The following is a 966,998-nucleotide window of genomic DNA, read 5'->3' on the forward strand; positions in this document are numbered from 1 at the left end:
GCAGCAGATGCTACGCTTTTATTGAGCACATTAATCATTGAAAGAAAACAATATTTCTGCTGCTCTGGCAACTCCTGTACTACTCATAAATTAGGCCTGCTGCTTTCCTGTTAACCCTGTACATAATGTAGAACCCCTAAAGCACTGGGTTTCTTTGCAATAGTTTATTTCTGCTGTAAGACTGGATGACTACTGTGGATTCAAGTAAGATCTGAAACCTTCCATCTGGTTTCTGATTCAAAATTCAGCTTGTGGCAAGAAGTAGAAGCAGTGTGTGACAGGTGCTTGAATGCTTTTGAGACATAAGAATGCAATCTTGATCCAGTTGCTAGTTTTCACAGAATAGTAGTAGGAACAACAGCAGCTTAACACTACTGATTCCTGTCAGTCATAGCTATGTTATAGCACTCACAACAGTATGTGCTCAATGCCTGTAAGGCATTAGGAAATTCCTCATGCATGTGCCATATATACCCTTCATAAATGTATAGCCACTAGCACATTCACTTGCTCATCTTGTTATAGGGTAACATGAGGGGTGTGTAAGTGCACAACCTACCAGGTACCTAATTATCCCTTAAGCAGGCATTTTGTTTCCCCACTCCTAGTTTATGGGTTATGTCATTAATGGCTCTCTTGGGACAGTCTTTCTCTCTTGAGAGCAAGCTAGCCTGCAGACACTGTTCTGACGGAAGCTGCTTACAGCTCAATACTGTACCTAAGGGATTCAAACATTTAGATTCATTGCACTTCTGCTAATTTGTGCCATGAAGCAGAATTACAGCACGCTACCTGTGGAGATTTCTCCAGAAGGTAGGATGGCACTGTTTAGGTGGGATAACGGGTCTTAAACTACTGTTAACAAATACGACCTACTCTCTTCAGCAAAGCTGCACTACTGCAGACAATAATCATAACCTTTATAATCTCACATCCCCACATTTAAAGCTTTGACCATACTTCCAAGGAAGAAGAGTAAATCACAGAAATGCAGTTGATGGAGCTGTGGAGGTACTAATCCAAGACTGAAGGAGCCATCAAGTACAGGCTACTTTAAAAACATTTTACTGATCAAATAACCTGTTATTCATATATAGTTTCTTTATCTCCTGCAATAGAAAAAATCCCTGAGGTCAATCTATTAAACTCAGTGGAGACACCAATGGCAAATGTAATCCTCTTTGTGTCTCTATTATTGTATACGCTAGGTTACACAGAAGGATGTACCTGGCTGACGACCAAATCATTTGTGCTGCAGAATTATGGAAAATTATTCTAATAGTTGAGTATAACAAAGGAGATGACAAGCAGTCCTTGAGGGAGGTCTGCACATACCAGTCTACAAAGAACAAATTACCACGGAAATCTCTATAATACAGAATACTGTACTAAATTAAGCATTACTTTTTTTTTTTTTCCCCTCAAAGTCTAGCTTCCAAATTGGTTTCTTAAATCAGCCATAGGAGAAATCATTTGACATGTTTTCATTAGTCTCTGTATTGAATTCACTGCAAATTATAAATACATCAGGTAAATTAGTTTTACTCTGGTCTACTTGGGAGCAGGTGTCTCAGCGATATCCAGCTTTATTCACACTTTTTCCTTCTTTGCCCACATGAGTACAGTAGCAGAGAATAGCCTGGGCTGAACAAAAAACAACTGTGGGACATCAGAGAAACAGAACAGTGCTAACAGGTACTCTTCAGTTCTCGTGGCACTTACAGTAAGTACAAACTTACAGTTAGCACAAATTTCAGTTTCTTGGTTTAGACACCTTGGCAATAGATTTCCTGATATATGGAAAATGCAGAAGTTGTTAATTGTCCCTGCTTGGTAGTTAAGTTCATATCTCTCCAGTAGATACTACATTTGCCAGCCTGAAACAGGTGTTTTCTAGTAAGAACTAGACTAGTCCAGCTTGCTGTTTACATGAATTTATGTGCAATCTCTAAGCTCATTATTCTTCAAGTTATCTTTTAGTTTTCCTCTATTCTGCAGGTTCACCCTAACGGTGTAAGTTTATTGTGAACAGTATTTATTAAATGAAAGTTATTGATAGCTGCGGCTCCTAGAATAACAAATAATATCTGATTTTGTTGTTTCTTTCTATAGGGATGTTTTAAGATCTGTATGACTGCAAACAAAATATCCCAGATTAATACAAATGCTAGAATACCGATTCTCTTTCTTTTTAGTTCCTATGATCTCTAGCACACAAACAGTTAGGAGCAATTAGAAAGCAATTCCTTAACAATCTTTAAAGTAGTTTTGCCACATTTCCCACTGAAACCAAACTGTTCCTGGTTTACTGATGTCAGTGCTAAAGAAATTCCTTCATATCAGATCACAAAAATTATGTTACTGTTTGCCTGAATTGTTACATAAAAAGCTTAAATATACTTGTGGAAAAAGATCAGTGTATTAGATTTTAGACTAACAAAAAAATTACAAAGACCTAAGGCAATTATGTCACTGTGCCTGCTGTAGCTTCTCTTTGCTTGTCTAAGGCAGGTAAATCTATTATTGCTGTTACTAGCCAACATCACTGTAAAACTTAAAAAATACTTGATTATTCTGCATGCTTAAAGAGTTTGGATGCACAATTTAACATGGTTTATAGGAGCCTGACCATTGGAAAAATCAATCACCATTTAAGTGTCTTAAGCAAGGAACTTGTCAATATTCAAAATGCTCGCTTCAGTATTTTGCTGATTCTCACAATGTTAGCTCTATTACTACTATATTTTCCTGGGAGATTTGAGTTTTAAATTTTTATTTCTATTTTCCAGATATCTGCAAAGATGATGAAATTCAGACTGGAGCTGAAAACTATGTGATGAATAGGGAAATGCTCAGTCTGGCTCACCTCCACACAGTTCCTTTGAATAACATTTTTTGAAGTAATACCTTGTTTTTCTCACCTAGATAGATATGAACTGTTGACAAAGAAGAAACAGAAGTATCAAATACAGAGGGACTGCTTATTACAGCTACTTTTTCTGGTGAAACCTATGCATTAACTTTTGGGTTTCCATCTACGTTTTCTGGGTACACCCCTAACTGGAAAAGCACACACTGATGTACCCATGACTGCAGAAGGTGACATGAGGCTCTTCAGAAACTTTCCAGTGTATCGTAAAAGAAAAATACCTTTTATGCATAGAGGATGTCATTACTTCATAATACACAACACTTTAACACAGTGGCTTACTTTTCCAATTCTACTCGTCTATTAGCAATCATATTTAATATTACTATATGTTTATATGGGAGCAATAGTGTGGCAGTACTTTGTAGTGTAAATGTTTCAATTCTGATGACTGTGCAAGACATTAAACATAGCAAGAAATGACAGCAAACTACAAGGAAAGAAGATGGAAAAGAAAAAGGAAAAGATGATGATCTGTGATATCTTTTATGACCTATCATAATACATATTCATGAGCCTGTGAACACAGAGGATACATTTCACATACAGGGCACATTTAAGTCAATTCTAGCCAACAGAATCTATCCTTTGTATAAAACAGTGCATGTTTGGGCTGAAAGAACTGGGCTATTAATTTTTGTTCATGTTAGACTATAATTGGGAGATAATTTAAGCTTGGTTTCTCCAGCAAACCCCATGCAACTATGCTTTGTTTATAAAATATACGGGTAACAAAATTACAAAACAAAAAGCAAGTCTACTGTTTTACAGTAGACTGGAGTCCTTGGAAATAACTTAAGTTCTCTAACATGTTTGGAGATGAGGAAGAAGAAAGAGAGGTCAAGGAAGAAAGAGTGAAATTAGGATATTCATAGGTCCGCCAAACCAGCATAGAATATTAGTTTTCTCTTCCAGGAAATAAACCAAAGCTAATTGTTTTGAAGCTCTTCTATATTATGTCTTTAAGTGTTATGTCTTTGATTATTGCAATGTGCGCTTAAAAATTAATTCCTAACTGAATTGCCTGATCTTTTTATGGTAGATCTGTTTAATTTTTTTTTTCTTTCTTTCTTTTTTAGCTTTTGCTTGGATGCAGATAGATACAGCTGGGAAACTCCACCTGTGATGGAATTCATTTGTAGTCAAAATACAGGGTAGCTGGATCAGTAAAGACCTGAGAATGTGACTATATGCCTTATGAGTTGCAGCTGCAGAACTGCTAGCTTGTCATGATCTCTAACTACTCATGATTTTTGCAAGTAAGATGATCTAGTGGACTTCTATGTGTCAAAACAGCATGTCAGCAAAAAAACAATAAATAAAATAAGAGCAAAGGAACAGACAGGATGAAAGTTACCTAGCTAACCATCACAAGCATTTGCTTTTGCTCCAGACCTCATTCACAAAAGCTGTCAAGGAACACACTGTTCTGCAGCAGTTCAGAATGTATGGTTGAATCAAAACGCACAAGCACCTAGCAGGCTGACAGCCTGGAGGAAGACATCTTTACTTTCATAATGCCATGCTTTGACATTGCTATTTGCAGTAATACTCAACTTCTAAATGACATTTAAGACCAATAGTGCGTTGAACTTTTATACTATAACGCCAAGACAATACATTGAACCACTAGTCACTTTGTAATGAGAACGTATATCAGACAAATTTGTTATGCATAGCATGGCACCAAAGGCCTGAATTTGCTGCCATTTACACTCACAGAAACATATAGTCTTGTTCTTTCTGAACATTTCCCTACATATGGATGCTGCCATATACATCAGAGGCTGCCTGTGTACAGATAGATTGAGAACAATGAGTCAGCCTCTCTACTTTAATAAAAAAAGAAACAAACTCATAAAAACACTCAAGTGATTTTTAGTAAATCAGACAAGGTTATACAAATAAAATACAATAGCCGTGTGATTTCACTAAAGTCAATTACATCTAAATAACCACAATACAGAGGTGTGAACTGTTCTTTGCCAGTTACTCATTAACCAATCTTCATTAATCATAAAAAATGTTTTTACATGATTCTTGATTCTATAACTGCAATCTCCCAATCAGTCTTTTGCTCAGGTGGCTTTGGTCCAGCTACTATCCCTTCTTTCCTTGCTAAGATATTTTGCAATAGCAGCTGATGAGTGGGAGTTACAGAAAGAGGTTCTAGGCTTACACTACAAATGAAATCTCTTCCAGATTAATCTCGATGTTTCAGGGTTTTTTTTTAATCTTAAGTTTTATAATCAGAGATAAGAAAAGTTTTCACTTATCAAGGAAGAGATCAAAATATATTTTATATACTTTTCATCAGAACATTTACAGCAGTACATTACCTGTAGGAATGTATTTTATAATACTTTCCAGGATAAGTATAAAATGAAAACAAACAGAAAAGCAATTAAATATATTTCATTTGTTGGAAGGACTGGCAAACAAAACTGAGCAAAAGCAAAAATTAAACTCTACATGAAGCCTTTTCCCCACTTTTCAGATCTCATTCAAAGTCATGTACATCATATCCCAGAATAAATGGAAAAAATATTAATGTTTAAAATGCAGGGATGAAAACTCAAGTTAATCCTGTAACTGCAACACCATTGTACCTGTAGCAGCTAGCATTCCAGCTTTGTGCTAGGTTTTATTCCTTTCAGTGACATGATACTATTCAAACCTCTTTATGTACAATAGATTCAATACTTCTAAGACAGACACTAGAAAATGGAAAGGAATGTATACTAATTAAAGTAAAAACAAAACCAAGAGCAAAATCTGCACATACTAACAGTCTGCGTGCAACTAACAAATGTGTTCAGTGCTCATGCTGTGGATGCCATTTTTACCTTTGTCTATGTCCTGTTCATTTCAATGCCTTTGCAGTTGTATCTGCCTGTGAAAATTAAAGGTTAGCAATTACAGAAGATATATCCTAGCAGGTGACATAACTGTGAGGGTGTTTCTTCACTGTGAGGGTGGTGAGGCACTGGCACAGGCTGCCCAGAGAAGCTGTGGATGCCCCATCCCTGGAAGTGTTCTAGGGCAGGTTGGATGGGCCTTTGGGCAACCTGGGCTAGTGAAGGGTGTCCCTGCCCATAGCAGGGGGGCTGGAATTGGATGGGCTTTAAGGTGCCTTACAACCCAAACCATTCACAAAACAAACAAACAAATTTCTTAGGTTTCAGGATGAAAAACCGTTAATTTATCCAGGAAAAAAATATTATTTATTATTCATTCTAGACATAAATGCATTAAATTGAGGCAGGTACAACGATATGATCTGGCCAGGTTATAATTTCTTTGCAGAAGAATCTAAAAGTAAAAATCAAATGGAAAGAATAATTCTAGGAGTACGTCAGATCTTCCTTCTTTGGCCTCATGCTCCCCCACTCAGATAACAGGAGAGGCTTCAGCCCCAGGAAAGCCTAGATCTCAAGAGAGCTGCTGAAAACCATCGGCATCAGAAACTTCACACATCTGAACTACTTCCTCACAGCTCCTTGGAAACGTCTTTCAAGTCAGTAACACCCATGGCAGCTGGAGAAATATCCTCTCCCAAAGGGTGGAAAGGTTTACGCATTACAGAGGGTAAAATTCTCCAACTCTGACATCCATGATGGAGGCAGGTTGGTATGATATGAACAGGCAGACTTGGAGCAGGGCTAATGAACTGCAGGAAGAACACCATAAAGTCAGGCTGGTCAGTGATGCACTGCCAGCAGTTATATAAAGAAATATAACCCCACTTGTGTCGTTCCCACTCATTTTTGCTTGTCCATGGAGTTATATTGTATAGTTGAGTACAGAATCTGGTCCAGGAATATCAGACATTTATTCCAAGAAACCTGCCTTCTTGCTTAGAAAAGCTGTAGATAAAAATTAAGATTCAAGGCCTAATGAGAAACATTCTGATTAACAGTGGAAATAGCCCTGCAATGCAAATATTAAATGCTAATCAATTTAGCAGAATATTATGTCAGTGACTTGTCTATATACTGAGCTCAACAGTAATTTCTGTAGTAACTAGAGAAAAGTTCATGTAGTCAAAACTTTGTCCTGTTACATAAGTGAAAGAGCAGACTATGTCCACGAAATTAATTTATTAAGATTTTAACCTGTGTTGTTCCGAGTAGAATTTGACTCAACTACATGATCAATTTGCATCAATTGCTAATCACCTTGTATTAACGCTTTTAATGAAGTTACATTCAAGTATATTTCAAGTGGTGATTTAACTAATACTGTGAGGCACAGCTTTCCTAAGAGCTATTATGGCAAGTATAACAGGCAGCTGAAATGTATTCCTCAAATCCAACATCTGAAGCCTAAAAAACTTACAGGTGATCTCCCCCCGCCCCCCAGACACACTCTTCTTTCTCAAAAGCAGGAGTGCCAGAAGCTCAGCCTCAAAGGTTGCTTAAACTATGCTGCCCTTTTCCTCTGTGAGCACAGCTTTTTGCTTTCTGCTCTTAACTTTGCAGATAGGCATAGATAACATGATGCTTATCTTATAGGCAGGAGGCTTGGCAAGCTGCTTTTCAGAGTCCAAAATAAACAGTCCTCTGTGTATTGGTCAGCTGGACACTGTGGAGTTTAAAGCTAGTTTGGCCCCTCCCCGTGTCCCAGTATATCAAGGTTTAAGCTTCATTGACTCCAGTATAGTGACCTTAATCAAGATTTTTCATGCCTCAGAGAACAGTACAGCTGCTAAACTTTCTTTAATAAGTGTTTTATAGCTGGGGAAGCTGAACAGGAATTAGCTGAAAAGACATGACTTACTTTGGCCTTATTAAGCAGCAATTTATTATAGCTCAAGCTGTAACATTGTTTTGCTCTAACATGAAAGAGGAATGTTGGTTTAAGTGATTTAGCTAAGTCATTGATTCTGTTCCAGTCATTCCCTGCATTTTCTCTTACAGTATGGGTTTGCTTCAAATTCAGAAAGCCAAAGGCACTGTGATAAGTCTCTCTGGAGAAAGTCCTACATTTCTAATTTCCCAGTCATCCTCCCAGGACTTACTGGCAGTACAGTCTTTATAAAGCTCTCCTTGAGATTTCATAGCTTTTTTATTTTCAATGAAATTAATTTCCTATTATCTTATTGAGCCCATGTTGGCAATGTTAACAGAATACTCTGTTAAAGATGACACAGGTACAAGGCAAGTCATGAAAAGTGACCACACTCTGGAATTTCAGTGAAGTGGCACTGAAGAGTCTTCAATGGAATATATTCTACCTTTGCAGACCAGTTTTATTATAATAGATTAGTAAAATTTCTCTTATTAAAAATCAATGGTTGTGGTTTTGGGGGTTTGGTTGGTTTGTTTGTGGGTGTTTTTTTTTTAAGCTGAGCACCATCAACTGCTTTAATTACTTTCTGCCTCCTGATCTTACCCCCACTTAACATAGAAAAAAACTAATTTTTTTTTCTGGGGAAGAACTTTGTGGTCTTACTGTAAAAGAAGTCCCTTCTGGATGAGAGATGATATACAACAAATAATCATAGACTTGTTAAAGGTTATGAAGAATCAGAATGACAACCAAAACAGACATAAAAATAATCTTCAGTTTGAAGCTACAGCAAATTTTCATGAACGTGAAGGACAGACATTCATCTAAGGCTATCCAAGGAAAATTTCACACTCTTACAACAACAGTAAGACACAAGAACTAATAATAATTTATAACTTCATCCTTCATATTTCAACCAATTCTTAGCTAGATTTTTGGAGGACTAAGAAGCCTTATAGCTTCTTAGATACAGTACTGTGTCTTTGAGTGATCTGAAGCACAATTGCTTCAAACTGAAAGCTGTGGAGTGCTTTGCCAGCCCTTGGAAGATTCTAATAGGATCCCAGCTCCTGTCCTACCTCTCTCTGCAGATGTTGCATAGCATTCCTCTTAGAAGTACAAGCAAATGATCTCTCTTATTCCTCCCACTAGCCAGGACAATGAGTAGCCCCTGCTGAGGCAGAACAGAAAAAGTAATTCTCTTCCAGAATGGGACGTTTCCATTCAGTTAAGGATTGGGCCACGTGATAAGGTTATGCAGAGGAGGCAGACCTGCATGTTAAATCTTGAGACAGCTGTATACAAACATCTGATTCCTGACAGAGGAGGACTGCCAAGCAGTTCTCTTGTTAGCTTAAAGTTGCTGGACCTTCTCAGCTTTTTGCCTTTGAGATGAGGACCCTGTAGGAGGTACACTCCACAACAGCAGCAGTGCACTACCCCCTCTTTACCTTTCCCTGCCTCCTTTGACTATGCAAAGACAGATCAGGGATCAAGCTAAACAGATTATTTTCAGCTGGTACTCAGAGCAGGGAAAAAAAATCAAACCATTGTACAGCAAATGTGTGCTTTGCAGACTCAGTAGTCTGGATTTGTGGAACTATGAAGAATTAGAACGTATTAAATATATGTCATCATCTGTATTTACATCTACCTTCTGTCTGAAGTCTGAAAAGCTGTTGCTCATCTCATCTCTGCTGATCTTATAGGATGAGAAGGGATCCCTTGAAATGTATGCAAGTGCAAGATGACATGCCATTCAGAAGAAACTCAAGAGACCTGGAAGCTAATCACTGAGACCTGGAAGCTAATCACATCTCCATTTCTCTAAGGTATTGTATCATAGAATCATTGAATGGTTTGGGTTGGAAGGGACCTTAAAGATCATCTAGTTCCAACCCCCCTGCCATGGGCAGGGACACCCTCCACTAGACCACATTGCCCAAAGCCCCATCCAACCTGGCCCAGAACACTGCCAGGGATCCAGGGGCAGCCACAACCTCTCTGGGCAACCTGTTCCAGTACCTCACCACTCCAACAGGGAAGAATTTCTAACATCTAATCTAAATCGACCCTCCTTCAGCTTAAACCCATTACCCCTTGTCCTGTCACTACACTCCCTGATAAACAGTCCCTCACCAGCTTTCCTGTAGGCCCCTTCAGGTACTGGTAAGCCCCAATGAGATCTCCCCGGAGCCGCCTTTTCTCCAGGCTGAACAAGCCCAACTCTCTCAGCCTGTGCTCATAGGAGAGGTGCTCCAGCCCTCTGATCAGCTTCGTGGCCTCCTCTGGACTCTCTCCAACAGCTCCATGTCTCTCCTGTACTGGGGCCCCCAGAGCTGGACGCAGTACTCCAGGTGGGGTCTCACAGGAGTGGAGTAGAGGGGCAGGATCACCTCCCTCGACCTGCTGGTCACACCTCTCTTGATGCAGCCCAGGACATGGTTGGCTTTCTGGGCTGCAAGCGCACACTGCCGGCTCATGTTGAGCTTCTCATCAATCAATACCCCAAAGTCCTTCTCCTCGAGGTTGCTTTCAATCCATTCCTCGCCCAGCCTATAGTCGTGCTTGGGATTGCACCAACCCACGTGCAGGACCTTGCACTTGGCCTTGTTGAACTTCATGCAGTTTGTACGGGCCCACCTCTCCAGCCTGTCAAGGTCCCTCTGGATGGCATCCCTTCCCTCCAGCGTGTCGACCGCACCACACAGCTTGGTGTCATCAGCAAACTTGCTGAGGGTGCGCTCGATCCCACTGTCCATGTAGCCAACAAAGATGTTGAACAGTGCTGGTCCCAGTACTGACCCCTGAGGGACGCCACTCATCACCGTTCTCCACTTGGACATTGAGCTGTTGACCACAACTCTTTGAGTGCGACCATCCAGCCAATTCCTTATCCACCGAGTGGTCCATCCACCGAATCCATGTCTCTCCAATTTAGAGACAAGGATGTCGTGCGGGACAGTGTCAAATGCCTGGCACAAGTCCAGGTAGATGACGTCAGTTGCCCTTCCCTTATCCACCAATGCTGTAACCCCATCATAGAAGGCCACCAAGTTTGTCAGGCACGATTTGCCCCTAGTGAAGCCATGTTGGCTGTCACCAATCACCTCCTTATCTTCCATGTGCCTGAGCATAGTCTCCAGGAGGGTCTGCTCCATAATCTTGCCAGGCACGGAGGTGAGACTGAGCAGCCTGTAGTTCCCTGGGTCTTCCTTTTTTCCCTTCTTGAAAATGGGGGTTATGTTCCCCTTCTTCCAGTCGGTGGGAACTTCGCCAGACTGCCAGGACTTCTCAAATATAATGGCGAGTGGCCTGGCCACTTCATCTGCCAGTTCCCTCAAGACCCGCGGATGCATCTCATCAGGTCCCATGGACTTGTGCACCTTCAGGTTCCTTAGATATTCTCGAACCTGATCTTCTCCTACAGTGGGTGGCTCACCCTTCTGTGACCTGGGCAGTGTGGCTCAAGGATTTGCCAGTGAAGACTGAGGCAAAGAAGTCGTTGAGTACCTCAGCCTTCTCCATATCCTGGGTAACCAGGTCACCTGTTTCATTCCGGAGGGGACCCACATTTTCTCTCGTCCTCCTTTTCTCACTAACATACCTACAGAAGCTTTTCTTGTTGTCCTTGACATCCCTGGCCAGACTAATTTCTATCAGGGCTTTGGCTTTCCTAACCTGCTCCCTGGCTGCTCGGACAGTTTCTCTGTATTCTTCGCAGGCTACCTGCCCTTGCTTCCACTCTCTGTAGGCTTCCTTTTTTTGCTTGACTTTGCCCAGGAGCTCCAATGGTACATCTCTTCATGTACTATAGTCGGTCCTACTATTTTCTTAGTAACTGGCTCAAAGCTTCTAATCAGGCCATAAAGCTAAAAATCTTACAAAATCTGCCTATAATGAAAAGATATAAATCTTTCTCTCGCAAACTGCTCACTAAGACTATTCCCACTGTTAGCAGGATCTACTGTTGGTGAATACTGGTTCAAAAAGCTAATTATCTTACAGTCATTTTACTGTACTTAATGATTACTAAGAGTCTGGAAATGAGAGCAAAAATATTTTATTCTTTATTCAAAATGAAATCACCTTGATTTATATTCCTGGAAAATTAATAATATGCCTCAGACAGACTATCTCTGCTGCCAGGCTTCCATAATGTATCTAATTTATCTGCTGACCTGTGCAGAAATGTATTAGAGAGTAATGCTTCTGCTTTCAGTGCTGCATTTACTGTAAATTTGCATTCCTCCAGGAAAATTCTGACAGACGTATTTAGCATCTTAGATCTGACTTCAAGAGGGGCACTTAGCTATTATTGGTTCCACTAATCTTTTTTGAAAGAAGACCTAGCAGTTGAATTTGATGGCAGGGCTGAAGACACAGACAGGACCTATGTAAGGTGCTGGAAAAGCAGGGAAATTATTTCCTTCCCTTAAAGTGCAGATCCCTATATGCCATCCCTGCTTCTGAGCTTACAACAGAGGCAGCGCCCAAGATTCTCCTTTTGTACAGGGGTTCCTCTTTCCATAAATCACAGTGCCATCACATGCAGGCAACTGCACTTACTCCCCTGTACAAAGCTTAATTGAGGGCTGTCAGATTTACCTAATTCTGCCCAAACAGCATCCCAATTATCCTTTATTTTATGACATGCCACGAATATTCAATTTAAACTAGTCCAAATTCTTGGCTATTCTTGGTGATGATGGCACAGGCTTCGCTGCCAGTCACAGACTAAATGGCATAGTTGACAGGACTCTTCACAAGAGTGCCAGGGAGGGAAAAAAGTAGAATATGCTATTTTCAGACTTTAAAACTTTGTTGATTTTCTTAGCAAACCATTCATTTCTTGCTCTGCTTTATTCTCTTTCCTTTTGATCCTACTTTCCTGTGAAAGTCTATTCTGTCTTAGCAATGAGGAAGCATTGTCAAGAACGTCTAGATCCACGCAGTTTAGCAGGTAGATTTACATCCAAGGTACTACTAACACAATAGTACCTTGTGTCACCATGTTTCTAAGAGGGCAGAATGGCTGGTAACTTAAAAACATTAAGGAGAACTAAATGCGAGCTCTGGGAGACTGGAGCTACTGTTTGAATGGAGAAGGCACCTCTCATCACCATCCTATCCACTCCTATATTACTGATAATTGGTTTTAGATTCAGAGAAAATCTGTGCTTGCTGATTTTCAAATAACCACTGAATAAGACAATCAGCAGCCAGTAACAACATGCAGATTCTAGAATAAGGAATTGACAATGAAAAAGGAAGTCAAGCACAATTGCTGCACCATCTTTTGTACCCTTACCTCTATTCAGTCTTAGCTCTTAAAGCTGGGAACGTTAGTTATTTGCTACTGTGTCATGCAGTGGCTGTATTGGTGAGTGAGAAACATCTTTGCTAATATCTAATTAATTTTCACACACTGAAAATGCAAAACAGCCAAAATGAAAGAACAATTGGAAAATAGTTCATGACCAATAAACTCCTCTTTACTACAAAATTCCTGAAAAGTTGTCCTTCCGCTTGCTCACAAATCTAGATTAATACGTATGCACAATGACACACACAAATTCAGTCTGTGTTTGCGTGTTTGCCGATCAGTTCAATACCACATGATCTTTATCAGTGATATTACGAAATGTCCTTGCAGACTTGTCTGTGACACACTTCAGAAGCTGCTGAAATAGGTTTCTGGTTGCCAGCAGGCTTATCTTTTATCTTTTACCTTTTACCTCCGAATAACAGAGCAGAGAGTCTATTATTGGCATTTTTCACAGTTTGACTTTTTAAGTACCATTTTGAGCAGCAAAGATATAAAGCAAATTCATCTGTCTTTTTCACCCCTCTAAATAACTGCACTCTCTCCTTGAAGCTTATCTGAAAGCTTGAAATTGAAATACTGCATATCTCAGGGTAAAACACAAACTGTACAATAAAATATATATACAAAATGATCTGAGCATCCTCACTCTAATGCACTATTCAAAGAAATTGAAATGAAAAATCTGTTAACTCTTCCTCACCTACCTGCACTAATAAATGCTACACATGCATCAATATCCACATATCGTGCAACTTTGCTTCGGGTGCACCATCAGATGAGTAAATGTTCCTCTTCCTAAGCAAAGAGCTGATTTCAGAGAAAAGATATCCAGGTCTTGCCCCTTGTAAGCTAGGGGAGGTTGTTTCTAAGTGGAGGGAGGCTTAGCAGGGCCTAAGAGGATTCCACAGAGGCACAGAGCACAGCAGGGCCTGACGACTCCAGATGCCCAGCTCCATGCCCAGCTTGCCCAGGTTCACACTGAGCAAGCAGCCTGCTGTGTGTGTGAGCACCACCTCAGTGGACTTTACAGTGTTCCACAGACCTTAGTGTGTCAGAGAAGTTTCAGAACATATAGTGATCTCTAAAGAGCAAACACTGACAAAATACTTAACATCATTACCAATGCCTCATAAAACTTCAAATCATTTCACAAATTGCTTTCAATTTCTGTCAGCATTTTGCTGTATTTTCATCATCCTACACCAAGGGCAAACCATATGTTTCATGCTTCACTTGAATGAGAAACACTGAATGTTAAGAGGAAGATAACCTCCTTTCCCAGGAAGGTACCTGTGATTTCGTTTTGAATAAAGAGTTTTCTAACGATTAAATAAACTTCTGCAAAAAGCACAGTAAGGCCATGCATACCCCTGAATTTAAATGCAACAGAAAGCCAAACCACAAAATGGCTCTTTTCTTATTTCAGAAATATTAAATTGGATACAAACAATACAATTTATAACATATATATTTTCATTTCCAAGACTTCCACAGATATTGTGGGCAAATGTTCAACTGAGCCAAATCAAAATACCAAATACTGGACCATTTACTCAGTTAATTGGTTTTCAGAGGTGTGGGGCTTTGTAGCTTGCTCTGCCCAATTGTTAAGTTTCTTCTATCTCAAGTAAAATGTAGTTCTGACTCTATCAGTTCATTATGCTGTAAACTAGAGAAAGAAGAAATAGAAGAGACCAGCAGGAGAAGCAAAAGTTATCAAGGTTGACAGGAACGTTAAATGAGTTTTCTCTCAACATTCTGTTCAAGATCCAATCATTTTAGTAATAGGAGTGAAATAAATTCTAGACATTTTGTTCTTTAAGTGAAATGTTGCTGTTTCATCCTTCTAAAGATGCTTCAAACAGAAAGGAAAGAATAGTTGCCAAAAGTTCTTGATTCTGAAAGATCCCCTAGGGAGGATAAAAAACCCTACACATCCGAGCTCCTGGCATTTATTATGATAAGTCCTGACAAGAAAGGAACAAACTGTTCAGCTACATTGTGTACGTTTCCAATACAGAATGCATAAAAAAGAATTCATGGGATAAACCTCTTGGCAACTGCTTTCTAGTTAAGTACAACTAGTTTATTTCCAGATCGATGATCTTGTTTTGTATGTAATTACTTTTTAAAATTTTACTTTTTCTTAATATGGCTTCTAAATGTCTTTTTTTTTTAATAGATCAGTACATAAAGCCAGGCTTCTTAGTTCTTCTGATATAAATTTTGATCAATATTTAATTATCTTAGTTGCTCTCAACTAAAAAAGTGTCCATATTCTGGACTTTCATAATAACTTTCATAACATCTTTCACTGTGGCTGTCATTCAGCTTCCTCTGAGCCTTTTATTAACACCTATACCAAATCAAAACAGATTATCAGATTTTTCCTTTAGTCATGCAGAAGGGCAGTGGGTTTTCTTTTCCTTGTTGCCAGACATGTCTAAAAGCTTTGATAGTCCCTAACTGGGGCAATTTAGAGCTGAAACCCAGACAAGGCACTAGTCTGTATTCACACTGCAGCCCAAGAAACACAACACAGAGGAATAAAGTTGTGACAGGTCACAGTTGAACACGTTTTAAGGTTGGTTTTTTTTTGGAGTAAGTATTCACCCTTGTGCTAAACTGCTGACAAGAGAACAAAATGCTAAGCAGAAAATATGTTGTCTCATCATTTGTTACCAGAAACATTGGATAGTAAATACAAACATGGTACCATATGCAAAAATATCCTGCTGGTGCCCAAGCATATTAAAACACCAGACATCAGACAGGTCTGTAGAGCAAAACAGCTTTGGCATTCATATGGGACTATGGAGCAGCTCCTGGCCTTTCTGTCTGAGAGTCTGACCCCTCTTGTGGCTCTTCATCTCCATTTGAGATCACGGTTCCTAACCTCTAAGTTAAACATTTGAAGAAACAAAGAACGAGTTTGTGAACTTCAAAGCAGTGTTGATTACTGAATAAATATATAACTAGAGAGAATGGAGGTGTATTTATCTTATTTGACTAAAAATTCAAACAGCTATCATGATCTCTAGTCAGGAGTGGAGATAACTGAAATTTCTGGACACACAGAAAAACATATAGAATCCAAGATGTGATTTGAAATCTTATCTTGCTTCCACTGACATGCAGGGATGCCCACTAGCTTTATCAAGAGTAGGGTAGGCTCCTAGAAGTCTCGCTTTTAAAAGATGAATGCCCACTCTACATTTCACAGGCTGCATATAGACCCATTACAATACAGTTTCAACAGCCCATGGAGCTTCAGTGACAACATCAGGCAAGAAAGAAAGGCTGTTATCAAGAAAAAAAATCATACAGTCCACTTTCTACGCACTTCAAGTCCCAGATAATAAAAAGTGGCCAAGTACAGTCAGCGTGACATATGCTGATGACAGGTGCCATTTGGGACATGCCAGACCAGATGATGGTCTGATCATGCGGTAAGGATAAACAAAGAATATAGTTCTTCTCACTCATAGAATAAGACAGGTCACCTGTCAAGATGGACAGGAATGGGTAGATTAGTTCAGAACAAGCTGCAAAGAAATCTAGAGATATTTTATTCAAGCAAAGTCCCTAATTATCTTGCCACAATCCCAGTTGTCAGGAAATAGGGACAAAAATGCTGCTGAGGCAGCACCAGATGGTTTCTACTTTCCAAAACTTAGTGCATCCCTACAGAAAATTGAGTGTAACTACATAATATTTGGGTCTTAGCCATAATTAATCTACAGCAGCAAAAATAAGGAAGTTACCATTTCAAATGTGCTTTTTCATTAAAGATTTGAGCATTTCCTAGTACTAAGCACTACAGCAAGATCCAGTTTCTTTTTTTCAGCTCTCCAGTGCCATATGTTAGCAACATCAACCTCGTAATTATCACTTATTATTTGTTTTTGACCCTTTTCATTATCTCTTTTCTGCTTTTTTAGAAATATCATTTTTAAATTACCGATCTCCCTGAAAGTCTTGATCTTGCACTGTGTTCTCCTGTCCCAAATCTTTAGTGCACCAGTTTTCTCTCTAATGAAGATTTCGATCATGTTACTGTTTGCTTTACTGTCAACCACTTTGACTAGCTGTAAGCATAATGAACTCTCTGAACCTCAGAGGAAGTAACTGTAAACCTGTCAGGGTTAATGGTCTTACGGGCTGGTGATTTCACTCCATGCTCTCTCAAAGGCAGTAGGAGAGTCCTGCAGCCTGACCTCCACAGCCATACTGCCTGCCAGGGAGTGGGAGGGAAGGAGGAGGTATGGCTAAGGGAGCTAGGCACGCTTCTGTGTTTTCAGTAAACACTGCCTGGAAAATGGGTCTGCTTTATAGCCCAGATTAGAGACTAAGATAGATAGCAGCTGGCTGTGATGGAGAAGCCCTCTGAGGGGAACCGCAGGGTTTGCTCGGGCAAAAAAGTGCCAGGGAATCAGGCAGCAGTTGCTGCAGAGAGATGTAAAGCAACATTGGTCTTGCTGTGGTAACTGAAGGTTGCAGTACAGGTAGAGATTTAAATTAATGACATTCTATGCTACCATCACAGCTGTGCAGCTGCTCAGTCACTGCACAAACCTTCCTTACTGCTTTCTTGCACAGCTGATCATGCATCTGAGCCTTGTTTGTTGTAGTTTCAGCTCCCTCCCTAAAAATGATTTGTGAGGGCATACGTGCTGTAGTAACTGCAGCTCATGTGGGTGAGTCCAGATTAACACAGGCACTATTAGTGGTGTATTTGAAAGCAGTCCCCAGCTGTTTGGTACTTCATGGTGCTATGGCTACATTGCTAAGAGTGCTGCAATTAGCTAGTTCAAAGATAGGTGGAAAAGTCTGCACAGAGTGCAGGACATGTATCTCCAGTCTCCACTATGAAAACAGCTTGACCCAAACCAATGTGTCTCCAAAGTAGAGCTATATGAAATCCATTTCTAAGCAAGACACTAAAAAGGCAGTGCAGGTCTCAAGCTGCCTTTCTACTGAAGAGATGACCCAGCCTAATTGGAAGTGTGGGTGTCAATGGCACTACGAGTACAGGACATGTCCTGCATAGCATTGTCCTGGTGGAGCATGATCTCAGAGTACCTGGTCAATTGCTGGCTTAAACCTAGATTTGTTTTGTGACTTTGGTCATTTAAGTCACATAGTTTTTTAGTTCATCATTTACAAAATTAGACTGTATTGTATAGGATCATTGAGAGGCTAACATCAGTGAATAATTCTGAGATATTCAACTGGAGTGGTGGTGTAGTGGGCCATCTAGGTAGCAATTAAAAGATGTATGAATCGGGGTCTTTTCCAGCAATTTCCAATTCATACATTTTACTTTACTTACTTTAAACCTTATAAAAGTTACAGTCTTTCAAACCTGAAAGTAACAAATGCTGTGATTCTCACATTTCCTCTTCTCTTTCCTTACCAGATGTGTCTATCTAATATACCATCAAATATCAAGATACCTAGAATGAAGTACCTGCTTAATTCAGCCACAGGTTCAGTGTTCTCATTGTCCTTCTCATGACAGCTATTGAAAGCACTTCAGAGAATACTGGCATACAGTTTTGCCACCATTTTTCTTTCTTTTTTTTTTTTTAAAAACTTCTGGACCATTGTTATTAAAATAGCCCAGCACTCACATTTTCACTGCATAAAAAAATTCTGAGTGAATTGCTTGGTGCATCTGGCAAGGCTGGAAAAGCAAATTTGTTTTAAACTTACTTTCTTTGTATTTCATATTGCACTGCAGACACATGCATTCTTTTCTCTAGAGTCAGTATGTTACTGCCCCTTCAGTTAGACTTGCTACCTCCAGGAATAATGTTTTTGAAAGCAATAGAATCAGTCTGAGTTTAAATTCCTGTACAGCATGAACCTCAGACATGGCCTGGCTCTTAGCATAGGAGTGACAAAGGCAATTCAACTTTCTTTTGTTTGTTTTTGGTGTTCCCATAACAAGAAACTCATTTCATATGCAGGGTCAGATACAACATATTGGTCAGCCAAGGCATCCAAAAATGAAACAAGTCAGGAATCTCTTAGCGGGACACTGGTATTTGGATTTCACCTTTCAATAGCCACAGCATTCTTTATAGCCCCTGGGTTCTTTATTCCTAGGGGCCGAGGTGCTACCTACCTACTGTGATTTTGAGCAAAAACCTACTAACAATTACCATCTTTTAACGTCATATGCAGAAAGTATCTTGTATGAAGTTGATGCTTGGAAAACAGTTGTTTGCCCAGGTAAAAATGGAATTAAACTTAAAAAAACCCCCAAACTCTTTAAAAAAAAGTCAACGAGTAATGAACGATGTTTTCAGTGAACAGAAGAAATGCAACCATAGCATAGTTCTCACTCTATGAAACTGGCCATTGCATACACAAGGGGATTACTTCACTTCTACACTTCTCTAGGGCATTATTACCTATCATAGAATCATTTAGGTTGGAAAAGACCCTTAAGAGCATCAAGTCCAATCATTCACCTAGCACTACCAAGTCCACTGCTAGACCATGTCCCTAAGTGCCATGTCTACAGGTCTTTCAAGTCTATTTTATAACTACAGAATAAGACCATCTTTCCACTGAGGAAATAAAGATTTCTGGATGGAATATGCTAGGTTTAATAAGTCAGGTATCCAATGAATTTATACATTATGGTTAAACATTCATTATGTTTTGTGCAGGAAAGAAATGTGAATGTGAAGATTATTTTGCTTGGTTTGAGAGCAAAGCTTTGGAAAGCAAACAAAACTAGCTGAGCAAATATCATTACTATCTATGGAAGAGGGAAAACAACAATTTCCAGGATACTTAGCCACATCTGGGTAAAGAGCACAAGACAGGATTATGACTTTCTTCTTTCTGAATTCATAAAGACTTGACATTTCACGGCAAAGAAAGGCCTGTTCATAGCTTGATTTTAAAGGAAATAGCCTTGAGCTTGCCCTAATCCTGCCAGGGAGATTCAGTACAATAAGTCTCAGATTCAGACACTTGATAGGATAGCAGTTAAGACAACTGGTTCAGAAGGTGGAATCAGTGGAAGATACAGTTTCCAGTGAACTTACGGGTTAGGTCCTCAACTACTCTAACCAGACAGGCTTCAGTGCTTTACCTGCAAATATGATCTTTCTTCCCCTGGTTAAGACACTGTATGTTTGCGAGAGAGGTAGGTGTAAGAGCCCATTTTCCCCAACATTTCATTTCTTCATACTGCTGTTTTTCCCAGAAAGGTTTTTATAATTTCTTCCATGAAATGCTGGATTGAATCTGTATCTCTGAGAAGTCTAATTTTCCTTAAATGCCCATAGTTAACTGTAATATTAAATATATAAAGTGCAAGTTTCCTATTATTTAAAGTCTAAATTAACATAATTACCATAATTAAGACAACTGCTTTTTTCAGTCTGTTACTTCTCATCTTTTCCTGAAGGCAGATTCATTACCTGCAGGCCAGCTTTTATCTATCAGTGAAAGAATTATTGAAATTGGTACCATTAAAGTTCATCAAGACATGCTCATCACCACTTACCTTAATATTACTGATTTCTCCACTGATTGTCTAGGTGACCGGTTTTGTGGCTTATTAGAAAGATCAAGTGTTCATTAAAACAACTTATCTTAAATATAGTCATCAAAGAAAAGGTGAAATAGGAAAGGTTGTACTGGCAACATTAAAAGAAAATTAAAAAATCTTTAACACAGATTGATAATGCCAATGGTCAAAGCCATGAAGTCAAAGATCAAATCTCACTATGTTTCCAGTCTGGAATTTATACTACAAAAAGAGTAACAAAAGAGCACACATACATAGACATTTTTTTAAGCTAGCCAAGTGGGATACCATTAACAGATTTGCAGCACAAGCTTCCTCACTGACTATATTCAAGCCCGCCTTGACATCCTCCATGGCCTTGCCTTCATGGCAATGAGCATGGGGATATCTTGATTATGTCTCTTTCTAGGCTTCTGAGAGAAATTCAATTAATTCAAAGCATTAAGTTCTGATGGCTTGCCCTCCAAAGCAGAATAACTGTGAAGACACATTGCATATCACTAGTGAAGCTGCAGCACAATGCCTCTGCATCCACAGCCACTGCTTCATTTTACTCTTGAGCTTCATCTTACTCTTAATCTGACAGCTTTTATACTTCAGAAGAAATAAAATCCAGTTAAACTCTTCTTTTTAGTTGATAACTCCTATCACCGTGTGCACTCATAAAAGCAGTGCTATTTTATTTAAATATCGTGTCTCAGTTATGGTAGCAGCAATATAAACTTTACTGAATGTTTTATTGTTACATAGCATCCTTGCAGTAAAGGCAACTCAGTCACTCTTTACTCTCCTGGAAAGGACTGCTTTCCTGTAAAATCCTGTAAAAAAGTCTAGCAATGAGCGTATCTCAGTATGCCATTTTTGTTAATATAGGAAAGTCCTTTTTTGTGTTCCACTACATGTTTTCTTCTTTATAAAAAGCCTGAGAAACTGCGTAGAGGCCAGGGCAATGCAATACATTGTAGTGCAAAAAGGCGGGGGGGGGGGGGGGAGCCCAAAATATAAAACAGTGTTTTGTTGCAGATGCTAAATTCCTTTATCATCCAAAGTAGTACAGACTAAACACTAGCAGCTCCCTGTCATCACACCTCATCTTTCCCTTCCATGAAACCCATAAGAAAGCAACTAATTTCCTAAGACTCTTCTACACTTGCCGTTCCTGGTGAGAATAGCAGTACAAGGGAACATACTAAAGGGATGAGGATGGATGCATTACCACTGGCCCTACACACCTCCAATACTTTCAGGTTTGCTAACCATAAGCACGCACTTCTTGCAAACAACTCACCATGCTTGCCACCACTAAACCTTTTGAGTCTTCTCTGGCAAACCTGAGTCCTGGTAATCAGATGTTCAGAGAGGATCAACTCAGGCACCAAAATTAGCATTCAGACTTTCAGAAAAATTCATTAGCGTGCTAAAATTCGGTGCATCTTGCTGCAGGCTGAAAACCCAGGCTTCCACTGTCACTGGCTGCCCACTGTCACAGTGGCTGTCCACTGTCAAATCTGTCCTTACAAATCATCAGAAGTCACATCACAAGCAGAAAGTTCAAGTGGAGTCTTTGGGATCCAGACCTCTTGTTTCCATTTTTAGGAGTAAAAATGATTAAAATATTCTACCCCTATTTTCTTTTCCTGTTTGGTGAGTTTGAGGTATGCCAGGAATGCTAGCTGTTCATTTAATACCATTCATTACTGTATATAGACTATATTTCTTTCCCCTACCACATTACTACTAAAACTCATTGGCGGCAAATATTAGTGCAGAGCAGAACCTTTCCATGGCAAATGGTGCTGTCTACAGAAGTGGGGTTTTTTTGCTACACATGATCAATCTTTGTGGCAGATGCTTCGTTGGTCCACCTAGAATTATGGATCAGAGACTGTCCATGTCTGGAACTCAAAGAATTTTGTTAAGTAATGTAAAGATCAGCAACTGTCCTGACTGCGCTCCAAGGCAATTTTCCTGTCTTGACTGCTGAAGTAGCCAAAACCTTATCACCTCTTCTGGAAGATCAAAAATGTGCATCTTTAAAAAAAAAAAAATATCACCATACATAAATTACATTAACTCTCTATTACATTTATATAGAGTTCTTTACCCAAGCAGAAAATTGATTGATTCTTTTTCACTGTAAATAACCAAAATATCAGCTCTCATGATTCCACCACTTATATCAACAGGGTCTATTTAGCAACAGCTGTTCAAACATTTGTTAAATCACTTCACAGCAAACAACAACATGGTGCAGCATGCCTGTTCCTCATTTCAACTTAACCATAGCAATATTTTAGTGCATGTTAAAACATATGCTGCATGCACAAGTATTCACAAAAAATATTTCATGCTAATCAGCATCATCCTGTAAGTCTCAGAGGATACTGGAAGGTTCCATAGGTCAGTAGCATCTAAAGGGCTGTAAGAGATAAATAGATTCATTCATCCTGAAACCTAATTCCTAAGAATGTGCACAGAGGAGTCCAAACAATCTGACTTTATCTTTTGGTGCCCAAAGGCTGGGCCGGATTCTGTATTTATCAATTTATTTTGTATAAATTATTGTAGCAGAACCCGCTATCCATTAAAAGTACCAGGATCCTCTTGTGAGACATACTCAGCAAACAGTGAAAACAATGCCCAGCTCTAACTTGTTAATTTGAAAAAACCAGAAACATCAAGTGACTTGCTGAAAGAAAATCATCTATGATGTCAGGGAGCAAAACTCAAATTTTCTGCCTTTTCTGTTAATGTGCAAGTCCTTGAATCCTTCTGGTTTCCCAAATGTGTCCTGATCTCCTAGAATTTCTTAGTACTGCACCCTTGAAGTTTAGACAAGCTTATTTGAAAATTGTATCTTAATTACTGAATTCTGAGTAAGGAAATCTTTCTTTCCCTGCATCTCTCCCTTTCCTACAGGGAGCTTAGCAAGAACTTTATTAGTTAAACAACAAAAGAGATCATCATCTTAATTTGCTGATGCAGATTTCTATGCCTCTGGTCCAGGACTCCAGAGCCATACTACACCTCCTGGAATTTGCCAAAAATGATGTAATCAGCAGCCAACCCCACTCAAAGCTGAGACTGCAAACACATGTTCTTCCTTCTAGACCCTGTTTTTAGATGGGCTGCTGCTTGGTAAAATGTCTGGAACCATGTCACCATTTTACACACAGGTGAAAGCTGAGTAACTCACACAGCCTGTTTTCTTGTAAAGCTATGGTCAGCTTCATTGTAAGACATAATGCAGCCTTCTACCGATATAAGGAAAATGTACAGATGCCTTCGCCTAGCAGCACGGGACTTAAGCTCCTTTCTCAGGATGGTTTTGACCACACTTGGTGTCTTTGGAGCGTCCACCCCTACTTGTTTCTCCCTTTGGAGAATTCTGTCTTCTCACAGCCTTACAATCTAATGACAGAAATTTCCAAATCTTTCCACCTTTCTGTTTTCCTCTCTGAGGAAAGCACAATGCACTGTATTCATAAATTTTAACACTGCAATAAATACCCTATACAAGGCTGCATTTACTTCTTACATCAAATGTATTTGTTTTCATCACTGGCACTCTTTCAGCTACTATGGCTTAGAACCATCAAACAGCACTGCTGCTTAGGCAGTAATAAAATAATAAGCACCATAAAAATGTATGAAAATTAATATATAACAATTTAAAAAAGCAATACTCTTAAGTGTTTTAAACACTGACTTGGACAATACAAATATCAGATATTTATTATTACAGGTTGGTCTTGTACAAGATCAGACCATAATAAAGGAGATTCTACAGCTTGTCCTCCTTCAAAAAAACCCACACAGATTGTACAGCTGGAAAACTAGGGCTCGCTGGATTGCAAGATTACCCAGGAATTGCTTGCAAAAATATGCAGAGAGCTAACTATAGTTTGAAAGGCTGAACCACCACTCCAAGAAATTTGAAAAAATAGCTTTGTTACAAACTTCTAGTTCTTATGCTACTTAGGCACCAGACAACCACTGTAAAGTGATTGGAGGAATATTCCCTTTGGTCGGATGAAGACTTAGGGTTAAGTTTTGACCTTTGCTGCTAAATCTCAGGGAAATGTTAAACTATGTATAATGACCAGGCCTGCAACTAGTGAGGCCCTGTGAAAAATTCTACTGATTCCCATGGGTTTAGTATGAAATCATCAAGCTTTCTGTTTCAATGCTAAATTCAGATAGTAACAGTCTACAGGGGAAAAAAAAAGTTTAAGATCTTCAAGTAACAGATTGTGTTGAATCCTAACTCACTATTAATACACCAGTCCAAAAGCAAAAGTTATATGTGAGAGGAGAGTTTTCAGCAGCTTAATCATGATTTTGAATCCCAGTAAGTAAAAAACAGTTTAAGTGCTACTGGACAAATGGATGATAGCAAACCATATTTGTATGAAAGTTACTTTCTCAACATTTAATAGCTCTAATCCTGCTGATTGGTAACTCTTGCTCTCGAAATCTACAAGAAAAGTAAATGACAAGACAAGACAAGCACCCAGAACAGATGTGACTCAGGGAAGATGAGGAAGCCCAGGAACCTGGCCAAGCTGTTATGTAAACGGGTTCAGTTTGGCTTCTACACCTTTAAATAGAATCTATAAACTAACAAAAATACTAAAATCAAAAGGAGCTCAAGACTTTGTGTTTTATATCAGGATTTACTCATTGTATGCTTTTTCTCTGGCTGCTTCACCACACCCAGCTTGATTGTGCAAGTGCTGATGTCATGGAACCTCAGTGATTTTTTTAATGCCTTTCTCATAAAAAGACAACTTCTGTAAAATCTCTGAGGTTGAATCACATTCAAAGATAAATGGCAAAAGTATAAAGGAAAGCATCAACCCTACTAAGCCAAGCATCATTCGCACAGGTGTCTGTACTGTGTTTGCAGACATGATATTGCAAAGTTCTTAGCAAAGCTTGCTGTCACTTTCAGGAGAAAAGCAGTTGTACTCGTTCTGCATCCTACAACCATATTTAGTGAGCGAAATGCCACAGGAGTTCCTTTTGGTTTTTTTAACTTAGTCTAAGTCATAATGTTCTGTCCCTGAGTTGATGAATTCAGCACGTTGTTCAGCACTTCCTGGATAGTATCATTACTGTCTCAACTTGAGCAAAAAGTTACTGCTTTGGCAGAAGCATTCTGATGAAAGCACAGTATTCCTAAAGCATAGGCTCCTGAAAATAGATAGCACAATTACTGTATACAAAACCAGAAATCATATATAACACACTGCAAACAGGGGGTTAACAGCCTTTGAAATGCACTCATTCCCTGAGAGATGGACAGGACGAGGAAGTAGAATTACTAGGTTAATTAGAGTCTTTCAGGAAGTAGATCTGCTAAACGAGCAGCTCTGTCCAAAACAAAACAAAATAAAATCCCTCAGAGGAACAGGGGTTGTGAAGAGGTTAGTGAAAAGTCAGTGTGCCAGCAAAGGGAAGCTTTCCCAAGCAGGCTTGTGGGAATAACTTGCTGAAAGTCTGAATGTATTGAGTTTGATTTGTGCTCTAAACCAGGAGATATTCATGTAATAGTCAGAAAGCATTTTATACTGTGTCGAAAGAGGGCTATGCCGATCAAATAATTGCTCCTTTGTTTTGCTGAGCTAATGCTTTACAAACAGTCACTCTCCAATACTTGTAAATCTAGTCTAACAGTTACTAAGAACAAGAGAGCACTTTGTTTTTTCAGGGTTTTTTTTTCAATGTAGTGGTTCTACCAAGGAGTGGTAAGAGTCCCTTCTCTTGAGGAGTCCTCTGAGAATATCTGCTTAGGAGAACAGAGTCTGGTAGCAAAGAACAGTCTAATCTTTTAATTGGCCTGTTTTTTTAAACTAGGAGTGAATGTATGAATTTATTCTGGTCAGAACTCTGAGTATCTTTAATCTAAAAGCATGTTTCAAATTTTGTCCACAAAAATTTAGACTAGTTCAACAGGTTATGTACTGTTTTGTTTTTCAGTTAAAGACCAAGAATCAGATTTTAAAGGTATTCTGCTTTCACCAGTTGCTATGGGTTTTACATGCTTAATGTATCTAAAATCACAATTTGGCAAATTAGTTACAGTGTTAGTTCAGAAAATGAAGAATGCATCCATGGCACAGGACTAGCTTGATTTAGGCATATAAAAGAGCAGGATGTATTTGGCTAGAAGAATAAAGGAATAGTCTTTTTATTTAAATAATTGTTTCTGTACCTGTAGTTAATGTTCCAGTACAGATGCTATTTAACCCACTGTTGAGTTTTAATAATTTTGTAATTTCAGTGCTTTTGTATCTGCAAATATTTAAGGAAATAGGGGAGATTAGGTTGGCAGTAGAAGGGCAGATTGCTTATTAGATTTAAATTTGTAGGTGGGGAGACAGAAACAAGCCAAACAAGGCTTTAGACAGTTAAGTCCAATTTGTTGCTGTATTTTTCCTTTTCTTATTTTCTGTTTATGCTGCTTTCCCTAATAGAAAGTCACAGCACTTTTCAAGTATCAAAATTAATTTTAAAATTCTGTTTCTAGGCCTGAATTCCAACATGAACATGCTACAGAGACTTCCAACCCAATTGTTACAAACAGCACTGGAAGGAAAGAAGCTAACTGTGGGGAATGGGTATTTTAGGCTGTTATCTCTCACTGGAATTCACTGTGACTAAATTCTTTTGAACCATCTTGAAATTATAAGCCATAGAATATAGTATTTATCTATTAAAATAAAAAAAGAGTAGGCATGACCCCTTTTAAGACCACAGTGCCATCTGTGACCACTTACAGTTTGTTATAGAGCTATTTATTCAGTTTACAGTGTGTATTTTGGGTGTATACATAACATAAGAACTAGATCTCATGAGTGATACAAGTTTGTTTCTGAGGACTAAGGGAATGTGATACTGGAAGTTCTCTATGAACTGTCTGAAAAGGTTTTCTGAAGGGATTACGAAAGCTTGGGGAGGGAAGCTAAAAGAGAAAAGTGTAAATGCAATTTGGGTGTCAGCAAAGACCAAGTCTATATCACCTTTTACATTTCAAGATCTCTATCTGTTTAGAAACTTTATTTCTCAACCTCTAGTTTGCATGTCTTTGACAACCTTCATTCAAATCTTATGCAAATACTAAATGTGTTACTGTTAGGGGTAACATGAGATGATTTCTTTATTCATTTAATCAGAATAATCTGTTAATTCCAGAAGACTGTAGTTTTGAATTATATCGATATTTGCATTACCATGAACTAGGAATCAGCTAAGCATGCAGTTGGTTCAGATTTATGGAGGACAATTAGAGGGGTTTGAGTATTTTGCATATCAAATGTAGACTCCTTTAGGATCTCTAAGGAGACTGCTGACTTTCTACTCTTCCCTTGGCCACTTATGGCCACCGTTAGAGGCAGTATACTGACCTAGATCAATCACCAGTCTGAGTCGGCTTAGCTTATTAAACATTATACATGTATTTCGTGTATAGAGACCTTATAAGATACTTACATGCTGTAGTAGCAGGTCTCTGCTTCACACCAAATATCCTCCATTTGCCAAAAGAAGACTGGAGTCATACAAGTATTATTAAGTAGCTAAGTTAGTTGAAAATATGAGATGAATCACCGTTGCCTCTCCAAGCACAGCACTTTTATGCTGGCTTAGAAGTATCTTCTACTTATTTGTTTGACAAACTTGCAAAAGCATGAAGTAGTTCTAGCCATGACAATCCCATAAACAGTACTCTCAGATCAGCTGGAGAGTGTGTACAAGGAGCTGCACAGCTGTAGCAAAGCTCAAAGTAATGCTGCTTACAGCATATCCACAACCTGAGAAGATGGGCTACACCCCTGAATGCGCCACTGCATTTCCATAACCATTCATTGTTTTCTTTCAATTAACAATATATTTTAAAGTTGAAAACCATGAACATGTATGCTTGGAACATTCAATTTGGGAAATTGGGAAAGCGTGTTCCCTTTCTCTCTATATTCTTCCTTAATAAGTCCTCAGCATTTCACAGCCACTGAAAAATTCAAAGAATGCCATTAACCAAGATACCACCCTGCTAATTAAAACTAAATACTTGTTCTGAAAGAATTCCATAGCCAATCTCAAGCCTTACACACAGAAACTCCTTTTAAAGCCATAATATTAAAGCTTTTTGTTTTCCAGGTGATGTCTCGGCCTTTCTTTTGCCTTTGCATTCTTTTTCCAATAATTACTCCATCACAATCATGAGACTGAAGGCTCCTGTATTATTATTCTTTCATAACTTATAAACCCCAGTTTTCAAGTTTTGGTCTCAGTTTGTTCTCTGCTCACTGGTTGCTTTTAGAGTGTGGCTATACCTTTATCACAGGGGAGAGAAAAGGAGAAGGGAAGAAAGGATTAAAGGGTGCAGGGGATGAAATAAATTGCTGGAACTTACAGTTATTTGGGGCAAGGAAAGAGGTGTTAATGTCTGAAAAAGAGGAAAAAACATCAAGAATAGCCCCCAAACACTTCACTTTCTTGAAATTTGTGTATTTTCTATAATTTTCTATTTTTCTGGACAGACAGATGGAAACTGCAGCTCAGATTTGTTTTCTATGAGTTGTCATAAAGACTCTGAACTGGAAGTCTGCTTAGTGCCCCAGGATTGGCAGGTAGTCTAAAAAAACTTTTGGCTACCAACAGTGAAAATGCTGCTGCATTTGCCCTGAGAAACAAATATAGGCACAACATCTACATGTAAATATTTCAGGAATCCTGTCTCCTCACTTCAAAATCTAAGGCATGCCTCATTGTTAACTTCAGGAGGAAAAACTTATGTGCCATAAAACCCCATTTCCTTGAATACAGGAAAACCAAACAGCTCAGAAGTTGAGCACAACCTGCTCAGAAGCAGCTGCTTTTCTCATAGTCTGCTGTCTCTTCCATCACAGATATAGCTGTAAGCAGTAAAATTCAAGGCAACCCCTCAAGATCAAGCAAATTTATTGCATTGAGTTGAGTTTTGCCATGTACCTCTGTGCTTTTGGATAACAGTGTCTTATACCACAATAGTTCTTCAAAATATTATTTAATGACTCTTGCTTTTACACCTAAAGGAAGGGAGCTCACCACACTCAGCAGCTGTAACTCGGTTTGTAATTGAAAAAACCTACTTCACAGCAGGTGTGAACACACATAGCCTGCTCTGCCTGTATTCAGCATTATGGCAGCCCCAGTCTCTGAATGTGAAGAGGTTGGCAGAGGAGGTGGGTATGACTTGACATACTTACAACATTTTCATGTTGTATATGCATGCACATTCCACTTTCCCTCATATCCCCACCCAAATGAGATTAAATCACTATTACAGTCGTTGATCTCTATTTACATGAAACAAATGTATCCTATGTTATTGTTTTGATACACGTATCATTGCTTTTTGGTACAATACATGAACTTTATGCCTATCTGAATATAAAGAGTGACTGCAGAGAAAAATAAATTTGTAACTACAGCACCATATTTGAATTCTTCAACTCTCTGGATTACCACAGAAGTTCCAGTTCTCAAGGCTTCTCCAAGCTTATTTAGCTTTAAAACTTTAGAGAAGGAAAAGAGTTTATGAAATAACTAAGCCTGGAGCTCAGAAACTGCATCTCGTTTCAAAAATATTTGAAATGTTTTCATTTAAAAGTTTCTGAAGTGAAATATAGCAGACTTCCAGGTCTGCAACATCTTGTCATAATTTGCAATGCGAAGTTTTACAGAAGCTTAAGGGAATTTAAAGGCCTTCCCCCCCCCCCCCCCCCCCCCCCAAATCCAGAGAATCATCCTTCCACAGTCTCGAAGACTGGCCCTAGCAACAAATAAGCAGGCTGAAATAGTTCATTCATGTTAGACACCATATTACCATACCTCAGGGCAATTTAAGTCACAGAGGAACACACTGGTACTTGCTGCTTATCATGACAGTAGAAAATGATTTGCAGCACTGCCCTTGTACAGGCACTGACATGATCTTTCCTATATAGCAAATTACATTGTGGTAACATGGCATTTCAAAATATTTCAGTTTGGTTTCTTGCATAAAAATGAGAAATGTCTAGTGTACCGTACACAACTTCATGCATTTCTAGTACAAAGTGTATTAAGATCTAATCATGTAGGTGAGATAATGACTGCTATTTGCATGCTAGCAATTTTTGAAACATTAAATTGTACAAGAGAGGGAAATAGGGTTTAAGATTCTTCTTCCCATATTATGAAATACATGACTCTCAATCTTACCCTTACCACAGTGCTGTAGGTGGCATTACTGTATGATATGAGGAATTGTGGAGGTTTTTTGTTTGGGTTTTTTGTTTGTTTGTTTTCAGGGCAGCAAACATTCCTTACTAATATCTACAGTGTTTCAAACTCCTTAGTTCTCAAAATGTCTGGATTGTGCAAGCTGAGATTCCTATTTAACAAGTGTTCAATTATTTCTGGTTTCTAAGCTTTGAGAGCTGTCCCTGCAGCCTATGAAGCTGGTTGATACCATCACAAGATTTTCAATCTAAATTCAAACCAGGAGCTCTATAAAGCAGAGATATGCAGTCGCTGCACTTTTGTTTGAGAATTTAACAGCAGTAGCTGCACCTGAAAAGCACTACTAAACTCCACTTAAACCCTGTTAGAGTAAAGACCAGGTTTTGCTCACAGTTGCTGCTCTATAAAAGTGAGCAGTGAATAATTCAAATGTTTCATTGATTTTGTAGGAACAGCATAACGTTAAAACAGTACAGGTCTGTAGCCTAAAGTGCATGATGCAGGTGCCGTACCGACGGCTTGGCCGAACTTGAAATTCACCTCAGGGAGCACAGAGCTTGCAGTTCCCAATGGAGGGGTTTTGTGAAAGGAGGGAGAATAGTGCCTGGAGGAAGCTTGACCCACCTGTGAGGAAATAACTGCAATGAAGGTGCAGCTGCAGAAGGAAGATGCAGCTTAGGCATAATTCATAACAATTTGCCCAGTGTTGTGCCACTCATCACAAATATCTTTTTCTTTTCCTCCCTCCAACTTGCTCTTTTTCCCCTGCAGCCAGGAACCGCCACATTGAATAACCACGCTATTGTTTGAGGCATTCTATGCAACAGGTGTGCTTTTAGAGGTGGAGGTTTCAGGCACACTACAAGGCTCACCTAAGACCATGGTGAAAGGCAGGGCTAGCTCTGTACCTCAGTATCTGCAGCTAGGCTCGGACAGTTACAGCTGGCTTCGTTTCTGCTCCAAAACCGGCGCCGGCGGGCGCACTCGGGGGTCCCGGGGCAGCGGCGGGCCGGGGCGCAGCGCCCGGGCTCGCTGACAGGAATCCCTCACAGGCCGGGAGCGGGGAACGAGGGGGCCGTCGGGAGGGGGCGCGCGCTGGCCGTTGGCGGGAACACCGGCTGAGGGCAGAAGGCAGCCCTGGCTGACTGGAGAGGAGAACGGAGGCTGATGGAGGCTTCGGTGAGGGACAGGCCAGGCGCACGGCTGGCACTGCTGTGCCGCACGGCATTAGCACTCGCCTGCTCATTTTCCACGGAAGCTTTAGGCCTCCTGTGGCTGCAGGGACCACTAGTGTCTGGAGTGGGCGGGGAGCAGGACCCGAGTCCATCCTCAGGGACACCAGTTAACCTCCACAGCTCTGGGCAGCACAGACAGTACCCAGGTCATGGCTAACAGCTCTTGGTCTAACTTTTCCTTGAAACCACAGTGACAGAGATACCAGAACCTTCCTGGAAATCTGTTCTAGGTGTTTGCTACTCTTGTTATTTTATTTTTATTATATATATATTATATTTATGAGAGGAGACATGGTATATATATTTTTTGAGTGTTCAGCATCTCTCAACATTGCTCTCTGCAGAACAGTGCCTAAAGATTTCCAGTGTTTCAGGTGAGATCTTACCTCTCTGCCCTCATTTCCATCTAGCCAAGGGTGAAGTCTCTCTTCCACAGTACTTGTGGTCTCCAAAGGCTTGCTGCAGTCCAGTTAGGGGACAGTTACTGCTGTTTCTGTTACGATGGTAATGGTGCCCTGTCAAAAAGCAGGCAGGCAGACTGGTTTGGCATGACCTTTTTTCCTGACAATTCAGGTTAGCTGTTACTTTCACTTTAAAGTTTCTTCACATTTGAAAGATATGTATTTGCTGGCATGATCAAAGGATTTTTCTTGCAGTTCAGTTTAGCTGGCTGGTTTTTCCTTTTCTTTGAGAGAAGGAAAGGAAAAAAAAGAAAAGAAAAAAGAAAAAAGCATGCACTTTCCAGCCTTTGCAATGCTTCAGCCATTTTCTGTCACAACTTGGAATGAATTGTGTCAATTTATTAATTTAATGATTCATCTTAGTACAACCTAAGTTGCTCTTTCTTCACTTGAGCCAGAGTTTTTCATATGTGATCTTCATATTTTTTACTGTGACAAAATTGCTAAGCTTTTGATAACAAGACATAATATAACCAAAAACCAGATTGGTAGGCTTTGAACAAGAGAAGGAGATCTTCCAAACAGATACTTTCTTCTGAGCCTGGGGAAGAGTTTCTCACAGCTGCAAGCTGTGGTAAACCATAGCAACTCCCAGAGCCTTCAAGTCTTAGTCTTACTCCGTCATTGTCATGCTGTCCATTTCATGAAGAAATGTCCACTAGTTTTGTTATACCAGTGTTCTTTATGAATAATGAAGAAACATTAATAAAAGGATTGCTTTTCATTACATCACACGCTCAGCACAAATGAACACATCCTTAAATAGGTTTTTACTGGCTTTAACTATGTATTTCAGTTCCTAAGTGAGCAGCACTTGTAGTGGTATCTAAAAATATAAGAAATATGATTTACGCGTTTGTAAAAGCAACTCAGCTTAGATCTTCCACAAATTTGCATGTCTTTTGATTTTTAAATAACATCAGTTATAGGAGACTAGCAGGACTGATGAAAATAGTTATAGTTATCTGCAAAAGAAATACAGATTAGATCTAGAAAAAAAACCTGCACTCTTGGAATTCCAGTGTCTATGCATATACAAATCAGTTATGATTGACTGGAATTTTTGGGGTCAGATTTTCCTCAAAAATAACAAGTGTTTCATCTCCCAGCTGTATCAATAACAGAATTTAAAATCTTCTTGTAAGATCACTGTCTTAAGTGCATATGCTTGACGTGGTCCCTGTTCCACGCTGTATCGTTCTTTACAAGGTCTCTCCTATCCACATCACCCTGCACCCTTTGCTTGCCATCCCCATCCACCAGCTCATCTCTTGAATTTTGGTCATTATCTTCCTCCGCTATAATTCCTAATTTATTTAATTTTCTGTTTTTGTGGTGGTTTTTTTTTTAAACTATGGAGCATAACATATCTATTCTCTACTGAAGACTTGATGACAACATATTGCAAGCTTACAAGTGTCTTGAATAAGAACCTATTGTGGAAATATTACTATTTCTAATACTTTATTGTCCTTACTCTACTGCTCTCTATAAATGATCCAAACTCAGTACTGAGGCAAAGTCAGTTTTTGAGCTCTCATGAGTTGTTCCCGTGCATAGCAGAAAGAAGAAAAGCTTATTTTGTAGTAATCTGGCTAGAAGAAGATTAAAAGATCTCTTTGTAATAACTCCCTGGAGATGTTTCCCTCAAAGTCATCTGTAGAAAAGACAGAAGGAGAGACTCTGTGATGCCTTGGTTCTAGCTTACACTTCCAGTTTTGTGATGTGGAATTGTCTTCTGAGTATTTGGTTGGCCTCAATGTGGAAGCATAGCAATCTACTTTTAAACCTTCAAAATGGGAAGAGGGCATCTTCTTTGTTCAGGAGACAATTGTGTTTTGTTTATGGATTGATAATATCAGTAGTAGAATTACAAACACAGAATATAACCTATGTTTTGAATGCTGGAGAACTGGGAGAAATGAGAGTTAAAACAGAAACAGCAAGACACTTGGGTTTAAAGTGTAACAGTGCAAATTACCAGGATTTAGTCACCAACTTTCTTGTTATGCCTGATCTGCAGCAGTCTCACCATCTGTTGTTTAGGTCTAAACAGTTCAAAGTCAGACTGTGCTTTTCCTGAAATACTGATTTATTTATCTTTTAAATGAATGTCTTCCTTCAGCATTCCCACATAGAACTCAAACATTTGCAGAGACACAGACAGACCTGTTTCTGCCCTACCTAAATTGAGTAATGTATTAGAAAAAAACAACCACTTTCAGTTTAGCAGTTATCAACATGTGTGTCATTTCTATGGTGCAGTAAAATTTGTATTGACTTCAGTTTTAGGTTTGTCCCTCTATGCCTTGCTTAACTGGTGGTGGAGGAAAGAAGTTCCAAAGACTGGCTGGACTAAAAAAAATTGGAGAGGAGTCATCGATACTTTGGAAACTTGGACATACATTGGGCCAGTTTTGATTTGCCTTGAAGAAGCCAGCACTACAGATACACAGAAAATCCACTACACCACCATGTATGCTGAACAAGAACAGAAAAATCAATCCTACAAACAGAACCCCAATAAAAAAAAAAAGCACTTGTCTTTTCACTTAAGACTTAATTTTACACTATGGAACTGACATCATGACCTCATTTTAAGTAATGCCATTGCCATACACGATGACCCTGAAAACTTGTTTATAAATACAATTCATGACCCTTTTCTCCTCTTTAGTCCTGATTTTGGGTAAAGGTACCTTCTAATACTGTTGGGAAAAAAGCTTTCAGAGCTAAAGATGGTGTGTCGTTTATATTGCTACATCTAGGATGTCAACCATACCAGGAAAAATACCCAACAACAACGACCACCAATGACAATAACAACCAAAATCACCAAAAAAACCTTAAGTTTTACCAAAGAATAAAAGTATCTCTTTCTTTATAGCGAACTAATGCACCTTGTTGCATGGGCACCACATATCTTAGATACATAATGACTCAAATGATTCCTTTTCTAGGACGGTGAAGACAGGCTTGCGATGCCTCATGCAAAGAATTATTATTTTGATTAAGGCCTAGATTACCTTGACCTGTCTGACAACTTCTACCAAAGGGCTAATTTTCACAATAAATATGGGCTTTTAATCAGAAGTTTTCTACAGCCCCCACAAAAAGCTTCTCATATAAGCTTTGAGGCTTCTTAGTGTGTGCAGGGTAAGGCCATAAGCCACTTTCATCTGCACAGGAAGCAGTCCACTCTGCAGAAAGCATGCAACTTCATAGTTCTCTACGTCGTCCTGTCCCCTAGTGACAGTTAGTCACTTCCTTACAGCTTGCTGTGGAGCAAAAGTGATACCTGATCAACACCAATCTCCAAATTCATAGCAGAAAGACAGCCTTCTCTCTAGCGAAGACAAACTCAGACTGCTGAGAGCCTGTCAAGCTTTCACAAACTGGCTTTCAAGGAATTGTAACGCTCATGTGACTCAGTTTCCTCTGTACCAGATGGACCATATAAAGAAAAACTGCCTGACTGCCAGTAAATCTTTAATTTAAATTTCATTATCAAACTTACTAGCTGTGACTGGAAAAGGTAACTGGAAGCATTATCTATTAAAAATGCAGTTTCAGAATGCTATATGAAGTATAAACTATGTTCCACGTTTAATGAACAACCTGAAACAACTTTTCAGAAGAGTATGAGAAACGCAGAACCTTCTACAACCTTCACCTCTTTATGTTGTTTGGGAGATTCTAGAGAGACTATCTCCTAAATTAGAGTAGCATGCCTGACAAGGCTTACCATCTCCTCACTACTGGAAAGCGGCACAAAAGTCACCAATGACAGAGAGATCCCCGAGGAAGGCATATGGAGCAAATGTTCTGCATCGCACACCGGCAGCAGGCCGTGCAAGCTCATTGCAGCTCTCCTGAAACAGAGTTCCCATGTAGATGATTTGGGCAAGCTCAGATTTCTGCTTTACTCGTTCACTCGGCTCCACTCTATGCCGAGTCAACTGTCTGTTTATATATGTGAACTTTAGCTTTGACTGAACTTCACCTTGCATTGCCTCTAGGTAGTTTAGGCAAATTAACTTTCTCCTGTGCTGGCTGGTTTCTCTAAAACCAGTGCTATCTCACTGAAGCTTGGTGTGCTGTAACATTACAATGCCCTAAGGCAGGATTAGGCCATTTGTTTACATATAAACATGTGGCACACTCCACCTGTACAAGTGTGTGTTTTTGCATAGCTAGCAGATAACAGGGCTGTAAATTTTATTGCTAAATATTATAAACATAGATCTATGAATTTTTTCCCCCAAGAATTGTGTTTTGGGCCTGATTCTGATCTCACTTTTACTAATTTTAGTGGATATAGCAGGAACCTGTGACTTACACATGCATGAAATTAGGGTAAAACTCTTTGGTTTGCTTTTCAATAGTACTGATATTAACTTGTGGGGGTTTTTTTAACATAATTGTTTATAAACAATTTTTTTTAAAAATTATTAGGTCATTTTCCAGCAAGATGCAAATGTAAACAATTAAAATAATACATTTTCATAATATTCCATTCAATGCCGCCTTATATACCCATACTCTATAATGAATGTGACATTTTTCTGAAGTGTTATGAGAATGACTATTTTTGCTTTTCTCTATTGTGTAGATTACTGGGTTATGTCTTTTTCCTGAAAATGTCTCTACCTAAATGGCTGTTAACAGATATTTTTCCCCATTGTTTTTCCTTCTAGAGATTCAGAATTCATAACCACAGAGAGCTGCTTTTGCTGCATGGATCCTTCTCCGCATGGCCTGCGACTGCCCAGGATTTTACAAGGTAATTTCAGTACTGTCACATCACACTTGAAACAGAATATCTAAAATATATGATTGTGTTTTCTTGTTCATATCATTAACATTTTGTACCATTTACCTAATTTCTTAAGTAAAATGAAATAAATCATACACTGGAAGTGTACATACACTCAGCAGTCTTGGGGAAAAATCTGAACTACTTATTCGTAGAAAAAACACATCTATTTTAACATAAAATTTATTGATTTAGTTTCTCAAAAAATACCAGTGAAAACTTGAATTTGAATGTCTGTGTGGGCTTCCTACAGAAAAAAAAGCATATGCAGACAAATGGGAAAGGCACGTTTATGAGACATATTTGCATTTGATTTCAACCTTAAATTGTACAAGAATCAGAATCATTACTGTTGAATTTTCTGTCTTTCCTGAGTGGCTTCCAAATTTTGTTTCCAGTTTAGCTGCAAAAGCTAACAGCAGTATTGCAATCGCAGTGGTGTGCAAGGGTTTGGTCTTCTGTTTGTATCTCTGGACAATATGAACCCCCTTTTTGTACATGTTTTCATTAACAGTACATATGGGGATGGGATATCATGTGCTTCTTTGCATATTATGAGAAGGTCAGAGGCTTTAAAATCTACAATAATTTCAATTCAGATGTCTTCTGAAGAATCCATTTCAAGAAAGGAAACAAAAAGTAAAACTGAACACAACAAATATTAACTTAATAATGATTTTAGGCTGTTCAGTCAATATTAAACTGATGAAATGAATCTAAACAGAAGTAAATTATTTGAGAACACAACTTTAGAGATTTATAAAGATATTTTCATGATGAAAATAATGCATAACTAGAAAAGTGTTTATTTTTGCATGCTTCACTGTAATTTTCTACGTTCTAAGATCATTAATATGCATGATCATGTGTTTTTGTGCTTGGATTCTTAGATTTCCTGTGCAATTTATGTTTGTAGTGGTATAAAAGGTGATTTTATTTGAATGTACAGTGTCTTCACATGTTATTACTTAAGTGACCTTCTATTACTGAAGTGCTACAAATTGCATGATAACAGAATTAATGCAGTCATGAACTATATGCCATAGACACTGGGAAATTACAAATGCTATTTTGTTTGTATCAGCAACTCAGCCAGTGAAAAATCTCTTTATAAATGTGCATCATCAACATGTGAAGAATGTCCTAACAGGGTTCAGCTATTCCATAGCTTTTCTGCTTTCATCATACAACTATTATGTGAAATGTGTTGAATTAAGGACTATATGTCTTGCAAAGTGCACCTGTTATCCCATGGCAGGTGCAGGGTGCACCTGTTTACCAGCACTAATCAGGAGTAACTGCAGAATGATCAGTGCTGTTTAAATTCTGGTCCATTGTAAGAGTGCTTTCTAACTAAATAATGACAGATGCAGAAGGTTAAAAAGACAGCAGCTCCTGCTGAGTCTAAAAATCTGTATAATGAGGTTAAAATATATATGCATATTTTGTAATTAAAAGTCTGATGTTGTAATTATTTAAAGAGCCATCACAATTCAGTTTAAGTAGGTCTGTTCACTGGAAATGCATGTTAACTCCTCTCTGCAAAAAAGGTAAGGAGGGATTATTTTTTCTTTAGGGGGCTGCACCAAGGAGATAATTACATACGGTAAGATATAATCACACAGATACAATAAGAAGTCCAGGGCCAAGCGGGATGATGATGTTTCTACTAGTACCTTTGATTGCAGTATAGGGAACTGCATTGTGTTACAATTTTTAACCAAGCATATAATAACCCAGGTATGCTATGGCCTTCTTGTCCTCTCTGTCAGCTGTCATGGCAACAACACTGCTGTACAGACTAAAGAGGAAGGGATTTTAAGGATTCTTAAATGGGAGAAATGGCCTTGGGGGATATGTTTTGGGATAATGGGGTCCCACAATCAGAAGTGGGCATGGCAATTTTGAAATTTCTTTAAGATTTCTAGCACAGCCTTGATAATTGAAAAAGTCATTGAGAACTATTCTTCCTTTTAGATTGTTGATCTGCAAACCATCTAGATACTGGGTTCGTAGTAAAGTTAAAAGGCTTAAATGAATGAATGATTTTTGAATTATTCAGAAGAATGGTATTGTACAAGTGAACATATACCCACTACTAAGCAGAATCCATAGCATTAGTGAATTGTTTTCTGTGATATCTTTTGAAATTGAGATAATCCTTCAGAGCAGTGTTAGTCAAATCACAGCATGTCTTTACCTACCAGAAGCAGACATACTCCAGCTAGATTTAGACTACAACAAATATCAGTTAGTGAAATACTACATGTTCGCAGGCTCTAGACATTCTGCGGAAACTCTAGGCTACAGCAGTAGATGTCAATGTATTTCACTGTGTGGAGTACAAGCAGAGGCATTCGCTTTAGTTCACAAGTCTACCTTAAGTTCGTAATGCAGCTTCAGCTACACTGGGAGATAATAACCAGCAATTGGCAAAAGCATGCTTCTGGGAGTAACTTCTGGCCCTTTTAACTAACTCCGATGCAGTTTCATAAGCAATCTTTAAAACTGGGCTGTTCCATTATTTGTATTTAATTACACATGTATTTATTTTTCATTTTTAATTTGTGCATGGCTTATTTTCTTTATTCTATCAATGTAATTATCCCATTCTCTTAAAAATAACTGCCAAGTCCGGAGTTCCAACAACTCCTTTTCAACCAAAGTGTGCATCTACATTACACGGTTAAAGTTTGCAAAAGACCCAATGCACAGAGTGAATACAGAGTATAAGCTGGTCTGATATCAGGTATGAACCCTGATTCAGTGTAAATTGTACTCCTTTGTTCATCAGCTTTGGGAAAAAGTAGTGAGCAAGGTAGACCATGTTGAAAGTTATATAATGCAGTCTGTCTCCCTTACCCAAACACACATCTATTTTTAAAACATTTGAGAACTTGAAACAGCTTAAAATTTTCATATATTCTTTTTTGGAATATATGAGGAAAATGTGCCATAGAGCAGTTTAGCTAAATACAGAATTTACCTGGAATTATGTGAGAGCATGCATGAAACTTTGTGACTTGGTGGCAATAGTAGCTTAAGGAGTTTCTGAGTTATTTCCCAGCCCCTGCCTATTCAATCTCACCCTTGCTTCCCAAAGTACTGCTCCTGCCATTAAATTCACCAGCTTATTATAGGAATGTGTGAAGCAGTGAATATAATTGGGGTAAAATACAATGTAATAATAAAGTGCGTTCTTTGTTTTGGATTGTTTTTTTTTCCTTACCAGGAAAACACCGAGTTCAACAAGCACAGCTTGGAGACAATATACGGGGGCTTAAGCTTAGAACTTCAGGAGTGCTTTAAGTTTAGCACTTGCTTAACTCCTTTACCTGATATGATTCAAGTCTGTCTTGTACATATTTGCAGAATTCTTTGCACATAGTACACAGACCTGTGTGTTTTGTACATATAACTGTCTGCTAAAATCTAATATAAAACCTTTTTCTAAATTTTAGGTGAAAAATATCCTTTCCAAATATAATCTGCAAGCCCAAACTAGTTAGCAGATGAATAATTTCAATAAATGTAGTAATATGGTGGATAGTTACTGTTGGATCACATAGATAAGAATAATACCACCCCAACCACCCAAGGAACTCTAGAAGTCGTGCAGAAGCCACTGTAACATTAATGTTCACAAATTACAGGAGGCAGTTATATACTTATGCTGTCACTCGTGTCTAAAACAAAAACTTGGAACATTAACAAGTTGCAGGCTTTTTGTTTGCTTATTGGTGCTCTGAATTCACACTCCAGGTTTTAGGTTAGCCCTTCCTCTGTCATGTTTGTTGATGTTATTTGGGAATACAGGCGGTTCCAGCCATCACCTGTCCCACATGGCAACAAGGAAATAACAGCAGTATTAAAGGATTAATTTGACCACAACTGATGGCTTCTGTTTCACTCATGTTCCAGAATGTTCATGGTTCTATCACTGCATTTCTAACTTTGCTTTTGTTTAAGTAAACCTGGCCTGTGCTATCCATAGCCTGCTTGGCTGCTTAATTTTCCTATTATCATCAACAGGTTTTTCCATAGCTATGAACTTATTTTTCCCCTTCTGTGCAGAGTTAAGAATGTTAAATACACTTCAATAGAGGCAAAAAAAAATAATCCTGATTGATAGTAGTCTGAGGGCTTTAAACATTTAAGGGCTACCTTACTAAGCTGCCAGCGGATAAAAGGCTGTGCCTCGCTGCATGTTTTATTTGCATAAATACTAACATCCTAAATTGCATAAATTTAAAATATTCGCTTTAAATAGCATTCTATATGAAAACAAGAAATAACATGGTGAGCAAACCTGCAGGTGACTTACATTGTCCTGTCTTTGCTTGTGGGGAGAAGATTACAGGTTGTCATCCATTTTATACCAAAGTGGTTTAAAAATCCTGAAAGATACACATGATATACCAGGAAAACAATGACTGGTCTGCACAGTTGCTTATCACATGTCTACTTCAGGTGTACGGAGACAGGATTAGATAAATTCAGATTTGAAGAGTACCTTGCCCCGTAACTAGTCAGAGTTAGCTCATATTTGCCACTTCCAACCAGAACACGAGACCATTTTGTAGTCCTGGAAAAATGTTCAGGTTTAGTAAACTTTGCATTTTTCCTTAGAACAAATCTGGGATCAATAAAACTTAACACTTAGACCAAATAAGAAGTGAACTTCACCTGTTTACTAATGAGGTTGTATGCGAGATGACATACAAGTTAAAACAGTCTCAGTACGTAACATCTGTTAGAGCTGTAACTCTGTGTGCTGTCTACCAGGGTGCTATGAATGGAGATGGCTTTCAGTGCAAAGTGAGATACTTTTTCAGAGGAACAATTAAATAGGCATTCTAGTCCTATCAGAGAACCTGGGATTTTAGAACACAAAAGACTAACCCTGTGGCAACCCAGTAAGTTTTCTGGAAGTGACAAGAAAAGCCTCAGATAAATTTTGCTCTAAAGTTCTGCTGTTACAGAGAGGCAGACAGACAAAATATTTGATGGAAAATAGTGAGGATTGTGTTGCATCCCTGAAATTGGTAGTTTTCAATATTTGCATTTGCATGCCGGACGCGTGTTTGTTCACCATCTTTTACAAGTGTGATTCAGGCCACATAGAGATATTTTTCTCATTTAGCATATGTGTTTGTATTTTCAACCTGATAGAATTGCATAAGAATCAAGCCAATAAAGTTAAATGAAAAATAATGCTGCTCTTATTGCTCATTTAAGTGGGTCTACCCAATTTAACTCAAAGTAAGATCTATGATAAGGCCAGCTTATTAGTATTAATTTTAACTCATCCTGTAGAATTTTGTAGTCGTATGATTTTCTATTAAATTATGTAATATCATCTGAACAAAAAAATGAACCCTAAAAACTTCACCTTTGTGGAAACATTACCTATTTCACTACAGGAGGGAAATCATCATGCAAGTTCAGGGGTTAAGGAAGTTTGAGCACCCCAAAGCCATGCCCAATCTGGCCAAGGAACACTAGTTCCCAGTGCCAAAATGAAAGAGCAGGTCCAGGGGAATTCCTCAGACCTGAGCTAAATATGGCTGTTTACAGTTCTGGCAGGCCTAGGGTAGGGAAGGATCTTGGAATACCCCCATTTGCAGTTGAAGGCACACTGTCCCCTACGGAAGCCTACAAAGCAACAGACAGGGAGACTGAGTAAATATCAAACCTTGCATCCTTTCTGAGTCCATGCAAGAATTGTGTTAAACTTTTTTTTTTTTTAATTAAGAGTAAGATCTGTAATTAGAGATTTGCCCACTTGTGAAACAGTGAAATGCAGGTATGTCTTATGGGCATGATGATTTAAGTTGAGTTAGAAGATGGCATTATCAGCATTAAATAACCAGGTTCCCAGTTGACAAAAAAAAGATATTACTCCACCTTCTTTGCACTTCTTGCATTCTTAGCATTCTTTCCATAAATCATTTAATAGCTGCCCTATTCATAGGAAAATGTATTGCTGAAGCTAAAAGGTGTTTGGTTTTTTCCCTCCACTCTCATTGAAGGGAAATGTAATAAATTAAGCCTGATTTGCCTGCAGGTTTGCATACACAAAACTCTTGTCATGAAGTAGCAAACAATAGGCTGCTCATGCCAGAACACATTGTTCAAAAAACAGCATAAAAAATAGCTACTGAGCTGTAAGGCACATCAGTATTACCCAACTGTTCTGCGTTACAGATATTTGCCACAACAAATCTACACCTCTACAAAGGCAATAAAAAGAAATAAACTCAGCAATTCTCACCTGCATTACTTTGTGGGACATCCTGTCAAGAGGGAAATTCTGAGTCGTCGATGAACCTGTATGCAGAATGTATAAGTATAAAAAGCTTGCTCTGGTGACACAAATGATACCCCTCTTTTTCAGTCTGCTGCCTGGAAGCATACCTCACTTCATTTATTGGGCAATGTATAATTAGCTACTATCTGTGTAAAGTTCTCATGAAACTTTTGGCATTACAATGTTGAGCAGATTGCTTCTGCAACTGGTGGCATTGCAGGAGTAAAAGCATGTTACCAGTCCAGCTGGACATGCTGGTATCATAGGTCACCTACACAATTTCAAACATGGGGAAAAACTTTCCTGACATGGCATGTAGTTACATCAGAGCTTCTGACAGCTCTTCATGGCAAGTATCAGCATACCAAGGTTTAGGTCTGTTTACTTCTTGCTTAGTGTCTGCTTACCTGACATCTTCTGGAACCTGTCAGAGGAACAGAAGCAAGAGGAACTGTTACTGTAACTATCACTAGTAAGTAGGAGGCAGCAGGAGAGATTTTTGTTTGGAAAGGATTGAATGAGAGCAGTAGTAACAGTTCAGGGCAGTTACCTAACCGAAACACACCTAACATTTGAAGAATATTGCTGGCAGTCTTTGTCATGAAGTGAAAGCACATTTAAAAAAACTTAAAAAGACATTAAGCACAGAAAGCTTCTGGCATCCTAGGGTTAGGGTGCTCCCTTCGGATTGCCTCTGAAACATTTAGCAGAAATGAAGGAGGACTTCCAACATAAAGAAACTGTGCAGTAGACAGACTTCACTATTTGTTTTGGCAACCATTTCCATTTGAAATACACTCAGTTTACACTGCATAAGGTATTTATTTTCCTAAGAGCAAAATGCATGCATACAGAATTTCCTAGCCTCCTGCCTGGTTCTATGGTTGTGTGAACCGAGGTAGCTGATTTTGCACTGCCTCCTGTACTTTCCCTTGCGACTTTTGACTCTGGCTGTTGTGTGAATGTGCTGCCCTACTAGCTGCAGGTCTGATCTGTTTCAGTCTACTATAGCAATCCTACGTGCCCAGAATAATATTTATTTAAAACCATTCACGTTCCCCACTTCATCTGCCACTAAACTACAGTTGCACCTGGTAGGAAATGGATGTTTGACAGGTGAAAGCAATGCCATGTTACATTTTAAGGACATGATGTTAGTAAGCATAGCTCCTAAACTATATTTGGAAACCCACCCAGGGAGCCAGAATACTGTTAAGGAAAGTTGAGATATGGCAAGGACAGTATAGGCAATTCAATTCTATGGATCACAGACTTTTAACCGGGACCAAAATGATTAGGAGCTTGGTTATATTCCAGTAGTTAAGGCTTGCATCGCTATCTGCTCACACTATTCTTTTTTTTACTCAGTAAAGAATGTATACCTATAATACCTCCTTTTCCATGGTTGTCAGAGAGATGTGATTCCATGGGATTACAAGTAACACAGGTACATCTGTTCTAACAGAAAGGTTATAATTGTGCAGCATAGAAAGCACTCATTTCCTAGCACCATCTAAGAGCCTGTGTACTAGCAGCTTTGCTGCTTTGAAATAAGAGGAGCAGGTGAGCAACTGCTACACCTGAGACTAAAAATCAACAGTAAGATAATGAGAACAATTAGAGGTACAGATGGGAGACAGATACAAATAATTTAAAAAAAAATGTAAGGATCATGGCATGAACCACAAAGATGCTGGTGTAATTCAGCATGTCCTCAACATTTTTTTTTTTTCTGGCATGTTTATGTTTACTCATGCACTAATCTTAAAAATTGACTCAGGCTTATGCTATTCAGCTGTTCTGTTGATTGTTCCAGTGATGATGATAGGTTAAAAAATGAGGTTTATTAAGTTAAAAAAAGGGATAAAAGATCAGATCAACTCTGGCTTGATTTTTGTGCTACTAATTTCATAGAATCATAGAATGGTTTGGGTCGGAAGGGACCTTAAAGATCATCTAGTTCCAACCCCCCTACTGTGGGCAGGGACACCCTCCACTAGACCATGTTGCCCAAAGCCCCATCCAACCTGGCCTTGAACACTGCCAGGGATCCAGGGGCAGCCACAACCTCTCTGGGCAACCTGTGCCAGGGCCTCACCACTCCAACAGGGAAGAATTTCTTTCTAACATCTAATCTAAATCGACCCTCCTTCAGCTTGAACCCATTACCCCTTGTCCTGTCACTACACTCCCTGATAAACAGTCCCTCTCCTTCTTTCCTGTAGGCCCCTTCAGGTACTGGTAAGCCACAATGAGATCTCCCCGGAGCCGCCTTTTCTCCAGGCTGAACAAGCCCAACTCTCTCAGCCTGTCCTCATAGCAGAGGTGCTCCATCCCTCCAGCCAGCTTCGTGGCCTCCTCTGGACTCTCTCCAACAGCTCCATGTCTCTCCTGTACTGGGGCCCCCAGAGCTGGACGCAGTACTCCAGGTGGGGTCTCACAGGAGTGGAGTAGAGGGGCAGGATCACCTCCCTCGACTTGCTGGTCACACCTCTCTTGATGCAGCCCAGGACACGGTTGGCTTTCTGGGCTGCAAGCGCACACTGCCGGCTCATGTTGAGCTTCTCATCAATCAATATCCCCAAGTCCTTCTCCTTGGGGCTGCTTTCAATCCATTCCTCGCCCAGCCTATAGTCGTGCTTGGGATTGCGCCGACCCACGTGCAGGACCTTGCACTTGGCCTTGTTGAACTTCATGCGGTTCGCACGGGCCCACCTCTCCAGCCTGTCAAGGTCCCTCTGGATGGCAAAATCAAAATTTAAATCAAAACAGTTAGATAGCCTGCTTGATTCATGGGCATGCTAAGAATATCAGATGCCTAACATCAACTGGAGACATAAAATTGTAAAACTAAAAGCTGGTGGCTGTAAAATTGCTGGAGCAGGAACAGAAAAAGGAAGAGCAAAAGAAGTTGAAAATAAGATCTTATTAATGTAAAACAGGATTATGAATATGCTTTGCTGCATACACCCACAATCTACAAGTGCTTTAGACACCTGTAAAGATTCTTCAGCTCTCCATTTGTCTGGTTTCTGCTACTACAGATAGAAAATTAAGTATCTGATTTCCACCTACCATTTCCAACACTAGATTTTGGTAAGGACTTAGTAGGCAACGGGTTCAATTTTTGCTCATCTGATGGTCATTTCTGACAAAACCCATTGTTTATCTCTCTGAGCAGAGAAAAATGTCACTGAGTGAGGAAGCATTTTAGAATGGTATGTACAAATAACCATTGTAAAAGAAAAATCAGGAAAACCAATGTTAGTTAATCACTGCCTTAGACCCCAATTCAGCAAACTACTGTGTACTTGCAGGGGCCTTCTGAAGCCAAGGAGCATTCAGAGAGGTTCCAATGCCCACATGGTGGTGGTGTACTTTGCAGGGTGAGAAGCATCCGTCAGTCAGTGTTGGCTTAACAGGCGAGGAGCTGAGCTCTCCAGTTTCAGTTTAAATAGAGGGGAGTTGGCATTCTTGGTACTGTGCAAGACAACTCCATGAGTTAAGATTTTATCAGGAATCTTTGTCAAAGGAACAATTAATAGTTCTTTACCAATTAACTTAAATAGGAAATAAATAGCATGCAGGTTAGGAATTAGGATTAGCTACTTGTAGAATTGGCTTGATTTGCTGCCTTGCTTCTTAAAGAGGAATGGATATCATATGCTGCACAACGCTAAAAAAAAAGTTTGCTGCAAAGAGATTTGGAGAGGAAAGCTTTTAGGATTTAAAAAAGAATCAAAACCAAGCTAAGGTAAAGCATAATTAGTACTGCAATTTAGTCAACACAAGACAAGCAAAAATTAGTTTTAGAGAGGTATTCTGAAAATTAATTTGCACAGGATATCAGCAGGCAGTATATTATGAAGTCCACTCAGGAAGGGTTGTTTGGGTAGATGAAAGTTCTTACCACCTTACAACTAGATCCACAACATGAATATGAAAAAATTAAGTGTCTTTCTGTCCAGGTACTGACAGCCCTGCAGGTTTCTAGCACATGACAAGTACCAAGACGTACTTAACAGCAATACCTCCAGGACTACAGAAAATAAAGTATTGCAGTTGCCAGCACTTAAAGCAGGGAAAGCTAGAGGTTACGACAAGCTTACAGCAGGCTCTTGGTTCATACTTTACAAATCTTAAGGTATGGGTACTTAGGCAAAAAAAAAAATCACATAGCTCTGGGTCAGCTGTTTGGATCCATTGGAAGGAGTTGTAAGGATTGCTGTAAAGTGCCATAAGCCGGCAGTGTTATGAATTGGCAAACCTAATGGGAAGAAGTTCATTATTTTCCCCACCTGGGAACGTTTTCACATGAAGCAACAAAGAAACTATTGACACTACTAAACAGTGAAGAATTTCATAATGCATCCCATCATGAGAGAAAGGTTAGTGCATTGTAATTCAGAATGTATCTGGCAAAGTCCCCACTGCTATTTACTGGAGAAGTAAATACTGGCAGGACTGGAATGTGATTTTCTTTTAGATACCTGCACCATAACTCTTGGTGTCATCTTTGAACAAGGAGTAACACTTAAGATCTCATCAGTTTATCATCTGGAAGGATAGGCATTCCAGAATCTTACAGTTACATACAAATCTTTAAGTCCTGAGGTCTAGATTTACTCTTCTTCCACTTTGTAAGAATATTACAGTCTTAGATGTTTGCTTTATAAGGCAGGTATGAATGAAACCCAAGATATTTGCAAACTCTTTTTATGATATTTTGCACAGTGTCCTGCACTTTCTTTTTCTAATATTTTTTTATACATGAGCAAAGAACTAAGGAGGTCATACTACATTTGGGAAACTAGGTAAACAATAATCAGACATTTATATCGCTAATTGTTTACCAAGCATTGAAAGAGTGTTCATCACTGCATCAAGAGACTGCAGCATTTTAGATTTTTTTTGGTGTGTGTAATTTAGAAGTCTCCCATTGTTTACAAAAAGCAACCATGGTTTGCAATAGCCACATCAAATTTTTCCTCTCTCTTACAAAATGGTCTCACAGTGACAGCCAGTGTGTGCTGGCTGTCTCTTGCCACTGATGAAATGGGGAAGGTTCTGTCCCCCAGCCCTGCAGTCTGTCACAAAGTATGATGCATCTGCACACTGAAGTCTCTCATCATCCCAAAACAGATTCAGCACAAACTATTTAGGTTAACATTAGCAAGTCTTAGTAGCACTTTTCTTGAGTTGGGTTCACTCTGACTGAACCAAAAGTGAGAAATGATTACTTCAGCATTTGTGTGGGTAGAGTTATCAGGATGTGAAAGGCACTGACCACCAACAGGAGGGAGTGATGAATGGTGGAAGGGTCACATGCATGCACAAGAGTGAAGCAGTGGCTTCAAAAAGAATATTAAACCCTGCATTCATAATCTAGGCAAACCATTACCATTAATAAAGTAAATAACAACCTAGAATGATCTTTGACTACTTTGCCTAATCCAGTAAAAAGCTCCACAACAAGCTTGGCCCTTAAAATAAATATGAAGTACAGAGTAAATTGCTATGCAGATTAATTACATTTCCTGCATATTGACTGTAACAAGAGATTTAGCAGATATTCCTGCTAACAGCTCTCCATTGTATCCTCATCACTAGTGTGAACTTTGCATCTAATGTTGCTCCTCTGTACTCTTGTCCTAAGCTGCCTGCAGTTATCTGATCAGCAAACTGGTTTGGATTTGGCAGATGAGCGAGCCCCACATTTATGTTACCTTGTTGTGGCTTAATTTTCCTTAAATCTAGTGGGTTTGGGTTTTTTTTTTTTTTGTTTGGTTGTTGTTGGGTTTTGTGGGGTTTTTTTGAAATAAAGATAGTTGATTACAAAACATTTTGTTCACAGTGTGAAAGGTTTAGCAAAATTTCTTGAGATGTAGATGAGGCTCTACCTGGACTGCTGGGGCATGAAGGTGCCTGAAAGTTCGAAGTTCTCAGCTGAAGCAACACCTTGTATTGTAGGACTCCAGGGTTTGCAGCTGATCCCATGACTACGTGGCACAACCCTGAGGCTGTGGTACAGGGGAGCCCTGGCTGCCCAGATCTCTGCTGTGAAATCCCAAATTGCTAACATGGTTTCAGTTTCAACACCCTCCCTGGTACTACAGCCCGGGCTGAAGAGTCACAGACTCCACTGCTGGAAACCCAGGACACGGAACCAGGAAACTGAGTAATAGGAACCCAGGGAAAGTGTTTTTAACAAGGTCAATGACAGTGCAGCTGCCCCAGGGATTCAGTGGCAGTGTAACTCAGACACAGGTAGGAACTCATTACTCATTTACAATTAGTCAAGGCACACTGCCTGCCAGTGAAGGCTTCAAATATTTGCAGTATTACTATGGCAGAAGGAAAGCAAGTAGTAACCTATTCTGACCACTTCAGGGCTGGATGTGTTTGTGGTAAGATGGGAGCAGCCTTTAAGGGTTAATTCAACATTTGCAAGGGGAACGAATAATTGCAGTCATGGAACACAGTGTCATGTGAAGATAGCTGCATCTCAACACAAAACACTATAAGAATGAAATAATCAATTGAGAATTTTTACAGACAAAACTAGTCAGAGTTCTTGTAGCCCAAATTCTCTTTTCAAGCAGCATCAGTCAGTAAATATGTTTGTAAATCAGATTATAGGTCTGTAAAGATCACCAGGCAAAAAGCCACCCCTAAAGCCCAGACGTTTTTCCCTCCAAAAGCCATATGCTTACCATATTGTTAAAGTACATGAATCAGAGCATTACCTTCCACAGAGCAGTGCTGCTGCTTATATCAGAACAGTAAAGTTTCCCTGCAGGTGCTAGACTGATATGCAGTAGCTCCAGGAAGGTATCAATATGGCTGGTTATCAAACCCAATTCTCTCTGAAAAACACAAAAATACAGATGAAGAAGAGTTCTCCTAATTTGTTTTCTTACAAAGTAGCTCTGTTTTGAGGAGAAATAGGATCATGGCATGCAATCATCTTTCCACTCCTCTTTGAACAGCTGCTTCATCAACTGAGCTGATGTGTCAAGCCAGCTGAATGGTCACAGGGGAGCTAGTTAATCTCCGTGATAAGGGAACCCTCTAGAACACATACTTTTGTCTGTGAAGAACTGGCACTTTGGCGGCACTTCCTCATTACACATAAGCCAAAAGTGGTATTTGCTTGACAGCATCGGGGAAGCAATGAGGCACAAACTCTTGTCCTTTTGCAAACCTGTATGGATTTCCTTTTACTAGTTGGGACTGAGAATGAGGAGAGTCAAACAAAATGCTGAGTGACAAAGGAGTTGCTTTTTACTGTCTGCTATTGTTTAGCAACATCATTCTTAGCATAATTCGCGCCTTATTTTCCCCCTACACTTTTGCCCACACATTTGTCCGCAATGGAACATTTGCCATTTCAGCTCTAAAGAAATCAATTTCTTCTCAGTTTTGTGAACTATATACTCCACAGGATCTATATTTCTGGGCAGTTTGTTTTATGTCTGCTGAATCCAAGACATGACAGCATTGACTGAATGCGTTCCTCTGTTGTAACACAAGCAAGTCTTTCTATAACAAATGCTGCCAGCTGCTGAGTTGCAGGGCATATTATGGTCCACCTACTGGGATGAGATTCTTGGAAGGGCTGTTACAGCAGGGCAGGAATTCCTGTTCTGAGGGCAGGAATTACAGCTTAGTCCTCAGCAGATGCTGACTTCAGAGAATCTTACAGTCATGGCAGAAGGACACCACCAGAAGGTCATTTACCTTTTTTCTTAAACAACAATGTTAGCAGTGTAGGTAGGTTTCAACTCCCAAGTGAGAACTTACCTGAGTGGGTACAAAACTATGAATAGTCAGGGCAGCCTTGATAGTGAAAAAGTTTAAACATAAAAAATAAAATAATAAAGAAGAATGCAGAAAAGATTGCAGTCATATTGACCAATTCGCATGTGAAAATATAATCTGGTTTCTGAAATTTTATGTGATCAGCACCATGTAGCTCCAGCAGGGAAACTCTAAGGGTGATTTTTATTTAGTGATAGTATTTTGCATAATAGCAGCCAATTATATTCCTCAGGCATGCAAATTTTGATTGCCTAGACATACACTATCTCGGTCTCTGACCTTCTGTGACTATTATACTGCACTTTCCTCAGGCAAATTGCTCAAGTCAGCGATTAAGGAGACTTTTAAAGACATAAGCAGTATATTACACACGCACAGGTACACACGCTTCTATATAAATGCTTTATTAAAAATGGTTCTGCGATGGCCCGTAACAAAACTATATGTAGAGTTAAAAAAAAAATAATCAAGACAAAATGGTATCTATTACAATGCATTACTAAGGTTTCTGTCATTCCAAAAGTCTGGTCAGTGCCCAGATATGAACAGTTAAACTTGCTGTCTATGTGTGCTGCAGGTGTCCAGTTTGAGACATTACTCTACATAAATGTGGAACTTGATTCAAGTCTTAGTTTGAAAAAACTTCATGTATATTTTGAAATTTTTTTGTTGCTAGAGTGTAGGAAAAATAAGCATTATTTCTAATATTTAAACAAGGACAAACAGCATGGACTTTTACAAAATGAAAAAAAAATTACAGGGACTTTTTACAATATCTGCAATTGATACTTTGAAAGATCCAGCCTTTGGAATTAAAACTCAGAGATGGTTAAGCTTTCTATCTTCCCTTTCGTCTTCACTCCCTCCCTCCCTATATTCAAATTCTTTACTCAGTAGAAATGAGTCCTGTAGAATGTTAAGATAGAACAAATGTGTTTTCTTCTCAGAAAACACATGTATTATATACATATATTCAGGACAGATCTTGTTTTCCTTATGTGAATAGATTTGCATGTGTAAGGCAAAAAAAAAATTGTCCCTGTAATTAGAATTGAAAACATTAAGATCCAACTGCACCAGCAGAAGACAATTCCATCATATTTTTGTTATGCTTCCCTTCAGTTTCAAAATGACTGCTGTGTCCATGATGATGGACACAGCTTGCTTCACAGCCATATTCCCCTTGGGACTGAAAGGGGCTCAAAATGTAGACAACATATGCATTAGTATGAGAGGAAACCAAAGACAGCACTCACCGTTCAAGTGGTGGTTGTTACTCACTATACAGTAGTTTTTATTATAGATCCTTCAGTGTCTCAGAATAGCTTTGGCCAAATAAGACCTTGCTAAGCATGTCTAGTACAGGCAGCCTATATCAGCAGGAAAGGATATTTAAAGATACAACCAGCTTTCTATTAGCACTTTAAAAAGCATAGTAATATTAGTACCTTGCCAGAAAAAGCTTCGTGCCTAAGGCAAACAGCACCTTCTCAAGGATGTCTGTAGAGGACCATGGTTGGCAGCAATACAAGCGGAGTGTCCCAGGAGAGCTCTTCACTACTCTTGCTGTTATGAACCCTGATGTTTTATGTGGAGCTGCCAAGTGTGGAGTGTTTGTGATTTGAGTAAGTATAATGAGTAACAAGTTTGTGGCTGTCAGAAGGTAAGATGCAGTGTGGGTCCCAGAGACAACAGGCTAACGCTAATCATCTGCCCACAGATCATTTCCTCTCATAAATAGCTATACTTTAGTGTCTTAGAATCCTTCATTTAAACCTCTGTTCCTTCCCTGGAATACAGCATGTTATTTGTGCTGATACTACTGTAAAAATGGGTGTTAAACTGGTTGAGCACAGAGTTACTGTGGCCGAGGTGGCTAGAAGGCATAGAATTGGACCACTCTCCCACACCATGACTGGGGATATTAGAGAGTGGAGAGTAGGAGTTAAAGCCTACCATATTCTGTCCCATTTTGTCAACGGGTTCAGAGTTGAGTCCCAAAGGCACTGAGCGGCTCCCCGAGTTAGAGCCATTAACATATGCAGTCATACTGGAGAGGAAGTTACTGAGGCATGGGCTACTGGAAGATGGAGGTGGAGATCCTTTCTCAGGTGAACTGTCAGTCCCAGGTGATGAGTTTTCCAAGATATCCTGATGCTCTACAGCTTTGGGGCTGCCAGTCAGGGCACTATCCTCTGATTTCTCAGATGCAAGAGCAGCAGCACTAGCCCCAATGTCAGACTTCCTTTTCCTCTTCCTGCGAAAGTTTCCATTATCAAACATCTTTTCACAGTTTGGGTCCAGGGTCCAGTAATTCCCTTTTCCTGTCAAAGGGGACAAAAGCACATTTTTCATTTTAAAATATGTGCACAGACAGAAAAGAGCAGTCATCTCAGGCTTTACAATGTTGCTCTCATTTCACAGAAACAGAACAATTGCATGTACAAAAATATGTATTTTTTAATCACACAAAAGCAGAAGTCTGTTGAATTCAGAAAAAAGTGTAAAGTTTTGGGCTGTAACCTTTAGCCCTTACTCTTTGAACAGTTTAAACTACAAGTGGAGCCACTGCGAGGGCTTTTTGTTTTGTTTTCTTGGTGAGGGAAGGAGGTTTACAGTATATAGCTGGTCCTCTGAATTTACAGCAGAAAGTAATCAAATCCCATACTGGGCTGCTCCTACAGATTCAGTGGGGTAGGACAGGTTTATCACGCGACAGAACCAGATTTTTGGCCCTCTGTGGCAGCATAACTGAATGGTTTCTAAATGTTCCCAATGGTTCTTAACAGCTATTAATACAAAACAATAAATAAAGGAACAATCTGACAACACATCAGCCAAGGGGTTGGAAACAGCAGAGGTGTGATTCCAAGCAAAACGCTATTTGAAACAAACAAAAGCAGCCTGCTCTCCTTTTGAGAATTATTGTTGACTCCCTAAAGCTACTGGAATTCTTTGACAAATCTGAGTTTGCTTTATCCCCTTTCCATTAATTCCCAGTTACTTGACATAAGTCATATGCATTACATCGAATGGGTTTTTGAATGCTCCTCTGCTTGCTGAGCCTCATGCTCAGCACATTGATCAGTTCTCAGGAAGACCTAGTGCAGTAAAGAATCCCCTTCCCTGCAGAGATTTAATAGCAACACTGATTCAGACCTCAACTATGCATAGCTGCCTTCTAGTTCAGACCTATGAAAATAGAAGAGCTACTATGTGTATGTCCTGTATCTAGGCTATTATGTCTCTTTAAAATGTATTAAACATTTTTAAATTTATCAGTTTTAATTAAAGGGGGTAAAAAGAGGGGGAGAGAGCTATACCTGGATCATCTTCATCTCGGGGCACCTTCTTGAAGCAGTCGTTGAGAGACAAGTTGTGCCGTATGGAGTTCTGCCAGCCAGCTTTGCTTTTGTTGTAAAATGGGAAGTTGTCGGCCACATACTGGTAGATCTGACTGAGAGTCAGCCTTTTTTCCGGCGCTCCATGGATAGCCATGGCGATAAGCGCAGAGTAGGAGTAAGGTGGTCTAACCAGCTTCATAAGCTCTTCTTGGGACGGGAGAGGAAGCCAGCCAAAGTCCGTTCCTCCCAAGCCATGCATGTTAGGCAAGAGCTGCCTTTGCATCCCGTAAGACTGAGGAATGAAGGGACTGGCATTGGATCCTGGGAGATAGGGTGGTGGGGTAATGGAAGGTCCATTTAGCCAGAGGTAAGGATTGGGAGTGGTGTTGTAATCCGTCGTCTCAAAGGTGCTCGGTCGCTGTGGACTAGGGATGTTCTGTGGATGGAAAAAGTTCTCATAGTAGATACTCATCTCTGGAGGTTCTTGACCAATATTTGGAAATTGCGGGCTGCAGCGTGGTGGAGAGTGTGTTTGTGGATCAAAGGAGCTCATGCTCTAACACAGGCAGCTGATAAGTTATGACACACCTGTGCTAGTGCTCCTTTCCTAAGACAGGTGCATCACCCGTGCCCTTCCCTACCTACTTATGCACCTGTAAATGTTTCAGCTTGTGCTGCAGGCTCCACCCCACAGCCCTGAGTGGCTGCAGATGAGGACGATATCCTTTTTGGAATGCTGGCAGTCCCAGCCAGTCACTGATGTCACATCAACCAAACCTGAAAGTTACAACTGTTTATCTTCTTAAATGAATGAAGGAATTTTCCACTAATGTGATGCACAAAAAGAAAGCCTAAGGTGCCTTGAAGTTAAAACCCCTTATCAGAGATCCTCCTCTTTCCACCTTTCACAGTGAAGCTTTAGCATTTAGTATTTCTTTCTTTTTAGAGAAAACAATGCAAAAGCAATTGTCATTCATCAATGAAACAGTAGGCATATATACTTAAAAAAAAAAAGAAAAAAGAAAAGGTCAGACCTCCTTTTCTTTCTATAATTTTAACTGCAGAGTTGTTTGTACTTCCCCCTAGGCAATCACAGAACTACAGGCAAATTCTGTAGCTGGTTACTCATGTGAGTAATCTTACTGATATAAATGGAATTACTCCCTAAAGTAAGGATTAATCTTGTGAGAAAAAAATTTCAAGCTTAATCATCAAACCTTTCTTTAGAACTTAAATTGGTGAACTGAGATGGGAAATCATTATTTGCTACTTCCTCTTCGCTGCAGAATTGGCGCAGAGAGCTCATAAAACCTCTTAGCAGAATTCCCAAACAGGAAAGAGGCAGTGTTCAGCACAGCTCTTTTCAGCTTATTTCCAATAAATTCATTTGGATCTGTACAGGTAAAAGTTGATTCCTTAAAATTAAGCAACAAGGAAAAACCTGTTTTATGACTTGGAAAAATACTGTGTTGCACGGCACCCTGCACTTTCAAAGGAGGAAAAAGCAGAGCTGCCATCTCACCTGTCTCAAAACGAGGATAGTTCTTATGACTGTGTCACTGCATAAAAGATTGCACTGTAGTTAAAAGCATAGTTGCAGTTCCCTTCAGAAGGGGTATTTGCAAATGGGTTTTTATGTTTAAGGCACATAGATATATCTGGAACTTGACTCAGCTTTAATAACCCATGCAATTAAAGAAAGTCCTGGTACAACAAGGTCTTTAAAATAGCTCTAGTCCTATAATTTCTGCAGAAACATGAGTTTTGACCTGTAGATTTGAATTCCTGGCTGTACCAAAGACTTTCTTGCTTTGTCACACATTCATCAGTTTATTTAATCTTTCGTGCTGAGTACCACCAAGATTTCCCCCTTCCCTAAGCAGTAGTGATTCCCAATGTCATGTTGATACTGTTGCTTTGAAAGGTATGAAAAAATTTTCACTGGAAATACAACTGAAATATTGAGTCCAAAATGACAAAGCTAGCAAATTTGCCAGCTCAGAAATGTGTCCATAGAGCTGTCATTTAAAAAATACATGCTCTCACTGCACATGAAATCATTTGTACTACAACTGTGCACAGACAAGTTGCTATTCTAATTTGAATGACAGAGAGTTCAGAGTTTGTAAATGCTAACTAGCCTATGCAGAGATATACATTAAACAGACAAAAGTTAAGCGGAATGTAGTGGTGCTGGCTTATTTTCTAACTGACAACTGCTGTGCAAAAGGTGACTTGGACAAAAAAAACCCCCAAACCACAAAACCAAAACCAAATGATGATTCATTTTTCAAGAAATAATAGTGTACCTCCCTCCTCATGAAAGCTATCTGAAATATTTTTTTCTCCCTAAGAATCTGAGTTACAAACATACAAAAAGCTGTTTAAGCAACATTACAGCTCCCTAATTAACTTAATAACATATAGATATATTTTAAAAGTATATCTGTAGTCCTGCAAATATTGTTACAAATATTGCTAATAAAAAAACCCTATTATTTACAGAAGAGTCAACGGAACAAAACGTTTAAGAAATCTTCAAATGAGTAAATCCAGGAGTTGCTTTTACAATGAACTAAGACCCAGAATATATGAAAACATAGTACATTTTTGATCCTCTCAACAGATTACATTTTTGGAAAAAAAACAACAAACCAACCCAGACATTGAAAACAAGAAAAACTTGCCAATTTATTACTGCTCGGGGTTCATTTATCCCAAGAAGTAAAAATTCACCTAACTGCATCATGGACTTTGATAAGTGGCATCTAAATACTTACTCTGAGGTGTTCTGCATATGGGTAGTTACAGGTAAAATACACTGAAGTGGGTGCTGAGTGAATACATACTTTGAAAGTATGCCAGGCTTTACAAAGGAAAAAAATATTACTTCTGCAACCAGAGACTGATGAAGGTTGTAAACTTCCTCTGCAAATTAATCTTTATGAAGTTTTGGTGCAGTGCATTTTAGCAAGGTCAGCCCCTAGCTGTGCTCTGCAGCTGCCTGAGAACGCATGTTACTACCAGACCTACCTAGATGTGACATCTGAGCAAAGTATCACACAGAACTAAGTAAAGCAAGGAGTGAGGTGAAGAATGGCCAGTACTGCTTTTAGAGCAGTAAAGTACTAAGACAACTGCAGGCTTCTGCCCACAGAACTCTGAAAGAGAGTGCAAAGGTCTGATCCCTCCCTGGCATGTGAGTGCTGGCACAACTTCTAGCATATGCATGATCTGATCAGCAACATTTTTCTTCCAACTAACTGTGCCTGATTTACTCAGATTGGAGCATACACAATGCCAGTAAAAATGGTACTTTGTCAGTACTGTGGGCACACCTTACTGCTTGAGAATCGCTGCAATACGCGTTTACTCATAGCAGTTCTGGTGCTGATGCTCATATGCAGGTAAAAGGTGGCAAGGAAAGAATAAACTTTACTCAAGCTGTGATTGCTGAGCAGGGCTGGTCAGAACTGGAGTTAATTTGGTCTAGCTAGGAATACTGCCCTGGGGTCCTCACCACTGAGACTCCTATCTTGGCAGGGCTGGAAGGAGAAGGCAGCAATCCCAGAAGCGGAGAAAGAAGAAGGAAAAATAGCAAGGCTTACAAAGAGGCTGGGAAAAGGTGATATGCTGACAAAGCTATGCTAACAGATCATGTTTAGGGCTGAAAAACTCTAGAAATAAAATGGAGGTTGATGCTGGTGTCATAGTTTAGTGAGCATTACTTCCAAAGGTCATAATGCATTGGATTTGGTGTGGTTTTTGTTGGCAGGATGTGTCATGTTTTTAACATTTCTTTTTACTACAGTACAGTACTGTAAAGTGCATGTCTCTACTAGTTGGAAGCCTGATCAACTACAGATTGTTGTCCACCCAAAGATAGTTGTCAACTCTTGTGTTTGATGAAGATTTGATCCTCTCAGTTTCTTAAGTGAAGCTCCAAAATCTGCAAGGTTGAGGCCAAGCCCCTGCAGAACCATTGTTCTCCATAGGTTTTTTAGGTCACCTCCTGTGTACCCCTCTACTCCAGCCAACAGTAATATTTCTTCCCACTGACTGTCCTTTTACAAGGGAAACCAAAATTGTCTGAAATCTTGGATTTTGAAAAATTCAAACTAATTTCATTAAAACAAGGATTCCTCAGCATTTGCATTTATACTCCAAAGTAATCTATACATTCAGTGTTTTTGAAATGCAGTGACTTGGGAGAAGCGTGCTCACACCAGCACTCAGTAGAGGTCAAAAGGTAGAGAATAACATGGGAAACACTCTGTACACTTTTGTAATGTTTTGGCTGAGATGATACTCCTAACTACATTCTTGACTGCATCTTTCAAAATGATAAAGCAAAATAAAGCATGATACCCGCTAGTCTCACAAGCACCTTTAGGTCATCGTGCTGTTTCACATTGTCACAGTTTTAGAGAACTTGGATCAAAGCACCATGCCTGCATGATGCAAAGTACAACATAGCACAAATCCACTCTGACTCAGGTTCAAAATTTTGTAGTAGTAACTTCATCCTGGCAAACTTTATAACATCCTGCATATCATTTGTCCCTCATGTAGCCAACATAAAGCAATCTGCATCATGTACTTTAGCTAATTAGTCAGAAATTAAAATGATCCAGACCATGTTACATATTGCCAGATAATCCCATGGTGCAGAGATCTATTTTTAACAAATATGAAGCTTTAGGCTGTACTGTTAACACTGTGTATAACCCCAGTCCTGGTGTATTATCAGTTTAACACCTTGCTGAAGAAGTGTTCATCCAAGATATTCATGCGGTCACAAAGAAAAGAAATTGTTTTTAAAATACTCAGTATCCCAAACAACCCACCTTGTTTCGAACAATTCATGCACTGAATTCAGAAACAATTCACTATCCATCAATAAGACATTTTCACATAATGACAAATTATCTATATTCTCAGTTCTCTAGTAGGTTACTAGTAGAAGTCTTCATGTCTTACTCCAATAATCACCTGCCCAGTGTATGCACAAAATAAATGACACCATCAGAAGAAACAAGGTGTAGCAGGCAAAACAATGTCATCTCAAGGTCATTACAAAAGCATAGGAAATGTAAAATACAGTATTGCAAAACAAGGGAACTGAGCTTTTTTCTAGAAATGCAAGTTGAACATTAAGTTAATGGAAAAGACAGTATCATTTGGATCTGCGCCACACATGCTGCAATGCTAGATTGCCCTTAGACTTTTTAAGTCTTTCAGAAAAAAACAGTTGTGGATCTTTAAAGCAACTTTATAACTGGGGTTTTAGAAGATTGTAAAACTTTGTAAGGGCTAGTAGCTGCTTTCTGACCATGTGAACTATGGTAATAAAAGTAGTTATAACTCCTGCTTCAACAAAGGCCTTCCACCATCTTGCCAACATATAATATAGTAGAGGGGATTAGGTGTCCCCTGACTCATCTATTAGTCATGTCAGGCTGTAGGCAGGTGAGAAATCTATAGCTTCCATTTGGCTGCCTATGGCTGCCATGGGATCTGCTGCATTTAGATACACAGACATGCTCAAGCACTGCAACGGAAGGATACCTCAAGTCTAAACCAGACATGGAGAGATTCTGCAACAAATTCCTCTCATGTTAGAATCAGAGGTGTCTCTCAATTATAGGAAATTAGTACAAATATAGATACTTCTAACAATCATACTTTGACAACCTTGCTGCTGCTACCAGCTTCTGCACAGCTGAAATCATAGAATCACAGAATGGTTTCGGTTGGAAGGGACCTCAAATGCTTGCCTCTTTCAGGTTATCTGCTTATTCTTCTTTGCCTGCCACTAAATGTTTGTTTATACTATAAATAAATGGTGCTAAAATCAAATGAGGTGTTGTATGTGTTTACCAAGGAGATTAATCTGTATACCTTCCAAAATCCTTCAAATCCTTGTGCATTTCAATGAGATGCACAACAGAATTTATACAAACAAAAAATAGTAACATGCTAATAGTTCTGTTTCAGTCAGATTTCAGCTTGTATGGATGAATCAGCTTCTCCCACTCCATAATTTAAATAGATATCTCATTGAAAAGACATTTTAGAACCAAGGATTTTTCAGAAAACATAACTTCCTTTTTTTTTTAAAATGTTTTCTTCACAATGTTCTACACCCTTTGGTACTTGCACAACACAAACACTTGGGGAAAATTAATTAGCAACTAAAACTGATAAGTGAATTGGTACAAATAAGTACAGTGAACTACTCTATGGACACACCCAGTCATAGATAAACGTAAGGTAACCAGGGTTTAACTGCAGTAAACTAAGATCATCTAACTTGTGAACAGGATGATTTACGGTGTTAATAATTCTTGCACTTCCAGTTGCTCCACTTTGGTTTTCCTGATATCGGGGTAGACTGATCAGTAATGAGTTCTATTATATGGACAAAGTATTGCAACTACTTACCTCCCCCTAGTGACAATTCTTGAAAATGTATCGAATTAGTCCCCATCTGCCCTAGAGATAACTTAGCAACAAGTTTTTATACTGGCATGATCACTGTCCCCTTAGCAATAGCACATAGATCTAGAGTCATAATTCTGGGATCTATAAAAATAACCAGTGTTATATGTAAACATTTTTAAATTTTTCATATTATAATCCTTCATTTGCTTTGAAATTCTGTGCAGAAATTCTGGTAAGTTTAGAGACTTACGTCTTTCTTTTAGGTTTGTTTCCTTCGTTCTTTTGTTTTCCAGTACTGATCTCCAATAGTACTGCTTTCTTGTCTTGTGAAAGAAGTCTAAATGCAGTTAAGATTCTACAGATTCAGGCATTGTGCATTGGTACTATTGAGTGTGTCAAAGCACTGCTGAACTATTGCTGAGTGTGTCAAAGCAACTGAAGTCATGTAGTAAAGACTTCACATTCCTCAGTATTTGTAGAATCCAGGTATCCAGCCATAACATGCTTTATTGTATGATAAAATACAATATCCCTAGCTAAAAGAACTGCATCTAAAGTGACGCTATCCAGGGCTGCTTTCTTACATATAAAAACATATGAGCAAACATTCTGGGGAACATCTTCCCTCAAAATACCTGTCAGACATGGAGTTTTTTTTAGACTTTTTCTAGTTACAACAGCGCAAAATTCCTACTACCTTCACCTAGATAAGTCTCTTTTTTTTGGCTGCCAACCTGCCAACTTAGGGCATAGGTACCTTAAATGACTGTTTTCTGACTCCCATCACCTTTCCTGTGCCCTTTGAATCAATCACCATTTAGACCCATTGTAACACCATCAACAGCCATCTACAATCAGCTGAACTAATTCAAGCTACTGGGAAGGCCTATGAAGCATTAACTATGAATGAGATCATTCATGCATCTCACCTTAACCTGTTAGTAAATGCAGGTTTAACACCCACATGCAAAATGAGGCATATGGAGCTGCAGCACACACTAATACTCAAGAAAATCATTAACATAGAAATTATGTTTGTTAAAGCAGACACTCACAGTGGCTGTCATGGCACAGTGGAGCTTGCTGCTGTCCTGGAAGACAAAAAAGCTACGCTGAAAAGGGATAATTCTATCCAAAACCCAATCAGATCAAATTGTCCTCACTTTAAAACCATGATTAAATTTATCTAACGTTTTATAGTTTATGAAATCTATGGCCTACCTGAGGTTTGTTTGCAGAGCAATTATTCACTTACAGTGTTAATCTTTAGCACACACTGCAGCATGATAGCAAATCAGAATAGAAAATTACAGACTGAGTCAATAAAGAACAACTACTCTCCTCACCCCATAGCAGTAAACATTGCCCATGCTGAAGTCCTTATAACTGAGGGCAGCCCCTGGCATGTTGCTCAATGTTCCCTCTCAAAAGGACCTTGAATGCCTGTGCGCAAGTAGGAACTCAGTTCTGGGAGGGAAATATAAGTAAATACTACAATACTAGCAACAACTCAGGCATCCAGGATAGGAGATGGCTGCAAGCTTTTTTCATGAAAGCTTCCATATTCCTCAGAAAAAAAGATTTATGTAACAACATGGACATATCCACCTCCAAAAATTAATGAGGGAAAGGATCCTTAAATTGTTTATTTTTCCTCCCTCCTCAGAAATGGCTTTAAAAAAAATGGATGACATAAAAGACAATTTGGATTTAAATTGGCTGAATTCTCTTGATTTCTACATGAGAAGAATCCTGTGTTTGACTAAGTTATTCCTTTTATTTTTCTACACTCTGGAGAATTGACCCGTGCTATTGTTTTAAACAGAATTCCCTAGGTTGAGATGATTCCCATTGACATCCGCATATATGGAACCAGTCTCTGGGATAATTGTTTCACCTGTTAAGCAGCATTGCACTGAAGCTGGAACAAAACAGTGTCTTTTGGTTCTTTCATGGGAGTTAAGCTAAAATCCTTTAAAATGGAAGAGCAAGTTAGCATAGAGAATTACGTGATTAGATTGCTTTAAGCACAACTCCTGGACCTCAGTTGACTTAAACAGAAAACAGATTTGATAACAGACCAACCCACCTTCTGTCCTACCTTGCTATTTTAAGAATATGTTTAACAGCTTTTGTTGAAAAGGGCCCTTATCCCATGATCAGGGTGGGACAGACCTACTTTGGAGCTTGACTAGCTTTTAGTGATTTAAGTTATATCCTTATTTCAAAGATGGTTCCATTGCTCTTGGGCTGAAATAAAAATCCCTCGATTATCAGCCAGACATGATACAGCTGCTGCAATACTGTGACATTAGTGAGCAGCTTTGATTCAGAATCTGTATAGTTCTAAGGACAATCAAATACTTATGGATTTATCCTAGTCCGAAGCAGAAATTTACACTCATTAGTAAGAGTAAGATCTCATTATGACTCTGGGTATATATTGTACTGTGGGATTTACCAGCTATCAGTGGTTGAATTGCTAAGAGACTTCATGTTCAAACTGATTGAGTCAAATCATGTAAGCCCACTTCACTTCCCCAACAGCTTCCCATCTTCTGAACATAGATGGCATGCAGCTAAAATGCATCTTACAGTGGAACAGCCTTCTACAGGTCAGCACATAAAATCCTAGCTGCCCATGCAGTATTTCCTACCCCATGCTAAACAAATTATTTATTACGGACTCACTCTACCCGATCATTACCTTAGTGCCATGCAATCCAGAAAGCCAGACTGTTACTGTCCAGACTATTTGAAATGTCTGAGACAAGTGAAATAAACTCTGATACAGAAAGCACATGAAAACACTGTTGTGTCCAGAAATGCTTTTCTGACCTTGCGTGGTGAGCGGCAGAGCTATGCAAATTACAGGTGAAGCTACCCCTGCTTCATTAATTCCTTGGGACAGCAGCCAAAGCCTGATCCTATCCTGGAGTAAATTTCTGCCCCCTGTGCTTCGCTTCAAAGAACGTCAAATACATAGGTTCTGTGCCGCCTGAGTACGTCTTCCTCTGCATATGCAAACTAAATGCCTGTTTAGCTTGTGAACAGAAATGACAATAATCAGTGCTGACTGATGATTTAAACAGATGTTGCCAGATTGCCATACTTGCACTTTATTATCCCAGGGCATCACTTGTTCTTCAGACTATATTGCTTATTTGGATTAAATGTCAATATCCACAGCCTCTGGAAACTTGTGAATGGCTGGAGCTTGTTGTCCAAACATCCTTACAATTCCAGTTCCATCTATGCCCTGTTCTTGGCTGTTATTTTTTTCTTAGTTAATTTTGCTTTTCTCCTCAGAGTTGATTTACATGTTTTCATGCTTGAAACAGATCCAAAACTGGGCTGGCAAGAAGACGACAATCTGATGTGGGACAACTAATAAGATTTTTGCTGATATTTGCTAAATTAAGTGCGAATCCAAACTCTTTTTCAAAAATTATACTAAAACCTGAGTAAAACACAAGCATGAACCTGGAACCAACAGCTAAACACTCAACACCAAACTTCCTTTGGACATTGTGCTGCTGCCTTCCTGGTATTTGTTTCTGCGCTCTTCCTTCTCTTCCATTCTTTGTACTTTTTTATTTTGAATCATGGTACTTTAATTAAAATTTATAACAACAGCTTGAGCTAAACCTCTTTTATTCCACTCTCATATGAAAACATAGCTGCAAGGCACAATAAGCAAAAGATAACCTTTAACAAGTATCTTTACAAAGAATACACAGTTGCTAAATCATCCTTTTCTTATTTGTTCCCAGTAAACCAAACGTTTTCTTTAAAAATACTTTTTATTTTGTGATACCAATATTTCTTCAATGTATCTGCAAATAATACTGAAGGACAACCTGGGTACCCTCCCCTGTTCTTCCCAGGTTAGCAAGATGTTAAACATGCACCCCTCAGCCTTTCACTTTCTCCCACTCACAGATAACCTACTCTATTAAACTGAGCTTTTTTTCTAGAAAAGCCCTGTTCTTCCTCTGTGCTTCCTCAGAAGCAGTATCAAGTTGCTGTGAAAAGCCAATGAAACAAATAGTCTATCGGTATCCATGCCAACAAATACTGTAGTTAGTGTTAATACTGGACCCATTTTATTTTGCTGTCTATGGTTATTCTAGTGAAAAGTATTTCTTGGCGCAGTATCAGTTCCAATGGCAAATATTTCAAACTTCTACAGAAATAATTAGCAATTGTTTTCTGTGAGAAAACAGCTTCACACTGACAACTTGCAAAGAGAGTCTAAATTCATTAAATAAATTATTCATGCTGAACGTAAAAGTGTTTATAGTTAGGCTTAGAACAAACTGAAGATGTCTTTCCATTGATTCAATCACTCAGCAAGTGAATAATTTTAACCTCTTTGTCTTTCCCATATCCATATAAATGGCAACAAGGCCAGTCTCTCCCAGCCACAACACTATACATAGTCATATTTTACTTAATTAACATAAACTTATGTAGGTGTCAAAGATAAAGGTATGAGCGAAGGAAATCAGTTACTCGCCTTTCACAAACCTTTACAATTGGATACCATACTTGCCTTTACAAAGAACTGACAGGTTACAAAATTCCCGAGATGCTGACCTGCAGTGATGTCTAGCTTCATGCCAACAAAGCATTATCTTCCAACTCTACCTCATGAGTTGGAGAGACGCAGAAAATCAATTTTGAAAGCAGGAGACTTGGACTTGTAGAATTCCATTTGCTGTCAGTAAGAAACTATTACCTTACATATGACGATACCTAGAGATTTCAGGGAGAAAAGTTCAAGGCAAATAAAATAAACTTTTAACATTTTATTGATGAACAGCAACATTGCAGCTTTTGTTTATCATACTGCTGGATGTAATTTGTGCATGTGTAAATAAACTTTTGCAGATGTTTTCAACATAATAGCCACTGTTCTGAAAAAAACTCAGGCATATGGTGTCACAGTCATGGACATCACCCTGAGAAAGATGGAGGATACAGAGCAGTGTGTGGGAGCAGCAGAGGGATCTGAGGACTGTAAATCCAGCTACAGCCACAGAGTAAATTGTCAGTGGCTATTTTGTGCTGAGCCATCTGTTGCCTTGACTACACTGCCCGCAATAGTTTAAAGATAACTGGAGTGTGTCTATACAAGCTACACAAACCGGTAACTTCTGTGCTTTTTGATAGGAACAGGATCTGACATTATATAGTAACCACTGCAGATGGCCTTTTAATACATCTTTCTTCCCAGAACAAGTTTTGTCACCAAGGTACATACCCTTTGATCTATATAACCAGAGGCTCACTAAACTTTTGTTCCATATTCTGGTGGGCACATCCTTTAGTATTATCTTCCAATGTTATTCCCGTATCTGTATCACAAGTAACTTATCAGAGCCCATGAATATTGTTCATATTCTCTATTAGCCATCTATGTTATCAGTGCCTTTCTTTAGACTAGACAGTGGTCCAAAATAGGATATGTATTTATATATAATTATTTTCAGTTGAGAAGTGGTCTTGTAATGGAATGAATTACAGATCTGTAGATGAAGATTTGAAATGGTGCTCCACAGACTGCCTTCCATCTTCTAGAACTTTGGAAATGCGCTGCAAAAAAAAGAGGAACAGAGTGCCATATGTTAAAATGACTACTGTATTGGATTCAGTAATATGTATACTAATTACTAGCTTGTGGCCTTAAGCTATGCCTAGAGAAAAAAAGATGTTGACCAAATCCTGGATATTTTGAATTAATTTCTCTATTCTGCAAAACCATAAACCTGTATTTAAACCTGTCCACATGATTCCAATCATGCTGTGAAGCACTATACAAATGGATTGTTAGCTTTATTCAGTCCTTTCTCAGACTTGTAAAAAAGGACATTTTGTCCTCTTTATTTTATATGCTATTTAGGTTTAAACGTGAGTGGATGAGATCATGCTGAAACGCTGTTACTCCTGGGTCTGAAAAGAACAAGTATGTGATAAATTGAATATAAGTGAAATCCCACAGACTTCAAATTAATAGGTTATTCTTGTTCATACCAGAAAAATAAGATTATGAACACATTTAAATGCAGATTTTCCTAAATGTTTCTCTATGGTCACTGAAGGCACTATCTGTATTTTTTTTTAAAAGACTGCAGAAACTCATGGATCAAAATGAAATCTATTCACTAGAAAAAATTAAAAATAACAATAATAAGTATTTAAAAAATAATCAACCTTTGCTTTGAAAGATCATCAAAGAGTTGACATGTAAAATACTACAAGTGTCACAGAATGCTTATGCAGTATGCATATCAGAAGCTACCAGCATTAAATGTCACCCTCCCACTACCTGAAAAAAGTAGGAAAACTTTAAAACTTCTGAATTTTAATATCCACACTGAATATACATATTTTGCTTTCAAAACACTACATTAATTTCAATCATTTTGATTTTGTGAAATTTGCACAGAAATCAGTGAAAGGTTTCCTACTCTAAAGAAAGGCAACCTGTTTTAAACAACATTAATGACTCCAGTGTAAGCCAATTTCTACTTTCAAACAAGCATCTCTGACATCAGCAATTGACTCACGTTGTGCATGTTTTGCCATATATGCTATGCTTACCTTACTCTGATGCTAGAACTAATTAAATCGAACAAGTAGTAATTGCTTTCCTCTTTTGCTAATAAATGTTATCTAAAGCAAATCAGAGAAAATCAGTAGGTCAAATGAGACCTCTTGTGGTACAGATGCAGAAATGCACAACTGAGCCTCTTAAACCCACAAAGATGTACGTCCCTACTCCAACAGCACAGCCAGAGGCAAATTTTTGTTTCCCCATAGAGCTTCCACTCCTCTCTCTGATGAGAGAAGAAAAATAAAAAAAGAAGTTTGACTTATGATCTTAAGGTATTTTAAAATTACTTAATTTTCAGAGCATAGAATGTTTGAAGAGGTAACACTTTCTTTTTTCCCCATAAACACATAACTTACCATTGTTTTAAATAACTGGTTCACTTTCTTTTTTTTGAAGGTTTTCTTGTCACCATCTGAGGTGGAAGGAAACACTGGTTGACTCAACCTATGTGATGCAATTGTTTCATCAGGTGCCACTGGGCTGATGGACAGAGTTAATCCTTAGAATAGAAACATATTGGTTGCACAAAACAAAACAAAAAAAAGGAGAGTCAGAGTATAAGATAAAGCAGAAGTCAAAATAATGAACTACTGCAATTACTGGAAAGAAATGAGATATTTTTAATTAACTATATCCTTAGAATACAAAAAATATGTAATGTGGAAGCACTCAGCTTCATTACTTTGAAACTGAATAGTGAAAAAACATGAACCAATCTGGTCAAAGAAGAAAAAATAGATATATACATGAAAAAGTAGTGGGCTATGACAGTCTGTTGTGTTGTGCTAAATGTCTGTTACAGGCATCTAGAAAGATAGGGATAGTGCAGACTAAGAAATGGGATGTGCTATGGAAGAAGTAGGGGGTAAAGGATATTGAAATATCCTGTACACCCTGGCCTAGAGATGAGTTTCACCTTCAACTTACACTTTCCCCTTCCCTATCATGCAACTGTCAATCTTTCTACTGAGCAGTTATGTTATCTTGTTTCCCCTTCCTCTTGCTGTGAGGGAGGCTTATGAGATTCCTCTTTAACATCAAAAGCAGAAGTTGAAACCCTACTATGGGGCAACCTTTGGGGACATTCATCTGCCAAAGCAAAGTACAGAGCAATTCTTCCTGTTTCCAACGCTGCCCTCAGCTCTGAGGGCAGACTGCAGAAGCCCTTGCTTCTGCAAGTGAGTTCTACAAAGCAAGGAAAATGAATAAACCTTGCCTCTTTCAAGGCAGGGGGAATGCCCCCAGTATACAAGGAAGCAAAATTCGGAGCTCCAGAAGTAACACTTTTAGAATCTGCATGTTAGCTACTAGGCAGCACAGTGTTACCAAGCAGTAGTAGCAGTTCAGCCTCACATGCACAATACACACTTAAACTGTAATCTTTGTCTCAGAGGCATGGAGCCACACAGAGAGAGCTACCTGCTCTGCTTGGCGTTATTATCTTAACATAGCAATAAAGAAGTGCAGAACTCTTACCTAACTGTAAGCAGCTTACCTGGGATAGTTGGCATAGAACGACTGACAGAACTCATCTGCTTGAGGACAGATGTTTTCTGAGGTGCCACTACATGTTCTGAGAGGTTGGTGTCACTCATGAACTCGTATTTCCTTGACAGCTGTTTAATTAAAAAAAAAGCCATTAAGATGAACTGAGATAGGAGCAACAAAGGTCTAAACAAAATAGTATTTTGTGAAAAGCATAAAAGAAAATAATTCATAAACAAACTATCATGCTGAACCCAAGTTTTTTATGGAATTGTTTGCAGAATAAACAATAAAAGTAACTAGAAGTAGTAGAATTGGGTCCACATATAATATTATACACTAGCTAAAAACATGTAACAATTTCACAGATGATTTACAGTTAAATACATTTAATTCCATACAGAAAAAAACATTACTCTAAAAAAGTTAGCTAGAAGAGATTCTGTAATCTGGAACCATAGGATGGTATTCCTACCATATCTTTGGAATAATACCATCAGCCAGCTCTGACCCTGATCTGCAATGTAAAAAGTTTTGAAAACATTTTTTCCTATTGCATTAACATAGCCAGCTCAGCTGCTGCGAGGCTTATCACTATTTTTCTGAAGCAAAAGAAAATCCTGTCACTCAGTACATAGTGAGATTCCCACAGTTAGGTGTATGTGTTATCTAATTTAATCAAAAGACAAAGGTATTGCTTGGTTTTGTATATTAATGCTTCTCAAAGTGTGACTGTGCTTTATATCTCTCTCTTGTATAAGGACACATGGTGTAAGACAATCATAATCCTCCACCAGTTTCTCCTTGTTTCCCAAAAGAATCTTAGCTTTATGTTGAATTCACTTTACCTTTGATGACTTCTCTAAAACTTTTTTATCAAATGACTTATGGTCTCTGTGTAATTCAACAACCTGTTACTGCCTGATCCTTTAATTTAGATAAGGCTTGTGTATCAAGAAGACATCTTTTTTAAAAAAAATATTATTTCTTTTTATATTAAAAGAAGAAAAGCCTCCTGAGAATTAAACTACAAAACCAAAAAAAAAAAAAAAGAAAAAAAGTGCAGTTATATAAGTCATTCTAATGATCTAGCAATGCAATAAAAGCACTCAGATCATCTATGGAGTGAGATATTCCTGTGCTTCCAAACTTCAGTCTGGCACCATTTAAGGAACACTGTTTGCAATCTTGCAATTTCCTAACAGCTGCATGTTCCATAACAAAGTACAAAAGGTACAGGGCTCATCACTTTTGAAATAGCCCTGACTGCAAGGAGCTGCCGTGAAATGTCAGCACAGTCAATTGCCTCTCTGCAGGAAAGTCAACTGCGCCTCTGCAGCTTAACCCTCCCAATATAGTACTCCATTGCAAGCTAACCAAGCTTCAGAATTTGCAACTTCAGGGCTATATTATCTGTCATTATAAACAAGTAGAGATGTTCTGATTTTTCCATTGATTTGTTTCCTCCTCAGCATCTTGCAGGTTTCATTCATGGCAGGGCAGATTGTCTCTGCATCCTGCATATATTTCCCTTTATGACAGCTAGAGTTCTATATGATACATTTTTCTTTTCCTAACCAAAGCAGTAATGTCCTCTCTTTTATGGATTATAAAATACTACTCTAAATCAGTAACATACACATTTCATGTCGGAGATAGAAATGTCAGGTGCTGTCTTCTCATCAGCAAACACCACACTGCTTCTTTTTGTTCTTTTTTTGGACCTTCTCATCTTTACTTCAGGGTGAGGATTAATTTGCAGAGCAGTCTCCTCTGATTCTGCTTTTACTGGCTTTGGTAGCACTACTTCCAGATCAAAGCTGCAGGAGCAAAAGAAAAAAGTACAAGTTGCTGAGCGATATTTTAAAAGCCACTGGTATTCTGACATCATTTCCCCATGAAATATAAATGCAGGTCATCCTTTCCTCTGACTTTCTGTAAGCCTTGCAAACTGTTGGCAAAAATTACATGATGTGTTTCAGCTGGCAACTGTAGATACAAATAAGATGCCTTCAGGAGGTATGACATCGTCTTAAAGTGTTGCAAAGAATGTAAAATATTAATATGAGTGCAAATCCCTTTTTAAAGATTTGGGCATTAGCTTAAGAACTCCTAAACTAAACAGAGTTAGAGCTCATATGGCAAGTTGTGCACAGTGGTGATGGTGCTGAAAGCAAGACATGCTGGTTTGGTTGTTGAAAACAGTGGAACAGAGTTACCATTTATTCTCATGTTTTAAATGCATCCTCCTATTTATTTCACCATATTGGACAACAATGCACATACTCAGTATAAAAAAAAAATCTCCATCCTTCTCTTCCTCTAATTTTTACAGTTTAAAAATTGGGCTAGTTTTCATTTTAAAAAAATTATGAAATTGGTGCTGGCTTTACTCCCTCCTCTGCTGATGTAATTAGCCCATTGAACATAGGACTGAACTTATTTTACAACAAAAATTGTTAAAGCAAGTAGCATGGTGAATTTGTTGACTCATGCTTCCTAGAAACAAATAGGCATTGTGAGAATTAAAAGTAGGCGCCTGATTTAGCTCCTTAAGTATAGTTGTCTGGTTCTGTGGTTCTAGTCTGGCAGATATGCCACAAGTCATGTTTCTGTGCTACACCCTTCTTGAGTGGAAGCTGAAGGGCAGGAACATACAAGAACAGAGAGGTATCTTAAGAAGAAACACTTCCAAGTGAGGGTCATACACTTTTGGACTTTTTACTGTTTATAATTGAAGTACTCCAAAAGGGAGATCAGGTGTTTAAAAAAAAAAAAATCACAAACACTGCTCAGCAAGATCAATTTCATATGTGACTTGTTTGGGAAGAAGTTCTGTGTGCCCAAAGGATAATTTATAAAGTGATCAAAACAATTTGTTGATGAAAAAGCTAAACAATACACCTATAACTATTCTTTCAAACTTAAAAGTCTACATTTCCCAGTGCTGCAGTTAAGAAAGCATATTAGACAAAGCATTTTACATTACTCCAGGCTTTGCCTCCTTACTTGTAAGTTTTTAAAGGCTTTCCTCTTCCTCTCCAATTTTTACAAGCAAAAAGATGCTAATTAAGTTAAAAGCTGTATAAAGACAAACCTGCAAAACCCCCAGATCTTTGTATTATATTTGAAATGTCATTTAAATTATAAAATATTTGTTTCCTAAAAGTGAAATGTAACTTTTTTCAGTGAGACTTGAGCATATTTTGTCTACTAAGGTTGAAATACTGTAGCTTTAAGCCAGGACAGAGTGATAGCTAGAGTTAAAAATAATTTTGGTGTACTCTGAAGAGACTGCTAGTGGTCTTTATCCTTGAATGCCTTTTTTTTTTTCTTCAATCTTTTAGTTTCATCCCATAAAACTGTTTAAAAACTAAGACTGAAAGAAAATTTGTATTGTGTTTGTAACCAACCTTTCTGAAGCAATTTTGTTTGGAGTACTGCAGTCTGAATTCATGGAAGTCAGTGAAATAACTGATAATTGACGATAGGATCTCAGCATGGATCTTGGCCGTCCTACTCTCTTGTCATCAAAATCTGGCTACAGGATGGAAAAGAGAAACATTTTTTATCAAACTTCACGTGAACCTCATTTCATCCCTTCTCACTAGGTCTTGAAGATAGCACAGTTGTTTTAACATTTGCCATGAAAGAAGTTATTTGCAACCATTAATCACTGTGACTCTTTTGTCTGGATACACTCTAAGACCTCTCAAACTCAATGATACAGTAAGTAGCTAAACTACAAGTGACATAATTAATTTTATGTTTGCAAAAGAAATTAAAATAAACAGTGTCTGCTGATCTTATTTTGAACAGACCTGGGGCACGCTATTAAAGTACTTGCTTGGGCAAATAGATTTAATTAGTCCTTGCTCCAAGACACTAATCATGCTGCTGCTTCAATACAACAGGTTCTGCCATCTCCATACATTAATGCAGCCTTTTCAAATTATATGTTTGCAAATATTGGAGAAAGTTTATTTCCCTAATAGCCAGACAGGAAGAACAAGAGGATTCTCCAGGTCATCATGTATCCATATTGCACAAAGCCACGTATGCTGTGCCGTCTCTGTCTGCAAAGCATGAGGTAGAGCATGTTCTGCAGTGAAATGAGAAAAAGGAGATTTTCCTCCAAATCTTCTTAAAGAAGATTTAGCTATCACAATGGAAATATTCAGCTTAATGATGATGGTTATTTAGGCTTTGCAGTCTGGTACAAAGTTAACTGAAACTATCTGACTTATTTCCAAATGCTTTCCTGTTACACTTGTTAATAAGGTAGGGACAAAAAAATCACATTTCTTGGCTAATACTAGAACTGTTTTCTTTCTTCAGGGGTGACTTCTGGGATCTAAAATTGTAGAGTGCAGTCAGCTCTTCTCTCTTTTTCTGTTTATTTCCTGGGATAAGCATGCCTCTCCCTAGTTAGCTCATCTTATCATCATGTCATGATATGAGGCAGGTTTTTGAGAATTTCCCAGTGCATGCATACCATAAACTACTTTTGTAGCCTGCTTCAATTTCTATCCCATAAACAGGATATGAATAACTTCTAAAAAACTTCTCATATTAAAGTATGGGGATTTGTTCTGATTATCCAGAAAATATTAAAAATTTATGCATAATTTCATATGCCAAATTCTCAAGTACTTTGCTTCTGATGTAATTTCTCACTAAGACTCTGATGTGTAGCAGAAGACTTGGAAACATTTGTAGTTTCAAGAATTATTTTCAAGTGTTTTGCAGAGTTCACATGCAATGAGTTTACATGCTGCTCATCCTTTGAATGGCCAGAATCTTGTGATAAAGACACAATGGCTGCATAACTTTTTTTTTTTCTTGTCTTCTAATAAAAAAGCTCAGGCCAGCCACTAGAGAGTCAGATATGGTAAAATGGCAGTAGCGCCATTCAAAAAGTACATTCTCTGTTCTTACAAAATTTTAAATAGGTTATTTTTTTTTATGTGCTGATCTGTAAGAGCGCTGAAGGGTTCAAGGATTAGACAAGATTGCTAATTGTGGATTACAGTATCTATTATTGCTAAGGATGGAGGCATGAGACTGAAAATAAGAAAAACATACTGAGATAAATACACAGAATTTTCATCATATTGGTGTGTAACACAGCACACATCCAAAATTTAGTTTAGAAACTTGCTACTTTCCCCTATAAAAGAAGAAATAAACCCTCTTACAAAATCATCAATGCTGAAAGCAACAACATAAAATAATCTCTAGAGCAACTCATGTTTAATGCCCCAAACCAGCCAATATCACTCTTGCTAGCCTGCACAAGTTCAGATAGACTATTTTATTCAAGAATTGTCTGGAGAGAATATTTGTGTTGAGAAGATATCCTCCAATTCCCATATATTTCAGTTTGGTCTCAACTAACATTTATAGTATTATACACATGATAGGTTTTGCTTCACAACACAGCTGGAAGTGGCTAGCACAGGGAGACATCAATTGCAGATCAAAGCCCTAAACAACTAAGAAAAATTACAAAGAGGAGAAACATGAGAACTCGCTTTTACTTTCTCAATAAGCCAGAAAAGAAATGCAATTTTAATAGACATAATAAAATACTCCAAATCTTCCAGAATGAGGAATATTTGATACATCAGAGAATTGAACCAACTCTTACTATAAAATTCAGGTCTTACTAACTTCAGATCACAAGAAAACACACAAGAAACAAAAAAGTTTAGTATGGGTTTTTGTTTAGAAGAACAAGGTGTGTATTAAGTAATGAGAAAGTGCAGGAGAGGTTAAAAGGAGAGCAATACCAATTCTCTGGCTCCATATTGTTTTTCCACTTTCACTTTTAAATGCTTAAAACATTCCTCCATACGGTCATGGAAAGGACGAAGATTATCAGAAACTCTTCTTTCATGAATTTTAATTCCAGCCCCAAGGAAAGGTATCTTGAAGAAGGAAAAAAAGAAGAAAAAAGTGAGAATATTAAACTGGGTCTGACAACCCTTCTAGCTCCATTTCAAGTATCTGCTAAGAACTGCGACACTCTTACTGCGATGGGCAGACAGATTTGTCAGTTGATCTCAGCTTTTAGCAGTAACTACAAGATGGAAAGGGCTCTGGAAAAATGGACTTGCTCAGTAAATTTTTGAAGAATGTTGGCTGCCTCATAGTGACTGTTTTCTCTCTTCTATATATTTCAAAATTAATCACTTATGAAATTAAACACACTATGCGAGAGTTTAAGAAATTCTTAGACTACTAGTCCACCTGCTTATGAAGGTGCCTGACATAGTTTACAAGAAAGAAGGTAGGGATGAAAAAATATCCAAGTAGATTCCAGGCAGGTGGTTTCAAACTCTTTTCTTTCCAAACGGAGGATTAAATGACTGGGAAAGGTTTCAATGAATCTACTGGGGACTTAATCCTGTGATCACATTGACAATTGCTGCAGCAATTTAATATGTTAATGCCTAGTTACTGAAGGTGACCTCTTCCTTCCTCCTCGATTTTACTGTGCAGACTTCCTCTGTACTCCCCACATTGCACGAAAAATTCAGTAAGATAATGCTTCAGTAGACAAAAGAACAACTCAAGCCATGACCAGAGGCAGCTTGAATTTCTTAAAAAATTCTTCTTCTTTGTCAGAAGAAGTGGCTTGCTTACCAAATAAAAAAGAGAAAAAAATTTTATAATGAAGCAAATATGATAGTAATAGTGCCTTTCTAACACGTCTTCCCTACAATGCTTTCCTTTGCTGTTATATAGCTACTATCATCTTTCCTGTTATATTAGCGTAATAATAGCCAGTTGAAAGCAAACAAAACAAATCTTATCTTCAAAGATAACGGACAGCACACTTTGACATGCTGTTTAATTAATAATAAACGTGTTCACAAAGAGAAACTTTGTAGTGCTTCTCTAAAATATAAAGACATTCCATTTTTCTTCAGTCTTTGAAGAAGGCGATTTATGAGATTTGTGCAACACACTTTTAGCTACCCTTCTGCCAGTAACCTTTTCTAACTGCTTTACCATTGACTTTTAACTGTTTTGCATTAATGTTTGGGGCTTTCTCGTAAAATCCACTTAGATTCCATACTTCCTTTTTGTGTTCTGACCCTATAAACACTATTAATCTTGTATACATCGGCGCACCTATTGACCTCATCATATTTTCTGGAAGTTCAATTTCAATATAACTTTTAAAAACATGGTATTAAAACCCATCTACTAGAGAGACCTGTTTGTCTCCTTTAGAGGGATTTACAGGGATAGATATAAATTACCACTTTATTTCCTAATGCCAAATGGTACTATAGACAATTTATACCACTACATCCACTGAGTACTTCTGATGGTCAGAAAGCAACCATATACAGAGCCTGTGGTGGGCAATGATACAGGAGAAAGCTGTAAAGTTTGGTGACTCGAACTAAAAACCAAACTGAGATGAATCAAAATGAAACAGGAAGAAACTTCAAATACATTAAGAAAATAGTGCCAAGAAAAATCCATTAAAACTATTTGGAAGATTCATTTCAAGGTTGAGAGAGCAATAAATGATTAATTCCTGCTCTTTCTCATTTATGAAACAGAGATAGAATCATAGACTCATTGAATAGTTTGGGTTGGAAGGGACCTTTAAAGACCATCTTGTCCAACCCCCATGCAATGAGCACGGACATCTTCAACTAGATCAGGTTGCTCAGAGCCCCGTCCAGCCTGGCCTTGAATGTCTCCAGGGATGGGGCATCTACCACCTCTCTGGGAAACCTGTGCCAGTGTCTCACCACCCTCACCGTAATGAATTTCTTCCTTATATCTAGTTTTAATCTACCCTCTTTTAGTTTAAAACCATTACCCCTTGTCCTATCACTACAGGCCCTACTAAAAAGTTAGTCTCCATCTTTCTTATAAGCCCCCTTTAGGTACTGGAAGGCTGCTATAAGGTCTTCCCGGAGCCTTCTCTTCTCCAGGCTGAACAACCCCAACACTGTCACAGCCTGTCTGCATAGGAGAGGTGCTCCAGCCCTCTGATCAGCTTCGTGGCCTCCTCTGGACTAACTCCAACAGCTCCATGTCTGTCCCGTGCTGAGGACCCCAGAGCTGGACGCAGTACTCCAGGTGGGGTCTCACCAGAGTGGAGTAGAGGGGCAGAATCACCTCCCTTGACCTGCTGGCCACGCTGCTTTTGATGCAGCCCAGGATACTGTAGCCCTCCTCACATGGATGGCATAAGATTAAATCAATGAGGAAGAATTGTTTAGTGCATTAGTACAAAGAATGAGACATGGAACATGATGAGAGATATCTTGAGCCATTCACTTCTGATACTAAAATTCCAGATTAACTCACACTATTTCATAACATCCCTCTTGAAAGGGAAATCATTATATTATGCCTTCATATAGCAATTACTATGCCCGTTCATTTACACAGCAAACAGTTCTTTCTCACTTAAACCATCTAAACTTCAGAGGACTTAGCAGTTAGTGGTTTCTTAACAAACTACCTATGTGCAAAAATGTGTCTTCTCTCTTAGTCGTTTTGCCATGTATTGATGGCAATAATTTCTATGTGGACTGGATAATGCAAATAGAATTGATAATTTCTGAGGTCATGTTTTTCTTCCCTCCATTATCACAACAAATGCTTAGGCCAATGAAAAGAGCCATTTTCCCTTGAATCTCAGCAAAAATAGGTTTTTTCTGCTACCACCGCCATAGGTGCATGCTTCTCTTTGAGGACAAAAGGGTTCTGCAGTTGGTTGGCTTACCATATGTTCACTAAAAATAAAAAACCCAAAAAACCTCATTGCTTCTAGTATAGGCAGAATTTTCAGTTTTCTTGGGGAGATATAGCTTAAAAATATTTACTACTGGTCTTCTGAGCTATTTGTCCCACAAAAGATAAGTAGCAGCAGTCTTGAAGGGTTACTGAGCATGAAAATAACTCCTGTGAGCAACTAGCATTCCATTAAGGTTTCTAATGAAAACAAAACAAAGAAACCTCAAAAAAAACCCCAAAAAGGAAACCCCACCCACCTCTAGAAAGGAGTTACTTCCCAAGAGAAATTCTGGCATTTGCAAATGCTTGTTTTCCCAGCAATTCATGAAGTCCTTATGACTTTTGTCATGCTCTCAGTTTTGTCTTCAGGAATACAATCTGAGTTTGAAATCCTGGCCCTTTTAACCATAAATGAAGCCAAGTACACGTGGCTTTTGGTAAACCATTCCAAATGATGTGTTCTACAAAGTACTCTTCTGGCCTACTGCTTTCCCTAGGACATAAGGGGATATAGGGGTAATTCCCCTGATTCTAGTAGCATTTCATCTAACTCCTGACAGGCACTACAATGATGATACTCCTCAGGAAATACGATGTGATTGTTGTAGTTGAGCCACTTCTCCAGTTTAGGCACAGATTTTTAAAAAAAAGCTGAAGGACAGGATCGCTTACATCCCCAAGAATGTTTTATCAAACACATGCCACATCAGAGGGTAAGGAATTATGCTGTTTGGTCAGTGATCTTAGTGGGTTAGTAATGGAATACATGCTAATCCTGTTAGGCACATTAAAATTGAAGGAGTTGAAGCCCTGTTTCCTACTTAAGGGAAACTATTAATATCTAAATAGAATAATAAATAGATAGTCCTTTTACATACTCCGAAACAGAAGGTTTAGTCTAAGAGAGAATACGTTACTATGAGTTCCTTTTCAAATAAATACTCTGAATTCATCAGAGAGCTACACAGAAAGTTTGTAGAAGAATCTTATTCTTCTACCACTCCCTGCTTTGGGGAAACAGTCGTCCAAAAAAAAAAAAAGAAAAGCCCTCAAAAAACCCCCCAAAATCCCACCCCAAACAAATGGTAAAAATGACACAATCATCTAAATGCTATGTTCTCCTGCTAGAAAGGAACAGAAAAAAAGAATAGCTGATGAAGCCTCTGATCAGTGCTCTCAGTAAGAAGTTACCTGCCAAGCAATTAGATCTTTGAGTCTATTAAGCTTTTCTTGATCCTCTGGATGGTCTCTGATATAGTCTTCTGTAAAGAAAGCCTTAGACAAAAAAAAAAAAATAATTCAGTCCATCATTTCAACAGGTAAAGAAATCAGTGATTACTCCATTGACTCCAGCTGGTGACCAGACTATTGGTCATCAAATGAGACGCATGCATGCTCCTTAACCAGATGCTGCTAGTGATAATTCCTTCTTATATCCATTGAGAACTGAGGTTTCTCTGTTTTGTTAAAAGGTATTCAGACTTTATCCAATGCTTCTGAGCTTGAGACCTTTACTATGAAACCCAATTATTGTTTTATTAAGCTTGCATTGAAACTAAAAAGGCACAAATTTGGAGTATCATGATTTAAATTGATAAATTATCATTTTATTCAAGCATCCTACGTACTGACATTAGCCAGTGTTACTCAATAAAGAAATTGAACTCTTTCATAGATAAGCAGAAGAAGATATTGCATACACATGTCCTTTTGCTGCCCAAAAGTTTTATCCCCCAGGTACAAAAGAATGTTGCTATTTGTCCATGACAGCCAAATATCTAAACAAATGATACTCTCAAATTAACATAGCGTAAGTCCTACTCCTCCAGAATATGTCATGTGTACTGCATATAACTTATGTTTGTACATATATATATGGTACCTTTTCAGCACTATCTGAGCCTATCTGACATGCTGAGCCTACTGAGCATGGCACATGCTTTTCATCAGGAAATGGCAGGCAGAAATAATAGAGTTCTGCAGCTGTGGGGTAACACCATATTAATTTTCATCAAAAACTTAAATAATAATTTAGAATTTAAATTTATATGAGTTTTTAACATTCCTGCTTTCTTTCCTGCCTCGCTTTCACAAGGTGGTCTTAGGGACAAATTTTCTACAGTTCAGTTTCTCAAGACATTCCAATTTCCATGTATTGCCAGAAAAGTTTTTATTTGTATTCCCATTTTTTAACAACAAAACCTGCTATGCAAATGGCTGCAGTTACTGAGAAAACCTGATGATGGTTTAATTGATAACCCAGATCTAAATACTCCAGATCTACTGTAGGATAAACCCGACTGATTTACTCCAGACCAAATCTTTTGATGTGAGAAAGCCTATTTCATTAAAAAAGGGATATCTTGTCTCACATGTATATGAAACCCCTCATAACTGCAATTAATATTGAGCTGCAGTTACTCTAGTTTGCTAGTTTCTGCTTTCAAAGACAGATGTGACCAGGATATGAGGCTCTCTTAATCAGTAGAGTTATGGCTTTCATATTCCCAGCCCACGTTCCACTGCCACTTTGAACAAAGGATGCAGGAGGATTATGAAGTAATATATCTGAATATGTTCTCTCCATTGACTTAAAAGCTCTTACCTTCTCATATTTAGCAAAGCCACCCATAACAGCTGGATCAACAATTCCATTCAGAAGCATAGAAAGTGGATTAATAGGAAGGTTCTCATCACTCTGGTACTGGTTAATCATCATCAAAATTTTTTCATTTGTTGTGGACATAGTCTCAATAGCATTCTCTAAAGGACTAATTGTGGTCTATAAAGAAACAAAAGACTTTTAAAATTTATAAAGAGATAAAAAGGTCTTTCTTGTTTTATAAAACTTCACATGTACAAACAACATTCTTACAATTCCGCAAACCAACACAGATTTGTTCAATTCTGTTAGGACTTGGTCCTGAAAATATAAATCATCTTGTAAGATATATTGATCCTAGCAGTAGAAAGATAAAACATAAGTAATAACAGTTTTGTATGTACAAAAATAAGAACAATAGCCTTGTGTGATAAATTTGCAAAGGATTTTGTACATGAGGATTCATGTAGATACATGTTTTATGGGTTCTTAGCATGTTAATACACACCTGTGACATGGAGACAACCTCAAACCATCGTAAAATTCCAGGAAGTTTGTATGCTGTAACAAACGATGTTCTCTCAATCCACATAGACTATTAAAAAAACATAGCAGGGAGAAAATGATACTTCAGGATTTAAACTTTAATCTCTTCTGCCTTCTGAAATGTCAGAGTGAAAATAATGTAGATGGAAAACATATGCACATTTTTGCATGAAAGGACACTGCAAGCTGAATCTAGCACAGTAATTTGCACAAATCATTTTTTCTGATTTCAGATTAGGTCATCTTCAGGCACTAAGCCTGCACAAAGCAGAGGAAAAAGAAAATTACCCTTGAATCTTTTAGTATCTATTCCTATTTTTGCCATTACAGATTGAATGACTGACTACATGACCTACTCTCCCCTCTACCCAGATAATACTTCCTCCTTCCACTTTCAAAACATATTCCTGCAATTAAAAGCAGTAATAGCCCTATAACAACTTGCCAGCATTCTTACTTTTTTTTCCTCTTTCGAACAAGACTAGCTCTTGGTATTTTAAAATGCCAGTAGTTCATTTACCCTACTGCTCCTTATTTTACCTATATCAGCTCATCTAAACTGCCAGTACTGAGAAACATAATAATGAATGCAATGAAGACATAATTCAACTATCCAAGTTTCCACCCATCTGAAGTAAGTATGCATAAATCTATTGTCATCAGCAATGAAAACATTAACCATTTAATTTTTGTAAAGCCAATTAAATGTATATTCATAAATAGGTTCAAAATTCTCCAGTTTGCAAAGGAAGCCAATGTGCATCATGAATCTTGATAATACAGTGCAAAGCTGGGATGTCAGGGTAGAGTTTGCATCTGCAGCATTTAATTTAAGACCAGGTAAGAAGCTCCTTACACAAAATTGTTGACTTTACTGATCAGCACGCACATAACTGAAATTGTACATTTTTGAAAAAAAAAATGGCTTTTCCTATCAGTTGCCCAAGAGCACAGCTTTAGCCATAAACATTGGATGGTATGGTTTTCACGACAAACTATAAAATATCAGGTATCTGTAAAATTAAAATATAGAAACTTACCACATTTTTATGCATGACACTGAAAAATAAATTATGGTGTTGCAGATTTCCTAGAATATTTGAACAATGAAGACTATTCTCAGCATTGCATGGGAATAAAAATGACATAGGTAGTAATCTGTCAAGATTTCACAGGACTGATGAAAGCAGACAACACACACCTCTCTGCCAAGCTGGCAGCTGACAAAAGTGTTGTAAACTACAAGAGGCAAAGCATTTGATATTTTTTTACATGTCATCTTGTTTCGTAGTGAAAATCTGTACCAGCAAATGTTACTGCTTAACACAAATGTGTTGAACATACTTAACTACATAATGTTTACCTACAATCAAAACAGTAATGTACCATTGAGTAAGTACATAGGAGTAGTGCTGAAATAGAGAAATCTCGCTTTTTTTTTTTTTCAACCAGATCCTAAAATTAGAGTGTCTGTAATGAGTAATCTGAGACCAAAAGTATCTAGATCAAAATTCAGTCACAGCTACTGGAACTGCTTCCATCACCCTGTCATTGATTTACTTACAGCAAATTCATTTTCAGGGTCCACAGATCCTTTTCTGACTGGTCTTGAATAGTGGAACCGCTGCACATTGTTGGACTTATAAAAACTGAAAGATTTTTTTAAAAAAAAAGAGTATTGTAAAACACAGAATTCAGAAATTTATGGATCTTGTTATCGCAGTTAAATATTTCATTTTGAATCAGTTGAGTTTTTAATTAAAAGAAAATTTACTCCTCAGAAAAAAAGCACTTTAGTGAAAACTCAGGAGACAAAACTACTTTATCTATAAATCAGAGTCAGCACACAGTATTTTACAAGTATTAAGCTTCAGCTTGTGACTAGGTGTAATTTCCAGGTAAAAAAATTCCAGAACTTCCAGATTAATGTTAAAACCTAGAAAAGATTTTTACTATCCTGCATTCTTGCTGTGGCATGCACACTGCTTGCCAACTTTATAATGGCATACAAAAGGAGTACATTTTGTTAAAAATAATTGACTGAACAGAGCAGATATATGGAATGAAATACATGTGTTTTTTCATCCATGGTGCATGCCAAATCAGTTTAATCATGTCTAACAATTCTGCTCACAATGCAGAAAAACAGTTATTCAAGAAACTAAACATTTGAATCCATTAATAATTTCTTGTGATGGATAAGAAAATGTATATAAACACTTGCAGAGGGGGACATCACTGCAAAGAAATCTATTGCAAATTCATGTTATAGTCTATTCTATTTAGCTAACAAATCATTCTCAATCAATATGAGCACATATTTCCACTAAACTTGTAGCCACTCGGCTTTTAGCACTGGCTAATTTGAAAGAACAGAGATTGCAGTTTTGGTTAAGTATTTTGCTGTCCACAGAAAAATCTCTCATTTAGGTTTTTAGTTTTGGTTTTAAAGAGGAATTCAATTTTAAGACATTATAAGTAAAAGCTAATTTTGCAGAGCAAAATGAATCTCAGCAATACCTTACAGTCAAACCAAGCCATGCTTTGGCAGTCTAGAGAAACAAATAAACAGAGACACCTCGACAGTTGAGCTAAGCAAACTTCTGTTGTGTTAGTTGATAGGAACCTACGGTTTCCGATCCAAACTACTAAGATTATCTTCATCAATAAGGAAAAGGAAGTGGAAAATACTGCCATACTGACTCAGATCACTTTACAGTTGAAATCTGAATATCTGAAAGGACAGATATTTTGAAGCTCTTTCATAGAATAAATGCATTGCCATCAACTAATGTAACTAACAATTAAATGCCCAATAAAGTACACTCATAAAAATAAATCTCTAAGACCAGATGGAATTAGCAGTTTGGTTTAATTCTGCAGCTGAGACAAACAATTACAAAATCTCCCATACAACAAGAGATCGTACTTTATGTGGAGCACTTTGCTAAATAAAAATGTTTACAGGTTCAAAATGTGGTTGGTACTACACTAAAATCTAGTCAAACAAGACCAGATTTATAACTGTCTTGCAGTTACCAATTTATAAATGAATTCTAGTAGAAACTGGGACAACAGTTGTTTGGTTTTGGGTGGGGATTTTTGCTTTGGTGTTTGGTTTTTTTGGTCTTTTTTTTTTTAATCTTGTAGTATGAGACCTGTACTTACATCTGCTTTATTTATTTTGGTGTATGTGGGGAGGTGATTCTTATTTTTCCACTCTGCATCAAGTGAAATAGTAAAGATTCTATAGAGAAGGTGACACCTGGTTTGAATCCAGCTGTGGAACAGCTAGAAATGAATTAATCTCAGCTGATAAAATAAGCCTTCTATCTTCAGTCTTGTTTTGAAAAGTCATAATACACGTGTTGTTAAAGCGTTTAGTCTGAGTTTTTGTTTAAATGCAGAGGCATTGCAAAGCTTTTCTGGCATTAAAAATGCAGGTGCCTCAGTTTACCTGGAGAAATTTTAGCTTAAGTTGCCTGTTTCAACCAGTTGCAATTAGGGAGATACAGTGAAGTGACACCTTATGCTTTCACAAGGCACTGACAAGAATAGGGAGAAAATACAGCCTGCCTTAACTGATGGTGCTTGTACTTTTTGCTGTCCTTAAGTTGCAAGATCATCTAGTTCCAACCCCCTGCCACGGGCAGGGACACCCTCCACTAAACCAGGTCACCCAAAGCCCCATCCAACCTGGCCTTGAACACTTCCAGGGATGGGGCATCAACAGCTTCTCTGGGTAACCTGTGCCAATGCCTCACCACCCTCACAGGGAAGAATTTCTCCCTTATAACCAATCTAAATCTACCTGCTTTCAGTTTAAAACCATTGCCCCCATCCTGTCACTACAGGCCTTGGTAAAAAGTCTCTCTCCATCTTTCTTGTAGTCCCCCATTTATATATTGATGGATTTGGAGCCAAAAATCTCACAAGCCTGAAGTCAACCAATATTCCAGTAGGTACTGTATGGAGTTTTTGGCATCAGCTATTAGAATGTACCATCACTTCTCACACATGCAGTCAGAACACTTAATTAGGAGTATGTATTAAGTTCAACCTGTTCTACATTGGGTTAGGAGTTTGGAAATATTAGCCATTCTGTTCTCAAAATACTTTGGACAATTCATTTCCTTTACTCCGTTACAAAATTTTGAACGTAGTATCAATGGAAACCATTTTGCCATCAAGTGCTTTGCCAAGACAAACAGGATTCTGTTGTACAAGAGCCTTCAACTCAATCATTCTCATACTGCCAGCCACCTCTAAAATCCTCTCTCCATCACTTGTCTAAGAAGCTGTGTTGAAAACTCAATAGTTTGGACTCAAAGCATGGATTCCACCTCCCCTCCCTGTAACCAGATGGTATTCCTTACATGGGAGATGGGTAGATGTTCCTTCATGAAATTCCTGGGGAATACATGCCAGTAAACTAAGACAATAAAAGCTCTAAGATTCATTGGCAACTAAATGAGTTCACAAAATAATGGTTGTCAGTTCAGGAATATGGACTGACTTTCATTACATTATCTATTACAGAAATTCACTTACTTTAGAATTTGATCAGGTACTGCCTTATTTTTGAATTTAGGTTGCTCCTCCAGGACTGGTTGCACTGTAAAACACTGGATATCTGAAATTGTGAAAGTTAAGGGCATGTTATTAACTATCAGTATGAAATACTGTAGGCTGTGGAGGAAATGAAAAAATAATTAAAAAAGACATTTCCTGACGAAAAATCTGCAGGGTTAAGGGTTTCATTTGTGGAGCTTTCTTGGCCAAAAAAGGAAAAATGTGCCAGTAGTAACCAGTGAATATATATTAATATTAATTTTGAACTACATATTTTTATTATTTACTGAATATTGAATACCTGTAGCTGAATTTATCACAAAGAATCATTCATTAAAATTTACGGCCAAGCCAACTTACAAAAAGAATATCAGCAACAGCTGATGTTAACAGTTTCACTAGCTTTAGACATGCATAATGTCATGACATTTTGTATTTCATCTTTGTGATCTGTAATTGAGCAGCCCTTTTACCTGAGATTTCCTTTTTCTATGAAAGTGTTACTTTTTAATCTGAATACTGTATTTGTAAGTAAATATATCATATTCTTACATATTTCAGTATATTTGAAACTCATGCCCTCTGGTTAGATTCCGTAGCTTTTCCTTAAGTACATAAGCAGCGCATCTCCTGTTAGTTGCAAATAGACTTGAGCCAATTCTACTTTAAGAAAGGACTGAAGCATATGATCTCAAAACCAATAACATTAGTTAAGACACAAGACAGACTATGAGAGCGTGGATCTCAAGCTTAATGTCTATTTTAGACAAGCTTGTAATACTCTCTGCGTCAGTCCCAACAATGTGAAATGAAAACAGTATTCCTTTTCTCCTCCAGCTGGTTCCATCAGAATATACTCAAGAGAGCACAGGAAGTGTTACAATATTACCTTGAAAATTAATAAAGGAAAATCAACACATGGCAAAAAAAAAAGTCTGATACTGTGAGGTGGTCTCATATCTGCTCAGCCAGTAATGACTTAAATCAGAACACGAAGAAAAAAGATAATGTGAGCAAGCAACTGTTAGAGTACTTTTAAAGAAGAATAATTTAAGGCATTCTAAAAGGTGGTTAATGATGTTTGTGAATTAATTTTCCTAGGAAAATTACTAAGAGTGACATAAGGCATATTTATGTTGCCAAGAAATACATGTGATACCCAAATGCCAGTCAGAACAATGTCCAAGGAAGACATGAATTTAATATCAAGACACAACAGCTAGGAATAATAGCCAATAATAGACAATTTGCTGCTTTAAACTTAGCCAATTCAAGTGTTCATCACTAGGTTTGCCATCTGAGGAAAATAAAGGTAAACCATGTATGAACTTGAATAAATTTTCTTCACTGAAACGGTTGTCAAGCACTGGAACAGGCTGCCCGGGGAAGCGGCTGAGTCACCATCCTGGAGGTATTTAAAAGATGTGTAGACATGGCACTTAGGGACATGGTTTAGTGGTGGACTAGGTTTACCACTGGACTCAATCTTCAGGGTCTTTTCCAACCTAAATGATTCTATGATGACTGAAAGAGACAGACTTCTTAGAACTGTTAGAAAACCAGGAGCAAACATCTTAGGAACAAAACATAAAAGACACTCAGGACATATAATTAAAACTGCAAACTGAGCTGCCACGTTAATAAACTTTCATCCTTTTTAGGAAATTATTCTTCCACACAGATAAACTCTTGGTAAAAACAAGGTTTCCCCAACCCGCCTTCATTCAGTAATCTCCCAGGTGTTCAAGGATACATTGACCAGGAGAGTTTTTCACATCCTCTCCAGGTGCTGAGGTGGTGTTCATCTTCTCTGCAATGGGAAACTGACTCATCAGCTGTGCCTGGAAATCCTCTCTCCTCTCATATTCCTTCCCACGATAGATGAATACTTTGTTCTGCAAGGAATAAATAGCTGATTTCTTGGGCTGTCTGATGCTGAGGCAGAAGTTACAGATGCATGCTTATCAGTACAAAGACACAATGGGATCTCCAAAGTTTGGAATGAGTGTTACTGTTTTCCAAATATTCATTAACTATAAAGCAAGACACCTCTTTGACCAGGTGCTGGAATGCAGCACTGACTCCAGAGACAATACTTTGTGCTGTTAGACAGAACGAAGATAAACTGGCATCATCACTGACAATGCTCCTCTAAAGCAGAATAAAATCAGAATGGGAGGTGAGAAAAGTACTAAAATTCCTTTTCTTCTTGTCAAGTAAAAGGATTTGCATTCTGGGTCCAGGTTTCACAGCTTTCTAATACCAATATATAGGGTTCTTCTAGCCTGCTTCCTCTCCTTGTGTTATGAAATGTCCTCATTTGCAATACAGTCCAACCCCAAATGGGCTCATTGGTAGTTCAGTTTCCCTCATTTAACAGCATACTTCTATAATAACAGAAACAAAAGGTGCACACTTCCTTTGGTGTAATTTTAGCATATATTCCCACAACCACTCAAGAGAAAGAATCAGCTTAAACGCATCTGAAAACATTTCATGCGTATTCTTACAAGTAACAATTCAGATTCTGACTACAGTCCTGCAAAACTAAATCCATGGCAAATATCCCCAGAGACTCACTTGCAATGATAGAGTAGGCTCATGATTTTAGAAGCTTATGAAAATAGGTGAAAAAAGTAAGAATTTTAACAGGCTTACCCTTAGAAATGTGGGGAATCCTTGTCCATAATACCCAACAGCAAAATAGTCTGGTTTAGGTCTCAGAATTTTCATGATGTTTTCATAGAATTTTGCTTGTTGAATCTGAAAACAAAACCAATTGCAGTTACTTCTGTTTAGGGTTTTTTTCCGTTTATTATTTGACCTCTTCAGTAGCAGCGCGCTATGTACAACAGCTACCAGTGAATATGCAAGAGCTATCAAGTATCAGTTGGCAAGCTACAGCAATAATCAGGTAGCATGCACATGGCACATGACACTGCTGTGGTACGTTAAATATTGTTTACATTTATATGCAAATATAATACATAGCTAAATGTGAATGGCTTCAACTGCAATTATTTGACCTCAGAATCAGCTTAGCCTTAATTTACTAGCATGAAAAGGAAAAAAACCAAACACCAAAGTCACATTTTACACTTCAAACACTTAACTGATAACATTACTGAAATAGTACATTTGGAAAAACTCCCTACCTCAGACATTTTCTTAGGTGTGGATCAACTCAAGCTTTTGCCCTAGCATCATGCTAAGGGCACACACCATATCAAGGGCCTCGAACAATGTCTTCCACAAAATACTAAGTGTCATCGAGGTTTACTATTTCTATTTCCTGTGTTACATCTATGAGACACGCAACACTGCCACTTAAATGGAATGGGCAAAAATACTGCCTTTATCTTTTAGTTTATGATAAAAGCAGAATTCATTGGGAGGAAAAGAAGCTTGCTTTATACACAACACTGTTCAAGAACATCATGTTTTGATTCCCATGGTTTCTTTGTGGAAGATTCAGGGATATCTATTGAATTTATTAACATTTGTTAAAGATCATGCATGTGTGGAGTCTTGGGGGTGGGAAAAAAGAAGGTACGTGGTGAAAGGGATTCTTTTTAGACTAATTAAATTTTAATGAAAACAAATAATTGAACATTTTATCTTCCTTTAAAATCTTCCTCCTAGCCTTTGGACCTGGTTCTAATTCCTTGTGATGTATTACTTCCCCAGTCCCCGATTAGGACAGAATTCTTTAGGCTTGTCAAGATTTGAGTTCCTAAAAAAGAAAAATTTCAGGGAAGAAATGCATCCAGGTGTTTTTCCTACCCTAAAGCAGCACAAAGGTCTCAAAACCCTGTTATATTTCTTTTATATATGTCCTTTAAATTGCGCTAATTGAGAACGTGTTTATCTCATCTATAAAAGTTTCAAAATACCTCAATGAGCAGATGTCCATGCAACTTTAACAAACAGTTCTTTATGAATCTCTACCACTGGAACATTACAACAACATAGCAATGCTTTGACAAATCAATTAAAACCCAGGTGTAGACAAAAAGCTCATAAGCAGCTCTATCATTTGACAGCTCAAAAGTACTAATTTCTGTGACTGCAATAATTTGAAGATCTGTATATGATCTTACCAGGTTTTGACTTAGAAGTTCATAGTCAAAAACTTCCTTTTCATACTGCTCTGCAAGTTCTTTGCATAAAGATATGGCTTCTTCCCACATCTGTAATGTGACCACACATTCAAAAAGTAAATCCAGTACCAACAAACAAGTTTTTAATGCATCGCTGTTTAACTACAGTTTTATTGATTATGCTATCTTTAAATTGCAGTCATTTATCAACTGCACATTTAGAATGGAAGACTCAAGGCAATCATAAACTTTAGGAAAACAGATTAATGTAAAAAATAAAAGTGTTTTATGGTTCATTATAGGAAGGAATAAGTAAACCTACTTTATTCTTACAATAAGATAATAAAAAATCACCTAATCTTTCAGATACACTGAAAAAGAAAAGTAAATCACTAAGGTGCATAGCATCCAGAATACACCCCAAGCATAGGAGCAGTGTATGAGGGGATGCCACCTGCCTCTCTAAAACACTTCATTTTTCAAGAAATTCAGAAGCATATATAATCATAGGTAGCCTTGCATATGGACAGCTGAAAGATTACAAGGCTTAGACTTAAATTGCCACTTGCCCAGAGTAGCAGCTTGTTTCTTTCCACACAACTTAATAGTTACCTCTGAAAATTACTGTGAGGAATTAAAGAGCTGCATTGGAAAGACTAGGACACTTTTTCTCATCTGCTATAGGCACTTAATGTACATAGCACAAAAGTGGTCTTAAAGCAGATATATCCTCGAGACAGGGAGTTTCTTTCTCAAATTCTATCAGTCTTCTCATCTATTCAGAATAAAGGAGACAAAAGGGGGTTTCTGAGCATAATTCTCTACTGATGTAAGGTCACTGGTGGTCACACACATTATGACCATTTTTACATGGTGCCACCTACTCCTAGGCTAGACAGTTCTGAACCTGACAGCTGCATTCAGCTGCCTGATAACCTCCTCTGCTGTGTCTGAGGAGAACCTGAATGCTAGGTAGATCAGAAATCCTGAGGATCTGATTATTCTGATACAGTGGGTAGGGACTGTACATTGTAGTTATTTCAGATGCCGACAAAAAAACTTAAGAAGTTATAAATAGCACTGCATTTTCCTGTGCAGCACTGCAGCACCAAAAACTTACTACCTTCTGAATTATAGGAGGGATTTTTGTGGGGGAGTTATGCCTTTATTTTGCAAGAAGTAGTAATAAATTGCCTTCCCCTTTCATACCTTTGGATACAGCTGAACAAAGCACAATGACTTAAAGGCCTGATTGGGTCATAAGATTCATGATCCAGCACTGCAGATTTTTTTCCCTGCTTTCTAGTCCTTTGCTTTATTTCCAAAAATTTCAGCTCTACTGTCATTGTACTGACAGGAAATTTTATTAACAGCTGGGGGTTTTGTTGAGGTTTTTTTTGTTGTTTTGTTTTTGGTTTTTTTTTTAGAGGCTGAACTAAACCCAGGTACTGAACATCAAACTACTACATTTTAAGTTTGGGATATAATTCTCAGACTTCTCTGAAAGAAATAAGTCCATTTTGAACTGTTTGGTTTTTTGGGAGATAATGACTGAATGGTTTAGAAATGCAATCTATGTAGTCTGTCGTCTTTTCCTAGTAAAGGATAGTACATTCAACATTTTTTATTATTTTATTTACTGCCTGACAGTAAAAATACATTACCCCTCAATGTGGTTATTGAAAGAACATGTTCGTATAGAACAGATATACTCTGTGAATAAGCCCTCAGGACACAATTTTTACTTGACCCACATTTCAAAAAGGATTCCCTACACAAACGTTTTATACAGAGAATATTCATTAAATACTACTGTACAAAGGAACACAGTAAAAAGATTTGGCAGGGGGAAGAAAGCTACAGACCTACCTTTCCTTTGTCAAAGTATTCTATGATCTTCTCATACAAATTCTCTTTCAAGTGTCGATAGGTCTGTGAACACTGGAACTCTGTCGACATGACTTGGGGTGCACACTGTTCGTCTGACCACTGAGAATAAAAACACATTAACACACCATGTGATTTGGGGATTCAACATTTCACACACATGGACCCACTCCCTCAAGATCTGGTTCCCCAAGCTCTCCTAACTGTTTTTTTTCCCCCCAGTCTTTTTCACCCTTCCACAAAGAAACTGGAAATGTTTTCATTACCTCTTCAAACTAGTACTGTATTTCATGTGATAACCAGGACTAGACATAACATTTTAAAAACCTGTGTTCCTTCCTGCTCCGACTCAAAAATTTTGGATAAAAATCAATGTTTGAAAATTAGTTAATTTTATTTCAGTGGTGTCATCCTAACCGATTTGGTTTTGATTTTTTTTTTAATTAAAATATTTGTATATATTATCTTTGCCTATACCAATACATACAATATACCTCATATTTTTGTATGATCAGAAAAGTGAAAATGAAGTTTAAGCAAAATAGCACTGTAAAAAGCCAAATTGATATGGTTTTGCACTAAAAGAAATTCCATAAGAAATCTCAAAGTTTTGCTGAAGAACATTTAAATTTTGAATTTTCCCTTGAAACGGAAATGCATCTTACTGACCATTTCTATTGATAATGTCAGTTACAATAAGAATAAGCATTAGTTGTAGTGAAAAAATAATTGCCAGGTACAAAGAAAGCAAACATAATTTGGCAGCGTGATCCATATTATTTAAAATGAAAAGTCAGGTGTTGCCCTGTGATAGCTGGAAAAAATTGTGTTTAATTTTCATCATTGTTATGGTTGGGATAGTAAGAAATTTGCAAAATGGAAATCACAAGTTAAATGGCTTCAGAATTTGCACACAATGTTCTCACTATAAAGCAAAACTATTTTTGTTTTACCAAACTAGTTTTACCAACATGTAGCTTTTAATCACCTATTGAAAACACAATTTTGACAATTAATCTTAATTTTTTGTGACCTACTACAGTATTTTTAACTGGAAACTTGAACATCCCTAACAAAAGTAACTAATATGTAAATATTAGTTAATTAAAAAAGTAACTAATATGTAAACTAATGTGTAAATTGGAGATTAAGACAATCACTTTTTAATTTATAAATCTGAAAATTGGAAAAGCTTATTTATATATTGAGTTTAGAAAAGCTAACCTTCAAGAGCCACGTATGGAGTAGAAGGGTATATGCTGCTTCTGTGTAATTCTCACAATCTAAATGAAGATCTCTTAATTTATACAAATACCTGTTAGAGGAGAGAAGAAGCATTAGAATAGATACTGACATGACTACGATACTGAGTATCAAAAAAGTTCTAGATAAAGTCCGTAATGGAAACCTTCATGGATGTCATGCAGTCACTACCCAAAGAGTCTTTAAGGACACAGAGATGTTAAAGCTCTGTGCATTTGTTCCGACTTTTCTGTGTTCTTTGCACGCTGAAACATTGTGCACAAAAGGAGGAGGAAGAGGTAACTAACCTCCTCCTGTGAATTGCTGTCAGCTCCACCCCTAAGAACCACTAGACTCAAGGTCTAAGTCAGACCTCTGAGTCCATTATTTCTGGCCTGTTACTATAGGTAGCTGCCTTTCTCTGTAGCACTTTTCAACTGCATGTAAACATTTCCCCTGTAAATAGATGTAAGAACAACAGATAACACAAGGTAAAGGAGAAAACGGAAAATACCAGCCCAAAAAGACAAAGCAAGTCCCTGTACAACTTAGAAGGTGGTAGGGGCAGAAGAGTCGTTCTATGTTGCCAGTGTTCTCCTTGATCCCTAGGGCAGCATTGCTGCTACCAGCACAACCACTGCCCATCACGTGAAGCCACTTCTTTTCCAGCAGCCAGAAAGAAAAAGCACATCCCATCCTCTTAGACATACAGCAGATAGGAACTCTGACCCTTTGCTGTAGCAGTTCAAGGCATTGCCATTCCCAGATGTCATCCCAGCTGAAAACGCATCCCCCTCAGCAATGACTGCACCGGGAGCACTGTTTCTCCCTGGCCACTCCAGCTCATAGCTCCAGTTTTAGCTCTGAATCACCTTCGGTGCTCATTTCAGCTCAGGTTCTGGGCTTTGGACTGCAGTGGCTGAGGTGCAGGTAGTTCTGCAGATTTTGCAGAATGAGAGGGGAGGCAGGAAACAGTAAGCTTTTGAACAGCAAGCTTAGCTGCAGCTCATATAGAAAACCCTTGGAGACAGTAAAAGGCCATGTCACATCTGAAAGAATTTGCTGAGAATTTGCCATTATAGCTGTAGCGCTTACAGAAAAATGTTTTACTAGTACTTCTGCATTGCATGTAGTATTGCATATTTAAAGTGACTTGGCAGACTGCACAATTCTACAAAACTGGAATGGTTTTTCTGCCATTCTAAATGTACATTATACCCTCCATCAAACCTCAAATCTAGCTGCCTGCATTTTCTTTATTTAAAACAATAGACAATGAATGGTGGATTATTTGACCAACTAAAAATTGATTCTTGCGGAAAAAAATGCTGCTGCTGAATACATATGATAGATTCCAAATCTCTGAAGGCTAAGCACACAATGGAATAAGGATATAAATGAGGCCAGGGCTACAACAGAGTCATTGTGGACGGTAAACTAACGTTAAGTAACAGAAATCCAAGTACAATAATAAAAACAGAATTCATAATATTATTGCCCTCTCCAGAACAGATCCAATAGAACTGCCATACCTGATATACATCTCTTCCCGGTTAATGTGCTTGTAGAAATTCTAGGGACACAAACATTTACAAGTTATTTCCTTAAGTCTTTTATTAAAACACAAGAAAAAAATACATATGCTGAGGTTTTGCTTTTCTTGCTAGTTGGATAGCATAAGTGATATATTATTTACAGACTATCTTAAGTTTAAACCTGGCACTACTGCTTCAATTAATACTTCAATTAGTTATTAGTATGCACTATACATACACATGTATACTTCTAGTTCATTAATGAAATAATTAGTGAAAGTTTTTCTGTTGGAGCAGAGGAAAACATGGTTAGCCAAATGCATTAACATCATTAATGACATGCTCTGGCTACAGCTGATGGCCAGAAAAGAAGCTGGTATTTATAGAAGTTGATATGTAACACTGTTGTGCAACCTCTGAAGGGACTAATTCCAGGAATAAAGCCCACTTCTGTCACCATAACACACCTGCAGGTATAGAAGTTGCTAAGGCTGTGCAAAATATATGACAAAAATTGCCTCCTGAAGAGTTGCAGAAATTTATACCACATTGCACAGTGATTACTGAGGAACAGAGAGTATGTGAGTGCAATATATATTAACCATCTTCTCTTTCCAACCTTTAAAGTTGACGAAGGCTCCTCTGCAGCTTAGAAGAATTTCTGCGATATCCTCATTACAAAATATGAATAGAAAAAAAGACTGGGTGGCCTAGAACCAGATCAGAGACTCAAATCTTCTTGGCACCTTACTGCAGGTGTATCTTGCCGGTTTCTTCCCCCGATTTAAAACCCGTAATTGTTGAGTTGCTAAGCAGCAAGTGGATTAGTTTCTCTGGCAAAACTCAACTCTGGCAAAAGGCCACTGTTACGTTAAGCCTATCAAAAGGTAAAGGTGTATGAGCAGACTTCCTTATTTATCCACAGAATCAGAGTGGATAAAACATTCAAGCAAAATCAAAGAACTGAGTGGATGTTACTTTCAGGTTTGTGCATATATCCATGCAAATAGACATAAAAATCTCTTGCCTTAGTGATTTAAATCACTACTGAGCATGGTTAACCACTCCTGTCCCCAGGAAGATTTACTTTCACCTTTAGTAAATGGCTTCTAAAGCTCTTCTCCATTCTCACACAAGAATGACAAGAGAGCACATACCAGTAAGTTCACAGTGCAGCTCATGCGGTTGTCCTTGCTTTCATCATTCATCACAGTTCGGTAATCCAGCAGTTTCTCCAAGAGGCCTTTAACTAGGCTGACAAATTTTTCAACCGATTCAAAAATGGTGGGATACTGACGCGCACACTCTGTAAGACTGCAAACAAAAAAAAAAGTTTTTACAATATTGTGAAAATTAGCATCCCATCAGCTGAAGAACTGTTTGGACCTGGAGGCAAATGCTGAATTAAGGTTAAAACAACTGCAGAATGCACTGGAAATCCCCTTCGTGGGTTAGTAATTTAGATATCCAGAAGACAGATGAGATATAAATAAAAAGAAAAAAAAAATGAAAGATTTACTTGTCCTGTCTGAAAATTACTTCAAATTCAAGGTTTTTAATTTCAGAATGCAGCAACCTGCATGCATGGCATAAAGAACTCAGGCCTCTGGAATGCCATGCTATTGCAATAAACATTAGACTTGACTTTCCTCTGTTATCACACAACATAAAACGCAACAGTTATTTGCTCTCTTTGTACAGTTATGTATGAGTAGAAAGTTCAAACTAACATAAATTACAATTTACTAACAAGACATCACTGATTTGCCCTTGAGAAATAAGAAAACCAAGCAATAAACTTTCTGCAGATTAAAAAAAGCAGTTAGTTCTCTACTGATAAAAATATAGGAAAGTGTTACATATCATCATCAGATTCTAGTTTACATTAGCAAAACATTAGCACATGCTGTTTTAATAAAATAGGCTGGGGGTTGGTAAGACCTTGGGAGGGGAGGTAGCCAGGGCAGCTGACCCAAACTGACTGTTGTGGTTTAACCCCAGACGGCAGCTCAGCCCCACACAGCAGCTCACTCACTTCCCCCACAGGAGAGGAAAAGTGAGAAAACTCGTGGGTTGAGATGAAGACAGTTTAATAGGTAAAGCAAAAGCTGCACATGCAAGCAAAGCAACCCAAGGAATTCATTCCCCACTTCCCATCGCAGGCAGGTGTTCAGCCATCTCCAGGACAGCAGGGCTCCATCACGCATAACGGTGACTTGGGAAGGCAAATGCCATCACTCTGAACATCACCCCCCTTCCTCCTTCTTCCCCCAGCTTTATGCGCTGACCATGACATCATACGGTATGGGATATCCCTTTGGTCATTGGGGTCAGCTGTCCTGGCTGTGTCCCCTCCAACTCCTTGTGCACCCCCAGCTACTCGCGGGTGGGGTGGGGTGAGGAGCAGGAAAGCCCTTGGCTCTGTGCAAGCACTGCTCAGCAGGAACAAAAACATCCCTCTGTTATCAGCATTATTCTCATACTAAATCCAAACCACAGAATTGTATCAGCTACTAGAAACAGAATGAACTCTATCTCAGCCGAAACCAGGTCACTGACCAACAGGATATTCCACACCATATGATGTCTGCTCACCAATAAAAGCCAAGAGAAAGGAGGAAGAAGGGGGGACACTCATTATTACAATGTTTGTCTTCCAGAGCAACCGCTACACATAGTGAAGCTCTGCTTCCCAGGAAGTGGCTAGACATTGCCTGCTGATGGGAAGTAGAGAATAAATCTGTTGTTTTCCTTTGCTTAAGTGCGTGGTCTTTGCTTTTCCTTCATTAAACTGTCTTTATCTTGACCCATGAGTTCTTTTCCGTCTTATTTTCTTCCGCCTCACCCCCCATCCTGCTGAGAAGGGGAGTGACAGAGCAGCTTGGTGGGCACCTGGTGTCCAGCCAATGTCAACCCACCACAATGCACAAAGTAATTACATCTATATTTGGCATATTCTATTAGTAACATATCAAAATCACCATGTATCTCACAGGAAAATAATAAAAACAAGCTAACAATTCCAAATTATCCCTGACACTATGCTGTGTGCTTAAGCTGCGCAGTTTCAATGTCACATTATTCTTAATTCTGACCTCTCAGTGTTTCATTAACAGCACTCAATTTATATGCAAATATGTTTAATAATTTATCATTAATCTTTAAGTACAGTATTATTTTTAACTTTTCATTATAAATTATTAAGTTTTAATTAATTGCAAAAATAATTTTTTACTCCTCAGAATTATTTAAACTTTCTTCAGAAAATACTGATTCATAATAACTTAAACTGCAAAGAAATCCTCAAAGCTTTGGCCTAGAATGGAACTTCAGCAAAGTACCCAGTATCAAAGTTCTAACTCAAAGTAAACCCAGCACGTAATGTTTATTCCTTTGATTGTACAGATCCAACATAGTTATTTTGCTGAGACAGAGGGAGTGTGTACATGCATGTCTGAAAGAACACTTATATTGTACAAGATGCGACAAAGGCTAACAGATAAAACCAGAATACTTTAATCGCTGTTGTCTGACTAGTCTGAAACAATAACCAAAATATTTAAATAATTATTGAAACATGGATTATGACATTAAACATACTGTAAATGGAACATTAAATACTAAAGGTTCTGAAGATTTGACAACCAACAGAATAGGCCGAAGCATGTTAAGTGATATTTGTGGAAAAGAAAATAAGAAAGCTTGAGAATCATATAGGGGACTGGAGTACTGTACAGTTCAAATGGGCTTAGTTTACATATGTAGGTGTCAGAAACAGGATGCTAACAAAGGAAAGCACAGGCACTGTTTAAGTGACTATTATGAATTTTTGCCATAGGTTCACTTGGAGTGACAGCAAACAAGGCAGACCTGTGAACATCTCTTGACTGTGAAATGAACGTGAGTCACCAAGGCATCGCATTTCTTTCCAACACAAGTAGAAAAACATTGCCATAAACCACAAGCTATTGCTAGATCTCACCCAGGATATAGTACATAACTCCAGTCACTAAAGAAAGATGAACTGGAGTACACATTGAGAACTACAAAATGAACAGAAGAGAGGAATACATGCCTCATGAGGGAAGATTTAAAAAGTTTACAAGTCTTGGTCATCTTTATACAATAATCCCAATAAAAAGGACCCATAAAACTTTAGAAGATTTTTTTACCCAGGAGGGAGCAAGAAATCTTTGAATTTTTAAATTGACCTTAAAAAAAAGTTTTAAAATAAAAAATATTTCCAATAAAGTTCAAGAAAACAACTGCATAACATGGGCCACTGCAATGATGGGGAATTGGAAAGCTTCCAAACACTATTTTGTGTTGTGCATATATTAGTAACTAAAACATGCCAGAACTCGTTTTCTGAGCCTAAAGACAAGCGGCATAGCACAACTTGTACTCATATAGCTAGATTCTCCTCCGTTTCCCAAACCAGGGTAGCCTTGTCTGTTCTGCCTACTGAAAACAGCCTCTCATCTGTTCCATGTTATCCCAACTCTTCCTTGGTGTTGTCCAGGACAGCATTCATTAGCACAGGTCATAGCCATGCCATGGCGCATGCCAACATGTAGGACTATGGACAAACACAAGGCAGTGGTTTAACTTCTGCTGAAGCTATTAGTTTACTGGGTTTATTTATTCAGTTTTAATAAATAAAAAATATTTTTTATTTATTTATTTAATATTTACTATGAAGTGACATCTGTAGAAATATGGAAATCTTGAAGTCTTGTAGAAGGTGAGACAGTATCAAGGGAAAAAACCAGATATGTCCAAGACAGAAGGATACCTTGGAAAGGCAGGAAGATCAAATGCTACGTAGTATGTTTGATGAGACTATTTAACTGCACTCCTGAAAGATGGGGTTTAACTGGATAGGCACCTGTTCTTTAGAAACATATTTGAACACAAGAGTAAACTGCAAACAAGACAAGCAAATGGTGTTACACAGCTCAGAAAAAGTAAACTTCAAAGAACTTCATGCACAAGATCTGAAAGAAGCTTTTCTCTTTGCATTGATAAAGTCTCAGTTTGAATACTCTCTCCAGCTTTAAGGCAATGTAGTATTTCAAAATAGATGTAGACATTGTAGGAATGTCCAGATAACATTCCATATGATAAACTGAAATACTAGGGTTGTTAACCCTAAAGAGAAGACCAAAGGAAACTTGACAGCAACTTTCAAATTTATTAAAAGCTGCTGCAAAGAAAAACAGAATAAATGATTCTTCATGTCTGGGTAAACCAAGAAATAATTGGCTTAAACTAAGGCAAGGAAAATTTAGTATGGATATTTGGAAAAAAAAAACTTACTAGCAGCAAGGAAAGTTTAGCACTGCAATAAATGTCCACTGTGTCAGCTGAATCCCCAGTATTAGAGATGATGAATTGTAGCGACAGTTAAGGCAGGCATCGCAGCTGAGGCTTTGCAGCAGTGTGATTAAGAAAACTATGTACATGCAGGCCTGGTTTGGGTCATACCAAGAGCTAGTCTGAACATCTCTGTGTCACCTCTTAGCTATCCTAAGACTTGAAGACAAACAGTATATGTTCAAAATTGAAAAATTTGTTTATTGCTCTCAGTTTACATAGCCGTTGCATGTTAGGAAGTGAAAGAGACAATTTTAAAACTTTATCTATCCTTGCCAGTGTATCACTTTCAAAGAATAGTTTTATATTGCCTAAAAAGTGTCAGTACTTTTACTTTTTTCAAGTCTGCCTCTCTATTTTATCTGCCTCCTCATAGGACTGAAATTAAACAGACATAGTGAACATGTAAATGATGTTTCTTTTAAAATTTACTATTTAATTAGAACATAACTAGATATTATTTACATAAGATAACATTTACATATTATTATTTGATTATATATTTCAATATTTTTTACAAAATTATGTTTTCACTGAAAGTAGACTTTTTTTCTTTTGTGGTATTCACAAAGATTGCATGCTCCACCTGGTGAGGGATGTGACTTTGCAAAGATTGGTACCCCTACACAAAAATATAGTACATACATACAAGGTAGCAGGCTTTGAGAAAGTAAAAACATACACACTCAACGTCACAAAGCCTGTATCGATTTTGTCGGGTAGCCGAAGTGCTACAGCATTTTTATACTTAATAACTATCAAGGTCATCAATGCTTGAGAACGTGTATGATGAGCAATGTACTTTCTGCTGTTACAGTCTAAGGCACAAAGCTAGGAACAAGTTCTCAGAGGCAGGGTGAGGATTCCACCGCTGCCCGATACATCACACATGCAACCTGCTACGAGCAAAGGCACAGCTATTAAGTCTGAGAATAAAACTGAATGTGGCCAACAAGAGGAGGAGATGCTCTATCAGGCTTTGGGATTGCTAGAAATAGAAATATATTTATTAATGGTAGCACTTCACAATATTCTCATTCCAGGATAGTCACCTTATGTAAGTTCAAAGAATAACCTCTTAGAGTCCAATCTAGACATCAAGAAAACCAAGTAAGACATTTTAAAATACCTTCTTGTTAGTGTGAAATAAAACCAAGAAAAGTTATAAAGAAAAATGGGGAAAGACAAAAAAGTGGGGTGAATATTTGATTATCTTTGCTTCAAAGTTGGACAGAGAAATGCAGGTGAAGTATAATTTCTTCATAATTTAGCTGGAGCACAAAATCCTAAAGAGCAACCAGGAAAATAGTTTCAGTAAGCAAAACTACAATTCGAACCAGGTTTACTGAAACAGTGTGCTATTTCCAGTCCCTTCATAAAAAAAAGCTGATCAGACTATTTTATTTTTAAGCAAGGTTACAAACTTGAGGAGTGGGAACAATAAGATACAAACACATCCTGAAGGCATTTATTCTCACGCACTACTTACATGGACTCAAACAACTGCATGTAGTGTTCATCCCCACGTCCTCCTTCCACCTCATGGTCCAACTTCAAAATGATTTCATTTTCAAACTAATAAAGAAAGAAAAATCAAAACACCGAGCAGATATCCAGAGGTCAAACACATTTCAATATGGCATCAAAAGAATACCTTTGTACAGTTATATCACACATTCCCAGGGTTAAATGCTTGAGTGCATTCCAGTTGAATAATGCACATCTGACTGTCTTTAGATACTTATTTCTTAGTACAAACTGATAAAATAACCTGAGGAAACAGGCTTACAGTGTCTGTATTATGGGTCTTCATAGAACATTTCTAATTTGAAATGCAGAATTTCAGAGTAAGTAGAATCACTTTTATCACCCTGAGAAAATATGAACAATCTTAGAGTATACAATACCTTATTTAATTGCTAGTTGTTAAGTCTATCTAGACTCTAGGAAACTGGCATATAAACAAAGACAGCAAACAAGCTATTTTTGTAGTTAAACGCAATTCATTCCCCCTCTCTGCATCATTTCTTCAATTTTTATCTACAGTTGTGACACTGCTTCATTTGGAGCCATCAGCAGCCTTATTTCTCTACTTGTAAGGTCAAAAAGCACCATTTTCCCCTCTCTGAATAGGAAAGGAATCTATGCAGTCTGTGTGCATACAAAGAGATAAAACCCATTCATATTTGTCCACTGGTCACACCTTGTTAGCTATCACTAGTCAGCCAACTCTTAAAACTCCAAGGCTTCCAGGTTTCTTTTGATCCCAAACCTAGCTTACAGAGAAGCACCACATCCCACTCTGCAGAGTCGCTCTTGAAACTTCAACCTAATTATTGGGCTCAGCCATTCCTATAATAAATTTCTCGAAGCTGGATATCTGAAGATGTTACCTATATTATTTACTTGCCGCTGCTGTTACACCCTGTAACAATCTCTTGTATACTCTTCACGTAGTTTTACATAATTAACCAAGGGAACAATATCCCCCAGTATTTAGAAAAAGATATTTTCAAAGTTTGTCACACAGGTAAAGAAAAAGTTCTCTGGGAAACTAATGCTAACGTGCAAAATTGTTATTACAAATATGCATGCAAATTGTCAATGACAATAGCTTGACATCTTTAAAGTGTAATAAACTCCAGCAACGTTTCTGGAGAATTTCTAGGTAATATATCGTTAATATACCATAGTAATATACCATTACCTCTTAAAGAAAATGGAAGTACACACTAGACTGCATTTTAACCCAGCACTTTACAAGATCATATGTTAATTTTATAAAGACTCTTTAAAAATGTTATTGTGCTATTGCGATACAAATATACAATTGTAATTTGTCATGCCTAAGCCCTTGCACTACATCATACACAGGAAATTGCTTTATCATTTTGAAAGGGTTACTCCAATCTAACATGTTAAGATTGGAATTTGTAATTAGTTTGCAGTGTCTTTACCATATATTATGCAGACTGCATTCAGGTCTGGGAAATTAAAACCATGGAAACTATAACACATGAATAGCCTTGTGGAGTTTTTCCCTCCCTTTCCAAGCACCTTAAAGCATTAAGATTTGCATGTTAGAAAAATGTCCTCAAATAGTTGATATTTATGTATCATACTCGTAACAGAAATACAAAAGATGAGGCCTTTTTGTGTTGGTTTTTTTTTCCTCAATATAAAATGAAAAATACCAGTGGAAAATTAAAAAAAAAAAAAAAAAAGTAGTAACTTAAGTCAGTTGGAAATTTACTGGGAGAGTGTTCCAAGGAAAATATACCCCCATTAATATTGTCCAGTGTAGACCCAGGCATTTTGAATCAGATTACTGGGCGTACTAGGACAACAGTTACTGGGAGTATTAAGACAACAATAGAGTTGTCCTTCAGACATGATCTGAAATAATTAAAAAAATGAAGTGTTCAAAAAATAAAGTGCTTTAAAATAACCTGATATATCGATCTTAGAAAACAGAAAACTAAAATCAATGTAATATAAAAGTAATGCATGGCAGAAAATTGAATTCAATAAGCTTATCAGAAATAAATACTAATATTAAAATGCTGCACTAAAAGGCAAACAACCCATTACCATAATTTTCCCCAAACTTCAAATATTATGTTGTGAAGAAGCAGGTATCTTTTTGCACCTGCAGGTTGGAAACTCAGCAGAAAACCAAGTTCACACCAATGGAAATCCCCGTCAGGGCAGAGCCATTCTCCTATGAGCAGTCCCTAGCTGTAAGTACAAAGGGAATACTTTTTATACTCTTTGGGCACCTAAGTCAGTTTGACCTTGTTCTGTCCTTAGCCTTCACTGAATACCTTCATTGCTTCTAAGCCTCTTGCCTGATAATTTTGATTCTTCATTCTTTGACATCTCTTTTTGGCTTGCTCTATGAGACCCCTAAAATTTATAAAAGCATTCCAAGATTCATCAGCTTGATTCAATGTCTGGCTTTTAGCACTGCTCGAAGCCTGGACATACCATAAGCTTCCTTTTCATTTGGGTCTGCCCTTTGAAAGGAGGCAGGATACATCAATCTCAAAGTCTTAGTGTAGCTATAGTAGTTTTTGTTCTCATCCAACTAATTGTTTTATGTTCAGCTATCATCATATGAGAAAGTAACTTGCTATAGATTTATAAAGAATCTGCAAAGTTAGAGAATTACAAGTTTTTAATGCCAACACTTTTTTTTAAAGTTTTCTAATGTGGCTGTCAATGTCTTCATTATGCAGTCATAACATGTATCAATCCCTTCCCCCCAAGATTTCTACTAAAATCTTTGAGTATCCTATGAATAAATTACTCAGGTGTTAAAAAATTAATCTTCATTTTTTGTTCCTAATATTTCATGGAAATACTGAATGTTGCACATTGTTACACACAGAGTGGTGAGGTGGCAGAAAGGAAAGGGTTGTTTACATTGTCTCTTCTATTGCCCTATGACTCTGCTAGAGACATACTAAAACTGAAATATTGCTCGCGCTCTGAGAGCAAGCACACGTGCTAGTGAGAGAAGCATGCAGAAAAGTGCAGACAAGACATTGGAGAAAAGCAGGAAGCAAGTCCAAAGAGATTTTCCAGGAGCTAAAGAAAAATTTGTGTCCTAGTGAGATCTAGCTTAAGGTAAAAGAAACCTTGGCACAGTATTTTCAAGAAGAGGTGGGAAAGGTCTATCACAAAGTTCTAGACAAGCCATTAACCCATCAAGCGGCAGAGAAAAAGCATTAGAAAACTAGATCTACATTGAAATAAAGCTCTGTTGCTTTACATAGATATAATTATCGAAAGCAGGGTAAAAATGACAGAAAATGGACTACTGTACTAATACAGCAAGTTTTCAACTTTTTCTTTCACACAAAGTGTAATATATGAGTAATTTTATTTTCTCCCTGGAGTGCTTCTGTGTAACTGAGAGCTTTGGCAGGTTGGGATCCAGATCATCCAGGCAGAGAACTTCAAGCCTTTCACGGTAGAAACAATTACTACAGTATTTTATATGTGGGACTACCACAGTTAACTGCAATCCAAGATATTTTTCCTTACTTAAATATCTCATCAAAAAGTTCAGCCCTGAGCTGAAGAAGCCAAGGCCACGGCTACATGTTACAAAATAGTTCTTCCCCTTACAACACCAAGCAAGTCATGCGTATCTTCAGACATGTTTTGGAAGGGACAATTCCTTCAGTTGTAGAGAACATGACATTCTAACTGAAAACATGTTACTACATGTACTTCCTTGAAGTAGGTCATGATTAAAACTCTCCACCCAGAAAAATTACTCAGAATTTTTCAAGAACAAAGCCCAGCATTCCCCATTTTTCTCCAGATTTGGCTAGCCACAGGACCAGCAAAGGTCAAAAGATCAAAGTTATTCCAGAATATAAACCAATCAAATGATTTCACCCCTAAAATCAGTAAGTGCAATTATGTTAAAACAGCTTCTTAAAGAACAGATTTATAAGCTACATAATATGTAAAAATCTCTATTTAAACAAGTTACATAATATGTAAAAATCCTTAGATCTATCCCTGAGAGCAACCTTAAAAAATCCAAACCATGTCCACATTCTATTCAAATTTAAAGTTTTAAGATAATTGACAGATGTCACATGCTCACTACCCATGTAGTACCCACATACTGTAGAATATCTCAGGTTTCACTGTCTCACAGCTGCGAGTACAATTCCATACCGAGGCAGAAGAACTAGCAGGATTACTCAACCCGTAATCATCAAAGAGAACAGGAAGCCATGCATCCAACCCCAGATCTACTGCATCACCCCGATGCTGCAAACCGCTCTTCAGACAGAAGACTGAAGTGGGCCATTGCTTCTTTGAAGGACCTTTGAAACAGTGTTTTGAGTAGCCTAACTGCTACATTAATCACACAAAAAGCAAAAAAAATAGGTGCAGACAATTGGGCAATGCAGATACACTCCTCTTTTCTCTAGAAGGGGCAGGGAGGAAGGAGCAATTTCAACCACTTATTTCTCAGACCAAGTCAGAACAACAAACCCACAGTTGTAAATATGAGAAGCCAAAACTGTTTGTATGATTATAATGCAGCACCAGACAGATATGCTTCGAACAGAAATATTTAAACATTTCACAGAGGGTCAATGCATACACAAGAACTTGGATACAAGTTGTGTACGCACTATACTATGACATAAACAGGCGATTTTTCCAGCTCAGCACCAAGTATAGCATATTTTAAGCTGAGTAGGAAAGTAATGTTCATGAAAACACGAATAGCACTGTTTTACATGAACATAGAATAGTTTAAATGTTCTGCTGCCTGGATGAGGGGAAAATTGAGAAAATACATTGCTCTTGATTATCAGTGAGATGCCTACGTATAAAAGGTCATTGCCTAATGTGAATACATTAGTACTATTTCTTAATTATTTTTTGATAGAACTGTCAAATAAGAGTGAAGCTTATTTTTAATTTAGAGGCCACAAAGAATTTTAGTTTGTTACGAGTACCAATAGTCTGTGATACAGAACAATTATTGCCCTGTTACTTGCAGGTTTTGCTGCTCTAGTATCAGCTCTTTCTCTGTAATTAGAATACAAATTAAACATTGCCAGTGGAACAGTACGTACTATATCAATACTAGAGAATAAAGAACTATCATTGAAATATAGAGAAACAGAAAAAAGAAAAGAAAAATTACTCTGGCTGGTCCAGGCTGAAGAAAGAAGTTGAAAGGCCTCAGAATTAATTTCTTTAAGTAGTATGTCTAGTAGTATATTAGTGTATATATGTGTATTAGTAACATGGGTAACAGATGTACAGGGCAGTTTCAGGACAGGGCAATATTAAGCAAAAACATCCAAGCCAGTCCTTTTCTAGAGCTGAAGTCTGTGGACTTACTGCAGTAAGACAGAAATCTGTGAATATAGTGCAAGTCAAGCACCAGTTAAAAATCATCCACCTCTTAAATCCTTCCTAGTACTTATTCAGCAGGTAGAGAATTGATTACTGCTCTAAGAAGCAATAATTTCACAGATGCTGGATATGAACAAAAAAGTCTTCCTAAGCATCTTTCCTGCAGTTTCTCAACAAGCTGGTTAAAAAAAAAAAAAAAAAAAAAAAAAAAGCCAGTTACTTGTTACTTGAACCAAAATATATAAAATAGCTGGCAGAAATAGACAATAAAGTTTTTGTATGTCTGTGCCAAAATTAAGCCCTTGAAAGGGTATTTCTCCTCTAACTTAAACAGAGTGTGCCTAATTGTCATTGGCACCAATTTGGCTTTAAAACCACCTGCTTATCTAATAGATCCAAGAAACCTCCACATCTCTGAACACACTTCAATACCAAACCACAAAACAGCTCCATTTTTTTCTACATGGATCTGTCTGAAGCACCAAGCCATACCAACTTGGTTTCTGCTAATGGGATGATCTCCCATCCTTCTGAAATCCTCATGCATAGTACAATTTCAAGAACTGAGAGTAAGAAATATGGGTGTTTGCAGCAATTATGAATACATGTGCCAGAGCAGCTTGCTGAGAACACCTGTATTTACTCTTTAGTAACCTTTTACAGCTATTAGCTCAGAAAAATACGAGACTCCAAAAGGTTCACCAAGAATAAACATCTATCCTCTACCCATACCCGTAGCTATGTAAGCCCAGGAGCACACCATCGGTCAGCACTATTTTCTGACACAGCCCAGCAATAGTCAGGAAGGAAATCAAATATAGAAAACTTCCCCAGATGGCTTCAGCAATTGGTGGAACCAATGAAACACACTAAATTCAAAATACTAAACAGAAACAGAATGACTTATTTGAACAAAAATATAAACACAGATGAATTAATCTTTCCTAAGCCAAGTTAAATCCTCAACGTAACCTGAATCCATGTTTATTTCAATGATATTTTAATTTAGTCTGCAAAGAGCTAATCTTTTATATTTGGCTTCTGTTTTAAGTAAGCCTTTTCTATCTTTTAGCCTGAGATTATCAGTTAGAATAAATAGTACTAGGTTGCTTGATGATGTGTCCTTCTTTGGGAAGTCTTAATAAAATATACAACCTGATCTTTCGAGGAAAAACGGCTTATCAACATTTGGAGGGTGAGATTCTTTTAACATCATGTGTCCAACACATAGGCAACTAGCTTCCCTTTATGTGGGAAGGAGAAGGGGATATATTTGCAGGAATACTTCTATCCACAGACTCTGAATGTAAGTTGGATAAATTGCCCTTCCAAGATCCTTAGCTCTCTGAGCTAATGATAGACAGAGTCTTGATGACTAAAATTAGTAGATATTAATGGCTTCCTCCCTACATCTTTAATAAGAGATAAAATTTCTTCTGGGTGAATGGAAGTCATAAGTGCAAAGTAAAAGGAAGCATCGTGAAGAAAATGCCTTAGTATGCCACACACCTACGTACACATTCCATTCCATTAAATATATATATATGTATAGTATGTCATTCTTGAGATAACCAGAGGTGGAATTTTGTTTTCTCTGAGATTAGTTGATTTCCTAAAAATAGCTAAATAAAATAAAATTCCTGCTTGATAAATTTAAATAACTTTATATCCTTACCACACGTACATTGTATGCATAAAGCAGGATGCGGCCTCTTGAGCTAGCACCAACGTAACATGTATGTCCACCCAGAACAGAGCACTGCCACACAGATGTCTCAGCACAGTATGACATCAAGTTAATGAAATTTATCTTTTTGGTAAAGTTTATTTAATAATGTGGCAGATACCAGACAAGCTCTAGTTCCAGTGCTGCTACTGACTCAACTAGTAAAGACGTCTGTTTGTGCTTCCCCCCCTCATTAGAATTTAATTATTTTAATTATTTTTAATTAAAATTTTAATTATTTTTAAAGTTCAGCAAAATTTTGTTGTAATTCAATGTCTATCTATGCTTCTGAGTGCCAAAGATAGTCTTGAAATAACATGTTATGATTCTCAAAATTTTATACTAAGCCTTTATAATAGTAAATGCCAATTTGTATATGAAAACTGTCCACTAGCAAAAGTATATGTGTTTATCAAGTATTTTTCCATTCATATTATTTCTTTGCCTTTTCCAATTAAGATGGTAACCACTGTAAGTAATAAAACTTAGTGTGCCTTTCCTTTAAAAATACTTTTTTTAAAAAAACCCAGAATTACCAAACCTACAGATGCAAGATTAAGAAATGTACCTCAATTACCTCATCCATAAGAAAGGAGAAGATAAAACCCACAATTCTTGACCAGTAAGTGATCACAATTTCTCAAGCAGCACATCAGAAACCAAATGAGACTCAACTGCTCAATTATGAAATAGCTTTAGTACCATCTGACAAAAATTACCTCTTATTTTTAAGCTGCAATAAAATGAACGTCCTTGTTCCTCAGCCCTCAAAAAATATCACCTGAAACTTATTTATATTAGCATAAGAAACGATTTAAGGGTCACCTAAGTGTCTGGCATCTTCCAGACTCCTAAGCTGCTGTTCTTGTTAATCGGTCAGTATGACTGATGAGTTTTCAGGATTTTTGGTCTGTACAGATCTGTACATCTCTCCCAAGAGACAAAGTAGAAGCCAAGAGCATGAAAACATTTTTAAGAAGGCAAATACAGGACTATTAGGACACGGAGGGAACAGATGCACAGAAGCAAAGCAGGTTTAATCTTGGCCTTGAACCAAAAGCTTTGCACTGCGGAACACAGACCAAAATGGAAATTCCATCTGCTTGCCTGTTCCATATGTAGTTGACACAGAAATGCCCCACATGATTTAAAGTATTAAACATAGCTGGGCATTTATATTTACTTTCCTATGAAAGTCTAAAATTATTGGTTTTGTTTGCCACTTACCATTACACAGATTGTTCTGAATGAATTATTTGTGTAACTAAAAAGCCTGAATCTCCAATCTAAAATTTACTGTGAAAGGCACTGTGCAAACACTGAATAAGGCAAGTCCACATAAGGTCTGTCCATGGAGTGTAAGTCCATGCCCAAGAGATAGCAGAGAATGGAAAGGTCAGCTAGAAAAGAAACAGACACATACTCACTGCCCAGGTAGACACAGCAAACGGTGGCAGGAGATATAGATTACATTCCCAAATGTCCTATCCCACCATCCCTATTTCTAGTCTATCAATCAAAAATATTTAATACTTGTGATTTAAAAATCCTTTTCAAAATTACCGTAGAAAACATTTTAGGGATGTCAGTTCTTCACAGTGGTTATTTTTCTCACAATATATATTTAGAAAAGTTAAGATTCCTGAGGAATCTGATAATAATTAACTAACTATGCACTGCTGCTTCTTTCAGATATTCTGTATTAAAAATTGGAAGTTTTGGGTTATCGATATCTATGTCACAAGGAAGGAGTATCATGAGTATCATGAAAAATTTAGATTAGAAAGGATACCTAGAAGGTCTTTTAACTCTACCCCCTACTTAACCGAAGGCTGACTTCTACATTATGTCTTGTAGCTCAGAAACCTTTTCAGTAAAATTTTGAAAATTTTAATAAAGATCCTGCAACCTCTCTGGGCCCCTATTCTAGCGTCTTATTGCTGTCATTGTAACGAAAGTTTTACTTAAGTCCAACTAAATCATTCCGGCGAACCTACACTCATTTGCACGAGAGCTCTTCCTTTTGTTCTTAATATTTGGGATTTTACTTTCTGTAAGCTGTAAAGCCCACACAACAAATATTTACCAGAAATAAACTGACCACATTAATGATTTTTCACACAGACTATTTTTAATTACCTTTCTAAATTCTCTTGTCCTTTGATATTCACACAGCATCATGTCAAAGAAAATTGGGATTGTGGCTTTTCGTAGTTCAACTTCTGGAATAAGAGTCATTTCCAAGATGGGTCCAACCATCCCCGGAATAAAGCAAATTTTATTCTGACCTGAAACAGAAATGCAAATTGGATATTTGGGAGGAGAGGGGAAAAAAAAAAAAGGTGGTTGTTTTTTTTTTAGGAAAACATTTAGGATATGCAATCATTTAAAGCAGTGTTAGTCTCTGTTAGTAGTCTTACAACTTAGCCATCATCTCTATTCCTTCTGAAAAGCTGAAAGCATGTTAATGGATATAGTGTCCTTCTAAGATGCCAGAATTCAGTGCCAGAAATAAGCATGTACGCCAGCTGAGTTGACATTTGCAAGTGAACATTTCAGTTTTTCAGCTTTTGACATCTTCTTTTAAATACTTGGAGTAATAACCCTAAGAATCACCCAAATTCTATCAGTAGAGCATGCCACGCGGCAATATCACATGGTATAACCTTTCTAGCTTATCAAAGAGAAAAGCATTACTTGCTTTCATCTCTAATAACATCAAACATTGCAACCACTAAATCAAACCAACCAATGCCTCAAACATTGCAAGCAATAATAAAAACACTGCCTGCAGAACTCCTGAAACCACACAAAATTATCTTGTAGCACAATTGTTACATCAGCTGCCAACAAACATCCAAATCTGAGAAAACCTCAACCAGGTTCAAGATGTTCTCCAATCGCTGCTTGTTTCTTGGGAAGAAAAACGTGATACGTGGAGCAGACCACCATCAAAATACAATGACCTGTGTAAGAATGTCAATACTGCCTAAAGCTTGTAAGGAGATAAAATATTCTTATGAACAAATATGACTAGACTTGTTCCATAACTAAAAAATAATCTGATTCTGATTTTCCTCTCATATGGGTGCCACACTAACGTAACTCCAAGCATAACTGAAGTACAACTTCAACAGTTTTATGCAACATAATTTTTTCTTCCACTCACGTTGATCAAGATCATTACTAATCCTAGTTGAATCAGCAACGTCAATAAGATTGAAAAGAATCTTAGAAGGACTGAATAACTTCCATTATCTGTATGTATTAGACCTTTTAAGTCTGTAATTTTGGAAAACCACAGAAATTCCTGTATTATGTAGCTATCCATTCACCTCAAAATCTTCACTCTCCTGAGTGAGTTTTTCCCTCAGTACATCTTGACAATGCCTTGCTGGAATTTTTGCGTAAGTAACAAAACATTCATTGAAAGAGAAAAGGAAGATGTATCCTTCCACACCTCAGAGAAGCTAAGGCTCAAGTTCATCTTCAAAATCAATCACAAAAACCATCTTCAATATCCTACAAAATAGCTTAATTATCGGGTTATTGCCTATTTGGTGCAAATCATAAACTGGAGACTTCATCAGCCCACAGAAAGAAATAACATCTTTCCATCAACAGAAACTTTCCTGCAAAGTCTAATTGAAATAACAACTTTTTAAAAAATTGCCTAAAAATTTAAATTGAAAATTCTGCAATCAACTCACATCATGAACAGACCATAAAAACCTGGTTCATCTGTACACATTTACTTTGCTTAGCAGAACCTCGAGATCAATAAATTGAGTTGTTATGCAGTTCTTCACATTCTTCATATTCTGCTTGTGACTACTTGGTATTTAGTTCAGAATAAATTCTGCCTTCACATTCACTCCCAACCAATCACTTTAAACTGACGGAATGGCTGTAAAAGGCTTTTCCTCTGTCCTCTCTCTGTTATTACACTGATGAAATCTAGTCTTTTCATGATTAACTGTCTGAAATTTGACATTCAGCTTGCATTTCAAAGTATAATCATAGGTCTCATCATTGTATATTTCAAATAACCTCTATAATACATATTTTCATAGAACAATACATTATTGTTGCCCCCATGATGAACTCTCAAAGGAGCAGTAGCAGAACATGGCTGTATAACAAATGTAAAAACATTTTGGAATTTTAATCCAAACAGATTCCAAAGCTGAGCCTACTGATTTCTGGAACTGTAGATTCAGACTGAGCAGTGAGCTTCTCAGGGAAAATTTATCTGGTTCTCAATTTCAGCAAAATAAGGTTTCTGAAATCTGATTTCAGCCATCTTTGAAAGCTGAGAGAAGTTTGTGAGTTCTCTTAGAAATAAAAAAAATAGGCAGTAGTCAAACAGTATCTCATGTCAGTTCCAAGTTTAATCACCAGAGTGAAAACGTATTTTAAGTTCAAATAGCAGAAATATTTACAAAAGCACTTCATGTCAGATGTTTTTCAATGAAACAAGCAACATGCTTCAGTTGCAATTAAGTTCATTTGCCTACTCACCAAGTTTGTACCACATGTCACGGATAGCAAAGCCAATTAAACGTCTCATATCTCCATATCTAGAAAAAAAGAAATATGAAAAGTATCTTTATCATTAACTATCATCATTTTACTACAAAATTAAACACGTAAGCTGAAGTATACATTTTTGCTTACTTGCTCTGGATTTTGTTGTATTTTGCATGAGAAAAGTTTTCTAGCTGTAGTGAATCTTGGGTAATAAAAGCCACAGCCAAATGAAAATAGTTGTTCCACAGCTGTAAATTGAATAAAAGGAAATTATAATAGTTTTGAGAAAAGCAGGAATAATATTAAACTAAGCATAATGCTGAATAATTTATGAAACCAAATGATGCAAGCAATATGAGATTTTTATATTATGTGAAGATGTACATCATTAGTATTACGCAATTAGCAGAAAAGTAAGAAAGATGAATTTTAATAACCACTACTACACATTTGCTCTTAATAACACAGCAGCAGAATAAATATTGCTAAAAAAAGATTCATAATGAGATTCATTAGCTACCAACATTAAACCATGAACCATAGCAGGACTAGCGAGATACATTACCTGCCAGTGAATCTTAACAACTCAGAGCTTAAGGCATCCAGTGTAATTACACTGTATTTGAGAACTACTTCAAAAGGCATCTACTGTCTTCTCTCTGGATTCAAATTCAACAAGGATTTGTGTGAAATTCCACTAGATTTTGTTAAGAGCTCCCTACATGAAATAAGGACAAAATACATCCCTAAATAACTCCGATTTTACCGAGTCATGTACTTGAACTAGAAGAAAACCCCTTATATTTTCAGTGTACAACCCTTTGTTTCTGAAAGCAAACTTCTTGTTCTCCAGACAATCCAAATGAAGTACTTCTCTCACATGCTAGAGATGAAAAGGGAAAAAAGAAACTTCACTAGGAAACACAAATTCAAGGAAGTAAATACTATTTTCAGAAGCTTCTAAGCAGTCAGCAATGGCTTTAAACACTTCTTTTAAAAATGTAGCTGCATCTAAAAATATGCGTGGTAGGTATCAGTGAGACGGTACAAAGGCAATAGGAAACGTATTCAGTGGCAATTTAAAGGATGGAAACAAAACATAGAACATTATTAGAGCTCTTAATTTTGTATGCTGAAATACAACCCTGGATTGGGAACCCCCACTAAGCAGCCTAGAAATAGAATGTTTCACCAAAAACTTAAGTGACCTCTGTCCTTTATAACCTGGAAAACTCTCTTGTCCACAAATATCCAGGAAAAGTAGATACCAACACACAAAACCATACACAAAATTAGAGACCTTTCCTATAATAAATAAAATTCTCAAACGTTCTCTATAACGTGAAGATGATCCTGCCTTTGATTTATTCCTCCCTTCGAGGCCCAACTAAAGCTCTCCTTAGCAGACTTGCTTATTTAAAAGCCCATAGGAGGGCTGTTTCTGTCTAAGTATTTACAGTCCAGAGAACATAGTTATCCCTGGTGCAGATCCACAGACTCAAGTAGCATTTCACTGGAGACAGTTATTAATCTGTTACATATTTACAGCATTCAAAGATGCTCTGAATTCACCCAAACCAATCACAGCCTTATTAAAAACTACATTTGAATATAAGCACTAGTAAGGCAGGAGCTTTTTTCCCCCCTGTAATACAAATATTTGAATTATGATCATATCTAATTTTTGATAGTATACTAATAGTACATACTAATTCAGAGCATTTTTCCCCAGGATAAATGTTATTTATGCCCTGAAAGTCCTTTTTTCCTCCCTTACCAAAGATTTTAAAAGATTCATTTGACCAATTTAGAGTTTCAGTCCCTTGAGAAGCTGTATTTATTGATGTGCAGGGAATATATTTTGCATATGCCAATTACACCAGTAAAATGGAAAGTTTCTCAAATTGTTGTAGATTATGGGGAGAAGAATGAAACTTTATTACTACAGTTAATGGTCTATTTATTCACTTAATTCCTAGTTGAATGCCACCTTTGCCAGAGACACACCCTAAAGACTCAATATCCTTACTTATAAAAACACATTTTCTTTCATCCTCAGAATACCCTATGATGGCTGAAAAAAATATGATCCTTTGCATTTCAATAGCATAGTCAAGATAAGGACTTGCAAGCTTTTAAGTACCAAAACTAACTTTAAAACACTGCGAGGCAAAGTAGCGTCTCTCAAAGTAAAAAATGGCAAAAGCCAATAGAAGCAGATTTTTTAAATGCAAAAAAATACACTTATGAGACCTGTTTCATTTTTTCTTAAACCAAGACGTTTTGCATTTGAACATCCCGTTATCTAGCACGAGTAGGGCTGAAGTGAAGTAGGACAGTGACAGCAGAGGACCAGAGCTCTCATACTCTGATTTGCGCAATACGCACGCTTTGCTGCTTGTTGACATGAACTCCAGGGCCAAGTTGTCAGCTAGGGACAGAGTACTGGGAGACAAAGCTAGAGCTGTGAGGTGACCCTTCTCTGTAATTAGTTACCAATTATTCATTGCAAACTCCTGCTGAGATGCAACACCTGACAGTAACGGTCCAGCCTGGCTTACTATGTTTTAACACTTCAAAACGTGTTGGCTGATCGTGGTGAGGGGGTTTCTCTATCATCAGGGCCAAGTGAATTTAAAAGGATGTCTCATTCCATTTTATTCAGAAAAGATGAGGTGCCTTTCCCCTAGAAAATGTGACAGCTGCCCTATTGGAAAACGTAGAACTAATTTAGTAAGAAATGTCTAGCCATCTCACAAAGAAGAGGAGAACTGGATGATTTTTCAGGTTAAGTACCAAAAGTGAACACTGCTGCCGCCTCCTTCATGCAGCCTTTGAAATCAATGCCTCTCTTGCACTAATGCCTACATTCTAGCCATTGTTTTCTTTACAGACAGCTTTGTTCAATCCTGTTTGATAATGTAGGAGAAACATGAAGTCTTTGGAAGACTTTGGAATTTCTGACACATTATTGCAGATACTAAACGTACTCTAGCATTTCATAAAACCTAACAGACAAGATGACAGTTTTGTTTAATTTTTTTTTTTTTCTGGAAATAAAAGCTGAAACATAAAAGCAAGCTCAGCCCCTTGAGACCAGCACACATGACACATTCCAGATAGATACTGGGTTGATTATTTTGATTTTGTAGGAAAATGGCACTTATAAACTTTCTGCATGTATGCGTGATTGCAAACTATGTGTAGTTACCACAGCTATTGACCTAGGTTAGCTAGAAATAACCTTTTTGAACCTTTCAATAACATTTCTAAGAAATGATCCCTTGATTTCCAGGATATATGGCATTGTCAATATGTGATTTTACCCCAGTAATGTTCTCTTTCGCATAAAGGAATACATTTCTTCATCACTTAAACCTAAATAATTTAAAAGAAATATCTATTTGTTACTATTTTTGTGAGCCTTTAGAGTACAAACAATTTTAAATAAATGAATAACAACTTGTGTTTTAACTAAATTGCTTAATTGGATCAAGCACAGATACTGAAATTTTATCATGACTTCTTAGATGCTCCTGAGAAGATAGATTACTTTAGATTTCCATGTTTTGATTAGAAGGATATGCAAAAAATTTCCAAATAAGTGCTGCTCAAAGAAAATTAAAAATTAAAATATATATATATATTTGATTGAGGAGAGGGCAGAATATTAACTTTTTCATTAATCTCCACAGGAAGAAAAGATAGCACACACAGCCGCAACATGCAGTCTCAAAATTCTGAGCCAGCATTCATGAAAATTATTCTGCATTGTCTTTTAGAACATCATACTAGAAAAATATGAATTGCTCAACAGAGGCGTAAGCGGAATGTGAAGGCTAAAATTCAGAATAACTCACTAACTGATAAACATTAAAAATTAAGTAAAGCAAGCATTGCATTCTGTTTAAGTGGAGTCTTAACAAATATCATTTTCAGAGTTACAACTCATAAATTCTGGAAGTTACAAGCACAATATTTAGGGATTATTCCTATGGTATGCAGACTGGTTCATGACAGGTGAAGTGTTTACTTTGAGGTGGAAGAGAGAATATTAAGGATCTCAAAGTAAAGAATTAGGAAAATCCCTTGGGACCTCTGCCAAAATTTCTTTGCATTGTTATGTACTTCAAAAGGACAGAACAAGGGTAGAAAATTTTCAGGTTAATGAAAGTAAGTTTACAGAAGCTTTGAAGAAACACAGCACATTATATAAACCAGCAAAAGTTTGGTTTGTTCACTTTTAGTCTGTAAAGATTTTCATGTCATAATCCCATTCTCTCCTTGGTTTTGTCATATGCTTCTTGTTTAATGATGAAACTTAAGTAAAATACTCGCAGATAGCTTCTACTCCAGCCATCTACCATTCCTATGTTGGAAAACATCCCAAACCTCTAAAACAAGGCACTCCGAAATCCAGTAAGAATTAGTTTCATGTACGCAAAATTTTACATAAGTTCTATCCTGTGTGTTTCCATTCTGAGCAATGAATCCAAAGTTCAAAGAAATTTGTAGATGAACATCAAAAAAATCAATTACTTACCGTAGGTCACTCATACTAAGACCCTGCTATATGTTGGTAAAAGGATCAAAGATGAACTGTAAATTCTGTAGTCTGGAGATTTTAAAATGCACAATATAATACGTAATATATAAAAACATAATATTTCTAATATTGCTAGTATAGTTAATACAGTTAGCTGAATTTTCTAACAGTCGCATTATCTATTAACTTCTGCATCAGCCATCTTGTAGGGGTTTCTACAATGTCTATCACATACATACATACATTTTTGCACAATATAGTGCCTATTTTTCCCTTGTATATTTGTAATGCAATGACACTTCTGATTTTGGGGGTCCTAACTGAAGATTTAAAATGAAAAATAAATTGTGCAATTCTGTTTGTAATGCTAAAATACATTTCATTACTGCTGAGTTATTAATGGTGCCTAGTGCATGCAAGAAAGATAGGAAAAAGACAAAAAAGAAGAATTTTCTTTTAAATCAGAGTGACATTATGATGGAATGTGGACTATTCCTTTTATAATAAAATTCTGTGGCAGGAATATAGATGATTAATATGAAATTATAATTGCTCTAACAGTACAGATTTAGAAGTATAATCCTTTCTAATGCCCTGTACAAATCACTGCTCACCGATGGGAAGGGTAGGAAGGAACAGGAATCAATAGCATTGTATTTTCCAAACTAGAAACTCTGTGATAGCTATGCCTGACCACAACAAAATGGTTTCTATTTGTTCACTCTTCCCTGTCCCAAATATGTCAGAAGCTGCCATCTCCAGTCAGAAACATTATAAAAGGAATGTAACACAAAAAAGTCATTTCAATGAATTAAGTGGCATTAAGGGTGGCAATGGATGCTGAGTACATTGCAGTGCTGATGGGTTAAATTGCTGAATGGAAATACTTACTACACGGAGCAAGGTTTCTAAAACCAAAGCTGATAGAGCCATGAGTTGACAGTAACAACAGAGTGAAAATACTCTGTTCTCCTAGACAAAGGTGACACCTAGCTAATGACATCAGCTAGTAACACAAAAAAAAAAAAAAAAAAAAAGTCATACAAGGTCTAAATAGGTTTTATAAAGGTAAGTGTGCACACTGGAAAATTTAACTGAATTTTTTTTGAAGTGAACCATTAAACAATGTTATCTTCATTTTTCTGTTGATGGAAGACTGGCTTATGTTTCATTCAAACTAAATAAAATGAAGGAAAAAACCCATGATTTGGAAGTTGAAAAAGGTATTTCTGCTGAGAGAGAGAGGAAGAGAGAGGAAGAGAGAGGAAGAGAGAGGAAGAGAGAGGAAGAGAGAGGAAGAGAGAGGAAGAGAGAGGAAGAGAGAGGAAGAGAGAGGAAGAGAGAGGAAGAGAGAGGAAGAGAGAGGAAGAGAGAGGAAGAGAGAGGAAGAGAGAGGAAGAGAGAGGAAGAAAACCTTCCTTCCTAGTTCTGCATTCATAAAGACCAGGGAAATTGCTAACAGTTAAGACGTGCCTGGTAAATAGAAAGGTCATTTAATTATTGTATTTCTATATAACAACAAAGAAAATGTTAATTGACATTCAAAATTTACTTTTTTATTTCATACCTACATCTCTATATTCACATGGACAGATAATATTCGGCTTCAAAATTTAACTACTGTCAAATATTTGCTTCCTTAAAAATCCTTGCGAATCAAATAAATGGGAAATCAACTAGCTGGATGTTCTTCAGTACAAAATAAAAACAGGTGTACAAAGACATTTTTTCTTTGGGGTAACAGTATTTAGATTGCTTATGGAAAACTGTGTTATCCCATGATATTATTTAACACCTTGGGGTATGCATATGTTTTGTCTTGAAACACAGAAGTTTTCAGTCAGACAAAATTAGCATTTTTTGATTGAATAAGATGGTACAATTACCACAAAAGGCAAAAAAGAAGCGTACTGAAAAGTCCCAGAATTGTCCTATTTACCACAAATGAAATATACTTCTGAGACATTTATTGAGGATACCATGCATGTATATATTGCATAAGTGCAGACCACACAAAGGTTTTGTTATAATTAAACCCAAGAAAACAAGGTGACTTTCAGGGAAAGTTTTTTCCAAAATATATTCTACATGTTTTAATATTTTTGTTAAGTCTCTTCTGAAGAACCCATCTCAACTTATACATCCTAAATCCAGAACTTACACATTATTATGGTATGCCTCTTCTGCTATCCTGCAAAAGCCCAGCTGCAAAGCAGTGATCTGGTCAGGTTGTCTGATCTCTGCATTTGAAATTGGCTAATTCTTAAAAAATTGTTACTCGATACAGTATAGCAAAAACACCAACACTGCAATCTCCCTTAAAATTGATATTGAACACATCTGAAATCCCCTGCAATGGTTGTATTTCCAAAGCAAAATTGTCTTTAGTAGTGGAAGCTGGTAATGAAAAAGAGCCAGCCCACCCTACAGCACCCCTGCCGCAAAAGCACCCAAACACCAAAGCCAACCCACAACCAGCGGCACAAATCCTCTTACAACTACATAACACGATCCTTGATCCTGACTATTAAGCACCAATCTGTGGCAAGTAGTGTGGATACTGGCTGGCTGATGAGACAGTTCCACAATCAGTTAAGAGAATCCTCATGAATATTATTAAAAATAAGTATAACATTGAGAGCAAATACAAAAAAAAATTAGATGGAAAAGAGAAAATATAAGCAATTTGCAATCATACAGAGTTTTTCTTGACACAAACCACAACAAAAGTCAGAGAAGAAAACCTAAACGCCATTAAGACAATATATCATTGTGGTCTTCAGAAAAAAGCCTAACCTCACACCTGCTTTCCTAACTTATTTTCTATATATTTCATGTATACCATCAATATATCCCCTTACATTATCTTAATATGCTCACTCTGAATAAAGATTCTTAAACTATTTTACTTTCCATAGTTGCAAACCTTCAGTGACATGATTTACACTTCAGTGAACTATTTCTAGTGTAAACATAGACCATCTATCTGGAAGGAAACCTGAGAGGTCAGCGAATCCAGCTCCATATCTCAAGGCAAGAACTGCTAAACTGCTTCGGACAGATGAATCCATTCTTTAGAATCTTTATGTGAGAAATATTTCCTCGCCTTGCTAGATAATCTGTTTCAATACACAACTCTGTTTATATCTAACAAATGCAAGTCAATAACCTATTTCAGAGACATGAATAAACTGCTAAATGTTGAAGTTTTTTACCTATTACAATAATTCCTACTGAAACTCCAGATTTCTGTGTATTAAATCTTCATGTTCCAGTTTAATTTCAGTACTGAAGAACACACATTAATATGTTATGTAGGATTCTCTCCCTGTTGGTACTGTATGCATTCACAAGCTTAAGGTACCATGAATATTGTGAGCCCTCGTTCATTCTTGCCTCAGGGATTATTTTTGGTCGATCATTTAATGAAAATCCACTCCCTTCTCTACTGTAAAATTATTTGCTCTGGAGCTAACAATTTTTTTTTTTTTATCATCAGCACAGTAGTAAATATTCTGTAACAAATGGTTTTTAGCTAGTCCTTTCTTTATTGTTCTAGTTTTTGCTGTATTATGACGTTGGCGAATACCGGCTGTATGCAAACCTAACTGTGGCTTATTTTCTGAGAGTAACTGACGTACATCTGAATACATCCAGCTTGTCAACTCTGCGTGCAAAACTCAAAACATGCCCAGAGAAAACCACCTCCTCACCCAGCAGGCATATAATCTCGGGCATCAGGTGATTATTTAATTACCTCTATGATTAATGATTCTCAACCCAAGCAGCAGCTCTGGCACTTCCTGCCTGACCACTGCAATGACAATCTGAGTGTCAAAACACTGGTAGTTAAAAAAGGGCTCTATATAAATGGACCCAGTGAACCAAACTGACTGCACACTAAGGCAAAAATGTAACAGTACATCACTACTGTGCTGTGCATAGTTTTGGTATTTGTCTCCGAGGTATATAATACCTTTATCATTGAACCTATGGCTTTAAGTTTATGCATAGTTTTAAACTTAAAGATTGTAACCGTTGTTCATCAGATATAGCACATCCTTTCACAGGTCCTAAATGGTACTACTACATTCATTTCTGCCTGAATCACATATTGAGTAAAAAAAGCAAGAAAAAGGCCAGGAATGTTTTTTCCTCCATTTAACAAGCGCCAACAGAGTAGCAAAAATTTCTTCATTGCTTTTGTCTAGATTTAAAACACCCTTTTTTAGTTGATCAATTACTTCACAGTCTACTTGTTTTGCTTGGTTAGGTTGTCTGCTATATATTTTCATGCAACCTCTCAGCCAAGTGAAAAATCCTCAGATCTACTTCACTGTCCTTTAAATTGCTTTTTTTAAATTTATTTTTTAAATTAAGACTTTTCTTGAACTATTTTTAATAATCAGATTTCAAAATACCATCCTACAAACAGTATAAATCATTCACTTGTATACAAAGAACTTAAAGATGTAACTTTTTTTTTTAATCTTCACCAATTGCATCTCTATTTTCCCTATCCCAATATATTCTATTTCTATAGTTTAAATTGGCCTTCATCAGGAATATTAAGATAGTTGCCTCTGGTTTAGATTCCAAATTCTTCAGCCATTTATCTTGCTGCATAAGCTCAGTAGCAATCTGAACTTTATTCATCCCTTTTCCTTTGAAACCAGAAAATCAGCAGTACACATACCCCTTAGAGGAGACTAGACTGCCTGAAGGCTGCTGCATACTAAATAACTGACCCTTGAATAAACAGTTCGTGGTTTCGGCTTTTTTTTTTATTAAAATCCATTTAACAGAAACTGTATATGCAATAATTTACTTAAGTTTTTTAGATCTGTAGTAGTTACTTATTTAACACAGGCATACAATATCTTTTAAAAGTTAGATTAAATTTAGATGCACGACTCCTAGTACTTATTCATATCAAGTAAAACAGTTGGACATTATTTGTAAAACACATTGAATGAGCTAACTAAAATCTCTCATAGGTTCAGCAACAGAAGCAGCACGTTTCAAGATCACATCTTTGTTCTGGAATTTGAAAAGGAGCCCCATGTAAAGACTTGAGGTTAAGTTGCACTCCACAGTATGCGACTGCCTCAGTTCTGGTTCTAGGAAGCATATCCTAGATTTCCTGTAGTGAAGACCTGGCCTGCTGATTCTAGTCCAAAGGGAACCCCACTGGTGTGCACTGTGGCTCTTTCCTGCGTACCCATCTCCTCCTGGGGTTTCTCTAAAACTCCTACATTTCTTTTAAATAGAGACACTTCAAAGAAATCCCAAAGATTTGCTCGCCTTTGAAGGAAAGTGCACCTCAAAGTTTTGCTTTAGTTTCTCTTCACAATTCCGTATCCAAAAAGCCTAACAATGAAGCGATGGATAAATAATAACGAAAAAGAGCTTGATTTAGAATTTTCTTTTGCGAAGCAGCTGTGAAAACAAAACCTACTTTATGATATTAGCTTGTTGGTACCTTAATTGCTACAGTAAAAACATACAAGCACTGCAACAGCTGCACAAAGAAGGATTACTTGTTTGTTTAATAACTAAAAATACTCCAAAACAACTGAGGAAAACCAAATATTAAATCTAAAAAGAATAACAGCCCCAGAGGCCGAACCCATAAAGTGAACTATTGTATAGAGAAGTTTTCACAGTCTGAACAGTTGCAAGACACTGATTTATAGGGTTTGTTTTTTTTTTAAATTAGAAGAACCTTTAAAACATGAAAATCTTCAGCTATCACTGATCTGAATATGTATCGATAATAGTGTGAAATAAAATTTTAAATTTTAATTAAGAAAACTTAGACAACATACTTTGCATTATTCAGACCTCCTGTAGTCCAGCAGCAGCTTTTTTAATAGGTCTATTTAGGGTACTGTTAGACGGTTTTCAGAGTTTTTATTCATGGAAGTAACTATCTCCCTGACTTGTATTTTTCAGTCTTGTGAAAACTATTAGGGTACCACAATCCTTTAGATGCCACTACTTATTTACTATAACGTTGTTTAGCTTACTCAAAGCCTCCAGGTATGTGACAAGTCATGAATAAAAGCGCAAGCATTAATACATTCCTTTGAACTACAAGGTTCAATGTTGAACTACAATGTCCCTGGTTGGTTGAGAACGTTCTGAAATGCACAGGATTGCCACAGGAAACTTATCTGAAATAAAATTTCCAGGTTTAGTCTGCTGTTTTAACTTTTGAAAGAGGTAGTGTACACCTTAATAAAATTTTGAGAGACACAGTCTTTATAGTAGCCTGCATGTTTTTGGTAGCCTACACATCCTGATGTTCACCAGGTGTACTTCATATGCTTTTAAAAGTTACTGACACATTGTGCAGTAAAAATGATCAAGCATTACAGGAATGATAGGTTACAAATATGTTGTTGATAAATTAAAATAGCCTAAGAGACATGATGTCACAAATACGTCAAGGATTTGAGAGTTTCCAGCTGGGATATTTACTAAATAGAAATTTTGTCAGAACAAACATCTTTCCCCGTGATTCAAAAGTCTTAATTAACATTCTACATATATACATTTGTAAAGTCACATCTTTCAAAGGCACAAAATTTTTAATGAGACAAATGAGAAAAAACTCTACATTTCATACTTGGAGGCCACTGTAACTGAGTATGAACTGAATGTTTTACCTTCCTTTTTACTATTGTCTTTTGAACTCTTCCTGTGTAACCACTTACGTGATGGCTCTGTAGCTGTTTGTGATGGAGGTATTTTATGTTAAGGACCGAGACACCAATACCCAAACAGTTTTTAACATAGTAACCCTCAACATTCACATGCAGTAGAGTAGAATCACTTAAACCAGAACGCAAGTTGTGAGATTAACCATAAAGTACAAACCCCAAGAAATCAAGAAGGCAGAGCCCTGAACTTTCTCTGAACTTCACGGTTAGAGTCAGTAAGTTATTATCTAATGAACAGATTAGATTGTAATCGTGAAGCATTTTTGAACTTAAAACATTTACTCTTAACTGCAGTTAATATAAAGAGTGAAATAGAATAATTTTTCAAACTATACTTTGTTAGTGTGTTTTCTATCTATAGCACATAGCATAATCAAGCAGCATTTAGTGACAAATCCTGATTCTAAAACTGTATTTACATTTTAATAACAATTTCATGCATGTGAAAACTGCAGACATTGTCATTTTCTTCTGAAGCAAGTCAAACATATGGTAAAATGCATGACCAGTTAGTTATTAAGAACGATATTGAGCAGACTAAAAAAAACCCTGCAATTTTAAATTATTTCAGAAAGAACTACTAAAAATGAAGGAAAATAAATAAAGATAGATTTATGAGGGAAGACTACAAGCTAAAAATAAATTTTAAGTGCTAAATACTTTAGGAATCAAAGAAAGTTAAGCTCTTTCTGCCCGACATACATAGCATTGACATTGTAAAGGCTACGTGCATTACATCAAAGATTGCCTTTCTGAATACAGTTGGCTGGCTAAGAAAAAAAAAAAAGTTTTCTGCTTGCCAGTTCTGAGAGAATCCATGTACAAAATACTCTGGGTGTCTTATCATAAATAATCCAAGTACAATTTTCATGTCATATCAAAGGTGGCCTAATCCTGCCAAACTCAAATCGACAGTCATTTTGATACAAAGTACCAGAAGGAGCTCTGACAGACCAGAATGATCATACCTGCACATACCACCTCAATTCAGCTAAAAAGCCTCAACACTTACTTGGACTTCAAAATTCATATTCTCCAGAAATTTCTGGTTCATTGTCTCTGCAAATTTGTTGATGGCTCTCAAGAACACCCTAAAAAAGAAAAGCGGTGATACAGAGAAATGAATGTAATCTCTGGGAATCTATTCCAACCATGTGTGATATTGATGGAAACACATTTAAACACTGAATGCACCAGAAGAAGCAAAGTTCACACATATGTGAAGACAGCAAATGACATTCTGTGCAATGGTGTGTTATTTATAGTCTGTTATACAATTTAAAAAAATTAAGCACGAGTGTCAAAAAGTTTCTTAACCTCCATTGAAAAATTCAGACAATATAAATTCTTTCCCTCTGCTGCACACTCCATTGCCTTCTTGAGAAAACATAGAGAGCAATTCTTTCAAACACAATTTTATCTTCTGTGTGACAAAACTGAATAATTTACAAGAGTGTTATTGCCGCCTCCTCATGGGTTTGACAGCTAAAAGAGTTCCTTGTACTTCTATTGTTAGTTAAGAGCTACCACTGCATTTTCCAACTAAAAGATATTATCCGCAACTTTTCAGTTTTCTCACAGGTGGTGAGGGGAGGATGACACCTCTGCCCATCTTCCTCCTCAGGCTGATTTTAAAATGCATTCAAAGCTGAGTTAATGTACAGTTTTTTCTTCCAAGAGGAAGAGTGTGAACATTATCCCTGTAGCTTCAAAAGCAGCACCTATTTATGCTTGTTATTAATGCAGCAAGATTAGGTCACATTTCTAAAGCTCATTTCTTTGTCTAACTTTCCAGCGTTTGTAAAACAAAAATCAATTGCATCTCTAAATATTTATAAAGTTTATTTAAATAATTCACTTTCATTCAATTTACAATTTTGAAAACAAATGATCCATTTTCCTCTACTTCATAGGTAACATTTTTAAAAGTTTTAAGTTGAAATATTTCTATGGGAAACACTGTGAGTGCAAATATACTGCAACCTGAAAGAGGTGAACACAAGGAAAAAACAATCCTACCTGTTCAAATCCAATGACTGACTATCAACTAGCTATTACCAACCCAGAAAAAGATCAAACAGTCGTAACAGGTCCATAAAATCCCCACCATCTCAGTGTTTAGTAGCATCAGAAAAAAGCAATGATTCAATAATTAGAATTATTAGCAAAAAGATTGTGAGACTACAGGATATCCATACATTACTGTTCTGGTAACAAAAACAAATACAAAAAGTAAAAAAAGAGAGAAGAAAACAAGCAAATAATGGTGACAGAGAAGTGATCAAATCCATTTAATGGGTTATGCCTGAGACCTGGTTTCTTTAATCAGGGGACACTACGTGACTGAAGAGGCATATGGTAGAACTTATAAAATCAAAAGTACCATGAGAAACTTACTGTTCACTGTTTCTCATACAAGCATTGGAGAGCACTGAAAAAAAATCAGAATGTGCATTCAAAATAAGCAAGAAGAGATAGTTTTTATGCTAGTCTTGCTCAGCTATGCAACTCATTTCTACAGGAGGCTGGGAATGCCCGACTTTTATACTGGCTCAAAAGTGATTAGACACATCAAAGACAAAAATGAAGGGATGGCTACTAAATGTCATTGGTCACTGGAGACTAGGAGAACACAGCAAAGTGTTACTCTTCCCAGCTCTGTTGTTATACTGTTCCCTAGGCAGCCGTTTATGAGCCACTACCAGAAACAGAATAGTCAGTGAAATGAATTTTAGTCTCAGTACTAAAAAAAAAAAAAAAATTTGCAAGGGCTAAATTCAGTTTCTTAATGAGGGAGGTAAGGCAAAAGTTCATCTTTTGGCAGCTTATGGCAGGGAATTCTATTTAACTACTAAGCAATAGTCCAAAGAAGCAGGCTCTTCATTACCGCAACAACTTGACCGGCTAGATTGAAATCCTCTGTTATGATTATGGTTTTCCACGAGGAAAAAATTCTTTGTGAAAACCTAAAGAATATTTTCTTTCCATCCACGTAACACTCCTCTGTAATGTTGATGTGATGAAGGAAATAAAGTAATTTATACATGGTGTCACATCTCGCCAAGCCCTTTTCTTTAACATGATCAGAGGGACACTACAGTTTTAAAGTAGTACAGTAACTGTGGCATTGGAAAGTAACGGACTTCTGAGGGTGCTGTGTTGCCCACACTTTCAGATGAGCTGCTTTCCAATGGTCTAGGGCATAGTCTGATCTAATCTAACACTAGCTCAGCTAATCTTGCCAACTGAATTAAGGGTCTGATTTGTGAAAAGCTGAGTGTCATCAAATCATCTCAAATTCAAGAAACCTAATTTTGCTCAATATTGTTCTTGCAGGCTATCACCACTCTCCTAAACCACCTCTGTATAATCACAGAATTGCCCTGTGTATGCACTGCAATTTTAGCCTAGGTTGGTCCGAACAGGCTATTATATCTTCTTTTCAGCACTTTATGAGATCAACTTGTATTCTGGAAAATGCGATTTCCTCTGCAAGCTGCCCTACACTACCCACAAGAAAATAAACACATTCTTCCCTAACGCTTCACTCGGACGGGTACATTTATCTCTACAAAACTGCCGGATGCTTGACACAAACAGTTGAAGATTTTGCAAGAAAAGGCGATTCTAAAAAGAATGGTCTACTTTAGACAGCACAAAAAAATTTACACAGCTAGGCAGAATCATGGACACCCACATTATTCTGTCTGTCAGCATCCCCATTACTCTTCCAAGTAGGAGTTTTGGGTCAAGGCCTTTTTAGCATCATGTCTTTTCTGTAGAACTATATTGCTTTAGATTCTCCTTTGATTTACAAAGTATATTTCATGCCAACTCACATAATCAAGTTCTTCAGCTCCAGATGCTCAGAGAGTTGCATTTCCCTTCAAAGTCTTTTGTTAGGGTAGGAGGGGGTGTCCCATTTTTGAGACATTTTTTTATTTCACAAGTTCTGTGTATTCACACGCTACTCCAGCACCAACAGTGAAACGTGTCACCTAAATATCCTGTTTGGGCAGAATCTGGTATGGTGCTAATACTTTGTCTTACATTAAAAAAATCCCACACTTTTAGGTACTTTGTCTTTTAGCACAGAAATACCATGCAAAACACAGTAAAAATAATCATAACTTAGACACACGTGAAATTTATTAGTGCAAATCTCTTTCACATATTTTAAAACTTTTGTGAAGATCTTATGGTTTAATGTTAGCCATACCTAAAAAGCCCCAAGGACACTTGAGAAATACTGAGGTATTTAATGTTCAGTAAAAATTACTGATAATATTAAATTTTTTTACAGAATTCTATACAATATAATTATATGTGAGCTATCTTCTGTGAATATCCCTTTCATTCTCACAGATATTTTTATCTGACATACTGGAATGACACATTTGCAGGAAGCATGCAATACTTCCAGACTGTCGAGTTCCAAATATTTTCATGCATTTGTATTTTGCCTAAAGGGTGTATCTATTTCTGTCATTGGAAGTCACTTTGGCAGTAGGTTTGAATACTATTCCTGGCTCCCGCCAATGCCATGCTGTCCTACCTCAATGATTCTATTTCTATATGCCTCAGTCTGCCCTATCACCAAAAACGGGTATCAATTAACTAGCCACAAGTATGAAGCTAAACTTTTGGATTTTGATGAAAACAAGAATTATAATTTTAATTATTATTGAGAGCATACTCCTATTTAAAGAACTTAACTCTCTCCTCTTGGAGCAATGTTTAAGTCATTCGATTAGAGAAGTCATCATTCCTCATGTGATTATTCATAACATCGGTTATCAAATATAACTGACATAACGGAGAAGATGTAGCTAGAAAAGAGATGGTAAAAAACGTACGTCCCAGAACAGCACAGAACAACACAGCATGTACTGTCTGACTTCAGAAGTTATTGAGAAAAATTACTGAAAGGTATTATCTTGTCACAGTGTAATATAACTTAATTTCCCTTGCTTCTATAACAGATCATTGGAGCTTACCTTTTCTCTGAAGTTGCTGCTCAGTTTTGCTCTGCAAGTTTAGACTGATCTAGACTGACCGAAGGACAGGATCTTTATTTCTCGTACAGATAATATCATCAGGTGATTTTTCTGTTTAACATACTCCTCTTGTCACATTTTCCCTTAATTTTAATCATCACAGAGGGCTACAAATACGTTCTTTCAGATGTTTAATTATGATAACTTTTCTACAGTTACTTAATATGGAGTTAATTTCTCATCAGTTTAAATAATTGTGATCTAAAATTGTTCAAATTCCTTTATCCACAATATTTTCTGAGTTTATGGGGATTGATGCTTCTAATTTACAGTTCATACCAATCTCTCTGGCCTGAAGATTTATGGATGATCTTCAAAGGCCAAAGTCTCTGGGCTTAATCTGGGTGTAAAAAGTCAAGGTTTTGGCTTAGGACAGCCATGGTTCAACTGCTGCCATCTCCTTTACCTTTCCAAATTTCCTGCTGCTTCTGCTTTGCTTTATTGTATTGTTAGAGAAATTTCTTTCCAATTTTGCCTGGAAAGAATGCCCAATGAATAGAATCCTGTGCAACTGTACTTAGTTTCAAATACTTAGATATATGTTCCAAATAGGGATAGAACGGTACTGTAACATATATAAAGACATAGAAAACTGAAAATTTTTAAGTCAACCTAAAATAAAAATTTGATTTCAAACTGATTCTCCCTCAAACAACATAAAACAGATGGATCAAAGAAACAATTTTGTATTCATAAACAAGTTGTTAATCAAATTAGGATTTCAAGGTTATTCCTTAGAAGATGATGACTAACAGTAAAATAGGTCTGCACATTGTCCTTGCTTTTGAAGTGCAAATACGTGATAAACCTAAAATGTAGATCGGGAACTCCAAGTTATTTTTAGCAAACAAGTTAGACTCAGTGCATCAGCTCCTCGCTGATGCTCCAACATAAAACAAAGAGATGATTACAGTAAAAAAACCCAAAAAACCCAACCCCCCCAAATAAAAAAATAAAATAATAAAAAGCCTAACAACCCCAAAAAACCTTAAATTGGCATTGCCTGTTCTTAGGTGGCACTGCAAAAGCTGGCCTTTTTCTGCACCTAGTTTCACCTCTGGGTCCACAAAATTATTTTGGGAAAGGTGCCTAAATCAGGTATAGAATTATAAACCTTCCCACAATCATGAATTGACCTTTCGTCAGACTCTTACACATGCATTCTTTCAAAGCAGGGGTCCAGCAGCAGTGAGATGCTCTTCAATGTCTTTTCAAGATCACAAGACTCTAAAATTTGGGAGTTCACTGCTTCAACTTTGAGATGAGTAATCCAGATACTGAGGTGGAGGCTAAATTAATTTGCTTAGGTATTTATGAGCATCAACTCAAACTTACATTTGCTATGTCTTCTAAAGCTGTGATTACACTCATGTAATGACAGGTGGGAAAGATTAAGCAAGTACAAATTTCTACTGGATAATCAGACACAGAAAAATAGAGATAAGCTCTAAAAGAATATTATTTCCTGTGTTGTTGTGAAAGCTGTTACTGAAAGAAACCATTGAAGTGGTGGAATATATGTTCTCTTAAAATCATGTCTGAAAACCAATGAAGACATGGACAGCTTTTAAAACTCAGAACTTCTTCTGACAAACCCCAAGTGTTTTTCCTTCAGAGAATTTGTTTCACATATTAAAGTCAGAAGGAATTACACTAACTTCAGTTTGGCAGACGTTTTTTCGTAATCCCCATAGCTGATCAATCAGCACTTTCACCAGTGAATCCTCTATTTGAGCAGATGAGGAGTATGACGGGAGTTCTGTCAAAGCCTAGGAGATGCACTGACCAGTATTTTGAAGATCTTTTCTGAGTTCTGATAGGGATGGTCTTGGCAGTATGACAACTATATGAAATCTGGAGTAGGGAATAGCAGAGCTGACATAATATTCCCATATAATTTATGTTGACTTGATAGTAGCACCCTCATAAAACGCTTTGCAGAAGACACCTGAAAGGTATTTTAACACAAAGCAAGCATAAAGGAAAAACAGCTGAAGTCAACTGATTGTCTTGTAGGCTTCTGTCATCTTTCCTCATCCTTCTTGTGTGCAAAGCTAGAAGGTGCCATGATAAATAGAGACTAGCAAAGTGGGTCAAAACCCAATCCCAAATGCTGATCATTGTCAATGACTGAAACAGTGATCAATGATTATAAACTAAGCCTGGACAATATAAAATGCACAGAAGGGACCAGACAAGCAATCAGTGTGACAGGAGAGATTAAAAATACACATTCACTATTTCAGTGACCAAAAAAGAGCAGCAGGAGAAAGCCTGAGAAAACAGGTGAAAAGATAATAACAAAAATCTTTACAAAGCAACAGCAGAAATTATCTCCTAATACTGTGGCACGCTATCATTGATTTAGAAATGAAGGGCAATGCAAGATGGAAACACTACTGAAAAACCTTGTAGCTATGTGAAACCTAGTTATTAAGAGCACAATAATGGCAACACTTAGGAAGCAATCCACTTCCATGGTAACTGGAAAAATATGGCCAGTGGTGCAAAGAAAGTAGTATAATTTAATCATATTTCTCCCCTGTATTGAAGAATAATTTTTTGTACTGTTCATACTGAATTTTGATGATAAAGCAATTTTAAATTTTCCTAAATTATTTTTCAATGTATGGCCAAAGAGTCTATCCAAATAGCATGGTCAGAAAATAACTGCTTAAAAATAACTGCTATCCAGCTTCTTGTCTCAATTATAAATTGTTTGCTATGTACAATTAATTTTCTTTATTAGTATTATTTGAAAATTTACCTTGAATAGCTATGCCAAGCATACAAAACCAATACATGCTATTATGTATCAGAGGTAATTTGACAGAAGTACAATAGCAACACTTAGAGAAAGACAAGAACGAGCAATGACTTTGCCAACACTCTCTTTGTATGTAGCTTTTCCTTTGGCATCTACCTAAAGAATGTTTTAAAGACTGCTTATCTCCCATTTAGAAATCAAAATACATTTTCAAAACAGCACATTTGGTACATATTTTGCCATACTCCTTTGAAAATGTGATGTTTAGCGGGCTTTAAGAAAATTCATAGCTTGAAAGCTAAGCATACAAAAAGCTGTCATAATGGACTCTGATATAAGTAATTTAGTTCAAAAGGTATTTTCAGTAATTTTCCTTATATTGTGAGTATCTTCTCGCTTCAGTCTGCTCTCCTGTTTTGTGCATTCCAGCTAATTGCAGAGTAAAAATATTCTCAATTAAAAAAAAAAATAATCACATGGTGTCTTTGGTGCTAGATCAAGTCTGAGAGTAAAACACAAAGCTGAAACTCAGTATACATGAATGTAATGACTTAACATGGTTATATCAAGATGTCATGCACTAATAAACACTCTTAGGGCCTTCACTGTTGAAGGAAGTTTGAATTGATATTGTGAAATTATTTCTCCATCCTTCCACTGATTTTTTGTTTTCACTGATTTACCCTTACTCTAATATCTGTACATTTACTCTTCGTTTCTATATATGTAAGAATGGTGCAGATAGAAATACTTTTATTATTTTACACATCAAAGGATTAAAATTGGGAATTACATTAAACTAACAGATGACACTGTGGGTAACACTATGTCTGGGGTTTGGGCTGTTTTGGGGTTGGGTTTTTTTGGGTTTGGTTTTTTTTTTTTTTGTTAAGTAGCTCTGTATTTTATTCATATCTCACCATAAAACTTTAAAGATAAAATGTACTATTTGGGCTTCACTTTTTCTTTCCCCCTGTTACATAAGCTTTCTGTATTTGAAATCCTTTCTCTATACCTGTGTTGTATTTTAACATTTTACTTTTGATTTTTCAGATATTCTTGTTCAAAATATTTACCAAGTGAGTACCTTTTATATAGAATACATAATGTCTTTAGTTTTAGGGAAGACTACCTTTTTCTGAAACTAAAAGTACAATCTGTAATTACAAGTACAGACAACTATACATCTGCCTCGTCTAATTGCTGCTCACTTGAGCTTACTACTTTACAGACTTCTGTATCAGTACAGAAGAAGCTGCACTGAATCAGTAGATTATGACTTGAAAAAAGATCATTATGCAGCAAATGCATAATACACCAAATGCATAATACACCAGCAGGGTTATTTTTGATGTTGCTGTTCAAGATTATGAAAATAATGTTAAAAATGAGAAAATTGCATACATTTAATTTCCAAAAATTCTCTTAATATATTGAAGTGCTGGCCAAAGTTACTTGTCAGAAAGGGGAACACAGATTATTCAATAGCATTTACAACACCTGATGAAAATTATGAAAGCTGAATTTGTATGTTCAGTCTTTTGTGTAGTGACATATTTAGAGCAGTTTATGTGGGTAATCTCTTCATTGTTTTTTTACTTGCACGTATGTTCTACAGAGTAGAAAATACTACTCATTGTCTTAATCCACAAACGGTTTACTAAAATTAAGATACCTGAAAACACAAAAAATATTTTGTAACAGGCCACATAGCAAAGAACCTTAGAGATTGCTATATTCAAGTCAAAGTTGTATGTGGAAAAATAACAGTTTATCTTACTGACTTTCTGAAAACATCAAACTACTAAGTTGTTTTTCTGTGTTGAGTTGTTCCCTCCACTAAAGACTTTTATTTCAGGAGACCTCATGCTCTAGAGGCAGGAGCATCCTAGCAGTGGATACCAAGAAAGATGAGATTCTGTCCAGTGGGCATGGGAAAGGAATATCTCACAGCATGCTTTCTTTCTGCATTTTATATAAAAGACTAAATGACTGCCGTTAAAACATAACAGACATCCATTGTGTACAACGACCACAACATGCAATAGCCTTTTTTGCTGAGCAGATGATCTGCTGCAATCACCACATAATTGTTTAGATTCTTGGTAAGCAGACAATTCCACAATACGAGTAACAACGAGCAACATGCAGAGTTAGTGCAGAATAACCATCTCGTAGTATTTGGTGCTAGAAAGATGCAAGCGATTGAAAAGTAGAGTTACATCAGGAACAACCAGCCTCAGACACCTACAGATGGGAGAAATGTTCTCTGCTAGGCTTATAACTGACTGCAAAGCATTAAATGACTCGGTCAGAGATATCGACCACAGCTGGAAGCGTAACTCTCCATGGAAGTAAATTTACAACCCACAGTGAAACAACCACTTCTCTTTATCTGCCTTATTCCATTTTCCCAGGACTAACCTTGTGCCATTTGCCCTATTACAAGTACTGACTTCTGTAGGGACTGGGAAAGACAGCTAGGAAACAGTTACCTAGATTTAATGGAAAGGAGATAACAAATCTGAGATTACTGAGACACTGTGTACCAAATACCCCAGCAAGAAAAACAGTAAGTAAATAAGATGTCTTGCCTCTGAAAGGGACTTGATATTAACAGGGAAATTGCATTTCAACAAGGACATTTTTAGTCTTGTGGCAAAAACAAACTGTCCAAGGAGACCTCTTATTACTGTACATGATTAAAGCAGTGACTGAACTGTAAAACTATGTGAACTTGTTATAATACTTTGTTTAACCTTTTGTGCACATGTGCATAATAATATTTTCATTAGACATTTATACTTGTTGCTTAAAATACTTTTTTGTTTATTAAAGTGACAAAGTTCTGCAATATGCCATAAGCCCAGGTGCAAATGCGTTCTGACTCCCTGAAAATTCAAGCCCTTAAGAAAAACAACTGCATTTCTGTCCAGTATGCCTAGGCCAGTCAAAAGTTGCCAGAAGAAAATGAGATCAAAGAAAGGAGTTACTTGGATACAGCAGATCAGCCGTCTAAATTCTGCCTTATTTGTGCAACACAAACTGCAACACTGTCATCCAAACGCAGTTATATAAATGAATCTGAACTCCCAATATATCTTCGAAAAACAAGATTTACAACTACCTCAACTACTTTGGTTTTTTTTTTTCCCTTAGGAATAAATAAATGCCCCTTCTTATTCTCTGCAATGCAACAATGAGCCAGGCAATGTTTTAAGCAATCTGTTAAAGCATAGCTGGATAGAATAAATCTGAGTTTTCTTCTACATTTCTTATGAAAGCAAAACTTCATATTAATAATCAAAGAATTAAAGTTAAGGAGTTGTGGTTTTTTTTCCATTTTCATATTCTTGATTTTAAAATCTCATCATAATTGTTAAAAATTCAACACAATATTACAGCACCACCTGTAAAGGATAACATGTACTCTTATCCACTGAATTTGTGTACCTTGTGTACAGTCAGATCCATTAGTATCTGTGAATAGTCACAATGCCCACTGAAATGAATACATATATCACAGCTTCCAATATTTCTAAAACATGAAAATATGTCAAGCTTTCATTTCCACCAAGAGTTAGAGGGAAGACTGAGAAACAGTTCTAATACTTGAATTAATTTGGTTTTTTTTTCCCCTTCCAACCTGAGATATTCTATGATTCTATGAAATCTAGTGAGTTCGTAGTAGCAATACATTTTATAGCACCTCTCCTATACATACTTAAGCTTCTTCCTTGACAAAGACACGTTTCCCTACTTTCTGCCAACTGTGTTCAGTTTCCCTTCTCTCCCAAACTATTACAAATACCATTCTTGAATAATGTGCTTAAATTGTGACTACCATCTGTTCAGGTTCTCTCTTCAGAAATTTAAAAGAAAAAGCAGTCCAACAGCCCCTGAATTTGTTATGTGTGCTTGTTACTTAAAGATTGAGACTACAACTTTAAAAAGCCATCTCCTCATAAAACACAAAGCAATGTTTTGTCAAGTTTCACAGGACTGTTAGCAGCTAGTTCTTCTGAAAAGACTTCTTCTATTCAAAGGTAGAGTTGTTCAGAAACATGCCTCTGTATAGTGGGAAAAAGTGTTTTTCAGAAGTCATGTTTAACAGAGCCATTCACAGATGATATGTGAAAAAAACCCAAGTCTAGAATCCCTATTGTCCCCTTCTTAAAAAGAAATCCCTACTGTCTCTTGCTAGGTGATGAATATGAACTTATTCTGCATCATTTCCCTGGTTGGCCAGGTCCTAATGATGCCAACAGAAACTATAGATCATCACAGTCAGAAATGGTGAGGTGCTTGGGGATGCAGGTGGCACTGATTTGAAGTCATAATGAGATATGGCTGAATTAATAATGCTGCTACAACATGGGAGCTACATGAGAATCAGGTCTTGAGGGTGTTACAAAGCAGTTCATCAGCAAATAAGCAGCTATTTTTAGTATGTATAATGAAAGAAAATTGGCAACATTTCCAGCTGTTCTGCCAAATACCTGCAGCGCTAAACTTTTCAAGTTATACTTAAAAAGGGCTAGGGAACACTTGACTCCGACAGATGTCTGAAAACACTCAGCTATACAGATAATAAAAACATATTTTAGAAACTACTGTGTTAGAAAATACTGTATGGTGTTAGCTCACAATTAGCTCACATGAGTTTTTCAGCAAATAGGATCTGACCTTGAAATGTACTGGTGAAAACCTGCTTCCTTTTATTTTTAAATCATAGAATGGTTTGGGTTGGAAGGAAAGGACCTCAAAGCCCATCTCATTCCACGCGCCGCCCCCCCCCCCCCCCCCCCCCGGGCAGGGACCCTCCACTAGACCACATTGCCCAAAGCCTCATCCAACCTGGTCTTAAACACTTCAGGGATGGGGCCTCCACAACCTCTCTGGGCAACCTGTGCCAGTGCCTCACCACCCTCACAGGGAAGAATTTCTTGCTAATATCTAATCTAAATCGACCCTCTTTCAGCTTAAATAATAATACCTCAATATAATGTCAACAAGGTTCAAAAAGCTTCTCAAATGGACACACAAAGTGCTTACTAAGCCACTTTAGACTGGACATCAACCAAAACTGTTTCCAGGTACTAATTATGATAAGATCAAGTACTTTTAAACTTTGAGCAATTACCATTTCAAAGCCCAGAGAAACAAAAGGAAGGGATGTGAATACTTGCCTTTAGTTGCTAACACCCCTACCCATTTCTTTTATTCAGCGAATCTGACTCCCTATGCCCTTCATGTTGACAATAAGGTACAGGAATTTCCTGGGAGGAATTACATGCCTCTAAATTAAAATAATGAACAGCTGAGAGATAAGCAGACTACATGGTATTACCTAAACCACCAAAGCATTTCCCCACAAATGCCATGTACCTAGGAATTACTGCTTTTAATAAGCTAATAGCCAATAGTCTAAGTACCCTAAGAGGAATAAAGTGCCCATACAAGCAGTAGCAACTAGTAAGAAGTGTGCAGTAAGCAACCTTCATTAGAACAAAAGATAATTTTGTTAATCCTACCATGGAGGATCACAAAAATAACTCAGATATTATATCCTCATGACCTCAATGAGGATTTTACTATTTCCCAAAGTGTCCTGCCCCATCTAGCACACCACAAAAACTGCTCCTCCCTTCTTGCTATTAATGGAAGAAGGGAAAAAAAACCCAGAACAACAACAAAAAGTAGTTCATTCCACTTTTTGATTCTCAGTTGCTAATAAAATACTCCCAGTGCAGTGAGACTAGTACACACAGCCTCTGCCTCCTGCAAATGGGCTTTGGGAATCAGAACATGCTTTGAAAGCAAACAGCAAGTTATTTATAATAGCAATTTAAAGTAATTTGAGTTAAATAATTCCATCCTGATACAGGCAAGCTTGACTAAATAAGTTTAGTCAAGTAGGCTTCTACTCCTTTTCTTTCAACTCTCCTACCACAGTTTCTCCTGGACTTTAACGTGTCCATTCTCCCTTCCTTTGGACAGAGGCACCTCCCTTCCCAGATGGAGCATGCTCTCTCTATCTCTGTCTGAAAAAAAATACTAAATTTCCCAGGACCTTATAAGAAGTCATTCTCTCATTGTTTTCCCCTTATCTATGCCACACATCTAACATTTAGTTGAAATATCCCTGATATCATGCATGTACTACATGTCTGTCTTTATGTATAAGAGTAATTAGTGTGTCCTGCTCATTAGGAACACCTTTTACCCACAAACAGGACCAAATTTGCAGTACTAGTTAAGCTCTTTCCTATGCCTCCAACTAAATGTACTCTGATTTGACATTTCTATACTGCAGTATATCCTACAGCAAAATTCCTCCAATGCCCACTTTCCCTGCTAGGTACAGAGCACAAGAGCTCATCTGGGGGAAACTGTCAGGCTTTGTTGAATGCCTGTAGGGAAGAAGTGCCAACTACATTCTGCCATTGGCTAGGTTACACAATAGACGTGCCTTACAGCCTGTAACTAATATTTTTGCAAATTCAGAAAGGAGAGACTCTTACGGTAAAATATGTCCTTCAGGGCGTAAAAAGGCCTGCATGTAGCCTCCTACTTGGAACAGATGAATTAGCAATGTAAAACCTTAGCCGTGCTAACACTTTTTGTGGTTTTTTGTTTTTTTTTAATTATTTTTATTTTATTTTCTCATTGCTATTATAAGAGCCTCCAGCCTGACCCCTTGTGACTTTTTCTTTGCTACTTCTCTGGTTTGGAGTAAAGCATGCTAATAAGACAAATCTAGAATTCTAAATTATTCTTCAATTTATTTCATAGAACACTCGCCCCGTCAAAACAACAACAACAAAAAAACCCAAACGAAAAACCTACAACCCTAAATTTCTATAAAGATTTATAACAAAATTGCTCCCTCCAAGTTGTTGATATAATATAAAATTAAGATATGAAAGTAAGATAGATAACTCATTTCCTTATATAATCCTGGGAACAGCAACATAATCAAAGAGTAGAGAAACAGTGCCAATCAATTAAAGCAAGCAATGTGTTTACAAAAGCACTGTTAAATAGCTTCTAAACATATATTTTTGTTAATGCTGACTTTTTTCTTTAAATATTTTCATTTGTCTTGTCCAATGCAGGATAAGGTTTAGAGCAATAAAGCCTGCCTGGACCAAATTGTCCCACAAAGTTCAGAGTCATTAGGAGGCATTATCAACAAGCGTAGAGTACCACAAATGAATTTCTATTATCAGTGACTAAGGCAACATAGATACCACCAGGTGAACCCCAACGCCATAGTCTGTGAACAAGGATTGACACTTCCCCTGCCCCCACAGAGTAAAAAAAAGTCCTACACTTGTGAATAATCCAGATGTTAGCAGCATTTTCTAGATCAAAGAAACAGTTTTACATATGAAGGGTTTGATATGCTTGCATACAACAGAAGACTTAGGTTACTTTACTACTAAACTGATACTTTTAAAGAGTAATCCTTGCTACATAATAATTGCAAATTGCTACAGCAGCAACATAAGTATGTGCACTGAATTATATAGGCCAAAGACGGGCTTAGAGAAACAAGTGGGATGAAAACACTATCATTTACAAAATCTTACCGGAAATGAAGACATCCACCAACATACATGGATCTGCCCACCTCAAACGAGGGGTCAGCCATCTCTCTGCATGAACGTTAGCATACATGAGTGACAGAAAGTCAGGTTTAGGCACCTGAGCCCTCACTGCCATCGTCACTACCCACCAGATCCATAATCTTTGCTTTGAGTCATGGAACGCACAAAAGAACACCTTTTCATTTAACATTATTCCATTCAAATCCAAGATGAAAATGTATCCAATAGCAAAATTTGATGTCATAATGTTGTAAATTTTCTTAGCAAATCTTTTCCTCAAGACCAAACGCCCAGAAGATTATCAACTTCATTAAGTATCCTCTGTTCTCTCCTTTTCAATATTATAAAACGGGAAGAGTAAAATCACATAACTCTGACATTTCAAATAAACAGTATCTGTGGACTTTAAGTTAATTGGAACCTATGCATCTTTGAGACTTAATTATTAGACTAGTCTTTCTGTGGCTTCTAGAAAACTCAATGTTACTGCCATTTCTACAAAACTAAAATAATGACAGTACATGTCATCAAATCCCACCTCACCAAAAGAAGTCTTGCTCAAAAAAACCCACAAAAAAACAAAAAACAAAACCCACCCCAAAACAAAACAAAATCCAGCCATATTCACTTCATGATCCAATCCAGCATATAAACTCAAAGAGTTTCTTTGAGAACAAGGAGCAAGAATAAGTTCAGCTCTGAAAGTAACACACAAATACATATAAAAATGTAAATTAAGTTAATTTTTTTCCCCAAATCCAGATCCCTTTCAGTGAGGTTTTTAGCCATGATTTCCACTAAGAAGAAATCCAGCAAACAAAAATAGAAATCTACAAGGTAAGGTGGTCACATGCTCAGAGCTACTTTCTTGCTCGATTTCTTCTACATATGCAGATGCTTGTAAAACCTCTATGGGTTCAAATTTTGAGGAAACTCTTCCCCACCTCCATGTTCCACAAATAAACAAATTGAATCAATTAACAACTTTGTTTAGAGCAGCCACGTGTTTTACTTTGCTTTCTCAGCCCAGCTCTCCCTTGCTTTCCTCTGTTATAGACTAGAGACACAAAAAGAAAAAAATCAGTACCTCAGAATGGCTAGGAACAATTATTAAGAAATAAGTCCTCACATAGCACATCCTAAACCCTACACACGGGACTTTCCTTGTTGCCCAAACCATTCATTTCTAACTGATGCCCATAACAAACAGCAAACCCCACACCTCAAGGGAAGAACATTTCCTTCCTCTTCAAACAATCAATATTTCAAAGATACTCTGAAAGAATACATCTGTGATATGCTTGGCCAAGGCAGCTGTCTAAACCCATTATCAATGATGGAGGTGCACAAAGATCACTTCTCTTTTCTTTCCAATTCAGTATCACGTGATATGGAAGTTATGTGAACTTTCACTTATACTACTTGCAATCCTAACACCAAAGACAACAGTGGTCCTGTGGCTTAACAGAGATCAGTAAACAATAGTTTGTTTATCCCACCATCATTTATGGTGACACCAAAACAGACAGATTATAGCTGTAGGTAAAGGTGTACAATCTGCACAGTTTATGTCTACAAAATATTTCCTTCACTCAATTTTATAAGAGTACTCAAAGATTTCTTATTCATAGAAAGCTCTCATAGAGCAAATAGAGAGCATGATAAAATTGGTTACACAAACTTTTGCTTAGATGCCATCTTGATCTACAGAGGCAATATGCCTGAGTTTGAAGTAATCAATCATAATGAAACCACTAATGATCCATAGTGTAGCAATAGATTTCCTCAATGATATGAGATACAGTAAGCACAGCGGATCCAACCTCCTCCTACAAATAGTACGTTGAGATTTGGTCTTTATCACCAGACTTTTTAGCAATCCAAGCAACCATACCATTTTGGAAATTGTGTTTGATAACTCTTGCATCACAATGAACTTGCTGACATATTAGCGAGGACATTTGAACCCTGTGCAGAAATTGTACATTTAAGATTTGACAGGCATTTACAGTTTGGCTTCTGTTGACGGTCAACATGAAGACCAACTACATGCTTCCACTTTACTCTTGAATACCGTTTTTTTTTTCCTTTTCCATTGTAAGTGGACTTAAAGCACAGGCAGCCAGCTATTTAATGTATTGTCAGTAAATTATTTCAGATTATGACCTTCTTGGTATTCACCAAACTGGAATGATATAATCATCTTAGACTGCAGAGTAAAACTTTTTGTAAGTATGAAACAAGTTCACTTTTCACAAGCACGTGGAACGTGAGCACTGATCCTCTAGCCCCATTTTACCTGTTCTGCACCATGCTCATTGCCATCCAATCTGAAGGGTAAACATTCTTTCCAATGAGATCTTTGAACATTATGAACGTTTCCATCAAGAAGTCCTAGAAGAACAAAATACAGTAAAGTCTGTGACTGTGTAACACAAAGATCCTGGTGTGATTAAAGAACTAAGATGGAGGGGTCCACTTTGCTCCCAGTGAAGTCAATGGAAAAATTCCTGGTGGTATGAGTAAGCCCAAGACTGGAACTGAAGTCCTGTAAAACAGCAGTCTCAGATTCCAGATGAAAGCTAAAAGTCATTATATTGGGCTCTTAAGAAAAGATAAGCCATAAGTGAATGGAAAGAAAAAGTTATAGTATTTTGGAGTAAAGCTCTTGAATTTTTTATTAATTAGCAAAACAGTCTCACTATTAATAAAGAATTAATAGATCTGAAAAATATAGGATTTTTTTATTTGGTCCAATTAATCCAAATTTAGTATTCTAAATTGAAAACTGAAGGCACTGACAAAGCTTTCAAATAAAACAAACGCTATTTCTTTTCCTAGAAGTATTTAGAGATCACTGTATAATTAACTTAAATAAAATTAACATAATCATTTCAGGTCTATTTCACATATAGCACATATATGTGGTTTTTTCTCTTGAACTTCTAAGCAATTCACTAGAAGCCTGCAAAACTAGCAAGCAGAAACGTCATCATTTATTACCAAAACCTCACAAGCAACTCTCCATGAAGTATCCTTTCTTCTCATCCTTTCTTCTATCCTTTCTTACAGAAAACCCAGTGACATATACTTACGGTATGGAAAAAAATGAGATGACAACAAACCAATGCCTTCACAAACAGCAAAACTCATTGAATATATTGACGTCTTTCTTTTTTAATATTTTTTTTTCCTCTGCAGAACTGTTGAAGTAATTTAAGGATTACTAAAACTTCTAGGACCAAGTACACAATCTGCTTGGAAGCTGAAATTACATTAAAATACCATTACATTTTCAAGTAAACTAAAGTACATGAAGAATTGCAAAAGCGACCCAAGATTTCATCTGTTAGAATTTCATTTATGGCACCACTCTGACTTTAAGAAAGAAAACAAAATGGACAAATCTTGGCAAGTGAAAAATATCACCCGCACGGACAAACTGTAGATGGTGTAACCAAAACCTCTGGCAATATCCAGACTTACATCAGGAGTATAAAAAGACAGACATAGGGCTACTGAAACCTTCTAGAACATTGTGACCACAGGTACGAACTAGAATATACCCCAAGTATTGTTAAATTATGCCAGAAACGACTGGCATAAAGTGATATGTTGCAATAATAAGGCATTTACTGCATTTAGCCTACAATATTATCTGGACCAGGAGTAGACTCAATCGTGAAAATGGAAAATGGAAATGGAGCACCATGGGCAAAGCAGGGAGGGTGGGTTCAGTTAGTTGAGGATTGGTTTTGCTGTTGTTTCCTTGTAGGTTTTTTTTCTCCTCAGAACAGTATAACACAAAGATCTCAATACTTATTCATGGTTATTATATTACCACTTTTGTGCTAGGGTCAACAACAGTGACATTTACATCTTTCCAAATTTCTAATTACGGTATTGTCCAAGGTCACCATTAGTAGTGGGAGGCAACACAATGACATAGAGGCAGAAAACATACAAAGCCAGACTTAATTCAAGGAAGAATCAGACTAGATATTCCAAAATAACACTACTGATTTTATCGCAGGAAATAGAATACTTAGAATTCTTTATCACCTCCATGATTATTTTGTACTCACCACTAGTTCTGAACTTGTCTGAAAAGTTTCAATATAAACTGAATAATGCTGGTTGTTCATCTGGTTTAAGATCGCTGTCATGCATGCCACAAAATGACTCTGAAAGAAAACCGGACAGAAATCAAACACGTGCCGATTACTTAAGATAGGGGATTGCATTCTTTCTAACATTCAACTAGTCTAAATGCCTAATAAATCCTTTTATGGATGTGAAAATTAAATAGTATTCAAGCTTTTGCAAGCCCAGATAAAAGAAACACACTAAGAACTCAAAGGATAATCCAGAATCTACCCTGACAATGGGTAGGCTTTGGTGAGAAAGCTGCATCATTTATGAAACACTGCATGGGAAAACACATTGTAACAAGAAAACTTTATTTATAAAGTACAACTCAATATTACCTTAAGACTCCTAAATGGCATGTGATGTTGCCCAGGATTCTTCCATTAGGAAGAATTCATAGGAAGAAAATATATTAGCATTCGAATTTTCTAATCAGTCTAGAAACATAGGCTGTTCAGAGGAAGAAATACTGCAAGAAAGGATATTTTCTATATTCTGCAGGCATTTAAGTAGCTGTTACAGAACTCTGTGAAACATCTATTGAATACTATTACATTCATCTCTCAAAACTTTTCAAACTTCCTCAAAAGGAAACATTTTATTTTCTCAATTCCTAAAGCAGAAATGCTAACAGATATAAAAGTATTTATAATCCTAGGTTTTCACTGTAATTTACTCAAAGTAACAAAGACATTTATCTGTCAAGCAATAATAGTGAGCTTAATGATTTGCAGTTTTCCTTTAAGACAGCAAAGAATCCTCCTTATTGATGCCTTATAATTTGCTGTTAATTATTGTTTTAAAAGTGAACCTGCTTTAAAGTGCTTTGATTTTATTAAAACAAGAGACTAAGTAGATGAGCATGCAAAATAATTTTCTAGATTTAATTTGATCTTTTCATCATTCTGGTTTAGAATTGATAAAAGAGACTCCCCAGCCTCTCTGACCAGAATTTAATTTCCACCTGGTAGTGATCCAATTCTCTGTTTAATTCTGATTCACTTTATACTTATGTTACATCAGAAAGGCAATAAAGGCACACATTACCAAAGTATCAGCTGCAGTTTGTCGTACCCAACCATTTTGTCTTACCACTTAGAGCTCGGAAACCTTCTTTAACTTCAGGTTATGGCCACTAGAGGTCTTTTACTTTCATATGTTAGCCACTGTTCAGTTTGTACTGCCTTTTTTAATTATTTATTTATTCCTTCGTGAGCAGACCCAGCACACTTCTTGCATATAAACAGTGAAAATTACAATTTAAAGGACCTATTATAGCTTCTTTTGGACTAGCATTAGTGCTGCTGAGAGGCTTGCCTACTTTTTAAGGCTAAGAAGACACATTTTCTGCAGGTAAACCAAAAGCTTTCAGGTAAGGAATTGTGTGTTCTCGGGTACTGATGCTCTTCTAAAGAAACGCTGGTTTTCCTGCTGTAGTAGTTCACTTTCACAGTTATGGATCAGACTAATCTTTTCTGTGATGTTAAATGTATAGCTGAAAGTAATAATGAATTGCAAAGGATTCAGTAATGAAATTGGGAGGGGGGAGTTTTTTTCTGATGTCTTGATTTTGAAAAAAAAAAAAAAAAACCAAACCAAAACTGACAGAAGTTAGAGAATTGTGCCTGAAAAACAGCTTGTATTTTTAGTATTTAAACATTTGCCACAGAATGCCTTTCTATACTCGTGTTAAACAATCTTGAAATAAGAAGCATTTCTTCACAAGCATTGAATAGATGTATTATGTTGCTTAAAGGCACAGAGATTTTAAGAAGGTTAATTCTTTTGTTGAAACCAACTTCTAAAATGTGTCTAGCCATATATGTGATTATGGTACAGCATGAATGCCTATTCTTAGTAACTGTGTATGGTGATTTTAAAATTAACAGACGATATGCCTTGATTACTGGAAAGAGCCATAAGCAAAGATCACATATTGCTGGCCAGTATCTCGCACCAGACCCATCAAATTCACATCAGTGGGACTGAATGATACATGAAAAAAGAAGGTGCCAGTAAAGCTGGTTTGCTTCAAAAACTTCCTACATCATTTCCATGTATCTGTAAAGCAGGAAAAAACACACTGTTTGATCTTTAATAATTTTCTTGCTAGTGATCTCAACTATTAGAAATTAACTGCTAGCTTCTTTATAGGTTAAAAGCTTGCCCCTCCCTCCTAATTCTCAAACACCAGCAATAAAGATTCGCCTCTTAGCTGCAGCCTCGGATCTTTGAAGTACTCATGCACTCTCAGCATCACCATTCTCACTGGTAGAACTTAAGGACTTTAAAGAGCTGTGATCAAATATGCAAAAATCTCTATGTATTCACTTAAATTCTCCTATGCTGTTTAAGTACCTCTTACTAGAACATGCAAAGAGCATTAACTGCTTGAAAATACAGGAAGTTCTCCACCAGAACGATCTATTACACTTTGAAAGCAGACTGCATGCTCACTGGAAGGACAGAAGAAATTCAGAATCAAGCACCACCTACAAACAAAACAGTCTAATGCTTATGATTCAAAAATTTATTTCATTAAGTCAAGCACTGCATGTAGGGATTGAATAGCATAAAAAAAAGGTTGTGGCAGAGAAGGTGAAGTTCTTCAGATAGCATCCTAACAAGTCCTTTCAGCTGTGTTTAGGCTTGTTAGCATTTATCCCATGAGTTACAGCAGAAAAGATTGATTAGAACTAGGTCAAATGTATAAAAACAATAAATGTATCAAAGTAAATACTTGTCTGATGAGAGAATACTAACAGAAAAGTTAACAGAAAATATGTGAATACACTGTATGAAAAGATCTAATAAAATGTATGTTTTCCAACTTAAAAACATTCATTTCCATTTAAATATAAAAGAACCCAGAACAGAAACAGCACAGAATTCTAATTTTTTAATTAACCAATTGGCTGACAGTCTTTCAAAAGATGGGTAAAGAAACAAGGAAATTGATAGTAGGAACATTCTGTTGGGATCAGGAACACAAGTAAGTAGATAGTCAAATGAAAATGAGATGGAGGAGAAAATGTCTCAGGAAACATTTAAACTCCCTGCCCACTTAAAAAAAATCATAACTTATATCAAATTTAAATGAACTATAATGCTGGCTGGGTTTAGTATAAACACTGCAAAATAGTGGCTAAGGTAAAAAAAAATGCTGTTTTGAGTATATACAAAGTACATCAAAAGGGATCATAGATGTATTCTGTAAGGCAAATCAGGCTTTCTAAGGTCAGGCAGAAAGAATGCGTAATCTTTTCTCCTGTTGTTAAAGTGCATATTAGCTGTGGATGAAACATATAGAGGAAAAGAAACATCTGAAAAACATTAAGGTCATATGAGTAAGATGACAAACTTCAATACCTAGCAACTAAATCCCAGCATACTTTATAATAGCAGATGGTGACACGTTGCCGTAGTAACTTCAAATAATACTAGCACCACAAGAATAAATAAAGCAAATGTACTGGAAAAACAAACAGCAACAGAAATAACGTAGAATGAAGCTACACTTTGATTCTGATCTAGAAGAAATATTTTAGTGGCTGTAGGGTGGGTAATCGTCTCGCAGATGTGCTTCTGGAAGGACAAAGGAGGATATTTATTTCATATAGGTACTTAAGTAACATTTATCCTCATTAACAGAGAACTTTACCAACACAGAGCCTGAGTATAAATATATAACCACATGTACATCACTAAAAAGCAGACAAAACAGAAACATGAATAATTACTAGTAATTCAAAGACATCTGAATGCCAAAGATGTAGTTATTTTTACATCCCCTTTTTCATAGAATACTGGATGTTTTAAATGCTCCTTTTACTTTCCCTCACAATCGATATAAGGTGACTCCTTTACACACAACCATCCTCACAATCTCTAACCCTATATTCACTAATGATGGTTTACATTTGATTAATGAATCTTATCCAGAAGATCCAACATTTATGTGGTGCATGAAGCAACCATACTACATGGATTAGATTTAATTCTGAACTCCTTTTCAGGTTAAGCCAGAAGTTTCCAAACTCATCATATGTTAGTGACAATAATTGTAAAAAAGGTGCACAAAAAGGGTGACCAAGAATTTCTACAGACCAAACAGTTCTCACTTTTTTTTTTTTTGTTCAGAAACAAGTGTAAAAATCTTTCTGGAGGAAAAGTGATAAATATGTGATCTTTAATGTAATTAAAGCAAAGCTAACCCATCCACTGATTCAATCTAATGTTAAAAATTATCAATATTTATGTTGTAGCACTAGCACATAATTGGAAGGCCTCCCAATATACTGTTTTTACAGAATTGAGTCATCACACCTATTTACTGTCATGAGCTAAAGAGCAACATAATTACCAGATAAGTATGAAAGATGCTCAGTGATGCCATGAAGAACCATAGTGGTTTGAAGTCACAGTTCCTCAGAAAACCACACTAAACCTTGGGAACTGTGGCATATGTAGAGGGTAGCACCAACATCTTTATCATATTATGCAAACACTAAACAGCAGCTCTCTGAAATGAAACAATAAGCAGAATTTAAAGTGAGCTGCTAATGTAGTTCTGCTTCTTCTCCAGAATTAGATGTCACTGCAAATGCATGCGCTGTCCTAAACTGTACTGTTTCTAGTTGTAAAAGTGCAAACATGTAAACATTAGAATAGGCTGCTATGCCTACAGATTATTCATCAAATGCATAGAGTAAGTCTGAAATGGGAAATAGCTCCTAATCCACACAGACTTGTAGCTTGCCAATGAGTGCATCTTACTAATAATTAATTTACAGTAACAGATTCATCTACTCTTGGTAGGTCTGAGTTTTTAATTTATACATTCATATAGTTCATTGGTTCTGTCTTCTTGTCTTTTACAGCTGACTGAACAGAAGCTTAGGCATTCTGTTTCTACATCTTACTGACAGCTTTTGATTTCTGACCGAAAACATGCTGGGCTGTTTTAGTCTTGTTCTACCATTTTCTTTACATTCATATGATTTAGCCAAAATGATATACAACTATAAAACCAGCAGACTACCAGATGGAAAAATATAAGGCAATTTCATAACACAATGAAATAGCAATAGCAGCTGCTCTGTAAGACTTAAAGAGATGTTACAATTTAGAATTTCAAGCAAGTTAGAATCAGACAATTTCAAAATTATTTCATTTAAGACCTTTTCAGACATAGATAAAAACAGTAAGAAAATGGTTTATGGTATGACAAAAGTAGCATGATTTTTAGATAGAATAGCTCCTTTGCTGTCTATTTTTATTTATTTATTTTTAATTTTCATGTTGATTTCCCAGCAGTATTCCAAAAAGAAGATTTTTTTTCATCCTTTGCAACATTTTTGCTGCTCCTGGGTTTTGTTGTTTGGTTGGGTTTGTGCCATAAATCCACTCCAGAACTTCTACTACAGACTCTGGCTAGCATGAACACTCTACTGTAATTGATTTAACTTGTACTTAAGTCTGTGCTCACACACAGTTGTGTAATTTACTACTTTTCCCAGAATATTAACATTGTGTTCATCTTCAAGGTGTACGTACAAATAAATTATGGATAACATTATTTAGTATGAAGTGAGAAGGCAATCATTTGGAACGAGCAATCATCACTTGAAGACTGAACTAGCTTGCCCAGAGCAGAGTTACCAAAAAACATCAGCTGTTTCACCTCCTCACTTAACCACTGCTGCCCACACTCCCAATCTCAGCTCTGCTGTATCAGATGAAATCTTCCAGGCTTGCCTGCAGGGATCTATGCACCTTCATGCTGCATCTCTGCAATCCCCTAATTGCTTTGTGACAATTACTTTAGCTAGTTTCCAGGCTGGTCTCACAGGCCAGAAGAAACTTCCTGCCCTGGTACATAAGATATCTACCAAGAATCCCAAGTTTGCCAGTGCCGTCAGGCTGCTTATTTCACGAATTTTTTATCTGAAGTCTTATTTCATTTCCTTGTTGCCACTAAACCAGACCATCAGTCAAGTTGGCAAAGCATGGCTTGTCCTGGCAAGTGTTACAGTGCACTCATTCCTATGTTAAAGATGTTGCGGTCAGTATTCCATAGAAACAATGATAGCACATGCACAAAATACAAGCAAAGAATAAGATTAAAAATGTTATGTTATCCCCAGGTTATTTACTGTAGTAAAGCTTGGCCAGTCTCTTGCATTTCAAAGGACTGGAAACCAAACTGGGAACTTGAAGGAAGTGATACAGTGGCTGGGCTGAGCTGGAGCTTGTCCCCTGCTCAGAGGTGTAATGGTTAACAGCAGAAAAAACCCAGAGGGATTGCCAGCTATATAGGACTACAAAGCAAAGCACACTGGCTGCAAGGGAGATCAACAATTGCATTGAAGAGAAAAGGGTAGAAGTGAACAATTTAAGTTCATTAAAGTGCAGAAACATCTTTTATTTCTAAGCCATATATTTTTAATTTACACATATTGTGAAGATTAATGTCTTGGATGCTAATTCACTTCCTTAAAACTAAACAGAGCCACCTCCTGTATTCCCAGAACTAAGTCATCCTTTAATTGATTTTGTTCTTTTTTAGCTGCACTCACTGAAAACAGAAAAATTAAATTAAACTTCAACTACATGATCAGAGATGAGACTAATATATTTGTGAATGGCTAAAACAAAGCATTATCATAATAGTTCTGCTTAGAACTGCTGAAAGTCATATAGTTCCAGAAACTTTCCTCTTGCTTTTAAATTGATCTTACAAAGAAAATAAGGTCCAATAAAAATAAATTTTCCAACAACTTGCATCCATTACACTAACAAATCTAGCAACTGTGTATATTTAGGATTAATTAACAGCAATCTCTAAGGAATCTGCCAATACATTTTATTGTAAATTATGTAAGATTTTATTTTATTATTTCTTTTTCAGCGATAGCACAGCTGCACTTGAGCTTCCAAAACCAGAATGTTTTTTGTCACCAGGCCATCAAAATCTTACCAAATCATGAAGATATTAATGGAAAAAACCTTTAACTCTGTTTAGCACCAGACATTATTGTTGAAGAATAAATATTGTTTTTGTCAAAGTACATGCAATCCAGTATTGAAACATTTGCAAACGCCAATATGCAGCCACCTCTTAGGCTGAAAATAAAATCAGCAATGCCTTACCTGGTTGATAACCCTTCTGCTAGGTCAGAGTCTGCCCTTTTACTTTGGCATAACTAAGTAAGCCATAAGATCCAGGTTGCTGAGAAATCAAAATTAAATTTCTTTAAAATCACTATTCCTTTTTTTAACAGCTGTAACAACCAGATAAACTTTTATGTGAGGAGCCTGGTACTTTTCCCTGATATTTTAAATGTATACTAAGTGCTTTTAATTTGGCAGTTCCGATTGTCATTTGTCCCTTTCCACATTAAGAGCATTGTACAGGTACTCTGTTCAATTTTGTAAAAAGAACAATAAAACCAGACTGGAAATGATAAAAGTTAATAAACTACTGTTGAATTTATAGCTTCTTTTAAAGAATAATAATTTCTCTTTACCATCATATTTTAAAATTATTTTGACTACTGTTCTTGTAGATTGAAAGCTGTCTAGCTAGGGTCTGTTCTGGTCTGTGGAAGTGGTGAAGAGTAACCAAAAGACATAACTCAGCATACCCTGCAAATACACATTGACTTAGCCAGAACTTTTTCCTTTAAAGCAATCTTTCACACTCAGAGTGCCTTAAAAAAAATTAACTTGTCACTTTGTTCTGCAGGAAATTACACACATGTTTATAAAGAGCTTTTTCCAGGACCTAGACAATGAATATATGAAGGGGCACCACAAAAAAATCCCAAAACATCCTTAACCTTTCACAAGGATCCTCAAGATTCTGGTAACAAAACAGTTGAAATAAATGGAGCTACAGATGTAATTGCCCTGAAGCTACCCTGTTAACTCCATTGTTTACCAACACTACCATGGCAAAGGGACTCTCACTAAAATAATGTTGCTGTCTGATTTTTCACAGCTATAGTAGGAGAAAAGAGAAGAATTGAAGTAGATGCAAGCATGCATATACACAGGAGCTCCTCCCATATAGATATGAATTTACCCACAGAGTTTAAAAAGAATTCATACTATACCAACAGACAATGATGTAAAATACATCCAGTCCACACAAATGGGGAATTTTCATCATGGAAGGAAGATGTACTGACATAAATCTTGGTTAGTGTAACACAGCATGCATACAATTTCATACAATTTTCTAACTATGTAGCTCCTAGACCTATACCGCTTTTAAAGCTAGCTAGGCTGTGGAAAGGGGTTATATGAACTTCTTCATAGTGTTCTGTCAAGTTGCTACTCTGCCACAGATGAGAACAGGGACAAAGTGCACAGAAATCGTGTTTTCATTTTAAAGTAAAACCAAAGGAGTAAGTAGCAACTTTTGGAACAGTTTTATTTTGTATGTGAAATATGAAAAATATTTTAATTATATCCAAGATGGGTTTATATTAGGTTTTTAATTTTTATGTGATTGTGGGCTCCACTTTTAAACATGAAAAAAATCTTGGAGTGGGGTTAGCAGAGTAACTGGCTAAAAAAGAAATTTCATAGCAAAAAAAAATCTAAGACAGTGAGCTTTGCATATTGAATCTTAGGTAAGTTAGTTAATAGAAACCATAGAGAATACTTGGTGAAATGAGAAAACGCCATGCGAACACAGGTATAAACATCGAAGGATAAAACTTGAAAAATTACAGAATGACCTTCTAATGGGTCTGCAAACTACTGCCAAATAAGCATCCTTCTTAAGTGTGGCTCTTTAAGGAGTGCCACCTCCAAGATGTCCCAGTAGATTTAGTTTCAGTTATAATATCACAAAAACAAAGAACCCTGAAACTGTGATAATATACAGAGAAACTTGCCAAAATAGTATTGTCTGCACCAATAATTTGTGCACATGCTAATCTCTTCTGGAGGGATTGAGTCACACTGACACAGAATAAGGAATACTCCTTTAATAATTCTGCACCAGCCCAGTGAGAGCTGAATTTATTATGTACTTACTAGAAAACTAGGATGCAGATGGGAGTAGAAATTTCTTTGAATAACCAAATCAGGGAATATGCTTATGCTTCATCAGTAGTGAGATTGTCCCTTAGCTGCTCAATGACTGCAATCTAGGAGCCTCCGAATCCTAAAACTGCAATTCCTGTTCCACATAGGCCACTCAGAGTTCATGTGCATTTTTTCCATCCCTCTTCTCCCCTCATTCCCACTGGGCATGTCAGAAGAAAATGTCACACAAGTGTATAACAAAACACTGGCCTTACTCCCCACATTGGTGGGGGTTTTTATTCGTAACGCACATAAGTATGCTCAAAGGCGACACCTCTGCTACCTTGGCATTAAATCCTTCTGACAACAAATGATAACCTCATTCTGAAATTCATCTCACACACAAAAACCCCAAACATAAATCCTCCTCCAGAATAAATGGTGAATATTGTTTAACAGCACTGTGTTACACTAGGTCTTCCCAAACTCAAAATTATTTTCAATTTTTTTCCAGCATTTTAGCAAACATGAAATCAAAATATTTTGCAGTGCCATGTCATCTGACCATATGAACTACTTCAGAGGATGACAACTATACACCAAAGAAAGAGACACTTTGTGTTGCTTTGCTGCCAAAATATTCAGGGTTATTTGCAGTCATTTTTTATATTTCCTTATCACTAAACTGGGATTTCATCTAACTAGATTGTCTTGCTAACAAACCAGGGCGCTAACACCTTCTCCTGAATCTAGCAAACAGAGAAATAATGAGTGTAGATAAACGTTAGGGAATTGCCTTCCTGGCAGAAAACTAAACAAAATCAGAATCACACTCATAAGCAGACCTGATCACTGAGTCAGAGTGCCAGAGAAATAGCATATATGAAAAATATAATTTCTTATGCCTCTGATATTTAGTGTATGTATCTCCTAAACAGTCTTATAAGGCTCTTACTTTTATGACTAGTTGCTGCAATACAGAATGCGTGGGGAGCATCAGTATATATCTAACACCACATACAGAAAAAAAAGATTATGATTAGAACCATTGCAACCTACACTTCCACTAATTACATTTCTATATTAATGCTATTAGATTTAATAGCAGTGTCAGAACTGTATTACTAAAACTGTTCATAAAAGCTTATTGGTCATGGTATGTAGAACCATCCTTATTATAGCACTTCATTGAAATGATACAAAGGAACTTGTTTATGAAGCAAGTAATTTTTTGTCATTTTAATTTAGTGATTAATATACTATACAATCGCCTCTATAGAACTGAAGGACAGAACAAGCATTTAGTAGATGTTATACCATCACATATTCAAAAGGATTTTCAAGATATTTTAAGAGCACTAACCTCTTGACAACATCATTATGGTATGTTTTATAAACAAATTCTTTTCTCATATATGTTAGCATAAACCCATTGAGCAGAATGTTACATTACAGCTTCCTAAACCTGTATCTTGTGATCTATTGTATGGTTCTTGTTCAAACAAAGCCCTCTCAGAATTATGGTTGCAACCTTACAATATTAAGAAAAGAGTTTGGGAAACCAGGGGTGATTCTCACGCTCTTATTTAACTTCAAAGGGGACTGGAAACAAATTTCCCATTTAGATCATTATCAGTTTTCAAGGCATGTTTTATTAAGAAGTAACTTCATCTGCCCAGTTTTTATTTTAAAAGATATTGCTAATACTTTATAGCTTAAAACAGAACTTACTAGACTGCAGAGTTTCATGCCAGGATTTCAGTAGTGTAGAGTATTTTTTTCTTAAAAAAAAAAAAAAAGATGGCAGCACAAGATGCTATAGTCTTTCCTATAGAATTTCTTATATTTAGAAAACATTGTAAAAAAGCATTTACTACTATACCAAGGTCATTTATCTTTTTTTAATTGGTACTGTAATCATGTAAGATAAAAGTGACTTTTATTTAATCTTGCCTTGGTACAACATCCTGACATCTGAGATTGCTAAGTACAATAAACATTTAAATATTTAAATAATATTTAGGAACTAATTACAAATCATTTGTAAAAAAATGCAAAGACAAAAAGGAATTGACAATCAAACATGAGGAGAAAGGATATTGTATATATGGCATCAATATGATGCCAAATGAATGAGGCAATAGAGAAGGAGCAAATTTGAAATACAGGAACAGTAGTGGAGCTCCCTTACTCCTCCAGATTATCATAAAAATCTAAATGACAGTGCTGCAATTAAAGAGTTCCAGGACATTAGGTTGGACTTAGCAGGTTCTACAGCTCAAGTCGCAGATGCTCTGGAAGAACAGAGTAATCAAGCATGAAAACAGGAAACCAATAATATAGTCACCAGAATTTTGGAGGAGAGAGAAAAAGAACTCGCATTCTATCGAATTCAAGAATATATTATTCAGTATTTCACAGCACTGTGTAGGGAAGAGGTTCTTTGATGGCAAAGAAACTGAAGAAAATACGTAAAATGTATATTAAAACGTGTAGAATATGGACAGAAGGCTGGCAGAGTAGTTTACGCTGGCCACTCTTAGCAGCTGAAACCCTCCCAAACCTAGCTTTTGTTCAAATGCATTTCTCTGGTGGTGGCTCTCCCTCCTTTACCACTGGTGCTCCCCCACAGGTTTGGGGCACACCAGCATTTCAAGACAAGCTGAAGGAGGAAACAATCTAATGTACAGGCCTACATAGCATCATGGGGACAGGCAATGAAATAAGTTTTTGCAGTCTGATAACAGGTAGAGAAATCTTAACTACTGCACCAGGCATAATTATGTGAATCCTATGGTTTTCTGGAAGCTATTACAAAACCAAATAATACTAGGAACACAAATATCTCTGTCAACGTAAGAAATTAAAGAGAGGATATTCCCACTGAACTAGGTCATTCCTGTTATACAAGGATACACATGCCTTTAGGCTGCCAGTTAGACCGCCTTATAAGGCTTTTTCTGGGCTTACAGTTAGGAGAATGATATAGCAATATCGACAGATTACACACAGCAACATTTTTGTGGATTCTATCAAATTATTTTTTTTTTAAGTCTTGTGGTTGTGGTGTTTGTTTTTTTAATTTTAGAAAACAAAAAAGCCAAAAGAAACTGAAATACATACCTAATTATTTTTGCTAACACAAAATAATGTAAGCTTCTCTAACAGATTCTAGGCTCCCTGCCTTGCTCAACTTTGAGATGAGGTATTCATTTGGTTTCTTGTTCAACTTTATCCAGAAAACACTGGGAAAAATTGCATGCCCAGTTATGTCTGAAATGAGACAAAGAAACCACGCCTACATGCTTTATGTTTTATCTGTCTTCTTAATAATGCAGGAATACATTTCAAAAGTTTCATTGAATCAAACTGCTACTTAAGTTAAACCTAAAGCTATTCCAAAGGAGGCCTTTAACAATAAAATTATGGTTTAAAATAAAAACCAGTACAATTATGTGACAATAACCTCACTGTAGAGTCACTAAGGCAACGTACTGCTTTGCATGGCATAATGAAGAAAGGAAGTAACTTCTATAAAATTACTGACATCACAATAACAGACCCCAGGAGAACATCCCAGGCATACAAAAAGATAAGAAGAAAGCTGTTCTTTATTCCAGAGACACCAAAGCACGGCAGGCAATATTACATACTATATAGCCACTTAAGAGCAGAGATAGTTGTTTTCTTCTCCAACTCACTAGGGATGGTACAACCATGTAAAATACTCAATTACATGGGCCATTCTGCATTCTTATGCCGAAAAGAGCACCAGAAAGCAAAGGGAAAGTGATTTTAAGGCAGTATGCATTTACTTATGAGATTAACTTACATATTACTTTTTAAGTAATATTTCACAATGTGTGAAGAACAGGACTTTCAAGTAATTTGTGGAGCCTACTACATGTATTCTATCTTCCTGTCTCCTTTGAAGGTTACTGCCTTCAGTCATAGAAAACTAACTTCAAAATACAGTATTTTTTGAGGATACTTATTTCCATGCAGTTTTAATAAGTTATGCTTATTTCAATTCCCACATATAACTTCTGGACTTCTTCAAAATGCCAGCCTGAGTGAAGACTGAATAACAAAAACCCCAACACTGAATGACAAGCAAGTGCCACACAGCTCAGGACAGTGCAGATTTATTAGAGATGTCTATCACTGATTAACTTCTCTGACTATCTAATAACAACTTTGCTAGCTAAAAAATACAATTTGAATTTATACAAGTTGTAAAATCAGTTACAAGATACAGATACTAAGAAATACCTGACATGAGAAAAGGCAAAGAAACAGGCTTTTGTTTTGCCCTTAACATCACTGGGACATTTGTTTATGTTGCCCAGAGAGGCGGCATGCTATTAATTTCTTCAGCAAGGTTCAGAGCCCTTGGTGCCTTCACAGATCTTAATCTTTCCTTTAGTGACCATATCAGTAGATCATTAAAAGATGACCTACCGTCCTTTATATTCTGTCATCTTAGAAACTCAACAAGGTTAAGCATGACATTTCCCAAGAGCACAGTGAAATGCTTAGCTACACTTTTGTGGTTTGGTTGGGTGTTTTGTTTTGTTTTGTTTTTTTTTAACCAGATTATTGCAGCTCTACTTTTTGGAGGCATTCCAGGACAGACTAGGCACAAGATCCAGTTGATTCCTAGTGCCTCTACCATGATACATATATGTGTGTGTGTATATATATATGATACTTTAGTACGCTTTGAGATCTCTCTCCCCCCATCTCAACATATTAAAGTATCATCTCACTTTTTTCTGCCATTGTACTGACTTCTTTTTAAACATCATATTGATTTTATTATCTCTCTACATGGCACTAAAGCCACTTCATGATCCTTTGCTTCTATATGCATAATTATACAATGTGCTAAAAGACATACAGCTACTGAATCTCAGTCCTTAACTTTAGAACGTTGTGACATCTCAATAATAACCTCTAACTGCAGAGTCTTATTTTCTTCACGTAGGTGTTTTAAAATTAACATTAAGATATAGTGAATATTATCAAGATCAGGATAAAAGCAATTAGTTCACAAACAAGGTACAAGGCTGATAGAAAAACTGTAAATTTATCCTCCTAGTTTTTGTTTCTTTTTAACATGTCACTCTCAGCACTTGAGTCATCAAGAGCATTTGGGTTCCAACTGAGTACCTGTTAGTACTGAGACAATTTTAAACTCTCATAACCTTCACGAAGTCAGCAATAATAATAAAAAAAAAAATAGTAAAAGAATAGTATTTGAATAAAGCGTGAAGAACAAATCATCCAGTTGTTTGTCTTGCTCCAGTGGGACCAGATTTGACCAATTTGTCATTCTATTGCATTGAAGAAAGAACAATATTTAGCCATAAGTATATTAAAACAATGCTACACATGGCAATAATGCTGTAACTTAGAATTGGTATGTCTGTCAAAGGATGAGCTGCAGAGAAGCTTAATTCAATGCCTGGGGCTCCTAACATTGGGAGCGGTGCAGAGCTTGGAGAGCAATTGTAAGGCTACATTATTTTTCAGGCTGCAAATAATTAACTGAAGTGGGCTTTTTTCAAACAAACAATCTCCTCACAAAGAGCAGGCTTTTAAAAAGCAACTTCTCTCTACCTTTAGAAAAGGTAGTCAGGCAATAATGGTGCTACAATTCAATTTTAAAGGCACCTGCTCTGCATAATAATCTGTGCGCCTCACAAGTAACATTGAACCACAAAGCATTAAAATATACAGGATGGAAGTGGTCTATAAAATTACAGAGTAAAGTCACAGAAAATTATGGATAAGTTGGTGTACCAGACTGAAAACATGACTGAAAAACATTGCCTTCAGAATGCTCATGAACGAAACTAAACCTGCCACCTTTCTCATGGATTGAAAGAGAAGTACTGCACAAGAGACTGGATGGCAGAAAAGCAAAAAATATACCTGTGTTGTCACTTCCCATTATTTATTAGCATCACCAAGCTGCTGGATTACTAAACAGCCAGTCAGGATACTAAGTGTTGTGGTTTTAACAAATTCTTGTAAATCTTAAAAATCTGAAATTTTGAGTTTCGCTAATGCCTACACTACAGGCAATATAAAATAGACCCAAAAATTTGCAAATGCAAAGCCAAAGGAAGAGAACATGCATGCCCAAAGACTTTTCTATCATGTAATTCATGTCTTTAATTGTAATCCTTCAAAATACATGCCATTGAACTCTCCAATGTCATCAGGTTGGGGTATTTTGAAATAAAATGACTTCTAGCAGGAACGCGTAATAACGAGAGGTTTTCTCTTGCTCTACTCTTCTCACCAGTACCCCTCCAAGAATGGATAATTCTGGCTCATGGCAGGTTGAGGACAGCATGAAACAGAATTCATGCAAGAACCCAAACTACCAACCTTATTGACAATTATATCACTGCTTCATTTTGCAAACATTCAAAGAAAAGACATGCCAATACATTAGACTGTCTTAGCAGACTATACTGTAGAATGACAAAACCTGAGAAAAGTTTCCTCTGATACTGATAAGTAGCCATGATCACAACTGATACCAGATTTTCTCAGAGGAGTACCCAGCTCATTAGATCTCAACCTACATTCTTTCTCCACCTGCAGTTTTTTGCACCGTAAGTAGGGAGCTTATGGGAAATGTCATTCTCTGCATATATCCTGCCAAAGTCAATAAGCATAATTTCAGTCTCCCCAGCAGTTACTGTCAGCCAATTTCTTGTAATTCAGTCTCTAAACTGCCATAATTCAATTCCCTCACACTGAAAATGTTTTTCTAAACCAGCAGTTGGAAAGAGATACAGCAAGGTATATTCAGCTAAGTACACAAAATACATCTCATGAGGATGAAATACACTGCCACTAGCATTTCTGATGTCATTCACTGGCTTGAAGGAACACAGCTGAAAAAAGCCTCAAGATGCAGATTTTAAATTCCAGCCCTGTTACCATGATAAGATCTGGCACAATCTTTCCACACAGGTTTCAGTATTTCCGTAGGAAACCCAGAAGCCATAGGAGAATGTATTTCAGCAAGAACCTGGCATGGTGTCTTCTCTCACTGTCTCCCAATATATCCAGAAGGTCTGTGATTAAGCGAGAGTAGCAATTGACTCCTTACATTTACTGAATACTCCCACATACCGAAGTGGCAAAAACCCCCTTAAGTTACGGACATCCTGAAGATCACAACTGAAAACACGATGCTTACAAGGCATTATGTATAGCTGCAGCATAGCAGACTGCTAAGTATTTTTGGACTCAGCTTTGCCATGTCATTCTTCTTGCTTTGAAGTGATAGATTAATTTAAAATACAGAATACAGAAACCAACTGAAAGCAAAGAGGCTGCAGCAAGTCCACTCAAAAGTTGTTTTTTTAAACTAAATAAGGATGAAAACTCAAGTGGAGACGTCAGCCTTCAGCAAGTCCTTTATTCTGTTTTTAAATGGTTTAGGATAGAAATAGTCTTTTATTTCTGGAATTCAAAGCTCTTATATTCTACTTATCTGTAGTTCAAAAAGGAAATAGCTCTTAATGTACAAAAGCAGTATTACCCCCATAGTCTTCCTTTCATATTCACCTAACAGCTCCAATATGAAGAGCGTATCACACCCTCCAAGTGGACAGGAATGGAAGAAACACTCCATCAAATACTAAGACACGCATAGATACAAAGTAAATATAGCTATATTTTTAAAAACACTTAATGAAGTAACTTTTTACTTGAGGAATTCAGAACAAATCTGTCCAGAAAATTAAAGTATATAAACCTATACACAAAATACATAATACTCTTTTTTGAGTAACAATGTTCACTCTAGTTAGAGTTTGCACATCCATTTTAACAAGGAAGGCTAACAGCAGAGTCATGGAACACCAACAACATTTATTTTCCACCAGTTGTCCATACAGGCCTAATGCTGGTCTTGTCTCTTTGCCCCTAGTATCCTCCGGGCCTTCTCACTGGACACGACAAGACAAATCGCAGTTGTTCTAGTCCTATTCTCAACAGGTTCACTGAGAGCCAATTCTGACCTATAAATCATACTTTCAGGTCAGACAGGAGCTCTTCAGGAAGATACAACGCTCTACCTCTCACCCAGGCTTAAACTGTGCTGTTAATGCAGTGGCCCACATATTTCAAATGGAATCACAGTGTCTCGTATTAAGACTTCATCCAAGATTCCTGTATTCCCACCTAGAGCACACTGCTGTACTAGTCAGTTTCTCTAGAAAAAGCAAAATTGTCTTCAATTTTCAAGCTATATGTTAGATTGACCAACACTTATTCATAAATACACACAATGGAAAAATTACACAAACTTGAGGTAGATGGTGTCATATGATCAGGCATTCCCAATATACATAGTTACTATAGGAAAATATATTAATTTTATTATGATGTTCTCAAAATCCAGAAGCACAGCAAGGAAAACAGTAGTGTTCTGTAAAACTTGAGAACACTGATAGAGAAGATTACAAAATTTTTCCTGTTACATACTTAAAGTCTTCCTGCACACTGCATGGATATCTTTCTCAAGGCACACAACCATCCTCGCTAACCTTTCACGAACGACTAACACTCAACAAAGCATGCAATATCATTTTGCTAGTGTTTGATTTTCAGTTTGAGTGGAGCACATACATTCAAATCAAAGAGTTTTGTAGCTCACAAATGACAGAAGAATCATGTTCAGTGTATGAAAGTCTAGGCAAATATTATGTTTCTTTTTCCTAAAAGAGGAGCTTAACTTATAGGAAGATAAAATAATTCCAATAAGGAGATAAATGGTTTCCATTTGTCTGAATCAGTATGATTGAAACTAAAGGTATCTTTTCTCTGTATGCAATGGAATAGAATTCAAACTGAATAATTCATTGCCAAAATTAAAACAAATGGAAATATTTCACAACCACAGTCCGGGCCCTTATTGTTTATCCCTCACTATGCAGGTTTGTGGCTTCAGTTGGATACTTACTTAACTGCACTGTGATGCATTTTAAAAGGTGAAAGTTATCACTGCATGTCACAGGCAGCATATAAATGTAAAGAATCCTACAGATCTACACGTAACGCAAGATGCCCATATTGAACGAACTCCTGAAAATATTTCTGTGAGCCAAGCACTGAAAAGGGAATTCTGTAACGAAATTAATTCTGTGCCATCATTTTTTGTCTCATCATCATGAGACACTTTAGATAGTTTTGGTCTCTTCATCTTCTGTCTAGAAAAGATGCAGACTACCTATGTTCAGAAATAAACAGGAGCGGTAAACACCGTAAAGGAAGAAGAAACTCAGCACATATATTACGAAGGAAGGTTAACCCTCTGGAAGTCTAAGGGGGTAAAAATCACACTTTTCACCTTTTTCCTCACCTGCACTAAGATTTTGAGTGAATAAGCCCAAAATTTCAGACAACAAACATAGGAGATCGACAGATGTTGCTACTTTTGGTTACTGTTGATACTCTACTGGAAAAAAACAACAGACACTATGAAGTAGGACTGAAATATCAAGGAGGATAGCAGACTAGCAGGAAAAAAAAATAAAGCAACTCCCCCCCTCTCGCACACACCCAATATATGGAGAAAAATCTTTTCTTAATATGAGCAGCTGACATCTGAAGAATAGCCAGAGCTCAGAAGTGTGAGGTAAGGTAGGGCACAGCACAAAGGTGGCCCAAACCACCTATTAAATACACGGCATATGTTTCCTATAGCAGTCTCACAAAAAAGACGCAGAGAAGAAAGGTGGTGGGGAGTGGCAAACTGTGACCACAGGAACCACAGAAGTGTTGCCTAAAGTTTGCTACTCGGGAAAAATACTAAGTTTGGTTGTTACAACAGGCATAGTTGTTGTAACTAAACAACCAAAGAGAAAGTTCAAAAGGTAAGTTTCATGAACAAATACATCTGTAATCAACCCACTAAGGCCTGCAATGCAGCATGCTCTCTCATACGCCCACCGATGTGCATATCTGCCTATGCACAGGCTACCTATACATCTACATGTAGACATAGATATCTTAAGATTTTATAAAGCCTGGATATAAACTTAGAGTAATCTAAGGTGTAATACGTTTGCATACGTTTACACAAACATCAAGTGCTTCCCAGCATTTTTTCAACTACCAAGAAAATACTAGAATACCAGATTTGTATGGAAAGAGCACTGAAATTGTGTTATGAACCAGCTATTTGGACACTTTCCAGCTCACCAACCTGTCACGTTGGGTAAGTTCCATCTCCCTGTAGGCATTTCTTCAAGAGAAATTTCTCAGTTTTAAGTACACTTGTCTTTGCAAACTAACACTGCAAAAAAACCCAACATCCAACTTATGTTATATATTTATGTGACTGAATTCATTCACTTAAGAGAAAAACAGGTATTGTATCTTATGTCCTGTATTAACAATTTACAACATATGCTCCAAAAGAAATACTGAGATAAAAACGTTTTCTAATCCATGAAATCTTTTGTTCTGAAACAGTCAATGGAATGTATCATGTCTTCAAAGGAGATGAACTTTTATTTTTATTAGAGTATAATAAAGGAATTTCAAGTGCCATAGTTCTGAAAATTATGTTCAGAAATAAGATCATCATTATTTTATCTTTCAGTGCATCTTCAGCACTTCATGCAGAATGGCATTGCATCACCTCAAAGTATTGCCAAGCCACACTCAATTCATTCCTAAAACTTGCTTAGCTAAGTCCATTTTTCTGCTACAGTAAATATTGCAGCATCTTCTCTACCCAGTCTCACCAATCTGAAGTAATTTTCAAATCTTGCTGTAATATTAGTCAGAGAGATAAAATGCTATCTCTTCCATCACTGAAATGTTCCCTTTCTGAAGTCAGAAGCTTACATCCTACCCCGTATTATTGTCTGTATTAGACCCTTCTCTCCCTTCACCTTGATCCCACCCTGAGGTGGTTCACAAAACCTGCTAGCAGGATTTGTAAAAATGTTCATGCTGCCTTCTTAGGTCCTCATTTCTTAGGAGCTCAGGCAAAGTTCATTCAGTGTTACCAAAACCACTGCAGCAGGGAACATCTGAGCATGTACAGTAATACACACAGAACTCTTCTGGGGCAGTGCACACAATCAGAACATAGTATTCTGTGTACTGGCCAATGAGAACAAGTAAGAGAAGAATACTACACAAGGCCACCTGTGCACTGGAGAAAGCTCCAGATACCAAACTATGCTATGCAAATTATTTCATCTCTTAAAATAAACACATTTACCTCCATAAATAGCTTTTTGCCTTATTCTGTGGAACCCAAAGCAATAAGACTCCTTGTTGTGATCAACGATTGTCCCCTGTACATAGAGGTCACTTATAAAATCTCTCTTAGCAGCTTCATCTTTCCTTTTCTTTGCCAGCTTTTTTCCTATCATAATCAGCTGTAAATTTGCAGCTTTTTGGAGGGATTGTTTTTACTATATAGGCTTTGCTTCTCCCATCCATTTTCATCTGAAAATACTCCCTTCAGAAGCCTCCTTGCCATTCATCTCTAACTTTCAGTACATTTCCATTCATGTCCTTCTGCAAAAAGACTATCTAAAATCTGTTTGATAAACTTCTTCCTTCTAGTCTTAAAGGTTGTTGGTTTTTTTTCAAGAGAAAACCTTTTTGTTTCAGTGCCAGTAAGATTCTGGAAGAAAATTTTGTGAAATCATCAAGATTTGCATACCAAGACACTCACTACATGACAGACTGTCCTTGCTCTATGGTTTTTGCTAGCAGCAAATACTTGTGATCGCCATGTGCTGCCTCTGAATGTTAGCTTCATAAAAGGAAGAACTTGAGTCTCATTTGAGTCTTTGACATCCTCAACAAGTTTTTGGACATTTGCAAGTTGAAGAAAAGTCATGATTGGAAAATAATTAGACTATAGTGTTTCACGTTAACATTAGCACATAAAGCTAGTGACTGTCTCTGTTCAGTAGATACTGTTTATACTGTTTATACATTCAAAAGGCAAGGAAAAGGCGATATAGTTTAAAGCGTTTAACTAAGCTGTCAGAAAGATACTATATAAATCTTCTGAACATTAAAACCTTCCCATTTCAGCATTTTGCCATTTTGAAGTTAAGCCTGAAGCTCTAACTGAATAAATATACCCACCTTTTTAAAGATTAAATTAGCTGAGGTATTGTGAATAAAACCACTACAGAAACATAAAACTTCACACTATATTTAAAGAGGCCACATCAAGGAAAATAAAGCTGTACTTGGCTGGATTTTGCAGGGTTTGGGAACGTGCACTATTTTGCCTGTAAAGGCAGATGCACTGGCTTTTTATGCATGATTATTAAAAAGTGAAGCTTTCATGTACAGCAATACAAAAGGAGGCCAAAAAAGTTATCTCTGACTTTGCCATTTATTTCTTTTCACACTTCCTTTATGTTTTCTAAAAGCTCCAAGAAACTCACCCTGTTTCTACTTATGTTATAAAGATACCACCTGACAACAGAGCTTTTTTCACCAGACCATCTGTCCTGGCCAGAAAGAAATAAATTTGAGTCAGCAGAAATCTGTGGCTGCATCTGCAATGCTTGACTGGACCCTCAATGATCCAGTGGGAGCTCATACAGGTACCTCTTTGCCCAGGTGTTAGGCATAAAACCAGGGTACACAGATAGAAACAAACAGTCATCTGTTTGACCGTGTCGAAATGAGGGCCAGTAACGCAGAGGATATTTGGCAGCACAGATGCAAACAGGGAAGTAAAAAAAAACCTACAAGATTTACTTGGAGGACTCTCACAATCCATTCTTACATTATTAGCAGGGCAAGTACTACACAAGTCAATTGCAATAGTTAAATCCAAGAAACAAACCAAAGCAAATCATAGAAACAGCTGTACTTCAACATCATCATAATGAATAAAGGAAATCTTGAAAGATAAAAGAAACATCTATGCAATTTTCAAGATAGGATACCCTAATAAAAATCTGGGGGACAAAGTTCAGTTTGCTACTATTAACAACTTAAAATAATTGAACTGCTAATTATGTCTGTATCCTAAAGAATATAACTGGTACATCAGGTAACTGCAAAGTGGGGTATGTTTTTGTCTGTCTTTTGTCACAAACCCTTTTGACAACCAGTAAAAATGTTCTCAGATATGACAGAAATTAACAGTACTGTCCCAGCAAATTCTGGAGCAAAGCTTTCCAGCAGAATTGTTACACTGACCTGAACAGCAGGCTCTGTACCCCAGTGGCTAATAGCATCCAGCTGAAGAGATATTCAGTGGTCTGGGCCCAAGATATCCAGTCATTGCATATGATGATGATCATAGTTTACAACTTCATTTCTTATGTGCAGTTCAGCCCTTCACAGGGGTTCTTTGAGACTGATCTGGACTTTTAAAGGACTGCCACAAACATTAAATTAATTTCAGTTACGTCCAATGTGGAAACTGTTATACTGTGAAACTAATCGGTGAAAGTGCCAGATGAAAGACAGAACCTAATTGCAGTGTTCCTATTACAGCTACAGCTGTTCATTGAACATTAGAATTAAATGCCAGCTTTTTCAAATGCAGACATGGCACCAACTCCAGACCTATAGATTTGTGGTAAAACCAAGAACAGCAATTTAACAACTCCATAGTCTGGAAATGTTCCATCACTAATTCAGATTGGGGAAGCCTAGGGAGTTGTCAGGACACTCATGAAATGAGTGGAGCGGAACAATGCTACAGATGATGTACAAACATGTAACTGGATGTGGAATGGTTCAGATAGCAAGAATAGCTGAGATGTTAGTTTAAATTAACCTGATAAATATCCAAACCAAACTCTGACTCAAAATAAGTCTATGATAACGTTAGAGAATAACCTGCAACATGAGACAATGCAGGAAAAAATGCAGAGAAAACTATTCAGAAGCAGTTTGATCTTATTTTCCCCTCCTAAAATGAAAACTTCAATTACAACTTTTATTTTTCCCCAAAACATTAACCTAGCAGTATGTACTGATAAGGTTATCTAAAAAAAAAAATAAAATAAAATTAAAAAAAAAATCTATCCCTGATTAATTCAACAGTGAAAATGAATGTTTCAAAAATACTTAATAGACATTTTACGAGGAGGAGAACACAGGAATGTTTTAATGAGGCAAAAGGGTAGAAGATTTCAATTAAGTATCAGCCTTAATTAATCAATCTTTAAACCTACTCACATCATGACAATGCCACACATAGCTTAGACAATGGTATTATCATTCTAGTCCAGATTCTCAAAATCCCCCAATAACCTGATGCTACTATACAAAACCCTCCTATAAACATGAAGGTTACCTTAAATTAAAGGTGAAACTATTAAAAACCATTCTGCAGTCCACCAGACTGTGATGAATTCCTTTCTCGCTTTACTGAACTTGGACGTTTGCAGAAAATAGGACTGTAAACTCCATTGAGGTTTTTTAGGTTATAAAAATGTAAGATGTTCATTATAATTCATCCTACAATGACTTACTGTGATTATTGCTTTAGAGGTTACCTTTGAGACAATACTGAACAAAGAAAAATTTGGATAGCAACATTAAGAATTTTGACAGTTACAGACCCACTAAATCATTAAATTGCTTTACACTTTTAGATTTTAAAGATTGCTTCCACTCTGGATAGAGTATTTTTCATCCCAGTTGTAAGTTTTACATCTCAAAAGAAAAATACATAGCAATCTGTCTCATCATATTTTTGCCAACATGCATGTTCTAAAACTTGCGTCACACTGAAAAGAAGAAAGGAGGCAAAGCATCTAAACTTGACTCAGGTCTGCAGATGGAGGGAGAAGACAGACAGTTAAACTCAAACTGTTGTTTACATTTAGACTTGGGGACAAGGGGAGCCCAATGCAGTTCAGGTAAGGTTGTATTATTGTGACAAAAGGGCAGGAAAAGGAGAAAGGAGAGAAATTTTAACATCATCCAATTCCAATGGTCTCTTACAATTCCAGTCATCTCTAGTTCTTCGTGCTATCTGCTGATGTATATTTCACTGTAGTTTGCAGTGATTTCAGAAGCATATCTAAACTTATCCTCAACATCTCTCATCATGTTTAGGATAAAAGCCAACAGAAGTTTTACAAAAAGTAGAGATATGGCTAATTAAATAGCTTGGCCAACATCTATTGTCAAAGTTCCTGACAGAGATAGAACATGAAGATAACTGAAATCCAAACCAATGCACTTCAAGAATGAATTCATACTTGTTAATGAAAAAAGTTTCATTTCAGACACTGATTTTTCTTTTTAAGAGGCAATAGTCAGAGTTCAGCCAATAGTTTAGGAATACTGGAAAGATTTACAACATGAAGGGAAAGTGAGCATCGCACAAATTTCTTAGAAATTGAGTATCATGATTTTCCCACCTAGGAAGCAGTTTATTATCAAACACAAACCATATTTAAATAAATCAAGATGTCTCATTAAAACAGAAACGTCCATCTAGCTGCTTATCACAGAAAATATCTATTATACAGGATAAAACACAACTCAGTAAAGAAAACAACTCCGTCTGAATACATTATCTGACAGTTATTACAGCTCTGTCAACTATTGTTGTATCTATAATGCTTGAATTCCTCTGCTGTTTCATCTTTGGTAGATAGATCATCTGGAAGTGGCAAACGTTTAGAGTGAATCAGGAAGTTGAAAGTGCTGATGCTCAAAAGTACAAGGTAAATTAACTAGCCATCTTCCTGTTGAAGTCCCTCACAAAATGCTTTTAGCCTAGTGACTTCCTTTATTTATAGAAGAGGGTCTGTCCAAACTTCTTTTTCAAGAAATACAGGCTTTAACGCAACCATAAGAGAAAAGCAAAATACTACAAATGTATGTCACGCTTTCACTACAAGGAAAAACACCACCTCTTTTTGAGCAAACTAGTAAAATGGAAAATTAAGGTGTCAAACTGCAAATGAATGAGTTTGAAAACCATGTCAAATATGTACATGTTTCCACAAACTGCAGAAAACCCCCAGAATCACCAGATTTGCACATCTGCATTCTTCCAAAATCCCCACTGCCCTTTGCTACATGCTTTTTCACTTCATGCAGTTTCCCTTAATCTCCACTTATCCTTACCAGCTGCACTCCTCTACCCACAGCTTCAGACCTTAAACTGAAATAGGAACAAAAAAATATTTTTGATACTCTTCCAGATATCAGGAAGGTGGAAACAGGAAAGATGGTAGAATAATTTAAAAACAAAACAAACAAAACCACCTATCACTTGTGGTCAAATTTCCTCTGCCTGGATGGCTAACTAAATTGTGTGTGCATTTCTACAAACTCAAAAACACAATCTTGAGGTTGGAAAACCAGTTCCATTGTTGTTTGAGGTGGGAGGCTTTGCACTTTAGTCTTTCCCAGGCAATTCACTTATTACACCGGAGCTAGAATAAATTTGCACTGGACAGTAAATATCACCAGTAAGAAGTGTGTACGCAAAGCATGTTCAAACTTTTAAAAAAAAAAATCAAGATTTGCTTTAACAGTGTAAGCCAAGCATAAAAGAAAAAAAAAAAAAGATGATATCTATCAGTCAGATTCACATACTCAAAAAATTAAAAAGAGAAGCATGAAATATGCACCATTTAAAAATAACATTAACTATTAATAGTTAATAGGCCACTTGCTTCAAGAACCAATGAATAGACTGGAACAAATCCACAGAGCTAATTAAGCAAAACCACCAAGGCACAAGGTACTTCCGGAGGACTGGTGGGACAGGGAAGAAGAGGAAGAAGCTGGATAGCTGGATGCCAGATCACAGAACCCTAGTAGACATTAAATCCCAGTAAATTTCTCCTACCAAAACTGTTATTATTATTACAGGACATAAATGTAAAACTGACATATGCTTTTTGTTATGAGTGACATAAGTTAAATTAATACAGTGAAGGCATTTCTATAAAATAGATCCTTAGAATTTTTTATACGTCAGTCAATGTGAAATAACGAGCAAAACAAGACCTGTAAATTGCCGGGCCAGAAAAGAATAAGGATTGTAAGCGGGGCAAGGGAAAATGTTGTTTAAACTTGGTAATTGGTAATGTAACACTGATCTGTTAATCTAAACAGACACCTACAACTCATAGAAATTCACTAGTTTGGTTTTCAATCCAAATATTTGAGCATTCCTGTCTATATATTTTTCATTTTAGCTTGACTTAATATAAATAACAGCATCAAAACTTTCATTACAACATTTCATATGAAGCCCAGACCAGTGGATGCCAAGGTAGCTAAAAATCACACAGAATTAAAATAGCAATTTGCAAATTAGGAATGCAAGAATCTAGCTCACATGCATTCTATAGCCAAAGTAGAAAGCTTTCCTTAAACCCTTACGGCCTTTTTACTTTTATTTAAAACACAAAGGATTAGATTTCTAAAGCTTTCTGAATTTAATTGAGCAAGTACAACTTTTCAAGTAGTCCATCTGCCTGGAGCACAGCAGCTGTGATGGGAAGTGGAAAACACTACTGCAATACTTGGATAAATTTTCAAACATAACTGTAAAAAAGCCTCCAGTAATTAGTGGACAATATGAGAATTCAGAACTTACTTGGCACTGGAACTTTATTTGCAGAATGTTTGACTTTTTTATTGTGTATATTTGTTTTCAGTGAACAAGCAATACAGTGATTTAAGCAACTTCATGCTAGCATATCACGAAAGTAAAATTCAGTATTAATGTACATATTAGTTTCCTCGATATCTTACACAACATTTCTCACTGCAGTGAAATAATCTGGCATTCATTTTCTTCTAAAACTTAATAATAGAATAATATCACATCATAGTTTTGCTTAAATTATATTGCATTGCCCAAATGTTACATGAGGCTACATAACAGTCTGGTATATTCTGTAACAAGATCTTTCCCACTGCACTCATCAATTCTTGTAAATTGAATATGGTAGAGTTTGTGCAATGCTTAAATAAAAGCTACATTAAGATAATGGAAGTAGCAAGGCTAATGAAACCAGCAGTGAATTAACAGGGAACAGGATTAATAGTAAATTAACACTGTGCTGGGAATTCAGCTCCAGTCTTAAAAATCACTGTAATCCTAAAAGCAAACTATGTTCAATTATTAGAAATCCCACAGAATATTTCCCATATTTTGCACAAATTTCTCCTCTTATCCCTATTCTATTCTAGCAGCTGGTTTCAGATTTAGTGTAACTTATTAAAAATACAGAAAAGATATTTTATATACAGGTACATATAAGTGAGTTTTGAAGTTCAAGACTTAAAATCTGCTACTAGTCCAGCACTATTCATCATATACACTGAATTTTGGCTCAAACTACTCTGGAATGATTTGTGTAGGAGAATTCACATTTGAGAGGAAGTCTATGACACTGCTTATTTGGGTAAGAAACAGCAAAACCATGCTTGACACTGTAGAAACCTGGAGTGAGAAGTCCTGCCTAAAATGCATAGAAGTTAAACGTACATAATTTCAACAAGCTATATATGGCATAAACTCACCTATATGTCCTATCTCAGGAAGACATAACAAATCTAAATTTGTAACAGAAAGGTTGCCAATAAAATTCTATCCAAGGAACTTAAATTTTGACATAAAAACGTTCAAGCAAAAAGATCAGTCTTGGCCTATGTGATCACTAGTCATATGTGAAGCCTTCTACTCGTATGCCTGAAGCGCAAGACTTAGTTTTCACTTTTACTGTGTTTATATTTTCTTACTGCAGCTCTAGTACATGACATGATCATTAGCAATGCATTGTTATGTTTTTCCCATACCCTCTTGTGCCACCGGTCAACACATCATATTACGTAGGTTTGTATTCCAGGAGAGAGGAAACAATTCACTGCTCAAGCCTTCAATCTTAACTATCCATGTGTATGCTTGAGCACAAAGTTACGAACAAGCCATCCTGATACCAAATGCAGGGGACGCATCCATAATCTGCATTTGGAGCGACAATTCATTAGCTCTTCAAATTTCACTAATAATACTGTTTTTATAGGATAAATACAGAGAACTTAAAAATGGTCAATGCTCATTACACCTTAACCTATGAAAAAAATGTCTCTGTGGCAAACATTCTCATAATTGAAGCAGCAGCCCTGACAAATGGGTTGAAGCTTTACTTTTGGAGGTACAAAAAAGATCAGTGCTAATGTTACACTTGAAAGACTAAAATACTTGCAAGTAAAATTTTGATACCAGCTGGCTCCATAGTAAAATATGTTCTCTTTCCTCCAGTCTTCCTAATGTAATACACTGTCATTACGACTATATTATTGTCCTGGTTTTTAGACCACTTTTAGTGGTCACTCAAAGTGTTTAATGTTGTTTTTTCATTATGAGCTCTGGATAAACATGACAAACCCCAGCTTTACAGGCCAGTCTCCTGAATGCAAATTGAGCTGAACACTTTACATGTATGTGCAGCCGGTTTCAGTCTTGATCCCCAAATAATTGATACTGCATGGGAAAGATATCATCTCCCCAGAAAAGGTTCCATTTACATTAATCGCATTTTAAAATAAATTTATTTTTCCTTGACCAAGATTTGTACTCAAGACTGAACAGTTTGAAATGAGCAACTCAAAATTTTAAAAATTCTGAGTTTTGTTCAAACATCACCTTGTCTCCAAATTAAGAACTCACATTTGTATTGTTCAGTTTTTTGATATATCATCCATAACAAGATTTAATAGCCATTTTCAAATTTGAAGATGTAAGTTTTAAGATCTATATTTGGGACTAGATTCAGGCCTGCACATAAGTACTAATCACAAAGAGAAAACTACTACTCTGAATATTTTATATCCATTTTGGGGGTTTGTATTTCATATGAAGAAAACTATAGGCACTTCAAAATTATAAAACATTTTTCAGTTTCAATACAAGTATCTCACTGCCAAAGTTACAAAACCACTGGAGATGAAAAGTTGTCAGGAGACAGCAGAAGAAAATTGTAGTGTTTGGCAGTTTGTTCATCTACAACTGTTGTCTTTTTACTTTCAGGAAACATTTCCTGTTACTCTGCATTTGCTGGTTATTCAGTCTGGACCATTCTTTTGATGCCAAAGTATTTACAGAACTTCCCCAAATGAAACAGTCCCTTGGATATGAGTGGCCTTGTATTTGCATGAACTGAAGTAACAACTACACATCAGTAATTTCTCTCACTGAAATCCATTGGATGCTGTACTTTAGCCTGGTCAGAAGTGGTTACATTTTGCTTAACTGTCTGGGAAGATTAGTTTCATTTGCAACACTAAAAAGATGGCTGAAGAAGAAAAACTCTCTCTAAAGAAAGCAATTCAGTTTGGTATTAATGGATACATTCCATCAGTAAAGCTATGCATCAGAAATGAAAATGCCCCCAAAAGTTATGGTTGTTGTTTAGACAACATACAAATAAAACATATGTGACTGGTCCATCATAAAAAAGCTGGATCACTAATGGAGAGCTGACTGTCAAATAAGAGCCATCAAGAAAGCCACAGACTCAACCTTACCTTTAAATTAGTTCACTGTAAGCATATGGGGCTGTTGCAATTTTGTAATACAAAGATCACGTTAGCTTCAGAACACAAAGATTTCTGCATCCCCTAGCTACAAGAAATATTTCCTTAAATTTGGTATTTAATTTCTTTGTTTTAGTGTTTAGTCTAGTCAGCAATTAAATTTCAAAGAGCATCCCTGAAGAGAGCACATCAGTTAAAAGTATACATAACAACAACAAGAAGAATGAAAAGCTTAGCTTCTTCAACAGTTAGGTATTCATTTGCATCTTAGGAACAATCTTAACATACAGTTCAAATGACAAATGAAATGGGTCGCAAAGAAACACGTTACTTACAGACTTTAAATTGCGATTCAACAGCCCAGCAAAACATGAAAATGCGCCCAGTGCTATTGAAGAGGAACAGTCTGGATTCAGCTGATTTTATGAGACAGCCATACCACCGCAGGACCAAATCTCAGCAAGTTCGATTCAAGGACGATGGTGTGAACACAAAAACAGAGCTGGATACTAATCCTGCCCAAGATGGAGCATTCACGACTGGAAAAACAGAAATACTTAGGGATCACAATTTTTTGCTACATCAATCTCCATCTTTTCCAAGGGCTCAGAAGGGGCTTCGGAATATTGCCATACAAACATCTCCTAGCCTCAGGAAGCACTTCCCAGTTTTTAAAAAAAAAAAGCTGACAGTAAGCAAATCATTAACAGAAATGCCAACTGAGCCTGCAAACCCTATCCAAGTAAACGGCAATCTTTCTGAACAAGACATTACATCTGCAGATCTCTGTTACTTACGAATAACTAATCATTTGGAAGATGGATTTAGGAATAGTGAGGTGGATGGTCACTTAAGTCACAGACCATCAAAAGCACAAAGCAATGGACCTATCCACTCAGATGATTTCTCAGTATCGGAGAAGACAACTGTTTCTACACAGGTGCCTGAATACATACATGTGAGTTTTCCACAAGACAGCAACGTTTCCATGGATGCAGACACAACCATGAATTTAAGTAATTCACTGCATTCTTCTACTGTCATAAATAGCAATGAAAATAATGAAAACAGCACACTGTCATCTAATTCTGAAAAAGCATACCCTTGCCTAAGCAATTCTACTAACTGCAGTGAATGTAATCCTCATTCTGACTCTTGTGAAGCAGATTCTGAGTTACTTGTAGCCAGCAAAGATGCAAGCAGTAAAGAAACTACTCCATTATCACCTCCGTCAAATCACAGTTCATCTCCTTGTTTCCTCAGAGACTATCAACAGGCAGGAGAGCACAAAACAGATTCCAGCTGTGTGACATTAACAAATGATGACCACACAATAATGTCATTGACCAGCAGTAACGCGTCAAAATCTATTCTGTCATGTAATGCTGAAATCGAGAAAAATTCTACCCAGTCAGATGTTTCCCAATGCAACAGCTGTTTAGAAGGATTTCACATAAAGTCTTATCTGCCAAGGAATGAAATAAAACCACAAACCAACAAAGAGATTAGTGAAATAAATCAAATTCATTTGGCACATGGCGAACTCTGTGCCCTCCAAGGCAGGCTGCAATCTGTAGAGGAATCCTTGCAGTCGAACCAGGAGAAGATTAAAGTCCTTTTGAATGTAATCCAAGACCTGGAAAAATCCAGAGCCCTCAGTGAAGGGTATGGTGCATTTTAATATCAGTAATTCATCAGAAGTGCAAAGTAGATGTTAGCATTCTTTTAACCTCTGCTACTGAAAAAAAAAATCTTTCCTGCAATATTTAAAGATGAGTTTGCAAAACTGGTATCTTATGCCCTTTTTCTGGTATTTGTGCCTCAGCAGAGAAGCAAGTCTCTTCATAGTTTGCCTTTAGCTGTGACACTGCCTTTGCTAAACCCAGTGAGAGACAGAATTTAACAACTCCCTTTTTTATTTAGATTTATGGTGTCAGATACATAGCCTCTGACACTTGAGAGTTGGCAGCCTCCATCTAGCAAAAATCTGTATGCAGTAGAACAACAAAACCCAACAGTCCAATGTACTAATATAGTCTAATAGAAGCCTATGGCAAGCCAACTATCTCTTACTAGCAAGGTCAGCTATGCATTTAGTGCCAAAGCAGTCCTATTGCTGAAACAGTTTATATCAGCAAAAACATGCTTCTGTTTAATAAATTATTACTGCCTTCGTAAGCAAGCAAAAGTATTAGTGGCTAAAGCACTGCATCTGCAGACATGTGGAGACCACACTGCTACTTATGTTTCATGGTACCACAAACACCACAGCTGCTTAAAGGGAATGCCTTAAGAATAGGAACAAGCACAACGCCAGGTAAACTTCAAGAGCTTCAATATATCAGGAAGATTTTACAGGAGGTGGAGGTAGGTGCTTAAAAGGGATTAAAACTATGAACATACAGCACATGAAGATTGTTAGCAAGAACTCACTTTGGAATCCCAGCTTTAGTATGACTGCTTTCTGCACTATCATAAGAATGCAAGACCTGTATTTATTTTTAATATGCTCTCATAGTGACTATTAGCCAAGGCTGCAAGCATTTCTTACAGAATATAATTTACGCATTATAAATAATAATAATACAATAAATGCAACTAATGTCTAAAGACTGGACAGCTTTGTAGGACAAAGTTAAAAAAGAATTTTAAATATCTCTATGCTCAAAACAGGTTTTAGAATAGCCTAATAATGCTTTCCAACCATTAACAGTAGCTCCTACTTACAGTAAATACATCTAGGATACATTTTAAAGTTCTGTTTTATGATAGTGTAGTATATCCATCAAATAATTTTTCTCTCTGAAAAACCCACAAATAAATCTTTCAAAGTATCAAGAGAATAAAGGTTCCATTTTACTTTATTTTTTAAAGATACCGCAACACGAAGTCCTATGTTATCATGCGTTTACTTTTATACTTAGCATAGGTAGCTTAGGCATCTAGAATAATCATTTTTGCACAACTGGTTTGTGCATAAAACTGCATCCTTCATTTTAAAATCAAATCATATGTATTAATAGTATTCACTGACTACAATTAAGGAACAGGTCTGATAATCTTCCACATTTCCACAACCTCTGCAAACATCACAAAAAGAAGGCTGCATTGTGATTTTTGTGCAGGCTCAATTGCACAGAAATAGCACAGAACACGGCACCGACTCGCTCTAGTGACTCAGTACCAGGCGGGTCTTTGCACTTGTTCCCATGTAGCAGAAAAGGTTTGCATGGCTGTGCAAAAACTGTCAGGATATAACTAACCAAAGCCACAATTTTATACATCCCGATTTCCTTACAACTTCTGAAGAAAAATAAACCTATTTTGAAGAATTCATCCTTTCTTAAAGTATTTTTTCAGGGAATTGAAATTACATTCTTGTGTTTCTGATTAATAAGTCTCCAATTCACAATCCAAATAAGAAATTACACTCATTAAAAAAATTAAAATAATACCAATTAAGTTAACAAGTAATTTTACTCTGTACAGATTACCTTTCTTATCTGGAAACGTTAACCAGTAATGTCCATCTGGCTGTTAGCATGAAAATACTTCTGTTAGTTTCCACTGTGCCTGCATAAATTTTTATTTCATGTGACATTTTCCCCACGCTATTCAGCTCCAACTATCCTCTCTCAGATAGACGTTCTTGGTCATTTTTCTCTATCCAAAAGGCCCATATGATTTTCTAGCATCAACTTTGTATAGCCTAGACACAACAGAAACCAATAACAAAACTGTAAAAAAAATTTACAAAACACCAAACCCCAAAAGTTGGGTTTAGAAGTAAGATCTGAAGGGAAGGGGTGGAGGAGAAAGGAGAGCAGAGATAAAAAAAAAAATCTAAGTATATGTCAAGCATAGCAATCACGTGTCTTTGGTATGTTTAGTACAGCTACCACCCAACTATGCCAACTATGGTTCCTCAGGAAATTGCAGAAAAAAAAAAAAATACCCACTCCTTTTCCCTGCATGTAGTTACGTATGACAGAGTGGACAAGTTTCATTTATGTTTGCAAATCTGACCATTACAAGGAGTAACTTGCAGTGAAAGCACAGTCAGACTCTTCAGCAATATTTATAGTCCATTTCTGCTCAGTTACAACATGGTCGAAACAAAAAATTTTGCCAGATACCTTTAAGTTTCACACTGAGATTCAATGATAAACTTCAATCTGTCTTGCTAGAATCATCTAGCAGTAAAACTGAACATTCCAAGTACTTGTGGAGATAACACAACAATCCATGTGAAGAGCCTCCACTTTAATTCCAAAAGCAATCAGAAAAATACTTTGGTATTAATTGAACTCCCCTAATTCAAATAAAACTCGTTAAATATAAGTGTTATGCATGCTTCAGATGTAACAACCCACTGACCTCAAACTGTTTCTAATGCAGATCTCTCCATCATAAAAATAATTCTAGTTGGTGTTAAGTATGAAAGCCACTTTTCTTGTTTTCTCAACACTCAAAATTTGTATAATATCAGCAGTAAAAATCTGACTTGTTTATACTCAAGTGAGGAAACATGAAAAGGGGGAAGAATGAAAAACATAAGGGTAGAGATCAGATTGATTTACCAAAAGCATGGATATTCAAATACTTTAAAATGTGTTTACAAGAAGCAGTTGCATGTCTACATGTTTTCATATATGTTTTCATGCAAGAACCAACAATCAGAATCTTAACAGCAGGAGGTAGGAAAGATGCAAGACAAAAACATACATCAACATAGGGTTTGGGTTTTTTAAAGCAACATTCTGATTTAGAATTTGACACTAGAATTTTTAGTAAGGATAACAGACATGGTGAACAGAATTATTCTATTCATAAAAAATTCAGTGTTCTGTTAATATATCTATAAATACATATTACATGAATTACTGTCTATTACAGGCGCAACTTCTATCACACCGGTCAAGATCTCAACAACTGCAGCACCTGTCAGAACACTGCATGTATCATTTACAGGTACTTCACTCCTTCACACAATTTTGTATTGTTTGTATCTCTCGCACAAATGTACAATACCATGTTTTGCTCACAGCTATTGAAAGGTCTCAATTACTATTAATCCAGTTTTTAACAAAAGACTGTGAGGTCGTTTGTTTGTTTCCCCAAGTAGAAAACAATCAATATTAGTGTTATCTGAAAGAGGTACTGTACTTCTGAGAATTCAAATAGAAATTTCCCAGTAACATTTCAGAACATTATTATTGCTAGCATACTTTGAAAATGTTTGATGCTGTTTCTGATGATGAAATCCCCTTTGTGTTTTACATTTTTAAAGCTGAGATTTCTGTAATAAATTTAGATCTTGGAAAAGATAAGCACTCAATTCTCCAAATGCCAGTAAGCTATAGCTACAGCTCATATTTATATACACAACAAAAACACCCCCCCCACATTTCTCAGTTCAGTAAATGTTTATTTGTTATTATTTTGAGTGAGTGCAATTGGAGCATAAATAACTGTAAATTTAAACTGCAGTTTATGTTCAGGTCTTACGACCAAAAAAATTTGTAGTACTGTGTTCCTGAAGCAGTACAAGTTTCAAATGCTACGTCTATACAAACACCCAGTAAGATTCTTTGGCTTGCCAGCCATCAACCAAAAAGCTAGCAGGTACAAATTCTTGGACACGTAGCTTGTCTGCTCAGCAAGGGATTTTCTAGGGCTTCCACCAATTTATGAACACGTTATCCAATCTCTGCAACCTCAGTTGTGAAGCAGAAAACAACACATCTTCAGTTATTGGAGTCTGTAAGATTCATTGGGCTCTTCACAGAATATTAGTAACATATTACAGAAATGCAGCATAATCGGAGCTGGTGCTTACACTTCACCATTTTAGATCCTTTCCAGTGCTGCCATACACCGCAGACTTAAGAGAATGAAGAGGAGGATGAGTGCATGGTCAAAATTTACTTATGATATCTCAGGCCTCATTTGGAGAAGTAGAGAATACGTATTCAAACCAAAGGTAGTGCAGAAATTATAACAGTGCTATTTTAATCCTGTCTTTTTGCATTCCTTTTTTGTGGCGGACTCTACTTAAAAGACTTTGCAGCTGATCAGCTAATTACTTAAATTGCATACTTGTTTTCCTTGCTATACATATCACATGTCTGATGTGCTGTACTGTTTTATTTTTTTTAAAAAAAACTTCAGTGGAAAATGAGCTTGCCAGTCGATTGTAAAGATCAGGTATTGAAGTTAAACATTATGCTGCAAAATTAGGAACTTGATTTGAAACACCTCCTAGAAATTTTTTACCCCTTCAAAAAATTCCTACATATTAGTATTCCAGAGGTTTTAGATATTTAAACATTTAAATATCTACATATTTAGATATATTTACATAAATATATAACTTGAAATATAAGTATACATTTATATAAATATTTAAAATATTTAGATATTTACCTTTTAAAAAAATAAAGTGCAAGAGAATTTCTCTTTTAGGTAGAAAACTTTTCCTTTATTTCAAAGAATATGGCAGACCATTAGCTTTGCTGGTTTGTAAGCACTATGACTTCAAATATTTTTATGGATATAATGAATAGACTATATCCACACATAAGTGTTTTTCACACTGCATTTTCTACATGAGCCAAATTTAAGTGCTTAATAACTCATTAGGCAATGTCAGGGTTGCACACAACATTGGAACCTATTGTGCAACATACCACTCCGTCGAGTATTGATGTCCTAAACCTCTGCTAATGAAATCTCAAAGTAATTGAGATGTCACACATTAAACATCACAACTAGGCAAAGCTGATAGTCTTCACAGTACACTGTGGATACTGCAGGAAGTTGCATGACTTACTGAACAGCACAGAACCTGTATAAAAAGGAAGATCCAGGACAAAACAGATTTCCTTTCCCTTGGTCATTGTCTCTGAACAAACATTTTTAATGTATTTTTATGGGACTAAACAGGAAAAGAGGTTAGTTAGTTTATTCTTTTGAAGAGAAAAGGTATCCTGTGGTAAAGGGTAGTTTGTACATAAATTATGATGCTTACCCTCCATTTTTAGTTTACACAGTTTGAATACAGGAAAGATCCTGAGCAACATGCACAAGGATCTGTGGCGTGATCTGAAGGAAAGAACAGAGGAAGCAACAAGACACTGATGTGCCTTTTGGATCTACTGGGTATTTTATAATGATAATGGTGCCTGGAGGCTTACGGTGCAATGATTAGTAGAATACGTACAACAGAACACAGCTCCTCTAGAGAGTTTCTAGTTTTAAAGGACAAAACTAGTGACAGCAAGGAAACATAACAGTTTTCACTTTACAGACATGTTCCATAAGATGGGTCATGAAAGTAAAAGCATTCTGAGTAACTAATATTTGAAGTTCATAACATACTAATTAGACAACATTCTGAAAGAAGTAATTGTTATCAGTTTTTGCTCTGGACAAACCCATGCAATGCCTGCGTTTTATGTAGCCATAAAAAAATCCATGCAAGTATTTTTTCCACTAACGCAGCATCACTGTTGTCATTAATTATAGAATCAAGTGTTTCATCTTGCTCCCTATTTTCCTGCTCTTAAAGAGCTTAACTCATCAGTGATTCAAACACTACACAAGCTGAATGTTGGGTTACTGTCACTGAGCCATCTTTATCATGCACATTTTAAGCAGTTCCTGAGTCAAACAATATACTAATCTCATATCAATCCAAGTGTGGATTACACTGATTTGTAAAGTAATAAAGAGCTTTTTAGTCTAACAGTGACCAGTATATAGTGGCTGTAAATTTAACTTTACTAACTATCCAGCAGGGTTATGTGAGATGACATAGGATTTTCAATATATATCTTGTAAGACAAATGTTTGTATTACAATAAACAAATGAAAGTAACAACCGAAAACATTCAGTTATCTCTGCATATAAAGAACAGTATTAAATGAATACTGAATTGACCTCTTGCCTCTAGAGATGATCTCTCCAACACTAAATTAGAAACTTTGAAGAAGGGAAGAAAAAAGGAACAGGAGCAGATGCTATCCTTACACATGCTATAAATTGAACGTTTCATTCTCCAGCACTCGTGACTACTGAAAGTATTAAGTTGTGGTTTTAGCAATAAGCCAATAAAATTGAAGAGACACTGCTCAAATTTGTCATTTATATCATTCTCTTCTACTTCTTTTATATTTATTATGTATTGCTCCCTGTCTAGAGATCCTTCTCCAGTTCTTCTAAATTAGAACACTCCTCTTGATTTCTGTTTGCCAGCTAAGTTATTTTATTTCATTGAAAAACCCAAAACATAAAAGGGAAACAAGCCTCTAGGTAATTTTAACAAATTATTCACAATGTTTATGGATGTCTACATACAAATATTCACCATTAATAGTGTTTAAAGATAGGCATATTTACTAATTTTACAGATTTCTTCTAGTCAGTGCCCAAATCAAGTTCAGGGCCTTAATGTGATATCCCAACATCCCTCTGATGACGCCTTTTTTCCTCCTAAAGAGCTTGCATTACAGAAAATACAACCGTGTCCTTTCTGCTCTCCCCTCCACCTACTAAACCTCCACTGCAGACAAAGCTGATACAACTCCCACTCTCCTGCCCAGAAAAATGGTTGAAATAAAGAAAAACCATGCAGTGCTGCTTCTTTATAATTTGGTGTTTGCATTATTTTCTTTGTTCATTTTTGTTTAACTGTACTGGTTGCATCAGACTGCTTAATCACTGTCCACATGGATTCTTTTGAACCTTACATTTATTTGTGTGCACATATCTGCTTTTATCTGATTAACATCTTGGCTCTCATTTGACACCATTAACAATTATGGGTTTCAACGGAGAAAATTAGTTACATTCTACTTTCCTGCTAACAAATACCACTTATCTCAAAGACCTACATATTTGCTTAATTTCCTGTATTTTTGGTCCTAGCAGGTCTCTTAGCAGGACACATTCACATTTAACAAAGTTAAGCATGTGAGTTTTGAATTCATGCCAAGCATATGACTGAGTTAGATTACAGTATCAAAATCTGAGCACTGAATAAAATGCATTGAAAGGTCATCCTAGTACATTTTCATTTTTGGGCACAAAGCTGCAGTTGTTAACTCATATCAAGAAAAAGGTTTCCCTCAGAAAAGATTAAGAGATGAACTTATTTTCAAAGCAGCAAGCTATACAGCCTTGTGTTTTAACCAGGCTCTAATATTAAATGATGCCAAATTAGTCTAATGAGGTAAGCATCCTTTCCCCATGTTTTTTAGGGAGGGAATTTTCTCACTTACTAGCTTCAATCTCTTCATTTTTCCATAGTGTAGAATATGACTTCAGACAACAAGAAGGAAGATTTCATGAGATTTTGAAAACGCTGGATCATGCAGAGCAAGATCCAGCTTCACCTCAGAAGCTACCATCTGATCACCCAGCTCCTGAGAAGAAGGAGTTAAGAAGAAAAACAAAAAAGGTGAAAAGAAAATGCTTCTGGTGGATTTGACTTCCTTACGGATCCTTTTACATTTCAAAAGACCCCAGAACAGAAAGAGGTGTGACAGCACATACTTGAAAATGTGCTATTACAAAATCACAAGGCTAAAGAATGCTTAATTAGAGTGTCTGAAAAATCAAAAGAATTGAATTTACTTAAATCATCTCACTGAATAAATGCACATAAAGATGCTATTTTCAAAAAGAAACTGTTTCTTTTAAAAGAAAGATTTCTCATTTTTTCCAAGGACACTTTCATATGCTTTGTAAAGACTTCTTTTTTTCCCTAACTTTCCAAAAGTAACAAGGTTTAAATCTCAACTTTAAAAAACAATGGTAGACAAAGCTAAGGATGTCTCCCAGTCTTCATTTCCTATTTATAAGCAACATGGACTAAACCAAAAGAACTTCATTGATCTTTAAACAAACCACATAATCAAGAACAAATTCAGGGGAATCTACGTCGTTCAAACAAATCTCTCCTCAAAGAAGACAATTAAAATTATTTCACGTTCCCATTGAAATATTTTTGTTGCTGTCATCTAATATTTAACAAGAAAAGAATTTCAGGTTAAGTTTTACCCTGCCCTTTTATTGGTTCAATTTAAAAAGCAACCATTTAGAAGTTTCAGCCATTTAATAGACTTCTCTGAAAAAAAATCATAGAATGATAAAACAAGAGAATATCTTATTAATTCTAGTCTTAACCCCCTGCTCAAGCAAGGTCCAATTATAGGTGAATTTCAGTGCTGAGCATCTCCCAACACAAGAATCCATAACCCCATGGGGCAAGCTGCTCCAAATTTTTTCCTAACATCTAACCTGAATTACCTATGTTCTAACTTGTGTCCAGTACATCTTGTCCTGTCCAAATACACCTTCAAGAAGAATTAGACAGATAATAAAACCTCTCTCCTAAGCCTTCACTTCTTAAAGACTGAATAAATCCAATTTTCACTGCTTCTCTTCACATGTTATGTGCTACAACCCACAGTGATCTTGGTGGATCTCTCCAGTAAGTTCAAGTCTTTCATCTACCTGGAAAAAAGCTGGACACAATGCCTCAAATGTCATCATGCAATTGCTGACTAGAGGAGAATAAACACTTTTACTACTGTCTTGCTAAACCAATTGCCCGATTTGTCCATTTAAGACCTGTATCACAATATCAAAATATCCCAAGGTCTGGGTTTTTCTGGTCTTAAGATATAAAGTAAGGCGATACATGACACAAAATTGAAAAACAATATTTAATGCACTTATCTGTATTATATCAAAATTATATATGCTGAAAAGATTTTATCATATGTCAATGTAGCTATTTCTTTCCTTCAAAAATAGTCAAGTTACCAGCTATGCCAATGTGACCTAATTTAGGATGGATGATACTATTATTTTCCAATGAAAATATGGTCACCTTTCATATGGGGGGCAGAGGGGAAAAGGTTTTCCAAAGTTTAAATTGCACACAGTAAAGTCCAAATAATGCATTATATGTTTAGTGGAATGTAATGCAGACCTTTTCTCAGAAGTGATTCTGGTTAAGTAGTTCAAATGGTGCCAGGGTATTGACTAGATTAACCCCTGGATCCTATTTTTCTGAAACATATTGTATTAATTGTGCTATGTTAGTTAATATCTGTATACTTTTTGTATGCTTCTGTGTTCCTTGAATTCTTAGGGTTAATTACACATTTGAAAACACATTAAAAACAATTTTGGACAGAAGAATTTGTCTGGAAAAACTAAGTTTTCTAATAAAACTAGTCTTCATTTAGAAGAGAGTATGATATGTGACATGGCTTAATTTATCAAAATACTAAAGGACTGACAGTTTTAAAAAACATTTCCATGTTAAGTTCAGTCAGTATGGAAACAACAGGCAGAAAATTATCATTAGAGGCTTTTCAGAAGAAAAGTCTTACATGAATTTCTACTAGTAAAAAGGATGCCTTTAGTGAGACAGAAAAGCTCTTCAATAATAATTTGTGGGTATAACAAAGGTAAGAAATTATCATATCAGAACATATCATGTTACACTCAAATACATCTACTGCTTATGCTAGTATGCTGACAGCATTCCTATTTTGCATTAGTCTTTATAATTGATATAATGAAGGATTTATTAGTGTGTAAATGTTTCTTGTGTATTAAAATAACACTAAGATTAATATTCTCTGTGGTAAAGGTATAATAATAAGCAATACAAATAGGTGTAACGCTACCAAAACCAGTAAAGGTTGGGGTTTTTTTCCTGTAGAGAACTGATTTTCAATAATTTGTTATTATATGAAAGCAATCTTTCTTTTTGTTACTAAGCACAAAAAAGCTCATTTTAAGCTGATATTGGATTTGCATACATAATGAATATTATGCCTTCAATATATATTCAAAGGCTCCAGATTATTCAATTTAAACAAACTACAGTATTTTGGTTCACCACATAGCATCAATCAATTCCTGGGGTCAGTAAAACTATGCATGAACAGAATTACTCTATTTAGTCTAACAAAGTCCAAAAATAATTGTAAGGCTCTAAGTCTTTCTTATGACCTGAACAAACATCAATACTTCTGAAAAACTGAAATATATTGATTTAAATGGTTGCAGGGCTTATATTTTAATGTTTGATCTTGATGGAATTCAGAACTGTAGACAATTTTTAATCCTTAATCTCCCAGTCAAAATTAGCCTTTGTTTTCCATATTCCTCAGCCGTTTTTCAATTCTCTCTCAATCAGTAAAGTATGAATTATCCAAACATGGATATGAAATTCTTTTTAACATATGCGCACACAGCAGTAGGGAAACACTTAAGGTATCTAGGCCAGCTAACTCTCAGCTCCCAGTGTTGCAATTTAAGAACATTCACTTGCCTTTCACCCTACCCTCTGTTCAGTGTTTTTTAAATTCATCCCCTTCAAGACATCTGTTTTCCTTGAAAGAAAATATGAAATTACAGTGCTGCTAAAACACTGTCCTTCAGAAAGGTTGCTCCTAGAGTTCTCTACTTCAGGACTTCAGTACAAAAGGTTTTTTGGGTCAGCAGCAGTAGCAAGAGCCAGCTAAGTTCTATAACATATATTTAAGATCCAAACAAAAGGCTTATCTGGAACAGACAACTCCCTCATTCTTGCAGAGGCTCTGACTACCATGAACAAAAAAACATGCAATAATTTAACTGAAAATAAAGCAAAAGTATGCCAGAAGTAAATTAATGCTACAAAAGAATAAGCATCATAGCTTCACAATAAAACTATACCTACTAAATGGAAGAAGTTATTATACTTAGTCTTCTCCACAGTACGTCACACACGATAGGCTTTCTACATAAAATTTTAAAGACAACATTGGAGTAAAAGTCTATTTGTTACATTAAAAGGTAACTTTGGGAAGTGTCAGTCATGGTACACATCAGCCACAGCAAGAGGGTAAGACTGCTTGGTTGCTGTACGTTTTGTTTAGATTTAATGTAGAAATTTGTCTATCCTAGCAACCAAAAAATACCTAAAAATTAGTAGCTTTGTAACACATAATTGGAGAACCTAAACTATGTGAAAATGTAATATATAAGCACTAGGTTTTGTTCTATTGTTTAATATTTTAAAAATATTTTAATAATTAATTATTAATTCATCTAGGAAATAAAAAAATTAGTAGATGCATAGTATGCAATTTACGATGCGAACATTGCAAAAGCGATAGAAATTGGTAGACTGGTAGAAGATAATAGTACTGGCTATAAAAATTTCTCTGATTTAGAAAATTACACTGTAATGCCTAAAACCAGCTCCCAGAGTAGGAAATAAATGTTAGAAATAGATACAGACATGCTCTTAAAGAAAATTTTAAAACACAAACCACCAACAAAAAAAACCCCAAAACCACAGCTACTTGACAGCATTTGCATAAGAAATACTGTAGGTTTCTCTGAAAGACATATTTAAATGACAGCTACAATATGCTATTTATAAAACAGTATATAGAACATGGCATATTCCAAAATTACTGTATTTGAAATTGCTGTTTTATGGAGTCAACCTAACTTTCTTTAAAAATTCAGAATGTATGAATAAAATACTCATTTCTGTCTGTCATGTAACAACAGTTCATGTAGGACTTTTTATAGTTCTGTGCACTATAGGTCTTTCGAAAAAGCCAAAATTATATTGGCAAAAAAGGCAGTAATTATGCTAGCTTAGATACAAAACATCTTAATAAAATGTATTATCTAATGTATGGTTTGTAAATTTCTAGGTTCTTTAAATGTGATGTTATTTTTTGCAAGAAAATGAGATATTTTTTGTAGGTTTCAGGAGTCAATAACAACATTTAGATTGCAAAGGAAGTGAACAATTGTTCTTTGGAAAATTAATGGGAAATGAATAAATAGGTCTTTCATGAAATCATTCTGCAGGTTTCCTAGGTAGAGAAAGGATTTCAATTTGAATACTGAATAAAAAAATCTGTAACTTTTAGCTAGATCATGTGTTTATTTGCATATATCATCCTCCAACCCCAGCAGCTCTGCAAAATGATTTCTCTGGTCATTATTTCCGAAAAGAGGTGGGGGTTTTTTGGGGTTTTTATTTTTTTTTTTGTTTTTTTTTGTTTTTTTGTTTGGGGTTTTTTTTTTTTTATTTGTTTTTTTTTTTCCGGTGTTTTTTTTGTGGGTTTTGGGTTTTTTTTACAAAAGTATGCTATCTCAACTAGATTTGGTTAACAGAGCACACTTGTTTTCTTTTCAGTGAAGTCTTTATTTGCACAGTATCTTTTATATATAGTCTAGAAAATTTTTCTGTGTAGCATAACTACACTTTTCACCATGCTAAACTGATACCGTGAACAAAATCAAGTGTGGGAGTACCAAAGAAAAGCTTTAAAATGTATACGGTGGATTTATGGTATTTTTGTTTACCTAATCAAGCCAATACTGACAACAAGTTCGGTATTCTACAGGCCTCTATGCATTTTACTTCTATAATTACTGCAGTAGCACTTCAGTGCATCACAACACCCTTTAAAATTCTAAATTTCATAAAGTATTCAGATAAATCTTGAATAGCCAATTTCAGACAATAAACTTGTCCCTCTCTATTACAAGTTTAGAAGCACTTCTATAACTACAGTCAAGGGTGGCTTTTTTTAATAGTGAAGCAGCTGTTAGGGCCTTCACCTGCCAAAACATCACGATGAAGGCAAGAGTGGCATTTAAGTAAATCTCTGCAGTAGCTGCAGAGAGCCAAATTACTTTTGCATCACGAACACCTTCTCAGCCTGACTCTTTCCAGTTATTACATGAACAAAGCTCCCAGCACGCTTTTACTGGCTGAGCACAAGGCAGCACCTACTCTTACATTCAACTGGCATTGTAGCAAGAAAAGATAAAGGCAACTGTAACCCAAAATCCTTTTAGCTCCTTCTGTGCCAACAGGCTAAAAGATTGTGAAAAGGAAACCTGAATATCAAAATTAATCTGCCTATCCCTGCCAGAAAGCAAAAAGCTCAGGTAAATAAAATCCAGTTCTCTATCAAGTGCAAGGCATGTAAATTTACAAGGAATTACAGGTCTTGTAAATAGTAACCATTGCCTTTATTAGTATAACATAGTACTTTTCATACCATATTCAAATTCTAGAAAATTACATAGCAGAGGGTAATAGAAATACTTGCAATATTCAGAAAGAGAGTAACAGATTTAAGAGTCTAAAGAGTAACCTTCTGTTCTCCTGAAAGTAAATAGCAGATGTAGTCCAATTTGAAGTGTCACTTAAATCCATATAACATCAGCTACATAGTCTGACTGCAGCTATTCCTTATGTCCCACCTGTACTTGCAGAAGTCACCATACTTATGGCAACTCTAGCTCACCTAAGCGTTCTGCAGAAGGACATAATTCCTGACTGACTGCTTCATTTTTTTAAAAAAGAAGCATTTGGGTTTTAACAAGTTTGGCCCCCCAAGAACTTTTCAAGCAAACCTGCAGATTAACCAAGTGAGTGAAATGTAGTACACAGAACTTGAAACAAACCTATTTTGCCAGTTCTTTCTGAATGCAAAAGACTCTTTTGTTCATGATAATTTCTTCACGTCACATGTAAAAGACTACTCAGAGATCTTGCTTCAGCTCTAGAAAACTCTTTGTAATTTATTGGAATTTTGCTTTGAAAAACCTCTAAAATGCCCAATATACCCATATGCATAGGCACTTATTAGCAATATTAGCATTCAGACATCTGCATTTCAAAATTCACACTAGATTTGATCTTTTTAGGTAAAAACAGATGAACAAATTACAGCAGATGAGAGGGGAAAAAAAAACCCCCACCACAAAGAAAAACAAACAGGTTTTCCAAGCCATTTCAATTGATTGTATCCGGTTTGTTTCTTAGTGGTTTCCTAATGTTTCCTAATGATAAGAATCCTTTTTGTAGAATTGCTACATTTTCATCGTGCTTCTTCATTTACTGTTTATGGTATCCAGAAATACTCCTTAATAGATTGATTACATCATCCATGACACTCATGTGATGCTTTCTTTGCATACACAGAAAACATTTTCAAACACTAGAGAACAGAAAGGTTCACTAGGTCTTCATTCAAAATCTCTTCCTGTTATGACCATGCATACATGCCAGAGGGTTACACACAGAATAACAACAGACTGGAGTTCTGATAAACAGTTAATGATATGATTTCTGAAACTTGCAGCTCCACCACCAGGGAGGTTGAAGCAACTATTGGCAAATATCTCCACTGCAAAATTCAATTATTATGAGACTAATCATTAGGAGATACACATGATCTAAAACTGTTATTTTGGTTTTCCAACAGAAATGAGCAAGGAAACAAAGCATGTTTTAAAAGACATGCAATATACCTCTTGTGGCCAAAACAATCAAGTAAATGCTACTCGCGATTTTGCAGAATAAGTAATCTCTAAAGACTAACAATTAATATACATCTTAAGTGCACAGTCTGAAGGGCAAGTTCCATAATTCCTGCTGAACACAACTGTCTTGCATTCTCACAAACAGTCTATATTAAAAGGAGTACTTGTGAGATATGTACTTAAGTCTGCATCAATTGCAGAATTTGTCCTTGAATATAACTCTCAAACCATGGAATCTCCACAAAAATCTCAGGGGAGTTCTCTGTGCCAGCGCATCCCCAGATATTTTCCCCATGCGCAGAGGGCATCATCTTGCCCCTTCAGAAACAGAGCCAGGAATGGCAGCTGTTCCATAGTCACTCTAACCCACCAAAAAAGTGCATGTGGAAAATTGGGAGAAACAGAGCATCCACCAATTACTTATATAAGCTATTCAGAATAGCTTTTTTTTTTTTTCTTAGTTTTACTCAGACACTTTTATTTTAGATTAGTAGAAACACTACTTTCAATCTGTTAAAGTGTGCCTTTTATGCAGGTTTATAAAACATTCTTCTTGCAAACAGCAATTAACTTTAGATTTAGTGTTTGTTTTTTTAACAAATGCAAATATTGCAGTATCCAACTACACTTCAAAAGACACTACAGTGGCACAGTTGAATGAAAAAGAGTAAAGCTTTAGACCTTTTATTTTCAATCTAAAATAGTCCACAAACAAGGACGCCACCAATACTATATTCGCATTTTTTTCAGAATATCTATAAAATTACTTTCAAAGTATTAAAAATACATTAAAATATTACTCACAATTAAGGGATCATTTCGTCCCATGGTAATAACAGTTCTATTCACTGTGCGTAATAACTGTACCATTATTTCTTGAATATGGTGATAAGTTGATGCCTGTAAACAAAACAAAAAAACACAACACACACCATTTTTTGGTATTAAATCCATATATCTTGTAGAAGAAAGAAGAAAGCAATGATTTCCATATTGACAGTTCAAGTTGTATAATATAACCACTCTATTGAAAAGAGCAACATTAATTCTTCTTGCTTATACTGCTTCTCAGCTCCAGCAATTCCAGTGGAATACTCATTTCAAGTGGCACAGTCCAATTTTAGCTCTATCTATCCCACAACCAGTTTTTGTTTCAAATAGTCACTTCCCATCCCACACTCAAGGGACTCATGTTTTCCCAGTAACTGAGTAGCCTATAACTTAAAAGCATTACCTTAGTAACAGATAATTGTGGCAATTTGTACAGTAGTTCTCCACATTTGTCAACGGCCTTCGGGGTAGTCTAGAGCTCAGTAATAGTCTTAGCTTGCAGCCACAAAGTATATAAATATTAAAGGAAAAAGTTATCTTCATTTCACTCTGCAGCTCTGTGAGGGCACAAACTGAAGATGGTCTGCCTTTTAGCCCCATTGCCAAAGAACTGGTCAATCTGGCTGACTGAGACTACACTAGACACCCACCACCAGTCAGCCCCAAGTTTTGAGTGATCTTTGCAGCTCAACAGCAAATATTCACCAAGGCTCATCAAATGATAAGTACCTCTGGCATGTTGCCTGCAAAAGGACATTTGATTATTTATTTTAAAACACTGAACAGAGGGGTATCACCTTATATTCATCAATTTCACTGACCTTACTCCAATCACTACGCAACTTTGGAAACTAGCATGCAGCAATCAAAGAAAGAAAACATCTAAGCAAATTTCTAATAGAAAAAAAAAAATCTTACACCAAACAAGGCACCTCTTTACCGTCACATGTAGTATGGAAAGAACACCATAATCACAGAAGCCATGGTGATTTCTTAACAATATTTTAGGTGGCTGAGCTCCAACACCACCCCAGGAGAAACTGCTCTTTCTCCTCCGAGACATCCAACATTGTCTCCTTCCTTTCTCCTGTTTTGATTAACCAGACAGGCCAGCACCCCTTGCAATAGAGACCTTCCTCATATCTAGCCATTTAGTTACTATTACTGTTTAGTCCTATTGTGTCCCTCAACTATGACACAAGCATTAACTATCTTCTCGCCTGTCACAGCATGTCAAAAGTTACTATAGTCTATAAATGAACAATGTATTCACAGAATAATTTGTTTGTGGTTTGTGGTTTTTTTTCTTTTTTTTAAATTTCTCTGCTACAGTCTCATATTTATAAAAAGACTACATCTGACAGTTGCTGCACAGAAGAGACATTTGTTGGAGTGCTTTCACAAAGCCACTTTTCTCTTCCATCTCCTCCAACTCCAGATTTGCTTTAAAGTGTAGAACATTTGTTACCCTTGTGCATTGGGGTACCAATCAAAATTCAGCATTTTGTTTCAAACAAGCATTCTCGATTGTTCAAAGAATGCATCCTATGACTGCAGAGGACCTATGGCAACCCACCCGCCATAAAACATGTAATTTTATCAAGCTACCAGTTAACAAAGCAGTAGAGGAAAGGCGAAACAAGCTAGAGCACAACACATTTATATAATTATACACTCTGTCCCTGAATTTTTTGTTTCTTATTTACATCGATTAGAAAATACAATTGCAAATTGAGAAATTGCATTATAACTTCCTCTCTATAACTACAAAAATTAAATACAGCATTTATGTGTATATCTTTATCTTAAGCATAAATCAAGCCCCTTAAAGTTATATGGCTATGCCTACATAATCCATTTGATTCAGGGCAAACCCTGTTATCACTTCCAGTTACCATGTACTGGCTCAAGTGGCTTTGTTGCACATAAACTAGATTAATTCCAGACAGAGATAAACTAGAAGCTCCTTGATAGTGCTAGAAATAAAGACATTAGGTTCTTGATGAATGTTTGGGCCATACCACTATAAGGTCCCCCAGCATGTTACTAAACTATTTGCCTTCAGCAAACCGAGCCACACACATGCATAATGGCGATGTTTGAACCACAGTATCAGACCATATCTTACTCGGTGTAAACTCCCTAAGCCATGTACAACAGATTCATTTGAAGCCCCACAACAAACCTCATGAATCCAGTGGTCCACTCCTGTTGTGACACATTCCTTGCTAATGCAGACATTATCAAAATATCCTACACAGCCAAGGCATAAAAAGCACCGTTAAAGGGGAAGCCACATTAAACAAAGTAAACATGGTACAGAGATTATTTTTTTTTTTTACTGATACTTCTTAATATTCATTTGAAGGTATGCAAAGATGCCTGCTATAGCAGTGCTACCTTCTGACAAGAGTCTCTAGAAGCACTAAAAGTCATAGCAGGTAGTTTGCAGAGAGTATTTTCTTTTCACCCGGGAAAGATACTATGTCTCACTGCAACACTTCAATAGCTTTCTGGTTAGAACTGTCCATGCAGCTACCATGCCAAATGTAGAGATAATTCCAGCTGAGATCACAAGTTTCTATCTGCAGTGCTGCAAGAAATATTCTATGATTTGGCCTCTGCTACGATTCAAGATCTTTCCATTAATCATAGCTGTTCTTATAAAATTGATTACCGCTATAATTAAAAAAAAAAACACCACAAAACAAAAAAACCCAACAGCTAAAAATAGTAAACTACATAGCACTAAGCACACTTTCCTTGGCACAGGGAAGTCAGTTGTTCATCAGTTTGCCTTTTTTTTTTTTAAATTCAAAGGTGAAGGTTCTTATAATCTAGCTTTACTTCTTTCCACATTTCAGTACATACTATACCATTATTAGTAACAGTTCGGAACATTACATAGTGGTTTTAACATTCAGCCATGACTCCTTTAATAAAAGATGAGCTCTACTCTGAATTTACAAATAGTATAAAATTTACCTCTCCTAGGAGAAAAAGTAACATATGCTCAAGCATGCAAAGGTTATTTTCTGCTAAGCCTTTGGATTTGCAGAGAAATGTTAGCAAGTTAATTAAAATGGTTTCTTTATGAAACTGAGACTACTTCTCTTCTTGATAAGCTAAGAAACAATTAGGCATTCAATACTGACATTGCTAACAAGAAAACAAAAAGTGTTTTCACATGTTGCCTATACACAAGATTTCAGTTTTTAACTAACAGTTTCTAGTTTCAGAAGACCATCTAGCAATCCACTGTAACATGCATTTTCTTAGATCCTACTGAACTTCACAAGGATGACATGTTTCTCAGTGAAACCTGGAAAACTCACCATTTGCTGCAGTCAATTTGGTTAAACATAAGACTTTTCAGAAGCTAAATTAACAACTTGTACCACGTATAAATGGTCCCTCGGAAAACATGAATTGTATTATTCCATTTAATGATCATCAAACAAATTGTATGCTTGTCTTCACTGTTGAAAAGGATTTGCTAGGTGACCAAGGCATGAAACAATCAGAGCTCATACACAGTATGCAGGTCAGCAGTAGGAAGTTCTCTCCCAGAACTCAAATGCCTTCAGATTAATTAATGGGATGCATGGCACACATTGGTACACACAGATTAGTTAATAAAAAATCCAAACCAAACAACATTTCACTCTCTTTAAAAATATCTGTGCAGGGTAATAGCAGTTGGTGTTTGATTTAGCTTTCATATTTTATTTAAACTTCAACAGCGTTGGGACAAAAATTAGAGTAATTCTGTTGTCTCAGAGTCAACCATGCACTTCAGAATATGACAGAGTGCTCATTTATTTGGACAGTGACAAACACGGACTAACTGAATGGCTCCTTCAGAATTATAACATTACACAACCTGTACTTGAGATACCCACTTGGAGATACCTCTTCTGTCAATTTGTTTCAGCTGTCCCAGCTGTGCCCACTCCCAAACTCTTGCCCAACTCTAGCCTACTCCCTGGCACGGGGCAGAGCACAAAACAGAGGCCTTGACACTATGCAAGCACTGCTCAACAATAAGTAAAAAGTTTTCATTGGTGTCTTATCAAACACTATTTTGGCCACAAATCTAACGCACAGCACCATACGGGTTGCCAGAAAAAAAAAAAAATGAACTCTATACCAACCAGATCCAGTATGCTCACTCTCTCTGGCATCCAGTTCTACAACATTGTGTTCCCCCTCTGACACACACTCAAAAAAAAGAGCACACATAAAAAGATAAAGATTTCAACTTTTTTTAAAAATCACATAGTTAATAATCATGCATTGTTCTGACTGCAAATTGTGTCTGCAGAAGAATTAAGGTAACTGGCACTAAAAGAACATACGGGTTCCCTGACTAAATTCTTTTCAAATTCTCTTTTGCTAAAGTCTTAAGATCTGCCATACATTAGGCAAATGCTTCACAAATTTCTATACAATTCTAAAATCCTTCCAGACTTGTTTGCTAATTAACAGCTTAAAATGCAGGTGCTGCCAATTACAGACTTCCTGCACAGAATAGGAAAAGATTATACATCTCACTTCCACCTGTAGTCTCAACCAAGATTTTGTTTTATATTCCAAGAGAAAGAATTTACCATTACATTTAATCATGTAAGCACTATAAATAAAAACTTGTTCTGATACAGTATATATTGAACTATAGGACATATGTCAGATTAGAGACAAAGTCACCTTATGAAAGGCTGTCAGACTGCATGCATAAAAGTTGTTGTGAAGGGGAAAATGGAAGTGGTTTTAATTAAAACAGAAACAAAAAGTCACAGATTAAACCATGATCTTCGTCAATGACTTACTTGCAGTTCTGAGCTTTAACTTTAACTGTGTTTCACAGGTGCTGAAAACACACAGTCTGAAGCTATGAAGCTAATTTTAGTCATGAATCAGTTAAAACAATGACCTCTATGTCCAAAAGTTGTTTGCTGTGGAGGCAGTTTAAAATCAAACATAAGCACCTCACCCAGATGCCAACAATGACTGTCTATTCATAAAAATAAAAATTAAACACCATAAACCGGTGTTCTTAATGTGCTTGCTACCTGCAGAACCCAGCAGCTAGACAGAAGCTGAAGAGACCAGTGTTTGAACACCAGGACCTGATGATTCACATGTTCTCACTCACCAAATGATGTAGGGCAAAACAGTAGAGCACAGCTGGTAGTACCACAATATCTTTTTCTTTGACAAAGAAAATAAATTCTTCAAAAATTCCTTTAACAACTTCAAAGATTGCCTCACAATATAAACTTTGACCACACAGAACAACTACTGCTGCTTCTTTTCTGTCCTTTGTATATATTCTACTTCTGGTGATTCTCACAAAATAAATCCAATGCAAAAATGCCAGAATTAAGTTTACAAAAAGTTTTAAATACTAATCCAAAACCAGATTTCTCTACTGAGATGGAAAAAACCCAGAAGAAATATGGATGAGATGTTGGTGTTTTCAAGACACAGTTAAGCTTACAATTAATATTGTAAAGTAAGTCTGCTGCTAACACCTGAAGTTTTCTTCTCCAGCAGGTCAAATCATCCATTTTCTTAAAAAGATGCTAAGAGATACAAGAAATGAATTGTTCAATAGAAAATTGCATTAATCTTAAGGTTCGAGTGCAATCCCATAAGAAATTATTTGGTTAATTACTAAAGCAATTCTCTAGATCACAGAATGGTTTGGGTTGGAAGGGACCTTAAAGATCATCTAGTTCCAACCCCCCCTGCTGTGGGCAGGGACACCCTCCACCACTAGACCATGTTGCCCAAAGCCTCATCCAACCTGGCCTTGAACACTGCCAGGGATCCAGGGGCAGCCACAGCCTCTCTGGGCAACCTGTGCCAGGGCCTCACCACTCCAACAGTGAAGAATTTCTTTCTAACATCTAATCTAAATCGACCCTCCTCCAGCTTAAACCCATTACCCCTTGTCCTGTCACTACACTCCCTGATAAACACTCCCTCTCCATCTTTCCTGAAGGCCCCTTCAGGTACTGGTAAGCCACAATGAGATCTCCCCGGAGCCGCCTTTTCTCCAGGCTGAACAAGCCCAACTCTCTCAGCCTGTCCTCATAGCAGAGGTGCTCCATCCCTCCAGCCAGTTTCGTGGCCTCCTCTGGACTCTCTCCAACAGCTCCATGTCTCTCCCGTACTGGGGCCCCCAGAGCTGGACGCAGTACTCCAGGTGGCGTCTCACAGGAGTGGAGTAGAGGGGCAGGATCACCTCCCTTGACCTGCTGGTCACACCTCTCTTGATGCAGCCCAGGACACGGTTGGCTTTCTGGGCTGCAAGCGCACACTGCTGGCTCATGTTGAGCTTCTCATCAATCAATATCCCCAAGTCCTTCTCCTCGGGGCTGCTTTCAATCCATTCCTCGCCCAGCCTATAGTCGTGCTTGGGATTGCACCAACCCACGTGCAGGACCTTGCACTTGGCCTTGTTGAACTTCATGCGGTTCGCACGGGCCCACCTCTCCAGCCTGTCAAGGTCCCTCTGGATGGCATCCCTTCCCTCCAGCGTGTCAACCACAGCACTCAGCTTGGTGTCGTCAGCAAACTTGCTGAGGGTGCGCTCGATCCCACTGTCCATGTAGCCAACAAAGATGTTGAACAGTGCTGGTCCCAGTACTGACCCCTGAGGAACGCCACTCATCACCGTTCTCCACTTGGACATTGAGCCGTTGCCCACAACTCTTTGAGTGCGACCATCCAGCCAATTCCTTATCCACCGAGTGGTCCATCCACCGAATCCATGTCTCTCCAATTTAGAGACAAGGATGTCGTGCGGGACAGTGTCAAATGCCTGGCACAAGTCCAGGTAGATGACATCAGTTGCCCTTCCCTTATCCACCAATGCTGTAACCCCATCATAGAAGGCCACCAAGTTTGTCAGGCACGATTTGCCCCTAGTAAAGCCATGTTGGCTGTCATCAATCACCTCCTTATCTTCCATGTGCCTGAGCATAGTCTCAAGGAGGGTCTGCTCCATAATCTTGCCAGGCACGGAGGTGAGACTGAGCAGCCTGTAGTTCCCTGGGTCTTCCTTTTTTCCCTTCTTGAAAATGGGGGTTATGTTCCCCTTCTTCCAGTCGGTGGGAACTTCGCCGGACTGCCAGGACTTCTCAAATATAATGGCGAGTGGCCTGGCCACTTCATCTGCCAGTTCCCTCAAGACCCGCAGATGCATCTCATCAGGTCCCATGGACTTGTGCACCTTCAGGTTCCTTAGATATTCTCGAACCTGATCTTCTCCTACAGTGGGCGGCTCACCCTTCTGTGACCTTGGCAGCGTGGCTCAAGGATTTGCCAGTGAAGACTGAGGCAAAGAAGTCGTTGAGTCCCTCAGCCTTCTCCATATCCTGGGTAACCAGGTCACCTGTTTCATTCCGGAGGGGACCCACATTTTCTCTCGTCCTCCTTTTCTCACTAACATACCTACAGAAGCTTTTCTTGTTGTCCTTGACATCCCTGGCCAGACTAATTTCTATCAGGGCTTTGGCTTTCCTGACCTGCTCCTTGGCTGCTCGGAATACGATTTCTCTGTATTTCTCCCAGACTACCTGTCCTTGCTTCCACCCTCTGTAGGCTTCCTTTTTTTGTTTAACTTTGCCCAGGAGCTCCTTGTTCACCCATGGGGGCCTCTTGGTGTTTTAACTTGACTTCCTCTTTGTTGGGATGCATTGCTCCTGAGCTTGGAGGAGGTGACCCTTGAATACTAGCCAGCTGTCTTGGGCCCCTCTTCCTTCCAGGGCTTTGTCCCATGGTATTCTACCAACCAGATCCCTGAAGAGGCCAAAGTCTGCTCTCCTGAAGTCCAGGGTAGGGAGCTTGCTGTGCACCCTCCTTGCTGCCCTGAGGATCCTGAATTCCATCATTTCGTGGTCACTGCAGCCAAGGCTGTCCTTGAGCTTGACATCCCCTACCAGGCCCTCCTTACTGGTGAGAATAAGGTCCAGCATGGCACCTCTCCTCATGGGCTCCTCTGTCACTTGGAGGAGAAAGTTGTCATCGACACATTCCAGGAACTTCCTGGATTGCTTGCACTCAGCTGCGTTGTCCCTCCAGCAGATGTCAGGGTGGCTGAAGTCCCCCATAAGGACCAGGGCTTGTGAGCGTGAGGCTGTTCCTATCTGCCTATAGAGGGCTTCATCTGCTTGGTTCCCCTGGTCAGGTGGCCTGTAGCAGACCCCCGCTATGATGTCCCCTGCCCCAGCTCTCCCTTTAATCTTGACCCATAGGCTCTTGGTCAGCTCCTCATCCATCCCCAGGTGGAGCTCCATGCACTCCAGCTGGTCACTGACATACAGGGTAACGCCCCCTCCTCGTCTGCCCTGCCTGTCCTTCCTAAAGAGCCTGTACCCTTCCATCCCAACACTCCAGTCATAGGACCTATCCCACCATCCCAATCTGTAGATAACTGCCACCCAAACATCTCACAGAGAATCTCCAGTTTACAAGTTACTTTCCTTAAAAGAAGCTATTGAAGAATGCCACTTGTTTTAAACAAATGTGAATGTGTTTACTTTTTTTTTTAAATGCATGCGTTTTAAATTCTCAGCAATTTTTAGTGACTAATGGGCTACACGTTGCCTAAAAAGCCATTGTTGGTCATAATGCAAAAAGGATTGCCTGGCTACCTCCTTCAATAGGAGTAAGAGCACAGAATGCATTACATGCTTTTAAACAACATCATTCTATACAAATTACATCATTTTAATTAGATTGTTAAAAGACTAAAGTCCAAACCCATGAAGAGTACAATCACCCATTAAAACTCTGGTCTCCAACTGGATTTAAACATACACATCATACTGATTGGTAAAAAAAAAAATCCCAAACAACAACAAAATCTTATTATTAAAGATTAAATTCTCCTCAATGATAAAGTGCATTTGATTTTAAATCATTTGCTTAATATCAAGGGAGAACATCTGAAGAAAAAAAATTGAGAGCTATTCAAAAGCTCTCAGCAGCATCACCACACTAACCAAGTGGTTTTCAACTAAAATGTTCCCAAATGGAATCTAAAGTATTTGTCTAATTTTCTTTTTTTAAGGTCCTTGAGGCATATGTACATTAACTCATTCACAGAACTGTCCAAACCCAGCAGTTACAAACCTCTCAAACATGGAATTTATTCAAACACTTTCTTCAGTCATCTTTGCACTTCATTTACACTTTATTTCTATGGACATTTCTATAGGAGATTTATCCGTTCAGAAATTGGTTATCTTCCATCAGACAAGCTTTGTTTTTAGTAATATAATGAGGAATGAAAATAAATCAATCTACACTAATTCCCACCCCCAGAAGATGAAACTTACAAGCATTTAAAAAAATGAACAAAAATATTTCTTAGCAAGAATTCTACTTAGTAACTGGTTTTGTGCCAACAGTCACACTTAAAATATGAATAGGACATAGGAGCATTTTTCTTTAGAAACAGTAATTTGAGAAATAAAGTGGGATGCCTTTTAAAAAACCCCTATATTTTCAAATGTTTCTTCTCTGACAAACAGCCTATCACATTTCTACATCATTCTGGATATATCAGTTCCTACTCTTGGAAACTGGACAAGTTAGAATCTACAAAGTAGTCTTCAGACTGCATGAGGCTACATATATGCATACCAAGCAACAAGAGTTCGACTTCCTCATGTTCTGCATACAGCAATGTCCTCACTCATGCAAATGTGAGTTACAAACCCATATTTTCAGTAGGCACTAACAAGTCCTTGACATGTCAGCTACTGTTATTATGGACAGCAACTGTTAAGTTTGAAAATAAACTTAATTTATGTGATACACATGCAGAAAGTATTAATCTGTCCTGCTTTGCAACTTTCACCATTTGAAGTATACAGTAATGAAACTGGTTTACTTTACATTATAGCCCTATCAACTTAGAACTTCACTCTTTGCCTTGCCCTATCATGCTTTCACCATTTCTCTTATGAATTCCATTTGCTATTCAAGTGTTCCAATACCTCTTAACTATCGCCTTCTATTAATCCCTCCTGAAGTGCTTACATCTAAAACAATGAGGAAAATAGCTCATAATACACATGAAAAGATTGCCCTGTGCAAACAGATAAGCCTCTTTGCTTTCAAAGATTTTTATGCAACCAAGCAACATGTCATGATTTCATTACTAGAAGATGATTCAAGGATCCATAGTAAAAAATTACTAAAATGATGACTTGGCTTTATCCAAAGGCTGCAAAGTTTGAACACAGGTATCAGAAAACTATAGCTCAAGAGAAATCAGCATGTATTCATACGAGAAATTAAAACTTTTCTAATGTAATTAATTATGAGGTTTTCTCAGAATTAGTTCCTTAAATTATCATGAAACTTTATCGAATAACCTACTCTTCATTGAAAAGTGAGAGACTGGAAAGTCAATTCAATATTCTCTCACATAAGAAAAGCAAACCCAGATCACAATTTCTACAGTGCTCCAAAACTACAGGAGCCTGAGAAAGATACTACAGACTCAAAGTGAAGTATAAAGAGTAATCAGACATTGCTGAAAGCAGAAACCGTAAGCTACAACATTTGTACACTGAAAAACATTTATTTCAGGAACTACAAAGGTTTTTATACAAGATTCAATTTGAAAATTATTCTGAATACTTAGAATAATCATAGAATCATTGAATAGTTTGGGTTGGAAGGGACCTTTAAAGACCATCTTGTCCAACCCCCATGCAATGAGCACGGACATCTTCAACTAGATCAGGTTGCCCAGAGCCCCGTCCAGCCTGACCTTGAATGTTTCCAGGGATGGGGCATCTACCACCTCTCTGGAAAACCTGTGCCAGTGTTTCACCACCCTCATGGTAAAAAAAAAAAACAAAACCAAAAAAAAAAAAACCAAACCCAAAACCAAAAAACCACTTCCTTATATCTAGTCTGAATCTACCCTCTTTTAGTTTAAACTTGTCCTATCACTACAGGCCCTACTAAAAAGTGTGTCCCTATCTTTCACATAAGCCCCCTTTAATTACTGAAAGGCTGCTCTAAGGTGTCCTCAGAATCTTCTCTTCTCCAGGCTGAACCACCCCAAGTCTCTCAGCCTTTCTTCATAGGTGAGGTGCTACAGCCCTCTGATCATCTTTGTGGCCTCCTCTGGACTCACTCCAGCACCACTCAACCTGCCAGTCACACTGCTTTTTATGCAGCCCAGGATACGGTTGGCTTTCTGGGCTGCGAGCACATACTGCCAGCTTATGTCCAGCTTTTCATTCACCAACACCCCCAAGTCCTTCTCCTCAGGGATGCTCTCAATCCCTTCATCCTCCAGCCTTTACTGATACCTGGGGTTGCCCTGACCCAGGTGCTGGACCTTGTACCTGGCCTTGTTGAACCTCATGAGGTTCACATGGGCCCATTTCTCAAGCTTGTCCAGGTCCCTCTGGATGGCATCCCTTCCCTCAGGCGTGTCAACTGCATCACTCAGCTTGGCGTCATAAAATTCTAATTCATTTCAGTATTTATTCCATTGAATTTTATCAGTCAAAACTAAAAATGCCTAAACTTCTGCTAGGAAAAAAACAAAGCAGCCTCACTGCTTTTAATAATATTATGGTGATTTACAGCAGCTAACTATTTAAAGAATATAAAATTGAGAAATAAAAAAAAAGATAGCATAGATTTCAATACTTCAGCTTTAATACCTCAAGTGCCCTTTAACTTAAGTTTATGAAAAATTGGAGAAAAGTTCAATTTGCTACTGACTTGTATTAAAAATTTAAATGAGATTCATTGGCATCAATAATTTACTACCTAATCAGCTTGGGCTTACTACAGACTTGGGCCATGTACATCATCATCAATACTTACAGGGTCTTGACAGCTCAGAACCTCCAGGATGCTATTGAGTAATTCAATACAGTACTTCTTCTCTACGGCCTGCTGATCATCCTTCTGTTCCAGTAATTCCTTCAGCTCTTTTGTAATCACCGGAAGCAGAATGTCCCTGCATTCTGAAATAAAGCAAATTATCTTAACAAATATAAATCAAATACTACTTGCAAATAAATCCTTCTCCAAACAGTGAAACACAATGTACTTTAACAACTACAATCCCTTCCAATATGGAATTGTTGATTTTCCAATCATGCCTCAGGGATACTCTTAAACTTGTGTGATATTTCTGTAAGTCAATAGTATTTCTCATATATGAAAAACAGAACTTCCTGATAAAAATTATTTGTTTCAGTTAAATTCTGAAGGCTGTTTAGCTTGTCCCAAATCCTTAGGGACAAATTGTTCACTTTACGTACAAAGCAGCTGGAAATAAGCTATGTTGAAGTAATGACAGGAAAAAAATACTACACCTATTAAATTTTTCTTTCTGAAAATAAGACACAAACAGCAATAGAATTGTTCTATGCACATCATTTTGAAACATACCTTCTAAGAACACATAAAAGAATGCAGACAAAGAAAAAACTCTAAGGAAAGGCCTATCAAGCCCGTGAGTAAGCTACACATACATTCATCCTTATTTAAATCTAAGGAAGCTGACACAAATATTAAGTTACATTTCAATCTTGCATCTACATTGACTTAAGTCAAAGGTGCTTATGGTAAATGTTGGTACAACAAAATGCACAAATTTGAAGTAACTTCAATGAAGGCACTGCCTACCTGGGAATAAAAGATACAGAAGACTTTTTTTTTTTCCTAATTTAATTGATAAATGCTACTGATTTAAGTAGCAACTTACTGTACAGTGCAATGTAATTAAACAGAGTACCGCACAACAGTGTAAATAATGCTGAGCAGATGCTTCAAATATTTATTATATTTATGAAAATAACCTAGGAAGAAATCAGAGCTGAATGTAGCTTCAAAGGTTCCACCTCAGAATAAAATTTGTATAGAACTACAGAAACAGTCTAGTCACAGACAGTGAGCTGAAGTTCCTACTCATTTCCACTCAACTGATTTCTTATTGCTTAGAATTCTTGTCAGTCTTAACTCTTTGGAAAATTATCTGTATCACCAATTGAATACTATTTTCTATCAATACCACGTATCACAGTTTCTGAAAACATAATTGAACAAAACTAGAAAACTTCTTAATTATTGCAAACAAAAATGAAAATGTGGCTTGCTTTTTTTTTTTCTTTTAAGAAAGATTTAGAACACCTTTACCCAGACATACAGCATACACACTGATAACCAAGTGGTGTGTGAGACGTGCTGAAACTGTATCCACTGTGATTTCAAAAACAAGCCAGGTGGTCAGAATCCCCTAAATAAAGGTGCTAGTACGGGTAGATAGGAGGCTAAGAAAGAAAGGAAAAGAATGAGAAGTAAATTACAAATTTCTGAATTTTGTGGATGAAGCAACAGAGGCTACCCATGCAGATTATTCTTATTTCAAGTATCAGCTCCAAGCCATATAAAGCCAGAAGCTTTTAATCATATCTAAGTGGCAGCATAATTTCTTGTCTCGGAAAGTATCTCTACTCTTGGTAATGCCACAACATGAATAAAAAGCTATTTATCTGATTTTCTATAACCCTTGTTTCCAAGCTACAAGAGAAATCTTACTCAATGACTAAATTACAAACTGACTAGTAAAACAGTAGTTAAAAGAACACTTATCAACACAAGATCTGTTCAAAGAGCAGCATAAAAAAGAATTTCACACAGCTTACAGTTCATTTATGTGACCAATTCTGCACACAGACAAGCTTCCTGCACTTAATGCAGGCCACAGACTACCCCGCTGATTCAGCAACCAAATAGCTGCACTTATAAAGCACTTAGTAGAGCTTACTACCAGGGTGCACTAACACTCCTAAACCACTTCAGTGTGGATTTGTGACCATGGAGACAGAGGAAAAACTCCCCTCCAAAGGTCATCAGTACTGACAGATATGTAGTCACCAGATGTAGACATCAAACATTATACAGTTTTCTAAAACTGAGATGTAATTTAATAATTAGCAAATTTTTTCTTGATTTGCTCTGATGAACCACTTCTAATAACTAATTGCAAATGCAACAAATGCAGTGCCATTAGCTTCTTGACCAAAAACTAAACCAAAGAAACATCATTAGCAATGTTAAAAGTTACATGCAATACCTTCAAAACTTGCTGAAATGTGATAGTTAGTATTTTTTTTTTTTAAATAAAGGGTTTTTATATTCAGTCATCAAATAAGTTATAAATTAGACTATTACCTACCTACTTTTGAAAAAAGCTACAAAACAAACTTTAAGTCTGTTTTCATTGCAATCTGTGGAAACTGTCCCTCAATTGTCTAGGGTTATTCAGGGGGGAAACAGTTCATAGTATGATCAGTTCAAGATTCATTCATCAGGGTTCTGACCTTTCCAAAAATATTTAAGATTTTTTTTTCCTTTGGACATAACATTTATTGCTAACCAAGTTCCATTTCATGATGGTTATGAAAAAGACCACAAGCATATTAGCATTCATTCCCACTACAGAGTTGAGCTGAAAGAATTGTCAGCTTCTCCATACAGTCCGTATGCTGCTAAGATAGAAGCTGCACATCACCCCAGCAAGATACATGCAAGGAACTTGTTTATGAAGTTGTAAAAGAGAAATTAAAATGAGATTGCAGTGGATTTCCAGTCTGTTACTGAAAGATGGCATGCATTTATCAGATTTTAAAGTGGATCAGGAAAAAAAAAAAAAGGACTGACAACTGAAACAAGCAGTTCAGATTGGATGTAATGAAAAACTTCTTCCTCATGAAGACAGCCAAGCAGTGGAACAAACAGGTTGGCCAGTCTCTGTCCTTAGTAAAAAGTACAGAGACCGTCTTTTTGGTAAAAGAAATAAGTTTTTCAGATAATTCTTCTGCATAAAGCCATTCCATAGTTCTTAAACATTAAGAAAGCAAGGCTTCTTGCGTATACAAATTTATCCTATTGTACTGAGGACAACTAAGGCAGAAGGTACAACTGATCTCCACCAGTTTTAAGAGCTAATTACTCTGCAAGCTTCATTACTCCCAGTTGTACTTTGTATTATAAATTAAAATTTGATCCATATTTGAAACATACAGAATCTATTAAAAGGACTTAACATATGCAGCTGCTCAATTATTTACAATGCATTTTCAGACATGAACAATGTTGAAGTGTCAAACCATGTGAAAATTCAAAGGTCATTTAACTCGCTTTAGCTTTATTATTTCCTTTTTTAAACAAACAACACGCAAAACCAACACCACCACCCTGCAATAGCAATTAATGGAAAAATTGTTCAATATATTTTTATAAGCAAATTGTACTTTTTGTGTTAATTATTTTGGTTTAGATTAAGGCTATATACCTGTATTTTGTGACTGGCTGCTACATAAACTGAGCTTGTTAGTTAAGGCAATATGGGAGAATTACTTCATTTTGTGTGTAGTAAACAACTCAGATAATGTACTTCTAGGACATTTATTCATAACAAAAGACTATAGTCTCAGAAAAGGAAAATTAATTAGATTTTTTAAGATCCCTACCAGTTAAAGTCATCCCACATGAGGACGCAATTCTAAGATGTTCTGATGAACACTTACAATTACAATAGTTACAAGAAAAGACTAGTATTTGTAACAAAGAAGCCCTGGTCTCAGCCCGAGCCTGCAGATGGACTAGTATTAACATAAAATGGTCGTCATGCCTTCTGATCTTTAAAAAAACCATTAAAATCATTTCGTTAAAACATTATGCAAAATATGAATTTTCTTGGGACAAAGAAAATTTTATTGAACAGTTATATAAATCCCAGACTATAATATTAAGGTATCATTGCACAAGTTAAGTAAGCAAAATGAGCAAAGTGCTCATTTGAGCATCAACGAGTCATTGGCTAGGAAAAAGGAGAAAAAAAAATTAGAATCATGGGAGACAGTAATCAAGAAAAGAAATAGCCAAAGTAAAATTTTCTGTTGTAGTATTTGATGATCTGGACTCAGTAATGAGTGCCACCTCAGTCAGTTTGCAGACAAAACCAAGTTGGGCAGGAGCGTTAATCTGCTTGACGGTAGGACGGCCCTTCAGAGGAATCTGGACAGGCTGGATCAATGGGCCGAGGCAGCTGTATGAGGTTCAACAAGGCCAAGTGCCAGGTCCTGCACTTGGGTCACAACAACTCCAGGCAACACTACAGGCTTGAAAGCTCCCTGGTGGAAAAGGACCTGGGGCTGTTGGTCAACAGCCAGCTGAATATGAGCCAGCTGTGTGCCCAGGTGGTCAAGAAGGCCAACAGCATCCTGGCTTGTATCAGAAATAGTGTGGCCAGCAGGACTAGGGCAGTGATCGTGCCCCTGTACTCGGCACTGGTGAGGCTGCACCTCGAGTACTGTGTTCAGTTTTGGGCCCCTCACAACAAGAAGGACATCAAAGTGCTGGAGCATGTCCAAAGAAGGGCAACAAAGTGGTGAAGGGTCTAGAGTACAAGTCTGATGAGGAGCAGCTGAGAGAACTGGGGTGGTTTAGTCTGGAGAAAAGGAGGTTGAGGGGAGACCTGATTGCTCTCTACAGCTAACTGAAAGGAGGTTGTACCCAGGTGGGTGTTGCTCTCTTTTCCCAAGTAGCAAGCAATAGGATGAGAAGAAACTGCCTCAAGGGTTATCAAGCACTGGAACAGGCTGTCCAAGGAAGTGGTTGAGTCACCATCCCTGAAGGTATTTAAAAGATGTGTAGACATGGCGCATAGGGATGTGGTGGACTCCGCAGTCTTAAGTTTACAGTTGGACTTGATATTTGGGGTCTTTTCCAATCTAAACGATTCTATGATTAAGCAATCCACATGTACACATTTCCCCCCTGTACCCCAAGAAAGCTCAAGACAGATAGGGGAGAGACATGGGGGGCAGGCAGATGCCTATTTAAGTACTAGCTGGCTTTTTGCTTGATAAATAATGTGATAAGATTGCCAAAGACAAATATACTCTTTCTTAATGTTCAAACCCATGAAAAGACAACTGTTTTGATTGGCTGTTTTTCTAGAAACCAGAATAAAACATGTGCTGCCTCAAACTGTATTTGAGCACGTAAGACATTAACATACAGTTTGAGCATCTTGCATTTATTTCATCAGTGTCTGTCAAAAGGCATTGTTCTATGTATTCACCAATCCTGAATTCCAACACACTTCTCAGAGAGACGTTCCCTGGTAACATCTTCCTTCATAAGGACAGGTAGATTCATTCTGGTAAAAGATTAAGCCCAGATACATGAGTTTGGGTTTTTTAGTTGTTGGGTTTTTTTAACCCCTCTATTCACCTTATTCTCCTTCAGAAGCTATCTAATGATTTCTTCTGTACCAGGTAAGTGAAATTCAAACTCCAAGTCATTAATGCAATAATGTCATTTAAAAAAGACATTTGGGTCTCCTTCAGCAAAAATCACAGACAGGCTTAATTCCTGACTGCCTCATATGTGCAGCCAAAATGGTAATAAAGATCTAACACCACTTTTGTCTCCCTTAGGAAACACTACTCTTGATTCCCTGGCATGCCTGTAGTCATATCCATCTGTTAGGATGGCTTCATGCCCACTTAAAAACTGGCATGCCAATTTAATAAGGACATAGGTGTCATCTGAATACAGATTTAGAGCAAAGACTTAAAAATAAAATCAGTGAACAACATTATTTCAACAAGGAGAGACCTCTGATGGCAGTCAGTGCTCAGTTAAAGCACCATGCTTCTTTACAAAGGGCATCTGTTCACAACTGCAGGCATCTTTCCATTAAAAGTCTTCCTTCTTCATTATTTGCCATTTAACTCTTTGTTGGGAGCCCAAAAGTAATTAATTTAAAACTGCATATATTTTATTCATTGCTAAATCTAAAATCAAATTTCACAGTTTAGATAACAGCCACGGAAAGGGCAGGTGCCACAGGTCACCTACAGACTCTGACAGCACTGTAAGGTGCAAATTCTTTTTGCCTCCTGGAATCTAGTACTAACATAGAAAGGAGAAACACAATGGCTGGTACTGTGAAGCCAGCACCCAACAGTGTTGCTGACCATTCAAAGCAAGCGTCAGCAAGTGAAGTTAGATACAGAACAGGTACAGCATTAACCATCACAGCACACCACTGCTACCAAGCATAACACTGCAGAATACATCCACTTCCCAACTTCAAGTCGTATGTTCAAGTTTCTCCACTCCTCACAGGAGCTGAGTAATGCCATGTATTCGAAGGCAGCAAGAGCAACATCTAACACTATCCTTGCTGTAGCCAAAACAACACTTTAAGTGTTCAGTGCCTTTTCCAGCTTGCAATCATAGTCAGCCAGCCTGCCACGAATGCTTGTCAGCATATCCTCTCTGGCAGATTTAAAAGTTTGCCTTGTTTTTGGATTATGGAATATTGTGAATCCCAACTCCTGTTTCCACATTTCATTTAATAGATGCACAGAATTTTGCTAAAGTAACAGCTTCATATCAACCTCTCTAATGTCTTTGTTCTCTCTTTTCTACTTGAAGTAGCTGTAAACACAGTTTTTACACATACGAGTTTATTGCTAAAACTAGTTCATCTAACTTGATACAGATTTCCCTCCATATATCAAGATTTTGATAAAAATGTAACTAAAACTGCCATAATGGGTCAAGTCTAGCAAAAAGTTACCAGTAGCAATATCAAGCATGTCACCTACTCCTCCATAAGCAGAAGAAATGGCTTTAATCCACATGTGTTTATCACAAATATATGCAGATACATATCTACAGATACACATATGCCATCCTTATCCATATCAAAATATTGCAGGAATAAAACTGACAAAAAAATTAATACAGGGTTTGAAGTAATGCTTTAAAGGTAATGTATCCCTAAACCCACCACTGCATATTACAAAAGGAAGGAGGAAAATAACCCATCTACTCCAGAGTGAGTTTCTTAAATTAATCTTTTCAAAGCGAAATACAAAATTCAATAATGAATCCACGGGAAAGATTTTGTGTTTCAACAGAGAACCATTTTAAAGGAATTTATGAACAGTGAGTATTTTCAATTTTTTCCCAGTAGCTAAAAATGAGAGAGTCAAATGCATTAACAATCTCTTACATTCAAATATTATAAAACCTTGAGAAGTTGTGTTGAAAACAGTGCAGGAAAACAATCACAGAAAGTGAAAAACAAAACTTTGACTTAAGAATTTGTGTCAGTAGGAATACAACCTAAAATTACAAGAATAATTAAAATCAAGAACTCAATTCTGGTTATAATTATTAAACTGAAAGATGCTTAATCAGAAATTGTTAGTGGTCCTTCTACTTTTTTCTCAACAGTCCTGAAGCTAAAACCAATACACTTCTTTCTAAATCTTTAATTGGATTACATAGAAGAGAGAACAGAGACTTGATGCTGATTATATGCCACCATTTTAACTTTAAAATTTTTCTTAATTGACCTTGACTTGCATGTATCTGCAATCACAACATGGACTTACAGCTGAATCTTTAAAAGAAAAAAAAAAAATCAAACATTACATTCCTTGTGAAATGTAGGCATTATACAACACAAACCCGCATTTTCTGACAGATCATAACCCACATTACAAATTCAAAGCTTTAGAAAAAAGAATTCCAAAGAACATGAAAGTTATCTTCCTGGGTTTTTTCAGATAGAAAAGTTCACTAGAGTGCAGCAGACCTATCTTAGATTGCTGAAGTTCTACCATACAGAAAAACATAACATTACCAAAACACATTTGCATTCATTTCATGCTATACTACAGTTCACGTATTTTATTTTACTGTTTTCTGCTTAAATTTAATGTTACAGTATTTAAGATCATAATCTAACTGAAAATATGCCATCATTTAACCTGTATATAATTAGTAACACACAATAGCACATAGCACAGGACCAACCTATTGACAGTTTTCCTCAGCTGCACCTTAAAAATTTAGGAATAAATCTCAGATCTGACTTAAATCTGTGCTCTTCTAGATCACCAACACATGACCTACCAATACTTTTCAAGCAGTGAAATGAAAGAATCACAATATTTCACAGGTAACAAAACTCAGTAATGTACACATGAATGTTAGGAAACCAGGCTAATTATGGGTGTGTGCAAGTACCCATCCTGTTTAAACAGTATGATAGAGTTCTTCAGTTAGGAAGAAAAAAATTACTATAGTCTCAGCATTTCTTCTGGCATCTGGCCAATTAACCCCTACTGCTAACATATGTCTCTTGCTGCTGTTCTTCCAAAATCAGCAAGTGGTTTGCATATGCTGAACATGCAGTAGCTATGTCTACAGCCACAGTGAGCAGAGGACCTGGATTTTGAGCCAAGAGACTGAAACTCTATTCCTACCCCTGTCAGTGACCATCTGTGTGACCTACTTAGAGTTTATATTCTTTGGAGTAGACCTCAGAGTGTTCTGCTACAGCACAAACTCCTCATCAGGAGTGGACCTCTAGAGAATACAAAGTTAAAAGCAGCAGTGTGAATACATACCCATTTTATTATATACATTTTATATTTATTTCACACCAATAACAACCAATTCTCCCAAGGCTAAGTGATTTACAAATTTCAACATACTGTCAGTGAATATTCCATAGTCAACTTAGACTAAAACTCTAGGCCCAAATACTGAAAACTCAGAAACACTAATTACAATAATAATTGCATGTAATTTGTAAACAGCTATGTCTTAATCTGGTGATCTCTCAAAAATGGAGAGATGGTCAGCAAATTTTGGCAATAAGTTCCCTAAAAGAAAAAAAAAAAACAACAACCCACACCCACCACACCCCCACCCCCCCCAAAAAACCCCAAACCAAAACCAACAGCGATGCATCAAAAGTAGCTTTACATAGAAATGAGACAATTCAAACAAAACTTTTCTTCGGCAGGTCTGACAGAGAATTTCACAAGAGGGAGAGAATAATCCATTACATCCCACTGTACAAAGGGAAAGATATATGACAGGAGACAGCTTCTTACATCATAAATGAGATTTTGAAATCCCATTAGGGGTGCTTATATGGAAGACGACCATTTCTTTCCCTCTGATATTTTTAAATAATGAATTATCAAGTGATCTAGAAGGAAAATGTCAAAAATTAAGTTTAAGGAGATTTCTTGTCCTCTGATCAAGGAGGACATAATATTGTCTGAAAATAAAACTGGATAAATGTCTGTGCATGTGCTCACATACCTGGTTAGAATGTTCCTAAACATTACAGCAAAAGTGCACAAGCAGTTATAAGCATCAGCCTTCCCACATTCACCCACTCAAACACCTGAACCGCCATAACCCCTCTAAGCTGTATTACAGTTACAGAGTGGGAACAAGAAATCGATGCCTCAGCAAAAAAAATCTGTCAATGTAATTTAAAGGCTTGTAAAAGTGTTGTAGCACTGTCGGGCTTCTGAAGATCAATTACAGTAACAGTCAACACAACCATGAAATCTGATGAAAGCACTCTACTCCATGACAGTCTACAGTGAAAACTTTTGAATGCCTGGGAATACATACCAATAAATTCAGCTTAAACTCCAGGCTTTCAGCTTCAGATTCACATGTAACTTGTTTAATGAAAACAAATTTCACTGGCTTTTTACAATTTTTTTTTGAAAACACATTTTCACAATTCTACTTCCTTAGAAAATGCTGTGAACATCAACGGGTAAAGAAATACCAATATATGAAATCCAATAAAATTATAAAGACAATACCATTGGGTATGGAAGTGAATGAACTGAACTGGAATGGTAGAGAACTACATGGAAACAGATTAATGCTAAAGCCTGGAGGAAGAATGGATACTCTGAAACATGCACAAATTAATAGATTTCATTGTAATTAGCAATGTAGTTAAATATATGCCATATTCATGGCAGAAAAAAATACTACCTCTTCTAGATAAATGAGAACTTTAGTTAATGATACTGTTGGCAGTCTTACCTTAATTATCAACGCTGCATCCTATCTTGTGATACACTACATATGCTTTCATTCTTATAAATTACCTTCCACATCATTGCTTGGAGTAATGAATCAGGTATTGTCTACACCCTGCAAACACAGTTCGTTCTCTACCCGATTAATTTTAGAATCAACTGTATTTAATGTAAAGCAATAAAAGTGTCCTTGGAAGTTTCTATTTTAAACCACAGCACTGTACAAGAAAAAGGACTTGTTTGCTATTTTCTGTGCACAATATTATAATAGCATAGTACAGAAACTTTTTCATACTACTATAATATCAGAGATACTTAATTGTGTATGGTCTTTTCACATTTTTCAGTGGCTGCACTTAAAACATGTTGTGGACTTTTCCTTTTAGTAATTACAACTTGAAGGTTAAATCCAAGCAATATGAAAACAAAACACAAATGCAAATAGTAATAAAATATCGGTTAGATATAAAACACCCTGCAATTATCCCAAGGCTGATTTTCTGCCATTAGCAATGTAAGGGCAGGTTGGGTGAAAGGAAAGTTATAAAGATCATCACGCAAAAGAGAAACAGTGATTATATGCCCTAACAGATACTTGGATAACACCTCTGAGGCAACAGTAACATTGTTAGCTTGCCATACTAAGTGTTAGAGGAATGACAACTTCGTCATGGAATGGTCTCATGAAAGGAAACTATACTTCCAAGAGTCTATTTGACCCTGACTGAGTTTCACTGAGGACAGTGAAAAGGTATGCCTGCCTGCCCTACAAAAAAAAAGGTGGGGTGAGGGGGGAATTGTCAGATTCAGGTATGTATAAATTTTAAACTCTACAATAACAGCAATAAGCAGCTTTATTCTGTCACTGCATCAAAATACTGAAGTACAAAATCTTTAAAAGAATATTCTCTAGTTAGCAAGAATATTCTCTTCTGTCATGATATTGCTAAAAACAATAAGCCATGATAAAGCTAAAACAAACTGTGCATGTATTAGCTTTATTTTTAAATTATATCCACTTGATTTCTGTAATTTGGGCAACCGCTTCTTCAGAGGACCATGATTGCTTTAAACTAATACTTAAAAAAAGATCAATTATTTGCCATGACTCCTCTGAAAATAACAGCATCTAAGTATTATATAATAATTATATACAAAGTATTACAGTAAAAACATTTTAAAGATAGATCTTGCACATGTAATCACCATAAGCATGTAAATGAGTTGTTAGTTTCTACATATTATTAAGTGCATACACTTTAACTGTCAATTACTAGTGCAAGTTTGGATCACAATGAACCATTCAGACATACATGATCCAATGTAAAGCAGACAGACATTTGTTGGCAAATGTGTTAAGTAGTAAATAATGATGTGTTTATGGTCTTAGCTGCTTGGTTTTGCTGTCAAGTGTTTGACATTAGCAGAAAATAGCACAGGAATGGTTTGGACATTATTTTTTTAATTTACAAATTTAAGACTAAGTGAATCCACTATCTGTCTGGGAAAAATTCAGATGCATTGATTATCTGGTCAGCAGTATATAAAAAGTACCATTTGTTGTTTCCATAAAAGCACCTCAGAATTAGAAATCCTCTTAGCAAAATTTCTTATTCATTATTACCTTAAAAATATAGAAACAGAAAACATATACTCTTTTTATGATTCACAACATATTCTGAGGCAGACATTTTCCATAATATACCAGCTATCTATTTCAAGACATCAGACAAGCTGCATTTACAAGCAGGCAGCTGTCTATTATTATTTATCTGCAAGCAGTAAAAGCTTTACAAAACATTTTGCATTAACAGACTGTAGCTAAAGCAAAGGCCTGTTAAACACATGAAACAAGAATCACTTATTTTTGGAAATCCAAAAACCCACTCTTTTCTCCTCTGGAGCATATATAGATATGGAAGAAAGGAGCTGTGGGATAATACACTAAGAGCAGAAAGATGCAAGTCAATGGAACTGTGAAGTACACAGTTTATTGTATGCTCAACTATTTTCCTTATGGAGATTTATTAGAGCTTTATTGTTTATTATAAGAGCATGGGATCTGTTGTCCTGACCAACACACCTGATACATGAACAAATAACAAACATGTTTCAATGAGATAAGTTTCTTTGAAGAAAAAATATCCAACCATTGTTATTCCACAGCAGTGCCTGCTCTTATTCTCTGTCTTCTAAAATTCTGAGACAGAATGATAAAAAGATGAGTTTTACTTCCTGAAAAATAGTATTTGACCGGCAACTAATGCATCATACTATCACACAGTCAAGGTAACTGACTGAATTCTAGTAAGATCAAGAGTTCAAGAGTGCATTATTTTAACCCAAAAGTCTTTTAGTTTTGTGAGAGGACCCTTGTGATCTAAATGCTACTTGCCACAAGAAGTGCAGATAAAACTAAGTCTGGGACTTCTAACCTTAGAAGCAGCAGCAGCAAAAGCAACCAGTAATGCAATGATATATCAGACTGTACTTGTAAAATAGAAATACAGTAAGCTACTGGAAAAAATTGTGAATATGGAATTAGATCTGTTTGAAAATCAACTAATTGGATCTGCGCCTGCAGATACCCAAGCTATAGCTATGTAAGTTCACTGATTCCAGCAACCTTGAGTCTTACACGTAGTTTAAAAAAATCACAGCTGATGACCATTAAATCATTAACATAAACATAGATTAAAATACTATCTAATTTAATCAAAACAATAAAACCAACTACATTATTTTCTTGATTTTGACCAGGAAGTGTATAATGGTCTCAAAACATAACAGACACAGCTAATTATTGTTATAGCTTACAATATACATTTCCATATATTTAAGATACAATTCTTAAAATAATGTCAATTTTTTTTCATCTGTCCTAGCTAGTTAGAACTGCATCACTCTTCTGGCAACAGAGAGGGAGGAGATGAGCAGAGCAATCCTCTCTCACTCTACTCATGCTCAGTACTATTTACTACCACTGTTGTACTGTCAAGTTCCTAGAATCACTATCTATAATTTGTCAGAAACTGAAATTCTGACAAAGTTGTCGTCCATCTGAATAGCTCATCTGCCTTTCAAAATTCTGGAGTTCTTCTACATAGCAGTAAGATGCTGAAGAGAAGCAAGCCATCCAGTCCACAAGACAGGAAGCAGAACACTTAACAGCGAAGATGAAATCAATCATGTTAAACCGGGCTTCTCTGCTAGAACTCCTTCAACAAAAAATCCCTTTCTGTGATAATATGAAGGAAAACTAAGCACAAGACCAATAAAGACATTTCAGTACCATTTATCACTCCTGTTCTAAGAGCGGAGAAAGACACTAAGTTCTGATAAAGGTTAAGAAACATCATAATTCCTATAAATGGAGATGCTGCATTGCAGCACAATCAGCCTTTTTATCTCTCTGCCCAGGTAGAGGCCTTATATAACATAAGTTGTGTTCACAAGGCTTCACTTCATATTCCTATTTCACTACAAAGCTTGCAAATGGGTTAAAAGGATATATATATAGCTCCATCCCTCTAACTATAAGAGCATAGGAAAAACACAAAAACTGTTCTTCTGAGACCCACCTGTTCCTTGTTCCAGGCTAGAAATCATGCTTTGCACAATAGCCACCTTGTAGAAAGAGGTGAAGCCACTGCAGAGGTCAGACTTCTGGCATTCACCTCTCAGTATTAGTTTTACTCAATTGCAAACATGAATTGCACAAACCATAAGTTAGTCAACATTTTCACACCTATTTATTTTAAGCCTTAAAGGCATTTTATATTTACCTTGCTTTTTAAAAAGGTTGCTGCGTACTATTTCCTTCATGGACTGCACTTTCTGCTTCTGCAGTTTCACTGGTGGAATGCAAGTGTAAAATTCATATAGTAGTTGGCTGCATGTAAAGGAAAAGTGTCATAAACACTGTACAGATTAATTCATCACGTGTTAATAAAGACAGAGAGAGCGAAAGAGCATATATTTCTCAACATTTATTTCTTTTTAAGACTTAAATCTATTTACCATATCACAAACAAGAGATCAGTAGCAGGTTAGAAAAAGCTTTCAAGAGAAACAAGATGAGGATGTACTAAATTTTGGTCATGTTTACAAATGTTTACAACTTTCCATAGTTTTCAATGGAATAAAGATGTTTTTGTGTGTGGTAGAGGCAATTTATCTTCACCTGACAAATAAAGACAGATTGTTTCAAACTGCTAAAATCAGATTTCATTTTCTACAATAGGGTTTATTCTGGGGGGGGCGGGCAGCAGGGAGAGAAGAAGAGAAGAAAAAAAATAAAGAGACAGATTGTTCTACTTGCTCATGTTATTCAATAAGTTACTGCTCAAGTATTTGGCCTTCATAATGAATTCTGTCATTATGTAAGATGAGAACTCCCTATTAAAAACGTGTGCCCAGAGTTCCACCATTGTCTTGATCAGTACAAAGTGGCACAGCTTTTTTTACTTAAACTAATCAATAACAATTTATTGTTTACAGCAGCATTACATTGTATACACCATGTAATACACCTACTAAATGTTCAAAAGCAGCTCACCTCAGTAACCTGGCATCAAAGACCATTTCAACATCATGAAGAACTGACGGTATGTACTTCAATGCAGCAACCTGTACCAATATACATATAGATTGTGTTAATTTTTTTTGTATGCTGTACATGCAGATAACCATACAAACAATACAGAGCACCCCACTGAAACAGATGCACACAAAACAAACCATGATAAATTTGGACTTCTCCACAGACTGAAATTTTATATCACATTTGAATATTAATTTCACCACAGAGTACTAGTCACACTCCTCTGCCAAGGGTATGCAGAGGAACTTAAATACAATAGCACCAAGTGGATCATATTCTCTTTGTAGACCACTAAGACTGTCTTTATGATGCAAATATGTAAACCAAGTGCTGATCAGAGCAGGAGCTCTTTGATCATACTTAGTATCAATTCTATCCCAGAAGTGTGCCATGCAGGAGGCAGAAGTCAGGATAACAGTCATCTATCCACCCCAAAGCTACACTTTCTGGAATAGATGGAGTGTCATCTCCCTAACCAACCATCTGCAGCTAAGCTATCTGATGTTTTAGCTTATGCTATTGATTTCTGAGGTATATTTTGACAGTGCAGTGGAATATTCAAACCTTAAAAATGACAAGGGTAAGAAGAGACACACATTACTATTCTTACATGGACAAGAATACTTCAGCAGGTAATTTTCAGGCTCAAAATCATCACTAACATTTAAGGCTAACATCCTCAATACCTCACTTGCAGTACCCAGTGTCACAGAGTTCCTTTGTACGTTGAAAGTATATAGGCTCTGTAATACCTTTTGAAAGCAAACATACTGAAAAACATTGCAATAAAAACCAAAATGTTAAACATATTTAATATTTGCTGGGCCACTGTTCACTCATTTCTCTACTTATGCTTTAGATATTAAGAGCTGCCTGCAACAATTTTTACTTTCACAAAATGACCTGTGACTTATCTTCCCAATAACAAGCTTGTATTTCTCAAATACTTTACATATCCAAAAGGATATGCCATACTTCTTGGCTGAGAGCTGTAAGAAATACCAAGCAAAAATAGACTCTGTAGTTTTAAATGTATTTTTGGTGGAGTGCTACATAATTTGTCAAAAAAGAGAACCTGGCCACATTGATATAGGTCTGAAGCAGGACATTAGTCTCTTCTTTCCCTCCTATCTCCTTGTTTCAATAGGTCACCTACAGCAGGACCTTTTCATCAAAGTTCAAATCTGCACAAAGATGCTGTGCAATCTGTGCACTGATTGCCAAAAGAAACAACATAGGGACAGTTATTTATCTAAAACAAATTAGCTGTTTTCTCTGTTCTTATTTCAGATGAAAACCAGAATGTCTTCTCACCAAATAAACATTTTTGCCTATCTGACCACAGCATCAATGGTTATTGTGCAAACATTCTTAGCAAAACACTGTAGCTAATCTCTGCTGAAGATAACAGAAATAATCACATCAATTAAGTTTGCATGTGTAATAGGTTTGTGTGGCAAGGTTTTGGTAGCGGAGGGGAGTACACGGGTGACTTCTGTGAGAAGCCGCTAGAAGCTTCTCCCATGTCTGACAGAGCCAATGCCAGCCGGCTCCAAGACAGACCCGCTGCTGGCCAAGGCCAAGCCAATCAGCGCCTCTGTGATAACATATTTAAGAAGGGAAAAAAACAACTTAGGGGGAGCTTTTGCAGCTGCAGAGAGGAGTGAGAAGATGTAAGAAACCCTGCAGACACCCAGGTCAGTGCAGAAGGAGGGGCAGGAGGTGCTCCAGGCGCCGGAGCAGAGATCCCCCTGCAGCCCGTGGTGAAGACCATGGTGAAGCAGGCTGTCCCCCTGCAGCCCATGGAGGGAGGATGAGGGGGTGTAGAGATTCCACCTGCAGCCCGTGGAGGACCCCACACCAGAGCAGGTGGAGGCACCTGAAGGAGGCTGTGACCCCGTGGGAAGCCCGCGCTGGAGCAAGCTCCTGGCAGGACCTGTGGATCCGTGGAGAGAGGAGCCCACGCCAGAGCAGGTTTGCTGACAGGACTTGTGACCCCGTGGGGGACCCCACGCTGGAGCAGTCTGCTCCTGAAGGTCTGCACCCCATGGGAGAGACCCACACTGGAGCAGTTTGTGAAGGATTGTCTCCTGTGGGAGAGACTCATGTTGGAGCAGTTCATGAAGGACTGTCTCCCATGAGAGGGACCTCACACTGGAGCAGGGGAAGAATGAGAGGAGTCCTCCCCCTGAGGAGGAACAAACAGCAGAAACACCGTATGATGAACTGACCGTAACCCCCATTCCCCGTCCCCCTGTGCCACTGAGGGGGGAGGAGGTTGAAGCCGGGAGTGAAGTTGAGCCCGGGGAAGATGGGAGGGGTGGGGGGAGGTGTTTTAAGATTTGGTTTTATTTCTCATTCCTCTACTCTGTTTTGCTTGGTAATAAATTAGATGAATTTTTCTCTAATTTCAGTCTGTTTTGCTTGTGACGATAATTAGTGAGTGATCTCTCCCTGTCCTTATCTCAACCCACAAGTGTTTTGTTGTAGCTTTTCTCCCCTGTCTAGTGAACAAGGGGAGTGGTGGAGCGGCTCTGGTGGGCACTTGGCCTCCAGCCAGGGTCAACCCACCACAGCACACTGCTATACATCCAACCATAGTAAAGAGAATCAACTCACAACATTTAAGTTTGACTAGCTTCTCCTTGGTCTAGATTATGATAATTACAAAGGTAATAACAGCTTTACTTCATCGTGCAGCTTTAAAGTGTAAATTTCTACTAATGTTCTGCTGAAAATTAAGTTAGAGTAATCTGAAGTCTTCTATTACTGATATAGCTCTATTTTTTCGTAATAGGTCTGTTCCACCCATGATACAGCCTAGGTTAGTAAAAAAATTAAAACAAATCCCAAATCTTTGCATTACGCAGACACTTAGTCTTTTGTTCTGGGTAATACGGTGTATGCTACAGGACTGATTAAGCACATTATGCAATAACTGCACGCTGAAATTGCACAATTTCTTTTCACTCAGAATAGTGGAGTTTACTGCCCACCCTGAAAACAGGAGTAACTCTTGCTTTATGTCATTTGTTTATAGGGACTGCAACAAAACAGTAAACTTTCTGGTTTACACTGGCAAAGCACAAAACCCAAACAAATTTAAAAAAGCCCAAACAGAAGTAGCCCCTGAAGTCTGTACATATTTTCAACTACAGTAAGTGGTAACTGAATTAACTACGAGCAAATGTTATTTTTAATTATGAACCACTGCTACACATCATAGAAAGTCTAAAAAGACTGTAAATCTGGAATCAATGGAACACAATTCTTGACTACTTACGTCTCAAATTCAGCATAAGGTAATTTAAGATACAATAAGGCAAAACAAAATATTTAAACCTAGAGTAAACTACTAATTCCAAAAATGGTAAAAAAATCCCCCAAAATTTGTGAGTTTAAAAGAATGCACAATCAGAGCACAACTTTCTTTGGCTCTCATTTAGGGCTCTCATTTAGACCTTAAAACATCTTAAAGCTATCATTTATTTTCTATGACCTTCCACTGTAGTAGCCAGCTTTTTTTTTTTTTTTTTAAATGAGAAATATTCAGGTCTTGATTCAAAAAGAAAGAACTTAGTCTGTGGCAATGGTGTATGCAGTATTTCGAACTGGCTCAATGATGGCTTAAGATGCCTTCAGATAAAGTCATTCCTCTGCAGATCTCATCCCCACATTCATACACAATCCTGGGAAGGTCAAAGGAATGTTTAAAAGCTGTTGCCACTTTAACAAAAAGATTGTATCTTCTACTGATCTTAGCCATTATTAGCTCCTTGAAAATAGGTTGGGGAAAAAGTCCTGTTTTTAAAAAACACAAGACTGAAAAACTGGGGCTATTTAAAAAGCCAGTACAGGTATCTGATAGGCTAGAAACTTGTCCTAGCCACAGTTTTACTTCAGCAATGTGTTCCTTGCTCTTTACGCAACAAATACTATATGAAAATACCGTACAACAGCAGTATCTGAATTTTATTTTACACAAATTCACAGATACTGCGAAGGACATTTGATAAAGGACAGGGCCACAAAATATTTCAAGCAGTACTCCACTGACACTCGGTCTACTGTGCTGTCTGCCTTCCCACATATTCCCTATTCTGCACTTGTATGAGAAGGCTATAGCTACCATTTCTCTGCAGATCTGTAGTACCAACTGAAGTACAATAACAAGTATAGCCCCTGCATTCTTTCAAACTCCCAAGTTTCATTTGCATTAATTGCTTCAAATGATGCACTATGGACACAATTGAGCACTGCCCTTAATTAAGTCATAAAAATCTCCTAGTAAGCAGTACAAGATGTTCTGCATTCTTCAGACCTTAGAGATCAATTTTTTAAGCGGGATATAGATAAACTCACAGCATTGCAGAAAATTATTTCATACATGTACAATATACTGTTAAATTTATTTTAACCTTTACTCCTGACCAAGCTTATTTTCTTAGTTGTGTCTTTTGCAACATTACATTATACATATTCATGAAATTCAAGTACCCATGGGATGAAAAGACCATTCTAAGAAATCACCGGTGCTCTGTTAGTCTAATTTTGTTTGCCATCAAGGCAACTTTAACAAGTTACTATGGCATCCCCTATTGTACACCACAATCAAAGCATCACTGTCACTACCTTTCTAGCCTTATTCTAAGTAATCTATGCATCTCTGTACAGTTTTAAGTTCTTAGAATCCACTGTAGTACTATGGATGGGTCAAAAATGTGTGGGAAATAACGAGAGGAAAAAGGTAGCATCTTCATATTACATTGTTTTCATACTTTCAATGCCACAGACAATTTTTCAGTCCTGTGTTTCCATAACCTTAAGAATGTGTCATACAAGGTTTCTGAAAGCATGCATAAAATTGGGAGTACTACTTTCTAAAAATCAGTGCCTAAGAGCAAGCTGGGTATAGCTGCCATTTGCAACAGACAATACCATTCACAGGTCAAATGTGATGAATCAATTGAGGGACAGAACAGGTTTCGGAAAAGAAAATGGGGCTAGAATTGTAATTTAAGGTTAAGAGCACAAGCTTGTCAATGAAAGGGCACACACTCAGGCTACAAATCAGACATCAACAGCATGACCTTATAAAAAACACATAATCTGAAATTTAAAAATAATCAGATTTTATTCCCCATAAATATAGGTTGGTTTACACAGACACAAAACATATCTGCAGAAAAAGACGTTTTTTCCCTAAGCGCTAAGAGGTATTAACAGAAAGAAGGTATTAACACCTCCCTACTCCCCCCTCACCCCCAGACTCTCCCTTGACCAATCTATTTGCAGGTTCTGGAAATTTATTTCCAGGTTTCCAGATTTTAAAAAAGTCTATTCTCAGAACTACAGACTTTAGGAAAAACTGTCTCTAAAAGCTACAAAAATATATCAGCAATGGCTACCAAAAAGTAACTGATAGATGAAACAGAGCTGTAGCATCATCCCTGCCGAAATAAATTAAAATAAGGTTTAAGTCCAGTATCTAGGAAGATCAGTGCCACCACCAGTAAGTCAGTATAAGTGCTGAAATGATTGTTTTAAACAATTACAAGAAAAACCTGTCGAAAGTCTCCCAAAAAGGAAGAATCCTTGCCCTGCACTTCCACACTGATACTTGTACTAGTGAATTTATAACATTACCAATCTTGCCATCTCTTTACAAAGTAACATCCCAGGACCTGAAAACAGGTCACTCCAGTTCATATGGTTACTATCAAACGTCAGGAAACGCTTGAAATCAGAAGAGTTAGGATAATGAAATTATAATCCTAATTGTAGTAAAATGACTTCATGCAATGCTTAAGTTGAGAAGCATTCTGTCTGTATCTTTAAACAAGTAGTAACATCACCAGTTCCAGAAGTAAAAGAAAACAAAAGGGCTAATTTGGATTTACATGTAAATTTCCAGTTTACCAACAATAATTTACCAATTCAGTCTTCAGCTGCTCAAAGCTTATATAAACAGTACTGCAAACCAGAACCAGAGATCTACCCTTCTCAAAGCTCAGGCAGTAAAATAAGTCACAGCATCTATCCACTTCAGCCAACTTTAGAACAAGAGATTGAAAAGCTAGATTTTTAACTTTTCGTAAACTTATACAGCATGTAACAGATTAGGAAGTAAGATATCACTCAGAAGATAAAGATAAATTGAAACAAAGTGCTTCTGGCACTGACTAGGCTGTTTCATATGACCTGTAAAAAACCAGTCTTTTCCTGACTGAATTAATATTCAGCACAGGTCTGACTGGTATCAGTAAAAACGACTGGGAAACTGCTACTGACTAAAATACTGAGTTCTAAGTTTAAAAAAAAAATCATTAGCAGAGACCAACAGACATTTCAGGCTTCAAAACAATTCTCTAAATCTTTCAAAGCTAAACCTCATAGGTATTTGGACAACCAAGGGTGAAATAAGAGTTAAGAATTCAAATTCCGAGGGTCTGCAAACAAGTTCATTTTAAGTTTCAGTATCCTGAGAAACTCAATTACTTTAACTTTCTTCAGGGCTCCTAAAACTTTCTTCTCTGATATCTTCAGAGTCTAATCCATTTAAATGCATTCTATTGATCTTACCAACGTTCCACTCTAATTCATATTAATGATAATTTCAAATGTGACTGGTTTAAGGCTGTTTTGACATTCTGATTATTTGTCTTTTTTTCCAATAGACTCTGTGAACATTCCTCTCTGGGTATGAAAGTTATAACACTTATGGAGTCCTGTGTGATTGTAATATCTCTGAATAACCACCTGTCCCTTACCCTGCAAAGTTAACTTTATACTACTACAACATCTATCACTCTCATCCCAAAAGTTAATATGGAAGCAGGGGGGATGGAAATCAGTGTCAGTTTTAGGCAAAGAGGCAGACTTAAGAATTTATTTCTACCCCTTTCTGCCCCATCTCATTCAATGCAGAAATTATGTCCATTTTTCCGGCCCATTGTGGACAACTCATATCCACCTACCTGAGCAGGAGTCTCAAGTTTCATAATACAAGTTTCCTCCAAAAAGGCACAGAAACATATATTGTCCATTGTGAAAGCTACTGTGATTGACTATGGACTTTATGATGGAGTGGTGGGGGTTTTTTTTTGGTTTTGGGGGTTTTTTTGGTTTTGTTTTTTTTTAACTTTATTTTTTTCCTCCCAACAAACTTACTTCCAGCAGCAGGAACTAAACTACAGTGGGACACTCCTCATTCCATGCCTCTCCTACCAGAATTTTATAATATTAATGCAGTAGTTTTCATTTACTGTTTGTAAAGCAACCTCTTGGTAAGTTTCTTTCAGAAACACATCTCTGAGTTATCAGTAGTGGGGACAACAGCAAAGTTATGATATAAACTAGTATCTCAGATCTGCCATGAAATGTTTCTGGTAAAAAGAAAAAACTTACAGTAGCCAGTGCAGATTTAGATACCTAAAAGCCCACTACTTGCTTCATGGTTATGAATAAATATGATCCATTTTTCACAACTGACAGCCCTCATTAGAAAACAAAAATATTCATGTGTAAGCTGGTATTGAGCAAAGCATAACGTTAAATAGCTGATCTATCTTTAAAACATGTTTACATGCTCATTAAAATTAGCATAGATATATTTTGTTTAGTCCTTCTAAGAGATGTTCAGGCATATTTTCAAGGTTCTTAAGAGCACCAGCGAAGATCAGTATATTTTTGGTAAACAGCTGTAATATTAAGAACTAGCATTAAATATTGAAATATGGGAATCACAGTCAGTACAATCAACATTCCTCAGTACATCCAATGCCACACTCCCATTAGTGTTGCAATACCACCTGGTTTTAAGCTCACCCATAGGCCCTTTCAGTCAGCATTGCTGCTTGCAAACCCATTAATGCATCTCAGCAACAGTTAAGCAAGCAAAACAGTCTTCTGCAACTATTTCTTGTCACTGTCAAGAAGGAACTATCCTGCTCATTAGAGAAAACACAGATGGACAATCCCACACAACCATTTTGAGATTAAGGCAGGGAGGCATGCAGTGACCTGACATGCCTCTCCTGCAGAGCATTAAAGCCTCCAAGATCTATTTGTTAATTAACATATTAATACAGTACAAGTACCACAAGAACAAGCATTATTATCTAAACTATCTTTCTTAGTATTACTTTATAGCAAAGACTTTTTTTCTTCTTTCAAAGTTTCTCCTGCTTCTGATGCAGTGTCTTTCAATGTGTAAACTATTCCCAGGAAGGCCTCTACAGAATTATCAAACAACAACAGAGACGATCTGAATGATTTTCAAATGCATTTAGAACATTAATTGTATATGTGTTGGTTTTGCGTGGCAAGGTTTTGGTAGCGGGGGGGGCTACAGGGGTGGCTTCTGTGAGAAGCTGCTAGAAGCTTCCCCTGTGTCTGACAGAGCCAATGCCAGCCGGCTCCAAGACAGACCCACCACTGGCCAAGGCCAAGCCAATCAGCACCTCTGTGATAACATATTTAAGAAAGAGAAAAACAGTCAAGAGAGAGCTTTTGCAGCTGCAGAGAGGAGTGAGAAGATGTAAGAAACTCTGCAGACACCCAGGTCAGTGCAGAAGGAGGGGCAGGAGGTGCTCCAGGCGCCGGAGCAGAGATCCCCCTGCAGCCCGTGGTGAAGACCATGGTGAAGCAGGCTGTCCCCCTGCAGCCCATGGAGGGAGGATGAGGGGGTGTAGAGATTCCACCTGCAGCCCGTGGAGGACCCCACACCAGAGCAGGTGGAGGCACCTGAAGGAGGCTGTGGCCTGTGGGAAGCCCGCGCTGGAGCAAGCTCCTGGCAGGACCTGTGGATCCGTGGAGAGAGGAGCCCACGCCAGAGCAGGTTTGCTGACAGGACTTGTGACCCCGTGGGGGACCCATGCTGGAGCAGTCTGCTCCTGAAGGTCTGCACCCCGTGGAGGAGACTCACGTTGGAGAAGGTCGTGAAGGACTTTCTCCCGTGAGAGGGACCCCACACTGGAGCGGGGGAACAATGAGTCCTCCCCCTGAGGACGAAGAAGCAGCAGAAACACCACGTGATGAACTGTCAATAACCCCCACTCCCCGTCCCCCTGTGCTGCTGAGGGGGGGGGGCGGAGGTTGAGGCCGGGAGTGAAGTTGAGCCCGGGAAGATGGGAGGGGTGGGGGGAGGTGTTTTTAAGATTTGGTTTTATTTCTCATTCCTCTACTCTGTTTTGCTTAGTAATAAATAAGATGAATTCCCTCTCTAAGTTCGGTCTGTTTTGCTCGTGATGATAATTAAAGAATGATCTCTCCCTGTCCTTATCTTGACCCGTAAGTGTTTTTTTTTTTATTGTACCTTTTCTCCCCTGTCTAATGAAAGAGGGGAGTGATAGAGTGGCTCTGGTGGGCACCTGGCCCTCAGCCAGGGTCAACCCACCACAGTATAATATTATGATTATGGTAAAGTAGTATTTACTTTTTTAGTTCTTTTGCAGTTGCACGTTAACACTCTATGCTAAGTGTCAGATAATACAAATCTCAAGATCAGCCACCTGAGGATTTATTCATGACAGAGAATTTTTCACTGGCTTCCACTTCTAGTATACGTCATAGCAAAAGGAATCAAAACAAAAAAACAGAGGAAAAGTCAAGCCCAATAAATACAAAGAGTTCATAATAATGTATGAAGAATCAGTATTGCAGTTGTCCAATAAAATCTTCTGCTTTCTACTTTATAGGAAGCCTTGATATTCTTCTAGTTTAATAAAGAACTACATACCAATTATTTCATATTAATGATCTTAACAGCTCCTTCTTTTCTATTTTTCTTAAAACATCAGACTCCAAAGTGTAAGAATAACTAAAATTGACGTGAATGGGAAACCTTGATCCTATATTCAGTTGTTTAAATAACGTACTACCAAAAGACTAACACTATAAAGTTTACTTTTCAAACTAAGATCCTTGTTTAGAATTCTCTTAAGAAACACAAGAATTAAACATTCAGCTCCCACTGAAGGCTTCACTTCATTAGATTCCTTGAAAGATTCCAGCATATATGTTTTGGTTCTTTCACTCACTACATTCATAAAATTATATAAGTGTATCTTCTGACCTTTTCAACCTAAGCTTCAAACATTTGTTAGACAACTTGGTCTTCCAACAAAGGGGAATTACAAGAGAGACACAAAGGATAAGTTTCCTAAGAGCATCTTTTCCTCAGTGTAAAAAGAACAAATCCAAAAATCCCACAAACCAAAACCATATATAAAAACAAAACCAACTTGTATCCAAGCACACACACCAACCTGCAACAAAATGGAAGTTTTATGTTGGCTTTTCATCAGGTTGTTGATGGATTCAAAGAGTCTCCTCATAGATTCTTCAAATTCTATTTGTTCTTTGCCTTCATATAGTCTGTTGAGAGATGCACTGGGTTATCCTTTCAGAATCAGAAAGTTTCATAGTCCTAAATGTATCAGCTTTAACATTACCTTAAAAATATATTTTTAAGTTGATCCAATATTAGGTACAGAGATATTTCACCAATGGGTTATATCTGCTAGTCACTGTATTGTGTAGAAATTCTTCAGCTTAAACACAATATAAGCATTTTCAATTTTTTTAAAAGCCTCTAAAGAATGACACTTCTAATATTTGAGCTTATAAAAAAAATCATTTCACTTTCAAAGTGACTTACAGTTTTTTCAAATAGCTATTTTTATTGTCCCCATTAACCAGTCTGATTTTGAAAAAAAAAAAAGTCTCTACCTGATGCTTAGAAGTTTAAAAGTGCATTTAAATTAAACCTGACTCCATTATTTCTTCATTCCCTGTCCTAGGGTTTGAATCTTTCAGATAATTTTTCCTGTATAGTTTCATACTAGCAATTAATACTAAATACTGCTTACATAAACAGTAAAAAACACTGGTGACATGTTATATTAGTTACCCAAAACGGCTGACAAAAGTGAAAGAAAAAGAAGCCAAGAAAAAAAGCCAAGGTGACAAGAGAAGCCTGAAATGTGTGTAGGATACTGTGAACTAAATGCTGCACCCCCAATATACTGCCTTCTCTATGAGAAAAATCTCACTTTAAGTCATTTATTCCAGTGTCATGTGATTTTTTTTTCAACTTGAAACTTAAATTCTTAAGGGAACTAAAAGCAATTAAGAACTTCTGTCTACAGCAAGGAAAAAAAAAATCAAAACTGCTATTCACGCAGTGACTGGCAAGAAGCTTGGAGGAAAGGAAAACACTGAGAGGTACACTGTGTAGGCCCATGGCCTCTGCACTGTTTAGGTCAATGATTGTCAAAGAGATTTAAGTCATGTTATTGGAAAGGAATCCCAAGATACAACACATTATCTAGAGGGGAAAAAAAATTTATATATACATGTTTTCAGAGTCTGTATTATGTAAACTTTTGGCTAATATACATGACCTTTCTACAAAACATAGTCACTGAACAAACAGCTGCAAGACATAACCTTAGTTGAGCTGACTGGAGTAAAAAAAATTTTTTTTTACTTTCATTACATCTCTATAGCTTCAACAGGACTGAATGAATGCAAATTAAAGTAGACCTTGGTTATCTTCAATGTATCTGCCTGACAACGAGATAAAAAAAGTCTCCCATTTTTTGTCTAACATTAGAAGTCATTATTCTTTCCTACGCAATTTTCACTTTGTAATGTCTCTTACCTTTCGACAAGGCGTCTTAGTTTCTTCAGCAGCCCATCAAATTAATGAGAGAATGATCTAAAGATCTGTCTCAGCTCTATTAATTCAAAATATTTGTCTCCAAAAAGGCTAATCTCAACCCTTGAAAGTACTTTAATCGTAAATCCTAACTTTTCTCATGGGAAGAAAACACATTAATCAAATTTTTATTCTTTTTCATGACCAGTCTGACAATAGGAAATTGACTGCGAAAAGTCAGATCACTCTGACTCAAGCTGTATACAGCTCTGGATGTATACACAGTATCAGATCATACTGTTCATTGTTCGGTTATTTTTGCCCAAGGCTACCATTTGCAAAAAACTATTACTGCCTATAATAATAATTGTCCAACTGAATTTAGAGTTTCAGACCTCCAGTTAAGGCATTTATAGAGAAAAATAAAAGGAGTAGATATGTATAGCTAATCACTTGAATATGCAACATATTGCAATAACCTAGTTTATCAGACTTCCAATGTACACTTTCTTGCTGCCACCCAATAGCAGGGATTAAAATGGAGACCAAAGTTCTCCTTGCAACAAAACCCTGCCTTCTGACCTGCATACATACAAGAAACTTTCCATAATCCTCTATACAATGCTGCCTTCTCCAAAACTCTACATGTCCCTTTTTCCCATGATACCTATTAAAAAAATTTAAAGCAAAGCTTTTGAACTACTAGCTATATTCTATTCTCATGAGCACCATCTCCTTCCTTATACAGCTTTTCATCTTGTTTATCTGTGTCCATCTATAAACAGTAAGATCCTAGGGACAAGAATATTTCTACAGGACTATCTGCCAGCAGCAAGTAACTTCTGAATCTACTCCTGCTTCAACCAAAATTTCACAATTCATCCAATATTCTCAATTTTACAAGACTATAAATCCATTTATTTTATTATTTTTTTTAATTCAACAGGCAGTGGAATAACAGAGGAAAAATTGTATTACAGCTGCCACTGAGCAAAAGACAGAAACAAACACCTTCCTGTTCTGTTGACTGCTAACCACAGACGTAACAGCCAGCCGCTCGGTCCACCTGAGTTTATCACTGCATATCTTCAGCCACTGTATCTTCAGTCATGTACAGAGGAATAACAGAACAAGTATCGGGGGAACCCAGCTAAGGATAAAAAGATGAAGAAGAGAAGAAACAGAAGATGTGGATGGGATCTGTGGGATATGGTGAGAGTCCTTAAGGGCTAGGGGAGGAAGTGGGGGACACAGTTACCGTAGTGTAGTTTTTCTCCTTCCAGCTTCCATCTCCTTTTTCCTTCTCCCCATCTCCTTTTTCCCTAAACCTGAATACCACTTTTAAAAATTATGCCTCAGCTGTTTGGCTGAGCTACACATATCTAATCCATTGACTAGACTTGTCTACAAATTCCCTAACTGGAGACCTGAAACTCTAAATTCAGTTGGGCAATGATTACTGAAAATTATTTTGTTCTATGCACAGTCTGAGCTGCTGAACACCATGATCTCAAGGACAAGCATCCAGCTTCAAGCCATCTGTCACAATATTTGGTCATCCATTAGTCTTAGGCCAAGTCACCTGATGCAAAGAATAATCACCCTTTGAAATCAGCTATATGCCTCTGGAACTTACACTGTGAACCAGAAAACAGATTTTTGAAGATTCCCTCTCCAAAAGGTATCTCAGCAATATCTGTATTTTGGGCCAGTTGCCACCTTTTCTATCTAATTTGTAAAAATGAAAAATACAGTTCTGTCCTGGAATCAATTTTTTCTGTTTCTTGGGTCTACTTCTGTTTCTGATATTGCACTGCCAGTTAAATGGCAATATCCTGGGTACTTACTGTGAAAATAATGTCCTTGATCTAACAATGAACTTGAAAACATATTCCAGTGCTTTCAGAGTTCTTAGGATAGGTTCGCATTGCTCCCCTCGGCTGGAGGTATCCAAGTAAGTCTTCAGAACACTCATTAATTTCCTGAAGTTAAAAAACACTTTTAAAATAATCTGTTTTGGTTTTTTGTTGTTTTTTTTTAAATTAGCTTTTCCAACTGGTTTGGCTACTCCAGATAAGTGTTTATGCTTAGTCAAGCACACACAGCAAAATATACTACATGTATTTTTGCATTTGTGTTGCATAAATTCTATCAGTATAAACAAATGAGGAAAAAATTCTTAAATGCACAAGCAAAAAAACAATCTGAAATCTCAAAACAGCAGCATAACTTCACACAATCCTGGAAGCACTTTTACAGAAGTTTATAATATACATACACAAGGTAACACAAAGTATTATTCCTGCTTACCTACATTAAGCAGTGATTAAACACCACTATACGTGCTCTAAATTAACTGCATGTAAATAGTACAATATTCTGGTACACAGCAACATCTTGTAACCGAAGGCAATTTTTTGGTAAACGCACAACCTACTAACAAAGTGCAAAAGCTCATCTAAAAACAAGTCCCTTAGTTTATAGTTACAGTTTCATCTTAAACCAATACTAATGATGTAAAATTTATCTTTATGTAGCCGTAAGAACTAAAATAAGAGTGGTTGGGTTTTTTTCCTTTCATCCCTAGAAAAAGGGCAACCTACTATCCCCTGCTGTAGACAAACAAAACCAATCAACCAAAACAAAACAACAAAACCCAAACTAGCACTTGCATGTTGATGAAACTTAACAGTTCACCACCTGGACTGATGAAACATTAGTAAGTGATCACTATGATACTTGGAACACTGACATGCAAATAATAGCTTCAAGAACTGTTCACTACTGCACAGAATACATATATACAGATATAGATACATAGAGATATATGTGTGTGTGTATACATATGTCTATCTGTGTAACTAATAGACACGTTCTCAGCCCCACTGTACTAGCCTAACTCACGTGTCAGGACCAAAATGTCAGGCTTTCAGCCTCTTAGCCTTCTGGGCACTACACCCATTGTGTGTTTCCTTTTACTCCTTGTTATAGCTTCTTTGAATTCACAGCTTTGTACTGAGTTGGAACAAAAAAATTATCCAACTTGTATGCAGGGGTAGTCCATTAAATGTCCCTCAACTGTCCATGTTAAGTCCTCTCAGAACTCTATAAAGCTAGGTACAAATGGATGACTATGTAGGAACTGAATAAATATCTAACAGTTTGGCCAAAATACCATATCATATATGGTCATAATAAGTCCGGGACACAGTATCTCCCTCCTAACTATGAGTTAGGCCACATACAGCTATTTATTTCATAAATGATTCTTGAAACAGAGGGCATCTTCCATGATGTGCATGGAACCAATGATGCCAAGAAAACTCATGATTAGGGGAACAATCATAAACATTATTTTGCCTCTGCCACTTTGATTAAATCATCAGAAACTCCCAGTCAGCTAAGTCTTAGAAATATTTTAAGCAAATAAGGCTGTCCTAAGAGGTTCCAAACCCATCCTTCTCTTCTTTCACAATAATATAAAGCATTAAATTACATATGTTTATTAAATATGGAGTGAAGAAGGATTAAAGAGCATGTAGCTTGCACTTGAGCTTTTTGAGCTCAATAATACGAACTTCAGCTTTCCTAAAATATGAGGGAGGATTGACTGTGCACTACTGCCTTTCAATTCCAGCAAACTCATGCTCTTAACACATGATCTGCGTGACATTTCCTGTTGAGTTGGAACTGATGCAAATTCAGCACAGGACACACTACAAGATATCCTCAGCTATTCCAAACCTTCAGCTAAGGTCTTCCATCTATTATTCATATCCCAAATTCAAGTTCTGCTTCAATCTGCCTCCCCATTAAGCTGCCAGAACAAGACTTCAGGTAGATAAAGAAAAATACATCTATCCTGTTATAACACTTCCCCAAGATCAGCACTAACTGAAGGTGTTATCTTTCTTCATAGTTCAAAGTGATTTTATCCTACCATCATCTACAAAAATCTTTTAAAATAAAGTAGGAATCCAATATTAAATTTACTGTATAGCATGTCTCCACAGTTTTTATTCTCTTCTATGATTGCGTGTCTTCCCATCCAGGCATTATCTGGAAGCTCCAAAAATAAATTAAAAAAAAACCCACCAAAAGTCTGTCCACCTATCCACTGGCATGACCATGTAACAAATACTAAGACTCCAGGTCACAGGAGACCACGTAACAAATATGACAATTGCAGTTCACTGCACTGAAACTCTCCTGGTCCAACATCAGACTGTGAACTGCATATGACAACCTGACAGTTCCCAAATTTTTCCCCCATTAGTTTGTTTGCTGTAAAAGAACATGTGGAAACCTATATAAATGGGTTAAGGACATCCTCAAGTCCTCACTCAAAGCAATTCAGATTAGGGCCAGGAATGTAAAGGGAGAGGCTTTATAGCAAAGCATCTTTCAGCAAATATGACAGGATACAGGTGAAGTGCTCAGACACAGCAAAACCCAGACAAAAGAAAATGAATGCTAAAGAACCATTTAACCCCAAATCAACTATCTGTCAATTAACTCTACTTATAATCACACGCGTCTCTTACAGGCAGGTTTGTTTCCAGATAAGCAAACAGCAGCATCAAGACAGTCATCAGCAAAGTCCAAATAGGATTTCCTTTCTTTAATGTGATGGTGGAGGTTTAGAGAGTAAAAAAAAAAAAAAAAAAAAGAGAGAAAACAAACTTACTTGTATGCCAACGTTGCACTGAAATGCTGTTGGATATACGCTTCCAAAACAGCGTTAAAGTGTTGAAACTTACGGTCTGCAATGAGTCCTATGATATATATCTAAACAGACATGGATATAATTAGCATTTTACATAAAGTCACATTTTAAACTGAAAGATTAGTCTTCTGAAATATTTTTGATAATCCACTGTTTAAGAGTTTTTAAAGAAATTTGCTTTTCAGTGAAATAGTAATGTTCCATCTGTTCTGTAGAGCTTTTGAGATTAATTCCCTGAAATAAACAACTTGATAGCTCATTCAAAATTATAGGGTTCTTGACTTTGACAAATAAAATCCTTTGGTGCCGAGTCTTACCAGTGCATCAAAGACAAGGATGTCATACTCATTACTGTGGGAATGTTCCATCATGATGTTAAACAGGGCATCCAGCGTATCTTGGAGAAACTATACAACAACATGAAATGACAAATTGTCAACCAATTCAACTTTAAAATCGCACAAGCCAGTTTTCAGATAGAAGACTTGATTCCTCTCAAGTCAGAATTTTAAAGGCCTTCACTGAAACATTACTTAAATTCAGAAAACATTTCTGAGGATTTAGGCTCTAGTTTCTTTAAGAACCTACATCCTCAGACACATGAGCAATCAGGAATATATGTTTAGCTCAAAGCTTATGGTAAAGCTAAAAATATTATATAAGTGACATAACTATTTAAAACTGCATTCCTAGTTCCTTAATGATACAGATTAGTAGTTGCTATTTTCACATATACATGATGATTAAAAACACACTTCATACTCCTGTGGTCTGATTCAAAGTCCACTGTAAATCGAAGGAAAGCACCCCAGTGACTTGGGAACCAAATCTTTGTGTGGTTAAATTTGTATTTTTTATTTTTTTTTAAGTTCTCCTTTCTCCTTCTCTCCAGAGAGTCATCTAATGCTTATATTTAAAGAGTAACACAAATGTAATAGACTCCTAATCTGAATGCTGGAGTTACTATGTTTTTATTCATATTATACTTATTAAATTAACAAAGCACTTCATTGAGTACGTAATACAGTTGAGGTTTTTTAATACCAAGATGTAAATTAATATTAAGAGCTGTAAAGAAAGCAGGAGGAATTGTTCGTGATGTTTCAGCTAGACAAAAACGAACAGTTGAACAGAGACTGTGGAAAATATTTTACAGTTACTGCCTTCATATTCTACCAAGTTTTTAAATACAATTTTCTGTACATGTGCAAAATCAAAGTTTACCTATGACATATACCTAAGCACCTGACCAAAGCAGCAATGACTTCAAATGCCACTCTTGGTATTGAATTCTCCATTCACACAAAAACTTTCCAGCAAAATAAAACAATAGAAAGCAGAAAAGGATCCTAAAAAATTAATTACCAGTGAAAGCAGGCAGATTTGTCCAGTAATCTTGCAAATCTCCACAGCCTAGCAGCAGCTAATGCCAGAGATGTTTGGGAGCAACAAGTAGAAAAAAAAATGGCTAACACTATGAAGAATCCTGTCCAGGGGTTTGCTTCCTTGCTCCTTCTAATGAAGTGCTTTGCTCATGTTTATCCCGAATGATGCGTTACATTGAATGACACTTGTAAAAGACAGTATAATTGACAGACTTAAACTTTAAGTTCCTATGTTCACTGTAACTGACCCTCCAGTTTTTTTCTTTTTGAAACTATGTAGCACTTTTTCTACCATGGCATGAAGGGACATGAAGAATAAATATATAAAGATATACCTTCACAACTTCCTCCCCATCCACAATCTTCAGTTTTTCCAGGTTCTCCTGAAGTAGCTCTGGCTTCATACGCCACTTCAAGAGGCCTAGTAAGCCGACTAATAAAAAAAAATAAGTGGACAGACATAAAAATTTAAAATGTGATTTATATTTGTGCAAACGTCCTCCTTCCAAAACTTCTACCTGTTTAGAAGATACATACCATTCTGAGTTAACTTTGTAGAACAAACAAGAGTTGAAATATAAAATGCATCTCGTGAGCTTACTGAAAGCCCCCCTATAATACTTGAGTTCCTGACTATGGTTGCTCCTTTATTTTCCGTGTGTTGACGCGTAGAAGGTAATGTCAAATAAGCACTAGCATCCTCCATTTTTTTACTGTCTCCCTGAAAAACAACATACCGTTTATGACATATTTCACACCACTGGATTTAAAATTAGACATAACAAAAAGTTATGCTTCTATGGACCTAAATGCATGCACTAAAGGATAAAGAATACCCAAGTTCCAGCATAGTTTGTGCTACTCTCTTGTAGCAAGAGTGATGCTAGTCAGCAAGAAAGGCTGCAATGAACATGCAGGAAAAATACTACATGGAAATTATAAAAGTATGCCTTTTAAGGTGCAATAAGGAATTATGAAGGGTGACATCACTGGCAGAGTAAAAGCAAGACCAGATTTCTCATTAAAATGTCGATAGCTACAGAACACAAACTATTGAGCATCACCTTGCAGGCTGTACGCAGGATATAAACAACACAGTTACAACACCTGCACACAATTTAAGAATAGAAAATGGGACTGAATAGGGAAAGAATAGCTGCACTATTTTGGTATGCCTATTATAACTTAATACCTAGATCTTTAGTATAAAGTTTCAGGACAGATCAGGACATGGTAAGATTGTATTTTAAATTAGACAATATACTGCAGTAATTAAGTGACACAGATACTATGGAATTTATGCTTTTCAGTAGAATGAACAGTACAAAAGCCAGAGAGCCAACAGGTATTTTTCCCTGCTCTATTTCATCAAGTTGCATGCTGCAACCCTCACAGATGTTTTTTGTGTCTCAACTTTTGATTCATACCCAGGACAGGAAAGCAGTTTATAGACAAAGACAATAAAAATTGTATTTCTCACTGTTTAGACAACATTATTTTCCCTTAACAAAACTACTCAAGAAAATTTCCCCAATGAGTTTATGAGCTCTGTCACTTAAAGCTACAACGCCATGACAGATGTGACTCAGTTGCAGACCCTCAGTCTACAACTGTGCATACAAAAGGAGTGACAAAAACATAATCTAGAATGATTTTCTAAAGTTTTGGGTTTCTGTCTGATTCCATGACTGTAGGTGCGTAGCCTCAACTTCCTACCAAACAAGAAGTAAGGTTGCAAATTGACTATAAAGAGACCTAGACAGATGAAAGGTAAAATCCTTATGCAGCAAAATAGACAGCATTATTAACTTTTATGATTGTATCAGGCTTGCCAAATAATTATTTCTCAGAATTTCTGTAACCAGAAGATAATCTTGATGACTTCTTTTAGAGACAACTTAGACAATGGGAAAGAGACTTGAAAATTTGATCAAAAATCCTCTCAAAAAGATTCAATGCCTGAAGGCAGTGAAAATAAAGTACACTGTTTAAACTTCGTGATTTTCAAATTACTGATTTTGAGAGGCCAGATGTATGACTGTAAAACACTTACAGCTTAGAATTACTGTGTTTAATACTAGAATAGGCAAACATATGTCAGAAAATCTGTCTATTTCTCCCAAACATAAACTAGGTCAACTCAGTTTAGCATTTCTCATCTATGCTGTCACTTAAGGAAAAATTACCAGGTTGATGCCTGGAATTACCAGGAATGAATTAGATGGAATTTCATAACCAACAGTAAGCACACAGTCATAGAATGTGATCATTATTTTCCTTCTGGCCTATGTATTTATTAATGTTGGTAACAATAAAAAGAAGATAACTAACTGTACACTGCCATTAATCTTTGTTGGACTACTTAAACATCTTTATTTAGTTCTATGCATCTCACTTGCCATTAATGTTATGTCAAACTAGTTTACTGAAAAGTCCGCTAAGAAATACCTAAAGTAAAATTTCTTCTGTATTGAGAGTGAGTTCTGGTTCTTAGTTCCTGCAACAGAGAATTCTCCAAGGGGAAGAAAAAAAAAAACCAAACAAAAAATCAATCTTGAAACATCTGTTTCCTGCTTCAGTTCACAAAGTCAAAAATGCTACCTGTATCCAATCAGGGCCAGCCAAAACTGTTCTTCACATACAAAATAAAATTCCTGAAGCTTTCTCTTTTGTATCTGAGTAACTACACAGAGTCGTTTCAAACAACCAATTCCCTAAGATGACATTCCCTGATTATTCATGTGACAGAGATTCTAAATAAATCAAAACAACACTTTTTCCCCCCCTTCACCAAGAATAATGGTACACATCCAGATACTAAGCTTTAGCATGGCTTCCCCTGTACTACAGAAAGCCAAAAGCACAAGCTTCAGTAAAACTAGTAGGAAGAGTAACCGTCTCTCATTATGCTTAGATAACATCTCTAACTAAAAGTTAGACCAATGTTTACTGACCATGGAACAAGTTACATTTTTTTATTGTTCAGATGAGAACCGTAATATTTACCTTTGATAGAATAACAAAATTAATCTAGCACAAAGTAAATAAACAATGTGGTCAAAGAGAACAGTGTGAAAAAAGGTGTCTTGTGGGGGAAAGAAAGGAAAAAACAATTGATTCACTACCTTTAGGACTAACAAATCATGGGTGCCATCTTGAAGCGTTGTTCCATCCTCCTTCATTAGTCTTATGTAGGCCATTGCAAAATTCTTTTCTCCTTTATCTTTAGCTGCAAAGCAAAATATTTTCAGTTGGCTATCCATCAATGTATTAAAAATTCACTAAAGTTAAAACTCCCTACTTACATTCTTGAGATGACCTGTGTCTGAACATGAAGCGCAGGTGTATCCTTTGCATGTCTTCAATAGGGACTGCTACCTTTTGTAAAATCAAAAAATAATTAATAAATTTACGGAGGGCAGAGGGGGAAGGTAGTTTCACATGTCATGAGCTCCTATTTTAGAATAAACAAGCACCACTTCTGCTGGCCCCACCATGCCTTTCACAGATCATTTAAAACTATTGAACCTGATCACAGTAGCAGAAGTAGTAGCTAATAAGCAGTTATCTGTCAGACATTGCTCAAAGTCTAGGACCACCAAAGACATGAAGCACTAAACCCAGTGAGTTAAAGCACACAGGTGCTTTTACGCCAGAAAATAAGTATAGTGCAGTCTTATTGCTTACCATGTTAACCATAAAGAATTATGCAACACCTCTGCACTATGAAACTTCATTTCATATACATAAATTGATGACCAATTTAATAAACAGGTGAAAAAGGTATGAAAATTCTAGCGAAATAAGTATATTTTGTGATTAAATTCAGTTTCAAAGCCTTGAGATGAATACCAGGAACTTGTGAGTGCTTTATTCTTAAATTTAATTGTAACAACTATGCAATAAAAAAAGGCCAACTGCATAAGAAAAAGCACAAGTTTTTATATTATCAAGTTTATAGTTCTGAAACTTTAAAGACTTATACTCTTTTGTGTTCTTTCACAACTTCTCTTTACAAATCTTACTACGTAACACTCCTTCGCATTAACTACACTTTTCAAAAGGACCTACTGTTCATGATTCTGTATAAAGTCTGAATTACAGAATAATGAAAAAAAACCAAACTAGTACAAGTAAGCAAAAAAACCAGAATAGGTCAATGTTTTCAAAACAACAAATAAGCTTCCATTTCAAATTATACTTCTTTTCCCTCCCTATCCTGCCCAATCTCAGCAACAGACCTTAATGTAATAATTGTGGGCTTGTCATACATGGCAATACTGTCTTCAAAAAAAAAAAAGGTCATGTTTGCTAACAAGCCTGAGATGTTTTATAAGAATTACTTCTGGATATTTTCTAAAGACATTAAAGCTAGATTAGATAATTATTGGTGTGTCTCTAAAGAAATCCAAGACAGTTTTTTCCTCTTTAAAATTGTAATTTTGGGGGTGGTGGTAGCAGGTTTTCTTTTGGCTTTTGTTTGGGTTTTAATTATGCAATTGAAGCTCCTCATCTCCAGTGTTTAACCGCAGTATTTCATCTTTGATGAGCCATGTTAAGACATGAGGTTATCTAAGATGACCTCATTTGTTTTGCTAAACAAAATCTTAACATCATTTTCTAGGCCAAATTTTAAGCCTCGCTAATCATGTATCGCTAATAACTAATGTATGACTAAGGCTCCATCCTTCTAGCTGTATTCAGAATCAAGTTATTTTTTTAGAAAAAGCTGATGCTGCGCAACTGTTCTGTGTGAGGTACCAAAAAACAAAGAGAAACAAGCAAAAGTATCTACACCATACCTTTAAGGTTTCCATCCAACGTGGCTGTTTGACCTGATAGTAAAGAACTGATCTATATTCACTCACAGGTTTGTCTCCTGCTCCCAAGCAAACAGCATTCTTACAAAAAGAAAGGGAAAAAATTAAAAACCAAAACAAAACACAGTGCTTAGCGGCTCATTAATTTCTGTTAAGTTTTTATGACTTGAGCAACACTAAGGACAGGAGCAAGTACCGAACGAGGGCCTCTCCCAGCTGAGGGCAGCAGCTTTACCTCAGCGCCCCGCCGAGACCCGCGCGAGACCCACCGACCGTTGGCCGCCTGGCGCGAGCCCCCTCCCGCTTTAGCCCTGCGAGGCGGCGCTCGCGGGGCTACGGAGCCATGGCGGCCGCGGCACCCCGAGCTTCGCTTCCCGCCCTCAGCCGCGCGTCCCCGGCTCCACAGCGGCACCCGGGAGCTGGGCTGGGCCAGCGCCAGCCAGGTAAGGGCGCTGGTCCGGGCCTCCGCGTCCTCGTAAAGCCGCCATGGCGGGGCGGGGGGCAGGCAGTGCAGACGGGACGGCTGCTGCCTCTGAGGCGCCTGGCCTCGGCCTGGGAGCTGAGGCAAACCTTTCCCCGGGTAAGAGGCCCCACGGCTTGGCCCAGGCTGCCCCAGCTTGGAGCCTTTGGGGACTGGAGACACTCCATGAAAGCTAGAGACCATACGGTGCTGCTTGAAGGCCTGTCTTTAACAAGCAGGTTTCAATTTGGATATGGCATCATTCAAAATTAAACAATAATGAAAGCAGCAACAGAGAGGAAGCATTAATATGAAGATACTGCATTTTCCAAGCCTCTGAATATAATGAAAATTAACATTTTCCATAATTATACTAGACCTACCCGTAGCTTGCATTTTACAGGGGTTACACAGTAGGGTCTAAGAAGAGCTGGGTGATGAACATATATAGATTTAATTTCTCTTCTCAAACTGACGAACTTAAGTAACCAGTCATCTCAATTAGTAGAAGAAACACACAAAGTAAAAATAATCTAGCTTTATTATTCCATTTGTTTCTCCATTTACTTTAAAATACTGTTATTCCAGCAGAATCTCAAGTGTTTGGCTGCCACTTTGGTGACCTCCAAACTAAATGTTGGAGAATAACAGATAGTATGCCCTCCTGCATTTTTTCAATGTTTAGAATTTGCCATTCTCTAATGACTATCACAAATAGCACAGATCAAACTTGAAGTTTTGATTGAGTTCAAAATTTGTTGTAACCCAGGATTTCAGTTTTAGTGAATCTGTGAAGATATTTGGCTTACATCCATCTTTCCTGGCTAATCACAGTTGAGGATTGTACATGCAGAGCAACTACAAATGCTGATAATTGAAGAAGTAAGGTCATAGAATCATAGAATGGTTTGGGTTGGAAGGGACCTTAAAGATCATCTAGTTCCAACCCCCCCGCTGTGGGCAGGGACACCCTCCACTAGACCATGTTGCCCAAAGCCTCATCCAACCTGGCCTTGAACACTGCCAGGGATCCAGGGGCAGCCACAACCTCTCTGGGCAACCTGTTCCAGTACCTCACCACTCCAACAGTAAAGAATTTCTTTCTAACATCTCATCTAAATCGACCCTCCTCCAGCTTAAACCCATTACCCCTTGTCCTGTCACTACACTCCCTGATAAACAGTCCCTCTCCATCTTTTCTGTAGGCCCCTTCAGGTACTGGTAAGCCCCAATGAGATCTCCCTGGAGCTGCCTTTTCTCCAGGCTGAACAAGCCCAACTCTCTCAAGCCTGTCCTCATAGGAGAGGTGCTCCATCCCTCTGGATCAGCTTCGTGGCCCTCCTCTGGACTCTCTCCAACAGCTCCATGTCTCTCCTGTACTGGGGCCCCCAGAGCTGGACGCAGTACTCCAGGTGGGGTCTCACCAGAGCAGAGGGGCAGGATCACCTCCCTCGACCTGCTGGTCACGCCTCTCTTGATGCAGCCCAGGACACGGTTGGCTTTCTGGGCTGCAAGCGCACACTGCCAGCTCATGTTGAGCTTCTCATCAATCAATACCCCCAAGTCCTCCTCAGGGCTGCACCAACACCTTACCAAGCATCAGACCTGAAACTGAAGTGCATGAAAGAAGCAAACATACTAAATTCTCTACTGGAGACACAGATTAAACTAACCCTATACAGGCTACACTAACTACTGCAAAGGTGCATTTTTCCTGCTGAAAATCTGGTGAGTCTTACAGGCCTGCTTTAAACACCTGGATGCCTTGTGACAAGAAGGGTGTCATGCTGATACCTGAAGATGATTTGTAAGGCCTGGTCAGAGTGATTTAACTACCGAAAGGTATGTCTCATCTGCCCAAATACAGATTTTTTTTTTTTTTCCCCCAAGGTTTGTGCACCAACTTGTTTGAATGTATTCTGTGACATCCACAAAAGGCCTTTTACTTGCAACAGTAAATCTGGTGCTAGCTCTTCAACTGAAACTAGTTTGATACCTAAGCAGAGCCAATGAGTTTCCTGTTTAGTGAACATAAACCTGTTTTGATTCATGGATAATTAGAAACATTAATATCAATATAAATTCATGGGTTTGAAAGTTTTTTGAGGCTAAAAGGAAAAAACAGTTTTTTGTTGTTATTGCATTGAACAGCATTTCAATTAACTCCTCAAAATTGTTGCTTAAACATGTCTAAGGCGTATTATCCACAGAAAACAGGCATGATTTGAACATAGATTTCAGATCATAGACACAGGGACAAGTCTACTTGCTCCTAGTATTTGGAGAAAGGATGCATCTGCAGAACTGAACATACATGATTATTGGAATACAAGATTTAATGTGTTTCAATTGGTTAATTTCTTCAAGGAATACTTTGGTATATGTATTTTAAGCATATTATCTGTGAACAGACAGAATAGAGGTTGCTGAAGTTGATTCCACAACAGAGTTAACTGCTGTACATGCAAGTCATGTGGTTAGGTATTTTCATAGCTATAGGCAACATTTTGTAATCAGGGTTACAATTTGTTGGGTGGACTCTAAGCATTACGTGGGTTTAGGATTTTCTTCATTCAAGCTTTAAAGCTACATTTTAGGTCAAGCAGTTAATTGTAGTTCATAAACAGATTTCAGCAAGTCATGAACCACAGTGAGTTACTCCATCTTTATTTTATGTCAAGAAGCATCATTATGATTTCTCCCTCATGATCACAGTACTGATTTAGTGAACAAGGAAAGGAAAAGGCCAGAAAACACCTGAATACTGAACTGGTGTTAAAACCCCTAAGAAAAAAAAAAAAAATTCCTCAAAACAGAAATAGATAAGCAAAAAGACACTGTAAATATTTAGGTTGCATATGTACAGCATCCACACTCCTCTGTGGTCACCAGTTTAGTTATTTGCCATGTGCTTCATTCAAGGGACAATGACAGTCCTCCTGGCACAAATTAAGGGTTTGTTACGTAGCAGAAAGGGTACTCCTAACATTTTAACGTACAAATTGCATTCCTCTGGGAATTTCCACAAGAAAAACCGTAGAATAAGAATGCAGTAACTGTCAGAGACAGCTGTTCCTTGGCACAGCTAAAATAGGTCATTCAATGTTATTTCTCATTACAGTTTTACACAAGACATTTATAGTACTCTAATAGATACGTTACTTTAAACATCATAAAACTTATCAGTCATAAAATGTCACAAGATGATGCAAATGAGGGATCTGCAAGTTTTTGGTATTTTATAAAAATTTATAAGTTTAAGGCTTACTTCTATAATTTAACTCATGTTTCTGTGTCCATCATAGAGAAGAGAGAACTTACTGGCATCACTTTTCCTTCTTCATCACAGACACACATTATCACTTCCACATTTCTCTGGGTTGTTTTATTGTATTTATCAAAATCTCCATACAGCAATGTAATATAAATGTCATTTCTTATATCTCCTAAAAAAAGAAATGGAAAAGTTAAAAATCAGTGAAAATGTTGGGAGAGCATAGGGTCAACTGAACTTCACAAAAGTACCTCTTTTTCTACAGCGAAAAAAATAAAAATGTCTTATTTTCCATCTGAACTTAATTTTTTATCTCTGTTATTCTTAGCTAAGAAGATGTGACATGATGTGAAAGGAACCAGCTGGGAGGCCTCCGAGTGACTTGAAGCAATTCTCGTCCTGCACTGACACCTGCTGGTGAGGTGATGGATGATGCCATTACTGATTTTTCCCCAAATACACAGCTGTCTTTTTAGAGGGAGCTTCATATTTTAATTTTGTCCTGTGAACAAATTAATGACTTCTTTTAAAGGAAGAAGTATCGAGATTTGAATTGAAGGGGTTGGGGTGTGTGTTGGTTGTTTGTTTTTAAAAAAAAAGCACTGCAGACAGAGTGACATATACTTAGAAAATATCTTACCATAAACCCTCCCCCCCCCTTGCAAATAATCAAGATATTGTAAACTCATATCTTTATTATTATTAAAGGACAGTGATAAGTTACAATAAAAATAAGGTTAATTTAAAATTCAAGTAACCATCCACCATAATCTATTTATAAGACAAGAAAACTATGTTCAAGGAGCTGGGATTATCCCTCACTGTCTTGATCTTATTTTTTCTATTTAAGTACTAGAAAATACTTTCCAAGGATTTCACTACTTTTATATAAACCTCTAATATTGGAATAAAACTTGCTATGAAGAGTGAATTCTAAAGAGCCTCTGAGTTACCCATTACATAAGTAAATAAGGCTGCAGCTGATGCTCATTAACCTAAGGAATGAAAAAATCCATTCCTATTACAGAAGCAAGCACCTCCTACCTGGCATGATTATTTCAGGAAATCCTAGCTTTCTAGCAACAACTGTGGTTCTGTCTACAAGATGTGGGTAGTCCTTCCTAGTTTGAATCACATCTCCAACAAGCATTTTCACAGTTACCCAGAGACCTAGTAAGAGAAAAAAAAATACATTACATTTATGGTAAGGAGCGAGAAAAAAAAACAACTTCAGATGATTGCCTCTTCTACCCACCACCACAGTGATAAGAATTCACTTCCCCCACTTCCTTTAGCTGAAAGTAAAAGCTCTATAATCCAAAGTCATAGCTACTAATTTAAATAGCCCCCAAGATTCTGCAGCAAACTCACAATTCTTCACTTTGAACTTCAACATTGACCCACCTCCATGGTGGTGCTACAGCTCTAACATAAAAGCCTTTCTCTAAAATTTAAACAATATGAGTTGAAGTTCCACAGAAAGACCTTGTTACCTAAAATTTTAAAAAAATCTCCTTTACCTTGTCCACCACTGTCTCCTTTTGATGCAGTGACTTTGCTTAGGAGACTGTGTAAAAAGTCATTCTCTGCCACTACCCTGCAGGAGAAAAAACAATGACTACTAGAAGTGCTAGATATATCAAACACCATTCAGAACATAGATGACAACCAGCCTCAGTCCTCTTTGCTCTACTTGACCTTACTATGATACATTCTGTAATTTCATTATCTCTCACTCCGAGTTGCAGACCACTCGCATTAAGCTTATATGTACACCAAAGTGAAAAAGATTAAATCAACAATTTAACAGCATTTTGTGACAGACTGACAATATGAAAGCCTGTTTTGTAGGAACACATAATACGAATGCATCCACCAACATGCCAGTCCAGTCTACTTTCCCTGACAAATGAATGAACTTTGAATTTTTTTCAGCTACGTTTGAAATTGGAAAGAAATTCTCACATAACAAACATGTTGGATCAAATTGTGAACAAGTGAAATAATAAACCAGTGTGTCATACTTGGGTCTTTCATAATTAAATTCATTCTCCATAGTACATAGCAGCAGTGGTATGTAGAATGCACAAACACGTTTCCAGTGAATACTGGCATTTGATCTGCAAGTATCACATTTTTAGGCAGCTAGTCTGGCATTTCTTTTGAACATTATGTTAACGCATGACAATTCAACTACTTTTTAACTGCAACTCAATTTTTACTCAGATTTTTCTCAAATTCAAACCAGAACTAAGCACACAAACTACTAGGTATCCATACTTGTAAAACTTACTGTTGAGTATGTATAACTATTTAACTTGGGTTTCATTAAATAGGGCATGGTACCAGCTGTCTGAAGGAGCACATCTGTCAAAATACACATTCATTTAACATGCTGTGTAACCCTTGTCAAGTTTTAAATGCCTTTTAAGGGATACTTAAATAATTAGTGCTATTGCAACATAAAATTATTAAAAGGAAAAATTGTTTTTTCTTGAAACATTTCACAGATTGGTACAGCCAAAGAGATGTAGAAATATTCATGCATATAGAAAAAGATATTTCTGACTATCTTACGGGTGAAAGGGAATGAAATGCTGCTTTTCTTCATCGCTTTCTGCTTTTCCTTTTATGATATCTGTAATATCCATAACTAGAAGAGTAAAAGAAAAATCATCAAAACATATAATAGCATTGCAAAATATTTCATCTTATCTATGAATAATATGCGTTAATGTTCTTGTACCTCAAGTTAAATATAGATTTTTCACTAGCAAGCAGTGTAGCTTAGTAGGGGTAGATTTATGGGGCAGAACGTTTAGTGCAAAGTTCCCACTACAAACATGGTGTTGTGTAAAGGGAGAATTACTTCAGTATAGTTTTGGTCTAATCCTGTGAATACAGGTTTAAGTGTATTGGTGGTGCTCTGGGGACATAATTGTTGGTTTTATTTCATCTGCAAGAAATTCTATTATTATACCCTGGTACTGTGCTTTGGTTTGCACTGCATAGCACTAAGTATGAATTATTAGAAAATTAAATTCAAAAGCACATTTCTGACCTGAACTAAAATGCTAATGTGGGTGCAGTCTTTACGGACTTAAAAAATTAAATATGGAAGATAGTTGATATAGCTATTTTGTATTCTGAGACATCTTGGTAGAGATTCTACAGTCCAAGGTGAGCAAGTATCACTAAGGTCCTGCTTCAGATAAAGCACAAGGAGACATCAGTTACCTGCCACTCCAAAAGGCCGCCTTAGTCCTTGTGTGTATTTCTTTGAGTTACTGTCTTTGAGATCCATCCTTCCAACTCGGACTATTTGACAAACTAAATAAATTTTGTCTCTACTAAGGTCTTTATTTCCAAGATCCTAAGATATAAACAAAACAGAACTGAAATATTATTTGGAGAAGAACCAAGTTGTGAAATTTAAACAGGACCGCCAGTAATAAATTGGGCCTCAGTAATCAATGGAAAACAAACAAAACCAAACAACAACTGAGCCCACAGAAAGGATGAAAAATCTGACAGTTTAAAGAAAATATAAGGTAAGATAAATAGAGAAAATAGTAGCAATCAAGAGGTACAGCAGATATAAAATATCATCTGTAAACGTATGAGGCAGCAAATTGATTTGAAGAAAGGACATTGAAGCATTGTCACTACTGAAGCATTGTCGATGCCTTAAAGCATTCAATGACTGGTCATCTTGCTCTGTTTCTAAGATTACTTCTGCTTCCTTCTTCATCTTGCTCAATCTTCAGGAGTTCTGATAGTTACCACAGAGAAGAGACAATCCTATTTGCAAATACAAAGTAAGGTAAACTGGAAAACACTTACCGTGAACACTACTTTAAGATTGTTCAGCATATCAATTTCCTTTGGAAAGCCTCTACTCCCCCATCTTACCAAGTAGTTCTCACTGTTTTGAAGATAAATATCTTATTGCCATGTGATTTAAAAATTCTTCCCTTTCACAGTACATTAAAAACCACAGTACATAACAAAGGTTGCATAACAGACAATAGTCTGTGGTAATTCTTTAAATCTAGTATCAGACTAAAAAGACAAGAAGAATGCTATACAAAATACAATCAGTAAGTTTGGGAAAGTAACTCAAATGTAAGACAGAATGGGACCTTTTGTGAAGGAAAGTTTACCATGAGTCTGTTTGACAGGAATACTCTACAGAATTGTAATCTATCTTAATTAAGTTACTCCCATTTTGTCCCCTTCCCCCTGTTTCAGCACTTTACTCTGGACACCACAACATTCCCCATCAAGAACAATCTCTTAACTCTGAAGTGGTCTCAGTCTTCTACAAAATTCTCAAGTGTTCAATCCAGGAATTACTTATCAAAATATCTGGGATCCTTTACGCTAGAATTCTTTAGTAGCTGCCAACAACTACATCTGTCCACCCTTCCCTTTACTTTTTGTTTTCATCCTTTCATTTATATATTCTCTGTATTACTAGCATGTTGGGAACTATTTTACTTCATTTTGGCTAGCTCCTTTTGCTACTCTTTTGCAGTAAAAAGAAAGCTTACCTTATAACTGTTAATTTCTGTGGATCATATAGTGACATGAAGAGTTCTGCATCCTCTCCAATGCGGCAAACAAAATTACGCACAAAGACATATAGGCTGTGGGTAGGGGATGAAGACATTCGGGAGTATGATGCGTAATCCGGTTGATCCTTTGACTACTCAGGAGGAGGAAGAATCATTAGCTATATCCATGAATTAAAACTGTGGGATACTACAAGCAGTTCCAGTTTTTATCATATGCACCAGTTAATCTTAAAAAGTCATAGGAAATTTGGATAAAAATACTTGTTTCCAGCAATTAAGCATTGCCCCATATATACCTCTGAAAGACATTGCTTAACACAGACATGACTAACAAGTAAGTTTCTGACCCTCTGCAATGCTTCATCAGGTGTATCAACATCCTTTTCTACTATGAAGCTAGAAAGTTGGCAGGTTAAAAGGCACAGTAGTGACATAGGTATGGAAGATCTCACCTTCCCCTCCAGAGCCTTCACTGTATGCAAGAAGATAAAAAGCTCAGACTGGGTTCTTCAAAACACTGCACCCAGACTAGGGAGCTACCTCCATGTGCAAATAATGAAAAAGCTGATTACAGAGACACCTTAAAATAATCTTTTGCAGTACTTATGTGACTGACTTACTCATAGTAAGAAATTCCTTTGTATGAATTCTAAGCATATTATATCCTTTCCAGGTAGGTGTCTCCTTTTAGAAATGGAACAGGGATTACTTTATTTCACGATTATTTCCAAGGAACACAGTAGTTAAGCTGTTTATCCTCCCTTCACCTCCAGAAACCTTCCTTTCTTGAAAAATCTTTACATTTACGCAGCTTTTGCTTTACCTATTAAACTGTCTTTATCTCAACCCATGAGTTTTCTCACTTTTCTGATTCTCCCCCCACATCCCACCAGGGGAGTGAGCAAGTAGCTGTGTGCTCCTTAGTTGCCAGATGGGCTTAAAGCACAATACCGCTTCAGGAGAAGGGAGCAGGGAGTTGGACTCAATCCTTATGGGTCCCTTCCAACTTGAAATATTCTATAATTCTAAGACTTCCATGTCTTAGGCCAGTTCTTCAACCACTGGGCAATTACATAAAGGGTGAAATATTATCACCCCTTCTAAAAAGAAGATAAAGTATCAGACTGTCACTACAGAGGCAAACCTGCAAGTCTGTAAGACATGATTTTTGAACTCAGGATATAGCAGAAAGCCTACTATCCACATCATAATGGGGTTTCAGTATGCTAGGAACACTAGCAAAACAAAATACGCCTCTCTGAAGAGGAGACAAATAACACATGCTGAGATCAGGACACAGCTGAGCAGGTTCACAGACTCAAAAATAGACTCCTAAATTCTACCTACATTCCATTTTAACCACTCAGAAGCAACAAAGTCTATTGCAGACTACCAAGTTTAATTTTCCTTATATTGTCAGTTGCATTTTGATGTCTGGGAAGCAAGATTTATTTAGTGACACTGATGAGAACAAGTCATAAGGTGTTTTCCAGTGATTTGTCATGGGCATTATGGAAATGTCATGACAGCCCAACTGGTTTTTTTGTCAAAAGCTTTATTACTTTTTATAACTTGCTTTATTACTGTTTACTTTCTCATGAATGAAGAACCCAATGTCTTACAACAGATTTAATGTAGAAAAAGTTTAAGGAAGCATAGTCACTTGCTTTGCATTTTAAAAGATGACATTTATGCATTTGTCTGCTTTGCTTAGGCACACTAACTTCTGGTGTCCACAAGATAATGCTGAATTCACCTGAGTTCCTCTTTAGTGAGCTTAAACTCTTCACCTCCATTGACTAACAGCAGCAACATACAGCAAACAACTAGTATTGTCACAAGATCGTCTAAAAAAAAGAGCTTTGATTAATCATAGCTTGCAGCCTGAGCTCTGGGTATGTAACTATTCATTATGCAAATCAGCCTATTGAGTAGCCCACAGATGGAACAAGGAGATGTATTTCCATTTAGGAATCAAAAAATGGATTTAAAACCAGCTTTAGACACAGGCTTTCAGCCTAGCCCACAGCCTGAATCCAGTGCACAAATGCAACTAACTCAGTTTGAGGCTTAGCCATATTGATAACACATGAATGTGAATCTACTCTTAATTAAAAGTCAGAGCCAAAAGTTTCCACCAACTTTTACGGTAAAAGTTACATCCTTTAACCATTGTACTGGGGTGTCATTTTGATTTTAGCAAAGGAAGCATTAAGTTTGGCCAGTTGTTCCTACCATTTCCTCCTTAATTCGTTCAGTGATTTTATTAGTCGCTTCTTCATGTGCATGAAATAAACTGATGACACTGGTTTTATCTGGATCCAAGATATTTCCATCTTCATCTCTAACTATTAGATCTAGCTCAAGTATTCTGTGAAAATACAAATGGCACAATGGCAGGGTTATTTCCTTCTACAAAAATAAAGCTTTGAAATGTAGCACACAAGCTGCTTCAAGTTTTAAAGCAATAAAATAAGTTTAAATACATGCAACAGTATTTAATTGAAGAAAAATTTAACTAAACCCCACAATTTCCTTTCTAAGCTATTGTATGGTATTTATGCATTTTAGCATTTTATAGTAATGTCACCAAAGCATTTAAATGTCTATCACATAAAACAGATTCACCATGTTCAATGACTTAAAGCAGATGTCATCTCTTGCTTTTTAACGTATAACCTTTATAATCAAGATGCGTAGGTTTTTTCTGTTACTTTCTGCTTTTATGTTGCTCTCTTACCCTCCCAGTCCCGTTACTTAGCTAACTACTATGTTCTGTTCTCCTTTGGTCTCATACAACTAATGCCTTTTTTCCTTCTGCTCTTCCTGCCCCTGGCTGCCTTCTCTTCTGCTCCTCTTCCCCACCCCCCCCCAGCTTCTTTGATCAGATTCAAAGTAAAATCTGTCTTGGAGTCACTATTCAGGCCCACGTATCCTGCTACGCTATGTGTAGTCAAATAAATTGTATTCTTACAGAAATCTGTGCATCCAAATCACAGTGAACAAGTTAAGAGTTTCATAACACTGCGTGGTCATTGTTTATGTCTAGCCACAGGTAGCTGAAAACTTTCAGCTGCATATAGGCCTTCAGGCCACAATAACCACAGTCGCTTGCAATAGCTAAATACAGTTTGTAAGCAAATTCCAATACTATGAAGATTTGTTTGCCAAGCTCTGTCTCCCTTTATCAGATGGTGGAACACCACTTGATCCTACATAACTCCATTTTTGCCAAAAATATGTTGTGTTGCTGTGACTTTTCATTAGCAGGAAGCGGACAAGCCATTTTGTCAAGTAACTACTCTATCCCTGGTAGTTTCACTTCTATTACCGAAACTAGAGTTCTGCCTGGAAATTCCCTAGTAAATTGAGGAGGGGTGGGTGTAGGGTGGTGGTGTGGTGCCTTTAGCAAAGGCTCTGTGCGCTTCAGACTTTTGCTATTCATCCACCACGCTAAGGTGTCTCAGCACCACTTTTGAAGTGGTAGCATAACACTACTAGAGGTAGGCAATGTTTGTGAAGGATGGACAGGTTTTGGGTCCTGAGTACACTGATGTTTATGTATATAAAAGGACAGTTATCTGACCTCAAATCTTTACAGTTGACAAGTTCATGTATCTATAATTCACAAATAAATTAATGTTTTGAAAAAGTGATTTGCTATGAGAAGCCTCAACATGGTATCTACTATTATCACAGGAATAACAGGGACAATTTTGAAAAGTAAGATTCAATATGTCTGCATCTCACATTAATGAGTTACAAAACTGCAAACAGGAAAACTTTACCATCATCTCTGTTCTAGCTGGGGGCTTTAAAATAAAATGTTGTTTTCCAGAAGCAACATAGGCCACTTACTTGTTACCATAGTCAATTTTGGAAGTGACTTTCTGTTTGAGTTCTTTGAGCTCATCTTTTGGCAAAGTCCCAGACAGAAGCTGTGACCGCCACTCCATTAAGTCATACATCATAGACTGCACCTGCTGGAACCGCTCTTTCTTATTTGTCTAAGATATAAAAGAAAACAATAGGTTTTAAGCTTCAAATCGAAGTGAAATATTGGTCTTGACAATTAAAGGATGTGTCATATTTAATGTTAAATGATTGCAGAAGCAAGAATTAGACAGAGACTGGCTTCCTGCCTCCTCTCATCCCACAAATTGTTAAGGACAGAATGTCCCATGTGACAGTAAAGAAATTACATGAAATTTAGGCAGTTTGCATGGGGATAGGGAATTACATTATTTTTGGTTTATTTAATTGTGCTGGTTTAAAAGTTATTAAGTGTTATCACGAGAAAACATTACAGAAGCAATTTACTTCTGTATGAGATACTGATAAGAGCATGCTGGGACCACCACCACCACCATTTGATTGTGGTATTAATACATTTGGGAGAAAAACGAGAGAATGCATGGAAGTCACTAAAGCAGTTCCGGTGTCATTCACTGAAACAAGAAAAGTGTTAATTGTCGACTTTAACAAGAGGAAGACTAAGAAGTGGCATGATTCAGAAAATATATTAATGAGGAAAAACTACACCATATTCAAGATTTATTTGCCCCAACAGAGAAAAAAGCAAAATCCAATGGCTAGAATCCTAGAGCAGTCAGTGCAAGTTGTTCAAACAGGTAATCCATTAGAAGAGACTACTCAGGTACTCAAGAATTCACCATTTTTTTATATTTTTCCAGTCAACACTTTATGACTTTTTGGCTGTCAACAAGTCACTAGAATCAGTAGGGATTAATGTAGGGTTACAACATGCAAATGTAAAAAATAGCCTTCTATTCTTAAAATTTTATCTCTCAGAGTTTTGTAGTCCAGGGACAGATATATTATTATAAGAAAGGTTTGGTCTCTTCATGAAGGATAGTTGAGGCCTATAAAAATATTTCAGGTCCAATGAAAATAAGAAGATAATTTCAAAAAAGTCATTAATAACTTCTGTGGTTCTGTACTACACTGTGGGCATTACAAGCATATACAAGAGACCACCATGACTACAGGTTGCTTACTCACAAGGAACACAGATGCTGATGCAGTGGCCATTTTCACTAATACCCCTGAACATTCATTGCACTTTTATGTATTGGTAGAAGTGCTTACTAGAAAAAACTATTTTTTCAAAGATGGAAAAAACCATGTCTTTAAGAAATTTAAAGTTACAATATTGAAAGTAGAAAGACTGACTTCTGAAAATTGCCGGTTGGTAATAGCTACATTCTACCGGTAGCCCTTGAACAACTTTTGTTCTAGCATCTCAACAACATGGTAAATCTTTATCAAACACATCGTAATTATGGTCGATACTCCTATCCTGAAACTACTACAAATAACAATTACGGAAAATTTATTGTGTACAGGATACTCAAGGCTGAAACTATAGGCATGAAGTTACAGCACTCCTCAGCAGTAAGTCAGCCTTTTAATTTAAAGCCATTGAAGAAAATGGTAATCATCTAAGCAGTGATGAAGTAATTTCTTAAATCCTCCTATATCCTTCCCTGCATCTAAAAGACACTAATTTGAACAAGGTCTCAATATGCATAAATATGACTAATTAACAGGCCACACACAGCATGCAAGAGTGTCATACCACATAGAGCTGTTTCCAGATGCTTCCCCATTCCCAGAGAGTAGTGGTAACTTCTTGAACTAAAGGAATTTCTGCAGGTATTGTATTTTCCGTATGTCTAGGAAAGAGAAGGAGATTTATTACATTGAAAATGAAAGAGTATCTGAGTTTCATGGGTTTATATTATAGTTACTGTGTTTAAGGCATATAAATGCCTTAAAACTCATTCTTTAGCAGAGAAGATCCTTAATACATTAAAACAGTTAAATTCAATACCTTTTCTTTTCAACAGTAACTTCCTTGATGTGGATGAAAGATTTTGGAAATATTCCCTGTGAAGGAGAAAATAAATAATAAATATCCACACTTATTCTTTAAGAACATTTAGGTAACAAATGAGAGCTTTCCAAAACCTAATTCTACCAAATTTTCTTCATAAAACTATGACTATAAACATAAATCTATAATGGCTGTCTATCATTCTGTTTGACAGGCAGGTAATAGAAGTTTTGCTGTATCTTTATTTCTGTAAACACAGAATACATAGGATTACGTTTCTTCATAAGAAACACCATCTTCCACCCCCCTCCCCTCATCTACTCTCCCAGAAAACAGTACATACAGTTCAAATACGGTAAATAAACATTTTCTGTGTACATCAGCCCCTACAGTTCACCTTCTAGGAACAAAATATAGTCTAATTTAGAGATCAGCTTCATTATCAAACCAGAGGAGAGACGCTGATATAGGATCATCGCATCGAGTGAAAGAAACTCAGGATTAATAACAAAATAGCCATTGACATGAAGGATAGTAAACTCAAAGTTTACTTTGAGGCATAAAGAATGAAGACCACTGCGCATAAGACTAAAATTGCTTTAAGAAAAAGGAATGGCCTTTCATTTGAAATACACAAAGAAGGGACACACTTAGTAAAGCTGTAAACTCTCAGGCCTCCTAGGTGTATGTGGCATCACTGCAATTGAGATGATCTCATTTTGTACTACCTAGGGCCATGCAGTAAGATGCCCAGCGAGATGTAGCAAAGGAGGCACCAGATTTCATGACATTCTCAACATTTATTTTAATTGACCCGTGTAGAAATTAAATGGTCACCAGACAAAATGATCTAGTGTGATGTGTCCTTGCTGTACCACAGTTGAAATGTTTTAAGTCATCCTAAAGGAACGTTTGACCATCAATCTATCCATGACAATCCTCACAAATCCTAGCGAATTTAGTCTTGGTGTTAAGTTAGGTTCTTCTTGGATTCTTCTCTATTCAATAACTGACATCCATATGTGATACTTTACAAAGCCTCTCTCTGAACTAGATTTCAATTTTTATAGCCATTTTCTTTTAGCACTGGATCTTAATCAAAACACAATCATGTCTTATCATTTCCACATTTTTTCATTAAGATTTATGTTCAAAAGAGTCCATGAAGAAGCAAAGTAAAAGCAGAAGGTCCCATTTGTAGTAAATTTAGTGAAATCTTAGTATATGAAATTAATAATACCTCTTAAAACATGTTACACATGCTGACCTTGAAGCCCTTTTGCAATATTAAGAATTGGTTAATAGGAAGTGGTTAGTTTAGGTAAATATTTTCCCTTTTTAGTTTTAGAATTATTAATTAAAATAAACAGCAGTAGCATTTTGAGCCAAAAGAAATGTCAAAGGAGTATTTAAGACACAGTTGTAGTATTGGGCAGGATGGAAGGATGGTTAGGCATTCTCTCATATCCACCCCCAATTATTGCAGATCAACCAGCTAATAGTAACTACTTCAGGTAGCTTCCACTGAAATACTACGCTGCATCAAGAACTGATTGTGAACTACCTATCTGTGAACTAGCCTGGTTGCCACCTCATCTACGTCAAGCTAGAAATGGAAGCAAGCAAATAAGGTGTACTATGCAGTTGTATTGGAGCTCATAGAATAGGAGAAACAACAGGTGGAAGTCTAGAGAAAACAATTATGCATAATTATCACAATTATTCATTCCTCCATCTTTTAGGATGTGCAATCATTGAACAATGAAGTGAAACAATAAATCGAGTACCTAATACTTCCAAAAGGAAACTAAAATGTTACTATCACATACTGGTTGGAGAGAGACACAAATCAGTTGCTTTAAGTTAATGCAAATTATTGCTAATACTTACAAGCCACTGAATACAAAATAAGAAAAAGGAGAAACAGACAATTTATGACTGTTCTGATTTTTTCTGATGGCATATTGTTTGCCAACAACTGTCCCTCTGCTCCCCAGATAATCCTTTTTAAGTGGCTGTGAAGGTTTTGTACATTCTTTCTCCCGGCTACAGAGAAGCAACTTCCATGAAACATTTTTACTGTAATATAGGCATGAGTCTTTAACTTCAAATGCCTTTGCATTGCTGCTCCCTAAAAAAACCTGATACTAAGAGCAAGTTTCACAAAATGCTTTTCTTTTCTAGAAAAGTGCATTTGAAACCAAAAAGTCATTCTCTTACTACTTAATTCAGGAGTCATCATACCTAGGGTAAAACTATTAATTTGTGGCTTTCCATCTTTAGGTATAAGAATACTAGCTTTTCTTGGTTAATACTGTTTTTGTACATTAGGGATAAATTTAAGAATTTAAGCTTGATGGGAGTTGTTGATATTGAATGTTGCCTGAAGAATCCTTAGAAAAAAGTGCAGAAACAGACACATCTAGCAGCAAATTAATTCAAAAAGTTAAACAATCTCTTCATCAGTCTGTTAACCTGAAGACACAGTAATTAGTCTCCCAGTCCTTGCTTCTAATATTTACCAATGTTGTCCAGGATAAATGTTGATAATTTATTTCATCTCCAAAGGAAAGCAAATGGAGATAGCCAACTTCAGAGATCAGAATAGGACTATCTGATAAGGGGTACTACAAAACCCACTTCATAGGTTGATTCCTTAAAAATAGTCTCATATGAATGAATAGCATGATCTTACCTCTGATCCTTTATGTCTTACTAGGTAACCCTTGTACCAATCTAAAAGGAAGAAGGAGTGCACTTAGTATGCTGAACATATGCATAAAAAGTAATATAAAAATATAAAAAGTAGTATGCATAATAAAGTCAAGGGTTTTGTTTCATATAAGAACTATCTAGCATAAGATGTTTTAAGAATTAATAGTTACTTCAAAAATACATACATGAAAGTAAAGTGAATATCAGGAAGCATATTTAGAATGACTTGCACATTAGCAAGTATGATTATACAGTCTACTTTCAAGTCTTGCATAGTAAGTACAGATAATCTTAGACAGAATATAACACACATAAAAACGTAGGATAAGCTGTTTTGTAACATAATATATAACACACATCTTTCTCAACCAAGATCACTTATGATACTGGATAGTCCATGAAGCTCTTCCAGTTGTGTTCTAGGCGTAGTATTAATCCACTACTGTACATGGTTGTTATACATCCAGCATCCTTGAATGTAAGGGCAAGTCATCTTTCTGCCATGAGAAATTACAGCTTTTGGACCCAACTCAAATAAGCAGCTTCCTAGCTTCAAGAAAGTAAAGAGCTATCATGGGACTCCTGCTCCACTGATAACTAGAAACCTGAAAGAAAGAGTGCAGTATTGCAGTAGTGACAGTTAAAATACTAATTCAGACTTCGTTCCATCTATATCCCAGTTAAGTCACAATAAACTTCTACAAAGAACAGAAAACAAAGAGTTCAACCTTACTAGATTACAGCAGAAGCCACGTTCACTGTGCACACATTCCATCATGAAACATTACCTGCACAGCAACAGTATTCAACTCTGTTGAATCCTTCTATTTCACTCCAGAGAAAGCACTTTCTGACTATAATTTCAGGAACAGATATTATCTCTTCCCTATCACTTTCTCTCTCTCCATTTCTAACACAGCACAAGTATTTCAGCCATGCAACCAAAGCGTTAAAAAAAAAAAATCCCAAACAATACTGTGAGAAAGGTCATGTTAAAAGTCACAGGAGAATCACTAACCTCAAAGACAGACTCGGGACAGATTTTTTTTCAAGCTTTTCAACACTGGGATTTTTTCCCCAGTATCTTCTCAACAATAAAATTGCAACTTACTTCTAAAACTGAATATTTGCACACAGTCTTCAATTTATAACAAAGTGTGTAAAATCGATTTCATGCCATTTGCTGTGATGGCATGCGTATGCTCTGTGAATATATTTTGTGTATGCAAAACAAACTAAAATAGCACATAAAATGAGCACAGAAAAAACCTGTTACTGTTGGTTACTCTTCAGCTGCAGCTGGCAGCATATTTTTAAGATAGCTGATAAGATAAGAACTTCCTCACTTGCACAATACAAAAGATTCCACTTCTTCATTGACAAACATATGTCATAAAGCAAGCTATAACATAGTGCATTAAGAGCAGATTCAGAAAAGACTTTTAGGTAAACAACTCCATAACATCACCACTCAACTTGCTAGGCTGGGTAGACAACAAATATACCACAGGAACTGGAAACCTAAAATGCTGTTTCTGCAATTAACAAAGACAATATAGGGATGAAGAGGTTTCTCCTTTGCTAATGTATTTTTTCTTTACCAAAATGTTTAGAATGGAGACTTAAAGAATTATGCAGACCTTTCATTTTTTAGGGAAGGACACAAATCATTACTCATTACTTAGAGATGCATCTGTTGATTAGTAGTCTAATGAGCAACATCAATATTTTCACTGAAGAAGAAAAAAATATGCTTCTGTGCTCCAAAACATTAGAGGTATGGTTTATCAGATGTTCTTCTCAAATACTTTGTTTCCATGCAAAACAAACCAGAGCTCTATGAAGTGGAATGGGCTGGGCTCAAACAGCTTCATGTTCTTTGCAGCCTTACGACCACAACATAGCAAGTATCTCGCAACGCTGAGCTGTCTCTGTAACTGCATAATACAGCAGTTGGCCTTTCTCTTTAACATAACTACAGGTAATAAGATACAACTGACAGACAGTGGAAGTAGACTAAAGAAGATAATTTTACAATACGTTTTGCCAAGCTTGAAACACTTCATAATTTTTTAAACTCTTACGGGATCAAGAACATCACAGCAGATTGAAAATAAATTACTATTACAATGACATTTGCAGATATACAACTGTTAAGTTACTACTAATAATTCCACCCTTATTGTGTTATACTAATAAAAGCTTAAGTAGTTCTGGCAGACTTGGGAGACAATTCAGTAAGATTGTGAAGGTACAGAGGAATACACCATCACTACAGTATTGACAATGAATTTAGCTTCACAAATATACAAAATTTTATGTTTGCTTATTCTTCCACTGCTTGCATTTGTTGTACACTTATGCCAGTTGGTTAGCTATGTCCGCATACTGACTTTCTATTATGCATGACTTGAGTTGGACTTCTGCTGTTTGGCATGTTCAATAAGTTGGATAGTTTTCAGAAACGTTTCTATTACGCTGACCTACATACTATTTCAACACACTAGATTTCCATCTTATACTATAGTATGACTAGGGTGCTGAATATCTCCTAGCAACCAATGTTTAATTGAGAGGCAAAAGTGTATTCCATTAAAACTTCAATCAAATCTAATGTAACTTCCATCAGGTATATTACAAGTGGGCATGAACTTCACACGAACTCTAAATTCACCTTGATGACTTCCTCATTTGGTAATGGCTTCCCAAAAGACCCACACATACTGTAACATTTCTGATTTTGGGTCTCCAAAAAATGACTAGGTTCTTCCTCAAAATAAAATACCATCAACAATACAAACACCAGCATTAGAAAATTACTTATGTAACACGGGGAATTGCTGTGAAGTAAGAGAATTAAAGTTACTCACACAGATAAACTTATAGCCTGAAGGCAACTGACTTACCTTCACAGGACTCCAAGATATGCACCACATCACCAATCTGTAGAGGTAGTTGTGGTATTCCTGTACCTTTGAAATTGTATATAGCTGAAAAATTAAAGGACAAAAACACTGGTTTTCAATACAGCCAGTTACACTGAAAACCACACATGGTTAGTAAGATTCTGATACTAGGATACATACACTAGAAAAAACCAAGCAGAACCATAATTCCATCAAGAAACTTCATCTGTTACCATTACTTAATCTCTTTTCTTGTGAGAATGCAAAGGTGTTGAAAATGGCCAGTGCTAGAAAAACCCCACCAAACCAAACAACCCCAAAAACCAGCGTGTGCGTGAAAACAAGCTATTCATAACAACTGCTCTCCACAGGATTTAAGAGCATCTATTTAGACGCAGGTCTTCAATATATATGCGTTTATTGTGCTGGAGAATTATTAGCCTATTGGTCTGAGAATTTAAGTACACAGTTTACAGAAATTTATGGCGACACTGGTGAGAAGGGGCACGGAGAGGCATATGAAAATTGAATTTACGGAATTCTTTCCTAGGTTCAGATGCTTCATCTTAACATGAAACTGTTTCACATGCAAACAGTAGAAAGTTTTGTAATTTTCTGTATTTAATCACTCTGAAAAGAACACAGGAGCAGCAGATTTTAGAAGTGTTCTAATCAGAAGCTTATCTGTGTGTGGTTAAGAAACAGCTAATTTTCAGAGAGAATTCGAGAAAATTCTTTACTAGTTCTTACATTCTAGGGCTACAGGATGTGGGCTGCTATGGTAAGCGCTTGTTTCTGTATATTTTTTCTTCATAGGTTTGGTTATAGGCTTTTACAATAGCATTACAGAGTAGAAGTGGTTATTGGAACTAGTATCACACAGGGAAACTGATTAAAATACGTAAGCCTGAAAGTGCAATTACACTGTACAAGCAGGAACAGGACCCTAGGTACTAACCATGACCTCTGTTGTGCAGTAAGGATATCGGTTGGCAGGGTTTTCTTCCTTTTCTTATGACACACATACAGAGCATCCAAAATTGCAGTATTTTGGACTAGGGGAAAACTGAGCTAGGAAGGTGAGCCTGCCTCCAGTATATTCATTCCTGCATTCCTTTTGCTCCCAACTCCAGGCTTTTAAAGCAGGATATTCATCTCTGCCAGGCCAAAATGTATACTGGGGACACATTTTACTTAACATTATATTTAAAAGTCTCAAACTAATTTGTCTTTCATGAAAATGCCTAAGATAGGAGTGTAAAGCTAAATAGATTCATCTTCCTCGCTTTTTCAAGTGTCCCATAAATTGTGTTTCTTTTGCCATCATTATATTCATTGTATGTCTGGAACAGAAATTAGAAAGAATTTCAGGTTTAATTAGGAGGCTTATTGGACCAAAAATAAGAGGCCTTCCTACTAGTTCCTCCTCCTGATTGGGTAGAGCAGGGCTTGAATCATTAAACATAAAGGAGGAGCGGAAAAAAGAAAAAACCAAAACACACCACAAAAACCCCAAAACTTTGAAGTGAGGCTCTGCTGTCCAGATTCAGCCATTTTTTTCCAAGAGAATCTTGAAAACATTTCCTCAGAGAGCTGCTCAACACAAAATTTAATCTAAATTGTAAATGTGCACAAGTAGATGTGTAGTTATGTTCTGACTGGCTTCATTAGTCTTGACACAGATTTCAAAAAACAGAAGATGGCAAACAACCCTTTTAAGTTATCATGACATTTAGAGATAGTTGCACCGGAGCGTTGGTGGGGGTATGTGTGTGCTCTTACTGTTTTCCTGAAATGTCTATACAGATTAAGATTACTGTTAACTACTATATACTTTATATTTCAAAATATGCACAGTTGTATTTGTCTCAAAATATAAGATGCAAATTACTGAGTCATATATTCACATTGCATATTGGGTTTGCTCTCTTAAAAACTTCATTTAACAGCAATTAATATATTGAAAAGTGCAGTAACAAACTGACAAAGGAAGTGGCTGTATCAGCTAAGACTTTTCTAAATGAGTAAGTGGAAACTTCATGAGATGTTACTGTAGAATTTGGATTGTTTGGTAGGATGAGTTTAACAAATTCCTTTACAAAGTTTTAAGCTATAGAACTATCCTGACATTTTATGAAAAGAAATTATCTCCCATATACCATTGCAAAAAAACTATAAGCAATCAAACAGTCTAAAACCACCAGCTACATCCAGATGAATGATCTATAGCACCAGACAGCATATCACATCTGCTAATTCTTGAATTATTAACTGTGAATGAAAATTTGACTATTATCCAGTTATATCTTCTGCCAGCTGTAACCAATATCATGTCTCTTACAAACTGTGACCCTCATATCACAAGTATCACCTCAGAGTTCACCAGTCAAGAGGAGGGTTCCCTTTCCTCCACTCTGTCAGGATCTTCAGGGTTGCGTGCATGCGGTTTTGTGCACTGAAACATGTATTTTATTTCTTTTGCTCTTCAAAAGTACTGTACAGACTTAAAGGTTTTTTGGTAGTATACTCAGGTTTTGGGGGTGGGTTTTTTCGTTTATTTCTTTGGCGTTTTCTTTGTTTTTAAATAAACTCTCTAGCCAGCAGAAAAAGGCCCCTTCACGTCACTCTGAAGAACTTTCTGCCACTCCACTCCCTGGCATCCTCTGTCCCAGCCATAAACACAAAAGGAGACAGCATCCTTAGCGCACAGGAGATGGCCTGCTCCAAGACCCCAGCATTCATTCTAACTCCCAATAGCAGTTGCTGACCTCAGGAGCAACTGATGTCATGGCAATAAGATTAGTGGAAGAGATTTGGACAGCATACGCCCTCCCCAGCAGCCAGCATCAGGCTAAGGTGTTCCCATCAATAGCACATCTGTGCAAAGATGCTGTCAGATTCTCCCAAAATGGCACAGAGAATGCCCAGGAACTCCAGTCTTAAGACAGCATTCCTAAATATGATCTTTACAGTTCATTGAGAATACAGTTAGCTAAATTTCCCTCAGATCAGCAAAGAATAAAAACTCTCTTTTTAGAATTCACTGTCACCTCAGTGATAATTTTATAGCAGGACACATATGACATAGAAAAACAAATTAAAAAAACCAGTGCAAAACTGCTCTAGATTCCAGGTGTTTGTTTTAGCTCCCTCAGGAGGTAAGCTGAAAGCCAGCAGACCACCACAACAATACTGCGTCAGAAGGCAAGCCTAAGAAATACCAGGTCATACTGGTAACATAAAACATTTTCCAAACTGAACTCTGCTCAAGTACAAGTGGGCTTTAAGTTGTACTACAGGAAGATGGAAGTGATTCTCATCATTCCCATGAATCCTTTTTTTTGTTCAACTAAACACTACATGCTGCAAAGACAGTTACTCTAAGAAGCTTCCATATCTAACTCTGCTATCACTCTCACATATTCAGCCACCCAGAGCATAAGTGCAGACACCAACCAGTGTCCATCCCAGTAGCTAGAGATGAGCATGAAGGCTGAAGAAAATTTTTATCTTTCCATTTAATTCCTATGTATCTATTAAAGACAGAGTTGTTGGATATGATATGCATATTCCCCCCCACTAAATATATTTGTGTGTATACTGTTGAATATATGCATGCCTGCAAAGCCTGTTGCATTAAGCCACATAGGTGTGTACCTGTTCTCCAGAAGTAATGAAAATCTGTAAAGGACATTTCTTTTGACATTCCAAGACAAAGTAAATGAAACAGTCACTCTTTATTTGGAGTAGGATTCCTGTTAAAATTCAAACAACCACAGACTGAGACAGAAGCACAGTTAACATTTTATAGTTTAAATTATCATGTCCTCAATTTAGAAGATGAAAATTGGGAAACAAAATAGTACTTTTTACCTCCTTTGGGAACATTCACACACAGAATTCTCTAGAAAACTTACAGTAATCCAGGTAACAGAATCCCTTCCTCAAAAAGCTGGATTTCCTCAGTATTCGTGTACTTTAAATTCTTGCGATTCATAATTAGACTGTAAGTCACAATGGGACTGGTGAGCAAGGAAAATCCCACAGACCTGCAACACCGAAGCCATTTGTTATCCTAATCTTCCTACCTGTCTTTCCTGCCTGTTTTCCTTTATGTGAAGTCCCTGCCCTGTTCTTTATAACAAATACAAGCATTACCTTGTTTCATTTTTGAGACTCACCTTTTAGTAATAAGCCATGTTTCAAGCTGGTTTCCTTGACTACTTTCCACTTGAACAGAATTTGAAAAAAAACTTTCCCAAGGGATAGCTTTGCCGACCCAGCTTTTAATTTCACTTTACTACAATAGAAGGACTACCTCTGATGTCTATGTAATAGCTCATAAAGTGTTTTGCATATTCAGACAATTTCTAATGAATAGCCTTGGCAAGAATCACATTCCATTTTATTTTTGAAACATTAGAGCTCTACTTTTATGAGTAGTAGTCCATTCTTTCCTTACAGATCAATTCTTTGTGTTCAGTTACCATTTTCTTCTGGTGAAAATAGTGTGAAATTACTCAGCAAGGACACCAGCAAACCTCCTGTGAAAATATTATGCAGACTAACAGAATTTCTTGACTTCTAGAAAGAAACTTAGAACATTTGTGTTCCAGTGTTCTGAGTTAAGGATCTCCCCCTTAAATCTCACAGAGGAAGTATGCTGTAAGGAACATGACATGGATGCAGTTCTAATGAATATTTCACAGGTCAGACACATGTACCAAAGCTCAAGGTGGGCTAGAGGCAAAGTTTCATTTACTGCAAATCATGCTCAGCAAAGGGTAACTCTTCAGTTCTCAGATAACAAGCTGTTCTCTCAGCTAAGATATGAATACAGATTTCTTCACATGCTTAACCCTCGGGGCCAGGTGGAGGTTTTAGCTGACTTGAGCTACTTATTTTCCTTCTTAAACACAATAAAGCCAGTATAAGAACCAGGAAGTTCTAACATACCCAACTAGTTATATCGAGATACTGTTTCTGACTCTACCTTTTCATAGGAACTAGTAGCAAGGTCATTTTCCTTAGAAGTCTTTATGAAGAACAGAGTAGTTAACTGCACATTTTCCTTTTCATGACAGATTGTAGCTAAAGAGATTCCTTTTCCAGCTTCAGCTTCATCTTTCTTCAGTTTGCCTTTTCCAGTGAGCTATACTTCATGAGACTGCTTGTTGTTTCCCAAGCAGCTAGAGCAGTCTGTTAGATTCAGGGGGTGCATTTCATGGAGCAGGCAACCTATCCTAAAGAAAGGTCTGCCTCCCTTACAGCTCGATCTATTTAGATGTCGCAGAGATGTAAAATACATTTCTTCAGCAAATGAAATCAGACAAGCCAGTCACAGCCCTCCGCACTCAGGCTCAGCATATGCTTTTCTGCAGTTTCAAAGTCGTCACCCACTCCTCCCCCCAATTTATGCTTCAAATCAGCAAATACCCACTTTCAGATTCAGCAGTACAGGAGTAAATCTGACACTTGAACTTCGCATGCCAGCATAATATTGCACCAGCTTGTAACTTTTTCACAACTGTGATGGCTTCCTCAAGGAAACGAACACTTTTCATCTAGTACATTAGTAGGAAATTGCCATCCCAAGCCATTAGCCTACCATGACTTTTCTGTCTTGTATCATCCATAAAAGTAGCATACATTTATGCTGGGAATGCTTCAGGAACAAGCTTCATATGTAAAATCAGGAATACGATTTCCAAGTGCAAAGCTGAATATCAGCTCTCTGGAGTATGCTATTTAATGAAGTAAGATACAAGAGTGGGCACATAGCCTGCTTTCTACCATAATCAAGGGATTGTGTGGTTTTCCAAATTTACTCAGCATACTACTGCTCATCCAAAGAAGGTTGGGCCAAACACTCTCAAGCTGAAACTCTGCTCATCAGCAGAAACTGAAGGTGTCAGGCATGCTTCTAATAAGACTTAGAAATTCAACATGAGAATCATTCGTCAGACTTGAAAACGAAGATTTCTGTAAACATGGAAGACAAAATAACCCCACATGGTCAAAAAGTTTCCAATCTGTATTATTCCAAAAGCTTGTCAACTTCCATAGACTTTACATCTCAATAGACTCAGTTTACCCGTATTTCTTATTTTCCTGAGACACAAGAGGCACGCTTACAACAGAGCATCAATTCAAAAAGCACTTCATTTGTGACTATAGTTGTCAATACCTCGTATTCCAGGCCTCATTACTCCATGGCTTTCCTAAGAGTGTAAATTCATTTAATTTCCAAAAGTCTCATTGAACACTCTTCCAAAACTAAATCCTCAGTGTGACTATTTCCCCAATTGATTTAGGTTTTTTCCCCCCTCTCTCTTTTTTTTTGCTTAGTTTTGGTTTGGGGGCAGGGAATGGGACAGGACAACTGGTGGTGATATATGTGTGTGTTTGGGATTTTTTTGTTGTTTGTTTTTGTTTGAGTGTTTTGGGTTTTTTCATTACTTGGAGTGAAAGATTCTCCCATGATTCTCACCAATTTGTATAGTGAAAGAACAAACACATTTAGCTTCCAAGATAAATAAAGGAAAATAAAATGGACTGTGAGCCAACAGCTTGGCTAAGAAAAGGAACTCGTGGGTATAAACTATAGCTTATTGAATTTGTAGTTATCTGTTAACTTAAAGCAATTGTGCGAAAGCACACTCCCTATTGAAGACAACCCACAAGAAAGTTATACATGTATGAGTACTTATATAACTAGTATTCTGTTACTCTTGGAAAGTCCATTTAATTATTTTTCTCATTTTCATTGTTCTGCTTTGTGACAGACTAAATCACAGATATTGCAACAATTGTGATTTTTTTATGTACAAGTATAAAGAGTCTTATAATACAATGTTTAACAGAAAAAACTTCTTTAATCCAGAAAACAGACTGGAATGGGGTGAGCGGAGAAACAGCAAGTGGTAGTACTATTACCACGCATGATAACACAGCTTGCACAGATTCTCTTTCACATCAAAATTGCTTATATGCTTGTAGCCTAGAACAGCAGGGGAGCAAGCACAGGGTAAAGGAGGCACCACCAGGTCTGCAGTGTCAGTTCTCCCCAGTGACCTACTCTAGATCTTAAATGATTATATTCTGGTTCAGACTTCCCGTTAGAAAGCACAGTCATACCTGCCTTTCTTCAAGGAGAAGTTCCATGAGCATGGAGAACACATCTAAAACAATTTGTAGAGCAGTGCAATAATCCATTATGGCTATGGTCACTACAGTAGAGGGAAATGTCTATTCAAAGTAAGTGTAACAATGTTAAAGAGCTACTGTTATTTTCCAGCTTTGAAATGCTTTGTGTGATCAGTTCCTTAAGATCTGATATCTGCCAGCTACAAGTTTTGCAAACTGAATATTTACCTTAAGCCTCACAGCCATAAAACTTAAGAAATTATTTCTATAAACAGTAGGCCTAATCTCATTTTCCCTGTTATTAGTCCTGCACAGCAAGGTTGTACAGTCTTTGTTCTTGAGCAAGTTGCTTTGTGGCTAACTAGGTTCACTTTTTTTTAATGCATCCAGAAGAAAAGGTATCATCTTTGAGAATTATCAGAGTGGAAAGTAGAATTCCATCTGCTGCTTCACAAACTGGATATATCACTTCCTTTACCTATTTAAAAGAAATTTATCAAAGCTTTGATAAATTTGTTGTCTGCTTTTAAACACTAGCGGAGTTCCTTAAAGATACAGATAGCCAATTGCACCATTTCCTATTCAGTGCATTTGATAATCTCTTTTCATTATTCATGCTCTCTGCAGATTTCTTTTAAACAGTGGCTGTTTGCTTCTTTGAGTTAAACTCAACAGTAGGTCGAGTGCTAACTTTTTCTTAATTTGCAGCAGGAAACAAATTTTTAAAACTTGCAAATAAAAAAAGGAGTTTTATTTTGCCCTCATCTTCACTCTTCTTGACACAAAATTACCACTGATGTCCTAAACGCTTATATGACAGCAAGTTAGTCTTTCAGTGAGTTCTAACCCCTAGCCCACACATTCCAGGTCACTCTGCTGGCACCTGGAAACTTCAAGTCTCAGGGATACAACAGATTGCAGAGTATTCAGTGAAGCGACTAACATGAGTAAACCAAATGTGTCTTCAGCACATGAGCAGTTGTACAATCAGATTCCAGTCTCTGCTGTAAGCCCAAATAACCAGACTGAAGGAGACAAGTTTTATCAGGGAGGTAGGTGAGAGAAGCAGCAATATTTATAGCAGACCACATTTCAGAAAGCAGTACCTGTCCATAGTAGTGATTGCACTGATACCACCCTACGAGCTATACATAGGACATGCTCTGAAATGAGTGCCATAGCTGTTAGAGTTAACAGTATTTGAAGAGCAAGACCACTGGTCCACTACCAGATCAAATAAAACCAAGTCCTTCTGAGTTTTTAAGAACTCCTGAATTTGTGTTGCCTCTATGGCATTTTAAACTTAACAGCATCAAAATACTGCCATTAAATGTTATTTTCTATTATTTGCTTTCATTTTATGCATGAAAATAAGTGTTCATAAGTGATTCAGTTAAAAGTTTACTATTTTGAAATAAACTTAGATTAGAGGTAGAAAAGGCTGCTATACAAAATTGCACATTCTGAATATCCTATTTTAAGTCAAACAGTGCAGTGAATTGTTCAATCAAAATGCATTGTTATATTCATGAAAACAAACTTCCCTGGATTCTCATTAGTTTGTGAAGTAACATATTTAACAGGATTGTTTTTGTTACATGTGGTTTGTTGTACCTTTCAAATACCATCGAGACTACTATATCATACTAGCTTTCTGTATATTCTGTGATCATACCTGCTCTGAAGTTAGACAGACAGAACTTCCCTGCAAACACAGCAAAGGCAGGCTGCCTGTTGACCAGGTGACAGACCGATGACAACTTGAGGGCCTTTCAGGGGACGTGCATCAGTCAAGCCCCATAGGCTGGTCCACTGCAGGGCTCTGTGGAAAAACCTCGCTAGCCTATATCACACTTAACATCAAGTTAGGTTATTTGGCCTCCATATTGTTAAAATTATAGTGCAAGAAAAGGAAGCCTTTTTTGTGATTAAATGAAACTCACCCTGACCCAAAATGCTCCCTGTAAAAAGCTGCTATACATGAAGCTTGTTTTATATTATTCCTGTGAATTACTGATTAGAATCTAGTACTTTTATCCATGTGAGATAACAGCCATCGCTAGTTTAGGGATACAGAGACCACATCCAACAAATCCAGTCATATTTTCCCCAAAATCAATAGCCTTCAGAAAAACATGTGCAGAAGTTAAGTACTTTCTGCTATTTACAAAACAAACAGAAAATATTTACACCCTTTATTTTGTAATATAAACCGCCACCACAACAGGCTACTTTGATTTCACAATTCTACCACTGCTGCACATGGAAGCTGAACAGGAAGACATTCTTTTCCTCCTATTAATTCCTTCATGATTCATTTTATTTCATGAAGCCAGTTGGGTGGGGTTTTTTGGTTTTAATGCCTATCACAAAATATTGTGGCCGCCTTAAAGTAAAAAAAAAAAAAGTCTTAGAATTTTGGGATTCCAGATTAACAACTATAAACTAGTAGGTAAAATAAAACATAAGTATTACAAGATAACCATCTTCTGTACTGAGAAACTGCAGTTAACTTCAGCAGGACATTGCTTTCAAGTGCTTCAACTTTGATTCCTAATTTTAAGGTTTTTTTAAACAGCAATTCAGTCCTTTATGCAAATTAACATTATTCATTTTAAGAAAAATTGATGTTGGAAGATGACTTTCCTTCCAAAAAGTATTACTTACCAACTCACATACAGGTTTTTCTGTAACACTAACCTCAAGTAACAGTCTTTCAGAAGCAACTGCAGGATTCCCCTTCCCCTACATTTGTTCCCCATAACTTTTAGCTGCTACTTATTATACAGCATACTACTTACTCAATCTGCTGCTCAAGTATTGAGATGGGAAAAGCTGCGTTACTGTAGGAGTTCAACATTTGAGGTGGGGGGTTGGGGGAAGTGTGCGTGGTGGGGTGGAAGAGTTAGATCTCCCAAGCTGACACTTGTGTAACTTCTTGTCATTCTGCTCGAAATATTAAAACTTTGTACAAAATTGATCATTTCCATTAAGCCACCATGGTAAAGCAGAGGGCGTTATCACACTAGACAAAACACCTGCCCACATCCTGTTCAGAAGTTATGAAGACAAGACTCAAATGGCAGTTTACAAGGTTACATACCCACACCACTCTTCTTGTCTGTCTTGTGCCATCTCGCCATCATACATGAATCCGTGAGGTTCCGAAGGATGCCCACCACCAGGAAAACCAAGATTTACAGGGCACAGACTTGAAGATGGGTAACACACACAGGCACTGGAAGCAAGATCTGTTTTCCAGCTGCTGTCGCTAGGGTCTAGCAGGCAGCTGAAGCAGCTGCGAAGGTTCTGCGAGATTTGCTGCTGTTCTGAGCTTCCTTCCTCTTTTCTCAAGATACTGTAGCCCAGTGTCATGGGGGAGGGGAATCCCAAACTGGGTGTTTCTGTTGCATGATACTGGCTGTAACACATAAGCAGGAAAGAGGAGAAAAAAACACCCCAAGTCCTCTCCTGCACGACCCCTAAACTGAAGATCTAAACTGGCAGGCTACTGCGTGCAAAGCCCAGGGACAGTAATAACCTCGAGACGTGGGTTAGGTCAGTTCTGAAGGGCATCTTACTTCTTAAATGACACCAAAACCAGATTTTAAAGATTTGATTCCAACAAGGCACTACATCTTAAAAATGACCTTCTTCTAACCTGTCCTGGAATGGGGATTTTTTTTTTTTCATAATAGACTACCCCTCATAAGAGAAATGAGGACAAAGCCACATTTCAAATCACACCCATTCCTTTGTATTTCTGTCATTTTTACCTTCAGAGGAAAAAAGTAGAAGTTCTCTTTTTTTCTCTAAACAAAGCAGCACTTTCCTAAAGATCTATTGTCAAGACAAAACTCCAAAAAGTAATTTATTGCATATTTACAGCCTTTACTTTCACACAGGCTGCTGCGTGAGCTAACTTACCTAATGACATTTTGGATGTGCAAAGATCCAGCCAAGTTGCTTGTAATTTGGGTTAGGGACAATGTACCTAATTGAAAAAGAGTATCTTACCCTCTTTCCTGTTTTTTTGAAAAAAAATAAATTCCAAACTATAAAGAACAAGCAAACAAACAAAATGCTTTAGAAGATTCACTGTTTCTTTATCTCCTGCTCAGTACAAAGTCACACAACAATCCTGTCCTCTGGATATTGCAACTTAACAATCCTTGTTTATCCAAATGGTGTAACCATGCTGTGCTACAGCCCTCAGGATATTTTTGATAACACGTGACATGCCAGTTCTTGATTTTTACCAGCAATCACGAGAAGCACAGACTGCCAGCCTGCCTCATTGCACATGGAATTCTGATTCCTATTTCTGGAGGAAAACCATCTTATAATTTACCATGGATGTGCTTGAATTGCCCCAATCTTAACCACATCTACATACTTGGCAAAAAGATTCACCTAGTTTTGTTTGTTTGGGGTTTTTTTGCTAGTTATTTCCCTCCCTAAAATAACATTGAAATTCACATTATGTTTATTAAAGGGAGCTAGAGTCTGAGCAACCTAGGTTATCTCCCTCTACAGACAATCTGCTTCATCTCAGACTCCTAAATCTTTCTTTTCTATGGAACATCCAACTTACATTGTTTATCCACCAGAAAAAGATTTTGAGGCTGAACCATTTAATCCTTTGGTTTACTATGTATTTTGAGTAATAACTTCCTAACAAACAGTAACTGTCCTCCTTACTCCTCTGAATCCCTGCTGCAGCAAATCAGCCCTTCCCACATACTATTTGGCCCAAAGGTCGTGACTTGCATTTGTTTTCTTGTTCTACATTACTCTTCCTCATTATGTTTCCCTGTAATGCAAGAGTCCTGAGGAAAATTGTTCCTTTCCAGCACTCGTTTACAAATATGTTTTATCATATAGGTCTAATAAGCTTAATTAATACTACTATACTTTGAAATGATCCAAAGAAATGACACACAGAAGTTTCACCTCCAAACCGGGATCCAATTTGCAATACTTTTCTGATGCCCAGAGTCTCCTCCATCTCAGAGACCTGTTTCTGCAAAAAGTACACAACGTCTAAATACCGCCGTACATCCAAACACAGCTCTGTCCCACCTCAGCGCTGGTACCCCTTCTTACCATGCCCTGACAAGAACCCAGGATTCTGAGGTCCTGGCTGCTTCCCACCTGCATCCCTTCCCCCCACCCCGCCCAGCTCTCAGCATCACACACAGCTGCTCTTGCTTCCTCCTGTCATACTTTCATGATGATGCTTTTGCAACTCATTAGCTACCAGCACCTACTACCACTTTCCCCTAAGGTAGCCAAGACAAACTCCTCATCTGACTGCATCTGAAAGTCTGAACTATAATTTCTAACAAGTGGATTGAGCAGCAAAATCTTTCTTTCAGCTTTAAGAGGAAAATGCATCCAGAGAGTAAAGCATGTGTGGTAACCCTAAAATCCCGTGTTCCTACAGCAGAGAACAAACCCCAACAGAAGTCTAGAGAATTAAGGCGGATTATAGTTATGCCCTTTGTCAGTGGAGGTTTTTATTCCACGTATGTGCTGGTTTATTTGTGTAATTACCATTCCACATTACTGTTCCACAGAAAATAGCAGACAGAATCATTTGTCACCCTCACATACCTTACCTTCTTTTCCTTAAGTCTTTGTACAGGCAGAAGGTCTTCAAAGGCAAGTAGAAAATTCCTTGCTTTCCCAAAAGATAAAAATCTTTCTGCATAGGGAATTGATGGATAGAACTTACCTTTTGGGAGGGTTGGGGAGGGAAGACAGGCAAAGAAGGGAAGGAATTCTTGCCTCCTTTAATACTGCTATCAATTCTAGAAAACCAGATCTTGTAAAATACTGTCTAATTATCAAATTTTAGCTATGCTAACTTCCCTTATACAGAAGAAATTAAGCAGAAAACAAGAGTTGCATTTAACTGGCTCTAAATTCTATTCTCTGCCAAGATGCATGAATGCAGTTGCATCAATGTAACTGATGCAATGAAACAGAAGGCAAGAAAGAAAATATGCAAAGTATTTTCACACACTTAAAGGACAATACTTTAAGTAAGTTATGGCACAACAAAAGCCTCAATTCAGGCATCTTCCCTCACCTGCTAGTTGTAATTCTGCAAAAGATTTGTAAGCATGTATTATCTAATATGATCTAAGTAAACTAGAGCAGTACAGGTAGAGCAGTACTTTTTGGGGGTAGATAACCCAAGCAGCTTTATTCATTTGCTGAAATAACATCCCGGTTTTGTTTGTAGCATTAACAGATTATTTCAATAGAAAAGCATTTAGAAATTTCATATGCCAAGTAGCTCAACATAATTGTCTCAGTAAACAATCTACAGTTCAGTACTCCCATTTAAAGTACCCACATCCAATGTCAAGTTACCAAATGTTTTCCTCTAATTAGAACAATTATGTACTGCAGTAGTTTTATGCTATTTGCATCTCAGTGTACAGTAAACAAAGCTAACTTTTAAAGTTTGCATAAAAGATGTTCTAACATTTTATAGCATGAAAAGCATGATTTCTTCAATGTAGTATTAGTTAAATTCATGCGTGCTGGCAATTTCATGGGTATGCGTCAGCTTCCTGTAGTATCACAGAACACCTTAAAAGTTAACAAGAAATACACAGACTTCCTTAATAAGAGACTGAAGAATTTGGATGGATAGTAGATTTCTTATAGAATCTAATCGTATCACTTTGTTGATCTGAGACAGGAATTTAGGATTGTTTTGTTCAACAGTAACAGTCACCACCAAGCTGTGCCTAAGTTTAACTAGGTAGAAACAGACTGGTGACAAGTTCAAACTGCACTGGAAAGCGAGAAGCCACATCTGCTCTTTCAAGTTTGCTTTACCACATCTTCTGTTATCACTCAACAAGATCACAGTTCAATTTTTGTTGAAATGACTGAGCTAAAGCCACCTGTGTGCACAGTCAGTTAACAAAATTCTGGGCATCACTTCTGAACTGGCACAACTGTACACAAGGATATCCAAGCAGTTGTCTTGGACAAGTACATTCAACAGATTCATAAGGGCACATACAGCTTTTGGAGAAAGTGCTAACTACTTACACATTTCTCTGCAAAAAATTGTCTCCCCACACACACTGCCAACCTGTAATGAAACCCATTATCTTTCTTCAAGAGAAGACTGAACTCCAGACACTATTTGTAAGGTACGTTTGTCCATTATCTAGAAGAGTTCTGGTGGGGTGGTGGGAAAATTATGGTGAGCATCACTACTACAGTCCGAGCTACCAAATGAAACAGTGATCTGACCAAAGCTAGAAAACAACAGATAGAAAAACTATTTTACCATCTCTTGGTGCTGACCAGTAGTATCTGACATGAGCTTGGAGTTGCATCTGTTTAAATACACAGGCATGTTAGTCTTAGATTCCAAAGTGCCAATGGAAGTTAACATACAGCAGATCAAGCTGTCAAATATAAAACCCACTGGGTTTTAAGATTCTTCCCCAAGATTTTTTTTCATAATAGATTTAAAAGGAAAAGTTTCAAAGAGCTTTCATCTTAACTACTAAATCTTTTACTTACAAAGTGGCTAACTCATTCAACTAGAGGGAGCTTAAACCATAGTATACTGAGTCAAGTGAAGTAAATCTTGAACTTCCGTATAAATGCTAAAAAAAATTAAAATCAATGGCATTAGCTTAAATATTCTCAAAATTATTCTTTATGAAGTGACATCAGAAAGCTACAGAAAATTAAGATTTGTCTCCTAAAAACATGACAAACACACAGCATGTATATTACAATTTCTTAGCTTTTATTGAATGGTACTTTTAAAAAAAAACAACTACAAAATCCTTTCTACAAAATACCTCACTTCTCAATCAAAAAACCTGACGGCTTTAGATAAATGTTTTGTCTCAAATGCAATATAGACTACATTTTAGAAAGGAAGAGAAAGAAAGGTTTATTTTCATTATTAGTATAAATACAAGAATTTATAGACTTTCAAAAGAATACTACCCCACAAAATGCATAAAAAGATTCACGTGCACCTTTGCACTCAGGTCAGTCTGATTGAACAATTACACACTAGGGAGAAAAGTGCTCGGAATTCTCAATCCAGGAACTGGAAAATATTCAGGAACACATGGCTTAGTTGAGTTCTGCATCAACATTGGTCTGTCTTGCTCAGGGTTGACCCCTGTCTTACCATATAATAAAACTTGTGGATCAAGTACTTATCTCTCAGAATAGCACTGTGCTTCAAACATAACGATTAACACGTGTTTAGCAACTTAACCAAGATTCAAGGCAACACTTTGGGCCACATTGCCAGGGAACTTAACGGGTGCCCTCTAGGAAGTTAAGATATCAAAAGTGCAACTCATTGATGTGATCATACTTTTCATAAAACGAGGCAGATCAATGTCTAAGTTCGGAACCTGTACACTTCTGTATGATACAAGTTTACTCAGTATTTCCTGCTGAAGCAGAATTGTTCAGGTTCCTTCCACAAATGTAAGTTTTATTGCTGAGCACACTGTGTTTCAGGAGTTGGCTTAGAAGATACATACAACGTTGTGTATTTTTTCTTTTGTGTTTTCTTCTCAGTCGTGATTTTTTCTTTCTTATCTTCTTTTTCCATAGATTCAAATCTGGATTCAGCTGTTAACCTATAGGCAAAGCAACCATTCTAAATACATATTTAGTTAATAAAAAAAATCAGGGCTAAAAATAAGAGTTTTAAGCAAAATCAGCAAGCCAGCTGGCATACCAGACCATCCATATGCAAAGACAGAGCAAGCAGTGTTTAAGAATGACATGAGACTAAAATGAAGCATTTTGATATCAGTCCTATTCACATTTCATCACTTAAAAGTATAGCCTTCCTCCCCATCTGCTCAAGTGTTTTGTAATAAAGGTTACTGAATGTGTTAACTGGTTGGGATCAGCCTTTAAAAAAAAACAACCCCAGTGACTGTGCCATGCACATAAAGGAGATCAAGTCCACAAAAGCACAACTCCAAGTGAAAAGTCCCCAGCAACGTAATGCAAATGTGAAGTCAAGCATTTTGCTTTAACACCACCAAAAAGAGGACAACACTTGAAGCAGTATACTAGTTTCCAACCTAGCTCTGCACTACTTCTGCCTTTATCTTAATGCCTGAACATCTGAAAACAAGTTGTTGGAAAAAAATTACTTTCAGGCAATAAATTACATCATTTGTCTACTGACATGTTTTAATTCTACTGTGAATGTAAATGGGAATACAACTGCCACACAGCTGTTAAAGAGGTAAGTTAAAAAACAAGATTTGGACATCTGAGCACAATCAGATGTTTTGATTATTTAAGAATTACTTAATAAACATACAAATGTGTCACTAGAACAAATTGACAAATAGTGCTATTTACTCTGCCAAATCACCCACAACCAATTGACTATTACACACAATTATTTCCACAGCAGAAGAAATTACGGCAAATGAAGTTCCAAATTGAACATGGCTTTACATACCAACACAAATTCTATGCTGATTCATCACATCTGTTAAAACAATTCTCTAGTGACTCTGTGGATTTCTAGTGGTCTCAAGAGCCCCCAGTGAGCAACCCACAACAATCTACAGCTGCTTTCAATGATGGTTTTCCAAACAAGAATAGCTGCTACCCACATTAGAAATTGATTTGCAATAGAGAGATACAGCTGAAAGCAAGGACTATGAAAGGAGCATTTGGGGAAATGTCACTACAGATTTTCTCTGCCACCACCCCCCAGTCTGTCTGTACACACAAATACATCAAATAAACTTTTCTGTCACAAGCAGTCTGCATTTGATGTCCTGTCAGCACTGCCTCAATAGACTCAAGAGACATATGCTTTGCTGTGCATCTCCCCTAGGTCAGCAGTGTTTGAGCCACCCCTTGCTCTGTAGAAAGTCCACACCTGTAATTCTGATGCTAACCACTTTTTGTTCATAGTCAGTTCCCCCAGCTGCCCTGCACTGCATATGTGCTGCTACCTGCAAGTAGCCAAATAACTATGTGGTGACAAGACCACCCAATTATTCGGGGAAAGAGGAAAGGCATGTTCTTAGTAATCATCACCTGGTTAGTGTTTAGTCTGCAGTTCAGTCTGTGCTGCCCTCACAGCTGTAATTAGGGATGCTAACTTGTGTCTATGCATATATTCCCAGGGCAGGTTCTCCTCATTTGTCCCTCCTCTCTTCTGCCTTGAAACAACCTCTGTCCAAGGCCACCAAAAACCTTACTTTAGTGGCCAAAATTTCCAACAAGGATTCCCTACAAATATACAAAACAAAGCAAGAACTCAAACCAGAAGGCCAAATGAAAACTGAACTGACTTAAGTGTTCCAAAGCAGCACAATTGGATTTCTACTCCCCTTTTACAGTATTAGATAATTCTGTTAGTGTATAGTGTAATCAGTCTGGAAGTCAAATTCATATCAGAAACATCACATTATTTCACAAAAGTAAACAATGATTAGAAGAGAGAAAAAAATCATCTTTGTATGCTTTGAATGCCCACCAAAATGTTTATGCAAGTCAGCATAAAGTAAGCCAACTTCCTCAGACTAGAACTATGTTAATAAGCGCGTGAAGTAATCCATCAGACAACCAACACTGATTTATACAAAGATGAAATGAGCCATTTCACATTAGGAAGCTACACTTTTAAGGTAGTTACAGCTTTTATCTGCATCAGCAATAAATTGCCATAATTTGCTTCACTTACGAAAACCTTAGTTTATGGCAGTGAGGTACTCAGAAATGCCTGAAGAATCAGGTATTCAAATTCAATAAGTTCAAATAATTGAGCTTTAATGTGACAATGGACAGGCAATCCAAGCAAAGGATTTTTCCTCTTTCGTTCTTAGTATCTTCTAGTTGGCCTGCTTTTTCCATCTTATTTTCACCCCCATCCTCTTGAAGGGGGTTGCGAGTGGCTGGCTGTGGCAAGCCAGCATTAACCCACCACAGTCCTCATAGCAAGGCAGCTCACAGAGTGCCCTTATAGCAGTGCTGTATTTCCATCAAGTGTTTGCACGAGGAAATGGACGGACCAGACAAAGGAGATGACAGTCAAACTGTTCCACCTAAAAATAATGCTTGTGAAACTACGACATGATCCTATCAGGTTTTGACTCTGTAGACTCCAGAAACAAGATGTAACGAGGGCTCCTTCTACCTATTTGAGGAAGATCAACTCGTCTGATCAGATGGAGCTTCACTTCCTGAGGACAAATGCCATGCCTAAAACCCCAAAGAGAATATTAGTTACCCAGACCTCCTGCTGAGCCAAATGGCTACAAGCATTTCCTGTTTGAACAGAGTCCAAATGAGGTAGGTTTGGTATACGTAATCTAACTAAATAACTTAAGAGCAAACAAGCTCCTAGGCACACAAGCTCTTCTTTAGGTCAAACAACCTCAAATCTAAATGCAAATTGTGTTGGGCAGTAAGGGCTGGAATTTGCTATTTCAGTTTCAGAAGTGAAGAAAGGCATTTCAATACAGAAGTGTACCTTTTTATAGACCTGCTGCCCTAACAAAAGATATCGCTACCTATAAGCTTTGCATTGCCTGAATTACAATAGCAATTAACAATTAAAAATAATGACTTAAATATTTAAATCTTTAGTCTCAACTATGTTCTCAACACTCACCTAATAAAGTATTTCAGTGTTTAGTTGCTTTAAACTTTTGTCAGTATATACTGACGCACTGCAGATATGTACACATGCTTTTAGTTCAAAGTTATCTAGCTTTCCCTTGCTGAATCACATTAGCAAGACTCTTCAAGGAAGTTTGTCACCCATAGGAGTAGATACAGATCACTTCTGACCACTTTATCACCTCCTAAGCTAAGATGACAAAGCTTTTCAAACACCATTTTCTAGAAATGAAACATGCAATCCTGTCACAGTTACTATGGCTCTTTTTACTACCACATTTCATAGATTAACAATGACAGAGCTAATTATTGCACAAGAAGTACTCCAGTTACAAAAATAACCCCCCAATAATCACTTGTCTGCCAGAGCATCACATTTTACTTAACACAAGGTGAAATACTGACAATTATCCACCATGCATATGCCAATTATTTTTTTCCTCCCCCAAACTCTCCATTTTCAGGTCAACATTCCTGCTCAATATTTTTGAGCCTTTGCATTTAGCTGTACTCCTACATAGGGTTTGGCCCCATCCATCACAGATCAGTCCAGAGAATCTTTTAGTGTTTAGAAACCCAACCTCTCAAATACTCTGACTGTATTATGACTTCTTATTTCATAAGAAATCATAACAGATCAAGGTCAAGTAAATCCTCAATGTTATCTTAACATCACTAATTGGGGATTTAGTAGTTCATTAACACAACTGGAAACATGAACAGAACTGTCTGCCTGGATTTGCCTTTTACAAAGTTCATACCACCACTGAAGACAACTTTAAAGCTTATACAAGTGTTGTGGCATTTTTTTGTTGTGTTGGTGGTTTTTATTCATTCCTTGTTTGAACCAACAGCAACGGGTGCAAGATTAGAACCCTCCCCCTGAACTGTGACTTCATCTTCCACTTTTTCCATCTTGTCTGTTTTCAAACATCAACCCCATAAAAGAATTTCCTCTCCTCACTCCCTCTCTGGTAGTTTTACCCCTGCAGTTCACGTAAACTGTTTGCAACAACTTCCTTTTGGCAGACACTGTACCTTCCTTTCCAAAAGGAATATGAGGAAATAAGTTAAACTTTTCACTGCCAGGTTACACACTGTCTGTTCCTTTAGGAGTATACCACCACTCAATGATCCACTCTTCCAACTTTCACCACCCATGTCTGACCTCCCTGATCTTTCCTCCTCAGCAACAGTCCCTGCCTATTTTGTTTTGACAGGGCTACTTCAACTGCTACTTCTGCCATAATTCCTTCCAGAATATTTCAGAAGATTGTACTGTTTGGTTATTTTACATCTGTTAATTGCATCCAATGCAACCTTGGATAATTGATCCAAGAGTCAAAATATCAATCTAATTACTTCTGAATACCATTAATTTTGGATATACTGTACAGATTTCCATGTGTTAGGCCTTCCTCCATCTTTGAAGCTGCTGTCATTCTAGATTCAATAAACTATTTTTTACTAGCAGACATAAGCAAAAGGTCAAAACATCTAGATTATCCCAGAGGTTTTTTTTTTCCTCCCTCCAAACACTCCCAATACATGTTTACTAATACGAATAGAATACAAAAGCATCAGCTGGAAAAAGTCAGCATTCCTTTCACCAAAATAAAAGAGTTGGAGCCAATTATTGTATTAAGTTACTTCACCATTTATCAAAAAGTAACCTAAATTCTCGGTTCAGGGGAAAAACTCGATCTTAGTTTAGCAGTTGTGTTTCTAGTTATCATGCATCCAGATTATCGAAGTCAGTTGTCTGACAACACCAATAGCATAATTGTCCATTGTCGTGTACAATGCAAGTTCTGTTAACCCAATTCAGGTTAAGAATTACTTTATTTAACGAAATTTTTAGGCTTTTAGTTAAATCTGAAAGTTGATGAGGGCTGAAGTTAGGTATGAGACTGAAGCATGATACGCATTGCCTCTGCTACTTTGATACGCAACACAGTTGTGTGGGCAGCTTTGAAGGGACCAAAAAGCCAGTCCTGTTTCTGAAGTTAGAGCAAACCAAGTGAACTGTCACGCTATCTGCACACCTTCAACATTTTCAAGTAATGGGAAAGTTATTTCAAAGATTGTTACAGTTTCAAGAGTCTTTGCCATTAGTCATCATTTTAATCTTTTTAAAAGGTTTTGAGAGGTTCAACGTTGGCAGCCGGAGCTGAGGAATTACACTGCATGCAACACTGAGGAAACAGATAAAGAAGTGGATAGCATAGTTCATGCAGCGAAAGAAAAGAGATGCAGGTCTGTGCTGATTGCCTTGACCATAGACAGAAGCGGACACTGACCTGGGGGCAGCTGAAGTCAAGGAATTACTTCCACTTCTGCTATATGAAGTACAGGCATCATGATTCTCATCTTTAGTTTTAGCTCTTTTTCTTTCTCTTTCAGGTTCAACTACTTTTTGCATTGCTTGAAGAGCTATATTTATTGGTGGGGCTTCAAGAGCATGTTTTTTTGGAGAAGCATCACTTTGCTCCAAGTTCTTGGAAGTCACCTTTGTTTCTTCCTTACTTGGCAATTGAGTGTGAGCAGCTTCTTTTACAGAAGTATTTTTGCTGTCCAAGTACTCACAAGTACTGTCCACTGGAATCTTCTCCCTCTTCTTTTTAATTTTAGTGCCTTTAAGTAATTCTAAGAAAAAAAAAAAAGGAATATAGTTTTTTGTACACAAGTGAAGCTGGAGTTAATTTGTCCACAAACATGTTAATAATAAAACTAATAAAGAACATTTCACATGACTAAAGACCTTAGAATAATTCTTATTAGACAATTTACATCCCTTAAAGAAGGTCCTTCCATATCAGCAAGTAAGAGAAGTTAGCTTGAAAAAGAAACAACAACAAAGCCTTTTACCAAGGCTTTTAATTAGCTACTCTGAACTACACAAATATGCTCCATTATTTTATTTCCATTTTGGAGGCTGCTGAGGTAACCTTCAACAACTAAGATTTTAAAATTAAATCCTTTGTACCAAAACCAATTCACCCATCTGGTTCCCCGTTCGTCTTCCACCACGGGCTACAATTCCCTTGTTTCTGCATGTACCCAGGTATCAGCTGCTTTTCAGGTGAGCCTCTTGTCAAACTTAATCCATATTAACTTGAGCTACTAAACAATTTTTCTTCAAAATGTTTTACAAGCTTTGTGATAAGTGCATCAGCTGCCTACATTCAGAAAGCTGATACTTCTCATCAACAGAGAGATACTGCTACTATTATGAAAAGCACCTCCTGAGAATTTGTTCCCACCTACTTCACTTTGGTTATCTAGCTGTACTCTAAAGCCTCTGAACACTGTAATTTGTGCTCTTTAGTCTTCTGAAATTAATGTCAGTGTACATACATGAAATAAGGCCCTTCAGCAAGGTAGGGCTTTATTATTTCAGTTCAGCAGTTTATGGACCAGGCTATTACCAGAGAGGCAGCCATTAAAACATCAAGTTTTTATCTGGAACTAACCCCATGTCTTCCTGTATAATGACTTGCAACTTGTGAAGGTTGAGAAGACCAGATTTTATTTTTTTTTTGTTCCCATATGGAAAAGTAGTATTTACCTTCGGGTTCATATTTCATTTTTAGCTCATCCAGCATAACTCGCAAGTTCATATTCTCACTCTGACAAGCTTGCAAATGCCTCTCATTCGCGAAAAGTTTCCTCTCAACTTCCAGAACCCTTTGGCTCTCATACAGAGCTTTCATCCGCTGCAAAGATAGCTCATTTTTCAAGGTTTCCGTTTCCTTGCTAGGGTGGGAGGAAAATTATACAGTCACTCAGACATGGTTGTTGTTGGTTTGGGGTTGGTTTTTTTTTTTTTCCAGTAAAGCAGCAGATAAAAAGTCAACTAAGCATTCAATGACTTCACACAAAATTTGTATTTATACACTAGTAGGAAATGAAAGACCTCTCAGTACAATCAAAATTTTCACTTGAACTTGACATACAGCAGTGAGTTCAGTTACCAGAGATAATGCTCGTTAAACAAAGCTGTATGCTGAACAGTGCATACGTACATATGTAACTGGTTTGAGACACTTGCCCTAACCTACAAATTCACTATTTCATCAGGGGGTTTATAGCCTATATACAATTAATATAACTAACTACTTCTATAGCTGACAATACAAGCTTTACACAAAGGTGTTACTCTAAATGACTAACACAAAAATGATTATGCTAATACTCAGTGCATGTCCTTGCCTCTGTTTCAGAGGCCATTAACTACCACATCATAAGCCCTGAATCACGAGTCCTCAGCAATCCTAAGGTACTCTAATCACACCAGTTTCTCCTAATAGGAACAACAGCAAGGTCACAGACTTCTCAGGACTTCCCACAGCAGACCATTGCCTCCTGCTGGAAGTACAATACTTTCATCTGAGGGCTTACAGTCCTAGGGCCAAACGCTCCAGGCTTTCTAATTAACAGATACAGAATTCACTAGCCATAGAACACATCTCAACTAAGTAGTTCAATAAAACATTTCAAGTGTTATTATCTGGCTCTTTAGAAGAGAAATATATACCACCTATAGACGTTAAGAAGCTTCATACACTTCTCTTCCCAGTTAATTTTTTTGTCAACTATCTTGTATCCAGGAATACTAACATTTTTAGAAGAAAGCAACAATAGTATAAAATAGTTCTGCTGCTGTCTTTTGCAACAATAAGTAAAACGACAAACCAACCAACTCTCGGGTCCTATAACGAACACAGGATGATTCCACAGCACTAGAAAACGAGACAAGCAGCATATTTGCACATACAGTCAGTGGACTACAGACAGAAACAAAAACGAGAGAATAAAAACCAAGTAGCTAGAAGATAACTGGACTACAACCAACTTCTAGGCCTCAGACCATTAAGTACGTACTTTGAGTTGTCAAGTTTCATTTGCAATAAATCTGCATAGTAGCCATCTTCAGACTCTCCTCCTTTTGAGCTACTGCTAGCTCTGGATTCTTCCATACTCTCATATAAAGTCTGGTAAAGAAAAAATGTCAGATTGTCAAATAGTGACCTTTGAGAAGCACATTAGCTTAGTCCTTAGGTGACTTTTTCTGTGCATTTCTATAGAGAATTCTCATCATACAGGCATTTAAACATACAAGACATCTCAGTTGCTCCGAGTACTTAGTTTATTAGAAATGTCAAACAGCACCAAAACTGACTGTTCTTGCTCATTCACTGCAAGAAAAATAAATAAAGCAAGTTCCCAACTCCAGAAGGTTTTCAAATAGCATTACAGAACAGTTATCTTTTTTACTTGAAAATACAGGATATTTAGTTAACCCACAGGGAATTTGTTTCATCCTTTATTTCTAGGCTATCTTCAGCAGCTGGACCCCAAAGGCAAGGAATACAAGCCGTGGTAATCAATAGCCGAAATCTCAAAATCAGTTACATCTTTTAGATGAGAAAGGTGGTTGATAGTAAAGATGCCATAAATGCAATAAACTTTCCATAAAATACATCAGTAACATGTGACATTCTGGGTTTTTTGGGGGTTTTGTGGTTTTTTTCTGAACAAGTACTCAGATTTAATACTATCCTACAGACCTCACAGGCTTCTGTCAGTCACTGACTATAAATCATTCAAATCACCAGCAAAAATACCCGTAATTTCCTGACACAACATATTTATGGCATAGAGACAATGCTAAATACTGACATGCCAAAACTGGTAAAGCAATCAAGCTGTCTCAATTGCTTACTTAAATGGGTTAAGCTTAGCTTTATGCCACTTTGGTTAAATGCAGAATAGAGGTCACTATCCTGGAAAGCATAATGCTAATGCATAAGGTAACACACCTAAGTTTACATTCCAAAGCTGTGATAAGAAAGGGCCAATCAAGCCCGTGAGTATGTAAGAAAGGCTACAGGGTTTCACTCGATACGCACAAACATCAGTAACGTTACAATAATGCACAAAGGCGTTCTCATGTATTTCTCACCTTCCAGAATATTGATAAGATGCTATCTAGTTGCACAAGAGGACAGAAGAAATTGCTTTACAAGCATGATTAAGCAATTCAGTTTTAGAAAACAGCATGCTTCAACTGCAAAGTTAAGACACATTGCTGGCACTGTTTAACATCTTTGTCGGCGACATGGACAGTGGGAAGCAAGTTTGCTGACGACACCAAGCTGAGTGCTGTGGTTGACACGCTGGAGGGAAGGGATGCCATCCAGAGGGACCTTGACAGGCTGGAGGTGGGCCTGTGCAAACCGCATGAAGTTCAACAAGGCCAAGTGCAAGGTCCTGCACGTGGGTTGGTGCAATCCCAAGCACGACTACAGGCTGGGCAGGGAATGGATTGAGAGCAGCCCTGAGAAGGACTTGGGGGTGGTGGTGGACAAGAAGCTCAACACAAGCCAGCAACGTGCACTCACAGCCCAGAAAGCCAACTGTGTCCCAGGCTGCATCAAGCGTGACCAGCAGGTCAAGGGAGAGGATTCTGCCCCTCTGCTCTGGTGAGACCCCATCTGCAGTTCTGTGTCCAGCTCTGCGGGCCCCAGTACAAGACAGACATGGAGCTGATGGAGAGAGTCCAGAGGAGGCCATGAAGATGCCTCAGAGAGGCTGGAGCACCCCTCCCACGCACACAGGCTGAGAGCTGGGATTGTTCAGCCTGGAGAAGAGAAGGCTCTGGGGAGACCTTACAGCAGCCTTCCAGTACCTGAAGGGGCCTACAAGACAGCTGGAGAGGGACTGTTTATCAGGGAGTGTAGTGACAGGACAAGGGGTAATGGGTTTAAACTAAAAGAAGGTAGAATTAGATTAGATGTTAGAAAGAAATCCTTCTCTATGAGGGTGGTGAGGCACTGAACAGGTTTCCCAGAGAAGCTGTGGCTGCCCCTGGATCCCTGGCAGTGTTCAAGGCCAGGTTGGATGAGGCTTTGGGCAACCTGGGCTAGTGGAGGGTGTCCCTGCCCATGGCAGGGGGGTTGGAACTAGATGATCTTTAAGGTCCCTTCCAACCCAAACCATTCTATAATTGTATTATTAAGGAAATGAATATTCAAGTAATCTAATACAGCTGAGAGACTAAAAAACACAAATAAAGCCTAAGTACACAAAGTAAAAGTGTGAAATAGTTATGTCTAAGAGAAAAAAAATCAGGTGTCATAGCTCAGTGAACTTTGACCAAGATACTGAATTTAAGCACTACAGGTAACTAAGTAAAGCATGAAGGTGCTAGACACAGGAACCCAGAAAGGATTGTTTCTCCAAACCAGGGACTGGGTGGTATAGAATTTTTCTGCTCCTCTAAACTTCAGAAGTATATGTTCTCCAGCTGTTGGTTAAATAAAGGTATGAGTAGTCTTCAGATCCCTTTTCAAACCTCAGCACAGACTTCAGATAGTTTTCATAATGCTTCTTATTGTCATGTTTTAACTTCTGATTATGACTTTTCCACTTAATTATTTCCACATACCTTAAATTTTTCTAGCTGCCTCACTTTCATAAGAAGATCTTCTATCTCACCATTCTTTTGTTCTAACATAGACTGTAAGCGTTCCAGCTGCTCAAATTCTGCCTGAGAGCCTTTCATCTGTAGCAGCGTAGCCATTTGCAGCTGGAAGAGAGGAAAATAAGTAAATCCTTACAAGAAATACTGGGTTAAGTGACTGAACATCTCAGCCTCTTACCCAGAACAGTTAGGGTACTCAACCTTTTAATTCTAATCCCAAGTATAGAAGTGCCCTGGATGCTTAAACTCAGTAGTCTTCACAACATCATCTGCATAATTATCATCAATCGGTTGACACTAAAAATCTTTCGGACAGCTGAAAACTTACTGAACAGAGTAGTCCCAAGGTGTCATATCTTTCTCCATATTGACTAAGGAACCTATAAACCTGCCCTCTAGGACAGACACACAACATTTCACATTCAAACCGTAAACACCAAGTCAGCCAGAACCAAACTACAGTCCAGGCTTGTTTAATCAGAGTTCAAATGCATCTGTTGAGATATCACTTGGGAAAAAACACCCCAGTTCACCACTGAGTTTAAAACCCTTTTTTTGCAGTTCTGATTCTGAGATATAGGTAACACTAAGTTTGCCTTCTGTAATATTTAAACCAACAATTTCAGCTTCTCCTATCCCTTCACTGGAACTCATCCTTTCAAGCAAAGGAACATCCTTTGCCATTACAAAGGGAGAAGTTTATGAAAGAAAAGTCCTGCATATATAGCAGATTTTGCCGATGCTGTTAACATAATAATATCATAGTACGAGAGCCTTAACGCATTCAGTTAGTGATACATCAGACATTTAAACAACTAGAGAAACAACATGAAGTGCAGTAATGGCAAGACTTAACAGGGTGTTAGTGATAACTGTAGTGTTTTTACTGGTCTAGTCAGTATGGACAACATAACACTGTAGGACACTTCAAGAAATCATAGGGAAAGGTCTAACTTGTTTCAGTTGATCTACAGATTAACAGAGAGAGCAAGAGAAGAGCGCTTACCCTACAGAGTCTCCTATGTAAAGTAAGGAATATTGAAGCTAAGAAAAGATTCAATCATTTATCTCTTCCTCATAGCTTCTACAGGACATAAGGGAGGCAAAATTCTGACCCCCACTGGCTGACTAAAACTATCCTTACATTTCCCAATCATGTAGACATCTAACCTTTTCACTTAAAATCCCACTTGCTACCTGTCAGAATTGCAAATTGCAGTCGATCTACATAAAAACAAAAAACAAAAGCATTAGAAAACTGGAAGGGATACTGTGGGCTGCAGAAAAAAACATCAGATGTGGTAAAACTTTCACAGAAGTACTGCTTATATTCTGTTCAGGAATCAGATCTTCAGAAGTCATCAGTAAATACCACTTTCAGACACTCTGACAACTTAAGCTGCAACAAGTTACCTATACTGCAGGAATCAGCTGCTGAATGAAGAGATCAGTTAACTATAACTTGAGCTTTAACAGACAGCACCTCAATACAACACAAAGCAGAGCGGACCCTAACAAGGATCTAAGATGGCAGCTTACGCCAAACAGCTGTCCTAAGACTACTAATCTACAACACTGATACTGGAGGAAGTTTCATGAGGACAAACAAGTACAAATTGAAATTCTAAATAAAAACATTAAGTAGCAGAACAGGGATACCAATTTGCCTCAGTTCTTGGTGAAAATCTGTAGTATTAAGAAACATTCCTATACCATTCAATCAGTACGGCTGACTTACCCCTCACATTACAAGAAGAAAAATTTCTGAAGAAACTGATCCTATTCAATCATTTTACTCACTCAAATCTTTAGCTCTCAAGGTCAGATTTTAGTAAAAGAGAATTCCTTTGCTGAATCAGTAGTTCTTTTCTTGTCCTTTAAGAAAGTTATCTTAATTATTTTCAACCTACTGTTCCACAAAAGCTAGGTAACACAAACCTGTATCTTCAGTGCTACTCTATCATCACTCTGGATGTTTAAGCACTCTCCTCAAACAGCACGATCAAGTATTTGATCAAAATAAAAGGATCCACTCTTGTGTTGGAAAATCAGAAGACCAACACGAAAACAGCAGTTTTGCAGCATCCCCTTTACACTATCCTGTACATCAGCTTCTGCTGATAGTTCTCAACAGTATCAACCAGCAGGCTCCCATCCTATGGAAGTGTAGTCTAAATTAAATAGTTACAACAAAGGTTATGACTTATTCTCGCACTAAAGATAGGGAAAAGCAAGAAAAATGTAGACAAATGTAATAACAAGAGAGCAACCCAGAGGCAAAAAAGTGTGATCAGAGGACAGAGTACAACCCTGCCCTTTACATTTGTTCCTGACAAGCCACAGTTAATACACAAATGATTCACATGGTATGAGAATTAGGTAAGAAAAACAATTGTCAGGAGAAACTGAATGCTAGTTTGACTGACAGGAGTTGTGTTTTACTGTTATCCATGTAACAACTACTGCCTAAGTAAGCACAATGCCTTCAGTATAACTTTGAGTTCTAGGATAAAGCAGTAACACTAGCAGCAATAGAAAAATCCTGATGTACCATAAAAGTCAAATAGCACAATGACATCTTACTTTTTTTCTTCCATTTCCCTCCCCCCAGACCACTGTATCCTGTTTTAAAGATAATCAAATCCCCTAGCCTTTGTACTAAAACACTGCCTTAATCAGACCCCAAGGAAACCCTGGAGTATTACAGTAATGGTCATACCTTCATTCTTTGCAACTGTTCTCTAGTGAATGCATGCTGTTTTTGTAGTGACTGATATTTTATTTTCACACTGATCAGCTGTCGTTCCATTTCTGCCCTACGGTCCTCCACCTACAGAACATTGTTAACAATTATTACTATGAAAATTATAACACTTATTGTCACGTGGATGACGAGATGTACAAGGAGATGTTACCTAGCAATTGATGCTGGTTCTGCAAATACTGCTTTCCCAGCAACAGTACTTGAAAGTTGGCACTACTGTCATTACCTCTGAGATAAAAGCAAGCAGACAGTGCTGTAGCAGCTGAAGCCCAATCAGTAAAGTGCAACAGATTCTTCTTTCAATATCAAAATAAAGTAACATTTCATATACTTCAATGTTTCTGTAGAAGGTTTCGTCCATTGGCATCAGAATAGTTTAAAAAACAACAAAAGAGGACTCTACCATTTCAACCCATTCCCTAGGTGTTGGCAGAAAACAAAAAAGCTTCCTGTGCATTTAACAGCAGCTGAACTCTCATTGAAAAACTACTTCAGAAACCCTCCCAAATGCTCAGACATCCAGATGTCTTCAGTATGTTTTTTAAAAGACAGCATTTATCAACATCTTTTAATATTTCATATACTATCTTCTGCATTAAAGAAGGCTTACCAGCTGAACAGAACAACTTAGCTCTAAGATCTGCAAACAGAACTGTCATGAACCCTCAGTCCCATCTGCTATCTTGATAGCTAGGTAACTTTAAGTGATTCCATTATGTTTACTAACTCCTCAACTTCAGAGTGTGCATAAAAATTGTTTTCCATAGATCAGTTCCTAGACAGTTCAACACTGAAGCAGTATTCGAGGAACAGAGATTCATGCTGCCCAGATCAGGTACAGATACCCTAATATTTTCAATGCAATTAAGAAATAAAACTTATGAAGTATTTCTTCTCTACTCAGTGTCTGTGGCATAATCATACCTCAGCAAAGAGAGAATTGCCTTTACTTGTAGGATCCAATGATTGCTGCACTGCATGATCCAGCTGAACCTGAAGCTCTTGATTAGCTTCACGAGCTTTCTAGATTAAAGCAGAGAGAATACTAGTCATTTAAGCATCTGATGTACTGCATATATGAATTTAATCATATAGTTTTACTCTTTTTCATTTCCTATGCCTTAAGCACAGGTTATATTGTACTGCAGTACTTAACTATGCATACAGTTCTGGTCAGTAAGAGACAACCAATTTTGTTTCACTAAAAGGCTTAATATTCCACTCACTCTTCAGGACAAGAGCATAACTAAAACCTTTAAAGGAGAACACTGATGTTTATCAATTGGATTAATGGTACTGAGACTATTAACCTTGCTGTGCTACTTAGTCACAAATGCTCTACTTCCCAGTACAAAGTTTTCCAAGGCATTCAGTAGGAACTTGAAATAAAAATGACACTATCGGTGACCTGTGAGAAGTTCCTGTTACGAGGCAGAATACTGCAACACAAAGCATCTCCGTGCACAGCCTCCCACAAAAGAATACCAATATAGAGAGTATTTAGCAACAGGCAATACCAAGCATGACTAGTCAATATCCTCTTTCCCCACCCACCCACCCCGTCTTCTCTTTCTCCCTCCCCCCTCACAACTCCTCTCTCAAAACTCCTGATTTCACTGAAAAGCTACCACCATAGCTTGTGGAATTCAGGGATTATCTACCACTGTTGAATAAATTAAGATAATACCTCTAATGCATTACAGTAAGACACAACTTCTTTTTCCCGCTCTTCTTTCTCCCCCTGCAGACGCTCCAGCTGATTACGTAAGTTACTGTTCATGAGTTCTAATTGTTCTTTACTGTACTGCAGTTCATTCAGCTTTTCTTCAACATTGGCCTAAACAAAAAAGAAAAATCAAGTATGAAATAAGAAGTTTATTAAAAACAATTTGAAAAAAAAGCAGGCCCAGGTGAAACAAACAGGTTTGTTAGTAGTAATTACTTTAAATGCAAAAATATTATCTTGTAGAAGAGGTGGTATTAAAATCTAGTTATTAAGGCTATTATGTTTTTCTGCAGATATTTTCTTAATAGTAAGCCAATCATAAGGTAGCAATACACACAAAGCACCAAAAAATGAAATGAGCAAAAGCACAGAATTTTTTTTTCAACTTTATTTCCAACTAATAATTAAGTACTAGTCACATACCTTCACACTTTCTAGTTCAGTGAGCTCTATCTGAAGACTGAGCATTTCTGAAGACATGGTCTCGTGTACACGTTCAGACATCATATGTAGTTCTTCTGATTTGGCAGCAATTATTTCCTTCTGATGATCCACTTTGTGTCTCAGTTGTTTCTCTGAGAGTCGGGTTTCATCTAGTTCTGCTTTCAGATTCTCCAACTTAAAGACAGTTGACAACTAAGTAGTACCATTTTATAATAAATTCTTGAAAAGCACAATACTTTTGACTCTGTTCTAATTACAGAAAATGTCTTAGAAATACAAATTAACAGTTATCTTTTAAAAATAAGCTTTGAAATACAATTTAATTCACAATGTAACTAAGCAGATAGTTGTTAAGAACTAAACAAACACGCTCCTACACATTGTAACTATTTATTAGATTTGTTTTGGTCCTAAGTGTGCAATTATGAGTTAAATACATATTCTTTAAAATGCTATTAGCAACCATTTAGCTGTATATTAGTTGCCAAACCTTGTTTTTAAGGTCACCGATTTCTTGTCCATAGACTCTGGCAAGCTGTTCTTTCTGTTTATCCAGTTGCATGTTTTGCTGTTGCTTAAGGGAATCACATTCAAGACTCAAGCTTTCCAACATTCGATTCTTGAGTTCAATTTCTCTTTGAAGAGAGTATTTCTCTTGTTCAAATTTCTGAAAGAAATAACATACTAATAAATCTAGATGTAATATTCATAAATGCTTGGGGAACAATGTACTAAGTACAGGCTCAGAACTAAGATGCTAAATGCCTAAGACTTGTAGCTCATTCAACCTTTTGTTGAAGTCCCAATTAGGGAACTGTCATACTCATGTTTGAAAAAAAAAAATTGATCTGAAATTTTATGACTTATTTGATGGTGTAATAGTCTCTTCATGAAAACTGTGTATTTCTTTGCACCCAACACAAATCTTTTCATGCATCTTTTCTGCAAGTGTAACAAAAACATTTAGTGAGGGCTTACATGTCCTTTCTATCTCCATAGAACTCAATCACGTTAAAAATTGTTACAATCCATCAAGTGTTCCCCTACTGCAGAACAGCTGGGTTCAACGTGCGTTAAAGACATCTAAATTGTCTACTGTTTTGTAATAAATCCCATCAACCCATCAAATGACTTTTTAATCAGCTTTCCTCTATGCCTGATTGTATGTGTTTGCTAATTATAAAGGGCAGCTTCATTTTACTCCTCCATTCAGCTAGAAATTAAGGAGAAGAAAAAAATAGAAAAGGAGAATCTTGGAAGCAGAAAAGGTAAATACCAAACCCAAGTCAGTCTAAAGATGCAGGATTTTCCTTTTTTAAAAAACCAACAAAACTGTTAAAATACAAGTGAGAATTAAAAAAATACAACAAAACTAAAAACTGTCACGTGGGAAATTGACATCAGGGGTTCAGACAGCAGCTTATCAAGGACAGGCTTAGCTCTCAAATGCACAGGACAAGAGTTTTAACTCAAAGATAAAGACAGTGCACAGAAAAGGTTTGGGAGCACACAGCTGACCAGACCCAAGAAAGGCAGAAATCTGGCATGATATGTCTACACAGACTTTTACAGAAGCATACATAGATTTTTCTAAAAAGACTCCCATGTCTACTGTTAAAATTTACATTGTGTTCACAGTAATTGCTTTGGCTCTCACATTCTAGAGAAGAGAATCACAGATTGAAAAGCTCAAAAGAATCTGTTGGACAACCATAGTTCCCACACAAAAATGTTGTTCTGTGGTATGAAAGCACACAGTTCCTTCTCTCTGCCCTTGGACTCCAAGTTACTAATTAATCTCGTTCACAGAAGCTTAGCTCATAACTTTGCTCCAGCCTATAACATAGGATTACAACCTATGGATGCAGCTTCACAACACAGCAGCTACCATCTCAGGTTATCAGCAGGACAGAATGATCCTGCCCTGCCTTCCTTATCACTTGTGCTTTCCAGCTGCCTCTCTTACACTAAGCTTACTAACAGCAAACTCATCAAAATAAGTTCTCTGGGTTCATTCAGAATAGCAGGGTGCTACAACTCTCCAGCTGGTTAAAAAACAAAACAAAACAAAAGCTAAAACAAAACCACAAACATTTTCCCTCTAGCACAAGAGAGGGGATGGACACACAGCCAGAAACAGACTAAATGAAGAGAAATGGTATGACTGAAGCATGGGCTGACTGAAGACAAACCACCACCAAAATCGTTTAGGAAAAGTGGAAGAGATTTTCCTGATTGGAATTTTCTTGCAACATTACTAAGAAAACTGGTTGACTACATAATACCTCTGTATTTCAACACTACACTACTCTCTTTTCTAAGCTGTAAGGCAATGTACTAATAAATTCAAAATCCCTTGGTATTTAGAAAATTTCAAGACTTCACTAAAGAAATCAATTTTACAGTCTTGCTGCTAGCATTCTTTTTACAGCTTTAAGTGATACAAAGCTTGCAGGGAGAGCATAACATGAATGAATTGCTAAACATACCCAAAACACATGTTCTAAACCAAATTTACGTTAGCACTTAGTACTCATTTTACATTAAAGGCAATTAATCTTACACAGTATTGAACATTTGATGCATAATTAGCTATGAAACACCATCCCAATTAGATAAAAATCAGGCTCACTATCTTAGATCAGATATAAAAAGCCCTCTCTACAATTACTTAAACCAAAGTAGTTCATTAATCTAGACTCTAAAAAGCATTTAAAACACCTGTGACATTCAGAAAATAGTTAAACTATAATAAAGTTCTTTATTTTTTTTTTTTTTAGTCAAAGTTTAAAACATCACCTCAGTGTTCTCAGTCAATTCACGGCGTGTTTGATCCAACTGATTTTGAACTTCACTTTGGGACTCCAATAAATGCAAGCCATATTGTGCTGCCTTTCTTCGCTCATTCTCTGCTTCCTTCAGTTGGTGTCTAAGACTTAAAATGGTCTCTGTCTCCATTTTTCTTCCTTTTGTTACTTCACCATTGCACAAAAAAAAATTAAAAAAGACATTGGAGTAAGTTATAGTAATTAATCTGAAAGAAGTTATTGGATTTCCTTTCTTAATCAGGATACAAGGATATATTTTTACCTTAATACAAGTCACAAAAAAGATGCTCATGAACAAACAGTCCTGTGAACAGTAAAATTATAGCTATTCCTCCATAAATTTCATTAACATCTTGTTTCAGACTATGTCTTAAGTAATAGCATGCAGTAAAACAACTCCTGTGTACCCAGCCCAGTTAGGAAATAAGCTTGTAAAAACACTTTAATGCCTATGGCTGACAATATTTTGTGTGGTATTATAAAGAAAGCCACACTGACTATAGCATTACTTGTGTACACAAATAACATTTAAGATTCACATAGGCAGCTGTATTAGCAGGATAGTTTACTCCTAATAACATTATGTGGGATATAGACATAGATATAGATAAAGGTAGTTGAAGGAAAGAATAAAAAAATAGAAATCCTGTTAAAATATATGGAATTTTAACACAGGGATTTTTATTTATTTACTTTAAGTCCTTAATAGAGTCTTTCATGACTATCTTCCATTTTAAACTTAAGCTACTGCAGGTAAGCTATTTGTTAATAACCACGTCTTCATCACATGTTTCAGAAAATTCATCCATTTCTATCTTTGTATCACAACAGAAGACACAAGGTGAATTTTTCAAAAAGTTAGTCAAAATAAATCCAAACAAACAAAATATTTAAAAAAATAAAAATCAAGTCAAACTAACACCATAAGGTTGTATGACTGCTTGCTACCAAATCTACTAAATCAGCAGAGCACAAAAATCCTATTAAGACAGAAATTGCTAAGCAACTCAGGCTTCTGAACAACAAAAGCCAAGAATTCTCTCAGAAAGTATACAGTAACAATGATATAGAAATAAAAAAAAATCTGCAGTTGATTTTTTCAAAGCCAGTGTTCATATTTTTAATATAATTTCAAGATTAAAGCAATTCTTGATTGAAGATCTTACTCCATGCTTTTTCTTTTTACATAAGTAATTTAGTTGTTGCTATTTCTTACAGGTATATATATATTATCCTGATGAATGTTAGCAAAATGCTGGTCTTAACAGCAAATTTCGCAGCTCAACACAGAAGAAGTTATTTTTAAGAGTCATTATTGTAATGTAATGCCTTTTTTTTTCTTCTAACTTTTATTCAACATGGGTAACTCCCAGTGGAGTCACCCGGCTTCTGATAAAAGAAAAAAAATGTAACCTGCAAAAGTACATCATGCAAAACAACATGCTAATTCCTTTCAGAGGTACAAGATGGAAATTATCAAGTTCTGTTTTCCACTTTTCCATCACTTAGCATTATTCAAGTTTAACACATGCAAAGATAATTTATCCAGTCAGGCTCTGAAACTTCAGTTTTTCAGATCTAACTATTGCAATGCTTGAAATACTAGTTTTGCATGCTATGCTAAAATAAGCCAGTGCAAGAGAGGAATTTCGCATACCTATAGCTAAGAATCACCAATATTATTATTAGTGCAAGGACACATACACTGTGTACAATTTAGTAATGCAGTGTTTAACAGTACAATGTAGCAATACAAACATATAGGCAACTTCTGGCTTTTTTTACATTAGTAAAGAAGATGAAATAATCCTTATTCACTTCATAAATTTTAAAAGGATTTTAAAAATAACTTTATTTTCTGATCAAACAACACTATAGAGGCAACACAGCAATTTGATTGCTCCTAGCTTACTAAGTTAAATTTGACTAGCATTTTTCACTTACCTTCAGAAGCCCATTCAAGGCTTTCTTGACCTTATTCTCATACTCCACCTTTAAAAGAAAAAAAAATAATAAAAGCAACAGTTGTCCAGTCCAGATGAGTATAAGCTGCCCTTATAGCAGTCCTTTTCTGAAAAGCCTTAATGCCTGTGGCTGTCTCATGAAAATGCAGATCACAAACTAAAATCCCATAGAAATGCAAATCTTATTCAAATCTCAGTTGAGGCAGCTGTCAAAGAGTTTAGAAACAGCCAGATCAGGCAATGTTGCCAAAGGATAGATGGTCTGCAATTGGCCTGAGACACAAGTAAATAGGCTACACCCAGGGTCACCTTCTGGCACACACATCATTTTTAAGGGTTGTTTGGGGATTTTGTCTTGTTCCCTCCTACTTCTCCAATCTCCTTTGCATGCTCTCCACCAGTTCCACATACAAGACCTTTGAGGTCTTAATAAATCCTTTACTGGATAATATAATCTACAAGACCTTCGGGTTTTCTTTATTTTTATAGTTGAAGTATGGAGGAAGAGAGAAATAGTTTTCGTATTCACACGTTCCTTGCCGACAATTAGGGAAAACAGCAAGTATGCCTTTCAGAGCAGAGACATCCTCAATTTTCCATTGTCAATTTTGGATGAAGCTGTATTGCTATACAAGGAAATAATTGCCTGTAATTTAGTGTTATACACGAGGTTAAGTAAACTACCCTGAAAATAATGTTCTAGCCTAAGTAGGTAGTAAGGCGAACAGGCAGGAGGTAAAAATAAATGCATAGAGGCAACGACTCACAGACGGGTTTGATTTTCTGCAGGAAAACGGCCCTTGACCGTATGAGAGCCCTGACAGGGGGCGAGGCAGAGGACACACGCCTGACACCCCCACCCCCCGTCACCTGACGCACCATCTCCGCGGGCCGCCGGAGAGAAAACAGCCTTTCTCGCTGGAGGCAACGGGAACACGCTGGCAGCGCGGCCCCGGCGAGGGGAAGGACCTGAAGGCCACGAGTCCCCGAGGCAGACCCCGAGGCAACGGCACGAAAGGAGTAGAGGGAGCCAGGAGCTCCTCTCCACCCCCCACCCCCCCGAGCCCCTCGGCCCCACAGCTCCGCCAGTTGAGAGCGCCCTTCTGCGGGCAAGGAGCAGCAAATACACAGCGACAGCCGCACAGAGAGGAAAGTGTCCCGTCGTCGTGTCGCGTCCCCCCGCAGCTCGCTCCTCCGCCCCTCACAGCACCCGCGCCCTCCGCAGCGCGGTACCGCGGTACCTCCGCCCAACGGCCGCCCCAGCGCCGCTCCCGCCGTTCAAACTCGCCTCCGCGATACCGCCCCAGATCTCGCGAGAGCCGCCACGGCCCGCTCCTTTTGCTGCTCATCGCCTCACTAGCAGGCGCGTGCGCAGCCCGCCGAGTCGGGTAGCGCATGCGCCTGGGCGCGAGGGGCGTTTGTGAGGAGAAGTGGCTCAGCGGGGCGGCGCGCTTGGCGGGCGGTACTTTGCTCCTCATAGCGTAGTTGCTCCTTTCAGATTAGTGTAACACGGAGGTGTCCAGGCGGTGCCAGCGTGGAAGGGTGTTTGCGCAGAGGAAATTTTCCCCAAAACAAAGGAAAGGCGATAAAGTTAGCAGCTCAGCTCTGGTTCTCCAACCATACCTAGCCAGAGCGTGGCAGACTGGAAGCGCAACGGATGTGCTTGGCTCCACAGCCACAGACAATGCTACCTCACTCAAAGAAAGCACACAGAGTAAGTGATGAGAGTCAAAGTATACAGAGTGCAGCGTATTATCTAGGAAAACAACAAAATAGAGGGGCAATCTGCTCCTCCCACACAGTATTCTATAGGAGATGTTTTGCTTTTGATTGCAGAATGCCATGTTTGGTTTGTCCCACCACCCACTTTCCTCATCCAGGAGCTCCCCTTTTTCAGCAGGGGCTGCTGAGGCTGCCTACCCCTGAGGAAAAGTCACCATCATCTTACTCAAGCAAACTTTTCCTTAGAGTCTATGGAGCTTACTGTCCAAACTTCAAGAGTTATACAGTAAGTTACAGTGCTTGTAGCATAGCTCTCAACTAAACTTTTAACTTCCTATTTTTCTCCCTAGCTTGCTCTAGTTTCACTTGCTGCACAAAGGAGGGATTTCATAGCATTAGGTTGTCCAGAATTCATAGATTCCCTAAACCAGTGAAAATCTGAATAATATCCACAAAGAGCAGCAAAATTCATCAGCTGAAGCATTTCACCATGTAGTTCTGATGGTTATCAGAGAGTCCCAGCACAGTTGTCTTATGTGCCATTTTCCCTGCCCCAAAAGAAGGCCCGAGTAGTTTTTCCCTTTTAAGCAGTGGTTAAATTTTTAATCTGTTCTGCAAGATTCATCTATTTTTGCACTTTCTCTAACCACATCAGTGAGTATGGAAGGCTTATTCTCGTATCTAATGTAACATCTGTAGAAAAAGCTATTGCATAGAAACACACTAAAGCAAATTCTGCCTTTAAAGAAACATGTTTCAAGTAATGCAAGGTTAAATTCAAGCACCAGGTTGTAAGTAGATGCAAGGATAACAATCCTATTTGGAGGAACCAGGACAGAAATAGAGGTCTTAAGATAAAAAGGGGCTTGGAAAATAAGCACGCAGTGTAAAATTCTACAGAGGAAGCCAATAAAACAACTACTACTACTTCTATCAAAATGATACTACTTCTACTCTTCTATCAAAATGTGTGGGTCTATCTTATGTCAATAGAAATGGGATTAAAAATTAAATATAGAATGGTCTAGACAAGCAAGAATGCCAAGTTGATTAAAACAGGGACCGGAAATGAAAATCCTGTTCTAATCCTGACTCTGCTGCATTCACTGTGTGATTAACCACTCCAAATACCCACAGCTAAACCCCCTTGTTTTAAAACAAGGATAACAGTGACTTAATTAACAAATCCATATAATTCTCCTGACAGTTAGTTGAGTACAGGTTGCAAAAATGTAAAATACATTGTAAATTCTAAGTATTAATGTGATTACTTCACCAGATCAATGATCTACCATAGCATGCTAGATCCTGGAAGAGTTAAAATAGCTTCTGTTTCCCCCTACCCTCAGTTCCAGAGTCATGTGTAACAGCTGACATTTAATACATAAAATACATGTTTTGGGTTTGCATAGCAAACTCCATAATATTTTTCTCAGCTTCAATACAAAGTAACCAATTCATTATTTAACAGATGCCATTATTTTCAGAATAGTTCTCTTTTCCTTTATGAGTTGGCACTAATTAGGATACTGTTTTACAGATCACCTCTACTTCTTGTGAATAGAAAATACACACATCAGTTGCTAATATGTTATTTGTAATACAGATTTATCAAGTGGAGTGGCCATCTTGTCAGAATGCTTCGAGATTATTCACTGGTGTTATAAAATATTTAATAGTTACCTAATACTACTATTTACAGTTTGGCTATATACCAGGATTCCTTGAGTTGTACTTAGCTTTGAAGCTAGATTTTACTTTAAGAGTTGTAGAAGAACATAGAATGACAGTTTATAGTAAATTTAGCTATATGGAGACAAATACTTTTGTCCCATTTAGGTATGAGAAGCCTTTCACTTTTCATGTTTCTTTTCAGTTCAGGTTTAGTCCCTAGCTTGTCACTGTAACTATGTATTTGCTCTTACAAACTTTTCTCCTGGTTATGACCTCAATTACAGCTATTTTCCTATAGAGATTCTACAAATCCAGCAGTTACTGAAGCATAAGTGTTTCCTAAGCATGTAGTTTGCCGACTTTTGTTTATTGACATTTCAGATCACTAAACTTTATCAAGGCTGTGCACCGCTGTCCCTGTATAAAACGTAAAAGCATGTTTTGTAAGGCTTACCTATGCTAGCAGGCAAGCATGCCATGTAAGTAATGGAGTCATTACAGCAGATAGATGTGTTGGGGATTCCCCCCCCTCGCCGCTTGTTCTGCTGCCTGCTTGCCGAACAGTTTACAAGTGTATCATCAACTACAGCAACTGAATAGGCTTGTTGCTTTTCTCTACATAAAAACAAATGACATTAAAAGCTTTCTTAGTCTTTCCCTGCTAATTGCTTAGTGTAACATACGAGCTGACAAATGTTTTACTAACTGTGCTTAACATCCCAAATGCTATAAGAAGCAAATGAGTAATAGCAGCCTGTTGAGAAGCAACTGATTACTAGCTACCGAAGTCGTGTTGGCACAACAGATCCAGGGTTCATTATAATTAAAAGTTGTTGGAGCATTAAGTTGTTTTTTTGTTTGTTGCGGGTTGTTTTCCACATTCTTGCTCTTCGTTATTTAAGAACACTTAATTTTGCACTATTTAAAGCCGTGTTGCTGGTGCAACTTTATAAAAGCCCAAGTTTCATCCCTTCCACTTTTTTTCGCTGGTAAACATTAAACTGTTCTTTTTTTTTTTTTCCTTTAAGATAAGGCAGTTTCACCTTCAATTAAATAGAATTCACGAGTCTACATGTTTAAATTTGTTACTGTGAATTCCAAGAGCAGTAATACTAATACCTAAGTTCTTTTGCAAGGAACTCAAGTAGCTCAATAATTACAGCAACAGATTGAGGGCCAGTAAAATACTGTTTCTAATCCTCTCTAAACTATTAGTGCCTGACCTCATCCAAATCACTTCATCTCGCTGTCTCAGTCACCTTAGCTAAACAAAGATGTGTTTTGCATTTTTATTTCCAGTCTAGCCTTAACTAGTCTTCTGTGGCTTCACACAATTACTTGGCAAATCTATCAAGTAGGTGTGAGAGCCTCTTCAGAACACAAACTTTTGGATGCTCCCTTATGAAAGCTTTCCATTACTTTTATTTAGATTTATTACTTTTTTACTACTTGCTTGAATGGGTCAGGAACCTCACAATAAGCTTCCTTGTTATTATAAAAATATACATCCTTCTATATGTGAATTCAGAGCCAAGCTGTAGTGGAAACTTACATTTTGCCTCAACAAGCATGTTGTAAACTATGCTTTCCTTTTTCCTGATTTGCGTGGGTTTTTTTAAAGTATCAGGACAAATTGGATGAGTCTTTCAAGTTTTCCCAATATCAATAAAGTCACAATTACAAGATTTTGCTAACAACAACAAGATAATGATACAAGTTTTATGATATTAACATCAAGAGTTTGATTTTTTTGTTTGTTTATACCTGGTAGCTCAAGAGTTTAGTCAATCTCATAAGAAGTTTACCAAATCAACATGTAATAGAACCTGGAGTGTACCATAACTCAAATTAATTTTAACTTTTCCTTCTTTAAACTGTACCTAGACAAATCCCTTTACCTTCACATCCAGTATAGATTCAGATATCTGTTATAATCAATCTGTAATTTAATGGTGGTTCTAGAACCCACCCTGCTTTTTTCCATGTATTATGGATTTAATTAGCTGATACCAGTTCTTATTCAGTGCATTGAACTAACATAGTTAATTCACTATTAAAATACTACTCTCCTCTTCAATAGGAAAACATTTTAGTAACAGCATGAAATGAGTATTTAACAGCCCCATTTTGTGATATAAAAATATATATAGACATTATCATTAACACTGCTAAGTGTACAACCACTAACCCAAACATTTCACTATTTTCTGAAACAATATAATTATTTTATAATTCATGATTTTTTTCAGATATACTTACTAACAGTAGAACTTCCCTAATACAGTCACCTCCTTTTTAATATCCGTGCTACCATGGTAGTTAATATACCTGGTGTTCTCGTAGCTTTTGCAAACCAGATTCTCATTCCGTTAAAATTCATGAGAAACAGTGGGGGGAGATGCATACCTTCCTGGCTTGCTACCCAGCTGTCGTCAATCACCAGCACCACCTTGTGGGTATCTCGCTTAATTACTGCTTCCTCCTACGGCTTGCAGTCTCTGTGCGAGTGGGACAGTGTTCCTTTACTGCTATTACACAAGTTTTCTTTGTGATAATCAAAGACAAGTATTATGAAAAACAGGTAACAGCTATTAAATATAGATGAGAAAATGTTATCTAATGAAGTAATCTAGCCTCATTTTGATAAAATGTATGTTTCAAATTAATTTGCATGACTGCATTTTTTTCAATAAAGAGTTGGACAGGGTAATTATCTTGAATTTTGATAGATTTTCTTTTTATACAGATAATCAGCTGCATTCTGGACAATAATTTTAGCACTGTTTCTGTGCGTTTCTAATCAAATGGAGTAAAAAGTTTAATCAGCTTTGCAAGCTGGAGGTCATTAGCTGTTTTGCCATCAAAACCAATTTAGCTTTCACCTGGACCTCATTTCAGGCCTACTATAAAACATCTCCATATCAGGGAAAAAAACCTTCTAACAAACCTCGGGCTGTGATGGTTTAGATGTTCTGTGTAAGTAAATAGGAAGGCTAAAAGTTTTTGGTTTTTTTTTTGAACCTTTACTGTTACAATTTGTAGTGTTTATTTATATGAAATAAGTTATAGACTTTTTCCTGTCTTAGCTATTATTATATAGTGTTTCAAAATGTTAGATGGTATCATCTTGGATTTCTTGTTGATCTCTATTTCATCAATTTATCATCTACCAAATAGTTTTGAAAATGCTAATTAGTGATTATATAGTTAGTACAACAGTAAAGAACATGAAAGAAAGGAAAACGAAGTGTGATAAGTTGTAAGAGTTATAGTTCAATATAGAAACTTTTAATGGCTCAAGGAGTGTATTTTACTTTTAAGGTTTGCTATTGTTTAAAAATAATACCATGAAATGTTTAAGCTGAGATTGTCCCTAAAGAGTCCAGATTAAGCTATAAATGTGATCCCATGTTATGTATAAAACTGGTATTATAAGCTATATAAGATGTAAGTAATTTGTAGCAAATTTATATGGTAATGCACAGGACATACTTAATTGTATTTTTATTGAATGAAGTTTATTGCTCTACAACAACCCAGAAGTTTAAACTGTAGATTTCTCAGTTGGGATCAGGACTGTGAAGCACTGTATCTTTAAGCTTAGTTTGTTATATTTTTTCCTGATTTTAGAAGGAAAGAACAGTGATTTGATCTATACTTGTTTGTAGGTTTTTTCAGTTTTAGCTTTTCTATTTTAAGACTGCTTTTAACTAGTTTTTACTTTGTCAGAGTAAATATTTCTGAAATTACTTTTAATGCCAATCCCTGTCTCTTTTCATCCCTGTTAAAAGGTAAACTCTGATACTTGATTACGTAAAACTAATAAATGTTTTCTTATTCTAAGAACAGTTACACAATACTGTTTGGGATTAAGTCATCCTGTTCTGACTGTAGAGATGTATAATGTAATGTGAGACCGCATAAAGCTGATAGAAATTGATGCTTTAAAAGTTAACCCAGTTAACAGTATTTGATATCTGCCTGCTCGTATGGAGAGTTAGGAGACTAAAAGTTTGTTGGTTTTGAGGACTCTTTGGGTACTTTATGCACTAACTAATTTTATTTTCAGCTGCCTGCTTGCTGAACAGTTTACAAGTGTATCATCAACTACAGCAACTGAATAGCTTCATTCTGGGACTGGCAGACTGAAAATGACTTGACCTGTTGAAGTCTTGCCAGCAGGCAGATATGTTTTCTAAAACTTCTGGAAAAGGTTTGTAAAACAACAACAACCAAAAACACCACAAGCAGAACTCCAGCTTCTTGTGTTGTTTTTTTTCCCTTAGTGTAATTGTTTTCCCCTTATACTTCTGAAAACAAAATGAGAAATAAAAGCAACGAAGTGAGCAGTACTGAGTAAAATGGGACAATTTGGAAAGAGAAAACAGAAAGTTCTAATCAGCTGAATATGTTCTTGGCATATTTGCCTAGTCTACTGAAATATTCTGGCACTTTTAGTCCCAGATTCATTTGCTACATAATTCCATTAATTAATAGCTTTACTGGCAGACCAACAGCTCAGAATCTAGTTCTAATTTTAAAATTTGAAACACAATTGAGTTTTATTTCATTGTTAAATATTGATGCTGTATCTCAAAAATAGAACCATTTAATTTTGAGTGTAATATAAATACCTCACAAAATACCTCAGTAAAGGTGGCCTTTAACCATATTTGCTGTTTTGTGTTTATGATTATAGTGGATTTAATAATAAAATTAATTGTTTTCTACAGATAAATTACATAATGGCCTGAAATGTGTGGTGCACAAAGCTTTCTGACCATGAAACTTAATATGTCATTTAGTGTGAAGCTGTGTACCAGCCTTTACAAAGTCTTACTTCAGCCAAACTTAGCCTAGATCATCTACTCAGACTTAGGTGGCTATGTCTTGATTTTTTTAGGTTCTAATGTATCTCTTCAGAAAACCAATATCACTTTATACCAATTGTGATGTCATGGCACAACATCAAGTTGCATATATTTTCTTGCCTAATTCTTAACATGGGCAACATTTACTGGAAAATATCAGTGTGAACTTGCCCAAATTGGCATAGGATATCTCAGCAACAATGACACTTCAGTTAGTCATCAGGACTGCTTGCATTTCTACTTTAAGACATTCTTTTCATAAAAAACATAGGCTTTCTTCTAGGGATTAACTCAGAATTAGGAAAGCAACAAAATGGTTATATTATTTAGCACTCAGGAGAAATTTTTGGTGGACTGAGTCTGCCTCATTATAGAATGTCTTAAGACATACGTACTTAATACAAACTACTGGAGTGCTATTTTCTGCTCTTTAGTTCAGTGTGAAGGGAAGTAGCAGTTCTACTTGAAAGATTCTCACTAATGAAGAGTAAGAAAGATAAGTTAAAACATAAATGAATGCAATAGGGGAAAAAAAAAGTGATTGAAGCTAAAATTTAGTGATTTACCTGGGTTGTCCTCTAATGATTATCATGATAGTGTACTTTGTGTGGCTGGGAAATAGTACTATCAAAAGGTTGATTCAACACTGTTTCCTTGAGTTTTTATTATTTTTGCAATAGTTGTTTAATGCTTTTCTTGTTTTTTCATCTTGGGTAGTACTAGATCCATAAAAATCATATTTGTATATTTTGAAGCTACTTGTTAAACTTGATGATGTCAGTAAATGTTACAAACATGGTAACAGGGTGCAATACCTCTGTCACAGGACTTTCTCACATGGTCAAAATAAAGCACTGAAGTTGCCTTTTCAAGTATAATTAAGCAGCACAGTGAAAAGCTTTTGGTGTTTTGGTCTTTTCCTTTAGCAACAATTAATATATTCATCTATTAGTCCTATAACATAAATACCCATATAAAACTTGAGCTACAAATGAACAGAAACTTTTATGCATGTGTTCATTAAATAACTATTCTTGATCATAGCAATGAGAATATGGCTAACTTCTGTTAGGCATTTGAGGTCAAATACTCTTATTTTAAGTGTTAAAAGATTTTTTTTTCACACTGATCATATCAAAGAATAGCAATATAAGATTGCAATAAGCCTGCTGTTTTTTTTTTCTTCCCCTGTGTATGCAGAGTGTCTTTATAATGTCTCAGGGTCTGTTTTAAATTGTGTGCTGATTTGAGCAGCTGGGATCTGGCTTTGGTTTAAATGATCATGTTTAGATGAGTAATAGGACTTAGGAAATATTTCTGAAAATAGCTATTTTAAAACACATCACTGACTAAGTAATGAACCACTGGATGTCACTGTCTTTCTCCAAGTGGATAGCTCAATGGTTTTGATACTATGATAAAGTGTTAAGGTAGGCAGTTACTGGTTTTGACTTTTCTGATAGGCATGGCTTTATGTAGAAAGGGATTATGAAAAAAGATAATGTGGTCGGCAATGGTTACAGACAAGATATTTCAACTGGTAAAATAATGAACAACCATTCATATTGTGTGACCTGACATGCACAGTATAGGAAACTTGGTTAGGAAACTTGAGTCTGTATAGGAAATAGTGAGACAGATTGCTACAGAAAGGCTGACTCCTGAACTGGACCTTACCTTTCTCTACTTCCTGTATGAGTAATCTAAAATTAGAATACAATTACTGCTCTATTTCAATATCTCCTGAAAACTTAGTTGTATTATCATTAACATATTTTTGCCTATCTTCTGTTCATTATGTTTGCATTCATACTGTTTTGTTTCAATTGTAGTAACTTTTAATATTTTTGTGTTTATTGTATATTGGGTACTATTTAAATGAACTGTTTTATGACAGGTTTGTGCCTGGCCTTTAGACTTCATGTCATTCAATTTTATTATTCAACACTGAACAGGGGAAAGACTGTGTTCTGCCTGGGTAGTCCTGTGCTACTCAGTTTTCAGTAATTTCAGAGGGAAGTTTCCTTTAATAAAAGTCTGCATAGACAGCCCATTGATGCCCATGAAGTTAAAACTTTCTGTGTTGATTTAAAAAATGTAGCCTGTTAGGTGATACAAAAGAATTCCACCTGAAGTCTTACTACAGTTAAAATGCCGTAGAAACAGATGTAATAATGGAGAAAGCATTGAATATGCCATTATTTTGCTGCAGAGTGTATTATCTATGCTAGATGCTGGAGCAGATGTATTTTGCTCAAATTACAATGAAGTTCAGCATGCTTTGGACCTTAGGTTGAAGACCGTGTTTTTTTCTCTTGTGCCTCTGCTATGACAATATGGCAAGATGGATTAGTAGAACTGGTACCATTTCTTGTTGATGGATTAGTAGAACTGGTACCATTTCTAGTTGAGGCCCCCCTTCTGTGTAGATCCTTGATTTCTGAAGGTGCTTTTGAAACATACCTTAGCTTCAGCAGCCTAACCATCTTTTAACCTGCTTTTTTAATATATGTCCTTATATGAATATTAAAAGAAGTGTTTGATAAAGGCAATTCAAAGACTGTATTTGTATTATTTGGCCTGCAGCCCAGATGCTTCATCTGTCCACAGGGCTGTTTTTCTCTTTTGGTTTTTTTGGATGCTTTTAAATGTTGACAGCTACAAATAGAAAGCAGTGTTTGCATGAGTAACAAAATTAATGAACCTAGGTTCCCTGTATATTTATTTTATGATGGTTTGTAAGCTTTCTCTTACATGTTTGACATAAACTCTTGTATAGCTCTAGAGATAGTTTTCCCCAGCAATGGCAGTACTTTCTCTTCCAACTTGTGGCTTATTTTCATGGAACTTGCAGACTTGGTTTTCTTACTGGTTTGCCAGATGAGGTTATAGTCAGTAGCTGAGGTGAGGGGAGTAAAGATGCTAGTGCTGTGGTTCTGTGAACAACTTAAGCCAGCATAAACCTGTGCTGCAGCTGAAGGACTTGGTCACTTCTCTTTCCTGTTCCTACCTGCTTGCTTCTTCAACAATATTAGTAAAAGATTTCTGTAGCTCCGCAGTGAAATGACTTACATTACCGCTTCAGGCTGCATTAGTTTTAATCATAATATGGTATAAGGTTCTGTGTAACTGTAATGACTCTTCTCTGAATGACTGATTACAAAGATAAAGCTTTTTCTGGATCATGCCTTTTTTAAGCTCTACCTTCACTGCTATATTATTTAGACTTAAATGACTTGTGGAAAATCAGAGTACAGTGCAGGTGGTGGTTTTTTGCATTAAATAATTGTATACCATATAGAGTTATTAGAAATGTTTCCTTTTATTTGTGTATTCTAACGATGTTTTAACTTAATTCAGGCTTTAACAATGGAAGGTCAAAGATCTTCCATACAGGATCTTTATTCTCTGTAAATCCAAGATCTGTAGAATAGTAACTTCCCTGAGCAGTATGTTGTGACTCTGTTTAGCTTACACAAAATACTTGCAAATCACAACTCACAAAAAAATGTTTTATTCAGTGTGGTGTAGCAGAAAATAACTACATGCTGTGAACTTCAAGCTTTTATATGAAATCAAACTCTGTCTTATCTGTTGAAGAGATTTGTTCACAGTTAAGTTTTTGACATGCTAATGTATTTGCTCACTCCTTTGAAGAGCAAACAGATGTGGAAGAGTTTTACTAAACCAAAGCTGAACCAGATTTTTGTATGAGTAAATATCTCCATAGATCAGAGCCTCTGAGTTAGATTTATCAAGCTGTGTAGACCTGCAGGTTGTCCAGAGTTCTGGAAAGATAACCCCTTCACTGTTTCCCATTAAGGCAGGAACCCGTAGAGCAAACAAATAGGACTTAGTCATGTTTTTACTGAATATTTTGAAAACTGCTTATTCATTAGCAGATACTTCTCTAGGTAAGTTACTTGGATTACAACTAAGTTCAATTTCTGATTTCATGGGCTCAGACAATCAAATAGGGTATGCTTCTATTGTAATGTAGACTGGCACTACTGATCTAGCTTGCCTGTTTGTCTCAGCTGATCAGTATAATACACTATCCAGTGAGGTTTTTTCCTTCTTCTGGAAGTAGAAGAGTATTAGACATCCAGTAAGGGGTGCTTGATTGTGCCAAACCCATTGGAACCAGGCTGTTTTAAAATACTGGTTTTGTTCCATCCAGCAGTTTATTGTAGTAGAGATGGATTCTGCAGAGGTGGAAATGATGGCTACAAATATTGTCAAAACAAGAAACAAAGAACACTACATTAGTAGTCTTCTGACATCTAGGATGGCAGGCTCTGCATTCTTTTCCTTTAAAGCACAGTATTATATTGTCTTGGGGCATTTACCTCATTTCATGGAAGGTTTTTTGCTTTAAATTTTCCTGCAAGTATGATTAACCTTAGAGTGAGTATTGAAGTATTTGACAGTTTACTTGCTGTAAATGTACCTCTATTTATTATTTCCACTAAATTATTCATACTTGCAGCATACAATGGGTCTGGCTGCACTGTTCACCTTGCTGAGTGCAGCTCCCTTCAAGGTGTCAAATTTTGACCACACTGGAGTGAAATTCAACAGCTGCTTCTTGGAGCTGTTAAAGTAAGTCCAGAGGAGGCCACAAAGCTGATCAGAGGGCTGGAGCACCTCTCCTATGCAGACAGGCTGAGAGAGCTGGGGTTGTTGAGCTTGGAGAAGAGAAGGCTCTGGGGAGACCTTACAGCAGCCTTCCAGTACCTGAAGGGGCCTACAAGAAAGCTGGAGAGGGACTATTTATCAGGGAGTGTAGTGACAGGACGAGGGGTAATGGTTTTAAACTAAAAGAGGGTAGAATTAGATTAGATATTAGGAAGAAATTCTTCCTGGTGAGGCACTGGAACATGTTGCCCAGAGAAGCTGTAGTTGCCCCATCCCTGGCAGTGTTCCAGGCCAGGTTGGATGGGGCTTTAGGCAATGTGGTCTAGTGGAGGGTGTCCCTGCCTGTGGCGGGGGGGGTTGGAATGAGATGGGCTTTGAGGTCCCTTCCAACCCAAACCATTCTATGGTTCTGTGATTATTTAGGACTTGGAATTGCTGTTCACTTGGATAAGAAGCAAAATTACATTGCTAAGCTAACACTTGCATGCTATAAAATATTGTAGTGTTAGTTGTTCCTGTATACCCAGGATAGTAATTCTTGCAAGAGACATCAGTAATGGATTAACTGGGATGGTTTACCCAAGTCTTAATTTTATAAAAGCTTTTTCCCAAAGGTTTCCATAAAGCCTTTTCAAATAAAGGTTCTTTTAGATATTACTAGTTGAATTAATATTTCTAATCTCTTAAGTTTCTGTAGTTACCTTCAGCAGTCTATCAGCTTCTTCACTCTTAACAAAATCTACATTCCTATCAGTAGCTGGTCATTTTTTAAAAAAAATCTTTATGTACTTTCTTAGTTAAGAATTCTGTTAAGTCTTTGCACATAATCAATACTTGACCCTTGCTTATTCTCTTGTCTAGAGATCTCTTGATTCTCTAAATTATGTGTTGACACAGAAGATTCCTATAACCTTAAATCTAGTAGAAACCTGTTATTCAGCCATAAAGCATTATATATATACACACACCCCCATGCAAATACTGTTCACGGTTTAGGTGGCTAATCAGACAATAATTTATCTGCCACTGACTTGTTCCAAAACATGATCTTCAGTCTCATGTGGTCTTTCTGATCTGTCTTTGGCATTGCAAGAGTGTATGAAAAGAGGAGGGAAAAAGTACATCTTGCATAAACTAAACAATTATTACTTTTTTATCATCTTATAAATAGTATTGCATAGCAAAACTCACTTCCAAGGGAAGTAAGGCACTTATGTTGCCTTGAGGTCTGTTCAGTTGCATAGTGAATTAAGCTGCATAATGAATTAAAAGGCAAGGTTATCAAAATCAAAGATGTAAAGCTTTAATGTTTACAGACCTCAAGCTGGGTCTTTAGTATCAACTCTTGTGAAGTTAAGCTCTAACAAGTTTTTTAGCAGTTTGCTCAATTGTGAAATACTGTTCTCTGAAGCCAGATAGCCTTGTGTCCAAAGTTATACTGAAACTGTTTTTAATATAGGATCTGCAGTAGGACTGTTCACAAAAGCTACTATTATGCAAAAAATAGTGGTTACTTCTAAATGATCTCATGATTTTATTGGTATATAAGTGTGCTTCCAAAAAAGTGCATTTAGAAAAGACATTTGCAACAGGCCTGTACAATGAGCGACTAGACTTTTGTTCAGCTGGCAAGAGCTTTTGCCAACAGCTCTTAGGGGGTTAAGTCTTTGTTGCTTCTTTGGGTTTCAGTGGTATTGAATGCTATGCTGTGTACCAACTTTGAAAGCAAAAACTAATTAAAGTCAGATGTAAAAGCAGAATCATAATCAATTGCCAGATTTAGATGAAGAGATAATTCATTTGGCTGCTTATACTATCAGACCTGGAAGCTGCTCATTGAAAAGCTCCCATCACTTCTGGGGGTGGAGAGAGTGTGCAAGTTATGTAGTTAATTAGGGCAGACATCATTACCTAATACTTTCTGCTGAAGTTGTTTATTTTATACACTTAGCAGATTTTAACATAAGATTTTACCGTAACTCTTGAGGGGCATAGAGTCCTTGCAGTTGACAACATTCATTTAAGCAATTTACTAGCAAGACAGTGTGACCTTCGTGTGTTGCAATCTGTTATCTAGTTATATGCTATTCACTGTGGGTTTTTTCTAGTTTTGACTACAAGATTTTTAAAACCTGTATTTGAGCATGCAAGGTTTCTTTTGAAACACTATGCATTTCATATCTGAATCTCTGCTCTGGCTCTCTAATTTGCTATTTGTACTGTATTGAGGCTCAGTGACTGTAAGAAACTTTAGGCCCGAAGAAACAGACACAGTTAAAGTTCCTCATACTTTAACTTCTAACAGGAAAATTCAGCCTAGGGGTTTCATATAAGACTTCAGTTACCTTTGCATTAGATCTTGAGCTACATTTCCCTGCTATTGTCTTACTTGTCATTCATTTTCTTGCTCAGCTTGGTCTCTAGCCATAATTCTGGAAGATGGACAGCCTAATCTGATCTTTCAGATTTTAACTATATCATTATATATGATCCTAAAATGAAATTCTTGGCTCTCCTATGCTTTTTCTCAAGTCAACATACACTTATGGTTCCAAGGTTTTCTAATGCTGTGGATTAGCTAGACAATTAATGAAAAGTATAATGACGCTTGAACTCAAATTGATAAATTTCTCAGCACAAAGTATGAAACTCTAATAAAAGAACAGCTATGAACATGATATTGTATATATGACATTACTGAAGTTTTTTTAGCTCAAGTTCAGTGTATTAGAAACCGTTTGAACTGTTAGTTATGCGTAGACTTGGCTTGAATTCTGAAAGATTCATGCCTCTGGAAATACAGTGTATAGATTTAAGCAATTGCTTTCTTCACCATTGCTTTGTTTCCTATAGTGAGGGAATAGGATGGGTCTATAGAACCAGCTACACTTTCACTGTAAAAATTTCACAAAATTGGTATCAGATATATTATTCCCACTTCTGTCCTGTTGTATTACACAAGTACAGAATGTTACTAACTAGAATAACAACATTAATTACCTAGCTGTTGCATATTACTTGGGTCCTACTTTAAATTTAACAGCTTCCCTGGTCTTGGATCACTTACATAAGGTACTTTTGAAATGATTACAAATTTTTTTTAATATCTAGCATAAACTGTTTTGGCAGTTGCTTCCCAGTTTGAGAATGCAAGCCCCAATCAAGGCTTTTCCTTAGGCAAACTTTAAATAGAATGGGAGGAGTAGGAAGACTCATCCACTGAGTCAGTTGTTTACCACAGGTTTTATTTTGAGAGCACTTGTGCTGACTCCTTATACACCTTTGTGATGATAGAGTTACTTTATCCCTACTTTACCTTCAGGGGAATAGAATCAAATGTGCTTAATTTTTAGGCAGAGAACTGGCAAATGTTTATGTAATTAATAGTCCTTCCAACAGAATATGAATTAAAATGAATTGGAACACATTGGGTTTAATCTCTTTGGCTGACATCTTCAAACAAGTGAAGTGTTTGAAATAGTTAGATGTTGAGCACCTGCCTCTCCTCAGGAGTCCTGAAGATCCCAGCCTTTAGTATAGTTGTTCAGATCCTGACATATCTTGGCTGCTAGACAACTTGTAGTTTTCTGATTTTTTTAAAATTTTTTTTAGCCTGTTATGTGCAACTAATCTGCAGCATAGAACTCACATTAGCTCTTAGAGCTGCCGCCTCCTTTGTCTTTGCATATAGTCATCTTGCTTCTGGAATTACAGGTGAGTGAAGCAAGTTTAAAAAGTACAGTGCAGAAAGCAACCATTAGTAGCTGATTGACTTTACCGTCATTAGAAAAATACTTTTGTTTTTCTTGGGAGTAAAACTGCTGAGGAGAGGGACCTAAAACATATGTAATATAGTAGACTTGTTAGTGAAAGGCATTCAGATTATTAGCAATTAGTTTATAGTGGAGAATGAATGAGAGTAGAATTTATATTTAAATTACCATTCATAACTTGCTACACTGGATTTTTTTTTTTTCAGGTACAGAAGCTTCTATTGCTTTAACACAGGTCTTGACAGACAGCTATTTGAAATGATTGGGATGTACTTTAGTTTGTAGGCATTTGGGATATGACTTGGGATGACCAGAATGCATGTATAGGTCTAGTATAACTGTAATATCAAGCTGGGAAATACTGTGCTTAGATTGAGTATAAAGCCTGTATTGGCAAGCCTAGTTCTTAGTAACATTTTTAATAGCTTGCTATTTCTGTGTTTTTCCTCAAGCGAGCTGTGTTACCAAAAGGTTAACAGGTAACTACACTTCCCTTTAACTGTAGCTACACACACAGAGCTGTTTACTTGTGGTATCTGCTTTTCAAGCTGAGGGCCAAAGTGTTTGGTGTTAGCTTGAACATGCTAAAGCTGTCTCTTCTGAAACTCTGCTGGAGCCCTGCATAATACTAGTTTATACAAGTACCAAAGTGTTAGGGATCAGTTTGTACTGACAGTCCAGATTTCAGTACAATAGTTGGTTGCATGTAAGCACTAAAGGTGGGAAATTTAACTCCTGATTTTCAAGTACTGTATAATTAGGGATTTCAAATGAAAGCCAGGATTTGTATCCCAGTCTAGTTGAAGGGTTTACTTGGGACTGGTGATGAGTTTTCAGACAATGATTTTCACAAAGGGAAGTGAAATGCATATGTTTCCCAGTGAACACAGAAAGAGTTACCAGCGGAAGCAACAGCTTGGCTGTCGTCACAGTCTGTGATTGATTGTCTAATCTACAGAAAGTGGTATGGCTCTAGTTTCAGTAAAATTCCTGTAGAATTTGATCTTTGATCAAATATTCACAAATACCTCTTTTAAAAACAACTTATTGCTCAATATTAAATGTGCAAGCAAGGTGGTAGAAACTATATTAGATATCCAATAGGCTTGTGCTGCTTGGGGTTTTTTATTATTCTTACCTCCAGTTGACGTATATCTTTGTCAGAGATTTGTATGCTGTGCTTTACTTTTGTAGTCCGGTTACAGAAAACAGAAGTCAAAGCCTGAAGTAAATATTATGCAATTGCATATTTTCTTATCACACACCACATGTATAGATTGTGTTAAAATATTGTGCTATCACACCATTTCATTTTCTCAGCAAATGAGCTGAATAAACTGCTCAGAAAGGCATCTTTTCCTTAGAACTACGTGTTATAAGTAGAAATTATAGCTGTCAATCAAATGCAGTCTTAGTGTCATGTCATGAAGATATTTCATGATCTTAAAATTTTACTGTGACCTCATAGCTCTGCATATTGCATGCTCAAGTGAGGAGTGGGAGTATAGTTGCCATGAAAAAAACAAGTTAAATTTGGAAGCAAACAAGGCAAGCCTAATCTGAGTAATGCTTTGATTAATTTTGAACACAACAGGCTTCAGAGGGAAGATTCTAGGTAAAACATTAAGGGGGACATAAAAGTTAATTTTGTAGCAGAGAAAATGTGTTGTGGTGTTACTCAGTAGTGTACTGCACCAAGTTATCTTACCTAGCATTGCCAGATGTAGTGTAATGAAAGCTTTGAGCTGACTTGCAAGTTCATGTCTGGGCCTGTGCCTTTTAAACCAGGACTGTAACATAGCTAGGACTCGTTCTCGTCGCTGGGTTTTACGCTGCCACCTCACCGTTAGACTGCCGGGCCGGGCCGTGTTGGAGGTGCTGGGCGCTGGTCGCGAGGGGGGGCCGTCTCCCCGCCGTGCTGCGGGCCCGGGCTGCCGTTACCCCGGGCTGCCTCCTCCGCGGCTGCGGGGGTTCCCTGTTCCGCTGCCTCCTCCCGCCAGCGAGATTGAGACGCGTCTGCCGAGTAGTTAAAAAAATATGTTTCCTGACTCGCTTTTCTGCCACCGTTTCACGATGTGCTCGAGTAACTGGCAGATAATGTCTAGGCACACAAGCATTAAACCCACAAAATTTCAACTATTTGAGTTCTAAAGAATTGATGTGAATTAGGAAACCATCCCATACAGATGCTGTTTGATATTTTTTTCAGTATTTTTTCAGAAATAAATAGGAATGCAATTTTTCACTATTAAACATTTCAAATATTTCTATAGCTCAATCCCTTCACCTTTGTGCGGTGTGCAGAGTTGTTCATTTAACTAGCTTTGTCCAAAGAAGCTCCTATGCAAGAATAGGGGAATCATTTGGGATGGAAATCTCTTCGAGTTCCATCTAAAAATGATGAGCTCTTTCAGAGACTGATTTAGACAAATTTTTATGCTCTGAATTCCCAGTTTATAAAGTACACTTGTTCTCTAAGTCAGTCTCTGGAGGAGCCTTTCTGTCCACTGGTTATAGAAAGACAACTACAGTAACTGTTTTGCACACTATTGTGATTCAGGACTTTTTAGCACAGTTTTGAGTTGAAGATGTCTTTCATCTTGCCCAATGTAATAGTATCAAGTTGTCTGACTGCCATTTGGGAGAAAAGGACTGCATTGAGTGTAACTTGTTTGCTTCCTTTAACTTATTGCTTAAGCTTTCAGCAATCCACTTTCCACTTTTATATGTACCAGCACACTATCAGTTATCCCCTGATGTTCTTTCAATATTAATTGCTAATGGATAAGGTCAGATGTTCATCTCAGTGGTTACACATTGGGACCAAGCCATTTAACTTTTGAATTTAAGGTGGTTGACTGACAAATTACTATTATTGCATGAAGAAATCTATCAAAACCTTAAAAGATAAATGAAAAGTCCCAGTTCCTTCATTAAGGTGATAGGTGGTTTATTTACTATAGTGTAGGTAGGAGTGATGTCATTATGGATAAACTACTCAAAAAGGATTTTTTATTTGCTCTTGTTTTCTTTTAATAGAAGGCCACAGGAACAATGAAGAACCGAATACCGATGGTACAAGACTGACAGTCGCTCAATCTACACAGCTTGCTTGAAATGCAAAATTGCTTTTAACATTCAGTATCCATACTGTATATCTAACAGTCAGCAGTTTAGAATTTTGTGAGGAGTCAGAGGCTTTGCTTGGGTGTCATAACCTTCTCATCCTTACAGGATTCATCTGCACCTCATATGTTTGGACTGATTTACTTGAATATCTTTTTAGTTCTAAGTATCTCCAAATGTAGTAATCAAGTCTGCTAACCACAGGTTCATGTTCTGTCTTAACCTTTTTGACCAAGTTAAAGAGACTAAACCCAGAAAAGATAGTTTGTTCATACTTGATAGAGCACTGCAGTCTCTCAAGGATTTGACAGATTCAACTAGGAGGGCATTAATTTTCACAGAACTTCTTACAACACTGCAGTTGTAAGTAATGCAAACTTGATTATTTTTTTGTAGCTGCCTACTCTATAAATTGCTGCTTGTTTGTACAGGTCATTTCATAACAGACATTTCTGCCTTCCCCAGTTCATGTTTTTCCTCATTAGTTATTTGATGCACTAGAACATTGTGTTAGAAATGGACACTGTTAAAAGTTTGCTATGGGGAGTATTAAAGGTTATCAATTTATGTTATATGGCATGGACATAAGTTCTCTGTAGTCAGTAATTGGAACTGTTGCCTATATTTTGGTCCTGGGAAAGAATGAAAGTAATCTTAGGGTTGCTGGGAATGACAAGTTTAATACAATGACAGGTACATGCAAAAGTACTCTGAGCCCAAGTTTTAGTTTTTGTCACTTTGAAAATTACCTGTGATGTGATAACCTTTCACACAGGGCATGGCTTAATCCTTAGCTTAGTATTTGTAAGATAAAAAAAGAAAAAAGTCTTTTTCATGGGTGAAGGACCGTAGAATCTAAGAATTCTTGTAACTACTTGGAACAAGTTCATGAGGGCATTGAGAAGTACATGAAAAAGCAGTCCAATTCATTTTGTTTCCAGTCTTGATACTATCTCAGTAGTGTTGATGCTATCTAGACAAGCCTTGATTTTTCTTCAGCAAGTGGTAGGAGCAAGAAGCTGTATATTAATCTCTGGCCCAGACCATCTGAGTAGGAAAGAAACAAAGTAACATGGGGTCAGATTGACTGAATAAATGTATTGCTTAGCAAGTCAGGAATATTTGGATGTAATTCCACAGTATTTTTGTTGCACATTATTCAATGAAGGTATATTGTTAGGTAAGGAGGTGATGAAACTCAGGGTATATTATCTTGCCTACTGTTGCGCAGTAGGCTAGCCTGCACTGAGCTTTGTGCTGCTGTTACTTTAAATGAATCAATTTAAAGATGGTTTTGAAATATCTACACTAGTTTAACTACATGAATGGTCTCATTGGACCCATTCCAGGTGGCTACTATTGGCTCCTGTTAGACATAGGATATGGGTTTAGATAGCCTTTCATTTGATATGGCACAGCTGTAAGCTATTGTCAGGCATGGGTGAGGTGCATTAAGGTTAAAAAGAAACAACACAGACTCCCTGTGTTGAAGTTCTAAATATTCTTTAAGCTGCCAGCAAAACTTGTGCCCCACTTCACTGCAGGAGTACTAAAGATGAGTGAAGAAGAAAATAGTATTGTTCATAGGTCCCATACAGTGTGTGACATTGAGGGTTGATTAATCCCCTAAAGGTTTCATTTTAGCTTTCTAACTTTTAAAAAACCTGAAAGCTTTCTCTACAGAACAACACAAGCTGTTTGGAGCAGCAAATGCTATCAAGTTTTTCTGTTGTCCTCAGATTTGGGCATTTAGGTATTTCATGTGCAACAGTGACCCATGTGCAGCCTTTGACACTTCTTCAAGAGCTGCTGTACAGTGAAGTATTTGCCCTATAATTATAAAATTCAGGAAAACTGAGACACTTTTGTCAACTCATAGCACTTAAGAGGCTTGGCAAGTTAAATGAGGTATTAGGGAGTGGTTATTTGTGGCTCTCTATGGCTTCTTTTACAGCACAACCACCAACTCAGTATCAGTCAAGTGACTTTCTGACCCTCTGACAGTGTGGGGCTCAGCAAGCACTTTGCAGTTCTCTCATGCATGGCAACACACATGCATAATGGTAGTGAATGGCTGCTCTGTGCCTGAAATAATGTAATGCTCATTAGAGAACTGAGCTATCACCTCTTCTTTTAGGAAAGAAAACCCCAACAACACTCAAACCTGTTGTGTGCATGTTGTACACTTTTTCAAATGCACAGTGCTACTTTTTTTCCAAATGTCTGTATAATGCCACCAACAAGGTATTCAGTACACTGTAGGAAAATGTTTAGCTTGCAGATTGCTTCTTCTGAAGGCCTAATAAAACCATGCTAAGCTCACTAACTGACACTTTGTTAATGTTTTGTGCTTTTATCTGGAGGAAGGAAAGTGAGAGGAAAAATTAAAGATTTGGGTTTACTGTAGTGATGGTGAACACATGATTTACAGCTTAGCAGCTGTTGGCTACAGGAGAACATGCAGCTATTGAAGTTTTTCCAGACAAATACTTCTGTTAACAGATCTTTGCAGCCCTGAGGAGAAGGACTTGGGGGTATTGATTGATGGGAAGCCTGACATGAGCTGGCAGTGTGCGCTTGCAGCCCAGAAAGCCAACCACATCCTGGGCTGCATCAAGAGAGGTGTGACCAGCAGGTCAAGGGAGGTGATCCTGCCCCTCTACTCCACTCCTGTGAGACCCCACCTGGAGTACTGCATCCAGGTCTGGGGGCCCCAGTACAGGAGAGACATGGAGCTGTTGGAGAGAGTCCAGAGGAGGGCCACGAAGCTGATCCAGAGGGATGGAGCACCTCTCCTATGAGGACAGGCTGAGAGAGTTGGGCTTGTTCAGCCTGGAGAAAAGGCAGCTCCAGGGAGATCTCATTGGGGCTTACCAGTACCTGAAGGGGCCTACAGGAAAGCTGGTGAGGGACTGTTTATCAGGGAGTGTAGTGACAGGACAAGGGGTAATGGGTTTAAGCTGGAGGAGGGTCGATTTAGATGAGATGTTAGAAAGAAATTCTTTACTGTTGGAGTGGTGAGGTACTGGAACAGGTTGCCCAGAGAGGTTGTGGCTGCCCCTGGATCCCTGGCAGTGTTCAAGGCCAGGTTGGATGAGGCTTTGGGCAACATGGTCTAGTGGAGGGTGTCCCTGCCTACAGCGGAGGGTTTGGAACTAGATGATCTTAAGGTCCCTTCCAACCCAAACCATTCTATGATCTTTTTGACATAAAATCACCTTTGGATCAAAAACTGTACAGCTTGGAAGAACCTCTCCTGGATTAAAATAGGATGCTGCTTCACATTCTACTTGGATGTGATGTTCCTTTGGAGCTGGTGTAACTAAAAGCCAGGTCTAATTATTTCATTCTGCTTTTTTTTTTGTAACATCACATTGAAGTCTTGCCAAAAGACTCTATGGGTGAAAAATGCTGGCTACCGCTATCTGCAGTGCAAGCTGACCTGCATATGGGATGGAGCAACAGAGGCTTAGTGTCCTTACTTGAGAGGTTTAGGTTATTATCATAGTCATCAGTTTTAACTCCCTCCAGTAGATCTATTTACTTATAGCTAGTAGATAACTTCATTTGAATGAATAGTTCAAACAGAAGTTTTCAGAAATTCTCTTCAGTGTGGGTAGCCTTCATCAAGACTGTTCTCAACAGGCCATTGACTCTAGTGCTTACTTGAAAAATTTGTGTTCACTTGACTGTGGTAGTTTTCTGTATGAAGGGACTGTGCTTTATCTAATAACTTTCAATCAAAACCTTTTTTCTGAAATTTTATTCCAAATCTTATTCTAAATTTTCTAAAATTTTGTTCCAAAAACCAATATTATGTGGGGTGCTTATGTAAGGTATGCTGTGTTTGTAATTTTTTTTAAAGGATAGGGTATGCAATCAGATATGCAGGATGCAGCTGACTCTGAAATATGCTTGTTTGCAATTGGTAATAAGATGAAACCTGAAGCCTCAAGTAAATCAAACTCTTCTTTCTCAGCCTGCTCCTGCACTAGACACAGTTTTGAGAAACTTCATCCTCTAGTTGGGTAACAGTGTCTAGTGTGTATGAGAATATACTAAAGAATGCTTCTTAAGAACTGCAACATTGGATGACCAAGAATGCAAGTTAGGCAGAAAGAATTGGCTGTGCTTATCTAATCTTTAGATGTAGATGAAGCCTATGTTCGTGGACTATTATGTACCAGGAATGCAAAGAAGTACGCTGTATTTTATCAAATCTTTGTGTATTCCTCAAAGAATTGGTTGTTAAAATAGTTAATCAAATGATGGAGGGGAGGTGTCAAACCAAGATGATGGGCCCTTTTCCTTGCTGTCATTACATCCTCCTTTAGCAATAAAGCATAGTGTATTCGCTGAAGGGCAGAAACTGTTCCTTTGATTTCAGGAAACTAAAGATGTCCACATTGAGTTTTCAGCTACATCCTACTGAAGTTGATATTGGCCTGCATAGGTCTGTGACAGTTCTGTAAGCATGCTGTGAGCAGATGTGAAAACATAGACAGGATGACGTGAGGGTAGAATGAGAACTAAAATGTCTAGCAAGGTTCAGCAAAGTTCTTGTTAAGATAGGCTGTTTCTAATCCTTAGGCACTCTTAACTGCTGCGGTTCATGTTCCATGTCATGTGTGGCCATATTAATTCATTGGCCTTACCTAGTCATATAACAGAACGAGTTGCTGTGGTATTAGAGAAAGCATAACTTAATACTTCAGGATATGTGTTTAATTCTGTATGTTCTTCATATATGCTCGTTATGAGGCCTTGAGCAAGTAATTTAATTTGTGTGTCTCCTGTAAGTAGTATAAAATTGTTTTTCCCAAAGTTCAGTGTCTTCTGGAGACGTATTCAAACGTTAGTGTGGTTTTTTGGCTATTTTTAACTTGGCTATCTCCAGCAAGAGGCCAAGAGCTGGTGAGTTGTTTAGCATCGATAAACACCTCGCCCACCTAAACGCTCTTATCCAAGTTCCCATCTCTGTTCAAGTAATCTTGAATGATAAGCAGCAATTGCTTCCTAAATACAATATTTCAGAGCATTTAATCACAGTAGGCAAGTTAGCATTGTCTTTATGCATCTGATAATAATTTTGACCATAAACCAGGTGGGAAGAGAGGATTTATCCTAGATCATTGCTGAGAATATTTTGCTGAGTGATGTCAGAGACATGTTTGACTATCCCATATCATGGGGGAATATGAGAAAAAGTGGTAAAGCCATAGATGTATTCTGTCATAATTGGAGACAACAATATAACTGGGAAAAGCTCATGTTTTGCATTACCCTCTGATGTGATTTCTCCTTGATCCCATGAATTGTTGTAGTTTCCAAGTAGAATGTAATTAGAAGGCATGTGGACCTGTGTGTGGTGTAATTGAAAAATATGTTTAGAAAAATAAATCACTAACAGCTAGCTTTTTTAGCTTTTGCTTTGAAATTCTCTAATTGGATTATTAGCAGATGGTGCCATTTCTATTGTCTTGCCTCACAGCAGTCCTTTCTGAAAAAGGAAGAAAAAAGTACTCTTTATGCCTAATTAGAGGTCTGTTTCATCTGGAAAATGTTGCCTTTAGTGATTTGCCTCATAGCTATTGTCAAATAGTGGTAGATGAGATAATTTCACTGATTCATGGATCTTTCCTAGAGAATGTGGATTATAACTTGTTTCCAGTGAAAAATAAAGCTATTACGTTGCTGTGCAATTGAGAAATTATGCCTCTCCAACATGTATTTGTGCTGAAGACCTTTTAACTTCTGGAAGTTGAAATGTAATATTAATTTTCTTCTATTTGGTGGAAATGTATTGTCACAATGTGGTTTATGTAACTAATCTTAAATTTTTCCTTTTATCTACTTCACTAACAAGTGAAAGTACTCTTTCAGTTGGGACATAGGCTGTGCAACACATCCAGTCAGTAAATAGCTGAAACAATTTCTATACTGGTTTCTGTGGAGGTAAAAGTTCTGCTTGTAACTAGTTATCTGGTTGATGAATCTTCCTGAATGTTATATAACAAAGCACTTGGGTTTTTGAGCATAAAGAATTGATCCCAGCAAGTGGAGCATAACTTTGCAACAAGACTTGGGATATATCCTCAGGTGGAAAAGAAATCAGATTTAGTGTGATAAGAGTAAACAAGAAGTCTAGTCCTGCAGTTTAGTCTTTTGAAGGGTATGTGAATATACTATTTGCTGATCAACTTCCATTTACTTTGCCCTATGAAGCTTAAGTTTTTAAACTTTTAAGTGGGTGTATTAAGTCCATTTTTACTATAAATGTTTAGGCTCTAAGATTCCTGTTAGAGACATGTGGGTTTACTTGTCAGCTTTAGGAAGAAAATTGTCCTGTCTTTGGATAAACTTGTGTTGTAGAATGTCACATTTATGAAAAACTTCATTAAGTTTCCTCAGTGAAGTGGGAGACTACCGTAACTAAGATTTACAAGAGTAGAGAGGACGCATAGTTGCCACTTAAGTGGCACATGAAGAGCAGTTTTCCCAAACCTAGAACTGTCAACCTAAAATTTCTAAATGTCAGGTCTCTAACAGTAAAAATTGTTAGCTGAGTGTTAGTGTACGTGGATGGAAACTATGGACTCTTGACAGCATTTAGCAATTTACTGTCTGCCTTGTCTAAACCATAGCAGGATTTATATATTTTGTTTGCCTCTACCAGTATTGATGCACATGCAGTGTGCCATTATTAAACTGAAAAACTTGTGGTAACTCTTGCAAGTTGAACAGTATCTTGGAAAACAAATGCAGCTTTTGGACAGTTCTCCTATAGTTGTTGGTTGCTAATTTGGGGAAACTTTTGACACACCTATTCCCAGAAGTGGAATAATTTAAGCTTTTCATGTTGAGGATTTGACCTGTTTTGATTATATTTGCTCACCAAATTCGCCACCAAAACTGTTAGACAAATGCAAATACTTGCACAAATTTGTATTTCTCAAATCTAGCCACTTGTACTGATTGCCAAATGAATACAGTGTGTACAATGAGTTATTAAATATTATACGCTTAATCAAATGCATGTAGAACCTCATGCAGTGTTTGAATTTTCTGTAATGGACAGGAAAAATATCTTCAAATCCTCTACTTCTTTTTCATATCACTTACATATATGTATTTTTGCAATGAAAAAGGCGACATTTCAAATTGCAGTTGTTTACTGAAGTAATAAGAACATCTGTGATGATAAAGCTGGCGAGGAAGAATTGCAGTAGAGTTAACCTTAATGGAAATATAGCAAAGCAGTTAACCTAATAGAAACATACCATTTGTGGTATTGACCCACAAATAAGCTTTTAGGCTTTGTTACAACTTCCTAACCTCTGTGTGTGGGGACAGTCTCAAAAGGAAATCTAATGATTCCTTTAATGACACTACTGTGGGCCATGAACTGTTGGAGTTCCAATGTTGGTGATTAAATAATAAGCACTATCTGTACTCTGATTTTTACTGTAGAAAGATACTGCTGTCATGTAACTTTTTCAGTTTTGCCTTTTACAGTGAGACCTTGCAGCAAGAGGTAATATATACCTGCTCATAAACTTTCATACATCCTGTCTTCAGAAGTGGTGGGCCTGATTGTGGTGGGTTGACCCTGGCTGAGGGCCAGGTGCCCACCAGAGCTGCTCTATCACTCCCCTTGTTCACTAGACAGGGGAGAAAAGGTAAAACGGAAAGCTTGTGGATCAAGATAAGGACAGGGAGAGATCATTCTCTAATTATCATCACGAGCAAGACAGATGGAACTTAGAGAGGGAATTCATCTTATTTATTACTAAGGAAAACAGAGTAGAGGAATGAGAAATAAAACCAAAATCTTAAAAAACACCTCTCACCACCCCTCCCATCTTCCTGGGCTCAACTTCACTCCTGGCTTCAACCTCCGCCCCCCCCAGTGGCACAGGGGGATGGGGAGTGGGGGTTATGGTCAGTTCATCACATGGTGTTTCTGCTGCTGCTTCATCCTCAGGGGGAGGACTCCTCTCATCATTCCCCTGCTCCAGTGTGAGGTCCCTCTCATGGGAGACAGTCCTTCATGAACTTCTCCAATGTGAGTCTCCTCCATGGGGTGCAGACCTTCAGGAGCAAACTGCTCCAGCGTGGGGTCCCCCACGGGGTCACAAGTCCTGTCAGCAAACCTGCTCTGGCGTGGGCTCCTCTCTCCACGGATCCACAGGTCCTGCCAGGAGCTTGCTCCAGCGCAGGCTTCCCACAGGTCACAGCCTCCTTCAGGTGCCTCCACCTGCTCCAGCATGGGGACCTCCATGGGCTGCAGGTGGAATCTCTAAACCCCCTCATCCTTCCTCCATGGGCTGCAGGGGGACAGCCTGCTTCACCATGGTCTTCACCACGGGCTGCAGGGGGATCTCTGCTCTGGCACCTGGAGCACCTCCTGCCCCTCCTTCTGCACTGACCTGGGTGTCTGCAGATGTTCTTACATCTTCTCACTCCTCTCTCTGGCTGCAAAAGCTCTCCCTAACTGTTTTTTTTCTCTTTCTTAAATATGTTATCACAGAGGCGCTGATGGGCTTGGCCTTGGCCAGCGGCGGGTCCGTCTTGGAGCCGGCTGGCATTGGCTCTGTCAGACACAGGGGAAGCTTCTAGCAGCTTCTCACAGAAGCCACCCCTGTAGCCCCTCCGCTACCAAAACCTTGATCTATAGAGGATATGCACTATTCTGAATGCTCTTGAGTAACCGTTCGTTAGCAACAATGCTGAACGTGGGACAGAATAGTGTTCTGAATGATCAAGGTTATGTAATGCAATGCTACATGAATTTACCTACACAAAGCAGCTGGGCTTAAGGGTTGGAAACCGAAGATTTAGAAATTGGATTAAAAAAATTTACGTGGTACACTTGTGAGTTTTTAGTGTTTGGAATTAAGAGTTATCTTAGTTTTATAGTGTCATCTAATCACTCCTGAAGGATACATTTATATTTGTGTTTTGAACAGCTGTAGCAGTGACATCATTGCTGCAGCATGTGTTCATAGAAATTATCAGGCTTGAAATCTTTTGAGGTCTTTATGCCTTGGTTAACTAGTCTGGTTTTAGATTTCAAGGTATGCGGTAGGCTTTCCAGGGGTGATGCTGCTCGAATCTACAAAACTGGCTGTGTCTATATTGAATCCATATTGTAGATGCCAATGGTTTGGAAATGTTCCCTGATGTAATGGGTTAAGTAAGCAAAGTAAAAGGAAATCATGAACTTGTGTTGAATTTGTGGAGTTGTCTAATGTGTTTCTTCTGGAGGGATGCGAAGAAGGGCCTGCATAAAAGCCAAAATTCTACTGGTAGATATTAAACTGTGAATGCCATTCCAGTTGTGCTTGTATAACCCTGCCCAACAATGCTTGTGTGCCCTGACATCCAATTGAGTGACTTTTTGTAGTCCTCAAGAATCTACTCCTAGGTAACAGAAGTAAACTGAAAATGTACAGAATGTACTCAGATTTTCTTTCAGGAGCTGGTAAGCACTTGTCAAAAGAACTTAATGGCTGAGGCCCAAAAGAGAAAAGCAGCCTCTTCACAGGATGGGTGGTAGAAGGAAGGGATTATGAACATCTGGTGGGAAGAAAGGATAAGAATGGAAGAGAGCCAAGGGCAGGCTCACAGCATAGGTAATTCACATATGCCCTGCCATGTGTGAGGCAGGGGTTGGGACTCAAGCAGTTCTCTATGCAGATTGCTCTCTACAAAGAAATCTGAGAATTGTAAATGGTGGTAAAGGACTTTAATCATGTTTGGTTTTGCCCTGGTATTTCCTTTTTGATGTGCTGTTTATTAAACCAATTAACTTATCAATTACAATTAGGGAAATCAGTTCACTCAGAATCATGTATTTTACATCAACTTTCCCACACTTGAAGGTGGGGGTGTTGCTGATGTTTGATAGTCTGTAAAACTTGAGAACTAGACCTTCTTACTGTCAAGTTTAGATTGAAGTTTGGTTTGAAATAATGTTTTTTGTAATGATAATATGAGTGTTAGCAAATCCTGAATTTGACATGTACTTCTGGAACTCTGGCTATTACTGATAGAAAAGCAAATCTCTTCTACAGCCTGATTCTTTTACTGAAGCTATGAATTTCAGTAAATAGTTCAGCTTGGTGGTTCAAGCACTAATAAAGAAAATCCGGGTCCTCAGGGCACTAATAGGCTGCAATGGTCCTGACCAGCCTCACCTGGGACCCACAATAACCTTGCCCATGTGCCTCATCTAAGCTCAGCCTAGGGCCTTCAGTTCCTGCCTAAGCTTTATCATAGGAGTGCCTGTCTCTGGCACTGCCTCTTGTGGGACCTGAGCCCAATTCTGTAGGTAGCTTATCTCCTGCATGGACCCCCTGTCCATGTATTGTAGCCTCATCTCCAGCCCTATCTCTGGCCCTGTCTCCCTTTGCTCCTGGCTGGACCCTGGCTCCAGATCATACTTTGTGTGTGACAGGTTCTGCTGTATTGCTTTTCACAGTAAGACTTTACCCCTGTGTGTTGGGAATATTTTAAAGGAGTGGCAGGGAAATGTTGAAAAGAGGAATTCATTTTTTCTGGCAGATTCATCAAACTTAATTGTTCCGGAACTGAACAAATTTGTGTTCATGTGATAGATGGTCTATGATTAAGTTGACAGAAGCGAAGTTCCTGGTACGTGCAGAAACTGCTTTCACTGCAGTGTGTGCAAAGTAGCCTTCCAACTTCATTACCGGGTTAAGAAGTGGTACCAAAGCTTGCTTAACACTATTGCCTAGCTAATCACTAGGACTGAAGACTGGCCTAAACACTTTTGTGAGCATCACTGATAATGTGTGACTGAGTTGAAATAAACTTCTTGGTATTTAAAGTTCTTTAAGCAGTTGTATGTACTGATATAAATATATATGTGTTCTTGGATCTGCAATATTAATTACTACTGGAAGAGGGATGTCCAGTCATTTCTTAAATACTACTGCAGCAGAAAAGAAATTCCAAGTAGAAGCATAACTGAGGTATATGTTTCTTATATTTTTATGCTACCAAAAATGTTAATATGTACAATTTTGGGCATAAGTACTAGTGCTGGCATCTTATTTCACTCTGGTAGTGACTTGAACAGGAGAACAATGTTAAACTGATATAATGTTGAATGGTTTGCCAGGGTATCTGTGTCAGACTATAGCTAGTGGGATTTTAGTCTCAGGCACTTCCTTTTGTTACCAAAATAAACTTTTCAAGTGCTGATTTTTCTTTATTGCTGGATTAAAACATACCTTCTAAGAGTTCAAAAAAATCTTTGATCCTTTCTAGCAGCTGGCATAGAGCTCATCCTGAATCTCCCAAAGTTGTTCTATTGACTCCACTTTCTCTAGTGGTGTCTGTGCTGGTTCAGGAGAAGCTTAGTTTCCTGGACTAGGGTAAATATAGCTAAATCAGAAGATCATTACCCAGGGTGGCCCTAGTACTGCTACAAAGCAGTAGCTAAATAGTGCACAATGATGCCTTAAGCTATTATTTCTGCATAGCTCTTCCTGCACCATGTAGATGTACTAGTTCATGTGAATCTTCATCCTAGAATCCTTAAACATGTTTTCTAAGGATGCAACAATCCTGACTCTTACCCGAGAGGACTAGCTGTCTAGTCTTGACAGTTTACCACACTACTTCCAGTATCCTTTGCTGAGTCTGGAACAGATCTGGTATAGATCTTAAAGGGTTAAAGTCTTTTCACCTATGAGCTATCAATGATTTAAGTCCTTAATGGGGGGTGAATTTTTTTTCAAGCTATGCAACTATAAAAGCTGAAAGGTGAATCATAGGCAAACTGTAATTTCTAAGACAAAGACAGGTAAAGATATGGATATCTGCCTGAATGGAAAATTTTGCTGAAAGCTTATCTTCTGCCTTCTCTTCTATTAAATTCTTCCAGTAACTTAAACAATGAAAGATTTTCTTCCAGCAATGAAGTCATAATACTATCCTCCAGCAAAAATTACCTCTTCCAGGTTCTGAAAGCAATACTCAATAGTATGGTGCTAAGTTACTGAAAAGCTAGCATTGCAAAATTAAGGTGTAATAACTGATCAGGCAGTTTACCACATCCCGAACTGAATAAAAATGTTTATGTTGGCTGTTTCTGTAGCTGGTTCACTTAAAAGCATGTGTGGTCATACAGACGGGGTTAGAGTAGAAAAATGTGAAGGCAACATCACTAGCACCTATCTTATCACTGTTCATCTGGTATATTTGTATGGAATATCAAATATGTAGCTGTATTTTAAAGGAGAACTTACCTTGCATTCATATTGCTTTAGTAATTTGTTGCATCAATATCCCTGCATTCTGTGCTTCTATGTTAGTTTTCACACTTGGACCTCTTTTTGTGAAAGTCAGAGAAAATGACATAGTAACTAACAACTTGGAGATTGTACTGCTGTTATATTTAAAAAGCTTTATTTGCCAGTTGCCCAAATTTCAGAACATATCCTTGGTTCCTGATTATTTTTTAATATGATGAACTCCCATGGGACTAGAACAATTCTTGTGTAGTAGGTGAAACCTAATCTGGAGACAACAAGGTCTCATGTGCATTTGAACTTTTGTTTTAAGGCAAGGCCTGATAGATAGCAGTACCTATGCTTTTGAAGCTTTATCTTGCTTAATCAAAATCAGGTAAGACCAAAATCTTTTTTTCAATGCCAGAGATGCACTGACTGGCAGATGTCTCTTGATCCTCTAGGGGCCTGGGTGGGTTTTCTCTTTTTTCTTGTTTTGTTTTCTTTCACAGACTCTTTAATCATGGCGAGTGTGACTGGGGTCTCAAACGTGTACTATAGAAGTGTTCCAATGCTTATGAATTTTTAAGATCTTATCCATCTTATGAAAACTTAATTAGGTCTGCCAGCTCCTGAATTTTCATTCCTTCAAGTTTTCTTTATTGTTAGTGGGGGGTCCAAAGCCATTTGCCGTTGTGGAATGATCCTTTCATCAGAGTTGGTAGGTACTAGTTGTTATGAGATGGAAGCCTTGACCATATACAAAATTAATGCCATACTTATGGGCAGGACAGTGATGTAAAGCAGAGATTGTAAAGAGTAGTATAGAGCCTGGAGAGGTAGCCTAGAGATGGTAGGGTAGGGAAAAAATGAGGATAAAAATAACAAGATCATATAAGAGGGTAGTGTGAATTGTATTAACATCATAACAGATACTTCACTCTACAGCTGTGCTAAGAATTTATCATCAGTTCTTCAATTCCTGTTCCAAAATGGATGCACTCAGCAAATAGTGTCAAAAACACTGCATCTACCACAATGCAGTTTCTTTAAACAGCAAGAAATCAGCATCTTCTAATCACATTTGTTCACAGCAAGCTTTCTTGCTGTGTATTCCACGTTTCAGGACTGGATTTGTGCATGGAGAAAGTATTTACAAATAAGCAATTGAGTGAGGAAATAATTCCATGCACTATAGCTGTTAAGTCTGTTTTGCTAGCATCACCAAAACTTCAGAGAGATTATTCAGCAAAAAATGAAGAATAACATAGTGCCTCTAAAACTTCTTTTTCCCCAGCACCCCTTTTCCAGGCTATGCAGTAGATACCTGCAGTTCTTCTGCAGATATTAAACTCTGTGAAAGAACTATAATCTATTTTCACCTGTTTAATATCTGTACAGTATGTTTAAAATCTTGCTAATATCTGATCTACCAGTCTGAAATGTTTGGCCTCTCAGTGACTGCATGTAGGTGTCACAACAGGTGCAGAAAGAGGTTAATATAAGGTGAAATGATTAAAGCTTACTTAATAATGACAAGCTACAACCTTGTCATGTTTTTAAGAGTCAGTAATCTGAACACTGTGAGAATATATTGTAAGAAACAGCAGACAATTAAAAAATGAGGGAAAGAAAATGAGAACACATTTTTACTTCCACTGGATTTCAGCAATATGAATTATTGATATAATATATGGCACCATTATGATAAATGCTTATTTCACTGTTCTTAAATTTCCTTGCAAATCAAAAAGAAAATTTTGTTGATGTTAGGAGTAATGAGAGAACCACCAATGCTTGTAGAACCCAAGCAAAGTCTGTTAACTTGTGTTAAAGTCTTGTGTTTTAAAGATGTGATGGCACTACGGAAGTCCTCTTTCTTTCAACTTGATGTGCTTCGTGTTCTTTCTGTAGTCCACCAGCTATCCTTATTTGTATTTTATTTGTATTTTATTTGTATTAAGAAAACTGATGGTGGGGAGAAGCTAACTTTTTGCTTGAAAAAGGATGGAAATGCTAAAACTGGTTGGTTTGATTAATGTCCTGCTTCCATTCAAAATCTCTTCAGCTTTTCACCACCTTTCTCTTTGTTCTGTCTAGCTGTGTCTTACATGCAAGATAACCCATTGACACAAAAGCTTGATACGAGTCTTTAAGCAGATTAAACTGAAGCTTGATCAGTGAGTGTAAAGGCTGCTGCCTATAAATACTTGAGGGGGAAGAAGTGTATAAATTCTACATCACATGGATATAAACTATTGGTAGATTAACTTTGGCTTAAAATTATGAGAAGATTTTTGACTAGACCATTCTCTGACCATTTTCCTGTGAGACTGTTGAGGCCAGACATGGGATGGATAGGCTTATGAAATGTAGCTATGTGATCTGTTGGTCATCTGCAATCTCAGGAAAATGGCTCACTACATAAAGAAAAAGGACTGAATTTCACTTAAACGTGGTTTTGTGTCTAGGTGCTTCACAATGTTTGTTTTACATAACCTTCCTTTAGCTGTATTGGTCCATTTCTAAGCTTGCTCTGATATTTCAAAGGCTTTTCCCCAATTCTTCCAACTTCTGCATTGGAAATATGTATAAAAGGAGTTTTGTGGCTTAAATACTGCTGAGTCATGACATAAAACTTGGCTTATTAATGTAAGGATTGCACTCTTGTAGCATGCCTACACTGTACTCTTGGCACTGAGGAGGACCATTGCGAGACAGTGGCTATATGTGCTGCGTCTTTTGTTCCAGCCAAATGCTTCAGACTAAATTGCTTTGTTAAAATTAGTAGGGTTATGTTGATCTGAAACTAGACCATATTTTTAAATGGTCATATTCCTGAATGAAATTACTTTATTGAGACATTGTTAAACATAGACTGATGCATCATCTTCATTCCTTGTCTTATAAAGAGGCAGACTTCTCACATAAAGAAAAAAGTTCAGTCATAGGTGGTGGGGAGCAGTGCTTATAGCCTCTTGCCTTACATCTTGCTGATTTTGATAACCTGTGCTTTCCTCTTATCCTGGCACACTGGTGTGAACATTGTTCAAATGTCACTTTGGTCTAAAATTGGAAAGTCACCAAGAAATCTTTGGAAACATTGGTGTTGAAGGGACCTCCTCTGGACTCACTCCAACAGGTCCATGTCTGTCCTCTACTGAGGATCCCAGAGCTGGACACAGTACTCCAGGTGGGGTCTCCCAAGAGTGGAGTAGAGAGGGAAAATCACCTCACTTGACCAGAGGGAGGTGCACAAACTACTTATATTGCAGAGTGAACTTTTCACATACAAACTTCCTACTTCTCCATAGCTGTTTGATATGCACTGGCTAATAGTTCACAGTGAATGTATTTGGTATAGTAAAACATGTAGGCAAGCATATTTGAGGGCAGTTCCTACATGCTTGGATACATATAAATCTTGTGTGACAACATTGATTTCATAATGAGCATCAGCTTATTTGACATTGCATTACTACTTAAGAAATGTTTTTCAAAATAATCTAGCTGGCATAAAGCCTGTCATCCTTACTGTGCAGAACTTGCTGACAATGAAGAGAATTTTAAATTAAGCATGGACTTTCTCAGATCAGGGTCTGAAAGAAAATGTTTTTGACAGTTACCTCTTATCAAAGATGTTTTTGCCAAATACCAATTAAATCAGACAATAGAGATTACTTGATAATAATAGATCTCAATTTTGAATGTGAAGTGCTAAGCTTATTTTGTTTGTTCTAGTTAATATCTGCAAATCTCTATATGTGGAAAATAGTCGTAGAAGTTAATGTACACATTTAACTGGCCTTTGTGGAGGGTTTTGACTTGGATCAATGTTATTTAATATACCAAAGTACATTTGCTTAAACTGCCATATGTTTTACTTCCCAATTCATAGGCAAACTTGAGAAAGAGTTAATAGCTAATTGCTTTAGTTCTACTCTTCTAGTAACTTTAACTTTTAACAACCTCCCCTGCCAAAAAAAAAGAAAGTGTTCTACTTTAAACTTCTTGTTGATTGTTTCCAGGACAGGAGGATTGATCCCAAATTATTTGTAAATATGATTTAATCAAGGGTTGAACTTGTCTAAGGACAAAATAAAACTTAGGGCATAGTGTTTCAACTGCACTGAGGGCTTTAATTCAGAGAAATGTTTTCCTTTAATGTTTCTTGCCTCAGCATGTGTCCTATTTTTCCCTCATCATTTTTTTAACCATAATATACAGTTGCATGCAATATAGCAAGTTGTTAATAGGTTGAAGTTCTGATGATGTTCTGATGAAAGGAAACTGTACATAAAACAATTTGTTTTGGGAAGGATGTGTGCTAAAAGCAGGCCCTCCCTTGATGTGTCAATGCAGAAATAAACACAGGAGGGAGGAAAAATGCTGGAGAAACGGTGTTGCCATGTCCTATTTGTATTTGTAAGTTTACAAATAGTTTCTCTTAAGTGAATGTTAAGACTTGAAACTTAAACAAACATGAAGTTCCCCAGACACATGAAAGCCCTCACTCTAAGCCTTAAAATAAAACAGAAGATATGAAACTGAAGTGATGAGGTGATTGTTTCTCTTCCCAGTTTTCTTTCTTGAAAGGCCTTAATATGCATGAGAGTTCTTCATGTTGCAACAGCAGCTTCAGGGATCCCATTTGGCCTGTGATGATAATCTTGTCTTGACCAGCCACAGAAGAAACCTTTTACTTTATGGAATATTTGGAGGACATATGTTTTGAGTGGCTACTTCATATCACATGAGAATACTTGCAAATCAAGCTTTGTGACCTGTTACATACATAGCTTCCTGATACTTATTTTTATGTATCTACTAGAAAGCATCTGATTTTATAAAGAGAAATAGCTTCCAGAAAAGATAATGTCTTGAATCACTTCAGGCTCTTGGTCACCAGAACAATTGATATGCCTGCAGAAATCTTGGAGCAGGAGGTGAGCATTGAGCTGATCACTTATTAATCTGTAGCAAGCCAGGCTGACCCATAGACTGAATGGGCTTGTCTACTTTTTCACAACTTTTAAGTATATGGAGAATTCTCTTCAGAACTGTGGAGTGTTGTTCTGGCACAGACTATAGCAGAAAATTGTGCTTCTTACCATCACTCATATTGGGTTACAATGCACAAAATACAAGGTATCAGGGCAGCTGACCAGGTGAACTCCTAATGAAAGTCTGTGCTTGGACATGTAAATAAATTTGCATACCAATTTGAGTCTTTGAAGTGCTTAATTCCCTATCCATTAATATAAACTATGTGAAAAACACAGAAATGACCTATAACTTAGGTACTACAGATATATGGATCATATCAATAATTATAAGGGTCTATAGGATCAACAGGTTTATTTCCTTATTTATTAGATTAACTCTTTCAAGAACCAGAAAGAAAATTCTACTAGGGAACTAATGATGAAGTTGAAGTTATCCTACAATGGATACAGCTCTTCCATTCTACAGTTCTGTGAGGGTGCTCTCTTCTATGGTCTTAGGAAATGTACTTTTTTGTTTGAAGTATAGTAACTTGATCTTTGATTAGGGTTAGCAAATCTGGCTAAAAAATATGGTCATAAAATGCATGTGATAGTATTGTGTTGGATGATCCTGACATTCCAGTAATTGGTTTGTGCGAAAGCTGGTCAAATATTCTTGTATTTGAAAAATAAATAAAATCTATGTTCATATTCCTTTAACCCTTCTGATTGGGACTACTTGAAATTTGATCTGTGGCTTTTCTGGAGTTGCTGGGATTAAGAGATTGAGAATCAGATTTCTTAGGGGAAAACTACTGGCCTTTGTGGTTTGGGTTAAAACTTAAATGTGAAACTAGTTTAGTTTGAAGATACAGAATGAAGGCAAATGGAAAGAAACCTGTTAAAAGTTACGAAAGGCACAATGGTGTCAGATCAGAATCACTTTGTAATTTGAGCATTGAAATTAATCTTGCACTTAGTGAAGCTGTTAGGGCTAGTGATGATCTTGTTTTTTGTGATGTGCATGTAACACAATTTGATGTAACTTGGCAACTGCTGGATTTTTATGGAGTAGTGTGCCATGTCGTAGCTGATCTGGACTGTTAGAAGACTTGGTCATGTAGTGGTGATATTGCTCTAGGACGTGCTCAGCATTTAAATTCTCTGCTTCTTTAGTCATCCAGTGGGGAGCAGAACTCTTACCTTCTATGTTATTTCCAATGAAAACAATTAAAAGAATATTGCTAAGCAAATCAAAGGAAAGATAAGCAATTTCAAGATCTGGTTTCTCTGCAGAAAGATGTAGCGTTGTCACTCGATGCCCAAGAGATGTAGTAAACCTTAGTTTGCTGAAGTTCCTGCAAGTTATAATGTGTCTTATAGAATGTAAATTTCAGGTGACATTGACTTTTCCAATTTCAAGCACCAAATTGTTGTAAAAAATGGAATGTTAGAGTATTAATTGGAAATGTTAAGACCAAAAAATAAGTCAGAAGCCTGGCTTCTGTCTGTACACTGCTTGTGCAATGATGTAACATGACTTCCATCCCTGGAAGTACTTAAGACCAGGTTGGATGGGGCTTTGGGCAATGTGCTGTAGTGGAGGGTGTCGCTGCCTGCAGCAGGGGGGTTGGAACTAGAAGATCTTTGAGGTCCCTTCCAACCCGAACCATTCTATGATTCTATGACTGACCTGGATTTAGCTCACTTGAGTTACAGGAAAAAACTTATGCAAAGATTTAATTTATATTTTGCAATTCCTTTGAACAGTTCTTTAACCTGTATTCCAACATGTGTGGCTGCAGCTTTGTAGCCTCTTTGGACAGGCAAGTAGTCATGGAAACTAGCATGTGACTTCTACATGACCATCATCCATGAGAGCCTGGCACTTTTTTTCTTGCAGATCAGTTTTTAGTAACTGGTTGCAGATGTCTAGCAGGGATTTCTTCATTTCAGTGGTTTCAGGAATTTTTAGAATTGACACTGTTTCTTCCCCGGGGCCAGCAGTGGTGAGAGGGGGAGTGGAAAAGTGTGTTGCCTTTTGTCCTATATATCTGTTACTAAGATAAGATTTAAGCTGCCACTTATTCATGCTCCTGAGAGGAATGTCTAAGACTCTCACCTGTATTGCTTCTAGGGTAATTACATGTTTAGGAAATGAAACAGGCTGTTTGGCTAATTTAGATGCATGGATTTGGATCCTTGGGTTAGTTCTCTTTGAAAGCAACTGCTGGCTTAGGTGCTCTTACCTAGGAAATACTGGTGAAATTCTTGTCTTACTTTCCATAGTGTCTGTGCAACATGCCAGGAATTACAACAACAGAAGCTTTATCCATGTAAAAAGTCCTGTGTGTGTACCAAAAAAATCTTAATTGAGCTGGTTTTTATCCTGCATAAGAGGGAACCTGTGATGCCCTGTGGTTTTATACACATTTGTATATAACACCAAAAGCTGTTAGTGTGCTTCTCTCCCTGAAGAAAACTGTATTTGAATGTTTCAGTTAGGAGACTCTACCTCAGAGAGTGGAGCCCTCAAGGAATTTGAGGGAGGGAGACTTGCCTTCTGGGAGGTACTATATCAACAAAAGAAATGTGAGATCAACAGGAGGAACTACTGCAGAAAAGAGCCCCAAGGATGGATCAAGCAACCTGCAGATGTACCTTGAGCAAAGCTTTCCAGTGTGACCTTCTATCCCTACCTCCCACCACTTCTAACTGCCAAAAATAAAGTAAGAGAGCTTTCTGGTTCAAGGTCTTATTAGAAGTGGTTTGGAACTATAAATAGAGATTGCCCTTTTTGATTTCTGCTGTGTTGAGGGAAATACAATAGTGTGCTATAATTATAAAGGAAAAGAATGGCATCAAAGTTGCTAGACTCTTATCTTTCCAGTTGGAACAATGTGTAGGCCTTGCAGGTTTTGGCTCAGTGGGTTGAAAGTGAGATGACTCATAAAATCTTAGCCTTAGGAGTCTTGTTCATTCTGATAATAATTTAATTAACTCAAATCTCTAAAAAGTAATGAAAACCAAACAGAAATTTATTTGATTTACCACTCCTGTAACTGACTCTAATTGAACAGGAGCAAGCTTAGTCAGTTCCATTGCAAGATGAAACAAGTTGGCTTGTGCTTTCAGAGGAGATGGTCATTTACAGTAATGATGAGAATCTATTAGCAGAATAACAGTCCAAAGATTTATCCAGTGATGATAGTGAGAGAAATAATACACCTGTTAGAGCATCTGCTTTCATTTTTTTATCTATGTATAATCTCATGGCTATAATGAGACTTTTACAGCAGTTAAAGTAGGTATTGACCTAAAACCTGTCAACAACTGACCAGGCAGATTTACCAGCTATGATTGAATGGATATTCCCATAACTGAAATCTCCAGCTGGGTGTTGACTTACTCAATTCCCAGGACTTTTCGGTTTCTGATGAAACTAGTAGTGGTAGAGGGAGGTATGAGGTCTTGGATATGGAGGAATGCGTTTGAATTGCTGCAGTCACCAAATTAAATGCAAGTTAGATAAAAAAGAAGGAATACCTCTATTTTGAAAGCTGCTGTATTGAGTATTGTAAAATACTCGAATTGTTTTTTGGAAGACTGAAGTCCATGCTTTTCCATAAGTATCAAACACAAAATCTAAACAGATGAAGTCACAGACAGATAGCAGTTGGATAATTGAAGTCATCATACTGGCTCCAGTAGTAACTTTTTACGTAAGAATTGGCTGTTAACTGATCTTACCATGAGCTTTATTTTTTTTTAAAGCCACACCTTTTTAACTTCTATTAAGCACTTAAGTATATTGAATACACAGTAAGTCAGTGTATATCTCAAGGTGTTAAAATATACTCTGTGGGAAATCTGTTCCCCCTCAAAAAAGAAAGTAAAAAAAGAGCAAATTCTTTTAGCAGTGGTAGAAGACAGAAGGTAAACCCCACATAATGTGTGGGAAAGGAGCAGTGAAAGCCACTTAGCCTCATAGGTGTGATAGTGTCATCTATTCTAATGCCCTTTGCTACTTCTGTCACTTAGTTTGCACCAGTATAAAAACACAAGATAGACAAGTTGGGCTTAAAACATAGGAAGCTATCTTAGTGTCTTCTGCTCCGCAATTGAGGGTTGTGCATATTACAGTAGGTAAAATATTACATATCTTAAATATTTATCTATTTTAGCTATTAATTTAAGATAGCATCAGAGCTGGTATACTTCCTGAGTCAGAGAACTGCACAAATAATGTGCATTTTTAAAGAATTAGTTGCAGTTGTTTCTTATGAGGTTTTAGTCCCTGCAAACTATACAACAGTCATAACTTAAGTTAGTTTTGCAAATACCAAAATGTTATCCCTTGTATTGATTCATTGACTATGGTATTGCTAGAATGCAGTTGTTGAGAGTTGGTTTCCAGAAGTGTTAGAAACAGTCACTGGCTTCAGTGTCTTGTGTTTTAGCAAACTCTTGTCTTCAACACAAACAACTCGTTCATTTTTACTGTTTATCTTGTTTGGATACACAATAAGTTAGGGCTTGGACCCTGTTGTAAAATTTCTGTACTAGATATTGACTGAGCAAAACTTTCTCCTTTTGTTTGCTACAGCGTTACCAAGATTAACTTGTATTTATTGAACCTCTGTGCAAGCACAGATAGACACTTTTTTCCTCCAAATGTCTGTTAACTGAAATAGATACTGCAGATAAGAATATGAGCTGGTGAAAAACAGGGAACTATAAGATAATATAAATTCTTTGTGTTTATTAGGGAAAGTTTGTGACTAATTTGCAGTGTTTTTATCAGTGCTCATAGCTTTCCATGCTAAGAAACTGAGGTTTTTCAGGCAAATAAAGTGATAGTAGTAGTAATTTTCTTTGGCTTTGATACACTGACTTCAGAGGTTGCGTGTAGCTTTCAGAGTGTTGGAATGGAAATATGTTGCATTGGCAGAAACTTATTTTCTGTGGATTTGTTCTGAGCTCACAGCCTTTTTGGGGAAGGGGGACACTTTCATTTATCTGAAAGGTGAAAGTTGATAAAAACATATGTAAACACTTGAAAAATGTATACCTCATAGGTTAGTTGGAGTTAGGGTGTGTCGTAACATAGGATCATCCTTCGATCCTCTTAACCCCCCAAGTTACTTACCTGAGGTATGTGGAGTGCTTGCTTTGTTCTCAGTTTCGATGAACTACAGGAATGGGAATAAAATGCTAAAATTCTGCTTAGGATAGTCATTTATAGCTTGATGATCAGGAATGTCACAGGAGGGGAGTGGTTTTATGTTACAGTAAAACTCTTTAACAGCAATAAAGATGGACCTTTTAACTGCTGGAATTCAAGTATAGGCTGAGTAAGTGTGGTAGAGTTAATTCAGATGGACAGAAAAATACATAGGAGCTATAACTCTATGCAACTTAATGATTTTAATGTCCTCTGATACTGTTCCCCTCCTCCCTAACTTAAAGGAGTCCAAAAAATAATGCATAACCTCCCCCCAGGTCTGGGGGACAGTATTCTTCATAACGTTAGTGGGTCATTGCATTTATTGCAGTTAATTTATAGCTATATAGGCAGTTCACTTATAATAGTTTAATATTGAGAAGTTATGAAGCCTTTTTCCCAGAAGTCTGAAACTCCTTCAATGATTCTTGGAATACCATTGATGAAATAAATCTGTACTAACTCCAAAAACAGAGACATGGATCCAATTGGCCACAGTGCTCTGAATGCTGGGCACTGAGTTATCAGTCTTTACTGCTGTTTAGAGTAGCTGAATATTGTAGTTAATGTGGAGAAACTTGAGTTGACTGATTTGCTCTGAGAAAGTCAAAAGATCTATGTGACTTATGTACACTCAGTAGGCTCCTAAATGTTGTCTTTATGTCCCCAAATGTGCCATTGACTACAGTGGATACTTTGCATTACAATGCAAAGACACATCTTTTTTCACTGTTTAAGAATGAACTATTGTACGCAATTATAATGCAGTAAATTTCTGATGTTAACTGCAAATGGAGCTTCATTGACTGCTGCCATTGTATTCTCATAACTGAAAGTTCTTCATGGGAGGGACAGACAGTTGAGCTTCCATAACCTGTCATCTTGTCACATGTGCTCATTCTGATAGATGTTCCTTTCCCCTTTCTTCCTCCTTCCTCCCAACCTAGATGCCATCTGTAGATGTGCTTGTTGTACTTTCAGGCTTCCACACAATATTTAATGCTGGAAATTTGTGTAGCTGTTGCAATATATATCTTCATGCCTAAAACAAATACGCATGCTTTATTTTTGTGAAAAATGGTGTTGATCTAGAAGCATTTTAGGTTTAATTGATGTGAATTGGACCTTAAAAATGTTATCGCAGGAAGAAGTTCTCTGTAACTAGCAGGGCAATTTGTGGACTGTGAAGCCTAGTTTTTCATATCAAAAGGAATGAGAAACTAAATCTCAGTGGCTGCTGAGTTCAAGCAATTGGGTAAAATATAAAAGACTATTTTATTGTATGTTCTGTGGGCAAATTGTGCCCATGTATCCCCCAAATATTTTTCTGAAATTGATTTTTCTCAGTCACAACCAAAACCCAATGCACACTAGTCAATTGTCAAGGAAATATTTAGGAACTCTGCCTGCCACATGCACTGTAGTGATGATTACACAGCGTTGGTGACTCCCATTTAATAGAAGTATCTGATCAAGTGATCCTCCAGGGAGTCTGCTGCTGATGGCTCTGGGCAATATCCTTGAATTTCAGCACTGGGCTCTGGCTATGCTCCTCTGCAGAAGTCATTTGCAATCTTCTCTTCCTTCATCACCTTCAAACTAGCCAGTCTTCCAGAGTTTTGGCTGTGTTTCATCTTTGTGTCTATTTGTTTTCTTGCAGTCTACCAATTTAATGCGTAGCAGTTAATAAAATAACAAAAATGTCAGAAAGAAAAATACTGTATGAGAGAGCTAGGTAGACTTCTTAGCAGAAGTTGGAAAACTAACTTGAGCAGATTCTAAACCATACGTACATAACTGCCAGCAGTGAATTGAACAAATTCTAGGGAATTGGGCTATGTTATCGAAAGCTGAACTTTCTCTCTGGTCATTTTTTAGAAAGTGTATTTGAAGCACAGTCACGTTAGGTGCAACCAGCTATGTTCTTTTTCACCTGCCCAGAACACTGATGAGATGAGGGGGGTGTTGAAATGTCAAGGCACTCAGATTTATAGAACTTGGGAAGATCCTAGGTTTCACTGCACTTTGTACATGCTGTGGTTCCTTACAAGTGATGGAAGAACTGTGTCTTTGTAGATTTGAGTGCTCAGCAAAGATACTTTCACTTCACCATTTTTTTTCTATCTTTAAATCCAGGATTGCCACATCTTAGAGCATAAGAATAAAATGAAGAAATGTTTTAAGCAATGTAAATCAAGTATGCCATAAAAATTCCAGGTAACTTGACTGCTGAAACTCACAAATTTTGTAGCTCTTTAAGCAGAGGTGGAAGGTAGCAGAGAAATGGCAAACTTGCTTATTTCAGGGTTTTGTAGATTTTTTTTTTATCCTGCCTCACTTTGCAAGTCCATCAAAAAAGCAAAATCAACCATTTGCTCCTTCTTTGTAGCTTCAGAGATATTGTGGGGTTTTACTTTGAAGAAAAATGGGATGGAGTTAAACCTTTTCTGTGTAACATTAAGACTACAGAAGAACAAGTTGCAGATTATTTTTTTTTGTGGTTGAAAACATCTGCAAAATATCACTGCAAGGTAGGCAGTGAAAAAGTTATTTTCTGCAGTTCTGCCACATTTCCATACTCAGATGTTTTAATAGCCTCCCAACTAGTTTACAGCTTTCTTTTTAAGCTGTTTATTACTTGAGTTTCTTGTGTTTTTATCTTGAAATTTCCACCTGTATAGTGAATGGATTGCTTCTGATTTACAGCTTAATTCTCAATTATTTTGTCTATTATATATATCAAGTGATGTGATGTCAAAACTACTCATAAGAAAAAATATCTTTTTCATTTATGTTTGAGTATAATATTTTTAGGTAGATGATTAAAATCATATCATTAGGAATTTTAAGGAAAACTTAAGTGTTTCAAAAGTAATCCAAACTAGAATGAACTCTATGCTAATTTAAGTTTAATAATTTTCAGACTAAGCTAGTAGGCTTTCTACTGATCCATATTCTTTACTGGTATGTTATTTTATGGTAGATTTTGTACAGGGGTTATACTTCTGATGTGGTTGTACTTGTATCATTTCAATTATGAATGAATTTGCAAACAAAAAAAAAAATTCCTGCAAACAAAGAAAATCTCCTTCTGTTGGAGACCATCCTTTTCACACTAATTCCTGCTTTTTTTTTTAAAATAGTGTTACAATCTGGTTCCTCAAGTGGCCTGTTACTATTCATATTATTGCACTGAATTCTGCAAGGGTAACCAAATATTTGGGTTTAAAGATTTGGGAAGTATCATAGTAATTGAAAGCCTTATGATTTCATGGTAAATGGGGGAAAATTGCTTTTAATAATATTAAGTTAAAAGTTAAGAAAGAACTGGGACTTAGTGACTGAGGATCACTATTGAGGATAGGTTGAATGAAACACAGATGTAGCTTCCTATATATTAAATGCACATCAGGAAAACAGCTCTCAGAATCCTTACTCTGGTAGCTGAGATCCTGTTCCTAAGAAGGACTTTTGTCATGAATATTTCTTTCAGGGAATGACATTCTTAGATTTTTTTTTTTTCCCCCAACCCTGTAATTACTTGGGTAGAAATCTCCAAATTTTATTCTTCTCAGCAATTCCAACTTTATCAGAGTTTAGTCTGTCCCAGAGCTCTTATTCATAGTTCCTTACCCTCATCTGGGCACCGGTACTGCTATAAAGTAAAGATAAAGGCTCTGTGTTTCTGGATGTTAAGGTTAAAGTTTGTCTTTCACTTACTCTTCAAGATATAATACTGCTGGTAAATAATGAGGCACATAAACTGTGACTCAAATGCAACAGAAAACGATAGGTAGGTTAAGAAATTACTTTGAGATAACCTGGAGGTCAAGAACAGTCCAAAATGCTTGTGTTGGGGGATCAGAAACTGTGATTTATCAGAATACAAATTGATCCAGCTCTGGTTTCTTGAGGTCTTGCTGTATCATAACTGCCAACAGACACACAGAGCCAAAGTCTGAAAGAGGAATCCTACCATTTTAGATATCAGCAGAGCTGAGATCAAACTTCTGTGCCATATGCTATGATTATGATCTGCTCAAGGGTTCAGAAGATGAAACTTAATCCCTGGGGTTTCCAACTACTTGAGCTGGTGAAAATGCACATCTGCTTTGTGGAGTGGTGCTGTTGCAACTCTCCTTGCATCGGTGTCAAATTATCTTGCGCATTGAGAAAAGAAATTTGGGTAATGTGTACATGCTGTCTGCTGCTTCATGTGCCTTTATAACGAATGATGCGTCATTATTACTTAAATGAGGCCATCTAGTGGTGAAATTCTAGTAGTAACTATGCTGCAGTTAATAGCTCTGAGTTATAAGAAATTGTAGGTAGGTTTGCAAAGATCTGCTTAGTTTTCAGTTATACTCTAGTTTGCGTTAACGTTCACTTCAAATATTGATTTGGCAACAATTGTTCAAATTCTGTATTGTTCATCCTCAAATTTAGTATGAGGCTAAAAATGGGAGGAATCACCCAGAACCTAGAGGGCAAACAGAATTGAAAACAGGCTGTGCAGGAGAATTAAATACTTTCCGTATGTCCTCTGCAACTTCCTCTGTATGTATGCAAATAATGTCAATAATGCCAACTACTTCATGGTTTATGTATAACAGATGAACACTTTTTTTCCTTACTTTATTCCACATGTTCAGGAAGGGTGTCACCTGTAGTCAGGTATATATTTTAGTGATGTGTTCTCTCCCTTGCTTCCTGTACATTAGTGTTATCTATATGTATGTTGTTCTGGTGCAGCTGAATGATGGTTTAGTGTCTCCTGTGGCTTTGCACAGATGAAGCAAAATGGGAGAAATACATTCTATAGCCAGAAACTAATTTTTATCTGGGAAACAGAAACCATCAGTGCTACGCTTCTGGCATCTGTGGCTTAAGCTAACCTTCATAACCTTTACACTAGTGATACAAAGTCATGGAACATCACATAATTGTATGTTATTGAAGAAAAGCTGTGGCAAAGCTGGGAACTGCTTTATTCTGGGAGGTATTGACTGAGAGCATTGTCACCAAGTCACTTATCAGAATTTGTGTGATTATTGTTTTGCTTGCAAAAAAGAAAGGTTTCAGGCTGTCCCTATGATGTTCTTGTTCCCTAACCTTTTGTTTCCTGGGGATTTTGCATGTGGACATAAGGTTTTAATACTTTGCAAGCTTAGTTATAAGTACAGGCTTGACTGAGTGAATTAATTTCTCCAGTCAAATCTGGGGGGGGGAATGCTTTCCGCTGTCATTTCCCAAGATAGGACTGGCAACTGCAGTACCCCATACTTCTGGGAAGCCTGCTTTCAGCTACATTCTGCCACTGCTTACAACTGAAATGTCTGCCTGTGAAGGTAGGTTGACATCTGAGCAGTAAAAAATTTCTGGGGCAGAGGGAGTTTCCAGTAAGTCTCTGAAACCAGAAATGAAATAAAAATAGTGATTGATGAAGCTTGAGATGGCTAAAAAGTGCAGTATAGTGTATTCTTTAGCCACAGATAATAGGTTGGTGGTTACCCTGTGCCATCTACCCTGTTGCTGTTGCATTGTTATCAGTTAAAGACTAGTTAGTCCAGTGCTATGTTTAACTGGAAGATATGACTACAGGGGTCAGCTAAGAGCATGTGGCTGGTGCAATATTAACATGAAAATATTTCACTGTTTTAAAGGAATATATGTTTATTGAGGTCACATGGAGAAATGTGACTTTTACTCTAGCTATTCTTGGATTTGCAAATGAGCAGTTTGAAAAGTGATTTGGGTTTTCAAACTTTTCTATATGTAAATGGTGTTTAAGTGTTAAGACTTTAAGGGAAAACAAATAATGAGGAGTTTAGAGGGTCACTACTGTTTTCAGTGGAGTTCATCTTAGAAAGTCTCCACATAGTAGGCAAAAACCAATGTGTTGTAAAATCATGTTAAGTACAGTGACCATGCAGTGGGGTTAATGAATTTCCTGGAGCAGCGAAGCACGATGTTTTTTTGTCCAACTTTGTAAGAAATTTTCATCATATCAAAGAGCAGAGTTTTGAACTGAGGGGAGGAGGAGGAATTGAAATCAATAAGGATTAAGGATTTCACATGCTCCACTCCTTTCAGTAATCTCCAGTGAGCACAAATGTGACGTGTCACTATTCTTATCTCTGGATGACTATCTAGTACTAAAAACCATCCATAGGCAGTACTGTTAAAAGATTTTTAACAGGAGTAGAATCTTGCAATAAGCTAATAAGCTTCCCTGCAACCAGGTTCTTCAGTAGTTGAAAACTGAAAAGTACCTTGGAATAGATTGAAGCCCATATTACCGTCTTGGTATATTTGATATGGTGATACTTTTTTGGAACTAAGATGAGCACAATTTTCTTAAAGATACTTGGAGACCATCATGCAGGAATTGATGGAAGGCAAACTTTCCCCACATTCTTCACGTGTTCTATTTTGTCACAGAAAATAGTTATTGCTGGTCTTTACTTTCAGATAACTGAGTAATTTGGAGCAATTTGTTCAGCTTACAAGCAGCTTATTTATATGAACAATGTTTGCACTGTTGAACTATTGTGCAACAGGATTTTAAAAGCCTTAATGCCACCCTCATCCTATATGAAAGGAAATATCAGAAAGAAATAGGATGCTTTTGTAGGCAGCATAAAGTTAAGAGTCCAAACCAGAGTAAACCAGAAATGTAGTTAAGTTGGCAGTGCTGTCTTCCTATGTGTAGCGCTGTAGTGCCCTGCTATTGGCTTTAGAATAAACCGCTGTTACGTTGCCAGTGAGTGTGGTGTACATCCCATGGCTATTTACTGCAGAGTGGAGAAGAAAGAGTGGTCAGACTCCAAGTCATGCTAATAGCTGTAGGCAATTCTCTTTGAGCAGAGAGGCTGATCCTGTTTTAATAGAAACAATATTTTATTTCCACATAAAAGAAAGATGTAGTTTTGTTATGATTAAGGTTCTTGCAGTAATCAATCATAACCATTTTAAAATGGGAATAATAATTGTCATATTGATGACAACAATGGCTTCTGTTATCTTTTAGGTCAGACACAATTAAAAGAACTAAGGTCACTGCACTTATGATCCCTGGTTACTTCAGCGCCACTGTCCTCACAGACATGCTGGTTCTTTAAACTGAATATCGCAAAGAATAGTAATGTGGAGTGTGCCTGCACAGCTCCACCAGCAAGAGTTGTGGCTTGACAATTACAGGAGGCAAATCTCTCAAGCTTTATTACAGGTGTAATTTCCTAGTTGTTGCTCAAAGCTGCTATAGACTCACATGGTTGTTTTGCACTGGCTGGAGCATCTAGGCCTGGCTGAAAATAAATGTAACCCCTGATGGCATGTTTAATAAAACGTAGCATCCACATTATCTATTTAAATGCTTTTCTTAAAGATGCTTAATGCTTCTGTTTAAGTCTTTCTTTAGAGAAAAGATGCATTTACAGGAGAGACATGTAATGCCATGACAATTACTAGAAGGAAGACAGTATGTTTTTTCCTTGCCTTCCAGTGGTGTGTAGTGTTGAATACTAAAAACACTGTCCCTCTCAGGCACACTGAAGGTTTCTTGAAATACTTGAAACTTTATTATCTAGGGCTTTCCAAGTTTGAGTGATACAGAAAATTCAACCAGGGTGTCTTCTGATTAATTTTGTAGAAAACACTTAACTTCTTAAATGTCTCTAAATCTGGAAAACTTGGTAGATAATGGCAATGGCTTAACAAAAAAAGCACCTGGTCTAACAAAGTAAGTTGTTCCTTAAAAAAAAAAATCATATGTCTTAGAAAAGTCTTTGACTTAGATTTCTCTGGGAGTAGTAGTGGGAAGCAAGCTGCATCCTCTGAACCTCTGGTGATGGTTCTTTTAGATGTTTTAAGTTTTTATTTGTGGACTGGGGAGAGACTAGCTGCTGCAATTGGAAAGTAAAAAAAAAAAAAAAATGCAATCTGCTGTCAGAATCTGCTGCTTTCCCACTAAACTGACTAATAAGATATGTTATCTCCTTCGTTTTCCATTCCTCAGTTCTGGTGTGGTATAGTCATGCTCAGTATGAATGCTGCTAAACTTAAAGATATGTGATGCTATTTTCAGTACTAAAATTTCACTATATACTCTAACAGTTTTGCTTCATGGTTTTTTAGGATTGGATCTCAGCCCCTAAATCAAAGGCTGCTGAATAGTTAACAAAATGAAGAGATTATCTGTGAAACTGAGGTTTTTATATACATTTATATTTCATGGTCTTCGGCTGGCAGAGGCAACCTTATGCTTGGGTCTTTCACAATATCTGTTTTTAAGCATGAGTATTTAAGTATGATTCAGAAGATATGAAGTGTGAGTTATGTAGTAAATAGAAAGAGGCACTTCCATAGGATGAGCCAGAACACAGAAATTAGTTTGAAGATGGTTGTGAATATATCCCTCAGCTTGCTTTCTGAGCAGACACTTGTAATCTCTCTGGTGTGTTGAATGGAAGTTATGTAGCTGTGGTTAGTACAGAGCTCGATTCAAATAAATTCTGCTGAGAGTTGGGGCATGTTAGCTGGGCTCAGTGTTGTATTAACTGTGGTTATGCAGCTTTTGGCTCCAAATGTAAGCCAAACTCAGCGGAAGACTAGATATACACTGAAATATTTTGCTCAATTGGGAGTGAAACCTCTAAATAAACTTTGAGGATCTGGGACTAGTTAAGCAGATCAGCAAAACTATGTAGGTGTCCAGAGGGAGTTAAGTTTGTAATTGACTTCATGAATATAGAATTTCCTATATAGAAAGCTAAATGCTTAGCAGCTTTCAAGAAAACTATACAGGCACAGAGTCTGACAACTCAGCCGTGGCATGCTGTAATTGTCTTGCATGAGAGCTGACATGCTGGCTATGTAGGAACCAAATTTATTTTACTAGAATAGCTGTATATGAATGGCATACAGCTCTGTCTTCTGTGGAATGGAAGACTCAGTGGCTTAATAGATGGAACATAACAGCAAATAGAGAACAGTGAGAATTATGAGCTTTTAAAGTTTTTTTTTGTAGATGAGCAATATTTTGAAAAGCCAGTTGAATACTCCCATGAATATTGATATTAGCATTATTTTAGATCATTGGCTTTATTGCAGTAGAAAGTGACAAACCATTTAGTCTGTTTATATTACCCTAGCAGAAAAAACATCGTTAACTAATCTTCATCTCCATCCTTTAAATTTTTAAGTCAAATAGCTCAGTGCTTCAACACTTGCACTAGTTCAATCTTACAATCAGTTTAAGATAAATAGAAAGCAAAAATGCTTTTATAAGACTTACTTGTAATGACTGGAAGATCCTGAATTATGGCCAATTTAAATGGCACCAATTGAGGCCAGACAGTGAAGCAGCTAAGGCAGCATTTGATCAAATTTCATTTAACATAGACTTACACAGATGAAAAGCGATGGAGTACTGGCTTACTTAACAGGGTGAAAACATTACAACTGAGAACTCCTCGTTGACTGGAAGTTGCAAATGAAGTTTACATTTGGGAAAGGAAAAAACTTTAACCTCCAACCATGCCATAGGCAGGACTTTGCCAAATACTAATGCACCTCATAGCTGCATAGGTGGTGCTGACTGTCTTGAAAGTTACTTCAGATCCAATTTTTAAGCATCTTGCGCAGAGATTGAATGCCTCTGTAAAGCAATGTACTAATCCACTCTCAAATTTGGTATATAGGAGAACATTTAAACATACTGCTCTTTCCTATGTACCAATGCTGCCGCATGAATTGGAAGCTCAGAATTTTCACCTGGACTGTAGGTTAAGGTGTTTTCATGAAATCACTGTCAGTTTTAAATGGTGTATATGCTGAGTTACAGTGACTGAGAAGAAATAGCTTGGTTTCTTTGCACTACCTGGCATGTAAGGAATGGCAACAAATTTGAAATAGTTCATTATTATTATTAATTTCAATAGATGCACTAATTGAATTTGACTATTGTGGTGGTATTATCCATTCTTCATTCTTCGTAATAAATACTTAAACTACTAAGAAGCTGAAATGATTTTGTAGAGACTGACAGGTTTTTGTAAGGTCTCATCTGATATGTATCACTTCCTAGCTTTCACTTTCCCATGATTATGGAAAATTATTCAGTTCTTTCCAAGGCTGGTATTAATGGTTCATTCTGCTATGTCAGAATAGCCATAGTATGTGTAAGTTTCCTTACTTGCATGATGGGTAGTGTGTCATTCCAGCAAAGATGTAAATCTGGAAGATTATTGCCATTTGGCACATTAGTTATTAGCATAGTAGAATGGATCATAAAGTGTAATACAGATGAAGTTTCACAAGATTACCAAAATTCTTTACCTTGGGATTTCGTAGACCATATGAATAGGTAGCTAGCAATTTCACTGTCAAACCCAACACAGTGCTAAATGAAGTATTTAAGTTATTAAAAAATTCATCAAAATCTTTGGGTTCTTTATCCAAAGGTTTTACTCATTCTCTTATTTTGCTCATGCAAAAAAAAAAAAAAAGAAATCTTGCCTCTGGGCAGTGACAAAGTTTTGTGGCAACATTCTCTGAAGTTCTGAGCCTCGAAACTGAACAAATGGTGAGCCAAACTTCCATTGCAACAGAAGTTTGAAAAAAGATTTTATTGCAATTGTAATTGATGTCAATGGTGCATTAAGAAACTTTGTGGAATGAACGTTACAACATGAAAGTAAAACATTCATAAAGAATAACCAAACTCAACCATTTCTGATGGCAAAACCAGGCTCTGCTTAAGGGACAACAGATGTTTTTTCATCTACTGTAATTTCAATGTTTAGTAATACCCCAGGAGGAACAAACTATATGTCTAAGGTTTTGTTATCTGCCATAGATGAAAAATTGCTTTGAAACTGTGCCAGGAAAATACAAAATTAGTTTGTATAACACAGATTCCATAGGTAAAAACTACATGGGGCAGCTGTAGCTTTGGACTATATTTTATTCAACTTTGACTGTACTTTTTTCAGCTGAGCCTAAATGTACACAGTACCACTTGGGAGGTCTGCTTCCACCTTTTATCTCTAGAAGTTTAGGTAGGTTTTTCTAAACTTCAAATGCAAACACAAAAAATTTTCATAAAAGATACATGGCCACTTCAAATGCTGGCCAATTTTTCTCATCTTCTCTTTGATAATGTACTTTGGATGTTATAGAGGCAGACTAAGAATGAATTATTGAACATTTATTACCACATTAATAAAAAATAAAAATGAGTTGGCAAGAGGCAAATCAGTATTTTAAGTTAGTTTAAGTTGAAACAAATATACTTAAGAATTTATTTCTACTAAATTCATACTGGTCTTAGTATGAAACCTTTAAGTTTGTGGTCTTTAACTTCAAAATTCCCTTTAGTGACATGATCTAGGAAAAAATCTTAATTGATTAGGTTAAATTAATCTGCCCTTATGCAATACTATTTAAAAAAAATTGAAGGCCGTAGTAGCACAAATGTAATTGCTACAAGTTAAGATTTTGTCATGTCATGTTCTGAAAGTTAGTAATTTTATTAATAAAATTAATGATTATCATACATTCTATTAATCATGGAATATTCACCATTAGCACTCTGTTACATTTTAACATTAATTCCATGTAAAAATGTTAACAGTAACTTTACAAGGAACTTCTAAAAAAGTGATAGACTCTCCATTTGACATATTACCAGTGGCAAGGATAATAAATTATATTTAATCCCTTCATCATTCAGATCAGAGTAGTAGCTTGCTTCTGATTTCCCCCATTGATGTGTTTCCTGTGACTGCAGGTTTTTGTTAGCATTACCAGCTATATATTCAAGACAGGGAAGAAACACACACTGGGTCTGCATAATAGCAAATTTAGTCAATCATAAGTAATTCAAGTTTTTCTGCAAGCCTCAACCTTTTCTTCTCTACTGGGTCTTTTGGCTGCTATTTGTCAACCCAATGTAATGAGTTGTCCAGCTGAGATGCCATAGTGTTGTTTCATTTTTGTTCTTTAAGTCAAGCAGTTAAGCTAACAAGGTTTTTTGAAGAAAAGGATAACACTTTGGAGCTAGCTTTATTAACCTGCCTACTGTGACTAGAGAATTGCTGTGTGACGTATGAATACTGCAACTGTAAATCTGATGGGAGGGCCTAAAAAAGAAAAAGTCCCAAAAGATTTTGGACAGCTCCAATAGAGAAAAGGTCTAGTTTACATCCTCTGCTCTACCAGGCATCAAATTAGTTTTCATGTGAGTGTTTTAGTAGGTCTGACTTGTTGCAGTCCTTTCTGTGGAGCCACTGTCAGGTTTTCTTTTCATTTGTACTTTTTTTTAGAAACACACTACTAAACAGGAGGGCTTTGAATGACTTTCTTTGAGGACGGGCTACTGTAATATGTAAACTCATCAGGAAATCCATTGCTGAAATCTTTTTTTCTAAAAGAGGTTCTGTGTGAAGTCAGCAATACCAGACAATAACAAGCCTTTGCTAGTAAAATATTACATAGATATGGCAGATACTTGGACTTTTTAAAACTCTTTAGGTAAATGTAGTTGAATTTTGATTGATAAACCTTTTGAAGTATTGATATTTGAATAAGGATGACTTTAATTCATCAGAACTAGAATACCTTTCAGAAATAGAAATTACAATGTGGCTTATTTCACATTTGCTGAATGAGGCAAATGTAGTCTATTGAATAATAATAAATCTGACTTGGCTAAAGCTATGGATTTCTTACTAATAGAAGCTGTTGCATTGTATCACGGAGCTGGAATAGACTACTCTATGCCTTTGCCTGATTTTCTGTTTCTAAACCATTTCAAAGCTGTTTATTGTGAGCCTAAATATTGCTCCCTAGTGATAAGTAACTACTGGAGGAAATTAGTGTTTCACTGTCCATATTAGAAATTTTTTTTTCTTAACATTAGACAAGAAATTCTTGCTGCAGTGGCAGCAGGGAGTAACTGCAGGTCCAGTGTTAATTCTCTAGCCACCAGGCAGACAAGCAACTCTTCTGTTCTTTCATGAAATAAACATTTATTTCCTTATCTTTGTGTTACCTGTTTGTGTACTGAAGTTTCTCTGCCCTTAACTTTAACATTAGACTACACTCCAACTCATTGAGTCATACCAAAGGATTATTTTAATGCCTCTGCTCATTCTCTGCCCTCTTCGAGAGTGGTTTTCATTTATCTAATAAGCTTGATTGGACTATATTCAGGTTTAGGTCTCTGACTGTATTCCAGCAACATGCTAGTTCCTTTGCTGTTTTTCTCAAGAGTATTGTCTCAGGATTTGTAATCCACTGTTGCCCCTAAATACTGTTCCCTTACTTTGCCTAAATTCCTGCTTAACGGTCTGCAGGAATCTGGACTCATCACTTCTGAATAGCCATTATATTTTTTCCAGGCTATCTAATGAATTTTTAATTTTAGTACTATTCTCCAGTGTTCTTTTACTTAATCCCAGATGTTGCCAGCTGCATGCTTATGGAGTGTATTTGGTTACATAATTGAATGAAGATAAAAATTACTACACTGAATAATATTGGAACTATCTGGAGTTTTAAAAAAAGTAATAAATAAAATACAAGGTTAGTTGAGCAATACGTAGCGAGGTCAAAATCCTAAAGCTAAGAGAAGAATCCATAGGAATTACTATCCAAAGTAAAGTTTCTCAAGGATATTTTGTGCCTTAGTAGTTTGCAATCTGATACCCAGTCTGAATCTTAATAGATTCTCCCCTACCTTCATGCAGTTTCTTTATGTCTAAAAATATTCTTTCTAGGAATGAAATGATGTTGCAGGAAAGCTAATTTCTTTTACAGTTTTATGTTTTTGAAGGTCTATTCCATATAGTCTTACTAAAGGATATGGAGTAAATGTTCCCTAGTAGTATGTAATTTAGCTACAATCCATGAAAGGTGAATTGTCACCATAAAAATGTGATAATGGGAGAGCAGATATATGGGTTTGAAGTTTAACAGGCTTGTTTACTTGAAATCTTTTCCTACTAACAGAATTTGTAGAGTTCTAGAAAAACATACATGCTTGCTTTGTTGTGACTTGTACAGCTGTTTGTGATGAAAGACCTTTTTTTTTTTTACTTCAAGCTAATGAGTTTATTAGACTTTTAAAAATTATTTTCAGTCTGGATTAGCTCATGTCCTGAGAAGTGCTTAGAAATCAATTTATTGGCTGCTGATTAGCCTACACCCTCAAATGTAAGCAGTTTACCTATTTACATATGTCAGTTATTTAACTGATTACAGGATAACTTGCTATTCCTCCAACTCATTTTTGTTGCTATTTGAGGATTTAGATGAGTTTTCTTGTGTTATCTGCCTGGTAGTTAAGTTCTCAGAATGGAATACTATGCTCGTACTTGTGATCCTATTAAAGGTGCCTTTTGAAAGAATGGACCTTCCTCATCTTTGGTCAAGATTTGCACTGTAGAATAACAGTTAATTGGTTTTTTTCTTGTTAGGTCCCTATTAAGGTTTAAATTTTAAATGCTCTCAACCCTCACTATATATCGGTTTCTGGCCTTTAAAATGTTTGCTGCTAACCATGTGTTTCTGTCTAGTTTTGGTAGTTAGTGACACAATTGGTAACCTAGTCCACATATCTGAAGTATCTGTAGTTTATTCTACGTGGACAAAATACCTTTAAAAAACAAAGTTTTGAAGCCTTAAACTCTCCCTGATGGCTTTTTACTCTAATATTCTGATTATCTAAAACAGTCTACAAGTGTAAACATAAACATAATCCTGTCAGTTCTGAGTTTCTGGGATTTTGAGGAACCTGTATTGAGTAGAAGAGAATCGATTACTGGGCCAACTGAAAATGGGTAAGTTAAGATCAGCTTGAGAAAAAAGTTTTAATATAGTCCTTACTGTCTTGAGCAGAGACCATAAGAGACAGCTATCTAGACATACCTTCAGTTGTTTGTTTAAAAAACCCACCCAACTAAACCCCCTAAATCTGTTTATCTTTTCTTATTTGGTTCTATCAATTGATAAAATCCTAAATCACAAAAGAGAGCAATAAAGAGGAAGATAACTTAAGAATGTCTTGTTCTACTTTAATGGAATTGTTTTAGGTACAGTGGTAATATGGTAATACAAATGAAATAAAGGAATGAAATAAAGATATCAAAATATTAAATTATTCATTTCATTTATTAGAACATTTCAAAGTGAACTTTTGTCTTTGTAGGATGTACTTGTGTCTTTGGATGTAGTGGGAATACACCTAGCGTTGTCCTCTTTATCAAAACCAAGTAATTTTCAGGGTGAACAAAAGAGGAAGACTTGATTAAGTTCTAAAATGAAATGCATGAAAGAATCAGAAAAGGTGGCTAAATAGTTTTGCTATAGAGCAAGAATAGAAGCGCATATATATAGGGTCTGCATATTCCAAAGCAAACCTGAAACTAAAAAGGTGAGCAAGTTAAGAAAAGGGGAGGTGTTGGAAGACCAAGGAAACTGTTGCAGCAAGCTGGCATGTATCAGGGGGAAAAGGAAGCAACTGGCAAGGGATCAAAGTTCCTCAGAAACTGTTAACCTTAAACGGTCAAGTAAGCCACAGAAGAAATAGTGAGTGTGAATGGTTCTAGGGTTTAATATTTTGGGGTGCTTTTGTATTTATTGACTTTGTAGATTTGTTATCTTGGAATATATATAAAATTAAGCTATGCTGTTTTGCAGCTACTTTTGGATGCAGGCTTACTTTATATATTACTGCTACAGGATAGTCTCTCAGAATGGAGAAAATGGACTGGAGTGTGTGTGTACATCAGTTATAGGATATCATATCTAAGCTGGGTATACCTTAGTAGAAATAACATCTTTGTTACCATTTTACACTAAAAAACAGTCTTCCCCCCATCCTCATGAAACATAAGTTTCCTATAGCTGGCTTAGAGTAGTAGCTTATGAGCGCAAAGCTGGATAAGAGAAGATTCTCAAAATTAGACTTCCAGTTATAATAAAAGATAGGGCAATAGAAATCTTTACAACATTAGGTGATGATTATTGCTCCATGGCTATTAAGAAAAACAAAAAATTCTCTCTTAGAATGAGAAGTAGATTGATTATTCACAACATAATGTTAGAAAAACCTCCACCATGCTGACCTCTGAATCAGCACTAAGTGTTGTTTAGCTGCAATATAGAAGTTAAATTCTCAAGTAGTTTTAATTAAGAGACTTCTTTTTTCTGTGCAGTGAAATCTAGAATGTTACCTAAAAAAATTAATTTGAACTCAATTCTAGACTTTCTTGTTTTAGCTGATAACTTAGTGTCTCAAAATTGGATCTTGATTGTTTTAATCAAGGTTTCTTTTTTGATTTCTACAGGAAATTGCTTTTGGTCCTGCTATTAAACTGTCACTGATGTGCTACTTTAGCACTCCATAAAGGAAGTAAACATTTGTCTTGAAATAACTAGTGAGAGTTTGTGAGCACCAGCTGGCTTTTCTGGGAGTTCCTCAGAAAGGAAAGGGAGTTTGGAAAAAACAAGGTGGTGTTTTTTGTTTTTTTTTTTTTTAAACCAAGAAGTACCAGTAACATCTTCATCGGTCATTAGAGGAATGTAATGATCCGAGAACTTCACTGAAGCTGACAAGAATGCTAGGTATCTTAAAGTTATTTCCTGTTTAGGGAAGAAAGAGTGTTTTGACCAGTTATATTTACAAGCAAATGCTGAAACATTTAAAAAGAAAACTTACTAATAACACACAGAAAGTAGGAGTCCAAGAGATGCTCAAGTGTCAGTGCTTGATTGTTTTGGATTACTGACCAAAATATGCTACCAAATGAATGATTTCATCAATTAGTGCTAATTGGAAAGCAGAGGGGTTTGGAGGAGCTATAAATACCTTGTGCCACCTATAGTCTCTGTCACAGCAGGATTAGAGACATGATTATCACATGGCAGTAAGGCTTGGGGTATAGGGAACCCAGTTTTTATTGGAATTCTTTTTAGGAGGTTCAGACATAGTTATGTTTTAACTGTAATAGAGAAAGGGGAGGAGCAGTCAGTGATCGCTTCTTCCTGTCACTATTAACAGGTGTGAAATGCTAGACTATGATATAAGTGCAGCACATACATGGCCATTGCTTCTAATTCAGGACCCATCTTACAAAGCTGTTCATGGTTCTGGGAAGTTAATCAGTTGAAGCTACCTGCAGATCTGTCAGACATGATGTGAAGCAAGAAATGTCTGTCCCTCAGGCAGCTTCACAAGCTTAGTCTGAAAACAAAATAGTTTCAGCCAAGTGATGGGTGGAGATGTATCTGGAGGGATTGTGCCAGTCAACAATCACCTTTGCATGCAGTAGGTTGTATCGGATGTATTTTGTTATTGGGAAGATTAGATTCTGCTGGATAAGAGATTGTGCTGGAAATCTCATTTCTTGCTACAAAGTAGAGACTGCCAGACACATGCACAAAAGTGGGATTTCATTACAAAGCAGGTTGTCAGGCATCTGAATTAGGTATAGACGCACAAAAACTATATTCACAGAATGCAGAACATATCAATGCCTCTAATTGTCATATTTTGGACCACTGTCACCGCTTGTTGTGTTCCCTCACTGTTAGTTCCAGAATATCTGGTGTGGAACCAAAGGAATTTTAGGCCCAGTTTTTCTGGAGCTTCTTTCGTTCCTTACTTTGATTAGAGGTCCATTATTCAGATGGAATGCTTACAGATGGAAGAGACACTCATTTATAATGTTCCTAGTAGGAGTTGAATGACTATTCATAAGTTTTTTGAAGCAATAGCTCTTGCTATCACTTTCTTCTACAATCTTTTGGGATAATTTCTCTTACCCGGACTATTGTATAAACCTTTTTGATGGAAAGATCCATCACTCATTTAGGTGTTAGTAGGCATTTGAAAAAAAAACCCAAACAAGCTATTGTTCCTAGTAATTAATTAGAATCTATTTAAAACTCAAAACATTGGAAGTTTCTTAAGGTTGGTGCATGGTCTGCAAAGTGACATGATAGTCTTGACTTTATAAGTGTTTTCCAGTCTACAGTAATCCAACTGGTTTTAATTTTAAGCTGAAACTTCACTGTATTACAACCTTAAAAGTACAATGGACTCCTAAAGATATACTTCAGAATTCATGTAGATGTAATTCCATATGCAGAATATTTCTTTCCATAAATGACACCAGTGATCCTAGTAAATATTTACATAGCATAAAATATGTCATGATTGGACAAGCACACTGAGTATGTTTTTCAGTGCAGGAAGGGATGAATATTTTTAAGGAACACCTAGCACAATTTTACCTTAAGAGTGTTCTCCAATAGTGTCATTAATAAATGACCATGTTATTTCAGTAACAGAAGAAACACGAGAACAGTGTGGGGTTTGGTGTTTGGGGTGGGGTTTTTTGTTTCCAAAATGAGAATTCTAGATTACTTGTAAAGTGTGTGATGCTTAGAATTTCAGATAGTTACTTTGACTTAGTGTGATGTGTGGAAGTGGTTAAAGGCTAAGACATACAAGATAAGAAATGTTTCCTATTCTTAGTTCTTTTCAATAACAAAACTGAAGACAATGCAAACACATTTCCTATTTAAACATACTTCTCAATGATTTTGTTTTGAATTAGCTGTTTTAGGGGGTGAAGTCTGATACCTTAGTGGCTTAATAACTGGCTTCAAAAGGAAAGTAAAAATATTCTGACAAGTTTGTCCTCTCTATAGCAAATGTGTGTCCCTCATTCATCCTGTTAACGTATATTTTCTGACATCCATGGGGATGTTTCTGGAATGTTTCCCAGTCTTGTCTTTCTGATATGTCTGTGGGTTGTCTGTAACAATTGTTTTAGATTTCATGTGTATTTAAGTCTCATCAGAAATACAAGTCATGTTTTGATTATGCCAAACATTCATTTATGAATACAAAAAAATTCACATCTGAAACAGGAGGAAAAAGAAGTCAAGTTAGGAAGCTTATGAAGACAAAATGGTAAAATTCTTTTTTTGGCAGCCAAAATTATTTTTTGGCAGTTTTGGAATGTAACAGTGAATTAGCAGGGCCAACTTCTGGTGGCCAAAAGCAGTATGAAAGGGTCCTGTATAGCAGCAGAGCAGAGAAGCAGGACTCTTTCAACTCTGATTAGTTGCTTTGGTTTGAGAGTCAAAACCAGAATGGGTATTTCCCCTAATATTGGTTGCTTTTATGGCACTCCTGTTGTGTCTTAGGAAAGGTGACAGATTGCCATAAAGTGTTTTAAGAACACAAGGTACTTTCCTGTAAAAGTATGCATGCTTATTGCTTGCTGAACTAAGAGTCTCTCAGGCTTATCAGAGCTGCAAGTCTTCCTTCTGCTTGCACAATACTAATCATAATTTTGTAGAGTTGTTAGTATGGCATCCAGAAACTTTGCCATAATTTGAACTGAGATAAATAAGGTCAAACAACAGTATAATTTAAAGAATCACAGAAGCTTGTAAAGATCTCTTTGATTAAATGAACTTGACTATAAATGAGTTAGATAAAAGAAGAAAACAAACAAACCCAACCACTTTTGGTATTAGTTTTTCTTCCCTGATGGAAATTTTTTCAGGTACCAGTGAATAATCAGGGCAATTTACACATTACTGATAGCTTTGTGGTAAGGTTCCTGATAGTCTAGCAAGCAACTTCTGGTAGCATACTTAGCTGTGTTGTAACTGTAACTACAGACTGCACTTCATGGACTATGCTTGAGAGTATTACAACATGAACTTTTACAACTGCTCTGAAGGATTGCTCAAATCCAACAGTTTGAATACCTAAGAAGTGAAGAAATGTGGGTGGGAGGGGAGGAAGGCATGGCCCAATTCTTAATTGTATCTCAATGGCTCACTGACTGAGCAGGAGGCCTGCTAATGCCATTGATCTAGAACAACTGTGAAACTTTCACAGGCAAGCAAAAGCTTTCCTTTGAATGTAATTCAATGTGGTATAGTTCCTGATGCCAAACCATGAACAGTATGCAGATGAAGCTAGCATAGCAAAAAAAAATATTTAATTTTTGTTAATGTGAAGTATTTGTTTTGACATTACATGGGTTTGGATTATACTGGGCTTGCCGAGTTCTGGCAGTAAGGTGGAAAGGAATAGAATTTGGGGCTCTTAAAGAGCTGTAGAAGAACTTGTCACTTCATGGATAAGTCTGTGCTTTCACAATGTTTCTAGAGGAACATTTGAGAAGTGGTTTTAATAGAGTTGAAGGTTATAGAGGATGAGCTCAGGAAAAGTTATGGCATGTGACGGTTTCACTGAGAAATGCAGTGTTGTCTTAGCTTTATCATTCTTATACAATATGTTATATGTAAACCCAGCATTTTTTTTAAGTTGAGGTAAAACATAAAGTGACTGGAAAATAGCTTCTGTGCTGTGTATCTGGGACATCTTTCCTTCCTTCTCCCTCTAGTTTACTGAATGGTAAGCAGATAAGCAATTTCTGATATATCTCTTAGAATTATGCTTTGGGATCTGACTCAGAAGGATGGTCAAGATCCTCCAGTTCTAAAGCATATTATGTGGGAACAGCTGAAAACAATGAAAGTGATCTGTTAGGTCTTTCAGGTGTATTGATTATTAATAAATAGCTTGTTAAATATAGATAAGTAAATTCCATGCTTGATATCCTTTCATGCTAGCTAGCTCAAGCTTTCCTGTGTCTTCCTTGATTATTAACAGGGATTGTTGATTAATCAACTTTAATAATCTTATTGTCTTTATTTTCAGTTAGATTCATGGTAGTAAGGCCAGTTATGAAGAAAATAAAGCTCCATCTGCATGTCTCCAGGGGGTTCATTGCATGTATTCAAGCAGATATGTCTTAATTTGACAGGAGTATATATGGACTATTAATAATCGTAAAAAAGGTGCTTTTGTTACTTTGAAATTTCCAACACCTACTCTGCCAAGTTTAATGTCATTAAGTGAAGGTCTACTGAATAGCTAGCTTATCCTTATAAGAAAAACTTACCAGGAGAAGTAAATACATCTGAAGACATGAGCCTATGCTGAAAGATGTGTGTGAATAACGAATGTGTAGCATGTATCTCATCTATTTTGAATTGATGTTTTGAAAGAAAACACCTTCCCATAACATTTTTTTTTCCCCAAGAGCAGTTACTTCATGGCAATATTTAGCTGGTACAAATGTTCTCTTTCAGAATGTCATTATCATGATTTGGTTTTGGTGGAGTTGTTACTACAGAATATGTGGCCTTTAATATAGTAAGTTAATTTTATCCTGGGCCAGGATTTAGCACTAAAGCTGGGCCTTTCAGTAACTGTTTTCTGTTATTCAACTGCAAGAATTATGTCATTCTGAAGGTCTCTCCTTGTATGATAGCTTTTTCTTTCAATGGTAGCTGCCACAGAGAACCCATGTGCAAAACTCCTGCTGTGTGCTTCTTGAATTTGTCATTCTGTGTGCTGTTATTCCATCTCTTTACTTTGAGGTATCTCTGATCACTTGATGAGTCTGTAACCTTATTGGTGTACTACCTAGGTAAGAAGTGAAAAGGCAGCTGACTGTTGTGCAGCTTTCATCAGGACAGACTATTTTGGTTTAAACAGCATTTACACACTAAAGCAGTATAGCATCATGTTTTTTCTCAGTTATCCCCAGAATACGAAATAATGTAAGGCTGTAGAAGAGCTCTGTGTTATTGTAATGTGTTGCTCTTCAAGAAGTTGGAATGATGTAAGAAGACGTTCAGTCAAAAAGCTTGTGCTCATGGAGCTGTGATGCTCTTCTGACTGCAGGCTAAAGCTTTATAGATGGGGATGCACAGAGTAGCACAAATCATATACTTCTGGTAGGAAGATACTGAGTTGCTTACATCTGGAAAGTCCTATTGCCTGTATATTCCAGCATATTGAGCTGCTACAGCTAACTTCTAGAAATTTCCTGTTCCAAAAGTGGATTTGTAAAATCTGAATTCATGACACACAGACAGTGCTTTGGGTCTGAACTGTGTTAATATTTGTGCAGATGTAGAAGAGCTGTGAAGGCAGAGCAATTCTGAAGCTCCAAGAGACAGATGGGCATGTGTGTGCACTCACTTTATAAGCAATAGCTGCATAATGTGCCATAACTGAAATTTTATAACAGTACCTTAGTGGGTGATGACTAACCTTGTAATTTCTAAATTCAGAATGGGGAGCCATGTATAGTGAACTGAGTCTCAAAGATTTGTGGCAGTAAGAGTAAAGAGTTAGCAAAGGTACGCAGTGAAGAGAAATGCTGTTGGCAGCATGTCAAATGCTGCATTCATTCCTGGATTTTGTGCTAATCAAAATACTAAAAAGGGAACAAGCTGGAGCTGGGAGGGACCTATGTTGTGGTGAGAATAGCCGTTAGTCTCAGGATTTGAAAGGGGTTTTGGACAATTATTTTTTTCCTCAAGTTGAGTGAGCATTAGAGATAACTTGTGATGGATTACTAAATATCTGTGGAGGGGGGTGGCTCTTTTTTACTACTGCTAGTATCTTATTGTTCCTTTCCATAAGTCTTTAAAAGTGAACTGCCATGTGCTTTTAATCTAGTTTCCTCAATATCTTGGATCTTATTGTGTGAAGAAAAATAATTTTAAATTTCTTATATTGTATTACTGTGACCACAAAGTCTGTACTGAGCATAATAAAATAGATTAGAATTATCATGACAGTGAGTGCATGAATTCAGCAATAAGTTTATATTGCTGCTTTTTTTCCCCCTCATCATATTGGGCAAAAATAACTTGGTGGAAAGTGTGAAAAGATCTAGTTAGGATATTGATTTCTAGTCTCATAGGTGGTGATTTTTTTTTTACAATTACTCCAAGGGCTTTGATTTTTACAGTGAATAAATTCAACAGTAAATATTTAAAAGGTAGTTTAGCTATAAGTAGTGAAAACTACATTAGACTTTTTCCATCCATGGAGGCTTCAAAAGCTAAGCTTGACAGGCGCTTAAATAACTATGCGGACGTATTGGGTGCTGTATTAAATGGGGTGATAGCTTTCTCTGCAATTCAGTAGACATGGTAAGTGATTGTTATCCAATTTTGGAAAGCACTTTAAGATGAATAATGGTTGAAGTTTTGTTCCTTTCATGTGTAAAAACAAATAATGTGCACAGGGAGGAATTCGTTAGTTTGAGCCTAAAATTTTCAAAGTCAACATAATTATGAAGCAAGTAATTTAGATGCAATGAACTTTAAATACATTGTTCAGGAATGGTTTTGGTATTCATTATCTGAATAGTGATTTGTAGTAATGCATTTAATTTGACAGATGAAGACTGAACTGGTACTGAAATTATGATAAAGAAACTTTAATGAAGTAAAATATGACTTTAATAGTTAAACAATAAAGCAAAACACTACTAACAACAAAGCAAAATACTACTGCCAAAAAAAACCCCAAAAAACCAAAGACACAAACCCCCCCCACAAATTTTAATTTTTTTTCTTCTTAGAAGTATTTGCATTCTGGATAAAGGCAATCTTGTGGATGTAAGACTTCTTAATATTAATAATTTTAAAGATGTTTAATGAAAATGTCTCCAAGAGCTGGAAAAAAGTTGAGTAGTCAATAATTACAACCGAAGTATTTTTATTAAGCAGATCTAGAACACAGAGGAGATTTTGGCAATAGTTCCGTGGCATGGGTCAGAAGGCCTGCTTACAGAATCTGGGTATTTCTGTATCTGTGTACACAAGTAATACTCAAAGTATGCAGCTTAACATATTTAATCATGGTTAAATTCTTAGACTACATTTCATAACTGTGCTACTCCATAAAACATTTTGTGATTTTTTTTTTGGAGTAGTTACATTATTGCCAGGGTGCTTGAGAATTTTAAATGAGACTTCAATGGGTGATAACTTTCAACAAGAAGTCTCTTCCTTGATAATAACACCAGAAACTTTAGGGTTAAAAAAACAAATCCCTACAGTTCTAATACAAATTAACTTGGGGGAGTGGTTTCAGAAGATTGTTTTACACAGTTAAAGTTCTTCTTTCTACAAAGCTTTTTGAGATAGGGCTAAACAAGCATTAATAAGATGGTTGAACAGTGTTTCCAACCATTGATTATAAATCTAGACTTCACACAGTTGCCCAGATTTGAGGGGAGGATTCATCTAGTTCCTTCTTTTTTTTGGGAGATGATGGCTAGAATAGTAAAAAGAATCGATGTAGTGCATCCTGAACTTAGCCATGATGTCTCTTGCACTTGCTGTCTAGATGATTCCTCTTTAATATTTACGTACATACTGAATATACTGCTCAATTTTCATTTATTTCTGAGTTTTCTCCAAAGGCTAACAATCTTGTAGAGTATCAGAATAATATAAGTGGCAAGGCAATTGATACCATCTCATCCAACCCCGCAGAGCGGGGTTACTGCTTAGTCTTCTATGAACATTCACCAATTGTCTATTACTATTTCTTGGCTATCTTGCAACTAACTCTTGTGTGCAAAGTACTTTGTATGCTTTTAGCACAACTTATAAGATATGTGTGTGTGTGTACGTTCTCAGTATGTGAACAAATTCACCGGGTCCTTGTGCCCATTTATTATACTGGGAGAGAAAGTTGTAACAATATTCATCTTGCCCCTGAAGTGAACTCAGCATGTCACTGTAGGGTTTTTCTCGCATTTACTAGAAACAAATGTATAGGCATGCATTTAAGTGTTCATATAAAACATTTTGCAGTGCAAACAAACAGAAGTGAAAAAGTATTTGGAGCCTTTCTTGGTGGAAGAGATTTGTATTGTCACAGCTCACTTTGACTGTTTTGCCTTTTGTATTATGGGAATGTGGTCTCACTAGATTTGCGATGCCACTTGTATCTGCCACTTGTCATAACACTTTCTGGGGGCTTCTGTTCAACTCTGTTCTCATGTTCCTGTGTGCAGGTGTGTATGCAGGTGTTTTGCTCTTGTCCTCAGACAGGGAGTCAGAGCTCTTCTCAGTATCAGTGTAAAAGATTATTTCCTCCCCCCGCCCCGTGGCTGTGCTTTTCCTTACTTACCAGTTCAAGTACATGAGCAGTAATTTGATATTTTTTTAGGAGATTATTTGGGGGTTATGTTGTGCTGTAAGCCTTCTAAAAACCTTAGTGTTTGTGCCCACTTGTGAAAACTGAAAAATTTAGTTGTTCTTTAATCCTCCACTTATAACTGGTTTTCATGCAAGGAAAATATTCTTACCCTTGTAATTTCTTTGTCAATTTCTACTTGTTCTTAATATTTCCTGCTAATTATGGTTATCTTACATATGGAAAAACAATGCTATATGTACAATGTTTCAAGTTTAAATATATGCTTAATTTGCTACTTACAAAAGGACATACATGAAAGAGAACAGCACTGTGCCATGAAAATAAGTGAAACAGAAGTATGTCTTCTAGCATAAAAAAAAGCATCTGTACTGTGTAAGACCTAACAGTCTTACAGTTGCTACAGCTTCAGCTTTGGTAACTTCTCTTGTTTTGCGTTGCTAGCAGAAAGGTTCTGTAATGGTCAACAGTTACTCTATTCCAATGCTAAATTTGGACAAATTAGATGTAACAGATGACTAAGTTTGCATATACTGCCAAAGCCAACTATAAAGCAAGCATTTCTGAAGATCTGGACAAAACCTATAATAAATATTTTTTTTAAAAGATACTATTTTCCTCTTTTGTTCAGATGTAACTTAGTAAGATATCATTGTCATGACATTGATTTGTACCTGAGTCTGACCTTAAATTTACTGATAAATCTGTAGTTTATTTAATGTTTTTGTTGACAAATTGTCCATAAAGTCAGAGGATAATGAACTACTTGATATTTAGTTTTGCAGCAGCATAGAATAAGGCACTGAAGTTACCTTCAGAGGTCAAAATCCAACTCTGCTTGCATTGAATTCAGCTCATCTCTTGGAGCTTATCAGCATCTCAAGATGGCTGCCATGAAGCTGTTGGGGGGAGGGGGGCGGAACCTGTACAGGTTGGATCAGACCTGCAACCCTTATTGATGTTGAAAATTTGTAGTGGCCCTCTGCTCTATTGTGAGTCATTATTTTCAGTAACTTCATCTAGATTGCAGCTGGCAAAATGGGATAATGAGTCAGATGTTACAATGCTTAAAGCTGTTCTGGAGGTCAGATGAAAAGAAAATACCAACTGCACCATGCTGAATAGCTTTTCATATTTTTCAATATGGAAAAAATAGCTTTGAGGCAGCAATGCATAGTATCAGCATGGTTAACTCCATGAATTTTTTTTAGGATCATAGGATATCCTGAGTTGGAAGGGACCCATAAGGATCATCGAGTCCAACTCCTGGCTCCACACAGGACCAGCTGAATCAGAGCATATGACTGAGTGTGTTATCCAGATGCTTCTTGAACTCAGTCGAGCTCGGTGCTGTGACCACTTCCCTGGGGAAGCCCGTTCCAGTGCCCGACCACCCTCTCGGTGAAGAACCTTTTCCTGATATCCAACCTAAACCTCCCCTGTCACAGCTTCATTCTGTTCCCACGGGTTCTATCCCTGATCACCAGAGGGAGGAGATCAATGCCTGCCCCTTCGCTCCCCCTCGTGAGGAAGCTGTAGGCTGTGATGAGGCCTCCCCTCAGTCTCCTCTTCTCTAGGCTGAACAAACCAAGGGACTTCAGCCTCTCTTCATATGCCTTCCCCTCTAGACCCTTCACCATCTTTGTTGCCCTCCTTTGGACACTCTCCAATAGCTTTGTCATTTTTGTACTGTGGTGCCCAAACCTGCTCACAGTACTCAAGGTGAAGCTGCACCAGCGCGATGTAGAGTGGGACAATCTCTTCCCTAGACTGGCTAGCAATGCCATGCTTGATGCACCCCAGTATATGGTTGGCCTTCCTGGCAGCCTGGGTACACTGTTGACTCATATAATACCATTTTAAAATACCATAGTTTTAGTTGATGTATACAGGTTTGTGCATAAGAAGCCCTCTGCTGTGAGCTTTTGCATCTACCTGTTTTTTCATGTGTAACTTTGGTACAGCAATATTTTGCTCTCTTTGAGAGTTTTAATGTCTTCTAAGGAAAATCATGAGTTAGAGCAAGGCATTATAGTTGTCATGCATCTCCAAAATGGTCCTGACAGTATGCCTTTCATCTGAGTTTTCAGAAGCCCTTTTTTCTTTTTGCCACTCAGTCCAGTCTTCAATAACTCTTCCATAAAAATCAGTCAAATCACAGACATTATAGGATGAAACAACACATTGGCGATAGCCCAGAACTAAACACTAGCTTGTTGTAGTTGGGTACTAATAAATGTCAGCTAAGGAAAACTGCAAGTGAGCCCCTGACTACCTTGGGTTGAATCTTTTACTTGATAATGGCTTTAAATACAGAGTTTGTAAGGTAGGTAATGGCAGTGATAGTTCTGGTTGACCTAGCTACAGGAGATAGATTGACCAAGTAATTGGTGAGTGAGCATGCAGAGATGCACTAGCATTGATGTCCTAAAATGGCAACATAGCGAGCACCTTAAACATCAATGAGGATAAAGGTGAACACACAGTGAGGGAAACCTTGCTGTGTAACTCGCCTGAGTGCTGTCTTCAAATATAGATGCCTACAAAAGGCACACTTCCTATTGTCTCTATCTAGACATGGTAAATCTGACACCACAAAAATGTGATGGTATTAGATGGTGAATGCTAGGCTCTGCAGGAAAGTTTGTGATATTAACAGGTCAATCTTGTGTGACTAAAAGGATCCTTAAGAGAAAGCCATTGCCATAATAGTGACCAGATTGTATAGGAATTTGAATGTGTCTAGTCTAAAGTGTAGTTTTAAAATTAGTATGTATTTTACACATATTTTAGGAGTTGATGTTAGCTGGAAGCTGGAAAAGTGACATGGGAAAGGCAAGTAAAGATAATGTTGAGCTGTAATAATGGAAGTCAATAGCATAACATTGAAAAGTAAGAGCCGGAGTTCTTGGCCTTTTATACTTTGGCAGTAATGATTTATGTTCTAAGGAATAGACTTAAGGTGGAAATAACCAGTAATGTCAATCATAACTATAGCCAAGATAAATATTCCAGCTGGCTATGCTGTTCTGATTAAAAAAAAAATCACAACACCCTCTTCTATTCTATGAGTTAGCCTTTTCCCCTGCATGTTTATTCTGCTTAATTATACTGAACAGATTTCATATCCAAAATGCTGGGTCAAAAAAAATTCTTATGTTTTGTGTGAAATTGAGAAGTGAAGAGCTTAGACTTCCAACTGGAACTTAAAAGCCTTTGCGTGCCTATTTGCTAAATCAGTCTCCGGGCTGTTTTGGCTTCCAAAAATGCAACTTCAATAATTAGCTTGTCAAAAAACTTCACACTAGCCAGGTAAAATTGCACTTGATGGCCTGGACTTGAACCTAGTCAAGGTTACATATTTACAGAAGAAAAATTATGTCCTAATTCCTGAAATAACTTCCTACAATTTGGCACAAGGAAGCAGTTGTATCACAATTAAATGGTGGAGAAATCTTAATCAAACTCAAACTGATAGAGTGAGCAGGAATCCAGGCTTTGTATAGCAACTACTTTCTACTTTCTTAGTTAATCTTATAATGTAGTAACAGAATAACTTTATTGCTTTCTTTTTGTGGTCATGTATTTTTGATTTTCTACCCCGATGAAAAGCTAACTTGCTATTGTTGCCTCAGATCTTCAACTGGTTAATGCTTGTTTAGTTGCTTGTCTTGATTATAGTCTCCTGCTCAATCTACTTCAGATAGTTGAATATCAAGAACAAGTGGACCAGCTGGTACTTTGTACTCACCACCTGGTGCAAAATAAAGGCAAAGCTGTTATGGCACGAACAACCCTAATCCTGGAGCTGCATAGTATCCTAGTTTGGCTGTTTCAGTCGTGAGTGATGTTCCCTAAAACACAAAACAGTTGTGGATAATAGTATGGGAGGCATGTGCAATGAATCCTCCAAACTGTAACCTAAATTCCCATTGGCTGAGATAAAAATGAGGGAGAAGAATAATTAAAAAACAGACTAACAATGCAAATGAAAACAATTATTGGCAGAGTTGTGAATATTTGTTTGACAGTGATTGTGGAAGAATAAGGCTATTGCCAGACATTTAGCAGTTATTGAATTTTAAGTTTCAATGTGATTATACTTGATTGACCAGCACCAGATGAACAGATAGATGGCTTTGATTTTTATTTTTTAGGATAAAAATAATTTAATGCTTAAATGATTTCATAATATCAAGGTTGCCCTCAGTTTTCAGAGTGCTAAACAATCTTGTAATGAACACAGAAAATCACTGGGAAACTACTTGACTTAAAACAAAAATCCCAAACCAAAGTCCATGAAGTTACTCTCAATCTGCATAAAGCAAATGAAAGACCACTGTTATTAAAAAGTGAATTAAATATTTACAGCATAAAAGTAATGGGGGAAAGGTTGCTTTATGATAAAACTATGGCTTAGGAAAAAAAGATCTTGATAAAGTGTTCAGTGAGTCTGTACAAACGTCATTATTTTCAATATTAGTATTGCCAATTTTGCATGTATATGATTTGCATTTGTTTTTTTGTTTGTATCACTTCTTCATTGGTGGTATTCTGTTGTGTGTATGTATGCTACCTTTAAAGTAACCAGCAAATGCTAATTCTAACCTACTGGGCTGTATTAACTAACTTACCTTTCTTTGTGTTTTTCCAGCAAAACAATTCTCTTTTTTTTTTTTTATTTTTAAACATACACAGAAACTAAAGCATGACCTTTACTATCATAATTTCCTGTCTTCAGAACTTAATTGTGAGGATGATGTTCTGGCAAAGGACAAATACATTTTCTGCATAGCATCTTGGAAAAGATGTCTGTGTGAATTTTGCTTTTCCTGGTGCTTAAAAGGCACATGATTATATTCCAGTAAAAAAGGCACAAGATCCAGTAAAAGGCATTTTAAAGGGGAGAATAAAGTAAATTTATGAGACTATTCCTAATGAAAGAGTAACCTAGAATAGCGTTAGACTTCTTCTAAATGATGTATAGTGGGTATTTATTCTAAGGCATAAAACCTCAAATTTAGAAATCATTCTGGATATGAAGCCAGGTTTAGAGTCACTGTAGGTCAAATTGGTATTTTGGCATTCAGTGACAATTTTAAAGTAATAATGTAAAGAATTAAAAGGTTAATTATGTAAGGATTCTTTTTGGTAATTTGTATTCTATTTGTAAAGTGGACTGTTGAACATGAATCATAAAATGGTTTGGTACATCTCAAAGAGAAGATGATAGAAAAAAGGAATTAGATTATGAAATCTTGAGCGTTCACATATAGTTATATAATTTCAGGATTTATCTGCTGTTCCTTCCACAGTGACAGTGAATGAGGTCATACATGAGTGCATGAGTTAAAATGTATTTGAAACTAGGCCTACTAGATGCATGATAGATGCATCTTTTGAAGATCTCTGAAAAGTGTTTCAAGGGTAGGATCATGACATATGATAATTTGAAAAGTGTTCTACCCTCTTTGTGTCCCACAGCACTGCAGGATTTGGAGATTGATCGTAACACTTCTGGATTAGTGGATTAGTTAACTTGGACTATTGATCCACTTGGACAGTGAACCAATGATTATATCGTTCTTGTAGTGTCATCTATGTACTAGACCTTTGATGGGATGTGATATTTAGATTCCTAGCCTTGCTACTTCATTCTTCTGTCACTTTTTCTCCTGTCCTATTTTGTACTTCTCTATATTTTCCGTTTGATGTGAGACAAGTATGGCTTAGTCACCCAGGACTGCTTTTGTGGAACATAACTAGGAGCTTATGACCCCCAAATGCACTCAAGCCATGTTTTCAATAGTTGCATGTTTATACAAGTCTGACAGAGCTGAGAGTGGCTGACAGGAGGAGATAGGGTTCTTCCCCACCGCCCCATACCAAGATGAATTGTAAGAGTTGCCACCAGAAAGAGAAGCTTTATTTTCTAAATTTGTTCTTTTGTTTCCATATGTTTGCATGTTGATTGAAGGAAACAGTTGCACTTTGAAAACAATGTTTCTAGATCATTTCAAGTGACTTCTCTTGAGAAAAGACAATTATAACCAACAAGAAGATTGGCAAATAATGTGTTTGGCCTAGAAATAACTATATTTTTTTGGAATGAGGAATGTTGTTAACATTTCAGGCTTTCATTTGTAATTTTAAAATGTTTTAACTCTTTTCAAATTCTAAAAACTCTGAGCATATCGTTCTTTGTGTCTGAAAGCACAAGCAGGTGTCGAAGTAACACTTTTGAGGTTTTTGTAGCCATTGAGTTCATTAAATTAACAGCATTTGGCTTTCCAACTGGTAACCATATTGGATAAAGACTGCTTTCATTCCAAGGAGTTTAGTAATCTTCTGTAGCATGTGAAAGATCAAGCTTGAAAACTTCAATGCCAAGTACCTTGTAGTAAGCCATTATGAAGTTTTGCAGTTTTCTTTCCAAGTGCTGGCTTGAAAGAAACTGCGAGACAGCTGCTGCGACCTAGAAGATTGGACAAATCCTTTTTGCTCTCTGTCCATTGTGGCCAGTTAGTTTGTTGTCCTGATGTTTACAGCTGCACTGTGACATTCTTGTACTTTTTTTTGGGGGGGGGGGGAATTTAGCGAAGCCCAAACAACCCACAATTTATGAACTAGATATTAAACTTTTCTACTTAAAAAGCTTTGCATATGTTTTCAGAGCTTTCATTCTTTTGGCTTTGCATCCCTTTTATACAGCATGCAGAGTAGATACTGAAGAGTACTATTCTACAGCCATCCAGATCGATATACATCTGTATGTAAACCCTTATAGGGAAAATATGAAATTCTCTCTAGTACTTTGCTTTCAATTACCATATCCATTAAAGACACCCATAAGGGGGGGAAAAATTTCTAATGTCAAAGACCACAAAATGTTCACATTAATTAAATATTGCATATTTACAAAATACTTCTAGTTCTTGATATTTAATGTAGGACTTTAACTTAGACTGAAAATAATACTTGAAACAAACTTTGTAAAGCTCAGACTGCTATATAACCTTATGTGTATTATAAATCTTTATGAACTAGTAAATGGAGGCCAGAAGGCTGACTTGCCAAGGTCATAGCCTGTAAGTAATACAGAAACAAAATCCAGGTTTCTGGTTCCTGCTTTGAGCACTAGATATTTCTTTTCTGTATTAAAAAGAATTTTTTAATGTTAGTGTTTTGACATAATGGGGATCTAGCTGCCGAAGCTTTAAGCTGAGTGTATTTTTAAACTTTTGAAACGTTATTGAAAACTTCTCAACATTAGGGGTGAGGAACCACTATATTGTGAATTGATAAAGACATAAACCTCTGATACCAGCACATGCTAAATGATATTTTACTTCTATTGCTGCATCTTTGAAGGAAAAATTCTAGGAGGCTACTTACGCTTCAAAACAGGACAGTTCTATTCTGACACATTGAGCAATGCGAACAATCAACAGTTGAGATAATGAAATGTTTCACATTGTGGCAATGGCGTTGCTCATTCTATGCGTAAGTGTTAATAATATTCAATCAAAATACAGAAGCTATTAACAGCTTTGAATGCTTTGTTTTCTCCAAAGCTGCCAAGATTTTCAGGTTAGCTTGATCCTCAAAGACAGCATAAGGTAATTAATATTTTTTCAATGTGGAAATGCCTTGTTTAGGGTAATAGGTGTATATATTGCCCCATCCTTCTGATTTGGGTTCCAAACTGAGGAACCAGCCAAATCTTGAAAACTTTCAATATTTCTTCTACCTAAAGGATTGCTTTGTCTCAAACTAATGGAATTGTTAGCTCTTGTCCAAGTATTCACTTTTGAGCCTACTGCTCTGAAAACTTTTGCATTTAATGCACTTCAGTGGCTGAGCTAGAAGCCTGCGTTTGAATTTGTTTTTCTGGGCACCTTCTCTGTTTACCTCTCGAATACCTTTCTGGGGTGATAAAATGGATATGACTTCTTTCTGAATGCAAAACTTTATTCAATAGGAGCTTTTGTTTTGGAACTATGTGCAAGTAGCTGCTAAATGTAAGAAACTACAGTGCATCTTCAGCATATTAATTCACTAATCTTTCTCCTAAATTGTACCATTATTAATAATTTTCCCCCACTGAAACTACTGTGCATTGTTGCATATACGTGAAGATTTAGTATTCTGTATGCTGAAGTACAAAGAGAAAGCATGCTTATACCAGATACTGGTGATGCCTTGTGTATGAAAACAGCATTTCTAGACTGTTTTAATACTTGATGGTAAAGTGTAGCTATGACTGTGCCCCTTTAACTGATTTTTTTTAACAGCTGCTGGTGTAGACAGCCATGAAATAGGAATTATTATGTCTTGAATAATAATAAAAAAATCCCCTGAACTTCCTCTGATACAGAATCTCTCAAACTTGCTTCATGTCAGATTCTGGCTGAAACAAACCAATGTAAAGCCAAGGAACTACTGTTTCATACAGCAGTGAAAGCCACAGATTACACATTTTGAGACTCCAGTATCTCCTGTAATCATTGCAGAAACTTGCTATGCCTTGCATCAGAAGTAACACCCTCAAGCCTGAAAAGATGCTGTTCTGTGGCCTCCTTAACCTTTCATATATTCCACAAATAAATTATTTTTTAAATAATTATTTAGATTTTCCAACTAACTCAGTACTTTCTTACAGAAGCTTATATATCCTGGAAACAGAATGAAATGTATTGAATATTGTCTGCTATGTACAAGCCATGTTCTTATTGATTACAGTACAGACCTGAATTTAAGAACAAAATGTTCATCTATTAGGTAGCTTTTGTGTGCTAAAAGAATATAATAATAGGCCTTGTTTTGCTTTTTTCCCTCCTCTAGTATTGCCTCGAATGCTGAGTAGGAAGCAGAAAAAAGCAATAGAAAGTTGTATGTGTATGGGAGCTGTGCAAGACAAAGGTAACTCAATAGTTAATAGTCTATAGTTGATGGAATATATGGCACAGTAAGTAGCAGAGGGAATATAATCTGGAATACTTTCTAGGTTGTTTCTGTTGTATGATACAAATCTAATACGAAAGAAGCTAATTTAATTTACTAAGCTTTTAGCTGAACTACTCTTCTGGTTTCTTCATAAGCTATAATTGAAACTGTTTTTAGCAATAGTGAGGGTGCATGATCTCTTCTTGATGTTAGTCAATGAGCTTTCTGCTATTTCCTAGTTTGACTTCAACTACCTGAGCAACAACATGTTAGGAACTAGAATAAGGAGCAGGTAAATTCCATGCCATCAATTGTTAGAACTAAACTGACAGAATAAAGTAATTGCAAATTTCAAGGACAACTGCAATTGTTGGAAAACAGATGGTTTATTAAGTTTCATTCATGGTGTTCTACATAATGACTATAAATGTGAGCCCCATTCTAAGTGGAAGAAATCATGTCTAAATTCTTTGCTGCTCAAAGTTACTGGTCTTTTTGCATACTGTATGGTGAATTGTGGTATGCCAGGTAGTGCAGTGACACAAGCTTTCTTGCATGGAGTCATCTTCCTGTTTACCACATCTCAAAATGGGAATGGATTTGTGAGTAGAGATGTACAGATTGGTAATATTCATGTTTTTATTCTATTTGAGGGAAATATAAGGTTAGCTTCAGTTGCTAGGCTTTCTAATCCCTCTGTTTCATAGCAAGTAGTAGCCTTTAGTAGTCTTAGGTCTGATGGTTGTTTTCATTTTATAGTTTGACTATTTTAAGAGCAGCTAATGCTTATTTCAATAAGCATAATATTTAAAAACAAAGGCAAAGGTAAAAACATTGTTTGCTCAGCTGAACACATTCTTAAAGAAAACAAAGCATTGTTTTCTTAGTTAACAAAAATAATTAACATGAAAATATCTCTATAAAAGCCAATATTCAGTGTTTAATTTGTAATTAATTTTACTCTTGAAATGGGAGCAGAAAATACCAGTATCTTTATGAAACTTGTGGCATTAAACCTCTGAGGGCTCAGAGAAAATTAGTGAAAAACATAGTCTGATTCAGTATCAATTGAATCTATTTTCCTTCTCTGTGGCGCTAGCATCTTCCTATTTATTTTGACCGCAGTTTTGGCGACATCTGCACCTGCATTTTAAAATCTAACCGGTTCAAAGAGTATTTAACCTCTTCAAATTACCTTTGTGCAATAGCTAGTGAACCCTGAGCACGAAATCCGTGCAACAGAGCTCCCCAAGGCAGCAAAGGAGTATCGGGACGGGACCCCCGGGAGCCCAGCAGCCACAAGAGGGCATCGTGACACAACGCGGGATGCCGGAACCCTTCCTGCCTTTAAAAGCCGTGGTCGTGCACTGGCTGGGGAGAGCCTAACTAAGGGCTTAGATGATATGTGCCCTGAAATAGTGTGGCAATATTGACATCTGTCATATTAAACCTATGTTCTATTTCTAGCTTCTAATAAAAATGAAGTTCAAATTCCTTAGCATTGACAGGGTTCTCAAGTGTTAGCTTTATGTCCTTTTTAGGTAATGCACTGAGATACTTTATTTAACTTGGTATATGTCACTGCTTCCCAAATGATTGCATCAGTGACTTTAAAATTAGGTGGAGTTTGAACTTAGCATGTTTAAAATGCACACTTCAGCTTGATCATGTGACAAAGCATTAAGTGCTGTGGTGGATGTGCTTGAGAGCTCCTCTTGGAGCTGTTCAGGGAGCCTTGTGGCTTAAATGATAAGATTCAAGCCTTTGAAGTGATCAAAATTACTCATTTCCTCTCCACAGTCCTAGTTACTGCTGGTGATGGTGGAGGCCTTGTTCTGTTGTGCAGGTAGTCCTGCAGTATACAGCTCTGTGATGCTCTCTTGTTGCTTGAAGAGCAGAGTACCATATGTTTGGATTCCTGAAATGGGTCTTATTTTTTGCCCATAAACTTTCAGATTTCAGGACTTCAGCCAGCTGACCAGGCCCTGCTGCAATTCCCATCAGGCCTCTAGACAACTGACTATTGTGCATGCAAAAAGTATGAGCATTTGGGAGCCATCAAATTTACTGCACATGTGCAGGCCACATGGACAGCACAAGTGCAGTGAGTCCTATGTTTCTCAGACATGTCACACTTGCGACAGTGTGTGCGCATGCATGGCTGCCCAGGAAGTCCCTGACAAGAAATATGGTGATGTTATGCATACCACACCATGTAATGTAGCTTGAAATTAACTCTAAAACACTCATCCTTTCGTGTCTTGGGAAGAAGGTGTTGGAAGTTCAAAATTGTCTAGAGAAGTGATTTTTCTTTCACTTCTCCCAAAGCAGCTGCCATGATCTTCTGGTTGTGACCACCCTGTCTTCCTGGTGCTCCTGGAACTTGGTGCTCTCCTAGCCTGTAAGTGGTGCTAAGGGTACTACTGCAAGGTGGAGGTAGTGGTGGAGTCGGTGAGGTTATTGATGGCAGGTTCAAGAGAGAAGGCAGCTACAGAACTGTTTAGGTAACAGCACTACTTGTATGTAAATACACTCTGAACATCTCTTTAGGAAATGTTCTTCTGTTCTAAGAAAAAAAAGCAAACCTACTTTTTTCTTACTTGAAAACAAATAGATTGAATAAAAATATTTATGTATTAAATAGTTTCCAAATTGATGCATAGATGTTCTAAATACAGTGAACTACTCATTTTCTAAGAGAAAGGACTATATTTCTTATTGCAGAAGCAGCAGGCAAGATTTAAATCCCTGCTGAGTAGACAGCACACCTTTGATAATAATCTTGTTTGTAAGGAGTTTTACATATGTGGAAATTTTGCTAGTTTCTACTGCTCCAGGGAAAAGTATGGATAAAAACTGTCCAGATTGAGATAACTTAATAAAAAGAACTTGTTTAAATTAGTATAAATACAAATAGGAAGCACTTTATAGGTTCAGATTATTCCATAATCTGCTGTTTTGAGCAGTTTTGTGTAACACATGCTGTGCTGACCTCTGCCAACTCCATACTAAGAGCAAATAGTGACTTGTTTGCCAGCTTCTAGCAATTGCCGGGAGCCAGAAGCTGTAGTAGATGTGTGAAGGGAAAACAGCAGAGTCAACACTCTGCTTCACTGTGGTGTGTCTTGAGAATGTGACCGTCTGCTTTTAAGAGCTATTTTAACTAGGATGTAAGAAAACATGCCTCTTCAGTTTTTATAATAATTAAGTGTATTTCAAAGATAGGGTTGACTTTGGGCTCTTCCCCCCCCCCCCCTGCCATTTTGTGTTGTTCACTTGTCCTTTTCAGGGAAATTTTGTTGTGAGGGATTAGCAGTGAAGCATGGAATATGCTGACTGCCGTGGATGGCAGTGTTGAAGAGGTTTTAGGGAGGTTTTTTAGCACTTCTTAAAATTTGAAGTTCATCACAGCTAAACATTAAGAACTTAAAAAAAGCCAAACAAACTGCAAAACATCAGGCTGTGATGTTTGCATTACCTAAATCATATTTACTTAGTACAGCTTCTGTACTTCCACCCTGAGGTGAGGTGTGCGTGCCTTTCCATATGGCCGTCACTGTAGCTGGGAAGATGCTTGCTAGTAAACTGTAACAGGAAAAACCCCCAAACTTTCTTTGGAATGATGTTGCCTGGCTGCCAAGGAAAGTTAGGTTCCAACAAAAGTATTTTCACTGCTTGAATGAGCTAAGGATGTATTCCTTCAGACTGTGTGGAGGAGACTTCAGAGCTTTCAGAGTACTTTGTCTTCCTAAGCAGTGCAATTTCTGTCTTGTCTGGCCTGGACCAGCTGTTCCTTGTTCAAGAGCTGATCTCTTGTAGGCTAACACTTGATTGAGGGTGCTTGCCTCAGAATAGATAGCGATGAGTGTCAGTGACATGCCTGGAGCTGTCTGTGCTTTTGCCCTCTCGAGAGAGAGTTAAAGGAGAGAGGGGTAGGGTTCAAGCTCCTGTGAGTTATCATTGCTGCTTTGGGTACTGTGAGGCTGGAGAGAGGTTTGTTGTGGCTTTACCCCTTACTTCAGCTGTTAGTGCTGGATGTTGAAGTCATCTTCCCCTGCCGCCTGCTCCAGGAAAAGAGGTTCATATGGGGATCCAGACAGAATTACACATACCTTCCCAAACTTTTGTTTTCTGTAGATTTGGGAAAGGTAGGAGAATAGTATTTCCTAATCTTTTCTGAAGCAGCATAAAGCAGCCACTTAAAGGGGTGACAGCTGAGTCCCTCTGTGCATTTTCAACCCTTGTGTCATTTGTCACTGAGCCTTCTCACATTGGATACTGCTATATAAGGACCATTTAACTGGGCTTTGAGTCTAGTCATGCAAGTGGTTCAGTCTTAAGGCTTGATCAAAATGGTTTCTATATATGAATGAAATTTTTCATGGAAATAATTTACTATCAAATGAGAAAATCACTTTATTGCTTTTTCAGACAAAAACCATGAGAGCTGAAGGTTAGCCTGTGGTCTTGCCTGTGTTCTTTGGCAAATTTTTCTTCATAAGGAAATGCTCTAAAGTGTGAAATCTGCTTGCTGGGAAGGGCAGGAGACAAGTAGCTGCTTTGCTGGCTGTGAAGGGGGATGTTTCACTAGTTTGAGCAAAACTAACTGTTAAGGGGGGCAGGAACGCCTTGGGTAATGACAAATTTCAGTCAGCAAAACATGAAGCAAATGCTGCCAGCGATGAACATGTATTTAGATGTGCTACTGCACACTGGAATGCCATGTCCACATCTTATGGTGAACATCTTACAATGGTGTTTTCCTACAAGCTCCTCACTTAAAATACTACATTTTTGTGTTCTTAGAAACAACTTGAAGAACAAGTTTTGAGCACACCCTGAGAACTTGAATCCTAATGTAACTTAGCCTTGTCAAATCATTGGAGGAGGTGTGGGGGTTTCATGATAGTGCTGGCCGTGATCCTTGTTGAGCTGTGGGAGGAAAAACCTTTTCCTACCTGCAGGAACAGAGGCCAGACTCCACAGTCATAGACCAAGAGTTTGTGATGGAGATGAGCAGATGATCTATGTTCCCAAGTATATTATGCATAAATGTGCCTTTGACCTATTAAGTGTGCAAAATAAGGGACTAAGTATTTTGAAAGAGGCTTTCATGATGTGCATATACCAGCTGTATGGTGTATTACAGGGAGAACCTTCCTCTTAATAGGCTGACTTACCTTTAAAAAAAAATGCTGCCGTGTGTGTCTCCGAAGACTTGCACTTTCTTAAGTAATCTCTAAATGTTACCAAATTTTCAGTGCGTGCTGCATTTCTGCATGTGTTTTTTAGTACACTTAAGTTAAAACCTTCTGAGCTGCATGACATCAGAACGGCATAAGGGTGTGAAGGCAGCCTCCTTTGTCTTATTTCCGGACAACTTTGCTGAAGTTCAGAATTTTAGGGCTGGAAGTGCAGCAGGGGCACCACTGAGGTACAGAGCCGCGGAGCCGCTCGCGGTAGCCTCGGCCGCCGCGTCCGGGGCTCGGCCGGGGAAGGTGAGCGGGGCCGGCCGGTGAAGGCCCTTCTTCCGCCGCCAGAGGGTACTCGGGGAGTGGGGAAACGCGGGAAACAAAAGGAGGTGCGTTCCCCTCGGCGGGGAAACTTGAGCCCGTTTCACGCAGCGCCGGAGCGCCGGGCGGTGGTTCCCGTGCTGCAGCCCGCACATTCCTTTCCGAAACCCGAACCGGGGGAAGAGGGGTGGGCTTGCCCGGCAATGGGAACCGCGTCCCCCCCGCCGCAGCGGCGGGCGGGGACGGCGCGGCGGGGTGCCGCCGAGCACCTCTCCGTCACAGCTCCCGCCGCTCCGCCGGGGCCAGCGCGGCCCCCAAACTTTCACCCTCCCTCCGCTCCAAAAGTTCAGCACTTGGGTGACGTCAGGGCCGCCGCAGCCAATGGGCGCTACGGGTGATATTTTGGGAGGGGGGAGGGGTGGCACCGTGCCGCGGGCGCTCGCCCGGCTGCCATGCACAGTGAATGGAGAGCGGGCGGCCGGCGGCCAGCGCAGCAGCGGGCGGGAGCGCCGCCACCTCCGTCCCCTCCGCCGCCCTTCGCCGCAGCCCCGGTCCCGGCTCCGCCGGCCGCCAGCGCGGGGGTGCGGGCCCGCGGCGGCTGCAGCCGAGCGGCGGGAGGGAGCGCCTGAGGAGCTTGCGGCGGGGTCGCTTTGAATTCCCGGTCGTCTCCGCGGGTTACCTGCCCGGCCCAGGTGGGGCGATGCAGAGCGGAGGAGGCTGCTTTGGAGATTGCCGCCGCTTCTGATGGATGTTTTGTGTGTGTTTATCTCCGCTCCCGGTTTCTCTTTCATCTGAGGACGCATCTGGCTCAAGCTCTGTTAAACTATCTGCCTTCTGGTACCGTTCGTAGATAACAGAAAGAAACCTGAGCCCGAAAGGCAATTCCCCACCTTCTTCCACCTAACGTAACCTTTTCAGGCGCCTTTGAAGGTTTGCTGGTGCTCCGGTGATGATGGCAGTGGTGGGTTCTCTTGGGCTGTACTAAGAGCCTCTTGTTTTCTTTTCCCTTTCTTCTTAGAGGCATTTCATCTTTAAGGGCCGGCTGCTTGCGCACACTTTTATACCTACTGAAGGGATCAAGAAACCATGTTGTCTGGTGGAAGAAGTGCGTTTCTGTGCCTTGGAATGATCTTGAGCTTTTGGAGCTCCATGAGTTGGATGCCTGTTGGAGGATGCCCGCATAAATGTACATGTATTGCTTCCAACGTGGATTGTCACGGACTAGGACTCAAAACTGTACCAAGGGATATTCCCAGGAATGCAGAGAGACTGTAAGTAAAAACCGTTAAGGGCTCCTCAAGTACTTGTAGAAGCACCTGAGATGAGTTTCTCAGCACCTGCCTATCAGTGCAGAGTACATACTAACAGCAGTTTCAGTAATCAAACATGGATTGATGTTTTTGGGAGGGAAGGGGAGGAGCTTTTCAGAAGTTACAGCTATCCTGCTGTTTTTGCTTTTAAAAAAAACAATCAGTTTCAGTGTTTCATGTTTTTTCAGTTTCTGTTACCATCTGATTGGATTTTGCAGTGACTTGCTTGTAATGGAGTTTAGAGCCTTACCTGGAGTGCTCCCAGCAATAATCATTGTCAATGCAAGCACCAATTTCATATGCAGTTAGAAACCTGGATGTTTTCACCTGGTGGCTGGTAGCAGTTTCTCCTTACTTTCTCAGCATGGTGACTTCATCACCGTGGAAAAATCGACTACTGCCATAAACTTATTCAAATGAATAAGAAGTCACATTAAATCAGCCTTTAATTTCTGTCTTAAGCTGCTGTGGGGAAGCTGATTATTTTTTAATCTATTGCAGGGTTTCTGATAGCAGTGTAATATTGCAGGATGCTTCCAACCTCAGCACAGGAGAATGTAATGAACGTGTTTGTAGTAAATCCTCTGTATCATATATTCTTTGGAGTTTTTTAGTTGACTCTTTTTACTTGCTTAACAATTTCCAAAGCAAAAAGCTGAAAGCAAACTTCAGTTCTTTGATACGGTTCTGGCACTCACTTGGTGCAGAGCACAGCACCTCTGACATTGTTTAATGTATAGCATATGGCATATTTCAGAGAATGCCCGGTGCTAGATATGAAGATGTCCAGAATGGAATGTTAAACAGAGCTTCAGCACAGCTCTGCGCTGGGCTCCACGGGTGACCTCCGGAAAGTGCAGTTAGCTATGCGTTATGTGGATTAGTTGATAACTTAAAATGCTTTTGAACTTGTAAGCAAATGCTGTAGATTGTCTCGCCTGACTTTGTATTTTATTTCCTTTTGGGTTATAGAGTTGGGGAAACTTAAACTCTTTCAGAGTTTTTCCTCCAAGAAAGCGATCTATGTGAGGTTACTAAGCAAACAAAATCTTTCTGCATAGAGTCCTCTTAAAGGCTAAGTTCTGTCCTAGAATGACATTTTATAGAATCCTTGAATGTTTCTAAATGCATTTTATAATGCTGAGAGCTCTTAAATGACAGCAATAGGTAGATTTTCTACTATGGTATTCTACCATCTTTAATGTTTTGTGGCCATATCAGCCTTCCTTTTAACCCCAGCTGTGTGAACAATAGTTTTCAGATGTCAGTGTTATAGAGACCTTAACTTCTGCGCGTGAAACTGTGTCCTCTCTAAAATTGATGGGTAGCAACCTGGCAGTTTAGAGACAAAGAAAAACCAACCCCGAAACAACAAACCCCACCACAAACCACTACCAAAGTAGTATACCCAGCCAGCCAGAGTAAGTATGTGTGATAACACAAACGTTTTGTATGCTTGATTGGTGAGGTGTGTTTCCACACAATTAGAAGAGTCAAAGGCTACAATTAAACTTTTCAATTCCAGGTTAAAACAAATGCAAGGTTAGTTAGCCATCTGAGAAGAATTTAAAAGTGGTAATTTGTTATTGCCTAAATCTAGGGAGACTGAATTAATTTTGTTACTGGGTTTCATTTGTGAGAATGTACTTAATAGAGATGGTAACTTTTCTGGCCTTCTGTAAGAAGCTAAGCCGAAAGAGTAAGGTTTTTTGCCTTGGTATGTTAAGTGTTGAAAAGAATGATCACTGTGCTCTTGGTCCTGATAACTTTTGGTGTTATTTACAGATTTAAATTTTAGATTAGTGGCTGCATGAAGAACAATAGTAGCTGTTTCAACAATGTTCAGTTTGAATATTTAACCTCAGAGATATAATGCTGATAAATATGAAATGTAGCTATGTTGGATGTTTTGTTGGTTTGGTTTTTTTAAATAGTGTATTATGGGAGCATTCAGTGACTGAAACCTGGTGGAAATAGCATACAGAGGATCACGTAGTAACACATTATTGCATATTTTTAAATGCTGTCTTCACTTTTTATTCTGTTAGTCCATCATGAGACTTTCACTGTTGTCTTCATTACAACTGTGTTTTAAAGCTTGTATCAATCACTTCAAATTTGCACTAACTTGAATTTTCTAATGTAAGCAGTAGAGAGGAAAAGACTTTATATACCTCAGAGTCTAAAATCTGCTCATAGGTGAAACATCAGTCAGCTACTGGATATATCAGAGTATCTCATTTTTGTCTGTGGCAACCTGTAACTATTTCTGACATAACACTGGGTTGATGTATAGTCTTTAGCAAGTTTGAACTTGTAAATAAAATCAAATTAATTAATAATGTCAAAGAGATTTTTAATCTTAGTGAAATTTTTATATGTTGAGAAAATAATTTTAGCAAATTTCTTGATGGCCACATACCAAGTGACATTTTAGACTCTTACGCTATGAAAAGGTCTTCACTTTCTTCACTTCTTCCTGCATTCTCTTGAGCTAAAAATTCTGCATACCTGTTCAGGTTGGAAACTTTTGGCTTTAATTAATAAGAGATCTAATGGCACCACTTAAAATATTTTGCCTCTAAGCTTTTAGAGTTATGTTTGGGCAAATGTTAAAGATTGTTTGGGCTAGTGGAGCCAAGATAAATGTTATTTAAATGCATGTTAATATGAAACCCCAGGAAAACTGAAAATATAATATTAAGGAAAAAATGGAAAATCTCTTTGGGAGGGGGGGGGAATCTTATTGGGAAGTTCTATGAACTAGTGATCATCTCCTGATAACCCAAGAAACAGGCATCACCAGAGCTTTAAGTGATTCTTCATGAGAAAAGTGATGCATGCTTTCTTTTCTTTTCTCTTTTTAATGCTTTGAAGATGTAGCTTTTGTAAAGAACTGTACCTGTGATTTCTGTCTTGAGGGGAATCCACAGATTAACCAGTGATTACTGAAACTATCCTAAACTATTTTTACATATGTTCATCTTTAATAGTCGCTTTACAAATATAGCAAGTAGTATTAGGTTTGTGTTGCAGTTTACCTTGTTGTTACATTCTATGATAGTCTTCTAATTGTGTGGTATAGATTGAAGCTTTTGCTCGGTTAGGTTTTGTGAAGAGCTAAAAAGAGGTGAATGCTGTATATCACTGCACAAAGAAATGATTTAGTCTAGAGAAAATAAGCGGTGAAACAAATACTTGTTGCTTCCAAGGAGCAACTTCCACTTACCTTTGTTCTAGAGAAGGAACCCCCAGAATAGCCATCATCTCATGTAGGGAGAGACAGACGTGAAATTAGACACAAAAGACTTTTCCCAAATTGCAAGATGTGATGCTCTACAGAGGACCTTGTATATGCACAGGATGATATAGCTGACCTTGTGGCTTGTCGTTAGTATTTACTGATATGTTCCATGTTTGCTAAGTAACATAGCATCCTACCAAAAAAAGAAGTTTATAGACCTTTTGTGGTGTGGAGAAAACTAATAATTTAATAGTTAACTTTTGGGGGTGGGCACAGTGATTATTTTATTTAAGCTATGCAATTGATTGGATGTTTGTACTAACAAAGGAAGCAAAATTTAGGGCTTAGAAATTAAGAGTAGGTAAATACATCCATAAAAATCTTGAATCCTTTACCTTTCTGAGAAAGGTCCCTTAGGATAGTTTCATCAAATTCCTCTAGTTCAGAGTTTGCTTAGCAGTGCTTCAGTTCTTGTATGTGATTCTCTGTTTATGTAATTTTCTTCAGTGAAAATGTTTTCTATTTATGTAAAATATTATTATGTGGCTTTTTATAACAGTTAATAATTCTGATAATCAAGTTTAGTTTGAGATGATGTGTAAAGCAATGAGCAGATCAAAGCCACCTGGTTGACAGTTGTATTCTTCAGCTCTGAAAGGAACAAGTGATATGGAGAAACTGCTCAGAAGTCTCCTGGGTCAATATCTGCTTTTTGTTTGAATATGAAGCATGAACCTTTGTGTTTTTCCTTCCATGCATGTCTAGTTATCTCTCTGTCTGTTAGCAGCACATTATAGATGTATCAAAGTTTCTTTGGAGAATTAAGTCGTGTTTGAGTTCTTGATGAAGTTATACTTAGTGGCTTAGAATCTTGTTTAATTGATAGCTCTCCTGTGTTAATCGTTGTTTTGCTTTGCCTTTTACTTTGAAGGATTCTTTACCTTGCAAAATTGATAAAGCTTGCAAGACTAATCTGTTCTGTGCTTTGAGTAGCTAAATTGAGTGTGTCCGCATTTAGGTGCAATTTAGAAGCTTAGTCATCTGCTTACTCTGGAGTTTTCATGTGGTCTGGGGTTTCTGTTATACAAATATATTATTATGGTGTTTTTGGCCTAGGTGCATGTAGCTGCTGAAGTTGCACTGGCTTGTAATAAGTCTTCAACTTCCTCAATTTTGTCTCCAAGTTAAATCTAAGCTCCTGTCTTGAATGCTTCCATATTACTGCAGAACGCAATGGTAAACACATGCAAATATAATTATACTGACTCTGACGTTGACATTCTGTTTTTCTAGAATTCTTCCCACTAGAGATTACCGCTCTGTTGTTTGTGTAGTAATAGTCTCCAAAACCTTGTATGGAGCCTTTGGGGTTTTTTTTTTCCTCCTAGGTCATGTGTCCATAAGTAGACATACATGGCTTTGGCTTCAAAAAGCTTGCTCTTGGAGGTACTGATCCTGGGAAAACTTGACTGAGTTGCTTAATTTAATTTGGATACTTTACTAATTTAATGCTGACTACTTGTGCTTGACTGGTCATTGGCATGCACTTGTGTACGGTCAGAGTCTTGTCCTATTAAATGTCTAACCTCCTTTTGAAGTGATGGAAACAGGAAGGAGGATGAAAGTAGCTATTGTAATTTGGTAGCTACAGAAGCAAATAGTGGCCATTGTCACATCGGTGCTTCTTTTGTGCAAATTTGGATTAGATTCTGAGTTTAAAGGGAGTGGACTACTTACTGCAGGTTTTTTTTTCTTTTAATGAGTTACTCTGAGACTATTTGCTTTTCTCATATTTTTACTTTTGCAGCTGAGTATTGATTCATGCAAAAGAATTAAGTGAAAGAAAAGCTGCCCCTGTGAAGAACAGCTGTTGCCTTTTAGGAAGTCCTAAAATATAGATGATGAGTATTGCTTTTTTCCCCCTGGAATTTGTGTATGTGAACCGAAGTCAGTATAGCTTACCTGTATAGATGGATTGTGAGGCCAAAAATAAGTAAATCCTAATAGTCTCCATACAGTAATTTATATATAAAAAAATCCTTGTGTTGTACACTGTCACTTGAAATTGATTACTATGAAGTCATTTGAGTTTCATAATGAATACTGTTGGTAATCTTTTGGAATGTTATTGCCAAACATTTTTATTTTTTTAATTCAAGCATTTCCAGTTATGTTTAGAACAAAAAAACCCTCTCCTGGGTTTTGTCGTCTGCATTTCAGTAGCATCTAGGCTATTCCTCAGCTTCCACAGAGCAGGAAGAAAATGGTTTTCCCACAGAAATCTCACAAGATACTTGGGGAGCTATAAAGATAATAGGGGAAAAGAACTTTTTTCTAATAAGGATGTTCAGTGAATAAGTTTCAGCCATTGCATGTTAAGAATTGAGCTTGTTTACTGGGGAGACTGTTCAGAAGACTTAAATCAGGATGTGTTCCCTCCCAGGAATTAATGGCTCAGGTGACTTGAGGCTTAATTTTTCTGGAACTCTTGATATAGTTCTTGTAGTGCCCACAGTGTTGGATCCCCTTGGCTGCCTGTTGCTGCAGCTGATCTTTTAAAATGAATAGCTTTTTGTCTGGTGGTGGTCTAGTGGGATCCATTTTTTCTTGATTAGAAGATTTAATTATTCCTGATCAAAGATGGCCAACAGAAGCCATTGGTTAATACTGTAGTTGTGCTGGCTTACACTTGATTCACTAGAAATGAATGGAAAACTGTTTTCCTTCGAGTTCAAAGTTGAAATGTGTCAGGATCCTTTCCTAGTTACAATTGTATTGTTCTTTGTTTATCGCATATTACGCCTGCTAAGGGTGGTGTAATCTTTGGATAAATGTTCCGAAGACTGAACTTGAATTGAGCTCTTTCCCCTTTGGCTGAGGACTGCAGTTGACCATTCAAGTAATGTTTCATGCAAATGAAATAATTTTAATTTGTGGATTTTTTTTTTTAATATATCTAATTAAGAAGTAAATCACACACACACACACCCCCCCCCAATTCCTGATTTCCTTTATCTCTTTATTTTTTCCTTACTTGCCTCACTTTCTCTAAATTTGAACTTACAAACTATAACTAAGTCTTGTTACTGAGGTAACATAACTAGCTCTTTCCAATTCAGAATGATTGTGAACTTGCAAGTTCTGGAGCATCTCTTGTCTTCAAAAGTGCCTCCAGCCTTATGAGGTACTATACTGTAGCAAACCCTTTTTGTGATTAAAGGGATGATTCTTCCTTTTAAGTTAACCCAAAATACTCAGATGGACTTCGGTCTTGATGTAAGCTTCACTGTTTCTTGTAATACTACAACTACAGAACTATCTCAAATGTTATGTTAGCCTCAGGAAGAGGTTGTGGAGTGTTCTTCATGAGTAACCTAGTACCTCTCAGTTCTCTCGCCTGTTTGCTCTTTGCAACTACAGACAGATACTGGATCAGGTAACGAATTTCTGTGGCTCAGGACTGAAACCCCTTTCAGCAATGGTTGATCTCCTATGGCTGAGGAGAAAGTGTGACTGTGAGCAAGTATGCTCCTCCAGTGCTAGCAGATCATGTACTAGTTTTAAGTAAAGTCAGCTTTTGGGTGTAGGCTTGGTGATGACAGCTGTAGGAATCAACATGCACATCCTTTGTCTTGTAGTTCCACAGCTCCCTATAAGGTGCTTCTCTTCTTCTGTTTGGCTTATTTTTTGCTCCTGCAAGACAAAGCAGTGTTGTTTGTCCTCTTCGCATTGAGACAAAGTAAATTTCTCACTTGTTGATTCAAGTGCGTGTTATGGATTTTGGCTTGGGACTGCTGTCGTCACTCCCATCCCTTTTATGTTCATTAACATGTTTTCCTGGCTAGTGTAAGGCTACATCAATTTGACTTTTTGGTTGTTTTTAAGTAGTTTTCAGGATAAGAAAGGGCTGGGTTCTAGTAATATTCTGATTGCAACATGGCCCAAACTATTCTGTTTTCAGTATTTTTTTTTTCAGTCTTTTCTCCAGAGATCAGTAATACTCCGTTTATTTTCAAATTTGTTTTTGATGTTGTCTAGCCAGACATATAATTTAAAATCCTGAATGGCTCTTAGGAGTGGCAAGAACTTCTTCTTCCCCATTAAGAAATGGCCTTGTAAGCAACTGACTGTCTTTTGTAATGGTCTATCTACCTGTTTACATAAGGGGAACAGGTCTGTGATCTTGTACTCAAAATAAATTTTAGATGAGTTTAGGCTACCTCTGTAGAAAGAAGCTTTAAGATGCTGATTCTTACCTCTCTGCTAGTTACTTTCAGCTTTTCTCTTTTTTTCTTTTTTTTTTTTTACCCCAACTGTATCTGGTCTGTCAGTTGTCTCTGTCAGAATAAATTTGTCTTGTATTTCAGTTTTACACCATCTGTTTGGCTGCAATATATGTTTTTAATCCTATGACTGATAGATTTCTGGAGCTTTTAATTAGATTTTTACCTCTCTATCTGTGAGTTGCTTCTTTTTCTGAGACCTTAATTTAATTGTCTCTCAGGTGGAGGTCATTTTAACCGATGGCTATATTCTTCCCTCTTCTGTCACTGATGAAGGGACAGTTTGAATAAACATCAGTTCAGTTAAAATGAGGACGAAAACTTATTAAAGCTGGTCTTGTCTTGACTTCCCAGCAAGCAATATGCAAAATATCTGAAATTTACTTCTAAATTGATTTCAGAATTTGTGTTGCTCACCAACTCACTTCTACCTTGTGTTGGGTTTGCGTGGCAAGGTTTTGGTAGCGGGGGTGGGGGGGCTACAGAGGTGACTTCTGTGAGAAGCTGCTAGAAGCTTCCCCTGTGTCTGACAGAGCCAATGCCAGCCGGCTCCAAGACGGACCCGCTGCTGGCCAAGGCCAAGCCAATCAGTGCCTCTGTGATAACATATTTAAGAAAGAGAAAAACAGTCAGAGAGAGCTTTTGCAGCCAGAGAGGAGTGAGAAGATGTAAGAACATCTGCAGACACCCAGGTCAGTGCAGAAGGAGGGGCAGGAGGTGCTCCAGGCGCCGGAGCAGAGATCCCCCTGCAGCCCGTGGTGAAGACCATGGTGAAGCAGGCTGTCCCCCTGCAGCCCATGGAGGGAGGATGAGGGGGTGTAGAGATTCCACCTGCAGCCCGTGGAGGACCCCACACCAGAGCAGGTGGAGGCACCTGAAGGAGGCTGTGACCCCGTGGGAAGCCCACACTGGAGCAAGCTCCTGGCAGGACCTGTGGATCCGTGGAGAGAGGAGCCCAGGCCAGAGCAGGTTTGCTGGCAGGACTTGTGACCCCGGGGGGGCCCCACGCTGGAGCAGTCTGCTCCTGAAGGTCTGCACCCCGTGGGAGAGACTCACGTTGAAGAAGTTCATGAAGGACTGTAGCCCATGGGAGAGACTCCACGCTGGAGCAGGGGAACGATGAGAGGAGTCCTCCCCCTGAGGATGAAGCAGCAGCAGAAACACCATGTGATGAACTGACCGTAACCCCCATTCCCTGTCCCTCTGTGCTGCTGAGGGGGGGCGGAGGTTGAAGCTGGGAGTGAAGTTGAGCCCAGGAAGATGGGAGGGGTGGGGAGAGGTGTTTTAAGATTTGGTTTTATTTCTCATTCCTCTACTCTGTTTTGCTTAGTAATAAATAAGATGAATTCCCTCTCTAAGTTCGGTCTGTTTTGCTCGCAATGATAATTAGTGAGTGATCTCCCCCTGTCCTTATCTCGACCCATAAGCTTTTCATTGTGCTTTTTCTCCCCTGTCTAGTTAAGGAGGGGAGTGATAGAGTGGCTCTGGTGGGCACCTGGCCCTCAGCCAGGGTCAACCCACCACATACCTATACTTTCCTAAAAACTGGCAACACTGTTGCAGAAATGATTCTTAACTTCTGATGTCAATGGGACTTACTAGGAGAGCCCTCTGTGCTTCGCACAGTGAGGTCAGTATGACTGCCTTTCTACTTCAGTTGCGTGGTGAGGAATCAGCCTTGTGGAAGTAGTATCAGGTTACTAATGAAGGACCTCAAACACCTATTAAATGTATTTGGAGTCCAAGCAATGCTGAGAATTTTGGGAGATGCATTCTTACTGCTGATGTCTCACTGGTTGCTATGTGGACCTGTGTTCGTTCCAGTTTGAGGTGCAAGGCTTTTAGCAGTGATGCTATATTTAGGAGTTTAATTGGAGAGACTTTAACCCACTTCTGTTGTGTGGGGAGACTGCACTGACATAATGCTGTGACTGTATGTACGGGCAATCACCCAAAAGAACAAGACAAATCAGTTGCCTGTAATTTTTCAAAATGCTTTCTCTGTGTACTTTTGCAGCCATTCCTGTCTACATAAACAGAAGATTGGTGGTTCTATTTCAGCCAGGGCTTCGTGTAGGTGGAGGGATAAACTGCTCTGCAGGTTAATGATTTGGAGATCGGTAACCCATTTTAACAGCCTGTGAACATGCTTGTAGAAGGTGTGTGTGGAATGGTGATGAACTCCACTTCTGATAGATGTTTAATTTTTTTCCCCTTCCATTTTGATGTTCTTGCTTGGGAGGAACTGTTTTAATTTTAAAAAAAGGAAGGTCACTTTGCAAAATTATAAATTTACTGTAATTGTCATGATATCAGTTAAAAATATGTAAGTTAGCCTACTTCAGAGTTGAGGACAGTGCCTGCTGTACCAATCAGTACTGTTTCATCTGCTTGGCTTCATCCCTTTGCTTTTTTTGTCTTTGCTGAAAGCCCTTTGGGACTACTTTGTACAGTGCTTAACATGAAATCTGGAGCTATTGAAAGGGTGCTCCTAGGCACGATAACAGAAACAGTAATACATTTCATATTGGTGAATCTGAGGTTCTGATCTCCAAAAATCACAGCGCTATAAAATGCAGTTTTTAATGTCTGGCTCCAAACTCTTTTTTCCAAGAGCTAGATTCTGTCAAGGTTGGCCACTTCACTGGGGGGAAAGCGGCGGAGTGGAGGGGAAGAGTATGTGAATAAACATTCTCGTGAAATGTTTCAACAGATAAGCATTTAACTATTATGGAAATAACATGCTGAAAGCAGAGGCAAAGGTGCATTCTTGTGCATACTAATAGTTAGAGGACTATTTCTTAGTCCTTGTTTTTTCAGTTGGTTTTTTTCCTTTATTCCTGTGGCTGGTAAGGAATGCATTAGTTGCACAAAATAAATGTATTAGTGGATCGTAAAGTATTACCAACACATGGTGTTATGGGACCCTAATAAATAAACTCGACAATTTCAAAAGATATGGACAGTGAGTTGTGAGCCTTATGCACTTTCTCAGGTCATAGGAAAACTGAATGTTTTAAGTCAGTTCAGCCAAACTGTCCTAATGTATTGTTTTCCCTGACATTTTCTCTGGTTATGCACTGGTGAATGAGTACTTCAACTTTAAAAGCTGCTAAAATATCTGAAGTACTACTTGGTTGTCTGTCTGGTAAAAATGGTTATTAGCGTTAGCAGTAGATATAGGTTTATATATTATGTAATACTGACCTAATACAAAAACTTGACTTGGAAAAGCTTTTGCCACAAACAACTTGCCCCAAAGTAGAAAAGATTCCAATTCCAAACTTCGGTTTTTCTTTAGAGATTCCAAAAAGCTCATCCTAAAGTGGAAACCATTTCCCTAGAATTTCATGATCATGTTCCTTGGGACATGCTGCCTTGTCAAAGATGGATGACCAAATAAATTCTCAATTGTTACACAGAGCTCTATGTTAGAATCTAATTTAGCTTTACATTAATGCTTTTTTCCTCTCTTACAGTAAGAAAAATGCTAACAGCATAGAATCCTTGTCTGTCAAAGGTCTGAGTGCCTGTTCTCTCTGTTTTAGAATATAATACGTAGCATATAAAGCTCATATAACAACTGTGGTCACATAACATCAAGCCCATTAAAATTAATCACTGCATATGTGTGTACTGGTCATCCACAGATATGGAGACACTAACATTTCATTAAAACAGTTGTATTTTTTAAATATGACTCTTAGAAAAAGCTGTGTTCTGAAAGCAGTTCAAATGTCTTTTCTGTCCTGTTAGTCATAAAGTATGTTTTGCCTGGACTTTTAGTGGGACCTTTATTTATGGATTTTCCCCAGATTTATCTTTCATCTGTGTGATGGCTTTGTTTAGACTGCGGAGGTATTATATTAAGTACATTTTTTTTTTTTTTAAATGCTGCTTTCAGAAAAATCTGGATGAAACATCTTTGGTGAGGGTGACAGTGGTTACAGCATCACTTAGCATGGTGGGAACCTCTGGGTCACCAGCTTCTCTGAAATAGTTATAGAGTGGTGAGAAGAGGCTAGGTGTCTCATCCTTTTGAAGTGGTAGAGTTGGTGTTTTAAGAATATAGCTGGAGAGCAAAAAAGAGAACTCATTATAAGGAAATAGCAGAGGGAAGCAATTGTGCATTTCTGAAATACCTAAATAAATGCAGTAGGGAGGTAAGCTGGAGACAAGGATAAAGTGGTGAAACAAATCACGGAAGTAAAATTCTTGAGCAAAGAAAACTAGTTTTCTAGAAGTGGAAGTAGATATTGAGAAATAAAGCCCTAAGGCAAAGGGTGGCTCTTCAGAGTGAGATGAAAACACACATCTGGATACAAGTTTCTCAGATAAGAATGTGAAAGTATAAGCAACAGCCCAATGGTCCTTTGGAGTCGTGAGTTTTAATAGATAAGATATGCAAGGGCAGCAAAAGATAAGGAGCAATCAAAAGTGTTTTATGGATTTTTTTTTTGAGCTGTTTGGGGTTTTTTTGTGTTTTGTTTTTTGGCTTTTTTTTTTTTTAACCTGGGAAATTCTTTAGCTAATTGCTTATGAAGTTTTTTAGAAGTTGAAAATGAATTATTCCCAGTTGACATTAACTTCATCTTATAGTATAGATATTTCTAAGGCTGTTCTTCCATAGTTCTTAGGTATGTAATAGGCTTAGTGCAAAGTGGTTTTGTAAGCATGAGTAGTTGTGGTAACTTGAAACATCAAATATGTGTGCCAAGTCTAGTTTAGAAAAACTTGAGTTTCGTGTTCATTTAGCAAACATTGTGAAATCAACTTCACTCCAGCGAGACAACTGTTGAAAACCAAAAGTTGGAGGAGGACTGAGAGGGACGGGGAAGGTAGGAATCTACTTGAGGATGAAGAAGATTGTTTGTGGTTGTAACATCTGGATGCTAACTTGGTCAAGTCAATGCACAACTTCCTTCCAAATTTCATTTTACATATTAAAACTGTCCTACATCTTTTTCTGCAACTTCTTGGCTTAATCTGCTCCTTAGTGGTTACACTCAGAGTGGTACTTCTTGGAAAGTATAGAGTTGGTGAAACTGGATACTTGTTAAATTAAAAAAAAAAACCCTGAACAACAACAAAACCCCCAAACACAAAGATCTCTCTTACCTTTCCAGGAAAAATCTCCTGGGAAGAGTTTCTAGTCTGTGCATGTCTGAAAGTGAACAAGGAGATGAAATCAAGGCTTGGTTTTCATGTCAGGCTTCAACTAGAATTTGTTTGTCGGTAGAACTTTTTTTTTTTATCTCAAGTCATCAAGAATTACAGCAGTCAGAAGCAGGTGTGAAATATTTCAAGTCCTAAACATCAAATTGTCTGTATTAGTGAAGAGCATTTAAACAGATAGCAGTTTCTTCACTATGTAGTGAAGTTAGTCGTGTACCACATAGTTAAGTGAAATACAGACTTAAATGCAAACACCACATACTGTCTCTGTGGAATAAAGCAATGTGAATTTTGCTGAAGTTTATATGCAATGTTTTTTGTTTTTTTTTCCCCTGGATGAGCCTGTTATAATTAATTCTATATACAATTTAAAAAAGCAAAACTGACACAAAAAAAGTGTGCAGAAGAGTCAGGGTGAAAAAAAATCTCATGAAAAATAGTAAATCTTGTCAATCCTTGTTTCTCACTTTATTTATTGCCTTTTGTTCTAGAAGTCCTTAATATTAAATCAGCATTAAACACATCAGAGAAATTATTAAAATGTTGAGAAAGTATAAGTGTTTGCTGTAAATTGCTGTAATGACATGAACTCTGAAGAATGCCAATACTTCATAGAAGATTTTTCTGAAGTTCAGTTATCAGAGGTTATATTTTACATTGATTTAGAAGGTATTCCTATTTTGAGATGGTGAATGTGAATTCATTTGGGTAACATTTAAAGTCCAGAAGTGAAGCGCAGGCACATATCTGTTCATATCCTGATGAAATTGTCCACTTGGTAGTTCAGTGAAAATATGGCCCAGACAATGTTTGACATTGATTTCTACCTCTGTAACTTCTTGGTCTTTGTTTACTGGACTGATGTAACCACCTAATGGCCATACAACTGGCTGGTGCATGTTGGATATGAAAGATGAGCTACAGTTACAGGAGTTAAGTAGGAATGGTTAAATACAATCAAGAACTGAAAAGAAATAAGTAAAAAAAAAAAAAAAAAAAAAAAAATTTGTATATGCAGCTGTTAACCTTGTTTTGTTTTGGTTTTTTATATGAATGAAAATACTTGAGCTAACATGGCAGAGTGCTGTACTTCTTTCTGTTTATAATGTGCATGTCTTGACTTTTTCATATTAAAGCATGTTTCTGTAGCAACTGTATGTTAACATTCGCTATAGTTTTCTTTTGTGCTTCAGATTTAAAGCTTTCTACTAACCCCTTCCTTCTCCCCCTCTTCCCCCAAATGGAAACCAACAAACAAATATTTTGCTCTTTTCTCTGTAGAAAATGTAGAATCATAGAATCTTGAGGTTGGAAGGGACTTCTGGAGGTCTCCTAGTCCAGTCTCTGCTCAAAGCAGGGTCAACATGGGATTCAGACCAGGTTATACAGGGATTTGTCCAGTTGGGTCTTGAAAGCCACAGCACCTTCATGCAGCCTGTTCCACAGCTTGAGTGTCCTGACAGCGACAAGGTTTCTTCTTTTTTATAAACAGCTCGAATCTCCCCTATTTCAGTTTATTATCACTGTATCTTTCTTGCTGCGTACCTCAGTAAAGAGCCTTGCTCAGTTTTCAGAGAAACCCTTCTGTAGATATTGGCAGACTGCTTTTCAGTCACCCAAAGCCTGCCCTTCTCCAGACTAAACAAGCTAAGCTGCTTCTGACTCATCTTACGTAGCCAAGTCCCTTGATCATTTTGGTGGTATTTTACTGGACTTGCTCAAATTTATTAGCATCTTTCTTGGACTGAGGGGCCCAAAACTGGACACAGTATTCCCTGAGTAGTTGAGAAAGGCACTATTCTCCCTTAATCCACAGATGTTTCAGCATAGCAGGCAGTGAGTTTGGTCAAGCTTGATTTAACTTTGGTAAATCTGTTGGCTGTTTTCAGTCATCTTTTCTTCTGTGTGCCCAGAAATTACTTGCAATAGTATTTGCACTGATTTTTTTGGGGACAAAAATGAGACTGATGCTGACCAGCCTGCACTTTGTTGTGTCATTCTTTTAAAGCTTTTTGAAGACACATGCAATATTTACCTGTATCAGATGTCACGACAAGGCTGCACTTTATCAGCCAGATCTCTCTGCACCAACAGATGCATCCTATCTGTTCCTACAGGTTTGTATGGATCAGAATTTCTTAAGAGATGCTTGATCTGATCCTCTGCTACTACTGGTTGTTCCAGTCCTCCTTGAGCCTTGTCTTTAGACACAAAGACTTGGGAGACTGTGTCAGTTGTGTCAGTGAAGACTTAATGCAAAGAAGGCATTGAGCACCTCAGTCTGTCACTAAACCATCTTCCTTATTCTTTTATAGTTAACGTACTGCTAGAAGCTTTTCTTGATGACCTTTGTCAGTTTGAACTCTAGCTGAGCTTTGACTTTCCTAATACCATCACTTAATGCTTGGGCAATGTTTCTGTACTCCTGCATACCATACCCTCTCTTCTGCACTGGAGCTCAGTCTTGAGATGCCTGTTATGCCAAGGTGGTATTCTGATATACCTGCTCATTTTCCTCAGTATCTGGATGGAGTGTTCTAGGCAGCTTCCCACAGGATGTCCCCCATCAATCCCCTGAATTCTGAAAAAATTCAGAATTCTACAAAACTGTGTTCTGCTTTCCTGAAGTCCAGGGTCTATACTGTGCTACTTACCCTCCTCACACCCCTCAGCATTTTGAAAGTCATTGTTTCATGGTCACTGAAGCCAAGGATTCTACTGAATATCTCACCCCCAACCGCTTCATCATTTCTGAGTAGCACATCAGGAAAACTTAATTCATGGTTGGCCCATCTAGCATCTATTTTAGGAAGCTATGTCTGACCCCTTCTGGAAACCTCCTGACTTGTTGGCCTGCCCCTGTGCTGCCTTTGCAGAAAATGTCAGGGAGATTAAAGTTCTTCATAAGAACCAGTGTCTGTGATGTGGAGACTTTCTCCCATTGCTTAGAGTGGTGTTCCCTCGTTCACCCTGAGTGGGCAGTTGGTAACAAACTCCAACCACGATGTCACCTTTGGTGACCGCTCCTCTGATCTAGACCTACGCACTCGATGGGACTCTCTCCCAGTCCATAAAGGAACTCCAGATATTTGAGCTGTTCTTTCATGTGAATGGCTGCCTCTCCTCCTCCTCCTCTTCCTTGCCTGTCTTTACTGAGAACCCTGTATTCAATCATCACCAAACATGCATATGACTACAAGAGCTATCCTACCATGTTAGTTATTCCAATGGTGGTGTGTTTCTGCATCTGTAGGCGAAACGTTAGCTCTTTCTACTTGTTTCGTAAGCTTTGTATTTGTGTACTGGCACATGAGGTTGTGTCAGTCCAACTTCTCGCCCTGTTTTATTCTTCCTGCAGGCTCTCTTTATCTTTCACAAGGGCATAGATGACACTACCAGGTGAGATCTGGAGCACATTAAGAGTAACTACAAAACGGGGTACAAAGGTGAAGGGCATGGGAGTGTAAAATGTAGTTAGAACATTAATCTGCCAGCATAACGTTTCCTTTATATATAATAAAATCTGCAAACTGTAATAATTAGTCAGGAGTTCCTGCAAGCTAGGACGAACATGTATTTCCTTGGACGAAGCAAAGTACTTGAATTATTTGGTGCATTGTGCTGTTTTCTGCAGGTCTCAGGTATGACTTTCAACAGCAATCTGCCCAATGGGGAGTGCAGTCACTGCACAAGTTGCAAAAGGTAATTTTTTTTCTTGGTGTTTTTAACACCTATAGTTTGCCAAGTCATTTTTCTTATTTTTATAACTATGAGGACAGAAATGTGTTGCCTGCAAGCAATTCCAGATAACTTTGACACTTAATGTGGGTTATTAACCAAGCACTTCTGTAATGGGCTTAAGAATGGATAGCTTATTCACAAAATTAGGGCACTTAACCTTTAAGATCAGCTTTCTCATTGTTCAGACAGAAAGAAAACAGTCTGAGTCATACCTGAAAGCCTTCTGTAATCAGAAGGAACAAGCTAATATTTTTGAATTAAAAGCTGTATCGTGTGGGTGTGTTACAGAAGTATGATGGACTGCAGCATGAAATATGTACATTCCAGCTATTGTGTGGTTCTTTAATTACTACTTGAATTATTCTGGAGACTGAAACTATCTAGTGTCATACCTGTGCTATCCAACAACAGCAACAAAAATTATTGAATGTTGGGATGTAAGTTTATTGTTATTTTGGTTTAATATGGGTAATATAAAAATTACTGGATCCCAATATCATGTGTGTGTTAATGCACCCTGTGCAGTACTTGTTTACTGAAGCTATGCAGAATATTTCTGAATCTTGTTGAGAACTGGTAGTTGTGGCAGGGCTCGTTTTTTTTCTCTACTAATGTCTCCACATAGGACTTAATCTTACTGCAGATCTGGGAAGGGGGTCTATGTTCTCCTACCTGCTAAGTAGATACAGACTGCATTAAGATCTCCCTTTAACCTCTTATTTAAGTTCAACACGCCCAGCTCTCAGCTTCTGTTCACATGTCATATGCTGCAGCTTCCTGATGGTCTCAGTGGCCCTTTACTTCACTGTCTCCAATGTATCAATGCCTTTCTTGTACTGAGGAGCCTGAAACTGGATACAGTATTGCAGATGATCTGTTACAAATCCTGAATACAAGAGATTGGTCAATTCTTTCAAATCCTTAAACCCTTCTGGCTATGCTCTTGCTAGGACAGTATGGTCAAGGGTGGCTTTCTCCTGCAAGGGCACGCTGCTGATGTTTTGTGGCCCAATGGGGCTCCAAGATCCTTTTCTGCAAAGCAACTCCCCGGTCAGTCAGTGCCCCACCTGTAATTGTTACATGGGCTTATTTTCTCCTAGGTGGAGGCTTTTTTTTTGGTTTTTTTTTTCCTATTTAACTAGATGATGTGAAATGTTTGGAGAAGTACCAGTCTTAGAAGTCAGAAAAAAAGTAAAAAATAATAAAGAAATATAAATCTCATGCTCCTTTGCAAAGTCAACTGTTTGTTTTAAGGAGAAAAAATAGCTTAAAAAAAGTCTTATATTGAGGTGGAATGTAACATCATAAAAAAATTATTACTTCAGCTGAACATGATTTTGAAGTTTTTTGTCTTTTTATTTACAAGTGGTATTCATACTTGCCCAAGTGATTTGGAAACTAATGGAATTTATGTATTTCATAAAAATTCTGTCCCAGGACTTTATTTCCTGCATTGCAAAAGTTGAGATGGAAATATGTTAAATCTGGAGATATGCAGATTGTGCTGCCAGAGGGTTTTAGGGTAGTGTTATAATTGAGTAGTTTATCAGAGTAACTTTGAAGTTCTTGGATTGAAGGCATAAGGGGATTGCCAAGCGCTTTCTATAGGGAATTAGTCATTTAAGGTTAAAAGGCTAGTGGCAGTCCATGCCCATTAAATACAGATTAACTCCATAGCAGAAATCCTGGAAAACGGTTAAAATAACAAAACAGATAGTGGGTGTGTAAAGACTGCAAAGGGTAACCAAAAGCTACTCTATGGATACATTCATACACGAGAGTGGATTTTTCTCCTTTTGATGATTATGGTTGTTAGCACGTTCCCAAACTAAGAAGAAAAGTACTTGTAAAGAGAGGAGGGCTTTAGTGAACAACTTTTTGCCTTTAATCCCGCAGGTAGCTTTCATAAAAATCAAGATGGTATTCCTCGTGGCTTTAAGCTTCTAGAGTGCAGTAGGTAGCCAAGTGAATGGTTAACTTCCCTGTGGAAATGCATGTTTCCTCGAGTTCAGATGTGTGTTTGTGTTCATGGTTACCTTGCACAGTGATTGGGGAGTGGGAAAACAAATCAAACAAATTTTAAAGGGATGACTCAGCTGTCATTCTAGCAGGTGGTTTGGATCGACAAAGTCCTTTAGCAGTGTAATGGCAAAACAATAAAAGCCTTGTTTCCCAAGAATGTGTGCTGCTTGAGTTATTTGGAGGAATTGGGATAATGAAAAATATCAGTAACTCTTTAGATTCATGAATCCGGATCCAATTCTTATCACCTGAATTTTAGCTCCCACATTTTAAATGTTACTGCCAAGTTGATTTATCATATAAAATAAATCCTTTGGAATGTATTGCAAATTAATCATAACAAAGAATGTGTGTTATATCCTCAAAACAATTGCTCTTAAATTTATGGGGAAATTGTTTTTCTTCTGTTCTTCATGAATTTTGGGAAGTTCCATGAATTGTGTCCTAGCTGAGGTTTGTTTTGATGTGAGTTCTAGATGGTGTGCTGTATCCTGACCTGTTTGGCTCTTAGGGGGGAAGAGAGATTTTCATTAATTCCTAAGTGTGGTGTTCTGTGTGACATACAAATTTTATACATCCCTTGTTGGAGAATACAGTGCCCACACCTCACAGACTTAAAAAACAAACAAAACCATTTGGGAGTTGTACTGAGAGCTAACTGGTTTTTATGCTTTAGTAAGGCTTTTGACTTTGGCTTCTGTGTGCCTAGAAAAGCACAACTAGGCAAGCAGAGCTAGCTCCAAAATGGGCAGCTGATTTCCAAGACTATAGGGGTTTTTAAGAGTTGAGGAATTAAGTTAGGGGTTCACCTGGGTATGTTCAAGACTCACAAGTATGATGAGGGCCCAGACTTTGGATTATCTTGGAGACTACAATGCACAGGGGGTGCAGCAGGTGGCAAAATGACATCTGTGTAATAAGACCTTGCTACAATCTAGTAGTGTTTTTCTGAATTTTTGCATCCTTGTATAGAAAAGGATTTGAATTTTATATAAGAATATTTATATGTAAGTATTTAACTGTTGATTTGAAGATTGTTGCAAGACTTCAGCATCTAATTGCCTTTCTTATTGGCTCTCTTGTAAGAGTTGTAATGTTTATTGTGGTACTGATGTGTTGTCAAACTCAACTCTGGTCTTGTACATTAAAATATAGGCTCAGAACTGGCTTAAGATGAGTGTGTATGTTTGCCAAGGTATGTGAGTCTAGAAGATAGAAGCGCATAGTGTGAAGTGGCAAATGGATTTACTTCTCAAGTCATAAACTTTATACTTCCAAGGAAGATGATGGAGATTAAGAGCAGTGTCCGGATGTTTTAGAAAAGTTGAGTGGCTAAGCAGAATAACTTGTAACTGAAATTTAAGTAATTTAACAGAGGAAATCTGTGCACTCCTGGTGCTGTTTGAAGAGTTATAACAGCATGTTCCACAGAATGCTGGAGATGCTTTAAAATATTTAAAAGTCTGTCTTAAGTTCACTAGATTGTCTTTAGAGAGAAATGAAAGATGAAGCAATATAGAGAAATTCTTGCTATGAAGCGGGATTTGCTCCAATTGCTCCAAACATTCCTGTTTGTAATAAATGTGTATGTTGCGTGACTTAATCTTCAACATCTACAAAATATGGATTGAATTAAATTGTTAATAGAACATAACAGGATACGTTTATGAGTAAAGTTCTTCTGAACTTACTTTCATGATGTCTTGTACCATTCTAGTCCAATTCATGTTTCTATTCCCACTGAAATAATTCCTGCCATGTCTGTTTTCTCAAAGCTGCCAGGACACCTGCATTGTCCTTAACGTATTTTGTGCTAAAAAAGAAACATAGATTGACCAGAGAGACCTAATACCAAAAGCTTTACTAAAGCTGGTATAAATGGCGGTTTCAGTTTCTTTAAGTGAGTGGTATCAACTTTGCTCCTGGCACACCAGAAGAGACCTGTATTCCTTAATGGAATGTCTTAGATGATGAGACAATATTATCTGAATGTGAAATGATAAAGGGTAGTAGCTGGCTCATGTACGTGTGTGGTGAGATAGATGTGTTGAGTAAGATCTAAGATCTGCTTAGCCCCACATACTATGCAAAATGCATGAATTCTGCACAATAAGAATTTTGTGTACAATGAATATATCTGCACATAGGTATTGGTTGAAGTTAAATATAAATTAAATGAACCTTTACAGTATAATCTTCCCTATGCCTTTGACCCAGATGATTTCTATTCAAAGCTGTATTTGCTTCCAACAGTTCTCATGAACACTGATGTGTTTGAAAGCCAACCAAGATTAGATGTTAAGGTTTAGCTTTTTGTAGTTGAAACCCACTAGTGAGCCCATAATCAGCTGCCAAACTTTATAAAGGAAACATAAAATATTATGTTGCCCACAAACACCAGCTGTAAACCACTAATGTCTGCATTAGTTGGGTAACTTCACAGTCCTGAAGTTTAATTGACTAATGGGGTAACCTGTGGCAATCTGCTGCTTTGCAGCAGTGTTAGACCTACTGTGAACGGGAGGAGGAAGTGTTACATAGTAGTTCATCAAGGTTTTAGTCTGTTTTTCTTCAAATAGCAGATAAGCCTTGAGGGAGAGCATGCTGGAACAGGCAAATGTTCAGAAGCTAAATACTACTTTTTAAAACAGAGGCGGCAGTTATCAATTAAATCCTAAATGGTTTAAGGAAAGTGAACTTCATGAAGAACAGTTCTCTAAAAGGTAGAACATTTTTCCAAGTAATTTTACTTGCAGAAATGGAAACCTTCAACTTGGCTACTAACCTTCAGAAGGGTTTAATAGAATAATTGATGTTATGTGTACAATATAGGCTGTGCCAATCTGCAGGTGTACAGGAAAAAGCAGTCTCAAGATATGTGTTGATCAAGGAATGGCAAAGTCTTTTTTTCAAATAGAGAACTGCGGATTTCGCCAGGGGAAGAATGTTGAATAGCAGGAGTGGTTTTGGGGCTGAAAGTTGAGAGGAATAGAGCTGATGTGTGGGATCGGTCTCACAGTCTGCGCAGGAGTGGTGGGGTGGTGGAGAGATTGCTATGTATGTGACAGGAATGCAGTTCTGCATGCACCTGTTCAAGCTGAGTAAAGCTGTGCTGAGAATTAAGGCTTATCGAAATGGACAGAAAGTGAGGCCAATGACACTGTGCTGCCCCGTATACCGTAGCTGACTCCTATCTGCCTTGGACAATTCTAACCGGCTTAATGCTGTGCCTTGGTAGCCCTGTTCTGAGATACAGGCAAAGGAAAACTTCTGAAGGAATGACATGAAAAGCAGATGGGAAACAACGTGCAAGTAAACCACAAGCAATTTATGTGTTGCTTACTCCAGACTTAATTCTTTCCAATGCTTCTTGCAATCAGGTCACCCTGGCACACCAGTGAGTAGTTAATGATGCATCAGGGTGGAAGAACTGAACTGAGAACAGAAGAGGAAATTAAGCTGGAAAATCTGAAAGATGTAGGCAGTGATTCAAAGGTATTCCTGGAGAAAAGCACGATTCAGTCAACGGGATAAATGCAAATGGAAGAGAATGGATGGTGCATGCCATGAAAGTGCCCTGTAGTTGTTTTGTGGTTTTGGTTTGGTTTTTTTTTTTTCTTTAATGGACCTTTTTTAAATATAGTTGACATAAGTCAAGCAAGGATTCATGTAGCTGAAATGAGGGATTTCTCCCCCAATCTCCTTATTATCCTTAGTTCTCATCTGTGCTAAAGAAAATGGTTTCCTGAAGGTAGGATGTTTCTCTTCTATTATTTAAGTGTGCCCTGTGCTAAGATGCACAAACTAACTCTTAAAAGTTTATCTGTTTTTAAACCATTTTATGATTTATAAATTTTATTAGTGTTATTCTGACTTTTATCAATAACAATCAGAAATAGATTTCAATATTACAAAACATTTATTTCTGCACTTTGTATCTGATATACTGCTTCAATCCTGTTAATGTTTTGCTTATACCTTAGAAAGATTCGCTATGAGATTGATGCAAATGCTTAAAAAAATATGAAAAAAATATTATGTATTCTATACCTATATGGCTTCTATTTTTAATGGCAGAATTCAGTAAAGAAGTTCTCATTATGAACAATGTGTAGAAATATTGGTCTGAATTTTAGGGATTTTTTTTTTTAAATAGTTCTTAATCTGTTCTTTCTTCCTGTTGTGTATGGCAAATTAAGTTGCTGTGGCAAAAGATGGAGATCTTAAACTGGAACTGGTTTGTCCCTGGCACAAATCTTGTAGATATATAGGCTGGGGTTTTAGTCAATGTGAACTGTGAGCTTCACTATCATCATCGCAGGCTTACAAGTACCAGAGTACCCTCAGTTATGAAGTGGCTCATACTGTATTGAGTTTACTTCTTTGTGTTGGGTTTGGGCTTTGTTTTTTATCTTTTTAATTCCAGTAAATGAATGCACCAGCACATTAAAATGACCTTAAAAGGAGCTTAATTACATATCAGTTTGCATCTGAGATGTAGGGAACACATGTGAAAACAATTATGTATGTTTAGGAATATGAAGAGTTTTTTCCTCAGATGAGTGAGTACAATTACCTGTACTCATCTAAATATTTACATTTTTGATAAGTGAAGAATAGTATTCGTATTAGGAAGATCATCCTGTTTCTTCTCTGAATATTGAAAACGTACCTTTTAACAAGCTTAAACTTCAAAATATGTAACTGCCTTTATTTGATAATGTGGTTCACACAGAAGAATGGAGTTCTTCTCCATTGGTTACCATGACAATTGCTTTTCATTTAAAGCCTTAGAAGACTATTACTTCATGTCGGCAGAAAAAAAATTATCTTGATTCAGAGGAAATAGTCGTTTATGCTTGAACACTCACGTCTTAGTAGGAGTTCTGTCTTACTAATAGGACCTCATGTGAGGTGAAAGAAGACTGGCCTAAGTAGCAACCATACCGGAAGGCTTGTATGGAACTGCATGTGTGATGGAAAATTACTGGAAATTGTGCCAGCCAAGAGCACCTTTTCTCCCTGCAGGATGGTGTAGAATGATTACAAATGATTAAGCTGTCTCAACACTTCAAGAGCTTTTGCTTTTTTTTTTTTCTTCAGTATTACTTGCTAGGCACTTAGAAGCTATCCTAGACAGCCATCTATATAGCATTTTTCAGAATAGAAATGTGATAGTTGGGGCATTCCTGGAAGTTCTGACTTCTGCCCCTTCCTTGAATTTCCTTTTTTGCCTAGAGAAATAATCAACTTGAAACAGCACTTAAGAACAGCCATCTGATTTTCAGGTTCAAGGTTTGTGCAGGTGTCAGATGATTGCCAAACATACTTAAAAATAATACTGTAATCTTTTTGTTGTTGAATTTTACTAGAAATGGGAGAGAAATTGAACCTTCTGAATAAAAGAGGTGTATCCCAGTGCACGTTAATGCAGGAACTATAGTAAAAATTAATTGCGTAGCAAAAGCCTCTACCTCCTGCTGTGGATTTGTGATCTTATGTTCTCTGTTAGAAAATGAATGTCTAGCCTCATGCAAGTTTTTCATGCTAGATTATTTTCATTCAATGGCAATAGACAAAAAAATTTGTCAGAATGTATTGTTTACAATCTCATGATCTTTAGAAAACTACTGAATCCTTTTTTGGCATGAAAACTGTTACCCCAAAGGCTTCTATTTTTGACATTTAGTAGCTTTTAGTAGACATAAAATGTGACTCAGAAGAAAAAAGTTTACTCCAATGTTAGAAAACTTATTTTTCATAAAAGGCTTCTTGTATCTAGGAAACTGACACTCAGAATGAATTTCTGGTGACATTATGGAGCCTATATCTGTTTTTATTAATTGTAAGTTGCTGCATATTGCTTATTATGTTAAAATAAGCATGGCTAAAGACCAGGGAGAAAGGCTAGCTGTGTCTTATCCCTGTTGGTTAACACTAGGTCAGGTAGAACAATTTGCACAGGAAAAAAAACCAACCAGCAAACCAACAACCAAACCCCAAGCAATGGAACATGCTCAACTGCAAGAACTTTAAGAGGGCCTAGCAGTGCAGGTCTAGAGGGGAGAAAAGAGCAACACAAATCCTATAGCACTGGCAGGTGCGTGGTGTGCTCTTTTGAAATGAAATGATGGAAAGACTGTATATATTGGGAAACAAAAGGACTTACTCTTGGTTTGTTGTGACTCTAAAGACACCAAAGGTAGTGTACTAGCTGTCCTTAAGTATAGGATCTGTCTTGCAAGAAAGATTACTTTATAAACTCCTTTATTTTTAATTTGACTCAACTTTGAATTAAATAGAATTTGTCTCAAACTAGAGTGGTTTATTTTGATGTCTTTTCTATTAAGATGTAAGTTTAGACACAAAATTCTTCTGTGTTTTTGGTGTGCTCACTCCAAAGGAAAGCTGCAGAAAAGTGGGCAGCTCAAGGTCTGGTTAGAGTGGGTTTTCCTTGTCATGGAAAAGATGCCAGTTACTTATTAATTTTAAATCTAGAGCATAAATTAGCAGAGACTAAAACAGAGTGCAGGAGGAAAATGTGTTGACATATAACAGAAAACTCTCAGGAAACTGAGAGTTTAGAGACAGAAGGTAGGAACTGGCAAAGGGTGAACACACATGGGAAACAGGTCAGTGTGGTTAATGGTATCTTCGGAAAACCAGCACTTCCAAAAAGCTGGGATCAGGAGGCTGCCCAATTAGGATGCTTGGAAAAAAGTAAGCTGTTCTATAACTTTGCAAATCTTCCAATCACCTGGGTAGGACCACACTCAGGAGTCACTAAAATAAGCTGTTCTCTCCTCAAGCTCTATGTAGCCTAAGTTTCTGTGGCAGGCTACAGTTTAGAATAACCCCAAGTGTTTGATTTTCATTTTGGGGCCAAGTACTCTGTTTCAGCTGTATTATACCAATTGGGTCTTAAATATATTTTGTCTCTTAGAAGATTGTAGGCTTGAGGGAGAAGGAAGCGTATAGTGAGCACTGATACTAGAAATAAAAATGGAAGAAACTTGAGAGCAACATACTCAGAGGAGGAGACAAAAGGCATCAGGGCAGATGACTTGCTTTTTGAGATTTTAATGGAAACATTAGTTTGTACAATTTGAGCGGCTGATAGATGCTCCAGCGATGGAGATATTTTCTGCTAATGGAATTTTGGGTGTCAGTGATAGTGTCTGAATGCTGTTTTCTTTTTCCCTTGCAGTGATCTAGAAAAAAATAATATCACAAGAATCACGAAGACGGACTTCACAGGACTGAAGAATCTCCGTGTCTTGTGAGTATAACACCAAACTTGTCTGTCTTTACAAGACTATTTTAGGGTGCTAGTACTATGACCGTCTATAACTCTAGAGATGAAATGCTAGTAATTTTGGCACATTATTCAGCTATTAGTATTCTTTTAAACCATGCAACTGGGACAGCTTGTGATGTGAAACAGTAAATTTTAGTTCCGTGCTAAAGTCTGAATGTAGTTTCAGAGCTAGTTAATTGTTTGTGTTTCTCACTGGCTTTTAATAAATACTGTGGTAATAATTTTGATCCACTCTACAATCACTTATGCATAAATCAATTATACTGAAAGACTAGCAAATAGGACTTTCAGATTTTGGTCACTTTAAGGTACAGTCTCATTAATAGAGCTCTTGCAGAAGATTAAGCAGAACTTGATTAAGGATAGTTGATAGCTGTAGAAGTTGTACACAAGGAAACCTGGGAATTTTTTGAGACTAATATGAAGTAATAAATACAAAAATTTTAGGTGGTGCTGTCTCCTGATCTAAAAGTATCAGTCAAGAGCTTAACTGGACTTCTAAATGGGCCTCAAACATCAAAAGGGGAAACATCAGTCTACAGAAGTTGTCATTCCTGATTTCCTATTTTCTCTTCTATGAACCTCAAATGACACCACTAATTTAATGGTGAAATTTAGGACTACTTCACAGGTATTTATAGTAGTTGTACATGGACCTTTTTTCTTAAGAAAACAATCTTGGGTTAAAAGAACGAGAGAGAGATTTTGAAGCTGTTTCAGTCCTTTCAGGAAGAGTTAGGGGTTCTTCTATTTAAAGTGAATTCAGTTTTCCCTGAATTATTTGGGCGTGTATGAGAGGGGGAAAAAAAAGAAAAGGCAGGTGAGAGAAACAAAATAGTTTTGCGTGTAATGTACTGAATGAGTTGAAGCTCAGCTCTTAGGTTCTTAGTGTTTCTGGAGCTCTCATTTAAAGGTCATGTTTGTTTCTGCCTTCACTGGGCTTCTATTTGGGCACTGAGTGCTACTGTAGCGAAGCAAATTTGCAAGTTAGGTAGTGAGAAACATTTTTATGTTATTGGGGAGATCATACACGCAGGTGTTGAGATAGATACGTTTAAAAGCAGCAGCTGAGATGTTTTGATTTGAAAATGTTTCTGAAACATTAAAGGTAGTTATTTATGTTAACAGTAACCAATGGGTAAAGTTAAACTTTCTGACTTTAAAAAAAAAAAAATTGATATCTAGTTCTGTTTATTAAGTGCCATTTACATAATAGTGACTACATTCTGTGTGTGTGTGCCATCTAGTTCACTACCAGTACTTTAAACTGTTGGACTTAATTCCAAGTTTTAATGACCATGACAAAAATCTAATCTTGATTTGGTCCCAGCACTGACAGAGGCAGGTTGGTTTTACCACTCTGACCCCTTCTGAAACAAACAGCTGTCAGAAGTTCAGAAACACACAAGTAATCTCACCAGCACCCTCAGAAAAATCCTTTCTGTAATTCTTAAGATTGCTCTCTGCAGTTAATGTTTTCCTTTGAGTATCTTCTAAAATCTTCTAAAATACTCAAATCCTTCCTTAAAACTGCAACTGTTGAACTGTTACGGTTATTTAGTGATAGTTCAATCAATGAATTAGTTGAATCCTACCAACGAAAAGGCAAGTCTTTTCTCCGGCTACCTTAGCACTTCCAAACAAGTTGTCATATACTCAGAAAACGTTTCAAATCTATTGGAAGACTTTTCATTCCTGGGATGTTTCTCTCATCTTTAGCAGTGGAGTTGTTTAGGTTTCCTGGCTTCCATCCCAACTGTCAATACTGTTTTGGAAGTCTATTAAAATACACGTGCTATACTATCATTAATGTCAGTGGTTGTTTTGGTTTGGTTGGTTTTTTATAGTATCAGACACTGCCTAACGCTGCTGCAGTCCTTTATACTGAATGTCCTTACAAATAAGCAGAACACGCAACCGCCATCTTTACATTTTTTTTTTTTGTTCTGTGTTCATTACAGGTTTATGTAAAATGTTCGGCCATTGAACAGTGTGGTGTTTGCCACAGAAGTCATTAGGAATAAAACCAGAATACACCTATTAAAAAAAACACAAACAAACCTATCTTTGTATTGGTTTTGTCTTCCAGTGTATGGAGACCATTTGAAATCCAAGACATGCCATTTCACTGTCTGCTAACATACCCATTTTTGTTCATTGTTGTGTATTTTGCTGTCCTCCATGTTCCTGTCATAGCTGGGGGCATGTGTTTGCAGTTTTTCTTATTTTACTTTGTGCAGCTTTTTTTACTTTGTACACTTTTGATCTCTAGAAGTCCTTCAGATTTTTCTTATTTTTTTCTTCTGCTTTCGTAATTCTGGCTGTTCGACATTACTGACAGCCTATTTTTTTCCTCTCTCTTTTCCCCCATGTGTGATGGGGATATAATGGACAGCATGGAAACACGAGACCTGTCCCAGAGTTCTTAGAAAAGTAGTTTAGTCCTGTTTTCAGACATCAGAATGAGGGCAACAAATACGTGATCCAGAAACTGGTAGAATAGTGTAACAGAAAAAAGCTTCCAGTCTCAAACTGACAACATACATGGAAAATAGTCCTTTGTGGCCCTTTTTCCTTTTATCCCTACTAACTTCATCTTTTTCCCCTTTCCTCATGCAGTTTTCCCTTCCCTTTGTTTTAGGAACATGCCCTTCTGGTTCACATGTTTTGTTGTTTTTAATTCTATTTTTTGATCTTCATATGTGATCTTAGCCATGGAGTATTCTCTTGCTGTCTGTCTTCTCAACTGCTATCCAGTTGAACAGCTCTGAGTATCCTTGTAGGATTGAGTGTGGAGGAGCCTGCTGAGAAACAGGCAAGAATAGTGCGTTTTCACTAGTTAGTCTTGGCTGAGCCCTGACTTACTGTGTGTTAAGTTCTTCCTTTCTGTGTTTTAGCTCAAGCCACATAAAATGTTCAGAGAGTCTAGAGATTTAGTCCATGCGTCTGAGTGCTCTTACAGAAGCAAAAAAAAAAAAAAAAAGGGTGTGTGCTGGAAAGCAGTACGGAGAGGAAAAGGTCGACTTAAATGGGACTGTTGGTATCACTATTCCTTGGCTTCCGCCTTACCTATAAAGAGCATTTCTGGTGTGTAAATGAATAGTCATTTCCTGCACAGTGTAAATCAGAGAGAAGTCAGTCTCTGTTACTTATAATTTATCCTTGTCTCAGTCTCGAGGGTGAAGAAAAGCAGGATCAGACACAGTGGAAACCTGGGAGTTTTCCCTTACGTTTTTGCACCCTGTTATGCAGCAGGACCGTATATGATTGTCACACAGAGCTGCTGTGGCTGTATTTCTGGAGGGATCGAACCACTTTGGATTACTTACAAATGGTTTATGCTGGGACAAGCCTGAAATCTTTCCACAACATAAAGGCTGGACAAAAAAAATCACAGAATCATAGAATGGTTTGGGTTGGAAGGGACTGCAAAGATCATCTAGTTCCAACCCCCCTGCCACGGGCAGGGACACCCTCCACTAGCCCAGGTTGCTCAAAGCCCCATCCAACCTGGGCTGGAACACTGCCAGGGATGGGGCATCCATGACTGCTCCAGGCAACCTGTTCAGTGCCTCACCACCCTCACAGGGAAGAAATTATTCTACATTGCCAGCTCATGTTGAGCTTTTTATCAACCAACACCCCCAAATCCTTCTCCTCAGGTTGCTCTCAATCTATTCTCCGCACAGCCTGTAGCTGTGTTTGGGATTACCCTGACCCATGCTGGACCTTGCACTTGACCTTGTTGAACTTCACGAAGTTTGCATGGGCCTGCTGTGACTCTAGGAATCAGTTATCTCAATTACATTACGTAAGGAGTAATATACTAAAGATGTAACAATCGGCCTCTAGACCAAGAGTCTAAGCTTTCAGAGCATAACAGTTGTGGTTATAAAAGTTTAGGAACAAAAACATTTACAAATCTGTCAGGAGGCAATTTTTAAATCAGTTTTAGTGACCAAGAGAAACAGTGCTGTTTTGTCCAGATTTTATTAATAATCTCTAATTATAACTGTTATTGGTAGTTTTGTGGCAAACAATTTTGTAGCATGTGTGAAGAGAAGTGGGGAAACTCTTTTATTCTGTTGTCTTAAAATTAACTGGTATTTCTGGAATTGCAGACACTTGGAAGAAAACCAAATTACTGTGATAGAACGTGGAGCGTTTCAGGATCTAAAACAACTTGAACGGCTGTAAGTATCTCTGTTTATATACTTATGGAAAATCTACAGTTTTTCTACCTCACTGTTAATGGTCATTCATAATATTTCATGATTATAAAATTAACGTTCTCTAAGCAAAAGAGAGCGATGGATACCTGACTAAATTAATGTATGCTTTTAAACACAGTTGAATTTATATTGCACGATAGCTTATACTTGAAATAAAATGTACAATTGCTTCCCAAGAAACAGAACTGTCAGTGACACCAGAATCTTAACAATATTATCAAAAGAACATTATCTGGGTAACTCTTAAAATTGGTATGTAGGTGAAGAAAGATTTATTTGTAATAATTTCGTATAGTTATATATATTTAATGTATATTTTAGTATTTATACACATATAAAAAACATCTATGCCAATGGAAGTTGCAATTGTCTCCTTTGAGAACCACAGTATTTCTAAGACTGCCTTTAGACTTAATTTTCTGATTAACTTAATTTCCTTTTGAAGTTGTATAATGCCACTGAGACCATTGAATTCCAGCGTATCATGCTAGACTTAGTGGAGAAAAGACTCTAGATTTCCTCTGCTTTTGATAGCAATTAGAGTCCTTTTTTAAAAAAGGTGAATGTAAGAGGTCTCTTTAATCCAGAATCCTATTTATGGTAAACTGCTGCAAGAGTATGAACTCAGATATCCAAAAGTGCAGAAGTAATGCTGTGCCCAGTTGCTACGCTGTTGGGTGTGCTGTTTAGCACTATCATGAAGCTAGGTTAATCTTGGCTGCCTATGATGGGGGCAGAGCAAAATCTCTGTAGTTGTGAAATACTTCTGGGAGTTATTTCTTGTTAGAGGTAGGTGGCTAGAACAAAGTTGCACGCTGGTTTGGAATGCCTGTTTGTTAAAAGAAGCAGCAAGGGGTTTATGTTTGATTGTTAACTCTGTTATCTGCAAAGCATTTGTTGTAGGACTTGATATTCCCTAATTGATATTTTGTAAAGCAGCTTTCAAGAGTGAAATTCCTACTAGCAGTTGTTCAAGAGAAATCTGGAATATTGACCATATGCTGTACTAAAACTGTTTCAGATGATCTCAGGATTAGATTTGCCTTTAAGTTGTTTAACTAGTGTGTTGAACTTTTAAAATGAATTTACCTGGGATTTTTGTCTTGAATTACAAACCTCCATTTATGGCAGTAAGGGAGATGAGTTTTAAATTCTGATTATAACCTATTTTTTTCAGTTCCTGGTACCTATATTGAATTAGAAAGCACTTTCAGGAGAGGAGTTTTGTCGTAGCTGATTTATTTCACGTTTCTTGGGCAGTAAAAAATAACCAGCTTAATTTTCCAAAATTAAGCATAGCCTGAGACTGTAGAAAAGTTTGTTGACATTACATCTCATGTTTGAGAGTCAGTATCTAAACTACTAAGACCTAGTTTTAAACTCATTTTCTATATATATGTATGTGTGTGGATATATAGATTTCTCATATCCCTAGATAAAGATAGATTCAGTTAAACTACGAAATGAGTTTTGAAAAAAAATCTGGGAGAAGGGCTAGCTATTAGTAACTGGAAATGATACTGAAGTGTTGTCTTAAAGTGTTGTTTTTCTGTAAAGCCTGCTCTGTTAGCAAGTGAAAATAATGTATTTTGTGAAACCAGAAGTTAAGAAATATGATACCTTTAATAGTGTCTGTTTAAGTATGTGTTGTTTGAAAGTTTTACTTTTTTTTTTTCCTATACGAACTCTTAACTTGGCCTGTTAAACAGACTGAATATCTGCTTCTCTTTTAGGATTGCCTGTCATTAAAATATTTCCTAAATGAATGTAGTATGAAAGGGAGGCCTGGAAACTTGCAACTTTTTGGTATTTTAGCTTAAATCATTTTTAGGACAAAACTATAAATCTGGTTGGTTTTTTTTGCTATGAGTCAGTAGGTTTTGGAGAATGAACTGTGGAAAGTTTGGCCTAACTTATAAAGGCTAAATTGCAACATTTTAGGTAATATTAAAGCTATTTTATTAAGTATTGTCAAACATTGCAAAATGTTAATGAAGAAAGTATGATGGTTGAATTTAAAGAAACCTGGCTTTTTTCCATTTAATTTCTTTCAAATAACAAATAAAAATTGCTTATATTGCTTCAACTTTGGAATAATGTTCTTTTTTTTGATCTATTGAAGTGGATGCAAAAGTAATCATTAACTTTTTAAACAAAGCAGCTGCAATGGGTCAGACTTTCAAAAACAGGAGTAATTTCTGTTCCTGGCAAAATACCATATATAAAGGTCTTTCGTTCAAAGTAGCAGTGGAAGTATATTGTTCCACTCCTCACCCCGTGGTAATCATTCAAAGGGCCTAATATTAGGTGAATATTATTTTAGCTCAGTACATTATCACTTGTCTGGATATTGAAGCAAATCCATCATTATTAGCTGAGTAAGCAGAATATTCTTTGAAATGTCCTGCATAACAGTCTAAGTAAATTTAAAATAAAATGTCTGTAGAGCTGTTAGCTACTGCTGCCAAAAGGACTGTCATGATGGCTCTCCAGTTATTTGGATTTTATTTGGATTTTTTAATTATTTTTTAATTTTTTGCATGTGCGAGGTTAATGCTTACAATACCAGTGGAGCATCTAGAGGCATTATTTAGATATAGAGCAGGATATTGTCAAAAATTTATATTAGCTTAATAAAGTCTGGGAATATCAGTTGAAGGAAGCACATAATGCAAGGTATGTTACAATGACAGACAGTACAGAGTTGGGCGATGAAGTGATGTGGAAAATGGAAGCCACTTCTGACTCTGGCATATTTTTACTTAGCTTTCCAAATACGCAGGAATTTTAACCATTGCCTCTTAGTAAAATTCAATGGTTTTGGTATAAGTTGTCCTGCTGAGTCCTAAGATTCAGAATTCTTGAGACTGTCTACTGCTACTCACCATAGTGGAAAACCAGATATGTTTCTAGTGGTTTTATTCCAATAAGGTTCTATAGTTTTATTCCAAAACCTAAAGATTAGTCGTGAGGTAGCTGACGACTGTAAAAAGTCAAGCAGTTAAGAGAGAACATGGATACAATCGGTGCATACTGCTTACTGCCTTCTACTTGTTGCACTGTTGAGCCTCGGGCAAACCAACAGCGCTCTTGTGCAGTGTAGTACGGAAGTGGAGAAACTGTAAAGCTTGTAGACCCTATGTGTCAATGTGCCTTGTATGTCTGAGGTGCTCCAGCGACTTCAGTATGTCTCCTCTCGAGCTTGTTAGCTTCTCCCAGGCTTCTCTAGCTATTGCCTTTCCTTTAGCTCTGAAGTGCTTCTTTCCAAAAAGTACTGCTAATTGATGTTGAATGATAGACTTTGCAGGGCAGATGTATGCATCTGTTCAATAAGTGTTTAAGAAGCTATGGAAATGCTCTGCTAAAACTTGAAAGAGCCCATTGTAAATTGTGATAGCCTGCCCTCCTTGCCAATAACAGGGTAACAATTTTAGACCAACACCTGTGCCTGTTGGTGTACAGTAGATTTCAGAAAGTGCAGTTCTTTTTTTCTAGTTCCCTTCTGCAGTGTTTTCCTAAGAGTTAACTGTAAAAGCTCTGTCTCTGATCTTCTTTCTGTGGCTTGAAGTAGCGTGCATATGCCCATACAAACACGGTGCTATACTGGCACGATGTATCATACCCAAAGTTATTTTGAATTTTAGCATTTCAGCTGTGTATGCTTTGCTATTAACACAATGTATGATTTTAGGATATATTTTAGGATGCTTGTGAAATTTCATATGCAAAGAGGATCAAGAAGAAAGAGGCATATTGGTGGGCCTAAAAGATGAACTGAAATTTCTTCCAGAGCCAGATGTATGTCACACGTTTATGTGAAAAATGAGGCAGGATATAAGACACCAACCAATCCTGACTTTTCCACAGCCAACTGCCAGAAATTGTCACGTAGCTGTATTATCTTCAAAAGACTGGACTTTGGCTGATGGCTGGTTCTTTCTACTCATATTAGTGTCTTTAGCTAGCATAAAAGATCTCAACATCTGAAAACACTAATAATGTATTTTTGTTGTTTAGAGGAGGGGGGGAATGTATAAGCACGGCCAAATCAAATCTTTTTAAAGATTTAAAAATAATTAGCTTTAAAAAAGAAAAAGGAGGGGGAAAGGAAAAAAAAGCTAGAATCCAGATTTTAACCCTGGCATATCCATGTATGGTTTCGGTCTTGTGCATGTGAAGTCAGAGGTCAAACTGGAAATTGTATTTGACCTTTAACTGCAGAGATGCTACTGTGCATTGAGTCTTTGTAAGCAGCTTCCTAAAACCTTGATTAAGATATTATATTTATTTGGCATAGTGTACTGTAAAATTGCTGTTAGTGACCAAAGATGCTAAGGAGAAGAATACATTGTTACGTGATGCTTCACAATCTGGATTTCATAGATTGAGATTGAACAGACTTTAAATAAATCATGTAATACAAAAAGCGTCTTCCATAATTAACATGCTGAGTGGAAAGATTGCTAAGTGCTTCAGAGTAGTGGGCAAAAATAATAAAAGCATTGGACAGTTCTTTGCTGTTGTAAACAAAAGCTTATTGCAAATCTTTGGCAGCATGGACACATCTATAGTGTTTATACAAGGTTTGCAGTGTGTGCAGTTTAGACGTTTTTCTGGAACTGCATATACTACACTTATTTATGAAGCCATGTGGATTTGTAAATATGTAAGACGGTTTGAATGTAACCTTTCAGAAAAAAGCTTTATTGTCTTGTGTCTCCATTTCCCCATGACATTAGGGATAACATATCTAATTGGAAATCAGTGATCATAAAATGCTTATCTGGAAATGCTGGAGAACAAAGAGACACTAAAATGGATTTAGAGCTGTGGTCTAATATTTAATCAATTTTATTACTTGCATACTTCCCTCTTTCTTTTCAAACTACCATGTGTAAGTTGGTGTAGTACCAAGTTTGCTACCAAACTCCTCAGGAACAGGTGATGCTTTAGGAATGAGAAACGATAACCTTTGCCTGTGTTCTGGTCCCAAGATAGCTCTTTACACTTGACCTTTCTCCTCTAAGGAGGGTGTGAATGGAAAATTGGGGCTCCTAGAAGTAGGTTGACGCTATGGTGTCTTTGCGTTTGGGAGGGATGGATTTCTCTGCATTCATACCAAAGACAGTAGCATCCCCCATTGACTCCTGAGGAACTGAGCGTAGCATATGTCAAAACTTGAGTTAATCTTTTGAGTTAAACTTGAGCCCTAATTCTTGGGCGGAATTACAACTGCAACTACCCACCATCAATAGGGTAAAATGAAGCTGTGCTGTCTAATCCCAGGCCACAGACTGTGTGTCAGTGATGTAACCTTTTGTAAATGGGGGAAAGCATTTTCTAACAGAGACCAGTTGTTAACTTAACCACGCTTTGCAGGAGCTGGCAGAGAATATAAAAACCTGAAATTCAGTTTGTGACACTTTCAGGTGTGTTCTTGTTCTCCTGATTTGAAAAATAAACTAGTACTTAGTTCTTGTGCTGCCTGCATCTGTGAGCTAGCAATATGAAGCTCCTTGCTGCGTTGGCTTATGACTGCGAGTTCAGGCAATATTTATTGATGTTGCTTAATATTTAATTTTGTTAATAATGTTTGTCTCGTATCTTCTGAGAAATTATTCCAGTTTTTTTTGAAAAAGGAATCCTGTAACCAACATCTGAAAAAGCAGTGTCTTTTACCTTGCATTTTCAAGAAAAGTTTAGCATTGCCTTTCAGATGGATGTCTGACTGTTTACATTGTGAGGAGTCCAACACGAGGAGTTAGAATGTTTTGGGTGTGATTATCTGAAGTGCTGTTGGTTTTATTCCTGCATGCCAATGGGACAATCATGAAAAATGGAGCATGCTCAACTACAGAATCTTCCTAGTGGTACTTGAGTCGCTTCCTTTTTACTCTCCGTTTTGATTTGACCTAAGGCTTCCCTTTCAGACAATATCTCTGAAAAATGCATGGGAAAAATCATGAATTTATTTGGAGTGACTGTTTGGTGTAACTTGCATGGGTAGAGCCTTATTACTTCAAGAATTGTGTTGTTTTGGAGAACGCGTCTTCCCTTTCAAGTAGCCATAATGTAGTTTTTACTGCTTAAGTGAGGACCACATTATTGCAAGTACATCATCTGCATAATTTTCTGATCCTGATAACAATAGAGTAGCACAAAAAGAGTTCCACAGTTTGACCCTGCTTCTGACTCAGAACCAGAAGTCTAGAGGAAGACTAAATCTCTACGCCATTTGTACTTTGGAGGAGTATTCATTTACTCTTGCTACAGAGTACAAGAAATCATACTCCTTGTCTCTCTACCTTTTGTCATAGTCTCAGAGAATGGCTGTCCCAAAATGTCATCATGAGTGCTGTGTTTGAGTTCTAGTTTGTCCTGTGTGGCAGAAGCCAAGTGAAAGGTCTTCATTTCCAATGTCTAAACAAAGAAAAAAGTCGAGTCTATAAGTGCTGAGGCTGTGTGTAAATTCGTCAGTGATATGTTGCATTGTCCTGTGGTCTTGTGCAGTTCTTTAAATCTGGTGTGTTTATTCATGGAGCTGATGGTCTCTTCTCTGAATATGATCTTGGAGCTCTCCATTAAATCATTGCAACTACTGGTAGATAAATTCACCAGTCCTCCAAACCATAGGAATAATTTCCAGCCAGATAAAACTTTTTGGAACTGGCTTGACTCATTTAACTGGCTAAACTATGAGTCAAGCCCTCGAGCCTTGTCCCTTCCTTCTTAAAAGAGCTACTTGTATGAATTTGCCTTGTGCTGTTGGAGTTATCTGTAAAATAACTGGCATGGTAAAGATTAACTCAGTTAGCAGAGCAGCTGAGACCCAGGTCACTCCATCTCTCATCACCCTTATATAACCTTCCAGAAATTGCTTCATGGGCAGTTTTAATTCAAATGCCCACTCTGAGGAATTGTAGAAGCACCTTATGAGATTGAGTGACTGTGAAATAGTATAGTAGATGCAACTTAGGGTTGAAGAACAGGAAAAGGGGGAGGGGGTTGTGTGTAGGGAAATCCTAAAATGTCGGAACTCATAAAAGACTAAAGTAGAAGTTCACAGGTGGCCATCAGAAGGCTGGCTATGTTTGTGAAAGAGATCCATTCAGGGCCACTAAATATGCAAAATCTTCATCCAGCTGAGAAGTCTAGCTGAAAGAGATTGAAAGCTACTAAAGTTGGCAGAGGAGTATCATACATTCCTGCCCTGTGCTTATGCTTCTGTATACGCCTGCATATTGCCACTGTTGGAAAAAAGATACTGATCTAGGTGTGGACTGTCAGTTCCAGTTCTGGATGTTCTCTGATTTTTCATCTGTTGCTAGAAACTAAAATTATTCTCTTTTCTAAATCTTATTCTGCTTCTACTGACCTAGCTGCCTACAACTTAGGTATTAGGGATATGCTGTCCTTTTCACAGAGAGGAAAGTTCCACTGCTTTTTCATGTCCACAGCAGAGGTATTTAATGGACTTCCAGCTGCCCTTCACTCCACTAAGAACCTCATGCTGTCAAGTCACCAATAAGGAATCCCTCTTTCCTATAAGACTTGCTTAACAAAAACCCAGGCGAAATCATTAGCTTCCCCAAGAAATGTGAATTATAGTGAGAAGATAAAACAATAGGTACAAATTGTATTCATGAGATATGATGGAAACTGCTATACAAGATGCCAACGGTGCGTTATTTAGCTGTGTGGTTGATGCCTCGGTACCACATTTACAATCAGTCAGGACAAGAACAGTAGCAAGAAAGTGGTAGTTCTTGGTGTGTATGTGGGGGAGTGTGTGTCTACACATAAAATAGTAAAATAGATATTGACAGCTTGAGTGTGAATAGTACGCTTGAGTGAATCGTTGTGGGGAATGTAAGTACTACATCTTACCAAGTCGCATCTTGGCTTAAGCTGACATCTCACCTTATTAATTCTTGGAAGGAAAGAAAGAAGCTCATTAATTTTGTAATTCTTTTGGTGCAGTTTTATGTGCTGCTCTTGGCTCAAACAGCCAAAATAAATGTTCCCAAGATACGGCTCACATGCTTCGCTTAACTGTCAATCCTGTACACTGGCTACTCTGGAAGAGTTCACTGGAATGTATTTTTTCTTACTCAACTGCCAGTAATTTAGAGAAACATTAGTTGTTTGTGTAAATGACGTACCAGATATGGTCAGGAAAGATTTTTTTAATTTAAAAGAACCCTCTATCTGCTGTTCCCACAATTCAAATATAAAGTCAATATAAAATTGTTGTTGGGGGGAGGGGAATCTGCAACCATTAGTCCAAAAAATTGTTCTTGTTGGAAAGGAATGTTAGAAGATCTCCCGTACATACATTTCCATATAGAGTCAAGCTTCTCACAACGGTTAAGGACTAAGGAAAATACTTAGATGTGGACTATTTCATGCAGATAGATAGTGAATAATATGTCCTTTTATTTAGATTAAATTTTCAGGGAAGTGTTACTTTATTTCGGCTGTAGTAGAATGGTACTGCCTGGTAATGATAAATCATCTTTCATGTGTAGTGTGAGTAGTAAATGCACACCCCAAAATGAAGTGCACTTAAAACCTTAAGATGAGTTGATCATCTTTGAAGTCCAAAATGCATGAATTGCCCTTTGAATTTTGATTTCGTATCTAGTGCAACTTTCCAGTTTAGCCTTTCCTTGAGAATATTTTGCTGTTACCTGTTACAGCGTAATCCAACTGTGTGTAATGTTGATTGCTATGGTCCTGGTCCATAAAAGCTTTCTAACAACTAGCAGTTGGTCACTTTAGATGCCGGTGCAACTTCTTGCAACTCTGAAAAGCTGTCTGGTCCCAAGTGCAAGGCAGGACAATGCATGTTCAAAAAAATTATTTGTGTAATAAAAACTGTAGCCACAAGTTTGGTCAGTAGTTATTCATAAGAACTCAGTGAATTTTCTTCAAAAGGTGTACCACAGGGCTGAGGTATCACTATAACTTTGAAACTAAAGAATTCATATTATTTTTCAGAGAGGCCACACAAAGTGTTCTTGCTGCAAGCTACTAAAATCCTAAGAATATATATTATGTTCAAGGTTAGAACTTGATATTATGTAATATAATTCTGCAACATAGTGTGCATACTATATACATATATGCTTCTATGCTTCTGCAATGTCCACGTCTCAGTATCGCTAGATGAATTAGTGTTTATCTTCACATGCCAATAGGGACTTACAGGTAGGTTTTGGTTTTGTGGTTGGTTGGTTTGGTTTTGGTTTGGTGGGGGTTTTTTTTGTTGTTTTTTTTTTTTTTTGGAGACACAGTGGTTCAAGTGTTAGTATAGATTGCTGGTGTAGTAAAACTGTGGCAGAAAAAATAATAAGCATGAAACAACCTGTAGAAGGAAAACCTGGTAATTCTGAGACGTCCCTAGTCTGCATTTGCCTATGTAGAAAGTCGGTCTCCTGTTTAGTGTCTTAATAAAGCTGGCTGCATTTCTATTTCAAAGCATTTAAGCAGTTTAAGCCACATTGCGTAAAGGTCAGGTCAGATAATTTTTAGAAACATGACTGGAAACTTGACTCTTGTAGAAGAGTAAGAAAAATTGTAACATTAAGCATTTTTTGGAAGCATACTGTGTCATTCTGTGGGCATTGCGTACTTGAAAACCAGTAGTGCTTAGCCATGTAATGTACTCTGATCATGGTGTTACCCCAGATGAGAGGCATCTACAATTTGGATCTTGATGTTGATTTTTTTCCCGCCCTTATTTTAAGGCACATAACTTTAGCTTTTGTTGAAAATTGTCAAGCATTATTTCAAGCATTGAATTATGTGTAATTTGTGTATTTGTACACAGATGAGTCATTGCTTGATGCGCATACAGGTTATATACTTGGAAATAGTTTATATTTCCTGTGATCGTTTGAGAAAAAAAGTAAAAATTACCTTGTTGTTTTCTCTTACCCTATGAAAAATATGGCAGACTGTCAGTCTGCCACAACATTCTGTGATTTCTGCGCTTGAAGTTTCATGACTGAAAAAGTAGTTGCAGATTAATTCAGGACAGAAAATTCATGGTCAAATTGGTAAAACTTGCTCCATATCTATCAACAGTAGGTTTGATAATGTATGTGTCTTCGCATATCAGAAAGACGCTTTTTTGGAACTGTAGTTGATGCGAATGGCACAAACATACTTAAACAGTAGAAATTTCATCCTTTGCCTTCTCCTATTGATAAATACCTTATATGAGCTGGATCTTGTGCACACAGCTGGAGATAAAATGGAAAGAACAGGTAAAAAAGGGACAAGTGCATGCCTTGATCAACCGATGGTTGGTTTGTGAGTCCTCTGCACTACCTGCTGCTTAACACAGCAATTTTTTCCTGAAAAATTTGTGTTTATGCTGGACCATCTTTATTTAGCAAAAAATTTCTTAAGCCTGTAATAGGGATAAACTACTTCAAAGATTAATCCTTCCCATTCTCTCTTGTCAGTAAGTCAAGTAAACAAGAACTATAGGTGATAGGAGAGAGAGAACAAGTGATAGGACAAGAGAAACGGCCTGAAGTTGTGCTGGGGGAGGTTTAGATTGGGTATTAGGAAAAGCTTTTTCACTGAAAGGGTTGTCAAGCACTGGAACAGGCTGTCCAGGGAAGAGGTGGAGTCACCATCCTTGGAGGTATTTAAAAAATGTGTAGATGTGATGCTTAGGGACATGGCTTAGTGGTGGGCTTGGCAGTGCTAGGTTAATGGTTGGACTTGGTAATCTTAAAGGTCTTTTCCAACCTAAATGATTCTATGATTCTATATTTCTTTGTGTTTATTTTTATGGGACAGTTGTTGGAATAAAATTTTAAATGATACAGTAGCTGTCACTTTTTTACCCTTTGAGGACTATTCAGTGACTGAAGTAGTGATAAGAAACCACTTATAATGATTCTTTGAAGATTTGTAGATGTGTAGTGGTTATATCTTCTAATTGAGTATACGCATTTGGGAAAATGATAGTTCCTGATAACTGTGTTTATGTTCTGTGGACTCCCAGAGGGTACCAATCTCCTTAAATTTCATAGTTTACTGTGTCTGTCTGTAGCACGTAATTATATAGTTACATATTACTCAGCCATTGCTGGACAGCCAAACTTTTTTTTTGTTATTGATGATGCAAGAGTGAACCTTTTATTTCTTTTGTAAACACTAAGAAAAATTTATGAAATTGGCACCTCTTTTCTGGAGGAAGCTATTAGCAGCTCTGTCAATAGGTCTGCACAGGAGGAATCCAAACACAGGAAAAGTGCGAGAGAGGCAAAGGGCAGCTAGCAAGAAAGCAGGATGCATGCTTGAGTGAATTGGGTTTGGTTTGCATTAGTACATCTGACCAGGGCTACAAAACAAAGAGGTTTAGTTTAACAATATGATAATAAACGAGCCTGGTTTCATCAAAAACATTTTCATAGTAGGTCACTGACCCATAAGAACTCATGGAAAAACAGATTTGGGTCTCATTGATGTAGACAAGAGGTTCTGTAACCACAGGATTCCTAAGCTTCTGAAAGTGATGGTTACAAAGCAAATGGAATAACAACACTTCCACTACGATGTAACCATAATTCAGTTGGAATAGCTGATCAACATTGAACATTACATCAGAGGTTTTAAACACTATTCTTTTCTGTGGCTTGTTTGTTTGATTTTAGCAGTTTTTTATACTTCATGAAGATTTATGGGAGTATTTGCTTAAGCAAAACACTTAAAGATTTTGCAGTTATTTCTCCAGGATCTGTAGGATATACTTAAAGGTCTGTGCTACTGTTGGGTAAGAACTGCTCTATCACTGGTCTGGAATAATTTGGATGAACTTTGTTTAGTTTAAATAAGTTCATCAAAAGGCTTTTGCTGCTTTGAGCTTCCTCACATTAGAAGGATTATACTGCTTGCCATCTTAGAAATACCATGTTATTGGCTGAATTTCATGCTGTTGAGCACAGCAATCCTTAAATAATCCTGTTTCTGAGTGAAACATCGATGATGAATTCAAAGTACTTAACATCTTTTAGTTCTTTCTTGGAGAAGATATGAATGTATAGGTCTCAAAGCCTTTCTGTCATTGGTTAGACCAGTACAGTCTTGATCTTGCTTTTCCTCTGGCACAACTCCATTTTAACTGTTTCCATTGAACATTGCAGCTCGCCTGGAGCTGCAGCCTTCCACATAGAACAGAACAAACTAATTCATGTTGGCTTATAGTTAACTTTATGTTAGTACTATTTTCTCAGTTGCTTGGAGATGATCTCTTCTCCAGATCTTTCTCTTTGTCTCAAAGTGTTATAGCATGAGGATCACAAGAAGAGAGGGCTCTAGGGTTCATGCAGATGTTATGGATATTACGTATACGTTTTAACGTTTGTCTTTGAGAAGTCCGAGTGGGATAGGTGAGATGCAGTATATTAGGAATACAAGACCTAAATGGGAACTGCTACATACTGAAGCACTTCAGAAAAACTGACCCCCAGCATTTGATACCTTGTGGGAAAGTGGAAGCGGATCAGAGGTAATTATCACGGAAATTGGGTGCGTTCAATTTTTAGATAAGAGCTGCTTTAATGACAACGGATTTTTGTGGCTGGTTACCCCTTGTGGCTTCCTAGTGAGAAAATGCCCTTTGAATGAGTTGCGATAGGCAATTCCCACAGGCTTGTGATAAACCAGTAACAAGAGCTGCTTTTTCATTCTCAAATTTAAGTCAGGTGTACAGTGTACTCTGTTCCATTTAATCATTTCCTTATACTCATTCTGTTGGCTTTGGAGGATGCATCCTTTGTTAAGCATCCAGTTTGATTTCAGGCAGGAGATGATTCTGCTAGTTTTCAGTTTTTAATACTTCTGCTTGGCACATAGCCCCAAGGAGGAAGGAGTAACGCATCGCCACCGAAGCATTCTTTACTATATATGGAGAGACGTGGTGAGCTGGGCTGGTATTTAGTTATTAAAACAGATCAAATAAGAACAGTGTTCTAGTTCTTCTGGTAAAAATGGCAATAATAGTTGCCAGTTTTCTTGCTAATTATTCATAGCTATTTCTGACTTCTGGAAATGGTTTCTTTGATATAAACTTGTAAGACTTGTCAGCAGGGGCAACACGGCTTGGAGACGTGCACACTAAAATTTACAGTCTTCTTCCTTCGTAGGGTTTTCAGCCCTGACCTGGAGAGATTACTCTCTGGTGTAAGAAAATGGTTTAACCATGTCTATTTTACTCTTACTGCCTTTGCAACAATTGATGAAGTATTAAAAATGGTGGACATTTATGGATAATGCAATAAATCTTTATGTTCCTTGGATAAGATCCTATGTTTTCATGTAGGCCGTGGATGAATAAAGAGAAAGTAACTAATTTTTTTCTCATTCTGTATTAGGGTTTTGAAGATACAAAAATTGGAAGATTTTGTGTGAATTCCTAATTTATTTTTTTTTTAGATTTGAAATAAGAACTTTAAAGGATTACAGAAACTAAGAAGCAGATTCTGCAGAGAGCATCTTTGTGTTTGAGGGTTTATTGATCAAGATTTTTGGATTTGAGTGATAGTTAATAGAAAATGTAAATTCTTGCATGTTAAAGGATGAGAAAAGCAGATATAAACTACCATCCTGCATTAATGTAACTGGGTTTATAAATAAGCTACTGACTTAAGAGTTTGTCCAAGTACTTCTGCTTGCTATTTCTGATTTACAGGATTTTCATGCTATTGACATTGTCATAATTAAGTGCTCTCTGATACTTAAGATTCTCTATTTCCTTCCTCGGTTAAGTTGGTTACTAGCACTTTCTGTCCATTTCTGTATGATGTAGAGCATTGATCTTAGTCTTTAACGCATACGTGAATGTTGTTAGACCCTTTTTGTTTCTTTGCATTGGCTTTGGGAAAACATTGAAAACCTGTTTCTCGTACTTTTTTGCCTATGTTACTAGTTTGTTCCTAGCCAGAGGAAATCTGTGTAGAATGCTTACGTACTGGCTCAATCCTCTATCTTAACATCAGATTTTTTCACATTAAGAGATCTGGAAAAGAAAAAAAAAGAAAAAGAAAAAAAAAGAAAAAAAGGAAAAAGGAAAAGAAAAGAAAAAGGAAAAAAGGAAAAGAAAAAAGGAAAAAAGAAAAAAAAAGGGCAGGTTCTTATATTGAAATCTAAAAAGTGTTATAGAGCTACCAAGTTTGTATGCGGCTGCTTTGTACAAAGAAATGCATTCTGGTTCTGATAGAGGGTAGATAATCTTTTTCAGTCTACTGAAAAGTTGCTAATAAAGGTTATTGCTTCTGACAGCTTTGAAAATGTGAGCCAGGACCACCCAGCCTGCTATGTTTGTAATAAGGGATCTCAAAGTTGTAACTGTTGTAAACAGTTTTCCTTCAAAAAAAAACAGTCCCTTAGCGACATACAGTGTTATCTTACAGTTTTTTGAAGAGCTTCTGTACTAATGTGTCACATAAATAAAGAAGTTCATTTATGCCACACCATAATCCTTGTAATATGGTTGTACTGAGCTCCCTCATAGCAAGCTTATTGAAATTCCATTATACATCGTCTAGCTTTACTTCCTACTGTAGTAATATAAAAAGGTGCTGACAGAAAATAACGGACCAGGTTGACTTTTTTAATGAGTGCTGCATCTTGACTGTTTTCCCTTACAAAAAGGAAGTGATACAAAGCAAAGGAAGAAGTTACATGAATGACCGCAACATATTTCTTGATGCTGATAGGATTTTCTGATGAAACCATTGAATGAAATTGCCTGCTCCTGCTTTACTGTTTCCCAAGTCAGTGCTGCTTAAAAGAGAAAACTTAGTAACTCCTTAGAGTTCAATAACTCCTGTCTTTCTGTCTGAGTCTCCTGTTATGCATTAATTCATTTTTATTGCTCCTTGGTTACACCCAAGCTTGTGATGTAACTGCTTCTCCCCTAAAGTAACTCTTAGAAACTACTTCAACTACGTCATGTTCCCTGAGGCTGTTCTCCAAGGACAATGCTATAGAGCTCTGAATAACAAAGGAGAAAAAAGCTAGCTTGTTTATTGCCCAAAATGAAACCCCCAGATGGCTTGGGTGTGAAATAAAATAAATGACCAAATTGGGGAGTGAACCCAAAGTTACTTTGATAATTTCTGGATATTAAAGGCTGGAGTACCAGGACTACTCCCTTAAAACAACTCGTTTTAAAAAATTAAAAGCACTGTAATTTTAATCTTCTGTTGGAGAATGCGTTGTATAATTGGTGGCAATGCAACTATAGATGTCAAATCAAATTTGAAAGTTGTTGAACTTGTGTGGGAAGGAATGGAGTACTAATTACTTCATGACAAATATGCAGTACTTTTGATTTGGTAGTAAAGCTGTTGATGCTTAGTAGAAATGCAGACACAGAATTTGGAGGCCGGTGGGTATCACACACATTCATAGGGTTAAAGCTAGATAATTGCTATATTCAAAAAGAGAACTGACAGTTTATATCGTAGCCTGTGTATCAACTTAAATTTCTGGGTGGCATGTGTTCAGTAATATACAAGAATAGTATTCATAAATATAATGCTGCAAGATATTTTAAATAGAAAGCAAAGATGTGTACAAGAGATTTTTGTTGTGAGATCTTACTTAAACTAAGCCAGGTCCTTTCCTGATCTGTTAATGTTGCTACTCTGCACGCTAGGCATGTGTTTGTACACCTTGTATCTAAATAAATGAGAGAAGCCACTATAAAAATAATAAACCCACCTGTACTATATTGCAGACTATAAAAAAATATATTCACTCACAGAAAGATAGTGATGCATGAACTGAAAAATATCAAGAAAGAATGTGATTGCATTAAACAGTTTCCAAATTTCCAAATTATTTAAGGGATGCACAGGCATCTGAAATTTAAAATGTTTTTACTGTTTATTTGACTTCTGAAACCCCTGAAATTCTTTTGAACTTTGTGAAGCCTTCCCGTGGTGATACAAGCCTTGAGAAGGAAGGGATATTCTGTGTATAAGGACCATTATGCTGCATGATTGTTGAAATGGCTTTCTCCTTCATGATTTGCAGTAGCAAAGAAACTGATTAGATTCTTCTTGGAAAAAAAAGATAAAATGGTTGCAAATTGAGCAAGGTAAAGGCTTTAATACAGGTGGCTGAAGTGGCAGATAAAAAAAATAGTCATTTTACCATACTGCAGACTGTCTCCCATGGTGGAAAGGGTAAAGACCTGGGAAGTTGCTGGCTGACTTCTTGCTATAGTTGCTCTTCCATATGCATCTTGTTCTTTTCAATTTATTCTGATCATGCCTTTGATATAGATCAGCTTTAGCTCCTGTTTGCTTTTCTTGTGAGTGAAACTCTTGAGACAACAGTACCCGAACTGGATGTGACCCTTCCAGTGTGTGAACACGAGGGATGCAGCTGCAGTCGGTACCCCAAAGAAAGTTTCCCCTCCAGGAAAACGTGACCTCTGGCTTGAAAACAACTTGAAAATTTTTCCTATCAAAATTGAGATACTTTCCTCATCCAGAAGTCATTCAGAAGCTAAGACAAGGAATAAAACTAAAATATAATAAAGTTAAAAATAATCCTTTCAGACTGTAGGTCTTTCCCTCTATTTATTTAATAGAATGATCCTGATAAACATCTTCAAGCTACCTCTAGGCTGCTAGCATTGTCTCTTTTCAAGCTCCAGTGGTTGTTTCTTACTCTGTTTTTTAACAGTCCGGGGAATTTTAATAGTTAGGTTTGTCTCCTATCCCAGCTTCAGACCAAGGAAGAAATATTATTAGGCTGCTTGGAGCCAGGAAAGTAGGAATTACACAGTTAACTTTTCTCCATTGTTTTTTTAAGGGCCTTTGGTAATCCATGATTGACATTGAAGTTGTTTCCCTCTATCCCTTTGCCTTCAGGACATTGGAACCCCCAAATGGGCTGTAGGCTGAGGGAGGAAGTGGACAAATTGGCACTTGTTATGTATATGATCAAAATATTTTTGGGAAGTAAGAGGGAATGTTTGTCCTTTGTTGAAACAGTGAGTTTGATGCAATATGTGGCCTTTCTAAAGAAAATGATAATACACTGGAGGACAATGTTGCGTGTATACTTCTTGTGACTTTGAAAAGTCACAAACCCTATAACTCTGCATTTTAGGCTATCTAAATTGTAAAGCAAGAAAATGCAGTTTGTAGCACAAAGCTGTGAAGTATAGACATTTACACATTCTATGAGAATAGAACTCAGCACGCAATATAACGGAGGAGCAAAAGAGCTTGCTTTGAGGCATGTGAGGGTGTCAGAGTTGGGACACAAGGGCTTTGGCTGAAATAAAATGAGGAGGAAGTAATGATCATAGAGAAATGTACACAGATGGATATGCATTCATACACCTATATACACATGCACACATATACCTATCTTGTGATTGCAGCTGTAGTTATGAATCTTCTACTTTGTGATGTTCAAATAGTCGTTTTAACCCTTACAGTGAGAACACATTGAATTCATGCAGCAGGCAAATTTCAGTCTAAAGAGACTTTGCAGAAGTGCTTTCAGTAGAGGCTTAAAATCTACATTTGTATTGTTTAGTATAAATTAAAAGTTCTAGTATTGAATTTAAATTATTTCCTGATGAACAGAAAAAAAAGTACCAAAAGCCCAGAAGATAATGGCCATTCTAGCTCAGATCCAAAGTATGAGTAGGCCAGCATCGTGTCTCTAAGGAAGAGCAAATGAAGAAAATGCAAATGTGTAAATTACGTTGTGGCAGAGATCACTTGAATCATCAATTAGGTTTTTGTAATTAATATTACTTAATATTGTTTCTTTGTTGTTTGTCTTCTATACCCACATAAACTACCAACTAATGTTAGCAATTTAACTGCATGTTGTGGGGGAAAATTAACTCCATTTATTGTTTGAAGGTACCATCAACAACATTTGATACTTCCAAGGTTTTTTTTCTTGTATTATAAAAGCTTAGAACAACTGTTTCTTATCACCTTCCCTTGTTTCATTATTATACTGACCTTTAGCATATTGTCCCTCAGCTGTTTTCCTTGTGGGGAATCTCTGTCTACAGAGTTGTTCCAATGTGGAAGCTGCTCTGTAACTGATCATCCTTGCCATCTTTCTCTGAACCTCATGCGATCCTTTTTGAGGTGGAAATTCCAAAAGTTTTCAGTCTTTGATATGTGGATGCACCATGAATTTATATAGAGAAACAACATTATTATCCATTACTCTTCTAATAATTTGAAACACTTGCTTTATGAAATGCTACAGAGCAGTGAGTTGATGTTTTCATGGATCTACTTCCTGACAAGTGATTTTCAGGTTGGAGACTGCCGTTTGTGTGCATGGACTTAATCTGTTTCTTTGCATATCTGTTAAATTTTACCTGCAGTGAATTATATATGTCATTTTGCCATTCAGGCACTAAATACCCCTAGTTCTTTCTGGACTTTGTAATCAGCCTTCACTTCGTATCACCAACAAATTTTGTCATCCCCTACACCTCCAACTTTTCAGGTCACTGTTATTCCGAACAGTTTGGGCCCTAGTAGAAGTCCTTTTTTGCCTCCAGTACCTTCTCGCTCCAGTTCCAACTGCAGTTAATACTTGGGATACAGTCTTTGGCAGATCTAAATAAGTAACAAATAAAGATTGCTGCTGTGAAGTAGAGTTAAGAGGTTAGAAAGGAGAGGAATGGTTAAAAATAGTTGGTTTTATGTGTTTAAGTCCAACTTGCAGCCTAGCACCTCTAAAAATCTTGAGTTACCTTAGCTGCAACATAGAGTCCATGACAATGCTGTGGAAGACTCTGGCTGTATTTGGGGAAGAATAGGCACATCTCTTGGTTCTTATTTTTTTAAAAATGTTTTTACTTGTTTTCTGATCTCTTGATCTCTTTGGCAGCTTTTCTGTCCAAGCTGCTTGTATCTTTTTTTTTCTCCTGTCCATTAAGTAGTTTAGTACTGTTTCAGAAAGTAGCCCTTTTAACCAGGCTGTTAACAGCAGGTGAGTCTGTCTCAGTGCATAGCTCACTAGTTTCCTTTAAAGGTATACTTAGTTATCTTCTTGGAGGTAACCTATCATTATATTTGTTTTGTTTCATGCCTGTCATTTTCTATCTGCCTTGAAAATCATGTCATGCAATAGCCCCAATAATAGCCAACAAGTAACCAGAGGTATATATGTATCTTACAAAATAATGCTGTTGTGTCTTGCTGTCTGCGGTGTTGAAGGAAGGAGTTACTTTTATTAAAAACTCATGGGCACATCTAGTAAGTTTGAAGTTTTACTAGATGAAGCTATCATTCAAAGCTGTTGTGGTGGGTAGGGATATTATGCATATATATGATGTTACCAATATTATTATATATAATGTTAAACATTGCTCCTGCAATACCCCAGCACTTTATACGATGAAGTTTTAATTCTGTATTCCTGCATAAGGTGATTAAGAGTTGAACCACTTGTACATCTGGTTCTATATGAGGGATTTTAAGGGGATGAAACCCTATTGTATCCAAACATAATTAAACTCTAGATAAGCTTATACCCTAGACTGAATTTGTGGGTTTACTAAGCAATCTTAGTTACAAAAAGCGTGCCAGTGATTTATAGTAGTTTCAGATGAAACAGTAGTTCACTTCTGTAGTGAATTCCTGCATACAGAAATACAGGGTTTAGCCTTTAGCATTTACAGATTCCTAAACAATTGTGCTAGTGAGGTGGTCTTACATGGATGCCTAGAAGGTGACATTTGGACTCCTGGAGGCGCATTGCTTACGTGTTAAGAACTATTGTGCACAGTTGGTGGTTGGGCAGCTTTTATGGGTTGCTTGTGGGGACTTGAGGAGCAGACTAACAAAACAGAATGTGCAAAGTAGTATTTCCCATGCGTAGTAGTGGTTAAAGTAATCTGGAAGGTGGAGAGAGTTGCAGCGTATGGAGATTGACTGTACAGTCAGCATGTGTCTAATCGGACTTAATAAGTTTGACTCAATGCAGGTATTGCCAGAGCTGATGGGACTCCTGGAGAGCCTCTCTGCACTGCCTTCAGCTTCCAGGATGTTTTATTAGTCTGGCCTGCATGCTGTGCACATCCAGAGTTGCTTCTGATCCAGCACTGGGAGCTAATCTGTTCTGTGGCATTAGATGATTATGCATCATTCTGCCCAGTGCTCTGAATACCTGGAATACCTTGCAGGTCTTACTAGCCGTAAAACATCCAGTTCAAAATACTTCAGAGACTGGGCAGCTGCATTCTCACCCATCAGTCCCAGGTGAAATAACCTGGACCAGATCTTGCCTGGCTCTGCACCCCAGATCCCTTCCTTCCTCTGGGTGTACCTCAGTGTTGATATGATGGTGGTTGCGTGTGTGCGTACATACGTGCTGATTACATGATGGATGTGTTTCTAATGTGACAGAAGAGGACAGATCAAAGATTTTAGTTGGTGTGCTGTGAGTCCCAGGTGGTGTTCCCAGTTTGGACAATGTAAAGGATTTGGTGTGACTATCAAAACATGACTGACTTTGCTCATGAGAAAATATAAATGATATTTTCTTTAAATCTGGTCTACTCTTCAGTTTCATAAAACCAACAAGTTATTCCTTCATGATGTAGTTAGCTAGTTGCAGTTGCAAAAAATGGCTTGGCTTTTAAATCCAATTTCCAGATATATCTTGATGTTATTTTTATTTTAAGTAAGTCACTAAGTTAAAATCAGCAATATCTATATTTGTTAATACAGTGCAGTCACAAGAACAGTGTCCACAAAATAATTTTACAAGATTTTGGCTTATTTTGTTTATGATCTTTTTGCAGACCATTTTTATTTTATTGCAATAGTATACGCCTTCAGCTTTTCCAAGGTATTTGTTACAAACTCACAAATACTGTTGTGATTAGAATTAAACACCTAACAGGACAAGGTTTAGGCAGTAACGTGATGGTGAAAGGCTCTCATAGGTAACAGGTTTAGGCAAGCATAGGGAATTTCTATGCTGCTCTTTGGGTCGTTTTGTGTGCGAAGGGGTTGGTGCACAATGTGTTCCTTCAAAGCAGAGGCTGAGGAGCTGCATTAGAGCTTGCCCTGCCCTGTGCTGGCATTCCTAATGTTTGCTTCACTTGAAGTTTCCTTATTTGTCCTAGAGCTTACTGATAGATGAGGATAAAGCAAAGTTCTTGTCAAATGGTGTGTTGGGAACTATTCCACTTCATTTCATTTATGTTTGGCACTTCTCTGTCAAACTGGAGGAAATGGTGCTCATAAATGACCATTCAGAACATTTATTCTTTTCATTAAATAATTTTTAAACACTTCTACATGTCTTTTATAGGATTTAAAAACATCCTGTCTGGTACTTTGATACTGGTGTATCGAGAACTTTCTTAACGGCCTTTCTCTCAAGCCCAGGGAGAGAAATAATAGTGTGATTGGGATTTTTCCTAGGCTATTGGTGACATTCTGGCACATAATATAAGCATGTTAAAAGTATCCTACATCCAGTATGTCTAAGTTTATATGAGGTGATCTAGTCTTACACTTAGGTGAGTATTGCAGTAGAAGGTATTTAAATACAGTAGATGATGTTCAAAACAAAACCCTATTCATTCTCTGAGCTCCCCAGAGAATCAAATACTGAATAAAATGACTTTTGGCAGAAATTCACACTTGAAGTAAATCTTAGGAGGTGATGGAGGTGATGTTTGCAGAGCTCCATAGCTTGAACCAAGACATCAGTAGCTATGGACTCTTCAAATGGTTGTGGTTACCTCAGATTTGCTTAGTTATTGGTTACTAACGTGGCCTTGGCTTACTAGCTGCAAGCTCTGTTTCTGACAGAGTACTGTGTGTACTTACAGTATTTTGAGGACAGTCTCATGTGCAGTACAGTGCAGGAGCACTAACCTGTCTTGATGAGTTACTTTGAAAATCAAGCTTGTGTGAGTTAAGGCAAAGGAAGAATGTCATTAAGTTGTTGATCTCGGTAGATGGATTTGGCTTGCTTACTGCTGTGGTATAAAAAGACCGATACTTCATTTATAACAATATAATGTTAAAAATAGTAAATAAATTTAGACCAATACGAACTGTTTAGTGCTGGTGAGCAGTAGGTCACAAAGTGAGCCTTTCAAAAGCGTCCTTGTGTGGATTTACTTCATATGATATTAGAAAGAAAATCAATAGTAAGGCAACATCAGGATGAAATCTTAAAATGCTTAAGACAATTTAAAAGGGCAACTAAGAACTTGGTCATTTACCCATCACACATAGGGCAGTGTTGGCCCATGCAAATAATAAGAAATCATTTAACATATTTCATCTTCTGGATTAATTTGATAATAAGGAAAAAAAAATTTTTTTCCTCTAAGAAGTTGTTTGTGTCACTGCAAGTTGTAAATTATTGTTTGACATCTCAGGTAGCAAACTTTGTAACCTTGAAAAGACAATTTTTTGTTACTACATACGTTTTCTTGTCTGCTTGTTGGTGTGGAACCTTCCATTTCAGAAACTTAATCTGCATTTGCTTAGTTTCTGTAGCTTAAAACAATAAGTGTAAACTCAGCATTTGTGAAATCCTTGCAAATAGAGGATTCTTAAATATGTTCTTATAATATGTTCTTAAAACATATTCCTCGGACATTGCTTTGAGATAAGTCAGATGACTTTACATCGACAGAGGATAATTGAGTGTACATTGTGAGCTCCAATAGCCATCAGATGCAGTAATAAGCATTAGACAACTCTGTGGAGTACATGTATTTCACGGGCGGTCTTTTTCATTCTGATCAGCAAATAAGTTCAACGTATCTAGTGTTTCCCAAGAACTAGTGGTAATCTTGATGAATGAGGATGGAACTGAGGTATGCTAAGCCCTGTATTATAAGTATTTTTTTTCATTGTCTTTCATCCTGCTAAGTAGATCAACTATTCTAGAGTATAAACATGCTTAACTACCAAGGTGAATTTGATGAGGATTGATTAAGTAGCACATTAGTATCAACCTTAAAGTAAACAAGATTAAGTTTAATTTGGTATAAAAGTGTGAAATTTCACATGGGTAAAGGAATCCAATTTAAAATCTTGCCATGTACTTTCCCAAATGCAAACTAGTGCTTAGTCTCTCTCATGTTCTTGCTTAGTGTTTCATTTGCTGGTTTGGTCATTTACCTCAGAAATGTTGTTGGCTAGTCAGGGAAAGCACTGGGAAATAACCGATTTTTGCATCTGCTTAAGTTGGCATGCGACATACGTAATGCATAACGTTTAGGCTCTGTAAGCAAGCTTGCAAATGCAGCCTTTGATCTATTCTAGGTGTCAGAAGAAGTAAATATTCCCCTCTTGCCCTCACCTCTTTATCTCGCCAGACACGTTCATATGGTAGCCATCTGAAAACTGTGCTGTATGAAAACCCCACAGCATTAGTTTGATCTCTGAGGAAGGCTTTTCCATTCAAAAAAATTCTTGAATTCTAATAGTGAAATTACTCAGTGTGCAAGAAAACTGGAAACCAGATAGTGGGTGCTAAGTATCAGTAGGTTTCTAAAAGTTTCAGGTGTCTTCTGAGATCAGAACTCCAGCAAAAACAGATCTGTTCTCAAAGTTAAATTTTAAGGTAGATTGGGAACAAAGGAGACATAAATACAGGTGCTTATGTGAACATATATGAGAAGTCATCAGCAGAGTTGTATGTAATTAGTTTAGGTCAACTTCATTATAACATTCATTAGGACTGTGAAAGCAAGTGACTCTTGTTATTGTCAGTTAACAGAAAAAGGATTGTAGAAGAAGATTGTTTCTTATAAGCAGAACTGCTTTTCTATTTGGCAGGGCTGTCGTGCATTTTATGAAGGAGAAGAAGCTTACGCTTTTTTGTAGCTACTAGGCTGGAGTAACTTGTAACAGTTGATTTCTTACAATTGACAAGTTGTGGTCAGCAGTGTAAAACTTTTCATGGCGAGTGAGTAAAATGGACTAATGTATAAACATTAAGCAGTTCTCTAAAATATTTCTGGAAGAATCTTAAAGGTTAAGATTGTATTTCAAATTGCCATGTAGTTGTCTGGTTACTTGCATGTTCATGCGTTCCTAAACAGTACTCGTGTTTTCAAAGTGAAGTTTTAAGAAAATTCTTTTAAAAAAAAATCTTGTAGTATACTGTAGAAATAATAGCTAATCTGGAAATAGTCTCGGTTGGTCAAGGTACTTAATTTACTATGCCTATATTTTTAGAAGGAGAGAAAATCCAGATGCCTCCCGGTAACTATTCCTCAGAGCAGTGAAAGCAGACCGTGGGGGCCGCAGATTCACTGTTAATAGGTATCCAGAGGAAAATTTAAAAAATATATTTGTGTACTCATCCATATTTAAGCATTCCAACTTTCTGATGACTGTCACTTGACTCCCTGCCTCAAGAATGTAGGCAGGTGGTCTACAGAGGGCATGATCTGTTTGGCTGTGTATGAATAACGTACATAACGCATGCTGTGCTGAGTTCATAGCATGAGGGTTAATACAATGGGAGCTTCATGTGTTTATGCATAATAAAATAAGCTTCTTAAACTGGAAGACAATCTAATTTTTTTTATTCTTACTGTAACTGTTTAGGCGCCTGAACAAGAATAAATTACAAGTTCTTCCAGAGCTGCTTTTTCAGAACACGCAGAAGTTAACTAGATTGTAAGTATATCTGATTTATGTTTCTATTGTATGTTCCTTATTATACAGATTTGCATGTTTTGTGTTTTCACCATGGTGAGAAGTTTAATTTTTGTGATATTAGAACTGCTAGAGAGTAAGGGTTCTTAGGATGGTGTGTTGTGTGTGCAGTTGTAATTCAGTAGAGCATAAATATCATAGGGAAGAGACACCATAAAATTTCTCTCTTCCTCGTATATTCCCCATGATGAATTCAAGGTGAATTATTTTCAACTCTCTATGTAGAGTTATAGAAACCATGAAAAGTGGCAGCTTCTTATATCCAGCATAGTCTAGATGTCCACAAAGAGAGATGGAATACTCTTATTTAAAAATGAGCATGTTGATGTAATACAGGTTGTCATAACTTTTTTTAGAACTAAAAAAAAATCTTTTTGACTAAGTCAAGGCACTGCCAGGCAGACCAACAAAGTTATGGGCTGCTGCCTCATCAGTCAGGAAGATGATGAAATATGGAGACATAAAGAGTTTTTCCTCTCTTTGAAATATAAAAACTGTGTCATAAGACATTTAGATGGCATCAAGACCAGTTTGAACAGCAAGAGAAGACTAACATGAGCTTGGCATTTTTTTTTGGTGAGGGGAAGGAAGAGCGTGGTGTTAGCACAATGACTGGATGATTTGTTAAACATATTTTAAAAACCCAAGTGGAAAGAAATAAAATGGATGAGCAGGTGCCTGCACAGTTACTGTCAAGGAGTCATCTGCCTTTTTAAAGAGTAGTCAAAAGCTGTTTGAAACTGCTTTCTAGATCCTGCCAAAGCTAACTCATGATTCAATTTGTCTTTTTGAAAGATGTGATACGTTGCAAAACTTTTTTTACGCTTGAGTTTATGTATGGAAGGCCAGCTAATAAGATTTATGATTTGGCTAGTGAAATTGTAACGCTATTACAGGATTGCTGAAAAGTTGCTATGTCCATGTGGGTTTTTTATAATTGTTTTAATATCTCTATAAGCAACAAACCATTTAGGCAGTGCAGTAAATTTTTTCTTCCTGTGAAAATACAAAACACGTGGTGATGGTGAAGATTAATTTTGGAATCAGCTGACTATTTAAAAAAATATTTTTTATGTTTTAAAAGCAGACAAATTGAACAGTGTTGTGCAACAAGTGATACTGATAGAGTTTTGGAGAATTTATGTAGCGAATTTTATTGTTGCCTGAACTTGCTCACGAAAAACTGTACAAGTGAGTGAATGCCATTTTTCTAGAGATTAAAAAAATTATAAATGTAAAAATGACAAACTATAGATGTCTCTTAATATCAAAATCTGCTTGGAAAAACTTTGTTGGACTTGTTTTTGCAAGCTTTGTTACAGCTTTTGAATGCACTAGAAAATATTTGCTCAGTGGATTTTCTAGGGCCGATTTGATTATATTTCCTGATGTTCTTTGCATGTTTTTGAAATTCTGCTTCTTGAAACTCCTCTTAAGTATGAAGCGTGAGCTGGTATTTACTTGCAGATACCATAACGTGGTCTCCAGAAGATGCCAGTTGTATTTCTCTCTCATAGAAGAGTTGCTTCATGTAGGTTGGTTGTCTAAGGAAATAGCAATGCTTTTGAGGTAAAAAAAAAATTTCATACGGTTTACATGTATCCAGTAACACAAATTCCAGTTTAACGTGTTGAACCTTCCTCTCTGACTTGGTCGCATTGTACCTGGCTATGATTAGATTGAAAGGAACTTTCTGGTAATTTGTGGTTTCGAGGGGAGGTTGTCTGCGTTGATAACTTGTGTGCCATCTGTCTTAAGGGACCTTGCACAAAGAAACTAAGTGAAAGTAATTGAGGCTTTTCGATACCAGAGTGTGCGTTTTTCAGTAGGTCGTGTGATCGTGATACATTATAGTCCTTAACAGAAAGGGTAATAATTTTGGATGTAGAATATGAAGACTGTAATAAAATTATATAGAATAGAATGATTAATATGAATGATGTATTCTATAATGCCTCCCAACGGATGCTGTCAAAACATTTGTCTTTATTCACTGACATTCATTCAAAGTCTTGCTTACTGTTTAATAGTGCTTTAGATCACTTTAGCACTGTTTGTCAGTAGAAACTTGCTTTTTCTCTTGAAGATACAAGTGTTATATAAATATAGTGAATATTTTAGGTAAATAAATCTTAGCAAAGTGAACTGTTATGGTTCCAAATGCAATTTGGTTTTATGTGTTTCAGTGATGGGATAAGAATGAGAAATTTGCTATGCAGAATTTGTAAAAATGCACACACGTATGTATTTGTGCTTTGAGGAAAAATAAAAATATGTGTCTAAGATGGTTACTTTCTTTTTTTTGTGTGTTACTGTCTTGGTCCTACTGCTAGAGTAGACTTCAGAGTTGTTCTTTCGTACTTCTGTTATGACTTGTCTTAAATCCAGCAGTGCCAGTCTACTGTGTTCACCACTGGCTTTCTGGGTAAAACGCTTCAGTGTCGAGGCACGGTGTGTGCATTCCTCTCCTGCAGCTGCTCTGACCTGGCCTTTTCAGAAGACAGCAGAGCCGAGAAAGTGATGAAAGGGAATAAAAGAAGTAAAACAGAAATTGATAAGAGGGACTGATACATGCGTGATGTAGATTCTGTGGAATTTATGATGAGTGAATTAACGTGAACATTAAAAAGTGTAGATAATACTGATCTTAATTTTTGTTTGCCATAGTATAGGTATATTATTTCTGCTAGCATATTTTCAAGCTGTTGACTCTGGGCCACTAGCTATGATATGATTCAATTATTTTATTCTTTTTTAATAGTTATAAACCTGATAAACTAGAAAGTTGAGTATTTTAATTGTTAAGCTTGCTACGGCTCCAGTGGTGCAAAATTTTAAGAACTAATATTGCTATGTGGTATGCCCAAAATGAAAAATTTGATTTTTATTCATTGCAAATGAAGAGCTCATAGGCTTGTTCACATAGCAAATACAGATGAAATCAGCAGTGATTCTTACAGCTGCTGTCTTTAGCAGGCATGTGGTAAACCGTAACAGTCTACAGCTGTTTTAATGAAGGTCCAGACAAATTCTTTTTAAATGGAAAACTAAACACAAAGGTGACATTTGAAGTTCGATAACTTGATAATAGCCTGAAAGTTGGGCATATTTATTAGCCCATATTAATAGAATTTGGTGGAGATGGAGTGACTGACCTGCTTAAACATGCAGGAATTTTGTGCACTGGAGGGTTGCAGGGAAGACCTGTTAATGTTTCAGGAATAGTTAAAGGTTGCCAAACAAACATGAAGACTTCTCTGTGTTCTGTCAGCTGGGCTGAAATGTGCCTGTGAGTTTACTACAGGAACAAAGTTTTTTAATATAGTTCAGTCTCTTCAGTTTTGTTGCTGCTGGAAGCTGAAATGTAGAACATTAAGCTTTCCTGTCAATGATGTCCTTGAAAAGCTAGAGAGCAAACCTGTTTGGCCATGTTGGGTTCTTTTCTTGTTTCATATGTGTGCTGTTTGCTTAGTTTGGGACAGCTATGCTCTCATCCCTGATGGTTTCCTTGTTTGTCACCTTAGCGTACATAGGTCAGGGCGCTGTGCATTTTCACTGAAATGCAGTCTTTCTAATAACTAATAAAATTTAATTTAGAATACTTCTCGGATTAAAAGTACTTCCTCAATAAATCACACAGCCCCAGGTACCTTGGCCTTTTTTCTCTAACCCTCTCCTGAAATGCCGAGCTACAGGATATCCTTGCATCTTTTACAGTGCTGCTTAGACTTCGTTGTCACATCTGGTTGATATTAGAAGCAGGAATATATATATATATAGGGGAATAAACCTCAGATGGAATGTGAAACGTCCCACAAAATGAGTTTCTCATAAGATTTTGGGCCTTTTCTTTTCGAAAGGGTGGCTTTGAGACTCATGGATTTTGTTTGCTTTCATTTAGATAAGAGTTTTAAGTTTAAGTTGGATGGTGAATGAACCCTTGATTGGATTCTCTGGTAAGGAACGTTTGTCATTGCTCTGCTGCCTTGATTTCCTAGGTTTTAAAGCTTCTTAAATGTTTTATCTGGGATAAATAAGTATCTGATAATTCAAACTGCAGGCACTTTTAATGAGAAAATTGAGTCAAGGAAATGGCACTTTTATTAAATCGAGAAATAGAAACAAGAAAGTTTTTATGTATAGTTTCAGATATTATTTATAATATCTAGCCGTAAAGAAAAAGGTAATATTAACCTCAATACAAGTGATTAAATGCACTGAAAAAGTATATTAAATGAAAAGATGTAATTTAACAGCTATAAAACTAGGTTTTGATCCCAAGATAACTATATTCTAATGTCCAAAACAACTTGTGAAATTTATCGGCCAAATTTTTGAAACATAGCTTTGTGCATGCTGGAATCATGAGTTTCCTTCGCGTGCACAGCTGGTATATAGAATGGTCATAGTGCATCTGCTTTTCGCTAAAGGCCAAGTATGCTAGTGGTCCATGAGATACGTATAAATCTTTAGAACCAAACCAAGAGGGGGAACACCTTCCCCCCTCCCCTCCCCAAACACCCCAACACGTAGAAATATATTTCTTTCATTGTTGTAACTTCCATACCTAAAGCCAACCCCTAAGTAGTCAAGGTAAAGTTCCTTTGTGTGGATGAAAAAAACCTCTTAAAAGCGCTGTAAGCTCAAGTCTTGCAGTGAGAGTTTTAATACCTCCACTGAATTTATAGCCATGGAACATTTGTTGGGTCTATTCGCTTTTAATGGACTCTCTTAGTTGTCACTTGACAAAATAAAACAGACTCTGGAAATGTAAAGATACTGAAATCTGATACCAAAAGTATCAGATTAGTGGAAGTATCCATTAGACTCTGAAATTAGGTAGTTTACTTTTTAGAGTAGTATGGGAATCTAGAATTCAGGCTAAAGCTGAACATCATGGTGTGAGAGCAGAGCCCTGGGATCCCGACTGCAGAGACAAAACGGGTGTGTGGCTGTGCATGCGTGATACCTTTTAAATCTCAAGATTTTTAAACTTTGTAGTTACGGGTGTCCCAATGTTTCATCGTATTCATCTAAAATTATTTCCAAAGGAGATTAAAGTAGTAAGATCAACAGAATGGAGATAGTGTAAACAAATTATTTGTTTTAATAAAATGGGGCAGCCTTTTAGTATCAGGAATAACAATTGTATGAAATGTTGTTTGTTGTTAAAATGGTGTAAGTATTTGTAGCACGGTGAGATTTGAAAAGGTAAGATTTTTATCATAAGTCTTACAGTTTCACATTGATGTATGTATCTCGGAATTGTAAATTAATGTTTCCCAGGGTAACATTAGTGACAGGTAGTCAGCGGCTATCCATAGTTATGTTTTGCTTTTTAAACTGCTACTCGAACATTGTTAGGTAATACTTCACTGAAACAAACTGGAAAGGGAAACACATCACTGTAACGTTCCATGCTGGAATAAGAAAAAAGAATCAAACGGGGAAAAGGGGCTACTTGGCTAACTGCTATACTGATCCGGGGAACCTTGTGCTCAGCCCTCTACATCGTGCTCTTTGTTTAGGTTAATGGTCGTCAGGAATTATCTGGCATCTGCCTCTATACAGAACTGCTGCTTTTGGAAGGATGGAGGAGGATAATATGCAGCACATCTTTAACTTGCATTGATCCACCGTCATTTGTAATGAAACTTAAGTTGTGGTTTATCTGATTTTATTTAATTTACTTTTAAAATGTTTTTTTCCTGAAATAAGAAAAATACATACCTCCCATTTTGTTTATAACTTATTTAAAGCACTGATATGAATCTCATCTGCTTTTTATAACCACATTTATGTATTTTATTTGATCATCTAAGTTTTCTAGTTTAGTATGCAATAAATGCGCATTAATGGCTGATAAGGTATCTATAACACTGTAATACACTCACATAAATAAGTGTAAATATGATACCTGTAGGAATACCAGTAAAAATGGAGTATCTGTTTGACCTTTGTTATTAATTTTTAAAAGGTAGATTAGAAACAAGAAAGTGCATACGTGGAAACCACACAAAACATACCAAATGCTTCTGAAGATTTTTCAGGCAAATTTTTATTATTTTTGCTGGCTTTAATACCTTTATTGCTCAATTTTTCTCCCTGAGCTGGGTGTTAAAACCACTTTTAAACTGCCTACAAATAATGATTTATCCTTTAATGCATACGCTTTGAAGATGCTGGTGAGAAATGTGTATTATTGTGTGGATGTGCATACTTAAAAGCAATTTTAATGATAAATTTATTAGACACTGAAACCCTATGTAGTCTGTTTAATTGTTTATCAATTGGATTTTATTTTTATTTTTAAACGTTACTATTTTCTATCTCTTTTCTTGATTTTCTGCTTCCTTATGCCTTTAGTGTTTGTGCTGTGTGTATATTTGATTTTGTGTAAGTAGTTTCATTAGATAATTCCTAGTAGGAGTAGCTGGAACTATTTAGTTACTGTTTTACTCATGAAGCTGACCTTGTTAAATGCAAATACGGAGGTGTACTGAACGTCTACATTCACTGTCCACTACTATGTCGTGCTATTGCACGCTGCGCCTGCAGCTAGCCCTTGGCCCGGGTGAGTCAGTGACTCCTTGTTTGAATTTGACAAGTGTAGTGTGTATTAGATTTTACCAATGTCTGCTTTTCTTTGAGTGCCTTTGTAGCCAAGACGTTTATTGTAGCTAGGAGGTTATTGCACATCTGCAGGATTTGCCAAGAATTTGCTGCTGAAAGCCTTGCTAGAACTGTCACTTGTAAACCCTCCTTCCCAGCCTGATCCTTAGCAAGCTCAAAGTATCAAATTGTGAGTCCTGATCAAATTCAGAGTCTTTTATCTCAGGGATGTCATCAGAAGCTGTGTTTGGAAAAGCAACCAGTCCATAAATTTTCTTAGTGTCCTCTTTATTTTTCTGTTTGTTCTCTTTCTAGAAAGAAAGATCTCACAGACTGCTGACTTAGAGCTCCATTATCATTTCACATTAAAGCAGGATCCTGACAATTCAATTGTTACTTGAGTTTGAGTTACGGTGTTGCCATGACAAAATAGCATGGGCTGTAACAGTGTGTTTTTGTGGTTTTATCCACATCCAATAATTGTAGTTTTACTGTGTATAGATCACAGCAGGTCTTTTTAGAAGACAGTAAATAATTACAGTAAGTGTTTGCTGGTCTCTAGGGTGCACTTCTGGCTTGAGAAAGATGTGCATTAGGTCAGAGGCTTGTGCTGCAGATAGCTGGATGACATTTACACCATTTATCAAGCTGAAGTAATTTTATATCTTCTTTTTGGCTCTGGTTGTAAATAATGTTATATAGCAATTGTTTTTAATACAAATATACCAATTTTATTTGGACAGTCTGTGGATTTTTTCCTGTCTCAATCAGTGCAGAAGATCAATTTTAAAAAATATGAATAACAGGTTTTTTCTATTATTGTGAGAGTAGAAAAAAAAAAAGAAGACATGTCAAAAAGCCAGAAGGCTCCCTCCTCAATGCTACTTTTTCCCCCTGTGTGAAACTGGTTATTTAAAATTATACTGTGCAGATGTCTTGTTTCCCCTCTTAGGGGAAATAGGCTTGATTGGAGAAGAAAGGGCGCTCTTTGCAAAAATTACTTCTGGGTTTTAGTGGCGTCTTTCTTCTAAGATGACATCTATTGCCAACTTCTGGGATCAGGTCATCTTATTACTGAGCCACTTATAATCCTTTGCCACAAACTACCTTACGTTTCCAGAAGAAATACCACAGGTCCAGATGAAGCACAAGTCTACTCTGGAAATAAGTTGGTTTACTCTGTTAGCTGAGTAACTACTGCCTTGCATTTTCACTGTTTCTTCCTATGCTATTAGAAAGGTGACATGTTCTTTTGGCTCAAGAAATCAGGAAGCTCCCGATTTGTGAGATTAATGTGCCACTATGTTATATGGTAGCCTCAACCGTGTTGCTGGGTGTCAGTTTTCCTGAATGTAGGGTTTTTCAAAGCACTCTAAAACTTATTCTAGTTTTAAATATATTGAAAATTATTATACTGTTACTGCCTGCTCAATACAATCCTGAGCTGGAAAATGCTTAGTTTATTTTACTCACACTGATAGGAGTCTTGTAAACTTACTGAGTCCAGCCCAGGACTTTACATCAACAGGGCTGTCGTAAATGTTTTCTGATGCTTCTTAAATTCTAATACTTAGTGTCAAAAGAGGAATATTGGTGAAATTCAGTATACACTCACTTTATCTGATTAGACATTAATTCCCATCAGACTTTCTTAACTTCTCCACAGCGAGGATATTTGAGAACATCCTGGAGATATTTACCAAAATTAGGCTTTTCTGAACTTCCACAGACTATTCTGCTGCTGTGAGTTAGTTGCAGCAAAGACAACTCGATCAGGACTCCGTGGTTAGTCATCACCTAGAGAGCTGGAGACATGGTTTCTGAGGGTGGTCATGTATGCTCTGCCAGTTCTGAAATGCATCTTTTTTAACAGGCTTCAACTTCTGTGTTTAGAGTGACAAGTTAAAACGGGGGGGGGGGAGAAAAACACAGTGACTCAGCTTCTTGTTATGATGGCTTTCACATGACAGAGCTATTAGGGTTCTCAAAATACAATAATTGTGGGTGGGCATTATTGGCTTACCGTTTTCTTACATTAGTCTTAGAGAACTTAGGTCTTTTGCTTCTGTTAGCACCAGCTCAAGCGTTGTTGCTCCCTACAGCGTTGTGTTCTGGTTCCTCTGGTTGACTGGTGGTGATGGCGAGGAGAGGAGGCATTGTTGCTGCTGGCCTCTGCGGCGGCTATGGCTGCTGAAGCCATGGGCTGCTTTTGGTAAACTCAACAGAGGATTGAGTAGCTGTGGAGGTTGCAGTCAGAGAATAGTTAGGCAATATCTGCAAGTGTATTATTATTGTAGGTATTCTGACCTGATGGTTTGTAGGCAGTTTCTTTTCTGGAAACTGAATAACCCTGTTAGTCTGACTGTGCGCGCTCTAAGTTTGTCAGAGTCAGATTTAGTGCATTTGCTTTGTTAAAATGGCTTTTTGGCCTCGCCGCTAGAGCTAGTCTGCAAATGCCAGCACATCATGGTGTACTTGCACGTAATTTATTGCTATATGGATATTGCTTTTCTCGTTTAAAAACTTCCTTTTGATTGGTTAATTGATGTGTGAATATTTTTTTGCGCTTTCCCCGTTGGCTGTACGTTGAAAGGAGCTAAAAAATGCTTTGCTGAATGTTCAGTTTAGTAAATGGTCCGGAGCTGCTAGAGTCCTGGCCCCAGTTAGAATGAGCAGTGGCAAATTCACTTGTAAATTTTCACTACTGCAGCTGGGAGAAAATGCAGAAAAAATAGAACTTCCTTTTTTTGGTGAATGGGAGATCAGAATGAGAGTGTTTAGCATTATTTTCACACTTGAGGTTGTTGCCTTTACACAAGGTGAATGTAGAAACAGATTGAACTGGTGACCTGAAGCACAGACATCTCATCTGCGTAAAGGAAAAATATAATAATGAATGTAAATATTTCTATTGCTTTCCATAATAGGTTGTCATCCTGAGGTTAAAGATTAGTTTGCATTCATTGTCTTGTAAAAGTCTTTTCAAATGCTTTGGAAATACGTTACAAATAATGAGAGTTTCTTTTGGTGTGCAAGTGGACAGTAGAAGCGGGGGACGTGATCGTTGTTCCAGAGGTACTAACAAGGGTTAAATTAGAAGCGCTGCACATGAAGTCTTGATTTCGATCAGCAATTTCAAAAACAAAAGGCCATTTCCCATCATCAGTTTTCTGGCATCTAGCTCTCCTGTTTGCTGTTTCACAGCAGCAGAGCTCTGCTTTACCCGCAGAGATTTATTGTGTATTCAGAGTGCCCTGTGAGTTAAGGTTATTGTGGGTAAAATGATGCAAGACCAAACACTTCTTTTATTTTAATTCTCATTTGGTTTTCTTCTTGAAATCTGTAATGTGTACAATGGGAAGCTTAAGCTAGGCCTTCTGGAACTTTTCAATATGTTTCACAGGAATAATAGGGCATGCCTGTTTAAAGTATTTCAGACACTTAAAGGTCACCAAAATGAATACTGCTATTACTTTTAAATGCACTACGGTTACTTTTGAAATACAATCATAAATGATCCCGGATTTCATTATGATTCAAATCAGTTGAGAGAAGCCATGGGATTGTAGCCTGAGGTGTATGTGTGCCTGTCAAAAGGGTCAACGTGGAGCTGAACCAGGAGGGATTTGGTCTAGGGTCTGATGCAGTTTCATGTCCCAAGTGCAGCCCACATTGTAAAACTTACAAGAGTAGAAACTATTTATGAAACAAAATTAAAATAACTCGTGCAAGTCATTAAATGTTATGGTGCTACAAGAATAGATTGGCAAGGGCGGTTTATTATCATCTTACTCTTCTGACTAAGAGAAGGATGTCATACGAGGTGTGCCTTTGAGCTGCTTTTATTTCTTAACTCAATGTAACGTTCTGAAAACAAAGGCTTATAACACCTTGTGTTGTAACAAGTCCACGAGCTGATTTTTAATACGTTTCCCTTAGATAATGCTTTGGACCTTAGTGAGATTATTCAAATATACAGTAAGTACCACTGTTGAAGTTTGAGATTTTCTACAATGAAAATGCAAATACTATTGCAAAAATTGAGCAAAGCATATTTGGAATTAAGTACCTGTCTTTTGCTTTGTTCTGTTAAACTCCCTGATGAGCTGTTACTAGAGACATGTCTATGAAAGCTTTTCTTCAGGAAGCAGCTGATATGGATTTACTACATTCTTATTGATATATGAAGGAATGTTAAATTTAATGTTCTGAGTGGTTTACATGCAAGATACAAAGCCACTGCTTAATGAACTGTGACCCAATATGAAACCAAATGTTATGCTTATACAGTGAGTTTCTTTTGTTGAGAGAATAATCTTGTCTCCTACCACACAATCATGTTAATAGAACTCCCTGTTCTGTTAGTTGTGATAATCATCGCCGGGTCATTCCTGCCTCAACGTGTTTTCTGTACTGCTGGAAGTGAAGAAGGTTGCTGAGTGCACTAGAATGTTATGAGTCTCCAAGCCCTGAACTGACTTTTCTACAACAAGAGTATGCATGCGGTAACTGTATCTTTGAAAGGATTAGAATGGGATTTTTCTTGAGGCATGTCTACTCATACCATCCTTTCCTACATTTTCCCAATAATTGCTCGTTTGACCCCGTACCTTACAATTCCCTTCTGGGAGCAAAGCTGATGGGATGTTGTGCTAAGTTTTTGTTAGCACTTGAGCTTTTTCTCCAGAAGTGGCAGCTGTTCTAATGTCTGCTATTTGATCTGGGTACTTGTTGGTCAGTAGGAGGTACTTCACTTAAACGACTTCCCTTCCTTTACTCTAGAGGCCTCATATTTCTTCTGCTATATTAAGTACTTCTATGAGTGCCAACGACTACACTTGAAATAGCAGTCCCAGGACTTTGCATTGCAATAAGATTGGCTGCAATAAAACACGTAAATCTTGCAACGTCATTCTGCAGGGTTTATGGAGAGGACCTAGTGGCACGTCCGTGCCCAGAAGGCGATGACTCAACGAAAGGAATTACTATCTAGCGAAGCTCCGTTGTTCTTTTTTGGTATTAGTTATGGGACAGGGAAGTGCGTGTGTGCGGTACAGTGTTTCCATTTCTACCAGTCCTTTCCGTAACAAAATGAACAGAATTAGACTAACATTGCTCAGGTAGACTGTTTAGTTTTGACTTTCAAGGCAACGTTTGTCAAGTATTTTGATAAAGTGTAATTTATATGCATCAGTAATTACAGGCTCTGGAGGGACCATAGCAATAATAGTATTTTTTTCCTGACATGACAGGAAACAAATTTTCCATAAGCCTGGGGAATGCAACATGCTACTTGCCCCAGTTGGTGGTGAACTTCAAAAGAAAACAATGTTTCTTTTTACTGGCCTCAGGTTTTTCACTATTTTATCTTCAAAACTGGTATTTCAGTTGCTTGAAGGGAATTGTTTTTCTTCACTGCTTGTTACTCTTTTTCCCAAATGGCATTGCTAGTTTTTAAAAATGAGGACCACCTCACACTCTTGCAGCTGCAGCTTGTTCTGGCTCCTATTTAATGAGGTAAACCAATTTTGTTGTGTTTAAATAAGTGCACGACCGAGGAAACAATCACCAGATTGGCCTGTGGATAGCAGTGGCTTACAACAAGCCTCATGTCTGACCTCAAACTTTGCAAAAACATGAGCTAGATTATTTTAAAATTTGCAGTTAAAGTTTGTAAATTGTGTATGTAAATAAACACAATTTTGCAGAAGGTGTAAATGATATACCTTTAAAAATTGAGGCTTATTTGTTACCAGTCTGGGGTTTTTTTTATATCTCTTAATTCACTCCGTAGAGTCCTTCCTTTGAAAATAATGAAATGAAAAGGGGAAAATGATTTCTCCCTTCCTTTAAGGCACATTGAGCATAACAAGATATATGGAAAAGCGAGGACTTCTGACTCTAGCACTACTCTGTAGCCTGGTCTCAAAAATGAGACAGAAGTTCAGTAAGTACAGAGTTTCTGTAGCTTTTTCTGTGTGTGTACACACTAGTGTTTGAATGTCAGTTTGGAAGGAAGAATGCCTAAGCAAGCTGTTCTTTAGGCTTGCGGCCTGGTGTCTCCCTTAAGTAGAGGTGACCTGAAAGGGTAAAACAGTTAAAGACTCTGGGGAAGCAATTTTTATCTATGAAAATTTCCGATATTCATACCAAAACAAGTTCTTTCAGTTACCAGTGAGTGTTCAAATGCTAGGCACGCTAGAGGTGTTGGTGTCTGCACTGAAAACGTCTACCGAGTTGAATAGCCAGTAGACAATACTCCTGCAGAACTTTAAACTGCACTTTTTGAATTGTGCAACAGTTAGTTACTTGACTGATTGTTTTTATTTTTGTTTTTATTTTTTGTTTTAGTAACTTTCCACGGAACACAATTTATTTCATCTATATGGCTTGTGGGGATTAGTTGCAGAAACAGGGGTAGTGGCTTGTCTTGAATCAGCAGCCACTAGATTGTTTAGGGTTTTTTTTCCCCTCTAATGTGCCTGAATTTTAAGGATTTCATATTTAGTATTGTGTTGTCAAGCTCATTTGTTTCTTTTTCCTGTAGAAGGAGATTTTTCTGGTTTTCCTGCTGTCATTTAAGAAAGAATGGAACATATTAACCTCATCTAACTTTGAAGCTGGCCGTGCTCTGAGTGGGAAGTTGAACCATGTGACCTCCAGAGGTCTCTTACGACCTGAAATATTCTGTGGTTAACTATATTATTTACAGTATTTAATGCAAGGCTTTGGAAGATTTTAGATGGTTCAAGGTTTGGCAGTTACTGTGGATGGGATACTAGATTGTGGGGGTTTTAAATTTTTTTTTTCTTCTTACCTCCTTCTATTCCAAATTAAAGATAAAATGTAGTAGACAAGATTTTTGTAGGTGCTGGAAGATACTGTGCCTAAGAGGTGCGAGATTGCGCTTATCACCAGGATCTTGCGGGAGTGTGAGATGAGGGTTCTCAACTCCCACAGAATTTGAAAGTCAGCAGGAGCCAGAATTGATGAACTGCTGCTAAAGAAAGTAATTTTTAGCTATCTCCTGCCCTAAATTGTGCTGTTCATATCTGCTTGTAATGTTGGCTTTGGTATCCTTTTCAGAGTAGGATGTGCCTTGGTGTTAAGTATTTTTACATTTTATCTTGTAACATCTCGTTGTGGGAGAAAGTTATTTGCTATGTCCCTTTCCTGAATGTGACCCGATTCTGCTCTGCTATAAAACCGTCTTGTAAAAACAGAATGAGTTGCGTAGTAGGTTTGGTTGGGATTGTTATGTAACATGTGCATGTAGATGCTTCCCAGTTTCTCCTAGAAAATAATAAAGAAACAAAAATAAAAAAAGGGAGTATAGTATGGATGGCTCATATCATGTCCTCAGAGTTTTCCTTCCTGAGAGCCTTTTCAGAGCAGACTTGGCGCAGAGGCTTGAAGTGTTCCTATGGGGACAGACATTTCCTTTTTTTTTTTTTTTCTGGATGACCCATGTTTTTCTGCCTTGTGCAGGAGGAAAAGTCATGAAATCCCCAGAAGGATGTTGGGGTTGGTACTGCTCATACAACTTGTAGCCTCTCTTGTGGCTCTTGCAGTGAAGATGGCAGCTGCAAGTTGGGTACCAGCCCATTCAGTTCCTGGCAGCAGCCTGGGTGCCCATGGCTACATCAACCCGAGTATGCAGTTTTTCAAACAGCATTGGATTGTCATTATTGAAAACAGTACGATTGTTTGAATTTTTTTGTCAGAACACACATTACTGAATTGGCCAAGATTTTCAATTCTGCTCTGTGACATTTTTCTGTATGTATCCATTGCTAAATTTGAAAGAAGGGCAAATTGGTCTCAAGGTCACAATATCTAAGAACATAGCTTTCAAATATAAATTATATTAACTTAGTTTCAGGTTGCAACTACAGAAATATGGTTATTCTCTTTCTGATCTTAGTCTGATGATCTTGATTTAATTCTCAAATTTATTTCCAAACAGCCTGTAATGTTACCACAATGTCAGCAGTCTATTTAAATTCCATAAAAATCCCAACTATTTTATAGGGATGGTTAAAAGGAGATGTTACCTTAATGTCCACTGGGTTATGCTGAATTTCAGACGTGTTTTAAGCTACTGCAAAATTATGCCCATAATTTGGGTTGGTAAGTGAAGTAAAAGATGAGCGGAGACAAATAGGCCCAAACGATATATAAAATAAGTGAAGTGGCAGAGCTGGGATGACCCTGTGGAGACAAATATTGTTGAGTCTATAATCTTTAATATCACATGTGCTTATTTAAGTGTATTCCTTGGTGTTTTGGAGATGGACACATTATTGCCAGCATGCATATTTTGAAACTTGAGGTAAAGTGATAATAAAAGACAAAGTCAGTTTGTGAGTTGAGTAAAACCATTTAATATTATTTATTGGCTCCTCATTTGACATATTCGTAGGCTGAAGTCAGGCATCACCTCATAGCCCTGTAGCACTTCTCCCCACAGAGGGAAGTGGGTAGTTGTCAGGATGGTTGAAAGCTGTGTTACTCTGCTTTTCTTCAGTGCATATATGTGAACTCCCTTGGGTGGTTTTTTTTTTTGGTTGTTTTTAAAAACAAACACACACACACCAGAAAACAAGGAAGAAGGTTTGAACTGGTCTACTGCATTAACAAAATTGTTTTGCTTTCTTCTCACAATTCATCACAGAATTCAATGTCCCTATTACAGACCTGGGTTAGATCTTAGACAAGTTGTTCTGTCAGTATATGAATGACTAGCTATTGAAAATAGTGTTGGTTATTTTGGAAACTCTAGTCAATGTTATTTTTATCTTAAATAATTCCAGATAGCATAATTATCCTTAATTATTTAATTCTTAAATTATTCTTTACTTAGTTACTTTGAAGGGGTTGCAAATAATTTTGTGAGTCCTTATTTTACAAGTATCTCTTTTCATGACTCCATGCATCCCAGTCTTTAGCATGTAGCTTTGATTATAGAAAAGAGTACATGTAAGTATCACTTAACATTTCATAGGGTCATACATTTCATAATTTGTAAGGGAAAATGTAGAAATGACGTTTGAAGTGCAATGCCCTTATTTCCTTTGAATTACCCCTAATGCACTTTATTTAAATAAAAGGATGGGTAATGGTTTTTTGGCTTACTGTCAACTATCATCACTTACTAAAAATATGTTTAGAGACTTCTTATGGCAATTAAGACTTCTTTTTTTCTCCCCCCCCCCGATTATATGTAGGTATGAAAAAACTGGTAGCTTTTATTGCATTTGTGCCTGGATGTAAAAATATTGGTGGACAAAAGAGTAATCCATACACAAAAAACCCCCAGTAGCCAGAATTAGGGTCTGACAGCCTGGAAGAGGTAATTACAAGAGCATCTTGCGGCAGTGGTTTTATTTTAGTATTGCAATTCTGGTGTCTTCAAACTAAGTAATAACCAGTAGGACCCAGGTCAAGGGCCCGCTGGATTTCTGAGTAGGAGGCTCCGTGTAGTGCAAATTTGCGTTATTACTGGTCTGGGATAGTGCCTGCTGGTTTTGCTGCAGCTCCACATTTGTGGGTCATGCTGTAAATATGAACGCATGCATTACTTAACTACCTGAAATAAAAAATAGCAATAAAACCAAACATTATAAAACTTGGAGAAGACATGTAGTCCTTTTAAAACTTTTACTAAGATACTGTTAAAAAACCCCCAACCAAACAAAAAAACCCAACTCAGACAATTTAAAATTAAAAAAATTGTCTTGTTTTTACAGGGTTTGGAGCTCATGTTCTAAATATAGCTAGTTACAAAGAGTCAGAAGAGCAACTGGGGCTTAAATGCTACTATTGTGCAGAAGTGCATTTATACTTGCATATTCGATCGCATGTCATTGCACAAAATTTGATTTACGTGTCTGCAGAGTCCATCTACTGTAAATCTACACGTTGTTCTGCTTGGCATTTCTAACTGTATTAGGTAATAACTTGGACAAACAAAATTCTTGTGTGGAAAAACCATTTCTTCAGAAACTACCAGTTGAGTGCTTGGACTGGTTTTAAAGTCATGTTGGCAAATACTAATTATCAGGTAATAAGGCCAAGAATTACCAGATAAGGGCAAAGAATTTTGGAATGTGGTGAGTAAGACTCAGTGTCCTGATTGGAATTTTCAGTTGTTGAAGTAAGTGCATTATTTACATGGCTTGTGTTCTGAAGAGTAGGATGACATTTTTAATTGAGTAACTTTGTGTGGATTAGTTTACTGTTAGATAGTACTGGTGTTAAGAGTTGGTGATTTTTTTTAATTTATTTTTTTTAGGTAGTGTCCCAAATAGTGATTTAGGATCCTGCCAACTATGCCAATTTGTTGCAAATTGATTTTACACAATTTTGAAGTAGCAGCAATTTAAGATTTATTAACACAGTTATTGTAAATTACAAGATTGAATTGAGAGATTTAATGACACTCAATTATCAGCCAATTAAAAGATTCAACAAAATTTGTTATAATCAAAATTTTGCAACTTAAAGATTTGAAAATATCAAGGTTCACACAAGACTTATGACAATTTTCTAAATGCAATCACATACAAATCAACACACAGAGATGCAAACAGAGATATGGAGGTTAACCCATGATCAAGATTTTTTTTTTTTGTCTTTGTGGATTGTAGTAAATTACTCACTTTTTCCTTCAGTGGGCATTTGTCAGCAAACGGTCTCTGAACCCTTTTCCTTTGTTGGCATCTGTCAGCGGATGATTTTTGAATCCTTGCACAATCTACCCTGAGAGGTGTCCCAGCCAGAGGGAGATATGGGACCACAGCCCTCTGCAATCCTAGCGAGCTCAAAGGGTTCAATGTAGGATCACGAGATGCTTGACTTTGGTCAGTGGGATTTTTTTTGTTTTTTGTCAAGTAATTCTGGTACCTTCCAGATCAGGCTACGATCCAGGCAGCAGGAGTTTCAGGTGCGGTTAGGGAGTGCCCGATCAACCCAACTCACTCTGCTTGTAACCAAGACAAGAAAGAACACAATGCTGGGATTGCAAAGTGGCCCTGGGGGGGCTGCACCACCACAGGCATCCAAACATCTGTGTGTGATGGTTGTTTCACAAGTATGCGTATGTTTTACTCACCCTCTTAGTTACTTGTTTCCATTGCTCACATTGTGCTGATGCTGAGTTGCTCTTGGAAACCGTTTCTTAGTATGGACATTCATCCTGTTTTGCAAGAAAATGTAATGCCTAATGAAAACTGTGTGTAGTGTAACAGCCAAAGCACATCATTAATATGCATGCTATTGCAGATTTCATTAAAGTGTTACAATAATGCTACCATTTGCCTTGGGATTGTTATATTGCTGGGATGTTATTAAATAACTAACTATTGAGATGCGAGATGTTGAATGAAAGCTTTCATAGGCTTAAAAATTGCTGCCTCTAGTTTTTAATGGAAACGTTAGGAAAATCAGACACTATTTGAATTGTCTCAAATTGTTGAAAAATAAGTAAATTTTAAAAAGACTGAATTGTGATTATTTCTTTTCCTGAAGTACTGATGGTTTTTCATCAGTTGTAAACCTTAATTTTATACGGTGCTTACTCTCTCAGTATATAGACAGGAAGCAAAGGATTTAGCTGTGCCTTGCCTTGAAAAGTCATGGAATTTCTTGGTTAAACACTATGAACTTACAATGGTGAAACCTGAATGAGTGATCTAAGCAACTTTAATTTTTGGTATAATTTTCTTCAAAGCTACTAATACTGACCAGTTTTTATGGCATAATAGAAAGACCTGCACGGATCAGAAATTGGATTGTGTCTTTCCCATGGTTCCTGGTATTAATAGAAAAGAATAAAACAAATCAGAGCCATTTTCATGCACCACTGAAGAGACTGTGTGATAGGTTAGGGGAGCCTGGAATGGCAGCCAGGCTGTTGAATGGAAACAGGCCTTAAATTTATCAACTTGAGATAGAAATTGAAAAATAAAAATCATTTAAGTATGTGCACAGAGTATATTTCTTATATTTGTTTCAAAATAAAATGTTTGGTTTCCTTTTAATTGTGTGTCAGATCAGAGCACCTGCTACTTCTGCTGTACTATTGCAGCTTTCAAAGCAGGTCTGCAGAAGAAGCTGCTTCCCCGAGGGAGTTTTTCCTTCTCATTGCAGGTCAGTAGTAAGTGTGGAAGGTTTGCGGCCCTGAGACTGTGGGCCATGGGAGACTGCTGGTGCAGCTGAGGGGTAGGGGATGGGTGTTGTGATTGACAGCCTAAGGATACAGCAAATAGTTTCAGTATGGTGTGGCTAGTGAAGTTGAGAGGGCAAGTTTTGGAGAATTTCAGCTATGTCATGGGAAATGGCCACAGCCAGACTTCTGATTAGCGGTAGAGTGCAAATCCTCTGGGTCATTGCCAGGGTTCAGGAGGGCAAAACACTGACTGGGCTATCAAATTGTTGCCATACTTTGTTTAAAAAAGGAAAAGGGAAAAAAAAAAAAGAAAAAGAAAACAACAAAAAAGCAGATTGCTTTTTTGGTGTCAAGTGTGCCATCATTTTAATGCTGCTGACATGGACTTCTGAAGCAGTGCATAGGGACAGAGAAGGGCTGGGACAAGTGAATTTAAATACTGGAAGATGTTGAGGAAATCTGAAAAGTTAATAGCTACTCAGCTGCTTTTTCTTTGGATTAAAAGAATTCTCCCATAAATCAGCACTGATTTTTTTTTCTAATAAAATTTACCTACAGCAAGGGTAGTTTTCATGTATTAGTGATCCCACAATGGTTTTAAAGTGACTTTCTGAATCCTAAATTGAAAGAAATCATATAATGGTAAAATACTTTTCCCCATTTTTCTTTTACAAATATCAAAAGTCTGTTCTTCAAGGACACTAATTATGACTGTAGGATAAAAGCAAAGTAGGAAACTGAAACTACTCTCAATACAGTAAAATGCATTGAATTGTTCTTGTGTGAGGCAAGCTGTTGTAAATACCTGCTATATTGGTCAGACCTGCTGTGGCTGTGATTTGTGAGTGCAGTCAAGTAGAAGTTTCCTGGTTCTGGGACATTCCAGTTTTCCAAGTCAAACCTCTTTATTCATTCACCTCAGTTAAGTAAACAGAGGCGTTTTGTTTTGCAGTTCTGTGGTTGCTTCTCAAACCACAGTGCCACGGGTCTTGGAACTGCTATTTTGCAAAAGCGTAAGTAGAGAGAGGTTGTGCCACTCGTCCCTGAGACAGGTGGTGGCTGACACCAGGTTCTTGCCACTTTTACCCCTCACCCTATTTCTCTAATACTTCTGAATTACTCCAGGAACAGGCTGTAGATTGGATTGACTGTACCAGCTTGTTTCACCATAGGAACCCACTGTGTAAGGAGTTCGGCAGGGTCTTTCTGGATCACTTCCCTGAAAAACAATGAAATGCGTGGGTGCTTTCTGTTAAGCAGACCCAAAGAGATGCCAGCACTCCAGACTCACTGGCATTCTCCCTTAACTGAAGTTTTAGTCTAAATGACTGTGCTCACGCTGCCCTTACCGTCCGTCTGGGTGCTCTGTGGTTACTGAGCATCAGGATGCCAATCTGATTGTGGAACCTGCTCCTCTGCACAGTTGCCAGAGGGAGGAATTGACTTGGGCGGGGGGGGGAAGTCCTTTTACCTGGGTGAACTCTTGCGTTATCCAGCCTTGTTTCCCCATCACATGCGTAGGTACTTCCAGCGCACCAGCCCAGCAGGGGCAGTTGAAATAGTGAAGGCTGATTATGCCAGAACTGCAACTGGAAGAAATGCTGATCAAACTCTTGACAAAGTGCCTGTGTCAGGCCTTACATAGTACTGTGATTTATTTTCTGATGACCGCTCTTCTTTTATTTATTTCTTGTTCCCTCCCCTCACAATACTAATGACATTTCCAGTTGATCTTTCTGATTTTTCATTTCCTTACATGTTTCGACTTTCAGTAAATACAATTCCACATTCTTTACTCATGTGAAAGTTACAGAAAACTTACCCTAAAAGTGAGTCCCTGCAATTTACACGTCAGTAATTATATTTTGTTGTATTAATCTGATTGTCTGAATTAATCTATCCAGCCTATTTCTTTAGCAACCGCAGATCACTTATTGTTTAATGTTTGAAGGATAATATTGTAAATGAGCAGAGGTTTGCAGACTCTTATGCCAAACGCTGTCTAGATCTTGGAGTTCTTTCCCACTTAGAGCAGTCCTTCCCCCGCTTCTCCGCACAGAACAATGAGAAGCAGCGGTATCGTCCGTGACTTGTGACACAGAGCTCAATAGCTGCTGTGGAAGCTCAGAATTTTGTTTGCCACAGCCCCAATTTTAAATGAGGGACTATTTGCTGACCAATTGAGAGCTTACATGAAGCAGGAAGCACTGGGCTGGAGGACACACTTTAAGCCTTTGCAGTGATAATACCGATGCATTTGTGTTGCATAAAACCCCCCAAACCTGCGAAAGTGTAATGTACAAAAAGTATTCAGAATGAATCTGTGTTGATTTTCGTACAATATTTTTGCAAGATGAGGCTGAAGTACCATCAGTAGTCTGCTAGACTGTTGTTAGTGGGTGAGATTTATGTATTATCTCAAGAAAAACATGAATTTCCTAAACGAGAATCTTTTCACTAAGAAGTAGTTAAACTAGAAGTAATAGCCTGGAACTGCAGTGAAATAAAGTTGTTCACCTGTAGTGACAGCTGAGTCTCTGGTTTGGCAGGAGACTCTGGATTTTGGGCATGTCTCATTGCCAAAGGATGAATGGAATTGATAAGCATAAAATGCAGATCTGGTCTGTATTGTCAGCAGTGTCCTGCTCCTGCATAGAGTGATATGCAGGATCTGAAAGGTATTTCAGAAGAAATCTTAATGGAGGGATTAAGAGGTCACCACAAGAACTTCTAGCCACATAATACTGGAGTCAGAGGATGAGGCAGTGCTATGCTGTGGTGATGAATATGTTCCAGTGTAACCAATAACAAGATATACTGGTGCTTCTGGCAAATTTTTGGGGGTGAAGGAAAGAACAGGTGTAGGAATCATGGGACTACCTTCAAAGGATGGAGAGGTACCAGAGCCACCTGGCAATATATCTCCGAGTTTTCTGCATTCTTAAAAGAAGATGAAAGCATAAAAATGCCCACATGTGTAAAAGAGATTTGTAGTTTAACTGTATGAATACCATAATGATTGGCGTGCACAATGACTTTGAAGTATGTTTTTAATTACATTATTTTCATGTAGTACTGCGTGTGAAATATCTTGATCTCATATAGGAAGAAGAGTTAGGTCTATAACAACTGCGTGAACGGTGTGAGCGTGCTTTTCAGTATCTTTCCGTGCCTGGAAAAACTGGCATGTTGTTCCCTGTCATCAACTCAGCCGTGAAAAGGAAATGTACAACTGTTGAAAGTTGTGCAAAGAATATGGTAAGAAATCTTCTGTCTTTGAAGATCTCCATACGTAAAGTACTCATGCATGTTTTGAAGATGACTTGGTTCGTGGGGTCCCTGGAGGTGGTAAGGAGGAATGAGAAGATCTATGTAGCAGGCTTGTCTTTGGCAACAGTTTAACAGCACAAATCAAATCATAAAGCAAATGTGTAAATATGGGAACTTATTGTCCCTGTCAAAATTTAGCACAGTTATAAAACTGTCTAACTGTGTTTTGTGATCTGTGTGGTCTGTCTTCTGGCAATTAACATTCTGGAAGCGTAGAAGCTAATGTTCCAGAAATTTATCCGTAAAGAACTGTCTTAACTCCTGATGGGCAAGACTTGTGTTGTCAGAGATCGAATCATGCTGTTCTGATAGCAAAGCATACCTGGTTTTGCCATTGGCTGCTTTTTAAGATTGAGGCTAAATTTGCAGACCAATGTGTCTCAAAGTAATGACATTACTGACGTTCAGTTGCTGGCCGGAGAGGTGTGCTTGATGTGAAAATACGTGGCTTGAAAGTAATGAAACATTTCAAGAAGGAGAATGGGAAGGAGTGACTGTAGCTCAGAGGGAGAGATAGGCTGTACATTGCACCTTTAATGAAACTGCGTGCTGGGCTCAGAACTGGACTGGAGAAAACAGAGTGTACCACTTAAGAATGAGAAAAATTTGCTTCTGTTTAAATATTGCATCTTACTTCACTGTGGCTACCTTGCTGCGATTGTAGTCGCACCGTGCAGTACTTGCCGGTCGGGCTGCTCAGCAGGCCTGCTGTCGGGGTCCCTCAGAGACTGCTCCTGCAAACCTTCCTGGTTCATGGCGTAGGCATTCCAAATGCTCACAATTTCTAATCGCTTCTGGAAATGTGTACAGCTTGTTGCAGTTCATGATCTACTTCCATATTAATCCTGATAAAGATAATTAATTTTCAGACAGAAAATCTAGTAACTAGAGTAAAAAATTGCAAAGAACTGAGTGCCATAATATTTAATCCCACTAAGTGATCCAGGTTTTATAGGAAAGGTTTGAAATACATTTTTAATAAGATCATTGACTAAGTTTTGGGAAATAGAGCAGCCTCTCTATTAATTCTAGATTTGATTTTATCAATGTAGCTTACTAACTCTTATGTTGGTTAGTCTTAACTCTTTTATGCTTTGAAAATCTCTTTACACTCGCATTTGGGCAGGAGTTGAGTGTCATACCTCTCTTTACGGAGTACGTTTCTTGCAGTGGGAATGTACATAATACAAGTTCAACAGAACATAGGCTTAACAATAACAACAAAAAATAGCATGCTTGGTTTAAAACCAGAAGTTCATTTTGCAATCACATTTTCCATGTTTACATATAGATATAATATTAGAGCTTAAACTTGCTTTCCCGTTCAAGTATGATATGCATGCAACCGCACCACATGGACCATTGTATATTAAACTCATCTGGGTATTGTATACTGGTCTAATGCTAACATTTGTGTACGCAGGTAACACGCATTGTTCCAAGTCTTAGCCTGTCTCTGATATTTTCTCTGAGAGAAGCTGAGCCAAGATCCTCATTTCAAGCTTTGGAAATCTTTTGGCTACCTTTCAATAAAATGCGTAGGTTTGTCAATTCCTTGTCACTTTAGGTTTTGGATTTTTTCTTCTCAGTTGGCTTTTTTGCTAGTGAAGATAGGCTTCTGAGCCAATGTCCTATGTCTCAGTAAATGTTCTGTGAAATTAGAGTTAGTAAGCTCATAGTTTTCTTTGTCCCTTTCGCTGTCTTCTGGTAATGAGAATGAGCCATGCGATGCTATTCGTCAGTCTACATTGGGAAAATCTTGTGAAGCAGAACTGTTGCAGCAGATAAGAAAATAGTTGTCAGTAGATGTAAAATTAGAGATAAACTAACTGGCTGTATTGGTTAAGTGTGGGAAAAATCTTGGGAAATACATTAGGGGTTTGGCTAATGAATGACACTGGGCAGGAGAGGTTAATTTTGTGTAGAGCTTTCCTTGCCTGGCTTTGGCTTGTAGGGCTGACTGCATGCAGATGGCTAGGAGTCCCTGTGGAGCATTTCCATCTCAGTTATGTTTCACATCTATTGTTGTAACATTTAGGGCCAAGATTTTAGTCTCCAATGGTATGTGGTACTCCTTCAAGCTCCACAACTCAAGTATGGGGTGAGGTGGTGACTTTTCAGTGGAGACTGATCTTTGCAAAATCATAAACATCGATGTGAGTTTGAACAGACTGATTAAAGGATTAACCTCTATTGCTTTGGAAATTTAAAATAGCATTTTTTAAAACTGCAAAACTAACATGAAGAAATGCTTACATAGTTTTAGAAGTATTAGAATATTGGCTATTAACAGCTTCAAGTTTATAAATGTTCCCACATATAAATGTGAAAATGTGAAAATAGTTAAATAGGAAAAGTGCTGTTTTGTCATGGAGCCGCCTCTTACTGTTAAGATGTAAGCTATAAGGGTTTATGGCTTTCAGAAGGAAGAAATACGTGCTTTCAATTGGGTGTGTAAGTGTTATCTCTGTATTTCTGCTGTAAGTGTTTTTTATCCTAACTTTGACTTGGTTGTAATACTTGTTTGTTGTTTTTTTCTAATGTTTAATTTGGGTTCTGAGATAAAGCATACATTGACTGTACCATAGAAGTGCTAAGTCAAAGGTGCAGTTACCGTAATATCTCACTTCTGGATAGAGGAGTGTGCGACATTGATTTTGATCGCTTAATTTTTAAGTATCTGTAGCCAGATAAACTTACCATTTTACTTCATATAATTTGATGTAAAATTATTTTCATGTGTCTAGTCTCTATATTATCTATAGAATTCACATATCAAACAGATTCTATGTACAGTGTGCTACTTGCTCTGGTTTTTTTCCCGCAAATGATTTTTTAAATTGTAATTTCATCCGATGGAAGAATACATTGGAAATCACTGCATTTTTAGATACAGACTGTGTGATAAAAACCCCTCTTAGCTTGCTGCAAAAAGAGATTATGCAGAGAAATAGAGAGGTAAATATAAACTTAAAAAGGAGATGAGATTAAATCTCTGGCTGTCGTTTTAGGAGGAGGACTGCTCATCAGCTTTACTTCAGAATGGATTTAGGCTATTAGTGAGCTTGTGATGCAGAAGGCTTCAGTCAGTCTTTAAATAGAAGAGTGTACAGCTGTTTGTTTGGTTTTTCTTATCCTAAAAAGGCAGACAGACTTTAAAGCCTGGGTCTTCAGCTTCTCACTTGTTTGCAGAAGTATCAGAGGGACAGATAAGAATGAATTTTGTCTATGCCACTAATCAGTGACCCACGCTTCTGTTTGACCCACGCGTAGGCTGTGTGCCCTTTTTAAATAGCTGACAGATTGTATTTGCACTGAAATTTAAAATGGGAAGTATTTGGATAAAACTGTACAAGTTACAGTTACAAAATATTTCTGCAGGTGCCTATAGACACTGAAATCTTTTCTCTGCCAGCCAAACAATGAGGAGAAATGAGCTTGTCTTGTAAAGTGTTGAACAAATGCTTACTGTTGTGTAGAAAAATTGTTCCTGTTCCAAGCCAGCAAAGTGCAGAGATGGGTGTAAAATAGTGGCATCCAGGGGTAGTTCAAGTGGAAACAGTAGGTTAATGACCATTCCTGAGAGGTGAGTAGGGACGTGGAGCCGTGTAATGTAAATATTCTGAATGTTTGCTGTTGGAAACCTATGTGTGTTTTTCTTTTGGGCTTTTTAAAATCCAGTTAGCCAAAAAACCCAAACAAATTTTTTGTACTTATTTAGGCAGGAAGCCAGCTGTTAGATTTGTCTTATGTTAGCTATCTGAGAAATTAGAAGAATAAATATTCTACGTACTTTTCATTCTCTTGAAGTACAAAGTATGTTAAAAACTAATTTCCTTTAAGTGGTAAGTTAGCCTTACTCTTTTTCTATAGATCAACAATTTCTAATTGTAAAACTGCCTCGCTGTAGGACAAATAATTTAGAGCTCAGAGCAAATCAATGATAATTGTAACCTTTGGACAAAACTGTCTGATTACACGTGAAATAATTATGTTTAAAGATGCACAAACTCTTGCTGATTATGGAGAGCAGAAAAAAGTGAGTGTATTTTACCTTGACTATTTTTAAAGGCTCTTAGTTTGGCGCATCTTCCTTTCCTGTACAAAAGCTGCTACTTCTGTCACCTTTTGACTTCATAAAAATCTTTCCCAAATAGAGAGTAGAGGTATTTATTTGGAAGGTAAACGTGGTGCTCAAGCTGTTTATTTTTATGTGCTCCAGAATCTGCCTAAGGACAGGATGTGTTTGTGCCTCCTCTTTGCGTCTAGGAGAGGAAGGGGAAAAAAAAAATCCCAGAGCCTGACTAGCATTTGAGAAGTTGTCATGATATTTGAATCTTAACAGATTTGCTGAAAAAGGAGTGGCTGATCCCATAAAGTGAAACTTGTTACTTTTGGCTGTGTAATCACAGGTAGTAACTGCAGCTACTTGCTTGATTTCTGTTGCACAGGGCAGCTGTGTAACCTACATGTGAAGCTGTAGTCAGAAATATGCTGCAATTTCTAAGCTACAGAATACAGACCCATCAGAAATCCTGTTTCAAATATAAGAAATAACAGAGAATAGTGAATAGATAAACTGCAGATGCAATAGATCTTAATTCTCAAAAGATTTATTACATGAAAACAAAGTAATTGAAAACAGTCTATAAAATAATACCTGTTAAGCTAAATATAAACTTCTTGGTTTAGGTATGGGTAATTTCTACAAATAAACAGCTGTTTTGCTTGTCAGCAGGAGGTGCTGTCATTTAAATAGTTAAACCTTTTTTTCCCTTTTTTTTTGCCATGGAAGATTGCTCCTGCTGCTTGTTTGATACACTTGGAGTATATCATAGTAGTGAGAAAATTGCCAAGTTCTTATTCAATTAACAGGAACAACCCAGTGCTCACCAACTCACTGTTGTCAGTTCTCCTCCGTGCCAGTCGGAAGAGTTGCTGGACATGACTTAACAGCATTCAAGGTTTGAGAAGATTACACATCCTCTAACAAACAACATGAAGATGTGGAGAAGACAGAGTGGGTTGCGCGGAGGGGAACTGGTGGTTTGCTTGTTTGTTTTCTGATAGCAGAGCTACGAATGTGTGTGGGGGTGTATGTAACTGCTTTAGGGTTGGGAGTTCTTTTGAATGTTCAAAACTTGTGCTATCTGGACGTACGTAGGCAAGCACAGTTTTGTCAGTGAATTTTGCAGTATAAATAGTATTTGGGAGACCAATATTCATTATATAATTTGTTGTAATAAGCAGCTAGTTCCTCTGGGCTTTTCTTTCCTCCTGATTCTGTTTTTATTCTTTGTTCACTTTGGCGAGAGAAATTCACTTTTCTATTTGCTGTCCTATCAGCTTCTAGCCAGAGTTTTAGCCGCTGGTGTGCTTAGCTGTGCCGACAAGTCCCATTAAGAAAATTGGGACCTTTCTCTGTAACCTCACACAAGCCGAAATGAAAACCAGCCACTTTAGTTGATTGTGTTCAATTTACGTTAGTTGTTGGGTTATGCGGCACCTGAAACATTGATGTATAAAACCTCCTTGTCCTTGGATAAATCACGGGAGCACGAAGAACATCTTATAGTGTGTAACTGCTTCAGAAAACTTTTTTTACTATTGTCAGGCAATGGGTGTATTTGAATTTATTGCTTTTGCTTTTTTTTTTAATTTTTTGCTCAGTTAGTCTTGTGAATATTTCAAAAGCTATGTCTGATATTTGACAGACCTGAATTGTGAAGTCAGACACATGTTGTGAATAACACATAACTAATTTTTACACTTCTAAATATTTGTCAGTGTTTATGTCAAGCTACCTGTCTTTGTTTCTACCAATACAATTATTATAGAATTCTATCAATTCAGAAATAAGATTAGTTCTAAGATATTTCAAAAGATTTTGCAGAGTCAGTTCAGCCATAATGAAAAATCTTTTGTTTGTACAAGTTAGTGAAATTCAAAACCTGACACTAATTCACAGATGAACTCGCGTATAGGTCAGAGCTGGAAGAAAGTCACCTTGTAAATTAGGTAATGAGAATCTGTGTCTGAATGAGAAACTAACTCTTGGATTTAGGAAATAGGTAGGACAGCCTATTATCTGAATTCAGCACTTGTTTGTAACTGAATTTGGAATTCCATTGAAGGCTAATTTTTGTTACTTTGTTGTTGTTTCACAAATAGTGTGATAACACATCCTATTGTTCTTTTATAGAATCTTTATTTAAACTTTTCTGTAAATGCAGAACTTGGTTCTAGTTTCTCCTCTTTGCAGACGAACCAAATCTCTTCTCTTTTTTTTTCTTCTTCCCCCCACCCAAAAAAAAACAAAAAACAAACCTACACCAAAACCCCCAGTCATCCCTTAATTAAAAGTTTGAGGTCTCTAAGGTGGAGACTGACCTTCTTCAGGTGATGAAATCTAGAAATACAGCATGGAGTTTAGGAAGTTTGGATATGCAGAAGGTGATGCTTTCCTACACAGTTTGTGTAATGATGTTTTATTTTCTGTGTAGTGGAAGTTCTGGCCATCTGATGTGTGGAACAGGACTCGAATGTAAGAAATTTCTGTGCATTGAACTATTGCTTGGCTGCTTGCTGGGTTAAGTGATATTCTATACTTATATATGAATAGTTTCGATAACTGCCTTTTCTTTCCTCAGAGGACTGTGAATGTAGTAGTGTCATTTGGTATCTTTGAAATTTAAATTGTAATTGAATGAACAAAAATATAGAAGTACTTTGAGTTTTTTTCACTTCACTGTAGGTTATGAGGGAAAGAGTGGAAGGCAGCAAAAGGTGAGGGAGAAAATGATACACGAATGAGTTATATTATCGTTCTTTCCCATCTTTTTTGAAATGAAAATTAGTAATTTGCAAAAGATTGTTTCTAAATAACCATTAGAAATAATGCAGTAGAAACAGAAGTGGCTAGTGACTTGTCTTATCCAGTATTGTGTTTACAACAGTCGATTCAAATAAATTAAAACAATACAAAAGCCAACACATATCAAAACAAAAACCCTCACCAAACCCAAAAAGCCACAATGGAAAATAATCTCTGCATGACTCTCTCTCACCCAAGCCCCATGCTGCATATATCTTCCTAATTTTTTTTTAATCTCGCCTATTATAGTTATGGATGCTGCAATTTATGAACACTTTTAAGAATCCGTGCATTAATTGGTCTTTAAATACACAATACACGTTTTTGAAAACTGAGTGATGAGAGAGTACATATGGATTGCAAAGATGGAGCTTGCTTTATTCTCCTCCCTTTTCAGAGAGTCACCAGTAAATTCCATGAAGATTCTGAATCTTGGATGTTTAAAATGAATGGAAATTCAGTGTTTGTGTCTACTTGCAAACAAATCCTGAAAACATTGTGAAATTTCTGTGTGTAGATTTTTTCCAACTGCAAATCCCCTTCAGCAACTTAGTTGAACTGAACTACCTGCAACTCTACAGACCTATCCAAATAGAGTTGACAGTTAACCGCTGACAGTTAGGAGATCTCACCGGGTCTCTCCTAGACTTTGTACGGTATAGTACATGATGGTTTGGTTTTCTTGCCCGGTATTACATACCTGGAAAAGATAAATACAAGTAATTGAAATGAACACAAGTGAGCGGTCTTGCCTCTGTATCATAGAGGATATATGGAAGAAGAATTTGTCTCCCATCCAGAGTTTAGTGTCTGCTCTTCATGACTCTGCTTATTTGTAATGATTGTCATAGGAACTGCTTCTGACATATCTTTGTCATCCAATTTTAATAATAAAAACCAGAGTAAGACACTATTTGAAACATATGATGGTACAAATTGTCTTTAAAGAAACAGCAGTAGACTTCTTTTAACTACTTAGGAAATTTAAGAATGAGGTATTGTTTTGTGTGGTTCTCTGAAGGAAAAATTATTACTCATTTTTAGGCTTTTAAATGTTAATCTGTAATAACGGCTACTGAAGAAAAGTGGTCCCGCAAGGGTTTTCTAACAGCTCTTGTGATTGGCTTGGCATCCCCATGACTTGCTTGTAGCCATGATCTCTTTGATTTTCTTTGCTGATGCTGAGGATGTCACCTCAGCTGAGCCGTGATTGTATCTGTCTGAATTATTGGAGATTAAATGATCGCATGGGCAATCACAGTTTGCAGACAGTTAGTAAAGCTGACATACTGTTGTTAATGGAAAAAGAGCTATATTTTAAAAAAACCTGAAAACCCACAAACAATGGGTCTTTATATTATAATAATAATATTATTATAATTACAGTTAGGCTAATCAGGATTTATTTATAATGAGTTTTTAAGGGAAATGCTCAAGTTGAGAAGTAAGAAGGAATCCCAGTGACACTCTGTGTATGAAGGCACCGTAGAGGCTGTACGTAGTATCGATATATAGTTTCATAATGTGCAAGAAACATGTGATTTCACTCAGGGTTGTAAAGTCAGCGGCATAATGCAGTTCACTCACTGGAGCAGGACAAATCAAATAACTATCTGACAAGTTCTGCTTCTTGGTAGCTCTGCAGAGATGAAATAAAGTCTGAATTCAAGGACATGTAAGAATAATACTTTAAAAATACCTGGAGATGAGAATTAATCATACTAAAAAGTTAAAATGTTTAATTTTTTAAAGGAATATTTGCTGTGTATAGTTCAGTAAGTTAATGTTTTCCATATTCTATGTTCAAAAAAAAAAAGAAAAAGAAAAACCAGAATGTGTGTTCTTAAGCAGTTTCTTGACAAGGGCAAGTCCCATTTCTGTCATTAACGAAGGATAATGTCTGGAGTGGCAAATGTCCAGAAAAAGCAATCCACTATAAAGGCATATTTACTTCAGTCAGAGAATTTGAGCTGTGGTTAAAATATCAATATTAGCTTAAGAAAGTATTTGGCAGAGAGAGAGTCCAAAACACAACTGGTTACCTTACTTTGCATGTATGCGTTTAGGCGCCTTTCGCAAAGTCCCTTTTAAGCATATGGATATATATCTTAATCTCTGCAGGCTGCAAGTACAATGTGCAGCTCTAAAGAAGAGGTTTCTTAACAGTTATTTTTGCAAAGCCCTGGTGTTCAGTGTCGGCATGATACACAGTTAGAATGAAGAGTTTTGTACTGCTGCTGCGATTGCTTCATAGGAGAAGCTCGGTGAGTGAAGAGGAAGCTGACTTTCACGCATTTAACAGTACGGGGTTTACCAGTTCCTTCCTGTAATGTAAAATCGTCTGAGCAAGCTCTATCAGTAGCAGTACGCCATTTCACATTCTGACCACTGGTCTCTCTGTAACACTCCTCTTCAAGGATTATGGGTTTCCTGTAACTTCAAGGCTACGACATCTGTGCGCGACCTGTTTTCTGGAAGAATTCCTTCCCTTTTATTAATATGCTTGCGTAACCAGTTTCAAGCTATCAGCACTCCTTCGCATTGCTCCCCCATGTAGATATGTAAAAATAAAAAATGAACTCAGCCTTGAAGTATGAAGCTTAAGAACCTTTGTGGGTTATTCAAAATGTATGAATATATATGGGACCCAAGTGCTGGTCAGATAGGAAGCCTCATTTCAGATGACTCCCTCAGGAATATCAGTCTGCAAGGGAACAGTACTCTTCTTGATTCAGCTAAGTCATGTTCGCTGTCAGCGTTGCTCACTTTCTACGGAGATATTTTCAATTATTTTTAACATTTTAGCCAAGTTTCACCTTCTTAGTTACTCGGCTACAAGACTGTTTATGGATCTTCCCTTACAGTAAAGCTGAAGTAATTCCTTTGTATTCTGCAGTCAAAACATCTTCTGTCTCGTATAGAGAAACTGACTGTTTTGACACATCCTTTGATATTTTCTAATTAGAATATAATGAAATACAGACATTTTCTCTTGTAAATAGTTTGTATAGTCTGATACAGGCAATGTAATTGGAAATGTGCTTTAATGACACAGGATGCACGAGTGTCACGTGTCCCTTCTCACATTGTAATTCTCAAGAGTTGATTCTGTGGTGAAAAGTCAAGAAAGGTTAATCTTTTCTTAAATGAGATTAAGACTAGGCAGTAACATGATTCAGATTCCGAATATAATTAGTGACAAATGCATAAAATGCAGGATTACTTGCTTTGACTGTGAGGAAGAATAAGATTATTTTTTAAAAGTAGGATCAATGCAAATTTTGGAATATATTCTGATGCAGAAATGCTTTGAGTAAATTTAAAAAGTTAAATGCGAACTTGGTCACATTTTGGAATAGTTAACCAAGCTTTCACTTTTGTAGGGGTGCATCTTGAAGCTTGTGGGTTTTCTCTTCTCCGAATCCTTACCCCTGAAGATGAGGGGTTTTTTCTTGAGTAAGGATTTCAGATATTGATGAATTTCAAGACCACTGGCACTTAGTGCATCTCCTGTGAACATAAAGATGCTTATAAAAGTACTTCCTATTAATTACAAGTATTGAGAGAAATACTTTGGATTTAAATGTTGACAAAGTTCTGTTCTTGAGTGGCTTAGAGGGAAGGATGTTTTAATAATGCAGGAAGAGGGGTATTTGGAACAATATCAAGACCAGCAGATTTCCCTTATTTTTTCTACCTCCATATGGAGGAATACCCAAATCTCTTTTCAGTGCAGAAGGTTTTGGGTAACCCAATTCCATTATTAATTTATTAAGGTCAGAATATTATTTGCCTTTTTTCCACGTAGTATTACCTGTCTTTAGGTGATCCTAATAACTGGATGCATATTATCGCAGTGTTATCTTGACTTGATTATTTTGTGATAAATGGCTTTGGAATTTTCTAGATTCATCCTTCCCAAAGTATTTTGAAAGATTTTTGTATTCATAATAAACATCCTCATCTCAGAAACTGATAATAAAGGTCTGTTATAAGTAGGAATTAAAAATGTCAATTTGTTTGAACAGCTTGTGTTGTTTTAGTACAAATTGTTTGGTGAGTACACAGGCTCCAGTTCCATCTGAATGGCACTAAATTATGCTGAACTAATTATATTCTTGCTTTTTGTAACCTGACATTTAATTACAGAAATTAAATTGTGTGTGCACACCTCACCCCATGAGTGCATGACATGTAGCTCTCCTTTAGCTATTTTTCACCTGCTTTATCTTCTCATCAACATCTCCTTTGCAATAAAAATATATTTCCATGACAGCTTTTACCTGAGACGTTGCCTTCAAATTGCAAATTATAAGCAATATAAACAATTGACATAGATGACAGGGGTTTTTTTTTATTATTTTTAAGAGTGTATGTATCAGTCTTAACTGACAGAATTGAATTTTTATCAATAAATTATGATTTGACCTTTTTTATTCTCCATGGAAACCATCCTTTTATTAATGCTACTGTTCTCCAGCAGCTATTCTGATGTATCTGAATCTGTAGGCAGATATTAAACAAAAAATAATCCCACACAAACTTCTCCCCCTAAAGAACACCATTTGTATTTTCTGTTCTAAATTGTATATTCAGGTTTGAAAATGTGGATGAAGCATTAGATTAAATGGCAAATACATCAGCTGAACCCTTTATCTAAACCACAGACTGGTAGATAGAACGGAGCAGTCAGCTAACAAAGGATTGCTGCGACTGTAAAACTTTGTCACTTTGGCATCCAAACCTGTGAGGTACAATAGAATGTATTGCATAAAGGGCTATCACCGAATGCTCACAATAAAAGCTGGAAGACACGATTCTTTACAATTTGATACTGGTAGCTCTAGAACAGCGTGTTGGATCTTGCCCTTGCACTGAGTTCACACGTGACTTGTGGCTACCTGCCTGATCTGCGCCTGCAAGGGGCAGCTGGGGGATGAGTACTCTAGGGCATCCCTGCGGTAGAATTAAGCCAGGGCACAGCTGTGTAAAATGCATGTGCAAAACATTGTTTTACTTATGGTTTCTTCCTAAGCGTAAAATAGAAGATACTTCTGAGAAAAATTTTTCATTTTCCCAGACAACTGCTGTGTTCAAGCGTCTTTCTGTTCTAAGTATGTGTGGGGTGGTTTGTGGTTTAGTGCCCGTGCGGAGGGAGCAGAGTGGTGTTCCTGGGACTGCACGGGACGCAGGCAGGGCCTCTGCTGAAAGGCACTTTTATGTACTTCTAAAAGTGGGTGGGAATTATTTCTCAGTACCTCTTCCTAAAGACTCAAAAGTATTTTTAAAGCCCAAAAGTCTCACAGCATAGAAAAAAAAATAATCAACTTATAAAGTTTAAGATATAACACTGGTAAGTGTGTTAAAATATAAACAGGTCATCAGAAGACAAGTTTAAACATGTAAAACATTACATGTTCCGTCCAGTTATAAACTGTGGTGATCTCTGGGCTGAAAAACCTCTCAGAAGACTAAAACTCTTAATTTTTGTTATTATGTTGCATTTCCTTTGCAATAATAAATTTCAGATTACATATTCTCGCTAGAACAAAGCTGTAAAGCGTGTCTGAAGACCCCTGTGGCACATGTTGATGTCCTCTGTTTATACCCGGAGTAATTTTACAATCTGATCATAATCTTGTCCGATAAGCTTTTCCTGACCTCACTGATTAGATATCTTGCCTTTGTTGTTCGGGGTGATGTTGCGTGCTTTTGAGGCTATCACAGACTCTCTTGTAGTCTTTAAACTGCTCTTGTGTGTAATCATGCAAAAAAAGATGATTTGTTGTTGCGTGATTGTCAAGCTAGTTAGAGGATAAATTTAGTATTTTTTGTTGGAAACTGATGCTGAAAAAGCTACTGATGTTCTCTTGCTTTGTGCTACAGTTGAAGTTGTGGGTGACGTAGTTGATGAGAGGAGATGTGTTGGCATTTCCTTAGGTGTGCATGGTATGTACAAGTTGCTTTTCCAGCGTAACTCTCCCTTAATGGGTACGTATAAGCTAACATACGAAGTCCGACCTTCCAGTGCCATGTAAACTAGATAAAACAAGGGTCTGATTTTCATTGAGTCTGTTACTCTGCTATTGAAAGTATGTTTTTCTCCTTTCTTGTGATCATTTTGGATCAGTGTTAAATGAAGTCTAAACTTGATGTTCATGAGAAAATAGCCCTGCTCCAGGTATCTGCTGTTTGAGGCTACAGGGAGAGGAACAGGTAATTTTTTTTTTCCAAGTGGTAATTACTTCAGAGTGAAAAACATGAATGAGGACCAAGCTGTTGATCTGACCAACCAGCCTGTTAATTTATAAATGAAGAAGTAATAAAATTGTCACAGAATCATGAGCTTTATTTGGTTGTCAGTCAACATATCAACACACCATTAGATAGAAGATGCTGCCCCAAATTAGAGCTGTAGGCGTTGTAGCTGCTCCTGTAGGGCACTAGCAGTTGGTTGCAAAGAAGTGAAAGCAGTACCTGCTATTTGGATAAAAGCTGAAGCATTTTTGTCTCTCTTAAGTGTTCTTTTATTTCAGAAAAAAGCTTTTAACACAAGAGCTCTTCTATTCAAAATGATTCTAATTATGGTCATTCTGAGGCAAAACACCAGAGTGGTTTTTTTTTTTAAATGTTGCTGTAGAATTAACAGCTTTTCCTTTCTGTCTGTGGACTTGAAGTAAAGAAGAAGAAAATGAAGTATTCTGTGATCTAACATATTATACTGCCAATTAAAAAATAATTTCTGTATCGTGTTACTGAGTACTTTGGCCAAACGTAGTTTCAAAAGACTGTGCAGTATTATGTCAAAATGCTACTCTTTGGAGTGTATAAAATAGCATTTTTCAAGTCTCTTATTTTTGTACGTTCAAGATCTTTTACGTTTTGGAAGGACTATTGCACTCTCAAAAGCAAGAAGCCTGGAAAGCGCTAGCGTCAAAAGTCTGCTGTCATGAGTCTTTAGCAAATTGGAGAATAACCTGAAACACAGAGTGACAGCAAAAGCAGAGCACAGTAATTATGGGCATGGTGAGTTTAATTTGTAACATGCATTGATTGCAACACCTCAGCTTGATGCACAGTGATCTTTTCACTCAGCTGCTCTCTTCCGTGTTTACCAGTGTCTTGACACAGGTGTAAAAGAGCACGAGCCTTTTTGTACTTTGCTGATTGGACTGAAGCTCATTTGACAATAACTTATTGTGCAACACGAAACATCGAGAGGTCCTTGAGGTACTGGCATGTGAGTGAAATGTCAAAAGGCAACGATGTTTGAATAGATGCGTTTGCCTTGTGTATTGAACATATCGAGAAAGGCAGCTGTAGCAAGAGAAACAGTTTGCTAAGGGGAAGAACCTTGAACGCAGTTAACTATCCAGCAGAATGATTTGGTGAATGCAGAAAGCTGGTTGGAGAGTGATACGCTTGCATAGCTCTGTAGGTGTATCTCGTTCAATCGTGGAAAAAGCTGAAAAGGGAAGATGGTGATGCATGTTCCCGAAGAGCTGGATTGTAAATTGAACTATAACTTCTGTTAAGGTACGCACGTGGCTATTGATGAATTTGTCAAGTCAGTAAGGTGTTTGCAGGCATAAAATCTGACTTCATAGCTCCATTTCTTTTAGATGTTACAAGGTCCTATTTCCTGTGGCTGCTGAAAGGCCACAGGACAAAAAAGTGCGAAGACCGAGGAAAAAACCGTAAATTTAGGTGACGTTTTGCAGACAGGTATGGATTTGAGCTGCCCATGGTCTAAGCATAGAATGTTGATTGTCCTGAGCATTGTACTGACTTTACTACTTGTGTAAATACTGACAATTTCTTAGTAGCTGTAGTCGCATCTACAAATGTCACACACGTCTTTATAATGTTCTTTACTAGTAGTACACACTAGCTGATTAATCTCTTTTATAGCAACAAATTAACATGTTCAAGCTGAAGTTTAGTGTCTTTTGTGGTCATATTGTTAAGAAGACCTTAGTGATACTGTCTTCAGTTGATTTACTTATACATGACTTTCAGTATGCCTGTTGTTAGCCATCCAAGTATGGTCTATCTTTTTAAATCCAAGAAACTTGTAAATAATGAGAGAAATACTGACTAGCAGAGAAATAGCATAAGTTTAACAAACTTTATTAAAAAATAAACAAAACCTACAACATACGACAATCAATAGTATGCTATAACTGTAATCAAATTCAGCATCTGTGTTGTCCTTTTTCTGTTGTGTGGTCTACCTTTTAAGAAGAGACTTTCCCTTTTTTTAGTGGCTCCAATTAGAAGGTTTTCTTGTGCTAAAGATTGGTTAGGGGGAATTTAGATGACTAGAGCTCTTCGGTTCAAGTTACAAAACATACAAGGCTGTTCAATAATTACATTTCCTGGAGCTGCTGCCTGCAGTTGATGAAGAGGTTGGTGTAGAGTGGGAAGGACTCTTGAAAACCAGTATCTTAAAAATGTGGCAATTCAGTGCCTTATATTGAGAGGGGACTAGCAGAGAATTAAGTCTATTTTAGAGATACGATGGTTGTACTTTATTGTTTAAGGGGAAAAGTATCCACACAGTCATAAAATCTGACTCTCTACTTGGAAGGATCATAACCTTCCTATGTCAAACGTCAATTAATATTATGAACATGAAGGAAAGATGCTAAAAACTTTTCATAAAGATGCTGTTGGCACTCAAAAGAGATAATGAGGTTATGGCAGAGCGCTGAGTTTGTTGACATAGCGCAGGATGGTTTCTGTTTTTAATATAATGTAGGATGTTCCTTTTGTGCACAGAATATTCCAGTTCTGAAGTTAGTATTGAAGGAAGGTTCTGCCAGAAAGCCTTATTTTAAACCTTTCCAGCAATGTGAGAGAAGCAGCTAAAATTTTTAAATGTATAGTGTTCTATTTTGTTCATGACAAGTTGTTCAAGGAATTTCATAAAGCTTATGATAGTATTATAGCTACCGCTTTGGCAGTGATGCTTCCTTAATTTAAAACTAAAATCAGGTTATTTAGATATGTTCAAGTTGATAGAAATCTTAGTGTAATTCCAACAGTAGTTAAAAATCCCAAGTATAGTTGGTTTGGCTAAAAGAAAAAAATGTTCTTTGTCTTTCAGCAGAAGGGTTTTCAGGAAGTATTTGTATGTGTTATTATAACATCAAGAATCTGTAGGCTAAGCATTTTAGCAATAGAACCTGCCTTGGTGCTTCAATTTAAAAGTGTGTGATATGATGCAGTAGTAGGCACGAATACCAAATCGTACTCTGGCAGGTGAGAGCAGGGCAGAGGCAGGGATTAAAGGAACAAAGTTCTTTATACTGAAGTCTAGAGGGAAAAGTTGGCCAGAAAAGATGAAGGATGCCTGGGTAAACATGAAGTGGTGACAGTAATTAAAAAGTGTGCGTGAGCAAAGAGAAGTTACAAAACCCATTGTTAAAGACGTCCAGCTAGAGCTGAGTATCTGCTTTCTTTTTTTAATTAGCTTAGAGATTTGCAGTGTACTATGTCATCCATCTTTTTTTTTCTTTTTGTTAGGAGATAATTTTTATGAACCAAATAATGTTTAATTTTGTTATTTGAGTTTGTAAATTACATGTGAAAGTAGCTCAAGTTGGTTTAGAAAATAGACAGGCTGCAGGGCTCTCTTGCTTTTCTTGCCATCACTTCAAAAAGTCTACTACTTTTTCTTTAGATCACTGAGACCGGCAACTAATTCAATTTGGTATCATTCAAATATCCAATTACCGAAGTATTTTTATTAATTGCAACATATCTTTTTGTTCTCATTAAACATTTGTATCGTTCCTTAAGTTTCAGAAATTTAAGAATACTACATTGAATGGGAAAACTTAAGTTTAAATGATGTATAAAGGGATATTAGCTACAAAAACAAACAGTGATACTTTGTGCTCGAGTAGTTTTTACGTTGGATGATTAAGCTTATGCTATTTAAGTGTCAGGGTTTTAGCCTGCAAATGTTTGAAGTATTTGATAACGGAAGGGAGCAGTATCAAAATATGGGACCAGGATTCAGAGGACATGTTTGTGTGAAGTCAGCAGCTTGTAAAGAACAGAATATACATTTCAGGCTGACTTTTAAAAGCTCAGATGATGCTAAGAGACACGAAATGTAATAGAATAAATCTAATCTTCTATGAGAATTATCATCTCCCAAGAGACACCTTTCAGTGTCTGAATGCTTTGTACTTTTATGGTGCCCGAGACCCTGAGGTACTATTTCACCATCTTTATTTCAATTTATGTATATGCCATGCTGTTACAATTCACGTGGATCCCACTTAACTGAACCCTACGCTACTGCAGCTAAATGTTTTATTGCTCATGAGAAGCTGCGTGCCACAGGCAGAGACCGGTGCGACACCACTTTGCAATGTCTTAGACCTGCGCATAAAGTGCTACGTTGTCCTTGGACTGGTTACGTCTTCAGTTACGGAAAGAGCTAGAATGAAGAATAGTCCAATTCTTATTTTACAGGCAGGAAAAATTATTCAGAAACAATGCCCACTCTCTTTACGGCAGTAAGTTTACTCTGATGGTCTGAGGGGAAAAAAACATTGTGACACCTGTGATCTCAAAGCAGTGAGCTACACCCTCTGTCATCCTGTCATTAGTTGTGGCTAATCTGTAAAAAATTAAGGAGAAATAAGAAAAAAATTGGATCTGATTGGGGTTCAAGAGCAGGAAATGATATTGCTTCTCTTTCAGATGGCCAACTGAAGCCTTAGAGCGTGAGATTTGGTTTTAGCCATTGTGTGAATGTAGGTGGGCACAATTCTTGCCAATTGTGATGTTGAACATTGCAATGTAGTGTGATGGGTATCGGGCTTCCCCATAGGGCTACTGTATCTTAAATACTTGTCTCTGGGTGCTACAAACAGATTTGTGTTCCTGTGTAAAGATCTGTAGCAGTCCTTCAGTATACAAGGAGATTATTTTCACGTTTCTGTTTGTGGTCAAATGGAAGAATGAACACTGAGTCCTTAGGTGATTATGTGGTCAGAGAAATTAATGACATAAGGAAATCCTCTTTGGTGTAATCTGTTTATATGAACACATCTCTAAGTGCCTTTTTTCTTGAAAAAGCAGGTGTTTATGTCGGAATAGTTAACTTTAGATAGCAGTCCCACTGCAAACGTTAAGGAAAATAATTAAAAAAAAAATAAATCCAGTTTTTGTGTTAAGTTTTTATGCTTTTGGGAGCCTCTTCCTATTGGTGCGCTGATATACTCTAAGGAACCCTGCTATAGGGTGTATCTTAAACGATGAATATTAAAGTCCATTATAGCATCAAAGGTGACAAAGGCTTTCACATGTGGTCTCTGTTTATTCTGGATGGTCCTTTGAGGCTTTTGAGTGTAAAGTGGTGGAAGAAAACATACAGGTTGTAGGACGACAAATAGCATGCTGCAGGAAAATTCCTTTCATAAATGTGTTCTGCCTCTGATTTTAACTGTGACATTTTTGGGGAATATTTTATCCTTTGAAGCAGTATGCCTCATTCTCTCTCTCTTTTTTCTTTTTTTTTTTTTTTCTTCAATGTGTTATATACCATCGTCATATAGTATTCTAGATTCTGGTTTTACTTTCATTACATGGCAACATGCTTTCTCCATTTATCTTGTTAAGCACTGTTCCAGACTGTGAGGAAAGGTTGCTCATGCAAAAAGTATGCTGAAGTACAAATCTGGACATATTCAGAAAGCTGCTGGATTCATTTTGCTCAAGCTTTCAATTGATTTTAAGGTATGAAAACCTGGGCTTTTATCCAACTGGCCAGACCTATTACACCATCTGCTTTTGCAGATATTACACCTTTCTTTGGATCTGCTAGTGATATATTTAAGGTATTCACAGATGCTGCGGTGATAGGCACTGTTTCAGGTGTCATCAGTGATGAAGCAGTGGGAAAGCTGATTTCAGGCAAATTAGATCTGGTGAGGTGAGATGTCGCTGAGATTTTTCATAAAGCCGATCCCCAAGGAAAGGGATGGTTTAGTCCTTGATATTTCAAGTTCTTTTCTAAATGGAATTTCCTTCTGCCACAAAATTTTACAATGTATCGTGCCCTGTATAAGGTGGTTAGCCACCATGCTTTTCCTCTGTGATTGACGATAGTCTGTTTCGTGTGGATTTGGGTAAAATGTGATCTTCCAGAATTGAAATTCCTGTCTTTGAGATGCATTTTATTTGTGTGCATTTATTCTTTCCCAGCCAAACCACTATGAACTGTTTAATAGTTAATAACTTCTAAAAAGAAGTTCCTTTAGTATTATGCATGTGAAATTATCATATTTTAACATCTACAAAGACTAAAAAAATTACTTTTAAAATAGGAAGACATTAAAACTTTGAGGGAGTGATTGATTAATTAGGAACATCCACTGTTTTTCACGTGTGCCGATTTCTTTGAATTTCAGTCTATTCTCTCAACTTTGGGAAAAACAGGTCTGTGAAATGAGTTTCAGAAACTGATTCCAGGCCTGATTTCTTCAAGCAAGGGATCGGTATGGGAGGAATGCAGTTATCCTGCATTCTGTGGCCAGGAAGCCTCAGGAGGATTATACAGTCAGAGGATGCTTTTTTTTTTTCCTTTTTTTTTTTTTTTTTAAAATGTTTGCGCACTTCTCTTTTGGCTTTATGATTAGTATTGGGAAAAGCTACTTACTTGCCGATATTAATTGATTCTGCTTTGGCACAGTGGCAGTGTTAGCTGATGCCTGATGTTTGCAGCTTGCTATGTTAGTGGCATGTTTGTGTAAGTTCTCATAGCCTTAAATTTCTCTAAGATTGACCTTGTTCATCCGAAGCTGTGATGAGAAACAAAATTTCACTAAACAATCAAAATTTAAGGGGGATCTCTAGGAAATCTATTTTATTTGCAAAACTGGACAGTGAACGTTACCCAGGTTTTGCTGTTGCATTTTGCAAAGATTATTTATCAAAGACAGGAAGATGGATTTTGTGTGTGTGAGATTTGAGTCTGAAGAAAAGAAGCTCTCAAAAATACTATACTGAACGTTAAGGCAGTCTTGTTTTAATTTCAGTGGTTGCAATAATAACTACATAAAGAGCATAAAATAGGCAGTCTGAGTTGAGCAGGAAAATTGTGGGGTAAGACCTCTGTTTCTGTAATCAAAGCATGTAATAGAACTCGATTGTACACAAGTTTATACTTATGACAGCCTTCATTTTACGTTCTATTTAGAAGGATCTCTGTATCTGAAAATGAGTAACAGGCTAGCCCAAAATAAAACAAACTTCAGATGTGATGCTGTTTTGTAATGCATTCCACAACCAGCCTAATCAGAAGCTATAAATCCATAGGAAAATAGGACGTGCCACTAATTAGTTAGTAGAAAACTCTACCAATCAGCTCTCAGCGCAGACCTGCGCCAGCAAATCCCCCGCTTGTTGAAGGGATCTTTCAACTTCAATGTGTAAAAGACAGATCATTTTTAAGAAGAAAATTTATGTAAATGGTATGAAATTTGTTTCTAACTTGAGTAAACTGACATATCACTAACTGAAATCAAATGTTTGTAAAAGTGTCTCTGGGATAAATCTCATCCAGTCTGATTTCTATTAATTGATTTGTTTTGCAATTTAATGGCTGTCAAATTTGGCCCTGAATGTCAAAATCATATTTAGCCAATGTCATTGCCAAGGCAATCAAACAAGCAGTGTTCTTGGTAAATGAAATTTGGCAGAAGGTTCACTAGTGCATGCTGTGGCTTAAACTAGCTCCGGTCTGTGTATTTCACACATCTCTGAGTTCTTCAATGCACATTACCTTTGATAAAATAAGCATATTTTAGTTCATGATTACCAAGTTTTATGGAAATTGAAATGTCACCTAGAGTTCAGCTCAGCAGCACGTAGGATGGAGTCCCAAATACCTGCTTTAGTTTTATGCTTGAAAGCATATGTAGGCTTTGTAGATGCCAGATATAAATCTAATATTGAAGCAGCTACAAAGTAAACATTCCTTTTATTTCACAACTGTTGTTTAATTTGAATCTTGCTATTCTGTGGTATTGTAGTATCTGTCCAGCTGTTAATTAGGACTTCTGACGTGCACTGCTGCAGGCATGATCCCTGAAGAAAATATTTTGAAGTCTTTTCACTTTCTAAACACAATTTATGTCTTTCCAGTTTAGCTATTTGCATATAAACTGCTATTCTGATGTACATTCTTGCTGCGTTGCTTCATAAGTCATTCAGGCTGTTCCATGAGAATTAGTATGTGCAATCTACGTAAGAAAACATGCACATGATGAAAAAAATCTGTTGAACGAATGATTTTTTTGGAAAAGAGTGAATGTTAGGAGAAGTAGAACGTTCTATGAGATGATGTGAGTTGATTTTAGAGTATAATTCTCCTATTTTTTCTTTCTTTTTTTTTAAAAAAAGGTCAGGTATGAGCATCTCAGATACTGATCTTGTAGCTCTGTGCTGGGGGATTCTTGTGTTTGGGAGAAGCGTGGACATTGCATCTATACTTACATAATATTGTTGTGAGGTGACAGCACCATGCAGTATAGCAGAGAGAGTTTCTGTGATACGGATCGTTGTCTGAGTTTTACCTTTACTTACTGAGGCTGAGTATCAGATGTATCCCAATGGAATATGCATAGGGCACTTCAGTCCTCCAAGAATTCAGCTTTGTCATAAAAAGGACAATTCCTAAGACTCAATGGATCCTGAAACTTGTAAATCAAGTAATCTGGTCATTAGAAATCCAACTTTATGAATACATGAAGACAGTGCTCAAAATGCATTGAATTCTCTTCAGCTTGCCATTCAGGCTTTTAAGGGTCGTGAAAGTTGGCTCTTCACTTAATTTCAAGAGTATGGATTCAAACCCCCCCCCCCCCCCCCCCCCCCCGCCCCGAAACCTATCAAAAAAGCCAACCCAAACCTCAAATCCATGCTAGTGGACTGGCTAGTTCCTCACTCTCCAGTGAACATAGATGTCATTCCAAAAGCAGAGAGAACAGCTTGATTATTTAGTGAGTAGTATGAGTATTGTATTTTACTTGCATAAAATAATTTTGCCTGAACACGACAAAAGATCTGCAAGTAGACACAAGATACTTTCTCCTCTCGTGACTTAGCCACATGACTTGTGGACTAGGCGATTGGGTAGTTCTGGATTGCTTTCATTATTTTTAGAAGTTCTGTTTAAAAGATGTAAAATACCATATAGTAGGCATTAACATAGAATGTAGTTTGTGTCAGTACATGTTGTTCAGTGTATGCTAGTAGGCACGTGAAGAAAACTCGTGGGTTGAGATGAAGACAGTTTAATAGGTAAAGCAAAAGCTGCACACGCAAGCAAAGCAACCCAAGGAATTCATTCCCCACTTCCCATCGCAGGCAGGTGTTCAGCCATCTCCAGGACAGCAGGGCTCCATCACGCATAACGGTGACTTGGGAAGGCAAATGCCATCACTCTGAATGTCCCCCCTTCCTCCTTCTTCCCCCAACTTTATGAGCTGACCATGACGTCATATGGTATGGGATATCCCTTTGGTCACTGGGGTCAGCTGTCCCGGCTGTGTCCCCTCCAACTCCTTGTGCACCCCCAGCTACTCGCGGGTGGGGTGGGGTGAGGAGCAGGAAAGCCCTTGGCTCTGTGCAAGCACTGCTCAGCAGGAACAAAAACATCCCTCTGTTATCAACTCTGTTTGCAGCGCAAATCCAAAGCATAGCTCCGTACTAGCTACTATGACAAACAGCAGCCCTATCCCAGCCAAAACCAGGCGTGCCATCTAAAATGCCCTAGTGGGATAATACGGGAGGAGGGATCCCCCTGGAGAGCAGCCTCACTCGTGTACCGAGTACTGCTCAGTTCAGCGTCAGCTTAAGTGAACAGCTTGTGCAGGGTATGCTAAAAAAAAAAAAGGCTTCTCTGTGCTTGTTTTCCTACAAGTGAGGATTCTTTGGGTGTTTTGTTCTGCTTTTGATAAAATGATTCTTGGATTTGTGTAATCATTATGCAACCAGGGCTTTTGTAAATGGATTTTGTTTATTATAAGGAAGGAGACAGATGTTTCTTGTAAGAACTTTTTTCAGTGCTATATAACAAAAAACCAAAAGTTTGTTTTTTTTTTTTTTTTACTTGATGCTGTAATCCATGAATAGTCATTCTGTTTATAACTTTATGTGCTCTGGTTACTTTGCCGGTAACCGGCTACTTCACTTGAACTCTTCATCGGGAAAGTAGACACTTGGTACTGGGAGCAGTGCTCAGGAGTTAGCATAGTGCTGTTAGGAACATCATCTACAGTAAATCCTGGAAAACATCCTGAAGGGTTTTGAACTGCCCCCTTGGCTATGCTGTTGGATATTAATTATTCCCTGTACACTCCTGCTCTTGGTTGTTTTAACCTAGACAATGTAGGAATGGTGAATCTTGAGTTGTAAAGATGAAAGAGGATAAATTATGCAGCTTGTTTTAGGAAGAAAAAAAAATCATAAGTAGCTGTTGCTGTATTTGACATCATTGTCTCTGAGAACGATGAGGATATTTGCAATGCACCCCTAAAGTGCTGTTACAGGCTTCCTGTCCCCTTCCCACTGAGCCTGTTCTTCCACCATTGTGCCTGTTGCACAGCCAGTGAGTAGAGCTGCTAAATGTGTACTCAGAGCTCTTAGAGCTGCTTTGGACAGGACAAAGATATTCTGAATCTAGTGAAATAACCTCTCCACTTATTTTAGCACTGATATTTTGGGATGGATGAAGTTCCCCTAACTGCTTAATTGGGAGGATTTGACTGTATAATTACCATATCGCTCTTGAAAAGACTGGGTTGCCAGTTGTCATGTCAGTGGCTTACTCAGAGCTTTGCATCTCTGTACATCTGGGAGACATTCGTTTGTTTTTAGTCTCCTTTCCAGGTGGTTAGGCAAGGAACCAAACTCCCAGTCATCAGAAACCGCACACACAAAAAGGCTGCAAACATGATAGTTTGTGCCTTGATTGCTCAGTCACCAAGCAAGGGTAGTTACAGGCAAAGACTATTTCTGGCATTACAAGGGTATAATTTGGAGGAATAAACTCTTGCTGTACATTCTAGCCATTTTTTTAAATGCAATTTGATATTTCCCTTAAATATGACGTGAGATCTTAAGCTCTGGCAGGAGATGAATACTATATTCTTCTAAACAACATCAGATACATATGCATCCCCGGATGTGGTCACACTCAGATTTCCTCCCAAAAATTTCTTCTTAGCAAGCAAATGTACAGAGTAGGAAGTGAAAAATGTCTTCCAGTGAAAGATTCCTGACATCTTTCTTGCTACCAGTGCGAAAAAGGAATGATCTTCAATCACTGCATTTCATGCTTGTACTGTAGCAAACATTTAAAGCAGAGATACTTAAAGGAACTTCTAGGGCATAAAGAAGAAAAAAGATCCCATATGTTACTGTAAAAAAAACCAACAAACCCCGCTCAAAACAACAGTCTTAGGAACATAACATTGCAAGGTGTGCAGTGGTGTATTTGGGACTGTGAATATAAAAATAAATAAAATGAATACTTAGAAAGGAAGTGAAAATGTGAATGATTGCACAGCTTATTCTGTTTTTAGATTCTGTAACTGCTCTGAATATGATTAATGTATTGAAAGTATGTTGCAGAATGCGCTCGTAGTGTGCTTCATATTGGTAGTTGTTTCTAGCATTAATTTTTCTACATATTTTGTTTCTCTTCTGGTTTTATCACTTTTGTTAATTTTTCTGTACAGTAGCAAATCAGCAAAAAACTCAAAGCAAAGATAAAATTGTCACACTATGTCGAACTGTATAAATTAACCCGTGATAGTTACCTGTTGAACTTTATCAGACATATTCTAGTTGGAATAAGAAGCGTATTTGATGTAGCTGATAGTTTTGTTTGAATATTTTAGGAAAGTGAAGAGAAATTCTTGACTAATTTAGACAGATACTTAAAAGTGAGCTTGGTCAAGATTGTCAGGATATGAAAGTTTAATACATTTGATTCGGGCTGTAGTGCCATCAGCTTTAGAGAGACAATGCAACGGCGAGAAAGAAATGTTCTGTGTAACACCTCAGACTGGTGATATTGCAATGCTTTTAACATGAAATACCTTCAAATGCATTGCTGCTTATTATTCTGAAGATGCTGAGCCCGAGTTATGGTTCTAAGAAAGCTATTATGGATGAAAAGAATGCCACTCATAAGGTGAAAGTTATGTCCTGCTCCTATTTCAACTTTCCTTCCTAATAACTATTACTGGTTGTTGTCTGGAAGAAATACTGGTTGGACAGTCTGCTGCTACAGAGCAGTTTGAATGCAGCGGGTTGGTAAGAGCCTACCAGTTTTTGTAACAATCCAGGAGCTACTGAAGGGTCGAGTATATATGCTTACCTGCAGCCTCTCTTCAGCAGCCCGTGTCAAGCTGCTCTAAATTCTTCTTGACAGATTGCTGGGATATGTGTTCATTTTCCATGTATGCTATTTTGCTTCACTTGACTCTAGAGCCAAAGTTATCCAGCTAGCGTTCAGCACTCCTTTTTTGCCTCCTGAAGTGTAATAAAAAGGAAATTTATCATTCGGCTGAGTATTCAGTTATGGAATTTCCTATACTCAGTTACTCATTTTTAATAAAAATTTTAAAAAAGATTTGAACCCAAATCCTCTTGGAGTGAAGGAACAGTTTCTTGGCTCTTAGGTTCTGAAGTCAAGTTGAAGGGCCAAACTTCTGAAATAAATCAAATCAGGGAATTTTATTTTAATTTATAGACATGTATGGACCTTTACTGAAATAAATTAAAGGGCAAGTCTGATCCGAACTGCCAGTCTTTAAGAAGACTGCTTATCTTCACATTTTTATTGAGAAAACAGAGATCAGACTTTGAATTGTTAATTTGCCAACATCTGTTTTCAAGCAGCTTAATGTAAGTGTCTGTGAGGAATATTATAAACAACAAAATCATATATGTTAAGCAATAGAGTGCATTATATTCACCAGTGATTGCTGTACAGCATTCGTCCTGAGCTTGTTTCATGACCAGGGATCCTGTTCCCTTTTGAATGAGTGAGAGCGCTCCAATCTGCTACAATCGCAAAGATGTTGACTGCAGTCTTGGATGACATGTAGGTTTTTAAGATACACAGGATTAGTCTGGAACTTTTTGAAGGTCAGGACCAATATTCTGAGCTTCAATCCTCAGTTCTCTATGGAGGGAATTATCAACTGTAGGACACTGTATTTTTTTTTTTCCTCTTTTAAAACAACCCAGTGGTAGGACCAGTGAGGATTTAATATTGCTTTGTTCTAACCTTAGATTGCACTTAATATGCTAAGAGCAAGCAAAGATGACAAAAATATTTTCTACGTGGACTACTGGAGAGTTTATTGTGTGGGTCTATGTGTTGTAGAAAGATGCAACGCATTATGTGGAGACATGCAGTGTGGTTCTATTTAACTGAAATGAAAAAAAAAAAAATCTTCTGAAGGACATATTGGCCATGGTAGTCCAGAGAGCTTTCCCTGAAGGAACAGAAGAGGAATGATTGAGAATATCACATCTCTTCCAGGCATGTGCTAGCACAAATTTCTGAGATATGTTTCATAGCAGCTGGAGTTGGTTTTGGTTTTTTTCGCAGAATATTTCTCTGCTCTTTCCATCTCCTTTCTGCTTTTCTTAATGTTCTCTTCATTTCCACTTTGTAGAATGCAAGTACAGTGCAAGTCAGAATTTAGTTTTGAAAACTACTGTGTTCAATGGAGTATAGAATTAGGAAAAAAAATGTGTTTTTTCCCTGTGTCCCATAATGTTTTTGCAGGACAGGAGGAAAATTAATATTGTTATATGGGAGGATGGGAAGACAATCAGAATATGATGAAATCCAGCAGCTGAGAATTGCTGTGGTTGGCAGGGACCCCTCGAGATGTTCTCCAACCTGCTTGCACAAAGCAGGACCAACTGGAGCAGGTTACTTCTGGCTACGTCCAGTCAGGCTTTGAGCCTCTCCAAGGATGGAGCCTCCATAGCCTCCCTGGGCAACCTAGTCGCTGTTTAACCACACTCCTGGGGGGGGGGGGGGGGGGGAAGGAGAGGTGTGTGGAGGACTTCAGGATGGCTGTTTCTGCGCATTACATGAAAAAGTTGTCTTCTAGAACCAGAAATGACATAGTTATGAAAAAAGGAGGGGGGGGGGGGGGGAAGTTCCAAGAGGCAGCTTTTCTTTATTTATAAAACACCTACTGCGGCTGTTTATTATTGCAGACAGCAGCTAGCTTAATTTAGTTGTTGGTCTATGCAGGAAAGCATGAAGTTTTGTGTAGACCAAACTTTTTAGCAACTTTATTATGAAATACACTGTAGTAACAATTCTGTCCCTTCTACATGAACTAAGTACAATTGGAAATATAAACAGATATTTGTATTTATCCGTGGAGATGAAATCTGGGTGCAAGACACTTTCAGTCCAACATTAATTGATTTAATAAATGCTTGAAGCTTAATGAATACATAGGTGCTTATGACTTAAGATTTTTTTTAAAAAAAATTTAAATTGTGTGAAAGATGAATAAATTAAAATTAGTTTAGCAGTATTTAAATATTTTTAAAGTAAGCAAGCATATTAATATATTGAATTACTTCTTTTATCTGTTACTTTTCTTTTGGAAATGAAAATTATTACAAAAAGCTCTTATCTGTTATCTGTTTTCCCCACATAGTGTGTCTAGTGCTACAGCAAAACTTATGTACAGAACAGGAATTCAACAAATTGGATGCTAAAGGCTGCAAAATGAATGATGGGAATTCAAAGCATCATGTATAATAGCTGAATTAAGCACAACACAGTGTTACATAGTAAGACTAGTGTTATTTTTGGAAGATGATCTTGGAGAAACAGGATATGTGACAAGTTATGAAAGTCTGTCATTTCATAATTCAAAGTAGACTCTAGAATATCATAAAAACACCAAAGTGTTGGTTCTATCCTGTTCTGAAGACTGTGTACATGGGCTCCTGGAAGAAAACTTTTCTCCTCATCTTTATTTTACTGTTTGCACCTGTCAGAACTAAATGGTTTCAGCAAAAAATATATGGAATGTCTTTCATTGGTGTAACTGAGGACTCCCTTCCAAAATAAATCTGAAGTCATGTCTCCTGCAGAAAAGGAGCTAATATGTCTGCAGCTGGCTCATCCTTGGGTCGCACAGTTAGCTATTGAGTCTTCCGGCTGAAGAAGAAAGCAAAATACAACAGCCTGTCCAGATTGCCTCTTCGATTTCCAAGGAAATACTGTTAGAAGTGAGGTGGGTAGGAGTATGGTTTTCTCCCTGAAAAAACAGAGTTAAAAAGGGTACCAAACCGCTAAGTGTGGTGCAGCAATCTTCCCCTCCATTTTTTGGTGGGTAGGATAGTGAGAGAGGAACAACACTTCTAGAAATTTCATTCATATTTCAGGTGTATTTATATATTGTTATTTTCACAGCTGTGGACTCTACAAAGATTTATTTGCTACAAAATTGGGGAATAGTAGTAAAAAATTAACAGTTCTTTGGCAGTGTACTCTTTAGTAATGAACCAGGAACGACAGGGACTGGGAAGGTGCCTGGGGATTGTGAGGCGCTCTGGTTTCGGTGGGATGCCGAAGGAAGGATTATGAGCTTCCTGCTGTCAGAAGCCTGTAGTTTTATGTTGGAACAAAACCAAGCCCCCCCCAATCTACTGTTTTTTGAACAAAATAGCGAGATGTCGGTAGGAAGTGGACTCTAGAGTCTCTTTTAAAGCTGGTTATTTGATGTGTGTTTGTACTGTGCAGGTAGCTGTTTCCGTGCACGAGCTTTCCATCCTGTTAGTCCCTTTGTAACACTGACGTTTTCCTGTTGTATCAATATGTTTGTACGTTTATTCAATTACTAATCGAGATGATGGATTGCTCTTGAGAATTTTTGCTGTTTAAAATTTGTTTCTTTTTAAAAAATTCTCTGTAATGCAGATGTCACAATTTCTTAAGCTACTTGAAAGTATACCAGAATTGTGTTTTAGCTTGGCAAGATTTAAATTGTAGGACTGCCACAGAAGTTTTTGATAGCTGGATTAAATAAAGTGACGCTGTAAAATACTTCTCTCCTTCCAAAAGAGCAATGAAAAGTTGGCCATACATTGAATGACAGTTCTTTTGCAAAGCAGTTAACCTTTATAGTGTGTTGCTTAAAAATATGTAATCGCCAAGAAATTGCCAAGTGTAAATTTAGTGGCGATTAAGTGAAATCATAAGTTATACTTCATAGTACCTTTCAACCTCTTTTTCTGCTTTCCCTGGGCAGTAGCAGAGTTTATTTCTGAGGTGCTATGTTTAGTTTATAAATTGGAAATCTGTAAGGAAAGAATGCTATCTGCACTGACTCACCCTGGCGTCTGGTCTTTATTCCAGGCCTTATTGATGACAAAGTATGCTATGAATTTAGAAAATCTACAACCCCGGAAAGGTGGCAAATTGCTTTCTGGTTTACCTCCAGTGTTTGCGTGCGTGTCAAGCTTCCCTCTTGACCTTTTCTGCACCAAGTTTCTCTTGCACGGCAGAGCGGTGGCACAGGTGTGCTCTCTCAGGCGGGAATGCAGCCTTTCTGGGATACGATTGTGTAAAACACTCCCGCTTTCCTCCCCTTGCATTCATAAGTATGAATTATCTCTCTCTTGATTTTTTTGTTTTCCCCTTAGCCCCAAGAGCTCATGTAGTTGATAACTTTAAAACACCATCTACAGACTGGAAAAAGAATTGTATTTTTTTGATTTTTATATGTTCTTATTTAATGTAAACTCTGTTGGCTAATCAGAAATGACACTTGTTAAAACATGAATGAATGTATACTAGCTTCATTTCAGCTTGTGCATTAACAGTGCAGTTTAACAGGTAGTGAAGTAGGACTTAAACTATCTGAGTCTGGTGTGTATTTCCTCTGCGTTGTTGGCTATGACTCTCAAACGTTATGCCCTCGGGCTGCTTCAATGGCTGTTGAATAATTACAACTTAGGTACCTCATGCTCATCTCTGGTTGTCAAACCTAGGAGGTGGTGTGCACCTGCGGGTTCTGAAAAAGTTATATGCATCAGTGGACTGATTTATAATTGATTAAAAATAATTAAAGCATGAAACAAAATATTTGAATGGTCCTAAATCTTAAAATGGGAATCCACCGGAATGAGAAATTAGAAGTAAAACCATGTGTGAAAGCCATTTGCATCAGACGTGACACTTTGCTCCCCTTTCCTTGGGCACCAATCCATTCACCTCTGTGGATGTACATCAATGCCCCCTTGTAGCAGCAGGCAGTAGCTTCAGTCACATCTTGAGGTTATTTTAGATGACTGCAGAAACTGTTTTGTGTGTGTAAATGATAGTAATAATTGAGTGTCCAGGGGGGAAAAAAGCCAGGGACTGCTAAACTTTGATGCCACGTACATTTTAAACAGTGGTGATTTGTGGTCTTTAGTAAATGGAGGAGTGAAGCCCTGTGATCCTTAGCACCGTGGTGCAGCTGAGACCACGTGTAACTTGACTGCATACTGTATTTGTGCTGTGTTGCAGTCCTTATGTTTATGACTTCATGCAATGGGAGTCAGTGTTGGTCAAAGTGTTTTGATTATGTAGTTAATTTTTTTTTTTTTGGTACAACTACGTCCAACTAAATTGACCTCAGTTGTTTTTTGCGTTTCTTTCCATTAGCAAACTAATAGACATTGTGCTAACTCTGAGGATTCATGCAGCTGCCTGTCCTCACACAGAATCCCAAAATGTGATAGTAGTTTGGGGGAGTAAGAGGCTTTCTGGATCTGTCACTTGATACATAGGCAAGTACACCGAGAGTCTGCTAAGAAAGCTTCCTTCCCCATCCTAAAGTTTTGTTTTTCCTATTTGTGTAAGGAATTGAGTTAGCTCCCAAAATTGGTGACTTGAGTCTTAGACTCCAAGTAGGTCTGTGAAAAAAATCAGGTTTTTGTTGTGTAGCGTGATATGCATAAGTGCTCTACATATGGGATTTGGTTGTGCCAGTCAGTGCCTCTAAGAGCTTGTAATTAATTTGTTTTGCATCCTTCATCTCTTTTGACTAGGGTAACTAGATAGCAATTGCCTCACTGTCAGTAGCGAGATCCAGTACTAAGCGAACCTTTCCTCTAAACGCCTGGGTCAGTACGTTATTGCCACAGTCCTCTACTGCCTGTTGCAGAAGCCAGGTAATGATTGTCGGAGAGGGAAACATCTCTGCAGAGAAGCTGCTAACAGCCTTGGTGCCCTTATGCAATTTTAGGATGAGTAAACTCACAGCAATAATTCTGTCAATCTTGATGTGAAAATTTGTTTGTATTGCTACATAAATATGGGCTTGGTTTGAAGTCATTATCTTTGCTCTGGGTAATTGACTACAGATCTATCGAAATCCTAAAAATAGCAGCTGATAAGATATGGGACATGCTATTCATTTCTTATCAATCTGAGCTGATGCCATCAAAGTAATAATTACTTTTCTCTGGGCTGATTCTATGGAATTTGAAGCTGGAGATTTTTCTTCTTTCACCCTCATCCATTTTCATACAGGAAATATATTCTAAAACATTTTAGTAAACTTAAACTTTTTGCTACTACTTTTTAGATTAATTTCTCTGTAGATTTGAAAACATTTCTCAGCTGTAACACAGTTGAATTGTATGACTTCCCACAAACTTTGTAAAAACTTTGAGCTGTACTTGGAGTTTTTCCAAACATTTAGTATATTTTTATTCTCTAAAACACATTTGGGGTATTGGAGTATTGTTGTCTATCACAAAATAATCGGTATGGTATTTTGCTAGTCCAATACAAGTATTTTAAGCTCATAATTTCTCCTACATAAAATTATGCTGTTACTTTATTGACTAATTTCTGAACTGAACATCTACTGCTGAGAAGAGAAGAAACCAGTGTTGCTGCTTTGCAAAACCTTCCAGGGCAAATGAGGCAGAAGCTTAAGAACCTGGCAATTAGTATTGGAGCTCTTAGGGTGGTCAAGTTATCAATACATAAAATATCCTTTTCCCTCGGTGTGTTTGTTACATAATCAGCTGGCATTCTCATTTTTATAGAAATCTTATGGATTTAAGATGAGGAGCATGGTGTCTGGGTTGGAGAGGTTCCTAGGTATCCGCGGAATAGCTACGGAATGTGGGCCTGCCCCGTCAGAGGAGGTGGCTCCATCAGACAGGCTTTGTGCTCTCCAGTAGCCTGGGATACTTCAAGGCAATCTTGACAGTGTTTTGTCTTCCCCGCTGTGCACGGATTGAGTGCGTATAGATGGGTAATTAAACTTTGAACCAATAAACAGATTTGAGAGGCTGGTGCTTTGAAGAGCAGGAGATCACAAGAACAATTTCCTGTTAGTTGCTTTGCTTCAGATACAGCTCCACGTGGAGGCTCGAGTGTGTTAACGTAGACTAAGCCTGCTCCCGGCATCCAGCAGCAAGTTGATTGCTGTGTGATGAGCAAATACAACACGCAAGCACACGTTTTTATCCTTTTGCAACTAGGGTCAAATTCATGAAGGATTTTTCTTAAATTGAGTGAGGTGATTTGCACTGCAAATATATTCCTGTTTCCAGTGATCTTTTTATAATCTTTGCTAAAACATAAACCAATTAAATTTGCCTATATTACATCATTGGGATTAACGCCTCTAAATTCATAGTTAGAAGAACCCGTACCCTTTCACTATTTTATCTTGGGACAAAATTGGGAGCAAATCAGACTAAAAATATGAGAATGCAGTCTTTTTGATACTAATATAACTACTTTAATCACACAAATGAAGCTTTATATATGAACATGTTGTCTGACAATTACTTAACATCATGATCTCTGTGAAGGTAGATGGTCTACCATCCAAAACTTGTTACCTCAGATATTTCTCTGTTACCTTGACAGTATTAGAGTAATTGCACAGACGTGATTCTCTGTAGAGACAGTAAAGTTCACTTTCAAATATACAAATACACCATGTGTATATTTACATGTACACACACACTTTATAACAACTCTTAAAATAGCAGTGCCGAAGGACAGTCTGCTCAGTGCAAATGCACTATTAATTATTTTTGGATCCAAGGGGACAATTTTTGTTTACTGTTATGAACTTTGAGGTTATACCAAAGTTTTGTATTATTCAATGTCAGGAAGATCGTTCTCCAAATAAATAGATCTGTCAGAACTTTTTTTACTTCCCTCAGAAATATGTTGCAGGAATAAATGTCTGTATAGATTAACACAGGCTTCCTGTTGACTTTGTAAAGGAATTTGAGGGTACACAGTAAACTTTCATTAAGAATTTATAGTTTCCTGGCTCACGTTTACTGTGTATAGATAAGAATAATCTCTTTGTTTTAACACAGCTCTATTGGCTTGTATTCTTTTCTCTTCTACCTTCCATTGGTAGTTTTTCTAATGAATCAAAAAGAAATGATATCCCTGGGGAGAACTCGAGAGCAGAAGGTAAAGTTCAGAACCAGAAAATTGTTTTCTTGTATGGAACAACACCTGGCTGACCCTTTGTTGTTTGAATGTGGCCTGAAATTCTTTGTGGTTTGAGTGTAAAACCTATGCCTGCCATTGCCCCCTGGCAATTAGCGAGTCAGCACGGAGCTTGAGAATTCTTGTTTGAGAAACCAGCAAGTGGGTGTTGGTGGCTGCAAATGTCCTTGGTGTTATCCATCTGGTAAGCAAGCAGACAGGCAGCATCAAGCCAACGAGAGTGACAACAGGCTCAAGATCGTACCACATGAAATGTCTCGTGTTCAGAAAGTGACTACAGTACTGCACCTTTGGTGTGCTTCGTTTAAAGTTGATTCAACTGAAAACAGCTATTTTCGTGCTGCATGGTTGAGATAATTGTCTAGTGTCTGGCATGGAATGAGAGAATTTCATAGCCCAACTGAGTGTTGTTTTCTTTTTTTTTTCTTCCTTTTTAACTTCAAGGCAAGATGTGACCTCCTAATGCCTGAAGACTTTTTAACCTCTGAGCACCTTTTCAGCTAAAAAGCAATTTACTGGCAAACAGTAATTAACCTGAAGAGAAGTGCATCCTGAGGTTTGATTGTGTCTCAGTATATGGGTCAAATTATGAATCTACAGAGATATCATCCATGACATTTGAAAATATCAGTAGGGAAAAATCTGCAGGCTTAATTTAAAATCAATATGCTCCAAAATCTAAGTAAAAAACCTCATTTAATAGAGCAGTGTCATCTTGGATGCTTAAACTTTTTGGAGGTTTTTTTAATACGATGTTGTTGTTTTGGGATACTGCTGGGCACTCAGATGACGGTTTGCAATTCTTGAGATTTTTGTTTATTTGATCAGTATGTGTTTTCTGTTATTTGTAATTTTTCATAGATAGCTTGTTAGTGTAATGTAACTTTCTTCTTTAGTATGTATGGGTGGAGGACAAAGATGCTGTTACTTACCAAGGATCAGAAACCCCCAAAAAATGAATCACTAAACATCTAAAAATTAAGATTTTCAAAGCCTGTTATTAAGTCTGTAGAGGAACTAACGTACTATCATCTACCTGGCTTTGGGTTTAAGAAGATTGTCTTAGAAGGAAAAAAATTGTGAATCGGAATGTAGTGATTTAGTGAAGCATCTTCTTAGCTTTTAAAATATCAGCTGTTTAGCAGCTCGAAATCAGGCACAGGATTTGTGACACCCTCTTTCTGCCGATGTGTCTAATGTATCTTGTCTCTTCTTGGAGTCTGTTCTTTAAAGTACTTTGAAATCAGCTCTGGTGCACAAGCAGGGCGTCTGGAGATAGTAATGAAACAAGAGATCTTTTAAATGAGCGATCACCTTTTTAACAGAGAGAACAAGAAGAAAATGGTAGTGGGAGGCAAGAAAGAAAGAAATCTAAATTTCACTCAGTGGTTTTTACTACCTGAGAAACCTCTCCCAAGCTATTTATAAAATATTAGGTTTGCATTACACAGCCGAAGGAATTCACAAAACATTAAAGCTGTGACTAAACCCAGCCAGTTAGGGTTTTTCCCTTTGGTGCTCAGGAGAAATGGGGGTTGAGGGAATTAACAATGAAACATTGCGAGTTTTCTGCAGGAACTAACATAACTAAGAATTGATATTTTAAATGAGGTGGAAGGGAATTAGACCCAAACTACGGTGCCATTACTCAAGTAAAATGTATGGAATGCATTATTCTGGGAGAACTCCTTCCTTCGTGCCCCCCACCCCATCCTAAAGTCCTGGCTAAGCTGCAGCTCTGCAAAGGTGAATTCAGAAAAGCTGGGAAAGATGGTAGGAAAAAGCCAGAGCTGGAAACTCTGAAGAAAGGCCTTTGAAAGGGGATCATATTAGTTCTCAAGGCCACACAGCATTAGGAATTTCCATAACAGTAAAAGAATTTATAACGTGCAGCATATACATAGCTAGCTCTTGCAGCCTGTAAAACTCTGCATGTTTTTCCAGCAGCAAGGCTGGTACACGCTCCTGCAGGTATCCCTGTTTGCCTTCACACGCTGCCCGGGATGCGGCACTACCTGGAGCGCTGTACCCTGGTTGGTACGCAGACTTGACAACTTTCTGTTGGGAGCTGTAATAGATTAGCAAGGGATGGTATGAAATTCTGACTAAATTATTTGCATGTGCACATACATCATCAGGCTTCACCATAATATAAGTTTCCTTCTGAAGCTGAGCATAGCAATGGTATCCGAGTTCACTGTTAAATGCAGATTTTTCTTTTGGGTTTTTTTTTGATACTTTTTGATAACTGAGGAATGCATTTAGTAGAAAAAAATTAATATTTTTTTTAAACATTATTGAAACATCTAAGTAATTGTAGTAGACATGATAATAAATTATGCTTTTCTGCAGTGGTGTTTCCAAGAATGAATTAAAGGCAGAAAATATTTGTGTCCTTCAGTTTATAGAACTGAAGAAATCGTGGTCCTGATATTTGCCCCTCTACTCTTGATGATGACGGTAATGCCAGCTGCTCAGGAGATCTGCATGTTTGGTCCAAAATGTTGTAAAGGTCTCCCTAAGTTTCACTGACATAACCAGTAATATACCCTGGAATCTTATTTCCAGAGCTCCATTTAACTTTCAGACCAAGGCATTTTCCTCCTGTCACTACTTATTCCGGGGTGAGTGAATCCTTTTCTTCACTAGTTCTGTCAGAGAGCTCCTGCCTTTCCACAAATGTCATGTAACTTGTTCTTGTCCTTTAGAAAAGTTTCCTCCTCTTTATCAGCTCTAATAGTAGATTTTCACCTTACTCTTTGCATTAGACAGGGTTGTTAGGATTTAGATGGTCCTTTCAGGATTCTTTTAATCTGTATTTGTTCTCCAGATTTGTGCCGCCTCCTACAGAAGGCTCAGCACTTTCCCTAGAAGGTTCCAGTTGAACCAGAATATGGCAGCCAAGGCAAGACGCACAAGAGACCACGTTTGCTGCAGGCCAGGCCCAATTCTCCCCTCTCCACTTACACAAAACCACCACAGGTAGATAAACAAAAGGGCCTAGCCCCTTGTCACACGCTTCCTGTCTGAGGATGGCAGAAGAAATTATCCTTCGTTAGCACATGTTGGAGATGGTAACATACTGCAGAATTATCCATCCATGGTTTTGCTTTGGTGGAAATAAGAAAAATTACATCAAAAGGTGAGCAGTTACTTATCTCTGACTGAAGTAGACCAAAGCGTTGTCCTTTTAAACACACTATATAATATGGATAGGTCCAACAGAAAAGCACTAATTATTCAACTCAACAAAATACAAAGGACAGAATATTTTTGAGTTCATACCGTTCAGTTGCTTAAAAGCTTTGTAGTGAGCTGTAACTCTGGTTTCAGCACAGGGCAGTTATTCAGGTTTAGTAACATGAAAAGAGTTTTATGAGGTTGAGTATAAGGAAGTGTTTCCAAATTATGCTAGGAAGGCATAGATAATTACTTTTGAGACTGTTTTTAAAAAAAAAAAACTTCATTTGGAATACCAGATTGATAGATAGATATAACTTTTTTTTTCCTAAATAACACCCTTCTGAAATGAAGTGCAGTCAGTTTCAGTGATTAAATCTCTGAAACTGCTTCAAGGCTCGGGAATGACTTTGTATTAGGAAAAATAACAGTCATGCATGGGTAAGTTCCTGCCTTGCTCACAAAGCTTGTTTTGGATTGCTCATATTGATAGCTTCATTAGCTTTACTGTTGATAGTAATTTGACTACAGCACATGCCAATTTGAATGATGTGGAAACTCAAGACTGTAGAGGATATAGACTGCTGAAAGCACTGAGCGAGTTTACAGGATTGAGGTGCTGGTTGTTCAGAATGTGGGAAAACTTTGCTATGTTTAAAAGCATTTCATAAATTGGAAGACACCGGTGTGGTGGTGAATATATGATCGCATGAGTTTTAGTTCAGAAATGATGCTAATATTTTTTAAATGTAGTTTTTAATTCTGCAGTTATTGAGGGTTTTCTGATACAGAAGGACATCTTGTAAATATTTTTTCCCCCCGTAATTTTCAAGAGAGAATGTTTCATTGTCTGCAGGAAACTTGACTTCAGATATATAACGACTTCTGCAGTAAGATTAATTAAGAACACAATAATTTTGAGTGGAACACAATAGTTTCAATGGAACTAGAAGCTAACAGTGAGTGATGTCCTGTGACATTTCCTTTTGGTGCATAGGAGTCCTAAGAAATTCTAGGACATGTAAAAATGGTGTATATATAATTCCATCTCCAGCTTTTGGAATTTAATTATGTAAGAGGAATTAAAAGCATTGTCTTGGAACTATCAGACTGCCTGATTTGAATCAAAGTAGTCCTATATGCAGTTAAAAGTATGCTGGAAAGAAAAAGGGAGATAAATCTCAGTTAAGAAAAAGTCTGATACCTGATCCTGCCTTTAAATGTGCTTAAGTGATGTATCATCTCGAGCATGGTCTTGCTTCTGATAGTTTTTTGTCCTGTGGTTTATTTTTCAATTGCTAAAGTTATTGCATATGCTAGCAGTGTCAAACAGACAAAGCAGTGCCTCCAATTGACTTAAATTCAGATTACTGATGTAAGGGGTCAGTAGCAGCATCAAAATACATTACATTTTTAATGTGTGAACTGACATATTAAGTCTTTGAGTGCCAGTATTTTAGTGATGGGCAAATATTTAACATGGTTTGAATTAAAAATCCATTAGTTTTTAAGCTAAGGTAGTTAGTGTTTGTGAATATTAGTTTAAAAAAAAAATCAGAAGGGAGTATCAATTGTCAGATTTTGTTATGGGGATTTGAACCCTAAGAACCGGTGTGTTCCCCAAAAATTCATCTTTTCAAATCAGGTTTTTGGATTTATGTTCAAGAGAAAGTAAAACATGACTCAGAGGATGATTGATCAGAAACTAGGCCATGACTGTAGTACAAGCATCACTGGTGGCTCAGTCTTTTGTGGAAAAAGGTTTTCACCATCACATCTATTGCTTTTCTTATTGCATACGTTTAGCTGAAGATTATTTTCTTTCACTTGCCTTTGCTCTAGGATCTTTTGCCCAGTTTGTATGTTGTCAGATGTAAGGCCATTAGCATTGCTACCCACTGTAATGTTACGGCCTTTGGGGTATAAAAATAAAGTACAAAATCACTAGGGTATTTATTTAGAAAAAAAATCTAATATTGATCATTGTTATGACCTGAGAATCTATAGTGTAGGAATATATTTTGTATGAGTGGTCTGTGAATTGAAAGCTACTATATACAGGTTGCCCACCTGAGGATTTATTGATATTAGATGAGTTGTAAGCATTGAAGTAAAGGCCTTTGTGTGAGGAATCAACTAGCATGGCCATCGCAAAGTACAGCTTGTACTGTAAGTATCTCCAGTTGTATGCAAAAGGTTTTTGAAAACCTACTTTAACTCAAGTGGTGGAAGTATTTTAACATTACCACTACTGAGAACTTGGTCTTTCAATTGTATCCCCTGCCTCCCTGCCCCCAAAAGCTTCAGTTAGAATAAAACAAATGTCTTGAGCTTTAAAATAAAAAACCAGAAAACTATGAGTATAATGGTTGAAGACCCTCCCCCACCACACACACTTTTAATTAAGTCACTGTGTTGTTTCCAGATGAGAGAAAAGATGACTCATTTGGTGACTTAGAATGAACTCTGTTTTCTATTCAAAAAGTAAAAACTAAATTCAAAAGAATCACTTAAAGTTGCACATTAGCACCTGCGTCATAATCACACGTACCATGACAGTTCTCAAACTAAAATGTTTCAGTCTGATTTTTTGTGGTAAAGCTTAATTGCGGGAGTCTGAACCTAACCTTTTAGGTTTAATGAAGTTCTAACTTTCTAAAAGCAGGATTTTATCATGGAAAATGCCTGGCTTCTACCACAAAGGTGTACTCACATCTTCCAGTACCAATGTAAGGTGTATCAGGAGTCATAAGTCTTAAATATTAAGTAGGAAGCAACTTGAATCCATACAAGGCACTGTACTGGGATTCAGAAAACTTGTTTTGTTAATAGATTTGTTGGTAGTTAGCTGTGTGGTCACAGGCAAAAATTTCTTACTAATAATTGTTGCATCATTATTTACTATTCTTCTATTGAATACTTCAGTGTAGAGCATCTCTTTGTCTTACACAAAGTTTAGTTGGAACCTCTACTATTGGTATAATAAAAGCTGTGACTGTTGTCAAGAAATACTGAGCGTGAAACACTGCAAACGGCCGCAGAGCTGCAGCTTTTCTCTTGGAATACAGGGGAATACCTGGAAGCAAGGGTTTGCTTCTGTGAGTAGCACAGGACGGACTGTACACCACTGCATAGATTTTTAAAATAAAAAGTTGATGTGTTTGTTGCATCAAAGATGTTAATTCTTTTTCTTATTAGAAACTAAGGAAAAGCTTAAATCGACTTTTACTTTACAGTCTTTAATCTTTGCCTTTAACCTTTGGGGTGGTTAAACACCTATGTGTAGTTTGTTGGGTTATCGGACAGTTGCTTATTTGTCAAGTGCAATAGAATAGCAAAACATTAGAAGTCCTCATTAGATGTTAGGGCTTTGATAGGTGCAGAAAGATGTGTCTGTTAAATGCAGTTTAAAGGAGAGGCGTGTACAGTGTTTATTGTGCCCTGAAATTGAATTTTTGCATTAGGGATGGTATAGTGAACTTTTCATGCTGTGACTACAGTTATAATAAAAGCTTTAAATAAAACCTTTCAGTAAGTATGTGTTCTTTATATGTGTAGCACAGTTTTATTCTTTGACTTCTTGGCCATGTTGCAGCTAAAGGAGCAGGGGGGACATTTTAGAAAATGATGAATATTTCCTGAGTAAAAATGAGATGTTGTTGGGACTGTATATAAAGACAGACTAAATCTCTTCTGTTTCCAGCATACTGTCAACTGGATTGAGTAATAAATTCTTCAGTCAACAGTAGTTCTACAAATGCCGGGAACAGAAATGTTAAAGTCTTGTACAGAGAGTAAAGAGCTGAGACTTGTAAGTGAACTGAAAGGACTATGTTTCATTAAAATCTGAGTGAAGTAGAGGTCCACAGGTGAGAACAATATCCTCTTGTCATGTGCCCTTTCAGCACAGCATAGTCATTCATCATTCTGCTCCTTGCTGTAACCAATGTGTTAGGAGCTGTGTTTTCCTTCTAGGCATCTTTTTTCTTTTTTTTCTTTCCCCCTAACCTAAAATAGCAATGCAATTTTGCTCAGGTATTTGCTTCTACTTTTCTTGTTGAATCTTCCATAAATCTTTATCTGTCAGGTCAATTACAAGTCATTACTAAAATAATTCATTATAGGCTTCAGTAAAGTTAGTAATGTTAAATTGTGAACAACTGTACGTTGTTTTGTTGCTTGAAATTTTCGTTCTGGCTGGCAAAGTGGTATGAATGAGCCACTGGGGCTGGAGGAAGAGCAGCGTTGAAGTACTGGTGAAAGAGTTGGCTAACTTCTAACCTACCCAGTTGTTTGGCATTTATCTTCATTGCTAGTGCGGCATACGCGTTCAGCAGGTAAGCATGAGTGCAGCGTATGTCTTTACTCTTAATTACACCTCTCCTATTTGTATTCTGTTTGCACATAAAATAGAATAAAATGTTTTCCTGTCTCTTGTTGAAGTAGAAGGTTCCCTTAAAGCAAAATGTATTGTGGTTTTAGAGGCATAAGGGGAGTGGTGCTTCCCAGCCTGGCAGGAATTTTCCAAGTGCACAGTTCACTGGTTTGTGTGACCTAATAGGGAAAAAAACCCATGGCTCTTCTTAAAGACTGTCTTTTAATTAGCTTTGTAATGGATTCACATTGACTTCCTCTGCATGAGTACTGCTCCATTAGCTCATTACTATGATTTTGAAGTAGCTAATTACAATCATGGCTAAATAATTGCATTTGAGTATTTAAGCACATTTTTATTCTCACATTGGCAGTTTCCAGACAACGCATCTCACTTGTGTCTCGTTTTGTCCTGTTTTCAGCTGAGACAGAGTTAATTGTCTTTCTGGTAGATGGTATAGTGCTGTGTTTTGGATTTAGTATGAGAATAATGTTGGTAACACAGGGATGTTTTTAGTTGGTGCTAGGTAGTTGAAGTGCTTACAGTAAGTCAGAGACTTTTTAGATTCTCACGCCCTGCCAGGTGCACAAGAAGCTGGGAGAGCACAGCCACGACAGCTGACCCAGACTGGCCAAGGGGATATTCCCTGCCATGTAACGCCAGGCTCCGGATATAACTGGGGAAGCTAGCCAGGTTGTGGGCTCACTGCCCAGAAACAGACTGGGCTTCGGGTTGTTTTTCCCTCCCACGTGTGGTGAGCAATTGCATTTGTGCCTCACTTGTATTTTGTAGCTATCTACATAAAATTATTATTGTTATTACTATTACTGTTATTCTCTTCCTTTGTTATCCTATTAAACTGTCTTTATCTCAACCCACGAGGAATTTTTTTTGTCCGTTCTCCTCCCCATCCCCTGAGGGGAAGGGGAGAGCGAGCAGCTGTGTGGTGCTTAGTTACTGGCCTGGGTTAAACCATGACACTTTTATAGCCTTTCTACAAATGAAGTGATAGTAACTTAAATGTCTTCCTCTCTATAAAACAAAAGTGAAAATCAATAATGTCATCTATAAAGATTGTATGCGTACCAGCATTGAAAATGATGTAATGAGTATGAAATTTGTTCTTTTCCATTTCTGAATGAGAATATAATACTCTTGTATAGCAATAGATACCTTCAGATTCACTGGAATGAGAACTGAGAAACAAAAATGCTTGGAAGAATTAATTTTCAGTCTCAGCTCCCGAAGTTTGTATGCTACAGAATGGCAAACCAAGGCAGAGATTAAAGGACTCTATTTTCATGTAATAGACCCTAGATAAATCAAAAGTATTTCAGACGTGGAGCTGATAATGGTTTTTCTTGGTGTGATAGTTACTAAGAGTTCAATAATAGATTATCACGTTTGTAAAAGAAACATGGTAACTGAGTGAGGATTCATTTCTTGTCCAGTGGAAGAGACCAGTTTGAGGTTGCAAGGAGGGTTTTTGTTGATACGGCGAGGGAACTGATGCTTCATAGATGAGTTGTGAGAGCAGGAAAAAGGGTATAATCTTAGCTGTGGAAGAGCTGTTCCTGAAGCTTCCCAGGTCGTCTGTTACTGTTCTTTCTCTGCGCGTGCCTGTGCGTGTGCAGACTTGCCACCCTGAAGGTTGAGATTGGGGCCCTTAAACATGTTGGTACTAAATTTGTGTAGTCTGCAGAATTTCTGAGAATAATTTCTTTGTGAGATTTTGTAATTTCAAGATCTGTTTGGATGGAAATTTGGTGCTGGTTTCTTGAGGCTATAAATGTTTCCCTAATCCAGCTTCTCTGATGTGCCTAAAGAAAGTGTTATTAGGTGGGTATTGAGTGCTGGTGTTGATGTATTTTAAGTGTCCAGTTCTTTGTGATAGTAAATGTGACAGGAGTTTAAAATAGATTCAAGTCTATATTGTATTCTCCATAATTTTGGTATGGGAGGTTTTCCAGCATGAGTATATGGTGAAAACTCAGAAGGCTTAACTTGGAAAAACCCAAAACATTGCAAACTGATTTGGCTGAGTTCGTATCAGAACTGTAATATTAAATACACATTTGTAGCACAAATTTTTGTACGATTCATTTATTTTGAGTCTTTGTGCTCCTGAAAAGCTTTATACATGTGAGTGCAATAGCGCCTTGGAGTGACGTAAGGTAGGTTCATAAATCTAAACCAAACCACTTCTTAGATTTCAAATGTGTCTTCAGATCATTTTCCATTTGCAGAAATAACAGCTGCTGTAACTGGGATGTAGTGTGTATCCTAACACTGTACTGAAAATCACTTAGGCTTTTTTACAAATTTTACAGATGACAGAGTGAGAGCAAAGGTTTATAAAGTGACTTGTCTCCTGAGTCACTAGAATTAGACTGCACCTGCAGCCCCTGCCCCTGCTGTCACCCCAAACTACCCTGGAATGTTTCGGTGCTCCAGCGGGAGTGTTGCGATCTTCACCCCTCTCACCTCAGCCTTCTAAATCGTGATTTACGTCATTTACTCTGTTCAGAAACTCTCACTAAAACACCGATAGATCAGGACAGGGTTTTGTACGTTGCTTCCTATCATCATCAGCTGCAAATTCTCTGTTGAGTTCAAATCTTTAGTGTGATGATTTCAGGTGAGGGATGAGTGGTTTAGGCAGTCTTTAGAAACAAACTTTCAGCTAAGAATGATTGGGGGTTTTTCCCCCCCCAAAACCATGCTCTAACAAAGTTCATAAATACGAAAAGAAATACTAGAGGGAAAGGGAATTAAAGTATTCCCCTGCAAGTGCTCTGAATAATGGAAGAGTTAGTCTGGCTAGTTAGAAAAATAACAAGAGTCTAGCTAGTATTAGAACTTGAACTTCCATATTCATTTAAGTCAAATCTTAATGAGTAGAAGAAGAATGGTTTGTGGTGTGTGCATATGAGTTTTCACCATAATGGAGGAGGCATGCCAGTTCCTGACAACTTCATGTGGGACATATGCTGCAGCTTATTTTCACTGTGGTTTAGACAGGACTGTTTTTCAAAACACCAAATTGTAATGTTATAGAATATGCCACATGTTTTTGTATTGCAACTGTAGTACAAACATGCACAACTTTCATTTTTAGTATATCCATTTTTTCTATGGTTGATGTTGTAACATGTGTCTAGTTTGTGAAAAACTTAACTTCTTACCCCTTGTCACGTCAGCATGAAGGATGTCATCTTGAAAAAACAGGGCACATTGAAGGAGCCGTAAACTAGATTTGAAGGGGGAAAGGGGGAAAATCAGGCTTGCTAGAGATGAGCCTGGGGGAGGCATGCAAATGTTTGAGGGACATTATGCTAGCGAGGTCCTTCGGTCTGCCATCTCAGTGGAGGTAGAGGATGGAGATCCGTATGGCTGCAAAGACACAAGAGTTATTGATGCGTTTAGAAACCATGGAAGTGCCTGAGAATGGTTATGTAGTTTTTAGGGCTTCTCCCTCCAAAAAAGTGGCAGGATTAATAGCCTGACTGAAGTGCATCTACACAACTGCACGCAGCATGGGCAGCAAACAGGAGGAGCTGGAAGCTGTTGTGCAGCAGGAAAACTACGATACAGTTGCCATTGTGGAAGCATGGTGTGATGACTTACACAACTGGAGTGCTGCAATGGATGGCTATAAACTTTTCAGAGGGACAGGCAAGGAAGAAGAGGTGGTGGAGTGCCCTGTATGTCAGGAAGTGTTTTGATTGTCTAGAGCTTAATGATGGTGATGATAGGGTTGAGTGTTTGTGGGCAAGAATCAGGGGGAAGGCCAACAAGGCAGGTATCATGGTGGGAGTCTGTTATAGACCATCCAACCAGGATGAAGAGGCAGATGAAATAGTCTATAAGCAGCTGGGAGAAGTCTCCCAATCGCTAGCCCTTGTTCTTGTGGAGGACTTCAACTTACCAGGTGCCTGCTGGAAATACAATACCTGGAGAAAGGAAACAGTCCAGGAGGTTCCTGGAGTGTGTGGAAGAGAACTTCCTGACACAGCTGGTGAGTGAGCCAACTAGGGAAGGTACCCCACTGGACCTGTTGTTTGCGAACAGAGAAAGACTTGTGGGTGATGTGATGGTTGGAGGCTGTCTTGTGCATAGTGATCACTAGATGATAGTTTTTTTGATTCTTGGAGAAGTAAGGAGGGGGCTCAGCAGAACTGCTACCTTGGACTGCTGGAGGGCAGATTTTGGCCTGTTTAGGAGCCTGGTTGGCAGAGTCCCTTGGGAGCCAGTCCTGAAGGGCAAAGGAGGCCAGGAAGGCTGGACATTCTTCAGGAAGGAAATCTTAAAGATGCAGGAGCAGGCCATCCCCATGTGTTGAAAGACGAGCCATTGGGGAAGACAACTGGCCTGGCAGAACACAGAGCTTTGGTGGCAAGTCAGGATAAAAAGGAGAGTTTATGGCCTTTGGAAGAAGGGGCAGGCAGCTCAGGAGGACTACAAGGATGTCCTGAGGTTATATTATATAGGGAGAAAATTAGAAGGGCCAAATCCCAACTAGAACTTAATCAGCTACTGCTGTAAAAGATAATAAAAAACTGTAACTAGAAATACATTAGCACAATTGTCACAACAACCCTATGCAATGCTACAGCCTTGGGGAAGAGTGGCTGGAAAGCTGCCCAGGGGAAAAGGACCTGGGGCTGTTGGTCGACAGCCAGCTGAATGTGAACCAGCTGTGTGCCCAGGTGGCCAAGAAGGCCAACAGCTTCCTGGCTTGTATCAGAAATAGTGTGGCCAGCAGGACTAGGGCAGTGATCGTGCCCCTGTACTTGGCACTGGTGAGGCCACACCTTGAGTACTGTGTTCAGTTTTGGGCCCCTTGTCCAACAAGAAGGACACTGAAGTGCTGGAGCATGTCCAGAGAAGGGCAATGAAGTTGTGAAGGGTCTAGAGTACAAGTCTGATGAGGAGCAGCTGAGGGAACTGGGGTTGTTTAGTCTGGAGAAAAGGAGACTGAGGGGAGATCTGATTGCTCTCTACAACTCCCTGAAAGGAGGTTGTACCCATGTGGGTGTTGGTCTCTTTTCCCAAGTAAGAAGTGATAGGATGAGAAGAAACTGCCTCAGGTTGTGCCAGGGGAGGTTTAGGTTGGATATTAGGAAAAAATTCTTCACCGAAAGGGTTGTCAAGCACTGGAACAGGCTGCCCAGGGAAGTGGTGGAGTCACCATCCCTGGGGGTGTTTAAAAGTGTAGATGTGGTGCTTAGGGACATGGTTTAGTGGTGGATGTGGCAGTGCTAGGTAAATGGTTGGACTTGGTGATCTTAAAGGTCTTCTCCAACCTAAACGATTCTATGATTCTATATGTGATAGTCACTAAATGAATCAACACGTTGCCTTTTGGTGGTAGATAATGATTAAGAAGGCGCTTCAGAATATTTCTGGAGTTGAATTTGAAAAGATTTGCTTAATTTTAGCATGCAGTTTTCTATTTTTTGATGAGCTATACAGCTCCATTCTGCTTACAACACTTAAAGAATGTGGTCTGCTAAGAACAGATGGTGTCATTTAAGTTTTATACTGATTCTGCTTAAACTTTTAAATGAAGTCCTTATGCTTTTAAATGTTTAGTTAAGACTTACTGATTGTTAGCAAATTGAGAAAAGTTGGTCACAACTGATTACCTGTTTAGAGACTGAAAGAGGTAATTGTCTCAATTTTTAAAACTTTGTAGTCATTAACATCATTAGTTGGATTCCTGTCATCTTCCAAAGGAAACAGTGAAGTTGGTTCATAAGCTGGGAATCGTCGGTAGACTTAGGCTTTTCCAAAAGGCAGGAAGTGGTAAAACACGCATGTGGTTTTCTTTAGTTAGGAAATTAACTCTGATTCTCCACCAGTGAAGCTGATACAAATGAGAAATCACTAATGTATGTGTTCTACTGTGACACTGTCAAAACAGATTATTCAAAAGTACAAAAGTGATATGTTTTTGTCAGCTGTTTCACTCCCTTTATGCAGCTACAGAAGCTGTTGTTTGTATAAACTGCCTTTCACCTATTTCCCGGGTTTCAAAGTTGCTAAAGAATATTGTTCATCATTTACACTTACTATTTGCTTGACAACTGCAATAATTCAATTAGTTTAACTTTCATTTAGATAGCTATGAAAATTCTTTAAAAAAAAAAAAAGAAAAAAACAACTCGGAAATCCTGAATGTAGAATTCTAGGTGAAAAATTGTCTGCAAAGAGATGAATGAATAATCACAGTATAATACTCCATAGTATCTATATGTTCCCAAATGCAATGCAGTGTACACCTGATTGCTTTCTCTGAGCGGTTACTGATAGGAAATCTTGTGCTGAAAGGAAAAAGAGGATGGCTTGCAAAGTCATTGCTGCTCTTCTAATACAGCATAGTAAGAATGTTTTGTTGTTGACTCTCCCCCTGCCCTCAATTTAGCAATCACGATTAAGACATTGCAATTTGTTTTGCATGCCAGGCTCAGCAGAGGCAGGACATTTTCTGTGTTCCCTACTGTGCTTCAGTGGAAAGTCAGCCAATAAAGAGAGCTTGACCAAACCTAGTTGTCTTTGCAGTGGAAGGGATTATGGAGTGCTCCCGTGATAATTTTTGCTCTCAGGGCTCTAATCGCTGGCTGGGGCAAAAGGACAGTATATCTAACTGCTGCAAATTATTTCCGAAGGGATCAGGTCCTCAATCCCTCCCATCATCATGAATTGGTATTTCAACTTCTTTCCTAACTCACAGAACTGCAGAGGAATTTAGGCGTAGCGTAGTTTCCTTGGTCAATGAGACAGATCTGTCAGCGCAGTTCTGTGTGCCCCTAGGTGTAAAGCTGCTGCCTAAAGGCTTTCTGGCTGCAAAATATGTCTGCATTGTTTGTTGACAAGACCAGTTGAGCACTAGTAAGAAAGGCTGCTGTCAGGGTTTTTCCACTGTTTGTTATAGTTTTTCATATTTGGATGAAAAATGCATTAGCAACACTCCTGTGTTTACACTGTGTTACTAAATATGAACCTGTGTGTTTTGATATGTTATCCGAGAGGCTTGCCAATTTACGTGCTATTTGATACTACCAAAGGCTTTATAACTATGGACAATTTGCACCTATAGTTATAAGTATACAGTGCATTTCAGCAAGGGGTACAAAATTTATTTTGGGTGACAGAATGTGGACCGTTGCAGTGCCACGGGCTTTGTGTGGTTTTTCCACTTAAATGATCTTTGGTTACGTGAGTGTACCTGAGTACCCACCAGTATGGTGTGATTACTGGTGGGGTAAACTTGGTTCAGCCTGTTAGATGGGAACTGAAGGCCATGCTGCTAATGAAGTGATTCCACTTAAGGAGATGCAGATGTGCCATGAAGTCTCTGTGAAGCCGCATGTTCTGTGTTGTCTGTTTGTTTAAATAGAATATGGGCTCCTTTTGAAATATCTGAATAAACTTAATCAGCTTCAGGAAACTAATGAATTGACACTTCCAAGGGGGCAGAAATATTGATTCAATCACTAATAAGAAAAACAATAATGAAATGTAGCCTTCTATTAATGTGTAAATTAAAAGCACATGCTAAAGATGAATGAATGCGTGGATTAATATTGTTTTTTGTTGTCAGAATTTATGTTGATGGGAAATGGAGGAAATGTACCCTTACAGAAATATTTTGTAGCGGTTGTTAACACCTTATATTCTTTCTAGTGCTTTACTGTTTCATGTACTGTAGTATAAATGTGTAAGCTGTTAACAGCAGGATGAACATTCAGCAAGTTGAACAACCACCTGCTCCCATAACTGAACCGTTATTTAAATTCCCTCTGCATTTCACAGATTTAAACACTGACAGGGATTCAGATTTACAACGCAAGACATCGCACAAAACTTTCAATGCAATACTCTCACTAATTCTTGCGTGCCCTACGTATCTAGCTTGGATGCAAGTGGATTTTACTGTAAAGCAAGAAGTCCAAGGCAGTGTGTAACAGGGTTGGGCATCGAATGGAGTGGAAGGTAACAATTATCCTAAAGTTATCAATACTGAAGTATTTAAATAGCATGAGAAATTCTACCCCCTGCTTGGCCCAGGAAAGTGTTTGTAGGAGCAAGAAAACTATTTAAAGAACTTCAAGTAGTAGTAAGGCTGAGCCCTTCCAATTTTCTTTGTCTCCTAAGTTTTGCCGTTGATAGTGGTGATCTTTCCAAAATAAAGTGCTTGTTACTCTTAAGCAAACATATTATGAATATAAGTAGTTTTACGTTTAAAGAATAATAAATATATGAAGTACTTGAATAAAAATGTAGACTGATTAAAAAAACCCAAAACAACAAAACCCCCCACTCCTCCACCAAAAAAGCCCCATGCTCAACTCATTTAAAAGATTTCAGTTTGATATAAAAGTTATTGAAAGCTTTGAAGCCCTGGAGTTAACAACCTTCTTTGTCAATAGGCTTTTCGATGCAACGGGGGTTTAATGTCATTTGCAGTGTATACCCACCTTTGCAGCGACTGCCACTTCCAAGAGTTTAGCTATTTGGTACTTATAGGAATTCAGCTGTTGAACATTCTCGCTATTTAGTAGGCCCAAATTTACTAGTCATTTGGAAAAGGGTATGTATTCCATATTTGTCAGACAAATTTCTGCTCTTTAAGAGCCACAATCTGACTCAAAGAAATAAAATGGCTTTTGGGGCTGTTTTTAATGACACTTGCCTTTGTCTACTTTAAACGTTTTCATCTCTGTTATCATTTCAAAGTGTTGTGGATTGTTGTTTTGTGTCCAACTCGGCCTGCTGTGTCTTGCTTTTTAACTAGCTCATTGTTGTTAAATTGGCAGCAGCTGAGTACAAAAATGAAAGTCTGCAGTGAGTAAAATCTAATATTTAGTTGCATGTTGCCGTGAATAACCAGGTAAAGACATGAACAGTTAACGTTGTGGTTGAGCTGTAGCTAATAAATTAATGATGTGCATGCAAGAATTCTGTGACTACTTAAGCCACACTGAAAACTTCTTTGTTTTTTTAACCTTCTTTAAGGCCTTTGCATCTAGGTAAGCAGAAGGCATCTGGTTTTGACTGGATGATGAGTGTATCAGTAATCTGATAGCATCGTTTTTCTCTTTTAGTTCCGTTAAGCACAAGGTGTAATTATTGTGGTTTTGGCCGAGCAGCTTCTACAAAACATTCATGTCTTGGCTCTAAGGGATCCTAATCCCGATATTGGACTTAAACACTTTTCAGCAGTAGTCCTAGGATGCTCTAGATCAATTTTTGCCATCAATCCATCTTTCACAGAGAAAATGTGCATGTTAAAGGGAATACAACCCTAGTGTATGTTATTTCAGCCTGACTAGACTTTGAGAATATTCAGAGATAACAAAACTAGATGTCATTGTCATAGGGCAAGCATTTGTCTGATTTACTAATCCACAGGGAAAAAAAACAGTGTCTAAGCTAGGATTTGTCAGACTGAAAGCTTGTAGAAACTGCATTTGGCACGCACAGGATTTTTCTTTGCCTGACAGTTCTCCAGCTTGTGTTTCCAGCAGTTGTCTTCTCTCATACCAGGTACTGACCTCCCCAGCTCCTCTCAGCGTTTGTAGGAAAATCTCTGAATTTGGTGTGAGATGCTGCTCCATTCTCTTTGTGTTGCCCCAGCGTCCTTGCAGGAGCCGCATGCCTCAGTGTGTGTGCTGAAGCCATGCTGTCTTGCAGGCATGAAGAAGTCAGCCTGTTGAGTTTTTGAGGGTGCAGAAAGGTGACCAGCTGCTATCTGATGTTAATCATGCAGGCAGGTTTTCTCTATTTTCCTGTTCTTTACTAAGAATTGTGAATTCAGTTTAGGATTGGAATTCTGAACGCTGATGTCTTGCATTTGTGGATTCATTTACTAGATAGGCTTGAGCTGACGCTTCTGCTTTTCTTCAGTCTCTGTTCTCTCCTACCAGCTCTCAGTCCCAATTAGCTTTTTACATGGGATATTGCTGTTTCTCATCACTTCTTCCTACTGGAACTCCCTCTTTGAGGAATGTGTTCAACTTTTACTTTCAGAGGTACCTTACCCTTCCCTGAAGACTGTTTTGTCAAACTCGCGTTATCTACCTGACTGAGGAAATTTCTATATTTATTTTTTCTTTCCAGACCACTATCCCTTGCAGTTGTCCTGTAAAACTTAGTTTGTAATCTTGACAGGGGAGAAGAGGGTATAGGAAGACTGATAGTAGTGTGACTGAGTCTGTTGTATTCTGGACTGTCAGTGTTATTTCTGTTTAGCTTCAGTTAATATGGGGTAAGGCAGAAATAATTGAGAGAAACTTTGTAATCCCAAAAGAAGAACTAAGGATGGGATTTAATGAAATGACAACAGACAAGCCCTGAAATCCCGACAATACTTACCTGTTGATTGATTTACTTTGTGTCTAAAATATATAGCTGACATATTAATGCTGAGATAAAAAGAAATTTTAAAAAGTGCAATTTAGGGCATGTGATCTTTGTAATGCTGATGCACTGTAATCTGTAAGAGTGCAAATTGTATACACTTGAGTCTCACGTAATCCTGTACTTTGCAGCTCTTCATACTTTAGCTGGTTTCTCATATATTTCAGAAGAACTACAAAAAATCGTGTTCGGGTTTAGTTGTATTGCTTTTATTAAGATAATATTTAGATACTCCAGTGAAGAATGGAGTACCATGTGTATTCAGTAAAAATGTTTTGTGTCTCAAGGAATAAATTAGGAGAAAACTCCACAGTTCTCAAGCCCTTCAATGAGAAAGCTCTTGTTCCTTTCAGCTTTAGACCTCAATCCTGTGTTCATCTTATTATAAAAAGGTAACATCGTGTTTTTTTCAGGTTGCTCAGTTTGAATTAAACGTAGTTATGTGGAACCTCTGAAGAAACCCTGCCTGGTTATAATGTGTAGCAGCAGCAACACTTTGACTAAGTCATGTTTGGCAGTTTGCTCACATGATGCTAGGGCCAGGTCTCTTACTGTTATTCCAGGAAACATCCCGTTCAGGTAGGCTCTTGCTAGGAGGCTCTGCCCTTATTAATGTTTACAGCCTTTTGTGGATGGGAAATGACTTGGAACATCTTTGCCAATTTTCAATTAAATGTTTAACGTACTTCACATTAATGACTGTTTGTACTGTGTGGATTCACTTAATAAGAAACATGGCTCATCTAATTGTGTGCTTTTCAAACTTTTTTTTTGAGAGTAGGAATTTCTCAGTTAACTGCTTTTGTGTGACTCCTTATGTCAATAACAGGCTCAGTTCTTCTAGAATGAAACATCAATGCAATTATAGGCCAGAGGTGCAAATGCCCTTGCCTTGGGAGAAACAGGCTTCATCCATCAATTAGAGGCATTTAACAGTTCCCAAGGTAATTTAAATGTTTGCAGCCAGTAATGACAGCTAATTCTCACTCTCCCAGTCCGCAGGAGCCGTGGGACGGCTTATCCCGTAAGTCTCTTCACATCTCTACATGTGGTCAAGACCCATAATGCTGACCTAGGCAGTTTCAGTACTATGCCAAGATGTATGCAATTAAGAGTTAAACTATACTTTGTTTGAACTAACTTATCTTCATTGTGCATATAACATTCAAACTTGCACTTGCTGTAATAATAAAATGCTCCGTGTTTGAGCACATCAATATATAAATGGAAATTGGGTGGGTCAGAGTTCTGCAGCTTGAAAATGTAAGTGTGGCCACCAGTCAGCACAGGGCTGATGGTGCTTTCAAGTAAAGGCATTCGATTCTTTTCCCAGCAGAGTGTCCTGTTTGCATCCAGGATCTCACATCTGCTGTAGGGATTTCAACCTGCTTACCGTAGAGGATTGCTACTTGAATTTTTGTGCTGCACTTGATCATCATGCTTTGCTTTGCCTATCCCTGCAATAAAGAAAGGGTACAGGATCTAGGGTAGTGCTTCACATGTGATCCTATTACACTGAAATGCCTGAAGCTATTAAGTTAATTGGGGAAATATAAGAAAATAAGTTAGCTTTCTACAGGAGGAAAGGAGAACTTTTTTCTTCTTTTCACCCAAACAAGTGCTAACAATATCAGCTCAGCTATTTTAACTTACCAGATCACTTCCATTAGTTGATAAAAACAGTTATTAAACTAAAAGAATAGAATAAATAATGTGAATATTGAGACTTCTGCATATGAATTTTGTCTGAAAGGATTATTTGCTGAAGCCAATGCAACTTCATTTAACCAGGGAAAAAATCATACCAGTTATGCCAATACGTAAGAGTAAGCTCGAGAAGCGTCCGACTATCTGCTTTGTTTGCTGGAAGTTTAAGAGTGTAGTGAGGTGATGAAATCCAGTCCGTGTTATAGTATACCTTGTACATTCAGTGCTATTATGTAGCCTGTGTAGGCAAGTCTCTTGGTTTGACATCTGAGTCTTCTCTTGGCAAGCGATGATTCTGTCTGTTGTTGAGGTAGTTGATGTGGGAACATGAATGAAATTAAGCTAGATGCCCAAAGAAACACAGTGCTGTAATGTCTGGTTTACATTCAGATATTGCTGCTGTGTGGACAGACCTTTTTTTGTAAGATATGTATTAAGTACAACATTTCTTTTGAAGATCACAAACTTTAGAAAGTACTCAGTTGGGTGTGGTAATTTTAGTGTTATTTGTATACAAAGAAACCGAAAGTCAGGAGATAGCATGGACTTTCACTAGGTCATGCAGTGGGTTATTCTGGCCAGAGCGCTCAGAAACTTGACATCGGGCCAGACACTGTATAATATGGGCCTGGAAACCCTGTTCTGAGGAGGACATAGTGTAACTCTCTGTGGGTATTGGGCCTGCATGGCCTCTGCCACTCTTTGTGTTCACGTTCCTACTGGAGATAGAACCATTTTCAGAAAAACACACGGGTACCTTACATTAAGCAAATAGTATGATTAAAAAAACCTCAACACCAGATCTGCTGCTTTGCATAAAGTGGTGAGGGAAGATTACTTCCTAAAAAAAGCCTTGAGAACCCTAAATAGTCCCATATTTGGCTGGAATGTCTTTCACATGCACTGAGTTTATCTCCAAAGGTTGATACTCTGATACATAGTTTTACAGAAACAGAGGACACATTGATGCATAACCCCAGTGAACTGGGAAATTATGCTTTTAGAGCTCTCAAAGTACAGAGTGATATCAGATATCAGAATCTGTAATTAATTTAAAACAAGGTTTCGTTGCAATGTGCTCATGGCTTTGAGCCTGTTAGCGTGAAAAAGCTGCGTTCTCTGCATTAGAAAACCGAATGTGTCTCCTTCCCTTGATATCCAGGTGAGCTTATGGTGGATGGAGCGACACCATTATGTACAACAGGAGGACTGACCTGCTCAATAATGGGATTAATATTTTAGGACTGGCAGATGGCAGAAACTCAGAAGGCAGAGCTGTGATTTTGAAGGAGAAATCATTGCTTTTGTTCACTTAAAACTTCTTTTAACAATTTTAGGCTCTGTAAAATATGTTTATTTGCAGAGGGGATGACCAGTTGATATTGACAGTAAAGAATAGGATGCCCATATTTCCTTTCCTTTTGTTAAACTTTCTAATGAGTAAGGAGGCAAACAGAAAACCTCCCACCTTGAAGCGCTTAAACAGATTTCACAAAGTCCTTTGTGTAGGTCTGAGGAAGAAAAAACTTGTGATCTTAATCTGTGCACTTAATTGGTTAGGCTAGATTAAGTTTAATGGGAAGGATGATAATATGTAGATGGCTACAGATTTTACATAAATCTGTTAAATATGATTTGCTGCCTTTGTAATAATAAATAAAATACCCTGATGCTGTCTCGGAGATATTTGCTGTAGTTCAGAGTATGAAGACATTGCAATAAAACATCTGGCATTCATTTCACTCCCCAAAGGAGTAGAGGAAAGATACAAAAGCCTTTGGCCAAAGGTTAATTTACTCCCTTTTGTATTGTATTGTATTTAAAAGGCTAAGAAAAAATTGTCTCGCAAAGCTCAAATTCAGTGGTAATTTGTATTCTAAAAGAAATGAAGATACATTTTCTTACAGGTGCATTATTTGTCTTACTAGTGCATTGAAACTGATTTCTCAACTTTGTATGTGAGGTTATGCAGCGGGGTTTGACATCTGGGGTATCATGACTGTGTGCCAGTACCAGGCCATGTTTTGAGGAACAGTAACTATGGTACTATGGACAGGACTGCTTTCCTCTGCTGCGATTTCTGGTGGGATCCATCCAAAAGACTTTTCTCTGTATGGCAGAACACTTAGACGCGTCCTGTTCCAACACCCCATGTATCAGACATTGCCAATGGTGCCCTTCCAGATCAAGATAGTGTGCTGGGTTGTGAAGTGGGAGGAAGAAGGCATGGTGCTAGACTGTAGATGCGAGAGAGAAAGAAATGCTTTGGGTGTGACTATTCTAACGGGCGTCCCGAGTGATTTCTCATTTAAAGAGTAGAAAATCATTGGGATTTTATTCCTTTTTCATCTTGTGACTTTTTACCACTTTTGAAATCGTGCATTGACTTTCAGCCTTAGGTGTACAATAAAATTGCAGCTGGGCGTAATTAAAATTATCTATGGCAGGATTTTAAGACCTTAGCTTCTCTTTTTATTCTGTGTAAAAGTTGGATCAAGGATTTCGTATAAGCTTTTCTGGGAGCCTAATTTCTCATTTTACTACTTTGATCAGTTTAACATTGGTTCAATTTGTAATGGCCGTTTCCTTTATTGCTAGATTGTAAGCTAAGTGTTGCCAAATTATCTTTTGTGTGTGTGTGTGTTAAATTGGAGTTTTAGAGATGCTTTGCATGCCTTTGCAGGGCAGGTTTGTCACGTGCCACTGTAAGTTGTTAACAGATAGCTTATTTTAAGAACTGATGGGCCTGTCGCCCTGCCCTGCCTGATTATCCCGGTGCCCCCTTAACTGCTGTGTATTGATTCCAATTAACATGACTGACATCCACCACTGAGGGTGAAGTTAATCAACTAGAGGATCCCCTGTTGTGAATTCATTTCCTCCTCCGAGCTTGTCCTGTTCAGTTGAGCATTTAAAGAGACTAATGCAGACACTGCGCAGACATGTCCAGTCTGTGCAACAAGTCTAAGCCTTGGAAACCAAAATAGCTTTTTTAAAGCTGTCCTGGCCAAATAAAGTTGATACTCTTTTGGAAGGTCAAACAAGCCACCTTTTCCTTCTGCCTTGATTAGTGCTGGAAGAGGTCATCAGACTTGGTCAAATATGTGTTTCAGTTAAGCAGTGACTCAAATGAAACAATGGGAGGTTTTGTCTGTGGTGGTGGCATCAGTTTTTATATTCGTGCTTTGGATATGAAACATGAATGTCTGAGAGAATTATTTTGGGGGCAGTAGAAACAAAGGTCACTGAAGGAGAGACTTTCTGAACTCATTAGTACGTATGATGGACAAAATCTTTACATTTGTAGTCTAAAGTTGGTGACCGTAGTTGAAATGGCTGAGTACAAAGCAGCTAAGCCTGGCAGTACATGTTCAGCACGTGTTCAGATTGTCTGACACTGCCGTCCCAACTTCGATCACTACATTTGGCACGAGCTTTAGCTATGAAAATTAGCAACCATGGACTAAAATGCCTGTCTAGGTTGGTTTAAATAGTTAAGATAGAAATAGAGAAGGAATGAGAAACCTGGAATAATAATAGTGAATTGATAACTATCTTGATTTCCCATGCCAATTTAGCAATTTGTAGCTGTTAGAATGTGAGCTACCATCTGGCTGCATGGATCTTTATCTCATACTAAATTACCATGACTGGTCCAGTTCCTTACTGAAAGTTTGTAATTGTGACAAGAAGCAAATAGAGAAAACACTGCTCAGCCCCCAGATAAGGCTGATACCCTCTGGAGGTAAAAGTTGCTGAGTTTTAATACTTTTCTAGTTAAAGACTTAGGAAGCTCGGCTCCTTGTATAAACTACAGGTCTGCACTGTTTGGTTGTCTGTGCAGTTTGTTTTTCTGCCTGCAGAGCTCTAGTGTACCCATGTAGGAATGATGCTCACTACTGTAGGACCGGACCCGTCAATGATAGTGCTGTTTGCAAGTGACTTTTTTCCTTTACCTTACTTAAGCACTTTTGTAAATCTTGAGCCAAGGGGCACTGTGTGAGAAACAAATCCAGAACGTACTAACAACCTGGCTACCATCGGTATGGATTTATGCATTTTAGTTGGCTATGTCTCCTATGTTTCTGTCTTCCAATCACATCATGATGTCCACAACAACAACAAGCAGAGTGATTTTACTTGGCTTGTTTTTCCTTCTTGACCATACTTAGTATGTACAACAGGTATACAATAAACTATTGTGCAAGTATTATGAGGACCACGTTACAAGATCTGTCACCAAACTGCGTCTTGCTAACTAGTTCTTCTGTTATGTCTCCTGGTTTCTTATAAAGTTGTTATAAATTATGAAAGATTTATTACCTACAAGCCCATTTGTCTCAAATTTCCATGTGAAAATTCCTGACTGCAAATAATAGGCTATGGAATGGTCACTTATGTTTCAAGAGCTGGTAAAATTCCAGGTGAATTGTTTACTTGGACTAAGTGTGATCTTGCATAAATTTTAAGTTTTGTTGTTCCCAGTTGAAAACTGAAGTTAAATTGAACAAAGATCTAATTTAACTTGAAATCAGATTTAAGCTTAACCTGGTTGTTGCATCAGCATTTGTGAATTAAACGCCGTGACGTGAGATAAAAGGCTTTCCTCTTCCTGACCGCAGAACTCTGTACCTGGATACTCACAGCCGGTCCTGCAGAAAATGCTACGGGCACTTCGGTTGCAGTCGTTACTCTTAGCCACTGAGCAGTGAAGGTGTGAATCTTGAAGTATTTGAGCACTCTGTATGTTTAGCTTGAAATCTTTATAGTCCAGCTGTTTTAGTTTCTAGAGTGTGCCCTGGTATTTCACAACGTAATAGAAAGTATTGCACTGTCCGTAGTAACTTAGCCAAGCAATGTCTTCCATAGTAGTAGCAAATTGAGGATGAGGAGTTAGCCTTTAATTTTCCCTTTCCTTGTTATTTTTGGAGCATGACTGCAATTATTATGGCTAGCAAACTTTGATAACAGATGTTAAAATAAAGGCAGCCTTTATTGGAGCTTTCCAATTCAGAGAATAGCTACCAGAGAACCAGAAGAAACAGGCTGGTAAAATTTGGAGGAGGAGCTGTTGTTTAGTACGAACTTCAGAGAACATTTCTTTATAAATGAGTAGATATTAAGCATTCGTCACTTCTGCATACTTATTTGAGGGCCTATATTGCAATTAGAACCGTATTACATAAAACCTCTGCAGTCTTTTGTCACTGTTGCATTGCTAGCATTTCACTTGTACCTGATTATTAGGACCTTGAAATACCACAGTAAACAGATTTGTACACACATCTCCAAATTAGTAAGCCTAAATTTATCAAACTAGAGTTGCCATTTTGAGTATATGCCTTTTCTATTTTAAAACAGATTATTGCACATTGTCCTGTATTGGAAACTTCAGCTTAATAGTTAGTCCCCGTTACACAACATATATAGCAGGAATTGTCATGGCAAACACTTGTTATCCTGTTTCAGAAATGTCGATGGAAGGATAAAGACACTTCATTTTTACCATTAGTATTTTGGGCCGCTGTTGTTTTTCTTTTCGACTTGTTTTTGGCGTGCTATCAGCAGGTATAATAACTGATCTAACGTTGTAACAGTGGGAAATGGCACATTGTTTACTGCTTCAGATACTACAGGCACAGTCTCCCTAAATGCAAGGAGGAGTATTTTCTATGTTTTGATGAATGGGTTCAGATTTCCTCCGGTTTCCCATAGTTACTGGGAAGCGATAGTGCAGTTAGCGAAGCAGCAAGGGGGGCTCTTCTGTTATTTATAGGTCCAAAACATCATTGTAAAGATTTCTATCACAGTGTTTCAGAAACAGTAGACTCTCAGAATGACATCTTCTAAGCGGAGGCAAATACAGATGGTGGGATATTAAAGGCACTGGGCAGTCCATTGTCAAGTGCCTTAGTGACTAGATGTGCTTTTAAAAGGAGAGAGAAAACTGGAGAGACATAAATCATATTAAGTGATGACTTTTTTAAAGGGGAGTCAGAAAATGTGGTAGATACTGTGAAGCAGTATGGACTTACAAAATTAAGTTGCATTTCTTGGTTGTGTAGATTATATATATAAGCAGAATCTGTAGGCCAAATGTCTATATTAATCTGATAATGGTCTAGACAGGAGAAAAAAATTATTTCCTTTTGTGGATCCTTTATTTCTTCTTTCAGTTGGGTATAATTGTTTAAATTTGTCTTTTTTCTTTCTTTTTCTTTTTTTTTTTTTTAATTTGACCTCTTATCAGCAGAACATAGGAAGTGAAGGGGGGGGGGGGGGGGGCGAAAGAAGTGTGGAGCCAAGAAGCAAAGCTCTTACACCTTCTGATTCTTTGGTTGTCTATATACTTTCTGAGAAGAGGCATAGAATCCCGTTCAGTCCCTAATTATTCTCACACGAGCATCATGCAGAACGCATGGGCATATGTAGCATAGGCTTCCTTCCGTGTGGGGGAGAAATTGTTGCTGGCAAGGGGAGGAGTGATTTTTCACTTTCAGACTTACCTTCACGTTTGGTATTAGTCTCCTGGAACCTATCGGCAACCGTTGAAGAGTGTGTTTTGATTAAAGCTGTTGGGTATGTATGGTTTATTTTGTGTGCTTCAGGTTAGAGGTTTTGGCTTAGAATGGGAACTGAATGGAATCTAATGGCTTATATGAAAAGTTTAAAGAAATGTGAACATTACTATAGTTAGGCAAGTTGTTTGTTGGTATTATCAGCCCTGCCATTTTCTGTCTTTAACAGGCTTTGCAGCCATCTTATGTCTACATTTAGATAAAAAAATAAAACCACAGATACATAAAATGATCGTAAGCATTGCGATTATAACAGAGTTGCAGTTATAGCAGACGGGCACTGTGTTTGATAAAGACTCCTTTTAGATCATGTGTCTTTGATAACTTCTAATGCAGGGAGTCAACTCTTTGAAATAAATTGATCTTTTAAGCAATGATTTTAATAATACAGCCGAGAACTTTTTTGTTATGTAGAACAGTTCTTCCTAGTCTCCGCTTTGACGATTAAATTCATTTTTCATGAATTCACAGTGCTTCAGACTCCTGTGAAACCTTGCTTAGCTTCTGAGGATTTTTTTTTTAATGTGTGATGTGAATTGTGTAAAGCCTTTCCATAATCAGAAAGGTAATTTAGGCCTTTTCTGACCCCCCTTTTTTTTTTCTTTCTCTAAAGAGGGAAGTTTCAATAGAGTTGGAAATTCTCCAAAGGCTCTTATACAACTGGTACATTCTGCTTTAACATAATGCAATCTTTCCACATTTTCTGTTTTTCCTTAATTAACGGGCGGATGGAAGGGGTGTTAGATTCAGTTTCACAGAAGGATTTTATGCAACCACACAAGACAGTGTGAAGAAAAAAAAAAAAAAAAGAAACTTTGTAGGCAATAGTATTTGGAAAAGTTGTCTGCGTTCTAGCACAGGAGTTTACTCCTGCTGCATGTTATACAGGATTGCTGGAAACAATTTGGTAATTTGTGTGATCTTTCTGACTGTTATGGATTGCTTAAATGAGATTTTTTTTGGTGGCTTATTAAATAGGGCATTCTCTGCTATGTAGTGGGATTTGGGCTGCGATGTTGCTGTACTGCAGCTTCGGATATGTGCTTGTATAAGGAGGAAAACTCCCAACTTGTGAATTGTAGACCCTTTAGGAGACACGTGCAGATGTGGAAACTTTTTTGCAAGACATCAATGCATAAATTTACCTTAAAAAGTAAGGTCTATGTATGTATAGCAATGCATGGCTGTAAATGTAAGGGAAATGGTTGGAGATTAGAGACGACAGGAGTTTGTGAAGTTAGGAAGCACCAGGAAGGGGAATATTTGACAGCTTTAACAGATACTAGTGATAGAGAAGGGGGGCAAATCAAGACTGGATGAGTGAAATTTCAAGTTGTCTGGTTTTTAAAGGTAGTTCTTAGAGCTTAATTGGGGAATAGGAATGTGCGTCTGATAGTCTTTGTGTTCTGTGTAGAATATACTATAGCCAGTCGTAAAATAAATGTTATCTAGATTACCACTAACCTTTTCCCTGCAAAGCAGGAGGCTGTCAGTTGAATAACTGCGTGTTGCTAGATGTAGTTCTTCTGTGTCTGTAACAGATATTCCTTCTGCAGACAACTGGAAAATGTAAAGCAAAAATCCCAGATGGAAGCTAGACCTGAAGAGAGACTTCTCAGCATAAACTTATTCTAGTGATTACACTGAAGTTGAGTGGTTATACGAGCGAATTTAAGCTTAAGGAAATCTTTCATTTCTGTGAAAGACATTCTGGTAGTGTGGAAGGGAAATATGTTGAGCTGCAGACTATGGATTTACTTTAACAGAACGTCCCCTTAGTTTGTGCATCTAACTTTACTGTAGCCTCCAAATTCGGAAGGTGAAAATTTTGAGATACAGAACTGCGAGGAGTGTTTGATACACCAGATGGTTTTGCTACTGTTTGTAAGGGACCTCGCCAGCCTGGAGAAACAGGCTAACGTGTTCATGGAGCTCAGCAACATCCTGCACCTGGGGAGGAACTACCCCCTGCACCAGTACATGCTGGGGACTGGCCAGCTGGAGAGCTGCTTTGCAGAAAAGGACCTGAGGGTCCTGTGGGACAAGATGACCGTAAGCCAGCAGCATGCCCTTGTGGCACAGGCAGCCAGCAGCACCCTGGGCTGCGTTAGGTAGAGCATCGCCGGCCGGTTGCGGGAGGTGAGCCTTACCTTCTGTTGAGCAGTGGTGAGACGCATCGTGCCCTGTGCTGACCTCCCCAGTACAGGAGACGTATGAACTTACTGTAGTGAATCCAGCAAAGGGCCATGGGGTTGATTAAAGGATTGGAGTGTCTGACACATGGGGAGAGGCTGAGAGAGATGGGACTGTTAAGTCCGGAGCAGAGAAGGCTCAGGGGATCTTACCAGTGTGTATAAATACCTGATGGGGGGGACTAAGGAAGGCAGGACCAGGTTCTTCTCAGTAGTGACCAGTGACAGAGCAAGAGGAAAAGGACATGAATTGAAACAAGAAAATCCATTTCAATATAAATGAAAGACCTTTTTTACCTGCAAGGGTGGTAGAACACCAGAACAGGCTGCCCAGAGAGGTAATGGAGATCACCTTGGAAATAGTCAAAATCTGGCCGGACACGATCCTGAGCAACATGCTGCAGCTGCCTCTGCTTGAGCAGGGTGTTGGACTACATCTCCAGGTGTCCCTTCCAATGTCACCCACCCTGTGACTCTGTGGAAATTGCAAGGATGCCAAACTAGCAAGAGAAGAAAGAGCGTGGGACAGGCACAACTGCTAGAAGGAAAACATTTGTTCAAGGTTGAGAGTGTGCAGATGTTTGGGAGACTTTTTGAGAAGGGACTTCAATTTTTCCTGGACACACAGAGATACCAGAGACACTTTGCACTTGGGCAGCCTTTGTCCTCAGCGTAGACAGCTGTGTAGATGATTGATATCCTGGCTGTGGAATGTGCTACTTGGGCAGCACAGGTTAAAAACCATACAGCTTTTGAAAACTGACATTTTATTGGAATTTATAATCCACTCATGTGAGACTGTAAATGGCTTGTAGTTCTGGGAGATAGGATGAGCTAATTTCTGATTGAGAACTTTAACTGGGACTTGTTTCTCCTGTGCTTTGTGAAATAGTAGAATAGGTCCGCCCTGCCTTCAGCACTCCTTACCGCCACCCTGTGATGGTTACGTGGGAGAGTTGAGTGCTACCAGTTTGTAAAAGTTGTTTGTGGAGCGGTAGGGTAAATACTGGCATGAAAAGAAACAGAACTTCCTTGTGCTTTGCTGTGTTACTGCTGAGTTTTGCAGGAGGGGATGTGGCTGTGGTGCCTGTTTCAGAGGGTTTCAGTGAGAGGAGGTGAAAACCAAGGGTTTGTTTTTTTTTCATCTTTATAAAAACATATTTTGCTGTTTCATAAAGTTCAGAGAAACAATTCTCTCAATTATGAATTAAATATCAAAACACAACAAACAGATACAATCTCAATTTTTTGTTTTAATGCATTTTTCTGTAGAAGACAATTGCTGAGATTTGGCACAGCCCACTTTTCACTTTTTATCCATAATAAGGGATAACATATTGAGATCATAAGTTTTGGAGGGTCTTCTGAGGTTTTTAATCCAACACCTTTCTGCAAAGTTCTATACATCAATTAGAGATTTATGCCCTAGGAGAGGAGCACTGGAGATGTTCTACCAGCTGGACTACAGATGAAGAATGCACTGGGAGCTTAATCACAGTCATGCTCTGCACTAAACATTCATCTTCTGTCTCAGAGCGCAGGAAATGACAGTGTCGAGGGAAAGGAGGTTTTGTGCGGGGAGAAAGTGTATTCCTATGAACCCACAGACTGTGGCTATGTGAGGACGATCAAACAGCTCAGTTGCAAAGTATTTTTTTTCCAGTTTAATTTATTTTGAAACTTGTAAATATTTGTGTCATTCATCATCCATATAGGTTCTAAAATTAAGCATTCCTGAAACTTGGGTGTGTTATTTTGAGACAGAAGGCTAACATTCTTATTTAGATTAACTACTGTTTTATTAAACCAATATACAGAGATGCTGGAGGTATACACAAACTAAAAGAAATGTTCATTTTGTTGAACCAAGCTGACAGGCCATGATTACAGATCATCTATTTTTGTGATGCAAACTGGAAATTAATATAAACAGTGTGGACCAAACCAGGCTTAGGTTTTGCTTGTTTTTGATAGGAGCTGTGTGGAAAGGATGTCTCTGAAAATCAGCTCCAAGATTTATTCAGTGATGTCCTGTGAAAATAGTCCAAGTCAGTATTCATTTCTGAAAGGGTAACATTTTGCTCTTTAGACTTGTAACTTTGAAATAGGGAATACTAAAGCAGCTTGCTGTTGTTGAACGTGATGGAGCGTACACTGTGTATAAAACCCCCAGTGTTCCCTGAATGTCATATCATATATATAATGGATAAAATTCCAAATATGTAAAGAGTGGGCAAACTTTCTGACGACAGCATGATAAATCCTGTGGTAGCTACGGCTAAAACGGGCTGCTAATATGCATCTGAGCTCAGGAGATATTAAACTATATATAGATTCTGCTATTCCCAACAGATTGTTGTTGAGATACCTGACACATTTTTTTGATGTTACATGCATTAAGAAGAGCTGAGCTTTACATAATTTCTGGTTAGTGTTAGTTACGTGAAAACATATTAAAATGAGTGGCCTAGTTAGGAAACTCTGTCACATACACAAAAAGGCAGGTTTGAATATTTCTGCCAAAGATGCAGAAAATCTCGACACGTGGCGTTCTTTTCTTTACATTTCTTTTGAATTCAGTATGGTTGCAAACTACAGCGAGAGGTAATCTGTCAGAGCAGCCATCGCTGGAACAAGAGCAACTGAAGTGTGTTTCCTATTTGCGCGCATCACCTGTCCAGCCGGCGCTGCCGCAGCGCGCTCGGGCGCTGGAGAGGAGAGCAGGAGGACCAGGGTCTCTCCCACTAGCTAAACGTCACTCGCAGGAGAAATCGTATTCGTTTTAGCAGCCTTTGGCTAAAGGCTGCCCGGTGTGCACAGCCTTCAGAGCATTCCTCAGACAAACTCCAAACAGATGTGCGAACATGTGTACGCCCAGGTCTTTTTGAGGCTTGGCTATTTCTTGTGTTTGCTAAGTTTAAAAGCAAAGAGAAAAGATGGTGCTGAGGCAGGGATTCTCTCCGAGTTTATGCTCTGGATTCCAACGTGAGGATGAACTTGGATGGGGTGAGGGGAATGAGAAATAAATGTGCACTGTTAACGTGACTGATGGAATATGTGCTCTTTCTTCGTGTGGTTCTGTTAGTGCTGGAGGTGCGCAGGTCTTCTGGCTGCGCAGGTCCCACAGGTTCATATCAAAAGAGTTGTTGAAGAATGCGTCATATGGGCAAACTATTTCTAACAACCTGCTGGGAAACTGTAGAATTGCTTTTGCTGAAGTTTTTAGCTTGTTTTGCAAAAAGAAAAGCAACTGAAAATAGGATTATCTTATTCAAAATATTGGGCTTGTTTTGCTGTCTGTTTTGCTGTCAAATTTGTTTGTAATTTCCAGTATTTCACAAACTATGGCTACTAAAGCTGACTATTATTTTTCATATTGTCCTTAGAACATTGTATTAGGACTGTGCTTACAGCCAAAGGAGTACTTTGGATTTTCAACACCTGAAATGTGTCCAAGTTGACCTTCCTTTTCTCTTTGGATATTTAGTTGCACGTCTCTGATGGGTGATGTAATAGGTCATATGCTGTTCCACTCTGTCTCAGGTCTGTATGTCTATTTATTACCTGCTAAATGCTAGCGTGGTGGCTCTCTTCTCTTTGTCAGGGGCTATTAATCATAGGAGTTCAGATCTAACCTTTAGCGCAGAGACAAGCGTGTTCCGTGTTTTCCATACTTGGAGGGAAGTACCTGAGGCAAGTGCTCCTGGCCACCAGAGGAGACACGTTCCTGAAGCAGATAGAGCTTTGGTTTTCCTCGTGGGTATCTATGTCTGATAGAAAGGCTTTCAGAGAACTATGGGCATCTACTTCTTGTTTGCTTTGACCTTCCCTTTTGTACACCCATTTGCCCTTTTGGGATGTATGTGTTTTCTCGTTCCTTACCCAGGCTTCGCTCAGATTAACTGTTTCAGTGTCCTTTTGACACCTGCTATCTTTTCATTCCGTACAGTGGAATAACAAAGTCATTTGGCTCGAGAACCGCCTGACTTCTGATCACAAAATTGTATGTTCGTAATGATGCAACTGTGGCAGCAATTTGCTGGTGAGTGTTTTCACTCTTAGTGTGGCTTAAGATTAATTTTCAGAGAAAAGAGTCTGCAAATAATGCAGTGTAATTATGAAGCCACCAAGTAGCAGCCTACTCTGCCAAGCAGCTCCAGTCCAGGATATTACAGGAGATTTGTTCAATTTTAGCCACCACAATAACTGAAGTACCAGAAAATTGTGGTCCCAGAAGGTATTTGTGACAGAGAATTCACTTTTGATTCACTAATGGGGCTTTTAAGCAAAAAAAGTAGTAACTATGAGCCTTGACTTCTAGAAACCATTTAATTCTGAAATTGTTCACAAATGTGTCAGATTTGGGAGCGGATGGTGCTGAGGTTGGGACATTGCAATTTTTACCTGCGTTGAACATAGCTGCTTAAGGCAGGCTATGGTAAGGAAGGGCCCTGAGTAGTAACTGTTAAAGGTACTGGAAAGGGGCCGTGTCCCGGGGCGGGCAGCAGCGGTGGAAAGCGCAGGGCCGGGACTCCCCGCTGGCTCCCGGCGCTGCCCTGTCCCTCTCGGCTGCAGCACGTCTGCTGCGTGGCGTGTGCTCGTCGAAGAAAGCCTCAAGCTTTCTCAGAGAACCTCCCTGCCTCCCCTGTGCCACACGTGGGTCAGCAACGTCCTGCTGCGCTTCTGTATCTCCTTAAAGCTGGCGCGTGGATACGGAGGCGGAGGGGAACCGCAGTGTTCAGTGTGAGGGGTGCTGGGTGTCTCTTCACCCGCCTGGTAAATACACCCCCTGGAGAAACATCTTATGGTGCTCCGAAGAGTCTCTTTTCAGAGGAAAAGCTGCTGACAGTTGTCTGATGGATGACATTAAAGATCCTGAACTGGTCTTACTCACTTGACTGATGGAGTTTTTGTGAAGATGACATTCTTAACAGAAGTGATGTTTGGACTTGAACTTGTAGTGTGGCCCGTCAGTGAACAGAGGAGGCTTGTCTGAGGGAAAAAATACTTACTCTTGTGGTGAGTTATTCTGGATTGCCATCTCTAATCTAAAGCCTTTCTCTAATCAGTGTTTTCCGTTGAAATGAGAAGGTAGGAGCGTGAGCTGCCGTTCCATTTTCAGAGTTGGACAGTTCCCCTTGGGAAGAGTTCCAGGAGCTGGACTGAAGGGCTGCTGACCAGGCTGGGAAATAAAAACACCCCAACACAGAGACACCCTGTATCAGTCTGCGACAGAGACCTGGGGGAACCAGTGGTCGATCTTGAGGCCAAGAGCAGTTCAGCTTGCAAAAACTGTCTCTCCTGCCCCAGGTGACGCTGCCTGTCCATCTGTGGTGTGCGTGCATACCTGTCCCAGCCAAAGAAAAAACAAAACCCCCAAAAAACCTGGAAGGTGTTTAACTGGAGGCCCCAGTTCTGCGATATCGTGTTGACTCACCGCACTGGGAGCCTGAGACTCGGACTGTACCCGCTGCGTCTCCAAACAGCCCTTTCGCTCTTACTGTAGCGACTCAATTAAAGTGTCCTGCTAAATTCCTGCTCCCGCCTTTTGGCTGGCCTGAATGTGCTCATGAAATATTGCAAAGTGGGTTTTACGTGACCGTTTTAACAGGAGGAGGAAGAAAAAAAAAAAAAAGTTGCTTTGGCAGCTTGATGTTTGCAGTTAGCAGTAGGTTGGTTTGATGTTCTGTGGTAACAGCAAACTCACGGGAACTATTTTCTACTCAGTTTGTTGATGTGTTTACTTGGGTTGGAGGCACACCAATGGTTTGCAGTGCTATTTGGTGGGATCAGCCAGGAGAGCGATACATGCTCAACACAGGCATTAAATCCTGCTTGGATGCACAGGGGGCTTTTACAGAAAAGGCTCACATTATAGTTGATGTTGCATAGGGTATAACTTTGCTTCTGAGAGTATTTTCTCAGAGAAAGAAAAGTAAACCATGCAAAGACTAAGATGCCTATCTTAATATTAGGATTTTGAATGTGCGGCCTCTGGCACCCTCGGCTCTTTTGTGAGAACATGCCATTTAGCAATTCAAGCTGTGATTTTCACTATTTCTGAGTATTGTTCAACTGTATTTCAAGTAGAATTAAAAAGACAGTAATAAACTGAATTTATTTTGAATGACAAAAACTGTGTATAATTAAAGGAACCTGATTTTTGAGGAGGTAACCAAGAAAAAAACTGCTCCTGCCAAAATATCCCATGATGCTTCAAGAAAACCAAACATAACTAAGGATTGAGTTATAACCTATTGTATCTTTAATCCCTGCTTAACATTTCAATAAAAAGAACATTTCTCTATTGAGAAATTAATTGCTCTATATTTACATTTTCTTTATGAAATGAGAAGGAATGAAGTCATTCTACTGCATTCTCTTTTGCTTAACTGACATTTGATTTCACACTCTTTAGTCAACTCTCCAGTTGTATTTTCCATAATAAAAAGAGATTTGTTTTCCCTTGCATGTTTAAGATCCATTGCTTCCCTTGGATCTTCAGCCAAGGGTTGATTGGGGTTTTTTTATTTTTTATTTTTAATTTCTCGTTTTGGATGTTTGCTTTTTTACTTCTACAGACTCTTCAGCCAAGATTTTTTTAATTTTTTGTAGGGTTTTTCTTTCTTACGTAGACTGTAGATTTGTATCAAACTACACACTAAATGGAGTTTTTGAGAGCAATTGAGACTGCCATCTTTAAATTATTAGAGCACAAAGAGCATAAGCAGATATTATAAAGCACTTTGATCTCTGTTATGCCAAGAAATTTGGTAGTGGTGATCTAGGCAAGGTCTCCAAGAGACCCGAGATACATGGTTTTGAAATAGTTTGGAGTCCAGACCAGCACTTACAGCACCCGAATCCGGGAGGCAACTGCATTTGAGGCTGGAAAACCCCACCCAGTTCTCTTTTAGGTTCCCCCTGCCCGCCCCCAGGGAAGTGTGTTCAGTCAGTCCTTATGTCGCGGAGATCTTTCACCTACTGTTTCAGATCAGAACAGTCATAACTGGGGTGGGCACGGCAGTGCACGGCCCCACATTTCTACATCAGAGGGCTGTTGGTTTCGGTGGGGGTTTTTTGGGGTTATTTTGTTCTTGTTTTTAAAGAACTAAGCACTATGGTGCTGAATATCAGAGCTGTCCTGTTTTTTCACGTGGATGAGCGTGTTGTTTCTTAAGGTGTACCAAACACACCATCTGCAACACCCTGCATTTGGTGTCTGCCTGGTGAAGAGGCCAGTAGTGAAAGCGCTTGGTCCTGCTCTGAGAACTGTTCAAGCCTGTTGACACCAATGAATACCGAGGGTCTCGGCAGTGCTGAGCTGACACCACCACAGCCAGAGGCCAACCTGAAATGGCTTTATTTTATTCCTGCGTGTGTCCCAAGCCTGGAATTTGGATAGAAGCTGTTGTTGTTCTTTCATAAACAGAGAAAGGAGGTTTCCTTGCTTCTGATTTATTTAATCTTTACGTGTACTGTCTTCACAGCGGCTTCAGCAGACCGTTCTCATAACTGATTTTAGATGATTTCAGAATATTTTATTGTCATTTCCTCTGGTGCACCAGGACCACGATATTCTTAGCCTCTTTGGAGGAACTTTATGCAGAGTAAATAATACATGTCTCTGCAGAATCGTTCTATTATTGTTTCTATTGCAGAAAGTTACACTCGACCTATTTTTAGAAATCACATAAAGAAACTAAATCTGAAGAGGTTTTCATAAAGCATAGAAGAAGAAGGAATAGATTTGAAAACCAATACTCACACACTAGGAGAAAGGCTTTATCCTCTTTCTTTTCTAAAATTAGATGCTGTGAAATGTTGAGTATTGAATACAAAATCTCTTCCGCTGTATTCATGTGATTGTTAGACTGTAATAATTTATCCCTTTGTATTAGCATACTTGGAGAAAGCTAAAATGCATTGATATCACTGTAGAATATAATTAATTGATCTGCTTCAATGCATCAATATTTGTAAAAATAGAGGGTAGAAGGGTTCTGTGGCATGGATCCTGTTTTCATGGAGGAGGTTCATGTGGTCATGCATTTTTATAGAGCTCTCATGCAGGAATACAAGAACTGAAAAATGTAATATTAGTGCTAGTTTTTGAACAGACTCCTCAGTGCAACAGAGTGGCAAAAGTGTAATGTAACGGGAGCGGATGAAGCAGCAGCTGAAACGTTTCTCGGGTTCTGTTGGAGAGTCTGGGAGCGTTGGGAAGGGATGCCCGACGTACGATCAACATGAAACCAGCTGTAAGCTGCTCGTGTATACAGCAGTCAAACAGCAGCTGAAAAAAACACCTGGTTGTTGGATTTGGATCTCTCCGCTTATTTTAATAGTGTTTGGCCAGATCAGAGGCTTCCTGTCAAAAAAAAAAAAAAGTTAAATGTAGAATATCCAGGAATCTAACTGAATAACGGCGCTGTCTTTGCACGGATCAAAACATTTGTGCAGCACAGAAGTACTCCTGTTAGAAATGCTGATAAAAGTATAACAAAGCCTTTCTATAATTCTCTTCTGACCTCTTCTTGGTATTGCGGTTTGAACAGAACAGTACAAAATATATATGAAATACTGTGTTAAGTCTTACTGTGACATTGTTTTTTCTGCTGAAGGTAGTGGGGAATACTGTCTTGGACTGCTTATTTCCTGGACTATTTGAGGAAATTTCAGTTCTCACTGGGATGTTACAAATTGTGGAGGTTTCCACAAGAGGCTTATAATTCTTGCCTGTTTAACAGAGCCATGAGACAGTGTGGTATAGGTTATCATTTCCTTTCTCCCAGTCCTATTAGAATTGTATAAAAATATGCATAAGTAATACTAATGTATAGAACTATCTTCCCTGCATATATATATAAAAAAGTGGATTTGTATAAGAATTGAATAATTGTGTTGGAACATATTTTAGAATGGAAAGCACAGCTTTGTTGTTTGATCAATAAGGGCCAGAAGGCTGCAAAAAATTAACTGCTGTAATATTGGAGGATATTTTAGGAAATTCTGGACATTTCTGGGAAATAGGGTAGAATGTACTCCTAGCATCCATTTCTAAACTGTAAGAGGAATGTGATTAATTAAAATGTTATGTGTACTTCCACTACTTGTAAAAGCGCCAGTGAATAACCAGTGACGGTTGCAGACGTGTATCTGTAATTTTTTTACCAGGGAATATAGAGGTACAAAGACAACGAAACAGAAAGGTTCCTATATCAGAGTGCACAACAAAAGTAGTGACAACTAAAGGGTTATTGTTTGTTCTTCCTGTTTGTCTTTTCCTTCTGTAGCATGGGATGGATAAAAATTTCAACAGTTATCAATAATAAGAAGTCTCAACTGCGTATAGACAAACGCTTAAGTGATCACCCCAGGTTTTTCAATGTGTCTATACATTCAGGTGGGTTTCCCGTGTGTTACCAGTCGTAAAAACGGTATGTGTGCAAATGCCTAAACTTGTTTTCTCATAGAAAGAAACCGGTTGAACTCTTCGTCCTGCGCTTTGAGTCAGAGTCCACAATTTTACAGTAAATGGGCAATCTCTTAGCTTTGAAAGTAAGGTTGCTTTATTTTCTGTTACATGTACATTAAAAACCAGTTTCAGATTGATATTTTCTGATTGTGTTCCTCATGTTCAGAGGCGGTGAGTGCTCTCCTTTCCTGTTCCTATTCCAGTTTTGCTTACCGTAGCCTGGGCTTCCCTGGGGTCAGCTAGAATTGTCTCCTGGGGAGCCCTTACTCTGGCTCCAGGCTGTCCGAAAGCATTAGCAGATATTACAGAATGTAGTGCACAGTTACTGTTGATTACACTTTTTTAGATACTGCACGAAATGCATTTAAAAAGTGATGTTCCAGATTGATCCAAAAATACCTTCTTAAAATGCCTGATGAGCTGGGAGGTCCCAGGTTCTGCCAGGGTCAGTGGCAGCTCCACAGGCTGCAGCACCCCCAGGACCTGCTCTCGCCTAAGCCGGCTTCCAACGCCGTTGGGACTCTGCCTCGGCCTCCAGAACCATATCCTGAACTCAGTGTTGTAAACCAAGAAGTGTGTAACTCAACCCACTACCTTTTTCTTTAACAAAGCCTTGTTTTATATGGAAATTTCTGATGAGCTGCAATTAAATGGCATGGGGTTTGGACAGCTGGTTGGACAAATAGTTCTTCCACATCAAGTTGAAGTCCTGTTTCCCTGGCTAATTCTCTCCGGCCTTACTGCAAAGTCTTTTTTTGGGGGTGCTTTGCTCTCTTAGCCAAATGGTGTAGAGAGCTCCTAGTCCCATAATGCAATTGCTTGCTTCTTCCTCCAAATATCGCTTGTGAATAATGTATCAGAATATGTCATTTTATATGGTTTTGACTGAAAAATGCAAGAAGTAAGTGTTGAGTCTGAGTTAAGAGATGTAAATGAGTGGAAGATGCTCAAAGTTTCTGATTTGGTTGCTTGGAAGTGTAACAGGGTAAAAAAAAAAATTTTAAAAAATCTGGTTTTCTTTGAGAAATTTTCTCATCATTCAGGTGATGCTGTGCATTTTTGCATCCTCTAAATCCATGCAGGAGACTGGAAATACGGGTGTTCAGAGCAAGGTAAAACTGCAAGAGGTCGGGCATCACAAGATGATGTGGGAGGAGCATTTGGCAGAAGTGGTGTAGCTGCAGTTTGCAAAGCAGCAGCGTTAGGGAGTGCCCACTCCTTCAGTGGGCTTTGAAATTAATTCTGCCTTTTCTTTTCCCTTGCTATTTTTCTGTGATCATTCCACAGAATGTAGGATACATGTTCTGATCTCTTAACACAAACCCTCTGCTGCTGAGTGTCAAAATGGCTGTTGAATTCATGTAACCCCGGTTACTCAGTCAAGTCATGATCTCTTAGTGTTCCCTTAGGCACTGCACTGTTCCCCAGCTTTCTCTACTGGCCTATATGAAGGTCTTTCCCGAGCAGCGTGGTGACGAGAACTGGAAGCAGTGTTTTGTAGGAAGTCCCATCAGCGTCTTTTACAGCAGTGCTCTTGCCCACGTGCCCGCGGAGGGGACGGAGGGAGAAGCTGCAGTCGTTTGGGGCAGAGAACTGGATGAGTTCACCCGGTTTCTGTGGCGGGATACGGACAGACGAACAACCACACTTCGGCTGAAACCTCTGTTTAAGTGTTGAAAGAAACTGAAATCCAAATATCGCAGCTTATTAGTGAGAGTCTGTAAACAGCAATTTCTCTTCTGTAGCAGTCTAACGTTGTAGGTCCCAGCTGTATCCTGGCCCCCTGGTATCCTGAATCATTTTATCACTTATGATTAATGGATTTTATGTTAATTTTATCTTTTAAGAAACAAGTGTTTTGTTGGTGGTGGGTTGGTTTGGGTTTGGTGTTGTGTTGTGTGGGTGGTTGGTTTGTTTTTTGTTTTTTGGGTTTCGGTTTTTTTTATTTTTTTATTTTAGAAAAGTAGTTAAGTAGCATCTAGTATCCATTTATTTCAGAGGAAAAAGTAAACTTCTGAAATGGAATCTAATCCAAACACCTCCATGTTCAGCAAGCAAAGGAAATCCAGCCCGGTTTCATACCGCCTCTCAGTGAGAGTAGTTGCAACGAAGATACATTATTCATTTGGAGCCCTTGTTTGAGGGGAATGTGATAATGTTGCACGACAGCACGCGTTCAGAAAGGGCTGGTTTGACCATGTTTGACTATCACGGCATTCACAAGGCAGGCAGCGAAGCAGGCAGGACGCGGGGGTTTGGCGGCGCGTGTTGGAGAGCCCCGACCTGCTGAGGGCAGAGGCTGGTCGTGCCTTTGCCCGTCAGAGCCGTGCCGTAGGGACGGAGCAGGGAGAGCAGCCGAAGGACCCTGCAGCACCTGCCTGGGTGATCCGTACTGCCAGACCCCACCAGGAAACCCCTCGGTGAACTGGCAGCTTCCCAGCGCGGGGGTCTCTCCAGGGTGAGGCAGCCGAGCCAGGATTTCACGATGCGACAGTTTGTGATATGTTCCACAGCTGGATTTTTTTTTTTGTTAAGCTTTATATAGTCGCTTTACACTCACAAATATTAGTAATAGTACCTCGAGTTCAGCATTCGCTCAGGTTTACGTAGCTTAGTAAAGACATGTTTATGATACTCAGCAGGGCGAGAGGGGGTTTGCAGACGTAAAAGATGAGAGGGGTTTTATTTGGGAGGGGCTTTTTAATGTATTTAGCTTTGGGCTACGAAGTGCTGGAAGCGCTGCAGAATTCTTCCTTTTTCTTATTTTTATTTTTATCTGTGCGCCAGGCACTCGTCCATGCTCTCTGCCCTGCCAAAAAGACTTCGGCATTAATGTGACAGACCACCCTGCCCGTGGGTGAGGTGTGTAATTCTTTCTCGGAGCAGAGATCTTGAGCAGAGGCTGCTTATTATGTCGAAGTGCATGTGGTTTTCTGACAGGAGTTACTTGGCAGTCCAGAGAAAATATTAAACTCCACTTAACTTGGAAAGACCAGGAGGACTTAAATGTGTAGTAAAAAATGTCTGCGTTTCATTTCTCCTCCTCCGGATTGGAAAGTCTGGGTGATGGGGCAGAAAGATCTTCCCTTGCTCTGAAGAATCTCCTCTTGTTTGAGCGTGCTAACTCATCTGTGTCAGGACCAACTGCTGGCATCTGTGGAAGGATTTCTTTATTTTACTTTTCATCGTTAAGTGTTGAATTTATAAATGGGCATTAAAATGACTGGTATGAAAAAGGAAGTAAACCCCCAAACCCAAGCATTTGGAGCTGGGAATTTCTGCAGTCTGTTCTCCATTTGTGCCGGCGGCTCTTGGGCGTTTGCTTGTGCCACACGAGTTTTAAAAACATTTTTATAATTTTAGAAGTACGGATTTTTTTCAGCATCTGTATTGGTATTTGTTATTATGAGAGGGTTATTTTTTCATTTAGTAACTTCCATTTAAGGACATAAATTAGAGTTTTTAAAGCTTCTCTCCCATTAAAACAAACAAACAACTTTTGGACTTTAAAATACACTTTTAATTATTGGAAATCATTAGAAATTATCTCTTCTAAGGATTTAATTCCTTTAATCAAGTTTGCTCCTATAATAATGAAAATTTTTCTTCTTTTGTGGGTAGCCGTTTAATGTTAAACAATGCTGAATGTTTACTTTTTTACTTTGCGTTTTTTAATAATACTGATATTAGAACCTAGTTTGAAAAAGTGTTCAATTCAGCAGGCATTTTAGACAGAATTATGCCGTTGTGCTCGGAATACTTGTGAGAAAGCGATGGCTGTCTACGGTCCCGTTTCTACCCAGCACCGTGCTGCGACCCGATAAGAAAGGAATTGGGGTTTGCGCCCGCGCGGCGCCGGGGAGTGACTCTTAGGCCGGGAGGGATGGCGATGGTTGTGTCCTGGACATCTTCTGACTCCTCAGCACCCCAACATCTTCCAAGGAGTCCATGACTGTAAACTTCAACCCAAAATAATTACAGGAGCAATTCTGGCACATTCTTGCTAGCGTCGCATCGGTAGCCTGTTGTTCAGTGACTGTTTTCTGTGTTGCCTTTCCCTGTGTGCCTGGAAAACAATCTTTACGTATATCTCAACGTTTAGAACAACATCGCTGTTTGGTGTGTCTGCAAAACAACCAACCAACCTTGGAATTACTGGCTATGGACAAAGTTTCTCGGTAACCAGGCTACCGCTGGGTTTCTCTTGAACTTAAATACTAGTTCCGTGCCTTGATTAGGTTTTTTTGGATATTAGGTTTGTTTAGAAAGTTCTCAGTGCTGCTCTTGCCAGCCCCGCGTTGCAACGTTGTCCCCTCGCAGAGCGGCGGCAGGCCCAGCGAGGCCTCTGAAGCTGGCCGCCGGGGCTGCGTGCTCACGGCTTCGCTGCCGCCCAGCACGCAGCTCCCGCCCCAGCGCCGGTGGCTCCCGGGTGCAGAAGGCTTAAGGAGAGAGAGCTCGTGATCAACGTGCTGCTGGATTGCAAAGCCCGTTAGAGGCAAACTTAGCAGGGAGCTGAATTCTGAATCTCAAGGAGAATGATAGGAAAAACAGCTGCAGAATTTCCTAGCACTTCGTATATAAGGGCTCTTTTTTTAAAAAATGAAAAATTACCATTTCATTGAAGTGACATAAAATTGGCTTGTCAAGCACTGAAAATAAAATGTGTTTTTCCTTTATTTCTCATTCCTTTTATTTTTTTCGTGATTTAGTTCGATTTTCAGTTTTTCCATGTAAAAAACCAGCCACTCTTAGAATCTTTTTTAAAATGAAAGCCAACAATTTAATGTGAATTCACGACTCCTGAAGCTGAAGTTTTAAGCCATCCAATGCTGTGAGACTTGCAGCAGGGTTGCTGTATGTAACCAGCAGATCTCGGGGCGTGCAGTCTAGCTGTGGGCTCTTCCTACTCTCGATGAATCAATCCTAATTCATTTGAACTGTTAAAAAGCAAACACCTTCAAGACGCATTATGAAGCCAACGCTGTGTAGCACAGGAATTGAAATGAGTAAAGAGCAAGCAGTGCAGCTTTGATGTACCTAGATATATGCCTCTAGGAATTTCCAACTGCCTCTGAATTCAGTGTTTAATCTACTGTTTGTGTTTGAACTTATGCAACAGCCTAAATATTTTGGTGTTGTATTTTAACCACCCTGTTTTCACTGGGGTTTGGAATATACGTTTTCCTATAAAGTCTTTGACTATAAAGTGCAGTCATGTTCTTGCCATGGTGATTGGAAAATGAATTTATAATCTGGCATAGGAATAATGATGTGTCCAGATGTGAGTATCACATACCGTTGAACTCCTCCTGCATTGTACGAGCTCAAAACGGCTCAAAACTCCAGCGCTGCTATGGAAATGAAAAGCATCATGTTTACAAACATGTTATTCCTCCCCCGTTGCCTGCCCAGATTGCACGGTCAGCGCACGCGTCCTGCCGCATCCCCATCCGCTGCCGCGTTGCCCTGGCAACGCGCCGAGGCCGCAGCAGCCGCACGGTGCCCGTAGGACGGTCACCAGGACGCTTGCAGCTGGAGATGTGCAGGACAGCAGGCCGGACTGTGGCATGTCGGAGATCACGGTTTGTCACCTGCACACCTGAATTCACATCCTGGGCCAACACGTAATTTCTGACCTCCTCCTCCGAGCAAACAAAACCCTGTGTTCAGCTTTGGAGTATACACGTGTGGAAAAATCCTTAATAAAATACATCCCTTTATAGGGAGCTTTAGTAGATCCGGTTTCAGAGGGGCTTTACCCTTTTTAGGGAGGTGCCAGGTTGTTCTGGGGTTGTCGAAGATTTCTTGAGCAAAATGATAATGTTGTAAAGAAGCACGGTTCATGCCACGGGGAGAGTGCTAACCTGAGTGGATCCCCCACGACCCTCACCAGCCGTGGGCTCTAGAGTGTCCTCACCTTGATGCAAACCTGCAAAAATCAGTCCTGATCTGTTGCCATCAAAACAAATTCATAAGGACTTGTTTGCTGCCTTCTTCCTGTCAGCATTGATGAGATTTTTACACACGGATTTCCCGAAAATAGGGTGTTGTTTAACGCTGGGTGGTCTAACGCTGAGGCATACGATTTTTAACTCTTCCCGGGTTTACTGAAGTTGAAAATAGCACTATTTGCTTTAAAGCAATTTTGCTTAGGTTTGGCAAAGGTATTGAATTTGTTATGGTTATACTGCTAAACAGTTTTAAGGAATTCCAGCAAACTGCCATGTTTGCCGAGGTGGGGGGTTTTTTTGGAGAAGAATTTTATTAAATTTACAGAATAAATTTAATTAAAAGCCAGTAATTTCTAACATCTTATCTACAGTGAGTGTACAGATTTCATGCATTGATAGCTTTGTATATTTACTTGGCAATTTGTTAAAATAACTGACTTTGTAATTATTTCATGATTACTAATACTTTGGTGCCGTGCCGCTTTCTGTTAAATTAAAATTTTATTGGCTTTGTGACGCTCTGATCTTTGCAATCTTTGTACCACTTTGGATATGATAGTTCTTCATACCGACCCTCTAATCTCTGACTTTATTCTAACTTCCTTTGCTCTACTTGTGTCTCTTCCTGATCCACCTGCCTGTGGCCAGCGTAAGAGAAAAGATGTTTGAGGTGTCCTTTTGGTCTACCAAGATAGACCAATGTATGGTCTGTTTAGGTGGACTCTATTTCTATGTGGTTTTTACCTAGAAATGGTATTTCCTATGCCATAGGTACCTTCCAACCACATACAAAGAGCAGGCTTTTGTTCCCAGCGTGTTGCTAGTCTATAGGATTAACAGAAGTGGAAGGGATGTCCATGTAGCAAGTCACTTGAGTGACTCAAGGTACACGTAATGTCTGGATTACGTCGCATTTTCCCCGTGACAAATGCTGTTCTTCAGTCCTTAACAATTAATTCCCCTCATCTTAATTCCATGTGGATTTTTAGCTTCAATTCCGTGCTGCTTTATATAGCAGCAGCTTCTGCCTTAAACCACAGTTGATGGTGGATTAGGTATTTCTCGGTGCCTGAAGAGAGAGAAGTGGTGGAAAGGCTTACACGTGTACTCTTAGGGTGAAATGAAGCCTAGATGAGAAGTGAAGTAAGGCCAGGTGGAAGCGCTGTTAAATATCCCTGGTAGCCCAAGTCATAAAAGCTCTGTTTTCTTTGTGAAGCTTTCCTGCTATTCCTTCAGCTCGGGGAATGTATCCCACGGTGTTATTTAGTGCAGTCGCCAGTAATAGATGACGTGTTTGCAGCGAGACCCTGGCGTGGCCCGTGGGCTTGGGTTCCAAAACGTTTGTACGCGCTTGTGATGAAGATGCGTCTTCCCGTGCTTGACAAATGAAGGGCGTCGTTTGGGCAGCCCTGGGACTCTTCGGCGCTTCTTACCTCAGCTAGCGTTCGTGCTGCAAACCTGGGCTGGATTATGTTTATCTGTTAGCTCGCAGGGTGCTTTTTACTACTGTGCCTGCTGCTTGGCTTGAAAAGAAAAGTTGAAGTGGTGTTGCTTGATTTTCCTTTGGCTCCCGCTTCATGCTTAGCTTTGTTATTCTTAAACATACTTCAGAAAACTGCTAGAAGACTTCTACAAATCTGAAATGGTTTGTGGGATTATCTGGGATGTATACTTTAGTTAAGTATGTGAGATTTCTTCTTGCCCGTTCTCCACTAGATTTAAAAGTTATAGCTTGAAAAACGACTGTTGGTAATGGCAGTTTATAACAGCCTGTGTCCTGGAGCGTAATTTATGATGAAAAAAGCAGAGGATTTAGCAAGTCTAAAGCCTCCCTGTCTGTTGCTCTGTTTTAAGCATTGTGGGATAATCTAGGATATGCTTAGTTAGTCACTGCTTCAAATGTAGAAGTATTTTAACTTTGATACCTAATGTCTTTTGCAGACAGCTTAGATAATGTTGCTGTGTGAGAGGTGTGGTGTGTTCTTACATTTGCCACAGCTCCAGAAGAGGAGACAGATACCTGATGGTAATTTTTTTCTTTTTTTTTTTTTTTTTCCTGTGGAATGTAGATTACGGTTTGGCTGGTTTTGCTTGGAAACATGTACAGGAATAGGATTAAGTGATGTCTCCTGTCCGGCTTTTTGGTCGCTGTGTGGTGATAGGGTGGATGTGACATCTTGGGGCTCGCTCGTTAGACCACAGCGAGCCCCGCTCTTGTCTGCTCCGGTAAAGGGGCATCTGGGACAGGTTTGATGCGCAGCCTGGATCCTGCCTGGCTGCCCTGGGGACCCGGCTCCTTGCTGTCCTGCTGCCCGCTGGCCCTGCGCTGCGAGGAGCCCACAGCTGAAGGTCAGGTACTGGCGCTGCCGTGTGGGGCTGCAGCGTTGTCTCCTGCCTTGCGCGTCCTGGTTTTTCTCGTCTCTCCTTAGGCATGCTCTGCGTCCCTCCCCGGTAACGCTGGGTTTTGCTTTGCCGGCGTCCTTGCGGAGGTTGGCGGGGTCGGCCTCTCGTGGGGTTGCTGACTGTGGACAGGGAACTGGTTCTGCAGCAGTCGTTCCTTTGATACAGCCTGAGAGGAAAGCACATTTGTTTGCATCACTTTAGCAATCGCTGCTGCTGAGAACTGTTGACCTCTACATCAGCTCGGTTTACAATATTGAAATCTCATTCCATGGGTTATTGTTTTCCTTTAAATATTGTTATGATATATTAAACACAAAGTTGCTGTTGTGGTGATTTATGCTGAGATAAATTGCTACTATGATACAGAGGGATTTAGTCTCTCCGTTTATAAATCTGTTTATTCTCTGTGCATGAAATTACTGCTTCCCCTGAATGGAAGCGTCTGAAATTCAGTGTGTTTTATTATTCCTTGCGCCATTTTGACAGACTTATCAATGTAGTTCAAAGAGTGAAGTTTTTATTTAAGTAACACAGATGTGTTTGTTCAACTTTACATTTAATAGTCCTGGCTTCTTTCAAGTTCATGACCAGCTTTGCCTCAGACTTAAATATTTTGTTTTCCAGACACAGGGAGAGTTAGAGACAGAATAAGGATTTCTGTACTTTGAGGGGCCAGAGGACAGAGCGAGCCGCCAGGAACAGAAGCCTTGCTAGGGCTTGCAGAGCAGCACCCCATACCAGATTCCCCCTGGATTCAGAAATTCTGGAAGGCAGTTGGATTTTTCTCAATGCATGTACCCACTTATCCACCCAGCAGCTTGATAGTGAGAGAAACAGAAGTTCAATATATAGTATAGCTAGAAAAGTGGTAGCTAAATGCTTCCCCGCTGGCATTTTGAGGTGCAGAAATTAATTTATTCAGTTTGGATAATTTTGGTAACAGAGCTAGGATTGATCCGAATCATGAAGATGCTCTGATGTAGTAGGTGCTTCCAAATGACTCCTAATTCTGTGACTGAACTCTATTTTGTTTACTAGAATTGTCAATGTCTTTAATTGTTCATCTTCTAGTATTAGCAATTTGGCATCTGCACTTCTGTATAATAATTCCAAGAGTTTTTCCTCTTGCCCACATTTTACTGGACTTCTTGTTAGCTCGATTTATCATATTCCTAATCTTATTTCAGAATTCATGTGGCATGTGACTTCCTTGGAAAGCTAAATGTCGGGTAAATGGCATTGCTTTGTTAATTTAAATTTAATCAATAGAAAATGTGCTGCAGCAGGAACAGAAGAGCTCAGCGGGTCTCTGACTGGAGCTGCGAGTTTTCTCACAGAATTTTGGGATGCTGTGTACCAAATGGATGCTTAATATTTGACTGGGAGATGCTGTCATACGAATTCTCTGAAGTCGGTGATCCATTTTCAGTTAAACTTAATTTGGTTAGTGTGCATGTACTTTTGTTTTATTATCATCTTGTAGTATTTTTTTATTCCGTGTTTTTGCCATGACTTATACGTCAATGTTATAAATAAAGCTACCGATGAACGCAAGCTAGCTGGTAATGTGATTTGGAGAAAGGCACTAAACATGTGAACTTGGCTAGCAACTGCAAGCACGGCTTTCATACTCATGAAATGCTTACAAACCAAAGGACAGAATAGTTATTTAATTTGGTCTGAGGGTATAAAATCGGGTCGTACCATGGCTTTTATTTGAGAATAGCCGTTGGCCTACACAGAGAATAAAGGACCTAATAGATGGCAGCATGTAGCTCGTTGTTAGCTGCCAGAGTAGATGTGTGTGGTCTAAGATTTGGACTGACTTCTGTACCAGCAGCTTCCTTTTTGTCCGTGGTGTAGCTACTGGTTCCTTTTTAATGGCAGTTGAGAAATGGGTAAGGATATGGTAGGATGACTGTACGTATTTAGCCTTGACACAAGTGCCAGTCTTGGGGGAAAAAAAAAAGTAGCGTATTTCAATTGACAACGTAGAGTGTAAAGAAATAAGAAATCGTAATGTGTGTAAAATATCACAGGAATAATAAATAATAAAAAAAGGTCTCCCAGTCCAGCTTTAGAGGTCTGATATAGATGGGCCTGGATCGAGCACTGTCTTGCCTCGTTCGGTAAGCTTTGCCAGAAGCACGTAGCATTGTAAGGGATTTCCTGTTCCCTGATGTGCAGTGGGGGACAGCAAAGGGCAGCTAAAGGTATGGCCCAGCCGCTCCTGATGGCAGCAACTAGCAAGCGGTCTCACAAATAGCCAAATGAATCAGACGAAAAGGAAGCTCTCCTGACCCGAGTTTTGCTATGTAACGAACATGCTATAGGAACGTTGTCAGAGAGAGTAACTCTCCGGATTACTTTCCTCTCTCTGAGTTGATTCAGCATATGGGAGGGAAGCATGGCTGAGATCATCGCTGAAGTTTTCTATTTAAAGGTATAGATTTAGATAAAATGAAGCAAATTAGCTGGTAAACTGAAGAATCACAAGCTCACAGAGCTGGTATTTCTTCATTTTAAAGGTTAAAAGAAAAGCTGTAGCAGAGGTCTCGAGACTTAATTGGATGCATAACTGTATAAAACACGAGGACCTGGACAGAGCCACTCGAATAGGGGCAGCCTGAGTAAAGATGCTGATGCATTCTGGAAGGTCTGGTGTTGGAGTTATAGGTATTGCTGTACTGAAGAGTGCTAATCTAAAGTCAAAATAACAAAGCGTAGAAATACAGTAGTTAAATACGCTCTAAGAGAATCTGTTAAGCGTCTTAGAGGTATTTTCCCTTCTGCTTGTTCTGCCGTGAATTTGGCACATTGTTTTATATTTCTTACAGCAAAGCTGCCTGTTGTTGTAAAGAAAACTAAATTCCTTATTTGCTGGTCACCAATAACATCCTTCGTAGTCTAAGGCTCAGAACTGGCATAGATTTCCACCCTGAGTCACGTATTTAGTAAACATTTAATTCAATTTGGGTATTCACCTAGGGAGGAGATTAAATGAGAGAGGTCAAGCAGCTGCTGAGTGTTGAGTAATTCAATACTTTGGACATGTTGAGATTTTAATAAACATCAAGGTAAATGGTTTGAAATTGGAGCTGGGAGTTGAGACTCCAGAAAGAAAGGGTTCATCTTTCAGTTTTAATTACGAAACCAGAGACCTCTATCCTCAAGTTTTGCAAGCTGTAGGAAGGTATAATGAGCTGCGTTCAGCTTTGATTCTGTATGTGAGAATATCCTTCAGGTACAGATTAAAAAGACGAATATCTAAAAATATTTTTAAAAAGTGTTTTGGAGGCTACTGACCTACTTCTTTAAAGAGCCTAGAATGTAAGTAGTACATGCTCAGGATGTATAGACTGTTACCAAGTCAAAAGAAAAGAGCAAACAAGACTTGGGTGCTGTGCCTGTGATATCCTTAAGCATGATTATCTGTGTGCGTTATTTCTAAATTCACTCTTTTATTTAGATTCACATTCATAAATACTGATGCGGACTGAGATTTCCATGTTTATTATTGCATCATTCCTTTTTCTAGGGTTGAAAAATACAGTTTTGCTTTCTGGTGTCAATCTGGGATGCTGCTGCAAAGGTCACTTTCAAAAGCTGTTGCTTCACACGTAACAATTTGTTTGCCGTGACAGGGAGGTGGAATCCCTGGACGTGTGTGATGCAGAAGCTGTTTGTCTTCAGTTCCGGAACTCATCCTCAAAACTGAGGGTGCAATCCATCATCCACTTAGCTTGTGATACAAAACCTCGTCTCCTTCAGTTTTGAAGTTTTTAAACAAGTTGTTCCCCCCCCCACTTCCCTTATGCTGGGAAGGAATTGAATTCCCTGTAAACACCTGCTGAGCCCTTCATTTTTGCTCCTCCACATCTGCCCTTCGAATTCTTTCTTGACGTGTTTCCTGATGAAAACATGTCTGCAGCCGTCTGCTAACCTGCGAAAAACACTTCCCATCACACTGACCTGGGTGAGTCTGTTGTTTCCTTAGAAGTCTCTCAACTGTCTTCCTTGTATGCATTTGATCTGTCGTCTTTTTCTCTTGTGGTATGGCGAGTCTTTTTGCCATCTGAATATCATCTTTATCTCTTTTTATCTTTAGCTGCTTGGAGTCTTGGTGTATAATTTACAATTTTTAAGCTACAGTGATGATGGATAGCTTTGTACCTCAGATCCAAGAGATCAGAATGGTGCTGTAATAAAAACTGATAGGAAAATCATTTATTCTCATTTTCCCCCACATCCTGAGATTTATGTGCACTTCTAAGGTGTAACAACATCTGCCCCATGTGACCCTCAACTGGAAAGTGAGTCTCCTTTGGTTCGCAGTTCAACCTTGAATCTACGTTTTATTCAGTTCTAGAATATTTGGGATAACTCATCCCATCGTGGTGAGTTAAATCCAACCAAGGACATTAAGGGCAATATGAAAAGCTTGTATAGGTATGTCAGTGATAAAAGGAACACCAGGGAAAATGTGGGCCCTCTCTGGAAGGAAATGGAAGACCTGGTTACCCAGGATACGGAGAAGGCTGAGGTACTCGGCGACTTTTGTGCCTCAGTCTTCACTGGCAAGTTCTCCAGCCACGCTGCCCAGGTCACAGAAGGCAGGGACTGGGAGAATGCAGAGCCGCCCACTGTAGGAGAAGATCAGGTTTGAGAATATCTAAGGAACCTGAAGGTGCACAAGTCCATGGGACCTGATGAGATGCATCCATGTGTCCTCAGAGAACTGGCAGATGAAGTTGCAAAGCCACTCCATCGTATGTGGGAAGTCCTGGCAGTTCAGTGAAGTTTCCACTGACTGGAAGAGGGGGAACATAACCCCCATTTTTAAAAAGAGGGGAAAAAAGGAAGACCCAGGGAACTACAGGCTGGTCAGTGTCACCTCTGTGCCTGGCAAGATCATGGAGCAGATCCTCCTGGAAACTGTGCTCAGGCACATGGAAAATAAGGAGGTGATTGCTGACAGCCGACACGGCTTCACTAAGGGCAAATTGTGCCTGACAAATTTGGAGTCCTTCTACGACGGGGATACAGCGTTGTTGGATAAGGGAAGAGCAACTGACGTCATCTACCTGGATTCGTGCAGAGCATTTGACACTGTCCTGCACGACATCCTTGTCTCTAAATTGGAGAGACATGGATTCGATGGATGGACCACTTGGATAAGGAATTGGCCAGATGGTTGCACTCAGAGTTGCGGTCAATGGCTCAACATCTAAGTGGAGACCAGTGACAAGAAGTGTTCCTTGGGGGGGGTCGGTCTTGGGACTAGCGCTGTTTAACATCTCTGTCAGTGACACAGACAGTGGGATCGAGTGCACCCTCTGCAAGTTTGCCAGCAACACCAAGTTGCGTGGCACAGTGGACACGCTGGAGGGAAGGGATGCCATCCAGAGGGACCTTGACCGGCTGGAGAGGTGGGTCCATGCAAACCGCATGAAGTTCAACAAGGCCAAGTGCAAGGTCCTGCACGTGGGTTGGGGCAATCCAATTTCAGGCTGGGCAGGGAATGGATTGAGAGCAGCCCTGAGGAGAAGGACTTGGGGGTGTTGGGGGACGAGAAGCTCAACATGAGCCGGCAGTGTGCGCTTGCAGCCCAGAAAGCCAACCGTGTCCTGGGCTGCATCAAAAGAAACATGGTGAGGCCCTGGCACAGGTTGCCCGGAGCAGTCGTGGATGCCCCCTCCCTGGCAGTGTTCCAGGCCAGGTCGGATGGGCCTTTGGGAGACTGGGCTAGTGGAGGGTGTCTCTGCCCATGGCAGGGGGGTTGGAACTAGTTGGTCTTTAACGTCTCTTCCAACCCAATGATTCTGTGATGAAAAAGCAGATTTTTGAATGTGAGGTTTCTGCCTGTAAATCCACTGTGTAGGTGATTTTCAGGTAAGAAAAATCTTGGAGATTTGTCCTTGCTTTGTGTTACATACAAAATATAAGCGGAAAAGATGTTAGCTTGGTTAAATCTTCATGTGTTTTGGTTTGTTAATAAAACTATTAGGCAATCTCAAGAATAGCTGTTTCAAAGAATAAAACATTCAAACACACTTGCCTAAACTTACAAACTCTTGTTTTGAGTGCTGACTTTGAAGTTTTAACCTCAATTATGTTTCAAAGTATGCAGCAATCAGCAAGTGATTTGAACTTTATTTTGTTTTGCTGAATTGATCCTGTTAAAATATTGCTATCAGGGATGATTTGTGTGGCTAAGGCTTTACTGAGCAAACAAAACTGTAGTCATTGTCCAACTGGTCAGACCAGAGATCGTTCTGGTCCGGCAAGCTGAGTGCCACGTGTTTAGTGTGTCAGACGGGGGCAAGGGAGCGCTGGGCTCACCCGGCCGCTACCTTTACGGCGTCCACAAGCGCGATACTGAAGATATTCCATATTTGCAAATAGTAGCTGCAAGTTTCATTGTTTTGGTTTGGTTTTGTTTTTTAATTATCATTGGTATACTTCTTTTCCCCACAAATATTTTCCTTCCTGGTTTAGAGAACAAGTATTTTTTTTTTTTAATTTTATCTTCACAAGGTCTTCCAGCAAGAAGTTCCACGCTACTAAATGCTATATCAAAAAGTACATCTTTTTTGTTTCAGGTGCATTTCCTGGTAATTTTATTTGACATACTTTAATTCTCCACTTGTGAAAAGCCGTAAAAAATTGTTCTTGTTTTCTGCTTAACGTTTCAAGCAATTTCAATATATCCATTCCAACTTTTTTCCACCTGGAAGTCCACAGCTGCCTCTGTCCTTGTTCAGAGAGCGTTCCATCTTTCTGAGCTTTCTCGTCATTATCTTGGTTTTGGATGTGTGTTACGTTGCACTTCTCAACTTTGATAAACGCATCTTTCACTTTATCCGTAGTCACTTTGTACAGGGAGGCTTCCAGCCGCCCTTTGCAATTAACTCGGTTTTACAACAGTGAAAAAATCCGAATCATCTGCAAACGTTGTTGCCTCACGTACTCTCTTCATGTCCCGAATACGCTGAGCAGCACCAGCTGCCTTTGGGAGCATACTGCGAACTCCCCGTCACTGTGAAAACTGCCCATTTGTTCCCATCTCCTCTGCCTTGCTTTTTTAATACTATTAATGCACACAGAGAGCCTTTCCGTTTATCCCGTGACTACTTAGTCTTTGCAAGTGTCTTTGAAGGACCTTGCAAAAAGCTTTTCAGAAATTAAAATACGCTGTAACAAGGTCACCCTGAATAATTTACTTGTTGGCTGCTTCAAATAATTCTTTTAGTTGGAGGTAAGACTGAACTCGATAGAAGCCATGCTAGCAGCTCTGCACCATATAGGTCAAGATCTAAGTCTATTAATCCCCATTAATATGAATCGTAATTGAATATGAAGATTTCAGGAGTCCATCTCTTCTCCTCTAAGCTGCTTCTGAATATCGTCTTTGCATTTGTCACCTTCTACTTGTTTTCTGCTGAAGTCGGTCTTGCTCCGTAGTAGCTAAGGGAGAAATTTTATGCTGGTTACAAAGACCCGAAAGCAGCTGGATAGAGGAACGTGATGCTTATCCTGAGGTGACACACAAAAAAGAAAAGATATTTGTCGCTTTTGGGGCAGAACTACCTGCTCTGTGAATGACACTATTCCAGGTGATTTTTCTGTGAATTTTATCACTTGCTGTAAAGCCTCTACCCCTGCCTCTTTCATCTCTGACAGTTCCTCTGACTCTCACCTAGCTTAAGGAAAAGCTCCAGAGTGGGAACTTACTGAGCTCCCGTGTAATTATTTATACTTAACTTTTCTGCTGTAGCCTTAAGTCTCAGGGACATAGCTATTGCATCTATACTGCATCATTCTCCCCCTCCCCTGAATTCTCTGTCAGTTTTCTTGCTTTTGAAATCTGTGAGAATAAATATAATAGTACTTTTCATATCTTTAGCAAGTTGTTCCTCAGAATTTGTCTTGTCTCATTATTTTTTATTTATTATTGGAAAGATGGTATTTCTCTTCTCTGAGATCCTTCTATGTCTTTAATCAATCCTTATGCTACTTGCAACATCTATTTTTTTTTTAATGTATGATATCTAAAAATGTATAGTGTCTAAAAATTACTTCCTATCACAAAAAGTAGCTGATCTATATTAGGAAAATTTCTATTGCCAGTATATATATGAACATGCTTTTGATTTTGGTGTGGTTGCTTGTGGTAATTTTGCTCTTCTTAAATGAGCGATTAACTGGTACTTGCCTCCAGTCTCCTCTGCTTATTCATTTTGGTTACACGTTAAATTAGGACGCTGCAGAATTACTAGCTGAAATGTCCATTGGTCAAAGAAATTGTTTCAGTGGTTGGAAGTTTCAGGACCCATTAATTTAGGATGCTTACCATTCAGAATCAATTGGAGAGTGTGTAATTATCTATTTAGATAATTTCATGATCATATCTTTGTTATTTTACTAAACAGAATGATCTTTAAAATATCTCTGTGCAATCTAGCAGTGTATAAAAAATAACACTTATAGGGACTCTATCAACATAGCACGTGCAGAGTTGAGGATCACACGCACACAAGTGACCAGACCACGCCACCTGCGAGCTGCAAAGCTTCTGCAAAATATGTCCGGAAGGATCGGCTTTCTGCTCTGCTGCTGCTGATCTCTAGTACCAAGACAAAAGATTTTCAAGCCAAATTGAATTAAGTGCCACTGCTTGGTTCAGTGCAGCCCGTAGGTACTTCTGGTTTAAAAAGAAATTGCAGAAAAGAATTTTCAGCTGCTTTGACCTTTCTCGTGATGTAGTTGATGTAAATTTTAATGAAACTCTTAACAAAACTTGGGTATTCTTTTAGTAATGGCTCTTCATTTAAAAGTTACCTGTTGCTGCCTTGGCTTCTGCTTCAGCTTTTCTCATGCTAGTGCTACATTACTACCTGTTGACCTCTGATAAAGCCAGATTAGTTTGATCTTTATATCTCCTATGCTGGAGGTTATGTTTGTGTAATACACAGGTAAAATTTCATTGCTGTGTCAACATTTATTTTCAACTATGCAAAAAGTAGTTGTTTGCCCATCAAATAAATGAGGTCAGCAGCTGAGTTTCATAAGCAGCGTGGTTACCATTTTCCTTTTTTTCTTACTGAGCTCAGTGCGTTCTTCCATCTGATGCTCAAACCAGCTCCAAGCAACATTTAAAAATAAAAGGTTGTGCCTTCCCGTATTTTCATGTTTGTTTTTGACCAGTAACTAAAGTACCGAAACCTGGAGATGTCTAAGAGCAATAGTCATTTCCTTTGAATCTCAGGTGGGCGACTGGCTGTAATGAGACATGAAGCTCTTGTGTTGTTTGTACAGTAGCCATCTCCTCCACAGACCACACGGAACGGCCTTCGCACAGATTGCTGTATTTTCTGTAGAGAGGGGAAGGGTGTTTTCTGCAGGATTACAAATTTCTGTGTGTGATCCCCTGGTGTGCATATGGCAAATATCTGCCGTGATTGCTAAAACAGTTCTATCAAGATTATTAATTGCGTAATTAGAATGTATAAATGAAACCTGTCACATGACTTTGATTCTCCTGCTGAAGTTTTAACATACGATGATGTGCTATGGTAGCATGCCATAGTAAAAGCAATAATTGAACCATCAGACCACAGTTTCCTACTAACATATATTCCTTATAATTATATTTTTCCATGGCTTAAGAGAAAATTCACAAGGGGACAGTCTCACTCTTTGCATGGCTTGCTGCTTCATAAATCAGTGTCAGCATTTTAACTTGGGGCTCGTCAACCAAGTGAGCTTATTGTCTCTTAGTGGGTGTCCGTGGTACAGAAAAAGACGATGAACCAAAAAAAGTAGTCCAACATGCTATGCTTTTCCCAGAAACAACAAGGAATGAAGATATTCTAAGGATCTTACGGCTTTGAGGTTTATTTGTGTTTCTGGTTCGCTCACCGAATTGCACAGTAGAATACTGGTAGTAGAACACTAAGCTTTGTGTAGCATCCCCAGATCTCAGGTTTCCTAAATCCATAAATGTACTGGTTTCGAGCTTATATGTGCAGCCTGTGTTAGCAAGGAGGTATCAAATGGGGACAAGAACTGAATTACCCTTGGCCTTTGTGAGGTGTAGGATTGGTGCTACTTTCTTCTTCAAAATGAAGCCTGCCAGTGGAGGCAGAACTATGATGCCTTGTCCAGCCTGGAGAAGAGACACCTTCAGGGGCCCGACAACAGCCTAGCAGTTCCCAAAGGGCCAGAGCCAGGGACTTTGCTGGGGAACGTGGGCGGAGAATGAGCTACAACAGTCATGAATTGGAACGGGGCAAGAGTTGAACTAAACATAGGGACAGAAAATGTCACTGTGAGGATAACGAGCTGGAACAGCCTGCGCAGAGAGGTAGGAGAATCCCCCAGCTTGGAGGTTTCCCCGACCAACCTGGACCTTGGAGCTGACCCTGCTCCGAGCATGAGCTTGCACTAGAGACCTCCTGAGCTTTGATGTCCAGCCGCAGTCATGCTCTGATCTACGCTGAAATACTTGTGACGTTGTGTGCGGTTGAAGTTACAGTGCTGGTAAAGCATTCAGCAGTGAACACAGGGCTGATATAAATGAGGAGACAAAGGACACTGCACAGTAAAACCAAACCGAAACAGAAACCCCAAAACAAAGAAACAAACAAACAAACCCAGAACAGAGGAAAACAAAGAAAAAGAAACAAAGAAACAAAAAAAAAAACCCCAGAAAAAAACCCCAACAAACCAGTGGGGGCCATTTGTTTTTATTGCAACACAAATCTCTAATGGCAAGTACTGTATCTGTCAATGAAAATATTTCATTGTCTAGTCAGTCACAAAAAATACCTTCCACTGCAGTGCAGCTTGCAAAGCCTCTTAGAATACCAATAGTAAATATTTAATAGTAAAAGAGTGTTATTTCTCTAAGTGGTGAATGTTTGTTTTCCCCTTCTTCCACTTATGGGAGTAGGTGAGCTGTATTGATCTCACACCGACTTTAAAGATGAGGACTCTTTTGGTTTAAAAATCAATTTAGAATTTTTCAGTATGTAAAAGTACATTGGAGCAGATTGGGAGAAGGAAATGCTGAGTGGAAATGAAAATAATGAGAGAAATTCATGTACATTCTTACCTAAACCAGTCCTTTATTTGATGGAAAACCATTATAATATCTTATTAGAGTAATAATGTATATCCTGTAAATTGCCATTTATTTTCTGGATGATTCAGCATTCGACAGTTAAATCTGTAAAGGTGTATTTATGTATTCTCCTTTGTCAAATTGACAGAAAAAACTTTGATGAATGAAGTTTTGGGTTTTGTGACTTCGCATTTATTTAAATATTTAGACTAGAGCCCTTTGTTTTGGCCGTTTCCACCTGTGTCTTCAGGAAAATATTTTTCTAAATGTCCTCTTAGACTTTAGAGTCTGGATGCTTTAATGGATGCACACGTAGAACAAATACAGGGAATGGTAGTTAGTAAGCAATGCATTTTTTTTACTTATATGAGTTTTAAGTCATCTCAAAGAATTTCTGCTGAGGGGAAAAAGATGATCATTTTCAGAATTCTTATCCAGAAGTTCTGGCAAGTAAATTAACCTGACTTAAATGAGGATATGCACTGTAAAGTGGTTAGAAGCAAGTATGTATACTGCCCTAACTGAATTCCGAATGGGAAGTCTGAAATTGCAGTAATGCCAAGCAACATCTTCGCTCTTACACCATTAAAGCATTTAAATGCCAGAATATTCCCTCTGAGTTACTGGGCAGGTTGTGATTTATGGAACTACCTTTGTACTCGGTGGCTTACACACAGTAGAGCACACTTGGGTCCAGCAGCATGTTTTGGCTTTCCAGCTCAGGACCTGCTGAGGAAAGGCAGGATCTGAGTTACTTCTGGGCTGGGAGAGACTCTCTGGGATCCTAGCGGCAGCTTTCACAGGCCTTTTCGGACAGCTGAGTCGTCTGTAGCACTGCCTCAAGCAGATTTCAGCAGCTGCTTTGCTCTCCTTTTTTAATACAAATCTCTTTTTTCAGCATCTAAATATCATTCCATCATGTGTGGTGCCTTTTCTATTTTCTGAATAACTGTTTTCTACCTCCCTTGACCTCCTGCAGCACGTCCTAACCAGCTCGGCTGTGATGGCAGCGCTTTCAGCAGCCTCTGTAAAAGATTTCAGGATTACGCCACTGCAGTAGCCCACGGTCAAGCATCACCACGGGACAGTGTGGGATTTGCACACCTCTGGTAGCCTCTTTATGCACTTTATACACAGCGAAGGTGGTTTTACAGACCTTGTTTCCTTTTTATGAGGCTTGAAGACTGAAAGCTTATAGATGATGGTAGGTTAGTTTGGGACCATTCTATAAATGCCGCGTAGTGGCGTCTGTGAATCTTGTTGTTTCTACGATGTTAGTCTTTTCAGTCATCAGATGCAAAAACATTTGGATGAAGAGAATTTTTTTACATCAGTTGGTAATTTCATTGACAATAGAGTTACGAGACAAAGGCTTGCTCCTGTTCAGTTGTCCTAGCAAAAGATGGTTACTAAATCTGAAACCAGTTTCATGAACAGAAATAAAAGGTTTTAAAATGAGTGTAGAGATGAAAAAAAAGATTTACAAGTACATTTCCTCTTCCTTTCCTGCTTCCAATAGGTCCTCTGCCTTATTAAAGAGATCAGTGATTCACTGAGCATATGGCAACAAATCTGTTGAGTTGGTAATCCGTGTTGTAGCAGTGGCAATTTCCAAAAGTTGGGTTCAGTGATTTTTGGGGAAAAAAGTGTCGTTTTCTCCCTTTCTCCAGATACTTGCATCAAACTGTATCTGTACAAGAATGCTTCATTTAATCTTGAGCATTTTGAACCTGTCTTCTCGCAGTGCTAGAGCAATACATTCAACAAGAATCAGCTCTGGCAACACATGCTTTGCTTGGAGCTGAGTAATATGCTCATGGTTCAGACAGCTGTTGCAGTGAAAATGTGTTATTGCTCAGCCTCAACAAAGGTCAGGAATTGGTTTGAGCCGTTCTTGCACCTGCTCCCCCGTCAGTCCCAGGCTTCTTCCCTTCCCATTTCTGAGCAGGTTGCTCAGTTTGGCGGTGGGAAAGGCGAGCAGCCTCTCCTCTTCAAATAAAAGAGAAACGCGGATCTGTTTATGATTTCCTTTTGAAGCCAAGCCACCCAAATTGTTTAGTAACTTGGACTGATAAACATGAGTGAGCAGCGACTGTGGTACAGGTTCCTACTGATCACCTTGTCCGACCAGCGAGGACACGTTGCTCAATAGCTTCCTGGCGCTATCTCAGCTGAAGCAGAGGTCTCCCCGCTGCCCAGCCACCGCACGTGTTGGTTTCTCTCAGCAGCTCTGGTGCAGCGTGCTCTTGAGCTCTTCAGCTGGCAAGTGCTATTGGCATGAAATGTAGTTAAGTTTCGTTTCTGGAGTGTGGCTTTTAGAATAATAATAGAAAAACATTTTATGAAGTATTTGAAGGTAAGTATTATTAGCAATATCTGGTCCCTCAGAATTGATGTGCTCCGAGGTGTTTGTTTTTTCTTTCTTTTATAAATACTTATTGCAGTCTGTTAATGGTAAGCCATAAGTGCTAAGCTCTAAGACGTGGTCTGTACTCTGATAATCCCATTAATGAGCCCTTAGAATTGCAGAATCCTATGTTAACATCATACGTTTGTGTGCGGTTGAAACAGTCTTGTAGTTAGAATTGTAAAGTTGTAATTATTTCCAAGTAACAATAAAGAAAAGCGTCTGTGATACTGAGTAATGAAGCCACAGTCAGAGTTCCTAACGTGATGACTCCCGTAATAAAGGCGGACGTGACTGTGTTATCGCAGTCCCATACACTGCGATATGTATGTATGAAATCATACACTCGATTTCAGAAATAATCCCCACTATCTTGCAGCTACAGGACAGTCATTTTCCACTCCTGGCCACAGGAGGAAGAAAGAAAGAGCAAAAGCCAACCAGGTGCTTACGGGTGGTGGGGGCAGCATCTCCTGTGGTCCAAAGTCCATCCTGCTGCCAATGCTGGCTGTGTGACATACATTAACTCGATGAGATTTACACACAACTCTCTCTGCATTAGAGTAGAAAAGGAGGGTTATTGCTAAAAACCATTTGGTGATCTTAATTCTAATCTCACAGAAGTAGTTTTCATAAAATTCTCATTATGAAGAATCAAATTGTTACTTACGAATAAAGCTTTCATTTGGAAGAAAAAATGAAGCTTTAAAGTTCTAATGGATGTAAACCTTGAAAACCCGAATGCTTACATGTGCCAAGGTTGAAGAATAATTTGGTGAATCAGATGTTATAAAATCGATAATAAGACTTTCTCTGAGAGGTCTAACGAATAATTGTTCAGCCCCACGTTTGATGCTGTTGAACTCTTAGGTGATTATCATCAACTTTGATAAACAATACACAAAGCCAAGTCCCCATTTGCAGGGCTTGGGAAAGGAGATTCCTAGACCAGGATTTCACATCAGTTGCAAAGTGGGATTGGAAGAGCATCTAGGAGAAATATTTACTAAACATGAATGTGCAAATATCAGAACTTTTAAACGTGATTTTAATGCATTATTGGAATGTACTTTGCACTGTATTTCTTCTCTGCACCATTCATAAAGCTTTATCTAAAATATTGATTGCTTGGCTTGCTGCACAGATTTTGGTTTTATTTTTCCTGTGTGGGCTAAAGAGTAAAAGTGACTTAATCCTCAAAGGCTGCAAGGAATGTTGGATCTGGCACTGAGAAAGAAAATAGCTGGTTTGCAGCGGGAATGGTATGGAAACCAAATACTTCTAATGCTTCCTAAAAGAAGAAAAATGAGCAGCTGATGCCGATGACTTGCAACTTTCAAATTTTTATCACAAATAACTTAATAACAGTACTTGGGTATTTTGTGAGCCATTTTTGCAACAGTTTTGCAATATTACTGGAATAACACATCACCAGATTAGTTCACTTTTACGCAGAGAAAGCACAGCTTGGCAGATAATAAAAGCACAGATAAAATTGGGCACTACATGGCCTCAAGATCCTGAGTGTGTAAGTGAGTGTAACGACACGAGCGTGTCTGTATATAAACCTACGATGCTGCTTTATGTTCTGGATTGACAGCTGCTGCTCTTCACATCTGGCAGTGCCTCACTGTAAAACGCGTCTACACGTGCCGGTGCAAAAAGCCCGCGGACACCAGGGCACCAGAACACGGGTTCTGCCTGAGAAAACGGGGAGTTTCCCTCCAGAGGGGGACTTTAAAGTTGGGATTGGGGGAATTTCTTATACTTTCAGTTAACTTTCTGTAAAGTGTAGATGTAACTTTACAAAGCTCTTTCAGGCAGCATCTCAAGTCGTGTGAATTACGTTTTATATAAAATTGGACTGGTTTGCTCCCAAGTTTTTAAACAGTTATGATAGGATTTGGTTTGGCTTAAACATATGTTCGACATTTGTGGTAAATCTAATTGATGGTTACTGTTTTTATGGTAGATATCCCAGCATATTTTAGACCAAAATTTAATGCTAGCCTATGTATAGCCTTTCTAATCTCACTTTTGTACTCCTAGAGTATTATATGGGTTATGATTAGGGCGCTTCCTGAAACCGGAATGCTTGAAGGTTGTATGGAAAGAGATCGATCCCTGCTGTTATCCCTGCTGTTCTTGCATTATTGTTCAGGTTTCTGCACCACTGACTGCATACCGTATTAAACCTTTTCCTCCCATAGTTGTATATGATGTTTATATTCCTACTAGAAGAGTAATGAAAATATTTTTTTTATATGTATGAAAGCTAATGATTAATGTTATCCTATTTAAGAATTACTCTGTTTTAACTGTGATAGTCTAAAAAGACAAGCTAGGAAGCTGGTACCGCTGGGAAACACGCAAGTTTTGAGCTTCAGATGCTTTGAAGGATGAAAGTGGCTTCTTCCCCCCCCCCCCCCCCCCCCCGAGTTGTGTCAGTTACTAAGTAAAATATTGTCTTTTCCTACAGACGGGGCCTCAATGAAATGTTATGATAGACCATAATTAAAGCTAAGATGTAATGAGCAGGAGCTTTCAAGGTAGTCACTCCTTTGCTTGTCATCATCACTGGTGGTACGTAGGAAGCCTTGAGAGAGAGAACACGAGCGGGTGGAGGTTTCAGTAGCTCGTTCCCAGTTGGGGAAGGTCTGTTTGAAAGAAGGAAGAGACGTATGTTTTTTGAATTACAGGTATGACAGAGCAATCAAAAGAAATCTGTGTAGTATCTGGTTGCTCTTATTTTTTACTGAGGAGATTCAATGCTTATTGGAGTGGCTGAACTAGGCTGTAGCTTACAAAGAAGTAACTCTGAAATAGTTTTTCTTAAAACAGGAAAATTGCAGGTTTTCTCTACTTTGGTGGTAAGGGATAGGGAGTTGATAGCAAACTCTGAGGGAAGCGTAGAGCCCCTGTTAGCTCTGTCCAGGAAACCTCTGGGGTTGTAGTCCCTGGAGGTGGTAGACCCTGTGTAGCTTACTCCCCGCAGGCTCTTCAAGGCCATATTTTGTGTTACTCCAGCTGTAACAGGCAAATAAACCATTTTGTTGTGGTATCACGAAACGGTGCCTGCATTTCACCTCACTGTGCTCCCAGGTAACAGATCTCAGCGAGGACTGCCAGCACCATCTAATCCCACACCCTGTTCTCTGGGATCATGTTCTATAAGACTTCTAAAGACTTAGATTAAAGAATACATTAAGAATGTATTAAAAATGTATTTGATCTCTTAAAAAATGCATATATTATTAATTGCTGCCATTTCTGTGTCCCTCCTCCCTTTTGCATGCATTCAGTTATGATGCATCCTTTGCCCTACTCTAAGTATTACCCTATACTACTATGAGTTCTTTAATTGCAAACTGTAGCAGAGGTGCTGGGAATAGGTTGTGGACTGATAGTAGTGTGTCAATTGTGATTGAATAGTAAATGGCTTCGCTGTTGAGAAAATGTTGTTAGCTCTTTGATGTAGAGTGATGAAAATCTTTATACAGCTTCAGCTTACTCTAAAGTCTTTATTTGGGACTCGAGTATTTGAATAAGACTGTAATTCAATTTAAATGAAAAGGAGAAGTTCAGATTTTAGATTAGAAGAACAGGCCATGAACAAGGAAGGCCACTCTTACAGCTGGTGAAAAGCACGGCAATTCTGTTGTTGGGCTGCTAGCTTTCTGCTTTCACGTTAGCGTCTTGCTGGCTTGAGTCCTTTTGCTTTTTACCAGAACTATATCAATGAAATCAATGATATCTTTTTCCAAGCTATGCTTTTCTTGAAAGCTTTATTGTTTTGTTTCGTCTCATAATATTTTGTTTCTATCTCATAATATATTTCTTTTTTGAAGTTGTCATACTTAGAACATTGCTTTGGGCAGCAGCTTAAAAATGAAGAAAACTTTATACGAAGCCTACTAAACCTGTTGCTTTGTTATAGGTCTAACTTGTTCATGTTCTGCGTCAGTGATTTACAGCAGTAATAGAGAGATGAGTCTGGAGTGGTGTGGAACCAAGCAAAATATAGGTGTTAAAGTGAGGGTCAGCCCAGACACTGAAGGAGAGCTGAAAGGCAATTAATTTGTTAACTGGAATAAGAACATAAAATCTAGATGCTGCTACCAAAAATAAAGAGATCACAAAGTCACTCAGGTTGGAAGGAACTGTGGGGAGGTCATCAGGTCCAGCCCCACTTCTCATTTCTTCCTTGTACTGGTGATAGTCTCAAAATCAAGACTGTGCTCAAAGTAGCATGATAGCCACAGTGTGAAAGAAAGAAACAAATAAATGGAATTTTGCAGTGGAAAAATGAGTCAGTCCTTACGTTTGTAAGCTAGAAGTTTTGTTAAAGCAAGGAGTAGTTACAGGCTGCTATGGCTTTTTGAGCAAGAAATCGCTCCCAGAGAGCAAGATGTGATAACTCCAGTGGAAGGAGCCTTCCAGGGAGAGGGCAGGCTCCTTGGTCCGCACAGTATGTGTGGGGCTGGTGAGGTATTGGGTGGTTACTGGTTGCAAACTTGACACTAGTTCATTCCTGGAATATTAAACCTTTCATATTTACTCTTGTTATATCTGGCAAGAGGCTTTAAGAAGTCCCCTGTTGGTGCTGCTCGACTCCAGTATCTTTGATTCCAGTAATCCTTTGATTGATTTGACAGAGCATTCACAGGTCTAAAGCCAGACCGAACTATTTTCTCAGCACTAGGGAAGAAAGATACAGTCAGCTTTTCAGTTGCTTGCTTTTTTCCTAGTCGCTGTATGTAAATGTGTAAATTCGTGTGCACTGTACACGCAGTGGTCTTGTAGGTCCCCACTGAATGTAACTCAAACGTTCTTTCTCCAGATTTCCTAAATCTTTGTAAGCAGAACAAAAATTACACCTTTGTTTTGATATGATGAAATGATTTCAAGGTGATCTGTAGAAAATATTGAATTAAGGTTTGGATATTTAATAATTTCTGTATAAGAATATATATGTATTTTTATTATTTTTCCATCTCACTTGCCTAAAAGACGGGCACTTCCTTTCATGCATCTCATACAATTTAGGAAATTAAATTGCAAAAGAAAGAAGGAATGAAAACTAAATGACACACACAGTTCTCCTGTACCTTGTGGCCCAGTTCATTTGGCAGATGTGTATTTTCCTGGGTGCTCAGGGTGCTAAGCTTTTGGTAAATATTAAGTTGTAAGCTGAGTTGCTTCTTGGCTTGCATCTGGCTGCAAGGATGTTTCCAAAGAAATGATGTTACCTCCATTGCATGTATGGCTTGAGAAGAACTTGCAGGGAAGAGAGTAAGAACACACCAGGTTGATTTATATAGAAGAAATGCTTCCAAAACCCACAATACTCATTCATGGTAGGAAATTATTCGTGTTGTCATTTCACTTTTCCATTGATTTTGGGCAGTGAAATTCAAGTATTAGTGGTGTCGATTTGGAAGTAGAATAATTTGGCAATCCGGGGTTACACAACCCACAGGAAGATGTCATTCAAAGCATATTATCAGTCAAAATCCAGCCAGCTGGATTGGGTTGACTGAGGTCAACTTCTCTGTGTAAAAAGGAAGTTCTTTTTTTCCTTTCTTTCTCTTTTTTTTTTTTTTTTTTAAGTATAGTGAAATACTTGTTGAGTGAGCTTTTAACTCATTTTTTTAAATTTTTTGAGACCTTTTTTTCTTTCTGAAGTCAAATATAAAATTCAACAAATACTTTTCAGCTAATTCTCATCTAAAGCATCAGTTGTTTTAAGTATCTCAAGTGTAGTCAAGCTGAATCTCCTTCACTTGAACTTAAAATCTGCTTTACTTGGCTGAACCTGTTGTCACCACAATTTTTGGTTGCTTCTTCCCAGAATCTTCCAACTTTATCTCTGTTCCTGTATTTCATGTTCTCCTTGGACAGGATTTACAGATGCAACTGAGGAACCAGATGGCATTAAAAAATAATGGGACTTGGCTACCACATCATATAGGGTTCTTTGCCAGTCCTACCATCTTCTGTTCACTGCATTTGATGTATTCTCCTCTATTAAAATTTGTGCTTCCCTCTGACTTGGAGAATCTGTCTCCTTTTGCCATCGCTTTGAGTGCACCTCCCTCATCCCACTCACCTTTAAATGTGGTGTGAAAAGCATCAGAGAGATTGGAAATGCAGGCTCCTTTTGTACTTGAAGATCTTAGTTGTCCTGAGGTTTCATAATGTGTATGAACTCGGTCTCCTACCACTGCGTCTAAGCCTATAGTCACAGCGAGGATACAATGTGTTAAAGCTGAGAATCCTGAGCAAGTGAGACGTGATCTTTGGGTCATGGTTTTATCTGAATCTCGTCCCAAGATTTGGTTAGCCCTGTTGGGGGTTTTATAAGACCTAAGGAGGGAAGAGTGCGGTGTGTTTGTGTAACTATAGATTTGAAGTTTGTGCTAAATTACTTGGCTTGGGATAAGGATTAACTTTCTCTATACACTTGTTGCTATTGCTTCATTGTAGTGCAACAGGATCACAGGAACACTGAAGTTCTGTCCAACTTTGATGGAGTAGATAATGTAGGGCAGTCTTTGTAATAAGTCTTCACTAATTAAGCCTCTGGTGTGAAATATGTTTCAGAGCAGATAGACAAGGCCTCAGATGCTTTAAGATTTTTTTTTTTTTTAATCCTTTTCTGAGGTTGCCTAGTCAAGTGCATAAAGACCCAGCAGCCACTCCACTCTAACTTAATGAGCGTTACGTAAAAATAGATCAGATCAGGGCAGTGGTTTGTCAAGCTCAACATTGGATTTCTGCCTGTGGTCATTACGTGGCTGGAGATGCGCGTAAGGGGCGAGTAGGAATGTAGTGCCTACAGTCCCTGCCCTACGCTGCCAGTCTCCAGCCCTTTTGCATCCGAGGCAGCAAGTGTCTTCATAGTTGATAATAATTCCATGACAATTCTGTTTGAATTCATGTTAACTTTTGCAACTATATATATTTCAGCAAGAAGTTGGCACAGCTTCACCCTGTTTGAAGAACTGCCTCCACTGCTTATTTTTGCCCTGGCTGCCTTCGGTTTGTTTGATGGCAGCTAGTTCTTTGGATAAGCAGTGAATGTTTGCACCCTATCAGTCTGTCACACGTGAATTTATAGACCCCTATTGTATTCCCTGTCGGTTGCTTCTTTTCTGTCTCAAATAGTCCTGGCTTATTTCATCATGCTGATGGGGAAGCTGTTTCTTCCGAGCTGCCCTTCTCTGAACCTTTCCCAGTTCTACCAGTAGGATCTTCCCCAGGTGTTCTTCAGACCTTTCTGTAGCAAGTATAACAATGCCAAAGGTTGCACTGGAGGTGGAAAGCACATCTGGGATTTAAAGAGTGATATAGTGACTCATTCTTTGTGTTTTGCTTTACTCCTGTTAATATCTCTTCCTTTTTTTCCTTTTTTTTTAAAAATAAAATGCTATTGAGCTGATGTTTCCATGACTTTGACTTTTTAATCCTAGAAACCCTGTAGAATTTTGGGTAGATAACCTCTCATCCTGACAGTATCTTGCTGCTCACTTTGCTGCTATCTTCCATAGTCTAATGATGCTTCTGCGGCATTCACCAAACAGAGGTGTCCTGGAATGAGACCTTCCCTTCAGCAGGAGCATGGATACAAAGAAAGCTTTTTCCAGTTTTGTTCTGGCGTTATCTCTGAATGTTACTTGTTTGCTTTGATCATGTCATGGTCCTTGAGGCTTTCTGAGAGGGTTCTCACTTTTGATGAAGGAGCATATTACTTGTTTTGAGGTCTTCTGTGAGTTCTTTTGCAAGTGTTGTTTTTGTGGTTTTTTTAACCCCAACAATTTTTGTCTTTTCACACTTGACCCGTTGGACTTCATGATACTTCCTGTGTTGTTTGGAGCTTTTGATGCCTTTTGAAATGTGTTTTCTTTTTTTGTGGTGTCCTTTACCATATTTTCCAGCTGCGATGGCTTTCTCTTGGTCCTTCTGAAGTTTTTTTTGATAAGTGATATTTTCTCTGAGTCTTCTGTGTGGTGTCTTTAAATAGTTTCTGTGCTGCCCACCAAGGGTTTAGTGTGTCAACTGCCTCTTTTAACTCCTTTTTAAGAATTTAAGAAACTTCTTTTCTTACTTTCCTGCAGTTTCTGCTCTTGAAGTTAAACACAAAAAAAAATTCCACTAAGCTACCTTCTTGCGTCCCTATGTGGATGTTGTGTTTGAGTACGCAGTGGTCAGTACTGCAGAGCGGTTCTCATGCTGACGTTTACCCAGGTACCGCACAGTGCTCAAGGTTCAGTGAACTGTTGCTTTTCTGTTTGTGGGTTTCCTGCCCTAGCTGCTCAGGGAAGCTGCTGCTGATCATACCCTTGGATGTAGGCTTCGCAGTGCCTCCCGATGTGACGTTATCTAGTTTCCATGGAGGTAATGGAGGGTTCCCATTACTGTTGTGTTTTCATCCTTTGCAACATTTCTGCTTTCTTCCTGTATCTACTTACACGCTTCTATTTCTGTGCTTGCTGTTGCTACTGCTGGCACAGCAATGTCAGATATTTTTAAAAAATACTCAGAAAAATCCATATGCGACTTGGACTTCTGGTGCAACCTCTGGTTGCATTTCAAGGAGCTTTCAAAAGATTTAAATTTAGGTAAGAGATGGTGCATATTAACTAAAGCTAAGTTATGGGACACAGTCATACATTCTCCCTAACCCAGGAGATAGCAGAATTATCTGATAATTCATTTCTAAACAGTGATTGCTGCTGTGCTTCCCCAGTCTCATTCTACTTTTGTTGCATGTCCACGTATGCCAAACTTTGAAAAGTGCTGTCATTGCTTGTCAATCAGCATTATCCAACACCGCAGCTGCCAGTAAGTGTTTCCTGTAACAGTACTCTGCCGTGGGGCCGCGGAGCTCGGGTGGGTTTGGGGGAGTTCAGCCTCCTTCCTTTTTGGTCTTGTGTTGGGAGCTGTGGGTGAAGTGACGGCAGCCTGGACGTGAGCCACTAAATAAAACACGTTAGAAATCTACAAAGAAATTAAAAGAAGCGCGATGCAGGAAAAAAGAGGCCGGGCAGGGAGATGAATGGCGGAGGAGGAGAATTTCCCTGTGTGTGGGGAGCGTGGCATAGAGCCGCCTTCCGTCTGTGCCGGGCACCCGTGGGTGCGTGTGTGTGCTACGTGCCGGGTAAGGCAGTTTGTACTGCATAGGATATTGTTTAATTGAGACATTATTTAATTAGGTTGATGTTTCTCTACCTGTTTGTGAAAATATTGCGTATGTGTAATGCTGTGTAAGGATTGTGATTTACCTTTGGTAACACGGCTTCCTGTGGAAACCAAGTTTACCCTGCCGTATCCTCGCTCCTGTGGCAGGACAACGGTTGCTTCTGATCATCTCCCAGAGGGACTGACACCTCTAAGAGAAAATTAGATGGAGATAGCTGGAAGAGATGAGCTTCAGAACTGACCAGAATTAGGACAGGGCTATATCAAGAGCTCGGTTTTCTTAAGCAACAGGGAATCTACTTTTTAAATGCTACAACTGCTGAAAAAAGTTCCTTTGAGTCTGGCTTGCTAACACAGCAAAACCAGGCAGGAGGGATGCAGTCATGGCCAAGCGAAGAGGTGCTTTTACTTCTGTCACCCACAGAAACATGCTGCCTTTGCTTCTGCCTTTCCTTTTTTCCCCTGTTTAGAAGACAGGAGTGGTAATTTACTTGGCTTATTTTTCTCTGCTGTTTGCAGCTGTCTCCGAAGTTGGACAAACTTCAAGAGGGACAGACTAGGAAACACAGGATCTGAACACAAGTTTTCTTCCATGGACAAATGAAGGAACTAAAGAACGTAATTTGCAATTAAAACCAGAACAAATGTACACTTTCAGTTCCTGATGATCTCAGCTTTGTATTTAATTTTGAAATTTTTCCTTAAAAAGAAGACAAAATCTAAAATTATATTTTCCTTTAGAGCATAATTACTTTAACCTGATTTTGCAGAGGCAGCCGGTTGAGGCCTGCGGTGCGGCCCAGCAGGCCCGGCTGGTTACAGCCATTACACCTCTCTGTCGCCCCGGAGAGCGGGACGGGGGGAGCAGCACGCACCGATTGCTTCGCTGGTTAATAACATCCGTATCGTGAATCTCAAGTACAAGATCAAAGTTTGGTAAGGGAAAAAAACAAAAAACAAGCAAGAAAAGAGGTTGAGAGATGGGGCTCGTGCTGAAGATGTCTGCACATCTCATTAATTTTTATAATATGAAACTGTTTGTTTTACACTTGTGAATTTTCTTTGCATCAAATTTGGTGCAAAAATGATTTTCCTTTACCCCACTAATATGCTAAACTGTTCTTTAAATATAAAATTTCTTTCTTTAGAACATGTTTTTTCATGCTTTTTGTTTGTCGGGTAACTTTGTAATGCTGTTAATGTAGTTTGTTTGATCTGTTGAGGTAAAAGCAAGATGGAAAAATGCGAAAGAAGGGTTGGTATTTTAATCTTCTTTGCTACTGAATGTAATTTGCCCTTACTGTGTTTTATTAAGAAAAGCTATGCTTGAAAAAAATTACTAGTAACACAGATTTCCTGGAAACTCCTCTACCACTTTTAGCTTCTTTATTCTCACTACTTTTTATAAAAATTAATATATGAATTCTGTGTGAACATCAGCAGCTTTTGTTCCACCTATCTAGAGCTTTGGTTTTATATTTTTTCGCATACATCTGCATTAGCCCTTTCTTCTCCTTCGGTCTGAGATCTTTTTCTGAAAGTATATTAGTAAATGTGGAGAGAAGAGCTATTTCTAAAATAGCCAAATCTCCTTGTTTTATTTTTAATGTCTTTTGGAAATGAGAATAAATTGTTCATCAGGGCATTCAGGAGCAGTTGCCTGGGAAGAAAAGGTATTAGAGGAGGAAAAAAGAAGGAAAAATAGAACTGAACACTTTTTTTTTTTTTCTTTCTTGAACTGCATATGGCACTTCCTTGGAAATTATTTCTCTTTTCATTCTTTCTTATTTGAATGTCTAGCTGATTTAAGTGTGGAGAAATATTTAATTAGGGATTAATGAAAGACCCTTTTATATTACAAATGAACATGTATTCAAGCTAATATCCTCTGTTTAAAATCCCACATTGCTGAACATTTAATTAAAAAGTTTGAAATAAGTAAAATTAGAAAATTAAATTCTTTATGAAAAAATATCATATTAAACTGTACACATCTCTGCATCCTTACCGTCCCATTTTAGCAGAGGTAAAACCAGTTGTTTTTCAGTGAATTTGTGCTGCATCTAGCTTTTCTTTCAACTCCATGGAGTCAAAATAAGGGATCTCTTTTTCTTGAAATGACTCTCTTGTTTTGTAAAGTTATTTCCATAAGTCCAGTGCCTGGTTTAGAAGTCAAACTATGATTTTGCCTCCTTGGCCATGCTTATCTCGAATGGCCATCTGAGGGGACCAAAACGGCCAGCTCTCCCCCCAAGCCCTTACACTTCTTTGTGCCAAGAGCGAGCAACGCAGGAATCAAAGCAACAACAGCGAGTAACTGTGCATTGATTTCCATTTTTGCCAACCTTCACTTGAGATGATAAAAGCAATTGGCAAGGGCTGTGTCATTTACTCTGCTGGCAGGCCCCCTGAAAGTCAGATTTTCTATCGCACAAATCTCTTCTGTTTTCTCCCGCATATCTTTCTCTTCATTTGACATTGAACAGCAATGGGAATTTGAGTTCCAATGAATCCCGTATCACTGAAAAGGAATTTCAAAAGAATTTTTTTATAGTTGAAAGAGCATTCCACAGCATGTGAGCTATGATTGTATGTATGCGCAAGCACCGTTCACAGCCTTGGTCTTCATAGGTCTCTGGAGGAATATAAGTAAGCCTCAGCAAGCTCATTAGTTAATTCTCTCCATACAAGCATTTATTTTCCCTGCCCCCTTTTCTCTTTCTTTTTGGTTGGTAGGGAAACCCTAGGATTTGACAGTGAACTTTTGGTCTCAATAAAGCAGTCATACAGGGTTTGGGTGGAATTTCTCTGAACTTCACTAAGAGGGATAAAATGTGGAAAATGATTCCTCCAAGCAAAATATGAACAAAATGTTGTGATTCATTAAACTCCTTCCTATTTGCCTGCAAGTGAGAACCTTACAGTTATTCAGCTGAACAGTGCATGGCCCTGAGGGGGCAGAGCCAACAGAAAAAGAGATGGCATTAGTCCAAAGAGCAAAATGCATATTTTCGGGAAAATTAGGAAATTTTGCTCCAGGCACATCCCTACTCACACAGTGAGTTTGTTATATTGGGATTCTATATTGCTGTTTACTTTGGTCTTAAATAAGAAACGAAAGTTGCTTTTTAGTGTTGCGTGGTATCTGGAGGGTGCTCCACAGAGCAGACTATCTGCTGTCATGGGTTTGTACGCATCTAAGTTTCCTAGCTGAAGCATTTCAAGTTATACTGACTGATCCAAAGGCAAGTTTCTTTGGCTGGCTTTGGAGAAAGTTTGTATCAACTTCCTAGTACTATATCTTTGTTTCTGAAATACAAAATGTTGGTTACAGTAACCTATAAATAACTGCATTGTTATCGTCTTGTTTAATATTAGTCTAATATCCGATTTGTATACTGTTGCTTGGAAAATTCAAATCTTTACCAATTTTAGAAGAAAAAAAATGTTGAAGGCTGATTGTAGAAGTTGAGCTGCTTCCAGGAGAGGGCAGTAGTGTCATACATAGCATTGATGGTAGCCTTCAAGCGCCAGCTGCTTGGTGAGGCGTCATGAGGACTAGTGTCTGTATTGGCCTCAGTGTACAGAAGAAGAGATCTGTATGGTCCCTTTCGCTGCATGGTCCTGTTTGTGACATGCTTGTGAAAACGGAAGCCCAGCAGGTTCCGTATTCCAACACAATTAAAGCTCTTTCAGGGTAAGATTTGCCTAGGTACCTACTAGTTGTACAGAAGTAAGCGTATGTTTTGTCTGCACTACATGAGTAAGTAACTTGAATCCCAGTTAACATACTGGACTTGTGTTTGCATTTCCCTCTTCATCGTAACTTGTGTAAAAGTCCTCGCTGGTGAACATAGTACTTGAGGTGTTAGCTGGGAAGCGGGGGTCCCTTGTCCTGGGAGTGCTTGACCTGGACACATGCCTGTTCCATGGCCCGGTGTAATTCCTGCAGTCTGTCTCCGTGCATTTATTGCCTGGATATTACTATGCACAGTGCGTTGCTTACACTGTATTTTCAGACAATATTTCCTTTTGAAATAACTGTTGTCTATTTACAAATGCAAATCTTGTTTTGTAAGTGGATTTATGCTCGCTTTTGGTGTACTATGTTCAGATGTTCCTGCAGTTGTGCAAATCCTCTTATTTCCAGCGGAACTTCCAGAGGTGAAGGCTGTGGGACTGTCTGCCCTCTCCTGGCAAACAGGAAGGCTCATGTTGCCATCTCGCTGCCAACCTAAACACCCTGGAAACTGCTCCTGCTCACTACCTCGCTTTATCTGTCCAGATGGCAAATACTGCTGAGCTGTAGCTAGTCCTCAAACCACGTAGGATTTGATTGCTTGTGCTCAGTGCCATTCAGAGTATTTAAGAGCTGCATATATGGAACACTTTACAAGAGTTCACATCTTATTACACTGCTGTCTGTGTTATCTATTAGACAAATAGTGGAAATGACAAAATAGTTCCTTTTCCTTTCATTTAGCTGTGGCCACAACTGCTTGAATGCAACTGCAGACTAGACTGTAGTGGTAAGAGGAAACCTGGGGAATGTGACATGGGGGAGAGATAAGCGGTTAAAAAGATGAACTGTGAGCTTAATACCTCTAAGTAGCCAACAAGAACAGGACTATAATAACCCTTTATGTTCTCAGCTTGTCCTGGTGTGAGGTCTTGGCACAGCAGCTGGGGAGCCTTGCTGGAGTACCTATTGAGGAGGCAGTCCTGATGAATCACGGCCTCTGAAGTGGGACACTTGATACCATGACACTCATTAACTCCTTGTTCTTCACTTTCCCTTTGTGCCACTGCACTTGCAAGCGAGGTGTCTCAAAGCAGAGCTGTGGTGTACCTTTATCTCCAGAGGCCTCCCAATGAATCAGCCATAGCAGGTCCCCCCTCCTGGACACCCGCTGAAAGACGTGCTCTCTCTACTAACAAGAGGCATGGGATTGTGTTGGAGGAAATTTAAAAAAACAACAAAACAACCCAACAACCAAGACTGGCCTTATCTAAGGAAAGGCTATTTCTTGAGACTACTCTGTATTTGTTTTGTGTAAAGTTCTCAACTTTTTCAAACATTAAGCTGACTGCCTACAGATGAGTGTGGTAAATTCCAAGAGACACAAGCAGGAAAAACTCCTGTGGATATCACCACATAGAGGTTTTTACATAAAAACGTTAGAAACCCAAAGCTACTGGCTGCCGAGAGGAAATGGAAAAAAGAAGTACTGATGCCACATGCATCAACTCTGCATTGTGGGAAAAATGTTGACTTAGCCCCAAATGGCGAGGAGAAAAAGCCATGAGTGCTCCAGGAGCTGTGGCGCCGAGGGAAAGAGCTTACAGCAAATGCCGGGCAGGGAGGCAAGGGAAATCTGAGCAGCACACGGCCCCGGCAAAGCTGCCGTCCTGTAGCTGGGCTCCGGGCTGTTAGGTACGTAGCAGTAATTTAAGCCCCCGTGAGCCAGCTAGTGGCATGAAGGAAAAACTTGGCCAACCTCAAGCAACGCACAGCGAGTGATGGAATTTCTGTTGTCTCTCTTCACTGGGAGATGTGATGGATGCTGTTTGCCTTATACAGCTTTTTTAAGAGGCAAAGAAAAAGATTCATCTGTGGTTTTTCATCGCTCCTTTGTCCGCAGATGCTGTTGATGGAAGCATCTTTGAGGAGCGTCCATAGTCAGGTCATCGGATCGCTCGTAGTCCCAGGCAGATGGAAGCTCTTAATTTGTTTTAAGCGTTTGTTTTCCAAGTTGAAAATAATTGTTCAGCAAGTTGAGCTCAGAGTTTTAGAATGACTTGTCTTGAGTACATTACAGCACCCACATCCTATTGAATCACACTGTGTGTAGGCTCTTGGCAGGAGTGACTTCACATCTGTTTTAAAATTTTTGAATCTCTCTTAATATAATAAAGATAATGTTTATGAGCCTTTAAAACTGTGGTGTGGGAAAGGGTCGGCTGACTGCTGAAAAGCTGGTGTGATGATGAAAATGAAATAACAAGAATAGACATGGTCTATATTATAAAAACATGTCTGACATGAAAACAATGGCTTCTTCTAATCCTTTAAGGCTGTGACTATGGTTTGTCCTGTAGATGCTGCTTTCAACTTCATTTATCTTTGGCTTGAAAAGGGAAAGACTATATAAATACAATAAGTTGATCTTTGGTGGGATAACTTGTGGTGCCATGCTGCTATCAAAAGAAACCAGCAACTGAGAGCGTAGCTGTAGGGCAACTTCTCAGCACTGCAAGGGCTGTGTGTGTCTAGACTTTGCTGATTTAGCTGTTAATCAGGTAGAGGAGATGAAAACACTAATCTAGATGTTCAGTGAGGAGTGAAATGATAATTGTTGAATGATTTCAATACGGGTTTTTGTAATCTCTAATATTTGTGGGTGAAGTATTATGAATTATCTATGGCCTGCTATGCTGATGTGAATGAAGAAAATGTTAAATGGGTGATGCAAAACAGACGGGTATAATTAGCATGCAACTAGACTTTGTTAAAACGTATGTGAAGTAGTTATTTGTCTTAGTAAACACAAACAGTTGTTTGTTCAATAACTATTTCAGCAATCCTCCTTCTCCTTAACAACCAAATCTCTTCCCTTCCTGTGCTACGCTTTCAAGAAAATATTGGGAAAACTTGATTTCCATCGATTGTCCTCCATTGATGTGCCTATTTGCTGTGTTTCAGTTGCAAGTGCTGCAAGGTGTCCGTGATGCTTGCTTTCTAGTGAGCTAATTCAGTAACAAAGCCACGGCTATACCAAAGGATAGCTTTTTGATTAAAGTCTGTGTTTGGCAAAATAAATGCTCTGTATTGACGAAATACATTTTCTAAAAAAAAAAAAAAAAAAAAAAAAAAAAAAGTTGTATGTTTTTATTGGGAAGAAACATTCTAAAACATTGCTTTAACATCCTAATACATCATTCCAGAATCCATGTAGGTTTTCCAAGGATTTTTCAATAGCAATTAAACTGAGTACTGCTTGTAGCACACTTGGCTATTGAAAATCACTGCCAGACCTTGTTCTAAAGTTTAGAACTTTTAGCCTCAGTCACTATCAGTTACCAGGCTGGCGAAGCAACCGAAAATTGGATCCCAGAGTGGGTTCAGGGACGATTCGTTACCTTCCTGTGTTTAAGAATCTCTAAAAAAAATCTAAAATGTGCAGAATAATCTAATAAAGTCTTTTTCTCCACACCTGTTAAAGATTTTGACCTTCTTCTCGTGTAAGTAGATTGGCAGATGTGTTGGAAGGGTTTTCCCTGAGAGAAGTGGAGCTGTTTTCACAAACTTTTTTTTTACTCTTTTCTTGCATTTTTATATCTGTCTCACCATCTGAAAAAGGTGTAACATCAATACTTTGGTTTTAAAAAACTGAGTCAGGAAAGTTGTGGTTTGCCAGAATGGTTTCTTTCAGGAATATGTTTTTTAAATTACATGGGTTTTTTTCCTAAAGGAAAAATGAAATGTGGTTCTGAATATAAAAAATGGATCGCATGGGCCATGAAAGTCATTTTGACACTGATTTCACATTCCATGGCATTTTGCTCAGTGTTGTGCTGGCTCGACTGTGCAACCATATGCCAGTGTGTATCAAGGAATAGATCTGGCATACAAAAAACCCAGGGGTTTTGTTCTTTAAAAAAAACCCCCAAAACCCTGTGGAACCAGAGCTGAGCATGTTTTATATCAGGTGCTTTCCACAAATGTGGTCCACACTTGGATGCTATATTTTCTTACCCTTCTGAGAGGTTAAGATGGAGTACTGTAATTATTATAGAGTACTGTAATTATTATAGGCTATAAGGGGTCAAGATTTTGTTGTAAACATAGTGCAGTTGGAAAACTTATTTGTTTATAGCGAAGTATCATGAGAAGGATCTTAGATGTGTTTAAGGTAAACAAACAAAAATGAATCTCTGTGGTTAGCCTGTGGCTCAATCATCATTTTTCCTTGGGATTGCCCCAGTTGTTTGGCAAATTTAATGTTCTTTCATGTTATTGGCTCAGTTGAAAAGTTGAGAAATATGAAACTAGAAAGATGTTGACGTTCTTGACGTAATACATGATATAACTCAAAGGCCAAGCCAAGCTTAGACAGCAAGTCTGCTCATGTCATTACCAATGGTTTTCTGTTGGACTCGCAAGGAGTTACTTGGTCACTTCACAGGTCAGCATCAAGTGTGGTGTTCTGTTGCTGAGCTGCTTAGTTCTGTGTGAGCATGCATGCCTCACTGCTGACGTTTCAGGGATTTTTGGAGCAAAATCATCTGTTTAAATTGTTCTTTTGAATGTATACACTTGCGACAGCCACAGCGTAAGCACCTGAATCAGGTGTCTTTGGGTCCTAACAGTGAATTAGCAAATACAGCGTTTGAAATACAGAATAAGCAGAACTAAATAACCACCATCTTCTGATTCTGATAGAAAAGACACCATCTCTTTTCCATGCAAAACGTTGCATCTGTCAGGAGCAAGCTTGCTCCTTCCAGAGGGGCTCCAGGAGAGAGAGATCCATAGGTGACAAGTGATAAATGGTACTAATTAACAGGTGGCTCCAACATTTGTAGTCATTGCTGATCAGATGGTACATTACCCATGTTGTGTCATGGACCACCCTGTGCTAGAAATGGAGGTAAAACCAACAGAAATGTATTATTTTTTGCTTTCAGTGATGGCAGCAGCCTCACTAAATAAATATTGAAAGAAACCAGACACCAATATTTCTCTGCATGAAGACCAAAACCTAACGTTTTCTAGGTTGAATTCAGTTAATATATAATTCTCGGTTAAGAAAGAGAATTCCTTCATGTGGTTGCGATAGCAGTTTCTCTGAAGATCAGTATTCCAGTCACTGACCAGAAATTTCCATTGTTTGTGAACATTATTCATTTTTAGGCTGAAGACATGAAGTATCTCCTCCCGAATGGAGAGGTGGCGGTGGTGAGGACTGAGCGTTACCCTCAGGAGAGCAGGGCGCTCCCTGGGCAGGCCCACGGAGCAGGGCGGCACAGCCGGCAGATGGGCGGATCGTGCTGGCTTGATGGGACTGAACGCAGGGACCGGCTCCTTCAGGGTTTTACTAACTTGTCGTAGACACTGTCTCCTACAGAGCTGGGTAAAGACGAAGGCTATCCCAACTTGTCGTGCAAAAATCTCAGTAAGAAATGAATGATGGTACAATCAGATGGCTTTTCTTGGAAAAGCAACAAAATGGATGGGGGCTCCAATTATGCATGTCTGCATTAGTGAGAAAAAAATCATCTCTTGAAACCTGAAAGAAAGTATGCTGAAAGTGTGCTGAGCCCATCCAGTCCTTGATTTGTGCTCTGTTACATGTGCTACTGATGCTCTGTTACATTTTAGTGAGGCGAGAGTGACATCCAAAATTAAAACACATGATTTGGCATTATTTTCCTGCTGTATTATTAGTGCATTTTAGTTTTTCTATTGTAAGATGTGTTTCATTTATAGAATACATTGTCTAGCTTTAAATAATTTCTCTATAGTTAAAATGTGATACGCTTAGTACCACTACAGGAGCATTTGTGTGATATTTTCAGTTAAACCAAACAATTACTATAGGACTATTTGTAAATTATAGTAGCAGCAGAAAAATCAATTAGATACTTGTTGCAAAAACCATTACATCAATTGCATTTTATTTTTTTCTTTCTTTTGCTTGACAAGAAAGTCAGTTACCACTCTAATAGTTTTCTCTAAGACAAACAATTACATTTGTTACCAAATTCATGATAATGTTCACAATTTCATTATTTTACAGTGCAACATGCGCAGCCAAATGCAACAGCCATGAGGATTGTGGATTTATGGTCATGGCTTTTCAGTATCTTGCTGTATTTTAATTACTTTATACATTCTAAAATGGTGAATGTTTCCAGGTTTTAGTAGCTACTAAGGGGAAAAAAGAAGAGCTGCTTCATAATTCATTTGGGTATCAGATATTTTAGCATCTCGAAAGACTTTTAAAGGAAACTGGAATGCTATTTAATAATATTTATTATATATACAAATATATTTACTATATATGAAGTACATATAGAAACATATGTATGTACTATGGCAATAGCTACATCCTCCTGAATTTCCTTCCCCTTCTCCTTTGTGCTTGTGCAGAATTGTGCGTGTTTCTGAATGACTGACAGGGATACGATACTCCTCGGGGAACTCTGCTATTCCCAGTGGCCCTGGAATCCCCAGGGTGCACGCTGGATATTTCTCCTTCACGCGGATCACAGATCTGGGGTTTGTACTCTCCATTAAGCCATGTGAAGAGGTCAAGTAGACCCAAATTAGTGCTAATTCAGCTCTTATTACTACATCAACTGTTCTCTATCCCAAATTGTTTCCATTCAGATCTGGCACCCGAATTGTCACATGAGCACCTTTCCTTGATGTTTTCTACAAAAGGCAGATACCAATAACTTGCTGTAGGCTGCACAGCATGAACACCGTTAGATGTTAAGTGAAGTTTTCAGTTTAAAACCAACTTCCGAATTTTGCTACAAAACCAGACTCATCTTCAGGATGCTTCGTTGCTCTGTTACACCCTGTATGTTGGGATCTGGATACAAGAAGAAACTCGTTTTCCTTGAAGGCAGTTGAGGAGCGGACCCCAGGCTGCCCGTACAGGTTGTGCAGTCTCTGCCCTTGGAGGTTTTGACGACCGGACTGGATAAAGCCATGAGCATCCAGGTCTGACCTCAGAGCTGACCCTGGTTTAGCCTAGGGACAGTCCAGGTTTCCTTTCCAACCTGAATTATCCCGTGCCTCTAGGGTCCTGGGTGAAGAGTGGGAGGAGACAGAGACCCGACTTCTGCCGTTGTTAGCTGCACTGTGCACAAGAAGATACTGCTCTGGAGACCCAGACATTTGTTCTGGCATAACTTTTTTTACTGGTCCAAAATAATTTTCCCATATATTCCTTGTGATTTAGTGTTATTTCTGTCCCTGTGAATACGCTTAGTAGAAAGTCATGCAATTAACTGAGTCATCCACATTAGTCACTCCATTTTTATTGTATGAAGAGATTTCCTTACATTTTCCTTTGCTTATTTTGTTGTGACCCTTCTGAAACGAGACATTTTCATTCTGAGAGAAACAGAGAAATGGCCAGTGAATCTGGGTTTATAGTGCACTGAGTTTTAAATTAGTTTCTGAACTAATTAGATTCGGAACAAAGAAACTGATTTCTGAAGAAATCCTTCCCAGTAAGGATTTCTGTCTTGCCTTCTCAGTATGTTTGGCTTTCATTATGAAATTAGAACTCTTTTTTAGTCCAAACCTAGTAGGATGATAACTTCTTTTTTTGGAGTATACTTCCAAAATAAATTTCACTTTTTCCGTCAGTTGTCTACATGTGTTTTGTGAAGTTTTGTTTAAAGAGTTACTCAAATACATGATGATTATCTGTTCTGAGTCAGTGTATCAAATGCACAGGCACACAATTAGAAGGAACGCTTGCGCTGGAGATGACCCCGTTAGAATGGCACGTTTGATTGAACACTCACACGTAGCAAACTTTGTACTTTATATTATGATCATTTTTTCGGGGCAGTGCAGTATGTATCATTTAGAACGTATCAGTCATTTGGAATTCAAATGAGTATCTAATTCAGTGATAGATTGTGCTTAAGAGTAGGGAAACAATGAATAACTCCGGGCATTACAATTCTGATTAATTTCTTTCCGTGTTTGTACACTCGTCATTTCCCGTGGGATTAAATGGAGAGAGGTGTGTGAATTTGTCATATTTGGGCCACGTTCCTGTGTGTTAATGAGTCAGCTTAAATACTTTGGCTGTAATTGCGCTCACTTTTAAAGTGTTGTTTTTCAGTATGTTGCAGTCTGGTACAATAGGTGAAGATCAAGCAGAGCCAGTAAAATCAAGTTTTGCCTAATGAAAAGGGTCGAACAACTGATTTAAAAGTGATGTTTTGTTGGAGTGGCAGTTTGGTTTGGTTGGTGGGGGTTTGTTTTGTTTTTTCTTTCTGTTTGTTTTTGCTCAGGGTGATGGTGGCAATTCCCTAGAAAATCCCGTTTGGGTTTTAGTGATGTTCACATGGCATCAAGTCCTTGGCTTTATTTCAAGCAGCTGGGTTGAAGGATGGTGTAATACTACTGATATCACTATCACCTTTGACAGCAGACAGTCCTGTGAGCAAAACATTTCAACCTGGTTAGACTAAAGCTTTCCACAGTTTCGATGTAGTTAATATTTCTGGCCACCTCTGAACCATGGTGCAATGCTCATTTGAGGGTACAGCGTAAAAATATCAGTGATCGTGCACTCTTTACCCTGCGTGTGTGAATAATCATTGAGTGTTTAATATAGAATGTATAGCCTTTTTAAAGGCTCAGACTAGAAGCATTGTAGTATTAATAGTTCATATAAATTAGCAGTAGATAAGTCTAGTCTGTGTTGTACAGGACATCAGACTTCACGAACACAGGAGTCCATTCTGGTCTAAAATTTACGGACAGATGCTCATTCGCTTTCTGGGTTTTAGGTTTGTGTCACGCATCTGAATTTTGACTTAAGTAGCATTAGCGTTTGTTCTTTCTCCTGCCCTTGTAATCTGAGAACTCTTGCATTAAATGCTCAGTTCAGCCAAATATTTATAGTACAAAGAAAAATTAGTTTCTTTTGCTCGTGTTCAATGGAAACGATGATTCCTTTCACATATTCTGCCATGAAATAGGACTGGGGGACTTGATTCTGGGAGGTGCAGGAGGAGTCAGGCAAGCACTAGGACTGCTGTCCTGTTTTGTCTTTTCCTGTAGATGATTCTTAGTATTCTTCTTTTAGTTGACAGAAAGAAATATTTCAGCTTTTTTCTAGTTCAGTCAGAACTGTGTGGTACTGCTGGATATGTCTGGACAGGGATAGACGGTATCCTTAGGACTTTTGGGGGAAGCATACTATTTGGATAACTTACTTTAGAACTATATTAACGTCATCTTATTTACGTTAACAATAGATGTGTTCAATTCTCCCGGTGTTCTGAATACCCAGGAATTTCTCTGGATAGAGCCTATGTGGCTTCTTCCACCGAGCGTAAGGCTTATTGGAGGAAATCAGAAACGTGCTAAGGGGACCGTGACGAGGTTGCTGAGCAGTGCTGGAGCTTGCTCGGCGTGTGTGCGCGCCCCTGTTGTACGTCCCCGTAAATATTTCTATGTAGATGTAAGCGTCTCCTGTAGATTGCATTGGGAGTAATTTACAGATGTCTGGTAGATGAGTTTACTTTGTAGCCCCGTCTGCTCTTTCACCAGATGACTCCAAGCCTGTTTTCAAAGTGATGCTTGCGTACACAAAACAGAGGGAAGCGGCTTGCTGCCTGGCTTATATCAGTCGAAAGAAACAAATGTATTTTTGGTTGCTTACAAATGCCTAACCATTTGAAGAATGAATTTTCAGGGAAAGGGAAGTTGAATATATGTATAATGGATTATGCAGGCTTCTGGCTGGAGACCTTTAGGCTTCGCTGTATGTATATCTTCTTATTTTCATTCAGGTGCAATGAGAAGAATACAGAGCTTTCTTTTTCTGGAGAGTGGTGTTAGGTTCATTTTCAGTGAACCCTTACGAGTAACACCTTGTGTGTCTGTCATTGAGATAACATTACATCTATTAAAGATCAGCGCAAACATTAAAAAGAAGTTATGGCTTAAAACGAACCCGAAGCTATATAGAAAATACAGCAGGATTCCTTCCTTGAATTATTTTTTTAACCTGAACTTGTTCCACAGTGATTTTTTTTTTTTGAAATAAATTTCAGTAATAAAATTAGTGTATTGTACGTTGTGAAAATACGGTAAACTGAAATGGTAGATATTTGAGGGAGTAACAATCTTAGAATTAGTCGATTTGAGGAAAAAGTAGTCTCAGCAAGAGTACTTTTATGGCTAGGAATGGTTATCTTTACCATTGGTACTGTGAAGACTCACCAAACGTGTTGTTTGTGATTCCCATGCCTTCTCCGCCCAGAGTCTAAAGAGAAACAGAAAAACCCCAAAGTAAATAAGAGGAGGCTTTGCAAAGAAACAGTTGTGCAGTTTGGGACTGTACATCATCAGCGATGCAAGACGTAGCCAAGAATGGCATTTTGTAGCAGATGCTGTGAAAATCAACAGTTGTAAGTGGAGATAGCTCTTTAAACATCTTATTATAGAACTGATTATTTGCAACAGATCTCCAGATAAAACAATTAAAAAGTCTCTCTGAATGGTGCTGCCCTCAGTTTAATAATGAACTGACAGCACGCTCTGTGGGTGAAACCAAGCTCTGCGCAATTTTTTCTGTGCCTCAAGATGGTACATCGCAGCTCTGCTACGTGAAAATCTGCAGAGGGCTGAGGTTAAGTACCTGACAGGGGCATTCTTATGACTTACTGTTCAAGGAAGACAACACAAGCCATCTTACAAATTGAATCAATCAGTGATTCTAAGAGTATTGCATGTTATATTTATGATCTTTGTGAAATATTTGTCCTCCTTGGTGGAGGAACCATCTTAGAGCCCCTAAAAAAATATTTCTAGCTGCACCACTCTGACAGTGCCTTCTCTCGTCGTTGTTTTGGTTTTGTCATAGTGTGTCTCTTTCAAGGAATTAAATCATACAATTAAATTTCATGCAATTAAAGGGAGGGAAAGGGAGGGTGAGGGCACGACTGCCTGTTTCTACTGGAATTTTTTGGGAATCCCTGTCTTTGCAAATAATTTCATGGAGTCTAAACTTAGACTAAACAGTGTATTAGAAATGTATCATTGTATGGAAGATTGCTTCTGCCTTGGTAAACAAAAAGGGGATAGAGTTGCTCTTTGTTTGATGTGCCTTCTAGCTTCACATAGTATATTTAATTCTTCCCAGAAAGTACTCTCATACTAAAACAGCTCTTTTGAAGGTTTCCTTCAATGTCTGCATCCAAATTACAAAGTGGTTACTAGGCACACACACACAAACACACAAAAAGAGCTCACCACCAGGCTTTCTGCTGTTGTTTAAAGCAAGCAAAACATTTATCCTGCTTTTCTCTTCTGCCTAACAATTCAGAGCACAGCATGGTTTTATTAGTTGGTTGATTGCAGTTGTAAGCCGTTCCCTTCTACTCCCATCACTTCTTGTTTCTCTGTGAGGTTCATGCACCATCAAAGTCCTAGCGGGAATGAGACCAGAGAGCAAAGTTGTTGGGGAGCGTTGGGGGTAGGCTTGGAGAGGGAAGGAAAGGGATTTAATACTGATAGTTCTTGGGCAGCAGTTTGGGGGGGAGAGCTAAAAGTTTAGACAATAAATTTACTTAATAGAGACTAATCTGCTGGGACTGAACTTCATATCCTGTTTTGGGATAATGTATTTTCTTCTCTCCTCTGGAATGAATCTGTCATCTCAAGTCTAATAATGAGAGGCAGAGGATTTTTAATCTCTGACCCCCTTCCATATAATTTCATAAAGGCTGGTTTCTTTATCTGATTTGGAAGGTAACTGATTAAACTGGTTTTTATGGCTCTTCTGAAAAACACAATTCAGGATTTTGCATTTTAAGGTTTTTAAAAATGGAGTTGGATTTTTATTTAATTGGGGACAATAACGTACTTGCAAAGCATTTGTTACAATCCTCGTTTCGGAGCATAGTTGTTTATCTCTCAGCATCTCTGTTGAAATGCAGAGATGAGAAGCAGAGTCAGGCATGCTGTTTGCACATTCTTGGCTCCGCATCATCACCGGATTCCATCTGACTGGGGTAGACAGAGGCGGGAGACCCAAAGCTGGCGTGTGACTTTCTGTAACAGGGAATGATCGTTATGTGGGAAGCAGAGTGGGGTTTCAAATGTGGTAACCACATGCATAATTAGCTCTAAAATCATAGAAGTTGTCCTCCTCCCTCCAACCGGCTGCTTCTCATGTGGCAGTGATTACAGCTGCTGGGGAAGTGCTGCACCGCTGACCTGACACGTTGGCTTTGCCAAGCCACTCAGTCCTCTGCGCTTCGCTGGAAAAAGTTCTCCTCAACCCTTGGGAGCCCCAAAACCCGCTTTAATTATAAATCACTCTGTGGGCCTGAACATCAGTGTGAAGAGTTGTTACTCCCAAGGAACGTGGTGGCAGGTCACACCAAGATCTCTTTTCTCGCTATACCTGATTAAGGAAGAGTTAGTAAACTATAGCAACGCACCAGGTCGGCCTTCCAACTGCAACATTAGAAACTAAATACAAAAGGAAAAATAACCGAGTCCTTTCCTAAAGGTCTGTCTGAAATTCAGGTCTGTGTTGAGGCATCTCCTAAGAACCTCTGTCCCAAGGATGTCTCCAGCAGCCGTGAAGCTCCGTCAGTGCAAACTGACCAGTCTCTGCTCGTCAGAGACACGATCTGTGATATTCACAGCACTGCTGAGAATCTGCTTCCTACATAAGCCTGTTTACCGTGCTCTTTCTATAAAAAGCCTTTTCATATAACTTATTTTTGGCTTCAGAGTTTTTACTTTGTTGGTTTGGTTTTTTTTGTATTATGAAAGGACCAAACATGAAAGGGGATGAATTTCAGATTTGTTGCAGTGTATTTTGGAGACTGAATTAGAATAATGGAGGGCTTGTAAGTAGCCATGCATGAAAATTCTTAGATACCTCTCAAAAATAAAAGTATAGTCTTGACAGTGGTTAAGAAATTATTTTCACACCTCCCAGAAGCTCAGTTCTAAGCAGGCATCTCTTGAAACTAGAAAGAGTTGAAGTGGTTACTTTCTTTTTAATCTTCCGGGTTGCTGTATCCTGTGTTCAGTTCGTGTTCTGTTCGCTTCCGTTTGCTTTGCAGACAGTGCTGAGGTGTGGGAGTTCGAGTGCCTTGCAGCGCGGTTGCACAGCTTATGCCGTTTGTTATCCAGTCCTTTTCAAAAAGGTGCTTTAGGAAACCTGGGCATAGCTAACGCAGCACGTTATTCTGAGCGCTAAAATGAAAATTACTAGTATTAACAGAGAGGACAGTCCTTTCTTTTTGAAAACACGGAACTCAAAATTCAGCATCCTTGTATACTGGAGTCCAGATGCTCAGCGAAGGTGGCGATGGGTTTGCAATAACTGAAGTGGAACTGTGCTGCTTGATACCGGCTGTTCAGCCTGAGCTCTGTGTATCAGGCATGCGTGAACAAGTGTGGCTCTTCTGTGACTTTATAGGTGACTTTTTTGTGGTTAATATTGGATTAGTAGATTAGCAAAATCTTGGATTTAAAAATAGAATTAATTTAGGGATGTCAGTCCTCTAGGGAACACGATAAATGTGAATATTTTGTTACAATCACTGATTTCCATAGTAACAGCAAGTCATAGACTCATCAGATTCCTCAGTCTCTTTTACATCCTACCGTTACCTTGTTGTTGAACAGCTTTCCTCTTCAGAGCAAAACCCCATAACTCTTATTTTCCATTAGCTGTAACAGGTCCAGTAATTAGAACAGTAAATTTTGTCCAGTAAATAGAGCACGTACTTAGCTGTGATATGCTGTTTTTACAGCAGAAGAAAAATGGTGACAATGGCAGTTTTAGAACTGATTCTAGTATTTTTGTATAATTTAAACAGCAATTATGAAAAAAAAATACTGTTTTGCTTCATCTTGATAATTACATATTATGGATGCCTCTATAGTGTTTTGTCTTCAGAGAGACTTTTATTAAAATATTTTATATACAGAGTACATTTACTCCTTCATTTTGATTGTGTAAGTGGAAGAAACAGAAGATAGATGAAAATTGACTATTCATGAATAGTAATGGGAACCAAAGTGCAGGTTGAAAGAAAGATGGTGTTTTTTCTTTGGGAAAGGTGATTTTCTGTAGCATAGAGACAAGAACACTGGATTAGAACATCTGGAATGTTTGGCTTATCCCCATTAATCTTGAAAATCAATCTTGTGACTTCTGTGGATTTATTTTCCCCCCCTTTTTAGCACTCTGAGTCATTAAATTGTCTGCTTCATTATACACATTAGTACATCACACTCCATAAATCTAAATAGTAACTCCTATTCTCATGAATGTTTCTATTATTTCTGAGTTTGCTGTCTGTCTGTGTGAATTCATATTCTATTTTTCCCCCTCCATTTTTTGAAGGTTCCACAGCGACCTGTTTGTTTAGTACCAAGACCTAAAGGCACATCAGCGACCTCAAGGAGGTCTGATCCTTCATTCAAAGCAGGCACACTTTCAAATCACTTTTCTGAAGAATTCTTTGAACTGTTGCCAGATGGTAAACTCCCTTTTCACATGCTGTCTCTCTTTCTTAAAGAGGAAAAAAGTCACAGGTGGAATGGGAAACGAGGCACCCTACTTCACCTCTGCAAGTTGTCTCTCCAGGTCAGGTCCAAGGGGATTTAACTGGGCTCCTGGGGCAGGTGCTCGTATAGTTTGTGCTCGTTCTATGAGTAAATAAATGACTTCAGTCTCCAGGGCCTTTCACCAAGACTATAAATTCTTATTATCCAGACAAAATGAAAACCTAGTTCTAATAGAAAAAAGCAGGTCTTTTGTTTTGTTCTTAAATTCTTTTAAAGCAAAAGAAGCCAAGCAAAATTGCTGAAAATATTAAAACCTTTATGCAGATTTTATTCTGCTCCCCTGCCTGGACTTCTGTCATTAATTGGGTAACACACTGAAGCACGCGGGTTTTCTGAAGAGAGAAACAAAAGCAAGTGACTCGGCATTCCTGAGGCACCCTACAAATACTGTGAAGAGCTGAAGAAACGTTTGCAGTGTATTTTCATAAGCTAGGATGTAATTTTAGCCCCTTGTTACCGTCATCTTTTGCCCTGCTTTGTCCCTCACAAAGTTACTTAAAAGGGAGTTTTCTCACTAAGTCCCTTTCATAATTCTCTGGCAATGTGGAAGGATCCTAGTGTAAGAGTAAATTAGGCCCCCAAATTAGGGATTTTTCCATACGACATTTGAAATTTAAAAATAAATAAATAAAAGTGATAGCCTTTTCTACAGAAATGCCTTATCTTCAGCAAGGTTTTAAACGTAAAGGTAAAGCTTTTACAGAGAAGCTGGTCTCCTTTAGAGAGGGCCTTTCAGCTTCATCAGGGCAACGTATAGAGCATGATCTGAAACCATATCAAATGCACGGTTGATTTGCTTTGTGTGAGCTCACGTGTGTTTGTGACAGTATTTACAGTGCCCGTCACATCTTGAGCACTGTAAGTATGATTGAAATCAAACCATAATATTCAGAGTGTGATTTCTTCTTTAAATTATAAAAGAAATGGTTTGTGGGCTTGTTCAATAGCTGAACAGGGACTATTAGTTTTGTGAGCAATAGGTGGTGCATGGAACAGGCTCTCAGCCCTCATGTTATCTTTCTTGGACTTCTCATTGCAAGCTTGAAGAGCTCTTGACAGCTGGGATGGAAGAAGGTAACTGCAAGTTTTGAAAGTACAGAGAGACTGGCCTTATTTTCGCTAATACTCTTAGCCGTCTAGTCAGTCTTAGCTTTCTTCATTGAATTTTTCTTTCAGATCTTTCATGTTAACCTCTGCATGGACTTGATTTAAATTATTTTTGTAAAAACAGTGTTTTGTGTTTATACTAGTAGTGGAAAATACAGTGCAGAGTGTAAACAATAATTTAGGGAAGGAAAGCGATAGAGCTATGGCCAACAGTGCAAGGCAGGGAGAGGATAAACATTTTCCTGGTGCAAACAAAATTTTAATTGGAAAAGAGACACAAACAAAAATAGTATGTAACTTAATGTCACTGGAGATGTTAATTTTTTCAGTAGTTAGAATATTTCTGTGGCGAATATATAGTGAACAGTGAACCTATGCTCTCTGTGAGAACTGTCTGAAAAATATTTCAGTTTTAACTGTGTATTTGAGCTACTAGTATGAAAAAGATGCTTTAAATTGCTTTAACATGGGAAAAATACGCATTTGTTTCATACCTTCACAACTACAAAGGTCAAAAAATTTCCCTGAAATAATACAACTGAAAAACTTGATATAGTTTCCCATTGTGGTTCACCTTTAAGTATATAAAATACAAATTATAAGCAAAGCAGTACTTTTCAGCAAGTATGGAGGATGTGATATCTGTGTGTTATAGGAAAAGTTGCAATACATCCATTTCCGTCGCTCAGACTTCTCCGTGTAGCTTTATATAGTCACAGTTGATCTATTAGAAACTATAGGTGCTGGAAAAGTTATGAAAACATTGGCTAATATTTTACAGACTTGAGTTTATTTTTCCAAGGATTTTACCTTTCATTTATCCCAGAGCCTTTCTTTAACAAACTGGGTGGTGAAAATATCATATTACGTTTGAATGATGGTACGTTGGACCCAGCTTTCTCCAGAACGTGTGATGTACGAAATGGAAGTGTGTGGGCACTGACTCATAGAATAAGTACAGAGGTGTCCGGCATGACCTGAGCTTAGTTTCTTCTCAACGTGTTGATGTCCCAACAGATGTGCTGAGGTTGAGCTTTGGTCATCGCTGCAGAGCGAGGGGGTGGCATTCTGCTTACAAAAAGCTAAATGAACCAACGATGCAAATTGTATTGTGATGGGTTGATAAGGAGATTTCTGTAGCTAGATCTGAATCAAATGTTACCTATGAGCTTTGTTAGGTGGGATAAACAGCATCTCGTGGTTGGGAGCTGGAAAAGGCAAGGTGAGGACAGGGTTTTATCTAACAGAGCAAGGCTGCTTCCTTCACTGACAGAACCTACAATAACAGAAGATGAATCTAACGACAGTTTTGCATACGCTTTGTTTTAAATGAATCTCATATGTTTATTTGCAAGAAACATTGGTTTTCTTCTCGGCATGGCAAGCCAAATCGTTATCTGTCGTATACTGTCAATTTTTTCAGGCGGTGTAGGTAGATGGACATTGTTGTTCAGAGTGGGATTTCTAATAGCAAAATTGTATGTTTATTATGATACAGAGAAATAGTTATACAATAATCTTGCATATTTTAGTGTTCTAGTTAGAGAAGCAAAATCAAAATATACTGGAATCCTATTTTTAACTCTACCAATGGTCAAGACAGCATATGACAGAGTTTTTAAAACTGATTGATGTGGCGAAGGATACATGTGGAATACCTTTTTTAAGTACAACCATGATGTTGTAGAAGCCTTAATTTGAGAGTTAGAAAAAAAGAGGTGTTCACTTTACACAAATATTCTTAGACTAAAATTCATACTGTGAATAATTGTGTGAAGAACAGATGTTAATCCAAATTAGAAAATGCCTAAAGACGAATAATAAAGAATTTATTTGTGATTATTTGTTCTGAGAACCTAATTTTAAAAGGAGATGTTCCAGTTTTTCAACATGGAGCCATTCACAGGCTCCAGCCTGTGTATGGATGTATGGAATAAATTTTTAATATTTGAAGCAATTGATAAAATGCTTTCAACATTTACCAACCTCAGTGTTAAAACTGTTATTTATGGAATGTAATTGGCAAATTTTTTTCTATTTGACAGTCTGGGCCTATAGAAATGAAATATCAAAAAATTTATTTGTTGTCAGTGCTGATAGGAACCTTTATAACCTACTGCAATGGAATGCTTCTTTCTTGAGAATGACAGTCTAGTCATTGCAGATGATGAGGTCTGAATGAAGCTGCCAGTTTAACACCATGAATATGGCATTTGCATTTTGGTTATTTAGCCACAGGAAGCAGAATTATCTGTAGAGTAAGAGCTTAAAAATACGTTGTTTCATGGCTTTCGGTTTTTGTTATCTTTAATTCTCACCTCGGGTGCCAGTAGCGGCTGTGAGTAATGAGTCTGTCCAGATTTCAGTAGTGGATGAAAACTGTGAGCCCTGCATTCGATCAGTTGTCAGTGCTGTACTTTAATGAGACTTCATTCTAGTTCATTACCAGGGAAGGAGCCCCAGCATTTTGCTGGTAGAAAAGAAGTGGCAGTACAACAGCAAGTCAGGGTCATTCTTTCTCTAAGTAGCTGCAGGAGGCCAGCATTGCTCCAGAAACAGGCTGCTCTGTCCTGGTACTTGGAACTGTGCTGCTTTAATCTGCTTTTGCTCAGCAGCATCTGAAGGTGAGGAGGACGGGTGAGGACTCGCTGGAGGATTGATGCCTGCCGTCTCCGTCTTTCTCACATTCTCATTATGAAAGAAGCAAGGTGCACAAGGCTCCGTGGCAACCGAGCGATGCGGGGCCATGCATCTGGACCATTAAAACTTCTTTTAAAAGGACACCAATTCATGTCCTCTCTGCCTAAAGCAACTAGAAAAACAATTAATGGAGTGGCTGCTGTTGTGGTTACTATCAGGCTGAGATATCAGTATCAGCTCCCTACCTGTGTGAAAGGATGAATTCAGGTTTGCCTTACTACATTTTAAGAATTACATTATGATTTTGATCTTCAGCAGAGATTGAAGTTCAATGGTTTTAATACTTTCTACGTGCTTTCCTTTAAGGCTTTTGGATGGTAAAGTGGCATTATTTCAATCTTACAGTATATTTTTAAAAAGAAAATTTCAGATGAGTAACCTGTTCCAGTATCTCCTTCCCAAAGGCTGTGGGGCTCCTAGCTGTGTACTCAGAGCCTTTGGAAGCGCAGCTGCCCTGCTCTGTGATTTCAGATGGAATAAGATTATTCAGTTATGACTTAAAATTCTAAAACCAAGGAAAAAAAGCACTAAGTTTCAACTTTTTTTAATGGAGGGAGGCTGAAACAGACCAACAGGAGATGATTGATTGAAAAGCGAAGATGGTATTGAATTCATATTACCAGCGTTGCTGCATGAGAAAAGATATCAGAAAATTAATGAACAAAGCTTTTCTAAAACTTAGCAGCCTCTGGCTTGCTTTTTGCAAAGAAATTTAATTTTATTGACATTAACCCCTGAAAGAACAAGAAAAAAGATTGATGAAAACTAATTGTTTGATTAGGAAAACAAGTATTTAATTAGCAAAATTCTCACAGGTTTTATTAGAAGGTGCCAGCCCTGCAGTGGCCCAGCCCTTCCTTCCCTCTCACAGTACGGCAAGATGTCCTCAGCTCCTTCTTACTATTCCTAAAGCCCAGGCAAGTGTTTAACTGACATAAGTTACTATTTTGGTGGAACAAAATGTTGAAGCTTTTCTAATACAAGAAAGGAAAGGATGAGTAGGCAGCAAAGCTACAGGTATCAACTGTGTTTTTCAAACTACACAAGTTAGCTTTAATGTTTTTACCAATGTGCATCACCCCACATAATTTCTCAAGCTTTTTATAGCTTTACTAATGATGTTCTCATTTCTTCTGTACTCCGTTGCAGTCCTACATATTAGATTCAGTGATGACTTTGCAGAAAACATAGAATACGATGTTGGCTGGGATTCCCTTCCCTGGAGGTACGAGACATTCGAGTTAGGTGAGAGAGGGCAAAGAGTTTGCCGTTTTTCCTGGCAGTGGTTCAGTGCATTTCTGTATTTGTTGTGACTCTGAAAAAGGCTTTTATTTAGTCTTTGCATGAAATGCTTCTTGTCTTTCTTTTTGGAATGGGTGAAAGTTGAGAGCATTTTATATCCTCGGAGACCTTACATTTTTTACTAGTGTATGTCAGTGTGGCAGAAAACTTTGATTAATAACACCTACGGCGGGGGAATGCAGGGTCTGAGGGATTTGCAGTTTATTCAGGGACAGCAAGATTTAGGGTATCAGTTGCTAATCTGGCCACTGCTACAGGAACAGAGCAATGTCTATTTAATTTACCTTTTCTGAGGATGATATGAAAAGGAAGAAATCATTTTATATGCCGGACAAATGTGAGTGTGTTATTTTGATACATTGTCATGGAAATGTTTTAAGAGACCTAACTTAGTTAATAATACATAATGTTGTAGATAATGCATTAGTTAAATCAATGAGTTATACAGGTCAATGAACTGAAACCGGTGTTAGAAGGAACTGAACAGAAAATTAATAATTTAAGCTGTACTGTATGTATTTTCTAAAGCTGAAGATAGGCAGAAGAAGAGATGGATAAATACAGTCTGATGGATAGAAGGAAATGGAGAGAGACAGATGATTTGTGTAATTTGTCCAGCTGTCTCTTAGAGTAAATATGAAAATCTGTTTTCTGTCCTAGATCAGCTTTCTTGCTTATAGGTTAGCTTCTGCTCTGCCTTTTATTCCTCTCAAAATATTTTTCAGAAGGTTAAAGTCTCAGGAATTTAAAATTCCCAGTGTAAGCTAGATATTTTTAAATAACTTTGGTGTTCAGTTGTGGGAAGTACACATTGCCAGCTTCCCTCCCTTTGCTGTTGTCCCTTAAGGAAATATTTTTCAGCAGAGTAGCACGGGTTGATACAGGTCTGGTGCAGGAGGGCATTCTTAATGCATGTGACATTGGCACTGGAGGTTGATGGCAAGTTGAAGACTACAAAATCTTCAACTGTGTAACCATGGCCATTAAGCAATCAAGTATGCTTCTAGAGCAATCAAGAGCTTCTAGATTTATCCTGAAACCTGTTCTTCCCTGACTGCTTCAAACAGGAACAAGTCAGTGACTGAAATATGTAAAGTGCTTAAGATACCAGTACATAATCTCCCCCACCCCCCATTATATAAATAATGTTTAAAAACTAATAATTGCCTACCTACAGCAGTCAGGCCATTGAAGTCTTGCCCAATGAAATTAAAAAATGATTAAAGTAACTGGGGGACCACAATATCCTTCAGGCTTTCTCATGAAATATCAGTAGAGCCAGATGGAACAGATCAGGTGCTAAATGTTACCCTTCAAAAGGGTTCTGTGGAGCAGCTATAGAGTGTTAAGTCTTGCAGACCTTTTTTTATGAACTACTTGTTTAGGTAAGCACTGAGATATTTTCTGCTGTAGTCTGCACAACAACTCTGAATACCAGAGATCAAATTAAAAACTATTTCCTGCCTTCCCAAAGGAACTACGTTACCTATAAACCTTGTTTATCTTTGGGCCATGATTAACATTTCCCCAGAAGAAAGAATTTCAAATAGCCTGAAAAGGAAATGCAGCACAGTGATGCATGTACTTACAGTATCACTATGAGAAGAGGGAAATAAGGAAAAAAATTCTTGTTTGATTTTTTGTTTTGCTTCCTTTTTGTTTGCCATTTATTTAGTAGCGGATGGGATGAGAAATATTCATTCTGTGCTTTTCAGTGGACAATAACAAGTAATGGTCAAGTTGGTCCAGATTTCCATTGTATTTTTACTTTTTTTATTGACCCATATCCTGGTTCATGTGCCAGCATGGAACATCTATGTAAAAGTCAGAGTTTTTGAATGTCAGAACATTCATGCTATGTATGTCCTATAGGATAGTTTTTCTCCCTCCACAGGATACCTATCCTGGACTGTGAGTTCTGTGTATGGTACTACAAAGATTTTATATGTGGTGGTAATGTGGAAGGAAAAATTAAGTCAGTGAGTGAGGTGGAGAAAACCATCTGTTTGTTCAAAGAGAATATCAGGTAGTGTGTGTGTGTATGTCCTAGACTTGAGGAGAAGGCACCTAAACTTCAAACTTACTCTACCTCATGCTGCAGCAATTCACACCACTAATTATGCTTGGGTGGAGAGGTTTTAATGAAGATCGCTCTCTCCACATGTTCAGCTGCTGTGCATTCTTTCTCTTAGTAATGTGCTGCATTTAAGGGCAGAGCCTCCCCATGGCATTGCAGTTTCACTGGTGATCTCAAGTTTAGCGTAGTGAGTCTGGCATCTTCTCTTTGTTAGCGCAGTAAGATTTTTACAGGTCTGGACTCTCAAAAAAAGCAAATCTCTCAGTTATGGTAAAGACATGATACAAAACGGAAGGTGTTTTGTTTGGGATCCCCCAAAATTGGTATTATTTTCCAAGCTCACTATTTAGGTAGCTGAGATAAGGACATTAATCATATCTCTCTGTACTGAACTCCAGTAACTCATTAGAAAGAAATGACATCAGCAGCTCATAAGCTTGAGCATACAGTTTAGGATCCGTTCTTGCTTACGGCTTCTGAATAAAGAGTAAAAAATCTACCAGTGTTCCAGTTCAAAGGGTAGAGCACATGAGCAATGAAAAAATCTTTGCTAAAGGCAAACATTTTAGATTTTGCCAACAAGCTTGTGCAAATGGCATTAATTACTAAGAGCATGACTTCTGTGTCATATGGCATTTATGAAATTGAAAGCTAATAGATGAGGCACTTCATAAGAAATCAACACCAGTGGTTTAGACCTATGGGCTAGGTTAGGTGTTCTTCAACAGTAGCGTTTTTTACCCTTCATTCTAATATCATTAGCCCATATAAAATGAAAAAAACCCATGTGAACAAGATACAAATCAGCACAGAATGACAAACGGGATGGTGCAGACTTTCTCATAGCTGGGTGCCAGAAAATGGAAGAGACTTGATTATTTGGCAAGTGTAATTTAACACTGTGCTCATATTTTAAATTTAGATTCTAGAAACCTTCTACAGGTGTCGCTTCAAAGTAGTATGTTTTGTAAGTAGAAATACAAGTAGTTCTGCTGAATGTTCCTTCCGTCATTTGTGGTTCACGTGCATTTGAATAACGTGCAAATATCCCATGTAAACTGATAGGCCAGTGGTATCAGAACATCACTGCTTGGAATCGAAAGTCGACAGACAAGCAGATCAGTTTCTGCGTGTGTTTTTTGGAAAAGTTTAAGGAATTTGAAAGTTAGTGGAAACAGCATCTGTCAACTATTATTGTAGTGTTGCTCTTCCTCATTTAGCAAGCTGTCAACCAATAAATGGCCAGAAAATCAGGAAAATGTATTTTTGTATACAGGCCTTGTCGAGTGGTGGAGGCTCGTTTGTGTCTTTTCTTGGCAATGACACTGTAGGTTCATGTAAAAAATCTAAGGAACCTATTACTTCACTGAAAAACATGGAGTTAGGACAACTGAAAATACTTGCTTTCTGCTATAATAAATATTTAATAACCCTACTGTAAATAAGAACCAGTTGGAAAACAGAATTTAGTAGCAGGATACTTCAGATTTCTCTGAAGTGAGCTAAATGCTCCTTTTAGCAGTTAAGCCTTTACAGATGTCAGCTGAGGAGAACATCTTCATAATTCATTTATCACAAGTGAAAGCCGATTTGCTACTTGTTCATGTATATGTTACTTTCATTTAACTGTCTCCATCATGGCCGCTTCAAAGAAAATAATAAGCTGAGATTCTAAGATAACTTTTTTTACAGATGCTTTTCTTCCCTCAAGGTAGACCTTATGTAAGAGAATCTGATAAAGGAAAGACACTGTCCCTCTGAAAAACTTTTCCAGGAAATGCTCTTTTTTCATGAATTTGCATATCTTTTTGTTTATGTTAAAGTCACTATAAATACAGTAGGAAGTTGTTATGTTTGTATATGTCTCCTTCAGAGATATCAACCCCCCAGTTTTAGAACTAGATGTTTGCAAGAAATGTGTTCAGACCTATTGAAGAAGAGAAGCTTGGCCCCATTCTTCTGGATTGATCATTTTACTATGTCTTTGAAAGCCTTTTTCTCCATATGTGATCAAAAAGTATTTTTAAATTCTGGGATTTTAAGACTGAGTGAAGATTTTATGCTAACTGCAAGAAGGATCATAGGAGAGATGGCTTAAAAAAGAAAGGGGTGGGGAGAGGACAAGCCCCAAACTATTCCATACTCTTTTGTTCCCTCCTAAGATTCTGAGTTGATACTGCCTGAAATTTTTCTTCTAAATGTAATATTTACTTGAGGAACATGGTGTTGAAGAAAAAAACCTCCTCCTCTATTTTAGCTCTACCATTCTTAGGATCAGTCAGCTGCTGGGTTGTGCTGTGCACTGTTTGAAAAGAAGCAGAAATTGCAAGATAAGATCAACTGCTCACCTGGGGAGACTTAGAAAAGTTTCATATTTGAAGCACGTGTTCCAAATGCTAGTCAGGGATGGATAGCATTAAATTCTTACATCTGGTGCAGAACTGCTTGCTTTTATGTTGGTTTCTTTTCTTGTTTTATTGTTTAGAAGGATAATAAAACCTCCCAATAATATCTCATAATCAGTATAGCATATCTCCAGGCACCTTTTGCATGTTGTATTTGCCAAGAAGAACATACGTCGTAGTTTATGTTGCCTACAGAAATGTGGAAGGTTTGCATCTGGATCCCTTTGGAAATAAATTTATGATTTGTACCAGTGCAAAAAAGGAAGAGGGAAAATATTCTGCACTGGATGAATATATGGTAATTCATTTTGTCTGGGTGGTAAACAGAATTAATTATCCAAGCAAAAGATACACCTTTTGGCGTGGCTTCAGCTGCTGCATATTGCCATGAATGTTTCAAAGCCAAGGTTCCAGCCATTTTCATTTGGCATTGGTATTATTTCACTGACATAGGTTAGTTCTGAGTAAACTGAAGATGATACAGACAATAAACTCAAAATCCACCTTAAACAATAACTCCAATTCTTAGTTTTTCAGTGTATTTTAAAGCAAATTTTAGCTGTGCTTCACACATTCTGACTTTCACTGCTTGTTGACAGGATTGTAGGGAATGCCCTAAGAGCAAGGAAAAGAGTTGAACAAGGAATGTTCAGGGTGTCTTCGTGAGAGCTTTCTCTTCAGACCTCTTTCCAAATAATCTACTTTGTTTCTGCTAATTCCTTTTTATTCTTAAATCTAATTAAATGAAGTGTTGATGTTAATGGACTATTTATTTTATGTGTTTCTTACTGGCAAATGTGTGTTGGCTGGATAAGTATCGCTGCATGTGTGTCCTGTTGTACGCTTCTCTCTAGATATCTGCTGTGGGCCACTGTAAGAAACAGGTGTTTCAGCTCACTAAAGCCTTTTGTGACTCTGTACATTCCAGACTCTTCTTATATTTCTGCTTCTGTGGCTTCTGCTCTAGATTTTTGTTCACCTGTTCAAACTAGAATCATAGAATGGTTTAGGTTGGAAGGGACCTTAAAGCCCATCTAGTTCCAACCCCCCCTGCCACGGGCAGGGACACCCTCCATTAGACCCGGTTGCCCAAAGCCCCATCCAACCTGGCCTTGAACACTGCCAGGGATGGGGCCTCCACAGCCTCTCTGGGCAACCTGTTCCAGTGCCTCACAACCCTCACAGTGAAGAATTTCTTTCTAACATCTCATCTAAATCGACCCTCCTTCAGCTTAAAGCCATTACCCCTTGTCCTGTCACTACACTCCCTGATAAACAGTCCCTCACCATCTTTCCTGTAGGCCCCTTCAGGTACTGGTAAGCCCCAATGAGATCTCCCCGGAGCCACCTTTTCTCCAGGCTGAACAAGCCCAACTCTCTCAGCCTGTCCTCACAGGAGAGGTGCTCCAGCCCTCTGACTATCTTTGTGGCCTCCTCTGGACTCTCTCCAACAGCTCAATGTCTGTCTCGTACTGGGAACCCCAGAGTTGGATGCAGGTCCAGGTGGAGTCTCATGAGAGTGGAGTAGAGGGGCAGAATCTCCTCCCTCGACCTGCTGGCCATGCTGCTTTTGATGCAGCCCAGGACATGGTTGGCTTTCTGGGCTGCAAGGGTGCATTGCCAGCTCATGTTGAGCTTCTCTTCCACCAACACCCTTTATAATTCCCTTATAATTTTTGAAAGCAACTGTTTCCTTAGCAATCTGAGGGAATCAATATCCGTCCCCTTTGGAACATCCAAGTTAAAATGCTTCCAGCTGGTGATTTTAGTGTCTCCTCTCTAGTTATGTTAAAATACATTAGTCTTTCCTACAGATATTCTTTAATCCTTCCCTTAGTCTGATGTGGCTACTTCTAGCTCTCTCTAAGGAAAAAGTTCTTCTGAAGGTGTCAGTTAGAATGTTATCCCATGAATGCCTAGATGGTTTTCCAGTAGAAGGAAAGCCATGCTTTGGCTAGTGATATTTGGTTACATTTACATGTTCTAATATCCTTCTTTACTGGAGCCAGAAACTGAACAGTGATTACATGGACTACTGCATCCTCTTTATCCTGCATGTTTTTAGGCCTGTTCAGTATATGGCTAATGTAAGTGGTTTTATGTGAGTTGTTTTATCCAGACTTACAGCTCCATCAGCTTGACTTAATCTTAGATGTTTTGGTCTAACCGCCTAGAATAGTCATGCACTGTTTTGTTTTATTAATTCATTGTAAACTTGTCTGTATTACTAAGGGCTTTTTCACTCTTTTCTTATAGATGAACTATCTGAAAACATTCTATGAATATGCTGCTTTTCCTAACAGTTCTGATTACTAAGCAGTTTATTTTTTTGCCATCAGCAAATGATCACTCACTAATATAATGAATCATTTTAAGAGAGTTTGTCTTATTTGTCTTCTGTTAGTGTTGGTTATAATCGCTTGCCTGATTCAGTCTCATAACTCCATGCAAATTGTTCCCATCAAATTATATTTTTAAACTATGACAATACTAAATCTAGTTAATTGTTTATGGAATGTTCTATAGCATAGTTATAGAGACAATTTTGATAAATCAGGTAGCTATAACTAAAGCATACAGATATATTACTGCATTACTATATTTCAAAAATCATTAGTGTTGCTTTGAAAAGTGCTACTCTCAGTTAAAGACGTCAGCAAATTTAAGGGGAAAACAAAGAAAAATCTATTTTAAAATCTTGGTTTAATTTAAAAGTTAATGCTGAAAAGTGTACAATTGAAATTTTATTTTCCTTATATTACACCCACTGATGACTGTCAGGAGAGCAATAGGCTAGACATGGGATTAAAATCGTGTTAGTTAAGTAATTTACCAACTACTATACTGCAGTCCTACTCTTTCTTTAGACTGCTGGCTTGAGCTATAGACTTGAGAATTCTTACACCTTTAAGACACTTTGCTAAACAAATATTAATTTAATATTAGAAGTTACAGAGTGGAAACTATAGTCTATACAGTACTTATAGTATTTCAAGGACTGAATTTAATATAAAATGCAATCTTTCATAGCAACACATAAATTGAATTCTTAAAGAAATACTTTCCTACTAAATCTTTTGATATATACAGGTATTTTCATCAAAAGTACTCTGAATAGATAATATGCATGTCAAGGTGTGAACGTGTCTTGAAACAATGCTTTAATTTGCCATGGGAAGTTGTTATGCTGACTATGAATTACATGACTTCCTCATGCTAAATAAATCCAAAATGAAATCTAGACAAGTCAATAAGGAAATAAAGCATTGGTTTAATTCTATTGTGTTCTAACACTATGGAAAGACACATCTTGGATTTTGAATTGCTAAAGAAAAAATTAGACCGAATATGTTAACAGTGAAATACAATTATTCCTGGTCTAGTGGAGAGTGTCCCTGCCCATGGCAGGGGGGTTGGAACTAGATCGTCTTTAAGGTCACTTTGAACCCAAACCCTTCCATGATTCTATGATTTTTCTGTAGATGCTCAGATATATCAACTTTCTGAGCTGCCAGCAAGATCCTGTTTGCATATCAACTATCTTTTCCTAGATCCTGATCTTGAATGTTCCTCTGGTATTATGGATCAGAAGCTCATGATTATGAAGCCTTGTCCATGCCTGAATTATTTTTAACCAGGACAATATATGTTGCCATTTCCGTGGTGTGGTCCCCTCAAGATCCCTGGAGAAACACTTTTGGTCTGGTTTGTCTTTGATATGTCTACTAGTGCCTGAAGTACTTGCTTTATGAGGAGTAGGTCAGACTTTACAAGGGCTCATGTCAGCCGTTTTATTCCTGTATGTTCAGTTGGTGAATGCACATTCACAACTTGCATAAGGTTTCCACAACATACATTTGTCTTCTCAACTTGTTCAGTAACAAGAGAAAACTGCGGTCTTGATATTGGAGAAATTTTCAAATCTAGCCTGTGTGTCTCTGACTTAAGAATCACGTATGGGAAAGGGGAAATCTTTTGTTCCTGATAAGCTACGTTTGTTTTAAGTATTTTTCAGGTGGGATTTTTTTGGTCATTCACTAGAAAAGTTAAAATCATTAATAAGTCAGAAAACTCCCTTGCCTTGGGATTCTTGGGTTTTTTTTCTCTAAACAAAAGAAAGGAAACACTCAAGACAGGTGGAACTGAGCTTCCAAGCATACTTCCACACTGTTATTAGTATGTTTAAATGACTTGGCAATTTTGATAAATAGTTATTACATAAAAAATAGGCCCCTCAAATGCTTTATTGATTAATGGTTAACCAGGGCTGCGCCATCTGTCACAAAGAAATTTTAAAGAGAAATCGAGCAGATCTTATGTCTCTGTCCATTAGGAACCAATATCAATCGGTTCAGGAAGAGTATCCAGGGTCATTAGCTGCTGTTATGGCTGAAGCACTAATGTGTGCCTCATGCATCAGAGTTAATGATGCCTACAGTTTTGTGTATGCATCCAAAGTGTCTTCTAAAGTAGGACTTCCTTTTTTCTGCTGTGAAACTGTCTGTTAAAAGGAGAAATTTTATGTGGGCTGTTTAACTTTCTTATGTATTTAGGAACTAAAGAATGACCTTTGTCTTTCTCATTTAAAAAAAAAAATAAATCTCAAAACCACCTCATCGCATGAAGCTCAACAGAAGAACTGGAAATTTCTCTGAGTTGGTATTTTTATTTTGCTGTTAGATTTTTTTTTTATTACTAGAGTATATATTTTAATCAATATTCTATGACTATTCAAAGTAGAAAGCCCTGAAGTATGTTTTATTTGTCAGATATGGCCAACCAAAGCAAGGGTTAAACAGAGTCCTTGAGAAACGTCAGGTTACGTAAAACCACATGCCAAGTGTTTCTAAAGTGAAAAGCGTGTGAGAAAACAGGCCATAAATCACTATGTCTCTAGAAGATGAAGTCTCCAGCGTTTATTATTTATGCACCATTTTGATTTGCCAGTAAGGAAGCTCCTTGTCAGGATAGATACTGTAATTATAGTGATAACATACTTGGAGCTGCAGCATCCACAGCTAAGAGAACAAGCATCCTGTTAACATGCTTCCAGATATGAAGGTGAGCATTCATCTCATAGTATTTTCTTTCTTATGGGAAGCTATACATAAACCATTGAAGACAAAAACTAAAGAGAAAGGAGAGAGGAGTTGTTAAAGTGCTTCAAGGAAAGATGCATATGTTTTTTTTCATTGTGTATTCCTTAATAGCAAGGAAGAGCAAAGAAATTTATTTAAAGAGCTTTTGAAAAAAGTTTTTAAATTTCTAAAGACATCATTTCATATGAATCTATATAAAAACCATATATATTGTATGTGTATATATGTATGCATTTGGATCTATATATCTTTATAGCTCTGGCTAGAGCCAACCAACTGGAGGCAGACATAACGTGAACCTTCCCACTACACCTCTGTCTAGACCCACACATGCTTGCCCAGGCCTCCAAATCCTTGGAGAAGAGCCTGCCAGATGGAGCAAAGTGACTCCATATAGATACATCTCAATATCTAAAAGAGACAGGTGTGATACATATTTAAAAGGTTTCTGAGTGATCTCAGAATGTTTTAAAGGTTTTCATGAGATCACCTGTTTGATTTTAATTTGTTGCAGATATCGGCTTTTTCATTGCAATCTGCTGACGCCGCACATGAGCTCATTGTGCCGGATAGTTCTGGTTTAGCCCTCTCTTCTGCTCTGTCTTTCTGGCATTGAAAATAAATTTGCTATGCAGGTTCATAATAGTCACTGAAGAAGAGACCATTATTTTGTGACATAAAAGTGCATGTATCTACAAAGCGTGTTCAGCAGTTGGGGAAGTAATGGCTGTGTTCTCAGCATGTCTGGACCTTCTATAGAAGGTGACATATGGGGAGCTGAAATTGTATGACACATTTTTTAAATTAGAGTGACTATTCTGAGATACATTGACTGTGTGATTTATTTTTTTCTGGTTTTGACTTTCATTTTGTTTACAATTTTTTAATAATTAAGTGAGCTTTTATTTAGAATGACACAGGACGATACTTCGTACAAGAGGGGTTTATACACTCTAAACAAATGCAGTTAAATTTCAAGTAAAACTTCCAGATGATTTTTTTTTTCTTTGTTAAAGAAAGGCTTGAAATATCAGTGTGGAAAGTTGTGGCTTGCTGCTTTTTTTATAATGGCGTTTATTCCTTCCTTCTAATCTGTGAGATGTCGATATGTTGTCTGGGGACAGCACACTGAACCAATACACTGAGAGCTTGGGTTTTAGCCCCAGTCTATTCTTTTCTGGTTTTCTCCTGAATAAGTCACTTTGTGTTCATCTCATGTATAAAGTGGGAATAATAATACTGTTACTTCCATTGAAATAAAGTAGAAATTTGTTCATGAAAATCAAATAGTAAAATCTATGTGCTAGTGAACTAAGGTGCATTTCCTGACAACAAATAAGTTGTCTTGAGAATTTTCTTCTCAACTTGGATAAGATGCCTGTGGAAGTATCACATATCTTCTTGTCGTAGTAGTAAAAAATGCTGTCTGAACTGAAGGTATTTTGTAAATTTCAGAGACCAAAAAAAAAAAAAAAGGCTTTAAAAGTTTTCTGAGAGATGTGTGATTTCTCTCAGCAGGCAAAGACAGAATTTTATTCTCTGACCACATTCATGGAAGCTGTTTTCATACATCATTTTTGCCAGCAAACACTTTTCCCTTCCATATTGCCTAATTCTACATCTCATAGACATAGATTAATTTCTTTGAATAAGCTTTTCCAAAACACGATGTAGCAAACCCTTGGTACAGAAAGTTTGGTGTTAGGGATTCATTCTCTGCCGTTTCAAATATGTCTCTATCTCCATCTAGTATGGCTCCCTACTGACAGCACAATTCCCGTGAACTCTGTCAAAGATGAATGGGAAAGGATACGAACTGCAGCAAGTATGAGTAGCAGCAGACACGATGAATAGCTCCTGAGGGTCTACAACACACAGGAAGACAAAGGAGATAGCACTTCAGCTCCCAGGGAAGAGGGATTATTTCTCAGCATGATTAAGTGCTTCCACGGAGCTGTAGCAGCTACAATAGCACTTACATCTGGTAACTTAGCTTTTATAGAATTCTTTTGCCAGATTTTTCAGTATTTCAATGAACATATGTATGTTTATATTGGAGAAAGGAGTTTGCTTTAATGTCATCCCTTCTGAGACACACTTGGTAATAAACAACTTCAGATCACGCCTTACATTTTTGCATCAGGAGTGAACTCAAAATGTTATGCTGAATTTCAGACTAATGCTATTTATCAGTTGAGGATACACCTGGGGTTTTGAAAAAATGTATATCCCAATATAGGATTAGTGTGTGAAATTCAGGCGCCCTGAGTTGGTTATTTTCTTAATTTTGGGTCCTAATGTCTTTTGATTTTTGTCACTGAAGTGATCAGAGGTGAATGAAGCTTCATGCGTACAGGTTAGGGAATGTAAGGAATTGGTGCCGTATGTTTCCCATTGCAGGAACCTTTATGATGTCATTGTCGAACATGCTCAATATGCCTTGCAGACTTGGCGTGCTCTTTGGAGTGCGTGATTGGTTGGGACTGTGTCAGTACAATATTCATATTCCCCTGGGTGCACAAATATTCAAATATTAAGACATTGAAAACATTTAATCTGTAAGATGAAAAATTTCTCCCACAAAAAAACCCCAACACCACCACCAACAACAAAAAAACCAACCAAAAAAGAACCCTTATATTCCCTATGAAAATGTATACAGTATCTCATTTAACAGCTTGACCTCCTTTTGCCATGGGGACTGTTGTAAGAAACTTCCTATTCAGTGGACCGATAATTCTTACCTATCTATCCTTAGGTACTCACAGAAAAACCGTATTTTTGGTCCCAGTTGCTATAAACAAAGTCCTCCTTCTGTCAGCATATGGATAACAGCTGTCATTACCACTAGCCAGTTATATTGTCTGCTGTCCCACTCCTTTATCTGTACAACTCCAGACACTAATTCAGAAAATAAGAATAAATAATCAAGGCATGTGGAACTGAGGCCAAGCTTTTTTTATTTACAACACCTGTTGCCTTTTATAGAGTTGTCACAGTTAGTCTAAGCCGCAGTGGCTTTCTAGATTTCACAATAACTGGTCTTTCCAAAAAATGTCTTTGTTCATTTTTTGGGTAACTCTTACTTTTTATTTTTGTTAAAAGTAAAACAAAAAATACCACCATGCATCTACTACAAAGCAACAGGGGGAAAAAAAAGTTTTAAGAGGTCAGAACTGTGCACATTTTTACATCACCAGATGAATGATTGCATTCAGCTGTAGCACTGTAGTTCCTCCATCTCTGGTGATGCCTGTGCCAAGGCAGGGGACATTAAACACCTCATAGAGACAACTGTTCCAAGGGTGGTCCTCCTCTTTATTCTTTTCCTCTATCACTAGTTTGCATACTCACTGTAATTCTCTTTAAATACACCTGGATTTTCTTTTCTAAATTTTCTAAATGTTGTGTGTTCTGGGGGGAAAAAAAAAATAGAGAAAAGCCTGTCTTCCTATTTCCTCAATTGTTTCAAAAATTTCACTTGATTTGTCTCTTAATTTCTGCCTCATGAAACCATGTCAGTTCAAGCTGAGATTTTTTGATGTTTCAAACTAAGCAGAGCTTGCGCCTTCAGTATTTGAATGCAAGATCAGGCGAGCCTGGGCTGGCTGCCAGCAACAGGGCTAGCGGCTCGGTCACTGGTGTTTTGAGATTGTGCTGACCCAGAGCCCCTCAGCACAGCCATGTACAACTGTGCTTCCTTACGTGTGATCTTGGAAATAAATCCCTTAGGTATGGCTTAAAAGAATTACCTAAGTTTGTTATTTTTAGATTAACTGGTAGAGCTGGAAGAAGTAGATAGGCTTTGGAGAACGCAGACCCTTCTTCAGGTCAGACAAGTTATCTTGTTTTCCTGACTATGCTAATTGGTTTAATGATTAATATTTTTATCTGTCAAGAAACCTTGACTTCCCTTTATCCTTAAACTGTCACAAAAAGCCATGTTTATTTTAGGTTAGAATTTACATCATTTTGTGTGTTGAAATTTAGAAAGCTAGAAAAGACAAAAATATCTAACAATCTTAATTAGAACTATAGAATAATTTAAGATGGAAGGGACAGCTGGAGGTCATAAAGTCCAATGACCCTCTAACGCACAGTCAATTATAACAATTTAAAGAAAATTAATACTATCGCCCTTCTGTCAAGGGAAAGCCATAAACTTGAACCCTGAAAAATGGGACATGTTTCTTGCAAATGTATGTATCTTACACTTAGCATCCAGTTCCAGCTTCTGGCCTACAAAATGTCCCCTGTATGGTATGGGTGGCTTTGCTACCTGTATCAACCGAGGCAAAAAATGATGTACTTGAGTTCCCAGTATTGATGATTTTATATGCTATTAAAAATTATTAATTACTTTCTTGAAAACTGATTGGACTCTAGGTTTACAGGTACATAAGTACAGGATAGAAAGGAGAAATAGAAATACATCCTCTTGATCAGCTATGTGCATATTTTTATCTTAATTTGAAATAATGACTTTCTTCCAGAGCTGCCAATGATTTCTGTGTGCAAACAAAACTTATTACAGAGTTAGAAAAGAGAAAATACATTTTGGATAAAAAGGCAATTACAAAAGCCTTAAATTATTTTTCTTAGTTCTACATGGAACACCTTTTCTGCACTGAAAATTTTTGGAGGCTATTTGAAATAGCTAATCATGCAGGGCTTCCACTTGCTTGGGATTTTTCTTAATCATTTTAGCAAGGGTGCTGCCATGTATTATATATAGCATGTATATAATACCTATCTATAAACATACGTATTACACTCAAAACCAAAACCGATACAACAAACCTTTGAATGTTCAATTTTCTGGTGAAATGCCTCAGTTGAAAATGATCACAGCCAGAGTTAAAGTGACTTCACTGCAGCACAAGACTGATAGCCTGAGCTTGCACCTATTTCAGTGCTGCTAGGTGGAAGGTATGCAGGTCCAGAGAAGAAAATAGGGAAGTGAAGATGTTGTAGGAGTCTACAAACATTTGTTGGTTGTCCTGGCTGTGTCTCCTCCGAGCTTCACCAAGGACAGTTGATCCAGAAAAGATAGCTGAGAGGCTTGTTCCAGTGCAAAATTCTTTCATAGGTACACAGTTGCCATTTTCTTAAAACACACTTTTGTTTTTAAACCTTGGCACTGGAAAGTGAAGTAAGCGCTATGCTTTTTGCACCTTCTTTTTCAATATATTGTGCCAAAAAGAATGTTTCTTCATAGGTAGCAGAGAGCCATAATAGTTTGTGGAGGGAAAAGAAAATGCTCGGTTCTCACCAAATAGGCGTAATTATGTTGTATATAAAGAAGAAAAAAAGCATCATTCTTTGAAATCTGTTATGTTTTGGCAGCACATGTCCAACTTTAGAAACCGTACATACTACCAGAGACAATGTCATTCTCATAATTTCCTTTTCTTAAAATGTCAAACTGAAATAAAAAACACCTGCCTGTTCTGACATGTCTTTTCAAAGACCATGAGTGCCTCTAAGTGGCAGGAGTAAATAGAGTGTCAGAGTTAAAACTTTATGTAGTGCACTCCAAATGGGATTAAATGTCAACAAGTCTGTGCTGAAAAGATCTCTCCATTTGTAATTTCCTGCATTGGGATTACCACACTTTGGAGGAAAAAAAAAAAAGAACAAAATGCAGTCATTGACTCTGACATGAACACAAGGAGATGCTGCAGCTTCCCCAGGTGGAGTCATCTTCTCTCCACCTTTCAAGACTTCCTCAAACATAGCCATTTTTTTGCAAATCTGTGAAAGGAACCACACCTGTGTTTTTCAGTGCCCCTAGAAACATTCATATTATTTGACCTTTAAACACTGTGATAGAGCAGAGCAAAATGTATTAACAAAACTATTAACCTTTCAGTTGTTAAAATTTTTTCTTAATTTATGGCCCCACTCTATGTTCAGTAAATTTACTGTAATGGGCAGCTCATGGGGGAGGTTGGCATTGAAGTCCTTGTGAAACTCTGTGAGCTTGGCAACTATTAGGTTAGCAGAGTCCATCTTTGTATGAGAATGTCTTTGGAACAAGTTCCTTTTCCTTGGTACTTATTGCACAGTGGAGTCCTTCCCCTTTACCGAAACTCCAAACCTCCACTGTGATATAAATACTTAGTTTTCATAGAATCATAGAATGTTTGAGTTGGAAGGGACCTTAAAGCCCATCTAGTTCCAACCCTCCACCATCGGCAGGACCACCCTCCACTAGCCCAGGTTGCTCAAAGCCCCATCCAACCTGGCCTTGAACACTTCCAGGGATGGGGCAGCCACAGCTTCTCTGGGCAACCTGTTCAGTGCCTCACCACCCTCATAGTGAAGAATTTCTTCCACATTGCTGGCTTATGATGAGCTTTTCATCAACCCACACCCTTAAGTCCTTCTCCTCAGGTTGCTCTCAGTCCATTCTCTGTCCAGCCTGTAGTTGTGCTTGGGATTGCCCTGACCCATGTGCAGGACCTTGCACTTGGCCTTGTTGAACTTCATGAGGTTGTCACAGGCTTACCTCTCAAGCCTGTCAAGGTCCCTCTGGATGGCATCCCTTCCCTCCAGTGTGTCGACCACACCACACAGCTTGGTGTCGTCAGCAAACTTGCTGAGGGTGCACTCGATCCCACTGTCCATGTCACCAGTAAAGATGTTAAACAGCTCTGGTCTCAATACCGACCACTGAGGAATGTCACTTGTCACTGGTCTCCACTGATTTTGTGATGGGATTATTGATTTCATGTGCTGATGCTATGATTTCATCCATTAGCCACCAAATCTGACCTTCTCCAACAGCTGTGAGACCACCCCAACAAGACTTCTCTATAGACAGTACCACAACCATCCCAGAAGAAAGTGTCCCATTTTCTAAGTCTCGCTAGAGATCATTAGTAGTTTTGTGTTCATACATAGTGGCTTTAACTAGATGTCTTTTTTCTTAACTGAATAAATATCTATTAGATGCCTACAAGTACACTAGTAAAATAAAATTTTCCAAATTTAGATTTGTTGCTTTTGTGATAGGAACATTCCCCATGCTCTGCCCCTAACAATTTCTCTGGCAGTTACATAATTTTCATTTTGCTCTATAAGATTTTATTTCATGTATTAATGCTAGTGTGAAACAAGTATTTTCTGGTTAACTGAGAAAGTTTTGGGTTTTTTGTTTGCCAGTAAGGAAGATATATTCTATTATAATGACAAATTTGACTCCTCCAACCCTAAAAAATCCAGCACTTTGTTTTTCATTAATAGCAGGAGTGGCAGATTCCCTCAGGTTTTAAAACTGTACTTAAGATAAAAGTTTATTTTGCATGTTCTCAATTAGTGTGAAAATGTGCAAATGTCACAGATTGTTAATTACTTGCAACTAGAAACATGGAAGATGGAAAGGAGGCCCTGTAGTTTTTCTTTGATGTGGACGTGCTTCAGAGGACAGCAGCTTCCCCATAACTCAGTGCCGAATGAAGGAGGGGGGTGTCTCCCAGGTGATAAATTTGTACTCCGCAGCCTGAAATTTATTTTAAGCCGTGGAAGCTGAGATATTTGCCATAGGGTCAGTTTAGGAAAATGCTGCCAGCAAAACAGTTATCTGGGCCTGGTACTACCAGCATGATATAATTAAATACGTTGTTTGGCTAGCAGATCAGAGTGGGAGCTGGAATTAGGGTTATGAGAGTGGAGCTAGCACAGCCAAACAGTCAGGCTGTCAAATCAGCCCTTCTATTTGCATTCCTCCTTACTTAAAAAAAAAAAAAAAAAAAAAAAAAAGAAAAAGATTTGTTCATGTTGTCATTACCTCTTGAAAGGAGGTCTTAGAAAGTATGACACTTAGAAGAGAAGGTAGGAGGGCAAGACGGGGTGGAATGGCAAGGCAAGATTGATCCTTGAGAGGCTCAGGGAGTGGGGGGAAATACGTTACAAATGGTAATAAGGCAAGTTAAGAAAAATGATACCAGATGTGGCTGTAATGCCAACAATCAGCAAAAAATGTAAACATACATAAAGCTGTAGTAATAAAGCTGTTACAGCTGTAATGTTCAGGATGGAAAGAAAAATGAGGTCTCTCTTTTTAACTTCATCTATATCAGGCTCTGGCCTCTACTTATATTTATTTTTCTCCTTGTCCATTTCATCCTTTTAGAATTGCGATCCATCTTCACTAAAATTTCTTAGAGACCATTTCCAACATTTTGTATAAAAATAAAATACGATACTGCCAACATAATTCACAATAAATGATTGTATTTATATCAAAGAACACTTTTAAACTCTTCAGCATATTTCACAACCAATTAAATTTCTAAGTGCATGGAAGCATTTGAAAATTCATCCCATTCAATTAGCCTGTAAGGCTTAAGACTAGACCTGTCTTTCTGTGCACCCCTGCAAACACGCGTGCATGCGTGTGCTGCCTCTCTTTCTCTACCGTGTAACAGATTCTTGATCTGCAGTGCCCAGCGATGCTGGCAAAGTGGATAGGTGTGATAGATGTAGGCCACCCAGGAGGCCGTAAGTCAACCATGACTCTTGCTCCAGTGGATTTGTGGCTCCCATGGACTACCTGGCCAAGACTTTAAATCGCTTGTCTTCTGTCCCAAATATGCAGTACTCTGCCCTGACAACACTGTAAAACCTGTTGACAACAGGGTGACTGTTTTAAGGACAAACCTTATTTTCTCATCAACTGTGGGAACAGGGGAGTCCTTATACTTTTTAAAATTTATTTATTTTTCATATTCAACTCTACCTTACAAATGTAATTTTTCAAAAGACTATTAAATTTGTGTATTCAGTATGGAGCGATCCATGCCTGCAGAAAGCTTTGTTTTTCACTAGTTATGAATTCAGCGATTCAGTATTTGATCATTAGGGTTTGTTTTCTATTGATCTCATGAGTCTTCCTAGCTTTAATAATGCAATAGCATTTGGATCATTTATTATTAATGATAAAAATTTTGGGGACTTTTGATTTTTCCATGACCAATAGCTTTTTGGAACTCCCTAATAATTAAAACAAATCGGCCTAGTGAGTTAGTGAGTCCAAATACATCCTGACTGTGAAAGATTAAAAATTCATCTGGCTGTTGTAAAAGCTGTAAATTTTGCATGTAACCGTGCAAAAAAGTACTCCTTTTTATGGTTTGGGGGGGTTGGTTCCCTGAGTTTGCACCACACTTCTCTTACTTTATGAGCTTTTGTATATATGATTAAAGGGAAATATTTTTAATAAGCTGGTTTGTAAAGCTATACTCTGAATTTACAGGGAGTGGATACATTGTAATAGTGCATGGAATTTCCAGTTCTGATTATTATATGGTGTTGTTCAGTCCTTTCCTTATTTAGTAAGGAAGCTTATAAGATTGTTATCTGACAGATGTTGTTGCACTCACCTTCAGCATTTCAGTCATATGTATTCTTTCCATCCTTATCATGGCATAAATACTTCCTATCTTTTGTTTTTATTTGTTGACAGTATCCTTTATTTGCATTCAAGTGGGAAATATCCTAATGTACAGGCAAAAATATCATGATGGTTTCCATCAGGAAGGATTCAGCTTTGCGTTTGGCTAGCTTAGCTGAGATGGCTGTGTACCATTAGCATGACTGCAGCAGGATTTCATTCTTGCAGTACATGAGAAGTGTTGCTGTCAAGAAGAGATGTAGAGAGCAGCAAGATTATGTCTGCTTACTTGTCTGGGTGCGTATGCTAGGTGTTGCTTTTGCCTGTGACGGTTTGATTTGCTGTTACGACTAACCACGTGTTCACTGTTTCGGAGATGTACTCTTCTCCTAAGATGAAATGAGATCTGAAATTTGTGACTTCTACAGGTATATCAGTCCACTGTTAAAGTAGATTTCCTTATTCTATCCCCTCTACACTGATTACATGAAGTGTTGTTCAGTAATTCAAATTTTTGAGTCATGCTTCAGAAACAGTCAATTTTCCTATTAGTGATTTAAGATTCCTTACTATTACTGCTTCACGCAAAATAAGATCACCAATTCTGTCTGGGAAACTTTTCAGCTACTTGCTTTGGTTTCTGCTTCCTAACTTTAAGTTTATAGAAGAGGCAGCCTTAAAAGAGGAAAAGGATTTTCAGGAGGAACAAAGGCTTTTGCACATTGCTGCTACAGCAATAAGAAGCAAAACCTGTCAGATACTTCCTACTGTATGTAAGCATCGATCTTTCAGTAGCTTCCTCCTCACACTTCTCTTGCTCATATTCGACCCTATACCATGGTGTATCCTTTCCCCAAACCTCGTGTGCCCTACACACCTGCGATCAGGCTCGCCTCTCCTCTGTGTCCAGCTCACAGCTGCGAAGGGGAGAGGCTGCAGCACTGTCGGGTAGCTGTGGTTGTTGCTCTTGGAGGGGTGTTCTGCTCAAATCCCTTCTTATGTCATGTCATACAACTTGAGCAGCGCCATGAACCTGCCCTGAAATGTTGATCTCATGAGTTCGTCTAGAAAGAGCATATGGAATAGTGTATTTCTAAAGAGAAGAAATAGCAGAATAGTCATATAAGGGAGAGGAAATAGGTGTTGGAGGGAAAAAAATTGTTACAGGATTGTAACGAGCCACTTCTCTCAAGTGCTTGTACTCCAGAAGAGTGTGAGTTGAAAAAAGTAATGGCTCCTGACAGCCATTTGGTATTCACTTGAAAATAGGGGGAAAAAAAAAATCAAATGCTTTATGCAAAAGCCCTGAAACAACATAGTTTTGAGCTATGGACAGCAAATGAAGTCAGAGAGAAGGAAACTGCTGTTGTCAAGTAAACCTACTATTGAGCAATTGTCTATGATTTTTGTTAATCAGATTTATAGTAACTCAGGATAAACATTTGAGATGACAATGTGTTATCAGAGGTATCTCTGCAGTTCATTGGAATGCTGACATAGTTGTTCAAGATCTACAGTTTATTTTTTGAGAATTAGACCTTATCATTAGGGCCACCCAGAGTGATGCAACGCCAGTGACTAACTGGAACTGCTCATTCTCTTTTTTTATTGCTAATGTGTGCAAGGCCACAGAACCTGCCGCTGCCCCACCCTGGTGCCCAGCCTGCACCATCCAAAGCAGCACCGTGGAGGGAATCTCACCACGGCTGAGATTCCCGCCTCCAAGTCTGCTGAAGCCGCTTCGCTTTCTCCATCACAGTGGAGAAAAGTTGAGGGATAATTCAGTGCAGGCAGGAACCCTCTCCAGCCCTTTGCCCTGAAGATAAGGGTGAACAAATAAATAGTGACACTGTGGTCAGGGAGACAGGTTGTTCAGAAGGGAGGCAAGAAGTCAAGTGTGGGAGTTGAGAGGCTGGTGCAGATTGGGAGGAGGAAAGAAGAAATTGTGGGATGTCATTTATTCCTTTGTTGAGTGCACCATTAAGTTTGCTTTTTCACTCTGTAGTTCACACAGAGTTTTTCATGGGGAGTTTTAAATCCCAAAACAACTTTAAAAATCTCATTCTTTCTTTTAAAAATCTTATTATTTTAGTCCAAAATACTATAATTCCTCTCATGGCACCTTATTTCCTTTTAAGGAAATATAAATGTTTTCATGAAAAGGATCTTACACCTGTTATAAGCAAAGTTTAAAATTTGCATTACCAACGATAAGCATACAAATATCTGTCTGCTTTTCTTTCTTTGGGCATGAAACCATGCTGGGTGACCTCACTGGCACCTCATAAGCCAATGCTGCTCTGCAATTGAACACAAGATGCTCAGATCTGCTGGCAACGAATGGATAGCCAGAGTTTAAAATTTAAGAAGTTCCTTACTTTTCAAAAATGAGTTAGAACTCACCAAGAAGTGAACGCCCGGTGTGTAGGGTGGGTGGTTGGTTACGGATGATCTGCTCAGCTGCTCCGGATACCTGAGGGAAGGGAGCAAGCTCTGCTCATCCCATCTCTCTCTCCCCCAGGTGTCACTGTTGGTCCACTCGAGTGAGGATCAGACACCTCTCTTCTGGCTTTATTGCCCTGGTGTACCTCTGCCTGTGGCAGAGAGGCAGGTGTTGGTAGAGATCTGAGACAGGGCACTTGATCTGGTAACGCTGTGGTGAGTATTAGGTGATAGCCATGGAGATATTGCAGGGTATTTTATTATACATTTGAAACAACACTCTTCTCCTCAATAGAAGTGTTGTTTTCCATTCTTAAATACTCCCACTGTCCATGTGTCCCAGAACTGAACTTCTGACAGAACTGGTAGGTCTGAGGCGGGACCTCACGTACGTGGCTGTGCCCAGGCCACCTTTACTCCCCTGTACCGGTCTCCTCAGAAGGCTGAGTGCAGCGTGGGAGTACCACACAGGGCAGCATGTTTCCCTCTCTCATTAGAGGCTGGGGGGCGCAGAGCGGGGCCCAGAGCGGGGCCCGAGGCTTTGCAGCCGCTCTCCTGGCAGCTGCGTCCCTGCAGGGGCGGCTGCTCCCCACAGCAGAGCTGCCTCTCCCCGGGGTGCCTTCCCGCCAACCTGTTCTCTCAGGTGCCGGGCCCTGGCAGGGTACTGGCCCCCAGCCCACCTGGCATGGCAGCCAGGGCATTCCCCTCCTCTTTGCTGAGGGCACACAGCTGAGAGCAAAGGGACAAAAAGGAGGGAAGGTGAACTTGGGCAGTCCCAGGGCTGCTGAGGAACCAAAGCTGAAGAGATTGTAGAAAATGTGAGGGAAAGACAAGTCTGTTGGGATATTGTGCAGTATCCTAAAGCTGGTAAGGTAAGCTACTTGGCTTGTGGTTGACAAAAATGTAATGCAAATTAAATTTGTCCTAAATACGGTTTTAGTTTTTGTGAGGCCACCAGTGGTGTTACGCTGGTCACCCTCAGGAGCGCAGGCAGGGAGCGGCCAAGGGCTGCCATGGCCCATCAGTGCTGGTGGGCGTCCCCCGCTTTAAACAGTGTCTGCTGCCATAATGAAATAATTACAGAATCTCAGGCTGTTATCCAATTACTCTGACATTCGCTATTCTTTGCCGTTAACTGGATTAAGTTCATTGTAAAAAGATTAGCTGTGGAATAGAGCTGAGCGTAAGGGAGCGAGGCGCCTGCGCTGCACCGGCCCGGCGCTGGGGATGCACAGCCCCTGTGGGCCGGGGTGGTGGGGCGGCTGCCTGCAGTACCCTGCACTGGCCCAGTGGTGAAGTAACTCGTTGCGTGGCATAATGCAAAGTATTAAAAACCTTCAACGGTGTGGTGGAAGTCTTGTGCATCCTTGAGAAAGGTTTTTCTAATAAATAATTCAGGGTAGTGGAAAAGAAGTGTTTCTCTGACCATTTTGTCTTTATAGTTGCTGCCTATCACCATATATGTTGCCACAGTAGTTAATGTCCATTTTCTGGAGCAATGAAACATCCTAAATCTTTCTGTATTTGATTGTTGGAATTCATTTTACGTGTAATAGTTGGCACGATGCTATACCATCTCTCTGAAAGATCTGTTTTTAAAAATATTAGACTGATTAGGAATCATTTCAGTTATTTACATTGCAGCAGGTTTGATACTTCCATAACACGCAGTTTTTTCACTTGCATTTTTTCCCTCTTTGTTTCTCTCTTCTTGTTTTCCAATTTGGATTGGCATAAACATTATGAGCAATGGTGGTTATTCACCAGTCAGACTCTGCAGATTTCCATTTCCAGTTTTACACTTCACTCACATTAACCACACTGTCGCTAAATACATTTTTGCTTTGATTATTATGATCTTCCATGCATGATGGGCCTTGGTGCGTTTTCTCTGCACAAAATCCAACATTTCAGAGGCTGCTGAAAAACCACTTTCTCTATTGAAGTACAGGAACTGCAACAGCAACAATAAAAAAAGAAAAAAAAAAAGAAATGGGCTTGTCAGAGTTGTGAAACGAAAACAGTGTATTGAAATTGTTTTGAAACTATTTAATTCTGCTTGTGTCTTTCCTGCCAAATCGTACTCTCATTGAAGTCAATGGGATCTTTGCCACAGAATTAAATAAGGATGTAATGGAACATTGCTAACGTCACTGCCCTGGTGGCTTTTCCCCTCCCCTTCCTAAAATGGTTTTCTTCCCTTCTTTAATTTTTATTTTTTTCTTTCAATGAAAGCCGGCATAATAATTATCTGGAGCCATATTTAGTGAGTGTAATTATAGTATCTTTTTTCATATATATTTACTCTAAAACGTTAAATCTGGTTTATTTTAGTTCTGGATAAGATTTACTATTCTGTAGGCAATACTAGATTATTTTAAAATTACATTCATTGTTTCAGCATCTCATAAAAAAGGTTAACAGCTACATACAAGATTTTTGTGCACATATCAGAGCCAGGGTTGCCAGCCCGCAACCTTCCTTCCCAGACTTGTGCTGTAACTGGTTTTCATTCAAAACAATGTTACTTGAATGTGAAGTCTGTCTGGGGACAAAACGTAATTGTCTTAGAGATCTCCTTGGTGGTAGTGTTTGGATTTGATTATTCACTAGCAACAATGGCTTGTAAGCTTTCTTTTCTAGGAAATTTAGACATTTTCAAACTTTTAATTACGTATAATTTCTGGGGCAATTTCTAAGTAGGTTTTAAAAGTGCTTCAGCACTTGCTTTGTTGTTTAAGTTTGCAAAAATGAAACTACTCCTGTTGTATCTATTTAGGTTTTTTGGTTTTTTTAAATCAGAAGCTTATCCTGTTAGGAAGATTTCAGATCTATTACATTTCAGTTTTCCAATTTCTACTATGGAGACAGGTTTCAAGCTTAACTAAGCATAACCTTTTAGTCTTCCTAAATGGGGCTATAGTTCAGTAGTTCAAATTTTGGAATTTATAAAATTTACTGTGCAGCTCTTGCTTATGCTTTAGTATTAATTTCCTGATCAAAGCCAATCAGCACTGAATTTATGCATATTTTGTCTTTTTACTAGGTGAATTGCTAAAGTACTGAAACTGTAGTTCCTTTTTAACTTCTGTAATAGAATAGGCGCAGGAAATAAGACATGCAGAAAGCTTTCTCTTGAAGTTTTCCCAGGTTCAGCATCTAATGTTCCTTTAAAGTATACAGCTTAAGCTGCTACATTATTCCACTTCATGTAAGATAACTCTAAAATATAGCACATTTTGACCAATTCCTCCTCACAGTGCCAACCAATGGTCGATAACTGCAGCCTTTCCAAGCAGGTTACACTTGACCCTTTTGTAACTTTTTTCCTACCTTTCTCCCTACCTTTTCTCTGCCATCATCTCATCATTTTACGGATCCTGTCTTCCCCATTTCCTAATTATGTCCGTAGAACTCGATCATTATATGAGTAATTGGAGTTCTGATGCAGGCTTACAGCATGCATTACAATGTAATATGAAATGTAGACACTTCTGCTCTAAGTGGAAGTGACAGATCAGAGCTTACAAATTGCATTCATTCACTTAAGAACCGCCTGGGACCTCTAAATTGATCACATGTGTTGTATGGATTATGTAATATTAATTAGGGTGGTATCCAATAGTGCAGCTGTGGTCCTTTTGATGGTTCTATTAAATCTCTGTTTTCAGGGGGTTGTAATTCAGTTCTGCAAGTCTTTTATTTCAAGGGAGGAAAACTTGCAGCTTAATTCTTTCTTCACTGAAATTAAGAAGGGTTAGCATAGGTATATGTAAATTTAAGAGTGAATCAAAGAAAAACAGTATTCGGGAGGTCTCAGAATTCCAGGTACTTTTGCACCTATCCTCAACTTTTATATCTTTACAATGAACACTTTTCATCTCAAAAACTGAATATTTTCTGGTTTAATTAAAAATAATAATGTACTTTATTGCCCTGCTACTATAGCATTAATTTTTTACATAAGCTGATAATACTTTTGTGTTTCTTGACGTATGTTGACAATTGTTACTCTGTATTTATGGCATATATGTATAACATACAGTATTTGTGATTGACATATGTGATCATTATCAGAGAAGGATTAAGTTAAGGTATAGGTGATGGTACATTGTTTATCTAAGGCAACATAAAAAAAAAAGTTAAATCTTTAAGAGTAAGGTCACATCTTCCTGATTCCTATGCTCAGTCTTCTTAACTTCAACTTGTCAGCAATATTTACTTGATGTTAAAATATTTTTATGAGGATTTGAACATACTGCAATTATTTTGTGCAATATTTTTAGTTGCTCCTGGGTTGGATGCTTAGACAGTGTCATCTTACAACATGATTAATTTGCACTGTTTTCCCCAGACGCTATGTGCAAACCTTATTATTTAAGGCATGCATAAATGCTTTTTGTATATTAGAAGTTTCATATTTTAGTACATAGTGATAAAAATCTGTCGTTATGGAGCTATTTGGGATTCCTTGTATTTTTTTCCTTAAAACATACATTAATATTCATGTTGAAATTACCTGCTACAAGTAGCATGTCTCCTTTTGTATCCTGTCTTAAAGGAACAGTGGCTCACATTCTCTTTCTTGTCCTTTTGCATTTTTATTCAATGCCATGTTTTCTCTGAAGTTTATAGCAACTTTTTATAAAGCAGTTCTTTTCCTTCTAGTTATGTTCAGTATCTTTCAACCCTGAAGAGGAGCACTGCAGAGTCGAAGCCCACGTGCACGTGGCATTTCTCCCATGTGCAGTACCAGTTATTTCCTCAAAGCAACGATGCTTTTTAAGTTTGCAAAAGCATTGTAAAGCAAGGTTCAAAACTCTCTGTATCAACCTTACTCTAATGGCATGAAAATAAGTTGGTTTTTCTTTTTTTTCCTGTTTGTATGCCACTTCAGTTTTCAGTATATAGAATAACAGTTTCGGTATGTACAATATAATGACAAATGGTATTTAATTTTTTCTTTTAAAAATACACAATGAAAAATTGGATTAATCTACTAGAGTGGGAGAAAGGTAGAAGTTTTCCACTGAGATCACTTAATTTTCATCATGTTCAGAGATATTTGATCACAGAATATCAGACATGTTACATAATGTTATAGTTGGTTAATAACCAGATTTCTTGTTAGCTGCAAAATAAAAATGCACATGAATACACATGCCTTTTTGTTGTGAGAATTGGATTTAGCCATTGAGGGGCATATTTATATTGTCAATCTTTGTAGTTGATACAGAAAACTAATTTTGTTTTAATCTTTGACTGAATGCAAAAGATTATCCTTGTGTTAAAAGCAGCTCCTTCATTCTGAAGTGCGAATTGTGTCACCTGCTGAATTAAATTTTAGCTGTATCACAAAAAGTAATTGCAAGTAGAGTTCTTACCATGGTTTAGCCTTCATATTTTTTCCTCATTTATTTTGGCTTAGTTATATTTTATATATGAACGGATACCACCTTTGGCTTTTAGAAAATAACATCTTAAAAAAAACACCTCCTTTGAAAATGCTTCTTAAGAAAAATCTAAAATTCTACAGTAGTATTGTTGCCAATAGGAAAATACCACTTCTGCATGCAAACACAAAGTATTACCTTACACTTATTCAAAACAGCAGTGTTTCCAGGGGTGTTTTTGTTTGAGGATGTACTTAATGGACTTTACTCAATGGAGTCACTACAGCTTGCTGCTTACCCAGCCAGCTGAAAGTCTGAATTCTATTTGTTATGTCCTGAATATAAAATATGATTATAATTTTTATATAATCCTCTCTTCTGAAGAACAGATAGTAGCTTTTATTATTCTTATTATAAAATGCTGTCTTGGATAACCATATTTCGATGTCTAAAGACTATGGATTACAAAGCATTCAGAGCAGGATCTTTTCACCTTAATAGTAGCATTTGCATTTGTGCTTGTTTAAAAACCAGGCTGTTGTCAGGAGGCAGCTACAGGATGACTGTCCCTCTGCTCCTGGGCTAGGTATAATTTTCTGGCTGTTTTGTGCCATGTCATCTTAATGCTATCTCTCGAGTCTGTGCTATAGGGTAGTCAAGCGGAATGTAGCAGCTGCGCCGCTGGGTGAGCGGGAGTCGGGCAGAGATTTAAGCCTGGAGGGAAACTTGCTGTGCTTCTCCCTGACTCTTCCCAGGCCAGCAGGACTCTGCAAGGAAGAGGTGGTTATCTGTAGTAGATTTGAGTGCAGAATGCCAGCTTTTATATATCAGTTAATTTCCTGTTTACTTTCCATCTCCATGAGGAGGGTAGACTTTCCACCTCTGTGAGGAATTTTCATTTCTATGAGAAACCAGACTTTTTTGGTAAAGGTATTAGAAGGACAAGCTGGATGGCAGCATTTCACAGCTATTGGTATGCTGCATGATCTGTAAATGTGTGGAGAAGACATTTTCCACTAGTAAAGGAAAGCTTTAGTGAACAGACTCTCCTATCTAATATGGTACTTGACCTCACTGGTTCCTAGCATGCATTACTGTAGTATTTTGCATTACAATAGTATTTGCTATTTTTCTGTAACTTTTGCCTCAACTTCTGTGTGTCTGAAACTGGAATATAATTGTGTGCATTTAAAATCTTTCTTTGTCTTTTATTTATCCTTTTTTTGTTAGTAATGAAGTAATTTTATATTCATCTCTTCCCTAAATTTCCAAGTAATGAACGAGTAGGGAATATGCCTGTTTCCAGACGAGGCGTTGCTGTCTTTTGTTTCACTGATACCCAGCGTCAGAGCCCTGCCGGCAGGTATCCTCTCAGGCTGCCCAGCGTCAGCCAGACATATAGAGAAGGTTACTTTCTGGGGAGCCATTAAAGCATGTTCTAAAACTGTTCTAAGTTTCACTCCATTGCTGGTTTCGCGGCAGGTCTTAAAACAGATTTGGCATAAAATCTAATGGATACATACATGTTTTAATCATCTGGTTTAATAGGGTGGATCTTGTATTAAATACATTGCACAGCTGAATGTTTGAACTATATTGTACTGCTGGAAAATCCCTCTCTAATGAGATTTCACTGGAAGTTAGCAGAGTGATATAAAGAAATAAAGCCAAAGGGCAATTTAACAATCTAGTGTTTATATGAAATCTAAACTTTTTAGAAGAGTAAAGACTTTTAACTTGAAATGCTGAAATCAAAGAAATGAATTAAGTAATCTTTTATTACCAAGAATGTTATTTAATCCTTTTTGGTGTCTCAGCAGTTTCATTTTCATGAAACTTTTCCGTTACTGCTAAGCATGGAATTAAGGCCTTCCATGATTTTTCTATATGAGGGACTTTTGGGGTATCTTTGGAAGAGGAAGTACGTTGATTGTGGGGTGTCAATGGGATTTGCAGTCTATTTACCTGGTTTGTAGAGATTGTCCTTCAAAATCATGTATTCTGAAAGATCCCAGAAGTATCTAATTACTTTAGGAGACATATTTTACTTAAAATAACAAAGAAAACTCAATAGATTTGATCAAGACTAAGACTTACTTCTTTGAGACATGAGTGTGTATTTTTTTTATACCAACAGCTTTCATTCAGTATAGTTTTAAACTTTGCATATATTGAATATAACATTCTATCATCCAGCATAGATTTAATACCATGATTTTAGTTCTTAAGCTATAAACAATTTTTAGAGAATGACATAAACTATTAAGTAATTTTTGTGCCCCTTCCTAAAGGTGGTAAAGAGGAAATGAGGCAAAAGAAACGCTGTTATGCATGACAAATAGGTGAGGCAACACTATTAAATAACTAGACTACTGTAGTTAATGAGCAAGCTACAGTGGATTTTAATATGATAAAGCAAGCTATTTTATTAATATTTACTTGGTTTTCTCACTGTAAGGGTTTGAGTTTTTAATCCAGGAGTTCATAGGCTGCAGATCATGTTTTATTATGTGTAATACCATTTGTTTTGCTGTCTCTTATTCAGGGTCAATTCAAATGTTTGCAAGTTTACCAACCCATTCCTGTACCTCCAGCTAAATGTCTGACACTGTCATTATTTACTTCTGTTCTCTTGTTACGCATGCTGGAAACGTACAGGTGATTCAGCGGTATAGCCCCTGGTGAATATCAAGTTAGTTCTTTTACAGTAATAAGACCTTTTTTGTGATTTTTGTGGCAGTTATGTTGATATGGTGAAAGCCTTATATCTTCCGCCTTTTCCTGTGACCAATCTCTTGATTTTCTGTAGCTCATATACAGTGTCTGCATTAGTCAGCGAGGACAGTCAGTGCTGTATTGACAGTTTTCATTTGATGCCATGTCTGAACTGCTTGTTCATAGTAATCTTTTCAGGTCAATAATACTCAGATGAATACTGAAAAAAAGAGACCAGTGGTGATGATTTCCAATATTGTTACTTGGCTCCCTGAGAGAAGTTATAATTTTCTTTACCTTGCTCCTCCTGGCACTTAGTATAACACTGTCTTTTCATTTCCCTGGAATGACAGTGCTTAAACCCAGTGTTGCTCCAGCGTAAGCTGGATTCCCTTATTGACAAATTCTACCCCTTTCAAACAGTAGTAAGTTCTATTTACCTGATGGATTCTTCCTATCTAAACAGCTAAAAAAATGCTTGAGATACTGGGAAGTACTAAACTTACTGTGTCTTCTGCTTGACCAGAGTCCTTGATTAGGTAGCATTGTGTAAATTATTTATTCAGATATTATACATGAAGACTAGATAGATTACATAGATTGCATATTCTTGCAACAGAACAGGTCATTCATGTAGCTGCTAAATAATACAATTATATTCTGTTCTAATTTGATATGAAACTCAATTTTGTGTTAAATATATGTCAATCATATATAGTCATGTTACACTGTCAGCAGGTCTATAGAAAAACATCGTTGTGAGCTGAGTGGTGTTTACCTTACAAAGCTGATCCCTGATCAATGATACGCAACTTCCTTGGATTGGCTCCAACTGTTTCTTGTGTACAGTTGTGTCAACAAATGGCAGTGTACCACCACAGTGCCTTTTTAGTCAACCGGCGTTATTCAGGCATTTGAAACTACTTGAGAATTTGACTTCCTTTTAGCAGAATTTTTTCAGACTAGTTCTTCCTTTTAGGCAAAAGTCAAGTGGCCAGGGCACTAATGTAGGGTGTGGGACATGCACATCAGACCTGCTTGTGACTGAGCAAGTTTTAAAGCACATCTCCTACCACCAAGGAAAGTGCCCCGCAATGAAATGACATGTAGTCATAATGCTTGGAGGGCCTGCTCCATCCTGTGTGAAAATTCAAATATTGTTTAGTGATTACGCATCAAGTAACACTTGCTAAAGATAGATCCCAATCAAACTCCTAGTTTTCTTTCTCCCAAGAATAATAGTCAGAAAAAGACCTTAAATGTTTATGTATCAGCATAAGTGGAAACAAATCCGACTTTTTTCCTATATGCGCTTGTGTCACATAAAAGTACTTAAAATTGTAGAGATGCTGAACCAGACGTGCAATAATGGATGGTTTTGCTCTTTTCATCTTTAACATTAAGCAGAATCAAGTTGAGTGGAAGGGAGCGATAGTGCTGAAGAATTATGTGACAGTTGCAAAATGATGTTTTGCGTCCTCTTTTACCCTTTGCAATATTGCTAAACATTAGGAAACTTCTTAAGCTATGAATGTGGGGAAGGCAGACGGTTTATCGGAACTCTATGGAAATACACTTTCCAACAGACTTCAGTTAAGCTGCATTTTTTAATAATTAGACTAACAAGCAGCACTCACTAACTTGGCTGCTAATTATAGTATTTATACTTAATGATACAAATAGCATTTATACTATAGTAACAGTATAAATGGAAGTCTTCATCTTGAAAGGTGTTGCCTTTTGTAAGCAGGGGTCTCCCTGTTTAAGTAAAATGAGTATTGCACACTCTTCTGGTAGGATGAAATCCAGGCTTTTGGGTTTTTGAAAACTTGGGCTAAAAGTGAATTCTCCAAATCCTTCCTTCTTTTTAAAACCCAAGGACAGCATTGCGATACAGGACTGCTGAAACATCTGAGCTTTCCCTCTAATCTACACTTTAGCTTTAAACATCATCAATTAAAGTAATTAAGATTAATAGAATTCAATTGTGAATAAGACAAGGAGTGCAGACTCTGAACTCGTGCTTGTATCTGTAGTTGTCCGGTTTAAGGAACATTGAGTACTGCATGGATTCCCATCAAATAAGTGTGTGTAGTTGTACTAACTACCCTTTTGCTTCTTTTTTTCTGCGCAGCACAGACTGTTGTAGATAACAGAAATTACTGTGAGGGGCAGGGTATTAATGAATACTATATATAAAATATAAATACAAAACTGAAAGATTTGCATTTGCAAACTGATTATTTTGCAGGGCAGTTTTTATACCTTTAAAAAGATATCTTTTCCTCTTTAGCAAACAATCAAATGATTCTTAACATGAGGATTTGTAGCGTTAAGGAGAACAGAAGTTTGGGCAGGTGGAAGGTTTATTTGTTGTTTGTTAGCTAAAATGTATCCCTTGCCATGCATGGAAAAGTACAGGTTGTGACCAATTAAATTTTGAGAAAATGTCATGAGTAGAGAGATGACAGAAAAGGGTGGTGGCATTAAACAAAAGTTTTAGTTAATAAATGAGGAATTATTTATGAAACATTGTTATTTTTGAAACACGGTCCGGTGTAAACTCTCTGTGTACATTAATACTAACGTTAAAATTGCTTTAGTGTGATTTTATCTGTTGATGCTGCTCCTGGGAGGTGACTTGTGTGCATGGCACATCGTAGCATGTTATATAGGTGATATTAGAGGGCCTAGGGCTTTTGTGTGAGTAAAAATAGTAGGTAGCACATCTTTTGGCTCCTCTAGGATTCAAAAATCCTTTGGATTTTTGAAAATATGGCTCCTTTCAAGTGGGAAAATGAGCAGAAGACAACGACAAACACGATCCTTTTTTCCTAGGGAGCACACTTTAAGAGAGACAGATTAAGATTCTCACTGAAGAGTTTGGGAGTGTTTTCCCAGATACGTTATGGAAAGCGTGTTTTGCCATGTAAGATTTATAATAACCATCTAAGTGTTTTGTGTGATTTGGGCCTGTTGGATTTCAACAGCAAATCCCAGCCATAGCAATGACAGGCAGAGTGCTTCTCTGCTCCAAGGGTTATGTTATCGTATCCAGAAGGCAGGAGGTGACGCTCAGTGTGCAGAACTGGTCAAAGAGCTCTTGGGATCAGAACATCCACAAAATGCATATATTCATCGTATTCATGGTATCTCCCAGGCAACCCCCAGGCATGCCCCACGTGAGGAGCCCTGCCTGCCATGTGTTTCAGAGAGCCCCTGGGGACTGCTTGTCATCTCTCAAAGTGAGCATAGATATGGAACGCCTCCGATTTCACCCTCTTCACCAAGCTCAGAAAGCAGAGCCCCTCTTTTATTATAACTAAGCATTCATGCTCTTTTGACCTCTGAAAAAACAGCTTTTGTTCCAGAGCAGAGCTGTAGTTTTTGCAAAATCTCCTCCATTATACGAGGTACTGAAGGAAAGAAATTAAGAGAAGTAGTAAAGTGATGATGACTGAACAAATTGTTGGGCTCTGCACTTGCTTTCCTCTCATGTTCAGGCAATTACAAAGTCAATTTAAATGGAAAAGTAAGCACATAGCCAACTGTTATGTATGTTGAGAGAAAATTGTGTGCGTATAACACAGACCACTACAACAGTGCTTTCCAATTTATGGTGCTTTCAGGAGTGGGATGAATCTGTATTTTTGCCTGTTTCCAGTGTGTGCTGCAGAAGTGCCTGTCCTTGGCCAAAGAACAACCATGTAACTGTACTTCTGTGTGTTGCCTGCACACTGTTTTCATTCTCCCCTTCGCCAAGCTATGGTGGATTATAGGGAGGGAGGGAGGGAAGTTCTTTCAAGGCTCTGGTGGGTGTTTGAAATAAACCGCTTTTCCAGTGCTCAGCTCACTCCTTGGCTTACATTGGAAAGTAAGATTTTCTATCCTGTTGTCATACTTTATTGTAAGACTGTACTGATTCATAAGAAAAAACTGTATTATACTACAAAGGGGTATTAAATGAATTTAATATATGGAGGGAATTTTTTTGCCTGGTATTTCTCTTTTGTGGGACCAGGTCACAACAACATCTGTTCTTGGCAGCTCAGAAAATTAAGCAGTGTTGGTAGCTGTATGTACTTATTTGGACTCCTGAACTGAGTTCTTTCAATGTAGGCAGTATTTTTTAATTAATGCAAGGGGGAGAAAAGATTTGAGAAAATCAGTGTTGGATCTTTGGAAGCCAAGACTCCAATGTACTTTTCGTACCTCTGCCAGTAGTTTGGTGTGCTGTCATTTATCATTCAGCGTGTGTATCCATGATATGTGAAGAACAATTCCCATGAATGTCATAAAGTTTATATTGAATATCTGAATGCCTTAATTTAGTTGCCTAGGAAGGCAAGTATTATAATTATGATATTTTGGTTCTTGCATGTCCATACACTGGAGAAATCCCTATTAGCAGTCACAGTCTTGTAGTAAATAGCACTGGAGAATTGCAGAGAAAGTAGATGTGCAATAGCAGGAGTGCCAATGTAATTATATTTTGTTCTTCTGTATGGCTACTCCTCGGGGAGAAGGAAGTCAGTAATTGAAATGATTAGGTACCAATATTATTGTGGTATTAGCTGGTACACAGGCAGAACTCAAAGCTTTGTCACTTTATAGTGGAGCTTTCTATATGATTCACTCAAGGTACAAGTATTTAGAGTTATTAAGGGAAATAAGAGCTTAGCTGTTTAGGGGTAATAATGGCTATAGAAGAAGTAGCAATAGTAATGATAATTTGAGATATCTGGTGACAATCTGCCCCTCTTTTTATTTCTGCAAGGTATAGTTAGAGCCCTTGGTAGTTTTGAAAGCAACTGTATTATTTCTCTGACACATTTTATGCAACCAAGCGCCTCATGCTTAACCTCTGGTTGTATTTGCCCTTATTTTTTCCTGACCTTGAGTAAATGATTGTCGTTTTATGTTCTAGCCAAAGTCCTTGAAATGTTCCTCTCCAGAAAAGGACTCAATATCGCTGTTCTGTTCCCAGAAGATTGCTGGGTACTGTGAGGGTGGAAACCATTTGCTATTACTTAATGAAAAAATGTCCTCCATAAATCACCTCTTCAAGTGGAGCCCACAGTGAAACAGCATGAGTCTTTAGCACTGCCAGCACTCTAATAGACTTATATATCCTGGGTACTCATTATTTGCTGGTTGTTAATTATAGAGTGTGTTTAAGACAGGAAATCTGGTGTGCTCCTTAAGGAAAAAGCAGCATGACCTATCCTACTCTTTAAAAGGAGAGGGAACAGGCAAAGGAGGGGAAGGAAATGTCTTTTGTTGTAATTTAAAGGAATGGACTATGTACTTCACATATAGTGAAACACATCTGATGTTTTAATACATGTAACTGGCTCATTTTTTTTATTTTTTAAGCCTGAATATTGATGCTAAAGGATTTTAGTGCCTCTAGAGAGGTTATTGCTGAGGCGATTTGGGTGCATCTTTGGGAGAATTTGTTTGTCATTATTATAAAAAAGTCCCTTTGGGTACATGTATGAAGGATGTCCCTGGGGGAGGAAACCTGGAGCTTTAAGATCTTTGTGCAGCTCCCTGCTTATTAGATCAGTTAATTTAATTAAGTGGTTTACTCTGACTTCACGCAGGCATGAATCAGAAGCAATTCATCTTGAAGGTCAGTTGCATGAAATCATTATAGTGGTGGTGGGGAGATGAGGGCTAAATGCAGTGTTTGTGAAACCACTGGCTTCTACTCTCTGCTCCAAGAGATCACTTTCACGTTTTACTTTTGCACGTATGTCACTGGTTAAAGTATATAAATAGCTTTACAGCATGAATTGGCAACCTAGGTTTTCCTTCCTCCAGGCAACTCTTTTAACTACTGCTCTTTAGTCCTGCTTCTTTCTCATTCTATCTTTCTGGAAAGTGTATTTTTCTTTCTGTCAATGGCACAACTTCAAGAGGGAGGCTAAGAAGAGACTGCCCTACCCAGCAGAGCCTCTAGTTTGATGTTAATGACTCTCTCTTCTGATGGGAAAAGGCAAGTTTTGAACCCATTCAAACAGAACAGAAGGTCTGATGCTAGTCACCTGCTTTGCAAGCTGTCTTACAGAAGAGAAAAGTGGAAAGCCTCATCTTCCTTCTCCTTTGGCTGAAAGAGTGCTTTCTCCTGCTTCAAAGGGAAGACTTGGAGGGTAAATGTAAAAGGAAAAGACAGGAAAGGTGGTGCGTAACTGGAATTTGTAACCAGGCTTTGTTTTTCACCTCTTTATTCAAATATTTTTAATAAAAATAAAAAGCCACATGCTGGTTATAAATAAGCTCACAGGTGATCTTTGAAATAGTGTTACATTTAGATATTGGGAAATGGAAAACTGTCTGCTATGTTTGAGATGTTCTGTGTGGAGCTGTCATACCCATGGGAGCAAAGAAAATAATTGTAACAACAGAGGTTTCTCTTGATTTCTTGCTAGCTAATGATGCTCATTTGTCAAAATGTGGGAGAGAGACAGCATTCCTTTCCTCATGAAAAATCTTGTATTTCAATTTCTGGTAATGTATACATACATTTTTCAATGCACATTAGCGCTCAAAATTGTATTCTGTATGTTCTTGGCTCCTCTCACATATCATTGAGCATGGAAGGTGCTTAAAAACTAACTTTATTCTGCTGGGGTAGTCTTTGCATCCTGTGTAATACATGTGTTTTGCCTTGCAGCAGAAAGGAGCTGATATAAAACTGATGACAGACTGCCTCTACGGACAGATTCTTGTCTTCCTGAAAGACAAGGACTGTACACAGTCAAATTAGTGTATCAGGCCAGGAAATCTTATGTAAAAGTATGGGTTATAACTTGACAGTTAACGTTAAAGACAGTTAACGTAGTAAGTTCTTTCATTTACCAGCTTTATTGTACTATAGGTTTCAATAAGGCTAATTACATGCAATTTATATCAATATTCCCTCAGGCTTTAAGGCCAGCAGTGTTAAAGAACTTGTATTAGAAGCATGTATTTCCTTGGTGCCTTTGAAGACATTCTTGTTTTGAGTTAATTGATGTAATCTAGCCATTATATCATTTTTATCGATGTATAAATGTATATTTATATTGATACTTTATTAAGAATTTTGCAGGAGGTGAGTGACTTTCCAAAGTCTTTTTGGTAGCAGCAGTGCCATAGTTGGGGATTAAAGTTGAGACTTGCCTCCATGAGAAGTGGTGGAAGAAAAACTTTTCAAATTACTAAGACAAAATTTAACTAAAATTAAAAATTTGACCTGGAATGTTTCCTGGAAATAGGCATCAGTATCTCTGAATTACTGCACATGTTTAAGTACAGACTTGAGCAAGGTTAATAGCACAAGTGCCATACACATGCTGCGCTTGTGTACTATGATGTGTTGTGCTTGAGGTTTTGAGAGTATGTTTCCTAAGGCCATACAAACTGGAAAAATGTGTCTGAAATGTATCTGGCTTTTAAAGAAGGGGATTCCCGAAGAATCACTGACAGAACATATGTGATAAATTTTTGAGCATCAACTCTCTGTTGCTTTCTTGATCTATAGAGCTGAACGCCTACATGGACATCCATACATGCAGGAAACATGTATGATTAGATGAGAGCAAAGATATCTTGGCCTTTAGTTGCTGAGAGAAACTGGAATCTCTAGTTGCATTTAAAAACACACATCCATGTTCAGCATTGGCTCAGAGGGCTGGCCCTTGCTCTTATCGTGGCTTCTGAAACTTTGCCTCAAGTTTGATGATCCTAGCATGGTTTGAGGTCATGTTGTGGCCTAAGACTGTAGTAACATGGTGTTAGTCAGAGTTCATCCATATCTCCTGCCCCGAAGGCTTGTTTTTCTAAGGAGTCCTCCTCTAAATATTTTTTTATTGCTTTATGGCCATGATGAAGAGTGGGAAGCTTGGCCTGCCAGTTCAGGAATGGTCCTTCTGTGTTCAGCCAGCCACCAGCTGTATAACTGCTGCTGATTGCCTAAGATTTCTTTGAAAAAAAAAAATCCCAATTTTGTAGCAATTTTATGACCCTTGCTTAGTCTTCACCTCAAAGTCTGTTTCCAGATGCCCATCAGGGTGCATTCGGGTCTACTGGTTAAGCTGTTCATGGCTTTTGTCTATTGCCTGATTCAGCAGTGTTAGCTTAACCTGTATAAATAATGGCAAGGTTAATTTGGCTCATTTCAATGGCCCTGGATCTGGAAGAGCTTACCTGAACCACCCTGGTGGCATTCCAGTGGGGGCAGTAATGTCTGATGGGACAGCAATAGTGAGCAGCACAGCTGCTGTTGAAAAAACGAACGTCACCCTGTGTCCGTCTTCACCCCAAAAGTAATCACTGCAGAAAAACATTTGCTTACCTGCCTCATAACTAGGTGCAGCAGTTTTGACAAATTTATGCAGGTCAGAATTGTCATAAAGCAAGTTGGAAATTTTGACAAAGCACAAAGGAAAGATTCTGAATGCTGAGGTTGGTAGTAGGCTGCGTTGTGTATGCTATTAATTAGTACCTCTGTATTCATTAAGTTTCAGTGGGAGTTTCAGACCTATGCCTTTGCAATGATCTTTCATAGTATTAAAAGGCATTGCTCTAAACAATGCGTCACTGCAGTTGCTGTGGGACATCATTATGTTGTGCAAAGGAGGCTCCTTAAACCTGTGAACTCCAGCTGTGACTTCAGCACATTAGTTACTGCCAAGAGGTGGTGACAGCCCTGCAAGGTTGTTGTGTGGCCAGGGCTGTGAGGGTCAGGGGCCACCCCTGTTTGGAAAGCTATGTCTAATAGTTGGCAATCCATAACAGTCTTGTAAAGCAATCTTTCTTGCTGTGTTTGTGAAGGGACTGTTATTTGCAGTCTGATTTCCTGAAGGCGTGCAGAAGATAAGGAGACTTGAATAATCAGATGGCACAAGGAGCAGCAAAGAATAAACTCTTTGCTGAATATAAAATATGGTAAGGACAGGCCAAGTCAGGACTTGAAAATATATTGCAGGGAGAGAAGACGGGGAGGAGCCCCATGGCCTGCAAACCCTGCTGGAGGAAAATTGGCTGGTTTACATTGACTGTGGCTTTGCTTTGTTTCCATCCTACCCACCAGAGAGGAGCTTGCTTACGATCCCAAAGAGTATGTTACTACATTGAAGGTTATAGATGAAAATTACTTGATTTTCAACTTAACTTTCTATCTACAAAATTAGCATCTATGTAAGCATTTACATGGCTAATATAATCCATCTTCTTCCATTTTTGCCTCAATAAAAAAGATGAAAGAAAGGTGTCTTGAAGTGTTTAGGATCCAGCCAGGGAAGTACTTTGCTATCACCACGAAGAGGCGGAGGGTCCTTCCATTTTCCCATGTGCTTTGTATTTGTCAGAGTGTTTGGATAAGGAACAGCTACTGGTATGTCTGGTGTGGCATATACTACCTCTGCAAACACCTTTAGGAAATAAAGGTATTTTCCCCTTGCGCTGAGGAGGAGGACTTGAGGGTATTGATTGATGAGAAGCTCAACATGAGCCGGCAGTGTGCACTTGCAGCCCAGAAAGCCAACTGTGTCCTGGGCTGCATCAAGAGAGGCGTGACCAGCAGGTCGAGGGAGGTGATCCTGCCCCTCTACTCCACTCCTGTGAGACCCCACCTGGAGCACTGCGTCCAGCTCTGGGGGCCCCAGTACAGGAGAGACATGGAGCTGTTGGAGAGAGTCCAGAGGAGGCCACGAAGCTGGCTGGAGGGATGGAGCACCTCTCCTATGAGGACAGGCTGAGAGAGTTGGGCTTGTTCAGCCTGGAGAAAAGGCGGCTCTGGGGAGATCTCATTGGGGCTTACCAGTACCTGAAGGGGCCTACAGGAAAGATGGAGAGGGACTGTCTATCAGGGAGTGTAGTGACAGGACAAGGGGTAATGGGTTTAAGCTGGAGGAGGGTTGATTTAGATTAGATGTTAGAAAGAAATTCTTCACTGTTAGAGTGGTGAGGTACTGGAACAGGTTGCCCAGAGAGGCTGTGGCTGCCCCTGGATCCCTGGCAGTGTTCAAGGCCAGGCTGAATGGGGCTTTGGGCAACATGGTCTAGTGGAGGGTGTCCCTGCCCGCAGCAGGGGGGTTGGAACTAGATGATCTTTGAGGACCCTTCCAACCCAAACCATTCTATGATTCCATTATAGTTTTTTCTTGTCAAGCCTGCCCTGGCAAATAAGAAATGTGTATTTTCTAACTAAAAGCATATTGAACATCAGTTAAAGTCCAGCAGGCTCAAGTACTGATTCTCCTTTTAAAATTTTCCTTAGAACAAAAAGATAGCATGAATAATACCTTTTTCTGTCTCCCAGCGAAGAAAAGATTAGAAAAAATATTTGTGTCTCTTTTTCCATAAACTCTTCCTGAAACGGAAGATGCTTGAAGCATGAAAAAATTAGTAGGCACATGATAAATTGGCCACAAGCCGCAGATGCAGTAATCTGTGTGCCTTTCTAAAATAACTCTCTTAAGGGGAACTTTTATGTCGTTATTTCTTTGCTACTCTGGTTATAAGAATAGCCTTGCACACTGGCATATATCATGCTTTTATTTTAATTAAACATATCTCTAAGAAGAGCTTGTAAAAACGTAGCTAGAGGTATTTTATAGGATTTGAACTTGAGGTCATTTTGTTCTATCCATCTCATTTGCATTCAGTAGCTTCTTCATATTCTCTGTGAGCAAAGGGTACTAAGGCAAAGGATGTTGGCGTGGGTAAAGATCACAGGTTTTGCAAGGTGGCAGTTTCTACTTCAGTAGACTTCTTTGTAATGTAGCTTCTATATAATATTTACATAGTCTTTTACAGAGGAAGGGTGGCCATTTACTTTAGGAACTCTACACCTTCATTTTCCAAAACAGGTTCATGTATTTTCACATGCACCTTTGATCTACAAGGTGTGCCTGTATTTTGCTTCATGCCATCCCCAGGTAATGTTCTCAAACGCTAAAGGGTACAGTTTTGATTATGCTTAATCCTTAATATTTCTAGAGTCACCTTTTAAAAATGTTTTCTGTTTTATTCCTTAATAGCAAAGAGGCAGATGTGCAAAATCCCCAATTCCTAAGAATTATCTGGAAGGCATAGCAGTAGTTTCAGTATAAGGTAACGTTAAAGTAGATCGGGATAATGGAGTTCTAGTGGAAAGAGCATGCATAAAGAGATATGTGAGAGAGTATATTAAATGGACTTATGTCAGGATTCATTTGTTATATTTACTAGGGATTTGCCTGCTTGCTATACAAGTACTCGTTATTACTGTATTGAATTTAAACATCATCTACTCCTTGGGAAGATCTCTTTTTTCCTTTTGTGTGCTACAATTTACTTTTTATTATCTTCCATCTAATATCAAAACTGCAAATGATATAATTCATTATCAGTGTTGCAGTATTGCAGATTAAGAAGGTATTTCAGTGCAGTGACTTCTGCATGGTGTATTGGTAATTTGGCTGCCTCCCTTGGAGAAAACCAGGTAACATTTTACAGTGGGATTGTTTGCTGACATTTGCGATATGGATTTGCTAGGACTGAAAAAAGTGATTCCATTGGAATTTTCAAATGAATCTTCTGAACCATCATGTGTGCCATTATGTAGGACAAAGCCATTGCTAAGTTACGTTATCTTTAACAGAGAAACTTCATACAGACCTTCCGTTAACTTTTAAAACAATTCTTGCAAAAGTGGTTAAGGCTGAGGTGTGAGCTATATGTTCCGTGAGACAGAATTTCTAAGTTCACTTAAATACAGAGAAGAGTTTGTTCAAACTACAGCACTGCACAGCCACTGCTTAACTTCATAGGGCTTTTACAGTAATGTCAAAGGCTGGGAGATCAGCCACGCTGTGGAAGAGAAGCTTCATTCTGGCAAATATAAAATATATTTTAGTTGATTTCTAAGTTTGCAAGTTCCAAAATACGTACTCATTTTAAAAGCTTTTGGGGTTTTGGGTGTAGTTATACAGTACATGAGCCAAACTGAGACACATTTTTGTCCCACTACAACTGCAGATATCTTTCTAACCCATATTATTTTAGTTGCTTGGTATTATAAAATCCAAAACAAATCTGAAAAAAACCCTGAATGATTCTTATGCATGAAACCTAATTACAAAGGGATGGTTTAGGAATCAAAATTCTGAATAACCAAGTTGTTCCAGTACATCAGAGCTGAATTTTTACATAGACATAGTTATGTCTACTCTGAAGTCTTACAATAACATGGTATCATTATTCTTGATTTAAAAAATTATTCTCCAATGATAGTAATAATTTGAACTTTTATAGCACCTTTAGGCTTAGACCTGCAAAGTTAGTAATGGACTGTTAGTTTTTCTAAATAATGGTTGCTCCTTCATGAAATGCAGCTGTTCCATGTTTATTTTGAATATGTTATGTGTATTTTAGAGCTTCTGCAACTAATTAATCAAATGTGGTCTGTGTTTTAGTGATAACATTTGAAATATATATAATTTATATATTTAATCTCATAGTTAATATGATGTTTATGTATTCCTACGCACATATATGTTATAAGTAGAGGGAAGATGTGGGAGCTAGTGTTGCTGAACTGATCCAATCCTGACCTGAATTTTAATCATCTTGTCACCATCTAATAACGTTGTAACATACAGTGAAGGGCTCATATGACTGAGTTTTGGTGATTTTGGGGCAGTTTAAATTCTCTTGCATCTTGTAAAGCAGTAGGAAGTTATACGTTAATGGTATAATTTATCCTTTTGCTGAGTGTTTCATTCTAAGCATTGGTTACTGCGGTGGTAATGATGGTCCCGTTTACTTTTGCTATACTGGCAGCAGGGCTGTTGACTGATGAAAGCCCATATCGGATCAACCCAAGCTAGCAGGGTACATCAGTGTGACATTCAGCAGAACCACCCATCTTCACATAAAGAAGACAGCTGTGCAGTCAATATTTGAAAAAATCTATATTGCCCCTTGCAATATATACTGTATATATTGTTCCACTGGCTATTTTCTTTCAGGTACTTATCCACTTCTAACTAATCTGTATGGAAAGGGATTGAAAATACAAATAATTTCAGGTAGCGGAAGCTGAAAGAGTAGTGAGTTTTTCTGAACCATTAATACTTTTCTTGATAGAGGCTTATCTTGCCCTGGGTTAATAATGCACATCACAACACTTCTATCATTTTGCGGTCCGTTTAGCTTCTGTTAGCCACACGGTTGGACTCCTACATCACTTTCACCTTGTTTAAAAAAAAAAAATTAAAAAAAAATTGGTCATTAAACTGCATTAGTATCTGTAATGAGCCCAGGCATCTCTTTTCTTGCCCGTATTCAAGAAGCCTCTGTAGGCCTGTTTGATGTGAGCAATGTAGTTAAATCCTAAATTTTGTTCTAAGAAACAGTATGATAAAATTTTAATTAATCTTGTCATTTGTTCTGATCCTTCAACTGAAAATGAATCCTTTGACTGGAATATTTACTTGTGTATGGATTTATTTAAAGTCCCGGTACTTCCATGTTAAAATAAATTATTTTTTACTTACTAGAGTAAAATGCATAGGTATGATAAAGGCAGCAATATACCAGTCCTCATGTTTAGAATCTCTCTACAACTTGAATGGTGGACTTTTTAAACTTATATTAATATATCTTAATTTTTCTTTCCTGTCATTACCTGATTTCATGTGAAAATTTCTTCATGTGGTTCTCTTTTTTTCTTAATTCATTAGATTTGGCATGACTGTTTATTGTATCAGCTTGGCATCTGGCTAATGTAGCTCATTTGAAACAAACAATATGCTTGGAAAAAACCCTATAAAATTAACCCTAAACAGACTGGTGCATATTCAGTATGACTAGTTCTTGCTCTGTAAAAATTGCTTAGCCAAACGAAAATGTTTCTCTGTTCTCTTGTTAACCTGTTTCCATCCAATGTATGAAATGTTTAACAACATTTTCAAACCATTTTTGCGTGCAGTATTTTTACATCATCCAGTACGTTCTGCTGTCAAAAGAAGGTTCTTTCTTATACTGAAGAAAAAAACCCCCAAAACTAGAAAGAACTTTGCAGATCTGCAATACGAATAAAGAAGTTTCAGTCTTGTTTGGAAAAGTTGTAAATCCCAGTGCTATAACTTATGTTCTAGGGGAAGTTATAAATCCTTATGCAGTTGCTGATGTTTGAAGTATCACTCAAACTGGGCAGACTTCTGAATGTAACGTATATTCATGCGGAAGTGTCATACGAAATTAAATATGTATACCTATGATCAAAGACTGAGTAGCACAAATGTGCTAGGGCCTCTAATTCCCAGTTGCTATGTGTTCCGGAACAGGACCTTCATTATTCTCTCTGAACTAACTGACCTTGGGGTAAATAAGTATAAGTAGTGAGTACAATGACAAGAAAAGGGTTATTTTGTTTGGTTAAAGCTTCTGTCAGAAGGGCTACAGTTTGACAGATGAGCATTCAGGAACAATTCTAGATGATATTTAATTCAATGTCCATTTACAGTTTTCCTCTTCTGTGTTGTCAGCTAGTATCGCTGTTTCAAGGCGTTCTCACACCCTCTGTTGTGACCTCTGCTAGCAGATTGCTATTCGGCCTTCAAATGGGCAAAAAGAACTATACCAGAAGTATATCCTATGGTCAGAGCATGGAAAGTACTACATGTACGCCCTTTTTATAGATACATAAAGTAATGTGTCAGCATACGAATGGCCTACAGCGGGGTTGACCATCCTATCAGAAATGCAGATAGCATTGGTTTTTTTCCCATGTAATTCTAGGATGTACCTCTTTTTTTCTGGGTTGTTTTTTTGGTTGGGGGGGAGGAAGGGGGGAAGTTGTAGTGTTTTGGTTTGGGTTTTTTTAAGCTGTCTTTTTTTCTAATCGTCTACTCTGCCATTGCTAAGATTTTCCTTCTTCATTTATTCTTGAACTGGCTGTCTGCTGTAATGGCCTCGTGCTCCATCAGAGGATCCATTGTCTGGTGCTTTGTCACACCTCTGCTTCTCTTCTTCAGAGTTTAAAGCCAACTTGTTATTAAATGGCCCTTCCTTCTGAAGAGAAGATCCGATAGCTACTCAATATCACCTTCTACTTGGTAAAAAAATTTATTTTCATATTACTTATTTTCAGTTAAGTGGAGAAAACCAACACATAGTTCTGTCCTGGCAACCTGTAGCTTTGTTCAGTTCTTCCTTCTTCTCCCTCTTCCAGAAAATCAGTTCCTCTCTATGGTAACAAAAAGCTATGAAATATTTGAGACAGCAGTTCATTTTGAATGTGATCAAAATCAGTGCTTGCTAGGACCTTGGGATGAGTGTCCATGTTGCTTAGCGCAGAGGACACACTGCTGTATCACTGCTGATGCTCCGAGTCTATCCAGTGCAGCAGCTTTCTGAGCAGAAGAGATAGGGGAGAATATTTTTGTTCGTTTGTGGGGTTTTTGTTGGTTGTTTTTTTTTATTTTTCTGTCACATGGTGTTCTTTTTTCTTCTTGATCTATGGATTCAAACATGTTATCCTGCCAATGAGGACTGTGGAGTTACTCTTAATGACTTACAGCTGTTCTGTGCCAGAAGGGAGAGACATGCAAACTAAACATACAAAAGATATGTTTCTTTAATAACAAAATGCCAAAGAGTGTTACAGCACTGTTACAATACCAGTACTCCCACAGAGGCCTCATACATATGCATGATAGGAGACCACCACATGGGAGAAATACTATGGGCACGGGGGGGGAGAAAATGAATATTGATAAAACATGTCACAAACTGTGAATAGCCCACAGGAAATATATAATCTCAGTGGGTACACTTAATTGAAAAAGATTAAAATCTAAATCCATGCAGCTGATAATGTTTTTATCTTGAAAGGTCAACTGGGTTTTTGACACTTCTAGTCTCACCAGAAACCTGTGTAAAAGACATTGGGCAGGGTGTCTTCAATACATTTTATTTAGAATGGACATTTATGACTGGTCGTTGACCTTGAGATTCCATTAGCAGTAATGAAGGGCAGTCAGTAGTGCTTTGTGGAGAGTACAGTAAATGATGCATATACACAGATGAGAACATGTCCCCTGCTCCATGCTGTGTTGGGATATACCATGGCACTGTCACTGCATTCGTAGTTCCCGTAAGATAAAAGGAAGCAGTGATACTAACAACAGCGAGACTGCTTGGGAAATATTTTTAATATACGGTGTGTTGCAGTCCCACTTTTCCCATTTCCCTTCTTCCCTCTTCTCCCTTTTCTCCCTCTTCTCATTGGTAAAACATAAAATTTCTAATTCTTTACAGAAAAGAGGACAAACCCCATTTGCCTAATCACATAAGGAGTTTAGCTGACTGCTGCCATAAGGAGGTATTGCCAAGACATAAAATACAATAAAATGTTTCTAGTAGAGAGAGTAGAGAGCCCTTACATGAACATGTTTTAAACTCCAGTTAATCAAAAAGTTTTGACTGGCTCAGGGTGACATTTAGTGTACCAGCAGCACAATGTGTTGATTCAAGGATCATCTTCTCCAAGCTCGACTAGTCCATCCCAATGAGCAGGAACTCAAGCAAAGCGTGGCAAGAGGGAGCAAGGAGTCCCTGACAAGACTCGACTGTAACAAAGCAGCATGCAAGAGGTGGAAGCAAGGAAAGGTCACCAGAGGGGAATACATAGACACTGAGCACGTGGGGTGGGACTGAGAGCGCCATCCCTGTGGGTCTCTTAGTTACTGTTATTGTTCCTCTGTGGTGGGATGCGAGGCTAGTTAGAGCCCAGAGAACATCAGAAGCAAATGAAATAAGCTGCTTCGTTCTATGACTTCTTCAGCCCCATTACATTGTTTAGTTACTTATAATGAGAAGTCCCAACGTCTTACGTTAAAAATGATAGTGGCAATGATCAGGGTGACTCATATATGATGAAAGAGCACGTGGAAAAAAAAAACCATATTCTATGCTACAGGCATTCATTGTAAGACAGTGGTCATTGAGAATAAAATACTGCATTCCTTACTGGTCATCACAGTTGGATTCAAACTGAGAGAATTTTTAATTCTCCTGATTTTTTCCCTATTCTCTTTAATTAATTATTAATGTGGCAGTGAGGTTTTGTATGCATGTAGGGCATGTGTGTGTTGATATTGTTCTTCTTCCTCATATAATGACATATTTCTAACATAAAATTTCACTAATTTAATTTCAGTTTATTAAAAAATGCATATATGTACAGCTGCATGTACTCCAAAGAATACTGACTAGATGACACTTCAGTATAACCTTCCTTGAAAGGAGATAAGGACCTAACTCTAACTTAAGCATGAGAATGTAAGCCACTCTTAAATTATGAATAACAAAGGAAGTTATGAGTTTCATAGTTGAGTGACTTTAATTATTTCTCTCTTCTGTCTCCACTTGGATAATATTTGCTTAGAGACAATACCTTCAGCAACAATTGTTTTATCCTAAAATACTAGGTAAATGCATAGTCCTAACAAATTCACCCGAACAATCGACATTGTCAGCAAATTAAAACCATAAAGATGGGCTTTCAGACTTTAGAAAGTACATTGTTTGCTTAATAAAATAGGTTGCAAATAAAAAACGATAAAAGTTGACCGCTGAGATTTCACTGAGCCCTGGCAATCTTGGCAAAAGGATGGAGGTTTTTAAGGTTATTTTGGATAAATCTTATTTTCAAATTTAAAGGTACCTGAAAAATCATCCATTTCCTTGAGAAAAGCAAGTTTGCTTTTGGAAATGAGGCTTGCCAACCTTTGTCATTATACCAAGCTGAAAAAGCAATTGTGAATCCCCTACAGACTCACATTTTTCCCTTTCAAAACAAGAGGGAGAGAGGAAAGAAAAGCTGCCACCGCTCGAGCAGCAAACTTTACCAGTCCCATGTTCTCCAGCAGCTATCACCAAAAAGATCTTTTCCCAAAACACAGGGATTGTTTCCTCTTTCTTTTGGAGGCTTTGTAGCATTCTTGATGTGATGTGCCTCTGCTCAAAGTGGTCTGTTGGTGTGCAGTGGAGCTGGATGAAGCTGTCTAAGCCTCAGCTGTCCTTAAGACAACAAAACTCAGGATCTTAAAGAACATCGTCTTTAAACTAGGCCTGAAGTGCATGGAGGTTTCTAACGTTATGACCGCAGTGAGAGACAGCCTTGCCTTTAGAAAATGTTATGCCTCCTTTAGAGTCGTTGGTTGATTTATAAGCAGTGTGAAAGAAAGGGTGAGGAGACAGAAAGAAGCACAAATGCTGACCTCTTCTTCCCCACCAAAGTGGAATGTGACAGGTCAACCTGCCTTAAAAACCTTTTTTTTTTTTAATTAGGTGCACTTTTTTAATGCCTTCTCTCACGGAAGCAGCTGAATTTTTTTTTAATTTAGGCCTGCCGAAAGCATGTAAGGAAATCTTTTCTGCTCATAATCAGGACCTCATGAAAAAAGGACTCTGGTAACCACTAGATGTATCTGTCTGGTATTTTGTAACATCTTTATTGCATGCTGAAAAAATGATATGTTGAATTTTAAGGTACCCTGATATACTCTAATGCAAGTTGAGTAGTGCTGGGCTTGCACTTCTGACTGTGGTTTAACTGCTAAAAGTTCCCATTTGGAGTGGAAAATAAGAAATGTTATCCAAGTTTTAGATGTGCCGTACTACTGTTGTGATGGTAAGACAGAATGGACTTCACTTTGGCACAGGTAGGCAAGAGTTATACCTGTGTCATACATGGAGAAACTCTTTGACGTAGAATAACTGTGACCAGACCCACCAGAAAGGTGGAGCAAATTGGGTAACCTTCTTCCTTTTTACATTAGTAAGCATTAAGTCGATCCTTTATCCGATAGACATTGACTGTATGCATCCTTGGCTCATTTAATCTTAGCTGATTTGATTAAAAATAAAGTATTTAGTATTACTGTTGCACATTAAAAATATTTTCTTAGTTTTAGACAATATTTGTAATACGTTTTCTATTTCAGCCTACAGAACACTAGTTAAGTGAAAGAATAATAGAGCATTATATGCTAACAACCTGTATATTACTGTGACTTTCTCTTCTGTATAATAGCACACTTAGATTTGAAGAAACATCTTTATTATCTTAAATGTAAGTATATTCAAAAGATACATATTCTCTAATTATTCTCCCTTGGAAAGTATGTTTTTAATAATAATTTGGCATTAAGGTAAAATATTCCGCCTTATCTTGTAAAGCTTAAAGTAATAACTAATTAAAGCAGTAGTTCTGTTTTATTTGAAGAACAGTTATTTCTTTTGGAAGGTGTTGTAAGCCTAGTTTTAAAGTAAATTAACCCTGTTCTCTGTTTATAAAATTGAAATGTTCCATTTGGAGGTCTTAATTTCAAGTTTACTGCAGCAAAGTTGTTGAGTGGCATGAGTGGTGGTGCACTGGGAGGCCAGGGAGATCTTGGGAGGCAACTTGCAAATGGAGTATCATTTTCTTTTTTTGAAGATACGTTTTAATAGTAATAGAGGTGGATTAGTATTTTTTTTATATATTGCTGATGCTTGCAATTGCAAATTAGAGTACTGTGAAGCATCAAGGACTGGAAGAACTTATCCAGAAAATATTTTCTGACATCCTGCATGAAAGATAGCGTATTTCGGTGTTTCCTACAATTTGTCATTTCCAGAGAATGCTACCTTTGAGATACTGACCTAAAATATTATGACATCTAAGTAGTTGAGTATCATGTCTGCCATCTGAATTGTCAAAAAACCCCTGTAACTTCTTTTTTATTTAAACAAACAAAAAAAAAAGTCCTGAGCAACTTCTTTTGTAATGAAAAAATCTTCTCATTAGGGCATTCCAGCTTTGATTCTATAGTTTCTGTGATTTGGTGTCAGCTACCCAAATCTTAGGTCTCACTAACACTGAGGTAAAAACAATCTTTCTCTCAAATGTTTAGGTTTAATCAATCAAACATTTAAATAGTCTAATATGACTTTCCTATTAAGGATGACTGATGATCTGGTCCTGCATAAGGTCTTTTGATTAGATGGTTTTCTTTTCTTTGAATACATGTCCCTCTCTGTGCATCTTTTTCCAAGAAGAACACAACATATTTTATAACAAACTTGTATAGTTTGCTTAGAGCAAATACCATCAACAAAAATTAAATTTCCTCTCTCGTCACCACTCAAATGCCCCCTGCATTGTTCTGTAAATGTGGAACACTTCAGTAATTATCAGGGTGTTTCAGCTTTGCTTCGTAGTATTGCCTAAACTGTAACTAGTGCCGCTTTTCATTTTTAGTGAATGAAAAACTTGGGAAATAAATGCCTGTTTGAAAGTTACATATAACCTATCAATTTGTTATATTCTGTTTCTTTATTTCTTGAGTTCTGACATTCCCTAGGAAAGCTAAAAATTAAAGTTCTGATAATCATGTAGATACTGCTGTCTCCTAAAAGCGATATATTGAGATGTCATATCTGTCAGCCATTTTTATGTAAAATGAAGTCATAAGTGAAACTTTAATAGTTTTTATTTAAGTTAAAAATATTACCCTTATATCTGCAGTTTCACGAATGACCATGAGAATTAAATTTAGGTATAAATGAAAGAGAGGAGATATTTCGTGAATGTACCATGGGATAAGAAACCAATTGAATGTCATCAGTGCAGACAAAGTGGGGAAAAAAAAGCAATTCTGAATATTGAGAAAAGAACACATTCATCATGGTTGGAGTTTTGGAAGCAGTATTTAAAATAGCATATTAGTGCTTAAAGTCAACTGTTAAAAGAATGAACTTTTTTCCTTTATAAGCGTGAATTGCATTATGTGCGAATAATATGTGAGAGTGTTGTCATTTTTTTCATTCCCTAGCCCAAAGCCTCCAGCAACAGCGTAGCAGACAAACTGTTGCTGCTCTTGACAAATCTAATGACGCTTTGCTCGTCTGTCAAATTTTGCGTTTAACTAGGGAAATAGAATATCACAATTTGCAGAGATTCTCTTCATTTGCAGAGAAAGCAGACTCACCTTGAAAGTGAGCAGCACTGTAAGACACCAATTCTGACACGTTGGTCTCGGATTTCTGGTTAGGTGTAAAACGGTTGTGGATTTACACACATTCACAAACATATAATGAAGAGACTCTGCTAATGAGAGGTCGCAGCAGATAAATCAAGTGAAAAAGCTTTGACTTTTATGTTTGTAACATCTTATTTAGGCCGTCAGCTTGCTGGAATGAGTTATTTTGTCTTGAAATGTATTTTATTAGATATAAATTTAGAAATGTATGATGAATTCACGTTTGGTATTTCTTTAGCCTTACATGTCGACTACCACAGTAAAAGGATAAAAAGCTACACTGAAATGATTAGCTGTGATGTTCAGAATGTAATTGAACAATTGAAGTGGAATAATGCAGTTTCAACAGAAAACAAGTGGTTTTAGTTCAACTATATGAAGTAAACAGTGGGTACCCTAATCAAATAAGAAATTATTTTCTATTTTATTTAAATAATGGTACTTCAGTATATGAGAAACATTGCTGTAAAGACAGCAAATTCTGCTTGTGTTAACCAACTGAAAATCAGTATAAATCTTCAATATTTGTAAGAATAGTGGAGAGAGGTAGGATGAGGCTTATATAAATGATTCCTGCTCTTCTTTCCTGACATTTCAGCCATCATTCTTAGAATTTTTTTTAACTTAACAAACTGATATATATCAAGGAGTTTATCCTTCACTGTCACAGAAGATGCTGCCATGGAATTCCGCTAAGGAAATCAATTTAATGGTTTGACAAAGGAGAAAAATTAGATTGGCATTACAGAGAAACATTTAATAAGGATAAGAAATAAAGTCAAAGCACTTGTATTGCATGTCTCTGTTGTTCAAGTGTATCATTTAAAATACTGCTGGTAACTTTGGAGTGGGTAAAGTCTGACCAGATGTTTGATTTACATGAAAAATCATATAGCTGCTACATTTCTTAGTTCTGAATGATGATTGTCAAGTCATACTTGCCTTTTAATTATAGTTTAGTAAGGGTTTTTACAATGCCCAGTACAGATCATAGAATGGCTGTAAAATAAATACTTGCTTGAAATATTTACAGGCAAAATCTCCCATCTGGACTGTAATGTATAGAAACCTGAAATTTAAATTATTCAAAGGTTTGAGCTGGACATTATTTTTCAAACAAAATTCAGTATATCGTTCGGCTGAAAGAAAAGGTGAAGGAATAATAAATGCTCTTATTTTACTTAGGTTTTTTGTATGTGAAGCACCCCCAGGATGATTTTTGTTATCTTTTTCTGTATTTGTTACTAGGCAATGATAGTGAGAATCACACGTGAACAGGGCTTTTTCCTTAGTCTGTTTTTGGCACAGGAAAGGGTGCTTTGTGTGGTCTGGTCACCTGCAGTGCTGCCGAGGGGGTCTGCTAGCAATTACAGGGAAGGCACTTTTGTAACACTTCTCACTTGAGAATAGGTATGCATTTTGTCATGAGAGTTAGGTACTTCTCATCCATGAAGTCACATGTCCCTTGACATATACCAGAGAACTGAATCACTGAGACAGGCGATGACTTTGTTGCAAAAGTATATTCAGGACGGAGCCAGGACTTATGCCAGGAAAGGTAGCATCCAACACTTTAACCCCCAGACAAGAATTGTCCAGCCTTCTGACTGCAAGAGACCTTTGTTTTGGTTCTGTCTTGGTCTAAGGCTGTGTTGTATTTTTTTGTATTTCTGAACTGGCAACCTGCAAAATTGAGATTTACTATTCTGGAGTTTCCAATACAGCAGGTGTTTCTGAGATTTGCCTTTCACTGGGAAACTAGTGAGGCCAGGGAGACCTGGGGTGGCAGCTTGCAAACAAATTATCTTTTTCTTTTTTTTTTTCTTTCTTTTTTTTTTTTTATATATATGTTTTAATAGTAGTGGGTGAGTATGTATTTATTTATTTTAATGATGCTTGCAATAGCAAGTTAGAGCACTGTGAAGCATCAAAGGACTGGAAGAGCTGCTTTTCCAAAATATATTTTCTGATACTTCTACACAACTTCTTCAGGTAGGGTCTGGAGTTTGGAAATTTCTGCTCGACCAGAGACAGTGGATATAAAATTGAAGCAAGTCCAGGATGGGAGTAAAAGTCCCCATTGCTGGTGGAGTAAGATCCGTGCACATTGAGATATTAGGCTAACATAGTCTGATACATAAGTCTTTGTAGTAACTGCATGTGTGGATAGAAAAGTTTTGCTTCCTTTTTACTTGGAGGAAAGGCATGATAGTGAGCCTCAAAGGGGAAAAAGGCCTATAATAATTCAGGTTGAAGTGCTTCTTAATTCAAATGGTGTGTTACTTAGAGAATTTGATAAAAAGGATTAGAACTGGAAAAGAAAGACATTTTTAAAAGCAAAGCTATTACAGGGTTCATTACTTTATTTATATGTTCTCCAAAATCACATGAATGAAGGAAAAAAATGAGAAAAAAAAATACTGGCTTCAGTTCAGAATGTCAATTACTACTTTTTTAATCCTCTTTTCACAATTTATTTGACATCTTGAACAGTAGCCAAAAAAGCTATTATAACTATAAAACATATTCATTGGTAGAAATCTCATTAAGTTGAGCAATTTAATTAAGGTATTGACATGCTTAATTGATACGTGCAAGGAGAGACCATTTTTATATCTAATTTCCATATGCTTTCTGCTTTTAAAAAAACTAGCTCCGTAAAAATGTTATAGATTCAGCTAAGCCCTGTCATCCCAAAGGAGCACTTGCTACCATTTACCTTGATTTAGAGCCAACTACTCTTCTAAGTGGAGCTCCATTAAATGGATCTGATGTATGCCTGACTCAAACATGCGTCAGCTTCTCTTATGATCAATAGCGGAATATTTATATTAATAAAGCACCAAGTTAATTAAATAAAATAGTCTTCTGGGTAAACTTAAGATACTAGGGGATGGGCAGAGAATCAATATATTCTGCCATTTGAACATTAACTATGTGCTCTGAAATTTTATGTTATCTTAGCAAAGATGCTTGCAATGTGGAAGTCTCAGATGCACAGAAACTCCCAGTGCGGAAAGCTCCTAAGTGTCTTGCGCAGGATTTGCTTATTAAGTTAGAGAAAAAAACACACACACCCCCACACCCCCCCGGATCTGTTTGGCACCTGTGACTATCCTCTTCATTCCTACAAACACATTGGAAATCCTTTCTTTTGGGTCGGGACTGGACACAGTCAAGTAGGTATTTTTGCATTCCAGCCTTGCCAGAGAAGGAGCATGTACGAGAAACTTGCTAAGTAAGAGTTTATCAGTGACAGTGAAGGGTCAGAGGCCACCTATTTTGTTTTTGAAGAAAATACTCTAAAGAATTTTTTTTAATAACCATTAAAATTACTTGGCCACTCATGAGCATGTTTAGTTCTAGTGTATTATATGTTTCAGCCAAAAGGACAACCGTTCTTCAGCCTGTTCCAGCAGCCGCCCCCATGGGTTGAGGGATGAGCAGTGGAGCGCGCAGGGGCCATGCTGCCGTGCCTCTGCTGCAACCTGCTCAGAGCTGGGAGAGAGGTTTCTACATGAGTGGGTCACTTCTGACCACTGTGGGAACCTACTCCTCTAAGAAATGTAATCGTAACTCTCGGTCACAAATTCACATCATAATTTTGCTCTGAAAAAACAAACTCCACTGTCCTTGTGGCATTGATGTTATTCAGCATTTGAAGGAAGCCAGTACCTCCAGGTACCATTGCAGTGCACAGATACCACTTTATTCTACCTTTTATGTGCATTTTAAGGCTCCAGTTCAATACAATAAAGTGAAAAATGTTTCTGTAAACAAGAATGCACCTTGAGAGAATACCTGACTTTGATAACCAAAGGGGATGCATGCAAGGAAAAGAAAATCTTAATTCAGTACTAATAGGTTATTCAGTCACCTTAGAACTTGTTCTGCGTAAATACGTTACCATCTGTTTAGTCAGGGGCAGCACGACATTGCTAAAAATGCTGTCACCTCTGGTCCAGAGGCAAGCAGTTGTGTGCCAAAGCCCTCGGTGAAGGTGGAGAGCGGAGCGTTCCTGCCCGCAAGCTTTGTTGGCCGGCCCTAGGTTCCTTCCTGCTCCCCTCTTGCACTTCTCAGGGTTGGTTTGAAGGTGATGAGTTAAAACTGAGGAGATTAAAGCGCAGTTATTTGGGTCTTCTCATTTTTAAAAACTCAGATGTGCTGAGCTGCACAGCAGTTGTTGCTGAGTGTGCAGTGATTATTGAATGTCTTATGACCGTAACCTGGGGTCAGTATCGGAATGGAAGATTTCAATGAGCCTGTTCTTTGCCGACTTCTCTATGAGAGATGCTGTCTACCATATGAACTGAACAAAATCATCATGTAAACCCACAGGGAGGTAGTATATGGATTAATGTATAGAAATTATTAAAATATTCAGTAGTAGTAGTTCTGGGCTGTTCCAGGAAAATGGCACTGATATTTTCCAGTGATGAATGATTTTCAACTGGTGAAAATATTTCTAATTACCAGGTACAGTGGAAAAGCTGAAGGATAGTCTCCTCTGTCTTATATACTGAATTTTGTCTTGCAGTAGTTAATATCAGCATTTCAGCATTTAGTGAAAATACTTGGGTTTGTTTCTATTTTTGTATTAATATAGAACCTTCTGAAAAAGTCATATATATTTGGTGTGTTTAACACTTCCAAATATGCTTCATATATGGAGAAATATACTTTGGTTCATGTCTAATATTACTAATCAAAGCACGTATCTTACTTTGGTAAAGTGTTGGTATTGCATCCCAACCGTACCATTCGGTATTTGTTTTCCCTTTCTTCTTTTATATCATTCGTATGTTCTATGATTTAGAACGACTGAACAAAGAGTGCAAGCTAGAAACAACATTGGAACCATATGTGTTATAGTTGTATATAATGTATAGCATAATCATATAAATTTAACAGGGTGGGATAGGTTTAGATAGAAAACCACTTTCTCAGTTAGACATAGTTCCCCAGTATTTAGAGTTGTCTTTCCAGAAATTAACTGTTCAAAGAAAGGGCGAGCGATTGCATCTGAGCTGGGATAAAACCAGATTCCACCATGAATTACTTTCTGGAACCAAACAAAACCCTTTGTGTATGGAGCTGCGACGCAGAAATTGTTGTATTTTTCTGACTGACTCTTAGTTTCTGCTTCGTGGTTGTTGGTTTTCTGTACGTACATCTGGAAGTAATGATGTGAATAAATAATATCAGAATGTAAACTTTGGAAGTTTTATAATGAAGTTAAACTTGGGGTTTTTGATAAGATAGAACTGTTTGTGTCATATGAAAAGGTTTTAAATTTTATAGTATCAAATACAGGATTTAAGGCGAAATCATAGTCTTTAAATTGCGTGTGACTGTGTAACGTAGAGCAGTTTGCGAGATAACATGCCTCCTTGTTCATTACTGGCAACGGCTGGCTGTGTCTAGTTTCAGTGTTCTTGGGCAATCAGTTTACTAACGAGTTGTTACTTTTTATTTATTTATTTTTTCACTTTGGTAGTGTGCATTGATTTTATTTAAAAGAGAATGCTAATTCTGGATGCCAGTTTCCTGGTCAGAAGCTTAGTCAGATCAGTGCCGGGCCGGGGGGAGCAGTGAGCTACCATTACCACTTACCTTGTTTGTCTTTTCATCGTGATTTGAATGTAATACATCATCTGAAGCTGCAAATACAGAGGCTTCCACTGTCTGGGTGACGCGAGTTCTCCTACCTTTGCATTTGAACATAATTTTTTCCAAGTGTATTTTGAAAGTAAAGCAGAATATCTTTACCATCAAAAACATTCCTGTGAATAATTTTGTGTTTAGTGCTACATGTAGATGACACCCCTTCACTAATTGTTTGTTTTCTTTCCAAAAGCTTGCTAAAGTAGTTGAACAAAAGTGTCATAAATTGAAGAAACTTTAAGTTTGGGATAATTGAAAACCAAGTGTTGCCTTCATGCATAGTTTCTTCTGCAGACTTGCATAGCTGTAGTGGACAGTCGTCATCCTTCCCAGCAGTGATGAAATCAGATCACTCTGGAATTTGATATTCTTTGATTTGAGAGTGCTTCAATGATGAAACAGCAACATGTAGACTTCTTGCTGCTTCCCTTTGAAGCCTGTTGTGCAGAGGCCCTCCTCCCTCTCCCCCATCAGCTATCAGCTTTTTTACATTTAATTTAATTTCTGAGCTGACATTGTCAATCTGAAATTCAGCAACATGCTTGACAGTGAGTCAGAGGAAAGCCGAGTTGATTTTTGGAAGTGGCTTTATGCAAATAAATCCTCGTGCAGATCGCTGAAGCAAGGCATTTGCTGATGAATCAGAGTAGTGCCCTTGTCTCCTTGTCTTCTTCAAGAATAATGCTCAAAATGTGCCACAAGAATCTTTGAGACTTACTGTAAACAATTCACACATACCTACATCTCCCTATGAGTATTTTGGGTGTTTGGAGGTAAAAACTGAATTTGTTTTCAAAGTCGAATCTGGAGGTTTTCATAATGCGGTGTTTGCTGGCTTCAAGGAGCTTAACTCAGCTTGTAACTTGCTCAGGCCAGGCTCGTTTGTAAGCGGCAGTGAAGTTGTAGGGAGAGTGTTAATTCTTGTGATTTGTCTTGATTTTAGCTTCATTTTCACTAAAGTTTTAGCTCCTTGGTAGGAGATCTACCAAAGTTTTAAAATAACAAAACACTCAATAGGCTGTGACGTGATTACAAGTTTAAATTTTTTTTTTTTTTTTTTTGAGGAATTTATCATTTTGTGTGCACATTAGCTGAAAGGCAATTTAGGTTTAGGTCTATATTTGGTTAGTTAGCATGTCTGTTCTACTAGTATACTTTATTTTTATTTTCTGTATTTAAAGCACCCATCTGCTATCTAGATGCTTTTTTTCTGAAGCATAGCAGTACTTAATGATAAACTTTCTGTACGTGGAGTGGGATGCTTGAAGGTGCTTTGCTTACCTGGATAGTCATTGAAAAAAATAAATTATGTGGTTATGCTTCAGTGAATCTTTTCTTGTATGTGTGGATAAGGTAGCAGAATAAGGTTGGTAGGTATCATTCAGCTGTAATGGTCAGGGTGGACCTGCTCTGAAAGAATAGAGTAGCTTGTGGGTTCATGGAGCCTACTATAAAAAGGAGAAACTAGTATTAAACAGTTGCATCTTGCATGAATATTCCCAATAGAGTTAACCACTTTGTGGTATTACATCTTGGTTTAATAAATCTAGATGTCATATCCACATAGAAAAATGAGTTAAGGCTACAAACGAGCCTGAACTGTATCTTCTTATATCTGCAGCATTTCACAGAGGCTTTCAGGGACTAAACGATTCTTAGCAGGAAAGATGAAAGGTGAAGTTGTGGAAGAAAAATAGAAGCTGAAATGTTATGAAAGAAAAAAGGGACAAGATGCATAAAAGTCTTTTGTCCTTTGTCTTCAGTACCTGTTAATGGAGTACAGAATGCTGAGTATCACTGCCATAGATATTATAATATCTATTATATTATAATGCTCCAATATTATAATTTATTTGCAAAATTTCTATGACAGCTAAAGCAACAGTGTGCCCCTCTTACACTGGTACACTTTTTACCAGAGTAATAGCCTCTAGATAACCAGGGCTTAGCTATAACCAGAATGTTGTTTTTCTCACTGCAGTGCATTCAAATAATTTGCAATTCATTTCTACTTCACTAGAATAAATGGGGTGTCACTGTAGTTGTTTTTATTATCCATGGATTCTGTATAGTTTTTATTACTTTTATATAGCCACAGAAATGCCTACAGTGATCATGCAAATTAAATAATTGGCCTCTTTCAGGAGAAGTTTGTAAAAAATAAAGCCTAGATCTTTACACATGCAATTGCTACTTACTCCTACAAAGAGTCTATTTTCATACCTAAAGCACAGGAGCACAGCCTGAATTAAATACTATTATGACCAACATTTTCATTCTACTGTGTGATGGTTAAGTGAACCACAATGAATGAGTCTTCTTCCAGATGTTGATCAGTTAGGCAGTGGCAGTGCAGGTTATTAGCTCATGTCACAGAATTTATGATTTTGCATATTTATCTCTTAAAATAAAAACTCGCCTTATTTTTTAAAAAAACATAACCAATAAACTGCAAATATCTTTTTGCTAAGTGATCAGGCAGGGCTTAAAGAGGGGTTCATGTTTGGTCTGTGGAGGTCAGAGGAAGGTAATATTGCCTATTGATTTTTAGAATTTGAAAATGCATAGGATTTTTTTCCAGTACAGCTCAACAGACAAAATTATAAAACAAACAGGCCAACAGTATAAAAACCATTGTGGTGGGGTTTTTTTAGTAGCTTAAAGTTAAAGAGCTTCCATATAGCTGAATTTCCACTTTAGAAAGTATCAACATTAATAAGCAGTGAGAGCTTTTTGAATTCACATTGGTTTAGCAGCAGGCAAATATTTACAAAAATGGGAAATCACTGGAAGACTAATTTCTTTCCACTGATGTCAATGCTTCTCTCCTACCTCTTTGAGGTGTATGTTGCTCCGACTAAATCATTTTAGTGTCTCTGTGTTGTAATCTCACTTGGTCAGAGAACAGTGTAATAGAAATGCATTGGTAGAATCTGGTATTGCATAGGAACAACATCACATTGGGATTACTTTGTTTTGTCAGGGATTCAGTTGCAAATGCATAGTAGTTCTATTCCACAGTCAAAGAGATTTTTCTATCAAAATGAATCTCTCTTAAATGCATTGTCAGAATTTGGCCTGCCAGCAGAGAAATAGCATGAGCATCTCACCACATGCAGTAAAACTTAGTAAATAAATTGCATAAAATGGCGTACCTAATGTATATGACTTTCAAGGGGGTTTTTTTGTCTCTTCCCACACCCCGTTAGAGTACCTTGCTCTAGTCATACTGCCTCTAATTGTGTATCGTTTTCCCCTCTATAAAAAGGAAGAATTAATTACGTTGATTCCATTTTGTAAAGTGCTGAAGAAATACATTAAATACCACCAATAAAGAAGCCTTATAGTAATTTATTAGTGAGAAGCTTTATCGTATTTCCGGAGGGGTGCTTCTCTTCAAGTGTTTCCTCTGAGTCCACTGTCACTTTCCAATTCGTGTTCCTAGACGTATCCAAACTTGAGTATAAAGACATTGAGGTAAAATTTAATTTTTGTGCGTATGTTCCAAAAGACAAAACAGATGCTGCTTTCTAAAATGAAAACTCTGATCTATCTCAAGATGGGTGGTTTTAAAATAAGAGTCTCCTAAATGCTGTATGATCAGTATTTGCTCGGCATTTTGGAAATGGCAGGAGGAGAGAGGGAGAATTGTAAAAGTCATAAAGACAAATGTTGCATTTAATTGGGCATTGACACATAGATTATTTTTACAGTTCATTTAAAATAATATAAAAATATTTACTAATCTTGTAAGAGATATTCTGGTAGATGAAATTTTGCTCTGGTTTTGTCTTGGTTGCATTGACAGCCAAATGTAGCACTGTGTTTAATTTAGTGAAACAGAGTGGGATTTTTTGGGTTTTGTTTGAAGTGACTAAGAAATTTTAAAAAACTCTTATGAAGTGTGCACAAATGTGTATCCTCTGTTCTTTTAAACATTTAGAAAGACTTTGCCATTTACTGAGTGATCCCTCTCCTTGTGTCAGGACAGAAGTCATGAATCTGTCAACGTCCATGCAGGTTGGATCTCTTGAAGGGTCTTTATTAACAGATGATTTTTAATTTGGCTTTGGAGAAGGCAGAAGGTGATGCTAAAATAATTATCTACTGCTGAGATCTTTTTCCTCTTTGATTGCTTAGTGAACACTCTTCCCCAGTCTTTAAGCTCAACCTCTGTTCACTGTCGTGTTCTTCACAATGAGAGTATGTGTATGTGACTTTGGTTAATTAGACTACGTGAAGCTTTGAGTGAATGTTGAAGAATAGAAGTATAGTGTTAGCGTCTATCACCTCACAGCAGAACCAGATCAACAAAGAAATCATGGTGTTTATCTTCTGGAAGCTTAGCAGTAGTACTTGTGCCGTAGTGCATGACTGTGTGAAAGCAGAGAGGACTGCTTTAATTGGAATTTTTGAGCTAAATTGCCTTCCTTAAAACAAACAAAACAAAACTAGAAAGAGTTTCTCAACGACTTCCCAGAGCATGAATTGAGAGCCAGCTGTATTATATTTAGCAAAAACACAATCACCTTGCATTGTCCAGGGTACAAAACTTCCATAGGACCTGCTTTTGTTTTGCAGAACTCAGATGCTGTCAACATCTATACTTCTATTGCATTAGTAGTAGGAAGAAATTTTTTTCCTTTCAGAAAATCAGCAGTGATGCCAAGTTTCTACAGAATAAATGCTATACAATACTATTTTTCTTAAGCTCTTGTCTTGTAGCCCATCGGCAGCAAGACTTATCTATTCTTCCTTTTAGACAGAGAGGTATAACTGCTACTTTATGGTCAGCACCGTCTTTTATGCTGAACATACAGGAAGGGAGAAGCCATTGCTTCACTGAGTGCGTAAGGCTCCTCCTGGGTATAGAGGTGCTGATGTGGGTGTCAGACTTGCCACAGCTTGTTCTTATTACTATTGTAGTGAGCTGATTTGCTCAATGCTTTTCCCACCTGGAAGATTATAAATATCTTGCATTTATCTTGCATATTTACAAGGCTCAAAGTTACCGAATTGTCCTCAACAGCTAACTCAATTATTTGTTAATCCACCTACAGAACAGGAAAACCTCTAATATTGAACTGTTTGGGAAATACTAGGACAATAGCTCCTAGAAAAGAATAGTATTTAGCTGTTAAAAATGTTAAATATTGATTTTAACCATTAAAAAACTGCCACACAATTTTGGAAAAGCAGGAAAAATTCTTTTGTTCTTTGCTGTAAAGGAAAGGTCAGCTTAATGTGATACAAAAACATTTTTTAAAAAGTGGTTTAATATATTTATAGAGTCTTTTTTTATCTGATTTCAACGTCTGCATCCTTGAGCTTGTGCATACTGGCTCTTACACCTCCAGATACATTTACCGTGCAAGTAATTCAGATCCCTCTCTTGCATACCTCAAACGTGGTGATGGCTCTCTTGGCTCACTCTTCTTAACACACTTTTAAGGCACAGCAGCCTTGGCAAGTGCATGCTTACTGCAAAGGAGACAGATCTGCATCCTTCTGCCCTGCTTCCTGAGAAGAAGTGGCTGGAGCTGCATAAGAGGACGTGACCAGATAAACTGTAATATTGCTTACTTCTTTGAAGGGACATTGTATTGATGGGTAAGAAGAAATTGTTGCAATTAGAAGGGAATCTGTGCTGCAGCCGATCTGCTGATGGTTTTATGAGCCTGGTTATGCCATACTTGAGGTTAAGCAGGGTTTGAGGCATTGCAAACCATTGTGGATTCTAATAGAAACTCTGGTAGACACCAAAGCTTCCTTGGGATCATCAAGCTTTTAGTTAAAATAAAAAGACACTGTGAATATTAATGCTCTGAACTGGGATTTTTACAGTTATAATTGAGTAAACTTTTTTCCCCTTTGTCTTTCTATGTCTTTACACATTACCCCATTTTGTCCTGCAAACCCTTCCCTTAGTAAGCATTGCTCCCTTTGCCGTCTCCCTTCACTGTCTGTAGAAGTTATCTCTCTCCAGCTCTTTTTCTATGATAAAGCTGACTTGTATCATTCCCCACTTCACTGACTTGCTTATCTTTTATTACATATTACTTAGAGATACCTATTCTTTTTGGATTATACTCTCTAATTTCCCCCCATCTGCTACTCTTTAACTCCTTGTGTTATTTAATTCAGTAAAACATTGTAGGATAGAGTTTATGTCTAACGTACTGTACAAGTTAAAATTAATTCTAATGACACAAATGGCAGTGACCAAGTTGTGTTACGTATGTGACTTTTGAAGAGTAGTTCAGTCTGGCTGTAGTCTGGTTGTAAAGAAATGTTGGGCTGAAGAATAGTCACTAAACTTCAATAGTGCACAAAACCTCAACAACTTTTTGTTTGGTGGGGGGGCTTTATTTTATTTGGGTAAATGGGTAAGACTGAAATGTTTTTAACGCAGAAATCCAATTTGGCAAAAGAATGTAAACAAGCTACCATCATAGATAACCAATTCTCATTTTTCTCAGGTGCACATTCTACACCTGGAGTGAAGCTAGCAGTTAAAGTACTTATTTCCTAGCATTGGTGGCAGTTGACACTCTTTCTGAAAATCAGCATTCATACCTTTCCACTGTTTGCTTTGCAAAATAAAACTAAGGAACATCAACTTTCTAATATTATTGTGTCAGGAAGAGATGATGGGAAACAATTGGTTATTTTGCACTTTCAAGCCACATACAGTTGAATCAATCAGCGTTCATTTTACGGTTTGGTATCAGCTAACGTAAGAGTTGTTTGTGAGCTCTTCTCTCTTGTTGCAAGAAGCAATGGAGTTGTGGATAAGCTAGAAGGTACTTGAAGGAATCAGGTTAGTTATTCTCGATTTTTCCTTCATTTTAGCTGAACACTGTTTCCATGTGGTGATGGTTAACACTCTGAGTTTTATTACGGGATCAACATACAATAACATACTGGGAAAGATACATGTTTGCCTGTGAAGTATTTGCTCTTGATTACTAGTTCTTTAAGTCTTTGCATTTGTGTTGGTTTTGCGTGGCAAGGTTTTGGTAGCAGAGGGGCTACAGGGGTGGCTTCTGTGAGAAGCTGCTAGAAGCTTCCCCTGTGTCTGACAGAGCCAATGCCAGCCGGCTCCAAGACAGACCCGCCACTGGCCAAGGCCAAGCCCATCAGCGCCTCTGTGCTGTCTTTTCAGACATTAAAGGAAAGTCTAGTTCTTTATTGGATAACACTGAATGGTGGTCTTTCTTTTAGCCCATTTGAGCAGGAGAAATTAAAAAAGAGTAGTGTTCAATACTTCTTAATCAAGCTGCTTTTCAGGCAGTTCTTTGTTTAGAAATAGTCTTTTTAAATTTTAGAATCTGTATATAACTGGTAAATACACAAAGGTATTTTTTCAGGGTTTTTTATTTTGTTTTGAAAAGGGAGACAACCTAAGCATAATGCTATCAGTTTTGATTTTTTGATTTTCATATAATACATCTTATTTTCACTACCACTGTAATTTGCAAGTTGTATTAAAGTAGCTATTTTAATGTTTTAGAATTGAAGTTCAAGTGAAGACTCTTATTTTATGAATGTTAATATGGCCTGTGTTCCAATTAACTAATTATGTTCCCTCACTGGCAAATTAAAAAAAAAAAAAAAAGAGTCTTAATGTATTTTATTGCGATGTTAGTTGAAATTTCACTTAGGATGCAGTAACCAGCATTAAAGCAGGAAGCTAAAACCAGCATTATAGTGAAGACTGGAGAGGCACTTAGCAACATGAGCAGTTTTGGGTTGTTTGGGTTTTTTTTTCCTTTCCAATCCTTTTATCAGTGAGGCTCTTGCAATACACATTTGAAGATCAGGAAAACAACATTGCACTTGCAGAGGGAGTTAATCTGTGTCCAAAGCATTTTAGCTAACTTAAAATAAAACCTAAAAAAATCCATTGACTTGTGCCAACTCTTGTTTGAGTCTGGGTTAGACTAACGTGTGGTCTGCTGTCTGTGAGGGCACGTGAGCCACAGCTGCTGGATTTTGTTAGCTCCTGCATCTCTGAGCTATGCAAACTTGAAGTCAGAGGTCTCTCATATCTCTGTGGCTGTGTTTGTCCACCTCTGAAACAAGACTGCTGTTTCCTTAGGGACTTTCACCACATGCTGCTGGCTGTGGAAGCTGTTGGTTGAACGTATCCAGTACCGTCGCACGCTGTGCTTTTCACCTGGTTGGTTCCTCTGTGATCTGCTGCTGAGGCCTTTTCAAGCGTGTTTCCGTCAGCTGGGACCCCTCTATGAAGGAGGCAAGGGGACACTTCCAAAAGGAGACTGCACTTTATCTAGGCAGTGTCTGGTGGCAGAATCTCTGTGCCATTCGTGCTGCTTGAAAACTGTGTGGCAGGTAGAATGGAACTTGCCTGTATTTATCAAAATAACAGGAAGAATACTTTAATCCAAAAACATCCCTTTAGTTCAACATGCCTATTTTATCAGAATGCAAATGAACATATTTCTGTTGTTGTTGGACTTGCTGCTTTCTGTACAGAGGAACCTTTATGAAGGAGGGTGCTGCTGATGACTTAGCACATTTTAGTTTGTCCTTAGGTCAAGAACTTTTGGTCAGCTCTCTAACATTGTTAGGGTGAGGATTTTTGGAAGTCTATGTTTCTCTAAAGCTGGAATTTTCAGATTTCCTCCTTAGGATCCATCATGCACCCAGGCATTGGATTTGTCTTCCATTACAGAAATAGATGATTTGAAACCTCTGTCTTAGAAATAGGAAATGTATTAGTAATCAGAATTTGTTTTTCTTCAGATACATTGTTTCTTTTTGCTTGAATACCACAATTCTGTTTTTCCTATCTGTTTTTTTAGGGCTTTGTTTTGATTTGGCCTCACATTGGTTTATCTGATTTTATGCAGTTACTATTAATGACTAATAGTTATTTTACACACTGTCAGTGAGAGCTTCCCGTTATGTCTGTTATGAGAAGTAGGGAATGAAAAGCCAAAACTTCAAGATAAACTACGTAGACAAGTTGCTTGTTACAGCCTTCTGCTCCCATAGAGCAAATTTTGTGGAGAGCACAGGCTGAGCCTGATTGGTGTTTGCTTGCTTATGAAAGATGCTTAACAAAAGTCTGGCACAGTGTTTGGAAGCTTAGATGAAAACTATTCCTAACCGTCTCCAAAAAGGGAGAATTGTAATTGGGAAAAGGCAGTTACGGAAAGTGAAGCACGTGGTTGTGAATATTCTTCCATGCTGCATCACTAATGCCATGCAGGCTGTCAGTTCTTCGGACCACTAGAGATATTTATTAAATCAGTCCACGATCCTGGAGGTTTAGAGAGGCAGTATTGTTAGCTAGAGGAGAGTGCCTAAATGGAAAATAAAATAAATACAATTTGCAAGAAGATTGTCATAGAAAATGGATGAATTTCCTACAGTCCCCTGGTTTTGCCTGACTGCAAGTGAGAGCTGAGCATAAAGACAAAGCAGAAAGCAAAAATATAAATTAGCCCTTTTAGACCACAATAATATTAGAAAAAAATACTTGAAAACCTAATTTATTTTTAAACCTGATTTGAAATCATGCACAATAAAACACCAGGCAAATGCAGCTTGAGGTATTGGTGGGTTTAGTATGGTTTTATCTGATCACACAGTTCTACTTTTCAAGCGCTTTTTGTTCTACTTTGTGTGTCTCTTGCTTTCAGACCTGACTAATTTTTGTCTTCCAAAGCCATTTTGTCGCACTTTCACCATTGTCTGTAGCTCTGCTGTGCCTTGCTGTCACACCAAAGTGACTCCCTGCCATGAAATCAGTCTTTAGCCTAAGACTTCCTTCTTGCAGGTCTGAAATACACTTTACTTGTGACTCTTCTCTATTCAGGTTGCCTGATCATTTGTCTGGGTTGAAGGTCTGTCTTTAAAGAACTAATATTTTGTTGCTGGCAAAAAAAAGGGGAGGTGAAGGAAGGGTCAGAGTGTGGATCAGTGTTAAACAAATTGTGAAGGTCACAAAGAATTTTAATCTGGCTTGAAAAAGAGACTTGTATCCAGCAGCACATTTTTGTTTGTGATAGTCTGAATGGACAATTGTGGCTACTTTGAGAATTTGATGTAGACTGCATGACTGGTATAAATTGAATTAGTCTCATGGCAAGGACATAGTCCCCTTTTTTTTCTATCTGCCTGATGGAAAGCAGAAGAAAGCCCTGCGTAACAGGTCTTGACCCACAGTGTCACGGTGGGCTTTTGTGACAGGCTCTGATTTCTGGCCTCTCATTTGATAAAGCCAATTTGGTCGAGACTAGAAAGGAGGCTTGCTGCAACACAAAATGTACTTACAGCAAAGAGTATCTGGTGGTGAGTACAGATGACTGCCATTCCATCTTAATAATCATTAGAAAGTCAGAGTTTTTTTCTGAAAATGGGAGAAAGTCTTGGGCTTGTGTAGCACAGGAACAGTCACACCAAATGATGCACTGCGTAATATCCTGCACCGTGGTATCACCTTTCTTTGTCCTTTTCTCCAACTATCCCTGTGCCTTCCATTTCCTCCATTTGCTTATTTCTTCCATTTTTCTTTCCCACTCTTTTGTCTTCTTTTCATCTTCCTAGACTTCTCTCTTCCCCCAACTTTGTACCCTGAACCAGAGTGACATTGCTCCTCCTTTTCCATGCTGTCAGGGCACCAGCTAAGAAATCATTGTCAGTGCTGCTTTTCCTTAGCCTGAAAACATCCCAACTTTCTGATTTTGTGTCCGTTTCCCTCCCATTCCTGATGCCCTCCTTCCTGCCTCCGTTGGTGCTGGTAGGGGGTTGTGAACTTGGAAATTCCAGTGGAAATACTTATAGTGCATCAAAGGAAAAAGCAACTGAATGCGGGTTGTGTAACAGAAAACCATAACCTGCGGTGCTTCTTGCTCTACCTGCACTTGCAATGCAGATGTAATGATTTAAATTGAAACATTTTGTAATGTTTTAAGTACTAGAAAGACATTTTGAATTGTTGGGGTTTTTTTGGTTTGTTTTTTTAAACAAGGTTAAAAATGCTGTTGTTCCCATTGATACATAATGCAGTGGGTTTTTTATGCAGTGGATCAAAATCTTTTCAATGTAAATTTACAAAACTAGCAGAAGAGTGATTGTCAGGTTTTTCCTGTATATTGATTTCAAATAAGGGGCTGTCATCTGAGCAGGGGTAGCCAAGTATTTTTGCAGCTGGTAAACAAACAGGAGCATGGTGAGAAAATTACATTTACACTACAGAGTTGCAATTTCAAGGCGTCAGCTTTGGCTGCAGGTACTCTGACAGCAACTCATGGCATTGTGCCAGTGTCATGACCACATTTGAGTGATGTTTTCTGGATGTTCTCTCATTTGTATCACAAATTCTGTTGGGTTTTGTTGGAGAGTCATTTTAACTTATGCCACAGACTTCTAGAGGAGATAAAGAAAATTGAAAACATCGTGTGGTGTAACAAATGTAGAAACATCTACTTTTTCAAGCATGTTTATGTGCCATTATCTCATGTAGATTTGAGAAATGTGTTCTGTTTGTTAACACAATGTATTTTTTTTTCTCTTCCCTTATTCAGAGACCTGAGTGAAAACCAGATAAAAGGAATCCCTAGAAAGGCCTTTCGAGGAATCATTGATGTGAAGAACTTGTAAGTGACGACTTCATTAATATTTGTGGTGAAAAACATTCTCCCTAGGTTAGATCTGGCTGTTAGGATTTGTTTGAGTACCGCGTGGTTAGCTCTGTGCAACACAAAAGGGAGCTGTGGGCCCTGCTGTGTGCAGCACGTTATCGTCAAGGGCCTCAGTGCTACTTTGGTCTGCGTGTACACTGTGCGACACACCTGGGGAAGTTCTGAGCAAAGAAAAAAAGTATGATTAAAGGCTTTACCCCTCCCGGCAGTATTGTCCTGCAAAATCCAGTCAAATGACAGTCCAAGCCTTAAAGCATATTCATAAGATAAAAGATATTCATAAGGAAAGAGCTGGCGGAGTTTGCGGTTGACATTGAAATAGTTGACTTAAATTAAATTTTCTGTCCCACCACGTTGGTGGGAAGTAAATATGGCAAAATGTGTCACCCAGGCACAGTAGTGGAGCACAAATACCAGAAAATGAAAAGATAATGTGGGAAATTAACTATGCATGCTCTGACAGTCTGTATTGAAATTTAAAATAATTTTTAACAGCCATTAAGGAGAGAAAAGCAGGTTTTGCTGTTTGTGCTAATGAAGTTAGTCTGTCCTAGCCATTTTATATAACATACAGTCTGAAATATGTGTAAAAAAAGACTTTCAGCTCTATATTTCCAGAGCTGCTAGAGGCTGCTTTCATGTTCCGTACCAGAAATTTATTTTTTATGCTCACCCACACACTAACACACCATTGGCATCATTAGAGTCAATACAAGGTGAATTGAAAAAGGAAGTAACAGCCAGCAAGTTGGCAGAGAGTCAGATGTCCTGAGAAAACTTGCAGCCACCCTCGGAACTGTTTTTGAGCCATTAGTATTAGCACTGTGTTACCACACCAGAAGCTGAAATCTGATACCCCACTGTGTTAAATATTGTAAGCATAACATAAATAGTGTGGATTTTTTTGGTTTATTTCATACAAGAATCAGCTGAAGGAGATCTAAAAAGAAGCACTTTTCTGTGACCAGTCTTGCAATACACCTGTGCTCTGTTTTCATTTCTTGCCCCAATGAACAACCTCTTCAGCTTCCAGACTAAATTTTTTTCCGTAGGCAGCGTGGAAACTGTAAAGGGCAGTCCACGTGACTCAGAGCATGGCTGCATCTGCATCCCAGGGCAAAGCCCGGTTCGTGTACTCTCTCTGGTGAAGCTGTGTCGCAGGGAATATCACATCACTGGGGTTCGTGCAAGGGAGACAGTACTGCAAAAGACCAAAGCAGGACTTCCCCCAAAGTGGAACACACAGGCACAAGAACTGTGAGGTGCCCCTGCTCTCTCTGAGCAATGTGCAACGTTCCTTTGGAGACTTTGGGACAGATGGAACATGAAGACTTTTACACGTCCTGTAACATTTACAGCTGTTTCTGCAGGTTCTCAGCATGCTAAGCTTCTGTTTCTTCAATGGCTTGTTACTTACTTCGTGTATATTCCACAGCGACTTTAGCTTTTCATGTATGAAGGCTTTTTTACCTGAATGTCAGCCTGAGAAAACATGTGTTGGGGAGCCAGTTAAACTCATCTAAGCCTGTACTCTAATGTTCCTCTTCGGTGGAGGAGCATCAGAGGTGAGCAGGTCTACTTTTTAAGACACAGGAAAATATTGCCGAATACAGTTTATAGTGGGAAGAAGTTTGCGCATTTTAAACAGAAGCGTGGCTTTTTTGTTATGTTAGCATCAACTTTACTTACTTTGTGTAATCTGGAGGAACAATAGATGGTGTTTTGTTTCAGACAAATCTAACTTTCCCAGCTATAATTCACTGTTAGTTGTCTAACTTCATTTAAAATAGCCAAGTTTGCATTCAGAGTTGATTTCATCTCTGGCAAGCTGTCAGAAAAATCACAGGTGTTCTTTGATTTATGCACCTGATCTCAGTGCAGAAGAGGAACCAGGGTCTCACCTTTACATCAGCTGATATCAAGGGATGGATGACTGGAGTTGGAATCTAAATGTTGGGATCTAAAGCTTTAACAAAAAATCGTGACTGTCAAGTTAGGCAGTATCTGTTAAAAGACACAGTATCAGAAAAGCTTCCCTATAGCCACTGCTTCTGTCTTTCAGGAATACTGAAGTTATCACAGAATCATAAAATAATTGTGGTCGGAAGTGACCTCTGGAGGTCATCTAGTCCAACCTCTGACTCAGCAGGAGTACAAAGCTTAGTAGTCCAATTAATAGAATTGCTGACGTGAGCCACAAGTACTGAATGTTTAGATAAATAGCAGAAGAAGGAGACTTTTCACTCAGATCTGTAGCCATTTTTTCTTGGTGAGAAATGGATGAATTGTGTATCCAGGGTGGTTCATTAGATCAGATGGCTGTTGCTTCCAGACGCAGACTAGTGGCCTATGAGTAGCTGAGAAAAATTTGACAAAATGTTGAGCCAACTTGCAGCTGGAAACGCGTTAAAATTTCTGCAGCAATAACTGTAAGGGTGTGATGCAAGTTGAACCAAGTTAATATTTAAAGCTCTTAAAGCTTTAAGAAGTAAGCTTAAACATGCCAATTCCCATTCTCAGTCTAGATTTGGCAGCCAAATTGCTCCCTTCTGAGTCACTGAAATGACCATGCCAATGAGCGCGAGTGTGCAAGCACCTGGAGGAGGAGAATGAGTCTTTGCCTTTCAGTGCCATTCAGCTGTTCGAACACCTGCCCTGTGAATCGCCTGGTGACTCTCTGACACATATGCGCTAACATGATAGCAGCAGGGTTGGCCATTTCTATGGTTATCGCTTTGCAGATTTATTGTACAATCTCAGAGTTCTTCCATCGTATAAAGCATGTTTTGAGGGATGTTGGAGACTTTTAGACATAAGAAATGCAGCTACCTATTCTCTCACACTCCCCAAGCCTTTCCAATTTATCTTTAAAATTCATATAGGGAAAGGCTGGCATGGAATTGTCTCTGTTTTCATGGCTTGACATTTAACATGGCGTCAAATTCTTCCCGTTTCTACATAAAGCGTCTAAATGTCGTGGCAAAAATAATAACTTTGTAGATATTATAATAGGGACACAGCAAGTGCTAGACCACATGAAAGTCTCCAGATGAATGCTGTCTTTAACAGCAGCTTGGAAAGCTTCCCTCAGGAAAAAATGCAGAGAAGCTGATGCAATACACGAAGCCAGGGCATGAATTCCGTTTGGATACAAGCTCTGAAGTACTCAGCCTAAGGGCTTAATATAAATTACAGTGGGTGCCATTTGGAAACCCTGTGAGAAGTACCCTATCTCAGCATGGCTATAGCAGTAAGCAACAGAGAGTGGCAGGCTGTGTCCGGTTGGAGCGTGCTGGTGAAAAGAAAAAAAAAAAATAAAAAAAAATCCTGAATGTAAGAGAAGTGCTGCTTCACGTGCAAAGCGATGAGAGTCTTTGGTGATGTCCGTCTAGCACCAGGACTGCAGAACTGGCTTGGTACCAATACAATTTTGGTCCTTTAAAAAAAATACATGTTAAGATGATAGGAAAGAAAAAAAAAGTGTTATAGAAAGCAGTGCTTCAGGATATTTTTCACCATGCCTTTCTTTTTAAACGGCAAAAGCTTTCTGTCTTCCGTCATTCTCTTAGCAGAGCAGTGAGCCCAGGAAAATGGGCTTGCATAAGGGCTGTGCTAAAGAAGAGCTTTTAAATGTCAGGGATGCCAATGTTTTTGCAAAAAACAAAGCCAAAGCAGAGGCTGGCAAGGTGAGGCTTTAAAACTCCCAAGTGGGGGAAATTTTGTTGTGTGAATTATTTTCATATGAAGTGTTTTCTGATTTTTGACTATAAAATTGAAGTATCTGCACACAAAGAATAAGTTAGTCTATTTCTAATTAAAATATAGACATAATTATACAGCTTTTAGAAAGTTTCATGAACATGTAATGTCCATTACCAATACTGAACTTACATGGGAATTTAGTGTCAACTGACACTTTGAACATATTGTAGAATAGATGCATAAATGCTACTCAGTGGTTCTAAAAGAGTTGAGCAAGCAGGGGCAAGAGAAGGCCAGCTTGCAGTGTGCACCTGTATTCAATTTCTGTTACTTATTACTTAGAGAACAGGAAATGTTTCTTGCAGGAATCTAGCCCCAAGTAAGCACATTTATTTCAAGAATTAACGTATATGGATTTGGGTCTTGTTGAGCTTTGGGCTAACTCAGCACTGTCAGCCATGGCCTTCCATCATAAAAATATATAGAGCTGCTTCTTGGATTTCTGCACGTTTACCCAGCTTGTATCACATCTTGGCATTCAGATGAGTGTTTCTCTGGTGAGGCATTCCTGCAGTTTCTGTCGAATGAGCCTGCCCACCTTATTGAGGGCAGCCAGATTCCCAGAATAGGAATATGCAGAGGTTGACTCAAACAAAGATCCTGTAACAGCAGCAACTGTTCTTTTAAGGTGGTGGTTGTGGTTATCAGCAGTATGCTCCCAGCTCTTCCCCTTGCTGTGCTCTCTTCAGGACTGTGAAGCTCAACATTGTGTGAGGATCTGTGGTGGGTTGACCCTGGCTGGGGGCCAGGTGCCCACCAGAGCCGCTCCATCACTCCCCTTGTTCACTAGACAGGGGAGAAAAGGTGTAACGAAAAGCTTATGGGTTGAGAAAAGGACAGGGAGAGATCACTCACTAATTGTCGTCATGAGGAAAACAGGCTGAACTGATGAGAGAGGGAATTCATCTAATTTATTACTAGGCAAAACAGAGTAGAGGAATGAGAAAAAAAATCAACTCTTAAAACATCTCCCCCCACCCCTCCCATCTTCCCGGGCTCAACTTCACTCCCGGCTTCAACCTCTGCCCCCCCTCAGCGGCACAGGGGGACGGGGAGTGGGGGTTACGGTCAGTTCATCACATGTTGTTTCTGCTGCTGCTTCATCCTCAGGGGGAGGACTCCTCTCATCGTTCCCCTGCTCCAGCGTGGGGTCCCTCTCACAGGAGACAGTCCTTCATGAACTGCTCCAACATGAGTCCTTCCCACGGGCTACAGTCCTTCACGAACTGCTCCAACGTGAGTCTCCTCCACGGGGTGCAGACCTTCAGGAGCAAACTGCTCCAGCGTGGGTCCCCCACGGGGTCACAAGTCCTGTCAGCAAACCTGCTCTGGTGTGGGCTCCTCTCTCCACGGGTCCACAGGTCCTGCCAGGAGCTTGCTCCAGCGCAGGCTTCCCACGGGGTCACAGCCTCCTTCAGGTGTCTCCACCTGCTCTGGTGTGGGGTCCTCCACGGGCTGCAGGTGGAATCTCTACACCCCCTCATCCTCCCTCCATGGGCTGCAGGGGGACAGCCTGCTTCACCATGGTCTTCACCACGGGCTGCAGGGGGATCTCTGCTCCGGCGCCTGGAGCACCTCCTGCCCCTCCTTCTGCACTGACCTGGGTGTCTGCAGAGTTTCTTACATCTTCTCACTCCTCTCTCTGGCTGCAAAAGCTCTCTCTGACTGTTTTTTCTCTTTCTTAAATATGTTATCACAGAGGTGCTGATTGGCTTGGCCTTGGCCAGCGGTGGGTCCGTCTTGGAGCCAGCTGGCATTGGCTCTGTCAGACACAGGGGAAGCTTCTAGCAGCTTCTCACAGAAGTCACCTCTGTAGCCCCCCCCCCCCCCGCTACCAAAACCTTGCCACGCAAAACCAACACAGGATCGCAAAGCATTGTAGGAATGTGATTCTTGGAGGCATGGTGCTATCGGGGCTTTTTGTGTTGCAGGGATCATTCCCCCATAAGAAACACACAGGATAGATTTCGAAGAATTACTCTTCCTGGCAAGTTGCTGCCCTGTGTCCTTTTGCCATCTCTTGACAGAAGTTTATTCCTTTATTTTGCAGCATTGCAGTAAGGAAAATCAATAGCCCAAGACTTACCAGCAAGCAGAAATCTGTCTGACACTAAAATGGCAAGACTCTGGTTGTGTGTTTCCCTCAGCCTTCGCTCCTTTGTCACCCATTCCTATTTTGCACCTTTCAGACTGAAGGAAACGCTATTTCTGTAAGCAGTGAGGGTGCAAATGTACATCTTATGTATGTACAGAGTGCACAGATGTGGTGGCAGTGTCTGTGCCAATGCAGCCTCCATGACTCACAGCAAGGAGTAAGTGCTGGGCGGTTAATGGGTGGTAGGAACTGGCCCACGTCCATACTATCTATAAGGTTCAAGCTCTGCTGTGCATGGTCCTCTCTTTCACATTAACATCTCCCAGCCAAGGAAACTAACGGCTTCACTGAAAGGAAAACACAGGTACGTATGCAGTGTGGATGCGTGGGGAGAAGGACGGAGCAGCAGAGCAGAGGGGGAGCCAACCTGGCAGCGCAGACACCCTGTTTGAACACCACACAGAGCTAGAGCCACACGAAATGACACAGTTACTGCTTCTTCTGAGAGGAGTTGCTGCCATTTCATGTTCTCAATTCACTGGAACTCAGTTCTGTGCACATTCAGCTTCTGCCTTTTTCTTTTTGTAGGCTTTGATGATAAGATAGAATTTTGTAGCATTGGGATTCAGAAAAACACAAACAGGTTCATCTGTCATCATAATACAGGCTCATTGCATTTCTATCTAAATATTTCTCAGCCATGCATAAGATGATAGCTCATGCTACTAGACCTGCAAGCTGCTTTCCTTGCATCCTGGGGCCACTTAGGAAATTGTGGGTAATATCCTTCTTTATAGCCCTAAATGTTCCTTTGGAGGAAGAAATTAAGCATTTAGATTTTTTAAAAAAATGAGAACTACATCAGCACATATATAACATTTAACACATCTGTAAGTCAGTACACATTTATTTTCCTAGTGGTTACGTTACCTATGCAATGTAAAAAATCAAAGCTGTGCGAGTACTGCAAAATATTATTGTGACTATTGGTTTCAGTTTCTTATTTGCTAAATGGCTTTTCCTGGAAGATACTCTTACTTTTTCTGCATGCATCTACTATTAGCATCGATCCATGTGACTTTTACAAAAATTAAACATCTAGATTGCACATTCAGGTTTGGGAAAAAGCTGAATTTGCTCTTTATGTTGAGAAGTATTTTGCATTCACCTACACAAGATATAAAAACGTTCCTATGTCATTTTTTTATCCATCACAACCAGCACTGCAGAGCATATTTGTAGTTTTTGCTATTCAACCATGGAACAGAAATAATTAAACATACCTGTCAAGTTAAAATAATGAATAAACCCAAGGAAATAATGATTGATTTGTGTGTAGCCATTTCACTAGCAGAAAGCAAGCAAGTGATTGTGAATTATTTGCTGTACATAAATATGCAGTATATCTTAATGAAATGTTACACTAGAAAAACTTAACTCCTTTAGTCTGGGTTCTCAAGGGAAGCTATTATCCGGAGCACTCTGAAATTCCTCGCCTTAGTTTCTTGACATTTGTGTACAGTATCCAGTGTTACTATTGCAGTTTGCAGTAAAATAAAACAAAAGGAGGAAGATAAACAGTTGGCCAGATTTTCCACTCGTTTGGTGTAAAATCTGGAATAAGTCTACTGAAGTCAGTGGTTTGCCTCAAATAAAACCAATGAAATAGCTAGAGGAGAATTTATTATCACATGTTGGCTTGTGTATTTGCTTATGTATCTTTCAACAGACTGAACAATATATGTCTCTATTTGATGATGCGCATGAAAGGCACAGTATATTTTAATATGAATACATGAAAATTTAAAGAAAGGATAAATTTCTGTTAGAGGACAGATTTCAGGTTGCTTTGATCTCAGCTGGTATTCTTGAGTGTTTTCAGAGCTAGCAAACAGGTCAGAGGTATTGAAACAGTGAGCTATTTGAAAATACTCGTTAGAGACAAGACTTTTACACTCTTTAGGGGGTGAAAAGATGATATTACTTCAACCTTAAAAATTTGTCAATAATTCTCCTCCTCCTTATCAGTAAATTCACACTGCACTCAATGTATTCCAGCAGTGTATTCCTTTCTATCTCCTGTAATTGGTATTCATTGTGATAGTGACCATAATGAATTCAAGAGAGATCTCTGTGGCCATCACATGTGCTTTCCTAGAAATTCCGTTGTAATGCAGCATTATTATAACAGTAAAATAACACTTTACCAACTTACCACTTTCTATGGAGAAACATCACCTGCAGCGTAAGTTAATTTTATGAATATATTAGTTTGAGCTTTTGCCATCTGTTCTACCCCTTATAATAAATGCAAAAAGCATATATTTCACAATTAACTCATTAAAAAGATATGATTGATTGAAATGCACATGCATGATCCCTACACAATGCAGAATGCATTTAAGGTGAGATATGCAAAACAAACCAAGCAGAGTGTCTGAGTCTTAGCAGTGGACATTTTGTGATGCAGAAATGCTTATTTCTTTACATCTTCAGCTGGCCTCATGCGAAGGGCCAACACACCAAGTGGCACCCAAGTTGGTTGCTTTGTTTGCCTCTTGAGAGTCGTGGCCCACCTTTGCAGGGACTGACGGGCTGTGTATCGCAGTTTTGCTTGGGGAACTGCTGCGGGCTGTACTGTCTAAGGACAGTTTGGCATATATCATCCCTTTGCCTTTTCTCTCTTCTAGCGTATCAGGTGCTGAATCGCTAACCTTTAAAATCTACCTACCCTGATCTTTTGAAATAATTTCTCTTGTCTGTTATATAGTAAAAATCAGAGAAAAAAGCAAGAAACCCTAAATGCTGTGCAGCCTGACTTCTGGCAGGCAGGTAGGCAGGCGTAGAGAGGAATTTTATTTTCATTAGCCCCCAGCTGAAGGTGCCTCACTGCTTGCCCTGTCCGTTTCCATCAGGAACATCATAGCTGCTGCAGCCATAGGCAACAAGGTAGAGATTAAAACTTTAATTTTAATTCAGAGACCACATCCTTTTAATCACAGTTTCTTCTCTGCCTACAGTGAATAGGTGTAGCCTTTTTTCCTTGTTGTTTGTGCTGCAGTGAAGGGTAGGCAACACCTGTGCCATCCGTACTGCCTGACGGTAATTGAAGTGCAGCATCTTGGGCACAAGGGTGCGTGCCCTGTCTATAGGGACACATAGGTCTATATCCCTTCCCTCGCAGAAGAGCCTCGTGCAGGATGGCTGAGGGTGAGCAAAGTGTCTTGAATAAGGAGTCAATTCTGCGTTGTTCTAGAGTATGGTACACATAGGCAGTGCCTTCTAAATAGCTCTGCTCTCCACCAGTTTATCATGATTGTCAAGAAATACTGTTTTTCAGGTGTCATTACAATCCTGAAACTGTGCATATATCTCTTTTCACATCATAAGGAGTAGTCATTATTCAAAATTACCTTCTTGGCAAGAAAGTGGCACTGTCCACTGATGCTAAAAGATGCCAATTCAGCAGTATTCTTGCTAGCTAGTGAGCAAATTTCTGTCTTGATAGCACATTTTTGTAAATGCTCTGCAGTAGTCTTATGTCAGCTCTTCACATGGTGAACTGCAGGGTTTGGTCCCAACCTGCAGGATATTCCTGTATTTTATGAGAAGAGCTGCTAAAGGGAATGCTGCTTCCCTGCTTTATTCCTGAACAACTTGGGATGGTCCCAAATGCATCAGGGAGCAATGGCAGAAACATGTGCAGACTTATAATAACCTGCAAATTCTGCAACACATGTGATAAATACTGGAAAACTCCAGAACCATTTCATGAAGTATTTAAACGTATGTCATATTTGGTAGTATGATTAGACTATACTTGCATTTTTTAAACACATTTTGGTTTATGTAATCCCCTTTCCAATGTCCCTCGCTAATAAATAAAACACCAGGTGGACTAACCAGATCTTAAATCTGTTGAATGTGCTAAACTACCACTTGTACTTCATTTGAGATTGATTTCACAGATTGAAAATGTACTGCTGATTTTCTTTTTTTTTTTTTAAATGAAAACATCTGCATTAAGTAGAGTGGATGTCTGCCCTGTTCTCCTGTCCAGTTGCATTTCAGGAAGGATTTGTTTCATGGATGCCCGTAGTTGTGGGCTCAACTAGCCACAAGGGATCTGTCACGGACAACTCATTAAAAGCCAAACCATCACTCCTGAGAAACAGATTTCCTCACTGTAAAGGTTGCTTTCCCCTGAGTAAAATGTCAGATAAATAAAAGCTGAAATATCTCTTAAGTATGCTCTACCTATAAAATAGAAGTACATAAGCCAGCAGTATTTAGTAGTAGGAGGATGTATGGTTGGTGGCATGTAATATTGTTATAATTTTCATTTTTCTGATGTGAATCAGAGCTGACTACCTCTATAATAAGGTTATACATAATTTTGATTTACCCAATTTCTGTATTCAGTGTATCCACTGCAATACATATTGTTTTCAATATCAATTTTTGGGCAAACTATAGATTTCTAAATATTTCTTGTAGGAGTAAGACAAGCATAAATACCAATTGTTTTTTTCTTTTCTGGAAATGTATTTCAAGCACCATTTAAAGGCTGCACTTTCCTTGTTCTTATGGTAAAATGCTGATGACAAGAAAGACCAAGTGTACCATATTGACCTAAGTCATCTTCTCCATCTACTTCAAATTCTGTTTTGATCTTCCCCGTGCTATTTTACATAATTTATTGCCTTCTCCTGCCTAAGAGGGCTTCTCCTACAGCCGTTAGCAATGCAGCTCTGTAACTTGGTCATCAGTGGGGGTTTTGCAGAGTGACATGGATGTGTCATTCCCATCAGGAAAACATGTGAACAGTATGCATAGGAGACTGAAAAAGTTCTGTATTTGGGTGTGAGAACCCCAGGCTTTGATGGTCACTTTTAAAATTTGTAGTGAATTTTCTGTTTGATTAGGTGGAAAATAGTTTAAAAACCAGTTTCAGGAATCTAGAGATTTAAGTTGTCTATAATTCACTTGCCTAAATGTGACATTGGTGTCAATTTTTAAATGAAACCACAAGGTCCATGTCCAGAGCTTGACAAAGGAAAACCTCACCCCAAAGTTTGAATGGGATCTGTTATCTGGGATTTGAAATCTGCTACAAAAAGTCAGGGTAACTATTGATATTTCCGGGGATTACTTATCTGCTTGCTTGTGTCGCTGAGCTCCACTCAGTGCTTTCTGGGCTCATTATTCTTTTATCCTAATAAAGCATAGATAAATTTTGCTGCAGCACCCATGCTGCAGCACTGCTTTTGTATGGGGGGTAATGGATAGCAGATTTGGCCCTTTTCTGTTTTAAGTCTTACAAAAGTCTCTTTGACAGAAACAAACTCCAGAAAATACCATGATTTAAAAACAGGCTATGTGGTATTCTTACTGTCCTTTTGATATAAAGCTTGATTAAAATGGGATGTGACATCAGTTGAAAAAGTATGAAAATAAAATTTTCTTTATTTTGTACTTTTTTAGGCTAACCTATGCCTACAGTTTATCTTTGGATAATTTATGCTGTCTTTCTGCCATACCTTAATTTTGAATGCATTTGTTGAAAATTTCCTGTAGGGTTCATCTATGATTGTCAAAAGGAGCTTTTATTCTGAAAAAAAAACTAGTACTGGTTTTAATTATAATTCTAAATAGCTTCATAACCACTGTGAACCCTGAATTTACATCATTTTTATGATAGCCACACCATTGCAGGTTTATTGATTTTGTCATTTGCTTCATTACATTTAATGCAAACCTTTTGTATGGAATTATTCTGGTGCTGTGCTGGGCACGCAGGGGTCAGCGTATGCAGTCTCTAGCCAAAACAGCATAGCAATATCATTTTAGTCCAGACTCCATGAATAAATGGGGGTTGTAAAGACTGTCCACCAGCAGAACAAAGTTTGCCTTCTCCTCTTGACCTTTCCAGCTGGACAAAGTTAAAACCATAGCTTTTTTTTTTCTCCCCCTGTGTTTCAGCTCAGCTCTTCAGTCCGCACAACACACGTCTTTTAGCTAGAGAGAAAAAGTCTTTTGGCGCAAGAGCAGGAGTCGGGCAGTGCCTGCTCGTTCTGTGGCAATGCCACGCTTTGCCCAGGGACTTGAGTGGCAGGACCAGTTCTGTGCAAAATGGAAATCTTGCCTCCAGCGAGGGGATCTGCAGAGAATGCTGACCTGCTTGCGGAGTCTGTTTTGAAGAGCCAGTCTGCTTTTCTGCTTTCAAGGCAGAGATACTGTGGGTCTCTGGAGTCTCAGGTTGTTTCACCATTTCACTGGGATTAAGTTTTGATATTTCAATTTGTACATAGGCAATAGTGTTCCTGGATTTCTTGTACCTTTTAAGGTGAATAAAACTTCCTCAGTTCTTAATTAATACTGCATCACTTTTTCTGGATAAGACAATTATTATTAATCTAACTTTGTTTAAAAAAAAAAGTGATGAAAACACTGGTGCAAAACTGGTAAGTAAATGGATTCTTGTTTTCTCCAAAAGGCAATGACTTAGGCTTAAAAATTATTTTCAGTAATTGACTGGGGGACTAGATTTCCTGCACTGCTCTTCCTTGACCACCAAGTAAGATGGATGTCCTCCCTTCTTGACCCCACCTCAGCAAAGCTGCTGCTTGGCTATTGTCAGTCCTCAACTCAGCTGCAGCTTTCTGTGAGAGAGCAGAACCGGGTATTTAAAACGACGACGACAATGACAAAGCCTGTATAGTTTCTTGCCGCATTTAGAGCACAGAAGGGAATGATTATGTTTCTCATTCAGTGATTCAGCCTGTTATAGGGCTTCGCTATCTTGCAGTTGGGTGGCTCCATGAGATAAAGTGGCTGTAGGAAAATGAAGCCACCTGCAATTCAGTTCAATCCAAAATTGTTATGCCTTGAAAGGAAAACATTTTTGGAGGAAAAAAGAATTAAACTGTGTAATGATATAATTGTATTTTACAGTCTTTTCATCATAAATTGGTTTTACATGAACATATGTTCACTGTGTTTATACAGCAAGGGATGTTATACAGTCCTTTTAAACAGCTAAATTGCTGTATCATTTGAAAATTTCCTCAAAACAAGCTCAGATCATGTAAATCCTACATAGGTATTAAGAAGATGCTGTGGAGGATCCTAATTTTCTTTCATTTTAAAAAAATCATGTTTCTGTTTGGATCTGCAATGTTTTCTTCCAATGTAAAATAAGGATATAACTCTTAAGTGAAGCACAGAGGGAATCCTCAGGCACTCAAATATCTGTTATGGGATTAATAGAAATAGCGTAAAGTTGATTATCTAGGTGTAAATCTGAGAATGGCTTTAGTAAAATAGCTTTGAGGTAGGCAAGAATGAAACCCCTTTTGTTTAAGATCAGATGACATTGGGCAAATGTGCGATGGCAGCATTGGAAAGGGCCGTTAGATGATGGTCTCATTTGTACAACTGATTTCTGCTACCGAATATCATTTTCCTCCACTTTTTTCCCTACCAAAAGCCTGTGGGATTTAATTTTGCTTTTGTTTACCCTTTGGTAGTCCCATAAATGTCAAAGAAACAAATGAGAGAATTCTATCTTCATGTGCAAGTAACCTCTCCTCCAGTCTTTTGTGGTTTTTTTAAAGCTCTTTTTGGAGTTATTTTTCCAAATCATTGAACAGTAGTACAGTAACACTGTGATAATATGCATACACAGCTTGTCCACAGTGCTATTTTCACTTAGAATTCTTCTTCCTGTCTTTTGTTTTAGTAGGGAAAGTGAGGTTTTCTTAATTGTTCTTTTGAAGAAACATGAGAATTTCAAGAATGATCAAAATTATTTCCCTATATAATTCTGCCTATATAATATGTCGTTAATCAGAAATTGCCTATAAGGCAGTCGTGATAGTTAATACGGGAATATAGAGTGATATTTGTCCAAAAACACCCCAAAGACCAAACCCCAGAATTTAACTCATTTAAACAGATAAGCTAATGGTATGACACTATGACGTGGTGCACAAGATTTAAGGCAAATGGTTTGTATTAAGATCCCCGTAAGCAGTTCTTGCTGCATTTCCACACACATACGAGTCCCCACATCCAGGCTACTTCTCAGAGCAGCGAAACATTATTCTTTTTCATACACATTCAAAATTGCTTGTCATGACATTTGGTGGGAAATGGATCTTTCTGGTGTAAAAAGTGGCTTTTGAAATGAGATTTTTTTTTCTTTTCTTTTTTTCTTCTTCCTTCTACTTTTTGGTGATCCCTCAGTAGCCCTGTATGCGAGTTTCACCCTTCAACCTGCTTTATTTTGTATTTAATTTATATACTTAAGCTCAGGTCATATGCAGCATCAGCTATTGATTAGGTCCTGCTTTTAAAACCAGTCTTATAAGGAAGATGAGTGCTGCAAGGAGGTCAAGCAGTTTGCCTGGAATGCTTCACTGAGAAAGGAGGCTCACAGTTATCTGAACCTTTTTGGTGGCGGTGGTGGGGTTTTGTTTGGTTTTTAGCTCTCTGCCTCGAGCTCCTGTTGCCTTGCAAAGACGTGGCGCTCTCACTTCTTATGGAGCAGCTGGAAAGCCTAATTAAGGGTTAACGGCCAGGCGCGGGGATAAGCAGCAAGCTCTTGGCAATAAGTTAGGCAAACAGCGCTCTCAGGAGAATGGCTGAGAAGGATGGGAGAAATGTACTGTGAAGCCAATTGTGCAGGTATCCTCTTTACCTACTTACAAAAGATTTGTTGCTTTGATTGCAAGAAAGAAAACTTTGGGGCAGGGCTTTTCTCTGGCCATTTTATTTAAGTGCTGTCACATTTCAGTATGAATTAGATGTTTGAGATTTTGTTTAAAGGGTCAGGGAAGGTAACTGGTATGCTCTTTGGATCCAAACTTGCTGCCTAATCCTACTAGGGAGTAAAAGTTTTCTTGCACATGACTGCCTTTTAGTTATGACAATCCTGGCAGGGGAAGCAGCTATCTCTGCTACAAATATATTTATGGACTAATGTCAGGAAAAAATAATAATAAAAAATACCACCTAACAAGAAAGTTTCAAAGTGTTAGGTATTAAGTTAACTTTTAAGATTCTTTGTTAATGGCTTCAATTTCATAAGGCTTGTAGAATTATTATTTGATGGCTAGTAAGTAAATGTGAATGAACAGTTTAGACATGTAACTATTTATATTTAAGAAATCAAAATGTCTAAAATGAAGGTTGATGTTATTAATTTCAAGATGAAATATTTTTCTTAAAATAATAGAAACTTAGTAATTTGTGGAGAAAACTATTGAAGGTTATAACTTCGAGGAAATTCTCTATATAAACTTGCTTCTGCAATATTTCCTGTTGATGTTAGATGTGAGGTGTAAAAATTAGTTAATCATGCAAACCATTTTTCTGATAGTAAGCCATCTTCCATTTATATCTATTTTTTTTTCTTTTTAAATTAGGGATGCAGTTATTTCATGATGCTGTTTTAACCAGTTTTAAATGGTATAATTATTTCACATTTCTGTACATTAGAAGTCCTGCATATCTAGATAAATACAGATTTTTAAGATACCTTACTTGAGTTTCCCACAAGATGGAATAAAGCCTTTTGGGGGTGACCTATCATACTGGTTTTGCCGTGCATGTTGTCTTAGAGATTATGGTTGTCCCTTGCTACTGGGATTTCTAAACTGTGAAGTTTCAGATCCAGGGTCAAGTTATTCCTTGTCCAGCAGTTAATCTCACCGAGTGAGCAGTGATCTACAAGGAAAGCTGAGAGACTTCAGCACCTGTTAGGCTGCTTTTAAATTCTACCCAGAACTATGCTTACATGATGATACCAGGTACCAATAGAGGTTTTGATGATAGTTTTACTTTCCAGTACTGCAATTCAGTAAAACATTAGTGCTGTGACACGTTTTACCTATATCTTTATAAAAGTACTCTGTGACAATCGTAACATTATCAGTAACAATTGCAGTGAGTGTGTTCAGCACTTTTGATATAAACTCTCCTTGTTCGGTGTTTTAGGTTGGTACTTTCCACGTCCTGAGGCTAGGGAATCATATTTTATTTTAGAAATGATGTGGGTTAGTGGAACTGGAAGTGTTGCATTCAGTTCCTGAAATTTTGTAGAACCTCCTTATGCTGCTGACAGCTGTGCATCTGCAGGGCGGATGAATAATTATATTAGAGGGTGAGGGACTCAAATACTACAGCAATCACATAAATGCCAAAAATAGATGGATGCCATTTGCTTTTATGAATTAAAAGAAATAGACCTATGGTTTCATGTAGGTGGAAAGAAACACTCCCTGGTGAATATGCGAAAGAGTTGTCACATATGCTCTGTGCCCTGTTCCCGCAGGATATATAGTAATGCCACATTGATTTGATAAAACATTATTCAGAAAGTTAAAGATCTGCTAACAAAAACTGAATGTACTAATCCAAACATATTGGATGCTTATGGTTCATATGGGTGTTCGAATTGGAACATTTGTTCCAAAATGCTTGTAAACATAAATCTGCAGGATGGATTGCTGTCCTTACCCTGGGTGATAAACATTTCACAGATGACATGAATTTGGCTGGCTTGAAAACAATAAAACAAAATGACTTTTTTTTGTCAACTGTGATTTGGTTTGCTGTGTATTTCCATAGCACTTGTATTTCAAAATTGATGTAATTACCAGGTCCCAAGATGACCAAGAGCAACGTTATTTTTGGTTCCCATTTAATATGTCAGGTCTTTTATTTGCTTTCCTTTCCTACCATCTTTTCTGAGGTTTTTTTGATTGACTTTTCTTTAAAGTTGTGGGGTTTTCTTCTGCATAGAAAGTAGTTATTCTTTCCTACCCCCCCTTGTTCTGTAGATGCCTTGTTAAGTGTTTGGGGTTTTCATTTGTTATGTGCAGGTGTTTCACTGACAGTATAAGTGAATTTTGCAAGTGTTCCGGAAATGGTGTAGACTTGGGCAAAGGAGCAGATGGCAGAGGAGGACACAAGTCACAGAGGCATAGTTCATGTGACGTTTTCTTTTTGAACTATGTCATGAGATGATTAACTTGAATCTGGATAACTACTGGAGGAAGATGGATGGGTCTTTGAATTCATATATAACTGCCTGACAAACATTTCATGTCTATGAGTGGACTTTGGCAATGGTGATAATGAGAAGTCACCTTTAGGCTGGCCTGCTCAAGATTCTTGCATGAGGCTCTGAATTCACACAGAAATGGGGTTTTCTCCCCCAGGGACCTCATCATACACCAGACAGGACGTGACACCACTCACATCTCTTGAAATGAAAGGTTATGAGTTTGGAGAAGGCTGTTTGGTGAAAGTTCAGCAGTCAAAGCTCGGTATGTACAGTGTCTGGCCCAGAGCAGGCTCCAGTCGAGTGTTTTCCATCCTGCAATTGCTCACAGCTTACCCCTTCTCTACAGATACGATCTTCTAATGTTTTGGGGTCTTTGTGACAAAGGTGCTTTCACATCACTAGCGTCCTAGCTCCTGGGTAAGACAGTGACCCAGCACTCTCTGGTCCTGGAGCCACGGTCAGTCACTGTTTTTTCACTGAAGGATCTACACTCACTGCAGAGTATTATTTTTATGAACATAGTACAAATATCAATGAATATATAACAGCACACAGCAAGAACTCACCCTTTCATCAAAGCTTTTGTAGCATAAGTGGGTAATGCAGAAATCCAAAGCATGTGTTATGTTAACTTATTTCTTTGAAATCACATAAGCGAACAAGGAAATTTGGGGCAATGAAGTATAGAGTCAGAGCTGTAACCATAAGAAGTAATTCCTGTGGGAATTTGGATGTGGAACTTGCATTCACCACCTTCGGTAGTGAGAATGAAGTTTGATGTACATGCCTTAAAAGCTCAGAAGCTTGACGATGAATTGCAAGGTCTCTTTCCCACCCTTAGCACTGACTCATCTAAACTCGCCCGTATGTTTATCTAGCATTGATTACTAGTCAACCACACATCTGACGTAGAAAATGAGATGTGATGCCAAGAAATGGCAAATATAAAAACTCATAAAAACAGAGGATCAGGACATTGCATGTGCATTGAAGCAACGACTGGAAAACAAATCTCAAATGTTTTTATAGTATCCATTGCTGGCCTTGTTTTGTATCCGTAAGAGGGCAACAGCCTTAGGAGCATAGTTACATGATGTATGTGAGTCTGCTGCTCGTTTTCAGGAGGCCTGAGAAGTCACAAACCTGCAAAGCAGAGAAACTTGTATTCAGAGTTTGGAGTCAGAATTTGAAGCTGCATGTGAACCTCAGCCATTTAGAAGCATTTGCATGTTAAAAGCACAATCTCTGATAATGCCCAGACAGGTAGGCAGTGACCAAGAGAAAGCTGTAACTAAGCCAAATGGCTCCTTGTCTTAAAGTAATTGAAACCACTTATTTTTCATTGGTTATTTTTCAGTGGCCAGTTTTACAGTGGAAATTACTAGAAGAATTTAAATTTCATGTCTCAGAGGTGAGTCGCTGTTGCCAGATCAGTATAAGAGAAAATGAATAAAATGAAACAAACCTGGAAGCAGCACCCCACACACACCTTTCATCATCTGCAGTGCCACTTACTCATCCTAAAATCAGAGCCCACAGCTGTATGAAAGGTGAAATGGCCTACTCTTTCTCTGCCCATAGAAAAGCTTGTGAGCCTGTGCTAAGGAGCATCAACTCTGGGAACCTGTTTCAGAGTGATTTAAAACTAATGCAGCATCTTAAAATATGTAGTGCCCGTTAACTGTGGGTTTTAGTTATTACTTTAGCACTTCTTGGATGATGAGGAGCTGAATACAACTATGTCCAAACAACCCAAAAACCTCCCAACCCCCCAAAAAACCCCCAAGAAATCAGGATCTGATTGAAAAAATTATTGGTGTGTTATACTAAGATACTACAGTTCATAAGTGCAAGATGTTAGTTGTTTGGGTAATCGTTCACTAGGTATTGATGTTAATTTTCTAATTTAAAAAAAAAAAAAAAGTCACCAAACCACAAGAATGGTTTGCCCAAATTTACCACCATGTAACAGGGTTGACAGTGCTGTGACTTTACTCACAGCATTTACTGTTTTGGTATTATTTCCTCCTAATTTTTGTCTTAAGAGCTAGAAAACATACATCAAGTCATTGTATGACTGTGGGTGATAGAATTAATCTAATGTAATGTGTGATTTCAAAGGGGACACATGTCTGGAGATCGAATGTCAGGATTCCTTTTTGCTCTGTCATCTCCCTAACTGTGTAAAAGAGGTGCTTCTGGTGTCTGGCCCTTGGGCGCATTTACCTTCCCTTAATTGTCAGGGTCTATCGCATTTGCTCTCTGGCACAGCCTCTATCTCGTCATGCAATTTTCATGTTAGCTGAAAAAGTCTAAGCCTCTTAAAGGCAGGAGAGCCTGAGTTTTCCTCTCAAAGCTGAATTTAGTAAATTAATAATAATAAAAATGTGTAAACAATGAAACACCAGAATTAATAAGATTTTTGCTAAGCAACCTTGTTAAATAACCACCTTGCTTTGCTACATCCCACCTTTATCCTGGCAGTACAGGTGGGCATCTTTAGTCCCTTGTCCCAGTGAGCTTTGTGCAGCCCCGGGGAAGCCCTTGGGTGGTGTCCTTGGGGCGGCACGAGTGTCATCTGTGTCCAGATCGTCTCCTGTCCTGCGTTGTGCATAAGAACCAGCAGAGCAATAACTCTGCCTTGTTACATCGCTCTATAGAGTTTCTAGCAGTGCTCTGGCCTGCTGAAGCCATATTTTAGAAATACTGGTAGTTCCAAACAAATTTTGTCTGTCTTTGACAGCTGACAGCTGATATAAATTTTAATATTAAGGGTGAAGCATTCTGTGTCTGTCTTTTTTTTAAGTTTTGGTTCTGTAATGGATTTGTTACTACAGGGAACATACACACAGAATCGTTTTCAAGGAAAAAACCCAAACCCCAGTTGCGTTCTGCTGTATTGAGCTGCCATAACAGCTAGCCTGTGGAGGCTTATTTGTTTTTCCTTCAAAACTAGCATGACTTATGTGCTATTAGTTCCATGTAAGTAATTCCATGATGGTACATGAGCCTATGTAAACGTTGCCCTTGCTTATAATACGCATCTTGACACGTGCCTCGGGCAGCAGGGCCATCAGGGGCTGCCCATGGTGCAAGTTCTGCGGTGCTGCTGTCCTCGAGGAAGGATGCGGGCAGCGGAGCCTGGTCCCTGCAGGTGCGCTGTACCTCTGTCTCCCCCAGAGCACCGCACAGGCACACTGAAGGGGAGAAAAGGGCTCAAGGTTTGATGGAAGTGACGACCACAAACGTGTAAACAGAGGTAATTCCAGCCCTTAGTGCAGGTCAGGGTGGAAAGGAGCAGTTCCTTAGTGATCCCATTCCACCTGCAGCAGCCAGGTGGATTAACCTGCTGCACCTCCTCTACCCCATGCTCTTGGTATATTACAAATTTCTACTAATTATTTAGATTAAATATCTGCATATTTTTCTATATAAGTGCCTTCGTTTCAGATTTTCCACAGTTTCATAGTGACATCCCTACTGATATCATTTCCTATTGATATTCCTAATATGATTTCCTGGTAAGATTTCCTATTAATAAAGGTGAATGATTAGTAACATTTTGGAATTAGAACTTTTCATTACATGTGGTATTTGATACCTGTCAAGTGAAAATAACAATAAATAAAACAAAGATTTAAGTGCAAACCTTCTGAAAACGTAGAACCACTATAGTAAATAACATTCGTATTCTCTAACACCCATTTTATCTTCCTCATTTCTTCCCCTTTTCCCCTTTGGGGCTATGGCAGAGAAGAACAACAGATGGTTATCAGTCAAGAGTAACTAGGGAAACCGCAAAACCTGCCCAATTGCTATGGAGACAGCCATTTCTGTGCTTGGTATGCACTATTTGTTACATCAGCAACCAGAGAGAGTTAAAAAAAGAAAAAAAAAATTCTTCTAAATCCCCTTTATTGAAAGGAAATCTTGGGTTTGTGTGTAGGTATACTTGTGTGAAGAGGCAGCAGTAGTCTACTTGTTCATTTGCCACTTAAGTTTTGTATTAAGCTAATATGATGTCTATCTTTTGACAGCAACGTTTTGAATTGTGAGTTAATGTAATAAAAAAACTTAGAGTAAATACTTAATACTTTTGAATGGTCTGCAGAGTAATTACTTATAAGCAACTCTTCCCCTCCAAATCAGATATCCCTCCCTCCTTATTTAACATCATCATAGGTCGTGTATGAAAACTGAAGACAGAGAATATGACTGTGCCCAATTATTTCACGCAGATGAGCTCTTTCTGCACAATGCTTCAACCATAGCTTTTGGCAAAACCACACCTTTAGGGAACAAACAAAAAAAGGAATTTTGGAACACTTGTGAAAATCCCAGAGGGAGATTTCAGGTTGATCACAGCAGCTCTGTCATTTGCGTTTTGCACCACCGATCTACTCCACTTGAGAATTATTTAAATGGTGAATTTAATGTATCAATTCTTTAAATTTTCTAATACAAGTAAGATTTTATAGAGTGATTTTAGTAAAGCATCAATAAAGAGTAAACATTAAACATGAAAAATGCATTAAAAGCTACTTTGAAATAACTTTATATTATTTCAATTTAATTCAATTTAGTATTAGTTCAAAGGACCATCTGTTACCATTTATGGTGCTTTCTTATCACTTTAAGGGTAAGGACTTTAGTTTGGTAGGTGAGAAATTTTACATAGATGTTTTGGGTCACTTTCCTTTGAAATTTTAACATTCTCAAAGTTATTAAGGACTGGTTTGGAGGCTGGACAATAAATGTTATAGAGTGTCTCTCTAATTCTTACAGGTTATTGAAGAGTTTCAGTACAAGGTTGTAAACTTACAGGAAAGTGATGGCATAGACCCAGCAGTTTGTATTAGAAAAAAACTGGACAAGGTTTGGGAAAAATGTCCAAACGAATGTTCTTGTGGAGATGTAATTAACAAAATCTATTTTTCTTTAAACAATTTCATAGTAAGTTACAGTGAATTTACTTTCCTGTGAAATGGCTATTGAAAATTCCTTTAAATACTTAAGCAATACAATACTTTTCATATGGATACTTCTGGTTAAATATGCAAGTCTTATTAACGAGGAAATAGCTCTTGCTTACTTGCGGATCTGTAACAGTAGATATCTATAAGAGTAGTAATTTCCTGTCTATAACAGCAGAATTTTCTCAAATATGCAAGTACTCTAACACTTCTTTTTATGCTAAACATGTAAAATATGAGAAATAAATCTGAAAAGTATTTATTACAGTACTTGTTAATACAGGCTTTTTATTTAAATATTTAACTAGATTCTGGACAAAATATATAAAGAGGTTATAGTAATTAAACTACTGTCACAGTATAATGAAAAACCTGATTAATACTTGAGCTCTGCAGTGGCCTTGGTAATGTTTGTAAATGGAAAAAAAAAATCCCTCACTGAAAAAAATAATGTACAAAACACTGATTATATAGCTCACTATTGAGAAATGTTGATACTTGAAGGACCTCTTCTTCATGAATGTGAGTATGGCTAATTGCAGAAAAAATATTGAAAGCTCCTATATATGGGATCAGGTTAGTTCTTACAATATGAAGAAACATTGCTAGAAATATAAATGGAGAGTTTTAAACATTAACTAAGTTGTAACGTTAGTAAAAGATTAGATTATTTCTGTTTTGGAAAATTTCACCCTAAATGAATTCAATTCTTTAATATTTTAGAAGAGTTTTGTGGTTTTGTTTCTTTAAAACCTTAAATTTAGTAGCATGATAAAAATTACATCAGCTTTGTTGCTGGGGATTTTTATCTCTCAAATGCATTTGAAAACTTAAATATTCCTTATTGTTGTGAGCAAAACCTCCAAGCCTTGGTATTTAAAGGATTATTTCAAATGGCGAAATAATACCAACATTGTAAAATCCTATTCCTTCCAAATGTTATTTGAAATTTAACTCTCATGTATGATAGATAATGTACAAATCTAAACGGATAAGCCGGAGTTACACACTGTCAGGGGAATTGTGTTTTAAACAGTTAAGGCGGGGTCTTGGCCGAAGCACAGACTATTCCAGTGATATAAATCTATTAGGATGCAGTGTTATTTCTCATTTCATAGAAAGGTGATTTGCATCTCAGTTCTTTTCTTTAAAACATCAATTTTAAAGATAGACAATGATCAATCAGTTGCATATAATTTAGTCACATAATTTTCCTGCTTTTTAATAAAAACTGAGACTAGCTCTTGAGTCATGGTTAGAGTCAGATTATAATAATACCTATGGCATTATGTATGCCATATGCTCTACCATATGCAAGATGCCTTTTTCTCCAAATAGTTTTATAAATTCTCACATTGTTTATAAGCATTTGTCTGTGTCAGACTTCACCTAAATCCCATACACCTATTCAATATTTTCCTTGCTCATGTGTTTTTCTCTGAGATCTTCCGGTATTGCTCTTTGTATCTGTTAGTATTGTCTGGTTGCTAATTGCCTGTCACGGAGCTCTCGGATCCCTGGAGCCTCTTAGGTGAGGTCAGAGTAGGTAATTCAATCACACACGAGCTGCTGGGTTTCCCGGGCTGGGATCTGAGCTCACTGACGTTGGAGCAAGAACCTTTCTGACAACGTCACCGAGCATTGTGTCTAACGCATGAGAGATTCAGCATTTAACCCAAACACTTTAACCCAAATAAAAGTTAGATCTATCTAACTTAGCAAAAACTTGGAAGTTCCGAGTTTGACGGTGCTCATTTGCTCATGGCTTGGCTGTAGCTCTTACAGTATGCCATGAGTGTTGTATGGCTATTTCGCACAGCTTGGTTATTGAGGTTTTATTCATCCTTTAGCCTCTCTTAAATACAGAGGCTCACTTTTTCTGTGTGAGAGCCCTTACTTTCTTCAGAGGCAGTTGAATCACTTAATAGTTTTAGATGAAATCTGAGCTTAGTGCTGCGTTCCTTCAAAAGGCAGGAGTAAATGGAGGTATAAAAAGTGACTTTGTGCATTTTAAAATTGTGTCTTAAATCTGAGTTTGTGTTGTCTGACCTTTTTTCCCCATTACATTACACCATTACATGCATATCATCCTGTTTGTAATATTTAGGAGAAAAAGATCTTCTAGAAAGGGTATGAACACTGACAAATAGAGATGGCATTTAAATCTGAATAAATGGTTCTGCTGGCTGAGACCAGTTTTTTAAATTTACCTGTAAGCCTGGAGCTGATCTGTGCCTCAGGTAGCAGTGCTCTGAGTGTGACCGAGGGCTCTGTTCAGAAGGCAGCAGTGAAGAAATGAGCACAGTGTCGCATGTTCCTCAAGGAAATGTATGTGCCACCTGTTCTGAAATAGTGGGGGTTTTTTCTCTCTCTTTTTTTTTTTTAAGTTGAATTTTTACTTTCTCTGCATATGATTAGTTTTATTCAGGTAAGATGTTCATTCCAACAAATGTTAGACGTGTCTATTCTGCACGTTGAAGAGCTGCACGCACAGCTTACCAACATTGCGTATGTGATCTGGCTGCTAGCCCACATCACAGGATTTTTTTTTTGTCTTCATGGGTATAAAAGTATGTGTTGAACACCTGGCTTTGCCTTTCTTCAAGGCTTTACCTGAAGTTTTCTCAAAACTTTAACCTAACACATTGGCTCGGAAGGAAGACATTATCTAGACTTTAACGTCTCAAATCTCTAGGCTCTGCTTAACCACTCACCAGGGTGCTGTACAGATGCAAAGAAATAGGATTTCCATCTTTGCACAGAGAGAAATAAATGGGGAGGTGAAGGGTCTTAAAAACAGTCATGCCTAATTTTAAGACAACTAATAGTTCTATTCCTTTTGAGAAGAAATTCTCATGCTTAAACACAGCTGTGAATGTTTTGGCATGATAGATATCAGGAGACGTGAGCTCTGTTACAAAGAAGCATTAAAGGTGTGGATATCTCCCAGAGACTGTGCAGGTTTAGTTTATGGGGCACGCAGAGTCAGGGTGCATCTCTGCCGGATATTTTCCCTGTTTACTGACTGTCCTGCTAAGTGCCTGTCTTTTGGGCATCTAGAGGTTTCCCTTGCTGTGGTCCTGTGGATTAGTCACATGGACTAAACTTGGTTGTTAGCGCTAGCATGACTGGACCTATAGAAATATGATTAAGATTGTCATTATGCTTTTTCAACAAAAATCAATCTGTGAGAGTAGCATGTAAAAAAAAATACACAGCATATGAAGCCCTTTAACCAGAAGACTTTGTGACTAGCACACTGGGTTTATTTGCTTATTTTAGTGTATTTGGCAGACAAATCAATATTATAGCATAACTCAAATAAAAATAGGCAATATATGGTACTTCCCATAGAAAAAAAGAGAGAGGTGATTCTGAAGTTGCGCCTGCTCTCTCTTCATCATGCCAACTTTATGCTTAATAAAGCCAACTGAAGTGTAAAGTACTTAGTCATGCAACCAGCATTATATTTAACTCATTTGAAGTTTATCCCTCCTGCAAGGCACCATCCTTTCTGTTTGAGCAACAAATTTTTAATAACCCACACAATTAAACAGGGATCTCGGAAAAAGCCACTCTGCAGCCACTGGTCCTCCCAGCAGTTAAAAATATATAGTTTTTAGCATCTTTGCTAGGTGGTGGGAGAAACTGAGAGAACATAAATAAATATGTATGTATATACTTATATACATAAGTATATATACTACGCGTGAACGCTCATGCTACAGAAAAATCTATTTGGATGATTGTACATCCCTGTATCTGTCAGTATAGGAGACGTCGCTGAAGTTTTGCCAAATTCAGCACATTCTCCAAAGTTATGAGAGCTATGAGAAACCTGAGCTGGGATTTATGCTTGCTAAGCTTTTTAGTAGACCTTATAGTACATATGGTTTTTCATGCACTTTAAATCATAAAAAGCATGATATTCATCAAGACCAGACTACGCTATAGAGGATAAATTTCCCATAGTCTTCAAATATATACATATTCAAGATGCTCTATATTAGTGGATCAAACTCAATCTTTAAAGGGGTGCGTAAAGATTAATATTTGCTCTGTCTGTGCTTTATTGCTATATAATAAGAAAGTTGTGACAAATGTCTATTTAGACCAAAAATTAGGTATGGCAAATAATTGGAAAGAAGTTGGTAAAAGTATGCAGATATATAATACAGGGGTGTAATATTTTTGCTTTCTCTGTGTATATATTTATTGTTTTTAATAGCAACCAGAAACTGCAATGCAATCTTGGTGTCTTTGTTCATGATACTTTACTTACACAGGACAAATGGTCCCTGCCTCACCAAATCTGAAGTTTGTGCTGTGCAAAGGACAGTATAACATAGAGTCGGGAGCCTGCATCTATTTTTTTTATGAAATGCAGACATTGTATTTACATGTGGGTAGATACATAATTTTATTTCTCTAGGTGTAAAATTTAACAGATCGGATGTCCAAAAATATAATCACTGAATTTTAAATTACAACTTACAACTTTAATTTTCTACGCAAAAGAGACAGATGTAGCTGTACTGCTGTATCCACATATATCGTAAAATACATTTAAATCATGCGTATGCAGGGAGACAAATGAGAGAACTCCACCATCCAAATATTAAATTACACATTTTGAAGCAAAATAGTGTTTTAAGTGTATGTGTGTATAATGCTTTCTGTCACTGGATTGCCCTCCCTGATGCAGTTAGAGAGAATCTGTATTTAGTCAGAAATCTTTCAATAGAACGGGCTACCAGATGGGACCAGTAACAATGCAGAGAGGCATCGAACCACCACAGACATTTGGTGCTTAGAATAATAAAAAGACTATAAAATTAGATTAGTTGAGTCTAATTTGGAATTGGTATATTCCCTATGCACTCTCACAGCTCTTGGGCAGATAAAGCCTGGAGATTTAGTACTGTCAGGACAGAGGACTCCAACTTCCAGTAAAAGAAAAAAAGGCATTCTGGGAGGTCACGGAGGGCAGCACAGTGACCTCCAATGATTTACAGGCCTTTAGCTTAATGAAATTGTTTCAGTGACATGACGGTAAAAGCTCATAATGGATTGGATGCCCTAATGTAATGAAATTACTCCCTTCTGCCTTTAAAAAAAAAAAAAAAAAAAAAAGGCGCAATTAATATTTACTGAGACCTGACAGGCTTCAGTGTGCGGTAGCGTGCAGCGCTGTCAGACAGCAGTGAGCAGAGCCGGAGCAGCGTGGCAGCTGAGCAGCCCTGCGCCGGGGTGGCGAGCAGGCGCTGCGAGGGGGTGGAGGGACACCTCGGTGACGGGGAAGCCCCCAACCTGGCGCTCCGAGGCAGATCTGCCCGTACCGGCCAGCCTTCATCCTCTCCCTTCCTTTCTGCAGGCAACTGGACAACAACCAGATCAGCTGCATCGAAGATGGAGCCTTCCGAGCCCTGCGCGACCTGGAGATCCTGTGAGTTGACTTGGTGCTGTGCTGGGGCGGCGGGGGGGTGGCTCTCCCCACGCTGCAGTGCTGGGCGAAGCCGGGGGCTCGATATCCTTCCTTCCCACCTCAGACCGGTCGTGTAGGTAGCAAAGTGAAATCTCACACTTCCCCCAGGCTGGGGGCTACCGCTAATTAAACCACAATAGATGACTTCTCTGCTACCGCTCCTGAGGAGCAGGGATATTGCTGTGCTCGCTGCTGCGTGGAACAGATGGGGTTCAGCAGTATTCAAAGTGCGTCCGATGTGTGCTCTGCAGCCAGAACCCTGGCCAGGTCTGCGTAATGTTGAGTAGCGGATGGGTAACAGGTTCGTGGGGAACAATATTATGAGATATCTGACAATTGCCCTAGACAAAAAGCTGCTTAAAAGGTGCTTGGTATGTAAGAGGGAGGAGAGACGGGCGTTTGGCAGGCTTTTCAGTGCAGTCATTGGCTTTTGGGGAGGATCCTTCTCTGAGGGCTGAAATAACACCACGTTGTGCTCTTCATGTACCACAAACTTTACACATCGGCTGTTAAAGCTGCAGCACAGACCAAAAAAAAAAAAAAAAGGATTTGACAGTGAAAGTTGACTCTAACAGAGAAAAAGCACGTTAGATTTAGAGCACTGTCATTGTAATGTAAAATCTAATATTACCCAGAAATAGGTATCTGAGCAGATAATTTGCTTATTACTAACAGTTACTTGTTCACTTGGAGACCTTTTCTGGAATAGGTTTTGATTATATGAACTGATATAAAGCTTTCCCTGTTAGCTGAAAGTTAATACTGCAAAGCTGAAAGAGTTAATACTTGTGAAAGCATACAGTCCTAAGCCAAAATGGAGAGGGAGCAGGGGAAGAGCCCTCCAAAATTCAGACCCTCGACATCTGAACTGGAGTTAATACCGGGCCAGCACTGAAATCATATAGACTGAAACACAGGAGGGAAGGCCTGCTCAGACTGCCGAAAATCTTGCCCTTAAGTTACGTGGTATGAAACAGCAAATGGTAGGTGGTTACAGTAGGCACCTGCCTCACACAGCCCTGGCACCTGGAGATTCAGCAGACTCAAGACATTGCCTTTGGCTTCTGGAACAGGCAAAACCACGGGTTTTATAGACAGTGCTGTGCCACGCACCACAGTGGTTTGATTACACGTGTGATAACATAGGGAATTCTTCTCCAAGGGCTCTACTTGCTTTGTGCTGATGCTCAAAGGAGTTTTGCCATCAGTTTCAGCAGAAGCAAGTTCGGCTTTCTGAGGAACCTGGGGGTGGTAGCTGTGCGTGTTGGTCTGCCACAGTCCTCTGAGACACCTTTGGCCCCTCTCTCTCAGGCTGGGATGCTGATGTTGATCACATAGTGTGTGTCACTCCTACTGAGCTAATAGTAGGTATCTGCAGAGTTTCTTATCTGGGTCAAGACTATTGTTTGAATTCTATATTAATAGCACTTTTCAGGAAAAGTAATGTGTTACCGCTATAAAGTTTTGCTTGTCTGTCAGATTGAGAAGTCTCCTGTATGGTGAAAGAAAGGAAGGAAAGAAAAAAATCATGAAATCCTAGGAAATTGACTTCTTTTTCTTTTGATGGACTGATTTTCCATACCCACAGAGAGTGAATCAGTCCTCCACTGACAGTAGACTGTGCTATAACTTTCACTAAAATAAGCTGGACAATAAATGGAGCCTTTTTTGTAATATTCCAAGTTCTGGAGGCTCTGAAAAAGTTGCTGGGAATGCATTCCTTCTCCCCAGGATATAGTAAATGTTGAATTAATGTTTATTTACCTCTCTGCTTTGAATTGGTTAATTCTATGCGAGTTATTTGTGGGTGGGAGAAGAGGAGGATATGTAAAATACATCATAATCAGTTCTTTAATACATTTTTAATTTTCAGCACAGACATACTGCTATGCTAAAAATGACTCTTTATTCTAAAAGATGAGAAAATAGATTGATAGTATCTATTTCTAAAGGGATTTTTCTTGCAATAACAAAATGTGAGTTTTATACTTCCAACCTAATCTGAATTATTTCCAACTCCTTCTTCAAAGAAAGTTCGAGTATTTAAATCTATCAAAATAAATTTGCTTAATGCCCTAGAGAATATCATATCTTCAGTTGTAAAACGGTCATAAATGTTAAAAAATTAAAGCGATTTGAACCATCAAAGAATATTAACAAGTGAAACCAAATTTCATCATTTCAGAACTACTATGTATTTTATGCAGATATATTTTATCCTATAATGCAAATATAGAAAATATGTAATGATTTTGGCAAAAATTAATCTAATTATGTATTTGAACAGTTTGCAAGGGTACCAAATAATGTATTTCTTCCTTACCTTACTGAAATTTTGTGACCTTTCTGCTATCAAACATTTACATTTCTGCATCTTTTCTCTGCACACCCGCCTGTCTACAGAATTCTAAATTCTGTAGATAACTCAGGGCAGAGACAAAATGCTTAGCATTACCCAAAAAAATAAATTAAGAACACTTTCTTTAAAAGCACTTTGGTTTCTGGATTGCACTTTTCGTTCATCTTGAATTCCTCAAGCAACATGAGTCCAAGGAGCTCGGTAATGTGGCAGATGTAGGAACAGAAGTAAGTTGTGCAGTTATCCTTCAAAATGAAGAGCACTCCATCATCCATGTTACTTATTTCTGCTGTTTTCATTTACTAGTTTTATTTTCTTTTTCTGTGTTACTAATACGTTCCTGTACCACCAAATAGCACAGAGGCAGAGATGAAAACAAGACTGATATTTGAGGCTAATTTCAGTACTTGACGTGGTGCAATGAGTTGCTAACTTCAGCCGAAGCCTGGACCAGACCAAGGCACTGACTGCGGCTCCCAGTACAAACACTGTCTTTTGGGCACTTCTTTGTTTATGAGCTCCCGTGTTTCGAATGTCCCAAAAGGTGTCCCTGATCCTACGAGCTGAACTATGTAGACTGTAATGCAGGTGCTGCTGATGACTCTGAGTTTCGGGTTAAAAAGCTGCAGAAATACTACGTATAAAAGTGCTTTGGTGCCTTCTGTTGATTGCCTTTGCGCCTGCAGCAAGGTGAAGATAAGGTCTGAGAAATTACATGCAGAACAGACATGCTTACTTAAACATCCTTTCTCGGTAGTTTTGCATTGGGGCTGGTTTTTGTTCATTTGTGCATCAGATTTCCTGTATGGATTCCCATAAAGGTTTTTGGTTTAATCTGTTGAGAAAATAGGGATTTTTCTTGTTGACATACTTCCTTTCCCCCTTTTAGTAAGGCAATAAAGCATATTTCAGTGGGTTTGTCTTGCATTCCGAGACACAGAAAGATGTGTGCAACCCCTGAAACAGTCATAAAACGTAGAAGGGGCACGTATTTGTAAAGGGATGAAAAAGTTACTAACTTAGGACCTGTTGGAATAGAAATGCATAGAAAAGCCAAATAAAATTGGTGTGAAACTTTCACTAACTAAAGTGTCATTTAGTAGGAGAAGGTTTTCTGCTCTGCTTAATTTTTAGTTATGTCCTGTGGCAATATCTGGCAATAACAGTATGATTGAGAAATATGTATTAGTGTAGCTGTAAACACGTTTAAAGATTATTAAAAAAAAAAACCCCAAAGAATTCTTAAAAATACATGTCCAGTATCTCTTATGGTGTGCGGCAACACGATGTTCATATCCTTTGTAGATTAGAAATTAGTCCATAGCTTTATTTCCAAATGTCCAAAATTGTGAAGCATAGGAGATAAAACTCTTTCAGAGCTTAGAATTTCACCTTCAGTCTCTTAGGGTACGTGACTAAAAGGAATTAATTTCGAGGTGGTTCAACAAGCCCAGTCAAACTGGATAAACTGGTAATATTGAGTGAATGGTCATGCTATTGTCAATAGACTGGAAGTGCTGAACAATACTTGTGATTTTAGGATCCGTTTCTCAGTAAGGTACAGAACTCAATTTAGCAAAAACCCCTTTTAAATTGTCTATTATTGTTTTCCCTCACTGGGGTAGCTTGAAAACTCTGTGGTCACATGGCAGTTGTGCCATGTGGACAGGACAGAAAGAATTACGAGTCACTGTTGGCAACTTAGGTGGAGTGTTTTCCTTGGTTTATCTTGTAAAAGCTGTTTTTCCTCCTATTTTATAATGATAGCCAGAGAGGCTGGAGCTTGAATGCATTTTGTTCATTGCAGATTGTCCATTAAAAAAAAAAATAAATTCCAGAACCAAAAAGATTTTATACCAAGAGCTAATCCTAGGAGGTCTGGGGATAGTATTCTGTTAAAGAAGGTAAATGAATTCTTGCTGTACAGAGCTTGTACGGAATGATTTGGGGGGGTTTTTTGTTGTTAGTCATGTTAATTGTTGTAGGTCTTTCATGTAGTATCTCTGAGCCTGAAATTCCTCTTTCCTGAGTTTCACCTGCTTTTTGAAATGAATGAGCACTGACTGTGTCATCGAGTCTGTAGCAACAAACTACGCATGCAGGAATCCGCCATTCAACTCTGGGTGCTTTAGTGTGGAAAATTCACTCACAAGTAATTTTGAAGAAGTGCAAGTACAGTCACCCAAATGTTCACAGCAATTTTAAGTTGTAACTTCAATTCCAAATGAGCCCGACATATTTGATCTTAAAAAAAATAAAAAAGTTAGTCTTTCAGATTGTAAGATGTAAATGTAAATGAAAACACACCGCCCTACCATCCCCGAAATCTTAGAAATTAAAATTGTTCTATCAGTGTTTTATATGTAACCTTTCCTCTGCAAATGTTTGTGCCTCACTCTTCTTCCTGCCCCACCACAAACGCCCAGAAAAGCACACGGCTGCAAGTGCCAGGCACTGGTTTCTTTCGAACTCTGAGTCGGCGCCGAGTCGTGTTCGGCGGGTCACAGCGCAATCTGTCAGACCAGTTGTGGTCTGCATCCCCTGTTCGTCTCTACACTGACGCATCCAGTCATTGCAAGCGTTTTACAACTGGAATGGGGTTATTCATGCTTTCCTTTTTTCAATCTGATACGTTCCTGTTATAAAGGATTCTGTTTCATAAAAAAGATAGTAATCTGTGCAATTTCTGATACAGAGGTCATGGATGAGTGTGCTTATAATACACACTACCTTTTGTCCTAGCAAACTTTTCTGAACATAATTCGTTACTTTGTGCTACAGCCAGGATTTAATTGTTCCTAAGGCTGTCTTCTGTATGCTGAGCACTCAGTTATATAGTCAGTTTTACTTATTTGCAAAATGCTATTCTGGGCATGTCTTAACTAGATAGAAGATTTTTATTTTCTTTCCCAACCTGGAGAGGCAGGGAGCGAAAGTCATGACATAATTCTAAATATATGAGATGTCATTGCTTAATGAAAGCCTGAAAATGCCACACAAATGTGATTTCCTCCTCTATTTTGCTGGAAATTATGGTCAGTTGAGGCAATCAGGATCAAATTTGAACTCTGTAAATTGTGTTCCTATAACTGATACCAAAATACCTAAATGCAGTAATGAAAATGAGATTTCTAGTTAAAATGTTCTGCGTAGCTGTTTTACTTACTCATACTTGAGTACAGTAAAATTAAAATGATTGGGTTTTGCTTGTTTGTTTTTACCCAAGGCTATATGTTAGCTCAAATGTATGTAAATGAATAAAATGATTTTAATATCTTTAGTTATTTCATCAGTCAGCACATACATGATACGTGTAAAAACAAAACTGGAGGGAATAACCTTTGGCAGTATGTGAGTAATTGAAGTATCTACCAGTTAGGTGAAATGGGGTGAAAACCAAGGAGTTTGGCTTTTTTAAAAGTACCCTCCGTTTTCCGTGTGGAGCTTGTGTCACAGGCAATCAAGTTTTGCCAGAGGGAGAACAAAAGTCGGTTTGGCAATGGAGAAATGGTGCACCCAGAGTAGAAAGGTATCAGTAGACAAATGATAATTCCCATTTTTCTTTACTCCATTACTTATTAGACTGTGCTGTAGTTTATACCCTTCCCATTCTTCCTGCCTCCTGTATTGCTGTAGGCCTTTATGGGAAGGAGAAGTGCTCCTGAAGAACCTGGCTGCTGTTACTACAAGGTTTCTGTTATATAAATCAGTTGGAGATAAGATTAAGTACAGAAATACCTTTTTCTGGAGAACTTTTAGAAAGGTACTGCACCCCCAGTGCACCCTAGTGAAATGACGTGCATAATTAGCATAAAGAATTGATGGAGGAAAGATGGGGTGCTCACATGGTTGCTTGATAAGAATTGTTTTTATTTGCTGATACATGTCGGTGAGAGATCTGGTGTCATTGCTGAAGCTATGGAAATGAAATCTGAGATAACCTCTGTTCTATAACATAGTACAAAATGTGAGGTTGGAAGTACAGCATAGTGAAAGGAACACTATCCAGATGGCACCGTGGTGACAGGCTTTATATCAAAGAGCAGCTGAGGTAAAATAAGAGCGGGCAAGAGAGGGCCTCTGAAAATCACTGATGCCGTAATGTAACTCTCTCTTTATAGAGAGAATACATTTGCATAAATTCATTGATCGATGATTTTGCTAATCCTGCAGTATTCCAGGCATGTCCCAGCAAATTGATGAACATTTCTATCAATCCTCAGTGCGGATGCCTAATTATATTACATATTTAGAAAAGATAGATTTTTCCTCTCCTGGAGCATATGTAGTAGTTGAATGCTGTGCTCGTTCTCCTTTCCTGCTCCCATTAGGTTGGAGGGTTTTTTCCCCTTTAAGAATAGCCTGGAGCCGTGCAGGCTGCAGAACTTACCAAGATAAGAGCAGTGCCAGGTTAGAAATATTAGTTTCATGAATCACTGACCAATATGGTTTTTGAGGAAGCTCGGTTTTACGGCTTGTGTAGTATAAGCCCTTTATTGGTGCTGCAGTCACTGCTCTGAGAGACTCCAAAGTCAAAACTCCAGGAGACACAGAGATTTCTGGCAAACCTTCTCTCCCATGATATTAATTGTTTCATTTGCATGCTTTGCTCATCTTGTGACCTGCCCTCCCTCCCCTTTGACTAATATAGTTTCTTCGTCAGTAATATGAAAGATGTAGAACAAGCATTTTGACTGTTGAAAGTCAAATGAATGTGAACGACTTAATCCAGAGGACACTCAACAGTATATTTAATGCAGCTCAACACTTTAACCGAAAGCTGAGCTGAAGACTACGATGGGAATGAAAGTCCTTGCGGATAAAGTTGAAGTGCTGACAGAGTTCTGAGGGGAAGTTACAAGTTCAAGGTAGATGAGTAGTCATTTTATGCCATAGCTTGCAATTCATTGTTTATGTGACTCCCCAAAGCAGCTGGATGACGATACTACGGTAGCTGGGTGTAATCCTGTCGGCATTAGTAAGGCCTGTTTGGCTGGGGGAGGAAGCGTCACGCCTGTGTGGCGCAGGTTTCTGTGATATCAATATCAAATATACCCGGATGGCCTCAGCCCTTCTGTGACACCGTCTGGGGTCCAGAGCTGGAGGTGAACGTGGGAACTCCTGCTTGCTTTGGGGTCAGTCCCCACAAAAGCAAAAAAATGATGATTTCAAAAAAATGTTTCAAAACGCACAATGGTTACCTTCTTTTTTTTCTGTGTGCGATTAGGTATTGTTTATGACTATAGGGGTAGAAATGCTTTGTCTTTTTCAGAGGTTGCATTTGTCCCTCTGCTGTGGTGGTAGAACGACATAGACAAAGGCTCTGCGCTGTAGCCAGCCTTTGTACGAGAGAGGACTCAAAAGCCTGGTTTCTCTGGAAAGAGAGAATAAAATTATCATTGGGAGCTCTTTATACCAGAATTGTTGGTCTGCCACTTCAAGCGTTGTGTCAGATATTTAACCTCAAACAGTAGCTGCTGGGATCAGGGTACCAGGCATAACTTATTATTAGCATTATCCAATATTTGTAGCTGGGACAATAATGTTGTATCTATAGTAAATTAGAAATCAAAACAGTAATATGGAGATAGTTAGCTTGCAAGTGAGGTAGATAATTATATCTGCACCTGAAAAAAAATGCGTAGGTAAAAGCTTCTTCTGATCTAAAAATCAAATACCGTCTCTTTTTCCTGCTGTTCGCAAGGTTATGCCTATAATGTAAGTATGTATGTGTGTAAGTATGTATGATGAAAAGAGCATGTATGTTTAAATCAGGAAAAATAACCTTTAGATCCTTAAAAAGAAAGGCATATGATTAGTGTAAATTAGACTTTCTGTACGTAGTGTATCCAGTTCTGTGTTTAAGAAAAAAAGAAAATTTAAGAGCTGCATTAAAGGTGGAAGTATGAAACAATTTTAAAGTAATTTGAAGCCAAATAATCACAATTTCTATGTTAATTTAGTTATCATAAATGAAGCAATTTCATGTTAACTGGTTCAATACTTCTGAAGTGGAATTACATTTCTTAAGTTTGTGTTTCGAGGTGAAAATCTGAGTGCATTGTTTTAGTATGACCGATGGATGGCCACACTTAGGACATCTGCAGATCCCTGGAAACAAATTTTAAAATGCTGTAAGGTCATCCAGAAACCTTTGCTGTGATATACATGTTGCTCTTGAGTATTTTAGAGGTACCTCAGAAAATAGCTTGGTCAGTTGAAAGCACATCAAGTGACATGGCTGCATAAAGCCACTGAAGGAAACAATGAACAGTAGTGCCATTAATTTTTAAAAATTGCTCGCATCCCTCTTGTCTTCACAGTACTAGGTGGTGTGAGATATCTGTGGTTTGCTAGTGCCAGACTGTGGCTGAGATTGGGATTTATTTGAGGGTAAAATAGAAGAGAACATTGTAGAAGACAGGTTGGTGGCAGTGATAAAGGGATGTAGGAGCATGTACTGAACAAGGTCTTTGTTCACCAGATCGGTAATTTAGATTTGCTTTTACATCTTTTGCCATTAGAATCTTAGATTGTCTCTGTCACCAAAAGTGCTTTTTTGGGAGAAGGGAGGGTGGGAAAGCAGATCTTGTTCATGGCTTTCAGCTTTGGACATGGCTACCGTGATCGATAAATTGCCGCAATGCAGCATCTCTGCGACGATGCTTGAAGGCCGCTGAGAAGCCCTCGTTGGTGCAAAAGGCGGTTGCGGGCTGGGCGGGCTCTGGGGAGGGGGGTAGTCCACTCCGCAAGCACCCGAGCTTCTTACTGGCTCCTCGGGCAATTTCAGTGATGTCTTAAAAGGGTTGGATCCATTTTATCTGCGAGACACCCCGTCTTCCCGTCCATGGCTAGGGTGTTAGAAAACAGGTGAGGCACTTCAGCTAATACTTAGGCTGAAACAGTTAGGACAGACTATCCACAATGGCAGTTATATTTTATTTTGTATGCATGCAGATGTTACAGAGAAACAGCCGTTTATGGAGAACAATTGACTCCTTTTATTTAGCTACTTCTTGCGCTTGTAGAATATTCCTGAATAGATCATGAGTGCTTCGAATTTTTTTCTGGGTGTATTTTATTTTGCACTTTTTCACTCTGTGGACTGAACGCAAATGAAACACTGTGAGTATTTGCTATTCAAATTGTTATGGTTTCTTAGCTGTATTGCATACGCATGCATGAATATAAGCAGGTATTGCTGCTTCTCATGGGCAGGTGGTGTTTGGGAGAAATTTAAAAATTGGAAAGATAGGTGTTTTTAAACATATTGACCTTTTTCTTGTGTGATGCACACAAGCGCTGTCTAATGTATTATTAAAAGAAAAACTCAATGTCTAATTCCTGATGGAAAGCAGATCCCTTTCCAGCTTCACCAAGAAACTGCCCTTGCCCTTGTCTAGGAACTACATGTTGTCTTTGTTCTTTCAAAACGTTTCTTTCCTCTATAAATGTGACTTTTCCTTAACAGCTGTTCATACATGCAAGTCTGAATTCACAGAATGTGTATATCACACATTCCCTATTTCATTCATGTGGATTTATATTAGCCTATATATTAGCCTTAATTTCCAGCATGTATGAATTGGAGGTAGGGACATCACATACCGTTTGAATATGAAATTATTCCACAAATGTGGTTTGCGTTTCTTGCATTTTGGGGAGTTCCCTCCTATTTAAAGTTCCTTCCCATTTAAAGTTCCCTCTTTAAAAGATTTGCTGCTTTTCCTTCCTCTGCTGTCAAAAGTTGAGAATTGCCTTTGCAGTTCCGTGCCACACTGTGCCCATTGTCATGTTGCCAGAGCTAGGAAAGATGTCTTCCCGCTGCCCTTTCCCAGTGGGAATGCCAATGGCCTTGGGATCCGAGGGGCAGCTGAGACACCGGGCTCCTGAAATCGGGGGGCTGCTCTGGCAGGAAGAGTAAGGGGCATTATTTTGCCTGCAGGACCTGCCATCGGAGGGAAATGGAAACCAGGGGTTCTGGCAGCCTGCTCTCCAGCCTCCCCAAAGGCTTTGTAAAATCTCATGCGCTGACACCCAGACACTCAGGCTAAACTGCTGCCAGTGCCATTTCCATTCAATGTTGTATTCATGCTCTCCAAGCATGTCTGCTGCAAACCTGGGGTTTGCCAGCTCGTCCCTCCTTTGGTCCTAGCGGTCAGCGTGGGACTAGCAGGAATCCGCAGTCCCGCAGGCAGTGCCGCATTGCGGCAGCTGATGAAGTGGCAACAGGCTGGCACAATGGCTGTCCCAAAGAGACTGAATATCGCCGCATAGTCCCTTTAATGGATGCAGAAGTCTAGTTTTTGTCGTTTTCTCTAGCTCTGAAAAGACAACTAATTTCTATTTCTCACTTGGAATGACTTTTCTGTTCCTGGGAGTGTTACACCAACAAATATTAAAGGACATGTTTCTTATGGTAGGGAAGTCTATCAAAATAGAGGCTTTGACCATAAGGTTAGAGCATTAAGGTTGCAGTGTACTCAGGATGGGACAAATTGAAACATGGTTTTGAAGAATACTACTGTTCCTTTCTGATCCAAATTTAATCAGTTTCTTTAGAATTTCTTTTGGTGGAGTCCTGTAAGGAAACTACTGTGCTCAGCTGACTGAATGCTGAAACCTTTTACCTTGGAAGTCTTCATCATTAAATGCCTTTAGCCTGAACAAATGGCAAAAGTTGCTTGCTCCTTTCAAATTAGAGAGTTGGACTGTGTTAGTTTGAATTGGATTATGTCTATAAGACTGCTTTAGCTTCAGAAAGGACTAACCAGAAACAACTGTTCAGGCAGGAACCTGAAAAACCGTTTAATTTTGCTGAAGTTCTGATGCATTGAAGCTAAGGTTTGTATGATCTGAGTCTGAATTGCTGATTCTTCTTCATCCTTTCCATAAATACACTCTGGTGGGCTTTCAGACCTCTGTATGCATCGAGAACCCAATCCAGTTTCCATTGATTTTGGCAGGTGTAGCACAGAATCCATAAAGTACAGTACCTGACAGGCATGCAGTTGGGTAACACCAAGAGCCATATTTAGTAAGAGAGATCTCTGTATAACCTCTGTATCTATTTAACAATTACTTTCTATGAAAGTAATATAATTGTTATTAATTTAATTATATTAATTCATTGAACAAGAGATTTAATGAATCTACAACCCAAAATTTAGATGAGTTGAAATTGGATACAATTATATTTTTGATCGCTGTGACTCCTGTAAAAATCTGCGCCTAAATAAATAGATTGCAGGGACTAGATTCACTCCCTGCTGAAATCAGCAACAGGATTTGCACTGACTTCAGTGGACGTTGGTCTGGGTATTATGATAATTGGACTTGTTCCCAGTGGTTCTAGGCAATAATATCAGCCCTGGAAACTGGGTACCATAGAGAAACATCAAAACCACCCTGATGATGTAAAACATTTATTCAGTGTTTGCAGAAATACTTTTATTTCTCTGAGTCCAAATACTTCCAGAAAATTATGGATGTAATTGGGACTTAGAGCCACAGCAGTCATTCCTGGTACAGTGTACTGAAAAATGTGTAGCCTTTGGGGAAAGACTTGAGAAAATTTCTTGATTCAAAAAAAAGTAAAAGCAATGTTTCCTGTGCCGTCTTTGAGTTTAGCAAAATAACTCATTGGAGAATCCTTAATTTAAAAACAAAGCAGTGGCAGAATAATTTCAGCCTGCATTCTTTTGTCTTTGTACCAATACTTTTGTAACTAAAAATTCTATTCAGGCTGAATTGAATTTGTATTTTCTGCCTAGAATTAGAATGTCATGTAAAAGACTGAAAAGCTGATTGAAATTTCTCCTAAAAAAAAAAAAAAAAGCTTTTTCAACTCTCACCGGGCATGGGCGTTAGAAAGAATTGAGAGGTGCAACTCATACATGTATTTTGTACAGCTAATAGAGGTGATTTGATCGTGTGGGAAAATAGATGTGTCTTTCTGTATACAGAAAGAGCAGACTTCCTTAAGGGGAAGTGGTAAGACATTTCATGAAAGACCGTGAGAATGGCATTCTTGACTTAACATCTAAGAAAGTCCACAACCTAAATGAATTGTCTACCCTCATCCTCTGTATAACCTTTATTATGTTATTTTACCTTATCTTGCCTTAGCCTATTTTATTTTATTCTGTTTTCTACTTTATCTTGTTTTAGCATATTTTATTTATTTGCATGTCAGTGTAAGTAAATTCAGGCATAATGATACATACGTGCACATACAAAATAAATGCAGGGCTAAAGGTAACATTGGAAACGTTTGAGCATTGGTCAGCAGAATCTTTTCTTTTTCTCCCGCTTATGTACAAACAACAATACAATCTTTGATCATACAGGCATGTACGATTTTTTTCTGGCCTCTTTTACCCGTTTGCACTGGTTCCTAGTCCCAATCTCTTTACCGAGATAGCTTGCCCGAGCATTTCCTTAGCTGCAGGTCCTGCCTTTCCCTCTCGTCTGCTCTGAGCTGCAGCTCCTGACCTCGCCAGGCCCACAGACTCCAGCCAAGGCACAGCCAGTCTCTAGGGACAGTTAATGCAGCAGTTACAGGACTTAAGTTAATATGCCCTAAAGTTATCGCTGTAGGCAAATGTAATCACCCTGGTTCTTGCCGGGTGACAGAACAGGGATTTTAAACAAAGAATTTGTTATTATAATAACCCAGTTTCCCCAAAGCCTGATGTTTCTGAAAGTAATCTCACTCCTTCAAGGGGAAAAAAAGAATCTGCCATAAACATCTGGCCTTTATAATAAGCTTAAATAGTTAAAATCTGACAGTTATATGCAAATTAAAATCAGCCACAGAATGGGCAATTGTAGCAGTAAACACTGCTGGCAATTTTGTGCATAATTCCATAGGAAGCTTAATTTTTTTTCATACATTTCTAAAAAGAACATTTTCTTTCCTCTGACTAGTTGTGTTTCTGATGTCAGCTTCCCAAGTTAACAATGCTAGAGCCTCTCACGTTGCTCTGATGAGAACATTTGTGAACACATCGGCAAAAGACTAATACTAGAACAGAAACCACAGAAATTGGCAGCTAGTTATTTTTATTTATTTCAGTGGATTTTACATGTCACCTGGAGACTATTTAGAAGATTATTTGCCTGGGCTAACATTGTACTTAAAAATAGCACATATATAGTCCCAACTCATTTTAGAGTTGGGTACAAATATTGAGACAAAACCCCAGCTGTTATTGCTTTTGCTGCTAATTTGAGGTGTCAGATCAGAGCTCTACTGCTGTATGTCAGTGAATAAGGCGCCTTGTGAGATCATTATGTTTCCTAACAGTTCAGAGTAATGGATTAATCAGGGCAGCATCAGCTGCTTTCATTATATGCCCACGTGGTAGTTATGGGCTTTAAGCTAAACAATCTGTGGGGAGATCAAAGGATTGAGTACAAGAGGCACTCAGGACTCAGCAAAACTCTGAAGAGATCCAGTTGGGTTTTGGACCTTGCCTAACAAGCAAATCTTGGAGGCCTTCAAAGACCAGGGTGAGGACCGTGCTCAGAGCTGGGGGATAGAGTGCCAAAGCCATTTTGCTTTTTCATCAGAGGCCATGAGAAGCAGTAAATATTTAATTTAATGCAAATTCCTTCTGACCTGTGTGAAAAATAGCTCTGTTTTACAGCTATTGAAAATATAGTTCCTTTTACCCTACAATCTCAAAGTTAATTACAAACATTAATTATGGCAGCGTACAAAATTCAAGTCTTGGTTTTACTGCTAAAAAGAGATTTAGATTTAGATTCACTTTTTTCAAATTGGTAAAATGCCCCTGCTGTTACTTATATTAGGAGGTATGTAAAGGCTGGAAGGGGTCTGAAGTTGTAATCTCGAGTCCCTCCCTAGGGCAAGACCATAGAGTCCCATGCTGTTCTTGCCAGGGATTCGTTTAGTCTTAATACAGGCTTCCGCTGCTGATGGCTGCGCACTCTGTAGCAGCTCTTTGCTGTATTTTCCTGTTCTTATTGTAAGAAACGTTTCCCCTATATCTAATCAAAATTCCCCTTTCTGAAATTCTAACCAGTTACTGCTTTGCTTAACCCTTGTTGAATACAAGGAACGGAGAATTTCTTTTCCCTTTGCAATGACTTCTTCTATAGTTGAGAGAGGTTTAAGAGTAAGTGATATGACTCTGCTAACATAGAGGTCTAAGGTTCTGTCACTGTCAGTGTTAAATTTTGCTGCTAATGCAGTCACGCAAATTCATGTTTCATCTCTAGTGTTTCAGACAGACCCCAATATCCTCCTCTTTATGTTCATAAATACCGATGGAGATGTCTAATCATAGAATCATAGAATGGTTTGGGTTGGAAGGGACCTTAAAGATCATCTAGTTCCAACCCCCCTGCTGTGGGCAGGGACACCCTCCACTAGACCACACTGCCCAAAGCCCCATCCAACCTGGCCTGGAACACTGCCAGGGATCCAGGGGCAGCCACAACCTCTCTGGGCTACCTGTGCCAGTGCCTCACCACTCCAACAGTGAAGAATTTCTTTCTAACATCTCATCTAAATCGGCCCTCCTTCAGCTTAAACCCATTACCCCTTGTCCTGTCACTACACTCCCTGATAAACAGTCCCTCACCATCTTTCCTGTAGGCCCCTTCAGGTACTGGTAAGCCGCACTCTTGCACGTGTTCAACAGTTTCAGTCCACATGTACACTGTGAAAAGATCCCTTCGCATATTTTTATTTACCACCACTCCATTCTCCCCCAAAGCTTTTGGTTCTCAGAGAAGTTGTCTTTCTGTGACCTTCAGAGCCAGACTGTTTTGTCCCCTTCTGAGCTCCGCTGGCAACTTGGAGTGAGCTGCTCAATCTTTTTTTTTTTTTTTTTTTAATCAGTTCACCCACTTCTGAACAGAAATAACATATCAACAAAACTATTTACATGAGAGGCTTAGTTATGCTTGGAGCTGTCTTGGTTAAGCCTTAATAAATTTTCCAGTCTCATTTACTGGATGTATAGTTGCACTGGGGATAGGAAGCCTGGAAACTATGGCAGTTGTGGGAGAAGCAGTAATCGGGGAGTATGACAGTAATTCACTCTTGGGAATGTTACAAGCCTGCAGATGCACCATTTGTAGCTATCCATTGCATGCACATAGATAATAATCTTGCATTAGGCCCAATTACATGGTGTTATGGACACACAACACACGGATTACATACACAGCCAACGAGCAGACTGTGATAAAGCAGTGGTGTAATTGAAGGAGACAGAAGGAAATGTTAGACTTGTTAGCGCTACCAGTGCTGCAGCACCCGATACGGCTGTTCCCCACCAGCCTTGCCCATTTGCTTTTCTGCTCTGTTTCCAAGTCTCACTTTCAAAATATAGGTTTATCACAGAGTGAGCTAACTCAGTACCTTGCTCTTTCCACAGGGTATTTAGAGAATTTGGAATGGGGAAAAGGAAATGAAACATCATTGTTTAACTGAAAGCGAAGCCCATAGACACATAGAAGTATGTGCTGCCAAATGAGGACTGTTGTTTGCAGAATCAAATCATCTATGTTAGAAGCCTGGAAAGAATCTCTAGTGCCCAAACGTAAAAGGCATTCAAACCTAGAAATAAATGAGCTGGTGCCTTTTCAGATCTCTCTGTCTCCATTTACCTATCAGTAAATGGGTCTGAATATTTCTTTCTAACCGAGAATTTTGCAAATGCTGCAACGTCCGGTGATCAGCCAAATGTGACACAAAAGCAGCCTGGCGTGTATCAAAAACCTGAATGGCCAGCACAGCAGACCTCTCTAGTAACTATGGTAGATGCTTATTAAGGCTTGGGGAAAAGTGTTAATCAAAAATGTAATCTACCATATAATTTCTCAATTTGATTAGCTGTTTGTGCTAATCAGCTGCAGAAATGGAATGTGAAAGAATCAGTCTCCGTTACCATCAGAAAACAAAGGATGTCTTCATACCACATGTTCGCTCCTTCCCCTTTCGTTTTAATCCGTTCAGATTGTAAACAAGAAGCATCGCTGTGGATGTAGTACTGATGCGTAGCTAGTAACCTGTGTACATTATGAAAATGCCTTGTACTCAGGAAAAAAGACATTTGCATAATGGTTTTTCCTTTGCCAATGATAAACCAGGATCCCATAACTTTTTTAAGCTGGGATGTAGCAGGTGGTATTGTCATCAGTGTTATGTGTTTAACAAAAAACCCAACCCTCCTACATATTTTCCTACTTGAAATGTGACTGGAAAACATTCAGACAGTTACTATTTTACAGTGTACTTCCTGAAGTACTAATTGAAGAAATGAAATAGTTAATATTTCAGATAATTCTGTTATGTTGCTTAACTTTTTCTGATATCATTGCCAGAAGATCCTTTTTCTTCATATCTAGTACTTAACTGGAACAGAATATTGTAATGAAAGTATTATTATTTCAGATGAATAAGTCACCAGGCATTCTGATATTCATGATATGCTTTTAATGATATCATTAATTGAACTCCAAGTAAGGGAAACAAAATCTGTGTACTCTGTAATTTACGGAATTGAGAGTGTTTGACTATTGATCTGACAGCCTGGGATTTCTGCTCTCTGAATTAGTCCAAGGAACACGAAGGGATGCTTAGAGTTCCTGAGTTTTTAAAATAAAATACTTGTGTTAATAGTAGGGTGCAAAATTTAAATCCTTTCCTTTTTTTTCCATAAAAGTTTATGATTTCTTCTAGCATTAGGAGTATATTTTTCTTCTGACTCCCCTTTAGTCCTCAACACCTGTATTCCTGTTTAAGAGGGTGGAGAAAGGAGTAAAGAATAGTGCATAAATATTATTTAAAAAAATACACACATGACAGTCATTTCTACAGGTTAATGATTTTAATGTAATTACATTGAGTCTGGGATTAACAACTCCTTGTCAGGGAACTACAGTGGTACACATGAATTTGGAGCAAGTCAGAAGAGAACAGAAGTGCAACTGCACGTAGTTAAATTTGAACAAGGAGTTGGAGGAAGGACATAGGTGATTGTTTTCAAATCGTGACAGGATTGCAGAGTGAGCGTTCTTTCCTTTAAAAAAAAATCTGATTAGTAGGGGCTATAAATCAACTTTACTCTTCAGAAGGAAGAAAGCAGCTCCATGTGTGCCTCTAACCAGTTTGGGCAACTGGCAGAGGAGTGAGTTAGTAGAGCAGTTCCTCTGGGGTTGTAAATTGAAGTCAATGGGACTATGACAGTTCATACCAGCGGAGGATGTACCACCTCGAAGATTGCTGATCCCACGTTATGCGTCTTCCAAGTAGTCCTTGGAGGATCCTTAGGACTGCTGCAGTCTGCTTCTGCTTAGCTGGCAAAATCTGACAAGGATCACGGCCCAAGGTGGGAGGTTTCCTGGCATAAATAATATTGTCTATAACCTCAGTTTCCTGATTCAGCATTTTGGATGTGAATAGTTTACAGGGAGAGGACTTCTAAATGAGAGGACAGTGCTTTTTCAAGGGACAAGGGTGTATTGGGCTCTGGAAGAGGTGGGAGGTATAAGGCTGGGGAGAAACCAGCAGAATACAAGTTTCCCCATCGAATGTTGGAGGAGTCAGAAGATTCTGGAAGTTTTCTGCTTCTCACAGCTTCCTGGTGTTTGTGCATCTGTTTCTATGGATTTGAATCTTAGTTGGATCAAAATGAGACCAGGATTTTGAAGCAGCTGGCAGTTGACTGGAGCACAATTTATTTTTTCCCTTAATGTGTTAAAAATGCCACTGTATTATGTGCTTACCCGTCAGAACACATACTCTTGAAAATCATTGCTGGGAAGGCTTCGTATGCATGACAGAAGGCTTTGCAAAATGCCTCTGGAGCACACCTCTACCTGAAAACGTCCCCATTGAAAAGCCGAAGAGCTCTTACCGCGTCGGAGCTACGTGCTCTGCACAACCAGAGCAGCGGGGTTAAATTCCCGCAGCTACGACTGGGGTGTAATGCAGACAGTTCACTGTCAATTAGTGCCCTTTGCAGTGTTTGGCCTTATTTGTCTTGAAATAATTGCGGTTATCATAGATGTTTTATTGCCTTCATTATGGTTAACATTTAAATATCAGTGAAATAGTATGCTACTAAGTCATCTGTGCAATAGCTATCTGCTAGAGTTATCCCTGAAATTTGTGTTTAAGGAGTATATTAATTCAGCACTGACTTAGGATTCTTAGAAGGAGGGTTATATATTTATTGATGAATTATGGGAAACTTTTGCTTATAGGGGCAAAACCTGAGCCACTCTCATCTGACATAGTGTGAGTAGAAATACCGTGTGATTGGAATAATGCTTTGTCTGCTAAAAAGAAATATTTTAAGAAATTAAAAAATATTTTTGAATCATCAAATCAGACAGTAAAGGCTGACCTTTCCACATCCAGATGAAGAATTGCTCTGGGAGACAGGGATTTGTTCTCTACCCTCAGCGCAGGAGGAAGCTCGCTGTCACGTCCTGTTCTGCCTAAATCTAATCCATGTCCTTTTGAAATCAATAGGAAGTCTTCCTTGAATTCCTATGGTTTCTATTGACTCCTACAGTGCCATGCGTGACCTATTCAGACATCAGCTATGTATGTGATTTAATTTTTGTGAGCTGACTTTACATGTGGCTTTTATTTATAAATATATACCTAAAATCTTCCAACCAAGTGCATAGCTCATTTTTATGTAACAGGCAATTGAGGCAGAGGGTGAATTATATTTTTATGTTTAGAGAGAAAAAATAGTGGTGCAACTAGAAATTCCATTTGTGAGCCCTGTTTGAACTTCCCAACATGCATGTGCAAATGCAACTAGCAAATAAATATAGATATTGAGGAGTGAGTGTGTTGCTGTATATACGTATGCACCCTTATAAGAGCTTTTGTTCACTTTCTGAAATTGTTGTACATGCTTACGTTGGCTAACTGTCCACAAAAGACTTTGGGTTGTATCGCTGGCTAAATAAGGGACTCAAGCAGTAGCAATTGTATGACAAAGCAGTTCATTTTGTGCCATATAAACTGCCACAGTGGGACATTTGTGTTGTCATCGTGACATTAGCAGGAATTTCAGCGCTACAGAAATACTCTCATACTCATTGCGTTCACTCCCAGCTGAAGCAGTGGCGTGTGCAGATTGTGATGCACGGCTGATGAAATGACACGGCTGATAGCTTACTTTCAGGTTTACTTCTGAAGTTGACAGGATTTCCCTCGTCATCTTATCTCATAATTTTATAATAGACTGTTTGAGTCTTTGCATATTGAGAAATTGAGTACACAAACTCGTAATTTTGTATACCTCTTGATCCCGATACTTAGCTCTGTGATTCTAGTCCAATTTTTGGCATCATCAGGTTTTCTAGAGGGTCTGGAATGAATACTATGTATTATACTCTAAGCCAAGATGCACTAAGGCCCTACAGCTCTTATCAGCCTGGTCTGCGAATGTGCGTGACTTGACTGACACAGATCTCTGGGAACAGATCTCACATGCAGACTCCAGATTTCCAAAACTTTGTTTTTATTAACATAACTCACTCTGCTTACACATTTGGAAAGGATGGGTAATTTTGCTCTGTTGGTGCAGTTTGCTGTCATAGGTAAGCTGACAGCCCCCAAGCTTGCTCCAGATCGATAGTGCATCCATCTGGTGCGGGGCTACGCTGAAATACCAGCTACGATCCTAGTAACAAAGCGGGCATGTTCTGTCCTGCTGGGCTGCGGTGCAGCAGCAACACAAACACACTGCTGCCAGTGTCAGGGCCCGCTCACACACCTCTCCTGAGCATGCCTGTGCACAGCGGTGTTACCCACCAACCGCTTGGCTTTGCCAGTATGTTTATGTGTCCTCCTATGTACCAGAAAAACAGTCTCAATAGGGTGTAATCTAATTTAGCTTTAATCTGCTGATGTTGTAGGTGATAGTTTTGCCAAGGGACTTCTAGGCAGAATTGTAAAAATGTTTTTAAATTGGCAGATGACCAAGAAGGCTACTTAACATCTGTAAGCGTCTTCAAGAGCTTTTGATTAAATGTCCTATGTAAATACATAACATTGGAACAACTAAATAGTTCAGGGAAAAGAGTAACATGCCTTTGGGTTGCTTCAGCAGGTATTTTCTTCAACACGTACACAAACGCACAAAAGCACTATCTTCTACCAAAGCGATGCTGTGGAGTGCCGTGGCCCTCGTACAAGGCAGAGGTAGCTCTATGCGGTGGTGCTGTGGACACCTCACCTTTCAAATAGGCAGCTGCAGCCAGCAGCAGGACCTGGAGCCATCACCGGCCCCATCAATTCTCGTGACAAACCGGGCTACTGTATTTGGTGCACTTGGAACATGGCCATTATGCCCTGTTGGAGTGCTTTCCATTTCCTGTGCCATCTTGATAAACTTTATAGCCTCTAATTTGCTAGAGAGTCATTGATATAATTAGGAGCAATATAAATGGGAGCAGCACACTCAGCTGATGATAATCGAATCAGTTCATTTTTCATAAGAAGCACTAAGGGGGTCCCTACCAGCAGCTGAGGTCATTTTCTCTTTAAGCTCTGCTTTGATAGAGCAGCAGAAATCCTTACATGCCTGGGTCACAACCTGTTTTCTTATGGTCTGTTCCACTACCCGTATATTTTTTCATAAGGAAACCAAAGAAAGGGTACCCGTCCATCCGTGTGTTTTCAAAAGGGCAATTTGAGCCGTCTGTCCATGTAAGCTGGCTGCGTTAACAAGCCTGTGAGAGTCAACAGCTCTCTTTTAGCATGAGAACGAGCGCTCTAAGTGCAAAGCTTCTGTGTTGCGGCATTTGAGTTTGAAGTTCCTCCACTCAAGTTGCACCAGGTTTTCAAGCAAAGTGGCGGCTTAACCAAAAAGTCTGAATCTGTTCTAGTAGTTGATAAAAACTCATCTCCTGTGCTCCTTGGTTCTCAGACATGGTAAATAATAACCTTCATCCATTTTATGCAGCTGTTGGTTGCTTTGCCCTAACAATATCTTTCATGATACGTCACAAATTGTCTGAGGTATCAGTCAGCATGTCTTACTGCTCGCAGCCTAGCAGATTTATTACCAAGAGTTTTAGTAGTGTTTCTGTAAATACTGTGTTGGTGAAGAAATGTAAATAATTGATCAATTATTCTCTTTTCTCTTTTTTTTTTCTCTCTCTTAACAGTACTCTCAACAATAACAACATCACCCGCATTCCTGTTACCAGTTTCAATCACATGCCAAAGATCAGGACTCTGTGAGTAATATCTTCAGAAACAAAAAAAAGATGATGGTGTAAGCCAAATCCTTGGATATTTGTCATCTTATGATAATCTTATTTTAGTCGCTTCCCCCTACTCTGTTGCAGAAGGAGGTCAGTGAAGCGGTCTGACACTGAGGGCTGTGGTGGGGGCAGCCTTGGGCTCCTCTGTGGGAACAGGGACATCAGCCCATGGCTGGGGACCTGCTCAGAGGGGTCCCGTGGCCACGGGGGTGGGCTGGGGCAGGACTGGAGACCCGCACCACTATGGCCTCGCTGGGGCAGGGCTGGGAGCCCCGGGCTGCGCTGGGGTCCTGGGCCAGGTCTGGGCTGGGGAGGCCAGGCAGGGTTGTGAAGGCTGCTGGTGCCCTCGGGGCCCTGGCAACGAGTTCATTGGATTTATCCAGGGTTAAGTAAGATTCAGGTTTGATTTTGAATTTAACAGGAACTGAATCTGGAAAATTTTTCCCATGAGAAAAATCCATAACGTGAAAATGTGTTCCAAGCTGGAATATCACCAAAATTGAGAAAACTCCTCAGATGGATCAAATTATTTAATTTTGTTAATATCCTGCATTTAAATCCTGTTTCTTCTTTTCAGATTCAGAATACTAATTTATTAAACAAGAAATTTTTTAAAGAACTTGGAAAAAGCTTCTCTTCCAGATGCTTTCTGAAACAAAATGTCACTCATTCTGATGCATTTTTTATAAAAGCTTCTCTTACGTCAAATCCATTTTTCTATAGCAGACACCATGCCACTAGAAAAGCTCTGATCGGCTTTAGTAGACCAAAATACAAAGATTGTGAAATTAGACTGTGGGCATTTGTATAATTTAGCCATAGCCTACCAAAAATATTTTCTTTAAAAAAATTTTTTTCCTTTAAATTCCTGTAGGGAATATACAACTTGAGGAAAAGTCATGTTTAAACAAAGCCTGTTTTTTTCCTCCAAAATCTCAAACTCAACCAAGATGTATTTAGTCCTGAAAGCAAAGAAAGAGAAATAGTAGCTAGTCTGAAAATTTTCTATGGCATTGAATAAATGAAATGCTTCAAGGATGCTACATGTGTAAAATAGTATTAGATAAGTTAACAGAACTGAAGAAAAATTATTCTTACTCATGTCAGTCCATGTAAGCATAGCCTCTGATTTAAATTTACATTCTTCATCAAATGGTGACATTCATAGATCTTAATGTAAGTAATTAAATGGAAATTAGATGTTTGTCTTTTAGAAGAGAATGGATAAAGAAGATAAAGGTAGGGTTAAGGTTCCTGGAGTTTTGCCTTTTCTCATTCAGTCACAGTGGTCCAGAAAATTTGCCTGGCTTCTTCAGATTAGTCAGTCTTGTCTGTTACCAGAGCTCAATGCCTTCTGCCATTTTCCTTTTAGTTTAATTTCGGAGATGGCTTTGTATATAGCTCCCTGGAGACTTACACTGACTAATCCCCCTCTGCTGTAATTAAGGAAAAAAATAAAAAAGAAAAAAAAAAGGGAAGGAAGTCATAAATAGGATTTATAAAGGGAAGCTTTTATATTGAATTCTGAGAGCCACATTTTATAGAACATGAATGCTGACCCACTCTAAAAGGATTTGCTGGAAATTTAATTTAGGGTCTATGGCTAAAAGGGCACCTTTGCAAACTTGCATTCGTATTCATTCACCTCGTGTTCTGTAAAGGCAGTTTCAGCAATATCAAGTGGCATGTTTCAGTCTGCAAAGACTGCCAAATAACACGCAGCACCCTTCTTAGCAGGTCGATGTAGGGATTAAAAAATCCTACATAGACAGGTGGAAATACAGTAAAAGTGATTTAGTTTTCTATATTTCCTTCCATCTGTTTCAACAGAGGCAGAAAAGTCATCAAAATAGCATTTAATGTAAGATAAATACAGGAATCAAACAGCATTTCATGATTTCTTCTTCCTATTAAAAATTCTTCCTCTATCCCCAAGCCATCTTACATATTACTCAATACTTTCTGAATATCTTCTGTTCAGAATTTAGTCTAATACTAAAAAAAAAAAGAGAAAAGTGCTTGTAAGGTTTGAAGCACTTGAAGAATTCTTTAAAAAAAAAATCAGTTCTGTGCTACCTTCTTTTATTTAACTGTCTTTTCTGTTGCGAAGTTTCATTGATCTTTTAGCCTTGATTGGAAGTGACAGGAATTAGTTTTTATTGATCTGCTTTCCTTTGCTTGAAACAGCTTTATTTATGTTAAAGCATGTTCCCCATGCCTATTTGCTTAATGGTAAGTGTCCTGTTGTCTTTGCCTGTGCAAGTGACTGCTGAGATAGGTGATTACATAATTTCTTTTAATTTTTTTTTATTTAAGGCTAAACTGAAAATGGTGGAAAATCACTTCAGTACTTTTCAAGTTCACAGGGAATTGGTGTATTATGCTTTTAAGTACCATGAAAAGTCTTTTTGTGGCTATATTCATCAATATAATTATAAAAAATACATTCGAATAGGCTGCTTTGTTAAGCTTGACAGGGTCTCTAAATGGTCTCCTCTCAAAAGCAAACCGTAGAATATCCATGCAAAAAACTTGAGCAAATGACAAGGTAGGGCTCTGCTGAGGCAGGCGAGGTGGCAAAGAGGTGACAGTTCACACTCCTAAAATGGGAAACCCCAGAAACCACCTACATGAATTTAGTGAGGGGAGAAAACTCCTCAGAGAATTGGAAAGCTGCCCCTTTTTGTGAAATTGCAGTTATATTACTCCTGCCTGCCTACATCCATACAGAGGATGCAGGGAATGGCATGGGATGAGCTCTGTTTCAGTTCCTGAAAGAAGAAAAGATGATTCTAAATATCGTTGTTGACTGCTGTGGTGGGAAGGGATAATAGTTTGAGGATTTAAATGAAATGCTTACTCTCTAAGTTAGAACAAAGTTTTACTTTCTGGCTAGATGATATTGTTCTCTTTTCTTTGTAATTGTATTTTTCTTTCAATCAACAGATTAATGGTTCATAATAACAAAACATTTTACTAGAAATCTAACTTACTGCAGTGTCAATAAAATAGCTTCATAATCCCTAAACCCAAGGTCTTCTAGTGTTCTTCTAAAACAATTACGTTTTACAGTGCTCCCAAGAGACTAGCCTCCTCCATCGCTATGGGATAAACTCTCAGTTCCAGATTGGCAGTCTTTTACTGTGACTGCCCACCCCAGCCATACAAATCTGGGGGCTGTCAGCCCAGACGCCACTGCTGACCTGCTCTGCTGCTGTGCAATATGAAGATCTCACAGATAGACAGTTAATTTCTTTGGTGGATGGACAGGGCTAAATCCTGTGCACACCAATTGTGTGGGTTTTTTTTAAATGTAATGCCTGTGATACTAGTGAATAATGCTTTGTCTAACCATTTCTGATAGGATTTTCAATCTGGTTTATCATTTCATCTTTGGTATAGCACTGCAAATGTATGACTCATTACAAGGAATGAAATAATTAATGTCCTGGGCTTTTTGTTTTGACCTAAAGTTTGGTAGCTATTAAAATTACCAGATTCACTCCCTGAATGGATCATCATTTTGCAGACTTCCCTCCGCAATGTGATAATGCTTCTGCAAGTCTCTAGTGCCAGGCATGAAGAAGACTGGGAAGGGGGCTGTGTGGCTAGATCTTCCACTATGAAGAACAGCCCAGGCACTGCAGTGTGGCTCGACTCTGTCGTGGTCCCCTTCTTCATCAGGAGTTGAAAATTCCTGTCTAGAACCTGCACACTTGTGCTAAATTGCCCCTGTAAAAAGAGCATTGGTGAATTTGTACAGGCAGCACAGGAACATACAAGGTATCAATAGCCTCTGGTGTGTGGGGTCGTTCTCTCTCTCCAAAGGAGAGACAAGAGGGGAGAATCACCTATCATCCTGGTTTTCAGTCTGGTCCTCATGTTTAGACAAGCCATCCTTGGAATTCACTCATCGACATCACATTCATACAGTTATTTCTGATGTGGAATCACAGGCAAAGGGATTACTTGAAGGAATCTTAAATTCGGCATGTTCTTTTCTCTCAAGTGGCCAGCTCATGATTACCTGTAGGTGGGTAATTCCTTAACTTCATTCTTCCAAGACCTTATAAATAATAACACCAATTTATATGTGGACATTTGTTTATTATATGGCAGACAGTCAAGACCTGGCCCAACCGTAACCACTAACCTGCAATGATCCTACTGAGATTGTAGTGATGAGCCAGGCTGACTCATACTTGATTGCTCTGGTTTGTGCCTTCTGTTTAAAAAACTACTGATAACTTTAGGGTTGTTCTGTCTTTTGTAGGCGGCTTCACTCCAACTTCCTGCACTGCGACTGCCACCTGGCTTGGCTGTCTGACTGGCTGCGACAGAGGCGCACCATCGGGCAGTTCACCTTCTGCTTGGCGCCTGTAAATCTGCGGGGTTTTCTTGTGGCAGAGGTTCAGAAGAAGGACTTTGTCTGCTCTGGTAATGATGCCAGTTATTCATTTATCTATCAGCTGATGGCTTTATATTGATATTCACATAAAAACAGTGAGTGGAAAATTATTATGTTGTGTTTGAATGCCATTCTGTAGCAGTCCTGTTTGTTTTTATCATTGCTAAACTGTGTGGGAGTAGATCAAATTGTTAATTTTTCCAGGTTTATAAGAATTATTGGATTCCATTTAATCGTTCAGTTCTCAAATTATTTTTTTTACTTTAGCATTGGCAATGATATCAACATAAGAAATCAGTTAAGTGTGGGTAATTTGGTATTTCTCAAGGGAGAGCTCTACAGCTGACTGGAGTACAAAAGAAAGGAAATAGAAAATGCTAATCTGAGTCTGTTGATAAATTATTGGACTATAGAACAGGAGGAGCAGATTTTATCCTAGGGACTGAAACAGGATTCTTAGGGAGCCAATGCACTTCTCTGTTCTACAAGTTTCCACACTGATAAATGAGGCTGATGATACATGGCCAACTCAAAAACCATGTGTCTATATGTTGGGCCTATTCATCAAGTCTCTGGAACCGCACTTGGCTCTTTTGTGATAGAAATGCATTTTCTTAAAAGAACAAGAAAAAGAAAGAAAGAAAGAGACAGAGAAAAATTGGAAAAAGAAATCTCTGAATTTGGCTGAAAGGAGGAGATCTGGCAGAGAAGCATAGCAGTGTGTATGCTGTGGGGGAAAAAAAAAAAAAAAGGAAGATACCAGACACAAGTTTGGAGACAGTTTTGCAGGCCAAATGGTAAGTAACACAGGAGCTTGTTATGACGTGGATGAGAGTCCTCATCTTGATAGATTGTGAGTCTTGTAGTATTGTGTTCTTTATCTCTCACAGCCTGTGAGCCCTGAAACTTTATCCTCCTGATGCAGGGGTTGACTGGCAGAAATACAGTACAAGTGCTCGTGCTAGAAATGTTTTCAGGAATGCCTTTTTTCTATAGTTTCATTTACACATGACAGAGAGAAACAGTTGTACTTAGAGAATAAGGGTTTGATCCCCTTAGCTGTATCATGGGTGGTAAATTAATGCCTAGCCCTGGAGGTGTGCAGGAGATCTTATGGGCACATGGAAAATGAAGTTGGGCATCAGTGACTTTTGTGACATGGTTTTCAAGAGTGCTGAGCAGCTTCTATGCAGTTGTGGAGATTTGAGGATGCCCAGAATAGCTGATAAATTACATCAGAAGTTTAACTAAAAGTTTAGAAGTCTAACAGTCTTGGAGAGAAAGGATAAAAGAAATGGATAAATTAATTAAGCTATTAGCACAATCTAATTTTACCAAAGATGTAACCACAGCATTTCTTTCTTATGAAATGAAGAGTTTTAGATGGGACATGAGTTCAGCTATTTGCATTTATGATGAAGTGAAGGAAAAAGCATTGTTCAAATCAGGAGAGGAGATCATAATTGCTGCATGAGAAATGTAACATGGACAGAACTCATCTAAACAGAGTTTTCTGGGCAGACTATGACTTCCAAAAGAGAAAAGGTTTTTAACAGTTGCTTGTTGCACCATGGACATATAAGAGAACTCTCAAGCTTGGCCTCCTTTTTATTAAAACATATATTAATAAAAATTAAAGGATGAAGCTTCCAGTGAGACAGTCCATCAATCAGCCCTCATTTGGGAAATGAAATATACTGAAAAAGAAATGCATTTGAAGAGCTTGTTTTAGTGGAGGATTTAGCAGAGAACTCAGCTTAGTACGTGCTAGTGCCAGAAACCCTACATGGACCGCTAGTTTAAAGAGGACATAAATCTTCCCTGCTCCTTATTACAGTTCGTATTCCTGGTTTTACAGCATAATTTGTTTGTGTTTGACTGCAAAGTCAAACTAGGACAGGAAGTGAATAGTGAACTGAACTTGTCCCTCTGCAAAGGAATTTTGCACTATTTAAGCTTATATGAATCACTGTAACTAGCCTCAAGCTGGCAGTGAAAGCTGCCTTTGCATCAGAGTTATGAAGAGCTAAAATACAATGTAGTGAAGTACTCTGTTTAAACATCGGCTCAACGTTTCAAGCACTTGTGTTTTTATGGCAGTGGGAATATCATCACAGCAAAAGAAAACACAGCTTTTCCTCACTGTAAAATGGTTTCATTGGAGCACTCCAGTTCAAAACTTGTGCCATTGCATGCTTCAAAGCAGAAAGAGGAGAATCAATCAAATAATTTGGGGAAAGAAGAAAAACATCCTTGAAAAGCTGACTTCTGGTTATTCTTTACGCAAAAATAGGGTTGAGTTTTTTTGTAATTTTATGACAAATGTTCCTTTGGAAACAAATTTTGAATGCTGCATACCAAGGAATAGCATAAGTTGGAAAAGAAAAAGTGAACCACTGATAAAGAAGTGCCATAACTGGAGCGCAGTTGCTTGATTCATCCTGGACACTATGCTACCAGTCCTGTACAGTGATGTTTGTAAGCATTAGGTGCAAAGTCTCTCAGGATAATGTTGCTGAAGTCGGAGTTATGTAGATATACTTGTGTAAACTGAGAGTCTTTCTAAAATGTTGTTCAGCTTGTGCACATAAATTATAAAAATGCTAATTCAAACAGCACTTGTAGGCAAATTGTAGGCAGTGGAAGAGCTATTCCAGGTTTCACTTCTTCATGCCCATGAGCATTTGGCTCAGAACCATAGGTAAATTTGTAGCATTAAATAGTGTGCAGTTGCCTGGAGAAAGGTTTGCAAATATGTCTAATTGGATTTGTGTTGCTGAGGAGGCAGGGAAAAGGTCATTAACAGAACTGAGCAGGGTTGGAACTAGATGGCCCCTCACCATCAGGGGAGAGCACTGAATACTGCTGGCAGTCCTGTCACCCACCAGAGCCTTCTGGCTGGCTTCTTCAGCAAGCTGTCCCCTCCTTGTAGAAGAGTCTTTCCTCCAGAGTCACCCGTGACAGAGTAGCCTTCCTAGGCCTTTGCCTTACAGCCATCTGCTCCCAAAGAAATCTCCAAGCAGACTCTTCCTCCTGCAGAGCCGCTTATTGAGCTCCAGGATGTGTTTGGCGAGACAGTCTCCTACAGGTCAGTATGTTGTAGAAAGGGAAATTGTGTGGCATCCGAGGATGAGCACCCCTGTTGGTGTGCTGCAGGTAGCATGATGTATTTATCCTCTCTCTCCACCATAACCTTGCAATTCACTGTCACGTTGCCGTGAGAAGAGAAACAGTGCACTAAGCAAAAACTTAATGTCAGTTGAAATGCCACCTCCACTCTCACCTTTGGGAACTGTTTATGTCTGTATTCCCTTAGCTAGCAGAGAAGCGTCTGGGGGTGCAGGCTTATGCTCGGTACCTCTTAGAGCCTTCCAGTCTTTGCTTGGATCAAACCCAGCTTCCTTCCCATGTTCAGATGTTTCACTGTTGAACTGGCTTCTCTTTCTCTAAGTCTGTCTAACACACACACTCTCTCTCTGCCTATTTGTCTGTCTATTGTCCTCCTCTGACCTCCTTAGGATAGTAATTTTATTTCATTTTCCTCTCATGTAAGTTTTATTACGGCTCTTTGGTTTTTCTTCTATCTGCTTTTACTGAAGTGGAAATTAATCTACATATTGATCAGTTATGTCAAGTTATAATGTGTTTCTCACCTGCATTAGTGTGGCTGTACAGCTTTGCAAACTGAAGCAGTGGGTTCATGAAGTTGTACCATCAGCAGCGCCTGGGTCTCTTCAGAGCTCTGTGTAGGACTCACTGAGCAACCCCATTTGGATTTTTTTTACAATGATGAATCATTCTGGTTTTCCTAAGTTTATACATGAGAAAATAAATACACATCTGAACTGCATATCTAAGAATAAAGCAGATGCATTCAGGAGCATTGTATCTCATACTGTGACGTGTAGCATACTTCAGCCACTGCTGTCCTCAGCTAGCTGCTCTCAGAACAGCTCACGCCAATGCCATCAGTTCTCAACTGGGTGCTTGTGGGGAGACTATCTGGTAGATAAGCAGGCAGAGCCTGCGGGTTGATTTCAGAGGGTGGTGGAAGATGATTTTTCTCTTGTGCTGTTGCTGCCAATTCTGAGGCAGTATGTTAGGACTCAGTGTTGACTCTGAAGGTGCAGGCTGATACAGATTTGTTATAGTTTGGGCCAGTAGCTTGAGGGATTTTACAGTGGACAGCATTTACAATGCAATATGAAGATTGGATGAGATTTCTTAGACTGGACCAGAGATTGATATTTCTAACAGTTAATGATTTCATGCTGTTCTCATGTAAGAAGCACCAGATTCTAAAATACTGGAATTTATTTAGAGCTGATTTGTCCTGTATGTCTTGCGATATGAAATTTAGCAATGTTTAAGTGTCAAATATGTGATTTTAAGTACTTTTCTATGATAGTTTTCTTTAATAATGAAACAAGCACTGTGGAGAAGGAAGTTGGATTCATACATCATTCTGTTTTTCATTAGAAACCATTTTCTCTGGTTCTTGATCTTCAGTTCCCATTCAGAGGATCTACAAGAACCTGAAGAAAATCAAGATGCATAATTTGGATAAGTTAAAAATCAGTCTGGAATTGATGCATGAGAGAAATCATTACCAGAGCCAAGTGTCTAGTGATTTCTGGCTAAATAAACTGATACTGATTTGAAGAAAATAGTGGATTGATCCAAATCTCAGTTGAAGATCTAGAGTTTCTGATTCATATGGTGAGACTGCAGCTGAGGTATAATAAAGAGGAATATGTTAGCTTCCTGCTGCTTAATGCACACTGGAAGCCCTAATGAGGAAGCAGATTTATTTGTTTAGGTGAGGTCAAGCCGTCTTAAAACATAGCTGGTACTCTCTGGCCCAGAACACAAAATTCAGTAGATCGTCTTGCTCCATTTTTCTCCTAATAACTTCATAGCATGTTGTTGAGGGGAAAACCAACAATGAATAACTAATAAAACAGCACTCCTCAAGCTTAGTATCTTAATGAGAACATTCAGAAGATGCCAAAGGGAAAGTGTGTGGGGAGAGGAACTCCCCCCATCTGCTCCTATTTAAATGACTGTGCAATAGTATATCTGCATAACTAGCAGCAGGTCTGCTGCTTTCAACATGGGACATGGAGGTACTGCCAGCAGGGAAGATCGGTGCTCCTTGGAAGCTAAAGAGGAGGGCGGACTATTTGCTAATGATGCAGATTTTGCTCATGCTGGGTAGTAGCAATTGCTCCTGAGGGAGCAGAGCAGTTTCTCTCCATGCGGTCCATCCCAGTTCATGCAGAGAAGGGCTGCTAAGGGCCCTTAGTTTTAATGGCCACAGGAAGATGGATAAACAAAGTGGGAGGCGGTGGCCTTTTTCTCTATGCCTGTCAGTGGTCACTTTCTGCTGTGTGGGACATCCTCACTGTACAGCCATTTTATTGCTTCTAGAAGTGAGCTTCACCATTTCATCGAACTCTGACCTCTTTCCAAAAGAGTGACCTGTGAGTCCTATTAGACAAATAACATATTTTTCCTCACTGTTAAGTTGGTTCATGCTTTTTGTGACCATCAACAGAGTAAATAAGTGTTCTTACGATGGAGTCTATGCAGGACTTTCAGCGTTGTAAGACTTTTAAAGCTTTTTGGTAAAAATTGTGCTTTAAATTTGGTTCTAGAAACTTTTTGTGGAACTCTGATGGAATTTTTACCTCCTGTTATAAATTGCTACCACAAACTTACACTGACACCTAGTCTAAAGAAACATTTCAATACTGTGCATTTGTTAGGTGCTCCTTGAATGACATCCTATAGGAGGTTTGGAGAGGTACTAATCGCTATTTATCAGAGTTTCTTTGTTCTCTGTTTCCATTAAGTTTCTTCTTACAATTTTAAATTGGCTCTGGCACTAGCAGTTATGTTTCTTACTGTAAGAATTTACTTCTTGAATTGCTTCATATGTAAGATGCCACATATGGTGTTTTTTATTTGGGGGACTATCTTGCAAGTCTGAGGGATAAATATGTATTTACTAAGGCACTTAATATCTCTTTGAAGACCAACATCAAGTATTTGCTTTGAATTACTGTAAGTTTATTTTTACCATCCAAAACTGATGTCTTACCTTTTCAGTATAATTACCTTTGTTCTGGAACCCTCTTTTCCCCAAAGCAGGACATGTAGTTCTTTAATGCTGCTTTAATGATGGTGAGTTGGGCTGTAATTATTCAGCCATTGAGCTTTTGAACTGTTGCTGTAAGAATAATAAAGTAATTAGTTTTTATGTTAATGTCCAAAACCAGTGGCTGGTTTTATTCCTAATAATAGTCAGTCATATTTTGGTATACAATGGCAATGCATCATGGTGGTCTGTCATGGCACGGCTCAGTACCACAGCCTTGCTCTGAGCTAGTTCACGGAGAGCGGCGATGTTAAATATGATGGAACAGGGTTGACTTGGAGTACGTAGCCAAGCCTTTGTATGAAATCTGTAAACTACCTCGGTTCGATCCACGTATGTGATTGGCAACATGTTTATGGATACTCAATAAGAGTAATTAAAAAAAAGCATAGAGCTGCTCATAAAATGACTGCAGAATTCCATAAATGAATAGGTGGCAAATACAAGGTTGCATTCAGTCAATATCAGGTTCAAGTGAATTTCTGTTTTATTGCCAATAAAATTTAGTGATGTTATATAGTTGCATTAAAACTGTGGGGGGTGGACAGTGGCCAGCTGCCGAACACTCACCCAGCTGCTCTCACTCCCCTTCCTCAGGGAGAAAACAAGATCTGCTCCAGCGCCTCCTCCCCTTCCTCGTTCTCTGACTCTGCTCACAGAGCTGTTTCTCACACTTTTTTCCTCACTCCTTCCTGCCTGACACCTTTTTGCCCTTTCTCAAATACACGTTCACAGAGGCACCACCAGCGTCACTGACCTGCTCAGCTGGGCCTGCAGCAGGGCTGCTTGGAACCAGCTGGAACCGGCTGGAACTGGCCCGGGGCAGCCCCAGCCTCTCCTCAGAGAGGCCCCTGCAGCCCTGCTGCCAGCGCCTGGGCACGGATACCCTGTACCAAAATTGAAGGGATCTCCTGTCTCCTTGCAAATGCAGGCAAATGTGTTTAGCTCAGAAGATCTGTAAGAATTTTATTCTAAAAGTTCCCAGTACCATAAAGACCTTGAATGCACCAGAGGTCTCTTGCAAAAGACCAAAGGCAGCAGCCTCAGCGTGTCTCAGGAGAAAGGTGAGAAAGGTTGCTATTGCCCTGTGTTCCTTAGTGTGTCCCAAATGCCAAAGAATTTGGTCCAAGGAATTCTGAGGTGGCTCTGGGAAGGGGACGATTCCTCACTCTCTTCAGTCCTTGCCCATTCATCTGGGAAAAAAGTGTTTCCTCGCTCGAGATCTGGCTGTTGGGTGAACTTGTGACCAGGCTGGACCCCTCAGATGTCCTTATCAGGAAAAATGTCACATTCTGCCCGACATCTTCTGAATAGCTGTGCCACTCTGTAGTGCTTCTGACTGAAGTGAATCCCAGCTTCCTCCTCTTCCTGAAGAGACCAGCGTTTGGGCTGAGGCAGGGAAAGTCCTGTGTTCGCTGTGGCAGGACACGGGGAGCAAAGACAAACATGCAATCCAAAAAAATCAAGTCGTGTTTAGAACTCTTCTTCAAATACCAGCAAATCAAACCCCAGGATTCAAAGCATAGTCTTAAACTATTCCCATCCCTTCCGTGACTTTTATCAAACTTCATTGTGAAACAGTTCAGGTTCTTTAATGGATAACCTGTTCAGAAGACCATTCCAGAACTGTACTCCCTTCATAGGCTTACAATTGATCATGACTGTTATCTATCATTTAACCTTGTGCAGGTAGTATCCTTTCACTTAAATAATTTGTCTTCCTCTTCATTTTTATGCTTGAATATATTTATAAGTTCACTGTATTATTTCTGGACCTATTTTTAAATGTCACTTCGTATGCACCTTCCAGACTGCTGATACAAATTGTGGAATTGGCTTTAATGAGATTACTGTGCATAGATGCTATTTGAACTGCAGAAGCACTACATCTCTTATGACTGTCTAGTAGCATTATTTTTTTAGACTTTAGCCTGTTTTGGAAGAGCAAATAGTGTACAAACCCACAGAACCAAAGACACGCTAACAGCCTTCCTTATGGTGCAATAGTCAGCAAGTTCTGGCTGCTTTTAGGAGAGAATGCCTGTGTTGACAGGGCTGGAGAAGGGCTCAGAGTGGGCACAGGAGATGTTCAAACTCTACCTTTTCAATCCCTCCTATGGAAGACTTAAATGGAATCAATTTCTCTGAAAGAAAAACAACTTTGTCACAGTTTTGAAAGGACTTAAGTTGTCTCACAGATTCTGTTTTGTTAATCCTTCAGAAGAGCAAATCTACGTAATAGATCTCAGGTGAGCCTGCTTCTTTGTTCTACTTTCTTCCATTTTGTTTAGAAGTGTTCCATACAATTTTGGTGCTATTACTGTTAATTAAATAATTGCAATATTAGTGCTTTTAGGTAAAACAATGGGAAGTTAGGTCTGATTTTCAATGGTGTTATTTTACTGATATATTTTGAAACATGCAGAGTAAGTTTTGTAGATTAAAATAGGCTTCGTTCATTACACTAGACCTTCCTTAAACTACAATTGGATATTTCCTTTTTCATACATCAATATTTGTTTGTAAACCAATTGATGTTGACTTTGCCTGCAGAACATTTGTGTTCATGTGTCATGAATTTTTAACAGATGAATTTACTGTTTGGGAATGTTTAGCAAAACAGTGAACTTGAATCCAATAATGAATGTTCATGACTAGCAAATTTTTGCATGTCATGAACTTGATGGTATTAATATCATCAATTGGGGGCTCAAATCACTAATCATAAATACTTAATGCTGTGTTCAGCAAAAAGCTGTTGAACAACCATAGATAGAAATATTTGCATAAACCATTTGCTGCACATTCCTGTAGAATAAACGCATTTGTACCCTTTTTTTCCATTAGTGGGATATATGCCATCAATAAGGAATGTTAACTTTGCACATAGTTAGTGTGATTGACTTGCCCGTATCTCTCTGCAGAACTGTGCACGCAGAAGTGTGTTTTAGTACTGGGATGCAAACACCAATCAGGAGCAATATATCTGCTTTAGGTATCTTTTTGAGATCGTATGACTGTGAAAACTATAGCTCATGTAGTAGTAATTGATTTCAGATGGCCTAGCATTGTAAGAAGTTCTAATGGGTTATTTAATTAAACCACAAAAAGTCATAATATATCCACAGATCTGCAATACTTGTAGTGTTTTGTTTATTGATCAATAATTTCATGTCTGCTATACTTAAAATGATTTAGCATCACCACAAATTTTTAGCCGGTAAATCCCGTCAGATTTATCTTAAAATCCATTAATATTTTTTACAAATAACTAACATTTTGCTGGTGGAAAAGAACTGCTGCAAAGGCAGTTGGATAGGTGTGGAGGTAATAAAGCACACTACTTAATGTGCCGTAATTGGGTGTCAGTGCAAATGAGATTATTTGGTTTATTTAGTCATTGTAAAATTTATTTTAAATGCCTGTGACATTTAAACTGTTCATTTATACGCCATAACCATTCTGTTCTAATTGTAATATCAGTCTATTTGCTGCTCTTAAAAGGCTAGAGGCCAATAAGATGCTTATTTGAAAAAAACACTGAATTTCGCTGTAAACTGCTGGGTCCTAAGTCTCTCCTCTGTCTCCTCTCTCCCCCCTAACCCATAGTCTGAGACTATAAAATAAAGTGGTGCAGGCTAATGGTATGCCAGATATTAACTACTGTAATCATTGAGGCTGTCATTCCATTACATCGGGCACGAAAAGCATAGTAATTTTGTTAATTGTGTTCCTATCCTAGCTTCCACATTTTGTTAGTTTTTTTCTAGGAAAATGTATAATTGAGTTGATGATTTTTATCTCTTAGAGAAAAATATAATTAACATGGTGAATTAGTGCTGCTGTGTAAGAAAAAATCTGAAATGACAAGGTGACAGATAGTAAGAAGAACTTCAGAAGGGAAAGAATATAAATGCAGCTGGCTTGTACATGACCATTTCCTTTTATTGCATCCACTCTGTAAGGAGTTTACTGCACTTGTGAAGGACACAAACAAGAATTCGGAATTATTTTTGCTTTTCCTGTGTCTTTTCTTTTGAAGAAGTATTGGCAGCAAAAGGAAAATTTGTTTTTAGATGTCAAATATCCTGCTTTGGAGACTGTATTGACTTGGGGCCCTTCATCTATCTGTATGCTTATACTCTGCATACCTATGAAAATCATACCCAAATTTTAATTTTAAGAACTTTAAATTCCATAGCCTACTTGGACTTCTTGACCAGTTCTCTCTTTACCAGCTCTCCACAACTATACAAACATTAAACTGATTAAACTGTCTCAGATTTTTTTGTGCTTTAATTCTGTAGATCTGCAATGGAGCTAACAATAGATCCTCATTTAATTGAAGCAGTTAGATCCAAATCAGATTTGAAATTCTGTTTATAGGATTATTCAAGAAAACTTTATCTTGACAGATGACGTTTGTGTGAGAGCTGATGGAGTACGTGCTAGATGCCTGTTGAGTGTGGGTGCATAATGCAGTATTTTGTTCTTTGCAAAGGAGAAACGTAAGCAAAAGCATTTGACAATAATGGTAACAGTTTATGCATAAAGTCTTTTTATTTCATTAAAGTTTTCAGAAATCTACGGTCTAGATCTACTTTTGATCATGAAGAAGGAAGACAATCACCAAATAGGATAGGCTGTATTCAGCATGGAATCAAAAGTATTTTTACTCTGAGCACTAAATATCAGTCAACTCTGATAAATATCAGTCTATTCTGGCAGGAGTACCAGAGATTTTGGAGCACTCAGAGAATTCAAGCTTATAATGAGAAATTAAGTTTATAAAAATACTACTTTTTCCATCCTATTTTAAGTGAAATGAGAAAACTGATCACTCATTATATGTGGAAAGTAGAGTCCACACAAAGACAGCCTCTTTCTTTACTTTTTACTTTACTTTCTTTCAGTGTGAGATGTTATTTTTTCATCCTATTATTTCGGTTGCATCTGTGCTAAGAATAAGGACATTAAATTGCTTTCTCTCTCTATTTTGACATCATGTACTTCCCTGGTAAATTAATTGGTTATTTGTTTTACTCACTAGCCCCATAAATCAAAATTCTGTTTGCATAAAAGTTCCTCTTTTGTAGTGGAAAATCACAGGTAAATGCTTTTTGGTCCAAATTCAGGGTAAATAAAAGGACTCCTATTGGCTTCGGTCAACTGTATATCAGGTGTTTGTTTGGAGAGGATCCAAAAGGCTTAGTGGGCAGCACAAATAATGTTCTTTCTTACCTTTTGGCCTTTCCATTCAAAAAGTTGCTGGAAAGTTCCATGATATTTAACTGTAGTATGATACTAATTATCACCTTGTTACTGTTGCTACCTTCTTTTTTGTGCAAGGAAGACTGGTGTTTCTGGCTTTTCTGTCCCTTTTCAGAGTACTTTACATGACAACCTACTTTCAAACCATTCCTTTAGTGTAGAGCACTCTGCAATGCTGCGTCACACAAAATGTGGAGATAACAAGCTGAGTTCCACTGAATCTTCTACTGTTGATTTAGATTCAGTAGAGTCAGGAACAGACTCTTAAAACTCCAACTGGCAATATGTCAAGTTTTTTGATCTTGTGCCCTAATGCAAAGGGAGCGTATTACTGCCTCTTTAACCCACAGGAATACCTTGTAGTGTTATAACTGTGCACACTGTGTTTTCCCCTCGCCACAAAGCCTCTTCAGAAAGCACGTCAGATCTGTGATGATAAAGAGTGTGGGGAAGATTTGACCTTGCTGCCAACTTTCTTTTTGCCTCCCAGAGAGCAAGGATTGCTCTGAGGTGTTTCTTCCCAGTTTGATAATTTCTCCCTATCCCTAAAAGCTTGCAATAGCTTGTTTGCACTTCCTTCATTCTTCGTTTTGTTTTGGGCATTGCACCACAATGTAGGCAGACAAAGAAAATGTAAAACGTATGTGATCAGGTTGTAAGAACAATCCTCTTGTTCTTATGCAAAGATAACAGAGGCCTGTGTGCATCTTGGAGCAGTATAAGCTACTTTTGGAAGCAGTCACAGTTAAAATCTTACAGAAACCTTAGAGTCCGTGGAAGGCTGAGCTGGCAGTGCTGTTGGTGATATGCGGCAGAGCGCCATTAATTTTGAAGGAATTCTATTAATTCACAATGATGATATGTCTGCCCTGCATTTCTATAGCCAGAAGACAGACTCAAGAGAGCTGCTTGTCCTGCCTGTTATGCATATTTAATTAGTGAAGGGTTTTTTTGTTTGTTTAGTTCAAATAGCTACAACTTATTAGCACATGGTCACATATGTAGACTTTGTTAAGACAATGTCTAATAAGATTTTGAAAGTGGAACAACTCAAAGTTCAGGTTGCCTGATAAATATGAATTTGATTTTTTTAGGCCATATGTGTTAGGATTTAGATTTTAATTACATTATTAAATTATTTTTTTTTTGGTGGATTTTTTGCACAGTTGGTTCCATAGGGTGAAGCTGCTCTAGTACTGAAACCAGCTCTGTGTTGAGATAAAAGACTGTTGCTGGTAAACTCCTTATCTGCAGCTGTCACAGAGGTTGGAAAGTGGACTATAAATGAGACGAGATGTTTTAGCAAAGAGAAAGGATCATTAGGATCACGTCATGATGAAAGCAGCTGCCCACTCGCATAAAGAATGAATTTGACTCCTACCCATGCCACAAATGTCCTGTGAGATCCATTTATTTCAGGATGGTCCTTACCTCTGAAAATCTAATTTCTGGATGGCTGAACTGGAGTTCTGAGGTCTGGTCTGCCAAAATACAGTCACTCATACCTCTGATTAACATCGATGAAAGCTATCTTTAAAACACATACAGTGCTATGAAACCCACATTTTTCTCCTGCTGTCCTGACAGTCAGCTGATGATCCAATAAAAAAAATTTCCAACCCAATACTTTAATTTGGCAACATTTTATACACAGTTGAAATGCTGATCTTATCCTGAAACTTGGCAGTATACTGTAAAATAATGCAGTTCTGTCATCCCTGGCTACAAAATAATATTTACAGGGTTTGACAGCTTGCTTGAACTAAGGTAAATTCAGACAAACAGAAATTAGTTCACATCAGAATTTAATACCTTTCTAATGGAAGGCATGATTTTGCAGTAATTGTCTTTTGCTTTCCAGGAGGGCTCCCTCTGGAAGTGTAGAGTCAGCCTGTAGAAGTTTTCAGCTGACATCTTTTCAAACTGTATCTGCTTTTCAAAATAATGATACTTAGAGGTGCCACTGAATGCCTTTCTGATGTTAGCTTTTCATTGCCATTTACATGTGTTTGAAAACCTAGGAACATACGTAGGCTTGCTATACGAGTTGACTTTGTGCATAGTTCAGGGCTAAACCAGAGGGTATGTAGGCATAAATCAAGAGAGAAAATTTATGACAATGTCGCATTGTTATAAAATTTTAATTGTCATGATGATATTGGATTGCAAACTGATGCAAAAAACTATTTTTTTACTTTTTGTCACCTGCAGTTATGATTTATGAAAGTATTGATCATGTGTCTTTTCCAAGACAAACCCCAAGAATGTACAGCTTTGTGTATAGTTTTCCATGTTTTCACATGTATTTGTGATTTGGCAATGATGATGATTTAATTTTTCCAACCAAAAGACCAAATATTTTTTGTGATTATAATCTACTGTAATCTAGGAAAATACAATTTTTTCCTTTTTCTATTGTGATTTTGTCACTTCTTACCAACACGAGCCTTCACATTCAGCCCTCTGTGTCTGGTCAAAAAGATACTTGAGGTTTCTTGTGCTACATGTATTTTGGAAATATGACTCACCATAAATAAGTCAATAACTGCTACATCTTGATAACCTCAATTAGTGTAGCAAAACAGTTTTATCTGTGTCTGTGTGTGTATATATATATATCAAAATTTTAAATGTAAAAATCATAACCATTTGAGTAAAATTGACGTAATTGCTACAGTTTCAAAGAACCTTAATGATACTTAATTAAGCCTGAATCTCATGGATTGACTAGAATGTATATAGAGCAACATCCTCATGCTAAAGCTTTGTTCTGTAAGTAGCTTCTTGTCTTTCAGTGGAATTATTAGATTAAGCAAGGATTTCAAGGTTTGAACTCATATTTTTCTAAATTCTTTTTGTTTTTCCAGTAACTGTATTGTCTAATCTTGAAAAAACTAGGTTTATATTTCCAGTCTTTATGCCATAACAGGTTACCTCACTTCAAAAACATAAGTCATCTTTGATGACAGTCTTCTCTCAGTACGTAGAAATACTCAAGGAGTGTTTGTGTAATGGAAACTTCTAGGCAAAGATAACTTTTGGAAATACTGCTTGATCTCAAGGCTTATTTTTTAAATCTTTGAATAAATTGATATGGCTGATCATGGAGGGGACCAAAGAAGTGTTCATGAAGGAAAGAGATTGCTGGAGTGGAGACTGAGAAGGAGTAAGAACACGGTCATCTTTTACACATTTTCTCTGCAGTTGATTTGTAGCACATTATATTCACTGAATCCAAATAAATTATTACTTAATATAGTAAAATCATTACTTAATATAGTAAAAGGATCTGCAGCTGATGTATTTTGTTGTTAAAATCTCAGCCGATCATTTTTCAAAACTAACATTTAATGTTTTCTTTATGTCTCAGGTTCCCAGTCTGAACCTCCATCATGCAGTGCCAGTTCCATCACTTGCCCATCTGCCTGCACCTGCAGCAACAATGTAGTGGATTGTCGAGGAAGGAGCTTGACAGAAATTCCAGCTAACCTACCAGAGGACATTTGGGAAATGTAAGTGCCAATGTAATGCACCATTCTTTTCCATGTCTCTCTATTTTTAGCCCATGTCAGCCTCCTGTGTGGAAGAAAGGCACGTGTTTTGAAAACTGTGTTCTGAGCAGTTATCAGGTATATTGTACTTGTCCTCTTAGTTTAGTTCTTTTGATCTAAGGGCTCAAACCATTCGTTAGTGTAAATTAAGATACTGTTTGAAGTTGCCCTACCCCAAAGCAAGATGAAGGTCTTGGTGTATTATGTTCAGATTGTATTTACATCTCACAAATCTGGAATTACAGTTCTGTTGTCAGGAAAAGGAAATGCACTGTCCACCGTCTTTTTTTTTTTTTTTTTTTTTTTTTTTAAATGGAATTGTTTTGGTTTTAGTTGGTGAATTCCCCAAGAGATGAAGGGATTTCTTGTTAGCTTGGCAGGAAGCATTTGTAATGAAGTAAAGTATGACATCAGAACGCATTGTCCCTGCTGATTTTACTTTCTATTTCTTGTCTCCCACATTTTGTTAATCCCAATTCTTTAACACTTGTGTGACTTTTTTATGTTGTGAAATCAGATGCTGGTTTTACAGGCTTGTTTGTCTTTACTACCTTTAGGAATTGTAATCATCTATTTTTGAGTCCATGGCTTCATACTACTGTGGTCCTGAAATACTGTTACATTAAACCAAGTTGCTTTTGGTTAGTCATAGGGAATGCAGATCAGTTCTCTTCCTGTTTAGGTGCTTGTCATTCAGAGGTTACTGACATTCAACCAGCTTTTACAGTCTACATAATATAGATTCAAATATTTGTATAATCACTGGACTCATTCAGCTTCTCGTTGCTGCAGAAGTACAGCTACATAGCAAAATTCACTAGGATAAAGCATAAGTTGAATTGCTCATATGTAGCCTGGCCCACTATGATACGCCAGGAATGTGACAGTTATGGCCCATGAAGATGATGTGCTATATTGTGTGCTGGTGATCTGTTCTACACCACCACTCCTCTAAGTCACTTTATCAGTTGCTTTTGTAATTTAAGATTCACCTCAAATTTGTTTGGATTGCTGTCTTGCCATAACAGTTAGAGGTAGCTTATGCTTGATTGTGCATTTCCATGGAAAAGTTATATTAGAAATGAAAAAAATAGTTCAGTAAATGCAAAGAATAAACATTTTAAAATTAATATTGTTGAGAATGTATCTAAAGTATGTAAAAATGTTTACAGGAAATACAAACTCTTGTCCCAGCTGTTCTGAATGCCCATTACCTGCTTGCTCACTTTCTGACAAAGTTCTGAATGTATTGGTTGTGTTCGTTTCCTGTATATGGAAACATGAAAGTTGGTTAAAATTATCCTGAAAATATAACTGGTGTTTGCCATACTAAGCATATTCAATGTTTAGTCCGTGTTTCCAATTCTGTCAAATGGAGTACAAATTTTCAGGAGTGGCTGGAATGCTTCAATAATAAGAAACAGAGGATGAAATTGGTTTAGACTTGCTTACAAATTAGGGTTGGGCTAGGAGAGTTATAAAATTTTATTTTGTAGTGTTGAAAATGCTAGCAGAAATCAGATGATCTTTGTGGCTCCATGCCAGAGTCACACAGAGAGCAGTATCTGCTGGAAGAGTGAGGTTGGTGTTTTCCGGCACTCTCCTGACAGCAGTGCACCTCAGTGCGAGAAAGCAAGTGAAAATGTTCATCTTTAGTGTGGTTATAAAAGCATCGAGTATCCCAGTCCTGTCTCCATTTTGCTTACTCCAGTCCACAAACCTAGCTCTTGTAACTTGTAGTAAAAGCAACTTAGAAGATCTCCTTAGGAGAGCAGAAAGTGAAGGAAGACTTGGAGAGCCTTTAAGTTAGACAATGAGATAGCAAGTCAAGATGCCTGTAACATTTTGAGAAATTTTTATAACCTAGAGGTTATAAGCCTTTTAGATCCATAGAACACCACATAAACCTCATAGCACACTGTTTAATCATTTAGATCTGACAGACTTCTTGCATTTTAGGCAGTATTTACTTGAATCTTTGTCTGTAGATAAACCTCTTACATTGCAGATCTAATCCTGCACGTATCCTTTGCCATTCCCAGGCACTTCAGGTGGGAGTAGTTCTGCAGAACTTCAGAGTGTAACCCTCATGAAAACATTTATTGGTCACTTTCTGTGGGAATCAATCCTGTGAAGATTTCATTTTTATGGAATATATATATTAAGGAATTTTAGTAGTTCTATCAGAATAAGTTTTAGCAAGTGACATCACTTGCATACGGGTTTTCCTACTGGTAAAATGATGTTTTCATTTTGTAAAAGTACTGGTAAAAAAGAGCAATTAACCTTAGAGCCAAGGGCAAAGTATTACATATTCTGACATAGAGTAAAGGATATAGTCACATAGAAAAAGGTTTCTGGAAAGGTGGAAGAAGCTGCCACAGTGTTTCCCCTGAAAACTCCTGTCAAATTTCTTTGACCAAGAGAACCATTCTGCTTTATGCAGAAGTCTGTCATACTGCTCAGAAATTCAGTTTGTCTGAGGCTGCTCTGGGCTTATTCAATATAAAATCCATCCAGAGGTCTGGTTCCAGCTACACGTGGAATGACGACTGTCTTTTGGTTTGATATGATGGGCAGAATAATACTTTTTTGCTGTAATGTTATAACAATGGGGTCAAGTAAACTCCCTCTATATGCTGCGACCCACATCTCTTGCTCTCACAGCAGTACTGTTGGGATTTTTTCCCTCGGGATTTGTCCCCCATGGTTGGCATTTAGTCAGACCCTTTGTATAAAAGGTGGCTATGTAGTGCTGCTGCCTGAACACTTCTTTCTGGACTCTAATGCTATGATCTGATCCTCGTTATCTTTAAGAGATTGAACTCTTACTAGAGATGAGATTCCTCCTATGGAATATGGGGTACTGATGGACTACATGGCTGGGCTGCTATTACATAGAATTCTAAGGGATATTACTTGAGATGGTGTATTTTTCATTCAAATGTTTCTATCTAGCACTGTAAATACTCATTCCACTAAAAGACATTTCCCCCTATAGACTCCAGTCCATTCATAATATTTATATGATAGTATTAAAATGCTGTGCCTTCCTCGGTTCCACTTGGGACATTTCCAAATTCCTTTCCTTGGTTATTAGTTGCATTCAGTTACAGCTTTCTAGTTCTTGTTTCCCCTTAACTCAGTATTTCTTTGTAAGTCAAATTGTATCCGGGAAGAAACCCTTGACTGACAAAACTATTCTACACGACTGAAACACACAGCTGTTACTCTAACATGGTTATTAAAGGTGACCTACATTTCACTCTGTGTTTCAGTATTAATTAAAGATCTTTTACTCAGCCTTCCTGCCTTTCTTCATTAACGTGGGTAGGCAGAACCTTCTCTGACAAAGCTGCCAACAAGTCTTAAATTTGTTTTTGTTGGTAAAAATGTATCACAAAACAGGCAACTCACTTGTCACAGAGCATAAAACAGGCATCTAATTTTCCCTTGCTACTGACCTCTGCCACACGTGACTTAGGAAGTCTGTTGTGTTACTCCCTGAGGTGCATTATCCTGAAGGCCCTCATTGCAAGAATGTTTATTATTAAATAAAGTTATTCAGGAAAGCTAGAAATCTGTATCCCAGCATTGCTTTTTTATAATTTCATAAAACAGGTAGCTAGAATGTAGAGAAGGCAATTCATTTTTTTATAAAGCTTCTTGTTCAGTGGGGAGCTGACATCAGCATCCAAATTGACTGAGGAAAAATGAGTTTCAAGAAATTGAAGCTGAGGAATACAGAGTGTGTTGTATGTTATAAAAGATTCTCTGCTTACAAAGTGGTTCTGCATTTTTTCAGAGGAAAAATGAACAGTGTATGTTATAGAGAAACACATGAGAATAAGCACAGAAAAGTTTGCATGAATATTTGGATGAAAACAAAAGTCGTTAAGCACCTGGAGGCATTTACTGAAAAAGAAATACCAAAGCAAATATGGCTTGATGGTTTGCTGGTAAATGAAGGATGTAGTCATTTCACTACATTAGAACAGCATCTGCAATAAAAGGAGAAGTTTGCATTGATTTAGAAAGGGTGAGAGAAAATGCATGCAAGATAAATAGAGAACACAGTGTGAATGAAGAATGGACCTGACCTTGGAGGGATATAGGGAGGGAGGGATGACCTACAAACTAACAGGGGACAAAGTCGCGAAAGAATCTGTTTTTCTGATCAGTCTTCATCACAACCTCACAACCAGTGCCTGCCAGACTGAATACCAGCTCAGCCCGTAAAGGCAGCAAAGCCAGGATATAGTAGAGACCTATTAAACCCAAAGCTACCAGCTGTGCCTGTGAGGGTCACAGCTACCCTGCAGCTTGTGGGAGCTTGGAAGGGTGTCGTGAGAAACACGTGCCGCAACAGCGGTTTTCACTCAGCATGTGGTTTGAGCTGTTGCTGGCTCACGTCATTGGGCTGAATGGATCTGAGCTTTGGTGCTGTCTGCCCGTTCTCAGTCATTAGTGTTTGGTTGGGTTTATGCCAGGGAAAGGACAGCTTTCCTGTGCTTGCAGATGTGTGGCACTGGGAGTAATGGTGTTGCTAGGCCTATCTGTAGTGTTTCAGACTGTTTCAACATGCTGCCCGCCAGGTTTGTTTGATGCCTCCCAGTTATGGAGAGTGATCAGTAACTCCCTGTTAATCTTTTCCCCACCTCACCTCGCTTTTCCTCTGTCCCTTCTTTACAATGAGGTTTTCATGCTGTTTGTCTGTCTCAGATGGATCTACTTTTTTTTTTTTTTTTTAATTTATTTATCACTGTGAACAAGGCTGTATTTTAGGATATTAATTCTGGACAGCTTCTGTCTGAGAATTTTGTACACCTTAAAACAATAGTGCAGGGACTACTACTTCTGCCTTTGTGTTTCATAAATGTTTGTGTAAGACCTTCCTGAGTGAAAGCGGGGAACAGCCCCCAAAGGCTGGCTCTCCTGCTCCTGTCTGGTCTGGAGTGTGTGGTGGAGGGTGTCACGCCGTAGTGCCCAAAGACAGGCAGGCTCCTGCGCTGCCGGAGCAGCATCAACTGGCACGAGCGCTAGCACTGGGCACTGCTTCTCTGAAGAATCTTCAGATTGTGTAAAAGAAGGACTTGATTAATTGCTGGGGCTTAGGGCTGGATTATGGGGTGGGACAGACACTTGAGAGAATAAAGAGTTGCTGGGCCCAGTACAGGAGCTGTTGGGAAAAAAGGCTGAACTCAAATGAGGAAACAACAAAACATATGACGAGAAAGACTGGGAACAAAGGAAATCAAGACAGGTTGATAAAAGTGCTATGAGTCAGAGAAAGTGAGGAATATTTGGTGATAAAGCCTGAGATTACTGGTATTGAGCCTGGGACACAAGCTCTGCAGGGTGGGCTTTGGGGATGTGGCAGGAGGGCTGTGATGCTGGATGGCATGGATGGGGACTGGGCAGGTGAAGATGGAGCCGAGGAGTCTTTTCCCACCAGAAAACACACGTATCTTCCACAGTCTTCCTGCCTTGTCACTGTGTACTTGAGAAACCCAACAACAATTTGTGTGTCTTTGTCCCTGTGCACTAGTGACCATCTACACAGAGATTAATTACTAGACTGCACAGGGATTTACTGTTTTAACTGCTGCTATTCCAGTTAGACATCAATGCAGAGGTCTGGGTGGTGTACTTTTGTTACACATTAGTTTCCTTCTGATGGAATTAGTTATTTCAGCTTTTGTTTTTGAATCCACAAAATTAAATAGATTATAAAAAAAAACCAAAAAGAAATTAGTGGCATGGTTTAACCTGGCAGGCACCTAAAACAAGCACACAGCCATTTGCTCACTCACCCCACCCCAGTGGGATGGGGAAAAGAATTGAAAAGAAAAAGGTAAAACTTGTGGGATGAGATAAAGACATTTTAATAGACCAGAAAAAGGAAGATAATAATAATAATAATATATACAAAACAAGTGACGCACAGCACAATTTCTCACCACTGATGCTCAGCTAGTTCCAGAGCCACGCTGCCTCCTGGCCAGCTCCCTCAGTTATATACTGAGCACGATGTTATATGGTATGGAATATCCCTTCGGCCAGTTTGGGTCAGCCGTCCTGCCCGTGTGCCCTCTCAGCTGCTTGGGTGCCCCCCCGCCTTCTCATTGGCAGGCCAGTTAGGAGAAGCTGGAAAGTCCTCAACTGCTTGCAACAACTAACATATTAGTGTGTTATCAATATTATTTGCATCTTAAATCAAAACACAACACTATACCAGCTGCTAGGAAGAAAATTAACTCTATCCTAGCTGAAACCAGGACAATAAGCAAATGCCAAAGCTAATGTTTGTAGCTGCAGTCTTAACTCAGTGCTGCTGTTTATATTTGTTGTGGTATGCACTTTAATTACAGCATAGTCTTATGTTGCTGTTAAAAGACTGGATTAGTTTCTTATTGTCTAGGGATGCATCAGGGTTGGGTAGTGGGAGAGCCTGTGTATATAGGATCTGTTTATTTGTTGCAGAAACAGGAAAATTCTAAAATGGGGGCTGTGGGATAGATAATCTCATGAATGCTGTTCAGAGAATTGGGTTGTATCTCTTCTTGCCAGTGGTTTTATTAATGGATTCTGGGCAAGTGACTTGCACAAACTTTGCATGGGTGGTCACTAGTGATGTAATCCTTGGTTTTTGGCTGACTCAGCTGAGATATTCAGAAGTGCTGAGGACTTACAGCTGCAGCAAAAGTCAATAGAAACTGTGCTTTGAACACGTTGTGCTGTGCAACGCTAATTACTTTGAAAAGCCAAGTCCCAATCATCTGCAGACTTATAAATCAAACTCCAGAATCTAAAGTATATCCTTAGATCTTGAAACTGATCTTAGATTTCAAACCTGTGCTTTTTCATATCAAGCTTGCTTTATCACTGTTACTTAACCTTTACAATACTCTGTCTGGTGAGATTAAGAGAAGTATAATTGTATAAACCAAGAGTAATGCTAGATAGGATGTATCTAAATCAGAAATGAGGACCTTTTGTTTAAATGCTGATGTAATTCCACCAGACAGAGTAGAGAGACTGACAGTCCCTCAAGGAAAAGTGCTGCTGAGGCACCCATATCTGGTGAGATAATAAACACAGCTTCCCGTCTGGCTTCTGAGCAGAGTAAGAGTAAAATAGGATGGCAGCCCTTCTACCAGCATCTAGGTTTGGCTTAAGGTCAGTTTTGAGTCACTTGTTCTGTGTTGGTTTAGTTTACCGTTCTCACTATTGATAGTTGAATTGGTGACTGATACTTTTCCAAGTATGAGTAGTGCTTGGTTTTGGTGCCTAATTTCTACTCTTAGGAAAAATGCTCAAGTTTGAGTACGAAGGAAAAATCTAATGAACTTAACTGTTGGTTTTCTCGTGGTTCTGACAAGATTAAAATGAATCTACTTTTCTGCAAGAGAATCACTTTGAAATGTAATATTTGACTTGTTCCACCTTCAATTAATGCTTTTCTGACAAATTTAATACTTAGACAATTGCTCTCATGAGCCTACCACTGTTCTGGGCAGTGTTGCTGGATGGCAGAGAGACCTGTAGATGAGTGTGTTGCTTTTGTTGCTTCAGTGATTCTTTCGGGAAGAAATTACCTTCTCTGTTCTTCAGTACCTGTAGGAGTGTGTATTATAGGAGAGCTGGGACGTCCATTATGAATCTTGATGAAGCTTTTGCGATGTGAGGAAAGTGATCAGCAAGTTCTGGGCATTTAAATTACTGGTATGTTCAAAATCAATTTTCCATTGATTAAAATAAAGTCAGAAAAGCTATTATAAAAAGATTAGCACTGGTAACTCTATTTATTGTTATAAAATTAATTCTTTCTTATATAAATTATAAATTAACTGCACCATAACAATTTCATGTATATTAACAATTGGCTTTGAAGTTCTCAGCTTCTTAAAGGCAAGACTTTTTTCTTTTTTTCAAGAATATAAGTGTATAGAAACTATAAACTTTAGGGATAGAAGAAAGACAGTTCCGCATTTAACATTGTTCTTCCTCCTAAAAGAAAATTATAATAATTTTCCCAGGCTTCCAGTAAATACTGCAGCTGAAGCCAGCAGAGTATTTTTGAATACTGTAATAAATGTTCCATAATTGCCTCTGGTGGCAAGTTCTCTGGCTAGGGAATCAGGTTGGCTCCTGTAGTTAAATCATATAATATGATTTTCATTCACTGCTGTAAATTGGCTCTGGACAGCTTCACATGTCAAATTTGACTACTATTTTCTGGATCTCACTAGGCAAACTGTGTCATTCATTCCTTGTATTCAATATGAAAAAGAGATTTCTGTTGTCAGGCCAAAAATGTGTAGAAAATCTTCTGTTCTGTGAGGGCAAGACACAAAAATAATAAAGAAATAATAAAGGAAATATTTTAGATTGAGAGTCAGTAGAGAAAGTATCAATATATGGGAAATGTCAAGAATAAAGGTGTTTTCTGTGCTGAGACAGATTAAGGAAAACAGAAAGGTGTGTTTCACAGTTTTAGAAACAAGCAGTAACAGCAGGGAGTTTCTGCTGTAAGATCAAGGCAGGATTTATTTCTTACATCTTTACTGTTATTTCTAAAATTAAGTATAACTAATGTCACCTATAGGCATAAGAAGATGGTTTTGTTTTGATAAATCTAGATTTCATGCACATGATAATTTTCATTTGGACTGCATCATTTTTACCTTCTCTCCTCTATAATTGTGAAATTTCCATTTAAAAAAAAAAAGTTATGTGCAGGTGAATTTTACTCAGTCAAGTTGTGTAGGAGTTAGTAACCTTACAAGGTTTGTAGGCTTTGGGTTGTTGGGGTTGTTTTAGTTGTTTTTTGTTGTTGTTGTTTGGAGGGTTTGGGTTGGGTCTTTTTTTGGTGCATGTTCTTTTTTTTCCAGAGATGTCACTTTAGTCCAGCAGGAACCTAAATTTAGCCTTATTAATAAAAATTAATGGTATGAACTAAAAGGCATGTATTTTTTTTATCTAATACAAATGTAACTCAAAAGCTCCTGTTTTGCTAACCAAAATGAAGAGGTTGTAATGTATATTGAGTTTATATATCCTTAAAGCTAATTATGAAAGTGTAGAAGGAATTGCAGAAAACAAAATAGGGAGCATAAAATCATAACTTTGAAATAAAATATACTAATCGGATTTTTTTTCTGCATGAAACATTAAATGTCTTTTGGCTTACACATGTCCTTCTGTTTATTTTGCTAAAAAAAATAGGTAGAGAGGAATGTTTATATTCAAATTCCGGAATCTGTTTTGTTGACAAATTATTACAGGTGGCAGAACTTCAACTATCAGAAACCTATTTAATTTTCCCACTTATTTCTTGTGTTTTACCTTTCCCTCGTCAGTATTTGTAAATGTGTGCTAAAAATAGATGTTACAGAATGTACAGAGCTCTTCACATTAAGTTAATTACTGATTAAACAGTTACTTTTTTTTTCCTTTCTCTCAGTTACTGCTTCCATTTCCACTAAGTCTAAAAATACATTTTTGTGTTACAAGTTGACAAATATAATGCAAACCAACTTGAAATCCTCAGATGCCTGAGCTAGTTATTGCATTGTTAGAAAATTTGGAAAGTGATCCAAAGGGCTGGAAGCTTCTTGAAGTAATTGGAAACCAACTGAGGTTGGGCAGGACTGACTGACTAAAGTAACAGGGAAATAGCAATATGATTTGTTAGTCTTTCTGGGACCCAACAGAACAGAAACTTACTCTCAGTAAAGCAAATGTCAAGAGTTTGGTTTGTTAAAAACCATTCCTCCTTGTTTATATTTATGACATGTAACCAGCTATTGCTTTCCAGTAGGCACTGTAGAAACCATGTGTCTACTTCAAGCTTCAGATAAAACAAAACAAAACCAACACACACCCCCAAACCAAACCAATAAATAACAACAAAAAGTGCACAGCAGAGGTCTAAGGTTGAGTGAGCCTTCTCACTCTGCGTTGTTGAAGTGAATGCAAGAACCTCATCTGCTATGTAGCACCTTGTGAGCTGGTCTCCTTGGAACCTTCTGAACTGGAATCACTGGGTCTGAACTGGAATCACTGAGTGTCAGAAAAACCAAGAGTGGGATCCATGTTTCTGCTGTGTTTGCTACGCCAAAGCATCTCAGAAACACAAACACGCATCAACACGTGCATGCTGGTTTAATGAAGTATGCAATTAGGCTACATTTCAGCAGTAGGGAGTTGGAAATTGCCAAATCTCTCCAATCTAATGACTCTTTTTCCTGGATTTGTGTTGACAGCCACATGCCTGTATACAGATAAAAAATTTTCCTGCAAACTCTAATCCCAAGTCCATATGACCCAATAAAATCTGCTGAGATGAGAAATTATCTCTGTCTAGTCTAGAAGAGTGGGGAGACGTGATTTTGTATTCTACCCCAAACCAGCTTCTGTTTAACATCCTTGCTGATCGTACCCACTGATGATGGCTCACAGGGGAGCTGACTTGAAGTCCCTGCTTTTATGTCTGGGCACGGCCCACAAACAGTTCATGCAATTGTGGCATTGCGTGAGAGGGAGCTCAGGCACCAGCAGTATGCTCGGTGGATGCCTGCACCCTCGCTCCAAGGATGAAGCAAGGAGAATAAATGAATGAGACTGGCAAGAGAAAACAATGAAAGGTGGTGAGAAGTGCCAAAAATTCTGCTCGGGAATGTGGAGTATCACAGTAGTAGATGGAGAAATCTTGAGGTTTGGCAGTATATTACTGCATTCTGGCTGTTTATGTTGATAGAGACATTGGTGTTAGTCAAAAACTGTTTTGCAAAATACCAGTCTGGAGGTTTCTCTGGTGTCTTCCTGTTTGTCTGTACTGCATTTGATGCAAAATTAACATCCCGCAACAGAGCTGGTGGATTCGTAATGTGACTGCCATTACAAATTCAGTGTTTACCAGCAGATACCTGACCAAATTCTCAACTACAGAGTTGTGTCAGCTTAAACTAAATTCACTGTGGTATGCCAGAAAATCCAATATCACTAGCACTACTTTTAGATGAACACCATGGTATCAGGGAACATACCAAAACATCTGGTTTCATCCTGAAATATGTCTTTTGATGAGCAGAATTATCTATGTAGCTTCCTAGGTAGGTTTATTTTGAAAAGTCACTCTATTCTTGACAGGATTTTGTCTATTGAAGATCTACCTTTAGGTAAATAGTTAAGAAGCAGTCCTTTTAAAGCTATAGCAGGAGCTCAACAGCTAAACTCTGAAAATCACCACCAAATGTCAGAATATGAAGGGAAACTCTAGTTGTCACCTTTTATTAATATAGGCGGACAATTTACTGGCTCTCAGCTCTCCACTTCCTAAAGCAGACTCAATGAGAGGGATTTATAATACGTATTATTAATTTTATTTGGAAGTCATTCAGGCACTGCGATGAAAGGCAGCAGTATAAAAGTCTTGGAGAACCACATGTGTTTAGGGTTTTTATAGTGGTGGTAGAGTCTTTGGCTGAGGTAGAAATTGAAGGTTTAACTGTTAGAACAAGCAGTAAGCACAGACATTTAAAATGCTGAATGTCCTGCCACCCCAAAGCACTTTGTTTTCTCCTTGTCAGAGAACTGAGGGTTGAGAGAGCTGCCAAAAGACTGTTCCTTGGTAATGTAGGTCCATAAACACTTTGTGAAGCAACAGGACTGCAGGTTTTTTGCCTTGCACTTTGCAGAGAAGTGCACTGTTGCAGTGCTGCGGTGGAAAGGGCGATGACTGTGGCTTCTGCGTTTTTCACTGCAGAATAAGCCACAGGTTCTGACTGTGTAACTGCAGGGCAGCATTCCTTCCTTCCTTCCCAACAAGGTTGCCTCCTATCCAGGGCTGTCTTTGGGTAAATACTTCAGTGCAGCTCCCCAAACCTGCTGTGCGTGGTAGGAATTAAGCTTATTTTTCAAATAAAAAGGCAAGAAAGGGGTCAGGAGCAGGGATCAGATTTAGCCTGTATTTTTAGTAAGATGACCAGATTTTAAGTATGATTTATTCCTCTTAAACACTGAAAATCTATCTGTGAACTTTTCTTCATCAGAGTCCAAAATGTCCAATAAGATATGTAAGTCCAAAATATGAGATAAATGTAAGATAATGGTCCAAGTAGCTTTTATAATCCAGTTGTTCTCACTCCTTGGCAAGGAGGAACAGTGTCTCTCTTGATTGCTATGCGCTCTAGAAGTTTCCTCCTTCCCAGTATAAATGGTTCTCCCCAGGCCTGGGCTTTGTTACTGTGGGGGATACACCTGCTGCTTATTTCTCCCAAACAGTCCTTACCCAGCTCCCTGCAAACCCCTGCTTATGGGGCAGGAGAAAAGCGAGGGGTTTGCCCTTCCCAACAACCTTCACACAGGTGGTATGCATCCTGCCAGACGCCAGCGTGCTGCAGGTTACTGCTGCACACTAATCTGATGTTATGCTTTCTCTCAGAGACTGCTTTTGGTTATTGGCTGCCTGAGTCATGCAAGCCCGAAAGAGCCCCAGCACTGGGAGCAGAGCGACGTGATCCGGGGAGCAGTCTGGCTCATTCGCTCGCTTTCCGTCTCTCCCAGCAGGGAAGTTCATGACTGCCCGATGCAGAGGGACATTTCTGACACGTCTCAGGCAGGAGCTCGGTGGCACTGTTAATAGAGCGTGGCTGTCTCATTTGTAGGCTCTATTCATCTGACAGCTAAGAATTATCAGTACTGATGCTTCACTCCCTCTTTTTTTCTCTAAGCTAGTGATTTGTCTATGTTATGGGTAGGTAGGCTTGACAAAACATTACACATTAGCAGCCGAGACGGTGTTTGAAATGGGAAAATTGCTAGCAAACTGCTCCATTAGAGACCCAAATAACAAATTCTTTCTTTTCCTCAATGAGAGAGAGATAGTTAAGGCCCAAATTAATACGTCTGTCTCCCCGACTCTGCAGGGAGAATCACTCTTCAAGACAAATGGCTTCGTCACTCCTGAGGGTGTGAGCTAGCTCTACCAAGGCTGCATTAGACAGCGCTTTTATCCTTTGTGTTTTGCCATCCTGGGTGTGAGCAGTACAGGCGCCAGATGAGGAGATGATGAAAAGATTTGCACCTCAGTGAACTTTGAGATGGATTAGCATGGGAATTTGAGTGCTTATTCTTTATTCTGGGATCGTTTATCATATTTAACTGCACAGTTTGCCCTGTTTGTTTTTGTTTGTTTTGTTTGTGTGGGGTTTTTTTCCTCTGATATGTTTGCTTTTATGGCTGTGAAGTCATTTAAAGAGAGTGGGAAGAAGGAGGACTTTATCCTGTCTAACATCATGTTATTACAAGAAAAATGCATCTGAATCTGTTGGGCCCTCATACTTTCCAATCTCTGATAATATGTTAGAGAAGAGAAAGGAAATTGTTCTTGTCCTTTCATGTTGTTGTCAAAGACTCTAAAATAAAGCTTTGAGAGGCAGACAGACCATTGCTGCCTGTCAGAATGGGGGAGATATGCTTCAGTTCATCTAAGCGATACAGCTGGCAGCAGGCGACATGGCACAGTGACATGGGTAGCAGGAAAGGAGGAACAAAAGCCCCTGAGAGGTTTGAACATGGCCAATTTATTTTATCAGTTTTGTGAATTCTTCTTGTGGAGTCTTTCAAACAGATCTTATTATGAAATACTAGAAGAAAATCACGGAAAATTTTGAGTTGTATGAAGTCTTAATTGTAGGGGATAGTAGTTCAAATGATCAAAATTTTAGCCTTTTAGGACTGTGTCTCTTGTACAGAGTTCTCAAATGTGTTATAAAATTATTTTATAGTATATTCTGGTGGTGGACAAAAAAAAAATGAAGTCACTGATGTTGCTTTGCACTAGCACAGGTGGTTTTATAGTCTATGACAACACTTCATAGTATGCAGGGATAGACCATGAGAAATACAGTTTTCCAGAGGTTATGCTTTAGGTAAACTGGGTAATTTTCTCTGAAATAAAATGTGGCTGTAAAATTTAGATTATCTTTTAACTTTTTGCAGAAAAAATTACAACACTAGGTAAGAACTCTGTTCTTCACTTTATTTGAAAGATGGCACCTCTAGCAGCAGTTTCCCATTATATCATGAATAACACTGCTTTATAATTAAGCCTTCATCACCTTGAAATTGCTAACACCCCTTCTGGCAAAACCTAGTGTTTCCTAGAGATTTTTAATCCTGTACTGTCCTTCACATGTCATTTATGAGCTCAGGTGACGTGAAAACACAGGGTATTAATACAAATAATTTGTTTTCCACTATTTTAGATATGTAACTGCATTGTGTTTTTCAGCCTATGCCTGCCAATCTATAACATGCCTTTATGAAAGAAATGAACAGAAATCAGATTAGTACTTCGTACTTTTAAAATACTTGCTTATTTAATGCTGTACTTTATTTAATGCTCAAGATCAGCTGCATTTTGTGCCCAAGTTAGAATCCACCTGCAAACACACCCTGATGAGAAAACACGGTACTGTTTGTTGCTTCTCTGGTAGCATCTGCAAAATGTAGTGCACTAAGCAAATGTGTTATGTGTAGTCTTTAGTCCTTCATTTACAAAGAGCTTCATACAATCAAAAAAAATGTAAGGTGCTAAGGTGAAAATATAGCAGCAGATGACAACAGCCTTGTCCATCTATTTCTGTACAGGCCATCTGCTGCAAATTTTGTAGAAAAGGGTGAAGAATTCAGTACTGCTTCAGAAGGTAGCTCTCTGAAACAACTCCTTCTGTATTCCTCTCCACGTTTTCTAGAGATTTCATTTTTTCTTATTACTTGGGATCTGTGGCCATTCTTTTCTTTCCCCTTTGGGCAAAATTTCTGTGTATATTTCCACCCCCCGAGTCACTAAAATTCTTTTGGAATTTTAAGTGATTATAAAAAGGGGCCGTGTTTCCCCCCATCACTATATTTGAGTTTCCCTGTAAGGACTGCTATGCTGCGCCGACGTGCAGCATGTGGGAACCCCCAATTTCCATCCATAAGGCAGGGAATTGGACAGGCAGGGCCCTCTTTTGTTCCTGGAAGTGTCTGCATAGAAACACTTGGGAGGAGTTACACACCGAACTGGCAAGCTGACAAAAAGCCTTTATGGGAAGAGTATGTCTACTGCTAATTCTGGTGACAAACACCCAACAATAGTAGCGTGCTGAAGCTTACAGCAATTTGCATTTCACTGTGGACTTGCCAGAAATGAAGCACATTATATTTAGACCAACTGGAAGGGAAAGCTCAGACACTAATTCAAATCACAAAACAAGGAGTAGAATTAATTCTGATCACAACCATTAAAATAGACTGCTACAGAAATAAAAGAGTGCATGCACATTGACTGTACAAGTTGACTGTGTAAGTATCACAATATTCATGACTTAAATAGCTTCTTAGAGCATAACTGAGCTGGCAAAATATCTTATTTTCAAGGGGATTTTTCTTTTGTCTGTTGAAGGATACACTGTGCAGTAGCGAGCTGGTGGGCCTTACACCTTTTCTCTACGTTATTCCCAAGTCCTTTAAAAAATGTGATTTACTTCTCCCTGCATCTCATTTTATCTCCATTCGTGGTTTTAAAATTTTTTTTCTCCCCTCTGCATTGCTGCAGCAGCTCTAAATGACTAGAATGATTCATTCCATCATTCTGGTATGTTTTTGTATTTCGTTTCTAAACCACTTCCCACCACAGATTTTTGCTATTGAAACGGTTTCTTTTTATGACATTTTTGGAAAAAATACACAACATTTGAATAATAAGTTAGAGCTGGGTAAAATCAAATTTTACTTTGGGTTCCAGGTCTGATTGTAGAATTTTAGCTGCCATGGTCATTTGAATTTGTTGTATGGGGATCCACTTTTACATTTCTAATTGAGATGAATATTTAGGGTTCATCTGAGAACACGACAGTCCTTTGAGCGGGAATTTGGGGAACTCGCTGACAAAGACTTGACAATACTTCTGGGAAAGAACAGAAATTAATCTTAATGGTTACTGTATGTTTTATCTTAAAGCTGCTTACATTTTATGTTAGTGATACGTGCATTTATGATACTTCATAAAGAATACTTCTTTCAAACCAAATCTCAGAAATGAAAACAACAGCATTTTCATGTAGCGTGGACCATATTTTAGAACACCCTCAGTATTTTGTAGTTAGAATAGGAAGATACAGTCCTTTTTTTTTTGCTCTGCTTTAACACAGAATCTTCCCCCCTGCTCCCCCCCCCAAAAAAAAAAAAAATATCTGGACTCATATTACAGTGAATTCCACTTTTGTTTCCAGCATATTCTCACAGATTGGTGCTCCTGAGTCGTTCTGATAATATTATTAATCTGCTTATTAAGCTGTCACAACATAGCATAACTTTCAGTTTCGATATCTACGTTCTATTTACAATAGCTGGTAAAGGAAAGCATCTGTATTTTCTACGTTAACTTCAATTAAGTAGTAATAGAATATGCCCCCTATTTTTTATTAATTCCGTGTGCTTTAAAGGTGCAATTTCTATAACCTGTGACTTTTTTCTATACAGATTTAGTGTAATCAATGAGATTATTTTATTTTCTAAATTATTTTCTCAGTATTTTCTCCATTTAGTAACTTTCAAAAGAAAAAAACCTGTTTTGCATAAAAACTCTATAAAATTGTTTTATATTTATATAAAAATCTACTATCATGTTTAATGTTATTCCTGTCCCATAATTGTGTAGTTAACATGTATATTAATTTGTTTGTTTTTAGACGTTTGGAACAAAACCTCATCAAAATCATCCCCCCTGGAGCTTTTACCCAGTACAAGAAGCTTAAGAGAATGTAAGTTTTAATAAGACCAACATGCAAGAGCAATCATGAATCTTCTAGCTTCAAGTTCAGTATCTTTATTTTAGAAACATATTGGCAATTTCCATGTTGAAATCACTGGGGATTGCACAAATAATCTCTTCAAAGTGTAAGCAACAATGGAATTTGGTTCAGGATGCCTAACAGTGCATGAAATCCTTAATAATGCTTAATTTCACTTCCTATTATAAATGATGTGAGCTAATTAGTTGGTAGTCTGTTTGAACTTCAAATCTGCTTCCTCTGAAAAGATTTTAAGTTCTATTTTTTTCTCTCATTCATTCTGGTGTCTGTTTGCACCAGTTCAATTTAGTTAACCCTAGTTACAGCAGGAGTGCATGTCCTTGCAGTAGTTAAGATTTTTTTTTTTTTTTTTTTTTTTTTAGTGCATTCAGTGTCCTGGTGTTGAAATAGTTTGACTGTTTAGAAGAAAACAAAGAAACTTGCTGGAGCTTGTTTTCTCTGTTTCTTAATCACCAGTAGATACCCAGACATTTCTTTTCTTATTAGCTCTTGTGTTTTCTCTTTGGATTTAAAAAAAAGATTGTGATTTTTAGCAGCACTCTCATTCCCCATGGTCAGTCTTTCTTTTCATTTTTAAGTGATATATGAGAGATGTTGTGACAGTAGTACAACGATACAGATAATGGTAAAACAAGTTACTCCTGCTTCACCATAGTATCAAGACGTTGATGGGTACCACTGGACCAGTGACTTCCAGAAGTCATTCAGGCTTTGTAGCTCAGTGCTAAGACCGCTAAAAAGGTGCCTTTACAGTTCTTGTTTTCTGATGTGAACAATACTTACTGGAATTAAGAAACTGTCAGCTCATTTCACAGAAGACATTGGACTAATAGATAGCTAATGCTTTTGGAACCAGAAAAGAGCTTGTGCTGTACCTTCGGATTTAAAGATAAAATTACTGTGTTTGCCAGTCCAAACTTATCAAGTTCCTAGAGCTGAAGAGCTGTAAATATGGATCTTAATATTTAACAGGTTAAATCATCAGTCTTATAGAGTCTCTATTCTTCTGTCTCACTTCCAATATAGCTGTATGTATTTTTAAAGAAGTACTGTATTAGATACCAAGACGGTAATTTCAGTGAAAAATGATGGATCCCTTTTCAGTGACCTAACTTGTAACTTTTTCATTATTAAAGTCATACTTAGTTCTTTCTGAGGTATGACTAATTTTAGATTTTGGCAATGTTTTACTATCCTTTCATTTTTCATGATTGGTGAGCTCTAGTTTTATGGGAGTTGACCAAAAAACCTGTTCTTTAACTTGACTAGCTGCTCAACCCAATGCAACACTTACTATGTGAAATGATTAATGTTAGAATTTCACAGCAGAATTCCATTAGTAAGTTGTGTTAACAGCTTTCTGGGGTATAATTGGCATACTCATTGAGATATGAACTCATTGTTAACAGTGAGTTACTATGCCAGATGATCTGTATCAGAGCTTAGTTAACGTGACAGCATTGTGTGGAAGAACTTGGGATAGACAGACTGCAGAATATCCCATAACAAATGTGATGCTTTGCCATTTGCTTATTAACCTGTCTCCTTGTTAAAGTTTTGTTCCTGCTGGACAGTGACACTCTAAATTGGGCATCACTGTTGTTACATAAAGTTTAATTGCGGACATTTGTTCCACTATTTGAAGAGATGATTGACATCATCTTGTCAGTGGGCAAGATTCTTAGTATCATTAACACAAAAATATACTTTGGTCAAAAGACTACCTCTTAAAACAAAAGAATTATCCATCCTTTTCTTTATAGAGGAAGGACATGTTCGGTTTCACTGAAGTCTTCAGCCTTTCTTAATTTTTGTCACTTTGATTTCAATGAGCAGTGCAATAGCATGAAGATTATTGATTTAATTAATTGATGCCCTATCCAGGGTACAAATTAAGAACATTATTATTATTAGTAGTATTATTAGTATTATTAGTATTATTACTACTACTACTACTTTAATATAATTCAGAGGATAGTATTAGCATAACATTGTGAATTTTATTGCATTTTTCTCCTGGTGAATAAATATGCAAGAATGTTACGGATAATAGACTGCTCACTTGCAGCACTCTCAGTATTTTGAATGTTTACTGAGTATTTCCTGCAAGATTGTGCAGTTTCCTTTTCTTAAATAATTGGATAACTGAGATTAACTTTTAGGTAAGAGTCAGTTGTCCAAGATAATCTTTATATGACTTGATAGTGATAGGTCAAAATTATAGCAGAGGATGTCTGTATATTAATTCGAGTGTTGTATGTGCATCTAGCTGAAGTTTGCTGTTTAGAATGTCTCTTCAATAGCTTCTAGAGTGGGAGAGTTATTTTGGTGATTGGGTTTTAGCAAAGGAGCTGAAATCTTTTGTGTCTTGGACTTCATCATAATTGCCCACACCTTCTCACACGATTAATTACATGAAGCTAAATATATCTGTCTCAGAAGGAAGATTTGGCACCTGTAGGATTCAAATATGCAGTTGAATTATATAATCTGGGATGATGGTTCACCTGATTTTGGGATGAATGTAACAGGTACTAGGTGGGTAGCTAGCCCTCAATCAAGGGCTTTAGAAGAGGTTTGAGGGGCTTGAAGGAGATACATCCCATCTCAAGAGATGGTGGTTGTCATTATTGCATGAAGTATGCAAGCCCAGACATGCCATTTTGAATTCATTTACGTAGCAGTTGTGTTTGTACCATAGTTCTGTAACTTCTAGCCTACAAGTTCCAAAGTTTATGGCAGTGCCTCCCATTTTGTCTTTGCTTTTCTGAGGCTTTTAACTAACAAGTTTCTAGCGTAAGAGTAAGAGCCAAGTACATAGAGCCACTTTGAAAGATGTGGTTGTACCTCTCTAGCTCTGATGATTGTAGTGGAATTTCGTGTTGTCAAATTAATTTTACCATACATTAGTAGAAAACACATTGAGATTTCACAGTCTTCCCAGTAGCTGTGTGGCATTGCTACTTTTGTTAAGCAGGTTCTAAAAACTAAACCATATATGACATGGATTTTTGCTGAGTACTGTTGTCAAATGAAAACAGTTCATTTTACGTGTTAGAGATAATCAAGTAGTCTGTTTCTAATAACGTTAGTCGACAAAGAGAATATTTATCCAGTGCTATTAATAGTTTTGCATTTGGCTGCATCTAAAAATAAGTCTGGTTTGTTTCAAAACCTTTTACAGTAAAGACATCTAAGCCATACAGTCATATGTTATACAGTGACTCACAGGGTATCCTTGCTCCCCTGGTGCAAAGTCAAAAACAATTTATGTTCCTACCTGGTAACTGAGCACAGTCACCCTCCAAGGTGTGTTAAACTACCTTTGGAAAGAAGATCTCTACTGTGCTGACAGAGGTGCAGGGAGACTAGTATGAGGTGACTAATGTATTCCCTGCCTGGGTGGAATCCTGGTAAATTTATTACATTTCTGGCTAAAGAGCTACCTTCCCACTGAGTGAGTCAGAGATACCCACAACTATGAAAATGAGCCTTATGTGATCTAAATCGACTTAGTTGTGCAGGTTAGAAAAACCCACATCTCTTTGTCTTGATGTAAATCAAGCACAGAATTGGATGATCTTACCAAAGCAGACTAAAGGAAAGGAACAAAAACACAAGGGTATAATTGAATCCCTTTGCCTCAGTCAAGTCAGATGGAGATGGAGTCTCCTTCTCCTACAGCAGTGGAGCTTGGGCTCTAACGGAAAGGAAATAATGTGTCTAATTATCTTCTAATGCTGATTGTAGTGCATCTGCATGAAGTGAGTGAGTGTCATCATCCAGCATAGCATTTATGCACGTTCAGGCACCATTAGTTATACACTCATTAATGTCTGGACATGTGGAGAGAAAAAGGATGGAAATCTTCAAATTTAGCAAATCAATAAAATAGTGCTGAAATACTTGTTTCAAAAACTAGATGCCCCTTTTCAGATGCTTGTTATTGTTCAGCAAACTCATGATTTCATGTCATTGTAATAGGCTTTAATATGTTCCTTAATAAATAGATATCACAGATACACATCAGACTTCTGCTTACATGAGATTATTAGATAAAAAGCAGCAAATGCTACCAGGCAGTCTAAACAAGTTCCACAAAAACCTATGTAAAAATAAATATTCCTACTTTCGTTGGCACAAATTTTGCTGCTGTGAGTTGAGCTGAAGAACCAGAAGCCTTCACTGAATGCTGTCCTTGTAGGCAGAATGTTGTAATAGAAAACCTCAGTAGATTGCAGAGCAGTTGTTTCATGAGCCTTATAAAAGAACCAAAGAAAATCCCACTTTATGTGGCTAGATTTGAAAACAGTTAGAGGACTTCATTAAAATTTTAACTAATAGAATTTGTAGCTTGAAACATGTATGGAATGGAGAACCTTCTTACTTTCCAATTTCTAAGTTCTTGTTCAAGTGATGTTTATTAGAGTCCTTAGCATGTGCCTCAGCAGAAATAACAGTGAAGATGTGCATGAAATACTGTATTATTCCAGCTTCAGCTATCAGTGAAAAGATTTGATATTACTGATACAAGCTGATACCAACTGTCAGTGAATGCAACAAGGTGGCTGAAAGTTCTGCCTGTAGCTAAGCACCTGGTTGAACTGATTGACAGAAAGATTGGATTGCAGTGACAAGTCATGATAAGGCTCCCAGTTCTGAGCATCTGGGTCCCAAGCGGAGTAAATTTGGCTCCATGTATAAAGAAATTGTGGCATAGTCTATATTTGTCTTTGTGTACTTGGTTGGTTATGATTAAAATTGAAGGGTATTTTCTAAACCAGGAACACACTTTGCCTTGAAAATGACAGCAGGCTGTAACTGAATTCCACTCACTTCATAGCTGAGATGGTGGAATCTCACTGGGGCTCCCTGACAGGGTCTGCAACATGCTGAGTGTTCCTCACAGTGCTGCCGGCTTCAAAGGTCTATGATTTCCATTCAGATGCTTGAAGGCTTTCCCTAGAGTCTGAAAACTCCAGGCAGATCGGCCAGTGCTGTGTTGACCTGCTTCTTGCCTGCCTCACCAGATCAAGGTTATGATAGAATTTTGCGCTGCTTGTTTTCTCTAGGCTGTTAAAAACCAAACATCACTGGCACAGTGCCGAACTCCTCAGGGACACTGGTGCCTGCTTTGGGATTGCAGGCTGAGTAGTCTGTTTCCCATCCCCTTTCCCTTTGGTATTAAAGAGAGGTGGTGTGGGAAAAGTCTTACCTCAGAACAATTTTATCATCCTAAGAATTATTGATATTGTTTCATATAAGTTGAGACTAACCCTTAGAGGAGTTTCTTAGGGTTTTGATGGGAATTTTGTTTGACTATACTACATGTTTCTGGTATTTATGAATATGTTCATCTTTATGTCTCATTTACCACAAGGTTTCTTCTCTTAGACAAACACAGTTTTGCTGCCTCAGAAGCCATTCCCCTGGTGCCTACACCATGCTGACACCATTAATCCCACTGTCCTCCTTAATGCATGTCCTGCCAGCACTTTCCGACTACCTTAGAACCTCTCTTCACCTTATCTATCAAAATCAAAACCTTATAATCAAAATATTATCGTCTGTACTGTTATAAAGTTAGCCTCCAATGCCTGCATTTGAATATTCAGACAACCTTTTTGCTTTGTCGCAGGCTGTTCCTCATGCTTGAGGGCCACCCCCCAGAGTCACAATGTGATTTCCATTATTAATAGTTCTTAAGATGATTTTATTATCAGTTTTTATTGAATGGGCTACCTCACTTTTGTTCTTTAAAGCTCTTCGTAAAATTCTTTGTTTCAATGTCCATAAAATGAAAGACCTTATTAACAGGGGAGCTGACAATTTATTGAGGCTATGGCCTGTTGTACTGACTAATGCTTTGTGATCATTCCTGATATTTGTCTATCTGTGTCCTTATATAGTTCACAATTTCTCTGAGGTAATATGATCTCTTAGTTCTGCTTTTGTATCAAGGATATTCTTCCAATAAACTACAGCTACAATATTTTCATCAAATTCCTGTTTACAAATTTTTTTTAATCCTTCCTTCTCTTTACAGAGACATCAGCAAGAATCAAATATCTGACATTGCGCCTGATGCATTCAAAGGCTTGAAATCTCTCATTTCATTGTAAGTAGAAAGTAGAACTGAATGGGCATTTGGGGAGAGCTTGCATGTAAGAGAAATAAAAACGATAATGTGCTGTCTGGGAGAACTTATGTTTCTGTGTGCAATTGCCAGCTTGCGTGAAGCATCTAATCTGTTGTAAATGAAAAATTGGTCATGAAGTTTAGAAGGAGAAACTGTTTACACATCTCCAGTAAGTTCTTTTATAGATGAACACCCCCAAGGTTACTGACTTGTTCACTTCTTCACAGCCAGTGCATTAGTTGACTTACTGTGCACATGTACCTGCAGGCTAATTCATGGCCCCCAACTCATCCTGGCACACAAAACCCTCATTGTAGCTCAGACACTGTTTGGTGGGGTTAATCAGGGAGGAGTTTAGGGAAAATGATTCCATACTGAATTTTTCTTCTGTATTAAAGAACTGAGATTGCACTCTCTTGTGAGTTTTTTGGTTTATTTGGTTTTGGAAGTTTTTTCCAAACTAGTTAGGGAAGAACCTAAGCTCTTAGGAAAATGTTTATATTTTTTAGCTGTAATTACTACTTTGTTAAGCTGGAAAAGGGACTAAAATATGCCTTCGTACAGAAGATAAAAGGAAGGTAGGATGTCTTGACAACCATTTGTTTCTCTTTATAGAACACAGAAAATATTTTAGCACCAAGTTGAATATAATGCAGCTATATTTCAACCTAGCTACCAACAGCACTACTAAAACAGTGGAGCTTTTAACGGGTAAAAAGAGATACAAGGTCAGAAGCTGTATATGGAGAATGAACCAGAATAGAGTATTAAAAAGAGCCCCAGTTTGAGAGAAGAGGGTAAGCTCAACTGGAATAATATTTACCTGCGTTAATTTTAAAAGAGTTTTAAAACCTTTAGCTCAGTAATGTTCATATAACATAGTTTGATTTTTAAGAGTGTAGTTATTTCTAAAAGCTGCCATATTTTATTCTCTGAATAATGGATAATTCTAACAACCTATATAACTTGTTGACTAGTGCTAATATTAGAAGGCTATTCAATACTAAACATATATGTTGCAGTAAACTTCTGAGCCAGAATGCAGAAGGATGTGCCCTGAATCCAACTGGGAGAATGCCAGAAATATATATTAAGTGTTGCTAAACCTTGTTGAGTAGTTAGGGCAGTGTTATTCAACATTCTGTGGAAATGGTCAAATTCCTCAATGTTTTCTGGAAACGATTCGGTAAGAGAATGACATTTACTGAACACTACACTTTTGGCTTAGTATGAAACTACTGCTGATGCTGCAATGCTACAGCTTTCTGGTCTCAGCAAACCTCCTGGCTAGGAGCAAGCTGGACAGGCAAGACGTTTCTACTGGGGTTGTCTTCCCAAGTCAGAAGTTATTCAGCTTTAGCTTATAGCTAATTCAAATGCCCGTGAGGTGGCCCAGGAGTGGGACAGAACACATCAGAGTGGACAGAGAGGAAATGAGAATATAAACTGAGTGAGAATTGATAGTGATTTGACTTACACACAGAAGCAAGTGAAATGACTGTATATTCTCTGCCTAGTCATCCAGAATGGTATTTTAACTAAATTATGTTTAAATATGTTTATATCCAAGTGGGTAAAATAGTACTTAAGTTAATGCCAAGAGGTAACAAGGAGGAAGAGAGAGAGCGGAGAGATGAGGTGCAGCACAGAAAGGGCTATAGTAAGAGAACTGCCTCTGAGCAGTCTTTCCTTTGTTCAGTGTTTATCTCTGCCTCAGTTTCCTTCTACCACAGCCACACAAAGCTGTTATAACACTGTCTGTTTCCCCTCTCTTTGGCAGACTGGTTTCTAGGACAGTATCAACTCCAACCTTGAAATTGTCAGACTCTTCTAGGTTCAGTTGTCCATTGTGCTTGCCATTGGCTTTTACTTTCTTTTGAAAGGTTTTACTCTTGCTGTTCATTGCAGGTAGATCTTACAAATGTTTTTCCCTATGGCTGATAGGCCAGGGTTAGTTCCCTGATCTTTCATGACCTGTCACCCAGACCTCTGGCAGGATTTTCCCTTGTGGTCGCTTCTGTAGTTCATTCAGTTTCTGAGCCCTAGATATCCTTATGGAGCAAGTTTATCTGCTGTTCTGCAGAATCTGGGTTTCTCTAAAGAAACCTTCCCCAGGTTCCTACCTCTGAGAAGTAGAGGATCTTCTTTCATCTGATCTCTGCAATAGCCACCAGTCCAGTTCTGTCAACCACAGAAAGACAAGTGCAAGAGAAGATGACTCCTTTGAAGTGCCAGCCCTCCCAATGAAACTGCCAAAGGGGAAAGAACAAGGAGGTAGGAATGAAGTAAGACAGTTTGCTTACTAGTGTTTTCTCTTTTAACTGGCTCCATCTTTTTGGTGCCTGAGGCCCCAATAACTTTAGTCATCTGCATGCCCTGAAGGAACGCTGCTCTGCATACAATGCTTCAGCTCAGCTGAGAGTAACTTCTATTTTTCATATATGTAAGTCAAATGCGATTGGTGGCATGCATTTTAATGAGACAGCATTGAGGTTTAATCTGTGCACAGAGCAGCTGGACTTTTCAGCTAGCTGAGTTAAAACAAGAAAAAGGAGGGGAAAATATTAATGCACAAATGAAAGTAAGCAACTTTTTTTCCATTAAAAATGAAGTACTGCTGTACTGCCTAAAATCCTTGCTTTCCCCCCCGCCCTGCATTATTCCCATTTTCTGCTCCTCCCTTTACTCCCTGCTCGCATGCAATTGCGGAGCTCCCTATGGGTCCAGGAGAGTGAAAGTGCTTGTCTGGAAGACAGCCAACATTGTTAGTCTGGCTGGCTAATGGAGGCCTATATATAGTGGGTTGCTACTCTGCTTTCTTCTGAAGTTAACTTAGGTTAGTGTTTCCAGGCAGAAGTGTTTCTCAGCACACTCTGCCTATCATACCTATGTTGAGATGGAAGAAAAAATGGTGTATTATAGTTTTCAAAACACCGGAATGTTTATTACAGAAGCAGTTTCCCCTAAAATGCATAAAACTTAAATCTTTTAAAAGTGCTAAGTGATCCATGTGCTAGCAGGTCATAAGTTTTTATTTTAAATCTATATATTTTCTCGAACAAGAAATCCACCTATAGGAGTCAAAACAGGCCACAAAATCTTAACGCTTTAAATAAGCCATTTCTACCTTAGGTTTTCTCTGCATTTAGCAAAAGAAAGGCAAGCTTGTTCTTGTCAGGACTCAAGACCTCTCCATTGCCCACACACAGGGGAAAAAAAAGCCTTTTCTCCATACCTATTTTCAGTGGGAGTTTGTTCCCTATTCATACAATGACTGTGTGGGAAAAGGAATTTCTACTCCATATTTATTAGAAATATTTGGGCATGTACATAACTTTTTTTTTTTTCTTCCCTGGTTGGGACAACAATTAAGGAACCAGAATCCTTCTTTAAGAATTTTTTTCTTCTTCTTCCCAGAGTTTTCTGGCTTTGCCTTTTCCCCTTGTTGTCTCTCATGCAGGCGGCACTGTGAGTCACTGGTCAGTTCTTGGTCTGTATGTTCTGTGGTTTTAATTCTGTTACAGTGTCTGAAGTTCCCTTTCAATATTTAGGTACTAGGGCTTAGATCCTTAGCATATTTTTGATATGAACGAAACGTCAAAGCTGTTTATGGACAAAACTGAAGATCCAGCCTCTGGTTTTGAGAGAACAGGGTTGTGGAGAGTTTACTATAAAGCCATTGAGGAGAATGGAGGGTGTTGTGTGTTTTCTCAAGGCCTGAGAAAAAGGGTCTTTAGTCTTAAAGACGCTACTGTGGGATTTGGGAGGAAGAAGTTATGTTGCATAACTTCAGTGATAGCTGTTGGACAAATAAATTGCTTGTCTATACCAAAGTCTCCCCTCTTGAAAAGTGAAAGTATTTCTCTGTCTCAAGGAGATGATACAAGGGTGTATACATTGAAGGCTGTGAGATGCAGTGATACCGCAGTTACTTGGGACCATATGACATATCCAAGATGAGAAACAAATAATTAGAATTATTTGAATCTAAAAACACAATAAGCGGCACAGATGTGAGCGAGCCATGGTAATGTAGCCGTGGCTTTTGTGTTGGAGGGATTAGTCTTGCCATCCAATACTTCTTTCCATATCAACATGAGAGGAAATAGTACCCTTGCATTGAGAAGTGTGGCAAAATTGGTTGATTGCAAAAGAATGTGTTATCTTAATTTTAAGCTAAAGTTTGAGAAATGCTCTATTTGTACTACATTGTGTTTGCGTTATATAGTTAGAATTGCACTTTACTGGAGTTGGAGAGGTTAATAACTCAGCACAGACCATGAGGGCTAAGTTATGAGTAGTTTCGTGTTTCAAGGTTGCTGCATGCATTTTCTGAAGTAAATTATTTTTCTCATTTAATCAACTCAAAATCTGTCTAATATCAGTGAGAGGATTGTATCAGCATTTAGTTATTGTTAATAGTATCAAAGATAAATAGTATTCTTGGGGTCAGTAAACTTCCCACAAATGTAGGTTTGGAAGGCTGTATCCACACTGTCTGGGGACATTTTATGAGATATGACAAAATAGTCTAAGCCTTCAGTGTGTTAAACAGACTGAACAAATTTTAGACCACTGCAGAGGGAGAATTCCTTTGCTTTTGTTCACATACTGAATTAAGCTAGTGAACAATTTAAAAGCTTAGATCAGCCTGGGCACAAAGACAAGAGACAGCTTAGATTTTGACATAGCAGTCCCATTTAGACCATCATCTCCTGGGTGATGATGTATGTGGTGTTCATTCATGTTGATTTGAAATCTGCAATAAAACACTGTCTATTGCAATAACTGCCAAACTTATTTTAAGGTAACAAATTACTTTGGATAGTTTTACTGTGATTTATTTAGCCTAACTTGTTCTGAAGAAATATGAAATAGTGCAGGGAAAAAAATTACATGTCTGAGTTTCTTTCAGATATTAAAAATTTATTGCTGTTTTTACCCCTATCAATTCCTCCTCTTTTGAAAACTTGAATCCTTATTGAGCCTGTGCCATTGTACGTAGCTTGGGAAATATAATTCTTCCTAGCAAGAATTGTTTTCACAGTCTGAAGGAAAGTTAAAAGCATTCTGAGGACTGAAAAAGACATTGCATAAAGTCAAAATCTGACACTTCAGTAAGAATGTTTCAGCCAAGCCAAAATAAAGGAACACTTAGGTGGAAACCATATGGTCTAGAGTAAGAGATTCTGTGCTAGGCTTTCATACTCCCAAAAGGTCTGTGTCACCTTCCAGAGGAAAAAGCTCTAGATTCTGGGGTCTGACTTAATGAAGCAGCTAAACTGCAACTACATTTGCAAGTAAGGTAGACTGACAAACTGTAAAATAAAGACAACACAGCAATTACTGTTTCACACCCTTAGAAGGTGGTATGCTAAATTTCAGTGCATATGAAGGGCTATGTGTTGGTAAAGTCTCTGCAAATTCTTTAATTTTAACATTGTTCAAGAGGTCAGAATGTCTAGAGAACATGAAGAATCAGTGAGACTTTTATGTTTCAAGACCCTGAAGGTTTGTTACATGCTTTAATTACATTCTCACCCGAGATAACATACTTGGTGCTATGTGTGCTTCCAGTGCTTTCTTTGTCTGGTATGTCCCAAGCTTTTAGATGAATCTATGCAGTGATTATTTTCACTGTTTAATCTTTATTTTTAACTACTTAGAACATCAGTTGGATTAATCTACAAAACTTGAAGTTTAGTAGTAACAATTAGTTGTTTAACTGGAAATTTAATATTTAATTCTGTCTTGGAATAGATATGTTTTTGGCAGAATATTAAAATACGATGCCAGAATCAGGCTGAAGAAACATAACTCCTCATTATGACTTTTATATATTTGTATAATTTCTTATTGCAGATCCATTATAACTCTTCAGCTGAATAAGGTTCTTCTTCCAGGGATCTCCTCCAATGCTTGCAGTGCAGCCAGGGGTCTGTGCTTTATATGTGTTGTCCTTCCCATTGTTTGGAAGGTTGATGGCATCCTGAAAACTACTGCAAGTTGTGAGTCAGTCTGCCACGTAATTTTGAAGAGCTGCAGCTTGTGGTTTGTGGCCATGCTGAAAGCATTTAGCTGTCAACTGGCAAGCTGATGGCTCTATGTGCCACTAAGAATATAGCCCTCAGATGGCTCAGCTGCACTTCTGCCATACCACCAACTCTCTGATGTTAGAAACCTACCTGCAAAAAATTTGAGAAAAGTATGCTTAAGTTAAAAATACGGTGAATGATTTTTTACACTGGCCATTCTGGTGTTAGATATCCTTGCCTTGTGGAAAAGACAAGAATAAAATTCATGCACTGGCAAGTCTGGTGTGTTTGCACATCTTTATGGCTCTTTTCTCCATTTGGATTGGTTTCCTTCCTTGTAGAGGAGACTCCTGTGTGTGGTGAGAAGAGAAAGAAAGGAACAGTAAGAAAAAGGACACCTACTGGTGTCTTAGTTTTTACTTAGTCTCCAGTTACTACTTTTAAGATTAGCATCGTGAGTATAGAATTAAGCTATAGCTCACTTTTCTCTATCTCCCAAAATGTACATCATGTTTAGGGTAATACCTTCTCCACCTGACAGTAAATGGCATTTGTCAGACTTGTGGCTAACTTGGTCTCCCAGCAAAGTGGAGAAGCAAATGAATAATCAGGAGCACAATAAAAATTTTAGTAATTTTTTTGTGTCCTAATAAATGTTGTTCTGATTCACTGATTCATTGTCTATTGGCAGCCATTTCTGAGCTGATTTTATTTTTATTAAATATTAACTTTGTTAGTGGATTTTTAATAAAAAATATTTTGGGTCTAAAATTCCAGGTGCTAGGGGATAGAAGGAGGGTTGTGTTCCTCTGCCAAGCTTGCACAGGAGCCAGGACACCTGCATGTCCTGCAACATATGTGAGGAATACAAATGAACATACATTTTTAGAGCTTGTAATGCCATAGGCAAATCTCCGAAAATTTAAAGCATTGCAGATTTAAATGAAGTTCTTGAATTGACTTGGCTGAGTTTCCTGTTATATGGCCTTTTTGAATTTATTTTTTTGTTTGGGGTTTTTGTTTGGTTTCTTTTTCCCCCAAAGCTGCTCTTCTGGAAACATTGCAGTGCATGCTAGTGAGAGAGGGAGAATGGCAGGACACAGGGAGAAGTGGCTGCAATAACGGCGTGTACCTAACCTGGCCGGTCTTTTCTGCAAGCTTACGCATTCGTAGTACTATTAGGAGTGCAACAGTTGGTACATTCAAAACAAAAGCATCTTGGATCAAGAACCTGACCAATATTCATAGTTTTTGGTATGAGTATGCAGGAAAAAAAGAGAACTCTGAGGAAAGCAAAAGTTTCTGTGCTTCCTATTAGAGTAAATGGCAATAAGGAACCCGGGAAATGAGATGCAATGCATTATGTATCTCTCCTCTTTGCTTCTTTCTGTAGGACCATTTGACTTCAGCTCTGGTGTGGCAGGCAGACAATGGCATTAGCTAATTTGGCTCCGTGTAGTGCTGAACATGAATATGAATTAGAGACAAGTGCCTGAGCTCTCATACTGACTTTTGTTTAGCTGTTAATTTGTTCGAATGTTAATGTGCCACATGCACATAAGCCCAATTAGGTTTGAAAATGCTTATTTTCTTTTCATGGCTTCTAAAAATTGAAGCTTTGTTTTATTTTATAAGCTATTTTAATCAGTTTTATTTTGCTCAAAATGATAAAGAGGATGTATAAACACATCCAGGATTTCAGACTCAGTGGAACACTGCACTATGACCTTCTGACTCTTAAATTAAAAGTAAGTGAAAAATTACTCTAATAAGAGTCTTGTTTTGATATTTGCATTTAGTAGTCCCATAAGTAGCAACTGCACTGGCTGTGAGTGCTGAGATTTCTCTAAGGTTTTGCTTTTACATAAGTGTGTTTACCTCTACAGCCAGAATACCCCTTAGTCTGGAGGAGCGATTTTCTTCTTTCCATGGGCATTTTGTAAAGCTTACCTTCTGACCTCTTTCTTCTATGCAATAGTATTCTGCATTACTGATCAGCACTGGTGATCCTACTACTTCACAAAACTGAGGAAGATGTTCATCTAACATCACAGAGCTTATCATCTAAATTTTGTATACAGATGATGCACTTGCTAAAGAAATGTTGTTGAGAAAGAGTGGAAACTGTGGGTGTTAACTTAATATTTAAACCTTTTATAAATATTTTCTTTACTGAGGTTTTGCTTTTGCTTCCTGATACAAGCACTGTCATTAGTTACTCTGTTCAGAAAGAAATCTGTGAGTCAGCTGTTTGGATGTTGTTTTAGAGCCCAGTGAAATTCCAGTGACTTGAATATTATCTCATATTTTGAAACTGCTATCTCAATGGACCTGTTATACCTTTCAAAGTTCAGCCATCATTTCTATGTTTGGGTATAGAAATCTATGTATGTTGCATGAAATTTTGTTGAAGTAGGAAATTGTGTGTCTTCTGCAGCTGAAATTGGGAAACAATTAGATAAATTTAGTGGTACTGGCATTCATTACTCACAAAAAAACACTAACTGCAACAGCGCATTAAAAGCCAACCTCCTGATTCCACGACAGATAAATAGACATTATGTTACCTTTGTTCAGAGAAAGTATAATACTAGATGATCATTAGTTTCTTGGGTAGCAGTTTGGTTCCTACTAAACTACAAAAGTAATGAAAAATGAAGTTTCAAGTTTAGATTTTCGTAGTAAAGTGGTATTATTTTATTTAGATTCATTTTATTTAGGCTCAGAAGTGAGCTGATCTGGGAACTCTCCCACAGAGGTGGTACACTTCCAATGACTGATGAAGAGTAAACTGAAGTGGCAATACTCTGGGAAGGCCAGAGGATATTGTAAATTGTCCATCATGCCAAGTGCTTGTGTTACACTATGTTCAACTCACCATAGTATTTTAAATGTTGAAAGACAGTGTAAGCCAGGGTTCCAGCCAGTGTCCAAGCCTCACATGACTGATTCATTGCTAGCATAGTATTCCACATTAAAAAATTAGAGAATTAACCAGTTTAGTGACACATGAGCAACAAAGTTTTGGCATGAGCTGGTTTATAACCGTTTACCATGTCCTATGTAGAGCATAGAAATTACATATATAGTGTTCTCCCCAATTTGAAGTCTTTTAAAATGTTTAGGTAAGGCATAAAATTTTCAGAGGGAGCCTAATTTTCTTCCCTTTTACCATAACCCTTACAAGCTCCTAAATCACTTTTGGTTTTGACAAACTTTATTAACTTACAGAAATTACATGAGTAAATACTTTAGTCGTGATTGAAATTCAGGTGTTCCCGTCATATATGATTTTGCTCTGATCCCTAGGTAACACAGCTTAGCATAATTGTGGTTTTGTCAGTTTTTCCCGTTAGTTCAATTTCTGATGATACTATATGTACATTTTTTCTATTAAAAAAGGAAGTATTTTTAATATTAAAACTGAATCATGGATATCAGGTCGTACATATTTATGATTGAATAAATAAATACAGTGACTGTCATTTGTGTTATTAAATCTTTGCTTATTTTTGTAACTAAGCTGTATCTAAATTATATTTGAGTTTCTGAAATATATGTCTGTTTCCAGGTGAGGCTAAATTTCTTCATCTTAGCTAGTTGAAATTGCAGTAGCGCTGGTGAAGCCATACTATTTCATCCAATGATGCCTGTGTCACATTTCATGCCAATTATTATATCTTACAAGATTCAGCTGTATGAAATTTTATCTACAACCAGCTTGTGCTCCCTGGCTTTTAAATTCAGTATCACTGAGCAGAATTCCAGGTTTTTGCATCAGACAATGTGCCTTTCAATGGTTAAAATATCTCTAAAAAGGGTGGAAAAAAAATGCCTCAACAGAATGAAAAATATTTCAGATACAGTTTTTGGATGATGTCCAGTTTCTACATTAAAAATGCTTTCCAACACCAGACGAAGCCTGAATCATAACGACTCATTTAATACCATGTGCTCTCTGAAAAGAAAATGAGATCAGTAGTTAAATGAAATGCCCGCAGATCCTGGGCATGGTGCACAAGATCAATAAAGATGATAATGCAGAGATGTGGGAGGACACTAAACTGGTCTGTTACTTAAGATTTATTTTGTCTTCCTGTATCTTTCAGAGTGCTCTATGGAAACAAGATCACAGAGATTCCCCAGGGCCTTTTTGATGATCTTGTGTCTCTGCAGCTGCTGTGAGTACGATCCCTTCCTCTTTATTTTACAGACTTGCTAGATTTACTGGTTTTTTCAGCTTCTGGCATTAATATAATCACCTTCTCCACTGAAAACTCACGGGGATGTGCTAGTTTGTTGTTTCTGTTGTTTCTGTGTCAGGCAAGAGGGAAGCAAGAGCTGAAAAACAAAAGGAAGGTGCCAACAGTTTTATAGCACAGTGTGTATAATGGGTAATAGACACAGAGGATTTAACTGTGGGGAGGAAATGAGAGACTTGGTGAAGTCCAAGGAAGGAAATCTGGTCACTGGCTGATGTGCAGGTGGGGATGCCATCTGATTGTTTTTACACATTTAGCATTTGTCATTGAATATTTAGATCATCAATTGAGGGCTACTGTGTAGCACCTGCAAGCAAAATGAGAGAATGAAAGATTTTATTGTTGCGAGCCATATTCAGTTCCATATTCTTCTTATGCCAAATGTATCTCAGTTGTAAGAGAAATTATTTTAGAATATTATGTGTATTTGAGTATTTTATGCCATGTGTGATTTAACACACAGTCGTGATCAGGGGTAAGATATATGTCATACTGTCTTCAGTATTTATTAATGTAGCATAAAAAATTTCATAAGCCAAATGTGAAATGGCAAATTTCACTCACTCTTGTCTCCATAATCACACTAGGAACCAGTAGCTTCTTCACAGAGAAGGAAATCAGCTACTATTTCAGTCAGTCAGTAGAGGGAGCAGAAGTGAAGTGAGTTTAATATGTATTCCTAACATTCTGATTACCGTCATGGATGGTGCTCTCAGAAAGGTGATATATGCTAAATTAATCAATTCTGGTTTATATCACACACAACCCTCCACCCCCAAACAATAAATTATATAAAATATAAAATAAAAAGTAGCTTTTAGACATGTTATTTTAAGTCTTTGTGACTGTGTTGACATAACCGGAAATTAATATCCAAAAGTTCATTATTACCATTGAATGCATCACACTGATTGCAGTCTTTGCTGCACTTATATGCAATGTAAAAATAAGTATAGATTTAGATTAGAGATCCATGAGCAAAGTCAAAGAACTAAAATATGAAATAGTGGAAATTGCTCTATATGTTAAGACTATTCAGATGTAATTTATCCATAAGAACTTATTTGCAAACACGGACCACCCTGTTCTGGAGGACGAGCAAGAGCACATCAGGTTTGGTTATGAGAATCCTTGAGCTGCAACAGTGGGAAGCAGTTCATCTCCTCCTGCACACAGCCAATTATTTTGTCTTCACCTTTTGCACATACATTTTCTGGCAGCTAAGCATGAAAGTGCTCAGAAGTTGGGACTCAGTACATGTTGAGATAACTGGCATGTTAGTCATTGTCAGACTTGGGTTGTGTTCGGTACAATGAAGATACTGCAAGCAAAAGGAGAGCTAAAATTTAACTTGTCATTTTTGACCTCTGAGAAAGAAAGTGTATTAAAATAATCTGAGTTTTATCAAGTGCCTTCTGTGCCCCCCTCAAATATTTTATGGTTACAAGTTCGAAGTGTTACACAGTTGTTCTGTCTAACCCCGGACACTTTACAGATAGGGTCTTTCCCAGTAGGAGAAAATCACTCAACACATGGCTCACAGGGTGTCCTATAAAATGTGGCTCTAGAACTTTTCAATAAAGCATTAAGTAGGTTTCAACGTCTTTATACTATAGTCCTTGTGTGCATGTAGTGCAGGCTTTCAATGAATTACATATATAAGCCCAGATACAGTAATTTTCCAGTTTCAATTAGCTCAAGTGATGCCTTTTTGTTAAGGAGGCAAAATCTATATGCCAGAGAACCATTACAAGGTGTGCTACTTCAACCATTTAAACATTCTCAAGCTGAGAAGATACAAGTCAGTTGCCCTATTTTGGGTTTCCAAGAGTATTTTGGCTCTGGAGCCTTTCAGGGTCATCTTGAAATTACTTGAATATAAAGTAGCTCTTGGCAAGGACAGTGTTGAATGATCATACTTTAAATGCAAACAAGTGCCTGCGCGCTTTTCTGATCGTGGCTTTGAAGCAGCTATTATGGGATCGCTTGTAGTATTTTAATGGATACCAAAAAAATAAATGGCATTCATTGGTTTTAGACCTGCTGTTGAACAGTTGGAAGAGTGCCCTACAATTAGATGTAATTTAGTGTTCAGTGGACTCTAGATTGGATTTCTTCTTATTAGTCTGGAGACACACTGATAAGAACGCTCTGATTAAGGTATCCTGGTAGTCAGTATAATTTCCAAAGCTTGAGCTGGAGCATTTTTGAAAATACACTGGCGTTATGGTAAGGCAGTACACAATCAGAAAAAAGGAGGAGTTGTGGGTCCTGTATAAATTGTTGAGATTGTATTTAGAAGGGAAAAATAATTACTGTGAAATTACAGAGCAGATAATATTGTTATTTACTGTTTTGGATAAGACTTAACAGAGTTTCTCAGAAATGTCATTATCCTTCTGTTTAAATATACTGTCACAATGCAGGCCCAGATTATTCCGCTCTTATTCTGGCAGAATTGTTTTGTGTAAGTGCCTTACATGTGCAGACAGTACCACTGATGTCAGAAACACTGTAGCTGGGTAAAGTAATGCTCAGCTCAGGCATGACAGCAGCTTAAACTGCCCCGTTTGACTTTGGTGCATGGAAAATGGAGAATTCAAAACAAGTTTTAGACCACCTGGCTAGCATTAGAATTCTGCATTTCTGTCATATAAGACAGAGGTGGGTAAGCCAATATTATATTATATTTGGCAAGAAAATAACCAGGCATGGTTAGATAATAAAGAGGGGTTTTTGTTGGGGGGGTGGTGTTGTGTGCGTGTAGTGTTTTGGGGTGGTTTTTTTAAACCCTATTGTTTTAATTTAAAATGTTGCTTCTGAAGTCTTCGTTATAATTACCTATCTTAAGTAGTTAACATTCCCCACATAAATAATCACAATTGGATTTCTGTTAAATTGCTTATTTCACAAATCTTATGTCTTCCTAAACATGCAATTGTAACCCACACAGCACCAAACATTATTGTACAAGTCCAACTACACATCTGTTCTGTGGAACAGAAGCTTTTCTTGTACCATGTCATTTTCTTTATCCCATTTGAAGTTTCCAGGAGAGAGGATGCTAGAAAGCTACTGTACCCTCTCCGCATACACTCTTCTTTTCAGCAGGCAAGATCAAATGTCTTTGGAGAATTTCAGATCAATTTGGATTTTAGAGAGCTCTACATTGTTTTCCAGAAAGGGATAACTGGAGTCTGATCCTTTTTTTTTTTTTTTTTTTTTTTTCAGTAAACTGAAACTTTCATTTAATTGGGGCAACAATCCATCCAAGTTGTGAAATAATGTTTGATTAATTATCGTTGTTTGTCTAACTTGCGTTTGAGTATCAAAAGAATGGAAAGGGTTTCGGTTTAAGGTGGAAGTTTTCAAGTAACCATTAGCTGTGGCCAGTTGGAACTCCTGTCCAGGTGGCCTTAAATTAACCTTAGTCTGTCAAGAAACTGGAATATATTTAAATGTCCTTCTCACCTGTCTGTCTTTTTGCCTGGAATGTGGACAAGCTCTTTCAGGAGCCCTTGAGTTTGCCAAACTGTCTGCCAGTCTCTGCGCAGGGGGCACAACGTAACACTGCGCAGCTTGCTCTGGGTCAGCAGCCCTGTGACAGATAAACCCGACGGTTGCTCTGCTTGCTCCCAAATGAGCAAATGTGCCGAGCCAGTCTGCAGTGGGACCAGGAGTGAAATGGCTCAAGACAGTGAGCTGTGCATAATGGGCACCAAGTTTGTTAACCCGTAGTTTTCATATCTAAGTAATACCCTTTCCTCTCTGCAACCATATTAAAACAAACATTCCTGGAGCCTTTTTATTACAGTTATACACTGTGTGCTTCACAGTGCTCTATTTCCTGGAACAAGAAGGTATCATAAAATATCTACAGTTTAAGGAGATTGTGTAGCAAAATAATATAGGGGAATGAAATCTCATTTTTCAAATGTCTGGCAAGTATCAGTTTTAAATAAATCATTTTCCTTGAGGAAATTTATTTTTCATAGTTACTAATCATACAAGTGTTCAGGCATCTTAAGGTTGAGATCTCCATAGCTTACTGGGCAAGAAAGAATCCTTATAGTGGACTCTGTTTTGATGTTGCTAAAGATAGATGTACGCCTGGGGTACATATATATTGAAATCAGAGGTTTGTTGTCTTCCTCTCTCATAAAATGAAGCCAAAAGTGTACAGCCTTCTCCTCCTTCTCCTAATGTCTGATCCTTAGTGAAAACTCAACATTGTAGTTGGAAAAGACCAATAATCATATTGCTGCGTGGAGTTTGACACATTGACAGATAAAGTAACTTCAAAAGTGATGAAAAATTAGACTTCCAGATCCAATCGTCTGAGTTAAAAGTGGAACTAGATCTAATATTTACAACTTCAACTGACCTTTATTTAAAATAAACTTGTATGAAGTGACAAGTCATGTATGCTTTCAGAAACTGCTATTATCAGTCTTCCCAAAATTCAACCACTAAAATTTTGCTTTGAGTGATTCTCCTTTTTAACCTGCTTTATATGCCGTTTCTCCTTGGATGAATAGGGAGATACTTGGTACTCCCATAGCTCTTCTGGTGAGGTGGCTTGGAAAATATCTGTATGGCACATTTGCCAAGTTTGAAGTGCTTGTGTTGATTTGTAATTCTACATTGAATCACAGTACTTAAGATCTTAAAATAGGATCTACCAATTATTTATTGTATACTTTTGGAGCTTGTTAGAAGCTCAAAGAAAATACAGTGAAGCACAAACTCGTACAAAGTATTTAAAAAAAAATAACAATAATACAAAATTACTCTAAAGAATGTACGTCAATTCCAATATTTTGTATTGTATACATTACACTGTTATATACATAAGTATCATTAAACAGTGATGCAAACAGTATATAAATGCCAGAATAAAGAAATTAGAGTTTTCCATTTCCAAGTCTTTTATAGCACAGTAGTGCCTCCTCCTCCTCATAGCAATCTTCTGAGCTTTAAGTGATGTATAAAATCTTGTTCCATGGAGGAGTTCATTTTTCTCAGGGAGAAGAGACAACAGGCATTAAAAAAAGAGACCTTCTGACTATATGTAAGGGGAAATACTTTCACAGTGACAAGTCAATCAGTGGAGGAGCCTGCCCAGAGAAGTTGTGCATTCTTTGTCCTTGAAGATTTTAAAGACCAGACTGAATAAAACTCTAAGCAACAAGACAAGAGATGTCTCAAGCTTCCCGCCATTCGGAATTATCCTGTGATCTGATGAAATAATTATTTCTGAGATAAAGCAAATATCTGCATTAAATATCTATAAATTGGTCAGGCTTTGAGTGGCGTTCAGCCAGATGATCTCTGGAGGTCCTTTGCAACCTATGTAATTTCTGGGTTCTGTGATTCTTAGCAAACTGACTCATGAACCTTTTCCCTTGATTGCTCAAAATATTTCTGGCTGCAGCAGAGATACTATGCAACCCTTGTCCTTCTAGTCCAGGACAGAATACTCTCTGCACAGACCTCTCTAATAGCTTTTGAATTATTTTCAAGTCGTTTGCCTCAAGCTTCTTTTCCTTCAGATTTCTGCATTATAGGCCGCTATTGTGATAATATTACAAAACTCAATAACTGCTGTTAAAGTGAGGGAGCGGCATCTGCCAGACACAGAAATACAATTATAGTCAAGCACTAATGAAAGACTGCAACAGCATCTGCCTTTTCTGTGTCACTTCTGTAACCTATCTGCATCCAACTTCCCAAAACCAACCACTAGTTTGTACATCAGTGTGTAATTCATTAGCACGTCTGACGCCAGTGCTCCAAGCCGGACTTAGGTGACAGAAACTCTCCTAGCTATTATTACACAAGAAACTAACTCCCTGATAGCACAGGAAGTTGAGAAAATGTGTTTATTCTGCTGTGCATCTGAGTTATCATGTGGTTATCTAAAATCAGCTGTGACCTTATCTGCAGGCATAAGTTGGACAATATTGAATTTTGAATAACAGAAGTCCAGATGCTATGACAACACGTGCTTATAATTCTCCAGGTAGTAACATGAGTACCACAGGGTTGTTTTATGGATGGTGTTCAACTGGAGTTGCAGTCTGTTGGATTGGGAATGAAAGGAGGCCTTTAAAATCTCTCCAAAACAGGACTGTCAGACTGTGCTCTGTGCTTCCTTCTTGACTCATTATTAGCTTGTGACTTTTCCGCTTTAATTTACGTTGAATGAATTTCTCATCCCCATCATCCAGTTTCCTGAACATGGAGAAACACTTGAAGCTGGTTCAAGCAAGCTTGATGATGATTTCATACTGATTGATATCAATTAAAGCATTGACAGACTCTTCAGTGGTCAGTCATCACATTAGAAAATGTAAATTTTAATAGATGTTTAAATATCTTGACACAGTGAGAGGCAGTCAGATTGCTCCCCTACACTTTGGGCCATTTTAAAACATTCCTGGAACCTAATGTAATTATTTTGCCAGTAAGTAATCAGGGGTACACACAATTCTGTCGTTAGACGTTGCTTGCCATTGACTGCTGGGATGATGGAGTACTTGGCTAGATACTTCTGTATTGGCACTTCAGCTGTTCTCCTGTGATAACTTGTGTTCAGTCAAAGATGATGCTTGATTCCCTATACATTTCAAGAGAAAATGCTGAAAAAGAATGCCAGAAAGTTTTGACATTTTGTAACAGGTATTGTATATCCTAAAGAATTCTCTCTGCCAAGAGTCCTTTCTTTGCTGCCCTATAGTGCCTTTGAATGTAGGTGAAGCCTTTGACTATTAGCCTTTGACTGAGTAATGTGTATTCAATTTGTATTCTGCTGTTAGCTGTGCAAAGAACTTCAGTTCTCCTCTCCCTTACAAGTCTCCTATGTATTTCATCTGCCTTTTTCTGGTGAGTTCTCATGTTCCCCAGTGGAGTCTGGCATGTGGGATGTGCCAGCCAGTTCACGGGATGCCGTACATTTTCCTTCTCATCATGTTGTCGTTGCTGTCAAAACACAAAGCTAGTGGAAAAGAAGGAGAAGTTTTCCAGTGGCTCTGTGCAGCTACTCTCCCTGACACTTTCATTTTGGCTCATTAATGTAGGATGCTTTCTGGTCCATCCTGTAGCAACAGAAATCAACCTGCAGTCTCCAGCATGTGTTAAGGTTGCTAGACTGCTGTTTCATTCTCAGAGTTATGTAGTTATTTGCTGATAGTTTGGTTACTTCACTGAGCTGAAAGTGCAAACATTGCTAAGGGTAAAAGCCATATAAACATCCCCATTTGCTCTTAAAAAACAATTTTTTCAGTCATTTTGGGCTTGGAGTTCAAAATGTTATTTAAATGTTAATCACTTGAAACTGTGCTTGGGCATATAATTCAATTATGGGACCATCTTAATTATGCAGATGGTGCTTATGAGCATCTGATACAATTACAGTGCCAATTCAGTACACATTCATTCAAAGGGCTTAGCTGAAACACGTTATTATATCAATGTGCGTGGACAAATTCACTTTTTCAGGAAATGGGCTCATGGAATTGGAATACTGCTCTGCTCATTGCTTTCAGTAGCGTGCGAACCGCAAGGTCTTTAACCATTCTCCTGTATTCTGTGGTGGTCCTGGGCTTGCAAGAGATTTCTTCATATTTTTAACATATCCAGAGGGATGAAAATGGAGACTTGAGTTAATAATCCATCATCCCTCTGGGTAGCAGGCGGTTTTATTTCTACTTGAATTTTTAACCCCCTTTTAAATGCTGCACCACATCTGGAGGCCGTGTGTAAATCTCATCCGATCAAGCTGATAACAAAATAGGAAAATTAGTGGAATTTACTTTCACCATAAATTGGTGCAAAATAAAAACCATGTAATTCTTGCTAAAATAAAACTCAGCTTTTAATATTGTCCCTTCTTTTGGTGTGAGTTCAATGAAAAGGAACCCTTAGTATGTTTTACAGCATGGTTCAGTGTTTAAGGAAGATCAGTGTTTCTGCTTCCTAGAATACGTTTTTCTCATCTGCCTTTGTGTTAGTTTTAAAAAAAAAAAATTCTTACAACCACTTTTAACTCCATGTGAGACCAGCCCTGTATACCTAAATAATAATTAGATAACATTAGGGGGGCTGTGACATTGAAGATTAAGCAAAGAATTGGAATTTATGTAGGGGAATAGCCATAGAGGGGATATTTTAAAATAACCAAGAGTTTCAAAAGGAATATAAACCTTAATGCTTCGGCCAAAAGTCATCCTCTAGCTCACAGTAAGGACGAGGAAAAAATTTTTAGGGATTATTTATTCTGCTTTCTCACAGGTTTTCACTTCCCACCCCCAGCCCCAATTCTTATTAGAAATAGGACGTTAATCTAACTCATGATCCACCGAGTATGGCCACATCTGTGTTACTCTTGAGCACACTATTGGTCCTCTTTAGATTTAGGTACTGCACATATTTTGTGTAGATGATACACAGAATAGGTGTTGTCACCTCAAAAAGGCTGTGTAGTACCTGAATTCTCACTTCTAAACAGTCTGCACAAGCACTTTCCTGTTCCAAATGACTTTCTCTGATGCTTAAAGGAGAGAGTATGCCTCTCTATTTGTGACTGTATATAGCATCAGTTTCTCTCATTTTTGGTATTTGGCTCTTCCAGGAATGTCACAGATTATATCACTATGAATCTAGTAATTGAAAAGTCATGCCAGAAAAACTTAACACATTGTAAATTCTGATTTCCAGCATTGGGTTTATTCGTGTTTTGTTGAAACTAATCAGAGAATTAATTCAAATCCTGTGAATTCACTGCAGTTCTAGGTCAGCTTTGCTCTGAGGGTTTATTAAGTGGGATCAATGATGGTTAGACTTCAAGCCCACTCTTTGCACAGGAGTGAATAGCATCTGCACAACGCAGCTCTGCTATGTGTGCACCACTTAAGCATCACAAAAAGAGATGCTGGTTGTCCACGAGTATACAAATAGCACTGTAGTTCAGTTGTAAATTCTCTTATCACTGAGATTATTTTAATTTTTTCTTTGTGCTTTGTTACAAGTACTTGCAACGTAAAATATTATGTTACTTGCAACATAAAATATTGCTATAATATTAGAAAAAAATAGTATGTTTCAAAACAAATTGAACTCCATACCTGCTTTCAGTTTTCTTCATCTATAACTTAGATACCAAGTCTCTGTCATGGAACAACCAATCTAAGCTAATGTGCATTACCTAAAAACAATGTGGGACCAGCACACAAGGACAAGGGGTAGAAACCAAAGGATTCGTAATGCCTAAATGCATGTTAGGATATTGTTCAAAACTCCGTAGCTGATTCTGCCTTCTAATAACTTGTTAACCTGTTCTTTATGGAAAAGATAATATACAAGCTTGAAAGAGAAATGCATAATGCACAAGAAACGAAAGAGAATGAAGATTGCTTTGACTTGGACACACGAATGCCTATAAGAAGCAAGTAGTAAGAGATGACATTCATGTTTGCTGTTGGAGCAAAATCTCAGATACTGAATGCATGGGAAGAACTGTTCCTGTAGCCTAATAGGAAAATTACTGGTTACTTCTGGTGGAGTCAACAGGAGTGTGGATTAGGTGTCACATAATTATCAGTCACAGAAATACAGGTTATAGAGGGGTCATACTAGTGCTGCTTATGATTTCATCAAATTATTTTAGCTATTAGTTCATGCAAAAATGTAACCTCACTTATACATCATTGCCTTCTATAAGACTTTCTCTTATCTAATGTCAAACTTCTTCTTCCATGACATATAAAGAAGAAAATTCATGTAAATTGATATCGACTTTTCTGTTGGCTAGGAAGGTGAGTTCTGCTCTGACGCCCTCTCATTCCAAAGCACTGCATTCCTGTTCCCCTTGAGAAAAGGGCTCTACTCAAGCATGCGTCCTTCTTTTACATATCACAATTACTGTAGCCATTTACTGCTGTAATGAGGCTCTGCCAAAACGACGGTAGGAGCAGAGAGCTGTAACGAGTGTACAACGTTCCAAAGGTTTCAGCAATGCAAAGGCAGGGTGCTATGCAGTGGAAGCACCTTCTGAAGTTATTTTTTGGGGCAAAAGAAAAGCATGTGCAGCTAAGCAGCATGCGTTTCTTCCCTGGTACCTTGTCCTGTTGTCTATAGTGGTGTATGTGCACTTTGTTGAAAAGGGAAGCTCCCTGTGCTCTTAGAGGTCTGTTTAAGGTGGTATATTTGCTTGCTGAGGAATGGAGGATGTCTTTTCCTGTTTACCTATAAACACATTTGTCTTCTGATTTAGTGTTAGTGTGGTGCCTCAGAGAGCCCCATTGTTGCAATATTTAGCCCTTCAAACTCATTGACAGAGTAGCAAGAATTTTGTGGCCAAGAGAACGGAGTCTGTTTGCAATATGCTGTTTTTCTCAGCCTTGTCAATATCTTTTGAGTATTTTAAGATAGCTAGCACTGTTATATGTCTGTATATTCCCCAACTGTGAGAGTACTAATGTTGACTGCAATTTTTCACCTTTTTAATGTAACAGGCAAATGAAGACCTTTAAATGTGGGTTGGCTTTGGTGACTGCGTTAATATTTTTTTAGATTTAACCCCAAAGTTCAGTCTATCTTTATTTGATTATTTCAAGATTAATGAATTATAAACCTTTCCTCTGTTTTCAGGCTTCTCAATGCCAATAAGATCAACTGCCTGAGGGTAAACACGTTCCAAGGTCTGCATAATCTCAAACTGCTATCTCTTTATGACAACAAACTGCAGACCATCAGCAAGGGGCTCTTTGCACCTCTCCGATCGATCCAGACTCTGTGAGTATGCAGGCACATCATAAATGACAGCTCTCTCTTTTTTCCCCAAAGATGTCACCTGTCTGCACAGGCTTTACATCTGACATTAAGACAATTTGGAAGAGACCCCATGGTAGTAACCCCTCCTTTTCTGACAGAAATAAAAGTAGTATTGCATAAATTCATCACGGCCAGCTATCGGTACAGCCTGTCTATAGGGATGTAAATGTCATAAGTGCGTTAAGCTCCCAGAGTAATTAATTCATAGTGTTTGTTGGGAAGATACTACACAAATTTGACTCTGTACAATATAAGAACAGCAGATTCTATTAAAACCGTTGCCTAACAGTTTTCAATGTGCTAGTTGGGAGTTGGCATCTCTCCTTACTGGGTGTGAGTCCTGCTGTACAGTTCCTGACTTCTGAAACCATATTTCAGCTGACATTCTACTTAAGGGAAGGGATATGTTGTATTATTTGATCCATTAAGAAAATCCACTGAATGTTTTCTGAGAGTCTTTGAATTGGAGGCCTTAGGAGAAGAGGGATCAGAAGCAAAATTGGAAGCAAATGTGTAGAAATGACTCGATATTTTATAGAAAGTTTCATCCTAAAGCTGTGAGAGTAAGATAATAAGGTAAATAGTACTCCTTCAGAGCTGGAGTTGGCAGCCTGATAGAAATGAAGAACAAGGAGGAACCCACTCACCCAATATTGTCTAAGTGTGGTTTTTTTAATATATATATATATATTTTTGTGTGTGTATATATAGATATAAGGCTTTGTGTGTTTATGCAGTATGTAAGTATATGCATTTCCAGTATTAAAAAATATATGTGTATGCATATATATACACATACTGGAATATATATGCACATTATAGATGTATATACAAACACAAACTGTTGCACTGGAAATGTATGTATACACATATATATTGTAATACTGGAAATGCTTTGGCCAAATTAGTTTTATAAATGTGTTAATTCACATAAAAATGAACTAATAGAGATGATTTCTAGCAGCAGGGTACCTGCTACCTCCTCAGGCAGCCACAAGCACAATCTTAATTTTCAACAGATATCTGGCCAGTATATGTTGCTACAAAACATTAAGGCATTAGAATAATCACGTACAACCCGCCCCACTCCTGCCCCCCTCACCATGCTTTCTTCTGCTCCAACATGCTATATATGTACATAGATATATATGTAAACAAGAGCAACAGAGAAGGTTCATTTACAGAGGTATATAAGATTTGTCAAGTTAAAAAAAACAGGCGACACCCTTAAGGTATAAAAAATTCTCCTTTGTTTCCATAGGGTTTCATTGGCACTGCTGGTGGCTGTTACTTAGAACGGACTTCTTGCTTCACACCGAGACACTTTTTCATGAAATGTTTTGATTCATTCTCCCATTTTTAGTACTCCAAGTGATTGCCATTGTCTGCCTTTTTTCTGGAGCTACAAAACCAGTCCCATATCCTATCTCTATATGCTTGCTTGTTCTTTGGACCTTTCACACCAGTAAGGGCTCTACTACAACAGTAATCTTTCAGGCACTTTCTGCTATGTATGCTTTCACTTCCCAGTCCTCAACAGCGCTTGCCCTGTTGTATTTTATACTTATTCTGTGAAGTGACAGTTCATAAATATAACTGCAAACAGAAAAGAAGTTCCTACAGGTGGAAAAAACACACTAACAGTAACAGAACAGAGTTCTTGTGAGGCTGTAACTTTACACCTTTACACCTTTGGTCCAAACCAAATTTAAACATCTGTCTCTTTTTTAAACTGACTTGGCAGTTATTGAAGAGTCGTGTCCTGCTCCCTTGGAAGTTAGAGGGAGTGGTGCAAGTTAACTTAACTGAGATCAGGATCAGGCTCTGAGAAAGACCTGACAAACTTTCCTGATAACAGTGCTCAACTTCATCAAACAGAATGAATCATAAGAGCAGCAGAGAAATGCTGTTTCTCTCTAAGAGACTCCAGCGGATTTCTGTTAACAAAGTCTAAATATCCAGTTAAAATCAATGCTATAGTATGTATTTCCAATTTGTGGGAAATATGCTGCACAAATTTTGATGAATGATAGAGTCAAAATCTACCTTGCATAAACAGTTCAGTCTCAAAAGTAAAAATTTTTGGTTCAGGAAAAAATACATAGAAGGGAATACTATTATGCATGATGAGTATATGCAAATATCAGTTTCACTTTGGAGAAAAGACCTCTCGATCACGTCTGGCTTTGCCCACAGTTCCAAGGCACTTTACTAATTCACATTTTAATCCCTAAGAAACTGAGCTTGCCAATAAAATTTATTTTAAACCAGGATACAAAATGATCTTCAGGTCAGGTGCATCTAAAAAGGTGCATTTCTCTCAAAAGGCAGCATATCAAGCTCTCAGGAGAAAACATTGGACTTTGTAGACAGGAGGTCTGTGTCCTTTAAAGCAGGTTTGCTATCTTAATTTTTGTTTCCTCTGTGAAAGGACTTGCAGCAGTCTTAATGAGCTATGAAATGTGATAGCTCAGAGAATTCTCCCATTCATGTGCTGCTCTGTGTGTTTTCTGCCAGGCCTGGGTTTTTGGAAGCTTATTCAATTACTCTACTCTTCAGGTTTGCGTTTGTGAAAAACAGTGATGGAGTACAGTGTCACAGGTCACTTCTGATTAAACATCCCATCCTTCTCGCAGACATTTAGCTCAGAATCCATTTGTGTGCGACTGCCATTTGAAGTGGCTGGCTGATTACCTGCAGGATAATCCGATAGAAACCAGCGGCGCTCGATGCAGCAATCCGCGTCGCCTTGCCAACAAACGAATCAGCCAGATCAAGAGCAAGAAGTTCCGCTGCTCAGGTAATTCATTTATCCAGGCTGTACTGCACTTTCAATTCAGAAATAAGCAGGTCCAGAGAGCCTCCTAATCGAATCTGCAGGACAGTGTTTGCTATAATGGATATTATGGAGCATCTTTTAAAATTAAATTTGGAAAATTCTGTTAGTTCTCCAGAAAGCCAATTACCTTATGGATTAAAAAAGAAAAAAAAAAGAAGAAAATAGAAAAAAAAAGCGAGGCAGTCTATAGCTGTCTCCTGTGTGTCACTTAAAAACAAGGAAAAAAGAGAAAAGCTTGTGACATTTAATTTTAAAGAATTACTAGGTTATAAAACATCTGAGTAAAACAATGAAGATGTATATGAATCCATGTGGCAAATGCCATATTTTGAAGGGGTGGAAGGTGGATGGATCATCATTTGTATTCAGGCAGAACTCTTGTTGACCTTAATGGGAGCTGAGCTCAGTTCTCAGACGTAAAGAGTGTGAGTGAGATTTTTCTACAACTGACAGTGGGCATTTCTGACCTAGGAGGTGAATGAAACTGGAGGTGAGGGGATGGCATTGATTCACATACTTTCATAGATTATTTTTTTTATGTCCACAAGTAACATGCACTAATTCAAGTAAAACTGCCATCGAAGTTGGTAAGATTTTTGGTTGTAATAAGTTTTGAATCAAAACTTGCATCATAGTTTAGGCAAAGATTTTGCATTCTGAGCTAGATAGAAAAATGTTTCCACCTAAAAATAACCTCCGAAGTAACACAAACACCTTTTTCTCAACCCTATCCATTGAAGATTTACGGTCCAGCTATCAGTAAAAGGACATTTATTGCCTTATACAGTACAACTAAGCAGACTGCTTCTTCATGTGTTTTTTCTATTGGTTATATGTATTTTAGATTACTGCATTTTTCTATACTGTAAAGACAAGCAGGTTTGAGCGAGCAAATCTAGCAGTGTGTATTAAGAAGAAAAATTACTGTTATTGATGGAGTACCTTGCAGTGTTTTCTATAAAAATTACTATGATTTTTTCTTTTTCCTCTGGGAAAAAAAAAAACCCACCCCAACCAACCAACCAACATGATTAATTGTGTTCCTGGTGGTAAAAGATTAATGACTCTTGATGGGGATGCAGCATGAAACTGAATGGCAGCAGCCCAAAACAAGCCGTTGTGCTTTCTGTATCTCTGTGAGCTAAACCTTCTCTTTATGGGGAAAATAAAATAAAATAAAGATAACTTCATTTGCAGTCAGGTTTTCTTAGGCATGCTTGTTAAATTCTTAAGTCACTTGTGACTCAAGCCACAAAATTTATAACCTGAACTGAAATTGTGAGATACTTTTATCTAGGTTTTTGGATTGTGTCCATAATAGTAACAAGATAATTATTCTGTAATATTCATATTTAAAGACATTAGAAATGAAAATGCATAAATACAATTTGAAAGTAGACTGCGGAAACAGATCAGTATAAATCTGTACCAAATTTGCCATTGTTATTTTCTTCTGCTTCTATTAGTAAGCTAGAGAAACTAATGTTAGGTATGTGCATGCATGTCTTGGACAATGGTACAGGCTGTTGGATAAGGCAAACACCATCTGATATCATTTATGAAAGGTTGTAGCTAAGAAGAGCAACAATGCAGAACACAGTACCTGGTGATGTTGAGAATAATACTTTGTGTGAGTTCTTATCTTGGGTGTCCTTTCCTTGAGGCATTAGGCTGTTTTTTCCTTGGTCTCCAGTTCTACGAGTATATCAAAACCACGTGAAAAAAGCATAAACCTGACTTATGAAGGAGGAGAGCAGGGATAGTACAGCTTCAGAACAAAGATTTCAGCTGGATGAAAACTATTTCTATTCAAAAGCTCAATAGAGAAGGTATCTTTGCCTGTAGAGTTTCCAGATGGCGATGACATACATTGAACTTGACTCACTGTCTGCTCGCATGAGACAGGGGGGACGTCTAATGGTTTAGAAGAATCTTAGTTTGTAAATCAATCCAGAGAACAGGCATCCTTGGCACCTGTTCTGCTCACGTTGTCCCTTTGAATCATGGCTGCTTCAGACTTGGCATTTAGCAGGAATTTTCCCTGTTTTCATTTTGAGGAATATGTTTCATCCCAGGATTTAATGCAGCACGTCTCTGTGCAGAAAAGTCTGAGGTATGAATCTTCATCACTCAAAGTCAGACTATTGAGTAGTGCTTTGTGTTATCCAGGGATGAGCCTGTACATTCCCACTGGGATGGCAATGCTTAGTAACTTGTCAGGGTTCTTGCTGGCTGTGGGATTCTCCTGGTCTAGTTTTTACGTCTTTTGCTCAGTGCATGAGAAAAGAATTTTTATTTTAAATCCTTTTGTAAATGTGCATCTCTTTTCTCAAAGGGTTCTTGTTTCAGGATCCTGATATTTTCATGTAGTTTGTTTAATACATTTAGTACATGTCAATGGGCAGAAAGATGGTTTTGTGGGGGGAAAACACAGTGAATGTGAGGGGTTAGTTAAGGAATTAATGTGAGGGATTTTATCCTGACCTGGTGTGCTGGTTTTGACTGGGATAGAGTTAATTTTCTTCTTAGTAGCTAGTACGGAGCTATGCTTTGGATTTGTGCTACAAACAGGGTTGATAACAGAGGGATGTTTTTGTTCCTGCTGAGCAGTGCTTGCACAGAGCCAAGGGCTTTCCTGCTCCTCACCCCACCCCACCCGCGAGTAGCTGGGGGTGCACAAGGAAGTGGAGGGGACACAGCCAGGACAGCTGACCCCAATGACCAAAGGGATATCCCATACTATATGATGTCATGCTCAGCATATAAAGCTGGGGGAAGAAGGAGGAAGGGGGGGCATTCGGAGTAATGGCATTTGTCTTCCCAGTAACTGTTACTGATGATGGAGCCCTGCTGTCCTGGAGATGGCTGAACACCTGCCTGCGATGGGAAGTGGTGACTAGATTCCTTATCTTGCTTTGCTTGCGTGCGTGGCTTTTGCTTTACCTATTAAACTGTCTTTATCTCAACCCATGAGTTTTCCCACTTTTCCTCTTCCAATTCTCTCCCCTACCCTGCTGTGGGGGGAGCGAGTGAGCAGCTGCGTGGGGCTTAGTTGCTGCCTGAGGTTAAACCATGACACCTGGTCTTTAACCTTTGAGAAGTGATGAGGATGCACAGAAAGTGTGAGCTCTGTGGGAGTAGAGGTACTCAGCCAGTGTAAGGATCACACCCATAACTAGTTCAAGTTAGGTGAGCTTCATACTCGGACATCAGAGAAAGGACTAGTATTTATGAAGTTGTAAAATTCTGAGGTTGTCCTGAAGCAATCTGTGTGGTTTTCTCCACATTTGTTTGGATTCTACAAAGTATCATAAAGGGGACTGTCATGAAGGACCTGTCATGAGAAAAAATGTGATTGTTCAGTAAATGAAGAGAAGAAAGAGAAGTGCTTTCTTAAGAGGATAGGAGAAGAGGAGTGGTTAGCAGGAATGGGGAAGAAAAGCTGAGATGTTTGAAGATTCATCTGTCTGAAATGGTAGAGGAACATCAAGAAGGTAATGTCAAGAGGACACAGTCAGAGATGCAGATGGGCTAAATAGAACTGTATTTCATTAATTAATTGAAACCGTGAAGGCAAAACTGTGCATAGTAAACCCCCCCCCAAAAAAAATCAAAACAACCAAAATTTAAAAAATCAGATCTAGAAAACTTCATTCTGCATATTGTTTCCTTCAGTTTTTATTGCAGCTCCCCACCATCCTTTTAGTATTTAGCAAGAAAAACTTGCCTTTTTTTTTTTTTTTTTCAATTCATCATCGAGGCACTATTTATTCCCAGATGCCATTTCTTCCCTGAACCAAATGACTCAAACTTTTACTGATAAAGATGGAGCAACATCTGCAAAGGTTATGAGTGGGCATAGGAAGGAGATTCTGTGCAACAGGTAGATAATGTACATAATTCTTTTTAAAAGGAGAATTGGAAGCATTATAGCATGAAATGAAGGAACAGCAGGGAACGGGGCATGTTTTTGCCTGGGGCTGTGAGACAGGCAAAGCTGTTGAAAATACTGTCGAATATGCTTAAGCCTCAGATTGCAATAGATACTATTTCCTGTGTTTTTCTGCCTTCCATTTAATGTGATGCACCAAAATAATAATAATACTGCCCCCCCCCCCCCCTCCGGCTCCACTCTCTCCCTACAGCTATAGATTTTGAAACTAAAAAAGGTTTTTCTTGAAAGAGAAACTGGAGGAACAAACTGTGACTAATTCTCTCTCTCCTCTGTTTAGAAAAGGGAAATACTGTCATTTTAAGTGCCAATAGTGGAATTCTGATGATCATTTTCTTTTGGCTGCATCTGCCCACTATGACCACCCAAGGATCCAATGGTACTTGCCAGCCTTAGGTCACTGGAGGCTCCATTCTTAGTAGGAACAAGGGGGAAAAAAGTATAACAAAAACCTTCTGCCCAGTAGCATTTGATTAAGTTCACTACACAGCAGTTTTGTTTTCTAAAGCAGTGCTGAGCTTTAGGAGGAAGGGAAATTAATCTATGAGCAGATTGTGTTGTCTCCGTGGTAGCTTATTGTCACTTTGAGAGTTGGCAGGATACTTGATTGCTGTGTGACACTGTGTATGAAATAGCTTTTGCAGAGAGCTGCCCTTGTATTCAGCTGTATATCTTTTTTTGCCTGTGATATGTTTGCATTTTTTCAGTATATTATGTATTTCAAAAGCAATGAAAGTTCCACCTGCTGTACCTACACTAACCATTCCTGATAATGATCAAAGCATATGTATATCTATGAGCATCACACCACAAAAGCTCTTTATCTTCTAATTCATAGAAATAAGGTTACTATTTGAAATACTGCAAAAACCTGGCTTGCTGCTTCCTCTTGCATTGGGGCATACATTGTATCTAACTGACTTTAATTAGTTGCTTCACTTCCAGATAGTGCTGTACAAATCAAAAGCACAGGAAGTAACAGGAGGAGGACAATGAACCATCTGCCAGCACAATTCTCTCCTTTTTGGACACTGTTTCTTGTTAACCCAACCCAAATCAGAGTCAACCTCTGTGGTACATATGGATCCAGAGCTTGCATGTTTAGGGCTAGTTTCATATCTCTTTATGTTATCCCCTGTTATTAGATAGTAATGTAGTGTCTGTTTGTTCACTCATAATTTTCAAAGGCATTTGTTAAAACCTCTTCTTACTGTTTGCAGTTTTCCTCCTAATTTTTATGTGTCTTTTCCAGCCTCTGTCTTCATACATATTCACCTTTCTTGGGTTACCTGTCTGCTTTGGATAGAGTTCCTACCACTTGTGATCACCTGAAATTTACTTCTCTCTCCTCTGTGTTGTTTCAGCCTTAGAAGCATAGAACTGCAATGGACAGAGTGTTCCCAGTCAGGAGAACACAGGCTGCACATCAGGGCTTTTTGTCCAGTCCCTACAGCAGTTCACACATTTCCTGTCCCTTGGTGTCCCTAGTTTATCCCCTTCTCTGCTCTTAGCAGCATGTAAACACTATTTAAGCTCTTTGAATTCTCAAAATGAAAGGTGCGATGTATTGTTACTCCTCAACCAGTGTTTAAAAGTCATGAAAGGCAAATGAATTTAATCCAGATCTTACATAATTTATCTGATTGAAATAGTTGTTCCCATAATTTGCCAATCACTCTGATAATAATTTTGCAAATTCCTTCCATTTTTAGAAAGCAAATAGCCATTTACAGACTATGTATTCCTATTCCTGCCCTTAGCATTTTCTGTTTGATGAAAAGCACTGATCTCCACCTGCTCTTGTCTGCCTTGTTACAGTGCTGCAGTGACACGTGCTCAGGGATTTGCGATTGTCTGCCCTTAGCATGCTGGTCTCCAGCAGCTCCTGCCTGTGGAGGCACCAAGCCATGACAGCGTGTAGGTTTGCCCATGCTGGAGGTGGCAGTGGTGGGGACTGGCAGTCCTGCACAGGGTGCTCTAGGCCTGGTCACGTTTGCAGGAAATCTTGTCTGAGGCCAAGCTCCAGCACTGTTGCTTAGAGCAGAGTGAGGAAAGGAATATGAAACATTGCCTATGAGCTGGACAACTGGAAGATTAACTGCATGCGGATTTCTTTCTCCTGGGTTTGTTTGCGTGTTTTGTTTTGGTTTTATTCAGTTAAATGCTGTGTGTTCTACTTTTTTCCCCCTGAAAGACACAAAGACTCAGCAAAAGTACCTTCAGAAACTCTCTGAATATAGCGAAACTGAGGATATGCATTTGTTGTGGATAAGAATAATTCTATCTGAATGGAAGGTTGTCTAAGAGCAACAAATCACCTGCAGATTAAATCCTAGACTAAATTCAAAATTATGAACCTGAAGTCTTCACTATACACTGTAACTGAGTGTATTTGAGCTTTGGTTTGCATGAAATTTTTCTGAAGTTGAAGTCATTAAAGAACACAGCACAACTGCTTTGTCTAATAGTAATGGAGCTGAATTCTATTCTACTGTAGAAATGTTCCTGTTGAAAAAGTAACTCCTCTGTACTGTATACAGATTATAGCCCTCCCTTTTCTGCAAATCTTTGATAGCCATTCAGATCTTTATGTTAATATTTGTGTTAGTCACTGTAATCCTTCACTAGCTTGTGATGAACACTATGGTGAAGGTTTCCTGCCCTGCATTAGGGGGAAAGTAGGTAGAATGGAACTCAAGGGAGCATATAAGCTTAACATAGAGCAGGTGGGTCTGTTTGGCAGAGAGTATGGTTCTTAGTAAGAAAGTAAATTGACATGTCCCAGTTAAAATGTTTATTTTAAGGCTGTGCCTCATTTTATTTTTAAGTTGAAGTAGTCTTCAAAAAAACTAAACATCTGAACTGCTTTGTTATCAGTCAGCTTCCTCATTTGCAATTATAGTAAAAAGGCAATGAAAAGATGGAGAAGGAACGTTGAATCACAGATGCATCCATATCACTTAGGCATCCAAACAGCATAGTTGTCCTAGATTCCCCGTGTAGGCAGAGTACAGAGCAATAGAGATTCCTCGCTTGAGATCTGAGTTGTCCTCTGGAGGTATCTTCATTAGCTGTGGCAGAAAGCTCAGATACCTCAAAAACTAGGGTGGGACAAAGTTTGTTCTCTTCTCTCACATTGCCATTGTGTGTGTTGAGATTAAGCTGAGTGGCATTTACCAGAGATGCAAAGTTAGCACTTTTTTGTGTGTATAGCGGTCACTTGAATAGGATAAAGGAAATAATTGGAGAGATATTGGCATGAATAGAGCTAGTCAGCTAAAACTTGTGCAAGAATGTTTGAGCCTGCAATTGGACAATAAATTTTCATCTGACTTTTCTGAGACTGCGGCAGTCTCTTGAGGTGTTACAGCTTGATGGGACAGATAAAAACAGGGTCCTATATACAAGTTTTTAGCAAACTTACAGATTCAGTGACTGAAAACCAAACGGATTTCAGAATTCTGGAGGAGAATTAACACTAAGAGCGAACCATACACTGCTGCTTGGGTATAGAGTATATCTAAAGGGTGGGGTTTTTCATGAAACCTGACAAATATCTGGAGATATGATTGTTCCTTTTTCAACTTTTTGGGGGTTTTTTTGCAAACATTTATGCAGAATGATCTTATGTACATCCAAAGACTTATGGATTTTTTTTTTCAAATGTAATTTACAAAATAGTGTGCTTCCCTGTTTTTTATCTGTTTTATTTGTCAAAAAAAAGCCCCTAGGAGGCTATATTCCAGCATATTTTTTGGAATAGTCTGCAACAAGCAGAAAGGCCAGAATATGCCTGTGGAGTATTTCACCTCTTGTGTATTCTGGGGACATAAATTAGGGTTTTGGCAGACTTTTCTTTGTGTGCTAGTACCTCTTGTTCACTGTAGCTGATGATTAGCTTAGGCGGTTATTGTAAGTGATGTTTAATTAGTGCAGCAGAGGAATAGAGACTTGTTCAAAATAATCTCTCGGGGTTTCTCAGGAAGACGTTTGCAGGGCTCTGACCGGAGTTGTTTCCAGTAGGACTGAAAGAGTTCATTGACACTGAAATTACTGAGTTTATTACAGATATTCTACTTAATACTGAAAAACAGTATATAATATAAAAGTCTTTGGAAGATAGGAACTATTACTTCTCATGGCTTAACAGAGTACTGTGGATGAATTTATTTGAAGAGCACGTGCCAGAATTGCTGCATTATTAAACCAGTGTTGGAATAAGGATATGGAACTCTGCATCCTTCTTCACTAGAGCCATACAAAATTATTGGCACAAATGCTAGTTATAGGTATAATTTCTAAATAAATGAGGTGTGGATTCCAGGGTTATGCATACTTTAAATGCATCATGGAAGAAAATTAATGCCTCTCTGTCCCATGTTGCATGAGTCACAAAAGAAAATTAATAATCTAGTTTTTGTATCAGTTAGGACTCTGGCTAGTTTGGCAGCCTGTGGGGATTGAAGGTTTATTCTGTTAGGTTCCCCTAAAAGAGCTGCTTCAGTTTCTTTCTTAGATTGTAAAGATAGACAGTAAATCAAATTGTCTTACTTTCATTGCTTTACGCAAACCCACAGTATGAGGTGACTAAGTTAACACTGAAGTTATTTTCTGGTGTTCCCACGTAATTGTGTGTTGAATTTCTGCATAATAATGCTGGTTCACAGCAAAATGGTGAAGCAGAGCCCCTTGCTGTATTATCTGTCATCTCTGCTCAAGTACTTGCATTGTTCTCCATGTAGGCAATGAATAATCTGCTTGATGCTGACTTTGTTCTTTGGGCAATGCAAACCCCTTACTAAGGAAAGTGATTTTCTTTTTTTTTTAAAAAACACAAGCACTGACCTTCACTGAAGTCCAGCAAAATGTTCTCAGCAGTTGCAGAGGACAGCCAGCCACTTTCTCTCTTGTTCATGAAGCCTGCAAGAACATTTGAGATGAGACTTTCAAAAGCACTCTCCACTGGCATAGCTCTGCAGACATTAAAGTCAATGGGAGTTTTATTTCAGTAGAAGCAGTCAAGCCAAAACTGAATGCCCTACTTCATAATATGTCAAAGTTGCAGGAATGAGTTACAAGAAGTACAGCTGTTTGAAATAATCCAGGATGTCAGAAAGAGAGAATGCTCCCATCAGCAAATGATGTGCAAACCCCAACAAATATTATGCCAAGAAACAGAATAACAAAATACTCCTGTTTGCCTTAATATGTCTGTAGTAGCATGGGTGTGCTACCTTGGTGTAAAGTGCAGTTGGAAAATAAAAAAGCAAAGTAGTTGTAATTATAGATTGTCACTGTAAGTGCCACCAGCATGAAAGACCTCTGGGAGCTGAAATCAAGCTCAAAGGGAGCTTGGGGAGCATTTAATGTCAGAGCTTGACCATCAGCTCAGAGTCTACTATTGTTAATATTAGCTTCAGTATTTCTAATATTGCATTTAAATAAATGGAGCAAACCAAACTGGCATTTATACTGAAAGGAGACACCAGGAGAGAGTAAGTAGCTAATAAAGTAGCTAGCAGTGTAGATCAGGCATTCAATACATGATGGAAGTTGTACATCCTTGCTGGAAGGAGCTGTTTGCAGTGCTTTAGTAGTCTGTCTCTGAATTCACCTGGGCTCTGTTCTTGTACACTAACCCCGATTGTGCTCCAGGGTGTTCCTGCAGTTGTAGCGTAAAGGATGACCTCTTGTATCCAGCACCTTTTTGCATGGGTGGAGTGGAGAGCAGCTCTCCGTGAACCTTCAGCTTGTGCTTCTCCATGCTGCTTCCTCTCAACGCTCTTCTCTCTTTGGCGCTGCCTAACTCTGACTCTGGCTGTTCATGGGGTTTTCCTTTGTGCTTGATCTAACCATGTGGTAGAACAATACAAATTGAACATGGTTCTGTCAAGCACCATGGAAGGCTGCATACTCCCTGCCGCATGGCATGCTGGGATACTTCTGCTGTTTTCAGAAGCATCAAAAGGTGAGATTCCCCTTTTCTCACAGGAAAAATGAAAAAGGTGAAGTGTTGCTTAACCAGACTCCTGGACACTGCAGGGGGGGAGCCCTAGTGATGTTTGTGACAGATTTTTCAGAGGGCTTGCATGCAGAATAACCATTTCTAAGTAATTAATCTGTTTAATTGCTCTTAGAATGAAGAAGTTAGGCATCCTGTTGATTAATATGATCCAAGGGTGATTCCAGCCATACCTACAGAGATGAAAAATAATTTTTGTCTTCTTATGTTGTAAATAATGTAAGCTACATCTCTCTATTTGAGCTGTCCAGTGAGTCACTCTACGTGAGGTACACTTTGGATGCCGTTTCTGTAATAAGATGCCTGCTACTTAACGTAACTTTGGACTTGATCTGAGCAATCTTAATGTGCTGGCACTTCGTTATGAGTAGTATACTGCAAAAGAACTTCAGAAGAGTCTGCAAAACATTGTCTTTTATCTCTTGAAGTGATATGGGTAACACAGCCTGTATGACAACAGTATTGTCCTGTAGTTAGGGAGCACAAAGCTGAGTCAGCATGCCAAAAGGGCCATTATAGCTTTGACACCTTAGATAAGATCTTTAACATGCCTCCGCCTAACTTCCCCCCTACATAAAGCAGAGATAATTACACCTATTCATAAAGGACTTTGAGAGCCTCATACAGAAGTTTTCTTATACGGAAATACTGCCTCATCTAGCAAATTTGTTATATATCTGTTGTGGAGCCATCAGAAGAAGAATGTCTGAGATTCCTAGATTTTCTCTGTAATTACTGATAAGAATTAATACTACCAATGTGAAATTTTTTTCCTGAAAAGCTATGAAAATTGTGATCGAGTGGTCATGAAGAAGTTGAGTGTCAGGATTCCTGCTTTTTGTCCAAGTTTTAGACCAAGTGATCTAAAACTTGGTGCCAAATTTGAGGCAGTTGGATCCATCTCTTCTAGAATTAATATATCAGGTCAGTATTCAAGCCCCTGTTGAGGCAGCTTGATTTTTTCCAAAACAGATGATCCAGCACTCCTTTTAAGTCCTTTGGGCAAAGCTAAGTTTTCAAAACTGAAATCAGGTTTGCTAAACAATGCTTAAAAAGAAGAACAGGATAAAAGAGTATTTGCCTCTGTTGCTTAATTTCTCCATGTGGGTATTAGAAAGGCATCTAAAAATTTTGGGCAATTGGAAATATGATGTTTCTTTATCTCAGTACTGCTGTTTTGTAAAATGGCACGTGTGTTTGTGTTATGATACTGAGGAATTGCAATGCCCTGTTTGATAGTGTTGTCACATAGGTCGTGAAATTAAAATGTTATCAGAGTAACTAGCAATTCAGATAAACACAGTTGCCCTCAGTTAAACACAGGCCTTGCTGTTACCTTGGCTGCTCATTTTACAACAAACTTCTTTCTTTTTAATTTTGGAAATTACTAGAAACTCCCAGGTTATGTTTTAAGTTCAGCCAAGCTTCACAGAGTTCTCAGCTACAGTGCACACATGCTTTCAGGTATAATAAAATAACCAAATAGTTAGCCTGAAATAGTAAAATGAAGCCAAGTGTTTCTTCTGTGCCTGTCCTGCATCTCTTTTCCATGGCTTTCCACAGGTGATTTTATAGCATGCAAGAAGTACTACGTGCATCCTGTCATGTTCGCTCAGAACCCTGCAGTAGTACACCGATAAAGCCCTGTTGTGTAGAAATAGATATACACACTTAAATAGTTCTGCAAGCAGATGGCTGAATTTCGCATTAGTATCCCAGATGGGAATATCCTAATAGAGCAGCCACCTGTCCAAGTGATCTCAAGGCTCAAGTCAAATAGTAAATTTTATCAAGTCTTTGGCAAGTGATTCCTGCTGCCTCACAGTCCAACAGATGACTGAGTACTTGCTGACCATATACACACTATTGATTACTTTTGATTCAATGCTTACCTGGATAACTCTTATTTAAACTCATTTAGAAGAAAAAAAAGGAAAAGAAAAAAAAAGACAGAAAGAAAAGTACAAAGGTGATGTTTGTTCCCTTCCTCTCCTGCTGAGCTGAGAGGGCTTTTCCCTGCTGCAAGCATGGAAGCAGTGGACTGATGCCCAGGCAAGATCAACTTCTTATAGCTGATGCAGTGTGAAAAGTTGTATGCCATCAAGAGAGTGAGACTGCTAAGTCAAAATGTGGTAAATATTCTTTATTTACTTTGCCAGAAAGCTTGAGAGAAAACCAAAGACTGTTTTTTACCTGCTAATGTTATATACTACTCTTTCTCCTTCATAAAGCATTCCACTTACATTCCCATCCTTCTTTTTTTCCCATGTGAAGATGAATCTTGTATCCATCAGTAAACTAAAATTATACTTAATAAATTTTTACCCTGTGTAACTTCATGACGTTTGTGATTACTCTTTCAAAAAAAGTTTTTACAGTGAAACTTAGAAGTGCTCCTTCAAGGGTTAATTTGGGAATTTCCAAGACACTTTCTCATCACTGAAAAAAATTGTGGGATTTTCAAGGCATACTGTAATTGTAGCAGTTTTAATAAACTCTGGTCCTGATAACTGTTCATCTTTGGCATTATTTCCAAGGAAACATAAACAAATGTACTGTCTCATAGACCTAAGAAAGAATAGCTGTATGCTCTTGTAATCAAGCTATGATACGCTCATCAGTTGACATTTTAGCCTGACTACCAAGAATGGAATTTTTAGGACTGGAAATCAGATGAGGTTTTTTTGAAAGGATAAGAGTTTAAATGTTGGTGGTGTGGGGAAAGACTTAGAGTGTATTTTTATACTACTATAAAATGCCCAGTGGTCCTAATATTTTAAGTTCTGTGCTGTCAAGCTGAAAACTGGTAGCCAAGTCTCGCTTTAGATGTATAATTTACAATAAGCACGATAACCTGCAAAGTATTTAGCACCACAGAAATGGTGATGTACAAAGCTGAATGTGATGTTTCTCATAATCTAGTTCGGACTTACAAAACTAAACTGAAGTGTGTCTATGGAATCAAAATGTTAGATTGCCTGCCGAATTGCTTGTTTTCACTGCATCACCCTGTGGAGGTAATGTGTAACATAAATTAAAATAATAGTGGGGTTAGGTGAGGTTTTTTTTCTTACAGAAAATAGTATGCCGTCATAAAATGAGTGGTGGTATATTTATCAGTCTGGGAAGGGGACGCAGGTGATGAATGTCATCAAGTCTCTAAAACCAAGTTTCAGCTCAGGTTTAAATTTTTATTGATGTTTTCAGGTTCTTAAAAACTGAACTTGCTCAGATCGTTCCTGAGAAAGCCTTGCAATTGACTTTTAAAGCTCTGGAAAAGTTAAAAAATACTTCTTGGTAGTTATGATCACTGGACATTACACAAGGTTCCCGAGACAGTTCTGGTGCTTCCATTACGAAATATGAAGTGAGTGGGCAGGTATTGCATGGCGGGGTCTTGGCAACACTTTGCTTACATACACATTTATTAATACTCCTGGTTCCTTGAAGCACAGAGATCAAGTTTCCAACCTGCTGTTATTAAAAGAGAAAAACCAAATCTGAAAAGGACAGATTAGTTCACTGAGCCTAATTGGAAAAGCATTTCATTAGAACGGGTCAAAAACCTAGTCAAAGAGGTCTGGCAGTCATGGTATAATGGTACATTAGGGAGTGCTTCTCACTAAGTATGGTCTACCCGTTCCTTAATTAAAATGAAAATGATTTAAACTGCTTTACTTTCCTCTGCTGTTTGTTTAACATAGTTGTTAAAGATACCGAATTGTTGGAAAACGGACAAGGTTCTCTCATAAAAGATTGATCTCAGAAATAACTCTAATAGCTGAGGTCTGAAAATTTTGAATTATATCTTTAAAAATCCTTTGTCATTTGAATGCCCCTGATAGCTCCTGCTTTCATGAGATCCCTTTTCCTTGTTGCTGGACCAAGTTCCAAATGGGAAAAAGTGCCTTTGAGCTCCTTTGAAGCAGACCCAACAGCTAATTAGACGTGCTTCAAAAAATACCTTAACAGGTAGGCTTGTTAGACAAGGAATTAATCTATCAAGGGAAGAGTGAAAATACAGAGGCTAGTCTTGGGAGTAATATGAAAAATTGCTGAACAAAAATCTTTGGCAAGTATTAAAATTGTGTGCAAGAGCTGGGAGCTGACAGGAGGCAATGTCGAGAATAGATTCCATAAAATCTCTTATTGCTGCAGTTATCAGGAGCTGTTTGCTGAATATATTTTCCTTTTATTGCAGGGTCAGAGGATTACAGAAGTAAATTCACCGGGAAGTGTTTCATGGACCTTGTCTGTCCTGAGAAGTGTCGTTGCGAGGGAACAATTGTAGACTGTTCTAACCAAAAACTCACCCGATTACCCAGTCACCTTCCTGAATATACTACTGATCTGTAAGTGCTGGTTCTCCAAGATGTGCTCAGCAGGGCATGTTGTTTTTTCCTAGTTTTTAAAGGCTGTAAAAGGGACTCAGGCACCTTCTACTTTAATCTCTGTGTGAAAAAGGGGAAGTTAACTTTATTTCAAAGGAGCACCACAACTCCCTTATTCCCTAGTCATTCATGCCAACTGTGGGGATAAGAAAGGAGCAATGGCCCTGTGCATCAGCTGCCTGGGTCGATCTTCTTGAAGTGTTGACCCTTTACATGGCCCAAGCTCTATGATTCCATTCTACCTTTGAGTTCTTTGTGTTTGCACCTGGTCATTTTTATTTCAGGGATTAATCCTTTTGAGTTAAATCTGTAATCAGGAACTCATTCCATCGTAGCAATGCCTGCCACTTGGGTGAAATGGCTCTCACTAAAACTAATGTATTGTTAAGCTGTAAGTGATTTTATGAAATTTATTTGCTTTTAGAGATTCTTAGGAATTATAATATACTGCTAAACAGAGTGCGAGAACATGCTTATTACCTAGTAACTTAAAAATCTTGTTCTTTTGTTACATTAGTAGCCTGTTCAAACACAATTCTCTTTTTGTGTTAGTATTCTATCTATTGAACTTAAGATATTCTATTTAACCTTCATAAAAATTGTTGATCTGAAGTTAAGATAGAAAAATATGAGAAACAGACATCCAGAAACAGAGCAAAGTCTCTACAGAAAAAAATGGAGCTACATATGATCAGAGAAAGAATTCTGCATCCCAAACCTGCCAAGACAGTGGCTTTTGCATTAACTTTGAAGACCAGTAGACTTTGATGGGGAAGGACCTGAAATCAGATCCCACACCTCCAATTGCATGTCTTCGGTAGCAGAATGTGTGAGGGAGGTTTAGGCACACAAACAAGGCTTTTTAATGGTTAACGTTAATAATGCCATATCCTGTGCACTGAAAGAAGGTGGCATTCTGATACTGTCCTTTGGCATTACACTCATAAAGGCATCCTAAGCTTTTACTATAAATAGTCTTCAATGTTTCGTTCCCTTTCCTTCAAAGCTAAACTCTTTTCACTCTAGGAGTCTGAGAGAGATGGCAGGTAGTGTCTTGCTTAACAAAGGTCAGAGTTCTCTGTGTGGCAGCCCTGTATGACACAGAGATATATCTACAGACATCTGTTAAGTATTAAATGTCTTTTTGTTTGTTCCTATCAGGCGTTTGAATGACAATGATATTTCTGTTTTGGAAGCTATTGGACTCTTCAAGAAATTGCCCAACCTCAGAAAAATGTAAGTTTGAGTCTCTTGCTTGTTAGAACACATGCTGCCTTGGGTTATAAGGAAGGAGGAAGGGGTGGTTTTTTTCTTTTTTATTGTTTAGTACTGCAGTAGCAGAAATCACTTTTTTAATGTGAATCTAAACAAACTGAATGAGTTGCCTGTTAGATGGACAGGCCCAGTTAAACCATAGTGACAGATGAAGATCCCTAGGCTGACATTTCAGTATTCTTTAGGCTATATTTCTTAAAGTCTTTGACTCATGGAGACTGAAGGAAATTCTGTCTCAGTATTTATTCAGATGTATGCTTATTGTTAGAGATGGCTACAAAGTTTAGCATTTTGGTTTTGTTTTTTGAATATATTGTGGGACTCCAACTAGTGTGATTGTTTAAAATAGTCAAAGGAAAGATATAAATTCCAAGACGGCTTCTTTTGATCATTATTGTTTTAGAGAGGAGAATCAATTAGCTAATTTAGAGATCAGTCATTCGAATATATCTGTATAATTCTGTTAACAGCCTGAGTTCTGGCACTGTACAATGTACATACTTAATAAGAGCTGTATTTTGGAAAGAGGATCATATGTTAGATGCCTCCTGATAATATTCTAAATGGATCTTTCTGCAGTTATTTAAAGTTTTAAACCTATGGCCCCATTGCTAATATCTCATCTAACTGTTTACTTTTAGTAAGATTTTATTGTGAGAGTCAAGGTAATTTGGGGAAACCAATCAGACTTTCTGCTCTGCATTGATTTCATGTGGTTTCTGCCATCTGGAGCTTCCTAGCCATTTGAAACCATATAAGATCTCAAGGGTTTTGGAGACAACTGTAGTGGGATTCTTATGTCAGTTTTATTTCTGCAAGAGTTTCAGCTGCAGCACTGCAGGTTTGGGAGTGGGAGTAGTATTTGTGCAAGTACAGGCCATCAGACTTGAGGAATTAATCATATACGTTAACCTCATATTTTATGAATGATCCCTGAGTTGTAGCTACAGCGCACTTCAAAGAAGTTGTTGACATTGTTGAAGTGCTTTGTTGTCTATGTAAGTAGATAGTAAATGGGAATGAAAAATGCATGGTATATAAAAGTATGCACAAACAGTTAAAGCATCTGTCCTCGTCAAACCTTAAGGATTTATGTTTTGAAAATTGGAGAGGTGTAATAGCTGGAATAATGTCTTTCATTTTATTTAAAACTTACCGTAGGCAAGTTATGGTGCTGTCCTTCCTGTTTCCATCCATCACTCAGGTGGGAGGGATGCCTCACAGGGCTGTATTGTTATGCATAACTGCAGCATGAAACAGTTATGAGAGTTTTTTAAGAGTTTGCTTCCTGTGAAACAAAAAAATCTTTCTACTCTGTTCTTGGCAGGCAATGAGAACTGAGGTGTACAGGTGCAGTTCAAACTGATAGCAAAAAGAAGGAGTTGTGCCCTACACCTCAAAAAAAAAGTGTGTCTCATGGATTTTTAGTGGCAACCTCCAAGCAGAGGCTCTTTAGGTAATCTTAATAGTTGAGCTAATTTCTTTTGTTCTACCTGGTGTTGTAAGGAAGTATCTCAATTGGAATAAAGAGATTTTCTGAAAAGGGTGTTTTTTCATATAAGCAGAGCACCATTTCAACCATGACGTTACTCAGTAGCTTGAGCCTTAAAAAGCCAGATTAGACTTCTCTTTTCTAATTCTCCTAGTTCCATTTTGTGAAGGGAAGGATTTACCAGGAAAAAACAAATAAGCAAACCAACATCCCTTGCTTTCTGTGTTTTTATCCGGCCTTTACTACATATCCTTCTGCTAATTAATAGGCCTCTTTCCATCATGCAGGAAGGGAAATGTAGGGAAATAACAGTGGATGGGATTGCCACTGCTAATGGTCCTAACGCAGCAGCTCTGTGTGTGTGTCAGGAATGTGATGCACGTGCTCTGCATTAAGTCTTACTGCTTAAATCAAGCAATTAAATCAAGGAGGAAGAATATTGATCAAAGCCCCATTTTTTCAGTGTGTATACAGGACAAGAAATTTTACTGTTATTTTATTGGCAATATTGACTCTGTCTCATCATATTCCTTTTCTGTTCAAGTGTTAAAGGAAAAAAAGCAGGTGGAGGAATCTATCTGGAAATTGCATTGCTTCCTAGGCTGAAGAAAACAGTTCAGAGCTTCGCAGTGGCAGGCCATTAACCTAAATCACCTTTTTTTCCTTTTTTTTCTGTATTTAGTCTCTGTAATTCTCTTTCTTCTGAATTGAGTCTGAATATCTGGAATCTGGATATCTGAATGGGCATTTGAATGATTGCCCTCTGATTGTCAAGGAAATTTGCAAACAAACTACTTTCCAGTGTGGCTAGTAAAGCTCCAGCATAGTTCCAGAGATAGAGGAATTAGCTCTTCCTTCCTCTTGATGTATGTTTCAGCTCGGTGCCTCCTCATCTTACATTATGCTTAAGTGTAGCTTTGTTTTATAACATAAACACTCTGAGGTGGTCTGTAAATTGGGCCTTAAGGAGTATTCAGATTTTACTTGTGTTCTACGTGTACACTCACATTTGTTCTTCTGTCCCTCAAGTTCTGTCAGTTGTCCATGTCTGTACGTGTGTTGTTGCATATCGCAGTCTCTTGGGTTTTCTAATACTTTCCAAAGGGAAGTACTCATAGATTTGGCATTGACATAGTAGAGTTGCTCCAGTGTCTATCTGTGAAAATAGTCTTTAATTATATATTCACATAATAATTTTCAGTTGGACTCTTGTTGCAGGGGTTCCTCATCTCCTGATTCAGTGCAGTTTCTATTCTCACCATGTTTTGGCTCAGCTAAGACCAGTGTCCTTTCCCTCTTCTCGCTACCTCTCTCTAGCCGCTGACTCCTGCTCTTCTCACTCAGGCTCCCTTCCTAGCCCTCACACACAGTTACCCCACTGCATTGCCTTGAGCTGGTTTTATAGCCTTCACAGATCTCTCTGGGGCCCCCTCTCTATCCAGCCGAGGACATTACTTCTCAGTACTGCCTGGGACTGGTGGAGTAGATACTTGGATAGAGAAATGTGCCCAGTCCCAAACTTTGCACAGTCCTGCACTGTCTCGAGAGATATTGGAAGATGTCATCTAAAGAAGAATCTAAAGTGGAAAAACTGCTGGTAAATTAGCTCCTAAAATTAAAATTTTTCCAAAAAAAAATGTCTCGCAGTTTCCTTGGATTGTGGCAGGAGTCTTAAATGTCTTTGTTAAAGTATTCAGCAAAATCCTAACAGATTTTCACAGGGAAAATGTATCCTTTTAATAAAACACCTACATGGTAGTTACCAGTTAACAAATTTGAAATCAGAATGTATTTGAGTGCTTTGGGCTTTTCACAAAAAGATTATCAGAGTTTTGAGATATGACAAAAATGGTATATTAGTTAGCTTTACTTCCTGGAATAGGTCAACTTCCTTCTTTTGTTTAAAAAAACCCCAAAAACCAACAAAACAAACAAACAAAAAAACCCCTAAAAAGTAGCTGCCTCTTAAAATGAAAGGAGCATCTGACAGTTCATTCTGTTAAATCTTGCCAATGTTATAAAGTAAACATTACAAAAAATGGTCTCAGACCACCTTTGCAATAGGTGGTGCTACCAACCCCACCTCTAATATGTAATTAGCTTTTAGGGTGTAATTTGTCTGTAAATATTCCTCCTAAGCTGAATCTTATTGTATGATGTGTCACCCCAGGATTTAATACATTTTGATGTGAAAGAAAATTGAATTCTTGATAGAGAAATTTAAAGGTCACAGATCCATAATGCAAAGTTATGCCACATTTTATTTAGGAATTAAATTGCTAAGATTACCCTGCTAGTTTTTAAAAGGTTAATGTGTCTGCATATGCCTTTTTAAAAAAAAAAAACAAACATCAACTTCAATGATTAGCTGCAAAATCCCATATACATAATGCTATTTACATAACCTAAATTTTAATCCATCTTTATGTCTAATGCTCTTTACAGTAGAATAAAAAGGTTGATGTAGATTCTTGTAGACAGATCTAACTTGGTCCAGAAGTAATTTGCTGGGTTCTCCAGTGGGTTTTGCAAAATGCCCTGAACTCTGTGTTGCTTTCATTGCATTCTTACCATATTACCTCACCTCATCTTGCAAGTGTAAAGGTATGACTTGTCTCTGAAAGCTAAAGTCACATTGCAGTGACTTTCAGGCTCCAAGAACTGTGTTGCTAGCATTTTGCAGGGTGGTTAGAAAAGAGCAACGTGAATCTGCGTGATATGCAGGAGAAATACAAGGGTGCCTTTCTGAGCTCCATGAGAGTGCGAGCAGCTCCATGACTTGGGGTTTTGGGGGTGTGAGATAGAAACCTGCTGCTCTCCAGCCCTGGCAGCTGGAAACTTCTGCCTTCACAGAGGAATATGTTGCCCATGGGAGATCTTCTCACTCAACACAGCAAGATCTTGAATCAGGCCGGGGTGAGAGGCGACACTACCACTCACAGAGGCAAGGTTTTGACTTTTGTTGAAGGGAGCAGTTCTTTGCTCGCCGCAACTACCAAATTCAGCATGAAGCAAACACCGGGGACCCCACGACTCCCTGGGACTACCTCAAGTTGTTAATCAGTGAAAAAACCCTCCAGTGCCTGGGGACTCCCATGGCAGTGGGAGCCTGGAGGGGTCTTCTGGCCATGGCAGACATGTTCAAGCTCCAAAACCCCCTGGGTACCTAACTCAGCGGGAGCAAGGCGATACACTTGCTTGCTGAAATGGGATGCTGACACATTGGGAGGGGCTGCAGCTCCTAGATGTCAGCTCCAGAGCCTGCTCACTCCCTGGTGCCTCCAGGAAATCAGTGGGACTGGCCATTCCCACTGAGGTCCCGGCGGCTGTTTATGCAGAGAAAAAAGTGACAATGAGCTCATATTCAAAGTAAAAAGGTGAAGTGCCATACTTCGTGCACTGCTGGCAGAAGGACTGCCTTCTTTTCTTGGAGAACAAAAACAATAAAAATACTTACCTCAAAACCTGAAAGGGTCATCTGACAGTTATTCTGTTAAATCTTGGAAAGTTGCAAAGTGAACATAAAATATGGTCTTATAATAGGAAAGCGTCAGGCTGTCTTGGCAAAGGCTGGTACTGCCAACCCCACCTCTAGTATATAATTACCTTTGGAGGGTTAATTTGTCTGTAAACATTTCTCCTACATTGAATTGTATGGAGTGTCAGCCCAGGATTTAACATATTTTACATGCAAAATAAAATTGAATAATGATAAAGTTTGCAGACTAGAAGTCAGTTTAAAAAATACAATCTCAGGTTTCTGGGGAGGTAAAAGTAGTTTGTGTCTTTGGAAACAGCTGTTACCTGCTGTTCTTTCCCCTGAGCCTCAATTTTGCCATGGCAGCTGAGGTTGCAGTCATCTGTCACTCGTTATACAGAAACAGCCTTTATTTTCTGGAAATGATAATTGTAGAGAGTGTTGTGGTACATGGCATTTGGGTTCATCATGTGCCTCCCGTGTTTTCCAGTGAGGCCATCAGTCTGCTCTGCTGAATGAATGTAGGAGTGTCATTGGGTGTACATCACTGTCTGTCTGTAGTATTTATGACTTTCAGTGCCATCCTGCTTCTGAGAAAAACACACTCTATAAAAGCCAGCCAGATTGTTGGTAAAAGCTGTAACACCTTCTCAGCATCCTCCAGAAGAATGCAACAGCTTTGGGTTTTTCCTCCTAACATGTACTTAGAAATTCCAAACACATCACCAACAGACTGAAATAGTCTAGGGGATGCCCCCTGCCCCGAACAGACTCTTTGTATGATAAAAGTACAAGGTTAAGGTGAGACCAAGCAAAGCCTTTGCAGTTGGACTGTGCTCTGGTGGTTGTTCTTGTGGGCAGGTGTGTCGGTAACGCAGCGATGAATTGCATGCTGGAATGTTAAAACTGACCCAGAACGTACAGCGGGATGAATGGTTCTGGTAAGTCTGAATAGAATCCAGCTTGTTCTGTGTTGAAGTTATAAGAGCAACAGAAATAATATTATTATAAACTTTAGCCATAAAGTAAATAAAATCTGACTGAAAAGTGAGCTGTGTAAACAATGTCACCTTGATAGTTTCTTAGATCATTTCCTATTCACAGCCTCACATAAAGTAAACCCAGGCTTTCTGAAAATTTCTTTTGACCTCTTGCCCAAAATAAAAGTCTGCAAATAGGATTGAATGTTATCACCAGGGTAAATCAAGGAGTCCTTATGGAAACAATAACCTTTCTGAATGACCAGGTGGAATATAGGTTCCCATTTGGGTCCTGCCAAAGGGCATAGGTATCTTGGGAAATGCTCAAGGCTCATTTTCTTTTCCACTGTCTTCCAGTATTTCAAGAATTCCTTATAGAAGCTTAGCATTGCAAGAGGATGGGGCTTTTCTGTGATGGGAGTTTGCTGTAAAGGCTATCACAAGTCTTTTTCTGATTTAAAAAAAAAATAAATTCCTTGTCAAGTGCTATGATCATATAAGAAAGATTCTTTTAGTGCTGGGAAGGATGAAGTAGAGCTCTCTCTGTTGCAGAGCAGGCAAAAGTTTCACTGCTTTCATTTTTCAAGGTTGGTATCAGCTGATTATTTTTGCTGGTAATTCGAGACTGAACAGCATGTAATTTCTCATGTTTATTATTCTAGTAGGTCAGACTTTAAGGAGGATACTTTTTTTTTTAGTGAATGAGTGCTTTTATCTACCTTTTTTTTGTTGCATTCTGATATGGGAAGCTTTAATTCGGGAAGACAAATAAAGAAGTCCAGGTTGGCAGAACATCTGCTTTGACAATACTCCAAGTGGGACTGCAGGGCAGCATTGTCTTTACCTACTTATTATTGTAAAGCTTGTCTTTTCTCTGTCTTGGAACTTTGATTTCATCATAGCATTTAATTGTAGATTTTCAAATCTTGTGCATGGTAAAGGTATATATAATTGGCTTCTTCCGAAACTGCTAGCATAGTTTTGGGTAATTTTGTGTTGTTGAAATGATCAGGCATTATTAACTCAAATGAGTGAAGTTCCCTATCTACAAAAGTTCTTTGGCAGCAATTAAAAGTCAGATGGCTTGGATTGTATAAAGGTTCCAGTTCCTTTGCAAAGAATGGCCAGCCTTTTTGTCCAATATTTGCTCTTTTTTGCATTGAGTATCTAATCATCCATTAAAATTGCACCCATGTTTTAATATATGTGACTAAATGTCTTTTAGATGGTAAAACCTAACTAATAAAACTTTGGAACTACAAGTATAGGTCACTTTGCAATCTGTGAATTGAAAGTCAAAGTCTTTGTTTGTTATAGTAACTCACCCTCCCTTCCTACCACAAACATTTACTTATTTATTAATGTATTTTTGTGCAAATATGCATCACGGCATAATCTTTATCAGGAAAGGGATCATTGGGAGCATTTATTTATGCCAGCATTTGAAAGAGATGCTGAGCTATAAACATTTCCACTAGAGAAATAGCTGACCCCAAAATTAAATGCATATGTCAGAATATCCTTCCTTGACTTGCTTTGACACTGAACATAAACTCTTCATGTGAGTGTTAGCACAAAGTACTAAACTTCTGGAAAGCAAAATCTGCATGTAAGTATTTCTATATGTTTTTATGTTATTTTTGGCTGATTGCTGGCATACTCCTATTCTTTCTGATCACAGAATGCACAAGAGGTGATGGGCCACATGCTGTAGGGCCCACTATCTGACAGTTGTTCAGCAGACATAAACCAGGGTACTCAAGTTTCCCACATGAAACATATCTCCAAGACTCAACTTTTTTTTTTTTTTTATTTTATTTTATTATGTGATGACTTCTGCAAAGAGCAAGACCCACATTATTTCTCTCTGAGGCCAAGCTGTCTTGTTGCCATGTCTTCTGTCAACTTTTATCCCAACAAGATTGCCTGTTCTTCTGAGGAGAGTAGCCCAGGTGTTAATCTGATACCTTGTCATTTGTTTTATATCACCTGGAATTGGATTTTGAAACTATTAGTGATGCTGCATGTGTACTGGGATCTTTTCTGGAATAATGTGCTATTCAGTATGAGTAATAGTGTTGGAATTTGGCATCTTCTTGTGAGCAAGAGCGTATCTTTTACTTTTTTTTTGTAGACACTAAAAGAAAAAATAGTGTTTCCTGTCAAATCTAAACAAACAGGATTATTCATCATCATCTATACAGGGCAGCATAGGAGATGCTTGAAGGACTGAGGCCCAACGTTTTATTGTGCATAAGGCCTTTTATATAAATTCTTTAAATAATCAAATGTCATTTACTTTTATGTATCTCTAATGGCATTTTATCATTCAGAAGTTTTCTATTCACTGGGTTTTTCACAAATATGAAATATTCAAAAGATTAATTTTGCTTTTCATCAGAACTTCATTTGACTGTGTAGATTGAAGTTTTCCAATGTTGATCTATAAGCAAACATCTTGAGACTGTATAGGCAGAGTAAATATTTAGAAAATAATGCTGTGTATTGCAGTAGCTGTGAATTGAGAATTAAGTGATACTCGTTTCATTTTGTGTGGTGGTGTTACATATAAGTGCCTGGGAGTTCATGAGTGCACGTATTAAAATTTGTGTCAAATACATGCAGTCACACAGTTTTATGTTACTCCAGTGTTGAGTTTAAAAAGAGTAAAGGCCCTGGTACACTAAGTAGAAGTGCTCTATATTTCAGTGTGTGATACCTATTTCAATGGCAGGAACATTAACTGGTTCTTGCCGGATGAGCACCCAGTCCCAAGCATGGTCAATAACTTCAAGGACATAAATCGGATGTTAGAGCCCCCCACTTATTGCAAGACCCATATAAGCAAGAATGACATGAGGTGTAAGAGCTGGTAATTCCATTAATTTAAATACTTTTGATGTATCTGATATAATTGTGGTTTTGATGAGTGACGGGGAGCTATTTGTAAGCACAGTAGGTATATTTTTGAACTTCTGTATGCTCTCCTTGCTAAATGAATGTCTCTCTAGATAACCACTAAAAGGCACATATTCTTCCTATCTTCCTCCTTCCAGTGTGATGACGTATGTTTGGAATAAAACACTAATAATTTTCTTATTGTGACTGGTTGTGTCCTTCCAGAAATCTAAGCAACAATAAGATCAAGGAGATCCGAGAAGGTGCATTTGACGGAGCTTCAGGAGTGCAGGAACTGATTCTGACAGAGAATCAACTGGAATCAGTGCACGGACGGATGTTTAGAGGCCTCACAGGGCTGAAGACATTGTAAGTGCAAAGATCTGTCTTTCTCTGTTCCTCTGTAAGTTGAGTGGGAGCGCTCAAGTTCAGCAATGCCTGCTAAAATATCTGTTACTAGACAACAGGCTCCAAGGCAGGGTCTTGTATCACTGTCATGAAGTCTTCAATATATTTTTAGTCCTGGATAGGTTTGAGATTTATCTGCTATTTCTGTGAAAAAACAGGTTTTCAATAATTTCAGGAGTAACATGATGTGGAAACTATCATGGGTCAAATTTGGGCACTTTTAATCATTTAATACTTTTATTTTGTTATTGACTATAGAAACAAGGCATGTAGGAACATGTTTGCTATCTATTAGTCCATCCTCCCACTCCACCTCCACCCAAATTGGAATTGTTGGCCCACTTAAACCAAACCTCAGAGGAGGCTAGGAGCCTAAAAGATTTTTAATCTCCTACAAACTATATGAAATCAGTAGGTAGGGAGAGAAGAAAGGTTAGAGTTATAGCTGCCACCAAAACTGGTACAGCTAAGCAACTTTAAGGCAGGTATAACCAAACTGTTACGGGTCCTGCTGACAGAAAATAGCTGGCCACTCTCCACCAGGTGTAGTAGGCCACGAGCACAGGTACAGCCTTGTCTTTCTGGCCCACACCACGAACCATAAAAATTATGTGTAAGTATACTATTAATGTGGTTGTGGTTGGGGAGAGTGTGAAGGAGGCGTAGAGCCCAAATGCATAAGAAATCAGCTTGATATTACTTTTATGCTTAGACAACCTTTGTAATTTATTTCTGAGAACTAACACTTATACGTAAACCCGTAGTACTTAACAATTTATTTTCATGTTAAAAATTATATTCGAAGAAGGATCACTGACAAGGTTTCAAGATCGTGTCTAATCCACCCCACCCACCATCCTGAGAAGCAGTCAGGGGCTAGGTTTCTGGTGACAGCAAAGACTTGTGCCAGACGATATGTATGATCTGTACGGGAAAAATACCTCTCTTGCAGAGTCTTCCCTGCTGTAGAAAGAAAGCACTTGACTAGGTGGATGCTGTCAGGAAATAGACTCTAGGAATCAAAATGAATTTAAAACCTGCAATTTATTCATCAGCAGCAAATACTTATGTTGCAAAGTATCATGGCACAATTAATTCAGCCCTTACTCAAGTGTAAAAAGAAATCCAAGTTTTACTTCAAAGACTTTGGTCTGTAATGGCAAATACAGAACTTTTCTTTTGATGTTCCTTTAACATTTTTTTTTCTGTATTACAGCCATCTGTTCTTTAATGTATGCACTCTATTAAGGGATTTGAAAATACTGGCCATAGATACTAAATTAATTTTTATACTGTAAAGCAGCCTGTGGCAGTGCTCCTAAACAAAATTCAGCATTTTTTAATAAAAAGATGCTTAACATTCAAGCTATCCTGCTGACCTGACCTACATTTTCCCCTAGCTGATAAAGCAGACTAAATATACACAGCGTGATAGGAGGATCTGTAAGTATAAGTTTTCCTTCAGGAAGGGCACACAGTGCATGGTGAACCATGATATGAAACCAAAGGTTTTAGCTTGAGATATATATATTTCTGTCCATTAATTGACTTTGAGCATTAAAATTGTGGTCTTTTACAGAGAGGCCACAGTGGACAGGGTCATGGTCCAGTTTCTAAAAGACTGTATGTTTCCTGAAATGTAATACATCACTGTTCATGAAATATTGGCATCCAAATTCAGTCATCCCATCTTGCAGTACTACTGCCTGATACTTTATATGCAGAATTGAGAAAAAGTTTCCCACTGCTACTAAGCCACTAAGGGCCTTACTTCTCTTATTTACTACCCTATTCATTTCAGAGCTTGTGGTCTTGACCTGGCTTTCAGGCAGCTTAGTAGTCCGTGTGTAAGGTGCATGTCTCTGTGCCCTGTGACTCTTTTCTGACATAGTTTCACCCCAGTTGCAATACCAAAACAATGGAGGCCATAGTGCCTGGGATGGTAACTGTGTGTAGAGAACAGTAATGCAAGAGCAACATAATGTTCAGGTCTTAAACACTGAGTGTTTGTGATTACACTGTGAATTTCTTCCCAGCCATATCTAATTTCTCTTTGGTGTTTTTCAAGTATCTATTGATGTAACATCTAAATGCCCAACTGGCGGACACTAATCTGAGATTTAAATCCAGACTTCTAAGGGAGTCTGAATTTTCATTGTTCACTGCCTGAATTTGATACCAAGGAATTAACCCTCCTCAATTTGAAGGATCAATTCACTGGAACAGCATCATGAGCTGCATATATTTTGTGGATTTTTGGTAATATGCTTTAATTACTGAATAATTTTTCACCTAAGTAGGAATATCACAACTGTGTAGTGATGTTTACAGACCCAGCTGTTGATTGGCATGCAGTGTAACAAATACACGTGAGCCTTTTTGCTATGGAGTGAAACAAGATAGTACAGTCTTTCAGATTAATTGGGCTTTATCATCGAGTTCATTGTTACCATAACAACTCAGAGAGATGTATCTTCCAAAACACAGTACTGATTCATCTGGTACAAGCAGTGAGCAAAGACCATTTTATAGGATGGTTACTGCTTTCTGTCTTGTCAATTAATGATTATAATGACATTTCAGAGCTTGTGTTAAGTCTGGAAATCTTTCCTAGGCTATTCCTTGATTTCTGCTGAGGATGCTGTTTCCTTCCATGCTTTTGCAGTGTGGATTACAAAAAACATCCGTGATAGGAGTAGAAGTAATGCAGCTAGTATTGTTACTGTCACACATTTCTGGCAGTCTTTCTCAATTGGTCTCTGAAATACATCTTCACTTAGTCTCAGATATTTACTAAATTAAGACTTTAGTTTTTATTTTAAGTTTGCCACTATTCATAACTTTAATTGCATACTACTTTCAGATGTGGAGCTCCCATCAGCTTCTAATGTTGTGTGGTAGAAATGTGTATTAAATTCATGAGACAATGTTTACATGAATCTAGCCCTCCTATAGCTGTGTTGTGCTTCAGCAATCAATAAAAATAGAGTACAGTGCTTACCAAAGCATCTGTCGATGCCGTAGATAAGGGACTGCCTATCCTGAAATTGTACCACCTCCCAGTAGTTCCTAATTCACTGTTTTAATCTTTGCAGGATGCTGAGGAGCAACTCTATCAGCTGTATAAACAATGACACCTTTGCTGGACTGAGCTCAGTGAGGCTTCTTTCTCTGTATGACAATCACATCAGCACTATCACCCCTGGAGCCTTCAGCACATTAGTTTCTTTGTCTACAATGTAAGTTATCTTTTTATGGTACAGGCATGTCATGATGCTGTTATTCTGTGCTTTCCTTTTAAGAAGACAATGTTTGGGTTTCAAAATCAAACTACTTATTGTTAATATGTAAAATCTCATTTAGGGAAAGAAAACCCCATCCTACTGAAATCGCAGGTTTGGAGGATTCAAGGTGTGATTTAGAAAAACATTTGAATTGCTTCAGACGGAGTGGCTGAAAAACCTTTGAGGTTGCCAGCCTCAGGCAGGATGAGTGTTTGTTTTGCTGTGTGATAGCCTAGTGCAGTGCATAGTAGGAGTTAATATAAAACAGTCTCTGTAGATTCAGAAGTGCATAGCTTATCATACACTTTAGCTCCCTGAAGTTGCTTTAGTTTCAGTACAGTCTAATTTTGTAAGAACAGCTTTCTTGGACTTCAGTTAAATTAGTTAAATATGAGAAGAAATCTACTAGCTAATGCTTAGATTTTCGGAAGAGCCTAAGAGGACAAAATACTCAAGTCCTACTGAATGTGAATTTGAAAATCCCAGCCTAAGCTTTTCTGATAATTCTCTTACATTTCTCAATCCTTCTTTGAAGTGTTTCCCTTGCTTCTTACACACTTTTTGTAGTGTGTCCATTTTATTAAAGTACAGACTGATAAATATGGAAAGAAAGTCTGCTCTGTTTCCAGCTGTGAATGGGGATCCTGATGTTGCTGTACATGGAAGTTGTCTGCTTAATTCCCTTCACACTGCCCTGAAAATGCATCCTAATTGTCCAGTCAAAATAAACTATTGGTGCTATTGCATTTCAGGTTTTGAAAGCATTCTCCCCATCATGTTTAAGGGAAGAAAGAAGTGTTGAATCTCAGCTGTTTTGTTGCTCACACTTTCATTTTGTTGTTATAACTTTTCACCAGCAAATCAGTTATCATTTGGACATTAGCTCCATGCAGCAAAAAAGAGCCCAGACTTTTCTTCCACTTACTTTCTGTAGTCCCAAAAGCCTCCTTGAAATTGATGGACAAAGAAAAAAACACAACCAGATTATTTTTATTGACTGTTTTCAAGTCACTGGTCAAAGTGAGTGGTACTTGTTGAAAGCTTGTTTTCACTGCGCTGCAAGCAATGCCTGCTGCTTCTCATGCATTTGCCTCTGTGCTTCCTTCAGTGGATCCCTTAATAGATGTGACTCTCTGAATCAGTCTATAAAGTCCCTACCTTGTCTGCATAGAAGCGCCTTTGTCATGTTTTGTTAGAAGATAGCCCATTTTCCTCTTTTTTCAGCTGTGGATAAGGATTATTACAATTTCTAGCAACAGCAATTAAAGCTGCTGCTAATTAGAATGCATTCCTTTGGCACTGACTTGTAATCGTGTTGGTCATGGCAGGGTCCTAGCTGTGTCTTGATGAAAAAGTTTGTTCTTTGACACATTTTCACTCTGTGCTTGATCTACAGACAGGAGGTGTGCTTTTGACTTCTTTAGACCTTGGTTTAAGGCCATGGTGATATTTCACGTATAAATGCAAAATTCAGATGTATTCATTTCCTAGCAGTACTCCATTGTAGGTGGATGTATTAGATGACAACACTACTGAAGACAGATAGTATGACTGCTTTTCCTGTTCAACCCACTCTTTGCGAGTTAATCGGGTATTGTAATGACTTATTTTTGCATCTATTAATGTGAGCCAGAAATTCATACAAAGTTTAACATTTCCATTTTTATCTTGGCATATTTACAGCACTAAAAAATACTGCTTCTTTTGTTATGACTCTTTGTGAGTCAGCCTCATTGGTAATATCAAAACATGGACAGGTCTGAAAATAATGCCCTGACTAATGGTTTTCAATAGAGGCAGAACATCTATTTTGTATGTTATTGGTAAAAAAATAGCAGATTTTTTTTTTTGTTACTAGTCAAACTAAGTACTGTAGCATCCTAATTTGAAGTGTGCTTGCACTTCTGCATACAGAGAGTTCAGTCATGTCTTTCAGTCCTTACACAGTCAAGTGAGCATATTTGCAAGCAGCACTGGTTTTCCATGAATTATATTACAATAGCTGCTTGTAGCTAATGCCAGAATGATAACTGGTTCATCAGAACGACATGCAGCTAGTCTAGTATAAACTGAACATGAATTCCAGGATATATTTTCAACCTAATTTCAACAATATCCAGATAAGTTTCAGCATGTTTTTCTAACAGGTCACTAGAATCCATTTAAATAGTTCATATTCTACGGCTTCTTTGAAGTTTTTAAGAGACTCCTGTAGTAGGATATGCATATTTATTTCCTCAAGACTTCTATTTCCCCCTCAATTTTAAAAATATGTCTGTGTCCTTGAGTAAACACTTCTGAATTGTGTTGGTTTTGTGTGGCAAGGTTTTGGTAGCGGGGGGGCTACAGGGGTGGCTTCTGTGAGAAGCTGCTAGAAGCTTCCCCTGTGTCTGACAGAGCCAATGCCAGCCGGCTCCAAGATGGACCCGCCGCTGGCCAAGGCCAAGCCAATCAGCGCCTCTGTGATAACATATTTAAGAAAGACGAAAACAGTTAGAGAGAGCTTTTGCAGCCAGAGAGAGGAGTGAGAAGATGTAAGAAACTCTGCAGACACCCAGGTCAGTGCAGAAGGAGGGGCAGGAGGTGCTCCAGGCGCTGGAGCAGAGATCCCCCTGCAGCCCGTGGTGAAGACCATGGTGAAGCAGGCTGTCCCCCTGCAGCCCATGGAGGGAGGATGAGGGGGTGTAGAGATTCCACCTGCAGCCCGTGGAGGACCCCACACCAGAGCAGGTGGAGGCACCTGAAGGAGGCTGTGACCCCATGGGAAGCCCGCGCTGGAGCAAGCTCCTGGCAGGACCTGTGGATCCATGGAGAGAGGAGCCCAGGCCAGAGCAGGTTTGCTGACAGGACTTGTGACCCCGTGGGGGACCCACGCTGGAGCAGTTTGCTCCTGAAGGTCTGCACCCCGTGGAGGAGACTCACGTTGGAGAAGGTCGTGAAGGACTGTCTCCCGTGAGAGGGACCCCACGCTGGAGCGGGGGAACAATGAGTCCTCCCCCTGAGGATGAGGAAGCGGCAGAAACACGGCGTGATGAACTGACCGTAACCCCCACTCCCCGCCCCCCTGTGCTGCTGAGGGGGGGGCGGAGGTTGAAGCCGGGAGTGAAGTTGAGCCCGGGAAGATGGGAGGGGTGGGGGGAGGTGTTTTAAGATTTTGGTTTTATTTCTCATTCCTCTGCTCTGTTTTGCTTAGTAATAAATAAGATGAATTCCCTCTCTAAGTTCGGTCTGTTTTGCTCGTGATGATAATTAAAGAATGATCTCTCCCTGTCCTTATCTTGACCCGTAAGTGGTTTTTTTTTTTTTTTATTGTACCTTTTCTCCCCTGTCTAATGAAAGAGGGGAGTGATAGAGCGGCTCTGGTGGGCACCTGGCCCTCAGCCAGGGTCAACCCACCACATGAATTTAACGTTAGTACAGCATCTTTGCTAAAAGCTGGGTTGCTTTGTTTCTGTTTGAGTGGTTAAATCACTATCTTACATGTAGGAACTCTGATTACTAATTAACAATTTTAATAACATTGTCTGGCCAATGTTACTGTTTCTGATTTGAGAACTCCCCTCCAGATTCCAAAATAAAGCTTTTGCAAATAATTGGTCTTTCCAGACTTTCAATTGCTTTTCAAGTGGAGTAGGGAATCTCTTGTCCCACATGATACTTTATAGAGAGCCGTGATCTTACGTTTTTTCCAAAAGTTGCCTCGCAGTCTTGCCATGGAAAGAACATGTGTGTAGGGACATGTATAAACTTCATACTACATTAAAGCAAAAAATCACTGCTCTGCAGTTGGACAGAGAACAAAATTTATGTATTGCTAAAGTGGCAGGAGGATGCATGTGATGTGTGACAAGATAAATTTGTCCTTTTTTTATCCAGAGTTACTGAATTTCAGAACAGTAGATTTGTTTATTAATTTTATATGTAACAACTTATTTATTTCTTAGTTCCTAAGAAAAGCGTAGTCCAAATTCTAATCCAAGGATTTAATAAGTTTTAGGTCATATGTTAACCCATGTTTGCAAGAAGAAAATGAGGGTTTATGGATAGTTACTGCTGCTCCACTAGTGAGCAGTAACACATTAAGTCAAAGCAACTTCTCCTCTGTAGAAAGGGATAATTACTATTTGGATGAGTGAACGTTTGAATGTTTCTGAAAGTTTTTGATATATCCCAGTAAGATGCTCTCTAAATGTGCAAAATGTTCTTTACATTCAGAGCTGCTGGTTTTCCAGAAACCTGATTATATACACCTGCTGTTTGTTTCCAATTGTGGATTATTTCATTTGAAGGATTTGTGTCACGGAAGTTGTTCTGTGAATATGATCTCACTCTCTTCCATCAGTGGAACAAATGGCCTTTGAAGCATTGGTTCACTTAGCGTTGGAGGTTTAAACATTTGATTTAAACGCTCTGTTCGTGCCAAAGTATGTCAGTATGGAAAATATACAAGGCATCCTGCATGTGGTCCCATTATGGATTAAAGAAGATGGAAAACCATTCAGAAGGAAAGTAGCTAGAATTAGAGTCATGCTTTCAGTGCTCTTCTGCCCATTCTGTCTGAAAGCCCCTATGTAACCTGTTCATTTTCTCACCTTTGTACAGCAAGTTAGCCTTGCCTTTGAATCCTAGTCAGCGTGAAGTAGATTATTTTTATTATTGAACATTACGCTGACTTTTCTCCTCTCCCCCAGTTCTCCCTCTACACCACGTGCTATAGTCTGTGCTAGATCCACATGTAATTACATGCCCAGAGCTCCAGGCTAGTGCAGTGATTGAAGTATGCTTTTTTTACAATGCAGAGAGCAGCTGTAAATCATATTGTGGGTATGTGGTGTTGGCCTAGAACCTATATAATTTAGGAATTTATTTGGGTTTGTTTTCTTCCTGCCACACCTCAAATGTGCCATATGTTTTTGTCTTCAGTGCTATTGTTTTCTGAAGAAAAAGCCTGGCCGAAAACCTAATGTGATTTTGACTACAGGTTTATAGATGTTGCAAGTGAAGCCTTACAAGGTCTTCAGCTACTATGCATGCACTTGAAGTGCCTGTTTCTTTGAAATTTTTTGTCTTTAAGATATGCTATGCTTTAGAAAAAATTCATTATCATCTTTTTTTTTCCTACTACCAAAATAATAACTCTCGGACATACTCACATATGATGTGAGAATTCCATCAATGTTAGTTTATATACTTCATTTTCGATACATGGGGCTCTGACAGCTCATTTTTCTTCAATGAGGCAACCTCAGACTGAGGCTATTGATTCTCCCTGTCTTTGTACATAAGATAGTCAGCCTTCTTTTTTTACCAGGGATATCAGCCTCTTTCTTCATCTGAAGTTTAGTCATAAAAAAGCTTACACGCATGGGTATGGATAGGCATTTCAGTACAGGACTCTAGAAAACTAAATTTTTTTTCCAAGATTCTCAGCACTACTTCTAGTTAGCTTAGAAAGATGGTTGCTTAAAATAACTGTCACCTTACACTCCTGTCATTCAAAGGATCACAACCTATTAAGAAATAGAAATGAATAATATCTTTTCTATACTATTTTACAGGTGCTCCACTGAGAAATTGCTATACATCTATGTTTTCACGCTTGACCACAGGATGGATAGGGCTTTCCTTTTTTAAACGCTGCTAACCCAAGCTACGTTAAGAATCCATCCCTCTCATGGAAACTGTCATGTGATTGCTTTGAGTACTGCACACCACAATACCACAGCTAGGCTGCAACTGGATTTGAAAGATATTTTGGGAGCTGCAGCAAGATTTGAGGCAGAGCTCACAAAGTTCACAAGGCAGTAGAGCAGATGCTTTTCACTATGGATATGCAGTCCTTAGAAAGCTTCATAAGTGGCTCAAGTTGACAGTGCTGCTTTATATATGTACATACAGAGGGATATCCTTGCTATTTCAGTAGGAAACCCAAATTCAGGTTGCCAGTGGCTCCCACCTGGCACTGGTTTGTATGGGTTATAGCACAGGCGAGTAGAAAGCATGAGCGTACTGGGGCAAGGAACAGTGTGCTAAGCCAGCTTGGCGGCACACAAAGGTGTGATACGTGTAGGTCTGTGCTGAGGGCTAGCAGCGCTAAGCTTTTCCATGGCATTACCCCAAGTAATCACATTGAAGATCATGCTTACGTGGGTGCAGTGCGTGAGGTGAGTTTAGACTTGGGTGTCAGCTGTAGCTTGGATTGAAATCCTCTATAAATACAGCCCTGGTAGTGATGTATGTCTAAATAATAGTCGTAGTAGTGAGTACTTTGTTTTATGCATGAGAATATATACATATGTATATATTTTAATTGCAACCCTACTCCCAGTATAAAACCTGCCTAGAACTTCCCTGATCTGTAGAACAGAGGAGGATCTCACAGAAACAGATGGCAGGAAAGAGCTTGGACTTGGAACTTATCATCTTTGTGTAGTTATTTCAGTATTTCTCTATGTTCATGTTTGATGCAATTATGTCTTGTTCCATTTCAGTAATTTGCTGGCTAACTCCTTTAATTGTAACTGCCACTTGGCCTGGCTGGGAAAATGGTTGAGGAAGAAGAGAATTGTCAGTGGAAATCCACGCTGCTTGAAACCCTTTTTCTTAAAGGATATTCCAATCCAAGATGTAGATGTCCAGGACTTCACCTGCGATGGTAAGAAAATCCAATTTGATTTGGTATTTATGGTAATGTTGACACCTCTGTGAGGACCTCCCTTTCTATCAAGCAATACTCCATGGTAAACATTTCAGTTTAATGGTGAGGAAGACAGCCATCTAGAGCTGAAGATCATTGTTCCCTATCAGGAGTTTATTTTTATTCTTGATTTCCATTTTCTGAATTTTTACTATCTACATCTAAATAAAAAAATGAATTTCTTATAGACAATTGCTCTGCTTTGTATAATCCTAATGTAATCCTGGCTGTTCCTCCCACTTCCTTACTCATGCACTTAGTTACCACTCTTAAGCCAGTGGGAATGGTGCTTGCTTGGAAAGTCTTTTACTTTTGGATACTGTTCAATTTCACCAATAACAGGTATAAATTACTGGGAAATAAAAAACTTTAGATATTGTTTAAAATGACTCAGCGATGCTCAATGCTTTGCCAGGTCCGCATAGGTTTTAAAAAAATATGTATCCTGACATTTCTTTCATTCTCCAGGTAGTTCTTTGTCTTCTGATCAAGCAGATTTTAGAGAAAATAGGAGAAAAACTGACTGATGAATACACTGCTAACTTGACTTGTAGGCTGTGATTGCCTGTGAAGACCAGAGATGCTGAAGCTGCAGTCTCTCTTAAGAGACCGTAAGAGCGATAGAAGTTTCCTACTTCAAATAGAAATTGATTCCTGTCCTAGTCGAGCAATCTGGCAACAGGCCCAGGTCCTTTGGCTCAGAGCTCAAGGGACCCACGTTTAGTCATAAAAGAATAATTCGCTTTTAGTTTGGGAGAAAAAAAAAAAAAATCCTGGTCCACAAAATGACATTCCTCACTTGGGAGCTTTCTCTGTCGTACAGTCATTCAGCCAGCCATGGTGAGTGGAAGGTAGATGGTGGCAGGGAGTAAGACGCAGAACATAGGGGAAAATCGAATATGCTGAAGAAACGTGCTTTTTCTGCAGGTTTATGAAAGACTTTGAATTTTGTTTCCAGTCATTAAGCTCAGCTGGGGAGAAAAAGAAAAAATATCTTCCCTGTTCTTCTGTAGGCTGGTCATGCTTCTCCATCCCTCTGAATACAAATGATTCCCTACCCATACATTTATGGGTAATTTTGTTATCTTGTATCAGGACTTCCAGTCTTGTTCTTTAATCTCGGTGCTCATGGGTACATCCAGCAGAGAGAAGAAAGAAACATATCTGTCTCAATTAGTCCTTGCATCAGGTTTTGGTTTGTTTTTTGTTTTTTGTTTTTTTTTTTTAAAAAAAAAAGGCGGCACATAGCAATAGCTGGGTGTGCACTCTTGGATTGCAGCACTGTGTCTTCGTGCTGGTCAGCTCAGGCTGCCTGTACTCACAAACAGTTTTGTGGTTCCTCTCACTGTCATCTAGAGAACGTGCAACTGTTCCCTTTCATATACATCATGACACTGTAGCATGCATTTGCCTTTTGTTTTGCAAAGCCTGTTGCTTTTGGGGAAAATCCATGCTTTAATGTTCTTAACTTCAAAGAGTTGGTTTCTTCTGCAGAAACTATTGTTCTTCAATTACAAGATTTAATCTGCTGTTTATGGACCTTTGAAACCATTTCTGGAGAAAGTAGATATTTTTATGTGAGCACAGATGGATCACCAGCAGTTGGAAGTATGCTGCTCAGTTTGTTGTTTGCCTGGTTATCCTTGTCAGAGACAATGAGGTTTTACAACTGAGATGATAAATGAAGTGCCAGGCTGACTTTAAAAAGTAAAAAATTATCATCTAAAAGCTGAATTTAAACAAAATCTTCCTGAAGGAGTAGATAGTGAATATCTTCTGTCTAGATGAATATAAGGGCAATGTTCTGGTCAAGTTCTCCATTTCAGCTAGTATATTGGGGATGGTGTGAGGATTTGGGATTCACATAACTGATTTTACTGTAATTTGCAAAATTACAGAGAAGTAGATACTCCTTAGAAAAAAATATTTATTTAAAAATACTGCTATTCAGTTTTGAACTGTTGTCCATGTCGCCTAAAGAACCTGCATGACGGCAGGTTGATCCAAAACATTGGATCTACTTTAAAATCTCGTGATGGTTACCACGGATTCAGGCATGTCCCTCCTTGGTCCTTATAAGCAGTTATCTGCAAAGTGCATGACTTTGGGCTGTAATGCTGGCTTCCTAATACTCTGTTTCTCTCCCTCTGCAGGTAATGATGAAAGCAGCTGCTTGCTTTCACCTCCTTGTCCTTCCCAGTGTACCTGCGTGGACTCGGTAGTACGTTGCAGCAACAAAGGGCTGCGGATATTGCCCAAAGGAATTCCCAAAGACGTGACTGAGCTGTAAGTTACCTTTTATATAGCTCCTTTCATGAGAGGTTTGTGAAATTACATCATAGTGAGGCTTTGTAGGTCCTTGGGGGTTTTGCCTTTGACTTTAGTGACTGGTGTTTTGCGCGTTGGTGCTTTCCGTATGTTTTGACTGTAATTTTTATACTTATTTGTCCCTTGACTGAATACATTGCTCTGTAATGGCAAGAGAGTTTATCTACGCTAGTACCCATAAATTCTGTGGGCAGGGAACAAATGCCTATATTAGGATCCAGTAATCCTGTAGTGCTTCTGAGAAGCCTAAGCTCACAACAGGCAGTTTGAAAGGATGATGAAAATATGTTCCTGACTTACGCAGCTGTGAGCTAATTATGCTCTGAGGAGATTAAAAAAAATGAAAGCCAGTGGTGGAAACAAACAATGAATTCTTTTCTCCAAACCTCATGACATGGCTAAAGTAACAGATAATTAGATTAAATTGTAAAGTAAATTCATCCTAGTTGAGAACCGTCTTTCTAGTCGTCTTTTCATCTGCCCTGTGCTATGACTTTGGTTCTTTCCATGGCAAGAAAATACACTGGTGGAACTTCTAGGCTTAAACAGTTGGCAATAGAAATACTGAGCTTTTCCCCTTTACGTCCTCATTCAGATCTATCCCAGGTGAGTCGTTACTGAAACTTGTTACAATCTCATCAACCTTTCTATGTATTTAAGCTGAAGGAGGGTCGATTTAGATTAGATGTTAGAAAGAAATTCTTCACTGTTGGAGTGGTGAGGAACAGGTAGCCCAGAGAGGTTGTGGCTGCCCCTGGATCCCTGGCAGTGTTCCAGGCTTTGGGCAACGTGGTCTAGTGGAGGGTGTCCCTGCCCGTGGCAGGGAGGTTGGAACTAGATGATCTTTAAGGTCCCTTCCAACCCAAACCATTCTATGATTCTATGAAAGTAATTGATTTAGTTGGTATGTTCAGTGAATTTTGTAATGAATTAAAATCTACTTCTGCTATTTTTTAGTATCTAGTATATTTTTACTATTTAGTAACAAGGCAGCTGATGAATGAGATACATACCTTTTTACTCCCTTCACAGTGGGAGAATGGGGTTTGCACTGTTTTTACCAGTGTTGTAGTCAAATACAAGACTCTCTTGCTGACTGAGGAGTGTGGTGAAAGTGTATGTGGTAACTCAAATTAACATGGAAATTTTGCATTAATGAGTACATCCTTGGAACACTGTTAACCAGGGCATAGTTAATAGTGGTTTGAATTAAAAGTCAAGTCCTGGCCTGCATTCCCTTATATATTGCCATGAGTGATAAAAAATTCTGCAAGGTGGTTTCTGCTCTATTCTTGTTCAGGTTTCATTGCATTCAAATATGACTTGCCAACAATAAGATATCACAGATGTTACTTTGATTTCCACTGCCACAATGAGGAATTTTTATGTTTAAATTTTGCATATTGAGTTTTACTGATACTATCTGATATGCTGACGACATAACTTTCAGAAAAAAGAGTGAAATTAATCTCACATTCTTGAAAACTGCTATATTTCTTAAGCTATTTCTTGGCAAATGCTCAGCCTGGAACTGAGCAGTTTGAGTTCATAGGAGTTTACGTGACTGTCGTCTTCAGTAGGAGCGTCTTGGCTGTGCAAGCCTCTACTTCGGCTTTCTGCTTTCAATCCAGAAATGTGTCAGCAAAACACAGTCAGCCACGGGCTGGCTGGCTCTGAATATTTCATGTTCTGCAAATATAACCTTGAATCTGTCCCAGCTGTCTCAAAATTCAACCCTGATCTCACGCTCCTCTCAACCAGCATAAACTGAGCTCCTTATTTGTAACTGTACCAAAAGATGAGCTGCAGGTACCGAAGCTAGCAATTTCATGTGTTTGTGGAAACTGTGACAGGAATGAAATAAATAAATAAATAATAATCAATCTTACTTGCCTTCCTTCTGTTTCCAGATTGAGATAAAGATGTTGCCCATAATGTGGAAGGAACTGTATCATCTAGGTCCCAAGTTGCTAATGTGAACTTCAGTAGTTTTATTGTTCTGTTTGTTACTGTGTTCTGTCATTGCTGCTGTGGTAAATGGCACGTCCTGTGGAACCCCACCTCTTGCCTCATTTTGAGGGCAGCTAAAACTTGGCAGAGAGAACCCAATAGATTTCTGGGCATCGGGTGAAAGAGATTTATCTTGTTGAATCTATTTACATTCCTCACACCAAAATACCCCCGTTTCCCTAGGGCAGTCCTAGATCCCTTGAACTGTGCCCTAAGGCTGGAGTATCTTCTTAAAGCTGTTTTGTTTCTGTGGTAGCAGTGGATATCTGATTAGCCCTTGGAACCAGCTGCAGAAGATATCATGGCTTTTGCATGGCTAGAGAGCACCACAGCAGTCTCTGAGCAGCGATGCCTTCACCTTTCTCATTGGTACCACGGTCACAGGTGCTCAGATAGATTGAAACCCCTTCCCCTGTGTCACCGCAGCCTGCGCTGCCTTTCTCCCCTTCCACGCTCTCACGTCAGAGACCTCTGGGCAGTGTGCTGGTGTCTCCGTGCTCCCACCGGGCACTCGCACAAACCCACGGTCCCTAAGGATGGAGGGCATGCCAAGGAGAGGACAAGGGCATAAAGAGGTAGCCCACAGCTTGTCCTGGTAGCCCACAGCTCCCTCCCTGCGGGAGGCCTGAACTGTGATATGATGCAGGGGAGCATTTTAGTGGCATTTTTATGAATCCACCAGTCTGACATTTATAAACTTCCATTACTGATGTATTCATTGACAAGGCATGTTAGCTGCAGTACTTTTTATTAAACTGCAATGTGTTTTTATACAACAAGGTTCAAGAAAAAGAGCTGCCATGTATCTAGATAAACCAGTCTGTTACGGCTGAATATAGCCTTCTCAGAAGTTCTCTTAAATTCTTTTAGAGGTCTTCAAAGAATTCTTTCATTGTCACATGTATTAAATAGCAATGTGCAAAAATGAACATACCTCTTGCACAGGCACATAGGGAAATGTTACCCTTTGCTGGGTCAAATTTCACTGTACCTTAGCTCAGCAAAAAAGATCACCATCAATGTTTTATTACATGGTGGACTGGAGACACAGGCTCACTCCTTCCAACTTTCTTCCTGAGTCCCTGTTTTGGATGCGTATGTAGACAAAACATGTGAAAACCATTATCTCCTTCCTATTTAGAGCTTGGAATGACAGGAAACATCCCCGTGTTTAGTTTGTACCACCCTTGGGAGGCGGGATTACCTTGGCAGGGAAAGCTTCCATGTAGAATAGAGTTGAAAAGATCACTAAGTCTCCTGGCTTTTTAGAGGCAGGATGATGCAAGAAATTTTTATTTCCCAGCTATTCCTTCACAAAACCCCGTCATCATGGGCAAGCCTTCTTTCAGCTTCTTGGGAATAGGGAAATACGATGTTGTTTCTTGCAAATTCCTTTGCAATATATTTACATACTGCCTACATTTTTTCCCACTGTTTGCTTGCTCTGAAGAGAAGCCTTGATTTTTTTGAACATACTCAGCTTTCTAGTCCAGATGTTCAGAAGTAAAGTGTTCATGCAATGAGCTAGTTTGGAGCTTAGCCTCACTGCTGCCTAGTGGTTTAGGCCTTCCTTTTCTTCTTCCTTTTTTTTTTTTCCCCCCAAAATCCATTTGAACTAAGTTTCCCATGCTCTTTTCCCTTTTACATATTACCTCAGTGTGTGAACACTAGTTTTTTTCTTTTTTTCACAAAAGTATAGTCTATTCCTAATAAAGTCTTATCTGACAGCATCCAGCTGCTTTTATGGACCTACAGCAAATAATATTTTGCACTGGGGAAAAACATTGGAGGCAGTTATGTGGATGGCGTGTGCATAAGCTGTAACGTAATGAGCATGGTGTATTTTAGAATAAATATGTACTAATCATGTCATCTCTAGTCTCCAAATGTTGTCATGACGCTGAGCTATATGATAGCACTGATGGGATTGTTAGGAAAACCTGCATCCATATATCATTGTTAGCAATTATTTTTCTTTGCAGTTGTATTAATACATATTAATATTTGCATTGCTTTTGTTATTTCTCTTTCTCTCCTCACAAACCCTCTCTCTCCCGTTTGTGTTTTTTTGTTCTGCGTGTTAGGTTCATTTAGCCTGCAAGCTCATTCAGTACTTGGCACAACAGTTTACACAATCCACTGACCTGCTTACTAGCAGGGGGATCCCACCGACCTGTCTTTTAGCTCTTTATTCCTCACCCCTAGTTTGCTGCCTGTTGCTGCCTCGGCCTTAGCATGGCACCTGGAGTCAGCTGAATCTCCAGTTGCTGAGATGATTTTGACAATTGCTTCCCGTACATTTGCTGCCACATCTACTTGTGGAGGTATTTGCCACCAATCTCAACCCACCTTTCCGTCTTCCAAGGCACTTGTGATTTTTCTTGACTTGTGACTAAAAATAGTAGCTCATACCTAGTCCATGCAAATTGTTGTAATAAATACGCTGTCAGCGGTTAGTTTTGATACATGTAGAATATTGTAACAATTTTGTGCCATTTTTCAGTATGCCTATGTTGCTGTTGATCAAAGGGATAACTCTGAAGTGAGATATCTGATGAAAATCATCTGCTTGAGAGTGCAAATGCTTTTGCTTGTCTGGCAATCTGCACTATTTTATACACTGACCCTTAACACAGACTTCAGTGAATTTTTTTTTTATAATAAAGGAGAGAAACAATTTAGATCAAAGCTTAGGCTTACATGGTCCTGTGTCATAAAAGGTTTTACAGCCTGCTTAATTCATTGAGGAGGAAAATTCTCCCATTGAGAGAACGGATAGCTCTGTAGAAGGCTATTTTAATAACAGCTGAAATAGAGGACTTAAATCTGTATTTCAGATCTGATAGTTTAGAAAAAGTAAATAGTATCAATACTATCAAATAATGCATTCAATGACTGATGAAGTTCGAGCACATATCAGAAAGGTGACTCTATCACTAATAGAGACTAAAGGTAAGTTTAACTTTAGGACCTTTACTTTTTTCTCAAATGTAGTCACGCTTCTGTGTGTCAGACCTGTGGGTTGTGGTCTGACATACACATGCAGCAAAATCCAAAGAGTCCAAATTTGCCAGACGTTAAGAAAATTTGAGATCCAGATTTGTACCTAGATCCATACTTGAATTTTGTTTCTTCTCAAGAAACTGTAATTGAAGCTCTTAAAATTCATGCTTTGCAAGTGTTTCATCTTTCACAGACCAATTCTATTCTAGACCACTGTTTTTAGGAAATGAAACTTGCCTCAAAATTTTAGGATATTAGGTATCTGCATTAAAATTTAGACTATCACTTAATTTTAGAGCTGCATAAAATTGTCAAGCGTCATCTTTTTTTGTAATGTAACATTCTATATGAAATATTTAAAGAAATTAAAGGAAAGGTTTTATGCCTTTTCAATTACTGCCTGAGAACTGATTTCTCTCTCCAGTTTCTTTTAGCACAGATTGCCGCTGTGAGCTTGACTTCATGGCTGACTAGACATTTCAGTACAAAAAAGGTTCCAAGTGATTCAAACCATTACATGATGCTTTGGCACCTTGTGCTGGTTATATCACCTCCAATCCAAGTGGTTTCAGTATAAAAATAGACAAGTTGGAACAGGAACAGCTGTCATCTTTTATGCATAGTTTTCAATTTTTTATATGTGATCTTAGTGTGTGTGTGGAAGGTGCTGGATGAGCCCCAGGGCTGCTGCAGGCACTGAGCTCCGAGAGCCGGCACGATTGGTGCAGGACCGGAGCAAGGCATGGCTACGCCCCGCAGTGCCAGCCATCCCGGCCTAACAGTTACCTGTCACCAGCACTTGGTCATGTTTCAGAACTGGAAGGCAGTTGGTGGCATTTTCTGAGAACGTCAGCACATATTTGGGGTTTTTTTTCAGTTTTGGCTCAGGTAATTGCTTGTTGGTTACAAGTCATCATTGAGATTTCAGGATTCCCAGCAGCATTCATGGGGTAAAAAACAATCTGATATTTAAACTAAAGAGTCTAGAGACTTTAGGAAGCAAATGGAGTTGTTTTGGATACTAGTTAGTGTGTCTTTATTAAGGCAGCTGACACCCGCTCTTGACTCTGACCGTATTTTACTAACCTGACTCTGAACATTAAAATTAGACATACTTTTTTTTCATTCATTCCAGAATCCCTTTGCACACCAGATGCCATGTACATCATCTTCCTTTGGCTAAGGATTGAAAAGAATTAAAAATACAGGCTTTCCTCCACATCATTCTGTTATGGCCTGATTTGTCTTTGGGCAGGGCGTCTGTAGCTTCATCCGTGGTTTTTAATTTATATATATACATATACATAAATATACAGAGGTTTGTAACTGGGCTTTGTGTCCAACTTCCAGCTCTCTTGCATCATCTTCAGCCCAGCAAGGTGCAGAGCCACTGCCCCCACATCCCCTCCCTGCTCTGATGGAGGCCTGGCCCGCAGTGGGGAGCAGCTCGCCTGCAGGAGTTAGTTTCTTCAAATGTTGCATCTCAGATCCTCCTGATTCTTGGCATGCTCTTAAGCCTTAAAAGCTCTGGTTATTTCAAATTCATTGCACTTAAATGTGTTTTCAAAATGAATGCCTTTTGCTTAGAAAATACTGCCATTCTTTGTATAATGTGGTGAAAGGTTTAACAGTGGTGAATTGTTCTTATGCATGCATGAAAAGTATATTATCAGTAATTTTTCAGTGTAAAAAGGTGTTTGTTCAGAAATGATACCACTGGTATAAGTATTGCAGCTTTCTGCTAGCACGTATATATAACCATCGAATTGCTTGCAGTCCAAAGCTATTCAAGGCAGATCTTCTGTAGGAGTTTAACTCCTGGGGTCTGCATGTCTACATTAGTCTGAATAATGAAGCAGTGGATTAAAATGTGCACCCTTGACTTTTGATTGCACCAGAAGGCAAAACGGGGAAGAAACCTTGGCTAGCCACCATCAGGTTGTTCAAATTGCATACTGGGATCAACAAGAGAATATCCTGAAAATCTGTTTCTGAAGATTTCAACACATTGCACGAGCTGAGTCTCCTTTCCTGAAAGAAAATCATGTATAGCTTCCAAATACATAATACATGACCTGCTTTTGATTTCCTTTGGAAATTCTTTGGATTTTACATTTGGAATAAAGACTGGAACCTTAACCTACCCTTATGCATGGGTTTAAGATTTGTGACTTTCTGGGATGAAAGAGAAGGCGCAGACTCCCAGCAGCTTCCTGTGGCCATAGCAGACCATGACTTGGGGAAATGAGACATGATTTTCCCTGTTTAAATAGTAACATATGTGGCTGAATTCTGAGGATCTTCTACGTAACAATGTATGGTGATAATTCACCAAGGAACTCCATTTTCAAAATAATTTATAACAAATTTAGTCAAAGTGAAGGAAGTGGCTTTACACTTGCTGAATATGAATATCCATGGGAGGTGTAAATGTGGCATAACTAACTCATACTCTGGTTTGTGATAATCTGCGTCAGCAGAGCAGCTGTCACTACTTTGCAAGGGATAACTGTTTACTGTGCAACACTGTCATTCGATGCTTGTGATCTTTGTGAATGGAGAGAACAAGTTGTTCAATAGGTTTTTTTCATTAAGGAAGGATTTTGCTTTTGTTACAAATTCAAAAGCCTGTAGTCCAGATTGTCTAGCCTAATCCTAGCAGGAGCTAGGTCAGCGCCACCACATGCTCTAAGGTAATTCTGCCTTGATGTGATCCTGTGCACAGGCAGAACGGATAACCATGGGGCTGGGGTAGTTTAGTTGGAGTCGATGAGTTTAAGAGAGAGCTGAAGCAGCAGAAAATGGTGAGAGGGCATTATCTCGAAATAGAAGGGAGGGAAAAAATGTGACACTGTCGCAGTTTAACCTCAGCCAGCAACTAAGCCCCGTGCAGCTGCTCGCTCATTCCCCCCACAGCCGGATAGGGGAGAGAATTGGAAGAGGAAAAGTTAGAAAACTTGTGAATTGAGATGAAGACAGTTTAATAGGTAAAGCAAAAGCTGCACATACAAGCAAAGCAAACCAAGGAATTCATTCCCCACTTCCCATCTCAGGCAGGTGTTCAGCCATCTCCAGGACAGCAGGGCTCCATCATCAGTAACAGTTACTGGGAAGACAAATGCCATCACTCCGAATGCCCCCCCTTCCTCCTTCTTGCCCCAGCTTTATATGCTGACCATGACATCATATGGTATGGGATATCCCTTTGGTCATTGGGGTCAGCTGTCCCGGCTGTGTCCCCTCCACCTCCTTGTGCACCCCCAGCTACTCGCTGGTGGGGTGGGGTGAGGAGCAGGAAAGCCCTTGGCTCTGTGCAAGCACTGCTCAGCAGGAACAAAAACATCCCTCTGTTATCAACCCTGTTTCCAGCACAAATCCAAAGCATAGCTCCGTACTAGCTACTATGAAGAAAATTAACTCTATCCCAGCCAAAACCAGCACAGGCAGTTATGAAATGTATTATGTAAGAAATTCTGTTAGTGTTTATAGATTTTATTTTTAAATGATGTAAAAATAAAGTTGTGGGAAAATTTTCTTGGATTCAGTTTACACAAATATCTCTGTGTTGTTACAGTTAATGTAGAGTGGGAACATACAGCACAGTAATAATCTATTATTATTGTTGTTTGCTATAGTAAATGCAGAATAAAGAGGTCTGTTGCCAAAGAAAAGGAAATTGCATGTGTGGGATAAAAATTCTTAACATGATTATCGGATTATATTTTCAGCAGTAGAGGCAACACATTGAGTGTTCTGGTGTCTGTGGGCTGCATTTCCTCACTATGCTTGATTATCTTTCAAAACATACCACATCAATTGCATTGTCCCATGTCTACCTCAGGAACTAAGTCCCCCAAATTATCTTGTAAGGAAGGGAAATATTTAATCTCTTGTTTTCCCCTGTGGAGGGAGAAATGCCTTCCTCCTACACAGTACTTTCTGAGAAGGTTGGATTTGTTTCCCATATAGATACCACTTCTGGCAGATGGCTGGAGGATCGTCTTGACATTGTCATGGCACCACAGTGGACAGTTCCCATTGGAGCCTTATTACTTTGGTATCTTCCAGGGATGCAGTTTCGCCCAAAAGCCAAGGTTAAGGAAAAGAACTCCAGCTCTGTCTCTATTATTTTATAATAAACAGAAAAGCCCCTCATCCCATTGCTCCACAGGTCAGCTGTGGAGTCTTGAGTACCCATGGTCTCTTCTGGGCAAACTTTTGGAAAGTATTATATTTGTTCAGGGGTTCTCCCTTGGTTACTGAATGTTCATGTTTCTTAAGTGGAGAAAAACTGCAAAAAACAGGCACTATATGCCTGTATGAGGACATAGGATTATCCCAAAAGGCTTCAGCCCTACTGTGCATGTGTCTGAATAGAGACACATTCAGTGGTGTCTCAAACAACTTCCACCCTGGAGAGACAAGCTTTTTTATTAAATACGCTTAGTGCTTGTAGGAGGAGCCTGTATTCAAGGAGAACTTGGTCTTTGGTCTTCAATTTGTACCAAGGTTTCATCCTGTAGCAGCATACCTGGCAAAGGAAGGGTAAGGAGGTTGTATATACCTTGGTGGGAATTGCTGTAACGAATGTGGCTTCAAACTCATGGATGTTTGTGTTGACACTGGAATAAGTGAGACTTTTTACACCACAGAGACCTGGCAGTGCAGCTCCTCTTCCAGCTCTGGCGGTACAAGGAGCTTACATGCAAAGACAAAAACTTTCCTAACACAGTTAGTCAGCACTCACCGTTCTTACAGAAACTTGTTAAAGGTAACTTTAAGTTCAGGGCACAAGCCATACAATTTTTCTCCCCCTCTTCAGTTGCTGTCGTAGAAGAACTAAATGGTTATTTGTGTTTGCTGTATGCCAGAGATCCTTTGTTTGCTTCCAAGTCTAAAAAAAATAAATAAATCAATAACCTACTGTCCTGCTTTGCATGTGGGATAATTCACTTATAAAGGAGAAACTGTTATAATTTCAGAGCAAAGAATCAAAGATAATTTCCTTAGTGACTGACTTTGTATTTTCCTCATTCCTGGCACAGATTGAGTGACAGGAGTTCTTGCTAACATGTTTGTGTAATTGTCAAATCTGACTTTTTTCAGATACTTGGAAGGAAACCATCTGACTGCTGTGCCGAAGGGGCTCTCCACCTTCAGACACCTGACACTGATGTAAGAAACACGAGGTTTCAATGTCAAGAATATTACATGTCTCTTTCTGCACTATGTTGTAGGTGGAACATAAATAATTAGTATTTGGGGAAAAAAAAACCAACACAGAACCCAAAAACCTTCTGCGGTTTGAATTTGAAAAGAATTTCACAGTGGCCACTGCTGCCAATAAATGTTCATAAAGGGTGGAGAAAGAGTGAGGTGACTGAGAGCACCAAAGACCCTTCCTGTGCAGACCCTTCCAGCCTCTGCGAGAGGACTAAACTCTCATGCAGGCTGCTCGAGTTTCACTTGGCAGATTTATCTGTGCAAAGTTGTAAAGGTCATTAACAGAGGAGACGGCATTAATTTGTTCTAGGTGAGGCAGTATTTATAATGCTAAGGCAATGAAAATTTGCATAGCTGTTTCTGCTGTGAACAGTCATGCAGATAGAAACATAACCAGACTTTGTTCAGTAAATTGCTCCCTGAAATACAGAGGAGTGAAATTTCTTGGCTGAACAATTTATCAGAAATTTTCAAATGCTGTTTGAATTGGCTGTGTAGATACTCAAGTCAAATGGGCAGAACAACCTCAGACAAAAACAACATGGAAGGAAAACTGGAATCCTCTGTTTTAAAAGAGTGTCTTATTCAAGGGAGAGCAACAACAAAACAAAATGTTCTGTTTGAGCATAAAAGACTTTTTTAATGAAAAATGAAATTTTATTCTAGTAGGTGTCAATGTTATATGGAAATGGTATTCATGTAGTACATTGCAAAGCAACTTGGAACAGTAAATTCACCTGTGCTTGTATCATTTATTAATTTATCCTGCTTCAAGAATTTTGCTTGCATTCACTGATTTTCTTTTTTTTTTTTTTTTTTTTTTTGAATGCTATATGCTGGAAGTATGCCTTAGTATTTCTGAGTCTGAGGCTTTGTAGGGGAGTCTGATGTGCTTTGCTTTTAGAGCTTATTCAAAGTTGGTTAGAAAATACTATATCAATTGGTAATATGTGACTTTTCAATTCCTTCAGATGTTATGTTATCTTTAAAAAAAGACTTCTCAATTCATACATATAAATGATATTTTCTCTGTGTGTTTCTTCAGTGATTTGAGCAACAACAGCATAAGCGTATTGGCCAATTACACCTTCAGCAACATGACTCAGTTATCAACACTGTAAGTAGTCCAAAGTTTTGATAACAGCTTTAATTGCTTTTCAGACACCATCTTAGGTGTTGAACAATTAGTATATATCTTGTTACTTAAGCATGTGGCTTTCCATGCTTCTTTGTGGTTGAATTGGTAGTGAAATAGAATCATAGAATCAAAGAAAATACAATGTTGTAACTCTGTTCCCTCATTCTCCCAGCATCTTGAGTTATAATAGACTTCGGTGCATTCCAGTCCACGCGTTCAATGGGCTCAGGTCTCTCCGAGTGCTGTAAGTACTACCACTTCGATGCAGCTGAGTTGTAGCTTATTAGAATGCTGTTGATGGCAGGGTGGTTTTTAATGAGCAGATGGCTTTCACTTGATCCAGTAGTCATAAATATTTTCACACAATTAGCTTCAATGTACTTGTACTTAGGTGCAATATGTCCGGTAATGAATAGAGCAGGTGAATGCTAAACTTTGAAAAGAAGCAATTACATATTTGCAGGATGAATGACTTTTCTCTGATAGTTCAGGGACAAGAACTATGATGAAAACGGGCCTCCAAAAGACAGCGTAGAGTCTGCTTGTTTCTTCTGCTTGAACAATGTTTGGGTGCCCTACAGAAAAGGACTTTTCTCATTGTCTGTAAAAACTTGATCATATTTTAGAGCGTACATTTCCCTTGGATGCTTCAGCCAGAGTGTCTTTACTGAAAACTTGGGCATTTCTAGAGTATTTTCTATTAATTTATATTTCTGCCAGCAAGTTTTTACATAAAATAATGCAATCTGAAGGGACATTAGAAGTCCCCACACTAAAACAACGAGTAAGTCAAGCCAGAGGCTGGGAGCCAGTAATGCTGAGATGCCTGTCTCAAATATCTTTAAGTTGTGAATTAAATTTCACCTCGTGTTGACTGGTGGCACACTCAGAGATGTTCATGTGTGGTTTCTTTCCTTGGAGATCCTTTTCTGCATTCTTTTTTTCCACTGTAGCTGCTTTGAGCAGCTTTCTGGATTGAACAATTTGCTTACAATCTCTTTTGAAAATCACCTTCTTTATATTGTCTCGCCATGTGGGCTATGGGCCTGTTCCTTACAGCAAGCAGCCCCCCCAACTTTTCTTGGGCATCTGCTAGACTGACTCCTGCTTCAGTCTCTATTTACTGTCTCTCACTCCCCACCTGCCCCATGAGAAACAAACCCTGAGTTAGATTTGCTCAGTTGTTTGGGTGGACACGTAACCCCGTGTGCAGCTGTCAGGACAAGGTGAAGCCATCTTCCTCCCTGCTGCCCAGCAACACAAGTGGGTCTTCATTACTTGCCCAATAAACTGAAAGCAAATAAATTAAATGATGAGATTATTTGGTGTGCTGCAGGAGGAGGACCTTTGAACATTAAAAGGTCGGGACAGAGGAGTTGAAGAATATGTCCTGATTGCTTTGAAACTTCAAATTAGTATTTTCTATTTTTTTGAAAACTTAGATGTTATTCACATGCAGAAGTTCCTGTGAATTTAAAGAGCAGTGGTTGCTGTGCGCTGACTCTGTAAGCGTGGAATTACGGTGTCAACACGGTCAGTACTGCAACTGTGGAAGCCATAAGGCAATCCTGCTTGGCCGAGCTGTTTCACTGTGGTTTGAGTGGTAAAATAGAGATCTAGGTTTCAACCTCCTAACTTACAAGACAGCTTTAGATTCTGAGTTTTCATTATTAAAACCAAGAAAGATACGTGATTTGGATTTGTTGTTTTAAGTTTGGCTTCGGACTCTGATTTCTAGCACACCAGGATGGTCACATTCGAGCTGTTACATGAGTCCTGAAATTCAGCCACAGATGAATATATTCAGTTTCATGGCCCAATAAATTATTCCATATGGAGCTGTCTTCTGGCCTGCTTCTGATATGCAAGCTCGCTTGATTAAAGCTAGTTTGGGACTCTCTACCCTGAATTACAGTGTAGATCTATCATGCCTCACTCTTTCCAATAGCTACAATATGTCTTTTCACTTCTGTTCTTGCAGGCCACATATGGACAGAAACAAAGGGCAATATTTTAATAACAACTCTTATCTTTTGGCTTTTTAAATTGATCTGCTAATCAAATTGGAAAAAAAACCAAACCCTTCCTGCTTCGAGGGAGAAGCCCTCACTGTCTTGCACAGAGCAGCACAAGTGAAATGAAGCCTGAATGGGAATCTCTGCCTCTGCTTCATGCATTTGGAAGCCTCCAGATTGATTTGATTTATTATGGCCCACAAAACTCTGGTATCAGCTACAACTTTTGCCACATGTCATCTATGTTGTTATTAAAAATCAATTCTCCAGAGAGAAAATGGCTTCCGAGTGACAGTGTGAAATCTGTTATTGTCAGTTATTTATTATCCGTATTCTCAGGGGAATTTAGAAGAGAAAACATCAGCAAAACAATTTCCACTTTTTTTTTTTTTCTAAAAGGAATGTAGAGATCTCATTACCTTTGGCTGTGCATGCCTTTGAAGGTAGCAGACCCTTCTCATACAGGCTTCTGTGTCTTCCAAATTCCTTATGTTTTCTTTACTTTTTGCCTCTCTCTAGTAAATAAAGTAAATAAGTATTTGAAAATTAGAATAATCATAGATGTATGATGAAAGTGATCTTTGACAGATATCTGGTTCTGTCATCTCTCTTACGCTTTTCAGCACAAGCCCAACTGAGAAAACTGCAGAGTCGAGATGTTTATGTTTATGCCTCAATATATATCAGTGTTTACACAATCAGGCTTTTAATCTTCAGCCCTCACCTGGTGTATCCATACTGGCAGCCAAAGTGTGCTGGGGAGCAATTTCAACATAGAGTCTTCAGAATTTTTTTTAATAATCAAAAGTTGGTATCAGTAGGTTTTTGCACCAAAACTATTATGGTTTTGGTTTTATTTTGAGGTTTTTTTGGTCCAAAGCTAGTCTTTTATCTAAATGTATCTTAGCTAAAAGCATCTTAGCTAAATGTAAACAAATTTTAAAAGCTGAGATTGAGACAAAGTAATTATAAATATTAGAAAACTCTGGTACACCTGAAATGATTATTTTAAAGGTCATTTTTATTGTGCGACAATGTTGTAACTTCTGACATTTTGTCCTGATGTAATTAAGAGGCAAAGTCCAGAAAGAAAAATACTTTCTCAGATCACTAAAAAGATTTCCATGTTATATTTTTGAAAAAAATTATAAAATTCTACTAGCATGAGATGTTCTAGTTTTACTGAAACCTGATGGATATTTACTGCAGCTCAAAGCTCACACAAACGTAGTAATCTGTGTGATGATAAAGCTACCACAAACACTCTTCAGGCAAAACCTTGGAACCAATTTTTGCAATACATTTTCATTGCTGGATGCTGCATTGGATCGACTGAACAGGAATATTATTTGGCTTTGTTTCTTTTTGGTTTGGTTTTTTTTTTGGTTGGTTGGTTGGTTGGGTTTTGCATTGCAGAATGACTTACCCAGTAAACCTGTAAAAGGTGCTGCTGTTACGAGCACTGAGCAGTGACACTTTGGCTTCCCAGTTCCTCTGACATCTGAGTTGTGTTGGTTCCTGCAGGGTTTGGCATCCTTCGGGGTTCATCGTAGGTGTTTGCCCTCCATGGGATGTGGCCTTGTAAGCTCAGCCAAGCTTTTAACCACATTTCTCTCTTTACAGGGTAGATCATTGTTTACTGAAAAAGCATCCCCTTTGTGTCTATGGTAACCCAATGTTAGGAGAACAATGGGCTAGGAGGCAGGAACAGTTAGTAAAAAAAACCCAACAACCAACCAAAAAAACCCAAAAGGATATGTTTAGGTCATTTCCTTACCTGAAGACAAAGTAATAAGTTACTGAGATTACATGGAGAAGAAAGTTTTTATTTCAAGAATTCAAGTGTTTTGTTACTCTGTGCTCTGGGAAGAGATCCCCACCACCCTAAATTCATACTCCAGCTGTTTACCAATTTTTAGACAAGAGGATACCTAGAAGTTGTGCTTTTGAGGGAGAACGCACACATCAATCTGTGTGCTTTAACTGTCCAAATGTTACAGATTTATTTGACCATTTGTTTATAAGATTTTATGGTATAAAAATGTGTTCCTGTTGTTGATCCAAGAGGAAAAAGATTTTATTGCACTGTTGAATTCTCTTGCCACTATTTATTACTTCGGGTTTCAAGTTTTTTAGCATTTATCATTTCATTTTGGCTGCATGGGTGATGATCTGGCTGATGTGATTTTTTTATTAAAAGGCAGGCAATGAAACATACCTCAGTGTTTAAGATATGTAGTCAAGCCATTCATTCCAAATGGTTCTGTATTTTTGATGGTTTTACCTTCTTACAGATAAATGGCTTTGTCATTCTTCAGCTTCTCTTGGAAGAAGTTTCCAAGACATTTAGAAAAGAAACTGCACCCCTCCACAGAACAGACACAATTGATACGACAGGAAGATAAATAGAAGTTCTGCTGTCTGTTCAGAGAGAATCGTCTTGCTCATCTTTCAGTAGTTTAAAAGATCAGAATATAAGCTCATATGAGTGTCTGCTTATTTAAATATGCTCATTTCATTGAAGGAGGGAACATTTTGATGACAAGTTGTTGACCAGGCCTGATCTTGCATCCTCATATGAACAAAAATGCTCCTTATTTAATAGCTGTAGGGTATGTCTCAGTCAGTTGGTCATTCTGTATAGAATTAGTGAGTGTGCTTTTTCTGGTGTTACTGTGTGGGAGCTCATATATTTCCTGTTCTTGTTCAGATTAATTGCTTGGAGATCCATCCTTATATATGCCAAATATTATTATTAATAGCCAAACCCTAGGTATGCTTAAAGGAAAATTACAGAATCAGGATGTTGGGAGGGGAAGTTTTTGGTATACTTGCATCAAGAACTGGAGAGAGATGCCAGCAGGATAACTCTGCTGTAGCTTTTGTGGTTTCATGCTCTGTAGAAAAACTTTGCAGTACAATGAGCAGCTGTGAAACGTGATTGTGGTAACATTGCTTATGCTCACATAGCTCACAGCCCCATGGCAGGACCCAGGCTCACGGGAGACAGGACAAGGTGTATCTTCCCCTGGCAAGTTTGGCTTTCCTTGCTAGGTATGCTGGTGTTAGGCAGTACGTGGAGGCAGAATTCATGAGAGTTATAAGGCATCATGTAGATCCTGGTGAAGCTTATAGTGGTGTTGGGGTGGAGAAAGGGAAGAAAGGATGTAAAAAGAGATGCTTTTCTTTTCATCTGGGGCTATTGTGTATATCCATGGGCCCAGATGTTTGGTTTGTTCCAAACAAACTCAATGGGCACTGTTTCAAGCATCTGTACAGACACAAAAATAAAAAATAAGATGTGATTGCTATGTTCCGCAAATCACCAGGTAAATTAGAAAATAAGTGACTCAAGGGAAAGAGCTGCTACAAAACTGACACACAGCAGGTTTCTGTTTTCCACCCTCCTCTGCCATGTCTGGAGCACTGACGGTAATTCCTGGACCTGGGAAAGAGGACATAAACAGTACAGCAGTTTGCTATAACTGAATGAGCTCAGGGGAGAAGTGCAAAAGAAAATATAATTTTAAAATATTGATGCCCTTTTCCTTGCAAGTTTTCTACCAACTTTTTTTTAAGAAACTGCTAATGAGATCCAGCTCCTATTGGCCTCCCATGAGCTCTTTCTATCTGTTACTATAAAGTAGTAAGCTGATATTCAGTGACATGCAAACTAGAAAAGTTACAATAAACTATAAATATTTTTCTCTATGCTATTTTTTGCCAGCTAATTATCTAGTGAGGCAGAGGGTGCATCAACTGGATAGCTGATTTTATTTATTTATAAAATAAAATCTCACGTGATTGTGTATCTTCTGTGGTGCATTTTCTGGATGGTTTTTATGCAGTTGTCACCCCTAGCATCCTGTGCCCTCCTGCCCACTCTTTTGTTGCTGCATGTTTTCCTGTCTGATCATGGCCTTGGCACTGCAAGAAGTGCTCTTCCTCCCTGTCTGTCACAACCTCTAGTTGTGACTTTGTAGCAGGGCCTTCAGTTGCAATTGCAATGAAAACGGAAAGTAATCACAAATAATGATTTTTACTCTTTCCATACAAGTGTTGCACTCTACAAGCTGCAAGAAAAATCTTTCCATTTATGCTTGCCTATGTAACACACACATAAATGTATTTCTTAGAAAAGAGATAAAGTGGCTGCTTAAATTGTTCTGCAAACTGTGAGGAACCCTTTCACAAGAATCCTGAAATCCCTGCCAGAAAAATGGTAGTTTCTTTGTGCAGGGTGAATATATAATGTCCTAAACCAACTAATTTCAAGTGTTTTCCTTGATACCATAATTATATTTGTCAAATGGATTTTTAAAATACCACAAAAAGAGGTATTTCCTACTGTAAGAATGGGAAACTAGAATGTGAAAGTGCAGATATATTTGCCCTCATGGACCCTTGCTCTCTCCTAGGCTCTCTCTGAAGTCAATATTTAATTTAACTTCCGCAGTTCCTATTTTCCCTTGTCTGTTTTTTCCATGTTTCCATCTAATGGGATTCTATAAAAGCATACCGGTCTGTATGTGAGGGTCTGCTTGTCATCAATATACTTTTCATAGCATAAATAGTATGTCACCTTTTTAATTTAAAGCATTAGTCACCAACAACCGATTGTATAATTATTTTCAGTGTCAACATCTAGAAGTAGAAGTAATAAAGCATGGAAGCTTGTGAGTTGTGAAGCTCATAGAAACTCTCAAAGAAATAAAATTAAATATCTTTCTTAAGCACCAATTCCTTCACTTGTGGGGAGCAGCTAAAATACTGTGGTTTGATACCTTCCTGCTTCTCCCCTCTTCTAGGACACTCCATGGAAACGATATTTCCAGTGTTCCCGAAGGTTCTTTCAATGACCTGGTATCCCTGTCCCATCTGTAAGTACTTCTGTCTTGGTTCATCTGTTTGATCGACTGTTTCAGATTTATAAACCAGTAATATTATTACAAATTTAAGATTGCATAGCTTTTCGGTTTTTCCTGCTCACTTTCTATATTCTGCTCTGGATATTCATAGCACATCTGTTCAAAGGAAATAAAAATACTAGAACCTGTTGTTGTTAGTTACTGAAATATTTTCTTAAGGAAAACCAAATGAGAAGTGTGACAGTTTCCTCTTCTGTGGACTTTGTGCTTAAGGCTTTCTTTCAGCGTTGTCTGTGTGAAATGCAGAGTGTGTTATGGTCTGAGAGCAGACAGGAAACCTCCCACAAAGAGCAAATATTAAGCAAATGTGAATTCTGTGCTTAATAAGTGTCATATGTTTTGCATACTGAAATGTTGTCAGGATATAAACTTGTTGATGAATCACTACTTCAGGCATATATATTTAATCATATGGAAACTGGCCATTTCACAGCATTAATACTTCATTCCATAATTTGCAAAAATTATTAGAAGTTTTAGATATTTCAGGAAATTACTGGCGTATTGCTGGAGGTCCAGGATATTTTTAAATGCAGTTCAGCCGAAGAAAGAACTGTAAAGACAAATAGCTGCAATTGTTACAAAATAAACCTGAAGTGTAACAGTTGGTGCCAAGGAGTGAACAGAAAATGGGGTTTTTTTATTAAGATAATGTGTGATACTGCATATTATTAGACAATAGATGTAAAGGAAAAGTAATTTTGTGTAGTATGTTTCTTGATTACTGTCCTCAAGTAATCAGAGGGTTGGGTATGTCTTGGTCATTTTGTAAGGTGACTAGTTTCACAAGTTGATGCAGATATCTTCTGCTCTGGTGCTGCCCTCATGCATGCGAGTTGATGTTGACGTATACAGATACGTGTGCATTTAACATAGACTTTATATCTCTGTTTCTCTCTTTGCAACCTTAAACATGCCCACTAGAACACTTACCTGAACACAAGGTTCAGTTCATATTTACGTATTTTCTGGATAGCAAATATGTCCTTGGACTGTTTATTTCTGTGTAACAGCTTGCTGTCTCAGTTCCTCAGATTGGTAGGGACAGAAATCATATGTGAGCAACTTAGGCAATTTCAACGTCATCTGAGAAATAACCTTCTCTGTTTCAAGCTTACACCTTGCTAGCTAAGTCAGAGTAAATATTCGTCTTGCACAAAGGGTATTTCTTCATCATGTTCCCAGTATAAGTCAAGTCATTTCACATGGTGCTTTGCAATGAAAGTCTGACTGTGCTGAAGCCCTGTATCTCCTTTTGGAAGCACGGTGACACCTTGCATACTGGGAATCTGGCTTCTGAGGGTAAATTTAAAACTCAAGAGATAAACATATCATGCCCCATTTGTTTGGATTTTCCTCAGGGTTTACTTTAAATGAGGTGGAGACACAATTTTCCTGGGTAAACCGTTCACCTTAGGGAGTGATAAAAACCCCTTTGGCCCAATACAATCACTGCCGTCTATCTGTTTAGATGTATGTGCTGCCAGAAATGTAAAATACACAAAGCTCAAATGAACAGTAATAAATAGGATCCATAAAATAAATAGGACCTGTCTGGGGTGTAATTTGCACAGTTGAACAATTGAATTTTACAGCACAGTTGTGCTCTCCAGTTTCTTAAAGAGGATTCTGAAACTTTTAGCAACCACAATGATTTTGCTCTTCACATGCCAAAAAAAGCTGTGCTTATTCAAACGAAATCATACATAATTGAAAATAAATTCATTCTGAGCTCTTCCTGATATATAGATCTTCAAGGAGAAAGTATGCACTTGGAATAATTTAGAAAATGATACAAGGGGGTGCTACTCATCAAACTCGTAATGCATGGGAGAACAAAATGTTATGTTACATTTACAAGCTGTGTGGCTAAGAGTAGGATTGGTGTTATGGCTGGCGAAAGCTGACTACCAAGGTGTTGAGCAGGATGATAAGCCTGGGCCTTTGGCATCAGTACAGTTTGGGGTGGGGGGAAGAGGGAGGGTATCGAATTAACCTTTAGAATTGCAAAGAAATATTTGTGTACCGTAGCCAAAACTATTGATTTTAGTCAGAGTCTTTTGTAATAGCTTTAAATTGGCTTGTAATTGGAAGAACAAAACTGAGGTCTAGATACTTCAATCAATTTCTCCATGGCTCTTTAAAGCCTACGGGAAAATGTTCACCAAATTTCGTTCACATTGTAAACATCCTATTGTTGTAATGTAACTATTATAACAAACTCTGTAGCTGATATACCTCACTAAAGACAGAGGGAGGTTTGTATATGGTATTAGACACCCTGGTTTTGTTTAGTATTTATTACTATTAATAATCACCTATTTAAGCCATGACTCTACTACCTTGTCTAGCCCAGGGCAACGATAAAAATGTACAGCACTACTGAAGGATGACATGTATTAGCACTTAAAAATAACCCAAAATCTGTTGGGGTAGAACGGAGACCTCAGTTAGGTCAGTTCCTGCGTTTGCTGTCCTCACCAGTCACAGACGCACAACTCGGTAACTGGCTCGGTTTCCCAAACTGCCCTCACACAACGAACCTCTTGGCCCTCCCAGGACTCCAGGAAGCCCTTGGTAATGGATGCTGTGTGCAGCAGGAATTTCTGTCAAATATAGTTTTGATAAACTGCTCAGATTGCTAATCCTGTTGAATCATCTCATCTTCACTCAAATTTATGTTTGTTACCTATAAAAATAAGCTGTCCCCTCCTCTGTTTGTCCACATTATTATGAGTAGAGTTAGTTTAATTGATTCTATTCTAAGTTGCCTAAAAAAAAAAAAAAAAAGTGTCTGACCAGAAGTATCTGCACATCATTTTGAAAATGCTGCTGGTAGTGTTTCATTACACCACAAAATATTTTTACCTTCTGGAAATATTTTGGTATAATGGGCAAAGAAATAGAGAGAGTATGTTAGAACTCATGAATGAAAATACAAGAATTCCCTATAGTTCCTGGAAATGAAGAAAAAAAATTCAAAAGCACAAACAAAAGCACAGAAAGATACATGTGATACATCTGCAGTTGTACAGCAATGTTATTGGTAATCATTTCTAGTGTCTACAGAGCGGCTTTATTTCTAATGTAGTTTATAAAGGTTAATTAACACAGTAACTAGCTTTCTGTTGTCCTCCCACTCCCATTTTATATGTGGCAGTTGCTCAATGCTAAAGTTAATTCCTCAGTCCAACTTTCGCTGCTGCGTTTTGTTTGACCTTGGACAAGTGAGCCAGTTGATCACAGTTACAGGGTCAAAAAGTCAACCCAGTAGTTTTTTTCCATTGTAAGCAATGGATTTACAGAAGGAATGGATGGATATTTTTTAATACTGTGCTGCAGTACACATTTAATTTTGATGAATGAGCCGTAGACAGGGTTTGAACCTATGAACTCTCATTATGAATCTGTCTAGGGCACAGTGGGTTCATTAGTCACTCCAATAGAAATGTATCAACAAATTTACTGAGGTTTCTATCTTGATATCCTGTCTGATATGTTTTTATTTGAAAGAAGCTTGAGTTTAAAATACCATCTTAAAAATAGTAAAAATGCAGAAATAGAAAAGTGTAAAACCTAATTTCAGTTATTGGTTTCTTTAGTATTTCTTCCCTATGCTAATCTTTATTGAGTTAATTTTCTTCCCAGGCAAGTCAGGTGATGTACAGCTAAAGCCTTACATTTACTTTCTGCAAAATAAATTCAGACTTCCAACATGCATTTCTTCACACTTTCAAAAATTGTTTTTAAACTGACTTTTCTGAAGTCTGGACTTTGCAATTGACCGATTGCCTGAAAAGACACTTTCTTTAAGAGAAAAAATAGTACAAATGAGTTAAGGCAGCACCTAAATTTAAGGTAAAAAGGTTTTCTCTCTTTTGGATAGCTCTCCATGATAAATGAAAAAGTTCTGTGAATTATAATTACACTATGTGAATGCATCTACTTCAACCATATGACCTAACTCAAGTGATGGGTTAACCAGCAAATGTCTTTTCAAAGCCATAAACAAACTTAGCAGACACCAGGCTGCAGTTTTGAAAGCAGAGATATCCTCTGTGTGCGCGTTTCATCTAGGGAGGAGACATTAACGTGAGTCAACAGATCCAAACTGAATTACACAATTCACTGCTAGAATATGCTCATGAAGGCCAAAGACTTAAATAAAAGAAAGCAATGTGATAAATTTGATGAAAGCAATATGTCTGGTGAGGCGACATTGCTCAAGCACAATTGTTTGAAAAAATGATTTATTGTTTGAAAAAGTGATTTGTTATTAGGTATTTATACAACCTCCCTAACTAATGATGGGAAAAAAGGAAAAGAGTGGGAATACTGGAAAAGATAAATCCTAAAGACTTCCTGAATACTCAGAAGATCTTTCCCACATTTTGAAACAAAGGATTCCTGTAAAAGTATAAAATAAAATGTGCCTCAATGAGATCAGGGATTTATCTTTGCTGCAAGCCAAAATAACTGTTGTTAATTGTTTTACACCACCAGGGCTCTAGGTACCAACCCTCTGCACTGTGATTGCAACCTCCGCTGGCTTTCCGAGTGGGTGAAGGCAGGGTACAAGGAGCCCGGGATAGCCCGCTGCAGCGGGCCTGACGCCATGGTGGACAGGCTGCTGCTCACAACACCGACTCACCACTTCCAGTGCAAGGGTAGGAGCAAACTGGGAGGCTCTCTGTTCTGTCCTGTTGCTTTTCCTCATACACACTGCTTTATTTTTATACTCTTGGAAGCTCTTTGGTTTTAAAGTGAGTTTGGGGGGGAGTTGGTTTGGCTTTCGTGTTCTGAACCATCACATTACATTCAAGTTGCATTTTCAAGTGTTCTTCCACAACGTGCAGTTAACTGCACCGCTGGAAGGAAAACCAGCAAACCTCAGAGGAATTAGTATTCCTATTGCTCGCACCGGATTATATATAATGGCAAGTTAGCATCTAGCATGTTGTTAGAACTTATTTGAGCAAATAAATTGTTTTTGGCCTTCTACCTACCCCAGAAAACTTTGGTAAAATAAGGGTTAGTCTAAAAACATAGAGCACTGTAGTTATTATGTACATTTACTTGAAAGCTGAGAAACTGAGTATTCTGGAAAGCAAATATTTACCAAAAGTACATTTTCACTTGAAGATCTGTAAACTGTCCTCATCAGCTCTGTATCAGAAACCATAAATTATGGAAAATGTTTCCTGTCTGAATACAGTGTACATTCATTCAGGAGAGGGTTGAGGTGCAGCTATTAATGATTAAGCGTAGTCAATGAAGGGAGTGTGCTGCATTAGAGAACAGATAGACAAATGATAAGGAGCACACTTTTTTTGTGGATAAAGTAAGTAGCTTATTGCTGACTGTAGATTAGGATATACCTGTATATTCATATTGTGAAAAAAGTTTTGGAGGTTCACTTAAGTTACTAGTAAGTATGTGAAGATGAAGCTGTATTTATGGTGGAAAAGATGGGTCAGTAGCCTCTCTTAGAAATGGAAATGAGGGCATAAAGCCTGCTTTTATGTCTCTCAGAGTGCCGTGCACATTTACAGTTCTGCTTGGCAGCATGATTTTATAGAGGCTGGGATTAAACCGCTGAACAAACAAATGATGGTGTTGAGGTGGGTTTAGAACACAAGTTCCCAAGCCTGAGCTGAATTTTATGGCCTTTGAAATATTTTTAATAACTGTAACCTTATAATTTAATTACTTTGAAATGTCAGTCTCAAAACTAGCAGAACTCTGACTATAATTATCAGAACTACAGACTTTATAATAGTCTCTCAAATGTGGAGTACCAATATACCCTAAATACTAAAAATACCAAATAATGTACTTCTTCACACAAAGTGGAACACAGAAAATGTTCGTATTTACATATTAAACGGGGTCTGAAAATTAATCCAGAAAGAGAAGCTAGATGACTTCTTCATTCTGAAACTGTGATATATCAGTAGTTATGCCCACTTTCTCTCAAAACTGAGGAAGCAACTCTTAGACAAGAGATAAGAAAGCCTGTGATCCAGACTATTAAGAACAGCTGTATGTTTTTTATGTAAATATTAGTTTGGTCCACTAGAAATCTGGTGAGCTTTCTACTATCCCAGCTGTCTCCATGACTCGCTTTATCTGAATAGAAAAGGAGAAAAAAGTGTTGATTTGGAGATGGTCCTTGGACAAGCAGAAACTGTTGATGGTCTGGACAAGTGGCAGTATACTCCAAAAAGCTCCAGGCCCTAGCAAAATTCACCTTTTCTCATCACAGGAGATGTATTTTGAAAAAGCAAGGCATGATTTGGTAGTCCAACTGGACCCATTTCCCATGTGCATGTTTAAGATCCAATGCCTTGTGCTATTCTGCATGGACATCGGTGATGCTTTTTTATGATAAAGCAACAGGATTTATTACAGTGTCACGTGCAGGTTTACCCTCGGGCTGGAGCCGAGTGCGTGACCTGTGACAGGGTATGGTGCGGCCTCGGTTTGTCCTGCAGCTGCATCCCCTCTCGCCACTGAGCTGTAGCTGTGACACGTGCCTTTCAGCAGAAGAGCGAGACCTTCTGTGGGGTGACACACAGTGTCCAAGGATATGCCTGTATTTCTGCCTGTGTAGACTCAGTCCTAGCTCAAGTACTGCTAGCGTGGAGCTCAGGGCGGGCTGAAACTCCAGCCCCGCTAAAAGCCTGGGTCATTGCTGCAGAAGTCAGCCCGTGCTGAGCTTGGTACCCGGAGATGCTTGTATGAAGGTAGTGCATAGATGTCCTCTGTGACCTCCAGTAACTTTTACATTAAAATAAAGTAGTGTTTAGCTTTGTCTTGTTAAAATTATGGTTTTAGTCTGTGACTGCACAGAAGGTTATGTCTCAGCAGAGCCAAGAAAATAAAAAGTATGTAATGTGCAAGTCATGCAAACTCAGCTCTGCTTTTTATTAAATTGCCCTCCTAGTTATGCAGTAGAGGAAAGGAATGCGCTGGGCTGAGGGCATTTTGCTATATGGATTTATAAATCAAATCCACAAGGGCAAACTAATGAACTACCTAACTGCTAGGAACTAACACCGTTCTTATTAGCTCCTACATTGGTTAGGTTTGATCTATGCCATAGGAATAAATGGAAAATGAGCGTGTGTGTATTATGAAATAAATAATTAATAGAACAAAATCTGGCTTACTGACCTCTAAATCTAGAAGAGCAGCACTGCTGCCTGTTCCATGAGCTCTCCGAGGAACTACCTTCATATATTCTACCTTCAAGACAAAAGGGGCTCAGATATGTCGCATTTTACCCCCTGTCAGTGCCAGAAATCCAGATGTTATTTCCTCTTGCTGTCCTAACTCCAAGTTAAGAACATGTATGGCATTCAGTTAGACATAAATACAAAGATAGAAGAGGACAACAACAGTCTTTTATTTCACTTTTTTGGATTTGTTACTTCTTGTGTATTTTTTCCTCATTATTGCACGTTGCGCTCTGCAGTCAACTGTGCCCTGTTAACAGACCATTGCATGTTGTACTCCGCAGTCAGTGGCCCTGATAACGCCACCATCAGTATAGGATCAGGATATAGCCTTGACGTTGCAGGTGCTTTTCAGTTGAGACTCCTCAGTACCCATTTCTGTCATGTTCTTACCTCCTGTTGGTGCTGTGCGAGTATTCAAAGTTAATAATGAGGGTTTATGTCTTGTATGGGATGGTCCAAAGCAAATCTTTGACTGGAAGGGATTTTTACATCCCTAGTTTTTGGTATCCTTCTACAGCTCCACCTTCCCTCTAACATCAAGTATACGCTTCTTTTCTTCACTTTCAGGCTGTTTCACAATTTACTCCTTCTTATCATTTATCATGCAATAACAGAAGCTCTGTGCCTGCTTCTGATTAGCACAAGACCAATTTTAAGTTATTTTAGAATGTGTTTCCTTTAAAATGAAATAAAATTATTTTAGACTCTTTGCTGCCTGATTTAAGGCCTTTTAAAGTGTTAGGTTTTATTTTTTACATGTAAAAGCTGTTAACTCACTAATATTTGAAATTTAGCCACTTCAAAATCACCATTTCTTGAACTGTGCATATAACTGTCTAAATTAGCTTTCTGTAAAATCTCAAAATACTGATTGACTCGGTACCCCAAAGTACTTAGTACTGTTTTGGTCTGTGTTAATTTTCCTGCTCACCACAAACATCACTACTTCTCTGGAAGAATTCTGTTAAAAAATGGGGTTTATTAAATGGTTTAAGTATGGCCATGTATATTTACCTGCATATATTTACATCTTTGCTGATTTGTCTTTGTTGCATTTTGCTGAGATAGCTGAATGTTGATAATCAATCATTCTTCTGGGCAGAACAGGAAGAAAATAAGTTTTGAACTCTGCTAAAATTAAGGATGGTAGAACACTTTGCACCTAAATATTCCCATAAGCCTCTAACTAAATCTTTCTTATGCATGTTTTTCATTTCTGCTGTTGCATCTGCACTTTCGTTCTTGTTACCAGCCATAGAATTGTCATGTTATAGTTCCCTAGGGGTTGCTATTGCAGAATTTCCAGCACTGAGAGAAGGAAAAATTGCTGAAAGCCATATATATAAGTCCACTCTCTGGAGATTCCCAACATGTTTTTTTCAGAGCTGATGTTTGCACGTCCAGGAGAATATAAGCATCATTGAGACTTGCCTAGCATTTGATTTAAGTACTTAAAATCTCTCTAATCCCTGGGAATCCGATGCTGTTGTGTAAAGTTGCACCCACAGCATGTGTGTTTGTGCCAACACAGGGTGAATACTGCATTAGGAAAAAATGTATGTGTGAGTACGGGAAGTATTAATTTTGTAATCCAGTTCTCTATTAATACACTGTGTTTTGCCTTTCCAGAGCCAGTAGATATCAGTGTTGTGTCCAAGTGTAACCCCTGCCTCTCCAATCCATGTAAGAACAATGGGACATGCAACAATGATCCAGTGGAGTTTTATCAATGCACTTGCCCTTTTGGCTTCAAGGTATGACTACAAATGAACTACGTGAACAGCAATAGAGTGTTCCCCATCCCTTCTGTTTTCTTAATTGTTGTACCATGAGAAGTCAATTTTGCAGGCAATTGAGCTCAAAAGATTCCTTACTCAAGCAGACTGTGTGTGACCTTTCAACTGCGCTCCACTACAAAATTTATCCTGTGCAATAGGAAAGGTGTTCTTTCTCTCGGTGCCATGACTATCCAGGTCTCCCTGACAACTTGCTGTCACTGACCCTACTTTCAGCAGGGTGGTTCGACCAGAGGTTGCTTCTAACCTTGGGCACTCTGATTCTGTGAAGTAGATAGCCATATGAAACGGCAAGTTGGTTTTACCTTCCTTTTCATTTCCTTTCTCTTGCCAGCAACAAGATAACCATTTCCTAAGCTGCCACGCCAAAGGGGAGGCAATTCAGATGAGAATTAAGGGCCAGTTTAGTCCACGATGACAGAATGTTGGTACTTGCTAGCTTACATCCATCTCACACAGACTGATTAGCAGAAAGGCGATAACTGATTAGACACAACCACTAGCTCAGCTGCCTCTGATTTCTGAGCATTAAAGTCCATAGAGTCATCTGCAAATGTGAAATCCTGTAGATGCCAAGCGTTGTGAGTATGCAGTGTCAGATTCTTGATAACACATTTGAAAATCGGAAAATCGTGTCATTGAAGAATGCAATTTCTTCAGTAGTGATGTGTAACTCCCATTGTTAACACTGCATCGTGAGAGCTTAAGGCTACCAGGGCTTTGTTTCAGAGTTGATATAACTGGAAACCTAGCTCAGTAGTCAGTAGCTGAAGGATTAAGTATAAGTAATAAATGAGGCATATGATCTGTTCATAGCCTGAGGGGGATCGGATGTTATGGGCAAAGAAGTAGGTTGCATCCTGTAGACTGTGATTTTATTTGCCTCATTGGATATTTCTTACAAGAGTCTTGGTCAGTTGAAGCAGATGCTCATAAAACACAGAGTAATAAGAACTATAGGGGAAAAAAAGGCAAAACCAGACATACGTGTGGGATGTGAGCACAAGTATACATGTCTTACATTTCAGGTAGGATTTAGGAATTAGTTGGTTCTGATGATATCACTGTTTCCCTTCTCTGTTTGCCTAGGATACACCCCAGATGGTAACAGAATAATTGTCATAGATCCCTGAAACATTGGAAAAGGGAAGATGTAAAGCTCATTTCTCTTATTTCACCCCAGTGCCCCCACGCTTGGTGCTCAAGAATAATAACAACTCTCCTAAATAATTGAAAAAGCCATTGGAAATTTCCTCTCATTAAAAATCCTTCTACCCATCGGCGTATCAATCAGCAATTTTTCTAGGATCTTAGAAGACCACATTGTCAAAAATTCATTCAACTGAAACTAACTACTTGGTTACAATTGATTTGTCTTTGCAGTGAGGGAAACTGTGGCTGTTTATCTCCTCAGGTTAATGGAACAGTCATTTTATTTGATGTTTAACACAAACTAGGCTGAATTCTTCAGATGGGACTAGGTGACTGTTGGGATAACTTGAAAAGTAAAAGTTTTCAAAACTAGTAGGAAAATACATAAATCTTTGTGTATGTCTTCCACATATTGTGGAACAGATATCCAGGTAGTTCAAAGCAGAAATGTGTTTGTTATGAGTATTTTTTTTCCTTAGTTTTTTCTTCTTTTTTTTAATAATATTTCTGCATTAGCAAATGCACTAACATAGATGCATTTATACCCCTAGAAGACATGTTTACAAAGGGAGGGTTTATTAAAAGAATAATCAAGAATAATCCTCTAGTTATATTAGCAATCACTTTCTAGTGTACATTAGACCTCAGTATGCATAGTTTTACTTAGGTTCTGATAAACTCTTGAAGTGACTCAGTTTAAACATCTCCTAGAGCATCCAGCTTTTCTCCTCTCTCACCTACTTCCTCAGGTGGCATTCAGTGTGCGAGCATCAACCCTAAACCCACTCGTGGGCTCGTAAGCACCAAGCTGCCATCCAAGCATGGCAAAGAGCAAACAGACCCAGGCATGGCACTTCGAGCAGAGTCTAAAAATACTGACTGGATAACAGTACGGGGAGAATTGGTGGAAATTTAATAAGCAAAAAAGAACTGCGTGTCTTTACCACAGGTTTTTGAATAAAAATGAAATTTGACAGGTCCAAATGCAAACCATATGAAAGGAGCACTCTATCTACCACGCAGTTCTCCACCAGAGATTCATGCTAATTCAATAACAATACCTTGCTTCCTTCTCACCAGCCAGCACCAAACAGCTCTATCCATCTGGAAGCTATTTCCCAGACCTTGATAAATTGCCCTAAATCTGCCCTCTCAGCATTTGTTTTTCCTTGTTTGATGTAGATTTTGAAAAAATCCTGTGTGGAAGAGTGCATCAATAAAGTGAAAAACCCACCCTTTTTTCAAATGTAAGCTCATTCAAATGAGCTGTTGGCTTTACAGTGTTCCCTGGAAAGGGACAGACAGTTACAGACGGCTTTCTGGGGTTCCTTTGCTCATGCTAACCTTCAGAAAAAAAACCAAACAGTAGGCCAATTAGCAGAAAACCACCTAAATTACCAGTTGCTCAACTGGTGCCTGATGGAATCAGGAATTTCTACCAGTTAACTGTAGTTGCAAAAGCCTGTAGCGTTGTTTTTCACTGTCTCACTGATGATGGCTCAGTCTCTTATTTTTCAGGATCACAGGAATGTTTTTGTGATTGAATGTATACCTTATGGGGCTCTTAGCAATGTGTAATGCTGCCCATGATGAGTTTGAGTAAACGTAAAAGTGAGATAACTCATGGACCACCTGAGCTGAGAGGCCAGGGGCCCAGGCAGTTGTGTTTGATGACAGAAATATAGATTGCTCACTTAGGAATGGGAAGGCGATGTGCTGATAGCTATCTTCGCTGCTGCGGCTCTTTCCTTAAAATGGGTGTTGAATGTGTTTGCTATAGATAAACCACGGTTGAAACAGTGGGGTTTTTTGTTGTTCTTTGCCCCAAAGACAGTGGGAGATGGTGTGAGAGTGCCACCTACGGCGACTGGCAGGCTGCACAAGCTTGAGCTCCAGGGTGCCACCAGTGCTGGCAGGAAATGTCTCTTAATGTTACGGAACTTCTGTTTTCATATTAAACACAGACATAGGTGTAATTATCCAGTGATACTTTTTTTCTTCTTCTCCATAGCATTCTTTGGAAGATTATTTAAATAATATGTGTGGTTCAGATTGTGAAGTATGATTACAAGTAGAGAAATGAAGCTTTCTTCTGCTTTAAATGCCGCTGGCCACCTGCAGTGCAAGTGTGTGAGTGCAGCTGGTGGCTGGTAAATAGATAACGGTACCGTACTAATTCATTTATCCTGCAGTGTGTGGCTTTTATGTATTCCCATTGATATTGTAAAATCGAGTCTATGGGTGTTAGAATTCAAGAGAATCATCAAACTTGCAATCAATAAGCCATTGAGAAAGGATTTACTTGAATAGCTGTAGTAAAAGCTAAGGTAAGTGAAACCAACACTCAGTGTACTTTGCTGTTGCTGTATTCTGAAAATGGCCTTTTGGCTTTTTTGGCTAATTTTTGTGTCTTTCACACTTTTTTTTCTTAAAACTGAGGTAACAGCAAATGAAGGAGAATAATTTTCTTTCTTCCAAAAAGAGTTATTTGTAGAATGGAGGAAAGAGAGTTTAAAATACATCTGTACTTTATATGAAGTGAAAGAACATTGCCAACCTGGCATATGAAATGCAGTACTTACCTAGGCATCGCCACAGCCTCTTTGATTCCTCAGATAAATGGGTGCCGGAGCTGTCGGGATGAAAGATGTTTGTCAGCTTTGGGTTCTGCTGTTACCAAAAGCTGTCAGAAATGGAAAGTGGAGATAGGTAAAATCAGTAGAGCACATAGCCCACGCATCAGGCAACAGATGCTGATGCGTGTCTGTGGTAGAGTTGCTCTGTAAATTTTATCCAACTCTATTCACCTCCCTGTTGAGTTCAGCCAGTGTCCTGACTTTTCTAGCAGCACTGCAGTATCTTGAGGGTTCAAGCAATTTCACCAGTCATCCAGAATGACAGATAACGATTGGAAAAATCCTGGGTAAAGCTCTTGGGCTTTGGAGAGACAGTATTCTTTGCAGCCAGACTCTCGTGGTGGGAGGCATTGTAGTGAAGCCAGAATGATATTTAGTGAGGAAGCTGGCTCCAAAGTTCTGTGAGGAATTTGGCTCTTCCTCCTCTCCACCCCCTGCGCCAGGTTTTTGTCCCTGAAAACAGGGTTAGAAATTGAGATTCTCAGAACAGAGTGTCTCAGGGATATGCGGGATTTGTGTCTATCACATGTACACAGATACAACTGATGTGCCGGCACTTGAGCGGATAGAGGTAGCTGAGCAGAAGCAGCTGTGACTGCTCAGCACAGGCTTAATAAGCAGGTTGTATCAGTACAGACCCCACACCATTACCACGGACTCAGTGCTGTTCATGGGGGTGCACATGGCCTTGCATTGGCTTGGAGCACGGGCAAATGATGTTTGCTGTATTTGCAATTTGCCATGTAGATGTACTTCTGTAGCGTTACATGAATAATCTGTCAGAATCCGAGAAAAATGGCTGGTTTAGGAGTATTCAACATAGAACTGATCTTAAAACGTAGATATGGTAGTGTTTGCTCATGTACAGATATTCTGGCCAGCTCTTACAGCTCAAGGCCAAGACAGTGCAAGTTTATTCCAATGGACCAGTTTCTCAGTTATGCTGATTTGGGTGGGGTTACATGAATGTAACCGAGTGTAGAGTTTGGCTGCTGATGCATGCCAGCTGTGTGAGAGTCCGTGCCTAGTTTGTTAGGCTAATACTGTTTGAAAATGTAACTCCATGCTTTTGTTTCTTTGAATCTATTAACATATGTGTATAAGTCCCCATATACATCAGTCAGCACGCAAATAAATCCCTGAGTTGGAATTGCAGGAGGAGGAGAAATTGGAAGAAACTCTTAAACCAGCCTGCCCTCATCCACGTGAGACAGGAGAGCAAACGTCTCTGCCTTCACGTGTTACTCTGTCTTGGCCTTTTTCCTCTCCCAGTGTCAGGGTCGGAGGGACGGACAGTGGAATGTAAGCTCAATGCCAAGTTTTTGTGTGAAGAAATCAGTGCAGCTGATTCTGCCTTGAACTTTCATTCTGATAAATTCTCCTGGAGCGTGTGTTTATGTGATCTGGGCTGGTTTATTTTGTATTTGTTTGTTTTAACCATACTTTAAATACTTATTAATGAATGTCGAAGAAGCATTTTCAACTCTGAATATAATAAAGCAGAAAGCCTCTAGGGATGAGAAATAACGGGTGGCCATGTAAAATGAGTAGACCTATATTTATGTATGCCCTGTATGTTGCTCCTATATTTTAGGGCAAACACGAGTGTCAGCAGTAGGTGTTTATAATTTCATATAATGCTCCTAGGGCAGAAAAAACCTACAGAAATCACAGTATTTTCCTGTGTATGCTTATTCTGTAAAACTTACTATGCATCAATCAGATTTTTGTTTCTTTCTTTTTGCCCTTTCTGTTATGGTAGGTCTAAAGAAAATGTAGATTTACATCTAGAAAAGCATAAAAATGAAAGGCTTAAGGGGGGATTACCACCACAGTTGCTGGCTGAAGGTGGTAGGCATGCATACACCCTGTAAAAAACATAGTAATGTATTGTGGCATGCCCTAATGAGGGCTTTAACAATAAAGCCAACTCTGAAGAAGTGTTTCCATTTTTGTTTGGCCAGCACGAAAGCAGATGTTGAGCAGCTTCAGGCATTTGCTCTGTTTGTTCGGTGCTGCATCAAGAGAAGTAGCTGAGCAGTTGAGGTGAATAGTAAGCCATACCCACAGGTGCACACCGTCATATTCATTCTTTTGTCAATGTGGATCATTCCCCCCCGCTTTGTTTTTACTACTGTTTTTCTGGCCTAGTTCTAAATGCCTTAAGAGACCAGGCTTCCAATCTTTTTTTTTTTTCCCAGGGTAAAGAACTTTTTATTGGTGCTTAGTCTGAATTTCAGGCTCTTGTTCTTATGTTTGCCTGGCCCTATTACACTAAATAATAATTTTTCTTCCTCTGTGGTTTGTCTGTCTTTCAGGTGATTGCTGGTTGCTATAACTCCCCTTAATCAAGTTCTCTTTAACCAGCTCTTAATTTTCTGCATCCCACCATTTCCACATAATTGAATCAGTTGAAGTAGTTGGTCACAGCTGAAAATCCTTATTGTTAGATTTTCTTGTGATTGTCTATCATCTGTTATCCTTGAGGCTTTCTTGGCATTGACTGTACTTGACAATATGGCTTTTGAGTTTCTTTTGTTGTCCAAGAACATGAACAGAGATTGTCCTAGGAGGTTAATTCCCTTATTTTCCCCTTTCCTTTGGGGATGATGGAATTGGTGAAGTTACTGTAAGCAGGCTAAGCTGAAAAGAAAACTTCATTTATTGTGTAAGAGTAAACTCTCCCTTGTTAATAGAAATTCTATAAGGCCAGACTAGCTCAAGAATTAGTAGATTACTCTGTAGGGTAAGTGCACATACCCTGCAGGGTAAAGTACCAAAGCTCTCTGCACTCCCCTGCTGACAGCGTCAGGCTCCAACGCTGAGCTGGTGCAGGGTAGACATCTGCCTCCTTGGCCCCTCGGGGGTCCCTTCCTCGCACTTCTGAGTGCCTCCAAAATAAATGTTGTGCTCTTGCTCATTATCAGAGTGGCCATGTTTGATTTCTTTACTAGTCTGAAACATTCGTTCGCATGTTTGCTTCTGAAAACATCGCTGCCTGCCCGTGTTACCTGTCACTATCAAATTACAGACTTGGTTTAGGCCAGAAAGGGTTGCTGGTATGCGAGGTGGCAAGCCTTGCAGAGGAAGCTTTACACAGCTTCCACAAGTGAAACAGATTATACTGGCATTTTTGCTGATGTAACATGTATTTCGGTGTGAGACCTTTTATCAGTACAGAACTGTTCCACACCAAAAGCCTGCATCCTTAACAGGCAGGGGTACACCAGGAAAAATTTCTTCGAATGGTCTGTGACTGTCCCAGCATCTTTAGCTCTATTTATTTCAGAAATGTAGTGAGTGCTTTGGAGAGGTTTTTTGATCATGTAAGCCCTGTCTCATGTTAGGTTTCACTGCATTCCTACATGCGGTGTGTCCCTCCTCTCATGCAGGCTGCGTTCAGTAGCTGAAGTGTTAGGCATAGGTTAATTGTCTTGAGCAATAAGTTTAAAATACAACAAATATATTTTCTTTTATTTCTTATTAATAGGAATTGTGTTTTCTATACAAATGCCCAGTCTTTATAACTTTCTCTACAGTGTTCAAGTTAAAAAAGAGCCGCTGGCTTTTGATAGCCTAAGAGGAAAAGTTTTGTTGTCACCGCAACATGTATTTGAAAATAAATAGGCCCTAAGAGTTTTGAGGGTAATGAAAACATTGTTCTCATTCATGAATATTGGTTGAATTCAAGACTACATATAAAATACTCAATGTCTTTTTTACATCAGATATTTTGGGTTGGATTCTATGTACAGAGGCAACCCTGGGCAAAATCACCTATTTTCAGTGTGCCTAATTTTCTCTTAAATCTCTCAGAACATTCACAGAGTGATCTGCACCAGACAGTTGATCAGGTCACCTTGGAAGCTCTAGAGCACCTGCCCCATCCAGTCTGGCAGCACTGGACTCAGTACAGATACAGCGTGCTATGGGAACTGACTCCGTGACAGACGAATGAGGTATCTTCTGTCATTGATTAAAAGCCCAAAAGACTATTGAAACCCAAAGTGCTTGTGTAAGGAGAGGTTTAGAAGGACAATCAGGATTTACGTGGTAATTAATATAATTGCAAAATAAACCTCAGATGTCCACGGAGAATTAAATTTCGTACTCATAGGAGAACCACCAGAGATTTTAAAAAATAATATGATGAATCCTTGCACTTTGACTTTGACAGGCGTATTCTTGATTACTAGCTACAGAGGTAATGGAAGGTGTATTATACCCTAGAGGATCATAAATCTTTCTGATTTAAATAAAATGAGGCTTAAGAGAGCAGAGTTCGCCTAATTTGCTATAAATTGACAATTGTGATTTATTAACAAGGACAAGGAAGTCACTAAGAAGTGCTGCTGCCATGCCCAATTATTGTTTAATCAGATGCCAGATGAAGCTAGACTGGCATAGAAGATAACTGTACACTGCTGAAGATGGTGGGGTATAAATAATGATTATCTGTATTTTTACAGACACTAACACTGTGAAAGTTTTCAGAGGGAGTTAAATCAGCCTAATGGGGAGGGAGGCAGCAACAAAACCAATATCAATGTATCTTCTTTTCAAAATCTAGCTTCTATGCCATTTAGCAAACAGTATTTCTCATGATGCTTGTGAGCAGCGGGCAACTTTTTTGTTGTATTGTTGTGTCAATGTAAGTACAGGTGTATCAACAATGATACTGAACTAAAAAAAAGAAATCAGAATTGTCTAGGTAAATTCAAATTTATTTTAAAACTTTTTCAAAACTAGAAATGGATAAATGAATGACTTTTTCATGTTAAATTAATAGGCTTGTAAACAGCAATCCTCAGAAGGAACATTTTTATTAGCCCATTGGGGCAGAGGACTAAAGAGAAATAGTTAATTCATCACCACTGTGTGTACCCTAACCTAGAGGCATCCAAGGCGTGGATGTCTGGCAAGGTCTGCATTCAGAAGGAGGAGTCACAGCCTTTTTGTGAGCAGCAGATGATCAAAATCTTTTAGCTTCCACCTGGCAATCTAAAAGCAGTCTGATCCAAAACTACTGTGATATTATCGATACCTTGCCAAATGATTTGTATATATGCCTAAGCAGATGGATCTAACATGCACCCTGCCAGCTCCCGTAGTTGTTTGACCTTGCCAATGAGCGTCTTCTACAGCTTTTCCAGACTGAGGCTTAGCCATTATGTCCATGGCCAGAAAGAGCATAAACAAGGAATCACCTGGATCTACTGACTGTATATAGATACAAGTGTGTAAGCTGTCTACGTATATCTTAGTATCAGTGCAATCAATTAGGAAATCAGTTTCAAATGGTTCCACTGGTAAAATAATCGTAGAGCAATTACCAATGCTATATTTTTTTAGCCCTTCCTGCAAAAGAATTTAGATTAATTTTATATTTTAAAGTTAGTTTTGTTCTTCACTCAGATTGCAACATCTCTATTTAATAACCAAGTATTCCCTTCAGAAAGCTGAGCAGCTGTATTTGCAGTGATGGCTGAGGTGTCCATCAAGTCCTTCATGCTGCAGTTAGCATAAGATGGCATGCTAACTTTCATAACTTGCTTTAAGATTTGCAGTACACGTAAAGCTTTTCCTTTTCACGATCTCACTGTGGCAAATACTGGGTTTCTTTGCAGTGAAAGGCTCTGAAATACACAATCGTGTATATAACTTTAGAGAATTTTTCCTACCAAACTTGTAACTGGGTGTATTAGCTGTGTAGCTGAATTCATAGCATCGTGTTTCCTTGGTCAATTATGCAAAATTCTTCTTGTTTCTCCTTTGTATTTATGGCTACTAAATATATTTATTACAGAGAAACTGCTGAATATCTCATTCTTTCTTCCTAGGTTAATTTTTTAGTGGAATTGAGGTGTATGTGATAAAACTTTGTTCGTGACACATTTCTTTCCTTTCCTGCCCTGGAAATATTTCAATTTACTCTCCAATTTTGACTATCTATGACAGAGGGATAAAGGTTTCAAATGGTGAAAGACAACACTGGTAAAGATGCCACTAGCTAAAAGACCGGAGCATCAGTTTATACCTTATTGGAAAGCTGTATGCCATAACTTCAGGAAAACCTTCGATCATAGTTCTCATTTTACTAAGCATGAAAGAAGCAAAACTCAAGTAAAAAATCCATTCAAGAGTTTAAACTGAATTATCTTTCTGTGCTGAGTGTCTGTGTCTTCTGTTATTTTGGGATGTTTTTTCCCCCTCTCCTCTCATCCCAGCTCATCTCATTCTTTTTTCTGAAGCATCAGGACTCATGGCTTGTTGACACACCACATTTAGCCCTTCACCCTGCTATCAGAACTTTGCAGGTCTGAACGTATGAGTGAGTCCCGCTGGCACATGCAGATGTTCTTTTAACACTCAAGCAATCGGCATACATCAGAAAACTGTTTAATAAAATACTTCCCAAACTCTGTGGAAGCAGAGCAAAACTATACGTAGTGGCTGTACGTGTCCATTTTTTCTTAATTTCACAACATTAGGAGATTAAAATTTTAAAGCTGGCAGATACTTGTAAGTTTGAATAACATTCCTGAATACACAGTTGTACAACACAGTGTACATCTCAATTTATCTTTCTGTGAATTTTCCTTCAAGCCTATCGTGAAGTGGAAGATTTACCTAGCCTTTTCCCGTAATGCAATGATTGCTTATTTACTTCTGACCAGGACACCCATAAGACAAGTATATTAATGTTTGTGAGACTGCGAGTTGGATGTGGATGGGTTACTTCTACTACTAGGAATGTAAAGGACTAGGTTTGCAATACAGTGTCTTTGTAGCTGGTAATTTTGTCTGATTTCCCTAAAAGCTTTAGCTGTGTTTAGAGCTTGAAAATTAAGTTGTTTATGAAAATTTCCTAGTTCTTAATTTAAACTCTCTATCAACTGTATTTGTCTTCGTCTAGTATTTTTACTAAACACATGAACGCTACCATCTGTTCTCTACATATACCATCTAAATAAAATTTATTATGAACACATTGTATGTTTTTAACAACTCAAACTTTGGTATTTCTTTTGTATAGCTCATTTTTCCAGCATGCTTTAAAACATTGTAGTCATTGAACAAGGCTGTAATTAGCTGGAAAGAGGTCTCCCTATTCACAAACCATTGAAGTTGCATAAGCTTCTGCCTGTCTGCAGGTGTCTTCATCACTGGCTGGATCACGCTTCTACTGCAGTCAGCAGCGATAGTTTTCTACACCAGGAGGTTTCTACCTTGTGCCTGTGGCAAGCTCCATGCTGCCCCCTCTTATCTGTGCCTGCTGCTGTTAGAAACGGGGTGAAGGATCACATTAAAATGGACAGAGGTGAAATCTCTGCCATGCGACCTTGAATGAAGCTTTCAGTCCATAGACAATACTAATTTGTGAAAATTAATTTAAAAAAAAAAATAATCACTGCAGTGGTTGAAACAGTGCCAAAGCAAATGAGTGCGCTTTTTTTTTTTCCCCTGTTATCCTTTGTTCTTCCTGCCGAGGTCCTTATTAGTTTTTGCTACTTGTTCTTGAGTGTTTTACTAATCATGATGTAATGTTTTCCAGTCTTGGATACTTGTAAAGGCTAGTATTTGGCACAGCAGTACCGAGGAATAGCTTGTATATACACTCATGCCCAGTATGTTTAATTACTGTTGAGTATGAAATGAAGAACTGACACTTTCTAAGTATGGTGGATAGTTTGGATAGTTTCTGTTCTCATTCACTGAAATATGGAGCTGGAGCAGCTCAGATAAAATCTGGACTAGCTGAGGTACTTCAGATTTTAAAAAAACAGCTGGACTCTGAACATATATGTCTTCTGATTAGTTGCAGAAATTTTATGTTTCAACGCCTAATCCTTTCCTCTCCTGCAGAAAATGAGAGAAATTGTATAAGAGTGGTTTTGATCTGATGCTTTCCTATCAGAGTAGACACAAATTTATTGCGGCTTAAAAAAGCTCTAGAAATAAAATATTGCACACAGAGGAACCTTCATCCTCTTTCTGTGAATTGCTGAGACAGTCATATCTTCCTGCCTGTCCTTGAAACAAAGTCTGCACCTCTTTTTCTGGTTCAGATTTTATTAAAAGACTCTTTAGTCTTGAAGCAAATAAACAATATTCTCCTTTGTAGTGGAACAAATAACTACAGTTATTTCTAGAGAATGTAATTCAAAGAGTTTTTCCCAACTCACAGATAAATTGATTTTAGTGATGCTTGACAGCAATTCCATTTTTCCGGTAAGAACAGTCTTACTGTAAATTGAGACTAGAGAACTGCATTATTCATTTGAAAGATGTTTCTAGAATGTCTTTAAGCTCTTCTGGGTAGTGACAGTCTTGTACAGAAATAAAATGGCCTTGCTTTGCTCTAGATTTATTAGTACGAATATTTTCTGCAGCTTCTCTCCTTTCCGAAGTCTTTGTTTTTCAGAGTCTTCTGTGTTAGAGAAATTGTACTTGTTTTGTGGGCTCTCCATGTGCTATTGATAAAGTCAACTCAGAGAAGATAATCCTCAGAGAAAGATTAAATACTGTTTGCCTATTTATTACAATGAGTAAACTGAGTCAGAGAGACTCTAATTTTCCTATAGCCACACAGCAACTTAGTGTTGTAATTAAGTCTGATTCAGCAGCACATACTAATCGGTTTCCATGGTGCCTGAGGCCCAAGAAGCCAATAATTCAGCCATGTTCAGTACAGAAATGAGAGCTGAGTCTAAGTCATGAAAAATTTCATGTGCCAGTGAGAGAGACTGAAAATGCCTTGCTCTCATTTTAACATTAATCTTTATTAAATTTTTACAAGAACGTTCAAAATAATCTGAGTAATTACAGTAGAATTGATGGGACTGTTGTACATGGTGTTCAACTGTGACAAAAACCTTCAGAAAAGCAGATGCTGTGGTTTCTGCTTTGCTTCTTGCTGTGCTTAGCTGCAAAGGGTTTAATATTTAGTGACAGAGGGATGGAGAGTTCAAATGAAACACAAATAACTGATGTTTGTGAAGTATCTATAAAATAGTCAATTCTTCAGGGACAAAGGAAAAGTATTTGTGATATTAGAAATATAAAAAATGGCGTCTTCCAGCTTCACTAGGATAACGTGGTAAACACACGGGATTCACACACAGATGGACAAACACAGGCAATGTTGCAGAAAGGTGGCAGCAGATTAGCGTTGATGCTGCATGGCTCACATCCGTGAAGTGCTGCGGACCACATGGTGCCAAAATAAAACCTGCGTGAGCTTCCCTAGGCGCCTTCCCAGCTCTTCCCTGAGACATTTGGGGGCTGAGGATTTCAAATGGAGAAGGACAGGCTGTTTGGCAAACGCAGCATGGATGAAGCAGAAACCCTCTCTGCCAGGACTTGGGTGAGGTCTTCGCGTGCTGCCTGCACTGCTGCGTTGGGGGAGGGAGCTCACAGTGAGGCAGGGGGTTGGCCAGGTTTTTCTGTTGTTCTTGGAAACGTTCCTCTTCTGATTCAACCAAGGAAAAAAGATGTCCCTGTTTCCTTGTATTTGCACAAATTTTAGAATGCAAAGCTGCTTCTCCTCTCCCTGGGGAATGCTGGGGACAGAGCCTCAAGAAACACGGCTTTATCTCCCATTTCTGTAACAAAGCTCCTCTGTGGTAAAGTATAATTACTGCGTGTCTCGGTGGTTCTCACAGTACGATGGCAGTATGTCCTACCTGACAAAATCCTGAAGACTTCAGTAGTATTTGGAGGACTGAGCTGTGTGACGGGTGAATGGGAGAGCCTAGTGCCGGGAGTAGACAGACCAGAACAAATGAACTCTGTAGAAAAGTTCACATTTATAAGCTGGTTTGAGGTTTATAAATGCCTTGATTAGGCTTACTTGAGGCTGCACCAATTTCAAGATAAGCGCTCCAGAGACAATTAAGATTTTAAATTAATATTGCTATGATTATTTATATAGTACTTAAAGCATGAATGGAGCTTGATCTGTCACAGACCCAGCACAGGCCCTGTTCTGCTGGCTTGCCACCTCCAGGCTGGGCACCTTGCTGGAAATAGGCACACCAGTCAAGAGCTGAGCATGAAATTCTGATCAATGTAGGATCTAAGAGAGAGGTGGACAATGATGAACAAGGAAAGATGTCAGCAGCCTATTTGTTCTTCACTCAAGAGCGAGATTTCCCAAACAAACATGCAGCCATAGACAAACTGATCAAACCCATCCTGGTGTGGTTTTCCCCGAGAGATCTATTCCCTTATAGTGCACAAATCCACATTGTCTTGGTTCAGGGAGCAGCTGAGTTCTTTTGAAAGAAAGGTAGGGAATGTTCTCCTTGTTGAGAACCAAATAAGCTTTTCAAACAACTTTGACAGAACATGAGAAATACCATAATAGGTCTGTAGTGCATTTACTGCAGCATTCTGTGTGTCACAGGGCAGCAGGAAATCTTTACTGTTTGAGGAGAGTACACAAGCCTGGCCACCACCCCTCTCCAGTTCTCCCAGCACCCGCCATCATCCAACTGGGGATGTTGATGTCTGCCTAGTGCCTTTCATATCTGGTTTGAACCTATTGTCCATGAATTTGTCTAATTACTTTTATACTATCTGATTTCACAACCTCTTGTGGCAAAAACATCCCAGAAGTTCATAGTTTGGAAGAAGTTTTATCTGTATTAAGCTCATCTTCTAACATCAGTAAGTGTCCCTCTACAGGTGAGGGATTCAGTGTGTGACAAATTCTGCATTCACCACCTTCATGACTTTGTAAACCTCAATCATATCACCCCCACCAGCTTTCTTTTCTCCAGACTAAAGAGTCCTAGTCCTTATAGTATCTTCTTCTAAAGCTCCATCTCCTTGAACATTTTGGTAGTCCTTTTCTATGACATTTTTTTAACCCCACTGCATTCATCCTGAGGCAAGCAAAGCACTGTCAAGCATCATTTTGGCAACACAGCCATCATAAAAAAAATGAGACTATAGAAACTATTTGAGTGTCCCCCGGCTCTAGTACATCACACTAGGTACGTAAAGTCTGAAAAGGGTCAGAAACTGTTGCAAAATAGGTGGAGAAAGGAATGACTTCTGATGAGTGTTGTCAGCAAGGAAAGTTGGCAGTGGTAGTGTTTAATACTAATACACCAACGTTACAGCTGCTACAAACTGATGTCACAGACTGGCATCTACCCTCTTTGTTTAGAGACAAATAGATATACCATTGTTATTTCTCTGAAATACAATGTAAATAATGTTTTTTAAACCAAGGTGAAAAAAACCAGCAACCTTGACTGAATTAATGTATCTCCTGAGATACGGTTCTTATCTTGATTGCAGTCATGCATCAGCTTTCCAGTAGATGAGCTGGCAGAGGGCCACTGCTAACGTGATCTTTGGTAGGAAGAGTAGAGAGATCTCTTGAACGTCTTGTGATTGCACAGATCCCTTGAGCACTGAGGCTTTCAGGTGTCTTTATTCCACCCTACTGTGTAACTGAAAAGCAAGACCAAACTCTTTGATGTATTTGTCAAATTTACAAATAGCTTGTTCTAATCAACAGAATATAATGATCAGAGAAATATGGCTATGCCTTCAAGAGCCAATAAAAAGTCAGCTGGTAACGGTAAAGGTAGTTCAAGCTAGTGAAGTTCAATTGGAACTGATGTATATTTTGGGGCAACCTTTAAGAAGGGAACTGATTCAACGATGATATCTCAGAAGGATTCAGTGTGTTCTGTAGAGAAATTCAAACTCAGCTCCCACAATAAAAGTTAATTTCCCCCTTTAGGTTTTGACAATGCGTAGTAAGGAGTATGGTGTACTGTTGCAGTGTTTCACCAAGCACTTGGTAAATGCGGTTGAATGAGTGCTGACTCTATGTGGTCTTGTGCTGACTGTGTGTGGCCCTCTGCTTACCTTTGGTCATGATTAATTCTTTTCATTGTAACTAATATTAGAGATTAAAGTGTGTTAGAGTAATGATGAAACCACCTGTTTCTTTAAAACAGTTAAATGAAAGAGTTAACTAAAATCTTGCAACTGAAATGATACCAAGATACCCACCAGGCCCATTGGTCAGAACAGTTGCGCTACCCAAATTCTCACTTGAGTAATGAATATATCTGTCCATCAATAAAGAACATTAGGTGATGTCATGGCTCTGAAGACCACAGACCTCCTGTAAATGGTGTCATGCGTAGGGTGAGGGAGCAGCAGAGATTGATTCAGATGACGAGTCTTACTAACCTTGTTTCTTTTGAATTTTCCCAAATAGGGTCGAGACTGCAGTGTGCCCATTAATTCCTGCATTCAAAATCCATGTCAGAATGGAGGAACCTGCCACCTCACTGAGGCAAATAAAGATGGATTCAGGTAGTAACACAAAGCTCCTTTAAAATGAGATTATAAAATTAAATGTGTTTCTACTTTGCAATAGTGAACTATAATGGCTACTTTATGAAAGCTGCTGCATGTGACGCTTCTATTTACCATACAAAAAAAATAATCTGGTTTCATTGGTGACATATTGTTTCCTCTGAATCAGGCCTCCTTATTTTCTCGTAATGGAGTATACTTTTAAAAGCTATTTTGAGTGGTCTCCCTGCTCTGCATTGTGTTATCTGTATGCTAATTTTCCTTGGGGCATTTCAAACTCATATATACCCGGTTTTTCTATTTGTAAAGTAAGCATCTGTTGCTTGACAACCAGATGCAAAATGTTTTCATACTGAAGAATCTTGTAGACAAACAGACTTTAAAGAAAGAATTAAAAAAACATGGAGAGATTGCCACATCTTGGGCATTGTGCCTGCAAGAGAGTAACCTTTACAGCTGGACATTTCCCGCATAAGAAAGAGGTAGCGTAGGTGGGGATACTCCCAGAGAAGTCCAGAAATTTTTGTGAGGAAACTGGGAGATTTGTGCGGCTACAGGCACTACTTTACAGCCAAGAAAATACAAGTTTGAGGCTTTGACCCCTAGCTGTCATTAAAGTTGATAGATTTTTTTATTTTTTTTTAAAGAGCTGATGAAGTTTCATCGATTGGTCCTCAGTATTTATGCTATTTCTTCAACAAAATATGAACAAAAGTACACCATGCTGTTGCTTCAGTTGCATATATGAAAGCGTTGCTTCTAAAAGCTTTTATATATTACTGAGGCTGCTGCTTTTTCTTCTCCTATATATAGCTTCCTATCGGCAACAGCTGGAGGGAGACACAGAATTGCAAGGTTTATAAAGGGTGTAAGCAAAGAATCAAACCAGTACATTTTTTTCAGTTTGATTCCAGTTTAGTTTCAGCTGTGATTAAGACTGTTCCAACTAAGGTTAACTGTTGGTTAACCAAGTCAGCAAACCCATATCATCTTACGTCAGAAAATGGGATTTTTTTCAAAAAAGAAAGGGCCTGGTGTAAGTTTGGGTGACTGACAGGACTTTAGGTGCAGTGGGGGTTTAGCACCCCCCTCCTGTTCCCGTACCAATGATAGGATGGGTTTTATATTTCCAGCAAAGCATTGTGGCTTCTTTTTGACTCCCCAAATCCCTCCAGTGGAAATGCGGCACAAAAGAGCTTCCATTTTGCCGTGTGGGTGGGATGAGTGGGGAAGAAAAAACAAAAGAAATGCCTTAGAGCTTCTCTCTGTCTCTGTGCTCCCCACCCTCAAGAGTCCCTCCCTTACAGAAACAGAGCCAGCACATGCTGGACACAGAGGGACACTGACGATATTACAATGGAAAAGTGCAGGTTGATGGGGATGAAGGGACGCTCTCAGGCTGTGTTACAAATAACAATCTGAGGCTTTCCAACATGGAGAATAGGAGTAAAATACATGTGGCCATATCTCCATGAGGGGCAGTTCAGAGCTCAGCATGAGCAGCTGTGGCAAGGCCCTGAGCAGAGCAGAAGAGCGCATCTCCTGCGTAGAGATGCATCTGGAGGGTCTTACTGGTACATGGTGGTGGGAGAGGATGAGGAGACTCTGCAGATTGTAGCACATGCAAACAGTCACGCTGCTGGACAGGGCCTCCGAGATTTTGGTGAAACCACTACTCTGTACTTGTCATCTGATACACCTCTTCTTGATTCAGATTTTAGCAAGCCCAGAAATTTTTGGAGTAAAAGTTCAAGTTTGGTTTCTGCTTGAGAGAACTAAAGGTCTGGTGGTCTTCAGTTTGGGTTCCCTTCTGGTCACCCTCATGTAATACTGTTTAGATAGCTTTTTCAAGTTTGTGCCAAAGCAAAATTGTACCATGTTAGAATATCTGTTTTCTGTCACTCAGTACTCATTTTTCAAAAATCTAGCTGATATTAAAAATATGCAAGTAAAGCATTTTATAATATCCATAATACTGGAATGAAAGGCTTCAGCTTATATTTTGGATAAGGTTTTTCTTTAGTATTTTTGTTTTGTTCTATGGTAGAAAGTAAAAAGTTTTGAATGACCTGAAATGAAAGCTACTTCTGAATTTTTCTCGTGAAGAATTTTACAATTTCAGAGGCTTTGCCTCAGTTCCAAATGGACGTCGTTCTTGAGATCCTTTACAAAACTGCAGGGGTGGTTTTGTTGCGTAACAACATTTGAGGCTTTTTTAGGGAAGGTTTCTGCTTTTATAGTTATTTATATAGTTTCAGTTGGTCTAATAAAAGACATATAAAACCATATCTCGTCAAAATCTTGCTTCATAAAATTGAATGTTCAGCTTATGCATTGCTCTGTTTTCTCTCCATGTTTTTAATTCAGGCAGTCCATAGCCCCAGCTGCTCTGGAGAACAAGACCATGGGGCTTCAGCATGTCTTAGAGAAATGTGGTGTGGGATGGAACAGTCAGTGAAGGGGGAGATAAAGAAACATTTTGAGATTGAATTTGGTTGGTTGGTTTGGGCGTTTTTTGGTGGGAAATTTTGTCTCCAGTGGATGGCAGCAGTCAGAGTTATGTGCGTATAAATTGTGTTCATCAAGATGGGAAAATGTTGTCTTAGATTATATGCTGCGAGGAAGTGGATGTCAAAAACATTTTCATGAGAGGCCTCCTTGGATTTTTCTGTTGTGTGGCCTGTAAAAGAAATTATATCTTCTGTATATTCTCTTCCCTAGGGAAATATATTCATACACAAGCTCTGCTGCCAAATTTGTCAAATCTTTACTCTTGTAAAAAGGAAACTTAAGCCAAAGCTTTCTCCTTATGAAATGCCAAGCAGTTTAACTCTCAAGTTTCTGTAGTCTTAGACAAGAAAATTACCTTTTAAATAATGTTAAGGTGGTGATGTTCCCTAGGCAAAGACAGGAAATCCTTAGTTATGACTGAGGTTCCAGCCTGACTCGCCTGCTGTGCCCGGTACCCACAAGGACTCGAAGCAGCAGGGGACTGAGCCGCTCAGATTTGTTGTAATAGCAGGTCCTGGCGGGGCAGCCGAAGGGCAAAGGTTCAGCTGGAGTTCTTCAGTCCTTCTTGGCATCTTTCATTCTTGCACTTTTTCGATGCTGAGTAATTTACACATTCTCTTATTTTCAGGGACTACTTCCGTACTAAAGAATAGTTAAGGGACATCATGTGGCTCAGGGGATTAGAAACATCAAGTTTTTCCTCCCTTTGAATTGCTCATTCTAATCTAATGTTTTCTTTGACAAAAGATTGCCTAAAAAGGTGCTTATTGAGACTGGTAAAATGAGATGGTCAATCAGACATGTCCTGGTCATTTAGCATGCCTGTAAGTGAGACTTTGACAAAGGAGGCAGAGCTGTCAGCTCTCCTTCTGTTAGCCATAAGCAACCACCTGATCTTTGATAACCTACAGTGTTGGGAAACAAAGTCTCTGGATTATTTTAACTTTTCTCCATATAAACCCCCCTCCATTTTCCAGACCGTTTTCTTTAGCATTTTCCACAAACTTTAAGTTCCCTCATAAATGTAAAATCCTGGAACTGATTAACTCCCTAGTGTTAATTCTGTCTAGTTCAAGGAAAAACATCGCACTTCCAGACTTACAGGCTGCTCCATTGGGATGTAGATGTAAAAAGCTCCTTTACCAAGAAACTGTAATATTCCTGAAAGAATTTACTATCTCTACTTAACAGTTGATTTTTTTTGAAACATGATACACTGTATGTATGTCTATTTTAATAAACAGATGATAAACTGTTTCATTAGAGTTTATGAAAAAAATAATTTTGAATATAGTAAACTTATAAAATTGTCAATATCCTGCAGCTCCAAAAGTTTACCCCCAAAATGTTGTTATTAAGTTCAGTGTTCCCTTGCGCCTTCATGAAGATAATGGGGTTTTATTTAGTTCTTTATTTTTAGGAAAACACAATGCTAACAGAAAATTTCTAAACTGGAAGAGTAGGGAATTTGGACCTTTATGCAATCACAGTGTCTTAGAAAATAGTTCTTCCCTGCATGGCTCCGTTGTTTCCGAGGTCCAAACGAAATGCTGTCTCACACTGCTTCACTATTTAGTCAGTACAAAGTTTTCATCGTTGTCTCTGGAATTAATTTTCTCTCTCGGTCAGCTGGAACCCAAGTTTGATGACCTTCCAGTCACTCTGCAAACTTCATTTTTCTTCTAAGCTTTTTCTGGGAAAATACATACAAACAGTCCCAAACTGCAACTCTTTCAACATATGGTTCAATCCGGGTCCCAAATTGTATGTTTTATCTTTTAATTTCGGTTCTCATATTTGGCACATTTGAATGCAAATCAAAATAAAGAATCATACGTAAGCAATAATGTAAAGACTCCCTATAATACATAGGGACCAGTAGCCAAATGTCATCAATTATGTTGACATTTCCTTCAGTATGGAATGTGTCCTAATACTGAGCAATTGTATGTTAACAATCCCATATGTATTGTTACTAATGGTAACTCTACTGACTTGAACCATTACTGTGATAGTATTTAATAAAGTCATTTTTAATTGCATACATCCAAGCTGTCCCAGTCCTTTTGTGGAAGGAAAATGGTGTTACATTCACATAAAAATAACCAGCACAAAGCCACTCTTGTTGCTTTTCTTTAAATGGAGAGAAAAAATTGTGCTCCCAAACGGAGACCTTGGATGCCAAGTTGCAGCCTGGAGCATATTTTTATGGCTGAGTTATAAACCCCTGAAAATGGGGTTTTGTAATCGAAAAGGGAGACATGATGAATGTGCCACTGTATTTAATTAGATGTCTTTAACCCCCTCCCTGACACTTGCATTGCCACAAAAGATGGTGTGCCAGCTCTTCTTTCTTATCTGTCTCCTGTGATCCTCTGGATCGTTGCAGGGTCAGCAAGAGGACATATTTTATTAGCAATACTTAGCTTGAGACAGGAAAAGAAAATATTTCTTATTGATTTATTGTGTCCTCAATTGGATTTATTTGAGCAGTTTGGTTTTGGTTATTCACGGTGAAGGTTTTCTAACTCTCACGACCTGTGAATGGTCCCTGCAGAACTGAATGAAGATGACTGTTTAGCATGTGACCTATATGCCTGTTCTGTACCCATCTAGAAGATCTTACTGTTGTGGTGGCTCAAGACACATTCCCTACCCTTTTTTCTTCCTCTTTGTTATTCCCTTAGTTTCTGAGGTTGCCCATGTCATGAGGAATCTAACCTTATCCTCAGGGTCCAACCTAGGATCTACTGAAGGTGGATGCAGGTGGGGCTCTGTGCCATCCCTCCCTTGGGAGTCCCCACGCTCTGCTCAGTCTGTGGCACACAGGAAGAAGAGTAGCAAAAAGAGAAGCCGGTTGAGCGACCAGCCCAAAAGTGCTGCAGTTTTCTTCACAAATTCTGAAGATCTCCTCTTTCTCCAGGGCATTCTCCACCTCAACCCCATGACACCTACGTAAAGCAGGATAACCGCCTCGTTCACTTTTTCTATCTATCTGAGCTGAAAAAAGTCCTGCAGCTATCTCTGCACTGAAAATTCTCCTGGCTTCAGAAAGCAGTGGATGGCAATTAATGTGACTGCTCTAGTGCTTTGTGGTTTTCATCCTCAACAATCAGTAGTGCTTTACATTTGCTCAAGGGGGTTTTTCTGCCACCAGAGCTTGCATGGGAAAGGAAATGAACAGCTGAGTGAATGCGCAGTTTGGACTGGGACTCGAAGCAGCCCTTCCCTTCCACACACACAATACTGACACTTCAAATATCATTGCTGGCTTCTTAGAAGCCACTGAAATGACTGGAGCACTTGACACATGTTTTTAGACTCTCTTTTAGGAAACTGTGGCCTCCACCTCTTCATCACTTACAGCTAGTTTAAAATATAAAGGTTCTCGTAGCAACCATAACTTCTAGATCTAGAGAGGAAGCGGAGATTGAAAAAAATTAAAGTCATTCTTCAACCACTTAGTTTCATACACTCCCTCTAGGGATCATACATCACATTCGTGTGAGATAAAATATTTAGTGCAATTATTCTTCAATAGTGTCCACATCTTCACAGAACCATTACTAGCTCTGCCATTGTTTGTTTGTGTTTTAGTTGAATTATCTAGACATCATCAGCTCTTCTACGAATAGATATTGGAAGAGCTGCAGAAGTAATGAAACCTTACTGCACTTGTAAAAGCAATCATTCCCAAACATTTCTTGTTTGGACAAGTGACAAAGTGGTAATGAGAAGAAAATGTTCATGTCTGTAAACTCAGTTCAAGCCGTTGTTCTTTCAAGAGAGTGAGCTATCTAAAAGCTGCCAAGTTGCCCCATGATTGTGCAGTCCTTGGTAGGCAAGTGTCCACATACGCACAAAATCATTAACAGAGAAGCCAAGGATTTGAATATTGTGATGAGTGTTTACTCTCCTGCCCTGGAGTTGCTTACTGCAGTTCAGGGCTAGGGTTATCAGCAAAGAAAGCAAAGAGAAGCACAACAGAGCTGTCTCCTGCTGATGCTTTTATGTCTCATGTAAATAATTACATGACCCCATGAAACGTCAGACTGCATCCTTCACCAAACACATAGGGTTAAAGTGCTCTGTCACAGCAGCGATGAATTTGGCTCCAGCAACTCACTTTTATATGTTTTAATTTCGGTTTTATACTTCAAACCTCCTGCCCCTTCAGATCCATGCTAACTTTTATTAATTTTTTGCTTTCTTCAAAGCTGTTCGTGTCTCCTTGGGTATGAGGGGGAGCGGTGTGAAATAAACCCAGATGACTGCGAAGATAACGACTGCGAGAATAACTCTACATGTGTGGATGGGATCAACAACTATGTCTGTCTCTGCCCTCCTAATTACACAGGTAAGAATGGGCCACAACCAAAGAACAGGAATCCATGAGGAGTCCTTTCAGTGCCAGAAGAGAAGGGTCCAACTGCACATTTACTTTGTCCGTGAGTGTATAATTAACCAAGAATCTAGTCCCATTTTAAAGCAACCTGGTTGTCTTACTGGAAGTAGTTCTACCAATTTGCAGTACTTGTGCTCACAAACATGGCCACTTTTCTGAGTCAAAATACTGATGCTTCATGGTAAAATACACTAAAAAATACTGAAGTTTAAGGTGTCAGAGAAATTCATAGTTGTGCATGAACATTCTCTAGATATATTTCAGAAATATTCCCAGTACTGAGCTGAGTCTGATATACATCTGTTCTGAATCTTGAAAAATAAAAATAGTTCCTGTTTAAATTATGGTAGGAAAATAGCTTTTGGGACACGGCTTTCACCTGAGATCTCAGAGGTCCACATTTATTAAATAAAATGAGCCTGACAATGTGCTGTTTAAATTCATTATCTCCATTTCAGAAGTGGAGAAGCAAAGGCAGTGTAAGAAACTGTAGGCTCAGTTGTGGTCTTCAGAGTGCACCCATGGCAGTTAGCCCAGCTCAGCAGATGTGCAGTCACCTGCTAAGCCCGCGGTGACAGAAGTTGGTAACTGAGTTAGGAATGGAATTAGTATCTCCAGCGCCCATCTTGCATTTCGGATAAATTCCTTCCTAAACCTTCTTGCAAAGAGCAGAAACCCTCCTAACTGGAATCTAAAAATGCTTTTTCTCAAGTCCTTACTGGAGCATACCGTTGGCTCATTCAAACTGCATTAGCACGACCTTCCTGGCTCAGCATGGAGTGGTAAGGAAACACCTGCAATAGTTCCTACTTCCATCCTTTGAAATGGGTTTATTACCTTCTAAGCATGGAGAAGTAATGAAGGGCTTCTTGTACACTGGAATATATTACATGTCAGGGGATTTAATGAGGATCAAGCTTGAGTGGCTGAGTAAGGCAGGAGGAAAGCTTCTAGAATTTCCAAACTCTTAAAATACTTTTGTGGCGGATACAAAGGAGGCCCATGTAAATCTTTAGTTGAGAAAAGCCTTATGACTTGAATGTACGTTTATTGAAGTTCTAAAATGATCTTTCTGCCAAAACCTGAAAAACTTCAGTTTAGCAGAGTAAAGAGTTTTGCTTATAGGATGTTGAGCCCATTGTGCTTACTTGTGCACTATTTATGTGAGCTGTTCTTGGGTGGTTTCAAACAAAATGCTATACAAGGAGGCAGAGTCTTTACATTTATGAGAGGAAATGTATTTGCCCAGCCAAGAAAAGACATATCTAGTAAGGAACTGAATCCAGTATATATGCAAATGCACTTTCCTTTTCACAGGCATATTGCAGAGCTTTATTTTTTTTTCAGACAAAAAAAGGTAGTAAAGAGCTAGATTGGAATTTCTTTTCAAATGGCAGTATGGATAGGGGCCAGACAACTCATATGATACTTCAGAATCAGTTTTGAAATATTTTTAATCCACTTCCAGCTTTTTGTTTAACCTGAATATTGTCTGTGCTGTGCTTATGCTTTTTGGTAGGAGTTTGTAAAACACTAGACCCCAGTTTTGCAACGTGAGATACACACAATTGTGTATACCACATGATAAGCATTTGCTATCACGGTCCAGGCAATAGCTTTGCCTGCAGTTGAAACAGACTGAATCTTTGAAGAAGAGCAGGAAATACTTCTGGAAAATATAATATTAATCATAAGTGAAAAAGTTTGCAAAAATGGGGGTGTGGCTTAAATTAGAAATCTGAAGGGTTACAATAGTTCATGTTGCTTACAAATAGGAAGAGTTTAGTGAACTGTGATAAAAGAATTGTCTTAACCTGCTTTGCCTCCATCTTGGAGGAGGAGATTTCATCAAACCTGATCAGTCACCTGGAAGGACTCACTGCAGTGCAGCTGGCTGGGCTGAAATATCCCTCAGAGGTACACCTGGCCCCTCAGAGCTGAAAGACGGCAAGCAGTGTAAAATGGCTAGAAGAATTGAAGCCATCAGCCAAACGAAAGTTACATACAAGCCAAGCAAATCTGAGTCCTGGTTTTCAGGGTCCTCTAAGAGTTGAATCCAAACACAAGAAATTGGACATCACCTGAAGTTGCTTGATTAAATGAACAGCAGCTAAGGAAATGCCATGGAAGCACAAAGGCAAGCTATGAAGAAGCACTTTAAAAGGATTAGTGTGCCTGACCTGACAAGAGAGGTCTATTGACCTAAGAGTTTGACTGAAGTCTCCTGTGACATCCAGGGCATCTCTGTGTATTCTCTTTTTATACTGAAGCAATACCTGAAGCTACTATGGCAGTATTTATAAAAAAGGAGAAAAAGAAGTAGGTGCAGATGACTTTAATATTGTGTTGATTATGCTAAGAACAGTGAATGCTAACATTTCAGTGAGAAAGTGGGTCACTGGAGGAGTCAGGAATACTTATTCCTGTGCTCAGAATTGTGCTTTGAGCTACAGTTGTGAGAATTGTGCATCCCTCTCAGGTGCTGACTGTGCTAAACATTGTGTTAGCAAACTGTGTGTGCTTCAGGGTTGTCAAGTGTATGGATTTTATCTATATTTATAGGGATAAAGAATGGATGACGGAGGGTACTTTCCAGGGAAGCCGTTTTTCTGTCAAGTAGTCTGGGGAACAATGAACGCTCGGTGTGGTACTTTGCCTAAAAGGGCAGTGACATCTACAGGCAGGGTGTATCTAGTAGGACAGATAATGTAGGTAACAGCTCTTGGTGTTGTGCCCAAATATTATACTTAGTTCTGTTGTTCAGAATCCAAGGAGCAAGTTGAGAGATGAGAAAGATGATTAGAGGTGAAACATAAAAAAAACCCCAACATTGGAGGATTGAGAATAGGTTTGAAGATCTCAAGAAAAATCTTATTTGGCTTAACAAAGAGTAGGCAGACAGAGCAAGATTTGGTTTTGCTTTGGGGTGTTTTTGACCCCTTCACAAATGCCTGTATGGAGAATAGGAATTTCTTTAAAAGATTCATTGGCTGGCCTTTGTGGCTGAACAAATCCAGACTGTACATTTTTATCAGCGTAATTATACAGGAGTTGTGGGTTCTAGATACAAACTGGATTTCTCAGCAGATGCTGTAGTTAAAACACAAGTTAATTTAGGAGCGGTCTCTGCAACACCGGGGATCAGACTAGATGTTTCTGTGCTGATAATCTGTGATGTTTTAAGTAATGTTCAGACTGTTGGTTATAGATGCCCAGCTCAGTTATTGCAGATTCCTTCTTTTCTCGACTGTAGAGGCAGGCAGGCTCTGGTAGCACTGTGAAGTAGGTAGTCTGATAAGACTGCAATGATATTACAGTAAACACTGCATGGATGAAATAAATGTGTGTTGTAATACAAAGAATAGTCTGCATACAGGGAGGAAAAAGATCCAAGATCGTGTATGTGTGGTGTTCTGTAAGAAGTATTTAGGATCCCCCTTGGTTTAGTTGACTAATGGTTAAATCACGATAGTAAATCTTATGTTCCTAAATGAAATGCAAATTAAAAATGCATGTGTTGGAAATGTTGACTATTGACAGAGTTACAGTATCCAGGGTTTGATTTTTCCATACCTTAGTGTTTTCCTGCTTTATCTTCTGTCTGCCTAGTTTTACTTGTTATAGCCTTTTTAGGAAACCATATCCCAAATAATGATGCATAAATTTTGCTTTCATTGGTTGGAATAGTGAAGGCCAAAGATCTTTCTTCAATTAATAACTTTTTGCAGTGTTTTCCTTTAAAATTCTTTGACAGTCTTTTCCCCCACTCAACGTGGATGAAAAATGGCCAATTTGTTAAGTGACTGCTGAGGGAAGGAATTTCCCACACTCTAGCCCCATTTCACTTTCATTTTAAACAAACCCACACCAAAAACCAACCCACACTCACAGAATAACCTCCTTCCTAGTTTCTTTCCATCTAATAACTTTAAAACAATGTGCAAATATAAATGGATTCTGTGAGTTAGGTAAACATAAGTTAAAGACAACAAAACTGAGAGGGAGGGTAGGCAGATAGCTGACTGCCATAAAAAAGAGTCAAGCCCTTACCTGCACCACCAGGTTTCCTCACCATCTCTAAAGTCTACATTTTCAATGTTTGTTGCCTGTATTTACGTAAACAAATTAATACTAATACTCATGCTGTGTAGCAGAGTCCTGATGGCTTTTATTGTCAGTTGATGTCTTATTTTTCTTCTTCCCAAGTGGCTATTTTAATCCTGAAGCTAAATTATAAATATGTCTATCCTCCACGTACCCAAAATCCAGCCAGCTGTAAAGCCTGTGTGGTCTGTGGGCTGGTTTACAGCCTGGTCGGACCCCTTGATGGATTACAGCTCCTCCTTACGGTTTTGTAGGCTTTCCTCCTCTTCAAAAAGAAATATATGTATAGGAACATCAAAAGAGGAAGCTAGGGATTAGAACAGTCACCCCGGTTCTTTTCCTTTTTGTTGTTTTGGCTTTAACATGGCCTGTCTCCAGCTATTGACATAAACATTCCACTGTCTCCCTACCTTTGTGGTTTAGAAGTGTGGGACAAAATTCATGCAATTTTTCCCTTCCATTTCTTTTTTCTCTTCACTACTGTCATAGACCTTCTTGAGAGCCATCACTGTTTTGCTTATAGATCTAGATCCAAATATAGAATTTCATACCTCCAAAGAGAGATCTTCTCAGTCTCACTATCCTCTGTGCTCTCACTTGAAGAGGTGTCCAAACATACCTAAGGGACCAAATGGGCCGTGCGAAACATGTGCTATGCACTTTGAATGGTTTTATGCTTTACTTGCTAGTTTATTTAGTTTAGTTTGTTTGCTGTGACTTTTCCTTCCTCCTATCTATTTGATTTTAGCCAGACGCAGAAATATGTAGTGCTCACACACACAAAAAAATCAGGAAATATTTCAGTTTTTGCTAAGGATCCTAAAAAGCCTGTGGCAAACAGCCACACCTCGTTGTTCTGAAACCTAAAAAAAAAAATTAAAAAAAAAAATCAGTGGCTTTTCTAAAATAGGTCTTGTCTAAAATACATGGTATCCCATGGTGTGGAGGAGGGGAAGCAAGTGTTTTAAAATAGTTTGTTTCCCTGGGAAAAAGCTGCAAGCACTTTGTATCACAGACAAAAAATCTAAAAAAAAAAAAAAAAAGATAGAAACTATTTCTGGTTTTATGTGTTTGGAAGAGAAGGCTAAGATCTATTTTACCTTAGGGGATCTTGTGGTGTCCTGTGGTAGATGGTATCTGAGACTTTTGCAGTTATGCTACTTTTAGACAGAACACCATTCACTGTTAGTGATTACAGTCCCCTCTTCTGGCGTATCTGATTGTGGTAATGTTGCATGGCCAAAGCCAAGCACTTAGTCAAGCCAAACGACTCTGGCTGAAAGAAGTTGTGTGGTGACTTGTGGCTGACACTCTTTGCTGGAGCTCTCCAGCCCACTTCCCATCGCTAACCATTGTGAGGCTGATTCGCGGCAATCCCTGAGATGGGCACCAGTGACAGCTGAGCGAAGCTGAAGTGGATCATTGCACTGTAGGTTGTTTTTAACTATGTGTTTGATATAGGAACAGGAAGTTTTTAGGTAGCGTGGTTCAGCCTTGTGGTTCCACGAGGATCTGGACTACCTAATAAACACTGAAGGCTTAAAACAGTGCTTAACCATCAACCTCTCTTAAAACATTGGAACTTAAGCCATAATTTCCTCGAGACGGAGAAAATTGTGGTCAAAGTTTGGTGTAGTTTCTTCCTTTTATTTGAAGGAGTTCTGCCTTACATGGAAGTTTCTCAGTTTTAGTTACTTAGCAAATGTGAAGAGTGTTTGCTTTCTGAAAAAAATAAAAAGGCACCCACACTTCCCACTTTTGTATAACTGTGAATGAGAAGTGCTGGAAGAGTTGGAAGGTTTTAGCTTTGTTCGAGAGCCTGAGCCCCCCAGCCCTGTTTCATTAAGAGAGAACCACATGTCATTGCTATCAGATTGGACTCTCTTATCTCATTGTGCTGGGACTGAAGAAGGAAATAGCACAGTAAATGGCAGTGCTGCAGCCTGTCTTTAGTTGCAGTATGGGTGTCCTGTCATGTTGGAGCTCTTGGCTCCAGGATTTCTTCTTCTCCAGTTGTAAAATGTAATATGCCATGTTTGGGGAACCAGATATAAGGGAGAATTTCTCTTTGTTCACCAGGACCACAGTATATCTCTAAGAAAATGTAATCTCAGCCACTACTGTCTTACAGGATGGGTGGAGTGAATATCATCCACAAAGGGGATTCATGATTCATTAAATCCAATTTGTGAAGAAACACGTGATGTTAGAAGTTAACCACAAGCCCATTACATACCTGTGTAGTGGCAGGTGGTACGTACTGCATAACTAATAAAGCCGGGATGAGCAGAATCCACCTATGGACAGTCAGTGTATTCAGCACCCCGACACCACAGCGATAGACATGTTAGAACTGCCAGTAGGAAATAAGTAAATCTGTCTGCACATCAAGTATTGTTCAAAGGCCATATTGGGTTTATGTGGCAAGGGTTTGGTAGCAGGGGAGGAGGGGAGGCCGTAGGGGTGGCTTCTGTGAGAATTGATTAGGAGCTGCTCCCATCAGACCTGCCACTGCCCAAAGCTGAGCCCATCAGCAATACTGATGAAAAAATGTGAGAGAAGCCACTATGCAGACACCAAGGTCAGCGAAGAAGAAGGGGGAAGCAGTATTCCAGGTGCTGGAGCAGAAATTCCCCTGCAGCCCATGAAGAAGACCAAGTTGAGGCAGACTGTCCCCCTGCAGCCCATGAAGAAGCACGTCAGAGCAGATAGCCACACTGCAACCTGTGGAGGACCCCATGCTGGAGCAAGTGGATGTGCCCTGAAAGAAGCTGCAGCCTGTGGAGACCCCATGTAGGAGCAGGTTTTCTGGCAGGAATTGTGTCCCTTCAGTCTTGTTTCTGAAGGACAGTATCCCATGGAAAGGACCTATGCTGGAGCAGTTCTTGAAGAACTGCAGCCCATGGGAAAGACTCATGTTGCAGAAGTTCATGAAGGACTGTATCCCATGGGAGGGAGCCCACGCTGGAGCAGGGGAACAGCGTGAGGAGGAAGGAGTGGCAGAGACAAAGCATTGTGAACTGACCGCAACCCCATTCCCCCATTCAGACAGGCATGGGTCTACAGCGCGTCTGGGGTCCTCTCTGCCAGCCCTGAAAGGACGCCTTAGGAAATGTGTGGCAGCTCAGATGTGACTGGATGCACTAGAATGTGCAAATAACTGAACTGATCCCTAATAGATTCCAGACAAATCATATAATTGGAAAACATCCATATGAAGTAATACCTCTCAGAAATGTAGAGGGTCCAGCAAAATTAGGATCTATTCCAGACACAGTGGTTCTGAGGGATAATGCTATATGCAGGTTTCCACCTTGTAAGAACACTGGAAATTGTCTGGTTTAGTTAATGTTCTACATACTGTGTCCTTGTGGCATTTGTGATGTTGAATATGATTTTTTTGTACTTTGGCAGTGCGTAGAACTGGAACATATTCCTTATTCAGGATTCAGAAGTAGTGAAAGGATCATTATTTCTCTACCCAGATCTTGTTGTTTAGTCAGTTAGCCCATTGTTTAACCTCAAGATTAGAGATAATTGCTCCTTAATTCTGAAAAACTAGCTACTTTGGGAATCTCAGTGTGGACTCTAACTTCAAGTTCCATTTAATAGGCCAAAACCTGATACGTGAAAACTCAGATAGACGTTTTTAAAGTATTAACAGAATAAAAAGCATAAAGTAACTTTTAGTTCTTTGCCCATTAAGTATTGTGGGCAGTGTTCATCAAGCAAGAGCAAACTTAATTAATAATCCAGTCATAGAATTCTGCTACAGTGCATTCCAGGTAATTTCTTTTATGTTTTGGTATCCAACCTGGCAGCTGAGTGCATTTGCTACTGAAGGATTTTGACAGAGTTTCTCTTTTCTTCATTGCAAGTTCAAACAGTTTGGAAGTAAAAAAAATTATTTTTCGAAGATGAGCCTCAAATCTTTTTCATCAAACATCAACAACATTCCTAACTGAATTTTTTTCTTGGCAACATCTCTACTAGTATATTGGAGGAACATCCTATGTCTGTTCCACCCAACAATTTTTTGGTTCTGTGTTATCCTGAAATTTCCAATTGGCACTGACTTCATTTTAATAACTGAAAAGAGAGAAGGGGAAAGCACAATACAAAAACCATTTCTTCCGATACAAGTTATTAGATATAAAATGAGTAGTCTCTTCTGAGAAAAACAGTACAGTATTCTTTATTAGCAGTAAAGAGAAGAGTTCCATTCTAACTTACCTGGCAAAGTTCGGAAAATTGCAACATGCTATATAACCACTTAAATACGTAACTTTGCCCTGTGCAGCCTGTAAAAGTTTGCTCTGTGGCTAAAGGCCAGGCTTTCTTCATCCTTTCTTCACTGTAAGCGCTTTCCTTTTCTCAAGTAATATTGTGAAATTCGTGACAGCATTTTTTGCTTTTAGTCTTCCAGGCCCTACAAAAGCTTCTCTCACGTTAAGGATGAGAATATTTTCTATGTTGCTTAATCAATTATTTCATGAATACCTGGAATGAGAGAGCAAAGTATCACCCAACTGACATATGAAACGAAAGAAAAATCACTGAACTTATTGGTTGCAAATTGGTGGTCTAGATTGTCTTTTCAGAACTGCAGTTTTACTTAGAGATAAATAAGTAAAATACTGTTACTGCATCCAATCTCTTTTACCGATTAAGGAGAAATAGTGTAACTTGGATCCTGGTTTTAAAAGTCTAATGTGGCATGAAATAAATAGCTCTCTTGACAGCACAGAACGGAAAAAAGAAAGATGATTATTAAACTGTGTGTAAAAGTCGTCTTTATTGCTCTATTGTTGTTTTGGCTTCGTTCTGAGACGTGTGGAAGGCTACAGAAAAGCCTAAGCATGTTTCTTGGCAGCTCTTCATAAGCAGTGAGCCCTGTGAAAAGTGAATGTGGAAAGCCCCATGAAATTCATGATTTTGCTGAAAAAATAAGAGCAGGAAAATGTTGCATGAGACAAAAAATATATTTTGCTGTGGTTTTTTTTTAGAAACAATGAGCGATGCTGCTGAAGGAGATGAGGGAAGTAGTTTCAAAGGGGCAAAATACCTTTTCTATTGTTTGGGGATTTTCTTTATCTTTTTTTTTTTTTTTTTTAAATGCATGAGACAGCATCAGTGGGAGATCCACCTGTTAGTATTCCACCGGTCAGTATAACTTACTTCTAATCTGAAAGTTGCATTTCTTGTGGCAGATCAGACTGCTTCCTTCATCTGTCTAATGCTTGCTTCTCCTAAACAAGCACAAATTACCAGCACATTACCACCTTAAGAAGTTTGAAATGCAGTGCCTACACAGCCGAGGATGTGCCTTTCTTTATAAAGGTACCCTCTTCATATCATACCTCAGTTCTACAGACCACAGGACATTATTGACCTGATACCTCCAGCTACTACGAAAAGTAAAATCTGATGGCATAAGTGGTTTTCCTCTTGTAAAGCTGACATAGTCTTAATCTTCATTGGGGTGCATTGCACGTTGATCTATTCTCTTCGGCTTTGATGAGAGTGAGTGTGCCTTGATGAAACAAAAACATTATGTGGGATAAAAAAATTGCTTAGCTGATTAGAAAAGGAATACAGTTGTCATTTTCCTGTCTTTTATATAAGCACTTCAGAAAGCCTCGTGAACCCAAACTGGAGCTCTGATTTGAGAATACATAGGAGAGAGGACAATGGGGGAGGTTGGATTGTTTTTCTACATTTGGGAAAGCATTACCCTGAAGTTTTCTGTTGTTTTAGCACGATCAAATATCCTCCACAAAGAGAACCAGTGCTGCTAGAAATTGGCCTAAGATTAATGTCCAGTTTGTTTTTAGGTTCACATAGCTATCCAATGAGAAATTTGGACTGGACCTTTAATTGCTGCGCAGAGAAGCAGCCCTGTGTCACTCCAAAAAAACAGGATCAGATTTTTCCTCTGATACTGACATTAAAGAGGCCAATGAAAGTTGCACTCGCAGGTCTGAGGGCAGATTTTTTGGCCCAGATATTTTCCGAGTGAATAAAATATGAGAAAGTCTTTGTGTAGCTGGTGCCTTGGGTTTTGCTTTTCACAGAGTGTTTTATTTCCCTGGCATGCTTTCTGCAACATCTAGTGAACATTGGTGGAGCCTGAAATAATGTATCAAGAATTTTCTTCCTGAGATGAGGCTGCTCTAGTTGCAAGGCATTCCCAAGTGAGCTCCCTAATGAGTGATAGATGGGACAAATAACAGGAAGGATCCTTAAACGTTCCAAGTTTTGCATGAAAAATGATAATTTTGGGGGGATGCTATGTTTGGTACCTAGCCTAGAATTCTCCTGCATTTTGATAGTGGTGCCTTCAGAATGATGCAGTGAGTCATAATATTTGACACTCAGGGAGATTTTTACTGGATCTCTAAACACTTGTCAAGACTTGAGAAGAATACTTTAAGAAGAATTATGATTTCCTTTGAGAGTTTATGGAACTGTTCTTATTTTTTTAAAGCCTGTTTCCTTTTCTTCAAAACAAACAAAAAAAAATTAGAAACTTCAAAAGCATGTATTGACCATTTTTAGTGAAAGGATAGTTGAAGGCATCTATCCACACTGTATTCAGTTATTATATCATTAAATGGTCTTCCAAAAATATTTCCAACTTTAGATCATTGAGTTCTTTTAATGTCACCAGGCAGTTACTTTTTTTTCATGTTTATTTTCACATAAGATTTGTAGCACACAAGAGACATGAGAAATACCAAGAGGACGAACTGGCAAGTTGTCCAAACCTCATAGCAAGTTCTGACCTGCTTGTGTTCATGTCTGCCCAAAGGCCAAGGGCGTTGCTTTGCTTGTTAGTATTTGGGACGGTTGGTGGGCTGTGGATTTGGAAATTGCTTAGTAAGCAGACCTATCTCCAGTTCTGCCACCTCAAAAATGTGTTAATAGCTGTCCCCAATGACAGCCGTGTTCATATTTGTAAGACTTGAACATCTCTAGTTGCTTTTGAGGAGGAAGAAAGTACAATGGCAAACCTCAAGTCCAGAGAATGATCTGTTTCCCTGGTTCCCATGGATTTGCAGCATTTGATTTCATTGGCATGTCCTCTTTCTTGGGCTGGATACATTCATTACATTTGCCCAAGCTTTGTCCAGGGCTGTAAAAAGACTTGGTATATTTAATAGTGGTGACTTCTTGGGATTCCTTGGCTCCAGATGGAATTGGTTGTCTTATAACGGACACTATGAACAACAGGCTGTCTGACTGCAGATTGCCATGCCAAACTTCTCCGATATTGCCAAACCCAGCCCACTAAAATCAGGAGGGTGTGTGTGTCACATGAATGCAGGGTTTACAATGGTAGTACCCTCTCTCATGTCTCCACAGCTTGTATTCTTGCCCCTCTTTCTCACTTATGCTTGACAACTCTCAAAAGCAAATATATTAGATGTTTCATGTTTGGAAGGGAAAAAAAAAGAGTAATTTTTGCAAATACATTTTATACCTCCATTCTAATATGAAGAGTCAAATAAAGAGCTGTGTAGGTTGTACTGTAGGGAGGCTAGAGATGTTGGAGAAATCACCTGAAGGAGTGAGCTGGGGGTGTTAACAACTTAAACCATACCCATCACCACCAGAGTCAGCCTTAAAATTGTGCTGTCATCCCTGCTAGGTCACAAGACTGATAAAAGATGGACACTTCTGATTTGCATTTTCCATCCAAATTTTGATCTTCGTGGTTTGCTTGGCTTGTGCTTTCAAGTGTTTCTCTGTAGCCACTAGAGTTAGAAATGTAAGGGTTTTTGAAAATGGAGTTTCTCACAAGACAGGTGGAGCTGCAGCTTCATGAAAATACTGCTAAAACATTGCCAGTCCACCAGTGCCTCCCACGTTATCCCTCTTCCCACACCATCCACATGGCTTGCTGTTCATGTGATGGTATGTATCGTGTATAGGCACACAAAATATGCATAACCTTGAAACCCCACAGATGTGGTCTTCTGGTATAGCTGTGTAGGGGACTTTGGGACTGTAGCTTTTGGGGGGGTTCCGTGTTGAAAGTGCCTGACCTTTGCTTTTCCTGCAAGGCTTTGGGAGGTGTGGGGTAGGTTTCTGTTGGTTTCTTGGGAAGGCAAGGGATTCTGTGGTCTTTGGCTGGATCTCAAATCCTGGGGTACTGAAGTGTGACCTAATAATTTAGGACTCAGAGAACAGTGGTATTTAAATAAACTATCTGGTTTTGAACATTCTAGAACTATTAATTATTACAATTTATACAAATCCAGGGAGGTGCATGGCATGTAACACACCATACCTAGAAACAGCTGAGCTGAGCTTACATGTGATGGGTTTTTTTTCTGAAAAGACATCATCTCCTGTGAGCACAATAGAGCTAGTACTTTTCTTATAAATAGTGAATGTTTTATAATTGCACGCAGTCCTAAAGCTGGTTCCTATTATTGAGAGTTGCAGAGGTTTTGGGGGGGGAGGGTCTGTGGGTTGTTGTTCTTTTCCAGAATTATGTCCAATCAGCTTCTTTGGCAGAGTATTAACTACGGCTAAAATATGTTTCAGTGTGAAAATGTTACGGTCTAATGAGCAACTTCACTTTTGTGTCACTTTCTTGCTTTGATATAAGAGGTTCTGGGTCAGGAACTGCCCATTTGATCCTTAGTCTGTCTCCAAGTGGAGTTTATATGTCAGTGCTTTTGATACCAGCCTTTCAAATTCATGTGACAGAAACAGTACAGTCACTGTAGGTCAAAGGAGCCCAATTTAATGAAGTCTCATGCGCCCTCACAAGCAATCTTGTCGCTTCCTGCTGAGCTACTGAGCTGTCTCCATTTAGGCAGATTCACCATCCCTGAACATCATGGTTGGAGCTACTTCAGGATTATCCAAGTTGCGTTACCACTTTATTGCTTTTTCTTTTGCCTCAGGTGAACTGTGTGATGAGGTGATTAACCACTGTGTTCCTGATCTAAATCCATGCCAACATGAGTCCAAATGCCTTCCCCTTGACAAAGGAACCAGGTAAGTGTGTGCGTATGTTGGTCTCCACACACTGGGCAGATACATCCATTGACTTTACCAGGTTGAACTGGCAATGAGTTTGGGGTAGAAATCATCAAAATTAATGCAAATAGTGCAAGACTATATATACTTCATATGCAGTTACGTTTTAATTTTAATGCAACCATACGTACTTTTCTAGCTTTCTGTGGTTTCACAGAATCAGAGAACAGCAGGGGTTGGCAGGGACCTCTGGAGACCATCTAGTCCAACCCCCCTGCTAAAGCAGGATCCCCTAGAGCAGGTTGCACAGGATCACGTCCAGGCGGGTTTTGAGTATCTGCAGAGAAGGAGACTCCACAACCTCTCTGGGCAGCCTGTTCCAGTGCTCGGTCACCCTCAGAGTGAAGAAGTTTGGGTTGGTTTTTTTCAAGGTTTTCTTAAAAATAATGGTTGTACCCCCACAGCAGAGAAATTATTCTGGAATAGAGCATGGCAAAAGGAGTACTTCTGAAAGTTACTGCAAAGTACCTTATCCTGCATCAGAAACGAAGGACAGTTTCCTTACGTATGCCTTAGGGCATCCATCAATTCAAGCAGCACAACAGGAGCCTTAATAGATGTAACTCGGCTCTCCTCAGCCCATGCTGGCTTAGTGTTTAAAATGCAGTCCCCATTGTAACTACTGAGAAGGGAAAGATAAACTTGTGGCCAGCGCATAAAGCTGGGGATCAGTTTTCTGATGTATTCCCACTTTAGATGTTGTCTTCCAGGACAGCTGATGGTCTTGGGCTGCGCTGGCCAAGGCCAGCCTTGATCACAGTGGGGCTCCTCTCCCCACCTTCCTCACCTGGGTGGCAGCAGAAAACGGCTCTCACTCAGGAGCTGCCGCCTTCTGTTGGCTACAGAGGCGAGTCTCGCTTGGCTCATGTGAGATTTTGTGAAGTCTCCTGTGTTTGCCTTTACGTATTGGGAATGACACTGACTTTCACAGAGGCAAAGGAAAGCTTCATGTTTTAAATGGCAGTACAACATCTGGAGATTTGGGGGTTGGGATGTTTTGAGAGGCACGCAGTAGCACTGTTCATCACTTGTCTGAAGAGAGAATTTCAGAGCAATTTAGCAAATAGAGACAGTCAATTGAAAAGTCAAGCTCTATGGAAAGCTTGTCAAGAAAAGATCTTTGAATGAAAGAAGTAAGAAAGGAAGACAAATTCAGGAGAGTTCTGTGCAGCTGTGAGCTGTGTTCTGCACTTTCCACTAAGGCTGTTTTCACAGCCGTGATGCAATCCTGGGGGCTCGCTGATTCCCTCCTAGGGGGGAGGGCTGGGGTTTTGTGAGGGACACCATCACCCAGCACACCCAGCATGTTGCTGGGGTGGGACGGTGGCACTCTTTGGTCTTCCTGGTGACTTGCAGTTGGGTTCAGATTGTGTCCTGTGAAGCAACCAGCATGTCAGAATAGTGTAAACTAATACATAGAACATTTTGGGATAGTTAAAAAGAAGGAACCCAAAATTTTAGAGATGCTGACTATCTTGAGGGCAGCTGAATCTGTGCTAGACAGTCAGTCTACAACTCACACCTTTCTTTTGGGTGAGAAACCACCACACAGAAATGTTTCCGACTCTTGAGGAAGATGAAACTTAAATTATTAGGACAGTTCCTGAAGTGATGCACAGGGACTGGATAAGGAGATGTGTACCGGTACATAAATAGCCCCTGCTATTCTTTCCAGCTTTCATTCCTAGTTAATCCATCATTCAGCTACATCATGTTCCGAGGGAAAGGCTTGTAACTCAAATTACCTTATGTTGCTAGATGTATGAAGGGATGGAGACAGCTGTGGTCCTGAATAGTCTTCCCCTTGCTGGAAGCATTTTCATACCTACTACCCCAAAAAAATTGAGTAAATAAGACACTTTTGCTTGCTTGCTTGCTAGAAGAGTGTTTTTCACAGTGGGGCTATTAACGCTTGATGGGAGCCTAAATAACTACTTGTAAATATTTTCTACTACTGTTTGTTGTGTTATCTTCCCACTATTCACCAAATGCTACACAAAAATCTAGAATTTCTTTACTACTTCTGTCCCATTTTGCTTTCTAGCAGGCCAGACTTGAGAGGTGAAGGAGCCTGCCCAGCCTTGAATGTAGATTTGTCCAAGTATTGGTTTTTCTTTCACACTTTAGTTGCACCAAACCATTCAGAAATGGGCTGAGAGCTCTCAGCAGCTTTTGCAGTCATGTGTGGTTGCTGCTGGGTCTCACTGAAAACCACAACCACTTCTGGTCCTGTGCTGTTGCTGATCCCTTGAGCAGTTTGACCTCCTGACCTGTGATGTACCATACATTTGGCACGCAATGCCGCAGTATAATGCCACGTGCAGAATGAGCCAGAGTCATGCACCAGTCCTCCGCTCTGCTTACAGAGGTGGGGAATATCAATGGCAGGATTCAGGTTCCTCCTGAGCTGACCACCCACTTGTCAGGCTTGTGCCCTGGGCATGTGAGTAGGGGACACCAGTAAAGAACATCATAGCAGCAAGGACACCAGTCTGTCTGTCCTGCCTTCAGCTCTAGTCAATCTGCAACTCTGCAGAGGGAGGAAAAGATGACAAAGACAGGAAAAAAAAATAGGAAGCCAAGTTATTTATTGATATGGGGAGGGAAATTCCATTCTGGCCCTGCAATAGAAGCCATGATTCACGGCTTTAATACAATAGACATTGAGTGCATGCAGATGCAAATCCCCTTGGATGGCCAACGTTTTTAAATACCACTAGACATGTTTTTAGGCTCTCTCTAGTACTGGGAATGCTGCCATCACTACAAGGCTGTAGCAGAAAAGAAGATTTTAACTGTACTGGTGTCAGATGGTCACTGGGAAATGACATAACTGATCTAATTGTGCAAATAAGTCTTAGCAGGATTTGAATATGAAAGTTTCTTTGCTGCCTTTTTTACTGCATACTTTTTTTTGATACTCAGTCACTTGCTGGCACAATGTGGGACAGGGATGGAGCTGACATGCCATCATTCCCTCATGGCAGAGACCTTGGGTTTCCAGGAGGAGGTTGGGTGAGGCACTCACGTGGCTGAGTTTCTCACCTGCTATACTCCAGGCATGCATTTTTGGTAGCTTCAGCCTAGATGTGACACACAAAGAGCTCCGCGATGACTGACCCAAAAGGAATTCCATGTTTCTAAAGGGAAAGCCAAGCTTGGAAGCAAACTGTACTATTCCGGTGTGTGTTTGGCTGCACAGAGCTCTTTGCTTTCTAGGCTAAAATTGCAGGTGGCTTTCCTCACTTCCAGCCTCCACAGCTTTATTGTGCTGTTACTATAGAAGAAGAGTAGCTTTCTGTATGCCAGAAAACAAAACAAAACTCAACACAAAAATACCATTTAACACAATTAAATGACTTCTAAAATATAACTTCAGGAAAGGAGCATGTTTTTCCATTCACTGTATTGATGTTGGAGCATGGTATAAATATACTTTATTATTCTAAATCTTGGAATTATTACCTGACAGCTTAAAATGCTGATTTAACGCAGCCCTGCAGAGAAAAGTGGTGGTTCTGTCATTACTGAGATAGCCAATACACATCATAAAATTGATGCATGGCAGCCCTGAATAAGGAACTGCACATCGTTCGTTATTACATCACTTCATATTAGGACTGCAGGGATCAATAAAAAGCAACAGGATTAAATGCTGCCAATTCCCCCCACAAAGTCTTTTGATTGACATTATTTGCTTGCAGGTCTGGCTAAAATGTTGCCAAAAAATGTTGCCTGATTCTTATGGTTTGGGGAAGGAACACTTTTTGGGTTTGCTCTGTTTTATTATCTCCGTTATGTTAATCACAGTATTCCCCGAGCCACCAAGGTGTAAAAAAAGCAATTCAGGTGTGCAGAGCTGGAACACCAACCATCCTGTGGCTGCAGAGGGTCATGGTGGGGACCTCTCCGATGGGGAGCATGGAGGGAGAAAGAAAGTATATGCATCTACATACCCTTATCCATCCTACAGCCTGCAGGTTAATAGGCTTTGCCGTATTTCCTGCCTTTTTAGCCAGTCACAAGCCGTGCTTTGAAATGGAGGTTGAAGGTCACATTCGTCTCAGTGCTTGAGCTAGGTGGTTGCTGAAGTCCTGATGCTGTGGCAGCCCTTCTCTGGTCATTAGCACACACAGGACCTGCTGTTGCGCTCTGGCAAGTTTCCCCCAACTCACTTGCCCTGATGAGCTGGGGAGCAGCCAGGAGCCAAAACATGCTGTCTCTCGGAACCAAATTCAGCACAATGACTGCTGCCTGGAAAGTGGAAATATCTTTCCTCATCAGCTCCCATGTGTCCGTGGGAACCCTCTGAAGAGGGTTTCCACAAGGAGCCTCCTCCTGCATGTACCCCACCAGGCTGCTGGCAGGTAGGAGGAGGAGGCGGCAAGCGGAATGCATTGGTGGAGCAGCAGTTTCTCTCCTGATGCCGCCTCCATCAACTTTATGATGTGTCTCCTCATCCAGCTCTCGGTGGCAAGCACGCTGCGTCCAAACAAGGGGCTCTAGCAAGAGCGCAGACCTCTTCTTTATTGCTGAAGTTAACTGTAGCTCTTCCCTTGTTTTGGTTTAAGCGATACGCCTTTTGTTTTCCAGATGTGCAGTAACATCCAGCTGGGAAGAGTAAAACGTGTTTTATGGACTAAAGCGTGTTCATGACTAAACATTGTCTACACTATAGATTCAAAAAGAAGCTGTTCAGCAATCCCAAAAGATCTGTTCCAAGTCAGAGACTTTGGGATGCATTTTCTATTGTCAGGTTATAAACTTCTGCAAGGCTTATAACAGAAATGCTGACACAGCCTTCGTACAAGAAACTTGACAATTGTATAAAATAAAAAAATGCCAATGTCTGCAGGTTTGGGTGTATCCCATTGTGTGGCTCCTATGAGTGGCATTACCCCGTAGCAGGAGGTACATGCTTCGCCTGAGTGTCACCACGGGAAAGGACAGGCTTCAAAGACAACTTTCTGTAGTTTGCAGCAACATTTGCTATGCCTTGCAAATGAATGACAAACAGGTGGTGATCTCAAAACTGATGGTCTTTTCCTTTAAATTGGCTGAGTTTTATGACTTGCTTGCAGATTGCTTCCATTTGGAAGGTAGAACCTTACTGTGCTCTGTGTAGCTGCACAGGGCCGACCTCAGACACTCAGCAGTGTGCAGACATTGGCAAAATCATAGTCCGAGACACCAGAGCAACTGCCCTTGCAGAATATTGCCCTTTGAGTCTGTAAGGTTAGAGAAGATGTTGTCATCTTTAGCGTAATTTTGAGACCACTGTATGATCACCCTTCTCCACAGACCTGACTGAGGAAAAGCAGTAGTGTGGTATTGCTTTGCTCGGCCTGGATTTAAGCAGATTGCAGAACCTCAGCTGCAGACAGGCAGGAGGGACTTGAGCATTTCTGACGGCAGGAATTGTGCTTGATGTTGCCAAGAATAATTGCTAACACCTTTCCATCTCAAATCAGATTGGTGCTAGGCTGCCTGTGTGCGCTATTGTTGTGAATGTTGAAACAAGCTATTAACAGTGATCTCTTGTATTTCAGATGCGAGTGCTTGCCAGGTTACAGTGGAAAACACTGTGAAATAGATGATGATGACTGCGTGGGCCATAAGTGTCGCCATGGAGCTGTCTGCGTAGATGCAGTCAATGGCTACACCTGCGTCTGTCCTCAGGGTTTCAGGTACGTGAGAGTCAGCTCCTCCCCTGGACTGTCTTCTGTACATAGTGTCAGGGCGCTTTCTTTAATTGCTTTCATCCTCAGAGCTGAGCGGCCTCTAGGTATGGTATCGATCTGTCATTCCTACATGAATGAATGGCTCAGTGCTTCAAATGTTGCAGCTGAAGTAGGTTTAACGAATTAACTGAATACAAGGGAATGATGATTCTTGCTTTGAAAACAGCAATTTGCCTTTTGTGTAGTGCTGTGTTAGTTTGCCTGCCTGCCTGCCCAGCCTTTCCTGGTAAAACACTAGGTAATACATTCACATAAATTACATGGGGATAAACTCTGCATACACGAGAGAGAGTAAAGGATAATAAAATTACATATATGAACCCTCAGACCTGGCTGCACAAAACCATGAGTCTGGAGGTTCTGTGCCAGTATCTCTGTGCCTGTTGGTGGATGGGCTCAGTACGATTTGGGCTGTAAATTTCCAGTCTCTGATTCTGACAGCTGCCAATATATCTGACTCCTGGAAATCTCTCTGTCTGTCAAAGATAAGTGTGCTGCTCCAAATGGATTCACTAATCATTGCCTGGGGCTGGATACTGGCTTCCTTCCAGCTAAACCTTTTCTGTGTTTGAAATACACACGAGACAAAGAAGGAGTACCTGAAAAGATCAGTCTTGACAAAGCAGAAATTGCATGAACACTTATAAATCATTTTCTCTGCTTTGTATCTGCAACTGTTTTCATTCTTCTTGCTTTCATCCATGCTGGTTTTGGGGATTTTTTCCCTCTCAACACACATTTTTATTGCAAAGCAGACAGACTTCCCTGAATAGGCATTGATATATAACATAATGTCAGCCCGTGGTTTCACAGAATCAGACTTGTTATTTACAGGATATCAGATATCCTCTGAATTTCAAATTCATACCCTTTTCTCTGTATTTCATTCTCTGCTTCAATCCCTTTGATGGCCTTAGGGATCTTGCAGATTGGTGACTGGCAAGGATAACAAGTGGCTGTCCCACAGTGGAATTGTAAATGCTCAGTGTTATCTAATTGTTAGAGTTGAGGAACAGGATTGCAAAGCCGTATCTGGAGTCAAGGGTAACTTAAGCCTGTCATCAGATGGTAGTGACTGGGAGACTTCTGCTGCAGGTCCTCTGATTTGTAAGGCATGCCAGTAGCCAGTAGTAGGCAGTGATGAGTGAGAGGTACTTTTTTCCCGGGAGTGCAGGGTCACAGTGTTTGGCAGAGATGTTTTGAGCTGTGACATACTTGAGCGGAGCAGCAGGGCTAGGTGGAAGACTGGCCTGGGTCCCTTCCTGTGTACCAAGCAGCTCCTACTGGCAATTTGGGCAGTGCCCTGGGTTGGCTGATCTCACACCAGGGACTTCAAGAGCAGAACCTGGAACAGCCCAGCCTGCTCCCTCGCTCAAATGAGTGGGTTTCATTCCACCACAAGTCCTCCAAGAACAGAAAACATCTTTCTACACAAAGTTCCAACACCCTGCTACTAGCTTAGACAGCACTTCACAGCCCAAGGTAGACTTGGGTGAGCAAAGTAATCCTGCTGCCTGTCAATAGCAGCAGAGCCAGGATTAACATGGTTTCCTGCTTGCTTGCCTTTTTTTGTTGTTTTTTTAACTAATCCATGGCACCTCCCTAAATCTCCTGTGCAAGATGCAAGGGAGCAAGGGTCTTTGAGGAGAAACCTAAAACCTAGTCTAGGGAAACCTGGTCTAGTGGAGGGTGTCCCTGCCTGTGACAGGGGGGTTGGAACTAGATGATCTTTGAGGTCCCTTCCAACCCAAACCGTTCTATGATTCTATGAAAAACAGGGCACTAACAGGCTCTGTCTGCCAAGGCTGAGCAAGCTGAAGCCCCTTATGTTCCCCATGCAGAATAGTCCCAGATATTGTTTGATTTCAGGATTAAAATTCTGCTAACAAAATATGATCTGCTTATTATTCTTTCCATGACTCCAGCCTTCTGTAGTTTAAAGGCCTGCTGCTCTGAAGGGGGTTCTGGTTGATTTTTTTCCCCTCTTAAGATTGCAATTGCAAAGACGGTGATTGACAGAGTTCAGGTTTCTGATGTTCAGGGCTATAGATTCAACCGTTCACGAAGCGTGCCTCAGGCACTGGGCTGTGTGGCAAGGAGATAACTTTGCAAGTATTTGAAGGCTGCAAGTGTTGATGAAAAGGAGAGAACACAAGGGGTGGGCTGACAGGTAACTAGGAGACCTAAAATGATGATTAATAAAGTTTTTTGACTAAGTATCAGGAATCATTTCTCAGCAGTGAGTTTGCAGAGTGACCACCCAGTTATCTGGAGCTTACGCTGTTGTGAGAAATGCATAGACCTGTAACAATTTTATGGTTGTCACCATGCTGTATGTCAAAGCCACTTGGAGTCACACGTTAATAAGGATGTTAAAACTTAAATCCTCGTACGGTTGAACAATGGCACTCCAGTAATTCTTAACAGTGTAGGGCCTCATATGCACAAAGACGCACCCCTAATGGCTGCCCCCAAAAGCGATAGTACCAACATGCACACACCTGTTTTCCCATCTTAGCATTTCCTATTCACGTGTAGTTGTCCTCCACGCAGCACCTTTCCTTATCACTCAGCAATCTTTTGCAATTGCATAATCCACTTTCTTCCTGAAAAGTTTTCAGTGTTTTCTTCCCAAAATAACATTCATTTACCCCCTGCAGATGAAAACATTTCTGAGGATTTGTGAATCCCATTGGATAAAACCTAACTTATCAAACCTTCCCTCTAGCAATCAGCCTCACAGTAGTGTTGTCCTGATAAGTGTTGCTCTAGTGGGGAAGCACACATTAAGGCTGCTGAGCTTGATAGAAAGCGCTGTTCCTCCATTGTGTGGATGCTTCAGAGTTCCCCACTGGGATAGTTTGCTGCAAGAAACTCAGCAGTGATTATTTAAATAAATGAGATTGAACCAGGCAGAATGGACTTGGCCAAGCTATGCAAGTCAGGCTGTGCTCCACATTCTGCTGCTGGGGAAATAAATAGTACTAATTATTTCTACAAATATATTTTTAAAAATATTTTAAAGTACAGAAGAAAAGGCCTTGACAGACACTGTTGCTAATGTCTCTCCTCGATGCCAGTAGCAGGGCAGCTGCACTTGTAAAGCCACCCACTGAAGGGGTTTCCCGGCAAGGGAGAGTTGTGCTGGAGCCATACTGGGAGCTCAGGGAATCTTTCTGAGCAGCACCAAGCACAGACACACTGTCTTCCTGCAACATTTGCTTTCTGTTAGTGGAGGCTGTTGTGGGTCGCATGGATTTTTTTTATTATTATTATTTTTAACTTCCATGAAATTAGAATTATTTACACTGACTTTCCTTCTGCTTTCTAGTTGTTGCTCACAGACAAAACAAAATGGTTGGCATTAGGTAGAACAAAGCTAATGGGCTGGGTCAGCAGTGCTCCTTTCTGCTAGTCACCTCTGGAAAACAAATTGCACCTGACATCAGGCCAGAGGTGACAGCCATCTGTGGGGTCGATCCTAGTTTGATCCCATTGCTGGCTCTCCTGACATGTTTGCCAGCCAGCCGCAAAGCCCTGCACTGGAGAGAGAGATGAGACACTTAACGAAACCAGGCTTTGAACAGGAAAGTGTTCCAGTCGGGCAGTCCACTTTGGTGCCTGGCTAGCAATGGGGACGTGGCGCTGATGTGTCCTCAGCTCGTCAACTCTGGCTGGGTCTGACTGCTGTGCCGGTAGGCAGCTACTACAGTAACTACCTTAAATTGGCAAGAATTGCTTTCTGTGTATCTGTCTTCCCATGAGGTTGTTGCTATTTTTTAAAATTCCTATGTTTTTTTGGAAAGGGGAATCCAAACCATCTCTTGCTGAGTGGTGCTGTGCCCCCCAAGGTACTGCGCGAGGAACAGGGTGGCCTCTGGGGCTCTGCCAAGAAGCTGCAGCAAAGGGTCTCACTCAGGAAGGCAAAGTTCTCTTAGTCTATAATTAATTTGTAGTTTAGGTGTATTCACAAAGAAGTGTTCCAAAGAACAAATTTCCTTTGAGAAACATATCAGACTGAGCAAAGATAACCGTTTCCCATGCGCAGTTATTCCGCCACACCATGCTGCCTGCCGTGCTCCCATTTCCACTGCTGCCCACAGCAGGCTGGACACTTTACCGACCCGGTACGTCTCCTCCAAATACTCCTTGAGCAAAGAAAATGGGGTCTATTCATTGCCAACAGTACTGCCTGCCAGATTACGCTTTTGAGATACGTGTGTCTAAAGGAATAGCTTGGCTTGTCCCTATGCAAGGTTATGCTGTTCTGGGAGAGGATATTAACCACTTGGCTGGCGGGAAGTGCTTTGCTCCCCCTTTCTCCCCAAACTGAGAGTATTAACGGCCTATGGCTCTGCCCACGTACAGCACTAAGTGTCACCCGGGCAGTGAGGGGGATAAAGGGTCCCTGTTAACCACAGCGCTGGATGGGCACGGGGAGGCTGGCTGTGAAACATCACTCCATCTTTGTGGTGGATAAAGGAAGGTTAGGGCAATGCAATGAGAAAAGTGTTGAAATGCAATTTATCCTGAAAAGTTCTGACTGAGGAGGGAACATCCGCATGTTTGTGTACACGAGCGCAGCCAACCCCAAGTGACGCCAGGGCCGGAGCGGGACAGTCCCTGCAGGGCATGCACACGGGCAGCGGCGAGAGGCCGGCGCAGCACTGGGCTTTTAGGCCTTGGAAACCCCCAGCCATGTTTTTCCCCCTCCTCATGCTTATTCCTGTGTAACGGGTTTTTGTTTGCCATACCCACACCACCAGGTGCAAAGCCAACATACAGATTTGGGCAAAGTTAGGAAGCTGGTTAGGGTGTTCCGTGCTGTGTAACGGCTGTGGGGAAAGGAGAACTTTTCTGGCCTTCTCCCGGGTGCAAATCCTGAACGTTCGTGTCTTTCAAGGCATTCTTCAAGTTTGCCTTTTGTAAAAGTAGTAACGTAAAACCCTGTGTCTCTTCTTTCAGACGTGATAGAAAAGCAGAGGAACTGCATTGCTTTTGATGTGGTTCAAGATTTAGCCCATCCATATTTTGTTGTGTATTTCTCTCTCGTGTTTCCCAGAGGCAGACCGGAGGGTGGTGCGTGTTGGGAGAACAGGGGCAGGGAGAGGGTTGGGCTCTCATTCCACACAGTGCTAAAGATAGAGCCGTGGTACTCTGTGCAGAGTTTCACATGAGAAAATGCAAAAAGGAAAGCAGTCATCTCCGTTTCCTTCTGTTACAGAGGCAGCAGGTTCTGGTCTCTGTGGCTGAGCAAGATTGGGCTGGAGTATGTTGTGGCTGGTTTATTTGCTGTTCTTGCACGTCTTGTATCAGCGCTATTTACTGTAGGGTAACGGCTTGGGTTTCTGTTCTAATTGTATCTAGGAACGTTGCCTAGAAATTCACTGAGTTTCCAAGTCTCACCTGCTTTACTGGAGAGGAGTGAGGGTTTCGGCATTTTTTTGCTTTGTTTTTATGAGCGCGCTATTATTCCATAAAGTGCTCCCGGAATGGCAGGAAGTTCCTAGTGGGACAAGTGGGATTTCACTGTTCCAGGACTGGGCTGATGGGTTATTCACTGCATGACTGGCTCTGCCACAATCCTCTCCTGGCAAGCCCTCTGCCCCCGTGCTGACAAGCGCTGTGTAACACAGAGAGCTGGTGTGGGAGCCCGAGCCCACAGCCCTCGCTGCAGCTATCCCCACGGTCCTCCCCGCAGCCCAGCCTGACGCACGCTCCCTGCTCACCAGCTACCAATTTTTCATCATTTTACTGTCTACACGTTTTCAAGCAGTCACAGAACTTGACGCAAAGAATTTATGTTCTCTTATCAGTCCAAAAAGGGTTTGTTGGGTTTGGACAGTGGTTGTGATGCGAAATTTGGGGCATGGGTGCAGGGGCATGCCGTGCGCAGCCAGAGAGCCTGGCCCGCTCCCTTTGCAGTGCCCGTTGATTGCATACAACGGGTGTACACACCGTGGGTGTACTGGACAGAGATTTTTCATTTACTTTTTGCAGTTTAGTCTGACACACGACATCACTGAAAGATGACTGCAGCTTTTTGCACTTTCTCCCTTTTCCCTGCTCCTTCTATGCTGGTGTCAATATTTCGGTGTAGCTGAGTCATTCTGACTGTGAAGTGTGCAGCCGTGCCAGATCCAGGAAGGCAGCCTGGGGACTGAGCCATTGCTGCCCCTGGGAGATGTGGCCCAAGCCTCAGAGATTAGAGGTTCCAGCATGTGGGTTTTGCTCAGCCTCTCGTATAGTTCAGACAAAACCACAGCACTTTCCTCCAAATCTGACTATGATTTGAGTTCACAAGTCCTCAGATCTGGCATTTGGTTTTCAGTTACCTCTGACTCTGGGAGATGTTCCTTTCCTTTGTGTTTTTCTGATCCAGGACATTGCCAACCACAAACTCAGCTAAAATAAAACTGATGATCCTGATGCTGTTAGAAACAACCAATTCATGGCAGCTGCCCATCAAATAGCATGGGATCAGTGTGTTCCTTCTGAGACTTTTTAGCAGTTGCCCATCTGTTGATGACACACTTGCCGATACACAGTAAATCAAGTGAGGAGGCTGTAAAAAACACTAAAAGCAGAGGATTTTCCCCTTGCTTACCACCAGCAGAGGTAGGCTCAAGTCACAAAGCCTAGGATGGGGATTTTTGGCTGAGGAGTGGTGCGTGTTTCTGGATGGCTGGGAAAGCAGGTGAGGAAACTTCGTGTTTGAGCTTAAATGGCTCCCAGTTTTTGCTGGGAACGTCTGCACGGCACAGTGTGAGATGAAAGCTATTTTAGACAGACTGCTGTACCTTGCAGAGCTAAATAACCACAGCAAAGTGCAGCACAGATTGCTTTCAGTATTTGAACTGGCTCGTTCAGACTGATTGTGGGAATTTCTGTGGAGCACTTCGCTGGACAGCTTTCACACAGTGAAGCAGGCACATGGTAGCTGAATCTCAGAGTCACTATACCACAGTAATAGTATAACATCAGCATCTGAAAGCGTTTCCTTCCTTAAAAAAATGGTGATAATTGAGGCCGCTTCTTGTTTCCTTTACCTTCTACAGCGGACTTTTCTGTGAAACTCCTCCGCCGATGGTTCTGCTCCAGACGAGCCCATGTGATAACTACGAGTGCCAGAACGGGGCCCAGTGCATCGTCGCGCACAGTGAGCCCGTCTGTCGCTGCCTCGCTGGCTTTGCTGGGCAGAAGTGCGAGAAGCTCATCACAGTCAACTTTGTTGGGAAGGATTCCTATGTGGAGCTGCCATCAGCCAAAATTCGCCCTCAAGCAAACATCTCCCTCCAGGTATGTCAGGCAGAACATCAGTTGCCAGCCCAGTACTGTTCTAAGCAATAATGCATATACACGTATATGTTTTTTTATTCTGAAGGAACAGGGTCTAGTGGCCAAGATGCTGACAAAGTTAGAGACAACATGTGAGCCAGTTGTCTGCTCTAAAATTATTGAAACATTAAGAAGCAACTAAGGCACCACTGTACCTTTGTGGACGCACATCCTGCCTCCGGAATCTCGCCACTCTCTTATTCCCAGACTGGCAATGTCACTAGAGGTGATTCAGCAAACCTCCCTGTCTTCTTACTGATTTCCAGCATTGTGTTTCATCCTGTAGAAATTAATGCTTAATATTAGGAGACTTATTAAAAGAGGCTGCTCTGAATGGCCTTGCCAGACAATATTTTGCTTACTCTCTTACTGTGAACATTCAGTAGATAAAAGGCCTGGGATTTTGTTACAGTCCTGTTGTTACACTTAAATTTGGTTTGAGGTCTAAGCCTGTCATCTTTGTGGTTGTGGATACTTAGTCCAATATGACATTGAAGTGATTTGGTAGTTATTTGCATTCACAATCTAGTAGGCATTAAATCGATCTTTTTTTTCCCCCTTAATATCCCAAAGTAAATGAGGGAATAATTTCTAGCTTTAGACTTTTTCTAATAAGGAGCTGTGTGGAGCACATATATGACGTGACACACCTCTTTCTTAGGCCACGGATTGTTAATCAGTGTTAATACTTCTACAGTAGATTCATCCTACAAGTGAAGCATAACATTTCAAAAGATGTGAGAGGAAAAAATCATCCCTCTGTGTTTATTTTATTGCCTTTATTTTCTCAATTTGAAGAGATTGTATTCCACAGTTGGAAATGTTTAAAATTCTAGACTTACTTGATAGAGTTTGGTTGTAATTAAAACACAAATGTCAAGACATGGGGAAAAAGGACCAAATTTCCACAGTGAAAACAGATTTTTAAGGGTGGTTCCTGCAAAGTGTATTCTAATGAGAAAATTCTGTAATATTTCTTTATCTTTTCCTTAATAGCTTGAGTATACAGTTCATATGAAAGTGAAGCTGATTCACGTATATTTGAAACTCCAGTTTTTCTTCAAAATTCCCATTTATTTAATATCACAAAAGAGATTCCAAAATATGGGCACTCTAAAATATAGGCACTCTAAAACACAGCTCCCAAAGGCTCCAAGTACTTTAGGTCGACTTTAAAGCTGAAAATCTGGACATTGTCTTCTTAAATGTACAAAACACATTACATCAGCCATAGCTTGCAAAATAAAACTGATTATTATAAAAAGCACATGCAGATGACTTTGCTTCTTGTTTCCCAGGCTGAATATTATTCTTGCATCCAGTAATTAATCACTAGTGAATTCAAATTAGAATACAACATTGATTATTAAGAACAGATAGAGGAAATCTTATTAAAAAGAGTTCAAGAAAAAAAATCTTTTCAGGGCAAAAGGATGACAGTATTTAAATATATATATAAAAATGCAGACAGATTTTTAAATGTACTGTTTAGTTTTGGCATGTAACAGCTATTATAAAAAATAAGAAATCCAAGAAATATGTACTGTGGAAATAGCAGGCAGGTTGTATCCAAAAATCCCATTTTGTCTCTTTTTTTTTTTTTTCCTTTTGTACTACAGGGACATTTGAGAGCTGGAGACTGGGAAAGTGGAGTTCATGTCTTTTCAGTGTTCAAGATTTTTTTTTTTGCCTTGATGTACATCAAAGCTAGAGGGATGAGGGCTACTGTATTCTTCCTGACTCTTTAAATGTCCCATTTGAACTCAGCATGACTTACTAATAACTTGGATAGAGTGAATAATTCATGGTTATGCTAGATGTGGGGACAGGTCCTTCTTTCCTTCTTTGTGTTCATAAACAAATCTATGAACAGATCAGCACCTGCTGAAATTTGTTTGCTTGTAATTGTGACACACTCCTTCTACTGCCAGAGTTGATTTTCTAAACCTCCACTTCAAGCTGGGGTAGCAGCTGAGAAATAAATTCATGTGTCGCCAAAAATACAGCAACAGTCTATTGACAGGGATCAAATAAATTGCAGTTTTCACTTCCTGAAAACTAGTTCCCATTTGAAACAAGGAGCCATCCCTTAGTGGGAGGCTGACCTGCTTGTGTATGACCCTCTCAATGTCACCAGGACCTTTTTGTGTCTCGCGGCTCTCACTCTCATTGTTGCTCATATATATGATTTATTAAATCATATTTGAATTGCATATATGATTTTGGTTTGATTTTTAATATAAGGTTATTTCTTTTTTAATCGTTCTCAAGCTTCCTTACCTGGTTATTAATATTTCACAGGTAGCAACGGACAAGGACAATGGCATCTTATTATACAAAGGAGACAACGATCCTTTGGCTCTGGAGTTGTACCAAGGACACGTGAGGCTCATCTACGACACCCTGAATTCGCCACCTACCACAGTGTACAGGTAAATAGCTAAGCCTTACCAAGACAGTTGATTTCCAAGAAAGATGGAGAGGTAGGTTTTTTCTAAGAAATGTGCATGGGAGAAGAATCTTTTATTTTACTTCACTGTATCTCTCTTATGTATGTAATTAGATAGGAAAATCAGAATAAAGACCTAGCTAGAGGTTGCATGGTTAAAAGTTGGCATTTATTTGCAGTACCAGTGATACTGTGTCCTATTGTGATTGCAGAAAAATGTTGTGTTTTCTCATCTGCTGTAAAGATTTCGTTTCTGCTGAATGTTGTCCTCGAAATAGTTCCAAGTAATCAGTTTCTCTGATGTTGATATTTAGGATTAATTTACTGTACCAAGACAGAACAGTGACTGTGCAACTGCAGGATCAGACTGTGTCAAATAGGGGCAGAAGGGCTGAATTCCTCTACAGGGCGAATATCTTTGGAAGAACTCTTACCTATATCAGTAGTAACGACACAAACCGTGAAAAAGCGCAAATTACAATGGTAAACTGTAGGTCAATTTGACCTTCAGACACTTGACTTTTGGGGATACCAAACCCACAGTTTTTATTCATTAATCACAAGAAAGAAAAGCAAATGGAAAAGTGGAGCCCATGCACAGAGGCGTTTCCCTAGGAATGGGAGGTGTGCTGCTCATGTCTCCCACTGTTCCTCTAGCAGCCCTCTCCCCAGGTAACACCCTTCTGATTATTTTTAAGCCCTGTTGCTCCAGTTTGTTCTGTGTAAACATGCTGTTGTGACCGCACGGGGCCCATTCAGGTTCAGTGCAGTTTCATGGCATCGTGTTTTCGCGCAGAAGAGCTGGATTTCCCAGCCCACCTCGCTCTTTAAGGAAGAGCATCCTGTTAGAGCAAGTTGAAGGATGCCACCAAGTATCACGAGCCAGGATGGGCCTTGTACTTTTTCTGGCAAGTTTTCTCAGCAGTTGGTAAAACTTGAGTCTTTCAGGCGTATGGTAGCTGTGCAGAGCTTTCTTTAAGGGGAAATGAGAAAATTCTTTCTGTATAAAAGTAAATTGGATAATACCAATGCAGGGATGTCACCAGGAAGAGCAATGACTTGTCCACTGTGGGAATGAAGAAAGTAGTTTGTTTGTGATTTTCACCAGCTGGAAAGGTGTGAAAAATTTCTCTGTGTGTGGCTGCTAATCTTAATTGATTTCATGTTAGAGTGAAGCTGAAGTTGTTAAACAGTTTTACGCCACTAATTAGAACATAGGGAAAAGCTCATTATGTGTGGGCAGCACAAGGGGTGACGGATCGGTATGGATGCTTGGTCTCCGTTGTCAAGGGCAGAGCGGTGTGGTGACAAGAGCTGTTGCCACAATCACAACAACGCTTTATGGATCTGCCGCCTTCTGGCAAAGTTGCCAGAGATGGCAAGCGGCAGTGTCCTCATTATTCCTGCGCCCTTCATATTGATCAAGGAGGAGGTCTCCATTCAGACTGACACCTCATTACCATAAGATTAATGGCCTGTTCACTACATTTTGTACTGTGTGATCTGTTGAGATGGGAAAGAAGCTGCTTAATACGATGCCCTTTCTGAAATGTCACTCTAATCTTTTATTAGTTTAAGGAGTGGAGCAAAATGGGATTAGCATGGAGCTTGATGGGAAAAGATTAGGTTGATTGAGAAAAACTGCAGCTAAAGAATGTCAAAAAGGGCCTCTAAATAGATTAAAAGACTTGTTTTCTTTAAGAGCTGAGGAAGGGGAAGGAAACCTGCTTCTCTCCTTACAGTCATAGGATTTAAGGGCAGAAGGTGTGAGTGGATCTGGTTTGACCTGCCCGTATATTCTGTTTGACATTTTGCTTAGGCGTAAACTCTGTGTGGCTAAGACATAACTTCCAGCTTGACACCGAGTTTGGAAAATGCCAAATAATGGAAATTCCGCCATTTCCTTTGGTAGCTTGGACAATGGACAATCATTGCCATTATTCAGGCATTGGCCGTAATGTCTAAGTTGTGTCACTAATACCTTCTGGATGTTTTAGAGGCTTTTTCCAGGGAAATGAAAGTCCTTTGATCGCTGGCACTGGCCCCCATGAATTTATCTGTGTGTTTAACTGCGTTATCTCCTCACTTGCGTTTTGATGAAATGAATAGCTGATTCAGTGTGATGCATTTTACCTAAACCTTAAGAATTTGGGGAACTCTTTTCTGCAACTTCCACAATTTTTCATTAAAAATAAGGTTACTAGGAGAACCTGAAACATGCAAATTTTAGCCTCACCGTTGGTAAAACAGTTTGCCTTCTCTATTGCCTAGTCCTTGCTGTCTTGTTTAGATGCCTCATTTAAATCTCATTCTCAGCAAAAGTGGACTGTTTGCCTTTGAGAAGCTCTCTTGAAAGACTATTAGATTAATTTTCATGGACAATATCAGGCATTGCTATCCTCCAAAGGGATCCACTTCTTGGAAGAGCTGAGCAGTGCTTTGGCTCTTGTTTCTCCTCAGGAGCGTCTGCCAAAAGAGGAGGAGGCCTTAAAATACTGCCTGGTGGGAACCGGGCCAGCTACAGCTGCAGGAAATCTATAACTGACCTGGGCCTGTGCTGTAACTGAGATGTTTTGCTGGCTATTTCAGGTACTCCCATGATGGGATGTGGGAAGTCATTGGCAAGTCATACTATCTGTAATTCTTCATCAGTCTCCATGATAAGATTTATTAATAGTACTTCAGAGCAGTAAAATTAGCACAGTACTTGGCTACTACTACAGGTAGTACCCTGTAGGGATAAGATAAAGCCTGTTGTCAGGCAGGTTTGGAAGCCAGCAGTGAGTAAGACCTACTTGGTGGTAGTTTGCAGTAGTATTCAGTGGAAGGGTGCTGGAAGGACGAAGGACACAGTGCGTTCCATTGCGGAACTCTCCCCCAGCCCCTTAGTACGCAGCTAGGGTGAAGGTTTGTACCAGGCACGGGGTGTGTGAGCTCTGAGCTTCCTGCTGTGGTGTGCTCTGCGGGTGGGCTCACTTTGCAAAACTCTTCTAGAAGATTGACGGCAGGGATGTGGTGTAACAGCAGACTGCAGGCGTGCCAGGAAGAGCAATTCATTTTATCTGCCCCGTGAAGGCAGGTTGTGTCTGGCTGTGGGAGTGGACCTGTTCCTGTATCTCATTTGCTCCTTTCAGCAGATTTAAGTACAAAGTTAGTCTGGAAAAGCCCAAGATTAACTTGCTGTACGTTCAGATTTGCTTTACATGTATTCATTCCTATGGTATGTTTGGATAGAAAGGTTAAAGTTGACATTGGACTTTTCTTTCATTCAAGTCAGATAAAGGTCAGCAAATGTCCGATGGAAAAGACTACCTAAAATACATTGTCATTTATCATCAGGTTAGAAAGAAATACAAGTTAATGCATGAATATGCAATGATTGAACTCGCCCTCTTGAAAGAAAAGCTCACTGGTCTCTTATGGGAACTCCTCGCTTGTAAGCTGCAGAGTAACAGTTTCCTGGGCATCATAGTAAACATCTTATAGGAGATCCATTTTTGAAGTAGGATTCCTATGTGTCGTTTCTTTTATTCTATTTAATTATTCTCTAGATGCTCAAATGAGAACAGAAATCTGTTTCTGAGGGCTTTATTGACCTCCTGGTTTCTGCACTGGTGAGACTTACTCTTCCACGCCATGCCAGTACGTAGTACGGAGCCAACAGTGAGTTCTTGAAATAAAGTAAATCTTTTACACAGCTACCCTGCCTTAATTTAAAGATACCAACTGATGAGGAGCGTGCTGCTTTTATTTACCACCACGCTGCAATTGTTAAATGTTTGAATTAACAAAGAGTGTGCAATCCTGTAGTTTCAGCACTCGGCCATTGATACTGGTCTCTGTTTAACTGTATTCTGTAGGGAGAGCTTCCTATTTTCAGTGGTTTTTCCTTCCTCTGTTCCTTGAACCAGAGATAAGACCTGACCTGCAATTTTTTTTCTGATAAGTTTTATGCTACTATACAGTCATATTGATTTGGATGCTAAATTAATCTTTCCTAATAGAAATGGAAAATAGAAATTTGACACAAACTACTGATGCAATTCCCTCCAGAGATCCCAGATTGCCATGTTGCATACAGACTGTCATATCTGGTAAAGAGCAAGATGCAGACGTCATTGGTGTAAAATCATGCGTTTTCATGCAGGCTTCCTGACAGCAGTGAAAAAGGAGGCAGTTAGGAAAACAGAATTAATTGTATTTGTCTTTCTGCAGAGCCTACACCCAAATTACATTCTAATTCCTTTTAAAAGTATCCGTGTGTGATCTGTTTTCAAAAATGCTACATGATTAAAAATATTTCTTATAGATAGATTGTATCATGCAGTTCCCATGGTCTGGCTGATTCTTAGGTAGCATAGATGGATGTTCTTGTGGTTAAAGCAAAAGGCCTGAAGTAAGGGAGCTTAAATTCTTACTGTATCTGCCTCATATGTGATGACTGTGGGATGACAAATTAAATCTGGTTCTCTGTGCACAAAAAGTACAGAAATGCACAAAAAATAGAAAACATGTTTCAGAAATGTGCTGCGGGTCTCCGGAGGGTGAGGTTCCTTCTCCCTCCAGGCTGGGGAGCAGCACAAGGCTCTTACTTCGGGAGCACGTGCGAACTGCCCGTGCCGTTCCACATCACGCAGGCTCTGCCCGTGGTGGCCGGAGCCCGGGGAGCAGCCCACGGCCACCAGCACTCGTTTCCAACACCAGGTTCCCGACTGTGCTGCTCCTGAACTGAACTTGGTTGTACTCAAGGACTTTGATCCTCTACTCAGATCTCATAGACTTCTCCTCTGCTCTTCTGGTGCTGAGATTGAACAGTTGCTTTGGTGATGGAAGAATTTCCACATCTTCCAAAGATGCGGGAGATGGGATTTTTGTGTAATTGCCTCTCTTTAGCTGTAATTGCTTATCTGCAAAAAGCCTGTGAGGCTTCACCATTAATTCACTGCCTTCTAGGAAGGAATGTGCTGGAGGAGTGAAAGCATTAATTATTCTTGGGATCGTTATTAGAGCTTGTCAAACTCAGTTTTTACCACAAGTCTCTTTGCAGAGCTCACTGCATGACTGGTCCTTTTCTTCCTAATACCTTCATAGTCTGCAGCTTGTGCTGTGCCTCTCCCTGGTGGGATTCCTGTTTGATACTTCTGGATGGTCTCTAAATAGACTGTTTTTCAGAGATTTCCATGAGACGTCACTGAGCTCTTAATAATTCTGCGTATTTGCAATTCATTTTATTCTTTCTATCACACACACTTATTTTTTCAGGTACTCCTTAGGGATTTTGCATCAAATATAAGGAAAGAAACCAGTATTAATCTCCGACCCGCACAATAAAAGTTGTAAAATTTGAATGTACTTATACATCTTGCATAAGCCATGGCAAAGGACAGATGAATTATTTTCTGCCTTTAGAAAGGGCTCTGGGCTATTTAAATGGGACAAAAAAAGACAAGCGTGTAAGTTCTTGTCAAACTGCAAACGTCGCATTTCCCTAGTTTTTCTTGGATTTTTGTGTAGTAGGACAGTGAAAATGTAAGGCCAAGACCTTAAAATATCATGTAACTTTTAACATTAGGTTCAGAATCAAATATCTGCTTTCATGAAAATCAGAAACTTTCTTCTGCTGACATGAACCTTAAGAAGGGTAAAGTTTTGTCCTTCAGGCTGCCTGAGGACTTGGCAGGCAAAATCTTGTTAAGCTGAATTAATTTTTTTCTTTGTAAATCTCTTCAGGATCTCTTGCAAGAATGGTAGTTTCTCATATCTCCGCTCTCTTCTTGCCTCCGCCCAGCTCATTCTTTTCAGTGTAATATCTGAGTACCCAGAAACACTGTGCTGCAGACCCACAGCTTTATGTCTAACCTTACACATACGTGTAGGGTGTTTCAGAGTGAGAAGTATCATAGAATCACAGGATGGTTTGGGTTGGAAGGGACCTCAAAGATCATCTAGTTCCAACCCCCCTGCTGCGGGCAGGGACACCCTCCACATTGCCCAAAGCCTCATCCAACCTGGCCTTGAACACTGCCAGGGATCCAGGGGCAGCCACAACCTCTCTGGGCTACCTGTGCCAGGGCCTCACCACTCCAACAGTGAAGAATTTCTTTCTAACATCTAATCTAAATCGACTCTCCTTCAGCTTAAACCCATTACCCCTTGTCCTGTCACTACACTCCCTGATAAACAGTCCCTCTCCATCTTTCCTGTAGGCCCCTTCAGGTACTGGAAGGCCCCAATGAGATCTCCCCGGAGCCGCCTTTTCTCCAGGCTGAACAAGCCCAACTCTCTCAGCCTGTCCTCATAGCAGAGGTGCTCCAGCCCTCCAGCCAGCTTCGTGGCCTCCTCTGGACTCTCTCCAACAGCTCCATGTCTCTCCTGTACTGGGGCCCCCAGACCTGGATGCAGTACTCCAGGTGGGGTCTCACCAGAGCAGAGTAGAAGTTTCATCAGAAGGTGGTAAAACCTTTCGCAAAGCGAGTTGGCGTGTCTGTGTACCAGGTACGGGAGGTTAGCAATAGGTCATCTAAAGCCACTTGCCCTGTGGTAGTTGCAGAAATAGAAGTTACGTTCTCTGAGTCCCAGGTCACCTTCTTCAGGGCCCAAAATCTGGGGCTATGGGTCTAAGTTGTGCTCCGATGTGCCCTGTCAACAGAGGCCGGGCTGCCCCCGTACACGTGGGTGCTGCCAGGGTGCCCGGGCTGCTGACTTGCCCACAGACCCGCGACTGAGGCAGAGGCATGCTTGGCGTTGTCTTCCCCTCAGCGCTCACCGTTGAATTCTGGAGAACTTACGCCACAGTCTGCAAAGGCAATAACCTCAGTAGCTGCTCCTCTGCCACAGAGAGTTTTGTGCCATTTTAACGAATTCTTTGAATTAACTTGTATTATGGCCACTTGGAGTTAAAGCAGAGATGTTATTTGTATCCTTTGGCCTAGGAATGTGGCCATCTACACCATCGCTGTCACCTTTGTCACTGGTTGTTTCATTTTTTAAATCAGAACACTGCTGCAGACCCGAATCAACTTCAAACAGGTGGCAGAAGACAGTCCTCCTCCTCCTCTTCCCAAATCATTTTTTAAGCAGACTGCACTGCCTTTAATGCATAGACAACATATAAGCAAATTGTTAGTAATCTGTGTGTTTTGTTAAGCAAATTGTTTTGATGTTGTTTTCTAAACCAGACACCCATAAGCTGGTGTGTACCCCGTTACTTCAGTCCCTGCCTACCTGTCCTCTGCACGGCTCCACCTGTGTCTCCCGGCAGCTCTCTCCCAGCTGAAGGGGACAGGAGGGAAGCTGGAGCAGATACGCTGTGTCCATCCCCGCTGGTTGCTTTGCTGATCGGCAGCCTTATAGGAAGAGTTATGCAGAACAGAGGAGTGCAGCACACACGTGTACACATAACTTTAATACAGGAACATTACAATGCTTATTTCTTTCAGCACAGAATAATAAAAAAAAAATGTACTCAAGTCAGCAAGACGCCAGTGTTAATCCCAAGGAGAAATGAGAGGTGATGAGATAGGGATAGTTCAGAACTAAACAAAAGCAGGGGGAGACAAGAAGACCCGAAAGGAATCGATGTAGTAAAATACTCTGAGTTCAGCCTCTAGTTAGAGTCTAACTTCACAGCATACTGGCCCCATGCAGCTCCTCTCTCCTGACTCTGTTGAACACTTCAGAGCCTAAAGGTAGAAAGCAAATCCTTCACAGTTATGACATTTTACTTTGCAGTGGAGGTGTTAACCATTCAAAAGTATTTTCAAGAGCATCAGGAAGGAAGATGTTTGCTGAACTCAAGAAGTAGCTCAGCGCCTTGCAGGTACTTGCTAGTTTTCATGTACAAAGTAGTCTTGGGGTTTTGTAAAAATTAATGGTGAAGCCAAAAGTTGTTCTCTACAGTGATTTGACTATGACTAAAAATAATGTAGCTCTATCTTCAAAAGAAAATTGCTGCTGAAAATGCAGAAACTCACATTATAAATGAAGGTTTCCCTCTATTTGTTAAAGTCAGTAGCTGGCTTAACTTTTAGCCAGTTCAGTTCAAGCCTTAAAACAGCCCAACCAAACCCAAAGTAATTGTGAAATAAGAACGATTTCTTCCAGTCCAGCAGATAACCTGATGTAGTCATTAGTTTGTCCGTAACATGGCCTCACTGCTTCTTCTAGTGAGAGCGTCGGAGAAACCATGAGAGTGGGCCTGGCAGCTCCTGAGCCGTCATAAATGAGTGCTGATGTTAATCCACCCTCTGAGCAGTCACTTTGGTTTCTGCCTGCTGGAAACGCGCTCTTGTGCTGAACTCTGTTTCCAGTGAGGAACTAGGAGAAAGGTGTGCAAATGTATTTTAAAAGGTATTTTCTTGCCATACCACAGGTCGTTAGTCCAATGGTATATTGCGAAAGTTGGTTAATACTGATTACATCAGAGGAAGGTTGAAGTATTCTCATAATAGACAATGATGGAATAAACCTAATCACAATCAAAATGACTTTATAAACTTCCTATGCACTAATGGCTGGCTCATGTCTTGAATTGGGAGGGTTTTGCCTTACAACAACATGTAGCAAGCTAATAAAACATGTTTATTTTTTTCTGCCTGTAAATTTCTTGTAAACATGATGACTAACACAAAGTTTAGATGTGTACCATGTGTGATAGATTTATATCCCGTTTATACCAAGCACCAGGCTCTGGATTCAATAGATACAGTCTCTGTTAGGCGAAGTGCCTGCAGAACTGGCACCGAGGGTGATCACGGAGCTGCGGCATGGTTCTGTGCACAATTATTTCAGTGTTTCTTCCCAGTATAGAGATGTGACCCACAGCTCTGCAATCACCAGCATGCCCCAGTGCTGCTGGAAAAGCTGGGGATGGCAGCTGCTCTTCTGGTTGTCAAATAGCAGTGGATTTTGTTCATTTTTATGGAAGGGGAGGCATACAACTGTAGGTATGTTGCCACAGATGAGGTGGAAACAATCTCATTTCCTGACCATGCATCGGGTTTCTAAATAGACACAGTTGTTTTTTTTCTTCGGCTTAGCCTCCAATTTCAGATAAACTCATTGTTCTCTGTCCTAATTGGAAACACTTTTAATTGTGTTCTGCAGTGGCCCTGCTCCCTGCTGCTAAATGGCAGATACCTTCATATTTTCCAGAGCTGAAAAGGGGCTAGATGGTGTAAAGTGTTCCCCCTGATGAAATGATTGTGAAGCCACTTGATGGATTTCCTCATCAGAACCCGAGGTGTGATACCGAGTTGACTGGCAGAGCTGTTTTCAGTAGTGTTTGATACCAGTGCTAAAAAGTGAACCCAAGCACCTTGTTTGTTCCGGGCCCTGGCGGGGCAGGGGGCTGTGCCGCTGCCCGTCCTGCTGTGTGTCACAGCCGCGCACATGCGGCGCCGCCGCTGCGCTGGGGAGGACGTGGCACTCGGTGCCGTCCCTGGCCCTGCTGCTGTGCCGGGCCTGCCTTCCTCTGGGCTGTTTGCAGTGTCCGGGGTTTTTAAGGACAACTGAATGAGTCCCAATAGCATTACAGAATCTGTACGTGATTGGTTTTACACTCTGTATTTACTGGGTTCGTTATTTTATACGAGGCATGTTACAGTAAAGACACCGAGATGCAATAGCTCGTTGCACCGCAATACGCTGCGTGCCCTGATGCGCAAACTTGTTCTGGTGGAGTAAGGTGGGAAGGGAGCAGCACTGTGATCTGTCATTCAGGAGAGGCCTTGGCCTTGAAGAGTTTGCTCAAGCTATTTTCACCGCTATTACGCTTGCGTTTAACGAACTCTCAGTTGGCAGAATGAAGTATTCAGCTCTGCAGAGATGCTGTAGGAGACGGGTGCAGGTTTCAGCTCCCCAGCAGTGGGGTTGGAGGGAGGTGTCAGACCTCTCGCCCATGTCAGGGACGCTGTGAGAATTCACTGCAAACAAGGAGGATTTACCCTGGCCGTGAACCTGACCCTCTTGTGAATACTGTAGGGAAGGGGCTCAGGATTGTGTGAATTGCATACTGCAGGGGTATAAAAAAGGTCCTTGCTTTTCCCTTAGAAGGGCTGTAATACAATAACTTTCACTGTTGGCAGGGGTGCTGCAGGAATTGAGTTATGACTGGAAATCAGATACGCACAGCCTGGCCAAACGATCATTAGGGGAGATATGGTGATCAGCTGCCAGTGTTTAAGGGCTGTAAACACCAAGAAGAGAAAGATGGTTTATTTGGGTGGTCTACAGAGTTGTAAGTAGGAGAAAAGGTATAAAACCAAGCAAATTAAAATGGAGGTATCAAGGAAAAAAAATCATAATGTCGAGTGCTCTCAGCCTAGGAGACCTAGCGCTTGAGTCATGTAAAACAGGATTGAACATAACAAAAGAGAGTATATTTTAAGCTGAAAGTGAACTTGAGTGTTTTAATGTATTTCTTTCACCTCTTATTTCCCTAGTCTTGTGTTTCATTAGTATTTTTCATACTTTTTTCTCAACATGTGGTTTTTATTTGGCTTCTGAAGATGATAGTGCTTGAAGTGATGTGTTATTGTAGAGGTAGCACAAACACTGCTCCAATTATGATTTTGCCTTTGTTGCCATGGAGAAGTTTAAATCTATTTTAGGCCAAGGACTGATTAGAACTGGAACTACGGGTAGGAGGTAACTGCAGCTTGGAAAGGTGAAAAACCATCACCACTGATACCTGAAGTCAGCCTGGCACAGAATGAGATTGTAAGTCCCAAATCACTAACACCTCAATGCAGTTCCCTGCAGCTTTCACCTTGTCTGTCTTGATTTTGGTGCCTCTTCTCTGGTGCCCGCTCTTCCCATGTCTTGTACGCTCCGTAAGCTCTTTTGGGTATATATTTCTGCTTATTCTCTTCTACTTCAAATGTTTTCAAAGATTATCTAAGTTCAGTGTTCCCTGTGGCCTTCACTCCCCAGTCACTTACCATCCTTGTGTTTGCTTTGTTCTGTGCTTCAAATGAGGCATGTCCCCATTAAGACAGAGGTCAGGAAAATCTGGAGACTGTAGCTAATGAATTGATGTCCTCATTTGCATAATTGATGGTTATACATTTCCTCAGTGCCATGGTTTGCTGTGATACTTAAAGCTATTTTTGTTTTTGACTTCTCTGCCCTGCTGTTCTCTGCTGTCTACACTAAAGGTATATTACGTGTCAGTGAAAGAAACTAATGCCAAAGCCCAGATTTTGCAAGTTCAAATTGAATGCTTTAATCCTTTAATGCATTTCTGTTCACTGGCATATTTACAGTGGCTCAGCTCTGAATCTCATGGGCATTAGAGCAAGGGGAGTCACTGTTTATAACACCTGTGTGTGCTCAGGGCTGGAGGGGAAAGAAAATATAAGAGGAAGAAGAGACATCAAAAATGAGAGTGGAAATTAATTCTTTCATATATTCCCTGGGGTTCTATGTTTAATACACATCCTTTTCCCTTCATTTCTTTGTGTTCTGGAGTCTAAGCCTGCCGGCAGAGGCTGTGCCCATGGCCTGTGTGCAGTGCCCTGCGCGATGGGTCCGTTGGCTCATCTTGCTGGAATTGCTCTGAGAGATGAGGCCAGCTCCCTGTGATATGAAATGTTAATGACACTTTTGTAGAGCCTTCCCTGTGAGGGCAGCTCCGAGCTTCCCACCTGGGCACAGAGGGAACAGAAGGTGCCAGACCCAGGGTCTCTCCTCACATGCCCACTATTTTCCTCTTTCTTTTGGCCAAATTTGATCAAATGCCATGGCCAGCTCTCAGTGAGGGTAACCTTGATGAAAGCAATGCAATGGATCGTGCAAGACATGTAGCCTGGGCTATGAAAAGATGAGTGTAAGAGAAAGGTGGCTGGTCGGGGAGCAGCAGGTGCGTCCCCTGTGCCAGGGAGGCAGGGCAGTGTGGGCAGGCAGCTGCCCCTCCTCGGCACCCGGGGGGCTCCCGGGGCAGCCAGCTCCAACTGGGATCCGTTCGCTGCGTTGCTGATCTAGAGGAATCTCCTGCTGACCCTCAGCGTGTGACTGTGCGTTACTGCCTTTCCCTCAAGATGCGAGGGACCAGAAGTGATTACTCTTGGAAATGGTTTCTCAGCACCAAGTTTGTAACAAGACTCAAGCGAAGGTCCTGTAGAGACTATGAAATGTGTGACAGGACGGGCTCTTGCCTTCCGCTTATCACAGTATAAGAAGCAATTCCTGGGTCCTGAAGAATCTTTCTGTGTTATATGAAACTGTTCTTTTGATTCCTTTTACTGCTTACTCTTTTAGCAAGTTTAATTATTAAATTCCTGAAATCCTTGATTACACTTCAAATGTTTACACTTCAAAAACAATTCCTCCCTTTTTTTCAACAAGAATATATTATAAACTATGTAATATGCAGTAGTGTTGGCCCAGAATACTGCAGTTGGAAGTTGGCTAAAAATTTATGACTGTCTTAATAGCTTGGAAAAATCTCAAAAGCTGGGACTTGGTTTGTTAGTGCCCCCAAGAAAAGCAGTTGGCTCAAACCTAGCAGCCCTTTGGCTTCCTTCTGCAGCTCCTTTCCCCCTCTCTTGCTTCGCTCAGACATATTCTTTTGATTTAACCCTAAAGCATGAAACCCTTTGCAAAAGAAAGGAGTTGGGTAATGTCAAGCCAGCTGTCAGGTGTGTGACACGGCGAGATCTGTTTCAGTAAATAACTCCTGAGCAGCGAGCCAAAACAAACCCGCCGTATCAGCGTATAGGAGCTCCTCTGGCTCGGTATCCTGAGCGAGCGAGCGAGCGCCGTGCTCGGCTCGAAGGAAGCTGGAGGAATCCCTCCGGGGCCGCGGGGAGGAAGGCGCAGCCCCGCCGGCTCTTGCCGAGCGCCCCGCTCCGCGATGCTCCGTCGCCCTCTGGTGCCCGCCCGCCGCTCAGCCTCGGCCGCGGGGCCCCGCGCAGCCCGGCCCCGCGTTGCCACCGCCGCGGTCCCTGCTCGGTCCCACGGCCCGTGTTCCGCACACCGCTGCCCGTGACAAGCCGGCGGGTCGATAGCGCACGGTGCCCTGCAGCGCGGGGTTGCCGATGAAACACGGTAAACCCCTGACTCCGGGGCAGGTATTTACACACCGCGGGCTGTTTCGCAAGGAAGAGCTCTGTAGGACCACCTGATCCCCAGTAAGAATTCAATTAAGATTTTAATAAAAGCCTTGCAGAGAGCTGGGTCAGGAAGAGGCCCCTTGAAAAAAAGCCGAGCACAGCAAGTTTGTGCTGCGAGCTGCGTCGTGATGCGCTGTTCAGCGTCTGTGGCTTTCTTCCCTTCATCTCCAGCCAAGCCACTGTCTCCAGCTGTCTCAGACGATTGCTGAGTCTCCTAAAGGCCCAGCTACATAAGAGGCTCAGAGGAGAGTTTGTGCAGCATTTCTCTCACCACTGGTTTCTCCCCCAATGTTGTCTCCATCTCCCTCACAATCCAAAGGCATCTTAACATCTTTCTGTCAGCAACAGCAGTAAGGCCTTCAACACAAGTATCTCCTGGCTGGGGATTTTCTGCCATCCTGGCTGTCCACATTCAGCTTTTCTATCATATGTTTGTGCCCTCTCAAAAAGCAAATGAGTGCTTTGCCTGTTTTGACTTTATCTGCTTTACAAAACTGCAGTGTTGGGTGACGGCTGTAAGTTACTTTGTTTCCCGAAGTCCAGGCACAGATGATTTTAATTCCAAGTTAAAAAGCAAGAGAGTCAGAACTGAGCAATATTCATCCACACGTACGTACAGACAGGGACCTCTCACTCCCCCTCCCGTAAAAATACCAGCCCTGGGGATGCTGAAAGGCGTGAGCACTGCTTGGGGTGGCTGCTGCCTTCACCGGGACACACAGACTTTTGTTTGCCTGTTAGTCAAGGCATAATCTGGAAGAAGCACACGCTGTGGAGGAGTAGGGGATTAATGCCTGTGAAATCCTGGCCCAGGGAAGAGCCAGCCCTGCCAGATGTGATAATGTTGTCCTCTGACAAATGGTCATAGCTTGGCCTTCTTCAGATAACAGTGTACTTTTGTGCGTTAGCTTCAGATACTGATCCCACCAGGGAAGGGCTCCCTGTCGTACAGCCATCCGTCCCACCTCCTCGGGGCTTAGCTCTCGGGTTTTGGCTGTGCTTCTTCCTTTCATTGGCACTTCTGCATAGACTGACAATTACAAATATGCATTTCCATTTATCTCACACCTTTCAGCTGGGAGTCTGAGTACTTCACCCGTATGAATTAAGCATTGCAACACAACAGTTAGATATGCAGGGAGTACGTAGGGATCACCCAGTCGGCGTGTTGCCGTAACACAGCTGTTTCTTGTAATGTGGCAGATACTTAGCAGAATTCAAGAATATCTAACAGAAAGTTTGGAGCAGCTGTTTCCAAACTTATTTGAGTTGTCAATCCATAAAGTATTCTGCTAGAGGTGTGGGCCCCAATGCAGTGGACTCAGGTTCCGTGAGGATAGGCTTGCTTTTCTGAGGTGCATGCGCTACCTCACCTTTGGCAACGAGTCTAGCAGAAGTCCTCAGCCTCTTATCCCGGCCCACAAAACTCACTGCCCTGGCAGTGGCCCTGATATAACTGTATTTAGAGCCAGACTGTCTACTGGATCAACTAGATCTGGATTTTTGTACAATGTCAAGCCTTTATATTTTTTCTTAAAAACACTTCAGATGGTGCCATCAGCTCCAGGTTCTTGAGATCTGGCTCCCTGGGGCTCTCTTGCCGTCCTGAGGATGGGCAGCAGCCGCAGCCCAGCTGCTTTCCTGCAGGTCAAGGCCAAGCGGTTCAGCCAGCAGAGCTTTCCCAGGAGCTGTTCTGTGGCAGAACTAGCTTACCTCATGTTTATATAAAACCACGCAGTAAAGGTGCTCATATACTGCTCTCATCTCATAACCTGTGTAAACTTTTAAAGGCGCATGTGTTCATGATTCATCCCCAAAATCTGTGGGGACAGCAGCACTGTGGAGGCACATTAGCTCAGTTCTGAAACAGCTCATCCTAAACAAGCGCATCCTCCGAAGTGCTGCAGTGCTGACTTTCTGCCTGACATTGCTCGTGTATAATTGGTTATGTCAGGTCTACTGTAAAAGACTATAAAAATGAAACTTCTTCCAGGAACAACTGAATTCTGGTAATTTCCAAGTAAATGTAATTTGTTTCTGAAGTTGAGGTCCTATTTCCATGCTACAACAGCCTTACACATAGTTATTCAGGAGTGGGCGCTAAAGATGGGCAGCATGTCATCTAGGTTGAGAGATGGGTGCATCTTAAAGGTGATTCATCCTTACGCATGCCTGTTCCTCTCCACTGATAGTAAAGAAAATCTGGGTAAACAGCTCAGAGACAGCTACGTTGCAGCTTGACAAAACACCTGAAAGGATCCTGACCTGTGACTTTGTAACTTACTGAGAGCGGACGCTGAGCTTCTGGGCCATTTGAATGAGCAGAAACCCATTCTTAGAAGTAACCTTTTACATTTTAATATGGTATTTACCACTTGTGCAGCAATCCCAGATCCAGATTGTTGGCTAAGCAATATCTCAGGATGCCTAAATCCCACAGTTGGTGTTTTCTGTCTTTATTCTTATGTAACAGAAACCACCACCCAGCTAGCAAGCCTGCCGGGACGAATTTGGAAAAGGGCGCTCGCAGGCCAAGCTTCAGATGTGTTGGTAACACTGGCGTGTGGGCAGTTTACATAGCCCACAGTCTAATTTTGGCTGTAACCGCTACTGCTGTTAGATTCTCATTATGCATTGGTGTTTGCATGCATACAGAGCAGAGGCTGTACCATTTAATTACATCTGCAGCAGTGGAAAAGTTCCATCACGTCTATAACTACCAGCCTAATTTGAAACACTCTTTGCTCAAGAGCAGGTAATCCCACCCTTGCCTTTCCTTGCTTTTAGGAGTGCATGAAGCTATCGAGTTGTTTTAGAGAATTTCAACGTGCAGCATAAAGGCTTGAGAGCTGAAGTTGCCCTGAAAATAAAAAAATATAGTGTGATGCAAATTGAATTGTACCACTGCATCTCTCAATTTCTGGGAGATTGAGCTGAGGATGAAAGTGAAGACTGCACGTGGTGCAGCCTAGCAAAGAGCTGTTGAGTTACCTGACTCACTGCAGGCTTCATGCATTTGAAAAATCAGTGTTCGAAACACCTGAGCAATAAATACATGGTGCTTTTAATATCTTATCTGCTCCGATGGCTACTTGCTTCCCGTCCCCCACAAAATTCCTGCTGTCTTGTTCTCAAGTCTCAATCTACACCTAAATGTTTCTCAAAGAGGAGTAGCAATTTGTCCATTTTCTGTGCGTTCAGGTAGGACTGTATTGAGCAAATCAGTCATTCATAAGCCAAGAACTCCCAAATTCCTTGTCTGGCTTTAAGTAACGCAGCCTGTCCTCATGCCTCTGCACATGAGTTACGAGATACTTCTGCTGTGAGGAAACGCTAGTTTCAGGGGCCCCTGCTGTCTCTTGCCCCAAACTGCAGTCCCTCCCTACCCCTGTGAAATAATTTGATTTTAACTGTACAATAAGAAGTCATTTCAGTGATCTGGCTTGCAGCATGGGCACCAAGCAGTGTGACAGAGGGGCAGCAAGCTGTGGCTGAGAGCACAGAACTGGGGATTTTAAGTAATTTTGTCACCAAAGCCAATATATCACATACCTACACCCTTGCTCTTCTGCCCTGGGAAACACAACTAGAGTAGCTACTGTCCTGCTTAGCTGTCCTGCCAAGTGTTACATATGAGTAGGTACTGCCTGCACAGGCATCAGCAATGGTTAAATTGGTACGTTGGAGGCTCACGCTAGAGGAAATGCCAATAACCTGGTGACCATAAAGGAATGTGGAGTGGGAGCTGTGCCTTGCAAGGTGTAATGCAGGGACATAGGGTGTCGCAGAAGCAGAGGCAGTTCGTTGTTAACATCAGTTTCTAATTCTCTTTTTTCTTTTAGTGTGGAAACAGTGAACGATGGGCAGTTTCACAGTGTGGAACTCGTGATGCTGAATCAAACTCTGAACCTGGTGGTGGACAAGGGGACTCCCAAGAGTCTAGGAAAACTCCAGAAACAGTCTTCTGTCAGCCTCAACACACCCCTCTACATTGGAGGTATAGTGAGTTGCTCTGGACTTTGAGATTTTAACAAGTCTTCTCCGAAGCAAAAAAGATTAAAACCTCCAAACCATATCAACACACAAGCTGACTAAGAACTTCTTGGCTAATAGCTTTCTCATTAGAAACTGAAGCCAGAGCTTCAATATTAGAAAGATACTAGAACTGACCCAACTTCAGTTAAGAAGGTTTTTCCCTTTCAGCACTGAATTTTGGGGGAAGGAGAGGCCAAGTGGGTGGGGAACAGATGCCCAGAAGGATGAGTATTCCACTGATCAGGTGTCTGGATGCGAGAGAGAGAATGAAGGCTGTGCTCTGCCTGCCCAATTGATTTGGTTTTGCCAGAACTCTCCCATCTCTATTCTGGACTGAATGTTGAAATTTCTCCTTTTCGGTGACATGGAGTTCTTGAATTTTGAGTCAGCCTATTCTAAATGCACAAGTCAGCAGAACAATAATAGACTCAGAAAGTCTTTGGGCTTTTTCTAACCAGATCATTGAAGCCAATAGTAGAAACACAATTTCACTTGGTGCTGGTCAAGCCTTTTGTAAATAATTCCCTTTAATAACACTTTCCTAAAAGAACCCTGAATATTGCCCTTGTAAATCAGAAAACTGGCTAATCTTGCTTTGTACAGTGCTGAACTTTTATAATTGTCTCCTATTAAGAATGTCACAGGCTATTAAAGAGCATTATGCATCAAAGATAATCTGCTGGTGAGGCCATCACAATTTCTTCCTCTAGCACAGCATGAAAGATACCAACCCCACAGCAATTTATACACAGGGAACTTGGGAAGTAATCATGTGGAAAAGTTTTGTTAGTGGATGAGCATTGTGGATCAATACTAATTCTCAAAAGGTACCTACCAAAATGCATTCACAGGACAAATCTGAGACCTGAAATGAAGGACTGTTGGATTCCAGAAGCAATGGGCTCATGGGGACTGACTTTATTGCTCATTCAAATTCTTCTGGCTTCTTTCTAAACCCTCATGTTCTGTATGTGCCACCTCTCTGCACATAGCATTTCCCTGGATGCCAGCTGCCCTTCCACTTCAGCCTGTTTAGTTAAAGTAATTAATTAAATTACCCCACAGCAATTGTTTCTAACCTACACTAAACTTTAAGGCAGACCTGAGCCCCCACGTGCCCACAATTTTGTCCATCTCTCCAAATACCTGGTCTATCAACTTCCCTCCTCACGCACAAAGAAAAATGTTGGGTTTGGTTTAAAACTATCTTTAAGAGTGGAGTTACTTATGGATGGCAAATTCAGAGGCCTTACACAGTTGAACATGGAAGCACTTGCCTATGCAGCTACACAGCCCAAGCGGATGTCAGTGGGGAGGGCCTGACACAGCACCCAAAAGAATCTGCTGGCCATGAGATGAACTCTTGTGAACTCTTCCAAGTGCTTGAACAAGATGGAGGATACTTGTCCCCAAGACTTGGCCTGGCCTCCTGAAGTGCTGTTCCCTGTCTCTCGAGTTCTCCTGCACTAGTTTTGACGGGGTGCACTCTAAGCACTCCCTGTCTTATCGCTGCGATCTAGTAATGCCTAACTATTGCTGTATCCCAGAGGTGACGGCTGCCTGCTGGCAAGTAAAGACATTCTTAAATCTTTCAGGAAGATAATTGCTATTAAACTATAGACAGAAGGAGCATTATCTAAGGACAAGAACACATAGCCATTGCCCAAGAAAAAAAGGGCTTTTTTGGGGGGGCGTTGGGTTGGGGTTTTTTTTGTCATATACTTCTTACGTAAGCTTGGGCAAGGGATTTTATTTTTGTTTCTTTCCATTTCCAGAGTGAGGACAATGAGACTGTGCTACCTTACAAAGGTCCTATGCAAATTAATTCTTTAAACATTATGAGGGGCTGTGGCAAAAGAAACGTTGGCAATTATAATTTATGTGCTACCATTGTAGCTGTGAGTAAGCCTTCCCTTTTTGTTTTTATCTGAAGGGATCCCGACCTCTACTGGATTATCTTCACTGCGCCAGGGTGCAGATAAGACACCAAATGGTTTTCATGGATGTATTCACGATGTCCGCATCAATAACGAGCTGCAGGATTTCAAGGATTTACCACAGCAGTCACTAGGAGTCCTCCCTGGCTGCAAATCCTGTAACATCTGCAAGCACGGTATTTGCCGGTCCCTAGAGAAAACAAGTGTGATTTGTGAATGTCACCCAGGCTGGATGGGCCCCCTGTGTGACCAGGAAATGGGAGACCCATGTCTTAACCACAAGTAAGCTCAAACGAATGCTGATGGGAGGGTGGAAGCTTTACAGCTAATATGTGTTTTGTGTTTCTTCTTGTAAAACTACTGGTTTTGGAGGTGCTGGGTTCCCACATGAAATTATTGACAGTTGTGAGTCAGCATCCGTGGCAACTCTCAATTTCCTCTTCTTGTTCTGATGCTGCTCACGCTCCAAATGAGCTCTTTGTCCTGGAGGAGCTAAGGCGTTCATACTGCGGGTCATGCTTTCAGCTGTGACTCTACACATTAAAACACAAAAACTCCTGTTAATGGGTATGGGTTACCTCTGAGGTGGTGAGTGCCGGCACTTATGCAGAGCAGAGCTACCTGTGAGCGGGAGGTACATGTTGTAGGGATACGCCCTCTGCAGCATCGGACCCAGTATTCAAACTAATTCCCTGAAGACCATTATGTACTCCAATGTGAACAGTTTTAAATTTCCCAAATAACTGACTTTAATATTACACTCTGAAACACCCCTTTAAAGGGCAAGTTTATAGGATAGCATGGAGTTGCATGCGAAGGGAACATGAGTGCAAAGCATTCACAGTTCAAAGGTTCAATAACCACACCTCCATCAGAAAGGCTGGATGAATAGCTTAGTTATGGGGAGTACATAAGGAAACGGTCCAGCGCAGAGCAGCAGTCTGCAGAGTTCCATGCTGTTTCATAAGCAGATGGAAGTACTTTTGTTTTAGAAGCTGCTTTGGTTGCTCTATCCGTGGAAGGGGCTTTTCACAAGCACATACTTTTGACAGGTAAATAGACACAGTGAATAATCACTCTCTTAAGGGCAGAAATTTAACTTGGCAGAAGTACCATCTTAAACTTCCTTCTGGGTCTAACTCTGCAATGTACTGAACCCTGGAAGGTGTTGAGAAGCACCTGACAGTTTACAGACCAAACGCGTGAAGACCCAAGTGAAGAAACACTGAGAGAGCCAAATGTTTCCTTGAATTTCCAACATCAACATGAAGCTGTGGTGGTTGCACAGAGAAAAATAAGGGAGTTCCAGATGTTTACGAGATGAGGGATTGCTTCTCTCATAATCCAAGGAGGGTGATGCAATCATGAAAGTAGCCCCCTTGCTAAGGAAAGGAGCTGTGTGTATTTTTAATGCTCCCATATAGTCCTACCTTTCATTAAATCACTTCAGCCTTTTGGAGTTGTCTCCTTAAAGCCAAGCCCTTTGTGTCCAGGGCAGCACAGAGCCCTGCTGGCAGGTGTCTGCCCCAACACGCAGAGATTAATCTCGGTGAGGACATGCAAGCGTAAAGAACAGGTAGTTGATGATAACAAGAGTTACTATCCAAGCACACCTTTCGTTAGCGGGGCAGAAATTACTGCTTTACATAGACTGTGACTCCAGGTATTACAGTATTTTGTATGTCTTGACCTGACTGAAATCACTTTTATTATTTGTGCTTTTTAGCTTAAAAATGAAATGCACAAGGATTCAACATAAGCAGGGAACAATTTTAAAGTACCAGAAAGAAAATAAATGAAAGTGAGAGAAAGATATGGGTTTATGTCAAGTAGGACCTGATATAGCAAAGGTTTATAAGCCCCGAGCAGTTTTCCCGTGGCTGGACAGTGTTGCCTTCTTCCCTGTCCTCAGTCCATTTCAAGTCTGTCCCTGTCCCAGAAGTGGGGATGGTGTCAGAGAACCTGCTAAGGATCCACACCCCTCCCTGTGGTACTCAGAAATAACAAAGCTCACTGCGCACCACATGAGCCAGGGAACCCTTCAACCGCAACTGCCGTGAATAAGTCTGTGCATAGCTTTTCCACAAGCACCTTCATTTATCACACGGTTTTTCATCACCTGATATTATTTGTAGAGTAATTCCACTAAGGAAGCCTGGGCATGCAGCTTGATTGTTGGCACTTAGTTCCACATGCTGATGCTGTAAATGTGAGCTGTCTTGTGTGGATGCCAAGCATTGGTCCATTCTCACGGAGGAGCCTAATGTTTTCCAAAGAGATCACTTAGGATCTCAAATTCTAAATGTGTTCTCTGAACGTCATCCAGTATTCACTGAAAACTCACAGTTTCTTCAGAGTGTTTGACACTGAACTGCTGTTTTTGGATTAGTATCCTGGAATTAAATTGGGCAGAAATGCCAAAAGCAAACATCCCTGGGAAAAGGAACTTTCCCGTCTAACACAGGCCAGCTCTAAATGCTTCTCTTTCTGCAGGTGTCTGCATGGTAAGTGCATGGTGGCCAATGTTGCTTACACCTGTAAGTGCATGGAGGGCTACACAGGCACGTACTGTGACAAGAAGAACAATTCCTCAAATCCCTGCAGGATTTTGAAATGCAACCACGGGCAGTGTAAAATTTCCGAGCACGGGGAACCCTACTGCGAATGCGATCCTAACTATAGCGGAGAACATTGTGACAGAGGTACGCTTGGCCAGAGGGCCCAGGGCTGCTGCACTTTTGGGTTATGCCATCGTTTTTACTTCTCTTCGATGTGACTCATACTTGGGGGTAAATGGCAAATAGAAGATAAAGCTAAGTCAGCCTCTGCAGAGCAATACAGGGAGGAGAAAAGAACGGTACAACAGCTAGCTAGCTACTATCCAAACGTATGGAAAGGGGGACGTGTAGCAAAGGGTTTTATTCTCTTAATCCTCAAGGTTTGTTGCTCCCAAGATTCTGGTGGGATGTTTAAAGGAGAGGCTGTTGTGAGGTTTACCCTCAGGAAGCAGTGATCAGTTAATTGCAGTGCTGGGAAAGATCCTACCCTGCATACCAACGGCTTCTGTAGGTGACGTGAGCAGGAACTGGAAGCAGGTGGTACTGCTCATCTGAAGTGGCAGGAAGGATTCTCAGCCTGCTCCCTCTGGTGCAGCTGGGTGGCTTTCCTGGGAAATCCCACAAGTCAGGCTGGACTTTCCTATGAGGGCAGGGGCCCAGCTTTTCTGCCCTGACCTGAAAAGACTCACTGGAAGCTCAGCGAGTTCTAACTTCATCCCTTCTGCCTTTTTGTTCCTGTACAGAAGGAAGGAGCTGGCTTGTATTATTTTTATTTAGGTTGTGCCTTTCCTGTGAATGAACCACAGACTTTCCAAATTATACACATATACAGCCTCACCAAAATGTATCTGGCTGCTGCAACATGACTGCAGAACAGCACAGACATTTTCAGGTATCCCAGATTGCTAATGTCACACAGAGGAGGCTGACCTTTGATCCTGAGAAGCAGACACAGTAAAAGTAATTCATATTTTGCAGGAGTGTTGCAGGATTCAACACTCAGCATTCATTAAAGCACTTTCAGAACTGCTGATCAAAGCCAGCAGGCCTGCTTGGCCTCTGCCTCGTAACGGATATTACACATTTGTGTAACACAAGCTCTGGTTTGATGGCAGGTACAAAGCAGTAAAAGATGAAGGTCCTTCTCGTGCCATCTGTTTGCCTTGAATATCATTACAAGTACAGGGCTCTTTGCTGATGTTTGGGGAATATCTGGCAAAATAGTTACCACTGTTTTTTGGGGGTTTTTTTCCTGCTGTCTTACCAGAGAATCTCTGCCAAGGAGAGATAATTCGAGAAGTGGTCCGTAAGCAGCAGGGCTACACGTCGTGTGCCACTGCCTCCAAAGTACCTCGCCTGGAGTGCCGCGGCGGCTGCGGCAACGGGCAGTGCTGCGTCCCTCTCCGGAGCAAAAGGCGGAAATACTTCTTCCAGTGCGTGGATGGCTCCACCTTCACAGAAGAACTGGAGAGACACGTGGAATGCGGCTGCTCAAAATGCTTGTAAGCCATTCTCCAGTCTCTTGCCACTTTAATCGACTCAGAAGTGCTATCAAAATGGGACCTATTTACTTGCAGAGTGAAGAAGAAGAAAAGAATTATTAAGTATATTGTAAAATAAACAAAAAATAGAACTTATTTTTATTATGGAAAGTGACTATTTTCATCTTTTATTATATAAAGTATCGCACCACTTTGGGCATATGTATCATATAGTGAGTTATTTTTACCATGAAACTTTTTTAACTGTTGTAAGAAAAAAAAATTAAAAAGTTAAAAGTTAAAAAAAAATATAAAGAAAACATAGCCTAACAGGAGGAATGTGGGGGTGACTCGATGTGTATGCACAATGAACAAATGTAAAGGCGTTCCAAGGACCTGCCACAGAACTGATACGGGCTGAAGAATCTCCGAGGCTCTGGGCAGGTCTCCTCAGAGCGGATCCCCACAACCGACAGCCATCTCGCCTGCTCAGGCACCCCGAGAAAGCCTCCCCCTCGCTCCCCTGCTCTGCCTAACACTGCCGACGCCATTTTGTTCCTGTACAGTGGCTCCGCTTGCTGTTCTTGAACTGGTTCCCTATAGCACGTAGGCACTGCCGTAGCTTAAGGCTAATGACATTATTTGACTATTGTAATACTATAATACATTTTTTGCTGTGTATGATGTATTTATCTGTGTTTGCAATATATTCTTCAGCAACTGTATCTATAGAGCACGGGCAGCTTTATCCAAAAGAAGGGGACGAAGGGAAAGGAAGTGGGGAAATAAATGTTGCTTTGGGAAATTTGGGGGCAAAATGTGAAATAAGTGCTAAGTAATGCCTAATAAATGACATAGAACATTTGTGTAAACTCCTCAGCTATGTTATTTCCCAAGTTTGTGCCTTCTTGCTCCCAGCCTTGAGCCCTTTTTTGTATATGAAATATAAGGAATGCACTGCTACATAGTTTGTCACGCCTTGACACTTTAACTTGCAAAGGTTGTAAAGAGCATGAAAAATCTTGCAGGTGCCAGAACGTACCTGCAATGGAGCGGCTTGTACTCCCACTGTCACCTGAGCCACAGGTGTCAGCTGGGCTGTAGCCGCCTGTTCATCCACACTCTGGTACCGAGCAGTCGGCTACTTTTTCACAGCTTTTTAAACGAGCAGAAGTTGCACTATATCCATGTGAAGGTATTCAGCCGCATATGTCCACCTTAGCAGCACTCTGCACAGGGAGAGACGTCACAGCTCCAGCCCATCCCGTTCTCGCCTTTGGTGCAGATTGACCGATTCAGCCAAAGCTTTTCCCTCGGTACTCTCTCATGTCCTGCACTTGTGTCTCCCAAAGGACTCCCGTTAGCTTTGGCTGCGTTCAGAGCAAATGCTGCAAAGGAAATGGAAATCAAGGCAGGGATAAATTCTCACTGTGAAGGTGAGGCAAAAATTGACTCTGGGAGTGAGTTTGATTTTTGGAGGGTTTTTGGCAGGGCTACCTTTTGGGTCAGTAAGTACGTGCAAAGAGTACCATAGATACCTTAAAGTTTCTCTTACTGTAAATTTCAAACATCCCCATCAACAACTGTTTCATTATCAGTGCAACGTCTTTCCCTAATATAGCAAGTACTATGGTCCTTTCTTCAATTTCTCTTTCTCCAAGAGAGGTGAAGTCAGAGACGATTCCTAGCAGCCATAAGCTCCTTTTGGGAAAGCTCACTGGTCTCACCAAAAAGATTTCAGATCAGAGGCTTCAGCAAAGGATGGGAAGGAAAGCTGAACCAAATAAACGGCTTTTTTTTTTTGCTTAGGGCTTTGGAAAGATGCACAGAATGCAGTCCTGCCATAAGAAGTGTAAATGTTTACTTCCCGTTAAAGAAAAGTGACCATCTAGCCATCATGCAACCAAAAAGCTCTAACGTGCGTAGCATTCTTCCGCTACTTCAATCTCCTTAACTGCAGCAGTTCATCCATGCTTCTTTGTTACTACCAGAGCAACTTGAGCAGAAGGGACATAACCAATGTAATAGCCGTCTTGCAAAGTAAGTATCAGTGGAGCCTGCAATCAGTGGAATATAAAACAATCATTAGTTAACGTGCCAAAATCTGATTGAAACAGTACAGCTCAAGAGCCAGGGAAAAACTAACCCTGGTTGCAAGTGCTATGGGCTGCTTTTTAGTTCGAATATAACATCAGAAGCTCAGAGCAGCTGGAGTTTGTGGTGTACAGCAAAAATCACCCAAACCCACAACCTGCAGGTTTTAAAAATTTGTGCAAGTAACTGCAGACGCTTGTGCAAAGATGTGCCTGGCACACCACTACCATTGATGTTCCATTCCTGCTTAGAACACTTTAATCTGTAAAGCAGCAGCTGCTGTGATGCCAGGCAGAAGAAACCCAGACCGAGCAGTGGCTTACAAGCCCTCCATGTGCTCTCCTGCACGATTTGTGGCCACTAAACTGCCAGGGCCTGCAGAAACATGGCTCCTCTCCAACGCCACCCAAACTGTGGTCACCTTGTCCCTCGAGCAGCAATGTGTGCAAGAAAGAAGGTGACATTTACTCGTGGCCGCGCACCTGCTTTAAAAGGAATGACATTGGCTGGTGAAGCAAAAGCCATCAACATCGTGTTAGCACGTCACTCTGGGATTTATTTAAGCAAAGCCTTGCAGCAAAGTGACCAGCAACAATGCAGCAAGGCTGGCCCTGTTCCTGGCTTCTTTCTGTCGCAGCACTTCCATGTTAAGTGTTGGGATAAAGAACTAAGAATATCTGTTTTGTAACCAAATGATGCAATTTTTGTATGCTTTTAGGCAGCACTTGCCATTGGATAGTGATGCTTTATGTCAATGATTCTCTGAATTGCTATAGCATTATTTTATGTTAAGAAGAAAATAAAAAGAATTCAGATGTGCCAAAAATGTGCGGTTAACTGAAGTATAATTAGCTCTGAAAGTTCCTCTGTAACCTGCCTAATGTTACAATAGATTTCAAAAACTGTGGGTACAATGCAGTAGTTTTTACCTCTATAAAATTTTAATATAAAGTGAAGAAAGATGCTTACCCTTAAAAAAATGGCAATGCAGACTGGTGTGAACTGATGTATTTTATTAATAGATTCTCATTGTGATGTAAGTTTAAATAAATTGTTGGGTTATGGAAGATTGTCACATACCTTGTGTTATGATGCAGATTATTTCTATGTGTATTTGAGGTGTTGAGTCTGACCTTTTAGAATATGTGAGTATAGACAGCAGCAGGGAGGTGGTTCACAGAAAATGATGGGAGCACTATACACATGCCTCTTGGAAAAATCTAGTCAGAGAATGGCTGTAGTTAAACACAATATGAACAGTGGTTACATATTTTATGACATCACAACCTAATCTTTTAGGAGTCTTACACACCCAGATGACTTAAGACAGATAGTTTTTGAGCCCGGGCATTTTTTTCAATGAAATACTTTATTTGCCACTTTTTTTTTTTAAAACTGTTTGAGAAAGGCCTGCAGCAAAAATACACTCATTAACTAATGACAATAAATGAAGCAATATTGGGAATTGGGATCAGAGGAGGTCTGACTGAGAAAGCAGCAGTCACCCAGCCAACAGTGGATGACAGGGAATCTCATGATGTCCTGACACACATAATTTCCAAATTTGTTGTCGCACCGCTGTAGCTGGGCGTTATTCGTGACAGGCCTCCTCTGCTCATTGCATTCCATCCTTAGCACAGAGTAAAACAAAGCTCCTACCAAGTCCTCAGCCTTCACCCATGCCCTCTGTAATGCTCACACATTGCTAATTATGCTTCAGAGCACAGCCCTCAGAGGTGCCTTTGCCATTCCATGCAAAACTGGTGACAGCACTCAGCCAATAAAAACACTCAACCTTAACGAGCATCATTAAGCCTGAACTATGAAGGTTAATTACATAATTGTAGCAGATGGTAGCATTTTCACCTAAAGCAAACCCAGCTGAGCCCACTAAAAAAGCTAGCGGGAACTATTCAAAAATTCGAGTAGCTGCTGACTGAAGTAACTGGCTTGCACAACAGTTACTTGTATTGCTCGTGGCTTTGCAGCACGTGGGTTCCTCGGCCACCCGTGTCGGGATCTCCAGGCAAGTCACTGCCCCCGGCTAAGGCTCCTCTCCTTCCCCCCCCCGCTGCCGAGCTGGCGGTGGTTTGTTTCCTCCCTTGCAGGTACGGTACCTACAACACAAAGCGAGCGCGGACAAACGCCACGACCAGGGCAGCCCCCCACGGCCCTCCGGCGCCGGACGCGGCGCTGCGCGGGCTGGAGCAGCAGGTGGCGCTGCAGGGCGCGGCCCGTCCCGCTCGGCTCGGCGGGGTGCCTGGGAGGGGCACGGCACGGCACGGCACGGAATGGACTAGTTCAGTTGGCAGGGCGCTACACCAATCATCCAGTGCAACTGCCTGAGCAAAAGTTACAGCGCGTTGTTAAGGCCATTGTCCAAATGCCTGTTAAACCCTGACAGGCTTGGGGCATCGACCCCCTCTCTAGGAAGCCTGTCCCAGTGTGTGACCACCCTCTCGGTACAGAAATATCTCCTCATGTCCAGTCTGACTCTCCCCTGGCACAGCTTTGAGCCATTCCCATGTGTCCTGTCACTGGATCCCAGGGAGGAGAGCTCAGCACCTCCCTCTCCACGTCCCCTCCCCAGGAAGCTGCAGAGAGCCATGAGGTCACCCCTCAGCCTCCTTTCCTCCAAACTATAGAAGCCCCAAGTCCTTAGCTGCTCCTCATACCAGCATATGTATATGTGATTGTGTTGGTTTTGCGTGGCAAGGTTTTGGTAGCGGGGGGGCTACAGGGGTGGCTTCTGTGAGAAGCTGCTAGAAGCTTCCCCTGTGTCTGACAGAGCCAATGCCAGCCGGCTCCAAGAGGGACCCGCCGCTGGCCAAGGCCAAGCCCATCAGCACCTCTGTGATAACATATTTAAGAAAGACAAAAACAGTTAGAGAGCGCTTTTGCAGCCAGAGAGAGGAGTGAGAAGATGTAAGAACATCTGCAGACACCCAGGTCAGTGCAGAAGGAGGGGCAGGAGGTGCTCCAGGCGCCGGAGCAGAGATTCCTCTGCAGCCCGTGGTGAAGACCATGGTGAAGCAGGCTGTCCCCCTGCAGCCCATGGAGGGAGGATGAGGGGGTGTAGCGATTCCACCTGCAGCCCGTGGAGGACCCCACACCAGAGCAGGTGGAGGCACCTGAAGGAGGCTGTGACCCCATGGGAAGCCCGCGCTGGAGCAAGCTCCTGGCCGGACCTGTGGATCCGTGGAGAGAGGAGCCCACGCCAGAGCAGGTTTGCTGGCAGGACTTGTGACCCCGTGGGGGACCCACGCTGGAGCAGTCTGCTCCTGAAGGTCTGCACCCCGTGGAGGAGACTCACGTTGGAGAAGGCCGTGAAGGACTGTCTCCCGTGAGAGGGACCCCACGCTGGAGCAGGGGAACAATGAGTCCTCCCCCTGAGGATGAAGAAGCGGCAGAAACACCGCGTGAGGAACTGACCGTAACCCCCACTCCCCGTCCCCCTGTGCTGCTGAGGGGGGCGGAGGTTGAAGCCGGGAGTGAAGTTGAGCCCGGGAAGATGGGAGGGGTGGGGGGAGGTGTTTTAAGATTTGGTTTTATTTCTCATTCCTCTACTCTGTTTTGCTTAGTAATAAATAAGATGAATTCCCTCTCTAAGTTCAGTCTGTTTTGCTCGTGATGATAATTAGAGAATGATCTCTCCCTGTCCTTATCTCGACCCATAAGTTTTTTTTTTCGTTGTACCTTTTCTCCCCTGTCTAATGAAAGAGGGGAGTGATAGAGTGGCTCTGGTGGGCACCTGGCCCTCAGCCAGGGTCAACCCACCACAGTGATACATGGATTTTCTGGGGAATTTTAAATAATAATTTCTCAGGTTTTATTGATCCCGTGCCATCAACTTCCTAGTGCTGTTCACATTGGTCCTGTGAGGAAAGGAGTGCCTGCTGTCCCCAGGAGCTGCAACTCATCATGGGGTCACAGCGGTCAGGGCCCCGCAGTTCACCCCAGGAATCTGCAGGAACCAGCAGCAGGAGGATGACCCTGCTGAGCCCCAAGGGTGTCCAACACTGCTTTGGCACCACCCCTCCACAGCAGGACGATGGCTCTGAGTGCTGGCAGACGGGGCAGCTGGTGCCTATGCGCTGTGGCAGCCTCAGGACAGTATCATGACGGCAGCATCACGAGGCTGTGATGGTTGGTACCACTGTTACTTTGGAGCTAGCATCTTATGGAATAACAGCTGATTCTGCAATTTCTACCCTAATTCCGCTGCCATTTGCTCACACATGCTGAGGCATAAGCACTGCGTACCTGCAGAGTTCACTGCCCAGCAGGGCCTATTCCAGGCTGGCAGGTGCACAGCCCTGCAGCCCAGATACCTCTTGTCTATGCAAGAAAGCACAGCTGTTCCCCTGAGCACCCTCAGCCTCAGAGCACCCTGCAGCAGCAAGAAACTCCTCGGGCATGCAGGGAGCACACACACGGTACAGGCAGTACTTAGTAGTATGAGGAAGCTTAAACTTACACCATGACGCATAGGGGCATCCCACAGTCTCACAAGCAGCAGGAACAGAAGCTGCTGCGGGACTTGCATAGCTTTGCATCTTGTTCCTACATGATCTCTTGACCTTCTCCTTTCCCAGGGCTTCTGTGCATTCAAAGTGATGCCCAACGAAGTCTGGGGATGACACTGCCTTCTACTGTCCTTGACTCTTGTCCCCATGGCACAAGGATCACTCCTTTTCCGTAAAAATAATCTTTCACAACTGTTGTGTCTTACATGGGGAGGAAGAGTACACATCCTACCTGAGAGATGTGTGCAAGGGAGGAAAAAGAGTTAAATGAGTCCCACAAGATCAATGGCTTTTGTGCTCAGGGGATAGCTCAAAACTCACGAGGAATTGATCTGTTACATTCTCAGTGGTCCACAGTCTTCCAGCTAAACCTTCTGAATCTTCTACCAGCAGCATTTAACCAGGCAGCTCCTTTGCCTCCTGCAGAGGACAGGTGAACCTGATCCTGCGCCACTACACTACTGTCCCATGTTCCTGCACTGGCACCTTTATCCTGCCCTGCTGCCTTATCTCTCCTGCTGAGGCCCAGATCCTGCACTAGCGCAGGGGATGAATTCCTGCAAAGACAGAAAAGCCCAAACTTAGGTACAGATTTCACCACCCTGGAAAAATAGGAAGAGGCTTCAGTCCAGCACAGGGCTATTCCCAGCCTCACCCTTGAAATTCTGTCATCTGAAACTTAAAAATACGGCAGAAGAAATAACAAAAGGCAGACAATAAACATGAGATTTTCACTTGAGGAAACTGAAATTTTGTGAAGCGAGAAGCAACTGAAGGCACGGTCCTCCACTGAGAAGGGTTGTTGGTGACAAATGACTCAGCCCTGCCTTAGAGACTTTCCATACAGAGCAAGGTTACAGGAACCAAATACCACAAGGTAATTTACATTTGGACTTTGCAGCAGATACTATCATGCTTTCACCTAGCATGTGGTAAGAACATGCACAACAGGCAGCTACTATAGAGGAACTTAACTTCCTTAGTTATACACCATATTTTGCATCACTTAAACTACCCTAGTTTCTTCTGGGTAAACCATTCATTAGATTGTTGAGGTGGTGGGGTTTTTTGAAATATTATATTTGGAGTTTGTTTTTTTTTTTAGTATGTAGCGGTAAATACCAAAGTATAGTTTAAGACACTAAGATCCAGATAGATCAAGTTGGTCATACCAATAAATAAATGAGATACTAATATAGCAATAAATCGATTTTTTGTCTCACCCCAAAACATCTTTGTAAGTAATACTGGTTTAAAAAAAAATTCGTCACCTTCCAGTATGTCATTCCTATAGAATCCCTCATGTGATTTCATCCCACACAGATACTGCAGAGTACTTTAGGATAGTCATTAACAACTTTCACTTGGAATTGGTTATATAAATATATATACACACATATTTATATAGCCATTCATACATTCACCTTCAGATTTATTTATTCTTACTTATGGGATATTCAAAGCAGTGTGCTGGCTGATGTACAAATAACTGCAATCTAAAAGTGCTCATAACCTATAAATCAACTTGATCTGAAAATTAAGGAATGTTCTGAGCCTCTCGCAGGCCAAACTTAGAGTTTAAGGTAAACCTCTACTCTGAGACAGACTAAAGATGGCTATGAGTTGAGCTTAGCTTGTTTTCTTCATATATTCTGTCTTAGCTGGGAATGACGTTTAGCTAAAGCATTTCACCTTCTTGTTAAGCAGTGCTTAAACCAAACTTTCAGATTTGCTGATCTTGTTTTTAATTGAACAGCCCTCAGTTCATTAATTATCACAGAGCCCTTTTTACTTATTCCCATTTTTTTACACGGGCAGATGAATTAAGAAGGTTTGCTAGATAAATAGCTTAAAGTGGGCATCCAGTGTATTCAAATTCAGAACTTGCTCCCAAGAAACCCATGTACAAAAGATCTATTTTTGTCCCTGACTGAAGTCAGAGACTAGGAAAGCAATCACCGAATCTGCGTTGCTGGCAAGGGAGAATTGTAATTTCCTCAGTGAAAGGCTGGGACAGGAAGTTTTCTGCCTGTTTCAAGAGAGCAGGAACCGGACAGCTGTCAAGCTGTGGACTAGGTTTTTCTTGGTTTTCTGGGTTCCATTTAATGTTTATTACTGGCACTTCCCAGAGATGGCATTTCATTTCCTCCAGCGTTAGAAGGTGTGTAGGAAACAGTCAGAGTGCAGGCGCTGGAAAAAATGCCTCAGGATTAAAGTACTGAAAAATCTCACTGCAGATCTGTTTTCCCCATGCCCACCAGAGATGCCTGCGCCAGACCGGATAGCTCATTTTACACTAAGCATTCCACACTGCATATTCTGGTGACAGGCAGGAAATTAAAGACTGTATCTTACGATCACAGTGTATATTTGTGAACAGGCACAAGTTAACAGGGAGCAGCTAAATGCTTGTATTCCCCAATATGTATGTAAATGCTTGTGTTTAAAATTTTAATAGTAAACTACGTTGCAGGGGGAAACCACAGAGCCACACCAAAATTTCCACTTTTTAAGAATAACACATGGGAATTTCCACAATTACATATAGCTTACAGGAAGAAAGAAGTTCTGCAGCCTTGTTAATATACTCAACTTCCTTTAAAGGACAATAAGTAAACACTAAGAAGACTTCAAAATAAGTCTCCTTTAAGAAAGGAAACATTATAAATGGAAGATGGCATCCACAAGAGAATTTCACTTCTTTTTAATGTAAGATTTTGGATGCAAAAGAAGTCCTTTTATGACAGGTTTTAGAATGAGACCAAACAAAATACTTGTGCTCTAAGCAGACAGAGAAACCCAAAATGAGACATCTGGGTTCCCTCGCCATGCACAGAAGTGGCCAGTGTGGGGGGCAAAGCTCTGCTGGACCTACTGAGCAGAACTGAGGACAGGTCTACATGTGAAACCTTTCCTTGTAGTAGAACTGTAAGCAAACACTGTTGTCCTCTGGGATCCAACATCCAAAATCCTTTCCCGAAGGAAGGTAGTGTGCCCTGGACTAAGCAAAGCTCACTTGGTATGGGGTAAAAGGCTTTTTGGTACGTGTTCAGGGGCAGCAGAGGAATGGAGGATGAAGAGACTGTGGTTCCTGTTTCTACCCAATAGGTTTGTGAGTAAACCACTTGCCCAGGAAGCTGAGGATTTAGTCTTTCCTCGATTTGCGAAGGGTGGCTTCAACAGAGACTTTTGCTGAAGTATAACTCTGGACACATCAGGAAACTTCAGCTTCCAAGACAGAGCTGATGCCCAAATCCTCCTTCTGGACCGCAGCTTTTATATCCATCCTAGATCACAGTAATTGATCTAGAATTACATGGCACTTAACCACGGGGGCAGGAGGGAAATTGCTGGAAAACTTGTTAGTTGTGAGCAGTAGGTCAGAGACCTCGCCACGTCCTGCCACTGTCAGCTGGCTTTCCTCCAGCTGCCTGCTGCAAGGAGACTCTCCATAACCCTCGTAACAGGACATTAAATGTCAGCCTGTCCTCGTACTGCGAGGAAAAACTTCCTGAGCACTGAAGTTATTCGTGCAGTTATTGGGAGTCCAGGCACCAGCAAATAAAAGGAGCAGTTTCCTAAACTAGCTCTGGTATGTAATTGCATGAGCACTTCCAGTCCCGGTCAGGGGAAGTGAAAAACAAACTTCAGCTCCTTTACTGGTAAGAGAGCGTTCATTGGTACTTGTACCTCAGGAACCACGCAGGGGGCACACTCTAGGCCGGCACCCGCTTACTCGGAGATCCCGGTTCCACAATGGCAGCTGCCACAGCAGCGCAGGCCGCTCCTGCCCTGTCCCCTCTTTGGGGGTCCCCTCTTTGCGCGCCTCCCTCCCACACGACCAACGCAACCGCCGTGTCCCGGGGCGGTGGAGGGGCGGCGGCCGCCTCAGGGCTGACAGGAGAAGCCTGCCCGCGCGCCCCAACTTTCCTCAGCCGCCTCCGCCCGCGCGTGCTGCCTGGGCTCCGCCCCCCGCCCGGCGGTGGCGCCTCCCGATTGGCGCGAGGCCGTGGGGTGACCGGCGGGCGGAGGGCGCCGCGCGGCACGCCGGGAGCTGTAGGCAGAGCGCGGCGGCGCGGGCAGGGCCGGACTGCGGCTCCCGGCGCGCCTCGCGCCGTCCCGTGACGGGGCGGGGGGCAGCGCTGCGGCTGCGGCGGAGCGGGCGGGAGCCGCTGCGCTGCCTCGGCCCCATTGTGTGGCGCGGCCGCGGCTCCCCGGTGCCGGCCGCCATCTTGTGCCGGAGGGGGTTCGCGTCGGGCCGCCGCGTCCGCCTCGGCCGGGGCCTCCGCAGGGGGCTGGGGCCGCCCTCCTGCCGAGAGGGACCGCGGCGGCGGCCGGGCAGCCCCTGCGCGCCGGCCGCGCCCGAGCGGGGCCTCTCCCCGCGCCTCCGCCCCCAGGGGCCGCCCCGGGCCGCTCTCCCCGGCCGCTGCCGTGCCCCGAGGCGGCGGGAAGGGCAGCCCTCCGCGACGCGGCGGCCCCGGGGCTGACGCCCGGCCCCTCGCAGCGGGACGCGGCCGCCGCTCCGGGCCGGGCGTGAGGGCCGCGCCGCCTCTCGCCTCGTCTCCCCGCCCCAGTCCGAAAGCCGATGCCGCCGCTGGACGAGCACCTGCCGGGGCCCCGGGCGTAGCGGTGAGCGCTGCCAGCGCCGCTCCCGAGGAGGCGGGCGCCCGCCGCCCACCGGCCGCGGATCAGGAGACCGAGGGCCGGCCCCGAGGAGCTGCCGCCGCTTCCCGCCCCATCAGGCGAGGGGCAGGAGATCCACCCCGAGCGCGGCGCCGCGCCCCGCCCGCCCCAGCCGGCAGGCGAACCGGGCCGCCGCCGCCGCACCATGAAGATCAAGGATGCCAAGAAGCCGTGTAAGGCCGCGGGCTGCCGCAGCGCGGGCCGGGGGGAGGCGGCGTGCATAGCCGGCGGGGCGCGGGGGCACCGGGGGCTGGTTCGGCGGGTTGTGCTGAGCTGTGGATTTGGAAGCTGCCTTCCGAGCCTCTTCTCGCTCCCGTGCGTCCCTCTGGAGGTTCTGGGTTCAGGTCATCTTATAGACCTGTGTCTGCGCTGAGAGGGCTTCTCTTGGGACGGAAAGTAATGTAATCGATTTTTTTGGGGTGGGCGCTGTTTTTAATGACGATGGCACTTAATGAGTGTACTGAACACCTGCGCAGGCGGGCTGCAGTTGCTACAGTTTTGGTTTTTAAGGGCTAATCAACTTTTGACTTTTTTAGAGAGGATATTTGTTAATATTTGGGTACAAGTCTTTCATTAAACTATGCTGAGTGCTCCTCTTTAAGCACAGCTGTAGTAATATTTCTTCCTATTTATTCTTTTGGATTACCATCTTTGTTGTGGAGGACACAAACATGGTTCAGACTCAGGTCAATACGAACAAAATGTCTAAGACTACCGATACTTTTTTATGAGAAGAAAGAATTGGATTGGGTAAAGTTAGTCTACATACAAGCAGTGCTTCCCCAGTGTAACTGTTTAAGTCAGCACACTAGGGAGACCTGTCAGACTTAACACAGGTGTACCTTAGCTGGAAGGGATGCAGGCATTACTGTACTGAGGCTATTTATTTTTGGTCATCATACTTAAAGACTTATTTTCAGGGTGAGTTACTACATGGAAAAATGGCTAGTCCTAAAGAGCTAGGCCTTCTGTTATTCTCAGACATGCCTGTCTAATGAAGAACGTACAACTAAGACAATATATTAAAAATGTATACTTTAATTATATTGTTTGAGCAGCCCAACAAGAAGAAAAATACTAAACGTGTATTTAACACAGGAAGTATTATTAGTGTAGCTCTAGAAGTAGCTATAAACTTGAAAATTGAGTTTGGCTGTGAAAATACTTTGTTTGTTGTGGTGTGCTAGGGAAACCCTAAATATGCATCTTGTAGCACACAATTAGCCATCACCTCTTATTAGTGCCAGTGTGTGGAAATTGCTGAATTGACTGTAATCATGTTTATGAAGAGCGCAGTTCAGACAGCAGTTTTTTTCCCTGGTGTGATATATAAGGAACAATATCAAGACTCCAAAGCAGTAATTGGCTGCGAGACATTACAGTGTTTTGGTAATTTAAAATGGTGAGAGCATGGCTGCTTGTATTGCAGAAAACTGCTAATTTCAGGAATGTCTGCTGGGCCTCAAAGACTTGTTTTCTGTAGTGGTGGATTTAAATGTCATGTTTAACTAATAATGCCATATGTTATCAAGAAGCTTTAACTGCTTAAACGAGCTGAGTTTGTAGTTGCACTCTTCAGGTTCTTAAACCTGAACTTTGTTGGTTTGGTGATGGGAATCAAAAACAATTGGAACTGCATAAGCAGCGGAGGGGAAGAATACAGTGTTAAACTACGTTGTTTATTTCATCTTGACTCTAACATATTTTGAAGCTGGTGGCTTTTTTAAAGATAATAGTACTAAGTTTCTTAGGCAATGAACTTTAGACTCATTCTGCAGATCTCTGCTCCTGGTTAGTCACACTGACTGAAGTGGGAGAGCAGCTGGATGTTTGAAGCACAGCGGATCCTCAAAAACACTGAAGATGGAAAGTCATTGATGTTCAGGGGCTTGGGTGCGCAAATACTGCTGTCAATTTGTCTTACCTGCGCAAATTGACCTGAAAGTTGACTTGGGCTCACAATACCACTTTTAGACTGTCTAGTTACAAATTATTTGGCTAAGACAGTTGTAGACATTTTTCAATACAACTGTGAATATTTAATCATCTGTGTTGGAGCCAAATTTGATGCAGAGGAAAAATGGTTAATCCTGTCTTAACGAGAGGTCATTAGTCTGTTCTAACAGCCTGCACAATGGAATTGAGAAGATTGCTTTAGCCTACCTGTACTTCTGTCTGTGATGTTTAGCATCATGAAAGAAAGCATGATTGCACTGAGTGCCATGTCTGTCATAACAGAGGTGAGGGTAAAATGGAGACACCTAGCAAGGTCAGAATTTCTGTTGTGAATACACTTGTGCTGTCCTCCCTCTCAAATCTTCAGCCTGGCCAGCGCTGTTGCTACTTTGTTGTAAAAACGGTGAGAAATGTAGCTGAATTTACAGAACCTGGCTTCCGAGATTGGCTGTCTTGAAAGAGACTCGTAAAGGGCCATTTAAATGTCTTTTGCGGGTGATGGGAGGTGATAGGCATTTTAAAGGAGGATAATAGAAATCCAAATTAGGAAAACTTTGTACTAAGTTCTTAGCATAGTGGTGGAAGCTGGAGAGATTGTGGAATCTCCATACTCGGAGGATTCTTGAAAAACTTCAAAGGTCTTCAGATCTTGGCTGGACAAAGCTGTGGATGACCTCATCTAGTGTTGGCAATTTTCCTGCTAGTGTGACTGAGAGGCTGGACTAGATGACCTCCAGAGGACCCTTCCAAGCAGCAGCTCTGTGGTAGCTCTTCTGAGGAAATGCCTATGGGGAAGAATGGCTGACTCTTGTAAGAGAAACTTCCAAAGGTTATTTTGGGGTGGAGATGATAAATGTGAGAGCAAAGAGTCTTGCAGAACTGCTACTGCGTGAGATCTGCCTAAAGGGAAGACAGGAACCACTCGTTCAGAGAGAGCTCTTCATGTTGGCGGAGGAAGGAGCAAAGTGCCAGCATGCTGTGCTCTTCAGGGGAGGTAGTCCTTCGCCTTGGCTCTGGAGTGTAATGAACTGCTGAAGGAAAGGCAAAGACTTCTAATATAATGCAGCGGATGCTACTGTTTACAGTTTGTTTCTTTTAATTGTTTATAACAATTAGTTTGAGAACAAATGCCTGCATTTCCCTTGAGGCGAATTGAGACACACTGATGTATGAAAGTACATAATAGAGATTTGCAGAATGCTGTATCAATATAAAGATGAAAATTTTATTTTCTCTAATGTCGTTCTACAGACACATGTAGTCATTGTGGACACGGTGATCCCATGCAGGATTTGTGTAGTAAAATTGATGAAAAATCCATTTAGGTTGCTGGAGAATCTCTTTTAAATTGATTTTTCTGTTCATAGAACTTGCTACTTAGTCTTGCAGTATCCTAGCTTTTTCTTATTAGTCCTTGAAAGCTGATTATTAGCCCATAGCAGATGTTAAAGGCTGTCATTTCACTGCAGTTGCAAAATATATTTCTAATAATGGGTTAACACAGCCAGGCACAGTTTATACTGTGTTTGCATCTGTAAGTGTTAGATTATGCCTCTGCATGCTGTATCTCTCTGTAATAAAAACACCTATCCCCAAAGAGATTGCTGCTGAAATGTCAACAAAATTAACAGAATGAGCAAGGAGGGAGAAGATGAAAGCAGTGATATTTTGTCTTGTATGGCTTTCCATGGTATCCACTTGCAGATGTGATAAAGCTAATGAAGAGCAGTTAAGAGTAATTGCCGATTACCACCTGTCCTCCCACTGGTAAACGTGGCCTTTCTGTAGCGTGATTGGAGGTGGCCGAGTGGGAAAGTGTGGTGAGTTTACAGTTTGCTGGGGAAGTTTTCCCCTGAGAGCAGTGGGAGGATGTGACAGTGCTTGTCAGATACATTTAATTTGGGTGTTATTTCTGTCCAGCCCAAATCTATTGTGAGCTGGACTTGGGATATTTGAATTAAAAACCTGTTACAAAACTAGTTAAGCAGAGAAACTCTCTGATTTCTCAAGGGCTAAGGACACTTGATGTGCAGTTTTGCTTTGTAGAGGCTCGTAGGCATGCACCCGTGTAACATGAGTACAGCCAAGGCGCTTTGCTGCCTAGCCGTCAGGTTAATCCTACATGATTTAGCAGTTCAGCAGCCTTGGATGTGTTTTCTCTTAACTTGTCCCATCAGACACGTTAGCTATTTTAGACTGCTATCTGATTTAGGTGTTAGTTTACTAGTAATTTTTATTATGCAGATGTTTTAGGGAAATGCTGGAAGTGTTAAGAATATATGCATGTACATAGAGGAGAATGCATTTGGAGAAACTGCAAGATAGATGTAATGTAAGTTTCTGTGTTTATAAACAGTAGCTGTGTAATAGTTCAGTGTACCTTTTATATAGTTAACTTGTTTGTCTTGTCAGCAATTGGATAAGAATGGGATCAAGGTTAGTTTTGTTATCAAAGACAAAGTACTAACCTGAATTAGAAGATAAGTTTTGTGCATCAGAACTGATAATACTGCATATTTTCATAAAGAACTGTTGCAGCGCTGGCAGAAGTAAACTTAAGTTTTCATGTGATTTCATGATCACTTTCTTGTATTTTAAGCAAATATAGAATCATGAATTGTAGCATGCTTTGGCAGTTGTTACACAAGCCATGTTTGTACTTGAAGTGCAACAGTCTTACATCTTAATAATACATAAGCTTTCTTACAAAGATGACAAAATCTGGTAGCCTGTTCTCTGCTGTCACTGACAGCTGTGTATTTTTTGTTTTTATGGTGCCAAGTTCCCTGCTTGAATTAGGAGGTAGCTACTCTTCTTCGAAGGTTAGTTCTTGTTAATTTAATGCAGGGTTGACCCAGACTGTTGTTTTATCTTACAGTGAGAAGGAAGTAGTTTAGAGATGTTTGTTTTTCAAATGTGTCGTTACATTCATAGAAAAGAGTTTGCCAGTAATCTCTTTCTCAGTCTTTAAAAGCTAAATACAAATAGAGCATTAAACTGAGGAATCTTGTGCTTGACTGAATAAGGGGGAAGTAGTTAAGTCTTTGAGCGTGTACTTCCTGCAGCTTTGGATCCAGAACAGGTGTACAAAGTCAAAATACTACTATGTGATCTGGGTGGAGAACCTCTGCTCTGCTGAAGCAGAACCCATAGAAAAGGAGAACACTTCAACCTTTGTGCTTGTATTGGCATGAGAGAGACTTTTTACTGTAATTATTTCCTTTTGGCATATAAAGACCTTACGTGATAAGATATAAGTAACCTTAAGATTGCTGCAAGAAACTATGTACGCCAAGAACTTGAGAAGTGCAAATACAAGAGAACGAGGCCTCTCTGTGTAATTCTAAAGAATAACTTAAAAAATAACCAACAACTTTCAGCTCAGGTTTTCTTACTAGTCAGAACTGCTACATCATTACTTGACCACAGAACCTTGTGAGAGCACTCTTCCGGTGTGAGAAGTGCTTTTCTACATTGCATGAAGCAATTCTAAAGAATCCTCTTAAACATCATTCTTTTTTAAACTCTGAGCAGGCTGCCTCTCAAAGCTATCTTCACGGCTTGTACAGAACAATCTGTTGCTTTATAGCAAAGGTTCCTGGTTCCTGTGTCTACATAGGGATCATAGTGGCTCCTGGCAGAGCTGGGGAGTGAAAGAAAATCTGGCTTTGGAATTACAGAGGTTGGATATTGTGATACTCCTCTTGCTGACCTGTTGGAAACAGTTCAATTTGGTGTGAAGTATCCCGTTAAACCATATGGATTTTAACTTTCCAATTTGTGTTCCACTTTGCATATTTGTCTCTTCTCAGATAGTAAAAATACGTATTTTATGTATTCTTAAATAGAGCCTGGCTTGACTTCCTAAAACCAGAATGCATGTTTTTGAAGCAGTTTTATGTAGTCTGTCCAAGGCAATAGGGCTTGTTGAGTAAACGCTTGATTCCTGCTTTTCTTTTTTTCAAATTGCAGCAGACCTCTGCAGAGAGGAGCTGAACTTTGAAAAGACAAGGCACTGGGATTTGATCTGTGAATAGCAGTTAAATTCTTAGCAAGGAATACTTCTTAGCTGTACATCACTTTTTGTAGAGTCTTCCTAGGAATAAGAGCAGTTATAAAGATGAAGAACTGAGAAAACTCTTTTCATTACCAAATCCCCATAGAGCTGCAGGAAAAGCCCAGTTTTAATGCAGGTGCATTGACTCCTTATGAATTAAAGCTGCAGAATGATGGTTGGTATTGGTCTCATCCAGGCACATTTCTTTAGCTGTGACTGCTCTAAGGATCAAGCTGACGTCTGGGGATTTTTTTTTTTTTTTTCCCCAAAAGATTGTGCTGCCATCATTCTGCTCCTAAATCTCTTAGTCAGACGCACAGATGAGAGTATAAAAACAATTTTTATAGAATCATTTATATATCCTCAGCCCAAGGTGCATGCCGTACTATTTTTGTTGTGTTCCAAGACAGCTTTTGAATATAAGACTGCCTCAATTAAGTTTTTTATGGATTTGAGAGACTATACCAGCTGCAGATGCTGGTGTATGTGCTGCAGATACTATGTAAGAGTGAAAACTCTTGTGCTTGGAACACGCCTCAGAGTAGCAACATTGCCTTAAGCAGAGTGCTCATATATGTGGTGTAAAGTAATGCACAGGTCCCTTGTATGGCATGACTTAAAGTAGGTGTGTCATCTTCAGCCATTGCCACAATTAGTTTGACTGCCCTCTGGGGATGAAGTCTTGTAGCAAAGTTGAGCATGGTCTCCGTACTATGTTTTCTGAGTAATCCTCCATCCCGAATCTCTCTGTGGCCGTATTTTAACCCTGCAAATGAAATAACTTTTTCAGTAATTGGAAGAGGATCTGGTGTTTGCACATGGGTTCCTGTTTTCTCCATTCCCCCTGCATGCAGATAGGATGGATCCTGAGCCAAGATCCACCCAAAGCAAACTGATTTGAAGGCTGCAGCAATAGGAGGAGGTTTCACAAGGTTTCCATGTTGTTGTGTCCACATACAATTACATTCTAACTCTGTAGAATCAATGTATTTCTAATGTTTAAAGGTAGCTGAAGCACAGATAAATCTCGTATCCTTGCAGTCCCAAAACTGCAGCTACGGTTCAACTGAGTGTGCGCTTGCCATATATACCTGTGTGTATATGTGTCTCCTTCTGTGTTTGGAAAAAAAAAGACATTAATTTTCCTGGCTACACCTGTATATAAATCAATCAAGAGTGGCTTACATACACAAGAATCCTTGTGTAGTATCTTCTTCTGGGTTGCTGGTATAAGGGGTAAGTTAACAGTACGTGGGCCCAGTTACTTGTCAGAACTCCTCCACCTTGCAGATGAAACTTGAGCAATGTACTTACCAGCCAAATCTTGACAAATTTTCAACAGAAAAATGTGAACCTTCTTGGGGTTTGTCACAGAGGTGAAAACTGACCTATTTCGTCAGTCTCAAAATCTTTAAATTGCTGTTAAGATCATTCAACCCAGAAAACTGATATTGTACAGCATGACCCCATTTTTCAGGATATGTTCTCATTTGAGTTATGGAATACACTTCCTTACAGTTCAGCTGTTCTTGTTTTTAAGCCTTAAGATTTTGAGATGTGACTAATGCTGTATTTGCAAGAGTCTTTTGGATCATTTAGCATGGGATGCAGTGGATCTTCTGACAAACAGGCGTGACTTGCACCAAATCTTTCTTTAGCTCATCACTTGAACTTTCAGCTGTTTCCCCCTCTTTCTTGTTGGAGGACTAGATTCTAGTTATTCAGTAGGCCCACTGAGCAGGAAGAATCCCAAGTATTTTGGGTAGTGCTTGGCTTGCTGTGTCCTCGTTAAATTCTGAATGGGTTGGATTGACTCCTACAGACACTTTCAGACCTGCTGGGTGAATCAACTTCCCTTCTTTGTTTTTGGTCTTGTGACGTTGTTTACCACAAGAGGCTGAAACTTAGTGAGATCTCTTAATAAGTCATCAGCTAATCGTGGTCTCACAGTAAGATGAAAAATTTTCTTATGTTTGGAGTCACAGTACAAAGAAGTCGGGTGTGCAGTTGTACAGTCAATTCATATGTGACTTGTGCTTAGTCTTGTGCTTAGATCTCAGCATTATAGAACAGATATTAGGTTTATAGAACTTCTTTATTCCCAATTGGAGCTAGATTTTACTCACAGAACTTATCCTTGCATTTAAATTTTGTTTTTCAATATGAGTAAGGTTACTGACTCAATCTTTTTTGTTAATATTGGACAACACTCTCTGGACATCCATGCCTGAAAGTTGAGGGAACTTTTAAGTTTCTTTTTCTTTTTAAATTTTGCTTCTAACTTTCTAACTTTTTCATGTTATAAATGAAGCGGCATGCAGATAGCCTTGACTAAATACATTAAAATATTTTGGTAGACCATCCTTCTCAAGGACAGATCCCCACTGGTACTATAAATCAAGATAATTACATCTTACTCATGATGAACATGTTAACATCATCTCGGTTTTGTTCCTGAGTTTCATGCTTCTATAATATATGAATTGCATCTGAAGAAATAAATTGGAACTCTACAGAATATTTAAAAAAAACCCAAAAAACCAAAACCAAACAAAAATGCCAAAACAAACCCAAACAGCACAGCATGTGACAGAGTCAATTAGGAAATAAAAATAGGACCACCTGGTTGTTCAGGATCTTTCTTAAACTTACAAATTAAGTTTTAAACACTGTTTCTGGGAGATGACAGTGGGGAAACTTTCAGATGAAGATGTTATCTTTGCTGTAGGGTTGCTGAGTTTCTGTTTCACCACACACAGTTAGGAAGATTTATTGATACAGGCATATTCAAATCATGGTCCTAGATGACATAAACCATAAAATCCCTGTTTGGAATTGCAGTCATCCCACAAAAGTGACAAAGACAAAATACTTGTGTTTTAGTGTTGTTGTTTTATAGTACAGAAATTGCTAAAAAAAAAAAAAAAAGGAACCAAGATTCAGCAATATTAATTTTCTATCTTGCATGTACTTCTTAATAGTAATTTTTGTTAGCCCTTTGTAACTCCAAGGGATACATGAGCAGCTCTCTTCAGCCCAATAAATTGGGCTTCTTAACTGTTTCAATTTTTAAAACACATGCAAATAAATAAATGCTTCCCTCAAACAAAACATATTATGTGAGCAAAACGTAACTGTTAAAGGAGGAATACCTGTCCTGCTGTTGTTGTCAGCTAGAATATGTAACCTGCTTTTTCACGAGTGTGGATTGCTAAACTATGTCAAAACTATTATCTTAGGAGTTAAGGTTATTTTAATCCTTTGTTCTTAAAAAAAAAAAAAAAAGTTGGATTTTTTTTATGAGTTGGTATGAAAGATACAATATGGTTTGGGGAGTTTTTAGTTGGGCTTTCTGAGCACATGTGGCAGCATTTAAATGTGTAAATACAGTTGCTCATTTTTGCATTTTCCTGTGGCCAGAGGGATATTTAAGGTCATGGAATGGAAATGAGTACTAATTCTTTGTTCCTCTGAGGATTTTTGTTAATATTTGTCTTGTTGAGTTTTAAGTTACACGTTTTGCTTTTGCTCTTTAACAAAGCTAATCGATCAATTCTTGTATCTTCACAGCTTTTCCATGGTTTGGCATGGACATTGGGGGAACTTTGGTGAAACTGGCATATTTTGAACCTATTGATATCACTGCAGAGGAGGAGCAGGAGGAAGTTGAAAGCTTGAAGAGCATCCGCAAATACCTGACTTCCAATGTAGCCTATGGATCCACTGGCATTCGAGATGTCCACCTTGAGCTGAAAGACTTAACGATTTTTACTCGAAGAGGAAACTTGCACTTTATTCGATTCCCAACTCATGATTTGCCTACTTTTATCCAAATGGGAAGAAATAAAAACTTTTCAACACTACATACGGTGCTCTGTGCCACTGGTGGTGGCGCTTACAAGTTTGAAGAAGACTTTCGCACAGTAGGTAGCCTGTCTTTCCTCATACTGAAGCTGATGCTAAAAGCATTGCTGATGATGGGTTAAAATAAGCAGTACTTTGAAAAACTGTGGAATGCTCAAAGATTATTAATTAGTAATTTCTTTTTCAGTCTTAAGTATGATAATCTAGAAATATGCTTTGTGACATCATCATAATAAACATGAAGATCTAATGCTAGCAGCTAATTAGAAACTGCTGTTAATGTAGTCAGTTGCAGGATGCCTTTATGGGAGTTAACCATTTTCTAATCTGTTTTCCCTGATGGGAAATGTGCTTAAAGTGCTGAGGTGCTTGTCTCAATTTGGATTTTCTTTCCTAAGCATTCTTTGATGATAGGTTTTTGATGTTTGCAGGTGGGGTTATCCTCATTAATTTAGTTCAGTGCATTGTTTAGAGATCTATGACAAAACAGGTATCTCAGTCTTTTTTTCAACTGCAGAGCGGTCTGGGATTTTCCTGAGGTGTTCTGACTCTGATGATCAAAATTGAGCACTTATTTAGACACGGTTTCTATCCAAAGATAGTTGTTACTAACTGAGGATCTTATCACAGTATCCAGTGTGCACATGTCCTAGTTCTTAAGTGCCTACAGACCTCTTGTGCTTCTAGAGACAAGGAGATTTTGAATAGCACAAAATGTTTGGTTTCAAAACTCTGGCACTGGAATGGAAAGACAAGCAGTCTTGCGTTGAGCTGGTACAACTGTTTGTGGGGTAGGATCACAATTTGTACAGCAGAACTAATTCATTATTTAAAACCCCACAGAACTATTTTCTGTTGGAACAGTTCCCTGATCTGCTCAACACTGAAGCTTCACAGCTGTGCCATGGCAAGAAAAGCTGAAGGGACCTGGGGGAAGAGGAGGGGGCTGGCAGTGCTGTGATCTGGTACTGATGTCAGTCAGCAGTGTGCAATCTGGTCTGATTGTGCAACTTTGTAATCTGACTGCAGGCTGCTTTCTAAATGTGGTCTCACCTGATCTGGAGATAGACTTTGAGTGCTTTTTCTTGGATTAGCTGCCTAATTGGACACTCTGACTGTTGGAACTCCCTGCCACAGTAAGGGAGAGATCGTGATCACACTTTTTGTGAAAGCCCAGAGTTAAATTAGATTAAGTATGGTGTGAAATTACAGTCTTCTGGAATCCACAGCATCCCTACAATTGTCTTTGTGCTTTATGAGAGAATGGCAGCTTAAATGTCATGTGCAAAATTGAGGAAGAATTGTAAGAAGCCTAAAGTCCCATAGAATTTCCATGCTGTGGTTTTGTTTTGATCCTTGGAATGTTAATAAAGTTGCAAGGATATAGTGTACCATGACACTGAGGTTTTTATCTAAGGTTTTTATCTGCTGACATCTTAGAAATGACTGCTTGACTACTTAGATGGGGAAGGAAACCCACAAACCTTGAAAAGATGTGCAGATGTGTGAGTTTCACCACAATGACGCTTGATGGGGCCTTGAGTGTATTTGGTGACCTTTTTTGATTTAGATTGATGAAAAATGTTGCTGAATTTCAGTGGATTAATGTCTTAGTACCTCAGAAGTTATCTTTGGGCTTACCAAAGCAGATGTTTATACTGCCTGTCTGTTCTTGATTCAAGTCTGAGATCTAGATTTATAGTCAGACTAATTTGCTAATTGACTTAGTCAGAATTTACCTCTGAATTTTTTGTTGGCTCTATAGTGGGATTGAAGTACCTGAATTAGTCACCTGAGATACCTTCTTAAAGTTAGGCAGTACAAATATATTCATAAATTTGTAGCATATTTAAGCGGTGTTAGAACATGTTGACACTGTCTTTTTTTTCTTTTTTTAACACAGATTGGAAACCTCCAGCTGCACAAACTGGATGAGCTTGACTGCCTTGTCAAAGGCTTATTGTATATAGACTCTGTCAGCTTCAATGGCCAGGCAGAGTGCTATTATTTTGAAAATGCCTCAGATCCTGAGAGATGCCAAAAGATGCCTTTTAACCTGGATGATCCATATCCATTGCTGGTTGTTAACATTGGTTCAGGAGTCAGTATTTTATCAGTCCATTCCAAAGACAACTATAAAAGAGTAACTGGAACAAGGTAACTGAAAAACCCAAGTTGCCTTTCCCTCACTCTGTAGTATGGAAAAGTATTTAATCTTTAATTTACAGCTGCATTTGTTGAAGCCCGTATCCATAGTTCTGTTATTGAGGAGATTTAGCCAGTAACTTCTTTGTCAATCAATGAGTCTTAGAAGTGCTCCGTGGTGAGTTTTATAGGTTTTGTCTTAAATTTTGATGATGTGTTCAGTGAACTTGTATTTCTCTTGTTCCATAAGAATAAATACAGCTACACATTTTACAGAAAATGATCAAGGATCAGAGTCAGTAGCATGGTGTGGGTAGTTAGGGGGTTCTAGACTGATTAAGTGTTCCATATTACGTTTTGAGAGTTGTAACTCTTTGTTAGCTCTTACTGTGTAGTTATCTTCTTGTAAGTGACTTATATAAATGTTAACTTGATTGACAGCTGTTTGTGTAGTGAACCTTGAGCAAGAAAGCAGACAGCTTGGTATCTAAGTTGGAGGGCTTTATTTGTTTATTTTGTTAGTCAAACATAAGAATCTTTCATGTGAGGAAATACTATTGGAAAGCAACTAGTTTTCTTTCTTCTTAGTCTAGGTGGAGGGACCTTTCTTGGTTTATGCAGTTTGTTGACGGGCTGTGAAAGTTTTGAAGAAGCTCTGGAAATGGCATCCAAAGGAGATAGTACGCATGCTGACAAGTTGGTTCGTGATATTTACGGAGGAGACTATGAAAGATTTGGCTTGCCAGGATGGGCTGTAGCATCCAGGTAAGCAAGAGATCTTTTTGTTGGTTCTTTTGCTGGTTTGGGGGGCTTCAAAAACAAGACTTAAACTATTAATACAAAGAAGACTGCTTTTTGCAAACTTATATTGTAGTCAAGTTACGTTTCATCCTAAAAGTATATATATACTCAGCTTTCCTGAAGACTTAAAGCCACATGCAGCTGCACGTGTCTGCTAGCTAGGTATGTCATGTGGTATGTCGTACACAGCTTTATGTGAGTCAGAGAGAATGTGAGGTGATGATAGGAGTGGCAAGAACAAAGTGCAGAGGAAAAACAAAGCAGATTACTGTTTGACTTCTAGAGTCTTAGTAGGGCTGTTGTCCAGAGGGAATGTGAGTAGAAGGCATTTTTGTTGCTCTTACAGTAGTATCTCTTCCTTTTTTTTAATGACTGCTTTTTTTTTTTTGATACATGGGTGTCAGTACAGGTACCTGGCATAATGTTTTAACTACTTTTCTCACCTCTGAAAGCTGTTGAACGTAAACAGTTTGCACCATGAGAATGAATGTACTTCACTGCCAATTACAGAGGATTTTTGTCATAGCTCCAAGTTTTACTTTCACTGGAGAAGATTATTGGTGATGTTACAGCTTCTCTACCCTTAGGAAATGTAAGGAGAGTAAACTTTAGGAGTGAAACTAACATGTACATAAGAGAGCTTGTTGAATCTTTCCTCTTACTCAGTAGTAAGAGGCCTTAGTTCACAGTAACTTGATTCTTCTCCAGCCAGCTCGAGTCCAAGCCTCTTCAAAGAGCATATGCTGAGAGGTTTTACTATGTGCAAACTTTACACTTTTAGTCAATACATCTTAACTTGCTCTCTATATGGTTACTTTTTGTTCTCATTTACTTTTTAAGACCCTTAGGATCTTTAGTGACTATTTGAGTTTTAGAATAATCAGGATTTTGGCTCTCTGAACTGACTTAGCTGTGGCACAGAGTTCTTAGTAGTAAAATGTCATGCATAGCTGTGAATACTTGTCTTGTTTTTTTTCTTAAGATATCTACTGTGTATAGTAATGGAGATGTCCTTCTAATCTAGAAGTCTTCATTTATACAACCTGAATAGCAGTCTGTCAGGTGTTTATTTTCTGTTTGAGGGTTGTGTCCCATCATAAAATCATTCAACTTATCTCTGGTTTACTTCTACTTTGACAGTAGAGGATTAGATAGATACTGGGGAGTGAGGAAGCAAGCAGGAGGAGTTGGAAGATTCACCAGACATAGGCATTGACTTAATTTACAGTGACCAGGTTTGCAGAGTAGTCTTGCCTAAGAATAAGACTACTTTTTGCTGTAGATGCTTCTTCATGGAAGTCACCAGTCTAAACAAAAATATTTTGTTGGGGATCATTATTGTAACAAGATTGACTGTTTGCTGTGAAGGAATAGATACACACATCATGCTATCAGTTGTCAAACTGCTGTATTTAATACAAACTTAAAAAGGAAGCTCCTTAAGAACAAACATGAGACCTAAGTTCTCTTATACCCTAAAAACTACATTCTGAAATTACTTCGAATGCACATGAATCACATTGTACTTAATGGAAATTTTTCCTGTTCTAGTTTTGGGAATATGATCTACAAAGAGAAGAGAGAGTCTGTTAGTAAAGAAGATCTTGCAAGAGCCATATTGGTCACCATCACCAATAACATTGGGTCTATTGCCCGGATGTGTGCAGTAAATGAGGTAAAAACTTCTGACAAGGAAATGATCTATCTAGAGGTCTATTATTTGGTTTCACATTAAATGACTGCTGAAATGATGTACCATTTTAAACCTTTTAGTGTGTTCTCAAATGAAATGAAGAAACTCACATAGTATTAAAGAACTAGGAATTGGTTCAAAATATTTTGACTGTCTTTGGAGACGGTGGGCAAAGATATCTTTGCCAGTGGGGAGGGTAGCCTGATAAGGAGGGCTTCAAACTAGATTTGTTAGGGAATGGAGCCCAAAGCCTGCAGATAAGTCAGGGGGCAGGGGAGCAGAGGATGTTGTGAGGAAAGGACTTGAAGTCCCCTTGTGAAAACAGGATGATTGTGGGCCCAACTTAAGTCTCTGTACCCAAAACACATGCAGCACGAGATACCAGAGGACCTGTAAGTCCTGGTTCTCATGAGGGACTATCCCAGCCTCCATTGGAAGGGTAACATGGCAGATCACAAGCAATCCATACTTCTCAGTGTTCTGGGGACAATTTTCTGACACAAATGCTAGACAGGCTGAGTAGGCAAGCATGCTGCTGGACCTGGTATTCATGAGTGAAGAACTGGTCATGGATTTCAGTGACAGCTTTGAAATGGTAGAGTTTAAGGTTCTGAGGAAAGTGAAGAAGGCAGGTAGCAGAATGGAGACTCTAGTTGGACTTGAGTAGAAAAGTATTCTGGTTTGGGGGGATTTAGGAATCAAGCTCTTGTGGGAGGTTGTCCTAATGGCATAAGGAGCCCAGAGGAGTTCTTTGATCTTTCAAGATAACATCCTCACAGCAAAAGCAAAAGGTGGGATACAGACTGGCTAGGGAGAAGCATTACAGAAAAGAGGAGGGTGCTGGCAAACAAGTTGAACTGAACATGAATCAGCAGTGTACATGTGCAGCGGTGAAGGCTGACCTTGCACTGAGATGCATTAGCAAGGACATAGCCAGGAGGTGATACTTTGGGCATGACCTCTTTCCCCCTCCTCCCCACCCACCACCACCAAAAGTGAAACACTGACGAACTAGAACAAGTCAAACAGGTTACCAAGACAGAGCTCTGCCATGGAGCACCTGATATATGAGGAGACACGAGGGGTCTGGGTTAAGCCTGAAGAAGTAGTTGAAGCCTGAAATGGTTGTCACTATCTAGAGGGGGTTACAGGGAAGACACTGCTATATATGGCCATGCACAGCAGAAGAACAAGAAGCAATGGATACAACTTGTAGCAAAGAGACTGATTGGTGTAAGGGAAAAAAGATGCTCACAATAAGAGTGGTTAAGCCCTGATACATGAACTTAGAGACTGTGGACTCTGTGTCCTTGGAGATTTCAAAACATGTGGCTTGAGGAACTTAAATGTTGAAGTTGCTGAAAGACCCACTTTGAGCAGTGCATAGGACCTGATGGCCTCCAGCAGTTTCTTCAAGCTGTAATGATTCTCTGATTAAAGCTCATAGAAAGCCTTGCTTTTCTAGTTAAGCATTATTTTTAATTTTTACCAACTCTTGAGACTTCAAATTGTTTTGACACTTGTCGTCTTACTGCTTGATACAGAGACAATTTTCTGCCATCATCTGTTTCTCAAAGCTCTGCTAAACAGAACCAGTATGCATTCAGTTTTAATATGATTAGCACAGACAGTTAAGAATCTATGGAAGAATACTGAATTTAGGCATAGAAGATACAGGTGTCTGAGCACTAGGGATTTCCTCGTTCATTGTCAACAAACTGGATAAAGTGAGGTTCAGTAGCAGCTTTCTTAGAGAAGTCTAAGGGTAACTGTATTTAGAGCTCTGCTTAAAATCTATGGATGTGATAGTCTCAAATAACAACAACGTTGCTGGTTGCAGCAACCCTCCTTTTGCTTAGGAACCAGACTAATATATTTTTCTGGTTTTAGTATTGCACGTTCTCCCTCAGTTTTCTTCTGTGTCTTTCTCTCATGTCTGTCTTGGAGAAGAAAGTTAATTTTGTGGGTATTGAATTAATTTTGACTTTCTTGCTTTATGGGAAAGCTTGGTAAAAAAAGAGGTAAAATGAGGGTGAAGCTTAAAGTACATACTAGTAGTCTGAGTCAAACATATGCAATTTATATTTAAGGGTGGGGGGGTAAGTGCATACAAATCAAAAATTATAAACAGCACAAATTAGCTTTATTCCAAGGGGTTTTGGTCTAATTCCAACTATGTCACAGAACTACAAATCATAAGAAATGGTTAATAGGGATCCACAAACTAGTATCTTGAACTAATGTAGGAAGAGAAAATGGAATTGATTATTTTGGCTTCCTGCTATAGAACAGAATTATGTTTGGGTGCCTTAAGAGTGTGTTTATTTTGTCTTCACTGTGAACTAATCAAGATGGGGAAAACCAGTTGCATGTTAGTCATTTGAATACAGGTTGAATTGTCATACTAGTTTTTGTAGCAACTTGGATATGTATGTTCATCTAACATAATTAAACGCTTATTGAAGCACTGTGTTAAGCACTAACACAATTAAATTTTCTTTGGTTCTTGCTCTTATATCATTAGACCAGTGTTTAATGTTGCTTCCACTTAATGTTGGATTTATTTCAGTGAATGGGGAAAATTAAACACTTTTTTTTTTTACATTTGACTTGATTAATATTCACAGCTCACTTCTAGTATTTAAGTCTTAGTCTAATCTTATACTGAGGTGTATTGAGTTCTGAAGATGAAAGGAGCATCTGTTATGTCTTACTGTCTTCGGCTTCTTTACAGTGCTGCCTTGTTGCATATGGATCAAGCAGCATTGTACAGGGCTATGAAGGCATTGAGTCTTCTCTACCAAATAGAAGTATTTTTCATTTAATTTCACTTTTAACTGGGCTGTTTCTTTGGCTTAGTTACTGAAAATGCTCACTTAATTTGAAATACAAATGCTACTTCTCTGTAAATTAAGTCCTTTAATTCTTGAGAGTTGCGTGGTTCTTCCTTTTGCCCAGGTATGCTGCGTTTTAAATTTTGGAACCATGTTTTAATTGTGGGTTGGTTTTTTTTTCTTGCTCAGTCTGTTCTTTCATAGGTTGACTTTTCAAAGCTGTGTGGAACAGTGAAAAGACTTAATCCTTTGCTGTTTTTCTCTTCTTTTTAGAAAATAAACAGAGTTGTGTTTGTTGGTAATTTTTTACGTGTGAATACTTTGTCAATGAAGCTTCTTGCATATGCACTGGATTACTGGTCAAAAGGCCAGCTGAAGGCTTTGTTCCTAGAACATGAGGTAAGCTGCAGTTCATTTATCTGTATGTATTTTTTTACCATAAATCAGAAATGCATTTATTGAGTAGCTCTCGTGTGTAATATCCTGAGACACCAAATACTCAGTAAATGTTGAAAATAAAAGGAGGTTCGTCATAGAATCATAGAATGGTTTGGGTTGGAAGGGACCTTAAAGATCATCTAGTTCCAACCCCCCTGCCATGGTCAGGGACACCCTCCACTAGACCACGTTGCCCAAAGCCTCATCCAACCTGGCCTTAAACACTTCCAGGGATGGGGCCTCCACAGCCTCTCTGGGCAACCTGTGCCAGGGCCTCACCACTCCAACAGTGAAGAATTTCTTTCTAACATCTCATCTAAATCGACCCTCCTCCAGCTTAAACCCATTACCCCTTGTCCTGTCACTACACTCCCTGATAAACAGTCCCTCACCAGCTTTCCTGTAGGCCCCTTCAGGTACTGGTAAGCCACAATGAGATCTCCCCAGAGCCGCCTTTTCTCCAGGCTGAACAAGCCCAACTCTCTCAGCCTGTCCTCATAGCAGAGGTGCTCCAGCCCTCTGATCAGCTTCGTGGCCTCCTCTGGACTCTCTCCAGCAGCTCCATGTCTCTCCTGTACTGGGGCCCCCAGAGCTGGACGCAGTGCTCCAGGTGGGGTCTCACAGGAGTGGAGTAGAGGGGCAGGATCACCTCCCTCGACCTGCTGGTCACACCTCTCTTGATGCAGCCCAGGACATGGTTGGCTTTCTGAGCTGCAGGTGCACACTGCCGGCTCATGTCGAGCTTCTCATCAATCAATACGCCCAAGTCCTCCTCCTTGGGGCTGCTTTCAATCCATTCCTTGCCCAGCCTATAGTCATGCCTGGGATTGTGCCAGCCCACGTGCAGGACCTTGCACTTGGCCTTGTTGAACTTCATGCAGTTTGCACGGGCCCACCTCTCCAGCCTGTCAAGGTCCCTCTGGATGGCATCCCTTCCCTCCAGCGTGTCAACCGCACCACACAGCTTGGTGTCATCAGCAAACTTGCTGAGGGTGCGCTCGATCCCACTGTCCATGTCACCGACATGTGCCAGTCCCAGTACCGACCCCTGAGGGACGCCGCTTGTCACCGTTCTCCACTTGGACATTGAGCTGTTGCCCACAACTCTTTGAGTGCGACCATCCAGCCAATTCCTTATCCATCGAGTGGTCCATCCATTGAATCCATGTCTCTCCAATTTAGAGACAAGGGTGTTGTGCGGGACAGTGTCAAATGCCTGGCACAAGTCCAGGTAGATGACGTCAGTTGCCCTTCCCTTATCCACTGATGCTGTAACCCCATCATAGAAGGCCACCAAGTTTGTCAGGCACGATTTGCACTTAGTGAAGCCATGTCGACTGTCACCAATCACCTTATCTTCCATGTGCCTGAGCATAGTCTCCAGGAGGGTCGGGCTCCATAATCTTGCCAGGCATGGAGGTGAGACTGACCAGCCTGTTGTTCCCTGGGTCTTCCTTTTTCCCTTCTTGAAAATGGGGGTTATGTTCCCCTTCTTCCAGTCGGTGGGAACTTTGCCAGACTGCCAGGACTTCTCAAATATAATGGCGAGTGGCCTGGCCACTTCATCTGCCAGTTCCCTCAAGACCTGCGGATGCATCTCATCAGGTCCCATGGACTTGTGCACCTTCAGGTTCCTTAGATATTCTCGAACCTGATCTTCTCCTACAGTGGGCAGCTCTGCGTTCTCCCAGTCCCTGCCTTCTGTGACCTTGGCAGCGTGGCTCAAGCATTTGCCAGTGAAGACTTAGACACAATTCTTTAAAAATGTACGGTGCAGATAATTTAAGAAATTTTTGACTTGTACCTTAGGAATAGTGTTGCTATGGATATTGAAGATCCTTTGGCAACCAAAATATGCAGCTCCTCTAGGAAAAACAAACTAAACCTCATTTCCAGGCTTTAGGAGTCACTGATATGTGGCTTCAAAGTGGTGCAGTGTATGGGGAGGCTTGGGGTGAAACCTCCTAAAGTTAAGCTAGATAAGGACAAAATGTTTGTTTCACAAGCTTTAAAAAATTATTATGAAAGATTATAGATTAAAAGTGTGCGGTGTTCTTTCTGTAGCATTGATCTACCAGATGCTTTGTTGTCATTGAAATGTGATTGGTGCAGAGTTTAATACCCTACTTGAACCTGAAATATTTTTTGTTTGTTTTGAACAGGGATACTTTGGAGCTGTTGGTGCTCTTCTTGGGCTGCCAAATTTCAGTTGAGATACCAGATGTCACTACACTGCACTCTTTTCCACCTGAATGACACTTGTGTATGGCATTGGGAACTAAATCTGGGGAGGGGAGAAGAAAATAGCAGATTTTCTGTAATTGTTTTTAAGAAGTGATTAGCTACTGAATATTGCCATTATAAGGAAGGGGTTTTCACTCTGTTGGGCATTGAAAAGTGAACTGTTTGGGGATATCGTTTATGTTCTTTGGTACATGTAGCCAGTGTTGAACTTTTAATATGCAATACATCCTCTGAAAACAAGCTTCCAGAAGAAGGAATGCCAAACCTTTAAGTGCTGAGCATGAAAATACTGCAAGTTTACTCCTGAGGCTTTAGGCCCATCAGTTTTGTACATAATTGATGAATGAAAAATTATTTTCTATAGTTATACTATATTATGAGCACAATTTTCCATCTGTGCTTACAGACGACAACTTTAAAAACAGTAAGGTACTATCTACAAGATGAGGAAACTGTAGACAAATTCTTCCCACAGTAAGAATAGTAATTATTTTTGTGTAGTGGAAATAATATTAATCCTTTAATTTGCAGTGGGAAGAATAGAAACACAAAAAATCAGCCAAAGCAGCAGATTAAGCAGTTGATGTTTTGAAGCTTTTGTGAGGATAGTCACTTGTCCTCTTCATTTATTTGAAGATGCAGCTGGTATTTTGGGATGATCTCCTCTGTCTTTGGTTGGATTTGGAAAAGAATTTAATGATTAATGACAGCAGGCTTTTGGGGTTGGGATGGTTGTTTTGAGGACATGACTTTCAAAATGCCTTCTGGTTGTTGTTTTTTTTTTTTGTCTCATAAATTCTGATGTCATGCATCATTATTTGTAAAGGTACCACAAAATTGAAGAAATCCTTATAAAATAGACTAAATATGGGACCTTATAATTCTGATGCTTTGGCTCATTTCTGTGGAGGTTTGGAAGATTTCTGCCCCTTCCTACTAATTTGAAAATGTGATTACTCCTTAATTTTATAAGAGTTGATTAGAATCTAATTAGATGTTGAAAATGAAAGGTTGTTAGCTTGCTTTTGGATTTGGAAGTTTGTTTTTGAAAGCTGAAGACAGCATCAGAGTTTGTATTGCAGCACCAAATGGACCAATATTTAGTACACTTGCAATATGGAACCATTCATCAAATTGTGGCCTTGGGATAAAATCCGTACTCTGGAACTGATCTTTGGGTTTTTCTGTCTACTTTTAGAATTTACAGCTGTGATTATTGTAATAAGTTTAGTCCTGAAGCCAGGGCATGGGATCTTAAACTTGTATGAATATTATACGGTCATTAGCTATATGACTCTTTGTGGACTAAAGAGCTACCAAACTTTATGATATCATTTTAATGTTAAATATTTCATATAAGTGCATGAGGAGCAACCAGACTAAACGCATTCATATCTTGGGTTTTAAGGTATTTTTAAAACTGATCGCTCAAGTATTCCACAGCATGGCTGTGTTGTATTCACAGACACATCCACCTAGTGTGTTAGAAGCCTCTATGTGCTATTTTCAGTCTTCTCTTTTCTTAAAATTTGAAGCGCCATACTAATGTCATAGGTTTTTAAAAACAAATTCCTGTGGTCCTTTAAGAGTACAGTAATTTAGAGTAGCCAGTTCTTTAAGTCTAATGCCAATTGCAAATGCAGTTCCATTTATTGTTGCTTTTCCTGGTACTCATATTACATTTCTTTTCTGCTTGCTTTGATGTTTCATTTTAGACATAAGAAACCAAACAAAAATTACACTCACAGTTGAACTGATCTAATGTTAAATCAGAGCACTTCAGAAAATAAGTGAATATGGTTTTTATAGAATGTCTTTATAAATGCTGTGTAATGTTCTTTTGAGTTACAATTGACTATAGAAAGTAACCTTTATTTGGTTATAAAACTTTGTAAAGACTTAATTTTGTGAATGTTTTGACAGCCTCCTGAAAATTTTGCAAACCAACTGCATATTTTTCTTGCAAAGTGAGGTACTTTAAGACACAAACCTCAGCTTGATTAGAAACAGTTCCTTTAGACCATATTTATTGATACTTCACTTCTCATTTTGTGATACTGAGAGCACTGCTTTTGAAGCAGTAGTTAGAAGTTACATGTATATTTAACCGGAAGCGCATGTAGAAGATGATTACCTAATGACCATGGTTAATTTAAACCATTTGAAGTTGATATGACCTAAGATACATTTTTAAAGTAAATTGTACAGAATTACAGAATAAATTAATGGAGTAATTCTTGAATAGCTGTACTGTATAGAAACTACTGTGAGAATCAAAAAGTATGCCCTACCTCTATTTTACTTCCCTTGAGCTTCTAAAAAAAATTGACTTTCTTTTGCTAGTTTAATCAGCACAATTGTTACTTCATTACAAGAGGAACCAGAGATGTTTTCAAGCCCTACTGTAAAGCCTGGGGTCCTGTATTTAAGCCACATCTTTGGGTTTCATCTTGTTTTCTCTCAACTTAGAAGTTGTTAATAGAGTCTCCAAAGATTGACTCTACGACCAGTAGAAATGCTAGGCATCACAAATAGTTGCAAGATAAGCCTTAAAGTCTTTTCATCTAAATTTGCTTCTAAGTAGGTTGAAAAGGCTTGCTTCTTTTTGCAAATCACTGAAATAACTTGCTTTTTCCTGATCTTCTCTGTTTTTACTTTCACCCTGACAATTTCTTTTCCTCAAAGCTAACTGGTTGAAGCAGCTTTAGGATGAATTGATTCAGCATGATGTACTACAGTAGAGAAAACTTGGGGTTTGCTCAGGGCTACTGTTGTTCTCAAGTGGAACCACTTCTCTAGAGGAAAGTTGTGTGATAGTTCTTCTTCTAAAGTAAAATGTAAAGCTCATTTTGAATGTGTAATATTTTTCAGCTCAATCAGCCATGTGAGTGCCTTTTAATTTTTTCATATAATGCCAATGTTGCTGGTACTGGGACCTTATCCATGACGTTTCCTACCTAGTGTTGCTTACCAGAAAAATGGCAGATAATTTTATTGGCCGTGGAGGTGATCTCTTCAGTCCAGTGTAGCTAGAGGTGCTAGGAAAACAGCATCAGGTTTCTGGCTCCCTGTCCTTGTAGCTCTTATCTTGGGGTAATACTTTTGCATTTCTTGGTCTCATTCCTCCAGCTTGGTCTTTTTAAGTATTACGCACAGTTTTGTTGTGTCAGTATCTCCCTAAAAATCATGCAAGTTTTTAGTCAGATAAGTACAGATTATTTTTGGCCAAAGAAGTTCATTTTTCGATGAAGCTATTCCAACTTGGTATGGCTATTAAACTTAACCACTGTCACCTTTCTAGTTCTACTTAGGGTAACTGCAATTTGAACGAGAAGGGAACTTCTACAGTACATTTTGAATGTTTAGCAAGCTGGAATGAACGCATCCTCAGCATTCTTTACTGAAGCTAGCAGAAGTTTAAGTATAAGCACTTTTTCATTCTTTTCAGTAAACCCTCAATAAATTTAACAGATCGGAGAGAAGCAGCACTGATATACTTTGTCTTATAGTTTGGTCGAGATTTTCAAAGGGTGTTCAGATGTCTGACCTGCCTTTTGAAGACCTTTCCTTATCTCTCTAGTACTCTGTGAGCAAGCACCTCTGTGATTCTACCAACACCTCCATTCATAATTTGAGAGTGACAACATGGAAGGAATATGAGACCACACTGTCCCACTTACTCTCAACCTGTATATTAAGAACAAAAGTTCCGTTCTGGCTTCTCGAAACGGATTAAATATTGCTTCAATAGTATAGCGAGATTCCTGCTTGCATTTGAGTTGTTGGTAGTATACACAAGGTGATTATAATTGCCTTTAAGGGTTGTAATCCTAACTCTTTGTCTCTATCCAGTATAGGTCTTCAGGCAATACCTACTTCCAGATAAGTTGCAATAACTTCTGATTTTTAAATATTTCAGAATAACAGTGGGATTTTAACATTTGGAACTAATTAAAGTGTCTTTTATCCAGAGCAAATCTGTGCTGCTTAAAGACTGGATGGTGTCTTACACATTCAGTTGTTAACTTATGTTAATGCCTAAATTTACATTTGACCTATTTTTAAATATCACTTTCACTATTCACATTCTGGATACTAGATGTCTGTAATCCTGAGGAAACTGTTTAGTTGAGTTTAGAACAGAGATGAAGGTCAGCGGGGTTCTGTTGAGCTAGTTGTGGTCAGCTTTTTATCCTGAGTCCATTTGCACACGTCATGAGATTAGTTCTTTCCTTTGTCAATGTTTTCCTAGCAACAGGGCTTTGTACATCTTATTTTTTTTGTTTGTTTTATTATTACGTAGGCTTAGAAAACATGTAATATGTAATGGAGCTTTGTTTAGGTTAAAAAGTGAACAAAAATCTCTGGGTCAGATTAGAAGTATTTGACCAAGGACCTGTAGGTCACAGTGCAGAACTAGGAACATGCTTGACACATACAGGTACTGTTTTGGTTGTATTAATTTTTCCATTTCCTGTTAACGCACAGCGAGAGAGGGTAGACTTAACAATTGTTGTGGGTAAAATGGGTGAATTAAGTCCTCAGACATGACCATGGGTAAATGCTTTATCACAGTATAGAGGGATAATTCCCTGCTTACATTCTCTAAGTTTTACTGATATAGTCCAAAGTACGTCACCAGTATTGTCATCTGTGATAAAATTACTAATTCTTTAAGTTTAAAACAAGTCTGCAAAGAAGCCTGTTTTATTAGTTTTGTTTACTTCACACCTGTAAAGCATATTAAGTATTCTCAAAAACATGCTTTCTGAAAACATCTCAAAAGATGCTGTAATATATTTGTAATTATTAATGTCCTAATGGCATACGTTTCAGCAGTCTAGGTTTGCATATCTGAATGCCAAATCCTGCTCACTTTAGTTACCTGCATAGATGATTCTCTTAAATGAGAATGAGCAAGATTTGGCCTCAAGGTCTTCTGCCTGGGGAACACAGTAATGCTACTTTGCATATTCCTGCTGGTGCTAAATCATTTGTTGAAAATAAAGATTCTAAATAGAAATTGTAAATAAAATATTTATGGCCTGGTCCTTTTGATAGACTTAAAATTTATCATTTTCAAAAATATTTTGGCCTTATTTCAAGTTTCCCTTTTTTGTTTTTGGTTTTTGTTGGGTTTTTTCCCAATATGTGGACTGTGTTTGTTAATGCGGCAAGCCACTGGCAGGTTTGGCTTCCTCTGCTGCTTTCTGTTGTGCTTTATGATACGGATGACTTTTCATTGCTGGATTTCAGTGTTATCCTTCATCTTGTTTTGTCATTGTAGCTGTTAAATAATATTAAGTAGAACCTGATTGGCATTTGTTCTCTGCTAAAACTTCAAGAAAATCAGCCATTACTGTAAGCATTTGGGGAAGTTGTTGAAAATGCAAAAATACCTGTTGAAAATAGTTTTAAAAGTTGAATGTGTTAATTAGTCTTGCCTATAAAATAAACTGGAATATGGTGTGTCAGTTGCTAATCTTTGCTATAAATTGCTAGCATTTCACAATTCTTCTAGCATCAATTTAAGAACATTGTAAATACAAGCTTTGGGAGGAAGTTATATTAGTTTACAGATTATGCATTACAAAAGAATTTAATTATAAGATTAGTGAATTAGTATTTTGAGACATATTAAATTATGACATCTAGAACATGAAAATTAGTGTGTTGATGTTATAGGATATAGAGGGCTTTTGATAATCTGTACTTTTTTACATTCCTGAGTTTGGCATTTTAACAAATGAGTATTTAATTTTTATCTACTGTCTTGTCATATGCAGGCCTTCTGATCACCAATTGCTGTCTTCAAATATTTGTTTTAGTTAGCAAAATGGACCGGCAAATTTATAAATTGTAAACCCTTGTAGGATGGAAGTTCTCTGAAGAGCCATTTGGTTAAGTTGCCTTATTCTATTACATTGCACTCGCATTATGTCTCCACTTTCTTGTTTACTGTTCAGACACTGAAGATGTGATGTAAAAATATGTGATACAAATTTTTATTCATAAATTACTGATTAATACCTTTGTGTCACCTGTTAATACAGCTCTTGTAAATGATACCCTATGCCATCTGTAATACAGCTCTTGTAAATTGTTTAAATTATTTTTCTTTTTATAGATTCTCATTATTGAATGTACAGATTAGATCCCTTTAATATGTCACTGAGTAATTTGATTGGGGTCCAAATATGGCCAATGCTGTAATTCATCCCATCAAAACTGTAAATAATTCTTTACTGCTTGTTTGCATGAATGAAGTTGGGATTTCATTTACTTTGTCATAACCCAACTCTTCTGTGATGGGCCTACTTTTTACAGTTTATTTTCCTGGTTTTATTACTATTTGTTCTGTATGAATGTTGAAACAGTGCTTTGTCTTTTCCTAATAAATAATTTGAGATTGTTCATTGTTTGCCTACATTTGTGGGTTTTGGGGGAGGGATTTCTGGGTGTGTTTTTTTGCCTTGAGTATCGTACATGCTGTGGTACTTGATACTGGGGGGTTGTTGTGTAACATTTTATACTAAGGAAGCACGGCTGGTATGGTTTTTATGCTCTTTTCTTCCTCTCATTTAATAAGAGCCTATACTTCATAGTTCTTAGATTCAGGTCCTGGTTTTAAAAACCTCTGATGTCCTAAAGAGCGCTAGTTTTGTGGTTGTGAAGTAGTAAGCATGCCGTGAAGCTACTGTAAGCTTTTGCCTTCCAAATTAATGTGAGAGCACGTGCTGATTCATGCACACAGGTGACTCAGAGTGATATTTTCCTGTTGAATACAATACTTTGTTTATAAACTGTATGTTATGTATAAACTGCAATTGCCCCTCTGTTGGAATTGTTCTTTGCTTACGTTTTGGAAAAGCCAAATTACGTTGTCCTGAAGTTGTTCTGACTCTATTCCTGACAATTTCTTGCTTGTTAGGCATCGAGTCTGTGCGACAACAGCAACGCTGGCAATGCATCTCGTGACAAGCGTTCTGTGTCAGACTGTTCTTCAGGGTTCACTGTACAAATACTTTAGTCATCCAAACTACAAATCTTTGCTTTAAACTGCCAAAGTGAAACCCTGAAAATTCCATTCTGTGTTGCATCTCCATTGAGTCTGGCAAAGAGGAGTGCTGCACCACAGTGATTCTTTTTACCTAGGGGAAATGACCTTGTAAGAAACGCAAGATCCTTTACAAATTTATGGGGTGTTGATTTTTTTGGGTTGCCATTTTTTAATGCAGAAATATCTTCTTTCTTTGAACTGTAGTAGCCTTTTATGGAAGCTGGTTTGCATTTCAGTTGTGGTCCTCAACTGCTTCCTGGTGCAGCCTGTGTGCAAGCTTGGGGTGCAGTAAGCTGCGTGAGCTTCATTTAGTTCTATCTTATCTGTGCATCTGCTTTAAAAAATGTTTGTATGAAACAAGTGACTTCCTCTTATTGTAAGACTATCCAGACAGCTGTGTTTGAATTTTTATTGGACTCAGAAATGCAAACCTCTAATTTAATCCTCGTAACATCCCTCTTTTTAGAGCTGTAGATTGAAAATGAAGTTTGCCTTTCTCCCGGAGTGACCCCCCCCCCCCCCGCTGTAAAGGCATTTCTGTCCCTCGACAGGTATTCCATAAGTATATCCGCTTTCCACCACTTCAGGTTACAGCACGAAAGGGTAGAGCGGTAGCAGTCACCTCGTGCACAGTGCGTGGGAGGTACCTGGGTGGTTGAGCATGTTCTCCTGTTTCCAGCCTGGAGGGAGCAGCCCAGCACCGCTTCCTGGGGACTCAGCACCACCAGCATCTCTGCCGTGGGGAGGTGCATCGTTTGGGGCTACAGAGCGATTGGTGTTGCTTAGTCTCCACAGGCGGGACGGGGAGAGAATTTTTGTGCAACCTGTAAGTCCGTAGATGAGAGAGCTAATTTGGCAATAGTGGCTCCTTATGTGGCCTTACAGGGTCATGGGGCAACTTGCCTTTGGGAGGCTGCGGTACCTGTGGCTGGCCCAGTCTCCTGGTGTGGGCCCTGGAAGCTGGATGCAAGGGAAAGGGTGAGAGTAGTTGTTACGGCAGGGTCGTAAGCAGTTGCAGAAGAAGCAGTATCAACTTTCTGTAGGCAAAAATTTCTCTTCAAGGAAACAGAACAGCTCTTCATGTCCTGAAGGTGCCTTTCCTGGGGAGGACATAAAGCTATGCTGTGTAGAAAGGGAATGTGTGCACTGGAGGTGCTTAAGGTTTCAGAAACATGCTGGAGTTGATGAGCAACTTGGCAATTTTTTAACGTGGGGACAGATACCTCCATGGTGCGCAGACACTATCCTCTCAACCCTTTAGATTCTGGCTGAGCAGTGTTGATTGCGAGAAGCTTTTGGCCATGGTTTATTGCAGCATTCTACATTGTTTATGTAATTATAAAGGAGATTTACATATAATTTTTTTTCCCTAAAACAGCTTACATACTGAGCAATGAGTAGGGGAGGTGTTCTAGCAGATTTTTGCATGATGAAACCCGAATGGAAGAGAGATCCAAAATGACAGTGTGTTTCAAGCAGATGATGAAATACATTCCATCAACTGAGGGGCAAGAAATATGAAGAGTGAAGATTCATAGCCAAACTCCAGACTCTGCAAGTCCTGAAAGGTAAAGGCTCTGCAGCCTGTGTGATACTAAGGCAGAGTAAGCACCTAAGAAACTTACTTTCAAATTAAATTGAGTAGTTTCTGTACTGCTTGTCATAGCCCTTTGAGTTTGGTTGTTCAGCCAGTTTTCCATCTACTCTGTTGTCCACCTGTTCACTCTGTATTTCACTAATTTGGCTCTAAGGTAACTAAGAGGTGATGTCAAAGGCCTTGCTGAAATCAGGATAAACAGCATCTGATGCTCCTCCATTAGCTACAGAGCCAGTTGTCAGAGAGCTATTGGGTTGGTCAGGCACAGTGTGCCCCTGGTAATACCGTGCTGTTCTCGTCACTGCCTTGTCCTTCGTGTGCCTGCATGTGTCTTGCAGTAAGACTTGCTCCGTAGCCTTCCCAGGCACTGGGGTGAAGCTGGCCAGCCTTTAGTACCCCACATACACCTTCCTGAGGGTGAGTGACATTTGCCTTTCTTCGTCATTCCTTGTTGGCCATGACCTGCCATCCTCGCCCTCAGACAGAGCCTGTCTGGTCCCACAGACCATGTGTGCCCAGCCAGCTCCAGGGCTCCTTGGCTGTTTTCCTCTCCAGTGGGGAATGCATCGCTCCCACCGCAAAGCTTAGAAGTGAGAACCTGAGGCAAACACGGTACCAACTGCTGTAGCCTTTTCTGTCTCTTGTTACTGGGGATCACAGAACTTAAACAAAATGGGGTGGTTCTGCTGAAGGACACCAGTGTATCAAGGTGAATGGCCCTGAGTTTTGGCCGGAGATTGGTTATCAGAGACTGGTGGCAGCAGGGGAATGCAAGCCTGGAGGCAGCAAGAGAGCAGGTGTTGCTAGCAAGGGAATGCAAGGAGAGGTGCTTTGCACAGCAAATGCAAAGAGCTAATACCCAAGTCGGTGGCATTAGAGATGTAGGAGAGAGGTGTCACTGGAGGAGCTGGCTGCAGCAGTTTACTGCTTTCGAGAAGTACTCGAAGTCAGTGTTACTGACGTGGAAGCAGTGCTAGCTGTTAACCCCAGAACTGAGGTCATCTGCAGTATTTGACTTTTTGTTGAGTTTATAACCCCTTATCACTGTTTTGTTGTGATCAATTTATTATAGCTTATCATTTCACTTGAGTTCCCTGGCAAGGTCCTGCCAGAGGCTTTATGTTCCGAACAGTTAGCTCAGGAAACCAGGAACAAGAACGTTCTGCAGTTTCTCATTTTGGGTAGGTATACCTCTTTCCAGGACAATCCCTAGCAGACCTATCACCTACCTGTCTGTAACTTTTCTTACTAGAAGGAACATTTTGTTTCAGCATCTCAGGCTGGTGGATACACTGGAGAGGTGTATCCTCTTCTAGGGAAAGTTGAAAGGCTTTGCTCAGTTCTGTGTTTAATTGCCATGGAGTTACATTTCACTTAAGGAACACTCTGCAATGGATGCATCTCTTAAAATCTTAACCAAGATCTACAGGCTTATGGCTGCTTACTAGCTTGGAGATCAGCCTGCAATCTGTGAGTAACACAGTGTCCTCCTCACTTTTCTGGAGGGACTGTATTAAATATATAAAAGGTGGTGAGACTTTCATAACTCAGATGTGTCCAGACAGGCAAATTATCCAGTTGTCTCTGATGTAACCTGTTCATGTACTTTTTATATCACAGGCTTTGGTCTGGTTTGTTATCTGCTGAGAGTTACTGATGTCATTTGATAGCAGACAATACAGTTTTCCCAGGGAATGTGTAGAAAATACAATGGTTTACATCAATAATTTAAAACTAAGAGGAAAAGGCATTACTTCTTAAGACAGACCTTTCAGGTCACCGTTGGAGAGCTGCACGCAGGGTATGGACAATGCTGAAGTGCTGTTTTGAAGCCAGCTTTGGGACTTCTGATGTGGCTGGGGCTGGACAACACAAACCTGCATGTGAATGTCTCTCTTCCTTCCCTCCACCAAGTATGTTGCTGTTCCTCATTTGTCCCTGGGTTAAGCAGAGACTTTAGTAAAGGATTTACGTTTCATGAAAGGCACATTGCTGAGCTAATGGTGTGCACAAATACCCCAGGAGTAGAGCACACCTCTTCCTACTGGAGAGGATAAGGGAGGAAAAAGCCACAACCCAAACAAACAAAACCCCCTGGTCAGTAAGACCCCCTAGTTTGTAAGTTGGTACGGGGGAATTGCGAGTGTTCAGCATCTAATAACCTGATCTCTCTTCTGGCTGTGAAAGGTATTTATTTTAAGATTGCAATTGATTCATCTTTCAGTTTGGGATATTTAATGGCAGCCAGTTTTTAAGGGAGTCACCATTCACTGTTCTCTGGATACTGGTCTGCTTTACGTTACCCGCTGCCCTTCCCAAAGTCATTCTCTAATGGATGTTGGTGACTCACAGGCAGGGCCTTGTGGCCAGAGGTCCTGCACTACTTCACATCAGCTTCTGATCTACCAGGAAAGGTGATGAATTTCAACAGCATGACACCTTTTGCTTATAAACTTATAAATGGGATCAGTTCAGAAGCCTGCCAGCCTCTTTAGCCATCATTTGCATGAGGTGTTGCACTGATGACAGCTGGAGGCCATAGCTGTTTCAGCTTTTCTCAATTAATCTGTTACTACCTCTGTGTTAACACTCCAGCTGGCTCTGGCATTTTGGGTATTTGTTTGTCAGCTCAAACTGAGACCTCCATGAGACAGAAAACACTTCACTCCTGCAGCTCTCATGTCCTTTGAGGATTAGGGTTTGATTCTGCTGCCAGAGGAAAACATGACATGGAGAAGGATGGAGTAAAAAAACCTTCAGACAAATAGATATTAAGTTCTGAGAGGGGACAGTTTAAAAAAAAAAAAAAAATCACTTCCAGCTTCCACCAGGAATGTATTGTAGATATTATAAGCATCTTTCACACCAAATACTGCTGCTCTTTGCTCCGATGGGATGAGAACAGGACCTCTCAGGATCTCATAAAAGGTGTGTGATTTTAAGTTCTCCATTTTCAGCTGCTCTTCTCCCTTGTACTGGGACCTTGCATGGAGAAGGGGGGCAGAGAGCTGCCAATGCAAACAGCTCTGCTGCCAGACGCAGAGAGGAGCTTTAGGCAAACATTGCAGTATGTGGGTGGCTCCCTTAGTACACAGATATGGTTGCACAACACTCCACAGCATGTTCCAGCCTGGGAAATTAATGTGGTATTAATTTTAAGCTGTTTGGTGACAGTACACTAGCTGTGGTTGTGCTTCAGCTCTGTGTCCATTTCCTCTGTATTAACTAACAAACCCTGAATTAACCTTGACACAAAAATAACGGTTCATTTCCCACCCATGGTTCTACAGGTGCTGCCTCAGTGTGGCAATTTCCCCTACCTACAGCTGGATACGGTTGATCAGGACAAGTGGGAGTCCCCTCTTGCCTGTAGCCCATGACAGTGACACTAGATGCTCTCTCCATGCGGGTTTTTGTCACAGAATCATAGAATAGTTTGGGTTGGAGGGGACCTTAAAGCCCATCTAGTTCCAGCCCCCCTGCCACGGGCAGGGACACCCTCCACTAGACCACATCACCCAAAGCCTCATCCAACCTGGCCTTGAACACTGCCAGGGATGGGGCCTCCACAGCCTCTCTGGGCAACCTGTGCCAGTGCCTCACCATTCCAACAGTAAAGAATTTCTTTCTAACATCTCATCTAAATCGACCCTCCTTCAGCTTAAACCCATTACCCCTTGTCCTGTCACTACACTCCCTGATAAACACTCCCTCTCCATCTTTCCTGTAGGCCCCTTCAGGTACTGGTAAGCCCCAATGAGATCTCCCTGGAGCTGCCTTTTCTCCAGGCTGAACAAGCCCAACTCTCTCAGCCTGTCCTCATAGCAGAGGTGCTCCATCCCTCCAGCCAGTTTCGTGGCCTCCTCTGGACTCTCTCCAACAGCTCCATGTCCCTCCTGTACTGGGGCCCCCAGAGCTGGACACAGAACTGCAGGTGGGGTCTCACCAGAGCAGAGGGGCAGAATCACCTCCCTCGACCTGCTGGTCACACCTCTCTTGATGCAGCCCAGGACATGGTTGGCTTTCTGGGCTGCAAGCGCACACTGCTGGCTCATGTTGAGCTTCTTGTCCACCACCACCCCCAAGTCCTCCTCCTTGGGGCTGCTCTCAATCCATTCCCCGCTCAGCCTGCAGTTGTGCTTGGAGATGCGGTGCTTAGGGACATGGTTTAGTGGTGGACTTGGCAGTGTTAGGTTTATGGTTGGACTTGATGATCTTAAAGGTCTTTTCCAACCTAAAGGATTCTATGATTCTATGTTTTCCTTTAACTACTTCAGCTCTTGTGAAATCTGGAAGTGAAGTTTCTTCTAGTCAGTTTTCCCTGTATTCCCAGTGTGTAGTTCCTTGTTTTCCAGAATTGGCAGCAGTTTGTATGGGGAGAGAAAAGTTTCTAAATCTTTAAAAAAAAAAAAAAATTTAAAAAAAATCTAAGTTTTTGCTGTTAGAGATGAATCTTAAACTCTGACATGCTTCTTCTGTGGAAGTGGATGAGATACAGCATTGTGTTCTTACGTACATAAGTGCAATCTCCTGACGTGCTTTGATAGCAACAGAGCAGTGATTCTGGATTTAGACTGCTGCAATAAGTATTAGAGCTGAGCTTACATGTTCTTTAAAGTGTATATCCTATAGTCATAGTATGTGTGCGCGTGTTTATAAAGTAAATATTGAAGCCTGAGCTCGGCCCTTGCACAGGAAGTTTTGTGGTGAGTGCTCTTTTGGAAATAGCACAGATGGTCCCACGCGTGACGCAGCTGGTGTGAGCAGAGCTTGCACACCTGAGAGAGGCCGAGGCAGGGATAGTCGCTACCCGGCATTTTGGGCGGCCTCTCGGTGCTGCCGAGGTTGGAGCGTTACAGCCAGAGCAACCACTGTGACCTGCAGCGAGAGCAGCCGAGGGACAGGATGGGGAACCGGCAGCCACGGCGCGGGCATCAGTAACGGAGCAAGAGCAGCTAATCAACAGGCTTGGGGGGTGTCGGTGCTCCCCATTAACGGAGCAAGAGCAGCTAATTAACAGGCTTGGGGGGTGTTGGTGCTCCCCATTAACGGAGCAAGAGCAGCTAATTAACAGGCTTGGGGTGTCGGTGTTTCCCATTAACGGAGCAAGAGCGGCTAATTAACAGGCTTGGGGTGTCAGTGTTCCCCAGTGACAGAGCAGGAGCGGCCAAGCAACGGGATGGGCCGGGCGGGTGTTCCCCGGGGCCGCTCAAATAACGAGCTTGGGGGAGCCGCTACCGCTCCTCGTTAGTATAGTGGTGAGTATCCCCGCCTGTCACGCGGGAGACCGGGGTTCGATTCCCCGACGGGGAGGTGCTGTCCCTTTTTCCTGCCGGGAGGCCGCGGTGCTCTGGGGTCGCTTTTCATTTGTCCTTCTGTCCGTCCGGGAACGGATGCGGTGCGTGAGAACGGGGAGAGCCGTGCGCATTACTGGGCAGCAGTGGGAGCAGCGAGAGGCGGCGGGGGGGTGCCCGAGGAAAAGAGCATCCCTCTGCCTTACCCCTTCCCTGCACCTGCTGGGTGCACGCCCGTCACCAGAAGATGCAGAGACGTGAGTTCCCGTGGAAGCGAAGCAGGCCGCTGGTGGTGAGAAGGGCTCTGGCAGCGCGAGAGAGATGCCACGGGCACCGCGTGAATGTGGAGGGACTCGCCGGCTAGAGCCAGCGCTGCCCGCTCCCACACTCCGTGGCAGGATGCTCCGTTACGTGCGGAGCAGAAGCCTTCGGGGTGCTACAGTGTGCGTACTGCGTAACGGCGGCAGTACTGTTGCCCTAAATGAATTTCTGATTTTGCTGCCTCTAGTGCCTGTTCTAGAAGAAGTCTAACCTCAATTTTTAAAAATATCCAGTGATCTATTACAACCCTTGATAATTTATGTGAGACCTAAATTACCCTTATTGCTACAGTTTGGTACCTTATTTCAAGCCTACATCTCCTTATCATCGTCTCCGTTATAAAATTTATATGCCAGCCGTCAGAGGCTTTTAAACTTCGACCAAAATGCATTTTTGAAAGCAAACTTTCACATGATAACTGTGTGGTGGGTTTTTTTTAACCAGCACAGGAAACATATGACTCCTAATAGTTACAAGGGGTGTTTGTTAAAAAAAAAAAAAAAAAAAAAAAGGCACTTTGCTTCAGTAGCTTAGCTGTTGTCAGAAGCTTAGTTCTAGCATTATTTTCAAATATATATTTGCTAAGTTTTGTTAAACTATGTTTTTTCCAACCTAGACAGTACTCTGGCTTGATCTGGGAGTGTTTCCACGGACGCTGGGGTTTGGGGCATCCCTGGGGCGTGCCCCCGCTCCGCAGCCCGCCGCAGGGGTGCCGTGCCCCCCTCTACCACCGTCACAGGGAGAGCAGCGACAGTCGGCAGCAGCACGTCCTCGTTAATGATCCTGCTCATGATCCGAAACCTGAAGTGACTCAAAGAAATGTGTTTAACTTCTCTTCAGAGACGGCTCATGCGGCTGCTGCAGGACGTGTACGCAAGCGTGGGGTGTGACGCTGTTCGTGTTCCCGCCGTCAGCAAGTTCTGCGCAGCGTGAGCGTAAACCGATGGGGCGGCTCTGGAGGAAAGGTTAAGCCTTTGCTTCTTGAAAGGTGAAACGCGGGTGCAGAGATTACCTTTCGTGAGCAGATGCAATGTTGAAGTTGGGTTTCACACTTCACGGGCTCTCGTGTTTAGGATGTGCGGTTTAATACATATATAAAAAAAGTTACGGTGCGATTTGATGGCACAATAAGGCTTTTGGTCACTCGTGGCAATATTTGATTAACACATCGCTGGTCTCTAGTCATTTAGTTACTGGATTGTAGGATGTGGAACAGATTTTTCTGAATCAGAGGGTGTCAACAAAATACTAAACGAAATGTGACGCTTAAAAGCCTCCTGCCCAGTCAGTGCAGCTCGCGCTGACGGAGAGTGTTGCTGGAGCAAAAAAATTCCAGCGCTTTTCGAGAGACTTCTTAACAGCTTTCCACAGATACGAAACTAGATGTGTTGAAATAACACTTGTCACTTACGTGTTTATTTGAAATATGATTCTAGTTTATAGTATCATTCATGATTTCATTTAAATGCCCGTGTTCTCTGAAGACATAAGAGACTGCTGTCCTACCCTCTCCTACTCCTACGCATACAACAACAGTATTTTACTCAAAGGGAATCTCTTTTTCAGGCTCTGATAACTTGCTGCTTGACTCTTCATCCTCTGTCTTTGGAGACACGGTGATCTTCTTGAGCTATCAATTTTTAGCCTGCTATAGGCTTATAAAGATATCATTCTGAGACTATGAAAACTAAAGCTGGTTATTTTTGGCACGATATTGTCCTTTTAGAGAATTTCCTGGGAAACCGAGAGCATCTTATTTTAAAAATAAAATAAATTATTCCTTCAGCTCTGCTTTCCTTGCTATTTGGCTATGGATAATGTTCAGGTAAATTGCTGGAAAACATGCCTTCATTTTTTAAATGTTATTTTCCAATCCCTATTTTTTAAAAAAAGATGGGTCTTTTTTTGTTCAGGTGCCTCCCTCGTGCCCCCACAGAGCAGCTCCGCAGGGCACAGTCTCTCCCCAGCGCGTCGCTAGTCACTCCTCAGCGTGCGGAATTGCTGGTGTGGGTCTGGTGAGCACTGCATCTGTCCCAGTTTCTTATCTCCAGCTGTAGATACTCCTGAAAGCCTGCAAAGGCTGAGTGCGTTTTTCGGCCTGGCCCCGGCAGCGCGCACAACCCCGTGCTCCTCAGGCCCGTAAGCGTTTTGTCAAATTCCGATCAGGCCCAGCTGGAGCTCAGCGCTGGGGCCCGCAGAGCCGCACTGCAGCCGAGCCGGGGGGCTGAGACGGGGCGAGGGTGGTTTGTAGATGGGCGAGCTGGTCCGGCCAGGACTAAATGCCCTTTGATGCCCCATGTGCTCGGTATGGCTGCATTTCTATCCCATGCAAATGAATTATTTGTCCGGTGGTGCCAGTAAAAGCACTTGCGAGCCTGATGCGATGCACGTAAAAAGGCTGACTGAGCAGAGGGAGGTGTCGCAGGCGTGTGACGGGCTCTTCTGTAACCCCGGGCAATATGTACCTCCCCTCCCCACAAACCCTGCCCGTGGCAGGGTGATGAAGTGAAACTGCTCAAACAAGTTTTCTTTAATGGTTTAGGCTTAATAAAAATCTTCCTTAAGCCTCTAAATTGTTTCCGCAAAACCTGCCTTTGGTCCTTTTTAAGTCATCTGTTGTCACCTTGGGCCCTGGCGCTATTATTAAAGCGGATCTGTGTTCCTTCACGGTCGCGGCACCCCGGCTGTAGCTAATACCTTTCCTTCTAGGGCAGCAGCAGCTCCTGGGTCTCGCCTTCGCGTGCGCCCAGCGGTTCTGGTTAACACCCGGTTAATGCCTCGTGGCGGCAGCTGAAGGAAATGCCTCCAGCTGGTGCTTACATTTAAATGTTTGCACTAGCATGTTCCCACTAGGCTAGCTGAATAGCAAAATATTGAGTTCAGTGCACTCTCACTACTTGATGTTTTTATCGTTTAAGGCTTGAGACAACTTGTAAATGCTTAAAATAGCGTGAAAATCCCTGTGCTGGCACAGACTCCCAGCCTTATTGGAAGGCTGTCTGCTGTTCTCCTGGTGCAGAAGTTTCATATGCTCCACAGAACAATTATGGAAAAGCAAAATTTTAAATAACCAAACCTATATGCCAGTTTAAAAGGAAATCCATAACTTAAGGGTGTAAGAATAACAAGTCAATTGAAAAATAAGAACTGATGAGCAGCCGGCCATCTGTCATGTGAGTACCCTGGCTTCCGTTGGGCTCCATTATGGGAGCTCCATTGATTTCCACGGTTTTTCCACAAAGGCATTAAATGAAACTTTGTTCATATAAACAACACTATTTCCAGGTTCTGCATGTTGGGAGTGTAATGTGTAACACAAACTTTTCCGAGTGAGGGCAGAAGGAAGCGAGGAGAAGGGCTGTGGGGAGCAGGTGAGCGTTCGCTCCTGCCGGCGCAGCTCGTCCTGGTGCAGGGAGACAAACCTTTGCAAGTTCATCATCGCGCTGGCAGGTCGTTTCACTCCTCATTTTAGCAGCTCTGGGCCTTTTCAGGACTCCGTTTTTCCAGCCGCCGATGCTCCAGGCTGTGCGCTCCCCAGAGCAGAGCTGATGCGGGTCTGCCCTTTCCCTGTGGGGAACGCCGGCCTGCGTGTGACCGTTTGCACGCCTCTGCCCGTGCCGTGCCTCGGGTCCCCGGCTCTCTGCGGGTGCCTGCCGGCCCCCCTGGGTTGGCATACAGGTGGCAGCGTCTGCTGGCTCGTGGTTTTGGAAGCAACAAGTCCGAAATAGGAGGCACCAACTTGAGCATCGGACGGGTGCAGCGCCCCAGCCCCCTCCCGCGGCGCAGAGGCTCTGTCCGGAGGGCGGGAAGTACCAGCGGCCGTGGGACAGCCGGCGGCCGGATGGTCGGGGTCGCGCCCGCCGCGCAGCGGGACGGTTGCTCGCTTCAGTGCAATAAGCTTACAACAGGTGACCAAAGTCTTCCTCTGGATGTTTCGGACTGGTTTAACTCCACGTAATTGCTGCTTTAATTTCTCTGTAAAGGCAGGCCTCAGAAGCGACAGCTGACTTGCCCAGGAAAACAGAACCGCCAATATACCTGTCTCCGTTCAGTAACGCAGTGCTGTTTGTTCCTGCCTTATAGAATTAACCCTAAAACCTTGGCTGAACGCTCCTCTTGAGGAGGAAAGAAGCAGCGGCCGTGTTGCTATTTGTAACGGAGGACTACGACGGGGGATAGAGAGATATCGGCTGCTTTGCCCACCATGGTGTTTGTAAAGAATGTTACGTACGCCAGGTAGCGGGTTTGCTCTTTGCTCTGGGAGTGAACGTGAACCAGGGATATCTGATCGAGTTACAACCTCCCTCTGCTAGTGAAACCTCTCCCTTGGCGTGGTCTGTTTTGCGAAATGATGGCGTTAGCTGTTAGACTAGAGATTGGAAGGAAATCCCTTACGTTGTTATCTAGCAGTTGAGAGGGTCAAATTTCGCATGTAAAAAAAAAAAAAATCAGACATCCCTCTTACTCGAGACTGTCAGCATGTTTTGATGCCGATGCCCAGCCCTGCCCGCTGCAGGAGACACCGGCCATTTCTGACCGCGTGCCTGTAAGAGGCCTTTGGCTAAGTGATAAGCCACTTATCTTCAAACTGTATATTTTTTATTTAACTGTGAATAAATACTCCTCTGTGCTGGCTAATAGAGTTGTCTCTTTGGGCAAAAGAATGACTCAAGTTTAACCTTAAATCATTGTTAAATCATTAATTATCTTTTTTTAACGGTGTGCACATGCTCACACACCCCTTTAAATATTTCTGAGAGCGGCAGTATCCAAGCACACTGTTACCAGCTGCAGCCAGCTCAAGCGAAAACATCACACCCGCGGTCTCATTCGGGTGCAGATGAAATCCAGATGCACAAATGCTCGAGGTCTCCACAAGGGAGATGCTAAATGTACATAAACCCAGTTGTATCTTGGCCTTTAATGCTATGGACAGGTTCAGGTTATTTTTGCAGCTTCTTTAATGACTAGTTCTTGGGGGTTTTTTGTTCAAAAATGTTGGTTTACCATTCTGGATAATTTAAAAATGCCATTACCTAAACACATCTGCTGAGTTGAGGATGTTTGCTTCGTGTCGAAACGGCCTGATGTTTCGGGAAGTGTTTCAGCCCTTGCAGGAGTCCCAAGGCGGAGACGTGAATGTGAGAAGCTTCTAGGAATGTGGAGCGACTTTGCTGCTTTTTCCTAGGCACAGCTTTATTTTTAGCATGCCTCACGTTTGGGGGCCATGTCTGGGAGACAATGGGGGAGGTATTTTACTTCCTTTACGTGAATAGCCCGACTGTTCATTCTTGATTTTTTTAGCTTTATGAAACACGTTTTCTCCTTTAGAGCTGTGATACCTCCATGAAATTGCAGGTGACTGCCACAGACTCATTAGGCATCAAGTTAAAAACAAGATGAAGCAAAAGGAGTTTGTGCAGTGCTCCGGGAGCGTGCCAGCGCTGCCGTGGCTGGGATTGCTTACGGGCACCAAACCCCAAGGTCGCTCTGCGCTCTTGGGAGGACCGCTTGCCGTCTCCACGCAGGGAGATGTCAGCTGCCCACGGGAGACACCTGAGGGGCACGCAGCCCTCGGCGCAGGCAGCAGCCGTGGCCAGCACCTGCCCAGTGCTGCCCAGTGCTGCCCAGTGCTGCCCAGTGCTGCCCGCAGCAGAGGACCCACACAGAGCTGCCGCCAGCAGCTCGGGGCACGTCGCAGGTCCGGGAGAAACACTGCCACGGGGAGGGGATACGTCAGCGACGACCAGCGTTCCTCTGCTGGCTTCCTCCTGCCCTTTTAAAACTCACATCACCTTTTCTCATCAGCAGAAAGAAAACTCCGCTTCTGCGGGATCAGGCTTGGAGCAGAGCTCTGCAGGTGGCGCAAAATGCATTTAACAGCTTTTTAATGTTAAAAAGCTCTGTGTTTGGTTAGAAGTGTTGCCAGCGTAACTGCAGTGGGAGGTGACATTAAAGGTATCAAGCAAACCGAAACGAACATAATTTTGTTACTTTGCTGTCTCTGTCCCAGCTGCTTGTGATGCTTTTTCCTCCCTCTGAGCAGCAGCCCTGTCGAAGGGCTGTGCGATGCCTCCAGCCGCTGCAGGCCTGGTGGCAGGGAGCTCCGCTTTGTCCTCAGAGGACTCGGGGTGTCTCTGTGTCCCCCCACGCAGCTCACCGGGATGGAAACCAGCCTCTTGCACACGTTGCAGTATGTGTGTCTGCCATCGCTCTTCAGGTGGCTGCTTACGTCTGTTTTAAACCTAAATGCCTTCACCGCGTTACGTCTCATCGTCGTGGAAGGGTAATTCCCTGTAATGCATCCTGAACGCAGCCGGGGAGGCGTCTGCAAACCCTCCTGTGCAGAGCGAGCTCGCTGCTCCCCGCGTTCCCCTGGCAGGGAGGAGTGGAGAAGAGCTGCTTGCGTGGCCCAGAAACACCTGCGATTATACCGGGGGATTTGTCCAAAACCAAAAACCTTTTTGAAATGGAAGTGTACACTTAATGCTTCCTCTTCGTCATGCTACTAACTTCAACTGTCTTAAAAACACAGGCCAAAAAATGAGTTATGCATGGAAGTTTTTTGCATCAAATGCATTATGTGTGGCTGAGAACTACCCAGTCTGCTCCGCAGGTCTGAATCGCGCGGCAGCTCTGGGGAGGGGATGCTCACCGCCGCAGTTCCCAGCCGGGGAGCAGTCATCGTGCCTGTCGTCAGCTGCGCCTCCACTCCTTGGATTTTCTTCCGCTGAGGGACGTTAATTAAGTTGTCTTAATCAGGATGCAGGTTCACAGCATCAGTCCACAACATCAGGAATCAGCTGTAAAGACTCCCGTGGTGCTCTCAGGGCTGTCTGGGCGCAGTTGTGTGCTCGGTGAGGAGTACCCAGCTGTGGGGCTTGGTGGTTTATCGGCTGAGGTGCAGACGCGCGTGTGTGCTGGAGCAGCCTGGTAAGCGTCGCTGTGCGCTGAGCTCACTTCAACAAATACTAGTGAAACTCGTTCCTCTGAGATATCAGACCCAAACCTGCTGCCAAAAAGAGAAATGGCGGATGAGTGAAGCCTGTCCAGCAGTCATGCATCGTCACCTTCCCTTCAAGTTATCTCCCCATTAATTGCTTTTCTTTTCCAGGACAGATTTTGCCAAGGAGCTTCATCAGTGCTGAGCTGCATGTCAGATATTTGCTTTTTGTATATACACAGTGGCTTCCATTGCAAAACTCTTTCATTCTCATGTCCCAAATGGGGAGGAAACCTAAATTTAAAGATTGAGTGTGCCTCTACTTCTTCCAGCATGTTCTTATAAGAGCATACTTACGTGTCCACTATTTCCAGGCACGTAACTGAGCGGGTATGCGGCAGAGGATTTTTGTCTGTCCCCGTCGCTGCTTAGAGAGTGGATAGCACAGGGGAGAAGTGCCCTTGGAGCAGGGGTTCCCTGAGGATGTTCCTCAGGTAACTGATTAATCTGAGTCCTGGAGACCTGTTCTGTTCAAAGGGTCTGCACAAAATCTTCACTCAGGTTAATCCCATAGCACAGGGGAAACATCCCAATCTGCTTCTAGACCAGGCTGCTCTGTTCAAAATAAATATTAAAAAAAAAAAAAACAACCAACAAACCCAACAAATAACATCCCAAACAACTACAAACTAGTAGAGGAGATGGCAGGCACACAACCTACCGCACGGACACCGCAAATTAGCGCGCTCGGAGAGGAGGAGGAGGCCGTGGCACAGAGGGTTAATGCAGCGCAGTTGGGAATGCAGAGGTACAGTGCTCCCAGAAACGCACGGAGGCCTGCTCTTTATTTATTGCCCTGCGCGGCAGGGAACAGCTGTGTTTATACGAGGTGGGAGCCGAGCCTCAGGGCTGGGCCAAGCTCCGTGGTGGGGGCCGCTGCCCTGGGCTCTGCTCCCGCCTCTTGCCAGAAGAATGATCCTGACCTACCTGCAGCCTTCTCCTGTGTGGAAACTTTTCCAGTAGAGCTTAAGAGGCACAAGCTGGGAGAATGCATCTGCCGTGGTCCTAACGTGCTGCAATTTCTCTCTGAGACGCTGGATCCGTCCGGGCGAGGATGGAGGTGCTCGGGAAGCCCCGCCTGAGGAGATGTCTCAGCGACCACCCCAGGGGCTCCACCAGCAAGGCATGGGATGGCTTCTGGAAGAGTGCAAGGGAAAAACGCCTCGCAGGTCAGTCCAAAGGCATATTTAATCCCGTGCCGGTGTGAACTGAGCATCAGGGCTACAGACTTGATCAAGGAATGAAAATGCCTCTACTTTTTTTTTTTGGCAAGCGCGCTCCTTTTAATGCTGCTGCGTTGTGTGTCGCCCCAGAGTACTGGCCGTCACCTCTGCTGCTTTTTTCACTTGTGGGACCAAGAGGGTTTTTTGAACTGCTGGTTTGTATATAGAGCTGCAAATTTTCAGATTTATCTATAACTTGATTCTAGCTTTCAATATTTATACTTTTTCTTTGGCTGGAGTTTTGTAGACATTTTAAAATACGAAGGCGTTGGTCAGCTGTGCAGTGCCCAGCAGCCTCTTCTCAAGGCGCAGGAGTAATGCTTAAAGCTCTGTGATCGCAAGCAGCTGTGAGGACAGGCCCAGAAATAAGCCTGAAGGAGTAAATGAAGAAATATTCCTTTGGGTACCAGCTTTTGGGTAATGATGCATAAAGAGCTCGGGAGAATACAGCAAAAATTCACCTTCTGAGAAGCTGTTAGTACACAGACCCCCATGCTGCTGGCCTGCTGCTCGGGGGTGCAGTGTGAGCGTTGTGTGGCAGGATGAAATCAGTGCTTATGAAACACACGCTAAATGAAACCTCCTTCCAGAAGAGCAGTGCTGCTGGAAAGAGCTTTGGGGACTTTATGCCTGGTATATTGTGGTAAAAATACATATGGTCTTGGAAGCGGCGAGGAATACGTGGTAGGTGAATACAAGGACTTTCTTCCAGAGCTTTGATTTCAGATCTGGCAGATTTTCAGAGTGAGAGTCAATACAGAAGTTCTGGATACACCCAGGTAGGATGGAGCTAAACCCTTCCAGAGCATCTCTGAGCGCACATAGTATTGTCATGTCCTGTTAACAGCTATTGCAGGCAGCCCAGCACTGGGAGGCAGTGTTGAGGTGGTTTTAAGTTGAAGTCCCAAGCTTTTAGTGGATAGGACGTTAAAAAAAAAAAAAAAAAAAAAAGAAATCCGTTACTCAGCTTTTGCCTGCATTGACAGCAGAAGGAGCTAATTTGACTGAAGGCTGAACAGGGAACTTGTTCCAGGTCATATTCTCTTCCTTCTGCCTTTTGTTGCTGTTATGTTCTTGGGTGTTGCTGATGTTCATGAGGACTCTAATGAACAACTTGGGTGGCAATAAGAGAATAGGTAGTGGGGAGTAGCTTGACTAAAACAAGTGAAACATGAAATCTCCCATTTGATCCTTCGAGTCCGGAAATCTGTGCCCATCAGAGCAGTACCGAGGTTAAGGACAGACACCTGCAGGAAGGGGCGTGTAAAGGAGCAGGCGATCCCGAGGATCGGTGTGAAGGCAGAGCAAAGAGCTGACCAGACTCGTTCTGTTGGTACTCCACGATGAATATTAGCGGGTCTGTTACAGCCATGAGGCTAAACCAAAGCCTGGGTCAAGCCAACCCCGCGCACACGGTGAAGGTCAGCTTTTGACTTTAGATCTGAGCTTCCCAACTGTTCTGTATATTTGCACATAATCTGAGGCTGCTCCAATCATACCATGAAGAGTTTAGATCAAGCACTAACCTTTGTCACTCTGAGGCCCCTGGATTTCGCACCGTTTAATGTCTGCCAGAGCTAGGCGGGTGCCCTGCAAAGGCAGACTGGTCTGCTGCAGACCCCATGGGACCCGCGCTGCTCGGGGTGGCTGTGCTGCAGCCCCGCTTGGCCAGCACTGCCGGGAAGTGGGCAAGTCCTAGGAGGAGCAGGCAGGTGGGTTTGGTGCCCAGTGTCACCTAGGAACGTGTGTGGTTACACCCCCGCCGAGGGGCTGGCCTGGTGCCCGTGCTTTGCAGGAAGGTTTCTGGTGTACTGCATAGAGAGAGCACATGGAAACAGCCACTTGCAACTGTTGGACAAAAAATTTATATGACGTTTTCTTTGTCTGGAACCAAGAACTTCTTGATCTTGACAGATGCAAAGGCATGGCAGAAATCCTCAGAAATAATTTGCTTCCCTGGCTAAATCCAGATTTTTACCTTGATGTTGTCTTGTCTTTAAAAACAAAGAAATATGTAACACCACCAGATTGTTCTTATTGACCTTGACTTGTCTTTAGAAAGTTAAAAAATGAAAATAACAACACTAGATTGGTCCAAGAGGGTGTCTGGGATCTGAGAGCCTGGCTCCACATTCAGGGTGCTGACCCTCCCACTTCCCCATTTCACTTCTTAACATCATCATCTCTGGTATCTCCTTGGTGTTTCTTGAAGCGTAATTAGTATCTATAAGCCAAAGCATAACTGGAAAGCTCTTAAGAATGACTGCCACAAAGCATTTTCTAAAGGTTTCTTGTCTTTCTTCTACCTGATGTTGGGAAATCTGGGGCTGGCGTGGTCAGTGTGATGTGGGATTTTGGGGTGGCTGCTGCTCAGGGAATCAGCCTGAGGTGACAAGCCCAAGGGTCAGTTCTGGGCTCCTCTTGATTTTTGGTGTTTACAGAAAGGTGTGAACTTGAACCTGCATGGTTCTACAGGAAGCCTTTATAGGTTCTCAAAAATAATACCTCTGTCTGTCCACCTGTCCGTGCAGCTGCCTATCCACAGCTCTCACCCTCCCAGCTCTCGGGCTGTGTGTCAGCAAGCGCAAACGCGCGCGAAGCGGAGCCTCAGGCAGCCGGCCCACGCACGGGGCCCGATGGCAGCCCGGGGGTGCCGGGGTCTGGGGCTGCGCTGGGACCCGGTGCTGCGGAGCACGGAGGTGAACGCTGGGCTTGCCAAGCAAAGTGCCTGTCTGCTCCTCTTCTCCAACGCATCGTCCCGGTCCCCAGCAGGGAGCTGGCAGCATGTCAGGCAGGACAAGAGTAGTAAGTGTTCTAGTTATGGAAAAATGGCTTTCTAAATTATTTTTTTGGAAGCTCGATGGATTGCACAGAGCTCTTTCCACCTGTGGCTTGCATTCATCTCGCAGAGACAGGAGATTTTGTAGCAGTATTTCCACCTGGCAACCCGCCATTCTTTTGCCAGCGGGGACTCCCTCTCTTCAGCCCCGAGACTGCGTTCAAAATAAGTCAAAGCTGCGACCACCAAACTGAGACATTTCTTTTTAATCCTGAGCCTAAAGGCACTTCATGCTTTATAAGAAGACCTTTCAGAGGTGCCAAGGGGCTTAACTGTTATTGCAAACATCCCTCTTCCTCTTTCAAAACAAGAAGCAAGTTATTCTTTGGGCTGAAACTTAAGTTTGGAAGTGTACTGATGCTGCGATACATTCCTCCCCTAGGATGTAGCCCCTAGCAAAGCGGCTGTCAGATTAATTGGGGACTTTCAATAGAGGAATAAGACACTGGGCATTGTATTTGCATGTAATATCTATGATTTGGGGGTCTCCAAGGTCCACAAGCTGCTTTGAAAATCCTCGCTTTAATTTGTGTGGACTGGTGTAACTCTGGCATTGGAGCACCAAGGCGTTGGAGCACCAAGGTGTTGGAGCACCAAGGCATTGGAGCACCAAGGTGTTGGAGCACCAAGGCGTTGGAGCACCAAGGCATTGGAGCACCAAGGTGTTGGAGCACCAAGGTGTTGGAGCACCAAGGCATTGGAGCACCAAGGCGTAGTCACTGCTTGCAGCTGTGGAGCCCATCACTCCAGCCGAGCAGTACAGTCCGTTGGAAGCGGCGAGGAGTTTATCACGTGTACATACAAGATGAGTTGGTCAGTAGGAGTATCGAGCACGAATGTTACTGAGGAGCAGAAGTAACACAAATTCTGCCAGCTGGATGGTCTCTTTCTTCTGTAAAACACTAGCCAGAACTTAAATTACAACTCTTCCAGACAGTATGAATAAAGTTCAGCATGATTAGGAAGCCTTTTGAGGAGCTCAGAGTTCAGCATTTGCCGTTTCTCAGGAAGGTTTGTGTTATCCTTTCTGTCCTCAGGTGGTGGAAAGGCACAAAGCCCCACTTCTGGGCCCAGAGCGTATCACAACGGTCAGCCTTCCGCACTACAGCTCATTGCAATTCTGGGTTTCTCAGGAAAAATGTTGTAAAATAGTAGTCCTAGATACTAATTGGAAAATATATATACACATGCCCACGTAGATATTAAGAGAAATGGCATATCAAAATATTTAGAAAATAACACTTCAACAAACAGAAATACTTTCAATAGTTTCCTATGAAAAAGTATGTACCTCTGACCTCAGCCTATCCCTTCCCAGGGTGATACAATTTAGGTGGTACTTAAAAACCCAAGCTATAGCTGTCTCAAAACCCGGTAGAGATCATCTCTTATTCCAAATACAAGCTAACGGGCTTTTGGAGATCTGGACCTCTGCTCTTTAAGGTATTTTGGTGCTACGGAGCCTTTCACAGCAGCAGTTCTGGCGTGTCATTTGGCCGAAGCCGTTCCCTGCTGCCGTCGCCTGTGCCCCAGCGGCGTGGGCCTTCGTCCCGAGGGCTGTGCTGTATGTGTGCCATTGTTGGTGATATGGGTCAGAGACGAAGTTTCTGTAGGTGTTAGATATGATCTGTTATTTGTCAGAGGAGAAAAATTATTTTTAATATAGTATGTTTGATAGACTTGCATTACAGAAAGAGAGGGGAAAATTAGGCATGACAAACTCCTTGCTTTGTCAAAGTAATTCTTCATACTCTAATTGTATTGTTTTCCGTACAATAACAGAGGCATTGTAAATTATTGTGACTGAGTTCAATCATGCCTGAGATGTTATTAGTTCTTCTATTTAATGATGTTAAAACCAACGCTTAACACCAAGAAAGCAACCGTATTCAGTAGAGCAAAAGATACATTTTCTTCTGCCTAATATTATTGCATCTGTTCTCTTCTAAAAACGATGTTGTGATAAGTCTTTCCAAAGAAGAAATTAGCAAACTCTTCAGTGCGCTTGTATTCCTGAGTCAATGCAGCAGGGAAGAAGAAAATAACGCCCCAAGAATGGTATCAGATCTGCTCTTAGCTGGGTCCCCAGACAGGGAGCTGTGCAAACCCTTCCCAGCGGCTGCATCCCCCAGCACCCACCGGCTCGGGAGACGTGGGGTGTTACAGTGAGCACGGCCGCGAGGATCCGTCAGCAGGAGCGGGGGCCCGGCAGGATGCCAGCGCTGCAGTCAGTGCACGGTTCAGAGCTGTGTTTGGTCCTGGCGTCCCTCCGTGGCACCTTGAGGTCTGGGCTGCGTTCCGAAAGGTCAGAAGCTCCTGCAGTGAGCCACGCTTTCCACCATTTGTTTCTATTTTGGGACATAATACAACCTACACTGAGCTTTTGAGGGGGAAACAAGCCAGAGCCTTTTGAAACAAATCACTTTGTGCCAGTCCAACTGCTGCGTAGGATGAAGGGCTGGGAAGCAAAGCTTGAGCAGCCCACTTGGGGCTGGCTCCTCTCCTTTTCCCCGGATGGCAGGTTGTGCTCTGTGCCAGGGGTCTCCCAGGCAGCTCCCCCTGGGCTCACAGGAGCAGAGCGACCGAGACACACATCCCTTACGCTGGAAAGGGGCGGGGGGGCAAGAGCACCCCTGGTCTCTCCTCCTCTGCTCTGTCGGGGGGTGTTTTCCAGAATGCCAGATGTATCTACAGTTATTTTGCAGTGTTGTCACAAGCGCCCAGGGAGACAGCGGTCCCTCCCCAGGGAGACAGCCATCCCTCCCCTTCTGGGGGAGACCAGCGAAGCCATACGTAATCCTAAAAAAATGAAGCGTGCTGCAGCCCGTGCCACATCCCTGCGCACTGCCGTGATGCCGGTTGGTGGCTGGGAGGCAGCGCTGGCTGGAGGGGAGGGCTCCCTCGGGTGCACGCGGTGCTGTCTCCCTTCCCTGCAGCAGGCCCTGGCCCAGCCCCGTCCCAACGCAGCCCACCTGGGCCAGGCGCAGGCGCTTGTCGCCCTGCCCGCACTGCCTCTGCACAGCGTGCCCGTGGCGCTCAACGTGCAAGGTCCTCTCCTGGGGTGTGACAGACCCTGGGCGTGGGGAGTTCCCCCACGGGCATCGCCAGGGGTTGCTTTGTCTTCAAGGGAGGGCACCGCACCGCAGGCTTTTGGAAATCCTGCTCGTCTCCGCACAGCACAAGCACTTCTGACCTGCCCAGCTCTCCCTGCAAGAGCATTAGGGCCAGGCCCTCTGAAGGTATTTTTTAGGGAATCTAGGGCGATTTGGCTCCATATGGATTGAGATTTTTCCCCCTTTCTAGTCTTGCAGTGACTGCCAGAGACTTGTGTTGGCTCAAACCTCCTTCCGAGACATCCTTTCCCCACTCGTACACATCGGCCACCCATAGCCTGGCCCCTGCTGGGGTTGTGTCTGAGCACACAGCTCTGCCGAGCCCTGCTTTGAGATGGAACATCTTGTGTTGACTCGTTTTCACCCGGGCGACCTTCCAGAACAGACAGTTGCACGCAAGTTACACTGGGTTGTGAGAAAGCAGCATGGACAAGTTTTTCCTAAATAGAAGGGACAGAGCCCTGGGTAGTATTTACTACCCTGCACCAGCTGCAAGAGCTCCGATACGAACTGCTTCTCTGCTTGACCTTCTTCTGTGAAGAGCAGTGAGCAATGGCTAACCGGGCTGAGTCTCCTCCTGGCTGCAGAGCAGGTCTGGTGTGTACCTGGCTGGAAGCCTGGTACCTTCAAGGAGAGGTTCAGGGTCAGCAAGCAAGCATGATGAACATCAGCCGATGCTCTCCCACACACAATCCCAATCCCTTGCAACACGGGCAGATGTTATGGGGCTGAACTGGCATTTGGTGAAGGAACTATAACATTGTCCATGCCAAAACCTGCTAAGGGGAATAAAACTTCTTACATTTGTAAGTGTTGGGAGAAGAGCAAATGCCATTCACTGGTGTTGGAGCATGAGCTTAGTGCATTCATGCTGAACCAGACCAGGAGGCACCTACCTGCTGTCCTCTGCCCAGCACCGGCCAGACACAGAGGCGCGGAGTCTCCAAGCCTACAGAAGCACACCTGTATGCAAACAACATATAGGACAATACTGCTCCAATTAAAAAATATTTAAGATTTAAGGATATGGACATCAGTGACCCTGAAAAGGTCTGCAAAGACAGGGGAAGATGATACCTGCTCCACATATGACAGGATGGTCAAAACGCCAACGTGACTTGTGTGCACAAACTCCAGGTGACTTCAGGCAGGAGCGGAAGAAGCTTGGTAACTTTTCTGACAACTTTTGCCATTGCTCCTGGGCTGCTGTGCTTAGCCCAAGCATCGTGCTTCAAGAAAGAAAGTGGTCAGGCGCATAATGCTCTCAGCAGAGGCCATGTAAAAGATCCAGCTACTGGCGCCCTGCGGTCTCCAGCAATGACAGAGGGGAGCAGCAGGAGCCTGTGGTGCTCCCACGCTGCTTCTCCTGCAGAGCCAGGTCACCGGCGGGGGCAGGCTGAAACTCCGGCACTCGGAGCAGCCTCAGAAGAAGAAAATTTCATTAAAAGAAAGGCAAAATGGTCAAGTTCTCCTGGTGCTTTTTCTGGTTCTCTTTCCTTCTCTGATATCAGCGTCTACCCTGGCAAACCACCTCCATGTTGCTGCCCCGATGGCTGCCAGCTGACCCACCGACTACACAACTCGTGCTCGCTCACTGCAAGCTGCGCAGAAATGTACTGCTCTGTCTTTGTAAACAGGCTAAAAATATCGTGGTGCTGTTCCTGCGAGGGCCCGGGAGTTCAGAGAGGCTGGGAAGGAAGCCGGGGTCAGGCGCCTCCGGGGAGCAGGCGCAGGCGTCACACGTAGGCACGGAGCCACGGGACGGTCCCCTCTAGCTCTGCAGGAAGGGGGGCTGGCTAGAAGAGACCCAATGCATCAGCCACAGTGCTGGTGTCCTGCCGCCCCGGTCCTGGCGAGTCAGCGGTGCCAGGTCTCCTGCGGTTAGTGCTAATTGTGCAAGAGTGCGGAGATGTGCCTTGGAAGCCCCAGAGCTGCGTGAGAAGCCCAGTGTGGCAGCCTGGGGCGGTGGGACTGCTCACAAAGCTTGGCTTTGGTTCTGTTCCTCTTCGGAAGAGTAGTTACTCTCTTTTCTGTGTCATTGGGTTCAACGGTACCAGCGTCTTGCAGAACGCTGCCTTCTCCAGGCGGTGCCATTCGCAGTCAACCGGGGTAACGCTGTCTTCTGGGCCCCTTTTCTGAAGGGTGCCTGTGTGAGGCTTGTGTCTCCATTTCCTCTGATTTCTGGAGTCAGAAAAGACTGTTCTTTCAGACATCCTATTTCAGAATATCTGTTCTCATTGCATCAGTGTTCCTTGCTGAAGTTCCTTGCTATCTAACTACATCCCGGGCAGGATAACCTGGACCTGTGTCTGAATGTCTCCCTCCACGAGTGATGCAGAAGCATTTTCCAACTAGAAACTCATCCGGAGTTATTTCAGTTTGCTATATATGTCTGGCACCCATGAGGACCTGGAACATTTTTGGATTTTTCTTTCATTAGTGCTTAACCTCGTTACCTGGTGTGAGACTGTGTGGCACAGAGTTAATTAGTAATGAGCTCTGGTGCCCCGTCAGGCATCTGTTGTATGCTGTGAGCAGCTGAAAACGGAGACCAGGGATCAGCTCTGGTCTCCCAGCAATAACGGCAGTGATCTCTGCTGTTGTACGCTACCTGGTTTCTCCATCTCTCCACTGTACTTGTAAATTTAAATTTCCCCTATGTGAGCTGTGGCGGTGGGAGCCGGGGATCGGCTGCTCGCCGTGGGTCTGTAGGAACTGCCTGGTGCTGGGCAGTTCGGTCTCAAATGAGGAGGGAAGAGGTCCA

The 966,998-nt window shown here is 38.9% G+C and overlaps 6 protein-coding genes and 1 non-coding gene across 13 annotated transcripts; 4 read left to right on the forward strand and 3 right to left on the reverse strand.

Moving 5' to 3' along the window:
- Positions 1-51,900: 51,900 nt before the first annotated feature.
- On the reverse strand, positions 51,901-55,541 carry FOXI1 (forkhead box I1). Its single transcript, XM_010311033.2, has 2 exons — positions 54,837-55,541; positions 51,901-53,837 (listed from the first exon to the last, which is right to left on the reverse strand). The coding sequence occupies exons 1-2, from the start codon at positions 55,408-55,410 to the stop codon at positions 53,284-53,286; spliced, it is 1,128 nt and encodes a 375-aa protein (XP_010309335.1). The 5' UTR covers positions 55,411-55,541; the 3' UTR covers positions 51,901-53,283.
- A 10,556-nt stretch (positions 55,542-66,097) lies between these two features.
- On the reverse strand, positions 66,098-270,260 carry DOCK2 (dedicator of cytokinesis 2). The gene is made up of 52 exons (XM_075766092.1): positions 270,033-270,260; positions 259,784-259,867; positions 256,858-256,898; positions 254,160-254,215; positions 253,905-254,001; positions 252,164-252,312; positions 250,541-250,676; positions 248,282-248,436; positions 247,572-247,653; positions 246,966-247,101; positions 246,306-246,381; positions 245,249-245,325; positions 244,773-244,898; positions 243,776-243,900; positions 239,977-240,075; positions 238,480-238,552; positions 238,300-238,403; positions 235,712-235,895; positions 235,510-235,607; positions 234,107-234,196; positions 233,751-233,851; positions 230,911-231,045; positions 227,670-227,778; positions 217,357-217,427; positions 216,584-216,690; positions 202,720-202,862; positions 190,822-190,917; positions 143,987-144,085; positions 142,201-142,295; positions 125,477-125,555; positions 113,341-113,441; positions 113,185-113,243; positions 110,803-110,951; positions 101,527-101,612; positions 95,819-95,975; positions 94,659-94,699; positions 93,109-93,199; positions 91,867-91,986; positions 89,998-90,087; positions 88,556-88,660; positions 87,651-87,792; positions 85,877-85,958; positions 82,890-82,974; positions 81,288-81,374; positions 80,783-80,959; positions 79,369-79,452; positions 75,198-75,335; positions 72,819-72,946; positions 71,045-71,225; positions 69,416-69,536; positions 68,277-68,419; positions 66,098-66,899 (listed from the first exon to the last, which is right to left on the reverse strand). The coding sequence occupies exons 1-52, from the start codon at positions 270,073-270,075 to the stop codon at positions 66,825-66,827; spliced, it is 5,508 nt and encodes a 1,835-aa protein (XP_075622207.1). The 5' UTR covers positions 270,076-270,260; the 3' UTR covers positions 66,098-66,824.
- On the forward strand, positions 145,273-184,849 carry INSYN2B (inhibitory synaptic factor family member 2B). Of its 2 annotated transcripts, none has more exons than XM_010304387.2 (4): positions 145,273-145,422; positions 173,140-175,310; positions 178,542-178,616; positions 182,956-184,849. In XM_010304387.2, exons 2-4 carry the CDS (start codon positions 173,941-173,943, stop codon positions 183,134-183,136), a joined length of 1,626 nt encoding a protein of 541 aa, XP_010302689.2. In that variant the 5' UTR covers positions 145,273-145,422; positions 173,140-173,940; the 3' UTR covers positions 183,137-184,849. The 2 variants fall into 2 exon arrangements, with proteins under 2 accessions (XP_010302689.2, XP_075622395.1); XM_075766280.1 differs by lacking the exon at positions 145,273-145,422 and adding an exon at positions 168,744-168,805.
- Positions 270,261-274,697: 4,437 nt separating the features above from the next.
- SPDL1 (spindle apparatus coiled-coil protein 1) lies at positions 274,698-314,268 on the reverse strand. 3 transcript variants are annotated; one of them, XM_075766096.1, is made up of 13 exons: positions 297,053-297,159; positions 295,792-295,839; positions 293,819-293,994; positions 291,510-291,686; positions 290,999-291,193; positions 290,537-290,686; positions 289,774-289,872; positions 288,805-288,915; positions 286,050-286,190; positions 283,484-283,593; positions 282,168-282,355; positions 280,900-281,245; positions 274,698-275,577 (listed from the first exon to the last, which is right to left on the reverse strand). In XM_075766096.1, the coding sequence occupies exons 3-13, from the start codon at positions 293,975-293,977 to the stop codon at positions 275,430-275,432; spliced, it is 1,824 nt and encodes a 607-aa protein (XP_075622211.1). In that variant the 5' UTR covers positions 293,978-293,994; positions 295,792-295,839; positions 297,053-297,159; the 3' UTR covers positions 274,698-275,429. The 3 variants fall into 3 exon arrangements, with proteins under 3 accessions (XP_075622211.1, XP_075622209.1, XP_075622208.1); XM_075766094.1 differs by lacking the exons at positions 274,698-275,577; positions 297,053-297,159 and adding an exon at positions 314,198-314,268 and having other exon boundaries at positions 280,635-281,245; XM_075766093.1 differs by lacking the exon at positions 274,698-275,577 and having other exon boundaries at positions 280,635-281,245.
- Positions 314,269-378,034: 63,766 nt separating this feature from the next.
- SLIT3 (slit guidance ligand 3) lies at positions 378,035-905,313 on the forward strand. Of its 2 annotated transcripts, none has more exons than XM_075766507.1 (37): positions 378,035-378,545; positions 378,634-378,886; positions 404,598-404,669; positions 408,830-408,901; positions 433,558-433,629; positions 649,527-649,598; positions 676,919-676,990; positions 698,565-698,636; positions 702,937-703,100; positions 717,873-718,014; positions 734,799-734,870; positions 740,968-741,039; positions 751,205-751,276; positions 762,008-762,151; positions 764,827-764,990; positions 779,205-779,355; positions 780,556-780,630; positions 789,743-789,886; positions 793,021-793,164; positions 799,701-799,864; positions 802,060-802,192; positions 812,354-812,422; positions 813,516-813,587; positions 813,781-813,852; positions 820,432-820,503; positions 825,055-825,218; positions 829,422-829,546; positions 845,624-845,721; positions 852,453-852,592; positions 865,663-865,756; positions 871,348-871,485; positions 878,598-878,838; positions 881,179-881,309; positions 898,281-898,435; positions 900,407-900,692; positions 902,904-903,112; positions 904,236-905,313. In XM_075766507.1, the coding sequence occupies exons 2-37, from the start codon at positions 378,702-378,704 to the stop codon at positions 904,472-904,474; spliced, it is 4,563 nt and encodes a 1,520-aa protein (XP_075622622.1). In that variant the 5' UTR covers positions 378,035-378,545; positions 378,634-378,701; the 3' UTR covers positions 904,475-905,313. The 2 variants fall into 2 exon arrangements, with proteins under 2 accessions (XP_075622622.1, XP_075622621.1); XM_075766506.1 differs by having other exon boundaries at positions 378,035-378,307.
- Positions 905,314-915,604: 10,291 nt separating this feature from the next.
- Positions 915,605-940,342, forward strand: PANK3 (pantothenate kinase 3). 3 transcript variants are annotated; one of them, XM_075766894.1, is made up of 7 exons: positions 915,605-915,925; positions 925,336-925,688; positions 927,533-927,786; positions 928,363-928,539; positions 930,127-930,250; positions 933,376-933,501; positions 935,703-940,342. In XM_075766894.1, the coding sequence occupies exons 1-7, from the start codon at positions 915,898-915,900 to the stop codon at positions 935,751-935,753; spliced, it is 1,113 nt and encodes a 370-aa protein (XP_075623009.1). In that variant the 5' UTR covers positions 915,605-915,897; the 3' UTR covers positions 935,754-940,342. The 3 variants fall into 3 exon arrangements, with proteins under 3 accessions (XP_075623009.1, XP_075623011.1, XP_075623010.1); XM_075766896.1 differs by having other exon boundaries at positions 915,874-915,925; positions 925,336-925,692; XM_075766895.1 differs by lacking the exon at positions 915,605-915,925 and adding an exon at positions 919,441-919,528.
- A 9,340-nt stretch (positions 940,343-949,682) lies between these two features.
- On the forward strand, positions 949,683-949,754 carry TRNAD-GUC (transfer RNA aspartic acid (anticodon GUC)). Its single transcript has one exon. It is a non-coding gene; the product is annotated as a tRNA-Asp (tRNA).
- The last annotated feature ends 17,244 nt before the right edge of the window (positions 949,755-966,998 follow it).

This window comes from Balearica regulorum, chromosome 14 (assembly GCF_011004875.1).
Source record: "Balearica regulorum gibbericeps isolate bBalReg1 chromosome 14, bBalReg1.pri, whole genome shotgun sequence".
NCBI lineage: Eukaryota > Metazoa > Chordata > Aves > Gruiformes > Gruidae > Balearica > Balearica regulorum.

Bases quoted from the DNA above. Each gene is read 5' to 3' on its own strand.
- SLIT3 (XM_075766507.1), top strand. From the start codon at position 378,702: ATGTTGTCTGGTGGAAGAAGTGCGTTTCTGTGCCTTGGAATGATCTTG. The intron at 813,853-820,431 runs GTAAGTACTACC...CCCCTCTTCTAG, and splicing joins CTCAGGTCTCTCCGAGTGCT to GACACTCCATGGAAACGATA. The intron at 871,486-878,597 runs GTACGTGAGAGT...TACCTTCTACAG, and splicing joins GTCTGTCCTCAGGGTTTCAG to CGGACTTTTCTGTGAAACTC.
- INSYN2B (XM_010304387.2), top strand. From the start codon at position 173,941: ATGACAAATGAAATGGGTCGCAAAGAAACACGTTACTTACAGACTTTA. The intron at 175,311-178,541 runs GTATGGTGCATT...TGTCTATTACAG, and splicing joins TCCAGAGCCCTCAGTGAAGG to GCGCAACTTCTATCACACCG. The intron at 178,617-182,955 runs GTACTTCACTCC...ATTTTTCCATAG, and splicing joins ACTGCATGTATCATTTACAG to TGTAGAATATGACTTCAGAC.
- DOCK2 (XM_075766092.1), bottom strand. From the start codon at position 270,075: ATGATGGCGAGATGGCACAAGACAGACAAGAAGAGTGGTGTGG. The intron at 244,899-245,248 runs GTAAAGGAGATT...TTCTCTTACTAG, and splicing joins AGGAGACAGTGGTGGACAAG to GTCTCTGGGTAACTGTGAAA. The intron at 110,952-113,184 runs GTGAGTAGGCAA...TTTCTGTTTCAG, and splicing joins TGACATGTGGTACAAACTTG to GTCAGAATAAAATTTGCTTT.
- SPDL1 (XM_075766094.1), bottom strand. From the start codon at position 293,977: ATGGAGACAGAGACCATTTTAAGTCTTAGACACCAACTGAAGGAAGCA. The intron at 288,916-289,773 runs GTATGATTATGC...AATGTTCTGTAG, and splicing joins GCAATTCTCTCTTTGCTGAG to GTGGAGGACCGTAGGGCAGA. The intron at 281,246-282,167 runs GTAAATACTACT...TTTTTTTCTTAG, and splicing joins AATGAAATATGAACCCGAAG to AATTACTTAAAGGCACTAAA.
- PANK3 (XM_075766894.1), top strand. From the start codon at position 915,898: ATGAAGATCAAGGATGCCAAGAAGCCGT. The intron at 930,251-933,375 runs GTAAAAACTTCT...TCTTCTTTTTAG, and splicing joins GGATGTGTGCAGTAAATGAG to AAAATAAACAGAGTTGTGTT. The intron at 933,502-935,702 runs GTAAGCTGCAGT...TGTTTTGAACAG, and splicing joins CTTTGTTCCTAGAACATGAG to GGATACTTTGGAGCTGTTGG.
- FOXI1 (XM_010311033.2), bottom strand. From the start codon at position 55,410: ATGAGCTCCTTTGATCCACAAACACACTCTCCACCACGCTGCAGCCCG. The intron at 53,838-54,836 runs GTATAGCTCTCT...CCCCTTTGACAG, and splicing joins CCGAGATGAAGATGATCCAG to GAAAAGGGAATTACTGGACC.